Below are 913872 nucleotides of genomic sequence, written 5' to 3' on the forward strand. Positions count from 1 at the left end.
TTCAAATACCAATAATGTATTTGACTTCCTTAAACAGAAAGTACCTCTCTTGACTTTTAATTCTGAAGACTGGCGTTGAGTCAACCCAATATAAAAATGTTTTCATTACTTGCAATGAGTCAGGCCTGCCTACTTCCGTTTGCTATTGACTGTAGTTCAATTTGTTTTTTATTTTTGGCTCGAACTAATTTGTGAGCTACTATATACATTTTTTAATTTACACAACTATATATACGATTTACTTTTAGAAGAAATACAGAAATTATTTGGAACGTTTTGGAACCATTTTCTAAATATGCTTGTATTTGATGTGTTACACTCGTTTCCTCGATTCACTTTAGAAGTGATAATCCATACGCTTTTTTATATCATATTAAACCATCTATCTGTCTGTCTATCTATGCAACTACATGCACCTATGTATGTATGTACAAACCTATGAATATTCTAAATACATAACGAAACGTTCGTTCTCTGTCTGTATGTGTATGCGCTTACATATTGACTAAATATGTGGGCAAACACATGTCCCCCGTATATCCATGTATGTATGTATGTCCTGAGTGTCCATTGATATCCACAAAATCACTCACACCAAGGGGCCATGCATACGAGTACATATTTTAGTTTATCACCAAAGGTGGTATACACCGCCAAATAAAAAATGGAAGCCCTCCAAACACAAACATACACACACACCCACGCACATACACAATCACATCGAGGGTCACAAGTTCAATGGGTTCGGTTAGAAATGCATTTAATGCTCTGACACATTGTGGTGCTTGCAATTTTTTTCCATATGATTTCTTTGTGTAGAAACGGACTTTTTTCGTTGCATTTGTTTCAGTAGCTTTCTGCGCCATCAAAACTAAATCAAAAATGCGTATGAGGAATGAGCTTTTTCGCTGGTCACTGGGGTACTGGGCATATAAAACACCAACACACACAAAGGCACAAGTGCACAACTAGGATGCACCGTGCCCCATGATGATGTGCGATGCAATTGTGTCGAATACAAAAATTGCATTAAACTCTAAAAAATACAACAACAGCAACGACAACAATAAACCACCCAAACGCTGTGTACCCCTAAAAAAACAGAGATTTTAAAATGTAAAAGGGTTTCGGTGTTTAGCTGCGACAGGCTATGATGCACATATTCACAGACATGTACCCACTCGACCGACATGGGACATCACAGGTTAGAGGAGTTAGTTTGGACACTCTGTGCACAATTCATGAGTACACACGGTGCCAATGGGTGGGTGAGCACTGGCTGCAGCAATTGGGATCGAGCCGTAATGATAGCACATTGGCACAACGAACCGCTCTATTCTTTTGAATCCCCAATGGTTGGTTGCTTTTTTTACAATAAATAATAAAATACAAATAGGCGTTCACTTTGTTCTGGCCTTGTTTGGCGGCATTGTCGTTGCCTATCTGTGTACAGTTTCATCGTCATCAACTTGCACATTTTTGGTTGATTTTTGCGCTTATTTTCTGGTTGATCGGAATCGGACATGATGATGGGGTGTTGTGCTGTGCCCGTGTCCACGAACCTCAGCGAGAATAGAAAGCATAAACGGTGTTGGGGATAGCCATTGTATGGTGCATTAATACTAATTGGAAACATCGGCAGGATATGAAATTTAGTTAGTCTGATGAAAAAGAGGAGCAACTGCAATTTTTACAATATACACATAATATGCATTCTTCTTTGTAGTGGTAGTAGTTATTTTTCGGGGGGTAACTGAACTAAATATTAGAGAATTTTTTAGTGTCGGATAATGTGTTGCAAAACTAAAATATTTTGTTTTTCATTAAAGCCAACAGAAAATAACTACATTTATATAAATTTAAGATAGAAAAAGAAAAACTAGTACTCATATGGATTTATATGTATCATGTCCTGTCTTAATAGTTTCATAAGCGAAATTTGTAATATAATAATTGTTCCACAAACATCCCAGGCGGGACAAGGGAGACTTCTCTCATATCAATGAGTGCATCCCGATTCATATTAGCTCAATGATATGGGACCTACAGTTTATCGCCGAGTCCGAACGGCGTGTCCTAAGACACCACTTGTAGAGAAATTTTACATGGCTGACAATTAAGGCAAAAGAAAACAACGCGCATCCCAAAGCAAAGCAAAATGAAATAAAATAAATGTAAATTATAAAAAAATTAAATCAGTGAAATTTATTTTGTTTGTTTTCAAGTAAGCAAAGGTTATAGTCGGACGGGGCCGACCATGTGATACTCTACACCACTGTCCCTGAGAATTAGCTTTCAGCAAATCAAAATTCCTTTATGGAACAAATAAGGTTATTGTAAGAAATATTTTTTTTTTGGATTCTGCCACCTTATCACATTAAGCTTGGGACCTACAGTTTATCGCCGAGTCCGAAGGGCGTGCCCTAAGACACCACGTTTAGAGAAGTTTTATATGGCTGAAATACTCAGAAAATGTCGCAAACATTACTGAGGTGTATTTTGCCACCGTTGAAAGTTCGATGTTACCTCGCCGAGGAATCGAACATACGACAACCTGTGTACAAGGCTGATGAGAAGTTGAAATATAGGTCCACTCTATGGAATAATATTAGATACAAAGATACGTAATGATTTTTTTGCTTTGAGCATATTAAATGTCTCCGAAGTCTATTCTTGAAAAATCAAAAAATGTTTTGACATATCTAATAGGGTGCAACCGTGGTGCAATGGTATGCACACCCGCTTTCACGCTGAATGCCCAGTTTCAGTTCCTAGGCCAGGCCACATGAAATTTTCAACGATGACAAAATACCTCTCAGTGATGATGGTGACATTTTCTGAGTATTTCAGACATGAAAAGCTTCTCTACATGCGGTGTCTTAGGACACGTCGTTTGGCCTCGGCGATAAAAAGTAGGTCCCTAATGATTGAGCTAGTATGAATCGGGGTGAACACATTCATATTAGAGAAGCCTCCTTGTCCCTACTGGGATGTTTGTGGAACAATTATGTATATCATTATACATTTCTAATTAAAGTTCCAAAATTGGAAAATTGACATTGGTAGCCTCTTCTGATACATCTATAAATTTTCTTTGAATATCAGGTTCCTTTTTGGAATACACCTATGGAAGAAAATGTTGTATTCTACACAAAACCTCTCATATATTAGGCAGTAGGCCCGTTAGTTACCCAGGAGCAAATTATTGCAATTTGCATCAGGGGAAAGGTCAGTAGATCATTTTCCATATTTAGGCTACTTTGCTGGTACATGCCCTCCAGGAAGTAAAATATGGAGCAAATTTTAAATTTTTATATTTTTCATGCAAGAGTAATGGTCCATTTAACCCACTAGATAATATGAGATCATCCAAAATTGTAGGCATGTTCTTCGACATAAACTCTTGCATCGTGCAAAATCTCGTGACTATTGATCTTTAACTGCGACCTCTAGCATGCTTCTGATTACACTACAAACAAATAACTGGATATATTAGGCTGTAACTCTGTTATCTGACCGCGTAAATCAACATAATTGGCATCAATCAGGAAATGGCCTTCCAAATTTTATTTACGTGGGCGGAATGTATCTTCCAGGAATACATATATAAGCTGTATATTAACAATTTTCACACAAACGTTGTGGTCCATTTAACCCGCTAAATAATATCTGATCACTATCTCAAATTGCAAGCTTCTTCTTTGTCATATACTCTTACCTTTGTTAAAACTTCGAGGCGATCGGACCATTTTTGCGACCTACAGAGCAGCTACAAAATTGGATAAAAATTATGTATTTGGTCCATTTCACCCGCTAAATATTTCACGATCATCACCAATAACAATAGGTGTCTATTCTGGTCTGAACCCGACCTCCATGCAAAATTTCGTGACGATCGGTCCATAATTGCGGCCTGGAGTTTGATTACAATTTATAATGGACGGACGTATGACGGAAGCCGTCAAAATCGCTTTATCTCGTCGAGATGTGAAGATTGGTATACCACATTGGGGGTCTACGACCGATATTTCGCGGTGTAACATGAATTTTTCCCAAAACAAACTTATAATACCCTTTCCACACAGTGGTGTAGGGTATAATGAAATAAAATAAATCTAAATTATAAAAAAAACAAATCAGTGACATTTATTTTGTTTGCTGTTATTTTTTAAGCAGTCATGTTTGTTTTACTTTTCTGCAAAACTTGTTGCGTGAGAGCAATTTTAACAGTTCTCTCTTTTGCTACTTTTACTATTAAAAAGTAAAGAACAAAGAAATTATGCGGGATTAATAGTCCATCGAACGATTCTAAAGACATTTGTATCCATTCTCATTTCTCCCAATACGTAGAAGATATTGATGAATTAGTTGCCATTCACGAGAATATTTTCAAATCTGCCATGTATAATGACGACGACAAGTTTTAGATGAAGGAAATTCTAACGAAGAAATTGAGGATACTACAGTTCCAGAATTTCAATTACCGTCGGTGTCAGAGGCGTGCCTAGCTGTAGAAACTACTCAAAAAATTATTTACTCAGAAGATGTTACAAGCCAAGAATGTGTTTGGAAATCCTTTCAAACTCAAATCTGAGTTAAATTTAAGACTTATGAATTCCAAAAAAAGCCAAAACTAAAATAACAGACTATTTTAAATAAAATCATATCCTATATTAACGTAATATATCAGCTAAAGAATGAATTTAATGCCTTTTAAGTCATTTATACTTACAAAAAGTGAATTGAATTTATTTATTTTAAACCCTAAAGTCTCTATACATAATATAATGTCACCTATTTTATTAATATCGTTTATAACGACTATCGCTTATAGCTTCCGAGATTGGTCGGTCCCTTGACCGTCGTTATATATTGTATATACATATAATTTTATATTTATTATATTTCATATACCACATCAATTAAAAGGGGTTTGTGCGGGGCCTTTTTCAATATTTGAGTGGAATAAAAGTTATTATAGTAATAATAGGCAAAATTTCATTCAATCGTACAAAAGGAAACAATTTTTTGAAAAATATTTAGTTCATAGTATATTTGCGTGACCTTTTTTAATACTTAAATAGAATAAACATTTATTTAAATCATTAATAGGGAAAAGTTCATTCATTCATATAGGAAATTATTTTTGAGAAAAAAAGGTCAAAAAGTCATAACCCCAGTGTTGATATTATGAGAAATAAACATTTATTTAAATCATTAATAGGCAAAAGTTCATTCATAGAGGAAATTATTTTTGAGAAAAAAGGTCAAAAAGTCATAAGTGTTGATATCATGAGAGTTCGGATGACTTCCGTATCGTCAGTTGCTTGGCAAATGACTGCAAATGTGTGAAGTATTATTATATTAATTAACAACTGCGAAGTTACGTGTTTCAAAACGCCAAAAAACGAATTTTTAACGCAGGTAAAAAGCAAACATGTATTATTTTAATTTCTGATGCATTTAGTTGCATTTGCGAGGAACAATGCAGAGGGTGCAACTGAAATATTTTGACGAAGTTTAAGCAACACAAAGCAAATGACGATGCAGAACAATGCAGAGGGTGCAACTGAAATATTTTGACTCAGAATTTCAAAAAAAAACTGTCTACAGGTTGATCGCATTGTACGAGTATGTGGTCTAAACTAAAACTTTGGTATGAAGGGTTTCTACCACAAAAGATGTAAAAATTTAAAATTTATTCATAATGTGGCTATAATCATCAAAATACCTTAAATTGGGGGTACCCTATGGTGGCTGTGTTTGATAGAGAAGTTCTCTGGTCAATCAAATTGAAAAATTGAAAAACAAAAAGTACTTTGGTATCGAAATAATCATATGTATTTTAAGAGTATCTGGGTAAGTAGACGAGGAAAATATCCTATTAAAAGTGCTCACAATATGAGAAGATAGCGTCTAGGCCAGACAAGCCCGCAACTTTGTGTACACGTTGATCACAAATCACACGAACTCTTACACTCATTGCTGATAAAGCGACGGATTAACATGCGTAAAGATATACACGTTGTTTGCTTCAAAAGTTAAATTCCTATTTTTCGTTAGATTTAAATTTTTTAACTCTCGTTCGACATTTTAAATAACTTTTTTATCTGTAACACATTGAGATAATAATCAATAACATATAACTTTAAATTTCTACATTTCTGAGGGAATATGTTGGGTTCTCTTTCTTTTGTAATCATCCATAATGACATTTTCTCCGTGTTCATCCCCACTCTATGCCAAATATTAATATTGAATACATTCACTTATATATTTTTATTTATTTTTTACTCGAACACACCACTTCTTTTCTTAGATGACCGTAGCGGAACGTTTGCTATTGAAGCCTTCAGCACTAGCTCAACTGTGGTAAGGTAATCTCTTTCTCGGGCGCTTTTCATCGCATTAGCATGATCCTACGTCATGGTCGTACAGCACGACTTCCATATTATCCGACCACGCAGAATGTTCCATAGACTTTTTAAATACTTTCGGAAATATACTTGCAGCTGACATGTTTAGTAACACAGTGCTAGTGATTTATATACACAGTACACAGGTCAAAATATCAAATATTGAACAGAATTAATTCCCTTTGGTTCTCTAATGGTGGTTCGTATTAGATAAAATCGCTCACTTGTTAGCGTGAGTCCGAATCTAGATCAGCCAGCCAGTCAAGGGCAGGGAAACTAAACTTGGGCACGACTTCCAGCACCTTTGCTTTACAGGGCTTCGAAAGCAGCTTTATAGTCAACAAAAATATGATAAGATAAGATATGAGCTTTGTTTAGATTTTCGTGTATGGTGATGATCTCTCCGATGATATACTTGCCAGGTTTGATGTGGACATTTTTTAGTGACCAACTGCTTCTATCGTTCACAAAGGATTCTTGTGGTTTGAACCCGCTGCCCTGTTTGCACTTTTGTTAGTGGGTTATAGAATACCAAGCTTACAATCATCCGATATACCTTTCTCTTGAGCTACCTCGTATAAGTGCAAGGTCATTCTTGCTGACATCTCTTGTGACATCTTTATTTCCGATACCTTTGGATAACAGCAGCTATATGTTTCACTCGTACTTTGTTCTGACTTGTTACATACATATGTACATGTACATACCCAGCAAACCAAATGTCTGATGTCCGACACGTCTGAACAATTTCGGAAGCAAAGTCGTTCAGATTTCGTTCCGATTTCTAAACGATTTTTCGGAGAGGAAATAGTTCAGACTTTGTACCGATTTCGTTCAGATTTCGGAACGAATGTCGGATAGAAATTTCCTTTCCGAATTTCTTAAGGATTTTCTTCAGATTTCGTTACGAAATCGGACCGAAATCGATCCGATGTCGCTGCGACATTTTGTTCCGAAATTATGTCAACCACTTCATACAACTTTCGTTAAGATATCGTTACGATTTCGGACGATACGTCCGACATTTTGTTCCGATTTCGTTACGAAGTCGGTACGATTGGTTTGCTGGGTACATATGTACTTCTATAGCAATTTGTCATGCCGATACGCGTAGAAGTGTTTAATGATATTATTGGAACATATTATTCTTGGACAACATTAAAATCCTATCCTTACATCAAAAATCGATTTGACATGCAATCCTCTCACCAAATATTGTCAAGAGGTAGTTCTTTTCACTTAGTCTGTGTTGTTTCTGTGACTTTTGTTTTGCTTGCTTGAAATGCTCACACCAAATTAAGACTTTTCAGCATGGCCTTGCTGATATCGATGTATGTATGTATGTGAGTGTGCGTATTGCTCAAACCCATGGAAATAAAAAATGAAATTCTGCTCTATGCTTGTTTTTTCTATTCGTTCGATGCAGCAGCACCAGCAACGACAACAACGGTCCTCGTTGCAACATAATAATCATCGTCATCGCCATCGCCAGCTCCATCAACTGTTAGCCGTTACAATCAGAGTTCCCGTCATAGTCACTGCCAAACCAATTTTTTGTTTTCCTTTTTTTGTTTTGTTTGTTTGATTTTCATACTCCAGCCAAGTTGTATTAGTGCTTGTTGCTGTTGTTGGGTTTTGTCGTTATTATTTTCTCATTCATATTTTTCTGTTTGGGGCTGCTTTGTTTTGTCTATTATTCCGATGTTGGACCATTGCATGTTTTTCTCGTCTCTAACACCTGCCTGCCCAAAACACCACCCCAACCTCACGAATAACCCGGCATTTGCCCTTTTTTTCGTACATATTTCAAGTCCGAAACGCCGACACCGGTTTTTTTATTTTGATATGTTTGCACAACAACAACGAGAAGGTGGACGCGAACACAATTCAACATTCAATGCACCCCCATCATCAGCGCTAACATTTGCTTGCTGCTAACTGACTAGCTTGCTTGCTTGCCATCACTCATTCTAATGAAAACGCCGCCACTCATACCTTTCACTTTTTAGTCGTTTAGTCGTCGGTTCGTTTTTGTTGTTGCATACAATCGTGCAGAGCCTCTCACACCCGCCGCCTTAAATCCTTACCCCTTGCTCAGGACTAAAACATTGAGAGTTTGGATGTGTGTACGTATTGTGTGGTTAGTTTTACGCGCTTTCTCACACTCCCCCGCATGAATGAAATGCCTTTGTGCGTGTGTGAGTGGCGAGTGAAACATCATCAACACGAACAACAACAACCACACATTGATAACAAAATTAATAAACATAATGATGATGACGATGCTGATGATGATGATGATGTTAATGATGACGACGGTGATTATCACCGTTACTTGCAATGAAATGTGCGACACAAACAAACGAGAGTCGAGAGTCCCGCTTGCGAGTTCTTGTGAGATCTTCTTCTACGTCCTACTACGTCATTACAGCTGTTTTTCGCAACCCCCTCCACACGGCACCACAACACAACACACCGAGAACGTGTGCGATATGTGATGGCAAGTTTGTCACTTTGACATTTCGCCACTTATTGCCGTTTCTATGTTTTTGTCCTCACATACTTGGTCCTGGCTCCTTGCTGGCACACTCACAACCTACTCAGATGTTTTGCCAACTCATCCGCTCGCCCACCATCTCGACCATCAATTTATGCGACAACGAACTCACCATACCTTAGCAGTGTTCGTTGTGCTCTTGTTCCACCAGTCCACTTTCGGTATTTGTTGCTGTTTTTGTTAAAAATCCTTCTTCATCATGCTATTTATCGGCGTGTACTCTTTGGCTTTCCGACATCGTTCTGAGCGTCCCACATTTGTGTGAATGTCATCGGAGTTTGGCGCCCACTGTGTGCGCATGTCCCGGCAAATGGGAATGAACGAAGCGAAAACAACAAAGTATCTGTGCCCAGCAAGTGTCATCTCTCTCGTGTTCTGTCCCCTGCTTCTGAGGCCCTCTGTGCCGTTGGCTCTGCTCCTGCTGTCATTGTTGTTCCTGGTGTTGCTGCTGCCCTCAACTGACACACAATAATTCAAAAATCTATTCGCACATTTCTGTTTTGATCAGTTAGCTAAGAATCGTCGGTGTGTTAAGTCGTATCCTTTTTTCTTTCCCAGCGTACATCAAATCAAACCGCATGCATCAAATCAACGGTTATTGGGATATATTTTCAAATTGAAATACAAATAAGCAACACTTGTTAACGGATTTAAGTGACCAAAATAAAAACAACAACAACAAACAGAATAAATGTAATGACATCTGTCAAAATACAGTTTTCAAATATTAAATAAAAAAAGAGGAAACATCACACTAACTTCTGTTTGTTCTTGGGTCTAACTGAAAGAGGATATGTATGGATATTAAAGATCTCGCAGATTTGCGACTTCAGAAGTTCCAAGTGTAAGGCTACAAGTGTCAGAGTGTGTGCGTGTGTATGTTTGAATATACAATAAATTTCAAATAAAAGCTGTGAATTACTTACCAACCATCCAAACAACAACTCTCCTTGATAAGCATCACTCAACTGGGCCAAGTGTTTCTGGAAAAAATAAAGAAATAAACAAAAATTGCCCAATTAATTCTCCTTTACACGTTGTTAAAAAAATTATCCAAAATTCCGAAAAATCCGAGAAAAACCACTAAACAGTCGACACGTACAGCGTCGTCAACCGGTGGCGGTGGTGGTACCACAAAAATGGCATCAAAACGGAAAGCTTCAGTGTTATTACACAAGGTAATATTAAAAAGTTTACAAACATATACATACATATAAACAATTCAATTTTCAATTTTACTAATATCAGGATGACGACTGGTCGTCACAAATCGATTTTTGTTGTTCATTAGATGTTGCATTTTAGGCTTGCAAGTGAGCAAAATTTACTCAACATACAACAGATGAGTGACGAGAATATTTGAATCACTGGGCTCTATCTTGAAATTTTTTTGAACTAGATAAAAATAATTTAAATTTAGAATCTTTTTATTTGAGTCAAATACAGTAAATATTTGTGTTAAAAGCGTTCTTTGGAATGTACTCAATATGGATTAAAATCACTTTTTGAGGTTTTGCTCATTTTGTATGCAACAATTTAATCGATTTTAATAAACTCAAACTCCAGATATATGAAATATTTTCAAATTAACTTCTTCAATGATAGGGTTACACAGCTGAGATCAAACAAACTAAAACTACCAAATTAAGAACTCCGCTCATGACAAAATAGCCACAAATATTAATAATTTAAAACTACACTAAGAGGGACTAAGGTGAACTATATTGAACAAGTAGGTCGTTCAATGGACACCGGTCGTTTGTATGAACAAACTATGTATACGTAATATCACACGTAAGTTTATATGATGTTACTCATAAGTTTTTGAACTAGGACAGTGAACTAGTTCGTTCAATCGCCCAATTCTATTGCGGTACATTAGAACAGACTGGCTATTAATATTTATTGCAGTTGAGAATACATAATCTGAAATGCAGGCTGCATAAACTAAAAGACATTATCGTCTAACACAAAAAAGCTCTGAGTCTTTTATTTCTGTTTTTCTGCGTCCTATGGTTATATACAACTATATGTGACATTTATATTCGTAGAATGACTTATTTTCATAAAAGCAGCAAATGACCAACTTCAATGCTTAAATGGTACCCTATCAGTTTTCCAATACAAATAATACTCTTATCGTATGGCTTAGTAACTAACAAGGTCGAATGTTGGATCATTTGACTGCTTCATAGATAGCAACACTGAGGTGAGCTGAAATTCTGAATCAGACTTTGTTGTTAGGTCAGCAAAAAAAAAAAATTAAATAAAAAAATGTATAATGTGGTTGGTTAATACCCCAAAAAGACGGTAAGGATATATGCCATAGTGTGAACTCATTTTCAATATCACAAATATGTAAAGAATATTGACATTTAACTAGTGTTCAGGAGGATGATAACCACAAACTGAAGGACGCGTCTGTTTCACAGCCTGTTTCTGTAAAATTCTATGTATGTTAAGGAATTCGTTCGAATTTCTCAAACTCTATTTTTATACCTTCAGCCTTTGGGCTAGAAAGGGTATATACACTTTGAAACGACCAAAAATGTGCCTCATCAAAATAACGGTTTTACACCCCAAGTATGTTTGGACGAAATTCGTTTCAGACAATTTGGAGTCGATTTAGCCATGTCCATCGTTCTGTCTGTCCGTCTGTCTGGCTGGTGCGCACGATAACTCTCGATAAGGATCAACCGATTCGAACCAAATTTTGGGTATCGTAATATTTTATGTAAACTTAGTTTAAGTTCGAAGATGGGTCATATCGCTCCACTCCCTCGGGTACCTCCCACACAAAAGTTCTAAATTTTTCTGTAAAATGCTGTGAACGATAACTCTTGAAGGGAGCAATTGATTTGGTCCAAACATTGCACATCGTATTATTCCTTCCAGATATACATCAAGATCGAATATGAATTATATCGGTCCACTCCTTCGGGTACCTCCCACACAAAATTCGGATAAAGTGAATTTTAAGATCACCTCTCGGTTCGGGTTGAATTTTCTTCAGTAGGTTGTCCTTGCAGCTCCCTTTGATATATTAGCCTAAAAGCTACAAGAAACCCTGACGGCACCAACCAAAATGGCAAATCGGCAAGATAATTCTCGCAGGGAGTTTCTGATTGGTGCAGACTTTGCACATCGTATTATTTCATCCAGTCATGTGTCATGTTGAAATATGGACTATATCGGTCCACTCCTTCGTGTACCTCCCACACAAAATTCGGAAGAAGTGAAGTTTAAGAGATCCTCTCGCATAGTTTTGATTCTTTTTTCAGTAGGTTGTTCTAGCTGCCTCATTTATAAAGGTACAATTTTTTCCGGAGTAAGTCAATACTTCCTGAGATAATGGTCCAAAAGCTCCACAACCCTGCCTGCACATACTAAAATGGCTATTGTGCAAAATAAATCTAAAATTTTTTCAAAAATGTCTGCCAAACTTAAATTAACGTAATTTAATATTTCGAGTCCTTTATGAAGATGTTTGGTTACTAAAAATGTTTGGTATATCGTCGGTGTCATGCTTAAGTGTTCCATACGCCATTTGCCCGTTTTGAGATAATCGCTTTTTAATGTTTTGCGTCACAACTGTGTGGAGCTGACTAAAGCAAATATTTATGTTTTTGACTTGAAATATTAATAATAGTATATAGAACATATTTGCAAAAATTTAGAGAAACATGTATTGGAATATAAAAGTTATAGATATTTTTTTAAAAAAAGAATTTTTGTCGATTTGTTCCATATCCGCACTTATGACACAAATGTGAAATATTGTAAATAACATGGAACAAAGTGACAAAAAAAATTTTCCATGTTTGCCTCAATAAATTAAATACTTCTAAATCGAAAATTAAAATTCTGATTTTTGAAATGCGTTTTTAAACTTGTAAGTTTTTATAACATTAATTTCATAACTCAAAAAAGTTTATGCTTTTCCGTCGAGGCGTGAATATCTCGGAAACTAGAGCAGATAGGAGAAAGCCGACTAGAAATTCAGAAAGAGCATACCGGAAAACCCTAGAAACCACCTGTATCTCAAAAAGTCAAAAATGGCGTATGGAACACTTAAGCATGACACCGACGATATGTCAATGATTTAGTATAGCCTCACATTACGGTACCTACAGATTTTAAAGCAAACTCATGACATACGGGTTTTTATATACGGGTTGGTTTTTTTATCAGTGGTTGAGGGTATATCTCCGTCAGCACAGCTGACTGATACTTTCTTACTCGTTTTAATATTTCATTCGTTCTTATTTTGAATCGATTAATTTTTAAAACAAATAACACAAGTTCTATACCAGTTCGGACAATAAGTCCCGGGCCACACTAAGAGTAATTTCACTGAAATTTTGACATGAAAGTAAAAGAAAATGTAAAATAAAACGGTCTGTTTGTTTCATACGAATATTGCAACAAAGCACAATTGCAGAATACATGAATCCGTGTACACTAGTTTCTTGAAATTACGAATTTTTCCCAAAAAATGCAAAGTTTCATGTCAGCATTTCATTGAAATTACTCTAGTGTGGACCGGGACTAAGACTACTTTTGACAGCTCTTTTTGTACAATTTCGGCTGGAAAATTCTCAAAAATCGTGAGGCATCGTTCTATGGGAATGGAATGTTTGGTACGTCCAACAGAGACTACCCAATTTTCGCCACTAAAACCTTTATAACTGCGAAAATTGAGCGGTGCCGTTCTATGGGGGCCGATATAACCCATTTTGAATATCAAACATCCTAGGAGTATCTTGATTCCAACAAATGGACGGAACTTTGTGTTGATCAAGAATATTTCGATAGTTTACAACTGAGGTGAAGAGTACAAAAATGGAGTGGCGTCGCAAAGGCTTCGAAGTTGAACAACGTATGACCATGGGTGCAAAAACGAGGTTATATACACTAGGGCTATAACAAAAAAGTACCAAAAATGTCTTCTTTGGGTCGATTCGGTGAAAAAAGTTCCCGCACCAACAGCGATTTCAAAAGACCTTTTGATATTTTTTTCTTTATTAAAATTTTGATTTTAATGTTTTGAAGAAACATTTGTATGTACTATATATGTATGTATACTGTATATGCTATATTTAAGGGTTATTATGCCCACTTGCAATTTTTTTTTATTGGCTCATTTTAAAGTGCAGTAATATGTATAGAATATGTTGCAAAAAAAATTCGAGTCCATCGGACAAAAATTGAGGGTTAGAATGGAAAAAATCATTGTGGTTTGAAGGAATGTAATATCGAAGTTTTAAACGCGGTTTTTTCGAATTGGCGTTTTTGGAAGCGGCGCCCACTGTAGCTCGAAAACGGATGATCCGATCTTGATGTGCTTTTGTGAGATTATTATACACATAGAAATTTGGTACTTAAGCGAGTGACTTTTATAATTTTTTTTGCCGGATTTTTCGAAAAAAAACTATAAATTTTTTAGTAAAATTGAAATTTTGAGTTTGACTGCTCATTATTTTTTTTAAATGAATATTTTTTAATTCCGTTTTACTTAAGGGCAAGATAATTAAGTTCTTAATGATACCATAAAAACATATGCTGATCGGTTTATTCGTTTTCGAGCTACAGTGGACACCGCACTGCTTTAGTAAAAACAGTGTTTCGTAGGCGGCCATTTGCTAGAACACCGTGCAATATTTTTCAACAAAAAAAATCAGAAAGCAGTGTGATAATTATGTATTAGATGTTTTAGAATAGTCCAAGATTGAAGACTATATTCAGATTTTCTGTTGAAATGAAAAATTAAAGGGAAAACTTGCATGCAATCTTTGAAACTTTGGTAAACAAGTAAGAAAGTATCAGTCAGCTTTGCCGACTGAGATATGTGTACCCTCAGCCTCGAACCTCGAAGAAAATAAGAAAACACTATACTTCTGACGTATATAGTGGTATTTGAATTTTTGGGCCAATTTCTCAGGGAGTATGGACTTGCCGGCGAAAAAATTGTACCGTCGTAACTAGGACCACATACAGAACATGTTGCCAAACATTTAAAAACGATCGCTGACGAGTCCTTACACTAACTTTTTCAAAACTTTGTGTGGAAGGTACCCGGAAGAGTGGTCCGAAATAATACGATATACAACGTTTGCACCAAATCGACTACTCCCTTCAAAGGTTATCTCACGTTCTACCCATTCTAGTTGGTGCCGGCGGGCTTTTTTGAAGCTTTTGGCCCATTACCTTGCCCGCGAAAAAATTGTAACAGGGTCCGCGAAGAGAACTTGTTGCAAAAAAATTCAAAACGATCCAAAAATTGTATGGGAAGTAAACGAAGGAGTTTATCGATTTAGTCCATATTCAAACTTGATCTATGCCTGGAAGTAATATTACCATGTGCAAAGTTATGACCAATTCGATTACTTCCGTCGAAAGATATCGTGCGCACCATTTTAGCGAAAATGTGTGAACTTTTGTGGGGGAGATACCGAAAGTTGTAGACAGATGGCCTATATACGAAATTAAATTACGAAAGAAAGAAGAAAATTAAGAAAGTTTGGACAAAATGTTACGATGTCCAAAATTTGAAACAAATCGTTCGGCACTAGAGTTGGGCAATCTCGTTCAATTGAACTATCCGGGTCACTATCTCGTTCAATGGACACCGGTAATTTCTTTGACAAAACTGCGTATACTTAATTTCACGCGTTGGTTTTAATGATGTTACTCATTCGTTTTTGAACGAGGACAGTGATAAGGATCGTTCAATTGAACGAGATTGCCCAACTCTATTCGGCACGAGAGTTATCGTGCGCACCATCCAGCCAGAGAGACCGGCGGACCACGGATTTTGTACAAACATACTTGGGGTCTAAAACCACAATTTTGGTTGTATCATATTGTACATACATGACAAAGCGTTTATTGATATTTTCCCATGCTATGCGCGGCTATGTGATGGTATTTAAAAAATGCAAAGAAGCTAGAACCTTAATACACACTTTGATACGATAAAAAATGTAAATGTGTCTCACCGAAATAATGGTTTTAGACCCCAAGCAAGTTTGAATGAAATTTTATAAAATTTGTATAGATTAAGCCCCTTTCGCCTGTCGGTCCGCCGTGGGTGGAGCCCACAAAAAACATTCCTTCTCATAATATTTTGTTTAAACTTGGATCATGTTCGAACATGGATCATATCGGTCCACTCCGCCCCAACAGAACTTCGGAAATTTTCGCAAAAGTGCATTTTGAGTCTAGCTCTGGGTCCGTTTTGACATTTTAAAAGCAGCGTTTGCGGCGCCTACTACCATCTTAGTCCATTCTTCCTGAGAAGATTACCATCAACTAAAATGGCTAATACGCAAGATAACCTCGAAGAGAGTACCCGATTGTGCATATCGTAATAGTTCTTCCATACTCAGATCATATTATAAAATGGTGTATATCGGTCCATTACTTTCGGTACCTCCCACACAAACGTTAAAACATTTTGGCTTATCCAAGGACATAAATACAACAAATTGTTACAAAAACCGAACAAAATGCAGAACGATATATTTTTCAAAATTTTTTTCTTCATTTGTTAAACGTAAAGCGTGGAAAAGAAAGAGGAACGCAATTTTACATATTTTATTGCTCTAAAATATTTGTGCGTGCTTTTGTTGCTGGTCCTGCAAAATGTTGTATCTACTCAAGCGAGTACAATGAGGGGTAATGGGTTAAGCTGGAGATCCTTTCAAGGATACATACTTACTTACTTACTTAGCTGGCCTTTTACAGAACATTTGTTCCATAAGCCGAACTAAGAAAAAATCTCCAATCCTCTCTGTTTGCTGCTGTATTTTCCCAATCTGGGATATGTAGCTTACTGATATCTCGTTCCACTTGTTCGCTCCAACGAAGCTTTGGCCTTCCAGATCTGCGAGAACCTCCATGCGGCCCGTATTTATACGCCTTTTTAGCGGGTTCATCATCACTCATTCTTATAACATGGCCTAGCCATCGCAATCGTTGCATCTCGATTTGTTCAACTACATTGATGTCATTGTATAGTTGGTACAGCTCGTTGTTCATACGACGCCGATATTCGCCATCAACACAGATTGGCCCGTAGATCTTTCTCTCGAACACACCAAGCACTGCCTTATCTGCTTGAGCAAGTACCCATGCTTCGGAACCATACATTAGCACGGGTAGTATCAGTGTTTTGTAAAGTGTTACTTTTGTTTGACGAGAGGTGGCTTTATTCCTAAACTGCTTACTCAACCCAAAGTAGCATCTGTTAGCCAACACTATTCTTCTTCGTATTTCACAACTGATGTTATTTGTTGTGTTTATGGCGGTGCTGAGGTAGACGAAGTCCTTTACTACCTCAAAATTGTAGGTACCAACATTCACAAATGGTGCGGGGTTTGTGGAAATATTACGCGTCGATACCATCAACTTGGTTTTTTCGCCGTTTACTGCCAGACCAACTTTAGCAGATTCTCTTTCGACTTTTGTAAAGGTGTCAGTTACTTCCTTTACCGATCGACCCATGATGTCAATGTCGTCGGCATAAGCCAGTAACATATGGCTGTTCGTGTATATCGTTCCATTTCTTTTGACCTTCGCGTCTCGTATGACCTTTTCCAGCAGGATGTTGAATAGATCACACGACAGGCCGTCTCCTTGTCTGAAACCTCTTTTTGTAATAAACTCTTCGGAGGGGTTCTTTCCTATTTTAACTGAGGATCTCGTCTCAGTTAATGTCATTCTACAAAGCCGAATGAGCTTTGCAGGAATACCAAAATCAGACATGGCTTGGAACACCTTTGAACGTATAGGGCTGTCGAATGTCGCTTTATAATCGACGAAAAGATGGAAGGTGTCGATCTGCATTTCTTGGGTCTTTTCCAGGATTTGTCTCAAGGTAAATATCTGGTCAATGGTGGATTTGCCAGGTCTAAAGCCGCACTGATAGGGTCTAATAATTTCATTGACCATAGGCTTTAGTCTCTCACACAATATGCCAGAAACTATCTTATATTCAATAGGGAGCAGACTTATGCCCCTGTAATTGGAGCACACAGTCTTATCACCCTTCTTGTGGACTGGACATAGGAGGCTCACGTTCCAATCGTCGGGTACGCGTTCTTCCTGCCAGATGGTGCAAACTAGCTGTTGCATACACCTTATCAGCGTGTCGCCTCCGGTTTTGAACAGCTCGGCTGGTAGGCCATCTGCTCCTGCCGCCTTATTATTCTTTAGCCGGTTTATTGCTGTCCTTACCTCATCTTGGCTGGGCGGTATACATTCAATACCATCTTCTGGGATTGGATCTGTGGTATCTTCGCCGTCTTCACTGCTATCGGATACCAACAGTTTGGAAAAATGTTCTTTCCATATCCTGAGCACACTATCTGTATCAGTTACCAAATTACCTTGTTGGTCTCTACAGGAGGAGGATATGCCTGTACCAAAGCCATCAGTTTGATGCTTCACTCTTTGGTAGAATTTTCGGACTTCGTTCTGTCTCCTGTACATCTCTATTTGTTCACACTCCCGCTTTTCCATCTCTCTCTTTTTAATGCGGAAAAGACGTTTCTCCTCTCTCCTTATCTCCCGATACCTCTCTCGTGCGCTATGCGTTGCTACTGATTGTAAAGTAGCCATATATGCCGCATTTTTTTCTTCGGTAGCAGCACGGCACTCCTGGTCATACCATGGATTCTTTGGTGGAGGTCTCTGGTATCCAAGTACTGATTTTGCGGCAGTTTGCATGGAGTGGGCAATATTTTTCCATTGCGCTGATATGTTATCGGGACGAGAAGCGCTTTCATTAAGCAATTGGGTCAGTTGAGTGGAATATGCTGTGGCTATCTGTTGTGTTTGCAGCTTAGCGATGTCCAACTTTCGTGTTGTGTCTGTCCGTGCTTTATTTGCAACGTTATACTAGCCCGACGCCCACACCCAAGTTTTTAACGTTCTTATGGGTGAACGCGCGGCACATGTTAGCTCACTACATTTAACGGGTGTTAAAGGCAGTTCCCCAGGTGACACCAAGGGGAGGTCAGTGTCCACTTGGGATGAAAGAGGGACTAAGATAAATCCTGGGCTTTGCCATGTTAAAACCGGTCAGGACCGTTGCTTGGTATCTTCCATCACCTACGTCCCCTACAGTTTATTTCCGATCGATTTCGATAGATTGTGAAATGTTTGCTATTGCGAAAAGTTGAATGAACGTTATGCGAAATGCGTCGCCTAGCCCACAATAATTGCATCACTGGTTCGACAAATGATAGAAGTAGGACAGATACCCTTGAAAAGGTATAGAGAGATTTTGCTAAAGTAGATCTGATTGCAATCTGCGATAAGAACAACGCGAAAGACGTTCAGTACAGCCTGACCAAATGTGGAAGTTTAAAACAGCTATTTTGATGTTGTTAATGCCTATAATGATTATAGTATAATCTAACTCGGCAACGCGAAACTTAAAAAAAAGCGCATCGCTCATAATATATGAGCATCGGTACTTGCGCCAGCCAGAAAAGACAGAGTGTTTGAACTTATTTCGTTGAAGTTATTGTGTAATATAACTGAAATGGTAAGGATCTGTGGTAAAGTACCGAAAAAAGGAGCACTAAGCAGCTGCTACAATTGGAGAGAAATCATGCATAAAATGTTCTACAAGGTCATACAGAATCGAATTGAATCAGAACGGCCTTGTATATGCTGATGACTTCGGTTTAATACGTAAGTGTCTATCAGATGTGTGCAAAATAACCGACATAGCATCGGTATTGAACACCTATGGCTCAAAGATTAATGTGGGTAAGACCAAACATCAATCGTCAGCTCAAAGTATAACAAGTTTTTTGTTGAAGAAGTTATTGAAAAATAACTTCGGTGGAGAATATCCACAAACAAAAAACAAGGTAACTGATGAGATTCTGTGGCGAGAATCGAAACTATAGTATTCCCTGCCTTACCCATTGGCGAACAATGCCAAATCTTTTCCACTAATAAACTAATTGTTTTAAAATATTAAAACAACAACAATGGGATTAAGCCAGACTATTTTGAAAAAACAAAATTGCAAACTCTATCCTAATAAAAACGCCACAATGCTTCTATGTTAAAAAACATTCTTCTTCCATTGACAGACTTTGCTTTTGGAATACCCCTAATAGAAGCAAAGATATTGGCGTAACAATAATCCACTTAAGCAATCAAGTAACAATAAAAATTTGACGTTTTCTCCACAGAAGGTTTTGTCGATTCCGACCCCTGAATTTTAACCTACCATCACCAAAATCAATAGGGTTCTTCCTCTCTGGGATCAAGTTTAGATGGACAGACGGTTTAGATGGACAGACGGACGGACACTCAAATCGACTCAGCTCGTGATTTTGGTATATATGTAAGTATGAATGTACCACCATTATTTCGATATGTTACAAACGTTTGGCCAAAACCAACTTATAATACCAGCCGCACAAAGTGCTGTAAGATGTAAAAATTGCCTGCCATAAAAATGAACGAAGTTGCACCTCCTAGAAACGAATTTGGAAACAACCTCTTCAACGGTATACGCAAAGCGAGAAGACAACAACTTCGAATATTTAACGATAGTTGAACAATTTTCCGGTCTCCAATAGTTCTGAAATGATCACTGCAGAAATGTATGATGAGCCCATACATAAACTGAGATCTCATATAAAATCTGGACTGCGTATTGTAGTTTAATGGACTTCTGTGTGTTATGAAAATTGTATTATGAAATCGTAGCGCTAATGATATGCCCATCGAAATACTGGTTGTAGACCCCACATGTTAAGACAAATTGGAGTCGATATAACTATGTCCGTCCGCGTGACTGCTCTCCAGGTGCGATTTGATCCGAACTTTGTACAGCCTAATATTTTTAGCAAACTTAGATAAAGGTCAACTCCTAATTTAAAAAATCATCGCTCTGAGCATCGTTGGGAAAAATTTTTACACAGATAGTCCTTGTTGTCCTGATCACTACGATATAATGGTAATTTAAAGGCTGTTTGCCCATAGATTTGACAATTTTTTTTTATGGGCCAATATAATGATCCGACAACCCTACATCCGCCTGGAAATATCATCTACTCAGGCATATGACACATTATCTTAGTCTCAATAGTTAAAACTTAAATTTCTTCTCAAAATTATTTCATTCCTCTTTGAAAAATAAAAATTTGTTTTAACTAAAAACATAAAGTACCAATCGAGATAAAATGTTTTACGGAGAAATTCGTTAAGAAAACGTCTAAATTTATAAAGAGGTACGTTACATACATACACATGTACATCATTACGTACTTACATGTACAAAACGCGTGTGGGCGCGTATTTGGATGAATGACAACATAACTCAAAACCAAGACCCCCTTTTCTAAACCGCATACACAATTCATTTCTATTCTTCATCGTCTCCTTCTTACATTTCATTTCAAGTTTCTACTGTTATCCATATGTATGTACATCACAGTCCGCATATACCATCTAACACATACATATATGTAAGTATTAGCGCTTTCTTCATGCACACATTCATGTGGGCAAAACATTAAATCGGTTTGGGTGTACCAAAATTGGAGGAGTTACATTTTCCTGGCTTTCAAACAAGACACACACACACACTCCCACTATTCGAACATAAGTAAAGGCGCGACCGCGACTTGCTTGGGAGTTGGGAGAACACATTCCAAATACATGGATGGATGGATGGATTAGGAGGAGGTGTTGTCTGGCTGTGTTTTTGTGAGGTCCCCAAAAAAAAAAAACTAAACACACAGCAGAAGCAGAAAAGCTTCTCGTTAAAAGGGCTCAACGTAATTCATCAAACATAACAAAGAAGACAAAGTTCCTTTCTTGGGCGTCAATTTGCCCCATTCCCATGCCAGCGAACCACGGCATTTTGACATACAGAGGCACACACAAACACACACGTACACACAAAATAGAAAACATGCACACAAGACATAGTCATAGACACTCGACGAACGCAGCCATACCCACAGTCATATTTGTTCATTACCGACACACAGACACACATATCCACACTTACATACGCTCAGTCAAAGTCATTTGCCGACTAGGGTGCCGGAGGTGGCTAAGCGGTTGCGAAGACGTGGAACAAAAACGGCCCCCACATATTAACTTTACTCCCCAAGTATTACACAGTAGGAGTTTTTGGGTTCACTTTTATTGAGAATCCCCAACTCCTCGGCATTTGCCCATCATAATCCTTATCCTTCAGTGTGACCGGGTGGCGTGTGTGGGTGGGTCAGTGCTGAACAAACGACTTAAATATAAGGTTTTCTTATGTTTCCCCCGACATTCTTTTCTTAAAACTTCTACACAGATACAGCACAAGCTCATCACACACAGGATTTGCAAGCAGCAATAGTAAATTCTGGGCAAGTTCCATCATCAAGCGTCCCCTCCCACCACCACTAGCTCTGTTTCTACTTTCTTTCTTGTCCTGTGAACTATTTTTCTTCAACTTGGTGCTCATTGCTGTAGCCATTGTTGTTGTTGTTCTTGTTGTGACTGTTCCATATTAAACATTTTCTAAGTTCCATGGTCAAGCAGTAAAGTTAAACATGTAACCTAAGGGGGTATTACGAACTTATTCTGTTCTGTTCTTTTTTTGTTTTCTTCTCCAGTTCCCAATGTTTTTCACACACACACACACCCACCCACACCCCAGAAAAACAGACAAATGCACCTCACTTCTATTCCCTGTCATTTGGAAACCGGTTGAAGGCACATCTAAGAGTAACACACACACTCACGTTACCTCTGTGTATGGTTAGTTGTGTTTTAGTAAAATGAAAATGTGCTCCCAACTCCCTTCTCTTCAAAAACTGCCTCCATAGACTCTTGGCTTAGTATTGCGATAAATGTGACCATGTGTAAGCGTATGAGTATGGACAATGCATGTGTGAATGTGTGCTTGTATGTCTACGAAATATTCTTCGTAAGCTTAAGAAAGTTGTATTGCTTTACTTTGTTTACCATCAAACACACAATGGTATATACGTGTGTATGTTGGTGTGTATGTACGCACGCATGTACGCACACGTCCTCACAGATTCTCATATTAGACACTCTCCAACCAACAAATCTAAAGGAAACTGCAAACTGGGAAGAAATTCCTTACCGCAAAAAAGATTTTTACAGTTTTCTGGCGCCCAGACAAACAACCCAAAAGTCGTATTTTTTTCTTGCAATAGAAGATGGTTGTCGACGTTGATGAAGAAGACGATGTTAGGTAGGGCTATCTGGCAGTGGTCTCTATTAATATTCCCTACCCAAAAGTGCAATGTGTCTGTTTTCAAAGAAATTGTTTTCTTTTCGTCTTCGTCCATATAAAACGTATCCGCAAATACCACAAGATTGTGAAGATACATTGACGCATGCATTGCACCCGTTTACCGTTCAGTGCAAAATGTTTAAAACTAATCAGAAAAACTACAAGTTCAACTTTAATTTTGTAGACGTTTTCAGTAAATTTGAAATGTTTGAAAATTCCTTAGTATTTGCTTTATAGCATTCATGGGCATCGTCAAACAGTTATGGGCACCAATCCGTAGACAGGTGCTCGCGTGCATAGGAAATTATGTACGTTTGCATAAATGTTGGTATCCATGACCGCTTTACGATGACACAAATATTTTGGTTCTCAGCAGGCACATAATTTGACCCATTAACAATTCTGTACAAGTCTTAAGCCTGAAAAAAGGTGTTGAAATTGATACTCTATGTTCTCTTTACATCAGCTTTGATCACAAAGAGAACGGGCGATTTTGTGAATGTGTTAGAGTTTGTGATTACATTGTGCAACATTTTTAAGGCAATCTTGTGCAAACAATTCGAACTGAGGATTTTTTGAAAGTACAGACCCAAACGACAAGTTACCCTAGTTGGGTTTTGTTGAGTCAGATCCAGCTCCATGGTTAAATTTTGATTTTTTAAAGAAATTCGGGGCTATATCTCTGACACCAATGCGAACCATCTTCTGACCTCTGAAGCAAATTAATAGATAAGGACAAGAATAAAATATTTGGAGAATATACAATTCTTCAAAACATGTAATTTTTGTAAAATGCCTCTATCCCTTTGTTTTCAGTACATTTTTCAACGACGAGTTAATAAAAATGTCAATGATGTAGTGAAATCCGAAATGCGAGAATAAACTGTTGGTGTGAACTGTGTTTGAAATACGTGTTGTAAAAGATACGATGCAAAATACCGCTGAAACAGTATGAAGTAAGCATTTTAGAGTTTCAGAATGGTCTGAAGAATTGTTGGGAACTCTATTTGGAAGATTTTTGCAAAAGGTTACTTGGTTCAACTCCCAACAGTTTAGCCGATACTGACCAGAATTTCAGCAATTATGTAACATTTTCTATATTTTATAGATTTTGATGCCCTATATGGACTTTTTCTTATGTGGTCTGTTCAAAAGATAAGTTCTACTAGTTTAGGGCTACAATATTGCTAAAGACAGCAAGGCCATACATATTCCTATTCGTTTCTGAGATAAAGGCCTGATAAATGCAAAAAAGTGTAGTTTTAGCCCGGTTTAGATGAGGTCATAAAATCCGAACTGGATCTGACAGGACAAAACCCAACTTTCAAAACTTTCCAAAAATGCATACTAGAAGTTGTTTACATTTTCAGTGTTGCATAGTGTTATATGGAAAATCTTTTAGATTCACTTTGGCAGTTTTGTTGTGATGTGTGTTTATTTTTTATTTTTAAAGTAAGACCCAGCTTAATCACAGATTTGTTGTTTTCAAATTTTAAAAACAACAAGTTTTTAAAGTGGAGGTAGTTAAAATTGATTTACTTTAGGGAAGGGCAGAGAATACTAGTTTCGTCCAACGCTACTTGGACTCATCAGTTCTCTTAGTTCTTTACATTGAAGCAAAGAACTCTTCCCCAATTTTATGACGACTCGAGGTCAAGAATAAATGTGACCGACGAATTCGGTTAAATGCGAATTCAACAGAAACATTCAAAAACTCTCGTAGCCGCATATGCAAACCAAATTAACTACTCCCACTGTTATGCGTCTCCACAATGCAGAGAATCATCATAACTATGTTGATAGTTTGTCGAAAATAACAACAAACAAATCGTCCACCGTGCTGTGTGTCTATTTTAGATTCACTTTGGCAGTTTTGTTGTGATGTGTGTTTACTTTTTATTTTTAAAGTAAGACCCAGCTTAATCACAGATTTGTTGTTTTCAAATTTTAAAAACAACAAGTTTTTAAAGTGGAGGTAGTTCTTTGCTTCAATGTAAAGAACTAAGAGAACTGATGAGTCCAAGTGGCGTTGGACTAAACTAGTATTCTCTGCCCTTCCCTAAAGTAAATCAATTTTAACTACCTCCACTTTAAAAACTTGTTGTTTTTAAAATTTGAAAACAACAAATCTGTGATTAAGCTGGGTCTTACTTTAAAAATAAAAAATATGGAAAATCTACAAACAAAAAGTCCAGATGAACTGATGATCATCAAATGATACGAATGAAGTTAAGATCGTGACATGTTGCTCAGTAGATGTCTGAGGAAGTAAAATTTGGTGTACAGTGTTGACTTTTGTGGTAGTATGATATCGATAGAAATTGTGAATAAGTCGATTAGACTATTATTGTTGAAAAACCAATAGTAAAAGCACCGCTTATTCTGGTAAAATACTAAAAGGCGAAGGCATCTTAGTTCTTTATTTTTTTTATCAGAAATGTCTTAAGGAAGAATGCCATGCTTCTTATGTGAAGAGGCCTTAACTCAAATTGTATGGTACTAAGGTTTTGGAACTCCTTTCTTTTAGGTGCACCTGGCGGAAAAATTCGGCCACATCCCGAGATATAGGTCTATTCGATGGCAGGTGCAAATTTCGGGAATGGAAATAAAATTTCTTTTAAATTGCGTAGGTGGCCTTCGGCCGGCGATTTTTAACTTTCTCTTTTGGAAATGGAACAATTTTGTTTTTAAATTAAAAAATATCGAATAACAAATTTTATGGAAAAATTTTAAATATTATTTCATAGTATTTTAATTTAATTTCTACTAGTTTTGTTTTTGTTTTATTTTTTTACACCCATATTATGAGGTCATACATGACAAAGATATCCAAAGAAATATCGGACATTCATATGCTTATTTCTCGGGAAGTATGGACTTCCCCATACATATTATATACTGGTGTCTTCGTGGACACAAGACATACCTGCAATAAAAAATTGTTGACACGATTTGAGTTTAGTATATGCATTTAACTGAAGTCCAATTTGGCGTATTAAAAGACAAATCAGGACCGAAAGGACTATCTGCGGTGAAAATGCCGAACTTTTAAGCCAAGTGCACCTAAATGAAAAATAAGGCAAGTTTTATCTCCAAATCAGATTTTTTTAAAGGACTAATTAAATTCCTTCGAAGTATCGCCAAGTGATATCGACGCCTCCAAACAATAGTATGCTATGTCGACTTAGCATGTTTTCAAGTTCTTTACATTTTTATATTTAACGTCCTTTAACTTAAATTCTGTCAAATTTTGGTAATAATCGGACAATCCAAACAGAAGTTATAAACAAATATTTACTTAGCATAGTACTGAAGGTCAAAGAAATTTCCAAAATTTTAGAGCTTGTCCTGCAAAACTCACTGTTCAGAATTAGCAAACTATTATTTGGAGGTGTCGAACGTCCTTCAACTTAAATTCTGTCAAATTTTGGTAATGATCGGTCAACCCGAACAGAAGTTATAAACAAATATTGACTTAGCATAGTACTGAAGTTCAAAAAAATTTCCACACTTTGAGAGCTTCTCCTGCAAAACTCACTTTTTAGACTTAGCATACTATTATTTGGAGGTGTCGATATGATCAAAATAAATATCAATTAATTAATCAATAGCCATTGCATCATTTTCCTCCCAAACAATATACTTTTTGATCCAATCTTCAGCTAAAGACGGAAAATATATAGATGTAATGAAATGAAAATGAAATCTTATATTTATATTCAAGATGCGATTGAAGAATCGCAAAATATTTTGGTATTATTTACATTTAAATAATTCACATAAGTAAATTATATTTTCTTAATGTGTTGAAGGTGAAAAGTATTTCGATGCATACGTAGACTTCATAACATCTTTTATCGGCATTAAAAGCCTATTTCCAAAAGTCTCTATAGAAGTGTGTGGCACGCATTAAAAGGGTGTACCATATGTCTTTGGCGATAACAAGTTATTACAATGGAGGAGGATGACGCTCTGTTCCATAAAACTCTAATAGATACTATAAGACCATATATACATATGTGTGTGTGGGTATTTCTTTTTACAACTACCATTTATTCCTTGGGTCTTTACCAGAATTTCTGGGAAAAGATATCGTTGCCACAAGTGGTGTGAGAAAACAACACAAAACTTCGGTTCAGCAAAGATATTTACCACCCATCTAAACACTTCGCATACGGTGCAAGTGCTTAATGACTAAAGGTGTGGGTATCTAAACTGAGTAACTATCAAAGGAGTTGCGAAGCTTTAAATCCTTTGCGAAATTTAGAGAACGAAACAAAACACATACTTAAAATGGGGGGGGGGAGCACTCAGTCAACAAGAAATGTACGTACACACCTTCGTACATAGCAACAACGTCTACACCAGCAGCCAAGGAAAGAACGACAGAACCCTTTCCTATACAATTTCCAACGGGTCGTGTCTTGCGTGCCAACTAAAAGTTGAAATTAGAAATTTTCTTAGCGAATACTTTGGGAAAAGGGTACGTCGATACGACAACGTTGGCTGAGGTGGTTGTTTGTACGCCCGTTATCAATCACTTTGCTGCCAAGCAAATGGGCAGTGGGTGTACAATTTCATGTGCCTTTCTATAGTCGAAAATGGGGGAGGTTGTTTGTGTGTTTGTATCGTCGAACTGGGTGTGCTGAGGAAGGGGGGAAGGGTGATGTCTTCGTTGGGTACCCACATCAAAAACAATGTCTAGGCTTGGATGAGATATAAATTGAAGGGAGAGTGTAAACGAGTTTTATGTTTGTTGCTTTGTTGAAGGACTTCCAAAAAGTAGATTACATACATACACACATAGATTTCAAGTATTCCTTCCCTTTACTGTCAAGTAAAAGAGGAAAAAAATGTGTGTGTGCAGCAGCCGTTTATCTCATCTTACATTTGAAGTTAATTTTCTTGTTCGTCTTAGAATATAGACACTCACACACAACTAAACTTATACTACTTGTCTGAACTCGTTCACTTAAATAAAATTCTAATTCCACCATGTGCAAGGCAAGCAAATATCCTTCCTTCATGCATCAATGTTAGCAAAATGACTTTGGAAACTGCACAAGTCTATCTAAAATCTATTAAATTTTTCAAGAACTAGGCTTCTTCTTCCGTATACCCATTTTATGCCGATATAATGCCTGAAATCGATAATCCAGGAGCCATAGCAAATTTGGAATGACTATAAGAATAAATTTGGGTGCCACCGTGGTGCAATGGTATGCACACCCGCTTTACACGCTGAAGAACGTGGGTTCGATTCCTCGGCCAAGCAACATGAAATTATCAACGGTGGTAAATTACCCCTCAGTAATGTAGGCGACATTTCCTGAGTATATCAGACATGTACAACTTCTCTACAAGTGGTGTCTTAAGACACGCCGTTCAGACTCGGTGATAAACAGTACTTCTTATATCACTGAGCTAATATGAATCGGGGTGCACTCATTGATATGAGAGAAGTCTTCCTTGTCCAGTCTGGGATGTTTGTGGAACAATTATTATTATAAGAATAAGTTTAAGTAAAAATTCAACAAATTCAAATATGAAACATTGGCTAAGCCCAATTTAAGAACTTGGTGCATCAAAAATGAATATAATACTTTTTTTGCATTCGTCCGTGTAATGACGACTTTCTGTCCCAATATATTAACTATACACGTATATGGCTGTTATAACTTACTAACTTTACCACTGTGTGTATTGTTGTTCATGAACGAACTAGTTCAATTGGAAGATTCATTGAAAAGAGCGTATGAACTAGATCAGTCAGTATAGTTCATTATAGTTCACTGAACTAGAATCAGTAGGTAACCATATGATCAACGAACGAACGCTCCACAATCTAGTTCAACATATTCACAAATGCATAAAGTGACGTCGTCGTCTGTGTTAAGTGATGCCTTCGTAATGTGATGATGTGATGTTTTCGATCAAGGTACATGGAATAGCTGTTCCAAAATGAAGATTTCTTCAAGAACATATTCCACTATGTCGAACCCATGTGCATTGTTTGAGCAAAAAGGGAAAAAGGGACACACACAGAAATCATTTTTCGCAATGACATTTTCTACAACATAAGATTTTTTTGCCAGCCACTGAAATAAAGGGCGTTTTTTCTTAAATTAATACCAACTTAATCTATCTTTATGAATCGAATAAAAATATCTAAATCTAATATTTTAAATTATATTATTCTATTGTTTTTTGTTTTGGTATATGAATTCGTTTTTATCAATCGAACGATAAAGAGCTGGTGAACGATTCTGATCCGAATGATTGAACTGGATAGTGAACTATGAACTAGGTTACTGAACTAGTTCAGTTAAAAGAGCTGAATGAACTTTTCAAATGAACTAGATTGTACAACTCTGTTGCAAACCTCCTCGTATATGGCTGTTATAACTTACTAACTTTACCACTGTGTGTATTGTTGAAAACCTCTCCTACTATAAAGCCCGTTCTGTACAACATCAACAACTTGTAACCATTGTATAATTTTTTTGTATGCTGTCTCGATATTCTCGTTGAGAAAGGCCGTCAACAACTACAAACAACTGAAATATATTCATGGGTAAAGAAAAAAGTCGATCCGTTTTCTTTGTACGAATTTTGTTTTTGTTTGTGTATCCCCCCATGAGCATAAGGTAGCAGCTATTTCGGTCGCCAATAATTTTCTTTGTGTATAGGAAGACTGGTAAGGCAGCCAAGACCAGCAGCAGGGGCATTGGTAATAATCCTTTTTTCGTCAACAACTCACCAATATACAGACACACAAAAACTAATATCCATCACCCAAATATCCTTCGTACAAAAATACTAAAGTCCAAATTTTTTTGCTGCTATTGTAGTACCAAACCCGCCCCCCACAAAAGCCATATCATCCAAAGTAGTCTGTGTGATTGTGTCCTGTGGTTGGCAAAGATCGAAGGAAAACAAAAGGGAGACTAAAAATGAATCAGTGGAAACAGAATTAGAGGCAAAACCATCCTTAATATAAATGGTCGAAGAACTCGCTGCTATCCCTCCTCAACAAAAAAAAAAAAACTCTCGCACACAAACACACATACATGCATTCAGCGAGCATCGGTTAATCGAATGCCAAATAAGAAAACAATAATCGTTATCAGAGTGGGGGCGGTATGGACCAAAAATGACGAAGACGACGATAAACCAACGCTTGGGTTTGAGGTTATTACTTGGAAAATGTTTTATTTCTTTTGTGCTCCTGTCTATCCCAAATCAAGACAAGTTAAGACAAAATATTAAAGAACTTTGAAAGAAATGAAGGGCGAAATACCAATGAAGGGCGAAATGCGTACTAAAGTATGTATGTGTATTGCAGTACATAGAATTGAATGTTATGTATTTTGAAATCATTTCAATAGTCTGCAAAATTCAACATTTTGATATTGATTAAAGACTCAAAAAATAGGTAATTTCTAAGTTGATAAATGTTGATTTCTCCTACGGAAGAGAAACAATGAGCTTCTGCTACTAAGAGTAGCGAAACACAATGTTTGTTTTAATGTAACACGGAAAAATGCTTTTGAAAGTACAATTTGAAATAAAAAAAATATTTTTTCATTGTAAATGTTTTAATATAAGAATGGTAACGAACTATTTATATTTAACAAGGATAATAGCGCATTACAAAAGACCTTTTCTAAGTATATTAAGAAAGACCTGTTAATTGTTTTTGCAATTTTCGGTTTAACTTCTCACAAAAAATTGTATCTCTTTCGAATTGCGACTACCATATGTAACATGAAAAAAGACGTTTCCAACCTTAAGTTAGCCTTATGGTAGGAAATAGAAACACACGACTGTGAGTACTTATCAAGTGTCATAAACATTGTGACTATTACTTTGGCGTGCTTTCCCTTTCGTCTTCCTTTTTCGTTTGTGTTTCCATCAAAAACGTGGTGCAGTAGTAATGTTTTATGTGGCTTTTTTGAAATTGTGCCACATTTTGCAGTAACAACTCCTTCACCATCGTTCTAAAAACTCTTAAGGCATGTTGGCATGAGATCTCCTCCCTCCCACACCCACATACAAACTCACATTACAGTGTCCACAGTTGTTTTAAATGGGGAACGAAAACTAAAACCTTGAGTAAGCGTCTGTTTATCTCCACCTAAAAACCAACAGCGCAGCAAAAACATACCGATGGTTGGATGCAGAACAGAGTAGAGTGGCAAGACTCCAAGTAACATTCGGTCTAGCATTAAAGTATACTCGTACAAAGCGAAGCGATGGAAGTAGACGTAATAGGGTTCAACATTTTTCCTTTTTGCAGAAAACTTTTGTATTTGTGAGTATGAATTCATGCCTGCCATATTATTTTCGTCTGGGTCTTCTTTTATTGAGACAGACGTCTTAGCTACGAAGCAAATTTGTGTGTGTGTGTGTTGAATCTATTACTGTGAGGACGTAGTTTAGTGTGGGCTGAAGTAGCTCCTCCAGTTGATTTAAACATAAGAAAAAATCGCTTTGAACGCTATAAATATGTGTGAGGTACATATTTAAAAATGAGTTTCAGCAATGTATTTGCTGTTTGAAGTTAAATCCTACTACTGTTAAAATAATTTTGGATCGAAAACTTAAAACTTTGTATCAAAATTCAGATCAAGACCTTTCTTTTTAAAAATTACACTATTCTAATTTGAATATGCAGACATAACAGAAAACAAAAGAAAATGGATAGAAAAAAACTTTTGGCCGGGAGCATTTTTGAAGAGACAAGGGAGCTAGCTCTTTTCATACATATCTATCATTGGACTCCCAATCTTTTTTTAGCTTAACAATAGCCCCTATTCCTCTTTATATCACACAGCCTAAATAACATAGAACAACACAACATATAGAACATTTTTATTCTTTTACTGAGGTATGCAGAATCCATGTGGTGGCCATAGCACCACTCAACAAAGATAATACAGAAATAATAAATATTATTTGCGTATATAAAAGTATTTATGCTCTAACCAACAAAATATTGACTTATTTAGATCAGTATTATATTTTTCTTAACACTATCTCTCAACTATTCACATCTCCGCTTCGTTTGGTCGTGTCGCCCGCTGATTTTATTTCAACATTGCCCCATAAATACTGGACGAACAATCGGATGTATAGCTTAAATTCCAGATTGTCTTAGATACAATTTTCCGCCAATTATTCAACTACATGGTTCAAGCCACATCTTTTAGGTGATGTTTTGAAAACAAATCATTGTTTCTAATTTTTAATGCTCTTGAATTAATTTAATTTGACCTCTAAATTTCTTGCCCCTAAAATATTTTATCAATTATGTTACTGTCATCTTCTTACGAATATACATTACATTTAAAGCGGCTATTATTAGATTCCAATACTGGAATATAACATAGAGACAACATGCATGGCAGGCATCTTGCTCCCGTCGGATAAATGACAAAGCTGTAAAAGCAGTTCTCTCTGCTGGCAAAAATGATTAGCTGCTACTTCGTGATAATTAATATATGCCACCAAGAGCTGTGCAAACATTGAAAGCGGAACAACTATACCCGTCAATGTAGTGGTCGATGATGAGTAGTCACAAGTGTGTTAGTTCCCCTGAGTGCCATACTGGATGGAGAGTATCTGTGACTGCAAACACAGTGAATGTTGAGCTGTTGCTGTTGCTTTCTTACAACACTAATTGCAAACATCCGCCACTCGGAAATTGCACCTGTTTCAGAAGGCATAAAAACCGAAAACTGTTGTTTCTACAGCACAAAGTGGTTCAGGAAAATAGGAGCACAGCAAATAACTCAACTCAAGAATATCCGGCTGTTAAACAATTGTATTAGCGTCGAGAGGAACTTAAACTATAATTCGATTTAGTTTATTCCGAAAGCATCACGAAGAAACCCCCATAATTTAACTTTGTTTTCAGATATGCAAAAGCTACTCGCACGCACTTGGCCAAAGTCTTCTGTTTTGCACAACGCCCCACAAATATTTGCCAATCACACATTTATTTGTGAGACCAGCAATGCATACATCTTCGACTGGCAATATTAATTGTAACAAATCATCACTTTAGGAAATGCATTTGCATTGCTTCCATTTACATTGCAATTCATTTCTATTATGTCGCATGTCATTTATTTTGTCATTATTAATCAAAGCTCTGGCAGCAAATAGACACCTACCAAACAATCCCCTTCTGGAAATCCTTGTCATTACCCTCTTTTGGTTTTTTCCATCAACGCATAAGTTAAAAAATGAACTTCTTTCCTCCTGACATGGCCACGACCAGACAAACGGGTGTGTGTGTATGTCCTCCTCCTGCGAACATTAAACAATAAACAAACTCAGCACAACCTAGTCTAGTCGCAGCATCAACGCATATCGCACGCACACAAAACACTTTCCATCCGCCCACTCACTGACTCACCGTCACATTATGGACACGCATTATGTTAATAAGTGTAAAATGGGACACACGCGAAAACAAAGGAGCACAATCAAAACTTAAATCAGGACTAGACTCACATGACACAGACACAGCCGAGAAGGAAACTAGGCAAATTCAAACAACAACAAAAATACATTCTAGCATCCAGTTGAAATAAACGACCATCAGTGAAGCTTTCCTCTCAGTATTGTATCGTTAATACATCCTCTACACTTCTATCATAAAATAATTCCAACGTCTCCGTAACGAAACAAATTCCAGAAAAAAAAGAACAAACATGAATTCATGGGAAGAAAGAACTAATGATCATTGAAGAAACATAAAGCTATCTTTGTATGATTTTTGTTTCGATCTTGTAAGCGTATGTTTTATTGGAATCCATATACGTGTATGATTAAAGAGTATACGCACCGAATGCCTTTTTGGTTTACAATCAGCTTTCCGGTGAATAAATAATGGTAGAATTCGGCCTACTAGGTGCAAAGGAATTCAAGGTCAACGTTAAACTTTTGATTTTTTACTATTTTTTTTTTTTTATTAAAAATTGCCAAATTCCAATAAATAAGTTATAGAAATACAAGAAAAATACTATTTTTTTTAATTTAAAATTTGTTCAAAAAGTTAAAAAAAACACCATGGATTTTCAAACAAATTCATAAAAACTCATATACTTGAAAAAAACATAGATTTGTATAAAAAACTGTACTATTATGGGAAACGTTATAGAAAATATACACATTTTTACGCATGTAATTTCACCAAATTTAAAAAAAGTGTTAAACGAACGGAACGGTTACAAAAGTATATATGGACTGAAAGAGGACTCTCTCTGACATTACCCTGTGAATACCAAACCTTGTTCCATATTGTTCCCTAATAGACCTACTCCAATAAAGTTGGAATTTCACCACAAATTTAGTACCTGAGAAAAAATAATATAAAATACTCTACATGTAAATGCTACGGTAATCTATTGAAACGTTTCTTAAAAGCAACAATCATACCTACTTAACCTCCCGAAATTGGCCAAAAATTACGTATTTTCAAAATTGGGAAAAATTGTCGTCTTTAAGAGCACGCCAAGCCCACGCCTTCCAATATATTGACCTAATTTTTTGACCCCCTTAGTTTCAATATGTTTACAATCATCGAATCCCATATAAAAATTAACAATCGATCGGTTTGGGGTTTTGGCCAGGAAAATCAATTCCTAAACCACTGTGAGCCGTTTTGGTACATGGATTTTCACAAGCAAAGTGTTATTGGATGCGGAATGACTGAAACAAATACTCTAGCCACAGAAATATGTTTCTTTAAAATATCTGAAAAAATGTTTGCTGTTGGATCCAGATTCCTTTAAAGCTATGTAGGCTATATAATCAAAACATGTATGTACCAAATGACTGAGTATCGCAATACTACAATCATGTAAATGATCTTTCTCTTCCTGTATAGACGAAAAATTAAATTAAAAAAAAAAAAAAAAACATTAAAAATCGGGCTTCAATATGTCAACACGATTGAATCAGATCAAATGTCGAAAAGGTTTGCATCAGAGACATAATGCATATTCAGTATGCTTCTATTTGGTACAATGTTATGCTGCCTTCTTTTTACGCTGAGATCGAACTGAGTGTTTTTGCTACTGTTGAACATTTTGGAAGTTGTCTAGACATGCTAAATAATCATTACACCACGAACTATCACAATGAAATTAGTTGGAAAAATAATCTCAAAGAAAACAACGATCTCGCTTCAACTTCCAAAGAGAGGCGTTTCTCTGTGGTAACGTTTATATACATATCGTCTGCTCCGTCGGAAAAGGTCGTAAGTCCCTCTCAATAAATTTTTCAGGAGGAAGAAAAAACATTCCAGCGCTTTCTGTATTAAAGATTTTATTATGGTGGTAAAGACAGTATTTTTCGTTTATTTATTCCGCTTCAATACCTGTACTTTATTTGATAAAATTCCAACGCGTTTGGGAGATAATTGGATGTCTTTGGACTTACGACCTTTTCCTTGTACAGTTTTGTATTTTTGTAGGGACTTACGACCTTTTCCTACAATTTACGGACGTTTTTTAAAATAAAATATTTATACTTTACAAAACAATGTGGAAAGGGTATTATAAGTTTGTTTTGTCCAATATTCGTGTAACATCGCGAAGTATTCATCGTAGACCCCCTCCCCTTGCCATTTTTTCATGTCTTGATGAGATAAAGCGATCTAGCTATGAGTGTCCGTCTATCCATTAACAATTGTAATAAAACTCCAGGTTTAAATTTTCGACCGATCGTCACGAAATTTTGTGGAGAGGTCGGGTTCCGACCAGAAGTAACCCCATTAGATGTTGGTTATGATCGAAACGTGTGAAATGGACCAAACCCACAATTTTTACCCGACTTTGTAGCTGTCCTGTAGATCGCAGTAATATTCCGATCGGAGCGAAATTTTAAGAATGATTTGAGTTTAGTACAAAAATAAGCTTGCAATTTAACATGGTGATAAGATAATTATTAGCGGGTTTAATGGACCAAAACTTTTGTGTGAAATCTTATATACATATGAAATACAATGTGTGTATGTTTGTATGTTCCGCACAGACTCAAAAACGGCTGAACCGATTTTTTTTTTTTTAATTTCAGAGTATATACAAGGAACAACCGAGGTGAATTAGGGAGGGGGCGGGGGCAGGCCCTATTTTTTAAAAAAACGTTTTTGCAAAATTTATGAAAGTACTTATTCCATGTAATTTTCAGATTATGCACAGGAATGTCCCTTGGTGAAAGTAGGCTATATATTTTGTTGAATTTCGGAGGAGCGGGTTAAAACTGTGCCCTATTTTTTTAAATGCGCTATATATAAAAACTTACGAACGATTCCGTTTCTCCAATCCAGGGTACATATTTTAGCAATAAGACCCGACCATAGTAAAATTCTAAGTCGGTATAACCATGACCGTCTGTCCGTCTTTTGAAATTAAGATACAGCTCGCAATTTTTAAGTTAGATCTTCGTGATTTGGTATAGAAGTTTCTATTACTTCTAGGATGTTTTATATTGACGTCGTCAGAGCTTTCAGAATCACCGTGAAAACCATAGGGAACTAGACCCATGACACCATGGTCTAATTCCATTCCAAATTCATACTGCTCTTTGTTAGCCAAAACCATGATGACTTCTTAGTTTAATAACATTTCAATCAATTATTATTTTAGAATCATTTAATAATATAAGCATTGCACTTACCCGTCCGTTGAATTCAGAATTTAAACTAATCTCGTTATGTGAATGTCCTATGTCCTATGAATGCCCCTAGAGAAACCACAAATGACCAGTTGATAAAGTTAAGTAAGATATACGACAGTAAAAACAGTAAAAATTTTTATTTTTTTTTTTTTAATTTTTCAATATATGAGGTATTTGAACACATACAGCATCCCAATATGTATCAATGAAAAGGCCAGAAGTCCATCTTACATAATCAGTTCGCTTATAGGGGAAAATAGACTTCAAATGTGAATTTTCGTTGCAATATATAAATTATCAGATTTTTGTTCAAAAGTTTGGTCCACAGGCTCCGCCAAATATCATCCGATTATCATCCAAAATTGTAGGCTAGTTCTTTACATTGTACCTCAACCATGGATGACGTTAAACATTATATATGAACTACATTAGCTGTAGTATTCTTTTAAAGTATACATTTTCCTGTGGACTTACGACCTTTTCATACTCAAATTTGTACGTTTTGTGGACTTACGACCTTTTCCGACAAGGGCAAAACGTATAGAAAAACGCGACATACCACAATTTTCTTTGTATCATACGACGTGTTTTGACTTGTACTATCATCCTGTAACAAAAACGCGATTTCCAAAAAAAGTGGACTTACGACCTTTTCCGACGGAGCAGACGATATATGTAAGACACTTTACTATAACAACAACATTTTGATATCGAAATAAAATTTTATTTACACAAATAAACACTCAAAAAAGGAATTTATCGGGTATTTACCTGGTATTTACCCATGCTTTGGGTAAAAAAACGGGTAGAATCCCATCTATACGAAATCAAAATATTCTTCATGCCGATAAATTTTAGAAATAGTGGGTGGTATTATAAATTATTCATTATCGATATATAACTTGCTTTTAGAATTTAATGAATTTAATCATTTTGTTGTACTGCGATTCCATCACAATAATGTAATTTAATAGTTAAAGGAATGATCACCAGTTTTTGCTGTTTATCTCTTTTTTCATAAAATTTAGGCTACGGGACTTGAGTTTGGGAGTAAATTACATAGCAACAGGAAATTAATATAAAAAATGCAAAATTTAGTTTTACGTTGTTTTCACTTGAAAGAGAATCAATAAATATTTAAATTTTATTTTCCTACAAAATGGTCAAAGTCATCTTATGTTTTTATGAATATGTGTTTGATTTACTGCTGCTTATGACGATGTAATACGTTTATTGTGAAAATTATTTTATAAAAAGGCCCACTTACGTAGCTTTGTCAAAATTTATGTTAATAACGGTATATTTTATTCAGAAACGGAACAGTGATATGGAGAACTCTCAAAAGTACAAAGTGACACAAATAAATCAAAATTTATATAAATCAAAATTTATGTTTGAAAGCCACAGAGTTATTTGCAAAGAAAGGAAGAATTCTGGCCACAAATAACATATACGTGTTGATCACAAGCGAAATCGAGATTACATTAAACTGTCGGTGAACAAGTAAAAAAGGATCAGTCGGCTTTGCCGACAGAGATATACCCTCACGGGTGCCACCGCAATGGTATGCACGCCCGCCTTGCACGCAGAAGGTCGGGGGTTCGATTCCACGGCCAAGCAACATCAAACATTTTTCAACGGTGGCAAAATACCCCTCAGTAATGTTGGCGGCATTTCCTGGGTATTTCAGCCTTGAAAAACTTCTCCATAAGTGGTGTCTTAAGACACGCCGTTCGGACTCGGCGATAAACAGTAGGTCCCATATCATTGAGCTAAATATGAATCGGGGTGCACTCATTGATATGAGAGAAGTCTCCCTTGTCCCGTATGGGATGTTGTGGAACAATGTTTTGTTGTGTGAATTGAAACACCTTTTTCTCCAAAAAACGTATATATTTAAAGAGTTTTGAAAATTATGGGCGTATGAACCGACAAAAATATGGATTTGGATAGACTTTAAAAAAGTTTTGCGGGGAAGGTATCGAAAGGAATGGACCGACATATTCCATTTTGAAAGTGGGTCTTATTTTGGGTGTCATTCCCCTCGAAAGATATCGTGACCACCTTTCGTTTCAGTTGGTCACCATATAATTCACAGGTTTTGGACCATTATATCAGGAAGCATGTACTTCCCTACGAAAAACATGATATCGCTGTAAACAGGACCACTAGGTAAAACTTTTCAAGGGATCCTCGCACAGACCCTTAACCGGGTTGCTCTGTTTATGACATATCACGCGTACTATTTTAGCTAATATTTTCGTATTTTTGTGGGGGAGGTATCAGAAGGAGTGAATCTACAAGCACCACCTTCGAATTTCATCTATGAATTAACTCAGTATTTGGTTCGAGAGTTGTCGTGCTCTCCAGCCACTAGGTGGTGCCATAGAGGGTTTTTACACCGTTCGGACTGTTTTCTTAAGAAGTATTGATTTGCCTCTGAAAAAAACTTTTACCGTCGAAATTAAGGCAGCGAATGAAAGTTGCTTCAACAAAAATCAAGGTGATTCCAGAACAGTTCTTAAAATGAACTTATCCAAAATTTTGTGTGGGAGGTACCCGAAGGGGTGGACAAATATAGTCCATATTCGAACCTGATATATATTTGGTAGATATATTAGGATGTGTAAAGTATAGATCAAATCGGTCACTACCATCAAGAGTTATCATGCGCACAATTTTTCCGAACAGTTTTGAACTCTTGGGGGAGGTACCTGTAGGAGTGGACTGATATGGTTTATCTTCGAACTTAAACTAAGTTTGGACAAAATGTTACGAAGGCCAAATTTTTGACCGAGTCGGCAGATCCGTTCCAGAGTTATCTTGCGCTCCAACCACTACATACGGTGGCATAGGGTTTTTTGCACCATTCAGGCTATTTTCTAAGGAAGTTTAGAGTTGCCCCTGATGAAAGTTGTACTGTCGTATAGAGGACAGTAAATAGAAGTTGCTACAACAAAAACCAAAACTATTCGAGAACAGGCCCTAAACTGAACTTTTCCAAAATTTTGTGTGGGAGGTACTCGAAGGAGTGGACGGATTGGGTCCATATTGAAACCTCATCTAAGTCTAGTAGAAATTTCACGATGTGCAAAGTAGGGACCAAATCGGTTACTCCCTTCAAGAGTTATCGTGCGCACAAATTTTCCGATCATTTCCGAAGTTTTGTGGGGGAGGTACCGGAAGGAGTGGACCGATATAACCCATCTCTGAACTTAAACTAAGTTTGGACGAAATATTACGAAAGCCAAATTTTGGACCGAATCGGTTGATCCGCTCGAGAGTTATCGTCCGCACAAGCCAGCCAGACAGACAGACGGACGGACATGGCTAAATCGACTCCAAATTGTCTGAAACACATTTCGTCCAAACATACTTGCGGTCTAAAACCATTATTTCGATGAGGCACATTTTGCCAGTATGAAAGTGTTATACCCTCGTTAGCATAAATGCTGAGGGTATAAAAACCACCACATACTGAATGTAACTATATTTACATACATACATATGTATATCTATAAATAAAAAAAAAACTTTATAGATCAACTTGATAAAGTGGTTTACCGGTGGGAACTCTACAGGGCTATGCATTTGATCTACTACTTATCCACTGATATGAAAATGTTCGATACACACGTAAAGTCGATCACAGCTTGGAATAACCCAAAAATAACTACTTCAGGATCATATGATGAAATAAATATCCATATTGAAAAAAGATAACATCACACCTTTCAGCCGTGGTTAAACCCTTTAGTAAATGCCAGCCACTCTCAAAAATTATTTTCAAGTGATGTCATACTAAACGCCATAGTCTATGTAACCTAACTGAGTACTATATTCCATCACGTTTAAGAATAGTTTATCTACTTACTGCTGGGATTATAATAAATATAATTGATATGTGGATATACAATAGGTACGTAAAAACATTAACTTAAATATTCTTATTAATGGTCTTGTTCGAAATTGGTAATCGTTTCCAACAAAAACAAAATTTCAGCTTCGTTGTTGTTGTTCTTTACAAAGTTTGTATTGTTGATTATGTGTCATTTTTTAAGCAGAACATTCAACTGCTTCATACTTGTAGACAACTGCGACCATATACAACAAAAGTGCCGGACCAACATATACTCCGCCATGGACGCCATGGACAGACACTGTTTATGCGTACGCTATGCTGACAGCATATCTGTTTTCACTGTTATTGCTACTGCAGCACAATTCTCCTGTGCAGTGATTGCAGAAATTACTGCGTGTTGGATTGCGTACACATATCCTTTTTTTAATTTGTTCGTATTTTACGCATACACCAAAAAAGAACAAAAAAGCTCCGCCTTAAAAAAATCATCAATATGTTTATAGGGGGTGATTGTGTTAAAAAACTGAAAGATTTTCTTCGTTCGTCTAGCGTTGGAGTTTTATTTTTTATTTATTTTATTTTTTTTTTTTTTTTTGTAAAGAAAATCGATCATCTTGGAGCCAAATAATAGAAACTTTGGATGTAAAAATTACAATTTCAGCCATTGTTAGCTCGAATCGTTACAAGACTGGATTTCTCCCAAAACAAATCTAAAACAAAATCGCACATTAACCAAAACTCCCCCGTAGAACCATATTGAGGTGTTGTGGGAAATGTGAAATGGTTTGAGACAGTCAAATAAACACCATATTGTGGCCAACAAATATGATCCACAATCTACATAGCTACTATTTTCCCAAAATTATTTTTCAACTAGATGGATACTATACTAAGTTATATTTTGCCATCATTGGTTGCCAATATAAAACAAAATAAAAGAACAAAAAATCCAACACCAAAGCAAAAAAAAAAAACACACAAAAACCGGAACCCCCACCAAAATTTGACATGACAAATAATCATAAAAACAATTTAGGAAAAGCCACTCACAACTCTCACTGAACACTGGCCCTGACGGGAGATGACATAGGGCACAGGTGGTAGCCTACATTTCGCCTATAACAGGGTGAGGAAGCCACATATATTGGACTGAGAAATAAGGTATTTAAGAGTCGAATGGGTACATTGTGTACCTCCAACAAACTGCATTTAGGTGTTTGCATCAGCAGTGTGATTGCCACAAGGATTTTTGTGCATTCACTGATTGCGGGCTGTCCAAACCATCATACTTGTACCCACATACATATACATACATGTGTGCAGCATGGCTCATTTGGCCCTACTCAATGTTTGGCGATTTGCTAGCCCAAAGACTAGACATATGATATACACCACACACAATTTAAGTAAAATGTTCGCAACTCTCACACACACAAATATACATACACGCTTATAGACATGGGCAGTAACATAGCGATTGACTCCCATGATCTATTTTTTTAATAAAAATAAATGGCGGGAGGCATTGTTGCGAACAAATACATACCAACAGCGGCTAGCACGAATACCCTAAATAGAGCAGGGTGATCTGAACATCCCGAACATCGATTTGGGCATTAGATACACAGTTATGGAAATAGGACAAAACAAAGACCATGTCAATGGTGGTGTCAACAACTTCTGGTAAAGGCGACAACCACGGCAGCTGTGCCGACGGTTTTTCTTTGTGTTTTTATGTGGGTGCAAATAAAACCCACATAAAACCCTTCTATGTACGAGTACATGTAGACAAATTAAATGTTAATGGCAAACCTTTGCTGAAGAAAATACAAACTCTCCAAAATGTACTATTTTAGTATAAAGACAACCAAAACCAAAAGTGAAAAGTTGTATGAATTTATTTATTATTGATTTTGATGGTTCAGACTTCGTTTTGAATTTTTGGCCTAATCTATACCAGGCTTAACATTGTCTTTAACCAATCAGTTCTATATACAGTTTAATGGCCTTTCCCATTTTTTTTTTATTATTAAATTATTAATTTTATTATGTCATGGTTACATTTTCAATGTGTCCCATGATCCCGACACATATGGTCCCCATAAGGAAATTCTTATTTTATCAAACAATCATCTTTATTCACCTCACCTGATAATAAAACGGCAGAGTGCTGCAGAAGTCCTCTTGTTATCCCAATGAGAAACCGGGACCTTGGACACACAAATAATGCACAATATAAACATGGCCATAGATTCAATGAAATTCAAAGTAGGCAGGTTATTAGGAGGGAATATTAAAAACAAAAGTACCGTTATGTATATTGGGACTACATACATCCAAATCTGAACCGATTTTTGTCCAAGCCGGTAAAACTGATCAGGGGTCTGAGAAAATATCACATATTTAATTGATATTCAATTAAAATTGACCGAGTCATAGCAAAATCGGCGAAAGATATAGATATATGGAGGCTATATCCAAACCAGAACCGATATCGACGAAAGTTGTCCTCATAAGAACCTTTACAAATTCTTCAACCTATGTAGGTACATCAATTTCTTTCACCTTGAATGCGCACGACAACTTACAAAGGAGTTCTAGACCAGGCATTTCCAGTAGTGAGAAGCATTTTCGAATGTCCGAAGTGGAAATTTCATCACGATTTTATAAACTGTTATACACTTAGAGACGTCAGAACTTAATTTTTTCAAAAGAAATGCGGATGTCTGCAGGAACCGCCATATTCTCCACCGGTAAATATTCTAGAAAATGTATGGGGATGGCCTATGTGTAAAATCTACGACAATGGTAGACAGTGCGCTTCCACAAATGAACTTGTTGAAGAAATAAGCCAAGCCTTGTTAAGCATTACACTCGATTTTAAAAAGAAATTATAAAACTTCTTACCAGAGCAGAATATACGAGTGTTTCCCTTATCAGGAGGGAGATACTATTTTTACTGAAGATTGCTGAAAGTACTTTGTTTTCAATATAGAGGGAATATGCATCGATATTCTAATACAATCTTTATATATGCCCAAGTTTTAAGGCGGGTTCTATTCAAATGACCCATTTTTTATACTTGAATTTTTGACTTTATTTTGCTTTCGTTGCATAATTCGTATATAAATCAGATATGAATCCAAATCAATGAATATGTTTGCTCCAAACACACGAAACAAAATATAAAAACTTCAACACTTCATATTATGTATAATTCGGTGCTATTCAAGTGAGCGGCAGTCTACGTTTACAAGGAAGCGGCACCGGCACCACTGCACAGTGGTCCCACTTGTATGGGAAGGCGCGACAAAAATATTTATACTCGTCGGATCGATCTGATTTTTTCAGTATATGCTAAAAATAAGTAAAAAATACTTTAGCCAAAAAATCATCAATATGGGTCCTTTTTTCCTATAGCCCCCATGTAGCGGTACCACCCGATTTCAGGTATTTTGAAGCTTTTATCTACATTTGCGCAAAAAATGGTGGTCTTAGGTCCAGGTTTCGGTATAACTCTCATATTACGGTACCTCCCGATTTCAGGTATTTTGAAGATTTTATTAACATTTTCGGCCCGAATTGGTTGTAATTTGCCATTTGGAGTTCTCAATCTTCCAGGTTTCGGTATAGCCCTCATATTACGGTACATACCTCCCTATTTCTGTTATTTTGAGGTTTTTATCTACATTTTCGGTTCGAATTGGTTGTAATTTGCTATTTGGAGTTCTTAGTGGTCAAAAAACGTCTCCGACTGGTATCTTGGACAGGAAAGGAAACAAATTATTCCATTTGAGGTCAGAATATACCATGGTAGGGGATATAATAAAGTTCGGTGCGACCGAACTTTACATTTTTATGTTTTTCATATTATATGTAGCATCATACATATATCAAAAATATATAAAGTAAAAAAATACACTCATAAGTAGATCCCAAAACAAAACAAACAATTAAAACACAAAACAAAGAAGAATTCTCAGTTTCTTACAGTAATACGGCATATTCACTGAAACGACCAGAGGCATCGTCAGTATTTTTAATGCCACACACGGAAATGCAAATATATGCAGCTGGAACCAATTTTTTTGCAAACTTGACACTATTTCGGACATTCTTCAAAAAATTTGGAGAGTGGCGAAGGATGTCGAAGTTAGTAAAACTGAACTTCAATTTTTTGGACCTGGAAAAACAAATCCACAAAAAAGTATTATAAAAAATTTGATCTCTAGCACATTTTATGGGAATAATGTGTACAAATTTTTATGTAAAAGTAATTAGAAAACCTTGTACTAAAACCTCCATTCCGAAAAAAATAATTTTATCCTTTCAATTTTGAGTTACTTGGCTTGTAAGAAGTCACAACCTTACGGATGTTTTTAAAGTTCTTAAGAGATCATTCGTAAATGTCAACTTCTTCTGTTTTGTTTTGTTAAATACCGTTATAAATTACAAAAACAGTGCTGGAATATTAAATTATGATATGTTTAGAGACAATTTGCTGAATTGTCGCAGAGATTTGCTGATATCGATTTTTCGATTTTTGTCGCAGGTTGGGACCAATGTGCACTGTGCGTTGTAGAGTTGGAAAAATGCAGATCTAGCGTGCAGAAAATAAAAGTAGTTATATTGTATGTTTATTCAAAATTATGATTATGATTCATTTGCCATATGGGCAAATCCCAGAAACAGTCTACCAGCCAAAATTTTTTTTATTTTATCCAAATTAATTTATTTTCTCACAGAAGATTAGACTGGATATCTAATTTTAGAAATATGTTAAAAACTTTTTTTCTATCATTATTATTATCTTTTACTATTTTGGAAAAAGACAGATCCAAGTGGTGTAGCGTTCGTCACGAAAAATTATGTTTTTTTATAATGTGGGCAGAAATTTCTTTTTTTTAAATTCATCTATAAATTTAAATTAAATTAATATCCTGCTTTTAAGGAAATAGAAAAAAAAAATTACAATAATAAAAAAAATACAGTGCATTAATTTCTGTAGCGTTCGTCACGATTTGAGTTCTCCCAAAAAATAAAAAAAAAATTGCCTTTTAATTCTGTTTTCACTTTCTCTGGTATTCTATTTTTGTTTTATTCTGTTTTCGTCACGATTTGAGTTCAGTTAATTGTTAAGAAACTTAAAAACTGAAATGATATTTCAAAGTTATATTTATTTTCTGATGGATGTGCAAGTCAATTTAAAAACAAATTCATTTTAAGTAGTATACCCTTTTTCAAAGAAAAATTTGAGTGGAATTTTTTGCAACTGCTCACGGAAAGGGTGCAGTAGACGGAATCGGAGCTGTCGTAAAGAAAAACATTTGGAAAATGGTAAAAGCTCAGAATATTGTTCTTAATAATGCCCATGATTTTTTTAAATTGGCAAAAATGAATACAAAGGGTATTTTCATTTTATATGTAAGCAGTAGTGAATGTTTCTTGATTTTATCGACCTTTCCAATTTCTTAATAAATACACATTTTTGTTCGAGCTTGAGGTCTTATATACAAAAATCAGCTGGAATTCTTTCGGAGAGACGGGCTAACGTTAAGAGCGTTCCCGGAATTAAAAGCAAACATTATTTTTCGTCATATAACAAAAATGTGCTCGAAATCGCACTAACGTCAGATTCATTAAAACATAAAATTTATTTATAAACATATAAGCATTGATAAACTTATTTATGAACATAAAAATATGACTTAAATAACGTTATTTACAAGAAATATACATTGTTTCGTTAAAATAAATACACTGGTTTTTATTTACTATATACTGGAAAAAATGTAGCGTGCATCACGTAGCGTGCGTCACATTAGGTTCGCTGATTTTGAAAAAAAAAATACAAAATTATAAATAATTATGCGGATTTCCATTCTTGTGGTTTTTAAACACAAAATAAGAAAAAATTCAATTATTTTTAACAAAAGTATCAACTGTGGTTTTTTATTTCTTCTGCTTCTAGGAAGCTGCTCCCCCAACTGCTACTACTGATGCCACAAACTCTTCTGAGAACAATACAGAAGCCGATCCATATGCTGGCATTATGAAAGATGCCGATAAATTGAAGTTAATGCTTCTGGCATGGAACTATCAAAATTCGAATGCGGCTAGAAATGGTGCTGAAGGTCCAGACTTAAGTATTGTCGGTGGACTATGGGCTCAATATCAAAGTGCATTGGCCCAAAATGCTGCCGCGGCTTCAGGTAACAAACTTGATGCATCCTTATCTCCAGTGCCACGAGAAGGAAATCCGTCGCCGATGGAAGCGCAGGATGAAACTAATTCCTCCGGACAAAAAGAAGAAGATGAAGGTTCTGAAGACGACTCAGATGACAAAATCGATGAAAAGTTGGCACATTCACACGATCCAGAACGATTGAAAGCATTTAATGTAAGTGTACCCTGGAACGGTTTTTTTATAATACTGATGATCATTTGTCTTTCTATCCGTTTTGTTCAGATGTTTGTTCGTCTCTTCGTTGACGAAAATTTGGATAGAATTGTGCCGATTTCAAAGCAACCAAAGGAAAAAATCCAAGCAATCATCGATTCCTGTGCTAGACAGTTTCCCGAATTTAGTGATCGCTCCCGAAAACGTATTCGTACCTATTTGAAGTCATGCCGACGCAACAAGAAGACTAGAGATGGTTGGGAAAATACGGTATGTGGAGAATACAAAAAAAACAAACCCCTATAATACCAGCATATGAATATATTCTCCATTTCAGACCCGGCCTACACCAGCCCACTTAACATCTGTGCAGGCAGAACAAATATTAGCAATTGCTTGCGAAAATGAATCTCTAAATGCCAAACGCATGCGCATTGGGTTGGAACCCATCACACACGCTATACCGGCTCCTGGATCAGCGGTAGCCGCCGCTGCTGCTGCCGCTGCAGCTGCTGCGGCTGCTGTTGCAGCAACCACAAGTTCCGCCGTTTCCGTTGGAGGGGGAAGTACTTCGTCCAATGTTACGACAGCCTCCGCTAATGATGGTTCCAATGCCGCCAACTCCGCCGCCCTACCGTTTGCAACCTGCACTGGGTTCGCTCGTTCCACACCTAATTCAGATGCCGCCGAACCATTGTCTCTCACACCAGCAGCTGCAGTATCTGCCGCAGCTGCTGCAGTGGTAGCATCATCTAGCGCCGGTAGTGGCGGTATGAGCTCAGCTCGCAGTTCTCCTTTAGCTTTAAGTTCGAATGCCAGTGTAACCGGTATGGACATAAAGCCACTGGCTACTGCCTTAGCTAATGGCAACACAGCACCTAACAATGCCTCAGCGGGACTAACTGGCCTCACGGCTACAAGTCCTCTGTACCGACCAACGGATTTTACATCACCAACATCAGCTTCTCCATTTGCGGCGGCAGCAGCTGCTGCTGTTGCTGGGCGAACGCAAACATATCCAACATATTTCCCAGGTGTCACTTCGTTAGGAAATGGTGAGTATGAGTGACATTTTCAGATGAAAATGTTACATTTTTCTACCTCAATCCAAAGATATCAAATGGTGAAAGTAAACAGTTTCGAAGAAGAATAACATTTTGTTTTCATTTCTTTGTTTTTTTTAGTCACTCCCACAGATTTGTCAATGAAACCTTCCTGCTCCTCTGCCATCACCTCCATCACACCAAGCACACCCGTCAATGCCAGCAACCAAGCCAACAACAATAACAATACCAACAACATCAACAACTTGGCCACACTGAATCAGCTTAATGTGAATACGAATCTAAACAACGGCAATGCAACAAATACAAATAGCGTTTTGGCATCAGCCACCCATCAGTTGCAACAGCTTCAACAGGTACAGCAACAACAACAACAGCAGCAGCAACAACAACAACAGCAAGAGCAACAACAGCAACAGGCAGGTTTAAATATCAACAACACCATTGATGCAAACGCCGTGCGACCGCCATTGCTACCCCACAAATTGAGTCCCAATGAAATAACCGCAGCACGACAAGTGATCTCAGCCTACAGAGAAAGTGCCGCTTTTCTATTGCGCACAGCTGACCAAGTCGAGCAACTGCTGGTGCAGCAGCAGTAAGTGTGGGTTCTATCCAACTGGATGGAGCAAATCTGGGCTTTGCACATGAAATGAAATGATGGCAATAGCTGGCACCATGTCGGAAACAAAGCAGCTTCAACCAGTAAATAAAAAACGATCTTAAAACACTTCTATTCAGACAATTGCATCTTCCGTTTCAAGCAAGGATATATAGTTTCATAAGAACCCTGTCGCAGTTGGCAGTGGAGTGGGGTGCAAGTGACAGGATGGTTCCTATTACCACGTAAATGCAACCTAACCAAATAGAAATAAAACAAAAATAGCCAAATATGAAAATAAAACATATATTGTATTTCTCTCTCTATCACCCTCAATTAACTACAATACAAGAAATAGTCAATATTAAAGATGCAAACAAAAACAAAACAAACAAACAATAACATAAAACTTTAGAAAATCCTACTCCAGAGCCTCTTCGCTAGTCAAAGTAAAATCCGAATTCATTTTCAAATTGCAGTTACCACATAAAAATATCCCCGTAAACCCAAATACGAATACATGCTAATTAAAATATACAACAATATATAGAAAAACAAAATCCGTAAATACCATACAAACGATAACAACACATAGTATCAAACAATAGAGTCGATATGAACAACCACCCAGCAAATCCGTTATACTTCCCCCTTAATCACAAGTTATTAATAACCCACCCATTTTCGATTGAAACAATCGTCGGGTGTTTTTAAGTTGTCCACATCGTTACATCAAAGTTCATAATAATGTAAATTTCGATCAACGGAGAAATCTCTAAGGTAGAAATTACAAAAACCTGAGAACGATACAGGGCGATTTAGAAATTATCAACTCTACCAAACAACAACAACACACATTGTCATAACCCCAATCGAAATGTTTTAAGTGGTCTTCTTTTTCATTGAAAATGACATTTTGTTTTCGTTTTTTTTTTTCTCTTAATTATATTTTATGTTTTTATTTCAAAATAATCAATAACTAATTTGTTATAAACGAACGTTTGCGAATAGTAATTAAAAAATAAAAATAAAATCTCAATTATAATTATCAAAACGACAGTCAGGCATTTTTGTAAAACGCCGCCGCTGTCCATTTGCCTCAGAAGCAGCAAATAAAATGAACATCTTCTAGATTTTAATATAAATATAGTATTTAAAAACACAACAACCGCATACATATACACATAATAAATTACTCATCCAATTATGTAATCAAAATAATATTGAAAATATGCCGCAAAAGTTATTAATTTTTTTAAGTCCTCTAATGTAAATTTGCATTCAAAACAAAACGAAAAAACAACAACAAAAATATTTTAAAAACACAATTTCGATTTTAACTGTGAACACAACTATTGGGCCATAGAACGGCTAAATAAATGGTCGATATTTGTCAAATATTTAATTAGAATTAAATAAAAAGTACGAAACTCCATAAGGTACACATAGAACACGATTTAATAATAAAAAATATTGAATTTATGAATTAAATGTAAAAACAAAACTTGTAGTTTTATTTCTCTTTTGGGGCCTACAAATGGAGTGAATCGAAATACTGCCAATATATGTATTTACATATGTAAGTGCGATAAGGTTCGATCCAACAGAAAGTGGTGTGCTGTAGACTTCTCTCTGAATACTGAAAACCAAGATAGCGTTTTAGTTTTTTTTATTTAATTCGTCTACGAAGAAATATCAGACCATCAGACTGATGCTTAGTAATGTATTGTTTTTGGCATTATTAGAGAAAAAAATGTGTTTTTTCAAAATAGTCTGGCTTAATCCCATTGTTGTTGTTTTATTATTTTAAAACAAGCTAATTTATTAGTGGAAAAAGGTTGGCATTGTTCGCCAAGGGGTAAGGCAAGGAAGACTAGTTTCGATCCACGCCACTGGATCTCATCAGTTCCCTTGTTTCTTGTTTGTGGATATTCCCCACCGAAGTTATTTTTCAATAACTTCTTCAACTAGAAACTTTTTATACCCAAACATCAATCGTCACCTCGAAGTATAAAGGTGAACAAAGAAAAAACTTCAATGAGAAGTTTTTCTTTGGCAACCTAACACAAAAATAATAAAACAACAACAATGGGATTAAGCCAGACTATTTTGAACACACAAAATTGTATTAGCTATCCCAATTGAAAACGACGCCACCAATGTTCGATTAGAAAAAAATGTGTTCATAATTTATTTTGTTGAATTTTCCACGGGCTTTAAATACGTAGTTGGCGTTTCTTTTTTAATTCCAAAATTTTTCTGAACAAATTTTCTTCAGTAATAAGTCTGTCTGGTTACTTTCGCAGCCAGGGATGCCAGATTTGCCGATTTATCGGCATTTTGCCGATTTTTAGTAAAAAAAAATAGAAATGCCGATTTGCCGATTTTTACCCCTAAAATGCCGATTTTTGCTTAAGGCAACTTGTTCACATAAAATTTGCGTTTTGTACGAAAATTGTGGTTGCTAGCACTGATTTGGTGATTTGGTACAATAACAAAGACAACTATACATAAATCTATAAAGTCTTAATGAGTAAGAGAGATAGATGCATAGATTTTATCTATTTTATTATCTATTTTATCTATTGTTCTCAACATATTTCGTGATTTCTCATTCTCATTGTTAAACCACTCATTGTTAAAGAAAGTAAACAGAGAATGCGTGTAGTTTATTTATACGTTTTCGTGCTTCGATGTTGATACAATTGTTGATTTCACAGCCTTTGAAAAATAAATATAACAAGGTTTTGTGTATATTTTACGGAGGAAAATGGATAAATTTTTGAAAAGAAGTCGTAAGTTCATGCATACTTAAATAAAATGGGACATATCAATAACATTTGTTTTGGTTTTTTGGCAGAAAGTACTAGTACTGGAATGCAAGGGGGAAATAAAGAAGACGAGGAAGCAAGCAGCACATCGGTAAGAATTTAAAGTAAATTTTAGTTTTTAACAAAGGAGCTTCAATTTTGTTCCATATTTCAGATAGAAGCTAAGAAAAGGAGAAGGGTAAAGGAAGATTGGATTCATGATCCACTGGTAAAATCGTGGGCTGAAATAAGAGGCAATAATTTTTATTGCAAAATTTGCAACTCAAGTTTAAAAGCTTCATCTGGAAAGACAGATTTGATCGCACACTCGAAAACCGCAAAACATTTGGAGTCATCTAAAGCAATTATTTACAAACAACCAAAAATCGACCAAATATATGTGGAGGAAACCTTTTTATCAAAAAAAGCTGAGATAAAGTTGGCGCTATTCATAGTTGAACACAACTTACCTTTCGCAGTAGCTGAGCACTTGACAAAGGTATGCCAAAATATATTCCCAGACTCCAATGTAGCCTCTAATATGTCAATGGGAAGAACAAAAGCTAATTCCATTGTTACAAATCTTGTTGGAAGTCGTCAACTTACTTCTGTGTGCGAATTGTTAAAGAGCAACCCTTTCTCACTATGCGTCGATGAGTCAAAAGATGTAGCAAACATCAAGTCAATGTGCATGGTGGTTAGAGTATTTATTGATTTTGAAATTAAAGATTTGTTTTTTGGATTGCTCCCAGTTAGTAAGTGCGATGCAGAAACTTTATATGGCTTAATTGTTAATCATTTCCAAGAAAATGGAGTTGATTATAAAAAGAATTTAATTGGATTTGCAGCCGATGGGGCCTCAGTCATGACAGGGAAGAACCATTCTGTAGCTCAGCTTTTAAAAAATGATATTCCCCATCTGTTCATCATGAAATGCGTTTGCCATTCATTGGCTTTATGTTCATCATTTGCTTGTCTCAAATTACCTTCAGCTATTGAAACCTTGACAAGAAATGTTTATAACTATTTATCTAACAGCCCAAAAAGAACACATGAATTTAATGATATACAAAAGTTACTCGAAATTAATCCAAAAAAAATATTACATCCTTCGCAAACTCGGTGGTTGTCAATAGAGGCAGTTGTAGTACGACTGTTAGAGTTATACGAACCATTAAAAATTTATTTTTCATTTGCAGTAAACATTGATCATATTGAAACAGCAGAACACATTCTGGAAAATTTAAACGAAACCAATGAGATTTATTTATCATTTTTAAAGTATATTTTACCTATTTTAAACAACAAAAATAAAATGTTTCAAAGTGAATCTACTGAAATACATATTCTGTACATGGAAATGGAAAGATTACTTAAACTCATTATGAGTAATTTCGTCAAGAGTAGTATGATTAATAATGATAAAATTTTTTTAACAGATTATAAAAACAGTTTGAATTTCCTTGATTACCAAAACGTGTACTTGGGTATATACGTCAAGGAAATTTTTCAAAAAACGAAATTGCCGAAAAGTGATTTAGTGGAAATAATTAAAAACTGCACAAACTTTTACATTGAACTTTGTGATCAGATTTTAAAGAGGTTTGATTTTGAAAGCAAATTTAAGTGCCTAGCTTCCATAAATCCAAATTTTATAATAAATGGCGCAGAAGATTCATTTTTCGACATTATAAAGGAATACGAATGCTTTATAAACATAAAGGAAAAGCAAGACTTGGACTCAGAATTACGCGAACTTTCACGTTTAAATTTCCAAAATTTGTTTCAAGGTAAAAAAGTAGAGTTGCTAGAGTTTTGGAAAACAGTATGTGAATTAAGATGTGCAAATTCTGAACCATTATTTCCTATTTTGTCCAAATTTATTAAACATATTTTAGTCTTGCCACATTCTTCAGCAAATGTGGAAAGAGTTTTTAGCCAAGTGAATTTAAATAAAAACAAGTGTCGAAATCGATTAGCTAGGGAATTGATGGAAGGAATTCTCTTTACTAAAGACTTCTTAAAATTAAATAAGTCCAACTGTTATGATGTTGTCATTAAAAATGATTTGTTACGAAACTTTAATTCAAATATTTATGAATGAAATTGAATTTAATTGTAAATCAATATTTCAAATTTGCAGTACTCAAACGATCACCTTATTAGTTAACCTTTTAAGATAATATTTGTATAAGTTTTGTTTAGCTTGACTGAATTGAAAATATATTGATCTCAAGTACTTATAAATATATACTTCATATGTATATGGTAAAACCATTTATATTCATACATATTTTGAATTGTTGCCTTGTTTTATGAATTGTTAATTGTTTTGTTGTACTTAAAATGTTATTTTTTAAACCTATGCTTATTAAATAAAGCGATAATTTGAACTGAAATAAATGTTTTTTAATTTGCCGATTTTTTGCCGATTTTGAAAATTTTTTGCCGATTTTGCCGATTTTGAAAATTTTTTGCCGATTTTGCCGATTTTGGCACCCGAAAAGTGCCGATTTTCGACCAAACTTATTTTGCCGATTTTGGCACCCGAAAAGTGCCGATTTTCGACCAAACTTATCTGGCATCCCTGCGAATCTGGCTGCGAATCGCAGCAAGAATTGTCCAACAAGGACTTTCTCAGAGAGTAAGGCGCTTTTATTCTCTTTCGCTAGAAAATTGTAAAAAGTAAACAGACACCTTCCCAGCAAAAACCAGCAAGCAATCAGCTGACCTGCCAAAACAGAACAATTTGTCTGCCAATAAAGGAAAAAAGGAAGCAAAAATGTTAATTCTATTTAAAATAAAATAGAAAATGATGCAAAAACGGAATTTTTCTACACTGCAACTGTGTTCTCTGAAAAAAAAAACAATGCAATTAGGCTTGCTATTTCCACAATAAAATTATTTTTAATTTTCACAAGCATAAATCACCGAATAATTAAAAACAGCTGATTGATTGTTTCAGGAAGAAGAAGAGTTACAAGTGCTTGCTAGGTGAAATTTGTCCAGCAAGAATTTGCAAACTCTCAGTAAAAGAACTGTCAAAATATCTCTCTCCATTCGCTCTCTTTTGCTAGCTTTTTGTGTTAACAGACTTCCAGCAACAATTGGTACAAATTGTTACAAGTTTTAGGGTAACCAGACAGATCTTATAACAACTTGTACAATTTGTTACAAATGTTTGTGTAGCCAGACAGGCCTAATATCGTGTATAAAGAAGAGCTCCGATTTACTCGCGAGTGAAGAGTGGGGAGGGTTTTAGGTGCAATTTTTTGGTGGGGGTGGGGCAAATTTATTTGGGGGTGAGGTAAGTTTTTCTTTGGTGGGGAAAGGATGCAAGTTGCCCCACTCAACTTGTTCGAATTCGAGAAGAGTTTCACTCGCGAGTGGAATTCGAGAGAGTTTTCGGAGCTCTGGTATAAAGTCAAAGCTATTGTATCATTCTTTGCCCTGATAATTACCATCATATCGTCATTCATAGGGTATGATGGTAATCATCAGACAACCCATAACATTCGACATTGCATGGATTCTTCAAGAATTCGTTCATCAGCTCTACCTCAAACTTGCATAATAAATTGAAGCCGGAAATAGTCACAATAAAAAGGCACGTGTTTTTTTATTTTTGGATGTCATATGATACCAATGAGTCATTCGGCACATATTTTGTTTCAAGGAACTCATACAGAAACAGGATGTTAAAGTTCTACCTATTACGGATAAAAATGATAAAGAAGAATAAATCATTTTCAAGAATTCGATGTAAATGTAACATAAAAGCGGGCAGCCGAAATGTTGGAATATGTATCACTTATGTGCATTGCTCTTCGCTGATCATTAGGCTTTATCTGCACTCAAAATGCTAATCGGCTAAGGATCTGCGAACTCGTGATTCTACACATTTGCAGTATATGCAATTCTTAGATAGTTTTTAAATTACTATCTCAGGTAGTTCTTATGATAGGTTCATACTACCTTGGATATTGGGCCGAAAGTTCCGAAAATAAAATGGTATTTTTGTAGTCTGCTCTTTCTAAGAGGTATTCGTTGTGTCGATATACATATGTTTGTAATTTATTTAGTCCCGGTTCACACTACAGCAATTTCATAAAATTAATTTAGTATTGGACTCGATCTAAGAACGCCTAATTTCATTAAATTGTTTCATTGAAATCTCCATAGTGTGGAGCGCGACTTATAGAAATCAAAAAGGATTCGAAGACCTCTACTGTCACCAACTAAAATGCTGTTTCTTAATTAAATAAAAACCAGTAGGAAAAGACCAAAGTCGGGCGGGGCCGACTATGTAATACCCTACACCAGTCGAAATATGTAAAAATAGAATAATTAGTTTTTAATTAATATGGAAGATATACCAAAATTCGGGGCTATATCAAAACGTGGACATATGTATGTCCATAATTCTTGGTGGAGAAGTTTTTTAATAACCCAAAACAAACATTAAAGTAAACTTTTTGAACTTATTAAACTCCAAATGGCAAATTGGAGCCATATTTGGAGAAAATCGTTAAAATACCTAAAATCGGTATATAACGGTACCTATATGGGGGCTACAAAAAAACATGGACCTATCTTAACAATTTTAAGTGGCGAAATTTCGTGGCCACTGGGAACCACATATGTAAAATTTCAGCTAGTTCAAGCAAAAAATGTGGCTAAGATCCCTAAAACACCTTAAATCGGGTATCGTAATATGGGGACTATACCGAACCGTGGACCTATCTTGACAATTTTTAGTGGAGCAATTTCGCGGCCATTGGGAACCTCAAATGTAAAATTTATGCTTCATTCGGGAGGCCCTTTTTTATGGTGCCTATATCTAACTATGTATGTTGACAATTTTTGGTGGGCTAGAAATTGGGAGGTACTGTTATACAGGGGTTATAATAAAACATGGGCCTATGTTGACAGTTTTTGATGGGAGCCTTTAATGTCAAATAACTCCTAATTCGGTTAAAAAATTTAGATAGAATCTTCAAAATATCGAAAATCGGTACATAACGTGGGAACTTCAAATGTCATTAACAGCTAGTTCGGAGGTATCTGGGCTATACGAAAGTATGAACTTTAATGGACCGTTATATGGGGGCTATACCAAAACGTGGACCTATGTCCACAAGTTTTGTCATATAAGTTTATTGACATTTAAGAACTTTAAATGTCAAATTATAGCTATATCGGTCTGAAAATGTAGCTACAAACGTCAAAACACCGCAAATCGGACGTACCGTTATATGGGGGCTATACCAAAACGTGGACCTATGTCTACAAGTTTTGTTATATAAGTTTAATGACACTTAAGAACCCTAAGTGTCAAAATATAGCTAAATCGGTCTGAAAATGTAGCTAAAACTGTCAAAATACCGTAAATCGGGGGGTACCGTTATATGGGGGCTATACCGAAACGTGGACCTATGTCCAAAACTTTTGTTATATAAGTTTATTGACATTTAAGAACCCTAAATGTCAAATTATAGCTACATCGGCCTGAAAATGTAGCTAAAAACGTCAACATACCGCAAATCGGAGGGTACCGTTATATGGGGGCTATACCAAAACGTGGACCTATGTCCACAACTTTTGTTATATAAGTTTATTGATACTTAAGAACCCTAAATGTCAAGTTATAGCTAAATCGGTCTGAAAATGTAGCTAAAAACGTCAAAATACCGCAAATCGGGGGGTGCCGTTATATGGGGGCTATACCAAAACGTGGACCTATGCCCACAAGTTTTGTTATATATGTTTATTGACACTTAAGAACCCTAAATGTCAAATTATAGCCAAATCGGTCTGAAAATGTAGCTGAAAACGTCAAAATACCGTAAATCGGGGGGTACCGTTATATGGGGGCTATACCAAAACGTGGACCGATATATCCCATCTTCGAACTTGATCTTCCGACGGCTAAAAAAATGGTATTCCCCAATTTTCAGCGAAATCGGTCAACAAATGCGATCTGTATGTTGCGAACGGACGGACGGACGGACGGACATGCATAAATCGACTCAGAAAATGATTCTATGTATATCCCTAGAAGGAACTATGGGTCTATCTCGCTTCCTTTTGTATGTTACATACAAATGCACTAACACATAATACCCCTTACCACATAGTGGTGTAGGGTATAAAGATGATTTTATTTGATTCGGTAGTGTTGGACATGTTTGGGGTACATTAAAGTTTATTACTGTTATTTTGATTGTAATTGGCTGAGCTCGGCTAGGCAGACTGATTCTATTTTACTTTTATTAATAAAATATACAAATGAGATGAACACATAGCCAAGAAAGTCTGCGTTCACCTTACTACTTTCCAAAAATGATGCTAAAACTTTAATAAATAGGTAAATGAGATCAGTTTTTCTTTCATAAATATGTTATTGGCACTCTTTAGTACCAGAATAAAAAGAAAAATTCCAGAAAATATATTATTATTACGAAGATAACGGTAAAAAAGTGTTACAACTGCTAAATCAGAGCCCCAAAAAGTCTGCGTTCACTTTGTATGTTTAAATAATACGGTTAGTTTTTTGAATTTTTTTGAAGTTTTCTTCCATTTTTAAGCAATATTGTCACAACTGGTCATTCTGTGAGGTCGTTTGCACACTTAACTTAAAAAAGTAAGTTATTTCAAGAATGGAAAACAACGGCAAAGAAATTGGCATCGATAAAAGGAAAATTCTAGGTAAATTATGGAAAAAGCTATCGAAATATTGGCAAAACTGTGGGTAGAACATATTTCTCTATATATGGAGTGATAATTAAGTATGAACAAACCGGAATTTTTACGCCAAAACCCAGATCTGGGCATTATATAGGAGCCAAAACCTTACAATCTCAGCAGTATGCTTTGAAACGTTATGTTGTTGCAACCAAAATTTCGTAGTTCTTCTGCATTTTGGTTCAAATTGCGCTTCATGATGTTTAGGTAACCATACTTGTCCATTGTCGATTCAATAAATACAAGTAGGCCCACTCCAGAAGATGCTACACACCCCCAAACCAAAACAACACCATCGCCATTTTTTACAGTGTAAAACAAGATTTTGTTTTTCAAGCTCTGTTCGAGCTTTCTCCAAACAGTTTGAAGTCCTTTCATTGCAAACATATAGAACATGCTTTCGTCCAAAAATATGACATGATTCCCGAATACTGGAGGCTTGTTTATGTATTCATTAGCAAATTGAATAAGCTTCTGACTGTTCACTAGTGATATGTACGGCTTTCGCCGTGCGACTCTACCGTGATATCCAGCTTTATGCAGTATTTTTCTGGCGGTTTGTGCACAAATACTTTTTTTGGATGCCATTTTCACATTTTCAACAATTTTCGAAGTAATTATCGGACTGTTTGTTTTAACTATATTAGTTATGTTAAGCTCCTCCCGTTCTGATAATATTTTTGACCGTCCAAAACTGAGCTTTGACGGTCCAGATCGGGGCTTTGACTTCAAAAATTCCGATTTGTTTATAGTTAATTAGCACTCTATGTATAGACTAATATGTTGTACCTACAGTTTCGCCATATTTCGTTAGCTTTTTTCCATTATTTACCTAGAATTTTCCTTTTATCGATGCCAATTTCATTGCCCTTGTTTTCCATTCTTGAAATAACTTACTTCTTTAAGTTAAGTGTGCAAACGGCCTCAAAGAATTACCAGTTGTGACAATATTAATTAAAAATGGGAGAAAACTGCAAAAAAAATCAAAAAACTAACGTTATTATTGCAACATACAATGTGAACGAAGTTTTAGCATCGTTTTTGAAAAGTAGTAAGGTGAACGCAGACTTTCTGGGTTATGTGTACATTTTTGTGATAACAAAACAAAAAACATTGTTCCACAACATCCCATACGGCACAAGGGAGACTTCTCTCATATCAATGAGTGCATCCCGATTCATATTAAGCTCAATGATATGGGACCTACTGTTTATCGCCGAGTCCGAACGGCGTGCCTTAAGACACCACTTGTAGAGAAGTTTTTCAAGGCTGAAATACTCAGGAAATGTCGCCAACATTACTGAGGGGTATTTTGCCACCGTTGAAAAATGTTTGATGTTGCCTGGCCGGGGAATCGAACCACTGACCTTCTGCGTGCAAGGCGGGCGTGCATACCATTGCACCACGGTGGCACACATTTTTGTGATACATACATATTTATGGCATTGATAGTGGGCTTCACCCACTTCCGACACTCCATGTACTGCCCAGTATTTTTTCAACAACGACACATGTTGTATCAATGCTATACATGCATATGAGTACTTTGGTTGTTTGATCTTGGATCATTGGTCAATACTTTTCTTTTGTATCCCAAACCTGATGCGGATGTTGATGGCGGTTTAAATTTTTGGGCTTAACTCTAGATTAGTAAAAACTCTCCGATTTTCTTGAAATTTTTACCAGAGGTAGATATTGTTGCGCTGATCACGGAAATGTATAATTTTCTTGGGGGACGGATCCGGTTACCCGGTTATTGGACCCGAAAGTCCGGTTACAAAACCCGGGTTGGACCCGGAAATACCTATCCAACAAGTGGTCATATGATGGGGTTATTTTCAGGTGGTCAGGTGATATAACCCAAAAACTGATTTTTGGACCCGGATTTTTCCATAAAACCCTCAAAAAGTCGAAAATGAGCCCATTATGGGTGGGTGCCCGCTTAATGTATGTCAGATTATAGCTCCCACTTTAACCTTTCCAAAATGGTGCTATATGTTGTGATACCTTCTCTTCCAGAGATAGGTAGGTATTTCCATAAGCTTTCCAATGATACACATTTTGTAGCAATCGGTTCAGTAGAGCCGGGTCCAACCCGGGTTTTGTACCCGGACTTTCGGGTCCAATATTCGGGTAACCGGGTCCGTCCCCCAAGAAAATTATACATTTCCGTGACCAGCGCAACAATATCTACCTCTGGAAAAAATTTCAAAAAAATCGGAGAGTTTTTACTAAACTAGAGTTGTTCCAAAACTGTAGTTAACCAAAAACCGTTTTGTGAAAAGGTTTTTTTTATAATTCGACCTTCGATTTTTTTATTTCTATGTTTAAGACTTTGTCCTAATGGGCTAAAAGGTCATTTTTTTGTTCAATGAAAATAAAGATTATTTATTCCATTTTTTTATCCTACGTTTCGTTGGTATTTTCCAACATCTTCAGGGATACGTGTTTTATTGAATATATAATCTTTCGTCAAATTTTACATTTATATATCGTCAAAATGAAGGTTGATAAAATACACAACAATTAAACTAATAATAAATGCAAATATAATCTAAAATAAATATGTAAATATCACAATTTTCCTTAATGCTAGTAATCACAGATAGAAAAAACCCGGGGTTTTGAACACACTAGCTGTATAACCTCAGCCTATGACATACATTTTGTTGTTTATTCTTACCTTAACTTCTCTCGTATACTATTTATTAGGACAGCTGACCTTTGAATAGATTTCCACTTCTCTGTATTTGTTGTTTATCTTCTCTAATTTCGAAATGTATTCGAATGATTGCATATTACCAACTTCAATAAACTTGCATATCCACTCGCGCCAAAACTAAAAAACTGGTGAACAACACCACCGGAAACAACAATGGCAAATCTTTTTTCCAGCACAACTTCACTTTGCTATTCATGAAAAGTTTATCAATTATCTATCAAACTGTTTAATTAATTTTTAATTGTTAACAGTTCACTATGTTTTTAAATTTATTGTTTTCATTTCCTTTCAATCATATACCACTTGAAAGTCAACATCTAAACACGAATAAGCATAAAACGACGATTACATATTCTTAATGAATCACGAAGGAATTATTATTTTAAATATGAATGAAGCCTAATTTAATAGAATTATTTGCTTTTTGATTTCAATTAGTTCTGTAAAAAATGTCCCTCGTAAACGTTACTCTATAGGGATCTAAAGTCGATTGTTTACTCTTACAACGATAACATCGTAATCGATGAAAATCGATTTTTTAGGTCAAAAGATATGACAACAAACAAATCAAGCCGTGTGATCAACCGTTGTGTTGTTCCATGTTCCACATGGTACAATAATACAGGTAGCATTATCATGCCAGCTGATGGTAACATTATGTGTCAATTGCATTGAATAGATGTCAAATTTTGACATCTTATGTTGCCAACAATTGCCGATGCGGCTACCTGTGTATTTGTACCATGATGTTCCATTTTGGTCATGGCAGAACTACCAGGTAGTGGTATCACACCAGCTGATCGAATATGAAAAGTCAAATCCCTTTATAAAAAATTATTTTTGTTGTAATTTCCCCAACAACATAAAGAAAGTTTTGACATAACATATTCAAAATTTTACGATGCCACTACCTGGGTAATTGTGCCATTTGGTGTGATTTTGGTAGTAAATGAAGAATTTTTCTCCAATAGAATTATAAGCTGTGTTCCTTTACTTACCATTTTTAACCTGCAAAGCGTTCCTTAACCCCGAAAAGTGACAAAACTGGAAGCAATTTTTAAGAGAGTGAGAGTGGAGAGAGAGCGAAAATGGCTTTCTCTTCTACCACAGGCTACCAGCAAAATTTCTGCAGGTAAAAAATGGCAGAACTGATTTTTCGACTTTTGTTTGACAATTATTTCACAATGAAAAAGAAAATGGAAGAAAAAGTCGAACGCTGACTAAATTAAAAACTGTGAAATAAAAGACGAAAATTGATTTTTTATGTTTCTTTTTGACATTGCTGCCAGACCTACCATTTTTCCGTTCCTTTACTTTTGTGGTAAAAATGTTAATGAAAGAGCAATTTTGACACTTTTCTCTTTTACCACCCTTACCATTAAAAAAGTAAAGGAACAAAGCTATACTCAAGTTACGTTGCGGACGTGTTTTTTGTCAAAAAACAACACCATTGATGTGAACGCATGCACGTTGTCGTAACAACAGAGAATAACGAATTCAAATGAGAGCTAAGTCAGCCGTTGTTTAACAAAGGGACTTTACTCTCCCATCAATTTTCTCTGATTTTTTTTTTTGGACATCAATGAACAACACAAACACATTTGCATACACACACATGCATTTTGATGTTTAATTTTTCGGTCATTTTTCGATCTGTAGATCTCTGTTTCATTTTCGGTCTTCGAGTCTTCTTCCTTTTCTAACTGACAAACTGTAATGCAGATCGAATGGTAACATATAACCCAAGGCATATTTATACAAGGTAGAAGTGACAATCAGCTGTATTCTTATACCCCGGTTACACTATTGAAGGTTAACCCACTGGATTTAATAGATCCAGTGGGTTAATCTTTGCTGGTTACACTTAGCTTTTCGAGGATATAAACTGTCAGCTGATGTTTGTTTACGTATACATACAAAATAACTAATAAAGTCGTGTTTAACACTTTTACAATTTCTCGCATGAGATGTCGTCCCCTCTTTGCTCATATTGGTATATTTTACACACAGGGATACATTTTTGTATCAAGGTATCAAGCGTACTTTTTGTTAAAAAAGTGTCTAATGTAAAAAAATAAATAATTTTATGATTTTCAAATAACTTTAGATTTGTTAACTCCATAAAATCTCATGCGACCAATCGTAAACGTGTAAAACACGTCAAACTCTGTTGCAAAAACAGTTGCAACTTTTGGTACTTTTTGAGTAGAGTTGGATTTTTTCGCACAAATACCGAATACAACACTGTATTTTTGGTGGATTTGTGCCGGATTTAAAATAAACCCAGTGTTTCAGAACTATAAAGTTTTTACAATTTTTACGACTTTTACACATTTTACTCGAAATAGCGTTCCTGTACACAAAAAAGTTGTAAAATGTTCACTTCTCTTTAAACAAAAATGGCGCTGAATGACGCTCTCTTTAAAAACTTTTTACACGACAAATTTGGCCGAGTAAAAAAATTGTAACATGGTTGCCGGCGTCTGATTGGCTGATACGCCGACTTTGACATTTGTTCCAGTTTTTTTTGACGTATTTCCCATTTTTCCGTTCCCGAACTTTTTGAAAAAACTTTTTTGTGACAACAATTTTTCTCTCTTTTACGAGTTTTACTATTAAAAAGTACGGGAACGAAGCTATTGTACCATGCCTCGATTTTTAAATCGGCGCCGGCTGAACCCTTAAAAGTAGAGTTGTACAATCTAGTTCATTTGAAACATCTAGTTCAATAGTTCAGCTCTTTTAACTGAACTAGTTCAGTAATCTAGTTCATAGTTCACTATCCAGTTCATTCATTCGGATCATAATCGTTCAATCAAACGCATACATACACCAAATAGAAACAAACAATAGCAAAAATATTATGTTGTGTGTGTGTAGAAACTGTCAATGCGAATAAGCTTTGTGCGTGTGTGTTTCTTTTTATTTTTTCTATCCAGAAGAAGAAATCTTTACGTTCGAACAGATATTCATTGTACTTTGATCCAAAACGTAAACAAACTCATCACATTACGAAGTCATCACTTATGGGTACTTTACACGATATGCTTTTTACATATGAGTTGTCACTTTGCATATACAATTTGTATGGCAGAAGTGACAACTCATATGTAAAAAACATACCGTGTAAAGTACCCCTTAACACTGACGGCAGCGTAACTTTATGCATATGTGAACGACATGTTGAACTAGATTGTGAATCGTTCGTTGATCGTACCGTCGCCGACTGATTATAGTTCAGTGAATTATAATGAACTATATCGACTGATCTAGTTCATACGCTCTATTCAATGAATCGTTTAATTGAACTAGTTCCTTCATGAACTATACAACTCTACTTAAAAGTAAGAGGCGGCGCGGCGCCGACATACAATTGGCTCGACTTCTCTATCTATTCTGTCATTACTATTTTTTAAGTTTGAAAACAAACGGATAGGACGCGCCAATTGATTGCATTGCTGTATCAATTAATTTAGTTATTACAAAAATATCAATAATGGGAGGAAAGCAAACAAAAATGGAAAGCGACTTTTCTACTCCAGCAAAACAAAATTCTGAAGACATTAATTTGATCGATCCACGATCACCGAATTTTTGTAGGACTCCCCTCGAGGTAAGCTTTAGTAGGAATAAAATTATTAGTTGTTACTTCATATTCTTGTATTTTTTTGGAGATTGTGCCTGAGAGTGCCGGTGGAAACGGTAGAATTGATATTCTGCGCAAACGCTTTCTGAAAGGATTTACATACAGTATTAATGATCCCAGATCGCCCAGCCTCAACCGAACGCCATTAATACTTGAGGATTCCAATGAAAGATCTCTTAATCTGGATGACACATTTGCAGATTTATTTGTTGGGCCAAGTGTTGTTCCCAACTATCAAACAGCAAAAACGAATGACTGTGACAATATTGACATGGAGGTAACCGATAATCAAACAACTGAGCAGTTACCACAAACCCCTGTTGCAATACAACAAAAAATCGACCCCCGGTCACCATCCATTGGTGTAGAACGTACTCCAATCATATTCAGTGATGATGAAAACGAAACCAATGAAGATGTTGCACTTGAAAATATTTTGTCGACGTTAACGCTCAACATGAATGAAAGTAATTGCAGTGTGGTGTCTTTGAAAACAGTGGAGGTGTCCACGTTGGAAGAAACATGTGAAGGTGTGCTTAAACCAACAAATAAGCAATTGGATCGTGTTAAACTTGGAAATAGGGGCATAAAGAAAGGTCAACAGAAAAGACAAAAACAGAAGCTACGACAGAAAATATACGAAGACTGCGAAAATCAACCGTCAACTCCGAAACTAAAAGTGTCCAACGCAAATGCTAACGTATTGAAAAATGGACGGCGGACACCTTTGAGTTGTGTTCGAAATAGCTCTCAACTACGTTCTCGATCCGTAGACTCTTCGTCAAAATCAAATAAAAATATAATGGCTATAATGAGTTATGACGACGCTATAATTCCAAATGAACATTTTAAAATGTCAAATGTTATGTAACAGACATACGCACTGATTTTAGCCATGATACAATAAGAAGGTAGCATTATCAGCCCAGCTGATGGTAACATAATTGTCAATTGCATTGAATTTATGTCAAATTTTGACATCTTATCTTACCAAAAACGGCAGTTGCTGCTACCTTTTTATTGTATCATGATTTTAGCATATACATATTTTATTTCAAATTACATCGAATAATCTGAACTTAGAAATATGTATTTCTTAACTTCTTGATAGTAAATGAAGTTTAAACATACAATACATTTAGCATTATTATTATTTTTATTTTTTTTTTTTTCTTGCCTATAAAAGCTTTTATAACCAAATTTTATATTTCACACATTCATGTCCCTATTAAAAAAATATTTTCGTATTTTTATGTTGTTGTATGTAGTTGGAGATGTTTGGTCAATCAAGTTGACACCTGAAATGATGCAAATAACCGACAGCTATTCAACAAATTTATATAAGCTATACCTATAACATTTTATATAAATATATATTTATAAGAAATTTGAGATATACAATTCGTTTCATTGCAATTTTAACACCGAATTAGACAGTGATAGTTTTTCGTGTTTGAAGTTGCTACATAAAGAAAACCCTTAATTAAAAAACTAAAAGACTTCGAGATAATTGCCTTACCTGAAAATTGGCCAACTTTCCGATTTTTCTTTTATTTAAAGCTATTTCTGTGCTTCATTATATATATGGTCTGCTTCAGAACCGCAAGAATCTACTAATTTGTACTATTCTTCGATATTATAAAGGAAAGAGTGTTATCACAGTAAAAATTAGTAGCTTCTTGCAGGTTGTGGAACAAAAAATATGCACAAAAAGTTAAAAAAGTAATTTGTAACGCTGATTTAAACATTTATTTTGTATTATTCTTCTGGATGTCTCATATTGGGTGTTTTAGTGGTGCTCCAAGTTATTGTGACATACAATCAACGATTTAAAGGGTATTGTCGGGGTGCAGCCTAAATAGGAGAAGACTTCTACATTTCTACTGTAGAGATTTTATTTGTTAATTTTTTTTACTCAGAAAAAAATACTTAATTTTTATTTCTGATGCATTTGCAGTTGTATTTTCGAGGAACAATGCATTAGTGTGCAACTAAAATAACGAAATCAATAAATTGCAATTTTTTGGTACATTTCGGAAGTCAGCCACATTGTAAAGTCTCACTTCGATCAAGCCACATGCTTCCAATGCTTATCGGTAGGCACATATGATAAACAAATATTCAGCCTTATAGTCGTATGAGTTCAAGTGTCGAGGCGTAGTCGTTTACATTTTTCTATCTTCTTTATTTGATTATCCGATTTTCGAATATTAGCGATCATACAATTACATAGTTTCTATTTTCATTAGATGTTATTTATGATTTGATTAAAGAGTTCTCTATTTCGTGATGTGTTGATAAGGTGGTCTGCGTTATGATAGCCGGTCCATTGCTGTATGTTCTTGAGCCAGGTTGTTTCTTTTCTACCTCTGGAATTCCATTCCTCATTAATTAGAACGCCTAAGTATTTAAAACATTTTACTCTTTCAATAGTAGAGTTATGTATTTTTAAAGATGTGTCTGTGTGCGAATTCTTTCTACTAATCACCATGAACTTAGTCTTTTGGATATTAATTTTTAGCCCATATTTTTCGCTATATTCAGTGAGTCTGTTCATAAGACTTTGTAGTCCCGACATAGTATCAGCCAGAATAGCGGTGTCGTCGGCGTATCGGATGTTGTTCATATATTTATTTCTGATTTTTATACCTTCTTGAATATTTAAAAATGCTTCTTAAAATATTTTTTCAGAGTATATATTGAATAGTAGTGGAGATAAGACACATCCTTGTCGAACTCCTTTGGATATCATTATTTCTTCTGTTGTATCTCCGTTGACATCAATTTGGGCAGTTTGATGCCAGTATAAACTTTTTATGCATCTTATTTCTTTGTCTTCTATTCCAATAGACTTGATTATTTCGATCAGCTTATCGTGTTGTACCATGTCAAAGGCTTTTTCGTAGTCGATGAAGCATATGAATACGTCCTTCTGAACTTCCCGACATTTTTGTATAAGAACTTGGATACAAAACAAAGCTTCTCGTGTGCCTTTTCCTTCCTTAAATCCGAATTGTGTATCTCCCATTGATTTCTCGCATTTTTCATATATCCTACTATGAATTATTTTAAGGAATATCTTTAATGTATGACTCATAAGGCTTATGAGTCTATAGTCACTGCATCGTTTGGCATGGCTCTTCTTCGGTATTGCTATAAACGTGGACTTCAGCCAGTCTTGTGGAAATTGTCCTGTGTCATATATATGGTTGAAAAGTTTGGTAAATAGTTGTAGATTGTTTCCATCAATGAGTTTTAATATTTCTGAAGGTATCTCGTCAGGCCCAGTTGCTTTTTTGTCCCTCAAAGATTTAATGGCCCATTCTACTTCAGAATCCGTTATGCTCGTTCCAGACAATATCTGCCTGGATTGATTTTCGTAGCATGATCTTTTATCATCTGTAAAGAGCTTTTGTATATAGTCTTTCCAAATTATTTTTTTCTCGCTAATTTTACAGGGACACCCATTACTGAGAATGAATTACAACTAGCTATTATGTCAATGAAAGATAAAAAGGCAATGGGTCCAGACGAAATACCTGCCGAGGTACTTAAGTTAATAGACGGAAATAACACCAAGCTTCTTTTAAAACTATTCAACAATATATATAAAACAGGACAATATCCCCAAGATTGGCTCAAATCAACATTTATCACAATACCCAAGAAAAATAATGCGAAGACCTGCAGCGACTATAGACTAATAAGTCTAATGAGCCACGCTCTTAAAATATTTTTGAAAATAATACATAGACGAATCTATCCGATCTGCGAAGCACACATGGGACAAACACAATTTGGATTCAAGGAAGGCATGGGGACACGAGAAGCGTTACTAGCTGTACAAGTATTAATACAAAATTGTCGAGAGGTACAAAAAGATGTATTTTTATGTTTCGTAGACTACGAAAAAGCGTTCGATACTGTAAATCATGATAAATTGATAGAGATTCTACTTTCAATCGGATTGGAAGACAGTGACATAAACTGCATTAAAAACCTATACTGGAAACAGATAGCAAACATTCAAGTAGATAATGAATTAACTGACGATGTTCCAATTTCAAGAGGCGTAAGACAAGGCTGCATATTGTCCCCTCTTTTATTTAACATATATTCCGAGAAAATATTCGAAGAATCTGTACGTGGAAAAAATATTGGTATCCAACTAAACAACACCTTAATAAATAACATACGCTATGCCGATGACACCGTATTAGTAGCAAGCAGCATAGCTGGACTACAAAAATTAATAGACGCAGTAACACAAAATAGCGAAATATACGGATTAAAAATCAACGTTAAGAAAACAAAATATATGGTAGTAAGCAGGAATCATGCCGACAATAATACGCTACTAAAGATAAATAACGATGAAATAGAGCGAGTGACAACCTACAAATACCTCGGAATTCAAATCAACGATAAATGGGACATATCAAGAGAAATTAAATGCCGAATAGAAATGGCAAGAAGCAATTTCTTCAAACATAACAAAGTTTTACTTAGCCACGACATAAGTCTTACTACAAAAATACGATTTGTAAAATGTTACATATGGTCCGTTTTATTGTACTCTGCGGAAACATGGACTTTGAAAGTTGTAGATGAAAAAAAGACTGAACTCGTTTGAAATATGGATATATCGTCGAATTTTAAAGATCCCATGGACCGAGCGCATTACAAACGACGAAGTGTTAGAACGCATGCAAGTCGAACGCCAATTAATAAAAATTATAAAAACACAAAAAACCGCATATCTTGGTCACATTATGAGGCATGAAAAATATAAGCTTCTGCAAACAATTATCCAAACAAAAATCGATGGGAGAAGACCGAGAGGGCGACGGGAAACATCATGGCTCAAAAACATTCAAGACTGGACTGGACACCATAATGAAAGAACTCTTCTGAATGCCGCCAAAAACAGAAACTTATATATAAATTAATAAACTGATTTGTTAAATATACCAAATTATCATTATGTAATTGTATGATCGCTAAAACCCGAATACGGAATGGCAAATAAAGAAGAAGAATTTCAGTCACTATTTCATTGCTCTCATTGTATAGTACAGCAGAAGTTGTTTTACGATATACACCAGCAGCTTCCTTTAATTTCTTGTGTAGGTTGTAATCATCGTGTAGGTTTCTCAATCTTTCTCTTTCTTCCCACTGATTATTCAAATAAGCGGTTTTTGCAGCTCGTATGGCTGTTTGAATTTCTCTGTTGAGCTCCCAATACAGTTCGTAATTTGAATTTTTGTATTTTCGGCGTTCATTGATAAGGTGTAGAATTTCATTTTCATTTCATTTTTCTGAATGATGAAAAATTATATAATACGAACATTTTTTTATTTTATAGCATCTTACATCCATAAAATATCGAAAGAAACACATTCATCATTCCCGAATGATTTCTTGGGTTATAAACATTTTTTTTTTTTGATACGACAAATCGGCGTTTATTTTTTATTTATTTTATTTTTTTGATTTCAACGGCATGTTGAAATACGAGATAAAGAGTCGTGACCAATAAAAAAAACATATAAACATATAAAAAAAAAACAAAAAACGATAAGTTCTAGGACAGAGAAGCCATTACATAGCCGATACGTCCGAAGATTTGCTTTACCACCAATGAAACCAGGTAAACCAGGTAACGTAATTTGGTGACTATGTGGGTTCGAGTCCTTGGCTTTCCTTTTTCACTTGCAAATAATTTCCGATCATAAAGCTTAACTCTAAACGAGAAAATTAATAAAAAAATCATTAAAAATGATCTTCGCCCTTACAGGCAAAAAATATAAAAACAAATCAATTTCCAAGAATTTTTTGGCAATAATTAATGAAATATATTGGAAAATAACTAAAATAATAACGATTAAAGCAGTGCCAATTTCTTAGTTCAAAATATGATTTCAAAATATTGTTACGGAATTAGGTTTAACTAATCTCCGTGTAGACGTTGTTTTATTCCCCGATACGATTTGTACCAAATAAAACAGGGTTCGTTTTAGATTACGTTTCTACAATGCTTTATTTACTTTATTACACTTATTCGGAGCTGACTGTTATAGCTAAGTACACAGCTTTACTTTACTTCTTTACTAGTCGATGTTTACACTTCGGTATAAAATTCACAACTGCTCACTGTTTGGCCGGCATCTCATATTTATACCCAAAATCTCCTTGGTCTAGAATTATCTACACAATCTGGCCACATCTCGAATCTGTGCAGCGAACACACAGACGCACATTCGCACTAAGCGAACAACCATACTCACATACATACATGGGGGAATACAATTGGACGACAAGCACAGTAATGACGTAACAACAACAAACAAGTGCAAAGAAGTAACAAACTAAACAATAATTACATGATTATGGCAAAACAAAATAAAAGCACATCTAGAATAATGAAGAGAGTTCTACATGGTAGTTGTTGTTGCTTAAATAAAGTAACTGCGTAATAAAAACTTTACGTTACAATTCAAATTTTTAAATTAACGGAAATTAAACTAAACTAACTTAAACCTATCAGTTACATTCGTAACAATATATATTTTTTTAAATTTTGTAAGACAACAAAATTGTCGTTGTCGTAAGATACCAAAAAATACTACGCCAATGACTACAAAAACGTCTTCGCAAACAATTATTTTGATTGTAAAAACTGTAGGATTAGTTTTTCTCCTGGATTAATAGTTTAAACATTATCTACTAACACTTCTATTAAGAAAACTGAATAAACACGGTGTAGGCCAAAAAAGACAACAAAAACCAACGATAATCCCATTGTCGCTCTTGCTAAATAGACCCATTAAATTGATCTTGGGTAATTACTGTTGACATAGGTAATGTTATATTCACCGGAATAATTAACAAAAGTAGTTCAACTGTTTCGGGAAAAAAATTTTTGACCAGGTTCTTCTTCGCTAACAATCATATAAGTTGGTCCGGAAAAACGCACATGAACAAATTGGGGAAATTTCTTCGAGCGCAATGAAAGAAAATAAATAAAATAAATTTATTCGGCATTAGCTGTGTCTTTTTACGTCCTAACTAGTACTAATTATTACTAATGTTGCAGATTTTGGCAGTTGCATAAAGAAAAAGTTGCTGAAAAATATGTTTCAGCAACATTTAGTAAGTAAAAAGACACCCCTAATAATTACGCCAATATAAATTTCGATCTCAAGGGAAAGGGAAAGGAATTTAATATAATGGTTCAAAAATGCAATTAAACACGGAGGTGATAACCTAGTGGTGTGAGGCTTATTGAATTTCCTGGTATGGTCTTTATCCAATATATCACATTACAGATACTGAGACCCATTTCCAATACAAAAACATATTGGACAACACAATGTTGCTACAAAGAAAAGAGAAAATGCTTTTTATATGGATTTTTCAGCAGAATAACGGTCCAAAACATGCATCCCCATATATCAAGGATTGGTTCCAGGAAAATATAATGAATTTACTTTACTCGCCTAGGCAGTAATCGGACATTAATCCAATAGTAAACCTTTGCGGACATTTAAAACAGTGCAGTTCCAAAATAAACATCAAATTCGGAATTTTATACAAAAAAAAAAATGGTATTAAATAAATTTTTAAAATTATAGCAAACTTCTAAGCAATATGCCAAAAAGAATACAAAAATTAGTTCAAAATAAAGTTGGAAGCACCAAATATTAATAATTTAAACATCTTAAATTGCAATCTATTCTAAACAATTGAATATACTAATGTGATCATCATGACTAATAATTTCCAAAATGTACTTATTATTTTGTCCATTATGACTTTTTTTGACTTTTTTCCTTATATCGCATTTTGAAGTTTGTTTATCTTGAGGATCGACACAAAAGTTATTTTTTAAGTGTCATATATGATGCAAAACTTAAATTTAAACTGAACTTTGTTTTACAGTGGATACATTTACTGAATTGAACGAAAAATATGCATACTAATGTTTGTACTTATTATTTTGGCCATATGTGTATATATAGATTAGTATACACTCAAAATGTTTGAATAGGACTCTATCAGAAAAAATCAACAAAATTTAATCGAAAAAATCACATAAATGGTATACAAATTTATAATATCATAATATTATTATAAATGCAATAATAATATACTAATGTCTAAACCGTGTATTGAAGAAAAGTTTTTTTTTCAATGTACCTGACATTTTAGGGCTGTACGATATCCCAAAAATTTGTACAAACTTTTACAAAATGCTGTTCGATAACAAACTTCTTCAGTAAAAGAGAACTGAGAAGTGCATGTAAGTACTTTTTACATGCGAAGTTATCGAACAGACCTATTGTCTGCCCAGAAGAGTAAGCTGGTTACGTAGAATAATGCCACCAGTAATAAAACACACAATTTTAATCTTTTTTTATACATTTACGTTTTACATGTCTTTGGGTTTCTTATTAGGCATACATTTATTTATATATACTCATTTTGTGTACAATAAAATTATTTAATAATAACTATTTAATTATATTTATAATGCAACAAGAGATATATTTATACGTAAGATGGAGTAACGAGAGCGAATAATGTTGTAACTAAAATAACAAAGGGACACTTTTGTTGTTGTTGTTATAAATAAAGATATATAAATCGAGATTTAAGCAACCGTATTTTGATTCGCTTAATTTGTTTGTTGCGCGGTATTTCAACTTATATCTAATTATATGTTGTTCATGTGTACTCCGGATGGATTGCTAAATTTTGGTTAAGTTCCTGGTACGTTAACGGCGGTTATGAAAGATATGTTATTGGAAACTAATTCGATAATATGGAAATTCATAAAATTATATAAAACTACATTTACCCTATTATGACTAAATTAATTCTCTCCGATAATAAAAAACTCGTTGTGAAAAATATATCAAGGATAAAACAAAGAAATTAATATTTGACATGAAACAGTCGTATGATTTTTCATGAACAATTTGACTAACTACCTAATAACCTAATCTGTTTACAATGCGCTAATGAGAACTTCTATGTCGTTTCCTCAATCTCTGCTACTTATTCGAAACACATTCAAATATGTTTTTGGGAAGAATCACCCTCATGATAAGAGACAATGCATCACACGAATGTAACATTTGTCAGCTGTTAAACATGTTTGAATTTATTTCGATCGGCATAACAATAAAATAATGTTTGCAACATTTATATAATTTGATACGTTAAGCTTCGAACTAATAAGTATCCATGTACCGTTAGCGTATTTTAGCCTAAACATCTATGAATTTTATGATTCCTATAGCGACATTGATTTGTATACGAATAACAGGTGATAGGGTACATATGTATATAAGGGGTATGTAAGAGAATGTTGTTGGTTCAAACTAGTTATTGGCCAAGTTTGGCAGGACTCAACAAAAGTTCAGGTTCAAATTTACCTAATGGTGTGGGTAAAGATGAGGAAACAGAAAATGAAGTGGAGCCTACTAGGCTGTTGGGAGAAAGCGTCGAAGAACTTCCCGAGTATGTGGAAGATAACATGGTGGATGCAGGAAATTTTAAAATTGGGTGCCCTTGAGGGGCTTCACAGCTTTTTTGATCTGAACTAGATATCGTAGTGTTCATAAACGATTCATCAATCACCTGACCTGGCATAATTTGTTGGTTAATCGCAGATGATTGATCAGCCGTCATAGTAAAGGATGGTGCTGTGGATGGTTGCGCTGGAAGTGGACTAGACGTTTTAGATTTTGTTAAGGAGATAGTGGGGGCTGATGATGGCAAGGCATACGTGGATGTTGACGCTGTCAGCATAGAAAGTGGCATTGCAAGAGGCCCCCGTACGAGGTTCTCTGTACGCTCGTTGTTACCCCGAGACGAAGCAGCTAAAGCTGCAGCATAAGTGCTCGCTGTGTTAGCTGAACTATATGATTCTGTTTTTTGCTTCATGCTGTTTAAAACACTGGGGCTGTGTATTGTAGGTAAATCCGCACATTCAGGCGGTGAAAGATGAGTGGAGGTTTTGGGTTGGGATGTCTTTATTGTAACTGCTGACGTAGTGGTTGGATTCAAAGGTGGACACATTTCTTTTTCCAAATTAGGATTCCGAACAAATATTAACGATGTTTCCATTTGCTGGTCATTTGTATCTTCGTTTGAAGGTAGCGATTGTTGCCCAGTATGTAGTAGTAAAGAAGCGGCTGAGTTTTGCTGGTGAACTGAAACACGTTGACGTGACAATTTATTACTGCTGAAACCGCTAACCGGAGGCACCGGAGAAGTAGTATTGTTATCCCCAAGATTGGTGGGAGGAGCATTGTGAACGGCAGTACTCTCATGGCGCTCGACTTTATCTTTCGTCTTCGCACTTTTGCTTTGTGAATTGGGTTTAGAAGCCTTGGTTGAATTTGCCATATCGGGTTTTTCTAAAATAAAACAGAAATGTATTTAGAAATAAGGTCAAAGAGTGGTTTTAAGCGTTATGTACATTAGGGTTATGACTTTTTCACAACCTCGTATCCCTGTGTGATATTTTGATGAGTTTTTACCTAAGATTACATAAAATCTTAATTATAAAGTGATTCGATAAAAAAACCTGTCACGCAAAATCATTTTAAAGCTTTTATTTATCACAGCTTTGTACAATTTTTTGAAGTCACTTTAAGCAGATATATAATTGAAAACAAGCTTTAGGTTCACACGACAATACATAAATGACATAACCGCTTATGTCTCACTAATTTTATAGCCATATCATAGCATATATCATGTCAATTAAAAGTGGTTTGATCTTTTTTCAATATTTAAATCGAATTCAAGTTATTTTAGTCATTAATAGTCATCAATAGTATATAAATTGAGAGTGGTTTGTGGGGAACCTTTTTAATACTTAAATGGAATGAAAATGTTTTAGGCATTAATAGGCAAAAGTTCATTCATTCTCACTACAGGAAATCTGTGAAAAATCTCAAAAAGTCATAACCCTAATTTACATACATATGTATGTTTATTAACAATACATGGGCAATTGAGTAGAAATTTAACATATCGCACCTGTTCAACAAAGGGGTAGTAACGCAAAGTGTTATATTGTTAAGTAGAGACAAATCACTGTTGATACACAAGTAATGACTCTGAAGACATGAAGAGTGATATAACGGTATTTTTTGACGAAAGAGTAGACCAAATACTGCGAGATTTTTACAGTTGGTGGAGTTGATCATTATTTATCGTTTTTTAATAAAAAGCGAAAATTTCAATATTTAGAGTTACTAACATTTTGTTGAACAGATGCGATATGTTGAAGCGAACTGATTTTCTTCCGCACAAACTATACTATAAACGTATTCCGATAAAATCGACTGTTTTGGCACGATTCACCGAGGAATTTGTTTTTTAATAATTACTTGCGCGGAAACTGCGGACACTTTAAGGTTAACAAGTAAAAAAGTATCAGTCGGCTTTACCGACAGAGATATACCCTCAGCCTATGTGAATTGGGTGCCAACGTGGTGCAATGGTATGCACACCCGCCTTGCACGCAGAAGGCCGTGGGTTCGATTCCCCGGCCAGGCAAACATCAACATTTTCAACGTTGGCAAAATACCCCTCAGTAATGTTGGCGACATTTTCTGAGTATTTCAGCCATGTAAAACTTCTCTACAAGTGGTGTCTTAGGACACGCCGTTCGGACTCGGCGATAAACTGTAGGTCCCATATCATTGAGCTAATATGAATCGGGGTGCACTCATTGATATGAGAGAAGTCTCCCTTGTCCCTAATGGGATGTTTGTGGAACAATTATTATTATTATGTGAATTGGAACTTTCATCTACCGACAGATCGAATGTATTTACGGTCTTTTCAGAATTTGGTGGCACTTTTTGGACATTTGAATTTGCCGAATAAAATGTGGATTAGGATTAAAGTTCAAAAGTTTTCAAAGGACGAAGGCCCAATTTACTACATATGGTGCCATAGTGGTTTTCCCCCAAAAAGTATGGACTTCCCACTGAAAAAAAAAGCTTTAACGTTGTAATCGAGACAGCGATTGCAAGTTGCTTCAACAGAAATCAAAGTTATTCAAGAGCAGGTCTTAAAGTGAACTTATTCGATATTTTGTGTGGGACGTACCCGAAGGAATGGGCAAATATAGTCCATATTCAAACCTGATCTATATCTGGTAGAATTTATGATGCGTAAAGTATGGACCAAATCGGTCCTTCCCTTCAAGAGTTATCGTGCGCACTTTTTTTTCCGAACATTTTTGAACTTTTGTGGGGGAGGTACCTGAAGGAGTGAACAGATATTGCTTGTCTTCGAACTTAAACAAGGTTTAGACAAAATATCATGAAGGCCAAATTATAGGGATTTTTTGAAACTTTCATGCTATTTTCTCAGGAAGTATGGTTTTGCCCCTGATGGGAGGTACCCGAAGTCGTGGACCGATTTAGTCTATATTGGAACCTCATCTAAGTTTTGTAGAAATTTCACGATGTGCAAAGTATGGACCAAATCGGTTACTCCCTTCAAGAGTTATCGTGCGTATAAATTTTCCGCACATTTTCGAACTTTTGTGGGGGAGGTACCGGGAAGAGTGGACCGATATAACCCATCTCCGAACTTAAACTAAGTTTGGACAAAATATTGCGAAATCCAAATTTTGGACCATATCTGTTCATCCGTTCGAGAGATATCGTGCGCACCACCCAGCCAGACAGACGGACGGAGGACATTGCTAAATCGACTCCAAATTGTCTGAAACACATTTCATCCAAACATACTTGGGGTCTAAAACCATTATTTCGATGAGGCACATTTTGCCCATATGAAAGTGAATATACACCCTCGTTAGCATAAATGCTGAGGGTATAAAAATAGGGATTATTGTCCAATTATTGGCTTTACAACGCAATGAACAGCTTAATGCTGAGAAAATGAAAGAATACACTTTAGTGATTGAGTTTCCAATATCTATAAATATAAAAATTCCAAATATATAAAATTCTTCGAGACCGCCATGATGTTCGAAATGAAACTCCTCCGAAACGGCTAGGCAGAATTCCATGAAATTTTATATGTGGAGTTTTTAGATCTGAGAATAGGTCGTAAGCTATTTTTTATAGGGCTAAGTGGAGGGGCCGGGGTATCTCCCCCACACAAATTTTTATGAAAACGTGAAATCCGTGATATTTTTCAAAGTATTGTTTAAAAGTGTTTTGCAATACTACGGTAATAACTGTATTGTTCCTGCATGGTCATTTCGGAAGTAGAATATCGCGGTCAGTCCAATTTTCAAAAATGTTTAATTATAGATAATATCCTTTACTTTAGTAAGCGTGACTAGCATTCGATTGGCAAATCAAACAAATTATTCAAAATGTTTAAAATAGTAGTATACCAATGCAAAACCGGATTTTAAAGAAGGTCAAATATCTAGAACGTCTAAAAGTTGTACATTGGTCGCTAAAACGATGGGCCAGCAATGCGGTTTATCTATATCTATATATATAAATGAGCTTGGTGATAAGTGATTGACTGACTGACTCATCATCAACGCCCAGCCAAAACGGCTAAAGCTAGGAACTTGAAATTTTACCAGTGGGTCACTGTTGATGCAAATGTGCGAGATAAGGCCGGGTTTTAGAAAATTCGTCCTGGAACCACAAAAAATGGCAACAACAAAAATCCTTATTTTTCATTACTATTACGTACTTATTCACTTAGTTGGCCCTCTGCAAGACATGTGTAAAATTAACAATGCCATAACTTCTTGATATCGTAAGAGATCACACATAATTTCAAATTTTGTAGTTTACTTCTAGGCGCACTTATTTTATCGTAAACCACTAAATAATAGAAAGACAAGACATTTGTTATCTTCCATTGCAACAGATGTCGCAGTTGGTGATAATGGTGTATAAACATCAATTACGCAAATGAACAAATGAGTTGCTGTTGAAGACAACATTAGGGGAATAAATTCAGAAATCGGCCAGAAATAATAATAGTAATAACTAAATGTTTGCAAATCAATGAAAGTGCAATAGAATTGTGCATATTACCACGATTTATTTGCAATTAAGAATTTTATCGTATATGGAGATGTGCAGTCATAACTATTCAATTTTCAATTTCAAAATCTGTAATTTGAAGAAATCGCTAAATAATTACCCAGCAAAATTTGACGGAAGGGGTTCTTTGCGATGACGTGATTTCATGTCATCTTTTGCATTGGTTCAAAGGAAGTCGTGAAAGATCCGATCTTTTCATTAGGATTTGAACCAATGCCAAGGAAGTCGTGAAAGATCCGATCTTTTCATCAGCAATTGTACCCATTCCATCGATCCAATAGAGATGATGTTTGTGTTTTTATTTACACACCTGTTTATTTTCATTTTGGTATGTTCCAGTACTGCAAAAATCTACTAATTTTTACTATTTTTTCCGATAACATAAAGGAAAAATTGTTTTCGTAGTAAAAATAAGTAGATTCTTGCAGTTTCTGGAACAGACCAAAGTTGTTAGAACTGTCGTCGTGATGTTGTCTTACATTTCCTGCATATCAAACAACTAAAACTTCTAAACAATTGGTATTATATGAAGTCCCAACCATCGAGCTAAAAATAGAATCGGATTGCACACATTGCTATTTTAAAAGTTCCCTTGTCTGTTCTAAATCTGACATAGAATGAAATCAATCAAATCTCGCTTCTTGGAATTTGAAAAAAAGTCCGAAACGAAAAGGAACAAGAATCTCAAAATAAAGAAGAAACTACTTCTGGAAAGAAACAATTAAAAATAAATTAATTAAGCATAAATGGTATTTTCCATAAAAAGTCTCTCCTCCCCGTTCGTTACATTTTGTTCTTAGAGATCCCTAAAGCAAGCCGGGTTGTAGATCCCTACATATTTCCGTCACTAAACAAAAGAGTATAAATTACCAAAATGTTGTTATAAAATAACAAAATTATAAAATAAAAGTAATTTACGAAATAAAAATACTTAAAGGAGTGCATTTGGAGTCCATGTTGAAATCTGAACTGATGATGGGAAGATAATTGAAAAAACCTTTTGTAAGATGAAAGAATATCAGCGGAGAACGGAGGAAGTAATCTTTTGCGTTGCAGCGGTGGTGATTACATTGCAATTTTGGATGTAAACTTTTGAAAAACTAAACTGATAAATTAATTGTAGTTATTTCATGAATTCGTTTGAATTAATAAAGAGTTTTGTTTTTCATGAAAACCATATTTCAATACAGCATTTCCATTTTCCAAACAATATGAAAATTTCATGCCAAGGGGTTGGTGAAAATGACATGCCAAAGCATTGGTTAAAATGACATGTCAAAGCATGGGTGAAAATGACGTGTCAAAGCATTGGTGAAAATGACATGTCAAATCATTGGTGGAAATGACATGCCAAAGCATTGGTGGAAATGACATGTCAACGCATTGGTTAAAATGACATGCTTAGGATCCAGAAAAGAACGTCATCTTTTGGGGTCCACGCTCATATAAAATTCATCGATGAAGATGCTAAAAAGATGACATGCTAGATCACTTGCACCCATGATTGAATGTCATCTTTGGCATCGAACATTTTGCTGGGTAATGAAATCAATAATAGGCCCCAGGAATATAGGAATATAGGAATTTGGAATGGAAATCAAGGTTGGGAAGTGGTGCTTCTAAAAGGAAATGGTTTTGAAAATTACCAATCATGTGTACGAAAAGTACTAAATGGTACTAAATTTAGTACAATTTAGATTTGGGTGAACGTAAAGAGCTGGAAACCTGAAATTTGGAATTAAGGTTACTGTTGTAGTATAGGATTGAGATATGAGGGTAGTTTTGGAAATTCGTGCTTATGTGTACGAAAAGTACTAAATAGTACTAAATTTGGTACAATAGGGATTTGGGTGAACGGATAGAGCTGGAATCCTGATATTTGGAATTGAGATTACTGTTGGAGTGTAGGATTGAAGAACTTTTGGAAATTCGTACTTATGTGTATGAAAAGTACTAAATGGTACTAAATTTGATACAATGGGGATTTGGGTGAACGGATAATAGCTGGAATCTCGAAATTTGGAATTGAGATTACTGGTGGGGTGTAGGATTGAGGTAGTTTTGAAAATTTGTACTTATGGGTACGAAAAGTACTAAATGGTACTAAATTTAGTACAACTTGGATTTGAATGAACGGATAGAGCTGGAAACCTGAAATTTGGAATTAATATTATTGTTGAAGTGTAGGATTGAGATATGAGGGTGGTTTTGGAAATTAGTACTTATGTGTACGGAAAGTACTAAATGGAACTAAATTTTGTATAATGGGGATTTGGGTGAACGGATAGCGCTGGAATCTCTAAATTTGGAACTGAGATTACTGGTGGAGTTTAATATTGTGAAAGTTTTGGAAATTCGTACATAGGGTACCAAAAATACTAAATAGCACTAAATTTGGTACAGTTTCGATTTGGGTGAACGGATAGGGCTTGATTCCTCAAATTTGGACTGAGTATCACTGACGAAGAGTAAGAAAGATGCACCAAAGGGTTTTTGGAAACTTGAGTGTACGAAAAGTAATAATTGGTACTAAATTTAGTACAATTTGGATTTGAGTGAACGGATAGTGCTGGATTCCTGAAATTTGGAATTGATATTACTGTTGGAGTGTAGGACTGGGGAAGTTTTGGAAATTCTTACTTATGTGAATGAAAAGTACTAAATGGTACTAAATTTGGGACAATGGGGATTTGGGTGAACGGATATAGTTGGAATCTCGAAATTTGGAATTGAGATTACTGGTGGGGTGTAGAATTGAGGTAGTTTTGAAAATTCGTACTTATGGGTACGAAAAGTACTAAATGGTACTAAATTTAGTACAATTTGGATTTGGGTGAACGTATGTATGTAGCTGGAAACCTGAAATTTGGAATTAAGATTACTGTGAAGTGTAGGACTGAGATATGAGGGTGGTTTTGGAAATTCGTACTTATGTGTTCGAAAAGTACTAAATTTGGTACAATAGGGATTCGAGTGTACGGACAGAGCTGGAATCCTGAAATTTGAAATTGAGATTACTGTTGGATCATAGGATTGGGGAAATTTTGGAAATTCGTATTTATGTGTACGAAAAGTACTGAATGGTACTAAATTTATTACAATTTGGATTTGGGTGAACGGATAGAACTGGAATCCTGAATTTTAAGTATCAAGGTTGGGAAATGGCGTTGAAATAAGGAAATGGTTTTGGAAGTTCGTATTTTTGATTACGAGCAGTACTAAATTTGGATTTGGGTGAACGGATAGAGCTGGAATCCTAAAGTTTTGAATTAAGATTACTGTAGGGGTGTAGGATTGAGATAGTTTTAGAAATTCGTACCTTTGGGTACGAAAAGTACTAAATGGTACTAAATTTGGTACAATTTGGATTTGGATGAACGGATAGAGCTGGAATTCTGAAATTTGGAACTAAGATTACTGTCGGACAGTAGAATTGAGGTAGTTTTGGAAATTCGTACTTATGGGTACAGAAAGCACTAAATTCGGTACAATTTGAATTTTAGTAAACGGATAGTGTTGGAATTAGGAATTAAGATTACTGTAGGAGTGTATTATTGAGGAAATTTTGAAAAGTCGTACGTGTGCGTACGAGAAGTACTAAATGGTACTAAATATGGTACAATGTGGATTTGGGTGAACGGGTAGAGCTGGAATCCTGAAATTTTTGTTTGGGAAAGAAATGGTACTAAATTTGATACAATTTGGATTCGGGTGAATTAATAGAGCTGGAATCCTGAAATTTGGAATTACGATTACAGTCGAAGAGTAGGATTCAGGTTGTTTTGAAAAAGCAAACTTATGGTTACGAAAAGCACTAAATGGTACTAAATTTAGTACAATTTGTATGTATGATTATTGTAGCCCTGTTGCGTTGAGGAAGTTTTGAAAATTGGTACGAAAATTTTAAATTGTTCTAAATTTAGTACAATTTTAATTTGGTTTAACGGATAGAGTTTGAACCCTGAAATTTGGAAGTAAGATTACTACTAAAGTGAAGGATTGAGGTAGTTTTGGAAAATCTTTCTTATGGGTACGAAGAGTTCGACTTGATACTAAGTTTGGTACAATTTGGAATTGGACGAACGGATACAGCTGGAATCTTGAGATTTGGAATTACTGTAATTATTATGGAATTTACTGTAATTATTTTGTATTAATGTCCGTGTATGGCTGAGATATGTCGTCGAAATACGTACCATAAGTATACGAAAATTACTTAATGGTACTCAATTTGTTTTTGGGTGTAGGGACAGTGCTGGAATTTTTATTTTTTGGAGTTAGGGTGTGTATTGGTGTGCAACGTTGATCTCGCTGTTAATGTGTAAGGGTGAGATACGGCTGATCTTTTTTAAAAACGAACTTAAGGGGTACGTACAGTACTAAGATAAAAAAATATTGATTAAAATTGGTATTAGTGCGACCAAATTTTCAGTGTTTGTCATTTCCATATTATATATTGTTTATTTGTTTTTTTTTATATCCTTTCCGCATAGTAGTTTTGGAAAATCTTTCTTATGGGTACGAAGAGTTCGACTTGATACTAAGTTTGGTACAATTTGGAATTGGACGAACGGATACAGCTGGAATCATGAGATTTGGAATTACTGTAATTATTATGGAATTTACTGTAATTATTTTGTATTAATGTCCGTGTATGGCTGAGATATGTCGTCGAAATACGTACCATAAGTATACGAAAATTACTTAATGGTACTCAATTTGTTTTTGGGTGTAGGGACAGTGCTGGAATTTTTATTTTTTGGAGTTAGGGTGTGTATTGGTGTGCAACGTTGATCTCGCTGTTAATGTGTAAGGGTGAGATACGGCTGATCTTTTTTAAAAACGAACTTAAGGGGTACGTACAGTACTAAGATAAAAAAAATATTGATTAAAATTGGTATTAGTGCGACCAAATTTTCAGTGTTTGTCATTTCCATATTATATATTGTTTATTTGTTTTTTTTATATCATTTCCGCATACGAAGTAGCGGGCATTTTGCTAGTTCATATTATAAAATTCTTCAGCGCTGTCATGATTTTCGAAATTAAACTCTTCCGAAACGGCTGGACAGAATTTGGTGAAAATTTATGTGTAGGTTAGTTAGGTGTGTAAATACGTATGTCGTAAGCTTAAGCCATTTCGGTGGGATAATAAGGCTAAGCCCTCCGAAACACCGAAAATCGGGAGATACTGTTCTATTGGAGCTATATAAAAACATGGACCTATACCGAAAATTCTCTGGAGGAATTGTTACCAAATTTGAGCAATTTCTAAAGGATAATGAGGCTAAAACTTCCAAACTATCGAACATAGGGAGGAACTGTTCTATAGGAGCTATATCGAAGCGTGAGCCTATACCGACAATTCTCTGCAAGAATAATATAGACCCAACGTAAACCAACAACCAATTTATAACCAATTTGGCTGAATAATATGTCTAAAACCTTGAAGATACCGAAAATCGGGATGCACCGTTCGGAGGAGGCTATATCAAAACCTGCAGGGTCAGGTCCGAGCATTCTATGCGGGAATATTTTTTACACCAGGACGGTAAAGTTCTATGGCGGATATATCAAAACGGCTAAAAGCTTCAAAACACTGAACACCGGGAGGGGAGGTACTACATCAAAATGTGGACCTTGGGAATGTTTCATATGCCTAATGAAGAATAAATACAAAATTTCATCTATTTCGGTGATGTGTTATAGAATGATAAAAAACTATACCCTCCATATAACGGTGGGGTATAAAAAAGGATAAATTGATTGATTATTATAGTTTACATGGAGAACAAAAGAACGGGCCAGCAACGCGGACTCGGGTCAGCTAGTATATATATATATAGCAAAATGCCCGCTACTTCGTATGCGGAAAGGATATAAAAAAAACAAATAAACAATATATAATATGGAAATGACAAACACTGAAAATTTGGTCGAACTAATACCAATTTTAATCAATATTTATTTTTATCTTAGTACTGTACGTACCCCTTAAGTTCGATTTTCAAAAAGATCAGCCGTATCTCACACTTACACATTAAAAGCGAGATCAACGTTGCACACCAATACACACCCTAACTCCAAAAAATAAAAATTCCAACACAGTCCCCACACCCAAAAACAAATTGAGTACCATTAAGTAATTTTCGTATACTTATGGTACGTATTTCGACGACATATCTCAGCCATACATGGACATTAATACAAAATAATTACAGTAAATTCCATAATAATTACAGTAATTCCAAATCTCCAGATTCCAGCTGTATCCGTTCGTCCAATTCCAAATTGTACCAAACTTAGTATCAAGTCGAACTCTTCGTACCCATAAGTAAGATTTTCCAAAACTACCTCAATCCTTCACTTTAGTAGTAATCTTACTTACAAATTTCAGGATTCAAACTCTATCCGTTAAACCAAATTAAAATTGTACTAAATTTAGAACAATTTAGAATTTTCGTACCAATTTTCAAAACTTCCTCAACGCAACAGGGCTACAATAATCATACTTTCAAATTGCAGGATTCCACCGCTATCCGTTCACCTACATACAAATTGTACTAAATTTAGTACCATTTAGTGCTTTTCGTAACCATAATTTTGCTTTTTCAAAACAACCTGAATCCTACTCTTCGACTGTAATCGTAATTCCAAATTTCAGGATTCCAGCTCTATTAGTTCACCCGAATCCAAATTGTATCAAATTTAGTACCATTTCTCTCCCAAACAAAAATTTCAGGATTCCAGCTCTACCCGTTCACCCAAATCCATATTCTACCATATTTATTACCATTTAGTACTTCTCGTACCCATACGCACGACTTTTCAAAATTTCCTCAATACTACACTCCTACAGTAATCTTAATTCCTAATTCCAACACTATCCGTTTACTAAAATTCAAATTGAACCAAATTTAGTGCTTTCTGTACCCATAAGTACGAATTTCCAAAACTACCTCAATTCTACTGTCCGGCAGTAATCTTAGTTCCAAATTTCAGAATTCCAGCTCTATCCGTTCATCCAAATCCAAATTGTACCAAATTTAGTACCATTTAGTACTTTTCGTACCCAAAGGTACGAATTTCCAAAACTATCTCAATCCTACACCCCTACAGTAATCTTAATTCAAAACTTTAGGATTCCAGCTCTATCCGTTCACCCAAATCCAAATTTATTACTGATCGTAATCATAAATACGAACTTCCAAAACCATTTCCTTATTTCAACGCCATTTCCCAACCTTGATTCCCATACCAAATTTGAAGATTCTAGCTTTATCCATTAAAAATATGCAATTGGTACCAAATTTAGAAACTTTTAGTACTTTTCGTCAATGAACGGAAAGAAACAAAACGATTCCCGTACCAATCACACAACGCCACAAACTTTTCAGCTTCTCTGAATCGTTTCATTCTCACAACCAAAACAAAAACACAAACTTTTCAACGTAAAAAGATGGAAACAGTACGATTGGTGAAATGTAACTTCGGCTATGCTTTGCCAAGTTGTTTCATTCACCACCGAAACGACAAGTATTTTTGGGAAACGTTTGCCGTGCATTATGGTCAATGACACACTCAGCCACACACACACACATGTGATTGCTTAACAACCCTATAAGTTAGCATCAGCATACCACAGTGAATTTTATCAACCACCAAACGTTTTTGATTTATTCACATGTGTTAAGTACTATTTAGTTTTCTATCTGTTGTTGTGGAGTTGAGTACTTTTCGCTTTTCGTTTTGTTCGTACTCACGAATGTAAACAAAACGAAACTAAACAGCGAGCTCGGCCAACGAGGGTTATGTTTCGTTTTGTATTGTTCCTATGGAAAATACGAAACGAAACGATTGGAAATTTTATTTAAAGTATTTTTACGTACTCTGCTTTTCGTACACTTATAGGTCGAGTTTCTAAATACCCTTTGGTACATCTTCCTAACTCTCCATCAATGACCATTCGTTCAAAATTTCAGATTTCTAGCTCTTCGCGTTTGCCTAATACAATGGATTCCATATTTAGTACACTTTAGCACTTTTCGTACCTTTCTACGACGAATTTCCAAAAACCCCTTTACACAAAAACAAATTATACCAAATTCTGTACAATTCGATTTTCCAAAACAACCTTAATCCTTCACTTCAACAGTAACCATAATTCCAAATAACAGGATTTCAGCGCTATCCGTGCACTCAAATCCAAGTTGTACCATTTGGTACATTTCGTACCTATAAGTACGAATTTCAAAAACTACTTCCATCTCAATCCTATACTCCAACAGCAGTTTGATCAAATTCCAGAATTCCAGCTCTATCCGTTCCCCCAAATCCAAATTGTACCACAGGTACTACCACTTAGTACTTTTCGTACCCTTACTACCTCAGTCCTACACTCCAATAGTAATCCTAATTTCAAATTTCAGGACTCAAACACTATCCGTCACCCAAATCCAAATTCTACCTCTATTGCCTACCGCGAACGGGTTGCAAATTCTAACTCTTTCCGTTTACTAAAATTCATACTTTAAATTAAAATAAATAAAATTAAGATACTTAAAATTCAGGATTCCAGTTCTATCCGTTCACCCAAATCCAAATTGTACACATAAATACGAATTTCCAAAATTTCCCCAATCCTATGCTCCAACAGTAATCTCAATTTCAAATTTCAGGATTCCAGCTCTGTCCGTTCACTCGAATCCCTATTGTACCAAATTTAGTACTTTTCGAACACATAAGTACGAATTTCCAAAACCACCCTCATATCTCAGTCCTACACTTCACAGTAATCTTAATTCCAAATTTCAGGTTTCCAGCTAAATACATACATACGTTCACCCAAATCCAAATTGTACTAAATTTAGTACCATTTAGTACTTTTCGTACCCATAAGTACGAATTTTCAAAACTACCTCAATTCTACACCCCACCAGTAATCTCAATTCCAAATTTCGAGATTCCAACTATATCCGTTCACCCAAATCCCCATTGTCCCAAATTTAGTACCATTTAGTACTTTTCATTCACATAAGTAAGAATTTCCAAAACTTCAGTAATATCAATTCCAAATTTCAGGAATCCAGCTCTATCCGTTCACCCAAATCCAAATTGTACTAAATTTAGTACCATTTAGTACTTTTCGTACACTCAAGTTTCCAAAAACCCATGCACCTTTCTTACTCTTCATCAGTGATCCTCAGTCCAAATTTGAGGAATCAAGCTCTATCCGTTCACCCAAATCGAAACTGTATCAAATTTAGTGCTATTTAGTATTTTTCGTACCCTATGTACGAATTTCCAAAACATCCACAATACTAAACTCCACCAGTAATCTCAGTTCCAAATTTAGAGATTCCAGCGCTATCCGCTATTCACCCAAATCCCCATTATACAAAATTTAGTACCATTTAGTACTTTCCGTACACATAAGTACTAATTTCCAAAACCACCCTCATATCTCAATCCTACACTTCAACAGTAATATTAATTCCAAATTTCAGGTTTCCAGCTCTATCCGTTCATTCAAATCCAAATTGTACCATTTAGTACTTTTCGTACCCATAAGTACGAATTTTCAAAACTACCTCAATCCTACACCCCACCAGTAATCTCAATTCCAAATTTCGAGATTCCAGCTATTATCCGTTCACCCAAATCCCCATTGTATCAAATTTAGTACCATTTAGTACTTTTCATACACATAAGTACGAATTTCCAAAAGTTCTTCAATCCTACACTCCAACAGTAATCTCAGTTCCAAATATCAGGATTCCAGCTCTATCCGTTCACCCAAATCCCTATTGTACCAAATTTAGTACTATTTAGTACTTTTCGTACACATAAGCACGAATTTCCAAAACTACCCTCATATCTCAATCCTACACTACAACAGTAACCTTAATTCCAAATTTCAGGTTTCCAGCTCTTTACGTTCACCCAAATCTAAATTGTACTAAATTTAGTACCATTTCCAAACCATTACCTTTTAGAAGCACCACTTCCCAACCTTGATTTCCATGCCAAATTCCTATATTCCTATATTCCTGGGGCCTATTATTGATTTCATTAATTATTTAGCGATTTCTTCAAATCACAGATTTTGAAATTGAATAGTTATGACTGTACATCTCCATATACGATAAAATTCTTAATTGCAAATAAATCGTGGTAATATGCACAATTTTATTGCACTTTCATTGATTTGCAAACATTTAGTTATTACCAAAAAGTGAGGTCCATACAGTTTTTAGTTGTTGTTTTTTCTGGCCGATTTCTGAATTTACCAAAAAGTGAGGTCCATACAATTTTTAGTTGTTGTTATTTCTGGCCGATTTCTGAATTTATTCCCCTAATGTTGTCTTCAACAGCAACTCATTTGTTCAACAAACCCAACATCATTTATTGAAAGAATTTTTGTTTTAATTTTAAATTGAAAATAAAAATTTTTACAAATGCATCGTTTGTAATCATCTTTTCTAACTGAATTTTAACGAATGAAAATCTTTTGTGCGACACCTGTTATGTGAAAACTAAATCGGGATCGGTTTGTATTTTTCGCGTAATTGATGTTAATATCATTATCACCAACTGCGACATCTGTTGCAATGGAAGATAACAAATGTCTTGTCTTTCTATTATTTAGTGGTTTACGATAAAATAAGTGCGCCTAGAAGTAAACTACAAAATTTGAAATTATGTGTGATCGTTTACGGTATCATGAAGTTATAGCATTGTTAATTTGACACATGTCTTGCAGAGGGCCAACTAAGTGAGTAAGTACGTAATAATAATGAAAAATAAGGATTTTTGTTGTTGTTATTTTTTGTGGTTCCAGGACGAATTTTCTAAAACCCGGCCTTATCTCGCACATTTGCATCAACAGTGACCCACTGGTAAAATTTCAAGCTCCTAGCTTTAGCCGTTTTGGCTGGGCGTTGATGATGAGTCAGTCAGTCAGTCAGTCAGTCAATCACTTATCACCAAGCTCATTTATATATATAGATATATATATATTTTTTTTCAAAATTTCACTTTAACCGCGTCTTAAGGATGCTGACATATTGAAGCAAAAATTTTGCCCTAATCCGAGCGCACAAGTACAAGTCTCATCATGGGATCACAGCAATCTGCACGCAAAGTCGACATTTTTTGCGTAAATTTTTCTAAAAAAATCTGTTTTTGCCTTGGAATCCCGCGTAAAATTAGCTTTTTTACGTTCTGATTCCCATTAGCCATGACGCGTCCAAATCCATCTAAATCGTCGGACGTGATACCCCTCAAATTTCGAAAATTTTTAAAAAATGTTTTTGAAAATATCGAAAAATAAAATGCGTTTTAGATGTGTGATATCTACTTTAATAAATAGAGCGATACGCCTGTTAAAATCTTTCAAAACAGATATTTAAAAACTTTCGCAAATCCGGAGATGTAATAGATGTTTTCTAAAAATTGAGTGCGATGCTACCACGGTTCTTGATGGATCGCACTGAAACGGCATAGAATGATTTATTTTTTTAATGGTGACAATAACAGTGTTTATATAAAACTATTTAAAGTAAACTAGAAAATGTGGGCTTCTTTAAAAATGGGATCTTATTGAAATAAAACGATCATATATTGGAAAGAAAATGGACAATTTTTTTCTAATAGTAAAAAATTGAAGAGCACACCAAAACACAACCAATCTTTTTATTTGTCAAAAACAAACTGAAAATCCAACATGGCTGATATTACCAAACTATATAACAGACAAATGTTGAACTTTTGTGAATCAAGTACCCTGAGGAGTGGACCGATATGTCACATTTTCGAACTTCAACTAAGTTTGGACAAAATATTAAGGTATCCAAAGTTGGAACCAGATCGCAAAAATCGATATCAACAAATTTCAATGACTATTCAGCAAATTGTCTCTAAATTCCATATTCTAATATTCCAGCAATATTTTTATACCCTCCACCATAGGATGGGGGGTATATTAAGTTTGTCATTCCGTTTGTAACTACTCGAAATAATCATTGTAGACCCCACAGACTATATATATTCTTGATCAGCGTGCAATTCTACATCGATATAGCCATGTCCGTCCGTCTGTCCGTCTGTGTAAATCACTATAGGTTCCGAACGGATTGAAGTAGGTGGATGAAATTTTGGTAAAATCTATTATATTTATGTAGGACTTTTGATATTGAAAGCGGGCTATGTAGGTCAACGTTTTCGTATAGCCCCCATACAAAGTGACGCGTGACGCGTCGTCGTTTTAAGGAAATATTAAGATATTTGTCCCATTTGAGCACCGAATTGGTGGTAATTTGGTATTTTGTGTCTCCAGAGGCTACAAAACATTTCTATCAAATTTTGTTTATATAGGTCCACGTTTTGGTAGAGCCCCCATATAACGTCCCATATATAGTACGCGTCACTATAAGATATTTTGAATGTATTAGTCCCATTTGTTCCATGTTTTTATATACCACCCATAGAAAGATCCCTCCCAATTTTCGGTATTTTGAAAGTTTTAGCCACAATATTCAATAGGAATAACTGAAATTTGGTATTTAGTCTTCGCTGGAGTTACGAAACTTTCCTCCAGAAATGTATCGGTACTGGTTAACGTTTTATACAGCCTCCATAGAACGGCGCCCCCGATTTTGTTAACTATCCAAATCCAGAATATCCACGTTTAGGTCTAGTCGGTTTTGCCCAATTTTATGTATTTCGCTCAATTCGGAAAATTTTAAATATTGGCCCATGTTTTGGAAAGAACAAAAACGTCGCCCCATATTAACTGTTTTGAAGGGAGTATTATCAGTTGAGATATATGTACTACTCCTGCAATAAAAGGAAGAGTTTAGTACTTTCATAAAGGAAATATTCACTTCAATACAGTTCGTGGTGGAGGGTTTACAAAGTTCGGCCCGGCCGAACTTAACGCTTTTCTTATTTGTTGTAATTTATAACGGTACTTAACAAAGCAAAACAAAAGAAGTTGACATTTATATACGATATCTTAACGATTTCGTAAAAACGACAGTTAGGTACTGACTTCTTACAAGCAAATAATTGAAATTTTAATAGATAAAATATTTTTTTTCGAAATGGACGTTTTTGTTAAAGTTATTTTAATTACATTTACATGTGTACAAATTATTTGCATAAAATGTGCTGGAAATTACATTTTTTAAACTTTTTTTGTGGATTGTTTTGCAAGTCCCCAAAATTGTAGTTGAGATTTACTAACTATGCCATCCTATGCCACTCTCAATTTTTTTGGAGAATCTTGGAAATAGTGTAGGCGTTTACAAAAATGTGGTTCCAGCTGCATAACTTGCATTTCCGTGTGTGGCATCAAAAAAACTAACGATGCCCCTGGTTGTTTTAGTGAATATGCTGTATTTTTGTGTTGTCTTGTTTTGGATTATAATTGCTTGTTTTGTTTTTTTATTCAATATTTATATATTTTTGTTTTGGAATCTACTTATAAGTGTATTTTACACTTACACTTGTATAGTTTTGATATATGATGCTCCATACAAAATGAAAAGCAAGTGCAAATGTTAAGTTGGGCCGGACCGAACTTTATTTATCTCCCACCATGAAATATTCTGAACTCATATGGAATAATTACTTTCCTTTCCGGTCCACATTATCAGGCATAGACGCTTTTTCACCACTGAAACCCCCATAACCAAATTACAGCCGATTTACTGACTACTGAGAGCCCCCAAATATTAAATTACAGCCAAAATGGAGAAAATGTAGATAAAAGCTTAAAAATACCAGAAATCGGGTGGGCTATAGGGAAATTCGAATTATTCCATTTGTAATTCGAATCATTTCATTTGTTATTCGAATTATTCCATTTGAAATTCGAATTATTTTATTTGTAATTCGAATTATTCTATTGAAATTCGAATTACATATGGAATAATTCGAATTACAAATGGAATAATTCGAATTACAAGTGGAATAATTCGATTTTCAAATGGAATAATTCGAATTTCAAATAGAATGTTACGAATTACAAATGAAATGTTACGAATTACAGCTAAAATGTTTCGAATTACATCTGAAAAAGGTGTATCACAAACATGTAAAAACGAGTCATACCGGACTGACATGATCTTCCCAAAATGTTTTTTCTATTGCTCGGGAGGAAGAACGTGTAGAACGAATTGCTAAAACGTACTTCAAGATGTCCCAAAATTACATTAGTTACTATTTACTCTTTACTTACCGGCTGCAACCTCTGGTTCTTTTATTATGGGTACTATACGGTTTGTCATAGGCTTCTGCTCATTTTGCATGAATAGCGAAGTTGTTGCAATTTGACGTAATGCCTCCATACCTTCGTTTAACATTTTACTATTGGACCTCTTATGTGCAGCTCGGGGCTGTATAATCCGTGAAAAAATATATACAATATTACATACATTTCGTACATTAATACATACATATGTGGGATCTTACCTGTTGACCTGGAGCTCGAGTAATAGAAACACGTTTGATTTCACCTCTCAGCAGAGACGTGGTGTAATCAGCATCTATTTTGTTTCCGTTTTTCTTTCGGTCATTTTTCTTATTTGCTATACAGTGTGAGGGGCAAATGCAAAACAAGATCCTCAGCATACAACACACGAAACCTATGCCTATAGTAGAAAACTTCATGTTAGTATTGGAGAACAAAGTGTACATCGAGCCTCACCGATAAGTGATGGTCCTATGAGACGCAATTCAACTGTTTTGAATCCCTTCTCACCGGTCCCAACAAATGCAATTACCAGTCCCAGAGCTATCGTGCCCAATCCTACGTAAAGGAAAGCATTTGCAAATGTACTTGGACCCCTTAGAACGCCCAAAAAATCTTCATCGTCCGAAGAACCGCCCAATGAAGCATCTTGTATCTGTGTTCGATAGAAAGCAGCATTGCGTCAGTCGACAACTCGGCTATTCGAAACATCCTACGTCGGCTTCAACTTACCCGATTCCTCTTCACCCATCGTCGATGGCATGCGGCTTGTTGCTGTGCTTCCTGTACACTGCAACGACGTCCGCGTTCCAACCAAGCAGCTCTTCCCTGAGCACACTAGTTACGCAGCAAAGCGGCACAGAGTAAAAAATACAAAAGATATTAGTTTCCATACCGAACGAAATGATTTTCCATAAAAAACGTGTCTGCATGTTAACAATCATTACGCACAAACAAAAAACCAAAATAAAAAAACGAGTACACATATTTATGTAAGTATGTTTCATATGCCCGAACATCGTAAGCAAAAAATTTATTCAATATTCCAGATAAACGTATTAAAACCAAAATATGAAATAAAATTAATTGAATGCAAAATACATAATAAAAAATAATACATGCAAACATATATACAAAACAAATCTTATTTTATGTTCATATCAAAATATATAGTCCTTACGATGACATAGTAGCAACCGTTTACTTAAGTGTAGGTATGCGTCTATTTCTATTTCTTTCAATTTCTAATTTGTCGATAAAAGTGTCGACGTTGATTTCTAAAATCAAAATAGCCAATTTGACTATTACACTGGTCAACGCGACTACTGTTTCATCCGATTTTTTTTTGCGTTTCTAACTGAAACCGGCGAGTTATTTCCGAAATAGGTCGCGGATTTTCACCATCAGCTCTTGTTTTTGAAATATATTATATAATAATAATAATTGTTCCACTAACATCCCATACAGGACAAGGGAGACTTCTCTCATATCAATGAGTGCACGCCGATTCATATTGGCTCAATGATATGGGACCTACTTTTTATTGCCGAGTCCGAACGGCGTGTCTTACGACACCACTTGTAGAGAAGTTTTTCATGGCTTAAATACTCAGGAAATGTCGCCGGCATTACTGAGGGGGAATTTTGCCACCGTTGAAAATTTGATGTTGCTTGGCCTGGGATTCGAACCGCAGACCTTCTGAGTGCAAGGCGGACGTGCTAACCATTGCACCACGGTGAAATATATTACGAAATTGTTTTTTACAATGTTTACCTTGAATTTCGTTATTCTCGGATACAAGCAAACATTTTTTGTGGGTTTTTCGACACGAATATATCAAGGAGGCGTTGCACGCTTGATAGAAACAGTTTCTGCAATAATTATGGTGAATATATATCAAAAAATATAGAAGACATACAAAGGATCTTGTAAAAATTGTGTATTTTGAGTACTTTAAGCAGTAATTACATCATCAAGGTAAGTCGTAGGATCTTCTTATTGCATACCATGTATGCTTAGGGAGTCTACTACATAGTCCAGTACAAAAAAAAAATTATAATATAAAGTTCATAAAGCCCATGATTCGGCCATAACCTAAAAATCGCCACGAAGAACGCGACAGGATTCGAAAATAACTCCCCTCGGATGAAATCCAACTCTTTTAATTTTGTTAACCAGTGTTATTGCTCGATTTATTATAGAACCCAAAAACATTTAAAATCCGAAAGAATTGAGAGGCGTCCACTTGTAGGAATATCTACTACTGACACTGTAACCATAACGCTAAAAGTTATATATGTTTGTATCTATTTAATCATTTTTTGTTTTTCATTTAACATTTAAATAAAATATAATACATTTAAAATATATGTATATAAATATTTCTGTATATATTTTAATAACCATTTTAAAGGTAGTAAATATATATATGCATTTTATTGAAGTGTCAGTAACTGAAAAAAGTTTCATATTATTTTGAGACTGTCTGAATACATATCTCCCTATATACAAATGTATATAGATTTCCAAACAATTGAAGGATTTCCGCATTAAAAAAAAACGTAGTAAAATTAGTAAAATTTGAATCACATAAATGCGTTGAATTGAAGAAGCAGATGTCGGACATATGTGAAACGTGACAATTTCTCCTATTGAATATTTATTATTAAATAGGAAGACTGAGATATTATTGAAAACAAGTATACATCTAAATCAGAACATTCTTCCTCAGAATTTCACAGTCAACATTTTTTATCGACAATAAACCCTTTGCTAATGCCAATGTAACCATTCTAACTATTGCTAATGTCACTAACAATAATACTTGTACACCTTTACAGGACTACATATCGGATATGCACGCTTGAATATATTTAAATCCGATTATACATACTTTTGTGTATATATATTTGCACGTTACTCATATAAAATGCAAACGCATGCCATCTATATAAGTATTTCTTTTTTTTAGAATTATTTTAGAAAATTAACAAATAACGACAGTAATGATGACAGACATATAGATAGATATACACACAAGTTCGATCTATTTTTATATATATATATTGTAAAGTTAGAAGAAGTTATATATGTACAAAAGATATGTGATTTTGGCCGGTCTCGCCTTATGCAGAACGCCCACGTTGCTATCAGTTGGTGGGTTGGCCGACCTGCTGTGAAATAGGCGCATGCGCGTATCTCATCCAATAATAAAATATGGTATGCAAGCAAAGCATCTAGTGAGCTTATCATATCACACGAACGCTGTCAATGCCACGAGATAAAACCAATGAAAATAAACAATACAACGATCGAAAAAATGGATTTGATTATCATGCCAGTCGATTGCGGAATCATGCGGCAAGCAACATTTAGCTATAAGTACATAGAGTTCTGTTGTATATATGTATATATTATGTTAAATAGACGTACGTATGTTTATGCAGATTTTGGCCTGAAAGCGTCGTCAAAAACGTGCACTTGATAATGTTTTGACAAAAGGTATGTTTCTGTGCTCATATGTACTCTTTTGTGTGTATGTGTGTGTGTGTGTGTGTGTATTTTTATGTAAGTGGCTTAGATGTCAGTATGATAGAAAAAAAGGTGATTTTTTGTTTCTCAGATTGTTTTCAAACAATTTAAACTAATTTGATCAGAACATTTCAGGACTTGAAATATTTGCATTCTTTACTTTTGTCAATTATTTCACGGTAACTTATTTATACGTATTGCATTACAATCATTCTGGACTGCAAACAATCAATTTTCATTATTTTTTACACTGAAGAATTAGTGCGAAGTCTTGGCAACATTATGCCATTTTAATTAACAGCTGAGGAATATTTGTGCATCATATTTGATGAAATTGCTTATCAATTAAATGTGAAGGAAACTTTCTGTATGTTGAACACATACATACATAAATACCATGCAGCATGGGCTTGCTAGATTCCAACTGACATAAAATGGCCCCATTGACAACTGAAGGTGTGCCGCCTACAGTTGCACATACATATGTACGTATGCTCATACTGTGACTGAGGATGATTCCACACTTAAGCTGTAAGTAGGCACTCTTGTTTTGAAAATCTTTTGATATGATGATTAAAAAGAAGACTGCCTGCATTACTCATGGCTCAAGTGTATCTAGTCTGGCATTTTGACAACAGCGATAAAATCAATTTGATGTCATTTTTCAAGTACATATAGTCGGCATTTTTCTTCAACGTTTGATGCTGTGAAATAAATTTACATTCAACGGTGTCGCTGCACAGAGCGTGTTGTTAGGATACGAACGAATATTGACTGATTGCAATCAAGAATACCGCATTGAACCACTACGAATACATTTACTTAACAAAGTGAACACAAATCTAAAAACGGCTTCCAGTTGGTTTGGTTGTGTTTCAAGATATTCACATGAAGTTATGGAAAGAAATGATATATCAATGTCAATACTGACTATATTATTTCTATTTGTGAGAACCCCGAAGCTACGCTACGATTGTATTGAGTTTTAAAAACTTGAACGAACATAAGCGTTTTCGTAGAATTGCTTCAATTGGCCAATTAAAAATACACCTATACTGAAGTGTTTATCAAAGTCAGATAACTTTGTTCGTACTGATCAATGAATTATTAGAATTCAGAATTATTACTTGACTCTTTTCTACACTGTTGAGATTTTTGGTGATTTCAGTAACATATTCACAACAAGCCACCCAGGATTACTGCTGTTTTCTAATTAACTCAATTATTGTTTCGACCCAGTCAATCCAAAATAGAGTAATCATTATCCATAATACTCTTGTAGGAACATACGACGAGTACAACAATATCATATTTTGAAGAAGACACAAATACCATATTTTGCGGATTTCATTTGTTTAAAAAATAAGCCCCTAGGGTATCCAAGTGTAAGGACTTGGTAATTCAATATAAATCATTTATATTTATGAATATAACAAATGACATACGAACCTTTGTCAAGGGCTTGATATAAATATGTACGTAACGTAGCACACTTTTGTTCACAACTAGGGAAATAAAATGTTACCGTTGCTTAAATCATCATTTAAACAATTCATGTTCGGTTTTGATAGGTTTGTATACATATTTCAACACAATTGCTGCTGTTGTTGTTTTCGCTGCCCTCAAAACGTTGCTATTATATTATTTACATGTCTGTTAATGTTTTATGTATGAATGTTTACTATATATTAATGTACGTACGTATATATGTACTTATGCATATACAATTACAATAATAGCTCGACATCGAAAAAAATATTATTTAATAATTGCTATAGACTTAACCTAGATTAATGTTATACCTAGGACTCGATGAAGATGACCATTGTAATGCGGACTATTCTGAATTCATAACCTAATTTCATATTGCATTTTTTTTTTTTTTGGTAAATAACTTGTTAATTTGACTACTGTATTGAATCTGTCGGTCCACCAATGAGTTTTTGGGCGTCCAAATGATTTTAGAGTCCGTGTCAATGAGTAAATGAAGAAAGATAAGGACATAATGATATTTGTGTGGTAAATGCACTTTCACCCATATGGAACATTTCCTCCAGGACATAACAATAAATGCGTGCTTAGAAAAAAATACAAAAAGAAAATAGATGAGAAGAATCCAAAGAACGAAAGTAAAAAAAGAACAAAACAAAATGCAAATTGTTGAAATGAATAAAAGAATGAAGGATTAATTATTCAACATTTGTATAACTGCACTTATTATGTACGAGTATGTATGCTGTATGTTGTAGATGGTGTTTTAGAGAGCAGTCTGGTAAATCAGCAGTCAATGATTAGAAATAACATAAAGGATTTAGTAGTAGAAGTAATAATAATAATAATTGTTAAAGTAGTTCGATATTTATTATTGTTTACAAACAATGGATAAATTATCATCCCGTTACAGTTGATGATCAAGTCTTTAGTCGGGGGCACTGTGACCAACCAAGAACACACCAAACACATGTAGGGATCAATACTAACCAGATGTGTTTTCACAACGTGTATAAACTACATATGTGTGTGGGTGTGAAAATGGTAAATATGTATGTACGTGTGTTTGTGTAATAAAAAGTAACAGCATTCCTCCTATAAATCCTATGGACAATGTTACTTATGACAGATACATTTCTATGCAGCTATTATTTGTGTAAACACGTCTATCGCATGTAGATCGATTGTTTCTTTATACACAGCATTTTGGAAAGAATCGTATTTATCTATGGCAGCTGACGATTTGCCACACAAAAAGTCTAAACTTTACACTTGTTGTGGATTGGTTGTTTGGGTGGGGGAGTAGTTTAAGTTCAGAGAAATTACATACATACGTATAACAGTTCCACACACGCACACACACATACAACACATGTATGCAGGAAAGTATGCCAGTTTGTACGGCGAGACGGAATGGTTTGGGTTGGACTGCATTCCTGTTGCATCCTTCTAAACTTACCGATCGGTGTTGGCTAGCTTATTACATTTTTTTACTTTTGTTTCGACGTAAGCGGAACCTGCTATTGGATACTTGTTGTTGTCGTTCCGCATACTTACACACAAACAATACGGTTCGTAAGTGTTGCAAATTCATTTTACATAGTTCATAATATTTAAGGTAATAGTTACTTATACCAATGTATATCAACAGAGAGGACATAAACACACCCACGCAAACACAAACTCTGTTACGTCGGTGTGTGCATGTGTGTTTACCCGAAGATGTATTGAATTATTCTCAAATAATCTCATTTGATATCCAATTTATTTTAGTTTTACTTTTCCACTTGTTTCAACTTGTGAATGCTCCACAAAAAATCATCTGTATATGTACATATGTCGACCGATGGTCAGTCAATCAAAATCTGTAAAATGTAGAGTGAAAGCATGAATCACACAAACACACATACATGTACAGTAAATTATACTATATTAAATATTCTGTTTTGTTTGAGTTTCTCTTGAAAGATGACACACATACATATAAAGATATTCATTCAGAATTCATAAATCGAGTTCAATTCGTGTCGGGGTTTAAATCTTTATTTTGTGGAATTGTATTCGCATATTGAATCAAGTCGAGCTCCTAGATCGAAAACGGGAATGAGAGGCAAGCAAGCTGAACAGAATCTTTGGGAAAACTTGATACCATTTTGTTGGATGATTACATTTGTTAGTTGGTCTCACCGTGGGTGTCGTGTCGTATCGTGTTTTATTGTATTGTAATGCTGTCCATTGGCAAGGTACTTATTAATTGCAATAGTTTACATATGGGTCGAACACTGTATGTATGGTATGGTTGGTGTGGAGACATGCATCATGTTTGAGTGTGGTGTAGTCTACTCGATGAAAAAAAAAAAACTATAAATACAAAAATGGTGGCAATGCGGCTTTTCTGTGGACGTGTGACATTTACAACTTGGCTTCGTTTTTTGTGAGCAGGTGTAATTTGTAGTATATGTGTGTCATAAACGAAGATCACGAAGAAGAATTAGCTTTTAAATGTATGCATTGCATTGCGGACTGTATTGATGCTCCATGGCTCCTTTTGTATCGGGAGTTGAGTTCTCGTTACTTATACTTTGTACTCAGGATAAAAAATATGCTACGGGATATTACTAGGGGTAGCGTAAAAACAAATTTTCGTGTCTGTTTCAATTGTGGGAAGATGTGTGGTGGGAAAAAATGTAAAATTCTCGCCGAAAACTGTGCGAGAAGCAAGGAAGTACATTAAAGTAAGGAAAATGCTTGTAATCCATAAATAGATAGATAAATAGATGCTGCTTATGTTGTACATACATACGTGTCGATGTTAGTGTCTGGTGTTTGTCATGATGCATCTGTATGTTTCTATATAATTTATCGTTTCTTAATTTACATTTAACCACAATGCACATGCTTCGTCAGGAATATTTAACAACAACGCTTTTATCGAGACCGGACTATAGTGGACCTATCAAGACTGATTCGATATATGCATATGAATGTGTCTACTACAAGATCCAAATCCCAGCTACAATAAAAGCGTAAACATATCCAAAACAAATGTTTCACAATATACGTTTATTTCGGATATATTTCCAGCAACATTGGGAATTGTAATATTCCTGAACCCGTGATTCTTTGATACACACTGACACAGGAACAAATCGATGGCAATGAAGAAACATCGTTTACAAAACTATTTTGGATCGAAACTAGAACGTATTAATGTAAGTTATTTCAAAAATTAAAAAAAACTAATTTCACTGTTTGACTATAAAGGAGTCCTCGTAACTATTTTTCAATTTTGTCGGATATATCACCGGGATAACAATTATATAACAATTATTATATTAACATTTGAGGAAACCTGGTATAAGCAAGTCTATACAGATCGGCTAGTTAGACTACTTTTGACAGTAAACATAACAGATTTTATTATTTATTATTTCATTATTGTGATTTGAATTTCTTTTTACTTCAAGTCACAATAGTGTATTTTGACAGCAATCTTAATAGTCAGCTGAGTTTACTGTACGACCTTATATAGACCATACAAATCAGCTGGACTTATCGGCCTTTACTGAAATTTGTTTAATGCTTTTTTATACTACTTGTCGTTTTAATATTTTAATCGATTTTTTATGGTAACAATTCGTTCGTTTTTCTTCATTGTTCCTGTGTGTGTGTGTGGTGGGGGAGGAGGATTGTGTGTCTATTGTCGTTAAATGTTTCCGATAGATTATAAACAATATTCAAATCTGTGATGCTGTGTTCCATTACAAAACTACATAAATAAAATGTGTTTACAAGCATTTTCTCTGTACTTTAAAACTTCCAAAAAAATGAAATCAAAAACGAAATGAAACAAATCCCACAAACAAAGAGAATATCGAAATAAGTGTGTATTATGGAAGTAAATCAAGACAACAACAGAAGATACAAACTAACGGATTGTGATAGTGATAACCTAGCACAGGACTTACTGTCGCATTTTTTAGAGCCATCGATTGATGTTTTGTCGCGGTGCGCAATAATGGTGGCAACATTAATTTTGGTTTTTTAGATTTGGATGGCGTGAGTTGGAATGGTAGGACGAATTTGAACAAAGATATACAGAGAGATGTGGTTATACAAACCATGGCATTGTACAATTCAGTTGTAGCGGCACATGACCGTCACCGTTTGACGAAAGATGTTCGAGGCACAAACAGGTGAAAAATAAGTTCCAATCACAATTTTTAACATTTTTGCAAGTGAGTAGACATATTTACACATGTGATAGTACATTGTAATTTTATGATTTATGGTGTGGATCGATATAATTGCATATATATAGAGAGAGATGGAGGGATAGAGCGCACGCACCGCATCATACCGCACCGTCAACGTATGTTGTACGAGTTGAGTTGCAATTAGTTGTGGGTTGGTTGGATCGATAGATGAAGTCGCGTTTGTCACAAATTTGAATCCATTGTAAAGTTGGGTGGGGGCAATGGGTGTATGTGGTACATTACAGTTGACCAACGATGGGGGATAGTGGAGTAGAAATTCATTAATGAAAAGTTGAAAGAAGTATATGGACAAAATTAAATTCTTTGAGAGATGACTTCAAATATGAATACAGGAACTACCTAGGTATATGTATGTATGTATATGTATTTACAAGTGGGTGTGTGTATTTGTATGTGTTCGTTTGAGTTGTGGATAATACTGTCGGTGGATATGGCTGAATGTTCAAAAATAATAACAAAGTGATGATTAGACGGCTTGTTCTCTAGGGTCATTTCTAAGTAGGAATTTATTTTATATTTGGACTACTAGCAAAACTTAAAGAAGACGTGAAGAAAGGTGCTCAATCTACAAATGTTGTTGGTTGTTGTATACTTCTCTTAAGTAAGGCCTTTGGTTTTTTTTTATTATTTTTAATTAGAAGGAAAATATTCAATGCTTGTTATGTGTATTTATATTGGAGGGGGTTGGTTTTTACACAGCTACAAATCAAAATAGTATGTGGGAAATTGGAACAGAAAAAAATTGTAGACAGAGGCTAGATCGGATATATAAATACAAAGTATCTAGGTGAGGGTGTGATGGAAAGCTATTACGCTGATATAAAAGTTTATTTTTGTAGTCTTGTGAAGGGCTCAAAAAGTTCGGGATAACACGAAGCAGAATTGAAAGACGATTTATATTCACGTAAGCCAAAGTTAAAGAGAAGTTTTTTTTTTTGTTTTATTTGGTTTTCAAAGCGTTTAATGTGAAGAAGGTTTGGTGTCTAACCTGAAGTTTGTTGAATAACTAGGAGCTCTATTTGAAATATTGCTAATATTCTAAGTGAAATAGTAAGTAGAATCTACTCATAAAATAAATAAATTGAACGTAAAGAAATTAAAATACAGTTTATTTTTTCGTTTTGAAGGGATAGAGTTTTAATGAGACTAAGAGAGAGAGAGAGGATAACTTTATTTATATGGAGAGACAGAGCGATAGAGATAGTATGAGATAAGGACGTTCTGGGTCCTATGTTAGTTGTTTTCAAGGGGTAGTGGGGGAATGGCAGAAGTAACTAGTAACAATAGTATTATTATTAGGTATTTGATAGAGAAAGAGAGAGAGCATTTTATGTGGATTTCCATTTGATATCTTTTTTTGTGTTGTTTTGCTGAGAAGAAGGAGGAGGAGGAGGAGTTTGATGTTAAAGAAATAAAATATTACCCATGACTCTGGCGGATAACGAGGAAATGGAGCTATTTCTTTGGTTGCTACATTACTAGGCAACTCAAGTCTTCCACCTAATTTTCGTAGCTTTCTTCTTCTCGCCACCCGAGATTTCGATCTTAGCATCAATGCAGCCTGCATCTTTATTCGTTGAGTTTATGCGCAACAAATATATTTTACTATAGATGAATGATTAACGGCAAAATGCGTTACTGTATATATTTATAGATATACGAGTATATATCACGTTGTTTAATAGGATCGGGCCAAATTTTATTCATTCAACCGTAGAGGTCCGTTGTCTTGCTGCAATAGCGTATCTTCGTTTGAGCGCAATGAAGAACAAAAATTGAGTTCTTCAGGAGCCCTATGTAAAACTAAAGTCGTACACATTTGGTTTAATACATTAATAAAGAATGGCTACATAGTTAAAATTCATTTAAAGTAGTTCTTACAGAATATTCTGAACCTGAAAATACCCAATGCTACCGGACGCCGGTCTCTCGTTGACGAACTGCCTTGGGCCGAACTGCTACGTCCTGCTCCGGTTGTTGGATTTCCAACGGTGATGCTTTTGTTTGCGTTGTCCTTTGCGTCGTCGTCTTCTTCGCCGGCGCAACCACCAGTTTAATTGTATTTGTGCGCACGTACACAGAAGACGATACATAAACTTAATATTTTGTCTAGATTCGCACTCTCGTATATAGTATGGGCTTAACTCTCCGATCATAAAGCTAAGCAAATGTACGTTGACGACTTATAGTTCTCCACTTCGTTCTGACGTTGTTGTGTCACTGCAGTGTCGCTGTATTCGGTCGATTGGGCACTTCTTCTGCAACTTGGGTGTCGATTTCATTTTGCAGATATGTCAAAGTATTATAATTCTGAATCGACTTTGTTACAACAATTGCTGTAATTTTTCATCTTTGCCACTATTTTGCGCTGATAGTTAAGATGCATTTAGATGCAAAGTTATCGACGACGACGAAGGCTTGAAACTGTGAAATCTGTAAAATGTTAATATTGTTGGAGCACTTTATCCAAATACTACGGGCTTTACACACAACTGTGAATGTTCTGCTTGTTCCTTTGTACTACCTTTAAAAAGAGTTTAAGTAGCAGTTCATTGGAGGTTTTCAATATGTTCGTATGTTTGTGTTTCTTTTTTCGTTCTTACAGTCTATGCTGTCGGGTGTTTAAGTGCTGTCCAGCGTTTATTTTCACTACTATGGATCTGTAGTACACCCCTTCGTGCAGTTTGGATCCTATAGCAAACAAATAAACAGTGTTCATATATTCAAATCTAATATATATTTTTTGTTTTTTCTTTTTTTTTTGGTTTGAACAAGAGTATGTATGCTGTTGTGTATTTCATAAGTACCAATGATAACATTACAAAATGTTGCAACTTTTTATTCTAACTTCCTCTGCAGCAGACAACATCGTTTAAAGACAGCCTGCAAAATGATATTGCTGCGACACATGTTCATCCTTACTTTAATATTCAAAATTCATACTTTTGTAATTTTTTTTCTAATTTATTTCGAAAATATAGTTTAATTTTTACATTTGAAAAGAAAATGAAGGTAAATATTATATTCAAGGTCCATACAAGGTCGATCAGTAAGCCTACTTGATTATTAATTTCACTATCAAAATACTTTATTGTGATTTAAAATATAAAAAAAACTCAAATCACAATAATGTAAAATATATTATGTTTATTGTAAAAAGAAGTCTAACTGGCCGACTTTGTTCAGACCTTAAGTACATTGTGCGATTCATTGCCTCCATTCATAAAAAAATAAGATTTAAAAACAGATTTGAAACATATTCACTGTTTCATAATATTAGTAGAGAGCTTCGAAATATTTTATAACAGAAAACATATATAACAAATAAACTTTAACGAATGCAAAGAACATGGTAATGCGTAGGACCAGATTTAAAGACATTGATATAGACAACGCTTCAGAATCTAGATTCATCATGTTGTGATGTAGTAAAGGAACTCATCTAGTGTTTAATTCTTAAATATAAATTTCTTATAATTTTTATACAATATTGTTATTGTAAATACAGTCAACGCCTAAGCTATTATGTTTATTTCATTAATTCATCAATTTTATGCATTGTAATTACACAATAAATACTATTTCATCAGGGCGGGAGATAGTACAAATAACTTTTGTACATATATTTGGGTAATATTAAAAATAAATATTCTATTCGATTTTCCAGCAGATTAATTTTCTTAGAGAAAAAATGGTTGTGTTGCATATGACAACGCTGATAACCAATAAAGTTTTATGACTTCCTTGAAGCATATGCGCAAAAGACAAATTCGCTTAGAAAGGTCACAGCAATGTTGCACAAATTTGTATTTCTTACACTGTGCAACACGAAAATTATTAACCATATTCTTTTACAGCAGCGTGATAGAAGACCAAAAAGTAGAAGACACGTGTCTCGCCGTTTTTCCCTATCTCATCAACTTTCGCGGTTGTAGGCCTCCAAAGGTTTGAGGCTTTGATGTAAAAAGGGGTCATTTTTCAAGACTACATCTTCCAAACCGTCACGAATTTTGAATTTATCGCAGAGGCAAAGTTGTAGATTTTGTCTTAAGGAACAAAAATTGTGAACATATGAAATCCATTCAACCTCATTATCAAGGTAAAAACGCCAAGGTCAAATTTCTTTTAAATTTTTTCTCGGGTTTTGGTCTGCAGCTACCAAACCTATCAAATTTGAAGCAAACCACCAACTACAAAAATGTACCTCAGATCCCAATAAACATCTTTGCAGAACATACGATCTCTGTATAGACGGTTCTTAAAGGTCAAAATAACAAAGCAAATGGGATTTTTATCCTGTTTCCTCTGGTTCTGATCCACAGATACTAAACTGTTCAATATTCAAGAAAACAACCAACTGCAATAATGTAGCAAAGACATCAATGAACAACTTTCTGGACCATGCGAAATGTCTATAAACGGTTCTTAAAGGTGAAAATAGCAAAAAAAAAAAAACATTTGAAAATATTAAATTTTTACACTTTTTTCTCCGATTCTGGTCCAAAGATACCCAACAGCCCAAAAATTAGGGATACCCTCAACTACAGAAGTGTACCTAAGATTTCAGTAAACTACTTTCTAGAAAATATGAGGATTCTAGGAATGGTTCCCAGGGCTGAAATTCAAGAACAATTAAATTATTTTTAATATTCCCCCTGCTCAGGTTTGGGAATAACAAACTGTAAAAAACACAAGGAAATTTGAAAGGTTTGTTATTTACGGTCCTGAACAGGAAAGAATGATCTAAAATAATCGAATTTTGAGCTCGAAGAATCGTTCCTAGAATCTTAGGTACATTTTTGTAGTTGATTGTATCCTTAATTTTTGGGCGGTTGCGTATCTTTGGCCCAGAGTCGGGGAAAAAGTGTAAAAATTGGATATTTTTAAAAGTTTTTTGCTATTTTCACCTTTAAGAACCGTTCATAGACATTTCGCATATTACAGAAAGTTGTTCATTGATGTCTTTGCTGCATTAATGCAGTTTGTTGTTTTCTTGAATATTGACCGGTTTAGTATCTGTGGACCAGAACCAGATAAAACAGGATAAAAATCCCATTTGCTTTGTTATTTTGACCTTTAAGAACCGTCTATACAGAGATCGTATGTTCTAGTCCGGTCAAAATAGACAAGCGTATAAGGGGGAAATAGCAAAAATTCCCACAAAGCTGAATTTTGGTGGAAAGCTAGGGTTGGCCATTAGAACCAACGTCCTAAAAGTCCCCATCGATCCCATGTGTGCAAAACAAGTTATTCGAGGTCAAAGGTAATTTTTGGAGGCATTATTCAGTTTTTTTTTTAATTTTTCTCAAAAACGGTAATACTAAGCAAAAGCTCGCTAAAGTAAAAGTTGTAGATTCAATAATTGTCTACAAGATTGGTCTTCATGATTCTTAAAAAAGACTTACCATTTTCGAGATATCTCGATCTAAAGGTCAAATAAAAAATTAGCCGCGTAAGTACATTATGAGGCGATACTTCCGTAAGCTTTCAAACGATATCCACTTTGCAGTAATCGGTTCAGTAGAACCTGGACTAACCCGGTTTTTAAATTTGGCCTTTCGGGTCTAATACCCGGCGAACCGGATCCGCAACCGTTGAAAATTATACATTTCCGAAATCAGCGCAACAAACCCTATCTTCTGACAAAACTTGAAAAAAATCGGAGAGTTTTCGTTGGGGTCGTTCCCGATGGGCTTTCGATTATACATGTGGGCTATTTTTGCATAAAATGACTCTAAAATTGAATAACTCTACTAAAAACACTCCGAATTTGTTGGAATTTTTTTTAGAAGATAGCTATAATTTCGCTCTTCAAGAAAATATATATTTTTTGGGGGGACAGACCCGATTACTTCGCTTATTTTAGACGGTTCGGCTGAATATGTGCATATTTCCCTTATAAGTGCATAAAAATCATGTGCTTTTTAGAACAGCTATATCTGAAGAATTGTTCCTTCTAAGAAAAAAATTATAAGGGTCAAACTTGTAGATAATTTTTCTGTCTACAATATTTACTTTAGTCACTGTTTGATTAGAGCAAACGTTTTCAAAAAATAAATCCGAAAACCTAAAAACCCTTAAATTTTGACCTTTGACCCCGAATAACTTGTTTTGCACACATGGGATCGATGGGGACTTTTAGGACGTTGCTTCTAATGGCAAACCCTAGCTCTCCACCAAAATTCAGCTTTGTGGGAATTTTTGCTATTTCAATGTCTATTTTGACCGGACTATTCTAGAAAGATGTTTATTGGTGCATTTTTGTGGTTGGTTGTTTGCTTCAAATTTGATCGGTTTGATAGCTGCAGACCAAATCCCGAAAAAAATTTTAAAAGAAATTTGACCTTGGCGATTTTGACCTTGCAGATGAAGTTTGATGGATTATATGTGTTCACAATTTTTGTTCCTTAAGACAAGATCTACAACTTTGCCTCTGAGATAAATTCAAAACTCCTAACGGTTTGGAATATATAGTCTTGAAAAATTACACCTTTTTACATCAAAGCCTCAAACCTTTGGAGGCCTATAACCGCGAAAGTTGATGAGATAGGGAAAAACGGCGGGACACGTGTCTTTTATTTTTTGGTCTTTTATCACGCTGCGGTGTCAGAATATGGTTAATAAACCATGACTCAAAAAATGACACACAGTGTTATTAAATTGAAGCTAAGAGTCGCTAGATTGTGTTAGGTTGGAGGGTATATACACTTTCATACGGGCAAAATGTGCCTCATCGAAATAATGGTATGTTTGGATGAAATCCGTTTCAGACAATTTGGAGTCGATTTAGCAATGTCCGTCCGTCTGTCTGCCTGGCTGGTGCGCACGTGGATAAGTCCATGCATACTGGCAAAGTTATGCAATGACCCACTGAAATGACTAGACCCATTGCAATCGAAAAGATATGGCTCCCAAAATAAGATCCACTTCCATAATGGATTATGTCGGTCCATTCATTTAAGTACCTCCTCTGCAACACTTTTTATCTTTAATTCTAATCCGCATTTTCGTCGGCAAGTTCAAATATCCAAAAAGGCCTCAAAATACTGAAATACATTCGATCTGACCGCAAATGAAAGCTTTAATTCACATAGGCTGAGGATATATCTCTGTCGGCATAGCCGACTGATATACCGGGGAAAATATTGGGAGAAGACGACAAGAAAAGCGACAGCTCGAAAAAATCGATAAGTACAGAAGTCAGAATGAGACAGTATAAGAGATAAAATACGAGACCTCGTGCAAACCTATCAAGACACAGTGGGCAGCAAGGGTATTTTTTTGCTTCATGGGTTTATTGGCGCCGTTTTGGTCATTTTTGTGTCCTGATATGCAGGTCTTTATAAACGGCGCACTCTTGAGATGTTGACCATCATCAATAGTTTAAACGATATTCGCCTATACTACAGATAGACAGAAAATTGTAATAAAAAAACAATTTATTTGAAAATTTTGCCTATTAGGCGAAGATCATTTTTTATTAATTTTTAATTAATTTCTCGTTAGAGACGAGCTTACTGACGATGCTTTTTGAAAAAGGAAAGCCGAAGATACGAACCCACACAACCACCACTGTGTGACATGACATGTTTCGCCTTTGGTTTAGGAAGGCTCCTCAGACACATCGATTGTGGGGCTTCGCTATCATCTAACTTTTTTCCTATTTCAAATGCAAATTGCAAACAATTTTAATTGAAGGAAGATCTGCTTTCAAAGATTTACCAAAGTGACTTATAACCTTTTGCCGGGGGAATTGACATTTGAAGCCCAGTAGGTTTGTTAAATCCGGTTATATATATAAACGTACTGTTAAGTAAATTAATTACATGTCAATTAGTTTCAAACAATATCTGCTAATATTTTATTATTTATCGTTCCCTTAAGATGATTCGAGATTCCAATCGATATATTGGAATAAATAACATAAAATTATAATAACATTATGCTAAAAGCACTAGAAAAATCCAAGAAATACCTAACTTAATATCAAAAAATACCTTAAAAATATAAATATTATTTTGAAAATTTGTCCTTTAAAAAATGGCTATGTTATAGTGATTTAAGTGTGAAAAACGCATTAAAATAGAAAAAACGGTTTGTTCTCGCTCTAGCCCGCTTAGAAGATAAAAAGCAGCAATTTCGCTTTCGAAACTGGAAATAAAATCAACCCATGTTGCGTATGATACATATTAAGCAGAAAAACCAAAATATGCGTGTATCATACGCAACATTGGTCCCAATGTCAAATATACCATTTTCTTCTAATAACCCAAACAATTAGATAAGTCTTATATTTTTTAACTGATTTTATTGATTTTTTCCATTTTCGAAAGCTAAATTTATTTCTGTTTTTGTAGAAATAAATATACTGTTTGGTATCTTCTAAGCAGCCTAGACCGTTTTTCACATCTAAGCCACTATAACAGAGTGGTGACAATTGATCCCTTTTAAAAAAATAATAATAGTAATCTGTTGTGAGAAAAGAAGTTATACCGTTTTAACATTAAAATCTAAGGAATTCCATTTTTTCTACTTCACCTTTATAAAATCAAAAACCGAACTGACCAGAAGAAACAAAAGGCAATTATTAATGGGTTATAATCCAAATGTACCTTGCGGGGTATGTTTTTGGAATATTGCATTAGAAGGGATGTTGGAAACATCAAGATGAAAAAAATTCAAGACACACCTTAGGTGTATTGCATCTAAATGTCTATGTTCGAAAACTCCATCTCCTATGTGCAAGTCAGGAATGCAACCATTGCATCACCGAGGCACTGTGTATTTATCTATATTTATCATGTTTGTAAAGATAATTAAGTAATAATACCTATTTTGCAGTAACGAGTGTTTTCAATTTTCTTATTTGTATTGAAAATAAAAACGAAGGAAACATGTTTTGAAAAGTAAAGTTTGAGAGTTTTCATTAGTTTTTATTTTTTTTAACGACAGAGAGAAACAGTTTAATAATGTTCCATATCGTCACCTGAAAAGTCCAAAGACGTAACCCTAAAATTGACATTTTCCGACAATTTCCGTAAAACCTTATATTTTTTAATAAATCGATCGATTGAAAGTAGATAAGGATGGACTCTTTCAGATGAAAAAACTAGTAAGAGAGGGTTATAAACGGACAGGACCGACTATGTGATACCCTCCCTACTCCACGGAATTTCTTTTGCATGATTGCGAAATATTTTAGCCGTACTGTCATACATACATAAGTTAGATATCAAAAGAAATAAAACAAAAACATATAATTAGAAAACACTGTAGAAGTGGGAATTGTGAAAATATTGTGTTTTAAGAAAGCATTTTTTGTGCAAAAAGAAAGTTAATTTTTATTGGATTTTCAATTTTTCTATTGCTTCTGTAATTGAGGCGCAAAAAAACAACATAAACATTGAAAAATATCTTGTTAGAGTTCTTTCTTCTTTGGTTTTCTTTTATCATTCGTAATGCCAGATTGTTTAGTTTTTACAAATTTACAACGAAAAAATAATATAATACTTTGTTAATAATAGATTTCGTTAATTGAGAAATAATGGAAATGTTCGAATTTTTTAAATAAAATGATAATATGAAATTAACTGTGATTTTGTAAATAAAACAATATTTTATTATTTTTAAGTGTTTTTGGAGTGTTTTAAAGTGACATGTTTCCAAAAAAATACAATTCCACCTGCGAAACCAAAAGTGTAATTCGTTTCTGTGACATGCCTGTATATCCATGTCTGGTAAAGTTTTACTAAAAAAGTGATTGAAGTTTCTAATTGGATAAAATCAACGAATTTTAATGGTACTCAATTAGGTCCAGAGAAAAACACATTTTTTATTGGTTTACTTAGGCAAATAGACAGGAGATCCAACAGTCAATAAACTGCAAGTGTTGACGACTACGAGACTCTACCACAGACAATTTTTCCAAACAAATTTTGAAACAGATTTGCACACAAAGGCTAAAAGTGAAAGAAAAATTAACACCTGCAACATTTAAAAGTTACTTCCAAATGTTCGTCACTGCTAGTATAACAACATTCCTTAGGAAAATTAATATTTATATTTAAAATGTTACACACCACTTAATTTTTGATCTCTGTATTTTGTCAATGAATATAACAGTAAATATAAGATTCAAGATCAAATGTTTTAAATATCTTCCATTGAAATAGTCTTAAGTCACGCAGTTAGGCGGGCCAATAAATCGCTAACTAATTTATACTGGTTTCTTTAAATGTGTGTATACTCAACAGATTGTACGTTACGCCTTTTGGCCTTTCAGAAAAAAAAACAACACCAAAAGACGTAACTCATACAACTTCTGAACATTTCATAAACGTCTTAAAATATGATGCAAACAATTTTCGGTATTTTATAAAACATGAAAACTGTTTGTAAAGTTTTTTTGCTTCTCCTGTAAAATTATGGTTACGTCTTTGGCCATTTAAGGTGACGAAATACATATGAATGAATTGAGCTTTATTATCACAAAAAAATCTTACCACAAACAAATATTAGACTTCACGTAGATGTCTGGCAAATGTTTATTAACTTGTTCACCATTTTTGTACTACATACACACGAATGTATGTATGTGTGTATTTTTGAATGTAGGTTATATTTATTAGTTTAGCATTATACGAAAAATTCTAGCCATTTACTTGGTGCAGACATGCAATTGTTGTCATCGATTTCCCCTTCGTTAACTATGCGCGGTGCATGCTTCCGGCAACACACTTATCCACACTTAAGTATATATTTATAGTATATGTATATATGTTTGTATATATATCGACTAATTAAAAGCAACATCAAGAACAACAAAACGACAAACGACACGAAACATCGCAAAAACGAAAAAAGGTAAACAAATAAACAAAGCCTAGCAGAAAGTGACGAGATGGGAATGGCGATAGAAGCTTTGGTGGTCGCCGCTAGCATTGACATTGCGCCTGTAACAAAAACAGTGGACCACCCAATCCTGCTCCAACCCAAAACCACCTGCCCTCCCCTATGCCGCACACAAAGCAACTATTTCAGCCGTCCCAAACACGAATTGTAGTAATTGCTGTTATTTTGTTGTTACTGTTTTCTTTCTAGAGCCCAAATAGGAGTTATCATCATATCAACATGGACATGGGGCCGTGGGGTCCGAGGGTAATGGGGGATACATAGAGCATAGTAAAAGTAACAAAGAAAAGTATGACATGCAAGAAACAAGAAATGGCATTATGACACAACAAACATGCAACACTGAGAAATAAGAAAATTGGTTGAAACATAAATGAGAGAAATTGGTAGTAGTAGTAGGCTAATGAATATGGCGAATTTGGTGTCGGCGTCATAGTCGGTTGGGTCGGTCGGAAGGTATTGTCGGCGGAAGTGTAAGTGTTTGATATCGTGAAATATGAATTAGGTGCACAGCCAAACATTCGTACACACACGCCCGCACACCCACACACATCGCACGTACATGTGTACCAGAATTCACATACAAATATACGCGAAGACATTGAGATCTGCGTGTGTGTGTGTGTACACTGTTAGGTGTGTTCCTTGTTGAAAAGTTAGTCGTATTGTTTGTTGTTGTTTTATTTCTGTGTATGTAATCGCGCACACACACATACATTGGTATTAAAAATAAATTATATTGGCACTTAAGAAATGAGAAACTAAAAAATAGGCAGATTCAAAACGGGTTCATATAGCAAGAAAACATGTCAAAGTGTGTGTACGTGTATATATGTGTGTGTGTGGGTATTTAAATGGATAGAGTACAACATAGAGAGAATATGGTAGTAGGAGTGGTAGTGACAGTGGTAGTAGTAGTAGTAGTAGCAGTATATAGGGCCGGCCTTGCTTCGCTCTGTTGGCTGGTGGTGGTAATTACCTCAATGTGTTCACAGACGCAAATACCTTCCTCACAGTAGGCGCAAATTTGGATTTTACGACCGACGGTGGTCGATGGCAGGCCCTTGAATATGAGATGCGGATCATCGGTAAGCAGAGGCTCGTAGTGTTGGTTCTGTTGGTTGAATTGAAGCTCTTTAAATTGTCTCCGAACCCCAGTGACTGCAGCTGGGGGATCATATTCAAAGGCGTCGCTGCGCCTCATGCGATAGACACTGCATTTGCGTTCTAGGGGTCCGGTGGGTGGATGCATATGGTCGTCGTCATCACACGAGTCGGCGGCTGCGGTGAGTGGTTGTTTTTCGGCTACAGCATCAGGAAGTTCATCGTGTGGTTTGGCCACGTGTCCGGGCGACGCCATGGGCGTGGCCGGCGTCACAATAATACTGTCATGAAAGGACAAAGGAATACCAGCCTCCTGACATGTCGTTGGTGGGAGAGCTGTCGCATCATCCGGCTTGCCGGCGGCGGCTACGCCCGATGGCGACGTCGGTGGTGTGGCTTCGACTTGTGAGACAAGCGGTAAAGTGGCAGTTGCCGATTTCGGTAGATGGGAATGGTGAAAGCTCGTTCCGCTACTGCCAGAATGGCGGTGTACAAGTTTCGGAGACACGCGTCCATGATGATGCCCGGTATAGGGGACCATATGCTGGTGTTCCGGATGGCTATGACTGTGGGCATGATGACTATGTCCATGTGCATGTGGGTGCGGGTGAATTCGCATATGCATAACCGATTGTGTATCGCCCTCATCGATTGGCAGTAAAAGCTTCGATTGCGCCGTATAACTTGCACTAAGCTTGCGACCCTGCGCCTGTGGTGTTCGCAGATAGTTGTTCGACAGCTGATGAAATTGTCGAGAGTGACGCGTCGGGGTTGAGGCGCCATGTTCGATAACCGCTGGGCACGCCGCCTTGGGTGGATGAAGTTTTGCCTGTAGCTGTTGCGATTTCTTTTGCTGACGCTGCCTCTGTCGTGCTTGGCGCGATGCCAAACTGGCTCCGCCAGCAGCCGCATACATTTCTCTCCAATATTTCCACTCCTACCGGGATTTATATCGCTATAGTACACAGGATAAGGAAAATAAACGATTGCGCACCTTTGATTTGTAAAACGAACGCGATAGTTGCGATAGATCTTAAAATTCAAGAATATTTCTTCCCCACAATATCTTTTCTGTCCACCAAATATTGCTGAATGGAAACGCCCTTAAATGAGGCTAAATCTATTTCTATATCTAACTTTCCTAATAGGAATGTGAACCATTAAAATGAATGGCACCGAAATACTATTGACTACAATTACTAAGCAGCATTTATACTACATTTAAATACGCATTTACATATATACATATAAATATTTTTAAATCTAGATTTTAGTTTTCGTTACACTGAATCTGCAATAAAATTTAAAAGCATATACAATATACGTATGTATATGACACTATTAAGTATAACTATTAATATCAGAACGTTTGACTGACTATTTATTGTAATTGGATACTACCAAATTAAGGAACACATACCGTGTTTGAACTTGCATATATATCGATGGAAAATTTGTCCCATGATGTTGGCCAAATTATGTTGCATCTGAACAGAGAGCACAAAGTACAAAGGCGGATATGCGCAATAGTATTGTCGGACTATACATATATACATACATGTGTACACTAGGTTGTCCCATTTCGGGAGGCACGCCTTGCAAATGATTCTAACAAAGTTTGGGCATGCCTCCTCACCCAAAGTTTCCTGGGACCCACTAATGTACAGGAATCATTGAATTTTTGAATGTCCTTTCTACTCTATTCTATTCTAATCTAATGTTTGTTAATATGTATGGGATCTCGGAATGGAGTAATGAAATATAAAATATTCGTCTTGCCTACAAAAGCTGGTTAATTCAATAAAAAAAATTATAATACTTCTACCAACTATAAGATCAAGCGCACGTTCCCGCCAATCGGAAGTGGGAAAATTTTTGCAGTGACCGGCAGTTGTATTCTCTACCTAAATTCGCATACTCGTTTATATATGAAATGTTATTAATATGAGGTGGGAACCAGCAAAAGTTGTCTGGATCATACCTGTTAACTGGCTTCTTAAAAAGCTCCGTTCAAAACGCCCGACATATTTATTAGCTTTATCTGTTTTTGCTTAGATCCACCACCTTTAATATCACGCAAATTTTAAAGTTCGTATTCATTTCAATCGCAATACAATGAGACTCTATGTATGTAGTAGTAGTTATTTTGCATATATGTAAAAAATATTGCGTTCATCGTCAAAGAAACATGTGCAATGTCTTATAAACTATCTATATACTTCATCAGATAAGAAATACATACATACAGGCTGAAAAAAATTAATTCAGATATGTGGTAATTGGTGAATAATAGAACAATATTGCAAAGATTTGTAACTTAAACCGTTCCGAAACAAAATTTGCACGCATTTATTTAGAAAAATATTTTTTGTCTTATCTACTTTGGGAAATAATTTGTAAATGCTTCGATGTGATGCATGCAATGGTGACCTCTATCGACATTATAATATTTTGAAAAAGTGAAAAAATAATTTAAATTCGTTATTTAATTGTCGACTGTAAAATATTCTAGAAATCAGATTTTTTCTGACACAGCCTGTTACTGAAATCCAATCTGAGGGAGATACACTGAAGAACGTAAAGAGAAATGAATAATAGAAAAGTTTTAAGTTAAAGCAGCGCCACGATATCTTTGTTGTTGTTATATTTGCTTCTTTCTCTCACTTACAGTGTACTTGAATAAAAATAACAATAACTAACCATCAGATGATTGTTATTCGATTCAGAATATATGTACATTAGGGCGGCCCAAAAATGACAAAATTGTTTTTTTGAAACCCCTACCCCTAATTTTTTCCATTTGATCCAAAACCCTTATATATGAAATTTTATGGCGATCGGTTAACGTTAACCCGTGCCCACAGAGGGATATTTTTCCCATAGTAATATGTATGGGACCAAATGGTAAATTTTCACGAAAATGCTCTAAAGGCTGCATTTATGGTCCAATCGATGAAAAAACTTTACCAGTTCATTGTTGTGTCTAAAAACGAATCCTAGAAAAATTTATGAAAATCGGGTCAGATTTTGCTCCAATATGCATATATGACCAATTACAGATAATTTGGGCTCCATTATATAGCTAAGATTAAAATCTGGCCCGATTTTCAGAAATTGTTGTTTTTCAAAAAAAAAAAAAAAAAATTGCTACCCTAATGTACATACAACAGGCTAATAGCATGAGCGGCACTGTTTTAAAGGAACAAGCAATATATTATATTGACCTTATAAAATCATATTGGTATTCTCTTGATCTGAGCATGTCCGTCCACAAATGCACATCCGAATTCATACAGATCTCTGCACTACCAACAAGTAGTCAATGGTAGAGATTGACACGGCTAAAGGCAATGAAAAGGTTACGATTGGGGAAATGCAACAACAATTTGAAACATTAAATCAAATATGTATATTATTTTGGAGATCTTCCAGATTCCAAAACTATTTTGACCAAGAATATTGTAGAGCGCAATTAAAACTTTCTTATTATGTCCCCAAATATTTATTATGAAATCTAAATGTACATGTACCCAAATTATTTTTACTACTTTGTAGGATATGTATTATGAATATAACCTCTTGTTTTTCACTTTTGATATTTATCACATATGTACATACATATTTGTATTTTTGTTTATTCTATTGGGACATGTCAAATGTACTTCTATAATCTTACAACCGTAAACTACTTCTGCAACTCAATTATACCGACACTTGTATGAAGGCTCTTTTTAAAGGGTAAACAATGGATAAATTTTAATTATTCTGCTTAAAATGGACTGAGAACACACAAAGGCACACATCCACACGTGATGTAAACAACGAGCGAGAGGAAGAATCCAACGACGCAAACAAAATGCAAATGAACAAGACCCTCCTCCACGGTAAATATGTACACAATTCTGCCTACGTAAGCAACTAGGCTAAAGATTATTCGAAAGCCTAGTTGCTTTGCTTTTTGCAGTTTTATGTGTTTATGGGCAGTAGAGACTACAAACAGATTTTTTGCCAGAGATATGAAGTATAAGAGACACCATACTACCGTGTGCTGAACCGCATAGAATACACTCGTTGGACATCAACATACTTATGTACATACATATGTTCGTTCATATATATGCACAATCATAAATTAATGAGTAGTTTGTTGTTTTGTGCTTCGTTAGTAATTAACGACAATGACCAAGAAGAAACCATAGACATATGAAATATGTACATACATGGTACATACATATATACATATATATATAGAGGGTAGGATGGCATCAATGATATTAAATTGAATTCTAGACAATATCCTTTATCCAAAATGCACACAACTATTGTGTTCCCGCCGTCTTTTTTAAATGGTAAAACTGCCGAAATTTGTTGCTTCATTCCAATATACATAATGGAAGTATGGAAGTAGTATAAGTTTCGATATGTATTGGATTTCCATCAGGCAAACTCTGGAACAAATCGGCGATCTATATCGTAAACTATGACTGATTTCATAAATGCAACATTGGCACAGCAAGTGATAACTAATGTGAAGACAAAGTCAATATGTGTGGCAATACTGACATTGTCAAAAAAGAGACGTGTCATTTTACTGCATTTTTGAACGCACCACACTGCTTTACTTTGTTTACTTTTTCTAAAATTCGGTTTTTATTGAATAAAATACAATTAACATTTCCGTTCTGCTGTCATGTCAACTGACATTTGCGAAGAAAACAAGAAAAATTCATAGAAAAACGGCTTTGTGGTATCTATTTAATAGAATAAATTTATTTTCAATAAAAACCGAATTTTACAAATAGTATATATATTATATTAGACATTTTTCATAGATTCTTAATTTTCTATTGGAAAAACGGGGCACTCTTGCTGCTCTATGACCACATCAACAAAAGGAAATCAGAAATTGCCTCTTTACTCTAGAAAGTAACTTTAGTTGAGTAAGTTGTGAAAAAAATTAACATTACATTTTTTCAGTCATGGTTTATTAACCATTATTCCGACAACATAGCATGAAAGAAGATCAAATAAGAGAAAACACGTGTCTCGCCGTTTTTCCTTATCTCATCAACTTTCGTGGTTTCTTTGATGTCAAAAGGGTTCATTTTGTCAGGATCATATCTTCCAAACCGTTAAGAAATTTGATTTACTCACACAGTAGTAGAGCTGGCAAATCTTCGATGTAACTATCGATATTATCGATAGTTAATTGTTTACGCCAACATCGATGAGTAGTTTTTTATATCGATATTATCGAAATGTTAGACATCACAAATGAAGAAGAACAAGAAGCAACAGCAAAAAATTTCTTAAAGCAAATTGTGAAGAAGCTTCTTTCTGGAAGCTTCTTTTTGATAAAAAGATTTCATAAAGTTTTTTGCAAGCTTAAAATGCAAACTATTTATTGTGTTTATTTCACATCATTATCGCTTTTTAATTAGTGATTCGCTATGAATAAAATCATAAACTGGCTAGAAAAATCTGGGAAAGTGCTAGTGCAACAAACGTTTATTCATATTGTTTACTATAAACAGGATTGAGATTAAGAATATTCAATGCGAAATGGACAAGTTCCTCAATAAATCAAAGGATTCCAGAAAAGGAAACATTGAAAAGAAAGGGTTTAGAAGTATGGACATATTTTCTAAAAGCAAAATATGGTAACTATGCCAAATGTCGCATGTGTTCCAATATTTATAAGACTAGCGGAAACACATCCAATCTTATTGACCTTCTAAAACGGGCTGATCCAACCTATCGTCAAAATCATAAACCTACTAACACCATAGATACTTTTTTTTTTAGTAAATCCATTTTTTAATGACTCCACTTCCGAAAATCAATAGATTCTGCCCTAATGTCCATGATTTCGACGTTCAACCATTCAGCATTGCAGAGGATAAAGGATTCCAGAATGTTGTAAAATGTTTGGACCCCCGCTATGTTTTACCATCTGAGAATACATTGAAGAATATATATATGGCTGAGATGTACAAAGTAGCAAAAGAAAAGAAAAGAGGGCACTTTCTGGTACTGTTTGAAACCTTTAAAACCTGGTAGAGAGAGGGTAGGCATGCAATTTCCAGAGATAGGAGAATCACTACAAAAGCCATCGAAGTGTGGCTAATGATTACCTTAGCGGGGTTGAACAAAAGAGAAACACCAAGTAAGGTTTAAGATTATAGTTTTTTATTACTTCCCTTAGAGCTGAGTTGTGGTTCCTTCGGTGGCCGTGGATAAAAGAGGCCGAATTTTATTAATTTACATTTGACGTTTTACAAAATTGACAGAATAAGAATACAATCAATGATGCCAAATTTAAGTAAAATTGCAGGGTTGGAAATTCTTATACACATAATCAATCATATTATAAGTTTTAACGTAGTTTAAACAATCATTGTAACTGACATTGACAGCACAATGATTAAAGCGTGCGAATTGCATCAAAAAAGACACGTCCCTTGCTCATGACTGCTTAGCACAACCGATTATAAAATCGATCCTTTCTAAATGCAAGGGGATTGTAACGTTTTCTAAATCAAGTACCATAACAAACGAACAATTAAAAATGGCGTAAGATAGAGAAAACCCGTTAAATCTCATACAAGTACCAACTCAGTGGAATAGTGCCTTCAGGATGGTTGACCGAATTCTGGCTACAAACGAACACATCTTCAGTTCTTTTGGCAACATCAACGTTTATTTCCGTATGAAGAACATACGGTTTCCAGATTAGGAAAATTACAACATCCCAGATTTAAGAAAGAAGGATTCCTCTCTAATTCCGTGGAATAGTGCCTTCAGAATGGTTGACCGAATTCTGGCTACAAACGAACACATATCTTCAGTTCTTTTGGCAACATCAACGTTTATTTCCATACGAAGAACATACGGCTTCCAGTTTAGGAAGATTACAACATCCAGATTTAAGAAAGAAGGACTCCGCTCTAAATACAACGCTTATCAAGCCGCTAAAAGCTTAGAAAGTGAAATAGCGTATATAGGGAAGTTTAACAACGTCAGTTCAAGCACTTCAACAACTTATGAATTCAACACTAAAGAATCACTACTAAAGTTCCTGGAGCACAAAAAGGCAAGCAAAATCCGAACCACGCAAGTTGATGCCATTGTTTCCCTAAAAATTCAGTAAAATGTTTAAAACTCATAGAAAAATAAATAATAAACAAGAAGGAAAAATATCCCATAACCCACATATATTATTGGATTCTAAATAAATAAATAAACGTGGCAAACCGACGATAGTATCGATTTTACCGACAGTTTAAAACGGAAATGTCGAAAAAATCTAATGGGACCGATATCGATAGTTTGCCAGCTCTATCACACCGGCAAAGTTGTAGCTCTTGTCTCAAAGAACAAAACTTGGGAACACATAAATTCCATCAAACTTCATCTGCAAGGTCAAATTTATTTTAAAACTTTTCACCCGATCAAAATTGAAGCAACAATCAATTACGAAAATGTAACTTAGATCTCAAATAAACAACTTTCTAGAACATACTAACTCTATAGAAATGCTTCTTTATGGTCAAATTAGCAAAACTAATGCTATGTATTTATATCCTATTTTTTCGGTTTCTGCTCCATAGAAACTAAACCATTCAAAATTCAAGAAAACAATCAACCCCAATAATGTAGCAAAGATTTCATTAAACAACTTTGTGGAAAATCCGAACTCCCTTTGAACAAAAAAAAAAAAACTTTAGAAAATATGCGATTTTTATAGTTTTTTCACCGATTTTGGTCAATAGATCTCCTAAGATCTCAGAAAATAACTTTCTAGAACATATGAACATTCTCGGAATGATGCTTTAAGCCGAAATTCACAAACAAATCAATTATTGTAAACGGTTTCCCCTACTCAGGTCTGTAAATAACAAACTGAATTCAAGAAAATTTGAAAGGAACTGAACGGGAAAGAATTAGCAAATATAGAGGAACTTTGAGCTTGAAGAACCGTTCCTAGAAAGTTAATATTTTCTAAAAAAGTGTTTATTGAAATCTTAGGAATGGTTGACCGAATTCTGGCTACAAACGAACACATATCTTCAGTTCTTTTGGCAACATCAACGTTTATTTCCATACGAAGAACATACGGCTTCCAGTTTAGGAAGATTACAACATCCAGATTTAAGAAAGAAGGACTCCGCTCTAAATACAACGCTTATCAAGCCGCTAAAAGCTTAGAAAGTGAAATAGCGTATATAGGGAAGTTTAACAACGTCAGTTCAAGCACTTCAACAACTTATGAATTCAACACTAAAGAATCACTACTAAAGTTCCTGGAGCACAAAAAGGCAAGCAAAATCCGAACCACGCAAGTTGATGCCATTGTTTCCCTAAAAATTCAGTAAAATGTTTAAAACTCATAGAAAAATAAATAATAAACAAGAAGGAAAAATATCCCATAATCCACATATATTATTGGATTCTAAATAAATAAATAAACGTGGCAAACCCACGATAGTATCGATTTTACCGACAGTTTAAAACGGAAATGTCGAAAAAATCTAATGGGACCGATATCGATAGTTTGCCAGCTCTATCACACCGGCAAAGTTGTAGCTCTTGTCTCAAAGAACAAAACTTGGGAACACATAAATTCCATCAAACTTCATCTGCAAGGTCAAATTTATTTTAAAACTTTTCACCCGATCAAAATTGAAGCAACAATCAATTACGAAAATGTAACTTAGATCTCAAATAAACAACTTTCTAGAACATACTAACTCTATAGAAATGCTTCTTTATGGTCAAATTAGCAAAACTAATGCTATGTATTTATATCCTATTTTTTCGGTTTCTGCTCCATAGAAACTAAACCATTCAAAATTCAAGAAAACAATCAACCCCAATAATGTAGCAAAGATTTCATTAAACAACTTTGTGGAAAATCCGAACTCCCTTTGAACAAAAAAAAAACTTTAGAAAATATGCGATTTTTATAGTTTTTTTCACCGATTTTGGTCAATAGATCTCCTAAGATCTCAGAAAACAACTTTCTAGAACATATGAACATTCTCGGAATGATGCTTTAAGCCGAAATTCACAAACAAATCAATTATTGTAAACGGTTTCCCCTACTCAGGTCTGTAAATAACAAACTGTTCAAAATTCAAGAAAATTTGAAAGGAACTGAACAGGAAGGAATGAGATAATATAGTGGAACTTTGAGCTTGAAGTACCGTTCCTAGAAAGTTAATATTTTCTAAAAAAGTGTTTATTGAAATGTTATGTACATTTTTGTAGTTAACTGTATTCTTAAATTTTGGACGATTCGGTATATATGGACCAGAAGCAGAGAAAAGTATAAAAATCGAATATTTTCTAAAGACTTTTGCTATTTTGACCTTTAAGAACCTTTCACTGACAGTTCGTATGTTCAAGAAAGTTGTATACTGATATCTTTGCTATATTTTTGTGGTTGATTGTTCTTTTGAGTATAGAACGGTTTAGTATCTGTGGACAAGAGTTCGATCTATCGAAGTAAAGAAGACTAATTACTTCCCACATTTATGTCTTGTTTTCGAATTAAAAAATATATACACATAAATACAAAACTTATTAAATCTGTCAAAGTTGAATTTGTTCAACTATAAATATTATACGCACAGAGTGAAAAAAGTAGATTCAAAATCAAAAACGTATGGTATCAACATGAGCACAAGAGTGATCATTTTTTTTTTTACCACGACTGTTGTAATTTTTTGAATCTGACCACGTCAGATGAGCACATGTGTGCTCAATTTTTAATATTTCGACCACAATCGTTTGATCGCGATACGTTGGCAATTTAATTTTTTGAGTTACCGACATATAGGTTTTTTGTGGGGGTTTTCAAATGGCTAAGTTATAGTGGTTTATGTCTGAAAAACCCCACAAAAAACCTATAAAGGAATTTCTCATAATTTTCAAAAATATAATGTTTTTTTGTTTTGTTCAATATTTATTTTGAAAATTATGAGAAATTCCTTTATAGGGTTTTTGTGGGGGTTTTCAGACATAAACCACTATAACTTAGCCATTTGTTAACCGATTTAAAATAATAACAGCTTATTCAAAAGACAGTATTCACCCCTTTAAAAGGAAGAAGGATCAAAAGAAATCCGTTGTGGAAAAAATAAGATATGCCCGTTTAAATTTGAAAATGTTAGAAACCCCGATTTTCACTACTTTTACGGTTATAGAAAAATAAAACGAAGTGACCCAAACGAAATAAAGGCGTTGTCGTTGTCCATGGATCTCAACACGATATAATTTTGCATCAGAACTCTTGAATATTTTTCGGGTCAAATTTTGTAGCAAATTTCCTTTATCGACATTTTCCGAAAAGTTTGCACATTCTTAAGGCCAAAACTGCCTGAAGGAGCGTTCCAATGCTTTTGCGATGTATTAGAGAGTTTTCAATTACTGTCTTGGCTACAATTTTTGTCTTTGTGGTGGATCGAAAATCTCAATGGTTTGGCTGTCATATGCCAAAATATCCAAAAAACGTCAATAAAAAATGTAAAGTCCAAATCGGGAGGCTCGAATTTCGTCGTAGACATATGGTCCAGTGGACTTTTTTGCTCAGTACAACCCCAGGAATCAGAAACGCGAAGGGATCATTAAGGTTTTCAAATCGCCCCGGCCTAACGGACACACATCTCAAAATCGCTTTATGTTGTCGAGATATGAAGATTGGTATACCACATTGGGGGTCACCGACGAATATTTCGCGGTGTTACATGAATTTTTCCCAAAACAAACTTATAATAACCTTTCCACATAGTGGTGTAGGGTATAAAAAGGGTGAGAACAGTGTCTGACGAAAACCATTCTTTAATGATGTGACAAAAGAAATTATGTTTTGAAATTATAGGATTATAAACTCGAGATTTGGATGCCACCGTGGTCAAATAGTATGCTCACCCGCTTGCATTCTGCATGCCTGGGTTCGATTTCCAGGGCAGGCAACATACAACTTTCAACCTCTCAGTGTAATGTTGGTGTCATTTCCCGCGTAATTCAGCCATGTGAAACTTCTCTGCAAGTGTTGTCTTAAGACACACTGTTCGGACTCGCAATAAACAGTATGCGACCTATTGCTATTGAGCTAATGTGAGTCGGGTGCACTCACTGATATGAGAGAAGTCTCCCTTGTTCATTCTGCGATGTTTGTGGAACAATTATATATTATATAGACTCACGATTCTGAGTAAGTTCATACATATTTTGTGTATGTACTCTGCATAGCTTTACACTAAGATATTTTAAGATTATACTAAAACATTGACCAATAACAACAATATTATAAGCGGAGATTTCGAAAAGTCTATTAACATCTAATTCAGTTAGAAAACGTTGCTAAAACCTTCAAATATGAGAACTCCGAAGCATTTGAAAGTACAGATTTCACAATGGAGGTTATCATGAATGAAATTTCCCCGTGAGTTTTGTCTTTCCGCCGTTGCAACTTAAGGGAGAAAGTGAAAAAATTCACGGGGAATTTCCGTTCATGATAACCCTTAATATATTTTTTTGAAAATTTTTTCGACTTAAAATACATATCTGAGCGTCAGAAAGATTGCTGCAATTAGTGACTATAAAAATACTCATTGAGTTGTGTGTTTACAAAGCCACACAAAAATCTATACACCCAGTCATGGAGAACATGACCTATACTAGGGCCGAACTTGAAACACCATATATATATATATATGTACGTATATACGTATGTATGTGTGGATATTATATTATTTGATTGCTACTACAACATACAACAATAGAATTTCCTTCGGCTGGTCGGCAGCTGGTTCGCCATTAACATTTGAAATGATTGCTATTTTGCCAAGAAATTCATCCAAGTGTGAGAAGAAAACATGTGTGCAACTGAACGAAACAAAAGCAAAAAAAAAAAAGTTAGAAAAAATTACACACACACACATATATACACATTCACATATGTGTGTATATGGTGGGAAGGGTTAAATAATGACGGTGATATGAAGGTTTTTATATTTATTTTACTTTTCACAGATGCTTTTTATTCTGAATGGGAAGTGGCGTGAACGTCGCTCTGTGTTTTAATTTTACATTTTCTAAACGATTCGGCACAACCTTGACCCTGTACGGGGACCTAATAATTGTGACACTGTCCCCACAATGTCCCTTGTGTTGCGTGCTGCAGCTTTCAGATTTCACAAAAAGAGCTTAAAGTGGACTTGATTGTGGTGGTTAACATTATCGTTGGTATTTATGAAACACGGCGTTGTTTAGATTCGAATGCGAAAACAAGTCTTCAACATGGAATCTCTTCATTGTTTCTTATTTTTGTTTTGTGAATGGTGGATAACAGCAATAAGAATGAAGATTTATATTTTTAACTGGGATGAAGTGTTATTTATTTTACTCTCTTTACTCAACACACACAAACACAACAGAAAACTTGTTTATGTTGGAGTGTGAATGTGTGTGTCGCATGTGAATGAGTCCGTTCGTATACCTGCACACAAAAACGACGTGTTTCGGGAGAAAAGAATCAGGTTTTCGTGGTTCAGTTGAGACGAGTTTTCAATCATTATTGATGCAGCAGCAGCAGCTATATTTGTTACTGAAACTGGTTCGTTGGTTGGTTCTTTGGTTATGTATTTCGTGGTCGTCGTATGTAATCGGTAGCTAATAATGAATTCTTTATACGTTATCAGTAGTAGGTTAATTTAATTTATTTGTTGCACATTTATCCACATTCAAGGCTATGACACACTGACTGACAACACAACACACTGTACATGAACATGAAGTTTTAGGAGGACCTTAAATGTGTTAGCACAATGATAGGAATCAACTGAAATACATACGGAACTGTGTGTGTTCTTGGGACAAACACAAGAAAACAAATAGGCACACGATGAACAAGGATTAAATCACGTGAAAAAATAAGGCATTGATTTTCTTAAGATAAGCTGTGCTGCTCTATTCAAATTTTTCAATTTTTCTTTTTTAATCTTTTTCTTTGTATTTTACACTTTCAATTTGCACAAGTGGAGGTCGGTCAGTCTTTATTATGGCACGATTTCACAGTTATGTCTCATAGCTTCGGGATTTTTCTTTGAAAAAAATAAAATCGTAATTTTTCTTGATTACTTTTTTTTCTTCCTCCAATCACGGTTATGAATAATAAAGATTTTCAACAACGGTGCGTATGAGTTATATTTAATAAGATAAAACACACACACACATGTTACTCATACGTATTCTGGTCATTGTAATATTCGTTTTCACTGGAGGCAACACTGATAGCACACAATCCGTACAATAATACAAACTATACATTTAATTTACTTAATATTAAAAAAATATATATTCACAGAAATAATTATTCAACGTGGACGTATCGTCGAACAATATTGTGGCACAGCGACAGGCACGAACAACGAAACACGACTGCTCATCTGTGTGAATACGAATATACTTTTTGTCCTTATTTCAGTTTTCCAGCAGAACCGTAAAACCGATTACCTTCGGTGCAAAGAGAAATGAAGAACAAACGTCAAACCTATACACACCCTCACAGTTTGTGAGTACATATGTATATCAATGTGTTTGTGGTTGTGTGCCCCCCAATGGAGAACAAAACACATTCTCGTAATTGCTATAAAACATTGCCAATCTTAGACGTTTAGTACAAGCCAGCAAATTTAGTACATGTTTCAACAACGTGCGGAGTAGCCACTTTAACTTGGGATGGGTTAGTCATGAATGTTTTCAATGCGAATGTTTCCTTTTCCGAGAATTACAACATTAACCCTTAACGAACATATCGTGGTAAGCTCTCTGGGAACCAATTTGAAGATTAAACTAATAGTTGTATGGCCAAAAACTAAATATATATACCGTAGAATCCCTATAATTCATATTTTACGAATTAGTTAAGTTAACATTCTACCTCGGTTAAAATAAAAATGAAGCAGATGCAGACTTTTTTACGAATTATCAGATTCTTTTGTACTTGATGTGATTTAATTGCTCCGGTAAATTATATTAGTGGTGAGACCCTTGGTCCATTATTGCGTATTTTAGGAGTACTGTGTTGTATTAGGCATGACTATTTAATTATAGAAAAGAAGAACAATTCGTAAGAAAATACCTTAATAATAATTAAAAGTTAGAATCTGGAAGGCTGAGCCTCCATATGCACCCAGAAACAACAAAAAACTCGTTAGAGGGTGCATTTAAACTTTTTTTCAAAATAGTCTAGTGGAGAAATTTTAGCATTGTTCGCCAAGACTATAGTTTCGAACCTCGCAACAGATTCTCGTCAGTTTCCTTGTTTTTTGTTTGCGCATATGCGGAATTTTATGCAACCCCTATTTTTGGTCCGTTTCAAATTTTGGAACTGAGCATATTTTTGGCTTCTAATTAAATTGCAATCAAAACATGTGGCATATGCAAAATTCAAATGCAAAGTTTATGCTTTTTACATAGTTTTTTTTTATGCAACAAATATTTCAATAACACTGTGCAACATGAAAATTATTAACCATTATTAAGACCAAAAAAGAGAGGACACGTGTCTCGCCGTTTTTCCCTATCTCAACAACTTTCGCGGTTATAGGCCTCCAACGATTTGAGGCTTTGATGAAGAAAGGGTCATTTAGTCAGGACTATATCTTCCAAACCGTTTGTAAATTTGAGTTTATCTTAGAGGCAAAGTTGTAGCTCTTGTCTTAAAGAACAAAAATTGTGAACACATATAATCCATCAAACTTCATCTGCAAGGTCAAAATCGCCATAGTCAAATTTCTTTTAAAATTTTTTCTCAAGTTTTGCTATACAGCTATAAAACCGATCAAATTTGAGCAAACAGCCAACTACAAAAATATACCTCAGATCTCAATTAACATCTTTCTAGAATATACGAACTCTCTAGAAACGGATCTTAATGGTCAAAATAGCAAAACAATTTCGAGTTTTATGCTCTTTTCTCGGCTTCTGCTCCATAGATACTAAACCGTTCAAAATTCAAGAAAACAATCAACCACAATATTGCAGCAAAGGCATCAATAAACAACTTTCTGGAACATTCGAAATGTCTATGAACGGTTCTTAATGGGAAAAATAGCAAAAATCTTTTAAAAATATCCAATTTTTATACTTTTTTCTTCGACTCTGGTCCAAAGATACGCAACCGCCTAAAAATTAAGGATACAGTCAACCACAAAAATGTACCTAAGATTTCAATAAACAACTTTTTACAACATATGAACATTAGTAAATAAAAGATGGTTCATAAAACATGACTCAAAAAATTACACAGTGTAATAGGTACAAAAATGTTTGTGTATTTTTATACCCTCAGCATTTATGCTAACAAGGGTATATGGTAAATTTAAAATTTCTTTTGCAATTCCATTGGAAGAAATGTTAAAAAATTTTTTGCGAGCACATCCGCCATTTTTAGAACATAGATTAAGAAAAAAGTCGTGGCTTCAAATCTGTTCGCGTTCACAAAATTGGATGCTGCGCACCAAAGTTATGGGGGGTTTTATTCCCTTATAAAGAACAAATATTTAAAAATTCCATTTTTGCTGTAATAAGAAAATGTATATATAAAGCGTTAACAGCATTTAATATCTATCCGTAGATGCCTAAATATTTACTAAATGTATTTCTATTTTCGCGGAAAATCAAGAAATACTGAAAAAATCTTGGAGTAAATTTAATTTATTCTAATTTAGAGTCCAAATAAAACTCGAAAAATAAATTAAAAATACGTACAGATTCTAGACAACGCGTAGAAAAATATGAGACCAAAATTTTAACGATAGGATTTATAACTGCCATATTACAGCAACAACAAACGGCGAAAACTTATTGTTGGAATCTTATTTCAAAAATATATTTTTTGTTTAATACGAAAAAATAAAAAAAAAAACATTTTTGGGAGTTATTCTACTATTTCGCTAAATTTCGATGCAAGGACTGACGGACTTCGCTGAAACTTCTTCAAGGAAAATGCGATGACAAACCCGAAAGTGTATTTGCTTACTTTGATAAACAATAAAAGTTAAAAAACGTATAATTCGCGAATTCGTTAAAATCAGTTAAGGCGCATGCGCTTTTCAGATACAGCGAGTGCATCTCTATCAATATGTAGCGATTTTTCCACTTTTCATTCAACGGCCAAAGTGTGCCGTCAGCTGCATCTTACTGTTCAAAAACCTTTATGTGGGTAAAAATTGCGCGATGTACATAAGATTATAAGGCACATCCGATTTCAGTGACCGCCTATAAAAAATACGTCATTATAACAAATTTTAAACGCGGATGTGCTACCAAATTCTTTTTTATACGAAATACGAATATTACTCCAGAATCTCGGTAATTTATGTCACACGGTTTTTGAAAATAATATAATCGCGTATGAAGGATTCCATTTATGTAAAAATAACCAAAGAAAATCGCGGTTCAATGCGCGGAATCATCAAAATATAATTTTGCAGAATTTCCTACTTTCAAGGTATCTATAACCGCCGTTTTAGTGGATGGATTTGAACGCGGAAGGGTTCATTAGTTCCGGCGCGTAAAAAAACTAAAATCACGCGGGGTTCAAGGGTGCCTGAGTAACAGTTGTAAATTTTGAAGCCAAAAAATAGGTTTTTAAAGAAAATTTACGCACCAAAATTTCGATTTTGGACTCTTATTACTAGGGAGCTGTATGAAGCACACTCATGAGATATACATCAAACGACGTGGAATCACGAGTTCTACAATCCAATAAATAGTTTGGGAGATTATCTGGTTGCGCCCTCCAATTATAAGAAAAATTCAAAAAAAAACCCAGATTTCAAAACTTCAAAATGTCAGCATTGATTTTAGGGGGATGCAGTTTATATATCGAAAAGTCATACATTAGAACCATGTTGCCCAAGGGGTATTCTTCAATTCTTTCTTTGAGCTCAGGTTTGAATTTTCCGTCGTTTGACCAGAAATCAAGAAAGAACACAAAAAAAACTTGTAAACTTCAACACATTTTTACCCATTTTTTAATATTACCACCAACACAGCTTCCACATAAATTATTTGTTATGGTTCATTTTATGCGACCCCGGCTAAAACACTTCAATTAATATAAATATATTCATATTATATAAAATATATTGACAGTTCGCGACTTATTAAATGGTGAACCTCAACTTCAACGATTGTAAAACATTTTTGAATATTACCTTATACACTTTCATATGGGCAAAATGTGCCTCATCAAAATAATGGTTTTAGACCCCGAGTATGTTTGGACGAAATGTGTTTCGGACAATTTGGAGTCGATTGAGCAATGTCCGTCCGTCCGTCTGTCTGCCTGGCTGGCTGGAGCGCACGATAACTCTCGCACGGATAAACAGATTCGGTTCAAATTTTGGCTTTCGTAATATTTTGTTCAAACTTAGTTTAAGTTCGAAGATCGGCTATATCGGTCCACTCCTTCCGGTACCTCCCCCACAAAAGTTCAAAAATGTTCGGAAAATTTGTGCGCACGATAACTCTTGAAGGGAGTAACCGATTTGGTCCGTACTTTGCCCATCGTGAAATGTGTACCAGACTTAGATAAGGTTTTAATATGGACTCAATCGGTCCACTCCTTCGGGTACCTCCCACACAAAATTTATGAAAAGTTCAGTTTAGGGCCAACTCTCGAATCGCTTTGATTTTTGTTTTCGCAACTTGTATTCACTGCCCTCCGTGCGACGGTACAAGTTTCATCAGGGGCAAGTCCAAACTTCCTGAGAAAATTGCCTGAAAGTTGCAAAAACCCCCTATGACACCGTGTGAGGTGGTTGGAGTGCAAGTGAACGGATCTGCCGATTCGGTCCAAAATTTGGTCTTAGTAATATTTTGTCCAAACATAGTTTAAGTTTGAAGATAAGCCATATCGGTCCACTCCTTCAGGTACCTCCCCCACAAAAGTTCAAAAATGTTCGGAAAAATTGTTCGTACGGTAACTCTTGAAGGGAGTGGCCGAATTGGTCTATACTTTACACATCCTAATATATCTACCAGATATAGATCAGGCTCAAATATGGACTACATTTGTCCACTCCATCCGGTACCCCCACACAAAATTTCGGATAAATTCACTTTAAGACCTGATATCGAATCACTTTGATTTTTGTTGAAGCAACTTGCATTCGCTGCCTCAATTACGATGGTAAAAGTTTTTTTTAGGGGCAAGTCCATACTTCTTAAGCAAACAGCGCGAAGAGTGTAAAAAACCCCCTATGGCACCACATGTTGTGGCTGGAGATCCACTTCCATAACGGTCAATGTCGATCCATTCCTTTTAGTATCTCCCCCGCAAATAGGTATTTTGGGGGAAAAAATTGTTTCAATATACACAGGCTGAGGGTATATCTCTGTCGGCAAAGCCGACTGATACGTTTTTACTTGTTTTTAATTCTCTTCAGACAAATCAATAAAATAGAGAAATGTATAACAGCCACAACCTTCAAAAAACCGAAATCGGGAGGTATCGTTCTATGGGGCTATATGAAGGCTTGAACCTAAACCGACAAATTTTAGGTGGAACGTTTTTTACACCCAAGGAAGACTTTATACCAAATTTCAGCCATTCCGGAGGGATATTAAGGCCACAACCTTCAAAATACCGAAAATCGGGAGGTACCGTTCTATGGGGACTATATGAAGACGTGGACCTATACCGACAACATTCAGTGGACAGTTGTATACCCCCAATGAAGACTAAATACCAAATTTCAGCCATTTCAGTGTGATGTTGAGGCCAAAACCTTCAAAATATCGGAAATCGGGAGATACCGTTCTATGGGGGCTATATGAAGATATACAGACAAATTTCAGGTGGAAAGTTGTATACTCCCAACGAAGATTTTATACCAAATTTCAGCTATTTCGGTGGGATATTTAGGCCGCAAATCCTTGTATTTGTTTTTCCTTGCATATGCACGATATGCAAAAATGTCTCGGCCTAATTCGTTTTATTTTGTGATAAAACGAGTTTCTGTCTAATCAGATTTTCTCTACGACCATCCTAACCATATATATTCATTTGCATAGGATTCCGTGTCTATTTATAACTTCTTCAACAATCTCCTTGATAATTTTTCTTTGGCACCCTCGTTGTAAAAACAGAAGTTATGCCCGTTTAAAGTTAAAAATCTAAAACCCTGTTTCTCTACATAAAGTGACTTTATGAAGTAACCCAAAAAACCAAAGGTATTTTCATCTTCTATGAACTCCAACAAATCTGATTTGGCACATCAGAATCCCTACATAATTTTGATACAGGTTCAGTCACCTTTCCCTACCTAAAACAATAATTGAGACAATCCATTTGTTTAAATATATAACTCGAATGTGGAACATTCACAGGTTCACACCAATATACTCCAAAAGACGGATTTTTGCTATGTAAATTTTTCTAAAAACTCTACTTTTTGCTTTAAAGTTTTGCATAAAGTCTAATATAAAAGTGTGTATAATTGTAAAAAGCTTTAAATAAGGATTATTATTTAACGCTATTAAAAACTGCTTGATTTTTTAAAGTTGAAAATCTAAAACCCCGTTTCTCTACATAAACTCACTTTATGAAGTGACCCAAAAAACCAAGGTATTTTCATCTTCTATGAACTCCAACAAATCCGAATTGGTACATCAGAACTAGAGCTGACAAACTGTCGATATTCCCACCATTAGATATTTTCGATACATCATTTCAAAAAATCGATAGATATCGATGTTATCGTTAATTTGTCATCGCAATTAATTTGGAAATAAACATGGCTGAAATGTATATCGTCACCATAAATGCCAAAAGTGGTAACTAACAAAATAATAATTTTACAGGAGAAGCAAAAAACGTTTTAAAATGAAAAACTGTTTCATGTAAAATTAATATTATGAAGGCCAGTATTTGGGATATTATAAATAATATACGGGGTAAATAATGAGACCAAAACAGCGGAAACGCTTGATTTTGGGATACGTCATTACAACAAAATCTGCAATAGTATCCATTTGCCGAAATGCCATTTCTTGAATAGGATCGTTATTTTTTAACGTAGAAGCTTGAAATTTTGCAAGATCATGTATTTTAGTTTTATGTATTAGATTCAAACAACTAATTTTGACATTTTTCGAGCATTTATGGAGACGATATGCTTTTGTTGACATTTTTTACAAGTACTTCGCAGAAATATAAAAGAGAAAAAACAAACGATTTTATTTAATGAAATGACAAAAAAAAACTTACTTTTCCAAAAATTTTGTACGTGTATGCATAAATCGTTAACAGCATTCCATATCTATTCGTAGATGTTTAAATATTTACTAAATTTATTACTATTTTCGCGGAAAATCAAAAAGTAATAAACAAATATTAAAGTAAATCCAAATTATCCTGTCCCAAAGTCCGTACAAAGCCCTAGAAAATAAATTTAAAAATATCTGCGGAATCTAGACAATGCGTAGAAAAATATGAAACCAAATTTATAAAGATTGGGACCATAAATTGCATATTATAGCAACAACAAAAGAGAAAAACTTTTTGTTAGACGATATTGTTGCAAAAATATTTTTTGGTTTGATTTGAAAACTTAGAAAAAAAAATATTTGGGAGTTCTCCAACTATTTCGCTAAAATCCCATACGATAATTAATGTACTCTACTAAAACTTCATCAAGAAATGTGGTTTACCATCGCAAAAGCTTAGTTGCTTACTGTGATAAATTATAAGGATAGGAAATTAAGAGTAATATTGAAATTACAATCATTCAAAAAATATGAAAATTAAAAAGCCTGTAATTCACGAATTAGTTAAAATCAGTTAATGCGCATCCGTTTTGGCACAGCGAATCAATATCTTTCAATATCTCTGCATATTTCGATGTTCCACTCAGCGGCCATTGTGTGCCGTCAGTTGCATGCGCATCCGGTTTCATTAGCGCCCATCAAAAATACGTCAATATACACCTATTTTAAATAGATTATTTAAGAACCGCGGATGTGCCTCCACATTCTATTTTGCGTAAAAAACCCATATTACTCGCGTACTACTGTAATTTATGACACGCGTTTTCGCAAGTATTATAATCGCGTATAAAGGTTTCCATTTGTGTACAAATTTTTAAAGAAAATCGGGGTTTAGTATGCGGATTTGTCAAAATATATTTTTGCTGATTTTCCTATTTTCAAGGTATCTATATCCGCGGTTTTAATGGATGGATTCGATCGCAGAGGGGCTCATTAGATCCGTCGCGTAAAAAAACAACTAAATTCACGCGGGGTTCAAAGGAAATTGAATGACATTTGTAAATATTACACGCAAAAAATAGGTTTTTTAAGAAAATATACGCATCAAATTTTGGCTTTTAGACTCCAATTATTAGGATACTGTAAGGAGCACACTCATGAGGTATACATTAAACAACGTAAAATCACGAGTTCTATAATCCTATTAAGAGTTTGGTATATTATCTGGTTGCGCGTCCGGATTATTAAAAAAATTCAAAAAAACCGCGAAATTCCGGCTTCAAAATGTCAGCATAAATTTTAGGTGGATGCAGTGGATATATCGAAAAATCATACACTAGTATCATGATGCCCATTTAGTATTCTGTCATTCTCTCTTTGGGCATAGTCTATAAAATGTAAGGTTAAGCCAGAAATCGAAAAGGAACATAACAAAACTTGTTGGCTTCAACCCATTTTTACCCATTTTTCTACATTGATGCCAACACAGATTCCACGAAATTTTAATGGTCGACATTATGGGATCCCTCCTAAAATACTTAATTTTAAAGAATTTCAGTCATACTATATTGAATATGTTATACCTTCATTTCCTTTATGCTTATAATTTAGTTATAAGTATATATGAACTAAATAAATATAAAAAATAATAATTACTTAGAGAAAATAAATAACAAAGTTCAAATTAAAAGCCAAATCGCAGAACCGGTTCTAAATGATTGCATTAGAATACTGTATACATTTTTTAATCAACTATTTTAATTCATGATACAATAAGAAGGTAGCAGCAACTGCCGTTTTTGGTAACATAAGATGTCAAAATTTGACATAAATTCAATGCAATTGACACATTATGTTACCCTCAGCTGGCCTGATAATGCTACCTTCATATTGTATCATGTTTAAAGTTTTCTGATTGAGAATTTTGACAATCAGCTGAAAATCACCAAATAAAAGCTGCTCAATAAAACAGTTGTATTTTTCAGTAGTTTATGAATGGTCGGTTCCTTTACTTTGAAAAGTGATAAAAGTAGCAAAAGTTGAGAACTGCTCTCATATCAATTGTATGCTTACATCAAGTAAAGGAACACTTTCCGAGTAAAAAGTGGTAAAACTTGAAGATTCTTGCGCGTAAATGAACAGAACTGAAAATTTATGTGCCAAGAACAGGGTAGCATAGCAACAGCCCTAAAACCAAATTATGAACCAATATAAATGCGACCTAACAAACAGTTACCATTAACTTCGTTGTCCCACTTACTGCATACTCGTACAGCAAAATACACAACACAACATTGATTTAAAAACTGAACACTTTAAAATTGCACACACTTTCTTAACATTTCTTTTAATAGACTCATGTTTCCATATCAATAAATTTCAGAACTGTAAAATGTTGCATATTTGTAAAAAAAACTCACTTCGTCCTCCATATGAATTTGTTTTTGAAGATGGGGATTATTTTTTTCATAATAATAATCAGCAATTGATGGAACAAGTAAAACTCCGACTTTATTTTTTACAACATGCTGATGCGCCGAAAAATGATGGCGCGGACGCGTTGGTAACATCATTCGGTGAGCTATCAGGGCCATTTTGGGTCAAAATAGTCAAAAAGAATATTTTCATAGAAAACGCAGAGATTTTTTCTAACGTATAATATACAAACTATTATAACTTCACCGTTCTAGTGTTGTGGCGGAACTAATTTTCAACAAGCGGAAGAAACAAGCAATACACATTACCACACTGTCAATAACAATGCGTGTTTTGTACCTTATGTCTCATTATTCTGTTATATCGTTAAATATTTGTTAATATTAATAGGTACTATAAGACAACGTCATTCTATCAACAATGAGATAGACACATGTGCCTGGCCAGGCTGACTAGAAATTGTGACGTATCCTTTGAGAGCTAACAATTAATATTCAAGCATTTCTATGAATCCACCTATGAAATGTGTTCAAATCGTTTTAGAAATGTAATTGATTTTTATCACCTCTATTTCAAAGTGTTACCAGTGAATGGATACGTTTTTAATAAATTATATTGAAAGGGAGGGCCTGATTCTCGATATTAAAAAGTAGACAGTCTTATTTTGTGGTGAAATGGAAGCATTAAAATGTAACAATTAGAACTGAATCATTTTTTGGGGATGTTCATGTCGCTAAACACCTACTTAACATAATTAATACTGTCGTTTTACATACAAAATTTGTATTTAGCCATTAAAAGGATAACTTTTAGAACACCAAAAGTTTCTTCAAATCTATGCATATTAAACATGCATCTATTTTGTTTCGAAACTTTACAAAACTTTGCAACATTGATTTTAATAAAACATACTACAATACATACCTGATTTAATATATAAATTTATCTCTTGTCCTTCCTGAAAATATAAAAATGGTTTTATTAATAAATTTGTAATAATATTTGTCCCTCCCACTTTGCACTACAAGTTCGGTTTTGAAGATTTGTTTTAAAAAAGACTACACAAATTTGTATCCCAATCTTAAAGAACACATCTTTTAGCTATTTTTATTAAATATTAAAAATATTAAACTGTTTGCTTAAAGGTTCTATTTTAACGAAAAGACGATATTTTGGTCTATAAAATGGTTATTTTTTCCAAAACTTCAAACGAATAAAGACTGTCCTTTCATGAATAAATATTCCATGAGCAGAATCATGCAATGCGCAGAGGATTTTTATCTCATAATGCCCTGACTTGAACCAAACGCCTTTTTTCTATTACTTTTACAAATTTTCTTTAAAAACTTCCACCAGTAGTGCGATTCTCTAACTCATTTTTTGAGTTACCGGCAAAAATCGGTAACATTAAAACGCAAAATTTTGAACGAAAAGTTCAAATAATGGTTGACAAAACTGTTGATATCGATAGAACTTTACGACCACTTTTTATTGGTCGCTAACTTACCGATTAATATCGTCAATTACCGAAATTATAAGCATTTTAATTTTACCGACATTTGTCGGTAACTCAAAAAATGAGTTAAAGAATCGCACTACAGACCAACAAATATAGTTTTTCGAACGTTTTACACATTTTTTTTATTATTTTGTGTTCCATGAAAACATAATTTGCTTCGATAGATATGGTGTAATTGTAGGCACCCCTGCCTTGCACGCTGTACGCCCGGGTTTGATTCCCAGGCCAGGCAACATCACAATTTCAATGGTGCCAAAAAGCGTAATATTTGCGACATTCTTCTCTAAAGACACACCGAACATAATTGTACCTCTACTTATCACTTTAAAAAAATCTAAAAAATATTAGCTTATTTTGAAGTCAATCATACACGTAACAAAGTTTGAACGGTAGCTGCATTCTCATTTTCAATCGCTTAAAGATAATCTGGAATTCGCGGGGATGAGCAATTCAATCGCGGAAGAGCGCACCTAAAGTTCTTCTGCGAATCCCCAACATAAAGTAACTGTGTCTACGAAGCGAATCCCCAGGAAGAATCGCGGATTAATTCTCTGGAAGATCTTTATAAGATTAAAAAATAAAAAAATAGACTTTTTCTTCGGGTTTTGTTTTTTTTTTTTTCATTTGTTTTCTTTGAGTTTTATTATCTCCTCTTGTTTTATTTTCTGCCTTGTTTTGATTTTTAATTATTCCTTATGTTGTTGGTCGTTAGTTATACTGCTTCCTCATTCACTTTGTTGTCTTTCTAATTAAACTCGGCAAAACCTGAGCATGCGTTTTTTCTCATAATATTGTGTGTGACATTTATATCAAAGTTCTGTCGAAAGTGTATATGAGAATTATATACAACCAAATCAAAAATGTCAGTGACAATCATCTGTTGCTCTTGCAGAAGAGTATTCTGTTATTCTCTAGGGCGATCATTTGAAAAATCTAAGAAAAAATGTAAACAATTGTCCAATGATAGCCGTTGCGAATCACAGAACATTAATCTGAGCGCACAATCTTCCACAATTTTGAGAAATGTATGCAGGGTGTCGTGCATGCCCCATTTTCTTTTAATTTCATGTCAAAATTTCGATGAAATGACTCTAATGTGGACCGGGACTAAGAAATACTGTCTAATACATTAGACAGTATTTCTTAGACCCCCCGTTTACACATGCAAGTGACAGATTTAAAATTACCAACACACTCAACACATATTCACTGCCATACCAACTATACCAACAGTAATCAATGTAAGTGCTTTATAAGTAAGTCCCAATTTACATTAGGCGAGTTTACTTGCGGCAATTGTCAGTTTGTAGGTGAGAGAGGGTGCTGAGAGGCAAAGGGTTACAAAATGACAGTTGCCGCAAGTAAACTCGCCCAATGTAAATTGGGACTAACTTCAATTTTTTCCGAACGTTTACACATGCAAGTGTCAAGTTCGAAAAAATTGAAGTTTCGACTATAATATGTATATACACAACTGTCCGCAGTTTACTTGCAAGTGTAATCATCGGGTAAGGAAATCATATTCTCTCCTAACGCCTATACTTAATATTCAACGCGACGTACTAAAATAATTCACCATTCTGGCGCGTCCGTATTACCCAAATACGTTATGACCGAAATCCCGTTTAAAACCCAAAACCGCGATAAAAAAACGAAAAACAGAGGAAGATTGTTTTTTTCAAAAATCACATTACGGATTCTTTTTAGAGCCCTTTTGGTGATCAAAAACTGATTAAGTCGCTTGTATGATCAGAAAGGGACTCTCTGTAATTATTAACCCACTTAAAGCCACTGGTCGTTTAAACGCCAGCAAAAAATGTGCACAAAAATGCAGGTAAAAAAACAGATATTTGTTTTATTGTGGGTTTTTTGTATTTTCTAATTGTTTGCTCATATGTCTGTCCTTCCCCGTTCACAAATTGACATTTGACCTGCGTAGTTCTTCGCGGTTCGGTTACAAAAGTGAAGTGAAGTGATTTTTTGATTTTCTTACAACGGTAAAAAACACATAAGTAGGTAAGTTACACTTATACAACGGAGAGATCAGTTAGAAAAGATGTGGAAGTATTATTCTAAAAACATAAATTGTGAATGCAAATCAAGAATTATTCTGTATTACAACGCAAAGTTACCTGTCCGTTTAAAATATTTTATTAAATGAAGGAGATAGAGAATATCTTTAAAAATATAAAACACTTGGCTTTATGCGTACGACTAAAAATAAAGTTTACTTTATATATATGTATTTGGAAAAAACACTAATTTCCCATACCAATTTACGGTAGTGGATTTTGCCACTGTCCGTTTTAACGGACACCCGATTCCGGAAAAACTATACGTTTTAAGAAAAAAAGTCATTTTTTAAAAAAATGCTTAAAATGAAAACAAAACTGAATTCAATAAAAAAATTTAAATTTTCCAAAACAAATTTCTGGCGCTAAAATACAACAAGAAATGTGTAAAGGAACAGAGCATATGACTTTTAATGCGCATGTGGAGTTTTCGTGAATGAAACCTACCAAACAAAGTAGTCGGTTCCCGATGAATTACAGTAATCACGCAATCAGTATTTTAACAATTTCCACTGTCTTTCTATTCTTATTCTAAACATTCCCACTATCCTCTTCTCATTCGTGTTTCACAGTGAAACGTCCACTGTCAAAAATCTTTAAAAATTAGTGGAAAAACGTAACGTCATAACGTAACTGACTACAAATCTACACTAGAAGGAAGGAAAGAAAGAAATACATAAAAAGTGTCTACATTCATTAAATGGAAAATGCTGGAAAAAGAAAACTCAAAAGATAAATTAAATGTTTCATCGGCAAATGATCAAAAGGAAGGAAACAGACAACAGCTAAGTCCTCTGGTCTATTGGGCTCAGACTGCATATCAAATCAGCCTGAAAGTTGACGTAAAAGATGCAGAGGTATAGTAGTAGCATTTTTCACTCTCAAGTGGACAAAAGTTAGTTTATTCATTTTGTATGGTAATAAATAGTTCGCCGATGTGGATTTTACACCTACCAAAATTAATTTCAAGTCCAAAGGCATCGGAGCTCGTGGTCTAAATGAATATGCTTTCGAAATTAACCTTTACGGGTTCATCGACGATGAGGTGGGTAGTCTATGGAATGAAATAAAAAAGGAACTGTGTAATGACAGCACTTTTACATTCGCCACAGGAATCTCACTACCGGGTGTTTGATAATAAAATCGAATTCAACATTGTGAAAAGCAAAAAAGAATGGTGGCCACGTCTTTTCGCCACTCCCCAGAAGCCACACTGGTTAAAAATTGATTTCGATCGATGGCAAACTGAAGACGACGATTTGGGAGAAGAAAAGCCACGAAATGTTCAGGTGAGTACTGTATGTATGTGTGACTAAGTGCATAAATCGATTGAATCTACTTATAATTTTAGGAAGATTACGCGCAGGAATATGAACGTTTGCAGAAAGAAGAAATTGGCTATATAAAAGGTAATTACGTTTCATTTGAATGGCAAGCAAAGTATTAATCAATAATTCACATTAATAGAAAGTTCAAAAAAGGTGTATCTGGTAATATATAACTTGGCGCAATTTGTCGGATTTCTCTATGTTCTAAGTGTTTTAGCTGTTAGATATTATCGAGATGGGCCTTCTATGATACCAACATCTTACGCCTTAGTCGGCAACGCAATGAAATTCATTCAACTCTTACAATATTTGGAAGTGTTGCATCCAATTTTTGGCTATACGAAAGGATCCCCATGGATACCATTTATGCAAGTAACAGGAAGAAATTTTGTTCTCTTTGTTATGATCGAATTTGAGGAACGAATGCAGTCGAAACCTGCCGTTTTTTATGTATTTGTAATATGGTCCTTGATTGAAGTATTCCGGTAAGTTTGTGAGAATGCCCATAAATATTAAAATTTATTTTCAATTTATCTTTTTTACATTAGATATCCCTACTATATTAGTCAAATATTGAAGATGCAGTACGGTTTGCTGACATGGATCCGCTATACAATATGGATACCTTTATATCCACTTGGCATACTTTGCGAGGGTATAATCATTTTACGAAATATTCCGTATTTTGAGGAAACAAAACGTTTCAGCCTTGAAATGCCAAACAAGTGGAACATGAGTTTTGATATGCCAACATTCTTGAAAATATACATTATTTTGCTAATCCTGCCTGGATCATTCATGCTTATGTCACATATGGCAAAAACAAGGGCTAAGAAACTGAATAAACGACAACGTGCACGAAAGCTTAGTGACTAAAATGCGATCTCCTAACACATACCAAATCATTTATCTTATGCATACATAATATACATATATGTATGTATTTTTTTCGTTGTAGTGTTCTATAATAATAAATTTTAATTATTTTTTTGGAAATACAACTGTCTAGCAAATTTTATTTATGATAATTTCATTTCATCTTTGTATGTATGTTTTTCCTGCGATGTATGGCGTTAAAAGCTGGGTAGAAATATTTTGTATAACTGCAAATATTTCTTTACTATCAATGAACGAATAAAAAACAACCGTATCTGTATGCTCGATCCACTTCAATTTCATAAAAATAAATTGGGAAAAAAGTTAACATACAACATTAACTCCTATTTTTTCCAGAAACACTTCAAATTTTTATTATTTTTATTTAATTTGTTGCTCTTGCGCCAGACATTGAAAATAGCCATAAAAAATTCTATTTTATTCACACATTACAATGCCAGCAAGTGGCCGACTTCCGTATTAGGTCTGTACGATAACCCAAAAGATTGCACAAATTTGTAAAAAGTTTTACAAAATGATGTTCGATAACAAACTTGTAAAGTAAAACAGATCGAATTTGGAAACTTTTGTTATTGAGAACTTACAAGTTTTTGCAGGCAAAAATTTGCAAGAATTGCAAATTTGATCAGCTGATTTAAATTCGAATGTTTTGTGGCGGACTTTGCAATTCTTGGCAAAAACATAAACAATATTTGGTTAATAAAATAATTACAAGATAAAAAGAGAAGAGATAACGACTTATTTTGTAGTTTGTGATGATTGTTTTATTACTATTGTATCAAATCCCAGCAAAAAGCGGCGCATCCATGGAGTAGGAGGAACACTATGTGGACGACCAGCCGTTAATTTATGATATGGAAAGAGAATTATTTTTGTAGCAATGGATAATCAAACAATTTTCGATTGTTAAATTAAATCTTATCCGCCAAATCAGCTGACTTCTTGCAAATTGTTGTTCGATAACATTCTGCAAATTTTTAGCTGCGAGAGAGTAAAATTAGTGGAGAGAAGTTACTGAGAACTTGCTGAGTACTTTCAAGTACTTTTTACTTGCGAAGTTATCGTACAAACCTATTGTCAGTTGCATTGTATTCGTGCATGAAACTACTGCAATTTCATAAAATTGGAACTCGATTTAAGAACCCCTAGTTTCATGCACGAATACAAAGCAACTGACAATACGGAAGTCAGCCAGTCTTTCAGACCAAAATTCAGTATTACATAAAATACAAAATTCAGCATATGTACATTAGGGATATAACTTTTTGCACTTTTTTGCAAATATCAAAAATACCACCACATAGCCGTGTAGAGCATGGAAAACTATTATGAAATACGGCGTCAATTTTTCTCTATCGCGAAAAAAGTTTCCGCACCAAATGCATTGAAGTTCAGTAATGCATTTTTTAATTTTAGCTGTTATGACAACATATTTGCTTTAAACTAATTTTTTTATTTTTTTGTAATCTAATTTAAAATCATTACCAAAGCGTTCTGGACCAATCTGTTCTCAAATCGCGCCATTTCGGAGCATTTTAGGAGTTTTTGACACTATTGCAATTTTTGTTTTTTCTTTATAAACTCGTGAATTTTATGTTTATATTTATTGTACCTATTGGACAAGAGAATATGGTGTCATTTGCAACAAATTCGCGAAAGTTACAGACAGTTTTTAATGACTTTGCTTGTGAGAAATTTATTTTTGTCTATGAATATTTATTCAAACAAAGCAAATTTAAAATTATAATTAGAAAAAATATCAAAATGGTTTTAGTAATTACAGTCGGCGCGGAAACTTTTTTCACCGAATCGATCTTAGAAACGCGTTTTCATTATTAGAACAAAATTCCCCACGTGGTACTGGTGTTGTATTTTCGTAAAAAACATATACGATTCTCACAGGCAAAGTTAACAAAAACAGCCTGTAACTTTCGCGACTTCGTTGCAAATGACCCCATATTCTTTTGTCCGGTTGGTACAAAAAATATAAACATAAAATTCACGAGTTTATAAAGAAAGAGCAAAAATTTGCAATAGTATCAAAATTTCCTAATATGCTCCAAATTGCGCGATTTGAGAACAAATTGGTCCAGAACGCTTTGATAATGATTTTAAATTAGACTACAAAAAAATAAAAATTTTAATTAAAAGCAAATATGTTGTCATAACAGCTAAAATTACAAAATGCATTACTGAACTTCAATGCATTTGGTGCGGAAACTTTTTTCGCGATAGAGAAAAATTGACGCCGTATTTCATAATAGTTTTCCATGCTCTACACGGCTATGTGGTGGTATTTTTTTGGTTATAGCCCTAATGTACATGACCAAATATACAGGCATGTCAATGATTTCGATCGGAATGGTTTCAATTCCGTAATTTCATTTCGATCATTTTTGTTTTATTTAGCTTCTTCAGATTTCGATCGATTTGGTGAATTCCGAAAATCTCAATATTTAGTATAAATATGGCAACATTAGAGGAATCAAAAGAAACAGAACAAAAACATATGATTAGAAACACTGTTGGTCTGTTCCTTTACTTTTAAAAATGGTAACGGTGGCAAAAAGTGGTGAACTGCTCTCATATAAATTGTATCCTTTTAAAAGTAATGGGTACTTTACACGATATGTTTTTTACATATGAGCTGTCACTTCGCATATATATTTTGTATGGGAGAAGTGACAACTCATATGTAAAAAACATATCGTGTAAAGTACCCATAAGGGAACACTTTTCGGGTAAAAAGTGGTAAAAACTGGTAACCTCAGGCACGTAAAGGAACACGACTGTAGGAGTGGGAATTGTGAAAAGAAAGTTAATTTTTTATTGGATTTTCAATTTTTCTATTGTTTCTGTAATTGAGGCGCAAAAAATCAAGATAACATTGAAAAATACCTTGTTTGAGTTCTTTCATCATTTGTTTGCTTTTTTATCATCGCTTTAATTTATCATTCGTAATGCCAGATTGTTTAGTTTTTACAAATTTGCAACGAAAAAATTATGTGGCAATACTTTGTTAATAATTGGATTCGTTAATTTAAATAAAATGAAAAAAATATGAAATTAAAAGTGATTTTGTTAATAAAACAATATTTTTATTACTTTTAAGTGTTTTTAGAGTGTTTTAAAGTAGGGCTGCTCATACAACTACAAACATATTTTGTTATTGTGTTGGTTTTGAAACACAAACATTTTGATAGTTTCCCAACATACCGCTTAGTCTGATTTTATAAAATTTACGAAAAATTACGAAAATTCCACTTTCGATCGGAATTGGTTTCTGTGACATGCCTTTATTTCTCAAAGAAAAATTATTATGATTATAATTATTATAGAAAAATAAAATAAAAGTATCCAAAAAAATATGTATATTGGAGGTGAAGCACCTCCCATTCTCCCTTCTTATGCCAAGTCCAAAATCCACTGGATTTCACGAAATCCTGAAATACATCCGTTCCAGTACTTTTTCAATGGTAAAATGTGCAAAAGAGAGAACCGTCAAAAATAAGTTCAACGCAAACATTTTTACAAAATGTACGGGAACGGAAGAATGGCAGAAACGTCAAAAAAAACTGGAACAAATGTCAAAGTCGGCGTGTCAGCCATAAGCCGGCAAACTGTTGCAAATTTTTACTCGCTCAAATTTGTCGTGTAAAAAGTTTCTAAAGAGAGAGCATTTCAGCGCCATTTTTGTTCAAAGAGAAGGGAACATTTTGCAACTTTTTGGTGTACGGGAACGCATTTCGGGTAAAAATGTTGAAAATGTTTTAAATGTGTAAAAACTTTTTAGTTCTGGAACGAAGCTTTATTTTTGTTGATTTCAATCATATCCAATAATCAAGGTAGATGCATATGCGCAGCTGATCGTACATGAATTGAAAATTATCTATATATCGTATTAATTGTGTATAATACTAACAAATGAAAAAAAATATTTTATCGTTGAGACACCATAACAATAAATTTTGTTAAATAAAAGTTGTGTTCATAACCTGCAAAATATTACTACTTGCAGTAGTTTTCCCGTTTAGTGCTAGAAAGGCGTTCCCGTACTCCGAAATCTAGTAAGACTTGCACTTCTCTTTGAACAAAAATAGCTGTTATTTTCTGCTATAGATATTTGTCCTAGCAGAAAATAGCAGCATGTTTTTTGGCTTCTAAATACGACGGCTGATACGTTGATTTTGGCATTTCTGCAGGAGTTTTTGCAATTTCCGTCATTTTTCCGTTCCAGTATTTTTTTAAGAAATTTGTATGGGAAAGCAATTTTTGACAATTCGCTCTTTTTTCTAACATTACCATTAAAACAGTTAGGGAACAGAATGAAAAATAGCATTGTAAAAAAGTAATTTAATATTTTTTCACATTGTTTACAAATTTTGATACTAAATTTTGTTGTTGCAGCAATTGACCATCTACCTTGTTTATTGTGATACGTGAAAAAGCTACTTTTGGTACTTTTTTAGGCAAAACAGGTGGCCTGTTCCCGTACTTTATAAAGTGGTAAAAGTCGTAAAAGTTGTAAAAGTCGTAAACGATTTTCATATAAATTTTGTGTACGGGAACGCAAAATGTGTAAAAGTGGTAAAAATTGTAAAAACTTTTTAGTTCTGGAACAGAGCTAGGGTTGTATATAATGAGTAAAACATAATTTTTGCAATTTGTTTAACCATTTATTTTCACTTTTTTTGTCATCGTTTGAGTATTTTTGTTTTTCTACAACACACACAAACAAAGACATCATAAAACTATATAACTATAATGCTCATAGATGAGAAATATCAAGAAACAAAACAAATCGCCGGAGGGATTTTTAAATAAATCGCGATTTAAGTTCACATTTTTAGGGGTTCTTTAGGTTTTCACGATTTTGCTTGCAAACCGCGAGTCCTATGTAAATGGGCCTGAAGGAAATGTTGTAGCTGTGAAAATTCTCCACAATATTGACATTTATGATATCTTCGTAGGTTTTACCGTTTTTGAGATATAGAAGTTCAAATTGAGACAATGCATAAATATCAATATTGTGGAGAATTTTCTCAGCTACAACAGCTTCTTCAGGCCCTTTTTACATAGGACTCGCGGTTTCCAAGCAAAATCGAGAGAACTTAAAGAATCTCTAAAAATGTGAACATAAATCGCGATTTATTTCAAAATCCCTCCGGCGAGCATTGTAGTTTCAGAATCTGCAAAAACTTCCCAGGTGTAAGCACCTTCCATTTAAAATTAGTTAAGGCGCACCGTGCCAAGCATTACTGACAAGTTCAATAATTTGCAAGACATAAGGTCTGTACGATAACCCAAAAGTTTGCACAAATTTGTAAAAACTTTTGCAAAATGCTGTTCGATAACAAACTTGTAAAGTAAAAGAGAGAGAGAATTTGGAGAGAATTGTGAGAGAATTTTGGAGAGTTTTGGAGACTTTTATTACTGAGAACTTACAAGTTTTTGCAAGCAAAATTTTCCTTGTAACAATTTGCAAGTTTGATCAGCTTATTTAAATTCGAAAGTTTTGTAGCGGACTTTGCAATTTTTGGCAAAAACATACCCAAGCATTTGGTTATTAAAATAATTACAAGATAAAAAAGAGATGAGATGACTAAATAAATTTTGGAAAACGACTTAAACTTAAACGACTTAAAATAACTTATTTTGTAGTTTGTGATGATTGTTTTATTACTATTGTATCAAATCCCAGCAAAAAGCGGAGCATCCATGGAGTAGGAGGAACACTATGTGGACGGCCAGCCGTTAATTTATGATATGGAAAGAGAATTATTTTTGTAGCAATGGATACTCAAACAATTTTCGTAAACAATGTTCTATTGTTAAATTAAATCATATCCGCCAACGTTCTTGTTTGTCAAATCAGCTGACTAAAATATCTCGCATTAACATCCAAATTCCCAGTATTAATGAAATCAAATTAGCTATTCGTAAGAGCAAATCTGGCAAAGCGGCAGGAGCAGATGGTATCATACCTGAAATGTTTAAAGCAACCCCACACAGAAGCGCATTTGGAAGAATGTTTTTTTTTTTTTTTGAAAAATCACATTCCGGAGTTTTTTTAGAGTTCATTGATTACCAAAAATTGATTAACTCACTTTTACGATCAGAACGTAAAAATCATGATCATCTGAATATTAAAAAATGCTTAATCAAAAACAGATCATGCAGTTGTTTCAAAAGGTAATTAGAATTATGTGTCTTCTGATCTGATTTTGAGCAGATAGGTGATTAAACACTGGTTGTTTTGTTTGGTGTTATATAATTCTCATATACACTTTCTACAAAACTTTGATATATATAATCGAGTATATTAAGAGTATTGACACAACACATGTCCAGGTTTTGTCAAGCGAAGTGAAGAAAGTGTATGAAGAACCGGTATCCTAACCACCGCAAAGGGATAATTAAGAAGTATGAAAGGCGTTAAGTTCGCCCGGGCCGAACTTTTTATACCATCCACCACCACTGTATTGGAGTAAATATAAACAACTAGTAACTACTAAGCTCTTTCTCTACGTTAAGTATAATTGTTTGGAGGAGAGAGGAGTGGGAGTTGTTTACCCAATGAGATCCCAATATACCAAGTTACATCCACTTAAGAAAGAATTTTTTTTTTATATTTATTCATAATTTCAAAGCCCGAGGGCCACATTTAAGAAATTAAGATACAACTACATATGTAAGGAATACAATATCATAAAAAAATTAAAAAAGTAAAATAACAGAATATTTAATACAATTTGAGAAGACTTGATAGAGAGGATAAGCCATTAAAACACAAAACGAGCAGGCATTGGGATAACTATACACAACTATATTTCACTAATAATATTACAATTAGCGAAAATAGCAGTAATATAGATCACAATACAAAAAAAAACAACTAAGAACTACTCGAAAATTTAGCAACATTTACGAAATCCACTCGATTTGAACTGTCAATTCCATTGATTAAACGTCAAACGAAATCCAATGGAGTTTTCATTTGACGTATACGCAAAGGAATTAATAGTTGAAATCGAGTCGATTTCGTAAATGTAAACCAAGCATAACTCAAATTATTCCGAATGGATATCAACATTCAATTTTTAAATTCGTTACAAACTTAAAAAGTTCCTATTATTTTATGGACAAGAAGTATGTTTGCCTAATAATTAAAAAAAATCTTACATCAGTTCGCACATTTTGAAGAAAATGTACACATTGGTACAACACCACACAACGTTTGACCCTATTCACTTAAAAAATTAAATAAATGAAGACGTGGACCTATACCAATAAATTTCAGCCATTTTGGTGGGATATTGAGGCTAAATCCTTCAAAATACCCAAAATCGGGAGGTACCGTTCTATGTGGGCTATATTAAGACGTTGACCTATAGCGACAAATTAACGTGGAAAGTTTTATACCACAAACGAAGACAAAATACAAATACCAGCCATTTTAGCGGTATATTGAGGCTAAAACTTTGAAAATGCCGAAAATCGCGATGTGGCTTCTGCGGTGAGATAATGAGGCTGAAACCTTCTAAATACCGAAAATCAGGATGTACCATTCTATGGGGGTATATCAAAACGTAGACCGATACCGACAGATTTCCGTGGGAAAGGCCGATACCGACAAATTTCTGGGATAAAGTTTTGTGGTCCCACGTAAGCCTATATACCAAATTTCAGCCATTTCGGTGTGTTAATGTGGCTAAAAATATCAAAATCTTGGTGCAACGAAAATCTTGGTGCAACGTTCTAAGTGGGAAAATCAAAACGTGAACCGATACCGACAAATTTCTGGGGGAAAGTTTTGTTGCTCCGAAAAAAGAAACTAAATACCAAATTTCAGCCATTTCGGTGTGATAATGAGGCTAAATACCTCAAAATACAGAAAGTATGGATGTTCCGTTCTATGGGAGGTATATCAAAACGTGGACCGATACCGACAAATTTGCGAGAGAAAGTTTTGTAGCCCAAAGAAGGACTAAATACCAAGTTTCAGCCATTTCAAAATACCGAAAATCGGGGGATACCATCCTTTGGGGGCTATATCAAAACTTGGACCTATATAAAGATTTTTTGGTAGAAATGTTTCTTAGCCTCTGGAAACACAAAATACCAAATTACAATCGATTCGGTGGTCAAATGAGACTAATAAATTCAAGATATCCAAAATGACGCATACTATAAATGGGGGGTTATACCAAAACGTGGACCTATATAAAAAAAATTTTGGTAGAAATGTTTTTAGCCTTTGGAGACACAAAATACCGAATTACAACAAATGCGGTGTTCAAATGGGACAAGTATCTTAAAAATTCCTTAAAACGAAGATGCGCCACTTTGTATGGGGGCTATACGAAAACGTGGACCTACATAGCCCGTTTTCAATACTCCTACGTATATACAATAGATTTTACCAAAATTTCATTAACCTACTTCAATCCGTTCGGGCATACATATACATATATTCGTTGATAAAGAATATATGAATATAGTTTTTGGGGTCTACACCATCTTATGGTTTGGTTAAAACACGACTATACGAGGACTTTATATACTATTAGAAAACAGTCGAAGATGACTGTTCCCAGCAAAAATTCGGATCCATTAGTCATTACGTCCATTACAAAGTAATGTAAACAAGCTTCTTTTCCCATTGCAAGTAATCTGAAAAGTAATGGGATACTTCTGAAAAAAATTACAAGGCAAACCTCCTTACTTTGCTCCTCACTAAGTAATGAGGACGATGGCACAGTGAATGTGTGTCCGACTATAAATCCTAGGGTTGTGTGTTCACTGTCGGCACGCGAGTTTTTTTTTAATTAAAAAATAACAGTTCGTGTTGCACATGTGCACTGCACATTTAAGTTCTTAAGCAACATCAGGAACAAGCGTTCTGATACAAAATTCTATCGTGTTGGGATCCATGGACAACGAAAATGCCTTTAGTTCGTTCGGGTCACTTCGTTTTATTTTTTTATAACGGTAAAAGTTGTGAAAATCTGGGCTTCTTACATTTTCAAATTTAAACGGGCATATCTTCTTTTTTTCACAACGGATTCCTATTGATCCTTCTTCCTTTTCAAGGGGTGAATAATGTCTTTCGAACAAGTTTATATTTTTTTAATCGTCTCACAAATGCTAAGTTATAGTGGTTTATGTCTGAAAACCCCCACAAAAAAACTATAACTGAATTTCTCACAATTATCAAAATATATATTGAACAAAACAAAAAAAAAACATATTTTTGAAAATTATAAGAAATTCAGTTATAGTTTTTTGTGGGGGTTTTCAGACATAAACCACTATAACTTAGCATTTGTGAGACGATTCACCACTTTAAACGGAAGAAGGATCAATAGAAATCCGTTGTGAAAAAAAGAAGATATGCCCGTTTAATTTTTACATATATGGAATCCTATGCGCGATTATAATATTTGAAAAAAAAACGGATCATAAATTACAGAGATACGCGAGTAATATTAGTTTTTTATCAAAAAGTTGTTTGAAATAGGTGTATATTGACATATTTTTGATGCTACTGAAATCGGATGCGCATCAAAATCGTATACACATTGCGTGACTTTTACCCACTTGAATGTTTTTCGCATTTATAAACCCCAATCTCCATAAGCAATCGGTACCTTGATGACATTTCCTTCGCATTTTAACCTCGCTAATTCGAAATCCTCGATAATTCGTATAAATTTTCCGGTCCCTTGAATTACGAATTATTGAGGTTCTACTGTATTACTTTTAATTTCCTATCCTTATAAGGTATCACTGTAAGCAACTAAGCCTTCGTGATTGTAAACCATATTTCTTGATGAAGTTTTCGCTGAATACATTAGTTGGAGAACTCCCTAATATTTTTCTAATTTTTCTAATCAAACCAAAAAATATATTTGGAACAATATTCGAACAATAAGTTTTTCTCTTTTGTTGTTGCTATAATATGCAATTTATAAACCCCAATCTCCATAAATTTGATTTCATAATTTTCTACGCATTGTCCAGATTCTGTAGATATTTTTAATTTATTTTTTAAGCTTTGTACGGACTCTTGGGCAGGAAAATTCGGATTTACTATATTTAAACATCAACGAATAGATATGGAATGCTGTTAAACGGATTATGCATAAAAACAAATAAGATATTTTTAAATATTTTTTCTTTAAATGAGTATAAAATGAGTATATAACTTTTGCGCGCACCGACCAATTTTGTAAACGAATTTAAAACCAAATTTTGTTTCTTAACCTCTATACTAAAAATCGTAGATGTGCTCGCAAAAATTTGGTTTTACCATATATTTATTTACAAAACATACATATATAAAAAATAATAAAGAGAAATCCCAAGTATAATTTGAAACAAAGTAGCTTCCATCAAAAATGATTTTAAGGGCAATGACACCTAATGTATGCCCGAGCAACCCTGTGCGAGAAACGATCGTTCTGAAAAGGCGTTAACATTGGTATGTGTATTTGTTGGATTTTAAAGATCAGTAATACAATTCTCTAACCCATTTTTAAGTTACCGACAAAAATCGGTAAAATTAAAATGCTTATAATTTTCCGTAATTAACGACAACATTCGGTAAGATAGCGACCAATGAAAAGTAGTCGTAAAGTTCTACTGAAAAATGAGAATGAGTTTGGGGGAGATATGGGCGTTAGAAAAAATCATTGTGATTTGTATGTAACATCGAAGTTTAAACGCTGTTTCCTCAAAATGACATTTTTGAAAGCGGTCTTCATATGTTTTTGTGGGATTATTATACATATAAATAGAGAGAGACAATTCAAAAAAATCTATCAATTTTTTAGTTAAAGTTGAAAGTTTGATTTTGACAGTTCACAATTTTTTTAATGGATATTTTTTAATTCCGTTTCGCTTATGGGCAAAATCATTAGGTTCTTAATGATCACACAAAAAAATATGCTGATCGGTTTATTCGTTTTCGAACTACAGCGAACATTGTGCAATATTCAAAAAAAAAATCGTGTGACCTTTCGTGTGACCTTTCACATAAAAACAAAATTTTCTAAAAAAGTTTGGTAGTTTTCTTGTAAAAATTCATGACAACATTTTTTCGCCCTCAATAAGTGGTCATAGCCCCCTAAGAACACAATAAACACATTTGGAGGTTTTGAAATTTTATGATCACTTTTAGCAGCTATACCTAACTCTCAGCGCGACGTACAAAAATTATTCACCAACCTACCACAACAAAGCTCTCTGAGCGTCCGTATTACCCAAATACGTTGAGTCTAAAATGGCATTTTAAAACACAAAATCCGCGACCGAAACTTACTTAAATGTTTTCATTCGTAAAACAAATAATTTTCCTTTGCAATGAATTGTACCTATTCATGTTTTGTTGGGCTTTTGTTTTTAAAATACAAAAACACACGCACAATAACAAACAATAACGTTCTGTCAAAGTTAAATTTTTTCGACTTACAAAAAGTATACGCTCGACGCATTTCGGTAGTTCTCACAAGAATACATGTGTTCTACTTTTTTCACCACACACGCCCTGGGTATACGGACGTATATAGGTATGGGTCTAAAATCGATATTATATCCTACTAACATTAAATGTGAAGTAGTGTGGCTAAACTTCAGTTGTTCATAAAGAAAACGTGAAGTTCCGAATAATAGATTGTTAGAGTAAAACTGAGCTCTCCTTGTCTCGAAATATGCATATAGAACCTTGGGCAGAAACCATCGAAGTTTTTTTAATGACCAACAGGTCGTTAGGGAGAATGTATTACTACAACTACCTTTAATGTACGGCTGTTTGACGCCACATAGCATTGAAAAAATCGACAAATACCTTTCGGTGAAAATGTTCGGAAAATTCGTTTCAACTCACCAAATTCTGTATAGGTAGATATGAAATAAAAAAAGACAATAATACCAATTTGACCATTACTTTTGCCTGACCAAATCGAATCTATCTATTCTTTATCTACACACAATTATTTTCAAAGAATAATACACTGGCCATGATTTTGTATAGTATAGATGGCCACCACCACAAGAGAATACATTGTGGTTATCAATAGAATAAATGGAAGCGTTTGGTGTGTAGTCAGCTAGTCAGCATTTCGCACAATATTAAATTTGTAAAGTTTAGTTTAGTATTTTTATTCCTATACGAAAAGTGGCAGCAACAGTGCGGCGAACGTATACAAGGACACCGTAAAAGCACGCAACATTATACATACACATATAATTTATGGCTTCGATGAATAACTTTTAAGGATACTGCTCCACAACACACTAAAACATTGATTAAATTTTCGAATACTTTTGTAGTGTTTAAAAAACTATTTGCAATAATGGACTTTTAAAAAACTTACCTGTAATAATAATCTTTATGAACTGACCAATTACTATGTTATGTTACTACGTGTTTTCCTTTCATTCACAACAACTAATTCGTGTAGGTTAGACCTTCGTAAGGAAACTTCGTTCTTATGACGGATACATGTAGATTGCTTGACACTTGTAGTTAATTCCATTTTCTTTGGATGGATTAGGTTCCAGACATTTTTCGAATCAACAAATAAAAACATGACACATAAAAAAATGTTTGCACTATGACGATATCGCGCAATGGCATTATAAATATTTTTAGACCATTGTATTCTCAATATTAACTCCGCACAATTTATTCACACTAAAATTTGCAATAAAAATACTCCATTTTTGACAATAATACACAACAAAACTCCATCATCATCACAGTCACACAGGAAATTATTACTGTTAGTGTTGCCATATAGTTGTATCGTTGACATTTCGAAAAGAACGTTATGTTCGAGAGAGCAAACTAGAGAGGTTACAGTGAGAAATATTAAGTACTTAAGTAACCGGTATGTTTATCAGAAGAATCCGTTGATATTAGGTTTGTTCCCTTAATTTCCAGCAGAGTTTGAAAAGACACATTAAGGCAATATACCATAACGTTTTGTACCATACCAAACATAAAAAGCTTTGTTCCTTTACTTTTTTTAATGGTAAAAGTGGTAAAAGAGAAAATTTCTCAAAATTGCTCTCTCATGAACATTTTACCAGAAAAGTAAATGAACGGAAAAATGGTAGTAATGGTAGCATGTCAAACAGAAACATAAAAACTCATTTTTCGTCTTTTATTTCATAGTTTTTTCAGCGTTCGACTTTTCCTTATGTTTTTCGTCCATTTTTTCTTCATTGTGAAATAATCGTAAAAAAATCGAAAAATCAGTTCGACCATATTTTGCCTGCATAAATTTTGCTGGTAGCCTGTGGTAGAAGAGAAAGGCAAATGTGCTCTCTCCTCTCTCACTCTCTTAAAAATTGCAGCCAGTTTTACCCTTTAAGGAACGCTTTGCAGGTTAAAAATGGTAACAAATGGTAAAAATAGTAACCTCAGGTAAGTAAAGGAACACAGCTATAATTGAAAATTTCCACAAAAAACTTCATAATACTAATGCTAAGTTTATATTTACGAAATCCACTCGATTTCAACTGTCAAATCCATTGCTTAAACGTCAAATGAAATCCAATTGATTTCAGATGAGTTTTCATTTGACGTATACGCAAAGGAATTGACAGTTGAAATCGAGTGGATTTCGTAAATGTAAACAAAGCATAAGTTTATAGTACGTTTATATATAACCGGTTTAACAAACTAACTGGGTTTAAAATGTCAATTCAATTGCTTTTATTTCCTCATAAAGAAGAGCTATGTTCCAGAACTAAAAAGTTTTTACAATTTTTAAGACTTTTACACATTTTACCCGAAAAACCGTTCCCGTACACAAAAAAGTTGTAAAATGTTAATTTCTCTTTGAACAAAAATGGCGCTGAATGGCGCTCTCTTTAAAAACTTTTTAGTAACATGGTCGCCGGCGTCTGATTGGCTGTTACGCCGACTTTGACATTTGTTCCAGTTTTTTTGACGTATTTTCCATTTCTCCGTTCCCGAACTATTTCAAAAAATTTTTGTGTGAGAACAATTTTTTTACAGTTATCTCTTTTACGAGTTTTACCATTAAAAAGTACGGGAACGAAGCTAAGGTCAACCTTGCAAAAGGCTGTAACCCTGGTATAATAAAGTAGAGGTAGGCCAGGTATGAAAATCGGTGAAAAACGCTGTAGCCGTGGCTTAAAACGTCAAATGACATGGAGCAATAATAAAGGTAGATGTATTTGCAAAGTTAGGCGGTTCTTATCTTCTACTTGAAAATTTTTGCTGATCTAATATTGTGATTGCTTTCATCCGATTGCAGATACGGCGACATTTCAACTAGAAATTTTACAATATTTGTAATTTTTTCCGTTCGCGTACTTTTAGAACAAATTTCAATAAATGTCAATACTTGACAAATCGTTCATTCGCAAGTATTTCTGCATATTAAAAACTCAACCATTTTATTTAGCCTACCTTATGCTTGTTTTACATTCTGCGTCGTTTCGTGATTTCGCGCGGAATCAAGCAAAATTTATCATGATTTCGCATACAAAAATGAAATCATCTCATTTCGTGATTTCAGTGAAATCAACATCAAAATCACAGTACACATGATATACAACCCTGTTTTTGCCTAAAAAAGTACCAAAAGGTGCAACACTTTTCACGTATCACAATAAACAAGGTAGATGGTCAATTCCTGCAACAAAAAATTTTAGTATCAAAATTTGTAAACAATGTGAAAAAAATATTAAACGACTCTGCTACAATGCTATTTTTAATTGTATTCCCGTACTTTTTTAATGGCATTGTTAGAAAATTTGTCAAAAATTGCTGCCCCATACAAATTTCTTAAAAAATACGGGAACGGAAAAATGGCGGAAATTGCAAAAACTGCAGCATAAATGTCAAAATCAACGTATCAGCTATCATATTAGATGCCAATGAACATGCTTGCTGCTAGTTTCTACTAGGCCAAAATTGTATGGCAGAAAACAGAAGAGGGTGTTATTCGGCGCTATTTTTGTTTAAAGGGAAGTGCAAGTCTTGCTAGATTTCGGAGTACGGGAACGCATTTTTAGCACTAAAGGGAAAACTACTGCAAGTACTAATAATGTGCAGGTTCTGAGCACAACTTTTTCTATTAAAATTTAGTATTATGGCTTAACGATAAAATCATTTTTTTATTTTTTCATTTGTTAGTACTATACACAATTAATACGATGTATAGATAATTTTACGATAATTTTCCAAATAAAGTTGTAAAATTCTATATTGTCGTATATTTTTGATGATTAATTCAATTTACAACTTGTTTTGAAAATTCATGTTCGATCAGCTGCGCATATGCATCTACCTTGATCATTGTGATATGTTTGAAATCAACAAAAAATAAGTTTAAACACCGGGGTGTATTTCAGGATTTCGTGAAAGCCAGTGGAGTTTGGAGCGCAAATGTAAACTTGACATTATACATTATTAGAGTTGGGCAATCTAGTTCCCGGAGCGGATCGATCTTTCTAGTTCCTTTTCCCAAAAGGAACTAGTTCCTTAATATAGTTCCAAATAGTTGCGAGACCGATATAGTTCAACGAATCTTTCTCTTTCATCGTTCCAAATAGTTCCGAGACCGAAATGGTTCAACGAATTTTCCGTTCGAAATAGTTCCGAGATCGAAATAGTTCAATGAATCTTTCTCTTTCGTCACTGTTTTTGTTTCCTTCGTTCCAAATAGTTCCGAGACTGAAATGTTTTCATGGTTTGGTGGATGAATTGACATAAAAATAAATAAATTGCAGCGAACAAACATTGAAGGAACAAGAAAAACGAAAGGAACTATATGAACTAAAGGAACTATATCAACGCAAGAGCTGGATATAGTTCCTTGTCCGGAATAGTTCCTGGAACTAGTTCGTTCCGGAGCTACACAAATCTATACATTTGGTCTGTTCCTTTACTTTTGAAAATAGTAAAACCGGCAAAAGTAGTATAAGTTTTAAACTGCTCCCATATGAATTGTATTGTGCCTGATGTAAAGGAACGCTTTTCGAGTAAAAAGTGGTAAAACTGGAAGATTCTTGCACGTAAAGGAACACAGCTATTATTGTACCATGATTTTGAAGATAGACGCCAAAAAATGTATTTATTTTAAAACAAATACTAAAAACCAAAATTTTGAATGAAAAATTTAAATATTTGTAGAATTTGTTGAACAATACATTGAATAATAATTTCGGAACGAAGTAGCGCTAAGAAAATTGTCTATGTTTACAAAACCTTTTTGACATTAGGTGTGTCTTTTTACGTGATAATTTGTAATAATTCTGACGAAATGTTACTAAATGCTGTCTTTTTACACAAAAGTTCAGTAAAAGAGAGCGAAGTGAGAGAACAATTTTGACATTTGTTTGCTGAGAAATTGCTAAAAGTTGCTGAAATAATTTTTTCCAGCAACATTTAGCAAGTTCGATCAGCTGCTTTTTAATCATCTGCTAATGGTCAGCTGCTCAATGTTTACCTTATTTTTGTGGGAAAATACTATAAATATTACGATTCAGCTATATTTATTGATTATTTGATTAATATATTAGTAATTTTTTTGTTTATTTGGCTTAAAATTGAATAACTTTTTCATTGCTTTGGAGTTAGTTTTTCTTTCATGCATTGGCGCTAATGTTTTTGTTTTGGTTATCAACTGTTATCTTGCTAAAGTTTACTAAATGCTGTCTTTTTACTTTTTTCTCTATTTTCGTATCAAAGAGTAAAATCTCCTAATTTATTACTATTTCTCAAACGAGTGCAAATGACTTTTCCCAATTTTTCTTGTTGTTTTGTATAAAAAAAATGCTGAAATTTATTTAATAATTTTATTTTTCTTTTATAAACCGACAACAAACAACAATTTTTACACTTTAAATAAAAATACAATAAGAAATCTCTATTTTTCTTAGTTTACGATAGGAAATTTAGCTACGAGTAATTTCTCTCTAATATATGGGCCGATTCCGTACAGCGAGGCGAGTCGTGTCGCGTTGACAAATGAAATTTTTCGATTTCGTATGGCAATATCGCCTGACGTTGTCAAATTTTGTCGCCGAAATGTTCATTTTCCGGCGACAACAAATTAGCTGTCGCCGTACATTTTTACTAACGAATAAAATAAAATAAAAAAAAAATAAAAATAACTTGTTATCGACGATTATTTTCTATCGCTGTACGTAGTGCATTTTTTAAATTTTGTCACAGAGACGATAGACGACGCGACATGACTCGCCTCGCTGTACGGAATCGGCCCATTATGCTCAATAACTCGATAATTTTACTCGATAACGAATGTTGGCATCCCAACTTTGAGTACTCGGTTCGAAACAACTCGATATCGAATCACATAATTAGGCTCCAGGGTAGAGCTGACAAAAAATCGATGACACTATCAATAAAATCGATTGTTTTTTAAAAATTAAATATCGATAGATAGTTTTGCCTATCGATATTATCGGAACAAAAACCCCCAACCCAAAACTCATTAAAATAAATAGAAATTTCGCTGCTTTTCGGTTTTGTGTGTGTGTGAGAAAATAAGCCCGTAGTCACACGTACATATTTTTCGGAAAGGTAAAATGTATTTTTTTAATATTTTTATAAGATAAAAGCAATTTTTTATTCTCCTTTGCGTTTCTGTGAACTACTTGTACAAAATGTCAAGAAAAGCATTGACATATCCGCTATTTTCATCTCCAAATTAATGGTGTTGACAGCTTACCGATAATATCGATAGTAATCGGTATTTTAAACTATTATATCGAAAATATCTAATGTTGGGAATATCGATGGTTTGCCAGCTCTACTCCAGGGGCCTAATTATTGCTCTGTTTCAGTACTGCAAGAATCTACAAATTTTTACTATTTTTTCCCGATAAAGGACAAAATGTTATCGTAGAAAAAAGTAGTAGCTTCTTGCAGGTTCTGTAGTGCGATTCTCTAACACATTTTTGGAGTTACCGACAAATATCGGTAAAATTAATGGTCTGTTCCAGTACTGCAAGAATCTACTAATTTTTACTATTTTTTCCGATAACATAAAGGAAAAAATGTTATCGTAGTAAAAAATAGTAACTTCTTGCAGGTTCTGGAACACAGCAAAAAATTCTTATTATTTTGGAAATTAACGATATTATACGGTAAAGCTGAAAACACATACAACGTTTGGGTAAAGTTTTGTGTCGTTTTGGCCGTTTTTACACTGTTGGGCATGATGCCGAAAAATTCAAATTAATTTGAAATATATGCCGACAAACTGATAAACGCTGGACGTTGGTATCGTCGTCGCCCTGTTGTTGTTGTTTTTTTCTCGACTCCCAAGGCAAAACATTAATCAAACGTTGTATCTGTTTTCAGCTTAAGTTAGCGACCAATAATAAGTAGTCGTAAAGTCCTACCGATTGCAACGGTGTTATCAACTTTTATTTGAACTTTTCATTCATAATTTTGCGTTTTAATGTTGTTTTTGTCGTTAACTCAAAAAATGTGTTAGAGAATCCCACTACTGAACCAGAGCATGATTCGATATCGAGTTCATTCGAACCGAGTACTCAAAGTTGGGATGACAACATTTGTTATCGAGTTAAATTATCGAGTTATTGAGCATAAATTTGCGAGAAAATACTCGTAGCTAAATTGCCTATCGTAAACCAACAAAATGAAAGACTTCTTAGGCCCGTTCTTACATCTTGTCTTTAAAAGTAGGGAATAAAGTTAGCATTACCAGAGATTTATTATTACATCTGCCATTTAAAATAAATGTTACATTTTGTAAAAATATGGCTCACAACTTTACATATAAAAAAAAAAAAACAATAAAATTACGGAAATTGAGCATCAATCCTAACAATGTAAATAATGTATAAATACAATTTTGCATGGGACACAGAATATACTACTCAATTAAATTGATAAAATAAAAATATTAATTAAGGAGTTAAGTTAAAAAGAAGAAGAAAAAAAATAAATAACAGTATAAAAACACTCTGACAGAATGAAAGACTATTGTTCATGTGCGATATCTATACATTACATGTATTACTATTAGGAAGGTCTACCATAGTCGAGTGGTAACGTTTACTCCTAAAGACAAAAAAGACAAAAGGTGGTGTTTAAAATACTACATTTATTTTATTATATAGAATTACATCAATTTAAGTTTAAGGTTTCGTAAAATATGTATATGTATGTAAGAATATATCAAGAGTGAAATACATATTTAAAATGTCAAAAATTAGTCTTTACACGATAAAAATAAAAAGATATACAATATGAAAAATTGATGTTTCTTTGTCCATCTGGGCGATTTTCAATCCGTCTGCTTGTGTACATATATATATGTATGTGAAAACATATATACACATCGTATTAATTACTAAATATGCATAATAATACAGTACATACTAAAGTGATATTTAAATAAAATTACACACAACATATCGTTTGCATCATAACATCATCGAACCACACGACTCAGTTTAGCCGAACGGATAATTCTGTTGACGGTCATGTCGCGTTTACACACAATAAAATAGCGCCACAATGCATCTAGCTGCTCTTTGCCGAATTCATTGTCAATGTTTTATTTCGTACGCATTAGGCTCAATTATTTCGCTAATATATCCAGGTTTTAAACTCAGTTTCAATTGGTGTGATGTTGGAAATAAAGTGCATTTTAAACGATCAAACGAATGTCGTATCTAACGAACTCTGCAACATGCTAGCAAATGTGGTTGTTTTCGTAGACTGATGCTAGGAAACAATATGGTATGGAAGTAAACGTGAGGCCAATCTATTTTTAATTTCGCCCATAAACTATTACTGTGTAGCACACAACAAAAATTCCTTTAATATCGATCTAATATTTACTATGTATACATGGTAGCTAGATCCACTTATCGCGCTGTTTGCGACCTACCTCGCTGGCTGGTTGTCGTATTTGTTGAGGTTATTCCACTTGTTACGGTTGCATTCATGTTTTTCGAACAGCGAATGCAGATGTAATCATCGTCTGCTTTGATTTGGCTACGGTTAAGTCCGACACAGTACATGTGGAACCATTCATTACATCCACCATCGCACTGAACCCAGTCCACCTCGCGACCTGTCGGTTTGTGACAGTTTTCTGCACGACACTCCTCCTCATCATCCTCTTGCTGAACAGTTTGTGATCTTTGTGAGTTTTTCTTTTGACTTGCAGCTGCAGAACTATTGTTGGTGGTATTATTATTTCCAACCCGCTTTCTGTGTTTCTTCTGTGAACCAGGTGCAAGGCTATTCGACTGGGAGCCACCATTTGTTTGTTTTGTTGGTGTGAAGTTTTCGGAGTTTTCCTCAGACATCTTTGAGGTGGCATCGGATTTTCTGGCGGATTTTTTAGCTGACGAGTTGTTTGAGGCAGATGCTGCCGACTGTTTGCTGGGGGTGACAATTTTCTTCCGTGGAACTGGACATCCTGTGGCAGGGTCAAGTGATCGCCGCTTCTTTACCGACGCACTAGAAGTTCGCCCATTACCACTGTTACTGTTGCTGGTACTGTTGGGACTACTCTGTACAAGGAGACTGTCGTTAGAATCTTCCGCAGCGGAATTGACACTTGAAGGCGGTTTGTTTTGGCTATGATGTTGTTGTTTCAGCATAGATTGATGCTGTTCTACCAAAATAGCTGCTTCAGAATTATTGGAAGGTTGAACTGCCGACAGTACTCGCCAGAGTTCTTGCGATTCATCGAGCGATACTTCTAGTAAATCGCCTTCCATCATGAGTTCCTCTAAACTCTCGGTTTCACTGTCTGACAATAACTTCTGAAAACGAAGTTCATTATTCGAGTTGGCGGCATCATCATTTTGAAGTGATTCAGCTTCGTCTTCCTCGTCATTACTGAAATTTTCTTCGACTATGTGAAGGCGATACTCGTCATCCGAGTCAGCATTATCCGAACCATCATCTTTGGAGTTTCGCTGACTACTTCGCCTTTGTTTTCGGTCCGTTCCAGACAATTTGCCGGTTTTACGTTTTTTCTGTTTACTGCGTTGTTGTGAGCTCGATGTAATAGCTTCTATGGCAGCAATTACATCAGGACAAGCAAGGGCTTTGCGAGCTCTATCTTGCCAGTTCATGGCCCTTTCTGCTAGACACCGAAGGGCTTCATCTTCCGGCAATCGTATGGGCAGAGTTTGTAATGATACCAACAGTGGTAATATTGTTTCAAGGCGCGGTCTCTTAGAGCGTACACAGGATGGACATAACCACTTTGGACGCTGGCTATCTTCCGATTGACAAAAGACACGAGTATGGGAAGGTGGTGGCGGAACACAGTCCTCGTGAAACCAATCTCTACATAATTGACAATTAAACATTACACCTTGAAAAGATGACTTGCAAAGGCAATACTCGTCACGATTTGGTTTTTTATTCATGTTAAGTCTTCTCAGCTCTCTCATATCGCGCAATTCTTTCTCTTCCGCCGACTTGAAGGAATCAACGATTTGAGCTGGGTTCATTTCCTTCACGAAATTATCTTCGAATGGTTTCTTTAGATCACAATCGATTATGACTGCCTCTGCCCTTGGCATTAGCACTTCCAGCAATGTGTAGAACGTATTTCTTTTCAAGAAAGCTCTCTCAGTATTTTCTTTCCAGTCGTGTGCACTTTTCAGATGTCCTTGCATGCGGAGAAGTTCTTCAAGTTTTATGGGAATATTTGAACCACGAGCTACAATAGATTCGAGTGTGTGGCAATATGGAAAGTGATCGTTGGCTTGTAGCTGCTCAACAGACCGTAGCCAATCTTTTGCCTTTTTCAACCCGTCCTTTAATATACCATATGATGGGACTTGTCCTTCAATTTCAGAAGCAGTTTTAAGAAATTGTTCGATTTCAACCAGTTCATGTCGCTGTATGTTGCAATTAAAATACTTATTTGCTTGGCATTCCCAAGCTTCAATTGAGGCACCAATTTCCTGCAGCTTTCTTATCTCCTTGTCGATAATAACCTCAGTTGGTGCAATTTCAGCAGCAGCCACACTTAACAAGCCTTTTATATCATCATAGGTCAGTTTAGCACTTCCGGCACGTAGTCCTTGTGAACGTCTATACCATTTGAGTTGTCTGAGTCTCATGGCTAATTGCTGTATCTGAGGCAGCTCAATACGCAATGAATTTCCTTCGCTTATAATTGCTTCCAACTCAGATTCCTCCACAGATTCTAGGGGTACTTTTAAAATTTCCGTAGTACGCTCCAAAAAGTTCTTACCCAAAACCAGCAACTCCCGAACCGATGCACCTTCATCAATGGTGCAGCAAAGATTGTCGATTTCTTGCACAAAAAGCTCGAGCTCTTCCATAGTCAGTTTATACTGTGCCGCTTCTAAATTATTATCGGAACGAGTACGGACCTGCAATTATAGAAATAACACCACGGTTATTAGTACGAATTTATGTAATGGTGTGCACAACCATACTTACTTTATTAATACCCAACTGCTGGATAACAGTCACACACTTTTCTGCTTCCAAAACAGCAGCATTTAAACGATCGATGAGTAGGGATGATGGAAATTTCTTCACTTCGGCCTCTTTGCAGAGTTCTTGCAGCTCCTGCAGTGTTACTGAAGTCGGAGTGTTTGCATCTACAATGTCACGACATCGGGACAACCATCTTTCGAAACTTTGCGCTTTCGATTTCAATTTTTGTAACATTAAGGGCATCTCGTCCAAAGTGTAGCGATACAACAATGTGTGTTTTTCAGGCGGACAAGTACACAGGACAGTATAATGTCGTAAACAGACAATACCTTTTGTGCATTCGCATGAAACAGCAGACAGGAAACAGGTGGTATTGCACTCTTGACAATGACGCTCGTCGTCTGGAATTAGCTCAAAAGCTTTACGTTCGGCACGTGTGACTCCCCATTCTAGTAGGGACTTGCGTAATTTTTTCTCAGAATCTACCATCTCGGCCATATCTATGTAACAAGCGGTGGCTATACCGAACGTAAGTTTCGCTGGCTCCAATGCCATTTTACACACGAGCTCATCGTGAGAGAAAACACAGAATCTCCGAAGCATTGAATAATGATTTATGCATTCGCGTCCCATTTTCAGCCAATCTGCAGGCGCAAAGTTGACGGCCTCAGCAAAATTGTACCCCTGATTAAATCCGGCGTGGTAGGCGCGTGGGAACGTTATGACAAACTCTCCTGCATTCTGATCAGTACGATAGACCGGAACACGATTGTTCATTAAAATATTGGGATTCATAATAGTCACAAGCTGGTGGAGTAGATCTGGTTGAGAGGCAAATAGTTCCGGTGCTGCTTGTTTCATTGTCTCTTCGAATTGTTCAGCGCAGCTACCAGGCACTCCGTACCATGTCTTTGGCTCACCCCAATGCAAATAATTTATCGAGTAGCTCCAGTGATCCTCGTTATGCCAGCAGAATGCGGCAAAACACATTCCAACGTACATCCATGGAGCATTCATGCCGCTTATGTCTGCGTTTATATGACCCAAAATTGAATCTTCAAGTAATGGCAAATTATTCAAATTCCAACTCGACTCTGCGTATTCTTGATCACCTGGCAACAAGTAAAGTGAACTTTTAGTGGGAAATCCAGAGCCGTGATCCATTGTGTGCAGGTCTGCTCCGTACTCGACGGTGACATCTTCATCAATTGAAGATACAATCCGCCAAAATTCGCGTTCAACCAAATCAGTGGGAACCAAATGTACGGGCTTTCGAAAATAGTCCATCTTGAACTGATCGGCCATTTGTCCAAATTGTTGTAGGGTATATTCGCGTTCAGCCTGTTCGAATCCAAATGCTTCTGTTGGTTTGCTAACTTCTTCAACCACACAACGTGGACAGAGCCATTCACCTAGAAAATATATTAAAAATTCGGTGTCATCTGTACTTTTCTTAATCAATATTAATATTTGCAAGTGTAAATAGCTGACCAGATTTTAAAAGATCAGTAGTGCGATTCTCTAACTCATTTTTTGAGTTACCGATTTTTGTAGTTAACTCAAAAAATGAGTTGGAAAATCGCACTACAGCACGCCATAAATAAAAGCCTACCCACCCTATGGCAAATTTTTCTGGAACTTTCCACCCCAATATTTTGCTGCGCAGTATTGAAATACATATCGCACCTGTTCAACAAATGGGTAGTAACTCAAAATGTCCTATTTTCAGTAGAGACAAAAAACTATGAATGTTACTGTTAAAGGTACATCATATAAAGAAAGTATGCCACTACACTACAGAACTTGATTTCTTTTTATTTCGTTAAGTATTTATTTATATTTATAACCAATTCTCGAGTTACTACCATTTTGTTAAGAGAAATTCTTTGATTATCCTATAAACTATTTCGAATTTAACTTTAACGTTTAACTGAAAAAATTATTGGGCGGCATTTGATAACAGAATGAGGAAAAATTCGAAGTACATACTACTCTTTTGTTGAAAAATCGCAATGTATATGCCTGACACACATGGACGCAATTCGCGTCTCTTTGCCAACAACTAACAATTTGTGTATACCGAAGCTCAAATTGATCATCACCTCATAAAATATGTTGCAACTCATTTTATTTCTTTCAATCATAGAATGCAATTTTAAGCATTAGGGTCATGATATTTATAAGATATTGATATCTTAAAAATAATTTATAATTATGATTAAACCTTTAAGTATGATGTACTGTTGAATGTTTGGCAAGTAAATAACTACTGAAGTTTTTTTTTTTTTTTAAATAGTGAACTTCAAAACAACGCATTCTGTCGTCTCAACTTTTCAAATATGTAGTAATTTATCGTTTTAATGTTATTCGGTGTTGTTTAAATTGTCCCAAAGTTTACAATGTTGAATAAAAAAAGAGTTGTAATTACTACGGATCTGGTGAAAAAGAAAATCATTCATAATAAAACTGATAACTAGAAGCTAGACAAACCCCTATTAAATATATCGTCACCAGAAATGCCAGAAGACGTAACCCACACAAAATCAAAATTCGTTTTTGATTGAATGTGAAACCTAAGGCTAAAATACATCTTGCAAAATCGTGTTATTCTTTGATTTTTGCAGCAATTATAATGCCAGAGATGCCAGAGATAGGTTTTATTGCGCTAGTTATTCGTCATCTCTGTCTGAGACTATAATAAGTTTATTTATTTCATTATTTGCAATACAGAAGCCTTTACTACTGCAGTCGAAATCGCTTATAACGTAATCGTTTATAACGACGAAATTTAATAGTCCCAAAATTTCTGCGGCAATTTAGAGCCGACACAAAACAAATATCGCTTAGAGGTAGTTTACACTAGCTATCAATGTCATATGTGCTGAAATTTTCTATCCTTATACAGTCGCTAATGTGTGCAATATTGAGGATTTACTTTTTGCAAACACAGCAGCAAAACTGTATTGAAATTATGGATTGTTTTTATTTCGGTACATATGACATTGATAACTAGTGTAAACTACCTTATATTACGACAAATCGATTATAGCGACCAACTCCGTCTGTCCCTTGGCCGTCGATATAGGCGATTACGACTGTACATATGTTCCTGTACATATGTTCCTTTTTAATTAATTTCAATTCAATTTTCGATTTTATTTATTTATATAATATTTAAAGTATAGCTGGGGAGTCAATATTATTAAATCATGGAATTATTAGAAATTATCAGGATTAATATAATGCTATGTACTAAGTTGTTTTAATTCAATCAAGCTCGAGGTTATTAAAACAACTTGGTATATTAACATAAAAATCGAAGAAAATGCAATATTTAACAAATATAATGCTATGTAGTATACACTGTGGCACAAAATGGAGGTGAACATTTGGGGCAGAGATAAAACTCCTTTTGGGGATGTAAGACATTGGTGAGTATATTAAGAATCCCAAAGGACAGATCCGTGGTGAGTCGAACTTCCGAGTTATGGCGTGTTTAAGTTTCTGCTTAAGACCCTGTAAGGCATCTGAAATTAGCTTTATATCTTTGTTAACTGTTGTTTTAGCTTATATGAGATGACGTCGTCTGTCAAATCGAATGAGGATTATTTTCGTAGAGCATTTCGACCTTCTAACTCGCTTCCTTCAATATCCTTTTCGTCCTTTATTTTAAGAACCGCTATAAAACAAGGTGGCGTTTTTCGGCATCGGAATGTTCTGCAAAAATGTCGCTCAGAAAATTGTAGGTACGACCCTCATTGACAGCTAATCGATTTTTGAAATTTACCCTGTTTTGGCTCAGAAAGAACTATGTCATCTCATAAATAAGCTAAACAACAGTTAACAAAGATATAACGCTAATCTGTAATTTGGGATCCTTAATATACTCATACCCAAAAGGAATTATCTCTGCCCCAAAATTTCTGTTAGGTCAAAAAGGCTTATGTATTACAAATGTAAAAATAAATAAATATATTCACTTGAGGCTTAATAGAGAAGTAATTAAAATTTGATTTTAAAATTCTTATTCTTGAGAATTTAAAAGTGACTCAAGACGTCGAAAGTAGGATTTATATATGGTAGGATTATTAGTTTTCAAGAAAATTGTTGATTGCGTAATTTTAAATTTACTGTATAAATATATATAAATAATTACAAACCTTTTGGTATGCTGGAAAGTGGCGGCAACAAGCAGAAGGTATGATATGAATCATCACAGCCGTCACATAGAAGCATGGATTCCTCCACGTCACCTCGGTTGCAGATATGACAAATGTATTTCATAAGAGGATCAACAGCAGCATTAGGATCGGGAGCCTTTTTTTGCGTCGATGTCGAAATACCGTTTCCTGTGTTTGAACGACCGACTGTTGAGGCTGCGGAAGCATTGAAGCAACTCATTAAGTCCCGTTTAAAATCCTCCTTAGTTTCAGTTTTCACAGATGAGCGATTTGTTCCAAGTCCACAACTTGCACTTGAATTGGCAAAACGTTTAGAACGCCTGGCGTTATTTTCGTTAGGAGGGGCTATCTGCTGACGTGTGGGAATTTCATGAGCTTTATAATCCGTACCATCTTCCATCTTAACGTCGGCAGTAGCGGACGAAGCAGTAACAGTTTGACCCAGAACTTTTCCAGAAGTATAGACTTCAAAAGGATGAAGAATACGTTCGTAGTGTGCTTTCAATGTAGCTCCAACACTTTTGCTTGATGGGTAAGACATGCGATTAGCAACTTTGGCCCATTTTCTCTCTCTGGTCGTTTGTTCCATTCCTCCTTCCTCCTGGACCATGCGATGCAATGTGTACAGATCTAGTGCTTTTCTCTCTACCATAGGTATCTTCAGTGAAGAGCCTTGCAATTCCCAAAACTTTGCAATCTGATCGAGAAAATTTAGCTTTACTCGAGTCTTTGCCTCGAGCTCATTTAAGCGCTGAACCCTAGGAGTAAATTTTAATTTATCCACATCAACGGCGAATGGTGGAGACCACGATTCTGGTGGCAAAATTTTGGCGATACCGCATTTCTCCGCTATCGGACGTATCTTGCTAATATAAGCTAAAGGATTTTTAAATTCCTCGGGAGTAGGTCGAAAAACAGGACACTCAAGTGGTGTATCAAAGTGGAATTCCTCAGTTTTATTCATATTGAAAGTACTCGAACTGTGGGGTTGAGTGTGGTTCTTTTCCTTACGCCCTGAACTTGTAGGTTGGGGACAACTACTGTGATATTTCTTACTGGCACTCTTTTCTTCATTGTTGCTTACTGGTGCCCCTGCATTCAAGTCTGCATTTAAGCCTTGTTTCTTCTGAGCAGATTCACTACCACTTACATTGCCGCCAGTTGAAGTTCTTGCCCGAAGTCGCCTAGCCGGAGTGGTGGTGCCATTAGTACTTGCTGATACTGAAGTGGATGTAGCTGGACTGCTTGCCGTGCTGCTACTGCTACTATCAACATTGGTGGAGATTTTTGTTGACATTTTCAATGAAAGAACGTTTCAAACTGAAAGAACAAAAAGTATATAGTTTTACAATTTACCATTTTAAAGTATAAATTAATTACTTTCCAAATCTCTTAACAATACTTTTCAAATTGTATTTCAAATTCAAACATTTTTAGCCAAACAAAAGCTTTTATTTGCAAGAAAACTGTCGTAAAAGTATGCTGACTGTCAGTTTTGAAGGATGTCAGTTTTAGCATTAACAGAAAATATGAGGAACACTTAAAACTATTCCGAGTGCGTTATTTAAAACAAATTTAAATAATGTATAGTCTCGATAATCCGGACAACGCGGTAATCCGGACACTAGAATTTTTAAATTGTAGACTCTATAATCCGGTCTTCTCATATTTTTCGTACCTCAATAATACGGATATCAATATTTTTTCCTATCCTTTAGCATTAGATTCTTATTTATTTCATAGACGTTTTCGTTCTAAGCAATAGCAATTGGTGTACAAATAAGAAAAATTAAGTTTTTCAAAGTTTTCGGTCCACATTTCACCTTTTTGTCTAGTCACTGTTGACTCAGTTATACAGTCAATATGGAATTAACTATCTAAATCTGTCGAATGATTTTTCTAACGCTAAAGCATTGATGGATGACCATGATAAGCAACAATATTTTAAACATAGTGTTGGGCTAGTTCCCTTAAAAATCTGTGGTGGATGTTCGTTTCCTCTAAAGGAATTAGTTTATTAGCCTTCTGATTAGTGAGAAATTCCAAGTACAGTCGAAATCGCTTATAACGTCGGTCAAGGGACCGACCAAAATCGGACGCTATAATTTTGCCACCGTTGAAAATTTTGATTTGACGGTGGCACCCGATAGCCACAGCATATTCCACTTAATTAGCCCATTTGCTTAATGAAAGCACTCCTCGTCGCGATAACATATCAGCACAATGGCAAAATATTGCCCACTCCATGCAAACAGCCGCAAAATCCATACTTGGATACCAGGGACCTCCACCAAGGAATCCATTGTATGACCAGGAGTGTCGTGCTGGTACCGAAGAGAAAAATGCGGCATACAGGGCTAACACTACAATCGGTAGCAGCGCTTAGCGCACGAGAGAGGTGTCGGGAGAAAAGGAGAAACGTCTTTTCCGTAGGAAAAAAGAGAGAAATGGAAAGACGGGGGTGTGAAAAAATCGAGAAGTACAGGAGCCAGAATGAAGTCCGAAAGTTCTACCAAAGAGTGAAACATCAAACTGATGGCTTTGGTACAGGCACATCCTTTTGTAGAGACCAGCAAGATAATTTGGTAACTGATACAGATAGAGTGCTCAGGATATGGAAAGAACATTTCTCCCAGAAGATGGTATTGAATGTATACCGCCCAGATGAGGTAAAGAGAGCAATAAGTCGGCTGAAGAATAATAAGGCAGCAGGAGCCGATGGCTTACCAGCCAAGCTGTTCAAAACCGGAGGCGACACGCTGATAAGGTGTATTCATCAGCTAGTTAGCACCATCTGCCAGGAAGAACGAGTACCCGACGATTGGAACATGAGCATCCTGTGCCCTGTCCAAAAGAAAGCAGATAAGACTGTATGCTCTAACTATAGGGGCATTCGTCTTCTCCCTATTGCCTACAAGATAGTGTCAGGGATAATGTGCGAACGACTAAAGCCTATAGTCAATGAAATAATTGGGTCATACCAATGCGACTTTAGACCTGGCAAATCCTGAAGAAGACCCAAGAGATGCAGATCAACACTTACCACCTTTTTGTTGATTGCAAAGCAGCCTTCGACAGCTCCTACGTTCAAAGGTATTCCAAGCCATGTCTGAATTTTGTATACCTGCAGAGCTCATCCGGCTTTGTAGAATGACATTAACTTATACTCGATCGTCAGTTAAAATAGGAAAGAACCTCTCCAAAGAGGTTTCAGTCAAGGTGATGGCCTCTCGTGTGATCTTTTCAACATTCTGCTGGAAAAGGTTATACGAGATGCGAAGGTGAAAAGAAGTGGCACAATATACAAACAGCCATATGTTACTTGCTTATGCCGATGACATTGACATCATAGGTCGAACGGCAAAGGAAGTAACGGCTACCTTTGAAAAAGTCGAATGCGAATCTGCTAAAGTGGGTCTGGCGGGAAACGGCGAAAAGACAAAGTTAATGGTGTCGTCGCGCAATGGGTCCTTAGAGATCGGGCCAACTGCTGACGTTGGTTCCTATAATTTTGAGGTAGTAAGGGACTTCGTCTAACTAGGCACCGCCGTAAACACAACCAACAACATCAGTTGTGAAATACGAAGAAGAATAGTGTTGGCCAACAGATGCTACTTCGGGCTGAGTAAGCAGTTTATGAATAAAGCCACATATCGTCAAACAAAAACAACTTTACAAAACACTGATACTACCCGTGCTGATGTATGGTTCAGAAGCCTGGGTACTTGCGCAAGCAGACAAGGCAGTGCTTGGCGTGTTTGAGAGAACAATTCTTCGAAAGATCTATGGACCAATCTGCGTTGACGGTGAATATCGACGTCGTATGAACCACGAGATGTATCTGCTATACAACTACATCAGTATAGATAAACGTATCGAGATGCAACGATTGCGTTGGCTAGGCCATATCATAAGAATGAGTGATGATGAACCCGCTAAAAAGGCGTATAAATTCGGGCCGGATGGCGGTGCACGCAGAATTAGCAGGCCAAAGAATAGATGGCGCAAACAAGTGGACGAAGAGATGACAAGAAAGCGAAGCACTAAACAGTGAGAGTTGGAGATCTTTTCTTAGTTCGGCTTATGGAACAAATGTTCTGTAATGGGCCAGCTGAGTAAGTACCTGCGCGAATTGTAAACTTTTTATCGTAGGAATTGCGTTATTACTAACATGGGTTTTTATTTGATTACCTTTCAATTTGTTTTTTGGCTGGGGAGTCGCTTTTGATTCTTTAAATATTATTGTCGATCTCTGCTTTGTAAACTTTGTTAAACATAAGTTTTAATTTGTATATGAAATTAGGATAATGGTTATGGAATAATCAGCAAAAATTTTAGTATTTAATGGTAATGCAATTTTTGGACTGAAAGTCTTTTCGCATTCCAATGTATGAATTATAAATAAATAAATAAAAAATACATACTCTACATGTTTTTCTTAAATATTTGAGAGGACAGTATTTTATGCATTCGTTATTTATAGATTTCTAGTTTATTATATACATTTCTATTGATTTTGCTTCAAAAAGTAAGTAAATTTAAAAATATCGTTTAAATAAATTAGTTCGTGCCAATAGTCGGAAACTATTACCCAGTTGTCGGCACTTCACAACGTATGTACTGCAGATCATGACTAATTTAGCTTAAAACCGCTTAAAACTCATGTTTTATTGAAACTATGTTCTATTTATTAGCTTTTAACATATTTGTTTAACATTTTTTATAGTTTTTAGCTTCAGGCAAACTTTACAATTTATTGTCCCAAAAGTCGGCATCAGCAAAAATTGCACAATTACAAATATTTTTAAAAAAATATTTTTCTAAATTGTTCTTTTAATCCCAGTTGTTCAATAAATAGCAATTATCTACTATGACATAGTTATTTAACTAGTTACTCATTGATCATAGTTACTTTACACCCAAAAATGGTACACAAAATAGCCTATAGCCTGCTTTTGTCACTAGAAATGGGCTTCCCTGCCTATCATGTCAATTTACTAGTTACAGGTAATATAATATATTGTCTTTTTAATAGACATCCCATGGACCGTGTAATCGACAATGTTCCTCTCTTCCAATCTTTTTCAACAATATTTATATTTTTTAACATCATTTTGTTTATTCATAATTAAAAAACGTATTTTGATACGGTTGTAGTGCAAAAAATTTAAGATGCAAAACAAGAACGTGTTACGAGCTAAATCATAGAAAAGAAGAATAACACTGTGCAACAAAATGGAGCTCGAGGTCTGGGGGGTGGAAGCCCTTGATGAGTATATACAGAACCCCAAAGGGCAGATCCGCCGTGAGTCGAACTTTTGAGTTATGGCGTGATGAATTTTTCACTGGAGTCCCCATAAGCCATCAGAAATTTGCGTTATATCTTTGTTCGCTGTTGCTTTAGCATATTTTTGATATGACATGCCTTCAGTCAAATCTAATGAGAATCTTTTTCGTAGAACATTTCGACCTTGTAACTCGCTTCCTTCCGTGTGCTTTTCGTCCTTTATTTCAAGAGCCGTAATAAAACTAGCACAAGATAACATTTTTCAGCTTCGAAATGTTCTGCAAAAATGTCGCTCAGAAAATTTTAGGTACGGCTCTAATTGACAACTAATCGATATTGTCGCGTTTTCATAGTCCTTTTTGACATGATTATTTTCGTATTTTGTTTTCTTAATTTTTAGTTATTTGAGTTCAAATTCAAAAATTGCCGACTACTGGGACATGCCGACATTAGGAGCACTTATCCTATAGGCACGAACTAATTTATTTAAAATTTTATAATTTTGTATGTAAAATTAATTGGAATGTAAACAAAAAATTCAAAAACCTTTGACAAACCTAAAAAAGACATTTTAAATGAATTCCGAATGTTAACAAAATCTTTGTTATTTAATTTTTTAAAAGTAATACGGATTAATATATGAATATATTTCTGTCTAAACTACATTTCTTTACTAACCCCCAGTTTTTGTAAAAAATTTTATTCTTCTCACACGAATTGTCAAATTTTGTGGATCGATTTATTCGCTTTAGCGCAAATGTAGAGCGCTGATTTTTAAATGAGGAATCCTTAACGATATATGGAACGGGTATACGAAAAATTAGATGTGTATGTCATCTGGGGGCTGAGCTATGAATGCCTAAATTATTACGAATATAGACGAACGAACAAAAATAAGTTACAACAAGTAAGAAAAGCGTTAAGTTCGGTCGGGCCGAACTTTTTATACCCTCCACCACAAATTTCAGCCATTTCGGTGGATTAATGTGGCCACAACCTTCAAAATACCGAAATTCGGAAGGTACCGTTCTATGGGGGCTATATGATGGCGTGGACCTATACCTACAAATTTCTGGGGGAAATTTTTATACGCCTAAAGAAGACTAAATACCAAATTTCAGCCATCTCGGTGTGATAATGAGGCTAAAACGTTCAAAATATCGAAAATCGGGAGATATTGTATTATTGGGGCTATATCAACACGTGGACCTATATAAACATTTTATGGTAGAAATGTTTCTTAGCCTCTGGAAACACAAAATACAAAGTTACAACCGATTCTTTGGTCAAATGGGTCTAATACAATCAAAATATATTAAAATGACGCGTGCTTTATAAGGGGCCTTATATGGGGGCTATACCAAAACGTGGACCTATATAGCCCAACTTTGGTAGGAATGTTTTCTGGCCTCTGGAGACACAAAATACCAAATTACAACCAATTCTGTGGTCAAATGGGTCTAATACATTCAAAATATATTAAATGACGCGTACTTTATATGGGGCCTTATATGGGGGCTATACCAAAACGTGGACCTATATAACCCAACTTTGGTAGGAATATTTCTTGGCCTCTGGAGACACAAAGTACCAAATTACAACCAATTCGGTGGTAAAATGGGCCAAATATCTTAAAAATTCCTTAAAACGACGAGCCGTCACGCGTCATTTTGTATGGGGGCTATAAGAAAGCTTGGACCTACATAGCCCGCTTTCAATACCAAAAGTCCTACGTAAATATAACATATTTTCTCAAAATTTCATCAACCTAAGTCAATCCGTTCGGACGCTAGAGTGATTTCCACAGACGGACAGACGGACGGACATAGCTATATCGATGTAGAATTGCACGCTGATCAAGAATATATATACTTTGTGGGGTCTACAATGATTATTTCGAGTAGTTACAAACGTAGTGACAAACTTAATATACCCCCATCCTATGGTGGAGGGTATAAAAACTGGGGGTAAAATACAACTGGAAAATTGTGCCGACTATTACTAAATTCACATTTTCTTAAAGTTTTATAAGAAAATAATTCAAAATTTCTTTATATCATAGGAAAGTAAACAAAATTTCGAATTTCAAATAAGCTATAGTTCATAGTAATTGCACAAATTTACTCGAAATGACGAAGGATTGTAGTTAGAAAAATCCTTAATGTGCCGACTATTAGTGCACTTATCCTAAATGTATGATTTTTTTCGTATTTTTTAATGTAGATATGGATCATGTGTATTTATTTATTATCCTAGTGTAATATAGAAGCCTTCCTGGCAAAACAATATTATATTACATAGCATAGATAAACTTGAGTAATATGTTAATATATATATTAAACTAAAAAAAACCTAACATATTTACTCCCCTGCCATAAGATAAAAAAAATTGTATAAGCAGCAACTAAAGCAGAAACTCATGAAAATCGTATCCGTTTTCAATTATTATAACAACTCTCAACTAGAGCATTTACAAAAACAATAGACATATTCGCAAGATTATGAATTGTAGATAGGTAATTCTAGTCAGAATAGTAATCCAAGAGCTTTAATCGGAAAAAGTTATTAGTATGGGAAAAAATGCGCAAGTAAAACATTACAATAGCGGGAAACTCTAACGATAAAAGATCTTTCATATCAGGAACAGTTTATTTTTGGCACAGTAATTTGCTTATTCCTATCCGACCGTGTAAAAGTAAAACTTTCACGCAATGGGACTGGAATACCCCTCCTGACAATATTATAGAATAAAAACAGATTGCGATAACTAACAAAATTCCTTAAAGAACACCCTAAAAATCTCGAAACGAACTCAGAGATAAGATACAGGATTTGGGGCATCAGTAAAGCATTCGCTATTCTAAATTTTATTTTGAAAGGCAAGTAAATATTCAAAGAGTATTTTTCGCAATATAAAATAAACTTTTCCAAGGACAGATTGAAAGTGCTGCATATAATTCAATTGGTTATCAATAACAACGCCTATGACCTTATGAGAACTCACGATATCAACACGAGAATTACAAATTTTTACATCGAAATCAGGTAAAATGGTTCCAGTACATCCGAACAATATTACACTGGATTTAGTAGGGTTTATCAAAAATGAACTCCTGTTCGACCACGCAGCGACCTTGTCAAGATTGTAATTTATATTGGGTTCCAAAACATCAACATAGCCAATTTAAGCACTAAACAGAAGAAGAAAGTCATCAGCAAACAGAAATGGACTGCAGAAATGCGAATCAATGGTATTAGGAAGGTCGTTCACATTGAGCAAGAGCAATAAAGGTCCCAAAACCGAACCTTGTGGTATTCCGGATCTCAAATTAAGAGCATTTGAAACTTTACCATTTACATCAACGAATTGACTCTTACCACTAAGGTACGATAAAATCAGTCGACATGCTGATGTAGAAAACTACGGCCTTACGGCGATGATACGACCTTAAAAGAGGCCGCTAGCAACACAACACCAATTTTGTTGTGCATTTTCAATTGTGCTAAAAAGTTAAACTCTGAAGTAATAAATGGTCATGGCTCAATAACATTTTATTAAAAGTTAGCTGACAATATTGTTGAAGCTTTTTAAGATTATTTTCATATTTTGTTACAATAATTTTTAGTTATTGGCGTTCAAATGCAAACAAAGCCGACTACTGGTACATGCCGAACTTAGGAGCACTCACCCTACGACGAATTCAATTTTCATAAATTGTGTTAAATATTCGGGTATGTTCTGGGACACACTTCGCTTATTGTTCGAGTACTTTATGGACGGACTAGTGGGTACTTTTCTTTTTTCAATACCCTAATGGACTTTAGCCCCAAGAAATTCGCAAAAATAGGAATAAATGGGGTGAAAAAAATGATTTAAGCGTGATGTGAGAGGTGAAGTGTGTCTCAGAACATACCCGATTATCTTTTTGCTTTATTTGTCCATTGAAGATGTCACCGAAACAAATAACAGTCCAATTTAAGGACGAATTATTATTTTTCCGAAATTCGATTGTTAGGTATATACAGTTTAATTAAGCTGAGTAAACTGGTGGCCACGGACATAAATTATAATGTACAATTTCTCATATTTCGTATGTTTTGCAAAATTTTGAAATGCTATTTGCCACGAATCAGTAAGTAACTAGACATATTTATTACGTCATTATATTCGTGCCTATATATTTTTTGATGAGTATGTATGCTTTTTTTATCTACTATCAATTTTCCTTACTTCAGGACTACATGCAGTTTTTCGTCTGTTAGCCCTAATTGTATTTAAAACTACATGTAATACAAGTAGTATACATAATGCAAATTTATTTTTTATGTCGATTTTTTCCAAAAATGAAAACAATTATAATTTTTAGAGCCTTAATTGAAATCCTACTTTCACTTGATTGTTTAAAACTCAGTATTTTTATAAAGCGATGCGGCAAACTTTGCGAATCATCCATTTTCACAATTTTGTTCACAATTCATGTCAATCTCTGAACAAAAAACTATAAACTCCGCACTCAACATAAACCACCAAACCAAATGAGCGTATGCAAGACGTTCAAAGAGGGTAAATATCGATTAATTGTAATGTTAACCATACAATGGCAACACTTTTTGTTATTTATCCGAACAACCCCCCACTGTGTTCAAATAAAAGCTACAGAGATAAAATGTTAACGGAGATCCGCGTCCGAAAGGGAGTACCCTCAAAGGGTTTCCAGTCCTAGTTTTTTGGGATCAAATCCAACCATCAATAATGTAATATACAAAACAAAACCACTTACACGCTGTTAGTTACATATAAAGCCCAACTCTAATCAAAATAATACACACGCAATTACTCACACAGCCACTAATACACCAAAGACAAATACGAACACATTCAATCACCATCATAATTCACCTCTTGTATACGGACCTACATATGTACAAGTTTATACATAGTACATACAAACAAGCACACACATCTATATATTTAACATTCGTGTATGTTTTCTCTATTCACAATATTTAATTAGTTCCGAACTATGAATATCCAACCAGTCGCAATTGCCTAATGAAATAATACAAATTTCACTTACCCGTGATCGGTGATGCTTTTCTTTATCCTGTGAATATTTGAACCAGGTTTTCTCATTAAATCAAAAAATATATTGTCTGTTTTGTTGTTTTTGTTCATTCACAAAATTCTGAGTACAGTATGTTTTGCATAATATATCTGTATATTGTTTGGACAAAAGACATTTTACTTTTATGTGGTGGGCACAAAACAATTAAACGTGGAGCATGTATCCATCCATCCATTTACCACAATTCATTCACAACACAATATCGAGTTCAGTAACTTTTTTCAGAGAACGCAGAAAAAAATTTTTCACTTCACCTTAAAGTGTGCTTTTCACAAAGTTCGCTTGGTTTATTTTCACTTATTTGTGGCATATAATATGGTCCCAAAAAGAAGATGGCCTTTACACACAAATCATATTTACAGGTATCTAAATTTTTGTTTTTAATTTTTCCTTGTACTTAGAGGTGGCCATTGCAAAATTTTCTTCTCGTTATAGAAACAAGGGAAGGAATATATTGTGCGTAAACAACTTTTACAATTACTAATCCTGTTTTGGCCCAAATGTCTTTCCAGACGGTAAAATTTCTGCCACAGCTAACAGCTTTTCAAAGATTTCGAAATCGTCTCACTAGAAATCATATACGTTAAATAAACTGCTTATAAATATTTCACTTCTAAATGCAGACGTTGCTTCACTTTTATGGTTATATATTCTCCAGATAGGTTTAATTTTTGTGCAAAGCAAATTGCAAAGATTTCAGATTTCACACGACGTACTTCTTCTGTGACTTTCGTGAATATGTGTGTGTTGTGTGATAAATACTGCGCCGACACACATTTTGTACGCCGTTGAAGTCTTGATTAAGTTGGCAATTCATCAACCTAAAAACGTTGGTAAACCTAACCCTGCAATTCATCCCCCGTTTACACATGCAAGTGACAGTTCGAAAAATACCTATGAGTACACACACTGCGTCTTTTGATGCTTGCATCACAATTTTCGTACTTGTAGGCATGGTAGAACAAGAAAAGGTAGCAGCAATACCCAGCTGACTGAACTGGGTTGAGTGTTAGTGTCAAATTCCATACGACATTTTATGTATTTATTTCTATGTTCGATGTATATTAGGGATAAATATTTATGAAGAACAAATTTATTCATCAGAAAAAAAAAACTATTTCCCATAAAGACGGCTTCATATCATTGACATGTAACCTCCTCCAGGTCCGAACGACATGCCGCACACTAAAACACCGCTTATAGAGGCGGAACAATATTTGCTAATATGTGTGGTATTTTGTTAAACTTTAAAAGAATAAAGCCCTAATAAACATGTGCTTTTTTGTTTTCAAAAGCAAATGATTGAAACAGCTTCTCTTTTTTCAATGAATTACCAGCGACCCGAAACATTTTTGCAAGTATTCTACTTTTTGCGAGAAATTATGCATTTAGTGGAATGATATGGAAACATTCAAATTGAAAATCTAACGAGTTTTCATTCATGTTTTCCAAAATATTCAATCAAATGTGAAAAATTATTAGTTTTTAAATTCCAATAATTTATAGACATGTCCTTGTTTTGTTTACATTTACGTTGACACTAAGGTTTACAAACAAAAACAAATTTCAATGTGGTTGTTGTTGAGTTGTATTTGTTGTAGTATTAACTTTACCTTGTATTTGTTCTACCATGACTTGTAGGGTTGCATTTTTTCGTTATATTAGTTTCGTTCCAGAACTAAAAAGGTTTTACACATTTAACACATTTTGCACATTTCCCCCAAAATGCGTTCCCGTACACCAAAAAATTTGTTCACTTCTCTGTGAACAAAAATGGCGCTGAATAGTTTTCTCTTTAGAAACTTTTTACACGAAAAATTTGGACCTAATGTTGTTATTGGAAATTCGTTCCTTTTCTGCTAAACCTAAATAACGACGGGACGTGCAAAAATATTTCACCTTTCTACCACAACAACGCTCTCTGAGCGTCTGTATTACCCAAATACGTTGAGTACAAAATCACATTTAAAACACCAAATCCGCCATTAAAACTGATTTAAATGTTTTCATTCGTAAAATAAATAATTTCCCTTTGCAATTAATTGGATTTCAGTAGTGGGATTCTGTAACTCATTTTTGCTGTTACCGACAAAAATCAGTAAAATTAAATCGCAAAATTACCCAGCAAAAAAGTTTGGAAGTAGTGCAATGCAGAGTTATGATTTCAATACATCTTTCGATGCAGTCCACACGGAGTTATGAAAATGCACTGCGCTCGATACATTTTGGAAGCATTCGCTTAATGATCCCCAGCCCAGTAAGCCAATTTTTTGATCCCTACAGTCGCAGTCTTTTTTCTGAACACAAGAAAGAGTGTTAAAATTCTAAGAATTTGTTTTATAAAAAATAAAGAAATGCAAACTAAAGTTTGTAATTTACGAGACGCAAATAATTTTTGAAGTGGGATTTTAGTTTTTTGGAAATCTGAACTGAAGTAGGAGGAAGAATGAAAAACCATTTGGATGATGAAGCAATATCAATTTCGATGTCATAAAAATCAGAGTAGAGGAAGTAAATTTAGTTACGATCAAATTTAATGGAGAGTTTTTATAATTTGTGTTAATGTAATAAAGTTAACAGCCAGTTTCTGTATGTCGAAAGAAAAACGCCCAAACTTTAGTTTTCGAAATAGTTTTACCTTTGCTTTTGCTTCAAAACAAAAAACTAATTTGAAAAACACAAGAGTTTGGATGTGTTTCTTTCGCACACTTTCTTCTTTCGACATACAGAAACAGGCTGTAATATTCTTGTTTTACACGAATAAGCAATGTATTTTATTTATTTTGAGATATTTGCAATGGCTTGCATTTTATAACATCTTTAGACTGCATTTAAATTCAATTCAAAACACTACATCAAAGGTTGTGATTTTGATCGAAAATGGAGTGCATCCTAGCTGTGTGCCGTGGAAGCAAAATGGAGTGCATCCTAGCTGCGCGCTCTCTTGTAAAATTCATAGGTGAATTCATAGGAAAAGATGTACTCCAGCGGCAATTGTTCTAATGATTTAACTGCATCCGCGGATGCAAACTTTTTGCTGGGTATCACTAAAAATATAAAGAAAAGTTGGCATCACTGTTAGTGTCGGTAGAGGCTAGCGACTACTTTTTATTCATCCCATGGTACAATAAGAAAGGTAGATGCCTCAGCCCAGCTGATCGAATAGCCCGTTTAGACTATACCCTTATACGTTGATTAAGCCCATTATCTCGATTTAAGCGTTTAATCCACCCAAATCCAGCCTGATTTACCATACAAAATTATATCAACTTAAAACTTGGATTTGTTTTAAATCAAATGTTAAATCGAAATATTGTAATATACAACACTGATTTTTGCTCCTAAAAATGCAACTATTGCAGTCTGTACCAACATTGGCAACTATGTTCATGTGTCGTTTATTTACTAGGGTTATGACTTTTTGACCTTTTTTCTCAAAAATGATTTCCTGTAGCGAGAGTGAATGAACATTTGCATATTAAAAATTTGATCCAAAATTGTATTCCTGTTGCTCGAATAAGTGACTTTTTGCCTATTAATGACTAAAATAATTTTTATTCCATTTAAATATTGAAAAAGGTCCCGCATATTAAATTTATGTGATACATGGAATATGTATGATATAAAATGATATATATATTGTTACGGAATTAGATTTAACTAATCTCCGTGTAGACGTTGTTTTATTCCCCGATACGATTTGTACCAAATAAAGCAGGGTTCGTTTTAGATTACGTTTCTACAATGCTTTATTTACTTTATTACACTTATTCAGAACCGACTTTAATTACAAAGCACACAGCAAGTCTCTAGTTAGCACGCAGCTCTTATTTAACCGATCTGTTCAGTTCAACGCTTAAAACACAACTAACTCGTCATTGCCAGTTCCCCTGTATTTATATCCCAAAGTGTCCCTGTTCGAGAGTCCTCTAGAAAATGTCTGGCAACTCCTCGAATATGTACAACGAACACACAGACGCACATTCGCACTAATGGGTACTTTACACGATATGTTTTTTGCATATGAGTTGTCACTTCTCCCATACAAAATGTATATGCAAAGTGACAACTCATATGTAAAAAACATATCGTGTAAAGTACCCATAAGCGAACAACCAGACTCACATACATGGGGGATGATCAATGACGTAATTACAACAACAAATAAATGCAAGAAAAGAAGTAACAAACTAAACGATAATTACATGATTTTGGCAAAACAAACAAAAGAACATTAACAAAAGGTAATGTAACGACTAGAATGATGAAGAGAGTTCTACATGGTAGTTGTTGTTGCTTAAATAAAATAACTGCGTAATAAAACGTTATATGCTGTTTATATTAGAGCTTTTTGGGAGGTTAACCTTCATTAACAGGATTTGTTTGACGTATATGTAATGGAATTGACACTTTAAACCCAGTGGGTTTGTTAAATCCGGTTATATATAAACGTACTATTACGTTACAATTCAAATTTTTAAAATAACGGAAATTAAACTAAATTAACTTAAACCTATCAGTTACATTCGTAACAATATATATATATATATATATATATATATATATATATATATATATATATATATATTGTTACGGAATTAGATTTAACTAATCTCCGTGTAGACGTTGTTTTATTCCCCGATACGATTTGTACCAAATAAAACAGGGTTCGTTTTAGATTACGTTTCTACAATGCTGTATTTACTTTATTACACTTATTCAGAACCGACTTCAATTACTAAGCACACAGCAAGTCTCTAGTTAGCACGCAGCTCTTATTTAACCGATTTGTTCACTTCAACGCTTAAAACACAACTACTCCGTCATTGCCATTTCCCCGGTATTTATACCCCAAAGTCTCCCTGTTCTAGAGTCCTCCAGAACACATATGGCAACATCTCGAATCTGTGCAGCGAACACACAGACGCACATTCGCACTAAAGGGCTGTTTACACCATCTATCAATGTCATATGAGCTGTCATTTCTTTCACCCATTCGACATTCTCTATGTTTGTCAAAATTGACGTCATCCATATAACTTTCAATTTGTGCATTCATACCTACAAGTTTTATTTTCGTATGACATAACCTATAAATATAAAAACATCTTTTTTTGTCATTGTTTACATTTATTGTTGAGTTGCAAATGTGCGCAAATTTTAATTTTGGTTAAAGGAAAATGAATATCTAGCATGTTTGTTGTGGTAGAATAGGTTTTTGAGGTTATAGAGGCATTTATGTTTTTTCCACAAAGCAATCATTTCCAAGACTGCTTCTTTCGACCAATCGATCTGAAAATTACATTACAAACACTCTTTCTTTACTTTTCTAAATATTTAAATCTACATAACTTTCCATTTTCTTTTTAAAAGATTTTGTTCTTCTTTTTTTTTTTGAGAATGCCAGAAAACAGCTGATAAATGTATGTTTACATACAAGAATGCCGTATCAAATAGAGCGCTCCCTAAATGAAAAATTTACATATGAGTTGCCAAATCATTTTGATAGATGAAAATTTTCATAGTGGTCACACTTTGTGTACAACATTCGCAGGTAGAAAATTTGACATCTCACACGACATTGATAGATGGTGTAAACAACCCTTAAGCGAACAACCATACTCACATACATACATGGGGGAATACAATTGGACGACAAGCACAGTAATGACGTAACTACAACAACAAACAAGTGCAATAAAGAAGTAACAAACTAAACAATAATTACATGATTGTGGCAAAACAAAACAAAAGCACATTAATGAAAGGTAAAGAACATCTAGAATAATGAAGATAATTCTACATGATAATTGTTGTTGCTTAAATAAAGTAACTGCGTAATAAAACTTTACGTTACAATTCAAATTTTTAAATTAACGGAAATTAAACTAAATTAACTTAAACCTATCAGTTACATTCGTAACAATATATATATATATGTAATAATAGGACGATAAAATTGGTGAGAAACAAAAGCTTATGTCATTCTGGATATGTCGTGTGGCTTTAACGATTGTTTTGAGTTATTTATGTGCTTAAAGTGAGTCCAAAATTTTTTTCCAAAAAGCTCATCCATAAAAATTAAAAAGATTTTTGTGTGTGAGCTTTTTTCTATCGAATCACCTTGTAATTAAGATTTTATCTAATCTTATGCAAAAGCTCATCAAAATATGACACATGGATGTGAGGTTGTAAAAAAGTCATAACCCTATTATTTACATTTTTCAAATAACTGTAAACACAAACAAAAACAAACAGAAGCGGAAAAATAGAAAAAATATTAAATAAAAATAAAAATGAATGTAGCTTTAATTTAATATAAATTGTAAACAACATATTTAATAGCAATTTGTCAGATTATTTTTTGCAGTATTCCATTCCATTTTTAATTTTCAAGCAATTCTTTTTGCAAATTCGCGTATGTATACGTAAACAAAGATCAGCTGGCATTTTATATAAGCTGTGTTCCAGAACTAAAAAGTTTTTAAAATTTTTACGACTTTTACACATTTTACTCGAAAAAGCGTTCCCGTACACAAAAAAGTTGTAAAATGTTCACTTCTCTTTGAACAAAAATGACGCTGAATGGCTCTCTCTTTAGAAACTTTTTACACGACAAATTTGAGCGAGCAAAAATTAGAGTTGTACAATCTAGTTCATTTGAAAGATCTAGTTCAATAGCTCAGCTCTTTAAACTGAACTAGGTCAGTAATCTAGTTCATAGTTCACTGTCCAGTTCAATCATTCGTTCACCGGCTCTTAATCGGTCGTTTGATGAAAACGCATACATACACCAAATACAAACAAACAAAAGACTAATATAATTTAACTACTCCATAACAAAAATATTACATTTACATAGTTTTATTGCATTCTTAAAGAAAGATTAATTAAATTTAGAAAAAAAAAACATCCTTCATTTAGGTGGCTGGCAAAAAATCTTATGTTGTGTGTGTAGAAATTGTCATTGCGAAAAAGCTTCGTGCGTGTGTGTTTCTTTTTATGTTTTCCCTTTTTTCTATCCAAAAAGCCAGATTCATTAGGTAGTCGATTCAACATATTTGCTGTGTTCCAGAACCTGCAAGAAGCTACTATTTTTTACTACGATAAATTTTTTCCCTATATGTTATCGGAAAAAATAGTAAAAATTAGTAGATTCTTGCAGTACTGGAACAGACCAATGGTTATATGTGATGTTTCTATGTTTTTGTAGAAATCTTTTCCATTTACTTTGATCCAAAACATAAACAAACTGATCACATTACGAAGGCATCCCTTAACATAGACGACGCCGTCACTTTATGTCTTTATTTATTTATTTATTTATTTATTTATTTATTTGTTTCACTCCTGCACAACAAGACAAGAGTCTTATAAATGACAGTACAGGATTATAAATACAGACACATATCCTTATTTATGTAATGAAGTGATTAACAAAAAAAAAAAAAAAAAAATGAACGACATGTTGAACTACATTGTGAATCGTTCGTTAAACGTACGGTCACCGACTGATTATAGTTCAGTAAACTATTGAACTATAATGAACTATATAGACTGATCTAGTTCATACGCTCTTTTCAATGAATCGTTCAATTGAACTAGTTCGTTCATGAACTATACAACTCTAGCAAAAATGTGCAACATGTTTGCCGGCTTCCGATTGGCTGACACGCCGACTTTGACATTTGTTCCAGTTTTTTTTGACGTTTCTGCCATTTTTCCGTTCCCGTACATTTTGGAAAAATGTGTGCGTTGAACTCATTTTTGACGGTTCTCTTTTCTGCACATTTTAGCATTAAAAAAGTACTGGAACGGAGCTATAGTGGTGTTTTGCATTTATAGCCCATTTGGATATGACTTCATTAGCCGGATTTAGCATATTATCAGGTTTTATTTGCTAAATCCAGCCAAAATCTACCAGATTTCGCATACAAAAATCGTATTGAGTGGATTTGTTTTAAATCTGGCATAAATCCTCGTATACAACTCTGTTGCAAGCTGACACAAGAAACAAGGTAGATGCATCGGTGAATTGCTGCACTGTACGGCAATGGTGAGCAAAATAGGAAAAGAGAAAATTTAAGAGAGGATTAATATTTTATTTTTCTTATTTGTTCATTACATATTTAGACATTTTTAAGCACTAATTTTACCTAAAATCGTGCTACAAATCGGGCATACATGTAGGGTTGAATTTCTATCGTTTTTTCGAACCTGTTCTACCTTCCTTATTGTACCATGTATTACGCTGAAAATGAAAAATCGTGGCACAATTACCAGGTAGATGCATCAGTAGGGTTTTGGGTTTTCCCGGTTTTTATCATTCCCGGGAAACGGGAATCATAAAATCGCCATTCCCGGGAATCCGGGATTTCCCGGGAAATTTTGAAATACGAGAGAGGATCAATATTTCCGTGATTTTTGATATGAAATACAATATTTTCAAAGCTTAAAAATGGATGACACGTTTCGCTCTATCGATTAAAAACGGAAAAATATGGAGAAATGCACCATGTTGCCCGGATTTTGCCCACACTGATCATTATTACCATTATTCAAAGCTAAAGAATTCACACTAGGGAAAGACCTCAAAAATCGTATGTTTTATTCTTATGCTTAAGAATGCTTAAAACAAGTAAAAAAGTATCAGTCAGCTGTGCAGACTGAGATATACCCTCAGCCTCGTACCTGAAGAGAAGAAGCAAACACAATTGGTCTGTTCCTTTACTTCTGAAAATGGTAAAACCGGCAAAAGTAGTAAAAGTTGAAAACTGCTCCCATATAAATTGTATTGTGTCTGAAGTAAAGGAACGCTTTTCGAGTAAAATGTTGTAAAACTTGAAGATTCTTGAACGTAAAGGAACAGGGCTAATCATAGCGATTATGAATCTTCACGTAGGGAGATACTCACAAGTGAGTTGCAGTTCACTTTCACCTGCTCGAGCTATTATGATTGAGCAGGGAGGAGCACAAAAAGTGAACAAGGGTTGACAAGTCGGAAAATGGAAAATAATGGCGCGACTTGTGAACCCTTGAAATAATAATTTGTGTTGCCATACCGTCATTTTTTGCACAATTAACTTTGAGATTAATTAATTCTTATTTTTTGTATAAAAAATAAATAAATTTTCAAATTAATAAACATTTCTAGCAAGAAAAATGTCAGTTATTAACAATCCACTGTAAAAGAACATGGATATTGGTAAAAGAAAATACAACATTAAAACAACATGGCAACATCTGTAACAGCTGTTCTTTTGTTTTGGCAGATATGTGAAAATTGTTTATTTACACTGAAGAATTCGTGAAATTTATTGGAAAATCGTAAAAAAGTGAACAAATGTCGTTTAAAAACGTCATTAAATGGCTACAATAAGTAAATGTTTAATGTTGCATTTTGGGTGATAACAGAAATGGCAAATTCTGAGGAATACCAAACGTTGGGTGGGTTGGCCCGACACACTAGGTCCATCAAGAATGATCTTCACGTTCTAGCCCAACCATACTGGATAGAATCCCTTGCTCAACAAGCATTTCAAGTAGTTTTGAATAGCTTTCACATAGTCGCAGGTTCTAATGTAAACAAATAGGTATAGTGTGAATAAAGTCCACAACAAACCAGAGTAGTTTTTGCTCAACTATACTTGGGATATTGCAGTCGTCTAAATTCTTAGGCAAATATTGATAGCACCATGCACAGCACTCTGCGTCTTTTAATGGTGCGATGCCAAACCTAGTCATATAACTCCAGTGGATAGTTACATGCCATTCTTGGAACTGAAGGTAGACCCAATTTTTTACCAAATTCTGAAAGAATTCAGAGATTCAGACCGAATTCGTAAAGAACTCTGAAAAAATGTTAGCGGTCAATGTCCTAAGCTTTAAAAAACAAGAACATTCGTTTTATGCAACTATAAACATTATGGTAGAAATTTATAATAATGATATTTCTTTCTTTTTATAAGAATAAAAACAAAAACGCCCATTTGTTTTTAAATTTTTAAGTTGACCTCAAGCCAAATTAAAACCAAAGAAAATAGCGTCCAAAGGTCAACAATAACCTCACAACATAAAAAATCTCTTATTATTTTTTGTTACTTTCAACCTAAAATACAATTAATTATCATTACAGATACAAAATATTCGTATTTTTTAAAATAAATGTTCACACTTAAATTTTTTTGTTCAACTCACTTTGATTTCGGTAGTGAGAAATTTCAGCAGAAATTTGCCTCTTTTTCTCACTTTTTTTACATTTGTAATAGCTAATTTTTTCACGAACGTGAGTTTTGCTCACCCTCTTGTTGTTTATAATAAGGGAACAGTGAGAACATAACATCACTCACGGCGATATGATGTTTATAATAGGGGAGGAGGCGAGAAAGAGAAAACTCACGGTGAGAGGCCGTTCATAATTGGGCTGAATACTTCTGACGTTTCTAGGGCCTTTTTGAGTTTTTGAGTCAATTTCTTAGGAAGTATGGATTTGCCCAAAAAAAATTGTACCATTTTAACTAGGGCCGCACACGAAACATGTTAAAAGAGAGAGTGTGGGAGATTTCTCCCTTCGACGGTTATCTTACGTACTACCCAATGTACATAGTTGGTATGGCAGGCTCTTTCGAGATTTTGGGGTTTGCCTCAGGAAGAGTGGACTTGCCCTCCCAAAATAATTGCTCCGTCGTAACAGGGTCTAAAAGTAGAACTTTATGGAAAGATTTAAAAACAATTCGAGATGAGCTGTTAAACTGCACTTTTCTTAAATTTTGTGTTGGAAGTACCCAAAGGGCTGGACCGATATAGTCCATGTTCCACGACTAGATGAAATGACATGACATGACTAGATGATATAATACGATATGCAAAGTTTGGACCAATCAGAATCTTCATGCGGGAGTTATCTTGCCAATTTTCCATTTTAGTTGTTGTCATGAAGTTTCTTGGAGCTTTTAAGACATTATCTCAAGAAGTATGGATTTGCCCCCAACCAAATGTGTACCGTCGTAAATGAGGCCGCAGGGACAAACTGCTGAAAAAATTCATATTAATCAGAAAGGAGCTCTAAAACTATATGCAAAATGATGACCGATTCGATTATTCCCTTCGAGAGTTGTCGTGCACATCATTTTAGCAATAATTGTTGAACTTTTGTGGGGAAGGAAGTAGTGGACCACCGATATGGTCCATCCTCGAACTTAAACTAAAAATCTCGAAAGCCACATTTTTGGCCTGATCGGTGGCTTCGTTGAGATTTATCGTGCGCACCAGCCACCCGGACCCTCTTTAGCCCAATAAAAAAATAAATAAAATAAATATAAAAACGGGACTTTAAAATAGAAAATATTCTTACGTACTTAAATAAAACAGAATAAAAATCCGTCGTTATAGTCCACATGTTTTTGGCGCGGCTCTTATTACTTTTTCCCTGAAAAAACTTATGTTGATTAAAGTTATTTAAAATCTTTTAAAATTTACTGTGGTATAAAAGTGACGGGCATAGTTTATTCATTCATTCAATATATGTTGTGATAAATGTAAAAAAAAAATTTTCCGATTTCCCGGGAAATATGATTTTGTTTGTCCCAATTTACATTAGGCGAGTTTACTTGCGGCAATTGTCAGTTTGTGGGTGAGAGAGGGTGTTGAGAGGCAAAGGGTTACCATATACCTCACCTCTCTCTCCATCAAACTGACAATTGCCGCAAGTAAAATCGCCTAATGTAAATTAGGACTTTCCCGGGAAAATCCCGTAACAAAAAAACCGGGAATTTCCGGGAATTCCCGGTGCGGGATTTCCCTACCCAAAACCCTATGCATCAGCCAACTACTACAACAAAAACCAGTTCAGTACTGTGTCAAAAATGTTTCCAAAAATAAAGCGATTCACACAATTTTTAAATTTTTTTTTTGTTAGGCAGATATTCATAAACGCATTATTACAAAAATTCACAATTTTTTGTTTAAATATTTGTTTTTTAATTGTGTGTTTTGAAATACAACTTTTTTGACAGCTCCCAGTACATCAGCTGTGCTGAAGCGGGTACCTGTATGATTGTGCCATGTGGAAAATGTACTATATGATCTGCGTCGTGAAAAACGTACGGACTTTGTTGTTTGCTTTGGGTAAAAAATTATATTTCCACTTAATGACTTGTGACGGGAGTTAAAAGTTAACCTGGACGCGCGTTTTAATATTACGGAGTTTTTTGAGTTTTTTCTCCAACTGCAAGTAGTATATAGCCGTCGGAATTTATTATTAAAATCATATGCCCAAGATCCAAGATGGGGCAACAAGTCTCAAGACAAGACTTTGAGTGGGTGTATACGGAAGAGCCGCATGCAAGTCGTCGTAAAATAATTCTTGATAAATATCCTCAAATAAAAAAACTCTATGGCTGTGATCCGAAATTTAAGTGGGTGGCTGGCAGTATGGTTTTGGTACAAATTCTGTCATTGTTTATCGTGAAGGATTTCTCCTGGCCGCTGTTACTTATAACGGCATATTGTTTCGGAGGAGTAATTAACCACTCGCTAATGCTTGCGGTGCATGAAATTTCCCACAACTTGGCATTTGGATTTAGTCGCCCAATGTATAATCGTATCTTAGGATTTATTTGCAATCTTCCGATTGGTCTCCCTATGTCTATATCTTTTCGGAAATATCACTTGGAACATCACAGGTAAATGAGTTGCAGTAAATCAAAAAAGGGCGTTGGCAAGTAATGTCATTCATTGGGTATGGGAAGGATGATCTACGTTTATTTTTGGTCAATTAATGTTATCACACCACCATTTGCTGAGTTTTCTATTCATATAAATTGAATATTATTTGTTTTCGTTAATTACCTTCTCGTCGCAAACATGGTTTCACATGGTTTGAATTTTGTTTTTATGGGTTTTTTTCTGGGGAATTATTTGAGGAATAATTCTACTAACCCACATTCGTTTCGCCAGTTCCTTAATTCTGGTATTGCAATTCACATGTATGACGTCATCGTATGGTTTCAAATCACATTCATATGACAACTTTGTAAAATATTTTAACCTTAACTCTAAATTATATAAAAATTAAAAATACAGAAGTCTGAAATCTTATCTTAACTGGCTGGCATAAACCGAAAATCGAGTACCTTGTTGATTGCGCGATATAATTAGTACACAGCCAGAGCACAATCACGTACACATGAGCGCGCCAAGAAGACGCAATTTCTTTCTCTTTTTTTATGATATTGCATATTAACTTATATTGGATAATGTTAGTACGTCAAATGTAAGATGTATTTTTTTTCTACAAAATATAAAATATCAAATTGTCTTAAATTTGTTGTATTATACGTATAAATATCACAAAAAACGTCTATTTCTTCCTTCTAATTAGTAACACTAGACACTGTGTAGACGCTACATGTATAAACAAAATGTATTCTATTATTATTGTTGTATTTAATAAATACAAATGACATTAATTAGAACAGTACTAAGATAAGCAGTGATGAATAGTCGGTTCATATTATTATTTTTTTTTTTTTTTAAATAATATCGATGATTGCTAATATTGATAAATTTTATTTTCAGTGGAAGAAATTAATACCAAGTAAAAATTATTGGACGTCGATTAGATATTACGTTTTTATATAAATATGAGATATCTAATCAATACTTGAAAGATTAAATCGTAAATAATAACGCTAATTTTATTTTCTTTTTTACGATTGCAGATATCAAGGAAACGAAGTAATTGACACTGATATTCCGACTTTGGTTGAGGCTAAACTATTTGATACCACTTTTGGCAAGTTTATCTGGGTTTGTCTACAGCCATTCTTTTATATCTTCAGGCCTTTGATAATTAATCCGAAGCCTCCAACGCGTTTGGAAATACTAAATACTGTCATTCAGCTGACATTCAACGGTCTTGTTGTTTACTACTTTGGCTGGAAAGCTATGGCTTACCTTGTACTAGGTTCAATTCTGGCTATGGGCTTACATCCAGTAGCCGGACATTTTATATCCGAACATTATATGTTTGCCAAAGGCTTTGAAACATATTCCTACTATGGTCCATTAAATTGGATAACTTTCAATGTTGGCTATCACAATGAACATCACGATTTTCCCGCCGTTCCTGGATCGCGCTTACCCGAGGTTAAGAAAATTGCACCGGAGTTCTATGATACGATGCCTCAGCACACAAGTTGGGTGCGCGTGCTTTACGATTTCATAATAGATCCTGCTATTGGACCATATGCTCGGGTGAAACGCCACCAAACAGGACTTAAAACGTAAACATTAATCATAAGGATATGTGAATTCGCAAAACTGTATTTTAGCACTTAAGCGACGAAGGTAAAAATCTCAACATACAAATTTTTATAATAACGTGCTATGTTTTTGCCTTAACTTACTAAAAGCCATATCCATATGGATTAAATGAAAATGGCCAAGCATGTATGTATGTCTGTCATTACATATTTAACATGATGTAAAAAAAATTACAATTTTGATAAATATATGTTCCTAATTTATTCAATATGTACGAGAAAGAGCTAATGATTACATTGTCTATGTTAAGAGATTTGCATATGAATAAATCGGATGAAACGCTTAAAATATACATTTATAAAATTATTAACTGAAAACAATGTACCTCAAACAGAAATGTGTAAAACTACTTATACATGCATATGAAAAACCAAATAAATAGTCCTACTACTTGTACATATATAAAAACCAATTGATTTATCTTTTCATTTGCGTTATCTTTTATAATCAGTTTATGTAATATAAATTTGCTAATGACAAATTTAAAATTTTATTTTTGAAACTTTGCCTGTCAGTGCGAATATCATTATAATTTTTATGAATTTTCTCGTTTAGAGTTGAGCTTAATGAACGATGATTTTTGCGAGTGAAAAAGAAAGCCGACGATTCGAACCCACACAACGCCAATTTATGTGATTACTTCCGCTGTTAGTTTTGCAGCACATCGGACATATCGGCGGTGGTAGTGGCTTCTCTGTCAACGAACTTTCTTCTTTCAAATGCAAAGTGTTTTTAAAAGCGACGAATATTTGTTCGTTCAACCTGTATGGCTTCCATTCTTGGAATGTAATGAGTTTGGCTCTGAACGGTAACACGCCGCAACAACATTTGATTGGGCTGTATATGTTTTTCGAGGGTTCCCAGCCGAGCTCTGTCGGTTTTTTATTTTTGAAACTGTGCCTGCCAGGGCGAAGATCAATTTAATTTTTATGAATTTTCTCGTTTAGAAATCATCGATCATTAAGCTCAACTATAAACGAGAAAATTAAAAAAAAAAACAAATTTATAATTTTGGGACAAAATGAAAAGAATCTGAATAGCTTCTCTTCATCCTAAAAATCCCTATAAGTGATATTTATTGTATTTCTGAGTCTGTTAACATTGAAAAACTTTCATATGGTCTTTACATGCGATATATTTATTACATTGCGTGCCATTAATTCCGGTAATAGATACATGCATATATGCAGACGACATATATACATATATATGTACATTATTTGTATGTTTATATCTACACCATTTTCACATGTAATTCGAATAATTTCAGTTGTAAGTTGATTATTTCACTTGAAATTCGAAACATTTCACTTGTAATTTGAGAATTGCATTTGAAATTGAATTTTTTTCTTTTCATTTATTTATATAACAATACAATGAGTGCCCCAGCGCCATTACGACATTATTGGGGCGAGTCGGCTAGTAATTGCAGACTTAGTATATTAAAAAAGTATAACAGTGTTACAATGTTTCAGCAAACTTCCTCATAAAATATTAAAGTTTATCTAATTACATTAGAAGAATTTCCATATGGGCTAAACGGACCCCAAATCAAGTTAAATAAAACACTGTAAAAATTCGAATTACAAATGAAATAAAAGAATAAAATCTAGTAACTCCGTTTTAACACAGTTGCAATCGAACTGAAACTTTGCACACTTTTCAGATTTGGATGACAATACATGAAATGAATATGGAACCAAAACCAATATTGGTTCCTTTTTTTCCTGTAGCCCCCATATAGCTTTACCACCCAATTTAGCCGATTTAGTTCAAATCTATTAACTCATTTTTAACACAGTTGCAGTTGACCGATCGAACTGAAACTTTGCACACCTTTCAGATTTGTATGACAATACATGAATATGAAACCAAAACCAATATTGGTTCCTTTTTTCCTATAGCCCCCATATAATACTACCACCCGATTTAATTAAAATCTATTAACTCATTTTTAACACAGTTGCAGTTGGCCGATCGAACTGAAACTTTTCAGATTTGGATGACAATACATGAATATGAAACCAAAATCAATATGGGTCCATTTTTTCATATAGCCCCATATTGCGGTACCACCCGATTTCAGGTGTTTTGAGGATTTTGTCTTCATTTTTTGTTCGAATTGGTTGTAACTTTGCATTTGGAGTTACCAATTGTACAGAAACTCACACACCAAAAATTGTGGACATGGGTCAGATTTTGGTGTAGCCCCCCGATTCCAGGCAATTTAAAGTTTTTATCTCCATTTTCGGCCTAAATTGACTCTAATTGTGCTTTGGACTTCTCAGTGGTCAAAAAATGTATTTACTAAAAAGTTAAAAATAAAAAATAATTAAAAAACAAGTAAGAAAGTATCAGTCAGCTGAGCCGACAGAGATATACCCTCAGCCACGTACCCGAAGAAAAAAGTTAACACAATACTTCTGTAGGTTTTTTAGCTGTTTGGAAAATTTTCCAGGATGGAAAGGGCCGCAAAAAACTACATGTTGCAACAAAATTCAGAATGATCCAAGACGAGTGCATTTTTTCCAAACTTTGGGTAGGGTGTATCCATAGGAGTGATCCGATGTAGTACATATTCGCACTTAATACAAATTTGTAGGAAATATTTTATTCTTTATTAGTCTATGGATATTTTCCTTACAGACTATATAATTAAATATGTTGCAATTAATTTTCCGAATTTAAATATATTACAATTTTACTTTTCAATTTACAAAGTTTGAGCTAAATCGATTTCTCTCTTAAAGGGTTATTTTACACATTAGCCAGTTTAGGTGGTGCCGGTAGGATTTTCTGGACCTTTTTGGGTCATTATCTCAGGAAGTATGAACTTTCCCACGAAAAAAAATACAACGTCGTAACAGGGGCCGCAAGTGCAACCTGCTGCGTCACACATTAATAAGATCAGAGAGGAGTTGTTAAACTATTTCCAAATTTTGTGTGGGTGGTACTCAAATGAGTGGACCGATATAGTCCATATTAGAACTCGATCTATGCCTGAAAGTAATATTACCAATAGCTAAGTTTGGCTCAATTCGGTTATTCCCTCCTAGAGTTATCATGCCCACAATCTTGGCGAACAATTTTGAACCTTTGTGGGGGAGGTACCGGAAGGAGTGGACCGATATGGTCTATCTTCGAATTTAAACGAAGTTTGGACAAAATATTGAAAGACCCAACATTTTAACCAAATATGTTGATCCGTTCAAGAGTTATCGTGCACTCAACTACGACACACGATAGCCTTTGATGCTAGTGCTATTTTTTATATAATTTTATTGTAATTTTTTATTATAATAAATATTTGAAATAAAAAAAAAAAATACAAAAAAAGTATATTTACCTAATAATTAAAAAAAATCGTACATTCTTAGTACAACACCACACAACGTTTGAATCCATTCACTTAAAAAACCTATAAATTAATGCACGGTGGTTGAATTAGGATAGTTGTGCGTTTACTAACCTAATTCAAAAACCGTGAATTCAATGCAAATATGCATTTTGTATTATAAAACTAAATTACAGCCCCCAAAAGTATGCTATAATAATTTTATGTAACTAATTTCGAAATGTCTTCTCCCATTTCTTGCTGTTCCCACGTCGCACACTGGTCGAAACCACTGATCTAGCGGCGCAAAAGTAAAAAAATCGAACTATAGAATTGCGAAATATTTTATATTGTATCGATTACACACACTTTGCAGACAAAGATTTTGTTTTTCATTTTTATTGTTGTAAATATAGATTTAACGGATCTGATTAGGGAGACTGTTGATGGAGGTGAGAGTAGTGTTCGTGTTGCCCTGGATTTGTCCAAGGCGTTTGATTGTGTGGACCATTCGAGGTTAATAGAGAAGCTACGCTGTAAATATGCGTTTGATAGCACTTCTTGTAAGTTAATTTGTTCCTATTTGTCGGGTCGTTCTCAGTATGTTTCCCTTAACGGTGTTATTTCCAGCAGATGTAATATATACAGTGGGGTACCTCAAGGTTCCATTTTAGGTCCTCTTCTTTTCGTTTTATACGTCAATGACATTGGAAGTTCGTTATATAATGGCAGTTGTCGTCCATTTTTGTATGCTGATGACATACATTTACTTTTTAAGGGTAAATCTAGCGCTCAGTTAGATCATGATATTAATACTACCTTATGCTCTATATCGCGTTGGTTAGGTAACAATAACCTTGTTGTGAATGTTTCTAAAACCAAAGCAATGATTCTGGGTCCATTGTGTCGTCTGAATAGTAGTATTATGGGCCGATTCCGTACAGCGAGCCGAGTCGTGTCGCGTTGTCAAATGCAATTTTTCGATTCCGTATGGCAATATCGCCTGACGTCGTCAAATTTTGTCGCCGAAATGTTCATTTTCCGGCGACAACAAATTAGCTGTCGCCGTACATTTTTACTAACGAATAAAAATAAAATAAAAAAAAAAAATAAAAATAACTTGTTATCGACGATTATTTTCTATCGCTGTAAGTAGTGCATTTTTTAAATTTTGTCACAGAGACGATAGACGACGCGACATGACTCGCCTCGCTGTACGGAATCGGCCCATTAATATACAACTTGATGGACTTTGGATTGAGTTCGTTGATCGTTTAAAATGTTTAGGAGTTATACTCGACACAAAACTTGATTTTTCAGCGCATATAGATGCGTTATACCCAAGAGTAGTTAATATGCTTCGGAAATTGTATTCTACTGAATTCTATTTGCCCCTCTTTGTCAAGAAAAAGCTTGCTTATTCTATGTTAATATCGATCATTTCTTATGGCATAGAAGTGACATCGGGTACAACGCAGGAACTTTTTGGAAAAGTAGAAAAACTGTTCAACATGATTGTAAGTTATGTATATAACATGCGCCGATCTGAACATATTTCGGAACAGGCAATGATTTTCCTAGGAGTGCCTTTTAATGTTTTTGTTAAGCAACGAGTTGTTTCATTTCTTTATAAATCGGTAATTTTTGAACTACCTGGTTTTCTTTAGATCTAACAGAAACACACAATTAATTTTTCCAAGTTTTTCCACATCTTTATACGAAAGATCTTTTATAATTCGCTCTGCACGTCTGTGGAATCAACTTCCTGCAGATCTACGGCAGTTTTCGTTTTCCAGAAGTGTATTTCGACGAAGGTTTGAATACGATGGGCTGATGTAATGTTATAGTCACGTATATATTTTATTTTTTTTTTTGTAGATTCTACTGTATTGGATTTACTGATGCATTGCACGATGGGGCCAATAGCAGGTTTTCGAGGCAAAAAGTCAATTTTTGAAGAGAACAATTTGAAAAAATTAATAACGGATTTCGATTGCCAACACTCTGAATCACTAAAAATAAAAAAATAAATCAATCTGGTAACATCACATAGCGACATACTGATCTGGCAATGGTGACATATTTTCTTATGCATCATTTTCCGACATTCATTATAAATAAGTAGTGAAAGCATTTTAGGCGCCAAAAAGAACATTTCAACATTTTTATATTTTTTAAACATGGAAAGCTCTTCAATGGGTATGTAAAATAAGATAGTGTTAACAAATAATAAAAATGTTATGTGTGGTAAAGGTATTTTTGAGTTAAGATGTAATGTATTTTTTGGAGTATTTTGCTTTGTTATCCATGTGTTCTCTGGAGTATAACTTTTGAGATCTAGGTAGATCTAGGATATTATATATATGTGGTGAAAGGTATTAATGTGTACTATCATTTTGTGAAAAAATTAGCTGCGCCTATCTGCGCCTTTTCATAAAAATTTGATTTCAGATGTCGTAATACTTAAAAATATGGACATTTTTATGTTTTGGTTGGCGAATAATCGGAAACCCATTAATGTTACCAATTGGATTTCGGAAAAATTTAATAGACGTATATAATAATAATAATATATAATTTCAAAGATATCGCAAACTTTGGCTTTTGTGGCGGAATCTTAGCCGATTTTTACTAAATTTGGAACCTTTTTTTTATTAAATTATAACAAACCACAGACAAAAGCATGACATTTGAACATATGTATATAGGGGAGCTATTTCTATATCTGAACCGATTTCAATATAACTTGACAAACTTATTTGTAGTCCGAATTCCGTAACATTTTCCAAATTTTATTGTAATTTGATGGAATTTGCATGCTTGGTCAATCATTTTCCTGAAATCGGGCGAACATATATATTGGAGCTATATCCAATTCTGGACCGATTTCAATATGATTTGCCAAAAATGTTTCTAGACCAAAATCCGTCACACATTTCAAATTTCATCAAGATTGGACATACATAGCGGGATTTGTGCACCAAATACCTAAAATCGGGCGAAAATATATATGGGAGCAATATCAAAATCTGAACCGATTTCATTATAACTTGGCAAACTTATTTGTAGTCCTAATTCCGTGGTATTTTCCAAATCGCATAAAAATTGGGCAGAATTTGCGTGTTTGGTCCATCAATTGCTTGAAATCGGGCGAACATATATACGGCAGCTATATGTATATATGAACCGATATAAACCAAATTTGGCATATTAGTTTCTAAGCCCATTATAAACATCTGTACAAAATTTGGAAGGTCTAGCTTGCCCCAGTGATTTGTTGCCTCGAAAACCTGTCATTGGCCCCATCGTGCATTGATTCAATTTGTATATTACCAACAATAGGCATATGATATCTCTTTCTTCATTTTGGCTGGGGAGCCTTATTTTTGCCTTGTAGTTGTTTTGCGCACACACATGTGTACATTTTATTAAATACTTATTATTATAAGATTTGAATTGTAATAGTTTAAGATACATTTCCTGATTCGAAGAACACATTTGTAGTTTTTTTGCATGTTGTGACATATAATATTATATAATAATATTATTATTATTAATATTATATATATATAATAAATATATATTGCAAAATGTTTCATTAAAGTTCGTTTTGTGCCACAAAAATAATCATTTCGACAGCAGATGTGTGGTGGGCAAAAACTCGCAAGATTCCACTCGAAAGTGTATTCGACAACGGATGCCGTAATCCAAATACTGAAAATATCGATCGAAATAACTCGATCACGTATGCGAGAATTAGGCCCCTGTACTTTCGACCACCGTGCGTCGTTGAGAATATGGAAAGCGTGGGAACAGCTCCCATAGGAATGTTCAGAATAGGGCTGTATTTGCGTTCGTTTACTCAAAACTGTACGAATTATTACTGGATGTTGTTCGTTTACTCTTCAGTACAATTCAAAATTCCTTAATCGTTTACAAGAAGTTACTAGACATGTAGAAATTATTGACTAAACGAACACACCTAATGTCTTGACCATCTTTTTCGTATCGCAGTAATACAGAATAAATTACAAGTATTTCACTTCGAAACGTCACTGATGCGCAGATGTTTAAAATGTATTCTATGAAAAGTTGTACTCCTCAACTGCAAAGAACTTTTCCCAATTTCTCTTGTTATTTTGTGTAAAAAATGCTGACATTTATTTACTAATTTCAATTTTCTTCTGTAAACCAATAAAAATTTTTACATTTCAAACAAAAAGGCAACATGAAATGTTTCGTTTCGATTGTTGAAAGTTGGTATGGCAACTTTGAGTACTCGGTTCGAAACAATCGATATCGGATCCATTAATTAGGCCCCTGCAAACCATCTGACTATGTATTCGGAAGTCAGCCTACTTTTGCGTACCCTTCCAGTACAAATTTTCAAGAATCAAGCCTCATTGCACTGTATCACACCAAAGTAAGCCACGTTCCAAATTTCAATGTTCTAGCTTCACCGGTTCGCTAAATATCATGGTAGCTAGAACGAATTTCCAAAAACCCTACCTTATCTCTCACCTCTACCCTACAACGATTCTCACCCAAGTTTTTAGTTTCAGCCGTTTTGTGAAAATTATACCAATAGAAAACTTGATTATCTCTGTAAGTCTACATTAAATAATTGGTATTTGTTTCATTGGCTGGCTTCCGTTCAACAACTGCGAAGATATGTGTTTCAAAACGTTAAAAATACGTTAACGCAGGTAAAAAGCTACATTTTTATTTCTGATGAATTTAGTTGCATTTTCAAGGAAAAATTTATGAGTGTGCAACTGAAATATTTGGACGAAGTTTAAACAACACAAAGCAACTCATGACACGGATGTCAGCCCTTCTGTTTTCAGTCATAAGCTATATACTCTCGGTATGGCTGACTTCCGTATCGTCAGATGCTTTGCAGTTTTTAAACATCGTCAAAATATTTCAGTTGTACACTTATGCATTGTTTCTCGAAAATGCAACTAAATGCATCAGAGATAGAAATGATACAGGTTTGTTTTTTACCTGCGTTAAAAATGCTCAATTGTGACGTTTTGAAGTAGATAAGTTGACTTCTGTAAAGTCATTTGCTTTGTTAATATCTGTAATGGGTCGATTCTGCAACAACATTTAAAAATTGTACTACGTAAAGCGATAGAAAATAATCGTCGATAACAAGTTATCGGTGATGTAGCGGAGCGTTTTTTATTTTGATTTGAATAAATCAGAAAAAATATCACCACAAGTTGTACACAGAATATAGTTAACGTCGCATCTATCAGTCGACACATTTATATATGAATAGGAAAGGATATTTTAGTTTAAACGTTTTGTTGGCAAGTACGTTGTCAATTTCATTTTCTACCTCAGCAGATTGTCCAATTTGCCGTTATTATCATCACATGACTCTTCAATTCCGTATATCGTACCTGCAGGATTTGAAACCATATTAATTTGCAGTATGTCTGCCACCGCTTGCTCCATCGACGACAAAGATATTTCATGTGATGGTCCACCTCCTGTAGCTGTAATGTTCTTTTTATTTTGAGACATTTTTTTCTTTAGTTTGGATTATAGATAGCAACCCAACTCCAGTTGCGTTGCCGACAGCAAATTTAATAATAGAAACTTCCATTTCCGCATTGAAATTCATACTTTTATAGAATCAAATTAATAGCTGAAGGTTCAATACACTGATATTGTATGAATTTCACAAAAAAATGTGTCATTTTACTTATTTCATTTGTATGATTCTATTATTATTATTACAGTTGAGTTGCTATCCATAATCGACCCCTAAAATGAGTCCATACTCTGTGCCATTCATCTGGTGTACGCACACAACTATTTAATTGCTTCGTATCATTCTCCCACACCTCATCAAAAGTGGCTTTAGTTTCGCTAAAAAGTCTGACTCTACGAGCTACGTTTGGGTGGGCTTCCATTTCAAGTAGCATTTCAAATTGCTGTTTTGTAGTAATTTTTACCAAGAAACACCAAAAAAAAATATATAATATTAAATAAATTCACTTAAAATAAATGAAAATGTACTTACGTTTAAATTTTTCGTTTTTATTCGTTTCTAAAAATGCACGGCGACAGCTAATTTGTTGTCGCCGGAAAATGGAAAAATTGCAACTGGCAACGCGACACGACTCACGTCGCAATACGGAATCGACCCATAAATATCTTAAGCATCATATTCCATATCGCTGTGATACAGAATGGATGTCTGAAGTATTGTGTATCATAACGTCGTAATAATTAACAAATGCGAAGCTATGTATTTCAAAACGTCACAATTGCACATTTTTAATACGGTAAAAAGCAAACATGTATAATTTTATTTCTGATGTATTTAGTTACATTTTTGAGGAACAATGCATGAGTTTGCAACTGAAATATTTTGACGAAGTTTAAAAACTACAAAGAATATGACGATACGGAAGTCAGCCAATGCGAAGTTTTGCAATCCAAAACGTCACTGATGCGCACTTGAAACGTAGAATATACCAAATTAGCATCGGGTAGAAAACTGATGCATTAGGCATCGGTCGGCCATAGCTTCGCATTTGTTAAGTACTGCGGCGTTATGAAATGCAATACTTAGAAATTTTCCGACGTTTGCAAGCATCTGACGATACGGAAATCAGCCTAATACATAGCTCTCGGTAAATTGGTAAATTGACTGAAGCCCTTCGTTGATTGGTAAAATGTTTCTAATAGTTGTCCTTTGCTTGCCACCCTAATATGTACTGAAATTAGAACACGGGAATGCAATTATGCATTTTGTAATTCGCCAGTTGGCTTTGAATTACAATTTAAATAAATTGAAACTGAAAACATCTTTTTAGAATAAATGAAAAACCTTCGCTCTACGTAGGCACCGATGTGAAAGCTACATATCCACTCCCAAACTAAAATAAATTTAAAAACGTAGGTGTTTATTCCTTCAATTATATAAAGTTTGGGTATTGGAATTTTCCCTTAGGTTTTATTTCTTTACAATTTATATCCAGCTTATTGATGGTGGTATAGTGTTTAGCTGTTTTAATGTTCTCTTCTTTAATATTTTATTATCTGTATTTAAATATTTTTGTTGCTGCTGTTGACGACGTACGATTTAAAAACGATCAAGTTTACGTTTAAATTAGATCAGCAATATTAGCGGGCATTTCTTCAATAGTTGTATGGTAAAATTGTTCAATATCTTTAAGGATTCTACGGTCTTCATCTGTAATAAAATTGATGGCTACGCCTTTACGACCGAAACGGCCACCACGACCGATTCTGTAAATAAAAATGAAAAAAACAGGTAACAAAGATGATTCATTTTAGGTACACTTTTCCATTACCTATGAATGTAATTTTCTCTATTTGATGGTAAGTCATAGTTGATAACCAATGACACTTGTTGCACATCGATACCACGAGCCAACAAATCGGTCGTAATTAAAACACGGGACGAACCAGAACGGAACTGCTTCATAATTAATTCACGGTCTCGTTGTTCCATATCACCATGCATGGCAGAAACAGTGAAGTTATGGGCGGTCATCTCTTCAGTCAATTGATCGACCTTGAAGTAAAGTAGTAAAATGATCAATTTTAGTAATATAGATACATATATAATACATTTATGGCATGTTTCTCTAAAACGATTCGAATTAAAATTCGTTCGAATTACTACCAAACTCCTGTTGTTTTATTGAAAACACAGAAAACAGAAGTTCGATAATATTTCGAACGATTTTGAATTCGAATCGTCTAACTAGGCGTTTACACACAGACAGTATTGGCAAGACAATAGCAAAGTTACAAACCATTTTCACCAATACATTCATACTTTTCTCTATACATATTTAAAAATTTACAAATGTATTTTGAAAAAGGTTTGTATTTTTGCTATTGTCTTGTCAATTTGTAAACGCAGGGTTAGTGAAACAGACCATTAATTTTTAAGTAAAATAAAATTGAAAATTTTGTAACACCAAAAGGTCGTTATGTTATTTGGAATTTATATTGGCAACATACTTTGTTAAACGAGCAAAATACCAAATGGTATGCATAACTGTCAATTGTCGAAATAGAGATGATTCACACCTCAAAATATGTTGTTAATAACATGTCGAACGCATATATATTTACGAGTTACATTTGAATATTGGTGGTTGGGTTTTTTCAACAGAAATTTATTTGAGGAGGTTAATCTGATCTCAACATGTTAATGCAAATTTCAAATTTTTCGTCCTTTAAAATCCAACAAGTAATAAAATATAGTGCCACCGTGGTGCAATGGTATGCACACCCGCCTTGCACGCAGAAGGTCAGTGGTTCGATTCCCCGGCCAGGCAACATCAAACATTTTTCAACGATGGCAAAATATAGTAATGTTGGCGACATTTCCTGAGTATATCAGCCTTGAAAAACTTCTCTACAAGTGGTGTCCTAAGGCACGCCGTTCGGACTCGGCGATAAACAGTAGGTCCCATATCATTGAGCTAATATGAATCGGTGTGCACTAATTGATATGAGAGAAGTCTCCCTTGTCCCGTATGGGATGTTGTGGAACAATGTTTGTTTTGTAATAAAATATAACTCGATGTAAAGCCTCTTTGTAAGCTTTTTTTTTTTGAATGTTTGAATTTTTTACATACCTTGCGTCTAGTGTTGCAGAATATAACCGATTGAGTAATTGAAAGTGTGTCGTATAAATCACACAAGGTTCCCAGCTTCCAGTTTTCTTGCTTAACATTGACGTAAAACTGTTTGATACCTTCCAGCGTAAGTTCTTCCTTCTTAACCAAAATGCTGACGGGATCACGCATGAAGCAACGGCTCACTTCCAATACATCTGGGGGCATGGTGGCCGAAAGTAGAATAACTTGGACATCATTGGGAAGCATTTTGAATACATCTTGAATTTGATCTTTAAAACCACGGGACAACATTTCATCAGCTTCGTCCAAAACAAACAATTTGATGCTATTTGTCCGCAATACCTTGCGATTAATCATATCGTACACACGTCCAGGAGTACCGACTACTACGTGGCAACCAGACTCCAAGTTCCGTGCGTCTTCGCGCACGTTTGTGCCGCCAATACAGGCATGGGAATGAACTTTCATATATTCGCCGAGCGCCATAACAACCCTTTGAATTTGGGTTGCCAATTCGCGAGTTGGTGCCAAAATCAAAGCTTGGCAGTCACGAATGGACGTATCAATTTGTTGCAAGATGGCAATCGAGAAGGTTGCAGTTTTGCCGGTACCTATTTAGAACAAAATTTAGAAACACAATTGTTGTAGCGCCTTTAAAACTGTCGAAGATGTTTGTTTACCTACCGGACTGAGCCTGAGCGATAACATCTCTACCCTTGACACAGGGAATAATGGCGCGTTGCTGGATAGCGGACGGTTTTTCGAAACCGTAACCATAAATACCACGCAAGAGTTCTTCGCGCAAATTCATATCATCGAAGTTGTCGTAAACTTCATGCCAAGTGGACTCAATAACGCCCTCGGGTTCCATACCAGCGGGTCCTTCATTAACATCACTTCGATCATCCCTTTAAAAGAATAAAAGACATATACACACATTAATCGACTCTATAGGCACAAGAAACTGTAAAACGTTGTTACTACATTGTCAACTAAATTTGAATTTATTTCGCAATTCACGGCTGTATGATAAATTTTGCTATGCACTTTCAATGCCGCTTCAATTTTTCTTTGCTGACTAAAACTTTCTTAACTATTCGTTAGCTATTTCCACAATTTTTATTTCTTTTTTTCTTTACAAGCAATATACCACAGCTGAATAATTGTGGTGCACTTTTACTCTACTATTGCTGAACGAAATATGAACACTCATTTTCATTTTTTCTCCCCTTCGTGGCTTTGCCATTTTTTCACTCTGAGTCATTTAAGTTCAAAGAAGAATATGAAAGCAACAACAACACTATTTTTTTTCCAGCCAGCCCCGCCGCATTCGCAATACATTGTACTAATAATTCAGCAAATGGTATGGTGGTGGTGGTTTTTGCGTGACGTACAACAACAACACGAGCATGATAAATGAGAGACAAAAAAGAAACATGAAAACAACAGAGTTGTATTTTGGAAAATTGTGCGGTAAAAGGGGAACAGTTCGATGATTTTTGTTTTGCAAAAAAATGAGAAAAAGTAGAAAAATTAAAAGTAAAATATATTTTATTTGCAACCCGTGGCTTCCATCAACACAGCCAATATGTAACTCAGCACCGAGAAATAACGAGATGAAATGTCATCTAATATAACATCCTATGCCATTCTGCAAACATTGATCAATATGGGTTGTCGGGTGTGGTTAACTGATGATTTTCTTTTTCCATAATCTTCTTGTTCAATTTGTGTTTGTTATCCTCTACAACAGATTTAATATAAATTTTCTGGCAAAGATTTGCTCATTAAAATACAACTCATTTACGTATGCATTGGTGGTTTCGTGTGATGTATTCGTTTTTTTCATTTGCTATAGTTGCCGAACAATCACCACTCGACGAACCATTTTCTTTTTTTAATATATTTCACATTTGTTTACACTTTGACGCCTGAATTCAATACTCCCGAACGCAGAATTTTATATACTACAAATTGTCAAAACTTATTATAAATAAAGAAAGAGAATATACTAACATTTTATGAAAATTATTTGGCACTATTCACACACGTGCGATTATTCTGATTTGTAAGCAAGCGAAAGGGCTCCATCTTGCTGAATTTCTGAATTCTTGCTTTTTTTCTTTTCGCAATTGAATTACAACCAACTTTGCTGTATACTTCCGGAAAACAACTCTGTGTGCGAGAAAAGATGGCAACTAGACACGAAAAAGTTTCAAAATATATAGCAGTTATATTATTAATAAATATATGTTTTACTGTTTGTAAATTAAATACAAACAATAAAAATAAATAATATATCAGATGTATGAATACATTTTACCTTTTAATGTTGTTGGTGTAAACAACAGCAATCGCAGTTGTCTTTATACAATAGTTCTGTTCCAATCATGGTACAATTACAAATGTAGATGCATCGGCGAATTGCTACAACAAAGCAACTTTTTTTTTGTAATGTAAAGGGGCGTTTACACTATCTATCAATGTCATATGAGCTGTCACTTCTTTTATCCATTCGACATCCTTTATGTTTGTCAAAGTCCATATCACTTTTAGTTTTTGCGTTCACACTAGCATACAATTTCATATGACCACAAAATATAAATCACGCAAATAACACAATTTATACTGTTAAAAACTTTAATCACACTCACATTTTCGTTTTCTTTACCTATTTCCTTCATTTTTTGGTAAAATTGTTTCTTCTAACAATTAATTTCCCAACTGCATACGAAAATACATGGCCGAATAGAGCGCTCCCTAAAGGGTTGTTTACACCATCTATCAATGTCGTATGAGATGTCAAATTTTCTACCTGTGAATGTTGTACACATGGTACAATGAAGTAGAGGTAGGCCAGGTATGAAAATCACTGAGAAATGCCACCCTGCAGCCATGGCTTAAAACGTCAAATGGCATGGTACAATAATAATGGTAGATGTACCTGCATAGCTATCCCGTATTACAAAAATATATGGAACTTAGAGCTTCACTTTTTATATGTTAAAAGTGTCATATAGTGTAAAAACATTTCTTTAGCTATGCTCCAGAATATTCTTGTTGGAAAACTGTTCCAAAAATTGCAAAAGTTCTTCCCAAACTTATTACAGTGAAAAAATGTCATTCACTTATTTTCTAATTGACAAGTTTGTCTAATCTGACATCGTGATTGCTGGCATCCGATTTGCAGATAAATGTCAGCACAATTTTTATAAAAAATGTAATTTTAACATTCCCGTACTTTTGGAACAAATTTAAATTAATATCAATATTTGATAAATCGTTCATTCGTAAGTTTTGCTAAAAAATCAACAATTTTATTTTGCCACGCGAATACACATTTTTTCCTTGTTTTCAATTTTAAGATATATGCTCTGTTCCCAAACCTGCAAGAATCTACTATTTTTTACTACGATAACATTTTTTCCTTTATGTTATCGGAAAATATAGTAAAAATTAGTAGATTTTTGGAGTTCTGGAACAAAGCAATAGTGTTACAGCAGAAGTTTTTTGTTGGAACAATTCAGCGATACATCTACCTTTATGATTGCATAATGTCAACAACAGTACAAAATGTCAACCCTGCTTTTGACAGATTAGGCCATAAAAAGAAAAAAAAATTGTAATCAGCTGTTAGCTGTGGCCTACCTTCACTTTATTCTACCATGGTTGTACACATAGTGTGACCACTATGAAAATTTTCATCTATCAAAATGATTTGGCAACTCATATGTACATTTTTCATTTAGGGAGCGCTCTATTTGATACGGCATTCTCGTATGTAAACATAAATTTATCAGCTGTTTTCTGGCATTCTCAAAAAAAATTGAAAAACAAAATCTTTTAAAAAAGAAAATGGAAAGTTATGTATATTTAAGTATTTAGAAAAGTAAATAAAGGGTGTTTATAATGTAATTTTCAGATCGATTGGTCGAAAGGAGCAGTGTTGGAAATTATTGCTTTGTGGCAAAACATGAATGCCTCTATAACCCCAAAAACCAATTCTACCACAACAAACATGCTAGATTATCGATTGTGTTTGTCTATAAAGCGAACACATGCTATCTCTTACTTACCGAATCATATGGTTTTTTGTTTTGATTTTTCATGGCGAATTCCTAGTTTTTTGACGTTTTACATTCGATTAGCTGGGCTGAGGCATCTACCTTGGTAATTGTGCCATGGTTGCAATACATTTTTAGTGGGAGACACAAATCTAAAGCTGAAAACACATCCAACGTTTGGGTAAAGTTTTGTGTCATATCTAGTAGATGCATAAAAGACAAAGTGCTGCCAAGTTTAATGTTGTCTTAAAGTATGAAGCTTTGAAGTGCGATTCCTTTTTACTTCAGAAATGAAGCAAGGCAAGAAAGCCGAGGCTTCTTATGTACCGAGGCCTTTATTTTCGGTAAGTTCAACTAAGATAATTAAAATTATTCCTTATTGCAAATATTTTTTCAAGGGGAAGTATAAGGAGAATAGAAAATATTCGGCAAGTTCAACTAAATTAATATTAAACTCCGTACACACTAGAGCTTTTTTGCCGGGTTAACCTTCTTTATGAGGATTTAGTTGACGTATACCTAATGGAATTGACATTTGAAACCCAAACCCACTGGGTTAACCCGGTTATATGTAAACGGCCTATTAAATACAAAAATGATTCTAAAACACTACATAAATGGGTAAATGAGAAATTATCATAATACAATAATATACAGGTAGAATTAAGTGCCAGCTGTTTTGATTCTCCTGTAATACAAGTGTCAAATTCCAAAAGACATTTTCTATTCTTATAGCTCATTTAGACTAGCCATAAATCCTCGACTAGATTTAATAAATCAAGTACAAATCTCATTGCATTTAGATATACATTTTGGAGGATTTAAATGACAGTCAGCTGATTTCAGTTCATAGCAGAATTACCAAGGTAGATGCATCAGCCCATATGATCGAATTTGAAACGTCAAAAGAATTTTTTGTAAATTGAATTCGTCTCAAAAACATACGTCAATTTACAAATTTGTTGTTTAATACTGAAAATGTTAGCACATTATGCCACTAATGCTAACTAAAGAGCAAATAAAGAATTTTTTAAAATTTTGTCCATCTAAAATAAATAAACGAATTATTTTATCGTTTAGATATCATAAATATTAGTCTTGGTTGATTAAAATCAACTTTGTACGTCAAAACAAATTTGCATTTTAAATTATTTTTAGTGTTACAATTCAGCGATGCATCTACCTTGTTTCTTGTGCCAGCTTGCGACTTTTTGTATTTTCTAGAAACATGTTGCAAAAAACAGATTTAAAACAAATCCACATATTATGAACATATTTGTGCGTTTTTTGTTATATGCACAACTAAAGAGAATACGTTTTTGAAGAATAGGGCCTTTCTCTATCACTAGTCTGAATATATAACATGAACAAAAACAAAATATGTAATGTCTTGTTCAGACTGACGGTAATTAGCTCTCTATTCGTTGTTCGACCCCAAATTACGATATAATTACTTCATTTCCCATACAAAATTTTGAGAACGAACAACGATTTTTGTACATTGTTCAATTTAAATTACTCTCAGAACGACGATAAAATATGTCCCATCTCTAGCAAATGAGAGAATTTATCGAAATAAATTAATTATGACAGAAAAAATATAAAATTTAAAAATTTATTAAAAACCCAAATATTTTTAGAAAAACTGCAAAACGTGAATGAAAAGTAGACGGTTTAACGACTACACCTTTTTCAGATGTAAATCGAATCACTTTATTTGTAATTCGAGAATTCCATTTGTAATTCGAAACATTTCAATTGTAATTCGAATTATTCCATTTGTAATTCGAATTATTCTATTTGTTATTCGAATTATTCCATTTGTAATTTGAATTATTCCATTTGTAATTCGAATTATTCTATTTGAAATTCGAATTATTCCATTTGTAATTCGAATGATTTCATGTGTAATTTCAATTGGAATAATTCGAATTACAAGTGGAATAATTCGAATTACAACTAAAACAATTCGAATTACAAATAAAATAATTCAAATTACAAATAGAATAATTCGAATTGCAAATAGAATAATTCGAATTTCAAATGGAATAATTCGAATTACAAATGGAATAATTCGAATTTCAAATGGAATAATTCGAATTACAAATGGAATTCTCGAATTACAATTAAAATGTTATGAATTACAAATAGAATAATCGAATTACAAATGAAATGTTACTAATTACAACTGGAATGTTTCGAATTACATGTGAAAAGGTGTAGTATACATTCAAATTATAGCAAATTTTCTCTTCTCTTTTACTACAGCTGAATTTCTTGTCCATCGTCTTAAATTCGCGTACAAATTTAGAAACAAAAATCAAATGCCTGCCAGAAAGTCTGTATACCAAAAAGTTATTTTGGCAGGTCTCTCTCTCGATAATTTTGAAAATAGAAAAATTAAAAAATGTGCTCAAAACAAGAAAATTGTGAGATAAAATAGAAAAGATGAATGAAAATAATATTATTTAATATTAAATAGATATCTGAAAGATGGTCAAATATTTTTTCACTTTATTATACTCGTCTTTTGGTTGAAACTTTCATTAAATTCAGCAAATAAAAAGTATGAAAATATGAATCATGTTGCTCTGAATTGTGTAATTCGGGTTAATTCGTGTACATAATTATGAGAGCGAACCACGTGATTGAAATGCTGGTATGAACATGGCATAAACAAAAAGAAATCGACAATTTTCATTCCTAATGGCTATAACACACCATATGCTTTCTCACATGTATGTTGTCACTTTAGGTATACTAATATACAGACCACAGTAATTTGTGGTTACCTGCATCATTCATAGCTGCATTTTGGCGTTTCCTGACCAAAAACAATTAGTAAGGCTACTATTCTCTAGATTCCTTCCAATTTATTGTGTTTTAGTGCACACTCAATAGCTGCATTTTAGACATAGCTGCATCAACATTTTGGGGATTTTACTTCAATCTGGTTGTAAAATTTGTATATATCTGCACATGAAAAAATTAATTTGTTTGCTTACTCAAAACACGAACAAAATTCAACCTCTCTGATTTTGTATTGATATGAACTGTGCTAAGCAAAGGCAACACAAAAAAGAGAACGCAAAGTAAAAAATTATAATGTTTTTCTCCCGAACTTGAAATGATCTTAACTTTAATATTATTCAAACATTGCTTTTTGCTGCACATCACATGCACGTAAGTAATATTGAAGATATCTGCTTCGGTGGGCAAGTAAGAAAATTTAAGCTTCCTGCATTTTGGGCATTCCTGCACAAGAAGTCGTGCAATTTCTGAATGTGCAGGTAAGCAAAAATACTGTATATCCATATTTGTACAACTGGTTTTGCAGTTATAGCTGGGTACACATTGTCAGTTTTGAATGACAGCTTTGTTGTTGCTTGCTAGTGTGGCCGTTCATTTTTGTCATTCATCATGCAACCACAAAATATTTTGTGGTTGCTGGACCGTTGGACAGTTATCGATAACTGCGAAATATCGACATTCAAAACTGACAATGTGTACTGCTCTTATCGGGACGCCTACATCACACAGGCAAGTTTTGGGTTTTTGACAATCAATATATGTACTCAACTGTCCTGCCATGTGTAAAAGCAGGGTTAGAGGAATGGATTGGAAACATTAAGTGGGATACACACAATCAGGGTTGACTGTCAGTTTTGCTCAAATAATCGGTTGCTTGCCAGTGCGGCCGTTTTGTGGTTGCTGGACGGTTGGACAGTTATCGATAATTGCAAAAAATCGTCATTCAAAACTGACAATGTGTACTGCACTTTACGTTTGTTGTACAACAAATAAAAAATAATTGTATCATGGTAAATTATTGAAAAATCTATGGCAAAATCATTACATGGTAGGGCATAGCAAACAGCTGATTTAAATTTTTTCTATTGGGTTGTCTATTCTTTCAAATCAGTATTCACAAATTGTATATATATTGCTCTGTTCCAGAACCTGCAAGAAGCTACTATTTTTTACTACGATAACATTTTTTCATTTATGTTATCGGAAAAAATAGTAAAAATTAGTAGATTCTTGCAGTACTGGAACAAACCATATGTGTATAGTTTTGAAAATTATGACAAAATATTTTATACACATTAAAATTCAGTCGAAATGAAAATTGTTACTACAACATTTATTATTTATATTTATTACAACATTGTGATGATATAAATTTTTGATCATATACAGAAGCTGACTCTGTAAAGAAAACTTAAGGCCTGGGTACATAAGCTGCCTCCCCTGGTTGCCTTGCTTTTCTGTTTATTTTCTGACATAACAAAAATAAAAGAATAAAGAAGGCCGAGCCAATTTCGAACTATCTTGCCCTTTTCTTTTTCATTCTTTTATCAGAAGCAATCAAGGTAAGCAGGCGAGGTTGCTTATGTACCCAAGCCTTTAAGGCCTGCGTACATAAGCTGCTCTGCCTGATTCCCTTGCTTTCCTGCTTCATTTTTGACATAATAAAAATAAAAGAATAAAGAAGGCCGAGTACAACCTGTTGCATATTCTGTTATGGTAATTCTGACAGGATAAGCAAATACACCCAGGCCTTGTTTTTCACAATTTGTTTTCACCTACCTTCCAAATTATTGTACCATGGGAAAAATCTATCGAAATATTGGTGAAACTATAGGTAGAACATATTAGTCCATACATAGATTGATAATTTACTATAAACAACCCGGAATTTGTACGTCTAAGCCAGATCTGGACACTATATTGAAGCCAAAGCTTTGCAATCTCAGCAGTATGCTTTGAAACGTTATCTTGTTGCAAACAAAATATCGTAGCTAAGCCGTGTTTTTCTACACTTTGGTTCAAATTCTGTTTCAAGATGTTTAGGTAAACATACTTGTCCTTTCCTTCCTTTGTCCGCTCCTCCCGTTCTGATAATATTTTTGAACGTCCACATCTGGGCTTTGACGTAAAAATTCCGGTTTGTTTATAGTTAATCATCACTCTCTACATCGACTTAAGGTGAGAAAACAATGAGAAATTCATGCTTATCCAAACCTGAATTTGTGTAAAGAAATGCAGGATCGCATTTGAATTAGGTAGTACTTGGCCTTTATTCATTTACATAAAATTGAGCGTGAAGCAAACAACAAAAGTCATTGTCATGTTTCTACCATTATATGTTCTACGTACAGTTTCACCAATATTTCGATAACTTTTTCCATATTTTACCTAGAATTTTCCTTTTGTCAATGCTAATTAATTTGCCCTTGTTTTCCATTCTTGAAATAGTTTACTTTTTTAAGTAAAGCTCACAGAATGATCAGTTGTGACAATATTGATTAAAAAATGGGAGAAAAGTGAAAAAAAAAAATAAAAAAAACTAACTAACTTTTTGGGCCTCTAATTTATTAGTTGTAAAGCTATAAACACATCCAACGTTTGAGTAAAGTTTTGTGTCATTTCTGGTAGATGAATAAGAGACAAAGTGTTGTCAAGTTTCAACATTTTCTTTGTTCTTCTACCAGAAATGACACAAAACTTTACTCGAACATTGGACATGTTTTCAGCTTAAGGTAGAAACACAATGAATTGCGTCGCTTTTTCACGCTCAGTTTCATGTAAATATAACTAATAGGTAGCTACCTACCCGGTTACCTAGGGCTAGAAATTACGGGCATATGTCGCGGTCCTCACTAGAGCGATTTCAATGAAATCATTTTATGAAATTAGGCTTATATCGAGTTCCCCACTACCACAATACCATAAAAATATTTAGTATGGAATCGAGGAATAAAGTACAAAGTGCTGCCAAGTTTCAATTTTTCTTTATTCTTCTACCAGAAGTGACACAAAACTTTACTCAAATGTTGGATGTGTTTTCAGCTTAAGAACGCATAATTTCATTAAATTATTTCATTGCAATCGCTCTAGTGTGGACCGGGACTATGGAACTCGAGCTAGAGATCCATAATTTCATGAACTTTTTTCAATGAAATCACTCTAGTGTGGACCGGAACATACTAAAGTAAATTTATGAAATTGTTGTAGTGGGGAACTCGATGTAATAGCTGGTTTATACTTATGCTCCGAAATCCTGAAATTCACCCCGTTGTTAGTCCCAATTTACATTAGGCGAGTTTAGTTGCGGCAATTGTCAGTTTGATGGAGAGAGAGGTGAGGTATATGGTAACCCTTTGCCTCTCAACACCCTCTCTCACCCACAAACTGACAATTGCCGCAAGTAAACTCGCCTAATGTAAATTGGGACTTAACACTTATTTTTTGTTGATTTCAAACAAGGCATATTTATATGAGGTAGAAGCATGATGAAATAATAAGGTGGCGTAAAATGACCAGATGATTGGTTTCAATCTGTCAAATTTTTTGTTATTGTGAATAAAATGTATGAAAACGTAAACAAACGTTTTGACATATTGAAGAATTTTTGGCAAAAACAGAGTTGTATTTGTGCTACTTACGTGACCTGTTAAATAGATCTTGGGTAGAAGCGACAATCAGCTGTATTCGCACTTTTTTGTAAATTTAGTTTTCAAAATATACTGATGAAATTTGAAACTTCGAAATTTGCTACCATAAAATACTGCTTTTCATCCTAAAAGTGTTATAAAAATTACCTACGAGAGTTCTGAATGCTTTACATTTATATTTTGATTCAAATTTGTTATATTTTAGAGGATTTTCAAAATGTATTTATGTTTTTCCTAAAAATTTTTGGAACAACAATGTTGTTTTTGTAAATTTGTTAGTTGTTGTAATTCATACATATACATGTTAAGGGCTGTTTACATCATATATCAATGTCATATGAGCTGTCATTTCTTTCACCCATTCGACATTCTCTATGTTTGTCAAAATTGACGTCATCCATACAACTTTCAATTTGTGCGTTCATACCTACAAGTGTTATTTTCGTATGACATAACCTAAAAATATAAAAACAGCTGTTTTTGTCATTGTTTACATTTTTTTGTTGAGTTGCAAATTTGGGCAGATTTTAATTTTGGTTCAAGGAAAATGAATATCTAGCATGTTTGTTGTGGTAGAATAGGTTTTGGGGTTATATAGGCATTCATGTTTTTGCCACAAAGCAATCATTTCCAAGACTGCTTCTTTCGACCAATCGATCTGAAAATAATATTATAAACACCCTTTATTTACTTTTCTAAATATTTAAATATACATAACTTTCCATTTTCTTTTTTAAAAGATTTTGTTTTTCAATTTTTTGAGAATGCCAGAAAACAGCTGATAAATTTATGTTTACATACGAGAATGCCGTATCAAATAGAGCGCTCCCTAAATGAAAAATGTACATATGAGTTGCCAAATCATTTTGATAGATGAAAATTTTCATAGTGGTCACACTATGTGTACAACATTCGCAGGTAGAAAATTTGACATCTCATACGACATTGATAGATGGTGTAAACAACCCTTTAGTTGTTGTAATTCATACATATACCCATGGTAGAATAAAGTAAAGGTAGGCCACAGCTAACAGCTACAATTTTTTTCTTTTTATGGCCTAATCTGTCAAAAGAAGGGTTGACATTTTGTACTGTTTTTGACATTATGCAATCATAAAGGTAGATGTATCGCTGAATTGTTCCAACAAAAAACTTCTGCTGTAACACTATATCTTAAAATTGAAAACAAGGACAAAAAATGTGTATTCGCGTGGCAAAATAAAATTGTTGATTTTTTTTAGCAAAACTTACGAATGAACGATTTATCAAATATTGATATTAATTTAAATTTGTTCCAAAAGTACGGGAATGTAAAAATTACTATTTTTGTAAAAATTCTGCTGACATTTATCTGCAAATCGGTTGCCAGCAATCACGATGTCAGATTAGCCAAACTTGTCAAGTAGAAAAAAGTGAATGACATTTTTCCACTGTCATAAGTTTGGGAAGAACTTTTGCTATTTTTGGAACACTTTTCCAACGAGAATATTCTGGAGCATAGCTAAAGAAATGTTTTTACACTATATGGCACTTTTAACATATAAAAAGTGAAGCTCTAAGTTTCATATGTTTTTGTAATACGGGATAGCTATGCAGGTACATCTACCATTATTATTGTACCATGCCATTTGTCGTTTTAAGGGGTAGGGTACACTATATGTAAATGTCATATGACACGAAATAAAAACATTCCATATCTACCCACGCAGGCAATGTGGAGACGTAATTTTATTACATTTTTGCTGGTGTGGACGCACAAAGTAAATGGCGTAAGGAAAATCCCTAATATTGCACATATTAGCGACTATATAATGATGGAAAATTTCATGTCATGTGACATTTACATATAGTGTAAACTACCCCTAAGCCATGGCTGCAGGGTGACATTTCTCAGTGATTTTCATACCTGGTCAAAGACATAAATACAACAAGATAAGACATTTCTTTTGCTATCATTTTTCAGTGAATGGCTTTTGAATTTAACATAATGTTATATCACGATATGGGGATATAACATTTTTTTCTTTTATACATTTTTACGTATTTATCCGAACTTACCGATCCAATTGACATGGAATTATTCTTGAATAGATCCTTGAATATATAAATTTCGTTTCTGATACCATTACATGAAATGTTCCTCCTTGGTTGCGATTTTGAATTAACTGCAACCTGTTAAGGGTAATGTTTCTATACAAAGTTTCGTAAACATTTTTTTGTTGCATGCATTTTGTCATGTCTTAGTTGTATTTATGTCTTTGACCTGGTCTACCTCCACTTTATTGTACCATGCATATACCTTTGCCTTGCATCTACGTGTAAAAAAATTGTACCATGAACCAAGGCACATTTAGATAAGGTAGGAGTGACAATCAGCTGTATTTTTACTTTTTTTTGTAAATTTTGTGGCAACAACGGTCACACTAATTGCCAGTAATTTGGGGAGTCTCTAGTTGTCTCTTTTTTGCAATACGTGAGCGAATTTAATTTCAAAAGAAATTCGTCTTATCAAACATGTAAAAATCCAGTGGATTTTGGAGCATGAGTATCAATTTAGTATTAGATCAGATGTTTTTCAATCATCTATTGATTGTCAGTTGGCCAATGTTTGTTTTTTGTCGAAAAATGCTATAAATATTGCGTTTTCGTCATTTATTAATTATTTTATTAATTTATTATTTATCTTTTTATTTATTTTACTTAAAATTGTGTTACTTTTCCACTGCTTTCAATTAAGTTTTTCTTTCACATATTGGCGCCAATGTTTTTGTTTCAACTCCCACCCAGCAAAAAATGTTGGAAGTTGTGCAATTGGAGTTATGATTTCACAACATCTTTCGATGTAGTCCAACAGAGTTATGAAAAATGCACTCCGTTCGATACATTTTATAAGCAGCTGCTGTAGAGATCCCTACAGAAAAAACAGTTGGTTGATCCCTACACGTTTCTTCAAAAGATAAGCAAGAGCGTATACATTTCGAAGAATTATGCTAAGTTTACATTTACGAAATCCACTCGATTTCATCTGTCAATTCCATAGCTCAAACGTCAAATGAAATCGCATCTGAAATCCATTGGATTTCATTTGACGTTTAACCTATGGATTTGACAGATGAAATCGAGTGGATTTCGTAAATATAAACATAGCATAAGTTATAAAATAAAGAAATAACAACTTAAGTTGCGAACATTTTTGCGGTAATTCACGAGACGGAAATTTTTAATGGAGTGGAGTTGGAGTCCATGTCGTGAGCAGAACTAGTGATGGGAAGGCAACATAAAAACATTAGGATGATGAAAGAAAATCAGATGCGCTTGGATTAAATCGAGAGCGGAGGAAGTAAGCTCAAATGTGATCGAATTTAATGGAAACTTTTTTAATTTGTGTTTATATAATAAAGTTCATTGTGTTCTTGTTTTACACAAATAAAAAATGAATTTTATTTATTTTGGGATACTTCGCTTGCATTTTAATTGTATTTTTAGACTGATTAAAAATGCAATCCGAAGAGTGTCTTTAAATTCAATCCAAAACACTACATCAAAAGCTGTGGTTTGGATCGATAATGGAGGGCATCCTAGCTGTGTGCTGTGGAAGCAAAATGGAGTGCATCCTAGCTGCGCACTCTCTTGTAAAATTCATAGGAAAAGATGTACTCCAACGGAAAATGTACCGTACACTTGTTGTGATTCAACTGCATCCGCGGATGCAAACTTTTTGCTGGGTATGCACACGCAGCTGTGAAAATCACTGTGCACAAATGTAAGGATTAATGAAGTGACGTTATATTCGTTATTCCGATAAGCTACGATACGTTTCCAACTAATTACGAAAAACAATTTTCTTGAGTATCGTCCAGATACGTCACGATACTGTTGTCGATAATCTCGTTTCTCAGTTGTAGTCAGTCACTTCGTGCTGTTCGTGTTGAAGACATTAGAGGATTGGAGTTTGAGCATTTTTAAAGCAAAAAGGAGTGAATATTTTAAACAAAATTATCCCGTGCTGTGCCATTTCTGGAAACGAAATAAATGTAAGTTTTAATATATGAAATTTAGGTTATGTGTTATTTAAAAACTGTTAAGGTCCGTCGATTGGGAAGAATGGATGAGACAAAGAGAAATTCGCAAACGTTTTTTTGCATTGTTATACACATACTTTGTGCAAATTTTTCTGTACGTGTGTGTGTATTCGCAAACATGTTCGCACAAATGAAGAAAAATCGAAGTCATTGGTAGAGAAATGCCTGCCAAAAATTGTTCAAAAGAATAATTTATGGGGGATAAAATGGAAATGTATGGAATTTTGTAGTAGTTTTTATCCTTAAATCCGTCTGAATCATCCATTTCAAATTTTAAACTCTGATTCATGTCGATTGTCGGCAGAGCCGTGTTGAGTCACGCAACGTCGAGAAGCGACCGGACAAAGAGAATCCATTGAGTGAATGAAAGTGGTGTTGAGTAGATAAAAAGAGTGTGGAAAAAGCGCTCGATGTTGAATGTCATTTTCACATATTCGTTTTCAGTTGCTTGAGTGGAACTGGTGTGTGCGGCAGTCTGGAAAAGTTTTCGGTAGTTTTTGTTTTTGCAGTATTTATTTGCTGATTAAAGTAGTAGTTGGATAGCGGCTGCGTTGGCATTGCACAAAAGAAAGTAAAAATAAAAATGTTTGAATTGTTTTTCTCAACTACAATCTACTGATATATTATCAATCCCGAATGAAACAACGATTCTTATATATTTTTCTTCTTGTTTTTTTGCAGTTAGAGATTATTTGCTGTATTATAAGTGTTAACGTGTAGTTTTCCCCGTTTTCAAGTGAAGTTAACCGCTAAAAATCAAATATGAGCTGGCAAGATTATGTTGACAACCAATTGATGGCCTCGCAATGCGTCACCAAAGCCTGCATCGCCGGTCATGACGGAAACGTTTGGGCATCTTCTAAAGGTTTCGAGGTAAGTAGTAGACATAGTTTGTAAGTAAAATACTATATGGGCGTGACTCCTTAATACACACTTCTGATTTTGAGTCGATATTCTTATATTGACAGTCGTCAGCGCAGTGTTGGTTCAATACGATATATCATCACGAAATAATTCAAATTTGGTATTAAGAAGAAACTAATTGAAAGCAAACGCCCTTCACGCACGTCACACTCTCCACCTTCAACAAACGAAAATCCTCGCAATTGCTGCCACCACCACCGACAGTAGCTATCTATCTTCGTGTATTTTGCTCCCTACTTTTACATTTCCTTTCTTAACGATGGCGACAAACTTCAGCGGATGGAGAGCTTGTGGCGCTTTAAGAAACAGGAAAAGCACAGGTCTTTTTTACGATTTTTGAACGACACAAGAATTTTAATTTTCTTAATATGGTCGTAATCGATGATAAGGAGAAGAGGGCGGTGTCCGCTCTATCGCAATCGGCTGTCGAAAACAATAAATTTGATATATTATTTCCTGTAAAAGGCTGTTCGTTATTGCTATGATAATCACAACCAAACACGACTTATCCACCCCAGCGTGAAGAAACACATAAACAATTTATATATAGACATGTGTATGTATATAAATAAGTATTAACATATGTGCGTGCATTCAAATATGCAACGATTGTGCATTTTCTTATATTTGGGAGTTTTTAGTTAAACTAACATATTCTCCATAAACCTTTTCAATAAGTGCCATCGAGTGTGGGATTTGTTTCCTCCCTGCTATAATCTTAATATGTTATTACCATATTTTCAACATGTGTGTGCATATACATAATTCTAAATTTACGACACGACGCGTTGGTCACAATTCCACTTATCAGGAAATCTTCATGGGGGTTGTGAAAAAATTTCCAAATTGGGAATTTTATAAAAATAAACCATCCGTCCAGTGCAATATATCCACCCAAGACATGTTGAATCATTAGATTTGTGATTCACGCCTTAGCACTGACCACAACTATTTATTTTTAAAAATAAGTCAAATATAAACATACACAAGAGCTGCAACATTTGGAGAAGTTGTATTTTTAGAATAAATGTGCCATGAGAACAGACATAGGAAATGTGTGAATACGATTCGACGATAACATTGATCACTATTAGTTTGATTGTTAATGGCTGAAAAAAGGGATGATGGATGTTACTGCATTTGGTAATAGCTATCTACAAGTACACCCTAATGAGCAGCAGATGGTGCTGCTGAGAACAAAGGACAACTAAAGATACTGCATCTCATGGTGGGGGCTGATCTATTATATCTTGCCACTGGTGCCGTGCTTTATATCTTTAGAATACACAAACCCCCACATATTTTTATCAAGGCTGACTAGTCAAATTCAGATCAGAACACGCGGCTGTTTGCCAAAAAAATTATTGTCGTGAATGGAAAATATTATTCTTTCGTTTTTCCGATATATGCAAAATGATTAAAAAATTTTGCAGTTTGTGGTAAATTTTATACACATATAGTATGTATAGATTGACATATGCACAGCACACTTTCACACGCCCATTGTATATTCATAACGCTCAACCGGCATCGTGTATATTTTTTCTTATCTATCTTGTATGCTTCTTTCGTTTCGTTTTTTTGCAATCTTTTTTATCCATGTTTCGCGTGTCTCTCGCTCTTCACTATTATTCTGCACTCGGTTGGTTCTCTTTATTCCATTTTATGTATTCCATTTTTACTTCTTTGGTTGGTATATATGTATGGTAAAATGGGAATTGAGTGAGACGAGGCATTTGCTGCTGATAGTAGACTTTTCGTATTGCCAAAAACCGGCTGCTTGTTGTCAAAATGGCCGCCTTGTGGATACAGATAGGGGAGAGAGGGGCAAAAGATACAATGTGAGTGAAAACGGAGTTGTCTCAAATGCAAGTTCCATTGTCTGCTTGTTATACTTGTTAACGCCGCCGCTGTCGTCGCGTCGTTGTCAGTTGTGGCGTATTTGAGTGACATTGAAATTTTTGCAAGAAAAACAAAATTATCCGATTCTCAAGGGTGGTGGTGTGGCGGTGGTAGATTACACTCGCTCACACATAATTATGTTACTAGTATTGTGTTTAAAAATGGGTAGGTCGAATGAAGGTAGGTGGTGGGTGGTTAGACATTGTGTATGCGTGAGTGTTGCACCCCCCGTATAAATATCTATACGTATGTTTATATACACATTTGAGTGTCAATGGTCCTTTTTAATAACATGTATATTTTTATTTCAGGTAACAAAGGATGAACTTTCAAAACTCATTCCTGGATTTGAGAAGCCAGAACTCCTAACCAGCAATGGTGTAACACTGGCCGGCCAAAGATATATCTATTTGTCCGGTACAGATCGTGTTGTCCGCGCCAAGTTTGGACGTAGTGGAGTACATTGCATGAAAACTACCCAAGGTTAGTAGTGACAGTAGTCTTCGTATAACAATTTTTCTATACGGAATTTTTGTTTGATTTATTTTGCGTGTATATGACAGTTTTTTTTGTGATGCTGTTGTCACAACGCATTCACTTATTCGCTTTGCAAACATTTCTATTTATAGTCATTTATCTATTTGTGTATTAAGTCAACAACATTATATTTGTATAGACAAATACTTAAATGATGTAGGCCATTTATTTAAGGCGCGACACTATTTTAGGCATTTTAAAAATACAATTACTAGTTTTGGCGTAATAAATGTAAAATTTTTTTATATTTTGCAGCCGTGATCGTTTCCATCTATGAGGACCCCGTTCAACCACAACAGGCCGCATCCGTTGTAGAGAAACTTGGAGATTATCTGATCACCTGTGGGTACTAGAAAATAATAAAAAATACTATACACATAACACATAAAAGTAATTATAATATTAATAAACGAAAAATATCATAAAATTATTATTTGATAAACACTTTTGGAATTTTCATACAAAAGAATAAATAAATAAAAAAAAAAACAAATAAAATATATCTTATAATATTAAATGCAATTTTTTTTTGTAGTACAGCAGAATTAGTCGAAATTAGTTTTAAAACAATTTTCTTTCGCACCATTTATGTGCCGGACTAGAGTAATTTCATTGAAATATGCGCCATTTTTGTGGAAATTTTACAACTTTTTGTGTACGGGAACGGGTTTTCGGGTAAAATGTGTAAAAGTCGTAAAAATTGTAAAAACTTTTTAGTTCTGGAACAAAGCTATAATTTCAAGAAACTAGTGTACACGGTTTCAGTTGTTCGTATTTGCTTTGTTGCAATATTTGTATGAAACAAATAGTCCGTTTTATTTTACATTTTCTTTTACTTTCATGTCAAAATTTTAGTAAAGTTACTCTTAATGTCACCCGGGACATACTAGGGTAATTTTATGAAATGGCAGTAGTGTGGAACTTGAAGCAATTGAAATGTCTTGAGATGTGTAAAATTTTCTACACATACGCATAGTCAAGGCACATTTATAGAAGGTAGAAGTGACAATCAGCTGTATTTTTACTTTTTTTTTGTAAATTTGGTTTTCAAAATGTAATAGGGTCTACTCGTGAAATTTGAAACTTCGAAATTTGCTACCATAAAATACTTCTTTTCATCATAAACCTGTAATAAAAATTACCTACGAGAGTTCTGAATGCGTTATATTTACATTTTTATTCAAATTTGTTCTATTTTAGATGATTTTCAAAATGTATTTGTTTTTCCTGAAAAAAGTTTTCGAACGACCCTATTATTCGAAATTTATCTTTGACAATTAATTTTCAATAACAACAATGTTGTTTTTGTAAATTTGTTAGTTGTTGTAATTCATGCATATACCTTATATGAACAAAGACATAAAGTAATAAAGACCTGACAAAATGCATGCAACAAAAAAATGTTTACGATACTTTGTATAGAAACATTACCCTTAACAGGTTGCAGTTAATTCAAAATCGCAACCAAGGAGGAACATTTCATGTAATGGTATCAGAAACGAAATTTATATATTCAAGGATCTATTCAAGAACAATTCTATGTCAATTGGAACGGTAAATTCGGTTAAATACGTAAAAATGTATAAAAGAAAAAAATGTTATATCACCATATCGTAACATAACATTATGTTAAATTCAAAAGCCATTCACTGAAGAATGATAGCAAAAGAAATGTCTTATCTTGTTGTATTTATGTCTTTGATATGAATTTGCCTTGCGCATAGTTGTCATATTTGCAGTGTAATATGTACTACGTTTACATTTTCGAAATCCACTCGATTTTAATTGTCAATTCCTTTGCGAAAACGTGAAATTAAAACTCATCTGTAGGCATATTCTGTAACTTTTATCGATTGAAAAGTTGTTAAAATGTCTTTTGTTTTTGTAACAACTACAAAACAAATGACATTTTTGTAAAATAAACAATGAGTAAAGTTGTTAAAAAAGTAACTGAATAGGGGGGCTGAAATCCATTGGATTCCATTTAACGTTTGAGCAATGGAATTGACACTTGAAATCGAGTGGTTTTCGTAAATGTAATGCGACCCATACATTTACTGCCAAACTTATGCTGCCGATGAACCCCTTGTGAACGTGTGTGATGTTCCTTCAATCCATAATCCCAAAATTATAAATTTTCTTCTGAAACACGATTTTTAGTTGAGGTTTCAAAAAATTTTAATTTCGTTAAAACAATATGCCTGTCTGCGTACTCGATAATTTGTAATAATTATTACTAATGTTTCGAATTTTGACAGTTGTATAAAGTAAAAGTTTCTGAAAAAATTGTTTCAGAAACATATAGTAAGTAAAAAGACACACCAATTTATTACAAATGTTTCAAAACTTGACAGTTATATAAAGGAAAAGTTGCTGAAAATTTTGTTTCAGAAACATTTAGTAAGTAAAAAGACACACTAAATATGCCTGTCTGCGTACTCGATAATTGGTGTGTCTTTTTACTAAGTAAAATTTACTTACTAAATGTTGCTGAAACAATTTTTTCAGCAACTTTTCCTTTACACAACTGTCAAAATTTGAAACAATAGTTGTGTCTTTTTACGTGATAATTAGTAATAATTATTACTAATGTTGCAGATTTTGACAGTTGTATAAAGGAAAAGTTGTTGAAAAAAATGTTTCAGCAACATTTAGTAAGTAAAAAGACACCCCTATTGTAATAATTATTACAAATTATCGAGTACGCAGACACACTTATTTTGTAATAATTATTACAAATGTTTCTAAAATTGACAATTGTATAAAGGAAAAGTTTCTGAAAAAATGTTTCAGCAACATTTAGTAAGTAAAAAGACAAACCAAATTATACAAATGTTTCTAAAATTGACAGTTGTATAAAGGAAAAGTTGCCGAAGAAATTGTTTCAGCAACATTTAGTACGTAAAAATATACACCAAATATGCCTGTCTGCGTACTCGATAATTTGTAATAATTAGGGGTGTCTTTTTACTTACTAAATGTTGCTGAAACATTTTTTCAGCAACTTTTCCTTTATACAACTGTCAAAATCTGCAACATTAGTAATAATTATTACAAATTATCACGTAAAAAGACACAGCTATTATTACAAATGTTTCGAATTTTGACAGTTGTATAAAGGAAAAGTTGCAGAAAAAGTGTTTCAGCAACATTTAGTAAGTACGAGGACAAACCTAATATTAGGTGTGTCTTTTTACTTACTAAATGTTGTTGAAACACTTTTTTATCAACTTTTCCTTTATACAACTGTCAAAATTCGAAACATTTGTAATAATTATTGCAAATTATCGAGTACGCAGACAGGCATATTATTTTCAAAAACTGTTTATTGATTTCATGAAAAAAATATCGGATTGGAAGGGGTTCAATTACAAAATCAAAACTATTTTGATTTCAATCCTGCTAAAATTACTCCCACATACATTGACAAAACCCCCCATACCATTGCTATCGCAAACGATTCGTTTTCGAATGTTTTTCGATAGTTTTGCGGATATTTTGTTCGAAAACTACACTCGAGAACGAATTAAAAACGATTCATTCGTCGCTCAGTTTGTGGCAGGAAAACCTTCGATTTCGAATATCGTTAATAATATTATAAGCGAATGAAAGATGATAGTTTTTACTATAGTGCCGAAAAAGCATTTTTGGCGTACATGACATGTTTAACTTTATCTGACGTCTCTTGATAGTTCTGTTATGTGCCTTTTTCTTCTTTGTAATAGCTGTGTCTGGTTACCCTAAAATTTGTAACAATTTGTACCAATTGTTGCTGGAAGTCGTCTGTTAACACAAAAAACCAGCAAAAGAGAGCGATTCGAGAGAGACATTTTGACACTTCTTTCACTGAGAGCTTGCAAATTCTTGCTGGACGAATTTCTTCTAGCAATCACTTGCAAGCTCTTCTTCTTCCTGAAAACAATCAATTAGCTGTTTTTAGTTTTTTGTTGATTTATGTTTGTGGACATTAAAAACAATTTTATTGTGGAAATAACATAGTCTAATTGTATTGTTTTATGGAGAACAAATTTGTAAAGTGGAAAAATACTTTTTTGTTTCAGTTTCTTTTTTATTTTTAATAAAATAAAAAGTGTTTGCTTCCTTTGTTGGCGGACAAATTGTTCTGTTTTGGCAAGTCAGCTGATTGCTTGCTGGTTTTTGCTGGGAAGGTGTCTGTTTACTTTTTAAAATTTTCTAGCAAAAGAGAATAAAAACCCCTTATTCTCTGAGAAAGTTCTTGCTGGACAATTCTTGCTGGGAAAGTAACCAGACAGACTTAATGTTTGCGATTCAATGTGTGCAACTGTTTATAAACATTGTTGTCTTGTATTTGTAACCTAGCCATATGTTGGGTTTATCATCACTTATTGTTTATATTATACCTAGCATTTATATCGAAAATATTTGAAAAAAGCAAATGGGAATTTTATACGAACTATGTACATAAAATTATTTTTTAAAACGTAAAAAATTTCCGAAGTAAAAAATGTTTCTCGAAACAATTTTTCTTGTGAAGAAAAAATATTCGCCAAATGTTCGAAAATGATATCGTTTTTAAATGTTTGACGAACAAAAGAACAACGTGCTTGTGTACACCCGAAAAACATTTGCCAATTCTTCGAATGTGATATCGTTTTCGAAAGTTGTGCCGAACATTCGAATAATATCCGCAATTGGTATGAGGGGAAACTTCAAAATTTTATAATATGTATGTACTATTACAAATGCTATCCCGCTTGCCCAGAGTGTAAGGGCCGAATTAAAGTACTATGTATGTATAATAAAGTTATTACTATGGCCGTTTTTTTCCTAGAGCTAGAGCTTTTCGTCGGTTTAACCTTCTTTATGAGGATTTATTTGACGTTTGCTCTATGGAATTGACATTTGAAACCCAGTGGGTTTATTAAATCCGTTTAAGTGCAAAGAGGGCATTAAACCTTAATAAAATGTCAGATCTCGCAAACATATATGCAATTATTTTTACTTGAAATTAATTGTGAAATTTTCCAATAGCTGGTAATTGACCGAATATAAGAAAATATGACACCTATTATTAATACAATACATGCATGTTCGTTGTCAGTTTGAGCTAAGTCTTCGGAATGAATACTAAACATTTCGCTGGAGCAAAAGTTCTTTGCTTTTTTATTTATACTTCATTACTCTCCGGACATGTTCACCAAGTTATTAACGGGGAAATTTTGTTGCTCACTGTTGCTGAACATGAATTTCTTGTAATCGCAGCATTAAATAAACCTGTGCGTAGGTATAACTTACATCCTTGTACATACATATGTATGTATGTTATCTAATCCGCAATATACCAATGTCCACCTATTATATGCTAAAACTATACGATAAAAAAACTTAATGTATTTTACGTAAAATAATTCTGTATTCAAGAGGGAATGCAAATGTTTTAAAGGTACTTTACCAAAATTTCAGACGACACCAATACGTTTCATATTTTTGGTTTACTTCCTCTAAAGTGAGATTGGTATATTGAGGCAGACGTCTATTTTTCACAAATAAAAATGTTATCTATGTAAACAGGTAGTATATGGGTGTTATCCTGCTATTCAAAGTATCTGTTTTATAAGTAAGTGTGTTGTTTGTGCTACCTCGACTCGGAAAACTTCACTGGACCATAATACGGAAATAGTGCCCGAAATAGCTGCTGTTGGAGAAAATTTGAAGAAGTCTGGCCAAATAAACGAAAAACCGACAGGCAACAAAGACAAAATTGGTAAACATTTTAAGACTATGATGCATCAAGCCAAAATATACTCTAGGGTTTCCAATTGAAATAAAATTTTTAAATAATATCAAATACATACGTCATGTTTTGCGAACTACTCAAATGGTATACCTCAAATTAAAAGTAACCTAAGATAAAAGAGATCTCAGTCTAACGTATTCACCACTCACAATGACAAATTACTCCAAAGAATGTTTACATTTGAAGTACCTCAAATTTAGTTGGTCATCTTTTTTCTTGTTCAGTCTGTAAATATACGAGTACATACCAATGAATGTAAATAGGTAAGTATTTAAAAGTTTTTACTTGCATATTTAAGGTGACCTAAATATTTCCAATAAAATTGCTTACTACAAATTATGATGAATTGTCATTCTACACAACTAACCATGCAACACTAGTGGCGTTTCCATGCATCAGTTATAAAGCTATATTCAAAGTGTAAAGTTGACTAGTGTTGTTGAAAACTTTTGAAATGAGATTTTTGAATATAATAGTATCACTTGGAATATTATTTGAAATTCAGTTAGCTGACTCTTCGGATTTAATCCAGTTCGGGACTTCTTTAGATGGAGCAAAACCAGCAGAGTATTATGCTTTAGCCGATTCTGAATTTCCAAATGTTGGCCCAACAGAGGATCTCAAGCGCACTCAGCGGTCTTTTTGGAAAAAGTTGTTTAAAAATGGATTTTTTGCTGACAGAGAATGTACTGATAATTGCAGATTCGATGCTGGGGACGGTACATTGGCTAATGACAATTCTAATAACGATTTCCCTCGGCCTTTTCAACCATTTCGACCGCTTCAAAACTGGCGACCTTTCCAACCATTATTTGGAGGAAACTGTCAGAGGTGTGTATGTCCAGATTGCGATGTTAACTATGCCGGAGATAATCAGGTCCCACCATATACCAACAACAAATATGGTGGAGATCAACAACAAAATTCTTATGAGGCCAATACAAATCAAGCAGTACAACCAAGTTATAGTGGTAACAATGGTATCAGTAGCAGCAACTATGGTCCTGTAAGCGAAGAAAAAAAGGAATCTTATGGTTACACAACACAGTCTAGCGAACCGGGCAATCCAACTGAACATACTAATGCGCAACTCCAGTATGATCCAGACACAACGGAAAACAATAAAAGCAAAACAGTAGATGAAACAGTTGATACTTCAAAGGCAAAAGTTCCTCAAATATTGTATCAACCAATAATATATGTTTCGTCGCAATTCCAAGAACATGCTAAGAATTTAGTTGACCCAAAATCTGCGACCTATGATCTGGCTCCAAAATCACTCACCACTACCAATGAACAAATATCTCAACCAGAATACGAACCCTTAAAAACGTTTCCACAATCTGAGATAAATCAAAACATTTTACCCGTGACGTCCAATTTTGATTACAGCAACAATGACTTCGCTTTACCAAATCCACCTGAACGATGCCGAGGATATTTTCATCCAAGCGTGCCATCGTTGTCAACTCTCTACGCAGTTATATCGCCACAACAAACCGATGTAAATTCGATTGATTGCAAACGTTTGTTGCCAAATGATGATACTGTTGGGCCCTCAAAGTATACGCTTCCAACAAATTTATACGATAGTAACAAACGACAATATCCTCCACTTCCACCAATCACACTAACATGTGATGATCAACCGTACCGAGTCTGCCCAGAACTTTTTGAAGATTACAATCGCCAACTAAATAAACAAAATCCATGCGGAGTGGTTAATCCTGGCTATGCTTGTAACCCCAAAAATACATTTATAAACGCTCATTTGATAAGCTATTGAATTATGTACGTGATTTTAAATTATGTTTCAATTTTAGATTTTTTAATAAAAATCAACGATTTATATATTTGTTAGTTTTTGACAAAAACTGGAAATCTATTGGGAATACCACCAAATTTTGGCAAATATAAACGAGGTGTGGAGCAGCTATCCTCTCGGAAAAATTTGAAAAAAATTTCCACAAGTAGGGTTTTTTTAATTTGTACAAATTTGTAAAAGTCCAGTATCTTCTTGTACTCGACTAAGGTCTTTTGCATTGTACTGTAGAGCATGACACAATTACCCAGGTAGTGGTATCACACCAGCTGTTCGAATATGAATAGTCAAATCCCTTTATAAAAAAAATATTTTTGTTGCAATTTCCCAATGTGTATAATGTTATCTTAGTCATGGATTAATCAGCAAGATATTTTGTATTAATTTGTAATGCGCACTTTGGTCTTAAAGACTTTTTGCATTACTATGTATGAATAATAAATAAATAAATAATAAAATTTTGACATTACATATTCAAAATTTTACGATACCACTACCTTGGTAATTGTGCCATGCAGTAAAAATGCGAACAAATTTTGAGTAAACGAACACATATATTCAGTCCAATTATGAACATCATCTCACCGTGAGTTTTCTCATACTCGCCTCCTACCTTATTATGTGCGTTCGCTTACTCAAAATTTGTACAAATTGTTACTGGATGTTGTTCGTCTACTCTACAGTACAATGCAAAAGACCTTAGCCAAGGCATATTTATAGAAGGTAGAAGTGACAATCAGCTGTATTCTTACTTTTTTTGTAAATTTAATTTTCAAAATGTAATAGGGTCTACTCAAGTAATTTGAAACATCGAAATTTGTTACCGTAAAATACTGTTTCTCTTCCTAAAAATTACCTACGACAGTTCTGAATGCTTTATATTTACATTGTAATTCAAATTTGTTCCATTTTGGAGGATTTTCAATATGTATTTATGTTTTCCTGAGAAAATTTTTGGAACGAAACTATTATTCAATATTTTCTTTGACAATTAATTTTCAATAACAACCATGTTGTTTTTGTAAATTTGTTAGTTGTTGTAATTCATGCATATACCTTCTATAAATTTACCTTGACCTTAGCCGATTGCAAGAAGTTACTGAACTTGTACAAATTGTTGAGTAAACGAACACACCTACTGTTACTCTTACCGAAAATTTTAGTTAATTGCCGATATTATTTTAGTCCCAATTTACATTAGGCGAGTATACTTGCGGCAATTGTCAGTTTGATGGAGAGAGAGGTGAGGCATATGGTAACCCTTTGCCTCTCAGCCCCCTCTCTCACCTACAAACTGACAATTGCCGCAAGTAAACTCGCCTAATGTAAATTGGGACTTACCGATTTTTGTCGGTAACTCGAAAAATGAGTTACAGAATTCCCCTACAGACCTAATTATTAACATAATATCGACGTGAGTGCTGTTATGTTCTCACTCTTCCCTTATTATAAACAACAAAAAGGTGAGCAAAACTCACGTTCGTGAGAAAAGTAGCTATTATAAATTTAAAAAAAAATGCTATTATAAATGTCAATTTTCTTGTGAGATAGCTCACTAAAGAAATCAAAGTGAGATGAACAAAAAATGTAAGTATGCACATTTTTTATAAAAAAAAACGAAACGAAATTCACAGTTTGTCAACTAAATTATTGCAAACCCAAAATTATTAAAAAATTGAAATAAAAAACGTTCTATTGGTATTAATAAATAACATTATTAATATATTTGTCAACAGTTTAATTCTTACACATATTAATTAATAAAATAAAAAATTAGCCAATTAGCTAAAAATTTTCCCTAAATTTAACAAAAAGGAATACAACTCATCTCTTGTACCGTCGTGTACTAGAGCTGGCAAGAAATAGATGACACTATCGATAGTATCGGTTATTATTTTAAAAATTCAATATAGTTTTGTCTATCGTTATCGGTTAAAAAACCCCTGACCTAAAATTCATTGAAATAAATAGAAATTTTAGGAGGGTGCCGCATAAAAAAATACGACATCGATTTTTTCCCTTTGAGTTAAAACCAGTCTAATGCAGCCGTGTGTACGGCCTTACACTGGTGGATGCTGTAAAATACTCTTAATTTAATTAATTCTACAACTTTTGGGCGTTTAAGTATTTTTTGTAATTATTCTTTAATAATTCATTTTTAGACAACATTAATGCTTAAAATTGTTTAAATATGTAATGAAACAACAAGAAAAATTAAATAATATTTCTCCCTTAAATATTCTCTTTTTGTATTTTGCTCACCATCGGTCTAATGTAAACTTTTCTGTGTTGTGAAAATTGAAACTCTTTAATTGCAATAAATAATCGGATTGTATTAAAATAATTTTTTCTAATTTTTTTATTTTGTCACCAAGGAGCCACATAGTGCAGTGGTTGCTATAAAAACACCAACGATAAGTCCAAGGCACCACGCACCATGGATAAGTCCATATTTACATTAGGCAATTTTCCTTGCGACAATTGTCAGTTTGTCGGTGAGAGAGGGTGTTGAGAGCAAAGGGTTGCCAAATACCTCAGCTCTATCGCCTTCAAACTGACAATTGCAGCAATGAAAATTGCCTAAGTCCATAGTCCCAATTTACATTAGGCGAGTTTACTTGCGGCAATTGTCATTTTGTAGGTGAGAGAGGGTGTTGAGAGGCAAAGGGTTACCATATACCTCACCTCTCTCTCCATCAAACTGACAATTGCCGCAAGTAAACTCGCCTAATGTAAATTGGGATTTTCCTTACCTCTCAACACCCTCTCTCACCAACAAATTGGGACTAATATAAATATGGACTAAAACTTCAAAATTATATAGGTACAGTCTGTTCCTTTACTTTTGAAAGTGGTAAAAGCCGGCAAAAGTAGTAAAAGTTGTACTGCTCATCATGGTACAAATACACAGGTAGCCGCATCGGCAATTGTTGGTAACATAAGATGTCAAAATTTGACATCAGTTCAATGCAATTGACACATTATGTTACCATCAGCTGGCTTGATAATGCTACCTGTATTATTGTACCATGCTGCTCATTAAAGAAAAAATTAAATTTTTAAAGAAAAAGTTGTTTGCATAGTGCGTAAACTCGACTTGTTCCAAAACTCGTCTCCAAACTTTTTAAAGAAACTAGTTTTAAGTGATGTTGTTGTTGTAGCAGAAGTAGAGGAACGATTTCGAGTAAAGTTTCATAAACTATGCCTAAGATAAAAATAACTCGTTGTCGATTTTGCCCTAGCATGTAGCTTTTACTTTTTACTGATCTTTAGAATAAAACAATTACAATACTAAGTATACGCACATTATTATACGTTCTATTGTCATTGTAAAAGAATTTAAGACTGATTGAAACTGATTTAAAGTTAGCTTAAAACTAGCTATTTTGTAAACATAACTGACTTTTTATCGATTATTTTCCTTTATGCCAACTGACTACTTTTACAAGGGGATGAGCGCCTAAGTAGTCAGTATGGCATCGCTAGATTACTTTTCAACTGATTATAAACTAACTTTTTTAGCCTATTTGTAGTCAATTTAAATGATAATGTAAAAAAATGGTTTTTTTATAACTTTGACTTTTTATATTCTATCTGTTATGTTTTGATAGAGAAAAGAAGAGGGTAATTTGTAAACTTGCTTGGTGTTCCTTTTTTATACCAGAATAATGTGAATAATGTGTACGTATATGTTCAGTCCATCAACACCAGCTTTTATTATTGAACGTTGCATTTATACGAAAGTTATTTAGAATATACAAATGTGAATTATTTATACATTTTTGCTTGATATAAATACTCAAACTTCAAAAACAATTAAAACAAAAAACATATAACTCAATTATTCTGCGTTTTGATTGGTTAAATAAATTTGCCGCGAAGTTCATATCGTCACATGAAATGCCCAAAGACGTAACCCTCAACCATGGCCCAATTACAGGTCCTCCACCAAGCGAATTCATAGAAAAACAAAGATTTTAAATGTCAAAATTCATAAACAGAAGCGAACAATTGTTTGAGGCGAATTTCTTTTCTGTCAATTCAGGTAGATACATACAAAACATTTTCCGAGAAAAAGTTGAAAAAGAGATATTTTTGTTTGACGAAACAGAAAATACCATCTGATTGAACTTGAACTGCTAAAATAAGTTATTGTAAATTAAATTCTCATACATAACACAAAAAATGTTGACATTTTACGTCTACAACATTAAGTTTATTTATTTTCTTTTTTCGAGATACATCTACCTGTTTCTATACCTCACAGCGAATTCAAATGACAAATATGAATTTTGACAGCTCAAATCGAAATCATCTGATTTTGCTGGGGGACCTGTTATTGGGCCATGCCCTCAACGTAACTCTTTGAGGGTTACGTCTTTCGGCATTTCAGGTGACGATATGCAAAGGCGAATTGTTTTGGTTTTCGCCTTGTTAACAAATTTTGACATTTAAAATTACACAAAAAGTTGCTTGTTGTAGCAATTCGCTGATGCATCTACCTTGGTAATTGTGCCATGGTTATTCGTGGTTATTCGATTTTGGCGAAATACAACTCTGGCCCAATTTCATATGTTCTCGTTTTTACAGTATCTGTGTATCAGTGGGTTTTTTCCTGATTGCAGGCAAGTGAAAAAGTGAGTTGAAAAGTGTTTTTTTTTTCTAAAAAAAAATAAATTGTAAAATTTAAAACTTGCAAAATTAAATTTTTATTTTTCAACAGTGGATGCTAATAAAAACGGAGAAAATAAGTTTTTCTTCTTATCTATTAGTTTACGAAGTATGGGCAAAAGTAACTGCATTAGACGTTGTGTAACATTTTTTTCGTCAAAGAACAAGCAAAAGGATATTTGAAACATGTGAAAATTAAGGGAACATATTCTTCAATGAATTTAAAATACAATGAATGTTTTTATTCAAAACGAAAAGCTTTCCTTTGAAGGATTATCATAATTTTGTGTATTTTGTTTTCTAAATACCAAAATTAATAGTTGGGTTACATAACCTCTAAGTTGTTTGTTCGTTGTCTTTGCTCACACTGTCATCTTTAACAAGTATTTGCGAACAAATTTTCTACAATAAGCTCACAAAATTGTTTTTTCTATTAGGTTTAGATCACATACTTTTACCATGGCTCTACGCGTTCTCAACATGGCTCTGCGCCGTCAATTGGCTGCTCAATTGCCCCGTACTTCTCAAGTCGGTAGCGTAGCCTCTGTCCACACCTTGGACAAAATCGGCAAACGTGAAATTGTTGGATATGGCTGGAACGGTACTGCCTGCTATGTTGACCGTGTCGACTATCCCATGCCCCCAGTTCGTTTCCGTGAACCAACCAACGAAATCAACAACTTGCGTGAAAAGGAGAAGGGAGATTGGAAGAAGTTGAGCGTCGAAGAAAAGAAGGCTTTGTACCGTGCTAGCTTCTGCCAAACTTTGGCTGAACTTAAGGCTCCATCCGGCGAATGGAAGTTGCATTTGGGCATGGGCTTGTTGGCTGTCTCTGCCGCTATCTGGGTAGCCATTTTCATGAATCTTTTCGGTAAGAATGAGGACTGTTTTTGTCAATATTAGTTTTAATACTTGTTTCTTATTTGTAGTTTATGATGAATTACCTGTCACCTTCGATGAAGAACACCAAAAGGCTCAATTGAAGCGTATGCTCGATTTGGAAATCAATCCCGTGTCTGGTCTGTCATCCAAATGGGACTACGAAAACAAAAGGTGGAAGAACTAAATTTGCCACTTTGAGTGGAGAATATAGTTGTTTGTTTCTTTTGTAATCTAAGTCGATACTTAAAATGTTTAGCCCATTTGTTATTGTGACTTGAAGTGAGAAAGTATTCAACCCCTTTTAAATATGTACCCAATGTATAAGAGCTAAGCTTTACTAAAACAAGAAACTTTGAATATTAGAATGATGAAATGTGTAAAGAATCGTTTACAATAATAATGAGCTAACGAAAATTAAGTATATAATGTGTGTTTTTTAAGAAATTTGAGAGAAATGAATATACATAAATGTAGTGGTATTCTGTAACTTTATTTTTCAGGTTACCGACAAAATCGGTACAATTAAAAACCTTTTAATTTCGGTAAATAACGAAAATTTTCAGTAGTTTAACAACCAAAAAAGTCGCCGCTAAGTCTTGCCGATAGCAACGGTGCTGTGAACTTTTTTTTATACTTTTCATTCAAAATTTTGCCGAATTCAACTACATAACTTTTTTTAACAATACACTTAAAGCCGAAAAAAGATCAGCGTTTGTAAAAAGGTTTATTATTTATTTATTTCTGTGTTTCTGATAAAAGAATAAAAAATTCGAACTGTATATCGGAAATGAAGCAAAACGATACTCAAATGTTGATTGCATTTCGGCTTTAATGCAAAACATTCAGGTTTTGCCTTCAAAGTGGTGTACATTGCGGGAGTTTTTTCCCATTTCCCATCTCCCCTCATTCTGAATGCAGTTCGTATTAATTTTAATTAATTAATTTTATGAAATTGCAGTAGTGGGGAAATCGATTTAAGAAACCATAGTTTAATGCACGAATACAAACTGACAATACGGAAGTCGGCCATTCTCTATCTTGAATTGTGGGAGAATTTTGTGGGAAAAGTCCCCCAAATTTCATATTTCAGATGTTTTAATCGGCATGTGTTTGCTTAATAAAAACATACAAAACGTACTGTAAAATACATATGTCATTAGTAGACTTCGGATTTTGCAAATTCTTGTATGATGGAACATTATATACTACGACAATAGTTGTAATTTTTAGCATCTTGATCCATAAAATATCGAATGAAACAATTTCATCATTCCGAGGACGGTTTTCTTGGCTTAAAAAGACCATTTGTTTTTTGATGCGACAAATCGATATTATATGCCTGTTCCAGAACCTGCAAGAATCTACAATTATTTACTCCGATAAAAAATTTTCCTTTATATTATCGAATAAAATAGTAAAAATTAGAAGATTTTTTTACTTATATGCCAAATTATTGCAATGCTATTCCATTTTCCGAAATGCCTTTTCTTGAATAGGATCGTCATTTATTTGAACGTAGAAGCTTGAAATATTGCAACGGCATGTGTTTTAGGGGTCCATTATGGATAGCAACTCAACTGTAGTTGCGTTGCCAGAAGAGAAAATCATGCAATTAAAATTTGTCAAATTCAATCAAAATCAGTGTTTTGAACCTTTAGCTATTAATTTAATTGTAAAAAAGTATAAATTTTAATGCAGAAATAGAAAATTATATTACTAAATTTGCTGTAGGCAAAGCTATCCATAATCGACCCCTTAGTTTTAGTCTTATGGGTCGATTCCGTATTGCGAGGCGAGTCGTGTCGCGTTGCCAGTTGCTATTTTTCCATTACGTATGGCAAAAGTCGCCCGACGACGTCAAATTCTGTCGCCATAAAGTTCATTTTCCGGCGACAACAAATTAGCTGTTGCAGTGCACTTTTGCAAACGAATAAAAACGAAAAAATGAAACGTAGATCACATTTTCATTTATTTTAAGTGAATTTATTTAATATTATATACGATTTTTGGGTTTTCAGTACTTATATTGGTAAAAATTACTACAAAACAGCAATTTGAAATGCTGCTTGAAAAAATGGAAGCCCACCAAAACGTAGCTCGTGGAGTCAGACTTTTTGGCGAAACTAAAGCCACTTTTGATGAGGTGAGGAAGGATGTTGTGGAGCAATTAAATAGTTGTGTGCGTACACCAGATGAATGGAACAGATTATGGACTCATTTTAAATCCAAACAAAAGAAAAAAATTTCTTAAAATAAGAACATTACAGCTACAGGAGACAAGAAATATCTTTGTCGTCGGTGGAGCAAGCGGTAGCAGACTTACTACAAATTAATATGGTTTCAAATCCTGCAGGTGCGATCTACTGAATTTACGAGACATGGGATGATAATAATAGTGAAATTGTACAATCTGCTGAGGTAGAAAATGAAAAACCTCAAAACGAAGTAGAAATTGTACTTGCTAACTAAACGTTTAAACTAAAAACTTTTCTATTCAGATATAAATGGCGAACATCCCATTATATGTACGTGTGTTCCGTATATGCTCCGACAACGCCCGGGAAATTTGTTTTTGAATAAAAATAATTTTTATTTTGAAGCTTTTCCTCTTCTGTGAATTTGGAAACAATCCAAATTGTACACAGTTTTTCCTCTATTAAATCCAGAACTTCGCTTAATACCTTTGACAATGTGGATTGAGCCATCCAGAGGTTAAAGTCATTGTCATGAGCTTTTTGAAAGCTTCCTTCTGCAAAAAACATTAAAGCAGCACACACTTTAAGTAGTGGTTGTATTGCTGTTGATCTAAAAAAATAACAATTATTTTGATGAATGTTGGAAACCAAACAAACGCACAATACTGATGGCAATTCTAAAGGATTATATCTTATTCACTATCATCAAAAAATAGTTCCACTGAGCTTATTATTTTAGAAAACTATAACTTTTGTGTACAACTTGTTCGGATATTTTTTTCTAATTTATTGAAATCAAAACTAAAAACGCTCCGCTACATCACCGATATCGACGTTTTTTTATCGCTTTACGTAGTGCACTTTTTAAATTTTGTCACAGAGACGATAGACGACGCGACATGACTCGCCTCGCAATACGTAATCGACCCATTAGATTCAATCAAAAAACGAATTTTATTTTTTAAGATACGTCTTCGGAATTTTGTGGTGACGACATGTAATAACACGTAGAAATATGGGCAAATCCCAGAAACAGTCTACCAGCCAAAATTTTTTTTATTTTATCCAAATTAATTTATTTTTTCACAGAAGATTAGACTGGATATCTAATTTTAGAAATATGTTAAAAACTTTTTTCTATCATTATTAACACAAAAATTATTACAAAATTCTATCCTACCTCAGGTTTTTTAATTTTATACAAAAATTGTACATTTTTTACATGTTCATATTATTACTTTAGTGTTAACATAAGTGGTAAACTCAAAAGCTATATTGTTATTCACTCAATTTTCTTAGATTTTGACAGAAAATATTATCTTTTACTATTTTGGAAAAGGTGAAATTAGGTATGAAAAGACAGATCCAAGTGGTGTAGCGTTCGTCACGAAAAATTATGTTTTTTTTATACTGTGGGCAGAAATTTCTTTTTTTTTAATTCATCTATAACTTTAAATTAAATTAATATCCTGCTTTAAAGGAAATAGAAAAAAAATCTACAATAATAAAAAATAAAAAAATTACAGTGCATTAATTTCTGTAGCGTTCGTCACGATTTGAGTTCTCCCAAAAAATAAAAACAAAAATGTTGCCTTTTAATTCTGTTTTCACTTTCTCTTGTATTATATTTTTGTTTTATTCTGTTTTCGTACCGATTTGAGTTCAGTTAATTGTTAAGAAACTTAAAAAATGAAATGATATTTCAAAGTTATGTTTATTTTCTGATGGATGTGCAAGTCAATTTAAAAACAAATTCATTTTAAGTAGTATACCCTTTTTCAAAGAAAAATTTGAGTGGAATTTTTTGCAACTGCTCACGGAAAGGGTGCAGTAGACGGAATCGGAGCTGTCGTAAAGAAAAAAAATTGGAAAATGGTAAAAGCTCAGAATATTGTTCTTAATAATGCCCATGATTTTTTTTAAATTGGCAAAAATGAATACAAATGGTATTTTTATTTTATATATAAGCAGTAGTTATATACAAAAATCAGCTGGAATTCTTTCGGAGAGATGGGCTAACGTTAAGAGCATTCCCGGAATTAAAAGCAAACATTATTTTTCGTCATATAACAAAAATGCGCTCAAAATCGCACTAACGTCAGATAATAAAATTTATAAAATTTATTTATAAACATATACGCATTGATAAACTTATTTATGAACATAAAATATGACTTAAATAACGTTATTTACAAGAAATATACATTGTTTCGTTAAAATAAATACACTGGTTTTTATTTACTATATTCTGGAAAAAATGTAGCGTGCGTCACTTTAGGTTCGCTGATTTTGGAAAAAAAAATACAAAATTGTTTGCCTAAAAATTAATTGTTTTAGAATTCTCTTGTATTCATCTTTCTTTTAAAATTTTCATTTTGTGTGCTTTATTATGCAAAATTTGCTAAAAATTATGAAAACATAGCACAAGGTCGGAAGCTACTTCCACTTTTTGTAGCGTGCGTCACAATAACTTATAATCAATTTTTTCCGCTAATTATACTTGTTAAAATAAATTTTTTATAGCATTTGAAAGTGCTCTCAAATTCTATTAAATACCATGTATAGATTCAATGCATCTATTTGGAAAGTTCAAAAAATGTTAATATTTTTGCCCGAAAACGCGTACAAATGTAGCGTTCGTCACGCAGGATTTACCCATATATAATAATCGAGAAAAATATCCGAATTGATTTTTTTGATTTTTTTTTAAATATGCAAAATACGACTTCTAGCGATCATTAGGAATAAGTGAAAGTAGCGATATATTCGTTAAACCCCTAACTAAAGTTATTCCGAATGGACATCAACATACAATTTTTAAATTCGTTCCTATTACTTTATACACAAACATTATGTTCGCACATTTTAAAGAAATGCTCTGTTCCAGAAACTGCAAGAAGCTACTATTTTTTACTACGATAACATTTTTTCCATTAAGTTATCGAAAAACATAGTAAAAATTAGTAGATTCTCGCAGTACTAAACCAGACAAAAAATGTGCTTATTAGTACAACACCACACAACGTTTGACTCGATTCACTTAAAAATCCATAAATAAATGCACGGTTGTTGAATTAGGAGAGTTGTGCTTTTGCTAATCTAATTCAAAAAACCCTGAATTCATTGCAAATATGAATTTTATATTCACCCTTATTACGGTTGGCGTAGTCGTATGCGTTCAAATGTCGTAGGCGTAGTTTACATTTTTTATATGATGAAAAATTAAATACTACTAACATTTTTTTATTTTATAGCATCATAGATCCATAAAATATCGAAAGAAACACAATCATCATTCCCTGGACGGTTTTCTAAAATATTTATTTTTTTGATACGACAAATCGGTATCACGTATGAATTTCAAATACGAGGAAAGAGACGTGAACGATTTTGTTGAAGACTGCATATAAAAATATAAACAAATTAATTTCAAATGATTTTTTTGGCAATGATTTATGAAATATATTGGAAAATAACTTAAATAAATAAAAAATTTACTTCTTTTATTCCAAGGTTCTTGCTTGTAATTTGACCCTTGGAATGCTGTGAAAACCATAAAATTTATGTAAAACTCTGGAATTTGCATATTTAGCGGAGCTCAGGAGCATATATTATCCATAAGAACAACTTCAAAGGGCTCTAGGATCTCAAAATAATTAGTCCCACTGTATTTCCTGGGGTTTCATAAACTACCAGACTCAAACAACTCAACTCAACTCAAAGGAATCTGCAAGGGTCCGCCTTAACGAGCAATACGCGAAGTCTGACCTTAAATAACGTCAATTAAAGCACAAATATGTTCCTATTTTGTCTTAAATATATCATAGACAACCAGAGACATTCGACAAAGCAATAAAATATAAAATTTGTATTGCTTATTCCATGGTACAACAAGAAAGGTAATTTCATGCTACCGTATGATTAAATTTTTTTTTTCAAATTTTGAATTTGAAGTACATTCATTGTCAAATTGAATTTGACAGAAAATATTTATGTACATACATATGTATGTATGTGTGTACATGTTTTCAAATGTCAGTATTTATTAAACTTTCATTTGATTTTTTTTATTAAATTAGAAACGGTTTAAAAATTATAGGCCGTTTATATATAACAAGGTTAACCCAGTGGGTCTGGGTTTCAAATGTCATTTCCATTGTATATACTTCAAATAAATCTTCATAAAGAAGGTTAACCCTGCAAAAAACTATAATATAAACGCCGTATTAGCTTTCTTTCTACATCTATATGTTAAAAGATTCCTTATTGCTGTGATGATTCGAACAAGGTCTATGCTGCGCAAAATCGACAGGGAGGTAAGCTCCGTGATATTGGTGCTATTTCGATAACGTTGTGCTACTTTTGTTTTAATCAAAAACACATCTGGCATAACCATCACCAATAATACGGCAGCGGATTCATTGTACCGAATTGACCCGAAACCAAAAGCGTTTCGGCCAGCAGGTGCCTATGCTGCTACAACAACAATGGTGACTCGGAAGTAGCAGCAAGGTCTTCAAGTCGCTGCCCGCAGCTTTTGGGGTGTTGATGAACGAACATTTTATAAAGCTATAGGCCGGTCTGTGGTATGCTATATGACGCCATCTGAACTTCCCAACTTGCCATTGTGGATCCTCATGACACCAATGAACCATATTCACGAGGAGACGAAGAAGAATCGCAACAATATGTCGATAGACTGAAGTACTTGTTTGGGTGTTGCCAACATATAGTGGACACATTGATGCAGTTGCACAGGCAGTACAGAGGTACAGTGGTTTTAGCCCAGTTAAGACAGACGATTTAAAATTGATGGCACAATAACCATCATATGCCCTTTATGATAATTGGGCCCACACTCAATTTGCATTTGTTTAATTCCCCCGGTAAATCAACTGACCTATCTCCTGATTCTTTATGGACGCTCCAGAGCAGTTTGCAGAACCAGATAACAGAAATCTACGAACATACATATTTGCAACAACAAACGTAACCAAAACATAAATAAGTATAATAGATTAAAAAGAGTAACATTTTTAATGTCTCAAGAAGCATTTATTAATAAAAGTTATAAAAAAACATAAAAATTAAGATCTTTTTCATCTTTAAGGTGGCATGGGAATTGCATTTTTCAATTCAGTGTATTCTAAAAATAACAGTTCATTTCGATATGGCTTTCGTTGGATGAAATTAATCCGCCATAGGAATAAACAAGTTCAATATACATGGATCATAAATGATTCGTTATCAGCAGTCCAGGATTGACGTGTTGTTCAGCGGTATCCATTGGGCCGTATTTAATCATTTGTTCGGATATCGATGGTTGTTAGATATTTTGGATGTCAAGATCTGAACTGATGAAAACAGGATTTTGTTCATCTAGCTGTTGTGGTGGTGATGTTCTTGTCTGCATTCATTATTTTCCCCTGTAGATACAATAGCGTAGTTAGATTAACAAAAAAACAGTAGGACTGTTTGTGTCAATGGAGAAGTGGGATACCTGATGGTGAAATAACGAACTTGGGACCAGCCAGATGTGCGAATGGCTCTGAATGTATTTGTTGCTACTTCTGCTGCGTATTGTTCACCGGTAATTGTTGCTACGCTGTGGAGGTCTATAATTCGTTGCAAATTGTCAATATATTTTCATAATTCTATTGATTCCTGTTTAATTTTTCGAAAAATAATGATACAGCATCATTCGTTGTTGTTAGTAAAGAATTTCTACACGTTGCGCACGCGAGGTGTATGATCAGGAAGTTATATAAATAAAATATCGAGAGCATTATTAAATTATATTAGTATAGCTTTTTTTTAATTTTCAGAAAAAATGTACATATGTATATGTATTCACTTCAAGAAATAAACAAACCTGTTTTGTTTTTGTTATGAAATGTCATGCCGTATTATTGTTATCCTGTATCATGGTACAAATACACAGGTAGCCGCATCGGCAATTGTTGGTAACATAAGGTGTCAAAATTTGACATCAATTCAATGCAGCTGACACATTATGTTACCATCAGCTGGCATGATAATGCTACCTGTATTATTGTACCATGTCCTGTATTTGACACGCTGCCGTACAGGGTTGTATTTATCTAAATTTGACAGATGAGACTACCTTTTATCATTCTACCATGGCTTATTCCATTAATTTTACGGTAATCATAATATTTCATTGGGTGTACCTATGTACACTTTTTCCCTATTAATTTTTTAATTTTTATTGAATTTACCGTTATTCGTATTATGGATTATATTTTTGATGTATGTAATATTGTTTATTAGGGATATGAAATAGAACTATGTACTTGGATTTTCATAAAAATGCTTCCTTACCCTTAATGCCTTGTTCAGACTGACGGTAATTCGCTCTCTATTCGTTGTTCGACCCCAAATTACGATGTAATTACTTCATTTCCCATACAAAATTTTGAGAACGAACAACGATTTGTGTACATTGTTCGATTTAAACTACTCTCAGAAAGACGATAAAATATGTCCCATCTCTAACAAATGAGAGAATTTATTAAAATAAATTAATTATGACAGGAAAAATACAAAATTTAAAAATATATTAGAAACCCAAACATTTTTAGAAAAACTGCAAAATACGAATGAAAAGTAAACGGTTTAACGACTAGTTACATTCAAATCATAGCAAATTTTAGCTTTGTTCCTTTACGTACAAGAATCTTCTAGTTTTGCCACTTTTTACTCGAAAAGCGTTCCTTTACTCCTGACACCATACAATTCATATGTGAGCAATTTACAAATTTTACTACTTTTGCTGGTTTTACCATTTTCAAAAATAAAAGAAACGGATCATGTGTCTTCTCTTTCATTGCATAGCACTTGCATTTCTTGTCCATCGTTTCAAATTCACGTACAAATTTAGAAACAAAAATCAAATGCCTGCCGGAAAGTCTGTATACCAAAAAGTTATTTTCTCGTTAATTTTTAAAATAGAAAAGTTTGAAAATATACTGAAAACACCAAAATTGTGAGAAAAGATAGGAAACATGAATAAAAATAATAGGATTTTATATTAAGTAGATATTTGAAAGAAGGATAAATACTTTCTCAGTTCATATCAATTAACTTTACTTGTCTTTTGGCTGAAACTTTCTTTAAAATCCATGTGTACCATGTGTGTACCATGTCGTATGAACGGGTTAATTCGTGTACATAATTATGAGAACGAACGACGTGATTCAAATGCTGGTATGAACATGGCATAAAACTCGAGATTTATAGGGTGTATGCAGACTTTTTTGGTTGACTGTAAGTAATTTATTCGTAGTTATGGGTCGAACAACCAGCGTTGTCAGTATTTTTTGGCCTCTTTTCCCCAATTTGTCCAAAACTTTTCCCCAAAATTCCCCAGATTTTATTGAATTTCCTCAAAAAAATCCCCAAACATTTTTCAACAAATAACTACAAAATAAACAAGTAAGAACAGACTATAGTCGGACGGGGCCGACCATGTGATACCCTATACCACTATCCCTGTGCACTAGCTTTCCGGGCTAGCTGTTATAAGATGTGCATTAGAAATTTTACCAATTTTCACACAAAAGTTTTGATCAATTTAACCCGCTAAATATTATCCGATCATACCGTTGACTTGCACGCTACTTCTTCATCTCAAACCAAAACTACGTTTAAAATTTCGCGCCGATCGGACTATTATTGCGACCTACAGAGCGGCTACAAAATCGAGCAAAAATTTTGTTTTTGGTCCATTTCATCCCTTTAACATTTCACGATCATCGCCAAAAACTAATCAGTTCTATTCTGGTCCAAACCCGACCTCCATACTAAATTTCGTGACAATCGGTCCATAATTGCGGCCTCTAGCTTGATTACAATTTTTAATGGACGGACAGACGGACGGACGGACGGACGGACACACATCGCTAAATCGCTTTATCTCGTCGAGATATGAAGTTTGGTATACCACATGAGGGGTCTACGACGAATATTTCGCGGCGTTACATGAATTTTTGGGAAAACAAACTTATTATACCCTTTTCCACATTGTGGTATAGGGTATAAAAATCAAAAGTAGTTTTATTTTACTATTGAAATTCATATCATTAAACTTGTAATGTATTCTATATACTTATAAATGAATTAAATTAACGATATTAAAAACTTCACTTTCAAGTGATTCAGAATCATCAGTCCCATTGGATTCATATAAATTTTTATAATGAAAGAGTTGTAACATTTCTTTAGGTGGGTCAAAATTTGTACAACAAGTGGACTTGTTGGAAACATGAGTATTTATTCTGGTAACTCGTACTGCATTTTATTTCTAAATATGGTTCAAAATAGAAAAGACTCTTTCTACTTATGAATTACTTGTTGGAACGGAAAGCATATTTAATACCATCTCCAATTTACGATTCGTAAATATCCGTTGAGATTTTTGTGTTGACAACTGGTTCTAAAAAGGTTCTTATAGAGCTAAAATTGTGTTGACCCAGTGAATTGCTGCAAATATCAGCGTAAAATTGCTTGTAAGTTTTAAAAAAATGCATATTTGTACCCAGCAAACATTTTTGGAATTTGTGCATGTGAAGTTATGATTTCACAACATCCTTCGATGCAGTCCACACGGAGTTATGAAAAATGCACTCCGTTGGATACAATTTATAAGCAGTTGCTTTAGAGGTCCCTACATTTATTCTAAAAATAAGAGAGAGTGAATACATTTCTAAGAAATTGTTATAAAATAAAGAAATAAAAACTTAAGTTGCGAACATTTTTGCGATAATTCACGAGACGGAAATTTTTAATGGAGTGGAGTGCAGTTGGAGTCCATGTCGAAAGCTGAACTAGTGATGGGAAGGCAACATAAAAAACCTTTAGGATGATGAAGCAAAATTAGATACGCTTGGATTATTTGGAGAACGGAGAAAGTAAACTCAAATGTGATTGCATTTAATGGAAACTTTTTTTAATTTGTGTTTATATAATAAAGTTCTTTGTATTATTGTTTTATGCAGCAATAATAAACGCATTTTATTTGTTCTGGGATATTTCGCAATGGCTTGCATTTTTATTGCATCTTTAGACTGACTAAACATGCAATCCGTAGAGTGCCTTATGCCAAGTTTACACTTGCGTTCCAAAATCCACTGGATTTCACGAAATCCTGAAATACACCCCGGTGTTTACACTTATATTTTGTTGATTTCAAACATATCACAATGATCAAGGTAGATGTATATGTGCAGCTGATCGAACACGAATTTTCAAAAGAAGTTGTTGTAAATTGAATTAATCATCAAAAATATACGACAATATAGAACTTTACAACTTTATTTGGAAAATTATCGTAAAATTGTCTATATATGGTATTAATTGTGTACAGTACTAACAAATGGAAAAATAAAAAAATGATTTTATCGTTAACCCTGCGTTTACAAATGACAGGACAGTTGACTTCATGTATTGATTGTCAAAATCCCACAACTTGCCTGTGTGACGTAGGCGTCCCGACAACTGCAAAAACAATTGTAAAATTTTGAATGAAAATCATCGATTTCTTTTTGTTTTCCGTTCACATATTTTGTTTTTGTTCATGTTCTTTTGTTTTCAACACATTTCAATTATTATCTCACTTATTTTTACAAAAATGCCAAAAATTTGTCTTCCCTACTGTCTGTGAAAAAATGATAGACAGCTGGGAGACAAACGACAAATTTATGTATGTGTTAGTAAATCAGAGTTGTATTTGAAGACAAACTGTCTAGTGTAAACGCCTAGTAAGATATCATAATAATAAATTTTGATAGATAAAAGTTGTGCTCAGAACCTGCACAATATTAGTACTTGCAGTAGTTTTCCTGTTTAGTGCTAAAAATGCGTTCCCGTACTTCGAAATCTAGCAAGACTTGCACTTCTCTTTATAGCACGGTTACACTACAGCTTTTTGCCGGTTTAACCCACTTTATGCGGATTTATTGCTTAATCTGGTCAAATCTGACCAGATTTGCCATACAAAAATTAAATCCTCTCACGACTGGGTTTATTTTAAATCCGGCACAAATCCGCCAAAAATACAGTGTTGTATTCGGTATTTGTGCAAAAAAATCCAACTCTACTCAAAAAGTACCAAAAGTTGCAACTGTTTTTGTAACAGAGTTTGTCGTGTTTTACACGTTTACGATTGGTCGCATGAGATTTTATGGAGTTAATAAATCTAAAGTTATTTGGAAATCATAAAATTATATTTTTTTTATTAGACACTTTTTTAACAAAAAGTACGATCGATACCATGATACAAAAATGTATCCCTGTGTGTAAAATGTACCAATATGAGCAAAGAGGGGACGATATTTGTAAAAGTGTAACACACGACTTTATTAGTTATTTTGTATGTATACGTAAACAAACATCAGCTGACAGTTTATATCCTCGAAAAGCTAAGTGTAACCAGCAAAGATTAACCCACTGGATCTATTAAACCCAGTGGGTTAACCTTCAATAGTGTAACCGGGGCATTAAACAAAAATTGCGCCGAATAACACCCTCTTCTCCTGTTTTCTGCCATACAATTTTGGCTTACATAGTAGAAACTAGCAGCAAGCATATTCATTGGCACCCAATATGGTAGCTGATACGTTGATTTTGACATTTATGCTAGATTTTTTGCAATGTCATTTTTCCGCTGCCGTATTTTTTAAGAAATTTGTATGGGGAAGGAATTTTTGAAAATTTGCTCTTTTTTCTAACATTACCATTAAAAAAGTACGAGAACACAATGAAAAATAGCATTGTAACAAAGTAATTTAAGTAAATTTAAGTAATTTAATATAACATTGTTTACAAATTTTGATACTAAAATTTTTTGTGGCAGCAATTGACCATCTTCCTTGTTTATTGTGACACGTGAAAAGTGTTGCAACTTTTGGTACTTTTTTAGGCAATAACAGGGTTGTATATCATGTGTACTGTGATTTCGATGTTGATTTCGCTTAAGTCACGAAATGAGATGATTTTATTTTTGTATGCGAAATCATGATAAATTTTGCTTGATTCCGCTCGAAATCACGAAACGCCTTCGAAATCACGAAACGACGCCGAATGTAAACCAAGCATTAAAATTCAATCCAAAACACTACATCAAAAGCTGTGATTTGGATCGAAAATGGAGTGCATACTAGCTGTGTGCTGTGGAAGCAAAATGGAGTGCATCCTAGCTGCGCGCTCCCTTGTAAAATTCATAAGTGAATTCATAGAAAAATATGTACTCCAAAAGCACTTATACCGTACACTTGTAGTGATTCAACGGATGCAAACTTTTGCTGGGTATTACAACTGTGACCAGTTAGTATATGACGCGTGTTATTTGTGCGCCACGCGTGAGCTACTACTATTCACTTTCAGAAATAAAAAAAGTTCAGGGGCTGGATTCTTGTTCTATGAAAATTTGATATGAAAAATATTTCCTTTATAAAATTCTTCATTTGACATTTATTTCCTTTATAAAAGTTTTCATTTTAAATTTTCATAGAACAAGATTTGAGTCCCAGTAGTGGAATTCTGTAACACATTTTTCGGGTTACCGACAAAAATCGGTAAATTTAAAATGCTTATAACTTCGACAATTAACGATATTTGTCGGTAAGTTAACGACCAATAAATAGTAGTCGTAGAATTCTACCGATAGCAAGGATGTTGTCAACTTTTATTCGAACGTTTCATTCATAATTTTGCGTTTTAATTTTACTAATTTTTGTCGGTAACTCAAAATATGAGTTACAGAATTCCTACAGATAATCTGAATTAATTAGTCAAAAATGAAATTCCCCAAAAATCCCCAAATATTTTTCAGATTTCCTCAAAATTTTCCCAATTCCCCAAGTCGAAATTTTTTTCCCCATTTCAAATAAAAATTCCCCAATTTGGGGAAAAATCCCCAATACTGACAACGCTGCGAACAACGAATAGAGAACGAACGACGTACCGCGGAAACGGGCTATAAGTGTTATGGGTACTTTACACGATATGTTTTTAACATATGAGTTGTCACTTTGCATATACATTTTGTATGGGAGAAGTGACAACTCATATGCAAAAAACATATCGTGTAAAGTACCCATTAGCAATAAAACTTACCCATAATACACTCTAATTTTCAGATTACATATTTTAGACTCTACGCGGAACGCTAACATTTGAGACAACAAAACACGATATTAATTTTTTTTTAGTTGACACTTATACAAATTGTTTTCTACATAGATTATCTGGCAAGCACCCGATTTCCGTCTGGATTCAGCCAATTTGTAGTATCACATTCACATATTTAAGACATTACGCGAGAAACTAACTTGAGACACAAGATACTAATTCGTATTGCAATAGCTTCTACAAAGATTTTCTGGCGAGATATAGATTTCCGTCTTGATTTACACATTTATAGTACCACTAGATGACAGAACTTAATTGTTTTTATCGGATAATGGACCAAAAATCAAAATCAGTTACGATCATGGCCCAATTATAGGTCCTCCAGCAAGCGAATTCAAAGAAAAACAAAGATTTTAAATGTCAAAATTCATAAACAGAGGCGAAAAAAATTTTGAGGCAAATTTCTTTTCTGTCAGTTCAGGTAGATACATACAAAACATTTTCCGAGAAAAAGTTGTTACCGTAGTTATTTTTGTTTGATGAAACAGAAAATACCAGCTGATCGAACTTGAACTGCTAAAATAAGTTATTGTAAATTAAATTCTCATACAAACACAACAAATGTTGACATTTTACGTGTACAACATAAACTTTATTTGTTTTCTTTTTTCGAGATACATCTACCTGTTTCTATACAGTTCGACATTTCAATACCTCACAGCGAATTCAAATGACAAATATGAATTTTGACAGCTCAAATCGAAATCATCTGATTTTGCCGGAGGACCTATAATTGGGCCATGGTTACGATTTTCCACCAAAAGCTCGAAAATCAACTGCAACTTCTTCTTTACAAATATTCACCATTCACTGTTAACACTACTTTATGCTATCAATTTACCAGAGTGAAATTACTTAAGGGCTGTTTACACCATCTATCAATGTCGTATGAGATGTCAAATTTTCTACCTGCGAATGTTGTACACATAGTGTGACCACCATGAAAATTTTCATCTATCAAATGATTTGGCAACTCATATGTAAATTTTTCATTTAGGGAGCGCTCTATTTGGTACGGCATTCTCGTATGTAAACATAAATTTATCAGCTGTTTTCTGGCATTCTCAAAAACAAACTGAAAAACAAAATCTTTTAAAGAAGAAAATGGAAAGTTATGCATATTTAAATATTTAAAAAAATTAAAAAAATGGTGTTTATAATGTTATTTTCAGATCGATTGGTCGAAAGAAGCAGTCTTGGATATGATTGCTTTGTGGCAAAAACATGAACGCCTCTATAACCCCAAAAACCTATTCTACCACAACAAACATGTTAGATATTCATTTTCCTTCAACCAAAATTAAAATTTGCGCAAATTTGCAACTCAACAATAAATATAAACAATGACAAAAACAGCTGTTTTTATATTTATAGGTTATGTCATACGAAAATAACACTTGTAGGTATGAACGCGCAAATTTAAAGTTGTATGGATGACGTCAATTTTGACAAACATAGAGAATGTCGAATGGGTGAAAGAAATGATAGCTCATATGACATTGATAGATGGTGTAAACAGCCCTTTAGTCCGTGTTTAGACACACGGGAAAGTAAATTCAGTTTTTAGGCAATAGGTGGTAGGAAAGAGTATTAAGGAGCTCTTTCCTCTCCGCTCTCTCCCAAAAACTCAATTTACTTTCCCGAGAAATTTGTGTGTATAAACACAGACTAAGAAAATTGTGGATAACCCAGCGCTTATACATGCCAGTGACAGTTCGAAAAATTCAATACATACACAATTTTTTACTACACCAATTACCCAATGATTACACATGCAAGTAACTTGCAGACAGTTGTGTATACATATTATAGTCGAAACTTAAATTTTTTCGAACTGACACTTGCATGTGTAAACATTCGGAAAAAAATTGAAGTTACTTTCAAAGCATGGCACAATTACAAAGGTAGATGCCTCAGCCCAGCTGATCGAATCTAAAACGTCAAAAAACCAGGAATTCGCCATGAAAAATCAAAACAAAAAACCATATGATTCGGTAAGGCCGCCATCAGACCATCTGCTTTTTCGCATGTATGACATCAGCTGTTCTGTATATTAGTATACCCAAAGTGACAACATAAATGTGAAAAAGCAGATGGTCTGATGGCGGCCTAAGTAAGAGATAGCGTGTCTACACTTTATAGACAAACACAAGCGATAAAAAGAAAATTGGCGAAAATTTTGACAGTTTACATTACAAAAAAAAGTTGCTTTGTTGTAGCAATTCGCCGATGCATCTACCTTTATAATTGTACCATGCTCACTGCCGATAAAATTTCCTTTCCTTCAATGTAACTCTTATGTTACACGCTAAAACTTTCATTCGAAACTTTCCCATTATTTTGGCGTTCATAGATCGAGTTCCATACAAAAGTAATTTTATGAAATTAATGTAATGGGGAACTCGACCTAAGAACCCCATAATTATGGGAAAGTTTCGTATGAAAGTTTTAGCGTGTAACATAATGGGGCTTCTACACGGTATGTTTTTTACATATTCATGCATAGCAACTGTCACTTTTTTCGCCCATTTGTAATTCCTTCTGCACGGCAAAATTTTATTTTTCATTCGTTTTCTGTTGTTTTCTTTATTTATATCGCGTACAAACAAAACAGCTGTTTACCTTTGGTTGTACAGACGAGAATAGAGCGCGTTCTATTCGAAAAATATACATATGTATACACATAACACTTTGATGCATTGAAATTTCTGTATGGTTCACACCATATGTACAAAATTCAGATTTGTAAAAAGTGACAGTTGGCATGCACAAATATGTAAAAACATACCGTGTAGAAACGCTTTAAGAGTTACTGTAATGGGGAACTCGACCTAAGAACGTCATTGGGTAATTGGTGTAGTAAAAAATTGTAAGTCTGTCTGGTTACTTTCCCAGCAAGAATTGTCCAGCAAGAACTTTCTCAGAGAGTAAAGGGTTTTTATTCTCTTTTGCTAGAAAATTGTAAAAAGTAAACAGACACCTTCCCAGCAAAAACCAGCAAGCAATCAGCTGACTTGCCAAAACAGAACAATTTGTCCGCCAACAAAGGAAGCAAACACGTTGTATTTTATTAAAAATAAAACAAAAAAGTATTTTTCCACTTTACAAATTTGTTCTCCATAAAACAATACAATTAGACTATGTTATTTCCACAATAAAATTGTTTTTAATGTTCACAAACATAAATCAACAAAAAACTAAAAACGGCTGATTGATTGTTTTCAGGAAGAAGAAGAGCTTGCAAGTGCTTGCTAGAAGAAATTTGTCCAGCAAGAATTTGCAAGCTCTCAGTTAAAGAACTGTCAAAATGTCTCTCTCGAATCGCTCTCTTTTGCTGGTTTTTTGTGTTAACAGACGACTTCCAGCAACAATTGGTACAAATTGTTACAAATTTTAGGGTAACCAGACAGAGCTTGTGTATGTATTGAATTTTTCGAACTGTCGCTGGCATGTATAAGCGCTGGGTTACACTTCCGTTACACATGCCAGTAAATTGGTGCCAATTGAGTACATGTATTATACTCGAAAATGCCGAAAAAGTGTTCGACTGGCATGCAGTTTTCTTGTGTGTTTACACATGAATCTGGTATTGCCGCCTTTCAATATTGTATAATCCCAGAGGGGTAATTATTTATCAACCTATATTTGCATGAAAAACATCAAAATTATGTCTTTACTAACCACTAATATATTGCAGCTGCCAAGACGTATTATTTGTGTTTCCTAATCTTTTTGAAAATATGCATTAAATCTTTGCATTCTTAAAAGAAACAAAAATGTACATGGATTAAAAAATAGTCTCGGCAACTCTTTTTTCATTTTCGACATATCATTGGCAGCCAGCTCAAAATTTTGCTGGCATGAAAAATCTAGTGCCAGTGGAGTCGACAATTCAAAAAATGTAATTGTGGTAGTAAAATATTTGGTATGTTCCAGTACTGCAAAAATCTACTAATTTTTACTATTTTTTCCGATAACATAAAGGAAAAATTGTTTTCGTAGTAAAAATAAGTAGATTCTTGCAGTTTCTGGAACAGGCCAATTGTGTATGGATTGGTTTTTTCGAACTGTCACTGACTGGCATGTGTAAAGGTTGGGTTATCCACAATTTTCTCAGCAATTTCACTCTGGGTAAATTGATAGCATAAAGTAGTGTTAACAGTGAATGGTGAATATTTGTAAAGAAGAAGTTGCAGTTGATTTTCGAGCTTTTGGTGGAAAATCGTAACTGATTTTGATTTTTGATCCATTATCCGATAAAAACAATTAAGTTCTGTCATCTAGTGGTACTATAAATGTGTAAATCAAGACGGAAATCGATATCTCGCCAGAAAATCTTTGTAGAAGCTATTGCAATACGAATTAGTATATTGTGTCTCAAGTTAGTTTCTCGCGTAATGTCTTAAATATGTGAATGTGATACTACAAATTGGCTGAATCCAGACGGAAATCGGTTGCTTGCCAGATAAACTATGTAGAAAACAATTTGTATAAGTGCCAGCTAAAAAATAATTAATATCGTGTTTTGTTGTCTCAAATGTTAGCGTTCCGCGTAGAGTCTAAAATATGTAATCTGAAAATTAGAGTGAATTATGGGTAAGTTTTATTGCTAAGACTTAACTAGGTGTCAAGAAATTGTGATGGAATTTTTGACATTCTTTACCTCGGTAGTCGCTTCTTGAAAACTTTCATAAGCCATTATTGAGTTTTTGGCAGTGGGCAAAGAGGAAAGAGCCCTATCATTTCCGGTTTCTCTCAAAACTGAACAATTTAAGAAAGTTGTCGCTATATAAGTTCCGGTCAACACTAGAGTGACTTCATTGAAAAAATTGCAAGAAGTTATGCGCCCCTAGATCGAGTTCCATAGTAGAGTAATATCATGAAATTGCTGTAGTGGGGAATTCGATCTAAGAACACCTAATTTTATGCAATTTTTTCAATGAAATCACTCTTATGTGGATTAGAGTTGTACAATCTAGTTCATTTGAAAGATCTAGTGCAATAGGTCAGCTCTTTTAACTGAACTAGTTCAGTAATCTAGTTCATAGTTAACTATCCAGTTCAATCATTCGGATCAGAATCGCTCACGGGCTCTTAATCCTTCACCTGATGAAAACACACACATACACCAAATAGGAACAAACATTAGAATAGTATAATTAAACTACAAAAATATTACATTTAGATATTTTTATTCCACTCATAAAGTTTGCATTAAGTTTAGAACAATTAAAAAGTGTCAGACGGCTTTGCCGACAGAGATATACCCTCAACATGTGTGGATTGAAATACTTTTTTCCCAAAAAACTTATGTATTTAGGGGGTTTTCAAAAAATTTGCGGGGATATCGATAAATAGGGCTTTTTTATCATACTAGCCTACGAAAAACATAATATCGCTGTAAACAGGGCCACCAGGAAAACCTTCGATAAAAATGTCCAAAGGATCCTCGAACCACACAAAAATGTTGAACATTTGTGTGGGCGGTACCACAAGGATTGCACAGATAGGGCCCAAATTTGAGAATAAACTAAGATTCGACAATATTTAGAGATCCAAAGTTTGGACCAAATCGATTGTTACGTCTATGAGAAATCGCGAGTACGGCAGATCCGTTCGAGAGTTATCTTGCGGTCCAACCACTATACACGGTGTCATAGGGGATTTTGTACCTTTCAGGCTATTTTCTCAGGAAGTATGGACTTGCCCCTGATGAAACTTATACCGTCGTATGGGGGTAGTGAATACAAGTTGCTACAGCAAAAATCAAAGCGATTCGAGAGCAGGTCCTAAACTGAACTTTTCCGAAATTTTGTGTGGGAGGTACGCGAAGGAGTAGACCGATTGAGTCCATATTGGGACCTCATATAAGTCTTGTAGAAATTTCACGATGTGCAAAGTATGGTCAACACATTGGTTAAAAAATTAACAAAACTCATTAAATTACGAAGGCCTCACTTAGCACAGAAGTCGGCGTCACTTCCCAGCAAACCAAATGTCGGATGTCCGACAAGTCTGAACAATTTCGGAAGCAACGTCGTTCAGATTTCGTTCCGATTTCTAAACGATTTTTCGGAGCGGAAATAGTTCAGATTTTGTACCGATTTCGTTCCGATTTCGGAACGAATGTCGGAAAGAAATTTCCTTTCCGAATTTCCCAAGGATTTTCTTCAGATTTCGTTACGAAATCGGACCGAAATCGATCCGATGTCGCTCCGACATTTCGTTCCGAAATTATGTCAACCACTTCATACAACTTTCGTTAAGATATCGTTACGATTTCGGATCAGATATCGGACGTATCGTCCGAATTTCGTTCCGATTTCGTTACGATGTCGGTACGATTGGTTTGCTGGGTTTATTCATATGTGAATGACATGGTGAACTAGATTTTGAATCGTTCGTTCGTTGATCGTTCTTCGTGGATCTTTCTGTCGGCACTCAGTGAGCTATTGAACTATAATGAACTATATCGACTGATCTAGTTCATACGCTCTTTTCAATGAAATGTTCAATTGAACTAGTTGGTTCATATGGGAACGCTGCTGTATCTAATGTAGTTAATCAGACTGGAATATTGCTTTAAGACAAATACAACGGCTATGTGCAAGGTGTAATAATAAAGTAAACACATACCCACAACGAAACATTTCTTAACATAATAAATTCAACTAGGTTAAAAGAGAAGACAATCGGTAAAATTCCTGACCAGTATCCATTTACTTTCAATTCAATTCAATTTATTTTCATAAATGGGAACCTAGCCCATAGGGCCAAGAGCGGTTCCAAAAGCTACAAAACATACGCTACTCCAAAAGCTTAAATCTAACAATAAATTTAATTTGATAGTCTTAAAATTCATTAACAGGATGTAATTAAAGAAAATATGAAGATCTGTTTAGTAATCAGCTAAGCAATATTAGAAATAAGGGACATAAACAATCATAACAAAAATTTGTACTAGTCGAAAAATTATTAATCTTCAAAATCACTCCGATTGAAATGTTCAAATAACTTCATTTTATAACGGATTAAGGAGCCACTGAAGGTCTTAAGATCTTGCGGTAAACCATTGAACACACGGGCAACCCGTACCAAAAAGGATTTTTCCAAAAAAGGCGTCAAACGCGGTAAATGAATTTGTTTATTCCTCTCCGATCTACTAAAAACAAATAACTCTAAAACAGAGGAAGGGGCTTGGATTTGTATCACCTTAAAGAAAAACAACATGCACCTAATATTCAGAAAAACATCAAACGAACTACCAAGAAATTCTTCTACATACGAAGAAATATGATCACGACGTTTAAGCACAAAAACATAGCGCATGACCCTATTAAACAATAGCTTAAGCTTACGCAAAACTTTGCCACAACTTCCACCAACAACCTCAATACAATACAAAAAATGTGGCATTGTCAATGCATGTACTACCTGTATCCTAATTTTCTTAGGTAGGACAATATCCAAACAGTACAACTTTCTTAAAATAAAGTTTACCTTGGAAACTAAACAATTAACATGCAGATCAAACTCCAAACCACTATCAAGCAACAAACCAAGACACTTCATCGAGCTTACAACATCTATAGACTCCCTATAGATGGAAACATTTATAGAACTCTCTTGGAAGTTGCCAAAAAACATAGCCTTAGTCTTACTAGCATTTATTGAGAGCCCATTGTTGGACAACCACGTGACTAACATATTAATATTAAAATCAATAGAAGACTGCAAAACATCCATAAAAACATATTCCCCTTTAAACAAAACCTGTATATCATCAGCAAAGGCAAATGACATACAATTTCTACTATTAATACAACCAAACAAATCACTTCTCTTTACTTTTTTATACCGAGTTATGGCTCTTTGTCCAATCCTGTTAATTTTTATACCCAACACAGCTATAAGTTGGTTTTGGGCAACAAATTTGTAACACATCGAACTAATCTCGGCAGTACCATCTTTATTTATACCAAAATGAATGTCCGAGGTAGGAGATCAAACAACAATGGCAAAAGGCGCTAACCCATCCCTGGTTTCCATTTTTTAGTTTTTTTTATTGCAATGACAAATATTCCAAGTTTGGTTGGGGTCACTTAAATTAAATTGACTAATACCTATAAAGAAAGAACGATTTTTTGCGGATATCTGTTTAAAATATGCCAAGAAAAATGTCTGATAATAAAGGTGTATCGTTTGAGTATAAAATCAATATTTGAGTTAATGGTCAAACATCAATTTTCATATTTTGAAATGTTTATTGTAAGGACAAAACCTATAACTTAGCGTGTGCGTTCGAGAAAACGAAATCAAAATACATGTACATATTTCAAATTGAAATCCATGTATTTTGTTTTTTTAACGCACACGCAACACGCAAAGTTGTAGGTTTTGTCCTAATTCTAAAGTTCTCTGATTCTACTAGGTTTATTAAATAATGTACTTCCTAATCAAAGAAGACCAGTATAGCTTTGAATCGTTACCAATAATGTTGTTGACTGTGGTCAAATATAAAAAAGTTCTCATAATGTTTTGAGTTTTGGATTCATATTTTTATGACATTACCTCTAAACTGATTTGTGTATTTTATTAAAATTTTAAATAATTTTTTTACAATGTCTATTGTTGCATTTCGTATTTTATTAAAATTTTAAATATTTTTTTTACAATGTCTATTGTTGCATTTCGTTTGGTGAATTCAAATAAAAACGGTAACACCAAGAACAATTACGATGTGCAAAGATCGGACCAGGACGAAATTTAAGAGCCCTTATAGGTGGTCAAACTGATTTTTTAGGCCAATAATTTAATACCCCGGTTACACTATTGAAGGCTAACCCACTGGGTTTAATGGATCCAGTGGGTTAATCTTTGCTGGTTACACTTAGCTTTTCGAGGATATAAACTGTCAGCTGATGTTTGTTTACGTATACATACAAAATAACTAATAAAGTCGTGTGTTACAGTTTTACAACTTCTCGTATGAGATATCATATTGGTATATTTTACACACAGGGATACATTTTTGTATCATGGTATCAATAGTACTTTTTGTTAAAAAAGTGTCTAATGAAAAAAAAAAAATAATTTTATGATTTCCAAATAACTTTAGATTTATTAACTCCATAAAATCTCATGCGACCAAACGTAAACGTGTAAAACACGACAAACTCTGTTGCAAAAACCTTTGCAACTTTTGGTACTTTTTGAGTAGAGTTGGATTTTTTTGCACAAATACCGAATACAACACTGTATTTTTGGTGGATTTGTGCCGGATTTAAAATAAACCCAGCCATGAGAGGATTTAATTTTTGTATGGCAAATCTGGTCAGATTTGAGCAGATTAAGCAAATAAATCCTCATGAAGTGGGTTATTTATTTATTTTTATTTATTTATCAACTTTATAATAATTCTAAGCCATCGGGCCAATTTAAATGAATTACATTATATTACATATGTGTATGTTATCACTACTCAGAGTGCATATAAAACTAGGTATATGATATAATCCTATAATTACAAATACTCCAAGCCATAAGGCTAAAAAAAATACAAATATTTATATTCCCACTACTCAAATGTAAGAAAAGTTTAAAAAAAATGTTAAAAAATAAACTATAGATAATAATAAGGTTATAACCCTTCATATTTGAACTGACAGTTAAAAACAGTGAGTTCACTAAAATAATAAAAAAAAACAATTTGGCGTTCATCAAACGATGGAAAGAGAAAGTATCTGAGCGTCAGAGTAGGTGTTGCAGAAGATGTCTTGAGAAAGAAGCTGGTGATATATTAAATACTTTTAAATTGTTGGGCAAAATATTATATATCCGCGCTACTCTTACTTGGAATGAACTATCCATTAAAAAAATAGCACTAGAAATATTCAATTGGCTCCTTCTTGTAAAAGTGGAGAAGTTGAACAAAGACAATAAAAAAGTAGGACATTGGTTACGAACCAACTTATAGAAAAACACCAGTAATCGAAGTTTTATAAAATTTGGAAAAGAGGTCCCTAGAAATTTAATGGTATATGGCGTAATGTGATCACGCCTATTAACGCCGTAAACATAGCGAACTACTCTATTAATTGCGAGCGTAATCAAGTCAATAATTCCCTGACCTGCACCAGTGTAAACCTCCAAGCAGTACAAAACAGTAGGCAGAACTAGACTATGAGCCAGACGATATCTAACACTCATGGGCAAATATAGATCTGTGGCATAAAGACATCTTAAAGAAAAATTTATTCTTGAGACTACCATATCAACATGACGGTTAAAGCTAAGTTTATCATCCAACAAGATGCCTAGAATGCTCACTTCATGTACAAACTCAATAATTGTGTTGCTATATGTCAGATCATGAACCGGAACAGTGGAGAAACACAGGGCTTTAGTCTTTGACGGATTGATGTTCAAATTGTTATCTGACATCCAAGAGTACAAAACTGACATAACCAGATCAATTTTTGATTGAAGAACTGGTAAAAATCTGACCTCACCAACAAAAAGCAAGTTAATATCGTCCGCATATGCAAACGGCATGCACCAACTCTGCAGCTTGGGAAATAGGTCATTAATGAACAGTATAAACAAAAGTGGACCCAACACCGATCCTTGGGGTACTCCACTTTTAACCGGAAGAATGCCACTATACCTCCCACCAGCACATACAACCTGCTTTCTGTTCGTTAGATAAGACATAAGGAGCTTACAAGCATTATTAGAAAATCCATACAAAACACTGTTGTTGTTGGTTAACCCGGCAAAAAGCTGTATTGTAACTGTGCTATAAGTTAGTTTATTGAGACTATTAAATAACAATAATTGAGATTTTTATACATAATAATGAAAATAATGAAAGCGTCTACAGCATCAGGATTTAACATGAATAGTGAAGTCTACAGAGGTTGTTACATATGTAAATGCATAACGCCCTTGTTCCCGGGGCTGATTAAAGAGTTTCTTAATTCTACGGGTTGTGTACTTAATACTAAGGGAAAAAGATTAATTAATAAAAAAGGAACAAATACAACAAAACAGAAGGAAAAAACTAAAACGGACACAAGAGGGTAAACATGTTACTACCCTCGGTGAGTTCCGACAAAAGCCTTTTCATAAAACCCAGAAATAACATCAATGTGTTCATATGAAAATCCCAATGTAGACAAATAATAAGTATTTGATCAACTAATGTTCACCTGGCTATTTAAACCTCCAACCATATGTTAATTTTAATGAAGTGTTAATCTTTGAATTAACCTTTCTAAAAGATCACATACGAGTACGTTGCTTGATAGCCGCTTAATTTTAGAATTTGTATAAATGTGATTATTGGAAATTTTTTTATTAACTGATTTACCGATACAGATACTGTAAACGGGCCAATAAGAAGTACTTTCGGTAAAAATCCTAGAACAGCCCTTAAGCAAAAATGGTGAACTTTTGTGAGGGATGCACCCGAAGACGTTTTCTAATATAGAGCTTCTAGAAACTTGATATAAATATGTACGTTTGGAAGACATTTTACGATATGCAATTTTTCGGCCAAATCGGACACTCAATTGGTAAGTTTTCGTGCTCGTCTAGAGCTTTTGCGACATTATGTCAGGAAGTATGGGCTAGCCCCCAAAAAAATTGTACCGTCGAAAAAGGGTGCACGAGCATAACCTGCTGTGGCTCAAAACTGCATTCTATGAAAAAAAAAACAATCCGGGAAATGTGCAAGTGCAGTTTAATCTGTGCCAAAAATTTTGAATTTTTGTGTGGGCGGTACCCGATAAAGTGGATCGATGTAGTCCATATTTGAAATATTATGATGTGCAATATTTTTAACCAAATTGGCTTCTCAATTCGAGAGTTATCATGTGCACTATTGGTCACATGACGATTTTGTCAATAGACTAACGTTTTAAATTTCTGTCCGAAGTCCGGCCAACATCGTAGGTAAATCAATGAATAGATCTCAAATGAAATTTTGCAAAGGCACATGGAACAGTTCAGTGCCGAGGAAATCAGTTTAGTGAATATAGTTTTCTTTTTTTAATTAGGTTAGGTTTGGTTAGGTTGAGAAGAGGGGTGATACAAGATCGCCACATGCCCGTATATACAGTATCGGCCAAAACTAAAGCACCCCCTCAGTAAGTTTTTTTGAAATGATAATTTTTTTATGAAAACTAAATTATAAATTTATATTTTATTTTTCTTTTTATTTATTTATATCTTTATAATTGGAAAATACAAAAATAAGGAATTAAGAATTTAATAAACAAAAGTTAAAATTCACAAAATATTTTAGGTCGCAAATATAAGCGGACAAAACTAAAGCACCCCCCTATTTCAAGTATAACAAAAACTATTGAAATCAATATTTCGTTGCTTATCCTCTATTCTGGATGACACAATCACATCTTTTAGGCATAAAGGATACTAAATTATTAATTATTGCAGGCGAAATAATCGGTTTTCGGAAAATTTAGCTTAAATCCTCAAAATACTGAAAATCGGAAGGTACCGTTATATGGAGGCTATACCCAAACGTGGACCCAGGTCCACGATTTTTGGTGGATATGTTTTGTGACCACTAAGAACCCTATGTACCAAATTACAGCTAATTTAGTAGGAAAATGTGGCTTAAATATCCGAAATACCGAAGATCGGAAGGTACCGCTATAAGGGGGCTATACCAAAACATTAGCCGATATTGTTCATATTCATCCAAAAATGATGCTACAGCATTCTCTGGTCAAATACTAAATCCGTTAGGTTTAAAAATTAGCAAAAGAACAAATTGCAAAAGAACGGTAGACGCCGGCTTATTCAGTCGACGACCAGCAAAAAACCTTCCGCCTCCATGTTTTACAGCGTCTTTGCAATATTTAGGATTTAACGGTTGCCCATTTGGTCCAAGCCTTTTACCATCTGAATACTTTAAATTAAACATAGATTCATCGGAAAACAGTTCAAATGGGTCTTGGCGAATGCCAGTCTGGCTCCTTCATTTTTAGTCGATTTTTTTGCTGGTCGTCGACTGAATAAGCCGGCGACTCTCGTTCTTCTGTAATTCGTTCTTTTGCTAATTTTTAAACGTTAGCGTATTGTATTTGACTAGTGGATGCTGTAGCATCATTTTTGGATGAATATGAACAATATCGGCTAATGTTTTGGTATAGCCCTCTTATAGCGGTACCTTCCGATCTTCGGTATTTCGGATATATAAGCCACATTTTCCGACTAAATTAGCTGTAATTTGGTAATTAGGGTTCCTAGTGGTCACAAAACATATTCACCAAAAATCGTGGACCTGGGCTCAGGTTTGGGTGTAGCCCCCATATAACGGTAACTTCCGATTTTCAGAATTTTGAGGATTTAAGCTAAATTTTCCGAAAACCGATTATTTCGCCTGCAATAATTAACAATTTAGTATCCTTTATGCCTAAAAGATGTGATTGTGTCATCCAGAATAGAGGATAAGCAACGAAATATTTATTTCAATAGTTTTTGCTGTACCTCAAATGGGGGGGGGGGTGCTTTAGTTTTGTCCGCTTATATTTGCGACCTAAAATGTTTTTTGAATTTTAACTTTTGTTTATTAAATTCTGATCTCCTTATTTTTGTATTTTTCAATTATAAAGATATAAATAAATAAAAAGAAAAATAAAAAATAAATTTATAATTTAGTTTTCATAAAAAAATTATGATTTAAAAAAAATTTACTGAGGGGGTGCTTTAGTTTTGGCCGATACTGTACATACACTAAAGCCATAAAGGAGGCCTGTTGTTCGCTCCAATCTTGGGGTAAAGATGAGGTTATAACTAGAATGTGAGAAATTATTATAAATTCCTGATTAACCTGTTGACTTAAGTTTAGGACCTTTGTCCTATTGTAATAGTCTCTTAATTTTTTAAACTCGATTGTCCTTATTTGGTCGAGTCCCTGTATAATGTCTTTCCCTAATAGCTGGGTTCTCAGATTTGTGAAAGCTTGGCAATGGCATTGGTAGCAGTGTTGCCAGTATTTTTCTGTGCCTCATCCCCAAATTCAGAGCCGTTCATCCCCAAAAATCCCCAAATATATTCCTTTTTCCCCAGAAAAAATCCCCAAGATATATTTGGATGAAAATTAGTGAAAATTCTTAATAATTGTATCAATATTTCACTTAATTGCGGGGTTATCCTGGAAAACGATGATTTCTCCATCCCCTTCTTGGGGTTACTGGTAGATCTGTCCACGACATTTCTGATTTTTGTTACTACTATTAGGGAATGTTTTTGATTTATTGCTTTTGACTCAATGTTAGTGAGTGCGGTATGTAAATTTCCTTGCCTATACTAACTCATAAATTCAAATTTCTTCTTCCTCTTCTGCCTCATCATTTAAAAATATGAAGTAATTCAGTAGGTCATATGACGTTCACAAAACAGTCGGCTACCATCATAGGAAAATGACGTACACGACTTGTGATATATTAACTGCTATATATTTTATTAATTTTAGCATGTTCCAACAAATAGCAAATATGTATTCAAGTTACATTATTCTCGATGAGAACAACAAGATCTGAAAAACAAGAGGATTTGATCGACGATTGTGTTTCTCTTTCATAAAAATGTATTGTGATTTGTACACAAATTGTCCCCATAAAATCCCCAAATGTGTAAGGCTTTTCCCCATCAAATCCCCAGCTCCCCAATCCTAAATTTTGTTCCCCATTTTCGAAAAAATATCCCCATTTTGGGGACAACTCCCCAATACTGGCAACACTGATTGGTAGTGTTCCAACGTTTCGTCGTCCTCTCCGCATGCTCTGCATTCACTGTTTTCTGCACAGCATATTTTGTGCAGATGCGCTTGTAGTCCCAGGTGTCCTGTAAGGATGACTGTGAGTCTAGTAATGTCTTTTTTACTCAGTAATAGTAGTTACCTGGTTTTGTCCTCGTCTGGGTTCCTCCATAGGCTTTTTGTGTTTTTTTCCCTTCTCTTCACCACTCCAGAGGGATATACATATGTATGTGCATTTTTTTGTCAATGTACATAGCTCTAGAGCCGTCGACTTTAAGGGTTTGGCATTATCTAGTCTTACTGTAGGTTGCTCCCTACCTTGTTTTGCCAAGCAGTTTGCTATTTCGTTATGGATTTTATAAATTCCAATACAGTTCTGGATTTCACTGTCTTGGTTGTTATAGCCTTAATGGCTGCTTTGCTGTCCGTTAGGATGTTCGCAGTCGTAGGCTTTGTGTGAGTGTCAAACCAGTTCAGACACTCTGTTATCCGCCTGAAAGATCGTATTATGATCCGACTGTAGCAGGCAACATGTTCTTTGGACTTTTTGTTCTTTGCATTTTTTGTCCATAGCTGTCCACAATACCACAGACGCGTATGTTAGGATCGGTCTAATTACGCTTCTGTATAGCCAGTGTGTCATCCTAGGATTAAACCCCCATTTTAAGCCTATTGCCCTTCTACAAGTTGACCAGCATCTTAGGGCTTTGTTTGCCCTTCCCTGAATATGGCCTTTCCATTTCAGTTTCCTATCTAGGATTACTCCTAGGTATTTAACTGTACGAGAGATATGTATTGTCTTATTTAGGGAGGCTGGTTCCTAGAGCAGGTCCCATATCATTGAGCTAAATAGGAATCGGGGTGCACTCATTGATATGAGAGAAGTCTCCCTTGTCCCGTATGGGATATTGTGGAACAGTGTTTGTTTATTTGGTTCCTCGAAGTTCCCCACTTTCGTTCTCCTAGTAAATATACATAGTTCTGTTTTTCCGGGTTAACGTTGAGACCTCTCGGTCTAGCCCAGTTGTATGCAGTTTTGAGAGCCTTTTATGCTCTCCTACAAAGTAGATTAGGTTTCTTCTCTCTTAGAAGTATTATAACGTCGTCTGCTTAGCAGACTGGGTCGAATCCTTCTTCAGTTAAGGTCCTTAAGAGACTATATATATATATATATATATATATGTATATATATATATATATATATATATATATATATATATATATATAATCGTCACAGAATTCTTATCAAGCCGAATTGTTTTAATTTCACATATTGTTTCTTATATAGGTCAGGTTTTTATAGCCCCTTCATACTTACAATGTTCAAAGCTCCAAGGATTTCCCCACGGAGAACGATGTCAGTCGAACTTTACTTTGGTTTTATTGAGTTTTCTTTTCAATGTGATAATTTCAGGATTTCTATGCAAGTTTTGTACTTGAGTATTATATTAGAACAAATGTTCTCTGAAGGAATATCTTATGACAAAGCCAACATATAGGAAAAAATTGTACACAAGCTTCTACATATATTATTAATTTTGAATGATACATATTAAAAATTACCCTCACAGTCGACTCCGGAGTCGTGAAAAACGTCGACTCCAGAGTCGGTAGTGCATAACTTGCTTAGATTAGCTACAGGAGTATATGCGAATTTTAAGCGGGTGTTGAAGGTCCCCACCAGCTTGGACGCAATAAAGTCCACTTCTCTCTGTAGTTATTTTTAATTAGTTTGTCGATTTGTTGAAAAAGATTGGAAGAATAAGTAACGCATATTTTACCGATAATATCAATTAGTCAATCTGGGAACTCTTTTAATATACCCAGCAAAAAGTTTGCCTCCAAAGATGAAGTTAAATCATATGTACAAGTGATTTGGAAGTGCATCAAATTATACATTTTCACTCATGATTTTACAAGAGCGTGACAACTGAATGGTGCACTCCATTAGCACTGCATTTTAACTAATCCTTTGGCACTGCATTTTAACTATCACTTTTGCATCCAAAGCAAATGGTTTCGTGTAGTTCCTATTATTAATTGCACATCTTGTTAAATTATTGGAAAAAAATATTTGACATTCGGAAACTACACTAAGGATTGTTGGGTAATTGTTCCTTACCATACATCAGGTAGGCAGATTTCTGTATTTGTCATTACAACGGGATAGGGCGAGAAGGGATCAATTAAGCTGTTTTTTTTTTCGCCACAAATAAGCCATCATAATTTTCCCACACTTTGAATGCAAAATGCGATTGGCTGACTATACACGCTCATAGGCATGATCAACGCAACACACTCGCATTTATGTGTCTACATCATCTAAATACCGACGTAAATATACATTCTTGCATACGTACGAGCGATCACTTGTGTGGTCATATTAACTTCACTTTATTGGTATTTATCAAATTATTAAAATAGGTACAATTTTCTTTGTTCACAGTAAGCATTTGCATACTGACGTCTCGTATTTCATTTCGTCCTCGAAGAAGCTAAAGAATTTTGTAAATTTTTGCGTTTTCTCCAAGAAGTTCTTCTCATCGATAAAATTATCAAACCATTTTATAAGATGTTGTTCCCTCTCCTCTTCCGCTTTGCTGAGACTGCTTTCATAGTTTAGGAATTCCTTTGCAAATCGATCGTAAAACTCCAAGGTGTAGTGTTCATAGACATCGAGGGGATCTAGAGTGTTGCGTTGCAGTATTTTTTTGAATTTGGTGTCTTCTGTAGTAAATAGGAGTTCTCTTGTTTTGCCGATAGTTTCGATTAGGTGTTCAGCCTTTGCACAATTCTGATCATCCCGGGAGTACACCTTAAAAGCTTCTAAGAAACTTTCAATAGATTCCTTATAGAGATCGTACATGGGTGAATACTCTCCACTCTCGCCGTCGATTAGGTCTTCGAGATCGCGCAGTATGTTCAAATGCCACGGCTCCTGCAACATCATAAATAATCGAAGGGACTGTTTGTGTTTGGGCAGAACAAACTGCAGCAGCTGGTTACGCCTGGGGGGTTCCCGGGCAGCTGAAGAGGTCTGAAATCGACGAATCAATCAATCAATAAATCAATCAATTAATTAAGGTATTTGGTGGAACCCACCTCTATCATCAGAACAATGGCGAATATAATTTTGAAAATATCCATCGTTTTGCGGTAGTCGTTGTCTTCTGTTGTTGATATTATATTTTTTTTCACTTTGTCTATACTTTCGCGTTTAGTGTATACCTTCGTACTGTTTCGATGATTATGAGATGTTCTCCTGCTTTTCTTTGTCATAGCCGTGCGCACTGTTACTGCTCGGGCTGCGAGTGCAGAGAGGTTTTCTCGTTCATATACATATGTTGTGGCTGGCTGTTCATGCTGCTTTCGTTCGACTTGGGCAGGGAGGTTTCGTTGTTCGATTTGTTGAAAACACGTCTTCTTCGCTGTTGAGAGAATAATGTTGTATCTTATCATTGGAAAAGATCATTGAGCCAGAGCCATTAATGCTTTGTTTATTGGCTTTGTATTGCATCTGAATGGATGCTTTCATAGTCAACCATCCATCCCATACATTTGTGCCTAATGGTTGTCCGGGGGGTTGGAAGAGTCTATGGGGTCCAGAACGTAATAGTTTATAATATTTTGCGAATCGTGAGGAGGTCCGTCTAATGATGATGGAAGCACTTTTTGTAAACTGTAAATTGGAAGTACTAAAGCAACGCGCTCTCCTTAGACGGCTTGACGTTTGGTTATTGGAAAATTTCCTTATGACATTTGCAAATAATTTTGCATCGCTAAAATCGACTTTTACGAACAGCGATTATCACGAAAAAAATGCCACAAGCTACTCACAATGACGTTCGTATTCTACTGATTAACGAAGAGAAACAAAAAACTCGAGCACATATCAATTGGTGGCCAATGAAATAAAATTCTGATGGGGTACTTCCATCGAGTGGTGGAATTCAAACATGGGCATCTGATAACCTTTTGGCTTTGAGTTTTTCACAGCGAAATTTACACGAATCCGACTAAGCAAAACCCTAGAATTTGTTGTGAAAAATATTCAGTCAGCGACAAGAAGCCAATTCAGAAAAATGCTTCATACAAAGTTCAAATGTATTTTCTTGACATTCATTCTAATTGGGGTAAGAATAAATATGTATATTTATGTGTGTATGGGCACGCTTTATAAATACAATACCAATGATTGCAGTTGGGCTATGTGAAGTCGTTGGAGTGGGATAACAATGAATTAAACCCCAATGAAGTTATCGCCCTGAATGCTTCTAACGACATCGGCAGTGCTAAACAAAATGAAAATGTTGACCAGTTGACCCCGAAAGATCAACTTTTATATTTCACATTGATTGCCTTTCGTGATATCTCGCAAAACTATGTGGATCGGGCAGCCAACATAAGCCAAGATATAATCAAAGATGAAGATCTCAAGCGCAACGATAGTCCCATTATAAAGGAATTCCGCAAAAATATCACAGACTTCTTGCAGCAATACGAAAAATACGAAGAATTGGACGAACTATTCAATTTGGTGGATTTATATTCGAATACTACATCGCAGTATTTTGAAATGGACACAGCCAAAGCAACTGTTGATATGTTGAGTATTGAAAGTAAATTGAAGAAATACGGCTCAGATGATTTGGACAGGGAATTTGAGAAGCAGTTTCTTTTGTTTGTTGATCGTTTCTATGCTGAAATGCAGGGGTACAAAGAAAAATTGAGTCAAGATGAGATGAAAAAGGAGGCGGCGCCTATGTTTGAGTGGCTTGAAGAGTTCAAACCGATACAAAATATCGAAGAGAAAATTTTATCATTTGAAAAGTTTTTTCGTTTTTATGAGGATTAACAATAAATAACAAATGTATGGTGAAAACCCTTGAACATTTAGAAAATTGCGACTACTAAAGGTAAGGCCACATTAGGCAAATATTGTGCTCCAGCGACGGGCAGTGTGAGCATAAATTTCAATGCATTATTTACGCTCACTAGCTCTCAGTAAGCACACACTGCCGAAGCAAATATTTGCCTAATGTGACCTTACCTTAATATAAAAATGCACATTATTTGTGCTGTTGTTTACAGCGAATTGCCGAAATGTATAGAGGACTATCTAAGAGTCAAAGTTGTTTTATTTCTTATTTAGAAATACGTAAAATGTGTTACTATAAGGATTGTTAAGTAATAAAATTGCTACCATCATAATTTTCTAAAAAAATCGAGACATTTATTTAATATATTTTTTTACCACTACGTAATTCTACAATAGACCGCGAAAGTCTAATACACATCTTCTAAAATCTTTATAATACAGTGTAATAATAAGTATAGGATTACATATGAGGATTTCTGAGTGAAATCGGAGACCTTTTCAAAATGAGGTGTTTGATGCTGCTCATCAGCAAAGGATTTTAGCACATTTTTTGTCTAAAGGTCCTAGAGATATCGCGTCTTGAAAAAGTCGAATTCTTTAAAAAACTATATGCAAAGAAATACTCATAACATTAAAAAATCACTTTGGCAGTTTTGTTGTGATGTGTGTTTACTTTTCATTTTTAAAGTAAAACCCACAGATTTGTTGTTTTCAAATTTTAAAACCAACAAGTTCTTAAAGTGGGATAGTTAAAATTGATTTACTTTAGGGAAGGGCAGAGAATACTAGCTTCGTCCAACGCCACTTTGACTCATCAGTTCTCTTAGTTCTTTGCATTGAAGCAAAGAACTCTTCCCCAATTTTATGTCGACTAGAGCTCAAGAATAAAAGTGACCGACGAATTCGTTTAAATGCGAATTCAACAGAAACTAACTAACAAATTAACTACTCAATTTTAACTACCTCACTTTAAAAATTTGTTGTTTTTAAAATTTGAAAACAACAAATCTGTGATTAAGCAGGGTTTTACTTAAAAAAAAACTTTAAAAAATCTTTTTTATTTTTATCATCTATCTAATAAAAATAGAAAAATTGCAAAGATTTCGTGATTTAAATTAATATTTTATCAAAAGAACCCTTCGATTTTCTTGAATTTTTTTTTTTTGGTAAAATAACATATTTTGCACAGTATATAGGAAAAACATTATTAACGAATTAAAAAAATAGTAAAAATAATTATCCGAATACCAAATATGACTTACAAGTTTTGTAATTAATCGTAGTTTAATACAAACAAATTTCAAGAAAATCGAAGAGTACAATCATTGATAAATAAATAAAAATATTAAATAGCGAAAATTGCATCCAAGCCCACTGTGCAAAATTTGTTTTGTTTGAAGTTGTGAGTATTTCTTTGCATATAGTTTTTACATAATTCGAATTTTTCAAGGCGCGTTATATCTGTAAACTTTAGTCAAAAATCTAAAAATATTCTAAAATGGTTTGCTGATGAGCAGCATCGCCATAGCAAAAAATAAAGGAAATCAAAAACCTTATTTTGAAAAAGTATCCGATTTCACTCAGAAATCCCCATATTTATTTTCATTTCTAGAGCAACATTAACGATACAGTTCCGCATTGGTTGTAGGGAATTATAAAAAATGTTTTGTTCGTGAAATATATATACTTTTATATAGTTTCTGCAACCCCATCCGTGATACGGTAAAAACACAATATTTTAAAAAATGTAAAATAAGTTTTCTTTTTATTGATAAGCAAATAATAAGCAATAAAACATGTACATGTAGGCTCTACTCTCCAATCTGTGTAGATGAACGATAGTTACTTATGCATAATTATGCTTCTATATATACTTGTATTTGAAATATAATATAAAAGATTACTGAATTAAAACGAAACACTTTTTCTGGCAGTTGTTTACTTTAAAAGTCGGTCTTTTTATTGACGATATGAAGTCTAACAAATTTGGACCCATGCCGATGTCATGTTATTTATGCCACTTTCGTTTAGGTTTTCATATTCTTCTTTCAGCTTGGCATCGTCAAAACTATTCATCCAGATTTCAGCTTGGTTTTGTAAATCCAGTAAACCATTTTCACGTAATAGTCTTAGAACTTCTTTAGCCTGGGGTGAAATTTCGTCTTCCTCCTCTGCGTACGGCATCATTACATCCATAAACGATACCATCAATTCAATGCTCTTTTTGACACACATGCCAGAATTCTCCCTATAGTCATCTAATCGACGTAAATAATTCTCCAGTTCACCTCTGTAGTCATTGTAGTCATCAGTATCGGGCATTGCCTCAATTACCGCATTGATCATAGGGCCACTAGCATTAACCACATTTTTTGCAAATTGAAATAGCCCCTGCACGTTCTGTTCTATATAAGTACTGCGCTTTAAACGTAAATTATAGGCGTCGATGCAGACCTTAAAGAAACAGATGTAGATTTTAATTGGTTATGCTTTTTTTTTAAACAAAAATCAAACAATAAACCTGCATTATTACGACGACACCAAAAATTGTCAGTACCGTCCTCATGACACTTCCGATATTTACCAGCTGATATTACAAAAAGCACTGAAAAATGTTTCGTGTGGCGCTTTACTTTTGTCTGTATTTGAAGAGATTCTTTTCCATTCAAATACAATTCAAAAGTTTCTTGTTGTGTTCTCTTGTGAGAGGTATAATCAATTAAACGTTAACTATTGACGATTTTGTAGCATATCATTATCTACAGGGACGTAGTACAGTGGGAATACGTAAATGGCAAAGACCTTAATTCCATATGTCGTCGATACTTACTTAGCTGGCTTTTTACAGAACATTTGTTCCATAAGCCGAACTGAGAAATGATCTCCAATCCTCTCTGTTTGCTGCTGTATTTTCCTAATCTGGGATATGTAGCTTTCTGATGTCTCGTTTCACTTTTTCATTCCAACGAAGCTTTGGCCTTCCCGATCTGTGTGAACGACCATGCGGCACGTATTTATACGCCTTTTTAGTGGGTTCATCATCACTCATTCTTATGACATGCCCTAGCCATCACAATTGTTGTATCTCGATTCGTTCAACTATATTGATGTCGTTACATAGTTGATTCAGCTTGTTGTTCATACGACGTCGATATTCGCCGTTAACGCAGATTAGCCCATAGATCTTTCGAAGAATTTTTCTCTCGAACACACCAAGCACTGCCTTATCTGCTTGCGCAAGTACCCATGCTTCGGAACCATACATAACCACGGGCAGTATCAGTGGTTTTTAAAGAGTTACTTTTCTTTGACGAGATGTGGCTATATTCCTAAACTGCTTACTTAGCCCAAAGTACCCAAAGTCAGTTGGCCAACACTATTCTTCTTCGTATTTCACAACTAATGTTGTTTGTTGTGTTTATGGCGGTGGCGAGGTAGACGAAGTCCTTTACTACCTCAAAATTGTAGGTACCAACATTCACAGATGGTGCGAGATCTGTGGACGTCATCAACTTGGTTTTATCGCCGTTTACTGCCAGACCGACTTTAGCAGATTCCCTTTCGACTTTTGCAAAGGTGTCAGTTACTTTCTTTACCGATCGACCCATGATGGCAATGTCGTCGGCATAAGCAAGTACCATATCGATGCCTTACTTCCTCAACCTCGTATCTTAAAAAATACAACTTTTCAGGAGAGGCAAAAAACGGATTATCTTTTGATACATCCGTGTTTGGGTAAAAGTGTAAAAGGCAATTATTAGGGAATTAAATACATCTATTGATATAAGTAGGAACAATATGCTAATCTGTTTTAATTTAGGCATGAAACGCATTTTTTGAGATACGAGTTTGAGACAGTAAATCAAATCTAATGTTTGTGGCCTCATTGCAACAAAAGTGTATGTGATAGCGACAAACACCGAAACATGTATCTCCTCTTTTTTAGTCTTCTATCAAGCTGCATTGTGAGAATATGGTTATTTTGTTCGTGGTACCTCAAATATACACACAATCAGTGACGTTGATAATAAATGCCATTATTCCACTTTTACTTACCACAACAAAGACTGTCTGCTTTTATGGTAACTATTGCATAGGCATTGGGAACCACGGTGGTGCAGTGGTATGCACGTCCGCTTTGCACTCAGATTGTCTGCGGTTCAATCCCTGACCAGAACATCAAAATTTTCGGCGGTGGCAAATCCCCTCAGTGAAATGTCGGCTTACATTTCCTCAGTATTTCAACTTCACTAAAAAGTGGTGTCGTAAGACACACTGTTTCGGCTCGGCGATATGAAGTAAGTCCCACATTATTGAGCCAATATTAAATGCACTCATTAATAGGAGAGAAGCCCCCCTTATCCCCTCGGGGGTATTGTGGAACATATTTTTGTATGTATTCCACTTTTATCGGTTCACTCAATGCCAAATAGTAGTTCATTTAGTACTTTTCGTATATATTTGCATCTACATATTTCCAAATCACCTCCTTACATAAACAATATATCTCAACCAATATTAGCATAACAATTTTGAAGATTTTAACTTTATTCGTTTACAAAATACCAAATTGTACTCTTGTAATAAATTTTAGTAATTGTCGTAAACTTATTGTTTCAATTTCCAAAAACCTTTTAATACAACTATTTGGCACTCCGTCCGTGTCCTAATTTCCCGCTCAGAATTCTAGCTCCACTCGTTCGCGTAATACGAAAGGTACACTTTTTTGTGCATTTTAGTACTTTTTTCTCACAAACACACCTACTCTTCAAAAGGAACCCTCACTGACAATTTGAAGATTCTAGATTTAGCCGCTTCGCCTCTACGTTGATTACAAATAAGTCAAAAAAGGTACATTTAACTCATTTTCGTAACCCTTCTACTACGAATTTTCAAAAACCCAGCCAAATCGACCAACTACGCCCCAAGACTAACCCTCACCCAAAATTTCAAGATCCTAGCTTCCGCCGTTTCACCTGGGCATTGATTGTCAGTCGAGCATTATTGCTCAGGTATTAAGATACTAGTTTGAGGCAGTTATGAAAATAGGAGTGAATGAGATACGAGAATATATTTTATTAATATTTAGAGAACCGCGACAATATATTGAGATAATAAGTGGTTGCGGCAATAAAACACATAGAAATCGTTTGATACAAAAAAGTCAAAATCGCATTTTTTAAGATACGAGGTTGAGGAAGTAAGGCATCGATATGGCTGTTTGTGTATATTGTTCCAGGATGTTGTTGTTGTCGATATTTACAAAAAATGCTAATAAAATAATTATAAAGATGGTATGTTGACTTTTAGATAACCTACCCTAACTCATCTCTACGTACATATTTATATACATAATGGGCGAAGAGTCCACAAGAACAAAAATATGATAAGAAATAAATTTGTATTTTCGTACATCATTTGCCCAATTATCAAAATCAATTTTCGAACTATGTCAGATAATGCCATTGTCAGATAATGCAAAGTTTAAGACATGCGATGAAAATCATATTAAGAACTTCTTAAGCAAAGAATGCATACAAAACTTTTACTATTTTTATGTTTTCCGAGGATATTTTTTATTTTCGCATTCTGAAAGCCAAGAGGGTCATTATTTTCCTTACCCATTTGTACTTATTTTATTCGATTCCCAGCATCCCTTAAATAATTTCTGAACTCACCCCAACATTGATCTTCGTTCACACAACACCATGGTACACAATTTAGAACTATCAAGTTCATTTCTCCGTGCGTAGTTTTTTTCTTTTTTTCTCCCATCGGACGCTCATCAGATATGTCGAGTACCGCAAAAATAAAATATGCGGGGCGAACCAAAAAAAGAAAAATGGCAGCGTCTGATCGAGATTCGGCGGCAGCAAGCAGCGTCTGTACTCCAGTGGGGCGGCCGAAATATAGAAGGAAACTAAAAACCCATCAGAAGGCAAGGGGAGACCACTGATGTATAATCCCTTGAAAATCGTACAAAACATGAACAATACAACGCAAAACAAACGGCCCTCAGTCTCCGGCCAAAAGAGGGTGCTAAGAATCCCCGGAGGTAAAACTAAACAAAAACTTGTAATTGCAACTTGGAATGTGAGAAGTCTTTACGAAAGTGGAAAACTTAATAACGCAATAAGCGAGATGAACCGACTCCAAATTGATATCTTTACGAAAGTGGAAAACTTAATAACACAATAAGCGAGATGAACAGTTATTAAAGATGACAAAGAAACATGAAATAACAATAATACAAGGAGACCTTAATGCCAAGGTCGGAAACCAAGAAGTTGAAAAGATTACGGGAAAATATGGCCTAGGCGAACGAAATGATAGAGGAGATAGACTAGTGCAATTCTGTCAGGAATATTGTATGAAAGTGAGCAATACGTGTTTTTCCCTACATCCCAGACGGTTATACACCTGGAAATCCCCACAGGACAATGAAAACCAAATAGACTAAATCCTAATAAATAAAAGATATTTCTCCAGTGTTACAAAATGTTCGACATATCCAGGGGCAGATGTGCCATCGGACCACAACTTACTCGTCGCAAATATACGAATTAAACTTGCATCAAATCGGACAAAACTGCCTCAAAATAAACTGAATATAGAAAAACTTAAAGACGCTGCAATTAAAAACGAGCTACAAAACAATCCCAGCAAAATTTGACGGAAGGGGTTCTTTTCGATGACGTGATTTCATGTCATCTTTTGCATTGGTTCAAAGGAAGTCGTGAAAGATCCGATCTTTTCATTAGGATTTGAACCAATGCAAAGGAAGTCGTTAAAGATCCGATCTTTTCATCAGCATTTGTACCCATTCCATCGATCCAATAGAGATGATGTTTGTGTTTTTATTTACACACCTGTTTATTTTCATTTTGGTATGTTCAGTACTGCAAAAATCTAATTTTTACTATTTTTTCCGATAATATAAAGGAAAATTTGTTATCGTAGTAAAAATAAGTAGATTCTTGCAGTTTCTGGAACAGACCAAAGTTGTTAGAACTGTCGTCGTGATGTTGTCTTACATTTCCTGCATATCAAACAACTAAAACTTCTAAACAATTGGTATTATATGAAGTCCCAACCATCGAGCTAAAAATAGAATCGGACTGCACACATTGCTATTTTAAAAGTTCCCTTGTCTGTTCTAAATCTGACATAGAATGAAATCAATCAAATCTCGCTTCTTGGAATTTGAAAAAAAAAAGTCCGAAACGAAAAGGAACAAGAATCTGAAAATAAAGAAGAAACTACTTTTGGAAAGAAACAATTAAAAATAAATTAATTAAGCATAAATGGTATTTTCCATAAAAAGTCTCTCCTCCCCGTTCGTTACATTTTGTTCTTAGAGATCTCTAAAGCAAGCCGGGTTGTAGATCCCTACATATTTCCGTCACTAAACAAAAGAGTATAAATTACCAAAATGTTGTTATAAAAAAACAAAATTATAAAATAAAAGTAATTTACGAAATAAAAATACTTAAAGGAGTGCATTTGGTGTCCATGTTGAAATCTGAACTGGTGATGGGAAGATAATTGAAAAAACCTTTTGTAAGATGAAAGAATATCAGTTGCGGAGAACGGAGGAAGTAATCTTTTGCGTTGCAGCGGAGGTGATTACATTGCAATTTTGGATGTAAACTTTTGAAAAACTAAACTGATAAATTAATTGTAGCTATTTCATGAATTCGTTTGAATTAATAAAGAGTTTTGTTTTTCATGAAAACCATATTTCAATACAGCATTTCCATTTTCCAAACAAGACATGAACATTTCATGCCAAGGGGTTGGTGAAAATGACATGCCAAAGCATTGGTTAAAATGACATGTCAAAGCATGGGTGAAAATGACGTGTCAAAGCATTGGTGAAAATGACATGTCAAATCATTGGTGGAAATGACATGCCAAAGCATTGGTGGAAATGACATGCCAAAGCATTGGTGGAAATGACATGTCAACGCATTGGTTAAAATGACATGCTTAGGATCCAGAAAAGAACGTCATCTTTTGGGGTCCACGCTCATATAAAATTCATCGATGAAGATGCTAAAAAGATGACATGCTAGATCACTTGCACCCATGATTGAATGTCATCTTTGGCATCGAACATTTTGCTGGGATATTAATAGGCAATTACAACAGTTGAATGAAGAAAATATGCACACATTGTGGAACAAGGTGAAAGATGTTATAAACACGACTGCAAAGAACACTCTGGGAAAGAGAACATCATCAAGAACAGAAGAATGGATTACCGAAGAGATTCGAGAACTATGGAATGAGCGAAGCAAGTACAAAAATAAAAATTATGAAAAATAATGGGAGATAAACAGCAAAAACGATCCGAGACCCTATCAGCCAAAAATGCTCTATTATGCCAAATGCCAGGAAATTGAATTCATACAAAGTATACATGATGATTTCAACCTCCACAATAAACTAAAGGAATCCGTAGGTGTATATAGAAAGAAAATATCTAATCCAGTTTTAATTAACGATAACAATGAAGCTGTCTTTGACTTGGATGGAAAGAAGCAGATATGGGAGGAATACATTACCAATATTTTTACTGACGAACGATCACCTTATGGAGAGGTTTTGCAAATTCCAAGAAGGGGACACCTATAACACCGAACGAAGTAGAATGCGCTATAAAATCCTTGAAAGATAAAAAGGCTACAGGACCGGACGAAATCCCATCAGAATTGCTGAAGCTTATTGATTCCAATAACGTACAACTATTAATCAACCTTTTTTTCCACATATATAACACTGGAAACTATTCAGAAGAATGGCTCAAATCCACCTTCATCGCAATTCCCAAGATAAATAATGCAAAGAAATGCAGTGACTTCAGACTCATTAGCTTAATGAGTTATGCTTTGAAGATATTTCTAAAAATAATTTATAGCAGAATATATACTACATGTGAAGCACACATGGGAAATACCCAATTTGGGTTTAATGAAGGAATGGGCACAAGAGAAGCATTATACTGCATTCAAGTTGTAACACAGAAATCTATAGATGTCCAGAAGGATGTGTTCATGTGTTTTATTGACTATGAAAAGGCATTCGACACTGTCAAACATGACAAATTAATGGAAATCTTGAATACTATTGGAATGCCAGAAAACGAACTCCAGTGCATTAAAAGTCTTTATTGGAATCAGTCGGCACGAATTGACGTACGTGGAGAACCCACAAAAGAAATTACCATATTAAGGGGTGTTAGACAGGGATGACTTTTATCTCCCCTGTTATTCAACGTGTATTCAGAGAAAATATTCCAAGAAACACTCGAAGGAGAAAACATCGGAATCAGAATTCATGGGAAACTAATCAACAATATAAGGTATGCGGACGATGCTACGTTACTGGCAGGGAGAATATCCGGTCTACAAAAACTAGTAGAGAAACTGGCACGTGTAAGTGAGAAATATGGTCTTAAAATCAACATGAAGAAGACGAAGTACATGATCATTAGCAGAAAAAATCCCCATGCTGAGGTGAACTTAAAAGTACAAGGTACAGAAATGGAAAGAGTGAGAACCTTTAAATATCTTGGGATGTTAATAAACGACCAATGGGATCCCTCGAAAGAAATAAAAAGTCGAATAGAGATGGCGCAAAAAACGTATCTGGGACATGTATTAAGGAACAACAAAAACATAATTTTACAAGCAATTCTGAAGGGAAAAATTGAAGGAAGGCCAGCTAGAGAAAGGAAAGAAACATCCTGGCTCAAAAACATCATGGACTGGACAGGTTATACCAATGAAACTGATCTGCTGAATGCTGCAAGACACAGAGAGCTGACAACCATTATACAATAAGATAATAACTAAAATGCGATAAATATTAAAAAAAAAGATGAATTGTACGATCACTTATGTCCGGATAACGGATGAGTAAATAAAGAAGAAGAAGAAGTTAATTTCATACACATTTTTAAAATCTCCACCTTATATGAAGCCTACCAACATTGACCCTAACCTAATATTCCTGTAAACTGGTCATCGAATTGCGACAAACACGATTCAAGATAGGACCACAATTTGTTTTGTCCGTACATAATGGCCCGGTGAAAATTAATGTATTCTTTTATTGCCTTCATTCCTTTCATTGTCACATTGATGATCAAGAATGCGATTTCTGAACAATTCCTTCTAGAGCCTTTTCGTTGCTACCTATTAAAATGAATTGTAGTTCAGCATTTGTTATGACTTACAGAATCTAAACAAGGTGTATAAAAATGTGATTGGGTTTATAACTTGCATCTTACAGCAATAGAATTAAGTAGTATACTTTAATAGAATTAAATAATACTGAAATTACAACCAAAGCACTATGGACAGGTTTCTGAAGTAAAAAGTCAACTTTCCAAGTCATATTTTCAAATAAAATTGTAACGACGATTAAACACTGTTAACATAATTAGCTTTTTAAATTAAAACACTTGTAAAGGTATGTTAATGAAGATTGTGTAAAAACAAATAAAAAAGAATTTAAAAAAAAAGTTAGATGTGATAAAGAATTGTTGGTGAAGACATGTTGTGTATTTTGTGTGTGGTTTGTTATTTAGTTTATAAGTTTTTGGAGTAGAATTCTCGTAGAAGGTAATAGTGAGTAGTTCACGTGTACAAAAATATCTCCACGGGAACTTATAGAAAACTACTTAAAGATAGCGTGAAACATACAAATTAGGGTATTGTATTGTATATCAATACGTCTTATAATCTCTGAGATTTCGTGTTTTGTTAGAGCCGTTCTTTGGCATTCCCCGCCGCCTCTATTTTTCAGTAAAAAGACTACCATTCAGCGCAGTTCTATTTCGAAAATCATGACAGTCCTATCAAATTTTAAAGCAATCGGATACAAATTGTGACTTGCGAGAATTAAATATAAAATCGGATGAAACATACTCGTATCAGAGATCCGCAAAATGCATATAAAAGGCACACTCTCATGCTTTTTCCAAAAAGCGAATAGTGCAGTGCCTTGCCCATAAAAATATGAATGTGTCAAAAAAAGGTTCACCCCTAAAAAATATTTACTGCTTTAGTGCGTGCAGTGCTTGCTTTTACATTTGTATTCGCAAATGCAGTATGCAAAGTACTGCTTTCGAATTTATCAAATCAAATATATAAATATATTGTACCAAGGAAAACTATTTTTCTTCAAAATTATTGAAAACTGAATACTTTAAATATACATAAATATTTTATAAGTCAACAACTGAAAACGGGCGACAATCCTCAATAACCCATGCCGCCAAGAATTTTTCTTTATCTTTGTTGCTAGCGACGTTTAAAGGAGCATTTCGTTGTCGATCGTAGCATTTGTGGCGAACTATGTTTGATGTATGCCTCCCATTATATTTTAAAATGCGTTTACAGTGTACACAAATAACAACATTTTCAATTATTTTATCATTTTCTGTTTGAATAAATGGATACATTTTCTAAATTTTGCTTCTTTTTTTAGTTTGTTTAACAATTCGATAAACACCATCGTTAATATTTGTTTTTATTGTCTCAATATTCATTTTTATTTGTATATTAACATCTAAATCCGACTAGAAATATTTACACATTACTTTTCTGCAGCGTGCTTGTGCGAATGCATTATCAAAACAAAAAGGCAATGAGCTCTTTTAGTGTGGTGACTGTCACTGCTATCATTTCGAGAGGATATGCCAATTGCACACTCTCACGAAAGAAAAGACAAAACAAGCAACAAAAAGGCACGAAAACGTGAATATGCATTAAAAGCGAGTGGCATTTTGCGGACCTCTGACTCGTATATGTGAGAGTTATATTCTACATGTATCAGTTTTAATGCATTTATTTAATTTAACTTTTTAATTATTTGTTGTTTTGAAAATTATTTGCAACCTTAATCAGATTAAAACAATATTCAAAGCACAAAAAAACATAAAGTAATGGATGCAAAAATCGTGAAGTTGCAAGTGTTTTGAACAGACTGAAATGTCAGGTAATTGTTTATTTTGTATATTTCGTAATGGCCTAATTATATTTGTTAAAGATTGAAGAAGGGGATAATAAGCAATAAAACAAAAAAAATCAAAAACTTAAATTTCCCCATAAATATATAAACTTAAATTGAGAATTTCAGCTGCAAATGTTTTCAGCAGCACTGTATATCGAGATAGAATAAATTTACACTTTCTGATCTAAACGTAATCAGTTAAGTTTTTGGGCAGCTGCAAAAAAACCTTAATATAAATCTATTTTGTCAATAAGAACTTCTTAGCATGTAAGTAAGTTTTTGTATTGAACGGAAAGTAATTGAACTATTTCCTCTTTTAAATGAAGACACTTGAAGATGTTAATGAAATTCTGGGGATTAAAATTTGCAATTTTATTTCAAGGTTATAGAAAAAATAGAAATAATTAACATGAATTTTTAATATAAAGCAGTTCATATTTAGCATTAAGTTAATTAGCCGCTAATTTATTTATTAAATATTTGTATGTATTGTAGAAAATGCCTGCAATGTATGTATGTATATATTATATTATGTAAGAAATATAAATTGAAATAATACATTTTAATGTATGGTTTCTATTTTGTTATTTTGCTTAGTTATTTCTATGACAATAATGTTAAATAGATTTTTATTTTTCAATTATAACTTTAATTTTAAATTATAAGATAAATAGTTTGTTGCACATATGTATATATAGTGGCAATTTGCATTTATTTTTATTTTTGTATTTGTTTTCTTTCTAAACAGTTTAGAATTCTTTTAACGCTCTATCTCTGCTGTTTGCTGATTTTATTTACACTTATATATGTATATTTGTCTGTAAGTATATTTACATTTAAATTTTTATTAATATTAATTTCATTCATATTCTCAATATTTTAAAATAAGGTATTACAGGAAGAGCAGTATATTCATTCTCTCAATCTAAAAACATATGAATACAAAATTATTAGTAGGAATAGAAAGATTGAATACACAAATATTTAAACATGAAAATAAAAAACAATGCAGAAAGGATATTTCTCTTTGGCCCTAAATATATGTACGTGTACAGTTTTTAATTAAATTGTCGTAAAGAAGAGTTTGATTAATCTCAATTCTGAAACAAAGTCCTACAATTTTTCTTACAGAATTTAATGAGAGGGATATACACTTCTCTTCCCATAAAACCAGAACTTAAAATATATATCTTAAATTGTTATTACCCATTGTGCAACATACACAAGTAATTATTTTCTTACTTCATATACTGTAATTTTGAAATATTAACTTTATTCAGGTACAGGACAGTTAGTAATAGTTCATTAGCAAAACAATTTAGGTTAATTATTTATAATAAATTTGCAAAGTATTATTATTATGAGAACAAGAAAATGTTTCTGTAAATAGCGGGACTGACCTTTTTACAGGGGCTAGATAAATAAGGTAATTACTCTGTGTTAATAAGAAACTATAGCGTTCAATTAGATAAATATCTTATAACAAGGCAGGTGGTAGGTCAAAGCTGATTAGATACAATTTCGTTTCATTTGTTAAATCTGCATTTATCATCCATATTAAGTTTATATAAATAAATTATTATCTAATATTTTATCTTATAGAAGATAATCATTAATTTCAATAAATGTAATAAAGAAACAGTTTTAATACAATGAATTTGAATTGGATTTTAAAATATTGTTTGCAAACACGACTTCCTCATATCAATGAGTGTACGCAGATTCATATTGGCTCAATGATATTGAACCTAGTTGTTATTGTCTACCGTGAAGGGCTGTTGCTAGAAAGTTGTTTGCAGAGGTCTTCGGTACATTATTGTTGTTGTTTGTATTCGTAAATTTTGAACCGTTTTGTATTTATGGTCCAGAATCAAAGCAAAGAGTATACAAATCCAATATTTTCTATTTTTTTTTAATTAATTCTCTTTCGAGTTGAGCTGTTTAGACCTAAGAGATACATTGAAAAATTAGGATTCTACCGAAGTCCCACGCATCCAACCATCCAACCATGCTACATTTCACGGGTAGTTAGGCCGATCTTCAGGCATATTAGGATGTTGTTTTTGTGGCAGACGAAGGCAAAGCTTGGTAAATGGTATATATACGCAATTCATTAGATAAATGTATATGCGAAATTATGTCAGTTAATTGAAACTCCAAACTTTTCCTATAGCCCTGCTTGGTAATCCCATTTTTCAATGTTCACAAATACTATGGTAAGTTTTATTTCTACGTCATTAGTACTTGCTCTTCTATATCAGAAGATTTTGATCATCAATTATTGTCTACTAATGTTTTGAAAAGTTTATGGGGGCTCAGAACGCTAAGACGCCGGGAACCTTGACACCTATAAGAACCGTTCCCGTACCGTAAATAGACAGCTCATGTTATTTGAATATTTAAGCCGGATATTAATATATGAAACCCGATTAGCCTTACCTGTATATCATTATAGAGTTATCAGAATGCCAATGGCGAATCTTTCTATGTACCCAAGACCTTGAGTTCCATTTTGCGAAGTTCCTGCTTTCAACTTTAAGATAATCGGAAGTCTACGCATCTGTTCCAATAACAAAAATAAACTTTTAACAAAAATAAACTTTTAACAACGGGAAATACATGTTTTTACATTTTCATCAAACCCTAGATCTATATCGAGCCCTTCCCGCCAAATGATGTAAGCGACATTTTTTCGATTTTCGTTTTTTTTATGAAAATCTATGAAGAATATTCCAACACACCATCTCCCAATTTTTTAGAACTCAGCCATCTACCATTACGAAATTAGAGCAGAAACAATTTTGATGTAAGCGCCATTTTTGCTTTTTGTGTACATTTGTTTGTGACAGCGAATTGTCGCTTACATCAAATTGCACATTTACATACCATGTCGTTATTCAACTATATTACAAGAAATACGTTTTAATCTTATAATTCTTCGAATAAATACTTGCTATAAAATTAGTGTGTTTTGTTTTTAAATTGTAGATAAGAATTACTCTAAAAATGATTTGTTTCAAATAATTTTTTTTGATGTAAACGCCACTTCTCAAAGTAAGAGCCTGATTGCGTGACAGCGAAAAAGATGTAAGCGACACAAACTACCGTTATATTGAATATATTCCATAATTTCTTTATTTTTTTTAGTAAATAGGATTTAATAACAGAACTATACCAAATTTGAATAAACAATTTTGGTTATATCAAAAGTTATTCAATAAAAACCGTCTCCTGTAAAATTTGCTTTTTGTCGCTTACACCTTTAAAACCAACCAAATTAAAACCAACAAGTTTTTTTGTAAGTGAGAGGCAGTTTAAATTAATTTACCTTCGGGATGGGTACAGAAGTTTTAGTATCGGATGTCGTCACATATCTTCATCAGTGTTTTGTACTGAAACAAAAAAAAAACTCTTCTTCAACTTTATATCGACCCGAGTTTAAAATTAAATGTGATTGGTCATTTCTTTCGAATTCCTCAAATATATATACACGCTCACGAAGCCTTATATGTAAACTTAATAAGACCACAAAAATAAAATAAGATCCGTTTCGCTAGAGTGAACTCCGATTACAAAAAAGACAATGGATTCCTTCCTTTTAATGGTTATATCCTAATTTTTTTTTGTTTCAATCAACTTGAACCTTGACCTTGCACACACCCTGTGCTACAAAATAAGGCAAAAAGCAATTTTCGGAATTTTGAAAATATGCAAGTTTTAGTAACCCCTCTAAATTGAAACATTTTGCCTAGTCTTCACTTGTGAATTTATAGTTTTTGATATATACTTAAATTAAAGGACATTGTATTGTATTATGATATTATTATTATTTTAGAGATAGATATCTTGGAAAAATTAGTTGTCAATAGAGCAGTATGATATTTTAGCAAATTTTTCTATAAAATCGATTAAATTACAGTTTTATTAGTTTTGTTTATGAAACAGCTTCTGTTATTAGGTACATCAGTAAGTTCTTCATTTTCGGTGTGAAACCCATAGATGTTGATATAGGTACATACAGTTATGCAAGAAATGTAGTGCAAAGACCAACATTGTAAAAAAAAAAAATCATAGTAATTGTTCGTTTATGGCAACAAATTATGTAAAAACTATACGGGTTTTCGTGCAAATCTCTTGCTATTAGTCCTCAAAACAATATTCCGTCAAAATATACAAAGTTTGTTTTCGACTTATAACAAATATAGACTAAAATAAGAATTACCTACTATTTTGAGGTGGCAATAAATGTATTACAAAGGGAAAAGCAGTAGTACACCTTTTTCAGATTACAAATGGAATAAATCGAATTTCAAATGGAATAATTCGAATTACAAATGGAATAATTCGAATTACAAATGGAATAATTCGAATTACAAATGCAATAATTCGAATTACGAATGGAATAATTCGAATTTCAAATGGAAACATTAGAATTACAAATGGAATATTTCGAATTACAAATGGACTAATTCGAATTACAAATAGAATTCTCGAATTACAATTAAAATAATTCGAATTACATCTGAAAAAGGTGTATAAAACTAATCATTTTTGCACATTTTTGTAGTCATTATGCATTTTTATGACTTTTGCGACTAATAATGGTCCAACACCGTGGTGCAATGGTATGCCCACCCGCCTTGCACGCCGAAGGTCGTGGGTTCGACTCCCCGTCCAAGCAACATCAAACAATTTTCAACGGTGGCAGAATACCCCTCAGTAATGTTGGCGACATTTCCTGAGTATTTGTCATGCCATGTAAAACTTCTCTACAAGTGGTGTCTTAAGACACGCCGTTCGGACTCGGCGATAAACTGTAGGTTCCATATCATTTAGCTAATATGAATCGGGGTGCACTCACTGATATGAGAGAAGTCAAAAAATCTTCCAACGAAAGATCAAGATGTACTTAAAATTGGGGAACCAGAACCCTTAGAGTGTAACGTACCGACCCTTAATTTTGTATTAGTTAAGTTCATTAAAGCTCCAATAGACAAGTCAAGACAAAGATGTATTTCCTATTATCTTTGGTCATTTTGGTTATTAACCATATTCTGACACCGCAGAATTGTAGAAGACCAAGAAAGAACAGACACGTGTCTCGCCGTTTTTCCCTATCTAATCAACCTTCGCGATTATGGGCCTCCAAATTTTTGAGGTTTTGATGTCAAAAGCGAATTATTTGTTTGGACCTATCTTCAAACCCGTTGAGAAATACGATTTACACTCGGAGGCAAAGTTGTAGCTCTTCTCATAAAGAACAAAAATTGTGAATGCATAAAATGCATCAAACTTCATATTCATATTATCATTCCAGGAACGGTTCTTGAGGCTCAAAGTTCGATTGCTTTTGTCCATTATTTCCTGTTCAGGTCCGTATATGACAAACCTTTCAAATTTCTTTGAAGTTTAAAGAGTTTGTTATTTTCAGACCTGAGCAGGGGTAACTTTTATAAATTTGTGAATTTCGGTTTAATAAATAAATCCTAGAATGTTCATATGTTCTAATCAGTTGTTTACATTTTTGTGGTTGACTGTATCCTTAAATTTTGTACGGTTTGGTATATATGGACCAGAATCGGTGAAAAAAGTATAAAATTCGAATATTTTCTAAAGAGCTTTGCTATTTTGACCACTAAGGACCTTTCACAGATAGTTTGTGTGTTGCAGAATATTGTTTACTGACATTTTTCCTACATTATTATAGTTGATAGTTTTCTTTAATTTTGAACGGTTTAGTATTTATGGACCAACAGCAGAGAAGGAAGAATAAAAATGGTATTTGGTTTGCTATTTTGACCTTTAAGAACCGCTTCTACAGATTTAGTATGTTCTAGAAAGATGTTTACTAAGATCTAACGATAACTGTAGACCAAAGCCTGAAAAAAAGTTAAAAGATATTTGACCTTGACGGTTTTGTCCTAGAATATGAAGTTTGGTGGATTTTATGTGTTCACAATTTTTGTTCTCTATGAGAAGAGCTACAACTTTGCCACTGAGAGAAAATTAAATTTCTTAACGGTAACGAAGTTATGACCCACACAAATTGATCCCTTTTGACATCAAAACCTCAATTCTTTGGAGGCCTATAAGCGCGAAAGTTCATGAGATAGGGAAAAAACGGCGAGACACGCGCCTTCTCTTTTTTGGTCTTCTACAATACGAAGACCATATCGACGTCGTATGAACCACGAGCTATATAAGCTATACAAAGACATGAATATAGTTAAACGTATCTAGATGCAACGATTGCGTTGGCTAGGTCATATCATAAGAAGTGCACGCAGAATCGGCAGGCCTAAGCTTCAATGGAGCATACAAGTGGATGAAGAAATGAAAAGGCGCGGAATTCCAAAAAGTCAAGCGAAAAACAGAGAGGAATGGAGATCTTTTCTTAGTTCGGTCTATAGAACAAATGTTCTGTAATGGGCCAACTAAGTAAGTAAGTAAGTAAGTACCATACGGAAATATGTCTGTTTACAAGGAAAACAAAACTGGGACACTTTGAAGAACCAGTTTTCCTAAACAAGACGATCAATATTACCAACAAAGTCAAATATCTGTGAGTAATTCTGGATAGGAAACTTAAATGGATAGACCATATTCAAGAAAGAGCCAATAAAGCTCATAGATGTTGGTCAACCTGTAGAAGGGCTATAGGCGCCAAGTGGGGTCTTAATCCTAAGATGACACACTGGCTATATAAAAGCGTAGTTAGACCTATTCTAACATACGCTTCAGTAGTCTGGTGGACAGCTATGGATAAAAAGTGTAATATTAAAATACTACAGAAAGGCCAACGAATGTGCTGTCTAAGTGTAAGCGGCGCAATGAGGACAACATCAACGAGGGCATTATAAACTATTCTATATATACACCCAATGGAAATCCAGATAAGGTATGAAGCGGCTGTCGCAGCTATTCGACTTAAAGCGATGGACGAGTGGATCAGCATGGACCACGTAACATACCATCAAAACATTCTACAGGTAACAACGGGAGAGTCAATGGATAACATTGTATCGGACCGTATACCTGAAACATTTGTAGCTGCCTCATGCGAGGCATTAATTCCAGACAGATACTCGTGGATCGGCGGAAATCTAGCACAAATGCAAACTGTTGTTATACAGACGGCTCCATGCTAGGTGGGAGAACGGGACTGGGTCTCTATATTGAAAAACCAGAGACCGAGATATCTTTCGTTTGCCGGATCACAATACGGTCTATCAAGCGGAGATCCGAGCGATCACAGAGTTTCTGAACTGGCTTAATGCCAACACGAGACCAACTACTGTAAACGTCCTTACGGACAGTAAAACTGCAATCAAAGCAATAACATCCAAGACAGTAAAATCACAAACAGTCTTGGATTTTATAAATTCGATCAACAGCTATACTCAGCATGGCACGGTGCGTATAATATGGGTACCGGAACATGCGGGGAATAGAGGTAATGAGATAGCAAATTCTCTGGCAAAAAAGGGAAGGGAATTAGCAACCGTAAACTTGGCGAACGCAAAGCCACTAAACGCGTCTCGGCTAGAGTTAAAAAATTGGACAAAAAATGCCCACTTATCCCTATGGAATAGAGAGGAATTAGGGAAAACCACAAAAATCCTATGGGGAGACCCAAATGAGGAAAAAACTAAAAACCTATTGCTGCTAGATAAAGCAGAGTTGAGTAGACTCATCTGCAAAAAATTAATTGTGCAGACAACAGCGTATGCAGGGTATGCGGAGAGGATGATGAAACATTGGAGCATTTTCTCTGCCAATGCCCCGCTTTCGCAAACATCAGATCCCAGTTTTTAGGGAACGACACAATACCAGATCTTAATCAGGTAATTGTAGACAACCTAAAACAATTACGGGATTTTGTTAAGGGAACAGAGTTCCTTAATTAAATTATAGTAGAGTCCCCTTCTTCAAAAAACTTAGACTAGAGCGCAGAACAGGCCTACTTCATGGCTTATGTGCATGTCCACCAGGACATGTGGCGATTACTCGCCCCTCTTTTCAACCTAACCTAAGTACCATACGACGCTGTCAGAATATGGTTAATAATTTTCGTGTTTCATAGTGTAATTCTCCAAGAAACCATAGATTTGGTAATTTTTGCAATTCTTTTATTGCCACCCCCATGTAGTAGGAAATTGTTATTTTTAACCGTATTTATAATAAATCGCAAATAAACTTTGCATATTTTCATGGAATAATGTTTTTAGGACCAATGTGGTTTTTGCAATACATATTTTGCCTAACTGTATGAATGTATGTATGTATATAGTTTTGTAGAGTTGTTTGTAGAAGACGGATAATAATTGGTAAATATTTTTGGGATATATGTAAATATAATGAGTTTTATTTATCAATAGGACATAAGTAGATTATATGTCGATTATTATTGTTTATAGTTTATTTTTTCCTGAAGTGATTTTCAAGTTTAATTCAATGTTCAAAAATTATTTGTTTTAACGATTGACCTGGTTTAGCGGTGGATGGGGTAATTGAAATATTAATGTAGGTAGGCATTATCAATGTCTTTAATTAATTTTTAATTAGTCCAGCAATTTAATTTAAATGTCTATCTTAATGTTTTCTTTAGTAAATGTTTTGTTAATTAATTTGTTTTTTTGAATTTTCTAGTTAATGTTTAGTAAGGTACCTTTGACAACTCTTATATTTGTTAAGAAGACATTTAAATTGCACATTTCGTGTTGGGTGTATGTATTTATTACCACTTGAATTGTGCAATTTGTCATCTTCTCACAAATATCATTTTAATGGTTTTCTTAAAATTAAAATTTTCTAAAAATGAAAATAATTTCCTTAACTATTATTAACTAACTATTAGAAATTTCTTTAAGTAATATTATACTTAATCTTAAATTATATGTAATTGATTCACTTTACCATAATCATCTTTAGTTATTTCAACTTGTTTTTTTTTTTTTGTTAAGAAACGAAAGAAGACTAATAATAAGTAAATAAAATACAGAGTTTTTAAGAACAAACAAAACCTATTTCCAATAATTAAATAATCTGTAGGAATTGCAAAACTTATTTGCATTATTAAATTTTTTTTTGGTTGAGAAGTTTTTTGACCTTTTGAAACTCCAAATGCCAAATTAGAATAACTCGAATGTTAAATTTAGAAACAAAAAACTGTTACATGGGTGCTATAACAAAACGTGGACCTATACAGCTGATTTTTTAACTCCATCTATCTGCAAAGAAAAGACGCATCTGTACAAAAAATCCCAATTTGTTTATATGATAGATGGGTGATATGTCTAAATCAATGCAGAATATTCCAGTATAAATGTCCGTAAATGATCAATTCAATGCACTATAAACGAAAAAACCAAACTTATATATTCTTAAATCTCGTATCTTAAAAATTAAATTTTTGAGAATAGATAAAAAATTATAACTTGGGGTTTTTTGTAATAATTGCATTTCAACTTTTGCCCTACCAGCGATGTATCATCTCTATCGATGTTTTTATCTCTTTTCAAAAATTTTATTTTTTTAAGTTGGATGTTGAAGAATTAAAGCATCGATATGTACCTTCTATACTATGATGGGAGGATTACTAGTGGAGCGAATTTAATTTACCTTCACATTGACTCAATTTTTCTAAAGTTAAAATAAAAAAACAACAATTAAAAAAACATATATCAAAATAAGGCATTATGTTTTGTTTTTATTATCAAATTAAAATTAACCGTAATAATTTACAACTTAAAAAAGTGTACATGCATACATACATATGTATGTAAAAATAATATTTTTAATCATAAACTGAAAAAAAAGACGTTTTGTTAAACAAAATGTACTGATTTTAACAAGAAAAAAAAAAACAATAAATCTTTTATTCTCTCACTTTTTATCACAATTACGAATGAAAAATTTCTTTAATTGCTAGAAGCTGCTGCGGTTGCCGCCTCCTGATCCAGAGCCAGCAGAACCACTGCCACTGTTGTGTAGGGCTGATTGTGGCACTAGAATTCGTGGCGAGGTTAGAGAACGTTTGGGTCCGGCATGTTTCGCCATCGACACAACGGCCAATGCCAAAGAAACTTCGGAAGTGGGCTTTCGTTCAACGCTGATGAGGGGGAAATCATTAACTTTGGATGGGGTATTATTGGTTGATGAGGGAGTCGTTACGCTAGGATCTCTATCACTGTTGGGCAATTGTCACGCATACGACTGCGCTGTCTGTGGTATTATGTTGGGTGTATACACGGAATTGCTGAGAACAGGATCAACCTTTTCGACAAGATTTTTTAAGCGACCTCGTAACTCTTCCAGACTCTTGGATTTCGCTTTGTTGATGCGTTTGTACTTGACATCCTTGGGTTTGGTTACCGAACGATGATTGGACATGACGCGATTGTAATTTGTCATTGGGTTTTGTGACTTGGGCTGGTCGATATTAAGTTCATCATCGTCTTTGCTCATTGAACGCTGTTGATCTTCCATCGATTTAGCGTTTCTTTGCAGCTGTGGCACACGCATACTAAGAGCCGTGGTGAAGCTCTCCTCGTTTTGAGAGAGTGGTGGGGGTTGATCTTTGTCTTTGGTTGAGTCTTCGGGGCCGGTAATGGTAACTGTAGTCAGGGGTATTGAGGGACTGGTTGCGTTAATGGCTGGAGGCGTGACTGTGTCCATGGTATCCAATTGACCTTCTGTTGAACTAGAACTTAAAGCCTTTTCAGACCTCTGTTTAAATTTGTCTCGTTTTTCTGCGACATCTGAAGTGGGTTCGGGATCTTCTTCCACAGAATAAACAGTCTCAAGGATTTCGGGACGACGTAAGAAGCAATTGTTGCGTCTTACGACACCATACTTATTCAGACTTGTCTCAATGGCATCGGATATGGAGCGGGCTATTGTTATGCCATCTCCTCCCGAGCTGGGAGCAGTACAGGGACCACCACCGCAACCCGCCCCCGAACCTTTTCTGCGAATACCACCTATTAATGTGATATTCGAGTCAGAGTCCATATCTTCTAGTACCACAGCGGAATCGGAATCATTTAGCGAGTCCAATTCGGTGGTATAGCTTGCATCGATCGTCTCAAGACCATGATCGACCAAGCGCGAGGATAGGGTATCGATAATTTTCTGTTGCCTTTGTATTGTCATCTCTCGATGTTGTAAAAGACTGGAAATTTGCTTTTGTTTGCGCTTCAAGCGCGCTTCTAGAAGCAGCAACTGTGAGGTTAAAGCATTCATTTGATCGCTCTTTTCCTTTTGATAACGGTATTGTTGTTGTACCTACGAAGTAAAAAAAAGACAAATATGCTTATTTAAATTAAAATTGGGAAAGTCGTTGTCCCCCTCACCTGCAACGCATAGGCTTTCCGCCATTTCATAATATGTTCTGCTTGAAATCTGACTTTCGATCTCAGTTCTTCTATCATGGCCCTTGCCGTATGCAAATCCTTTGGATCCTGATTCATCATATTCAAACGTACATTGTTCGTGTGGATGGATACCGGAACAGGTGGTGGCCATTGAAATTCTAGCGGCGGTTGTGCAACCATGTCCGTTGGCAATGATCCTCGTGGTCCACTTGGATTTTTGGGCTTTGGAGTTGTGGGACCGGCCGAGGAAGATGTGCCCTTGGCTAGGGGATTGGATGTGGGTTGTTTTTGTACACTACAAGCCATGGTAATGGTTTTGGCAAATTGTGAGGCACGAGCTGCATACATTTAGGCTTTATATTAACGATGGTTTTAAGATTTGTCAAGGTATACAATGGGGCTCTTTATTTCTTAAGCCTTTTTAGGTTTTAACAAATTGAGCTTCTTCCGTAGTCATTGATAGACGGTATTATTGTCCCTTTCCTCTGTGCTTCAATTGAGAATATACTGAAAAGAAACGATCAAAAAATACAATAAATAATAAAACGGCTTAATTTTCTTTTAATTGTTGTGCATTTGAAGTGCAATAATATTTTGCCATCATCAGCTTAATTACACAGAAAGATGTATGATGTCAGCAATATCGATTAAAAAGGCCATCCCACCAAAAATTTAGTCAGAAATGATTCTATAATAAAGTTCATATGTATTTTTCAATTTAGTAAAATTATGGTTTGGCATACCGGAAAGTTTGGTATACCGGAAGCAATACCATCCCATGTAGGTTAGAAGGCAAATAAAAAATTATTAATACTATAATGTGTAAAATCCTCCATGCTTTATTTTATGTTCTTTTATTTTGACATCCCTCATTTGGGACCTACAAAAACATTTTCCTCTTTTATATTGTTGTTGCTTTGAATTGTTGTACATTTTAGCCTGAAAATACAAACAGTGCTCAATCATTGTTTTTTAGACATAAGAATAAACCTTATAAAAGAACAGATGAATATATTTATTATCCATGTGTAACCATATCATATCACCCTAAAAAAGGTCATTGTTTTCCTTTAAAAAATTAATGACTACAGGACTCTGTGTAGTACATACATATACCTAAAGCATGTGTATTTTATGACATGGCTCATAATTTCTTAAGAGACCAGATAGCACAAATGTCCATACATATCTTTTCAGGAGTGATATATTATTTATGTGTTGTGCATTTTAGAACGGACATTAAATGAAAGTGCTTCCCAAAACCTCATGGCAACACACACATACAATTGGACGACTAGGTTATTAACTTGATGAACCTTAAATAATTGTAATTTGAACTAATTTTGTGCAATGAAATGCAATAATTTTAATTATATTGAATGAAGATGTAACACATAAATATTTAAATAATTTCTATTAGATACTAAACCTGGGTCTCTTGCTGGTTTTTAATGTGGTTTGTAACTCATCGAAATAATAGTCGTAGACCTATACTTATATATACCAAAATGAATGTCTCGACGAGCTGAGTTGATCTGGCTATGTATGTTCGTCTCTCCATCTAAACCTTGTAATCACGCTATAGGTCGCAATTTTGATCGGATCGTCATGAAATGTTGGAGGTTGATGGGGTCGGATCTAGAGTTGGGTAATCTAGTTCCTTGTACTAGTTCCAAAACGTATGAGTAACATCATGAAATATAACGTGTGATGTTAAGTATACGCACTTTGTTCAAAGAAAAAAAGTGGGATATTGGAACTGCGAAGTGAACTAGATCGTTCCAAATAGTTCCTTTGGCACAACTCTAGTCGGATCATATTCAGGAGTCGGAATGGGAGAAGAAGACAAGGTTTTATTCTAATGCGAATATCTCCACTTCTATTGAACGTGGAAAACTTCACCTTTACAACGCACTTTGGTTCCAAATGCAAATTCTTTGGCCAAAAGTCATTTTTTGACATCCTCCTTTTTGCGTTTTTCTTCATAATAAGATAGTAAGACATTCCAAAACAACAAGAACAAAGTTTGTGCTAAATTTGCACTTACCGTTAAACAAGTTATCAACACTAGAGTTGGGTAATCTAGTTCCTAGTTCCTTGTACTAGTTCCAAAACGTATAAGTAACATCATGAAATATAAAGAGTAATATTAAGTATACGCAGTTTGTTCAAAGAAAAAATGTGGGCCATTGGAACTGGGAAGTGAACTAGATAGTTCCATATAGTTCCTTTGGCACAACTCTAATCAACATATTTCCGGAAAAACCTTAAATTATTAATTTTTCTTTAATTTCAAAACTTGTTTTGGACCGACATAACTTTGAGTGAGAGTGAGCCGTGGTTAAAAAGTTGCGATTAATGAAGCATAATATTTTTCTCAAGGTACATAAGTGTATAAAATTAAGAACTATTTGATATTTGGGTGGTAGAATTATGAATCGATAGTTTGCAATTTGTACTTTGAGTGACCAGATTTGGATATAGCCACCATACAAGGGTAACCCAAATTAAAGGTATTTCGAAGGTTTTTGACACATTTTAAGCCGATTCTACTGAAACTTTACATTTTGACCTTTTAGGTGGTAGGTACAAACCCAAAATATAAACATAGCTCAAAATGTCAATAGAAAAATGACATAGAAATAGTTTTGGTCAGGAAAATGGGATTTGAGACCATAGTGTTACAATGCAAAGTAGGTTGGCGTAGGTGGACAAACAACGGAGATACCACAATATTCGCTAATCCAACCCCAGTTTTCATTTTTGGGATTTCATGTGTAATGTAGAATATCTCAGCTCTTCCAAAAGCAAAGCCTGCCTATGAAAGAAGAAAATTTCACGCATACAATGAGACAAAGTTGACGTAGATGCTCAATCGAAGGAAGTATCGCAATAGGTAAAAACATTTGTCATTCATTCGAAAATACGAATGTTAAGAAAAATTCAAAGTTTTGTTCTTATGCAAGTATTTCCGCTTCTAATAGGGGTATTCCGAAAGCAATGGAAGAAAAATAGTTGACATTTACAGAGATTCAAAGTAGGTTGACGTAGGTGGTCAAACAATGGCTACATGTCGAAATTTTGATGGGATCGTAACGAAATTTTGGGGACTGTTCGGGGTCCCAGAGAAAAATAAGTCTATTGATTTTGGTGATGGGTAATATTCAGTCAGAATTGACAACAAACTTACCATATATGGAGTAAAATTCAACGCTTTATTCTTATGCTAATGTCTTCTCTTCTAATAGTGGTACATATTCCAAAAGCAAAGCCCGTCGATGAAAATAATAAAGATCACCTTAGGTGCAAAATAGGATGAGGAACATCCCACTTTTCCTTTTTTACTTTTATTTGAATTGTACTGACGAATATTCGATCTTTTGTTGGGTATCTTTTAACAAAGTGACATTCTGAGCTATTAATTGATCCCAATTGCCTTACCAAAACCATCCGATCATCTCACCATCTAGACCTCCTGAGCATGAAATTAATTATTTTAATGACAAATACCTCGGATTCTTTTCTTTTTCTCTTCTACAAAGCGTTCAATCAGTACCAGGTACATTGTCGACAGTAGACAAATATAAAATGATTAATTATTTTGGTTCAGTTAGCTTTAAAGGCCCCGACGCATAAGAAGCATGGCATTCTTGCTGAAGTCATATCTGATAAAAGACTCAAGACCAAGTTCGCCCTAATAAAAATATTTCAGAATCACAGTTCAATTAGGTCGAACTTGGTCATTAGTCATCTACCAGATAAGCAAGAATGCCATGCTTCTTATGTGTCTTAAGGCCTCAGTCATTTGGTATAAAAGTCAGGATGGGGAAAACTTAAGTATTTACCTAAAAGAAATGTTTACCAGTGAAAAGCTTATGCACACTGGTAGTGCTGTAGGGTATCACATAGTCGACCCAGTCCAGATTTAGGGATACGCAGTGAAATGCAATAATCGGTTTTTCGATTGTTCGGTTTTCGTGAAAAATTAAAATTCGATTTTCGGCTAGTCGATTATTTGAGTGTGTTCTAAAAGTCGACTTTTGATACTCGTTAGCCGCCGAAAACCGATTATAATCGACCATGTTCGTTGATGCGATCCGTGATGTATATAAATATGTATAAAAAAGTACCGTTAATTACGCAGTTTTAGCACGCCCAATAGTCAACTACGACCAATGGTCGACCACAATTAATAGTCGACTACGAAGAAGCTCCTCCTTTAATCATCAGATTTAATTTTATGTTAACCAGAACACTTTCATCTGTTCGGTTAATCCAAACTCTAACAAAATAAGACTCATAATAATGGTCGACTACGAATAATAATAACGAAAATGTGCGCAAGAAACACAACCAAACTTTAGTTTTGGAAATATTATTTCCTTGGTTTTGCTTCAAAACACAAACCAATTTGAAAAGCACACTCAAATTTTGTAGTATTTCTTACGCATTCACTTTCTTATCGACATACATAAACAGACCCTTAATATCAACATTGTATTTATCTTGTAAAAAGGTTTAACAAAGAATAAAAATACAATAATAATTATATCTCAAAATCAGGAATGTTGGAAAAGTTTTGTGTCATACTTTTTTGATACAATGCTCAGTATCTCTATGAGATCGATTTTTACACACTACAGTAGCGGATGTTATCTTTATATTTAATTGGTCCTTTTCAACATTGGCTTGTTGCTTAGCATTATTAATGCATTTTCCTCTATAACGCATTGGATTCATTTCCAGCATTTAATGATGCTAATTTAAAGATTATTTCGGCATTACCATTAAAGACCCCCTAATGGAAATCTTATTTTATTATTTTATTGTATGTATCACATACATGTCCTGCAAGCTTGCCACAGTTTGTCGACGTTAATAATTTATGAAAATCGCCCTGCCGAACAACAGTCTCATTGTCTATTCTAATTCGAAGCTGGTCTCAGTTGGCTATACAAATTGGTAAAGCTGCAAATAAATAACTACGGCTAAAGTAGTACTAAGGCAAAACTGCTCTGTCAGCACTAAACTGAGTCTAAATGAAGAAGAAAAAAAAGTATTCCTATTCAAATGGAAGGAGGAAGTGTAATGCTGTTGTAGCGCTTATGTAAACAAAACAAATATTCTGACATTTTATTGTTGGGATTATTTCAGCTGGTGCGAAACAAAGTTACAGAGGCCAGTCAAACTGCCATGAAATTGTTGTAAACTTTGACACGTTACTTACAAGTGTGTCACAACCTATTTCATTTCATGTTCATTATTAGTGAGGATAATTAACCAGCAGCCTTATTTTCTAGAAAACTTGGTTAAATGTTTTGTTTTTGTATTGAGAATTGATATCAAGTTTGCTGACAGCTTTAACTGAACACTTGTCAAACAGTATGGGATATTGTGTATTGTTTGAACAGAATTTTGAAATGTTGGTATAGAGATATTGACCTTTGAATGTTTCTGGTATTATTTTAAAAGCAGTGTTGGGCAATAATCATTCTATTGCACATAATCTCCTATGTATTCCATAAGATCGATTGTACATGTAAAAGGTTCAGCCATGGCACAATTGCCAAGGTATTCTTCAGCCCTACTGATCGAACATGAACTGTCGGAACAAATTGTCCTAAGTAAAATTCTTTGCAAAAACGATTGACAAATTAGAACTTTATTGCTTAATGAAAATAGCAAATTAGACAATTGATACTAACTAATTAATAATTGATACTAACTAAATAAATAATTAGACAATGGTGTCGATTTTACTGGGATATCTGTGGCAATTTTGTTTTTTTTTTCACAATAGTCTGGCTTAATCCCATTGTTGTTGTTTTAATGTTTTAAAACCACAAATTTATTAGTGGAGAAAATTTGGTCCCTTGTTCTTGTTTGTAGATATTACCCACCAAAGTTATTTTTCAATAATTTCTGCAATAAAAAACTGTTTCTACCTAAACATTAATCGTCAACTCGAAATATAAGAGTGACCAAAGAAAAAATCTCAATGAAATGTTTCTCCTAGGTAACCTCAAATAACCCCAACGAAAGTGTTTGCAAAACAAGACAAATCTTTCCACTGTCACGTGTCGTTGAATTGCAACGAAGACAGCATAACAACATTTTTTGTTGATCTGATTTTTTCTTTGACCATTCTTATATTTCGTGCCGACGATAGATGTTTGAGTATAAAAGCGTTTTTGTTGAAGAAGTTATTGAAAAATAACGTCGGTGGAAAATATCCACAAACCTTTGGCGAGGATCGAAACTATAGGCTACCCTGTCTTATTCTCCACTAATAAATTCGTTGTTTTAAAATATTAAAACAACAACAACGGGTTTAAGTCAAACTATTAAAAAAAAAAATAAATAGTTATTTAAGTGTTTGGACATCAATATGCCAAAGCTAATTTTATTTTTTCGCCGATGCATCTACCATGTTTATTCTACCTTGGACTGGGAATTTTTAATAAAAAGCATCGAATGAAAATAGGTCTGTCTGGTTACGCTAAAATTTGTAACAACTTGTACCAATTGTTGCTGGAAAAGAGAATAAAAACCCTTTACTCTCTGAGAAAGTTCTTGCTGGACAATTGTTGCTGGGAAAGTAACCAGACAGACTTAATATCAAGGAGATCATTGTTTCTTCTTCTTTCAAGGTTTGGATATATCACTGAAGATATCGTTGTCGGGATCCAGAGCAACTGCTATTATCAACAAGAATATGACATCACTAATCTATCTGCAAAGCATGAAGTAGAAGCGACTAAAATATATAAATAAAGTTCTTAGTAGCAAATTTACCCCCATTATTATAAGTCCTCTTTTGTTATAGTTTGGATTTTACGAACAGATTTATAGCGTTCTGGTGAACTTAAAGTTAAAATTTATCATTAAATTTCAATGAGGACATTCTTGGCATTTTCTTTTAATGTGAAAATTATAGTTGTAATGCCTCCAAATTGGTTTATTTTGCGTTTTCAAATCCATCAGATAGTAAAAGAATAATGACCCTTAGAGTCTCTAAAATTACATACGAACTATAGTTTCGATTCTGGTGTAATTTTGTTGGTATCTCAGAAAAAACTAAAGTCATTTTAACCAGCCGTGGGTTTAAAACTTTGACAAGGAAATAATATTACATTATTGACAGTTGCTTGTACCAACACATATTCTGAGTATTTCAATAAATTTTACACAAATTTTTACTTCGTTAAATTTTAAAACCTAGTGAGATTAATTCACACAACATTAGTTATTATGTATGTTCATTGTACGTAGGCCCTTGTACCCTGCTGTGAATAAAAAAAGAAATCACCCGTTCATAGCGTTTCTTTGATAGCAAAAACAAAAAAAACAAAAAAAAAATACAATGAAAATTACACAGAAAACCTTAATTTACTGCAAATGTAAACACATCTAAATGCGAGCACGTATATCTATCAACATATGTACGTATGTATCACATACAACCAAGAGTAATGCAAACATTTGATACAAAACCCAAAGGCTATTAAAACGACGTAAAAATAAAAAATGTGGGTAAGCTTCCACATTGTCATTATGAGGCTGGGCTCGTATTCAAGGACCATGGATATATGCATGTATTTGTATGTATCAGAAGCAACGGTTTATTATTGTTGTATGTATGTATATACTGCCATTTTTGTTCTCTATGTGAGTTCATTGTAATTATTTTCACACTCGAATAGATCACATAGTAAGTGGGAGAGAAAAATACGCTGAAACCTCTAGATTCTCCACACACATACATACATATAAATTTATGTATAAAAACAATAAAGCCAAAAAAATAGTGCACACACAGTTAAAGTCAAAAATACCAAGCAAATATTAATGTAAAGAACAAACAAAGGAATTTTTAATTAATATTTGCTTTTGTTTCTGGCAAAATAATGATAGAACATTAATCCTAAAATAACATTTGCACACAAAAACGCATTCACACATATACGTACGTACGTAGTCAGATTCCATAATTCCCCTGTAGGAAGTGTGGGGTCATGTGTTGACATGTCGCCACTTTGTCTACTAATATGGTGACAAAGTCAACACTTTGTCACCAGGTTGTCAACTATTGATACCTTTACCTTAATAAGAAGAAGCATTGTGTATATTGACAGATGATAGCCCAACGAAGCATCTTTTTTAATTTTCTTAATTGTTTGGCGTAAAATAATTTTTGAGGTTGGTGAAAAAAGTGTTTTTGTAAAAATCAATAAAATATCGTGAAAACTTAAAGCAACAACATTTAACAACATTTGTGGTGAAATTTCGACAATTAGACATTATGTGGAACCTTTAGAGAAGATTGTGGAGCCTGATGTATATATTGTCCCGTCTCGCTGGAAATGCTGAATGCAACTAAACATAATAATGAATTACAATGTTGAAGAATTATTTGGCAAAAATCGATTGTGAGATTTTTCCAATGTCATACAGCTGTAATAGGCAAGCAAATTTAAGGACATATTTTTTATTTATGTTTATTTATACATGTTTATTCTTTTCAATTCCTAGATGTTATATCCACATTCAGCGAATCGCCTGATAAAACGTTAAGTGCAACAGAAGAAGAACTATTTTAAGTAGACAAGTCATTGGTGCGACTTGGCCAAGAAAATAAAACGAAAAAGTTTTTTATTATTTATATGTTAAAATGTTTAAGCAGCCTTGAAAACATTGTCTTTATTTACTAATTTTTACTTATGTGGAATCTTTGGCTTAGCCATTTAAAAAGATAAAAATACTGTAATACGCAATTTGTACATTTTTAACATTTCCAATATTATTTGTTTTATTCTTTAATGAAATATAGTATTTAAACAAATGTCTAGCTTCATCTTCTTATTAAACGTACTATATAGCTGTTTTATCTATGAAAAGTTCCAAATAAGCAAAAAATTTAGTATTGAAAATCTGGTACTATTGACTCACTACCTCCATTGTCTATACTGACTCACTACCTCCAATGTCTATACTGACTTACTACCTCCAATATCTATACTGACTTACTACCTCCAATGTCTATACTGACTCACTACCTCCAATGTCAACACATGGTTCCTCAGGAACTACTGACTTACTATTGACATACTAGTTCCATTGTCAGTACTGACTTTCGAATGACACGTTCATACAAAATGTCTATAGGAAATTACATTAGTTGTCTACAGTTTGTCAGTAGTACTGTTGACAATGTCAGTAGTAAGTCAGTATAGATTCACTATTGACATTTCCTACAGGGTCACAACTACTGGCAGTCGCAGACACACACATTAACACACAGCTGTAAATTTGTGTAAATCATTTGGCCAATAAAATGTAGAGGAAAGGTGATTTCTTATACATCATTATTTATTGTTGATGTCGTTTTAGACTATCCTTTTCCTTCAGGGTGGAACAGAATTTTAAAAGAGTAGAGTACTTTGTAGAGCATATTTCGTACTTCAGTGTACTTTACCATTAACACATGCCGATATTTTCTTTCACACCTTCTCGAATTTGGACTAAGAAGTAAAATTTTTACAAATAGAAAGGGTCCCCCCTATTTTTTTTTTTAATTCACATCTTTATTTTATAACGTAATCCTTATATAGTTATGTTTTCTACAAAGTACTAAAAATTGTACAATTTCATTGCATTTACCATCACTGCTTTAGCTTTAATAACTTTCAATGAGCAAATATGCCAGTGGTTTATTTGTGTTAGGAGCTAGGGTTATTGCCGCCAACAGGTAGGTGTTCGTAAACATTGTGGCATAAAAGTAAACAAATATAACTGCAGGTGTAATAGTATCAAAAGAAAAGGATATGGATGACAGGTACAGAACAAAGAACCAATGGAAAATGTCAATGACTCCAGTGGCAAAGTTTTTATATAAAATATATTCGGGAGAACCATTTAATTTTTTTTTAAATCTAGTGTCCTTATCCTATAAATGAGTCGTCCCGTTATATATTTTAATCGTTGACGGCTACCTCAAAAAGATGTCCTACGGACCAAAAATTTTACAAGCCAGGAAGCCACAGAAAACCAGGTTAAACGTATGAAATGAAGATGAATTGGCTACAACTTCAGAAAAAATGTTCATAGCATAACAAGGAGGGCGCTTGAATCCCTAAGAAAATCGAAGTCGACCAAGAAGCATCTGGCGACGAACAATTAGCCATGAACTAAGATAAAACAACCTTACATGAGAGGAGGAATGCTAGGAACAAATATTTGAAAATGGCTACTTGTAAATTAATCCTTCAAATTGTATGATGCTAACGTAATTATAACAGTAAGAGTTATGAGCAGGGAAAAGATCTCATTGTTATTGGATAAGGAAAAATAAATATATCCTCCATTCCATGTTATAACAAATAAATAGTTAACTCTGTACTCCACTACATAGTTTCCATTTTTACGATACTCACATAACACATAACTGTAGTCTGAGGGGCTTTTCCAATTTTGACATAATCTGCTTTTATTTTATTATGTACTTTGTTTTTTGTATCAATTTTAAATTTAAATAAAAAATGTAGCTTTAAATTTTATTACGCACGGCATATAAATCTGAAATTGCGTTACAAATAAAACAAGGGCAAAAACAAACAAATGTAAACAGATTTTACTTTGCATACTTTAAGGCATGAACAATATTAGCATGGCCTTTTATAACCTCTACCATAACACACACCACCAGTTGCTAATTTTCACACGAATATTTAAACAACGTAGGGGGGAGCTGTGTAAACGAACATCAACAAAAATACTGATGCGGTGCTTCATACGTCACCATGGACTTCATATAAGAATCATGCAATAAATATTATTCATACGCCACCATTACATCTCAGTTCTTCTTATGGGCTCTCCATTTTCTACCTACCTTTTGGTTGTTTTTATTAAATTTTCCCGAACAAACAAAGAAAAACGAAACATACGTTATATCGCCACAATAATGTATCAGAAACAAAAAACAACCATCCATCCAAAAATGTAATCCGAACTTAAATATTCATCAGCAAATATGCGTTTGGCATAAATAAGTAAAATTCGGCTTATAAAAACGCAAACAATCGAAAGAGCACGCACAACGTAACTCATATAAATAACCTCATTTTGCGTGGTCTGCTATAGCTATGGCTGTGAATTCCTGACTGGGTACAAGTTTTTATCCTTTGATAAGTAAGGAATATTTCTCCATATTGTCACTTGTTGGGTTATTGCTTACCGTAGTAAGTTGTACATATATATAAATACACAACTATCATAACTGGTTCCCATATTCAAGAGTACATACTAAAGGCTATGTACGATGGCATTATACCTCTGGTACCAATGGTATAGGTAAAAGTGAAATTGATATTTAATCTTATCGGCCTTGTGCGTAACATATGTATGTAACAAATTAAATGATACCAAAAATGTCTGACATTTATATTACGCTGGGTCTAAATTGGCTGTATAGTTGTAAGCCATCAGTTTCTGTTGTTTTTCAATTGCATAACTTTTTTTGCTGTTACCAACAAAAATCGGTAAAATAAAAACAAAAACAATAAATAGAAAAAATCAGAAACTCCTATGGTATCTGTACATCTCGGAGATCACTCCTCCGATAAAAATAGGTAAAATAAAAAAACAAGTAAAAAAGTGTCAGTCGGCTTTGCCGACAGATATATACCCTCAGCCAATGTGAATCGAAACTTTCACCTCCGGACAGATCGAATGTATTTAAGGTATCTTCAGAATTTTGTGGCCCTTTTTGGACATTTGAACTTGCCGACAAAAATGTGGATTAGGAAATTACTGCACTAAGACACAATTGTTGAACTTTTGTAGGGCAGGTACCCTTAGAGAGGACCGATATGGGCCATTTTAGAAGTTAAACTAAATTTTGATAAAATATTAGGATAACCAAAGTTTGGACCAAATTGGTTGCCCCATTCAAGTGACATCGTCCTAGCATTTTAGTGATATTTTTTAAATATTGGGGAGAAGTATCGAAAGTTGTGCACCGGTATTGCCCATGAAACTAAGTTTGGATATAATATGACGAAGACCAAATGTTGGGCCAAATCGGTTGAACAGTTCGAAAGGTATCGGGCTCTTCGACCGCCACATATGGGGTTTTTACACCTGTTTTCCCAAGAAATATGGACTTGCCCTGAAAAGACTTTTACCGTCGTAATGGAGGTAGTGAATGAAAATCGCTTTAACAAAAATCAAAGTGATTCGAGAGCAGGTCTTAAAGTGAACTTATCCGAAATTTTGTGTGGGATGTACCAGAAGGAGTAGACAAATACAATCAATATTCGAACATGATCTATATCTGGTAGATATTTTAGGATGTGCAGAGTATAGATTACATCGGTCAATCCCTTCAAGAGTTATCGTGCGCAAAATTTTTCCGACCATTTTTGAAGTTTTGTGGGGGAGGTACCTTAAGGAATGGACCGATATAGCTCATCTTTAAATTTAAACTATGTTTTGATAAAATATTATGAAGGCCAAATTTTGGACCGAATCGATAGATCCGTTCGAGAATTATCTTGCGCTCCAACCACTACACAAGGTGTCATAGGGACTTTTTGCACCTTTCCGGTCATTTTCTCAGGAAGTATAGACTTGCCCCTGATGAAACTTGTTCCGTCGTATGGGGGGGGGGGGGGGGGGGGGAAGTGAATGTAAGTTGCTACAACAAAAATCAAAGCGATTCGAGAGCAGGCCCTAAACCGAACATTTCCGAAATTTTGTGTGGGAGGTACCCGAAGGAGTTGACCGATTGAGTCCATATTGAAACCTTATCTTAGTCTGGTACACATTTCACGATGTGTAAAGTATGGACCAAATCGGTTACTCCCTTCAAGAGTTATCGTGCTCACAAATTTTCAGAACATTTTCGAACTTTTGTGGGGGAGTTCCCTGAAGGAGCTCATCCGTTTGAGAGTTATCGTGCGCACCAGCCAGCCAAACAGACAGACGGACGGACATTGCTAAATCGACTCCAAATTGTCTGAAACACATTTCGTCCAAACATACTTGGGGTCTAAAACCATTATTTCGATGAGGCACATTTTGCCCGTATGAAAGTGTATATTCTAGCCTTAAGGCTGAGGGTATAAAAACAAAAATAGTGAATAAAAAATCGAAAACTCCTATTGTATCTGTAGATCTTGGAAATCACTCCTCTTATTTTTTACAGCAGCATTAGGTGACATATAGTAACATGACTGCCAGTTCTGTAGTTTCGGACAACGAAGCAATTAGAATATGAATATGACAGTATTTAACTATGTACAGTCGAACCTCGATTATCCGGGAATCGATTATCCGTAAACCTCCATTATCCGGGAAAGGAACGCACAGCAGTTTTTGTTCATATCACACCGATTTCCGGTGAAAATCTTTATGATCCGGGAATATAATTAATTCTACCAAATTTCAATGAACAAAAATAACGTACAAATTAATTATTTTAGAAAAGTTTCAATCTTTTAAACTTCGCATTAAATTCATAATTGCTCATATTTATAAATATTTGCTAGAACGCATATTTTTGATTAAAAATATGTTAGAAACAGTGTTACTCCATTATCGCGGAAAACCTATTATCCGTAATGCCTCCGATCCCTACCATTATGGATAATCGAGGTCCTACTGTATTTCGATTCGTTTCTATAGGAACAAAGTTGAACATGATTATCCTTTGTGTACGAATCATTATTCGCTTATGGGATCGATCGAATATTCAACTGAGCGTATAAATGTTGTATGGGTCAACACCGTTATTGAATGTTTTCGTGCCCGCTCGTTTATTTTTCCCTCATTTCCTATTTGAGTCTGAGATCAGTATTTGTATGTTTCATGTTTTGAAACAAAAAAAAAATGGAATGATAATTTCAATAAAAAACCACTTTCCCACTCCTGTTGAATTCATTTGTATGGCAGCAAGATTCTTTCTGTTCCTTTTTTACTTCTCGTCGGAGCCTCATTGTCTGACATTCATCGAATTTTCATGTGATTTTATTAGGTTTTGTTTGTGACATCATATTACTTTGTGTGTGTGTGTCTATATTTCGGTCGTATCATCATCAACATCGTTGATTTCAATGACAGACATGTACATAGTCTTAATTTGTGTGTTAGTTTTAAGGAGATGGTCTTTGGCCTGTTTGTTGGGTTGGCAGGTGTGTGGGTTATTATTATGCCATGCATATTTATCTGTTTTTTTATAACACCAGCGTAACTGTGAAAAGGAAATGAGTAGTCGTCGATAACGAAGCAAATTTGTGCAAACAACAAAGTTTGTGTGTTAAAAAGTATGTCCTACCAACAAAAAAATCGACCGTGGCAAAGTAATTTAAGTCTTTGCCTGCTGTTGTTGTTGCACAAAGTTTTGTAATCAGATTTTGTTACACAGTACAACAAGTTTTGTTTGCGTTCTGATGTCTTCTTTGTTTATTATACATATTTTGTTTTGTTGTTTTAGCATTCAAAATAATGTTTCAGTATTAGAAAAATAAATACATGTATTTCTTGAAATGGGATGCTTTGTTGACAATTCAAATTAAAAATTATTATAACAACTTTACAAATTCTCTGAAAGCCATAATCTAATTTAAACAAATGAAATGTCTGAGAAAGACCAAATAGGATTAATTATAGCGAGCCACTCAGATGTGTCCTTTTTCATATGTAAGTTCGTGTAAGCAATGATATAAATAAAAAATAATTAAAAAAAAAAATTAAGTTACAGTGTTACCGTTTATTGCCGTTGATTTTGTCACAATTTTTAATTTAAATGCATGCGTTTTATGTGAGAGATCTCTAGACAATTAACTAATTCATTTTAATTAGACTCTTTATTAAAATTATCTAGACCATTTTTGTTGAAGTGCTAAATAGGCGGAAAATTGTACAACCCCATCCTGAAGAAGAATATACTTGTTGAGGCTAAGAGAAAAATTATTTTGTAGTCTTTTTAGTGCATTTATAAATAAAAAATAATTTTTTTATTTATTTCGGTTTTTTTTATTTTTAGTAAATATTTTGTTGTTGTAGCAGCATGAAATCTTCGTAGAAGCATGATTTAAGGTCAATCCGGTACGTAAGAACCCATTGACGTGGGATTGAAAAGGGCTTGCGTAACTTAAAACTCTGCTGTAATCGGTATGAAAATTGGATTTGGTGTTGATGATTTTTTTGGTTTAGTTTGGTTCGGTTTTGTTTTCATATGAAAGTATTGTCATCTACATGTGGAAAGTGTGCAAAATTTTAGTTCGATTGGTCAACTGCAACTCTGTTAAAACTGAATTAATAGATTATATAGACAACAAAGCAAGTTAAAAAAAAACAATGTAAAAATAAAACAGGTCAGATACGATACACACGGTGCTCTTGAATCAAATTTAAATGGAAGGTGCTTACACCTGGAAAGTTTTGCGGATTCTGAAACTACAATGTTCATAGATGAGAAAAATAAAAAAACTAAAAAAATCGCCGGAGCGCTTTTTAAATAAATCGCGATTCAAGTTGACATTTTTGGTGGATGGCTGCATGGATTTTTTAATAAATCGCGATCACATTTTTTTGTTTTTTTTGGGTTTTCACGATTTTGCTTGAGGACCGTAAGTCCTATTGAAATGGGACTAAAGAAAATGTTTTAGCAGCGAAAATTCTGTACAAGATTGGCTGATTGATATTTTCCTATGTTTTACCATTTTTGAGATATAGAGGTTCAGATCAAAATTTCAGATTTTTTCATAGGTCTTCAGGATTTAGCTTGAAAACTTCAAATCCTTTCGAAATGTGACTAAAGAATATGTTGTTGCTGTAAAAATTCTCTACAAGATTGGCTTTAGTAATTTTTTCCTAGGTTGTACCGTTTTTGAGATATAGAAGATTAAGTTGGGAAATTGCAGTCATGACATTGTTTTATAAGGAGGCGATACAGTCAATTGTCCTAATTTGAGCTTCTATATCTCAATAACGGTAAAAACTTCGAAATTATCATAAAAATCAATCTTGTAGAGAATTTTCATAGCTACAACATTTTCTTTAGTCCCATTTCGTAAGGACTTGCGGTTTCCAAGCAAAATCGGGAAAACCTAAAAACCCCTTAAAAATGTCAACTTGAATCGCAATTTATTTAAAAAGCGCTCCGGCGATTTTTTTAGTTTTTTGATTTTTCTCATCTATGAACATTGTAGTTTCAGAATCCCTAAAAACTTCCCAGGTGTAAACACCCTCCATTTAACTTTGATTCAAGAGCACCGTGTACATAGATACTTTAAAGTTTAATACTACAGATAGAAGAATTGTGATAGGAACAAAAAAAAAAAAAAAAAACAATAATTTTTGTGTACACTCTGCTGGACATTGGTCAGGAAGAAGGCACAATATTCGCATAGATAAAACGCAATTGCCTACAACGTACATAGCTATTAATAATTGATGATTCCATATAACAAAGTTAACAACATTAAACTGTTTTCCACCAACTCAAAGTTTGCGTATAATTTCGTGTTTTATTCTAACAAAACGTGATGTCGTTAAGCAACTGTGTGGCATGTTCGAAGAAAAAGGAAGATATAATAATAATTTTATGGGGGGTCATCCACATTACATGTCTAAAACAGAAGTTGGAATAATAATTTGTTTTTATTTGTTTATGTTTCAACGTGAGAAAATTTGGAGGCAAATTGGAAAAATAATAACTACAACGACAAATACATGAAGACCGTTAGGTCATCTTGGAGATGATAACCAGGGTAATAATGTGCGTATTTCTAACTTGTATGCTGTTTGTTAACTAACAAGGATGTTTTTGTGATTTTGAACTTTAAAGTAGTCATGGCAAGGAAACGAACGAAAAACGACGAATGTAAAACCACTGTATATAGACATTAATATTGGCAGTTGAGTCGTAGGAATAATGATAATTCGTACATCGATAATTCGTAAAAAACTGTCGGAACTCTGGAAAATTTTCATGGGCGAAATATGTAAAATGAGCCTTAAACAGCACAATATAGCTTTAACTTTTCGAAAGGAATCAAATTCTTGTTTAAACCACTTTACGAATAAATAATTTATTTTATTTATATTGAAACAACCATTAATTCATATTTTTGAAATACGAACCCAAAACAAATTGAAATCCCTTTACGTAAAATGTGGTTTGTCCTTTAAATTATGAATTGTCGGGATTCTGCCACAGTTTTGGAACATTTTGACTAAAGTTTGACTTGAAAGCTCTACAAATTAAACATAAAAACTACGCAAGAAGAGTTGATTTGATTTGAACGACCCCAAAACAAAGTACATGTCAGATTTTGGAGACATGTTTAAAATTACGTGTAATACTAGCCAAAGTCTATTTAGATAGCGAGTCATTCAAATTTCCATAAACATTTATTTCATTATTCCATAAACATAATTCATTATTCAGTTTGATTTTAACAAAAAAAATCAAATTTCACCTTTTCACTTTTTGAACCCACGGGAATAAACGAAAAACTTTCAAGGATTCATTAAGTTCTCAGAAAATCTACACCAAACCACCCACCACCATTCTGCCTTGGACAATATAATTACTAACCCACGAAAACCAATACCGAGCGAACAACCACTACCACCACTATACAGAAATGGAAGCCATAGTTGGACATTTCATGAAAACTTCAATGAAAGCCATAGATAGATTTTTCTCTATGGTATTGCTGACATCCAAGGTTAAATCAAGTTTATTAGTTTTAGCCACTGGAAAATCCTTTTTTAGTCATTTTCTACTTTAACAACAACAAAAACAAGTGTTCCTGTTTTTTTGTACTACGGCGTTGTTGAGTTGAAATTTCGAAAGAATGAGGAATATTCACATCATTGCGCTTTCCAAAACAAAATTTGAATCCTGAAACAACAAAAACATAAATTAAAAAATATAAATATATAACTGTGTATTACTGCAGAATGCCAATTTACGTTGACTTCAAAATGTATGCTGAAATTTTATGTTGTTTTGGGTTGCAAAATAAAAACATAAAATTTCCTCATAAACATAGGGAAATCTCAAGAAACAATTTCAGTCATTGTAATATTTTAAGACCATAACAATTTTCTTATTGTTTTTATGATTGTTCTTTCTTACCCTGTATTAGGGTGTATTTTTAATTTTTGTATAAATATTGGCTTGTTATTTAAAAAAAAAATCGAGAGAGTTTAACCACCCCAATGTGCGTAATAAATGTATGAATATGATAAACTCAAATTGCTTCTAATAAAATAAAAATTCAAAAGCATTAAACCGTGAAACGGAGTTCAGCAGACAAAAACCTTTAAATAATGGAATTGTTTATGAATCTAAAATGCTTATAAAAGTAAAAGTAAACAGGATGTGGACTCAAAATGGTGATATTTATGAATATACATAACTAGTTTTTTTTTTTAATTCCAAACATCGCGCCATATGGTATGGTGTATGTAGTCCTTAATTAGAATGAGTAAATACCTAATCAATTTTCAACCCATTCGCTACGGAATAAAAGGGAATCCGATTTGTATTCCTTTTTCAAACCCTTTATGGATATTGGATGGTGGTTCTGATATTTGCAAAAAGGTCACATTTAACTATGTTTAAAAATTTTTGACAAGCAGATTTCTGGTTTACAGAGGGCTTCAAATTCCACGTTACGTGCGTGAAATAAAAATACTGAAATCTAAACCGATCTTTGTTTTGTGGAAATGCAGGAGACATGGCTAAATCGAAATGAAATGTGGAGTCTGAAAACTATTGTGATATTTAACCGAGTACTTTTAATTTGGTGGATAGCGGGTAATAATATTCGGAAACAATGGCTAACTTCCGTATCGTCAGTTGCTTTACAAATGACTGATAATCTGCGAAGTATTATGTTTCTTAACGCCGTTATACTTAACAACTGCGAAAATAGTACGTGTTATTCAGTTATAGTTTTTTTGTGGGGGTTTTCAGACTTAAACCACTATAACTTAGCCATTTGTTAACCGATTTTAAAAAATAATAACTTGTTCGAAAGATATTATTCGCCCTTTTAAAAGGAAGAAGGATCAATAGAAATCCGTTGTGAAAAAAAGAATATATGTCCGTTTAAATTTGACAATGTAAGAAACCCAAGTTTTCACTACTTTTACCGTTATAAAAAAATAAAACGAAGTAAACCAAACGAACTAAAGGCATTGTCGTTCTGCATGTATCCCAACACGATATAATTTTGCATCAGAACGCTTGAATATTTTTCTGGTCAACTTTTGTAGTACAGTGCCATTTATATACATTTTTCGAAAAGTTTGCACCTTCTCAAAACCAAAACTGCCTGGAGGAGCATTCCAATGATTTTGCGATGTATTAGAGAGTTCTTAATTACTGTCTTGGCTACAATTTTGTCCGTGTGTTGGATCGAAAATCTCAATGATTTGGCTGTTTTATGCCAAAATGTCTAAAAAACGTGGATAAAAAACTTAAAGTCAAAATCGGGAGGCTCGATTTTCACCGTAGACCTATGGTCTAGTGGACTTTTTTGTTCAGTTCAATCCCAGGAATAAGAAACGCGAAGGGCCCATTAAGGTTTTTTTCCTTCCATACACATCGCCCCGGCCTACTTTCCATGCCTTCTTGGAGGAGATGTTCGTGGGAACTAATGTGTAAATATATACATTAGGATTATGACTTTTTTAAAACATCGTATCACGTTTAGATATTTTGATGAGTTTTGTACCTAAGATTACATAAAAGCTTTATTATAAAGTGATTCGAAAAAAAGTTTCCGCCCAAAATTTCTTCAAAGTTTTTATTTATAAGAACTTTGGACAATTTTTTGAAGTCACTGTAAGCAGCGATATAGCTGAAAACAATCTTTAGGGCCACACTTCATAACAATATGACATAACCGTTTGTGTTTCACTAATTTTATCATCATATCATTGCATTCTCTCTACAGGAAATAATTTTGCAGAAAAAGGTCAAAAAGTCATAACTCTAATATACATACATCTTTATAAATAACAAGTGAGCAAAGGCTATAGTCGGGACGGGGCCGACCATGTGATACCCTACACCACTGCCCCTGTGCATAAGCTTTTCACTGGTAAACATTTCTTTTAGGGAATATAAACCGACTAGCACCAAAAATAATATGCCTCTTTGTCTCTGGGACCCCCATAAGCAACCAAAATTTCGTGACCATCCGATCAAAATTACGACCTGTAGCTTGATTGCAAAAAAATGGAAGAATTGGATGCAGTACCGACTATTGTGGTATCTCCCTTGTTTGACCACCTTCGCCAACCTGCTTTACACCAATGTAAAGGTAATATTTTCTTCTTCCATTGACAGGCTTTGTCGTTGGAATACCCCTACTAAAAGCCAATATATTCACAAAGAATAAAACTTTGAATTTGTCTGCAAATGAGTTTTTCCCCATTCCGACCCCTAAATATTATCCGGCTATCACCAAAATCAATAGGCTTCTTCCTATGCGGGACCCGCATCAACTCCCAAAAAATTCGTGACGATCCGATTAAATCGGAAAATGGGATGCATTACCGACTATTGCGATGGATCTGTTGTTTGAGCAGCTACGACAACCTACTTTACATCGTTGTAAAGGTGATATTTTCTACTTTCCTTGCCAGGTTTTGCTTTTGATACACCTCCTAAAGAAACAGAGATATTGGCTTTGAAATAAAACGTTGACCTTTCTCCAAATAAGTGTTTGCCCATTCCGACCCCTAAATATTATCCGACCACCACCAAAATCAATATGCTTCTTTATCTGTGAGACCCCCATTAACTCTGAAATTTTCGTGACGATCCGATCAATATTGCGACCTGTAGCGTGATTTCCAAACAAATAGACAAATGGGATGTATTACCGACTATTGCGATATCTCCGTTATTTGGTTACCTACGCCGACCTAGTTTGCATCATTGTAAAGACGGGATCTTCTACTTTCATAGTCAGGCATTGCTTTTGGAAAATTTTCAACCAAAGCTGTGATATTTGTCAATATATTTAAAATCGCAAAAATGAAAATTGGGGTTTTATTTGCTACTATTGCGATATCTTCGTTGTTTGATCACCTACGAGCACCTACTTTACATCATTAGAAAGGTAATATTTTCTGCTTTCATTGTCAGGTTTGCTTTTGGTATACCCCATATAGAAGCTGAGATATTGGCTTTGGAAAAAAACGTTGTCTTTTTATCCACCTAAGTTTTTTGCCCTTTCCGACCCCTAAATATTATCCGACCATCACCAAAATCAATAGGCTTCTTCCCCTCCGGGACCCCCATCAATATCCAAAATTTCGTGACGATCCGATCAAAATTGCGGTCTGTAGCGTGATTACAAGGTTTAGATGGACAGCCGGGCAGACGGACTGACGGACGGACACACATAGCAACATGGACTCAGCTCGTCGAGACATTCATTTTGATATATATAAGTATGGGTCTACGACCATTATTTCGATGCGTTACAAACTTTTTGGCCAAAACCAACTTATAATACCCTCCCCACATAGTGGTGTAGGGTATAAAAATCAAATGTCGTTCGTTGGTAATGTCATCAGTTGAGAACGGCTAGACCGATTTGGATAATTCTTATGTTCGCCATAACCCGACTTAGGTTTTTATGCAAATAAAATTTGACCAAGTCCACTTTTACACCCACTCTTCTTAAAATAAGTTTCATCTTCTAAACTACTGAACAGATTTTCCATATTTAAAAAAAAACGCCGTATCTTTATGAATAAAAACCGAATGCCGTCATAGTCCAACTTAGGTTTTTATGAAAAAGAAATTTTACCACGCCCACTTTTTTCAAATTAAATTTTTTCTACAAAAACTACTGAAACGATTTTCATGAGAATGTACAGCGATGGTCCCGAAAAGAGGCTACATATTTTATTAAATTCCAGAGGGGGGCGGAGGTATAAAATTACGGATGTTTCGGTTAAAAAATTTACGGATTAATCTACAATCTAGGTACTTCTTTCGGGCCTAAAGACCCGACCACTGGGCGATAATAAACTCTAACCAACATAAATGGGCGAACAAATCCGACAAAGTCCGTAAGAGAAAAGAAAGTTTACAGACAAAATCTGTTGATAAATTTAATATCCTCAATGAATAACTTGGTTTGACAATGGACCCGAAGAAATTAGGTAGAAAATACCTATTTTTGAATTATAAAGCCTAAAATCCATACAAAGTTGTCATTAAAACTCAATACGACGGGCTAGCAACGCGGACCCGGGTCTGCTAGTACATACATATATTCATACGTGTATGTTCCCACAAGATCGCCGAAGGGGCATGCCGATTCATATTGCCTGAATGCTATGGGACCTACTTTTTATGGTAGAGAAGTTTTCCATGCCTGAAATACTCAGGAAAGCCAACATTGCACTGAGGGGATTTGCATTGGCCGAAAATTTTGATTTTGATCGGGGATTGAACCATAGAACCTCTTCAGTGCAAGGCGTGCTTACCGCTTCACCACGGTATGGATGATGAGTTGTACCAAATCATTATCATTTTATTAATTTTCTCGTTGGAGTTGAGCTTATTTATCGAAGATTTTTCGCAAGTGAAAAAAGGACGCACACAACCACCAAATTATGTGATCGGTTTCGCTATTATTTACGCAGCTCATCCGACATATCGGCTGTGGCTTCTTATACTTACCGGAGTTATTGTAATTAAGAGACTAAGCTTCGGCACCGAGCTTTGATTTTTCAAATGCAACGTGATTTTTGCAGTGATGAGCCTTTTTCACATTCAACCTGCATGGCCTCGACGACAAATGCTTTTTAGCGCAGCCTTTGGAAGTAACGAACCTTTTCTTTTTCACTTGCATAAAAAACTTTGATCATAGCTCAACTCCAACGAGAATATTAATAAAAGTTAACATTAAATATTCTTCACCCTAACAGCAAAATTACAAATTATCTTTTTTTTATATACAATTCAGAACCCTTAAACTCAGCATATTGTTACATCTTATTAAACAAAATTTAAACATGTTGTTAACAATTATTACATTAATTTTTGTTTCCAACTCACTTTTCTTTTTTGTTCTCCATAAATGAACTCAGAAGGTCATCATTAACTATTTGACCGTATTTTCAGGCGATATTCTGTTTCATTTCTTCATCTGTTTTCTTTTTGTTTCCCTGGGGTACAATTTCTCATTTTGTAGCCAAAGCAGAACATTTCCCATGACAGAGCACAGGGAGCCAAAACAAGTTTCGTCTGAGGACCGGTTAACTAAATGAGAACGCCGCTAGGCAGCAGACACACATCCGCCGCTACATTACGAATGCAAGTAAAGTTGTTCATCACTTTTACCCATAGTCGGACTAAAAGTTGTTTAATTAGCATTAGGAAGAAATTTGAATGTTTCACAACTGTCACTTGGTCCAATTTGAAAGATGGCATCGTCAATTAACGATTGATTACCCCGAATATCTTGAAAGTTGGAAGGTAGTTGTTTATACGTTTTACGCAGTACCGTTAAAAGTTTGGCCACAGATGCTGGCTGTTGATTCGTTGGCTTTTGTGTTCACAAAAACCATGAGATGCGGCCACAGACACCTTTACGGGGTTTATGAAATTTCAATTGCTGAGGCTATTACGAAGGCCTGTACTGTTGCTTCTACTTTGTACTTTCCTCCGAGATAAGAAAAGAACATTTGTTATGGCCATTTCACCAGGCCGTTCATAGCCGACCATGAGTAGCCGTCATTAAATTTAATTTCTTGTTTGTTGCAAAGCAAAGTTTGGTGGCTCTTACAACTTTTGTTGTGCTAATGTCTGACCTTCTGTTACCTTTTGATGCCACCAAGATAAACAACGGCATCGCCAACACACACACAACCAAAGATTTATAGAGGTGGAGTAGTGTGTTAGCTAAATGGCTTATGGGGCTATGGGTAAAAACGAGAACCAGTTTAACAGTCTTAACAAGTCTTACGGACTTCCCGCAAATATAAGCTTTGTCTTGGTTTGTTTATTTTTATTTGACTAAACCATGCTTTTGTTTTGTTTCAGTTTCGTTGTGTGTTTTGTTATTGTTGTTGTTATTTATTCATTCTATTCGTAGGTGAATTAATAGCTGTTAAGTTTTGCTAAAACATGAATCGTTTTAAGTGGCGTCATTTGGTTGATCCGCAAACATATTGAAAGGCAATAGGCGATGATTTCAGTTAATTGCGAAATTATTTTTATTTAGCAGAATTATTTCCGCAAAGATAATCGATGCATTTTTTGCTCTTGTTAAATTAAGCGATTCATTAAGAATACAATTAGCGCAATCATTAACTGGTGGTTTGTTCCAAGACTCTGGAAACTTAGCTAGTTTATGGAACTCAAATGGACTATTAACAAGCCAACTGAACGATGAATTCTAAGACATTTTTCAAGAAACTGTGGGACTAAATGTTTTCATGCGTTCATGGATGTCACACTTTTTCCTTATTCTGATTTGTTATTTCGTGTTGTGAGAGGATACAAATGTATTCTCTTGGGATCAAAGAACTGCGTAAGTCGAAAATGTTCGAAATATTTGTGCGCACGATAACTCATGAAGCGAGTAACCGATTTGGTCCATACTTTGCACATCGTGAAATTTCTACCAGTTGAGGTTAGATATGATGAGGTTACAAAATGGACTCAATCGGTCCACTCCTTCGGGTACCTCCCACACAAAATTTCGAAAAAGTTCAGTTTGGGACCTGCTCTCGAATCGCAAAGATTTTTGTTTTAACAACTTGTATTCACAGCCCCCATTACGAAGGTACAAGCTTCATCGGGGGCAAGTCCATACTTACTGAGAAAATAGCCTGAAAGGAGCTGTATGTGGGTGGGGCGCAAGATAACTCTCGAACGGATCTGCCGATTCGGTCAAAAATTTGGCCTTTGTTATATTTTGTCCAAACTTAATTTAAGTTTGAAGAAACGCCATATATGCCCACTCCTTCAGTTATCTCCCCCACAAAAGTTAAAAAAATGTTAGGAAAAATTGTGCGCACAAAAATTCTTGAAGGGAGTGACCGATTTGGTATATTCTTTACACATCCTAATATATCTACCAGATATAGATTAGGTTCGATTATGGACTATATTTGTCCACTCCTTCGGGTACCTCCCACACAAAATTTCGGATAAGTTCACTTTGAGACCTGCTCTCGAATCACTTTGATTTTTGTTGCAGCAACTTGCATTCGCCCTCCATTACGACGGTAAAAGTGTTTTCAGGGGCAAGTTCAGACTACTTCAGAAAACAGCCCGAAAACCCTCCTATGGCACCGAAGCTGAAGAGCATTCCCCGAACTGATCAACCGATTTTGTCCAAAATTTGGCCTTATTCATATTTTGTCCAAATGTAGTTCGAAGATGGGCAATACCGATCCACAATTTTCGGTACTTTCCCCCAAATATTTAAAAAATTTCACTAAAATGGTATGGACGATATCTTTTGAACGGGGCAACCAATTTTGTCCAAACTTTGGATCTCCTAATATTTTGACCAAATTAAGTTTAACTTCTAAAATGGCCATATCGGCACCTCTCCCACAAAAGTTCAACATTTGTGTCTAAGTGCAGTTTAGAGTCTGTTGGAAGACCCTTTAGAAATGTATACCGATGCTGTTCGTTGTAGTCCTGTTTACAGCCATATTATGTTTTACGTGGACAAGTCCATGCTTCCTGTCATACTGTTTCAAAAGCTATACGATGACTCTCTGAAATGACTAGAGGGCGCGATATCTATCGAAAAGATATGACCCAAAATAAGATCCACTTCCATAATGGGCTATTTCTGTCCATTCATTCAAATATCTCCTCTGCAACACTTTTGAACTTTAGTCCTAATAAAACAAGTGAGCAAAGGCTATAGTCGGGACGGGGCCGACCATGTGATACCCTACACCACTACCCCTGTGCATAAGCTTTTCACTGGTAAACATTTATTTTAGGGAACATAATAATAATCAAAAAAATATGCCTCTTTCTCTCTGGGATCCCCATAAGCAACCAAAATTTTGTGACCATCCGATCAAAATTTCGACATGTAGAATGGAAGAATTGGATGCATTACCGACTATTGTGGTATATCCCTTGTTTGACCACCTTCGCCAACATACTTTACACCAATGTAAAGGTAATATTTTCTTCTTCCATTGACAGGCTTTGTCGTTGAAATAACCCTACTAGAAAGCGATATATTCAGAAAGAATAAAATTTTGAATTTGTCTCCACATGAGTTTTTACCCACTCCGATCCCTAAATATTATCCGACTATCACCAAAATCAATAGGCATCTTCCTCTGTGGGGCTCCCATCAACCCCCACAAATTCGTGACTATCCGATCAAAATTCCAACCTGTAGCGTGATTACAAAAAATGGAAAAAATGGATATATTATATTTTATAACATATTTTGCGATATCTCGGTTGTTTGCCCACTTACGCCAACATACTTTGCGTCAATATAAAGGACATCGTTTCTTCTTCTTTCCTTTTGGAATACTCCTACTAGAAGCGGAAATATTCGCATAAGAAAAGAAAAAACGTTGACTTTTCTCCACATAAGCTTTTCGTTTATTCCGACTCCTGAATATTATCCGACCATCACCAAAATAAATAGGCTTCTTCCTCTGTGGGACCCGCATAAAATTCCAAAAACTTCGTGGCGATCCGATCAAAATTGAGACCTGTAGCGTGATTACAAAAAATCGGAAAATGAGATGCATTACCGACTGTTGCGATATCTCTGTTGTTTGACCACCTACGACAACCTACTTTACATCGTTGTAAAGGTGATATTTTCTACTTTCCTTGCCAGGTTTTGCTTTTGATACACCTCTTAAATAAACAGAGATATTGGCTTTGAAATACAACGTTGACCATTCTCCAAATAAATTTTTGCCCATTCCGACCCCTGAATATTATCCGACCCTCATTAAAATCAGTAGGCTTCTTCCTCTGTGGGACCCCCATTAACCCCCAAAATTTCGTGCCGATACGATTAAAATTGCGACCTGTAGGGTGATTACAAAAAAATCGGAAAATGGGATGCATTATCGACTATTGCCATATCTCTGCTATTTGACCACCTACGACAACCTACTTTACATCGTTGTAAAGGTGATATTTTCTACTTTCCTTGCCAGGTTTTTCTTTTGATATACCTCTTAAAGAAACAGAGATATTGACTTTGAAATAAAATTTTGACTTTTCTCCAAATAAGTTTTTTGCCCATTCCGACCCCTAAATATTATCCGACCATCACCAAAATCAATAGGCTTCTTCCTCTGTGAGACCCCCATTAACCTTCAAAATTTCGTGACGATCCGATCAAAATTGCGACCTGTAGCGTGATTACAAGGTTTAGATGGACAGACGGACAGACGGACGGACAAACATAGCCAGATCGACTCAGCTCGTCGAGACATTCATTTTGGTATATGTAAGTATGGGTCTACGACCATTATTTCGATGCTTTACAAACTTTTTGGCCAAAACCAACTTATAATACCCTCCCCACATAGTGGTGTAGGGCACTGACGTAGCCAGGGGTGGGGGCCCGGGGGGCCCGGGCCCCCCCCGAAATGATTTTCGATCCCATAGGATATTAGCTTATGCTTCACATATTTTAATTTTTGAATAAAATTTTAAAATGTTTTAAATGTTTCAAGAAATATGTAAAGTATTTGGAGGAAGTATTACAGAGAATTATTTAAATACATTGGTATACTTATTGTCCAACATATTTGAAAGTAAAAGGACTAATGAACACGTTAGGCTTTTTGAGAAATTTTCCGCATAGTTGTTATTAAGTTTTAAGGTGTTTTTAAGCGTTTATTCGTAATTTTAGGATGACTACAAGTGTTACTGAGTTCAGAACAAGATGTTTATTTGCATTTGTTGAACCTTTTTTGCATATTACGTCCAATACTTTGGATTATAAACAACATCTAGAAAAAACATTCTTGCGATCTTTTGTTTTTGAAATTTTTGATAAGATCAATTCAACAATAAAAGATAAAATCGTTGCTTAATTTTGTGGTTTTAAATTTTTGTATATAGTTTCTAACACGTTTTTGTAATGAACTATTTTGAACATCATAACAATTACAAATTCTTTATTATGTTTGAAATTTGCAAAAAAACTATATCAACCAGTTTTTATGATATAATTCTTTTCCACGGCAGTGTCGCCCGTTGAGATTATTTGAAACTAGTCTCTTGCTACAAATTAGTAAATGCCTATTGTACAAAAAAAAGGATTTTTCTGTGGTATTTTTCTGTTTTGTTCGACCTTTCGAATGATAGTAAAATCAAGATTATTATTTCCAATATTTCGAAATTACATTTAATTTCATCTTCAGGGATTTTTCTGTCGATTACACATTGAATTGTATTTTGGGAAGAACTTTCAATGGATACACATTTCTAGAAATGTTCCTTTTTCCTTCTTCGACAAAAGACTTTGTGACGACAATCGAAATTAAAAAAACTGGTTGGAAACAGATTCTTCTTCGTAAAAAATCTCAACAAGTACCAGCTTTGCAGACAGGTATATACCCTGAGCCTGTGTGAACTGAAACTTTTATCTATGGACAGACCGAACAACGGCTACACAACCAAAATCTCTTAACCCAAAGCTATGTATTAGGAGATTTTCAGAATTGTGTAGCCATTTGCTGACGTATGAACTTGCCAACAAAATATGGATTTTATCATTGATCACAAGTGTTGCGGAGAAGGTACCTGAAGAAATGGACCTGACGAACATAGTTTATTTTGGAAGTAGATATTATTTTGGTGGTCATTCCTTTTAAAAGATATTGCGCCCACCAGTCATTTCAGTTCTTCACCAATGTGGTTCATTTTGGAGTTTAAACTAAGTTTGGACTAAATATTACTAAATCCAAATTTTGGTCCAACTTTGTTGCTCCATTCAAGAAAAATCGCACTTACCGTTTTAGATTGAAATTCTTGAAATTTGAGGGAAAATACCAGAAGGAGTAGACTGAAAATCACCATCTTCGAACTTTATATAAGGCTCGCAGAAATATGGCGATAAACAAAGTTTGGACCAACGCAGAATCCGGTTCGAAAGTTGTCGTGCACACCAACCACTACACATGATTGCCGTAGGTGTTCTTTACAGCTTTCGGGCCATTTTCTCTGGAAGTATGGACTTGCCCCTTAAAAAAACTTGTACTATAGTAATAGGGGACCCGAGACGTCTTGTTGCAAAAAAGCAAAGCGTTTCCCGAGAGGTCTTTTTGTATATTAATTTATTAATTTCATATTTTTTACTTATAACTAAATTATTAGCATAAAGGAAGGGAAGCCATATTTACTAATTATCCAAAGAGGTCTTAAACTGCACTTCTCTGAAAATTTTAGAAATACTCTGTGGAAGGATATCGATAGAGTGGATCGATATTGTCCATATTCGAAGTTGATCAAAATTTGGAAAAAATATCACGCAGGCCAAATTTTGGACCGAATCGGTTGATCTGTTTGAGAATTATCGTGTTCTCCAGGCAGCCACCCATATGGACGAACATAGCTAGGTGGACTCCAAATTTTCTGAAACACATTTCTTCAAAACACTCTTTGCCCTTAAAACCATTATTTCGATGATGCAAAAATGTAGATTGGGAAAAATTGTGTTTATCGATTTTTGTTAAAAGAATGTATAGACCTTGGATTGGCGCTAGAATTTCATTTTGAAAGAATTCAAGACTGGTTGCCAGAATTTTCCTAGTTCCTGATCAACTTATAAGAAGATCCAAGATAGGAAACTATAATTTATATAAGAGAAGTCCGACGATTGTTCCGCGATTGGGTGCTAGAATTTCATTATGGATAGACTCATTATTGCTCAGCATTAGTTCTCTATCATGAAAACCACTATCAGCCTTCAGAAATTCTTTGCGATAATATCTACGATTGGACACCAAAATAAACTTAGGGAAATAACTACAATTGGTTTCTTTATGACAATAACAACGAGTGGATTTCCGAAATTGGCCATATTCTGACACGGCAGCGTGATAAAAGACAAAAAAGAAGACGCGTGTCTCAGCGTTTTTTCCTTTATTTATATAACTCCCAAATATACCTGTAAATATAAAAAATACTACTGGATAAGGCCATGATATCCGAACGTTCCCTCTGCATAAATCAACACGGTGCGCCTTAACTAATTTTAAATGGAATGTGCTTACACCTGGGAAGTTTTTGCAGATTCTGAAACAACAATGCTCGTAGATGAGAAATATCAAGAAACAAAAAAAAAAATCGCCGGAGGGATTTTCAAATAAATCGCGATTTAAGTTCACATTTTTAGGGGTTCTTTAGGTTTTCACGATTTTGCTTGGAAATAGTGAGTCCTATGTAAAATGTTGTAGCTGTGAAAATTCTCCACAAGATTGGCCCTTATGATATTTTCGTAGATTTTACCGTTTTTGAGATATAGAAGTTCAAATTGAGACAATGCACTGACTGTATCGCCTCCTTATAAAACAATATCATGCTCAGTGCGCCTTAACTAACTTTTGATAAAAACCGAAATAAAAGAAAGAAAAATAAAAATAACGGAAAAAATTGCCGTAGGGATTTTTAAATAAATCGTGATCAAAATTCACAATTATAGGTTTTTTTTTTAGGTTTTCACGATTTTGCTTGGAAACCGCAAGTTGTATCAAAGTGAGTCTAAAGAAAATGTTGTAGCTGCAAAAATTCTCCACAAGACTGACCTTAAGGTTTTTTCGTAGGTTTTACCATTTTTTAGATATAGAGGTTCAGTTCAAATTTTTAGGTTTTTATCTTAAGTCTTCAAAATTTTGCTTGGAAACCTCAAGTCATATCAAAATGGGTCTAAAGAAAATGTTGAAGCTGTGAAAATTCTCTACAAGACTGAATGACTTATTTTTTTTTCCTAGGTTGTACCATTTTCAAGATATATATATGTTTAATTTGGGAAATTGCAGTAATGACATTGTTTTATAAGGTGGCGATACAGTCAGTGCATTGTCTCAATTTAAACTTCTATATCTAAAAAACGGTAAAACCTACGAAAATATCGTAAACGTCAATCTTCACAGCTATAACATTTTCTTCAGGGCCATTTACATAGTACTCGCGGTTTCCAAGCAAAATCGTGAAAACCTAAAGAAGCCCTAAAAATGTGAACTTAAATTGCGACTTATTTGAAAATCCCTCCGGCAATTTTTTTTGTTTCTTGATATTTCTCATCTATGAGCATTGTAGTTTCAGAATCTGCAAAAACTTCCCAGGTGTAAGCACCTTCCATTTAAATTTGCGAAAGGCACACCGTGTCAATTCTCCACTAATCCCATTTTCCTTCCATAAATTGATCAATATAATTGGAGTGGAAAATTGAAGCCGTGATTTTGAACTTTTGTGAAGTATGAAACAAAGGAAAGGTCCTAAAAATTCCATGTAAACAAAAAAATTAAATGTTAAGATATTCCTAAGGTTTTCCGATTGTATACACTTTCTTTTGGTCTTACCTATGTAAGTGATATCACTGAATTACATAACATTCACTGTAGTTGTGAGTTATTTGATAAATGATACTCCCTAAAATATATGCGATTATTAATATAACAATTGTTTTGAACATATATTAACTCTGATATATTGTCGAAAAAACACAAGGGACATTGGCCTAGAAGTCTTACGTCATTTTAATTAAAATATATAAATTAACATTATCAGTAATATAAGTCTAATTTTCGCTAACATGAACTTTCAAAATTTTGGTCAGGTGGGCCCCCCCCGAAATGAAATCCTGGCTACGTCCCTGGTGTAGGGTATAAAAAGGTCCACAAAATTCTGAAAGACCCTATCGGCTATTTCTGTCCATTCCTTCAAGTATCTCCTCTGCAACACTTTGAACTTTAGTCCTAATCCACATTTTCGTCGGTAAGCTCAAATGTCCAAAAAGGTCCACAAAATTCTGAAAAGACCCTAAATACATTCGATCTATCCGTAGATGAAAGTTTCAATTCATATAGCCTGAGGGTATTATCTCTGATACCTTTTTATTTGTTATTTATGATTTATGTTGTCAATGAACACGAACAATAGTTCGAAAATTTGTTGGGAGGGTCATAAATAAAGAAAAAATAATCCGGAAATAACACCCAAACTTTGTCCAACGATATATTGTAATTCCCGACCAACCGGAAGTCGTCTTCATCGCCATTTAATGCGTACATAACTCCGAAAATTGTTTACTACTCGAATTCACCGGGAGTACTCCTACGAATAGAGGAAATAAATCGCGTATATTATACTCTATTTTTCTATGCCTTGCTCGTTTTCGAGTGGGAGCAAAATACGCTCGAAATCGAGCAAAGTCTACTCTTGTCAAAAACACTACAGTTTTTATGGCTTTATTTTTTAGAGTTTGTATTTTATCAATCCAATCCACCGAAAAAATAACAGCAAATTTTTTCACTTGATTTCACTCTTTTGGTAAATTCTTAATCTATTTCGAACATTTTGACTCCTGCCCTTATTTTTTAAAAAGGAGAACTAGCGAGCTGCTACGTGAAATGAAAGAGTGCAGAGCAAATTTCTTATAAAATTCATACTCTTCGTGTACTCCCATTCACGAGTATTTTTCACTCGTAAGTAAAATCGAGCAAATTGGAGCTGTCGCACAGAGGGGAAACATATGCCTAAAGTTGCTCAAAACTCAAAATATGAAAATCGTTTTTTTATGAAAAAATTTTGATAAACGGCAACCAGACTCTTTTCTACATTTGCTATAACCATCCTCGACTTTGTAAGATTAACCAATCCAATGCAGCAGTCGATTGAACTCAGCCATACTGAAAACAAAAAGTAAATTTTCGAAAACTAAGAAATTAGGTGAACATTAAAATGACATTATTTTCGCGAAAATTTATATTTTTCAAGATTTATTGTTTTTGTACAGTCTCCGAACAAGATTAGCATTAAAAAATTTCAGATTATATATTATACATCTTTGCTCTTTAATAATACTGACACATATCTTCTTTATGAACATTTTTAATGATAATTTTTAAGATTACTAAAATTTCAATAGTGAAAAAGTCTATTTCCCCGTCGTTTCCCGACCATAGTTTCTTCTAATGTTTTTTTCGCTTGAGTCTCAAATATCAGATTCAATCATAAAAAATTGCGCATATTTGCGCCATTCCGAAAAAAATCTAATTTTTCTCAACTAAAATATGAAATATTTTTATATGGAATTGCAAGGTTTACTCACACTAAATTTTGCTCCGCCTTATAACCGGGGCTCGTATTTATCAGACTAAACCAACATCTATCAAATATTTTTGCATTATTTAGAAACATTCACGGCTTTTCTCATGTGAATTGAGAAAAAATAATTTAAGTAAGTTTCAAAAAATAAAATTTGGAATGAAATATATGTATATGGGACTACATATACATCTGTACCGATTTGTTTGAAAATTGGCTCAATGTTTTTTAGGCTACTTCAGGTTTCATGTGTCAAATTTCAGTGATTTTGGTGCATTTTTATCTCATATCAGATGCGAATATATATGGAAGCTGCATCCAAATCTGGACCGATTTTCATTATTTTCTATAGGATTAATCCTTGTACAGAAGATATGCTTTGTGCAAAATTTTATATCAATCGGACTTTAAATGACCTTTCTAGGGCTTTTGATCAACTTTTAACACACATTTCCCCTCTGTGTGTCGTTGGGAGTTATGTCGTGACACCTTAAATACCGCCTTAATTTGTAAAAACGTTAAGCGTAAACAAAAAACAGCAACCAAGAGGAGATAATGAGTTCTGCTGTATGACATTCCAAATAATTGAACTTTTCGACAGCAACGCCTAACAGTATAACCACGGGCCCAAACTTTTATTCTGTCTTTGGCTTTAAAATGATTTCTTTACTGATTTCCTAAGAACATCACACATATTTTGTTAAGTTTTATTCCCACAATAACCACTCTATGTCTAGAGAAAAGTCGATGTTGTAACTAACACATGTAGGAAGATAACATCATATTATCCTGCTGAATATGTCCTACATTTAGCAGTATGCGGTCACATAAGAATCTGGTTACATCTTGTTTTGGTAAAGAATTTCGTTTTGTTATTCTGTTCATCCTTTTTGTTCTGCAATAGTAGGCCTGGTCTATTCTTGTTGCCATGTTTTTGTTGTTGTGCTGTGTTCTGTTCAAGAAGAAGAACGAACCGCTATAAAAGAAGAAAACTGGTGCTGTCAGTCTTTTTTCATGCTGTTGTTGTTGTTGCCGTCAATGTGTTTCTTAAATAACAACAATGCCACCACCACCACCACCATCATCTTTGGCAACTTGAACAATGCCAGCAGAGGTAGTAGCAGCTACAAACAACATCGGCGACCCAGTGCTAGAGACAACATTAACACAACATTTGCAACAAATTAAAGTATGACTTGGCTTCAGGCAATTCCACATGTGGACTTGGCCTAAAACGAACAACGAAACTAGTTGCCGGTTGGGGCCTGTTGTCGTCATCATGAACATCATCATCATCATTACACCAATATCAATGATGTTGTCGTCATCATCATACGTACATATGTTGTTAGTAATGCCCGAGTTAGTGTGTCAGTTGTTGTATTTGTTGTTATTTAATATTGCGCAATCAGTTTTATGCACATCTCATATCTTTGGCTGCTTTGCCATTGGTGTTGTTGTCGATGAAGTTGCGTCGTTTTTTGCATTTGTTGCCGCTTGTTTTGGCTGTCGTTAAATTTACCATTGGTGTTCATGTTGTAGACCTACTTTCCCATTAGGCGATAGTTGATTTACTCGGTGGAGTATGTGCCAGGGATGGACTTTGTTCCTTCCTATAACTCACACTCCGAAAATGTACACAAATAATTAAAAACAAGTCCATAGATTATGAAAACAGAATATAGGGATGCTAGTTGTTCTACATTCTTTTGCCGGGGTTTTATGTTCATGTTCCGGAAATGTTGCCTAATTTAGGCATATTCGTTTTCCATCATATATTATATCAATTATTAGGTCAATTAATGTTTAGGCAACAGTACTTCCATCTCTGATTAATGTGATCTGTGGGGCACTTAATCAACGTTTGTTGTTAGTTCAATTTTCAAATGCAGTTTGCTGCTTCTGGTTTCAGCATTGTTGTCGACAACGCTTGGTGGTGAGCCACACACATAATTCGGCCAACAACTTTGATAGTGACCAACAAAACAAACAGCTGTTTTTGGCTTCGTTTTTTGCTTTTTTCTTGTCGACTTGTTATTGCCTGCTTACAACGTCTTCTTGTTTTGCGTCCATTCAACCACAGCAGCCATCAGCATCATCTACATCTTGGCCTGCAAATCATGACCATTTAATGTAAGATAAAGGTTTAAAGGTTTTTAATCTTTTTATTATCTTTTCAATTTAGCTTCTTGTCTGGGTCTCATGTTGCAGCAGCACTCTCTTCACAATGAATTGATATGAAGGAGTGGAAAAAAGATGCTGCCGTTGTAATTAGTATTTGTTAGATAAGTGGATCAAGTAGCTCTCTATTAATTGAATGGCTTTTGTTGTCGTGTCATTTTTATCAAAATGTGGCATCTGTAGGGTTTTGGGTGTTTGCGGGCGTTTGATTTCGAGCAACCATTAAGGGTAAGGGTTTTACTGGGGTGTTTAGTTGTTTTCTTTTTGTTTTTTGGGGGTTTTATTGACTAGTGATAGCATAATTCTGTCAAAGTTCCTAAAGATCAATTTATTTAGAATTAAAATTAACTTTAATTATTTCTTTCGGGGTAAAATATGGGAAGAATATACATTAGCAATTTGAATTCACCCTCTGATAATTTGCTATCTGCATGTATTCACCTACATATGTTGCTAGTTGGCGCATAAGGACTAAAATACGTTTAACTGTATTCAGAGGAGAGTATAAATAAAACCTTAATTATTATTGTTTTGCACACATTTCTTTAGTTAAACGTTGTTTTGTAAAATTTAAACATTGCTTCTTTCTGTCACTGCATGCCATACTATCTTTGAAGTGCCATTTCGTGACAACAGATTACAGTTTGTTTATTGCCTATTCCTGACTGAATTCTAAGTGAGTGGTATGTTTTGTTGTTGTTGTTAGTGGGTGATAAATGATGATGAAAGTAAAGTTTTTTTTTATTGGATGTTGGAGTTTTTGGGTTAAAATCGTGCCTTGGTTTTACAACATCAGCTCTTTAGTAGTAGGAGAGAAATAAGGGATGTATGTCGGAATATATTAGGAAGTTTTGGCCAACTTAAATCGTTTAACTTCTCTGTAGTAGTGACAGATAATAAAGTCTAGATAGGGAAACGAAGGAGACATTGCAAGTGATGTTCACTAAAGACTGGGATACAGGTAAAGATTAATTTAAGCGATTGAAGGCAAATCATTTTGTTGACAGTGGTAACTAGAACTAAATTAGTGTAGTGACAATGGTGCTTAGGATGACGTTGAGTATGACTAAGTCCAGAATAGGCTAATCAGCTAATAATCCACTTTCGATTTGTTCCCTCCACTAACTCTAGTCAACTTAAATAGACTTCGTGATTGATTTTTGGAATATTGTTTAACAAGTAAAAATGTATCAATCGGCTTTGCCGACAAAGATATACCCTCAGTCTATGTGAATCGAAACTTTCATTTACGAACAGATCGTAATTTTGTGGCATTTTAATTAGGATTAAATTTCAATAGTGTTGCGGAGGAGGTACTTAAAGGAATGGACCGACATAGTTTAATATGGAAATGGGTCTTATTTTCAGAGTCATATCTTTTCGATAGATATCGAGTCCACTAGTCATTACAGTGACCAGCATGCCAGGAAGCATGGACTTGTCCACAGAAAACATACTCGTAATATGGCTGTAAACAGGACCACAACGAATAGCATCAGTATACATATCTAAAGGAGGTACCCTAATGAGAGGACCGATATAGACCATTTTCGAAATTAAACTAAATTTTGGGCAAAATATTAGGAGATCCAAAGTTTGGACCAAATTGATTGCCCCGTTCAAGACATATCGTGCATACCATTTTATTGACGTTTTTTAGTACTGGAAGTTGTGGACCGGTATTGCCCATTTTCGAAATGAAACTAAGTTTGAACAAAATATGTCGTAGGCCAAACTTTTGGATCAAATCGGTTGATCAGTTCGAGAGTTATCGTGCTCTCCATCCACTACATAGGGTGCCATAGGGGGTTTTCACAACTTTCGGGCTGTTTTCTCAAGAAGTATGCCCCTGAAAAAAAACGTCGTATTTGAGGCAGCGAATGCAAATTGCTTCAACATAAGTCAAAGTGATTCGTGAGCAGGCCTTAGAGAAAACTTATCCGAAATTTTGTGTGGTAGGTACCCGAAGGAGTGGACAAATATAGTCCATATTCGAACCTGGTAGATATATTAGGTTGTTTAAGTATGGACCAAATCGGTCACTCCCTTCACAACTTTTCCGGACATTTTTGAACTTTTGCGGGAAGGTACCTGAAGAAGTGGACCGACATGGCATATCTTCGAACTTAAACTAAGTTTTGACAAAATATTACATAGGCCAAATTTTGGACCGAACCGGCAGATCCGTACGGGAGTTATCTTGCGCTCCAACCACTACACAGGTTTCATAGGTTTTTTTTGCACCTTTCAGGCTATTTGCTCAGGAAGTATGGACTTGCCCCTGATGAAAGTTCTATCGCCGTATGGGGAGAAGTGAATACAAGTTGTTAACACAAAAAAACTGAACTTTTTCGAAATTTTGTGTGCGTGGTACCCGAAGGAGTGGTCAATCGGTCCATATTTGAACCTCATCTAAGTCTGGTAGAAATGGCACGATGTGCAAAAGTATGGACCAAATTGGTTACTCGCTTCAAGAGTTATCGTGCGCACAAATTTCCGAACATTTTCGAACTATTGTGGAGGAGGTACCAGAAGGAGTGGACCGATAAAACCCATCTTCGAACTTTAACTTAGTTGGACAACATATTACGAAATCCAAATTTTGGACCGAGTTGGTTGATCCGTTCGAGAGTTATCGTGGACTCCAGCCAGCCAGACAGACATACGGGCATGGTTAATTCAACTCCAAATTGTCTGAAACGAATTTCCTCCAAACATACTTGCGGCGTAAAACCATTATTTCGATGAGACAAATTTTGCCCTTATGAAAGTGTATATACCCTCATTAGCATAAATACTGAGGGTATAAAAATATTGTTCCCAACAGAGGGTGTCGTACCAAAGAGTGACCTGTGAAAAAAACATTGACAAAATCGAAAAACCATTATGAAAACTAACCAAAAATTGAATTTAATTTTTAGAATTTTCAATGAAAAAGTCGACTAAACTATCCAGGTGCCTAATTATGGCATTGGATTTGATCGAGTATTTGCTGGTGAATGAATAAATCGAGCTATAGCGTATCTAACGGGTTCATCTTTAAAATTTGCAAAATTGAAAGTTAACATTTTTATATGTTTATCTTTGCCTTATAATAATCGTTAAAATATAATAATTAGATTAACATACATGCATTATTCTCTAAATTTCCATCTATCGTCGACAAATTGAATTTCTTACGTTTTATTAATGGCAGTGGCGCATTTAGAGCAGGTTACCTGATGCTGTTTTATATCTTTTATCCATGGTCTGTCATCGGAGGTACTTGCAATGAACATAAAATCTGTGCGTCATCACTGGCTATTGCTGATGTTGGTGTCGATGCTGATGATGGTATTTGATCGACAGACTATGATGTTGCTACTTTGTTGTTGCCGATTATTTGGTACGGTTGCCGATTGTTTGCTGGCTAGTCTACTGCTGCCGTTACTGCCTGCCTTGAGTGTCAATTAAGTGGCCCCATCTTGTACTGTCATAATAAATAATGTTAAGTGTCATTGTAAATGTCCATTGGGTATTTGGCTTTGATTGCTCCGTTAGACTGATGCCATTCAAAGTTTTGCTCTCTAAAGAGTATTTAGGTTTCCTTTCGCTTTTTTTCCGTTATTTATTTTTATTTTGTCCATGCCAATATAGGTTTGTTTACATTATATAATTTGATATTTGAAAGAAGAAAAAAATGAAGCACTAGGAAAAAATGAGAAGCAAAATAAATTAACAATTTTTATCATATCTTTAAAAACATTATGACAATTTGGCTGGCCATTATTATTGTCGTTGCAGTTTTGTTTTGATTTTGCCTTTCTGTTGCTCCACCATCATCAACAGATTCATGAAATGCCAAACAATGACAAATTATTTATTACGTCAACTTTTACTGTAACTGAATGACAATTAGCCTGACGGTAGCCAGCCAGAAACGTCAATTTACTTTCATTTTGTTGAAAAATATTTTTAATTAAATTTTCATAATTCTATGAAGTTGAAACAAAAGGATTTTTTTCTTTTATTATTGCTTAATGACATTTTCAAAAGTTATAAAATCAGACTAATAAACAATATACATACATAATTTAAATTGTTTGAAAATGTAAACAAATTTTTAAATAAATATATAGAACATTCAAATTTAATTGGAAAATATACAACAGGAGGAGGAAGAGTGCCAGCTGGTTTTGCATAGCGACAAAAATCGAAATAATATAAATTATGAAGCACGATGCACTTTGTCGCGAGTTTATATTAACTGTGGCCAAAAATAGAAGGAGTTATCGTAGGTACATCAATTTTGGTTGACGTACTTATTGTTGACTTACAATCTCGAGGACAAAAACCTGTGATGTTCGGTCCACGTTTTGATATAGCCTTCATAGAACCGTACCTCCCGATTTTCGGTATTTTGAAAGTTTTAGTCACAATAACCAACCGAAATGATTGAAATTTGGTGTTTAGTCTTCGGCAGAGGTATGAAACATTCCAACAGAGAATTGTGGGTGTAAGTCCACGTTTTGATATAACCCCCATATAACAGTACCTCCCGATTTTCGGTATTTTGAAGATTATCACACCAAAACTGCTGAAATTTGGTATTTATTCTTCGTTGGGAGTATAAAACTTTCCCCTTGAAATTTATCGACTTCATGTAGCCCCCAAAGGACGGTACCTCTCGATTTTCGGTATTTGGAATGTTATAGCCTCATTATTACACCGAAATGGCTGAAAATTGGTATTTATTATTTATTGGGGATATAAAACTCTCCTCCTGAAATCTGTCAGTGTAGGTCCTCCACCCATGGAACCATACGTACCGATTTTCGGTATTTTGAATGTTGTGCCCTCAATATCCACCCGAAATGTCTAAAATTTGGTGTTCAGTCTTCATAATTTTTTTGTGGGCTTATTGAATACATCGAACAGTTGTCTTCAAAAATGAGAATTTTTCTTTAAACACGTTTTTTGACCGAATAGTCAAAAACGGAAAATTTTTGTAAAAAATCTAGTGTTGACCTTGGCTGTTCACCATTTCTTTAAAAAAATTATATTTTTAAAAGTCTCTTCAAAAGCAATATTATTAGGTACCTAATAAGCCCACAAAAATATATGATGATCGGTCCATTCGTTTTCGAGCTTTAGTGTACACCGCAAAACATTTATATAAAAGGGTGGTCACTGAAAAAGAGAAATAACATGTTCGTCTGCAAACCTGGTACCTTTATACATTTAAAGTACTCACTTTCCAAAACTCAAACAGCAAATAATATCGATATACACTTTTATACAATTTTTTTCCCACTCCACTAATTTTCAAATTTGATTCACAAAATCGATGTACTAAGTACTACAGACTTGGGTACCTGTAAAATCCATATGATCACTTTTAACTTGTAAACAAAAGTAAATCCTCGTTCATTACATCCAACGCAACTGTAAAAAATTATTTTAGAACAATAAATTGCTTTAAATATGAAGCATAATTAAAGTTATTAATTTTAGCAAAATAAGGAAAAAAAATCATATTTCCAACAATTATGGGGTTTGAACCTTCACATGGACAAAACTACTTGACAAATCAATACCATAATTCAAATTCCTTCAAATTGAAATGTTTACTATGAATTCTCATAAATAAATTTGTATTCCGAAGTACTTGGTTTGGACCATCGTCAGTTGATGATAATCTCCTGTTATTAACTGTCGTGTCGACCAAATTCTATGAAAGAATTGTCCTATTTAAGTTAATACGTTTGAAAATTTGACAAAAGATAATGTATTTTATACTACGCCAACTAAAAATACAAATGTGTTCATTACAACTTCTCCTAGGTCAGGATAGCCCAATTAACTAATTAAATAATCAGAAAAAAAAAAATATTTTTTTAATTAATTTTTAATTTAATTAGAAAATAATATTTGTTTTGTAACATCCAACCGCGAACTATTCTGCCAATAATTTGCATAAAAAAGCAAACATTTAAATGAAACAGCTGAGCAAATACTGAAATCAAAAACAAAATTACAATTTAGTAAAACAATGTGTCTGTATTCGAGACAATGAAAGCCTTTTAACAATTGCATAATTATCTTTTTTGACATTTACTCCGCTAGATCAATAACTTAGACCAGTTCAGCCTGGTCGCCAGTGTAGTTCTCCCCAAACAAATTGGAATATAAAATATAAGCAAACAATACCTGTATCAAAATATCCGTTATTTTTTATAACTCAATCTCGTCTGTATGATATCTACATCTGATTTGTTTGTCAATTGTTCTTCCACACTGGTTTTCTCTACAGAATTACGTCAGTATCTATCTTCGAACATCAAAAAGAGAAGTTTAACTAATTAAAAAATTGAATGCATGTTTCCATTTCCAGTTGAATCGCCTTGATTGTCTCATTTCATTCGATTATTGCTCTTGTTGTTGTTGTTTTGATTTTGCTAAACAAGTTACCATATTGGTTTAGTAAATGTCTAAATTTGCATAAAAGTTAATGATTCTATTTTATTTTTTTTTTTTATTTGACTCTTTAGAATATTGAAACAGTGTTGCTTTTTTTGTCTTTCCCATGTTTCACCTTATATGGATTGTACCATAACTGGGGGAGATTTCATAAATTATAGGAAGACAGCCAGATAAATGGAACTGCTAAATATTAAAAATTAGCAATCCGCACACAGGTAACAATATTATTAAACGATTCTTTTTCTGAAACTAATTCAAATAATGTTTTACTTTACAATCCCATCGCCTACTTTATGTCTACTTCAGAAATAAATAACGACAAATTGCTTCTTTCACAGTAAAGTTGTTTGATACTTTAGAATATCGACCGCCTGATTAGCATGAAAGTTACAATTTTTAGATTACAGATAAGATCAATGTATGTCACTATGTTGTGCACGGCTTTAAGAAAAAAAATACATTCCCCCTTTCATAAATACAACGATTTTTTCACATTTAATTCTTCCTCAACTTTAGAAAAACGTGCAGCAAACTAGAAAAAATATAACCCACTGCCCTGGGTTTGATTTCTGTGCCGTTCTCTGGTATCTGTATAATTATGCCGTAGTCATTTTTTGCTTTTGCTTTGTTTCAGTTGATCTCTTGCACCTTTGTCGTTTATCTTTGTTTTTAGTTGGAAACGTTACTTGGATAAGTTTTTTTTTTCATTTAATTTTAATGTAAGGCAAAATTAAACAGCAACAGAGCTTTCGGCAAAAAAACGTTAATTTTTCTCCATAGAGTAGAGAGAGAAAAAAACAGTGATTTGAATAATAACTGTAGAATGGAAAAGGTCTGCGGTTTTTCTTTTAGAGACTGGAAAAAAGAAAATAAATGGTGATTTTGCCACCTAAAAAGATAAAAAAGACCACTGAATTTTCCTACTACCCATTTCGCATTTTTTTAAATCTAGCATTGAGGCACTCAAGGTTGCTGCTTTAGAAAATCACTTTTCACGAATATGCCCAAATTAACTGAATGGCAAATGAAAACAAATAGCCTTGAATTTAGAAATGATAATTCAACAATGAAGTTGAAAAATATATTTGTGTCCATAAATCTTTGCTAAATTACATTAAATATTATTTAAAACCCTCACTTTAAAATTACAGGTTTGTCCGTCACCACAACAGGAAGTGATGCCGCTCTCAAAACATAATACAGTATTTTTTACAATAGCATCAAAAATATCAGTCAGCACGCCATCCCAGGCACAATCTACCATAATACCGAAAACGCAATAGATTTGGTTTGGAGGAAGCCCCTCAAAAACAATAAAACAATAAAGTTAAAGACCAAAAGAGTGGCAGATGTTTTGGGGGAAATGGCATAAATAAAAAAGGCATCTCAGATCAAAGCCACAATTTTTTATTCAAAATGTTTTGGTTAAGTTTTTTTAGCCACGAACAGTGCACAGTGATGCATTAGGCAATCGGTCGCAAAATTATTGTGTAAAGATTTGAGTTTCGTTTAAAGAAATATACTATTTTATTGGGAGAGCTTTTAGAGTATATAAAGCTCATAACGTGTAAACAAATAATTCTTCGAATATTTACAGAATTATGTCCACGAGCGTCCCAGTGTCTCACAAAGGTTAGCATGCCTGCATTGCACGCAGAATCTAGACTAGACATCAACAATTTCCAACTGTAGCCAAAACCTCTCAGCGTTGTGTTAGATTTCCTCAGTATTTTCAGTCATTTAAATTTTAGTCTGTCTAGAAGTGGTGTCGTTGGACGCGAAGCCAGACTCAGAAATATCATTCAGTTTAATATAGATTCGGGCTCATATGAGATATATCACCTCTTGTCTTTTAAGTGGTAATCTCTACTTATCATTGGCAAACAATAGAAAAAACATGTAAGAACGGCGTTAAGTTCGGCCGGGCCGAACTTGTTATACCCTCCACCACAAGTTGTATTGAAGTAAAATGGAATAATTTGTTTCCTTTCGTGTATGAAGAAGACTTAATACTAAATTTCAGCAATTTCGGTAAAACAATGTGAGGCACCGTTCTATGGAGCTATTTCAAAACGTCGATCTATACCGACAATGGGGATATAGGAAGGCGTTGACCTATACTGATAATACTCTTCTGGAATATTTTATAACTTTTGGAAGACTAAATAACGAATTTCAGCCATTTCGGTGCGATATTGACGTCACAATCTTCAGTATTACGAACATCGAGAGGTACCGTTCTAAGGGGGCTATATAGAAACGTGGACCTATACCGACGAATTTTATTTGGAATGGGACAATATGAAAGCGTGGACCTGTACAGACAAATTTCTGGCGAACAGTTTTATATCACATTTAAGACTAAATACCAAATTTCAGCCATTTTGGCCATTTGACCACAACCTTCAAAATACGGAAAATCGGGAGGTACCTTTCCATGGGGGCTATATGAAGGCGTGGACCTATACCGACAAATTTAAAGGGGAAGTTTGAGTACCCCCAACGAAGTCTAAATACCAAATTTAAGCCTTTTCGGTGGAATATTGAGGCCAGAACGTTCCCAATACCGAAAATCGGGAGGTACCGTTCTGTGGGGGCTATATGAAGGCATGGACCGATACCGACAAAGTTCTGGGGGAAAGTTTTATACCACCAACGTAGAATAAGTACCAAATTTCAGCCATTTCGGTGTGATAATGAAGCTAAAACCTTCAAAATACCGAAAATCGGGAGGTACCGTTCTATGGGGGCTATATAAAGGTGTGGACTGATACCGACAAAATTCTGGGGGAAAGTTTTATACCCCTAAAGAAGACTATGTACCAAATTTCAGCCATTTTGGTAGAATAATGAAGCTAAAACCTTAAAAATACCGAAAATCGGGAGATACAGTTCTAGGGGGCTATATCAAAACCTGGACCGATATATCCCATTTTCAATACCAACCATCCTGCAAGTAAATTTTGACTCTCTATCTTTAAAATTTCGAGCTGTATCTTGATTTCAACAGACAGACAGACAGACAGACAGACGAACGGACGGACAGACGGACATGGTCAAATCGACATAGAATTTTATGCTGATCAATAATATATATACTTTATAGAGTCTCCGACGAATATTTCGATGTGTTACAAACGGAATGACAATTTTAATTATACCCTCCATATGGTGGAGGGTATACAAATATTGGCTTAGTTTAAAGTACAGGTAGTATAGAGTATGCCGCAAAAAAATTCAAGTGTATCGGAAAAATTGGTTCAAAGTGAAGAATTTTTTTTTCTCGATTTTTGGACAAAATCGTTCAATTTTTTTAGTTAAAATCAAAGTTTTGACTTTGACAGTTCAACATTTTTTTTTTTAAAGTCTCAAAAATATCAATTTCATATAAAACTTTAAGTCTTCTCGCAAAAAAAAAAAATAAAGACAAGATTATTAGTTTCTTAAAATGCCCACAAAAATTTACGAAGATCGACCCATTCTTTTTCATGTTATCGTTGGTTGCCATCGTAAAAACTTTTACCCAAAAAGGGTTTCGCGGGAAACCATGCAATATTTTTCAACAAATAAATAAATGTATTTATTACAGTGTTATTATAATAAATTAATAAAGAAAAAATTAATTAATTAAATAAAATAATTATTTATATTTATAGGTCCACGTATTCATATAGCCCCCATAGAACGGTACCTACCGATATTCCGTATTTTGAAAGTTGTAGCCTCAATATCCCACCGAAATGACTGAAATTTGGCATTTTGTCTTCGTTGTGGGTATAAAACTTTCCACCTGAAATTTGTCGGTATAGGTCCTCGTCTTCATATAGCCCCCATAGAACTGTACCTCTGTATTTCTGGTATTTTGTAGGTTGTGCCCTAAATATACCTCCGAAATGGCTGAAATTTGGTATTAAGTCTTCCTTGGGGGTAAAAACTGTCCACCTAAAATTTGTCGGTTTAGGTTCAGGCCTTCATATAGCCCCCATAGAACGATACCTCTCGGTTTTCGGTATTTTATAGGTTGTGGCTGTGGTTATACATTTCTCTATTTTATTGATTGGTCTGAAGAGAATTTTAAACAGAAAAATTGGCTGTCTAATAATTAATTAATAAATACTAAATAAATACTGTATCAACTTGGGATTAACACCTTAAAGGATGATCCTGGGAACCCGAAAATGAGTCAGTCTTAAATAGTCCTCTCGAATTATAGTAGAAAGGTTTGTCTTAGCTGACACAGCAAGTTTTGCACACATTTTGTGGCAGCAAATCGAATTTTGCCCTAATCTTTGGTATTTTTACGTTCCAAAACATGACAGTTATTCGATTCGCCTATCTGCCAATGATCGGACATTTAAGTGTGATTTAAAAAAAAAAAAAAACTTTAAAATTGTGTGTGCCAAATAGTGGCGCATAAGCATAATTGCACTCTTAAGCATAATAAACTCACTCCCACAATATCTTTTTACAAAGGGGTCTTGTTCTTATGAGGGAGTGACATGGGAGAATTGGGATAGTAAGGTTCATAGAAATATTATCAGGACCGCATGAGTATTGTTTTATTTATCCAATGTTTCATACAAAAAAATTCAATGTATGTATGATTGTGGGAACTGTCGTAAATTATTTTTTGGAAATTCTTCTTGTTGCTTCTTGTTCTTGTATCATTTTTGGATCTGTAAAAAAATATTTAACGTATTTAAAGTTGTGTCGTTCATGAACGAACTATTTCAAAGAAACGGAACCATATGCAGCTAATTCGTTTATATCGTTCATTTAGCTCTTCTTGCGCATATGGCTCTTCTAGTTTATTATGTTGAAGAAGTGAACAATGATAGTTCTTTCAGGTCGTTTTGTTTTATTTTTACTTATTTATTTCTTCTACATCCCTCTTATGTTAAAACATGAAAAATGTTATAGTGTACAAAAATGAACAACATTTCGAAACTTTGGTATTCCCTTCCACACAGAGATTTCGGTGTTCTGTTGCACACAGAAGCGACAAGTTTAAAGTTTAGTCAATTTTAAAAGATTTAATTTTTAGATGTTTTTATTTTGAAATCAGACTGTGCTACAACTACCCTCGTATATGGTATTTGAATTTTGACAGGTGCATTTTGTTTTGTTCTGTTTGCTCTGGATATTAGTGTAGCTGGTGGTGCTGATGTTTGTTGGCGTCATTGTCTGGTATTCGACAAAAAATATAGTTAAGCTAACGAAGCGTGACCGCAGTAACTTTAAAGGCACGTCGTCACACGCTGCACATAATCATACAGCCGCCCAACAGAACGTTAACAACACCAACAAAAGGGCTTCCATTAAACTCTGAATATCATTCAGCCATCCATCCAACCAAAAACAGCCATTCATGTGTACTTTAGCCAACATTTTTTGTTTGCCAGGCATGTTTGACAAAGTACCAAAATAAACGAAACTTTTTATTATAAATGGAAATTTGTATACGAATGTGTGTGTGTGTCTGTCAGTGTTAACCACAGAGTCGTGTTTCGAGTTACTTACTATATGACACCTGCTTAAAGCTTGAAATTGTTTTTAATTCTGGCCAAAATTCTGCTAGAAATCTGTCGTGACTTAAAACATGCAATGTTCCTTAGAAAGCCTGTAAAATCCTCCTTTGGGTTTATTTTCTTCTGCTTGGGCATGTTATCTTCAGTAGATGTAGACTAGCCCAGTTTTTATACCTAACACAATTTACAGAGCTTTTTGTTTTATGGCCGACCTAAGAGCTAGATAATATGTTAGTTCTGCCCTTAGTGTTCCTCTGTGTTTTTTGTTGTTGTTCATGTCCCCAAGTTTGTTCTTCACTTCGAGGCAATTTTCAGTTTTTAGTTGGAGTGTAACTTTAACTGTGTCATGCTCCAGTGAAGATGAACAATTTTTTTGCACAAAATTCTAAACCATGAAATTCATTTCATTCATGTTTGTTTGTTTTGAACTAAACACACACAGGTATTGTCAGGTACGCGCGCAGACATGTGTAAGGCAGGGCAGCGGGAGCTTATGCTTAGTGGCCAACATAGCTATGGTCGTATTTCAAAGGTGCTGCAGAGGGGAAGACAACAAAAACACGTTCCGTAAACATTTAATAGCAAAAGCCGCCATGTACGAATTGTTATTCACTGTCAGTTGTCGATCTGAACTTGAAAATTGTAATAAAATTGTTGGTGTAGTGACGTTGATTGTCATAAGGTTTATGCTTTCGACCGTATACAACTGACAGATGTAACAAAAGTCATTTACTACATCATTACGTATCAAATACATTTTTGTTTTAATTGGAGTAACATAAAAAAACAATTAACACAACAAAAAATAAGAACATTACTACGTACAGATAATGACTATGTGGTGACCTTCATGGTAAAAATATTCAATAGAAATTTAAGAACATTGGGTGTTATTTCTGAAGAAAAAGAAACGATTAAATATAGCAGGCTATTTTAATAGAAATGAGTATATGTAGATGTAAAGTGTTAAATTAGAACTGATTCCAGCCGAACCTCTTCCTACTATTGGTTTGTAAATCTTAAATCAGTATCTTAATTTGGTTCCGAACTTATGTATTACACTTTAAAAATGTGGCTTCAAAATAGTAACAGATAAAAATACTCAACCTTAAAAACAGTTTACTAAATGTCACAGTTCCGAATACCACATCACATGCTTGATCTGAAGGTATTCAATTCTGAAAAATGAAAGGGTGCGCAAACATTTTGAAGATCGTAATTTTTGTGGCACCAAAAAGCCTGGTTGGTACAACATTGGGAAAATATCATTATGTATTACAAATTGTACACAATTTAGGGATATTTAAAAGCGATATTTTATAGATGGTAGCCATTTCTACACGCACAGAAAAAATATTTTTCGCTTTTGTTGGAACAAAAATATATGTTTTGGTTCCAAAAATGTATTTGTTTTGTTCAAACATTGTAATCCAAATCCAAAAATACCATCTTTTGTTCCAAACATAGAAAACAAAAACAACTTTCGAATTTCCGCAATATTGTTAAAATCGTTAACAATACCGATTGTAGGAACTATCATAATCTAATTTTGTTTACAAAAAGTATTGTCAATACAGAAAACCAGACCAGAAATTTTTGATTTGAGTGCATATACTTCTCATATACACTTTTCGCATAACTTGGATATAAATGTGGCGTATAATATTGCAATCATTGATGAACAAAATACATGGTTTGGTGCATTGGCTGACAACAAAGACAAACAAAAAGCCACAAGAACCCACCACAACATAAGGAATAATTAAACACCATAACAAACATGAAAAGGAAAGAAGAATGAAACAAAACAGAAACAAATAAAAACAAGAGTCTCACAAGTACATACACACAAAAACAAAGGTAAAGGCAGCATGTCATACAAACACACCACAACTCACCAAAATTGTTTTTTCAACACGGCATGGAATAGCGAGAGAAGAGAAACAAATTTTCGCAGAAAAGAGAGAAATATTGTTCAGTTGACACAAACTATTTTTGGATTTACAATACTACATGAGGAATCCAACAATATGTTAACAATACATATTTTGCTCTTGGAATATTGTTGGATCAAACATATTTTTTTCTCTGCGTGTAGGAGATTGGTAGTTTTCTTTAACGCTTCTACAGTAATGCCACCTTATCTAAGGGGTCATGACCAGATTCAGCTTTCTAATAACACTGTCTCATCATCTGATCATCATTTTAAATGTAATTTTGTGTCAAGGACGAAATGTTGCCACCATTGAAATGGGGAGTTATGTGTACTTTGTTGTAGCGAATTTTGGAGCAGAGTCCACTTCATTTCAAATATCACTTAAATATCCACTTAAAATGTACTCGATACAAATGTGTGAAGTATTGAGTAATAATTTAAATTTATAATTGAAACTTATTCAAATTTGTTATTCAGTAAGTTTGATACAAAATAGGAAGCAAATAAATCAAGTAGACTTCAATATTCAGTAATTGTAAGAAGGAGGTTCTTCACTAGATATTATATTTTGTGTCTGAAATGAAAAAAATATAGTTAAACATTTTTGAATGCGAAAAAACTCTCAACCAAATATGGGTTTATATAGAACTTTTTGGTAGCCGTTACTACTTACAAATCAAAGTACTAACGCAATATTATAACAGTTACATGTAAAAATTGCTTAATTTAGCAGTCTCTGAATTTCTTAGGGGGATGAGAAAGGTAAGTAGGAAAGTTTTGCTTCACTCAGTTTATAGAATAATTTAATTTCTTTTATGTAGAAGGTATTTCAAACATATGTAACTAACCCAAAAAATATGTAGAATAAGGGCACTTTAAAGATTTGCCTAACTTCAATCATTCGTGATTCCGAGTAAATTTTTCCAACTTCAATTTATAGATGCTTATTTGCTTCGAAATTTAGTTTACTTTCCAATGAAATTAACAAATTTTGAGTTATTTCTTATAAAACTTGTGAAATTTTCGAATTTAGTAAAATAGTGCTTTTTTGCTAGTAGTCGGCACCATTTCCCAGAAGTCGGGATAACATGTTCCAGTAATCGGCACATTGTATTTTAGCAAAAAATGTTATAAGTTTGATACTTTTTATTATTTTGAAAAACAAAAAAACGTTCTTTTACACAAATAATTCATATTTAAATCAATATTACTTTTAAAAAGTAAATAAATGAAATATTTTGCTAACATTTGTAATCCCTTCAAAATTTTTCTTTTTAGATTTGTTTTTAATTAAATGAAAGTTCAATGTTTTTCATTTTTAATACATATAGCAATAAATTGTGCATCAAAAACATAAGAAAATTGAAATATATCGCTTAAATAAATTAGATCGTGCCGATATTCGCCAACTATTACCCCCACTCTAATTTTTTTGCAACAAGATGCGACACAAATGTGCGCAATTTTAAACATTTTTGTTGAAATGTGATTTTCACGCATAAAGTGTGCTGAAATTCTGAACCTATGTGTCTAAAGTGAATGAATATGCAACAATAATTGCCTAAATTTGAAACATTTTATGCCTAAAAATAGAATTTCAACACAAGTGTTAAAAATTGCGCACATTTGTGTCGCATCTTGTTGCAAAAAGTTTTGAGTGCAATTGTCGGCGTGCAACGATGTTCGCACTTCAAACCATGCTTAAAATCATTTAAAACTAATTTTTATTCAACCTATTTCATTTAATTAGACTTCGTAGTATTAACTTAATTTTCTTAGAATTTTTTGCAAAAGATAATAGGCGAAACTCACGTTTTCACACGCGTTTCATCTCATGCCGACTTCAGGGAAACTTTACATTTTGTTGTCCCTAAAGTCGGCTTCAGCAAAAATGCCAGAATTACAAATATTTTGTTATAATTTCTTTTCCTAATGTGTTCTTCTGAATATTCTCTACCACCACCACAAAAATTGTATTGAAAATTTGTTCATTTAAAAATACAGTATAATCTCGATAATCTGATAATCCGTAACAAAAACATATAATTTTGTAAATTTAAATCATTCGTAACAAATGTTATAGATAATAATATGACATCCAAAGTAAAGGAATTCATATTAAGCAAGTACGACGGGCTGTGACCATTTTCAGACTGGGAATAGATTCCCTGGCTACCACATTTTCTTCGTATATTCTTCCAGCGTAATTTTTGTAGTGTAAAGCGTCATTACAATTGTCGGGGATATAAACTTCGTAGCCCATGTACATACATACATATATATACTCATTGCATGTGTCCATGCGACATGAGCCCCTTATGACTCACGATAGAACTTCATAATTCAAATACACTCATCTCATTATGGTAAATATTATTTCGCCAGCAATTGACGTCATCTCGTCGTCGAAACCAAAAAGAGATATTTGTTTATCAGAAAATGTTATTTTATTTTCCGAACTACTAATAATACAAAATTGTATTTACGAAATAATTACGAGCATAAAATATGTGCAATACTCCGTAGTTACTGGCGAATGTCAAAGGATGAAAGTAAAAGAATCCAATTTTTATAAATATATGTGAAATTTTCGATTGTTTGAGTGGAGTATTCCCCCATTGGCTCAACTTCATTTATTACCCTCTATTACAGAGAGTATTTGTGTATTTGTAAAATTTCTATACAATCCCAATAAAAACTAAGATATTAATCCCAAGGCTCTAAACGAATTAAACATGTTTCGATAAAATAGCTTTGGAATACAGTACATGCTCCTAATGGTCTTTCTCACTAATCGGAGGGCTAATAAATTAATTACTTTAGAGGAAAGCAGCATGCATAATCCATTTTTTAAGAACTATGCTACCCAGCACTAGGTTTTAAATACTGTTGCTTATCTTGTCATAGTCAGTCATCAATGTTTAAACGGTACAAAAATCATTCCACACATTCATATTTAAAGTTCCATATCGGCATCTTCCAGGCTAACAAATGTTGACTGTATAACTGAATCAACAGTGACTAGACAGAAAGTCGTGATTTGGACCGAAAACTCTTAAAAACTTAATTATTCTTATTTATATACCAATTGCTATTGTTATGAATGAAAACGTTATTGACATAAATAAGAATCTAGTGCTCAAGATAGGAACACAATATTGATTTGGGGATTGTCGAGGTAAGAACAATATGTGATGTCCGCATTACAGGGTCTACAATGTAAAAAATTCTAGTGCCCGGATTACCGCGTTGTCCGGATTAACGAGCGTCCAGATTATCGAGACTATACTGTAATTGCACACATTATTATGTTGACGTATCTACTAATTATTTTTAAGAGACATGCATTTCCGACTGTTTTGAAAAACACTCGCTAACAAAAAGTTATATTCCGATATAATAAATGGACTAAACTCAATGCAATTTTACACAGAGTTATCTGACAATATTGTTGATCATTTTCATATTTACATATATGTTATAGTAATTTTAAGTTATTTGAGTTCAAATACCAAAGATGCCGACTACTGGTACATGCCGAACTTAGGATCACTTAACCTATATATAGGGATTTCTGGGTGAAATCGGACACTTGTTCACGATGAAGTTTTTGATTTCCTTTATTTTTTGCTGTGATGATGCTGCTTATCAGCAAACGGTTCCACAGATATCGCACCTTGAAAAAGTCGAATTCTGTAAAAACTATATGCAAAGAAACACTCATAACTTCTATGTCCAAACAAACATTTTTTTTTGTATTTTTGTCACTTATCTAAGAAAAAAATAAAAAAAAAATTGCACAGAGGGCTTGGATGTAATTTTCGCATTTTAATATCAATTTTTATCAATGATTGTACTCTTCGATTTTCTTGAATTTTTTTGTATTGAACTACGATTATTTACAAAAATTTGAAGTCCTATTTGGTAGTGGGATTCGAATTATTACTATTTTTTCTTAATTTTTTAAAATTTGTCAATACAATTTTCCCTTTATACCAGTGTGAAACATTTATTATTTTACCAAAAAAAAAAAAAATAAATAAAAAATCACATTTTTCAACATTTGTTTTGCACTTTTATTTGAGAATTTATCTTAAATATGTTAACAACTTCGTCATTTTTCTATTTTGAAAATGGTTTAGCTGTTATTGTACCAGCCGGACAATAAACTTACTAAACTGATGATTTGATCATCACTACAGCTTGGGAATTATATGAATGGGCATCCGAGATGAATATTAAAATGACATTTAAAGTGAAATTTTCACAAGTAGATGAATGCTTAAATACGAAAGAGGATTTGAATTTGAGATATTAAATGGCCCAAGTTATCGCACGCACTTACAGCCTGTTTCACTATGTCGAACGAAAGAAAAACAACTAAACTCGTGTATGATTTTTTAAATGTTGTAGTTGTCTTAAAGCAAACATAAAGTCAATATTGCCATGAAAACCAAAGTTTATGTTTTTTTCGTTCGCAATCATTTTATTTCGACATAGTGAAACAGGCCCGTAAAAACTTCATTCAGTAATATGCACTAATGATGATACACTAATTCCTAAACCATTCTTTAAATCGCAAAATGACGAAGTTTTTAAGATGTTTAAGATATATTCTTAATAAAACATCAAAATAAATGTTTATAAATGAAACTATTTATTTTTTGCTAAAATAACAAATGTTACACACTGTTATAAAGGAAAAATTGTATTGAAAATTTAAAAAAAAATTAAGAAAAATTTTATTGGCAAATTTTAAAAGATTACGAAAAAATAGTCCCACTACCAAATAGGATTTAGAATTTTTGTAATAAATCGTAGTTTGATACAAAAAAATTCAACAAAATCGAAGAGTACAATTACAAACATTGATCAACATTTATTTTAAATATTAAAACGCGAAAATTGCATCCAAGGCCACTGTGCAAAATTTTAGTTAGCTGATAAAACAACAAAAAATACAAAAAACGATTTTTTCATTGCACATAGTTTTTACAGAATTTGACTTTTTCAATGCGCAATATGACTGGAACCGTTAGTCAAAAAAATCTGAACATATGCTAAAATGTTTTGCTGATCAGCAGCATCACCACAGCAAAAAATAAAGGAAATCAAAAACCTCATCTTGAAAGAGTGTCCGATTTTACTCAGAAATCCTCATTATATCTGATCAAGCTTTTACCCAGCTTTAATTTCCGCATGTTTCCAACTATGTACATTGCAACAGGATTCTCATTAAATTTATTTATTCTTTTCACTCATTGTTTAATAGCGTTTACTACAATGATGAAGATATTCCTGTAATTTCATTTAGTTTTCATTTCATTAAGATTGTTTGTTTAGAGTACCCTCAAATTATTTTCATTTCATTCTGTTGAACGTCTTGCTTCTACACCTCTATAACTTGCCGTAGTTCTCCCTCAATAAGAATTTAGTTCCTGAATAGCAACAGTTGCTTGAAAAATGTAAATGCGTAGGATGGAATGAGTGTGACTGATTGTTTGGTGGCATTAAAGTTGGTCAATTACTATTGATTAATGGCGAACACAAAACAGTTTCAGTAAAATAAATTACCTTAATTAAGTATACCACTAATAATAATTAGATGTGACTTCTACTACGCATCTGGCATTTATATTGATTGGATACCTCTTGGCTAAATATGTAATTTCAATTAATCAAAATCATTAAAGTTGTGGTTATGAGTTGTAGGTGGTGATGGAGCTCCCACCCAAAAATATAAATCAATGCTAATTTTCATTGATTTCATATTCTTATTTTGGCTTCCAGCAAAAGGTCATTTACTTGCAGTGGCTTTGATTGTGTGTATGATGGTCATACAGTCGGAGTGAGTCGGTGACACTGCGCACCTCATGTGTTTGTGTGAGAAATTAACTATTAAAATCTCATTAATTATGCCGATCACATTTGACAACAACGTTTGGTGCTTTGTCCAGGGGGCCATTACAAATGTCACCTTATATGGCAACCACTGGCCGATTGGGACAATTGCAAGTGACAAAATTCCAGTAATTACCCACGAACAATGACATCTATGCATGGTGGATAAAAGAGGGAATGTCCATTGCGACATTAACAAATTTTGGATTTCCATATTACAAATTACATTTGTTTGGAAAATGGGTTAACTTTTACATACATATGGGCATTTCCATGGAATATGAAGAATAAATTATGAGGTGCGAATCTAGGTCAGTTGTATTTAGAAATCCTACACGGTATACATAGTTAAGGAAATTCTATAAATATTCTGAGAGCCTATAACAATTGAGATCACCCATCACAAAACCGCAAAATCTGTGAAGATCAATTTCGTGGGTGTGGTAATCTGTGAAAAAATAATTATCTTTACCGTCTGTAAATATTTTTAAAGAAGCCACACTTTAGGTGTTATAAACAGACCAAATTGTTTGATCATCTTTATTTAAGAAATATTGACAATGTCGGTTTCGTGTCGATTGAGTCAGCGGAAACGGAAGTCCGTTTTATTGGCTCTTATTCGGTTGGCTATGCTGCGAGAAAAGTTCAACTGTCTGTTGAGAATATTTCATAAACTTTCAGTCACACTGAAAGTTGTTGCTAGTTGATGACTATTTTGTCATGGCAGACATTCTTGTGGGCCTACAAACAATAGCCCACGGTAAAGTAAAGGTGTATGTGTGGCACCATCGGCGTAATAATAATAATTTAATATTTTAATTAATTAAATGCACGCGATTGTTGATGTCGGTGATGGTGGTGTGGTGATGACGGTATGTCGCTTGGTCGAAATAAACAAAAATATACCATTGTATCAACTGACTGTGTCAGTCGGATAGTTGGATGAATGGATGCATGATTGTATAATGAGAATTTAATTGTAACCAAAATTCAAAGGGATGGATTTTCTCTAAAAACGCTGAATGTATTGAAATAATTGCATGACAAGGCCTGGTAAACATGCGGACATGTAGCGCTACACACACGTTCATATGTATGTGTGTAGATTGTACAATCTGTGTGTTTTTTTATCTTCAATAATATCACATGTTTTCCCATGTTCTACTTCACACAGAGAGCGATGTTGCAAGCTCCCAAAAAAACAACCATACGAAGCGAAACTGTTGGGTAAAAAATGTTAATTGCTACGAAAAGTGGGTGTAGTTGGTGGTCTTAGGAATTTCTAAAAGCGATGTGTAAAAATAAAAATGTTGCTTTGTTATGGATAAATTTTTAATTTTTGTAGGTTCTTTTTATTGAAACAAATGTTTGGTTGTTGTTACAAGTGACATTGTGCTATTGGTTCGATTTATTGAAACAGATTCATGGCTTTCAGGTTAAGTTAACGGTAAAAGTGATATTAATTTAATTTAAATTGTATACAATATTTATTTAAAGTTTTCAATGTTTCTTTGCAAAGTCAAAGCATTGAAAAAAATAATCTATAATAATAGCCCTAAACAAAGAAGCCACTAATATTTATGTTACGAAAAAGCATTTTACATGTAAATTATTTGAAACCCAAAAAATGCCAGATAAATATTTTGCAAAACAAAACCGCTTAATTAAACTATTTTCCAAACAATTAATAGGAATGTAGTGATAACATTCCATAATTCAAGGTCCTCATACATATTGCTATAAATAGGGGGAAACTGAACATGCTGGTACATCATTTCGAGGTTTTATTTGACATAATAGGCTAAGGCTTAAGGTAAGGTCACATTAGGCAAGTATTTGCTCCAGCGACTGGCAGTGTGAGCTTACTGAAAGCAAGTGAGCGTAAATAATGCATTGAAATTTATACTAACTTGCTCTCAGTAAGTGCACACTGCCGGTCGCTGGAGCAAATATTTGTCTAATGTGACTTTACCTTTATGCTCATAGGTTTACTTTCATCGTTGTTTAAATTTTGTAATAGAACAAACGTATGTACATGTTTTTGTTCCCATATACAGCTATATAACAATGGCATTGAATGATTCGCATTGTAATTAAAATTTAAATAGAACGTCCGTGAAAGTTATGTAATTATGTCAAATATTGATACGATAGTTTAATAAAGAACAAATTTTTGACCACTTTTTAGCCTGACCTTTAGGGTGGTTTTAAAAAATCGATGTCGTATTTTTTGAGCGCCACCACCTTAAGTGTTTAGTTTTGTTAGATTTTAAGATTGCCAAAGTTTGAGTACAATCGGAATATGTTAACACGTGCCACAGTGGCCTCAAAGTTTCCATGGGCCCTATATATAGCTTATATTAAAATCTGACCCAATTTTCAAATTTTTTTGTAGGATTACTTGTTCAGCCACAGAAATTAACTGGTGAAATTTTTTCATCGATTGGATGTGGTCTGTGGAGCTATTTCGTGAAAATTCGCCTTTGGCTCCATACAAATTACTATGGAAACTTTAAGGCGGTTTAGCCATGTTCGTCCGTCTGTCTGTCTGGTTGGTGCGCACGATGACTCTCGAACTGATCAAACGATTCGAACCAACTTATGCACTTCGTAATATTTTGCCCAAACTTAGTTTAAGTTCGAATGGCCATATCGGTCCACTTCTTCGGGTACCTCCCCCACAAATGTTCAAAAATTTTCTGTAAAATGTAGTGAATGATAACTCATATATATAAATCTGATTCGAATAAGGACTATATCGGTCTACTTACTTATCCAGCTCTGTTTTAGATGTTGTGCTGTTCCTATGTTTTCAATTTTCAAAAAGTACTATTTTAGCAAAGCTTTGATATAAATTTCTGGTCATAATTTAAGTTTTTCTTATAATTAGAATAATTTTTTTATTAGTTGTTGCTCTTTTCCACTTCATAACATAAATTAAATATAAATTCATAGAAAAAACAAACTCCCAAGTGGAGCATCTAGCTGTACAATGATTAGACTTGTCTGTCAAAAGTACTCCTCATGAAAGGTTTTTGCCCCTTTCTTCTGATTAAAAAACAATCGGATGTCAATCAATACAAAAATGAACTATTATTAGTTATTCAAACCACGAAGTTGTAAATGTTTTGAGCAGGTTAAAACATGTGATCCTCCGATATTTCACACATTTATGTAACATAAGTGTTTAAAACTGAATAATCATTTTTAAATCTTGGAAGTAGGGCCAATAAAGAATCAAATTACAAAAATTAATATTTTTCAAAGCACTAAATATGTATCTCTAAAAACAGTTAAATGTGGTATAAACATCTGAATTGCAAATATTTTGAGCAACACTGTATATATGAAATTTTATGACGATCAGTTACGGCTAACCCGTTCCACCCAGGCGATCTTTGTTTCCACCGTAATTTGTATTGGTCCAAAGGTGCATTTTCAAGAAAATCGGATTTTGATATATCTCCGATAGGCCGATTTGGGGTATTTTGAGCCTTATATAGCTATATCGAAATGTGATCCGAAAATTTTTGGTAGGGTTTTAGGCAATTCTAAAACATAATATTTTTGTTTTTGCTAGGTGAAGGGACCTGTTTTTGAAATGACCCAATATTAGGGTCATCTCTTGCTGTAAAGTTTTATGGTAGACAATGCTATAATTTTATTCTGTGTAGATGCCTAAAAATTTACGTTGGAAACTTCCAAAACTTCCTTCGTCATCTAAGAAAATTATGTTTATTATTAAAATAGCGGTCTGTTCTTAGCACATTTAGGATCACGGCTCCTGTTATTTTTCTACAAACTGACAGAAACTTGTGTAGCCTTCATTAATAATATTTCCTTTGTATTTTCAGGTTCTCATGGTTATGGCACACGTTTGAAGACCATTCACTCCAGGTAAGTTTTCTATTTATTTTAACTATAAATTTACTGTTTCAAAGCAAAAAAGTGCAAAAGTCTATTGAAAGTTTTGAAATGTGAATAAAGTAGAAGATAGTGGATAGCAAAGTATAAAACGGAAATAAGGAGTTTTTTCCAGTGGATTTGGGATTTGGACAACAACAAGGATTTTTTGTCATCGCATGGATATTAAAGATCCCCAAGGCCATTTAAACAACTATTTTTCTGCAATGATGTGGTTCATATTTCTATTTTAAATTCCCTCCATATTCTTAGTTCCCTTACGAACTTATTGATTTATCAATTGACAAAATTACACGCTGATTAATTTGTCTAACTAATTCGTGTACCACAAAAGCTTTGGCATAATTAAAACGCGAATGCTACGTGCAAGAAAAGCTGCCACAATAAATAAAGTGCATTTCATAAAAGCCCTGGTCACGTCAATGTCATTAAAACTGTGTGTTGGCCGTAATTGGGGCGCGGGTGTATTCGTTCGGTTTGTTTTGGGAAAAAGTGCAATTAAGGCTAATGGTGGGAATTTATTCAAGGGCTTTTGATGGTCGATTCTTAGGGGCCCATTGAAATGTTGAAAATGTTTTACCAATAAAATTAATACCTTGGGATTAATCAAATTTAGATAGTTTGTTGTGAACAAAGTATTTTTTAATTACATTTCTAGCATTTTTTAATTAAGTTTCCATATTACAGTTGTTTAATTTAACATACATATATTCGTATTCAGCTCAGAAATATAACAAAGGATTTAATTTTAATTAACATGCCAAAGTCTTAAAATTTTTAGAATAATACAATTTTCTATCATCCCCCCAAAAATATCTGCATGTACATTTTTATATTCACAGTCCCCAAAATATGCTAGAAATTCTTTGTGGGTTTTCAACAATACTGTTGACAATTGAATTATGAAAATTTTCTTTTGAATGTTTTTAGTTGAATTTATAAACTTTATTTGATTAGGGCAACAGGTAATAAATATACTGTTTGTACCTAAACAAATTGGCCATGTAGTTGGGTGTGGGTGTTCACCACTCTAAATTTCTTTTGTACGACAAGGGAATTTCGGTTTAATGAAAGAGAATGGGAAGGTTACTCAATTATGTTCATTTTCTTTGTGATAGACTTGAGTAAATTTACGAAAAATATAAAGACAATGAACAGCTTGAAAATTTTGCATTTTCTGGTAAAATACTCAGTAAGGCATTACACCTTTTGTTTTTTTTTGTTGCTTGGGGTAATGGGCTAATTTACCTTTCCTCAGTTGTCAGAAGTAGTCTTTGCAGTTTATGACATCTTTCAAATCTGAAAAAAGAAAATATAAAAATTTTAATGAGTAAAAGAATTTAATTAAAAATTCAAATTAATTATAATTATTCATGTAATTTTCAAAGGGAAAATATGTTTTTTTTTTTGTTAAATTCCCAAATGTATCTGGCAGTCCTTTAGATTGTTTAAGTATTTCTTTTTATAAACATCGTTTATTAATATTAATGTTCCGAAACACCGATCTATGATTATTGTCATTGCATTTGCAGGTAGACTGGAAATCGGCCTGAATAGTACAGAAATGGTATGTGGTGTTTATATATATTCTCAAAATATCCAATTTGCTTTCAATGGAAACTTTTTCATGATTATAGAAGTCTCCGAAAGGTTCTCATTTACAGGAATATATATCTACAAAGGGTTTCTATAGAGATACATAGAGCTGGTAAACTATCGATCTTCCGACTATTGTTTTTGCAGCAGTATAAAAACCTACGTAGAATCATAGGTTTTATGCTGGGTTGGCTGCCGCTGGCCGAAACAAAACATGTTGTTTGGGTTATCTGTCGCGAATTATTTAAAAAATAAATACTTTGTATTCCGATATGGAGAAAGCTTTACGACAGCGACCAAACCATAGTCGGACTATCGATACTTTGTCAACTCTACTCTTGATTGGACTCGTAACAAATTCGCACCTTGCGATACATCATGAAGCCGATGTATCACGTATCCAAGTTTAACTCGATTCTAATGCATCATCTATAGTCACCCTCATCAGGGACCGATAGAGAGATGTTCAAAGCCACAAGAGGAGCTTCTATATCATTAAGCCCGTCCTAATCTATAGAGTCAGGACTTTATTAGATCAGAATTATTAAAAGTCATAAATGCTTCCTTTTACAATAACAATTTCACTCGTTCATCCGGAACAGATGTCAATTTCCAAGCCATTAGTTTGTATCAAATACAGTCGAACTTCTCTATAACGTAGCACTTGGAGACCGAAGAATTACTACGTTATAGAGAAAATTCATTATAAAGATACCAATGCAAAATGATTAATTTGCCCTACATACATCAGTAATAAAGAAGCAAACGCGTGTTATGAATAAACATAAATTGAATTTGTAATAAGGAGTGAAATTAAAAGTGATTTTTTTTTTTGCTAAATAAAATTCGCTAAGGAAGAAAAAATATGACAGGGAACATTGTTCCGAGACTCCACAAAAAGGATAATTCATAGTTAAAGTATCGCAATTTACATTAACATGGTTTTCAATCGTAACATTTTTAATATAATTTTTGTACGTGTTTATACCCTATTTTTCTTAAGATATATATTTTTCAGTATCAGAAGCTTCTATAGTTGTACTAAGAAAACCAGCCGTTTTTAAAACTAAGATCAGTTATTTCTCTTTAGATGTCTAATTTCCGAGCAACTAGGCACATATTTTGAAGCAATTTCCATTCTTAAAGCACCGATAAATGAAAGAAATTGGAACAAGTACCCTTGCAGCAATAACTGAAAATTATAAAACATTCAATTTTATTAGATTTTAGTTCGAAAATAATTAATTGCAGTATTGAATTTTATAACGTGCCATTTATGCGTCCATAGCTGTAGATAAGGTAAATTAATAGTTTTAAACAAATTGTCTGAACTTTTTTTATTTTTAAAATATTAAATTTTTTTTATTATACTTCCTTTTTTAATAGGAAATAATCAATTAATATTCGATTAATTAAGCCCAAAACCACAAAACACACACAAAATAATTATTATTGAATTTGGGGTTGCAATAAAAGAGGAAGTAATTGTGTTGTCACCTCGCTCTCTATCCCTCTCTCTCGTTTTTATTGTCACTGTATTAAAAGGTTTATGTTACATATCAAAACTCGATTAAACCCACTTCCCTAAATCCCAATCACATACTACCCACCTACCGGTGACATACAATCATATTTGCATGATCTCCGGGTAAAACCGCAGAGTCTGTTTAATTTATGTCTCCCCAATGACGGAGAAGGGCCACAATGCAATAAAACCACGATTCAACACATTCACGCTTTCAGTCGGCGTGTGTGTGAGTGTGCGTACGTGTTTGTTTGGATTTTGTGATGACATTAAAGGGTTTATTTCAACAAAGCCTATAAATCAATATCAGCGACAATATCTGCCATGTTTGTACGCCCATTCGCCATTCGCGCCTGGGCATGAAGAATAAAAACAAACAAAAAACCTCAAAAGCCAAATGTAATTACATACTCAGCACAGTATCTTGTATACTTTATCTAAAATAAAAACAAGACCAACAACAACAATTAACAAAGTACATTGTCACCGTGTCTGCGTGTTTAATTAGGTGTTGTTGGTTATATTCAATTCAATCTCAGAGCATCCAAGAAAAGAAGGTGTACAATTGATGGACGGCAGGGCATGATAGAGCATTAAAAAACAACTGTCTTGAAGGGAAACCCTAGAAGTGATTGAAAAGTAGTTTATATTTTATTGAATAATACCTTGAACGGGAAATGAAGTATAAATAACAACGTCTCAGTAATAGCACAAATGTAGTCAGGCAGTCAGCCCATTGTAACAATGACAGATATATGACAAAATATTGCTCCATAAAATGTATTGAGTTTTGGTCTAGTCGATCCAAATCAGATCAGAAATATGAGCTATAGTTTATAATATTAAATTACAAATCAATAATAATGCGTTTTAATGGAATGCCGTCGTTGTCGTCGTGAGAGCATAAAACGTTTTTGATGAAGGCTTAATAAACAACGTTATTGGATTTGACAAAGCATTCAATTAGTTCTAACCGTACTAGGTTAATTTGCTAGCGGTTACAATAATGAAAGGGTATTAGTTTTATGTGGTTGTATTCTGACATCAAGTGGTGTAGCGTACTGGTCCTCGGAAAACTAGAAGTTTATTATAGAAATGAAAAGAAAGAGTGTGTCTACATTAAGTAATAATATTTTTATTTTGTATGCCTGAAATGTTTCAAAAAATAATAAAAAATAAAACTGCTACTAAGCAGACGATAGTAGGGGCAGTGATCATTTTAAAACTTACTCAAAACTACCTAAGTCAGCTCGATCAAGCCTGACTAAACCATGTATGTTGTATTAGTTTTTGTTCATTGCAGCACCTAAAATATTTCCAACGTCTTAGGAATATTTTACGAGTAAATGTGTGTAGCAAACAAAAACAAACGTGCTAAATCGTCTCCCAAGTAGGTTTGGACGAAAGCCGTTTCAGACAATTTATGGTTGATTTAACCCTGACCGTCCAGTTGTCTGTCTGGCTGGAGCGCACGATAACTCTCGTACGGACCATCGATATGGTCCAATATTTAGTCCTCGAACTATTTTGTCCAAACTTAGATCATGTTCGAAGATGAGCCAGTGTCTGATTTATGCCTGGATGGATATTACGAAAAACAAATAATGGACCACATCGATTGAACCCTTGATAGTGTGCACCATTTTAGCGAGCATTTTTAAACGTTTGTTGGGGAGGTACTCGTAGGAGCGGGTAATTTTTTGCTAATATTGCGAACATCATCACTCTTGAAGTGACCAACTGATTTGGTCTATAATATGTTTCTCGTAATATTTCATACAGACTAGATATAAGTTTGGGCAAAATATCACGAGAATATATTACCGGTTCGCCCCACTCCTTCGGGTACCTCACACACAAAGTTTTAAAGTTTTTCGCAAAAGCGCAGTTTAAGACCAGCTCTCTGACAGGCTGTCTTCACTGTCCCTATTACGACGGTACAAATTTGTTTTGGGGACAAATCCAGACTTCTTAAGATAATGGCCAAAAAGCTCTAAAAACCTTTGCAGGCACAAAATAAAACGAAATACTTATCCGATTCTGCTGAAGCTTTACACATCGTAAAATTTTTTCTAAAAGTGCATCATGTTCCAGGACGGTCTATATCGGACAACACCTTCGGATGCCTCCCTCACAAAAGTAAAAAAAATGTCCACTTAAGTGCGGTGTAAGGGCTGTTCGAGGATAGTTTTACCACTTTTACTGAAGGTAGTGGGTAAGTCCAGCTTCCTCGCATAATGTCCCAAAAGCTCAAAAAATCCTACGTTGACCAATTGAAATGGATATATGTGTATGTATGATTTGGTCCATAATATATTTCTCGTAATATCTCGTTTAATAGCGTGTAGCGACAAAATTCTTTTTTGAAGCGCCTATCCAGATTTTGCCATTGTTCCAATATGCATATATGGCCAATGATAGGTAACTTGGGCCCTATAACATTAAAATCCGAGTCAATTTTCACAGATTTTTTAGGATTCGTTTTTAGCCACAATAATGAACTGGTAAAGTTTGTTCATCGATTGTTAAATAATTGCGGCCTGTCGAGCGATTTCTTGAAAATTCATCTTTGGCCTCCGTACAAAGTGCTATGAAAATAAAGAACGGTCAGGGACACGGGTTATCGTTAACCAATCATCATAAAATTTTGTAGGAATGGTAAAGTTTTTTCATCGATTGGACCATAAATGCTGCTTTTAGAGAAATTTCGATGGTGGCCTGTTCTGCTGCTCTTGTTACATTATTTTTTACATACATACCCGTATTCTCAAATTCATTTTCCTAAATTGTATTTCTTTCTACACCTGCAATATTACAATTTTCTCCGGCTAGACCAAATTTTATTTGCCTGGTACATTTAAGTTGTAAAACGAATATTTTTGTGCAATAATCACATTACACCAAAGTTTTATAGATAAAATAAAACGAAAAACTTTCTTTGCCGAAAAGTTTTCGATAAATATATTTGTTACAACAGATAAACTTTGCAAAAAATAAAAATGTTCTAGTTTCCGTTGTCCAGGCATAAGATAACCGAACAGTAAATGATATGTTGGAAGATGCAAAGAGCAAAAATTCCCACTATGAAAAAGTCAACACTTTGAAAGCTAAAACTTGTTGTTATGTGGAAAACTTAAATTCACACCACATTATGGGACAACTTCTGTCTGACTACACGCCATGATGAGAAGATGTACGTACATAATGGTAGTTGGATGATATTTACATACATTATGAGAAAGAAAACAACTTGTATATGCTGCTTGTCTATTATTTTCTACTACTATTGCACACAAGAAACATATCCACAATGAATAGCCTAAATTTCAGGTAGCATTTTCGCAGAATCTTTTTGAACACGCATGTTCACACGCAAAACCCATTAGCACATAATGTTGCCAATGAAATATGCTGCCCTGAAAATCTTCACATCAAAAAAGAAGCATCTTTCATATATGAGATATTTCATGGTTAGTATTGCTTTGCTGAAATTCAGCAGAATTCGGGAACGGTAGATCTCTAAAGAGCTTTCCCTTATGAATGTGAATGAGGAATCTAAGTAGTAGCAAAGTCCTTTGGTATTTTTAATTTTTTCCCACGATCATTGCAGAATGAATAGGTGCAAACTTGTCAGTAAAGCTTTTAGTTTATATTTTACTGTGGACCCGTTTCTGAACATAGCATATAACATTGTACGACTTCACTTAATGAGAAGTGGCATACAACTGGAAATTCAGATAATCTCTGTTGATAGTTAATATATCCAAGCGTGCATGATAACCACAGAACCTCTGTAATCTCTTATTTCGATAAAAAAAAAACCCTTAAATATAAAATATTGTTGAGCCACATTTGGCCATGGCTTCTTTAATGTGTCAACATATTTTTATTTCGTTGATATTATGTAGTGTCTCCCTAAACCAAAGTTTTTCACAATGTCGAATTGCAATGTGCAAATTTGTTTTGTATACACATTCAAGTCAGTCGGCGAAATCCATGGCTAGATCATTAAAAAAAACACAAATCCAATAAAAAGAACGAACCAAGTAGAAGTGCACCACCACGGTACCATCAACAATGCTGTACTAATGATGTTAGTTAAGGCCATAAAAACTACAACCATATAATTATAGTAATCTTTTAATGTTTGACAATTACCATCACAAACATTGCCGAGTGACAGACAGTTACATGTGAGTAAACTTGATTTGTTGCCACTCTTGGCCATTAAACTCAATTACAACATGTATGAGATGGTCTGGTCTAGTTTATGGTCTGGTTCTATCTTTTATTGTGTCTTATGCACCTTTCCATTCGTATATCGTACACCATTCGGGATGACACATATGTCGTTGATATTTAAAGAATAAATTATTTGTGGACATTCATTATTTTATTGGTGAATTGCATAATATTAAGGTTCTCATTAGCTGGTATCGTATTCTTTTATTATAAAACCTGTTGCGGAATGTTTTTATATTAGGGCTATCTAAATTGTTGACGGCATTGAGGAAATGTATTAATTACTTGCGATGTTTGTAGCATGTTACACAGACAAACTCAGAAAGGGGAAAGTGTTCGTCGTCTGTCTTAATATATAAAATGGGGCAAAAATTGAACAAAATTTAAAAATTATCGAGTAAAATATACGAAAAATGTCTAAAATATACTATGCCGTGAGAGGATCGGGTCCAGGGTTACCATTCCCTGGCTACGTCTCTATCCAAGTGGTGTATCTTTCCTAATAGAAAACCATTTGTAAATACGGATGGAATAGGCATTACTAGATATTAGGGGAATCCTTTTAAGCTGCAATAAGTTTATTGGGCCCTCATCTAGAACTTGTCTACTCTTTTCAATTAGACCTATCATACCTACAGAAGGGACGTTTAATTAAATCAATGTTTGTTTACAAAACTAATAGAAAGTTTATCAGAATTATAATATTAAGAAGAAATAAATAGTATTTTCATAGATGACAAATGAAATTTTGGAAGTTTCCAACGTCAATATGTGGCCATTGGGTGGGGTAGGTATTAACAACAGTGGGCCTAATTATTACTCTGATAGACTTAGTTAACACAGAATAAAGTTTTTAGACTAAAAACTTTAGTGCGAGAGATGTATGAAAGAAACCGACATGTTTAACTTTTGTGAGGGAGGTAACCCAAGGAGCTTTTCGATATAAACCTTATTTCAATTTCAGAATTTGAAAGTTTGCACGCAGAGAAGAGATATTGCAGGAGCAATCATATTCTAAGAACACCATAGGGTAGTGTAAAAATCTGCAAAAATGTTGTTTCAATAATATATTTTGTGCCATTCTGTTTGCTGACACAAAATATATGATTGAAACAACAATATAGCTTCGTTCCCGTACTTTTTAATGGTAAAACTCGTAAAAGAGAGAACTGCAAAAATTTTGTTCTCGCACACAAGTTTTTTAAAATAGTTCGGGAACGGTAAAATGGAAAATACGTCAAAAAAACTGGAACAAATGTCAAAGTCGGCGTATCAGCCAATCAGACGCCGGCAACCATGTTACTATTTTTTTACTCGCCCAAATTTGTCGTGTAAAAAGTTTTTAAAGAGAGCGTCATTCAGCGCCAATTTTGTTTAAAGAGAAGTGAACATTTTACAACTTTTTTTGTGTACGGGAACGCTTTTTCGAGTAAAATGTGTAAAAGTCGTAAAAATTGTAAAAACTTTTTAGTTCTGGAACACAGCTTATATGTATGTATATATTCAGATATGTATTATACACTTTTTCGTTTTTAGCAAGGTTTCGGAGTCGGGGTCTAGGAGTCGGAGTCGAGCAATTTTGCTGGAGTCGGAGTCTAAGTCGAAAATATAACTCGACTCCGACTCCGGGCCAATTTTTTCTGCATTATATTAATATAACATTAAATTCGGGACACCAATTTTTTTCGAAAAATCATTACTTTTTTTTAAAAGAAAGCTATAAGAAAACATATAAGCAAACGGTACATACCCAGCAAAATAAATTGGAAGCAGTGCAATGTAGACTACTTCTATCACGGCATGTTCTGATGCAGTTCAAACGGCACTCCATTCCTCACATTTTAACTGCTTTTGGATGCAATCCAAAGAATCGCATCCATTTGCATTTAAAATGCAGTGCCAAGGATCAGTTAAAATGCCAAAGGGTTAGTTAAAATGCAGTGCTATGGAGTGCATCTTTCAGTAGTCACACTCTTGTAAAAATCATGAGTGAAAATGCATAATTGGATGCACTTCCAGATTACTTGTACATATAATTTAACTGCATCTTTGGAGGCAAACATTTTGCTGGGTATATTATACTAAATTAGAGGATATTTACTATCATTGACGTCTAGTCTTTTCATATCCAATTTGTTTACAAAATGCATGTCGAGAATATCTTTTTCGTCCAATAGATCCTTTATATTTTTGCAAGCAAAAGTCATGTTCTATGACGATCGAATTAATTGGACATTGAACGTCGCCTATATAAGTCCTACAAGTCTTCTGCCAGAAGACCTACTGGTCTCCTCACAAAGGTCTACTCGTCTTCACATATTTTCTTTTGTGAGAAGTCATCCTTGTCTTCTATTAAAGGACCTATTGGACTCCTATGAAAGATATTATTGTCTCTATGTTAAATCCTACTACAAAATCGAAGTCAACGTCTGGGGGCGTAAAATTCCCTATGGTAATGAAGGCCCCTATTGAGTACATTAAGAACCCCAACGGATGCCTTAGCTGAAGTTTCTGAGTTATGGCGTAATGCTATTTTTATACCCTCAGCCTTTAGGCTATGAAGGGTATATACACTTCCATACGGGCAAAATGTGCCTCATCGAAATGTCCGTCCGTCTGTCTGCCTGTCTGGCTGGCTGGAGCGCACGATAACTCTCGAACGGATAAACCGATTCGGTTCAAATTTCGGCTTTTGTAATTTTTTACCCAAACTTAGTTTAAGTTCGAAGATGGGCTATATCGGTCCACTCCTTCCGGTACCTCCCCCACAAAAGTTCGAAAATGTTCGGAAAATTTGTGCACACGATAACTCTTAAAGGGAGTAACCGATTTGATTCATACTTTGCCCATCGTGAAATGTGTACCAGACTTAAATAAGGTTTCAATATGGACTCAATCGGTCCACTCCTTCGGGTACCTCCCACACAAAATTTCGGAACAGTTCAGTTTAGGACCATCTCTCGCATCGCTTTGATTTTTGTTTTAGCAACTTGTATTCACTGCCCTCCATACGACGGTACAAATTTCATCAGGGGCAAGTCCATACTTCCTGAGAAACTAGCCTGAATGGTGCAGAAAACCCCTATGACACCGTGTGTAGTGGTTGGAGCGTAAGATATCTCTCGAACGGATCTGCCGATTCGATTCAAAATTTGGCCTTAGTAATATTTTGTCCAAACATAGTTTAAGTTTGAAGATAAGCCATATCGGTCCACTCCTTCAGGTACCTCCCCCACAAAAGTTCAAAAAAGTTCGGAAAAATTGTTCGTACGGTAACTCTTGAAGGGAGTGGCCGAATTGGTCTATACTTTACACATCCTAATATATCTACCAGATATAGATCAGGTTCAAATATAGACTATATTTGTCCACTCCATCCGGTACCTCCCACACAAAATTTCGGATAAGTTCACTTTAAGACCTGATATCGAATCACTTTGATTTTTGTTGTTTTTTTAGGGGTAAGTCCACACTTCTTGAGCAAACAGCCCGAAGAGTGTAAAATAAATATAAAAATAAAAAAATAACGGTCAATGTCGATCCACTCCTTTTAGTATCTCCTCCGCAAAAATTTTGATCTTTAATCCTAATCAACATATTTGTCGGTTCAAAGTTCAAAATTTTTAAAACCCCCGAAATACATGCGTATTTTGGAAAAAAAATTGTTTTAATATACACAGGCTGAGGGTATATCTCTGTCGGCAAAGCCGACTGATACTTTTTTACTTGTTATATCTTTATTTGGCGTTGTTGGTGCATCATTTTGAGATTACATGCTTTCAGTTAAATGGAATGAGGGAATATATTTTCCTACTAGCTCAGTTCCTACCATGTAATCCGTTTCATTCTCAAAAAAACGTATGTTTATGTATTTCGATACATTTCGTATTAGTTATTAACTATGTATGAAATTCGGATGGTCGGAGCCTGAATCGTGAAAAAATATGGTTTGGAGTCGGAGTCGAGGTATTTTTGGTTCTTAGAATATGATTGCTAACGTGTGGGCGTTAATAAAAAATGCTTGATTTTTGGCTGGACTACTAGCGTTTTGTTATATGATCTCCATAACGTTGCGGAGATTGAGTATGTCGGTCGTAGAAACTTTTGGTAACATTTGTATCCAAGAGGCATTACTTTTGTTTTATTAAGGGGTTATCTCTAGTGGTGCAGACCAAAAAACTAATTTTTCTTAATTTTTTTCAAGAAACTACCAATATTTTTAATTAGTTCTTTCTTTCGTCTGAAAGAGCACTAGGGTTATGACTTTTTTACAACCTCATATTCCATGTATCATAGCGTGATGAGTTTCTACATAAGATTACATAAAATCTTAATTATAAGGTGATTCGGTGAAAAAACCTCACGATTTTAAAATTTGAATTTATGAGAATTATGGGCAATGGGTAAGCAGATATATAATTTAAAATAAAATGTTTAGCCACCTGAGATAACCAAAGTGACGCAACATTTGTTTCGCACTAATTTTCTTTAATTTTGAGAATCATAATCATTTCGTAAACGTTTTTTTTTCAAAAATATAATTTTTTAACAAAAAATTAAAAAGTCAATTTTTTTCAAAATGGTTTCTTCATGACCTTTTTCAATATTTGAATGGAATAAACGTTATTTTAGTTATTAGTAGGCTTAAGTTTATTCATTCGTGCAACAGGAAATAATTTTTGAGAATTTTTTCTTCATTACATATATTTTTGAAAAAAAAAAAATAAATTTTAAATCGATTTCTGCGTGAACTTTTTTATATGTATTTCAGTGGAATAAACGATATTTTAGTGATTAATAGATAAAAGTTCATTCATCCGTGCTACAGGAAATCATTTTTGAAAAATGTCGAAAAGTCATAACCCTAAAGCACATCTTATACCACTTTTGGAATTTTTGTTGTTGAAAAATATTGCTTAGTTTTGTGGTAAATGGCTACCTGCGAAAACCTTTTTTCCAAAAGCGTTTTGCGGTGCCAATGATAGCTCGAAAACAAATAGGCCGATCTTTGTATATTTTTGTGGGCGAACAGAATATATATATAAAACCAGTAAGGAAAGGATCAAAGTCGGGCGGGGCCGACTATATGATACCCTACACCACTGTGAATATGTAAAATATAAATCGGAGCTATATCCAGATCTTAACCGATTTTGATATAATTTGGCACATTTATTTCGAGACCGAATTCAGTCACGCATTCCAAATATCATTGAAATCGGACTTATATAGCGTGTTTGGAGCAGCAAATAGGCGAAATCGGCCGAAAATATATATGGGTGCTATATCCAAATCTGAACCGATTTCTATATAATTTGGCACACTTATTTCTAGACCGAATTCAGTCACACATTCCAAATTTCATCGAAATCGGACATATATAGCGTGTGTGGTACAGAAAATACGTGAAATCGGGCGAAAATATATATGGGAGCTATATCCAAATCGGAACCGATTTTCACCAAAAGCAATAGCGTTCTTCCTATGGCTAAAAAAGTTGCAGTCCCCAATTTTCAGCTGAATCGGACAAAAAATGCGACCTGTACGTTGCGAACAAAAATACATGGACAGACGGACGGACACGCATAAATCGACTCAGAAAGTGATTATATGTATATCCCCAAAAGGAACTATGGGTCTATTTCGTTTCCTTTTGTATGTTACATACAAATGCACAAAGACATAATACCCCTTACCACTGTGTGGTGTAGGGTATAAAAACGGTTTTAAAACAAATTGTGATCTGCCAAGTAAAAATTTTGATTTAACAGAAAAAATTGACCGTTGTTTTATTAAAAAATCGAGTAGAAAAATTAAAAAAAATCTGTCTTGATTTCGTTTTCGAGCTATCGTTGACATCGACTTCAAAAATGCCATTTCGAAAAAAATGCGTTTTATGTTGCATCTCTACACACAAAACACAACGGGTTCATCACTTTGAACGGTCATATCTCGGTCAATTTTGCTCCGATCGACTTGAAATTTATTGCGGCATACTACTGTACTTTAAAATAAGTCAATACAATTTTTGGTTTTTTTGAAAGTGTTAAAGTAGGGGTAACCCCTTAAGGGATTATTTGATTTTATTCCTACTTTTTTAAACTTTTGACGCTTAAACCAAGTGGAACGGGATTTAAATATAAATCAATGGGCAAGTTATCTGATAAACACAGGGCTATATTCCATATAGACCCGTACTCTACATATTCCCATTACATTTTATTACTTGCTACGGTTTCGTGCCATACATATCTCGTAGGAGGCAAAGCCCAAACAATCAATATTTTCTTTAAGAGTGAAATGTAAAACGTACGTGATGAAAAATAGCCCAAAATCATTTTTTATTCAATTCTAAGTTGTTCTTTCTTTTTCAATTATTTAGTGGAGCAACACGTAAACAATTTGTTTACGGTCATTAGATTATCTGCGCTGTTTAAGGCATCAGTTCAATTTAATTTACAGCAACATTTGTGCGAAGGTTTAATTCATGAAGGTCAACATTTGTGCGAAGGTTTAATTCATGATTCGAAAACCTCATCGGTCTGTAGTTCCATGTACCAATATTGTGATTATATACCTCAAAAATACAATCTTAATTCCAAATGAAATGAAAATGTTCTTGCAAACAGAGAAAGGCAGACGTATAAATTTTCAACTTCAATTGCTGTTAACAAAGTTTGATGCTGTTTAACCATTTGGCATCAATTATTTTTCCACACCATTGATTTTCAAAGTTTCTTCATATTTTTTGTGGAAACTAAAGTGAAATGCAATATTGCGGTCGACACAAACCAATTTAGTAGCTAAAGAACATATGAAACTGTAAGTTGTTTTTCCAACATTTTATAGGGCTTACGACTAGCAAAAAAGCGAATCATTATAATTTAGAAATGCTGTTCTTTTTATCCAACAACTTCGTTGCCATGTTAACAGCAGCATAAATAAATCACGTTTTAGTTTGGCTAACAGCGGCGTACAGGCCGTTCACAGAAGTCAGTCAGTCAGTAACAGTTCACTTTTGGTTGAACTTTGATTTGATTTGTGGGCCTTTTCCTCAAATTCGACGAGTATCACATTTCATTTCGATTGCGGTGGGTAACACCTATTTATTATTACACCCTACCTGAAGGAGGGTTGTATTAAAAGTTTGTTACTCAAGAAACACACAAATTAAAATTATAAAACAATTTTACATTTTGATTTTTATCGGTCTTAGTTTTAAACTTGATTTACCATAACAATATGTTTATTTGATTATGGACAATAAGTTGGTTGTTTCCTTCCCCAGAAGTGACCCACATTTTTAGTGCCTACTGATATAGGGTATCCCACGATTGACGGCTTAGACTAAAGTCTTGTTTTGTTTTTGTATTTCCACTCTTTTACATTGAAGTGCAAATTCAAATTTAAGTTTTCCTTGTACTGCCATTTGTATATGACGTTGTTGTTATTTTCGTTTTTTTGCAGTCGATTGTTCGTTTCACTCTTAAACTCCAGTTATTGTGTTCAATTTAGATTGAGTGCATATGCACGTTTTTGTGGTCTTACTTCATTATTTTACACTTACAAATAGTTAAACAACAACTACAGTAAGTGACTATGTCTAAAAAAAGACAAAAACAAATGAAGAAAAAATGGGGATAAAAAGTTTCCCAACATAAACCATTTTTGGCCGAAAATCGTGCTGTTAGAGCATGCGCAACAAGATAATGGTCTGCTGTGTATTGAGCGATGCATTTTGCTGCCCCATTTGAATGTGAATTTTGGACAACAATGAAAGCAACTACAACAACAAAACACAACCAATAGAAACTCCATAACAATAACAACAATAGAAGCCAACACTAAAACCTACATAATTTTCGAGTCCATTTATTTTGTGGCATGGATTTTCCGCAATTTTTTAATTTTTTTTTATTTGTGCAGTACAAAAACAAAAAATAAAATAAAGACTTTCCTTAAATAAACGTTGATTGGATGTATGTTAAACCTTTTGAGTGAACTGATATCGAAAATGTACAATAAAGAAGTACATAGCTGCAAACTATATTAGTCTTGACCTACTTTTTTAACAAAATAAACGCTTTTAAGGAAAACAAAATTGCATGTTGTGCTGCTGTATCTGAAATACAAATTTTCTTTAAAGCTATTTTGTGTTAATTGAACACTAAAGGGATATCTCTTTTAGGTATATATATATATATGTATGTAGTTGTCTACACGCAGAAAAAAATTTACAAACATATAATGTGTTTGGATCCAAACATATTTTATGTTATAACATATATTTTTATTTTATGTTAGAACATATATATCAAGCTTTTTGTAGAAAATTAACTTATGTTGAAACTGAGGTATGGGGTATTGTAACTCGCGATCAGTTTTACTATACCATAACTTTTGACCGCATTACGGTAAAATAAACTGTTTTAGCCCGATTCACCGAGGGGTTTCTTAAAATAATAATTTGAGCGGAAGCTGTGGTCGTACTAATGTAAAAAAAAATCGGAAAAAAATCGTTGAATTAAACGAGTTTCATTATGTTATTTTCCAATTAGTGGTTTTACAACACAATGCAGAGCTTGATGCTCAACGGAGAAGTTAAAGAGTACACTTCAGAGTTGAAGTTTCTAATGTATGATTTTTAATATAACCACTGTATCTACCTCAAACGGATGCTGACATTTTGAAACGTGAACGCGCAGCTGGATTTCCTTAAAAGATTATTATTTGATTGTAGAACTCGCGATTTCGCATTTTTTAATGTATAACATGAGGGTGTATCCCTCACAGGATCACAGTAATCTGCGCCCAAACACGAAATTTTTGTGCTTAAATTTTTCTCAAAAACCTATTTTTTTGGTTTAAAATTTACAAACGTCATTCGATTTCCGTGGAAACCCGCGTAAATTTAGTTTTTTTACGTTCTGAATCTAACAACCCACGATGCGTAAAAATCCACCCACTAGATCGGCGGATATGATTCCCCTCAAATTTCGAAAATTTGCAAAAAATTATTTTGAAAATATCGCATATTAAAACGTTTTGGATGTGTCAGTTCTACTTAAATAAATAGACCGATACGCGTGTTTAAACTGTGCGAAAACAGATATTTAAAAACTCTCGTAAATCCGGAGATATAATAGATTTTTTCTAAAAATGGGGTGCGATGCTACATCCACGGTTCTTAATGGGTCGCATTGAAACGGCATAGGATGATGTATTTTTTAATGGTGATTATTGAAATCGGATGCGCATAAAATGTAAATGAACTTCGCGGAAATTATGACCATTTTACAGTATTTTGCACCCTAATATGCAGCAGATGCTACATCGTGGCCGCCAAATAGAATTTGACAAACTGTACATCAAATAAGAGGGATTGATTCGCTGTGTTGGAAAATCGGATGCGCATCATGTCATTTTCATAATTACGCGGTTTATATGCGTCTCAAATGTTATAATATTCAATATAACATTATTTTAACGTTATGCCACAATTGGAATTCCTTGTGATTTAATATAATGTTCTAATAATATTATCCAATAGGAAAACTATAAACGAAAAATTTGTTACAACGGAATATCATCATTATCACGAAAATGCCGAAGAACTCAAAATTTGTTTCTCCAACTTTTCCTATAAAACCATAAAAAAATAAAATTAGAATAATATGATTTTAATTTTTTTCCTAATATTTTCTCCGTATTTTTTGTAAATAACATGAATACTATGGCTCCAACCTTCACAACTTAGGTTTCATTTTATTCCCCAAAATTTCTGGATGCTGTTATAATTTTTTATATATTTTTCGTAAGTATGAGCGCTATTGTTTCAAAAATATGTTTGTAAATACGTCAAATTATTTAACAAATTTAATTTTTCGCGAATCCATTGAAAGTTTTCGTTTTTTTTTTCAGCTAACGATAATAGGATACAACAGCTTACTATATTAAGCCGCGATTTTTTTAAAATTTTTTCTAATTATCATAATTAAAACGGTCATATCTTTTGCGCGCAACGATCAATGTTAGTAACGAAAAAAGATTTGGAATGCAGATTTTTTTCTTAATCTATGTACCAAAAATCATTGATGTAGTATCAATTTTTTTTTGATTTTTTTGAAATGGAAAAGACAATTTTAGACATTTTTCCTGATATGTATAGGGTTCTTTTAAATGAAACTCAAAGCTTTGTCTAGAGTTAATTAATATAACACTTAACTCAATTTTATTAAAATGAAATTGTAATTAAAGCAAGGAAAGTTAAAAAAGAAGAAACATATGAATAATGATCGTCGTTTATGCGAGGCGTTTTGAGAACTAATTTTGATAATTGTAGCGGGGCATCATAATAGCTAAACATCATTGCTCTCTCTCTCTCTCTCTAAACTTCACTCAACATTCTGTTCCCACATATGTTCGCTGCAAAATATGTTAGAGAGTCCGTTTTATTCCTCCGTGTAGCATAAAAAAGTCTCCTAAACATTTGTGGTAAATGAAATTGAGAGATATCTAAACAAGTGAGCAAAGGCTATAGTGGGGACTATGTAATACCCTACACCACTACCTCTGTACATAAGCTTTTCAGTGTTAAACATTTATTTTAGGGAATATTATCCGACTATCACCAAATTCAATATGATTCTTCCTCTCTGGGACCCCCGTAGACCACAAAAATTTCGTGACGGCCGATAAAAATAGCTACATGCAGCGTATTAAAAAAAAGAAGGAAAATTGGATGCATTACGGACTACTACAACCTACTTTGCATCAATGTAAAGGCAATATTTTCTTCTTACGTTCATAGGCTTTGCCGTTGGAATATCCTACTAGAAGCCGAGATATTCGCAAAAGAATACAACATTGCATTTTTCTCCAGATGAATTTTTGTCCATTCCGACCCCTGCATATTATCGGACCATCACAAATAGGCTTCTTCCTCTGTGGCACTAGTATCAACTCCCAAAATTTCGTGACGATTCGATCAAAATTGCGACCTGTAGCGTGATTTCAAAAAAAAAATTGAAAAATGGGATGTATTACCGACTATTGCGATATATCCATCTTATGACCACATACGCCAACCTAGTTTGCATTAATGTAAAGGAGAACATTTCTTCTTCCATTGACGAGTTTTTCTTTTGGGATACCCAACTGGAAGCGGAGATATTCGCATATGAATAAAACTTTGAATTTTCTCCACATAAGTTGTTTACCCACTCCGACCCCTGAAAATTACCTGAGCATCACCAAAATCAAAAGGCTTCTTCCTTTGTGAGACCCCCATCAACCCTCAAAATTTCGTGACGATCCGATCAAAATTGCGACGTGTAGCGTGATTTCAAAAAAAAATTGAAAAATGGGATGTATTACCGACTATTGCGATATCTCCGTTATTTGGCCACCTACGCCAACCTACTTCGCATCATTGTTAACATGGGATCTTCTACTTTCATAGTCAGGCTTTGTTTTTGGAAAGTTCCCAATCAAAGCTGGGATATTCGTCATTATAATTAAAATCGCAAAAATGAAAACCTGGGTTTTATTTGCGACTACTGTGATATCTTCGTGGTTTGACCACCTACGATAACCTACTTCACATCGTTAGAAAGGTGATATTTTCTACTTTTATTGTCATCTTTTGCTTTTGGTATACCCCTTATAGAAGCTGAGATATTTGCTTTGGAAAAGAACGATTACTTTTTCTCCAAATAAGTTTTTTGCATATTCGGACCTCTAAATATTATCCGACCATCAATAAAATCAATAGGCTTCTTCCCCTCTGGGACTCCCATCAACACCCACAATTTGGCGACGATCCGATCAAAATTGCGACCTGTAGCGTGATTACAAGGTTTGCATGGACAGACGGACGGACACACATAGCCATATCGAATCAGCTCGTCGAGACAATCATTTTGGTATATATAAGTATGGGTCTATGACCATTATTTCGATGCGTTACAAACTTTTTGGCCAATACCCTCCCCACATAGTAGTGTAGGGTATAAAGAGTGTTGAAATGGCGCTTAAGTTTTGGCCGATACTGTAGATCAGATACGAATATGAAGTATTCGGCCCAATCCTTTAGGATATACAGTTTAAAGAAATACCTCGCATCGTTTTGCTATTCTTTGTAGCAGGTTGACCCACAACAGTACAATTTTTTTCGGGACAAGTCCACACATCCTGAGGTAGGCGGCCAATAGCTCAAAAAAATAATAAATTAAAATAATTGTAAAAGAACATCAAGTTCCATGAAGGTCTATATCGGGTACCCCCCTTACACATATTCAAAATGTTCGCTGAAATGCAGTGGAAGGTAGTCAATGTGGTTCTGATTACAACGATATACTCTTTTTCGGGGGCAAGTCCATGCTTCCTGACATAATGATCCAAAAGTTCAACAAATAATACTTTGACTATCCTCCTGAGGGAATATATGAAGGTATATCTGTGTCGGCAAAACCGACTGATACTTTTTTACTTATTGTTTGTTTGTTTATTTATTCCATTCAATAATACTAAAGCCTTCAAGGCCAAAAAATAGTATTAGCAATATATCCATATACTCAATATTACTTAATTATCAAAAATGTTACTTCATATAAAAATAAATATTCGATGCAAATACTATTGTTGAGGTTTTAAAATATCCACGGAAAGCGGCAGATATAGACAAATTCTTTTGGTTGGTGGTTGTTTATAAAAAGGGGAAAGAATGTGGATAAAACCCTGGCATAGACGTAAAATTCTGCAGAGCACCTCTAGAGGGAAGTATTGTATTAAATCACGTATCCTTAAGCGGAAACGCCCTTTTAATGAATTGCAAATTTAAGAAAAGATTCTTTTACATTTCACGTCAGTTTTAACACAGCCAACTATAGACTTTTTAAGAATATATCAATCACGATATTAAGTTCTATCATGTCTAGAGAAAACCCTTTTTCTTCTACTTCCCTTACTCTCATCCAAAATTCGAACACATGTTTGTATGTACATACATACATATATCCGATCATAATTGCAAAATACGAGTATGTAGGTATGTTTATCGGTACATTAAATGGTAAATTTATGTTTATTACAAAATGCAATTATTTTATTAGAAATTTAAAACAGATGCAAATAATTCGTTGGTCCGTCCCCGCCCACGTAAATTGCCGGCTTCTCTTTGTTCAACAATGCATCCATATAAACCGTTATTCATAATTTTACTTTACAATTGTTACTACAGTCAAACATGGTTGCAATGAATCCTTAAAATTTAGAATGTGGTTCTGGTAAAGCCGTTTTAATAACATTTCTTAAGGAATTAATAGTTTCCTCTTCCAGAAATACAATAATTGATTAATTTAAAATTATTTTGTTAGGTAAGTAAAACAGAAATCGTTTTCAATATGTTTCTACTGCCAACATTTTATTCTCCAACATATGGCCTCTGTTTCGAATCGTCGTGTGCCTTTGTAGTTGTGAACGTTTCTTTAAAAAACATTGTCAACAGACTAGTTAAGCCATGCATCGTTGCATTTATGCTGCGTTTGTAGTTTCGAATTAAAGGCAAACTTTAAGCATGCGACGACCAAAAGTATCAGCCGACCGCCACCCTTCTGTCCCACAACCATGAGTTTTTTTGAATGCGGCGGTGGCGGCGTTAGTTAGTGTTTTTTCTCTGGGTATGACATCTGTGTTCGGTGTGTTTATGCGATTCAACCATCTGCGATAGTTGTTAATGCAGAGTGGAAGTCGAGTGTGACGATTGTTATTGGCCGCCTTTGTATTAGTCGTGTTGTTGTTGTTGTCTTAGCTGTTACCACGTTTAGATCAAGTGTGTAAAAAAAACTAAGGTGGGTGTGGGGAGGCAGTTGATAGTTTTTGGGGTGTGCATTAGAGCAAATATACAAAACTGCAGCTTTTGTTGAAAGTTGCATGCAACTCGAACACCGGTAGTGGACTGCTCCGTACATGCATATTCATGTATGTGGTGTGGTACTAGTTATCTGTGGACATAATTTCAATTTAAATAAACAGTGAATGACTAGTTTTAATGTTCTTGTTGGATTATAGTTGTACAAACGGATTAAAAGAGTGAAAATATTGTTGTGGCTTCGCCAGCATCCAAATTTGATCATCAATGAACTAAGGTCTATTAACAATTTTAATGTTATTGAAAGGGAAATTTAATATACTGTGTTAAGTCACAAATTTAATAGAATTCAAAATGAAGTTTCGCAAAGCGTTTACTATTTATCAGTTTCCAACTCATATTTCGAGGTGTAATTGACTGTAGGGCCGGGGTTAGTTTGTTGATATCTTTCCTATTCCCAAAACAATTTAAACAAGAGTTCGATCCGTATAACTTAGATTTTGCACAGTGTTCAAAATCGCGAATATGTTGAAGGAGCACATCAGTTCACTGAAATCCATATCAATATTTAATAAAATCTGGTGCTTGTTTTTATTTTATTTTATTTCAATTCCCATATGCCCAGTCTTTCGACCTTAAGGCTGTACACTACAATGTAAGGCCATGATAACAAATAAATTTAAAATTAAGTATCTTAAGGGAGGGATGACTATACTACTCCAAAACACAATTAATTGTTAAAAAACTATATTAAATATAAAACATTTTGTTTGATTGAATTATTATAATCCAGGAAAAGAGATGTTAAGCTTTCTTGAAAGGGACATTTTGTAATGCATATATGTATTTTCTCGCACATGTGCAGCAACGTATATAATACCGACTCGGGTCTCCTGAAGGATTCTTTCTTCCACATTTATAATACTAAGTATTACACAACACCAATTAAGTATTTAAGAATTTTTGATTGTGAATATAGGGTTTGGTAATTTTAATGTTTAACACCCTTATGAGAGGTACATATGTGATTGTGTGTGCCGGAATATGTTTGTTTTTCACCGAGTCGATTAAATTCGAAAACATTTTGTTGGGCATTTCCCCTATTTTTTCGTTAAAATTGAGGGTTACAATTGTCATTATCGTTTCAACATTACAGCAGGTACATTTTCTCACCACAATCTCGATTTCCTACACGTGTTTTCCCGTGAATACGTACACACATGCACTGGAATATACATTACGATTGTACAGTGTGTAAAGAATATTTATTAAAAACAGATATTTTTTATTTTAAGGAACTTCTATCAGTGCTGCGAATATCTATTTTGTAAGAAGATGTGCCCTTGTCTGATTTGAATGTTGAATCATCAGAACTCTTTGTTATGGGAGAAGTTTCAATTTGTTCCAAATATAATTTCTTTTAGACCCTAAATATTTTAAACATTTTTCTGACAGACTGTATGTGTGTTACGTGCCATAAAAGTTGAACTTTTCATTAAGTTTATTTTTTTGTGATAGTAACTCACTGCATACCCTTCCAGAGAATATATGCATGCTGATTGAAGCTTTACATTATTTGTCTTTGTCATTCTCATGGATCTTAGTTTTGTGTTTTTTTTTAGAAAATAATAACTAAAAAATAATCAAATGGAAATGTTTTATTTGTTGGTTATGTACATAGTATTGTTTTTGTTTTGCTTTTTATAAAATGTTGGACTAGTATAGTTGTTGTTATTCAGTGAATGAAAAGGGCGAAAAAAAAAACATTTTCGACAGAAGGATGAATCAAATGCAGAGATGGTTATAAATAGAAAACAGAATTTTTAGTTTTATAATTTAACCTGTATATTTTTAGTATTGATATAGTTCGATAAAGAAATTCAGAAGAAGATGAACTTTACATCACTGCCACAAAAGTACTTTGTTTTTTTTTAATATTGCAATATCAATATATGTACATGTGTATGTACTTTTTTATAAACGAATATGTTAAGTCGTCTATTGAAAAATAAAACTGTTATTGGTGTTGTATTGCAGAATATATATGTATTAGAGTTGTATAGTTCATGAACGATTCATTGAAAAGAGCGTATGAACTAGATCAGTCGATATAGTTCATTATAGTTCAATAGCTCACTGAACGCAGACCGAAAGATCCACAAAGAACGATCAACGAACGAACGATTCACAATCAGGTTCAGCATGTGCAAGTGATGCCTTCGTAATGTAATGAGTTTTGTTTATGTTTTGGATCGATGTGAAGTGTCAACCCCCATTGTAATAAAAGTAATTTCTACATAAAAAACATTGTTGACATAACACATTCCAATATATCGAATCCATTATCATTCATTCAATGTGCCTTGTTGTGGATAGAAAAAAGGAAAAAAGAAACATAAAGCTTTTTCGCAGTTATAATTTCTACAAACGCAAAACATAAGATTTTTTGCCAGCCACTTAAATGAAATTCTATTTATAATTTTTTCCGAAGGACCTTTTTTCTAAACTTCATACAAACTTAATCATGGAATAAAATTATCTAAATGTAATATTTTTGTAGTTTTATTATACTATTCTAATGTTTGTTCCTATTTGGTGTATGTGTGTGTGTTTTCATCAAGCGAATCATAAGATCCCGTGAACGATTCTGATCCGGATGATTGAACTGGATAGTGAACTATGAACTAGATTGCTGAACTAGTTCAGTTAAAAGAGCTGAGCTATTGAACTAAATCTTTCAAATGAACTAGATTGTACAACTCTAATATGTATGTTATGTGTTTATTTCAGCTAAAATCCATATTTTGTTCCTTCAAATATTTGAAGAACACAATGTTTAACAGTGCACAGTGCTCTTGAACCAACTTTAAATGAAATGAGCTTACACCTAGGAATATTCATAGATGAGAAAAATCAAAAAAAAAAAAAAACGCAGGAGCGCTTTTTAAATAAATCGCGATCAAAGTTCAAATTTTTAGTGTTTTTTTAGGTTTTCACGATTTTGCTTGGAACTTGGAAGTCTAATCGAAATGGAATTAGAGAAAATATTGTAGCTGTAAAAATTCTCTATAAGATTGACCTTTATGATACTATTGTAGTTTTTACCATTTTTTGAGATATAGAAGTTCAATTTGTGTCGATTTGTGACTGTATCGCCTCCTTATAAAACAAAGTCATGTGCGGTGCGCCTTAACTAACATTAAATAAAAAGCGTTTACACCTGGGAAGTTTTTGCGGATTCTAAAACAGCAGGGTTCATAGATGGGAAAAATCCAAAAACAAGAACAATCGCTGAAAGAATTTTTAAGTAAATCGCGATGTTGCTTGGATACCGCAAGTCCTATCGAAATGGGGCTACAAAAAATATAGTAGCAGTGAAAATTCTCTACAACATTTCCCTTAGACCCATTTCAATAGGACTAGCGGTTTTTAAGCAAAATCGTGAAAACCTAAAAAACCCTAATTCCGGGATTCAGGACTTGGGAAATACCTAAAAACCCAGATTTTCAGGATTCGGGATTTCGGGATCGCCATCCCTAAATTTAAGTCGTCTATTGAAAATAAATAAATGAATGACTAATGAATTTGATGTGGGAGGCGGAGAAGGCTATAGTTTCGAATGTAGTCACACATCCTCATCAGTTCCTTATTCTTGTAAACAAAAAAACTGATGAGGATGTGTGGCTACATCCGAAACTAGTCAAGGCTTGTCTTCTCTGGCTCCCCTATAATAGTTATGCTTTTCAAATTGAATAATTTTACAAAGTTAAGTTGTCCCGCGCATTTAAGGCTTTATTGCAACAAGTGGACAACAAAAAATAAACAGAATTTTAGTTTCTTTTTAACCTGGACCTTTGATGACTAGGGTGGTTTTAAAAAATCGATGTCGGATTTTTTATGCGGCACACCTTCTGAAATGTTTAGTTTCGTTAGATTTCAAGATTAGATTTATTGTCCAATCGAAGATAAAATTTTACCAGTTCATTGCTGTGACTAGAAAACAAATCCTTCAATCTTAACAAAACTAAACACTTTAGGGGAGTGGCTCATAAAAAAATCCGACATTGATTTTTCCCCTTTGAGTTAAAACTAGTCTAATGATGACATTTTTGATGCAGAAGATTTATTTTAGATTTAGATTATAAGCCAACTTTTGGACCAGTATGCTAGGGAGCATGGACTTGTCCACGGAAAACATAATATCGCTGTAAACAGGACCACAAAGAACAACGTCGGTATACATTTCCAAAGGATCTTCGAACATACCCTAAACTGTACTTAGACACAAATGTTGACCAAATGTTATGGACCATTTAGAAGTTAAATTAAATTTGGACAAAATATTAGGAGTATGGACCAAAGTGGTTGCCCCATTCAGGGGATATCGTGCATAGTGATATTTTTTAAATATTGGGGGGAAGTACCGGAAGTTGTGGACCGGTATTGCCCATCTTCTAACTGAAACTAAATTTGACGAAGACCAAATTTTGATCAGTTCGAGAGTTATCGTGCTGTCCAGCCACTACATATTGTGTCATAGGGGGTTTTTACACCTTTCGGACTGTTTTCTCAAGAAGTAGGGATTTGTCGCTGAAAAACTTTTAACGTCGTATTTGATGCAAATCGCTTCAACAAAAATCAAAGTGATTCGAGAGCAGGTCTTAAAGTGAATTTATCCAATATTTTGTGTGGAAGGTACCCGAATGAGTGGACAAATATAGTCCATAGTCGAACCTGATATATATCTGGTAGATATATTAGGATGTGTAAAGTATGGACCAAATCGGTCACTCCCTTCAAGAGTTATCGTGCGCACAATTTTTCCGAACATTTTTGAACTTTTATGGGGGAGGTTTGGACAAAATATTACGTCAAATTTTGGACCATTCGACAGATCCGTTCGAGAGTTACCTTGCGCTTCGACCACTACACACGGTTTCAAAGGGGTTTTTCACCTTTCAGGAATTTTTCTCAGGAAGTGTGGACTTGCCCCTGATGCAAATTGTACCGTCCTATGGGGGCAGTGAATTCAAGTTGGTACAACAAGAATCAAAGCGGTTCGAGAGCATGTACTAAACTGAACTATTCCGAAATTTTGTGTGGAAGGTACCCGAAGGAGTGGACCGATTGAGTCGGAACATCATCTAAGTCTGCTAGAAATTTTACGATGTGCAAAGTAGGGACCAATTCGGTTACTCCCTTAAGAGTTATCGTGAGCACAAATTTTCCGAACATTTTCGAACCTTAGGGGGGCGGGGTGCTACTAGATGGAATGAAATTATACTAAGTTTGGACAAAATATTACGAAGGCCAAATTTTGCACCAAATCGGTTCATCCGTTCGAGAGTTATCGTGCGCTCCAGCCAGACAGGCGGACGTACATGGCTAAGTCAACCCCAAATTGTCTGAAACTGATTTCGTCCAAACCTATTTGGGGTCTAAAACCATTATTTCCATGACGCACATTTTTCCAGTATAAAAGTGTATATACCCACATTAGCATAAATGCTGAGGTTGTATTGTGAATTAAGAACGATGTAAGCTCTTCCTCTTCGATAGACATTTTATCCAAAGCTGAAGGATTTTTTATTAATAATCCTGGATTAATAATCGATAGACTTTCTATTCACAGTTGAATGTAAATTTCATTTCTTTCTACTTAGTTATTTTATGTTAATTTACTAAATTTAGTTGGTGGATCAGAAAGTATATTACTTCAGTGCATTTTATGCTCAAACCTTGCTCATAATCTGCCAACAAATAAAAACATTCTTATTGGCTTTCATTGTAATACCAACTAATCTTGTTTGCAAAAACAAACGCAAATATTGTTATGTTGTTATTGTTGGAATAAATTAAACGCAGCAGTCAATTAAAGCTTAAAATATTCATTCCGTACTTTGCTGATGATGACGATGATATTAAAGACCTAGAAATCATTTCACTTTTGTCACTTTAAAATTATAAATATTTCAAATTCTATGAAAATGTGTTCACGTTTCATTGCAAATAGAATATTGGCAGACTGATATCAGCTGTTGAATGTGGCATATAATGGAAAAGGTGGTAGAAATGAAGTCTAGAGATAAAATGTGTTAAATGAAAACTGTGAAATTCATTTTAGAAATAGGCACAGATAATCCCATAACCATTCTATTATTTTGTTAAGCGAATAGTAAGGTGTGTAAGCGAAACAAAAAATGACTACTTTTATTCAGAAATTGTCAAAGGTATTACACATTAGATAAGGTTTTTAGTTGATTTTTTACCATGTTTAAATTTGGCATTTCTAAAGGAATATAAAATGTTCTTCCTGAATTTGTAATGATGATGTATGTTACCTTGTAGCGGTCTTCCTGATGCCTGATTACATATACATACAGTGGTGTGAAAAATAATAAGGACACTTCAATCCATAACCAAGATTACATTGAAAACTGACTAAAAAAGTGAAAAATACATTAGTTTATAAAATTTATTGTTTTGTTAAAATGTTAAGAAAAGTATTATAAAAATATTTTGATTGCTTGCAACCATATTTTATTTATCTTTTATATTTTATGCGAATTGTCGTAGTTTGGTGTGTGAAAAATAATAAGCACACCACATGACATCCTTTAATAAGGACCAAACTTGAAAGAAATTAATGCAGGTTTTTACTAAATAATGGTAGATTAAGAGTTTTAGTGTCAAGAATACTTTGTAGACTATCCTATGTTTTCTAAAACGAAAGCGCATCGTCTGGGCATCGAGTCGACTAAATTTTGGCACTTCTCTACTGGTATCGCATCCTACGCAACCTGTATAAGTTGCCAAAGGTCGCCATAATTTGATGGGCACTTTCCCCTGCTTAATTTTTATACCCTCAGCCTTTAGGCTAAAGAGGGTATTTACACTTTGATACGACCAAAAATGTGCCTCATCGAAATAATGGTTTTAGACCCCAAGTATGTTTGTACGATATCCGTTTCAGACAATTTTGAGTAGATCTAGCAATGTCCGTCCGTCTGTCTGTCTGTCCGTCTGTCTGTCTGTCTGGCTGGCTGGTGCGCACGATAACTCTCGAATGGATCAATCGATTCGGTTCAAATTTTGGGTATCGAAATATTTTGTCCAGATTCGATTTAAGTTCGAAGATGGGCCATATAGGTCCACTCCTTCAGGTACCTCCCCCACAAATGTTCAAAAATTGTCGCAAAAATTGTGCGCGCGATAACTCTTGTAGGGAATAACCGATTTGGTCCATACTTTGCACATCGTGTAATTTCTACCAAACTTAGATGGAGTTCCAATATGGACTCAATCGGTCCACTTTTTCGGGTACCTCCCACACAAAATTTCGGAAAAGTTCAGTTTAGGACCTGGTCTCGAATCGCTTTGATTTTTGTTTACGCAAGTTGTATTCGCTGTCCTCTATACGACGCTGTAAGTTTTATTAGGGGCAAGTCCATACTTCCTGAGAAAATAGCCTGAAAGTTACAAAAAACCCTATGACACCGTGTGTAGTGGTTGGAGCGCAAGATAACTCTCCAACGGATCTGTCGATTCGGTCCAAAATTTGGCTTTCGTAATATTTTGTCCAAACTTAGTTCAAGTTCAAAGATGGATTATATCGGTCCACTCCTTCCGGTACCTCCCCCACAAAAGTTCGAAAATGTTCGGAAAATTTGTGCGTACGATAACTCTTGAAGGGAGTTACCGATTTGGTCCATCCTCTGCACATTATGAAATTTCTACCAGACTTAGATGAGGTTCCAATATGGACTCAATCGGTAAACTCCTTCGAGTACCTCCCACACAAAATTTCGGAAAAGTTCAGTTTAGGACCTTCTCTCGAATCGCCTTGGTTTTTGTGGTAACATCTTGTATTCACTGTTCCCTATACGAAGGTACAGGTTTCATCAGGGGCAAGTCCATACTTCCTGAAAAAATAGCCTGAAAGTTGAAAAACAAACTTTATGACACCATGTTGATGGGTGGAAGCGCAAGATAATTCTCGAACGGAAATGCCGATTCCGGCCAAAATTTGGCCTTCGTAATATTGTTTCCAAACTTAGTTTAAGTTCGTAGATAAGCCATATCGGTCCACTCCTTCAGGTACCCACAAAAGTTCAAAAATATTCGGAAAAATTGTGCGCACGATAACTTTTGATGGGAGTGACCGATTTGGTCCATACTTTACACATTCTCATAATATCTACCAGATATAGATCAGGTTCGAATATGGACTATATTTGTCCACTCCATCCCGTACATTCCACACACAATTTTGGATAAGTTCATTTTAAGACCTGCTATTTAATCACTTTGTTTTTTTTTTGAAGCAACTTACATTTGCTGCCTCAATTACGATGGTAAAAGTTGTTTCAGGTGCAAGTCCATACCTCTTGAGAAAACAGCCCGAAGGGTGAAAAACCCCCTATGGCACCCCCATGGTCTATGTCGGTCCATTCCTTTAAGTACCTTTTCCGCAAAATTTTTGAACTTTAATCGTAATCAACATTTTTGTCGGTTCATACGACCAAAATTTTGAAACCTATACGAAGGTACAGGTTTCATCAGGGGCAAGTCCATACTTCCTGAAAAAATAGCCTGAAAGTTGAAAACAAACTTTATGACACCATGTTGATGGGTGGAAGCGCAAGATAATTCTCGAACGGAAATGCCGATTCCGGCCAAAATTTGGCCTTCGTAATATTGTTTCCAAACTTAGTTTAAGTTCGTAGATAAGCCATATCGGTCCACTCCTTCAGGTACCCACAAAAGTTCAAAAATATTCGGAAAAATTGTGCGCACGATAACTTTTGATGGGAGTGACCGATTTGGTCCATACTTTACACATTCTCATAATATCTACCAGATATAGATCAGGTTCGAATATGGACTATATTTGTCCACTCCATCCCGTACATTCCACACACAATTTTGGATAAGTTCATTTTAAGACCTGCTATTTAATCACTTTGTTTTTTTTTGAAGCAACTTACATTTGCTGCCTCAATTACGATGGTAAAAGTTGTTTCAGGTGCAAGTCCATACCTCTTGAGAAAACAGCCCGAAGGGTGAAAAACCCCCTATGGCACCCCCATGGTCTATGTCGGTCCATTCCTTTAAGTACCTTTTCCGCAAAATTTTTGAACTTTAATCGTAATCAACATTTTTGTCGGTTCATACGACCAAAATTTTAAAACCCCCTAAATACATAAGTTGAACAGGCTGAGGGTATATCTTTGTCGGCAAAGCCGACGGATACTTTTTTACTTGTTTAACTTCATTCCACAACATTTTTCAATCGGGTTCAAATCAAGGGATTGTATGGGCCATTCTAACAACTTAACTTAACTATCCTGGAACACCTTTTTCATTTTGGCGTCATTTTTGGGTCATTAACCTTGCTGAAGACTCATTTGAAAGGCACACCCCCTTCAGCATACAGAAGAATTATATTTTTCAAAATTTCAATGTAATCTAGTGATTTCAAAAACACTTTGAATACTGTATAGAGACCCCACAGCATAGTAAGAAAATGAGCCCCTCACCATGCTGTTACCTCTGCCATATTTAGCCGCCTTCAGAGTATATTTTGGGTTATATTATTGATTTTTAGGTCTTCAACCCTGATAAACTCCTCTATCGGAACAAAAAAAAAAAAATATATATTTGGTTTCATCAGACCAAAGAATGGTACGCAATTTTTCTTAGACCAAACGATGTGATTTCTAGCAAACTGTATTATTTGCTGAATATTTTTATACCCTACACCACTACGTAGGAAGTGTATAATTTTTCGATTAAAATGTTACTTTTCTGACACTGTGAGCTCTAATGTGGCCACCACAGAGGGTTTTAGGAGTTGTTGATTCGTCAAAATTAATATTTAAGTAGTTTTTTATTTGTAAAGATGTGGTAAAAGGATCTGTTTTAATCATCGAATAACGCATTTATTATTACAGCTGCAATTTTTGGATTTCTACTACGACTTTTATCTTGAAGTTCACTTAGCTGCATCCTCCACCATTGTTTTTAAAGATTCTCAGCTTTTTCTGTAATTTTTCTGTATGAATTTCCTTCTTTATGCAAACATTTAATGATTTCTCGAGTAGCGTGATAACAATGCATATTTTTACCCATATTTGCAAAGAAAAACTAAAAATACCGGTAGATTTAACATTTAATGAATAGAAATTAATTCATTTTAAACTTTTACTTACTGGAAAGAATCACAAAAAAATAATATCAATTTATTTTTACTAAAACGAAAAACTGTCCTTATTATTTTTCACAGCAGAAATCACGAATTTTACGAAAAATATTTGTTTTGTATAAGAACTAAACAGAAAGATACCAAAATCGTAACGGGATTTCTTATTGCAATACATGTACATTTTCAAAAACAAATTTCCATCGCAAATTCGTCCATTTTACACATTTTAGGAGCGACCAAAACTTGTGAATGTCACTGTCCTTATTATTTTTCACACCACTGTATGTGATATGTGGCCCACTCTAATATGACAATAAATTTGTTAGCTAAAATGGTTTATTTATGTTTAACCTGGAAATCCTTTTAGAAGCCTTGAATTGAAATAAATTAACGTTACAAAATAGTGACACAATGAAACTCGACAGGCAAAAATACGCCAAAATACAAACATACATACACACCGCTTTACTCCTTCCTCATGTCTACGAATATCTTCTGTCTGCTGCATGTGTGTTGAAAGCATAGAAGATACTTCGCTTCGCTTTATGCAAAATAGTAATTCATGTGCGGCAAAGGGAGGAAGCAATGCTGACAATTGGAAGCTGTTATCTTGATAAGTGCAAAATCCTTTGAAACAGCAGCAAAGAGGAAAAACGCTTAGGCAATTTGTATGTATGTATATGGATATTTGCAGACAGACTAAAGAAAACAAAAATGTTGCCGCAGATTGCTTAACCACTCAACGAAATGGCTAAATTATGTTGGATGTTGAACATGTCTACAAGGAAAATGTAAAAATACGCAAAGTTGTCTTGAAAATGTTTCAATCCCAATCGTAATATGGAGAAGAGCCACAAAAACTGAAGCAAAAAGCCTTTAAGTGTTTCCAACTTACATGAGACAGATATTGTGGGTAGTGATGGACGGACACAAGCTTTAGATTTTGATATTTAATTTAAGATTACTCTGTTCAACATTGTAACCGTTTTGACTGTAAACAAATTCTTCTTTTTAAAGCACGTGCCATGAATTATAACCCCTTTTTACATAGGTTGGTATTATATATAACGGGCTCATCGAAACCTATATAAATTTAGATTTTTTTAGAAAATACAGCAATATCTCCAAATTAAAATTAGTTTGAGGTCTTCGTCGTCTGCTTTAGGTTTCTGAAATATCATCCTAAGTAGTTGAGAAATAAGCCAAATGTTGGCAGGTTTAGATGAGGCTGTACATTCCAAAAACGACCTAGTGAAGGTCAAACGATGTAGAATTTTTATGGTCTCGTATTCCCTCTCGAAATAGTTGCAAAGACTGCTACCACATCCAAATTTGTGCAAAAAGTACGGGAACGGACAAATAGCAGAGCCGTCAAAAATGTGTATGAAAATCAACTTATCAGCCAAACAAAGCCAGCAATCATGTTGGCACTTTATTCTAGCTCAAATTTGTCATGTAAAAAGTTTCTAAAACGAACGCTATTCAGCGTCATTAAGCAGTAAACATTTTGCAACTTTTTTTTGTATTTTAAAATAAAAATGTTATAAGATATAAATTTCCATTTAGTCTTTCATAGGAGCCTTTCCTATCTAAATGAACCCGTCTTTCTTAATTAATTTCTCGTTGGAGTAGAACTTAGTGACCGATAATTTTTGCAAGTGAAAAAGGAAAGCCGAAAATTCGAACCCACACAACCACGACTATGTGACATGGTTCGCCTTTGGTAGAGGCTAATCAGACATATTGGGTGTGGAGCTGATTTGCTATCATCTAACTTTTCGTCTTTCAAATGCAATTTGTTTTTTACTATGACGGATATTTATCCATTCATTGTATGACTTCCATGGCAAACGCTTAGCGTAGTCTTTGGAAGTTATGAGTTTGGCTCTGAACGCTAACGCGCCGTGGCACCACTTTTTTCATGTGTTTTTAAGCGAAGTCTCTCCACAGCCGATATGTTTGATGAGCCTCTACCAAAGGCGAAACATTTCACATAGTGGTGGTTGTATGGGTTCGAATCTTCGGCTTTCCTTTTTCACTTGCAAAAATCATCGGTCATTAAGCTCGACTCCAAAGAGGAATTTATTACAATTAATATTAAAAATGATTTTCGCCATAATAGGCAACATTTCCAAATGAAACCAGTCTTTCTTTGATTAGATTTTTCCGCAAAATGTCCATATTTTTGATGCCTCTATAGAAGACAATAATTTCCACATGGGCCAAGTTCAATCCGAAAAAACAGTGTTTTTCCGCAGATATAATCTTCATAGGATTATATCATAAAAAGTCATGTACTCTTTCATGTTCTACAGAGGAAACTAAGAAACTTCTTCTATAAAATACCTTAATACCAATTTGCTTTTAATCTGTTCTCCTCGTATTGTTCATTGAATTGAAAATTGATGCGAATTGCATAGCATATGACAGCTGATGATGATAACACAGTTAGATCGAAGTGGATCTATGATGGTGGTGATACACTTTCAAATTGCATTAGAGAAATAATCAGAAAAGGAAAAAAACTTTACCATCGTTGCCGATGCGGTTAATGGAAAAATTCCAATAAAATATGACAAAATGAAATTCCCAAGAAAAATATGAGGAAGAGATGTAAAAACTAAACATAATTTACAAAAAGGTTCTGTTAATTTGATGTGACATTTTTCGTTAGCTTAATGCTAGCCAGCCAGCAAACAACAGTATGTATGGACATGTCATCCATGTCAGTATGTTCGGGGCAATCGCTAAGACAACGGTCTTCGACGGCAACAAGATCTCTATAAGTTTAGCACAAAAGTATCAACAAGAACAAAGTGACCATTAGCTTAACATAAAAATAAGAATCGATAGAAATCGACGACGACATCTATTCGCGGTTGAGACATGAGTGTCTCTAATAGTTCGACTAGTACCAGGAAAATTTAAACGAACTTCGTAGCAATCTGTTTATACCCTCAGCCTTTAGGCTAAAGAGGGTATTTACACTTTGATACGACCAAAAATGTGCCTCATCGAAATAATGGTTTTAGACCACAAGTATGTTTGTACGATATCCGTTTCAGACAATTTTGAGTTGATCTAGCAATGTCCGTCCGTCTGTCTGTCTGTCCGTCTGTCTGTCTGTCTGGCTGGCTGGTGCGCACGATAACTCTCGAACGGATCAATCGATTCGGTTCAAATTTTGGGTATCGAAATATTTTGTCCAGATTCGATTTAAGTTCGAAGATGGGCCATATAGGTCCACTCCTTCAGGTACCTCCCCCACAAATGTTCAAAAATTGTCGGAAAACTTGTGCGCACGATAACTCTTGTAGGGAATAACCGATTTGGTCCATACTTTGCACATCGTGTAATTTCTACCAAACTTAGATGAAGTTCCAATATGGACACAATTGGTCCACTCCTTCGGGTACCTCCCACACAAAATTTCGGAAAAGTTCAGTTTAGGACCTGGTCTCGAATCGCTTTGATTTTTGTTTACTCAAGTTGTATTCGCTGTCCTGTATACGACGCTGTAAGTTTCATTAGGGGCAAGTCCATACTTCCACAGAAAATAGCCTGAAAGTTACAAAAAACCCTATGGCACCGTGTGTAGTGGTTGGAGCGCATGATAACTCTCGAACGGACCTGCCGATTCGGTCCAAAATTTGGCTTTCGTAATATTTTGTCCAAACTTAGTTCAAGTTCAAAGATGGATTATATCGGTCCACTCCTTCCGGTACCTCCCCCACAAAAGTTCGAAAATGTTCGGAAAATTTGTGCGTGCGATAAGTCTTGAAGGAAGTAACCGATTTGGTCCATACATTGCACATTATGAAATTTCTACCAGACTTAGATGAGGTTCCAATATGGACTCAATCGGTAAACTCCTTCGAGTACCTCCAACACAAAATTTCGGAAAAGTTCAGTTTAGGACCTGCTCTCGAATCGCCTTGGCTTTTGTTGTAACATTTTGTATTCACTGTCCCCTATACGAAGGTACAAGTTTCCTCAGGGGCAAGTCCATACTTCCTGAAAAAATAGCCTGAAAGTTGAAAAACAAACCCTATGACACCATGTTTATGGGTGGAAGCGCAAGATAATTCTCGAACGGAAATGCCGATTCCGGCCAAAATTTGGCCTTCGTAATATTGTTTCCAAACTTAGTTTAAGTTCGTAGATAAGCCATATCGGAGTGGACCGATATGGCTTATCTACAGGTACCTACCCCACAAAAGTTCGAAAATATTCGGAAAATTGTGCGCACGATAACTCTTGATGGGAGTGACCGATTTGGTCCATACTTTACACATTCTCATAATATTTACCAGATATAGATCAGGATCGAATATGGAATATGGAGTGGACAAATATCTACTCCATCCCGTACCTCCCACACAAAATTTTGGATAAGTTCACTTTAAGACCTGCTATTAAATCACTTTGATTTTTGTTGGAACAACTTACATTCGCTGCCTCAATTACGATGGTAAAAGTTGTTTCAGGGACAAGTCCATACTTCTTGAGAAAACAGTCCGAAGGGTGTAAAAACCCCCTATGGCACCCCCATGGTCTATGTCGGACCATTCCTTTAAGAAAATTTTCCGCAAAATTTTTGAACTTTAATCGTAATCAACATTTTTGTCGGTTCATACGACCAAAATTTTGAAACCCCCTAAATACATAAGTTTCTTTTTGTGAAAAAAGTGTTTCAATTTGCACAGGCTGAGGGTATATCTCTGTCGCCAAGGCCGACTGATACTTTTTAACTTGTTTTTCGTTGACTTCGTCAATTGGCTTCATTTGAAGAGCTATGTATGTGTTTATGTCGAAATCCCTAAGGATTTATTTGAGCTTGAAACTATTGAGAATAGCATCAGCTTCTTTATCATTAAACTTGTCATTACAGGGACTACTTTGACATAACGACACGGAGGAGAATATATGTACATAAGTATTTGTTTATGATTTATATAACTACACCCAGAGAAAAAATTACACCATACGTTGTCAAACTGACCACATCCTCTGTCGATAGTGTATCAACAGCGTTTGTGGTCGAAATGAGCACACCGTTGTCAATTTGACAACGAGATGGTGTCAACGGTTTCGAGAATTGACAACGTACAGTGGTCAAAGTGAGCACGTTTGTGGTCGAAATATTCAAAATTGAGCACGCATATGCTCATGTTGACACAATTAGGGGTCAGATAAAAAAATATTACAACAGCCGTGGTCGAAAAAAAAAAAATTGAATACGCCTGTGCTCATGTTCACACCATTCGGTGTTGAATTTGAATCAAATTTTTCCCCTCTGTGTAGATATGTCTGATGTGGTGGTTAGTATTCGTAAACTCAATTAGGTCCATATTGTTGCAAGTTACCGTACTATCTAAACCAGGTATTAAAATATTACATGTAGTGCAATTTTTGCTCCCGTATTTTCACAAAAAACACCAGAAGAATATTAAAGTTACACTTATACCTCGATTTGCGTTGCCTCGATTTGTTTTAAAAAATCGATTTTGTTTTGATTTGCGTTACTGATTCGATTTGCGTTATAAAAAATTTATGTATGTGGCTTTAATTTCGTGAAGAGGACGGACATTCATGAGTTCTTAATGTCACACGATGAAACAATTATTTGGTTGACATTCTTATTTTATTTTTACACATTCTGAGCGACTGTATATACACACAGAAAAGAACAGCATCTCTAACATATGTCCCAAACATATTTTGCAGCAAACATATATTTGTTTGCAAACAAATACATGTTTGGGTGCAAACAAATTATATGTTTGGGTGCAAACAAATTATATGTTTGGGTGCAAACAATTACAAACCCTAAAGCCACAAAAAAAAACAAACACATGCTCCAGTGGGAGGTTACTGAGAGCAAGGGAGCGTAAATGTCAATGTAAAACACATTGAAAAGTATGCTCACTTGCTCTCAGTAAGCGCTCACTGGCTATTTCCATTATATACATACATTTATAAATGGTGGTTGTGTACCTTAACCAAATTTAAATGGAAGGTGCTTACACCTGGGAAGTTTTTGCAGATTCTGAAACTACAATGCTCATAGATGAGAAATATCAAGAAACAAAAAAATCGCCGGAGGGATTTTCAAATAAATCGCGATTTAAGTTCACATTTTTAGGGGTTCTTTATGTTTTCACGATTTTGCTAGCAAACCGCGGGTTCTATGTATATGGGCCTAAAAAATGTTGTAGCTGTGAAAATTCTCCACAAGATTGACTTTTATGATATTTTCGTAGGTTTTACCGTTTTTGAGATATAGAAGTTCAAATAGAGACAATGCACTTACTGTATCGCCTCCTTATAAAACAATATCATGATTAGTGCGCCTTAACTAACTTTTGATGAAAACCGCTTACACATGGGAAGATTTCGCGGATTCTGAAACAGCAATGTTCATTGATAAGAAAAATAAAAAAAACAGGAAAAAATCGCCTGAGGGATTTTTAAATAAATCGCGATCAAAATTCATAATTTTAGGGTTTTTTTTTAGGTTTTCGGGATTTTGCTTGGAAACCGCAAGTCGTATCAAAATGAGTCTAAAAAAAAAGTTGTAGCTGTGAAAATTCTCTACAAGAATGACCCTTAGGTTTTTTCGTAGTTTCTACCATTTTTGAGACATAGAGGTTCAGTTCAAATTTTTAGGTTTTTATCTTAAGCCTTCAAGAGTTTGCTTGGAAACCGCAAGTCATATCAAAATGGGACTAAAGAAAATGTTGAAGCTGTAAAAATTCTCTACAAGATTGGATGATTTATTTTTTCCTAGGTGTACCATTTTCAAGATATATAAGTTTAATTTGGGAAATTGCAGTAATGACATTGTTTTATAAGGAGGAAATACAGTCAGTGCATTGTCTCAATTTGAACTTCTATATCTCAAAAACGGTAAAACCTACGAAAATATCATAAAGGTCAATCTTATGGAGAATTTTCACAGCTACAACATTTTTTTAGGCCCATATACATAGAACCCGCGGTTTCCAAGCAAAATCGTGAAAACCTAAAGAACCCCTAAAAATGTGAACTTAAATCGCGATTTATTTGAAAATCCCTCCGGCGATTTTTTTGTTTCTTGATATTTCTCATCTATGAGCATTGTAGTTTCAGAATCTGCAAAAACTTCTCAGGTGTAAGCCCCTTCCATTTAAAATTAGTTAAGCGCACCGTGTACAAAATGCCAAAGAAATACATAACACACTTTAATAAAAGAAAAATTGAATGAAATAATTTGTAAATAGTCACACTTTTAAAAAGAAAAAATGTATATAGAAACATCGTTGAACGCTTCTCCTTAGTTGTGAAATAAAACGCATTTTCCTCAAAGTTGAAATCATCAGCGGGGAATCGGCATCTGGAATCAAATGTAATTATGTAATGTAATAAATAAATATGGATGTACCATATTTCAAATAAAAACATCCATGTACATCAACATTTCTTCGTAATTTTGTCAACAAAAAACTCCCATGCCGACGGTGAGCTTTGAACACACAAACCTAGGATTTGTAGTCGGGCGCACTAGATCTGTGCCACCGTACTTATTCCTTAGTAAGTTAGTAGTAAGTAAGGAAGTAAGTAGTTATGTGTAAACCATTATATATGCACTACCTGATATATACAAATATACAAATATCCTCTCTCCACCCATAAAAAATATGTTCTAACATAAAAAATATGTTGGTACCCAAACAAATATAATTGATATATGTTACAAATTTTTTTCTGTGTTCGTGTTTGTAAATTTATAATGCAACTTTCTTGCATTTATAAATTAAGGGGATATGAGATGCCTTAGTACTTGTCACTCCTTCATAATGAACTTCTTTATAAAGTAGTTTTTGGAGACGAAAAATGAATATTTTATAGACAAAATTTTCGTTATAGATATACTATTGTGTGTGGAGAATTATAGAGAAGCAATTAACGGAAACAAACAAAACGATTCCCGTACCAATTACACAAAGCCACAAACTTTTCAGCTTCTCTGAATCGTTTCATTCTCACAACCAAAACAAAACCACAAACTTTTCAATGTAAAAAGATGAAAACTGTACGATTGCTGAAATGTACTTCGGCTATGCTTTGCCGAGTTGTTTCATTCAGAATTTTTGGCAAACGTTTACTGTGCGAAATGATCTACGACACACTCATACACACACACATTTGATTGCTTTACAACCCCAGCTAACATTTTTCTCCGAATTCGGACAGAATTTCTGAAAAAATATCCGATTCTGATGCCGAATTCGTAGCGAATTTGGAAAAAAGTTCAGATTTTTCTGAAAAAATTCTGAAACAATTCTGACGCTGACGCCTTTGATATTGACACAACATGTGTCGTACTGTACTGAACAAACCCCACTCAGAGACAATTTTCTTTTAATGTACCATTTATGGAAGATTATAATTTCAAACTTTCTAATGATTTTGCCTGTTGTTATGATTTTATGATTAACAGTAGAACAATGTGCAGAAATATGTTGAAGCTATCAACACTAGCTTGAATTATTATATGTTGCATTTATATTAAAAAAATTGTAAAACTGTATATGCGAATTTTATGACCAGTCATTTTGTTCTTCGACATCAACCGAAAAAAATTCCCTTAGAAAATCCATTAGAAATCGGAACGAATTCGGAATAACGATTCTTAAGATTCTTTAGAAAATGTGCAGAGATTCTTAAAATAAACTTTTAGAAAATCGGTCCAATTTCTAGGAAAATAAAAGAGAAATCGGCCACATTTCTAAAAAAAATTCAGAAAATCTCAGAAAAAATCTGATATCAGAGCCCTCGGAAAAAATTGTTAGCTGGGACCCTCCTATCGCTAACATCAACATACTGAACATACTACGGTTGATGTGGTTGATGTTTTCAACCACCAAACGAATCATTCGTTCATGAATCGTTCATGTGTTTTGAACTTTTTCGTTTTATATCTGTTGATGTGGAATTGAGAACTTTTCGCTATTCGTATTGTTTGCACTCGCGAATGTAAACAAAACAAAACTAAACAGCGAGTTCGGTCAACGTGGGTTATGATTCGTTTTTATTGTTCCTATGGAAAATACGAAACGATTGGAAATGTTATTTAAAGTATTTTTACGTACGCTGTAGAGAAGTTCGTTATAGAGATGTTATGATTAGACATCGGATTTTAGCATGTTTTTTATTTCTTATCCGATTGGACTCAAATTTTGGATCTAGGCGCTTTGAGGGTCAATTTTTCGATATTTGGGGTCATATCAAAAACATGTGCAAAATATATGCAAAATATGCAAGCTTTTTTTTAAGAAAATCGTCAATTAAATTTGGAAAATCAGCAAAAAGCGTTTTAAATTAAGTTTTTTTTTGTCGTTTAGCGTCGTATTTTTGCATATTATTATGTTATTGAGACTCTCCGGATATTCCGCCATAGCAATAAATCTGGTATAATAAGACTTAAATCCGGTAAAAAATAACCCAGCCTTCCTATTACAACATAAGTTGCTTTCCTATACAAATTTAGGTAATGGAAAAATTAAAAAATTCAAAAAATCAATCTGAAATATATTTTATTTATGTGTTCGGTATTAGCAATTACAATTTAAAAAATTATTATTATATAACTACCACGAATGATTTAATCATAGACAATTGAAATATTGGAAATGAAAAATAAAATTTAAGCCAAAAAACAGCATTTTAATGACCATCATCTACCAAAAACAGAAAATAATTTATTTTCCTTACTATTCGTAAATCCGGACAATTTGATAATTCGGACACCGCCGAAACCTGTGAGATTGTACTGTATATATGGGAGCAATATCCAAATCTGAATCGATTCATAGAAAAATAAACGGGGTTCGCCCTAGGACCATAAAAGATCTTCTCCAATTTTTATGCTAATTGGTCAATAAATGTGACCTGTACTTTGTTTTCAAAAATACATGACCAGACGGACAAGCTTAAAGGGTCTCAGAAAGTGAATCTATGCAGATCATCAAAAGAAACTATGGGTCAATTTTGTTTCCTTTTGCATGTTGCAAACTCATTCACTAAGACATAATACCCTTAGGGTATTAAAATATGGTTATATGTTTTTAGTAAAATATGAAACATTTTATGTCAAATTCAAAGTTTTCTTAGTCTTAATGTCTAGCTCATTTGTTTTTCTCCAGACAATTTTGGTCCAGCAGAAGCTATCAACATATTTAGATACGTTGATTTTGGCATTTCTGATTGAATTTTTGAATAAATTATTATAGGGAACTAATTTTGTTTATATCTATGTTAAAATTAATCTTGTTTATATCTATGTATGTATGTAATTAAAAATCGACGTTTAACGACAACAAACTTAATTTAGAACACATTTTGATTATTTTCCAAATTAAATTTGACGATTTTCGTCAAAATATTACTTGCATATTTTTTAATACTTTGCATATTTTGTGCATATGCAAAATATGCAACTATGCAAAAAAAAAAAAAAATATGAGCCTGTCATTGCATTCAGTTTTCTTTAAGACGAATTTTGGTCCAATCAGAATCTTCGTATCTTTAATAATAAAAAATATGCAACATCCGATGTCTAGTTATGTTGTACTTTGTATTGAAGAAAGTTTAATTCCAGATCTAAATTGTCCATGAGAATTATTAAAGTTGCCCCCACTATATATGCATATGAAAATTATCTTCTTAGCGGCATACGCACTACAGAAAGGCCAAGTCTCTGTCCGTTGTCCATTTTCTGTTTCGGCTAGCTATTACTGCTACTAATACCATTAACATTCATTTGAACCCACTGCTGCATACATGTGTAGATACATATAAATAAATTGTGCAACATTGTCAGTTATGTATTTTCAAATTTGCAGAACTGTTTCTCCTTACCTTCTGTAATCAATACTTCAATGTATTTTCGAACATTATGCTGTGCGCACATTACATGTGTTTAATGTAATAGAAAAAATATGTGTCAATGCGTTTATAAAGTTTTCACTTGATATGTTCAGTACAATCCCTCCCACCCAGCCAAACAACGAACGTCTTATTACCACTAGTGGCTTTAGATGTGGCGGACGTGCTTTTCAACTATTAAACCGCCTTAAGTGGCAAAGACAAAAGCCACAATTGACTTTTTACTTTGATTAAATTTCATTACACACTGTTAATTATTAAACTAAAAATTTAACATTAGTTCCAATTTCACTATAAAGGTTGTTATTGTTTTTTGTTGATTCTTCTACTGAGCCTCCCTAAGTGTCCCACACATACTATTCATATTATGACATGACATCGGGAAGTAAATTCAATAGTCCATGATAATGGTGCGTACCTAGCTATGTGTTTGTCTCTTTCTGGGTCTTCAGCCATGTGGAAATATTCCTTCTTCCATTACTGTTAGCCATTGAATCAAAACAGAAAATACTATTGATGGGACAGACAAAATTGTTGGTTATCCAACATCACCATAATTTTCACTTTTCATATAAATATGTACAGTTAACTGCAATAAGCAAAAGAGGAACTTTAGCTGTCAACAATCTCCACCCACCCACCACACAAAACAAAAGTTGGACATTTAGAGTGCACTCGTGTGAGTGTTGTCTTTAGCAATGGCAAAAAATCTTATGGACTTCGTTTTGAGAGTCTAATATCCAGAGGGCGGAATGCAAATGATATGTGCATTGATTTGAATGTTGATTTAAACTAGAAAAAGAAAAACGGCAGTAATAAAATATCAGAAGAAGGGGATGAAAGAATGAAGGTAATAATATGAAAAATTCATGAGATAGACAAACCGCTTTGGATTTACCGTTGTTATTTTTAGGATTGAGATGAGAATTTGAGTTCAATAGTTTGTTTTTGCATAGGAATTATAGATGTATTGTTTTCGTTAAAAACAAAAAGTCTCATCTACATTAGTCTCTAAAAATAGGTTTCGGGACGAAAGTACGAACCTTGGCTTCCTACGGAATGTGAAAACGCTAGATTCTGTCCACAGTTGAAATTGAATTTTATTTTTACAAATTAACCATTGGCATATACTTTGTGGTGTATGTAGATACACAGAAAAAATATTTCAAGAATTTTTACATATTTTCGTTCGTGATGTAGTTTTTTCATACTGTACAGGTACCTCATATAAGATACATGTGCAGTTTCTTATTTCCATCCGAAAGCCACTATTTTTCAAAAATATGCCACCGTGGTGCAATGGTATGCACACCCGCCTTGCACGCAGAAGGTCAGTGGTTCGATTCCCCGGCCAGGCAACATCAAAAATTTTTCAACGGTGGTAAAATACCCCTCAGTAATGTTGGCGACATTTCCAGTGTATATCAGCCTTGAAAAACTTCTCTACAAGTGGTGTCTTAAGGCAAGCCGTTCGGACTCGGCGATAAACAGTAGGTCCCATATCATTGAGCTAATATGAATCGGGGTGCACTCATTGATATGAGAGAAGTCTCCCTTGTCCCGTATGGGATGTTGTGGAACAATGTTTTGTTTTTGTTATGTAAGAATTTCATTAGATGCAAAATCACTTTCATATTTTTCCCTATATTCCACAATTTGCTCTCATATTTCCTCTCTTGTTTGGTAAATGCTCTCAACTTTGTTCTCGTTTTCTTTTGAATGGTCTCGTCGTCTCGCCATCGTTTGGACAATGTATCAACAAACCACATCACAACCCCCACCATGGTCTCACCTTCTCATTGAGACTATATCAACAAACCACACCACAACAACATACCCAAACTACCAATGTAGGTCCCAACAACTTTGTTGTTAGATAACTGACAAACCAAACAACTACAGTGCGTTTGGTGTCGAAAAAACAAAGTGTTTGGCTGTATAGTTCGCAACTACAAATTTTTAATTTCTTTAATATAAAGGCAACATCTAATATCTCAACCTAGTGCTAAAAGACTCAACATGCATGTTCATATGGTTCGTATTGTTCTGGTATGTTCACAAGACGATAAGAACTACAGTGAAAATCCATTAGAAGAAACGGTAAATCAAAATAATTCAAAATAAAAGCATTAATTAGTAAAAAGCAGCAAAATTTGTCTCTGGTTTGGTTGGTGGTGTGTGGTAGTTCTTAGTCAATAATAACAAAACCAACAACTCGCCAAAATTGTTTTTATTCAATCCCTCAGAAAAAAACCGTATTTTTATTTTGCTTTATGAAATGCGTTCATGAAATGCAGAAATTTGAACTTTGGCAAGACTTTATGAACACTATTCCTGAAATGCAGTAATTATTTTTTTCTGTGTATTGACCCGCATAATGTTTGATGTGACAAGCTCAAACCAAATACATATTTTGCTTTATTTACAATTATGTTGCTTTTAGAGGTCACGTTTTGTTCTTAATTTTATATTTTCAGTGCATGTATTGCATGTTTTTATCCTCAAAATGGTGGTTTTATATCCGTCCATCTGCTTGTATGCCTGGAAAGTGTCCATAGTAACTCTGGAACGGAGTAATCGATTTGGTCCAAACTTTGTACATTAATCAAGTTTGAACATATCGGTTCAATCTTACAGGCACCATCCCCACAAAAACTAGAAATGTCGAATAAGTGCAGTTTGAGGCCTGTGCGATAATAGTTTTGAAATGTTTATCGAAGGTAGTTCTTGCTGTCCTGATTAGAATTATATAACGCAAGTTCATACTTCTAAAAAATCACCAACAAATAACTCACTGCTGAGCTCAATAAATCTCGAATTAAGTACTAATGTTGTTCAAACTTTGTACATTACAATATTTTCTCCAAACTTACATAAATTTTGAAGATGGTCTATATAAGTCCACTCCTTCAAGTCCCTCATAAATGTCGCCCTGTGGTGTTAAGATGTGGATGGTTCAGGACCAGACCGCCGAGACCGCTAGCAACCGGTAGGACATGTAACAGATGGTACCCAATTAGTTTTTAAATAAGGAAATAAGATTTCATTTACTTAGCTGCTGTTGACATGCCTGTCAATCTTTACGGCCACTTTCCCCCACACAAAAGATCAATGTTTTATGCAGATCAAGGTCGAAATCTAATTCGTTCGAACCACTAACTAACCACCACTGTTTCTGCTTATAGAGAAGTTTTTGTTTTGTTTTTGCTCGGCCTGGAAAACGATCCCGGGCAAGGCGGAAGTTCTAACCATTGCACCACGGTGATAAATAAAAATATCTACACCCCTGTTTGATAGTAATTCCGAATGGCCTTAGTGAAACTGGCAAATAGTCGTTTTATTTGTTCTAATCTAATATAATCTTGCAATAATGTGTTAATTTTTGTCGAAAGTACTTTAGCAAACGAAAGAAAACAAAGAAATGCAAATTTCATGCTGCACTCTCAGAAAAGTTCCTCACCACAGCGCCCATTCAATGGTATTTTGATACTGGAATTTTTCTAAATTAATTAGCAAATTGCAATACAAAAAAAAGAAGAAGAGGAAAAATTGTTTGCTCTCCGCCTAACATACAGCAAACACACGGCTGACTGTCTTTTTGTTTGTTTTTGTTTCGGATTTGTTGTCATCATTAAGTTTAACAATCTGTGACATTCCCGTGTTTGCAATCACATAAATCTTCCAACAATGCTGAGGACGGTTCGCCAGACAGTTTATTTAAGCAGGGAGCTAGGGAGAAACTGTAGCCGCAGCAGCTGCTGCAGAGGCGGCGATAAGCCCAACCAACCGACTACCAAAGCTAGGGAAATCCATGAAGAATTGCAGAGGCGTTGTACATGCAACACGGCGAAACGAACAAACAAACAGCGATGTTAGGCCACTAATAAAAACAAAATAGATGTAAGACAAATCTTAAATAACAAGGCGACACAACGTGAAAACAAAGCTGTGGCGGACAAACAAGAAAATCGTTACGAATATTAGTAGCAAGTACTGCTTGAATCTGCAGCAGAGCATAACTTACTTATCATCAAGATTTTCCTTCACATGTAGAAATGACACTTGCGATGATGATGACGGCAATGACAATTGCAATGTTTTGTATAGTTTGTATAACACACATATGTACATGATATATGTACATATGTGTATATTAGGGTTATGACTTTTTGTTTTCTAAAAATTATTTCCTGTAAAAAAGGGTACACACAAACCACTTTGAAATTTTCTTCTTTGAAGAAATACTAAAAAATGAAAAAAAATTCCATAAAATTTTTTTCCGGTTGCACGAATGGATGACCTTTTGCATATTAATAACTAAAATAACTTTTTTCCATTTAAATGTTGAAAAAGGTCACGCACAAACCACTATTAATTGATGTGATATATGGAATGAAGTTATATATGATATAAAATTATATATATTTAATGATATGGCGATGAAATTGGTTAGAAACTAAAGCTTATGTCATTTTGGTTATGTAGTGTGGCTTTAAAGCTTGTTTTGAGTTGTATATTTGCTTATATTGACTCCCAAAAATTTTTTCTAAAAGCTCATATATAAAAATCACCTTATAATTAAGTTGTAAAAAATCCACAAACCTAGTGTATAAATTTTCGGTATTCATTAAATATTTTTGCTGTTTTAGAAATGGTAATACCATTTAGACTGGCTAAAACAATTTCTATTCATTATAATGTATAATTACATATTTTGGTTTGTGTTCACAAAGTTTTTGAAACGCATTTCATTTATGTTGGCGTACATTTAAATCTGTTATATGCATCCGCAAATCGCGAACGTTAGACATTGCACATGTAAAGTGTTATCGCCCCATTTGTGGACCAAAAATATTCATTGATTGTTATTATTCATTTATAAATTTATTCATTTGTGTCCTTTAGGGACATCGCCGCAGTATTGAGTATGTATGTATATGCAAGATTATTATTGTGCAGACGACATTTATGGATCAAACACATCCACATATTAGTTTCGTATTTTTATACATATATTCGATTTTACTTCCTTACAAAGCCTTTTTAATAGAAAGAATTAACTTGGTCTTACAAATGTACCTGTATGTATTCCAAGAACGTTCTCTTTTACTTCCCGTACAAGGTCATATTGAGCGACTAACCGTTGAAATAATTGGACCACTTAAATTCGGATTTAGATTTTATTAATGGAGTTACATCGACTAAATTATCGCCAAATTTTGCGGAAAGATTTAAGGGAAGCTATCAAGCTTTTAAAATCAATGCCCAAGTGGTCCACCGCAGAGTGTGAAAGCTAGTACCCGGCAAAAATACTAATTAAAAACCCCCTATTAACCCATTATTTTAACAAGGGCATGTCGCGCAAAATACGTTGTTCTTTTTTGTTCACTTATATAAGTAGTTACTAAAAGTCATTACTACTTTTCTAAATACTTATTTCGCGCGACATGCCCTTCTTAAAAGAATGGCTTAGTAGGGCGTTTTGTAGCAAGTATTTTTGCTGGGAAACACAGCTTTGGAGCAATGGATGATAATGTCCACATGAGAAACGCCATCAACAAAGGGAGTGAGGAATAATTGCCAATATACTGTACTTTAAACTACACATATTTAATGTTCTTGTTCAAATTCATTGGCGAATGATAAAACATCTTGGAATGCTGAGTTTAAAGATTGAGGAGATGTCATAAATATGCATTACAATTTTAACAGTTAATAAAAGACAAACTAATTGTTCCATTTCAAAGAAAGCCAAACTAAACTATTTTAAAAATCACATACATATCTCTGCACGTGCGACAAAGATTAAATTATATTGAATTATTTATTTATTTTTTTCTTCTGAATAAAACCCATAGCTCAGTACTGCTAGCAAATATTGTTATGCTATGAAAAAAAAACTTCTCTTGAAACGAATTGTGTTACTCTGCTATTTTCAGAAATATGCGAAAATGTGAAATACACAGGGGACAGACCGGGACAGTTTGTAAATATTTATAAAATACGTCAATTGGCCCTAGAGGTGGGTGCATGGATGAATGGTGCTGGTTTTCTCCAAATAAAAGAAAAATACTTTTTTCATTACAAAGTTTATTTATTTGACAGGTAATGTGGTCCATTGTATTTCCAATCGATCAATGACAGCAAATTGCGAATATGTGCAACTACAGATATTTCGTTGACGTTTTTAATTGAATTTATTCACATCAATCACGGTACACTTTCAGCAGATTTTCATGGCAAATTCACTATACTATGTTTTGTTCCTTATTGGTTGATTGTTTGCGTATTTCACGTCATTGTCATCATCATCAAAATCAATATGATGGCAATAAATAAATAAGTAACCAACCTACCAACAACCAACCAACAAAAGATAAACATACATTTATAAATATATAATTCACTCAATACATATGCACATAGGTACTTCTCGGCATTTAGATACCGTTAGAGAGCAGGATAATTGGAATCCAGAAGATGAAATGCTATACATTTGAGAAATTTATAAATTTTGTTGCTTTCTTTGCAAATAATAATTTAACATTGGATGGTTGTTTGTGAAATATTTATGTATGTTAGATGCAGGGTTTCTGAGTCGTCGTTATTGGGTAATTTTGTTGGAGTCGGAGTCGAAAAATATCTCTACTCCTACTCCGTGCAAGTTTTTTTCAATATTTTTTAGGTTGAGTCAATGACAGTTGCACTGGTTTTCATTTAAGCTGTGAGTATTTACATACTCGTACGAATGAAACATCACAACGTGTATGCTGTTGCTACTTTTTGATGTAAGATACCGCAGTAACAATGTATGTACTAGAGATCTGTAGTTGAGTATTACATTGGAAGAATGTTATTCCTAAACAACACCTTAGGACCATACCTGTGTTCAACATGTAGTGAAAAAAAAATGAAAATTGTGCATATTTCATTAATTTAGACTTCTATAGATAATTACCCCCGGAGTCGACTACGGAGTCGGAGTCATAAAAGAATTGATTTCGGAGTTGCAGTCGATCCAAAAATGGCTCGGGTCCCGAACCCTGGTTAGATGTATCCATTTCAAGTCTCGTTTCTTTGGTATTGGTTGGCGTATTTCTTGACTAATTAACATACACTGTATCTGACAGTTTTTGAATAGAAAATGTCTAATTATAAATATTGGTTTAAAAACATAAAATATAGACCTTTAAATGGCATTTGTTGCTGGTTAAGTAATAAATGTAATAATAAAAGTAATAATATGTAATAAATGCAAAAATAGTTTTTATTAATAAAACCATTCTATTCGCACATCAACTTAACTTTTTATCGTCGAGTCCGAGAAATGTCTCGGTTATAGTATGATACCGTTTATAGTGAACTTTTACATACTTAGGAAATGTAAGCCAACATTACGCTGAGGGGCTTAGCTACCGTTGAATACTGCGGTGTTGTCTTAATGACTGAACTAGGCGTTCCGTGTGCACGGTGGGCCTATTACGCCCACGTTATTTATTAAAACTTCTTAACTACTTTGGCTTCTCGTTTTACGTATTTTATTTAAATAGATCGAATACTAACTAAATCTGTACACATTTTTCCATATGTCGTGGAACATGATAATCATTTATGGTCTTTAAATAAATATTGATCCATTGTCAATTGTGAGAGTGTGTGTTCCTATTCATGTGATTTTATTATTTCATGTGAATGATTTAGAAAGTTTGCATAAACTTTTGACATGCTTTAACTTTTTTCAATCAATGTTGTCACTTGATTATAATTTACCTTTGTGTTGTTCAAACAAAATCATTTATTAGAGATGAAAAATTGTTCACATAAGGTATAGACTTTTAGGTTCAAAAACATACAAAAGTGCATTTTAACCTTCCACCATAACAGCTGGCTCCTAAATCAAATTTTCCTAGCCTATATAGGGTTCTTTTGTGCTGAAATTAATTATTTTTTCCAACTAATGTCATAAAAGATCAATTGTAACGGTATATATATGCAAAAATTCTCTAAGTTCGGTTGTATGGGGTCTAACGAAAAGGTTAAATAACGGGTTCACTATGTTCAGTCGTTTTGGGCGGTTTCTGAAAATACTTAAGAATTATGCCAAAATACTTTAGAATTATTTAATTTTGCACTAACAATGCAAATTTGCAAGTTATAATCAGGGATGCCAGATAAGTTTGGTCGAAAATCGGCACTTTTCGGGTGCCAAAATCGGCAAAAATTTTTCAAAATCGGCAAAAAATCGGCAAATTAAACCAAGGCAATAATTCAAAATATGTATGAAAATAAATGGTTTTACCATATGCATCTGTAGTATATATTTATGAGTACGTGCATATATGAGATCAATATATTTTCAATTCAGTCAATCTAAACAAAACTTATGCTAACGAGGGTATATAAACTTTCATACGGGCAAAATGTGCCTCATCGAAATAATGGTTTTAGACCCCATGTATGTTTGGACGAAATGTGTTTCAGACAATTTGGAGTCGCCCGTCTGCCTGTCTGGCTGACTGGTACGCACGATAACTCTCGAACGGATGAGCCGATTTTTTTCCAAAGTTTGGCTTTTGTAATATTTTGTCCAAAGTTCGAAGGTGGGCATTATCGGTCAACTCCTTTAGGTACCTCTCCCACAAAAGTTCGAAAATGTTCGGAAAATTTGTGCGTACGAAGGGAGTAACCTATTTGGTCCATACTTTGCACATCGTGAAATGAGGTTCCAATACGCACTCAATCGGTCCACTCCTTCGGGAACCTTCCACACAAAATTTCGGATAAGTTCAGTTTAGGGCCTGCTCTCGAATCGCTTTGGTTTCTGTTGCAACAATTTGTATACGCTGCCTCCATTATGACGGTAAAAGCTTTTTCAGGGGCATGTCCATACTTCATGAGAATATATCCCGAGAGGTGTAAAAACCCCTATGGCACCAAATGTAGTGGCTGTAGAGCACGATAATTCTCGAACTGATCAACCGATTCCGAACTGATCAACCGGTTATACAATGACCCACTGAAATGACTAGTGGACGCGATATCTATCGAAAAGATATAACTCCCATGTTAAGTACCACCTCAACAAAACTTTTGAATTTAAATTTTAATCCACATTTTTCGGCAAGTTCAAATGTCTAAAAATGGCCACAAAATTCTGAAAAGACCTTAAAAACATTCGATCTGTCCGAAAAAGAAAGTTTCAATTCACATAGGCTGAGGGTATACCTCTGTCAGCAAAGCCGACTGAAACTTTCTTACTAGTTGTATTGGAATTTTGAAATTTGGTTTACAATTAAATTCAATTTCTGTAATAAATATTTTGTAATAAATATTTGTAACAAATCATTTTTAATGACAACATTATAACAGTTAGACTTATTTAATTTTGAAATTTTGGTTTACAATTAAATTCAATTTCTGTAATAAATATTTTGTAATAAATATTTGTAACAAATCATTTTTAATGACAACATTATAACAGACTTATTTAATTTTAAGTTAAATAATCGATTTCGGCACTTGTTTTTATTTAAATTTACTTGACTAGAAACTCATTCCACATTTGCTGAAGAATGTGGCAAGACTAAAATATGTTTAATAAATTTGGACAAAATAGGGAATAATGGTTCAGAATTTGCACGCACACTGTTTTCCAAAACTCTACGTTTTTATCTTTAAACAAATTTCTGAAATTTAAACGTGAAAGTTCGCGTGATACTTGCTTTTCGTTTATTTTTATAAAGCATGCGTATTCCTTTATAATGTCGAAAAATGAATCTTCTGTGCCATTTATTATAAAACTTTGATTTACTGAAGCTAGGCACTTAGGTTTATTTTCTAAATTAAACCGCTTCAAAATCTGACAAAAAAAAAGTTCAATGTAAAAGTTTGTGCAGTTTTTAATCATTTCCACTAACCCACTTTTCGACAATTTCGTTTTTTGAACAATTCCGTTGGCGTATATACTGAAGTACACGTTTTGGTAATCAAGAAAATTCAAACTGTTTTTATAATATGTTAAAAAATTTTATTATTATTAATCAAACTACTCTTGACGATATAGTTGTCTTTGTTATTGTACCAAATTAGTTCTAGCAACCACAATTTTCATACAAAACGGAAATTTTATGTGAACAAGTTGCCTTAACAAAAAATCGGCATTTTAGGGGTAAAAATCGGCAAATCGGCATTTCTATTTTTTTGGACTAAAAATCGGCAAAATGCCGATAAATCGGCAAATCTGGCATCACTGGTTATAATAATATAATAATAATTGTTCCACAGGCATTCCAGATGGGTCAAGGTAGACTTCTCTCTCTCTCTCTCTTTGCAAGTTAACAAGTAAAAAAGTATCAGACCGCTTTGCCGACAGAGATATACCCTCAGCAGGCCGCACTGAGGGCGAAATTCAAATCTAGCGTCGCAAAAGTCCGAAAACTTACCTTATGTTATATGAACATAATAGCGTCTTATTCTAAACATTTAGCTGGACCAGAAAATAATAAACAATTTTGTATTTTATTGTTGTTGACGGTAATAGCGGCACTTACATTTGGAGTTTTTATTCGTGACTGCTAAATCGAATTTTCGGTATTTGTTTTCGTCGAAAAAATTTGTTGGAAAATTGAAAGTAAATAGTGCTCAATTTAATTTATTCCAACAGCTTGGAGGTGCAGCTTAAAAAAGAAATATTATTTACTGTTGTAAATGTTCCAACAAATAATCTCTAAATATTAGGACACAATTTTTCGATTTTAAGTATTTTATATAAAGTACAACAAATTTCATTCAGAGGCATTCGTGCCCGGATATTGTTTTTGTAAGGTACATACTCCGAGGTAATAACTCCGAAAATTTCGACTGCTTCTATTTGCTTCTCTTCATTTTGTCGCCGTTTTATTTTGAAGTAAAAAGGCGTTAAGTTCCGGTATCATTGTAGGCGGACTATACCAAAACGTGGACCTATAAGTCGGTCAGAAAACGTAGCCAAAAACATTAAAATACTTAAAATCGGGCAGCACCTATATGTGGGGGTACACCAAAAAGTGGATCTACGTTCTAGTTTTTTTTGTGGAGAATTTTTGAATCCCATATGTTAAAATACATTTAAATCAGTCAGAAAATGTAGCTAGACTATTATATAACGATACCATTATATGGGATCTACATCAAAATGTGAACCTATATAGACTATATTCAATAACATTAGACCTACGGTCATAAGAAACATATGTTCAAAATTCCAATCGTCTATCTTAACTAGTTAAAAAGTTATTAATTTTTCCCCGTAAGATTTGGATTTTGACCACAGTGGGCCGGGGCGATTTGTATGGAAGGAAAAATACCTTATTGGGACCTTCGCGTTTCTGAATCCTGGGATTATACTGAGCAAAAAAGTTCACTAGACCCTATGTCTATGATAAAAATCGATTTCATCCAATCTAGGTAAAAACTCATCAAAATGTGATACAGGGATACGAGGCTGTAAAAAAGTTAGTCCTAGTATATACCCTCGTTAGCAAAAATGCTGAGGGTATACAACTGTAATTCGTAGAGTTAACATACACTATACATGCGAATAAAAAACTAATGTTTAAAAAGTTTTGGGAAATGTGAATACCATGATCTGTCTATAATATTTTTATTAATTATCTAACAAGATTTATTCTGTAGATAAAATCTTAATAAAATATATTCTCGTATCTCATTCATTCCTATTTTCATAACTGCCTCAAACTCGTATCTTAATACCTGAGCAGTGCTAACTGGCAATCAATGTCCAGGCGAAGGGGCGGTAACTAGGATCTTGAAAATTTGGGTCTTGGGTCGTAGATGGTCGATTTGGCTATGTTTTTGAAAACTCGTAGAAGAAGGGTTACGAAAAGTACTTAACTGTACTAAAATTGTTACCATTTGTGTGACTTACTGGTAATCAACGTCAAGGCGAAACGGCTAAATTGAAGTGTAGGTGTGTTCGTAAGAGGAAAGTACTAAAATGCGCAACAAACTGCACCTTTCGTATTAGGCGAAGGAGTAGAGCCAGAATTCTGGCCGGAAATTGGTTCACGGACGGAGTGCAAGATTGTTGTATTAAAGGGTTTTTGGAAATAGGAACAATAAGTTTACCACAAGTACTAAAAGGTGTTATGCTAATATCGGTTGAGATAATTTGTTTATGTAAGGGGGTGAATTGGAAATGTATACAAATATAAACGAAAAATACTAAACGGTACTCAATTAAGTACTATTTGGAATTGAGTGGACGAATAAAAGTGGAATACATACATCTGTTTCCACAATACCCCCGGACATACTTCTTTTCACCTAGCCCGAACGGCGTGTCGTACGACACCACATTTTAGTGAAGTTTTTCATGGCAGAAATACTGAGAAAATGTATGCCGACATTACACTGGCCACCGCCGGAAATGTGGATGTTCTGGTCAGGAATTGACCATTTAAGTGCAAGGTGGACGTGCTTATCACTGCAGCGCGGAGGTGCCCAATGCCTTTGCAATAGTTACCATAAAAGCAGGCTGTCTTTATGGTGGTAAGTGGTACATAAAAATGGAATAGTTGTATTTATTATCTACGTCACTGATTTTGTGTATGGTTGAGGTACTACGAACAAAATAACCATATTCTGATAATGCAGCGTGATAGAAGACCTAAAAAGAGGAGACACTTGTCTCGGCGTTTGTCGCTATCACATGCACTTTTGCTGTTATGGGCCCCCAATGATTAGATTTGATTAACTGTCTCAAACTCGTATCTCAATAAATGCGTCTCATGCTTAAACTAAAAAAAGATTAGCATATTATTCCTACTAATATGCATAGATGTACTTAATTCCCTAATAATTGTCTTTAACAGTTTTACCCAAACACCGATGTATCAAAATATAAATCGTTTTTTGTCTCTCCAGAAAAGTTGTATTTTTTAAGATACGAGGTTGAGGAAGTGAGCCATCGATATGCGATTTACTTAATTACTCCGTGAACAAATAACAACTTTAAGAGCACATTGTTTACAGTGAAATAAATATAAATATCGAAATAAGAAAGCCAACATTAATGATTATTGTCAAAAAATTGACTTTGGCTATGAATATCATTTTGAAACGTGATTTTCGCTCACATACATGACATATTGGTCAAAAAACTTCTTTACGAAAAATTGTCGAATACGAAAAATCAAAAAACCAATACAGTGGTTCTTCCCAGTGAGGGTCCCCTGGCACTCTCCTGCGTACTTCCAAATAACTATATATTAGTCCATATTAGGGTGGGGCGATTTGAACACCACATGCGCCAGGATTTTCTGGTTATTGGGATTGTACTGAGCAAAAAAGTCTACCAGACCATATGTCTACAGTGAAAATCGAGCCCCCGGATTTTGACTTGAAGTTTTTTTTAAAGGTTTTTTGGCATATATGTAACAGCCAAACCACTGAGATTTTCGATCCAACACAAAGACAAAAATTGTAGCCAAGACAATGATTAAGAACTCTCTAGTACATAGCAAAAGCATTGGAACGCTCCTTCAGGCAGTTATGGCCACGAGAATGTGCACATTTTTCGGAAAATATCGATAAATTACACTGTGCTACAAAATTTGACTCAAAGTCAGTGGGTGGAAATTTCCTTTTGGAGATGAAAGCCCTTGGTGAGTGTACTAAGAACGCAAAAGGAAATTTTCAGGATAGGTCAAGTTTCTGAGATATGGTTTGGCCAAAATATCCTTGAAAAAAATTTCAAGTCAAAATCCGGGGGCTCGATTTTCACCGTAGACATATGGTCTAGTGGACTTTTTTGCTCAGTACAATCCCAAGAATCAGAAACTCCAGGCGCCCACTATCACTTTTTTCCTTCCATACAAATCGCCCCGGCCTAGTCCATATATATCCATATAGTCCTGTGTGTCCTAATGGGTTTATATTCCTGAGAACTAATATACAATTTCCTTGTGTTGTAGATTTATGTAGTGTCTTGCCTTCGCTTCTTTTGTTTCAGACAGTTTTACTCCATAAATAATGCATCAACCATTCCTACAAGCTTTCCAAGTACCCTCTCCCCTCGGCGTACTCTCTTATCGTCTTAGCTTTTAATGTCCATGCCTAAGTGAAAACTTTTTAATTTATGCAATTGTAACACTTCAGCAATAAGAAAAGAAAAGAAATGTGGAGTAGAAATAAGAAAAGAATTTGTTTTTAAAGAAAACACATACACAAACATATATCCGCATAATCTCAAGTGGTTATTTTTCTTTTCTTCTTCTTCTTCTTTAGAAAAACAGAACATTTTCACTTACAAATTTTCCACTTCTTGGCAAGAATTTTCCGCTGCTATTGTTTCAGATGTTAACTCCACTATTTTGCTGGTGTTCGTATTTGTTTTTTCTATGTTGCTGCTGTTGCCTTGGCAAGGTATGGTAAGTGAGTGAGTTTTTAACAAGAACTTGCGGATGTTATTATTAAAAACAAAAAGAATACATCTTCAAGTTGCTTAACATTTGTTTTATTTTTATGTTCTTTTTTTCTATTTCTTTAGTTGCGTTTGTTTTGCTACTTCTTGGGAAATGTTTTCTTTTTTTGCCTTCTGTGTGTGTGTTAAACAAACACAAAGTTTCCTCTGAAGTATGCCTCGATCATTGAGAACAACTTTTCCCGGGGGTTCCTCCGATTAAGTGGTTTGTTATATTTTCATTTCGAATACACAACCGTAAAATCGCACTCACACAAATCGACACTAACTTCTTCACTCATTCTTCACATGGATATAACAATTTTACCATTAACTATTTAACATTAATGGTTATAATCCACTTATGATGATGTTTTTGTTGTTGTTATTGCAGTTTTATTTTTATGTTGACGGTCGTCGTCGTCGTTACTGGCTTTTTGTTACAATTCTCATGGCTTTTGTTGTATTTCTTTTAAAGTATAAGCTCACGTTTATTTTAAATTATTCAATTCAATTACACTTCATTCAGAAATATTCTCACAGGTTTAATGATACCACCGAATACCAGGACACAGGGTCGTTTGCCATTCATCCACCATCAAAGTGATTCTGCAGTTGCATTTAGAGGTAATCATCAACATTAACATTTGCAAGTAACCGCAAAAAGAAGCTCATATTATTATTTCTATATTCTCTTGTTGTTGTTGTTTCATTTGTATTATTATGTAAACCACATTAACTCATTCACACACAAATAACAGACTCATTAACACAAGCATCATCACCTCGAAATTCTTAATTTTTTTTTATTTTTAATTTGTGCAACGAAAATAAGCCTCGTCTTATCACCAATATCTGATTCTCAAAACCACCAAATTAGAGCTTATTTTTGTGAACTTTTTTTTGTTTTCTTGTTCTTTTTTGTGGGTTGATTAAACCGCTTGCTGGTTTAAACTGGTTCCGTATTAAGCGTCTAAACACATTCGAACTCGCTTTAAAACTAAAAGTTTTTAGATGGCCCAGATGGTCGGCCTGGCGGTTGTTATGTTGCAACCACCATTATATTGCTGCCAACATGTTTGACCATGTTTGAAGCAATGGTTGGAAATTGGAATGTTGTATTATTGTTATGATTTGAATTTTAATGGAAAATAGTGGGGGTGAGTGGTGAGCAGCTATAGATGCGGACCATTAGCTGTTTTCAAGAGTATGATGGAATTGAAACAGAATCAAGTGAAGAATGCTTATGAACGCACTGCTAGGTGGAAAATTGGGGGAGGTAAGTGGCAGGTGCTGATAAATTTAATGCTTCCCTTTTAGCTTTCAAATAATTCTGATTTTTTATGTAAACTGCTTGCTTGTTTATATCATTGAGGCCTTTACATTGATTGTTGTTTAATTAAAACACTTCGAAATAATTTTAAAATGTAATAAGAAAATATGTATGTCCCATATTAGAAAATACAATGTTGTTGAAAAAATGTGCTATATACTTAAATGCTTCATATAAGCTCTGTTCCACAATTAAAAATTTACAACTTTAGTAACTTTTGCCAGTAAATAAAAATAAAGTACGGGAATATACCAATATTGCGTGTTCGCATACACAAAATCTGGTAAAAATCTTCAAAATTGTTACCAGATTGTTTATGTAAATGATAATTCTTTTGTTAATCATTTAAGTAAATAATTTATTGTGAACATAAAATTTCCCAGTTATTACAAAATCTTTGTCAAATTTGTTCTATCGGTTCTTCGAATTCATAGCATAAAATTCCCGTTTGTCCTTTTGTTTTTTTACTCATTGCGGTGATTTTGATACAGCTATACATGGACCAAAAAATCGTAAAAATTTACTGCTATGGAAATACGATGGGCGTGAGGCATGCATTAACGTTGACCGATAACTAAAAAATTCAAATTTCCGAGATCGGATCGAATGGCAAACATTTCATTATGAAAAAAATTTGGACCATTTATTTGTTTTCTTTTACTATTGGATGGATTTGAAAACGCAAAATAAATCAATTAGGAGACATTAAAAATGTAAGTTTCACATTAAAAGATAATGTCAAAAAGGCTCTTCTTGAAATTTAATACTCGATTTCTATTTTAAGTTAGCCGGAACGCTATAAATTCGTACATAAAATACAAGCTTTAACAAAAAAGACTTATAATTTTGGAATTATTTCCAATAACACAATAATTTGTATTTTAACAGTGTAGACTTCTTGAAAAAAACACTCTTTCATATTTGCTTGCGATGGTAAAGCAGATAATGAACAACTCCTCCCTACATCCACTCCGCATGCTTCATAGCAACCAACATCAGTTTTCCAATCCCCAGATTTGTTTTCAAACATGGAAGTCACATGTCAAAGCAAATAGTAAACATATGTTTTACAAACCTTGAAAAATGTAAAAGAAAATATGCAACAGGCATTAAGACCATCGAACAATGGTATCCAACGCGAAAGAATGTTTGAAGCCAACAACAACTTAATACCAGTTGCGAGGTAAATATAAACAATAACAGAAGACGACAGTATCGGGCGGAGAAATGATAACTGTTACTCTTAATAACACTATGCCACAAGACTTGAAAAAAAAACTATTCAGTGGATTTTTGTAATTTTTGTTTTAATTACACTGTGCAACGAAATGGGGGTGAAAGTCTGGGGCACGGAAAGTTCCTCTTGGGGAAGAAAGGCGTTGGTGAGAATATTAAGAATCCCGAAGGACAGATCCGCGGTGAGTCGAACTTCCGCATTATGGCGTGCTGAAGTTTTTGCTAGAGATCCTGTAAGGCGTCAGGAATTAGCGTTATATCTTTGTTCACTGTTGCTTTAGCTTGTTTCTGAGATGACATGTCTTCAGTCAATTCGAATGAGGATTATTTTCGTAGAGCACTTCGACCTTCTAACTCGCTTCCTTCACTGCCCTTTTCTTCCTTTATTTTTAGAGCCGCTATAAAAGTACCACAAGATGACGACAGCTTCGAAATTTTCTGCAAAAATGTCGCTCAGAAAATTTTAGGTACGGCTCTCATTGACAACTAATGGTTTTAGTCGCGTTTTTATTGTCATTTTTGACATTTACGCTTCTTTGCTCAGAAAAAACTGTGTTTGGTGTTTTTGTATGTTCTGTAACGAATATACAAAAAACAAAATATAGTCTTTTTCTGAACAAAAACAGGTTAAATGCACAAAACAACCACGAAAACGTGACAAAATCGATTAGTTGTCAATGAGAGCCGTACCTAGAATTTTCTGAGCGACATTTTTGCAGAACATTTCGAAGCTGAAAAACGTCATCTTGTGGTACTTTTATAGCGGCTCGTAAAATAAAGGACGAAAAGGACATTGAAGAAAGCGAGTTAGAAAGTCGAAGTGCTCTACGAAAAAAATCCTCATTCGATTCGACTGAAGACATGTCATCTCAGAAACAAGCTAAAGCAACAGTGAACAAAGATATAACGTTAATTCTTGACGGCTTACAGGGTCTCTTGCAAAAAATTCATCACACCATAATGCGGAAGTTCGTGTCACTGCGGATCTGTCCTTTGGGATTCTTAATATACTCACCAAGGGCTTTCATCTCCAAAAAGAAATATCTCTGCCCCAAAATTTGTGTTCACAGTGTTAGAAGGGTGAGTATGATTGTTATTAGAATCTGTCTAATGAACAGCAATCATACGCACAGGAGTAAAATATCAAAATTTTCACGACTGGTCACGACTACAAATTGTCTGCATATCGACAATATTGTTTATGATTCACTTGGAGACTTACCAAGGAAATATTTCAATATGATTTTATGTCCGTAAGGCTTCTACATGAGTCCATCACTGGTATTAGTTGAAATATTTCTCAAATTATTCTTTGGTCACCCCCACGAATTGTCATGAGTATTTTTATTGTTTTATTCAGAGACGGACTTTTTAACTATTAAAAATGAATTGGTTACTCCCAGTCATGCAGCCAAAAAAAAAAACATTTTCTTGGATTTCTTTTCCATGAAGACTACTAATATTTTTTGGTAGATCTTTTTCATCTAAAGGGCCAGATCTTTAGGTATTTTGGTTCGTTTGTTTAAAAATATTTCAAAGGTCATACAACAGTCCAACCCTGTGTACTGGCTTATGTTGCAACAACAAATGCATTAAACAATTTTAAAGGATTAGGAAATGTCAGTTCCGCCACGTTTATGTTTTCCAAAGAATATGATTGGTAGCTGCTTCCTTTTATTTGCTTTTAATAAAGTTGTAAATAGCCTAATGGAATTCTTCAACAACAATTACCTAGTGCCACCACTTCTTTGAAACCCAAGACACAACTTTATCTTTCACATTCGGTTATTGTTGCAGAACAAATTGCTTTTGGTTTCCAACTCTTTCTTAGGTTTTAATCAATATGAGTTTCTTCTCTCTGATGTCTGTTAATTGTTTTAAATTACTTAGCTTGAGTCGTACACTCACGTATGGGTAATTTGCAGTTAAAAGGCCAGAATGCGTCCCTCCATTTGCTACCTTAATGTATTATCACCACAAGAACACACACGCACCTAGTCATCGTTTGGCTGAGTGATTATTTCCTTGACTCTCCTTTGGGTTTTAAACGGAATTGTTGTTCTTTTCCATTTGTGGAGTTTGTCATTGTGTCTTTGCCGGTTTAGGTTTATAATTTTGATTCACATGTAACACGCCAGCCAGCCAGACTGTTAAGCTTTTAAACATGCGCAATAATTTTGATGTCGTTTGATGATGATGAGCAACAGCAACAACAACAGCGGAAGCAATTCCCTAAGTTTAAAACTTATGATATAAAAATATAACAACTACAACACGAGGCCTAGAACGCTTAAAACCTTTTACAGCCGTTGAGTGATCATTGAAAATGACAGTCATTGTTGTCGTTCTTTTTTACTGCAGCATCTAAAGAAAGAGTGACGTCCCCTTGATTTAATGTCATGTTTTTTTATTTTTTTCATTTGCAAATGACTTCGTTAACCGACAAGGTATTTAACTAATGTTCTAATTCATTCATTAGTATCACAAAAGGAATTTTCTTTTTCTTTTCCATTTCCATTTAATTGGAATGCCAGGGAAAAATTCACTTTTTGTTATTGGACTTCCTGTGACTTCATTGTTTGTCTGTACAGAGAATGGATATTTGAAATATTTGGCAATTTTTCTTTCAGCGTTTTCAATTACCAATGAGTATCAGATTTGTGTATTTATTAATCTACATATGTATGCACATGTTCATGTTTTTATATATGTATATGCTAATGATTACATTTGAAAGGAGGGGTGAGCATTTTCACTATTTATTTCCTGGTAATTATGGCCAAGTTAGAAAAGGTCAAGGACGGAATGGAAGAATTTCAAAAATCATTTTCCATATTTCGTCTCTGACAGTTATATAAGTTTGTTTAATTTAAACGACAGCTTCTACTTGTTAACATTTATCTTTACAAAGAGTTTCACAGTCTTCGTTGGCATAAAATTGTTTTTTTTTTCCTTTGCCACTTTGGCAAATTTCCTCAAATAAGTTTCACAGTTTACTCGGCAAGACATCAGTGAAAGTCATCACCACCATTAGCGTCATGCACTTGAGGTGATTTTCCATTTCAAGCAGTGATGAGGAAAATTCTATATAAATATGTATGTATATCGCAGTAAAGTTATTTTCTCCTTCTGGAAGCAAGAGATGAACAACTGGGAACTGCAAAGAGGATGATATACAGACAAAAGTTTATATTGTAAGATGCAACTACTTACGAAAACAATTTGCTTAAATATAAATATGAACAAGTTTAATATTAATTCGATTCAAATTATGCCAATATTTAAAGATGTAATCCATCATTTCCCAAAGTTTCCTCAGCGTATTATATACATATTCATTCCACACATTTAATTGTATGATCAGGGGAAACAACATATCCTTTATCTTCACCGGCATGTGCAGCGAGGAGTTACATGCACATACATGCCAATGTGAAGACGAAGTTTTTGAAACAATGTATGAAAGTATTAATAAATGCAATAGAAGCAACTATTAAAAGCAATTGAGAAGCAATGTCTACACATGTTACCAATAAAACAGCTTGAAACACTTTCTAAGAAATCAACACATATTCAAGCGGAAACTGAAGGACAAGACACTCAAGAGTTAGTTGAATAACATTATTTTAGGTTAACGGGGAGTTTCTACTTTTCATTAGGTACTTGTGACGTATGATATATATTAATTGGTGACATTTCACACACTTACGTTGTCCATAAGGACTGTTGACAACTACACGCAGAAAGTAAATTTCTGATACTAAAAAAATTATTGCGATTAGTCAATAAAAAACAAGTAAGAAAGTATCAGTCAGAGATATACCCTCAGCCTGTGCAAATTGAAACACTTTTTTCACAAAAAACTTATGTATTTAGGGGGTTTCAAAATTTTGGTCGTATGAACCGACAAAAATGTTGATTAGGATTAAAGTTCAAAAATTTTGCGGAAAAGGTACTTAAAGAATGGACCGGCATAGACCATGGGGGTGCCATAGGGGGTTTTTACACCCTTCGGGCTGTTTTCTCAAGAAGTATGGACTTGCCCCTGAAACAACTTTACCATCGTAATTGAGGCAGCGAATGCAAGTTGCTTCAACAAAAATCGTCTGCCACAACAACAACATCCTAATACACCTGAAGATCGGCTTTACCACCCGTGAAACGTAGTGTAATGGTTGGATGCGTGGGACTTCGGTAAACTCCTAATTTTTCAATGTATCTCTAAAGGCCTTACAGCTCAACTCGAAAGAGAATTAATTAAATATCACTATAAATGGCCTTCGCCTTAATAAGGCAAAAATGAAAAAAATCGAAGTGATTCAATAGCAGGTCTTAAAGTGAACTTATCCGAAATTTTGTGTGGGAGGTACCGGATGGAGTGGACAAATATTCCATATTCGAACCTGATCTATATCTGGTAGACATTATGAGAATGTGTAAAGTATGGACCAAATCGGTCACTCCCATCAAGAGTTATCGTGCGCACAATTTTTCCGAACATTTTTGAACTTTTGTGGGGTATGTACCTGAAGGAGTGGACCGATATGGCTTGACTACGAACATAAACTAAGTTTGGAAACAATATTATGATGGCCAAATTTTGGCCGGAATCGGCATTTCCGTTCGAGAATTATCTTGCGCTTCCACCCATAAACATGGTGTCATAGGGTTTGTTTTTCAACTTACAGGCTATTTTTTCAGGAAGAATGGACTTGCCCCTGAGGAAACTTGTACCTTCGTATAGGGGACAGTGAATACAACAAGTTACAACAAAAACCATGGCGATTCGAGAGCAGGTCCTAAACTGAACTTTTCCGAAATTATGTGTGGGAGGTACTCGAAGGAGTTTACTGATTGAGTCTATATTGGAACCTCATCTAAGTCTGATAGAAATTTCATAATGTGCAAAGTATGGACCAAATCGGTTACTCCCTTCAAGAGTTATCGTACGCACAAATTTTCCGAACATTTTCAAACTTTTGTGGGGGAGGTACCGGAAGGAGTGGACCGATATAATCCATCTTTGAACTTTAACTAAGTTTGGACAAAATATTACGAAAGCCAAATTTTGGACCGAATCGGCAGATCCGTTCGAGAGTTATCTTGCGCTCCAACCACTACACACGGTGTCAGAGGGTTTTTTGTAACTTTCAGGCTATTTTCTCAGAAAGTATGGACTTGCCCCTAATGAAACTACAGCGTCGTATAGAGGACAGCGAATCCAACTTGCGTAAACAAAAATCAAAGCGATTTGGGACCAGGTCCTAAACTGAACTTTTCCGAAATTTTGTGTGGGAGGTACCCGAAGGAGTGGACCGATTGAGTCTATATTGGAACCTCATCTAAGTTTGGTAGAAATTACACGATGTGCAAAGTATGGACCAAATCGGTTATTCCCTACAAGAGTTATCGTGCGCACAAGTTTTGCGACAATTTTTGAAATTTGTGGGGGAGGTACCTGAAGGAGTGGACCTATATGGCCCATCTTCGAACTTAAATCGAATCTGGACAAAATATTTCGATACCCAAAATGTGAACCGAATCGATTGATCCGTTCGAGAGTTATCGTGCGCACCAGCCAGCCAGACAGACAGACGGACAGACAGACAGACGGATGGACATTGCTAGATCGACTCAAAATTGTCTGAAACGGATATCGTACAAACATACTTGGGGTCTAAAACCATTATTTCGATGAGGCACATTTTTGGTCGTATCAAAGTGTAAATACCCTCTTTAGCCTAAAGGCTGAGGGTATAATAAAATTAAATGTGTTCTGCAAAATTTAAATTCAAACTTTGAATTTGGATTTCGAGAATGGTGCCCCTGGACTTATAAACACTTTGAATGTTTCTTTACTTACTTGGCTAAAATTGGCAAATGCTTTTATATAAATTTTATGTTTTTTGAAGTAAGGGAACACTTTTCGGGTAAAAAGAGGTAAAAACTGGAAGACTCAGGCACGTAAGGGAACAGAGCTGCTTATAACCGACACCATGATGAGGAGTTTCAACACAACCGAAACATGTAATTTAACTCCGTAACATGTAACATGTAATTTTTTATTCATTTAACACCGATTAAACGTGAAAATCTTTAGGATCCGGGATTAAAATTCGTTCGACCAAATTTCAATGGTCAAAAATAATGTACAAATGAATTATTTTAGAACAGTATCAATTTTTTAACATCACATTAAATTCAAAATTAGCTCTTATTTAAAAATATTTGCAAGAAAGCCTATTTTTTTGATCGAAAATACATTTATGAGAAATAATGTTATTCCATTAACCGGAACCGGCATGATCATCTTTGCATCACAAAACTTTGTTATTGTGATACGATTGTCAAATTTGAGATGCAAAAAACTACATTTTGTAGTTTATATATCATTTATAAAATTTATTTATTACTCTACAAATGTCTTACTCTCCATTTTTTAAATTTATACAAGAAACCTCCTTGTGTCCTTGAATTTGAAAGCTATTCTACATCTTAATATCATCTCCATTTTAAATATTAAACAAGCGAGTATATTAAATTAGAGATTAATGGGTTATGTAGGATGATAATGTGATAAAATACGAAATCGTATTTTTGTGACCTCAAAGATAGCTTGTGCTGTAAGCATAGCATCTCTGGCAACAGAAAACTTAAATCAACCAACGCACGATGGGGCCAATAGCAGGTTTTCGAGGCAAAAAGTCAATTTTTGAAGTGAACAATTTGAAAAAAATAATAACGGATTTCGATTGCCAACACTCTGAATCACTAAAAATAAAAAATAAATCAATCTGGTAACATCACATAGCGATATACTGATCTGTCAATGGTGACATATTTTCTTATGCATCATTTTCCGACATCCATTATAAATAAGTAGTGAAAGCATTTTAGTCGCCAAAAAGAACATTTCAACATTTTTATATTTTTTAAACATGGAAAGCTCTTCAAAGGGTATGTAAAATAAGATAGTGCTAACAAATAATGAAAATGTTATGTGTGGTAAATATATTTTTGAGTTAAGATGTTATGTCTTTTTTGGAGTATTTTGCTTTGTTATCCATGCGTTCTCTGGATTATAACTTTTGAGATCTAGGTAGATCTAGGATGTTATATATATGTGGTGAAAGGTATTAATGTGTACTATCATTTTGTGAAAAAATTAGCTGCGCCTATCTGCGCCTTTTCATAAAAATCTGATTTCAGATGTCGTAATACTTAAAAATATGGACATTTTTATGTTTTGGTTGGCGAATAATCGTAAACCCATTAATGTTACCAATTGGATTTCGGAAAAATTTAATAGACGTATATAATAATAATAATATATAATTTCAAAGATATCGCAAACTTTCGCTTTTGTGGCGGAATCTTAGCCGATTTTTACTAAATTTGGAACCTTTTTTTATTAACTTATAACAAAGCACAGACAAAACCATGAAATTTGAACATATGTATATAGGGGAGCTATTCCTATATCTGAACCGATTTCAATATAACTTGATAAACTTATTTGTAGTCCGAATTCCGTAACATTTTCCAAATGTTATTGTAATTTGATGGAATTTGCATGCTTGGTCAATCATTTTCCTGAAATCGGGCGAACATATATATGGGAGCTATATCCAATTCTGAACCGATTTCAATATGATTTGCCAAAAATTTTTATAGACCAAAATCCGTCACACATTTAAAATTTCATCAAGATTGGACATACATAGCGGTATTGGTGCACCAAATACCTAAAATCGGGCGAAAATATATATGGGAGCAATATCAAAATCTGAACCGATTTCAATATAACTTGGCAAACTTATTTGTAGTCCTAATTCCGTGGTATTTTCCAAATCGCATTAAAATTGGGCAGAATTTGCGTGTTTGGTCCATCAATTGCTTGAAATCGGGCGAACATGTATAAGGCAGCTATATGTATATATGAACCGATATGAACCAAATTTGGCATATTAGTTTCTAAGCCTATTATAAACATCTGTACAAAATTTGGAAGGTCTAGCTTGCCCCAGTGATTTGTTGCCTCGCAAACATGTCATTGGCCCCATCGTGCAACGTGTGGTACTTAAAAACTCCAACAACGTAACAAGCCCAGGTTTAGTAACCACGCAAAAGGACGCTAAGAAACATTTAAATTTTGATTACCCCACTTCAGAGACACAAAAAAGAAACAAACTTGTTAATTATCCTTGCCTCAAACAAAAATGGAACTTTGCTTAATAAGAATCCTTAAAAGCTTATTAAATTACATTTGTGTAGAACTTAATGATACTTAAGTTGCAATGCTTACGCACACACACATATATATTCTTCGCACATGATGTTACACAAAACCATTTTCACACTCCCCGAAATACGACTGTCAAGTAAACATAATCAACGTCACGCCAAGGAAATGTTCACCTTAAGAAAATTGGTTAAACCGAATCACACACACACTCATTTCGACACACGAAGTTAAACGGTAGTAGAATTTGTTCATTTAGCTTAATATGAATGTAAGGAGTGTTTTGATAATAACATCTCAATAGCCAGCCATTGGCACAGTGTAACGATAAATTGAAAAAAAAATCTCAACTGCACATGAAATATTCAACTAAGAAAAGTTTTAGCACAATCTATCTAAAGCAAGCAAAGGGGAGGTGGAAGAGTTAGATATATCATATATATGTATATGAACGTCTTCCCTGCCTCTCCTTTTCCACGTCTTTTGTTGCTTGTGAGCTCTATTCCTAATCATGCCTTTTACGAGGAGTGTGGCCCACCCAGCTCCAATTCCTTTTCATTACACGTTTGACTTCCTCCTGAAGTAGTTGTCCGATATTGTGTTAGCTCAGAATATGCGCCAAATTATTCCTAGAATTTTATTTGGTTGCGTTTGCAGTTTCTGTAAATTTTACGTCATCAATGTTTCGCTACCGTACAGTAATGTTGTTGTGACGCAGACATTACATATTTGTAGCTTGATTTGGAGGGATATTTACGGAAATGTCCACATTTAATTTAATCGACTAAAAGCCTTTATGGCTTTGACCAGTTTAAAATTGACGTCGTCCTCAACTCCACTACCAAAAGATACAATTTAGGAAAATCTAATCGAAAATAAACTCCTGAGTATATCCCATTAAAATTGCATTTCTATTCATTTTCTCGTTGGAGTTGGAAAGCCGAAGTTTCGACCACAGCATTTCGTGACCAGTTTCGCTGTTAGTTAAGCAGCTAATCAGAAATATCAGCTATGGAGTGGCTTCTCTGGAAATGCTTCGAAATTTCTACTTATAACCAAGTTATTGTAATTAAGAGGATTAAGACCTGCGTACATAAGCTGCCTCGCCTGCATACCTTGCTTGCTTCTGATAAAAGAATAAAAAAGAAAAGGGCAACATTTGCTCGGCCTTCTTTATTCTTTTATTTTTATTATGTCAGGAATGAAGCAGAAAAGCAAGGCAACGAGGCAAGGCAGCTTTTATACCTGTTTATCTATGTCGAAACGTGGAAGTGTGTGTCTTCTGTTTGTTATGGCTCGTAGCTGGACATTGATTGCTAGACCGTTATTAGTGTTTGCAGATCTATGTCGAAACGAAAATGTGTGTGAGTGAAACACACCCAAACCTTTATTTCCTTTGCTTCAAAACTTTTCAAACTATTATTTCCTTTGCTTCAAAACAAAAAACAAATTTGAAAAACACACTCGAATTTTGTAGTGTTTCGTACAAATTCAATTTCTTATTAACATACATAAACAGGCTGCAAGCTTTGCCATCGAACTTTGATTTTTCAAATATTATGTGCTTTCTGCAGTGATGAGCTTTTTCCCATTCAACCTGCATGGCTTCCACGACAAACGCTTTTTGCGCTGCCTTTAGAAATTACGAGTTTGGCTTTTAACGCTAACACGTCGTGATAACATCTTCATATGTTTCCGAGGACATGAGTTCAAATCCCAGCCTGGCTCAAGCTGGTTTTTTATTTGAAACTAGCACACCCGGGTCCGCGTTGCTGGCCCGTCGTAGACTTCATGCTTTATCATTCGGGTCCATTGTCAAACCGAGTTATTCATTCAGAATTTTAAATTTATCAACAGCTTTTGTCTGTAAACTTTCTTTTCTAACGGTCTTTGTCGGATTATTTCGGCCAATGATGCTGTTTAGGATTTATTATCGCCCCTATCAAAGCAATTTGTAAATACGAAGGGAACCAGAAAAGTTTCTGACTTAACAATGAAAACTCGAATATTTACCATCAAAAATAGTTTTATTGTTGATTTATACACTTTTTCATGCGCTCAAACCAATTGCTGAAGCACTTTTTATGCCCTCAGCATTTATGCTAACGAGGGTATATACATTTCATACGGGCAAAATGTGCCTCATCGAAATAATGGTTTTAGACGAAATGTGTTTCAGACAATTTGGAGTCGATTGAGCAATGTCCGTCCGTCTGTCTGTCCGTTTGGCTGGTGCGCACGATAACTCTCGAACCGATGAACCGATTTGGTTCAAATTTTGGCTTTCGTAATATTTTGCCCAAACTTAGTTTAGGTTCGAAGATGGGCTATATCGGTTCAGTCCTTCCGGTACCTCCCCCCCAAAAGTTCGAAAATGTTCGGAAAATTTGTGCACACGATAACTCTTGAAGGGAGTAACCGATTTGGTCCATACTTTTCCCATCGTAAAATGTGTACCAGAGTTAGATAATGTTTCAATATAGGCTCAATCGACCCACTCCTTCGGGTACCTCCCACACAAAATTTCGGAAAAGTTCAGTTTGGAGCCATCTCTCGAATCGCTCTGATTTTTGTTTTAGCAACTTGTATTGACTGCCCTCCATACGGTGGTACAAGCTTCATTAGTGAAAGTCGCAAAAAATTCTATGACACCGTGTGAGGTGGTTGGAGCACAAGATCTCTCTATCGGATCTGCCGATTCGGTCCAAAATTTGGCCTTAGTAATATTTTGTCCGAACATAGTTTAAGTTTGAAGATAAGCCATATCGGTCCACTCCTTCAGGTACCTCCCACACAAAAGTTCAAAAATGTTCGGAAAATTTGTTCATACGGTAACTCTTCAAGGGAGTGGCCGAATTGGTCCATACTGTACACATCCTAATATATCTGCTAGATATAGATCAGGTTAAAATATGGACTATATTTGTCCACTCCATCCGGTACCTCCCACACAAAATTTCGGATAAGTTCACTTTAAGACCTGCTATCGAATCACTTTCATTTTTATTGAAGCAACTTGCATTCGCTGCCTCAATTACGATGGTAAACGTTTTTCAATTCATACTTCTTGAGCAAACATTCCGAAGGGTGTAAAAACCCCCTATGGCACCATATGTAGTGGCTGGAGATCCACTTCCATAATGGTCAATGTAGATCCATTCCTTTTAGTATTTCCTCCGCAAAACTTTTGATTTCTAATCCTAATGAATATTTTTGTCGGCTCAAATGCCCAAAATTTTTAAAAACCCCTACATACATATGTTTTTTTGGGAAAAAATTGTTTCAATATACACAGGCTGAGGGTATATCTCTGTTGGCAAGTCCGACTGATACTTTTTTACTTGTTTCCATTCCGATTGATACACCTCCTAAACATGGTTTTTGAACGCTTCAGCAGCATCTTCTGGAGATGAAAACGGTTGACCACACTTGTTTTTGAAGTCATTGGTACCAAGTCATTGTTGTACGGTGGATGACCCATCAATTCTACGTTTTGTCCGGTCAAAAAGACGCTGGTTTGAATCGATGTGTGAGAGCTCGCATTATCATGATGCACAATGATTCGTCTTCTCTTGTTCGTTTTTAGAATTTCTCAGGAGACTTCAGGGAAACAAATTGTGATGTATCACTCAGAATTAACCGTACTACTTTCCTCAAGCTGTGGACATAGTCATCAGTTTTCAGGATATAACATATTTAAAAAAAAAGGGTCGGAGACACAACCCCATTGTGTCCCAAAATTAATGCTGAAACCGATATGATCATAAGTTTGGTACCTTAAAAGCCAAAATCGCTACTGTAGCGATTTAAAATAAAAAATCGCTCGATTTTGTACGTCAAAAATCACCACAAGTAGCGGGAAAACCACCAACTTGACATCAATGTCTGAACTTATTTTTATATATTCATCCCTCATTTCTATTTTTTACACTGTGCACAAAACTAAAGCTTGTTTCACGCACTTCTAGTTCAACTTCAAACGGATTTCTGCTGAACAAACAAAACGAAGAGAACAGAAAGAAAAGTCAAGTTTAATTTCCGACTTAATGGTTCAGTGGTTGATTAGAACATATGTCCGTCCGTCTGTCTGCGTGCCATGAAAGTACCACAGTTAAAACACGCACTCTGTTCGCACTGTTTGCTTTTAATTTTCACGTGATTTAACATGACCAACACGATGATTGTGCTCTTATTTGCACGTCTACAAGTACGGTATGGGTGGGGTCGCTAGTAAAACCGTAAACGGTACAAATAAGAGTACATACTTCAGTCTAATCACAAAGTTCCTAACGAATATAATCGCCTTTTAGTGTTGAGTTTTCTTCTTCTTTCTTTTTTCTCTCTCATTTTGTGTTATGTATGATGGTATACGTTCAGGAATTTGTAGATGCTTGAATGGCGAATACCTATCAGAACAGGACGAAATGGTTAAATCTTTAATAAAGATTGCTTAAAACAATTTAAGAGTGTGGAACGTTAAGGTTAACAATAGGGATTAGCTTTATTTGTATTAATATTCAGTACAGAATTGTTTTCATATATTTTCGTCGGACCATTTTGGCAATTGTGAGGCAGTTTGTTTCAGCTAATAAAGCGAATTGAAGTGGCAACTGTACTTGTGTCAAGGACTGTTCGAACTGAAGATTATTTCGATGAGTTTTGCAGGAATCGTTACATAAAGAAACGCCCAAATTTTTAAGACTTTTTATACAAAAAGTAATATCCCAACATCTTAATTGCCAAGTGTAGAGTTGAACATAACTTTTCTAGTTCCATTCATTTTAAACTTAATTGCTTCTGTACTGTTTAAAATTCTTCATAAAAAACTGTTTTAATTTTCCTTTGTTCCATTTAATTTCTCAATTAAGAAAAATAATTTTCATTGGCAATTAAAAGCTTCTCTTTCTTGCAGTTATTTCACAAAAAAACTATGCCGTTGTCCTTACAAAATTTTTAGATACATACATTTATGTTTTACAAAACTTCTTCCTAATAATTGTGTTTTTGTTTGTTTCTTTTGCAGGATACCCATAATGCCATGCATGTAGAGTAGAAAATGGTAAGTGAACTATTGTTTCTTTCTGGAGTTTTCGGTCCAATGCTAACAATAGAAACCATCCTATTTGAGGTCTACTGAAAACGATAAAGGGTAACAAGTGTATTTTGAACTATTGCCAATGTCACTTTGATTGATGTTTGTTTTGACTTCTGTGCCTGGTTTTGTAGTCGATATTTTGTTCCTTGCAATATTTGCTCTGTTCCAGAATCTGCGAGAATCTATTATTTTTTAAATTAAGAAATCTGAAATTTGCGATAATAGTAGATTCTTACATTTTCTAAAAACGGACCAATTGTGTCCTCAAAATATTGTTAAATCAAACATAGATTGTTCATATACATACTCGTATATATAATTACAATTATTTTTTACGAGTCTGTGTATAACAATTTCCTAAGTTATTGATTTTTACCTGATATTTAAAGAAAATACGTATAAAAATTCTGTTTAAAAAAATATGAATCTAACCTAAAAGTGATGTACGTTATATTATCCTTTACTAACTATATTTTCTTCCAAATATAACCCTTTTTCTATAACATCTCTAAACTCTTCAGTCCAAAAGCAATAGCCAGCCGCATTCACACCGACCCACATAAATTCGAGAGACATTTAACCTTTGATTGCAATTGGATACCAGTGTTTCAAACCCACATAAATTATGTTTCCTTTGTAAGTTTGTGGCTAACATCCTGGACAAGTACAACCGCAAACGTTAGCATATACATTCAAGTGCTTGTAACACTGCATATGAGGCATTGACTACACTATTTTCTAGTGTGTTCAAAAAAGTTTATATGAGTTTATTCGGTTATTGGCTTTCATTGAAAATTTCATATTCTTTTGTGATAAACAAATATAACTTTTAAGGAGCTGTAAAAATCTTAGTGACATTTTTAATCATGCTACTTAGTACAAAACGTATCCTTAAATTTTTAGTTATTAGCCACATTTGTCCTCGTAGTTTTTATACCCTATACCACAATGTGGAAAAGGGTATAATAAGTTTGTTTTCCCAAAAATATTCGTCGTAGACCCCTCATGTGGTATACCAAACTTCATATCTCGACGAGATAAAGCGATTTAGCGATGTGTGTCCGTCCGTCCGTCCGTCCGTCTGTCCGTCCATTAAAAATTGTAATCAAGCTAGAGGCCGCAATTATGGACCGATTGTCACGAAATTTAGTATGGAGGTCGGGTTTGGACCAGAATAGAACTGATTAGTTTTTGGCGATGATCGTGAAATGTTAAAGGGATGAAATGGACCAAAAACAAAATTTTTGCTCGATTTTGTAGCCGCTCTGTAGGTCGCAATAATAGTCCGATCGGCGCGAAATTTTAAACGTAGTTTTGGTTTGAGATGAAGAAGTAGCGTGCAAGTCAACGGTATGATCGGATAATATTTAGCGGGTTAAATTGATCAAAACTTTTGTGTGAAAATTGGTAAAATTTCTAATGCACATCTTATAACAGCTAGCCCGGAAAGCTAGTGCACAGGGATAGTGGTATAGGGTATCACATGGTCGGCCCCGTCCGACTATAGTCTGTTCTTACTTGTTTCTGTATGAAATGATGTCCTTAAATTTTTGTAATGTCTCTTGATATATGACAGTAACAAAGGACAAAGATGAAAAATTTTGCAACTACAACTAGTACATTCTAAGCATTTCAAATCAATTAAAGAATGACATTTTAAAAATGAATTTCCAAAAAATTGCTGGTTGAATTAAACTCTCTTGTGGATAACAGAAGATTAATTAGTTCACCATTTGTCCTTAATTAGTTAAAAGTCATTGTAAATTTATTCAACAGTAGTTCTTCAATACTAGTATTTTTGAAATATTGATTTAAAACTATTATCTTCATTTCTTCATATCGTTGAAAGTTGTATCAAAGTTAGATTTTTTTCAATATTTTCAAAAAATTTAAACTTGAAGTTGAACAGTTTTATAGAAATGCGAATATACACTCCACGTCAGTAGAATAGAAAACCTGTGTAGGAATTCTGTAACTTTTATCGATTCAAAAGTTGTTAAAATTTCTTTTGTGTTTGTAACAACGACAAAACAAACAAATGGAATTGTGGTAAAATAAACAATGAGTAAAATTGTTAAAAAGTTACAGAATAGGCCTACTGAAGTTTTTTAATGTTCGCTTACGAGTATTTATCCCAAAAAAGAATGAATCTAACATTTTAATCTTGTAGGGATTTAAAGTCTATGATGTTCCGTATCAAACACAGAAAAAATATGTTTGTAGCTCTTCGAAATGATTTTCTGATCATTTTCCCGATAGTACTATGTAAAATAGGCATTTATTTTTGGTCATCAGGATAGAACAATTAGTTTATTTTCGCGAATTGTTGAAATATTAACGCCGAATTTTCTTTCAGTCTATATTTTGAAACCTCTAAACGACAGACTTGTTGGCGGAAAAATCATTTTATTGAACAAAACATCAAGATTTTTATAAGAAATGTTGACGTTATTCACATTTTTTGGAAATGTCCCATCTTATCAGCTTCCGAAGCACTCGATTGTATCCGTCGAGGATGTCTGTACGATATTCTATCTCATTGTGAAAAACTATGACATAACTGCGCGACTCCTACTGATATTCCGAGATGTTTCAATTATCTGTCAATTTAAGCCCTGTTTCGCTGTTATTTAAATATACCCTACACCAATATGTGGGGGAGGGTATTATAAGTTGGTTTTGGCCAAAAAATTTGTAACGCATCGAAATAATGGTCGTAGACCCATTCTTATATATACCAAAATGAATGCCTCGACGAGCTGAGTCGATCTGGCTATGTGTGTCCGTCCGTCCGTCTGTCCATCTAAACCTTGTAATCACGCTACAGTTCGCAATTTTGATCGGATCGTCACCAAATTTTGGGTGTTGATGAGGGTCCCGGAGGGGAAGAAGCCTATTGATTTTGGTAATGGTCGGATAATATTTAGGAGTCTTAATGGGCAAAAAATTGTTTATATAAAAAGGTAACGTTTTTTTTTCCAAAGCTAATATATCAGCTTCTATATGGGGTATACCAGAAGCACAAAATGACAATGAAAGTAGAAAATATTACATTTCTAATGATGTAAAGTAGGTTATCGTAGGTAATCAAACAACGAAGATATCACAGTAGTCGCAAATAAAACCCAAAACTTCATTTTTGCGAGTTTAATTATAATGACGAATATCACAATTTTGGTTGGAAACGTTCCAAATGCACAGCCTGACTATGAAAGTAGAAGATCCCATATTTACAATGATGCAAACTAGGTCGGCGTAGGTGACCGACTAACGGAAATATAGCAATAGTCGGTAATACATCCCATTTTTCCATTTTTTTGGAAATCACGCTTCAGGTCGCAATTTGGATCGGATCGTCACGAAATTTCGAGGGTCAATTGAGGTCTCACAGAGGATAATATTTAGGGGTCGGAATGAGCAAAAAATTATTTGGAGAAAAAGTCAACATTTTATTCCAAAGCAAATATCTCAGCGTCTATAAGGGGTATATAAAAACCAAAAAATATCACCTTTACGACGATGTAACGTAGGTTGTCGTAGGTGGTCAAACAACGAAGATATCGCAATAGTCGCTAATAGAACCCAACTTTTCATTTTTGCGATTTTACTAATAATGACGACTATCACACCTTTGGTTGGGGAGCATCTAAAAGCAAAGCCTGACTAAGAATGTAGAAATTCCCATCTTTAAAATTATGCAAAGTAGGTTGGCGTAGGTGGTCAAATAATAGAGATATCGCAATAGTACATCTCTAATACATCCCTTTTTTCACTTTTTCTGCAATCACACCACTGCACTATAGGTCAAACGGGCCATTTTATTGGCCAAAAGTCTTAAAGTTAAAACAAGTATTTGGTTTAAGTTAATATAGCGTTTTTAGATTCAGGGAGAAAAATGTAATAACGTGGGCCAAAAAATTAACCCTTTATGGACCAAATACACAACTTGTACCTTAACCCTTTGGGGACAAAACCTGGAAGGTCTGTTTTTTGTCTACAGACTTGAAGGCATCGACTTTCGATATGTCCAGAACCTTTTTTTGTTGTGTTTCGTTTTAGTTTTAATGTGAATATGCCTTAAAATTAGTACCTTGAAAATCCAACAATATGATGTGACATATTTGGACTATAACTGTATATATTTATAAAAGATTTGTAAATAATTTGACTTTAGAACACAACAGAATGCCGTAGACTCCAATTTGGCTAACATTATTTGGTAAGAGGTTTAACCCTGACTTAAAAAAAAAAAACAATATTATGGAAAATATGGTAACCTAAAAAAAGTTGTATAATTCTTGTCGAGCAAATTTACGCAAAATCACATAAAATTTTCTGCATTCGGCACGAGTTAATGAACCAATTTCAATTTACACTTTCATTGCCGAACGTTGCCGAGACTTTAAAAGCGTACATAACATCAAAATGTTCTACTTTCTTCGAAAATTCAAAGTTAACACCCAATTAATAACTATTTATACACATAAATGATGATAGGAGAGCATTTTTGATAAATAGATATCGAATACTTTCTAATCAAATCGTTACTTATGTTAATATTGTGATTTTGTTTCACCCCGAACGTATACAAGTAAACATATTTCGTCTACAAGTTTTTAAAGATATTTGGATAATACATATTTGGCAGCCTGCTATGTAACGGTAAAATTTCTCATACAAAAACAAAATCTATTTTTATTATATTTGAAGTGTTTCTTACAAGAAAGTAACACAAAATAAGTGAAAATACAAAGTTCGAAATCTGACTTTTAGCCAGTAAAATGGGCTGTTTGACCCATAGTGTACTGGTGGGAATTTTGATCGGATCATCACAAAATTTTCTCACAGAGATAGAAGCATATTGATGTTGGTGATGTCGATAGTCAAATATAAAATTAAATATTAATTATTTTGGTTCAGTTCGCCTTAAGTCAATTGGTATAAAAGCCAGATAGGTGAAAACTTTCGTATCTCCCTAAAATAAATGTTTTCGAGTGAAAAGATTATGCACAGAGGTAGTGGTGTAGGGTATCGCATAGTCGGCCCCGTACCGACTATAGCCTTTTCTCACTTGGTTTTTAAATATTTTTTGTTTTTATTTCCTAAGCTTTAAGTATAACAGATGAGTGAATTTAGCTGGTCAGTTAAAAAAATCAGCGTGTCGTGCCCTCTCAATACACAATACACACATTCAGGCAGGTTTGAGTATTCTTCCACTGTGTGCATAAAACATTGTCGTCGCATAGCTTATCACAGCCCGTCTATTGCTTTGTACGAGATCACGAAAGATTTCTTTGTCAGCAACCTAAGTGATGTCGGCCAGCGACGTTAGAAACTTCTGATCTTGTCGCAAATAGTTGTAGCCTGGGCGAACTACTTAAACATGCTACGTTACACCAAATAGTTAGTGGTCGAAATCAGGACACCATCGACCAATATGTTCAGGGGGAGCCTCATTTCAACCGTCTATATTCCTCAGATGAAATAGCTGTAATAAATCAGCTACGTAGATATTTAACCTGTGCATGTCGTCGACGCACAGTGCAAAATATGAGCACTTTAGCGGAACTTTACTAATAACTTTTAAAGGAAAAGGTAAGGTGTAGATTCCTAAAATTTTGCACAAATGTTTCTTATATTAGTGGACAGTGTGGGGCTCAAATTGGGCCACATAGACTCGCGGTTTCCTGTAGCGCTCATGTAACGGCGGCTGCCGTTTTTACGTGCTACATTCATTTTTCAATCGATTTTAATACAAATTGGTATTTTGAGTTTTCAGCGGATAGAAAAACTTATGTACAAAATATTTTTGCCGGGTTCCCTCATATTGGGTATTTTAAAGGTTAAAGACAAAAATTGCAGCCGATTTTGATGCAAATGTAAATTTTAAGATGTTAGCGAATAAAAAACCTCCTCACACAAAAGCTGTCAACATAGGTCCACTTCTGGCTGAAGCCCCACAACCCTACACATCTATTAAGGAGTAAAATGTCAATATTTTTTGTTTTCATTTGTATCCATTATGTTTATTGGTCCATTCAGCAGGTCTGTACCATTAATTGTGTTAATAATGTCTTTCAGATCAAGTTCAGATCTGCACTGCATTACAATTTTTAACGTATTTTGATATTTGCACCGCAGCATCTAAAGATGTTGCACTATATGTAAATCACCAACATTTAGAGCAGGGACGAGCTGTCTTTGCAAAGAAGTATAGTGAGGGCGCCCACTGAGTTGTTTTTGCATTTGCTTTTCTCTCTCACGTACAGTGTACGTGTAAATAAACAAACGATGAATATCATGTGGTTGTTGTTTTTTTTCACCCATGCATACACATATGCTGTAGTATTGATGGAAATATTATGGGCGACGCTGATTTAGAGGTCAAAACTATGAAAAATTGCGAGAGGTTTCTTAATTTTACAGAAATTATCATTGTAGAATTAGTGAGTCCATTTTTTCAAAACACAGTCAACAATGGCGTTCATTGTCGTGTTTACCTTCCACTTTTGGAAAATGCAACTGAATGAATTTCCCGAAGTCTTTTTAGAAAATCTTGAATATCTCCAAAGACCGCGCGATACCGCAGCAGTTGTATAGTTTTGCGAACAGAGGAGAATCCAATCTTTCAGATTATATATATTTTAACACGTGAATATACGGAACTCACTTTTGAAATGTCCACGGAAAATAAAAAATTATAATTTTGAAAACTTCAAAAAATCACTTCTTTCCGACTAAAATTGCACGAAAACAATAAGGGTTTTTTGCATTGTTTTACAGTGTAAAATATCATAATTGTTTTGTAAAATATTAAGAAATATAAATCATGCCATACTGACTACCATTTGTCCGCGCCACTCCATTTTTTTAATGAATCAAAAATACATTTCTTACAAAAAAAAATTATTAAACAAAAGTGCAACTTTAAGTGCATTTTTTAGTCGTTTCGTGGAGTAAATCGGCAAACTGAGTATGGACCATTTGCAGTGGAGTACTTAGCTAACGAATTCAATAAAAGTTTAATTAATTTCATGTACTTTGAAAATCCCTTAAAGTTCCACTAAACTTCCCAAATTTCGCACTGTGCGACGGTAGGACCCGACACCATAATCGTACAATTACAATGTAGAGGTTAAACAGTTCCCTTTCACGTCTGACGAACTACCTGGTTCACTTCCAGTTCGTACGCTTCTTATTTCTGAATGTCACAAAGGAATGGCTTTCACACATTGTATAATTGATTACACTGGTCAACAGGACTTTTGTTTCAACCGAAGTCCCGGTTTTTCTCCATCAGCTCTTGTTTTTGAGATATAGCTCAAAATCGGGTTTTACGTGTTTAACCCAGACTTTCGTTATTTTCGGATACAAACAAACATTTTTTTTGGGTTTTTCGACATTAATATATTAAGGAGATGTTGTACGCTCGATACAAATCGTTTTTGAAATAGTTATGGTGAGTATATATCAAAAAAATATAGAAAATATACGACGGACCTTGTAAAAATTGCATATTTTTAGTACTTTAAGCTGTAATTACGTCATCGGGCGAAGTCATAGGATCTTCATATGGTACTCCGGATATGCTTAGGGTGTCTACTATATAATCCAGTATTCAAATGTATAATATAAAGTTCATAGCCCCCATGATTCGGCCATAACCTAAAAAAAGAGCTGATGGAGAAAAACCGGGACCGGATTTGAAAATAACTCGCCGATTTCATCTAGACACAACTGCAACTTCGTCTGAAACATTCAACTTTTTCAATTTTGTTGAGCAGTGTTATCCAACGTTTCATACACGGTTGGAAAGAAGTCTTCCCTAAAGGTTCATCCAGTGGATTAAGCATAACCATTGAGATATCGTCTGGGCCCAATTTGGATGATTTTGCGTTTCGGATGACATCTGCTCATCGTAACTTGTGGTGCTACCTCCCGGCTGAGAGGGCTCTTATGTGGCGTATCACACTCCTCTTCGCCCTGTAACTCTCGGGGTGGTCTATAAATTACCGGTTAAAATAACATGTGCGTCTCTCCGCATCCGTCACTGTCACGACCCTCTCGGATTCGAGAGTGATTTAACCATTGCCCACAATTTACTTTATCCCGTAAGAATGTTGCATTGATTCAGGTGGTCTAGCGACTTTTTTCGTTTATGCCGCTCATACTCATTTGCTAATCCCGATGCCTGTGCTGAGAAAGTTGATTTAATTTCGGGTATTCCACCAACAGGAGTGTATCAAGCATCTGCAGCTGCGCTAACGTCCCGGAAAATTATTTCAGGTACCCAAGCATCTGAGGCAATGGTGCGCAGCTATCTGAAGCGGTGATTGGTCCGTCCGTCTGTCTGTCGTCCTATCTTGCTGATCAGTGCGTACTATAACTCTCGGGCGGATTAAACAAACTTTGTCCCTTCTAATATTTTGTCCAAACTTACATCAAGTTCGAAGATGAGTCGATCGGTCCACTCCTTCGGTTCAAGTTTCGCTGAAATGGTGCACACTACAACTGTCGAAGGGGGCAACCGATTTGGTCCAAAGATAATGTTCTAATATGGACTATATGGATCGACTCTTTCGGGTATCTCCTCGAGACTGGGCTCGTTTTTAAATGTTTACAGCAATAGTCCTTGCGACCCCTATTATGACGGTATGTTTTCGATGACAAATCCATACTTCCTGACATAATTACCTTTAAGAGGTAAAAAAAACTTACGGTCACCAACTAAATAGTTCTTCCAATGTGAAGTCAAGTTGGAATAATGTTGCTAACCTCTCCTTCGAATTTTTGACTCTCTGCCAAAATTGTTGATGCACGTCAATTCTGACTGAGCTGTTACATAAAACATGTTTTCCGATAGATATATTGATGCGATTTGGACGGAACTCATATGAAACATAAACAACGGCTTCAGTCCCTTTTTATATATAATCTGCACAAAGGCTGAGGTTTGGATCCGATGAAAATATTATTCATTGCTGTTCGCGACTTATATACCAATGCTGAAGTAGGATTTATTATTTATTATTTATAATAGTTTCAAATATTGCTCACATACATACTCGTATGTCACATCATTCAAATTAAACGTAAGTCCAAATTTTTAATAGAATTTGGAAGAAAATTTTCAAAATGGTGTACGATAGTCGTTTTAGTCCGTCTTTGATTCTTTCCTTACTGTTTTTTCGATTTTTAGTTTCGTATTTCTTTATTGGTCATTGTGCAATAAAATTCAATTTATTTTTTTTTGTGAAATAAAATAAACTTTTGTTCTATCATTTTACTGTTTCATCCTGTTTTGCTTTAGGATGGTTGATAACTTTATCGACTATCCTTTACTTTACCTGTAGAATATTCAAATTGATACTCAATTGTAAATGTTTGATACAACCAACACACGGACATATACAAATTGTATTTCTTTTAGGAAATAAAAATTGCATTAAGTTTGCCCTGGGCAATGGCTATTCATGTATCTTTAGATGTCTGTGGAATTGAATAGATTGTTGTTTTGTTTTTTGTTGACGACAAACTTACGTTTTGGAAAAGAAAAATGGTTTCAAATGGTGGAGGATTTTTAATGCTTTTCAGTGGGGTGGTACATGTTTTCCCTGCAAAATAGATTCTCAGTACTACCACTCAGGAAAGGAGATTTAATGAAGATGTAATGTATCTTCTTTGAAACGCTACACGGTTGTGCAAAGAAAAGTTCAGTGATCTCGTGCTTGAGAATTTAAAACAAAGCGGACATTGTTGATATTTTTGTGGTTTCCCCTTCTCCACCACCATTCACTAATTTTCCATACCAAGTATTACAGCCAACTTAAAAAAAAAAAAACTAAACAATAGAATTTAGCATTATTAATAAAAAGAAGAAAACAAGACAAAATCGTTACATTACACAAAAGAAGGAAGAAATCAAAAACATGTGACGGGCCGACAGACATGCTCTTGAAAATAAGTCAAGTTAGGGCCGACTAGACCACAGTTTCACTTCTTCATATTTTAACGGTTGGTATTGTCTGTCGACTGCTATTCTCACGCAATTCATGTTCGTCAATGAAAGAAAGAAAAAATATAAGCAGAAAATGATTTTCGTTTCATGTTTTTGGCCAAGAATACAAAACCCCGCTACAACAAAAATCGCACCAATAACAACAAAAAATCGAAATGAAGTAAAACTGAAAATAAACTCATTGAAAGCGAAACGAAATACGCCTTTGCGGTCGAAAGATGAAGTAAAAAAAAACAAATTCGGTGGTTAAAACTTAAACAAGCCAAGGGGCGATGCTCCAAAGAATTTCTTGGATGGAGGCAAGACAACGCCACCAATAACGAAAAAAAGTAATTTGTTGGTGCTAATGAGCTTTAGCAAGTTCATATTTTTGTGGCTTCAATTGTTGTTTCGTTCCTTTCCTTGGTCTCAGATTCACTCAAGAAAACATCTAATCAATGAGCGAGCGGGTGGTGGATAAATCAAAGGTAGCAGTAAAAAATCATATTTTATTAATTAAAATTAAACGTCTTAAGGCTGCTATTGTTTGAAGTACAAGAAAAAAAAAAACAATTATGCCATGGGCAAGGAAGAAACATTGCGGAGGGACTTATGGCCGGGGATTGCTTTAATTTGAAGTAAAATTCATCGTTTAGAAAAAATCGCTTTTAGTTTCGTTAGGGTCTTTATTTTATTTAACGTTAAGAAGATAATAAATTTTTTATAAAGGGGAAAGCAAAAAACAAGAGAAATGCCTTCTAGGATTGTTATCCTGAATTAATTAAATGCGTGAGGAACATGTGAAAATGTAAGCAACCTTTATACATATCGTCACATGAAATACTCAAAGACATAACTCAAACAAAACCAAAATGAATTTTTTTGGTTGAATCTGATACATAAAGCTCTTGCAAATTTCAAGCTTCTACCTTTAACAAAGCAAGAAATGGAATTTCCAAAATCAGGAAGCATTGCAAATGTTGTTCCAAAACAAAGCGTTTCCGCGGTTTGGGTGTCATTGCTTACTCATAACTGATTGATAATGCCCAAAGTGTTCAGCCTCATAAGATTGATATTTATAAAACAGTTTTCATTTTATAACGTTTTTTCTTCTCCTGTAAACTTATGTTTTTTTAGTTACGCCTTTGGGTTTTCCAGATGACGATATATAACAAATTAATATTTCTCACTAATGTCTTAAAGACAGTTATATATTATTATATTTCATTATTTGTTCTCTACTGGAAAATCTTTATTGTTCTTTGTTGTAATTCTAGTCTCTTTTGCAAAAAAAAATGCACAAAGGCATACTTATGCAATTAGAGATACTCTTGTTGAAGAACTCATCATCATCTTCATCCTTTTATTAACAATGGCATAAGCCCAGGTATTTTTCGCACATTTTACCTTAGCAAACCATTATTGAAACAGAATACTTGAAATATTTCCTCTTCTGACAAGAAATTTCGAAGGGGAGAATAGAAAGAGAAAGAGAGAGAGCGAGAAAAGAAAACGGATACTTAACCAACAGCAGAAAAACTGTGTTTTGTTCGTTTGTTTGCTCTTCAAAGGGACCATGAAAACTGAACAAGGACAAAAGGCGAAGGCGAAGGACTAACAAAACGATGGAAGGGAAAGCATAGATGTGCGGGCAATTTCCTTACCCAGAATCGGGCAAGAAGAGAATGATAAAATAAATGAAGGTCATTAGACCATGATGAATACAACAGATTCACTTTCCTCTGTTTGTGTGGGTGAGCATTTAAAAGTATTTCCAAGCAACAGTTTCTACACAACTAAGACCTTATTCAATGTTCGTTCATGTCTAACATAGACCGACACAAAATGTATAAGCTGAAGAGAAGTCAGCTAACAACTTGTTGAATTTTTGATTTTTCCAACACACACGAGGGATATGTGTGACTACTGAGTGTATGTGTGTGCTCGCTGTGGCCCCCTTAAAAGTCATATGTCTGTTTGACTTTCATTTATAAATGCTATAAAAAGGATTTTTACCCATAGCATACAACAAAGCTTGTATGTCACTTTCGCACATATGTACATACATATGTTCACATGTGAATGTATGTCTATGGCTGTCCATTGGACTTTGTGTGACTATGAAATGCCTATACGAAGGTGACTGTCATAACACAATGCCTTTGTTGTGGATGTGGGGTGAAGGTGCGTATTTCTGCCATGAGTACCATGTTGAGATCAAGGTTGCCTCTTTTGCCGCATTCACATTTGCCTAAGGATACTTCAGTCACCCACCCACTCATTCTTGTTGTATTCATTCGTCCACCTCGTTCGTTGTACCCTCACGCTCTTGGTGTGGCCCTCTGTGTGGCATAGCCGCTCTTTGCAAATAAATATTTAATCTGCAGTTTTTATTTGTTATCCTGCAGTATTTCTTCCTTGTGTTCGGTGTATAGTTACGTTTAGTCATTTTTATGCTCTTTTTGTGGCAAAGCGTTTTCAAGTGATTTACACGATACCACGAATGCAACTTGTGAATGCTGGTCGTTTTGGGGATTTTGATTACAAAATCACACTTTCTATTTTTAGAATATGTATTGCGGTTATTTTTCTGTCATAAGTTATGCATTGTGTGTTGACGTCTGTTGGTGGGTTTTCAATCAAATGAGTGTTTTCATTCCACTATTTTAGCATTGGAGATAAATATTTAGTTGGCATTTACGAGTACTTATAGGAAAAGGGGCAACTTTTTGTTTAAATATTGTATGATTTTTAGTTAATGTAAACATAGGCGCGGCGTTGTGACTCAAACCAAATAACTCAACATTTTTCGAATACAATTTTTGAAGGTTAATTGCATGATTTTGTTTCATATTTTTTTATGAGCATGTAGATCCGACCAAAGACTACACAAATAACTTTGTCATGTCGTAAGGATACCAGACACACTTCCCCGAGTGTTTGTCATGATACAGAAAAAAATGATTTTCGTCGCCACATTGACTTTAGAAATAAAGAAATTCCTTGGGAAATAAGGAAAGGAACTTCTTAACAAAATGTAGGACAGAGCTCCGATTTGCGAGTGTGAGTATTCGAAGAGTGCGAGCATAGAGTCCGATTTGCTCGTTTTTACTCGCGAGTGAAAAGTACCTGCGTGGGAGTACTCGAAGAGTACGAGTTTTAAATGAAGTTTACTCTCCACTCTTTTGTTTTATTTGGGAGCACTCGCGAGTACTCGGGGTTTAAAAATAAGAGTGGGAGTGAAAATGCCAATTCCCAAGCTAGGCAAAGCGCACCAGAGAGGTATCGGGAGAAAAGGAGAGAAGGGAAACGTCTTATCCGCAGGAAAAAAGAGAGAAATGGAAAAGTAGGAGTGTGAGATGTACAGGAGCCAGAATGAAGTTCGAAAATTCTACACGCAGAGAAAAAATATTTTTCGGTTTTGTTGGAACAAAAATATCTATTTTGGTTCCAAAAATGTGTTTGTTTTGTACAAACATTGTAATCCTAATCCAAAAATACCATCTTTTGTTTCGAACATAGAAAACAAAAACAACTTTCGAATTTCCGCAATATTGTAAAAATCGTTAACAATACCGATTGTAGGAACAATCATACTCTAATTTTTTTACAAAACATATTGCCAGCCCTGAAAACCAGATATTAAATTTTTTGATTTGAGTGTATATACTTCTCATATACACTTTCCACACAACTTTGATATAAATATCGCGTATAATATTACGAGCATTGATGAACGCAATACATGGTTTGCTACTTTAGCTGACAACAAAGGCAAACAAAAAACCACAAGCAGCCACCACAACATAAGGAATAATTAAACACCATAACAAACATGAAAAGGAAAGAAGAATGAAATAAAGAAGAAGAATGAAACAAATAAAAACAAGAATCTCATTGTTGGTATACCTACACACAAAAACAAAGATAAAGGCAGCATGCCATACAAACACCACAACTCACCAAAATTGTTTTTTCAACACGGCATCGAATAGCGAGAGAAGAGAAAAGAGAAAAGAGAAAAATATTGTTAAGTTGACACAAACTATTTTTGGATTTAACAAAAACGATTGTTGGATTCACAATACTACATAAGGAATCCAACAATATGTTAACAATACATATTTTGCTCTTGGAATATTGTTGGATCAAACATATTTTTTTCTCTGCGTGTACCAAAGAGTGAAACAGCAAACTGATGGCTTTGGTACAGGCACATCCTGCTGCAGAGAAAGGTAAGGTAATTTGGTAACAGATACAGACCGTGTAATTAGGATATGGAAAGAGCGCTTTTCCAAACTGTTGGTTTCCAATACTAGCGAAGACGAAGAAGATACAAAAGATCTAAACTCCGCTCGGCCAATATGAGTTAAATACATCAATAAACCGACCAGCCGGGCTGTTCAAAACCGGAAGCGACACGCTGATAATGTGTATCCATCAGCAAGTTAGCACCATATGGCAGGAATAATACGTACCCGGCGATTGGAACCTGAGCATTCTGTGTCCCGTCCACAAAAAGGTGATAAGACTGTACGCTCTATCTATAGGCTTGTTCTTAAGCGAGAGACTTTAAACCATTTTTGACGTATATATGGCAAAAAACTATCAATATTTATACCCTCAGCATTTATGCTATGTGTCTTATCGAAATAATTGTTTTAGACCCCATGTATGTTTGGGAGAAATCCGTTTCAGACAATTTGGAGTCGGTTTAGCAATGTTCGTCCGTCTGTCTGGGCTGGCTGGCTGGAGCGCACGAGAACTCTCGAAAGGAATAACCGATTTGGTCCAAAATTTGGCCTTCGTAATATTTTGTCCAAACTTAGTTTAAGTTTGAAGATGGGCCATATTGGTCCACTCCGTCGGGTTCCTCCCCCACAAAAATTAAACATTTTTCACAAAAACAACTCCCGAAGGGACTTACCGATTTGCTCCATACTTTGCACATCGTAATATTTCTACCAGATATAGATGAAGTTCGAATATGGACTATATCGGTCCACTCCTTCGAGTACCCCCACACAAAATTTCGGAAAAGTGCAGTTTAAGACCCCCCTCTCAAATCGTTTTGATTTTTCTTGTAGCAACTTGTATTCGTCGCCTCCTTTACGACGGTACAAGCTTTTTCAGTCCATACTTCCTGAGAAAATGACCCGAAAGCTGTAAAAACCGTCTAAGCCGCCATGTATAGTGGAGGCAGCGCACGATAACTCTCCAACGGATAAAAAATTTCTATCCAAAATTTGCCAGTCGTAATATTTTGCGCAAGATTAAAACAAGTGCTAAGATGAGCCATATCGGCCACTCCATCGGATACCTCCCCCACAAAATTTCAAAAGTTTTCGCTAAAATGGTTCGCATGATAACTCTCGAAGGCAGTAACCGATTTGATCCATACTTTGGACATCGTAATATTTCTACGAGACATAGATCCGGATACAATATAGACTATATATGTCAACCACACAAAATTTCGGAAAAGTGCAGTTGAAGATCTCCTCCCGAATCGTTTTGATTTTAATTGCAGCAGGTTGCACTTGAAGGCCCCCTTTTTGAGTGGCAAGTCCATACTTTTTGAGAAAACAGCTCGAAAGCTGTAAAACCCCTACGGCCAACAAGCTTTTTGAGTGGCAAGTCCATACATATTGAGAAAATAACTGGAAAGCTGTAAAAAACCCCTACCAGGCACGAGCACGTCAACTCAAGAATCGAATACTGCTGGTCCACACCATGCATATCGTAATATTTCTTCGAATATTAAATAAAATTCGAATTTGGTGCTTATACGTCCGTCCATTCCTTCAGGCCCCCCCCCCCCCCCTAAAAGTTGGAAAATATTCGCGCGATATCTTATAAATATTTTGTCCAAACTTAGTTTATCTTCAAAAGTGGGCCCTATCGGTCCACTCCTGGGGTACCACTTAAACAAATGTTCAACATTTTTGTGCGGTTAATGGTCTGTTCGTGGATCCTTAGGAAATTTTTACCGAAGGTACTTCTTGTGGCCCTGTTTACAGCGATATTATATTTTTCGTGGGCAAGCCCATGTTTCCTCATATAATGGTCCAAAAGTTCTAAATTATATGGCGTCCAACGAAAGGAATAGCTGCCAAAATAAGACCCACTTCCAAAATGGTCTATGTACGTCGGTCCATTTCTTTATTTTTGTCGGCAAGTCCATACGCCCAAAATTCTTTAAACCGCCTACAATATACATTACGTTTCGCTTAACTACAAGATTATTAGGTTCTTAATGATCCCACAAAAACATAGGCAGATCGGTTTATTCGTTTTCGAGCTACAGTGGGCACCGCGAACTACTTTAATAGAAACAGTGTTTAGTATATGGCCATTTGTCAGAACACTGTGCAATATTTTTCAACAAAAAAAATCCGAAATTAGCTCAAGCTGTGATATTTCAGGTGAAAATAATATCTTTTAAAAAAGTTAGGTAGATTTCTTGTAGAAAATTCATGAAAAATTGCGTTTTAGTGCTCAATAAGTGGCCATAACCTCTTTATCCTCTTTGGACAATTCACCATGACTTTCCAATACTAATTATTTAGTTTTTATCTTTCCATTGCATTTATATATTCTATTCGTTCTGCTTATGATGGATTAGTGAGTACCATTTCCTTGAAGAATAATTGATAAGGCATATCAATGAACATTGGGCATGATGATGATACAGCCTTTTTGCCTCATACCTCGTTTCGACCTGTCGTATTCCTGTCTATATTAAAAGGGGGGTTGAGTTCAATACTTATTTATTTTTATCTGATATTGCACTAAGGAAGATTCATGTGATAATCAGTTCCAAGAATGACAAAGAATGCATATTGACGGTATTCAATTATTGTAATTAATAGCTTAACAATATTCACATACACTCAAACGCAGAAAGCTAATAACAATTTGTAATTATGTAAATAGAGCGAAGGATGTTAAGGCAATAACTGATAACAAAGGATTTTTGCCTGACTTGCAAGATACACACACCCACCAACCTACATATCAATACCGACGCTTCATTTACAGCACCTGGTAACAACATATTAATTATTTTGCCCACCAGCCTCACCTTACCTCCTTATAAACATTATATCCTGCTATAGGATAATACAGTCGTGGTATACACATCATTTTTCTGATATTGCAAACAAACGTTTTGCAACGGGAATAATTAATAATTATAAGAAAAGAGGGGAGACATGTCATTAAAATCTCATTTGGCCGTATTAATCGCGGTATACACATAAAATTGTATTATGATGATGTATTTTAAAGTGCATATTAATATCGAATTTTTAAATACAAAAAGCCATTGTAATTAATTTAAATTAATTATTAACATTTATTCATTCATTTATTCACCCATACGCCCAAAGGTTCTGTGGCACTTTGTGATTTCATTAATATTTATCACACCGATTGGTGGTGACCTGGAACATTACGGTGGTTTGTGGCTAAAATTGTTTCAGCCTCCACCCATGTTGACAGCAATTTTCTTCTCGTAGGATGTCAATAATGTATTTATATGGACATCCAATCACGTGTATGTGTACTAGTGTATGTACCCTACATAAATAACTACATATTTATGACATTTGTTAACGTGTCTCAAAGCACAACTGGAGGAATATAAGGTTAATAATCTTTCCATATACATATGTATGTATGTCTCCATCTAACTTAAGACTTATATTTGCGCTTTTCACGGCAAATTCCTTTCCTACCCATTTTTCCTTTGCAAGAAATTATCATTTCCAACACAGTTTCTTTCAAAAATTTTCATAAACAACAGGTGTAGTGTATGTCATGTTCGGTTCTGCCTGTATGTATCACAAGTGTGTTTGTATGTAAACTCAATAAAACGTAAAAAACACACAACAGCATATTTAATCCTCGGCAACGTGTTTTTGGTATCCATTGTTATGACGCTTCACATAACCAGAGGATAATGCGAGAATAAGGATACGATATTTTTATTCACATTAAAAGCGAAAGTACAGAATAATTTTGTTGTCGTTTTATTTTCCATGTGCTCTGCTTTATTCGGTTACAGTTTCTGCTCAATTGATTTGTTATGTCCAATCAACGAACCAGGATGTAAGCAACATTATGAATGACATGAGTATTTGCCTATACATCACACTCACACACCTCTTTAACTGTTTCTCTTCTCCCTGCCCACACTCAACCACCCACCCATACACAATAATTTCATTTTTCAATGACAGGAAAAAATCTATGATGTTTGGTGCAAACGCCTTTTGGCATTCGAATCAATGATATGTTGAAAAAATTGAATTTTTGCATACATAGCTGATGTTGAACATACATACCAACGAATGTGAAACTTTGCTCTCGGCGTCTGTTTGTTGTTGGTATTGTGGCTGGCATGTTAGCCTACAGGATTTTTTGTTTTGTAAATTTTCCTATATTTTCGTATGAAATTTTCATTTCCTGAATTTCTAACGGAACAACAATTTAATGCAATCAAATTCTGTTCTTAAAATAACATCTCCGTGTTTTTCAAAATTAAAATTAAGTACTGGATTCATTCATATTCAATTGATTTTTTTAATTATTTATTTTTATTTCAATAAGATTCAAATTTAATAACATATGTAGCAAAAACAAATTTCCGTTCAGAAAAATAGAAAAGTTATCTTGAATTTTTTGTAATCCATTTTTTTCATGTAGAAGAAGTCCAGAAGATAGGAAGATTTGACATTTTGACAGAAAGGAGAACTATACATTTTAGAGAAAAACGATTGTCCAGCCCTTGTCAACTTTAATATCGACTTTTTTGCCGACTTTTGGACTCTGATGAAATATTGTATGGATATATGATTTATTAAAGGACATTTGTACAGCCATTGGTCCAAACTCTGAAGTGTTTGCCGATTTTTGGGACAAAATTCGGAAGTAAAGTCTTATAAAATATTGAGGTGTTACCTCCACATATCACTTTCAAAAAGTCGAAAAAAATATTGGCTTATTTTGAAGTACATGTAGTATAGAGTATGCTGCAAAAAAATTTCAAGTCGATCGGGGCAAAATTGGCTGAGATATGAGCATTGGAAGGGAACAATTTTTGTGATTTGTATGTAGCATAGAAACTTTAAACGCGTGTTTCTCGAAATGAAGCCGGTGCCAATGATAGCTCAAAAATTAATTGACCGATCTTCATATGGCTTGGTGAGCTTATTAAATACATAAAAAGGTTGTCTTTAAGCGAGATAGATTTTTTTTAATTTTGTGCACGGTCAATTTATTCGTTAAGATCAATTTTAGACTTTGATAGTTCACAGTTTTTTAATATATTTTTTAACATTCTGTTTCGCCATTATTAGATTCTTAAAACACCCACAAAAAATACGAAGATTGGCCCATCCGTTTTCGAGCTACCGTTGGCACCGCAAAACGCTTTTACAAAAAAGGGTATCGCAGAGGTACCCAGCAATAAAAATCCTTACTATAAATGGGATTCTATAGTAACCATTGGCAGTCGTAACTACTTAAAAAACGCCCTACTAACCCATTATTTTAACAAGGACATGTCGCACTGAATTACTAGTTATTCTACAACCAGACTGAAAGAAAAAGCTACGTAATATGAATGAAATCCTACGTTGTATCAATGAAATTTGTCATTGATTTTAGCCAACGTAGAGCTTCATTGAATAAATGAAAAAAGTTTCATTGAGTTTCATTGAAGTAAAATTAACGAAATTGTTCATTAATGCAATGAAACTCCTTCTTTTATGCAATGAAACTTTTTCGTTAATGCAATGAAACTTTTTCATTAATGCAATAAAACTCCTTCATTGATGCAATGGAACTTTTCCGTAAATGCAATGAAACTTTTTCATTAATGCAATGAAACTTCTTCATTGATGCAATGAAACTTTTTCATTAATGCAATGAAATACTTTCATTGTTGTAATGGCACTTCTTCATTTATGCAATGAAGCCTTACGTTGGTTCAAAATCAATGACAAATTTCATTGAAACAACGTAGGATTTCATTCATGTTATGTAGTCATTTCATACTCACGTAGTGAAAAAAATGAAGTCAATGCTAAATATGCTTATTTCATTTTATTGCAATTAGTTTTGACCATTAATACAACAAGTCATATTTAATACCTCCAGGTATTAAGCTGATTAATGATAGTATTGGGCGTTGTCACCTGTAAGTAAAATTGAAACAATAAAGAAATTGCTAACTGGTTTTTTAAACAATAACTTACCTCCAACTGCTCGGAACTGCTTGGAACGAAGGAAACAGAAGGAACGGTGAAAGAGAAAGATTCATTGAACTATATCGCTCTCGGAACTATTTGGAACTATGGCACTATATAAAGGAACTAGTTCCTTTTGGGAAAAGGAACTAGAAAGATCGATCCGCTCCAGGAACTAGATTGCCCAACTCTACTGTGTACGTCCACGATGTTAGGATACAGCATTTTTTTCTTAAGGGAGTAGTGCTTCATAGGCCACGGACAGTCTCCGTAATTCCACTGATCATTGGATTTTCTATTTTTTATTTCCATTGCAACTATAAATGAAACTTAAAAAAAAGTAAATAAACGAACACATAAAAACTATAAAAAAATAATTTAACCAATATTTGAATTTTCATTTCACATTATTAAACACTTCATAATTACTTTCAGCGAAGTTAATTATTCATTTGAGCGTTGTCATCTGTAATCAAAATTGAAAACCATAAAACAATGTTTAGTAATTTATCTGGTTTTCTTTCTAAAAATTAACTTACCTTTAACTTTCGCCTTTGGACAGAAAACTATACAACATTTTCTTTGTCTAAGTGAGAGATGCTTCGTTGGCCAATGGTAACAGTTTCTCCGCCATTCCACTCATCTTTAGATTTTCTATTGAATGCTTCCATTACAAGAAATGAAAATTCACTTAAAAGAACAACTGAACACCCAAAAAATAATATTTACATTTTCTTTTCATGTTAAACACATCACAGTTTTTGAAGTTGAAAACACCAGACGTAAAATAACTTTTTTTTCATCCACACTTGACTGTGGTTTAGTGCAAACTAAAACAATGTTCTTGAACATCTTTCGATGTAGCTAAGAAATAGGTGGTTGTTTTGCCAACACGTGTTTTTTCTGCTAGTTAAATACTCACACACAACCATAAATGGAATTCAATGAACGACAATACAAACAATAACAAAGAACTGAGAAAAGCATTCTTTTTAATGCAGATGAATATTTATGTATACCAACGCCAATCGGCGACAGTAGCGAATTTTTGTACAGTTCATGACGTTTCTGCTAGGGTTTGCAAATATTCATGCATACACATTTATGTATGTGGTTCTATACATATGTATGTAGCCAATATATAAATGTGTTTTTTATGATTGTCAAAAATTTAATTTGCTTAATAAAGACAAATTTTATAACTTAATAGATTTACAACGAATACAAAACGCAAAAAGGAATTTCAAAAATGTTTCATTTATTTGATGAAACTCTTTCATTTATTTAATGAAACTGTTTCATTCATTTTTAAAGCAAATCAAACACATCTAATATATACATTTCGCCATTTTTTTTAAAGATGTTTGCGTACTAGTGTTTTTAGTGTTTTTTATTTAGTTTGAATTCAAAACATACATATATTTCTTCAATTTATAGAAATTAAAAGATTAATTGCGTCAATGAAATCCGTTTCGTTTATACAATGAAACCAAAAATTATTGAATTTTAAATAACGTAAAGTTCCATTGCATGAATGAAACATTTCATTATATTAATGGAACGTTTCATAGCATCAATGAAAAATAATCAATGAAACCCGTTCATTGATACAACGAACCATTTTTCTTTCAGTGCACTGGAGTAACTAGTTATTTTATGGTCACTGGAAAATAAGCTAAAAAACCCGGCAGACGGTTGGTGTTCAACACACATCCTTCGGATTGGTAGTCGGACACACACGCTCTGTGCCACCATACTCATAACTTAGTAAGGAGTATTATAAGTAGTAATTTTTGTTTACATTACTTTGTAATGGGTTACTTAATGACTAACGGATTCGAATTTTTGCTGGGTAGCCATTTACCCCAATACTATGCAATATTTTTCAACGACAAAAATTCAAAAAGTAGTATAAGATGTGGCATTTCAGATAAAAGAAAGAACTAGTTAAATATATTTGTAGTATTTTGAAAAAAAAAAAGATGAAAAATGATTTTTTTAGGGGGTTATCCCTAAAGTGATGTCACATCTTCGAAAATTACTAACAAACGAAACAGAAATTTAAAACACTAAAAACAATCGCCAACATCCAAAATGAAGGGAACGCATATCATCTTCGGCTGCAAATCTCCTGCAAAATAAAAATGCCAGTTTGTCTGTGATACAGAAATTCTTCAAGAAATTAAAAGCCGAACAATTATTTTTTCTGTTGTCTTATTAGGACGAAGGACAGACGTTGATAAAAAATATTTCTTATCTGTAAATTTGCCATAATAAGAAGGGGATATCAAAAATCAAATTTTGTCTATCACATTTGATATGCCCTATGAGCAGAATAACCACCAGCGAAAAGATCGTATCATATTGCTTGGATGTGTGGGGCATCGATTTTCCAATACAAATTCCTTAGGTCATGATAGCTCAATTAATTTAATTAATTACATAGATATTTTTTCGTTCGTACTTTATCAATACTATATTGTTAACGTAGCACAAGCGAAAATAGAAAAAATCCTTTCAATAGGAGAAAAAATCTCCCAGACAAATCGGTCAGAATTCTGACAAAAGTCGGTAAGACACGTCGGGAAGAACTTCCGACTTTGAGCAAACACGTCGGAAGGGTGGTCTGATTTTCACAATGTGTGCGACTATGGAAAATATAATTATTAATATATTCACATTTATTCTGTACCCGGGAATGAACATGTATGGGTTGCATGCCTACAATTTGATAAAGCTCTAGAAATGATAAAATGAACTTCTTATTTTCAGGTTACAATTTCTGTTGTGGTCTTTTGATTTATTTTCATTTTAAATGTAGTCCATCATATTTATTCAAGAGGGCACGTAAATAATGAGCAAAATTAATTAACAATGAACTACTTTACGCTTTCTGATTTTATTTGTATCTTATTTCGTCTCATTCATCTCGACTAAGCAAATATAAAGCAAATGGCCACAAAATGAAGGTGGGTGGTGGTAGCTGTGACGGGTGTGTCCAATGAAATTTGTCATCACAACACGAGAAAATAAATGACTCGTTAAATTTACATCACCATAACGGTCAACATAATTATTCCAAGAAGTTATTCTCTTGCGAAAAGTTTAAGTCATATTTACTTTGACGATGAGGAGGTAGACTATTTATTTTAGCTTTTTTTATTTGACAAATTCCACACTGTTTATTCTTTGGAAAAACTTTGCTGTTGTTCTTAATGTCTTGGCAGGAGAAAAGATAAATTTGCTGCCAAGCATAAAAAGTAGACTTTTGTAAATATGAACTAACACCTGTGGCTCAGATCTTAGGCATATTTGTTGTGTTTGTTTAGACAAAGTTTAAAAAAGATTTTCTTTCTCCTTGTAGACGAGTACATTATCGCCTACTTAAGGACTTTGCCTTTATCCAGACAATTTGGTAACATAAATGGCTGTGAACAAACAAACAGGGATTTTAACATTTATTTATCTTTTTTAAGCATATTTATCTTTATTCTTGTTTTTGTTTTGTTACATATTTGTTAAGAAAGTTCAACATTTTTCCGAGTTAATTGGGCTACTTTATTTGGAGGATATTTATGTATCTCTCAAACCTAACAATTGTTGTTAAATATAGGCGAAATGTTCTACAAAATTATGCAGATTTTGTTGGATTCCACGGATGACGAAAATACTTGTGGTTTCTCTGGGTCACTTAATTTAAGAACGGTAAATACAGATAAAACTGGCGTTCTTAAACGTTTAACTTAAACAGTCATAACTTTTTTCACATAGGATTTCTATAGTGTTCATAGTTTACTGTCCTCGTTCAAAAACGTATGAGTAACGTCATACAAACCAACGTGTGAAATTAAGTATACGCAATTTTGTCATACAAACTACTGGAGTCCATTGAACGAGATAGTGAACCGGATCGTTCAATTGAACGAGATTTGCACAACTCTAGATTTCTATAATTATACCCTCAGCATTTATGCTAACGAGGGTGTATACATTTTCATACGGGCAGAACGTGGCTCATCGAAATAATGCTTTTAGACCCCAAGTAAGTTTGAACGAAATCCAATCAGACAATTTGGAGTTGATTTAGCAATGTTCGTCCGTCTGTCTGTCTGGCTGGAGCGCACGTTAACTCTCGAACGGATCAACCCATTCGACCAAAATTTGGCTTTCGTAATATTTTGCCCAAACTTAGTTTAAGTTCGAAGATGGGTTATATATCCACTACTTCCGGTATCTCCCCCACAAAAGTTCGAAAATGTTCGGAAAATTTGTTCGCACGATAACTCTTGAAGGAAGTAACCGATTTGGTCCATACTTTGATAATCGTGAAATTTCTACTAGAATTAGATGAGGTTTCAATACTCCTTCGGGTACCTCACACACAAAATTTCGGTAAAGTTCAGTTTAGGACCTGCACTCGAATAGCTTTGATTTTTGTTGTAACAACTTCTATTCACCGCCCCCATACGACGGTACAAGTTTCATCAGGCCATGCGTCCTGAGAAAATGTTCTGAACGGTGCAAAACATCCCTATGACACCGTGTGTAGTGGTTGGAGCTCCGATTCGGTCCAAAATTTGGACTTCGTAATATTTTGTCCTAACTTGGTTTACGTTCGAAGATAATCCATGACGGGCCACTCCTTCAGGTACCTCCCCCACAAAAGTTCAATCTTCTTCTTCTTTTATTTGCCCATCCGTTGTTCGGATATAAGCGATCATACATTAAATCGTTTAACAATAATTATATTACATTTCAGAATATATAAATACTTTCTTATATATATTTTTGTTATTTATATTGTCGGCAGTTTTCAATTTTTGGCCGCCCTAAACAAGTTCCTTTCGTAATCGTAGCCAGTCCAATCTTGAATATGTTTTAGCCAGGAGAGTTCTCTTCTTCCTCTACTGGGTCTTCCTTCAATTTTCCCTTTGAGAATTGTTTGGATGAGTTGGTATTTATCATTTCTCATTATGTGGCCGAAATATGAGATTTTCCTATTTTTTATCGTTTTAATCAATGGTCGATCCACGTTCATTCTTCTTAAAACTTCATTGTTAGTTACTCGATCGGTCCAGGGTATTTTTTAAGATTCTTCTATAGATCCATAGTTCAAATGCCTCTAGTTTTGTTCATCTTTGGCTTTAATTGTCCATGTCTCTGCTGCATATAGTAGTACGGACCATACGTAAAATTTCACAAATATAACTTTTGTTTGAAGCACGATATCATGACTTGTTAGTAATTTATTGAAAACAGCCCGATAGGTGTAAGAAAACACCTATGGCACCATATGTAGTGGCTGGAGAGCACGATAACTCTCGAACTAATCCAAATCAGTTCATCATTGGCCTTCGTCATATTTTGTCCAAACTTAGTTTCAGTTCAAAGATGGGCAATACCTGTCTACAACTTTCGGTACTTCTCTCCAATATTTAAAAATGACACTAAAATGGAACGCACGATATCTCTTGAACGGGGCAACCAGTTTGTCCAAACTTCGGATCTCCTAATATTTTATCTAAATTTAGTTTAAATTCTAAAATGGCCCATATCGGTCCTCTCCTTAGGATACCTCCCTCACAAAATTCAACATTTGGGTCTAAGTGCAGTTTAGGGTATGTTCGAAGATCCTTTGGAAATGTATACCGATGATGTTCGTTGTGGTCCTGTTTACAGCGATATTATGTTTTCCATGGGCAAGTCCATGCTTCCTGGCATACTGGTCCAAAAGTTGTACGATGATCCACTAAAATGACTAATGGGCGCGATATCTATGAAAAGGATATGATTCCCAAAATATAATCCTCTTCCATAATGAACTATGTTGGTCTATTTCTTCAAGGCTGGGGGTATATCTCTGTCGGCAAAGCCGACTGATACTTTTTTATTTGTTTTTCTTTTCTTAAGAAGAGTCGAACTTCTAAAGAAAAGACAAATTAGAGATCTAATATGAAAAAATAAATTATGCCCATTTAAAGTTTAAAATATAAGAAACCACATTTTCTTTACATTTACTGTTATAAAATCAACAAATGAAGTGACACAAAGGATCCTAAGGTACCAAACCCGAGTTGGAACATCAAAACCCCTTCATATTTTTTCATGTTATGAATCAATGGTGTTATCGATGCAAATTAACATTCTGATTATATGAAGTATCTGCTTTGATTGATGTAATTTTCTGGTTACAGTGTTCTACGACAAATGTATGAAAATATAACTAAGACATAACATTACATATAAAATTTATGTGAAGCAAATTTGAAGAACTCCATTTGTTGCTAATTGTAATAATTCTTATCTCTTTCTGTTTTTCTGTACATGTTCAAAACATGGCAAGAGCATTTTGGAAAGGACATTGTAAGTAAATCAGGATTTATGAGTTCAAATTATTTAAGATACGTATTTTGTAAATGGATCCGTCTTGCCAATAATTTCCCCTACTATGTTAGTTGGTTCAATAAACCTAGATATAAACGTTTAATCGTGCTTTATTTTATTAATGTCTTTAATATTTTTGTGTTAATAGATTAATTTAGCTCAGTGGCTCCTTTAGTAAACGATTTCATTTGTAACAACAACAGAATATTGCGTTCTTGTTTTCTACCGTTTCTTTTTTTGTCCACTTTCAAAAAAAGTAATGAAAAGTGACTACAACGTCGATGTGTTTACATTGCAATTGGACAATGTTTTTTTTTCTTTTTTGTGTCAAAAAAGCTGGAAACTTTTTGTTGTTGACTGAACAAATATTTGCAATTTATTTTTGATTGCTTTGTAAACGCCACAAATGCTTTATGACAAGAACAGAATTTTATTTTGATTTATGATTTAGAAATGTTGTAGTTGGGAGGGTCAGACTGTGCCACCGAATGAAAACAAAATGTGAAAACTTTAAAAATCGCATATTGAGGAGATTTAAAGCGGATTACCGCTACCAGTAAAATAGCAATAGCTAGTTCAAATATAAGGGAATGTTTATTTATAAATACTTTAGGGCAGACATGAAATGGTCACTCTATCTTCATAAACTACATAAGAAACATGTATAAAAGGTATAGTGTTATACGTTCGTCATAATGAGTGACATTGGAAAATTTTAATTTTACGGATCTATAAATCTAACAAAAATTATGTGAGAATTAAATATGGACTCGGTGATATATATGGACATGTTTCCTTCGATAAATTCACACAAATTATACTGTACCACACTTAAAATTCAAACAACTGCTAATAGGCATTTTTTACTACGAACACCCTAGTTGCGTTAGGTTTTTTCAGATCCCGTTTAAATTTTATAAACCTATCTAAACCGGCTAAAATACATTTTTTCATTGATTGAAGCTTTATCATTATCAATATTGTAGTCCTAAGAAGAACCTTATCTATCGCATCAGAATCGAAAAAATATAGAAAACATTATATAATCTCTGGAATTCAGGTCAATAACTGTTAAACTATTGAAAATTCAACCAGGTATTTATCTGTAAGAAATTGTCCAAATAATAACACATAACTCAGCAATTCTTCAGAACATTTTGAAAGTATGAAATGCTTATCTCATGTTGTATCAGATGTATTTCATGTCATACCTTCCAGCCATGTAATGTAGGGTATAAATAAATAATAACATGTATCCCATCTATCTACTTTTAATACATTGTAATAATGTTATACATTTATTTACAAACTTTTTTGAATAGCACAATGTTAAAATAATCTAATTAGAAAATATAAAAAAAAATAAAAAATATGTCCTTCATTACAATGGCTTAACTTATTCATATAAAAAATTAATCTTGGCTCACAGCCAATTGTTTTCATGTTTCACAATACCCTGGGGTTACTTTAAGTTATTATTTTCCAACAATTGTTCATAATTGTTTTTTTACGTTAGGACCAAAAAATTGCTAGATATAACCATTATTTCCACGAATGCCTAAAGGTAGGATTTTTAGAATATAATTAGGGATGTAGTTGTAATATTAAACAAGTTTAGCTGAGTTAATTAACTCCAATATTGTACCATTTAATTCCTATTGAAATTCTTATTCATAAATTAAACATTTAAAGAATCTTATTAGAAGACAAGTGCCTTACTTAAATGTAAAACATAAGGCGTGCTAATAATATATTTTGTCTCATTAATTTTCCAAAATATTACTCATCTGGAAATAATATGCCGCAGATAAAAGGGCAGCCAGCAAATTGACTGGGCACAAAGTGACGCCGCTTAATTAAAAAGCCTTATTTCGGTGTAAATTGCAAATATGTAAATACTAGCAAAGTGCCCGCTACTTCGTATGCGTTAAATATATAAAACAAATGAACAATATATAATATAGAATGGTGGAAACATTTTGTGTACTAATACGTACCACTTTTGTTCGATTTTTGTCACGCCTACACATCAAGAGCAATCCACATTTTTTGAGATATTTTAATTGAGGTTCTCAGCGGAAATACGGCCTAACCCAACAACCGCCATCCTCATTTCTAGCTCTATCTGTTCCCCCAATTATAGAACTATTTAGTACTTTACATGTAAATATATACATACGAACCTCCTCCTATTATTTCAAAATTCCCATTACACAATAACAAATTGTACCAAATCCTGTGCCATTTACAACTTTTTACGTATATTTATGGCACATATTTCTTAAATCGGACGTTGTAAGCAAATGATAACAATAATCTTAATTCCAAATCTCACGAATCCAGATCTATCCGTTCATCCAATACAAAATTGTACAATATATGGTATATATGTATACATGGAACCATTTCGTACCCCTAAGTGTACCTAATTCCACATTTTAGGATTCGAGCGCTATAATTTCACCTAAATCCTAATTGTACAAAATGTAGTACTTTTTGTAAGCATTTCTAAAACTAAGTACGCATTTCCGTTCGCTCAAATCCAAGTTGTACCAAATTTAGTACCGTTTAGTACTTTTCGTACATATAAGTACGAATTTCCAATACTTCATCAATCCTACACCCCAACAGTAATCTTAATTCCAAACTTCAAGATTCCAGCTCTAGCCGTTTGCTCAAATCCAAATTGTAACAAATTTAGTACTTTTCGCACTCATAAGTACGAATTTCAAAAACTACTTCTATATCTCAATCCTACACTCCAACAATTATCTTAATTCCAAATTTCTTGATTCCAACTCTATCCGTTCGCTCAAATCCAAATTGTACCAAATTTAGTACTATTTAGTACTTTTCCTACCCATAACTAAAAATTTCCAAAATTTTATCAATCCTACAATTCAACAGGTATTTCAAATTCAATATTGGGGATGGCAGCTACATCAGATCACCAAAATCCAAATTGTACCAAACTTAGTACCATTTAGTACTTTTCGTACCCATAAGTACAAATTTTCAAAACTACCTCAGTGCTATGTTCAAACGATAACTCAAATCCAAATTTGGTTCCATTTAGTACTATTCGTATCCATAGTACGAATTTCTAAACCTACCTCTATCAACACTTCAACATCAATTTTAATTCCGAATTCCACGATTCCAAATGTATCCTATCACTGAAACCCAAATTGTACCAAATTTAGTACTATTTAGTACTTTTCCTACCCATAACTACAAATTTCCAAAACTTTATCAATTCTACACTCAAACAGTACTCCGTATTCCAAATCTCGGGTTTCCAGCTATATCCGTTCACCCAAATGCAAACTGTACCAAATTTGGTACCATTTAGTACTTTCATACCCATGAGTACGAATTTCTACAACTACCTCAATCCTACACGCCAACAGTAATCTTAATTCCAAATTTCAGGATTACAGCTGCATCCGATCACAGTAATCCAAATTGTACCAAATTTGATACCATTTAGTACTTTTCGTATCCAAAGTACGTACTTCCAAACCTTCCTCTTTCAACACTCCATCAGTAATCGTAATTCCGAATTTCAGGATTCCAAATGTATCCGATCACATAAATTAAAATTTGGTACCATTTAGTACTTTTCGTACCCATAAAACTAAAAATTTCAAAAACTTCATCAATCCTACACACCAACAGTAATCCTTATTCCGAATCTCTGGATTCCAGTTCACCGTTCACCCAAATCCAAATTGTACCAGATTTGGTACCATTTAGTACTTTTCGTACACATAAGTACAAATTTTCAAAACTAAATCAGTGCTATGTTCAAACAATAAACTTAATTCCGAATTTCAGAATTCCAGATACATCCGATAACTCAAATCCAAATTTGGTACCATTTAGTACTATTCGTAGTACGAATTTCCAAACCTACCTCTATCAACACTCCAACAACAATTTTAATTCCGAATTTCAGGATTCCAAATGTATCCCATCATTGAAATCTAAATTGTACCAAATTTAGTACTATTTAGTACTTTTCCTACCCATAACTAAAAATTTCCAAAACTTTATCTATCCACACTCCTTATTCCAAATCTCGGAATTTCAGCTATATCCGTTCACCCAGATCCAAATTGTACCAAATTTGGTACTATTTAGTACTATTCGTACCCAAGAGTACCAATATCCACAACTACCTCAATCCTACACGCGAACAGTAATCTTAATTCCAAATTTCAGAATTACAGCTGCATCAGATCACCGTATTCCAAATTGTACCAAATTTAGTACCATTTAGTACTTTTTGTTCCCATAGGTCCGAATTTCCAAACCTACATCTATCCAAGACTCCAAAAGTAATCTTACTTTCGAATTTCAGGATTCCAAATGTATCTGATCACCCAAATCCAAACTGTACAAAATTTGGTACCATTTAGTATTTTTCGTTGCCATAAGTACGAATTTCCAAAAGTATCCCAATCCCACACTCCAATAGTAATCTTAATTCCAAATTTCACTATTCCAGCTCTATCCGATCACTTAAATTCATATTGTACCAAATTTGGTACCATTTAGTACTTTTCGTACCCAAAAGTACGAATTTCCAAAATACTTCTATCCTACACCCCGACAGTAATCCCAATTCTAAATTTCAGGATTCCAGCTCCATCCTTTCCCCCAAATCCAAATTGCACCTTATTTGGTACTATTTAGTACCTTTCGTACCCATATGTACGAACTTCGAAAACTACCTCCATATATCTAACCTACACTCCAACAGTAATAGTAATACACAAATTTCAGAATTCCAACTTTATCGGTTCGCCCTAATTCAAATTGTACCAAATTTAGTACCATTTAGTACTATTCGTACACATGAGTGCACATTTTCAAAACCACCTCCTTGTATCAACTCATCTTCCTAACCTTGATTTGCATTCCAAATTTCACGATTTTAGCTCTATCCGTTCACGTAATACCAAATAGTACTAAAATTAGTAACTTTTAGTACTTTTCGTACACTTATAGTTCGAATTTCCAAAAACCATTTGGTACACCTTTCTAACTCACCATCAGTGAACCTCATTCCAAATTTCAGAATTCTAGCTCTTCGCGTTTGCCTAATACAAAGGGTACCACATTTAGTACCTTTTAGTACTTTTAGTACAGTTCTAGTTCGAATTTCCAAAAATCCAGCCTTATCTGACACCTTCGGACCAAGAGTGACCCTCACCCAAAATTTCAAGATTCTAGCTTTAGCCGTTTAGTCTGGGCGTTGATTATCAGTCAGTCAGTGAGTCAGTGAATCAGTGAGTCAGTGAGTCATCATTACTGAACTCTTTTATAAGTATAGATATGTATGTCACCGTTACTAATTGCTATGAACATTTGTGTATTCTATAATTGTTGAATAATGAAAAGAAAATGCAAATAATTTGATTGTCATTTACTCGACTCGAATAAATGTCAATAAAATTGAATTTATTAAACCTGTATGTGCTCCCCAAGGTATGCAACACATGTAGTCAAATATCAGCCCCTAAAAGTATTTTATTGTTTTGCTTTGTCAAAAAGCAACAATGTCGGTACCTATTCTATCTTCTAAAGTGTTTAGTCAACCAATCAATCAATTTAAAATACGCCAACGAACAAGTTTGTTGTAACAATTGTTTATTGATTTATTTAAGATAATTTCCCCAAAGGTTTTCTTGGGAAGACAAACAATAAATCAATGTTTCTAAGAATAAGCAACAAGTATGTCACGTAAATGTATGCATTGTTTTTCATGAACAAAAAGCCTTGGAGTTATATCGCACAAAAATAGGGTTTTTTGTAACCCACACCACATGGTTGAGAGAAAAAAAGTTCTAAATGATAATTAAAAAACATTTTCCCACGAAAATACCTGAAAGGACACGCGAAACATTTTTTTCTTGTCAAAGAATGCGACCAGACTATATTCTGCTAAATGATAGAGGGCTTTTTTTTTGTAGCCGAGTCCGAACGGCGCAAAGTTGTTCAGAAATCGATTTTCCCGGCCAAAACCCCAATTTTTTGTCGTCACCGGTTGTTAATTTCTACATGGGATTCGATATTAAATATATTGAAACTAAACAAGACAGAAAACTAGGTGAAATATTGTAAGGCATGGGGGTGACGTGCTCCTAACAACGAAATTTTCCCAATTTCGGAAAATACGTAGTTTTTGCAAATTTCTGGTGTAAGAAGTATCTGTTTCTCGGAAACCATAGAATTGTTGCCTTTATGAACCGTTGTAATAAATTGCCGAAACGTTTACACGAAGTGGGCTATTTTATTTTTCCTCATTACTAAATTATAGTGAAATTCCAAATTTACTGGAGTAGAACATTTAGGGAACAGCATTGAACAAAGTTTCGTATTTGTAGAAAGGTACCCGAGAGTGTCCTCTTTCGGTTCATATATACTTTTTGTTCCCGTCACGCTCCGTCCGTTTAACAATTTTTTAAATTTATTGAAATTACATGGATAAAATTTTTAACGATCGCTTTTTAAGCAAATGGACATTTTTTAAATATATGAGTTTATGAAAACCCAAGGAGTATTTTGTTTATTTATTAAACAAATTTTAAAATTTAAAAACAAAATATGTTTGAAATAATTTGCGGCTTGTCTAAAGACATAACGTGTATATGAGTTTTTATAGGCTGAAAATACTCAGGAAACGTAAGCCGACATTTTGCTGAGGAGTTTTTGTCACTGTTTTCATGTTGTCTAGCCTGGCAATCAGTATGGAAGGCGGGCATGCGTTTAATCCTTATATGAAATCGATAGTAGGGCATTCTAAACTTCAGTCGTCTTTCCATGAAATATTTTCTGTATTGTATTATTTTAATATATTCAGCATCCTTATACATAAGAATTGGCCCTTTTAAATGTTATTTTCATGTACGTATATGAAAATTTTCGTAGTTAACTGTTACAATTTTCTTCGGGCCTTCTTCTGCTTTTATCCTACCGCCACTGATGAGCATTAATAGACCGATATTGACTCGTACCATGCAGGGTGAAAATAAGCTTTTCTTCATTTCATTCAAATTCAATTCCGCATGTTAAACTTTCATTATTCAAAGTGTCGGTGTGGGAATTGATTTCTTTTCATGATCAATTTCATATTTTAAGTTCAACGTTGTTTATTCGTAGTCGTCGTTACTTTAATGATCAGATTAATGGATTTTTGATACCAAAAATGCCAGCGTCGTCGTTGTCTATTGAAAACTTATTGTACCTTTGAATAGAGTAATGATGGGTTCGAGTACAACAAATGAAATGAAATCGCAAATTAAACAACATCATTATCATCACTGCTGCAACTACAACAATTTACGATGGACATCATCACAATGGTGATTTCTTTACGATAATGCTTTGTTTCTTTTTTTTTGTTTCTTGATATCATTGCTGCTAACTGACCTACATTTTCGTTTGTTTTGGCCACACAACAGAAGTCTGTGTAACTGCTTAGTTATATTTCAATTATATTGAGTGGGGAGGGAATATTGTTAACAAAAATCTTTAGTGAATAATATCACATAAGATAAACAATAAGAGTTTGGCAAAATATTGCTTTCGAATAATTGAAGCGTAATTGGAAACTTAGATAAAGAAATGTCATCGGCACCATCATTTTTGGCCATCTCAACAGTGGTGATTTTATATTTGTTTCTCTATGTTTTGTTATGCTGCAATGTCATTAGCAGCAGTTTCGTACCACGATGTCGTCTTCAACTACTCACAGTGTTATTCCAATCGAAGGTCTTCTTCTATTATTCTGCACGAAATTGGTAAATTCCTATTGAAAACAACTACCATAGCCGTTGTAAGATTGCATATTTTCCAGTTATTTTCTTGTATGAGGTTCAAAGTCAGACCATTTAATGAAGACATTATCGTATGTACGTATGTATAGAGTACATGGCATTGGTACATGTTTTGTTTTTTTTTTTTCTCCTCCTCAAAGTTCATGTGAGGCCATGGTAGTTGAATTCGGTTATAACTTCTTTGGCGGTAACAACAGCTGCTGCTGTTACTGCTGCATTTGCATATCGCAATTTTCTCTATTCCAGGATCATTATTCCTATGACGGGTGGTTTGCCATTCAAGAACAGATGCATAGAAGGAGGAAGCATTTCAAATGCAAAATAACCAAATCATAAAGCAACTGTTAAAGGGTAAAACATGACTATTCAGTTATGCTTCTTCATGGGAACTAATGGCAGCAGCAGCAGCAAGAAAATCATGTTCATATTCAAAGCGCCTTTATGAATTCTTATTTAAATGCCCAACAAAAAGGAATAATCATCTGCAGCATATGGATAAATGGAGAGAATGAAATTCAAATGTGGCCTTTTTTAATAAGGAATACATTTGAATACGGAAATGGCGAAAAGTTAACAACGATGACCATTTCCTTTCTTATGGCAAGCTAAGATTTGAATAAATACAAATTCTATGTCTATTTATTTAAATAATAATTTTCAAAAGTCACGGTGCGCCTGAACCTACTTTAAATGAAAGTATGTAATCAAGGTCAAATGTCGACCTTTGATTTGTACCTTTAACTAAAAAAAATGTGACCAAAGTCGACTAAAATCGATTTAGAGCTTCTTAATAGCTATTTAAATATGGTAAGATACATGTGTAGATTCTTATATCCAAATGAAAGCCACTATTTAAGATTTCGGGTGACGTAGGGGATGGAAGATACCAAGGAACGGTCCTGACCGGTTTTAACATGGCAAAGCCCAGGATTTATCTTGACCCCTCTTTCATCTCAAGTGGACACTGACCTCCCCGTGGTTTCACCTGGGGAACTGCCTTTAACAACCGTTAAAGGTAGTGAGCTAACAAGTGCCGCACGTTCACCCATAAGAACGTTAAAAACTTAAAACAGCCTACTATGGAAAAACGAAAGAAAAACAAACAAACAAACAAATCCCTCAAAAGTTGTCGACCCCCGCAAACGTTTTAAGGACCATGATCTGCGAATCTGCACCTGGAATGTTCGCACTCTTTATAGAGAAGGTGCAGTTTACGCATTGGCATATGTACTTGAAAATTACAAGGCCGACATTATTGCCATACAGGAAATACGATGGAACGGGAAAGGCGTCACAACAACACCTAAAGGTGACGCACTGTATTATAGCTGACATGACACAAAGCATGAGTTTGGTTGCGGATTTGTAGTTGGTCGGAGGTTAAAACATCTGGTCTCCAGCTTCACACCAATTCGAATAAAAGCTAAATTCTTCAACATCAGCTTTATTTGCGCTCATGCTCCCACTGAAGAAAAGGACGAACAGACCAAAGATATATTTTACGAGCGCTTAGAAGAAACATATAACCGTTGCCCTGCCTATGACATTAAAATTATTCTAGGCGATTTTTATGCCAAAATTGGAAAGGAGAATATCTTTGGCCCAACAGTCGGGAAATTCAGTCTCCACAGTGAAACATCTGACAATGGTATGAGGCTGATAGACTTTGCAGCTGCAAAAAACATGGGAAAGACACTCATCGAGCGTGTTATATGTACGATCGTTCCGAGGCGCAAACCTTTATTTGGATCACTACCTTGTTGCAGGTAAAGGTAATCAAAACAAATAGCCACTCAACTAGCCCAATTGCTTAATCAAAGCACTCCTCATCCCGATAACATATCAGCGCAATGGCAACGCATTGCCCACTCCATGTAAACAGCCGCAACATCCATACTTGGATACCAGAGACCTCCACCAAGGAATCCATGGTATGATCAGGAGTGTCGTGCTGCCACCGAATGGAAAAATGCGGCATATAGGGCTACTTTACAATCCGTAGCGCACGAGAGAGATACAGGGAGACAAGTAAAAAAGTATCAGTCGGCTTTGCCGACAGAGATATACCCTCAGCCTGTATATATTGAAACAATTTTTTCCCAAAAAACGTATGTATGTATTTAGGGGTTTTTATAAATTTTGGGAATTTGAACAGACAAAAATGTTCATTAGCATTAGGGATCAAAAGTTTTGCGGAGGAGATACTAAAAGGAATGGATCTACATTGACCATTATGGAAGTTGATCTTCAGCCACTACATATGGTGCCATATAGGGTTTTTACACACTTCGGGATGTTTACTCAAGAAGTATAGACTTGCCCCTGAAAAAACGTCTTCAACAAAAATCAAAGTGATTCTATAGCAGGTCTTAAAGTGAACTTATCCGAAATTTTGTGTGGGAGGTACCGGATGGATTGGACAAATATAGTCCATATATGAACCTGATCTATATCTAGTAGATATATTAGGATGTGTAAAGTATAGACCAGGCCTGCTCAGACACATACAAACACATTTTGTAATTGTGTTGGTTTTGAAATACACAAATTTCAATTTTCCTTTGTCTCTCTGTATACTGTGAGAAATATCGTAACAGTTTTTTTTTTTTTATTTTATATTTCAAAATATAGAGTAGAATAATTATTTTATTTTGACCAAATGTGACTGTTGATGTTATAATTTGTTGCAAATCAAGTTCGTGACAAACCAAAGTGCGTTGACAAACCAAACACTCTAATTTGCCGTAAAAATTTTAGGCAAATAAAAATTCGTATTCAGTATCTTCATTCATTTTTCAGTGTACGCATATAAATTCATAGACAAATTCGAAAACAGAACCTTCCTCATTGAATGTTCAATAGAGACTGATTTTTAATTTTGAAAATATTCAAAACAAAAACAAAAGCTCTCTTTTTAAATTGTGTGTGTGAGAAAATTGACACACACCGACAGCTCAGGTGCGCACCTTGAGCAGGCCTGGTATAGACCAATTCGGCCACTCCCTTTAAGAGTTACCGTATGAACAAATTTTCCGAACATTTTTGAACTTTTGTGGGGGAGGTACATGAAGGAGTGGACCGATATGGCTTATCTTCAAACTTAGACTATATTACTCGGACCGAATCGGCATATCCGTTCTAGAGTTATTTTGCGATCCAACCACCTCACACGGTGGCATAGGGGTTTTTACAACTTTCAGGCTATTTTCGCAGGAAGTATGGACTTGCCCCTAATGAAACTTGTACAGTCATATGGAGGGCAGTGAATACAAGTTGCAAAAAAAAAATCACAGTGATTCGAGAGATGGCCCTAAACTGAACTTTTCCGAAATTTTGTGTGGGAGGTACTCGAAGGAGTGGGCCGTTTGAGGCCATATTGGAACCTCATCTTCCTCTTGTATAATGTTTACGATATACAAAGTATGGACCAAATAGGTTACTCCCTTCAAGAGTTATGGTGCGGACAATTTTTCCGAACGTTTTTGAACTTTTGTGGGGGAGGTACCTGAAGGAGTGGACCGATATGGCCCATCTTCGAACTTAAATCAAATCTGGACAAAATATTTTGATACCCAAAATTTGAACCGAATCGATTGATCCGTTCGAGAGTTATCGTGCGCACCAGCCAGCCAGACAGACAGACGGACGGACATTGCTAGATCGACTCAAAATTGTCTGAAACGGATATCGTACAAACGTACTTGGGGTCTAAAACCATTTTTTCGATGAGGCACATTTTTGGTCGTATCAAAGTGTAAATACCCTCTTTAGCCTAAAGGCTGAGGGTATAAAAAGGAGAGAGGAGAAACGTCTTTTCCGCAGGAAATAGAGAGAGACGGAAAAGCGGGAGTGTGAAAAAATCGAGATGTACAGGAGCCAGAATGAAGTCCGAAAATTCTACCAAAGAGTCAAGCATCAAACTGATGGCTTTGGTACAGGCACACCCTGCTGTAGAGACCAGCAAGGTAATTTGGTAACTGATACAGATAGTGTACTCAGGATATGGAAAGGACATTTTTCAAAACTGTTAGTATCCAATAGCAGCGAAGACGACGAAGATACCACAGTCCCAATCCCAGAAGATGGTATTGAATGTATACCGCCCAGCCAAGATGAGGTAAAGACAGCAATAAATCGTCTGAAGAATAATAAGGCAGCAGTAGCCGATGGTTTGCCAGCCGAGCTGTTCAAAACCGGAGGCGCCACGTTGATAAGGTGTATTCATCAGCTAGTTAGCACCATCTGGCAGGAAGAACGAGTACCCGACGATTGGAACCTGAGTATCCTGTGCCCCGTCCACAAGAAGGGAGATAAGACTGTATGCTCTAACTATAGGGGCATAAGTCTACTCCCTATTGCCTACAAGATCGTGTCAGGGATATTGTGCGAACGACTAAAACCTATGGTCAACGAGATAATTGGACCATACCAATGCGGCTTTAGACCTGGTAAGTCCACCATTGACCAGATATTTACCCTGCGGCAAATCCTGGAGAAGACCGAAGAGATGCAGATCGACACCTACCACCTTTTTGTCGATTATAAAGCAGCCTTCGGCAGCCCGCTGCGTTCAAAGGTATTCCAAGCCATGTCTGAATTTGGTATCCCCGCAAAGCTCATCCGGCTTTGTAAAATGACTTTAACTGACACGAGGTCCTCAGTTAAAATAGGAAAGAACCTCTCCGAAGAGTTTGGTACCAAAAGAGGTTTCAGACAAGGAGACAGCCTTTCTTGTGATCTCTTCAACATCCTGCTGGAAAAGGTTATACGAGAGGCAAACGTCAAAAGAAGTGGCACAATCTACACCAATAGTCACATGTTACTTGCTTATGCTGATGATATAACATCATGGGTCGATCAGTAAAAGAAGTAACTGATACCTTTATGAAGGTCGAAGGAGAATCTGCTAAAGTGGGTCCGTTAAACGGTGAGAGGACCAAGTTGATGGTGTCGACGCGCAATGCGTCCATTGAGCTCGGACCGACTGTGGAAGTTGGTTCCTATAATACGATATTGAGGTAGTAAAAGACTTCGTCTACCTCGGCACCTCCGTAAACACAACAAACGACATCAGTTGTGAAATAAAAAAAAATGTATTGGCCAACAGATGCTACTTTGGTTTAAGTAAGCAGTTTAAAAACAAAGCCACGTCTTGTCAAACAAAAATAATGTTCTAAAAAACACTGATACTACCCGTGCTGATGTATGGCTCCGAAGCCTGGGTACTTGCGCAAGCAGACATGGCAGTGCTTGGTGTGTTTGAGAGAAAAATTCTTCGAAAGATCTACGGACCAATCTGCGTTGACGGTGAATATCGACGTCGCATGAACCACGAGCTGTATCTGCTATACAACGACGTCAATATTGTTAAATGTATCGAGATGCAGCGATTACGTTGGCTAGGCCATATAATAAGAATGAGCGATGATGAACCCGCTAAAAAGGCGTATAAATACGGACCGCTTGGCGGTACACCCAGAATTGGCAGTCCAAGGAATAGATTGCGCAAACAAGTGGATGATGGATGAAAAGGCGCGGTATTCCAGAGTGCGAAGCAACAAATAGAGATAAATGGAGGTCTTTTCTTAGTTCGGCCTATGGAAGTATGTAAGATTTTCATGTGATGCAAAATCACTTTCCTGTTATTCCCTACATTCTCATCGGTCTCATCGTCCTACTATCACACTGACAATGTATCAACAAACCACAACACAACCCCCACCATCGTCTCACCATCACATTGAGACTTTATCAATTGATAAATTGATACGAATTCGGCATCAGAATCGGATATTTTTTCAGAAATTCTGTCCGAATTCGGACAACTTCCGCTGTCGCTACAATTGTTGTTAGTTAACTGACAAACCGACAAACCAAACAACTACAGTGCGTTTGGTGTCGAAAAAAACAACGTTCGTATAACAAATACTTCGCAACTACAAAGTTGTAATTTCTTTAATATAAAGGCAACATCTAGTATCTCAACCTAGCTGATAGACCCAACATGTATGTACATTGTACATATGGTTCATATTGTTCTACTATGCTTACAACACGATACAGTGAAATCTTTAGAAGAAGTGGTAAGTTACAATAATACAAAATAAAAGAATTAAAAAAAACAGCAAACTTTGTCTCTGCTTTGTTTGGTAGTGTGTGGTTTGTTAGTCAATGAAAGCTCACCAAAATTGTTTTTTAATCTCTCAGAAAAAACAGTATTTTTTTTTGCTTTTTGAAAGGCGTTCTTGAAATGGAGAAATTTGATTCTTGGCAAGACTTTATGAACACTATTCCTGAAATACAGTAATTTTTTTCTGTGTAAGGGTAGAAAATGGTAAAAACTGGAAGACTCAAGCACTTAAAGAAACAGAGCTATTATTTTCAACGAAGGGTGTCATTTCAAAACTTGTCATATGAAAAGTAGGACTTTCTTTATAACCAAATATTCGACTAATCGATAGTCGAGTGGCGTATCTCTAGATGGTATTTTTTGCTTTTGTTTAATTTTTTTAGCTTCTTTGTATAATATAATTTATCCTAATCTGAAGACAAATAAAATAAAGTAGTATTTACATTTGTACAGATGTCAAGAGATTGTTTAATTGATTAATGAACTACTGAATTCTCCCCTGAAAATAAGATATTAATTTACCTTATTATCCCATGATTAGTTGATCAACTTGTTGCATCATTAAATCGATTACACTACCTACCACTACTCCATTAATCCATATTGTTGTCGTTAATACAACACCTAGTACATTGAGAAAAACACGTTGATACATTCCAACAAGATGCAACAATTGGTCGTCAATGAAATCTTTACCAGACAACCAAAGCAATCTTCATGGCAACGATTTCGTATCAAAGAAAAAAGTGATTTAGCTACGTCATGATATTTCTATTATTGTACTCTTTTTCGCTTTGCGCTGTCATAATATTTTTCTAGGTTTTTTTTTCACATAATTTTTTTCGAGTAGTCATTGCCTCTGGGTTTGATGTGACGGCACAGGCACATGCTGCTGCGTTTATGCAACGTTTGTTCCCCCCAACGGTAAAACCAAATCCATGCAACAATATTAGGTATTTTAAGTTTGGATGAGAATTTGCAACATTTCTCAAAGAATATTTAACAGAATGTTCCTGTGATGTTAATCTATTTATGGTCATTCAGATTTACGTTTCACACATTGTTGCTGGGCATAAACACCCGAGGCACACATTTGTTTACTAAAAATCATAGTTATGAGGAGTAGTATCTTAAAAATGACGTAGGATCGTCATCAACAATATCCGATATGTCTTAATTAATGTCGATATATCTTAATATTTTATATAATTTAAATAAACTGATTCAGGTTATTTTCTTGTAGATGTGTAGAGCACTTACTTGGTTGGCGATTACCATACCAATATCCCTTCATAGCTGTTTTCATTCCATTGTGGGTTCCTACTGAATCAAAATGAAATATTGCATTGGAGTTGTCACAATGGTTCACAGCCATAACAATAATAAATCTCAGAGATGAAGAAATACAATGAGACATTATAATATTTCACTTTTGTAATACCAACAGATAATAGATAATTTTTATGGTCTGTATCTACTGCTGCTGCATTTGGTGAGTGTCATTTTGTTACGCGGAAATTTTCATATTTTTGTAATTTGACAAAATTTGGTTATTATAAATTTACGTGGCGTTGCAATGCAATTGTGTTATATGGTAATGGGAACATTTGGTTTTGATGACGGATATCGAATACGAACACGATAAGCAATTGAAATCTTACATCATTACATAATATCGACACCTCCAAATAATAGTATGCTAAGTCTAAAAAGTGAGTTTTGCAGGAGAAGCTCTCAAAGTTTGGATTTTTTTTTTTTTTTTTTTGAACTTCAGTACTATGCTAAGTCAATATTTGTTTATAACTTCTGCTCGGATTGACCGATCATTACCAAAATTAGACAGAATTTAAGTTAAAGGACGTTCGACACCTCCAAATAATAGTTTGCTAATTCTGAAAAGCGAGTTTTGCAGGACGAGCTCTAAAATTTTGGAAATTTCTTTGACCTTCAGTACTAAGCTAAGTAAATATTTGTTTATAACTTCTGTTCGGATTGTCCGATCATTACCAAAATTTGACAGAATTTAAGTTAAAGGACGTTGAATATAAAAATGTAAAGAACTTGAAAACATGCTAAGTCGATTTAGCATACTATTGTTTGGAGGCGTCGATATTCCGAAGTCGAAGAAATAGAATCCTAAGCGGACCGATTTGTTGGTCTATTAAATTAATCCAATTGTAAATGCGTCTCTAGTGTCTTGGCTACTATTTTTGTCTTAGTGTTGGATCGAAAATTTCAATGGTTTGGCTGTTATATGTCAAAATATCCAAAAAACGTCTCTAAGAAACTTCAAGTCAAAATCCGGAGGCTAGATTTTCACCGTAGATATATGCTCTAGTAGACTTTTTTGCCTATTGCCCGCCTATTAAGGTTTTCAAATCGCCCCGGCCTAAGCTATATGGATCATATATCCTACATCCGATACGGATATTATCTATCAAAGAACGTTAATCCATAGAAAATTTGAAGATTTTACACTGCTCTTGTAGCATGGTATGTATCATCACACTAAACGCCCCGAATGAAAGACATTACATTCAGCTGTCACAAACAAATGGGCTGGTAAAATAAAAATTGTCTACCTTGGAACCAACCGACACAGTTTAACCCCCATTATTATAAGTCTTCTTTCGTTATAGTTTCATTTCGCCGCACACAGATCACTCTTCATAACACATGAATATTACTCATGTTATTATACAGCAGAACATGGAGTTGTGAGAATAAATGAGGGGGTTCCAATTACAAATTTATTTGAAATCGAATCTTCAGACATTTCGTGAAAAGTGCGAAGGTCATAATTTCCATTGAATGCCCAAGTGTAGAAGAACACCTTGGAGTTTGGTGTCAGTTGGAGTAGGCGAGAAAAAGACGTTTCTCCTCTCTCCTTTTCTCCCGATACCTCTCTCATGCGCTACGCGTTGCTACTGACTGTAAAGTAGTCCTATATGCCACATTTTTCTCTTCGGTAGCAGCACGACACTCCTGGTCATACCATGGATTCCCTGGTGGAGGTCTCTGGTATCCAAGTACTGATTTTGTGGCTGTTTGCAGGAGTGGGCAATGTTTTGCCATTGTCCTGATATGTTATCGGGACGATGAGTGCTTTGATTAAGCAGTTGGGCCAGTTGAGTGGAATATGCTGTGGCTATTGACGTTTACCGATGTCTAACTTTCGTCTTGTGTATGTTCGCACTTTGCTACGTTTAATCTGGTACGTACGTACCTTTGCTGCAACAAGGCAGTGGTCCGAGTCTATGTTTGCAACTCGGAACGATCGTACATCCAACACGCTTGATGCATGTCTTCCATCTATCACAACGTGATCAATTTGATTTCTTGTTCTTTGATCTGGTGACATCCAGGTGCCCTTATGAATATCGAGATGCTTAAATCTGGTACTGCCAACTACCATGTTTCTGGCAGCTGCAAAGTCTATCAGCCTCATACCATTGTCAGATGTTTCACTGTGGAGACTGAATTTCCCGACTGTTGGGCCAAAGATATTCTCCTTTCCAATTTTGGTATTAAAATCACCTCGTATAATTTTAATGTCATGGGCAGGACAACGGTCATAAGTTTCTTCTAGGCGCTCGTAAAATATACATATCTTTGATATGTTCGTCCTTGTCTTCAGTGGGAGCATGAGCGCAAATAAAGCTGATGTTGAAGAATTCAGCTTTTAATCGAATTGCAGCAAGTCTTTCATTCGCTGGGGTGAAGCTGAAGACCAGATTTTTATACCTCTGACCAACTACAAGTTGGCGCAAAAATAATCTTCCGAAGTTTTTTAGCTGTAATTTAAAAAAAAAATGAAAAACTTTGATTTGTCTTGTGGATTATTTTTATTTGGTCTTTTAATTTTTGTATCAAGTCGAGAATATGATATCAGATAAATGGCCGCCGCCACAGTTTATTGTCATTTGAGCCCTTTTATGGCATTTTACATCACTTTGGCCAAAACTTCCGGCGATAGGTCCTAACATTCTTGGCGGATATTGTCTGGTCTATGTCGACGGCGCTTCCATGGCATCCTCGGCTACAGCAGCAATATTCTCTGCAGAACGGATACTCCGGGGTCTGCCATGCATGGCAGCATCACGTGTTGTGCCAGTCTCTTCGAGGCGAGTGGCTAAACGTCTGCGACGAAATTCACGTTGTGCCAAAGTCACCGACCGATTATTGGCCAAATAAATAGTCACCAATATTCCGCGTTCTGGAGCAGTATAGCGTAACATTGTTTATTAACGTGTATTTTACATGTGTTTACTCCACAAATGTCAAAACAGAACTGACATTAGGGGCCAATCGCAAAAATTATAGCATTTTCTGGTAGGAAGATTACTTTTGCGCCACCTTGTACAAATCCGCAACCAAACTCATGCTTTGTGTCATGGCAGCTATAATACAGTGCGTCACCTTTAGGTGTTGTTGTGACGCCTTTCCCAATCCATCGTATTTCCTGTATGGCAGTAATATCGGCCGTGTACTTTTCAAGTACGTCTGCCAATGCGAAGACTACACCTTCTCTATAAAGAATGCGAACATTCCAGGTGCAGATTTGCAGATCGTGGTCCTTAAAACGTTTGCGGGGTTCGTCAACTTTAGAGGGGTTTGTTTTTCTTTTCTTTCGTTTTTTCATAGTAGGCTGTTTTTTCTAGGGGAGGGTTACTAACCCGACGCCCAATACAAGTTTTTAATGTTCTTATGGGAGAACGCGCGGCACATGTTAGCTCACTACCTTTAACGGGTGTTAAAGGATGTTCCCCAGGTGACACCACGGGAAGGTCACTGTCCACTTGAGATGAAAGAGGGACCAAGATAAATCCTGGGCTTTGACATGTTAAAACCGGTCAGGGCCGTTCCTTGGTATCTTCCACCCCCTACGTGACCTGGAGTAGGCGAGAAAACCAAATTTAATTTGATTTAGGCTGCAAGAACAAACGTTCTTTTGTATCCTCTAATTAAGTAAGAAATTAGGGCAAGCGAAATCAAAAACTTAAGAGATTTTGTCAATGACACAGAATTTTTAAACTGTTCAAAATTTAATGAATAATTTTCCTTTTTTAAACTTCCGTTATTAGAGCGCACAACAGGCCAACCCCGACTTAAGTGTATGTCCATACGGACATGTGGCGATTTTTATATCGCCCCTCTTTTCAACCTAACCTAACCTAATTAATATTCACTTTGAGAACGATTGTAGACAATACATAACTTAAAATTAAACTTCGAACATAAAACCATTAAAATTAAACCAACGTTTATTTATATTTATCTTATTTTACATTTTAATTTATCTTAAACTCAAGTAAGACCAACAAGACTAATTTTAATTTATTAAACATTATTTGAGAAATCTAATTTATTAAAAATGTTAAATATTTTACAACGTTTTTCGCTTTAGAACATTATTCAATGCCACTTTATTTGTGACACATTGTTGTATTTACCTAACTTCTCACGAATTTGTAGACATATTTGGTGTGATATGTAAATATTTGGCCAACAAAATAAACTCGCACACACAAATACATTCATTTATTTAATGCTACCGCAGCCTCCACTCACTGGCAAATAGAAGATGCTACAGGGTTTCTCATTGCCATTTCATTTTGTTCATCTGATGTTGTAAAATTCATGTCCTTCAAAAAAACCAAAAACAAAAAAAAAAAAAAAAAATAATTTATGACACAGATCCGTTTCACATTGAATGTTCAAATCACGTCTCTATGAATCAGTGGCATGGAAATGTGTGTGTTCACTGCACATTCCCCACACATGTTCTGTGGTTGATTATGAAGAAGAGGGGCTTTCAAAATTGAAATTTCAATTGTAGATCCAAAATATGCCGGGCCACATTGCCGTTTGCAATTTATTGGTAATGACAGTAGTGTGCGAATGCGAATTCATGTTACAAATTCTAAGGCTGCAGGCTATGGTAGGTGGTTTTCATTATTTTCAGATGAAAATGTATTTTAAAACGAATTTCATGTTGCCATACAAGATATGTAACACTTTTTATATTCATGTCACAAGGTGTAATAGGATTCCATCCTTTGAACTTTTAAAAAGGATTTGGCTTGTAATTTTAATGTTTTAAATGAAATTTAAAATCTATAAATCAAATGAAAAATATAAATCTTCATTACGTTCATGTTCAAAGTTTCGATTTATTTATACTTTTTATTATTTTAGTTTTATGCAAGACATCTTTCGCAATGGTATTTTCAAATTTTGATGTGTTTGAGATTTATTTATGAAAATACCTCATGGAGCAATAATAAAGGTAGATGTATATGCATAGTTATTCGGTTTTGCAAAAACATATGCAATTCAGAACTTCACTGTTTATTTTAAAAGTACCAAATAGATTTAAAAAAAATAAAAATGTCTTCATATATGCTCCAGAATATTATTGCTAGATAAGTGTTCCAAAAATAGCAAAAGTTGTACCCAAAACTTAAGACAACGAAAACAAAAATGCCATTCTCTTATCTTCTACTTGAAAAGTTTGGCTGATCTAACATCGTGATTGCTGGCATCCGATTTGCAGATACGGCGACATTTCAGCTAGAAATTTTACAATATTTGAAAAATTTCCGTTCCCGTACTTTTAGAAAAAAATTTCAATAAATGTCAATACTTGACAAATCGTTCATTCGCAAGTATTACTGCATATTAAAAAATCAACAAATTTATTTAGCCACGCGAATAAAATTTCTTGTTCTAGTTTTTAATTTTAAGATATAGTGTTGAAGCAGTTTCTTGTTGGAACAATTCACCGATGCAACTACTAATGTCAACAACATTAAAAATGTCAAATTTGCTTTTGACAGAATAGGCCATAAGAAAAAAAATTTAATCAGCTGTTAGCTGTGGCCTACCTTATACATTATTGTACCATGGTATCTATGTACGAGAGGATATTCCAACAAATCAACCTTGACTTACATCAGTTTTCTCAATCAACATTTCCCTCTCGAATACCCTTGCATAAACACAGATAAATATTGAATACCAAACAATGAAAGAATTCAATTTTTATTTCCTGGCATCAATGTGCTGCGGCGCTATTTTTCATATGAATATTATTTAATGTAAAAATTTTATCCTTTTGTTAAAAGAAAGGCACAGATAAATGAATGATGAAAGACATATCTATGCCATCGGCGGAGGCTCTTATGTTCGTTTCAACTATACCCCTACCACTAACACCACCACCATCACCATCTTTATTAAATATCAGTTTCATTGTCATGTGCACCGCCCCCACTATTATTATTATCATCGTCCTCGTCATGCGGAACAAAGGCCTTTTGTTGCCCGCTAGCATAAAATGACGTGACAATGTCAATATCACTGTTAATGTGAATGGAAGGGAAACATTAATTTTGCATACCACCAAACTGAAGGTATTGGCCACAATAATACCGCGAATCACTAGCTAAATGAAACTGGCTACACATTTTCCATCATCATCAGCATCAGTCGCATCATTTGCATGCAGGTCTTCTTGCCATTAGTCGGCCCCTCTGCCATGCGAAGGATGATGACATACCCGCATTTATTGTTCAATTACTCATGTTAAACTTTTCAATTTTCCCACCGAAAAGACTTTTCCGACAACGACGAAATTCCTCCCAGTGAAAAAAAAACTTCCTTTATTGTCTGAATACGTGATTAAGTAGCAGCTACCGTCGAAACCCACAACAAACACCAGAAAAGCAAAACACCAAAAAACAAAACGGCTAAAAATGTAAAGATGATGATGCCTTTGCCGCTTTGCTGCTTTCTGGCTGCTGAAGATCATTAAAGGAAACATAAAACAGCAAATGACAAACATTGTTGTTGTTTTTGAGCTTGATTCGAAAACACTATGTTGCCTTCTTTGTCAAAATACATACAGAGAGACGTGTGTGGAAGGAATCATTACCATAAAGTGTTTTTGCTTTGGCATAAAACAACATTTGCCATGGGCCTTGGAATCATCCGTTGTAAAATTTAATCGATTTTATGATTATCCTCGTTCGATATAAGACGGAAGTATAAGTAATTTAATTTGTCCATGGAAAGGTTTGAATATTATTGTAATGGTAAGCAAATGGGGAAATTTTCCCACCATCCTGGAAATGGTTGTTTACAGAGGCTAGGTACCTAAAGATCTCAGATCCCAGGATGTGTATAGATAAAAATAAATAAAATTAATTCTTCATATATGCCTAAGAGGAAAATATGTGGGAGATCAGAAATATGCGTATATCAACTGAAAAAATCATTTTAATACTTGTTTAAAGTCCTCTGAATTTTCAGACTATTATGTTTTCGAAAAAATATTGATTTATTGCAATCCTCAAATTATGCTTGCAGCAGCCAATGAATTGGTCCAATTTGTTTCTCAGGATAATGATTTGAAAATATTTAACAAGTAGGAAAAGCGTTAAGTTCGGTCGGGCCGAACTTTTTATACCCTCCACCACAAATTTCAGCCATTTCGGTGGATTAATGTGGCCACAACCTTCAAAATACCGAAAATCGGAAGGTACCGTTCTATGGGGGCTATATGATGGCGAAGACCTATACCTACAAATTTCTGGGGGAAAGTTCTACACCCCCAACGAAGACTAAATACCAAATTTCAGCCATCTCGGTGTGATAATGAGGCCAAACCCTTCAAAATACCGAAAATCGGGAGATATCGTCCTATGGGGGCTATATCAAAACGTGGAGCTATATAAACATTTTATGGTAGAAATATTTCTTAGCCTTTGGAAACACAAAATACAATGTTACAACCGATTCTGTTGTCAAATGGGACAAATACATTCAAAATATATTACAATGACGCGTACTTTATATGGGGCGTTTTATGGGGGCTATACCAAAACGTGGGCCTCTGGAGACACAAAATACCAAATTACAACCAATTCAGTGGTAAAATGGGACAAATATTTTAAGATTCCTTAAAACGACGACGCGTCACGCGTCATTTTGTACGGGGGCTATACGAAAGCGTGGACCTACATAGCCCGCTTTCAATACCAAAAGTCCTACGTATAAAAATATTGGTATGGACGGCCCTATTAAGGCTGCACCTCGATTCCAAGTACGGGTTTCGCCACATTTTCCAACTGATTTAGCCGAATTTTTGCATTTTCGGTTCTCACTATGTAGAATACCATCTTGATAAAAATATCAGTAATAGTCCACGGTTTAGTGTTTTACCCATAGAAGGACACATTTTTGCGGTTACCAAAATTCACTGGAATAAGTCCTAAAAATATTTTTTTTTATTGTTTAATTTTTTATAATTAATTAAAAAAGTAGATAAAACCAAAAATCAAAGAATTTAATTACATTGTATAATAAGTGTATTGCAAAACCTTTAATTTCAGCAGAAATTTAAAAATCTAAAAGAAGTACTTTTGTTGTATTAGTATTAGTCCACGGGTTTAGTGGAAAGACACATTTTCAATAAATTTGCGTTTACCAAATTTAGGAGGAAGTCCTAAAAAAATTCAAAAAATAAGTATTTTTTGTTATTGTTTAAATATATTTAATTTGAATTAAAAAGGTCGAAAAAACCCAAATATCAAACAATCAAACAATTTAATAACCTTGTTTATAAAAAATCAAACATAAAAAAAATATTTCAAAACCTTTTATTTAAGCAGAAATGTAAAAATCTAAAAGAAGTATTATTGTCGCAAATGTTTGTACTCATTTCCGTTTAGCACTGTAACATGGAATTACAATTAAAGACACGTTTCCTTAAAAATGCTACATTTTAAGGAAATGCATTTTACAATTGTCCAAACCCATATTCTCTCCTCCTTCGATTCTACATTGCTTTTAAACGAAATAAGTTTTATGTTAATTTGCCGTAAATCCCTTATGTAAAGTATTCAAAATACATACCATGTTCCTTGCCTTGCAATGGCTTGTTGAACGTGCTGTTGCGCTCTGTAAGAAGCAACAAAACTGTTGCTCATACCACCCCCACAAGCTGTTGCCAACATTGGAAATGGTTAGTAGAAAAACATGTTGCATGCTCCACAATCCAACATGTATGACATTCAAGAAACGTGCCTGAATTCTGTTACAAGTGGTTAGATGTTATGCTCATTCCAGGCGGAAAATATGGAAAGGCGCATTGGAAAAATCCACTGAAAGAAAAGACAAAATTGAGTTTTTGTTCGGGCATTTGTGTGTGAGTTTGTGCGTAGTTAATAATTCCATTTTATATTTAAATTCGTTGATGCATTCGAGAAGTTGGAGTCACCGTATATATGTATGTATTTCAATCCCAAATGTCTAAATCAATCATTTATAAATTTGTTGTAATTATGACCATTAACACTTCAAATGGAAGGACTTGTTATTAATGCCAGATAAAATATGCTGACTTGTCAGCTGTTATTCCAGGTTAAGTTATGAGTTCACTGGGGGCCTGGCTGGATGGTTGTTTGACAGGCAAGGTGGGTGGGTAACTTTGTAAACAATTGACACTATCAATGTTACAAAGCAGTGGAGAATGTTGCTGTCAGTATCTGTTGTCCCCCAAACTCAACTACTACAGCAAATGTTCAACAAATGATGTTGCCATAAATGTGAAAAATGAACATCAGTTGCAAAACAAACAACAAAAAACAAAAACAAAAAAGCCACTAGAAAATAATGTAGGAATATCAAACATGTTGTATTTTTGTTTTTATTGTACATGGCATTTTTGTTCTTGCTTTGGTTTTTTTGCTTGCTTTGGGTATAGCCAGCTATCGCAAACACTCAACATTTTCAAGTACAAGGAAATATATTTTCTCTTAGTGTTCGACAGAATGGCTAGATGAGAATCCCAGTCAAAATGTAAAATATTTGAGATAGTAATTTTCAAGCTGTAATGACCTTAAATCTTTGTTGGAAATTATTACCAATCAGAGGTTAAAATTTTAACGTTGCTACTCCATGTAATACTTTACATTGTAGAGCTAAGAGTGACAGGACGTGACGCAGTTCATATATAAAGGGTGATCTAACTAGAGGTTCCTAACCTTTTTTAAAGAAAAAAACGCAGAAAATTCTAATAAAATGGGAAATGTTTATTATCATTTGAATGAACATTCTTTGGCATTTGTTTTTCTTAAGTTTATGTCTATCAAATGTTGGAACATTTCGACTGGTAACTGATGAATGACACACGCGATTTTTGTCCCAAGGCCTGAATTGAAGCTGGGTTGTCCGCATACACTTTAGACATTACATATCCCCACAGGTGTGATATCACACGATCTTGATCGTCCCAAAACCTGAAATTGTCTGCTCATCGAAGTGTTCTCTTAATAAAACCATTGATTGATGTCATGTGGGGAAAAGCGTCGTCTTGTTGCAACCTAAATGTTGCCGAGATCACGAGCTTCAAGCATTAAATAGTCGGCTATCATGGTCGTCATTGAAGGTTACGTTCTCACAGACATCATTTTTGAAGAAATATGGGCTGATGGTTCTACCAGCTGACCAATCACACGAAACCGTTGTTTTTTTCCTGGATGAAGTGACACCTCTTGAATCTCTTTACGTTGCTCTTAACCTAAATGCGGCTACTTTCCTTGTTTACATACCTATAAAGCCAGAAATGGCCCTCTTAGCTGAATAAAATTTGGCTCAAAAGACATTCCTCAATGAAAGTGAATTTTCGTAATAAAGTTGAACGATTTGCAAACATTGTTCAATCGTAAGTCTTTCCACGAAAAAATGCCAAACAACAATAACATGATAGCATGACACGATTCACACGTGATCAGTCAAAAAAAGTACCTCTAGTTGGATCACCCGTTATATTTTGAGAAACAAAGTACTGTTTATTAAGAAACTCTGCAGATCTAGCAAAAATTAAATGTGAATAAGTAAACACATTGTTCTTGTGGCACTGTTATATATGGACTATATCCTATGTCCAAAATTGTAAATGGGTAATTTTTTTTGACCACTGTGAATACCAAATACCAAATTATAGCTAACTTGGTCAGAATATGTAAACAAAAACTTCAAAGTACCTGAATATGGGTCTATGCAAAAGCGTGAACCTATGTCCACAATTTTTGGTGGAGAAGTTTTTAATCACTGAAAACCATATATACCAAATTTAAGTCAATTTAGATCGAAAATGTAGATAAAAACTTCAAAATATTTGAAATCGGGTGATATCTTTATATAGGAGCTATGCCAAAACGAGGACCTATGTCTAAAATGTTTAAGACCGAAAATGTAGATAACAAACTAGAACCGAATCGGTGGTCAAATGCGACTAATACCTTCAAAATTCCTTTCAAGTGTTTCGTCGCGTAATACCAATTTTTTGATAGAAAACAATTTGTGATAGAAATGTTTTTAATCTCTGGAAAATTCGAAAAAAACAAATACCTTCAAAATTCGATAAAGCGTCGAAGCATCACTTTGCTTGGGGGGTACACCAACAAAACGTGGACCTACATATTAAACCCATTTTCAATACAAAAAGTTCTACGGACTTACAATAGATTTTATCAAAATTTTATCCACATACTTCAATTCGTTGGGGCGCTAGATTGATTTCCACAGAAGGACAGACTGACGGACATATGTACCTATATCGATGTTGAATTGAACGCTTAAACTGTGGCCATTTTAAGGTTAAAAAATAGGGACAATGTGTTGAAGCAAACACGTTTTTGTTTTTTTTATTGTCCAATTATTGGCTTTAGAACGCAATGGGCATCTTATTGCTCAAAGAGAAAGTTAAAGATTTCACAAAAATTTTGAATTATATAATTTTTAGTTTTTCCTCATATTTTCTTCGTATTTTTGAAAATATCATGAATATTATAGCTTTGACCCTTACGCCATAGGCTTCATTTTGTTTCTCACAATGTCTGGATGCTGCTGTAATTTCTTTACATATTTTTTGTAAGCATAAGCGCAATGACTTATAATAGCATATTATATCAAACCGCGATTTTGTAGAATTTTTTATAAATATTAAAATTAAAACGGACATATCTTCCGCGGTCAAGGAGGTTAGTTACAAAACCATATTTGGAATGACGATTATTTTAACTATGTACCAAAAATCATATACCCTTAATTATATGGTGGAGGGTATAAAAACGTATAAATAAGTTTGAACTGTTGTCACTGACTGTGCAGACCCCCAGACGACTCAATGGCTTTATTACTATGCGTGATAATATTTCGCGGAAAAGGTGTTCTGGGACAATGTGTCAGGTCTATGATACAAACAGCTCATATGTTATCCGATGGGCGAATGACATCGGCTCATGGTTGCTCTACAAGACTTTTGGAAAGCTAGTGGCTATATATTAAAATATAGAGCTTCGAAGGAGAAATCCAATACTAGGTATACTTATAGTATTGTGGTAATAAAGTGTTTTAGTGTGTATTTTAAGTTGTAGTAGTTGAAAACGTTTGATCACCCGATGAATTCTCCGTTCGACAAATAGTCGCAAGGAGGCTTATGGTGGTGTAAGAAAATCAAATCCATCTTCTACAAGTGACTTGTTGATATTTCGTAGGACTAAAAACATTGTCACTATTTTCATCACATCGAGAATCTAATTGCCTGATATATTACACTCTACATTCGAAAACCTCTGTTGAAATTCGAAATGTATGTCTTAATAACGTTCAATGAAATTTCTTAGTGTTAGGCGAAAATTGACTGTCAGGTGGATGGAATGTTGAACCCTCATTAACTTGCGGCATATCATTATTCAAATTAAGTACCACCCTGACACTAGCTTAACTTTGTGCGCAGTGCACTATTTAGCCAAGTTTTTCTGTTCCCAGAGAAAGAGACATTTCAATAGAACACATCTAATTTTAATAATTTTGGATTTCTACTATATTCATAAAAAGTCACCCTACTTGCCTCAAAACCAATCTCATAATTCCGCTAACATTACTACAGACTTGTAGAAAACCACTTCCAATTTTTTTTTTCTCAAAAACTTGACATGTTTGGAATAAGCTTCACACTGTTTCTTCGCGTCTTCATGGTGGACTCCACACTTCAAGAACTTCTAACATTTTGAGAGAAATCGATGTTTAAATTGCAAAGGAAACAAAACTGTTGAACGTGATGCGAACTAAGAAAGAAATGCTTGGCCTGCTAACTGGCCTCTGTTGGCTGCTTGCTTGTCTGACTGGCTGGCTAGCTAGCTACGGAAATTGACATAAAAGTGGTCATCATCATCATCATGAATGTCTTGAATAAAATGGCCACAAATGTAAAATAAATGTCAGTCACTTAGTTAGTCAAGCTCAACTCGTTCCTCATTCCTCGTCATTTCCCAGTTTATAATGCTACTCCTGTCTGCATTCCCTGTATGCTGTGTGAATTGGAGCCACCATGCAGAGACGAATTGTCTTCTTGTAGTATATCTGCGGCAACTATCAGAAGCTGTGGAACCCAGCCTACCTACTATTCTTCCGCGGGTGTGTCTGTGTGTATGTGCAAGTTGCATGATTTGTACAATGAAATGTGTTATAAAGTGCCCTTGACGTTGATGGCTTGATTAATGCGATGAGTTAATTTTGAAAAAGTGTTGAAAATGTACATCAAATCACCTTAGAATTGCTGTCATATGATGCGATCGTAACAGAAGGTAAGCAGGAAGTTCAATGCTGCTGAAAAGATAAATGTCGTCTACAAAGGCATTTCGAATTTCCTGTGACTGGAAAATTGTGATTAAATGACGTGGTAAATTTTAATAAACTAAATTTGTCTGGTAGATTTTTAACACTTGTTGAATAGATTTATTGTAATAAAAGAATACTGAATGTCAATGTAAAACATCTTGTTTGAAAATTATAAATAATTAACTAAAATTCAATAAAGTCTTTTATTGTCCACCATTCAAAATTTTATTTTCATAGAGGACTTCATTCGTGCAAACTACTTCCTACCTTCCTTTGAGAGAATTGATTTCCTATACTGAACAAAAACGCAATATCTTATATAAATCTTTAATAAACGCGTTAAAATAAACTCCTTACTCCTACAATACGACCACCCTCGCTGTTTATTGTGTGGCAATACATATATTATATATATATGAGTATGAATTACAACACACACTGATGTAAGCTGAATACATTTCAGGATAAGCTGTTGCAGTTTTTATATTCAAGTCAACTAAAAACCGTTTCAGATCTTCTGTGGTTGGCTTTTGTGGTTGCATTCTATATCCAAAGGGATAAAAAGCATTTTTTCGCTGTTCACTAAAAGTGAAAGAAAAAACAAAGCAAATGGGGGAAAATATTTTCCAAGTTCATATTTGTTAGAAATAGTCTGGAGTAGAGGAATTTAATAGTAACCTTGATTATGATTCTTGAAGCAAAAATCACGACAAGTTAGTAAAACAAGCTCGACAACAGGAAATATGTGAAATAAAGTGGATGAAGAACTAGAGTATAACTTTTTTCATGAAATAAGTGTTATTCTCTGCATTTATGCAGTTGCCTAAATTCATGGCTGCTGGTATTGCATTTAACTTGTTTCACGGCATAACATTTCTTTTCAATGGCTGTGACAGTTTATGTATTTTCACAACTTCTAAACATCCAACCACATATAAATGTCTCGTCTATAAGCGTGGCTTTCTGGATTTTTCTGCAGCAACATTTGCCCTATAAACATGGATTTTTTAAACAAATTTTCTCAAGCTATATTTGTCCGATAAACGTAGATTTTTTAAAGAATTTTTCTCAAGCAACATCTGCCCTATAAACGTGGATTTTTTAAACAAATTTTCTCAGCTACATTTGCCCGATAAACGTGGATTTTTTAAATAATTTTTCTCAAGCTACATCTGCCCCATAAACGTGGATTTTTAAAGAATTTTTCACTAGCAACTTCTGCCCTATAAAAGTAAATTTTTTAAAACTGAATTAAAAAAATCTCAAGCAACGTGGATTTTTAAAGAATTTTCCTCAAGCAACATCTGCCCTATAATCGGGGATTTTTCAAGGAACATCCGCTATAATCGTGGATTTCTAAAGCAATTTTTCAAGCATCGTCTGCTCTATAATCGTGGATTTTTTAAAGAATTTTTCTCAACAACATTTGCCTTATAGTCGTGGATTTTTAAAGAATTTTTCTCAAGCAACATCTGCCCTTTAGTCGTGGATTAAAAAAATCTCAAGCAACGTGGATTTTTAAAGAATTTTCCTCAAGCAACATCTGCCCTATAATCGCGGATTTTTCAAGGAACATCCGCTATAATCGTGGATTTCTAAAGAATTTTTCATGCAACATCTGCCCTGTAATCGTGGATTTTTTAAAGAATTTTTCTCAGGCAACATCTGCCCTATAATCGCGGATTTTTCAAGGAACATCCGCTATAATCGTGGTTTTCTAATGCAATTTTTCAAGCATCGTCTGCTCTATAATCGTGGATTTTTAAAGAATTTTTCTCAAGCAACATTTGTCCTATAGTCGTGGATAGTTTAAAGAATTTTTCTCAAGCAATATCTGCCCTACAATCGTGAATTTTTTAAAGAATTTTTCTCAAGCTACACCTGCCCTATAATTGTCGATTTTTAAAAGAATTTTTCTCAAGCAATTATCAATTTTTTAAAGAATTTTTCTCAAAATAATGGTGGATTTTTATAGAAATTTTCTCAGCAACGCTATGATCGTGGGTTTTTTAAAGAATTTTTCTCAATCAATATCTGCCCTATAATCGTTGATTTTTTTAAAAAATGCTCTCAAGCAACATCTGCCCTATAATCGTTGAAATTTTTAAGAATTTTTCTCAATCAATATCTGCCCTATAATCGTTGATTTTTTAAAAAAATGCTCTCAAGCAACATCTGCCCTATAATCGTGGATTTTTTAAAAATTTTTTCTCAAGCAACATATAATCGTGGATTTTATTAATATTTTATATTTTTTCTCATTGCAAAACATATAATTTCAATGGGGTTCTGGAGTTAAGCTTCTCTTTTTAGATTCCATTTACGAGAAAAGTGAGCAGCAATGACAGTGATTTCTTCAGCCCAAAGCTCATGATTATTTCCATCCTTATTTTACTCCGGGTAAAGTCAGATCTCTTCAGTTTTTTATGTTTTTTTGTCAATTTCCGCAGCAATAACTTCAAATTTACCGTTACCAAGAAATGATACTTCCAGCGTTCAAATGTTTGTTGGCTGTTTCTTTTTCAAGTTTATGAACCTCTTGCAGAGAAGCAACCAAACCAAACAACCTACTGATATACAAACAAACAAACGAAACCGAACCTAAACAAATCTTGTCATAATTTATTGCTTAATCATGATGCAATGCCAACAAGCAAACCGGCAGTAATCAGTATTCTCAATAGCGTTAGTCTCCCTCATGCAATGACGCCCGTTTGGATTCGTTTGTCTTGTTTTGAGTATCTCCTCGCAGCTTTAAACGGGCCAACAGCAAGAGCTAAGCATCCTTGGCAGCCATCGTGCCATGTTCTAAGTGAGCTATTAAGAAGGCAACTGTGAATTTTCAATCAAGTCGATATCATAAATTCTAAAATAACCAGAAGGTGTGCGACAAAGAGGCGTTATTGCTGACTTACATTTGTATATGTTTTGGAGTTGTCAATAGTGGGTTATTTGTAATCTTCCACGGTGTCGTTCAGTTGTCCGATTATGTTGTTGGCAGTGATGATTTTGAGCATGGAAATTTCAATGGGAATAAAATGGATCGTAGAAATCTGCGATTTTTTGATAAAACCTCTACCAAGGGACGAGGAAGACTTCAATCATATCAATGAGTGTGCACACCGATTCAAATTAGCTCAATCATATGTGACCCACTTTTAATAGGCTAGTCCGAACGCCGTCTCTTCAGACACCATTTGTAGAGAAGTATTTCGATCTCGGGCATTCAAGCCGTGGAAGGCCTGGTTTATAATTTATACGCCACACCTTAACCCAAATTTCGAGATAAGTTCTCAATTAACATTTGTGTTAGTGGATTAAAATTGAAATAACCTTTTATTTGAAGTTCTCAATTTCACTGTATATCCCTGTTATCAGAGAAAAAGTTTAAACATTTTCGCATTTCAATTTGTTTTCGGACTTACATTGCTTCAATTTAATTGAGTCAACATCACAATTCAATTTCCAACAAGCAATCTCCCCCCATTAAACAGCATTATGGCCAATTTACTTGAGCTTCTCGCTCTCTGATATAAACCCCAATTCAATTAACTAAACGTTTCATTGACGATTTTTGTTTTTGCTCCCCCCTAAACCGGAATGACGTTTAATTTTCCCCATTAAAGGCTTCTGTTTAATGTGTTTTATGGTACATCCACAATAAATTAAATATTAAAATTGCAATTAACTCCCCCAAAACGAGCAGGTGAACATTAAAAAAGATTTATACCGCAAAAATACACACACATCATCTACGCATCACCAAAGGAATCGAAAATAAGAAATGATGTGGCGTGGTGAGTTTTCAGGTGCCGTGAGTGGTTGTGTGGTTTACTGGCTGAATGGATTGAGAATGCAGTCACTTAAAAACAAAGTAAAAAAATACAGTAAAAACATAACCAAGAATCCTAACCAACCAATCTACCTCCACTTCAACACGTGAACAATTGTGATTTATGGTATACAATTGTTTTCACACATCCCAGAACAGAGCCATTAAGAGAGGATACCGACAACTCGCATAGCTGCGGTTTATGGTGCTTCAATGGAAATTTAAACACAACTCCTAAAACGTTTCATTGTATTATCGATTTTCCTTGCTGATATGTAATACTTTCAGATGGGTCATACATCATATTTTCCTATATAGATGATTTACTAGTGGTTCTGTTATATGCCTTTCGACATAGATATAAAAGATATAAATAGAAATAGAAGATAGAAATCAGATAAAAACTGATGATTTTGTCTGACAGAGTGCAGGCACATACATATGTATGCATGTCTCATATTGAATTGGCTTTAAAAGCCAGGTTATGTGCTTTAAAATGTTGAAAACATAACTAATCCTTATATAGGGTAACATGTTTGAATGTACAAAATACTCCTACTAAATATCAAAACGCACATGTAACCAAGAGATTTGCTGCGTTAGTGTTTCCTGTGTTGCCCATACATCATTCTTCGTACTTGAACAATAAATAATGGGCACTGACTAATTAAGATGTGTATCATCTTAAATGTGTTTTCAGTTGGAGTCGCGTATTACAAATGGCAATAAGAAAAAGCAAAAAGACCTTCTTGTGTAAGTAAAAGTCGGTAGGTAAATGTATGGCGAATTTGAAATATTTTTCAAGATAGATTAACTTTATATCATCAGAATTTTCTCATATCTTTTATATTCGAATTTGTTAATGCCGCATCTGACACTAAAACACCCAATTATGCCATAGAAATTAGTTTGAAAACTCTCTTCTACTTTAATGTACAACTCCATAAATCATTTAAGTCCTAACTCGCCAAAAGGACAACAATTGATTTATAAATAGAACAGCATGGGAACATGATTAACTTCAACATTTTCTGGTGCTTCTTCCCTCAGCATAACAACAATAACAATACATCATTTTTATTAACGATAATTGCCCATTGTAAACAAGAATTGTTTTGTTTGATGTGCTATCGTTGCAAATACGTTCTGCACTTCTACAATTCTCTTCTGTCCATCACCACCATCAATCAGGTCGTTTGGTTATGAGATTGAAACGTTCAACATCCAATTGTCCATCAAACCAAACACAACGTGTCTATCTGTTGTGTTGTAAGACGATCATTGAAAGGATTCATCTTGGCCATGATTTGTTGAAAGGTTCAAGTCAAATTAAATCGCATTGGCTTTTATTTTATGACTGTTAACTATCATATCTGCACTGATCGTGGTCGTTCGTAAATCTTTGTTTATTTTTAGAAATCTGCTATTGTTCTTCATTCTCATGTACATCCAACGATTTGTGTTTCATTCGCTTGACTTGTGTGTGTGACCTCTTAATCGAAATTGTTATCATATTTTTAGATAATAAACAAATGTTATTATTTTTTTTAATTCCAACTATATTTTGTATTCAATTGTGATTGAATTGTGATCAGAGCTCCGATTTGCTCGTTTTTACACGCGAGTGAAAAGTACTGGCGAGTGGGAGTACTCGAAGAGTGCGAGCAAAAAGTCCGATTTGCTCGTTTTTACTCGCGAGTGAAAAGTACCTGCGAGTGGGAGTATTCGAAGAGTGCTAGTTTTAAAAGAAGCTTACTCCCCATTTTTTGTTTTATTTGGGAACACTCGCGCGTACTCGGGGTTTAAAAATAGTGAGAGTGGGAGTGAAAATGCTCGAAATAGAGTACGGGCAAATTGAGGGGGTTGGGGAGCAAGTTTTTGGGGGTGGGGCAAGTTGAGTGTTGGGAAGTTGAGAGGGAGGAGAGGGTGGGATGTTGAGGGGTTGGCAAGTAGAGGGGGGGCAATTTGTGGAGGCTGTCAACTTTTTGGATGGGACGTTTTTTACTGGGAGGGGCATACCCACCTTCTACTTCCCTGCCCTCAACTTGCCCCCCTTACTTCACTTCACAGCCCTCAACTTTTACTCTTCGAGTAAACTCGCACTCTATTTCGAGCATTTTCACTCCCACTCTTTTTTTCTTGCAAAACTCGTTTTCTTCAAGTACTCGTACTCGCAAACACTTTTCTCTCGCGAGTAAAAACGAGCAAGTCTGTACCGGTATTTATATACGGTTCAAATATATGTGCCACACGAAAAAATTAACTACATATATTCTTATTCTGACACCGCAGCGTAGTCGAAGTCCAAAGAATACACCTGTCTCGGCGTTTTTTATAATCACTTGCACGGTTATGGACCCAATGATTGAGGCCTTGATATCAAAAGAATTATTTTGTCAAGCTTGTATCTTCTATACCGTTATGAATTTTGATTTAATCTCTTGTCATAAAGAACTAAAATTGTAAACACCTTAAATCCATTAAACGTCAACATTTTCAAGATCGATATTGTAAAGGTCAAATATGTGTATCCTTTTTTCTCTGGTTCTGTTCAATAGATACTAAACCGTTAAAAATTCAAGAAAACAACAAATTTACCTTATAGTCCAGACAAAATAGACATGCGTATAAGGGGGAAATAGCAAAAACTCCCACAAAAAAAAACTCGTCAATCCCGCGACGACCGGTTCTATGCACCGGATTGACTCGGAGGAATCTTCGACCAGGGGCCGTCGCCTCAACAATTATGTGTTTGTGTTCGTGTATTTTTTTCACCATGGGAGCGGCAATTTATCCCGGAATGCCTGCTCCGAGCTCTTCTGGTCCGTGCCGGGATAGAAATTATAATTATGTTCCGTTTGCCAGATCCGCATCTACCATATGTCAACAATGGTGAGATGTAATGGATGTATGGAATGGGTGCATTTTCGTGGGTGCTCTGGCCTTAGTAGCACCCGGGATTACAGCGACAGGTATGTTGCTGCTTGCTGCGTCAGCGCATCACCCAGTGCGTCTTCTACGTCGTCGTCTGACTCTTCGTCGTCGTCGTCGGAATACGAGACGCCTCCGCAGTCTCCCCAACAACAACAGCAAATGCAGCATCTAACACCACATTTTGTTGTTGTTCAACGGCCCGGAAATGCATCATTCCTGCAATTCAATTGCAACGGTCTCCGCAATAAGGTCAGTGAAATTGTGGACTTTATGAGTCGGAAAAACATCATGGTCGCCGCGATCCAGGAAACAAAGCTCACCGCCACCTGTAGGTTACGCACAAGAAGCGGAGGAGGAGGACTTGCCTTCCTAATACACCAGTCTGTCCAGTACAGACCTATCTCGCTTGAGCTTGGCTCTAGTGACCCATACATGGAGTGTATGGGGGTAGCAGTAAAGTGTGGTACTGCCGAGATAGAGCTGCTTAATGTGTACATACCGCCGATGAATAGCTGTGCCCGACATTATATGCCCAATATTAGTTTGCTTTTAGAGGGCGATAACCGTCTGGTGCTAGGGGACTTCAATGCTCATCATGAGCTTTGGCACTCCGTCCTAGGTAATGACCAGCGGGGTACGGCGCTGGCAGAGCAAATCGATAGCTCCACGTTTTGCGTGGTGAATGAAGACGCTTCTACGAGGATTAGAGGAAACTGCCACAGCTCGCCAGATATCACCATTGTGGCACCAGGTCTGATAAATGACGTATCCTGGCAATCCGTCATTTCCCTTAGTTCGGACCACCTCCCTATCATCGTCTCCGTAAACAGACCACCCGACTTCATAACCTCTGAACGCCGTACTTTCCTGAACCATGTTAAAGCTGATTGGCAAGGTTTCAGAGAATTTACCAATCACCGCTTCAGTCAATTGCCCACCCCCTCAGATCCTCCGGTAGCTGAGAGAACTTTCCGAGACATCATCACTAAAGCAGCCGCTCGCTACATACCTGCTGGTCGAATACCCGAAATAAGACCAAATTTCCCAGCAGAGGCGACGGGACTAGCAAATGAACGTGATGAGCTTCGTCGTACGAACCCCGAAGACCCAAGAGTTAGAGAACTTACTCTTGAAGTCAACAGGATAGTGGGCGAACATAAGCGGAAAAAGTGGCTAGACCATCTGAAGCAATGCAACATTGGTGCAGGAATAACTAAATTGTGGGCAACGGTTAAATCACTCTCGAGTCCGGAAAAGAAGGATGACAGAACGGCTGTTACTTTCAACGGCGTGACAGTAACTGACCCAAAGAAGTGCGCGTGTTATTTTAACCGGCAGTTCATAGAGCTCCCCGAGAGTGATAGGGCGAAGAGAAGTGTGCTACGCCGTATAAGAAGAGCTCTTCCAGCCGAGGAGGTACCACCACAATTTACGATGGCATCTGCAACCGAAATGCTAAATCGTCCAAAGCGTTGGGCCCGCACCGAATATCGATGGTAATGCTTAAGCAGCTGGATGAACCTGGAGTTGAGTATTTAACAAGTGTTCTCAACCTATCGTTAGCCACCCATGTTGTACCGGATGCCTGAAAAGTTGGCAGGGTGGTCCCGCTACTGAAGCCTGGCAAGGATGCCAGCGGCCGATTTCACTCCTGTCGCCAGTAGCAAAGATCCTAGAGGCGCTACTCCTCCCCACGATGAGAAGGTGTTTTCCAGTTGCCCAACATCAAGATGGATTTCGGAAAATGCATAGTACTACAACAGCATTAGACGCCATATCCACACATATCAGTAGAGGACTGAACCAGAAAAGGCCGTGCGACCGAACAGTCATGGTGGCTCTTGACCTATCGAAGGCCTTCGATACCGTCAACCATGCCAAGCTGTTCGAGTATATAGAGAAAACTAATCTCCAGCCATGTTTGAAACGTTGGGTAAAGAAACAAGAAGTCCAAAACCCGTAGAGTGAAACAGGGAGTTCCCCAAAGAGGGGTGATATCTCCGGAACTGTTTAACCTCTACCTTTCTGAAATTCCACACCCTCCAGACGGCATAGAGATCGTGATATATGCGGATGATTGTACGATCGTCGGGTCCTATCGTCGATGACATATGTGACAGGTTAAATGTCTACATAGCTGACCTAGTGCAGTTCTTCCATCTGAGGAATATGAAAATATCCGCCGCTAAATCCACAGCCACGCTGTTCACCACATGGACGGCTGAGAAGCGGCTCCCACTGAACATATTGGGCGATGGTGCACTGATTCCGACCATTAACTACCCTAAAATACTGGGTGTAACGTGCGATAGCATGTTCAAGTCGTCCGCGCATGCCACAGCTATTTGCAATAAGATCAGAAGTAGGAACAAGGTTCTCAAGTCGCTGACCGGCAGCACTTGGGGTGCTGATAAAGAAACCTTGTTGACCACCTACAATGCAATAGGCCGGTCTGTGGTAAGCTATGCGGCGCCAGCGTGGTCCGCAAAGGTTAGCGCATCTCATTGGAAGAAAATTCAAACCTGCCAGAATGCCTCCTGACACCAGTGGACCATCTTCATGAGGAGGCGAAGGTTTTACCGCTACATCAGCACAATAAGATGTTGTCGATACAGTAACTGTCACGATTTAATGGACAGGCTCCCCCACCCAGGCACGTCAGGGGAGACCTTCATGATCTAGAGAGAGAGGTCCAAAGGTATAAAAGAGAACCGCTAGATCAACGAGCCTATCAGACAGGCTTGAATCGCATTCACACCAACATGGTTACGCAAGCAGTACGAAGATACAGTGTGAATGCCGTACTTGGAAACCATCCCCCATCCATCGCAGCAGAAGAACGACAGCTGCCAAGGCAAACACGAGTGGTTTTAGCTCAGTTAAGATCCGGACGATGCAGCCGCCTCAATTCGTATTGGGCCAGAATTGACGCCACGATACCCAACATATGCCCAGCATGTGGATTGGGACCATACGATACTCTGCATTTATTCAACTGCCCAGCTAACCCCACTCACCTGTCTCCTCATTCTTTATGGACGCAACCAGTCCAGGTTGCAGAATTCTTGAGTCCGGATACATAGGAACTTGATAACTGAAATAATACACGAACGAACATATATGCGTTGCTACAACAACAACAACAAAACTCGTAAAAAAATAACTAATAGATATTCGTACTACGGAGTTGCAAATGTTTTGGGCAGGCTAAAACATGTGTTTTTCCTATATTTCACACATAAGTGTTAATAACTGAATAACCATTTTTAAATCTTGGAACTACAGTGCTATTCGGTTTATTGCCCAAACTGCCTTTTTGGATCTAATTTCTAAAACGTATGTATGTCTTCTGCATTCGTTTTTGATATTCTCTTCAAGGTTTTGTTTGAACTTTTTTGTTGTGGATTCTAAATTCTTTAATAAATACACACTGCATTCATTCATTATAATAGTGCAATTTTTATTTAATTTTAAGGTTTCTTTATTTTTTATAATATTTTTCGTTTTTAGTTTTCTCTTCTTTTTGCATTTTAATATTCTCTGCATAATACATTTTTAACTAAATAATTTATAATAATATTATTTATTTTTCATTGTTAGTGGCGTCGTTGTGGTTTATTACAGGACGCATTATCAGTTTTTGTTCATCTAGTCGCTAACATTTAATACTAATGTAAAATACAGATACAAATACATCTACTTAATCGAGACAAATATGTGCTTGCTTTAATAGAACAATCGCGTATATATATATTGTTTAACTATAACTAAAAATAATATACAAACATTATACAGTAGTAGTTAAGAACCAAATGAACGAAAAATATAATTTAATATGTACAATGTTATAACCAAAATAATTAAATTATTTTGTGCTTAATAATATTCGTAATCTACGTATCTATGCATTTATCTGTGTGTGTGTCGAACGTAAACTATAGACAATTTATTAAATAATTTATAACTATAAAAAATATTACATCTTCGAAAGTTAGTGTAAATTTTGTACAATTTTTGTTGTTGTTCTTAAAGTCTTTCAAAATTAGTGCGTGTTTTTAGAAGTTTTTTTCTTTCATTTGTTTTGCTTTGTTTGTTTCTTGTTTTCGCTTTTTTGTTCTAAGAATTTACATTGTTGCCTTAACAAACACTATGAATCGTAAAGATTTTCATAAGAAACCCATATCAAGTGCTGTGTACAAAGCTATGCGATGATATCCGCCAAAATGGAAAATTCATAGCTTTGGCGGCTGATTCCTCTTCGGCACCATCGCCCACAACAACGTAGGTACTTTTGCGTCCAAAACGCGTCACAATACGCTCATAACAAGTTTCCTGACCTGTAATGGAACATAAAAAGAAAAACATAAGTTATATTCCAAAAAAGAGTGTTGAAATAGAAAAACTTACCTATTTTATGGGCGCTGTAAATATTTTCAATATTGAAAATGCCTCCCAGGCCAAAAAGTAGGACTTTGGCCAAAGCGGGTGCCAATTGTGTTGAGGTTACCAATACATTTACACAATTTTCTCGCTGAGCTATCATATTTAAGCATTTGGTAGCCAAAGATGCCCAGTTGTCGGTGGCCATTTCAATGTCCTGGCGAATTTGTAGCCAAGCATCTCTTTTGGCAGGACCCAATAAACCGCCAACACTGAAAGGAGAAGAAAAAAATGTTAATTTCACTGTCAAAATTTATCCTCTCACTTTGTGTACTTACTTTCCCCTATAGGTATTGTAGATTTCCTTTATTTTCCTATATCTGAAAGCTAATTTAAGTTTGGCGGAGCTCCAGGTGGGGCTCCAGTATGAAAACCATCTGTGGCAAAGTTATATGTACTCAAATCTTGGCCATTATCATCCGATGAGACATCGTCGATATGAACCTGATCACATTCCTCGATTTCATTGAAAAAGAAATGGGTGTGTCGGAGGTACAGCTACGCGTTGGACTAGGTTGTTGGTGGCGCCGTCCTCTTGAACGACCCGTTTTAACCGTGGGTGTGGTTTTTGGCAATGAAGTCGCTGCATTACTTTGAGCAGTATTGCCCGTTGAAGCCATGTTGTTGCTAGGGGAGATCGGTAGAGGAGAATGCGGCGAGTGAGTGTTGTGCAAAACTGGAGTAGTAGAATGGGTGTCGGTGGGACTTTCCGAAAAATTTGAGCCTGCCACATGGAACTGCCCTTGGCTAGGGGATTGGATGTGGGTTGTTTTTGTACACTACAAGCCATGGTAATGGTTTTCGCAAATTGTGAGGCACGAGCTGCATACATTTGGGCTTTATATTAACGATGGTGTTGGGATTTGTCAAGGTATACAATGGCGCTCTTTATCTCTTAAGCCTTTTTAGGTTTTACCAAATTGAGCTTCTTCCGTAGTCATTGATATACGGAATTGTCCCTTTCCTCTGTTCTTCAATTGAGAAATAGACTGAAAAGAAACGAACAAAAAAGACAATAAATAATACAACGGCTTAATTTTCTTTTAATTGTTGTGCATTTGAAGTGCAATAATATTTTGCCACCATCAGCTTAATTACGCAGAAAGATGTATGATGTCAGCTATAGCGATTAAAAATGTCATGCCACCAAAAATTTAGTCAGAAATAATTCTATAATAAAGTTCATATGTATTTTTCAATTTAGTAAAATTATGGTTTGGTATACCGGAAGCAATACCATCCCATGTAGGTTAGAAGGCAAAGAAGCAATTATTGATACTATAATATGTAAAATCCTTTATTTTACGTTCTTTTATTTTGACATCCCTCAGTTGGGACCTACAAAAACATTTTCCTCTTTTATATTGTTGTTGCTTTGAATTGTTGTACATTTTAGCCTGAAAATACAAAAAGTGCTCAATCATTGTTTTCTAGATATAAGAATAAACCTTATAAAAGAACAGATGAATATATTTATTATCCATGTGTAACCATATCGTATCACCATAAAAAAGGTCATTGTTTTCCTTTAAAAAATTAATGACTACAGGAATAAGGGGAATAAGCATGCGTATTTTATGACATGGCTCATAATTTCTTAAGAGACCAGATAGCACAAATGTCCATACACATCTCTTCAGGAGTGATATATTATTTATGTTCTGTGCAGTTTAGAACAGACATTAAATGAAAGTGGCTGCCAAAACCTCATGGCAACACACACACATACAATTGGACGGCTAGGTTATTAACTTGATGAACTTTAAATAATTGTAATTTGAACTAATTTTGTGCAATGATTGATGCAATGATTTTAATTATGTTAAATGAAGATGTAACACATAAATATTTAAATAATTTTTATTAGATACTAATACCCTAGACAGGCAACGTTAATTTGCGTTATATGTGCATTTAATTTTAACCTAACAGACGACAGTTTCTGCATTTACGAAACAGCTGTTTGCTGGTAAACAACTGTTTTGTTGTTGTTTGCAATGCGAATTGTGTCTCAGAGCATGAAAATGCTCTCTCTCCTACATGAATATGGGCTCTCTTTTACAGCATTGCCATATTGAAATACCTAAATTCAGTTTAAATTCCCTTTGATTTTGTGGATTAAGAATGTGGATAGTGCACGAATTAGAAGGTCTGTACATTTGGTAGTTGGGGTTGTTAATTTCAGATCACCTTCAAAATTACAAATTACAAATAATTTCACTAAAGAATTTCATTATTCATTACGCCAACCACAGTTGGTTTTAACCAAAAAGTTTGTCATTTTGGTATATATAAGTATAGGTCTACGACTATTATTTCGTCGTATTATATATACCAAAATGAATGTCTCGACGAGCTGAGTCGATCTGGCTATGTGTGCTCGTCTGTCCATCTAAACCTTGTAATCACGCTATAGATCGCAATGTTGATCGGATTGTCACGAAATGTTGGGGGTTGATAGGGATACTAGATGGGAAGAAGCCTATTAATTTTGGTGACGGTCGGATCATATTCAGGAGTCGGAATGGAAGAAGAAGACAAGGTTTTATTCTAATGCGAATATATCCACTTCTATTGAGCGTGATAATGAAAGTGGAAAACTTCACCTTTACAACGCACTTTGGTTCCAAATGCCAATTCCTTGGCCAAAAGCCATTTTTTGACATCCTCCTTTTTTGCGTTTTTCTTCATAATAAGATAGTAAACACTCCAAAACAATAAGAACAAATTTTGTACTAAATTTGCACTTACCGTTAAGTGCAGTACACATTGTCAGTTTTGACTAACGATTTTTCGAAAATATCGGTTGCTTCAGTTTTGTTGGGTTTTACGGAGCGGTCACACTATCATTCATGTTGGATGCCAAGCCGTCAGTCAAATTGTAAAATTTGCTCAATAAATATCGGCACTGGCAACCACAAACTAATAAAAAAATCAATAAAATGATGCATATTAACAAATATATGGCTATTTTCTATTTACTTGGGAATGTTGTCCATGAAAATCCCTACTCAGCGACCCATGACTTCCACTAAATTAAAAATACACATATAATGAATTTGGAAAACCACAAGCATTTATTTATTAATACAGCACATTTATTAGTATAGCACATTCAATTAGACACTGGAAGATATTGAGCACATTTTTCCATTGGTACAATACCCGAATCTGTTTATTTTTGCTTTGGCGTCATCCACAGAACCATCTCGTTTTTCCTTTTATAATATTCACTCCTTTCACAATTTGGTTTTATGTATAGCTATTTTCACATCTATTAGTACCGCACACACAATTCAATCCGGCAGATTTTTTTATTTTTTCAACAGCTCACTGCAGAAATTTATTTTTTTTCCTTTTTGTTTTGTTGCCCATTTGCTTTTTTCCTTGTTATCCCGTTCACTGTATCGTCAAATTTCTTTTTTTATGACCGCGTGTATCGCCAATTCCAATAGTAATTCTCCAAATTTAATAAAACACACGAATTCTTCATTTTTATTTGATAATTACACTGCAAATATATTCCTTGAATGACGTTTTTGGTTCACACTATCATACCATCATACAACCAACACCTGACCAACAACCACAAAATTTTTTGTGGGTGCATGATGAATGACAAAAATGAACGGTCACACTGGCAAGCAACCGATTATTCGAGCAAAGCTGTCATTCAAAACTGGCAATGTGTACTCTGCTTTAAACAAGTTATCAACACATTTCTGGAAACCCCTTCAATTATTAATTTTTCTTTAATTTCAAAACATGTTTTGGACCGCAATAATTTTGAGTGAGAGTGAGCGGTGTTAAGAAAAATGAAAATTAGTTTGTTGTGTGTGCTTTAATAGAAAAACTGGTTTCAAGTTGCGAATTGTTACGATTAATGAAGCATAATATTTTTCTCAAGGTACATAAGTGTATAAAATTAAGAACTGTTTGATATTTGGGTGGTAGAATTATGAATCGATTTTCCTGATAATTTGCAATTTGTACTTTGAGTGACCAGTGGACTTCTCTACCAAACACAGTCGTCATAGTTTCACGTTTTATATCCCCCATACAAGGGTAACCCAATTTAAGGGTATTTCGAAGGTTTTTGACACATTTTTAAGCTGATTCTGCTGAAATTTTACATTTTGACATTTTAGGTGGTAGGTACAAACTAGAGGTGGGCGAGTGTCGTGCCGTGTGTAGTGCGTGTTCGTGCCTTCTCGAAAAACGCCGTGTTTGTGCGTGTCGTGCCGGAATAAATTTTTGACCGTGCGTGATCGTGCTTTTTTGTTCGACACGGTTTTGCACGACACGACTAAACACGATCTGCACTATGTGACACGATCGTGCTAAATTTTTGGTCTCCCTTTAGAAGTCGTGCAAGAGACCATACTAAACACGAAAATCGAACAAGAATATAAAATCGACCAAAATATTCCAAAAATTATTTGCTTCGATTTTGTAGTCTGGTACTTATTGACGTTTTGTTATGGGGAGGCCAGAGTATGAGTGAATAAAAGATGATGTTTGTTTGCCATTTGTTTTGTTCATGAGGGAAGCAAATACAAAAACTACTCAGGGGGTTAACGCAATATACTGTTTTGCAAATCTTATGTTTATCTGACTGTATTATCTGTTATGGATGATGTTATTGAAAAACATCCTCTTCCCGAATTGGGTAAACTGATTGAATGCCCAAAAAACGTTGTTAGATATTTTAAACACTCGTAGCTGACCAACAAATTGTCGAAAATGTTAAAACGAGATATAAGAACACGTTGGGATTCAACATATACAATTATGCTTGAGAGCATATACCAAGTCCAGAATGAGATTAAGAGTATTTTGCTAGGATTTGGTAGAATGAGTTGGATCGTTTATCTGACTTCAAGTTTTCATTGCTAGAACTTCTATTGGTTTTTCATAAAGAGTGTTCCGAAACATTAAACTCGGACAAGTACCCTACTATGCACATTTTTGCCCTTTGGCCTAAAAACTTTTTCAGAGTTTTTGGATCAAAATGGTAAAAAGACGAAAAATGAAAAAGTCTCCAATTGATAATTTATACATATTATCGAGTGCCGCATCTAGCCAGACTGATGTTTTAAACTTTAAACAATTATAATATAATTATAAACAATTATACTATGTTTACATTTACGAAATTCACTCGATTTCAACTGTCAATTCCATAGTGAGAGAGAGAGAACTCATCTGAAATCGATTGGATTTAATTTGACGTTTGAGCAATTAAATTGACAGTTGAAATTGAGTGGATTTCGTAAATGTAAACTTAGTGTTAGCCAGGAAATGTTTGGCTATACCCGTCAGCTCAGCAAAGAGCGAAAGATTTTTTTCCACATCTGGAAATATTTTCAACGAAAGACGTATGACTTTTGAGTTCTAACATGGTCAAAATAATGTTTTCAAATAAGAATAGAACAAGTAAAAATGTATCAGTCGGCTTTGCCGACTGATACATATGTCATTTATTCATTTCATGCTACAGTTCGCAATTTCGATCGGATCGCTATTGATTTTGCTGATGGTCAGATAATATTCAGCGGTCGGAATTGGCAAAATACGAATGTAGAGAAAAATTCAAAGTGTTGTTCTTATACAAGTATTCCAGCTTCTAGTATGGGTATTCCAAAAGCATTGGAAGAAGAATAGTTGACATTTACAGAGATGCAAAGTAGGTTGGCGCAGGTGGTCAAACAATGGCTACAGGTCGAAATTTTGATGGGATCGTAACGAAATTTTGGGGCTGTTGGGGGTCCCAAAGAAAAATAAGGCTATTGAGTTTGGTCAGTCAGAATTGGTAACAAACTTACCATACACCCAGAGCAGAGATATTGTAGTAGCAATCATATTCTAAGAACAAAATAGTGTATTTTAAAAATCTGAAAATATATATTGTTTGCCCAACAATTTATATTGTGTCATTATGGTTCCTGACACAAAATATATGGTTGATACAACAATATACATTTTCAGATTTTTAAAATACGCTATTTTGTTCTTTAAATCGATTGCTCCTATAATATCTCTTTTCTGCGTGTATGTGGGTAAAATTCAACGCTTTATTCTTATGCTAATATCTTCTCTTCTAATAGTGGTACATTTTCCTAAAGCAAAGCCCGTCAATGGAAATAGAAAATATCACATTACAATGACGTAAAATAGGATGACGTACATCCCACTTTTCCTTTTTTATTTTTATTTGAATTGTACTGACGATTATTTGAGCTTTGGTTGGGTGTATGTCAACGAAAGTGACATTCTGAGCTACAAATTGATCCCAATTGCGTTACCAAAGCATCCGACCATCTCACCATCTAGACCTCATGAGCATGAAATTAATACCAAATATTTTGGCTTTGATCAAAATATCAGACTTATTGCTACATGCCAATTTTAATACATTGAAATATTTATTTTAATGACAAATACCTCAGATTATTTTCTTTTTCTCTTCTGCAAAGCGTTCAATCAGTACAAGTACATTGTTATATCTGATAAAAGACTAAAGACCAAGTTCGACCTAATAAAAAGATTTCAGAATCACATTTCACTTAAGTATTTACCTAAAAGTCATGTTTCCCAGTGAAAAGCCTATGCACAGGGGTAGTGGTGTAGGGTATCATATAGTCTGCCCAGTCCAGATTTAGTGATACGCAGTATTATGCAACAATAAATGGTTTTTCGATTGTTCGGTTTTCTTGAAAAATTAAAAGTCGATTTTCGGCTAGTCGATTATTAGAGCGTGTTCTAAAAGTCGACTTTCGATTATTCATTAGCCGACGAAAACCGAATATAATCGGCAATTTTCGTTGATCGATCCGTGATGTATATCCGTGTATATCCGTGATGTATATACATATGTATAAAAAGTACCGTTGATTACGCAGTTTTAGCACGCCCAATAGTCAACTACGACCAATAGTCGACTACGAAGAAGCTCCTCCTTTAATCATCACATTTAACTTTATGTTAACCGGAACATCGGTAAATCCAAACTATAACAAAAGGAGATTCATAATAATGGGAGAATGACTAATGCTCGATTACGAATAATAGTTGTTGTAAAATATATTTTAATAAAAGTGTTAATATAAACATTGTATTTATCTTGTAAAAAGGTTTAACAAAGAATAAAAATTCAATAATAAATATATCTCAAAATCAGAAATGTTGGAAAAGTTTTGTGTCCTACTATGTTTTAATACAATGCTTAGTATTTCTATGAGATCGATATTTACACACTACAGTAGCGGAGGTTATCTTTATATTTAATTGGTCCTTTTCAACATTGGCTTGTTGCTTAGCATTATTAATGCATTTTCCTCTATAACGTATTGGATTCATTTCCAGCATTTAATGATGCTAATTTAAAGATTATTTCGGCATTACCATTAAAGACCCCCTAATGTAAATCTTATTTTAGTATTTTCAATGCTCTGCAAGCTTGCCACAGTTTGTCGACGTTAATAATTTATGAAAATCGCCCCTCCGAATAACAGTCTCATTGTCTATTCTAATTCGAAGGTGGTCTCAGTTGGCTATACAAATTGGTAAAGCTGCAAATAAATAACTACGGCTAATGTAGTACGAAGGCAAAACTGCTCTGTCAGCACTTAACTGAGTCTAAATGAAGAAGAAAAAAGTATTCCTATTCAAATGGAAGGAGGAAATGTAATGCTGTTGTAGCGCTTATGTAAAAAAAAAAACAACTATTCTGACATTTTATTGTTGGGATTATTTCAGCTGGTGCGAAACAAAGTTACAGAGGCCAGTCAAACTGCCATGATATGGTTGTAAACTTTGACACGTTACTTACAAGTGTGTCACAACCTATTCCATTTGATGTTCATTATTAGTGAGGATAATTAACCAGCAGCCTTATTTTCTAGAAAACTTGGTTAAATGTTTTGTTTTTGTATTGAGAATTGATATCAAATTTGCTGACAGCTTTAACTGAACACTTGTCAAATAGTATTGGATATTGTGTATTGTTTGAACAGAATTTTGAAATGTTGGTATAGAAATATTGACCTTTGAATGTTTCTGGTATTATTTTAAAAGCAGTGTTGGGCAATAATCATTCTATTGCACATAATCAACTATGTATTCAATAAGATCGATTGTACATGTGGAAGGATCAGCCATGGCACAATTGCCAAGGTATTCTTCAGCCCTACTGATCGAACATGAACTGTCGGAACAAATTGTCCTAAGTAAAATTCTTTGCAAAAACGATTGACAAATTAGAACTTTATTGCTTAATGAAAATAGCAAATTAGACAATTGATACTAACTAATTAATAATTGATACTAACTAAATAAATAATTAGACAATGGTGTCGATTTTACTGGGATATCTGTGGCAATTTTGTTTTTTTTTCACAATAGTCTGGCTTAATCCCATTGTTGTTGTTTTAATGTTTTAAAATCACAAATTTATTAGTGGAGAAAATTTGGTCCCTTGTTCTTGTTTGTAGATATTACCCACCAAAGTTATTTTTCAATAATTTCTGCAATAAAAAACTGTTTCTACCTAAACATTAATCGTCAACTCGAAATATAAGAGTGACCAAAGAAAAAATCTCAATGAAATGTTTCTCCTAGGTAACCTCAAATAACCCCAACGAAAGTGTTTACAAAACAAGACAAATCTTTCCACTGTCACGTGTCGTTGAATTGCAACGAAGACAGCATAACAACATTTTTTGTTGATCTGATTTTTTCTTTGACCATTCTTATATTTCGTGCCGACGATAGATGTTTGAGTATAAAAGCGTTTTTGTTGAAGAAGTTATTGAAAAATAACGTCGGTGGAAAATATCCACAAACCTTTGGCGAGGATCGAAACTATAGGCTTCCCTGCCTTACCCCTTGGCGAAAAATGCCAAATTTTCTCCACTAATAAATTCGTTGTTTTAAAATATTAAAACAACAAAAATGGTCTTAAGTCAAACTATGTATTTTGAAAAAAAAAACACAAAATAAATAATTATTTAAGTGTTTGGACATCAATATGCCAAAGCTAATTTTATTTGTTTGTCGATGCATCTACCTTGTTTATTGTACCATGGACTCAGCTGTTAGCGGACATAGGGAATTTTTAATAAAAAGCATCGAACGAAAATATCATGGAGATCATTGTTTAGATTTTCTTCTTTCAAGGTTTGGATATATCAATGAAGATATCGTTGTTGGGATCCAGAGCCTCTGCTATTATCAACAGCAATATGACATCACTAATCTATCTGCAAAGCATGAAGGAGAAGCGATTAAAATATATAAATAAAGTTCTTAGTAGCAAATTTATACTATGTTTACATTTACGAAATCCACTCGATTTCATCTGTCAATTCCTTCGTGTATACGTCAAATGAAAATTCATCTGAAATCGATTGGATTTCATTTGACGTTTGAGCAATGGAATTGACAGTTGAAATCGAGTGGATTTCGTAAATGTAAACATAGTATTAGAGTCTCTAAAATTACATGCGAACTATAGTTTCGATTCTGGTGTAATTTAGTTGGTATCTCAGGAAAAACTAAAGTCATTTTAACCAGCCGTGGGTTTAAAACTCTGACAAGGAAATAATATTACATTATTGACAGTTGCTTGTACCAACACGTAGTCTGAGTATTTCAATAAATTTTACACAAATTTTCACTTCATTAAATTTTAAAACCTAGTGAGATTAATTCACACAACATTAGTTATTATGTATGTACATTTTACCTAGGCCCTTGTACCCTGTTGTGAATAAAAAAAGAAATCACCCGTTCATAGCGTTTCTTTGATAGCAAAAACAAAAAAAAAAATACAATGAAAATTACACAGAAAACCTTAATTTACTGCAAATGTAAACACATCTAAATGCGAGCACGTATATCTATCAACATATGTATGTACGTATGTATCATATACAAGCAAGAGTAATGCAAACATTTGATACAAAACCCAAAGGCTATTAAAACGACGTAAAAATAAAAAATGTGGGCAAGCTTCCACATTGTCATTATGAGGCTGGGCTCGTATTCAAGGACCATGGATATATGCATGTATTTGTATGTATCAGAAGCAACGGTTTATTATTGTTGTATGTATGTATATACTGCCATTTTTGTTCTCTATGTGCGTTCATTGTAATTATTTTCACACTCGAATAGATCACATAGTAAGTGGGAGAGAAAAATACGCTGAGAAAAATACGCTAGGTTCTCCACACACATACATACATATAAATTTATGTATAAAAACAATAAAGTCAAAAAAATAGTGCACACACAGTTAAAGTCAAAAATACCATGCAAATATTAATGTAAAGAACAAACAAAGGAATTTTTAATTAATATTTGCTTTTGTTTCTGGCAAAATAATGATAGAACATAAATCCTAAAATAACATTTGCACCAGTGTTGCCGTTCGAAATTTTTTTTTCGGCCCAACATTTTCCTTAAAACGGCCCAAAACGACCTAAAACGGCCCAACATTAAAAATTAAAACAAAAATATATCACCAATATTTTTGAAAATTTAACATAGCTGAAGCCAAGGTTTACCCTTTTAGAACACGCGACTTGTGATTGTATATTATACAAATTAAATGTTTATGGATAAAATGAAATGTTTTTGGACGTGGCAAAAAATATTGGCCTTAAAAGATAATTTGCGTGGAAGCTGTGGCTATATTTATGTTAGAAAATGGGTAAAAATGGGTTGAAGCCAACGTGTCTTTTTTTGTTTTCTCTCGATTTGTGAGTAAACCACACTTCTCTCGATTTTCCTGTCAAAGTAAAAGTAGAAGCCAACTAAATAAGGATAATCTCACTAATGTATAACTTTTCAAAATTTCATCAGCGTCTACCAATAAATGACGCTGACATTTTGAAGCCAAATTTACAGTGTTTTTTGACATTTTCTTCTAGTCGCGTTCCGCAAACAGATTTTTCAAAAAGGCTTTAATAGGATTATAGTACTTGCGATTCTGAGCTTTTTGATACGTATATCGTGAATGTAGCCTCCACAGCTTCACAGAAATATGTATTGAAATGACGAAATTTTGTGTGAATATTTTTCTAAAAATCATATTATTCGGGCCTAATTTTTACAATTGTCATTCGATTTCCTCGTACTTGATTGCACATTTTAGTTTTTTACGTTCCGGATCTAATAAATCATTCTCCGTGAAAATCCATCCACTAAAACGCGAGTTACAAGAAAATCCAAAATAGAAAAATCACCTAATATTGGTTTTGAAAATATCGCGTATTTTATCGCGTTTTCTACGGATCGTTTCCACTGCAATGAAAAAACTAGTGCAGCATCTTCGTTTTAGCGGAAACAGAGATTTGAAAACTTCACTGATAAGGGAGCTACATTCATTTTATCCCAAAAAATAGTGTGTGATGCTACATTCACGGTTCTTCGTTGACCGCCTTGAAATAGATATATATCGATGTAGATTTTTATGGTGGACACTGAAATCGGATGCGGACAAAAAGCTTACGCACTCCGCGCAAGTTAGCGACGTTATATAGGTTTTTAGGCACTAAGATGCAGCCGATGCTACATCTTAGCCACCAAATTAAATTTCGAAAACTATATTCAAATTAAAAGATACGGTATTACTGTACATGAAAATCACATGCGGACAAACTGATTTTGATAATTACGCGATTTACACGTATTTAAAAATGCATATAAATAAAAATGGGTTATTTGACCTCTATTTCCATTTCAGAAGCTTTGACATATATCCCCATCAACCCAATTAGCTTCCCTAATGGGAAAGCTTTAATATGAATGTCAATAAAGCAAAATCCGTCTATTTTGTTGGGAGATTTAAGCAAAATGAAGGAAGTATTCCTATAAATTTTTACAATATTTTCTACTACATAATGCATGTGAAAAATATTTTTTTAAACAAAAAATTATTTTTTTGACCGAAATATGTGCTTATTTTGGCTGTAACATCCAAACTATAACACCAATCTGTATTATTATAGTCTCATTTGATTTGCCGTGAAGTTTGGATCCACAACAATTTTTTTTTGTAATTTTATGACCACTAAATGGGCCTTAATTTTGAAAAAAGTAGACTTATATTCAATAATTTATCAATTTTTTGAACATTCCGCGAATTCTGTGTAACATTTTGCAGGTATTATGCAATCTACTCGCTGAAGTAACTTCGAGAGAACTTTTTTGTAACAATTGTGCTCATTAAAATAATTAGCGTTTTTATAATATTTTCTTTCTTAAAAAGCGAAATAAAAGCGCCATAACTTTTGTCCGCAACAACCAAAAATTGGCTCGCGACCAGATTCGTACTCGGAATTTTTTTCTTAACCTACATATCAAAAATCGTTGATGTAGCGCGAAAAAAATTTATCCTTTTTTTCTGAAATGGAATATGAAATAATTGACAATATTCCTGATATATTTATCATAGATACCTTTTATTACTTTTAGAAAAATCGAAAAACATATTGTCTATTTTTACATAGAGGCACACGGTGCTCTTGAAACAATTTTAAATGGAAGGTGCTTACACCTTGGAAGTTTTTGCGAATTCTGAAACTACAATGTTTATAGATGAAAAAATCAAAACACAAAAAAATCGCAGGAGCGCTTTTTAAATAAAGCGCGATTTGAGTTGACATTTTTAGGGGTTGTTTAGGTTTTCACGAGTTTGCTTAAAAGCCGCAAGTCCTATCAAAATGGGACTAAAGAAAATGTTGTAGCTTTGAAATTTTTCTACAAGAATGACCTTTACGGTATTTTCGTCAGTTTTACCGTTTTTGAGATATAGAAGTTCAAATTGGGACAATGTACTGACTGTATCGCCCCCTTACAAAACAATGTCATGAAGGGTGCGCCTTAACTAACTTTTGATGAAAACCGCTTACACAGTGAAAGTTTATGTGAATTCTGAAACAGCAATGTTCATAGATGAGAAAAATCCAAAAACAAGAAAAAATCGCTGTAGGGATTTTTAAATAAATCACGGTCAAAATTCACATTTTTAGGTGTTTTTTAAGGTTTTCACGATTTTGCTTAGAAACCGCAAGTCCAATCGAAATGGAGCTAAAAAAATGTTGTAGCTCTGAAAATTATCTAGAGGATTGACGTTTACTATTTGTTCCCAGTCTGTACTATTTTTGAGATAAAGAAGCTCAGTTTACATTTTTATGCTTTTTTGTCAGGGTTTCGCGATTTTGCTTGAATATGGTAAGTCTTATCGATATGGGACCTGATAAAATCTTAAAGCTGTGAAAATTCTCTACAAGACTAGCTTAAGTAACTTATCCTTAATTGTACCATTTTTTTAGATATATAAGATTACGTTGGGAATTTGCAGTCATGACATTGTTTTATAAGGAGGCGACACAGAATTGAATTGAATTTGAATTGTCCCAAATTGAACTTCTATATCTCAAAAAAGGTAAAACCGACAAGAACACCGTAAGGGTCATTCTTGTAGAGAATTTTCATAGCTACAACATTTTCTTTAGTCCCATTTTGATAAGACTTGCGGCTTCTAAGCAAAATCGTGAAAACCTAAACAACCCCTAAAAATGTCAACTTAAATCGCGATTTATTTAAAAAGCGCTCCGGCGATTTTTTTTGTTTTTTGATTTTTCTCATCTATAAACATTGTAGTTTCAGAATCGGCAAAAACTTCCGAGGAGTAAGCACCTTCCATTTAAAATAGTTTCAAGAGCACCGTGGGTAGTATGTCGCAAAAAATTGTCTGAGATATAATGATTAGAAGGCAACAATTTATTGTGATTTGAATGTAGAATATAAACTTTAAGTGCGTGTCTCTCGAAACGGCGTTTTTGAAGTCGGTGCCAACGATAGCTCTAAAACGAATTGACCGATCTTCATATGACCTTATTATATTATTCATGTGAGCTTATTAAATACATAAAACGCTTGCCTTTAAGCGAGACAGATTAAAAAAATTATTTTGCCCAATTTTTTGACTGATGGACGAAACCTCATCAATAGAGTTCCAAGCATAAGTGACAAGAAATTATCAAAAATTGTTTTCCCAAAAGATTAATCGAAAATTTAATTAACAACTATACAATACAAAGACCAAAAGAGAATATTGAGAAAACTTAAAAAAGCATGATACACGTTCCTGGTATATCAGAATGATTTCAACATGCTGATTTTTACGACAAGAATAAACACAACGTAGCATCTAAGCCCACCAACACTTAAAGACGTCTTTTTAGCCAAACTAAGAATAAGGTTGCAAAAATTGATAAACACAATATTGTATACCGGATTGAATGCGATGGTAATGAACAAGAAAAATGTGGTAAAATGTATGTTGGTACCACGAAGAACAAACTTAAAACTAGATTATCGGCCCATAGATCTGACATAAAACTTAGACATAGAAACACAATCCAAAAAACAGCACTTGCTGACCACAGCAAGTTTAATAACCACTTGCCAAATTTTGAGAGTGTTCACATACTTCAATCAGAGAGTAATTATAACAGGAGATTAACATTACAAATGTTAGATATTAACAACTTACCAGCCAAAAAGAAGATAAACTGCAAGCGCGATGCTGACAATGCAGCATATTGCTATCGTCATTTGATACAAAAGAGATCGTGCAATCGTAGAAACATTTAGTGCAATATTTACATTCGACAATGGTAGAGAAACTACATTAGTTCAAAGTAAAACTTGACTTAAATATTTTTACGTAAATTGTAGGCGAACTCATGTGTATGTCTTTGTGTTTATCTTTACAATATGCTGTGATATTATCTATTAAGTAACATATATTGTTATTGTTTTTGTAGATCTTCCCTGAAGATGCAATTTTATAATTGCGAAATATTGGAATGAAGAAAAAATAAAAATAAACTTATGACCTCAAGCTCAAATAAAAACTTTATTTATCAGTTAAAAGTGACAACTAAACTACTAGGAGGACCTTTAAGTTTTAATGTGAAAATTATATTTTTAATGCCACCAAATTGCTTTATTTTACGTTTTCAAATCCATCCAATAGTAAAAGTAAACATGTAATAATAGCCCAAACACTAATATTTGATATTTTATAAATTATTGTTTAAAATTATTAGCATGAAAACGGCCCAAAAGGGATTTGGGTCGCCCATCGGCCCAAAATTAAAAATTATTTTTTATTCGGCCCAAATTTGGGCCGAAATGCCCAAAACGGCAACACTGATTTGCACACAAAAAACGCATTCACACATATATACGTACGTACGTAGTCAGATACCATAATTCACAACTACTGGCAGTCGCATACACACACATTAACACACAGCTGTAAATTTGTGTAAATCCTTTGGCCAATAAAATGTAGAGGAAAGGTGATTTCTTATACATCATTATTTATTGTTGATGTCGTTTTAGACTATCCTTTTCCTTCAGGGTGGAACTGAATTTTTAAAGATTAGAGAGAGTACTTTGTGGAGCTTATTTCGTACTTCAGTGTGCTTTACCATTAACACATGCCGATATTTTCTTTTACACCATCTCGAGTTTGGACTAAGAAGTAAAATTTTTACAAATGGCTACTTAGAGGTTTTCCCATACATTTTTTTAAAATTCACATCTTCATTTTATAGCGTAATCGTTATATAGTTATGTTTTCTACAAAGTAGTAAAACTTGTACAATTTCATTGCATTTACCATCACAGCTTTAGTCAATAACTTTCAATGAGCAAATATTCCAGTGGTTTATTTGTGTTAGGAGCTAGGGTTATTGCCGCCAACAGGTAGGTGTTCGTAAACATTGTGGCATACAGGTAAACAAATATACATAACTGCAGGTGTAACAGTATCAAAAGAAAAGGATATGGATGATAGGCACAAAACAAAGAATCAACGGAAAATGTCAATGACTCCAGTGGCTAAGTTTTTATATAAAATATATTCATAAAATTTTAAATAATTTTTTTTGAAATCTAGTGTCCTTATCCTATAAACAAGTCGTCCCGTTATATATTTTAATCGTTGAGGTCTACTTCAAAAAGATGCCCTGCGAACCAAAAATTGTACAAGCCAGAAAGCCATAGAAAATCAGATTAAACGTATAAAATGAAGATGAATTGGCTACAACTTCAGAAAAAATGTTCATACCATAACCAGGATGGCGCTTGAATCCCTAAGAAAATCGAAGTCGGCCAAGAAGCATCTGGCTAAGATAAAACAACCTTACATGAGAGGAGGAATACTAGGAACAAATATTTGAAAATGGCTACTTGTAAATTAATTCTTCAAATTGTATGATGCTAACGTAATTATAACAGTAAGAGTTACGAGCAGGGAAAAGATCTGATTGTTATTGGATAAGGAAAAAAAATATATCCTCCATTCCATGGTATAACAAATAGTTAACTCTGTACTCCACTACATAGTTTCCATTTTTACGATCCTCACATAACACATAACTGTAGTCTGAGGGGCTTTTCCAATTTTGACATAATCTGCTTTTATTTTATTATGTACTTTGGTTTTTTGTATCAATTTTGAATTTAAATAAAAAATGTTGCTTTAAATTTTATTACGCACGGCATATAAATCTGAAATTGCGTTACAAATAAAACAAGGGCAAAAACAAACAAATGTAAACAGATTTTACTTTGCATACTTTAAGGCATGAACAATATTAGCATGGCCTTTTATAACCTCTACCATAACACACACCACCAGTTGCTAATTTTCACACAAATATTTAAACAACGTTGGGGGGAGCTGTGTAAACGAACATCACCAAAAATACTGATGTGGTGCTTCATACGTCACCATGGACTTCATATAAGAATCAGGCAATAAATATTATCCATACGCCACCATTACATCTCAGTTATTCTTACAGTCTCTCCATTTTCTGCCTACCTTTTGGTTGTTTTTATTAAATTTCCCGAACAAACAAAGAAACACGAAACATACGTTATATCGCCACAATAATGTATCAGAAACAAAAAGCAACCATCCATCCAAAAATGTAATCCGAACTTAAATATTCATCAGCAAATATGCGTTTGGCATAAATAAGTAAAATTCGGCTTATAAAAATGCAAACAATCGAAAGAGCACGCACAACGTAACTCATACAAATAACCTAATTTTGCGTGGTCTGCTATAGCTGTATCTGTGAATTCCTGACTGGGTACAAGTTTTTATCCTTTGATAAGTAAGGAGTAAGGAGTGAATCTAATTTGTCCCTTTTCATATTTCTCCATATTGTCACTTGTAGGGTTGTTGCTTACCATAGTAAGTTGTATAAATGTACATATGTACATATACATATATAAATACACAACTATCATAACTGGTTCCCAAGTTCAAGAGTACATACTAAAGGCTATGTACGATGGCATTATACCTCTGGTACCAATTGTATAGGTAAAAGTGAAATTGATTTTCAATCTTATCGGCCTTGTGCGTAACATATGTATGTAACAAATTAAATGATATCAAAAATGTCTGTCATTAATATTACGCCGGGTCTAAAATGGCTGTATAGTTATAAGCCATCAGTTTCTGGTGTTTTTTCAATCGATTTTTGCAATTCTGAGCTGTATTGGAATTGCATAATTACCGACAAAAATCGGTAAAATAAAAAAACTATAATAATGAATAAAAAATCGAAAACTCCTATTGTATCTGTAGATCTCGGAGATCACTCCTCTTATTTTTTACAGCAGCATTAGGTGACCGATAGCTGTCATGACATAAATCATGAGTTTGGTTGCGGATTCGTAGTTAGTCGGAGACTAAAACATCTGGTATCCAGCTTCACCCCAGTGAATGAAAGACTTGCTGCAATTCGAATAAAAGCTAAATTCTTCAACATCATTTTTATTTGCACTCATGCTCCCACTGAAGAAAAGGACGGACAGACCAAAGATATATTTTACCCTGCCCATGACATTAAAATCATGCTAGGCGATTTTAATGCCAAAATTGGAAAGGAGAATATCTTTGGCCCAACAGTCGGGAAATTCAGTCTCCACAGTGAAACATCTGACAATGGTATGAGGCTGATAGACTTTGCAGCAGCAAAAAACATGGTAGTTAGCAGTACCAGATTTAATCATCTCGATATTCATATGGGCACCTGGCTGTCTCCAGATCAAAGAACAAGTAATCAAATTGATCATGTTGTGATAGATGGAAGACATTCATCCAGCGTGTTGGATGTACGATCGTTCCGAGGCGCAAACATTGATTCGGACCACTACCTTGTTGCAGCAAAGGTACGTACGCGTTGCAAATAAAGCACGAACAGACACAACGCGGAAGTTGGACATCGATAGGCTGCAAACACAACAGATAGCCACAGCATATTCCACTCAACTAGCCCAATTGCTTAACGCGAGCACTCCTTGTCCCGATGACATAACAACACAATGGCAAAATATTGCCTACTCCATGCAAACAGCCGCAAAATCCATACTTGGATTCCAGAGATCTCCACAAAGGAATTCATGGTATGACCAGGAGTGTCGTGCTGCTACCGAAGAGAAAAATGCGGCATATAGAGCTACTTTACAATCACTAGCAACACGTAGCGCACGAGAGAGATATCGGAGAAAAGGAGAGAAGAGAACCGTCTTTTCCGCAAGAAGAGAAATGGAAAAGCGGGAGTGTGAAAAAATCGAGATGTACAGGAGCCAGAATGAAGTCCGAAAATTCTACCAAAGAGTGAAACATCAAACATCCTCCTGTAGAGACCAGCAAGGTAATCTGGTAACAGATACAGATAGCGTGCTCAGAATATAGAAGGAACATTTCTCCAATCTGCTGTTATCCAATAGTAGCGGAGACGATGATACCACAGATCCAATCCCAGAAGATGGTATAGAATGTATACCGCCCGGCCAAGATGAGGTAAAAACAGCAATCAACCGGCTGAAGAATAATAAAGCAGCAGGAGCCGATGGCTTACCAGCCGAGCTGTTTAAAACCGGAGGCGACGCGCTAATAAGGTGTATGCATCAGCTAGTTAGCACCATCTGGCAGGAAGAACGCGCACCCGACGATTGGAACCTGAGCATCCTATGTCCCGTCCGCAAGAAAGGAGATAAGACTGTAAGCTCCAACTATAGGGGCATAAGTCTTCTCCCTATTGCCTATAAGATAGTGTCGGGGATATTGTGCGAACGACTAAATCCAATGGTCAACGAAATAATTGGACAATACCAATGTGGCTTTAGACCTGGCAATTCCACCATTGACCAGATATTTACCCTGCGGCAAATCCTAGAGAAGACCCAAGAGATGCAGATCGATCCTTATCACCTTTATGTCGATTATAAAGCAGCATTCGACAGTCCCCTCCGATCAAAGGTATTCCATGCAATGTCTGAATTTGGTATCCCCGCAATGCTCATCCGGCTTTGTAAGATGACTTTAACCTCAGTTAAAATTGGAAAAACCTCTCCGAAGAATTTTGTACCAAAAGAGATTTCAGACAAGAAGATAGCCTTTCGTGTGACCTATTCAACATTTTGCTGGAAAAGGTAATACGAGATGCAAATGTCAAAAGAAATGGCACAATTTACACCAATAGCCACATGTTACTTGCTTATGCTGATGGCATAGACATCATGGGACGATCAGTAAAGGAAGTAACTGATACCTTTAGAAAGGTCGAAGCAGAATCTGCGAAAGTGGGTCTGGCGGTAAACGGCGAAAAGACCAAATTGATGGTGTCGACGCGCAAAGCGTCCATAGAGCCCGGACCAACTGTGGAAGTTGGTACCTACAATTTTGAGGTAGTTAAAGACTTCGTCTACCTCGGCACTGCCATAAACACAACAAACAACATCAATTGTGAAATAAGAAGAAGAATTGTATAGGCCAACAGATGCTACTATGGTTTAAGTAAGCAATTTAAAAACAAAGCCACATCTCGTCAAACAAAAATAACACTATACAAAACGCTGATACTACCCGTGCTAATGTATGGCTCCGAAGCATTGGGTACTTGCGCAAGCAGATAGGGCAGTGGTTGGTGTGTTTGAGAGGAAAATTCTTCGAAAGATCTACGGGCCGATTTGCGTTGACGGTGAATATCGACGTCGTATGAACCACGAGCTATATAAGCGATACAAAGACATGAATATAGTTAAACGTATCGAGATGCAACGATTGTGTTGGCTAGGCCATATCATGAGAATGAGCGATGATGAACCCGCTAAAACGGCGTATGAATACATGCCACATGGCGGTGCACGCAGAATCGGCAGGCCTAATCTTCGATGGAGCATACAAGTGGATGAAGAAATGAAAAGGCGCGGTATTCCAAAAAGACAAGCGAAAAACAGAGAGGAATGGAGATCTTTTCTTAGTTCGGTCTATGGAACAAATGTTCTGTAGTGGGCCAACTAAGTATTAGGTGACAGATAGTAACATTACTGCCAGTTCTGTAGTTTTGGATAACGAAGCAATTAGAATATGAAGATGACAATATTTAACTATGTATGTACAGTCGAACCTCGATTATCCGGGAATCGATTATCCGTAAACCTCCATTATCCGGGAAAGGAAAGCACAGCAGTTTTTGTTCGTTTCACACCGATTGCCGGTGAAAATCTTTATGATCCAGGTATTATATCCTTCTACCAAATTACAATAGACAAAAACAACGTACAAATGAATTATTTTAGAACAGTTGCAATCTTTAAAACTTCGCATTAAATTCATAATTGCTCTTATTTATAAATACATATTTGCTATAACGCATATTTCTGATTAAAAATATGTTAGAAACAGTGTTACTCCATTATGCTGGAAAACCTATTATCCGTAATGCCTCTGATCCCTACCATTATGGATAATCGAGGTCCGACTGTATTTCGATTCGTTTCTGTAGGAACAAAGTTGAACATGATTATCCTTTGTGTACGAATCATTATTCGCTTATTGGATCGATCGAATATTCAACTAAGCGGATAAATGTTGTATGTGTCAAGACCGTTATTGAATGTTTTCGTGCCCGCTCGTTTATTTTTCCGTCATTTTCTATTTGAGTCTGAGATCGGTATTTGTATGTTTCATGTTTTGAAAAAAAATGGAATGAAAGATGGAATGAAAATTTCAATAAAAAACCACTTTCCCACTCCTGTTCAATTCATTTGTATGGCGGCAACATTCATTCTGTTCCTTTTTTACTTCTCGTCGGAGCCTCATTGTCTGGCATTGTCTGACATTCATCGAATTTTCATGTCATTTTATTAGGTTTTGTTTGTGACATCATATTACTTTGTGTGTGTGTGTCTATATTTCGGTCGTATCATCTTCAACAGCGTTGATTTCAATGACAGACATGTACATAGTCTTAGTTTGTGTGTTAGTTTTAAGGCGATGGTCTTTGGCCTGTTTGTTGGGTTGGCAGGTGTGTGGGTTATTTTTATGCCATGCATATTTATCTGTTTTTTTTATAACACCAGCGTAACTGTGAAAAGGAAATGAGTAGTCGTCGATAACGAAGCAAATTTGTGCAAACAACTAAGTTTGTGTGTTAAAAATTATGTCCTACCAACAAAAAAGTCGACAGTGGCGAAGTAATTTAAGTCTTTGCCTGCTGATTTTGTTACACAGTACAACAAGTTTTGTTTGCGCTCTGATGTCTTCTTTGTTGATTATACATATTTTGTTTTGTTGTTTTAGCATTCAAAATAATGTTTCAGTATTAGAAAAATAAATACATGTATTTCTTGAAATGGGATGCTTTGTTGACAATTCTAATTACAAATTATTAGAACAACTTTACAAATTCTCTGAAAGCCATAATCTAATTTAAACAAATGAAATGTCTGAGAAAGACCAAATAGGATTAATTATAGCGAGCCACTCAGATGTGTCCTTTTTCATATGTAAGTTCGTGTAAGCAATGATATAAATAAAAAAAAAATAATTAAAAAAAATTAAGTTACAGTGTTACCGTTTATTGCCGTTTAATTTTGTCACAATTTTTAATTTAAATGCAAGCGTTTTATATGAAAGATCCTTAGACAATTAATTAACTAATTCATTTTAATTAGACTCTTTATTCAAATTATCTAGACCATTTTTGTTAAAGTGCTAAGTAGGCGGAAAATTGTACAACCCCAACCATGAAGAAGAATATACTTATTGAGGCTAAGAGGAAAATTATTTTGTAGTTTTTTTAGTGCATTTATAAATAAAACACTGTAACTTAATTTTTTATTTATTTCGGTTTTTTATTTTTAGTAAATATTTTGTTGTTGTAACAGCATGAAACCTTCGTAGAAGCATGATTTCGGGTCAATCCGGTACGTAAGAACCCGCTGCCGTGGGATTGGAAAGGGCTTGCGTAACTTAAAACTGTGCTGTAATCGGTATGAAAATTGGATTTGGTGTTGATGATTTTTTTTTGGTTTAGTTTGGTTCGGTTTTGTTTTCATATGAAAGTATTGTCATCTAAATGGGGAAAGAGCGCAACATTTTAGTTCTGTGTTAAAAATTAATTAATAGATTTGAATAATACAGAAGGACAGACAACAAAGCAAGTTAAAAAAAAAAAAACAGTGTAAAAATAAAACAGGTCAGATACGATACACTCGGTGCTCTTGAATCAGATTTAAATGGATGGTGCTTACACCTGGAAAGTTTTTGCGGATTCTGAAACTACAATGTTCATAGATGAGAAAAATCAAAAAACTAAACAAAAATCGCCGGAGCGCTTTTTAAATAAATAGCGATCCAAGTTGACATTTTTAAGGGTTTTTTAGGTTTTCATGATTTCGTTTGGAAACTGCAAGTCCTATTGAAATAGGATTAAAGAATATATTGTACCTATAAGATTGACTTTTATGGTATCTTCGTAGTTTTTACCATTATTGAGATATAGAAGTTCAAATTAGGACAATAGATTGACTGTATCGCCTCCTTATAAAGCAATGTCTTACACAGTGCACCTTAACTAACTTTAAATGAAACCAGCTTACACCAGGGAAATTTTTGCAAATTTTGAAACAGCTATGTTTATAGATGAGAAAAATCCAAGAATAAGAAAAAATCGCTGGATGCATTTTTTTAATAAATCGCGATCAAAGTTCACATTTTTTGTTTTTTTAGGTTTTCACGATTTCGCTTGGGGACCGCAAGTCCTATTGAAATGGGACTAAAGAAAATGTTTTAGCAGCGAAAATTCTGTACAAGATTGGCTGATTGATATTTTCCTAGGTTTTACCATTTTTGAGATATAGAGGTTCAGATCAAACTTTCAGATTTTTTTCATAGGTCTTCAGGATTTAGCTTGAAAACTGCAAATCCTTTCGAAATGGGACGAATATGTTGTTGCTGTAAAAATTCTCTAGAAGATTGGCTTTCGTAATTTTTTCCTAGGTTGTACCGTTTTTGAGATATAGAAGTTTAAGTTGGGAAATTGCAGTCATGACATTGTTTTATAAGGAGGCGATACAGTCAATCCATTGTCCTAATTTGAGCTTCTACATATATCTCAATAACGGTAAAAACTACGAAATTATCATAAAAATCAATATTGAGAGAAGTTTCATAGCTACAACATTTTCTTTAGTCCCATTTCGTAAGGACTTGCGGTTTCCAAGCAAGATCGTGAAAACCTAAAATCCCCTTAAAAATGTCAACTTGAATCGCGATTTATTTAAAAAGCGCTCCGGCGATTTTTTTAGTTTTTTTGATTTTTCTCATCTATGAACATTGCAGTTTCAGAATCCACAAAAACTTGCCAGGTGTAAGCACCTTCCATTTAAATTTGATTCAAGAGCGCCGTGTACATACTTTAAAGTTTAATACTACAGATAGAAGATTTGTGATAGGGAAAAAAACAATAATTTTTGTGTACACTCTGCTGGACATTGGATAGGAAGGTACAAGCACAATATTCGCATAGATAAAACGCAATTGCCTACAACGTACATAGTAGCTATTAATAATTGATGATTCCATATAACAAAGTTAACAACATTAAACTGTTTTCCATCATTTCAAAGTTTGCGTATAATTTCGTGTTTTATTCTAACAAAACGTGATGTCGTTAAGCAACTGTGTGGCATGTTCGAAGAAAAAGGAAGATATAATAATAATTTTATGGGGGGTCATCCACATTACATGTCTAAAACAGAAGTTGGAATAATAATTTGTTTTTATTTGTTTATGTTTCAACGTGAGAAAATTTGGAGGCAAATTCGAAAAATAATAACGACGACAAATACATGAAGACCGCTAGGTCATCTTGGAGATGATAACCAGGGTAATAATGTGTGTATTTCTAACTTGTATGCTGTTTGTTAACTACCAAGGATGTTTTTGTGATTTCGAACTTTAAAGTAGTCATGGCAAGGACATGAAAAACGACGAATGTAAAACCACTCTATATAGACATTAATATTGGCAGTTGAGTTGTAGGAAGCATGATAATTCGTAAAAAACTGTCTGAACTCTGGAAATTTGTCATGGGCGAAATATGTAAAATGAGCCTTAAAAAGCACAGTATGGATTTAACTTTTCGAAAGGAATCAAATTCTAGTTTAAACAACTTTACGAATAAATAATTTATTTTATATATATTGAAACAACCATTCATTCATATTTTTGAAATACGAACCCAAAACAAATTAAAATCCCTTAACGTAAAATGTGGTTTGTCCTCCAAATTATGAATTGTCGGGATTCTGCCACAGTTCTAATTGATAAACATCCATTCTGTGTGTGGTGTTAAAACAAAGAAATAACAGTTTTGGAAAATTTTGACTAAAGTTTGACTTTAAAGGTCTACAAATTAAACATAAAAACTACACAAGAAGAGTTGATTTGATTTGAACGACCCCAAAACAAAGTACATGTCAGATTTTGGGGACATGTTTAAAATTATGTGTAATACTAGTCAAAGTCTATTTAGATACCGAGTCATTCAAATTTCCATAAACATTTATTTCATTATTCCATAAACATTATTCATTATTCAGTTTGATTTTAACAAAAAAAAAAAATCAAATTTCACTTTTTTTAACTTTTTAAACCCATACAAGAAGCCAGCGTATTTTTTCAGCACGGGAATAAACGAAAAACTTTCAAGGATTCATTAAGTTCTCAGAAAATCTTCACCAAACCACCCACCACCATTCTGCTCTGGACAATAAAGTTACTGACCCACGAAAACCAATACCGAACGAACCACCACCACAGAAATGGAAGTCATACTAGTTGGACATTTCATGAAAACTTCAATGAAAGCCATAGATAGATTTTTCTCTATGGTATTGCTGACATCCAAGGTTAAATCAAGTTTATTAGTTTTAGCCACTGGAAAATCCTTTTTTAGTCATTCTCTACTTTAACAACAACAAAAACAAGTGCCCCTCACTTACCGTTTTTATGTTTTTTTTGTACTACGGCGTTGTTGAGTTGAGAATTCGAAAGAAGGAGGAATATTCACATCATTGCGCTTTCCAGAACAAAATTTGAATCCTGAAACAACAAAAACACAAAACAAAGAATATAAATACAATATAACATACAGTGTATTATTGCAGAATGCCAATTTACGTTGATTTCAAAATGTATGCTGAAATTTTATGTTGTTTTGGGTTGCAAAATAAAAACATAAAATTTCCTCATAAACATAGGAAAATCTCAAGAAACAATTTCAGTCATTATAATATTTTAAGACCATAACAATTTTCTTATTGTTTTTATGATTGCTCTTTTTTACCCTATATTAGGGTGTATTTTAAATTTTTGCGTAAATATTGGCTTGTTATTTAAAAAAATCGAGAGAGTTTAACCAACCCAATGTGCGTAATAAATTTATGAATATGATAAACTCAAATTGCTTCTAATAACATAAAGAATTCAAAAGCATTAAACCGTGTAACGGAGTTTAGCAGACAAAAACCTTTAAATAATGGAATTGTTTATGAATCTAAAATGCTTATAAAAGTAAAAGTAAACAGGATGTGGGTTCAAATTGGTGATATTCTTTGCAAATGGTTGTCAATAGGACAGTTGCATTTTTTTAATATAGTACATAACTAGTTTATTTAATTCCAAACATCGCGCCATATGGTATGGTAGTCCTTAATTGGAATGAGTAAATACCTAACAAAATTTCAACCCATTCGCTACGGAATAAAAGGGAATCAGATTTGTATTCCTTTTTCAAACCCTTTATGGATATTGGATGGTGGTTCTGATATTTGCAAAAAGGTCACATTCAGCGATGTAGCTGAAAACAATCTTCTGGGCCACGCTACATGACAATATGACATAACCGTTTGTGGTTCACTAATTTTATCATCATGTCATTGCATTCTTTCTACAGGAAATAAATTTTCAGAAAAAAAAGTCAAATAGTCATAGCCCTAATGGCATCAGTTGAGAACGGCTGGACCGATTTGGATAATTCTTTCTGTAAAATGTGCGCCATAACCCGACTTACGTTTTTTTTATGCAAAGAAAATTTGACAAAGTCCATTTTACGCCCACTCTTCTTAAAATAAATTGCATCTTCAAAACTACTGAACAGATTTTCCATATAAAAAAAACGTCCAGCCTAAGTTTTCATGAAAAGGAAATTTTACCACGCCCACTTTTTTTCTATTTTTGCAAAAATTCCGGATGTATCGTTTTAAAAATTTACGGATTAATCTGCAATCTAGGTACTAGGCCTAAAGACCCGATCACTGGACGATAATAAATTCTAACCAGCATAAATGGGCGAACAAATCCAACAAAGTGCGTAAGAGAAAAGAAAGGTTACAGACAAAATCTGTTGATAAATTTAATATCCCCAATGAATAACTTGGTTTGACAATGGACCCGAATAAATTAGGTAGAAAATACCTATTTTTGAATTGTAAAGCATAAAGTCCATACAAAGTTGTCATTAAAACTCAATACGACGGACCAGCAACGCCGACCCGGGTCTGCTAGTACATACATATATTCATGTATGTTCCCACAAGATCCCCGAAGGGGCATGCCGATTCATATTGCCTGAATGATATGGGACCTACTTTTTATGGTAGAGAAGTTTTCCATGCCTGAAATACTCAGGAAAGCCAACATTGCACTGAGGGGATTTGCATTGGCCGAAAATTTTGATTTTGATCGGGGATTGAACCATAGAACCTCTTAGTGCAAGGCGTGCTTATCACTTCACCACGGTATGTATGACGAGTTGTATCAAATCATTATCATTTTTATTAATTTTCTCGTTGGAGTTGAGCTTATTGATCGAAGATTTTTCGCAAGTGAAAAAAGGAAAAGCGAAAATTCGAACCCACACAACCACCAAATTATGTGATCGGTTTCGCTGTTATTTACGCAGCTCATCCGACATATCGGCTGTGGAATGGTATCTTAGGCTTCTTATACTTATACTTAAACCTATACCGGAGTTATTGTGATTTAGAGACTAAGCTTTGGCACCGAGCTTTGATTTTTCAAATGCAGTGATGAGCCTTTTTCACATTCAACCTGCATGGCTTCGACGACAAATGCTTTTTAGCGCAGCCTTTGGAAGTAACGAACCTTTTCTTTTTCACTTGCATAAAAAACTTTGATCATTAAGCTCAACTCCAACGAGAATATTAATAAAAGTTAACATTAAATATTCTTCACCCTAACAGGCAAAATTACAAATTATCATTTTTATTTGATATACAATTCAGAAGCCTTAAACTCGGCATATTGTTACATTTTATTAAACAAAATTCAAACATGTTGTTAACAATTATTACATTAATTTTTGTTTCCAACTCACTTTTCTTTTTTGTTCTCCATAAATGAACTCAGAAGGTCATCATTCACTATTTGACCTTATTTTCAGGCGATATTCTGTTTCATTTCTTCATCTGTTTCTTTTGTTTCCCTGGGGTACAATTTCTCATTTTGTAGCCAAAGCAGAACATTTCCCATGACAGAGCACAGGGAGCCAAAACAAGTTTCGTCTGAGGACCGGTTAACTAAATGAGAACGCCGCTAGGCAACAGACACACATCCGCCGCTTCATTACGAATGCAAGTAAAGTTGTTCATCACTTTTACCCATAGTCGGACTAAAAGTTGTTTAATTAGCATTAGGAAGAAATTTGAATGTTTCACAACTGTCACTTGGTCCAATTTTAAAGATGGCATCGTCAATTAACGATTGATTACCCCGAATATCTTGAAAGTTGGAAGGTAGTTGTTTATACGTTTTACGCAGTACCGTTAAAAGTTTGGCCACAGATGCTGGCTGTTGATTCGTTGGCTTTTGTGTTCACAAAAACCATGAGATGCGGCCACAGACACCTTTACTGGGTTTATGAAATTTCAGTTGTTGAGGCTATTACGAAGGCCTGTACTGTTGCTTCTACTTTGTACTTTCCTCCGAGATAAGAAAAGAACATTTGTTATGGCCATTTCACCAGGCCGTTCATAGCCGACCATGAGTAGCCGTCATTAAATTTAATTTCTTGTTTGTTGCAAAGCAAAGTTTGGTGGCTCTTACAACTTTTGTTGTGCTAATGTCTGACCTTCTGTTACCTTTTGATGCCACCAAGATAAACAACGGCATCGCCAACACACACACAACCGAAGATTTATAGAGGTGGAGTAGTGTGTTAGCTAAATGGCTATGGATGGGGCTATGGGTAAAAACGAGAACCAGTTTAACAGTTTTAACAAGTCTCACGAACTTCCCGCAAAAATAAGCTTTGTCTTGGTTTGTTTATTTTTATTTGACTAAACCATGCTTTTATTTTGTTTTAGTTTCGTTGTGTGTTTTGTTATTATTTATTCATTCTATTCGTAGGTGAATTAATAGCTGTTAGGTTTGCTAAAACATGAATCGTTTTAAGTGGCGTCATTTGGTTGATCCACAAACATATTGAAAGGCAATAGGCGATGATTTCAGTTAATTGCGAAATTATTTTTATTTAGCAGAATTATTTCCGCAAAGATAATCGATGCATTTTTGCTCTTGTTAAATTGAGCGATTCATTAAGAATACAATTAGTCCAATCATTATTAATAGTTTATAACTGATGGTTTGTTCCAAGACTCTGGAAACTTAGCTAGTTTATGGAAATCAAATGAACTATTAACAAGCCAACTGAACGATGAATTCTAAGACATTTGTTCAAGAAACTATGGGACTAAATGTTTTCATGCGTTCATGGATGTCACACTTTATACTTATTCTGATTTGTTATTTCGTATTGTGAGAGGATACAAATGTATTCTCTTGGAATCAATGAACTGCGTAAGTCGAAGATGTTCGAAAAATTTGTGCGCACGATAACTCTTGAAGCGAGTAACCTAACCGATTTGGTCCATACTTTGCACATCGTGAAATTTCTACCAGATTAGCTTAGAAATGATGGGGTTACAATATGGACTCAATCGATCCACTCCTTCGGGTACCTCCCACACAAAATTTCGAAAATGTTCAGTTTAGGACCTGCTCTCGAATCGCTAAGATTTTTGTTTTAACAACTTGATTTTCGTCGGTGGCAAGTCCATACTTCCTGAGAAAATAGCCTGAAAGGTGCTGTATGTGGTTGAACGGATTTGTCCAAACTTAATTTAAATTAGAAGAAAAGCCATATCGGTCCACTGCTTCAGGTACCTCCCCCACAAAAGTTCAAAAATGTTTGGAAAAATTGTGCGCACGATAACTCTTGAAGGGAGTGACCGATTTAGTCCATACTTTACACTGTATGTGGTTGGAGCGCAAGATAACTCTCGGACGGATTTGTCCAAACTTAATTTAAGTTCGAAGAAAAGCCATATCGGTCCACTCCTTCAGGTACCTCCCCCACAAAAGTTCAAAAATGTTCGGAAAAATTGTGCGCATTATAACTCTTAAAGGGAGTGACCGATGTGGTATATTGTTTACACATCCTAATATATCTACCAGATATAGATTAGGTTCGAATGTGGACTATATTTGTCCACACCTTCGGGTACCGCCCACACAAAATTTCGGATAAGTTCACTTTGAGTGCTGCTCTCGAATCACTTTGATTTTTGTTGAAGCAACTTGCATTCGCTACCTCCATTACGACGGTAAAAGTGTTTTCAGGGGCAAGGCCAAACTTCTTGAGAAAACAGCCCGAAAACCCTCCTATGGCACCATATGTAGTGGCTCTCCGAACTGATCAACCGATTTTGTCCAAAATTTGGCCTTCGTCATTTTTTGTCCAAATTTAGTTTCAGTTCGAAGATGGGCAATAACGATCCACAACTTTCGGTACTTCTCCCAAAATATTTAAAAAATGTCACTAAAATGGTATGGACGATATCTTTTGAACGGGGCAACCAATTTGGTCCAAACTTTGGATCTCCTAATATTTTGACCAAATTAAGTTTAACTTCTAAAATGACCATATCGGACCTCTTTTTAGGGAACCTCTCCCACAAAAGTTCAATATTTGTGTCTAAGTGCAGTTTAGGGTCTGTTGGAAGACCCTTTAGAAATTTATACCGATGCTGTTTGTTGTAGTCCTGTTTACAGCCATATTATGTTTTACGTGGACAAGTCCATGCTTCTTGGTATACTGTTTCAAAAGCTATACGATGACTCTCTGAAATGACTAGTGGGCGCGATATCTATCGACAAGATATGACTGCCAAAATAAGATTCACTTCCATAATGGGCTATGTCTGTCCATTCCTTCAAGTACCTCCTCCGCAACACTTTTGAACTTTAGTCCTAATCCAAATTTTTGTCCGTAGGCTCAAATGTCCAAAAAGGTCCACAAAATTCTGAAAAGACCGTAAATACATTCGATCTATCTGTAGATGAAATGTTCAATACCTTTTTATTTGTTATTTATGATTTATGTTGTCAATGAACACGAACATAAGTTCGAAAATTTGTAGGGAGGGTCATAAATCAAAAAAAAAAAAAAATCCGGAAAATAACACCCAAACTTTGTCCAACGACATTTTGTAGTTGAAGACGATTTTGAATCTGTCCAAGGATTGTAGTCATAAATCCCGACCAACCGGCAGTCATCTTCATCACAATTTAATTGTTAAAGACATAAGACCCAAAATTGTTGGATCTTACTTCAAATGCGTACATAACTCCGAAAATTGGTTACTACTCGAATTCTAGCGGGAGTACTCCTGCGAATAGAAGAAATAAATCGAGTATTACTTACTTACTTACTTAGTTGGCCCATTACAGAACATTTGTTCCATAGACCGAACTAAGAAAAGATCTCCATTCCTCTCTGTTTTTCGCTTGACTTTTTGGAATACCGCGCCTTTTCATTTCTTCATCCACTTGTATGCTCCATCGAAGCTTAGCCTGCCGATTCTGCGTGCACCGCCATGTGGCATGTATTCATACGCCTTTTTAGCGGGTTCATCATCGCTCATTCTCATGATATGGCCTAGCCAACGCAATCGTTGCATCTCGATACGTTTAACTATATTAATTTCTTTGTATAGCTTATATAGCTCGTGGTTCATACGACGTCGATATTCACCGTCAACGCAAATCGGCCCGTAGATCTTTCGAAGAATTTTCCTCTCAAACACACCAAGCACTGCCTTATCTGCTTGGGCAAGTACCCATGCTTCGGAGCCATACATTAGCACGGGTAGTATCAGCGTTTTGTATAGTGTTATTTTTGTTTGACGAGATGTGGCTTTGTTTTTAAATTGCTTACTTAGACCATAGTGGCATCTGTTGGCCAATACAATTCTTCTTCTTATTTCACAACTGATGTCGTTTGTACCAACTTCCACGGTTGGTCCGAGCTCTATGGACGCTTTGCGCGTCGACACCATCAATTTGGTCTTTTCGCCGTTTACCGCCAGACCCACTTTCGCAGATTCTGCTTCGACCTTCATAAAGGTATCAGTTACTTCCTTTACTGATCGTCCCATGATGTCTATGTCATCAGCATAGGCAAGTAACATGTGGCTATTGGTGTAAATTGTGCCATTTCTTTTAACATTTGCATCTCGTATTACCTTTTCCAGCAAAATGTTGAAAAGATCACACGAAAGGCTGTCTCCTTGTCTGAAACCTCTTTTGGTACAAAATTCTTCGGAAAGGTTCTTTCCAATCTTAACTGAGGACCTAGTATCAGTTAATGTCATCTTACAAAGCCGGATGAGCTTTGCGGGGATACCAAATTCAGACATTGCGTGGAATACCTTTGATCGGAGGGGACTGTCGAATGCTGCTTTATAATCGACAAAAAGGTGAAATGTGTCGATCTGCATCTCTTGGGTCTTCTCTAGGATTTGCCGCAGGGTAAATATCTGGTCAATGGTGGACTTGCCAGGTCTAAAGCCACATTGGTATGGTCCAATTATTTCGTTGACCATTGGCTTTAGTCGTTCGCACAATATCCCTGACACTATCTTATAGGCAGTAGGGAGAAGACTTATGCCCCTATAGTTTGAGCATACAGTCTTATCTCCTTTCTTGTGGACGGGACATAGGATGCTCAGGTTCCAATCATCGGGTACGCGTTCTTCCTGCCAGATGGTGCTAACTAGCTGATGCATACACCTTATCAGCGTGTCGCCTCCGGTTTTAAACAGCTCGGCTGGTAAGCCATCGGCTCCTGCTGCTTTATTATTCTTCAGCCGGTTGATTGCTGTTTTTACCTCATCTTGGCCGGGCGGTATACATTCTATACCATCTTCTGTAATTGGATCTGTGGTATCATCGTCTTCGCTACTATTGGATACCAGCAGATTGGAGAAATGTTCCTTCCATATCCTGAGCACGCTATCTGTATCTGTTACCAGATTACCTTGCTGGTCTCTACAGGAGGATGTGCCTGTACCAAAGCCATCTGTTTGATGTTTCACTCTTTGGTAGAATTTTCGGACTTCATTCTGGCTCCTGTACATCTCGATTTTTTCACACCCCCGCTTTTCCATTTCCCTCTTTTTCTTGCGGAAAAGACGTTTCTCTTCTCTCCTTTTCTCCCGATATGAAAGAGTGCAGAGTAAATTTCTTATAAAATTCATACTCTTCGTGTACTCCCATTCACGAGTATATTTCACTCGTAAGTAAAATCAAGCAAATCGGAGCTGTCGTTGGGAGTGATGTCGTGACACCTTAAATACCGCCTTAATTTGTAACAACGTTAAGCGTAGAGAAAAAAAGCAGCAACCAAGAGGAGATAATGAGTTCTGCTGTATGACATTCCAAATAATTCAACTTTTCGAAATCAAGGCCTAACAGTATAACAACGACCCAAACGTTTATTCTGTCTTTGGCTTTAAAATGATTTCTTTAATCATTTCCTAAGAACATCACACATATTTTGTTAAGTTTTATTCCCACAATAACCACTCTATGTCTAGAGAAAAATCGATGTTGTAACTAACACATGTAGGAAGATAACATCATATTATCCTGCAGAATATGTCCTACATTTAGCAGCATGCGGTCACATAAGAATCTGGTTACATCTTGTTTTGGTAAAGAATTTCGTTTTGTTATTCTGTTCATCCTTTTTGTTCTGCAAGAGTAGGCCTGTTTTGTTGTTGTTGTGCTGTGTTCTGTTCAAGAAGAAGAACGAACCGCTATAAAAGAAGAAAACTGGTGCTGTCAGTATTTTTTCATGCTGTTGTTGTTGTTGCCGTCAATGTGTTTCTTAAATAACAACAATGCCACCACCACCACCATCATCATCTTTGGCAACTTGAACAATGCCAGCAGAGGTAGTAGCAGCTACAAACAACATCGGCGACCCAGTGCTAGAGACAACATTAACACAACATTTGCAACAAATTAAAGTATGACTTGGCTTCAGGCAATTCCCCATGTGGACTTGGCCTAAAACGAACAACGAAACTAGTTGCTGGTTGGGGCCTGTTGTCGTCATCATGAACATCATCATCATCATGATGTTGTCGTCATCATCATACGTACATACATATGTTGTTAGTAATGCCCGAGTTAGTGTGTCAGTTGTTGTATTTGTTGTTATTTAATATTGCGCAATCAGTTTTATGCACATCTCATATCTTTGGCTGCTTTGCCATTGGTGTTGTTGTCGATGAAGTTGCGTCGTTTTTGCATTTGTTGCGGCTTGTTTTGGCTGTCGTTAAATTTACCATTGGTGTTCATGTTGTAGACCTACTTTCCCATTAGGCGATAGTTGATTTACTCGGTGAAGTATGTGCCAGGGATGGACTTAATTCCTTCCTACAACTCACACTCCGAAAATGTACACAAATAATTAAAAACAAGTCCATAGATTATGAAAACAGAATATAGGGATGCTAGTTGTTCTACTTTCTTTTGCCGGGGTTTCATGTTCATGTTCAGGAAATGTTGCCTAATTTAGGCATATTCGTTTTCCATCCTATATTATATCAATTATTAGGTCAATTAATGTTTAGCCAACAGTATTTCCATCTCTGATTAATGTGATCTGTGGGGCACTTAATCAACGTTTGTTGTTAGTTCAATTTTCAAATGCAGTTTGCTGCTTCTGGTTTCAGCATTGTTGTCGACAACGCTTGGTGGTAAGCCACACACATAATTCGGCCAACAACTTTGATAGTGACCAACAAAACAAACAGCTGTTCTTGGCTTCGTTTTTTGCTTTTTTCTTGTCGACTTGTTATTGTCTGCTTACAACATCTTCTTGTTTTCCGTCCATTCAACCACAGCAGCCATCAGCATCATCTACATCTTGGCCTGCAAATCATGACCATTTAATGTAAGATAAAGGTTTAAAGGTTTTTAATCTTTTTATTATCTTTTCAATTTAGCTTCTTGTCTGGGCCTCATGTTGCAGCAGCACTCTCTTCACAATGAATTGATATGAAGGAGTGGAAAAAAGATGCTGCCGTTGTAATTAGTATTTGTTAGATAAGTGGATCAAGTAGCTCTCTATTAATTGAATGGCTTTTGTTGTCGTGTCTTTTTTATCAAAATGTGGCATCTGCAGGGTTTTGGGTGTTTGCGGGCGTTTGATTTCGAGCAACCATTAAGGGTAAGGGTTTTACTGGGGTGTTTAGTTGTTTTCTTTTTGTTTTTGGCGTTTTATTGACATAATGATAGCATAATTCTGTCAAAGTTCCTAGAGATCAATTTATTTAGAATTAAAATTAATATTAATTATCTCTTTCGGGGTAAAATATATTTGAATAGCTATTTGAATTCGACCCTCTCATAATTTGCTATCTACATGTATTCACCTATGTTACTAGTTGGCGCCTAAGGACTAAAATACGTGTAACTCTATTCAGAGGAGAGTATAAATTAAATCTTAATTATTATTGTTTTGCACACAGTTCTTTAGTTAAACGTTGTTTTGTAAAATTTAAACATTGCTTCCTTCTGTCACTGCATGCCATACTATCTTTGAAGTGCCATTTCGTGACAACAGATTGCAGTTTGTTTATTGCCTATTCCTGACTGAATTCTAAGTGAGTGGTATGTTTTGTTGTTGTTGTTGTTGGTGGGTGATAAATGATGATGGAACTAAAGTTTTTTTATTGGATGTTGGAGTTTTTGGGTTAAAATCGTGCCTTGGTTTTACAACATCAGCTCTTTAGTACGAGTAGTAGGAGAGGAATAAGGGATGTATGCCGGAATATATGAGGAAGTTTTGGCCAACTTAAATCGTTTAACTTCTCTGTAGTAGTGACAGATAATAAAGTCTAAATAGGGAAACGAAGGAGACATTGCAAGTGAAAGACTAAAGACTGGGATACAGGTAACGATTAATTTAAGCGATTGAAGGTAAATCATTTTGTTAACAGTGGTAACTAGTACTAAATTAGTGTAGTGACAATGGTGCTTAGGATGACATTGGGTATGGCTAAGTCCAGAATAGGCTAATCAGCTAATAATCGACTTTCGTTTGTTCCCTCCACTAACTCTAGTCAACTTAAATAGACTTCGTGATTGATTTTTGGAATATTGTTTAATAAGTAAAAAAGTATCAGTCGGCTTTGCCGACAATGATATACTCCCAGCTTATGTGAATTGAAACTTTCATTTACGAACAGATCGAATATGTTTAGGGTCTTTTCAGAATTTTGTGGCATTTTAATTAGGATTAAAGTTCAATAGTGTTGCGGAGGAGGTACTTAAAGGAATGGACCGACAAAGTTTATTATGGAAATGAGTCTTATTTTGAGAGTCATATCTTTTCGATAGATAACGAGCCCACAAGTCATTTCAGTGGGTCATCGTATAACTTTTAGACCAGCATGCCAGGAAGCATGGACTTGTCCACAGAAAACATAATATGGCAGTAAACAGGACCACAACGAATAGCATCAGTATACATTTCCAAAGGAGGTACCCTAAGGAGGGGACCAATATGGACCATTTTAGAAGTTAAACTAAATTTTGGGCAAAATATTAGGAGATCCAAAGTTTGGACCAAATTGGTTGCCCCGTTTAGTATTGGAAGTTGTGGACCGGTATTGCCCATCTTCGAACTGAAACTAAGTTTGAACAAAATATGGCGTAGGATCAAATCGGTTTATCAGTTCGAGAGTTATCATGCTCTCCAGCCACTACGTAGGGTGCCAAGGGGGTTTTTACAACTTTCGTGCTGTTTTCTCAAGAAGTATGCCCCTGAAAAAAACTTTTACCGTCGTATTTGAGGCACCGAATGCAAATTGCTTCAACAGAAATCCAAGTGATTCGTGAGCAGGTCTTAGAGTAAACTTATCCGAAATTGTGTGTGGTAGGTAACCGAAGGAGTGGACAAATATATACCATATTCGAACCTGATCTATATCTGGTAGATATATTAGGATGTGCAATGTATGGACCAAATCAGTCACTCCCTTCAAGAGTTATAGTGGCCACATTTTTTTCTAACATTTCCGAACAGTTTTTAATTTTTGTGGGGGGAGGTACCTGAAGGAGTGTACCGATATGGCTTATCTTCGAACTTAAATCAAACCTGGACCTGTGCAAAGTATGGACCAAATCGGTTACTCCCTTCAGGAGTTATCGTGCGCACAAATTTTCCGAACATTTTCCAACTTTTGTGGAGGAGGTACCAGAAGGAGTGGACCGATATAACTCATTTTCGAACTTAAACTAAGTTCGGACAACATATTACGAAAGCCAAATTTTGGACCGAATTGGCAGATCTGTTCGAGAGTTATCTTGCGCTCCAACCACTACACACGGTGTCATAGGTTTTTTTTTATAACTTTCAGGCCATTTTCTCAGGAAGTATGGACTTGCCCCTAATGAGACTTACAGCGTCGTATAGAGGACAGCGAATACAACTTGCGTAAACAAAAATCAAAGCGATTCGAGACCAGGTCCTAAACTGAACTTTTCCGAAATTTTGTGTGGGAGGTACCCGAAGGAGTAGACCGATTGAGTCCATATTGGAACCTCATCTAAGTTTGGTAGAAATTACACGATGTGCAAAGTATGGACCAAATCGGCTATTCCCTACAAGAGTTATCGTGCGCACAAGTTTTGCGACAATTTTTGAACATTTGTGGGGGAGGTACCTGAAGGAGTGGACCAATATGGCCCATCTTCGAACTTAAATCGAATCTGGACAAAATATTTCGATACCCAAAATTTGAACCGAATTGGTTGATCCGTTCGAGAGTTATCGTGCGCTCCAGCCAGCCAGACAGACATACGGGCATGGATAATTCAACTCCAAATTGTTTGAAACTAATTTCCTCCAAACATACTTGCGGCCTAAAACCATTATTTCGATGAGGCACATTTCGCCCTTATGAAAGTGTATATACCCTCGTTAGCATAAATGCTGAGGGTATAAAAATATTGTGCCCAACAGAGGGTGTCATACCAAAGAGTGACCTGTGAAAAAGCATTGACAAAATCGAAAAACCAAAAATTGAATTTGATTTTTAGATTTTTCAATGAAAATGTAGAATAATCGGCTAGTCGAAAGTCGACTAAACTATCCAGGTGCCTAATTATGGCATTCGATTCGATCGAGTATATATGAATAAATCGAGCTATACCGTATCTAACGGGTTTATCTTTAAAATTTGCAAAATTGAAAGTTAACATTTTTATATGTCTATGTTTGTCATACGATAATCGTTAAAATATAATAATTAGATTAACATACATGCATTATTCTCTAAATTTCCATCTATCGTCGACAAATTGAATTTATTACGTTTTATTAATGGCAGTGCCGCATTTAGAGCAGGTTACCTGATGCTGTTTTATATCTTTTATCCATGGTCTGTCATCGGAGGTACTTGCAATGAACATAAAATATGTATGTGCGTCATCACTGGCTATTGCTGATGTTGGTGTCGATGCTGATGACGGTATTTGATCGACAGACTATGATGTTGCTACTTTGTTGTTGCCGATTGTTTGATACGGTTTCTGTTATATGTTGGCTAGTCTACTGCTGCCGTTACTGCCTGCCTTGAGTGTCAATTAAGTGGCCCCATCTTGTACTGTCATAATAAATAATGTTAAGTGTCATTGTAAATGTCCATTGGGTATTTGGCTTTGATTGCTCCGTTAAGCTGATGCCATTCAAAGTTTTGCTCTCTAAACAGTATTTAGGTTTCCTTTCGCTTTTTTCCGTTATTTATTTTTATTTTGTCCATGCCAATATAGGTTTGTTTACATTATATAATTTGATATTTGAAAGAAGAAAAAAATGAAGCACTAGGAAAAAATGAGAAGGAAAATAAATTAACAATTTTTATCATATGTTTTTAAAGCATTATGACAATTTGGCCATTATTATTGTCGTTGCAGTTTTGTTTTGATTTTGCCTTTCTGTTGCTCCACCATCATCAACAGATTCATGAAATGCCAAACAATGACAAATTATTTATTACGTCAACTTTTACTGTAACTGAATGACAATTAGCCTGACGGTAGCCAGCCAGAAACGTCAATTTACTTTCATTTTGTTGAAAAATATTTTTAATTAAATTTTCATAATTCTATGAAGTTGAAACAAAAGGAATTTTTTTCTTTTATTATTGCTTAATGACATTTTCAAAAGTTATAACATCAGGCTAATAAATAATAATATACATAATTTAAATTGTTTGATTTTGATTTTGATTTAAATACATATATAGAATATTCAAATTTAATTGGAAAATACACAACAGGAGGAGGAGGAGTGCCAGTTGGTTTGAATAGCGACAAAAATCGAAATAATATAAATTGTGAAGCACGATGCACTATGTCGCGAGTTCATATTAACTGTGGCCAAAAATAGAAGGAGTTATCGTAGGTGCATCAATTTTGGTAGACGTATTTATTGTTGACTTCCAATCTCGAGGACCACGTTTTGATATAGCCCCCATAGAACCGTACCTCCCGATTTTCGGTATTTTGAAAGTTTTAGTCACAATAACCAACCGAAATGATTGAAATTTGGTGTTTAGTCTTCGGCAGAGGTATGAAACATTCCAACAGAGAATTGTGGGTGTAAGTCCACGTTTTGATATAGCCCCCATATAACGGTACCTCCCGATTTTCGGTATTTTGAAGATTTTAGCCTCATTATCACACTGAAATGGCTGAAAATTGGTATTTATTCTTCGTTGGGAGTATAAAACTTTCTCCTTGAAATTTATGGGTATATATCCACGCCTTCATGTAGCCCCCAATGGTCGGTACCACCCGATTTTCGGTATTTGGAATGTTTTAGCCTCATTATCACACCGAAATGGCTGAAAATTGGTATTTATTATTCGTTTGGGGGTATAAAACTCTCCACCTGAAATGTGTCAGTGTAGGTCCTCGTCTTTATATAGCCCCCATGGAACCGGACCCTCCGACTTTCGGTATTTTGAATGTTGTGCCCTCAATATCCACCCGAAATGTCTAAAATTTGGTGTTCAGTAGGCCGGGGCAATTTGAAAACCTTAATGAGCCCTGATTCCTGGTATTGAACTGAGCAAAAAAGTCCACTAGACCATAGGTCTACCGCGAAAATCGAGCCTCCCGATTTTGACTTTAAGTTTTTTATCCACGTTTTTTGGACATTTTAGCATATAACGATCCAATACAAAGACAAAAATTGTAGCCAAGACAGTGATTAAGATCTCTCTAATACATCGCAAAACCATTGGGACGCTCCTTCAGGCAGTTTTGGCCTTGAGAAGGTGCAAACTTTTCGGAAAATGTCGATAAATGGCACTTTGCTACAAAAGTTGACCAGCAAAATATTCAAGCGTTCTAATGCAAAATTCTATCGTGTTGGGATCCATGGACAACGAAAATGCCTTTAGTACGTTTGGGTCACTTCTTTTTATTTTTTTATAACGGTAAAAGTAGTGAAAATCTGGGTTTCTTACATTTTCAAATTTAAACGGGCATGTCTTCTTTTTTTTCACAACGGATTTCTATTGATCCTTCTTACTTTTAAATGGGTGAATAATATCTTTCGAACAAGTTATTATTATTTTTAATCGGTTCACAAATGGCTAAGTTATAGTGGTTTATGTCTGAAAAACCCCACAGAAAACTATAACGGAATGAGATTTTTTCTTTAAACACGTTTTTTGACCGACTAGTGGTCAAAAACGGCAAATTTTTGGCGGTTCACCATTTCTTTAAAAAAATTATATTTTTAGAAGTCTTTCCAAAAGCAATATTATTAGGTACCTAATAAGCCCACAAAAATATATGATGATCGGTCCATTCGTTTTCGAGCTTTAGTGTACACCGCAAAACATTTATATAAAAAGGGGGTAACTCTCTAATGAGGTGGTCACTGAAAAAGAGAAATAACATGTTCGTCTGCAAACCTCTGTAGCTGGCACCTTTATACATTTGAAGTACTCACTTTTCATAACTCAAACAGCAAATAATATCGATATACACTTTTATACAATTTTTTTCCACTCCACTAATTTTCAAATTTGATTCACAAAATCGATGTACTAAGTACTACAGACTTGGGTACCTGTAAACTCCATATGATCACTATTTACTTCTAAACGAAAGTAAATCCACGTTTATTACATTAAAATTAAAAATTTATTTTAGAACGATAAATTACTTTAAATATAAAAATATTGAAGCATAATAAAAGTTATTAGTTTTAGCAAAATAAGGACAAAAATGCATACTTTACAAATCAATACCATAATTCAAATTCCTTCAAATTGAAATGTTTACTGTCAATTCTCATATATAAATTTGTATTCCGAAGTACTTGGTTTTGACCATTTCTGGCCACGGTCGTGACACTGTGCGATGTATCATCAGTTGATGATAATCTCCTGTTATTAACTGTCGTGTTGACCAAATACTATGATAGAATTGTCCTATTTAAGTTTATCCGTTTGAAAATTTGACAAAAGATAACGTATTTTTTTACAACGCCAACTAAAAATACAAATGTGTTCATTACAACATCTCCTAGGTCAAGATAGCGCAATTAACTAATTTAATAAAAATGTCACAATATTGACAATCACATTTATAAGACAAAAATAATATTTTTTTAATTAATTTTTAATTTAATTAGAAAATAATAATTGCTTTGTAACATCCAACCGCATACTATTCTGCCAATAATTTGCATAAAAAAGCAAACATTTAAATGAAACAGCTAAGCAAATACTGAAATCAAAGCCTTTTAACAATTGCATAATTATCTTTTTGACATTTACTCCGCTAGATCAATAACTTAGACCAGTTCAGTCTGGTCTCCAGTGTAGTACTCCCCACACAAATTGGAATATAAAATATATTAGCAAATAATACTTGTATCAAAATATCCGTTATTTGTTCTTCCACACTGGTTTTCTCTACAGAATTACGTCAGTATCTATCTTCGAACATCAAAAAGAGAAGTTTAACTAATTAAAAAATTGAATGCATGTTTCCATTTCCAGTTGAATCGCCTTGATTGTCTCATTTCATTCGGTTATTGCTCTTGTTGTTGTTGTTGTTGCTTTGATTTTGCTAAACAAGTTACCATATTGGTTTAGTAAATGTCTAAATTTGCATAAAAGTTAATGATTCTATTTTATTTTTTTATTTGCCTCTTTAGAATATTGAAAAAGTTGTTGCTTTTTTTGTCTTTCCCATGTTTCACCTTATATGGATTGTACCATAACTTGGGGAGATTTCACAAATTATAGGAAGGCAGCCAGATAAATGGAACTGCTAAATATTAAAAATTAGCAATCCGCAAACAGGGAACAATATTATTAAACGATTCATTTTCTGAAACTAATTCAAATAATGTTTTACTTTGCACTCCCATCCCGTACTTTATTTCTACTTCAGAAATAAATAACCACAAATTGCTTCTTTCACAGTAAAGTTTGTTTGATACCTTAGAATATCGACCGCCTGATTAGCATGAAAGTTACAATTTTTAGATTACAGATAAGATCAATGTATGTCACTATGTTGTGCACGGCTTAAAGAAAAAAATACATTCCCCCTTTCATAAATACAACGATTTTTTCACATTTAATTCTTCCTCCACTTTAGTAAAACGTGCAGCAAAGTAGAAAAAATATAACCCACTGCCCTGGGTTTGATTTCTGTGCCGTTCTCTGGTATCTGTATAATTATGCCATCGTCATTTTTTGCTTTTGCTTTGTTTCAGTTGATCTCTTGCACCTTTGTCGTTTATCTTTGTTTTTAGTTGGAAACGTTACTTGGATAAGTTTTTTTTCATTTAATTTTAATGTAAGGCAAAATTAAACAGCAACAGAGCTTTCGGCAAAAAAACGTTAATTTTTCTCCATAGAGTAGAGAGAGAAAAAAACAGTGATTTGAATAATAACTGTAGAATGGAAAAGGTCTGCGGTTTTTCTTTTAGAGACTGGAAAAAAGAAAATAAATGGTGATTTTGCCACCTAAAAAGATAAAAAAGACCACTTAATTTTCCTACTACCCATTTCGCATTTTTTTAAATCTAGCATTGAGGCACTCAAGGTTGCTGCTTTAGAAAATCACTTTTCACGAATATGCCCAAATTAACTGAAAACCGAGAATGGCAAATGAAAATAAATAGCCTTGAATTTAGAACTGATAATTCAACAATGAAGTTGAAAAATATATTTGTGTCCATAAATCTTTGCTAAATTACATTAAATATTATTTAAAACCCTCATTTTAAAATGACAGGTTTGTCCGTCACCACAACAGGAAGTGATGCCGCTCTAAAACATAATACAGTATTTTTTACAATAACATCAAAAATATCAGTCAGCACGCCATCCCAGGCACAATCTACCATAATACCGAAAACGCAATGCATTTGGTTTGGAGGAAGCCCCTCAAAACAATAAAACAATAAAGTTAAAGACCAAAAGAGTGGCAGATGTTTTGGGGGAAATGGCATAAATAAAAAAAGGCATCTCAGATCAAAGCCACAATTTTTTTATTCAAAATGTTTTGGGTGAGTTTTTTAGCCACAAACAGTGCACAGTGATGCATTAGGCAATCTGTCGGAAAATTATTGTATAAAGATTTGAGTTTCGTTTAAAGAAATATACAATTCTATTGGGAGAAATATCAGAGTATGTAAGGCTCATAATGTGTAAAAAAATAATTCTTCGAATATTTACAGAATTATGTCCAGGAGCGTGCCAGTGTGGTACAATGGTTAACATGCCTGTCTTGCACGCAGAATCTAGACTAGACATAAACAATTTCCAACTGTAGCCAAAACCTCTAAGCGTTGTGTTAGATTTCCTCAGTATTTTTCAGTCATTTAAATTATAGTTTGTATAGAAGTGGTGTCGCTGGACGCGAAGCCAGACTCAGAAATATCATTCAGTTTAATATAGATTCGGGCTCATATGAGATACATAAGTCACCTCTTGTCTTTTAAGTGGTTACCTCTACTTATCATTGCCAAAAAGTAGAAAAAAATATTGGCTTATTTTGAAGTACAGGTAGTATAGAGTATGCCGCAAAAAATTCAAGTGTATCGGAAAAATTGGTTCAAAGTGAAGAATTTTTATTTTTTTTTCTCGATTTTTGGACAAAATAGGTCAATTTTTTTCGTTAAAATCAAAGTTTTGACTTTGACAGTTCAAATTTTTTTAAAAAGTCTCCAAAAATATCATATTCATACAAAACATTAAGTTTTCTCGCAAAAAAAAAATCTCGGCGCTAAATGGGTTAAAGGCAAGATTATTAGTTTCTTAAAACGCCACAAAAATTTACGAAGATCGACCCATTCTTTTTCGAGTTATCATTGGTTGGCACCGCAAAACGCTTCTACCAAAAAAGGGTTTCGCGGGAAGTCATGCAATATTTTTCAACGAATAAAAAATTGTATTTACTAGTGTTATTACAATAATTAAATAAAGAAATAATTAATTAAATAATATAACTAATAGACAGCGGAATCCTATGCAAATGCATATATGGTTAGGATGGTCGTAAAGAAAATCTGATTATACAGAAACTCGTTTTATTACAAAATAAAACGAATGAGGCCCACAAATTTTTGCATATCGTGCATATTTTAACATATTTTGACATATTTTTACATATCTGCATAAAATGAGCATATGCAAAACCATGTGCAAAAATATATTCAAAGATTTGTGATCTATATATCACACCGAAATAGCTGAAATTTGGAATTAAGTCTTCGTTAGGGGTATGCAACTTTACAACTGAAATCTGTCCACATAGGTTCACGTCTTCATATAGCCCCCATAGAACGGTACCTACCGATATTCGGTATTTTGAAAGTTGTAGCCTCAATATATCACCGAAATTACTGAAAATTGGTATTTAGTCTTCGTTGGGGGTATAAAACATTCCACCTAAAATTTTTTGACATAGGTCTACGTCATCATATAGCCCCCATAGAATGGTACCTCCCGATTTTCGGTATTTTGAAGGTTGTGGCCTCAATATCCCACCGAAATGACTGAAATTTGGCATTTTGTCTTCGTTGTGGGTATAAAACTTTCCACCTAAAATTTGTCGGTATAGGTCCACGTCTTCATACAGCCCCCATAGAACGGTACCTCTGGATTTCTGGTATTTTGAAGGTTGTGCCCTAAATATCCCTCCGAAATGGCTGAAATTTGGTATTAAGTCTTCCTTGGGGGTAAAAACTTCCCACCTAAAATTTGTCGGTTTAGGTTCACGCCTTCATATAGCCCCCATAGAACGATACCTCTCGGTTTTCGTTATTTTATAGGTTGTGGATGTGTTTATACATTTCTCTATTTTATTGACTTGTGTGAAAAGAATTTTAAACAGAAAAATTGTACACACAAACATTTTTTGTACCTATTATTGAAATATTTGTTGCATATGAAAATATGTAAAATGCATAAATTTTGCATATGCAAAAATTTATGCATTTTGCATAATTTTGCATATGTCATATGTTTCGATTGCAATGTAATCAGAAGCCAAAAATATGAACAACATTTCAAAACTTTGGTATTCCGTTCCACACAGAGATTTCGGTCTTCTGTCGCACACAGAAGCGACAAATTTAAAGTTTAGTTAATTTTAAAAGATTTAATTTTTAGGTGTTTTTATTTTGAAATCAAACTGTGCTACAACTACCCTCGTATACGGTATTTGAAGTTTGACAGGTGCATTTTGTTTTGTTCTGTTTGCTCTGGATATTAGTGTAGCTGGTGGTGCTGATGTTTGTTGGCGTCATTGTCTGGTATTCGACAAAAAATATAGTTAAGCTAACGAAGCGTGACCGCAGCAACTTTAAAGGCACGTCGTCATACGCTGCACATAATCATACAGCCGCCCAATGGAACGTTAACAACACCAACAAAAGGGCCTCCATTAAACTCGGAATATCATTCAGCCATCCATCCAACCAAAAACGGCCATTCATGTGTACTTTAGCCAACATTTTTTGTTTGCCAGGCATGTTTGATGACAAAGTACCAAAATAAACGAAACTTTTTATTATAAATGGAAATTTGTATACGAATGTGTGTGTGTGTCTGTCAGTGTTAACACAGAGTCATGTTTCGAGTTACTTACTATATGACACCTGCTTAAAGCTTGAAATTGCTTTTAATTCTGGCCAAAATTCTGCTAGAAATCTGTCGTGACTTAAAACATGCAATGTTCCTTAGAAAGCCTGTAAAATCCTCCTTTGGGTTTATTTTCTAATGCTTGGGCATGTTATCTTCAGTAGATGTAGACTAGCCCAGTTTTTATACCTAACACAATTTACAGAGCTTTTTGTTTTATGACCGACCTAAGAGCTAGATAATATGTTAGTTCTGCCCTTAGTGTTCCTCTGTGTTTTTTGTTGTTGTTCATGTCCCCAAGTTTGTTCTTCACTTCGAGGCAATTTTCAGTTTTTAGTTGGAGTGTAACTTTAACTGTGTCATGCTCCAGTGAAGATGAACAATTTTTTTGCACAAAATTCTAAACCATGAAATTCATTTCATTCATGTTTGTTTGTTTTGAACTAAACACACACAGGTATTGTCAGGTACGCGCGCAGACATGTGTAAGGCAGGGCAGCGGGAGCTTATGCTTAGTGGCCAACGTAGCTATGGTCGTATTTCAAATGTGCTGCAGAGGGGAAGGCAACAAAAACACGTTCCGTAAACATTTAATAGCAAAAGCCGCCATGTACGAATTGTTATTCACTGTCAGTTGTCGATCTGAACTTGAAAATTGTAATAAAGTTGTTGGTGTAGTGACGTTGTGTTGTCATAAGGTTTATGCTTTCGACCGTATACAACTGACAGATGTAACAAAAGTCATTTACTACATCATTACGTATCAAATACATTTTTGTTTTAATTGGAGTAAAATAAAAAAACAATTAACACGACAAAAAATAAGAACATTACTACGTACAGATAATGACTATGTGGTGACCTTCATGGTAAAAATATCCAATATAAATTTAAGAACATTGGGTGTTATTTCTGAAGAAGAAGAAACGATTAAATATAGCAGACTATTTTAATTGAAATGAGTATATGTAGATGTAAAGTGTTAAATTAGAACTGATTCCAGCCGAACCTCTTCCTATTATTGATTTGTAAAACTTAAACCAGTATTTTAATTTGGTTCCGCACTTATGTATTACATTTTAAAAGTGTGGCTTAAAAATAGTAACAGATAAAAATCGTCAACCTTAAAAGCAGTTTACTAAATATCATACAGTTCCGAATACCACATCACAGGCTTGATCTGGAAGGTATTCAATTCTGAAAAATAAAAGGGTGTGCAATTATTTTGAAGATTGTAATTTTTGTGGCACCAAAAAGGCTGGTTGGTACAACATTGGGAAAATATCATTATGTATTACAAATTGTACACAATTTAGGCATATTTAAAAGCGATATTTTATAGATGGTAGCCATTTCTAGGAGATTGATAGTTTGACGCTTCTACAGTAATGCCACCTTATCTAAGGGGTCATGACCAGATTCAGCTTTCTAATAACACTGTCTCATCATCTGATCATCATTTTAAATGTAATTTTGTGTCAAGGACAAAATGTTGCCACCATTGAAATGGGGAGTTATGTGTACATTGATGTAGCGAATTTTGGAGTAGAGTACACTTCATTTCAAATATCACTTAAATATCCACTTAAAATGTACTCGATACAAATGTGTGAAGTATTGAGTAATAATATAAATTTATAATTGAAACCTTTACAAATTTGTTGTTCAGTAAGTTTGATATAAAATAGGAAGCAAATAAATTAAGTAGACTTCAATATTGAGTAATTATAAGAAGGTTTTTTTCACTAGATATTATATTTTGTGTCTGGAATGAAAAAAATACAGTTAAACATTCTTGAATGCGAAAAAAACTCTCATAACTTTTTGGTAGCCGTAACTACTTACAAATCAAAGTACTAATGCAATAGCAAAAATTCCAGAATTACAAATATTTTGTTAAAATTTCTTTTCCTAATGTGTTCTTCTGAATATTCTATACCACCACAACAAAAATTGTATTGATCTTTTTTCATTTGAATACAATTACACACATTATTATGTTGACGTCTCCAGTAATTTTTTTAGGAGACATGCATTTCCGGCTGTGATGAAAAACACTCGCTAACAAAAAGTTATATTCCGATATAATAAATGGCCTAAACTCAATGCAATTAAAGCATTTTTAAGATAATTTTCAAAATTTATATATGTTATAGTAATTTTAAGTTATTTGTGTTCAAATACCAAAGATGCCGACTACTGGTACATGCACGAACTTAAGAGCACTTACCCTATATATAGGGATTCCTGGGTGAAGTCGGACACTTTTTCAAGATGTGGTTTTTGATTTCCTTTATTTTTTGCTGTGGTGATGCTGCTCATCAGCAAAATATTTTATTAAAAATTGATAGATTAGTCAAGCTCGAGGTCTATTTTTGTAAATATTTATTTATTTAATCATCAATATTTCGCAATTGCATTGAATTGCTTCATCAGGATTATCTACAAATACAGATGGATACACAATAATTTATTATTAACACCGAGGTATACATCATATTGCAAAAACAACTAACATACCATGTTCGCAAAATACGTAAAAACAAACTTAAAAAATATTTACTTATAACTAGAGTAGAATCACCACCATCGTCATGTGAGGTAAATATTGCACTGTCGTTTTCTTTCGCATTGCGATCCATTTACATTCTTTGTTTTGTTTATGAGTCCTCGGTAGCCAGTGTTGCCGTTCGAAACATTTTTTTCGGCCCAAAATTTTCCTAAAAACGGCCCAAAACGACCTAAAACGGCCCAACATTAAAAATTAAAACAAAAATTTATATTTCTCATAGATACCTTTTATTAATTTTTGAAAAATCGAAAAAAATATTGCCTATTTTTACATAAAGGTAGTATGTCGCAAAAAATTGTCTGAGATATAATGATTGGAAGGCAACAATTTATTGTGATTAGAATGTAGCATATAAACTTTAAGTGCGTGTTTCTTGAAACGGCGTTTTTGAAGTCGGTGCCAACGATAGCTCTAAAACTAATTGACCGATCTTCATATGACCTTATTATATTATTCATGTGAGCTTATTAAACACATAAAACGCCTGCCTTTAAGCGAGACAGATTAACAAATTATTTTGCCCAATTTTTTGAAAAAACAGTAGATTTTTTTCGGTAAAATCAAAATTTTGAATTTGACAGCTCCAATTTTTTTTTAAAAATATGTTCTTTAATTCTGTTTTATTAGGTTCCTAAAACGCTTACAAAAATATACTATTGATGCTCTTTTTTATTTATTTTTTTTTATAAAAAAAGACAATTTGAGTTGACACTCGGATATAAATAGGATAAACCTGAACTATCTGCTTGAACTTCATTCTTAGGGTTGTTAATTACAGGTAAAATATACGCCAAAAATAGAAAAAAAACCTCTAGCTTGGCATGATTCCGTTGGCACCAATTTATTATGAACACAATGCATGAATCTTTACCAAATACTTAAGTATCATGAAAAATATATTTCAAAACCCGGGTCACTAAAAATTAAAAGTGACCTTTAAACTACTAGCAGGACCTTCTGGGCATTAAGTTTTAATGTGAAAATTATCGCTGTGTTCCAGAACTAAAAAGTTTTTACAATTTTTACGACTTTTACACATTTTACACGAAAACCCGTTCCCGTACACAAAAAAGTTGTAAAATGTTCACTTCTCTTTAAACAAAATTGGCGCTGAATGACGCTCTCTTTAAAAACTTTTTACTCGACAAATTTGAGCGTGTAAAAAATAGTAACATGAATGCCGGCGTCTGATTGGCTGTTACGCCGACTTTGACATTTGTTCCAGCTTTTTTGACGTTTTTTTCATTTTTGCGTTCCCGAACTTTTTGAAAAAACTTTTGTTTGACAACAATTTTGGTCTCTTTCACTCTTTTACGAGTTTTACTATTAAAAAGTACGGGAACAAAGCTTATATTTTTAATGCCACCAAATTGCCATCAAAGTAAGCATGTAATAATAGCCCAAAGACTAATATTTGATATTTTATAAAATACTAGCAAATGCCCGCTACTTCGTATGCGAAAAGGAAACGAAATATATATAAGCAATATTTAATACGGGAATGGTGAATACTGGAGATTTTGTTGTACTAAGGCCTTTTTTTATTACCAATATTTCTTCGTTTGTAGTCAGAATTTAAAAAAATTGCAGAATCGCATCCCTACACAGCTACCATATTTTTTATTTCAAATTTCCAAAACTACGTATCATATTGCAAATTTCAGATTTGACTCCTGGTTTTACCCCTTCACTAACACAGCATTCTCTTCCAGTACGAATTTCCAAACACTACACTTTATCTCACTCATTCACAACAAAAACCACGCACATTCACAATTCAAGGTTCTAGCTTTAGCGGTTTCGCCCATAGGTCCGTTAAATTTTCGGCCACGTTTTCGTATATCCCCATATAACGGTACCTCTCGACTTAGTGTATTTTTAAGGAAGAACAAATGTATATTGTCCAATTTTCTTTAAATTTGGACCTTGAATACTCAGAGGATACAGAAGTTTAATTTAAAAAATCTCCACTTCAATCCACGTTTATTAGAAGAGATATTATGAAGATTTAGAGTATTTTGAAGATCTTCTGCCCATTTACCAACCGAAATTCGGAATTTGTGGCATGAAAGGTTAGAAAACTTCTTTACAAAAAATTGCACTTAATGTGCACCGGTATGTCAACAGTATATAACGGAAAATTTTTTGAAGGCATTTCAATTTAGGATTTTTTAATATCAGGGGTAAATACCTTCTAGTTAACAAAATTGTCGCATTGGACCACGTTTTCAAATTTACATACCAAAGCGGTCAGAACAAAAAACATTTTTTGAAAAGATACTTCACGTTTGACTACCTAATTTCAGTCAATTATTTAGAAACTCCTTGGCGTTAACATCAAATCAATGGGGCAATATTCAGTACAATTTTTCAAACTCAGAACTTTGTCTCAAACTTTAGAGCGATCTTCATAACAAATATTTTTCAAATTCGTATTTTGTGTACAAATAGCGTATTTTTAAATTATATAATCCCAGCTTTGTTCCTACACCCAACACCAAATTTAGTACCTTAACTATTTAAAATGGTTTTGATATCAACATGTTACCCAACTTTTCCTACACACAGATAAACGTTTCAAAATTTACTTCCTTATATTCAACATATATCCTAACCCCAATTCAGTTTTCCAGTTCCCCTGAAACCCATTTGAGGACTATTTAGTAGTTTTTGTATAAATAAGTACGAATTTTCAAAACCTCCTCCCTACCTCCTCTCTAAACACCAACTGCTAATTTAATACCGAATTTCAAAATTCCAGTTCTACCCTTTACAAAATCACAAATTGTACAAAATTCTATACCATATAGCAAATACCAAAAGGTACCAAATTTTGTACCATTTAGCACTTTTCGTACACGATTTTCCAAAATGTACTTTCATATCTCAGCTCTATCCGTTCACCTAAACCCAAATTATAGCCAATGTAGTTCCATTTAGCACTTTTCCATAAGTACGAATTTCCAAAACTACCTCATTCCTACACTCCAACAATAATCTGTTCACGCAAATACAAATTATAGCGAATTTCGTACCATTTAGTACTACTTCGTGCACATTAGTACGATTTTCCAAAGCTACCTCCATATCTCAATTCTATATTCCAACAGTAATTTTAATTCCAAATTTCAGGATTCCAGCTCTTCAAATCCAAATCATACTAAACTCACTACCATTTAGGACTTTTCGACCTTTGGTACATCTTTCTTACTCTTCATCAGTGACCCCCATTCCAAATTTCAGGATTCCGGCCCTATTCGTTAACCCATACCCAAATTGTATTATATTTAGTACCATTTAGTATTTTTCGTATAATTTTAATTCGAATTTCCAAAAACCTTTCTTTTTTACTCTCCTTCAGTGACCTTCATTCCAAATTTCAAGCTTCCAGCTCTATCCGTTCACCCAAATCCAAATTGTACTAAATTTAGTACCATTTAGTACTTTTCGTGCACTTTTAGTTCTAATTTCAAAAAACCTTTCATTGCTACTCTCCATCAGTGACCCTCATTACAAATTTCAGGATTCTAGCTCAATCCGTTCACCCAAATCCAAATTGTACTAAATTTAGTACAATTTAGAACTTTTCGTGTACTTATAATTCGAATTTCCAAAAACATTTCTTTCTTACTCTCCACCAGTGACCCTAATTTAAAATTTCAGGATTCGAGCTCTATTCGTTCACCCAAACCCAAATTGTACTAAATTTAGTACCATTTAGTACCTTTCGTACCCTTATAGTTCGAATTTCCAAAAACCTTTCATTGTTACTCTTCATCAGTGACCCTCATTCCAAATGTCTGTATTCCAGCTCAATCCGTTCACCCAAATCAAAATTGTACTACATTTAGTACTTTTCGTACCCTTGTAATTCGTATTTCCAAAAACCTTTCTTTTTTACTCTTCATCAGTGACCTTCATTCCAAATTTCAGGATTCCAGCTCTATTCGTTCACCCAAACCCAAATTGTACTAAATTTAGTACCATTTATTACTTTTCGTATACTTATAGTTCGAATTCCAAAAACCTTTCATTTTTACTCTTCATCAGTGATCCTCATTCCAAATTTCAGGATTTCAGCTCTATCCGTTCACCCAAATCCGAATTGTACTAAATTTAGTACCATTTAATACTTTGCGTGCACTTATGGTTCGAATTTCTAAAAACCTTTCTTTTTTACTCTCTATCAGTGACCTTCATTCCAAATTTCAGGATTCCAGCTCTATTCGTTCACCCAAACCCAAATTGTACTAAATTAAGTACCATTTAGTACTTTTCGTACCTTTATAGTTCGAATTTACAAAAACCTTTCATTGTTACTCTTCATCAGTGACCCTCAATCCAAATGTCTGTATTCCAGCTCAATCAGTTCACCCAAATCTAAATTGTACTAAATTTAGTACCATTTAGTACTTTTCGTACCCTTGTAGTTCGAATTTCCAAAAACCCGTTGGTACATGTTTAAGTTAAATTCTTTATACCGTAGATATACCACACTATAGTGTGAAGTTAAAATAAAATATTATCCAAACTTATCTTGTTTTAGTTATATTATGATTTTTGTACCTAAATTCAAGGTACCTACTTCATTTATCCGCTGGAATCGGTTACTTTTTTTGAATTTTAAAATCATTTTTGATTATTCAATAGACAACATGCTTCTTTTTAGCATAATGTTGATATTTAAGGAAGAAGTATGGTGAATGACAGTTTTAGAGTCCGTTGGATAATGTTCAATATCGATGGCGAAGCTGCCCCATGGGTGGGGAGGCTTCGCCACTTTCTAGACATTTTGTAAATTCTCAAAAATAATATTTTAAAAACAACATTGTAAACATTTATATATCAAAACTTATAGTCAAGATATGCTAATATTTGTACCAAAAATGATATTTGAAAAAACTTGAACGGTGTCGGTATGAGAACATTTTGAACAAAAACGTGGCGAAGGCGCCCCATGTTACCATATATAGATTGTTTAAAATTATTAGCATGAAAACGGCCCAAAATGGATTTGGGCGGCCCATCGGCCCAAAATTAAAAATTATTTTTTATTCGGCCCAAATTTTGGCCGAAATGCCCAAAACGGCAACACTGTCGGTAGCTTAACGCACTGTTGTCAACGTCACTTTTGAAGTTCATGCGTTTTGTTGTTGGCACATTGAGTATGTGGAGCATCTCCATCATGTAGCGTTTGCTGTGGTGAGTTTCCGCATCTAATATTCTCACTCTCTCCAATTGTGGGTGATGACTTGCGTTGGCACAGTGGCTTACTAGTGCTGTTTTGGGTTTTTCGTTTTGATGCCGTAATTTAATATCGGACTTATGAGATGATAATCTTGTTTTCAACTTGTTTTTAGTTGTTCCGACATATAACTTATCACATTTTTCGTTAAAACTGCCGCCACATGGAATTTGATAAATAACATTATTCTCCTCTGTTTTTTCAATTTTAGTTTTGGTATTCGAGAAAAGTGTATTTAGTGTATAATTGCTTTTGTGTGCTATTTTGACTTTATTTCTATATATATAAAAATGGTGTAAAAAATGTATAGTAATTCATAAAATGAGAACGGCTAGGCCGATTTCTGTAAAATTTTTGGCAGTTATTCGTATTTTCGAGGAGAAGGTCTTTACGGAAGAAAATTTTGGAAAATCTCTCTGGAAAAGTCGGAAAATTGGAAAAATCGAAAATTGAGTTTTTGTATGAAATTTTATTCCTTAATAGCGAGACGAAGTTCGCCGGGTCCGCTAGTTTGTTATAAATATTAAAATGTTCAAACCGTTCTGATATACCAGGTACATATATCACAGATTTGTAAATTTTCTTTTCATTGTTATCATTTGTAGATTCCATAGGTAAATTTTTGTAGTAATCTTTGATTAGATTGTTAATAATATTGCGTGGAAAATTGTTGTTGGATAAAATATGTTTGATTTTTATTTTGTTCTGCGGATGAAACTCATCGTCACTTATAAACAGACATCTATGAATGAGATTTTTCGCCGTATTCATGATTATTCTTTTAGGATGCTTAGAGAAGAAGTTAATAATACGCCCTGAGGCTGTAGGTTTTTGATACCAATCTGTCTTAATCTTATCATTATCCCTTATTACCATTATGTCTAGATAAGGAAGCCTGCCATTTTGTTCTCTTTCCAACGTAAATTGTATATCTTTGTGATAACTATTTAGGGCTTTCAAAGTATCATCTATTGCACTTTCTTCAATAATCGCAAATAGGTCGTCAACATACTTAGATAAAAAAGATGGTTTCGAGGTTAAGTTATTCATACAAGCGTCTAATAGGTTCTCCATCACAATATCTGCAACTACTGGCGAAGCTGGGGATCTCATTTATAGATGTCTGTTTATAAGTGACGATGAGTTTCATCCGCAGAACAAAATAAAAATCAAACATATTTTATCCAACAACAATTTTCCACGCAATGTTATTAACAATCTAATCAAAGATTACTACAAAAATTTACCTATGGAATCTACAAATGATAACAATGAAAAGAAAATTTACAAATCTGTGATATACAGTTAGGCAAGAAATGTATTGCAAAAACCAAAATGGTAGAACATTGCATATTAATTGTTCGTTTATGGCAACAAATTATGTAAAAACTATACCGTTTTTTGTGCAAATCTCTTGCTATAGGTCCTAACAACAATATTCTGTCAGAATATGCAAAGGTTAGTTGCGATTTATAACAAATACGGTCAAAAATAAGAATTAACTACCATTTTGGGGTGACAATAAAAGTATTGCAAAAATTACCAAATCTATGGTTTCTTCGAGAATTTCCAAAAGTGTGTTCCTTAATGAGTTGTCTATCCAATTTGGGCATTCATTGGAGCATTAATGAGCTTATTTAAACCAAAAATTAAGGCTCGGTATGTTCCACTCTAAGGATACTGGTTCCCCAATTTTTAGTAAATCTTGATCCTTCGTTGGAGGATGTTTCTGGAGTTTTTTGTTAAATTGGACCCAAACATTTTATGAGGGTTGATATCAGGATGTTGGCCCGATCTATTTAGGAGTTGTGTGTTGTTATATTACATCGGCAATTTACACAAATAAGATTAACATGTCATTATCTGGTCTTTGGAATGGTGGTAGTTGACTTTGTTTGAGCTTTCGGGATCGATTTTTCTGACTTTCAGACTAATAACTATTAAATATTTCTTAATGATGTCAGTGGGGATGTCTTCCCAATCATTATTATATCCTTGAAACCAAATTCGCATACTGTTTTCCATGGTAAAGAATATAGTACCCAAATATTCGGTATTCCAGCTTCTCCAGTAGCGGTTTAATTTCCATATTTGATGGGTTTTATTGGATTTGACGCATTTTTTTGGATTTATTATGATAGCAGAGGATAATATCTATCCACTTAGTAAAAATTAAATCATATCAATACCATTGAGAGACGAAATAGTGCTCTGTCGTAGGTCGTTTCAAAATACTACACTGGTGTCAATTTTTTCCATATACTTTCCAGAGGTATTTCGATGGTCTCAAAAGCCAAAATCGGACTGTTTTGCATTGTTCCATTATCCTCCAATACATATTGAGTCAAATATTCATTCTTGACATACTTGCCTGTGGCCGATTCGTCATTGTTTATTGTTAATATGGTCCCATGCGTTTTTTACCTGTCTGAAGACCCTCCATGACCGCATTTTTTATCACTGAACTTTATTACATTCAGTACTGTTAGTCTATTATTAGCCGCAAAAGTCATAAAAACACATAATAACCGCAAAAAATTTCAAAAATTTTATAGTTTATAGTACTGATTTTCCCGTTGCAATACTTTTATTGTCACCCCCAAGTAGTAGTTAATTCTTATTTTTGACCGTATTTGTTATAAATCGCAAATAACCTTTACATATTTTGACGGAATATTGTTGTAAGGACCTATAGCAAGAGATTTGCACAAAAAACCGTATAGTTTTTACATAATTTGTTGCCATAAACGAACAATTAATATGAAATTTTCTACAATTTTGGTTTTTGCAATACTTTTGTTGCCTAACTGTATGTACCTGGTATATCAGAACGGTTTGAACATTCTAATATTTATAACAAAAACAAAGTCAAAATAGCACACAAAAGCAATTATACACTAAATACACTTTTCTCGAATACCAAAACTAAAATTGAAAAACAGAGAAGAATAATGTTATTTATCAAATTCCATGTGGCGGCAGTTCTAACGAAAAATGTGATAAGTTATATGTCGGAACAACTAAAAACAAGTTGAAAACAAGATTATCATCTCATAAGTCCGATATTAAATTACGGCATCAAAACGAAAAACCCAAAACAGCACTAGTAAGCCACTGTGCCAACGCAAGTCATCACCCACAATTGGAGAGAGTGAGAATATTAGATGCGGAAACTCACCACAGCAAACGCTACATGATGGAGATGCTCCACATACTCAATGTGCCAACAACAAAACGCATGAACTTTAAAAGTGACGTTGACAACAGTGCGTTAAGCTACCGAGGACTCATAAACAAAACAAAGAATGTAAATGGATCGCAATGCGAAAGAAAACGACAGTGCAATATTTACCTCACATGACGATGGTGGTGATTCTACTCTAGTTATAAGTAAATATTTTTTAAGTTTGTTTTTACGTATTTTGCGAACATGGTATGTTAGTTGTTTTTGCAATATGATGTATACCTCGGTGTTAATAATAAATTATTGTGTATCCATCCGTATTTGTAGATAATCCTGATGAAGCAATTCAATGCAATTGCGAAATATTGATGATTAAATAAATAAATATTTACAAAAATAGACCTCGAGCTTGACTAATCTATCAATTTTTAAGAAGAAAAAAGGTCGAATAATACAAAACTCTTCAACAAAATATTTTATTATATGTATTTTCAGATTTTTTTGACTAACGGTTCCAGAGATAACGCGCCTTGAAAGTTTAAATTTTTCCAGGAAATACTTACCACATAGTTGAAGATATCGGTGGTATGTTCTCAAAAAATATTTGTAATGGTCGAAAATCATCGTACGTATCCTCAAAGCAACTAATATCCATAGCACGGATACTATTTTTGGAATTTAATGTAAAAATAATCTGATAAAGCGAAGGAAATAAGACCAAATCTTTTGGAAACGTGCTAAAAACCCACTTTTATGGTTTGGTATGGTCTTTATTTTTGTTATCCAGAACTAGAGCTACAAGTTTGCCAAATATCCAAAAATTAAAATCCAATCGGTTTCCGAGATAAGAAACCAACAACTTATAAACTTAAACTAAGATTAGCCGGCTGTAGACGAAGCCATAAAGTGGCCGGGCAGTTATAGCAGATTGACTAAATGACCTCTCTGAATGTATTGATCTTAATATTTGTTCATTGTTTGTATTTGCTGATGATGTGCTGTTGCTATTTAAGGCTCAAACTAATTGTATCGGTTACTTGGAGAGTACAATGAACTGTTGTTTAGATGACATAATAAGATGGACTCGATCTAACTCGTTACAAATTAACCCGCTGAAAACGAAAATTATGATGTTTGGTTCTCACGTTCAAGATATTGACATTTCTATTGAGGGATTAAGAGTTGATGTTGTGGATAAACATAGGTGTTTGGGAGTTATTTTGGACAATAGGTTAGATTTTGGAATCCATATTGACGGTATACACAGAAGAATCTATTTGATTTTGCGTAAATTGTACTCCACTAGTATTTATTTGCCTCAATGGGTTAGGACGAAACTTGCCCATGCACTGATGATGCCGCATATATTATATGCTTTAGAAGTTATATCTGGAACATCAGTATGTAATTTTATTAAACTACAGCATATTATGAATACGATTGCTAGGTTTGTTTATAATGTTAATAATCGTGAACATATATCCCAGTTTGTTCTTACCTTTTTAGGCTCTTCGTGGAGTGATTATGTTAATATAAGAAATATCTTATATTTTTACAAGTTTATTAAAACGGGTGCACCTAGATCGTTGTGTACATTATTTACATTATTTTCAAGTAGAAACCCACAGATCACCATCCCTCTAATTCATAACTCCGTGTTTGAAGATTCATATGTTGTGCGCGTGGCAAGATGTTGGAACTACCTCCCTTTAGTTTTGCGTTTATTTTCACATTCGAATAATGTATTTCGGTTAAAACTTCGTGATCATTTGTATTATTTTTCGGAGAGGAGAGGATTAGTCTAACCATTTCTCTTTTTCCTTACCAGTAACGCTATCCAGTTATTTAAGTTACATATATGTATGTATCATGAATGATTTATAAGTTTTGTGCACGGAAACGCACAATTCTTATGTTTTAGGCTACTACATATGTATGTTGCTAATGGACAATGTAACTTTCTTTTAATAATTTATCCTATATTTAAAGTAAATAAGGCTGGGGAGAAAATATCATGGAATTGTTTGAATTATCAGGAATATTACAAAGCTATGTAATACATTTATTAGGCCAAGAAGGCTTCTGTGTTACTGCTAAACCTAAATAACGACGGGACGTACACAAATATTTCTTCAACCTACCAAAACAACGCTCTATGAGCGTCCGTATTACCCAAATACGTTGAGTCCCAAATCACATTTAAAACACAAAATCCGCGACCGAAACTTACTTAAATGTTTCCATTCGTAAAACAAATAATTTTCCTTTGCAATGAATTGTATTTCATGTTTTGTTGGGCTTTTGTTTTTAAAATACAAAACACACACACATACAAACAATAACGTTCTGTCAAAGTTAAATTTGTTCAACTTACAAAAAGTATATGCTCGACGTATTTCGGTAGTTCTCATAAGAATACATGTGTTCTACTTTTTTCACCACACACGCCCTGGGTATACGTCCGTATATAGGTATGGGCCTTACAAGTGAAAAAATAAATAAATAAAAATAAAAAAAAATAACAAATGTTACACACTGTAAGGAAAAATTGTATGATAAATTTTAAAAAATTAAGAAAAAATTGTATTGACAAATTTAAAAAAATTACGGAAAAATAGTTCCACTACCAAATAGGATTTAGAATTTTTGTAATTAATCGTAGTTTAATACAAAAAATATTTCAAGAAAATGGAAGAGTACAATTACAATCATTGATCAAAATTGTTTATATATATGAAAACGCGAAAATTGCACCCAAGGCCACTGTGCAAAATTTTAGTAGCTGATAAAATACAAAAAAAGATTTTTTCTATTTGGACCAGTATTAAAGAAGTTATGAGTATGAATTGACTTTTTCAATGCGCGATATCACTTGAACCGTTAGTCAAAAAAATCTGAAAATATACTAAAATGTTTTGCTGATCAGCAGCATCGCCACAGTAAAAAATAAAGGAAATCAAAAACTTCATCTTGGAAAAGTGTCCGAGTTCACTCAGAAATCCTCATTTTTATCTGATCAAGCTTTTACCCAGCTTTAATTTCCGCATGTTTCCAACAATGTACATTGCAACAGGATTCTCATTTAATTTATTTATCCTCTTCACTCATTGTTTAATAGCGTTTACTACAATGATGAAGATGTTCCTGTAATTTCATTTAGTTTTCATTTCATTAAGATTGTTTGTCTTTAGAGTACCCTCAAATTATTTTCATTTCATTCTGTTGAACATCTTGCTTCTACACCTCTATAACTTGCCGTAGTTCTCCCTCAATAAGAATTTAGTTCCTGAATAGCAACAGTTGCTTGAAAAATGTAAATGCGTAGGATGGAATGAGTGTGACTGATTGTTTGGCGGCATTCATGTTGGTCCATAGTAACACTATTCAATTACTATTGATTAATGGCGAACACAAAACAGTTTCAGTAAAATAAATTACCTTAATTAAGTATACCACTAATAATAATCAGATGTGACTTCTACTACGCATCTGACATTTATTTTGATTGGATACCTCTGGCTAAATATGTAATTTCAATTAATCAAAATCATTAAAGTTGTGGTTATGAGTTGTGGGTGGTGATGGAGCGAGCTCCCACCCAAAAATATAAATCAATGCTAATTTTCATTGATTTCATATTCTTATTTTGGCTTCCAGCAAAAGGTCATTTACTGCAGTGGCTTTGATTGTGTGAATGATGGTCACACAGTCGGAGTGAGTCGGTGACACAGCGCACCTCATGTGTTTGTCTGAGAAATTAACTATTAAAATCTCATTAATTATGCCGATCACATTTGACAACTACGTTTGGTGCTTTGTCCAGGGGGCCATTACAAATGTCACCTTATATGGCAACCACTGGCCGATTGGGACAATTGCAAGTGACAAAATTCCAGTAATTACCCACGAACAATGACATCTACATATGCATGGTGAGGGAATGTCCATTTCGACATTAACAAATTTTGGATTTCCATATTACAAATTACATTTGTTTGGAAAATGGGTTAACTTTTACATACATATGGGCATTTCCATGGAATATAAAGAATAAATTATGAGATGCGAATCTAGGTCAGTCGTAGTTAGAAATTCTGCACGGTATACGTAGTGAAGGAAATTCTATAAATATTCTGAGAGCCTATAACAATTGAGATCACAATTGAGATCTGTGTAGATCTGGGTGTGGTAATCTGCGAAAAAATAATTCTCTTTACCGTCTGTAAATATTTTTAAAGAAGCCACACTTTAGGTGTTATAAACAGACCAAATTGTTTGGTCATCTTTATTTAAGAAATGTTGACAATGTCGGTTTCGTGTCGATTGAGTCAGCGGAAACGGAAGTCCGTTTTATTGGCTCTTATTCGGTTGGCTATGCTGCGAGAAAAGTTCAACTGTCTGTTGAGAATATTTTTATAAACTTTCAGTCACACTGAAAGTTGTTGCTAGTTGATGACTATTTTGTCATGGCAGACATTCTTGTGCGCCTACAAACAATAGCCCACGGTAAAGTAAAGGTGTATGTGTGGCACCATCGGCGTAATAATAATAATTTAATATTTTAATTAATTAAATGCACGCTATTCTTGATGTCGGTGATGGTGGTGATGACGGTATGTTGCTTGGTCGAAATAAACAAAAATATGCCATTGTATCAACTGGCTGTGTCAGTCGGATAGTTGGATGAATGGATGCATGATTGTATAATGAGAATTTAATTGTAACCAAAATTCAAAGGGATGGATTCTCTCTAAAAACGCTGAGTGTATTGAAATAATTGCATGACAAGGCCTGGTAAACATGCGGACATGTAGCGCTACACACACGTTCATATGTATGTAGATTGTACAATCTGTGTGTTTTTTTTATCTTCAATAATATCACATGTTTTCCCATGTCCTACTTCACACAGAGAGCGATGTTGCAAGCTCCCAAAAAACAACCATACGAAGCGAAACTGTTGGGTAAAAAATGTTAATTGCTACGAAAAGTGGGTGTAGTTGGTGGTCTTAGGAATTTCCAAAAGCGATGTGTAAAAATAAAAATGTTGCTTTGTTATGGATAAATATGTAATTTTTGTAGGTTCTTTTTATTGAAACAAATATTTGGTCGTTGTTACAAGTGACATTTTGCTATTGGTTCGATTTATTAAAACAGATTCATGGCTTTCAGGTTAAGTTAACGGTAAAAGTGATATTAATTTAATTTAAATTGTATACAATATTTATTTAAAGTTTTAAATGTTTCTTTGCAAAGTCAAACCATTGAACAAAATAATCTATAATAATAGCCCGAAATAAAGAAGCCACTAATATTTATGTTACGAAAAAGCATTTTACATGTAAATTATTTAAAACCCAAAAAATGCAGGATAAATATTTTGCAAAACAAAGCCGCTTAATTAAACTATTTTCCAAACAATTAATAGGAATTTAGTGATAACATTCCATAATTCAAGGTTCGCATACATATTGCTATAATATGGGGAAACTGAACATGCTGGTACATCATTTCGAGTTTTTATTTGACATAATGGACGAAGGCTTAAGGTAAGGTCACATTAGGCAAATATTTGCTCCAGAGACCGGCAGTGTGAGCTTACTGAAAGCATGTGAGCGTAAATAATGCATTGAAATTTATACTCACTTGCTCTCAGTAAGCGCACACTGCCGGTCGCTGGAGCAAATATTTGTCTAATGTGACCTTACCTTTATGCTCATAGTTTTACTTTCATCGGTGTTTAAATTTTGTAATAGAACATACGTATGTACATGTTTTTTTTTCATATACAGTTATATAAAAATGGCATTGAATGATTCGCATTGTAATTAAAATTTAAATAGAACGGCCGTGGAAGTTATCTAATTATGTCAAATATTGATACGATATTTTAATAATAAAAAACAAATTTGACCACTTTTTAGCTTGAGCCTATAGGGTGGTTTTAAAAAATCGATGTCGGATTTTTTAAAGTGTTGAGTTTTGTTAGATTTTACGATTGTCAAAGTTTGAGTACAATCGGAATATGTTAACACGTGCCACTGTGGCCTCAAAGTTTCCATGGGCCCTATATATAGCTTATATTAAAATCTGACCCAGTTTTCAAATTTTTTGTAGGATTACTTGTTTAGCCACAGAAATGAACTGGTAAAATTTTTTCATCGATTGGACAATAAATTTTGTCTGTAGAGCGATTTCGTGAAAGTTCGCCTTTGGTTCCATACAAATTACTATGGAAACTTTAAGGCGATTTAGCCATGTTCGTCCCTCTGTCTGGTTGGTGCGCACGATAACTCTCGACCGGATCAAACGATTCGAACCAAATTTTGCACTTTGTAACATTTTGCCCAAACTTAGTTTAAGTTCGAATGGTCCACTTCTTCGGGTACCTCCCCCACAAATGTTCAAAATTTTTCTGTAAAATGTAGTGAATGATAACTCTCGAAGGGAGCAATAAATTTGCACATCGTATTATTCCTTCCATATATAAATCGGATTTGAATATGGACTATATCGGTGTACTCCTTCGGGTACCTCCCACACAAAATTTTAGAAAAGTGCGTTTAAGACCTCCTACTCTCCTAATGGACAAAAAGCCCAAAGAAACCATGATGGCACCAGCTAAAATTGCAAATCCGCAAAATAATTGTTGCAGGCTGCATCTGATTGGTCCAAACTTTGTACATCGTATTATTTCATCCAGCCATGCATAAGGTCGGAATATGGTCTATATTGGTCCCGTTCTCCTGGCACCTCCAACAGAAAATTTTGGAAAAGTGCAGTTTGAGGACTCGTATCGGATATATGTATTTGAGAATTTGTGTTGTTTGTTTTCATGGTCCCTATTACAGCGGTACAAATTTTTCCAGAGTAAGTCCATACTTCCTGAGGTTAGATTAGATTTCCGGCACATACTAAAATGGCTATCGTGCAAGACAACTCTCAAACTTTTTTAAAATGTCTTCCTTTCTGAGAGAATGGGTGCTTCCATAGACCCCTTTTGGAATATGTCAATGATTTGTCATATTCTCGCCTCACAGTACGGTACCTACAGATTTCACGTACAGTCGGACCTGGATTATCCGTGATGGTTGGGACCGAAGGCATTACGGATAATCGATTTTCCCGGATAATGGAGTCAATGTTTTTAAGCAGTTTTCGAAAATATTTTTATGAAAATGACATAGCATTGTACAGATTTGTACAAATATATTTGTCTGGGCTATTTTTATTATATTTGTTAAAGGAAATAAATGAAATAAAATTAAGAATTTAAGAATTTACATCTTATTATTAGATACAGTGCTGCTCAAAATATTTGCAACTGGAATGAATAGTTCATATTTTATATAGTTCCGAGGTAGTTTGTTGATTTGAAATGCAAATATTTTTGTAGATTGAAAGATTTAAAAATTAATTTGCCAAAATTGCACTTATTTTACAAAAATATACAAAACTAAGCTCGAACTCACCTCTGGTTCTGCTCAAAACATTTGCAACTGAGAAAATTTGATTCCGAATTTGAAGAAACTATCTTTGTTTTGATAATATATTTTGAGTTAAACATTTTATTTATTATCTGGAGACATCGTAAAGGAAAGCAACCAGTTAACTAAATAAATTAATATATCCTTTGGAATCCTGTGCTCTAAATATAATTGTTAAATACCAAGGTTTTATTCGATAGAATCTTAGAGTCCCGGAACTTCTTATATGCATTTAGATTACTTAAGCTGATCGGATCCTATAAGAACATAAACATATTTCCAAAAAAATTACTAGTTTTACGTGGTTATATATACGTTTAGATGCGGTATTATACCAACGCACCCTGTTATACGATACTTCCTATGTGTACATGGTGTGATGTTGGCACGTTATCTGTCCGGTTAGTTCTTGGATCTGATAGATATCTCGACCTCATGCATCCATATACCATTTCTGTCCATAAAAATACCTTCAGGGCGATATAAAACACTTTCTACATTTTGGGTGAACTTTTTTGTATAAGGGGACAAGTTCTATTATCTTTCGACCTGGTGATCAAGTAAATTTTTTCTTGTCATACAACTTAAATAAATATTGATTTAAATCGACGAGAAATACTAGTTTTCACTACTCCAAAAACAATAGCACGCACATTTCTTGCAGAATTTGTGTTTTCCCTAAATTTGCCTATTTTGGTATACCGCTATCCTTGGTATGTATCGGATAGGTTTATGTAGATTTATCGGTGTCAAGTCTTATTTTAACATATGTTGATGTTCGTATAATTATTTGATCATCCCCTGTAGGAGATGTTGTTGTCCTTACACCTCGTTCCCATCATATGGCGAATTTAGTTTTTTTACGCGGTATCCATCTTTTTTTTAGATATTGTGGTGTTCCTATGTTTTCAATTTTCAAAAATTACTATTTTAGCAAAGTTTTGATATAAATTTCTGGTCATAATTTAAGTTTTTCCTATAATTAGAATAATTAGACATGTCTTATTTTCGGCTTCGGATAAAATGTACTCCTCATGAAAGGTTTTTGCCCCTTTCTTCTGATTAAAAAATAATCTGATGTCAATCAATACAAAAAACTCGTCAAAAATGAACTATTAGATATTTAAACCACGGAGGTGCAAATGTTTTGAGCAGCCTAAAACATGTCATCTTCCGATATTTCACACATTTCTGTAACATAAATGTTAAAAGCTGAATAATCATTTTTAAATCTTGGAAGTAGGGTGGGTCAATAAAGAATAAAATTACAAAAATAAATATTTTTCAAAAAACAGTTTAACTGTGGTATAAGCATCCGAGTTGCAAATGTTTTGAGCAGCACTGTATATATGAAATTTTATGACGATCAGTTAAGGCCAACCCGTGCCACCCAGGCGATCTTTGTTTCCATAGTAATTTATTTGTATGGGGCCAAAGGTGCATTTTCAAGAAAATTCCCTAACCCCAGTTATGGTCCAATCGATGAAAATATTTTACCAGTTCACTGTTGTTATTAAAAAACGAATGCTAAAGTACGGAAATCGGATCGGATTTTGATATAATTCTGATAGGCCGATTTGGGGTATTTTGGGCCTTATATAGCTACATGTATCGAAATCTGATCCGATTTGAAAAATTTTTTGTAGGATTCGTTTTTTACCCACAACAAGGACCATAAGTGTGGGGTTTAGGCAATTTTAAAACATAATATTTTTGTTTTTGCTAGGTGAAGGGACCTGTTTCTGAAATGACCCAATATTAAGGACATGTCTTGCTGTAAAGTTTTATGGTAGACTATGCTATAATTTTATTCTGTGTAGATGCCAAAAAATTTACGTTGGAACCTTCCAAAACTTCTTTCGTCATCTAAGAAAATGATATTTATTTTTAAAATATCGGTCTGTTCTTAACACATTTAGGATCACGGCTCTTGTTATTTTTTGTACAATCTGACCGATACTTGTGTAGCCTTCATTAATAATATTTCCGTTGTATTTTCAGGTTCCCATGGTTATGGCACGCGTTTGAAGACCATTCACCCCAGGTAAGTTTTTTATTTATTTTAACTATAAATTTACTGTTCCAAAGTAAAAAGTGCAAAAGTCTATTGAGTTTTTAAAGTTTTGAAATGTGAAAAAAGTACAAGGTAGAGGATATCCAAGTATAAAACGGAAATTAGGAGTTTTTTCCTATGGATTTGGGATTTGGACAACAACAAGGAGTTCGTATTATCGCATGGATATTAAATATCCTCAAGGCCATTTAAACAACTACTTTTTTGCAATGTTGTGGTACATATTTCTATTTTAAATTCCCTCAATATTCTTAGTTCCCTTACGAACTTATTGATTTATCAATTAACAAAATTACACGCTGATTAATTTGTTTAACTAATTCGTGTACCACTAAAGCTTTGGCACAATTAAAACGCGAATGCTACGTGCAAGAAAAGCTACCCAGCAAAATGTTTGTAGCCAAAAAAGTAGTTGAATCATGAGTGCAAGTGCTTCTGGACTACATCTTTTTACGTGAAAGAAGTCATGATTTTTACAAGGGCATGGTGCAGTGAGGATACTGTCTAATTTACTTCTTAAGCACACATTTTGCATTAGTTCTTTGTAGTGAATAAATCACAACAACATATGATTCAACTACTTCTTTGGCTACAAACAAAGATGTAGTTCGAAATAACTTTTATTATTTTTTGTATACAAATTACTTTTTATGGATGCAAACATATTGCTGTTATTATAATTAACAAGAAACAAATTATGTTCTTTGTCTTCTTAAGTTTATTTTTGCAAAATTTTGAAATTTCTAAAACGTGAAAAATTTATGAAATGGATTCAAATCGGACATTGTCAAAATGTGAAGAACGGACTGCATTTTTCATGACTCTGCGTGGACTGCTTCAAAAAAAGCTATTCAATCACTACTTCACAAGGAACAACTTCAAATAAATTTTGCTGGGTACCACAATAAATAAAGTGCATTTCATAAAAGCCCTGGTCACGTCAATGTCATTAAAACTGTGTGTTGGCCGTAATTGGGGCGCGGGTGTATTCATTCGGTTTGTTTTGGGAAAAAGTGCAATTAAGGCTAATGGTGGGAATTTATTCAAGGGCTTTTGATGGTCGATTCTTAGGGGCCAATTGAAACGTTGAAAATGTTTTACCAATAAAATTAATACCTTGGGATTAATCAAATTTAGATAGCTTGTTGTGAACAAAGTATTTTTAATTACATTTCTAGCATTTTTTAATTAAGTTTCCATATTGCAGTTGTTTAATTTAACATACATATATTCGTATTCAGCTTAGAAATATAACAAAGGATTTAATTTTAATTAACGTGCCAAAGTCTTAAAATTTTTAGAATAATACAATTTTCTATCATCCCCCAAAAAAATCTGCATGTACATTTTTATATTCACAGTCCCCAAAATATGCTAGAAATTCTTTGTGGGTTTTCAGCAGTAATGTTGACAATTGAATTATGAAAATTTTCTTTTGAATGTTTTTTGTTGAATTTATAAACTTTATTTGATTAGGGCAACAGGTAATAAATATACTGTTTGTACCTAAACAAATTGGCCATGTTGTTGGGTGGGGTGTTCACCACTCTACATTTCATTTGTACGACAAGGGAATTTCAGTTTAACGAAAGAGTATGGGAAGGTTACTCAATTATGTTCATTTTCTTTGTGATAGACTTGAGTAAATTTACGAAATATAAAGACAATGAACAGCTTGAAAAATTTGCATTTTCTGGTAAAATACTCAGTGTGGGTGGCATTACACGTTTTTAATTTACCTTTCCTCAGTTGTCAGAAGAAGTCGTTGCAGTTTATGACATCTTTCAAATCTGAAAATAAAAGAAAATATAAAAATTTTAATGAGTAAAAAAATTTAATTAAAAAGTAAAATTAATTATAATTATTCATGTCATTTTCAAAGGGAAAATATGTTTTTTTGTTAAACTTACATATGGGGGTTTCTGAGTGAAATCGGACACTTTTTCAAGATGAGGTTTTTGATTTCCTTTATTTTTTGCTATGGTGATGCTGCTCATTAGCAAAACACTTTAGTATATTTTCAGATTTTTTTGACTAACGGTTCCAGAGATATCGCGCCTTGAAAAAGTCAAGCAATGAAATACTCATAGCTTCTTTATTATTGGTCCAATTTGAAAAAAATCTTTTTTTGTATGTTTTGTTGTTTTATCAGCTATTTAATAAAAAATAGCAAAAAAAAAAAAATTGCACAGTGGGCTTGGATGATATTTTCGCGATTTAATATTTAAAATCAATTTTTAATGATGTTCGACCCCTTCGATTTTCTTTAATTATTTTTGTATTAAACTACGTTCAATTACAAAAATTTTAAGTCCTATGTGGTAATAGGATTCGGACGATTACTATTTTTTCTGAATTTTTTAAAATTTTTCAATACAATTTTTCCTTTATACCCGTGTAAAGCATTTGTTATTTTACCAAAACAATACAAAATTACATTTTTTACATTGGTTTTGTTGTTTTATTTAGGAATTTATCTTAAACAACTTAAAAAGTGCTTAATTTTTCTATTTTGAAAATGAATTAGCAATAAGTGTACCAACTGGACAACAAGCTTAATAAATTGTTAATAAAATAACCACGGTTTGGGAATTACATGAATGGGCATCCGAGCAAATAATATACCAATTATTAAAGTAAGATTTTTCCCAAGAAGATGATTATTTAAATACGAAAGTGGAGTTGAACTTGAGATATGAAGTGGCTAAACTTGTCGCGGCCACAAAAAAACGCCACTCAATAATGCTCACTAATGCTGGTACAATAATTACAAAACCATTCTTAAAATCGCAAAATGAAGAAGTTTTTAAGATGTTTAAGATAAATTTCTAAATAAAACAACAAAACCAATGTAAAAAAATTTAATTTTGTATTGTTTTGGTAAAATAACAAATGTTTCACACGGATATAAAGGAAAAATTGTATTGAAAAATTTTAAAAAATTCAGAAAAAAATAGTAATCGTCCGAATCCCATTACCACATAGGACTTAAAATTTGTGTAATTGAACGTAGTTTAATATAAAAATAATTAAAGAAAATCGAAGGGGTCGAACATCTTTAAAAATTGATTTTAAATATTAAATCGCGAAAATAGCATCCAAGCCCACTGTGCAATTTTTTTTGCTATTTTTTATTAAATAGCTGATAAAACAACAAAACATACAAAAAAAGATTTTTTCAAATTGGACCAATAATAAAGAAGCTATGAGTATTTCATTGCTTGACTTTTTCAAGGCGCGATATCTCTGGAACCGTTAGTCAAAAAAAATCTGAAAATATACTAAAGTGTTTTGCTAATGAGCAGCATCACCATAGCAAAAAATAAAGGAAATCAAAAACCTCATCTTGAAAAAGTGTCCGATTTCACTCAGAAACCCCCATATGTATCTGACAGTTTTTTACATTGTTTAAGTAATTCTTTTTATAGACATCGCATATTAATATTGATGTTCAGAAACACCGATCAATGATGCATTTGCAGGTAGACTGGAATCTGACCTCAATAGTACAGAAATGGTATGTGGTGTTTATATATATTCTCAAAATATCCAATTTGCTTTCAATGGAAACTTTTTCATGATTATAGAAGTCTCCGAAAGGTTCTCATTTACAGGAATATATATCTACAAAGGGTTTCTATAAAGAAACATAGAGCTGGCAAACTATCGATCTTCCGAGTATTGTTGTTGCAGAAGCATAGAAACCTACGTAAAAGCATAGGTTTTATGCTGGTTTGGCTGCCGCTGGCCGAAACAAAACATGTTGTTTGGGTTATCTGTCGCGAATTATTTAAAAAATAAATACTTTGTAGTCCGATATGGAGAAAGCTTTACGACAGCGACCAAACCATAGTCGGACTATCGATACTTCGTCAACTCTACTCTTGATTGGACTCGTAACAAATTCGCACCTTGTGATACATCATGAAGCCGATGTATCACGTATCCAAGGTTAACTCGATTCTAATGCATCATCTATAGTCACCCTCATCAGGGAGATTTTCAAAGCCATAAGAGGAAGCTTCTATATCATTAAGCCCGTCCTAATCTATAGAGTCAGGACTTTATTAGATTAGAATTATTAAAAGTCATAAATGCTTCCTTTTACAATAACAATTTCACTCGTTCATCCGGAACAGATGTCAATTTCCAAGCCATTAGTTTGTATCAAATACAGTCGAACTTCTCTATAACGTAGCACTTGGAGACCGAAGAATTACTACGTTAAAGATACCAATGCAAAATGATTAATTTGCCCTACATACATCAGTAATAAAGAAGCAAACGCGTGTTATGAATAAACATAAATTGAATTTGTAATAAGGAGTGAAATTAAAAGTGATTTTTTTTTTGCTAAATAAAATTCGCAAAGGAAGAAAAAATATGACAGGGAACATTGTTTCGGGACTCCTAAAAAGGATAATTCATAGTTAAAGTATGGCAATTTACATTAACATGGTTTTCAATCGTAACATCTTTAATATTATTTTTGTACGTATTTGTACCTTATTTTTCTTAAGATATACATATATTTTTCAGTATCAGAAGCTTCTATAGTTGTACTAAGAAAACCAGCCGTTTTTAAAACAATGATCAGTTGTTTCCCTTTAGATGTCTAATTTCCGAGCAACTAGGCACATATTTTGAAGCAACTTCCATTCTTAAAGCACCGATAAATGAAAGAAATTGGAACAAGTACCCTTGCAGCAATAACTAAAAATTATAAAACATTCAATTTTATTAGATTTTAGTTCGAAAATAATTCATTGTAGTTTTGAATTTTATAACGTGCCATTTATGCGTCCATAGCTGTAGATAAGGTAAATTAATAGTTTTAAACAAATTGTCTGAACTAGTTTTTTAAATATTACATGTGTTTTTTATTATACTTCCTTTTCTAATAGGAAATAATCAATGAATATTCGATTAATTAAGCCCAAAACCACAAAACACACACAAACAAAATAATTATTATTGAATTTGGGGTTGCAATAAAAGAGGAAGTAATTGTATTGTCACCTTGTTCTCTATCCCCCTCTCTCTCGTTTCTTATTGTCACTGTATTAAAAGGTTTATGTTACATATCAAAACTCGATTAAACCCACTTCCCTAAATCCCAATCACATACTACCCACCTACCGGTGACATACAATCATATTTGCATGATCTCCGGGTAAAACCGCAGAGTCTGTTTAATTTATGTCTCCCCAATGACGGAGAAGGGCCACAATGCAATAAAACCACGATTCAACACATTCACGCTTTCAGTCGGCGTGTGTGTGTGTGAGTGCGCGCACGTGTTTGTTTGGATTTTGTGATGACATTAAAGGGTTTTATTTCGACAAAGCCTATAAATCAATATCAGCGACAATATCTGCCATGTTTGTACGCCTATTCGCCATTCGCGCCTGGCCAAGAAGAATAAAAACAAACAAAAAACCTCAAAAGCCAAATGTAATTACATACTCAGCACAGTATCTTGTATACTTTATCTAAAATAAAAACAAGAACAACAACAAATTAGCAAAGTACATTGTCACCGTGTCTGCGTGTTTAATTAGGTGTTGTTGGTTATATTCAATTCAATCTCAGAGCATCCAAGAAAAGAAGGTGTACAATTGATGGACGGCAGGGCATGATAGAGCATTAAAAAACAACTGTGTTGAAGGGAAACCCTAGAAGTGATTGAAAAGTAGTTTATATTTTATTGAGTAATACCTTGAACGGGAAATGAAGTATAAATAACAACGTCTCAGTAATAGCACAAATGTAGTCAGGCAGTCAGCCTATTGTAACAATGACAGATATATGACAAAATATTGCTCCATAAAATGTATTGAGTTTTGGTCTAGTCGATCTAAATCAGATCAGAAATATGAGCTGTAGTTTATAATATTAAATTACAAATCAATAACAATGCGTTTTAATGGAATGCCGTTGTCGTCGTCGTGAGAGCATAAAACGTTTTTGATGAAGGCTTAATAAACAACGTTATTGGATTTGACATAGCATTCAATTAGTTCTAACCCTAATAGGTTAATTTGCTAGCGGTTACAATAATGAAAGGGTATTAGTTTTATGTAGTTGTATTCTGACATTAACTGGTATAGCGTACTGGTCCTCGGAAAACTAAAAGTTTATTATAAAAATGAAAAGGAAGAGTGTGTCTACATTTAGTAATAATATTTTTATTTTGTATGCCTGAAATATTTCTTAAAATAATAAAAAATAAAATTGCTACTAAGCAGACGATCATTTTAAAACTTACTCAAAACTACCTAAGTCAGCTCGATCAAGCCTGACTAAACCATGCATGTTGTATTAGTTTTTGTTCATTGCAGCACCTAACATATTTCCAACCTCTTAGGAATATGTTAAATGTGTGTAGCAAATTTAAGCAAAAACAAACGTGCTAAATCGTTAGGTTTGGACGAAAGTCGTTTCAGACAATTTATAGTTGATTTAACCCTGACCGTCCAGTTGTCTGTCTGGCTGGAGCGCACGATAACTCTCGTACGGACCATCGATTTGATCCAACATTTAGTCCTCGCATTATTTTGTCCAAACTTAGATCATGCTCGAAGATGAGCCAGGGTCTGATTTATGCCTGGATGAATATTACGAAAAACAAATAATGGACCACATCGATTGAACCCTTGATAGCGATCATTTTTAAACGTTTGTTGGGGAGGTACTCATAGGAGTGGGTAATTTTTTGCTAATATTGCGCACATCATCACACTTTAAGTGACCAACTGATTTGAATAATAAAATGTTTCTCGTAATATTTCATCCAGACTAGATATAAGTTTGGGCAAAATATCACGAGACTATATTACGCAGGTTCGCCCTACTCCTTCGAGTACCTCATACACAAAGTTTTAAAGTTTTTCGCAAAAGCCCAGTTTAAGAACTGCTCTCTGACAGGCTGTCTTCACTGTCCCTATTACGACGGTACAATTTTATTTCGGGGACAAGTCCAGACTTCTTAAGATAATGGCTCAAAAGCTCTAAAAACCTTGCAGGCACAAAATAAAACGAATTACGTATCCGATTCTGCTGATGCTTTACACATCGTTCATTTTTTTTTTCTAAAAGTGCATCAAGTTCCAGGAAGGTCTATATAGGACAACACCTTCGGAAGCCTCCCTCACAAAAGTAAAAAAATCCACTTAAGTACGGTGCAAGGGCTGTTCGAGGATAGTTTTACCATTTTTACTGATAGTACTGGGTAAGTCCAGCTTCCTGACATAATGTCCTGCGGTGACTAATTAAAATAGATGTATGCGTATGTATAAATTGTTCCATAATATGTTTCTCGTAATATTTCATCCAGACTAGATATAAGTTTGGGCAAAATTGACCAATTAAAAAAATGTATGACGCGATAAGGTATGACTCCCAAAATTAGATCCATTTTTAAGTGTGACTATGGCGTGTGGAAAGTTTAATAGCGTGTAGCGACAAAATTCTTTTTTGAAGCTCCTACCCAGGATTTTGCCGTTGTTCCAATATGCATATATGGCCAATTATAGGTAATTTGGACCCTATAACATTAAAATCCTAGCCAATTTTCACAGATTTTTTAGGATTCGTTTTTTTAGCCACAATAATGAACTGGTAAAGTTTTTTCGTCGACTGGAAAATAATTGTGGCCTGTCGAAATAAAATTTTGTAGGAATAATGAACTGGTAAAGATTTTTCCTCGATCGGACCATAAATGTGGCTTTTAGAGAAATTTGGTGAAAATTCAACATTGGTCCCATACAAATTTCTATGAAAAAAAAAAACGATCCGGTGGCACGTGTTAACGTTAACCGATCGCCTTAAAATTTCATATATAAGGTTTTTGATAAAAAGATAAAAAATAATTTTGTCGTTTTTTGGGTCACCCTAATATACATATTTGTGTTTTGTGCTGGGGAAGACAATGCATACTTATTTAATTAGCCTTTGTAACAATCCTATAATTTTATTCTGTGTAGACTCTGCTGATTAGGTTTGTCAGTGGAAAAATAAGGCTGACTTTTTATGATATGCCTAAAAGTTTGCGCTGGTAACTTCCGAAACTTCTCTTGTCACCTAATGCTGTTTATTTACTTTTAAAACTAGGGACCTGTTCTTAATACATGTGGGTCTGTCAGCAAGGCTAACTAATATATTTGAACATGTTGTACTAAAAATTGACGGGTCAACCAAATATGGTGGCCTGTTCTGCCGCTCTTGTTAAATCATTCTTTACAAACATTCCCGTATTCACAAATTCATTTTCCTAAATTGTATTTCTTTCTACACCTGCAATAGTACACATTTTTCCGGCTAGACCAAATTTTATTTGCTTTGTACATTTAAGTTGTAAAACGAATATTTTTGTGCAATAATCACATTACACCAAAGTTTCATAGATAAAATAAAACGAAAAACTTTCTTTGCCGGAAAGTTTTCGATAAATATATTTGTTACAACAGATAACCTTTGCAAAAAATAAAAATGTTCTAGCTTCCGTTGTCCAGGCATACCATACCCGAACAGTAAATGATATGTTGGAAGTTGCAAAGAGCAAAAATTCCCACTATGAAAAAATCAACACTTCGAAAGGTAAAACTTGTTATGTGGAAAACTTAAATTCACACCACATTATGGGACAACTTCTGTCTGACTACCCGCCATGATGAGAAGATGTACGTACATATGTATATAATGGTAGTTTGGATGATATTTACATATATTATGAGAAAGAAAACAACTTGTATACGCTGCTTGTCTATTATTTTCTACTACTATTGCACACAAAAAACATATCCACAATGAATAGCCTAAATTTCAGGTAGCATTTTCGCAGAATCTTTTCGAACACGCATGTTCACACGCAAAACCCATTAGCACATAATGTTGCCAATGAAATATGCTGCCCTGAAAATCTTCACATCAAAAAAGAAGCATCTTTCATATATGAGATATTTCATGGTTAGTATTGCTTTGCTGAAATTCAGCAGAATTCGGGAACGGTAGATCTCTAAAGAGCTTTCCCTTATGAATGTAAATGAGGAATCTTAGTAGTAGCAAATTCCTTTGGTTTTTTTTAATTTTTTCCCACGATCATTGCAGAATGAATAGGTGCAAACTTGTCAGAAAAACTTTTAGTTTATATTTTACTGTGGACCCGTTTCTGAACATAGCATATAACATTGTACGACTTCACTTATTGAGAAATGGCATACAAGAGGAAATTCAGATAATCTCTGTTGATAGTTAATAGAGCCAAGCGTGCATGATAACCACAGCACCCTCTGTAATCTCTTATTTCGATAAAAAATACCCATTAAATATAAAATATTGTTGAGTCACATTTGGCCATGGCTTCTTCAATGTGTCAACATATTTTTATTTCGTTGATATTATGTAGTGTCTCCCTAAACAAACGTTTTTCACAATGTCGAATTGCAATGTGCAAATTTGTTTTGTATACATCATTAAAAAAAAAACACCAATCCAATAAAAAGAACGAACCAAGTAGAAGTGCACCACCACGGTAACATCAACAATGCTATACTGATGATGTTAGTTAAGGCCATGAAAACTACAACCATATAATTATAGTAATATTTTAATGTTTGACAATTACCATTACAAACATTGCCGAGTGACAGACAGTTACATGTGAGTAAACTTGATTTGTTGCCACTCTTGGCCATTAAACTCAATTACAACATGTATGAGATGGTCTGGTCTAGTTCATGGTCTGGTTCTATCTCTTATTGTGTCTTATGCACCTTTCCATTCGTATATCGTACACCATTCGGGATGACACATATGTTGTTTATATTTCAAGAATAAATTATTTGTGGACATTCATTATTTTATTGGTGAATTGCATAATATTAAGGTTCTCATTAGCTGGTATCGTATTTTTTTATTATAAAACCTGTTGCGGAATGTTATTATATTAGGGCTATCTAAATTGTTGACGGCATTGAGGAAATGTATTAATTACTTGCGATGTTTGTAGCATGTTACACAGACAAACTCTTCTGTCTTAATATATAAAATGGGACAAAAATTGAAGAAAATTTTAAAATTTTCGAGTAAAATATACGAAAAATGTCTAAAATATACCATGTCGTGGGAGGGTTACCATTCCCTGGCTACGTCTGTATCCAAGTGGTGTGTGTATCTTTACTAATAGAAAACCATTTGTATATACGTATGGAATTTTCATTACTAGATATTAGGGGAATCCTTTTTAGCTGCACAAAGTTTATTGGGCCCTCATTTGGAATTTGTCTACTCTTTTCAATTAGACCTGGCATACCTATAGAATGGACGTTTAATTAAATCAATGTTCGTTTATAAAACTAATAGAAGGTTTATCAGAATTATAATATTAAGAAGAAATAAATTGTATTTCCATAGATGACAAAATACATTTTTGAAGTTTCCAACGTCAATATGTGGCCATTGGTGGGGTAGGTATTAAAAACAGTGGGCCTGATTATTTCTCTGACATGTTTACAAAATGCATGTTCTCTGACATGTTTACAAAATGCATGTCTTCTTGGTCCAATTGATCCATTATATTTTTGCAAGCAAAATTCATGTTCTATGGCGATCGAATTAATTGGACATTGATTGGATACTAGTCTTCTCACAAAGGTCTACTGGCCTTCACATATTGTCTTTTGTGAGAAGTCATCCTTGTCTTCTATTAAAAGACCTGTTTGGACTCCTATGAAAGGCATTGTGGTCTCTATGTTAAATCCTACTGATTACACTGTGACACAAAATGGAAGTCAACGTCTGGGGGCGTAAAATTCCCTTTGGTAATGAAGGTCCCTATTGACTCCGAAACCCTGGTTCTTAGAACATGATTGTTAACGTGTGGACGTTAATAAAAAATGCTTGAGTTTTGGCTGGACTACTAGCGTTTTGTTATATGATCTCCATAACGTGGCGGAGATTGAGTATGCCGATCGTAGAAACTTTTGGTAACATTTGTATCCAAGAGGCATTGCTTTTGTTTTGTTAAGGGGTTATCTCTAGTGGTGCAGACCAAAAAAAAATCAATGTGCTTCTTCCCCTCTGGGATCCCCATAGACACCTACAATTTGGCGACGATCCTATCAAAATTGCGACCTGTAGCGTGATTACAAGGTTTAGATGGACAGACGGACGGACACACATAGCCAGATCAGCTCGTCGAGACAATCATTTTTATATATATAAGTATGGGTCTACGACCATTATTTCGATGCGTTACAAACTTTTTGGCCAAAACCAACTTATAATACCCTCCCCACATAGTAGTGTAGGGTATAATAAGTACTGAGAGGGTGCTTAAGTTTTGGCCGATACTGTAGATCAGGTACGAATATGAAGTATTCGGCCCAATCCTTTAGGATGTAAAGTTTAAAGAAATATTTCGAATCGTTTTGCTATTCTTTGCAGCAGGTTGACAACAAATTGTACCGTTTTGCCATTTTCATCGAAGGTAGTCAATGTGGTTCTAATTACAACGATATACTCTTTTTTGTGGGGCAAGTCCATGCTTCTTGACATAATGATCCAAACGTTCATGAAATCATACTTTGACTATCCTCCTGAGGGTATATATGATGGTATATCTGTGTCGGCAAAACCGACTGATACTTTTTTACTTGTTGGTGAGGTTTTTAAATATGCACGGAAAGCGGCAGATACAGCCAAATTCTTTTGGTTGGTGATTGTTTATAAAAAGAGGAAAGAATGTGGATAAGACCCTGTCATAGACGAAAAATTCTGCAGAGCGCCTCTAGAGGGAAGTATTGCCACCTGAGATAACCAAAGTGACATTACATTTGTTTCTCACTAATTTTCTTTAATCTTGAGAATCATAAACATTTCGTAAAAGTCTTTTTTTTTAATTTAATTTTTTACCAAAAAATTAAAAATTCATTTTTTTTTCAAAATGGTTTCTGTATGACCTTTTTCAATATTTAAATGGAATAAACGTTATTTTAGTTATTAGTAGGCTTAAGTTTATTCATTCGTGCAACAGGAAATAATTTTTGAGATTTTTTTATCATTAAATATATTTTTTGAAAAAAAAAAAATAATTTTTAAATCGATTTCTGCGTGAACTTTTTTATATTTCAGTGGAATAAACGATATTTTAGTAATAAATAGATAAAAGTTCATTAATCCGTGCTACAGGAACTCGTTTTTGAAAAAAAATGTTGAAAAGTCATAACACTAAAGAGCACATCTTATACTACTTTTGGAATTTTTGTTGTTGGAAAATATTGCATAGTTTTGTGGTAAATGGCTACCTCCGAAAACCGTTTTTTCCAAAAGCGTTTTGTGGTGCCAATAGTAGCTGGAAAACAAATAGGCCGATCTTTGTATGAATTAAATTGAATTGAATTAAAAAAAAGGTTTTAAAACAAATTGTGATATGTCAAAGTCAACATTTTGATTTAACAGAAAAAATAGACCGTTGCTTTATTCAAAAATGGAGTAAAAAAATAAAAAAAAATCTGTCTCGATTAAAGACAAGCTTTTATCTATTTAATAAGCTCACCAAAATATATGAAGATTGGTTATTTCTTTTCGAGCTATCGTTGACACCGACTTCAAAAATGCCATTTCGAGAAAAATGCGTTTTATGTTGCATCTCTACACACAAAACACAACGGCTTAATCACTTTGAACGGTCATATCTCGGCCAATTTTGCTCCGATCGACTTGAAATTTATTGCGGCATACTACTGTACTTTAAAATACATGATTTAATACATTTCGATTTTTTAAAAGTGGTAACCACTTAAGGGATTATTTGATTGTATTCCTACTTTTTTAAACTTTAAATATAAATCATTGGGCAAGTTATCTGATAATCACAGGGCTATATTCCATATAGACCCATACTCTACATATTCCCACAACATTTTATTACTTGCTACGGTTTCGTGCCATACATATCTCGTAGGAGGCAAAGCCCAAACAATCAATATTTTCTTTAAGATTGAAATGTAAAACGTACGTGATGAAAAATAGCCCAAAATCATTTTTTATTCAATTCTAAAATGTTCTTTTTTTTTTCAATTATTTAGTGGAGCAACACGTAAACAATTTGTTGGGGTTTTAGTATTAGAAAATTTCCCGTCATTAGATTATCTGCACTGTTTAAGGCATCAGTTCAATTTAATTTACAGCAACATTTGTGCGAAGGTTTAATTCATGAAGGTCAACATTTGTGCGAAGGTTTAATTCATGATTCGAATACCTCATCAGTATGTAGTTCCATGTACCAATATTGTGATTATATATGTACCTCAATAATACAATCTTAATTCCAAATGAAATGAAAATGTTCTTGCAAACAGAGAAAGGCAGACGTGTAAATTTTCAACTTCAATTGCTGTTAACAAAGTTTGATGCTGTTTAACCATTTGGCATCAATTATTTTTCCACACCATTGATTTTTAAAGTTTGTTCTTATTTTTTGTGGAAACTAAAGTGAAATGCAATATTGCGGTCGACACAAACCAATTTAGTAGCTAAAGAACATATGAAACAGTAAGTTGTTTTTCCAACATTTTATAGGGTTTACGACTAGCAAAAAAGCGAATCATTATAATTTAGAAATGCTGTTCTTTTTATCCAACAACTTCGTTGCCATGTTAACAGCAGCATAAATAAATCACGTTTTAGTTTGGCTAACAGCGGCGTACAGGCCGTTCACAGAAGTCAGTCAGTCAGTCAGTAACAGTTCACTTTTGGCTGAACTTTGATTTGATTTGTGGGCCTTTTCCTCAAATTCGACGAGTATCACATTTCATTTCGATTGCGGTGGGTAACACCTATTTGTGCCATTTATTATTACACCCTACATGAAGGAGGGTTGTATTAAACGTTTGTTACTCAAGAAAACACAAATTAAAATTATAAAACTACTAGCGGACCCGGCGAACTTCGTCTCGCTATTAAGGAATAAAATTTCATACAAAAACTGAATTTTCGATTTTTTCAATTTTCCGACTTTTCCAGAGGGATTTTCCAAAATTTTCTTCCGCAAAGACCTTCTCCTCAAAAATGCGAATAACTGACAAAAAATTTTACAGAAATCGGCCTAGCCGTTCTCATTTTATGAGTTACTATACATTTTTTACACCATTTTTATATATATAGATTTTACATTTTGATTTTTATCGGTCTTAGTTTTAAACTTGATTTACCATAACAATATGTTTATTTGATTATGGACAATAAGTTGGTAGTTCCCTTCCCCAGAAGTGACCCACATTTTTAGTGCCTACTGATATAGGGTGTCCCACGATTGACGGCTTAGACTAAAGTCTTGTTTTGTTTTTTGTTTTTGTATTTCCAGTCTTTTACATTGAAGTGCAAATTCAAATTTAAGTTTTCCTTGTACTGCCATTTGTATATGACGTTGTTGTTATTTTCGTTTTTTTTTTTTGCAGTCGATGTTCGTTTCACTCTTAAACTCCAGTTATTGTGTTCAATTTAGATTGAGTGCATATGCACGTTTTTGTGGTCTTACTTCATTATTTTACACTTACAAATAGTTAAACAACAAATACAGTAAGTGACTATGTCTAAAAAAAAGACAAAAACAAATGAAGAAAAAATGGGGATAAAAAGTTTCCCAACATAAACCATTTTTGGCCGAAAATCGTGCTGTTAGAGCATGCGCAACAAGATAATGGTCTGCTGTGTATTGAGCGATGCATTTTGCTGCCCCATTTGAATGTGAATTTTGGACAACAATGAAAGCAACTACAACAACAAAACACAACCAATAGAAACTCCATAACAATAACAACAATAGAAGCCAACACTAAAACCTACATAATTTTCGAGTCCATTTATTTTGTGGCATGGATTTTCCGCAATTATTTAATTTTTTTTTATTTGTGCAGTACAAAAACAAAAAATAAAATAAAGACTTTCCTTAAATAAACGTTGATTGGATGTATGTTAAACCTTTTGAGTGAACTGATATCGAAAATGTACAAAAAAGAAGTACATAGCTGCAAACTATATTAGTCTTGACCTACTTTTTTAACAAAATAAACGCTTTTAAGGAAATTAAAATTGCATGTTGTGCTGCTGTATCTGAAATACAATTTTTCTTTAAAGCTATTTTGTGTTAATTGAACACTAAAGGGATATCTCTTTTAGGTATATATGTAGTTGTCTACACGCAGAAAAAAATTCAGCAAACATATAATGTGTCTGGATGCAAACATAGAATATGTTTGGATACAAACATATTTTATGTTATAACATATATTTTCATTTCATTTCGGGGGGTGTCCAACTTGACCAAAAATCATGAAAATTGAAAATGGTGTGTAGCATTACGTAAAGCTTTTATAAGGTTTTGTTGTGGATTTTGTATGAAATATTGGCACAAATTATATAAATTCTGTAGAGTAAGCTCACAATATTTAGGATACAATTTTAACTTTTTACAGAGTATAAAATATAAGTCCTCGGATATTTTGAATTGAAAATAAACCATATCGGGCCACGTTCGGTGAAGTCGCCATATAAAAGTTGCGCCCCATTTTCAGTATTTTGGACCTATATGATTAAAAATACAGGTCCACGTTAAGGTATATCCCAGAATTTTAAAAGCACAGAGAATTGGCATTATTTCTGCTATCGCAAGATTTTCAGTATTTCAAAGCTCTTAATCTAATTTTTAGAGTATCAGCTGCGATACAGATTTTGGGATTCCTTTATGTTGAAGAGCCTCCATGCAAAAGTGGTTAAATATATCCATGTTTTAATGCAATCCACATAACTATATTCGCGGGTAGGACGAATTGAGGTATACAGGAGTTATAGTGTATAGCTATACCCCTATACACTATAACTCCTGTATACCTATCGACCCGAACATAACGCCTCATTTTTTTGATCACAATTAAATACCTTGAAAAAGAAGAATAACTCAAATCCGCACAGATTGGACTTCTATATCTAGCTATTGTGTCGGTAACCTAAGAATAAAATATTCTTAATGCCCTAAAAACGCCAAATTTGATTTTTTTACCAGAAGTGATACAGACGATACGGACGATGGAAGTACTGTTTGAGAAACCAATCGGCAAACTCTAGCTAAATCGTGACAAAATAATATAAGTCACAATATAAAACACGGTGCGGATTCTGAAACTACAATGTTCATAGATGAGGAAAATTAAAAAAAAATCACAGGAGGGATTTTCATATAAATTACGGTCAAAGCTCACATTTTTAGGGGTCTTTTAGGGTTCCACGTTTTTGCTTGGAAATTGCAAGTCTTATCGTAATGGGACTAAAGAAAATGTTGTAGCTGTAAAAATTTTCAACATGATTGGCCTTTATTACTTTTTCCTTAGTTTTACCATTTTTGAGATATAGAAGTTCGAATTGGGAAAATGGACTATATCGCCTCCTCATAAAACTATTTCACGTACGGTGTCCTTAACTAACTTTAGATGAAAAAATCCAAAAACAAGAAAAAATCGCTGGAGGGATTTTTAAATAAATCGCAGTCAAAGTTCACATTTTTAGGTTTATTTGAGATTTTCAGGATTGCGCGTGGGAATGACAAGTCCTATCTACAACATTTTCCTTAATTCCATTTCGATAGGACTTGTCGTTCCCACGCAAAATCATGAAAATCTAAAAACAAACCAAAAATTTGCCATCATTTCTCTCTCTCCCTCTCTAAACTTCACTCAAAATTCTGTTCCCACATATGTTTGCTGCAAAATATGTTAGAGAGGCCGTTTTATTCCTCCGTGTAGCATAAAAAAGGCTCCTAAACATTTGTGGTAAATGAAATTGACTATTCTCTCTATACTTAAACAAGTAAGCAAAGGCTATAGTCGGGACGGGGCCGACTATGTAAAACCCTACACCACTACCTCTGTACATAAGCTTTTCAGTGTTAAACATTTATTTTAGGGAATATTATCCGACTATCACCAAATTCAATATGCTTCTTCCTCTTTGGGACCCCCGTAGACCACAAAAATTTCGTGACTTCCGATAAAAATTGCGACATGCAGCGTATTAAAAAAAGAAGGAAAATTGGATGCATTACGGACTACTACAACCTACTTTGCATCAATGTAAAGGCAATATTTTCTTCTTACGTTCGTAGGTTTTGCCATTGGAATACCCCACTAGAAGCAGAGACATTCGCAAAATAATACAACATTGAATTTTTCTCCAGATGAATTTTTGTCCATTCCGACCCCTGCATATTATCGGACCATCACCAAGCCTATGTGGCACCAGTATCAACTCCCAAAATTTCGTGACGATTCGATCAAAATTGCGAACTATAGCGTGATTAAAAAAATGGAAAAATGGAATTCATTACCGACTTTTGCGATATATCCATCTTTTGACCACATACGCCAACCTAATTTGCATCAATGTAAAGGAGAACTTTTCTTCTCCCATTGACGAGTTTCCTTTTGGAATACCCAACTGGAAGCGGAGATATTCGCATATGAATAAAACTTTGAATTTTCTTCACATAAGTTGTTTACCCACTCCGACCCCTGAAAACTACCTGAGCATAACCAAAATCAATAGGCTTCTTCCTCTGTGAGACTCCCATCAACAGCCAACATTTCGTGATTATCCGATCAAAATTCCATGATTTCAAAAAAATTGAAAAATGGGATGTATTACCGACTATTGCGATATCTCCGTTATTTGGCCACATACGCCAACCTACTTGGCATCATTGTAAAGATAGGATTTTCTACTTTCATAGTCAGGCTTTGTTTTCGGAAAGTTCCCAATCAAAGCTGTGATAGTAGTCATTATAATTAAAATCGCAAAAATGAAAAGTTGGGTTTTATTTGCGACTACTGCGATATCTTCGTTGTTTGACCACCTACGATAACCTACTTCACATCGTTAGAAAGGTGATATTTTCTACTTTTATTGTAATCTTTTGCTTTTGGTATACCCCTTATAGTAGGTGAGATATTCGATTTGGAAAATAACGATGACTTTTTCTCTAAATAAGTTTTTTTTTGCATATTCGGACCTCTAAATATTATCCGACCATCACCAAAATCAATAGGCTTCTTCCCCTCTAGGACCCCCATCAACACCTACAATTTGGCGACGATCCGATCAAAATTGCAACCTGTAGCGTGATTACAAGGTTTAGGACGGACACACATAGCCAGATCGAATCAGCTCGTCGAAACAATCATTTGGTATATATAAGTATGGGTCTACGACCATTATTTCGATGCGTTACAAACTTTTTGGCCAATACCAATTTATAATACCCTCCCCACATAGTAGCGTAGGGTATAAAAAGTACTGAGAGGGTGCTAAAGTTTTGGCCGATACTGTAGATCAGGTACGAATATGAAGTATTCGGCCCAATCCTTTAGGATGTACAGTTTAAAGAAATATCTCGGATCGTTTTGTTATTCTTTGCAGCAGGTTGACCCACAACGGTACAATTTTTTTCGAGACAAGTCCACACCTCCTGTTATAGGCGGCCAACAGCTCAAAAAAATAATAATTTAAAATAATTGTAAAAGAACATCAAGTCCCATGAAGGTCTATATCGGGTACCCCCCTTACACATATTAAAAATGTTCGCTGAAATGCAGTTTAAAGGCTGCGCGGGGATTGTTTTGAAATTTTCATCGAAGGTAGTCAATGTGGTTCTGATTACAACGATATACTCTTTTTCGGGGGCAAGTCCATGCTTCCTGACATAATGATCCAAAAGTTCAACAAATAATACTTTGACTATCCTCCTGAGGGAATATATGAGGGTATATCTGTGTCGGCAAAACCGACTGATACTTTTTTACTTATTGTTTGTTTGTTTATTTATTCCATTCAATAATACTAAAGCCTTCAAGGCCAAAAAATAGTATTAACAATATATCCATATAATCAATATTACTTAATTATCGAAAATGTTACTTCATATAAAAATAAATATTCGATGCAAATACTATTGCTGAGGTTTTAAAATATCCACGGAAAGCGGCAGATATAGACAAATTCTTTTGGTTGGTGGTTGTTTATAAAAAGGGGAAAGAATGTGGATAAAACCCTGGCATAGACGTAAAATTCTGCAGAGCACCTCTAGAGGGAAGTATTGTATTAAATCACGTATCCTTAAGCGGAAACGCCCTTTTAATGAATTGCAAATTTAAGAAAAGATTCTTTTACATTTCACGTCAGTTTTAACACAGCCAACTATAGACTTTTTAAGAAGTAACATATCAATCACGATATTAAGTTCTATCATGTCTAGAGGAAACCCTTTTTCTTCTACTTCCCTTACTCTCATCCAAAATTCGAACACATGTTTGTATGTACATACATACATATATCCGATCATAATTGCACAATACGAGTATGTAGGTATGTTTATCGGTACATTAAATGGTAAATTTATGTTTATTACAAAAAGCAATTATTTTATTATAAATTTAAAACAGATGCAAATAATTCGTTGGTCCGTTCCCGCCCACGTAAAATGCCGGCTTCTCTTTGTTCAACAATTCATCCATATGTACCGTTATTCATAATTTTACTTTACAATTGTTACTACAGTCAAACATGGTTGCAATGAATCCTTAAAATTTAGAATGTGGTTCTGGTAAAGCCGTTTTAATAACATTTCTTAAGGAATTAATAGTTTCCTCTTCCAGAAATACAATAATTGATTAATTTAAAGTTATTTTGTTAGGTATCTAAAGCAGAAATCGTTTTCAATATGTTTCTACTGCCATCATTTTATTCTCCAACATATGGCCTCTGTTTCGAATTGTCGTGTGCCTTTGTAGTTGTGAACGTTTCTTTAAAAAACATTGTCAACAGACTAGTTAAGCCATGCATCGTTGCATTTATGCTGCGTTTGTAGTTTCGAATTAAAAGCAAACTTTAAGCATGCGACGACCAAAAGTATCAGCCGACCGCCACCCTTCTGTCGCACAACCATGAGTGTTTTTGAATGCGGCGGTGGCGGCGTTAGTTAGTGTTTTTTCTCTGGGTATGACATCTGTGTTCGGTGTGTTTATGCGATTTAACCATCTGCGATAGTTGTTAATGCAGAGTGGAAGTCGAGTGTGACGATTGTTATTGACCGCCTTTGTATTAGTCGTGTTGTTGTTGTTGTCTTAGCTGTTACCACGTTTAGATCAAGTGTGTAAAAAAAACTAAGGTGGGTGTGGGGAGGCAGTTGATAGTTTTTGGGGTGTGCATTAGAGCAAATATACAAAACTGCAGCTTTTGTTGAAAGTTGCATGCAACTCGAACACCGGTAGTGGACTGCTCCGTACATGCATATTCATGTATGTGGTGTGGTACTAGTTATCTGTGGACATAATTTCAATTTAAATAAACAGTGAATGACTAGTTTTAATGTTCTTGTTGGATTATAGTTGTACAAACGGATTAAAAGAGTGAAAATATTGTTGTGGCTTCGCCAGCATCCAAATTTGATCATCAATGAACTAAGGTCTATTAACAATTTTAATGTTATTGAAAGGGAAATTTAATATACTGTGTTAAGTCACAAATTTAATAGAATTCAAAATGAAGTTTCGCAAAGCGTTTACTATTTATCAGTTTCCAACTCATATTTCGAGGTGTAATTGACTGTAGGGCCGGGGTTAGTTTGTTGATATCTTTCCTATTCCCAAAACAATTTAAACAAGAGTTCGATCCGTATAACTTAGATTTTGCACAGTGTTCAAAATCGCGAATTTGTTGAAGGAGCACATCAGTTCACTGAAATCCATATCAATATTTAATAAATTCTGGTGCTTGTTTTTATTTTATTTTATTTCAATTCCCATATGCCCAGTCTTTCGACCTTAAGGCTGTACACTACAATGTAAGGCCATGATAACAAATAAATTTAAAATTAAGTATCTTAAGGGAGGGATGACTATACTACTCCAAAACACAATTAATTGTTAAAAAACTATATTAAATATAAAACATTTTGTTTGATTGAATTATTATAATCCAGGAAAAGAGATGTTAAGCTTTCTTGAAAGGGACATTTTGTAATGCATATATGTATTTTCTCGCACATGTGCAGCAACGTATATAATACCGACTCGGGTCTCCTGAAGGATTCTTTCTTCCACATTTATAATACTAAGTATTACACAACACCAATTAAGTATTTAAGAATTTTTGATTGTGAATATAGGGTTTGGTAATTTTAATGTTTAACACCCTTATGAGAGGTACATATGTGATTGTGTGTGCCGGAATATGTTTGTTTTTCACCGAGTCGATTAAATTCGAAAACATTTTGTTGGGCATTTCCCCTATTTTTTCGTTAAAATTGAGGGTTACAATTGTCATTATCGTTTCAACATTACAGCAGGTACATTTTCTCACCACAATCTCGATTTCCTACACGTGTTTCCCGTGAATACGTACACACATGCACTGGAATATACATTACGATTGTACAGTGTGTAAAGAATATTTATTAAAAACAGATATTTTTTATTTTAAGGAACTTCTATCAGTGCTGCGAATATCTATTTTGTAAGAAGATGTGCCCTTGTCTGATTTGAATGTTGAATCATCAGCACTCTTTGTTATGGGAGAAGTTTCAATTTGTTCTTCTTTTCCAAATATAATTTCTTTTAGACCCTAAATATTTTAAACATTTTTCTGACAGACTGTATGTGTGTTACGTGCCATAAAAGTTGAACTTTTCATTAAGTTTATTTTTTTGTGATAGTAACTCACTGCATACCCTTCCAGAGAATATATGCATGCTGATTGAAGCTTCACATTATTGCCATGGTGGAGTTTTCATGGTTTGTCGTTTTCATGGAACTCAGTTTTGTGTTTTTTTTTTTAGAAAATAATAACTAAAAAATAATCAACTGGAAATGTTTTATTTGTTGGTTATGTAGTATTGTTTTTGGTTTGCTTTTTATAAAATGTTGGACTAGTAGTTATTCAGTGAATGAAAAGGAAAAAAAAACAATTTCGACAGAAGGATGAATCAAAGGTAGAGATGGTTATAAATAGAAAACATAATTTTTAGTTTTATAATTTATCCGGTATATTTTTAGTATTGATATAGTTTGATAAAGAAATTCAGAAGAATATGAACTTTACATCACTGCCACAAAAGTACTTTGCTTTTTTTAATATTGCTATATCAATATACATGTGTATGTACTTTTTTATAAACGAATATGTTAAGTCGTCTATTGAAAAATAAAATTGTTATTAGTGTTGTGTTGCAGAATATACATATATGCAGAATATATATGTATGTTATGTGTTTATTTCAGCTAAAGTCCATATTTTGATCCTTCAAATATTTGAAGAACAGAATGTTTAACAGTGCACAGTGCTCTTGAACCAACTTTAAATGAAATGAGCTTACACCTGGGAATGTTCATAGATGAGAAAAATCAAAAAACAAAAAAAAAATCGACGTATCGCTTTTTAAATAAATCGCGATCAAAGTTCACATTTTTAGTGTTTTTCATGATTTTGCTTGGAAACCGCAAGTCTAATCGAAATGGGATTAGAGAAAATAATGTAGCTGTGAAAATTCTCTATAAGATTGGCTTTTATGATACTTTCGTAGTTTTTACCATTTTTGAGATATAGAAGTTCAATTTGTGACAATGCACTGACTGTATCGCCTCCTTATAAAACAATGTCATGTGCAGTGTGCCTTAACTAACTTTAAATAAAAACCGCTTACACCTGGGACGTTTTTGCGGATTCTAAAACAGCAGCGTTCATAGATGAGAAAATCGAAAAACAAGACAAAATCGCTGAAGGAATTTTTAATCAAAATTTAAATTTTAGGTTTTTGCGATTCCTATCGAAATGGGACTAAAGAAAATGTTGTAGAAAATTCACTACAACATTTCCCTTAGACCCATTTCAATAGGACTTGCGGGTTTTAAGCAAAATCGTGAAAACCTAAAAAACCCTAATTCCAGGATTTGGGAAATACCGTAAAACCCGGATTTTCAGGATCGCCAATTGAAAATAAATGAATGAATGACCAATGAATTTGAGGTGGAGGCGGAGAAGGCTATAGTTTCGAATATAGTCACACATCCTCATCAGTTCCTTATTCTTGTACAACAAATAAATAAATAAAAACAACTGATGAGGATGTGTGGCTACATCCGAAACTAGTCAAGGCTAGTCTTCTCCAGCCCCCACAGTAGTTATGATTTTCAAATTAAATAATTTTACAAAGTTAGGTTGTCCCACGCCTTTAAGGCTTTATTGCAACAAGTGGACAAAAAAATTAACAGAATTTTAGTTTCTTTTTAATCTGGACCTGTGATGACTAGGGTGGTTTTAAAAAATCGATGTCGGATTTTTTATGCGGCACACCTCTAAAATGTTTAGTTTTGTTAGATTTCAAGATTACATTTATTGTCCAATCGAAGATAAAATTTAACCAGTTCATTGCTGTGCCTAGAAAACAAATCCTACAATCTTAACAAAACTAAACACTTTAGGGGAGAGCCTCATAAAAAAATCCGACATTGATTTTTTCCCTTTGAGTTAAAACTAGTCTAATGATGAAGTTTTTTGATGCAGAAGATTTAATTTAGATTTAGATTATAAGCGAACTTTTGGACCAGTATGCTAGGGGGCATGAACTTGTCCACGGAAAACCTTATATCGCTGTAAACAGCACCACAAAGAACAGCATCGGTATACATTTCCAAAGGGTCTTCGAACATACCCTAAACTGCACTTAGACAAAAATGTTGAAGTTTTATGGGGGAGGTACCCTAAGAAGAGGCTGTTTTCCCAAGAAGTAGGGATTTGGCGCTGAAAAACTTTTACCGTCGTATTTGAGGCAGAGAATGCAAATTGCTTCAACAGAAATCAAAGTGATTCGAGAGCAGGTCTTAAAGTGAACTTATCCGAAACTTTGTGTGGGAGGCACTCGAAGAAGTGGACAAATATCGTCCATAGTCGAACATGATAAATATCTGGTAGATATATTAGGATGTGTAAAGTATGGACCAAATCGGTCACTCCCTTAATGATTTATCGTGCGCACAATTTTTCCCAACATTTTTTAACTTTTATGGGGGAGGTACCTGAAGGAGTGGACCGATATGGCTTATCTTCGAACTAATACTAAGTTTGGACAAAATATTACGAAGCCCAAATTTTTAACCGAATAGGCAGATCCGTTCGAGTGTTGTCTTGCGCTCCGACCACTACATACTGTGTCAAAGGGATTTTTTCAACTTTCAGAAATTTTTCTCAAGAAGTATGGACTTGCATAAATGATGAGGGTATAAAAAGGTTGTATTGTGAATTAATAACGATGTTAGCTCTTCCTGGATTAATAATCGATAGACATTTTATCCATAGCTGAAGGATTATTTTATTATTATTTTATTAATAATTCTGGATTAATAATCGATAGATATTTTATTCACAGTTGAAGGTAAATTTCATTTTCTTCTACTTAGTTATTTTATGTTGGGTGCCACCGTGGTGCAATGGTATGCACACCCGCCTTGCACGCAGAAGGTCGTGGGTTCGATTCCCCGGCCAGGCAACATCAAAAATTTCAACGGTGGCAAAATACCCCTCAGTAATGTTGGCGACATTTCCTGAGTATTTCAGCCATGTAAAACTTCTCTATAAAGTGGTGTCGTAAGGCACGCCGCACAGTGTTGCCTCAGTGGACAAAAATCGTAAAATATGTTCTTGACTTTTTTATAATTTTATGGTTTTATTTTATTGAGAACACTTCAAATAGGACAAACCTCAAAGATGTTGTCGATATTTGGTGTTACTATAAAGTTATAGCTCGTTAAACATAGAACATTTTTCGTATGTGACTTTTACTAAAATGTATTTAAGAAAGAAACCCATGTTCATGGAAATTTTTTAAAGAAGTTATTGACATATTCCACAACTTTTGAATAAGGAATTAAAGAGTGGTCGATAGTCTTGCAATTTATGAAAAAAAAAGTTTACATATAATGTGTATACATAAACTACCGTTATGTTGATTGAAACAGTAACGTGTTATACAAAACTCACGAATTTCGCTTCTTAAATGGAGTGTATCTAAAAATTGCAGCAAATTGCAGTTTCGACCATTTGGTACATGAAACAGACATCCCTTTCGAATTAAAAAATGCAAAGTTTACATCCTATAAAATCCGATTCTCGGAGCCACAACCATATCATCATAAACAATTTGTACGAAAAGAGCAAGAATACTTGTTTTGCCTCAGTTGATAAATTCACTTTATTTGACTGCTTCGTTTTATATATCCAAATATGATCCGATTTTTAACAAAATCGGTAAAACTGATCAGAGGCCCAAGCAAATATCGCATATTAAATTAGAAGGCGGTTCAATTAAAATTGGTTGAGGTATAGAAAAATCGGGGAAATAATTATATGTGGGGGCTATATCGAAATCTAATCCGATTTTTAACAAAATCGGTAAAACTGATCAGAGGCCCAAGCAAATATCACATATTAAATTTGAAGGCGGTTCAATTAAAATTGGCTGAGTTATAGCAAAATGGGGGAAATATATACATATATATATATATATGTATGTGGGGGCTATATCGAAATCTGATCCGATTTTTAACAAAATCGGTAAAACTGATCAGAGGCCCAAGCAAATATCGCATATTAAATTTGAAGGCGGTTCAATTAAAATTGGCTGAGTTATAGCAGAATCGGAGAAATATATATAGGGGGGATATATCCAAATCTGAACCGATATGGACCAAAAGGGGAAATTTTCATTCCTATGCCCGCATAAGTACTTGTATAAAAATTCATCGACCTAGGTCAACTCCTTCTATTTTTGTCCACGTTTACAAGGAAGCGGCAACACTGTGCGCCGTTCAGACTCGGCGATAAACAGTAGGTCCCATATCATTGAGCTAATATGAATCGGGGTGCACTCATTGATATGAGAGAAGTCTCCCCTGTCCCGTCTGGGATGTTTGTGGAACAATTATTAGTTATTTTATGTTAATTTACTAAATTTAGTTGGTGGATCAGAAAGTCTATTACTTCAGTGCATTTCCTGCTGAAACCTTGCTCATAATCTGCCAACAAATAAAAACATTCTTATTGGATTTCATTGTAATACCAACTAATCTTGTTTGCAATAATAAACGCAAAAATTGTTGTGTTGTTATTGTTGGAATAAATTAAACACAGCAGTCAATTAAAGCTTAAAATATTCATACCGTACTATGCTGATGATGACGATGATATTAAAGACCTTGAAATCATTTCACTTTTGTCACTTTAAAATTATAAATATTTCAAATTCTATGAAACTGTGTTTACGTTTCACTGGAAAAAAATATTGGCAGACTGATATCAGCTGTTGAATGTGGCATATAATGGAAAAGGTGGTAGAAATGAAGTGTAGAGATAAAATGTGTTAAATGAAAACTGTGAAATTCATTTTAGACATAGGCACAGATAATCCCATAACCATTCTCTTATTTTGTTAAGCGAATAATAAGGTGGGTAAGCGAAACAAAAAATTACTACTTTTATTCAGAAATTGTCAAAGGTATTAAACATTAGATAAGGTTTTTAATTGATTTTTTACCATGTTTAAATTTGGCATTTCTAAAGGAATATATAATTTTCTTCCTCAAATTGTAATGATGATGTATGTCACCTTGTAGTGGTCTCCTGGTGCCTGATTACATATACAGTGATATGTGACCCACTCTAATATGATAATAAATTTGTTAGCTAAAATTGTTTATTTATGTTTAACCTGGAAATCCTTTTAGAAGCCTTGAATTGTAATAAATTAACGTTACAAAATAGTGACACAATGAAACTCGACAGGCAAAAATACGCCAAAATACAAACATACATACACACCGCTTTATTCCTTCCTCACGTCTACGAATATCTTCTGTCTGCTGCATGTGTTGAAACCATAGAAGATACTTCGCTTCGCTTTATGCAAAATAGTAATTCATGTGCGGCAAAGAGAGGAGGCAATGCTGACAATTGGAAGCTGTTATCTTGATAAGTGCAAAATCCTTTGCAACGCCAGCAAAGAGGAAAAACGCTTAGGCAATTTGTATGTATGTATATGTATATTTGCAGACAGACTAAAGAAAACAAAAATGTGGCCGCAGATTGCTTAACCACTCAACGAAATGGCTAAATTATGTTGGATGTTGAACATGTCTACAAGGAAAATGTAAAAATACGCAAAGTTGTCTTGGAAATGTTTCAATCTCAATCGTAATATGGAGAAGAGCCACAAAAACTGAAGCAGAAAGCCTTTAAGTGTTTCCAACTTACATGAATGGGACAGATATTGTGGGTAGTGATGTACGGACATACGCTTTAGATTTTGATATTTAATTTAAGATTTCTCTGTTCAACATTGTAACCATTTTGACTGTAAACAAATTCTTCTTTTTAAAGCACGTGTCATGAATTAAACCCCCCTTTTTACTTAGGTTTGTATTATATATTACGGGCTTATCGAAACCTATATAAATTTAGATTTAAAAAAGGCCATATCTCCGAATTAAAATTAGTTTGAGGTCTTCGTCGTCTGCTTTAGGTTTCTGAAATATCATCCTAAGTAGTTGAGAAAAAATCCAAATGTTGGCAGGTTTAGCTGAGGCTATACATACCAAAAATGACATAGTGAAGGTCAAACGATGTAGAATTTTTATGGTCTCGTATTCTCTCTCGAAATAGTTGCAAAAACTGCTACCACATCCACATTTGTGCAAAAAGTACGGGAACGGAAAATAGCAGAGCCGTCAAAAATACGCACGACTATGTGACAAGTTTCGCCTTTGGTAGATGCTCATCAGACATATTGGCTGTGGAGCTGATTCGCTATCATCTAACTTTTCGTCTTTCAAATGCAATTTGTTTTTTACTATGACGGATAATTATCCATTCTTTGTATGACTTCCATGGCAAATGCTTAGCGTAGTCTTTGGAAGTTATGAGTTTGGCTCTGAACGGTAACACGCCGTGGCAACACTTTTTTCATGTGTTTTTTCAAGCGAATTGGAATCTTCGGCTATCCTTTTTCACTTGTAAAAGTCATCGGTCATTAAGCTCGAAGCGAAACATCTCACATAGTGGTGGTTGTATGGGTTCGAATCTTCGGCTTTCCCTTTTCACTTGCAAAAATCATCGGTCATTAAGCTCGACTCCAAAGAGGAATTTACTACAATTAATATTAAAAATGATCTTCGCCCTAATAGGCAACATTTCCAAATGAAACCAGTCTTTCTTTGATTAGTTTTTTCCGCAAAATGTCCATATTTTTGTTGCCTCTATAGAAGACAATAATTTCCACATGGGCCAAGTTCAATCCGAAAAAACAGTGTCTTTCCAAAGATATAATCTTCATAGGATTATATCTTAAAAAGTCATGTACTCTTTCATGTTCTACAGAGGAAACTAAGAAACTTCTTCTAAAAAAATACCTTAATACCAATTTGCTTTTAATCTGTTCTCCTCGTATTGTTCATTGAATTGAAAATTGATGCAAATTGCATAGCATATGACAGCTGATGATGATAACACAGTTAGATCGAAGTGGATCTATGATGGTGGTGATACACTTTCAAATTGCATTAGAGAAATAATCAGAAAAGGAAAAAACTTTGCCATCGTTGTCGATGCGGTTAATGGAAAAATTCCAATAAAATATGACAAAATGAAATTCCCAAGAAAAATATGAGGAAGAGATGTAAAAACTAAACATAATTTACAAAAAGGTTCTGTTAATTTGATGTGACATTTTTCGTTAGCTTAATGCTAGCCAGCCAGCAAACAACAGTATGTATGGACATGTCATCCATGTCAGTGTGTTCGGGGCAATCGCTAAGACAACAGTCTTCGACGGCAACAAGATCTCTATAAGTTTAGCACAAAAGTATCAACAACAACAAACAGTTAAAGTGACCATTAGCCTAACATAAAAATAAGAATCGATAGAAATCGACGACGACATCCATTCGCGGTTGAGACATGAGTGTCTCTAATAGTTCAACTAGTACCAGGAAAATTTAAACGAACTTCGAAGCAATCTGTTTTTTTTCGTTGACTTTGTCAATTGGCTTCATTTGAAGAGCTATGTATGTGTTTATGTCGAAATCCCTAAGGATTTATTTGAGCTTGAAACTATTGAGAATAGCATCAGCTTCTTTATCATTAAACTTGTCATTACAGGGACTACTTTGACATAACGACACGGAGGAGAATATATGTACATAAGTATTTGTTTATGATTTATATAACTACACCCAGAGAAAAAAATTACACCATACGTTGTCAAACTGGCCACATCCTCTGGCGATAGTGTATCAACAGCGTTTGTGGTCGAAATGAGCACACCGTTGTCAATTCGACAACGAGATGGTGTCAACGGTTTCGAGAATTGACAACGTACAGTGGTCAAAGTGAGCAAGATTGCGGTCGAAATATTAAAAATTGAGCACGCATGTGCTCATGGTGACACCATTAATGGTCAGATTAAAAAAAAAATGACAACAGCCGTGGTCGAAAAAAATTGAATACCCCTGTGCTCATGTTGACACCATTCGGTGTTGAATTTGAATCGAATTTTTCCCTCTGTGTAGATATGTCTGATGTGGTGGTTAGTAAACGTAAATTCAATTAAGTCCATATTGCTGCAAGTTACCGTACTATCTAAACCAGGTTTTCAAATATTACTTGTAGTGTAATTTTTGCTCCCCTATTATAAAAAACACCAGAAGAATATTAAAGTTTCGCTAATACGTCGATTTGCGTTGTCTCGATTTGTGTTACAAAAATAGATTTTGTTTTGATTTGCGTTATAAAAAATTTATGTATGTGGCTTTAATCTCGTGAAGAGGACATTCATGAGTTCTTAACGTCACAAGATGAAACAATTATTTGGTTGACATTCCTATTTTATTATTTATCCCAAGCATATTTTGCAGCAAACATATATTTGTTTGGAAGCAGTTCCAAACGTAACATATGTTTGGGTCCTGCAAACAAATTATATGTTTGGGTGCCAACAATTACAAACCCAAAAGCCACAAAAAGAAAAACAAACACATGCATCAGTGGGCGGTTACTGAGAGCAAGGGAGCGCTCACTGGCTATTTGCTGGTTGTTTATTGAAAGGCAAATCAACAACAGACACATGGTAGGTACATACAAAATGCCAAAGAAATACATAACACACTTTAATATAAGAATAACAGAATGAAATAATTTGTAAATAGTCACACTTTTAAAAAGAAAAAAAATTTATCGAAACATCGTTGAACGCTTCTCCTTAGTTGTGAAATAAAACACATTTTCCTCAAAGTTGAAATCATCAGCGGGGAATCGGCATCTGGAATCAAATTATTATGTAATGTAATAAATAAATATGGATGTACCATATTTCAAATATACATATATTAAATGCGATATTAAATGCAATTTCTTCTTTATCCAATTAATAATTTCATTCACTTTTTCGATTCAATTATAAAATGTATTGTGCATTTAATTTAATAAAAAGCAAAATTTTTTAAGAAACACAAAACACTGATTTATTCACTCACTTTACCTTTCTTTATTCTACGATGGTTTTTAAAAAACTGAAGAAAAAAACAAGATATGTAATTCATACCATGTTTTCTTGTCCTCTTCGCTTGCTACGTTGGTTAACAAAAACAAAACAAGAAACACACGTGTTTGACGCATACACGCCACCAAAGCCCCCTTCTTCGCTTCTACTTCTTCTACTATAACATACACACAGCTCTTTATAATAAAACAGCATTCCGTAGCCGCGACAACAAACATCCTCTCTCCACCCATAAAAAATATGTTGCTACCCAAACAAATAAAATTGACAAAATGTTGCAAACATATATTTGTTTAGACACAAACAAATTATATTTGGATCCAAACATATATGTGTTTGCAACCAGTCCCAAACAAATAATTGTTTGGATCCAAACATATTTCTAACATATATTTTTCTGTGTGTAGACAATGTCAGTTGACGTTGACATTAATAAAACAATAGTCGCAATTCTTCCGTAAATATAATTCCCTGAGGATGATTGTCAAGACAATTGAAATATTGGAAATGAAAAATAAAATTTACCAGAAATGAAAAATAATTTATTTTCCTTACTATTCGTTAATCCGGAGAATTTGATAATTCGAACACCGCCGAAACCTGTGGTGTCCGGATTATCGAGACTATACTGTATATATGGGAGCAATATCCAAATCTGAATCGATTCATATCAAAATAAACAGAGTTCGCCCTAGGACCAAAAAAGATCTTCTCTTTTATACGAATTGGTCAATAAATGTGACCTGTACTTTGTTTTCAAAAATACATGGCCAGACGGACAAGCCTAAGGAACTCAGAAAGTGAATCTATGCAAATCATCAAAAAAAACTATAGGTCTATTTCGTTTCCTTTTGCATGTTGCATTCACTAAGACATAATAGCCTTAGGGTATTAAAATATGGTTATATGTTTTTATGTCAAATTCAATATTTTCTTAGTCTTAATGTCTATCTCATTTGTTTTTCTCCCAGACAATTTTGGCCGAGCAGAAACCATCAACATATTTGTATACGTTGATTTTGACATTTCTGATTGAATTTTTGAATAAATTATTATAGGGAACTAATTTTGTTTATATCTATGTAAATATAAGTGTTTTAGTCCAGATTTATTTCTGTGTCGGAAAAATACTTAATGACATAATATTCTGCCAAGAAATCGACGTTTAACGACAACAAACTTAATTTAGAACACTTTTTGACGATTTTCCAAATTTAATTTTACGATTTTCGTCAATGCAAAATATGCAACTATGCAAAAAATAAAAAAATATGAGCCCGCCATTGCATTCAGTTTTCTCCAAACGAATTTTGGTCCAATCAGTATCTTCGTATCTTTATTAATAAAAAAATATGCAAAATCCGATGTCTAGTTATGATGTACTTTGTATTGAAGATCATCTAGAAAGTTTAATTCCAGATCTAAATTGTCCATGAGAATTATTAAAATTGCCCCCACTAGATATGCATATGAAAATTATCTTCTTAACGGCATACGCACTACAGAAAGGCCAAGCCTCTGTCCGTTGTCCATTTTCTGTTTCGGCTAGCTATTACTGCTACTAATACCATTAACATTCATTTGAACCCACTGCTGCATACATGTGTAGGTACATATAAATAAATTGTGCAACATTGTCAGTTATGTATTTTCAAATTTGCAGAACTGTTACTCCTTACCTTCTGTAATCAATACTTCAATGTATTTTCGAACATTATGCTGTGCGCACATTACGTGTGTTTAATGTAATAGAAAAAATATGTGTCAATGCGTTTATAAAGTTTTCACTTGATATGTTCAGTGCAATCCCTCCCACCCAGCCAAGCAACGAACGTCTTATTACCACTAGTGGCTTTAGATGTGGCGGACGTGCATATGGAAATGCATTTCAACTATTAAACCGCCTTAAGTGGCAAAGACAAAAGCCACAATTGTCTTTTTTACTTTGATTAAATTTCATTACACACTGTTAATTATTAAACTAAAAATTTAACATTAGTTCCAATTTCACTATAAAGGTTGTCATTGTTTTTTGTTGATTCTTCTACTGAGCCTCCCTAAGTGTCTCACACATACTATTCATATGATGACATGACATCGGGAAGTAAATTCAATAGTCCATGTTATGGTGCGTACCTAGCTATGTGTTTGTCTCTTTCTGGGTCTTCAGTCATGTGGAAATATTCCTTCTTTCATTACTCTTAGCCATTGAATCAAAACAGAAAATACTATTGATGGGACAGACAAAATTGTTGGTTATCCAACATCACCATAATTTTCACTTTTCATATAAATATGTACAGTTAACTGCAATAAGCAAAAGAGGAACTTTAGCTGTCAACAATCTCCACCCACCTACCACACAAAACAAAAGTTGGACATTTAGAGTGCACTCGTGTGAGTGTTGTCTTTAGCAATTGCAAAAAAGCTTTATGGACTTCGTTTTGAGCGTCTAATATCCAGAGGGCGGAATGCAAATGATATGTGCATTGATTTGAATGTTGATTTAAACTAGAAAAAGAAAGACGGCAGTAATAAAATATCAGCAGAAGGGGAAGATAGAATGAAGGTAATAATATGAAAAATTCATGAGATAGACAAACCGCTTTGGATTTACCGTTGTTATTTTTTGGATTGAGATGAGAATTTGAGTTCAATTGTTTGTTTTGAATTATAGATGTATTGTTTTCGTTAAAAACAAGAAGTCTCATCAACATTAGTCTCTAGAAATAGGTGTCGGGACGAAAGTACAAACCTTGGCTTCCTACGGAATGTGAATACGTCAGATTCTGTCCACAGTTGAAATTGAATTTTATTTTTACAAATCAACTATTGGTATAAACTTTGTGATGTGTGTAGATACACAGAAAAAAGTATTTCAAGAATTTTTACATATTTTCGTTCGTGATGTAGTTTTTTCATACTGTGCATGTACCTCACATAAGATACATGTGCAGTTTCTTATATCCATCCGAAAGCCACTATTTTTCAAAAATATGTAAGAATTTCATTAGATACAAAATCACTTTCATATTTTTCCCTATATTCCACTATTTGCTCTCATATTTCCTCTCTTGTTTGGTAAATGCTCTCAACTTTGTTCTCGTTTTCTTTTGAATGGTCTCGTCGTCTGGCCATTGTATGGACAACGTATCAACAAACCACATCACAACCCCCAACATCGTCTCACCTTCTCATTGAGACCATATCAACAAACCACACCACATACCACATACCAAACTACCAATATAGGTCCCAACGACTTTGTTGTTAGATAACTGACAAACCAAACAACTACAGCGAGTTTGGTGTCGAAAAAACAAAGTGTTTGGCTGTATAGTTCGCAACTACAAATTTTTAATTTCTTTAATATAAAGGCAAAATCTAATATCTCAACCTATTACTAAAAAACTCAACATGTATGTTCATATGGTTCGTATTGTTCTGCTATGTTCACAAGACGATAACAACTACAGTGAAAATCCATTAGAAGAAACGGTAAATTAAAATAATACAAAATAAAAGAGTTAATTAATAAAAAGCAGCAAAATTTGTCTCTGGTTTGGTTGCTTGTGTGGCGTAGTTGTTAGTCAATATAAACAAAGACAACTACTCGCCAAAATTGTTTTTATTCAATCTCTCAGAAAAAAAAAACAGTATTTTTTTTTGTTTTATGAAATGCAGAAATTTGAACCTTGGCAAGACTTTATGAACACTATTCCTGAAATGCAGTAATTATTTTTTTCTGTGTATTGACCCACATAATGTTTGATGTGACAAGCTCAAACCAAATACATATTTTGGAATATGTGTGTTCCCTTCACTGCTTTATTTACAATTATGTTGTTTTTAGAGGTCACGTTTTGTTCTTAATTTTATATTTTCAGTACATGTATCGCATGTTTTTATCCTCAAAATGGTGGTTTTATATCCGTCCATCTGCTTGTATGCCTGGAAAGTGTCCATAGTAACTTTGGAACGGAGTAATCGATTTGGTCCAAACTTTGTACATTAATCAAGTTTGAACAGATTGAACCAATCTTTCAGGCACCATCCCCACAAAAATTAGAAATGTCGATTAAGTGCAGTTTGAGGCCTGTGCGATAATAGTTTGGAAATGTTTATCGAAGGTAGTTCTTGCTGTCCTGATTAGAATTATATAACGCAAGTTCATACTTCTAAAAAATCTCACTGCTGAGCTCAATAAATCTCGAATTAAGTACTAATGTTGTTCAAACTTTGTACATTACAATATTTTCTCCAAACTTACATAAATTTTGAAGATGGCCTATATAAGTCCACTCCTTCAAGTATCCCCGTCCCTCATAAATGTCGCCCTGTGGTAAGATGTGGATGGTTCAGGACCAGACCGCCGAGACCGCTAGCAACCGGTAGGACATGTAACAGATGGTACCCAATTAGTTTTTAAATAAGGAAATAAGATTTAGCTTAGCTGCTGTTGACATGCCTGTCAATCTTTACGGCCACTTTTCCCCACACAAAAGATTAATGTTTTATGCAGTTCAAGGTCGAAATCTAATTCGTTCGAACCACTAACAAACTTTTGTTTCTGCTTATAGAGACGTTTTTGTTTTGTTTTTGCTCGGCCTGGAAAACGATCCCGGGTAGGCGGAAGTTCTTACCATTGCACCACGGTAGGACCACGGCGATAAATAAAAATATCTACACCCCTGTTTGATAGTAATTCCGAATGGCCTTAGTGAAACTGGAAAATAGTCATTTTATTTGTTCTCATAGTCTTCAAGCATTTGGTGTAGACTTAACCAATCTAATGTAATCTTGCAATAATGTGTTAATTTTTCTCGAAACTACTTTAGCAAACGAAAGAAAACAAATAAATGCAAATTTCATGCTGCACTCTCAGAAAAGTTCCTTACCACAGCGCCCATTCAATGTTATTTTAACACTGGAATTTTTCTAAATTAATTAGCAAATTGTAATACAAAAAAAAACGAAGAAGAGGAAAAATTGTTTGCTCTCCGTCTAACATACAGCAAACACACGGCTGACTGTCTTTTTGTTTGTTTTTGTTTCGGATTTGTTGTCATCATTAAGTTTAACAATCTGTGACATTCCCGTGTTTGCAATCACATAAATCTTCCAACAATGCTGAGGACGGTTCGCCAGACAGTTTATTTAAGCAGGGAGCTAGGACGAAACACTGTAGCCGCAGCAGCTGCTGCAGAGGCGGCGATAAGCCCAACCAACCGACTACCAAAGCTAGGGAAATCCATGAAGAATTGCAGAGGCGTTGTACATGCAACACGGCGAAACGAACAAACAAACAGCGATGTTAGGCCACTAATAAAAACAAAATAGATGTAAGACAAATCTTAAATAACAAGGCGACACAATGTGAAAACAAAGCTGTGGCAAACAAACAAGAAAATCGTTACGAATATTAGTAGCAAGTACTGCTTGAATCTGCAGCAGAGCATAACTTACTTATCATCAAGATTTTCCTTCACATGTAGAAATGACACTTGCGATGATGATGACGGCAATGACAATTGCAATGTTTTGTATAGTTTGTATAACACACATATGTATATGATATATGTATGTATGTGTATATTAGGGTTATGACTTTTTGATGTCAAAAAATGAGCTTGTTTTGAGTTATATATTTGCTTAAGTTGACTCCAATTTTTTTTCTTCAAAAAAGCTCATATATAAAAATCACCTTATCAAAATATGATATAGGGATACGAGGTTGTAAAAAAGTCATAACCCTAGTGTATACATATTCGGCATTTATTAAATATGTTTACAGTTTTAGAAATGGTAATACCATTTAGACTGGCTATAACAATTTCTATTCATTATAATGTATAATTACATATTTTGGTTTGTGTTCACAACGTTTTTGAAATACATTTCATTTATGTTGGCGTACATTTAAATCTATTATATGCATCCGCAAATCGCGAACGTTAGACATTACACATGTAAAGTGTTATCTCCCCATTTGTGGACCAAAAATATTCATTGATTGTGATTATTCATTTATAAATGTATTAATTTGTGTCCTTTAGGGGCATCGCCACATTATTGATTATGTATATGCAAGATTATTATTATGCATAGTGTGAAAGCTAGTACCCGGCAAAAATACTCATTAAAAACTCCATATTAACCCATTATTTTAACAAGGGCATGTCGCGCAAAATCCGTAGTTGTTTTTTGTTCACTTATATAAGTAGTTACTAAAAGTCATTACTAGTTTTCTAACTACTTATTTCGCGCAACATGCCCTTGTTAAAAGAATGGGTTAGTAGGGGGTTTTGTAGCGAATATTTTTGCTGGGAAACACAGCTTTAAAGCAATCGATGATAATGTCCACATGAGAGACACCATCAACAAAGGGAGTGAGGAATAATTGCCAATATACTGTACTTTAAGCTACACCTATTTAATGTTCTTCTTCCAATCCATTGGCGAATGATAAAACATCTTGGAATGCTGGGTCTAAAGATTGAGAAATGTCATAAATATGCATTACATTTTTAACAGTTAATAAAAGACAAACGAATTGTTCCATTTCAAAGAAAGCGAAACTAAACTATTTTAAAAATCACATACATATCTCTGCACGTGCGACATAGATTAAATTATATTGAATTATTTATTTTTTTTTTTTTCTTCTGAATAAAACCCATAGCTGAGTACTGCTAGCAAATATTGTTATGCTATGAAAAAAACTTCTCTTGAAACGAATTGTGTTACTCTGGTATTTTCACAAATATGCGAAAATGTGAAATACACAGGGGACAGACCGGGGCAGTTTGTAAATATTTATAAAATACGTCAATTGGCCCAAGAGGTGGGTGGATGGATGAATGGTGCTGGTTTTCTCCAAATAAAAGAAAAATACTTTTTTCATTACAAAGTTTATTTATTTGACAGGTAATGTGGTCCATTGTATTTCCAATCAATCAATGACAGCAAATTGCGAATATGTGCAACTACAGATATTTCGTTGACGTTTTTAATTGAATTTATTCACATCAATCACTGTACACTTTCAGCAGATTTTCATGGCAAATTCACTGTACTATGTTTTGTTCCTTATTGGTTGATTGTTTGGCGTATTCCACGTCATTGTCATCATCATCATCAAAATCAATATGATGGCAATAAATAAATAAGTAACCAACCTACCAACAACCAACAAACAAAAGATAAACATTCATTTATAAATATATAATTCACTCAATACATATGCACATAGGTACTTCTCCGCATTTAGCTACCGTTAGAGAGCAGGATAATTGGAATCCAGAAGATGAAATGCTATACATTTGAGAAATTTATAAATTTTGTTGCTTTCTTTGCAAATAATAATTTAACAGTGGATGGATTTTTGTGAAATATTTATGTATGTTAGATGCAGGGTTTCTGAGTCGTCGTTATTGGGCAATTTTGTTGGAGTCGGAGTCGAAAAAATATCTCTACTCCGATTCCGTGCAAGTTTTTTTTTTAACAATATTTTTTAGGTTGAGTCAATGACTGTTGCACTTGTTTTCATTTCATTCATACTCGTACGAATGAAACATCACAACGTGTATGCTGTTGCTTCTTTTCGATGTAAGATAACAATGTAGAGATCTGTAGTTGAGTATTACATTGGAAGAATGTAGTAAAAAAATTAAAATTGTGCATATTTCATTAATTCAGAGTTCTATAGATAATTACCCTCGGAGTCGACTCCGGAGTCGGTGTCATAAAAAAGTGATTCCGGAGTCGGAGTCGAACCAATAATGGTTCAACTCCCCAACCCTGGTTAGTCGCATCCATTTCAATTTTCGTTTCTTTGGTATTGGTTGGCGAAAAATGTCTCAGTTATAGTATGACACCGTTTATAGTGAACTTTTACATACTTAGGAAATGTAAGCCAACTTTACACTGAGGGGCTTAGCCACTGCGGTGTTGTCTTAATGACTGCGAGTTGAACGGTGACACGCGTTATTTATTAAAACTTCTTAACTACTTTGGCTTCTCGTTTTACGTATTTTATTAAAATAGATCGAATACTAACTAAATCTGTATACATTTTTCCATATTTCGTAAGAAATGATAATCGTTTATGGTCTTTATATAAATATTGACCAATTGTCAATTCGTCGGTGTCATGCTTAAGTGTTCCTATACGCCATTTGCCCGTTTTGAGATAAACGCATTTTAATACTTTGCGTAACAACTGCGTAGAGCTGACTAAAGAAAATATTTATATTTTTGACTTGAAATATTCATAATAGTATATAGAACATATTTGCAAAAATATAGAGGAATATGTATTGGAATATAAAAGTTATAGAGAATTAAAAAAAAAAAAATTGTCGATTTGTTCCATATCCACACTTTTGACAAAAATGTGAAATATTGTAAATCACATGGAACAAAGCGACAAAAATTCTAGTTCTGATTGTTGAAATGAGTTTTTAAACCTGTAAGTTTTTAAAATATTAACTGCAAAACTGAAAAAAAGTTTATGCTTTCGCGTCGATGCATGGATATCTCGGAAACTATAGCAGATAGGAGAAAGCCGACTAGAAATTCAGAAAGAGCATACCGGAAAACCCTAGAAACCACCTGTATCTCAAAATGTCAAAAATGGCGAACACTTAAGCATGACACCGACAAATTGTCAGAGTGTGTTCCTATTCACGTGATTTTATTATTTCATTGAATGATTTAGAAAATTTGCATAAACTTTTGACATGGTTTAACCTTTTTCAGCGAATAGAAAATCAACGTTGTCACTTGATTCTAATTTACCCTTGCACAGTGTCCGATTGTCCAAAAAACCTGGCCAAAAATCGAAAAAAATTATCAATTTACACTAAAAAGGGTCAGATATTGTTTATAGGATCCCAGTGCGTGTAGTTATGAAAAAATATATACATTTCTTGTTTAGTAAGCGGGCATAAAACAGGTCGAAGTGACCCTATTTTGAATTTTTTTTTTTTCAATATTTAAGTTGTTTATAAATCTATGATAATATGCAAAATAAACAACGGTTATTAAATATTTTCTTTTTGTAATTGTAATGAAAGGTATGTGAAACGTAGTTTATATGTTCAGTGTCGCCAATGAATTGTGCGTTCCTTAATAATTGATGTCCGTACTTGTTAATTTTTTTCAAGATCAATTTTCACAATAGATTATGAAAATAGTTGTGAGTACGATCGAGTTGGGCCGTGTAATTTATCATTTCATAAATAAAAAGGAAGCGTTTTTTACCATTTCCTGTACATATTTGCACTTTTTGTTTTGTCTTGCAGGTATATACAGATTTTCTTTCATTCAGAATGTCGGAATATAGTATAGGGTCACTTTCTGGCGTTTGGGTATAATTTAGAGTTTTGATATATTCTAAGACCTATAGTAACATTTTATCGCGAACAAATTTCTAGAATATTTTTGTCTGATCCGATCACATTTTAAAGGAGATTTTAAAGATTTGTTGAAAAAGGGACCAAAAGGAGCCCTTTTATGACTCACACGAAGGTTAATTTTTTAAGAAAGACAAAGACACTATATACCTGAAATGCAAGGATTCCAAGTAATCTTAGCTCAAATATTTCCAGAACTGTAGAAATGGCTGATGCTTGCAAACCTTATTTTTTGGCAAAATTGATACCGATATTTCCTTGGTATGTAAGGTAAATAGAGATTCAATTTCTTTGGAAACTTATAGTGAAATTTAGCTGAGAACATTTTTGTCTTTGACACCATTCTGCTATAATCATGTTTTGTATGACAATTTTGCCAAAACTTTGATGAAGTGCGATATTAACCCTAAAATGTTTTTCTAATTTGCATGTTTCTGGAGTTAAGGTAAGATATAGAGTTTTGGTGTATTCTAGGGCCTATCGTAAAAATTGATGGCGAAGAAATTTGTAGAATATTTTGTTCCGATAAGATCACATTTTATAGGAGGTGGGACCAAAAAGACCCCTTAAATAACCGCCTGAGAGTTAAGTAATATCAAAAATGTAATCAGCGGCCCGAAAAACATAAGAAGCAAAGGTTAGGTCAAAATCCATTCATTTTTATAGTTTTGGCCAGGTTTTTTCGGAAAATCGGACACTGTGCCTTGTGTTGTTCAAACAAAATGCCAAAATACTTTAGAATTATTTAATTATGCACTAACAATGCACATTTGCAAGTTATAATAATAATTGTTCCACAGACATTCCACGTCTTCATAGAGCCCCCATAGAACGGTACCTCCGGGTTTCTGATATTTTGAAGGTTGTGCCCTCAATATCGCTCCGAAATGGCTGAAATTTGGTATTAAGTCTTCGTTGGGGGTATTAAACTTTCCACCTGAAATTTATCGGTATAGGTCCACGTCTTCATATAGCCCCCATATAATGGTACCTCCCGATTTTCGGTATTTTGGAGGTTGTGGCCTCGATATCCCAAAGAAATGACTGACATTTAGCATTTTGTCTTCGATGTGGGTATCCAACTTTCCCCCTGAAATTTGTCCACGTCTTCATAGAGCCCCCATAGAACGGTACCTCCGGGTTTCTGGTATTTTGAAGGTTGTGCCCTCAATATCCCTCCGAAATGGCTGAAATTTGGTATTAAGTCTTCGTTGGGGGTATTAAACTTTCCACCTGAATTTTATCGGTATAGGTCCACGTCTTCATATAGCCCCCGATTTTCGGTATTTTGAAGGTTGTGGCCTCGATATCCCAAAGAAATGACTGAAATTTAGCATTTTGTCTTCATGTGGGTATACAACTTTCCACCTGAAATTTGTCGGTATAGGTCCACGTCTTCATATAGCCCCCATGGAATGGTACCTCCCGATTTACGGTATTTTGAAGGTTGTGGCCTCAATATACCTCCGAAATGGCTGAAATTTGGTATTAAGACTTCCTTGGTGGTAAAAAACTTTCCACCTAAAATTTGTCGGTTTAGGTTCAGGCCTTCAAATGGCCCCCATAGAGCGATACCCCCGATTTTCGGTATTTTGAAGGTTGTGGCTGTGGTTATACAGTTCTGTATTTTATTGACTTGTCTGAAGAGAATTTTAAACAGAAAATTTGTACACACAAACATTTTTATACCTATTATTGAAATATTTGTTGCATAAGAAAATATGTAAAATGCATAAATTTTGCATATGCAAAAATTTATGCATTTTGCATAATTTTGCATATATCATATGTTTCAATTGCAATGTAATCGGAAGCCAAAAATATACCCAGTCTCAAAATTTGACATGAATCGGGCCAAAAATAAGGGTTGCATAAAATTCCGCTGTCTACTTATGTTATATGAAAATAATTAATGGCGTCTTATTCTAAACATTTAGTTGGACCCGAAAATAATAAACAATTTTGTATTTTATTGTTGTTGACAGTAATAGCAGCACTTATATTTGGAGTTTTTATTCGTGACTGCTAAATCGAATTTTTGGTATTTGTTTTCGTCGTCAAAATTTGTTGGAAAAATGAAAAAAAATAGTGCACAATTTAATTTATTCCAACAGTTTGGAGGTGCAGCTTAAAAAGAAATATTATTTACTGTTGTAAATGTTCCAAAAAATAATCTCTAAATATTAGGACACAATTTTTTCGACTTTAAGTATTTTATATAAAGTACAACAAATTTCATTCACCGGCATTCGTGTCCGGATATTGTTTTTGTAAAGTACATACTCCGAGGTAAGTACTCCGAAAATTTCGACTATTTGCTTCTCTTCATTTTGTCGCCGTTTTATTTTGAAGTAAAAAGGCGTTAAGTTCCGGTATCATTGTAGGTGGACTATACCAAAACGTGAACCTATAAGTCGGTCAGAAAACGTAGCCAAAAACATTAAAATACTTAAAATCGGAGAGTACCTATATGTGGGGGTAAACCCAAACGTGGATCTACGTTCTAATTTTTTTTGTGGAGAATTTTTCTGAATCCCATATGTTAAAATACATTTAAATCAGTCAGAAAATGTAGCTAGACTATTATGTACCGATGCCGTTATACGGGATCTACACCAAAATGTGAACCTATATAGAATATATTCAATAACATTAGACCTACGGTCATAAGAAACATATGTTCAAAATTTCAATCGTCTATCTTAACTAGTTTAAATGTTATTAATTTTTCCCCGCCAGATTTGGATTTTGACCACAGTTGGCCGGGGCGATTTGTATGGAAGGAAAAAAACCTTATTGATCCCTACGCGTTTCTGATTCCTGGGATTGTACTGAGCAAAAAAGTCCACTAGACCCTTTATCTACGGTAAAAATTGATTTCATCCAAGCTTAGGTAAAAAACTCATCAACATGTGATACAGGGATACGAGGTTGTAAAAAAGTCAGTCCTAGTATATACTCTCGTTACAAAAATGCTGAGGGTATACAAATCTAATTCGTGGAGTTAACATACATACATACATACATACATACATAAATACACTACACGGTGCGCTTTAACTAATTTAGAAGTCGATACAGTCCCAATTTGATCTTCTATATCTCAAAAATGGTAAAACCCACGGAAAAAAAACATTAAGGTCAATTTTGAAGAGAATTTTCACTGCTAAAAGATATGCTCTAATACCATTTCGATAGGGTTTGCGGTTTCCGATCAAGATCTTGAAAACATAATAAAGCCCTAACAAGTTGAACTTTGACCGCGATTTATTACTTTACTTAACGTGACTATACATGCGAATAAAAAATTAATGTTTAAAAAGGTTTGGGAAATGGGAATACCATGATTTGTCTATACTATTTTTATTAATTATCTAACAAGATTTATTCTGTAGATATAAACAATTCAAATTTACTCAACATACTGCATATGCGATTCACTTATTACTCCGCGAACAAATAACAAGTGTAAGAGCACATTGTTTACAGTGAAATAAATATCGAAATAAGAAAGCTAAAATTAATGATTATTGTCGAAAAATTGACTTCGGCTATGAATATCGATTTTGAAACGTGATTTTCGCTCACATACATGACAATTTGGCCAGAAAACTTCTTTACGAAAAATTTTAGAATACGAAAAATCAAAAAACCAATACAGTGGTTCTTCCCAGTGAGGGTCTCCTGGCCACATCCTGCGTACATCCAAATAACAATATATCAGTCCATATTAGGGTGGGCGATTTGAACACCACGGGCGCCAGGATTTTCTAACTATTGAGATTGCACAGAGCAAAAAAGTCCACTAGACCATATGTCTACGGTGAAAATCGAGCCCCCGGATTTTGACTTGAAGTTTTTTTTTCAAGGTTTTTTGGCATATATGTAACAGCCAAACTACTGAGATTTTCGATCCAATACAAAGACAAAAATTGTAGCCAAGACAATAATTAAGAATTCTCCAGTACATAGCAAACTCATTGGAACGCTCCTTCAGGCAGGTATGGCCACGAGAGTGTGCACATTTTTCGGAAAATATCGATAAATTACACTGTGCTACAAAATTTGACTCAAAGTCAGTGGGTGGAAATATCCTTTTGGAGATGAAAGCCCTTGGTGAGTGTACTAAGAACGCAAAAGGAAATTTTCAGGATAGGTCAAGTTTCTGAGATGCGGTTTGGCCAAAATATCCTTGAAAAAAATTTCAAGTCAAAATCCGGAAGCTCGATTTTCACTAGTCTAGTGGACTTTTTTGCTCAGTACAATCCCAAGAATCAGAAACTCCAGGCGCCCACTATCACTTTTTTCCTTCCATACAAATCGCCCCGGCCTAGTCCATATATATCCATATAGTCCTATGTATCAAACGCTGTGTCCTAATGGGTTTATATTCCTGAGAACTAATATACAATTTCCTTGTGTTATAGATTTATGTAGTGTCTTGCCTTCGCTTCTTTTGTTTCAGACAGTTTTACTCCATAAATAATGCATCAACCATTCCTACAAGCTTTCCAAGTGCCCTCTCTCCTCAGCGCACTCTCTTATTGTCTTAGCTTTTAATGTCCATGCCTAAGTGAAAACTTTTTAATTTATGCAATTGTAACACTTCAGCAATAAGAAAAAAAAATAAATGTGGAGTAGAAATAAGAAAAGAATTTGTTTTTAAAGAAAACACATACACAAATATATATCCGCATAATCTCAAGTGGTTATTTTTCTTTTCTTCTTCTTTAGAAAAACAGAACATTTTCACTTACAAATTTTCCACTTCTTGGCAAGAATTTTCCGCTGCTATTGTTTCAGATGTTAACTCCACTATTTTGATGGTGTTCGTATTTGTTTTTTCTATGTTGCTGCTGTTGCCTTGGCAAGGTATGGTAAGTGAGTGAGTTTTTAACAAGAACTTGCGGATGTTATTACTAAAAACAAAAAGAATACATCTTCAAGTTGCTTAACATTTGTTTTGTTTTTATTTTCTTTCTTTCTATTTCTTTAGTTGCGTTTGTTTTGCTACTTCTTGGGAAATGTTTTCTTTTTTTGCCTTCTGTGTGTGTGTGTTAAACAAACACAAAGTTTCCTCTGAAGTATGCCTCGATCATTGAGAACAACTTTTCCCGGGGGTTCCTCCGATTAAGTGGTTTGTTATATTTTCATTTCGAATACACAACCGTAAAATCGCACTCACACAAATCGACACTAACTTCTTCACTCATTCTTCACATGGATATAACAATTTTACCATTAACTATTTAACATTAATGGTTATAATCCACTTATGATGTTGTTGTTGTTATTGCTGTTTTATTTTTATGTTGACGGTCGTCGTCGTCGTTACTGGCTTTTTGTTACAATTCTCATTGCTTTTGTTGTATTTCATTTAAAGTATTACAAGCTCACGTATATTTTAAATTATTCAATTCAATTCCACTTCGTTCAGAAATGTTCTCACAGGTTTAATGATACCACCGAATACCAGGACACAGGGTCGTTTGCCATTCATCCAACATCAAAGTGATTCTGCAGTTGCATTTAGAGGTAATCATCAACATTAACATTTGCAAGTAACCGCAAAAAGAAGCTCATATTAATTCTATATTCTCTTGTTGTTGTTGTTTCATTTGTATTATTATGTAAACCACATTAACTCATTCACACACAAATAATAGACTCATTACCACAAGCATCATCACCTCGAAATTCTTAATTTTTTGTATTTTTAATTTGTGCAATGAAAATAAGCCTCGTCTTATCACAAATATCTGATTCTCAAAAACCACCAAATTAGAGCTTATTTTTGTGAACTTTTTTTTTGTTTTCTTGTTCTTTTTTGTGGGTTGATTAAACCGCTTGCTGGTTTAAACTGGTTCCGTATTAAGCGTCTAAACACATTCGAACTCGCTTTAAAACTAAAAGTTTTTAGATGGCCCAGATGGTCGGCCTGGCGGTTGTTATGTTGCAACCACCATTTTATTGCTTCCAACATGTTTGACCATGTTTGAAGCAATGGTTGGAAATTGGAATGTTGTATTATTGTTATGATTTGAATTTTAATGGAAAATAGTGGGGGGTGAGTGGTGAACAGCTATAGATGCGGACCATTAGCTGTTTTGAAGAGTATGGAATTGAAACAGAATCAAGTGAAGAATGCTTATGAACGCACTGCCAGGTGGAAAATTGGGGGAGGTAAGTGGCAGGTGCTGATGCTTTTAATGCTTCCCTTTAAGCTTTCATATCGTGTTAACTTCTGATATTTTTGTAGGTAAAATGCTTGCTTGTTTATATCTTTGAGGCCTTTACATAGATTGTTGTTTAATTAAAACACTTCGAAATAATTTTAAAATGTAATAAGAAAATATGTTTGTTAAATACAGTGCTGTTGAAAAAATGTGCTATATTCCTAAATGCTTCATATAAGCTCCGTTCCACAATTAAAAAGTTTTACAATTTTTACCACTTCTGCACATATCGCGTTCCCTTACACATATTTTCAGTAATAGTCATTTACCACTTTTAAAACTTTAGTAACTTTTGCCAGTTAATAAAAATAAAGTACGGAAATATACCATTATTGCGTGTTCGCATACACAAAATCTGGTAAAATTTTTCAAAATTGTTACCAGATTGTTTATGTAAATGATTATTCTTTTGTTAATCATTTAAGTAAATAATTTATTGTGAACATAAAATTTCCCAGTTATTACAAAGTGCCAAAAAGGCTCTTCTTGAAATTTAATACTCGATTTCTATTTTAAGTTAGCCGGAACGCTATAAATTCGTACATAAAATCCAAGCATTAACAAAAGAAGTATTATAATATTGGAGGTATTTCCAATAACACAATAATTTGTATTTTAACAGTGTAGACTTCTTGAAATAAAAACCTCTTTCATATTTGCTTGCGATGGTAAAGCAGATAATGAACAACTCCTCCCTACATCCACTCCGCATGCTTCATAGCAACCAACATCAGTTTTCCAATCCCCAGATTTGTTTTCAAACATGGAAGTCACATGTCAAAGCAAACAGTAAACATATGTTTTACAAACCTTGAAAAAGGTAAAAGAAAATATGCAACAGGCATAAAGACCATCGAACAATGGTATCCAACGCGAAAGAATGTTTGAAGCCAACAAAAACTTAATACCAGTTGCGAGGTAAACAATAACAGAAGACGACAGCATCGTGCGAAGAAATGATAACTGTTCTCTTAATAACATCCTACAAGACTTGAAAAAAAAAGTATTCAGTGTATTTTTGTAATTTTTGTTTTAATTACACTGTGCAACAAAATGGAGGTGAAAGTCTGGGGCACGGAAAATTCCTCTTGGGGAAGAAAGGCGTTGGTGAGAATATTAAGAATCCCGAAGGACAGATCCGCCGTGAGTCGAACTTCCGCATTATGGCGTGATGAAGTTTTTGCTAGAGATCCTGTAAGGCGTCAGGAATTAGCGTTATATCTTTGTTCACTGTTGCTTTAGCTTATTTTTGGGATGACATGTCTTCAGTCGAATCGAATGAGGATTATTTTCGTAGAGCACTTCGACCTTCTAACTCGCTTCCTTCAATGCCCTTTTCTTCCTTTATTTTAAGAGCCGCTATAAAAGTATAAAAGTATATAAGTAAATTGTAATGTAAATTATATTGGCTATGTTTAGCTTATGCATTACTAAGTATGAAATAAATGAAATGAAAAGTACCTCAAGATAGCGTTCTTCAGCTTCGAAATGTTCTGCGACTAAATCGCTTAGTTGTCAATGAGAGCCGTACCTAAAATTTTCTGAGCGATATTTTTGCAGAACATTTCGAAGCTGAAAAACGTCATCTTGTGGTACTTTTATACCGGCTCCTAAAATAAAGGACGAAAAGGACATTGAAGGAAGCGAGTTAGAAGGTCGAAGTGCTCTACGAAAATAATCCTCGTTCGATTCGACTGACGACATGTCATCTCAGAAATAAGCTAAAGCAACAGTGAACAAATTTATAGCGCTAATTCTTGACGGCTTACAGGGTCTCTATCAAAAACTTTATCACGTCATAATGCGCAATTTCGTGTCACGGCGGATCTGTCCTTTGGGATTCTTAATATACTCACCAAGGGCTTTCATCTCCAAAAGGAAATATCTCTGCCCCAAAATTTGTGTTCACAGTGTTAGAAGGGTGAGTATGATTGTTATTAGAATCTGCCTAATGAACATCAATCATACGCACTGGAGTAAAATATCAAAATTTTCACAACTGGTCACGACTACAAATTGTCTGCATATCGACAATATTGTTTATGATTCACTTGGAGACTTGCCAAGGAAATATTTCAATATGATTTTATGTCCGTAAGGCTTCTATATGAGTCCATCACTGGTATTAGTTGAAATATTTCTCAAATTATTCTCTGGTCACCACCAGGAATTGTCATGAGTATTTTTATTGTTTCATTCAGATACCGGCCTTGTAACTAATAAAAATATATCCTTTAATTGGTTACTCCCAGTCATGCAGCCCAAAAAAAAAAAACATTTTCTTGGATTTTTTTCATGAAGACTACTAATATTTTTTGGTAGATCTTTTTCATCAAAAGGGCCACATCTTTAGGTATTTTGGTTCGTTTTGTTTAAAAATATTTCAAAGGCCATACAACAGTCCAGCCCTGGGTACTGGCTTATGCTGCAACAAAAAATGCATTAAAAATTTTTAAAGGATTAGGAAATGTCAGTTCCGCCACGTTTATGTTTTCCAAAGAATATGGTTGGTATACGCTTCCTTTTATTTGCTTTTAATAAAGTTGTAAATAGCCTAATGGAATTCTTCAACAGCAATTACCCAGTGCCTCCACCACTTCTTTGAAACCCAAGACACAACTTTATCTTTCACATTCGGTTATTGTTGCAGAACAAATTGCTTTTGGTTTCCAACTCTTTCTTAGGTTTTAATCAATATGAGTTTCTTCTCTCTGATGTCTGTTAATTGTTTTAAATTACTTAGCTTGAGTCGTACACTCACGTATAGGTAATTTGCAGTTAAAAGGCCAGAATGCGTCCGTCCATTTGCTACCTTAATGTATGTATTATCACCACAAGAACACACACGCACCTAGTCATCGTTTGGCTGAGTGATTATTTCCTTGACTCTCCTTTGGGTTTTAAACGGAATTGTTGTTCTTTTCCATTTGTGGAGTTTGTCATTGTGTCTTTGCCGGTTTAGGTTTATAATTTTGATTCACATGTAACACGCCAACAAGCCAGCCAGACTGTTAAGCTTTTAAACATGCGCAATAAGTTTGATGTCGTTTGAAGATGATGAGCAACAGCAACAACAACAGCGGAAGCAATTCCCTAAGTTTAAAACTTATAATATAAAAATATAACAACTACAACACGAGGCCTAGAACGCTTAAAACATTTTACTGCCGTTGAGTGATCATTGAAAATGACAGTCATTGTTGTCGTTATTTTTTACTGCAGCATCTAAAGAAAGAGTGACGTCCCCTTGATTTAATGTCATGTCGTTCCCATTGACCATAGCTACTTTGTTTTGTATTTTTTTTTTTATTTTTTTCATTTGCAAATGACTTCGTTACCCGACAAGGTATTTAAATAATGTTCTAATTCATTCATTAGTATCACAAAAGGAATTTTCTTTTCCATTTCCATTTAATTACAATGCCAGGGAAAATTCACTTTTTGTTATTGGACTTCCTGTGAGTTCATTGTTTGTCTGTACAGAGAATGGATATTTGAAATATTTGGCAATTTTTCTTTCAGCGTTTTCAATTACCAATGAATAATCAGATTTGTGTATTTATTAATCTAAATATTTATACATATGTGCATGTTTCTATATATGTATATGCTAATGATTACATTTGAAAGGAGGGGTGAAAAGTTTCACTATTTATTTCCTGGTAATTATGGCCAAGTTAGAAAAGGTCAAGGACGAAATGGAAGAATTTCAAAAATCATTTTCCATATTTAGTCTCTGACAGTTATATAAGTTTGTTTAATTTAAACGACAGCTTCTACTTGTTAACATTTATCTTTACAAAGAGTTTCACAATCTTCGTTGGCATAAAATTGTTTTTTTTTTGCCTTTGCCACTTTGGCAAATTTCCTCAAATAAGTTTCACAGTTTACTGGGCAAGACATCAGTGAAAGTCATCACCACCATTAGCGTCATGCACTTGAGGTGATTTTCCATTTCAAGCAGTGATGTGGAAAATTCTATATAAATATGTATGTATATCGCAGTAAATTTATTTTCTCTTTCTGGAAGCAAGAGATGAACAACTGGGAACTGCAAAGAGGATGATATACAGACAAAAGTTTATATTGTAAGATGCAACTACTTACGAAAACAATTTGCTTAAATATAAATATGAACAAGTTTAATATTAATTCGATTCAAATTATGCTAATATTTAAAGATGTAATCTATCACATCCAAAAGTTTCCCCAGCGTATTATATGCATACTCATTCCCCACATTTTATTGTATGATCAGGGGAAACAACATATCCTTTATCTTCACCGGCATGTGCAGCGAAGAGTTGCATGTACATACATGCCAATGTGAAGACGAAGTTTTTGAAACAACGTATGAAAGTATGTATTAATAAATGCAATAGAAGCAACTATTAAAAGCAATTGAGAAGCAATGTCTACACATGTTACCAATAAAACAGCTTGAAACAGTTTCCAAGAAATTAAAACATATTCAAGCGGAAACGGAAGCACATGTCTCAAAGTTAGTTGAATAACATTGTTTTAGGTTAACGGGGTGTTTCTACTTTTCATTAGGCACTTGCGACGTATGATATATATTAATTGATGACATTTCACACACTTACGTTGTCCATCAGGGCTATTGACAACTACACGCAGAAAGCAAATTTGTGATACCAAAAATTTTATTGCGATTAGTCAATAAAAAATAGAATTAAATGTGTTCCGCAAAATTTAAATTCAAACATTGAATTTCGATTTCGAGTATGGAGCCCCTGGACTTATAAAAACTTTGAATGTTCCTTTACTTTTTATAATTGTAAAGGTGGCTAAAATGTGCATATGTGGTGAACTGCTCTCATATAAATTGTATGCTTGTTGAAGTAAGGGAACACTTTTCGGGTAAAAAGAGGTAAAAACTGGAAGACTTAGGCACATAAGGGAACAGAGCTGCTTATAACCGACACCATGATGAGGAGTTTCAACACAACCGAAACATGTAATAGAGTCGAAGCTCGATTATCCGCAAACATCCATTATCGGGAAAGGGAGCACAGAATTTTGTATTAATTTTACACCGACGTGAAAATCTTTAGGATCCGGGATTATAATTCGTTCGACCAAAATGTCAATGGTCAAAAATAATGTACAAATGAATTATTTTAGAACAGTTTCAAACATCACATTAAATTCATAATTGGCTCTTATTTAAAAATATTTGCAAGAAAGCGTATTTTTTCATCGAAAATATGTTATTCCATTATCCGGAAACCACCAATTTCCAATTGCAGTATTAGGCATGATCATCTTTGCATGACAAAACTTTGTTATTTTGATACGATTCTCAAATTTGAGATGCAAAAAACTACATTTTGTAGTTAATATATCATTTATAAAATTTATTTATTACTCTCCAAATGTCTTACTCTCCATTTTTTAAATTTATACAAGAAACCTCCTTGTGTCCTTGAATTTGAAAGCTATTCTACATCTTAATATCATCTCCATTTTAAATATTAAACAAGCGAGTATATTAAATTAGAGATTAATGGGTTATGTAGGATGATAATGTGATAAAATACGAAATCGTATTTTTGTGACCTCAAAGATAGCTTGTGCTGTAAGCATAGCCTCTCTGGCAACAGAAAACTTAAATCAACCAACGTGTGGTACTTAAAAAACTCCAACAACGTAACAAGCCCAGGTTTAGTAACCACGCAAAAGGACGCTAAGAAACATTTAAATTTTGATTACCCCACTTCAGAGACACAAAAAAGAAACAAACTTGTTAATTATCCTTGCCTCAAACAAAAATGGAACTTTGTTTAATAAGAATCCTTAAAAGCTTATTAAATTACATTTGTGTAGAACTTAATGATACTTAAGTTGCAATGCTAACGCACATACACACACATATATTCTTCGCACATAATGTTACACAAAACCATTTTCACACTCCCCGAAATACGACTGTCAAGTAAACATAATCAACGTCACACCAAGGAAATGTTCACCTTAAGAAAATTGGTTAAACCGAATCGCACACACACACACACACACTCATCTCGACACACGAAGTTAAACGGTAGTAGAATTTGTTCATTTAGCTTAATATGAATGTAAGGAGTGTTTTGCTAATAACATCTCTATAGCCAGCCAGTGGCACAGTGTAACGATAAATTGAAAAAAATCTCAACTGCACATGAAATATTCAACTAAGAAAAGTTTCAGCACAATCTATCTAAAGCAAGCAAAGGGGAGGTGGAAGAGTTAGATATATCATATATATGTATACTAGCAAAATGCCCGCTACTTCGTATGCGGAAAGGGAATAATATATAAATAAACTCAAGGTCACTCAATTTATCGGATTTTCTTTTAACAGGTTTGTCCAATATCGTTGCTAGCTCTTATTCTATAATGTTATTAAAACGTGTTCTTCTCGCTCATTAAGAAGTATATTCTCTTTTTCACAATCCTCCAGGAGCCCTCAAATTTTTATTCCTAGAATTTGTAAAAATTGTTACGCTAGGTCTTTTTTGGTCAGGGTAGCGTGATGTTGGAATGCACTGTCTCTTGAACTACGGATTTTCTATCATAGTAATATTGATTTTCGCTTGAAAAGAGTAATTTCCTACATTCCTTCGAATAAAATGTGTACATCTGTAGGAGGTATTAATTAACTTTTCTGGTTTTATTGGTTTATGGCTGGGGAGCCAACATAACATAGATTCTAAACTTTAACTTTTGTAAATAAATTGATTGGTTTTATTATTTTATACCTTTAACTCAGGTTATTTTGTATAAAGATACATACATATAATTGGCCTTTTGGCCTTTGTATCATATATGAATTTGACATAAAAAATAAAAAGCAATATTTAATATGTAAATGGTAAACACTGAAAATTTTGATATAGTAATACCAACTTTAATTGATATTTAATTTCATTTAAGTAATGTTCTTATACCTTTAGTTCGAATTTCCAAAAAAAGACCGTAAACATCAATAGCGACCCTCATTTTAAATTTCAGTCCACGTTATATTAGAACGGTACGGGTATTTCGTAGATTTTATCCACATTTTCCAACCGAAGTATCTGTAATTTCGGCATTTGTGATATTAAAATGTAGAGATATAGCCATATCTCAATCCTACACTTCAAGAGTAATCTTAATTCCAAATTGCAGGCTTCCAACTCTATTCGTTCACCTAAATCCAAATTGTACCCAATTTAGTGCCATTTAGTACTTTCCGCACACATAAGTCCGATTTTCGATTTCCATCGCTCAATTCTAAACTTTAACAGTAATATTAATTCTAAATCTCAGGACCCCAGATCTATACGTTCACTCAAACCAAATTGTACCAAATCTAGTACCTTTTAAGTACGAATTTCAACACATACCTCCATATCTCAATCCTACACTCTAACATTAATTTTAATTCCAAATTTCCAGCTCTATCCCTTCACCTAAATTCAAATTGTACCAAATTTAGTACCAGTTAGTACTTTTCGCACACATAAGTACGAATTTCAAAAAACTATCTCAATCCAACACTTCTCAGTAATCGTAATTCTAAATTTCAGGATCCCAGCTCTATCCGTTAACCCAAAACCAAATTAGTACCATTTAGTACTTTTCGTACACAATAAGTACGAATTTCCAAAACTACCTCAATCCTATACTCCAACAGTAATCGTATTCCATTATTTTAGGATTCCATCTCTATGCGTTCAATCAAATCAAACTAGTACCAAATTTAGTACCTTTTAAGAACGAATTTCCAAAAATACCTACATATTTCAATCCTACACTTTAATAGTAGTCATTATTCCAAATTTCAGGTTTCCAGCTCTACCCGTTTACCCAAATCCAAATTGTACCAAATTTAGTACATATAAGTATGAATTTTCAAAGCAACTTCAATATCTCAATCCTACATTTCACACAATAATCCTAATTCCAAATTTCAGGTTTGTAGCTCTATCCGTTTACCCAACTCCAAATTGTACCAAATTTCGTGCAATTTTGTACCTTTCGTACACATAAGTACGAATTACCAAAGCTACGTACATATCTCAATCCTACACTTCAACAGTAATCCTAATTCCAAATTTCATTTTTCCAGCTCTATCCGTTCACCCAAATCCATATTGTACCAAATTTAGTACCATTTAGTACTTTTCGTACACAAAAGTACGAATTTCCAAAACTACCGCAATCCTATACTCCAACAATAATCATTATTCCAAATTTCAGGATTTCGCCTCTATCCATTTATCCAAATCCAAATTGTACCAAATTTAGTACACTCTAGTACTTTTAGTACACATAAGTAAGATTTGGAACCTCAATATCTCAATCCTACACTTAACCAGTAATCCTAATTCCAAATTTCATGTTTGCAACTCTATCCATTTGCCCAACTCCAATTTGTACCAAATTTAGTACCATTTAGTACTTTTCGTAGACATAAGAATTTACAAAACTACTCCCATATTTCAATCTTACACTTCAAAAATAATCTTATTTCCAAATTTCTTGTTTCTAGCTCTATCCGTTCACCCATATTCAAATTTAACTAAATTTAGTACCATTTAGTAATTTTCGTATCCTTTTAAAAACTCTACTTCCCAACCCTGATTTCCATACAAAATTCCAGGATTCTAGCAATATCCGTTCAAAATATACAAAGGGTACTAAATTAAGAAACTTTTCGTGCACTTATAGGTCGAATTTCCAAATTTCGGAATTTTAGCTCTTCCCGTTTGTCTAATACAAAGGGTACCCTATTTATTACCTTTTAGTACTTTTCGTACCCTTCCAGTTCGAATTTCCAAAAACCCAGCCTTATCTTACCCCTACACACCAACTGCAACCCACACTCAAAATTCCAAGCTTCTAGCTTCACCCGTTTCGTCTGGGCGATGATCTGTCACTCACTCACTTATCACTAAGCTCTTTTATATAATAAGATGAACGTCTTCCCTTTCTCTCCTTCCCACGTCTTTTATTGCTTGTGGGCTCTATTTCTAATCATGACTTTTACGAGGAGTGTGGCCCACCCAGCTCCACTTTCTTCTTATTACTCGTTTCACTTCCTCCTGAAGTAGTTGTCCGATATTGTGTCCACATTTAATTCAATCGACTAAAAGCCTTTCTGGCTTTGACCAGTTTCCATTTTAGGAAAATCTAATCGAATTTAAACTCCTGAGTATATCTCATCAAAATTGCATTTCTATTAATTTTCTCGTCGAAGTTGGAAAGCCCAAGTTTCGACCAAAAAATTTTGTGACCGGTTTCGCTGTTAGTTAAGCAGCTTATCAGAAATATCAGCTTCTCTGGAAATGCTTCGAAATTTCTACTTATACCCAAGTTATTGTAATTAAGAGGCTAAGGGCCCGTTTATGTATGTCGAAACGAAAAACACACCCAAACCTTGGTTTTCAAACTATTATTTCCTTTGCTTCAAAACAAAAAACAAATTTGAAAAACACACTCGAATTTGGTAGTGTTTCGTACAAAATCAATTTCTTATCGACATACATAAACAGGCTGCAAGCTTTGCCATCAAACTGATGAGCTTCCACGACAAACGCTTTTTGCGCTGCTATTGAAAATTATGAGTTTGGCTTTTAACGCTAACACGTCGTGATAACATCTTCATATGTTTCCGAGGACGTGCGTTCAAATCCCATAGATAGACCGTTGAAACTCACCATTTAAGGCTATTTGTAAATACGAAGAGAACTAGACAATGAAAACTCGAATATTTACCATCAAAAATAGTTTTATTGTTGATTTATATACTTTTTCATGCGCTCAAACCAATTGTTGATGTACTTTTTTCATTCCGATTGATACACCTCCAAAACATCGTTTTTGAACGCTTCAACAGCATCTTCTGGCGAAGAAAACCGTGACCACATTCTTTTTGAAGTCGTTGATACCAAGTCAGGGCTGTGATGACCCATCAATTCCAAGTTTTGTCCGGTCAAAAAGACGCTGGTTTGAATCGATGTGTGAGAGCTCGCATTGTCATGGTGTACAATGATTCGTCTTCTCTTGTTCAGGCTCTGGTTCAGACTTTAGGCAAACAAGTTGTGGTGTACCACTCAGAATTAACCATGCTACTTTCCTCAAGCTGTGGACGTAGTCGTCAGTTTTCAAGATATAAGATATTTAAAAAAAAATTCGGAGACACAACCCCATTGTGTCGCAAAATTAATGCTGAACCCGATATGATCATAAGTTTGGCATATAGCGTTTAAAAGAAATTTATAAAATATACATTACCATTGCAAACCTGTAGCATTTTCTAAAAATTTCATGGAAATCGGTTCAGTAGTTTTGGGGATATAACATATTTAAAAAAAAAGGCGTGGTCGGGTCTTTAGGCCGCAATGAAGAACATAGATTCTAGATTAATTCGTAAATGATTAAACAAATACATTCGTTTTTTTTTTTTTTTTGCAAATATAGCGTTTTTAAAAATATGTCATAAGGGTTGTACCCCGCCCCCTCCCAAGTTCAGCAAAATATGTAATATGTCTAAAAGTCGGGCGTGGTCAATTTTCTCGTTGGAGTTGAGCTTAATGTTCGAAAATTTGTTTTACAAAAAACATTTTACGAAGTCTTTTAAATTAAAATGTAATAGAACACAATTCAAGTCTATTATAAACTCATGTTTGTTGCTCTCATGGACGTTAAATTACTCTTGTTCTTTATCTGAACTCAGGGATGCCAACTGTTACGAGGTAAAAATCGCTACAGACAAGTTGTGTTAAAACCCACCACAAATCACTACTGACAAAGACCAAAAAACACTACGAAAAAGTGTAAAAATGCCCGAAATTATCAATTGTTACACAGAAAGAGAAAAATTTAAAAAATCGCACATGTTTTTATCCACTTTTTCAATAAAATATCGGATTCCCATGCTTTTCCATATTATTGAACACGATCTACCATCTCACTTCACAATATACACTTGCTTTAAAATTGATGATAATAAAGAATGTTGCGTAAAAATGGCTACAACCGCTACCTTAAAGGCCAAAATCGCTACTGTAGCGATTTAAAATAAAAAATCACTACAACTCTTAAAAAGTGTTTTTTTTTCGTACATCAAAAATCACCACAAGTGGCGGGAAAACCACCAATTTGACATCCCTGTCTGAACTTATTCTTGCACATATATTCATCCCTCATTTATATTTTTAACACTGTGCACAAAACTAAAGCTTGTTTCACACACTTCTAGATCAACTTCAAACGGATTTCTGCTGAACAAACAAAACGAAGAGAACAGAAAGAAAAGTCAAGTTTAATTTCCGACTAAATGGTTCAGTGGTTGATTAGAACATATGTCCGTCCGTCTGTCTGCGTGCCATGGAAGTACCACAGTTAAAACACGCACTCTGTTCGCACTGTTTGCTTTTAATTTTCACGTGATTTAACATGACCAACACGTTGATTGTGCTCTTATTTGCACGTCTACAAGTACGGTCGGTATGGGTGGGGTCGCTGGTAAAACCGTAAACGGTACAAATAAGAGTACATACTTCAGTCTAATCAAAAAGTTCCTAACGAATATAATCGCCTTTTAGTGTTGAGTTTTCTTCTTCTTTCTTTTTTCTCTCTCATTTTGTGTTATGTATGATGGTATACGTTCAGGAATTTGTAGATGCTTGAATGGCGAATACCTATCAGAACAGGACGAAATGGTTAAATCTGTAATAAAGATTGCTTAAAACAATTTGAGAGTGTGGAACGTTAAGGTTAACAATAGGGATTAGCTTTATTTGTATTAATATTCAGTACAGAATTGTTTTCATATATTTTCGTCGAGACCATTTTGGCAATTGTGAGGCAGTTTGTTTCAGCTAATAAAGCGAATTGAAGTGGCAACTGTACTTGTGTCAATGTCGAAAAGTCCATTGATGATTACTTCGATGACCTTTGGAAAAATCGTTACTTAAAGAAACGCCCAAATTTTTAAGACGTTTTGTTCAAAAAGTAATATCCCAATATCTTAATTGCCAAGTGTAGAGTTGAACATAACTTTTCTAGTTCCATTAATTTTAAAACTTAATTGCTTCTGTACTGTTTAATATTCTTCATAAAAAATGTTTTAATTTTCCTTTGGTCCATTTAATTTCTCAATTAAGAAAAATAATTTTCATTGGCAATTAAAAGCTTCTCTTTCTTGCAGTTATTTCACAAAAAACTATGCAGTTGTCCTTAGTATGTTACAAAATTTTTACAAAACTTCTTCCTAATAATTGTTTTTTGTTTGTTTGTTTCTTTTGCAGTATACCCATAATGCCATGCATGTAGAGTAGAAAATGGTAAGTGAACTATTGTTTCTTTCTGTAGTTTTCGGTCCAATGCTAACAATAGAAACCATCCTATTTGAGGTCTACTGAAAACGATAAAGGGTAACAAGTGTATTTTGAACTATTGCCAATGTCACTTTGATTGATGTTTGTTTTGACTTCTGTGCCTGGTTTTGTAGTCGACATTTTGTTCCTTGCGATATTTTCTCTGTTCCAGAATCTGCAAGAATCTATTATTTTTTAAATTAAGAAATGTGAAAATTTCGAGAATAGTAGATTCTTGAATTTTCTAAGAACGGACTAATTGTGTCCTCAAAATATTGTTAAATCAAACATAGATTGTTCATGGTATATATAATTACAATTATATTACTACGAGTCTGTGTGTATTACAATTTCTTAAGTTATAAATTTTTACCTGATATTTAAAGGAAATACTTATAAAAAAAATCTCTTTAAAAAATATGAATGTAACCTAAAAGTGATGTACGTCATATTATCCTTTACTAACCATATTTTCTTCCAATATAACCCTTTTTTCTATAACATCTCTAAACTCTTCAGTCCCAAAAGCAATGGCCAGCCGCATTCACACCAACCCACATAAATTCGAGATACATTTAACCTTTGATTGCAATTGGATGCCAGTGTTTCAAACCCACATAAATTATGTTTCCTTTGTAAGTTTGTGGCTAACATCCTGGACAAGTACAACCGCAAACGATAGCTTATACATTCATGTGCTTGTCACACTGCATATGAGGCATTGACTACACCATTTTCTAGTGTGTTCAAAAAGGTTTATATGAGTTCATACAGTTATCGGCTTTCCCGAAAAATTGCATATTCTTTTGTGATAAACAAATATAACTTTTAAGGAGTTGCAAAAATCTTAGAGACAATTTTAATCATGCCACTTAGTTCAGAACTTATCCTTATATTTTTAGTTATTAGCCACATTTGTCCTCGTAGTTTTTTCTGAATGAAATGATGTCCTTAAATTTGTGTAATGTCTCTTGATTTATGACAGTAACAAAGGACGAAGATGAAAAATTTTGCAACTACAACTAGTACATGCTAAGCATTTCAAATCAATTAAAGAATGACATTTTTAAAAATGAATTTCCAAAAAAATGCTGGTTGATTTAAACTCTATTATGGATAATAGAAGATTAATTAGTTCACCATTTGTCCTTAATTAGTTTAAAGTCATTGTAAATGTATTCAACGGTAGTTCTTCAATACTAGTATTTTTGAAATATTGATTTAAAACTATTATCTTCATTTCTTCCTATCGTTGAAAGGTTTATCAAAGTCAGATTTTTTCCGATATTTTCAAAAAATTTAAAGTTGAAGCTGAAGTTTTTTTAATGTTCGCTTATTTATCCCAAAAAAGAATGAATCTACACTTTTAATCTTGTAGGGATTTAAAGTCTATGATGTTCCGTATCAAACGCAGAAAAAATATGTTTCCCGATAGTACTATGTAAAATAGACATTTATTTTTGATCATTTTTTCGATAGTACTATCAAAAATAGGCATTTATGTTTGATCATCAGGATATGATTGATCACTTTATTTTCGCGAATTGTTGAGATATTAACGCCGAATTTTCTTTCAGTCTAGACAATTTGACCAATTGTTTACTTTCCGATGACATAAAGAAATGTTGAATTATTTCTTTTAAAACTTGTAAAATTTGCGAATTTTTTAGAATAGGCTTTTTTTGCTTGTAGTCGGCACCATTTTCCAATAGTCGGCATCACGTGTTCCAATAGTCGGCACCTTGTATTTTAGCATATAAATGTTCTTTTTTATTATTTTAAATAACAAAAAGCATACTTTTACTCAAATAATACATATTTTAACCGATATTGCTTTTAAAAAGTAAATAAAATAAAGATTTTGTTAACATTTCGAATTCATTTAAAATTTTCCGTTTTAGATTTGTTTTTAACATAAACTAAATTACTTGAATGGTCAGTAGTATCTACAGTATTAGTTCATATTCCAAATAATTGTGCATCATAAAAGTAGGAAATTTTAAATATATTGCTTACATAAATTAGTTGGTGCTATAGTCGGCAACTATTACCCAATTGCCGGCATGACACAAATGTACGCACTTCAAACCATGCCTAAAATCACTAAAAAGTCTTTATTTCAATCAAACTATTTTTATTAATTAGACTTTTATTATTATATTTATTTAACATTTTTGTACAATTTTGAGCTAAAAATAACGGACAAATCGGGTGTTTTTCACCCCATGCCGACTTCTGGCAAACTTTACATTTTGTTGTCCCTAAAGTTGGCATCGGCAAAAAGTCCAGAATTAAAATAATTTGTTAATAATTTCTTTTTCTAAAGTATTCTTTTGACTATTCGCTACGAACACAACAACAATTTTGTACAAGTTTTTTTAATTTTAATATAATTACAGACATTACTATGTTGACGTCTCCACTAATTTTTTCTGAAGAGACATTCATTTTCGGTTGTGGTGAAAAACGCTCACTAACAAAAAGTTAAATTCCGATATAATAAATAGTCTTAGCTTAATGAAATTTTACACATAGTTAGCTGAGAGTATTGTTGAAGCCTTTTTGATATTTTTTTTCATATTTTGTTACAGTAATTTTGAGTTATTTAAACTCAAATACGAAAGATGCTGACTACTGGTACATGCCGGAGATAGGATCACTTACCCTACTTGAAACCCCTACAAGATTAAAACGTAGATTCATTCGTTGTGGGATAAATAAGCGAACATCATTGAAATCGGACTTATATATCGTGTTTGGAGCAGAAAATACACGAAATCGGCCGAAAATATATGGGTGCTATATCCAAATCTGAACCGATTTCGATAAAATTTGGCACATTTATTTCTAGACTGAATTCAGTCACACATTCCAAATTTCATCGAAATCGGAAATATATAACGTGTTTGGTACAGAAAATACGTGAAATCGGCCGAAAATATATATGGGAGCTATATCCAGATCTTAACCGATTTCGATATAATTTGGCACACTTATTTATAGACCGAATTCAGTCAAACATTCCAAATTTCATCGAAATCGGACATATATAGCGTGTTTGGTGCAGCAAATACGTGAAATCGGTCGAAAATATATATGGGAGCTATATCCAAATCTGAACCGATTTTCACCAAAAGCAATAGCGTTCTTCCTATAGCTAAAAAAGTTGTAGTCCCCAATTTTCAGCTGAATCGGACAAAAAATGCGACCTGTATGTTGCGAACAAAAATACATGGACAGACGGACAGACAGACAGACGGACGGACACGCATAAATCGACTCAGAAAGTGATTATATGTATATCCCCAAATGGAACTGTGGGTCTATTTCGTTTCCTTTTGTATGTTACATACAAATGCACAAAGACATAATACCCCTTACCACTGTGTGGTGTAGGGTATAAAAACTTCAGGTTTTCTATTCTACTGACGTGGAGTCTAATTTTTTAAATATTAAGTAGGCTTCTTATTTCTGAATGTCACAAACAAATGGCTTTCACACATTGTATAATTGATTATCCAACGTTTCATACACGGTTGGAAAGAAGTCCTCCCTATGACCAATAAGGCAAGGTTGACGGTACCGAAGGTCTTCGATAGGTCAAGAGCCGCCATGCCTATTCGGTCGCACGGCCTGTTATACTTCAGTCCTTGACTGTTATGTGTGGATATGGCGTGTACTGCTGCTGTGGTACTAAGTATTTTCCGGAATGTATGCTGATGATGGGAAATTATTTCTAATCATGGAACAGTGCCTCTAGGATCTTCGCTACTGGCAACATGAGAGAAATCGGTATATACGATTTGCCTGGCATCTGGTAGAATATGAGTGACTAACGAAAAATTGAGCACACTTTTAAGTGCACACTACAGTTCCATCCAGTGGATTAAGCATTACCATTGAGATAACCGCCTGGGCCCAATTTGGATGATTTTGCGTTTCGGATGGCATCTGGCCATCTAACTTGTGGTGCTACCTTCCGGCTGAGAGGGCTGCCATGCGGCGTATCACACTCTTCTTCGTAATGGTGGGCAACTATCTGAAGCGGTGATTGATCCGTCCGTCCGTCGTCCTATCTTGATGATCAGTGCGTACTATAACTCTCGGGCGGATTACACAAACTTTGTTCCTTCTAATATTTTGTCCAAACTTACATCAAGTTCGAAGATGAGTCGATCGGTCCACTCCTTCGGGTACCTCCTCCACAAAAGTTCAAGTTTCGCTGAAATGGTGCACACTACAACTGTCGAAAGGGGTAACCGATTTGGTCCAAACTTTACACATCATAGATAATGTTCTAATATGGACTATATGGATCGACTCGAGACTCGGCTCGTTTTAAAATGTTTACAGCAATAGTCCTTGCGATCCCTATTATGACGGTAATTTTTCGGTGATAAATTCATACTTCCTGACATAATTACCTTTAAGCGGTAAAAAACTTACGGTCACCAACTAAATAGTTCTTCCAATGTGACGTCAAGTTGGAATAATGTTACTAACTTCTCCTTCGAATATTTGACTCTCTGCCAAAATTTTTTACGCACGTCAATTCTGACTGAGCTATTACATAAAACATGTTTTTTGATAAATATATTGATGCGATTTGGACGGAACTCATATGAAACATAAACAACGGTTTCAATTCCTTTTTATATATAATCTGCACAAAGGCTGAGGTTTGTATACCATGAAAATATTATTCATTGCGATTTTGCTGTTCGCGACTTATATACCAAAGTTGAAGTAGGATTTCGATAACGAATATATTTGGCATGGTATGGAGTTTATTATTTATAATAGTTTCAAATATTGCTCACTTACATACATACTGGTATGTCACATCATTCAATTTAAACTTAAGTCCAAATTTTTAATAGAATTTAGAAGAAAATTTTCAAAGTGGCGTATGGTATCATATAGTCGTTTCAGTCCGTCTTTGATTCTTTCCTTATTGATTTTTTCGGTTTTTAGTTTCGTATTTTGTGTTGGTCATTGTGCAATAAAATTCAATTTATTTTTTATGTGAAATAAAATAAACTGTTGTTCTATCATTTTACTGTTTCATCTTGTATTGCTTTAGGATGGTTGATAACTTTATCGACTATCCTTTACTTTACCTGTAGAATATTCAAATTGATACTCAATTGTAAATGTTTGATGCAACCAACACACAGACATATACAAATTGTATTTCTTTTAGAAAATAAAAATTGAATTAAATTTGCCCTGGGCAATGGCTATTCATTCATGTATCTTTAGATGTCTGTGGAATTGAATAGATTGTTGTTGTGTTTTTTGTTGAGGACAAACTTACGTTTTGGAAAATAAAAATGGTTTCAAATCATGGAGGATTCTTAATGCATTTCAGTGGGGTGTTACATGTTTTCCCCTTAAAGTAGATTCTCAGTACTACCACTCAGGAAAGGAGATTTAATGAAGAAGGGGTGTATCATCTTTAAAACGCTACACTGTTGAGCAAAAAAAAAGTTCAGTGATCTCGTGCTGGAGAATTTAAAACAAAGCGGGCATTGTTGATATTTTTGTGGTTTCCCCCTCTCCACTACCATTCACTAATTTTCCATACCAAGTATTACAGCCAATCTAAAAAAACTAAACAATAGAATTTCATAAGCATTATTAATAAAAAAACAAGACAAAATCATTACATTACACAAAAGAAGGAAGAAATCAAAAACAAGTGACGGGCCGACAGACATGCTCTTGAAAATAAGTCAAGTTAGGGCCGACTAGACCACAGTTTCACTTCTTCATATTTTAACGGTTTTGTATTGTCTGTCGACTGCTATTCTCACGCAATTCATGTTCGTCAATGAAAGAAAGAAAAAATATAAGCAGAAAATGATTTTCGTTTCATGTTTTTGGCCAAGAATACAAAACCCCGCTACAATAAAAATCGAAGCAATAACAACAAAAAATCGAAATGAAGTAAAACTGAAAATAAACTCATTGAAAGCGAAACGAAATACGCCTTTGCGGTCGAAAGATGAAGTAAACAAAACAAATTCCGTGGTTAAAACTTAAACAAGCCAAGGGGCGATGCTCCAAAGAATTTCTTGGATGGAGGCAAGACAACGCCACCAATAACAAAAAAAGTAATTTGTTGGTGCTAATGAGCTTAAGCAAGTTCATATTTTTGTGGCTTCAATTGTTGTTTCGTTCCTTTCCTTGGTCTCAGATTCACTCAAGAAAACATCTAATCGATGAGCGAGCGGGTGGTGGATAAATCAAAGGTAGCAGTAAAAAATCATATTTTATTAATTAAAATTAAACGTCTTAAGGCTGCTATTGTTTGAAGTACAAGAAAAAAAAAACAATTATGCTATGGGCAAGGAAGAAACATTGCGGAGGGACTTATGGCCGGGGATTGCTTTAATTTGAAGTAAAATTCATCGTTTAGAAAAAATCGCTTTTAGTTTCGTTAGGGTCTTTATTTTATTTAAAGTTAAGAAGATAATAAATTTTTTATAAAGGGGAAAGCAAAAAAGAAGAGAAATGCGTTCTAGGATTGTTATCCTGAATTAATTAAATGCGTGGCAAGCATGTGAAAATTAAAGCAACCTATATACATATCGTCACATGAAATACTTGAAGACATAACTCCAAAATGCATTTTTTTGTTGAATCTGATACATAACGCTCTTGCAAAATTTCAAGCTTCTACCTTTAACAAAGCAAGAAATGGAATTTCCAAAATCGGGAAGCATTGCAAATGTTGTTCCAAAACAAAGCGTTTCAGCGGTTTGGGTGTCATTGCTTACTCATAACTGATTGATAATGCCCAAAGTGTTCAGCCTCATAAGATTGATATTTAAAAAAATAAGGTTTTCATTTTATAACGTTTTTTCTTCTACTGTAAACTTATGTTTTTTTAGTTACGCCTTTGGGTTTTCCAGATGACAATATATAACAAATTAATATTTCTCACTAATGTCTTAAAGACAGTTATATATTATTATATTTCATTATTTGTTTGATAAGTTTTCTTCTGGAAAATCGTTGTTGTTCTTTGTTGTAATTCTAGTCTCTTTTCCAAAAAAATGCACAAAGGCATACTTATGCAATTAGAGATACTCTTGTTGAAGAACTCATCATCATCATCTTCATCCTTTTATTAACAATGGCATAAGCCCAGGTATTTTTCGCACATTTTACCTTAGCAGACCATTATTGAAACAGAATACTTGAAATATTTCCTCATCTGACAAGAAATTTCGAAGGGGAGAATAGAAAGAGAAAGAGAGAGCGAGAAAAGAAAACGGATACTTAACCAACAGCAGAAAAACTGTGTTTTGTTCGTTTGCTTGCTCTTCAAAGGGACCATGAAAACTGAACAAGGACAAAAGGCGAAGGCGAATGACTAACAAAACGATGCAAGGGAAAGCATAGATGTGCGGGCAATTTCCTTACCCAGAATCTGACAAGAAGAGAATGATAAAATAAATGAAGGTCATTAGACCATGATGAATACAACAGATTCGCTTTCCTCTGTTTGTGTGGGTGAGCATTTAAAAGTATTTCCAAGCAACAGTTTCTACACAACTAAGACCTTATTCAATGTTCGTTCATGTCTAACATAGACCGACACAAAATGTATAAGCTGAAGAGAAGTCAGCTAACAACTTGTTGAATTTTTGATTTTTCCAACACACACGAGGGATATGTGTGACTACTGAGTGTATGTGTGTGCACGTTGTGGCCCCCTTAAAAGTCATATGTCTGTTTGACTTTCATTTATAAATGCTATAAAAAGGATTTTTACCCATAGCATACAACAAAGCTTGTATGTCACTTTCGCACATACATACATATGTTCACATGTGATTGTATGTCTATGGCTGTCCATTGGACTTTGTGTGACTATGAAATGCCTATACGAAGGTGACTGTCATAACACAATGCCTTTGTTGTGGATGTGGGGTGAAGGTGCGTATTTCTGCCATGAGTACCATGTTGAGATCAAGGTTGCCTCTTTTGCCGCATTCACATTTGCCTAAGGATACTTCAGTCACCCACCCACTCATTCTTGTTGAATTCATTCAACCACCTCGTTCGTTGTACCCTCATGCTCTTGGTGTGCCACACAGAGGGCATAGCCGCTCTTTGCAAATAAATATTTAATCTGCAGTTTTTATTTGTTATCCTGCAGTATTTCTTCCTTGTGTTCGGTGTATAGTTACGTTTAGTCATTTTTATGCTCTTTTTGTGGCAAAGCGTTTGCAAGTGATTTACACGACACCACGAATGCAACTTGTGAATGATGATCGTTTTGGGGATTTTGATTACAAAATCACACTTTCTATTTTTAGAATATGTATTGCGGTTCTTTTTTTTGTCATAAGTTATGCATTGTGTGTTGACGTCTGTTGGTGGGTTTTCAATCAAATGAGTGTTTTCATTCCACTATTTTAGCATTGGAGATAAATATTTAGTTGGCATTTACGAGTACTTATAGGAAAAGGGGCAACTTTTTGTTTAAATATTGTATGATTTTTAGTTAATGTAAACATAGGCGCGACGTTGTGACTCAAACCAAATAACTCAACATTTTTCGAATACAATTTTTGAGGGTTAATTGCAAGATTTTGTTTCATATTTTTATATGAGCATGTAGATCCGACCAAAGACTACACAAATAACTTTGTCATGTCGTAAGGATACCAGACACACTTCCCCGAGTGTTTGTCATGATACAGAAAAAAATGATTTTCGTCGCCACATTGACTTTAGAAATAAAGAAATTCCTTGGGAAATAAGGAAAGGAACTTCTTAACAAAATGTAGGACAGAGCTCCGATTTGCGAGTGTAAGTATTCGAAGAGTTCGAGCATAGAGTCCGATTTGCTCGTTTTTACTCGCGAGTGAAAAGTACCTGCGAGTGGGAGTACTCGAAGAGTACGAGTTTTAAATGAAGTTTACTCTCCACTCTTTTGTTTTATTTGGGAGCACTAGCGAGTACTCGGGGTTTAAAAATAAGAGTGGGAGTGAAAATGCCAATTCCATGCTAACAGCCCCAACATCCATACTTGAATACTAGAAACCTCCACCAAGGAACCCATGGTATGACCAGGAATATCGTGCTGTTACAGAAGAGAAAAAAACGGCATATAGGGCTACTATACAATCCGTAGCTAGACAAAGCGCACCAGAGAGGTATCGGGAGAAAAGGAGAGAAGGGATACGTCTTAACCGCAGGAAAAAAGAGAGAAATGGAAAAGTAGGAGTGTGAGATGTACAGGAGCCAGAATGAAGTGCGAAAATTCTACACGCAGAGAAAAAATATTTTTCGGTTTTGTTGGAACAAAAATATACATTTTGGTTCCAAAAATGTGTTTGTTTTGTACAAACATTGTAATCCTAATCCAAAAATACCATCTTTTGTTCCGAACATAGAAAACAAAAACAACTTTCGAATTTCCGCAATATTGTAAAAATCGTTAACAATACCGATTGTAGGAACAATCATACTCTAATTTTTTTACAAAACATATTGTCAGCCCTGAAAACCAGATATTAAATTTTTTGATTTGAGTGTATATACTTCTCATATACACTTTCCACACAACTTTGATATAAATATCGCGTATAATATTACGAGCATTGATGAACGCAATACATGGTTTGCTACTTTAGCTGACAACAAAGACTAACAAAAAGCCACAAGCAGCCACCACAACATAAGGAATAATTAAACACCATAACAAACATGAAAAGAAAGAAGAATGAAATAAAGAAGAAGAATGAAACAAATAAAAACAAGAATCTCATTGTTGGTATACATACACACAAAAACAAAGATAAAGGCAGCATGTCATACAAACACCACAACTCACCAAAATTGTTTTTTCAACACGGCATCGAATAGCGAGAGAAGAGAAAAAAATTTCGAAGAAAAGAGAAAAATATTGTTAAGTTGACACAAACTATTTTTGGATTTAACAAAAACGATTGTTGGATTCACAATACTACATAAGGAATCCAACAATATGTTAACAATACATATTTTGCTCTTGGAATATTGTTGGATCAAACATATTTTTTTCTCTGCGTGTACCAAAGAGTGAAACAGCAAACTGATGGCTTTGGTACAGGCACATCCTGCTGCAGAGAAAGGTAAGGTAATTTGGTAACAGATACAGACCGTGTAATTAGGATATGGAAAGAGCGCTTTTCCAAACTGTTGGTTTCCAATACTAGCGAAGACGAAGAAGATACAAAAGATCTAAACTCCGAAGATGGTATTGAATGTATACCGCTCGGCCAATATGAGTTAAAGACATCAATAAACCGACCAGCCGGGCTGTTCAAAACCGGAAGCGACACGCTGATAATGTGTATCCATCAGCAAGTTAGCACCATATGGCAGGAATAATACGTACCCGGCGATTGGAACCTGAGCATTCTGTGTCCCGTCCACAAAAAGGTGATAAGACTGTACGCTCTATCTATAGGCTTGTTCTTAAGCGAGAGACTTTAAACCATTTTTGACGTATTTATGGCAAAAAACTATCAATATTTATACCCTCAGCATTTATGCTATGTGCCTTATCGAAATAATGGTTTTAGACCCCATGTATGTTTGGGAGAAATCCGTTTCAGACAATTTGGAGTCGGTTTAGCAATGTTCGTCCGTCTGTCTGGGCTGGCTGGCTGGAGCGCACGAGAACTCTCGAAAGGAATAACCGATTTGGTCCAAAATTTTGGCCTTCGTAATATTTTGTCCAAACTTAGTTTAAGTTTGAAGATGGGCCATATTGGTCCACTCCGTCGGGTTCCTCCCCCACAAAAATTAAACATTTTTCACAAAAACAACTCCCGAAGGGACTTACCGATTTGCTCCATACTTTGCACATCGTAATATTTCTACCAGATATAGATGAAGTTCGAATATGGACTATATCGGTCCACTCCTTCGAGTACCCCCCACACAAAATTTCGGAAAAGTGCAGTTTAAGACCCCCGTCTCAAATCGTTTTGATTTTTCTTGTAGCAACTTGTATTCGTCGCCTCCTTTACGACGTTACAAGCTTTTTCAGGGGCAAGTCCATACTTCCTGAGAAAATGGCCCGAAATCTGTAAAAACCGGCTAAGGCGCCATGTATAGTGGAGGCAGCGCACGATAACTCTCCAACGGATAAAAAATTTCTATCCAAAATTTGCAGTCGTAATATTTTGCGCAAAATTAAAACAAGTTCTAAGATGGGCAATATCGCCCACTCCATCGGGTACCTTCCCCACAAAATTTCAAAACATTTCGCTAAAATGGTTCGCATGATAACTCTCGAAGGCAGTAACCGATTTGATCCATACTTTGGGCATCGTAAGGTGATGCTTATACGTCCGTCCACTCTTTCCGGCAACTCCCCCACAAAAGTTGGCAAATATTCGCTAAAATGGTACGCGCGATATCTTATAAACGGAGGAACCGATTTGGTCCATATTTTGGATCTCGAGATATTTTGTCCAAACTTAGTTTATCTTTAAAAGTGGGCCCTATCGGTCCGCTCCTGGGGTACTACTTAAACAAATGTTCAACATTATTGTGCGGTTAATGGTCTGTTCGAGAATCCTTAAGAAATTTTTACCGAAGGTACTTCTTGTGGCCCTGTTTACAGCGATATTATGTTTTTCGTGGGTAAGCCCATGTTTCCTGACATAATGGTCCAAAAGCTCTAAATTATAGGGTGTCCAACGAAAGGTATATTAGCCAAAATAAGACCCACTTCCAAAATGGACTACGTCGGTCCATTTCTTTATTTTGTCGGCAAGTCCATACGCCCAAAATTCTTTAAAACGCCTATATACATTAGTTTTTTGGGAAAAAGTGTTTCAATTCACACAGGCTGAGGGTATATCACCAATATTTTTGAAAATTTAACATAGCTGAAGCCAAGGTTTACACTTTTAGAACACGCGACTTGTGATTATATATTATACAAATTAAATATTTTTGGATAAAATGAAATGTTTTTGGAAGTGGCAAAAAATATTGGCCTTAAAAAATAATTTGCGTGGAAGCTGTGACTACATTTATGTTAAAAAATGTGTAAAAATGGGTTGAAGCCAACATGTATTTTTTTGTTTTCTCTCGATTTGTGAGTAAACCACACTTCTCTCGATTTTCCTGTCAAAGTAAAAGTTGAAGCAAACTAAATAAGGATCATCTCACTAATGTGTTACTTTTCAAAATTTGAACTGCTTCTACCATTAAATGATGCTGACATTTTGAAGCCAGATTTACAGTGTTTTTTGAAATTTTCTTCTAATTTCATTCCTCAAACAGGTTTTTCAAAAAATCATATAAAGGATTGTAGAACTCGCTATTCTGAGTTATTTGATACGTATATTGTGAATGTAGTCTGCACATCTTCATAGAAATCTGCATCCAAATGCGGAAATTTTGTGCGAACATTTTTCTAAAAATCATATTTTTTTTTGGGTTTAATATTTGCAATTGTCTCTAGAATACCTCGTACTCCATTGCACATTTTAGTTTTTTACGTTCCGGATCCAATAAATCATTCCTCGTGAAAATCCATCTACTAAAACGCGAGTTACGAGAAATTCCAAAGTAGAAAAATCACATAAAATTGTTTTTGAAAATATCGCGTATTTTATCGCGTTTTCTGCGGGTCGTTCCCACTGCAATGAAAAAACTAGTGCAGCATCTTCGTTTTAGCGGAAGCAGAGATTTGAAAATTTCACTGATATGGAAGCTACATTCATTTTATCCAAAAAAATAGTGTGTGATGCTACATCCACGGTTCTTGATTGATTGCCTTCAAATAGATATATATCGATGTAGATTTTCATCGTGGACTCTGAAATCGGATGCGGACAAAAATTGTATGCACTTTGCGCAAATTAGCGATATTTTATAGGTTTTTTAGTGCTAAGATGCAGCCGATGCTACATCTTAGCCTTCAAATTAAATTTCGAAAAATATTTACAAATTAAAAGATATGGTCTTGCTGTACATGAAAATCACATGCGGACAAAATGATTTTGATAATTACGCGATTTACACGTATTTGAAAATGCATATAAATTAAAATGGGTTATTTGACCTCTATTTCCATTTCAGAAGCTTCGAGATATATCCTCATCAACCCAATTGCCTTCCCTAATGTGAAAGCTTTAATACGAATGTCAATAAAGCGAACTCAGTCCATTTTATTGGGATATTTAAGCAAAATGATGGAAGTATTCCTATAGATTTTTTCAATATTTTCTACTACATAATGCATGTGAAAAAATATTTTTCAAACAAAAAATTATTTTTTTGACCAAAATATGTGCTTATTTTGGCTGTAACATCGAAACTATAACACCAATCTGTATGATTGTAGTCTCATTTGATTCGCCTTGAAGTTTTGATCCACAAAAAATTTTTATGTAATTTTATGACCACTAAATGGGCCTTCATTTTGAAAAAGTTGACTTATATTCAGTAATTTATCAATTTTATGTACATTCCGCGAATTCTGTGTAACATTTTGCAGGTATTATGCAATCTATTCGATGAAGTCACTTCGAGAGAGCTTTTTTGTAACAATTGTGCTCATTAAAATAATTAGCGTTTTTATAATATGTTCTTTCTTAGAAAGCTAAATAAAAGCGCCATAACTTTTGTCCGCAACAACAAAAAATTGGCTCGCGACCAGATTCGTACTGGGAATTTTTTTCTTAACCTGCATATCAAAAATCGTTGATGTAGCGCGAAAAAAATTTATCCTTTTTTTCTGAAATGGAATGTGAAATAATTGACAATATTCGTGATATCTCTGTCGACAAAGCCGACTGATACTTTTCTACTTGTTTTAGTTAAAATCGAAATTTTGAATTGGACAGTTCACCATATTTTTAAAAATGGATATTTTTAATTTCCGTTTCGCTTATAGACAAGATTATTAGGTTCTTAGGCAGATCGGTTTATTCGTTTTCGAGCTACAGTGGGCACCGCGAACTACTTTAATAGAAACAGTGTTTCGTAGGTGGCCATTTGTCAGAACACTGTGCAATATTTTTCAACAAAAAAATCCGAAAGTAGCTCAAGCTGTGACATTTCAGGTGGAAACAATATCTTTTAAAAAAGTTAGGTAGATTTCTTGTAGAAAATTAACGAAAAATGGCGTTTTAGTGCTCAATAAGTGGCCATAACCTCTTTATCCACTTTGGACAATTTACCATGACTTTCCAATACTAATTATTTAGTTTTTATCTTTCCATTGCATTTATATATTCTATTCATTCTGCTTATGATGGATTAGTGAGTACCATTTCCTTGAAGAATAATTGATAAGGCATATCAATGAACATTGGGCATGATGATGATACAGCCTTTTTGCCTCATACCTCGTTCCGACTTGTCGTATTCCTGTCTATATTAAAAGGGGGTTGAGTTCAATATTTATTTATTTTTATCTGATGCTTTACTAAGGAAGATTCATGTGATAATCAGTTCTAAGAATGGCAAAGAATGCATATTGACGGTATTCAATTATTGTAATTAATAGCTTAACAATATTCACATACACTCAAAAACAGAAAGCTAATAACAATTTGTAATTATGTAAATAGAGCGAAGGATGTTAAGGCAATAACTGATAACAAAGGATTTTTGCCTGACTTGCAACCCACCAACCCACCTATCTATACCGACGATTCATTTACAGCACCTGGTAACAACATATTAATTATTTTGCCCACCAGCCTCACCTTACCTCCTTATAAACATTATATACTGCTATAGGATAATACAGTCGTGGTATACACATCATTTGTCTGATATTGCAAACAAACGTTTTGCAACGAGAATAATTAATAATTATAAGAAAAGAGGGGAGACATGTCATTAAAATCTCATTTGGCCGTATTAATCGCGGTATACACATAAACTTGTATTATGATGATGTATTTTAAAGTGCATATTAATATCGACTTTTTAAATACAAAAAGCCATTGTAATTAATTTAAATTAATTATTAACATGTATTCATTCATTTCTGTGGCACTTTATGATTTCATTAATATTTATCACACCGATTGGTGGTGACCTGGAACATTACGGTGGTTTGTGGCTAAAATTGTTTCAGCCTCCACCCATGTTGACAGCAATTTTCTTCTCGTAGGATGTCAATAATGTATTTATATGGACATCCAATCACGTGTATGTGTACTCGTGTATATACCCTACATAAATAACTACATATTTATGACATTTGTTAACGTGTCTCAAATCACAACTGGAGGAATATAAGGTTAATAATCTTTCCATATATATATATATGTCTCCATATAACTTAACACTTATATTTGCGCTTTTCACGGCAAATTCCTTTCCTACCCAATTTTCCTTTGCACGAAATTATAATTTCCAACACAGTTTCTTTCATAAAATTTTCATATACAACAGGTGTAGTGTATGTCTTGTTCGGTTCTGCCTGTATATACAGTTAGTCAACTTAATTATTGCAAAACTAAAATTATTACAAAATTTTAAATAAAACATCATTTTATTGTTATAAATAAATATCATTATTAATATTTTTGTTAACAATGTAATTCTTACACATGTTTATTAATATAATAAAATAAAAAGTAGCTAAATTTCACTAAACATTTTCTTAAAATTAACAAAAATGAGTAAAACTCATTATTTGCACTGTCAACTAAAGAATTGCAAAATGCACAACTTTTCAGTCTTTCACGGTATTTTTCGAAAAGTTGGTTCTAATATTTCGTATTCCCAAATTTGGCATCAAAAACAGCTTGTAAACGTATCTGAATTTAATAAATAAGTTTCGGAATGTCATATTCCTTTGGTATTTTTTTAGCCATTCCTCTTTATTGCATTTTATTTAGTCCCCCAGGTAAGTGGGCGACCTATTCCCGACTTTTTCCTTTAGGTGTACCTATGAATTTTCGATAGGGTTAATATCTAGACACTGGAACGGGGTGTAAATGACTTTGGTACAGTTGTATAACAACCAGGTCCTACATAAATTAGATTTATGCTTAGGGTCGTTGTCTTGGTAGTACTCATATTGCAATTTGTTTGAATTTTCATGGCCAACAGGCCCAAATTTCTTGACGTTTTTGCTTAAATCGTTTCTTAAGACATCTAAATAAACCTCCTATGTCATTGTTTCATCCAAAATCAGGATTTTACCAACGTCACTGCTTGGTATACAACCCCATACCATGACTGACAGTTTTCAGAACTTTACGGTATGTATTACATTTTTGTTTTCCATGGCGTTCAATGGTTTCCCTATACTTTTTGAGGTCCATTGTGATAGTACAACATAATTTTAGTCTCATCAGAAAATATAACGCCATCCCAATACTAAAGATGGCGGGAAAAGTTGTCTATAACAAGACTGAATAGTTTCTATATATTGTGATTTTTACCTAGTCACTCGTGATGAGTGCTTGTTATTATGTAGCACTTTTCTGACTTTTTCATGTGACACACTTACTCCAAAATCATTTTTAATTAGAAAAAGCTACTTTCTGGTGCTGCTTTGGGATATTTCGTTAATTCCTTTAATCATTCTACAGTCAATTCGTGAGGTTACTATTTTGGACCTGCCATGTAAAGCCCTCAGTTCGAGCCTGGGTTCTTTCTCGGTGCGGTATATAATGTTCTATACACTTCTCAGCTTACGAGAGGTGATTTTAGGGATTTCTCTTTCGGATTTACCATTATAATTTTTGGAATAGACAAAATGTAGAATATTTTCCGAAACCGTTTACCTGACTTTCTCTTTTTCTGAATATACCGTCTATGTTACACACACAAAAATTAATTTATGATCAAAAATTATGGATCTACATGTCTACATACCATAAAAGTCTTAAAAATCCCTAAATGCAAAAAATCGCGGGGCAAACCCCCGAGTTTATTGCACATTAATTCATTTTGCAATTATTTAGTTGACACCACAAAAAGCAGGTACCTATCCTTTTTTGCCCGTTGTTTTTGTTATTTTCAACCGATTTCTACATTTGTCGGCTTGATGTTGTCGTTAACAGGTAAATCAACAGATATTTACAAAAATCCCAACATTATTGAAAGAATTTCTTGCAGTAACTCCGAATTAAACATCAAAATTTTTAAAAATGCATCGTTTGCAATAATATAGTTGACTAACTGTATGTATCAGTTTTAATCCATTGTTATTCCTTTAAAGGGATATATTGACGCACAAGTGTGTTTGTATGTAAACTCAATAAAACATAAAAAAAACACACAACAGCATATTTAATCCTCGACAACGTGTTTTTGGTATCCATTGTTATGACGCTTCACATAACCAGAGGATAATGCGAGAATAAGGATACGATATTTTTATTCACATTAAAAGCGAAAGTACAGAATAATTTTGTTGTCGTTTTATTTTCCATGTGCTCTGCTTTATTCGGTTACAGTTTCTGCTCAATTGATTTGTTATGTCCAATCAATGAACCAGGATGTAAGCAACATTATGAATGACATGAGTATTTGCCTACACATCACACACACACACACCTCTTTAACTGTTTCTCTTCTCTCTGCCACACTCAACCACCCACCCATACACAATAATTTCATTTTTCAATGACAGGAAAAAATCTATGATGTTTGGTGCAAACGCCTTTTGGCATTCGAATCAATGATATGTTGAAAAAATTGAATTTATGCATACATAGCTGATGATGAACATAAATACATACCAACGAATGTAATACTTTTCTCTGGGCGTCTGTTTGTTGTTGGTATTGTGGCTGGCATGTTTTTATAGTTCAGCTGTTTGCCTGCTAGCTGTGGGGATGTTAGCCTACAGGATTTTTTGTTTTGTAAATTTTCCTATATTTTTTCGTATGAAATTTTCATTTCCTGAACAACAATTTAATGCAATCAAAGTCTGTTCTTAAAATAACATCTCCTTGTTTTGCAAAATTAAAGTTATGTACTGGATTCATATTCAATTGATTTTTTAATTATTTATTTTTATTTCAATAAGATTCAAATTTAATAACATACAGTTTGTCAAGTAATTGTTTTCGAACCATGTAAACTAACATTTTCTGTATTCATTTATGAAAAAATTACTGATAATAGTGATAAAAATTTCGGGTTTTATGCAAAAATTAGTTGGACGACTTATTTAAGACAAGATTGGATGTATAAATAAAAAGTTAAACCACGTAGTCCAACAAAAAATAACGAAAACCAATAACTACATGTAATGCAAGTTGTCAAATAAATGTTTTCGAAATGTAATGGAGGTTCCAATATACCCCATATTTTCGGAAAATACTTGAAAATCAGGTCAATTTATGAATTTTATTTTTAACAGGGAGTAACTACTAACAAGTATCAACAATATTAGGCATCGAATATCCGCCTAGGAGGGTTACCATATGGACCAAGGGAGCACCAGGTCATATTACATGTAAACAGGGTCCTATAGGTTTTAAACCGGGAATATCTGAAAATTAGGACGTTTTATGAGTTTCTTTATTTCACTAGGATGGAATGCCATCAACTAAAATAAATATTACCTTCAGAATAGTTAAATCACGAGGGTTGCCAGATGTACGAAAAAGGTAGCAGGTTATATAAACAGTAAATGGGACCAACTGAATCCATAACCAGGGCTTAAGATTTGTTTATTTAACTCAATTTGAATTAATGGACAAGACAATTCTCCAAAACAAACCAAAATATGACATAAATGTACAAATATCGCGTAGAAATACATATGCAAGATATTGTCAGTCTATACTGATTTTATAATGGACATCCGATTTCAACTGTTTAGAGCCAGTTCAGAGGAATTCTCCAAGTTTTTTGGCTTACATGGTAACACTGAAGCATTATTTTGCCGTCAGCATTATTTTCCTTTTAAAAAATATGCAACAGTAGTACTGCAGAGTACACGAAGTGAGTCCAATATGTCGTAGTAGGCATTTCTGAACATTGTCGAGATCTGTATCCCATACATTTCTAAGCAATATTAGTATCTTACTGCGGTATTTCCGATAGTTTCGTGAAATGTTATTATCTCCTTATTAATTTTAAGTCTAACAACAAACTTAGGTGCCCTGTTTTGAGACACAGGTGATCTCGTTTACTGTTTTTATAACCTGGTACCTTTTTCATACATCTGGCAACCCTCCCGATTTAATTATTCTGAAGGTAATATTTGTTTTAGTTGTTGGCAATCCATCCTAGTGAACTAAAAAAACTCATAAAACGTCTTAGTTTCCAGATATTGCGGTTTAAAACTTATAGGACCCTGTTTACATGTAATATGACCTGATACTCCCATGGTCCATATGGTAACCCTCCTAGTACGGATATTCCATGCCTAATATTGTTGATACTTGTTAGTAGTTACTCCCTGTTAAAAATAAAATTCATAAACTGTGCTGATTTTCAAGTATTTACCGAAAATATGGGGTATATTGGAGCCTCCACTACATTTCGAAAACATTTATTTGACAACTTGCATTACATGTAGTTATTGGTTTTCGTTATTTTTTGTTGGACTATGTGTGTTATTTTTTATTTATACATCCAATCTTGTCTTAAAGAAGTCGTCCAACCAATTTTCGCAAAAAACCCGACATTTTTATCACAATTATCAACAATTTTTTCATAAATTAATACAGAAAAATGTTAGTTTTCATGGTTCGAAAACAATTACTTGACAAACTGTATGTAGCAAAAACAAATTTCCGTTCAGAAAAATAGAACAGTTATCTTGAATTTTTTGTCTGTATAATCTTTTTTTTTTCATGCAGGAGAAGTCTAGAAGATAGGAAGATTTGACATTTTGACAGAAAGGAGAACTATACATTTTAGAGAAAAACGATTGTCCAGCCCTTGTCAACTTTAATATCGACTTTTTTGCCGACTTTTGGACTCTGATGAAATATTGTATGGATATATGATTTATTAAAGGACATTCTTACAGACATTGGTCCTAATTCGGAAGTAAAATGTTATAAAATTCTAAAGTGTTTGCCAATTTTTGGGACAAAATTCGCAAGTATAGTCTTATAAAATATTACGGTGTTACCTCCACATTAGGGCTATAACCAAAAAAATACCACCACATAGCCGTGTAGAGCATGGAAAACTATTATGAAACACGGTGTCAATTTTTCTCTATCGCGAAAAAAGTTTCCGCACCAAATGCATTGAAGTTGGGTAATGCATTTTTTAATTTTATCTGTCATAACAACATATTTGCTTTTCATTAAAATTTTTATTTTTTTGTAATCTAATTTAAAATCATTATCAAAGCGCTCTGGACCAATTTGTTCTCAAATCGCGCCATTTCGGACCATATTAGGATTTTTGACACTATTGCAATTTTTGGTTTTTCTTTATAAACTCGTGAATTTTATGTTTACATTTTTTTAACCTATCAGACAAGAGAATATGGGGTCATTTGCAACGAATTCGCGAAAGTTACAGGCTGTTTTTGTTGACTTTGCTTGTGAGAATCGTATTTGTTTTCTACAAAAATACAACACCAGTACCATGTGGGGAATTTTGTCCTAATAATGAAAACGCGTTTCTAAGATCTATTCGGTGAAAAAAGTCTCCGCACCAGCTTTGATTACTAAAACCCTTTTGATGCTTTTTCTACTTATAATTTTAAATTTGCTTTGTTTGAATAAATATTTATAGAAAAAAATACAATTCTCACAGGCAAAGTCAACAAAAACAGCCTGTAGTTGCAAATGACTTCATATTCTCTTCTCCGATAGGTTAAAAAAAATATAAACATAAAGTTCACGAGTTTATAAAGAAAAACCAAAAATTGCAATAGTGTCAAAAAATCCTAATATGGTCCGAAATGGCGCGATTTTAGAACAAATTGGTCCAGAACGCTTTGATAACGATTTTAAATTAGATTAGAAAAAAATAAAAATTTTAATGAAAAGCAAATATGTTGTTATGACAGATAAAATTAAAAAATGCATTACCGAACTTCAATGCATTTGGTGCGGAAACTTTTTTCGCGGTAGAAAAAAATTGACACCGTATTTCATAATAGTTTTTCATGCTCTACACGACGGCTATGTGGTGGTATTTTTGATATTTGCAAAAAAGTGCAAAAAGTTATATCCCTACTCCACATATTACTTTCAAAAAAGTCGAAAAAAATATTGGCTTATTTTGAAGTACAGGTAGTATAGAGTATGTTGCAAAAAAAATTCAAGTCGTTGGGTGCAAAATTGGCTGAGATAGGAGTATTGGAAGGGAACAATTTTTGTGATTTGTATGTAACATAGAAACTTTAAACGCGTGTTTCTCGAAATGAAGCCGGAGCCAATGATAGCTCAAAAATGAATTAACCGACCTTCATATGGCTTGGTGAGCTTATTAAATACATAAAAAGGTTGTCTTTAAGCGAGATAGATTTTTTTTTTTTAATTTTTGTGCACGGTCAATTTTTTCGTTAAGATCAAATTTTGTCTTTGACAGTTCACAATGTTTTTAATATAATTTTTATCATTCTGTTTCGCTTAAAGACAAGATTTTAGGTTCTTAAAACACCTACAAAAAATGCGAAGATTGGCCCATCCGTTTTTGAGCTAGCGTTGGCACCGCGAAACGCTTTTACAAAAAAGGGTATCGCAGAGGTACCCAGCAAAAAATCCTTACTAATTAATGGGATTCTATAGTAACCATTGGTAGTCGTAACTACTTAAAAACTCCCTACTAACCCATTATTTTAACAAGGACATGTCGCACTGATTTACTAGTTATTCTACAACCACTAGAATAACTAGTTATTTCATGGCCGCTGGAAGTAGAAAAATAAGCTAAAAACATATGTATGTTTTTTTTTGATCATGCGAACTTCTGATTTGTTGCAGAACACACTACACACTAGGCCACGCGTACGACCATTAAGGAATGTTTAAACGCTTACATGTGCACCACCAACTGTTCTTTGTTTTTTTACAAAAAGTACCCGGCAGACGGTGAGCGTTGCACACACAACCCTCGGATTAGTAGTCGGACACAACCGCTCTGTGCCTAGTAATTTTTTGTTTACATTACTTTGTAATGGGTTACATAATGACTAGAAAGCGGAATTTTATGCAACCCCTATTTTTGGTCCGATTCATGTCAAATTTTGGGTCTGGGCATATTTTTGGCTTCTGATTACATTGCAATCGAAACATATGAAATATGCAAAATTATGCAAAATGCATAAATTTTTGCATATGGAAAATTTATGCATTTTACATATTTTCTTATGCAACAAATATCTCAATAATTGGTACAAAAATGTTTGTGTGTTCAATTTTTCTGTTTAAAATTGTCTTCAGACAAGTCAATTAAATAGAGAAATGTATAACCACAACCTCAACCTATAAAATACAGAAAACCTGGAGGTATAGTTCTATGGGGGCTATATGAAGGCCTAAACCGACAAATTTTAGGTGGAAAGTTTTTTACCCTCAAGGAATACTTAATACCAAATTTTAGCCATTTCGGAGGGATATTGAGGGTACAACCTTCAAAATATCAGAAATCCAGAGGTACCGTTCTATGGGGGCTATATAAAGACGTTGACCTATACCGACAAATTTCAGGTGGAATGTTTAATACCCCCAACGAAGACTAAATACCAATTTTCAGTCATTTGGTGGGATATTGAGGCCACAACCTTAAAAATACCGAAAATCGGGAGGTACCATTTTATGGGGGCTATATGAAGACGTGGACCTATGCCGACAAATTTCAGGTGGAATGTTTAATACCCCCAACGAAGACTAAATACCAATTTTCAGTCATTTGGTGGGATATTGAGGCAACAACTTTCAAAATACCGAATATCGGTAGGTACCGTTCTATGGGGGCTATATGAAGACGTGAACTTATGCGGACAGATTTCAGTTGTAAAGTTTCATACCCCTAACGAAGACTTAATACCAAATTTCAGCCATTTCGGTGGGATATTTAGACCACAAATCCTTGAATATATTTTTGCATATGCTCATTTTATGCAAATATGTAAGAATATGTCAAAATATGCACGATATGCAAAATATGCAAAAATTTCTGGGACTAATTCGTTTTATTTTGTAATAAAACTAATTTCTGTCTAATCAGATTTTCTCTACGACCATCCTAACCATATATGCATTTGCATGGGATTCCGCTGTCTAATAATGACGAACGGATCCGAAGTTTTGCTGGGTAGCCATTTACCCCAATACTATGCAATATTTTTCAACGACAAAAATTCCAAAAGTAGTATGAGATGTGCTCTTTCAGATAAAAGAAAGAACTACTTAAAAATGTTAAAAATATTTGTAGTTTTTTGAAAAAAAAATGATGAAAAATGATTTTTTAGGGATAACCCCATAAAGTGATGTCACATCCTCAAAAACTACTAACAAACGAAACAGAAAATTTAAAACACAAAAAAAAAAACAACCGTCAGCATACAAAATGAAGGGAACGCATATCATCTTCGGCTGCAAATCTCCTGCGAAATAAAAATTCCAGTTTGTCTTTGATACAGAAATTCTTCAAGAAAATAAAAGCCGAACAGTTATTTTTTCTGTTGTCTTATTAAAACGAAAGGACAGATTTTGTTAAAAAAATATTTCATATCTACAAATTTGCCGTAATGTTCCTATAAGAAGGGGTTATCAAAAATCGAATTTTGTCTATCACATTTGATATGCCCGATGAGCAGAATAACTTCCAGCGAAACGATCGTTTCACATTGCTTGGATGTGTGAGGCATCGATTTTCCAATACAAATTCCTTAGGATATGATAGCTCAATTAATTTAATTAATTACATAGTTATTTTTTGTTCGTACTTTATCAAAACTATATTGTTAACGTATAGCACAAGTGAAAATAGAAAAAATCCTTTCAATGGGAGAAAAAAATCTCCCAGACAAATCGGTCAGAATTCGTACAAAAGTCGGTACAACACGTCGGGAAGAACTTCCGACTTTGAGCAAACACATCGGAAGGGTGGTCTGATGTTCACAATGTGTGCGACTATGGAAAATATAATTATTAATACATTCACATTTATTTTGTACGCGGGAATGTACATGTATGGGTTGCATGCCTACAATTTGAAAAAGCTCAAGAAATGACAAAATGAACATCTTATTTTCAGGTTACAACCTCTGTTGTGGTCTTTTGATTTATTTCCATTTTAAATATAGTCCATCATATTTATTCAAGAGGGCACGTAAATAATGAGCAAAACTAATTAACAATGAATTACTTTACGCTTTCTGATTTTATTCATAATGAAGGTGGGTGGTGGTAGCTGTGACGGGTGTGTCCAATGAAATTTGTCATCACAACATGAGAAAATAAATGACTCGTTGAATTTACATCACCATAACGGTCAACATAATTATTCCAAGAAGTCTTTCTCTTGCGAAAAGTTTAAGTCGATGAGGAGGTAGACAATTTATTTTAGCTTTTTTTATTTGACAAATTCCACACTGTTTATTCTTTGGAAAAACTTTCCTGTTGTTCTTAATGTCTTGGCAGGAGAAAAGATAAATGTGCTGCTAAGCATAAAAAGTAGACTTTTGTAAATATGAACGAACACCTGTGGCTCAGATCTTAGGCATATTTGTTGTGTTTGTTTAGACAAAGTTTAAAAAAGATTTTCTTTCTCCTTGTAGACGAGTACATTATCGCCTACTTAAGGACTTTGCCTTTATCCAGACAATTTGGTAACATAAATGGCTGTGAACAAACAAACAAACAGGGATTTTAACATTTATTTATCTTTTTTAAGCATATTTATCTTTATTCGTGTTTTTGTTTTGTTACATATTTGTTAAGAAAGTTCAACATTTTTCCCAGTTAATTGGGCTACTTTATTTGGAGGATATTTATGTATCTCTCAAACCTAACAATTGTTGTTAAATGTAGGCGAAATTTTCTGCAAAATTATGCAGAGGTTCTGGTATACCAATTCGATTTTGTTGGATTCCACGGATGACGAAAACACTTGTGGTTTCTCTGGGTCACTTAATTTTTTTTAAATTTCTATAGAGTTGGGCAATCTCGTTCATAGTTTACTGTCCTCGTTCAAAAACTTATGAGTAATGTCATACAAACCAACGTGGGAAATTAAGTATACTAAATTTTGTCATACAAACTACTGGAGTCCATTGAACGAGATAGTGAACCGGCTCGTTCAATTGAACGAGATTTGCACAACTCTAGATTTCTATTTTTTTTTTTTTATTAATTTTATCGTTTAGAGTTAAGCTTGATGATCGGAAATTATTTGCAAGTGAAAAAGGAAAGCCAAGGACTCGAACCCACATAGTCACCAAATTACGTTACCTGGTTTCATTGGTGGTAAAGCAAATCTTCGGACGTATCGACTATGTAATGGCTTCTCTGTCCTAGAACTTATCGTTTTTCAAATGCAAATGTGTTTTGTACATTTACGCGGATACTTGGCCACAGAAATGTATTTTCTTCACGACAAACGCTTTTTTTTTGCGCTGCCTTTGAAGTTATGAGTTTTGGCTTTGAACGCTAACACGCCGTGACAACATTTTTTGATATGTTTTCAAGGACGTGGGTTCAAATCCCAGCCGGGCTCAGCCTGTTTTTTATTTTTTGAAATTTTGCCTGTAAGGGCAAAGATCATTTTTAATGATTTTTTATTAATTTTATCGTTTAGAGTTAAGCTTGATGATCGGAAATTATTTGCAAGTGAAAAAGGAAAGCCAAGGACTCGAACCCACATAGTCACCAAATTACGTTACCTGGTTTCATTGGTGGTAAAGCAAATCTTCGGACGTATCGACTATGTAATGGCTTCTCTGTCCTAGAACTTATCGTTTTTCAAATTTCTATAATTATACCCCCAGCATTTATGCTAACGAGGATATATACATTTTCATACGGACACAATGTGGCTCATCGAAATAATGGTTTTAGACCCCAAGTATGTTTGGACGAAATCCGTTTCAGACAATTTGGAGTTGATTTTCCAATGTCCGTCCGTCTGACTGTCTGCCTGGAGCGCACGATAACTCCCGAACGGATCAACCCATTCGGCCCAAAAATTTGGCTTTCGTAATATTTTGTCCAAATTTATTTTAAGTTCGAAGATGGGTTATATATATTTATGTCCACTTCTTCCGGTATCTCCCCCACAAAAGTTCGAAAATGTTCGGCAAATTTGTGCGCACGATAACTTTGAACATCGTGAAATTTCTACTAAAATACTCCTTCGGGTACCTCACACACAAAATTTCAGAAAAGTTCAGTTTAGGACCTGCTCTCGAATCGCTTTGATTTTTATTGTAGCAACTTGTATTCGCTGTCCCCCATACGACGGTACAAGTTTCATCAGGCGCCAGTCCATACTTCCTGAGAAAATAGCCTGAACGGTGCAAAAAATCCCTATGACACCGTGTGTAGTGGTTGGAGCGCCGATTCGGTCCAAAATTTGGCCTTCGTAATATTTTGTCCGAACTTAGTTTACGTTCGAAGATAAGCCTTATCGGTCCACTCATTCAGGTACACCACCACAAAAGTTCAATAATGTTCGGAAAAATTGTGGGCACGATAACACTTTGGTCTGTACTTTACACATCCCAATATATCTCTCAGATATAGATCAGGTTCGAATATAAACTATATTTGTCTACTCCTTCGCGTACATCCCACACAAAATTTCGGAGAAGTTCACTTTAAGTCCTGCAGACCTGACCACACTTCTTGAGAAAACAGCCCGATAGGTGTAAGAAAACCCCTATGGCACCATATATTATGTAGTGGCTGGAGAGCACGATAACTCTCGAACTAATCCAAATCAGTTGATCATTGGCCTTCGTCATATTTTGTCCAAACTTAGTTTCAGTTCGAAGATGGGCAATACCTGCCTACAACTTCCGGTACTTTCCCCCAATATTTAAAAAATGACACTAAAATGGAACGCACGATATCTCCTGAACGGGGCAACCAATTTGGTCCAAACTTTGGATCTCGTAATGTTTTATCTAAATTTAGTTTAAATTCTAAAATGGAGCATATCGGTCCTCTCCTTTGGGTACCTCCCTCACAAAATTCAACATTTGGGTCTAAGTGCAGTTTAGGGTATGTTCGAAGATCCTTTGGAAATGTATACCGATGCTGTTCGTTGTGGTCCTGTTTACAGCGATATTATGTTTTCCATGGACAAGTCCATGCTTCCTGGCATAAATTATGCCCATTTAAAGTTGAAAATATAAGAAACCACATTTTCTTTACATTTACAAAATCAACAAATGAAATGACACAAAGGATCCTAAGGTACCAAACCCGAGTTGGAACATCAGAACCCCTTCATATTTTTTCATGTTATGTATCAATGGTGTTATCGATGCAAATTAACATTCTGATTATATGAAGTATCTGCTTTAATAGATGTAATTTTCTGGTTACAGTGTTCTACGACGATTGTATGAAAATATAAATAAGACATAACATCACAGAGAAAATGTATGTGAAACAAATTTGAAAAACTCTATTTGCTGTTAATTGTAATAATTCTTCTCTCTTTGCGTTTTTCTGTACATGTTCAAAACTTGGCAAGAGCATTTTGGAAAGGACATTTTAAGTAAAGCAGGATTAATGAGTTCAAATTATTAAAGCTATGTATTTTGTAAATGGATCCGTCTTGCCAATGATTTCCCCCACTATGTTAGTTGGTTCAATAATCATCCTTTATTTTATTAATGTCTTTACTATTTTTGTGTTGATAGATTAATTTAACTGCGTTTAATTTGCTTCTGTTGATATTGTGCAAGTCGACTGTTAACTGAAAACCCCTACTTCCATTGAGCCTTTAAATAGAATTGGAGACATACTTAAAAATTGTTTGTGTATTGTCCGCAGCTATTATCGAAACAAAAAAAAAACAAATCATTAGTCAGTGGCTCCTTTAGTAAACGATTTCATTTGTGACAATAACAGAATATTGTGTTGTTGTTTTCTGCCGTTTCTTTTTTTTTTTTTTGTCCACTTTCAAAAAAGGTAATGAAAAGTGACTACAACTTCGATGTGTTTACATTGCAATTGGACAATGAGTTTTTCTTTTTTGTACCAAAAAAAAAAAAAAAAAAAACCAAAAAAAAAAAGCCCGAAACTTTTTGTTGTTGACTGAACAAATATTTGCAGTTTATTTTTGATTGCTTTGTAAACGCCACAAATGCTTTATGACAAGAACAGAATTTTGTTTTGATTTATGATTTAGAAATGTTGTAGTTGGGAGGGTCAGACTGTGCCACCAAATGAAAACAAAATGTGAAAACTTTAAAAATCGCATATTGAGGAGATTTAAAACGGATTACTGCTACCAGTAAAATAGCAATAGCTAGTTCAAATATAAGGGAGGGCAGACATTAAATGGACACTCTATCTTCATAAACTACATAGGAAACATGTATAAAAGGTATAGTGTTATACGGTCGGCATAATGAGTGGCATTGGAAATTTTTAATTTTACGGATCTATAAATCTAACAAAAATTATGTGAGAATTAAAAATGGACTCGGTGATATGGACATGTTTCCTTCGAATAATAAATTCTCACAAATTATACTGCACCACACTTAAAATGCAAACAACTGCCAATAGGCATTTTTGAAAGTGCTCAATCGTAAGGAGACTACGAAAACCCTAGTTGCGTTAGGTTCTTTCAGATCCCGTTTAACTTTTATAAACCTATCTAAACCGGACTAAAGTACATTTTTTATTGATTGAAGCTTTATCATTATCAATATTGTAGTCCTAAAAAATATTACTTAGGTGCCTACGATCTAATTAAGAAAAACCTTATCTATCTATAGAAAACATTATATAATTTCTGGAATTCAGGTCAATAACTCTTAAACTATTGAAACATAACTCAGCAATTCTTCAGAACATTTTGAAACTATGAAATGCTTATCTCATGTTGTATCAGATGTATTTCATGTCATACCTTCCAGTCATGTAATATGTAGGGTATAAATAAATAATAAAATGTATCTCATCTATAATAATAATTGTTCCACAAACATCCCAGGCGGGACAGTGGAGACTTCTCTCATATCAATGAGTCAACCCTGATTCATATTAGCTCAATGATATGGGACCTACTGTTTATCGCCGAGTCCGAACGGCGTATCCTAAGACACCACTTGTAGAGAAGTTGTACAAGGCTGAAATACTCAGAAAATGTCGCCAACATTACTGAGGGGTATTTTGCCACCGTTGAAAAGTGTTTGATGTTGACTGGCCGGGGAATCGAACCCACGACCTTTAGCGTGCAAGGCGAGTGTGCATACCATTGCACCACGGTGGCACCCATGTATCTCATCTATCTACTTTTAATACTTTGTAATAATGTTATAAATTTATTTACAAACTTTTTGAATAGCACAATGTTAAAATAATCTAATTAGAAAATATATTAAAAAAAAAAAAAAAAACAAAAAATATGTCCTTCATGACAATGGCTTAACTTATTCATATAAAAAATTATTATTGGCTCACAGCTAATTGTTTTCATGTTTCACAATACCCTGGGGTTACTTTAAGTTATTATTTTCCAACAATTGTTCATAATTGTTTTTTTTTACGTTAGGACCAAAAAATTGCTAGTTATAACCATTATTTCCACGAATGCCTAAAGGTAGGCTTTTTAGAATATAATTAGGGATGTAGTTGTAGTATTAAAAAGTTTAGCTGATTTAATTAACTCCAATATTGTACCGTTTAATTTCCATTGAAATTCTGATTCATAAATTAAACATTTAAAAAATCTTATTAGAAGACAAGTGCCTTACTTAAATGTAAAACATAAGACGTGATAATATATTTTGTCTCATTAATTTTCCAAACTATTACTCATCTGGAAATAATATGCCGCAGATAAAAGGGCAGCCAGCAAATTGACTGTGCACAAAGTGAAGCCGCTTAATTAAAAAGCCTTATTTCGGTGTAATTTGCAAATATGTAAATATATGTCACCATTGCTAATTGCTATGAACATTTGTGTATTCTATAATTGTTGAATAATGAAGTGAAAATGCAAATAATTTGATTGTCATTTACTCGACTCGAATAAATGTCAATAAAATTGAATTTATTAAACCTGTATGTGCTCCCTAAGGTGTGCTACACATGTAGTCAAATATTAGCCCCTGAAAGTATTTCATTGTTTTGTTTTGTCAAAAAGCAACAATGTCGGTACCTATTCTATCTTTTAAAGCATTTAGTCAACCAATCAATCAATTTATAATACGCAAACGAGCAAGTTTGTTGTAACAATTGTTTATTGATTTATTTAAAGCTAATTTCCCCAAAGGTTTTCTTGGGAAGACAAATAATAAATCAATGCTTCTAAGAATAAGCAACAAGTATGTCAAGTAAATGTATGCATTGTTTTTTATGAACAAAAAGCCTAGGGGTTATATCGCAGAAAAAGAGGGTTTTTCGTAACCCACACCACTTGTTTGAGAGAAACAAAGTTCTAAATGACAATTAAGAAATATTTTCCACCGAAAATACCTGAAAGGACAGGCGAAACATTTTTTTGTCAAAGAATGCGACCAGACTATATTTTGCTAAATGATAAGGGCTTTTTTGTAGCCGAGTCCGAACGGCGCAAAGTTGTTCAGAAATCGATTTCCCGGCCAAAACCCCAATTTTTTGTCGTCACCGGTTGTTAATTTCAACCAGGGACGTACGCAGGATTTAATTTCGGGGGGGGGGCCCAACTTGACCAAAAATCATGAAATTTTAAAATGGTGTGTAGGGTAACGTAAAGCTTTTTTAAGGTTTTGCTGTTGATTTTATATGAAATATTGACACAAAGTATAAAAATTCATTAGAGAAAGATCACAATATTTAGGATACAATTTTAACTTTTTACAGAGTATGAAATATACGCTAAATATAAGATATTTAGAATTGAAATTGAAACCACGTTTGGTATAGTCGCCATATAAAAGTTGCGCCCCGTTTTCAGTATTTTGGACCTATATGATTAAAAAATATAGGTCAACGTTATGGTATATCCCAGAATTTTAAAAGTACAGAGAATTGCCATTATTTCTGCTATCGCAAGATTTTCAGTATTTCAAAGCTCTTAATCTAATTTTTAGAATATCAGCTGTAATACAGATTTTGGGATTCCTTTTTGTGAAAGAGCCTCCATGCAGAAAGTGGTTAAAATATATCCACGTTTTAATCCAATCCCTACTTAACTATATTCGCGAGTAGGACGAATTGAGTTATACAGGAGTTATAGGGTATAGGGGTATAGTTCGACCCGAACATAACGCCTCATTTTTTTAATTACATGTCGAAATACCCATACGACTTCTATAAATTAATTACCTTTAAAAAGAAGAATAACACGAATCTCCGTGCACAGATTGGACTTCTATATCTAGCTATTGTGTCGATAACCTAAGAATAAACTATTATTTAATGCCATAAAACGCCAAATTTGATTAATTAAAAACTTTAGAAATTTAAAAACGGACGATACAGACTACGTTTCATAGACTCCAAATCCTTCTCAGAGTTCTGTTTGAGACTACAAAACTCATGTTTGGACAAAGCCACTGCATGGTCGATCAAATATCTCAGAAACCAATTGGCAAACTCTAGCTAAGTCGTGACAAAATAATATAAGTCGAAAATTTTCATGATTGTTGTTCCGGTATACTTTTGGTATAATGTTAAAGAACGCCTTAACTAACTTTAATTGAAAGGTGCTTACACTTGGGAAGTTTTTGCAGTTTCTGAAACTACAATGTTCATAGATGAGAAAAATCCAAAAACAAGAAAAAATCGCTGGATGGATTTTTAAATAAATCGCAGTCAAAGTTCACATCTTTAGGTGTCTTTTAGGTTTTCACGGTTTTGCTTGGAAATTGCAAGTCCTATCGCAATGGGACTAAAAAATGAGATATAGAAGTTCAGATTAGGACAATGCACTGACTGTATCGCCTTCTTATAAAACAATGTCATGTATGGTGTCCTTAACTAGCTTCAGTTGAAAACGGCTTACACCTGGGAAAATAGATGGAGGGATTTTTAAATAAATCGCGGTCAAATTTCACATTTTTAGGTTCATTTTAGATTTTCAGGATTTTGCTGGAAGCGGCAAGTCCTATCGAAAGGCAACTAAGGAAAATGTTGTAGCAGTGCAAATCCTCTTTAACATTTTCTTTAGTCCCATTTCGATAGGACTTGTCGTTCCCACGCAAAATCGTGAAAACCTAAAATAACCCAAAAAATGTGAACTTTGATCGCGATTTATTTGAAAATTCCTCCGGCGATTTTTTTTTCTCATCTATAAATAGTTACTGCGCCCAAAAGCCATTTCAGTTGGTCTCCTTAGTATTTAGAGCTTTGAAGCATGGACTTTCCTCCTCAAAATTTGATATCGCAGTAAACAAGACTACAAATGTCAAAAAAGTCCAAAGGATCAGTCTTAAGCTGCACTTATGTTGAATTTTGAGATGGACGTACATGAAGATGTTGGCCACACATATTCTCTTGGAACTTGTTGTACATTTGGAAAAAAAATTATTTGAAGAACTGGACCGATATAATCAATTTTGGGTTCGATATATTTCTGGAAGAAATACTGCGATGTGCAAAATTCAGATCGAATCGATTACTACCATTTTAGCGAAAGTTTTTGCATTACGAGATCCAAAACGTTGACCAAATCGGTTGATCCGTTCGGATGTTATCATGCGCTCCAGCCTGACAGACAACTGAGATACAGACGGACGGGCTGTCCGTCCAAACATATCGCTCATTTACTCAAAGAGTGGCATAACTCAAAAACGATATGTGCAATTATAGGGAAAAAAATGCATGTGAGTATGCTACATATAGCAGATTTTAGCAGATTTTGACGAACACAAATTCATTTTTCTTCATAATTTTCTCCTCTTGTTTAGCAACAAGTAAAAAAAATGGTGGTGAAGGCAGCGAAACAAATTTCTAATTGGCTTTCAATATATAGTCCACGAAGAACGCTTCATACATTTTGTCCAATACACATTTTTCATGCACTTCCATTCCCACAATACTGAATTATTTTGGATTCAGGATGAGTGTAAAGCCTCGAGACCTCAATATAGCTTGAATAAGACATAACAAATATGGAGTATATTCATTACGGAATTCGTATTGAATAGTGGAATGATGTGGCATGAAGACGTAATTCAGATTTCATTGGAAGTTTCTCCCAAAAGGAGTATACAAACAAAAAATTTGAAAAAAAATCTTACATAACTTGACTTGATGTACGTTTTCTGTACAGAAACATCACATATATAAGATAGACATATAAGTTTTCATTTGAAATCTCCTAACATAAAAAATGTTTATGACAAAGAAAAGATTTAATAATTGGTTACAGTACCTTAATAAATTTTGTTCGACCAAACTATTTCGGGGGGGGGCCCGGGCCCCCCGTGCCCCCCCCCTGCGTACGTCCCTGATTTCAACATGCGATTAGATAGTAAATACATTGAAACTAAGCAAAACAAAAAACTAGGTGAAATATTGAAAGGCATGCTGTGTGCCGTGCTCCTTAAAACGAAAATTTTCCTAATTTGGGAAAATACGTAGTTTTTGCAAATTTCTGGTGTAAGAAATATCTATTTCTCGGAAACAATAGGATTGTTGCCTTTATGAACCGTTGTAATAAATTGCCGTAACGTTTACACGAAGTGGGATATTCATTACTAAATTGCCCAAATTTAGTGGAGTAGAACATTTAGGGAGCAGCATTGAACAAAGTTTCGTATTCGTAGAAAGGTACCCGAGAGTGTCCTCTTTCGGTTCTATTGCAGTCGCCACGTCCCGCCACTTTTTTAAATTTATTGAAATTACATGGATAAAAATGTGTGTTTATACCCTCAGCATTTCTGCTAATGAGGGTATATACACATTCATACGGGCAAAATGTGCCTCATCGAAATAATGGTTTTGGACCCCAAGTATGTTTGGACGAAATGTGTTTCAGACAATTTGGAGTCGATTTAGCAATGTCCGTCCGTCTGTCTGGTACGCACGATAACTCTCGAACGGATGAACCGATTTTGTCCAAAATTTGGCTTTCGCAATATTTTGTACAAACTTAGTTTAAGTTCGAAGATGGGTTATTTCGGTCCACTCCTTCCGGTACCTCCCGCACAAAAGTTCGAAAATGTTTGGAAAATTTGTGCGCACGATAACTCTTGAAGGGAGTAACCAATTTGGTCCATACTTTGAACATCGTGAAATTTCTACCAAAATTATATGTTCCAATATGGACTCAATCGGTCCCCGCCTTCGGGTACCTCCCACACAAAATTTCGGAAAAGTTCAGTTTAGGACCTGCTCTCAAATCGTTTTGATTTTTGTTGTAGCAACTTGTATTCACGGCCCCCCATACGGCGGTACAAGTTTCATCAGGGGCAAAACCATACTTCCTGAGAAAATATGAAATGAAAGGGTAAAAAAAACCCTTGACACCGTGTGTAGTGGTTGGAGCGCAAGATAACTCTCGAACGGATCTGCCGATTCGATCCAAAATTTGGCCTTCATAATATTTTGTCCAAACTTAGTTTAAGTTCGAAGATAAGCCATATCGGTTCACTCCTTCCCCCACAAAAGTTCGGAAAAATTGTGCGCACGATAACTCTTCAAGGGAAGGACCGATTTGTTCCATACTTTACGCATCTTAATATATCTACCAGATATAGATCAGGTTTGCAAATTCGGAGATCCTTTGGAAATTTATATCGATGATGTTCTTTATGGTCCTGTTTACAGACATATTATGTTTTCCGTGGACAAGTCAATGCTTCCTCGCATACTAGTCCAACAGGTGTACGATAACCCACTGAAATGACTAGTGGGCGGGATATCTATCGAAAAGATATGACTCTCAAAATAAGATGCACTTCCGTAGTGCACTATGTCGGTCCATTCCCTCCCCCGCAAAACTGCACTTTAATCCTTATCCACGTTTTTTTCGCAAGTTCATATGTCCAAAAAGTACCACAAAATTCTGAAAATACCCTAAATATATTCGATCTGTCCGTAGACGAAAGTTCAATTTCACATAGGCTGAGGGTATATCTCTGTCGGCTGATACTTTTTTACTTGTTTTTCTTAACGTTTCCCATTTTAATTATCGCTTTTTAAACAAATTGACATTTTTTAAATATACGAGTTTATGAAAACTCAAGGAGTATTTTGTTTACTTTTTAAACCAATTTTAAAATTTAAAAAAAATATTTTTGAAACAATGTGCGACGTGTCTCATAACATAACGTGACGATGAGTTTTTATAAGCTGAAAATACTCAGGAATCGTAAGCCGACATTTTGCTGAGGAGTTTTTGCTACTGTTTTCATGTTGTCTAGACTGGCAATCAGTATGGAAGGAGGCATGCGTTTAATCGTTATATGAAATCGATAGTAGAGCATTCTAAACATCAGTCGTCTTTCCATGAAATATTTCCTGCATTGTATTATTTTAATATATTCAGCATTCTTATACATAAGAATTGGCCCTTTTAAATGTTATTTTCATGTACGTATATGAAAATCTTCGTAGTTAACTGTTACAATTTTCTTCCGGCCTTCTTCTACTTTTATCCTACCGCCACTGATGAGCATTAATAGACCGATATTGACTCGTATCATGCAAGGTGAAAATAAGCTTTTCTTCATTTCATTCAAATTCAATTCCGCATGTTAAACTTTCATTATTCAAAGTGTCGGTGTGGGAATTGATTTCTTTTCATGATCAATTTCATATTTTAAGTTCAACGTTGTTTATACGTAGTCGTCGTTACTTTCAGATTAATGGATTTTTGATACGAAAAAAGCCAACGTCGCCTTTGTCTATTGAAAACTTATTGTACCTTTGAAGAGAGTAATGATGGGTTCGAGTACAACAAATGAAATGAAATCGCAAATTAAACAACATCATTATCATCACTGCTGCAACTACAACAATTTACGATGGACATCATCACAATGGTGATTTCTTTACGATAAAGCTTTGTTTCTTTTTTTTTTTTTTGTTTCTTGATATCATTGCTGCTAACTGACCTACATTTTCGTTTGTTTTGGCCACACAACAGATGTCGGTGTAACTGCTTAGTTATAGTTCAATTATATTGAGTGGGGAGGGAATATTGTTAACAAAAATGTTTAGTGAATAATATCACATAAGATAAACAATAAGAGTTTCAATGGTTTTGGCAAAATATTGCTTTCGAAAAATTGAAGCGTAATTGGAAACTTAGATAAAGAAATGTCATCGGCACCATCATTTTTGGCCATCTCAACAGTAGTGATTTTATATTTGTTTCTCTATGTTTTGTTATGCTGCAATGTCATTAGCAGCAGTTTCATACCACGATGTCGTTTTCAACAACTCACATTGTTATTTCAATCGAAGGTCTTCTTCTATTATTCTGCACGAAATTGGTAAATTCCTATTGAAAACAACTACCATAGTCGTTGTAAGATTGCATATTTTCCAGTTATTTTCTTGTATGAGGTTCAAAGTCAGACCATTTAATGAAGACATTATCGTACGTATGTATACTCGTAGAGTACATGGCATTGGTACATGTTTTGTTTTTTTTTTTCTCCTCCTCAAAGTTCATGTGAGGCCATGGTAGTTGAATTCGGTTATAACTTCTTTGGCGGTAACAACAGCTGCTGCTGTTACTGCTGCATTTGCATATCGCAATTTTCTCTATTCCAGGATCATTATTCCTATGACGGGTGGTTTGCCATTCAAGAACAGATGCATAGAAGGAGGAAGCATTTCAAATGCAAAATAACCAAATCATAAAGCAACTGTTAAAGGGTAGAACATGACTATTCAGTTATGCTTCTTCATGGGAACTAATGGCAGCAGCAAGAAAAACATGTTCATATTCAAAACGCCTTTATGAATTCTTATTTAAATGCCCAACAAAAAGGAATAATCATCTGCAGCATATGGATGAATGGAGAGAATGAAATTCAAATGTGGCCTTTTTAATAAGGAATACATTTGAATACGGAAATGGCGAAAAGTTAACAACGATGACCATTTCCTTTCTTATGGCAAGCTAAGATTTGAATAAATACAAATTCAATATCTATTTATTTAAATAATAATTTTCAAAAGTCACGGTGCGCCTGTACCCACTTTAAAAGAAAGTAGCTTACACCTGTGAAGTTTTTGCTGATTCTGACACTACAATGTCCATAGATTAGAAAAATAAAATTTTTAAATAAATTGCGATTAAAGTTCACATTTTTAGGTTTTTTTATGTTTTCACGATTTTGCTTGTAAACCGCAAGTCCGATAAAAATGGGATTAGAGAAAATGTTATAGCTTTGAAAATTTTCTACAAGATTTATCTGTATGAAATTTTCGTAGTTTTGACCATTTTTATACCCTCAGCATACACTTTCATACGGACAAAATGTGTCTCATCGAAATAATGGTTTTAGACCCCTAGTATGTTTGGACGAAATGTGTTTCAGACAATTTGGAGTCGATTGAGCAATGTCCGTCCGTCTGTCTGTCTGTATGGCTGGCTGGAGCGAACGATAACTCTCGAACGGAGGAACCGATTTGATTCAAATTTTGGATTTCGTAATATATTGCCCAAACTTAGTTTAAGTTCGAAGATGGGCTATATCGGTCCACTCCTTCCGGTACCTCCCCCACAAAAGTTCAAAAATGTTCGGAAAATTTGTGCGCACCATAACTCTTGAAGGGAGTAACCATACTTTGCCCATCGTGAAATGTGTACCAGACTTAGATAAGGTTTCAATATGGACTCAATCGGTCCACTCCTTCGGGTACCTCCCACACAAAATTTCGGATAAGTTCAGTTTACGACCTGCTCTCAAATCGCTTTGATTTTTGTTTTAGCAACTTGTATTCACTGCCCCCCACACGACGGTACAAGTTTCATCAGGGGCAAGTCCATACTTCCTGAGAAAATAGCCTGTAAGTTGCACAAAACCCCTATAACACCGTGTGAGGTGGTAGAAGCGCAAGATAACTCTAGAACGGATTTGCCGATTGGGTCCAAAATTTGGCCTTAGTAATATTTCTTCCAAACATAGTTTAAGTTCGAAGATAAGCCATATCGATCCACTCCTTCAGGTACCTCCCCCACAAAATTTCAAATATGTGGGGAAAATTTTTTGTACGGTAACTTTTGAAGGGAGTGTCCGAATTGGTCCATACTTTACACATCCTAATATATCTACCAGATATAGATCAGGTCCAAATATGGACTATATTTGTCCACTTCATCCAGTACCTCCTAAACAAAATTTCGGATAAGTTCACTTTAAGACCTGCTATCGAATCACTTTGATTTTTGTTGAAGCAACTTGCATTCGCTGCCTCAATTACGATAGTAAAAGTTTTTCAGGGGCAAGTCCACACTTCTTGAGGAAACAGACCGAAGGGTGTAAAACCCCCTATGGCACCATATGTAGTGGCCGGAGATCCATTCTTTTTAGTATCTCCTCCGCAAAACTGTTGATCTTTAATCCTAATCAACATTTTTGTCGGTTCTAACGCCCAAAATTTAAAAAAAACATACGTTTTTTGGTAAAAAATTGTTTCAATATACACAGGCTGAGGGAATATCTCTATCGCCGACTGATACTTTTTTACTTGTGGAGATATAGAAGTTCAAATTGGGATAGCGTACTGACTGTATCGCCTCCTTATAAAACAAATGTTTAAAAACATTTTATAATCGAAAGGCTTCTCTGAAAGGTTTTCGATGACAATATACAGTAAAGATTTAGTTGGGTCGTGCTTTCGCGTCTGTTCTTGCAATAAAAAAATCTTCGTTATTGCTCATATTAAGGATACGTAAACAAGGTCAAAAGTCGATATTTGATTTGTACCTTTAACTAACTGTGACCAAAGTCGACTAAAATGGATTTAGAGCTTCTTAATAAGTATTAAAAAATGGTTAAACTGACAAAAAATGGTTACAGTGGTGAACTTACTTACTTACTTAGCTGGCCCATTACAGAACATTTGTTCTATAGGCCGAACTAAGAAAAGATCTCCAATTCTCTCTATTTGTTGCTTCGCTTTCTGGAATACCGCGCCTTTTCATCTCATCATCCACTTGTTTGCGCCATCTATTCCAAGCGGTCCGTGTTTATATACCTTTTTAGCGGGGTCATCATCGCTCATTCTTATGATATGGCCTAGCCAACGCAATCGCTGCATCTCGATACGTTTAACAATATTGATGTCGTTGTATAGCAGATACAGCTCGTGGTTCATGCGACGTCGATATTCACCGTCAACGAAGATTGGTCCGTACATCTTTCGAAGAATTTTTCTCTCAAACACACCAAGCACTGCCATGTCTGCTTGCGCAAGTACCCAGGCTTCGGAGCCATACATCAGCACGGGTAGTATCAGTGTTTTGTAGAGCGTTATTTTTGTTTGACGAGATGTGGCTTTGTTTTTAAACTACTTACTTAAACCAAAGTAGCATCTGTTGGCCAATACAATTCTTCTTTTTATTTCACAACTGATGTCGTTTGTTGTGTTTACGGAGGTGCCGAGGTAGACGAAGTCTTTTACTACCTCAATATTATAGGAACCAACTTCCACAGTCGGTGTCGAGCTCAATGGACGCATTGCGCGTCGACACCATCAACTTTGTCTTCTCACCGTTTACCGCCAGACCCACTTTAGCAGATTCTCCTTCGAGAAAGGTATAAGTTACTTCTTTTAATGATCGGCCTATGATGTCTATATCATCAGCATAAGAAGTAACATGTGACTATTGGTGTAGATTGTGCCACTTCTTTTGACGATTGCCTCTCGTATAACCTTTTCCAGCAGGATGTTAAAGAGATCACACGAAAGGCTGTCTCCTTGTCTGAAACCTCTTTTGGTACCAAACTCTTCGGAGAGGTTCTTTCCTATTTTAACTGAGGACCTCGTGTCAGTTAAAGTCATTTTGCTAAGCCGGATGAGCTTTGCGGGGATACCAAATTCAGACATGGCTTGAATACCTTTGAATATAATCGACAAAAAGGTGGTAGGTGTAGATCTGCATCTCTTGGGCCTTCTCCAGGATTTGCCGCATTGTAAATACCTGGTCAATGGTGGACTTGCCAGGTCTAAAGCCGCATTGGTATGGTCCAATTATCTCGTTAACCATAGGCTTTAGACGTTCGCACAATATCCCTGAAATGATCTTGTAGGCAATAGGGAATAGACTTATGCCCCTATAGTTAGAGCATACAGTCTTATCTCCCTTCTTGTGGACGGGGCACAAGATACTCAGGTTCCAATCGACGGGTACTCGTTCTTCCTGCCAGATGGTGCTAACTAGCTGATGAATACACCTTATCAGCGTGTCGCCTCCGGTTTTGAACAGTTCGGCTGGTAAGCCATCGGCTCCTTTTTCAGCCGATTTATTGCTGTCTTTACCTCATCTTGGCTGGGCGGTATACATTCAATACCATCTTCTGGTGGTATCTTCGTCGTCTTCGCTGCTATTGGATACCAACAGTTTTAAAAAAATGTTCTTTCCATATCCTGAGCACACTATCTGTATCAGTTACCAAATTACCTTCCTGGTCTCTACAGGAGGATGTGCCTGTACCAAAGCCATCAGTTTGATGCTTGACTCTTTGGTAGAATTTTCGGACTTCATTCTGGCTCCTGTACATCTCGACTTTTTCACACTCCCGCTTTTCCATCTCTCTCTTTTTCCTGCGGAAAAGACGTTTCTCCTCTCTCCTTTTCTCCCTGTATCTCTCTCGTGCGCTACGCGTTGCTACGGATTGTAAAGTAGCCCTATATGCCGCATTTTTCTCTTCGGTGGCAGCACGGCACTCCTGATCATACCATGGATTCCTTGGTGGAGGCCTCTGGTATCCAAGTATGGATTATGCGGCTGTTGGCATGGAGTGGGCAATGCTTTGCCATTGCTCTTGATTAAGCAATTGGGCTAGTTGAGTGGAATATGCTGAGGCTATCTGTTGTGATTGCAGTTTACCGATGTCTAACTTTTGTGTTGTGTCTGTTCGTACTTTGTTTGCTACGTTTAAGCGAGTGCGTACCTTTGCTGCAAAAAGGTAGTGGTCCGAATCAATGTTTGCGCCTCGGAACGATCGTACATCCAACACGTTCGATGAATGTCTTCCTTCTATCACAACATAATCAATTTGATTTCTTGTTTTCTGATCTGGAGACAGCCAGGTGCCCTTATGAATATCGAGATGATTAAATCTGGTACTGCTAACTACTATGTTTTTTGCAGCTGCAAAGTCTATCAGCCTCATACCATTGTCAGATGTTTCACTGTGGAGGCTGAATTTCCCGACTGTTGGGCCAAAGATATTCTCCTTTCCAATTTTGGCATTAAAATCGCCTAGAATGTCATGGGCAGGGCAACGGTCATATGTTTCTTCTAAGCGCTCGTAAAATATATCTTTGGTCTGTTCGTCCTTTTCTTCAGTGGGAGCATGAGCACAAATAAAGCTGATGTTGAAGAATTTAGCTTTTATTCGAATTGCAGCAAGTCTTTCATTCACTGGAGTGAAGCTGGATAACAGATGTTTTAGTCTCCGACTAACTACAAATCCGCAACCAAACTCATGCTTTACGTCATGGCAGCTATAATACAGTGCGTCATCTTTAGGTGTTGTTGTGACGCCTTTCCCAATCCATCGTATTTCCTGTATGGCAGTAAAATCGGCCTTGTACTTTTCAAGTACGTCTGCCAATGCGAAGACTGCACCTTCTCTATAAAGAGTGCGAACATTCCAGGTGCAGATTCGCAGATCATGGTCCTTAAAACGTTTGCGGGGTTCGTCAACTTTAGAGGGGTTTGTTTTTCTTTTCTTTCGTTTTTTCATAGTATGCTGTTTTTTCTAGGGGAGGGTTACTAGCCCGAGGCCCAAACCCAAGTTTTTAACGTTCTTATGGGAGAACGCGCGGCACATGTTAGCTCACTACCTTTAACGGGTGTTAAAGGCAGTTCCCCAGGTGACACCACGGGGAGGTCAGTGTCCACTTGAGATGAAAGAGGGACCAAGATAAATCCTGGGCTTTGCCATGTTAAAACCGGTCAGGACCGTTGCTTGGTATCTTCCATCCCCTACGTGACCCAACAGTGGCGAACTGCTCTCATATAAATTGTGTGCTTTTTGAAGTAAGTGTAGATAATGGTAAAAACTGGAAGACTCAGGCACTTAAAGGAACAGAGCTATTATTGTCAACGAAGGGTGTCATTTCAAAAGTTGTCATATAAAAAGTAGGACTTTCTTTATAACCAAATATATACATTTTGTACCCGTCACGTCCCGCCCGTTTAACACTATTCAACTAATCGATAGTCGAGCGGTATTTTTGTTTCATTTTTTAGCTTCTTTGTATAACATAATTTATCCTAATCTGAAGACAGATAAAATAAAGTAGTATTTACATATGTATGTACAGATATCAAGAGATTGTTTAATTGATTAATGAACTACCGAATTCTCCCCTGAAAATAAGATATTAATTTACCTTATTATGCCACGATTTGTTGATCAACTTGTTGCATCATTAAATCGATTACCCTACCTACCACTACTCCATTAATCCATATTGTTGTCGTTAATACAACACCTAGTAAATTGAGAAAAACACGTTGATTCATTCCAACAAGACGCAACAATTGGTCGTCAATGAAATCTTTACCAGACAACCAAAGCAATCTTCATGACAACGATTTCGTATCAAAGAAAAAAGTGATTTAGCTACGTCATGATATTTCTATTATTGTACTCTTTTTCGCTTTGCGCTGTCATAATATTTTTCTAGGTTTTTTTTCACATAATTTTTTTCGAGTAGTCATTGCCTCTGGGTTTGATGTGACGGCACAGGCACATGCTGCTGCGTTTATGCAACGTTTGTTCCCCCACAACGGTAAAACCAAATCCATGCAACAATGTTAGGTATTTCAAGTTTGGATGAGAATTTGCAACATTTGTCAAAGAATATTTAACAGAATGTTCCTGTGATATTAATCTGATTATTTATGGACATTCTGGTTTACGTTTTACACTTTCTTGCTGGGCATAAACACCCGAGGCACACATTTGTTTACTAAAAATCATAATTATGAGGAGTAGTATCTTAAAAATGACGTAGGATCGTCATCAACAATATCCGATATGTCTTAATTAATGTCGATATGTCTTAATATTTTATATAATTTAAATAAACTGATTCATGTTATTTTCTTGTAAATGTGTAGAGCACTTACTTGGTTGGCGATTACCATACCAATATCCCTTCATAGCTGTTTTCATTCCATTGTGGGTTCCTACTGAATCAAAATGAAATATTGCATTGGAGTTGTCACAATGGTTCACAGCCATAACAATAATAAATCTCAGAGATGAAGAAATACAATGAGACATTATAATATTTCACTTTTGTAATACCCCAACAGATAATAGATAATTTTTATGGTCTGTATCTGCTGCTGCTGCATTTGGTGAGTGTCATTTTGTTACGCGGAAATTTTCATATTTTTGTAATTTGACAAAATTTGGTTATTATAAATTTACGTTGCGTTGCAATGCAGTTGTGTTATATGGTAATGGGAACGGTTGGTTTTGATGACGGATATCGAATACGAACACGATAAGCAATTGAAATCTAACATCATTACATAATATTCCGAAGTCGACGGAATAGAATCCCAAGCGGACCGATTTGTTGGTCTATTAAATTACTCCAATTGTAAATGCGTCTCTAGCGTCTTGGCTACTATTTTGGCTACTTAGTGTCAACACTAAGTTGGATCGAAAATCTCAATGTTTTTGCTGTTATATGCCAAAATATCCCAAAAAACGTCGATAAGAAACTTCAAGTCAAAATCCGGAGGCTCGATTTTCACCGTAGACATATGCTCTAGTAGAGTTTTTTTGCTCAAAACAATCCCAGGAATCAGAAACGCGACCCGCCTATTAAGGTTTTCAAATCGCCCCGGCCTAAGCTATATGGATCATATATCCTACATCCGATACCGATATTATCTATCAATGAACGTTAGATAATTCGAAGATTTTACACTGCTCTCTTGTAGCATGGCATGTATCATCACACTAAACGCCCCGCATCAAAGACATTACATTCAGCTGGTACAAACAAATGGGCTGGAAAATACCAACCAACCGACACAGTTTTAGGATAGAAAATTAATTATTCTGGAATGAGCGAAAAACATTTCGCCTGTTGTTATACAGGGAGAATAAATTAAATTACAAAGTTATTTGAAATCGAATCTTCAGACATTTCGTGAAAAGGGCGAAGGTCATAATTTCCATTGAATGCCCAAGTGTAGAAGAACACCTTGGAGTTTGGTGTCAGTTGGAGTAGGCGAGAAAAAGACGTTTCTCCTCTCTCCTTTTCTCCCGATACCTCTCTCCTGCGCTACGCGTTGCTACTGATTGTAAAGTAGCCCTATATGCCACATTTTTCTCTTCGGTAGCAGCACGACACTCCTGTTCATACCATGGATTCCTTGGTGGAGGTCTCTGGTATACAAGTACTGATTTTGCGGCGGTTTGCATGGAGTGGGCAATGTTTTGCCATTGTCCTGATATGTTATCGGGACGAGGATTGGGAAAGGCACGGAAAGGAAAGGCCCACGGCAGCGGGTTCTTTCGTACCGATTGACCCGAAACCATTGTGTTTCGCCCAGCGGCTGCCAACCCAGCAAAGAACCTATGCTTATACGTAGGTTTCTAGCTGAAACAACAACAACCTTGGAACCAACCGACACAGTTTTAGGATAGAAAATTGATAATTCTGGAATGAGCAAAAAAACATTTCGCCGCACAAAGATCACTCTTCATAACACATGAATATTACTCATGTTGTTATACAGCAGGACATGGAGTTGTGAGAATAAATGAGGGGGTTCCAATTACAAAGTTATTTGAAATCGAATCTTCAGACATTTCGTGAAAAGGGCGAAGGTCATAATTTCCATTGAATGCCCAAGTGTAGAAGAACACCTTGGAGTTTGGTGTCAGTTGGAGTAGGCGAGAAAAAGACGTTTCTCCTCTCTCCTTTTCTCCCGATACCTCTCTCCAGGGACGTACGCAGGGGGGGGCACGGGGGGCCCGGGCCCCCCCGAAATGGTTTGGTCGAACAAAATTTTTTAAGCTACTGTAACTAGTTATTATATTTTTTTCTCATAAAAATGTTTGTATATTTGATGATTTCAAATTAAAACTTATATTTTCTTAAGTTTCTGAACAGAAAATGTACATCATTAACAAGTTTTGTAAGAAAATATTTCAAAAATTTTTGTTTGTAAGCTGTTTTTGAGAGAAACTTCCAATAAAATCTGAATTACTTCTTCATGTCATATCATACCACTATCAAACGCTAATTCCTTAATGAATATACCCCATGTCTATTATTAATCCTAATCCTTCGTGGACTACATATTGAAAGCCAATAGAAATTTGTTTTACTGCCATCGCCAAAATTTTGTTATTCTGTTTTAGACAAATTTGCTGCTAAACAGTAGGAGAAAATAATGAAGGCAAATGAATTTTTGTGCGTCACTTGATTTTTACTTATCATTACCGAAGTATAATAGTAACTTCAAACTTTAGATTACGAGATTATATAACTAGGATTGTATAGATTTCATCAAAATAATGATTTAAGACTTCACATATGTTTGGACGATATTCGTTTCAGCCAAGATGGAAGTACTTATCACCGTCCGTCCGTCTGTATCTCTGTTTGTCTGGCAGGTTGGAACTCATGATAACTCTCGGTCCAAGTTATGGATCTCGTAATGTTTTGTCCAAATTAAATTTAAGTCATATCGGTACCTCCGCCATAAAAGTTCAAAAATGTTCACTAAAATGGTCGAAGGGACTAACCGATTCGGTCTAAAATCTTAGGTTCGATTTCTTAGGTTCGCAAGATTACTTCCAAAAGTACATCAAGGTCCAAGAAAATATGTTTGGACAACATCTTCAGGTCTCTTATACAAGTCTAACATAACTGCAGTTTAAAGACTGTTCGATGATTCTTTGGACATTTTGTAGTCTTGTTTACAGCGATATCCTACTTTTCGTGGACAAGTTTATGCTTCCTGACAAAGCTCTAAATACTATGGTGGCCAACTAAAAAGCTTATGGGCGCGGTAACTATCGAGAGGAGTGTCTCTCAAATAATTATTAGTGAATAATTATGTGGGGTTCAATAAGGATCGATTGTTATTTGTCAAAACTATATAGAACTAAGTCCATCAAGGTGTTTGTCATCGAGTCCAAAAACTTCTAATCGTACAATTAAGAAAACAAATTATAAGGCTTCTTTTGTAACATAATATTAAAAGTAAGAATAATCCTGTAGATAAGGGCCAAAATAAAATATTTGGAGAAATGAAAAAAAAATACATTTTATAATATATCTAAAAATTCCATAATTTGTATACATTTCGCACCATATCTCCAAAACTGCTAAACGACGACAGCCGATATTAGGCTGAGATCATCGAAATAGTGAAAATCTTGATATAGCAAAGACAACGGCAATTCTTTGTTGTTGTAAAATTCTGCGATAAACCATAACGTGGACCTGTATGATTAAAAACTTCAATATACTTCAATAAATTTTACATGGCTACATTACCGAACGTGGCCCGATATTGTCTATTTTCAATTCTAAATATCCTACTCTGTAAATATTTAAAATTGTATCCTTAGTCCCAATTTACATTAAACGATTTTTCTTGCGGCAATTTTTCTCGTTCTCTTTTAAACTTGCCTCTTGCGTTTATACAGGCAATTCTGTTTCTGCAAGTTTTGTTTTCAAAACAATGAAAATAATGTCAAAAACGAAAAATATAAAAGGAATTGCCTGAAAATTGCCGGTACGAGCAATTTTTTTCCACTTCCATACCCCTTACGTGTCTCTCCTACAAACTTGCCGCAAGTAAACTCGCCTAATGTAAATTGGGACTAAATATTATGAATTCTTTCTATTGAATTTATATACTTTGTACCATTATTTCATATAAAATATAGAATAGAATATGTGCCAAAATTTCCAGTCCATCGGACAAAAATTTACCGAGATATGAGCTTTCGAAGGGAAACATTTATTGTGTTTTGTATGTAGCATAGAAACTATAAACGTCTTTTCCTCGAAGTGGCACTTTAGATGTTTTTGTGGGACTATTGTACACATAAATCATGTGCTTAACCGAGAGAGTCTTAAAAAAACTGCTGACGGAGTCAGAAAAAATATCAATTATGCACGGGTTTTGTTTTTGTTAAAATTGAAATTTTGATTTTAACTGTTCAAAATTTTTAAAAATTGAATTTTTTAATTCCTTTTCGATAATGGACAAGATTATTAGGTACGTAATGATCCCACAAAAATATATGCTGATCGGTTTATTCTTTTTATACCCTCAGCCTTTAGGCTAAGGAGGGTATATACACTTTGATACGATGGAAATGTGCCTCATCGAAATAATGATTTTAGACACCAAATATGTTTGGACGAAATGTGTTTCAGACAATTTGGAGTCGATCTAGACATGTCCGTCCGTCTGTCTGTCCTGCTGGCTGGAGCTCACGATAACTCTCGAACGGATGAACCGATTCGGTTGAAATTTTGGATTTTGTAATATTTTGTCCAAACTTAGTTTAAGTTCGAAGATGAGCTACATCGGTCCACTCCTTCCGGTACCTCCCCCACGAAAGTTCGCAAATGTTCGGAAAGTTTGTGCGCACGATAACTCTTGAAGGGAGTGACCGATTTGATCCTTACTTTGTATAGCGTAAACTTTCTACCAGAGTAATATCAGGTTCCAATATGGTCTCAATAGGTCCACTCCTTCGAGTACCTCCCACACAAAATTTCGGAAAATTCAGTTTAGGGCCATCTCTCGAATCGCTTCGACTTTTGTTGCAACAACTTGTATTTACTGAACTCCATACGATGGTACACATTTCATCAGCGGCAAGTTCATACTTCCTGAGAAAATAGCCTGAAAGATGCAAAAAGCCCCTATGACACCGAGTGTAGTGGTTGGATCGCAAGATAACTCTCGAACGGATCTGCCGATTCGGTCCAAAATATGGCCTTAGTAATATTTTGTCCAAACACAGCTTAAGTTTGAAGATAAGCCATATCGGTCCACTCCTTCAGGTACCTCCCCCACAAACGTTCAAAAATGTTCGGAAAAATTGTTCGTGCGGTAACTCTTGAAGGGAGTGGCCGAATTGGTCTATACTTTACACATTCTAATATATCTACCAGATATAGATCAGGTTCAAATTTGGACTATATTTGTCCACTCAATCCGGTACCTCCCACACAAAATTTCGGATAAGTTCACTTTAAGACACGCTCTCGAATCACTTTATTTTTGTTGAACAACTTGCATTCGCTGCCTCAATTACGATGGTAAAAGTTTTTTTAGGGGCAAGTCCATACTTCTTGAGCATACAGCTCGAAGAGTGTAAAAACCCCCTATGGCACCATATGTTGTGGCTGGAGATCCATTTACATAATGGTCAATGTCGATCCATTCCTTTTAGTATCTCCTCCGCAAAACTTTTGATCTTTAATCCTAATCAACGTTTTCGTCGGTTCAAACGCCCAAAATTTTTAAAACACCCTAAATACTTACGTATTTTGGGAAAAATTTGTTGCAATATACACAGGCTGAGGGTATATCTCTGTCGGCAAAGCCGACTGATACTTTTTTACTTGTTCAAACTACAGTGGGTACCGCAAACTGCTTTATTAAAAACAGTGCTTTATAAGCGGGCATTCGAATGTAACATTTTCAAAAAAAGAGAAGGTAACTTAAGGTTTAATAGATTTTTTATAATAAATTCATGAAAATGGCTTTTCTCATGCTTATAAGTGGCCATAACCCCTTAAAATAGCTTTACGTAACGATACACAACATTTGAATTTTTCATGATTTTTGGTAAAGTTGTGCCCCCCCCCCCCCGAAATGAAATCCTGCGTACGTCCCTGCCTCTCTTCATATTTTTCTCTTCGATAGCAGCACGACACTCCTGGTCATACCATGGATTCCTTGGTGGAGGTCTCTGGTATACAAGTACTGATTTTGCGGCTGTTTACAGCTTACCGATGTCCAACTTCCGTGTTGTGTCTGTTCGCACTTTGTTTGCTACGTTTAATCTGGTACGTACCTTTGCTGCAACAAGGTTGTGGTCCGAATCTATGTTTGCTCCTCGGAACGATCATACATCCAACACGCTTGATGCATGTCTTCCATCTATCACAACGTGATCAATTTGATTTCTTGTTCTTTGATCTGGCTACAGCCAGGTGCCCTTTGTAACGTGACCGTTTCATATACCCCTACACGCATTCATTTCCATCAACTACAAGTGCACAGTTAGCATAGTTGATACATTTAACTTCGGTGAATTTATCTACAATCACTGTTACACAACAATTCTCATTCACTCCGCATAACTACCCGAATATGTATTCCGGTTTTATTCACCGAAATCGTGGATCACCAGCCGAACAAAGTACGAACAGACGTGTGGCTCGTCCGCAGTCTACCATACTAGTTAGCTACGATTCGACCCAGCTCATAGCAAGCTCCCAGCTCTTAGCAAGCTCATAGCTCTTAGCAAGCTCCCAGCTCTTAGCAAGCTCCCAGCTCATAGCAAGCTCTCAGCGCTTAGCACGCTCGCAGCTCTTAGCAAGCTCCCAGCTCATAGCAAGCTCCCAGCTCATAGCAAGCTCCCAGCTCTTAGCAAGCTCATAGCTCTTAGCAAGCTCCCAGCTCATAGCAAGCTCCCAGCTCATAGCAAGCTCCCAGCTCTTTGCAAGCTCATAGCTCTTAGCAAGCTCCCAGCTCATAGCAAGCTCTCAGCTCACAGTCAGCTTAAGCTCATAGCCAGCTCCATGCTCTTAGCCAGCTCCCATTAACCGATCTCTTCCGAGCACTACCAAGCCGAGTCACACACACGACGATTGCCAATGAGCCGACAGTAACCCGAACACTACAGAGCCGAACACACACACACACACGACGATTGTCAACGAGCCGACAGTAATCCGAATATTACAGAGCCGAACACACACACGACGATTGTCAACGAGCCGACAACGATCCGAACACCACAGAGCCGAGCCATACACCCGACGACTGCCGAGTTGACAGTCACCCGAATAGCCGACAGCATCCGAATACATCAGAGCCGACGCAAACATACACGATTGCCATCGAGTCGACAACAACAACCCGGCTACCATCGAGCCTATTACAACAACGCAATTGGCACTGGTTATCAACACACACATCTCATCCATATTCCTCACAAATATTGTTCGTATATCCAACACCAACAGTTTTATAATAAATATTGAAATTGTAAACAGTCGTGTTTTTACTTAAGGTTTGTGGGTCCTTAGGTCAACCCTGGCAGCGTCTGAGCTTACCTCAGCCCTAGATAAAACCACCCGTTATACCTTTTGAATATCAAGATGCTTAAATCTGGTACTGCCAACTACCATGTTTCTTGCAGCTGCAAAGTCTATCAGCCTCATACCATTGTCAGATGTTTCACTGTGGGGACTGAATTTCCCGACTGTTGGGCCAAAGATATACTCCTTTCCAATTTTGGTATTAAAATCGCCTCGTATAATTGTAATGTCATGGGCAGGGCAACGGACATAAGTTTCTTCTAGGCGCTCGTAAAATATATCTTTGGTCTGTTCGTCCTTGTCTTCAGTGGGAGCATGAGCGCAAATAAAGCTGATGTTGAAGAATTTAGCTTTTAATCGAATTGCAGCAAGTCTTTCATTCACTGGGCTGAAACTGGGGACCAGATGTTTATACCTCTGACCAACTACAAATCCGCAACCAAACTCATGCTTTGTGTCATGGCAGTGCGTCACCTTTAGGTGTTGTTGTGACGCCTTTCCCAATCCATCGTATTTCCTGTATGGCAGTAATGTCGGCCTTGTACTTTTCAAGTACATCTGCCAATGCGTAAACTGCACCTTCTCTATAAAGAGTGTGAACATTCCAGGTGCAGATTCGCAGGTCATGGTCCTTATAACGTTTGCGGGGTTCGTCAACTTTAGAGGGGTTTGTTTTTTCATTCGTTTTTTCATAGTAAGCTGTTTTTTCAAAGGGAGGGTTACTAACCCGACGCCCAAACCCAAGTTTTTAACGTTCTTATGGGAGAATGCGCGGCACATATTAGCTCATTACCTTTAACGGGTGTTAAAGGCTGTTCCCCAGGTGACACCACGGGGAGGTCAGTGTCCACTTGAGATGAAAGAGGGACCAAGATAAATCCTGGGCTTTGCCATGTTAAAGCCGGTCAGGACCGTTTCTTGGTATCTTCCACCCCCTACGTGACCTGGAGTAGGGGAGAAAACCAAAGTTAATTTGATTTAGACTGCAAGAACAAACGTTCTTTTGTATCCTCCAATTAAGTAAGAAATTAGGGCAAGCGAGTTCAAAAACTTAAGAGATTTTGTCAATGGCACAGAGTTTTAAACTGTTCAAAATTTAATGAATAATTTTCCTTTTTTAGACTTCCGTTATTAGAGCGCACAACAGGCCTACCCCGACTTAAGTGTATGTCCATACGGACATGTGGCGATTTTTATATCGCCCCTCTTTTCAACATAACCTAACCTAATTAATATTCACTTTGAGAACGATTGTAGACAATACATAACTTAAAATTAAACTTCGAACATAAAACCATTAAAATTAAACCAACGTTTATTTATATTTATCTTAAACTCAAGTAAGACCAACAAGACTAATTTTACTTTATTAAACATTATTTGAGAAATCTAATTTATTAAAAATGTTCAATATTTTACAACGTTTTTCGCTTTAGAACATTATTCAATGCCACTTTATTTGTGACACATTAGCGGTATTCACTCATAGTTGTAGATTTACAACTCTTGTATATGTACTACGGTTTTTTACAACGAATCGTGAACGCCTTTTTGTGAATATTGTAAACAAATCAAAACAGCTGATTTTTGTTTTTAGCCGCCAATTTGTAATTGTGTACAAAACATTGTGCTATTGAATTTTTGAAATAAATTAAAAAATATTACACCTTAAAATGCCTAAACAATCTCGTTGAAAATGCAATTGATCAAATTGAATTTGAAGAGATAAAAGAATGCCAAGGTATGTATAATTTTGAGATTATATGAAACAAATGTAAAATGCTCTGAACTTTCTGCAGCTATTTGTGATCAAGATATTATTGACCATATTATGGATGAAGTTATGGAGGACTTAATCTTGGTCTCATCATACCGCCGAGGAGTGTATAACACAGTTCCAAAGTCAATGAAGTGGTCTGTTGATATCTTAACCCAAATAGATGATAATCGATTTTTAGAAATCCTAAGAGTTAGTCGTGTTGAGTTTTACAAACTTGTCGGCATGATTTCTGATTATTCAGAATTCAACCAACCTCGCTCATGTCAGCAATTTCCAATAGAGTATCAATTAGCAATTGTGCTGTTTAGACTTGGGTCATATGGACAAGGAGCATGTATAAAAAAAATTGCAGCGTTTTTTGGAGTTGGTGATGGTGGAACCATTGACAAGATAACCCGAAGAGTTTTTAATGGATTTTTAAACTTACAAGCACAGTTTATATATTGGCCGGATGAGGAAGAAAGAACATCTATTGTTGCAGAAACATATAACGAACTTCCCTTCTGTATAGGCTATGTAGACGGTACTGAAATACCCCTATCAGAAGCTCCTGTACTTGACGGAACATCATTTTTTTCGCGAACACATATATACTCGATTAAAGCGCAAGTTATTTGCGATTATAAGCTACGTATTCGTCATGTTGTTGTTGGGAACCCAGGCAGTGTTCACGATTCCAAAATATTTAAAAATTGTGAAATCTATAAACAACCGCAAACATATTTTTCTTCTCACCAATGGATAGCAGGAGACTCAGCTTACTCTCTTTCGTCAAATGTTATAACACCCTACAGAAGCAATTCAAACCAAATGGATATACAAAAACGAAAAAGATTCAATAGAAGACATAGCTCTTATAGGGTAAGAATAGAGCATGTCTTTGGTATTCTAAAAGAAAAATTTAGCAGCCTAAAAAACTTAAAAATGCGGATTAATTCTCCCGAAAACCACACATTTTGCTGTCAATGGATCGTTGTTTGCTGCATTTTGCACAACATTTTGTTAAGTCCAAGAGTAGCAGGCGAATCTGAACTTCTTATTGAAGACGAAGATATTAACGAAGATCTTGAAGCAGTCGACGAAAATAGTTCTTCAAAAAATGAACTTAAAAGACACGCTATATATAGTTTGATGTTCGATTAATTTATTTCATTAATTGCCAACATAACTTTTACACAAAAATAACAAAATAAAAACCATTTCATTAAAAAAAAAAACAAAAAATAATTCATTTTTTATAAATATGAGATCAAGTAAAAACAAAATAAAAAATAACGTATAGGTACATAGCATTAAACATAAATATTCCATTGTGATTAAAATATCACCAAAGCTTTATAATTCATAACCCGTTTTGGGATGTACTTTTATATTTTAATTCCAATTCTAAGGCCCGTAAACGTTCTTCTTTTTCAATTTCCATTTTCTTCAGTTCATGTTGCTCCTTCCTTTCCTTGATGCTTTCTTCAAATTGTCGTGTTTTTAAATCAAATTCCATCTTAAATTTTTCTCTTTCAAATTCAATTTTTGTTCTTAAAAAATCATTTCTTTCGCTTTGTATAGCTGAAAGTTTGTCCAATGCATTTTTAGGAGCACATCTTTTTAATTTAGAAGCAAATTCCTGCACGGGTTTATTTTTTTGTCCTGACGTAGATGACGAAGTTGTTGGAGGAGATCGAGAAGTTGTTGGCTGAACCTCAACGCAGTCGCCTTCTGAAGAACTTAGTGCTGGTTCCTCTTCTAATATCATATATTCACGAATAGAAGTTAAAGAGCAGTCATCAATCGTAGAGCTATTTTCAAAACCACAGAAATCAGATTGTTCATTCAAGGAACTTTCGTGTTCTGGAGTACTACTAATTATCATGTTTGTAGTAACAGCACTATCGTAAACCGGAAACTGACATTCAGAATTTTTGGCCCCGAAAATGTTGTGAAGTTCCTCATAATATCTGCACATTTTTTTTAATTTTTCTGAAACAAATGTTTAAACTTCAGTTTCCATAAACTTTTAATACGATAATACTAACCTTGTACAGATGAAGCATCATTTTCAACTAATCCTGCTCCTGTAGATTTTCTCCAATTCTCCGCTTTGATGTAGGTCCTTTTAAGATTTTTTATTTTCCAGCGAATGAGGTCCCAGGTCGTATTTAATCCTGTGGATTCTATTAGCTTCCTATAGAAAATTTGGGCTGTCGGTTTCTAAAACAAAAGGGTAAAATTAGTACATGCATAAATTGTTTAAGCAACAAACTTACCTCAAACTCGTGATGCTCCTGTAAATATTCCAGCAATATCTTAACCTCCTCGTCAGTCCATCTTTTATTTTCTGCTTTTTTACGTGTTTTTTCTAAAACTTGCTTTTTTTTGGTCTCCATTCTTTTATGTGTTTAATTTCTGCGCTACAAAAAAACACCGACACAAAACAAAACTCGTAACGAAGTGGCGGCAAAACAATCAGCTGTTCTCTACACCCTTGTAAAGTACAGTGAAATGTTTACAAGACTTTTAGGTCGAGTAAATTAACAACCCTGTGGTAAATTAAACTTTCATGTATTTTGTTGTTGTGGTGTTGTAAACACTTGTAGATCTACAATGTTAACAACATGTACAAGATCTACAATGCCACTTTACAACGATGAGTGAATACCGCTATTGTTGTATTTACCTAACTTCTCACGAATTTCTAGACATATTTGGTGTGATATGTAAATATTTGGCCAACAAAATAAACTCGCACACACAAACACATTCATTTATTTAATGCTACCGCAGCCTCGACTCTCTTGCAAATAGAAGATGCTACAGAATTTCTCATTGCCATTTCATTTTGTTCATCTGATGTTGTAAAATTCATGTCCTTCAAAAAAAACCAAAAATAAAAAAAAATAATTTATGACACAGATCCGTTTCACATTGAATGTTCAAATCACGTCTCTATGAATCAGTGGCATGGAAGTGTGTGTGTGTTCACTGCACATTCCCCACACATGTTCTGTGGTTGATTATGATGAAGAGGGGCTTTCAAAATTGAAATTTCAATTGTAGATCCAAAATATGCCGGGCCCACATTGCCGTTTGCAATTTATTGGTAATGATAGTAGTGTGCGAATGCGAATTCATGTTACAAATTCTAAGGCTGCAGGCTATGGTAGATGGTTTTCATTATTTTCAGATGAAAATGTATTTTAAAACTAATTTCATGTTGCCATGCAAGATATGTAACACTTTTTATATTCATGTCACAAGGTGTAAGAGGATTCCATTTTTGGAACTTTTAAGAAGGTTTTGGCTTGTAATTTTAATGTTTGAAATGAAATTTAAAATCTATAAATCAAATGGATATAAATCTTCATTACGTTCAGGTTCAAAGTTTCGATTCATTTATACTTTTTAATATTTTAGTTTTATGCGAGATATCTTTCGCAATGGTATTTTCAAATTTTGATGTGTTTGAGATTTATGTATGAAAATACCTCTTCTGTTTTGTTGGAATTGCTTGGCTATACTGTACTTCTTGAGAGTTCCAGTTTATGCAAACATTGACTAAAAACATCATAAAGATTTGTCATATTTTCGTATAATACCAAGCAACATCACATTTTCAACGGTGGCACAAAATTCCTCTCAGGGTAATGTCGGCAACATTTGCGAAGTATTTCGGCCATCACTCGGGGCGCACCCATTGATATGAAGGAATTCTCCCTTGTTCCTTTGGTGTAGAGTTGTGTAGTTCCGGAACGAAATAGTTTCAAGGAACTATTCCGGACAAGGAACTATATCCGGCTCTTTCATTTATATAGTTCATTTAGTTCATATAGTTCCACCCGTGCATATAATTCCTTTCATTTCCTTCATTCCTTCATCATTCAGATGCGGCCACATTGGTAAATAAACGTAAATCACATCCTCGTTACATTGCTGCAATTTTTATACCCTCAGCCTTTAGGCTAAAGAGGGTATTTACACTTTGATACGACCAAAAATGTGCCTCATCGAAATAATGGTTTTAGACCCCAAGTATGTTTGTACGATATCCGTTTCAGACAATTTTGAGTAGATCTAGCAATGTCCGTCCGTCTGTCTGTCTGTCCGTCTGTCTGTCTGTCTGTCTGGCTGGCTGGTGCGCACGATAACTCTCGAACGGATCAATCGATTCGGTTCCAATTTTGGGTATCGAAATATTTTGTCCAGATTCGATTTAAGTTCGAAGATGGGCCATATAGGTCCACTCCTTCAGGTACCTCCCCCACAAATGTTCAAAAATTGTCGTAAAACCTGTGCGCACGATAACTCTTGTAGGGAATAACCGATTTGGTCCATACTTTGCACATCGTGTAATTTCTACCAAACTTAGATGAGGTTCCAATATGGACTCAATCGGTCCACTCCTTCGGGTACCTCCCACACAAAATTTCGGAAAAGTTCAGTTTAGGACCTGGTCTCGAATCGCTTTGATTTTTGTTTACGCAAGTTGTATTCGCTGTCCTCTATGCGACTCTGTAAGTTCCATTAGGGGCAAGTCCATACTTCCTGAGGAAATAGACTGAAAGTTACAAAAAACCCTGTGACACCGTGTGTAGTGGTTGGAGCGCAAGATAACTCTCGAACGGATCTGCCGATTCGGTCCAAAATTTGGCTTTCGTAATATTTTGTCCAAACTTAGTCCAAGTTCAAAGATGGATTATATCGGTCCACTCCTTCCGGTACCTCCCCACAAAAGTTCGAAAATGTTCGGAAAATTTGTGCGTACGATAACTGTTGAAGGAAGTAACCGATTTGGTCATTACTTTTCACATTATGAACTTTTTACCAGACTTAGATGAGGTTCCAATATGGACTCAATCGGTAAACTCCTTCGAGTACCTCCCACACAAAATTTCGGAAAAGTTCAGTTTAGGATCTGCTCTCGAATCGCCTTGGTTTTTGTTGTACCATCTTGTATTCACGGTCCCCTATACGAAGGTACAAGTTTCCTCAGGGGCAAGTCCATACTTCCTGAAAAATAACCTGAAAGTTGAAAAACAAACCCTATGACACCATGTTTATGGGTGGAAGCGCAAGATAATTCTCGAACGGAAATGCCGATTCCGGCCAAAATTTGGCCTTCGTAATATTGTTTCCAAACTTAGTTTAAGTTCGTAGATAAGCCATATCGGTCCACTCCTTCAGGTACCTACCCCACAAAAGTTCAAAAATATTCGGAAAAATTGTGCGCACGATAACTCTTGATGGGAGTGACCGATTTGGTCCATACTTTACACATTCTCATAATATCTACCAGATATAGATCAGGTTCAAATATGGACTATATTTGTCCACTCCATCCCGTACCTCCCACACAAAATTTTGGATAAGTTCACTTTAAGACCTGCTATTGAATCACTTTGATTTTTGTTGAACCAACTTACATTCGCTGCCTCAATTACGATGGTAAAAGTTGTTTCAGGGGCAAGTCCATACTTCTTGAGAAAACAGCCCGAAGGGTGTAAAAACCACCTATGGCACCCCCATGGTCTATGTCGGTCCATTTCTTTAAGTACCTTTTCCGCAAAATTGAATTTTTGAACTTTAATCCTAATCAACATTTTTATCGGTTCATACGACCAAAATTTTGAAACCCCTAAATACATACGTTTTTTTGTGAAAAGAGTGTTTCAATTTGCACAGGCTGAGGGTATATCTCTGTCGGCAAAGCCGACTGATACTTTTTTACTTGTTTTATTATACCCTCAGCCTTTAGAATAAAGAGGGTATTTACACTTTGATACGACCAAAAATGTGCCTCATCGAAATAATGGTTTTAGACCCCAAGTATGTTTGTACGATATCCGTTTCAGACAATTTTGAGTAGATCTAGCAATGTCCGTCCGTCTGTCTGTCCGTCTGTCTGTCTGTCTGGCTGGCTGGTGCGCACGATAACTCTCGAACGGATTAATCGATTCGGTTCAAATTTTGGGTATCGAAATATTTTGTCCAGATTCGATTTAAGTTCGAAGATGGGCCATATAGGTCCACGCCTTCAGGTACCTTCCCCTACAAATGTTCAAAAATTGTCGCAAAACTTGTGCGCACGATAACTCTTCAGTTTAGGACCTGGTCTCGAATCGCTTCGATTTTTGTTTACGCAAGTTGTATTCACTGTCCTCTATACGACGCTGTAAGTTTCATTAGGGACAAGTCCATACTTCCTGAGAAAATAGCCTGAAAGTTACAAAAACCCTATAACACCGTGTGTAGTGGTTGGAGCGCAAGATAACTCTCGAACGGATCTGCCGATTCGGTCCAAAATTTGGCTTTCGTAATATTTTGTCACAACTTAGTTCAAGTTCAAAGATGGATTATGTCGGTCCACTCCTTCCGGTACTTCCCCCACAGAAGTTCGAAAATGTTCGGAAAATTTGTGCGTACAATAACTCTTGAAGGGAGTAACCGATTTGGTCCATACTTTGCACATTGTGAAATTTCTACCAGACTTAGATGAGGTTCCAATATGGACTCAATCGGTAAACTCCTTCGAGTACCTCCCACACAAAATTTCGGAAAAGTTAAGTTTAGGACCTGCTTTCGAATCGACTTGGTTTTTGTTGTACCATCTTGTATTCTCTGTCCCCTATACGAAGGTACAAGTTTCCTCAGGGGCAAGTCCATACATCCTGAAAAAAGAGGCTGAAAGTTGAAAAACAAACCATATGACACCATGTTTATGCGTGGAAGCGCAAGATAATTCTCGAACGGAAATGCCGGTTCCGGCCAAAATTTGGCCTTCGTAATATTGTTTCCAAACTTAGTTTAAGTTCGTAGATAAGCCATATCGGTCCACTCCTTCAGGTACCTACCCCACAAAAGTTCAAAAATATTCGGAAAAATTGTGCGCACGATAACTCTTGATGGGAGTGACCGATTTGGTCCATACTTTACACATTCTCATAATATCTACCAGATATAGATCAGGTTCAAATATGGACTATATTTGTCCACTCCATCCCGTACCTCCCACACAAAATTTTGGATAAGTTCACTTTAAGACATGCTATTGAATCAACTTACATTCGCTGCCTCAATTACGATGATAAAAGTTGTTTCAGGGGCAAGTCCATACTTCTTGAGAAAACAGCCCGAAGGGTGTAAAAACCCCCTGTGGCACCCCCATGGTCTATGTCGGTCCATTCCTTTAAGTACCTTTTCAGCAAAATGTTTGAACTTTAATCCTAATCAACATTTTTGTCGTTTCATACGAGACCATTATTGAAACCCCCTAAATACATAAGTTTTTTGTGAAAAAAAGTGTTTCAATTTGCACAGGCTGAGGGTATATCTCTGTCGGCAAAGCCGACTGATACTTTTTTACTTGTTTTTATGTCAATTCATCCACTAAAAGATGAAAACAAAAGAAAGAGAAAGGTTCGTTAAACTATTTCATTCTCGGAACTATTTGGAATGAAGGAAATAAAAAGAACGAGGAACGAGAAAGATGCATTGAACTATATCGGACTAGGAACTATTTGGAACGAAGGAAATAGAAAGAACGATGAAAGAGAAATTTTTATTGAACTATATCGCTCTCGGAACTATTTGGAACTATGGAACTATATTAAGGAACTATTTCCTTTTGGCAAAAGAAACTAGAAAGATCGATCCGCTCCAGGAACTACATTGCCCAACTCTACTTTGGTGATGTTTGTGGAAACATATGAATGTGTACCCATAATACCCGTACCACGAAAATGCTTGAAAAGTCAAAATTGTTGACACATCAGAATAGTTTGGAATTCTCAAAACTGAATAAGTTACAAGTAAGGAATTCATTACAGAAATTAATTATTTCCGCTATGTATCTACTTTAAATAATGCAACAAAAACACACAAAAATAATTTAACAACACCGAATTCACATTTTGCTATATATATATATCAGGTATTCATCATCATCGCTATTCATAATAATTTTCTTCAATGTAAAAACTGAAAAGTTATTTTCTTAATTGCGATGTCTTGAGGGGAATGAGATGACAAGATTATCTATACCCTATAAGTTAATCGACAAAAAATATGTTTCAATCTTCAACAAAATCTACCGGTTCAAAGTAGAATTTCATTTCATTTAATTTTTTTTGGTTTAATTGCGACCTGGAGATTGATTGCAATGTAACCATATCCACATTGTGTTAAATAACATAAGAACTTGGCGCACATCTGTTAATCATTTGTGTACACAAGGCACATTGTTAGCCACAGATCGGCATTATAATGTGTGGGTCTCATTACATTATATGATCAAAAGAGTGTTTAAATCTGCCGTATTTGTTTCAAATTTGTACTCTAATTTGTTTAACATCAAACTTATTTTTGTTATAAACTCTTGCAGCCTTGATGGTACCTTCGTTTTATTATTTTATAACAGTAAAAGAATTGAAAAACTGGGTTTCTTACATTTTAAAATTTAAACGGGCATATCTTCTTTTTTCACTACGGATTTCTATTGATCACTTTTTCTATTAAAGGGGTGAATAATATCTTCCGAATAAGCTATTATTTGTTCAAATCGGTTAATAAATGTGATGGAGATCGCCCCAACCATATCGATGATGATATCGATTTGAACCGCATCAATCTCGATAAGGAAACATAATCGAAGATTGCACATCACCAACAAAAAAGTTACTCTTCTTCTTTACGTTGAAAGGTGCGGATCGTCAGATCAATTGAATTGTGTTTTTTTTTGAAAATATTTATTTAAATAAATAATATATATATTTATTGACCGACAGCGTCAATTTGATTGAATTGTAATTCAGTGCAAAGTGTTTTCTTTTGTTTACAGACAACAAAACGTAAGTATCGTCAGAATACTTGTTGTGTTTGTTGTAGTTTGCAAAAGGTAATATTGTTGTTCGTCTTTGTGCAACAATAATTTCGGTTCAAAATCTACTCTGTAGAATTTGAGCCCCTACAAGTCCTTTCGACCGTATTGGAACTTGTACATGGTCCTTCGAGTCCTAAAATAAAGAATCGGCTGATTTGCCAAATTTTTTTCCAAAAAAAAAGCATAAAAATTGCATAGAAATTGTTGAGAAAAAAAAGTAGAATTTGTGTTTGCTTGTCTGTGTTCGTATTTGGCGGCTTTTGTTGTTTGTTGCTGTGATTGACACACACAACAAACCAACACAGTCATTTCCAAAAAGAAAAAATCATTTGTTTGGTTTCAAACACTGAAATATATGTGCGTTTATTGGGTTTAACAATTTTAAAAAAAATAATAAAACATACATTAACACCATTAAAAGCATCACTCTCACTTTTTTCATTTTTTTCCATCATTTTATTTGGTATTTTTTTATATTTGTTTTCATTTCTTTCCATCTGTCATTCACAACATAAACGAATATTGCCATCTGTTTATTGTTGTGCTTTATCGATCTGTCAGTAGTCAATTGTTGCCATATCGACTACTGCTCATAAAGTGTGAATTGAAAAATTGTGGAATTAGCGTAACGTAACGTAAGGTTGTATAACGTAACGTATAGAACGTAACACAAATTATTAAATTCGTGATAATAATAATAAAAAATAATAAATTGAATACAAAATAAATTTTAATTCAATAAAATATAATAAATTAATTAACAAACAAAATAAAAAAAAAATACAAATAATAAAAAATATTGAATTTATTCTCATAAAAGTTTATAATTTAAACTATTTATTGAGAAAACGCATAAATTACCTTGCAAACAACTAAAACCATTACGAAATAATTACACTTTATTTATTTAAAAATAAATAAAGCGATAATTATAGTTTGACAAGCGTAATATAAATAATAACACTAATAAATAACATAATAAAATAAATAAATAAGTGCATAATTAATAATAAATATAATAAAATACATTTCATAATAAATAAAATAATACAAAAATAAATTAATATTACTAAAAATGGATTCGATAGTTTGTGCTAGGTTCGAATACGAAACTGATAGCCTTATGAAAACGTGCGAGAAGTTGGGAAAGACTACAGAAAATGATTTTTCGGTTTCTTTAATAGAAACCAAGTTAGATTCCTTAGATGAAGATTGGCACAATGTGCGCAGTGCATTTGAAAGTGTCTATTTGATAGAAGTAGAAGATGAAGAAGAAGAAAAGTATAAAAGGAAAGCTAGAAAAATATTTGAGGCAGTTAAAGACAAATATGAGATAACAAAAGCAAATTTAATGGAGATTATGAAAAAAAGAAAAGTTGAAAGTCAAGGTAATACCGCTAGAGGCGATGTTACAAATCCATCACTGTTTCACAGCTCGGCTGTCTATCCTCCGAATACAACATTTGATATGTCGGAGATCTGTATTAAAGTGCCACCTTGTGACACTCAAGACTTCTACGGAAGTTATGAAGAATGGCCAACATTTAGAGATATGTTTACGGCCATATATGGTAATCATCCCAGACTTACACCAGCGCAAAAACTTTACCATTTGCGGAATAAAACAAAGGGTGAAGCTGGGAGAATTGTTGATCGGTATCCATTATCTGATCAGAATTTTTCCTTGGCATGGGAAGCATTGTCTGTGCGATATGAGAATGTGAGAGTTCTCGTAGACAATCAATTAAAGATTTTATTCAACCTTTCGACAGCAAAGGTTGAATCGAGTAGAGACATCAAAAGAATACAATCGACAGTTAGCGACTGTTTATCTATTTTGAAAGCCCACAATATAAAAGTAGATCAGTGGGACCCAATTTTGATATACTTATGTTCAACTAAGCTCCCAGTTGAAACATTGACCCTTTGGGAACAATCACTCGAATCACATTCAGAGCTACCCAAATGGTCACAAATGGAAGATTTTCTAAAAAATAGACATAGAGTGCTTGAGCGAATAGATTGTCTTAGAAATGAAGCAGCTTCCACTTCCTTCAATAGTGGTTTTCCAGCGCATCAAAATGCGCAAACAACATCATCCAATAGATGTGTCATGTGTAGTAGAAATCACATTTTAAAGAATTGTACAAGATTTAATAGTTTGAATGTAAATCAGAGAATTGATTTTGTCAGAGAAAAGAGGTTGTGTAATAATTGTCTGACAAGTGGACATATCTCTCAAGAATGTGTAAGTGTACATAGGTGTATGTTTTGCAAGAAGAAGCACCACACTAAACTGCATTTAGCAAACAATGTGCAAGAGAGATTTTCACAGCCAAAGACAGTAGCAAGAGATAATCAAACATCTTTCCGTTCGACAAATGGACGACAAACAAATACTCTTGTTACTACTGATGATGTTATTGAAGAACTGCCATGTTCGTCTAGTTCGGCAGCGCAACCTTCTAATGTGGAAACACATGTGTCAGTGAGTCACGATGACATTATGCTGCCTACAGCTCTAGTTAAAGTAAAGTATTCTGGGGAAATATTTACAATTAGAGCTCTCATTGACTCCGCATCAAAGAGAACATTTATTACTCAAAAGATAGTTAAAAGAATTGGTATTAGAACTGAGAATGCAAGTTTCAAAATTAGCGGGCTGAGTGGAACAGTTGTAGCTAATTCAAATAAAAAATGTATTCTGACGTTGTGTTCAGAAGTAAATGAATCAGAATTTGAAACAGAGGCTTTAATAGTAAAGAATTTAACCAGTTTACTGCCGTCTCAGACAATAAAAATAAAAGACCTAGGAAGCATTAAAGATTTGAAGTTAGCAGATCCAGGTTTCATGATTTCAGCACAAGTAGATATGCTAATTGGAAGTGATGTTATCCCATATATAATATTAGAGGGAGTTAAAAAGAATATTTTGGGTAACATGATAGCTCAAAATTCGATATATGGTTGGTATATCTATGGGCCAGTAACGTCAAATGAAATTTGTTTAGCGTCCGTAGAAATAGAAAATAATTCTGAGGATGACATAAGTTCATTATTAAAAAAGTTCTGGGAACAAGAAGAAATAAGTCAAGTTCCTATTTCCACTGAATCAGACAATTATTGTGAAGAATTTTACGCCAATACGACTTACCGTCGAGCAGACGGAAGATTCGTTGTAAAATTACCATTTAAAAATGAATTTCCACATAAAATACATTTAGATTCATCTAGATTCAAAGCAAAGAAGCAATATGAACATATGGAAGTTAAGTTGCGAAAAAATGTCGACCTTGAGAAATCATACAATGATGTTTTGAATGAGTATTTATCATTGGGACACATGAAACCCACAAGCTCTAAAGAAATTTGTAATGATGGAAAATATTTTTCGTATTATTTACCGCATCATGCTGTTTTTCGTCCAGAAAGTACCAGCACAAAAGTGAGAGTGGTGTTTAATGGATCGAGTAAGACAAAAAACTCGAGTTCATTGAATGATGTTTTGCATACAGGGCCAATATTACAAAATGATTTAGTTGCTGTAATACTTAATTGGCGCTTGTATAAGTATGTGTTTAACGGTGACATTGAGAAAATGTACCGACAAATATTTGTTCATCCTTCTGATCGGCAATATCAGAGAATATTGTTCAGAAAAGATTGTCAAAGTGTAATTAAAGATTATGAATTGAATACAGTAACATTTGGTATTAACTGTGCACCTTATTTGGCGATTCGCACATTGTTGTAATTGGCAGAAGAGTCAAAACAAAAATATCCAATTGCAGCAAAAATAATAAATAAAGAGATATATGTTGATGATGTATTGACTGGAGGTCATACAATTGCCTCGGCTTTGGAGGCACAAAAACAATTAATGAATACGTTGAGTTCGGCTGGATTTCCGTTGAAAAAGATTACGGCAAATCATCCGAGCCTGCTTTCAAACGTCCGATCAGAAGATTTATTGAATGAAGAATTTTTAAGAATCGAAGAAATGAGTTCAACTAAAACTTTAGGTATTCGTTGGAATGCCATTACGGACTCATTTTCTTACAGTATGCAGTCACTAGAGGTGACTAGCCCAATAACTAAAAGAAAAATCTTGTCAACAGTTTCAAAACTATTTGACCCAGCAGGCTGGTTAACGCCTATAATTATACAGGCAAAAATTTTGTTGCAAGACCTTTGGTTAGAAGGCATTAATTGGGATGAAAAAGTTTCATCATCCACTTATGTGAAATGGAAAAATTTCGTGGATCAATTTTCAAGTATTGATTCGATTCAAATCCCAAGATGGATTAATTATTGCCTAGAGGGCTCTGTACAATTACACGGATTTTGTGATGCTTCTGAAAAAGCATATTGTGCCGCATTATATATTCGAACAAACACAGAAACAAATTCAACAGTAAGATTATTAGTAGCGAAGAGTAAAGTTGCTCCATTGAAGAAAGTAAGTTTACCAAGATTAGAGCTGTGTGGTGCCGTATTGCTCTCATCTTTGGTAAAATATGTTGTCTCCAAATTAAATATTGATAATTATTCTGTTCACTTGTGGACGGATTCTACAATTGTATTGGCATGGTTGCAAAAACATCCATCCACTTGGAATACGTATGTTGCGAATAGAACCGCTATGATATTTCAAAATGTTGAAAATGCAACATGGAGACATGTTTCTACCAAATGCAATCCTGCAGATCTTGGAACTAGAGGTTCTAATACTGCAGATTTATCAAACTGTTCATTATGGTGGAATGGCCCATTGTGGCTACTAAGTCCTGGCAACAATTGGCCAGAATCTAATGGTGTTTTAAAAGATCCACCTGAAAAACGAAACATTGAGGTAAATTGTGCACCAATTGTGGAGGAAGATGACTATAAAGAAATGATGACAAAGTTTTCTTCTTACAACAAAACGTTATGGATCATTGGGTATATGTATAGAATGAAGAATAAACGAAGGAAAGATGAGAATTCAAATTTAGGAAATGTAAGACTTCTATCGCAAGATGAATTGAACCACGCGAAAATGGTTCTAGTCCGAATGGCACAAAGGTTTCATTATCCGCAGGAATATAGTGATTTACAAAATTCAAAACCTATATCACGACAGAGTCCTTTACGTACATTGAATCCTTTTTTGGATAAAACTGGGGTAATGAGAGTAAATGGACGTTTAGCTAATGCTAACATTACATACGATGAGCGGTTTCCGATAATAATGCCCAATACTTCTCATCTTTGTAACATATTTCTGGATTTTATCCATAAAACACTGCTACATGCAGATATAACACTTATGATGTCAACAGTTCAAAGACAGTTTTATATTCCCCGATTGAGGAGAACAGTAAAAAAGATAGTACATAACTGTGTGATTTGTACGAGATACAAGCATAGCGTAAAATCCCAAATAATGGCAGCATTGCCCTTAGAAAGAACTTCCCTGTCACTTCCATTTGCATATGTTGGAGCAGATTTTGCCGGACCGTTCCAAATAAAGGCTGGCACTTTGAGAAATTCGCCATACCAGAAAGCTTATGTATGTATATTTGTGTGTTTTGCGACGAAAGCAATACATCTTGAGGCGTGCTCAACACTATCTACCGAAGCATTTCTTGCTACATTTACTAGATTTATAGGTAGAAGAGGGTTGCCCAGATGTCTTATGTCTGATAATGGAACCAATTTTGTGGGTGCCGATCGTGCTCTTATGAGGGAGTACCAAGAGTTTTTAAAAAAGTCTTCTAAAGAAATTTCCGAAAAGTATATAGTCAATGGTTTCGAGTGGAAGTTTATTCCTCCTAGCGCTCCACATATGGGAGGATTATGGGAAGCAGGAGTAAAGAGTTTTAAGTCACATTTCAAGAAAGTTATGAAAGATATGAAGTTTAATTTTGAGGAGTTTTCGACAGTTTTGGTTAGGATAGAGAGCGTCTTGAACTCCAGGCCCCTAACACCATTATCAGAAGATCCAGAGGATTTGGAAGCTTTAACTCCTGCGCACTTTCTGAGGGGTGGATCGCTTATATTTGCTCCCGAGATGTCAGCGGATAATTTATCGCTAATAAATCGTTGGGAAAAAATTAAAGCTCTCCATCACACTTTTACCAAAAGATGGAAAACGGAATATATGCTGGAATTGCATAAGAGGTACAAGTGGCAATATCCTAAGCGAAATGTACAGGAAAATGACTTGGTGTTAATCAAGGATGAGCTGCTACCCCCAAATGATTGGAAAATGGGACGTGTGGTAAAAGTGCATGGAGGGCACGATGAACACGTAAGAGTAGTTGATGTTAAAACTACATCAGGTATAATTTCTCGTCCGATTGTGAAATTATGTGTTCTTCCAGTCAGTAGTTGTCAGTAGAACAGTTGTGTGTGTATGTGTTTGAAAATAATATGGCTCTAACGAACATACCTTGAGGGTATAACTTTGCTCTCGCCTGTTTTTTTTATACGTTCTTTACAGTAATATCATCATGAACATGGGTCAAAATGAGCAGTGTATGGTATGTTTCGGAAATCATCACTTGAGGTTTTGTGTCACTTTTAAGAATATGTCTGTAGAGCAGAGAGAAGGTGTAGTACTGGCATATAGGTACTGCATAAATTGCCTCGGAAAGAACCACTTTGTCCGTAACTGCCCATGGGGAGGAAATTGTAAAATGTGTGGAGTCCGCCACAATACCCTGCTCCATAGATCAATGGGGGCAACAACAATGGCAAATCGAGTTGGAAACGGATCCGGCGCAAGAATCCATCCATACGGCAATGAAAGGCAGTTACAGATGCAGCAGCAAAATCAGCATATTAACCGCTTCGCTAAGCAAAATTATGTAGTCGAGCCGCAGAAAAATCAAGGAAAGAAAACAAATCTGCAGTTAGCACAGCAACATGAACAGCAAGCAAATAAACTGCAGAAGAAAGCCAAACACCATCAAGAAAAGGCCAAGCATTATCGGCAGAAGGCCGAGCAGCAACAACAACAAAAGGAGAAAAACACAACAGCCAAACAACAAGAGACCCAAGTGAGCCAACAACAGGAAAAGGCACCTAAAGAAAATGCTGATAACACACAGCAGTCTCCAGCTTCACTACAAAAGCAGCCTGAGAAAATTGATAGATTGTTTGATGTGCTGGAAAGGATTGCCAATGCCTTAAGTGTTGCACCAGTGCAAGGGGCCCGGCATGATGGAGATCGCCCCAACCATATCGATGATGATATCGATTTGAACCGCATCAATCTCGATAAGGAAACATAATCGAAGATTGCACATCACCAACAAAAAAGTTACTCTTCTTCTTTACGTTGAAAGGTGCGGATCGTCAGATCAATTGAATTGTGTTTTTTTTTGAAAATATTTATTTAAATAAATAATATATATATTTATTGACCGACAGCGTCAATTTGATTGAATTGTAATTCAGTGCAAAGTGTTTTCTTTTGTTTACAGACAACAAAACGTAAGTATCGTCAGAATACTTGTTGTGTTTGTTGTAGTTTGCAAAAGGTAATATTGTTGTTCGTCTTTGTGCAACAATAATTTCGGTTCAAAATCTACTCTGTAGAATTTGAGCCCCTACAAGTCCTTTCGACCGTATTGGAACTTGTACAAAATGGCTAAATTATAGTGGTTAATTCATACCAATTCAGTTATGCTCCAGAATATTATTGCTTGATAAGTGTTCCAAAAATAGGAAAAGTGGTAACTAAAACTTAAGACAGAGAAAACAAAAGTGTCATTCTAGTAACTTCTACCTGTAAATCAGCTGTTAGCTATGGCCTACCTTATACATTATTGTACCAGGGTACCTATGTACGAGTAGATATTTCAACAAATCAACCTTGACTTACATCAGTTTTCTCAATCAACAATTCCCTCTCGAATACCCTTGCATAAACACAAATAAATATTGAATACCATACAATGAAACATTTCAATTTTTATTTCCTGGCATCAATGTGCTGCAGCGCTATTGTTAATATTTTTCATATGAATATTATTTAATGTAAAAAATTGTATCCTTTTGTTAAAAGAAAGGCACAGATGGATGAATGATGAAAGACGTATCTATGCCATCGGCGGAGGCTCTTATGTTCGTTTCAACTATACCCCTACCACTAACACCACCATCATCATATTTGTTAATATCAGTTTCATTGTCATGTGCACCGCCCCCACTATTATTATTATCATCGTCCTCGTCATGCAGAACAAAGGCCTTTTGTTGCCCGCTAGCATAAAATGACGTGACAATGTCAATATCACTGTCAATGTGAATGGAAGGGAAAAATTAATTTTGCATACCACCAAACAACTGAAGGTATTGGCCACAATAATACCGCGAATCACTAGCTAAATGAAGCTGGCTACACATTTTCCATCATCATCAGCATCAGTCGCATCATTTGCATGCAGGTCTTCTTGCCATTAGTCGGCCCCTCTGCCATGCGAAGGATGATGACATACCGGCATTTATTGTTCAATTACTCATGTTAAACTTTTCAATTTTCCCACCGAAAAGACTTTTCCGACAACGACGAAATTCCTCCCAGTGAAAAAAAACTTCCTTTATTGTCTGAATACGTGATTAAGTAGCAGCTACCGTCGAAACCCACAACAAACACCAGAAAAGCAAAACACCAAAAAACAAAACGGCTAAAAATGTAAAGATGATGATGCCTTTGCCGCTTTGCTGCTTTCTGGCTGCTGAAGATCATTAAACGAAACATAAAACAGCAAATGACAAACATTGTTGTTGTTTTTGAGCTTGATTCGAAAACACTATGTTGCCTTCTTTGTCAAAATACACACAGACAGACGTGTGTGGAAGGAATCATTACCATAAAATGTTTTTGCTTTGGCATAAAACAACATTTGCCATGGGCCTTGGAATCATCCGTTGTAAAATTTAATCGATTTTATGATTATCCTCGTTCGATATAAGACGGAAGTATAAGTAATTTAATTTGTCCAAGAAAAGGTTTGAATATTATTGTAATGGTAAGCAAATGGCGAAATTTTCCCACCATCCGGGAAATGGTTTTTTTTACAGAGACTAGCAACTTAGAGATCTTTCCCAGCATCTGTATAGATAAAAATAAATAAAATTAATTCTTCAGATATGCCTAAGAGGAAAATATGTGGGAGATCACAAATATGCGTATATCAACTGAAAAATCATTTTAATACTTGTTTAAAGTCCTCTAAATTTTCAGACAATTGGGTTTATGAAAAAATATTGATTTATTGCACTCCTCAAAATATTTGCTTGCAGCAGCCAATGAATTTGTCCAATTTGTTTCTCAGGATAACGATTTGAATATATTTCAAAATATTGGTATGGACGGCCCTATTGAGGCTGCACCTCGATACTAAGTACGGGTTTCGCCACATTTTTCAACTGATTTAGCCGAATTTTTGCATTTTCGGTGCTCACTATGTTTAGTGTTCTACCCATAGAAGGACACTTTTTTGTGCTTACCAAAATTCACTGGAAAAAGTCCTAAAAAATAAAAAAATATATTTTTTGTTATTGTGTAATTTTTTATAATTAATTAAAAAAATCGAAAAAAACAAAAATCAAAGAATTTAATTACATTGTATATAAAAAATCAAACATAAAAATAAATATATTTCAAAACCTTTAATTTAAGCAGAAATGTAACAAATCTAAAAGAAGTATTATTGTCGCAAATGTTTGTGCTCTTTTCCGTTTGGCACTGTAACATGGAATTACAATTAAAGACACGCTTCCTTAAAAATGCTACATTTTAAGGAAATGCATTTTACAATTGTCCAACCCCATATACTCTCCTCCTTCTATTCTACATTGCTTTTAAACGAAATAAGTTTTATGTTAATTTGCCGTAAATCCCTTATGTAAAGTATTCAAAATACATACCATGTTCCTTGCCTTGCATGGCTTGTTGAAAGTGCTGTTGCGCTCTGTAAGAAGCAACAAAACTGTTGCTCATACCACCCCCACAAGCTGTTGCCAACATTGGAAATGGTTAGTAGAAAAACATGTTGCATGCTCCACAATCCAACATGTATGACATTCAAGAAACGTGCCTGAATTCTGTTACAAGTGGTTAGATGTTATGCTCATTCCAGGCGGAAAATATGGAAACACGCATTGGAAAAATCCACTGAAAGAAAATAAGACAAAATTGAGTTTTTGTTCGAGCATTTGTGTGTTGTTAATAATGCCATTTTATAATTCGTTGATGCCTTGCAGTTCGAATCAACCTATACTTGTATTTCAATAATTTATAAATTTGTTGTAATTATGACCATTAACACTTCCAATATAAGGACTTGTTATAAATGCCAGACAAAATATACTGACTTGTCAGCTGTTATTCCAGGTTAAGTTATGAGTTCACTGGGGGCCTGGCTGGATGGTTGTTTGACAGGCAAGGTGGGTGGGTAACTTTGTAAACAATTGACACTATCAATGTTACAAAGCAGTGGAGACTGTTGCTGTCAGTATCTGTTGTCCCCCAAACTCAACTACTTCAGCAAATGTTCAACAAATGAGGTTGCCATAAATGTGAAAAATGAACATCAGTTACAAAACAAACAACCAAAAACAAAAAAGCCACTAGAAAATAATGTTGCAATATCAAACATGTTGTATTTTTGTTTTTATTGTACATGGCATTTTTGTTCTTGCTTTGGTTTTTTTGCTTGCTTTGGGTATAGCCAGCTATCGCAAACACTCAACGTTTTCAAGTACAAGGAAATATATTTTCCCTTAGTGTTCGACAGAATGGCTAGATGAGAATCCCAGTCAAAATGTAAAATATTTGAGATAGTAATTTTCAAGCTGTAATGACCTTAAAGCTTTGTTGGAAATTATTACCAATCAGAGGTTAAAATTGGGCAAGGTTGAAATGTTAACGTTACGACTCCATGTAATACATTAGATAGTAGAGGTTCCTAACTTATTTAAAGAAAAAAACGCAGAAATTTCTCATTAATTTTCTCGTTTAGAGTTGAAAGGAAAGCCAAGGACTCGAACCCACACAGTCACCAAATTACGTTACCTGGTTTCGCTTTTGGTTAAGCAGCTCTTCAGACGTATCGACTGTCGAATGGTTTCTCTGTCCTAGAACTTTTCGTCTTTCAAATGCAAATGTGTTTTTATACATTAACGGATATTTGGCCGTTGAAATGTATTTCTTCATGACAAACGCTATTTTGCGCTGCCTTTGAAGTTATGAGTTTGGCTTTGAACGCTAACACGCCGTGACAACATTTTTTTGATATGTTTTCCTTTTTCACTTGCAAAAAATGTCCGATCATCAAGCTTAACTCTAAACGAGAAAATTAATAAAAATCATTAAAAATGATCTTCGCCTTAACAGGCAAAATTTCAGAAAATTCAAATTGAATGGGAATTGTTTATCATTTGAATGAACATTCTTTGGCATTTGTTTTTTAAGTTTATGTCTAAAAAATGTTGGCTGCGTCTACGTCTTAGACGGTTTGTCCGTAGAGACCAATTTTCGCTGAATTGTTCGAACATTTCGACTGGTAACTGATGAATGACTCACGCGATTTTTGTCCCAAGGCCTGAATTGAAGCTGGGTTGTTCGCATACACTTTAGACTTTACAGGAAAAAGTCTAACGGTGTGATCGTCCCAAAACCTGAAATTGCTGAAATTGAAATTGCTCATCGAAGTGTTCTCTTAATAAAACCATTGATTGATGTCATGTGGGGGAAAAAGCGTAAAAAACGTTAAGTTCTTGTGGCACTGTTATATATCGACTGTATCCTCTGTCCAAAATTGTAAACGGATAAGTTTTTTTTACCACTGTGAATACCAAATTATAGTTAACTTGGTCAGAATATGTAAACAAAGACTTCAAAGTACCTGAATATGGGGCTATGCAAAAGCGTGAGCCTATGTCCACAATTTTTGGTGGAGAAGTTTTTAATACATATACAAGATACAAACTTCAAAATATTTGAAATCGGGTGATACCTTTATATAGGAGCTATTCCAAAACTAGGACCTATGTTTAAAATGTTTAATGAAAAAATTTGTTGACTACAACGAAATGCCAAAACAAGAGTCAATTAAGACCGAAAATGTAGATAAACTAGAACCAAATCGGTGGTCAAATGCGACTAATACCTTCAAAATTCGATAAAGCGTCGACGCATCACTTTGCTTGGGGACTCTACCAACAAAACGTGGACCTACATATTAAACCCATTTTGAATACCAAAAGTTATACGGACTTATTTCCTATCAAAAATTTTATCAAATAGTTTATCAACATTTTATCCACATACTTTAATTCGTTCGGACGCTAGATTGATTTCCACAGACGGACCGACTGACGGAGATACCTATATCGATGTAGAATTGAACGCTGAAATTGTGGCCATTTTAAGGTTAAAAAATAGGGACAATGTGTTGAAGCAAACACGTTTTTGTTTGTTATTGTCCAATTATTGGCTTTAGAACGCAATGATCATCTTATTGCTCAAAGAGAAAGTTAAAGATTACACTTCAGACATTAAGTTCCCAAATATATTTTTTTTCGAATTTTCACTGTAACCGCGTCAAAAGGATGCTGACATTTTAAAGCAAAAAAAAAAACAGGTGTTTTTTTAACTTTTGCTCTGATCCGGACGCGCAACTATTATGTGATTGCAGTACACGCGATTTCGGATTTTCGCATTCCAGCGTGTAGTCTTCATAGAATAGCAGCAATCTAGTTCAACATTTTTGTGCGTAAATTTTTCTAAAACAACCAGTTTTTATACCCTTCACCATAGGATGGGAGTATATTAAGTTTGTCATTCCGTTTGTAACTACTCGAAATAATCATTGTAGACCCCACAAAGTATATATATTCTTGATCAGCGTGCAATTCTACATCGATATAGCCATGTCCGTCCGTCTGTCCGTCTGTGGAAATCACTCTAGCGTCCGAACGGATTGACGTAGGTGGATGAAATTTTGGGAAAATCTATTATATGTACGTAGGACTTTTGGTATTGAAAGCGGGATATGTAGGTCCACGCTTTCGTATAGCCCCCATACAAATGACGCGTGACGCGTTGACGTTTTAAGGAATTTTTAAGATATTTGTCCAATTTTACCACCGAATTGGTTGTAATTTGGTATTTTGTGTCTCCAGAGGCCAAAAAACATTCCCACCAAAGTTGGTTTATATAGGTCCACGTGTTGGTATAGCCCCCATATAACACCCCATGTAAAGTACGCGTCATTTTTAAATATTTTTAATGTATTAGTCCCATTTGACAACAGAATCGGTTGTAACTTTGTATTTTGTGTTTCCAGAGGCTAAGAAACATTTCTACCATAAAATGTTTATATAGGTCCACGTTTTGATATAGCCCCCATAGGACGATATCTCCCGATTTTCGGTATTTTGAAGGTTTTGGCCTCATTATCACACCGAGGTGGCTGAAATTTGGTATTAAGACTTCGTTTGTAGGTATAGGTCCACGTCATCATATAGCTGAACATAATGGTCTGGGATTTTTGGTTAAAGCTGGGTACACATTGTCAGTTTTGAATGACAGCTTTGTTGGTTCTTGCTAGTGTGGCCGTTCATGTTTGTCAGTCATCATGCAACCACAAAATATTTTGTGGTTGCTGGACGGTTGGACCGTTATCGATAATTGCAAGAAATCGTCATTGTAAACTGACAATGTGTACTGTACTTAAGGAGTGATTCTAAAACAATTCGACAGAAGTTCTCCATTGGCCTGCCCAATCCACTGATCTTAGCTATCGATAGCCAAGTTTTTCTGTTCCCAGAGAAAGAGACATTTCAATACAACACATCTAATTTTAATAATTTTGGATTTCTACTACACAGTCTTACATAAGTATACGTACGCCCCATAAATCTCGAGTTTTAGAAAAAGTAATGATATTTATGAAATTCCAAGTACACAGGTTTATTTCGTCTCACTAATAAACAATATTTAATACAACAAAAGTATATTCCATAATATAAATAACGGTAAATTTTACAAAAACCAAAAAATGATGAAATGAATTAGCAGCAAAATTTATACATTTCATAGTTTTGGCGAATGTGTCTGGGTGTCCGAGATATATTTTAGAGAAAAAAAATAATTTTTGGGTGTTAAATCCCGTTATTTAATGCCAAACTTCTTGCATAGCTCGTCGTCTTTCCGTTTTAGGTATTTGAGTATACAAAAGGCACAATATTAGTTTCAGATTATAGATTTTGAGATCCTAGAAAGCTTTATAGTTGACCTTGTGCATAACACACCTTCCTGGGTGTCGATAAATTCACATTTTTCCTAGGATATCTCAGGAAGTTAATAGATTCCTCGGAATTCTTGGCTCAAATTACATACAGAAGACCTTGAATTGTGTTTTAATATGGCGTTATATAATCCTTGGACATCAATTGAATAAGAAATGTACAATTATCCGATACTTTCCGACCCTATATTGACGGTAATGGTCATAATACAAAAACTACGTTGTTCACAGTGTAAATTTCATGCTTTTTGGTAGTGATTATATTTTGATGCTTTGGGAGCAGGATTTTAACAGAATATTTCACATTTCTGATTCAATTGATGTCCGAAGATGTCTGTATGTAATTTGAGCCAAGAATTCCAAGGAATCTATTAACTTCCTGAGATACTTCAGGAAAAAATGTGAATTTATCGACACCCAGGAAGGTGTGTTATGCACAAGGTCAACTATAAAGCTTTCTAGGATCTCAAAATCTATAATATGAAACTAATATCGTGGCTTTTGTATACTCAAATACCTAAAACGGAAAGAAATCAGCAAGGGTCCGCTTTAACGAGCTATACAAGAAGTTTGGAATTAAATAACGACATTTAACACCCAAAAATTATTTTTTTCTCTCTAAAATATATCTCGGACACCCAAACACTTTCGCCAAAACAATAAAATGTATAAATTTTGCTGCTAATTCCATAAATTGTACGATAATACTCATATTTCCTTGGGGCGTACGTATACTTTTGTAAGTGTCATTTTTTGGTTTTTGTAAAATTTACCGTTATTTATATTATGGAATATACTTTTGTTGTATTAAATATTGTTTATTAGTGAGACGAAATAAACCTGTGTACTTGGAATTTCATAAATATCATTACTTTTTCTAAAACTCGAGATTTATGGGGCGTACGTATACTTATGTAAGACTGTGTACATTCATAAAAAAGTCACCCTACTTGCCGCAGATGCAATCTCATAATTCGCTAACATTACTACAGACTTGTAGAAAACCACTTCCAATTTTGTTTTTTCTCAAAAACTTGACATGTTTGGAATAAGCTTCACACTGTTTCTTCGCGTCTTCATGGTGGACGCCACACTTCAAGAACTTCTAACATTTTGAGAGAAATCGTGGTTTAAATTGCAAAGGAAACAAAACTGTTCAACGTGATGCGAACTAACAAAGAAATGCTTGGCCAGCTAACTGGCCTCTGTTGGTTGCTTGCTTGTCTGACTGGCTGGCTAGCTAGCTACGGAAATTGACATAAACGTGGTCATCATCATGAATGTCTTGAATAAAATGGCCGCAAATGTAAAATGAATGTCAGTCACTTAGTTAGTCAAGCTCAACTCGTTCCTCATTCCTCGTCATTTCCCAGTTTATAATGCTCCTCCTGTCTGCATTCCCTGTATGCAGTATGAATTGGAGCCACCATGCAGAGACGAATTGTCTTCTTGTAGTGTTTCTGCGGCAACTATCAGAAGCTGTGGAACCCAGCCTACCTACTATTCTTCCGCGGGTGTGTGTGTATGTGCCAGTTGCATGATTTGTACAGTGAAATGTGTTATAAAGTGCCCTTGACGTTGATGGCTTGATTAATGCGATGAGTTAATTTTGAAAAAGTGTTGAAAATATACATCAAATCACCTTAGAATTGCTGTCATATGATGCGACCGTAACAGAAGATAAGCAGGAAGTTCAATGCTGCTGAAAAGATAAATGTCGTCTACAAAGGCATTTCGAATTTCCTGTGACTGGAAAATTGTGATTAAATGACGTGGTAAATTTTAATAAACTAAATATGTCTGGTAGATTTTTAACACTTGTTGAATATATTTATCGTAATAAAAGAATATTGAATGTCAATGTAAAACATGTTGTTTGAAAATTATAATCTATATATATAAAAATGGTGTAAAAAATGTAAAGTAATTCATAAAATGAGAACGGCTAGGCCGATTTCTGTAAAATTTGTTGTCAGTTATTCGTATTTTCGAGGTGAAGGTCTTTACGGAAGAAAATTTTGGAAAATCTCTCTGGAAAAGTCGGAAAATGGGAAAAATCGAAAATTGAGTTTTTGTATGAAATTTTATTCCTTAATAGCGAGACGAAGTTCGCCGGGTCCGCTAGTATTTAACTAAAATTCAACAAAGTCTAAAGTAGTCCACCACTCGTAAGAGTGATCAAAAATATGACAAATCTCAAATCTGAAAATAAAAACAATTCGAATATTTTTCAAAAACAAAAAAACACAAGTTTGGCAGTAGTTCGAACGTTGTATTCGAACCGTCTTATGCCCGTAATTTCTACGCGTAGTTATCTATGAGTTCATAGATATCCCCCGTGTAAGCAAAATTTCATAATTTCAATCCATAGGTAACGTTACCGGGTCGAAAACGGCCGTGTTACTTACACCAAGGATTTTGCCCGGTTGATCGTTGCCAATGTGTTAAAAATTGTAAAACACTTATATGTGGCAATGTTTTTACGAAATCATGAATGAAAATCACCAATATTACCACATGCTTTCAAAATTTACACGCCTCGGTAAATGGCACGTAGAAATTACCAAACGCGTAGGTAAAGATAACTAATAGGTAGCTACCTACCCGGCTACCTAGGGCTAGAAATTACGGGCATTAGTGTAATTGACTTTAAAAAAGGTTGGGTGTTAACGTGTTTCAACGTATGTATATCCGGGAGGCCGTGGATTCGGGTATCAATCAAGACTTCATCCATTTTAAAGCACTCAGAGTAATGTTGACTTATAGCTCCACTAGTGACGGCGTTCTTTGTTCCAAATTCAAAATTTTATTTTTATAGAGGACTTCTTTCATGCAAACTACTTCCTACCTTCCTTTGAGAGAATTGATTTCCTATACTGAACAAAAACGCAATAACTTATTTAAATCTTTAATAAGGTCGTTAAAATAAACTCCTTACTCCTACAATACGACCACCCTCGCTGTTTATTGTGTGGCAATACATACATATATTATATATGAGTATGAATTACAACACACACTGATGTAAGCTGAATACATTTCAAGATAAGCTGTTGCAATTTTTATATTCAAGTCAACTAAAAAACCGTTTCAGATCTTCTGTGGTTGGCTTTTGTGGTTGTATTCTATATCCAAAGGGATAAAAAGCATTTTTTCGCTGTTCACTAAAAGTGAAAAAAAAACAAAGCAAATGGGGGAAAATATTTTCCAAGTTCATATTTGTTAGAAATAGTCTGGAGTAGAGGAATTTAATAGTAACCTTGATTATGATTCTTGAAGCAAAAATCACGACAAGTTAATAAAACAAGCTCGACAACAGGAAATATGTGAAATAAAGTGGATGAAGGAATAGAGTATAACATTTTTCATGAAATAAGTGTTATTCTCTGCATTTATGCAGTTGCCTAAATTCATGGCTGCTGGTACAGTCGACTCCGCTTTACTGAAACGGACAAAAATCAGCATATTTGTTTCAGTTGTCCGAAGTTTGCGCATAAGCGGAGTTCGGATAACTGAAATTTTTTCCAATTATCCGAACTTCGCATAAGCGAAAATGTTTTCAGTTATTCGAACTTTGAATAAAAGCAAAAAAAAAAACGGGAATCCAATCATATACAGTTTTTAACGGTTAAAAACTAAAAAATACATTTTACACGTACATCACCATAATTTACATAAATATTGAAACTGGAATATCGAATAAGTTGACCATAGGTACTTTTCTGTAACATCACTCACAAGCTAAATAACGTCGCCACTTAACTATAATTGTTACCTTTAGAGTCGTTATTTTAATCCAATTACAATAATGCAAAAATCTAAATCACTGACTTCCTTGTTGCCTGTTTAGGTTGCATTTCTGTTTAGTGAAGCATTTTCAGCATTTTTAGGTGATTCTGATCTATGTCATTCCATCAACACATTTCTTTTTGGATTCACTACAATTGTGATCGTTTCTTTATTTTTTTAAAGTTCGAGATATTGTCGTCGTACTTCATTTCTAAAGTTCATAAGTTTCTTTTCTTGATCTGAATCAGTACTAAACGTTACGTCATTTCCCTCTCTTTTAATGAGTTTATCTAGTTCAAGATATATTTACCATATCATGTAAGTAGCACAACAACAACTGTATTTTGACCAAAAATTCATCAAGATGTCAAAATATTTGTTTACGTTTACATACAAATTATTCACAATAACAAAAAAATTGACAGATTGTAACCACGAAGCTGGAGTTTTACAACACCTTATAATTTCATCATGATCTAGTTATTGGAAAAAGGCGATAATTTTTTTCAGTAAAGCGGAGCAATTTCAATGAAAAGTCCAAAATTTTGCCAATACACGATTGCAGTTATCCGATATTTTCAGTTATGCGGAGTTTCACTAATGCGGAGTAAAATGTGAGAAATTGACCTAAAAATGTATTGGTGCAAGAATACGATTTCAGTTATCCGATATTTTTCAGTAAACAGACTTATAGTAAAGTCGACTGTATTGCATTTAATTTGTTTCACGGCATAACATTTCTTTTCAATGGATGTGACAGTTTATGCATTTTCATAACTTCTAAACATCCAACCACATATAAATGGCTAGTCTATAAGCGTGGATTTCTGGATTTTTCTTCAGCAACATTTTTCTCAAGCAACGTGTGCCCTATAAACGTGGATTTAAAAAAAAAATCTCAAGCTACATCTGCCCCGTAAACGTGAATTTTTTAAACAATTAAAGCAACATATGCCCGATAAACGTGGATTTTTTAAAGAATTTTCTCAAGCAACATCTGCCCTATAATCGTGGATTTTTCAAGGAACATCCGCTATAATCGTGGATTTTTAAAGAATTTTTTCAAGCAACATCTGCCCTATAATCGTGGATTTTTCAAGGAACATCCGCTATAATCGTGGATTTTTAAAGAATTTTTTCAAGCAACATCTGCCATGTAATCGTGGATTTTTTAAAAAAATTTTCTCAAGCAACATCTACCCTATAGTCGTGGATTTTTCAAGGAACATCCGTTATAATCGTGGATTTCTAAAGAATTTTTCAAGCAACATCGGCCCTGTAATCGTGGATTTTTTAAAGAATTTTTCTCAAGCAACATCTGCTCTATAATCGTGGATTTTTCAAAGAATATCCGCTATAATCGCGGATTTCTAAAGCAATTTTTCGAGCATCGCTTGCTCTATAATCGTGGATTTTTTAAAGAATTTTTCTCAAGCAAAATCTGCGCTATAATCGTGGGTTTTTTAAAGAATTTTTCTCAAGCAACATCTGCCCTATAATTGTCGATTTTTTAAAGAATTTTTCTCAATATAATGGTGGATTTTTAAAAAATGTTCTCAAGCAACATCTGACCTATAACACTGCTCAACAAAATTGAAAAAGTTGAATGTTTCAACCGAAGTTGTTGTTGTTTCTAAATGAAATCGGCGAGCTATTTTCATATCTGGTCACGGTTTTTCTCCATCAGCTCTTGTTCTTGAGATATAGCTCAAAATCGGTTTTTACGAGTTTTGCCCAGAATTTGGTTATTTTCGGATACAAACAAATATTTTTTGCGGGTTTTTCGACACTAATATATTAAGAAGATGTTATACGCTCGATACAAAACGTTTTTTGAAATAATTGTGGCGAATATATATCAAAAATATAGAAAACATACTGTTTGCGGCGACGCCTTGATTTAGTGCGCACCCTAAGGCTGCTATTGACATTTACCGGCGGCGTTATGGAATTTGACGGCGGCGCGGTGAGAACGGTACGGCTGCGTATTTAGCCGAAAATAAGAGCAAAAATGCTCACGCACACACACGCATATTCCATAAAGCCACCGGTAAATTCCAATCAGCAAAAAGTAAATAAAGAAGAAAAAGGTAAATAGGCGATGCAAAAAGCCTAGATTATGCATTTCACCGACACAAATTATTATTCGTAAAACATCTCTTGAACTCGCACGACATATAACATAAACGAAAACCCCGTGGCCAGCAAACAAACACAAGTGTACAAAGTGGAAATAAATAACATTCAACAGTGAAGGAAAAATAAGTTAAACATCAAGATTTTTAAACTGAACAATTAGTACAAAACAAGTAAAACATAAAGTACAAAAATTGTAAATTTGCTACTTAACTTAAACTAAAGAAATTATCCTAGATTAAAAACTAAATTTGTGCTAATTAAAACCTAAATTTTTCTACTTAAAACCTAAAGATTGTGCAAAGTAAAATCTAAAATTTTACCTAAGTTAAAAACAAAGTATTTTGCTAACTAAGAATCTAAAAATTTTGCCTAAACTAGAACCCTAAACTTTTGATAATTCTAAACTAAAAAGCTGTGCTAGTTAAAACTGAAAATTGTGCTATCTAAACCTAGAATCTTGCTAAAAGAAAAACCTACAATTTGCCTAGTGAAAATACCTAAAAATACCTAATTAAAAACTACAAAAATTACCTACTTAAAATACTGTGAATTATCCTACTTAACCTAATGTGAATTTACCTACAAAAATTTGCCTAAAATATTGTGAAATTTGTTTATAATATTTGCCTACACGAAATTGTGAATTTTGCTATTTAAAATTAATATGAAAATTTGCCTAAATAAAATCCTTTGTACATAAAGCTAAAATCCTACATCTAATATTGCACTATATATAACCTAAAACCAAAAACCTAACCTAGTGAATCTAAAGCCTACTCTAATGTACATAAATACAACCTAAACCTATTTACACTATCCTACAATCTATTGAATTATTCTAACACAAAAAAATTGTAAATAAAGTGTAAAGCTAAAATTGAATTTAAAACGAAACCTAAAGTGAACAATTTATTTGGTGAAAAAAGAGCGTTTGTATAAACATTTTGGTCCAGTCGAGCCAGATAAAAGTGGTGTTTTTTTAAATAATTAAAAAACAAAAATTTTACAAAAAATAAAAAATTTACAAAAACAACGTGAGTACAAATAACAAAAAGTACAAGATCGGGTAACAGAAAAAAGGCAAACTAGAAAAAAAGTGAACACATAAAAAGAAGTACATAGAAAGTGAAACATATAAAAGAGAAAATACATACATAGTGAACAAGGCAAAATTACAAAAAGTGAACGTTACAGTGGGTACAACACAAAAAGTTTTTTTTGGTTTTTAAATAAAAATTAACAATATTTTTTACAAATACTACAACAACAAAAACAAAACGGTTCGGTACGTGAAAAAAAATTAAATAAATTCAACAATCAACGCCAGTACAACAACAACAAGGAAACATCAAGACGGACAAGAAGGAAGACCCAGCACACCAAAACAAACAAAAACAGGAAAAAGTATACATTCTTCAAAGTGAGTACCCCGTTTTCATGTTTTTTTGGAGCACAACCAATCAAAAGGTTATTGGGTGCAAAAAATAGACCCTTACGGCCTAAAAATTGCATAGACCCCTATAAACTTGGATTGGGAAGTGCTATAGTGGATCGGAGGAAATTTTGACACCTTATGCAGTGAAACTAATATGCCCATGACTCGAGGACAGTTTTCACTTGCATAACCTAAAAATTTGACACAAACCACATGGAGCAGGGAGCTCAGAAAATCGCCATTGTTATTTGATACATACAAGAAATTCTCCGTTAAATCACAATACATAATATACGCTGAATCTTGGAAAAGTCTTTACATAAAAACAAAAAATATTTACTTGGAAATTCCGCCATATTACATACATACATAACTAGTAAACGTGCAGTTTACATAAAAAACATATATACGTCGCTACATATATACATTGCTACACATATACAGTGCTACATATATACATCGCTACATATATACATGAATATTTAAAAAACAAGGCGCCATTTTTAAATTTAATAGCGTCTGGTGGACAGACGAATTTTACCGTTGATTAAAAAACACATTACGAAACAAAAAGTCTGGTGGACTGCCAGAAGAAATACTTAACCTAAAAAGCTATTGTTTTGAAATTTTGGAGGCAATATACAAGCGTCTGTTACACTAACCTACAATTCGTCGATAAATTTGAGAAAAACATTTTTGCGAAATAAAAGTCTGGTGCACAGACTGATGCTTACTTACATCGACATTTTTAACAATATTTTTTTTGGCAAAACACAGTCTGGTGGACAGACATAGAACAAGCGCCTATAATTACAACATATATATATTTTTTATAATTTAATCAAATTTTACCAACTTTTCAGCAAAATTTCTGTGACCCAAAATAACTTCAGCGAGTTATTGCTGAAGTATTTTGCTGGTATATTTTTGTGCATAACCACTTGGTGGTGAAAATTAAATTTTTTGGGAAACATTTTTCTTCATTTTTTTGGATTTTCTTGGACATTTTTTGACCCAAATCATAACGTTGTTAAAATTTCACTGTGATTTTTGGATAAACTCAAGCGATTTTTAAAATATTTGTTGACTCAGACAAATATTTTGACTCGATTCAACTAAACTATTGATTAAAGGAAAATTGATGTCATATGCAATTTAAAATCCTCCTTCAAAAGGATATTAAGCGATTTTATTAACTTCCTGAGACACTTAGAAAACGGACGGACATCTTTTGGAACCTTTATCCACAACCCAGCATACATTTTCACAACTGTTCAAGTTTTTTTGGATAACTTTTTGAAATTTGAAAAATAATTTTCTGTTGCAATTACATCTAGTCTATTGGATTTATTTTTGTTGGATATTCAAACGGAATAGCCATATACTCGTTTTCTCATATTGACTCGTAAACAAGTTTACTAATTTTTGGAAATTCTTTTGCGTTTTTGGAATCAAGCAAGTCTTTATAAACTTTTTTGATACTTTTTCTGCTTTCATTGGCGTCTTTTGTGAAGTTACATTCAAGTTTGCCCTCAGTTTGGATAAAAATTTTGTAGTTTATCGGAAAGTTTCTCCTCATTTACACCTTACTGTTATTGATCTCGTGTGACCCGGCGTATTTGCTTCCTCATTATACGGAATTGAATTCAATCAAAAGTATTTTTCTTTTTTTTGGAAAAATACTAATTTTCACCAAGCACTGGATTGAAAAACTGAACAACAGTCAAGCAAATTGCGAAAATTATTTGAGCTTTTTTCAAATATTTTTTGGAATTTTCGTCTATTTTCTTATTAATAAGGGAAGTTTTATCTGAATAAATCCAAAACTCGTTGTCGACGATATTTTTTAAAGGAAAACGCTTTCTTAATTTTTGTTTTTCAAAGATTTTGTAAAGCTTAAATCCTGAACAAAGTTATTCCTTCTCATTTGGGATACTTTCGTAATTTTGCTACCTACAAAATTAAAGAAAAGCTAAGACTCAAACTACAAGATGGATAAAACGTTGTGCGACAAATTTGCGAATGGCGTTAACGACCTTTTGGACTTCATTTCGATATTTTCAATAACCAATCCAGAGGATACTTCCGACACCTTGGAGACAACTCGCTTAGGATTGAATTCAGCATGGGAACAAGTGAAAAGGAGTTATATGGAATGCAGAGATCACGACCCAACCGAAGCAGAAAAGGTGATTGATAAAAATAAATTGAGGAAAAAGTATATGGAAGCAATGGACGCGTACAAGAAAGCTCTAAGTCAAATCAATATACAATTAAGAGATGCACTTGATAAACAGGCTTTGGAAAAAACCAAAAGAGAATCAATGGCCATGATCCCACAAGGAAAAGAGGAAGATGTCAAATCAATATCACGTTTGCCACCATGTGACACCGACATATTCAAGGGAGGTTATAGCGATTGGCCCACATTTAGGGATTTATTCACGGCAATTTATATCAAAGGATCAAAATTAAGCAACGTGGAAAAATTATTTCATCTCAAACAAAAAACAGCTGGCGAAGCAAGAGAAATTATTAGCCATGTGCCATTAACCAATGATGGTTTTGAATTAGCGTGGAGGAACCTTACGGATCGATATGAGAACAAAAGGATGCAGGTTAATGAACAAATCAAATGTCTTTTTAATCTACCTGGAGTATCAATCGACTCAAGTTACACGATTCAAAAATTACAAAGAACAGTTAATAGTTGTATACAGACACTGGAGATGCTGGAAGTGAACGTAAAAGGATGGGACCCACTTCTGATATACCTCTGTTCTTCAAAATTACCAAGGAATTTTCTAGAGGAATTCGAGAAATCTCTTAGCAATTGCAAAATACTTCCAAAATGGGAACAATTTGACGAGTTCCTGACAAATAAATTCAAAACTATGGAATCAGTTGGGAATATAAAGCCGTCTACATCAAAATTTGTTCAGCCGAATAAACCTACGCACAATAAACCTAGATTTTTGAATACTTTTCAAACAAATACTTCAAGGAATCCGATTAATTTCGGAGGAAGACCCAATTCACAACAGAATCAACAAAAGAAAACACAAAATAGCAACCAAAATGGACAATCATGTCAAGTTTGCAAATCAAATCATTTCATAAGAGATTGTTCCGAGTTTCTGAAGAAGAACATCAATGATAGAATTCACATTGTGAAGACGTCACATTTGTGTTATAACTGCCTGTCATCTAGCCATGGAGTTAAAGATTGCAAAAGTCGCTTTGGTTGTCGTACTTGTACCTTGAGACATCATACTTTGCTACACAAGGGAACGGAAACCCAGTCAACAAATTCATACCTAGCTCAGGTGGAGACACAACCTAGTACTAGTGTCGCCGCTACTACCACTCAATTACAGTCCACTACAAACCTTGCACCAAATAAAATTACAACCTTGACCCTCCAAGATACTCAAGTTAATCAACAACAATCTGGAGGAACTCTACTTTTCACAGCCATGGTACAAATAGAAACCAGAGGACAACTTTACGATGCCAGAGCTCTGATCGACTCAGGATCACAGTCAACTTTTATTTCGGAAAAATTGAAGAATCTTTTGAAGCTGCCTACAAGAAGCAATTTAGTACACGTCACTGGTCTCAGTCAATTTGTTTCCGAAACTTCAACAAAATCCTGCCTATTCACTATGCGTTCAAAATTTGACCCTAGTTTTAGACTGGAAGTGTGGGCTCCAGTTTTAAAAACGTTACCTTCGAATTTACCACCACAAAACTTAGATAAAAATCAACTTAGAGATGTTACATCATTAGAACTGGCTGACCCGAAGTTCTACGTCAGTCAACCCATCGATTTACTTATTGGAATGGACATAGGACCATTAATATTCACAATTGGGACTCCAATGAAAACTTTTGGAACAATATTGACACAAAAAACAAAGTTTGGATGGATTGTTGGAGGACCCATTCCTGGGAATGCGATTCGAAGTAAACAAATTTCAATGCTTGCGACCACATCTATCGAGAAAATACTTACACAATTTTGGGAGGTGGAAGAGACCCCTAAAAAAGTTTTACGGTCAGAAGAAGACCACTTTTGCGAAAGGAATTTCATTGAAACTACAGTACGAAATCAAGAAGGAAGATACATTGTGACTCTCCCATTCAGAAAATGCGAAGAACTGGGAAATTCAAGGAATATTGCCTTAGCCCAATTCTACAGGATGGAGAGAAAACTTTTGAAAACACCAGAGATTAAAGAACAATATGACAATTCAATACTGGAGTACCTTGAACTTGGTCATATGCGAAAAGTTAGCGAAAACGAGATCAACGATATGCCCAATTATTATCTACCACATCACGCAGTGATAAAACCAGATAGACTTACTACAAAATTGAGAGTCGTGTTCAACGCTTCATGTCCAACATCGAACAAAACAAGTTTAAACGACATACTTTTTCCTGGACCCATTTTACAACAGGATTTAGTATTACAGATTCTCAAATGGAGATTTTTCAAGTACGTGTTTAATGCCGACATCACAAAGATGTATAGGCAAATATTGCTGGACAAAAGTCAAACAAGATACCAAAGAATACTCTTCAGAAAAAGGCCATCTGACCCAGTTGAAGACTACGAGTTGCTGACTGTGACATTTGGAGTGAATTGCGCGCCTTTTTTGGCATTAAGAACCCTCATAAAATTGGCACAGGATGTTAAAGACTTGTATCCAAGAGCTGCCGACATAATTTTAAACAATTTATACGTGGATGATGTACTAGCTGGTGGTCATACGCTTGAAGATTCGATAAAATCTAGAAAGGAATTAGTCGCAGCTTTAGACTCTGCTGGATTTACGCTCATGAAATGGGCCTCAAACGATCACAAGGTGATTAAAGATATTCCGGAAGAAAATTTATTGCCGTTAAACTGGCTAGATATTTCGGAGGATGCTTCTACGAAAACTTTGGGTGTACGATGGAATATTTCTGGAGATTTCTTCTCATTTACACCTCCAATAATGGAAAAACAAGATAGATACACTAAAAGAGAAGTGTTATCAACCATTGCCAAGTTATTTGACCCATGCGGATGGCTAGCACCAGTAGTGGTCGTAGCAAAACTGGTAATGCAGCAAATCTGGCTGGATAAAATAGATTGGGACGACACCTTGAAGCCAATGACCCAAATGAATTGGAAAAACTTTATAAAAAATAGCCAACATATCGATATGCTCAAAGTTCCACGATGGATCAATTTCACTTTGACAAGTTCTGTGGAAATTCACGGCTTCTGTGACGCTTCGGAAAGCGCATATGGGGCTGCTATATACATCCGAGTTGAAGATCCAGACTCTAATATACATACCTTCCTGCTAACAGCAAAGACTCGGGTAGCTCCGATTAAAAAACTCTCAATACCACGACTCGAATTATGTGGAGCAGTTCTTCTTTCGAAATTGGCAGTTTCAATAATGGATAACCTGCAAATATCCAACTATGTCACACAATTTTGGACTGACTCTACCATTGTTTTGGCATGGTTAAAAAAGCCTCCTTGTCATTGGAGCACTTTTGTCGGAAATAGAATTTCGGAAATTTCTGAGAATGTCGGTCAAGAAAACTGGAGACACATTGACTCTGAAAGTAACCCTGCTGATATAGCGAGTCGAGGATGTTCACCTGCTGAACTAAAAGACAATAATCTCTGGTGGTATGGACCTCACTGGTTAAGAATGCCCAAAGATCGTTGGCCATCACATCAAGTTACAAATGATACAAACTTGGAAGCGAAAGCGGTTAAAACCCTCACACTTTTTCAAGAAAAAGATGACCCTTTAAAAAATTTCTCTTCATTGGCAAAAGTCTATCGTTCATATGCATATGCTTTGCGATTTTGGAAGAACACTGGACAAAATCGACAACATCTTAGAGCACTATCTACGGATCTTTCACCCACAGAAATCCAGGATGGAAAACGTTCGAGTATAGTACAAACTCAAAAATTTTTCTATCCAAACGAATACGAATCATTGGAAAAAAAGACTCGAATCTCTCCCACAAGCCCACTTCTGACCTTGAATCCTTTCCTAGACTCAAGAGGGATTATGAGAGCCAACGGAAGATTAGTACAATCGGGTGTTCTGACTTATAGTGAACGCCATCCAATAATACTCCCGCATGGAGCAATCTTCAGTAAGTTGCTTGTGGACTTCATTCATAAAATTACATTGCACGGAGGCAATCAGTTGATGATCCGGGTGATAAGATCTGAATTCTGGATATTCGGACTCAAGTCGCTGGTCAAAAAGACTATTCGAAATTGCAAAGTATGCTTAATTCACAAAAAGAAGACTCAAGATCAAATAATGGCCTCACTTCCACCAGAACGTACTTTCTTGTCGAGACCATTCACAAATACTGGAGTTGACTTTGCGGGACCCTTCAATATTAAGAGCTATTCGGGAAGGGCCTGTTTCCTCACTAAAGGATATGTTTGTCTTTTCGTCTGTTTCGCGACTAAAGCTATACACTTAGAGCCAACGAGCGACTTGTCTTCTTATGCTTTCCTTGCCGCTTTTGCCAGATTCATAAGTCGACGTGGTTGCCCATCTTGTATTTACTCAGACAATGGGACAAATTTTGTTGGCGCGGTCGACTTACTAAAAAGAGATCGAGTAGCTTTTATGAAGAACCTACAAAGCACCACAATACAAAGTCATTGTCATCAAAATTTGAATTGGAAATTTATACCACCTGGCGCTCCTCACATGGGTGGGTTGTGGGAGGCCGGAGTGAAATCATTCAAACTCCATCTAAAGAAAAGTATACCCAAAATGAATTTCACTTTCGAAGAGTTTACTACTATATTAACGCGCATCGAAGCTTGTTTGAATTCGCGACCCTTGAGTCCGGCAAGCGACGACCCCAATGACTTCACACCCTTGACACCTGGTCATTTCTTAATAGGCACGTCTATTTTGGCTCCAGCTGAGCCCGATATATCCGACACTGATCTTAGTTTAGTTAACCGTTGGAAAAGACTTAAGGTTATTTCTCAGTATTTTTGTAACCGATGGAAAATCGAGTATCTCCATGAACTTCACAGAAGAACCAAATGGAAGTATGAGAAAGAAAATGTTAAAGAAGGAGACTTAGTCGTGATAAGAGATGATAGATTAGCCCCCCAAGAATGGAAAATGGGTCGTATTGAGAAAACATACCACGGTTCTGATCAAAATGTTAGGGTTGTGGATGTACGGACTTCGGGTGGCATAATTAGTAGACCCATGGCAAAAGTTGTCAAACTTTTCTCCGACTGACTAGTCGGTTACATACTCACAAAAAAACACGGTACTCACATCTCTTTCGTTACAGATATGGCAGCTTACCTTGGCAAGCAACAAGTTGCTGAGCGCAATGTCCGCCCCGGTCGTCGGGAAGAACGCCCATCCAGCCCAGAAAGAAGCAGGTCGAATCAACGACAGGCAGAAAGAGGTGAGAGGAGACGTAGGCCAAGCCACTGGCAATTTTCTTGCGGGCTCTGCCAACAGGACCATGCCCTAAGCTCGTGCCGGCGTTTCCTGGACCAGTCCCCCTACCAGCGATACGAGACGATAGAAAGAAGGAGCTATTGCCGGAATTGTCTCGCCCGCAGCCATTTGGCGCCTGACTGTCCGTCGTTAGTGGGATGCCGCCGCTGTGCCTACCGTCACCACACCCTTATCCATGGCGCACCCCAGCTAGAAGACCCCCTCAGGCCGGTACCAACAGAGGACAATGTGCCGTTTGCCTGGGACTTAGTACTTGTCCCAACGGCAATGATCCGAATTACGGATGAGGCGATAGAGGAATGGGCAACCTTGAGAGCGCTGGTAAGCCAATCCAGCTCCATGTCACGCATCTCTTATGCGTCTTTCCAGCGATTGGGCCTGCGTTCGTTTCGGTACCAGGGGCAGCGGTTCACATCGTTTACGATTCATCCCAGAAATCCCCACAGTGACTGGTCGCTACAAATCAATGCTCGGGTAACTGAGGAATTGCCCTACCGGCCATATAATGATGGAATAATCGAGGACCCGACCCGCAATTTTGCACAAAATCAGCTGGCTGATGCTGACCCACGAGGCAACAATCCCATCGAGGTTGAATTAGGTGCGGATGTCTACTCTGCCATAATCCGAAGCGCCCGAACTGCAACCGGCCTAGGGGACGTATATGGATACCAAACCAGGTTGGGCGTTGTTTTTTCCGGCCCAATCAAGAACTTGCCAGTTGATGATTAGATGAAGAGGATACACTTGGTCACGGGGGGGAGAATGTTTGCGGCGACGCCTTGATTTAGTGCGCACCCTAAGGCTGCTATTGACATTTACCGGCGGCGTTATGGAATTTGACGGCGGCGCGGTGAGAACGGTACGGCTGCGTATTTAGCCGAAAATAAGAGCAAAAATGCTCACGCACACACACGCATATTCCATAAAGCCACCGGTAAATTCCAATCAGCAAAAAGTAAATAAAGAAGAAAAAGGTAAATAGGCGATGCAAAAAGCCTAGATTATGCATTTCACCGACACAAATTATTATTCGTAAAACATCTCTTGAACTCGCACGACATATAACATAAACGAAAACCCCGTGGCCAGCAAACAAACACAAGTGTACAAAGTGGAAATAAATAACATTCAACAGTGAAGGAAAAATAAGTTAAACATCAAGATTTTTAAACTGAACAATTAGTACAAAACAAGTAAAACATAAAGTACAAAAATTGTAAATTTGCTACTTAACTTAAACTAAAGAAATTATCCTAGATTAAAAACTAAATTTGTGCTAATTAAAACCTAAATTTTTCTACTTAAAACCTAAAGATTGTGCAAAGTAAAATCTAAAATTTTACCTAAGTTAAAAACAAAGTATTTTGCTAACTAAGAATCTAAAAATTTTGCCTAAACTAGAACCCTAAACTTTTGATAATTCTAAACTAAAAAGCTGTGCTAGTTAAAACTGAAAATTGTGCTATCTAAACCTAGAATCTTGCTAAAAGAAAAACCTACAATTTGCCTAGTGAAAATACCTAAAAATACCTAATTAAAAACTACAAAAATTACCTACTTAAAATACTGTGAATTATCCTACTTAACCTAATGTGAATTTACCTACAAAAATTTGCCTAAAATATTGTGAAATTTGTTTATAATATTTGCCTACACGAAATTGTGAATTTTGCTATTTAAAATTAATATGAAAATTTGCCTAAATAAAATCCTTTGTACATAAAGCTAAAATCCTACATCTAATATTGCACTATATATAACCTAAAACCAAAAACCTAACCTAGTGAATCTAAAGCCTACTCTAATGTACATAAATACAACCTAAACCTATTTACACTATCCTACAATCTATTGAATTATTCTAACACAAAAAAATTGTAAATAAAGTGTAAAGCTAAAATTGAATTTAAAACGAAACCTAAAGTGAACAATTTATTTGGTGAAAAAAGAGCGTTTGTATAAACACATACGATGCATCTTGTAAAAATTGCATATTTTGAGTACTTTAACCTGTAATTACGTCATCGGGGGAAGTCGTAGGAGCTTCATATGGCATTCCGGATATGCTCAGGGTGTCTACTATATAGTCCTGTATTCAAATATTTAATATAAAGTTCATAGCGCCCACGATTCGCCCATAACCTAAAAATCGTGGGTTTTTTAAATAATTTTTCTCAAGCAACATCTGCCCTATAATCGTGTTTTTTTTAATTTTTTCTCAGCAACATATAATCGTGGATTTTTTTAATATTTTATATTTTTCTCATTGCAAAACATATAATTTCAATGGGGTTCTGGAGTTAAGCTTCTCTTTTAGATTCCATTTACGACAAAAGTGAGCAGCAATGACAGTGATTTCTTCAGCCCATAGCTCATGATTATTTCCATCCTTATTTTACTCCGGGTAAAGTCAGCTCTCTTAAGTTTTTTTTTATGTTTTTGTTTTGTCAATTTCCGCAGCAATAACTTCAATTTTACCGTTACCAAGAAATGATACTTCCAGCGTTCAAATGTTTGTTGGCTGTTTCTTTTTCAAGTTTATGAACTTCCTTGCAGAGAAGCAACCAAACCAAACAACCTACTGATATACAAACAAACGAAACCGAACCAAAACAAATCTTGTCATAATTTATTGCTTAATCATGTTGCAATGCCAACAAGCAAACCGGCAATAATCAGTATTCTCAATAGCGCTAGTCTCCCTCATGCAATGACGCCCGTTTGGATTCGTTTGTCTTGTTTTGAGTATCTCCTCGCAGCTGTAAACGGGCCAACAGCAAGAGCTAAGCATCCTTGGCAGCCATCATGCCATGTTCTAAGTGAGCTATTAAGAAGGCAACTGTGAATTTTCAATCAAGTCGATATCATAAATTCTAAAATAACCAGAAGGTGTGCGACAAAGAGGCGTTATTGCTGACTTACATTTGTATATGTTTTGGAGTTGTCAATAGTGGGTTATGTGTAATCTTCCACGTTGTCGTTCAGTTGTCCGATTATGTTGTTGGCAGTGATGATTTTGAGCATGGACATTTCAATGGGAATAAAATGGATCGTAGAAATCTGCGATTTTTTGATAAAACCTCTACCAAGGAAGACTTCAATCATATCAATGAGTGCACACCGATTCAAATTAGCTCAATCATATGTGACCCACTTTTAATAGGCAAGTCCGAACGCCGTCTCTTCAGACACCATTTGTAGATAAGTATTTCGAACTCGGTCATTCAAGCCGTGGAAGGCCTGGTTTATAATTTATACGCTACTCCTTAACCCAAATTTCGAGGTGAGTTCTCCATTAACATTTGTGAAGTGTTAGCGGATTTGAAATTGAAATAACCTTTTATTTGAAGTTCGCATTTTCACTGTATATTCCTGTTATCAAAGAAAAAGTTTAAACATTTTCGCAATTCGATTTGTTTTTGGACTTACATTGCTTCGATTTAATTGAGTCAACATCACAATTCAATTTTCAACAAACAATCTCCCTCCATTAAACAGCATTATGGCCAATTTACATGAGCTTCTCTCTCTGATATAAACCCCAATTCAATTAACTAAACGTTTCATTGACGATTTTTGTTTTTGCTCCCCCCTAAACCGGAATGACGTTTAATTTTCCCCATTAAAGGCTTCTGCTTAATGTGTTTTATGGTACATCCACAATAAATTAAATATTAAAATTGCAATTAACTCCCCCAAAACGAGCAGGTGAACATTGATAAAGGTTTATACCACAAAAAACACACACACATCATCTACGCATCACCAAAGGAATCGAAAATAAGAAATGATGTGGCGTGGTGAGTTTTCAGGTGCCGTGAGTGGTTGTTGAATGGATTGAGAATGCAGTCACTTAAAAACAAAGTAAAAAACTACAGTAAAAACATAATCAAGAATTCTAACCAACCAATCTACCTCCCCTTCAACACGTGAACAATTGTGATTTATGGTATACAATTGTTTTCACACACCCCAGAACAGTGCCATTAAGAGAGGATACCGACAACTCGCATAGCTGCGGTTTATGGTGCTTCAATGGAAATTTAAACACAACTCCTAAAACATTTCATTGTATTATCGATTTTCCTTGCTGATATGGAAGATGAAGTGCAGGAATCGTTTAACAGAGATTTAAAGTTAGATGATGACGAATAAATATCACCTATATATACGGTTTAACTAATGAGTAAAATTCCATCGCCTTGTAATACTTTCAGATGGGTCATAATATTTTCCCATATAGATGATTTACTCGTGGTTCAGTTATATGCCTTTCGACATAGATATAAAAGATAAAAATAGAAAAATAGAAGATAGAAATCAGATAAAAGCTGATGATTTTGTCTGACAGAGTGCAGACACATACATATGTATGCATGTCTCATATTGAATTGGCTTTAAAAGCCAGGTTATGTGCTTTAAAATGTTGAAGACATAACTAATCCTTATATAGGGTAACATGTTTGAATGTACAAAATACTCCTACTAAATATCAAAACGCACATGTAACCAAGAGATTTGCTGCGTTAGTGTTTCTTGTGTTGCCCATACATCATTCTTCGTACTTGAACAATTAATAATGGGCACTGACTAATTAAGATGTGTATCATCTTAAATGTGTTTTCAGTTGGAGTCGCGTATTACAAATGGCAATAAGAAAAAGCAAAAAGACCTTCTTGTGTAAGTAAAAGTCGGTAGGTAAATGTATGGCGAATTCGAAATATTTTTCAAGATAGATTAACATTATATCATCAGTTTTTTCTCATATTTTTTATGTTCGGATTTATTGATGCAGCATCTGACACTAAAACACTCAATTATGCCATAGAAATTAGTTTGAAAACTCTCTTCTACTTTAATGTACAACTCCATAAATCATTTAAGTCCTAACTTGCCAAAAGGACAACAATTGACTTATAAATAGAACAGCATGGGAAAATGATTAACTTCAACATTCTGGTACTTCTTCCCTCAGCATAACAACAATAACAATACATCATTTTTATTAACGATAATTGTCCATTCTACAATTCTCTTCTGTCCATCACCACCATCAATCAGGTCGTTTGGTTATGAGATTGAAACGTTCAACATCCAATTGTCCATCAAACCAAACACAACGTGTCTATCTGTTTGTTGTAAGACGATCATTGAAAGGATTCATCTTGGCCATGATTTGTTGAAAGGTTCAAGTCAAATTAAATCGCATTGGCTTTTATTTTATGACTGTTAACTATCATATCTGCACTGATCGTGGTCGTTCGTAAATCTTTGTTTATTTTTAGAAATCTTCTATTGTTCTTCATTCTCATGTACATCGAACGATTTGTGTTTCATTCGCTTGACTTGTGTGTGTGTGACCTCTTAATCGAAATTGTTAACATATTTTTAGATAATAAACAAATGTTATTAATTTTTTTAATTCCAACTATATTTTGTATTCAATTGTGATTGAATTGTGATCAGAGCTCCGATTTGCTCGTTTTTACACGCGAGTGAAAAGTACTGGCGAGTGGGAGTACTCGAAGAGTGCGAGCAAAAAGTCCGATTTGCTCGTTTTTACTCGCGAATGAAAAGTACCTGCGAGTGGGAGTATTCGAAGAGTGCTAGTTTTAAAAGAAGTTTACTCTCCATTTTTTGTTTTATTTGGGAGCACTCGCGAGTACTCGGGGTTTAAAAATAATGAGAGTGGGAGTGAAAATGCTCGAAATAGAGTACGGGCAAATTGAGGGGGGGGTGGGGGAGCAAGTTTTTGGGTGTGGGGCAAGTTGAGTGTGGGGAAGTTGAGTGGGAGGAGGGGGTGGGATGTTGAGGGGTTGGCAAGTAGAGGGGGGGGGGGGGCAATTTGTGGAGGCTGTCAACTTTTTGGATGGGACGTTTTTTACTGGGAGGGGCATACCCACCTTCAACTTCCCTGCCCTCAACTTGCCCCCCTTACTTCACTTCACAGCCCTCAACTTTTAGTCTTCGAGTAAACTCGTACTCTATTTCGAGCATTTTCACTCCCACTCTTTTTTTCTTGCAAAACTCGTTTTCTTCAAGTACTCGTACTCGCAAACACTTTTCTCTCGCGAGTAAAAACGAGCAAGTCTATACCGGTATTTATATACGGTTCAAATATATGTGCCACACGAAAAAATTAACTACATATATTCTTATTCTGACACCGCAGCATAGTCGAAGTCCAAAGAATACACCTGTCTCGGCGTTTTTTATAATCACTTGCACGGTTATGGACCCAATGATTGAGGCCTTGATATCAAAAGAATTATTTTGTCAAGCTTGTATCTTCTATACCGTTATGAATTTTGATTTAATCTCTTGTCATAAAGAACTAAAATTGTAAACACCTTAAATCCATTAAACTTCAACATTTTCAAGATCGAAATTGTAAAGGTCAAATATGTGTATCCTTTTTTCTCTGGTTCTGTTCAATAGATACTAAACCGTTAAAAATTCAAGAAAACAACAAATTTACCTTATAGTCCAGACAAAATAGACATGCGAATAAGGGGGAAATAGCAAAAATTCCCACAAAAAAAAAAAAAAAACTCGTCAATTCCGCGATGGCCGGTTCTATGCACCGGATTGACTAGGAGGAATCTTCGACCAGGGGCCGTCGCCTCAACAATTATGTGTTTGGGTTCGTGTATTTTTTTCACCATAGGAGCGGCAATTTATCCCGGAATGCCTGCTCCGAGCTCTTCTGGTCCGTGCCGGGATAGAAATGAACCCCGGGCCAGTATGGATCTGTTCCGTTTGCCAGATCCGCATCCACCACATGTCAACAATGGTGAGATGTAATGGATGTATGGAATGGGTGCATTTTCGTGGGTGCTCTGGCCTTAGTAGCACCCGGGATTACAGCGACAGGTATGTTGCTGCTTGCTGCGTCAGCGCATCACCCAGTGCGTCTTCTACGTCGTCGTCGTCGGAATACGAGACGCCTCCGCAGTCTCCCCAACAACAACAGCAAATGCAGCATCTAACACCACATGTTGTTGTTCAACGGCCGGAAATGCATCATTCCTGCAATTCAATTGCAACGGTCTCCGCAATAAGGTCAATGAAATTGTGGACTTTATGAGTCGGAAAAACATCATGGTCGCCGCGATCCAGGAAACAAAGCTCACCGCCACCTGTAGCTTACGCACAAGAAGCAGAGGAGGAGGACTTGCCTTCCTAATACACCAGTCTGTCCAGTACAGACCTATCTCGCTTGAGCTTGGCTCTAGTGACCCATACATGGAGTGTATGGGGGTAGCAGTAAAGTGTGGTACTGCCGAGATAGAGCTGTTTAATGTGTACATACCGCCGATGAATAGCTGTGCCCGACGTTATATGCCCAATATTAGTTTGCTTTTAGAGGGCGATTGCCGTCTGGTGCTAGGGGACTTCAATGCTCATCATGAGCTTTGGCACTCCGTCCTAGGTAATGACCAGCGGGGTACAGCGCTGGCAGAGCAAATCGATAGCTTCACGTTTTGCGTGGCGAATGAAGACGCTTCTACGAGGATTAGAGGAAACTGCCACAGCTCGCCAGATATCACCATTGTTGCACCAGGTCTGATAAATGACGTATCCTGGCAATCCGTCATTTCCCTTAGTTCGGACCACCTCCCTATCATCGTCTCCGTAAACAGACCACCCGACTTCATAACCTCTGAACGCCGTACTTTCCTGAACCATGGGAAAGCTGATTGGCAAGGTTTCAGAGAATTTACCAATCACCGCTTCAGTCAATTGCCCACCCCCTCAGATCCTCCGGTAGCTGAGAGAACTTTTTGAGACATCATCACTAAAGCAGCCGCTCGCTACATACCTGCTGGTCGAATACCCGAAATAAGACCAAATTTCCCAGCAGAGGCGACGGGACTAGCAAATGAACGTGATGAGCTTCGTCGTACGAACCCCGAAGACCCAAGAGTTAGAGAACTTACTCTTGAAGTCAACAGGCTAGTGGGCGAACATAAGCGGAAAAAGTGGCTAGACCATCTGAAGCAATGCAACATCTGAAACAATGCAGGAATAAGTAAATTGTGGGCAACGGTTAAATCACTCTCGAGTCCGGAAAAGAAGGATGACAGAACGGCTGTTACTTTCAACGGAGTGACAGTAACTGACCCAGGGAGGTGCGCGCGTTATTTTAACCGGCAGTTCATAGAGCGCCCCGAGAGTGATACGGCGAAGAGAAGTGTGCTACGCCGTATAAGAAGAGCTCTTCCAGCCGAGGAGGTACCACCACAATTTACGATGGCATCTGCAACCGAAACGGTAAATCATCCAAAGCGTTGGGCCCGCACCGAATATCGATGGTAATGCTTAAGCAGCTGGATGAACCTGGAGTTGAGTATTTAACAAGTGTTCTCAACCTATCGTTAGCCACCCATGATGTACCGGATGCCTGGAAAGTTGGCAGGGTGGTCCCGCTACTGAAGCCTGGCAAGGATGCCAGCGGCCGATTTCACTCCTGTCGCCAGTAGCAAAGATCCTAGAGGCGCTACTCCTCCCCACGATGAGAAGGTGTTTTCCAGTTGCCCAACATCAACATGGATTTCGGAAAATGCATAGTACTAGAACAGCATTAGACGCCATATCCACACATATCAGTAGAGGACTGAACCAGAAAAGGCCGTGTGACCGAACAGTCATGGTGGCTCTTGACCTATCGAAGGCCTTCGATACCGTCAACCATGCCAAGCTGTTCGAGTATATAGAGAAAACTAATCTCCAGCCATGTTTGAAACGTTGGGTAATCAACTATATGAGTGGACGCCAGTCGTTTGTAGAATTCAGAAACAAGAAGTCCAAAACCCGTAGAGTGAAACAGGGAGTTCCCCAAGGAGGGGTGATATCTCCGGAACTATTTAACCTCTACCTTTCTGAAATTCCACACCCTCCAGACGGCATAGAGATCGTGATTTATGCGGATGATTGTACGATTGACATATGTGATAGGTTAAATGTCTACATAGCTGACCTAGTGCAGTTCTTCCATCTGAGGAATATGAAAATATTCGCCGCTAAATCCACAGCCACGCTGTTCACCACATGGACGGCTGAGAAGAGGCTCCCACTGAACATATTGGTCGATGGTGCACTGATTCCGGCCATTAACTACCCTAAAATACTGGGTGTAACGTTCGATAGCATGTTCAAGTCCTCCGCGCATGCCACAGCTATTTGCAATAAGATCAGAAGTAGGAACAAGGTTCTCAAGTCGCTGACTGGCAGCACTTGGGTGCTGATAAAGAAACCTTGTTGACCACCTACAATGCAATAGACCGGTCTGTGGTAAGCTATGCGGCGCCAGCGTGGTCCGCAAAGGTTAGCGCATCGCATTGGAAGAAAATTCAAACCTGCCAGAATGCCTCCCTGAGGACTGCAACAGGGTGCCTCCTCATGACACCAGTGTACCATCTTCATGAGGAGGCGAATTTTTTTCCGGTACATCAGCACAATAAGATGTTGTCGATACAGTACCTGTCACGATTTAATGGACAGGCTCCCCCCACCCAGGCACGTCAGGAGAGACCTTCATGATCTAGAGAGAGAGGTCCAAAGGTATAAAAGAGAACCGCCAGATCAACGAGCCTATCAGACAGGCTTGAATCGCATTCACACCAACATGGTTGCGCAAGCAGTACGAAGATACAGTGTGAATGCCGTACTTGGAAACCATCCCCCATCCATCGCAGCAGAAGAACGACAGCTGGCAAGGCAAACACGAGTGGTTTTAGCTCAGTTAAGATCCGGACGATGCAGCCGCCTCAATTCGTATTGGGCCAGAATTGACGCCACGATACCCAACATATGCCCAGCATGTGGATTGGGACCACACGATACTCTGCATTTATTCAACTGCCCAGCTAACCCCACTCACCTGTCTCCTCATTCTTTATGGACGCAACCAGTCCAGGTTGCAGAATTCTTGAGTCTGGATACAGAGGAACTTGATAACTGAAATAATACACGAACGAACATATATGCGTTGCTACAACAACAACAAAACTCGTAAAAAATAACTAATAGATATTCGTACTACGGAGTTGCAAATGTTTTGGGCAGGCTAAAACATGTGTTTTTCCTATATTTCACACATAAGTGTTAATAACTGAATAATCATTTTTAAATCTTGGAACTACAGTGCTATTCGGTTTATTGCCCAAACTGCCTTTTTTGATCTAATTTCTAAAACGTACATATGTATGTCTTCTGCATTCGTTTTTGATATTCTCTTCAAGGTTTTGTTTGAACTTTTTTGTTGTGGATTCTAAATTCTTTAATAAATACACGCTGCATCTTCATTCATTATAATAGTGCAATTTTTATTTAATTTTAAGGTTTGTTTATTTTTTATTATAATTTTTGGTTTTTTGTTTTCTCTTCTTTTTGCATTTTAATATTCTCTGCATAATACATTTTTAACTAAATAATTTATAATAATATTATTTATTTTTCATTGTTAGTGGCGTCGTTGTGGTTTATTACAGGACGCATTATCAGTTTTTGTTCAGGACGCATTAAAAAAATAAATAATATTATTATAAATTATTTAGTTAAAAATAATAATAAATAATAATTATAACTAAAAATAATATACAAACATTATACAGTAGTAGTTAAGAACAAGATGAACGAAAAATATAATTTAATATGTACAATGTTATAACCAAAATAATTAAATTATTTTGTGCTTAATAATATTCGTAATCTACGTATCTATGCATTTATCTGTGTGTGTGTGTCGAACTTAAACTATAGACAATTTAATAAATAATTTATAACTATAAAAAATATTACATCTTCGAAAGTTAGTGTAAATTTCTTAAAGTAAGTTCTTAAAGTCTTTCAAAATTAGTGCGTGTTTTTAGAAGTTTTTTTTCTTTCATTTGTTTTGCTTTGTTTGTTTCTTGTTTTCGCTTTTTTGTTCTAAGAATTTACATTGTTGCCTTAACAAACACTATGAATCGTACAGATTTTCATTAGAAACCCATATCAAGTGCTGTGTACAAAGCTCTAATATCACTATGCGATGATATCCGCCAAAATGGAAAATTCATAGCTTTGGCGGCTGATTCCTCTTCGGCACCATCGCCCACAACAACGTAGGTACTTTTGCGTCCAAAACGCGTCACAATACGCTCATAACAAGTTTCCTGACCTGTAATGGAACATAAAAAGAAAAACATAAGTAATATTCCAAAAAAGAGTGTTGAATAGAAAAACTTACCTATTTTATGGGCGCTGTAAATATTTTCAATATTGAAAATGCCCCCCAGGCCAAAAAGTAGGACTTTGGCCAAAGCGGGTGCCAATTGTGTTGAGGTTACCAATACATTTACACAATTTTCTCGCTGAGCTATCATATTTAAGCATTTGGTAGCCAAAGATGCCCAGTTGTCGGTGGCCATTTCAATGTCCTGGCGAATTTGTAGCCAAGCATCTCTTTTGGCAGGACCCAATAAACCGCCAACACTGAAAGGAGAAGAAAAAATATTAATTTCACTGTCAAAATTTATTCTCTCACATTGTGTACTTACTTTCCCCTATACACGCAGAGAAAAAAATATGTTTGATCCAACAATATTCCAAGAGCAAAATATGTATTGTTAACATATTGTTGGATTCCTCATGTAGTATTGTAAATCCAAAAATAGTTTGTGTCAACTGAACAATATTTCTCTCTTTTCTTCGAAAATTTGTTTCTCTTCTCTCGCTATTCGATGCCGTGTTGAAAAAACAATTTTGGTGAGTAGTGGTGTGTTTGTATGACATGCTGCCTTTACCTTTGTTTTTGTGTGTATGTACTTGTGAGACTCTTGTTTTTATTTGTTTCTGTTTTGTGTCATTCTTCTTTCCTTTTCATGTTTGTTATGGTGTTTAATTATTCCTTATGTTGTGGTGGGTTCTTGTGGCTTTTTGTTTGTCTTTGTTGTCAGCCAATGCAGCAAACCATGTATTGTGTTCATCAATGATTGCAATATTATTCGCGACATTTATATCCAAGTTATGCGAAAAGTGTATATGAGAAGTATATGCACTCAAATCAAAAATTTCTGGGCTGGTTTTCTGGGCTGACAATACTTTTTGTAAACAAAATTAGATTATGATAGTTCCTACAATCGGTATTGTTAACGATTTTAACAATATTGCGGAAATTCGAAAGTTGTTTTTGTTTTCTATGTTTGGAACAAAAGATGGTATTTTTGGATTTGGATTACAATGTTTGAACAAAACAAATACATTTTTGGAACCAAAACATATATTTTTGTTCCAACAAAAGCGAAAAATATTTTTTCTCTGCGTGTAGGTATTGTAGATTTCCTTTATCTTCCTATATCTGAAAGCTAATTTACGCATCCAGTCTACACCACCTCTTACACCTGTGGGCAAACATAAGTTTGGCGGAGCTCCAGGTGGGGCTCCAGTATGAAAACCATCTGTGGCAAAGTTATATGTACTCAAATCTTGGTCATTATCATCCGATGAGACATCGTCGATATGAACCCGATCACATTCCTCGATTTCATTGAAAAAGAAATGGGTGTCGGCCAAATTGAAAACCATATCCTCCATTCGAAATGCTATCGTCATAAGGGCGCTATGATCTTTGGTATAACGGCTGGCAAAGGAACCCGATAGCAATGTGTGGAAAATGATAATGGTCTAGTCTATGTCCCAAATAAACACTCTTTCTGGGGGCTTAACGGCCTCACTGTTGGGTGTGTTGGAGGTACAGCTACGTGTTGGACTAGGTTGTTGAACTGCCCGTTTTACCCGTGGGTGTGGTTTTTGGCAATGAAGTCGCTGCATTACTTTGAGCAGTATTGCCCGTTGAAGCCATGTTGTTGCTAGGGGAGACCGGTAGAGGAGAATGCGGCGAGTGAGTGTTGTGCAAAACTGGAGTAGTAGAATGAGTGTCGGTGGGACTTTCCGAAAAATTTGAGGCTGCCACATGGAACTGCCCTTGGCTAGGGGATTGGATGTGGGTTGTTTTTGTACACTACAAGCCATGGTAATGGTTTTGGCAAATTGTGAGGCACGAGCTGCATACATTTAGGCTTTATATTAACGATGGTGTTGGGATTTGTTAAGGTCTGGCGCTCTTTATCTCTTAAGCCTTTTTAGGTTTTAAGCTAAGCTTCTTCCGTATTCATTGATATACGGTATTGTCCCTTTCCTCTGTGCTTCAATTGAGAAATAGACTGAAAAGAAACGAACAAAAAATACAATAAATAATAAAACGGCTTAATTTTCTTTTAATTGTTGTGCATTTGAAGTGCAATAATATTTTTCCATCTTCGGCTTAATTACGCAGAAAGATGTGTGATGTCAGCTAAATCGATTAAAAATGCCATCCCACCAAACATTAAGTCAGAAATAATTCTATAATAAAGTTCATATGTGTTTTTCAATTTAGTAAAATTATGGTTTGGTATACCGGAAGCAATACCATCCCATGTAGGTTAGAAGGCAAATAAACAATTATTAATACTATAATATGTAAAATCCTCCATGCTTTATTTTATGTTCTTTTATTTTGACATCCCTCATTTGGGACCCACAAAAACATTTTCCTCTTTTATATTGTTGTTGCTTTGAATTGTTGTACATTTTAGCCTGAAAATACAAAAAATGCTCAATCATTGTTTCCTAGACATAAGAATAATCCTATAAAAGAACAGATGAGTATATTTTTTATCCATGTGTAACCATATCATATCACCATAAAAAGGTCATTGTTTTCCTTTAAAAAATTAATGACTACAGGAATAAGAGGACTGTGTAGTACATATACCTAAAGCATGTGTATTTTATGACATGGCTCATAATTTCTTAAGAGACCAGATAGCACAAAGCTTCAGGTGTGATATATTATTTATGTTTCGTACATTTTAGAACGGACATTAAATGAAAGTGCTTCCCAAAACCTCATGGGCCATGACTCATGGCAACACACACATACAATTGGACGGCTAGGTTATTAACTTGATGAACCTTAAACAATTGTAATTTGAACTAATTTTGTGCAATGAAATGCAATAATTTTAATTATATTGAATGAAGATGTAACACATAAATATTTAAATAATTTCTATTAGATACTAAACCTGGGTCTCTTGCTGGTTTTTAATGTGGTTTGTAACTCATCGAAATAATAGTCGTAGACCTATACTTATATATACCAAAATGATTGCCTCGACGAGCTGAGTTGATCTGGCTACGTGTGTTCGTCTCTCCATCTAAACCTTGTAATCACGCTATAGGTCGCAATTTTGATCGGATCGTCACGAAATGTTGGGGGTTGATGGGGTCGGATCTAGAGTTGGGTAATCTAGTTCCTTGTACTAGTTCCAAAACGTATGAGTAACATCATGAAATATAACGTGTGATGTTAAGTATACGTACTTTGTTCAAAGAAAAAAGTGGGATATTGGAACTGCGAAGTGAACTAAATCGTTCCAAATAGTTCCTTTGGCACAACTCTAGTCGGATCATATTCAGGAGTCGGAATGGGAGAAGAAGACAAGGTTTTATTCTAATGCGAATATCTCCACTTCTATTGAACGTGGAAAACTTCACCTTTACAACGCACTTTGGTTCCAAATTCGAATTCTTTGGCCAAAAGTAATTTTTTTGACATCCTCCTTTTTGCGTTTTTCTTCATAATAAGATAGTAAACATTCCAAAACAACAAGAACAAAGTTTGTGCTAAATTTGCACTTACCGTTAAACAAGTTATCAACACTAGAGTTGGGTAATCTAGTCCCTAGTTCCTTGTACTAGTTCCAAAACGTATGAGTAACATCATGAAATATAACGAGTGATAGTAAGTATACGCAGTTTGTTCAAAGAAAAAATGTGGGCCATTGGAACTGCGAAGTGAACTAGATAGTTCATATAGTTCCTTTGGCACAACTCTAATCAACACATTTCCGGAAAAACCTTAAATTATTAATTCCCTTCGCCGGGATGAAATCATGATATTGGTAGCGATCAGTAAAATTTTGCAACACTGTCAGTTCGTTTTGAAAAACATTACTCTCTGTAATAGAGGGTAATAAATGAAGTTGAGCCAATGGGGGAATACTCCACTCAAACAATCGAAAATGAGATTGAACTTTAACAATAAACAAAACAAACAAAAAACAGCCGAGGCACGGGCGAATGAATGGAGCTTTGTTAAAAACAAAAAACAAAATTCCAATAACAACCTCACAGGCAACTGTGTTGGTGTTCTTTTCAACTCACAGAATTCGAAGAATTCTTAGTTGATACATGCTGACATGTTGCAAAATATTTTGATTTTGGTGTTTCTTTGGAAAAGCCGAAAAGTGAGTGTGATTCTCATTCATATGAGAATACTAGACACTTAAAGAGTTCGGGTTTTCGCTAAAAAGGCATCATTTCAAAAACTGAGAAGCCAATTGATAATTCCCTTCGCCGGGATGAAATCATGATATTGGTAGCGATCAGTAAAATTTTGCAACACTGTCAGTTCGTTTTGAAAAACATTACTCTCTGTAATAGAGGGTAATAAATGAAGTTGAGCCAATGGGGGAATACTCCAATCCAAACAATCGAAAATAATTTTTCTTTAATTTCAAAACTTATTTTGGACCGACATAACTTTGAGTGAGAGTGAGCCGTGGTTAAAAAGTTGCGATTAATGAAGCATAATATTTTCTCAAGGTACATAAGTGTATAAAACTAAGAACTATTTGATATTTGGGTGGTAGAATTATGAATAGATTTTCCTGATAATTTGCAATTTGTACTTTGAGTGACCAGATTTGGATATAACCCCCATACAAGAGTAACCCAAATTAAAGGTATTTCGAAGGTTTTTGACACATTTTTAAACCGATTCAGCTGAAACTTTACATTTTGACCTTTTAGGTGGTAGGTACAAAGCCAAAATATCAACATAGCTCAAAATTTCAGTTTAGACCATATTCTTTTTCGGTTTTTTGAAATGTTGGCTGAAAATAATTCTGAATCAATATTTTGTGGCAATTATTATGAATAATAATAAATGTCAATAGAAAAATGACATAGAAATAGTTTTGGTCAGGAAAATGGGATTTGAGACCGTAGTGCACCAATGCAAAGTAGGTTGGCGTATGTGGACAAACAACGGAGATATCGCAATATTCGCTAATCCAACCCCAGTTTTCATTTTTGGGATTTCATGTGTAATGTTGAATATCTCACCTCTGGCTGGTGGTCTTCCAAAAGCAAAGCATGCCTATGAAAGTAGAAAATCTCACCCATACAATGATACAAAGTAGGTTGACGTAAATGGTCAATCGAAGGAAGTATCGCAATAGTCGGTAATACATTTTTTTCGTTCATTCATTCCATGCTATAGTCCGCAATTTCGATCGGATCGCTATTGATTTTGCTGATGGTCAGATAATATTCAGTGGTCGGAATTGGCAAAATACGAATGTAGAGAAAAATTGGAAGTTTTGTTCTTATACAAGTATATCCGCTTCTAGTATGGGTAAAAACAATGGAAAAAGAATAGTTCACATTTACAGAGATGCAAAGTAGGTTGGCGTAGGTGGTCAAACAATGGCTACATGTCGAAATTTTGATGGGATCGTAACGAAATTCTGTGGACTGTTTGGGGATCCAGAGAAAAATAAGGCTATTGATTTTGGTGATGGGTAATATTCAGTCAGAATTGGCAACAAACTTACCATATGTGGAGTAAACCTCAACGCTTTATTCTTATGCTAATATCTTCTCTTCTAATAGGGGTACATATTCCAAAAGCAAGGCCCGTCGATGGAAATAAAAAAGATCACCTTACAATTGTGCAAAATAGGATGACGTACATCCAGCGATGACGGAAATCGTCAACAAAAATTGGGAAATCGTCATAAAATCGTCAACATGGTCTAAAACTAGTTTTGGTTACCGTTTTATTCGATTTTTTCGCTGATAGTTTTGTCAAAGAGACTGACAACATAGAATACACTGTGCAACATGTTTAAGGCAATCGTGTGCAAACAATTCGAGCTGATGATTTTTTGAAAGTACAGACCCAAACGACAAAAACCCTATTTGGGTTTTGTTCTGTCAGATCCAGCTTGGATTTTATGGCCCCATCTAAACCCGGCTAAAACTACAGTTTTTTTGCATTTATTTGGCCTTTATCGCAGAAACGATTAGGAATTTGGCCTAGCTGTTTGTAGTCTCAATATGTACTTTCAAAAAATGCATACTAGAAGTTGTTTGCATTTTCAGTGTTGCATAGTGATATACAACCACAGGAATAAATCTAACCCAATCTCTCTTAAATATCGCTTTATAACCGCTCTCAGAAGATGATAGTTTTCTCTATGGTTATCGAGTTTGCAGTAATGCAGCAAGTTATAGGTGGGTACTCGTTGTCAGTTTTGAATGACAGCTTATAGTTAAAAATTCGCTTGCTTGACAGTGTGACCGTTTATGTTTGTCGGTACACGTAATTTCAGCAGATGTAAAACGAAGATGAGGAAAAAACTATGAAAATACCTGTATTCCAGATATGTGCCCAAATATAGCCAAACCGTCTGGAAATTGCTATAATGCATTAAAAAAGCTCATAAAATCGAGTTTGGAACATTTTTTTCCTTAAAGTCTATCGTGAAATTTTGGCCAAAATATAGTTATCGCCTTTTATTGCATGCAATCTGGTTTACGTGAAAAATCGTCATTTTGGACCATAAAATCGACAAATCGTCATTTTTCTATTTTGGGCCAAAAAATCGTCAAAATGACGATAAATCGTCAAATTCGGCAACACTGCGTACATCCCACTTTTCCTTTTATTTTTATTTGAATTGTACTGACGATCATTCGATCTTTTGTTGGGTATCTTTCAACAAAGTGACATTCTGAGCTATAAATTGATCCCAATTGCGTTACCAAAACCATCCGATCATCTCACCATCTAGACCTCCTGAGCATGACATTAATACCAAATATTTTGGCTTTGATCAAAATATCAGAGTTATTGCTACATGCCAATTTTAATATATTGAAATACATATTTATTTTAAGGTAGAATTAGACGTGACATAACCATAACGCCATATCAAACAGCTGATTGAACTAAATCTATGGAAATCAACGTATTCGATTAGAAGTAGTATAACATAGTGCCATAGCCATAACCATAAGAAACCAATTGGGTTTTGGTTTTCTATGGTTATGGCGTTATGGCTATGTCACGTCTAATTCTACCTCTAATGACAAATACCTCGGATTCTTTTCTTTTTCTCTTCTGCAAAGCGTTCAATCAGTACCAAGTACATTGTCGACAGTAGTTAAATATAAAATGATTAATTATTTTGGTTTAGTTAGCTTTAAAGGCTTCGACACATAAGAGGCATGGCATTCTTGCTGAAATCAAATCTGATAAAAGACTAAAGACCAAGTTCGTTTTTATAAAAAGTTTTCAGAATCACATTTCAATTATGTCGAACTTGGTCATTAGTCATTTACCAGATAAGCAAGAGTGCCATGCTTCTTATGTGTCGAGGCCTTAAGTCATTTGGTATGAAAGTCAGGATGGTGAAAACTTAAGTATTTACCTAAAAGAAATGTTTACCATTGAAAAGCCTATGCACAGGGGTAGTATTGTAGGGTATCACATAGTCGGCCCAGTCCAGATTTAGGGATACGCAGTGAAATGCAATAATCGGTTTTTCGATTGTTCGGTTTATGTGAAAAATTAAAATTCGATTTTCGGCTTGTCAATTATTTGAATGTGTTCTAAAAGTCGACTTTCGATTATTCATTAGCCGCCGAAAACCGATTATAATCGAATATAATCGACCATTTTCGTTGATGCGATCCTTGATGTATATAAATATGTATAAAAAAGTGTATAAAAAAAGTACCCAATAGTCAACTACGACCAATAGTCGACCACGATTAATAGTCGATTACGAAGAAGCTCCTCCTTTAATCATCAAATTTAACTTTATGTTAACCGGAACACTTTCATCTGTTCGGTAAATCCAAACTATAACAGAAGAAGACTCAAAATAATGGGAGAATGACTAATGGTGGACTACGAATAATAGTTGTCTCGGTCTTTCGAAAGTCGATTGGCACAGTCAATAGTCGATTAAACGAAATCGCTTTTACGTATCCTTATCCCGACTATAGCCTTTGCTAACTTGTAAACTACAGGAGATAGAAGAAAACCGGCTAAAAAATCAGAAAGAGCAGGGTTGAAAACGTTGTAAGGTTATTTTATGACTAAAAGTAAACAGTTGAGTATGGAACACTTAAGCATAAGAGCGACGATAGCCTAACGCCCACTTAAACATATAACTTTTGGATATTTGTATCCGAGTCCACAGATAATGAAACAAATTTTTCACGAACATCCCCGAATGGATAATGTGGGGCTTTTCTCATATGGATTAGTTCAGTAAACCGCTTCTCACTCTTATGTGTATCCGTGTTACAGAGAATCAACATAACAGGTTTCATGATTCGTTGTTGAGATGGTTGAAATACATCAAACCCGTTCGTTAATATTGTTAAGGTTACGAAGTTTTTCGGCAAATCACACACACGAGACCCGAACGGAAACTAAGAGAGCAAATGTTTTGATGATTTTTTTACTTCAGTCTTGTACTGAATATCATGCAAGCAGGTTGATGCCGTTTTTTTTTTTTGGTACACTGAAAAGATTTTGCAGTTGTACAGCAAATATGTGGAGGGAAGAATTTCATAATGATTTTTTGTTTTGTATTAATATTTTTAATGACGCAGGATGCCTCGTCTGCAATGCAACAATAAAAAAATGTATATCCATCTTACCTTAGGCGTCATTATAATACGCTTACAAAATATCATTTAATGACGGGAAATGAGCGAAAAAAATAATAGACGTGTTCGTTTACTCAATAACTTGTACAAATTTGTACAAGTCCAGTAACTTCTTGCAATCGATTAAGCTCTTTTGTATTGTACTGTAGAGTAAACGAACAACATCCAGTAACAATTTGTACAAATTTTGAGTAAACGAACACACATAATATGACAGTTTAAAGATAATTTAACAAATAATAATAGGAGTCTTAATATTATAAAAGACAAAGGCAATTATGATAATGCCACAATCAAGGCCTCATATAAGATTGCTTTGGAAATGGCCAAGAAATGTAGACCTTTTGAAGATGGTGGGTTTTTAAAGAAGTTTTTATGTCAGTATTAACTTTTTTGGAGATACTGGTAGAAAAATGGAAGACATTTTCAAAGACGTGCCTTTATCTCGGTCCACAATAGTCCGCCGCACCGAGTCAATAGGAAAATTCAAAGAAAAAATGTTTTTTATGCTTAGAAAGTCTTAAAAATTATCTTTATATACAAATTGTTTTTTCTCACAAAAAAATTACAGAAGAAAAATACTCTTCAAATTATGAAGTTATTTATATTATTCTTAATTTAAGTCATACAAAGCGAACACGCCAACAATATATTTTTCATTTCACACTCAATATGAAAATCATCACCCTGTTCTGTCAGTGTAATTTTACACACACACATAACCAATTTAAACGCTCGCTCTTCTTGGTCGGCTATGAAATACATTTGAATAAAAGTGTTAATATCAACATTCTATTTATCTTGTAAAAAGGTTTAACAAAGAATAAAATACAATAATAAATATATCTCAAAATCAGGAATGTTGGAAAAGCTTTGTGTCATACTATGTTTTAATACAATGCTTAGTATTTCTATGAGATCGATTTTTACACACTACAGTAGCGGATGTTATCTTTATATTTAATTGGTCCCTTTTCAACATTGGCTTGCTAAGCAACATTATTAATGCATTTTTCCTCTATAACGCATTGGATTCATTTCCAGCATTTAATGATGCTAATTTAAAGATTATTTCGGCATTACCATTAAAGACCACCTAATGTAAATCTTATTTTAGTATTTTCTATGCCCTGCAAGCTTGCCACAGTTTGTCACGTTAATAATTTATGAAAATCGCCCTGCCGAATAACAGTCTCATTGTCTATTCTAATTCGAAGGTGGTCTCAGTTGGCCATACAAATTGGTAAAGCTGCAAATAAATAACTACGGCTAATGTAGTACGAAGGCAAAACTGCTCTGTCAGCACTTAACAGAGTCTAAATGAAGAAGAAAAAAAGTATTCCTATTCAAATGGAAGGAGGAAGTGTAATGCTGTTGTAGCGCTTATGTAAAAAAAAAACAAATATTCTGACATTTTATTGTTGGGATTATTTCAGCTGTTGCGAAACAAAGTTACAGAGGCCAGTCAAACTGCCATGAAATTGTTGTAAACTTTGACACGTTACTTACAAGTGTGTCACAACCTATTTCATTTGATTTTCATTATTAGTGAGGATAATTAACCAGCAGCCTTATTTTCTAGAAAACTTAGTTAAATGTTTTGTTTTTGTCAAACAGTATTGGATATTGTGTATTGTTTGAACAGAATTTTGAAATGTTGGTATAGAGATATTGACCATTGAATGTTTCTGGTATTATTTTAAAAGCAGTGTTGGGCAATAATTATACTATTGCACATAATCTCCTATGTATTCAATAAGATCGATTTTACATGTGAAAGCCATGGCACAATTGCCAAGGTATTCTTCAGCCCTACTGGTCGAACATGAACTGTCGGAACAAGTTGTCCTAAGTAAAATTCATTGCAAAAACGTTTGATAAATTAGAACTTTATTGCTTAATGAAAATAGCAAATTAGACAATTGATACTAACTAATTATTAATTGATACTAACTAAATAAATAATTAGACAATGGTGTCGATTTTACTGGGATATCTGTGGCAATTTTGTTTTTTTTTCACAATAGTCTGGCTTAATCCCATTGTTGTTGTTTTAATATTTTAAAACCACAAATTTATTTGTGAAGAAAATTTGGTCCCTTGTTCTTGTTTGTAGATATTACCCACCAAAGTTATTTTTCAATAATTTCTGCAATAAAAAACTTTTTCTACCTAAACATCAATCGTCAACTCGAAATATAAGAGTTATCAAAGAAAAAATCTCAACGAAATGTTTCTCCTAGGTAACCTCAAATAACCCCAACGAAAGTGTTTGCAAAACAAGCAAACTTTCTCCACTGTTAAGTGTCGTTGAATTGCAACGAAGACAGCATAACAAAATTTTTGTTGGTCTGATTTTTTCTTTGACCATTCTGGACATCAATATGCCAAAGCTAATTTTATTTTTTCGCAGATGCATCTGCCTTGTTTATTGTACCATGGACTCAGCTGTTAGCTGACATAGGGAATTTTAAATAAAAAACATCGAATGAAAATATCTAGGATATCATTGTTCAGATTTTCTTCTTCTTTCAAGGTTTGGATATATCAATGAAGATATCGTTGTTCGGATCCAGAGCCTCTGCTATTATCAACAGCAATATGACATCACTAATCTAGGAGAAGCGATTAAAATAGATTTAGAGTCTCTAAAAGTACATAAGAACTATAGTTTCGATACTTGTGTAATATAGTTGGTATCTCAGGAAAATCTAAAGTCATTTTAACCAGCCGTGGGTTTAAAACTCTGACAAGGAAATAATATAAAATTTCACTTCTTTGAATTTTAAAACCTAGTGAGATTAATTCACACAAAATTAGTTATTATGTACGTACATTGTACGTAGGCCCTTTTACCCTGCTGTGAATAAAAAAGAAATCACCCGTTCATAGCGTTCCTTGATAGCAAAAAAAAAAAAAAAAAATACAATGAAAATTACACAGAAAACCTTAATTTACTGCAAATGTAAACACATCTAAATGCGAGCACGTATATCTATCAACATATGTACGTATGTATCACATACAAGCAAGAGTAATGCAAACATTTGATACAAAACCCAAAGGCTATTAAAACGACGTAAAAATAAAAAAATGTGGGCAAGCTTCCACATTGTCATTATGAGGCTGGGCTCGTATTCAAGGACCATGGATATATGCATGTATTTGTATGTATCAGAAGCAACGGTTTATTATTGTTGTATGTATGTATATACTGCCATTTTTGTTCTCTATGTGCGTTCATTGTAATTATTTTCACACTCGAATAGATCACATAGTAAGTGGGAGAGAAAAATATGCTGAAACCTCTAGATTCTCCACACACATACATACATATAAATTTATGTATAAAAAGAATAAAGTCAAAAAAATAGTGCACACACAGTTAAAGTCAAAAATACCAAGCAAATATTAATGTAAAGAACAAATAAAGGAATTTTTAATTAGAACATTGGTGGCGTTTATTTAATTGGGATAGCTGTTACAATTTTGATTTTTCAAAATAGTCTGGCTTAATCCCTTTTGTTGTTTTAATATTTAAAACAACAAGTTTATTAGTGGAGAAGGTTTGGCATTGTTCGCCAAGGGGTAAGGCAAGGAAGACTAGTTTCGATCCACGCCACTGGATCTCATCAGTTCCCTTTGTTTCTTGTTTGTGGATATTCTCCACCGAAGTTATTTTTCAATAACTTCTTCAACAAGGAACTTTTTATACCCAAACATCAATCGTCAGCTCGGAGTATAAACGTAAACAAAGAAAACCCTTCAATGAGAAGTTTTTCTTTGGTAACCTAACACAACTCTGACGAAAGTGTTTACGAAACAAAGCAAACCTTCTTCCACTCGTATGTGTCGTTGATTTTTCAACAAATGCACATACCCAAATGCACATACCCAAACGCCACCAATGTTCTATTTGAGAAACACTGGCACGGTTTTGTGTGTTGTTGGTATATAAGCTACCAAACAGCATTTGGGTATGTGCATTTGTTGAAAAATCAACGACACATACGAGTGGAAGAAGGTTTGCTTTGTTTCGTAAACACTTTCGTCAGAGTTGTGTTAGGTTACCAAAGAAAAACTTCTCATTGAAGGGTTTTCTTTGTTTACGTTTATACTTCGAGCTGACGATTGATGTTTGGGTATAAAAAGTTCCTTGTTGAAGAAGTTATTGAAAAATAACTTCGGTGGAGAATATCCACAAACAAGAAACAAAGGGAACTTATGAGATCCAGTGGCGTGGATCGAAACTAGTCTTCCTTGCCTTACCCCTTGGCGAACAATGCCAAACCTTCTCCACTAATAAACTTGTTGTTTTAAATATTAAAACAACAAAAGGGATTAAGCCAGACTATTTTGAAAAATCGGAATTTTTAATTAATATTTGCTTTTGTTTCTGGCAAAATAATGATAGAACATAAATCCTAAAATAACATTTGCACACAAAAACGCATTCACACATATACGAACGTACGTAGTCAGATACCATAATTCATAACTACTGGCAGACACACACATTAACACACAGCTGTTAAATTGTGTAAATCCTTTGACCAATAAAATGTAGAGGAATGGTGATTTCTTATACATCATTATTTATTGTTGATGTCATTTTAGACTATCCTTTTCCTTCAGGGTGGAACAGAATTTTTAAAGAGTAGAGTACTTTGTACAGCATATTTCGTACTTCAGTGTACTTTACCATTAACACATGCCGATATTTTCTTTCACACCTTCTCGAATTTGGAGTAAGAAGTAACATTTTTACAAGTAGATACTTAGAGGTTCACCATACATTTTTTTTAAAATTCACATCTTTATTTTATAACGTAATCCTTATATAGTTATGTTTTTACAAAGTACTAAAAATTGTACAATTTCATTGCATTTACCATCACTGCTTTAACTCTAATAACTTTCAATGAGCAAATATTCCAGTGGTTTATTTGTGTTAGGAGCTAGGGTTATTGCCGCCAATAGGTAGGTGTTCGTAAACATTGTGGCATAAAAGTAAACAAATATAACTGCAGGTGTAACATTATCAAAAGAAAAGGATATGGATGATAGGCACAAAACAAAGAATCAATGGAAAATGTCAATGACTCCAGTAGCTAAGCTTTTATATAAAATATATTCGGGAGAACCATCAATTTAATTTTTTTTTTTTTGAAATCTAGTGTACTTATCCTATAAACGAGTCGTCCCGTTATATATATTTTAATCGTTGACGGCTACTTCAAAAAGATGCCCTATGAAACAAAAATTTTACAAGCCAGGAAACCATAGAAAACCAGTTTAAACGTATGAAATGAAGATGAATTGGCTACAACTTCAGAAAAAATGTTCATAGCATAACAAGGATGGCGCTTGAATCCCTAATAAAATCGAAGTCGACCAAGAAGCATCTGCCGATGAACAATTATCCATGAACTAAGATAAAACAACCTTACATGAGAGGAGGAATATAGGAACAAATATTTGAAAATGGCTACTTGTAAATTAATCCTTCAAATTGTATGATGCTAACGTAATTATAACAGTAAGAGTTACGAGCAGGGAAAAGATCTGATTGTTATTGGATAAGGAAAAATAAATATATCCTCCTTTCCATGGTATAACAAATAAATAGTTAACTCTGTACTCCACTACATAGTTTCCATTTTTACGACACTCACATAACACATAACTGTAGTCTGAGGGGCTTTTCCAATTTTGACATAATCTACTTTTATTTTATTATGTACTTTGTTTTTTTGTATCAATTTTGAATTTAAATAAAAAATGTAGCTTTAAATTTTATTACGCACGGCATATAAATCTGAAATTGTGTTACAAATAAAACAAGGGCAAAAACAAACAAATGTAAACAGATTTTACTTTGCATACTTTAAGGCATGAACAATATTAGCATGGCCTTTTATAACCTCTACCATAACACACACCACCAGTTGCTAATTTTCACACGAATATTTAAACAACGTAGGGGGGAGCTGTGTAGACGAACATCAACAAAAATACTGATGTGGTGCTTCATACGTCACCATGGACTTCATATAAGAATCATGCAATAAATATTATTCATACGCCACCATTACATCTCAGTTCTTCTTATGGGCTCTCCATTTTCTACCTACCTTTTGGTTGTTTTTATTAAATTTTCCCGAACAAACAAAGAAAAACGAAACATACGTTATATCGCCACAATAATGTATCAGAAAAAAAACCATCCATCCAAAAATGTATTCCGAACTTAAATATTCATCAGCAAATATGCGTTTGGCATAAATAAGTAAAATTCGGCTTATAAAAATGCAAACAATCGAAAGAGCACGCACAACGTAACTCATATAAATAACCTCATTTTGCGTGGTCTGCTATAGCTGTATCTGTGAATTCCTGACTGGGTACCAGTTTTAAGGAGAGAAGGAGAGAATCTTATTTGTCCCTTTTCATATTTCTACATATTGTCACTTGTTGGGTATTTGCTTACCATAGTAAGTTGTACATACATATATATAAATACACAACTATCATAACTGGTTCCCCAGTTCAAGAGTACATACTAAAGGCTATGTACGATGGCATTATACCTCTGGTACCAATTGTATAGGTAAAAGTGAAATTGATTTTCAATCTTATCGGCCTTGTGCGTAACATATGTATGTAACAAATTAAATGATATCAAAAATGTCTGTCATTAATATTACGCCGGGTCTAAAATGGCTGTATAGTTGTAAGCCATCAGTTTCTGGTGTTTTTTCAATCGATTTTTGCAATTCTGAGCTGTATTGGAATTGCATAATTATTAATTACAAAAATCGGTAAAATAAAAAACTATAATAATGAATAAAAAATCGAAAACTCCTATTGTATCTGTAGATCTCGGAGATCACTCCTCTTATTTTTTACAGCAGCATTAGGTGACAGATAGCTGCCATGACATAAATCATGAGTTTGGTTGCGGATTCGTAGTTAGTCGGAGACTAAAACATCTGGTATCCAGCTTCACCCCAGTGAATGAAAGACTTGCTGCAATTCGAATAAAAGCTAAATTCTTCAACATCAGCTTTATTTGCACTCATGCTCCCACTGAAGAAAAGGACGGACAGACCAAAGATATATTTTACGAGCGCTTAGAAGAAACATATGACCGTTGCCCTGCCCATGAAATTAAAATCATTCTAGGCGATTTTAATGCCAAAATTGGAAAGGAGAATATCTTTGGCCCAACAGTCGGGAAATTCAGTCTCCACAGTGAAACATCTGGCAATGGTATGAGGCTGATAGACTTTGCAGCAGCAAAAAACATGGTAGTTAGCAGTACCAGATTTAATCATCTCGATATTCATATGGGCACCTGGCTGTCTCCAGATCAAAGAACAAGTAATCAAATTGATCATGTTGTGATAGATGGAAGACATTCATCCAGCGTGTTCGATGTACGATCGTTCCGAGGCGCAAACATTGATTCGGACCACTACCTTATTGCAGCAAAGGTACGTACCCGTTGCAAATAAAGCACGAACAGACACAACGCGGAAGTTGGACATCGATAGGCTGCAAACAAAACAGATAGCCACAGCATATTCCACTCAACTAGCCCAATTGCTTAACGCGAGCACTCCTTGTCCCGATAACATAACAACACAATGGCAAAATATTGCCCACTCCATGCAAACAGCCGCAAAATCCATACTTGGATTCCAGAGACCTCCACAAAGGAATTCATGGTATGACCAGGAGTGTCGTGCTGCTACCGAAGAGAAAAATGCGGCATATACAGCTACTTTACAATCACTAGCAACACGTAGCGCACGAGAGAGATATCGGGAGAAAAGGAGAGAAGAGAACCGTCTTTTCCGCAAGAAAAAGAGAGAATTGGAAAAGCGGGAGTGTGAAAAAATCGAGATGTACAGGAGCCAGAATGAAGTCCGAAAATTCTACCAAAGAGTGAAACATCAAACATCCTCCTGTAGAGACCAGCAAGGTAATCTGGTAACAGATACAGATAGCGTGCTCAGGATATAGAAGGAACATTTCTCCAATCTGCTGTTATCCAATAGTAGCGGAGACGATGATACCACAGATCCAATCCCAGAAGATGGTATAGAATGTATACCGCCCGGCCAAGATGAGGTAAAACCAGCAATCAACCGGCTCAAGAATAATAAGGCAGCAGGAGCCGATGGCTTACCAGCCGAGCTGTTTAAAACCGGAGGCGACGCGCTAATAAGGTGTATGCATCAGCTAGTTAGCACCATCTGGCAGGAAGAACGCGTACCCGACGATTGGAACCTGAGCATCCTATGTCCCGTCCGCAAGAAAGGAGATAAGACTGTATGCTCCAACTATAGGGGCATAAGTCTTCTCCCTATTGCCTATAAGATAGTGTCGGGGATATTGTGCGAACGACTAAATCCAATGGTCAACGAAATAATTGGACCATACCAATGTGGCTTTAGACCTGGCAAGTCCACCATTGACCAGATATTTACCCTGCGGAAAATCCTAGGGAAGACCCAAGAGATGCAGATCGACACATATCAACTTTTTGTCGATTATAAAGCAGCATTCGACAGTCCCCTCCGATCAAAGGTATTCCATGCAATGTCTGAATTTGGTATCCCCGCAATGCTCATCCGGCTATGTAAGATGACTTTAACCTCAGTTAAAATTGGAAAGAACCTCTCCGAAGAATTTTGTACCAAAAGAGATTTCAGACAAGAAGATAGCCTTTCGTGTGACCTATTCAACATTTTGCTGGAAAAGGTAATACGAGATGCAAATGTCAAAAGAAATGGCCAATTTACACCAATAGCCACATGTTACTTGTTTATGCTGATGACATAGACATCATGGGACGATCAGTAAAGGAAGTAACTGATACCTTTAGAAAGGTCGAAGCAGAATCTGCGAATCTGCGGTAAACGGCGAAAAGACCAAGTTGATGGTGTCGACGCGCAAAGCGTCCATAGAGCCCGGACCAACTGTGGAAGTTGGTACCTACAATTTTGAGGTAGTTAAAGACTTCGTCTACCTCGGCACTGCCATAAACACAACAAACAACATCAGTTGTGAAATAAGAAGAAGAATTGTATTGGCCAACAGATGCTACTATGGTTTAAGTAAGCAATTTAAAAACAAAGCCACATCTCGTCAAACAAAAATAACACTATACAAAACTCTGATACTACCCGTGCTAATGTATGGCTCCGAAGCATGGGTACTTGCGCAAGCAGATAAGGCAGTGGTTGGTGTGTTTGAGAGGAAAATTTTTCGAAAGATCTACGGGCCGATTTGCGTTGACGGTGAATATCGACGTCGTATGAACCACGAGCTATATAAGCTATACAAAGACATGAATATAGTTAAACGTATCGAGATGCAACGATTGTGTTGGCTAGGCCATATCATGAGAATGAGCGATGATGAACCCGCTAAAACGGCGTATGAATACATGCCACATGGCGGTGCACGCAGAATCGGCAGGCCTAATCTTCGATGGAGCATACAAGTGGATGAAGAAATGAAAAGGCGCGGTATTCCAAAAAGACAAGCGAAAAACAGAGAGGAATGGACATCTTTTCTTAGTTCAAATGTTCTGTAATGGGCCAACTAAGTAAGTATTAGGTGACAGATAGTAACATTACTGCCAGTTCTGTAGTTTTGGATAACGAAGCAATTAGAATATGAAGATGACAATATTTAACTATGTGCAGTCGTACTTCGATTATACGGGAATCGATTATCCGTAAACTTCCATTACCCGGGAAAGAAAAGCACAGCAGTTTTTGTTCATTTCACACCGATTTCCGGTGAAAATCTTTATGATCCGGGAATATAATTCATTCTACCAAATTTCAATGGACAAAAATAACGTACAAATTAATTATTTTAGAAAAGTTTCAATCTTTTAAACTTCGCATTAAATTCATAATTGTTCTTATTTATAAATATTTGCTACAACGCATATTTTTGATTAAAAATATGTTAGAAACAGTGTTACTCCATTATCCCGGAAAACCTATTATCCGTAATGCCTCCGGTCCCTATCATTATGGATAATCGAGGTACGACCGTATTTCGATTCGTTTCTATAGGAACAAAGTTGAACATGATTAACCTTTGTGTACGAATCATTATTCGCTCATTGGATCGATCGAATATTCAACTGAGCGTATAAATGTTGTATGTGTCAACACCGTTATTGAATGTTTTCGTGCCCGCTCGTTAGTTTTTCCGTCATTTCCTATTTGAGTCTGAGATCAGTATTTGTATGTTTCATGTTTTGAAAAAAAAAATGGAATGAAAATTTCAATAAAAAACCACTTTCTCACTCCTGTTGAATTCATTTGTAAGGCGGCAACATTCTTTCTGTTCCTTTTTTACTTCTCGTCGGAGCCTCATTGTCTGGCATTGTCTGACATTCATCGAATTTTCATGTGATTTTATTAGGTTTTGTTTGTGACATCATATTACTTTGTGTGTGTGTGTCTATATTTCGGTCGTATCATCATCAACAGCGTTGATTTCAATGACAGACATGTACATAGTCTTAGTTTGTGTGTTAGTTTTAAGGCGATGGTCTTTGGCCTGTTTGTTGGGTTGGCAGGTGTGTGGGTTATTTTTATGCCATGCATATTTATCTGTTTTTTTATAACACCAGCGTATCTGTGAAAAGGAAATGAGTAGTCGTCGATAACGAAGCAAATTTGTGCAAACAACAAAGTTTGTGTGTTAAAAATTATGTCCTACCAAAAAAAAAAAAAAAAAAAAAAATCGACAGTGGCGAAGTAATTTAAGTCTTTGCCTGCTGTTGTTGTTGCACAAAGTTTTGTAATCAGATTTTGTTACACAGTACAACAAGTTTTGTTTGCGCTCTGATGTCTTCTTTGTTTAATATACATATTTTGTTTTGTTGGTTTAACATTCAAAATATTGTTTCAGTATTAGAAAAGTAAATACATGTATTTCTTGAAATGGGATGCTTTGTTGACAATTCTAATTAAAAATTATTAGAACAACTTTACAAATTCTGTGAAAGCCATAATCTAATTTAAACAAATAAAATGTCTGAGAAATACCAAATTGGATTAATTATAGGAGCTACACAGATGTGTCCTTTTTCATATGTAAGTTCGTGTATGCAATGATATAAATAAACAAATAATTAAAAAAAAATTAAGTTACAGTGTTACCGTTTTATGCCATTTAATTTTGTCACAATTTCTTCTTCTGCTTATTTGGCTTGAGGTCAGTAAAATTGAAAAGACATGAATTTTTGTTTTTCAATTTTGTTTTTTATTACCAATATTTCGACTATCATCGATAGTCATCATCAGGGATTTGTGTTACTTAAAAAGAACAAAACATTTCGTTACATAAATATATAAAACAATAATATAACAATTTTTACATTGGATTATAAATCTTTCTTGTAGGTAACCGTGAGTTCCATCCTCTCCTCTTGACAAAGAATTTCCAACTAATGCTTTTTGTGTTTTTCAATTATGTTCCTATAAATTTGAGCACAATTTTCCGTATCGGTTTTATAATTTATTCGGTTTTCTGTAGGGACATTTACAATATGTAGCATTTCCAAAAAATATCTTCTTTTGTAATTGTTTTCTTGTGCTAAAATAGCTACATTTTTGAAGTTTGGTGTGTGTCCTTCTTTCGAACAATGAGCTGCGAGGGCAGTTTTTTGCTCCAATGGCTTATTTTTAGCTTTTTGGTCCGATTTGTGGGCGCTGAGTCTGGTCTTAAGTTTTGATTTTGTTGTGCCAACATATGTCTTCTGACATATGTTGGACCCGTCACCATCGCATTTAATCTCATATACAACATTAGATTTGTCTTCATGCGGTATTTTTGATTTTGTTCTGCTAAAAAAGTTGTTGTTAGTGTTGCTGCTTTTAAAGGCCAGTTGGTATTTTTCCTTATTGTAGATATTAGAAGCGGCGAATCTTTCGGAAAATCCTGGAATGTACGTCGATCTTTTGTATGTTTTTTCAACCTTTGTAAAATCAACAGCAACATTCCTCATCAAGTGCAGAGAAACAGGTATAATACCGAACTTTATTTCAAATACAACGAAAAATATAGACAACATATTTAAAGTTAACAACTCAATACCACCAAATGTAAAAAGATCATTAGATACACTTATTTATAATTTTCATACGAAGTTACTCAAACTTTTAATACAACAAAAACACAAACAGAGTAACATCACAAGAGATATTCTCAATAACACAAAATATCGTCTCACTGAGATATTAGAACGAGACGATCTAACATTGTTGCTGGAAAGTGAAAATGCCATCCTCCAATCACAAACCACAAAACAAAAAGCCACACACATAAACAAGCTAAACGCACTCAAACAGCAACAACACTGTCAACTCGATTTGCAGCATAATAAGGAATGGTTCGTAAACAAAACCCACACTGACGTCCCCAACAACATCCAGTGGTTGCTTTCTCTTGGGCCAAAGTTCTCTCTGCCAACAACAAAAACAACGTTCCCTTTGTTTAACGTTATAGCAGAGGGAGAAGATTGTATCCAAACGTTGGAGAACAGAGAACAACAAGAGAATGCAAGAATAAACCTCATTACTCTTATAAATGAACACACGCGAAATATAGCATTGGGAAAAAGAGATCGCTTTATATTAAGTACAGTGGGCCAAACTGCAAAGTTCTTACAACAGAATAAGGACATTTTGATACTTAATGCAGACAAAGGTGGAAAAACAGTAGCCTTGTCAAAAATGGACTACGAAAACAAGATGAATGAAATATTAAATGACATGTGCACGTATAAACGGTTAAGAAAAGATCCGACATTCGGGCTACAAGAAAAGAACAATAAATTAGTCATGAAACTGTTTAATCTAAAAATAATAAACGAGGGGGAGAAAAACAAGTTAATAAGTCGAACTTCATTACCGCCGAAAATATATGGACTTCCCAAAATCCATAAAGATGGAACTCCTTTGCGTCCGATATGTTCATTTGTAAATTCCCCTACCTACGAACTATCAAGGTACTTGGCAAACATCCTAAAGGTTTTAACGGCTGATTCAAAATATAATATCAAAGACGCTGTAGAATTTAAATCGAGAATTAATAGGCAACATATTGAAGACGACGAGATGCTGATATCGTTTGATGTAGTTTCATTGTTCCCAAGTGTCCCTGTTAACTTGGCTATCAACATCATTAAGGAAAATTGGACAATCATCAAAGAACACACCGACATTCCAATGGACTTATTCATTGAAATGCTGACAATGTGCATAAAGGATGCAAGGTATTTTCAATATAAGGACAAGGTATTCGAACAGTTAAAGGGAATGCCAATGGGGTCGCCAATATCGCCAATCATCGCAGACGTCGTAATGGAAAAACTCCTTGACGAAACCATGACAAAACTGACGCTGAAACCGAGGACATTAACAAAATATGTAGACGACATATTTTGTATTATAAAGAAAACCGAAGTTGAAACAACACTTCAAACTTTAAATATGTACAACAAACAGTTGCGTTTCACAATGGAATGTGAAAACGACAACCGATTACCATACCTCGATTCCATTATATATAGGCAAAATAATCTGCTGTTATTGGATTGGTACCAAAAACCTACGGCCTCGGGCAGAATAATTAATTACTACTCTAAACACCCCCGCAGAATAAAAATTAATACGGCCACAAATTTCATCCACAGAGTAATGAACATAAGTGATAGTAAATTTCATACCAAAAACAGAAAGAAAATAAAAACAGCTCTAAAAATGAATGATTTCCCTACAAGATTAATAGATGACTTGATAAGACATGTGGAGAACAAACACACAGATAAAACCACTACAAAGGTTGAAAAAACATACAAAAGATCGACGTACATTCCAGGATTTTCCGAAAGATTCGCCGCTTCTAATATCTACAATAAGGAAAAATACCAACTGGCCTTTAAAAGCAGCAACACTAACAACAACTTTTTTAGCAGAACAAAATCAAAAATACCGCATGAAGACAAATCTAATGTTGTATATGAGATTAAATGCGATGGTGACGGGTCCAACATATGTCAGAAGACATATGTTGGCACAACAAAATCAAAACTTAAGACCAGACTCAGCGCCCACAAATCGGACCAAAAAGCTAAAAATAAGCCATTGGAGCAAAAAACTGCCCTCGCAGCTCATTGTTCGAAAGAAGGACACACACCAAACTTCAAAAATGTAGCTATTTTAGCACAAGAAAACAATTACAAAAGAAGATATTTTTTGGAAATGCTACATATTGTAAATGTCCCTACAGAAAACCGAATAAATTATAAAACCGATACGGAAAATTGTGCTCAAATTTATAGGAACATAATTGAAAAACACAAAAAGCATTAGTTGGAAATTCTTTGTCAAGAGGAGAGGATGGAACTCACGGTTACCTACAAGAAAGATTTATAATCCAATGTAAAAATTGTTATATTATTGTTTTATATATTTATGTAACGAAATGTTTTGTTCTTTTTAAGTAACACAAATCCCTGATGATGACTATCGATGATAGTCGAAATATTGGTAATAAAAAACAAAATTGAAAAACAAAAATTCATGTCTTTTCAATTTTACTGACCTCAAGCCAAATAAGCAGAAGAAGAAACTACAGATCAAAGGTCAACAATAATATACAAAAATTTTGTCACAATTTTTAATTTAAATGCAAGCGTTTTATATGAGAGATCCCTAGACAATTAATTAACTAATTCATTTTAATTAGACTCTTTATTCAAATTATCTAGACCATTTTTGTTGAAGTGCTAAGTAGGCGGAAAATTTTACAGCCCCATCATGAAGAAGAATATACTTATTGAGGCTAAGAGAAAAATTATTTTGTAGTTTTTTAGTGCATTTATAAATAAAAAATAATTTTTTTTATTTATTTCGGTTTTTTTATTTTTAGTAAATATTTTGTTGTTGTAGCAGCATGAAACCTTCGTAGAAGCATGATTTAAGGTCAATCCGGTACGTAAGAACCCATTGACGTGGGATTGAAAAGGGCTTGCGTAACTTAAAACTGTGCTGTATTCGGTATGAAAATTGGATTTGGTGTTGATGATTTTTTTGGTTTAGTTTGGTTCGGTTTTGTTTTCATATGAAAGTATTGTCATCTACATGTGGAAAGTGTGCAAAATTTTAGTTCGATTGGTCAACTGCAACTCTGTTAAAACTGAATTAATAGATTTGAATAATACAGAAGGATAGACAACAAAGCAAGTTAAAAAAAAAAAACAATGTAAAAATAAAACAGGTCAGATACGATACACACGGTGCTCTTGAATCAAATTTAAATGGAAGGTGCTTACACCTGGAAAGTTTTGCGGATTCCGAAACTACAATGTTCATAGATGAGAAAAATAAAAAAACTAAAAAAATCGCCGGAGCGCTTTTTAAATAAATCGCGATTCAAGTAGACATTTTTGGTGGATGGCTGCATGGATTTTTTAATAAATCGCGATCACATTTTTTGGTTTTTTTAGGTTTTCACGATTTTGCTTGAGGACCGTAAGTCCTATTGAAATGGGACTAAAGAAAATGTTTTAGCAGCGAAAATTCTGTACAAGATTGGCTGATTGATATTTTCCTAGGTTTTACCATTTTTGAGATATAGAGGTTCAGATCAAACTTTCAGATTTTTTTCATAGGTCTTCAGGATTTAGCTTGAAAACTTCAAATCCTTTCGAAATGTGACTAAAGAATATGTTGTTGCTGTAAAAATTCTCTACAAGATTGGCTTTAGTAATTTTTTCCTAGGTTGTACCGTTTTTGAGATATAGAAGATTAAGTTGGGAAATTGCAGTCATGACATTGTTTTATAAGGAGGCGATACAGTCAATTGTCCTAATTTGAGCTTCTATATCTCAATAACGGTAAAAACTTCGAAATTATCATAAAAATCAATCTTGTAGAGAATTTTCATAGCTACAACATTTTCTTTAGTCCCATTTCGTAAGGACTTGCGGTTTCCAAGCAAAATCGGGAAAACCTAAAAACCCCTTAAAATGTCAACTTGAATCGCAATTTATTTAAAAAGCGCTCCGCCGATTTTTTTAGTTTTTTGATTTTTCTCATCTATGAACATTGTAGTTTCAGAATCCCTAAAAACTTCCCAGGTGTAAACACCCACCATTTAACTTTGATTCAAGAGCACCGTGTACATAGGATACTTTAAAGTTTAATACTACAGATAGAAGATTTGTGATAGGAACAAAAAAAAAAAAAAAAAAAACAATAATTTTTGTGTACACTCTGCTGGACATTGGTCAGGAAGAAGGCACAATATTCGCATAGATAAAACGCAATTGCCTACAACGTCGTACATAGCTATTAATAATTGATGATTCCATATAACAAAGTTAACAACATTAAACTGTTTTCCATCAACTCAAAGTTTGCGTATAATTTCGTGTTTTATTCGAACAAAACGTGATGTCGTTAAGCAACTGTGTGGCATGTTCGAAGAAAAAGGAAGATATAATAATAATTTTATGGGGGGTCATCCACATTACATGTCTAAAACAGAAGTTGGAATAATAATTTGTTTTTATTTGTTTATGTTTCAACGTGAGAAAATTTGGAGGCAAATTGGAAAAATAATAACTACAACAAATACATGAAGATCGTTAGGTCATCTTGGAGATGATAACCAGGGTAATAATGTGTGTATTTGTAACTTGTATGCTGTTTGTTAACTACCAAGGATGTTTTTGTGATTTCGAACTTTAAAGTAGTCATGGCAAGGACATGAAAAACGACGAATGTAAAACCACTGTATGTAGACATTAACATTGGCAGTTGAGTTGTAGGTATCATGATAATTCGTACATAGATAATGCGTAAAAAACTGTCGGAACTCTGGATATTTCTTAATGGGCGAAATATGTAAAAGGAGCCTTAAACAGCACAATATACATAGCTTTAACTTTTCGAAATGAATCAAATTCTTGTTTAAACATCTTTACGAATAAATAATTTATTTTATATATGTATATTAAAACAACCATTAATTCAAACCAATAATTCACATCTCAAAAAACTGCCAAAAATTAGTCCAAGTGGCGTTGGACGAAACTAGTCTTCTCTGCCATCCCCTAAAGTAATCAATTTTAACTACATCCCACTTTAAAATTGTTGTTTTTTAAATTTTAACATCAAATATGAGATTAACCTTGACTTACCTACAAATAGTAAGTAAAACACACATCTCAGCAAAACTGCCAAAGTAAATCTAAAAATTGAAATCCCTTTACGTAAAATGTGGTTTGTCCTTTAAATTATAAATTGTCGGGATTCTGCCACAGTTCTAATTGATAAACTGTCATTATGTGTGTGGTGTTAACGCAAAGAAATGACAGTTTTGGAACATTTTGACAAAAGTTTGACTTTAAAGGTCTACAAATTAAACATAAAAACTACACAAGCAGAGTTGATTTGATTTGAACGACCCCAAAACAAAGTACATGTCAGATTTTGGAGACATGTTTAAAATTATGTGCAATACTATTCAAAGTCTATTTAGGTACCGAGTCATTCAAATTTCCATAAACATTTATTCATTATTCAGTTTGATTTTGACAAAAAAAATCAAATTTCACATTTTTTAACTATTTAAACCCAAACAAGAAGCCAGCGTATTTTTTCAGCACAGGAATAAAAGAAAAACTTTCAAGGATTCATTAAGTTCTCAGAAAATCTACACTAAACCACCCACCACCATTCTGCCCTGGACAATAAAATTACTAACCCACGAAAACCAATACCGAGCGAACAACAACTACCACCACCACCACAGAAATGGAAGCCATACTATTTGGACATTTCATCAAAACTTCAATGAAAGCCATAGATAGATTTTTCTCTATGGTATTGCTGACATCCAAGGTTAAATCAAGTTTATTAGTTTTAGCCACTGGAAAATCCTTTTTAGTCATTCTTCTTCTCTTCACTTTAACAAAAACAACAACAAATGTCCCTCACTTACCGTTTTTATGTTTTTTTGTACTACGGCGTTGTTGAGTTGAGAATTCGAAAGAAGGAGGAATATTCACATCATTGCGCTTTCCAAAACAAAATTTGAATCCTGAAACAATAAAAACACAAAACAAAGAATATAAATATATAACAAACAGTGTATTATTGCAGAATGCCAATTTACGTTGACTTCAAAATGTATGCTGAAATTTTATGTTGTTTTGGGTTGCAAAATAAAAACATAAAATTTCCTCATAAACATAGGGAAATCTCAAGAAACAATTTCAGTCATTATAATATTTTAAGACCATAACAATTTTCTTATTGTTTTTATGATTGTTCTTTCTTACCCTTTATTAGGGTGTATTTTAAAATTTCGCATAAATATTGGCTTGTTATTTAAAAAAACTCGAGCGAGTTTAACCACCCCAATGTACGTAATAAATTTATGAATATGATAAACTCAAATTGCTTCTAATATTATAAAAATTCAAAAGCATTAAACCGTGTAACGGAGTTTAGCAGACAAAAACCTTTAAATAATGGAATTGTTTATGAACTTAAAATGCTTATAAAAGTAAAAGTAAACAGGATGTTGGTCCAAAATGGTGATATTCTTTGCAAATGGTTGTCAATAGGAAAGTTGCATTTTATGAAAATACACAACTAGTTTATATAATTCCAAACATCACGCCATATGGTATGGCGTATGTAGTCCTTAATTAGAATGGGTATCAGAATGGGAATCAGATTTGTATTCCTTTTTCATACCCTATATGGATATTAGATGGTGGTTTTGATATTTGCAAAAAGGCCACATTGAACTATGTCAACAATTTTTGGCAAGCAGATTTCTGGTTTACAGAGGGTTTCAAATTGCACTTTACGTGCAGATTTTTAGGAAAATGGGGCTGAAATAAAAATACTGAAATCTAAACCGATGTTTAGTTTGCGGAAATGCAGGAGACATAGCTAAATCGACTTCAAATTATCTGAAATGGATTTGTTATTAGCATATGTGGAGTCTGAAAACTATTGTGATATTTAACCGAGTACTTTTAATTTGGTGTATAGCGGGTAATAATATTCGGAAACAATGACTGACTTCCGTATCGTCAGTTGCTTTACAAATGACTGATAATCTGCGAAGTAATATGTTTCTTAACGCCGTTGTACTTAACAACTGCGAAAATACGTGTTTTAAAACATCAAAAAATACGCATTTTTAACGCAGGTAAAAAGCAAACATGTATCATTTTTATATCTGATACATTTAGTTGCATTTTAGAGGAACAATGTATGAGTGTGCAAATGAAATATTTTGACGAAGTTTAAACAACACAAAGCATTTGACGATACGGTTTCTGTATCAAAGTTTTCAATTTTGGGTTTTTTAGAAATTATACGTGGAAAGAATTCCTGATCAGAATATCAAATTTTTCAGGGAAGTCTTTCCATGCCTCCTTGGAGGAGATGTTCGTGGGAACTAATGTGTAAATACATTAGGGTTATGACTTTTTTAAAACATCGTATCACCTTTAGATATTTTGATGAGTTTTGTACCTAAGATTACATAAAAGCTTTTTTATAAAGTGATTCGAAAAAAAGGTTCCGCACAAAATTAATTCAAAGTTTTTATTTATAAGAACTTTGGGCAATTTTTTGAAGTCACTGTAAACAGCGATGTAGCTGAAAACAATCTTTAGGGCCACACTACATAACAATATGACATAACCGTTTGTGTGTTCACTAATTTATCATCATGCCATTGCATTCTCTCTACAGGAAATAATTGTTCAGAAAAAGTTCAAAAAGTCATAACCCTAATATACATACATACATACATCTATATAAATAAAATCAAATGTTGTTCCTTGGTAATGTCATCAGTTGAGAACGGCTAGACCGATATGGATAATTCTTTTTGTGAAATGTTCGCCATAACCCGACTTAGGGTTTTATGCAAATAAAATTTGACCAATACCCCTTTTACGCCCACTCTTCTTAAAATACGTTTCATCTTCAAAACTGCTGAACAGATTTTCCATAATCAAAAAAAAATCCGTATCTTTATCAATAAAAGCCGAATGCCGTCATAGTCCAACTTAGGTTTTTATGAAATTTTACCACGCCCACTTTTTTTTTAAATTAAATTTTTCCTACAAAAACTACTAAACCGATTTTTCTGAGATTGTAAGGGATTGTACAGGAATGGCCCCGAAAAGAGGCTACATATTTTATTGAATTCCAGAGGGGGCGGAGTACCTCTATATTTGCAAAAATTACGGATGCATCGGTTTAAAAATTTACAGATTAATCTACAATCTAGGTACTTCATTCGAGCCTAAAGACCCGACCAGCATAACCAGCATAAATGGGCGAACAAATCCGACAAAGTCCGTAAGAGAAAAGAAAGGTTACAGACAGAATCTGTTGATAAATTTAATATCCTCAATGAATAACTTAGTTTGACAATGGACCCGAAGAAATTAGGTGGAAAATACCTCTTTTTGAATTATAAAGCGTAAAGTCCATACAAAGTTGTCATTAAAACTCAATACGACGGGCCAGCAACGCGGACCCGGGTCTGCTAGTACATACATATATTCATACGTGTATGTTCCCACAAGATCCCCGAAGCGGCAAGGGACACTTCTCTCATATCAATGAGTGCATGCCGTTTAATATTGCCTCAATGATATGGGACCTACTTTTTATGGTAGAGAAGTTTTCCATGCCTGAAATACTCAGGAGAGCCAACATTGCACTGAGGGTATTTGCATTGGCCGAAAATTTTGATTTTGGTCGGGGATTGAACCATAGAACCTCTTGAGTGCAAGGCGTGCTTACCACTTCCCCATGGTATGGATGATGAGTTGTACCAAATCATTATCATTTTTATTAATTTTCTCGTTGGAGTTGAGCTTATTTATCGAAGATTTTTCGCAAGTGAAAAATGACGCACACAACCACCAAATTATGTAATCGGTTTCGCTGTTATTTACGCAGCTCATTCGACATATCGGCTGTGGAATGGTTTCATATAATTATATCGGAGTTATTGTAATTAAGAGACTAAGCTTCGGCACGGAGCTTTGAATTTTCAAATGCAAAGTGATTTTTGCAGTGATGAACCTTTTTCACATTCAACCTGTATGGCTTCGACGACAAATGCTTTTTAGCGCAGCCTTTGGAAGCAATGAATCTTCGGCTTTAATTTTTCACTTGCAAAAAACTTTGATCATTAAGCTCAACTCCAACAAGAATATTAATAAAAGTTAACATTAAATGACAAAATTACAAATGATCATTTTTATTTGATATACAATTCAGAAGCCTTAAACTCAGCATATTGATACATTTTATTCAAAAAATTTAAACATGTTTGTTAACAATTATTATATTAATTTTTGTTTCCAACTCACTTTTCTTTTTTTTTTGTCCATAAATGAACTCAGAAGGTCATCATTAACTATTTGACCTTATTTTCAGGCGATATTCTGTTTCATTTCTTCATCTGTTTCTTTTGTGTCCCTGGGGTACAATTTCTCATTTTGTAGCCAAAGCAGAACATTTCCCATGACAGAGCATAGGGAGCCAAAACAAGTTTCGTCTGAGGACCGGTTAACTAAATGAGAACGCCGCTAGGCAGCAGACACACATCCGCCGCTTCATTACGAATGCAAGTAAAGTTGTTCATCACTTTTACCCATAGTCGGCCTAAAAGTTGTTTAATTAGCATTAGGAAGAAATTTGAATGTTTCACAACTGTCACTTGGTCCAATTTTAAAGATGGCATCGTCAATTAACGATTGATTACCCCGAATATCTTGAAAGTTGGAAGGCAGTTGTTTATACGTTTTACGCAGTACCGTTAAAAGTTTGGCCACAGATGCTGGCTGTTGATTCGTTGGCTTTTGTGTTCACAAAAACCATGAGATGCGGCCACAGACAGCTTTACGGGGTTTATGAATTTTCAATTGTTGAGGCTATTACGAAGGCCTGTACTGTTGCTTCTACTTTGTACTTTCCTCCGAGATAAGAAAAGAACATTTGTTATGGCCATTTCACCAGGCCGTTCATAGCCGACCATGAGTAGCCGTCATTAAATTTAATTTCTTGTTTGTTGCAAAGCAAAGTTTGGTGGCTCTTACAACTTTTGTTGTGCTAATGTCTGACCTTCTGTTACCTTTTGATGCCACCAAGATAAACAACGGCATCGCCAACACACACAGCCAAAGATTTATAGAGGTGGAGTAGTGTGTTAGCTAAATGGCTATGGGGCTATGGGTAAAAACGAGAACCAGTTTAACAGTTTTAACAAGTCTCACGAACTTCCCGCAAAAATAAGCTTTGTCTTGGTTTGTTTATTTTTATTTGACTAAACCATGCTTTTGTTTTGTTTCAGTTTCATTGTGTGTTTTGTTATTGTTGTTGTTGTTTATTCATTCTATTCGTAGGTGAATTAATAGCTGTTAAGTTTTGCTAAAACATGAATCGTTTTAAGTGGCGTCATTTGGTTGATCCGCAAACATATTGAAAGGCAGGCAATAGGCGATGATTTCAGTTAATTGCGAAATTATTTTTATTTAGCAGAATTATTTCCGCAAAGATAATCTATGCATTTTTTGCTCTTGTTAAATTAAGCGATTCATTAAGAATACAATTAGTGCAATCATTAACTGGAAACTTAGCTAGTTTATGGAACTCAAATGGACTATTAACAAGCCAACTGAACGATGAATTCTAAGACATTTTTCAAGAAACTATGGGACTAAATGTTTTCATGCGTTCATGGATGTCACACTTTATCCTTATTCTGATTTGTTATTTCGTGCTGTGAGAGGATACAAATGTATTCTCTTGGGATCAAAGAACTGCGTAAGTCGGAAATGTTCGAAAAATTTGTGCGCACGATAACTCTTGAATCGAGTAACAGATTTGGTCCATACTTTGCACATAGTGAAATTTCTACCAGATGAGGTTAGATATAATGAGGTTACAATATGGACTCTATCGATCCACTCCTTCGGGTACCACCCACAAAAAATTTCGAAAAAGTTCAGTTTAGGACGTGCTCTCGAATCGCAAAGATTTTTGTTTTAACAACTTGTATTCACTGCCCCCCCCCCCCATACGAAGGTACATGTTTCGTCGGTGGCAAGTCCATATTTCCTGAGAAAATAGCCTGAAAGGTGCTGTATGTGGTTGGAGCGCAGAATAACTCTCGGACGGATCTGCCGATTCGGTCAAAAATTTGCCCTTCGTTATATTTTGTCCAAACTGGATTTAAGTTCGAAGAAAAGCCTTCAGGTATCTCCCCCACAAAAGTTAAAAAATTTTAGGTAAAATTGTGCGCACGTGAATTCTTGAAGGGAGTGACCGATTTGGTATATTCTTTACACATCCTAATATATCTACCAGATATAGATTAGGTCCGAATATGGACTATATTTGTCCACTCACACAAAATTTCGGATAAGTTCACTTTGAGACCTGCTCTCGAATCACTTTGATTTTTGATGCAGCAATTTGCATTCGTTACCTCCATTACGACGGTAAAAGTGTTTTCAGGGGCAAGGCCAAACTTCTTGAGAAAATAGCCCGAAAACCCTCCTATGGCACCATATGTAGTGCCTGAAGAGCACTCCCGAACTGATCAACCGATTTTGTCCAAAATTTGGCCTTCGTCATATTATGTCCAAATTTAGTTTCAGTTCGAGTATGGGCAATACCGATCCACAACTTTCGGTACTTCCCCCAATATTTAAAAAATGTCACTAAAATGGTATGGACGATATCTTTTGGACGGGCAACCAATTTGGCCCAAACTTTGGATCTCCTAATATTTTGACCAAATTAAGTTTAACTTCTAAAATGGCCATATCGGACCTCTTCTTAACCCACTTAAAGCCACTGGTCGTTTAAACGCCAGCAAAAAATGTGCACAAAAATGCAGGTAAAAAACAGTTAGATACGTGTTTTATCGCGGGGTTTTTTGTATTTTCTAATTATTTTCTCATATGTCTGTCCTTCCCCGTTCATAAATTGACATTTGACCTGCGTAGTTTTTCGCGGTTCGGTCACAAAAATAACCCTTTTCGTGAAGTGATTTTTTGATTTTCTTACAATGGTAAAAAACACATAATTAGATAAGTTACACTTATACAACGCAAAGATTATTTAGAAAAGATGTGAAAGTATTATTCTAAGAACATAAATTGTGAATACAAAGCAAGAATTCTTCTGTATTACACTGCAAAGTTAGCTGTCCGTTTAAACGGACAGTGGCAAAATCCACTACCGTAAATTTGTATGGGAAATTGATGTTTTTTACAATTCAGGATAAAGTAAACATGCCGTTCTTTAGGGCGTACGATGGAAAATCTATATATATAAAAATGGTGTAAAAATGTATAGTAATTCATAAAATGAGAACGGCTAGGCCGATTTCTGTAAAATTTTTTGTCAGTTATTCGTATTTTCGAGGAGAAGGAAGAAAATTTTGGAAAATCTCTCTCGAAAAGTCGGAAAATTGGAAAAATCGAAAATTGAGTTTTTGTATAAAAATTTTATTCCTTAATAGCGAAACGAAGTTCGCCGGGTCCGCTAGTATTTTATAAAATGAAGAAGATAGAGAATATCTTTAAAAATATAAAACAGTTGGCTTTGTGCGTACGACTAAAAATGAAGTTTACTTTATACATATTTGTAAAAAACACCAATTTCCCATACAAATTTACGGTAGTGGATTTTGCCACTGTCCGTTTTAACGGACACCCGATTCCGGAAAAACTATAAGTTTTAAGAAAAAAAGTTACTTTTTAAAAAATGCTTAAAAATAAAAATAAAACTGAATTCAATAAGAAAATTTAAAATTTTCCAAAAAAATTTTTTTTGGCGCTAAGTGGGTTAAGGAACCTCTCCCACAAAAGTTCAACATTTGTGTCTAAGTGCAGTTTAGGGTCTGTTGGAAAACCCTTTAGAAATTTATAGCGATCTATCCGTAGATGAAAGTTTCAATTCATATTGGCTGAGGGTATTATCTCTGTCCGACTGATACCTTTTTATTTGCAACATAAATTCGAAAATTTGTAGGGAGGATCATAAATCAAAAAAAAAAAAAAATAAATAAATAAATAAAAAAAAAAAATCCGGAAAATAACACCCAAACTTTGTCCAACGACATTTTGTAGTTGAAGACGATTTTGCATCTGTCCAAGGATTGTAGTCGTACATCCCGACCAACCGGCAGTCGTCTTCATCAGCATTTAATTGTTAAAGACATAAGACCCAAAACTGTTGGATCTTACTTCAAATGCGTACATAACTCCGAAAATTAGTTACTACTCGAATTCTAGCGGGAGTACTCCTGTGAATAGAAGAAATAAATAGAGTATACTATACTCTATTTTTCTATGCCACTCGAATAAGAGCGCATATGCTTTGCTCGTTTTCGAGTGTGAGCAAAATACGCTTGAAATCGAGCAAAGTCTAACCTTGTTAAAAACACTTTCAGTTTTTATAGCTTTATTTTTTAGGGTGGGTATTTTATCAATCCAATCCACCGAAAAATAAAAGAAAAATTTTTCCACTTTTGGTAAATTCTTACTCTATTTCGAACATTTTGATTCCTACTCTTATTTTTTAAAAAGGAGAACTAGGGAGCTGCTGCGTAAAATGAAAGTGTGCAGAGTAAATTTTTTATAGAATTTATACTCTTCCTTAAATACCGCCTTAATTTGTAACAACGTTAGCGTAGACAAATAACAGTAACTAAGAGGAGATAAGTTCTGCTGTATGACATTCCAAATAATTGAACTTTTCGACATCAAGGCCTAACAGTATAACAACGGCCCAAACTCGGATCTGATTTCTAAGAACATCACACATATTTTGTTAAGTTTTATTCCCACAATAACCACTCTATGTCTAGAGAAAAGTCGATGTTGTAACTAACACATGTAGGAAGATAACATCATATTATCCTGCTGAATATGTCCTACATTTAGCAGTATGCGGTCACATAAGAATCTGGTTACATCTTGTTTTGGTAAAGAATTTCGTTTTGTTATTCTGTTCATCCTTTTTGTTCTGCAAGAGTAGGCCTGGTCTATTCTTGTTGCCATGTTTTGTTGTTGTTGTGCTGTGTTCTGTTCAAGAAGAAGAACCGCTATAAAAGAAGAAAACTGGTGCTGTCAGTCTTTTTCATGCTGTTGTTGTTGTTGCCGTCAATGTGTTTCTTAAATAACAACAATGCCACCACCACCACCATCATCTTTGGCAACTTGAACAATGCCAGCAGAGGTAGTAGCAGCTACAAACAACATCGACGACCCAGTGCTAGAGACAACATTAACACAACATTTGCAACAAATTAAAGTATGACTTGGCTTCAGGCAATTCCACATGTGGACTTGGCCTAAAACGAACAACGAAACTAGTTGCCGGTTGGGGCCTGTTGTCGTCATCATGAACATCATCATCGTCATCATCATCATTACACCAATATCAATGATGTTGTCGTCATCATCATACGTACATATGTTGTTAGTAATGCCCGAGTTAGTGTGTCAGTTGTTGTATTTGTTGTTATTTAATATTGCGCAATCAGTTTTATGCACATCTCATATCTTTGGCTGCTTTGCCATTGGTGTTGTTGTCGATGAAGTTGCGTCGTTTTTTGCATTTGTTGCCGCTTGTTTTGGCTGTCGTTAAATTTACCATTGGTGTTCATGTTGTAGACCTACTTTCCCATTAGGCGATAGTTGATTTACTCGGTGGAGTATGTGCCAGGGATGGACTTAGTTCCTTCCTACAACTCACTCTCCGAAAATGTACACAAATAATTAAAAACAAGTCCATATATTATAAAAACAGAATATAGGGATGCTAGTTGTACTACTTTCTTTTGTCGGGGTTTCATGTTCATGTTCAGGAAATGTTGCCCAATTTAGGGGTATTCGTTTTCCATCCTACGTTATATCAATTATTAGGTCAATTAATGTTTAGCCAACAGTATTTCCATCTCTGATTAATGTGATCTGTGGGGCACTTAATCAACGTTTGTTGTTAGTTCAATTTTCAAATGCAGTTTGCTGCTTCTGGTTTCAGCATTGTTGTCGACAACGCTTGGTGGTGAGCCACACACATAATTCGGCCAACAACTTTGATAGTGACCAACAAAACAAACAGCTGTTCTTGGCTTCGTTTTTTGCTTTTTTCTTGTCGACTTGTTATTGTCTGCTTACAACGTCTTCTTGTTTTCCGTCCATTCAACCACAGCAGCCATCAGCATCATCTACATCTACATCTTGGCCTGCAAATCATGACCATTTAATGTAAGATAAAGGTTTAAAGGTTTTTAATCTTTTTATTATCTTTTCAATTTAGCTTCTTGTCTGGGTCTCATGTTGCAGCAGCACTCTCTTCACAATGAATTGATATGAAGGAGTGGAAAAAAGATGCTGCCGTTGTAATTAGTATTTGTTAGATAAGTGGATCAAGTAGCTCTCTATTAGTTGAATGGCTTTTGTTGTCTTGTCTTTTTATCAAAATGTGGCATCTGCAGGGTTTTGGGTGTTTGCGGGCGTTTGATTTCGAGCAACCATTAAGAGTAAGGGTTTTACTGGGGTGTTTATTTGTTTTCTTGTTTGGGGTTTTATTCCGAAGCTAAAAACGTCATCTTGTGGTACTTTTATAGCGGCTCTTAAAATAAAAGACGAAAAAGACATTGAAGGAAGCGAGTTAGAAGGTCGAAGTGCTCTACGAAAATAATCCTCATTCGATTTGACTGCATACATTTCATCTCAAAAATGAGCTTAAACAACAGTGAACAAAGATATAACGCTAATTCCTGATGGCTTACAGGGTCTCTAGCAAAAACTTCATCACGCCATAACGCGGAAGTTCGACTCACAGCGGATCTGTCCTATGGGATTCTTAATATACTCACCAAGGGCTTTCATCTCCAAAAGGAATTATCTCTGCCCAAAAATTTGTGTTCACATTGTAATTTGCCTTCACCTATGTTACTAGTTGGCGCCTAAGGACTAAAATACGTGTAACTCTATTCAGAGGAGAGTATAAATGAAACCTTAATCATTATTGTTTTGCCCACATTTCTTTAGTTAAACGTTGTTTTGTAAAATTTAAACATTGCTTCTTTCTGTCACTGCATGCCATACTATCTTTGAAGTGCCATTTCGTGACAACAGATTGCAATTTGTTTATTGCCTATTCCTGACTGAATTCTAAGTGAGTGGTATGTTTTGTTGTTGTTGTTGGTGGGTGATAAATGATGATGGAACTAAAGTTTTTTTATTGGATGTTGGAGTTTTTGGGTTAAAATCGTGCCTTGGTTTTACAACATCAGCTCTTTAGTAGTAGGAGAGAAATAAGGGATGTATGCCGGAATATATGAGGAAGTTTTGGCTAACTTAAATCGTTTAACTTCTCTGTAGTAGTGACAGATAATAAAGTCTAGATAGGGAAACGGAGGAGACATTGCAAGTGATGTCCACTAAAGACTGGGATACAGGTTACGATTAATTTAAGCGATTAAAGGCAAATCATTTTGTTGACAGTGGTAATTAGTACTTAATTAGTGTAGTGACAATGGACCGACATGGAATATGTTCGAACTTAAACTAAGTTTTGACAAAATATATCGTAGGCCAAATTTTGGAACGAACCGGCAGATCCGTTCGAGAGTTATCTTGCGCTCCAACCACTACACACGGTGTCATAGGGTTTTTTTTTTTGCACCTTTCAGGCTATTTTCTCAGGAAGTGTGGACTTGCCCCTGATGAAACTTCTAAAGTCCTGTGGGGAGAAGTGAATACAAGTTTTTAAAACAAAAATCAAAGTGATTCGAGAGCAGGTCCTAAACTGAACTTTTTCGAAATATTGTGTGCGAGGTACCCGAAGGAGTGGTCAATCGGTACATATTTGAACCTCATCTAAGTCTGGTAGAAATGTCACGATGTGCAAAGTATTGACCAAATCGGTTACTTCCTTCAAGAGATATCGTGCGCACAAATTTTCCGAACATTTCCGAACTTTTGTGGGGGAGGTACCGGAAGGAGTGGACCGACCCATCTTTGAACTTAAACTAAGTTCGGACAACATATTACGAAAGCCAAATTTTGGACCGAATTGGTTGATCCGTTCGAGAGTTATCGTGCGCTCCAACCAGCCAGACAGACATACGGGCATGGATAATTCAACTCCAAATTGTTTGAAACGAATTTCCTCCAAACATACTTTCGGCCTAAAACCATTATTTCGATGAGACACATTTTGCCCTTATGAAAGTGTATATGCCCTCATTAGCATAAATGCTGAGGGTATAAAAATATTGTTCCCCACAGAGGGTGTTATACCAAAGAGTGACCTGTGAAAAAAAAAAAACATTAACAAAATCGAAAAACCATTATGAAAACTAACCAAAAATTGAATTTGATTTTTAGGATTTTTTAATGAAAAAGTAGAATAATCGGCTAGTCGAAAGTCGACTAAACTATCCGGGTGCCTAATTATGGCATTCGATTTGATCGAGTATTTGCTGGTGAATGAATAAATCGAGCTATAGCGTATCTAACGGGTTCATCTTTAAAATTTGCAAAATTGAAAGTTAACAATTTTATATGTTTATGTTTGCCTTAGAATAATCGTTAAAATATAATAATTAGATTAACATACATGCATTATTCTCTAAATTTCCATATATTGTCGAAAAATTGAATTTCTTACGTTTTATTAATGACAGTGCCGCATTTAGAGCAGGTTACCTGATACTGTTTTATATCTTTTATCCATGGTCTGTCATCGGAGGTACTTGCAATGAACATAAAATCTGTGCGTCATCACTGGCTATTGCTGATGTTGGTGTCGATGCTGTTGATGGTATTTGATCGACAGACTATGATGTTGCTATTTTGTTGTTGCCGATTGTTTGATACGGTTGCTGTTATATGTTGGCTAGTCTACTGCTGCCATTACTGCCTGCCTTGAGTGTCAATTAAGTGGCCCCATCTTGTACTGTCATAATAAATAATGTTAAGTGTCATTGTAAATGTCCATTGGGTATTTGGCTTTGATTGCTCCGTTAGGCTGATGCCATTCAAAGTTTTGCTCTGTAAAGAGTATTTAGGTTTCCTTTCGCTTTTTTTTTCGTTATTTATTTTTATTTTGTCCATGCCAATATAGGTTTGTTTACATTATATAATTTGATATTTGAAAGAAGAAAAAATTAAATGAAGCACTAGGAAAAAATGAGAAGCAAAATAAATTAACAATTTTTATCATATCTTAAAAAAACGTTATGACAATTTGGCCATTATTATTGTCGTTGCAGTTTTGTTTTGATTTTGCCTTCCTGTTGCTCCACCATCATCAACAGATTCATGAAATGCCAAACAATGACAAATTATTTATTACGTCAACTTTTACTGTAACTGAATGACAATTAGCCTGACGGTAGCCAGCCAGAAACGTCAATTTACTTTCATTTTGTTGAAAAATATTTTTAATTAAATTTTCATAATTCTATGAAGTTGAAACAAAAGGAATTTTTGTCTGTTATTATTGCTTAATGACATTTTCAAAAGTTATAACATCAGGCTAATAAATAATAATATACATAATTTAAATTGTTTGAAAATTTAAATACATATATAGAATATTCAAATTTAATTAGAAAATATACAACAGGAGGAGCAGGAGTGCCAGTTGGTTTGCATAGCGACAAAAATCGAAATAATATAAATTGGGAAGCACGTTGATGATAATCTCCTGTTATTAACTGTCGTGTTGACCAAATACTATGAAAGAATTGCCATATTTAAATTAATCCGTTTGAATATTTGACAAAAGATAATGTATTTTTTACTACGCCAACAAAAAATACAAATGTGTTCATTACAACTTCTCCCAGGTCAGGATAGCTCAATTAACTAACTTAATAAAAATTTCACAATATTGACAATCACAATTATCAGACAAAAAAATAACATTTTGTTAATTAATTTTTAATTTAATTAGAAAATAATAATTGCTTTGTAACATCCAACCGCAAACTATTCTGCCAATAATTTGCATAAAAAAAGCAAACATTTAAATGAAACAGCTGAGCAAATACTAAAATCAAGAGGAAAATTACAATTTAGTAAAACAATGTGTCTGTATTCGAGACAATGAAAGCCTTTTAACAATTGCATAATTATCGTTTTTGGCATTTACTCCGCTAGATCAATAACTTAGACCAGTTCAGTCTGGTCTCCAGTGTAGTTCTCCCCACACAAATTGGAATATAAAATATAGGCAAACAACACTTGTATCAAAATATCCGTTATTTTTTATAACTCAATCTCGTCTGTATGATATCTACATCTGATTTGTTTGTCAATTGTTCTTCCACACTGGTTTTCTCTACAGAATTACGTCAGTATCTATCTTCGAACATCAAAAAGAGAAGTTTAACTAATTAAAAAATTGAATGCATGTTTCCATTTCCAGTTGAATCGCCTTGATTGTCTCATTTCATTCGGTTATTGCTCTTGTTGTTGTTGTTTTGATTTTGCTAAACAAGTTACCATATTGGTTTAGTAAATGTCTAAATTTGCATAAAAGTTAATGATTCTATTTTATTTTTTTTTATTTGACTCTTTAGAATATTGAAACAGTTGTTGCTTTTTTGTCTTTCCCATGTTTCACCTTATATGGATTGTACAACTTGGGGAGATTTCACAAATTATAGGAAGGCAGCCAAATAAATGGAACTGCTAAATATTAAAAACTAGCAAATGCCCGCTACTTCGTATCCGGAAAGGGAATAAAATATATATGAACGACATTTAATATGGAAGAGGTGAACACTGGCGATTCTGTTGTACTAAGACCTATTTTTATTACCAATATTTTTTTCGATCAGAATTTAAAAAAAAAAAAAAAATTGCCGTATCGCATCCCTACACAGCTACCATATTTTTTATTTCGAATTTCCAAAACTACGTATCATATTGCAAATTTCAGATTCGACTCCTGGTTTTACCCCTTCACTAACACAGCATTCCAGTACGAATTTCCAAACACTAAACTTTATCTCACCCCTTCACAACAAAAATCACGCACATTCACAATTCAAGGTTCTAGCTTTATCGGTTTCGCCCAGAACCCGAATAGGTCCGTTAAATTTTCGGCCACGTTTTCGTATATCCCCATATAACGGTACCTCTCGACTTAGTGTATTTTTAAAGAAGAACAAATGTATATTGTCCAATTTTCTTTAAATTTGGAACTTGATTACTCAGAGGATATAGAAGTTTAATTTAAAACATCTCCACTTCAATCCACGTTTATTAGAAGAGATATTTTGAAGATTTAGAGTATTTTGAAGATCGAACCGAAATTCGAAATTTGTGGCATGAAAGGTTAGAAAACTTCTTTACAAAAAATTGTACTTAATGTGCACTGGTATGTCAACCGTATATAACGGAAAAAATTTTGAAGGCATTTCAATTTAGGATTTTTTAATATCAGGGGGTAAATACCTTCTAGTTAACAAAATTGTCGCATTGGATCACGTTTTCAAATTAACATACCAAAGCGGTCAGAACAAAAAACATTTCTTGAAAAGATACTTCACGTTTGACTACTTAATTTCAGTACATTATTTATAAACTCCTTGGCGTTAACATCAAATCAATGGAACAATATTCAGTACAATTTTTCAAACTCAGAACTTTTTCAAAATTTTTAGAGCGATCTTCATAATAAATATTTTTCCATTTCGTATTTTTTGTACAATTAGCGTATTTCCAAATTATACAATCCCAGTTTTGTCCCTACACCCAACACCAAATTTAGTACCTTAACTATTTCAAATGGTTTTGGTACCAATATGTTACCCAACTTATCGTACACATAGGTAAACGTTTTAAAAATTACTTCCTCATATTCAACATATATCCTAACCCCAATTGACTTTTCCAGTTCCCCTGAAACCCATTTGAGGACTATTTAGTAGTTTTTGTATAAATAAGTACGAATTTTCAAAACCTCTAATCTAATACCGAATTTCAAAATTCCAGGTCTACCCTTTACAAAATCACAAATTGTACAAAACTCTATACCATATAGCAAATACCAAAAGGTAAAAATTTTGTACTATTTAGCACTTTTCGTACACGATTTCCAATGTAGTTCCATTTAGCACTTTTCCATAAGTACGAATTTCCAAAACTACCTCAATCCTACACTCCAACAATAATCTGTTCACGCAAATACAAATTATAGCGAATTTCGTACCATTTAGTACTACTTCGTGCACATTAGTACGATTTTCCAAAGCTACCTCCATATCTCAATTCAGGGACGTACGCAGGGGGGGGGGGGCACGGGGGGCCCGGGCCCCCCCGAAATGGTTTGGTCGAACAAATTTTTTTAAGCTACTGTAACTAGTATTATGCTTTTTCCCATAAAAATGTTTGTATATCTGAAGATTTCAAATTAAAACTTATATTTTCTTAAGTTTCTGAACAGAAAATGTACATCATTAACAATTTTTGTAAGAAAATATTTTATTAATTTTTGTTTGTAAGCTGTTTTTGAGAGAAACTTCCAATGAAATCTGAATTACTTCTTCATGTCATATCATACCACTATCAAATGCTAATTCCTTAATGAATATACTCCATGTCTATTATTTATTCGAACTGTATAGAGCTCTCGAGGCTTAAAACTCATCCGGTTATAACAAAAATAACGAGTTCAGTATTGTGGGAATGGAAATATATAAAAAAATCTATTGAATAAAATGTATGAAGGGTCGGTCCTTCGTGGACTACATATTGAAAGCCAATTAGAAATTTGTTTTACTGCCATCGCCAAAATTTTGTTATTCTGTTTTAGACAAATTTGCTGCTAAACAGTATGAAAAAATAAAATAGACAAATGAATTTTTGTGCGTCACTTGATTTTTTACTTATCATCACCGAAGTATAATTGTAACCTTAGACTTTAGATTACGAGATTATATAACTAGGATACGATACAAAAAGATTTCATCAAAATAATGATTCACGAGTAAGACTTCACATATGTTTGGACGATATTCGTTTCAGACAAGATGGAAATACTTACCACCGTCCGTCCGTCTGTATCTCTGTTTGTCTGGCAGGTTGGAACTCATGATAACTCTCGGTCCAAGTTATGGATCTCGTAATGTTTTGTCCAAATTAAATTTAAGTCATATCGGTACCTCCGCCATAAAGGTTATAAAATGTTCACTAAAATGGTCCAAGGGACTAACCGATTCGGTCTAAAATCGAACGTAATATGGTTCGCAAGATTACTTCCAAAAGTACATCAAGGTCCAAGAGAAAAAAAGTACAAGAGCCCTACGAGTAGTTCCGTTTTGTTGAGTCAGTTACAGCTTGGATTTAATGGCCCCATATAACATTGTTAAATATCGACTTTTTAAACAACTCGGGGCTATATCTCTGAAACCAATGCAAATCTGTAGATAAGGGCAAAAATAAAATATTGGGAGAAATGAAAAAAAAAATAAATTTTATAATATATCTAAAAATTCCATAATTTGTATACATTTCGCACCATATCTCCAAAACTGTTAAATTTTTCTTAATGTTTTCATTTGGAAACACATCAACGACAGCCGATATTTTTAAAAATTAGGCTAAGATCATCGAAATAGTGAAAATCTTGCTATAGCAAAGACAACGGCAATTCTTTGTGGTTGTAAAATTCTGCGATAAACCATAACGTGGACCTGTATGATTAAAAACTTCAATATACTTCAATAAATTTTACATGGCGACTTTACCGAACGTGGTCCGATATTGTCTATTTTCAATTCTAAATATCCTACTCTGTAAATATTTAAAATTGTATGCTTAGTCCCAATTTAGATTAAACGATTTTTTCCGGAAATTTTTCTCGTTCTCTTTTAAACTTGCGTTTATACAGGCAATTCTGTTTCTGCAAGTTTTGTTTTCAAAACAATGAAAATAATGTCAATAACGACAAATATAAAAGGAATTGCCTGAAAATTGCCGGTACGACCAATTTTTTTCCACTTCCATACCCCTTACGTGTCTCTCCTACAAAGTGAGACTTGCAGCAAGTAAACTCGCCTAATGTAAATTGGGACTAAATATTATGAATTGTTTCTATTGAATTTATATACTTTGTACCATTATTTCATATAAAATATAGAATAGAATATAGAATAGAATATGTCCCAAAATTTCTAGTCCATCGGACAAAAATTTACCGAGGTATGAGCTTTCGAAGGGAAACATTTATTGTGTTTTGTATGTAGCATAGAAACTAAAAACGTATTTTCCTCGAAGTGGCACTTTATAGTTTTTGTGGGACTATTGTACACATAAATCATGTGCTTAACCGAGAGAGTCTTTAAAAAAGCTGCTGACGGAGTCAGAAAAAATATCAATTTTGTACAGTGTTTTGTTTTTGTTAAAATCGAAATTTTGATTTTAACTGTTCAAAATTTTTAAAAATTGATTTTTTTAATTCCTTTTCGATAATGGACAAGATTATTAAGTTCGTAATGATCCCACAAAAATATATGCTGATCGGTTTATTCTTTTTTAAACTACAGTGGGTATCGCAAACTGCTTTAGTAAAAACAGTGCTTTATACGCGGACATTTGAATGCAAGATTTTTCAAAAAAAAAAAAAAAAAAAAAAAATAGAACTTAAGGTTTAATAGATTTTTTATAAAAAATGCATGAAAATGGCTTTTTCTCATGCTTATAAGTGGCCATAACCCCTTAAAATAGCTTTACGCAACGCTATACAACATTTGAATTTTTCATGATTTTTGGTCAAGTTGGGCCCCCCCGAAATGAAATCCTGCGTACGTCCCTGTCTCAATTCTATATTCCAACAGTAATCTTAATTCCAAATTTCAGGATTCCAGCTCTTCAAATCCAAATCATACTAAACTCAGTACCATTTAGGACTTTTCGACCTTTGGTACATCTTTCTTACTCTTCATCAGTGACCCCCATTCCAAATTTCAGGATTCCGGCCCTATTCGTTAACCCATATCCAAATTGTACTATATTTAGTACCATTTAGTATTTTTCGTATACTTTTAATTCGAATTTCCAAAAACCTTTCTTTTTTACTCTCCATCAGTGACCTTCATTCCAAATTTCAGGATTCCAGCTCTATTCGTTCACCCAAACCCAAATTGTACTAAATTTAGTACCATTTATTACTTTTCGTATATTATGGTTCGAATTTCTAAAAACCTTTCTTTGGTACTCTCCATCAGTGACCCTCATTACAAATTTCAGAATTCCAGCTCAATTCGTTCACTCAAATCCAAATTGTACTAAGTTTAGTACCATTTAGAACTTTCCGTACACTTATAGTTCAAGTTTCCAAAAACCTTTCTTTGTTACTATCCACCAGTGACCCTAATTTCAAATTTCAGGATTCTAGTGTCATCCGTTCACCCAAATTGTACTAAATTTAGTACCATTTAGTACTTTTCGTACCCTTATAGTTCGAATTTACAAAAACCTTTCATTGTTCCTCTTCATCAGTGACCCTCATTCCAAAAGTCTGTATTCCAGCTCAATCCGTTCACCCAAATCAAAATTGTACTAAATTTAGTACCATTTAGTACTAGTACAGCTCTATCCGTTCACCCAAATCCAAATTGTACTAAATTTAGTACCATTTAGTACTTTTCGTGCACTTGTGGTTCGAATTTCTAAAAACCTTTCTTTGCTACTCTCCATCAGTGACCCTCATTACAAATTTCAGGATTCCAGCTCAATCCGTTCACCCAAATCCAAATTGTACTAAATTTAGTACCATTTAGTACTTTTCGTACCCTTATAGTTCGAATTTCCAAAAACCTTTCATTGTTACTCTTCATTAGTGACCCTCATTCCAAATGCCTGTATTCCAGCTCTATCCGTTCACCCAAATCCAAATTGTACTAAACTTAGTACCATTTAGTACTTTTCGTACCCTTGTAATTCGAATTTCCAAAAACCTTTCTTTTTTACTCTTTATCAGAGATCCTCATTCCAAATTTCAGGATTCCAGCTCTATCCGTTCACCCAAATCCGAATTGTACTAAATTTAGTACCATTTAGTACTTTTCGTACACTTATGGTTCGAATTTCCAAAAACCTTTCTTTGTTAATCTCCACCAGTGACCCTAAGTTTAAATTTCAGGATTCTAGCTCCATCCGTTCACCCAAATCCGAATTGTACTAAATTTAGTACCATTTAGTACTTTTCGTACCATTATAGTTCGAATTTACAAAAACCTTTCATTGTTACTCTTCATCAGTGACCCTCGTTCCAATAGTCATTATTCCAGCTCAATCCGTTCACCCAAATCAAAATTGTACTAAATTTAGTACCATTTAGTACTTTTCGTACCCTTGTAGTTCGAATTTCCAAAAACCCTTTGGTACATCTTTCTACCTCTCCATCAGTTACCCTCATTCCAAATTTCAGAATTCTAACTCTTACCGTTTGCCTAATGCAAAGGGTACCATATTTAGTACCTTTTAGTACTTTTCGTACACTTCTAGGTCGAATTTCCAAAAACCCAGCCTTATTTCACCCCTACACACCAACAGCAACCTACACCCAAAATTTCAACTTTCTACCTTCAGCGGTTTCGTCTGGGCGTTGATGAATCAGTCAGTCAGTCACTCACCTCACTACTCTTTTATATATATAGATTAGCAATCCGCAAACAGGGAACAATATTATTAAATAATACTTTTTCTGAAACTAATTCAAATATTGTTTTACTTTGCACTCCCATCGCCTTTTTATACCCTATACCACAATGTGGAAAAGGGTATAATAAGTTTGTTTTCCCAAAAATTCATGTAACGCCTCGAAATATTCGTCGTAGACCCCTCATGTGGTATACCAAACTTCATATCTCGACGAGATAAAGCGATTTAGCGATGTGTGTCCGTCCGTCCGTCCGTCCGTCTGTCCGTCCATTAAAAATTGTAATCAAGCTAGAGGCCGCAATTATGGACCGATTGTCACGAAATTTAGTATGGAGGTCGGGTTTGGACCAGAATAGAACTGATTAGTTTTTGGCGATGATCGTGAAATGTTAAAGGGATGAAATGGACCAAAAACAAAATTTTTGCTCGATTTTGTAGCCGCTCTGTAGGTCGCAATAATAGTCCGATCGGCGCGAAATTTTAAACGTAGTTTTGGTTTGAGATGAAGAAGTAGCGTGCAAGTCAACGGTATGATCGGATAATATTTAGCGGGTTAAATTGATCAAAACTTTTGTGTGAAAATTGGTAAAATTTCTAATGCACATCTTATAACAGCTAGCCCGGAAAGCTAGTGCACAGGGATAGTGGTATAGGGTATCACATGGTCGGCCCCGTCCGACTATAGTCTGTTCTTACTTGTTTATTTCTACTTCAGAAATAAATAACGACAAATTGCTTCTTTCACAGTATTGTTTGATACTTTAGAATATCCACCGCCTGATTAGCATGAAAGTTACAATTTTTAGATTACAGATAAGATCAATGTATGTCACTATGTTGTGCACGGCTTATAGAAAAAAATACATTCCTCCTTTCATAAATACAACGATTTTTTCACATTTAATTCTTCCTCAACTTTTGAAAAACGTGCAGCAAACTAGAAAAAAATATAACCCACTGCCCTGGGTTTGATTTCTTTGCCGTTCTCTGGTATCTGTATAATTATGCCGTCGTCATTTTTTGCTTTTGCTTTGTTTCAGTTGATCTCTTGCACCTTTGTCGTTTATCTTTGTTTTTAGTTGGAAACGTTACTTGGATAAGTTTTTTTTTTTCATTTAATTTTAATGTAAGGCAAAATTAAACAGCAAAAGAGCTTTTGGCAAAAAAAAAAAAAACGTTGATATTTCTCCATAGAGCAGAGAGAGAAAAAACAGTGATTTGAATAATAACTGTAGAATGGAAAAGGCCTGCGGTTTTTCTTTTAGAGACTGGAAAAAGGAAAATAAATGGTGATTTTGCCACCTAAAGAGATAAATAAGACCACTTAATTTCCCTACTACCCATTTCGCATTTTTTAAATCTAGCATTGAGGCACTCAAGGTTGCTGCTTTAGAAAATCACTTTTCACGAATATGCCCAAATTAACTGAAAACCGAGAATGGTAAATGAAAATAAATAGCCTTGAATTTAGAAATGATAATTCAACAATGAAGTTGAAAAATATATTTGTGTCCATAAATCTGTGCTAAATTACATTAAATATTATTTAAAACCCTCACTTTAAAATGACAGGTTTGTCCGTCACCACAACAGGAAGTGATGCCGCTCTAAAACATAATACAGTATTTTTTACAATAACATCAAAAATATCAGTCAGCACGCCATCCCAGGCACAATCTACCATAATACCGAAAACGCATTACATTTGGTTTGGAGGAAGCCCCTCAAAAAGAATAAAACAATAAAGTTAAAGACCAAAAGAGTGGCAGATGTTTTGGGGGAAATGGCATAAATAAAAAAGGCATCTCAGATCAAAGCCACAATTTTTTTATTCAAAATGATTTGGGTAAGTTTTTTTTAGCCACAAACAGTGCACAGTGATGCATTAGGCAATCTGTCGGAAAATTATTGTATAAAGATTTGAGTTTCGTTTAAAGAATTATACAATTATATTGGGGGAAATATCAGAGTATATAAGGCTCATAATGTGTAAAAAAATAATGCTTCGAATATTTACAGTATTATGTCCACGAGCGTGCCAGTGTGGTACAATGGTTAGCATGCCTGTCTTGCACGCAGAATCTAGACTAGACATCAACAATTTCCAACTGTAGCCAAAACCTCTAAGCGTTGTGTTAGATTTCCTCAGTATTTTTCAGTCATTTAAGTTTTAGTCTATCTAGAAGTCGTGTCGTTGAACGCTAAGCCAGACTCAGAAATATATTCAGCTTAATACAGATTTGGGCTCATATGAAATAAGTGACCTCTTGTCATTTAAGTGGTTACCTCTACTTATCTTAGCCAAAAAATAGAAAAAAACATAAGCGGCATTCACTCTTGGTGGTAGATTTACAACTCTTGTTAATGGGTTTTTTAGAACGAAGTGTGAATGTCTTTTTTGTGAATATCGTAAACAAATCAAAACATTTTAACGTCTCACAGAGTCCGATTTTCCGAAAAACCTGGCCAAAACTCTAAAAATGAATAGATTTTGACCTAACCTTTGGTTCTTATGTTTTTCCGGCCGCTGATTACATTTTTGATATTATTTAACCCTCAGGCGGTCATTTAAGGGGTCTTTTTGGCCCCTCCTCCTATAAAATGTGATCTTATCGAATCAAAATATTCTACAATTTTGTTTGCGATCAATTTTTACTATGGGTCCTAGAATACACCAAAACTCTATACCTTACCTAAACTCCAGAAATATGCAAAATTATAAACACATTTTAGGGTTAAGGGCGTTCTTCATATGAGTTTTTGCAAAATTGACATACAAAGCATCATTTTAGAAGAATGTTGTCAAAGACAAAAATGTTCTCTATAAGTTACCAAGTTACCAAAGAAAAGAAATCTCTGTTTGCATTACATACCAAGAAAATATCGGTATCAATTTTGCCAAAAAACCAAGAAACTAAAATAGGGTTGCAAGCTTCCACCATTTCTACAGTTTTGAAAATATTTGAGTTAAGATCACTTGGATTCCTTGCACTTTAGGTGGATAATGTCTTTGGTAACTATACTGACAAGAATGCGAGGAATATTTTTCTTAAAAAAATTAACCCTCGTGCGAGTGATAAAAGGGGTCCTTTTGGTCCCTTTTTCCACAAATCTTTAAAATCTCCTATAAAATGTGATCGGATCAGACCAAAATATTCTAGAAATTTGTTCGCCATAAAATTTTACTATAAGTCTTGGAATATACCAAAACTCCAAATTATACCCAAACGCCAGAAAGTGACTCTATACTATATTCTGACATTCTGAATGAAAGAAAATCTGTACATACCTGCAAGACAAAATATCACATAAAAACAAAAAGTGCAAATTTGTGCAGGATGTTTCGATGGGAATTGGTAAAAAACACTTCATTTTTATGAAATGGTAAATTACACGGCCCAACTCGATCTTACTCACAACTATTTTCATAATTTATTGTGAAAATTGATCTTGAAAAAAATGAACAAGTACGGACATCAATTATTAAGGAAAGCACAATTCATTGGCGACACTGAACATCTTAAATACGTTTCACTTACCTTTCATTACAATTACAAAAAGAAAATATTTAATAACCGTTGTTTATTTTGCATATTATCATAGATTTATAAACAACTTAAATATTGAAAAGAAAAAATATTCCAAATAGGGTCACTTTGACCTGCTTTTATACCCACTTATTAAACAAGAAATGTATATATTTTTTCATAACTACACGCACTGGGATCCTGTAAACAATATCTGACCCTTTTTAGTGTAAATTGATAAAATTTTTTTTCGATTTTTGGCCAGGTTTTTTTGAAAATGGGACACTGTGCGTCGTCGTAAGTCTAACTTTTAGTTTCAGTCTTATTATACTTTTTTCATTAAAAACGTTTTTTCTCTTGGCCTCCATTCTTTTATTCTTTTTATTTTTCCCATTTTTCTACCAAAAAAAAAAAAAAACTGCGACATAAAATAAAACTCACAACAAAGTGATGACACAACAATCAGCTGTTCTACACCCTTGTAAAAGTACAATGGAATGTTTACAATTCTTTTAAGTCGAGTAAATTAACAACCCTGTGGTAAATTAAACTTTCATGTATTTTTAATTAATTCTCTTTCGAGTTGAGCTGTAAGGCCTTTAGAGATACATTGAAAAATTAGGAGTCTACCGAAGTCCCACGCATCCAACCATTACACTACGTTTCACGGGTGGTAAAGCCGATCTTCAGGTGTATCAGGATGTTGTTGTTGTGGCAGACGAAGGCAAAGCTTGGAAACTAGTATATATATCGCACTTCATTAGATAAATGTATATGCGAAATTATGTCAGTTAATTGAAACTCCATACTTTTCCTATAGCCCTGCTTGGTAATCCCATTTTTCAATGTACATATTTGTTGTTGTGGTATTGTAAACAGTTGTAGATCTACAATATTAACAAGATGTACAAGATCTATAATGCCATTTTACCAACATGAGTAAATACCGCTATTGGCTTATTTTGAAGTACAGGTAGTATAGAGTTTGCCGCAAAAAATTCAAGTGCATCGGAGCAAAATTGGTTCAAAGTGAAGAATTTTTAATTTTTTCCCGATTTTTGGACAAAATAGGTCAATTTTTTTTCGTTAAAATCAAAGTTTTTACTTTGACAGTTCAACATTTTTTAAAAAGTCTCAAAAATATAATTTTCATATAAAATTTTAAGTTTTCTCGCAAAAAAAAAAAAAAAATAATAATCTTGGCGCTAAATGGGTTAAAGACAAGATTATTAGTTTGTTAAAACGCCCAAAAAAATTTACGAAGATCGGCTCATTCTTTTTCGAGTTATCGTTGGTTGGCACCGCAAAACGCTTTTAACAAAAATGGGTTTCGCCGGAAGCCATGCAATATTTTTCAACGAATAAATAAATGTATTTTCTACAGTGTTATTATTATAATAAATAAATAAAGAAATAATTAATTAATTAAATAATATAATTAATAGACAGCGGAATCATATGCAAATGCATATATGGTTAGGATGGTCGTAGAGAAAATCTGATTAGACAGAAACTCGTTTTATTACAAAATAAAACGAATTAGGCCCAGAAATGTTTGCATATTTTGCATATCGTGCATATTTTGACATATTTTTACATATCTGAGCATATGCAAAAATATATTCAAAGATTTGTGGTCTATATATCACACCGAAATAGCTAAAATTTGGAATTAAGTCTTCGTTAGGGGTATGCAACTTTACAACTGAAATCTGTCCGCATAGGTCCACGTCTTCATATAGCCCCCATAGAACGGTACCTACCGATATTCGGTATTTTGAAAGTTGTAGCCTCAATATCTCACCGAAATTACTGAAAATTGGTATTTAGTCTTCGTTGGGGGTATAAAACATTCCACCTAAAATTTGTCGGCATAGGTCCACGTCATCATATAGCCCCCATAGAATGATACCTCCCGATTTTCGGTATTTTGAAGGTTGTGGCCTCAATATCCCACCGAAATGACTGAAATTGGGCATTTTGTCTTCGTTGTGGGTATAAAACTTTCCACCTGACATTTGTCGCTATAGGCCCACGTCTCCATATAGCCCACATAGAACGGTACCTCTGGATTCCTGGTATTTTGAAGGTTGTGCCCTAAATATCCCTCCGAAATGGCTGAAATTTGGTATTAAGTCTTCATTGGGGGTAAAAACTTTCACCTAAAATTTGTCGGTTTAGGTTCAGGCCTTCATATAGCCCCCATAGAAATATTCCTCCCGGTTTTCGGTATTTTATAGGTTGTGGCTGTGGTTATACATTATGCCCGTAATTTCTACGCGTAGTTATCTATGAGTTCATAGATATCCACCGTGAAAGCAAAAGTTCATAATTTCAATCTATAGGTAACGTTACCGGGTCGAAAACGGCCGTGTTACTTACACCAAGAATTTTGCCTGGTTGATCGTTGCCAATGTGTTAAAAATTGTAAAACACTTATATGTGGCAATGTTTTTACGAAATCATGAATGAAAATCACCAATGTTACCACATGTTTTCAAAATTTACACGCATCGGTAAATGGCACGTAGAAATTACCAAACGCGTAGGTAAAGATAACTAATAGGTAGCTACCTACCCGGTTACCTAGGGCTAGAAATTATGGGCATTATTGACTTGTCTGAAGAGAATTTTAAACAGAAAAATTGGCTGCCTAATAATTAATTAATAAATAAATACTGTATCAACTTGGGATTAACACCTTAAGGGATGATCCTGGGAACCCGAAAATGAGTCAGTCTTAAATAGTCCTCTCGAATTATAGTAGAAAGGTTTGTCTTAGCTGACACAACAAGTTTTGCACGCATTTTGTGGCAGCAAAGCGAATTTTGCCCTAATCTTTGGTGTTTTTACGTTCCAAAACATTACAGTTATTCGATTCGCCTATCTGCCAATGATCGGCCATTTAAGTGTGATTTAAAGAAAAAACATTAAAATTGTGTGTGCCAAAAAGAGGCAGTTCTCCAATTCGATTGCGTTCTTAAGTATAATAACCTAACTCTCACAATATCTTTTTACAATGCGATCTTGTTCTTATTAGAGAGTGACATGGGAGAATTGGGATGGCATGAGTATTGTTTTATTTATTCAATGTTTTATACAAAATAGTTCAATGTATTTATGATTGTGGGAACTGTCGTAAATTATTTTTTGGAAATTATGCTGCTTCTTGTTCTTGTATCCTTTTTGGGTCTGTAAAAAAATATTTAACGTATTTAGAGTTGCGTCATTCATGAACGAACTAGTTCAAAGAAACGGAACCATATGCAACTCATTCGTTTATATCGTTCATTTAGCTCCTCTTGCTCGTATGGCTCTTCTAGTTTATTATGTTGAAGAAGTGAACAATGATAGTTCTTTCAGGTCGTTTTGCTTTATTTTTACTTATTAATTTCCTCTACCTCCCTCTTACGTTAAATATGAAAAATGCTCTAGTATAAAAATGAACAACATTTCGAAACTTTGGTATTCCATTTCACACAGAGATTTCGGTCTTCTGTCGCACACAGAAGCGACAAATTTAAAATTTAGTCAATTTTAAAAGATTTAATTTTTAGATGTTTTTATTTTGAAATCAGACTGTGCTACAACTACCCTCGTATATGGTATTTGAATTTTGACAGGTGCATTTTGTTTTGTTCTGTTTGCTCTGGATATTAGTGTAGCTGGTGGTGCTGATGTTTGTTGGCGTCATTGTCTGGTATTCGACAAAAAATATAGTTAAGCTAACGAAGCGTGACCGCAGTAACTTTAAAGGCACGTCGTCATACGCTGCACATAATCATACAGCCGCCCAATGGAATGGTAACAACACCAACAAAAGGGCCTCCATTAAACTCTGAATATCATTCAGCCATCCATCCAACCAAAAACAGCCATTCATGTGTACTTTAGCCAACATTTTTTGTTCGCCAAGCATGTTTGACAAAGTACCAAAATAAACGAAACTTTTTATTATAAATGGAAATTTATATACGAGTTACTTACTATATGACACCTGCTTAAAGCTTGAAATTGTTTTTAATTCTGGCCAAAATTCTGCTAGAAATCTGTCGTGACTTAAAACATGCAATGTTCCTTAGAAAGCCTGTAAAATCCTCCTTTGGGTTTATTTTCTTCTGCTTGGGCATGTTATCTTCAGTAGTTGTAGACTAGCCCAGTTTTTATACCTAACACAATCTATTTTTGTTTTATGACCGACCTAAGAGCTAGATAATATGTTAGTTCTGCCCTTAGTGTTCCTCTGTGTTTTTTGTTGTTGTTCATGTCCCCAAGTTTGTTCTTCACTTCGAGGCAATTTTCAGTTTTTAGTTGGAGTGTAACTTTAACTGTGTCATGCTCCAGTGAAGATGAACAATTTTTTTGCACAAAATTCTAAACCATGAAATTCATTTCATTCATGTTTGTTTGTTTTGAACTAAACACACACAGGTATTGTCAGGTACGCGCGCAGACATGTGTAAGGCAGGGCAGCGTGAGCTTATGCTTAGTGGCCAACATAGCAATGGTCGTATTTCAAAAGTGCTGCAGAGGGGAAGACAACAAAAACACGTTCCGTAAACATTTAATAGCAAAAGCCGCCATGTACGAATTGTAATTCACTGTCAGTTGTCGATCTGAACTTGAAAATTGTAATAAAATTGTTGGTGTAGTGACGTTGTGTTGTCATAAGGTTTATGCTTTCGACCGTATACAACTGACAGATGTAACAAAAGTCATTTACTACATCATTACGTATCAAATAGATTTTTGTTTTAATTGGAGTAAAAAAAAAAAACAATTAACACAACAAAAAATAAGAACATTACTACGTACATATAATGACTATGTGGTGACCTTCATGGTAAAAATATCCAATATAAATTTAAGAACATTGGGTGTTATTTCTGAAGAAAAAGAAACGATTAAATATAGCAGACTATTTTAATTTAAATGAGTATATGTAGATGTAAAGTGTTAAATTAGAACTGATTCCAGCCAAACCTCTCCCAACTATTTTTTGTAAATTTTAAACCAGTATTTTAATTTGGTTCCGCACTTATGTATTACATTTTAAAAATATGGCTTGAAAATAGTAACAGATAAAAATACTCAACCTTAAAAACAGTTTACTAAATGTCATACATTTCCGAATACCACATCACAGGCTTGATCTGGAAGGTATTCAATTCTGAAAAATAAAAGGGTGTGCAACCATTTTGAAGACCGTAATTGTTGTGGCACCAAAAAGGCTGGTTGGTACAACATTGGGAAAATATCATTATGTATTACAAATTGTACACAATTTATGGATATTTAAAAGCGATATTTTATAGATGGTAACCATTTCTAGAAAATTGATAGTTTTCTTTGACGCTTCTACAGTAATGCCACCTTATCTAAGGGGTCATGACCAGATTCAGCTTTCTAATAACACTGTCTCATCATCTGATCATCATTTTAAATGTAATTTTGTGTCAAGGACAAAATGTTGCCACCATTGAAATGGGGAGTTATATGTACTTTGATGTAGCGAATTTTGGAGTAGAGTACACTTCATTTCAAATATCACTTAAATATCCACTTAAAATGTACTCGATACAAATGTGTGAAGTATTGAGTAATAATTTAAATTTATAAATGAAACCTTTACAAATTTGTTGTTCAGTAAGTTTGATACAAAATAGGAAGCAAATAAATTAACTAGATTTCAATATTCAGTAATTATTAGAAGGTTCCTTCACTAGATATTATATTTTGTGTCTGGAATGAAAAAAATATAGTTAAACATTCTTGAATGCGAAAAAACTCTCATAACCAAATATGGGTTTAATATAGAACATTTTGGTAGCCGTAAGTAGTTACAAATCAAAGTATTAACGCAATATTATAACAGTTACATGTAAAAATTTCTTAATTTAGCAGTCTCTGAATTTCTTAAGGGGATGAGAAAGGTAGGTAGGAAAGTTTAGCTTCTCCCAGTTTATAGAATAATTTAATTTCTTTTATGTAGAAGGTATTTCAAACATAACTAACCCCCCAAAAAATATGTAGGGTAAGTGCACCAATAGTAGGCACTTTAAAGATTTGCCTAACTTCAATCATTCGTGATTCCGAGTAAATTTTTCCAACTTCAATCAAATACCAAAGATGCCGACTACTGGTACATGCCGAACTTAGGAGCACTTAACCTATATATAGGGATTTCTGGGTGAAATCGGACACTTGTTCCAAATGATGTTTTTGGTTTCCTTTATTTTTTGCTGTAGTGATGCTCATCAGCAAAACATTTTATTATATGTATTTTCAGACTTTTTTGACTAACGGTTCCAGAGATGCCGCGTCTTGAAAAAGTCAAATTCTGTAAAAACTATATGAAAAGAAATACTCATATCTTCTTGGTTCAAATAGATTTTTTTTTGAATTTTTTGTTGTTTTGTCAGCTATCTAAGAAAATATAGAAAAAAACAAATTTGCATAGTGGGCTTGGATGCAATTTTCGCGTTTTAATATTTAAAATCAATTTTTATCAATGTTTGCACCTTCGATTTTCTTGAATTTTTTTGTATTGAACTACGATTAATTGCAAAAATTGTAAGTCCTATTTGGTAGTGGGATTCGAATGATTACTAGTTTTTCTTAATTTTTTAAAATTTGTCAATACTATTTTCCCTTTATACCAAAAACATAAATAAACAAGTAAAAAAGTATCAGTCGGCTTTGCCGACAGAGATATACCCTCAGCCTGTGTGGATTGAAATACTTTTTTCCCAAAAAAAAAAAAAAAACTTATTTATTTAGTGGGGTTTTCAAAAAAATTGCGGGGATATCGATAGATAGGGCTTCTTTTATCACACTAGCCTACGAAAAACATAATATCGCTGTAAACAGGACCACTAGGAAAACCTTCGGTAAAAATGTCCAAAGGATCCTCGAGCCACACAAAAATGTTGAACATTTGTGTGGGTGGTACCGCAAGGATACCCAAATTTGAACATAAACTAAGTTTCAACAATATTTATAGATCCAACGTTTGGACCAAATCGGTTTCTACGTCTATGAGAACTCGCGTAACCTTTTAGCGAATATTTTCGAACTTTTGTGGGGGAGGTACTGGAAGGAGTGGACCTATAAGCACCATCTTCGAATTTCATCTAATATTCGAAGAAATATTACAGTAATTGAGGCAGCGAATGCAAGTTGCTTCAATAAAAATCAAAATGATTCGAGAGCAGGTCTTAAAGTGAACTTATCCGAAATTTTGTGTGAGAGGTACCAGAAGGAGTAGACAAATATAGTCCATATTCGAACCTGATCTAAACCTGGTAGATATATTAGGATGTGCAAAGTATGGATTACATCGGTCTCTCCCATCAAGAGTTGTCGTGCGCACAATTTTTCCGAACATTTTTGAACTTGTGGGGGGAGGTACCTGAAGGAGTTGACCGATATAGCCCATCTTCGAATTTAAACTATGTTCTGATAAAATATTACGAAGGCCAAATTTTGGACCGAATCGACAGATCCGTTCGAGAGTTATCTAGCGCTCCAACCACTATACAAGGTGTCGTCGGGGCTTTTTGCACCTTTCCGGCCATTTTCTCAGGAAGTATGGACTTGCCCCTGATGAAAGTTGTACCGTCGTATGGGGGGAAGTGAATACAAGTTGCTGCAACAAAAATCAACGCGATTCGAGAGCAGGTCCTAAACTGAACTTATCCGAATTTTTGTGTGGGAGGTGCCCGAAGGAGTGGGCCGATTGAGTCCATATTGGAACCTCATCTAAGTCTGGTAGAAATTTCACGATGTGCAAAGTATGGACCAAATCGGTTACTCCCTTCAAGAGTTATCGTGCCCACAAATTTTCCGAGCATTTTGGAACTTTTGTGTGGGAGGTACCGGAAGGAGTGGACCTATATGGCCCATCTTCGAACTTAAATCGAATCTGGACAAAATATTTCGATACCCAAAATTTGAACCGAATCGATTGATCCGTTCGAGAGTTATCGTGCGCACCAGCCAGCCAGACAGACGGACAGACAGACAGACGGACGGACATTGCTAGATATACTCAAAATTGTCTGAAACGGATATCGTACAAACATACTTAGGGTCTAAAACCATTATTTCGATGAGGCACATTTTTGGTCGTATCAAAGTGTAAATACCCTCTTTAGCCTAAAGGCTGAGGGTATAATAAAAAATCACATTTTCCAAAATTTGTTTTGTACTTTTATTAAAGAATTTATCTTAAATATCTTAACAACTTCGTCATTTTTTCTATTTTGAAAATGGTTTAGCCGTTATTGTACCAGCCGGACAATAAACTAAATAAACTGATGATTTGATCATCACTACAGCTTGGGAATTATATGAATGGGCATCCAAGGTGAATATTACAATGAAATTTAAAGTGAAATTTTCACAACTGCTTAAATACGAAAGAGGATTTGAATTTGAGATATTAAATGGCACAAGTTATCGCGGGCACAAAAAAACTTCATTCAGTAATACCCACTAATTATGGTACACTAATTGCTAAACCATTCTTAAAATCGCATAATGAAGAAGTTTTTAAGATGTTCATGATATATTCCTAATAAAACATCAAAATAAATGTTTATAAATGAAACTATTTATTTGTTTGCTAGAATAACAAACGTTACACACTGTTATAAAGAAAAAATTTTATTGACAAATTTTAAAAATTACGAAAAATAGTCATTAAGAATTTTTGTAATTAATCTTAGTTTAATACAAAAAAAAAATTCAAGAAAATCGAAGAGTACAATTACAATTATTGATCATCATTTACCCCCTGTTTTTGTAACTATTTTTTGTTCGTTCGTCTATATTCGTAATAATTTTAGCATCCATAGCTCAGCCCCAAGACTATATACAGACCTAATTCTTCGTAGGCATGTTCTATATAGTATAGAATTCCTCATTCAAAAATCAGCGTTCTACATATGCCCTAAGGCGAGTAAATCGATCTACAAAATTTGACAATTCGTGTGAGAACAATAAATATTTTTACAAAAACTGGGGGTTATTTTAAATATTAAAACGCGAAAATTGCATCCAAGGCCACTGTGCAAAATTTTAGTTAGCTGATAAAACAACAAAAAATACGGAAAAGATTTTTTTTTCTATTTGGACCAATATTAAAGAAGTTATGAGTATTTCCTTGCACATAGTATTTACAGAATTTGGCTTTTTCAATGCGCGATATGACTGAAACTGGAAGTCAAAAAATTCTGAAAATATACTAAAATGTTTTGCTAATCAGCAGCATCACCACAGCAAAAAATAAAGGAAATCAAAAACCTCATCTTGAAAAAGTGTCCGATTTCACTCAGAAATCCTCATTTATATCTGATCAAGCTTTTACCCAGCTTTAATTTCCGCATGTTTCCAACTATGTACATTGCAACAGGATTCTCATTAAATTTATTTATTCTCTTCACTCATTGTTTAATAGCGTTTACTACAATGATGAAGATATTCCTGTAATTTCATTTAGTTTTCATTTCATTAAGATTGTTTGTCTTTAGAGTACCCTCAAATTATTTTCATTTCATTCTGTTGAACGTCTTGCTTCTACACCTCTATAACTTGCCGTAGTTCTTCCTCAATAAGAATTTAGTTCCTGAATATCAACAGTTGCTTGAAAAATGTAAATGCGTAGGATGGAATGAGTGTGACTGATTGTTTGGCGGCATTCAAGTTGGTCCATAGTAACACTATTCAATTACTATTGATTAATGGCGAACACAAAACAGTTTCAGTAAAATAAATTACCTTAATTAAGTATACCACTAATAATAATTAGATGTGACTTTTACTACGCATCTGACATTTATATTGATTGGATACCTCTGGCTAAATACATATGTAATTTCAATTAATCAATATCATTAAAGTTGTGGTTATGAGTTGTGGGTGGTGATGGAGCTCCCACCCAAAAATATAAATCAATACTAATTTTCATTGATTTCATATTCTTATTTTGGCTTCCAGCAAAAGGTCATTTACTTGCAGTGGCTTTGATTGTGTGTATGATGGTCATACAGTCGGAGTGAGTCGGTGACACTGCGCACCTCATGTGTTTGTGTGAGAAATTAACTATTAAAATCTCATTAATTATGCCGATCACATTTGACAACTACGTTTGGTGCTTTGTCCAGGGGGCCATTACAAATGTCACCTTATATGGCAACCACTGGCCGATTGGGACAATTGCAAGTGACAAAATTCCAGTAATTACCCACGAACAATGACATCTATGCATGGTGGACAAAAGAGGGAATGTCCATTGCGACATTAACAAATTTTGGATTTTCATATTACAAATTACATTTGTTTGGAAAATGGGTTAACTTTTACATACATATGGGCATTTCCATGGAATATGAAGAATAAATTATGAGGTGCGAATCTAGGTCGGTCGCAATTAGAAATTCTGCACGGTGTACGTAGCTAAGGAAATTCTATTAATATTCTGAGAGCCTATAACAATTGAGATCACGCATCACAAAACAGCAAAATCTGTGTAGATCAATTTCGTGGGTGTGGTAATCTGCGAAAAAATAATTCTCTTTACCGTCTGTAAATATTTTTAAAGAAGCCACTCTTTAGGTGTTATAAACATACCAAATTGTTTGATCATCTTTATTTAAGAAACATTGACAATGTCGGTTTCGTGTCGATTGAGTCAGCGGAAACGGAAGTCCGTTTTATTGGCTCTTATTCGGTTGGCTATGCTGCGAGAAAAGTTCAACTGTCTGTTGAGAATATTTTTATAAACTTTCAGTCACACTGAAAGTTGTTGCTAGTTGATGACTATTTTGTCATGACAGACATTCTTGTGGGCCTACAAACAATAGCCCACGGTAAAGTAAAGGTGTATGTGTGGCACCATCGGCGTAATAATAATTTAATATTTTAATTAATTAAATGCACGCGATTGTTGATGTCGGTGATGGTGGTGTGGTGATGACGGTATATGTCGCTTGGTCGAAATAAACAAAAATATGCCATTGTATCAACTGGCTGTGTCAGTCAGATAGTTGGATGAATGGATGCATGATTGTATAATGAGAATTTAATTGTAACCAAAATTCAAAGGGATGGATTCTCTCTAAAAACGCTGAATGTATTGAAATAATTGCATGACAAGGCCTGGTAAACATGCGGACATGTAGCGTTACACACACGTTCCCATGTATGTAGATTGTACAATCTGTGTGTTTTTTATCTTCAATAATATCACATGTTTTCCCATGTTCTACTTCACACAGAGAGCGATGTTGCAAGCTCCCAAAAAACAACCATACGAAGCGAAACTGTTGGGTAAAAAATGTTAATTGCTACGAAAAGTGGGTGTAGTTGGTGGTCTTAGGAATTTCCAAAAGCGTTGTGTAAAAATAAAAATGTTGCTTTGTTATGGATAAATATTTAATTTTTGTAGGTTCTTTTTATTGAAACAAATATTTGGTCGTTGTTACAAGTGACATTTTGCTATTGGTTCGATTTATTAAAACAGATTCATGGCTTTCAGGTTGAGTTAACGGTAAAAGTGATATTAATTTAATTTAAATTGTATACAATATTTATTTAAAGTTTTCAATGTTTCTTTGCAAAGTCAAACCATTGAAAAAAGTAATCTATAATAATAGCCCTAAACAAAGAAGGCACTAATATTTATGTTACGAAAAAGCATTTTACATGTAAATTATTTAAAACCCAAAAAATGCAGGATAAATATTTTGCAAAACAAAGCCGCTTAATTAAACTATTTTCCAAACAATTAATAGGAATTTAGTGATAACATTCCATAATTCAAGGTTCGCATACATATTGCTATAATATGGGGAAACTGAACATGCTGGTACATCATTTCGAGTTTTTATTTGACATAATGGACGAAGGCTTAAGGTAAGGTCACATTAGGCAAATATTTGCTCCAGAGACCGGCAGTGTGAGCTTACTGAAAGCATGTGAGCGTAAATAATGCATTGAAATTTATACTCACTTGCTCTCAGTAAGCGCACACTGCCGGTCGCTGGAGCAAATATTTGTCTAATGTGACCTTACCTTTATGTTCATAGTTTTACTTTCATCGGTGTTTAAATTTTGTAAGAGAACATACGTATGTACATGTTTTTTTCCCATATACAGTTATATAAAAATGGTATTGAATGATTCGCATTGTAATTAAAATTTAAATAGAACGTCCTTGGAAGTTATTTAATTATGTCAAATATTGATACGATAGTTTAATAAAGAACAAATTTTTGACCACTTTTTAGCCTGAGCCTTTAGGGTGGTTTTAAAAAATCGATGTCGTATTTTTTGAGCGCCACCACCTTAAGTGTTTAGTTTTGTTAGATTTTAAGATTGCCAAAGTTTGAGTACAATCGGAATATGTTAACACGTGCCACAGTGGCCTCAAAGTTTCCATGGGCCCTATATATAGCTTATATTAAAATCTGACCCAATTTTCAAATTTTTTGTAGGATTACCTGTTTAGCCACAGAAATGAACTGGTAAAATTTTTTCATCGATTGGATGTGGTGGAGCGATTTCGTGAAAATTCGCCTTTGGCTCCATACAAATTACTATGGAAACTTTGAGGCGATTTAGCCATGTTCGTCCGTCTGTCTGTCTGGTTGGTGCGCACGATGACTCTCGAACTGATCAAACGATTCGAACCAAATTTTGCACTTCGTAATATTTTGCTCAAACTTAGTTTAAGTTCGAATGACCATATCAGTCCACTTCTTCGGGTACCTCCCCCACAAATGTTAAAAATTTTTCTGTAAAATGTAGTGAATGATAACTCTCGAAGGGGGCAAGAAATTTGCACATCGTATTATTCCTTCCATATATAAATCGGATTCGAATAAGGACTTTACCGGTCTACTTACTTATCCAGCTCTGTTTTAGATATTGTGCTGTTCCTATGTTTTCAATTTTCAAAAATTACTATTTTAGCAAAGCTTTGATATAAATTTCTGGTCATAATTTAAGTTTTTCTTATAATTAGAATAATTTTTTATTAGTTGTTGCTCTTTTCCACTTCATAACATAAATTAAATATAAATTCATAGAAAAAACAAACTCCCAAGTGGAGCATCTAGCTGATGATTAGACTTGTCTGTCAAAAGTACTCCTCATGAAAGGTTTTTGCCCCTTTCTTCTGATTAAAAACCATTCTGATGTCAATCAATCCAAAAATGAACTATTATTAGATATTCAAACCACGGAGCTGCATATGTTTTGAACAGGCTAAAACTAGGGATCCTCTGATATTTCACACATTTCTGTAACATAAGTGTTAAAAACTGAATAATCATTTTTAAATCTTGGAAGTAACATACAGTTTGTCAAGTAATTGCTTTCGAACCAAGAAAACTAACATTTTTCTGTATTAATTAATGAAAAAATTACTTATAATTGTGATAAATATGTCGGGTTTTTTGCAAAAATTAGTTGGACGACTTATTTCAGACAAGATTGGATGTATAAATAAAAAATTAACCCACGTAGTCCAACAAAAAATAACGAAAAGCAATAACTACATGTAATGCAAGTTGTCAAATAAATGTTTTCGAAATGTAATGGAGGTTCCAATGTACCCCATATTTTCGGTAAATACTTGAAAATAAGGACAATTTATGAATTTTATTTTTAACAGGGAGTAACTACTAACAAGTATCAACAATATTAGCATCGAATAGCCGTACTAGGAGGGTTACCATATGGACCAAGGGAGTACCGGGTCATATTACATATAAACAGGGTCCTGTAGGGTTTAAACCGGGAATATTTGAAAACTAAGACGTTTTATGAGTTTCTTTAGTTCACTAGGATGGATTGTCATCAACTAAAATAAATATTACCTTCAGAATAATTAAATCAGGAGGGTTGTCAGATGTACGAAAAAGGTACCAGGTTATATAAACAGTAAACGAGACCACCTGAATCCATAACCAGGGCTTAAGATTTGTTTATTTAACTCAAATTGAATTAATGGATGAAACAATTCTCTAAAACAAATCAAAATATGACATAAAAGTATAAATATCGCTTAGCAATACATATGCAAGATATTGTCAGTCTATACTGATTTTATAATGGACATCCGATGTCAACTGTTTAGAGCCAGTTCAGAGGAATTCTCTAAGTTTTTTGGCTTCCATGGTAAAATTGAAGCATTATTTTGCCGCCAGCATTATTTTTCCCTTAAAAAATATGGTGAGTAGTATTGCAGAGTACACGAAATGAGTCCAATAAGTCGTAGTAAGCATTTCTGAAAATTGTCGAAATCTGTACCCCATACATTTCTAAGCAATATTAGTCTCTTACTGCGATATTTCCGATAGTTTCGTGAAATGTTATTACCTCTTAATTAATATTAAGTGAAACAACGAACTTCGGTGCCCTGTTTTGAGACACAGGTGGTCTCGTTTACTGTTTATATAACCTGGTACCTTTTTCGTACATCTGGCAACCCTCCTGATTTAATTATTCTGAAGGTAATATTTATTTTAGTTGATGACAATCCATCCTAGTAAACTAAAGAAACTCATAAAACGTCTTAGTTTTCAAATATTCCCGGTTTAAAACCTACAGTACCCTGTTTATATGTAATATGACCCGGTACTCCCTTGGTCCATATGGTAACCCTCCTAGTACGGCTATTCGATGACTAATATTGTTGATACTTGTTAGTAGTTACTCCCTGTTAAAAATAAAATTCATAAATTGTCCTTATTTTCAAGTATTTACCGAAAATATGGGGTATATTGGAACCTCCATTACATTTCGAAAACATTTATTTGACAACTTGCATTACATGTAGTTATTGCTTTTCGTTATTTTTTGTTGGACTACGTGGGTTAATTTTTTATTTATACATCCAATCTTGTCTGAAATAAGTCGTCCAACTAATTTTTGCAAAAAACCCGACATTTTTATCACAATTATCAGTAATTTTTTCATTAATTAATACAGAAAAATGTTAGTTTTCTTGGTTCGAAAACAATTACTTGACAAACTGTAAGTGTTAAAAACTGAATAATCATTTTTAAATCCTGGAAGTAGGGTCAATAAAAAATCAAATTACAAAAAAAAATATTAATTAAAACACTAAATGTCTCTAAAATCAGTTTAACTGTGGTATAAGCATCTGAGTTGCAATTGTTTTGAGCAGCACTGTATATATGAAATTTTATGACGATCACTTAAGGCTAACCCGTGCCATCCATGGGGATCTTTGTTTCCCTAGTAATTTGTATGGGGCCAAAGGTACATTTTCAAGAAAATTCCCTAAACCCCACTTATGGTCCAATCGATGAAAATATTTTACCAGTTCATTGTTGTGATTAAAAAACGAATGCTAAATTGTGGAAATCGGATCGGATTTTGATATATCTCCGGTAGGCCGATTTGGGGTATTTTGGGCCTTATATAGCTATATCGAAATCTGAAATGTGGGTTTTAGGCAATTCTAAAACATAATATTTTAATTTTTGCTAGGTGAAGGGACCTGTTTCTGAAATGACCCAATATTAGGGTCATCTCTTGCTTTAAAGTTTTATGGTAGACTATGCTATAATTTTATTCTGTGTAGATGCCTAAAAATTTACGTTGGAAACTTCCAAAACTTCCTTCGTCATCTAAGAAAATTATATTTATTATTAAAATATCGGTCTATTCTTAGCACATTTAGGATCACGGCTCCTGTTATTTTTTGTACAAACTGACAGATACTTGCGTAACCTTCATTAATAATATTTCCTTTGTATTTTCAGGTTCTCAAGGTTATGGCACGCGTTTGAAGACCATTCACCACAGGTAAGTTTTCTATTTATTTTAACTATAAATTTACTGTTCCAAAGTAAAAATTGAGTTTTGAAATTTAAATAAAGTAGAAGGTAGTGGATAGCAAAGTATAAAACGGAAATAAGGAGTTTTTTCCTATGGATTTGGGATTTGGACAACAATAAGGCTTTCTCATTATCACATGGATATTATATGTCCCCAAGGCCATTTAAACAACTGCTTTTCTGCAATGATGTGGTTCATATTTCTATTTTAAATTCCCTCAATATTCTTAGTTCCCTTACGAACTTATTGATTGATTTATCAATTGACAAAATTACACGCTGATTAATTTGTCTAACTAATTCGTGTACCACAAAAGCTTTGGCATAATTAAAACGCGAATGCTACGTGCAAGAAAAGCTACCACAATAAATAAAGTGCATTTCATAAAAGCCCTGGTCACGTCAATGTCATTAAAACTGTGTGTTGGTCGTAATTGGGGCGCGGGTGTATTCATTCGGTTTGTTTTGGGAAAAAGTGCAATTAAGGCTAATGGTGGGAATTTATTCAAGGGCTTTTGATGGTCGATTCTTAGGGGCCAATTGAAACGTTGAAAATGTTTTACCAATAAAATTAATACCTTGGGATTAATCAAATTTAGATAGCTTGTTGTGAACAAAATATTTTTAATTACATTTCTAGCATTTTTTTAATTAAGTTTCCATATTACAGTTGTTTAATTTAACATACATATATTCGTATTCAGCTGAGAAATATAACAAAGGATTTAATTTTAATTAGCATGCCAAAGTCTTAAAATGTTTAGAATAAAACAATTTTCTATCACCCCCTAAAAAAATTTGCATGTACATTTTTATATTCACAGTCCCCAAAATATGCTAGAAATTCTTTGTGGGTTTTCAACAGTAATGTTGACAATTGAATTATGAAAATTTCCTTTTGAATGTTTTCAGTTGAATTTATAAACTTTATTTGATTAGGACAACAGGTAATAAATATACTGTTTGTACCTAAACAAATTGGCCGTGTAGTTGGGTGGGGTGTTCACCACTTTAAATTTCTTTTGTACGACAAGGGAATTTCAGTTTAACGAAAGAGAATGGGAAGGTTACTCAATTATGTTCATTTTCTTTGTGATAGACTTGAGTAAATTTACGAAATATATAAAGACAATGAACAGCTTGAAAAATTTGCATTTTCTGGTAAAATACTCAGTGTGGCATTACACTTTTTGTTTTTTTGTTGTTGCTTGGGGTAATGGGCTAATTTACCTTTCCTCAGTTGTCAGAAGAAGTCGTTGCAGTTTATGACATCTTTCAAATCTGAAAATAAAATAAAAAATAAAAATTTTAATGAGTAAAAGAATTTAATTAAAAATTAAAATTAGTTATAATTATTCATGTAATTTTCAAAGGGAAAATATGTTTTTGTTTTTTTTGTTAAATTCACAAATTTATCTGACAGTTCTTTACATTGTTTATACCCTCAGCCTTTAGGCTATGGAGGGTATATACACTTTGATACGATGAAAATGTGCCTCATCGAAATAATGGTTTTAGACCCCAAGTATGTTTGGACGAAATGTGTTTCAGACAATTTGGAGTCGATCTAGCCATGTCCGTCTGTCCTGCTGGCTGGAGCGCACGATAACTCTCGAACGGATGAACCGATTCGGCTCAAATTTTGGCTTTCGTAATATTTTGCCCAAACTTAGTTTAAGTTCGAAGATGAACTACATCGGTCCACTCCTTCCGGTACCTCCCCCACAAAAGTTCGAAAATGTTCGGAAAGTTTGTGCGCACGAAAACTCTTGAAGGGAGTGACCGATTTGGTCCATACTTTGTATAGCGTAAACTTTCTACCAGAGTAATATGAGGTTCCAATATGGTCTCAATAGGTCCACTCCTTCGGGTACCTCCCACACAAATTTTCGGAAAAGTTCAGTTTAGGGCCATCTCTCGAATCGCTTTTATTTTTGTTTTAACAACTTGTATTCACTGCCCTTCATACGACGGTACAAGTTTCATCAGGGGCCAGTCCATACTTCCTGAGAAAATAGCATGAATGTTGCGAAAAACCCCTATGACACCGTGTGAGGTGGTTGGAGCACCAGATATAGATCAGGTTCAAATATGGACTATATTTGTCCACTCCATCCGGTACCTCCCACACAAAATTTCGGATGAGTTCACTTTAAGACCTAATATCGAATCACTTTGATTTTTGTTGAAGCAACTTGCATTCGCTGCCTCAATTACGACGGTAAAAGTTTTTTCAAGGGCAAGTCCATACTTCTTGAGCAAACAGCCCGAAGAGTGTAAAAACCCCCTATGGCACCATATGTTGTGGCTGGAGATCCATATATAACGGTCAATGTCAATCCATTCCTTTTAGTATCTCCTCCGCAAAACTTTTGATCTTTAAACCTAATCAACATTTTTGTCGGTTCAAACGCCCAACATTTTTAAAACCCCCTAAATACATACGTTTTTTGGGAAAAAAAATTTTCAATATACAAAGGTTGAGGGTATATCTCTGTCGGCAAAGCCGACTGATACTTTTTTACTTGTAAAGTATTTCTTTTTATAAACATCGCGTATTAATATTGATGTTTCGAAACACCCATCTATGATTATTGTCATTGCATTTGCAGATAGACTGGAAACCGACCTCAATAGTACAGAAATGGTATGTGGTGTTTATACATATTCTCAAAATATACAAATTGCTTTCAATGGAAACTTTTTCATGATTATAGAAGTCTCCGAAAGGTTCTCATTTACAGGAATATATACCTATAAAGGTTTTCTATAGAGAAGCATAGAGCTGGCAAACTATCGATCTTCCGAGTATTCTTGTTGCAGCAGCATAGAAACCTACGTAGAATCATAGAATTTATGCTGGGTTGGCTGCCGCTGGCCGAAACACTACGGTTTCGGGTCAATCCGGTACGATAAATCGTTCGACTATCGTTTTGGTTACTGTGGTAAAACACAGATTACCTCGGCCACCAAAACATGTTGTTTGGGTTATCTGTCGCGAATTATTTAAAAAATAAATACTTTGTAGTCCGATATGGAGAACATTGTTCCGAGACTCCACAAAAAGGATAATTCATAGTTAAAGTATCGCAATTTACATTAACATGGTTTTCAATCGTAACATTTTTAATATAATTTTTGTACGTGTTTATACCCTATTTTTCTTAAGATATATATTTTTCAGTATCAGAAGCTTCTATAGTTGTACTAAGAAAACCAGCCGTTTTTAAAACTAAGATCAGTTATTTCTCTTTAGATGTCTAATTTCCGAGCAACTAGGCACATATTTTGAAGCAATTTCCATTCTTAAAGCACCGATAAATGAAAGAAATTGGAACAAGTACCCTTGCAGCAATAACTGAAAATTATAAAACATTCAATTTTATTAGATTTTAGTTCGAAAATAATTAATTGCAGTATTGAATTTTATAACGTGCCATTTATGCGTCCATAGCTGTAGATAAGGTAAATTAATAGTTTTAAACAAATTGTCTGAACTTTTTTTTATTTTTAAAATATTAAATTTTTTTTATTATACTTCCTTTTTTAATAGGAAATAATCAATTAATATTCGATTAATTAAGCCCAAAACCACAAAACACACACAAAATAATTATTATTGAATTTGGGGTTGCAATAAAAGAGGAAGTAATTGTGTTGTCACCTCGCTCTCTATCCCTCTCTCTCGTTTTTATTGTCACTGTATTAAAAGGTTTATGTTACATATCAAAACTCGATTAAACCCACTTCCCTAAATCCCAATCACATACTACCCACCTACCGGTGACATACAATCATATTTGCATGATCTCTGGGTAAAACCGCAGAGTCTGTTTAATTTATGTCTCCTCAACGACGGAGAAGGGCCACAATGCAATAAAACCACGATTCAACACATTCACGCTTTCAGTCGGCGTGTGTGCGTGTGAGTGTGCGTACGTGTTTGTTTGGATTTTGTGATGACATTAAAGGGTTTTATTTCGACAAAGCCTATAAATCAATATCAGCGACAATATCTGCCATGTTTGTACGCCAATTCGCCATTCGCGCCTGGGCATGAAGAATAAAAACAAACAAAAAACCTCAAAAGCCAAATGTAATTACATACTCAGCACAGTATCTTGTATACTTTATCTAAAATAAAAACAAGACCAACAACAACAATTAACAAAGTACATTGTCACCGTGTCTGCGTGTTTAATTAGGTGTTGTTGGTTATATTCAATTCAATCTCAGAGCATCCAAGAAAAGAAGGTGTACAATTGATGGACGGCAGGGCATGATAGAGCATTAAAAAACAACTGTGTTGAAGGGAAACCCTAGAAGTGATTGAAAAGTAGTTTATATTTTATTGAGTAATACCATGAACGGGAAATGAAGTATAAATAACAACGTCTCAGTAATAGCACAAATGTAGTCAGGCAGTCAGCCCATTGTAACAATGACAGATATATGACAAAATATTGCTCCATAAAATGTATTGAGTTTTGGTCTAGTCGATCCAAATCAGATCAGAAATATGAGCTATAGTTTATAATATTAAATTACAAATCAATAACAATGCGTTTTAATGGAATGCCGTCGTTGTCGTCGTGAGAGCATAAAACGTTTTTGATGAAGGCTTAATAAACAACGTTATTGGATTTGACAAAGCATTCAATTAGTTCTAACCCTACTAGGTTAATTTGCTAGCGGTTACAATAATGAACGGGTATTAGTTTTATGTAGTTGTATTCTGACATTCAGTGGAATAGCGTCCTGGTCCTCGGAAAACTAGAAGTTTATTATGGAAATGAAAAGAAAGAGTGTGTCTACATTTAGTAATAATATTTTTATTTTGTATGCGTGAAATATTTCATAAAATAATAAAAAATAAAACTGCTACTAAGCAGACAGTCAGGGCAGTGATCATTTTAAAACTTACTTAAAACTACCTAAGTCTGCTCGATCAAGCCTGATTAAACCATGCATGTTGTATTATTTTGTTTATTGCAGCACCTAACATATTTCCAACCTCTTAGGAATATGTTAAATGTGTGTAGCAAAGTTAAGCAAAAACAAACGTGCTAAATCGTCTAGCAAGTACGTTTGGACGAAATCCGTTTCAAACAATTTATAGTTGATTTAACCCTGACGGTCCAGTTGTCTGTCTGGCTGGAGCACACGATAACTCTCGTACGGACCATCGATTTGGTCCAACATTTAGTCCTCGCATTAGTTTTTCCAAACATAGATCATGTTCGAAAATGGGTCTGATTTATGCCTGGATGAATATTACGAAAAACAAATAATGTACCACATCGATTGAACCCTTGATAGCGAGTATTTTTAAACATTTATTGGGGAGGTACTCGTAGGAGTGGCTAATTTTTTGCTAATATTGCGAACATCATCAATCTTGAAGTGACCAACATATCCATAATATGTTTCTCGTAATATTTCATCCAGACTAGATATATGTTTGGGCAAAATATCACGAGAATATATTACGCAGGTTCGCCCACTCCTTCGGGTACCTCTCACACAAAGTTTTAAAGTTTTTCGCAAAAGCGCAGTTTAAGACCAGCTCTCTTATAGGCTGTCTTCACTGTCCCTATTACGACGGTACAATTTTATTTCGGGGACAAGTCCAGACTTCTTAAGATAATGTCCAAAAAGCTCTAAAAACCTTGCAGGCACAAAATAAAACGAATTACGTGTCCGATTCTGCTGAAGCTTTACACATCGTTCAATTTTTTCTAAAAGTGCATGATGTTCCAGGAAGGTCTATATCGGACAACACCTTCGGATGCCTCCCTCACAAAAGTAAAAAAATGTCCACTTAAGTGCGGTGTAATGGCTGTTCGAGGATAGTTTTACAATTTTTACTGAAGGTACTGGCTAAGTCCAGCTTCCTGACATAATGTCCCAAAAGCTCAAAAAATCCTACGGTGACTAATTAAAATAGATGTATGTGCATGCAAGATTTGGTCTATAATATGTTTCTCGTAATATTTCATCCAGACTAGATATAAGTTTGGGCAAAATTTACCAATTAAAATAGATGTATGACGCGATAAGGAATGACTCCCAAAATTAGATCCATTTTTAAGTGTGACTATGGCGTGTGGAAATTTTAATAGCGTGTAGCGACAACATTCTTTTTTGAAGCGCCTACCCAGATTTTGCCATTGTTCCAATATGCATATATGGCCAATTATAGGTAATTTGGGCCCTATAACATTAAAATCCGAGCCAATTTTCACAGATTTTTTAGGATTCGTTTTTAGCCACAATAATGAACTGGTAAAGTTTGTTCATCGATTGGAAAATAATTGTGGCCTGTCGAGCGATTTCTTGAAAATTCATCTTTGGCCTCCGTACAAAGTGCTATGGAAATAAAGAACGGCCAGGGACGCGGATTATCGCTAACCAATCATCATAAAATTTTGTAGGAATAATGAACTGGTAAAGTTTTTTCATCGATTGGACCATAAATGCGGTTTTTAGAGAAATTTCGTAAAAAAATTCAACATTGGTCCCATACGAATTACTATGGAAACTAAAATATATTTGTGTTCTGGGGAAGACGATGCATACTTATTTAATTAGACCAACTCCTTGATACATCTCTCGCACTAGTCTTAATAGTCTTTGTTAAAATCCTATAATTTTATTCTGTATAGACTGTGCTGATTAGGTTTGTCAGTGGAAAAATAAGGCTGACTTTTTATGATACGACTAGAAGTTTGCGCTGCACACTGGTCGAAACCATTGATCTAGCGGCGTGAAAGTCAAAAAATTAAAGTATAAAATTGCGAAATGTTTTCCATTGTATCGATTACAGACACTCTGCTGACTACAATTTTGTTTTTACTTTTGTTATTACCCACGGACACAGACTGAGTTTGTGGAAAATTTCAGAAAGATATCTCCATTCGTTTCCAAGTTATTAATTTCGCGCCGCTAGATCAGTGATTTCGACCACTGTGCGCTGGTAACTTCCGAAACTTCTTTTGTCACCTAATGCTGCTTATTTATATATACAACTAGGGACCTGTTTTTAGTACATGTATGTTAACCGCTCCCGTTTATTGTTTTTTGTACAGACACTGCCCTGCGGGTCTGCCAGCAAGGCTAACTAATATATTTGAACATGTTGTACTAAAAATTTACGGGTCAACCAGCTCTTGTTACATTATTTTTTACATATGTATGTACATTCCCGTATTCACAAATTCATTTTCCTAAATTGTATTTCTTTCTACACCTGCAATATTACAAATTTCTCCGGCTAGACCAAATTTTATTTGCTTTGTACATTTAAGTTGTAAAACGAATATTTTTGTGCAATAATCACATTACACCAAAGTTTCATAGATAAAATAAAACGAAAAACTTTCTTTGCCGAAAAGTTTTCGATAAATATATTTGTTACAACAGATAACCTTTGCAAAAAATAAAAATGTTTTAGTTTCCGTCGTCCAGGCATAACATAATCGAACAGTAAATGATATGATGGAAGATGCAAAGAGCAAAAATTCCCACTATGAAAAAATCAACACTTCGAAAGCTAAAACTTGTTATGTGGAAAACTTAAATTCACACCACATTATGGGACAACTTCTGTCTGACTACATGCCATGATGAGAAGATGTTCGTACATAATGGTATTTGGATGATATTTACATACATTATGAGAAAGAAAACAACTTGTATATGCTGCTTGTCTATTATTTTCTACTACTATTGCACATAAAAAAACATATCCACAATGAATAGCCTAAATTTCAGGTAGCATTTTCGCAGAATCTTTTCGAACACGCATGTTCACACGCAAAACCCATTAGCACATAATGTTGCCAATGAAATATGCTGCCCTGAAAATCTTCACATCAAAAAAGAAGCATCTTTCATATATGAGATATTTCATGGTTAGTATTGCTTTGCTGAAATTCAGCAGAATTCGGGAACGGTAGATCTCTAAAGAGCTTTCCCTTATGAATGTAAATGAGGAATCTTAGTAGTAGCAAATTCCTTTGGTTTTTTAATTTTTTTTCCCACGATCATTGCAGAATGAATAGGTGCAAACTTGTCAGAAAAGCTTTTAGTTTATATTTTACTGTGGGCCCGTTTCTGAACATAACATTAAACATTGTACGACTTCACTTATTGAGAAGTGGCATACAACAGGAAATTCGGATAATCTCTGTTGATAGTTAATAGAGCCAAGCGTTCATTATAACCACAGCCCCCTCTGTAATCTCTTATTTCGATAAAAAAAACCCTAAAATATAAAATATTGTTGAGCCACATTTGGCCATGGCTTCTTCAAAGTGTCAACATATTTTTATTTCGTTGATATTATGTAGTGTCTCCCTAAACCAAAGTTTTTCACAATGTCGAATTGCAATGTGCAAATTTGTTTTGTATACACATTCTAGTCGGTCGGCGAAATCCATGGCTACATCATTAAAAAAAAAAACACCAATCCAATAAAAAGAACGAACCAAGTAGTAGTGCACCACCACGGTACCATCAACAATGCTGTACTGATGATGTTAGTTAAGACCATAAAAACTACAACCATATAATTATAGTAATATTTTAATGTTTGACAATTACCATCACAAACATTGCCGAGTGACAGACAGTTACATGTGAGTAAACTTGATTTGTTGCCACTCTTGGCCATTAAACTCAATTACAACATGTATGAGATGGTCTGGTCTAGTTCATGGTCTGGTTCTATCTCTTATTGTGGCTTATGCACCTTTCCATTCGTATATCGTACACCATTCGGGATGACACATATGTCGTTGATATATCAAGAATAAATTATTTGTGGACATTCATTATTTTATTAGTGAATTGCATAATATTAAAGTTCTCATTAGCTGGTATCGTATTCTTTTATTATAAAACCTGTTGCGGAATGGTCTTATATTAGGGCTATTTGAATTGTTGACGGTATTGAGGAAATGTATTAATTACTTGCGATGTTTGTAGCATGTTACACAGACAAACTCAGAAAGGGGAAAGTGTTAGTCTTCTGTCTTAATAAAAAAAGGGGCAAAAATTGAAAAAAAATTTAAAATTTTCGAGTAAAATATACGAAAAATTTCAAAAATATAGCATGTCGTGAAGGGATCGGGTCCAGGGTTACCATCCCCTGGCTACGTCTATATCCAAGTGGTGTATCTTTCCTAATAGAAAACCATTTGTAAATACGGATGGAATAGGCATTACTAGATATTAGGGGAATCCTTTTTAGCTACACAAAGTTCATTAAGCCCTCATCTAGAACTTGTCTACTCTTTTTCAATTAGACCTGTCATACCTACAGAATGGACGTTTAATTAAATCAATGTTTGTTTATAAAACTAATAGAAAGTGTATCAGAATTATAATATTAAAAAGAAATAAATAGTATTTTTATAGATGACAAAAGAAATTTTGGAAGTTTCAAACGTCAATATGTAGCCATTGGTGGGGTAGGCATTAAAGCAGTGGGCCTAATTATTTCTCTGACAGACTTAGTTAACAAAGAATAAAGTTTTTAGACTACTAAAAACTTTAGTGCGAGAGATGTATGAAAGAAAACGAAATTTGTAACTTTTGTGATTGAGGTAACCGTGGGAGCTTTTCTATATAAACCTTATTTGAATTTCAGGATTTGAAAGTTTGCACCCAGAGAAGAGATATTGCAGGAGCAATCATATTCTAAGAACACCATAGTGTAGTGTAAAAATCTGAAAATATATATTGTTGTTTCAATAATACATTATGTTTCCTGACACAAAATACATTATACATTATTATACACTTTTTCGTTCTTAGCAGGGTTTCGGAGTCGGAGTTGGAGTCGGAGTCTGAGTCAAAAAAAATAAATATAACATTAAATTCGGGACACCAATTTTTTCGAAAATTTTTGGGACTGGTCATATTTTTGGCTTCTGATTACATTGCAATCGAAACATATGGCATATGCAACAAATATTTCAATAATAGGTACAAAAATGTTTGTGTGTACAATTTTCCTGTTTAAAATTCTCTTCAGACAAGTCAATAAAATAGAGAAATGTATAACCACTGCCACAACCTTCAAAATACCGAAAATCGGGAGGTATCGTTCAATGGGAGCTATATGAAGGCCTTTTTAACCCCAAAAAAGACTTAATACCAAATTTCAGCCATTTCGGAGGGATATTGCGGGCACAACCTTCAAAATACCAGAAATCCGGAGGTACCGTTCTATGGGGGCTATATGAAGGCGTGGATCTATACCGACAAAATTCAGGCAGAAAGTTTTATACCCACAGCGAAGACTTAATACCAATTTTAAGTGATTTTGGTGGGATATTGAGGCTACAACTTTTAAAATACCGAATATCGGTAGGTACCGTTCTATGGGGGCTATTTGAAGACGTGGACCTATGCGGACAGATTTCAGTTGTAATTGCATACCCCTAACGAAGACTTAATACCAAATTTCAGCCATTTCGGTGGGATATTTAGACCATAAATCCTTGAATATATTTTTGCATATGGTTTTGCATATGCTCATTTTATGCAGATATGTACAAATATGTCAAAATATGCACGATATGCAAAATATGCAAACATTTCTGGTCCTAATTCGTTTTATTTTGTAATAAAACGAGTTTCTGTCTAATCAGATTTTCTCTACGACCATCCTCACCATATATGCATTTGCATAGGATTCCGCTGTCTAATCATTACTTATTTTAAACGAAAGCTATAAGAAAACATATAAGCAAACGGTACATATATTACACTAAATTAGAGGATATTTACTATCATTGACGTCTAGTCTTTTCATCACCAAATTGTTTACAAAATGCCTGTCGAGAATATCTTTTTGGTCCAATTGATCCTTTATGTTTTTGCAAGCAAAAGTCATGTTCTATGACGATCGAATTAATTGGACATTGACCGTCTCCTATATAACTCCTACAAGTCTTCTGCCAGAAGACCTACTGGTCTTCTCACAAAGGTCTACTGGTTTTCACATATTGTATTTTGTGAGAAGTCATCCTTGTCTTCTATTAAAGGACCTGTTGGACTCCTATGAAAGACATTGTGGTCTGTCTCTATGTTAAATCCTACTGATTACACTGTGACACAAAATGGAAGTCAAATAACAACCCCAACGCGGATATGGAACATACTGGCATCTGAATATCTCAGAAACTATAAGAAATAGAGAAAAACCGACCGAAAAACCTGAAAGAGCATGGTTCAAAACCTTGTAAGGTATCTTTATCTCAAAATGTCAAAAATGGCGTATGGAACACTTAAGCATGACACCGACGATATGATCTCCATAACGTTGCGGAGATTGAGTATGTCGATCGTAGAAACTTTTGGTAACATTTGTATCCAAGAGGCATTGCTTTTGTTTTATTAAGGGGTTATCTCTAGTGGTGCAGACCAAAACAACTAATTTTTCTTAATTTTTTTTTCAAGAAACTACCAATATTTTTAATTAGTTCTTTTTTTTCGTCTGAAAGAGCACTAGGGTTATGACTTTTTTACAACCTCATATTCCCTGTATCATAGCGTGATGAGTATCTACATAAGAATACATAAAATCTTAATTATAAGGTGATTCGGTGAAAAAACCTCACGATTTTAAAATTTGAATTTATGAGAAATATGGGCAATTTTTTGAAGTCACTGTATATAATATATAATTGAAAATAAACTTTTGTGCCATATAAGATAACCAAACTTACATAACATTTGTTTCTCACTAATTTTCTTAAATTTTGAGAATCATAAACATTTCGTAAACGCTTCTTTTCAAAAAAATAATTTATTAACAAAAAATTAAAAATTCAATTTTTTTCAAAATGATTTCTGCATGACCTTTTTCAATATTTGAATGGAATAAACGTTATTTTAGTTATTAGTAGGCTTAAGTTTATTCATTCGTGCAACAGGAAATAATTTTTGAGACATTTTTTTTTCATTACATATATTTTTGAAAAAAATTAAATCGATTTCTGCGTGAACTTTTTTATATTTCAGTGGAATAAACGATATTTTAGTAATTAATAGATAAAAGTTTATTAATCCGTGCTACAGGAAATCATTTTTGAATTAAAAATGTCGAAAAGTCATAACCCTCTTAAAAAATATTGCATAGTTATGTGGTAAATGGCTACCTGCGAAAACCTTTTCTCCCAAAGCGTTTTGCGGTGCCAATGATAGCTCGAAAAGAAATAGGCCGATCTTTGTATATTTTTGTGGGCGTTTTAAAAACCTAATAAGCTTGTCTTTAAGCGAAACAGAATTTAAAAAAAATCGGTTTTAAAACAAATTGTGATCTGTCAAAGTCAAAATTTTTATTGACCGTCAAAAATCGAGTAAAAAAATTAAAAAAATCTGTCTCGATTAAAGACAAGCTTTCATCAAGTTAATAAGCTCACCAAAATATATGAAGATTGGTCATTTCGTTTTCGAGCTATCGTTGACACCGACTTCAAAAATGCCATTTCGAGAAAAATGCGTTTTATGTTGCATCTCTACACACAAAACACAACGGGTTCATCACTTTGAACGGTCATATCTCGGCCAATTTTGCTCCGATCGACTTGAAATTTATTGCGGCATACTAACGTACTTTAAAAAAATTCAATACATTTTTTTGATTGAAAGTGGTAACCCCTTAAGCGATTATTTAATTGTATTCCTACTTTTTTTAAAACTATTGACGCTTAGACCAATTGGAACGGGGTTTTAACATAAATCAATGGGCAAGTTATCTGATAAGCACAGGCCTATATTCCATATAGACCCATACTCTACATATTCCCACAACATTTTATTACTTGCTACGGTTTCGTGCCATACATATCTCGTAGGAGGCAAAGCCCAAACAATCAATATTTTTTTTTTAAGAGTGAAATGTAAAACGTACGTGATGAAAAATAGCCCAAAAGCATTTTTTATTCAATTCTAAATTGTTCTTTCTTTTTCAATTATTTAGTGGAGCAACACGTAAACAATTTGTTGGGGTTTTAGTATTAGACAATTTCACGTCATTAGATTATCTGCGCTGTTTAAGGCATCAGTTCAATTTAATTTACAGCAACATTTGTGCGAAGGTTTAATTCATGATTCGAATACCTCGTCAGTCTGTAGTTCCATGTACCAATATTGTGATTATATACCTCAAAAATACAATCTTAATTCCAAAAGAAATGAAAATGTTCTTGCAAACAGAGAAAGGCAGACGCGTAAATTTTCAACTTCATTTGCTGTTAACAAAGTTTGATGCTGTTTAACCATTTGGCATCAATTATTTTTCCACACCATTGATTTTCAAAGTTTCTGCTTATTTTTTGTGAAAACTAAAGTGAAATGCAATATTGCGGTCGACACAAACCAATTTAGTAGCTAAAGAACATATGAAACTGTAAGTTGTTTGTCCAATATTTTTAGGGTTTACAACTAGCAAAAAAAGCGAATCATTATAATTTAGAAAAGCTGTTCTTTTTATCCAACAACATCGTTGCCACGTTAATAGCAGCATAAATAAATCACGTTTTAGTTTGGCTAACAGCGGCGTACAGGCCGTTCACAGAAGTCAGTTCACTTTTGGCTGAACTTTGATTTGATTTGTGGGCCTTTTCCTCAAATTCGACGAGTATCACATTTCATTTCGATTGCGGTGGGTAACACCTATTTGTGCCATTTATTATTACACCCTACCTGAAGGAGGGTTGTATTAAAAGTTTGTTACTCAAGAAAACACAAATTAAAAAATTATAAAAATATTTTACATTTTGATTTTTATCGGTCTTAGTTTTACCCCCTGTTTATGTATTTCGAAACGAAAATGTGTTCGCATGAAACACACCCAAACTTTAGTTTTGAAAATATTATTTCCTTTGCTTTTGCTTCAAAACAAAAAACAAATTTGAAAAACACACTTAAATTTGGTAGTTTTTCTTACGCATTCATTTCTTATCGACATACATAAACAGGCCCTTAAACTTGGTTTACCATAATATGTTTATTTGATTAGGGACAATAAGTTGTTTGTTTCCTTCCCCAGAAGTGAGCCAGATTTTTTAGTGCCTACTGATATAGGGTATCCCACGATTGACGGCTTAGACTAAAGTCTTGTTTTGTTTTTTGTTTTTGTATTTCCACTCTTTTACATTGAAGTGCAAATTCAAATTTAAGTTTTCCTTGTACTGCCATTTGTATATGACGTTGTTGTTATTTTCGTTTTTTTTGCAGTCGATTGTTCGTTTCACTCTTAAACTCCAGTTATTGTGTTCAATTTAGATTGAGTGCATATGCACGTTTTTGTGGTCTTACTTCATTATTTTACACTTACAAATAGTTAAACAACAACTACAGTAAGTGACTATGTCTAAAAAAAAGACAAAAACAAATGAAGAAAAAAATGGGGATAAAAAGTTTCCCAACATAAACCATTTTTGGCCGAAAATCGTGCTGTTAGAGCATGCGCAACAAGATAATGGTCTGCTGTGTATTGAGCGATGCATTTTGCTGCCCCATTTGAATGTGAATTTTGGACAACAATGAAAGCAACTACAACAACAAAACACAACCAATAGAAACTCCATAACAATAACAACAATAGAAGCCAACACTAAAACCTACATAATTTTCGAGTCCATTTATTTTGTGGCATGGATTTTCCGCAATTATTTAATTTTTTTTTATTTGTGCAGTACAAAAACAAAAAATAAAATAAAGACTTTCCTTAAATAAACGCTGATTGGATGTATGTTAAACCTTTTGAGTGAACTGATATCGAAAATGTACAATAAAGAAGTACATAGCTGCAAACTATATTAGTCTTGACCTACTTTTTTAACAAAATAAAAGCTTTTAAGGAAAACCAAATTGCATGTTGAGCTGCTGTATCTGAAATACAAATTTTCTTTAAAGCTAGTTTGTGTTAATTGAACACTAAAGGGATATCTCTTTTAGGTATATATGTAGTTGTCTACACACAGAAAAAAAATTCAGCAAACATATACTGTGTCTGGATGCAAACAAAAAAAAATATATATTTGGATTCAAACATATTTTATGTTATAACACATATTTATATGTTAGGCGTCGTAAATGCAACTCATTTTGATAATTGTAGCGGGGCATCATCATAGCTAAACATCATTGCTCTCTCTCTCTCTCTCTAAACTTCACTCCAGATTCTGTTCCCACATATGTTTGCTGCAAAATATGTTAGAGAGACCATTTTTTTCCTCCGTGTAGGATAAAGTCTCCGAAACATTTGTGGTAAATGAAATTGACTCTCTATACCTAAACATGTGAGCAAAGGCTACAGTAGGGACGGGGCCGACTGTGTAATACCCTACACCACTACCTCTGTACATAAGCTTTTCATTGCTAAACGTTTATTTTACGGAATGTTATCCGACTATCACCAAATTCAATATGCTTCTTCCTCTCTGGGACCCCCCTAGACCACAAAAATTTCGTGACGGCCGATAAAAATTGCGACATGCCCCGTATTAAAAAACGAAGGAAAATTGGTTGCATTACGGACTACTACAACCTACTTTGCATCAATGTAAAGGCGATATTTTCTTCTTACATTCATAGGCTTTGCCTTTGGAATACCCTACTAGAAGCCGAGATATTTGTAAAAGAATACAACATTGAATTTTTCTCCAGATGAATTTTTGTCCATTCCGACCCCTGCATATTATCGGACCATCACCAATAGGCTTCTTCCTCTGTGGCACTAGTATCAACTCCCAAAATTTCGTGACGATTCGATCAAAATTGCGAACTATAGCGTGATTAAAAAAAATGGAAAACTGGAATTCATTACCGACATTTGCGATATATCCATCATTTGACCACATACGCCAACCTAATTTGCATCAATGTAAAGGAGAAATTTTCTTCTTCCATTGACGAGTTTTCCGTTTGGGATACCCAACTGGAAGCGGAGATATTCGCATATGAATAAAACTTTGAATTTTCTCAACATAAGTTGGTTACCCACTCCGACCCTTGAAAATTACCTGAGCATCACCAAAATCAATAGACTTCTTCCTCTGTGAGACTCCCATCAACGGCCAACATTTCGTGATTATCCGACTTTTGTGATATATCCATCTTTTGACCACATGCGCTAACCTAATTTGCATCAATGTAAAGGTTAACTTTTCTTCTTCCATTGACGAGTTTTCCTTTTGGGATACCCAACTGGAAGCGGAGATATTCGCATATGAAAAAAACTTTGAATTTTCTCCACATAAGTTGTTTACCCACTCCGACCCCTGAAAATATAATAGGCTTCTTCCTCTGTGAGACTCCCATCAACGGCCAACATTTCGTGATTATCCGATCAAAATTCCGACTGTAGCGTGATTTCAAAAAAATGGAAAAATGGGATGTATTACCGACTATTGCGATATCTTCGTTATTTGACCACCTACGCCAATCTACTTGGCATCATTGTAAAGATGGGATTTTCTACTTTCATAGTCAGGCTTTGTTTTTGGAAAGTACCGCTTTGGAAAAGAATGATGACTTTTTCTCCAAATAATTTTTTTGCATATTCTGACCTCTAAATATTATCCGACCATCACTAAAATCAATAGGCTTCTTCCCCTCTGGGACCCCCATCAACACCCACAATTTGGCGACGATCCGATCAAACTTGCGACCTGTAGCGTGATTACAAGGTTTAGATGGACAGACGGACGGACACACATAGCCATATCGAATCAGCTCGTCGAGACAATCATTTTGGTATATATGAGTATGGGTCTACGACCATTATTTCGATGCGTTACAAACTTTTTGGCAAAAACCAACTTATAATACCCTCCTAAATTAAAATAATTGTAAAAGAACATCAAGTTCCAAGAAGGTCTATATCGGGTACCCCCCTTACACGTATTCAAAATGTTCGCTTAAATGCAGTTTAAAGGCTGCGCAAGGATTGTTTTGAAATTTTCATCGAAGGTAGTCAACGTGGTTCTGATTACAGCGATATAATCTTTTTCGGGAGCAAGTCCATGCTTCCTGACATAATGATCCAAAAGTTCAACAAATAATACTTTGACTATCCTCCTGAGGGAATATATGAGGGTATATCTGTGTCGGCAAAACCGACTGATACTTTTTTACTTATTGTTTGTTTGTTTATTTATTCCATTCAATAATACTAAAGCCTTCAAGGCCAAAAAATAGTATTAACAATATATCCATATACTCAATGTTACTTAATTATCAAAATATCAAAAAATGTTACTTCATATAATTGGCTCCCCAGCCATAACTACCAAAAAGAAAAAAAAAATAAATATTTGATGCAAATATTATCGGTGAGGTTTAAAAATATCCACGGAAAGCGGCAGATACAGCCAAATTTTTTTGGTTGGTGGTTGTTTATAAAAAGAGAAAAGCATGTGGATAAAACTTTAAATTTAAGAAAAGGTTCATTTGTATTTCTCGTCAGCTTTAACACAGCCAACTATAGACTTTTTAAGAAGTACTATATCAATCACTATATTGAGTTCTATCATGTCTAGAGGAAACCCTTTTTCTTCTACTTCCCTTACTTTCATCCAAAATTCGAACACATGTTTGTATGTATATCCGATCATAATTGCAAAATACGAGTAGGTAGGTATGTTTGTCGGTACATTAAATGGTAAATTTATGTTTATTACAAAAAGCAATTATTTTATTATAAATTTAAAACAGATGCAAATAATTCGTTGGTCCGTTCCCGCCCACGTAAATTGCCGGCTTCTCTTTGTTCAACAATGCATCCATATAAACCGTTATTCATAATTTTACTTTACAATTGTTTCTACAGTCAAACATGGTTGCAATGAATCCTTAAAAGTTAGAATGTGGTTCTGGTAAAGCCGTTTTAATAACATTTCTTAAGGAATTAATAGTTTCCTCTTCCAGAAATACAATAATTGATTAATTTAAAATTATTTTGTTAGGTAACATAAACCGAAATCGTTTTCAATATGTTTCTACTGCCATCATTTTATTCTCCTTTGTAGTTGTGAACGTTTTTTTAAAAAACATTGTCAACAGACTAGTTAAGCCATGCATCGTTGCATTTATGCTGCGTTTGTAGTTTCGAATTAAAAGCAAACTTTAAGCATGCGACGACCAAAAGTATCTGCCGACCGCCACCCTTCTGTCGCACAACCATGAGTGTTTTTGAATGCGGCGGTGGTGGCGTTAGTTAGTGTTTTTTCTCTGGGTATGACATCTGTGTTCGGTGTGTTTATGCGATTTAACCATCTGCGATAGTTGTTAATGCAGAGTAGAAGTCGAGTGTGACGATTGTTATTGGCCGCCTTTGTATTAGTGATGTTGTTGTTGTTGTCTTAGCTGTTACCACGTTTAGATCAAGTGTGTAAAAAAACTAAGGTGGGTGTGGGGAGGCAGTTGATAGTTTTTGGGGTGTGCATTAGAGCAAATATACAAAACTGCAGCTTTTGTTGAAAGTTGCATGCAACTCGAACACCGGTAGTGGACTGCTCCGTACATGCATATTCATGTATGTGGTGTGGTACTAGTTATCTGTGGACATAATTTCAATTTAAATAAACAGTGAATGACTAGTTTTAATGTTCTTGTTGGATTATAGTTGTACAAACGGATTAACCCAGATATGCCCATTGCTTGATCGTGATCATTTTAAAAGTATTTTTATATTATTTTAGAAGCAAATGTGAAATAATAACAGTATGTTTATATGTTTTTTAACATTTTTTGAAAAAAGTGGTTTTTGAGGCCACTTTTTGACACAGGGTTTTATCATATAACTGGGAGTTATGGGACACAAAACACTTGACATATAGTCCAAAGACACCTTTTCGGCATCTAGTTAACGTTTTTTCGTAGTAGGATCCACATCGCGTATGTTTTCGTTATAAAATTACCCAATAATTAATCGGTCATAACGCAAATCATTGTAAAAACTAAGCGATCGGTGGCAACTTCGATGAACTAGACCTCAAAACTCAAAAATAGTAGCTCAAAATAATGGAATCACATAATATCCCAAGAGCTACAGATGTGTACTGAGTATATCACCAAAATAAACGGTACTTTGATAAACATAACATATCAAATTAGCAAGAATTTTGTGTGTCCTATATATAGGACGCTGGGCATATCTGGGTTAAAAAAGTGAACATATTGTTGTGGCTTCGCCAGCATCCAAATTTATGTAAGAGAGAATTTGATCGTCAATGAACTAAGGTCTATTAACAATTTTAATGTTATTGAAAGGGAAATTTAATATACTGTATTAAAGTAGCAAATTTAATAGAATTCAAAATGAAGTTTCGCAAAGCGTTTACTATTTATCAGTTTCCAGCTCATATTTCGAGGTGTAATTGTAGGGGTTAGTTTGTTGATATCTTCTCCATTCCTAAAACAATTTAAACAAGAGATCGATCCGTATAACTTAGATTTTGCACAGTGTTCAAAGTCGCTAATATGTTGAAGGAGCATATCAGCTCACTGAAATCCATATCAATATTTAATAAATTCTGGTGCTTGTTTTTATTTTATTTTATTTCAATTCTCATATGCCCAGTCTTTCGACCTTAAGACTGTACACTACAATATAATGCTATGATAACAAATAAATTTAAAATTAAGTATCTTAAGGGAGGGATGGCTATACTACTCCAAAACACAATTAATTGTTAAAAAACTATATTAAATATAAAACATTGTGTTTGATTGAATTATTATAATCCAGGAAAAGAGATGTTAAGCTTTCTTGAAAGGGACATTTTGTAATGCATATATGTATTTTCTCGCACATGTGCAGCAAAGTATATAATACCGACTCGGGTCTCCTGAAGGATTCTTTCTTCCACATTTGTAATACTAAGTATTACACAACACCAATTACGTATTTAAGAATTTTTTGATTGTGAATATAGAGTTTGGTAATTTTAATGCTTAACACCCTTATGAGAGGTATGTGATTGTGTGTGCCGGCATATGTTTGTCCTTCACATAGTTGATTAAAATCGAAAACATTTTGTTAGGCATTTCGCCAATTTTTTCGTTAAAATAGAGGGTTACAATAATCATTATCGTTTCAACATTACAGCAGGTACATTTTCTCACCACAATCTCGATTTCCAACACGTGCTTTCCCGTGAATACATACACACATACACTGGAATACACATTACGATTGTACAGTGTGTGAAGAATATTTATTAAAAACAGACATTTGTTTTATTTTAAGGAACTTCTATCAGAGCAGCAAAATCTATTTTTTAAGAAGATGTGCCCTTGTCTGATTTGAATGTTGAATCATCAGCACTCTTTGTTATGGGAGAAGTTTCAATTTGTTCTTCTTTTCCAAATATAATTTCTTTTAGACCCTAAATATTTTAAACATTTTTCTGACAGACTGTATGTGTGTTAAGTGCCATAAAAGTTGAACTTTTCATTAAGTTTATTTTTTTGTGATAGTAACTCACTGCATACCCTTCCAGAGAATATGTGCATGCTGATTGAAGCTTCACATTATTGCCATGGTGGAGTTTTCATGGTTTGTCGTTTTCATGGAACTCAGTTTTGTGTTTTTTTTTTAGAAAATAATAACTAAAAAATAATCAACTGGAAATGTTTTATTTGTTGGTTATGTAGTATTGTTTTTGGTTTGCTTTTTATAAAATGTTGGACTAGTAGTTATTCAGTGAATGAAAAGGAAAAAAAAAACAATTTCGACAGAAGGATGAATCAAAGGTAGAGATGGTTATAAATAGAAAACATAATTTTTAGTTTTATAATTTATCCGGTATATTTTTAGTATTGATATAGTTTGATAAAGAAATTCAGAAGAATTTGATAAAGAAATTCTTTGATAAAGAAATTCAGAAGAATATGAACTTTACATCACTGCCACAAAAGTACTTTGATTTTTTTTTTTTAATATTGCTATATCAATATACATGTGTATGTACTTTTTTATAAACGAATATGTTAAGTCGTCTATTGAAAAATAAAATTGTTATTAGTGTTGTATTGCAGAATATACATATATGCAGAATATATATGTATGTTATGTGTTTATTTCAGCTAAAGTCCATATTTCGTTCCTTCAAATATTTGAAGAACAGAATGTTTAACAGTGCACAGTGCTCTTGAACCAACTTTAAATGAAATGAGCTTACACCTGGGAATGTTCATAGATGAAAAAAATCAAAAAACAAAAAAAATCGACGTATCGCTTTTTAAATAAATCGCGAAAGTTCACATTTTTACTGTTTTTTTTTTCATGATTTTGCTTGGAAACCGGAAGTCTAATCGAAATGGGATTAGAGAAAATATTGTAGCTGTGAAAATTCTCTATAAGATTGACCTTTATGATACTTTCCTAGTTTTTATCATTTGTGAGATATAGAAGTTCAAGAAATGTTGTTGCAGCGAAAATTCTCTACAACATTTCCCTTAGACCCATTCCAATAGGACTTGCGGTTTTTAAGCAAAATCGTGAAAACCTAAAAAAACCCTAATTCCGGGATTCAGGATTTGGGAAATACCGTAAAAACCCGGATTTTCAGGATTCGGGATCGCCATCCCTAACAATAAGTCGTCTATTGAAAATAAATGAATGAATGGATAACGTGTTTAGGTTGGGAAATACCGTAAAAACCCGGATTTTCAGGATTCGGGATCGCCATCCCTAGCAGTACGTCAGCAGTTAGTCGTCTATTGAAAATAAATGAATTGCTAACGTGTTTAGGGTGCCACCGTGGTGCAATGGTATGCACGCCCGCCTTGCACGCAGAAGGTCGGGGGTTCGATTCCCCGGCCAAGCAACATCAAACATTTTTCAACGGTGGCAAAATACCCCTCAGTAATGTTGGCGACATTTCCTGAGTATTTCAGCCTTGAAAAACTTCTCCATAAGTGGTGTCTTAAGACACGCCGTTCGGACTCGGCGATAAACAGTAGGTCCCATATCATTGAGCTAAATATGAATCGGGGTGCACTCATTGATATGAGAGAAGTCTCCCTTGTCCCGTATGGGATGTTGTGGAACAATGTTTATTTTTGTTAACGTGTTTAGTTTTGTTAGATTTCAAGATTACATTTATTGTCCAATCGAAGATAAAATTTTACCAGTGCATTGCTGTGCCTAGAAAACAAGTAAGGACGTACCCTCATACCCTCAGCCACTGACCAAGAAAAAAACAACGAAACCAAACCAAACACAATAATTATGCCGTATATAAAATATATTGATTTTATATCACGAGTTTGCTTTAAAATCTGTAGGTACCGTAACGTGGGCTTATACCAAATCATTGACATATACCAAATATTTTTGGCAACCAAACTTCCTCATAAAGGACTCAAAATATTAAATTATGTTAAAATAAGCTTGAAAGAAATTTTTGAAAAAGGTTTAGAGTTATCTTGCACAATATCCAACAGGGTTTTGAAGCTTTTGGGCCATTATCTTAGGAAGTATTGACTTACTCCGGAACAAAATGTACCATTATAAATGAGGCCGCTCCAACAATCTACTGAAAAAGAGTCAAAACGATGCGAGAGGAGCTCCTAAACTTCACTTTATCCGAATTTTGGGTGGGAGGTACCCGAAGGAGTGGACAGATATAGTCTATATTTCAATCCCATACTGGATTGGATGAAATAATACGATGTGCAAAGCCTGCATCTATCAAAAACTCCCTGCGAGGATTCTCTTGCGGATTTGCCATTTTTGTTGGTGCCGTCAGGGTTTCTTGGAGCTTTTAGGCCAATATATCAGGGATTCAGGATTGACTTACTCCGGCAAAAAATTGTACCGTCGTAAAGCGAGCCACAAAATAAAAAAACTTACTGAAAAAAATTTCAAAACGATCCGTGAGGAGCTCTTAAACTTCACTTTATCCGAATTTGGTGTGGGAGGTACTCGAAGGAGTGGACCGATACAATCCATATACCAACCTGATACATGACTGGATGAAATAATACGATGTGCAAAGCCTGCACCAATCAGAAATTCCCTGCGAGGATTATCTTGCGGATTTGCCATTTTGGTTAGTGCCGTCAGGGTTTCTTGGAGCTTTTAGGCCAATATCTCGGGAAGTATGGACTTGCGCAAGAAAATAAAAGAGAGCCTACTGAAAAAAATTCAAGGCGATCCGGGAGGAGCTCTTAAACTTCATTTTATCCGAATTCTGTGTGGGAGGTACCCGAAGGAGTGGGCCGATATAGTTCATATTCGAACCAGATCTACATCTGGAAGGAATAATACGATGTGCAAAGTTTTGACAAAATCGATTGCTCCCTCCGAGAGTTATCGTTCAGACCATTTTACAGAAAAATGTTGAACTTTTGTGGGAGAGGTACAAGAAGAAGTGGACCGATATGGCCCATCTTCGAACTTAAACTAAGTTTGGACAAAATATTACTATACCCGAAATTTGGTTCGAATCGGTTGAACAGTTCGAGAGTTATCGTGCGCACAAGCCAGACAGACATTTTTCGTATCAAAGTGTATATACCCTTCTAGCCTAAAGACTGAGGGTATAACAAATCCTACAATCTTAACAAAACTAAACACTTTAGGGGGCTCGCATAAAAAATCCGACATTGATTTTTCCCTTTGAGTTAAAACTAGTCTAATGATGACATTTGATGCAGAAGAAGATTTATTTTAGATTTAGATTATAAGCCAACTTTTGGACCAGCATACTAGGCAGCATGGACTTGTCCACGGAAAACATAATATAGCTGTAAACAGGACCACACAGAACAGCATCGATATACATTTCCAAAGGGTCTTCCAACAGACCCTATACTGCACTTAGACACAAATGTTGAACGTTTGTGGGGGAGGTACCCTAAGGAGAGGACCATTATGGACCATTCAGAAGTTAAATTAAATTTGGACAAAATATTAGGAGATCCAAAGTATGGACCAAAGTGGTCGCCCCATTCAAGAGATATCGTGCATAGTGATATTTTTTAAATATTGGCCTTTCGGACTGTTTTCTCAAGAAGTAGGGATTTGCCGCTGAAAAACTTTTACCGTCGTATTTGAGGCAGCGAATGCAAGTTGATTCAACAGAAATCAAAGTGATTCGAGAGCAGGTCTTAAAGTGAACTTATCCGAAAGTTTGTGTGGGAGGTACTCGAAGGAGTGGACAAATATAGTCGATAGTCGGACCTGATATATATCTGGTAGATATATTAGGATGTGTAAAGTATGGACCAAATCGGTCACTCCCTTCAAGAGTTATCGTGCGCACGAACATTTTTGAACTTTTATGGGGGAGGTACCTGAAGGAGTGGACCGATATGGTTAATCTTCGAACTTATACTAAGTTTGGACAAAATATTACGAAGGCCAAATTTTGGACCGAATCGGCAAATCCGTTCGAGAGTTATTTTGCGCTCCGGACACTATACACGGTGTCAAACTACACACCTTTCAGGAATTTTCTCAGGAAGTATGGACTTGCCCCTGACGCAAATTGTACCATCCTATGGGGGGCAGTGAATTCAAGTTGGTACAACAAGAATCAAAGCGATTCGAGAGCATGTCCTAAACTGAACTATTCCGAAATTTTGTGTGCGAAGTACCCGAAGGAGTGGACCGATTGAGTCGTTTTTGGAACATCATCTAAGCCTGCTAGAAATTTTACGATGTGCAAAGTAGGGACCAAATAGGTTACTTCCTTCAAGAGTTATCGTGAGCACAAATTTTCCGAACATTTTCGAACTTTTGGGGACGGGGTGCTACTAGATGGAGTGAAATTATACTAAGTTTGGACAAAATGTTACGAAGGCCAAATTTTGGACCAAATCAGTTCATCCGTTCGAGAGTTATCGCGCTCCAGCCAGACAGACGGACGGACATGGCTAAATCAACCCCAAATTGTCTGAAACTGATTTCGTCCAAACATATTTGGGGTCTAAAACCATTATTTCCATGAGGCACATTTTTCCCGTATAAAAGTGTATGTACATTATGCATAATTGCTGAGGTTGTATTTTGAATTAAGAACGATGTAAGCTCTTCCTCTTCGATAGACATTTTATCCATAGTTGAAGGATTATTTCATTAATAATGCTGGATTAATAATCGATTGACATTTTATTCACAGTTGAAGGTAAATTTCATTTCCTTCCACTTAGTTATTTTATGTTAATTTACTAAATTTAGTTGGTGGATCAGAAAGTCTATTACTTCAGTGCATTTCCTGCTGAAACCTTGCTCATAATCTGCCAACAAATAAAAACATTCTTATTGATTTCATTGTAATACCAACTAATCTTGTTTGCAATAACAAACGCAAATATTGTTGTGTTGTTATTGTTGGAATAAATTAAACACAGCAGTCAATTAAAGCTTAAAATATTCATTCCGTACTTTGCTGATGATAACGATGATATTAAAGACCTTGAAATCATTTCACTTTTGTCACTTTAAAATTATAAATATTTCAAATTCTATGAAACTGTGTTTACGTTTCACTGGAAAAAAATATTGGCAGACTGATATCAGCTGTTGAATGTGGCATATAATGGGAAAGGTGGTAGAAATGAAGTGTAGAGATAAAATGTGTTAAATGAAAACAGTGAAATTCATTTTAAAAATAGGCACAGATAATCCCATAACCATTCTCTTATTTTGTTAAGCGAATAATAAGGTGGGTAAGCGAAACAAAAAATTCATACTTTTATTCAGAAATTGTCATAAGGTTTTTAGTACATTTTTTACTAAGTTTAAATTTGGCATTTCTAAAGGAATATGAAATTCTCTTCCTCAAGTTGTAATGATGATGTATGTCACCTTGCAGCGCTCTCCCTGATACCTGATTACATATACGGTGATATGTGGCCCACTCTAATATGACAGTAAATTTGTTAGCTAAAATGGTTTATTTATGTTTAACCTGGAAATCCTTTTAGAAGCCTTGAATTGTAATAAATTAACGTTACAAAATAGTGACACAATGAAACTCGACAGGCAAAAATACACCAAAATACAAACATACATACACACCGCTTTACTCCTTCCTCATGTCTACGAATATCTTCTGTTTGCTGCATGTGTTGAAACCATAGAAGATACTTCGCTTCGCTTTATGCAAAATAGTAATTCATGTGCGGCAAAGGGAGGAGGCAATGCTGACAATTGGAAGCTGTTATCTTGATAAGTGCAAAATCCTTTGCAACGGCAACAAAGAGGAAAAACGCTTAGGCAATTTGTATGTATGTATGTATATGGATATTTGCAGACAGACTAAAGAAAACAAAAATGTTGCCGCAGATTGCTTAACCACTCAACGAAATGGCTAAATTATGTTGGATGTTGAACATGTCTACAAGGAAAATGTAAAAATACGAAAAGTTGTCTTGGAAATGTTTCAATCTCAATCGTAATATGGAGAAGAGCCACAAAAACTGAAGCAAAAAGCCTTTAAGTGTTTCCAACTTACATGAATGGGACAGATATTGTGGGTAGTGATGGACGGACACAAGCTTTAGATTTCTAAATATATTTAATTTAAGATTAATCAAATTCTTCTTTTTTAAGCATGAGCCTTTACAAAAAGCGAAACATGTCACATAGTGGTGGTTGTGTGGGTTCGAATCTTCGGCTTTCCTTTTTCACTTGCAAAACTCATCGGTCATTAAGCTCGACTCCAAAGAGGAATTTATTACAAGTAAATATTAAAAATGATTTTCGCCCTAATAGGCAACATTTCCAAATGAAACCAGTCTTTCATTGATTAGTTTTTTCCGCAAAAGGCCCATATTTTTGATGCCTCTATAGAAGACAATAATTTCCACATGGGCCAAGTTCAATCCGAAAAAACAGTGTCTTTCCGCAGATATAATCTTTATAGGATTATATCTTAAAAAGTCATGTACTCTTTCATGTTCTACAGAGGAAACTAAGAAACTTCTTCTATAAAATACCTTAATACCAATTTGCTTTTGATCTGTTCTCCTCGTATTGTTCATTGAATTGAAAATTGATGCAAATTGCATAGCATATGACGGCTGATGATGATAACACAGTTAGATCGAAGTGGATCTATGATGGTGGTGATACACTTTCAAATTGCATTAGAGAAATAATCAGAAAAGGAAAAAAACTTTACCATCGTTGCCGATGCGGTTAATGGAAAAATTCCAATAAAATATGACAAAATGAAATTCCCAAGAAAAATATGAGGAAGAGATGTAAAAACTAAACATAATTTACAAAAAGGTTCTGTTAATTTGATGTGACATTTTTCGTTAGCTTAATGCTAGCCAGCCAGCAAACAACAGTATGTATGGACATGTCATCCATGTCAGTGTGTTCGGGGCAATCGCTAAGACAACAGTCTTCGACGGCAACAAGATCTCTATAAGTTTAGCACAAACGTATCAACAACAACAACAAACAGTTAAAGTGACCATTAGCCTAACATAAAAATAAGAATCGATAGAAATCGACGACGACATCCATTAATAGTTCAACTAGTACCTGGAAAATTTAAACGAACTTCGTAGCAATCTGTTTTTTCTTTGACTTCGACAATTGGCTTCATTTGAAGAGCTATGTATGTGTTTATGTCGAAATCCCTAAGGATTTATTTGAGCTTGAAACTATTGAGAATAGCATCAGCTTCTTTATCATTAAACTTGTCATTACAGGGACTACTTTGACATAACGACACGGAGGAGAATATATGTACATAAGTATTTGTTTATGATTTATATAACTACACCCAGAGAAAAAAATGTTGTGTATCAACAGCGTTTGTAGTCGAAATGAGCACACCGTTGTCAATTTGACAACGAGATGGTGTCAACGGTTTCGAGAATTGACAACGTACAGTGGTCAAAGTGAGCACGTTTGTGGTCGAAATAGTAAAAATTGAGTACGCCTGTGCTCACGTTGACACCATCCGGTGTTGAATTTGAATCGAATTTTTTCCCTCTGTGTAGATATGTCTGATGTGGTGGTTAGTAAACGTAAATTCAATTAAGTCCATATTGCTGGAAGTTACTATCTAAACCAGGTATTCAAATATTACGTATAGTGTAATTTTTGCTCGTCACACGATGAAACAATTAGCAACGATTATTTACTTTCCATTGCCTCGGAACATGCATGAGATGAAGTGTCGCCTGAGTCTAATAACACTGTGCAACATTTTTAAGGTAATCTTTTGCAAACAATTTGAGGATTTTTTGAAAGTACAGACCCAGAAAAACTACATTTATGGCATCAAATTTTATAATATATCTAAAAATTCCATCATTTCTATACATTTTGCACCATATCTCCAAAACTGTTAAATTTTTCGTATCGTTATCTTTGAGAAAAATATTTGCTGGAATTTAATACATAACTATTTAGAATATTCCATTGTTGTAAAATGCCTCTAACACGTTGTCTTTAGTATGTTTTTCAACGACAATTTGATAAATACATCAACAATGCAGTGAAATCCCAAATGAGAGAATAAACTGCTCGTGTGGACAGTTTTTGAAATACCTGTTGTAAAAGATATGATATGATACCGCTGAAACAACATGAAATAAAAATTTTAGTGTTTCGGAATGTTCTGAAGAATTGCTGGGAACATTACTTGGGAGATTTTTGCAACAGGTTACTTGGTTCGACTCCCAATAGTTTAGCAGCTACTGACCAGAATTACATAAATTATGTAAAATGGTCTATGTTTTATCGTTTTTGATGAGCTAGATGGAGTTTTTCCTAAGTGGTTTGTTCACCACTTAACTTCTACTACTTTAGGGTTACAATATTGCTAAAGACAGCAAGGCCAAATTCATATTCGTTTCTGAGATAAAGGCCCGATAAATGCAAAAAATGTAATTTTAGCCTGGTTTAGATGACGAACTGGATCTGACAGAACAAAACCCAACTAAAAAATGCATACTAGAAGTTGTTTGCACTTTCAGTGTTGCATAGTATAATGTTCCCCCAAAAAAGGAGGTTTAAACGTCACTCAAATATAAGAAGCTATGCAAACTATTATTAAAGCAATTGTTGTATTTGTAGACAACGATCCAGATGAGAATCACAGCGGCAAAGCCAAAATGAATATAGGAAATACTGCAATTGATTTACCAAAAATTAATTCAATCATTTTTTTAGAGAAATAAATTTCTATGAATCATTCGCATAATGTGACGATAATTTAAGAAAAAAATTATTTTATAAGAATGAATTTATAATATTTTTAATTAAGTTTTTCGTAAATGGAATAATTTTTATGTTTTTTTATATGCTAATAATTTATGTAGCACACTCACTTGATTTTTTATTGAAAAATTTAGAAAAAATTCAAAAGAATTATTTTGGGACCAATTAAAAAAATCTTCACACAAACATTTGGAAGTATGTGTTTCGATTTGCGTTGAGGTTCGCCGGAACCAACCATTAACGCAAATCGAGGTATTAGTGTAATCTATAGTCAAATGTAGATCAAGTCTTAAACACAATTTAAAAATGGAGTTTTAAAGTAGGAATTGGTTGACATTCTTATTTTATTTTTACACATTCTGAGCGACTGTATATAGTAATAGTTCATGTTTGTAACTTTATAAGGCAACTTGCTTGCATTTATAAATTAAGCGGATATGAGATGCCTTAGTACTTGTCACTTGTCATAATGAACTTCTTTATAAAGTAGTTTTTGGAGACGAAAAATTAATATCTTATAGACAAAATTTTCGTTATAAATGTACTATTGTGTGGGGAAAATTATAGAGAAGTTCGTTATAGAGAAGTTATGATTAGATATCGGATTTTAGCATGTTTTTTATTTCTTATCCGATTGGACTCAATTTTTCGATATTTGGGGTCATATCAAAGAAACATGCAGAAATATGCAAGTGTTTTTTTACGAAAATCGTCATTTGAATTTGGAAAATCATCAAAAAGTGTTCTAAATTAATTTTTTTTCGTTAAGCGTCGTATTTTTACATATTATTATGTTATTGAGACTCTCCAGATATTCCGCCACAGCAATAAACCTGGACTAATAAGACTTAATTAAGTTTTCGCGAGGTGAGAAAGTGTCAAATAATCCAGCCTTCCTTTTACGACATAAGTTGCTTTCCTATACAAATTTAGGTAATGGAAAAATTTAAAAATTTCAAAAACCCAATAAGAAATGTCAAAATTAACGTGTCCATATATAGTGATAGTTTCTACTCGGCCAAAATTGTCTAGCAAAAAAATAAAGGAGCTACAGTTAATCAGCGCAATTTTTGTTTTCTAGTTTTTGGAATAAGGTTACGTTACTAGAGAACCACTTACGGCTCCAGATTATAACTATAAATAGAAGTACACGTTTTGAATATCCACATATTAGATTTGAATATATTTTATAGTGTTCAGTCCATTATTCAGTATATACAGACATAAATTGGCAATTTTCGCTCTAAATGCCGCTTTAATATTGATGACATGGTTTTAGTTTAATGCACTAAAAATACATAATTTTATAATATCGATCTAGATTGTACGCATACAACCACTTAATGCAGAATTGGGAAATGTTCACTCCTCGGCGAAAAGTAATGGATTATTGTTATACCCATCCATTAGGAATAATAAGCAAAATGAAGAACACCCAATGATTAGTGCAAAATTACATCAATTAGAAAAACCACACAATAGCATGGTGCACGAGTGGCAAAACTATTCACATATTTCTGCTAGAAAAACATTTGGAATGCTAAAAAAAATACAGTTCATTCCTTCCTGCTACAGGAAAACAATTTTGATAACACAGTCGAAAAGTCATAACCCTTTTGTATACACAATTAATTAATTTATACCTGTCCGTGTACTCGATTATTTGTAATAATTATTACAAATGCTGCGAATTTTGACAGTTGTATAATGGAGACACATTAAGTACAGTAAACATTGTCAGTTTTGAATGACGATTTTTTGAAATTATCGATAACTGTCCAACCGTCCAGCAACCACAAAACATTTTGTGGTTGCATGATGAATGACAAAAATGAACGGCCACAATAGCAAGCAACAACTAATCTGTCATTCAAAACTGACAATGTGTACCCAGCTTTAGTCTTGTTGTTTAGAATATAAATAAATATATTAAGAAAAATATTCACCGCAATATTGTCATTAAAGTTGCCAAAGGCACTATACACCTAAAAGGCAAAAATTTCAAGCAATCTTAATTTCCAAAAAGATGAAATTTCACACCTGTCCCGTGTTTTGCTTACATCCTGACGTAAACTTTAAAAACGTCATATTTCTAGCTCTGCTTTCACAATCTGATTGGCATTTGATTTGTTTACAGTGACTTCAAAAAAATCACTTTGCAAAAAAATGGAATTTACTTGTGAACATTTTCGTCCAAGAATTTTTCATGGGTCATCCGTGGTACAGCCTCACTGGGGATCCAATGACTTCATTTGATTCCAGCACATCTAGAAAAAAGGCGTGGTCACCGATTTTTGTTGCTAGAAGATACTATAAATGAGTTCAAAAACCATGTTTTGGTGGTATTTCAATCGGAGTGGCAAAAGTGCTTCGCCAATAGGTTTGAGCGCACGAAAAAGTGTATAAGTCATGCTGGAGACTACTTAAGAAAACAATAAAATCGTTTATTCGCGTTTTCATTGTTAGGCCAGATAGTTATCGTTCAGCTCTCGTATAACTACCACGAATGATTTAATCATAGACAATGTTAGTTGACGTTGACATTAATAAGACAATAGTCGCTCTTCTTCCGTAAATAGAAACCAAAAAAAAAACAGCATTTTAATGATCATCATCTACCAAAAATAGAAAATAATTTATTTCCCGCACTATTCGTTAATACGGACAATTTGATAATTCGGACAGCGCCGAAACCTGTGGTGTCCGGATTATCGAGATTATACTGTATATATGGGAGCAATATCCAAATCTGAATCGATTCATATCAAAATAAACAGCGTTCGCCCTTGGACCAAAAAAGATCTTCTCCAATTTTTATGCGAATTGGTCAATAAATGTGACCTGTACTTTGTTTTCAAAAATACATGACCAGACGGACAAGCCTTAAGGGACTCAGAAAGTGAATCTATGGAGATCATAAAATGAAACTATGGGTCTATTTCGTTTCCTTTTGCATGTTGCAAACTCATTCAAAAGACATAATACCCTTAGGGTATTAAAATATGGTTATATGTTTTTAGTAAAATATGAAACAATTTATGTCAAATTCAATATTTTCTTAGTCTTAATGTCCGGCTCATTTGTTTTTCTCCCAGACAATTTTGGCCGAGCAGAAACCATCAACATATTTGGATACGTTGATTTTGACATTTCTGATTGAATTTTTGAATAAATTATTATAGGGAACTAATTTTGTTTATATCTATGTTAAAATGAATCTTGTTTATATCTATGTATGTATGTAATTAAAAATCGACGTTTAACGACAACAAACTTAATTTAGAACACTTTTTGATTATTTTCCAAATTAAATTTGACGATTTTCGTCAAAATATTGCTTGCATATGTTTTAATACTTTGCATATTTTGTGCATATGCAAAATATGCAACTAAGCAAAAAAATAAAAAAAATGAGCCCGTCATTGCATTCAGCTTTCTTCAAGACGAATTTTGGTCCAATCAGAATCTTCGTATCTTTAATAATAAAAAATATGCAACATCCGATGTCTAGTTATGATGTACTTTGTATTGAAGAAAGTTTAATTCCAGATCTAAATTGTCCATGAGAATTATTAAAGTTGCCCCCACTAGATATGCATATGAATATTATCTTCTTAGCGGCATACGCACTACATAAAGGCCAAGTCTCTGTCCGTTGTCCATTTTCTGTTTCGGCTAGCTATTACTGCTACTAATACCATTAACATTCATTTGAACCCACTGCTGCATACATGTGTAGGTACATATAAATAACTTGTGCAACATTGTCAGTTATGTATTTTCAAATTTGCAGAACTGTTTCTCCTTACCTTCTGTAATCAATACTTGAATGTATTTTCGAACATTATGCTGTGCGCACATTACGTGTGTTTAATGTAATAGAAAAAATATGTGTCAATGCGTTTATAAAGTTTTCACTTGATATGTTCAGTACAATCCCTCCCACCCAGCCAAGCAACGAACGTCTTATTACCACTAGTGGCTTGAGATGTGGCGGACGTGCATATGGAAATGCATTTCAACTATTAAACCGCCTTAAGTGGCAAAGACAAAAGCCACAATTGACTTTTTACTTTGATTAAATTACATTACACACTGTTAATTATTAAACTAAAAATTTAACATTAGTTCCAATTTCACTATAAAGGTTGTTATTGTTTTTTGTTGATTCTTCTACTGAGCCTCCCTAAGTGTCCCACGCATACTATTCATATGATGACATGACATCGGGAAGTAAATTCAATAGTCCATGTTATGGTGCGTACCTAGCTATGTGTTTTTGTCTCTTTCTGGGTCTTCAGTCATGTGGAAATATTCCTTCTTTCATTACTGTTAGCCATTGAATCAAAACAGAAAATACTATTGATGGGACAGACAAAATTGTTGGTTATCCAACATCACCATAATTTTCACTTTTCATATAAATATGTACAGTTAACTGCAATAAGCAAAAGAGGAACTTTAGCTGTCAACAATCTCCAGCCACCCACCACACAAAACAAAAGTTGGACATTTAGAGTGCACTCGTGTGAGTGTTGTCTTTAGCAATGGGAAAAAAGCTATATGGACTTCGTTTTGAGCGTCTAATATCCAGAGGGCGGAATGCAAATGATATGTGCATTGATTTGAATGTTGATTTAAACTAGAAAAAGAAAAACGGCAGTAATAAAATATCAGCAGAAGGGGAAGAAAGAATGAAGGTAATAATATGAAAAATTCATGAGATAGACAAACCGCTTTGGATTTACCGTTGTTATTTTTAGGATTGAGATGAGAATTTGAGTTCAATAGTTTGTTTTTGCATAGGAATTATAGATGTATTGTTTTCGTTAAAAACAAAAAGTCTCTTCTACATTAGTCTCTAGAAATAGGTTTCGGGACGAAAGTACAAACCTTGGCTTCCTACGGAATGTGAATACGCCAGATTCTGTCCACAGTTGAAATTGAATTTTATTTTTACAAATCAACTATTGGTATAACTTTGTGATGTATGTAGATACACAGAAAAAATATTTCAAGAATTTTTACATATTTTCGTTCGTGATGTAGTTTTTTCATACTGTACAGGTACCTCGCATAAGATACATGTGCAGTTTCTTATTTCCATCCAAAAGCCACTATTTTTCAAAAATATGTAAGAATTTCATTAGATGCAAAATCACTTTCATATTTTTCCCTATATTCCACTATTTGCTCTCATACTTCCTCTCTTGATTGGTAAATGCTCTCAACTTTGTTCTCGTTTTCTTTTGAATGGTCTCGTCGTATCGCCATCGTATGGACAATGTATCAACAAACCACATCACAACCCCCACCATCGTCTCACCTTCTCATTGAGACCATATCAAAAAACCACACCACACACATACACACCACAACAACATACCCAAACTACCAATGTAGGTCCCAACAACTTTGTTGTTAGATAACTGACAAACCAAACAACTACAGTGCGTTTGGTGTCGAAAAAACAAAGTGTTTGGCTGTATAGTTCGCAACTACAAATTTTTAATTTCTTTAATATAAAGGCAACATCTAATATCTCAATCTAGTGCTAAAAGACTCAACATGTATGTTCATATGGTTCGTATTGTTCTGCTATGTTCACAAGACGATAACAACTACAGTGAAAATCCATTAGAAAATAAAAGCATTAATTAATGAAAAACAGCAACATTTGTCTCTGGTGTGGTTGGTGGTGTGTGGTAGTTGTTAGTCAATAATAACAAAAACAACAACTCGCCAAAATTGTTTTTATTTAATCTCTCAGAAAAAAACCGGATTTTTTTTGCTTTATGAAATGCGTTCATGAAATGCAGAAATTTGAACCTTGGCAAGACTTTATGAACACTATTCCTGAAATGCAGTAATTATTTTTTTCTGTGTATTGACCCGCATAATGTTTGATGTGACAAGCTCAAACCAAATACATATTTTGGAATATGTGTGTTCCCTTCGCTGCTTTATTTACAATTATGTTGTTTTTAGAGGTCACGTTTTGTTCTTAATTTTATATTTTCAGTACATGTATTGCATGTTTTTATCCTCAAAATGGTGGTTTTATATCGGTCCATCTGCTTGTATGCCTGGAAAGTGTCCATAGTAACTCTGGAACGGAGTAATCGATTTGGTCCAAATTTTGTACATTAATCAAGTTTGAACAGATTGAACCAATCTTTCAGGCACCATCCCCACAAAAATTAGAAATGTCGATTAAGTGCAATTTGAGGCCTGTGCGATAATAGTTTTGAAATGTTTATCGAAGGTAGTTCTTGCTGTCCTGATTAGAATTATATAACGCAAGTTCATACTTCTAAAAAATCACCAACAAATGACTCACTGCTGAGCTCAATAAATATCGAAATAAGTACTAATGTTGTTCAAACTTTGTACATTACAATATTTTCTCCACACTTAAAATTTAAACTTAAATTTTGAAGATGGTCTATATAAGTCCACTCCTTCAAGTATCCCCGTACCTCATAAAGGTTAAAAAAATGTTCGCCTAACATTTTAAGACTGTTTCACATTCTAAGACCGCTTCTGTATTGATTTTATTCAGTATTGATTTCAAATCAGGTAGATATGGTGTCCAATCTTTCGAGAAACATCAACTCTCCCTTGTCAAAACAGGTTGTCGTGGTTGTTAATGTATGTTTGTTCTTTAAAGAACAGGATTGGAAGTTCGTGTTCACCCTGTGGTGTTAAGATGTGGATGGTTCAGGACCAGACCGCCGAGACCGCTAGCAACCGGTAGGACATGTAACAGATGGTACTCAATTAGTTTTTAAATAAGGAAATAAGATTTTATTTACTTAGCTGCTGTTGATATGCCTGTCAATCCTGTCCCCCACACACAAGATGAAAGTTTTATGCAGTTCAAGGTCGAAATCAAATTCGTTCGAACTTCTAACAAACTTCTGTTTCTGCTTATAGAGAACTTTTTGTTTTGTTTTTGCTCGGCCTGGAAAACGATCCCGGGCAAGGCGGAAGTTCTAACCATTGCACCACGGTGATAAATAAAACTATCTACACCCCTGTTTGATAGTAATTCCGAATGGCCTTAGTGAAACTGGCAAATAGTCATTTTATTTTTTCTCATAGTCTTCAAGCATTTGGTGTAGACTTAGCCAATCTAATGTAATCTTGCAATAATGTGTTAATTTTTCTCGAAAGTACTTTAGCAAATGAAAGAAAACAAAGAAATGCAAATTTCATGCTGCACTCTCAGAAAAGTTCCTCACCACAGCGCCCATTCAATGTTATTTTGATACTGGAATTTTTCTAAATTAATTAGTAAATTGCAATACAAAAAAAGAAGAGGAAAATTTGTTTGCTCTCCGCCTAACATACAGCAAACACACGGCTGACTGTCTTTTTGTTTCGGATTTGTTGTCATCATTAAGTTTAACAATCTGTGACATTCCCGTGTTTGCAATCACATAAATCTTCCAACAATGCTGAGGACGGTTCGCCAGACAGTTGATTTAAGCAGGGAGCTAGGGCGAAACTGTAGCCGCAGCAGCTGCTGCAGAGGCGGCGATAAGCCCAACCAACCGACTACCAAAGCTAGGGAAATCCATGAAGAATTGCAGAGGCGTTGTACATGCAACACGGCGAAACGAACAAACAAACAGCGATGTTAGGACACTAATAAAAACAAAATAGATGTAAGACAAATCTTAAATAACAAGGCGACACAATGTGAAAACAAAGCTGTGGCAAACAAACAAGCAAATCGTTACGAATATTAGTAGCAAGTACTGCTTCAATCTGCAGCAGAGCATAACTTACTTATCATCAAGATTTTCCTTCACATGTAGAAATGACACTTGCGATGATGATGACGGCAATGACAATTGCAATGTTTTGTTTAGTTTGTATAACACACATATGTACATGATATATGTATGTATGTGTATATTAGGGTTATGACTTTTTGATGTCAAAAAATGAGCTTGTTTTGAGTTATATATTTGCTTAAGTTGACTCCAATTTTTTTTTCTTCAAAAAAGCTCATTTATAAAAATCACCTTATCAAAATATGATATAGGGATACGAAGTTGTAAAAATTCCATAACCCTAGTGTATAAATTTTCGGTATTCATTAAATATTTTTGCTGTTTTAGAAATGGTAATACCATTTAGACTGGCTATAACAATTTCTATTCATTATAATGTATAATTACATATTTTGGTTTGTGTTCACAAAGTTTTTGAACTGCATTTCATTTATGTTGGCGTACATTTTAATCTATTATATGCATCCGCAAATCGCGAACGTTAGACATTACACATGTAAAGTGTTATAGCCTCATTTGTGGACCAAAAATATTCATTGATTGTGATTATTCATTTATAAATTTATTCATTTGTGTCCTTTAGGGGCATCGCCGCAGTATTGATTATGTACGAGGGCAGTTCGGAAACTTCTTAGCCTAGCACAAAAAGCGCGGTATAAACAGGAAAAAGTTAAGTGTTTTGGAAACTTCCATCTCTGTTATGAACACATGTTCAATTTTGTTTCGATCTGGCAACTCCTTCATATAGAAACAGGTGTTCAAAAAAGACGCATCCGCAATTTTTTTACAATGGAAAAATTAGAAATGCGTGCTGTCATTAAATATTTACATAAAAAAGGTTTATCGGGACAAGAAATTCATAATAATATGGTGAATGTGTTAGGTGAAAGTGCTCCTTCATATGCAACAGTAAAAAATTCGGTTGCTGAATTTAAACGTGGTCTTACAAGCATTGAAGGTGAACCACGTAGTGGACGTCCAAAAACAGCAACAACAACAGAAATTGTAGCCAAAGTGCATGATATGGTATTAAATGATCGACAAATAAAAGTGCGTAAAATTGCTAATATCATGGGCATCTCAAATGATCGAGTCCATTTAATTTTGCATGAAGAACTACAGATGAAAAAGCTTTCTGCAAGATGGGTGCCGCATTTGTTAACAGTCGATCAAAAACGCATAAGAATGAACATTTCTCAACCTTGTTTGGATCGTTTTAAGCGATATAAAATGGATTTTAAGCGTCGTTTCATAACTGTTGATGAGGCATGGATCCACCACTATACTCCAGAGACAAAAGAACAATCCAAACAATGGACTGAAGCTGGAGGAAGTGCCACAAAGAAGGCAAAAACAATTCAATCGGCTGGTAAGGTTAAGGAAACGGTTTTTTGGGACTTCAAAGGTATTTTATTGATTGACTATCTGCAAAAGGGTAAAACAATAAATTCAGAGTACTATTGCAACCTTTTGGATCAATTAAATGTACAAATTCGAGAAAAACGTCCTGGCTTACAACACAAAAAAAAAATAATAATTTCATCAAGACAACGCACCAGCGCACAAGAGTGTTTTAACAATGGCTAAAATCAACGAATTAAAGTACGAGTTGCTTGACCACCCACCTTATTCTCCTGATTTAGCTCCCACTGCACAGTGGTGCCACTTGTATGGGAAGGTGCGACAAAAATATTTATAATCGTCGGATCAATCTGATTTTTTTCAGTATATGCTAAAAATAAGTAAAAAATACTTTAGCCAAAAAATCATCAATATGGGTCCAGTTTTTCCTATAGCCCCCATGTAGCGGTACCCCCCGATTTCAGGTATTTTGAAGCTTTTATCTACATTTTCGGCCCTAATTGGCTGTACTTTGGTATTTGGTGTTCGCAATGGTCAAAAACCTTCTGCGCCAAAAATCGTGCGCTTAGGTCCAGGTTTCGGTATAGCCCTCATATTACGGTACCTCCCGATTTCAGGTATTTTGAAGATTTTATCAACATTTTCGGCCCGAATTGGTTGTAATTTGCAATTTGGAGTTCTCAATGATCAAAAACCTTCTGCGCCAAAAATTGTGGTCTTAGGTCCAGGTTTCGGTATAGCCCTCATATTAGGGTACCTCCCTATTTCAGTTATTTTGAAGTTTTTATCTACATTTTCGGTTCAAATTGGTTTTAATTTGCTATTTGGAGCTCTTAGTGGTCAAAAAACGTCTCTGACTGGTATCGTGGACAGGAAAGGAAACAAATTATTCCATTTGAGGTCAGAATATTTCATGGTAGGGGATATAATAAAGTTCGGTACGACCGAACTTTACATTTTTACTTGTTTTTTATTTTATATGTAGCATCATACATATATAAAAAATATACAAATGTAAAAAATACACTCATAAGTAGATCCCAAAACAAAAATGTCTAAATTATTAAAGAAAAAACTCAAAACAAACAATTAAAACACAAAACAAAGAAGAAACTGAGCATACAGTAATACGGCATATTCACTGAAACGACCAGAGGCATCGTCAGTATTTTTAATGTTACGCACGGAAGCGCAAATATATGCAGCTGGAACCAAATTTTTTGTAAACTTGACACTATTTCAAACATTTTTCAAAAAATTTGGAGAGTGGCGAAGGATGGCGGAGTTAGTAAAACTCAACTTCAATTTTTAGGACTTGGAAACAAAAATCCACAAAAAATTATTATAAAAAATGTGATTTCCAGCACATTTTATGCGAATAATGTGTACAAAATTTTATGGAAAATAATTAGAAAAACGTGTACTCAAACTTCCATTTCGAAAAAAATAATTTCATCCTTTCAATTTTGAGTTACTTGCATTGTAAGATGTCACAACCTTACTGATGTTTCTAAAGTTTTTAAGAGAACATATGTAAATGTCAACTTTTTCTGTTTTGTCTTGTTAAATACCGTTATAAATTACAAAAACAGTGCTGGAATATTAAAATATAATATGTTTAGAGATAATTTGCTGAATTGTCGCAGAGATTTGCTGATATCGATTTTTCGATTTTTGTCGCAGGTTGGGACCAGTGTGCAGTGACTTTTACTTGTTCCCAAATATAAAAAAAATCCTTGCTGGCAAGCGTTTTACCTCAAATGAAGATGCAATTACAGTTGTAAACCACTATTTTGAAGACCTTGAGGAAAACTATTTTAATCAAGGGATAGAATTGCTAGAAAAGCGTTGGACTAAGTGTATTCAAGTTTCAGGAGATTATATTGAAAAATAAAAATATTTTTGAAAAACTAACTATTCTCTTTCATTGATAGGCTAAGAAGTTTCCGAACCGCCCTCGTATATGCAAGATTATTGTGCAGACGACATTTATGGATCAAACACATTCACATATTAGTTTCATATTTGTATATATTCGATTTTACTTCTTTATAAAGTCTTTTTAATAGAAAGGATTAACTTGGTCTTACAAATGTACCTGCATATATCCCAAGAACGTTATCTTTTACTTTCCGTAAAAAATCATATTGAGCGACCCTATGAACGATTAACCGTTGAAATAATTGGACCACATAAATTCGGATTTAAATTTTATTAATGCAGTTACATCGACTAAATTATCGCCAAATGTTGTGGAAAGTTTTAAGGGAAGCATATTAATCACATATTAAATGCCACCGTGGTGCAATGGTATGCACGCCCGCCTTGCCCACTAAAGGTCGTGGGTTCAATTTCCCGGCTAGGCAACATCAAACATTTTTCAGCGGTGGCAAAATACCCCTCAGTAATGTTGGCGACATTTCCTGAGTATTTCAGCCATGTAAAACTTCTCTACAAAGTGGTGTCTTAAGACACGCCGTTCGGACTCGCCGATAAACAGTAGGTCCCATATCATTGAGCTGATATGAATCGGGGTGCACTTATTGATCCCGTATGGGATGTTTGTGGAACAATTATTATATATTAATCGAGATCTACGCAAAATACCAAGCTTATAAAATCAACGCCCAAATGTTCCACCGCCGAAAGCCAGTACCCGGCAAAAATACTCATTATTTTAACAAGGGCATGTCGCGCAAAATCCGCAGTTGTTTTTTGTTCACTTATATAAGTAGTTACTAAAAGTCATTACTACTTCTCTAACTACATATATAAGTGGTCAAAAAAACCTACTTATTTCGCGCGACATGCCCTTGTTAAAATAAAGGGTTAGTAGAGGGTTTTGTAGCGAGTATTTTTGCTGGGAAACACAGCTTTGAAGTAATGGATGATAATGTCCACATGAGAAACACCATCAACAAAGGGAGGGAGGAATAATTTCTAATATACTGTAGTTTAAACTACACATATTTAATGTTCTTCCAATCCATTGGCGAATGATAAAATGCTGGGTTTAAAGATTGAGGAGATGTCATAAATATGCATTACAATTTTAACAGTTAATAATTGTTCCATTTCAAAGAAAGCGAAACTAAACTATTTTAAAAATCACATACATATTTCTGCACGTGCGACATAGATTAAATTATATTGAATTATTTATTTATTTTTTTTTCTTCTGAGTAAAACCCATAGCTCAGTACTGCCAGCAAATATTGTAATGCTATGAAAAAAAACTTCTCTTGAAACGAAATGTGTTACTCTGATATTTTCAGAAATATGCGAAAATGTGAAATACACAAGGCACAGGGACAGTGTGTAAATATTTATAAAATACGTCAATTGGCCCAAGAGGTGGGTGGATGGATGAATGGTGCTGGTTTTCTCCAAATAAAAGAAAAATACTTTTTTCATTACAAAGTTTATTTATTTGACAGGTAATGTGGTCCATTGTATTTCCAATCGATCAATGACAGCAAATTGCGAATATGTGCAACTACAGATATTTCGTTGACGTTTTTAATTGAATTTATTCACTTCAATCAACGTACACTTTCAGCAGATTTTCATGGCAAATTCACTATACTATGTTTTGTTCCTTATTGGTTGATTGTTTGGCGTATTTCACGTCATTGTCATCATCATCAAAATCAATATGATGACAATAAATAAGTAACCAACCTACCAACAACCAACCAACAAAAGATAAACATACATTTATAAATAAATAATTTACTCAAACATATGCACATAAGTACTTCTCCGCATTTAGCTACCGTTAGAGAGCAGGATAATTGGAATCCAGAAGATGAAATGCTATACATTTGAGAAATTTATAAATTTTGTTGCTTTCTTTGCAAATAATAATTTAACATTAGATGGATATTTGTAAAATATTTATGTATGTTACATGCAGGGTTTCTGAGTCGTCGTTATTGGGCAATTTTGTTGGAGTCGGAGTCGAAAAAATATCTCTACTCCTACTCCGTGCAAGTTTTTTCCGCATATATCAATACAGTTGCACTTGTTTTCATTTAAGCTGTGAGTATTTACATACTCGTACGAATGAAACATCATAGCGTGAAAGCTGTTGCTACTTTTCGATGTAAGATACCGCAGTAACAATGTATGTACTAGAGATCTGTAGTTGAGTATTACATTGGAAGTATGTCCTTCCTAAACAAAACCTTAAGACCATACCTGTTTTCAACATGTAGTAAAAAATGAAAATTGTGCATATTTCATTAATTTAGACTTCTATAGATAATTACCTTCGGAGTCGACTACAGAGTCGGAGTCATAAAAGAACTGATTTCGGAGTTGGAGTCGATCCAAAAATGGCTCGACTCCCAACCCTGGTTAGATGTATCACTTTACATTCTCGTTCCTTTGGGTTGGCGTATTTCTTGACTAATTAACTTACCCTATACCTGACAGTTTTTGAATAGAAAATGTTTAATTTTAAATATTGCTTTACAAACAAAAAATATAGATCTTTAAATGACATTTGTTGCTGGTTAAGTAATAAATCCCAACATACCTTTTAATGACAAAACCATTCCATTCGTACATCAACTTAACTTTTTATCGTCGAGTCCGAGAAATGTCTCGGTTATAGTATGACACCGTTTATAGTGAACTTTACATACTTAGGAAATGTAAGCCCACATTGCGCTGAGGGGCTTAGTCACCGTTGAATACTGCGGTGTTGTCTTAATGACTGTGAGTTTAACTAGGCGTTCCGTGTGCACGGTGGGCCTATTAAGCCCATGTTATTTATTAAAACTTCTTAACTATTTTATTTCAATAGATCGAATACTAACTAAATCTGTATACATTTTTCCATATTTCCTGGAAAATGGTAATCATTTATGGTAATATTGACCAATTGTCAATTGCAAGAGTGTGTGTTCCTATTCATGTGATTTTATTAATTCATGTGAATGATTTAGAAAGTTTGCATAAATTTTTGACATGTTTTGAATTTTTTCAGCGAATAGAAATTCAACGTTGTCACTTGATTCTAATTTACCCTTGTGTTGTTCAAACAAAATCATATATTAGGGATGAAAATCCGATTATTCACATAAGGTATAGACATTTAGGTTCAAAAAGATGCAAAAGTGCATTTATACCTTCCACCATAACAGCAGGTTCCTAAATCGAATTTTCCTAGGCTAGATAGGGTTCTTTTGTGCTGAAATTAATTACTTTTTGCAATTAATGTCATAAAAGATCAATTGTAAAGGTATATATGCAAAAATTCTCTAAGTTCGGTTGTATGGGGTCTAACGAAAAAGTCAAATAACGGGTTCACTATGTTCAGTGATTTTGGGCGGTTTCTGAAAAATGCCAAAATACTTTAGAATTATTTAATTATGCACTAACAATGCAAATTTGCAAGTTATAACAATAATATAATAATAATTGTTCCACAGACATTCCAGATGGGACAAGGTAGACTTCTCTCCCTCTCTCTCTTTGCAAGTTAACAAGTAAAAAAGTATCAGACCGCTTTGCCGATAGAGATATACCCTCAGCAGGCCGCACTAAGGGCGAAATTCAAATCTAGCGGCGCAAAAGTCCGAAAACTTACCTTATGTTATATAAAAATAATTAAATAATTAATCTTATTCTAAACATTTAGCTGGACCCGAAAATAATAAAAAAAATTGTGTATTTTATTGTTGTTGACGGTAGTAGCGGCACTTACATTTGGAGTTTTTATTCGTGACTGCTAAATCGAATTTTTTGGTATATGTTTTCGTCGTCGAAATTTGTTGGCCGAACTTGTTATACCCTCCACCACGATTTGCATTGAAGTAAAATGGAACAATTTCCCTTCGTGTATGAAGAAGACAAAATTCCAAATTTCAGCAATTTCGGTAAAAAATGTGGCTAATTTCCACAATAACCACATTCGGAAGGTACCGCTCTATGGAGGCTATATTAAGACATGGATCTATACCGAAAAATTCCTGAGGGAAAGTTCTATACCCCCAACGAAGACTAAGTACCTAATTTCAACCATTTTAGTGGATTATTGTTACCACAACCTTCAAAATACTGAAAATCGGGAGGTACCGTTCTATGGGGGCTATATGAAGGCGTGGACCTATACCAACAAATTTCTGGAGGAAAGTTTTATACCACCAATGAAGTCTAAGCACCAAATTTGTGGCCACAAGCTTTAAAATACCGAAAATCGGGTGGTACCGTTCTATGGGGGCTATATGAAGGCGTGGATCTTAACCGACAAATTTCTGGGGGAATGTTCTATACCCCCAACGAAGAATAAGTACTAAATTTCAGCCATTTTGGTGGATTATTGTGGCCACAACCTTCAAAATTCCGAAAATAGGGAGGTACCGTTCTATGGGGGCTATGTGAAGGCGTGGACTTATACCAACAAATTTCAAGTGGAATGTTTTATACACCCAACGATGACTAAATACCAAATTTCAGCCATTTTGGTGGGATAATAAAGCTAAAACCTCAAAAAATACCGAAAATCGGGAGGTACAGTTCTATGGGGGCTATATCAAAACGTGGACCGATATATCCTATTTCAATACCAACCATCCTGCAAGTAATAAAAACTTCTGTACAAAATTTTGACTCTCTATCTTTAAAATTGCGAGCTGTATCTTGATTTTAACAGACAGACAGACGGACATGGTTAGATCGACTTAGAATTTTATGCTGATCAATAATATATATACTTTTTAGGGTCTCCGACGAATATTTCGATATGTTACAAACGGAATGACAAATTTAATTATACCCTCCATATGGTGGAGGGTATAATTAACGTAAATAGTGCACAATTTAATGTATTCCAACAGTTTAAAGGTGCAAATTAAAAAAGAAATATTATTTACTGTTGTAAATGTTCCAAAAAATAATCTATAAATATTAGGACACAATTTTTCGACTTTATGTATTTTATATAAAGTACAACAAATATCATTCACCGGCATTCGTGCCCGGATATTGTTTTTGTAAGGTACATAGTAATAAGTAATTACTCCGAAAATTTCGACTGCTACTATTTGCTTCTCTTCGTTTTGTCGCCGTTTTGTTTTGAAGTAAAAAGGCGTTAAGTTCCGGTATCATTGTATGGGTACTATACCAAAACGTGGTACATACTCCGAGGTACTATTTGCTTCTCTTCATTTTGTCGCCGTTTTATTTTGAAGTAAAAATGCGTTAAGTTCCGGTATCCTTGTATGGGGACTATAACAAAACGTGGACCTATGCCTCTTTTGGCGGAGAATTTGTTTGACCACTGGAAACCCTAAACGCCAAAATGCAGCTAAGTCGGTCAGAAAACGTAGTCAAAAACTTTAAAATCAGGCAGTACCTATACGCGGGGGTACACAAAAACTACGATCTATTTTTTTTGTGGAGAATTTTTTTGAATCCCATATGTTAAAATACAGTTAAATCAGTCAGAAAATGTAGCTACACTATTATATAACGATACCATTTATGGGATCTACATCAAAATGTGAACCTATATAGACTATATTCAATAACATTAGACCTAAGAAACATATGTTCAAAATTCCAATCGTCTATCTTAACTAGTTTAAAAGTTATTAATTTTTCCCCCGTAAGATTTGGATTTTGACCACAGTGGGCCGGGGCGATTTGTATGGAAGGAAAATACCTTATTGGGACCTTCGCGTTTCTGATTCCTGGGATTGTACTGAGCAAAAAAAGTCCACTAGACCCTATGTTTACGGTTAAAATCGATTTCATCCAATCTTAGGTAAAACTCATCAAAATGTGATACAGGGATACGAGGTTGTAAAAAAGTTAGATCTAGTATATACCCTCGTTAGCAAAAATGCTGAGGGTATACAATTGTAATTCGTAGAGTTAACATACACTATACATTCGAATAAAAAACTAATGTTTAAAAAGTTTTGGGAAATGTGAATACCATGATCTGTCTATAATATTTTTATTAATTATCTAACAAGATTAATTCTGTAGATATAAACAATTCCAATTTACTCAACATACTGCATATGCAATTCACTTAATTACTCCGCGAACAAATAACAAGTTTAAGAGCACATTGTTTACAGTGAAATAAATATCGAAATAAGAAAGCTAAAATTAATGATTATTGTCAAAAAATTGACTTTGGATATGAATATCGATTTTGAAAGGTGATTTTCGCTCACATACATGACAATTTGGTCAGAAAACTAGAATACGAAAAATCAAAAAAACCAATACAGTGGTTCTTCCCAGTGAGGGTCCCCTGGCCACCTCCTGCGTACATCCAAATAACAATATATCAGTCCATATTAGGGTGGGACGATTTGAACACCACGGGCGCCAGGATTTTCTGATTATTGGGATTGTACTGAGCAAAAAAGTCCACCAGACCATATGTCTACGGTGAAAATCGAGCCCCCGGATTTTGACTTGAAGTTTTTTTCAAGGTTTTTTTGGCATATATGTAACAGCCAAACCACTGAGATTTTCGATCCAACACAAAGACAAAAATTGTAGCCAAGACAATAATTAAGAACTCTCTAGTACATAGCAAAAGCATTGGAACGCTCCTTCAGGCAGTTATGGCCCCGAAAATGTGCACATTTTTCGGAAAATATCGATAAATTACACTGTGCTACAAAATTTGACTCAAAGTCAGTGGGTGGAAATTTCCTTTTGGAGATGAAAGCCCTTGGTGAGTGTACTAAGAACGCAAAAGGAAATTTTCAGGATAGGTCAAGTTTCTGAGATATGGTTTGGCCAAAATATCCTTGAAAAAAATTTCAAGTCAAAATCCGGGGGCTCGTTTTTCACTAGTCTAGTGGACTTTTCCCATGAATCAGAATCTCCAGGCGCCCACTATCACTTTTTTCCTTTCATACAAATCGCCCCGACCTAATCCATATATATCCATATAGTCCTAATGGGTTTATATTCCCGAGAACTAATATACAATTTCCTTGTGTTATAGATTTATGTAGTGTCTTGCCTTCGCTTCTTTTGTTTCAGTTTTACTCCATAACTAGCGGACCCGGCGAACTTCGTCTCGCTATTAAGGAATAAAATATCATACAAAAACTCAATTTTCGATTTTTCCAATTTTCCGACTTTTCCAGAGAGATTTTCCAAAATTTTCTTCCGTAAAGACCTTCCCCCCGAAAATTCGAATAACTGACAAAAAAATTTACAGAAATCGGCCTACCCGTTCTCATTTTATGAATTACTATACATTTTTTACACCATTTTTATATATATAGATAATGCATCAACCATTCCTACAAGCTTTCCAAATGCCCTCTCCCCTCAGCGCACTCTCTTATCGTTGTAGCTTTTAATGTCCATGTCTAAGTGAAAACTTTTTAATTTATGCAATTGTAACACTTCAGCAATAAGAAAAAAAAGAAATGTGGAGTAGAAATAAGAAAAGAATTTGTTTTTAAAGAAAACACATACACAAACATATATCCGCATAATCTCAAGTGGTTATTTTTCTTTTCTTCTTCTTCGTCTTTAGAAAAACAGAACATTTTCACTTACAAATTTTCCACTTCTTGGCAAGAATTTTCCGCTGCTATTGTTTCAGATGTTAACTCCACTATTTTGCTGGTGTTCGTATTTGTTTTTTCTATGTTGCTGCTGTTGCCTTGGCAAGGTATGGTAAGTGAGTGAGTTTTTAACAAGAACTTGCGGATGTTATTATTAAAAACAAAAAGAATACATCTTCAAGTTGCTTAACATTTGTTTTATTTTTATTTTCTTTCTTTATATTTCTTTAGTATCGTTTGTTTTGCTACTTCTTGGGAAATGTTTTCTTTTTTTTTTTTGCCTTCTGTGTGTGTGTGTTAAACAAACACAAAGTTTCCTCTGAAGTATGCCTCGATCATTGAGAACAACTTTTCCCGGGGGTTCCTCCGATTAAGTGGTTTGTTATATTTTCATTTCGAATACACAACCGTAAAATCGCACTCACACAAATCGACACTAACTTCTCCACTCATTCTTCACATGGATATAAAAATTTTACCATTAACTATTTAACATTAATGGTTATAATCCACTTATGATGTTGTTGTTATTGCTGTTTTATTTTTATGTTGACGGTCGTCGTCGTCGTCGTTGTTGTATTTCTTTTAAAGTATAACAAGCTCACGTTTATTTTAAATTATTCAATTCAATTCCACTTCATTCAGAAATATTCTCACAGGTTTAATGATACCACCGAATACCAGGACACAGGGCCGTTTGCCATTCATCCACCATCAAAGTGATTCTGCAGTTGCATTTAGAGGTAATAATCAACATTAACATTTGCAAGTAACCGCAAAAAGAAGCTCATATTATTATTTCTATATTCTCTTGTTGTTGTTGTTTCATTTGTATTATTATGTAAACCACATTAACTCATTCACACACAAATAACAGACTTATTAACACAAGCATCATCACCTCGAAATTCTTTATTTTTTTGTATTTTTAATTTGTGTAACGAAAATAAGCCTCGTCTTATCACAAATATCTGATTCTCAAAAACCACCAAATTAGAGCTTATTTTTGTGAACTTTTTTCTTTTGTTTTCTTGTTCTTTTTTGTGGGTTGATTAAACCGCTTGCTGGTTTAAACTGGTTCCGTATTAAGCGTCTAAACACATTCGAACTCGCTTTAAAACTAAAAGTTTTTAGATGGCCCAGATGGTCGGCCTGGCGGTTGTTATGTTGCAACCACCATTTTATTGCTGCCAACATGTTTGACCAGGTTTGAAGAAATGGTTGGAAATTGGAATGTTGTATTATTGTTATGATTTGAATTTTAATGGAAAATAGTGGGGGTGAGTGGTGAGGAGCTATAGATGCGGACCATTAGCTAGCTGTTTTGAAGAGTATGATGGAATTGAAACAGAATCAAATGAAGAATGCTTATGAACGCACTGCTAGGTGGAAAATTGGGAGAGGTAAGTGGCAGGTGCTGATGAATTGAATGCTTCCCTTTTAGCTTTCCAATCCTGTTAACTTCTGATATTTTTTTAGGTAAAATGCTTGATTGTTTATATCTTTGAGGCCTTTACATTGATTGTTGTTTAATTAAAACACTTCGAAATAATTTTAAAATGTAATATGAAAATTGGTCTGTTCCAGAACTTCAAGAATCTACTATTTTTTACTATTTTCTTCGATAACATAAAGGGAAAATTGTTATCGTAGTAAAAATTAGTAGATTCTTGCAGGTTCTGGAACAGAACAAATATGTGTGTTAAATACAATGCTGTTGAAAAATGTGCTATATACCTAAATGCTTCATATAAGCTCTGTTCCAAAATTAAATTTTTGTTTTTTTTTTTTAAATTTTTACCACTTCTGCACATTTCGCGTTCCCTTACACATATTTTCAATAATAAAAATAAAGTACGGGAATATACCAATATTGCGTGTTCGCATACACAAAATCTGGTAAAAATTTTCAAAATTGTTATCAGATTGTTTATGTAAATGATTATTCTTTTGTTTATCATTTAAGTAAATGATTTATTGTGAACATAAAATTTCCCAGTTATTGCAAAATTTTTGTCAAATTTGTTCTATCGGTTCTTCGAATTCATAGCAAAAAGTTTCCGTTTGTCCTTTTGTTTATTATTAATTGCGGTGATTTTGATACAGCTATACATTGACCAAAATACCTAAAATCAGCCAAATATGCATATTAGAGGTAATTAGAATCTGATCCAATTTCCAAAAATTTCGTAGGATTCGTTTTTTAGCCACGATAAATGTGACATGTACAGGGATTCGTGAAAATTCACTTTTGGCCTTATATAAATTGCTATGGAAATACGATTGGCATAAGGCATGCATAAACGTTGACCGATAACTTAAAAATTTGGACCATTTATATGTTTTCTTTTACTTTTGGATGTCTCCAATGTCTCCAATTAGGAGACATTAAAAATATAAGTTTCACATAAAAAGCTAATCCCCATGAGGCTCTTCTTGAAATTGAATACTCGATTTTTATTTTAAGTTAGCCGGAACGCTATAAGTTTGTACGTAAAATCCAAGCTTTAACAAAAGAAGACTTTTAATATTGGAGGTATTTCTAATAACACAATAATTTGTATTTTAACAGTGTAGACTTCTTGAAAAAACCTCTCTCACATTTGCTTGCGATGGTAAAGCAGATAATGAACAACTCCTCCCTACATCCACTCCGCATGCTTCATAGCAACCAACATCAGTTTTCCAATCCCCAGATTTGTTTTCAAACATGGAAGTCACATGTCAAAGCAAACAGTAAACATATGTTTTACAAACCTTGAAAAATGTAAAAGAAAATATGCAACAGGCATTAAGACCATCGAACAATGGTATCCAACGCGAAAGAATGTTTGAAGTTAACAACAACTTAATACCAGTTGCGAGGTAAACAATAACAGAAGACGACAGTATCGGGCGGAGAAATGATAACTGTTAATCTTAATAACATGCTACAAGACTTGAAAAAAAATATTCAGTGGCTTTTTTGTGTTCACAGTGTTAGAAGGGTGAGTATGATTGTTATTAGAATCTGTCTAATGAACAGCAATCATACGCACTGGAGTAAAACATAAAATTTTCACGACTGGTCACGACCACTTGGAGACTTACAAAGGAAATATTTCAATATGATTTTATGTCCGTAAGGCTTCTACATGAGTCCATCACTGGTATTAGTTGAAATATTTCTCAAATTATTCTCTGGTCACCCCCACGAATTGTCATGAGAATTTTTATTGTTTTATCCAGAGACGGACTTTGTAACTATTAAAAATATATCCTTTAATTGGTTACTCCGAGTCATGCAGCCAAAAAAAAAAAAAAACATTTTCTTGAATTTTTTTTTCCATGAAGACTACTAATATTTTTTGGTAGATCTTTTTCATCTAAATGGCCAGATCTTAATGTATTTTGGTTCGTTCTGTTTAAAAATATTTCAAAGGTCATACAACAGTCCAACCCTGTGTACTGGCTTATGTTGCAACAAAAAATGCATTAAAAAGTTTTAAAGGATTAGGAAATGTCAGTTCCGCCACGTTTATGTTTTCCAAAGAATATGATTGGTAGCTGCTTCCTTTTATTTGCTTTTAATAAAGTTGTAAATAGCCTAATGGAATTCTTCAACAACAATTACCCAGTGCCACCACTTCTTTGAAACCCAAGACACAACTTTATCTTTCATTGTTATTGTTGCAGAACAAATTGCTTTCGGTTTCCAACTCTTTCTTAGGTTTTAATCAATATGAGTTTCTTCTCTCTGATGTCTGTTAATTGTTTTAAATTACTTAGCTTGAGTCGTACACTCACGTATAGGTAATTTGCAGTTAAAAGGCCAGAATGCGTCCGTCCATTTGCTACCTTAATGTATTATCACCACAAGAACACACACGCACCTAGTCATCGTTTGGCTGAGTGATTATTTCCTTGACTCTCCTTTGGGTTTTAAACGGAATTGTTGTTCTTTTCCATTTGTGGAGTTTGTCATTGTGTCGTTGCCGGTTTATGTTTATAATTTTGATTCACATGTAACACGCCAGCCAGACTGTTAAGCTTTTAAACATGCGCAATAAGTTTGATGTCGTTTGAAGATGATGAGCAACAGCAACAACAACAGCGGAAGCAATTCCCTAAGTTTAAAACTTATAATATAAAAATATAACAACTACAACACGAGGCCTAGAACGCTTAAAACTTTTTATTGCCGTTGAGTGATCATTGAAAATGACAGTCATTGTTGTCGTTATTTTTTACTGCAGCATCTAAAGAAAGAGTGACGTCCCCTTGATTTAATGTCATGTCGTTCCCATTGATCATAGCTACTTTGTTTTGTATTTTTTTTATTTTTTCATTTGCAAATGTCGTCATTAACCGACAAGGTATTTAACTAATGTTCTAATTCATTCATTAGTATCACAAAAGGAATTTTCTTTTCCATTTCCATTTAATTGGAATGCCAGGAAAAAATTCACTTCCTGTGACTTCATTGTTTGTCTGTACAGAGAATGGATATTTGAAATATTTGGCAATGCTTCTTTCAGCGTTTTCAATTACCAATGAATATCAGATTTGTGTATTTATTAATCTAAATATGTATGCACATGTTTTTATATATGCTAATGATTACATTTGAAAGGATGGGTGAAAAGTTTCACTATTTATTTCCAGGTAATTATGGCCAAGTTAGAAAAGGTCAAGGACGAAATGGAAGAATTTCAAAAATCATTTTCCATATTTCGACTCTAAAAGTTATATAAGTTTGTTTAATTTAAACGACAGCTTCTACTTGTTAACATTTATCTTTACAAAGAGTTTCACAATCTTCGTTGGCATAAAATTGCTTTTTTCCTTTGCCACTTTGGCAAAATTCCTCAAATAAGTTTCACAGTTTACTCGGCAAGACATCAGTGAAAGTCATCACCACCATTAGCGTCATGCACTTGAGGTGATTTTCCATTTCAAGCAGTGATGTGGAAAATTCTACATAAATATGTATGTATATCGCAGTAAATTTATTTTCTCTTTCTGGAAGCAAGAGATGAACAACTGGGAACTGCAAAGAGGATGATATACAGACAAAAGTTTATATTGTAAGATGCAACTACTTACAAAAACAATTTGCTTAAATATAAATATGAACAAGTTTAATATTAATTCGATTCAAATTATGCTGATGTTTAAACATGTAATCTATATCCAAAAGTTATATAATCATATCCAAAAGTTTCCTCAGCGTATTATATACATATTCATTCTCTACATTTAATTGTATGATCAGGGGAAACAACATATCCTTTATCTTCAACGGCATGTGCAGCGAGGAGTTACATATACACAAATGCCAATGAAAAGACGAAGTTTTTGAAACAACGTATGAAAGTATTAATAAATGCAATAGAATCAACTATTAACAGCAATTGAGAAGCAATGTCTACACATGTTACCAATAAAACAGCTTGAAACAGTTTCTAAGAAATCAACACATATTCAAGTGGAAACTGAAGGACAAGGCACTCAAGAGCTAGTTGAATAACATTATTTTAGGTTAACGGGGAGTTTCTACTTTTCATTAGGCACTTGTGACGTATGATATATATTAATTGGTGACATTTCACACACTTACGTTGTCCATAAGGACAGAAAGCAAATTTGTGATAGCAAAATTTTTATTGCGATTAGTCAATAAAAAATAAAATTAAATGTGTTCTGCAAAATTTAAATTCAAACTTTGAATTTGGATTTCGAGAATGGTGCCCCTGGACTTATAAAAACTTTGAATGTTCCTTTACTTTTTAAAATGTGTAAAAGTGGCTAAAATGGCAAATGTGGTGAACTGCTCTCATATAAATTGTATGCTTGTTGAGGGAACACTTTTTGGGTAAAAAGAGGTAAGAACTGGAAGACTCACCATGCTTATAGCCGACACCATGATGAGGAGTCGGAACACAACTGAAACATGTAATAGAGTCGAAACTCGATTATACGGGAATCGATTATCCACAAACCACCATTATGTGCTCCCTCAGTTTTTTTTTTATTAATTTTACATCGATTAAACGTGAAAAATCTTTAGGATGGTCAAAAATAATGTACAAATGAATTATTTAAGAACAATATCAATCTTTTAAACATTAAATTCATAATTGGCTCTTATTTAAAAATATTTGCAAGAAAGCTTATTTTTTTGATCGAAAATATATGAGAAAAAATGTTATTCCATTATCCGGAAAACACTAATTTCCAATTGCAGTAGTAGGTATGATCATCTTTGCATGACAAAACTTTGATGCGGGACAAAACTTTGTTATTTTGATACGATTCTCAAATTTGAGATGCAAAAAACTACATTTTGTAGTTTATAAATCATTTATAAAATTTATTTATTACTTTCCAAATGTCTTACTCTCCATTTTTAAAATTTATACAAGAAAACCTCCTTGTGTCCTATTCTACATCATAATATCATCTCCATTTTAAATATTAAACAAGAGAGTATATTAAATTAGAGATTAATGGGTTATGTAGGATGATAATGTGATAAAATACGAAATCGTATTTTTGTGACCTCAAAGATAGCTTGTGCTGTAAGCATAGCATCTCTGGCAACAGAAAACTTAAATCAACCAACGTGTGGTACTTAAAAACTCCAACAACGTAACAAGCCCAGGTTTAGTAACCACGCAAAAGGACGCTAAGAAACATTTAAATTTTGATTACCCCACTTCAGAGACACAAAAAAGAAACAAACTTGTTAATTATCCTTGCCTCAAACAAAAATGGAACTTTGTTTAATAAGAATCCTTAAAAGCTTATTAAATTACATTTGTGTAGAACTTAATGATACTTAAGTTGCAATGCTTACGCACACACATACATATACAGATATTTTTCGCACATAATGTTACACGAAACCATTTTCACACTCCCCGAAATACGACTGTCAAGTAAACATAATCAACGTCACACCAAGGAAATGTTCACCTTAAGAAAATTGGTTAAACCGAATCGCACACACACACACTCATGTCGACACACGAAGTTAAACGGTAGTAGAATTTGTTCATTTAGCTTAATATGAATGTAAGGAGTGTTTTGATAATAACATCTCTATAGCCAGCCAGTGGCACAGTGTAACGATAAATTGAAAAAAAATCTCAACAGCACATGAAATATTCAACTAAGAAAAAATTCAGCACAATCTATCTAAAGCAAGCAAAGGGGAGGTGGAAGAGTTAACACACTCAAACTTTGGTTTTCAAACTATTATTTCCTTTGCTTCAAAACAAAAAACTAATTTGAACAAGTAAGAACAGATTATAGTCGGACGGGGCCGACCATGTGATACCCTATACCACTATCCCTGTGCACTAGCTTTCCGGGCTAGCTGTTATAAGATGTGCATTAGAAATTTTACCAATTTTCACACAAAAGTTTTGATCAATTTAACCCGCTAAATATTATCCGATCATACCGTTGACTTGCACGCTACTTCTTCATCTCAAACCAAAACTACGTTTAAAATTTCGCGCCGATCGGACTATTATTGCGACCTACAGAGCGGCTACAAAATCGAGCAAAAATTTTGTTTTTGGTCCATTTCATCCCTTTAACATTTCACGATCATCGCCAAAAACTAATCAGTTCTATTCTGGTCCAAACCCGACCTCCATACTAAATTTCGTGACAATCGGTCCATAATTGCGGCCTCTAGCTTGATTACAATTTTTAATGGACGGACAGACGGACGGACGGACGGACGGACACACATCGCTAAATCGCTTTATCTCGTCGAGATATGAAGTTTGGTATACCACATGAGGGGTCTACGACGAATATTTCGCGGCGTTACATGAATTTTTGGGAAAACAAACTTATTATACCCTTTTCCACATTGTGGTATAGGGTATAAAAACACACTCGAATTTTGTAGTGTTTCGTACAAATTCAATTTCTTATTGACATACATAAACAGGCTGCAAGCTTTGCCATCGAACTTTGATTATTCAAATACAATGTGCCTTTTGCAGTGATGAGCTTCCACGACAAACGCTTTTTGCGCTGCCTTTGGAAATTATGAGTTTGGCTTTTAACGCTAACACATCGTGATAACATCTTCATATGTTTCCAAGGACATGAGTTCAAATCCCAGCCTGGCTCAAGCTGGTTATTTATTTGAAACTAGCACAGCCGGGTCCGCGTTGCTGTCCCGTCGTAGACTTTATGCTTTATCGTTCGGGTTCATTGTCAAACCGAGTTATTCATTGAGAATTTTAAATTTATCAACAGCTTTTGACTTTGTCGGATAATTTCGGCCAATGATGCTGTTTACAATTTATTATCGCCCCTATCAAAGGAGATCTAATTACACTGTGCAACAAAATGGAGGTGAAAGTCTGGGGCACGGAAAATTCCTCTTAGGGAAGAAAGTCCTTGGTGAGTATATTAAGAACCCCGAAGAAACTTCCGCGTTATGGCGTGATGAAGTTTTTGCTAGAGACCCTGTTAGCCGCCAGGAATTAGCGTTATATCTTTGTTCACTGTTGCTTTAGCTTATTTTTGAAATGACATGTCTTCAGTCGAATCGAATGAGGATTACTTTCGTAGAGCACTTCGACCTTCTAACTCGCTTCCTTCAATGTCCTTTTCGTCCTTTATTTTAAAAGCCGCTATAAAATTGATGTTTTTCAGCTTCGAAATGTTCTGCTAAAATGTCGCTCAGAATTCTCCCGCTTATAATATGTTTATAGTTTTTCAAGGCCGATAGACCGTTGAAACTCACCATTTAAGGCTATTTGTAAATACGAAGAGAACTAGACAATGAAAACTCGAATATTTACCATCAAAAATAGTATTATTGTTGATTTATATACTTTTTCATGCGCTCAAACCAATTGTTGAAGTACTTTTTTCATTCCGATTGATACACCTCCAAAACATCGTTTTTGAACGCTTCAACAGCATCTTCTGGCGAAGAAAACCGTGACCACATTCTTTTTGAAGTCGTTGATACCAAGTCAGGGCTGTACGGTGGATAACCCATCAATTCCAAATTGTGTCCGGTCAAAAAGACGCTGGTTTGAATCGATGTGTGAGAGCTCGCATTGTCATGGTGCACAATGATTCGTCTTCTCTTGTTCAGGCTCAGGTTCAGACTTCAGGCAAACAAGTTGTGGTGTACCACTCAGAATTAACCATGCTACTTTCCTCAAGCTGTGGACGTAGTCGTCAGTTTTCAAGATATAAGATATTTAAAGTCGGAGACACAACCCCATTGTGTCGCAAAATTAATGCTGAACCCGATATGATCATAAGTTTGGCATATACATATAGCGTTTAAAAGAAGGGCGTCGGTCATATACCCCGAAATTTATAAAATATACATTACCATTGCAAACCTGTAGCATTTTCTACAAATTTCATGGAAATCGGTTCAGTAGTTTTGGGGATATAACATATTTAAAAAAGAAGGCGTGGTCGGGTCTTTAGGCCCCAATGAACAACATAGATTCTAGATTAATTCGTAAATGATTAAACAAATACATTCGTAATTTTTTGCAAATATAGTGTTTTTAAAAATATGTCATAAGGGTGTACCCCGCCCCTCCGAAATTCAGCAAAATATGTAATATGTGTAAAAGTCGGGCTTGGTCAATTTTCTCGTTGGAGTTGAGCTGAATGTTCGAAAATATTTTTCGAAGTGTTATAAAAACATTTTACGAAGTCTTTTAAATTAAAATGTAATAGAACACAAGTCTATTATAAACTCATTTTTGTTGCTCTCATCGACGTTAAATTACTCTTGTTCTTTATCTGAACTCAGGGATGCCAACTGTTCCGAGGTAAAAATCGCTACAGACAAGTTGCGTTAAAAACCACCACAAATCTCTACTGACAAAGACCAAAAAACACTACGAAAAAGTGTTAAAATGCCCGAAATTATCAATTGTTACACAGAAAGAGAGAAATTTAAAAAATCGCACATGTTTTTATCCATTTTTTCAATAAAATATCGGATTCCCATGCTTTTCCATATTATTGAACACGATCTACCATCTCACTTCACAATATACACTTGCTTTAAAATTGATGATAATAAACAATGTTGCGTAAAAATCGCTACAACCGCCACCTTAAAAGCCAAAATCGCTACTGTAGCGATTTAAAATAAAAAATCGCTACAACTCTTATAAAGTGTTTTTTGTACGTCAAAAATCACCACAAGTAGCGGGAAAACCGCTAACTTGACATCCATGTCTGAACTTATTCTGGTATATTCATCCCTCATTTCTATTTTGTACACTGTGCATAAAACTAAAGCTTGTTTCACGCACTTCTAGATCAACTTCAAACGGATTTCTGCTGAACAAACAAAACGAAGAGAACAGAAAGAAAAAAGAACATATGTCCGTCCGTCTGTCTGCGTGCCATGGAAGTACCACAGTTAAAACACGCACTCTGTTCGCACTGTTTGCTTTTAATTTTCACGTGATTTAACATGACCAACACGATGATTGTGCTCTTATTTGCACGTCTACAAGTACGGTATGGGTGGGGTCGCTGGTAAAACCGTAAACGGTACAAATAAGAGTACATACTTCAGTCTAATCACAAAGTTCCTAACGAATATAATCGCCTTTTAGTGTTGAGTTTTCTTCTTCTTTCTTTTTTCTCTCTCATTTTGTTTTATGTATGATGGTATACGTTCAGGAATTTGTAGATGCTTGAATGGCGAATACCTATCAGAACAGGACGAAATGGTTAAATATGTAATAAAGATTGCTTAAAACAATTTGAGAGTGTGGAACGTTAAGGTTAACAATAGGGATTAGCTTTATTTGTATTAATATTCAGTACAGATTTGTTTTCATATATTTTCCTCGAGACCATTTTGGCAATTGTGAGGCAGTTTGTTTCAGTTAAGAAAGCGAATTGAAGTGGCAACTGTACTTGTTTCAATGGACTGTGCGAACTGAAGATTATTTCGATGAGCTTTGCAGGAATCGTTACATAAAGAAACGCCCAAATTTTTAAGACTTTTTATACAGAAAGTAATATCCCAACATCTTAATTGCCAAGTGTAGAGTTGAACATAACTTTTCTAGTTCCATTCATTTTAAACTTAATTGCTTCTGTACTGTTTAAAATTCTTCATAAAAAACTGTTTTAATTTTCCTTTGGTCCATTTAATTTCTCAATTAAGAAAAATAATTTTCATTGGCAATTAAATGCTTCTCCTTTTTGCAGTTATTTCACAAAAAACTATGCAGTTGTCCATAGTATGTTACAAAATGTTTACATACTGTTACGAATGTAACTGATAGGTTTAAGTTAATTTAGTTTAATTTCCGTTAATTTAAAAATTTGAATAAAATAACTGCGTAATAAAACGTACGCTACAGTTTTATTACGCAGTTATTTTATTTAAGCAACAACAACTACCATGTAGAACTCTCTTCATCATTCTAGTCGTTACATTACCTTTTGTTAATGTTCTTTTGTTTGTTTTGCCAAAATCATGTAATTATCGTTTAGTTTGTTACTTCTTTTCTTGCATTTATTTGTTGTTGTAATTACGTCATTGATCATCCCCATGTATGTGAGTCTGGTTGTTCGCTTAGTGCGAATGTGCGTCTGTGTTTGTTGTACATATTCGAGGAGTTGCCAGACATTTTCTAGAGGACTCTCGAACAGGGAGACTTTGGGATATAAATACAGGGGAACTGGCAATGACGAGTGAGTTGTGTTTTAAGCGTTGAACTGAACAGATCGGTTAAAGAATAGCTGCGTGCTAACTAGAGACTTGCTGTGTGCTTAGCTATAACAGTCGGTGCTGAATAAGTGTAATAAAGTAAATAAAGCATTGTAGAAACGTAATCTAAAACGAACCCTGTTTTATTTGGTACAAATCGTATCGGGGAATAAAACAACGTCTACACGGACATTAGTTAAATCTAATTCCGTAACAATACATACATTTATGTTTTACAAAACTTCTTCCTAACAATTGTTTTTTTGTTTGTTTCTTTCTTTTGCAGGATACCCATAATGCCATGCATGTAGAGTAGAAAATGGTAAGTGAACTATTGTTTCTTTCTGTAGTTTTCGGTCCAATGCTAACAATAGAAACCATCCTATTTGAGGTCTACTGAAAACGATAAAGGGTAACAAGTGTATTTTGAACTATTGCCAATGTCACTTTGATTGATGTTTGTTTTGACTTCTGTGCCTGGTTTTGTAGTCGATATTTTGTTCCTTGCAATATTTGCTCTGTTCCAGAATCTGCGAGAATCTATTATTTTTTAAATTAAGAAATCTGAAATTTGCGACAATAGTAGATTCTTACATTTTCTAAAAACGGACCAATCGTGTCCTCAAAATATTGGTCAATCAAACATAGATTGTTCATATACATACTCGTATATATATAATTACAATTATTTTTTACGAGTCTGTGTATAACAATTTCCTAAATTATTGATTTTTACCTGATATTTAAAGAAAATACCTATAAAAATTCTCTTTAAAAAATATGAATCTAACCTAAAAGTGATGTACGTTATATTATCCTTTACTAACTATATTTTCTTCCAATATAACCCTTTTTTCTATAACATCTCTAAACTCTTCAGTCCCAAAAGCAATAGCCAGCCGCATTCACACCGACCCACATAAATTCGAGAGACATTTAACCTTTGATTGCAATTGGATACCAGTGTTTCAAACCCACATAAATTATGTTTCCTTTGTTAGTTTGTGGCTAACATCCTGGAGAAGTACAACCGCAAACGTTAGCATATACATTCAAGTGCTTGTCACACTGCATATGAGGCATTGACTACACCATTTTCTATTGTGTTAAAAAAAAAATGTTATATGAGTTTATACGGTTATCGGCTTTCGTAAAAAATTGCATATTCTTTTGTGATAAACAAATATAACTTTTAAGGAGCTGCACAAATCATAGTGACAATTTTAATCATGCCACTTTGTACAGAACTTATCCTTAAATTTTTAGTTATTAGCCACATTTGTCCTCGTAGTTTTTCTGTATGCAAAGATGTCCTTAAATTTGTGTAATGTCTCTTGATTTATGACAGTAACAAAGGACGACGATGAAAAATTTTGCATCTACAACTAGTACATGCTAAGCATTTCAAATCAATTAAAGAATGACATTTTTAAAAATGAATTTCCAAAAAAATGCTGGTTGAATTAAACTCTCTTATGGATCTCGTAATGGTTTTGTTTTTAGAATGATAACAGTAGATTAATTAGTTCACCATTTGTTCTTAATTAGTTTAAAATTATTGTAAATTTATTCAACAGTAGTTCTTCAATACTGGTATTTTTGAAATATTGATTTAAAACTATTATCTTCATTTCTTCCTATCGTTGAAAGTTTTATCAAAGTCAGATTTTTTTCAATATTTTCAAAAAATTTAAAGTTGAAGTTGAACAATTTTATAGAAATGCGAATATACACTCCACGTCAGTAGAATAGAAAACCTGAAGTTTTTTAATGTTCGCTTACGAGTATTTATCCCAAAAAAGAATGAATCTACGATTTTAATCTTGTAGGGATTTAAAGTCTATGATGTTCCGTATCAAATACAGAAAAAATATGTTTGTAGCTCTTCGAAATGATTTTCTGATCATTTTCCCGACAGTACTAAGTAAAATAGGCATTTATTTTTGGTCATCAGGATAGAACAATTACTTTATTTTCGTGAATTGTTGAGATATTAACGCCGACTTTTCTTTCAGTCTATATTTTGAAACCTCTAAACGACAGACTTGTTGGCGAAAAAATCATTTTATTGAACAAAACATCAAGATTTTTATAAGAAATGTTGACGTTATTCACATTTTTTTGGAAATGTCCCATCTTATCAGCTTCCGAAGCACTCGATTGTATCCGTCGAGGATGTCTGTACGATATTCTATCTCATTGTGAAAAACTATGACATAACTGCGCGACTCCTACTGATATTCCGAGATGTTTCAATTATTTGTAAACTTCGCTGTTATTTAATTTTTTAAATATTTTTTGTTTTTATTTCCTAAGCCTTAAGTCTAACAGATGAGTGAATTTAGCTGGACAGTTAAAAAAATCAGCGTGTCGTGCCGTCTCAATCCACATGCAGGACATGTGTTTAGCATTCGGTCCCAATACGAATTGAGGTGACTGCATCGCCGGATCATAATTTCACTCACCTATTGCAGTTTTCAGGGCGACATTCTGCCAGGTTCGAATATTCTACCACTGTGTGCATAAAACATTGGCGTCGCATAGCTTACCACAGCCCGTCTATTGCTTTGTAAGAGATCAAGAAAATTTCTTTGTCAGCAACCTAAGTGATGTCGGCCAGCGACGTTAGAAACTTCTGATCTTGTCGCAAATAGTTGTAGCCTGGGCGAACTACTTAAACATTCTACGTTACACCAAATAGTTAGTGGTCGAAATCAGGACATCATCGACCAATATGTTCAGGGGGAGCCTCATTTCAACCGTCTATATTCCTCAGATGAAAGAGCTGTACTAAGTCAGCTATGTAGAGAAAGGTACGGTAGAGAAAGGTAGAGATTAAACAGTTCGCTTTCACGTCTGACGAACTACTTGATTCACTTCCAGTTCGTAGGCTACTTATTTCTGAATTTTACAAAAATGGCTTTCACACATTGTATAATTGATTATCCAACGTTTCATACACGGTTGGAAAGAAGTCTTCCCTATGACCCCTATGACCAATAACAGCTTGGCAAGGTTGACGGTATCGAAGGTCTTCAATAGGTCAAGAGCCGCCATGCCTATTCGGTCGCACGGCCTGTTATACTTCAGTCCTTGACTGTCATGTGTGGATATGGCGTGTAATGCTGTTGTGGTACTAAGTATTTTCCGGAATGTAGGCTGATGATGGGAAATTACTTATAATCAAGGAACAGTGCCTCTAGGATCTTCGCTACTGGAAACAGGAGAGAAATCGGTCTATACGATTTGCCTCTGCTGGCATCCTTTCCTGGCATCTGGTAGATTATGAGTGACTAACGAAAAAATTAGCACACTTTCAAATGATATCGCCTGGGCCCAATTTGCTACCTCCCGGCTGAGACGGCTCTTATGCGGCGTATCACACTCCTCTTCCCCTGCAACTCTCTCTCGTCTCTCCGTATCTGTCACTGTCACGACACTCTCGGATTCGAGAGTGATTTAACCATTGGCCACAGCTTGACATTTTACTCTATCCTGTACCAATGTTGCATTGCTTCAGATGGTCTAGCGACTTTTTTCGTTTATGTTGCCCATACTCATTTGCTAATCCCGATGCCTGTGCTGGGAAAGTTGATTTAATTTCGGGTATTTCACCAACAGGATTGTATCAACCGCCTGCAGCTGCGCTAACGTCCCGGAAAATTATTTCAGCTACCCAAGCATCTGAGGTAATGGTGCGCAGCTATCTGGAGCGGTGATTGGTCCGTCTGGCTGTCTGTCGTCCTATCTTGCTGATCAGTGCGTACTATAACTCTCGGGCGGATTAAACAAACTTTGGTACTTCTAATATTTTGTCCAAACTTACATCAAGTTCGAAGATAAGTCGATCGTTCCACTCCTTCGGGTACCTCCCCACAAAAATTCAAGTTTCGCTGAAATGGTGCACACTACAACTGTCGAAGGGGGTAACCGATTTGGTCCAAACTTTACACATCATAGATCATGTTCTAATATGGACTATATGGATCGACTCTTTCGGGTATCTCCTCGAGACTCGGCTTGTTTTTAAATGTTTACAGCAATAGTCCTTGCGGTCCCTATTATGACGGTATTTTTTCGGTGACAAATCGATAGTTCCTGACATAATTACCTTTAAGAGTTAAAAAAACTTACAGACACCAACTAAATAGTTCTTCCAATGTGAAGTCAAGTTAGAATAATGTTACTAATCTCTCCTTCGAATTTGGCATGATATGGAGTTTATTATTTATAATAGTTTCAAATATTGCTCACTTACAAACATACTCGTATGTCACATCATTCAATTTAAACTTAAGTCCAAATTTTTAATAGAATTTGGAAGCAAATTTTCAAAGTGGTGTATGGTATCATATAGCCGTTTCAGTCCGCCTTTGATTCTTTCTTTACTGTTTTTTTTTTTTTTTTTTTTGTTTGGGGTTTTTAGTTTCGTATTTTTTGTTGGTCATTGTGCAATAAAATTCAATTTATTTTTTATGTGAAATAAAATAAACTGTTGTTCTATCATTTTACTGTTTCATCCTGTTTTTCTTTAGGATGGTTGATAACTTTATCGACTATCCTTTACTTTACCTGTAGAATATTCAAATTGATACTCAATTGTAAATGTTTGATGCAACCAACACACAGACATATACAAAGTGTATTTCTTTTAGGAAATAAAAATTGAATTAAGTATGCCCTGGGCAATGGCTATTCATGTATCTTTAGATGTCTGTGGAATTAAATAGATTGTTGTTGTGTTTTTTGTTGACGACAAACTTACGTTTTGGAAAAGAAAAATGGTTTCAAATGATGGAGGATTTTTAATGCTTTTCAGTGCGGTGGTACATGTTTTCCCTGCAAAGTAGATTCTCAATAATACCACTCAGGAAAGGAGATTTAATGAAGAAGGAATGTATCTTATTTAAAACGCTACACTGTTGAGCAAAGAAAAGTTCAGTGATCTCGTGCTTGAGAATTTAAAACAAAGCGGACATTGTTGATATTTTTGTGGTTTCCCCCTCTCCACCACCATTCACTAATTTTCCATACCAAGTATTACAGCCAATTTAAAAAATCTAAACAATAGAATGTCATAAGCATTATTAATAAAAAAAACCAGACAAAATCATTACATTACACAAAAGAAGGAAGAAATCGAAAACATGTGACGGGCCGACAGACATGCTCTTGAAAATAAGTCAAGTTAGGGCCGACTAGACCACAGTTTCACTTCTTCATATTTTAACGGTTTGTATTGTCTGTCGACTGCTATTCTCACGCAATTCATGTTCGTCAATGAAAGAAAGAAAAAAAATTAAGCAGAAAATGATTTTCGTTTCATGTTTTTGGCCAAGAATACAAAACCCCGCTACAACAAAAATCGCACCAATAACAACAAAAAATCGAAATGAAGTAAAACTGAAAATAAACTCATTGAAAGCGAAACGAAATACGCCTTTGCGGTCGAAAGATGAAGTAAACAAAACAAATTCCGTGGTTAAAACTTAAACAAGCCAAGGGGCGATGCTCCAAAGAATTTCTTGGATGGAGGCAAGACAACGCCACCAATAACGAAAAAAAAGTAATTTGTTGGTGCTAATGAGCTTTAGCAAGTTCATATTTTTGTGGCTTCAATTGTTGTTTCGTTCCTTTTCTTGGTCTCAGATTCACTCAAGAAAACATCTAATCAATGAGCGAGCGGGTGGTGGAAAAATCAAAGGTACCAGTAAAAAATCATATTTTATTAATTAAAATTAAACGTCTTAAGGCTGCTATTGTTTGAAGTACAAGAAAAAAAAACAATTATGCCATGGGCAAGGAAGAAACATTGCGGAGGGACTTATGGCCGGGGATTGCTTTAATTTGAAGTAAAATTCATCGTTTAGAAAAAAAATCGCTTTTAGTTTCTTTACTAAGGTCTTTATTTTATTTAACGTTAAGAAGATAATACATTTTTTATAAAGGGGAAAGCAAAAAAGAAGAGAAATGCCTTCTAGGATTGTTATCCTGAATTAATTAAATGCGTGGGGGCATGTGAAAATGAAAGTAACCTTTATACATATCGTCACATGAAATACTCAAAGACATAACTCAAACAAAATCGAAATGCATTTTTTTTTTGTTGAATCTGATACATAAAGCTCTTGCAAAATTTCAAGCTTCTACCTTTAACAAAGCAAGAAATGGAATTTCCAAAATCAAGAAGCATTGCAAATGTTGTTCCAAAACAAAGCGTTTCCGCGGTTTTGGGTTATTGTTTACTCATAACTGATTGATAATGCCCAAAGTGTTCAAACAGTTTTCATTTTATAACGTTTCTTCTTCTCCTATAAACGTATGTTTTTTTTAGTTACGTCTTTGGGTATTCCAGATGACGATATATAACATAATTAATATTGTTTGCACTAATGTCTTAAAGACAGTTATATATTATTATATGTCATTATTTGTTTGATAAGTTTTCTACTGGAAAATCTTTGTTGTTCTTTGTTGTAATTCTAGTCTCTTTTCCAAAAAAAATGCACAAAGGCATACTTATGCAATTAGAGATACTCTTGTTGAAGAACTTGTCATCATCATCTTCATCCTTTTATTAACAATGGCATAAGCCCAGGTATTTTTCGCACATTTTACCTTAGCAGACCATTATTGAAACAGAATACTTGAAATATTTCCTCATCTGACAAGAAATTTCGAAGGGGAGAATAGAAAGTGAAAGAGAGAGCGAGAAAAGAAAACGGATACTTAACCAACAGCAGAAAAACTGTGTTTTGTTCGTTTGTTTGCTCTTCAAAGGGACCATGAAAACTGAACAAGGACAAAAGGCGAAGGCGAATGACTAACAAAACGATGCAAGGGAAAGCATAGATGTGCGGGAAATTTCCTTACCCAGAATCGGGCAAGAAGAGAATGATAAAATAAATGAAGGTCATTAGACCATGATGAATACAACAGATTCGCTTTCCACTGTTTGTGTGGGTGAGCATTTAAAAGTATTTCCAAGCAACAGTTTCTACACAACTAAGGCCTTATTCAATGTTCGTTCATGTCTAACATAGACCGACACAAAATGTATGAGCTGAAGAGAAGTCAGCTAACAACTTGTTGAATTTTTGATTTTTCCAACACACACGAGGGATATGTGTGACTACTGAGTGTATGTGTGTGCACGTTGTGGCCCCCTTAAAAGTCATATGTCTGTTTGACTTTCATTTATAAATGCTATAAAAAGGATTTTTACCCATAGCATATAACAAAGCTTGTATGTCACTTTCGCACATATGTACATACATATGTTCACATGTGAATGTATGTCTATGGCTGTCCATTGGACTTTGTGTGCCTATGAAATGCCTATACGAAGGTGACTGTCATAACATAATGCCTTTGTTGTGGATGTGGGGTGAAGGTGCGTATTGCTGCCATGAGTACCATGTTGAGATCAAGGTTGCCTCTTTTGCCGCATTCACATTTGCCTAAGGATACTTCAGTCACCCGCCCACTCATTCTTGTTGAATTCATTCAACCACCTCGTTCGTTGTACCCTCACGCTCTTGGTGTGGCCCTCTGTGTGGCATAGCCGCTCTTTGCAAATAAATATTTAATCTGCAGTTTTTATTTGTTATCCTGCAGTATTTCTTCCTTGTGTTCGGTGCATAGTTACGTTTAGTCATTTTTATGCTCTTTTTGTGGCAAAGCGTTTTCAAGTGATTTACACGACACCACAAATGCAACTTGTGAATGATGGTCGTTTTGGGGATTTTGATTACAAAATCACACTTTCTATTTTTAGAATATGTATTGCGGTTCTTTTTTTGTCATAAGCTATAAATTGTGTGTTGACGTCTGTTGGTGGGTTTTCAATCAAATGAGTGTTTTCATTCCAGTATTTTAGCATTGGAAATAAATATTTAGTTGGCAATTACGAGTACTTATAGGAAAAGGGGTAACTTTTTGTTTAAATATTGTATGATATTTAGTTAATGTAACCATAGACTAATTAATGTATAGACGAAGAAATACTCATGATAGGCGCGGCTTTGTGACTCAAACCAAACCACTCAACATTTTTCGAAGACAATTTTTGAGGGTTAATTGCAAGATTTTGTTTCATATTTTTATGTGAAGATGTAGATCCGGCCAAAGACTACACAAATAACTTTGTCATGTCGTAAGGATGCCAGACAGACTTCCCCGAGTGTTTGTCATAATACAGAAAGAAAAACATGATTTTCGTCGCCACATTGACTTTAGAAATAAAGAAATTCCTTGGGATATGTGGGAAGGAACAACTTAACAAAATGTAGGATATCTAAATCTGGTCTCTTCATGAAGGTGATTCACACTGAACATTTTGACAGAACCCTTTGCAACTCGGAGCTAATTATTGTGGGATGTTTTTTCCATTGTGTGTCGTTAAGAAAAACTGTTTTAATGGAGATAAAACACGATTGCGCTTCTGGAAGAAATTATCGATGGAGGCTAGATGGTCTACTAAACATGCTCCGATTTTGTTGGTTTTTTTTAAGATAGGTATAATTTCGCTCTTCAAGGAAACATATCAAATTGATCACGTTTTGAGAGATGGAGGACATTCATCGACCTTGTTGGATGTACGATCGTTTCGAAGAGCAAACATAGACTCGGACCACCACCTCGTTTCAGCAAAGGTACGTACTCGATTAAATGCAGTAAATAAAGTACGAACAGACACACCACGAAAGTTGGACATTGGTAAGCTGTAATCACAACAGATAGCTACAGCATATTCCACTCAACTGGTTCAAATGCTTAATCAAAGCACTTCTCGTCTAGATAACATGTCAGCACAATGGCAAAGTATTTCCAACTCCATGCAAACAGCCTCAACATCCATACTTGAATACTAGAAACGTCCACCAAGGAACCCATGGTATGACCAGGAGTATCGTGCTGTTACCGAAGAGAAAAATACGGCATATAGGGCTACTCTACAATCAGTAGCAAGGCAAAACGCACCAGAGAGGTATCGGGCAGAAAAGGAGAGAAGTGAAACGTCTTATCCGCAGGAAAAAGAGAGAAATGGAAAAGTAGGAGTGTGAAAAAATCAAGATGTACAGGAGCCAGAATGACGTGCGAAAATTCTACCAAAGAGTAAAACATCAAACTGATGGCTTTGGTACAGGCACATCCTGTTGCAGAGAAAGGTAAGGTAATTTGTTAACAGATAGAGACCGTGTACTCTGGATATGGAAATATCACTTTTCCAAACTGTTGGTTTCCAATACTAGCGAAGACGAAGTAGATACAACAGATCTAATCCCCGAAGATGGTATTGAATGTATACCGCCCGGCCAAAATGAGGTAAAGACCGGCTGAATTACTCTTCAGGCAACATGAGTCGATGGCTTACCAGCCGGGCTGTTCAAAACCGGAAGCGACACGCTGAAAATGTTAGCACCATCTGGCAGGAATAATGCGTACTCGGCGATTGGAACCTGAGCATTCTGTGTCCCGTCCACAAGAAAGGAGATAAGACTGTATGCTCTATCTACAGGCTTGTCGTTAAGCTAGAGACTTTAAAACAATTTTTGACGTATTTATGGCGAAAAAACTATCAATATATATATCCTCAGCATTTATGCTATGTGCCTCATCGAAATAATGGTTTTAGACCCCATTTAAGTTTGGGAGAAATCCGTTTCAGACAATTTGGAGGGCCATATCGGTCCACTCCTCCCCACAAAAATGAAACATTTTTCACAAAAACAACTCCCGAAGGGACTTACCAATTTGATCCATACTTTGCACATCGTAATATTTCTACCAGACATAGATGAATTTCGAATATGGACTATATCGGTCCAGCCCCTACACACAATTGCGGAAAAGTGCAGTTTTCTTATGGCAGTGTTTACAGCGATATTATGTTTTTCGTGGGCAAGCCCATGTTTCCTGATATAATGGTCCAAAAGCTCTAAATTATATGGTGTCCAACGAAAGGAATATCTGCCAAAATAAGACCCACTTCCGAAATGTACCACGTCGGTCCATTCCTTTATTTTTGTCGGCAAGTCCATACGCCCAAAATTCTTTAAACCAATTCACACAGGCTGAGGGTACATCTCTGTCGACAAAGTCGACTGATACTTTTCTGCTTGTTTTAGTTAAAATCGAAATTTTAAATTGGACAGTTCACCATATTTTTAAAAATGGATATTTTTAATTTCCGTTTCGCTTTAGGACAAGATTATTAGGCTCTTACTGATCTCACAAAAACATAGGCAGATCGGTTTATTCGTTTTCGAGCTACAGTGGGCACCGCGAACTACTTTAATAGAAACAGTGTTTCGTAGATGGCCAATTGTCTGAATACTGTGCAATATTTTTAAACAAAAAAGTAGCTCAAGCTGTGACATTTCAGGTGAAAACAATATCTTTTAAACAAGTTAGGTAGGTTTCTTGTAGAAAATTCATGAAAAATGTATTTTCAGTGCTCAATAAGTGGCCATAACCTCTTTATCCACTTTGGACAATTTACCATGACTTTCCAATACTAATTATTTAGTTTTTATCTTTCCATTGCATTTATATATTCTATTCGTTCTGCTTATGATGGATTAGTGAGTACCATTTCCTTGAAGAATAATTGATAAGGCATATCAATGAACATTGGGCATGATGATGATGTACTAGTAGATACAGCCTTTTTGACTCATACCTCGTTTCGACTTGTCGTATTCCTGTCTATATTAAAAGGGGGGTTGAGTTCAATATGTATTTATTTTTATCTGATGTTGTACTAAGGAAGATTCATGTGATAATCAGTTCCAAGAATGACAAAGAATGCATATTGACGGTATTCAATTATTGTAATTAATAGCTTAACAATATTCACATACACTCAAACACAGAAAGCTAATAACAATTTGTAATTATGTAAATAGAGCGAAGGATGTTAAGGCAATAACTGATAACAAAGGATTTTTGCCTGACTTGCAAAATACACACACCCACCAACCTAACTATCAATACCGACGCTTCATTTACAGCACCTGGTAACAACATATTAATTATTTTGCCCACCAGCCTCACCTTACCTCCTTATAAACATTATATCCTGCTATAGGATAATACAGTCGTGGTATACACATCATTTGTCTGATATTGCAAACAAACGTTTTGCAACGGGAATAATTAATAATTATAAGAAAAGAGGGGAGACATGTCATTAAAATCTCATTTGGCCGTATTAATCGCGGTATACACATAAACTTGTATTATGATGATGTATTTTAAAGTGCATATTAATATCGACTTTTTAAATACAAAAAGCCATTGTAATTAATTTAAATTAATTATTAACATTTATTCATTCATTTATTCACCCATACGCCCAAAGTTTCTGTGGCACTTTGTGATTTCATTAATATTTATCACACCGATTGGTGGTGACCTGGAACATTACGGTGGTTTGTGGCTAAAATTATTTCAGCCTCCACCCATGTTGACAGCAATTTTCTTCTCGTAGGATGTCAATAATGTATTTATATGGACATCCAATCACGTGTATGTGTACTCGTGTATATACCCTACATAAATAAATACATATTTATGACATTTGTTAACGTGTCTCAAACCACAACTGGAGGAATATAAGGTTAATAATCTTTCCATATATATACATATATATATGTCTCGATCTAACTTAACACTTATATTTGCGCTTTTCACGGCAAATTCCTTTCCTACCCACTTTTCTTTTGCACGAAATTATAATTTCCAACACAGTTTCTTTCAAAAAATGTTCGTATACAACAGGTGTAGTGTATGTCATGTTCGGTTCTGCCTCTATATATCAGTTTTAATCCATTTTTATTCCTTTAAAGGGATATATTGACGCACAAGTGTGTTTGTATGTAAACTCAATAAAACGTAAAAAACACACAACAGCATATTTAATCCTCGGCAACGTGTTTTTGGTATCAATTGTTATGACGCTTCACATAACCAGAGGATAATGCGAGAATAAGGATACGATATTTTTATTCACATTATAAGCGAAAGTACAGAATAATGTTGTTGTCGTTTTATTTTCCATGTGCTCTGCTTTATTCGGTTACAGTTTCTGCTCAATTGATTTGTTATGTCCAATCAATGAACCAGAATGTAAGCAACATTATGAGTGGCATGAGTATTTGCCTATACATCACACACACACACCTCTTTAACTGTTTCTCCTCTCTCTGTCCACACTCAACCACCCACCCATACACAATAATTTCATTTTTCAATGACAGGAAAAAATCTGTGATGTTTGGTGCAAACGCCTTTTGGCATTCGAATCAATGATATGTTGAAAAAATTGAATTTTTGCATACATAGCTGATGATGAACATACATACCAACGAATGTGAAACTTTGCTCTGGGCGTCGGTTTGTTGTTGGTATTGTGGCTGGCATGTTTTTATAGTTCAGCTGTTTGCCTGCTAGCTGTGGAGATGTAAGCCTAGAGGATTTTTTGTTATGTACATTTTCCTATATTTTCGTATGAAATTTTCATTTCCTGAATTTCTAACGGAACAACAATTTAATGCAATCAAATTCTGCTCTTAAAATAACATCTCCGTGTTTTTCAAAATTAAAATTAGTTACTGGATTCATTCATATTCAATTGATTTTTTTAATTATTTGTTTTTATTTCAATAAGATTCAAATTTAATAACATATGTAGCAAAAACAAATTTCCGTTCAGAAAAATAGAACAGTTATCTTGAATTTTTTGTCTGTATAATCTTTTTTTTTCATGTAGGATAAGTCTAGAAGATAGGAAGATTTGACATTTTGACAGAAAGGAGAACTATACATTTTAGAGAAAAACGATTGTCCAGCCCTTGTCAACTTTAATATCGACTTTTTTGCCGACTTTTGGGCTCTGATAAAATATTGTATGGATATATGATTTATTAAAGGACATTTGTACAGCCATTGGTCCAAACTCTGAAGTGCTTTCCGATTTTTGGGACAAAATTCGAAAGTAAAGTCTTATAAAATGCTAGCAAAATGCCCGCTACTTCGTAAGCGGAAAAGGAATAATATACAAAAAAAAAATATTTAATATCGATAACACTGAAAAGTTTGATGTACTTACACCTATTTGAATTGATATTTAGTTTCTTTTAAGTACTGCTAGTATATGTACGTTTTGTTCGAATTTGAAAAAAAGACCTCTACACTTCAACAGAGTCCTACATTTTAAATTCCAGGCCATTTTTTATTAGAACGGTGTGGGTATTTTGAAAATTTTACCACATTTTCCAACCGAATTTTGGAAATTGTGATATCAAAATGTAGAAAACCATTATTCAGAAGATGTTACCCTATATAACAGTTAATTTTTGAGACATTTAATTTTAGGCCTTTTTTTCTCAGGATGTAAGAAAGTTTTTACATTACATTAGCCGCATAGATCTACATTTTCAAATGAACTTACTATGACGTTTAGAATAGACAACAAAGATAAAAACAATTTTGTTGAAAAGGTACGTTTGACTTTTTGATTTCAGTACATTATTTAGAAACCGAATTCGTGTTAACCTAGAAACAATAGTACATTATTCAGTACAATTTTTAAAATCCAGGAACTTAGCTCAAATGTTGCAGTTTTAGCTCTACTTGTTCACCCAATGTCAATGGTATTACATGTAGAAACCTTTCATACATTTAAAGGCGGATTTAAATAAACATTCTGATAAAATCTAAACAGTTATCCTCATAACAAATTTCATTTATCGATTCACCCAATGCCAGTGCTTCAATATTTAGTATTATTTAATAGAAGTATTAAACACTTATTGTACGACCACTTATTGTACGACCAATGAACCTGATAAATCAATAATATATCAGAATTTCACTTCTATTCCTTAGCCCAATACCAAATTTATTGCAATTTTATACTTTTCACGCACTAATGATATAATTCCATCTTCATTGCTACACCCAACGTCAAATTTAATAGCATTTAGTACATTTCGTATTTCTCAATAAATCATCCAGTCCTTAGTCTAATTTCAGAATTTGTATGCATTTCAAAAAGTCCGTATCTAAACATCAATACAATCCCTCATACAACAATTCGAAATTCCACCTATATCCCATCATGCAACACCAAACTGGTACCAAATTTAGTACTTATAGTATGTATAAGTTTAAAAAATTACTTCCTTTTATCCAAAACTATATCCCAACCGCGATTTAGTATTATTCGTATACATTAGTACGAATTTCCAAAACTTCCTCTTTATCTTCACTCTAACCGCCAAATGATATACTAATACCGAATTTCACAATTTCAGCTCTACCCCTTTACACAATAACAATTTGGATCCAATTTTGTGCCATTTAGTAATTTTCGTACACTTATTGTACGTATATCCACAACTACATCCATATCTCAACCCTACACACCAACAACGGCTACAATACCAAATTTCCGAATTCCACATCTATTCATAATACCATTAATACTTTTCATATGAAAGTACGAATTTCAATTACTATCTCCAACAGTAATTGCGAATTTCAGGATTCCACCTCTATCCGCCCAACCAAATCTAAATTGTACCAAATTTAGTACCGTTTACTACTTTTCGTACCCATAAGTAAGAATTTCTAAAACTACCTCAATCCTTCACTCCATCAGTAATCTTAATTCCAAATTTCAGGTTTTCATGTCTATCTAAATCCAAATTGTACCAAATTTCGTACCATTCAGTACTTTTCGTACACATAAGTATGAATTTCCAAAACTACCCCCATATCTCAATCGTACACTTCAACGGTAATCTAAATTCCAAATTTCAGGTTTTCAGCTCTATCCGTTCACCCAAATCCAAATGGTACCAAATTTAGTACCATTTAGTACTTCTCGTATACATAAGTACGAACTTCCAAAATCATTTCCTTTTATCAACACCACTTCTCAACCTTGATTCCCATACCAAATATGAAGATTGTAGCTACATCCGCTCAAAATATACAATTGGTACCAAATTTAGTAACTTTTCGTACACTTATAGGTCGAATTTCCAAAAACCCTTTGGTACATCTTTCTAGCTCTCCATCAGTTACCCTCATTCCAAATTTCAGAATTCTAGCTCTTCCCGCTTGCCTAATACAAAGGCTACCATATTTAGTACTTTTCGTACCCTTCTACCCAGCCTTATCTCACCCCAACAGACCGACAGCAACCCATAGTGAAAATTTCAGCTTTCTAACTTCAGCGGTATCGTCTGGGCGATGATATGTCAGTCACTCACTCAATCACTCACTAAACTCTTTTATATATATAGATTAAGATGTTACCTCCACATATCACTTTCAAAAAAGTCCAAAAAATATTGGCTTATTTTGAAGAATAGGTAGTATAGAGTATGCTGCAAAAAAATTTCAAGTTAATCGGTGCAAAATTGGCTGAGATATGAGCATTGGAAGAGAACAATTTTTGTGATTTGTATGTAGCATAGAAACTTTTAACGCGTGTTTCTCGAAATGAAGCCGGTGCCAATGATAGCTCAAAAATGAATTGACCGATCTTCATATGGCTTGGTGACCTTATTAAATACATATAAAGAGTGTCTTAAAGCGAGATAGATTTTTTTTAAATTTTATGCACTGTAAATTTTTTCGTTAAAATCAAATTTTGTCTTTTACAGTTCACAATTTTTTAATATAATCTTAAAACACCCACAAAAAATGCGAAGATTGGCCCATCCGTTTTCGAGCTAGCGTTGGCACCGCGAAACGCTTTTACAAAAAAGGGTATCGCAGAGGTACCCAGCAAAAAAAAATCCTTACTAATTAATGGGATTCTATAGTAACCATTGGTAGTCGTAACTACTTAAAAACTCCCTACTAACCCATTATTTTAACAAGGACATGTCGCACTGAATTGCTAGTTATTCTACAACCATTAGAATAACTAGTTATTTCATGGCCGCTGGAAGTAGAAAAATAAGCTAAAAACATATGTATGTTTTTTTTTTTGATCATGCGAACTACTGATTTGTTGCAGAACACACTACACACTAGGCCACGCGTACGACCATTAAGGAATGTTTAAACGCTTACATGTGCACCACCAACTGCTCTTTGTTTTTTTTTTTTTTTTACAAAAAGTACCCGGCAGACGGTGAGCGTTGAACACACAACCCTCGGATTAGTAGTCGGACACACACGCTCTGTGCCAAGTAATTTTTTGTTTACATTACTTTGTAATGGGTTACATAATGACTAGACAGCGGAATTTTATGCAACCCCTATTTTTGGTCCGATTCATGTCAAATTTTGGGACTGAGCTTATTTTTGGCTTCTGATTACATTGCAATCGAAACATATGATATATGCAACATTATGCAACAAATATTTCAGACAAGTCAATAAAGCAGAGAAATGTAGAAACCTCACCTTCAAAATACCGAAAATCGGGTGGTATCGTTCTATGGGGGCTATATGAAGGCCTGAACCTAAACATAGGTGGAAAGTTTTTTACCCTCAAGGAAGACTTAATACCAAATTTCAGCCATTTTGGAGGGATATTGGGTGTACAACCTTCAAAATATCAGAAATGCAGAGGTACCGTTCTATGGGGGCTATATGAAGACGTGGACCTATACCGAAAAATTTTAGGTGGAACGTTTTTTACACTCAAGGAAGACTAAATACCAAATTTCAGTCATTTCGGTGGGATATTGAGGCCACAACCTTCAAAATACCGAAAATTGGGAGGTACCATTCTATGGGGGCTATATGAAGACGTGGGCCTATGCCGACAAATTTCCGATGGAATGTTTAATACCCCCAACGAAGACTAAATACCAATTTTCAGTCATTTCTCAATATCAAACATATTGAGGCAACACCTTTCAAAATACCGAATATCGGTAGGTAACCTAACGAAGACTTAATACCAAATTTCAGCCATTTCGGTGGGATATTTAGACCACAAATCCTTGAATATATTTTTGCATATGGTTTTGCATATGCTCATTTTATGCAAATATGTAAAAATATGTACGATATGCAAAATATGCAAAATTTTCTGGGACTAATTCGTTTTATTTTGTAATAAAAAGAGTTTCTGTCAAATCAGATTTTCTATACGACCATCCTAACCATATATCGTCACCATAAATGCCAGAAGACGTAACCCACAAAACTAAAACTTTGCAGGAGAAGCAAAAAACGTTATAAAATGAAAACGGTTTTATAAAATATCGAAAATTTTTAGTATCGTGTTTTAAGACAGAGAAGAAATATATATTTCGAAAAAATTAAATTTTTTATCAGAATTTCAGAAGCTGTGTGGATTACGTCTTTTGGTATCGTATTATTTTGAAATGCCAAAAGACGTAACCCACGGTTTATTGAGCATATATATTAAGGAACTAGTATAAATGAAAAATTATAATCAAATTAGAACTGGCTTATTGGCCTACGCGAACTTTAAACTAGCAATCTGAAGGTATTGGGTTCAATTCCCAGTCTTAACGGTGATATTTCAATGGACCACAATTAGGTGAACTGTATATTCCTACCATCACAATATTGTTTTAGACGATATTTAAATCTGGAATATTATAATTATTATTGTATTTAATCAATTTATGGACAAAATATAGTTAATATAAATTAAGTGATCTGCAACAATTTAAATGTAACTTTTAATTCTCATAAGGAATGTTGTCATAAAAGTAATGACAATCACTTGGAATTAAGTGTTTTAAGTCTTGCTGGTGTTGAAATTTCTTTTTTGAAACTTTTAGCCTTTGTGTGTACATCTGATGAGGATTCACTGCCTCAAAATTTCCGGAACTTCTCTGTGGTAGAATCTGGTAGTCGTCTTTGATATCAGTTTAAAAAAAAATGATACTACTAGGATCAAAAGGCAATACTCGCAGTTTATTACTACAATCAGTTGAATTTATCCAATTATCTCCATTACACCATGGGTTGGTTGACAAGAATATATTTTGCAAACTTACAGCCTAATCGTATCCGTCTTAAAAGAATACATCTTTGTATTAGAACGACGTGAATTTTGAGCATATACATGTTTTCGTATCAGTGCCTCAAATTTTGAATATTTCCGTTCGTTCCTTCTCTTGGAAATATGAGCAATATCGAGACGACCTGCTTTACATCATTTGTCTTGCATTGCCTTCCGAATAACCACTTCCTTTTGTCCGATTAACATATCGTTTTCCATATCGCCCATTTACTCAAAGAGTGACACATCTCAAAAAATCCGGTTTTGAGAAAAACGATTTTTTGGCGATTGAAACTTTTGGCTTCACAACTTAAAAATATTATTACACAAAAAATAAAACAACTACTTGGACCATATTTTGCAAACAGCTACCCAGATATCAGAGCTAACTTTCTTTGTAAGATCGAGCATGATTTGAAGTGTTTTAGTGCTTCATAAACTCAAAAACCTTTTTTGTTGAATTGTGTCAAACTCGTAGTAAATGAGCTGTATCCCGATGATAAAGTGAAAGTCATAGAAAAAATAGAAATTGCTAACTCAGAAAACGCATTTTTTGAGTTATGTCACTCTTTGAGTAAATGAGCGATATGTGCGTTTTAGATGTTTATTTAAATCAGGGCATGGGTCTTCTGTCATCATCTTCAAATATTTCAATTATGGATTTTTTCTGTAAGACCAAAACCGTCTAAAGTAAAATTGTTGATTTAAAAATTAACTAAAAGAATGGTCTTTGTGATTTTTGATAAAAGCTACTATTCCTGTGATATGGTCACCTAAGAGTCAAATTTTACATATGGAGAAATAAGCCGAGTAAGAGGCAAATCTGTTAAAGTAACTAAACCATGTGATAGGTATTTCCATAAGCTTTCATACGTTACCCATTTTGTAGTAATCGGTTCAGTAAAACCCGGTTTTGAACCTGGAATTTCGGGTGAAATAACCGGATCCACCCACGTGGAAATTATACATTATACTCAATAATCCCTCCCTCTGATTACATTGTTTGTACTGCTGTTTAATTTCCAAATAATGTGAGTTACCCCTTTTGTGTTTTATGAAAATTACAGTATGTTGGTACGTCTTTTGGCATTTCTTATATATGAGAGCATGTATTTTAGCTTGATGTATCAGATTCCATAAAAAAAACGAATTTCGATTTTCATGTGGGTTACGTCTTCCCGCATTTATGATGACGACATGCATTTGCATGGGATTCCGCTGTCTAATAATGACTAACGCATCCATATTTTTGCTGGGTAGCCATTTACTCCAATACTACGCAATATTTTTCAACGACAAAAATTCCAAAAGTAGAAAAATTATGAAAAATTATTTTTTTAGGGATAACCCTTTAAAGTGATGTTACAACCTCGAAAACTGCTAACAAACAAAATAGAAATTTAAAACACTAAGAAAAAAACAATCGCCAACATACAAAATGAAGGGAAAGCATATCATCTTCTGCTGCAAATCTCCTGCGAAATAAAAATGCCAGTTTGTCTTTGATACAGAAATTCTTCATGAAATTAAAAGCCGAACAGTTATTTTTTCTGTTGTCTTATTAGGACGAAGGACAGACTTTGATACAAAGTATTTCATATCTGCAAATTTGCCATAATGTTCCTATAAGAAGGGGTTATCAAAAATCGAATTTTGTCTAGCCAATCACATTTGATATGCCCGATGAGCAGAATAACCACCAGCGAAAAGATCGTATCACATTTCTTGGATGTGTGGGGCATTGATTTTCCAATACAAATTCCTTAGGTCATGATAGCTCAATTAATATAATTCATTACATAATTATTTTTTGTTCGTACTTTATCAAAACTATATCGTTAACGTAGCACAAGCGAAAATAGAAAAAGTCCTTTCAATGAGAGAAAAAAAATCTCCCAGACGAATCGGTCAGAATTCGGACAAAAGTCGGTAGAACACGTCGGAAAGAACTTTCGACTTACGGAAACACGTCAGAAGGGTGGTCTGATGTTCACAATGTGTGCGACTATGGAAAATATAATTATTAATATATTCACATTTATTCTGTACGCGGGAATATACATGTATGGGTTGTATGCCTACAATTTCATAAAGCTCAAGAAATGAGAAAATGAACGTCTTATTTTCAGGTTACAACCTCTGTTGTGGTCTTTTGATTTATTTCCATTTTGAATATAGTCCATCATATTTATTCAAGAGGGCACGTAAATAATGAGCAAAATTAATTAACAATGAATTACTTTACGCTTTCTGATTTTATTTATATCTTATTTCTTCTCATTCATCTCGACTAAGCAAATGTAAAGCAAATGGCCACAAAATGAAGGTGGTAGCTGTGACGGGCGTGTCCAATGAAATTTGTCATCACAACATGAGAAAATTAATGACTCGTTGAATTTACATCACCATAACGGTCAACATAATTATTCCAAGAAGTCTTTCCCTTGCGAAAAGTTTAAGTCATATTTACTTCCTTTGACAATGAGGAGGTAGACAATTTATTTTAGCTTTTTTATTTGACAAATTCCACACTGTTTATTCTTTGGAAAAACTTTGGTGTTGTTCTTAATGTCTTGGCAGGAGAAAAGATAAATTTGCTGCCAAGCATAAAAAGTAGACTTTTGTAAATATGAACGAACGAACACCTGTGGCTCAGATCTTAGGCATATTTGTTGTGTGTGTTTAGACAAAGTTTAAAAAAGATTTTCTTTCTCCTTGTAGACGAGTACATTATCGCCTACTTAAGGACTTTGCCTTTATCCAGACAATTTGGTAACATAAATGGCTGTGAACAAACAAACAGGGATTTTAACATTTATTTATCTTTTTTAAGCATATTTATCTTTATTCTTGTTTTTGTTTTGTTACATATTTGTTAAGAAAGTTCAACATTTTTCCCAGTTAATTGGGCTACTTTATTTGGAGGATATTTATTTATCTCTCTAACATAACATATGTTGTTAAATGTAGGCGAAATTTTCAGCAAAATTATGCAGAGGTTCTGGTGTACCAATTCGATTTTATTGGAGTCCACGGAAGACGAAAATACTTGTGGTTTCTCTGGGTCACTTAATTTTTTTAAATTTAAGAACGGTAAATATAGATAAAACCGGGGGTTCTTAAAGGTTTAACTTAAACACTCATAACTTTTTTCACATAGGATTTCTATAGAGTTGGGCAATCTCGTTCATAGTTTACTGTCCTCGTGCAAAAAACGTATGAGTAACGTCATACAAACCAACGTGTGAAATTAGGTATACCCAATTTTGTCATACAACTACTGGAGTCCATTGAACGAGATAGTGAACCGGATTGTTCAATTGAACGAGATTTGCACAACTCTAGATTTCTATAATTATACCCTCAGCATTTATGCTAACGAGGGTATATACATTTTCATATGGGCAAAATGTGGCTCATCGCAATAATGGTTTTAGACCCCAAGTATGTTTGGACGAAATGTGTTTCAACAATTTGGAGTTGATTTAGCCATGTCCGTCCGTCTGTCTGGCTGGCTGGTGCGCACGATAACTCTCGAACAAATCAACCGATTCGGCCCAAAATTTGGCTTTCGTAATATTTTGTCCAGTCCTTCCGGTAAAAAAGTAAAAAAGTATCAGTCGGCTTTGCCGACAGAGATATACCCTCAGCCTGTGTATATTGAAACAATTTTTCCCAAAATTCGTATGTATTTAGGGTGTTTTAAAAATTGTGGGCGTTTGAACCGACAAAAATGTTGATTAGGATTAAAGATCAAAAGGTTTGCGGATAAGATACTAAAAGGAATGGATCGACATTGACCGTTATGGAAGTGGATCTCCAGCCACAACATATGGTGCCATGTTGGGTCAAGAAGTATGAACTTGCCCCTAAAAAACTTTTACCATCGTAATTGAGGCAGCGAATGCAAGTTGCTTCAACAAAAATCAAAGTGTTTCGACATCAGGTCTTAAAGTGAACTTATCCGAAATTTTGTGTGGAGGTACCAGATGGAGTGGACAAATATAGTCCATATTTGAACTTGATCTATATCTTGTAGATATATTAGGATGTGTAAAGTATGGACCAATTCGGCCACTCCCTTCAAAAGTTACCGTACGAACAATTTTTCCGAACATTTTTGAACTTTTGTGGGGGAGGTACTGAAGAAGTGGACCGATATGGCTTATCTTCAAACTTAAACTATGTTTTGACAAAATATTACTAAGGCCAAATTTTGGACCGAATCGGCAAATCCGTTCGAGAGTTATCTGGTGCTCCAACCACCTCACTCTGTTTCATAGGGGTTTTTTGCAACTTTCAGACTATTTTCTCGGGAAGTATGGTCTTGTCCCTGATGAAAATGGAACCGTCGTATGGAGGGCAGTGAATACAAGTTGCTAAAACAAAAGTCAAAGCGATTCGAGAGATGGCCCTAAACTGAACTTTTCCGAAATTTTGTGTGGGAGGTACCCGAAGGAGTGGAGCGATTAAGTCCATATTGAAACCTTATTTAAGTCTGGTACATATTTCACGATGAGCAAAATATGGACTAATTCGGTTACTCCCTTCAAGAGTTATCGTACGTACAAATTTTCCGGACATTTTCAAACTTTTGTGGGGGAGGTACCGGAAGGGGTGGACTGATACAGTCCATCTTCGAATTTAAACTAAGTTTGGGTAAAATATTACGAAATCCAAAATTTGAACAGAATCGGTTTATCCGTTCGGGAGTTATCGTGCGCTCCAGCCAGACAGACGGACGGACATTGCTCAATCGACTCCAAATTGTCCGAAACACATTGGGGTCTAAAACCATTATTTCGATGAGGCACATTTGGCCCGTATGAAAGTGTATATGCCCTAGTTAGCATGAATGCTGAGGGTATAATTAGATAAGGTTGCAATACTCCTTCGCGTACCTTCCACACAAAATTTCGGATAAGTTCACTTTAAGCCCTGCAGACCTGACCATACTTCTTGATAAAACAGCCCGATAGGTGTAAGAAACCCCCTATGGCACCATATGTAGTGGCTGGAGAACACGATAACTCTCGAACTAATCCAAATCAGTTGATCATTGGCCTTCGTCATATTTTGTCCAAACTTAGTTTCAGTTCGAAGATGGGCAATACCTGTCTACAACTACCAATACTTCCCCCCAATATTTAAAAATGACACTAAATTGGAACGCACGATATCTCTTGAACGGGGCAACCAATTTGGTCCAAACTTTGGATCTCCTAATGTTCAATCCAAATTTATTTTAAATTCTAAAATGCCCATATCGGTCCTCTCCTTAGGGTACCTCCCTCACAAAATTCAACATTTGGGTCTAAGTGCAGTTTAGGGTATGTTCGAAGATCCTTTGGAAATGTATACCGATGATGTTCGTTGTGGTCCTGTTTACAGCGATATTATGTTTTCCATGGGCAAGTCCATGCTTCCTGGCATACTGGTCAAAAAGTTGTACGATGATCCATTAAAATGACTAATGGGCGCGATATCTATGCAAAAGATATGATTCCCAAAATAAAATCCTCTTCCATAATGAACTATGTTGGTCTATTTCTTCAAGGCTGAGGGTATATCTCTGTCGGCAAAGCCGGCTGATAATTTTTTACTTGTTTTTCTTTTCTTTAGAAGAGTCGAACTTCTAAAGAAAAGAAAAATGGGAGATCCAATATGAAAAAATAAATTATGCCCATTTAAAGTTGAAAATATAAGAAAACACATTTTCTTTACATTTACAAAATCAACAAATGAAATGACACAAAGGATCCTAAGGTACCAAACCCGAGTTGGAACATCAGAACCCCTTCATATTTTTTCATGTTATGTATCAATGGTGTTATCGATGCAAATTAACATTCTGATTATATGAAGTAACTGATTTGATTGATGTAATTTTCTGGTTACAGTGCTCTACGACAAATGTATGAAAATATAAATAAGACATAATACTACAGAGAATATGCATGTGAAACAAATTTGAAAAACTCTATTTGCTGCTAATTGTAATAATTCTTCTCTCTTTGCGTTTTTCTGTACATGTTCAAATCGTGGCAAGAGCATTTTGGAAAGCAATTTGTAACACAATTTTGTAAATAGTCCCGTCTTGCCAATGGTTTCCCAACTATGTCAGTTGATTCAATAAACATAGACATAAACGTTTAATCATCCTTTATTATATTAATGCCTTTACTATGTTTGTGTTAATAGATTAATTTAGCTGCGTTTAATTTGCTTCTGTTGATATTGTGCATGTCGACTGCTAACAGTCGTAACAACCCCTTCCATTGAACCTTTAAATAGAATTGGAGACATACTTAAGAAATTGTTTGTGTATTGTCCACAGCTATTATTGAAACAAAAAAAAAAAAAAAAAAAAAAAAAAAAAAAACAAATCATTAGTCAGTGGCTCCTTTAGTAAACGATTTAATTTGTGACAATAACAGAATATTGCGTTGTTGTTTTCTACCGTTTCTTTTTTTGTCCAGTTTCAAAAAAAGTAATGAAAAGTGACTACAACGTCGATGTGTTTACATTGCAATTGGACAATGAGTTTTTCTTTTTTGTACCAAAAAAAAAAAAAAAGCCCGAAACTTTTTGTTGTTGACTGAACAAATATTTGCAGTTTATTTTTGATTGCTTTGTAAACGCCACAAATGCTTTATGACAAGAACAGAATTTTGTTTTGATTTATGATTTAGAAATGTTGTAGTTGGGAGGGTCAGACTGTGCCATCGAATGAAAACAAAATGTGAAAACTTTAAAAATCGCATATTGAGGAGATTTAAAACGGATTACCGCTACCAGTAAAATAGCAATAGCTAGTTCAAATATAAGGGAATGTTTATTTATAAATACTATAGGGCAGACATGAAATGGACACTCTATCTTCATGAACTACATAGGAAACATGTATAAAAGGTATAGTGTTATACGTTCGGCATAATGAGTGACATTGGAAAATTTTAATTTTACGGATCTATAAATTATGTGAGAATTAAATATGGACTCGGTGATATGGACATGTTTCCTTCGAATAATAAATTCTCACAAATTATACTGTACCACACTTAAAATGCAAAAAAAAAAAACTGCTAATAGGCATTTTTGAAAGTACTCAAGCATAAGAATACTACGAAAACCCTAGTTCCGATAGTTTTTTCAGATCCCTTTTAAATTTTATAAACCTATCTAAAACGGAATAAAAATGTATTTTTTTCATTGATTGAAGCTTTATCATTACACTGTCCGACAGCCAAATTACACTTGAACCGGACTATATACGTTTGAAAGTATAGGCGAAATGGAGTACAATGGCATTTTTAATTTTTGGTTTTCTCATCGTTTTGACCTTTAAGAGGTCAGACAAATGTCAACATTTTTCAAAAAAAATATTTTAAATACTTGTACTCGTCGTACGATGTTGGTATTGGTGTCATATTAAATTATTGCATTCCAGGATCAAAAGGACATTAAAATATCCTTGAACAATTAAATCAAAAGTGAGCATTTTGGCAGGCGCATATCTTCTAAACCGCGAAGAATTTTAATTTGCTTATGGAGGCAAAGTTGTAGCTCTTGTCATAAAGAATATAAATTCTGGACGCATGAAATCCGCCAAACCTCATCTTCATCATCTTCTATAACTTTTTCTAGAGTACTTACTTACTTACTTAGCTGGCCATTACAGAACATTTGTTCTATAGGCCGAACTAAGAAAAGATCTCCAATTCTCTCTATTTGTTTCTTCGCTTTCTGGAATACCGCGCCTTTTCATCTCATCATCCACTAGTTTGCGCCATCTATTCCTTGGCCTGCCAATTCTGCGTGCACCGCCAAGCGGTCCGTGTTTATACACCTTTTTAGCGGGGTCATCATCGCTCATTCTCATGATATGGCCTAGCCAACGCAATCGCTGCATCTCGATACGTTTAACAATATTGATGTCGTTGTATAGCAGATACAGCTCGTGGTTCATGCGACGTCGATATTCACCGTCAACGCAGATTGGTCCGTAGATATTTCGAAGAATTGTTCTCTCAAACACACCAAGCACTGTCATGTCTGCTTGCGCAAGTACCCAGGCTTCGGAGCCATACATCAGCACGGGTAGTATCAGTGTTTTGTAGAGCGTTATTTTTGTTTTCAAACTGCTGACTTAAACCAAAGTAGCATCTGTTAGCCAATACCATTCTTCTTTTTATTTCACAACTGATGTCGTTTGTTGTGTTTACGGAGGTGCCGAGGTCTTTTACTACCTTAATATTATAGGAACCAACTTCCACAGTCGGTCCGAGCTCAATGGACGCATTGCGCGTCGACACCATCAACTTGGTCTTCTCACCGTTTAACGCCAGACCCACTTTAGCAGATTCTCCTTCGACCTTTATAAAGGTATCAGTTACTTATTTTACTGATCGGCCCATGATGTCTATATCATCAGCATAAGCAAGTAACATGTGACTATTGGTGTAGATTGTGCCACTTCTTTTGACGTTTGCCTCTCGTATAACCTTTTCCAGCAGGATGTTAAAGAGATCACACGAAAGGCTGTCTCCCTGTCTGAAACCTCTTTTGGTACCAAACTCTTTGGAGAGGTTCTTTCCTATTTTAACTGAGGACCTCGTGTCAGTCAAAGTCATTTTACAAAGCCGGATGAGCTTTGCGGGGATACCAAATTCAGACATGGCTTGGAATACCTTTGAACGCAGCGGGCTGTCGAAGGCTGCTTTATAATCGACAAAAAGGTGGTAGGTGTCGATCTGCATCTCTTGGGTCTTCTCCAGGATTTGCCGCAGGGTAAATATCTGGTCAATGGTGGGCTTGCCAGGTCTAAAGCCGCATTGGTGTGGTCCAATTATCTCGTTGACCATAGGCTTTAGTCGTTCGCACAATATCCCTGACACGATCTTGTAGGCAATAGGGAGAAGACTTATGCCCCTATAGTTGCAGCATACAGTCTTATCTCCTTTCTTGTGGACGGGACACAGGATGCTCAGGTTCCAAACGTCGGGTACGCGTTCTTCCTGCCAGATGGTGCTAACTAGCTGATGCATACACCTTATCAGCGTGTCGCCTCCGGTTTTGAACAGCTCGGCTGGTAAGCCATCGGCCCCTGCTGCCTTATTATTCTTCAGCCGATTTATTGCTGTCCTTACCTCATCTTGGCTGGGCGGTATACATTCAATATCATCTTCTGGGATTGGGACTGTGGTATCTTCGTCGTGATCGCTGCTATTGGATACCAACAGATTTGAAAAATGTTCTTTCCATTTCCTGAGTACACTATCTGTATCAGTTACCAAATTACCTTGCTGGTCTCTACAGGAGGATGTGCCTGTACCAAAGCCATCAGATGCAGGAAAAAGAGAGAGATGGAAAAGCGGGAATGTGAAAAAATCGAGATGTACAGAAGCAACAATGAAGTCCGAAAATTCTACCAAAGAGTCAAGCATCAATGACTCTTTGGTAGAATTGTCGGACTTCATTCTGGCTCCTGTACATCTCGATTTTTTCACACTCCCGCTTTTCCATCTCTCTCTTTTTCCTGCATCTGTATCTCTCTTGTGCGCTACGCGTTGCTACGGATTGTAAAGTAGCCCTATATGGCGCATTTTTCTCTTCGGTGGCAGCACGACACTCCTGATCATACCATGGATTCCTTGGTGGAGGTCTCTGGTATCCAAGTATGGATTTTGCGGCTGTTTGCATGGAGTGGGCAATGCTTTGCCATTGCGCTGATATGTTATCGGGATGAGGAGTGCTTTGATTAAGCAATTGGGCTAGTTGAGTGGAATATACTATGGCTATCTGTTGTGATTGCAGCTTACCGATGTCTAACTTTCGTGTTGTGTCTGATCAATTTGATTTCTCGTTTTCTGATCTGGAGACAGCCAGGTGCCCTTATGAATATCGAGATGATTAAATCTGGTACTGCTAACTACAGCTGCAAAGTCTATCAGCCTCATACCATTGTCAGATGTTTCACTGTGGAGACTGAATTTCCCGACTGTTGGGCCAAAGATATTCTCCTTTCCAATTTTGGGATTAAAATCGCCTAGAATGATTTTAATGTCATGGGCAGGGCAACGGTCATATGTTTCTTCTAAGCGCTCGTAAAATATATCTTTGGTCTGTTCGTCCTTTTCTTCAGTGGGAGCATGAGCGCAAATAAAGCTGATGTTGAAGAATTTAGCTTTTATTCCAATTGCAGCAAGTCTTTCATTCACTGGGGTGAAGCTTGATACCAGATGTTTTAGCCTCCGACTAACTACGAATCCGCAACCAAACTCATGCTTTACGTCATGGCAGCTATAATACAGTGCGTCACCTTTAGGTGTTGTTGTGACGCCTTTCCCAATCCATCGTATTTCCTGTATGGCAGTAATATCGGCCTTGTACTTTTCAAGTACGTCTGCCAATGCGAAGACTGCACCTTCTCTATAAAGAGTGCGAACATTCCAAGTGCAGATTCGCAGATCATGGTCCTTAAAACGTTTGCGGGGTTCGTCAACTTTAAAGGGGTTTGTTTTTCTTTTCTTTCGTTTTTTTCATAGTAGGCTGTTTTTTCTAGGGGAGGGTTACTAACCCGACGCCCAAACCCAAGTTTTTAACGTTCTTATGGGTGAACGCGCGACACATGTTAGCTCACTACCTTTAACGGGTGTTAAAGGCAGTTCCCCAGGTGACACCACGGGGAGGTCAGTGTCCACTTGGGATGAAAGAGGGACCAAGATAAATCCTGGGCTTTGCCATGTTAAAACCGGTCAGGACCGTTGCTTGTATCTTCCATCCTTTACGTCACCCAAATTATACTGTACCACACTTAAAATGCAAAAAAAATGCTAATAGGCATTTTTTGAAAGTACTCAAACGTAAGGAGACTATGAAAACCCTAGTTGCCTTAGGTTTTTCAGATCCCGTTTAAATTGTATAAACCTATCTAAACCGGACTAAAATACATTTTTTCATTAATTGAAACTTTATCATTATCAATATTGTAGTCCTAAAAATAAAACTTAAGTGCCTACAATCTAATTAAGAAGAACCTTATCTATCGTGTCAGAATCGAAAAAATATAGAAAACATTATATAATTTCTGGAATTCAGGTCAATAACTGTTAAACTATTGAAAATTCAACCAGGTAATTATCTGTAAGAAATTTTCCAAATAATAACACATAACTCAGCAATTCTTCAGAATATTTTGAAACTATGAAATGCTTATCTCATGTTGTATCAGATGTATTTCATGTCATACCTTCCAGCCATGTAATATGTAGGGTGTAAATAAATAATAAAATGTATCTCATCTATCTACTTTAAATACATTGTAATAATGTTATAAATTTATTTACAAACTTTTCGAATAGCACAATTGGCTCACAGCCAATTGGCTCACAGCCAATTGTTTTCATGTTTCACAATACCCTGGGGTTACTTTAAGTTATTATTTTCCAACAATTGTTCATAATTGTTTTTTTACGTTAGGACCAAAAAAATGCTAGATATAACCATTATTTCCATGAATGCCAAAATGTATGCTTTTTAGAATATAATTAGAGATGTAGTTGTAATATTAAAAAGTTTAGCTGAGTTAATTAACTCCAATATTGTACCATTTAATTTCTATTGAAATTCTTATTCATAAATTAAACATTTAAAAAATCTTATTAGAAGACAAGTGCCTTACTTAAATGCAAAACATAAGGCGTGCTAATAATATATTTTGTCTCATTAATTTTCCAAAATATTACTCATCTGGAAATAATATGCCGCAGATAAAAGGGCAGCCAGCAAATTGACTATGCACAAAGTGACGCCGCTTAATTAAAAAGCCTTATTTCGGTGTAATTTGCAAATATGTAAATATATGTCATCATTGCTAATTGCAATGAACATTTGAATTCTAAAATATTCTGTGTATTCTATAATTGTTGAATAATGAAGTGAAAATGCAAATAATTTGATTGTCATTTACTCGACTCGAATAAATGTCAATAAAATTGAATTTATTAAACCTGTATGTACGTGCTCCCTAAGGTATGCACACATGTAGTCAAATATCAGCCCCTAAAAGTATTTTATTGTTTTGTTTTGTCAAAAAGCAACAATGTCGGTACCTATTCTATCTTTTAAAGCATTTAGTCAACCAATCAATCAATTTATAATACGCAAACGAGCAAGTTTGTTGTAACAATTGTTTATTGATTTATTTAAAGCTAATTTCCCCAAAGGTTTTCTTGGGAAGTCAAACAATAAATCAATGTTTCTAAGAATAAGCAACAAGTATGTCAAGTAAATGTATGCATTGTTTTTTATGAACAAGAAGCCTTGGGGTTATATCACACAAAAAGAGGGTTTTTCGTAACCCACACCACTTGGTTGAGAGAAAGAAAGTTCTAAATGACAATTAACAAATATTTTCCACCGAAAATACCTGAAAGGACAGGCGAAACATTTTTTCTTGTCAAAGAATGCGACCAGACTATATTTTGCTAAATGATAAGGGCTTTTTTGTAGCCGAGTCCGAACGGCGCAAAGTTGTTCAGAAATCGATTTTCCCGGCCAAAACCCCAATTTTTTGTCGTCACCGGTTGTTAATTTCTACATGGGATTCGATAGTAAATATATTGAAACTAAACAAGACAGAAAACTAGGTGAAATATTGTAAGGCATGGGGGTGACGTGCTCCTAACAACGAAATTTTCCCAATTTCGGAAAATACGTAGTTTTTGCAAATTTCTGGTGTAAGAAGTATCTGTTTCTCGGAAACCATAGAATTGTTGCCTTTATGAACCGTTGTAATAAATTGCCGAAACGTTTACACGAAGTGGGCTATTTTATTTTTCCTCATTACTAAATTATAGTGAAATTCCAAATTTACTGGAGTAGAACATTTAGGGAACAGCATTGAACAAAGTTTCGTATTTGTAGAAAGGTACCCGAGAGTGTCCTCTTTCGGTTCATATATACTTTTTGTACCCGTCACGCTCCGTCCGTTTAACAATTTTTTAAATTTATTGAAATTACATGGATAAAATTTTTAACGATCGCTTTTTAAGCAAATGGACATTTTTTAAATATATGAGTTTATGAAAACCCAAGGAGTATTTTGTTTATTTATTAAACAAATTTTAAAATTTAAAAACAAAATATGTTTGAAATAATTTGCGGCTTGTCTAACGACATAACGTGTATATGAGTTTTTATAGGCTGAAAATACTCAGGAAACGTAAGCCGACATTTTGCTGAGGAGTTTTTGTCACTGTTTTCATGTTGTCTAGCCTGGCAATCAGTATGGAAGGCGGGCATGCGTTTAATCCTTATATGAAATCGATAGTAGGGCATTCTAAACTTCAGTCGTCTTTCCATGAAATATTTTCTGTATTGTATTATTTTAATATATTCAGCATTCTTATACATAAGAATTGGCCCTTTTAAATGTTATTTTCATGTACGTATATGAAAATCTTCGTAGTTAACTGTTACAATTTTCTTCCGGCCTTCTTTCTACTTTTATCCTACCGACACTGATGAGCATTAATAGACCAATATTGACTCGTATCATGCAGGGTGAAAATAAGCTTTTCTTCATTTCATTCAAATTCAATTCCGCATGTTAAACTTTCATTATTCAAAGTGTCGGTGTGGGAATTGATTTCTTTTCATGATCAATTTCATATTTTAAGTTCAACGTTGTTTATTCGTAGTCGTCGTTACTTTAATGATCAGATTAATGGATTTTTGATACCAAAAAAGCCAACGTCGTCGTTGTCTATTGAAAACTTATTGTACCTTTGAAGAGAGTAATGATAGATTCGAGTACAACAAATGAAATGAAATCGCAAATTAAACAACATCATTATCATCACTGCTGCAACTACAACAATTTACGATGGACATCATCACAATGGTGATTTCTTTACGATAATGCTTTGTTTCTTTTTTTTTTTTTTTTTGTTTCTTGATATCATTGCTGCTAACTGACCTACATTTCGTTTGTTTTGGCCACACAACAGATGTCGGTGTAACTGCTTAGTTATAGTTCAATTATATTGAGTGGGGAGGAAATATTGTTAACAAAAATGTTTAGTGAATAATATCACATAAGATAAACAATAAGAGTTTCCAATGGTTTTGGCAAAATATTGCTTTCGAAAAATTGAAGCGTAATTGGAAACTTAGATAAAGAAATGTCATCGGCACCATCATTTTTGGCCATCTCAACAGTAGTGATTTTATATTTGTTTCTCTATGTTTTGTTATGCTGCAATGTCATTAGCAGCAGTTTCGTACCACGATGTCGTCTTCAACTACTCACATTGTTATTCCAATCGAAGGTCTTCTTCTATTATTCTGCACGAAATTGGTAAATTCCTATTGAAAACAACTACCATAGTCGTTGTAAGATTGCATATTTTCCAGTTATTTTCTTGTATGAGGTTCAAAGTCAGACCATTTAATGAAGACATTATCGTACGTGTGTATGTATAGAGTACATGGCATTTGTACATGTTTTGTTTTTTTTTCTCCTCCTCAAAGTTCATGTGAGGCCATGGTAGTTGAATTCGGTTATAACTTCTTTGGCGGTAACAACAGCTACTGCTGTTACTGCTGCATTTGCATATCGCAATTTTCTCTATTCCAGGATCATTATTCCTATGACGGGTGGTTTGCTATTCAAGAACAGATGCATAGAAGGAGGAAGCATTTCAAATGCAAAATAACCAAATCATAAAGCAACTGTTAAAGGGTAAAACATGACTATTCAGTTATGCTTCTTCATGGGAACTAATGGCAGCAGCAAGAAAATCATGTTCATATTCAAAGCGCCTTTATGAATTCTTATTTAAATGCCCAACAAAAAGGAATAATCATCTGCAGCATATGGATGAATGGAGAGAATGAAATTCAAATGTGGCCTTTTTAATAAGGAATACATTTGAATACGGAAATGGCGAAAAGTTAACAACGATGACCATTTCCTTTCTTATGGCAAGCTAAGATTTGAATAAATACAAATTCCATATCTATTTATTTAAATAATAATTATTCAAAAGTCACGGTGCGCCTGAACCAATTTTAAATGAAAGGAGCTTACACCTGTGAAGTTTTTGCGGATTCTGAAACTACAATGTCCATAGATGAGAAAAATCAAATTTTTAAATCAATTGCGATCAAAGTTCACATTTTTAGGTTTTTTTACGTTTTCACGATTTTGCTTGGAACCGCAAGTCCGATCAAAATGGGATTAGAGAAAATGTTATGACTTTGAAAATTCTCTACAAGATTTATCTTTATGAAATTTTCGTAGGTTTGATAATTTTTATACCCTCAGCATACACTTTCATACGGGCAAAATGTGCCTCATCGAAATAATGGTTTTAGACCCCAAGTATGTTTGGAGGAAAGTGTTTCAGACAATTTGGAGTCGATTGAGCAATGTCCGTCCGTCTGTCTGTATGGCTGGCTGGAGCGGACGATAACTCTCGAACGGAGGAACCGATTTGATTCAAATTTTGGCTTTCGTAATATTTTGCCCAAACTTAGTTTAAGTTCGAAGATGGGCTATAGCGGTCCACTCCTTCCGGTACCTCCCCCACAAAAGTTCGAAAATGTTCGGAAAATTTGTGCTCACGATAACTCTTGAAGGGAGAAACCGATTTGGTCCATACTTTGCCCATCGTGAAATGTGTAAGGTTTCAATATGGACTCCTTCGGGTACCTCCCAAACAAAATTTCGGACACGTTCAGTTTACGACCTGCTCTCGAATCGCTTTGATTTTTGTTTTAGCAACTTATTTTCACTGCCCCCAATACGACGGTACAAGTTTCATCAGCGGCATGTCCATACTTCCTGAGAATATAGCCTGAAAGTTGCACAAAACCCCTATGTCACCGTGTGAGATGGTAGAAGCGCAAGATAACTCTAGAACGGATCTCTCTATTGGGTCCAAAATTTGGCCTTAGTAATATTTTGTCCAAACATAGTTTTAGTTCGAAGATAAGCCATATCGGTCCACTCCTTCAGGTACCTCCCCCACAAAATTGCAAATATTTTCGCAAAGATTGTTCGTACGGTAACTTTTGAAGGGAGTGTCCGAATTGGTCCATAATTTACATATCCTAATATATCTACTCCGTGCGGAGTTGTTTTTCTTCACTTTTTTCTCCTATCGGACGCCTCCCCAGGTGGTGGATAGGGGAATGCTCGTCAGCGATTGCTCACTGAAGGGTACCGCAAAAATAAAATATGCGGGGCGAACCAAAAAAAAAAGGGGGAAAGGCAGTGTCTGTTCCCACATTGGGCGACTGCAAACAGCGTCTGTACTCCAGTGGAGCGGCTGAATGCGGAGACGGTAAACTCCAAACCCTTTAGAAGGCAACGGGAAACCACTAAAGTAATATCCCATGAAAATCATACAATGAAAATGGAAACACAAAATAACAATCGGCCCTCAGTCTCCGGCCAAACGAGGGTGCTAAGAATCCCCGGAGGTAAAACAAAACTTAACATCGGAACATGGAATGTTCGAAGTCTTTATGAGCTTGGAAAATTGGATAACACCATAAGCGAGATGAAGCGGCTGCAAATAGATATATTGGGTATAAGTGAGACATGGTGGACCGAAAGCTCAGAGTTCTTCTCTGAAAATACAAAGGTTTATCACTCAGGCAATGTTGACGGAATCCACAGAAAGGGCGTTGCTATCTTAGTTAAAAGTAACATTGCACCCAGTGTGACAGGATGCTTCCCGATTTCGGATAGGGTGATGATGATCAAAATATCCGGAAAACCGGTTAACTTGAACGTAATACAAGTGTATGCACCCACATGTGATGGCGACAATCTCGAGGTAGAACAATTTTACAGTGATGTGGAAAAAGTGTTGATAATGACGAAACCCCATGATATCACACTTATACAGGGGGATTTTAATGCGAAAGTTGGAAAGGAAGAAACAACTGATGTTACAGGTAAATTTGGGTTGGGCCAACGTAACGAAAGAGGAGAAAGGCTAATTCAATTTTGCCAAGAACACAAGTTTAAAATTAGTAACACTATGTTCAATCTCCATCCGAGACGATTATATACTTGGAAGTCGCCACAAGACAGCAATAATAATATAGTCAGAAACCAAATCGACTACATAATTATCAATAAGCGATATTCTTCCTGCGTGAGTAGATGCTCCACATATCCCGGTGCTGACGTTCCATCAGATCACACCCTCCTACTTTGTAAGATTGGTATAAAATTGGCTATCACCCGCAGGAGAAACCCCCGGAAGAAAATAGATTTCGAAAAGCTTAGCGACCCCTTTATGAAACAAACAATGAAAGATCAAATAAACGCCAAGCTATCCTTCGTTGGGGACAACAATGAACAGCAATGGAACAGTTTAAAAGAATCCATCAACAACGTGTCGAAAGATATATTAGGTACAACTACAACTAGACGGAAGAAGAACAACTGGATAACAGAAGAAATACGTGCACTTCGAGAAGAACGGCGCAAATACAGAAATAATAACTATGAAAAATATTGGGAATTGAATCAAGAAATTAAAACCGCAATTCGTGCCGCGAAAAATGCACAAATAAACAGAGAATGCCAGGAAATTGAAACATTACAACTTCTCCATGACGATTTCAATCTCCACAAAAAAATGAAAGAGGCATCCGGTATATATGCAAAAAGAACGTCCGCGTTTATTTGCGACGATAATAATGTAGCTCACTACGAACGTGAGGATAAGAGTAAACTATGGGAGAGATATATCAGAAATTTATTTACTGACGAGAGTCGAACCCAGTTCCTAACCAATACACACCAAATCGGTATTCCAGGAAGACTAATCAATGAGGAAGAATTGGAATCGATTGGAACAGATGATATACCTGTCGAAGTACTCAAATTAATAGAAGGAAACAATAAACAACTACTATTGGGGTTGTTTAACCAAATTTATATTACCGGGGAATATCCGCAAGATTGGCTCCAATCAACATTTATACCTATACCCAAGAAAAATAATGCGAATACGTGTGGTGACTTCAGGTTAATTAGTTTAATGAGCCATGCCCTGAAAATATTTCTAAAAATAATACACAGAAGAATATACCCACTATGTGAGGCACACATGGGGCAGACGCAATTTGGATTTAATGAAGGTATGGGAACGCGAGAAGCACTACTTGGACTTAACGTATTAATACAAAAATGTCGAGAAGTTCAAAAAGACGTATATATTTGCTTCGTGGATTATGAGAAAGCATTTGATACGGTGAAACATGATAAACTGATGAATATCTTGACTTCTATTGGGCTAGACGAATGGGATATAAGATGCATTAAAAATTTATACTGGAATCAAGTAGCAAATATTAATGTAGATGGTGAATTAACAGACAATGTTCAAATTTCAAAGGGTGTAAGACAAGGATGTGTTTTGTCTCCCCTTCTATTCAACATATATTCAGAACAAATATTCGTAGAATCCATTGCTAGAAAGAACATTGGTATTGCTATAAACAATACGCTAATTAATAACATCCGTTACGCCGACGATACTACGTTACTAGCAAGCAGTTTTGCGGGGCTACAAAGATTATTAGATGTACTTGTGAAAACAAGCGAAATATATGGATTACGTATTAACATAAAAAAGACCAAATATATGATTGTGAGCAGAAAGTCTGTGGAAACAACTGCACCTATGTTAATAAGTAATACCGAAATAGAAAGAGTTAAAACGTTTAAATACCTGGGAGTCCAGATTAATGATCAGTGGGATATGTCGAAAGAAATCAAGTGCAGAATTGAAATGGCACGAAATTCATTTTTTAAATATAAAAAAACGCTTACAAGTCATGATATAAGCCTAACAACAAAAATGCGCTTTGTTAAATGTTACATATGGCCAGTACTATTATACTCAGCCGAAACCTGGACGGTAAAAGTAACAGATCAGAAAAGATTAAATTCGTTTGAAATGTGGATATATCGCCGTATTTTAAAAATTCGTTGGACTGAACGTATCTCAAATGAAGAAGTGCTTAGACGCATGAATACCGAACTTCAAATTACACGTATGATAAAAACCAGAAAAACTGCCTATTTGGGCCATTTAATGAGGAATGAAAAATATAAGCTGCTCCAAGCCATTATGCAGACCAATATCGAAGGAAAAAGACCCAGAGGAAGAAAAGAAACAACATGGATAAGTAACATTAAAGAATGGACGGGTGTGCAAAACGAACGAGTTCTTTTAAATGCCGCCAGAAACCGAAGCCTTTCGATAATTGAATAGAACATATTTAATTGTACTCTAATATTAACAATTAGTTAAGTTAGTTTATGTAACAATGCATTATAATTGTATGATCGCTAACATCCGAACACGGATTGGCAAATAAAGAAGAAGAATATATCTACCAGATATAGATCAGGTCCAAATATGGACTATATTTGTCCACTTCATCCAGTACCTCCCAAACAAAATTTCGGATAAGTTCACTTTAAGACCTGCTATCGAATCACTTTGATTTTTGTTGAAGCAACTTGCATTCGCTGCCTCAATAAGATAGTAAAAGTTTTTTTCAGGGGCAAATCCACACTTCTTGAGGAAACAGCCCGAAGGGTGTAAAAACCCCCTATGGCACCATATGTAGTGGCTGGAGATCCATTCTTTTTAGTATCTCCTCCGCAAAACTTTTGATCTTTAATCCTAATCAACATTTTTGTCGGTTCTAACGCCCAAAATTTAAAAAAACATACGTTTTGTGATAAAAAATTGTTTCAATATACACAGGCTGAGGGTATATCTCTATCGGCAAAGCCGACTGATACTTTTTTACTTGTTGAGATATAGAAGTTCAAATTGGGATATCGTACTGACTGTATCGCCTCCTTATAAAACAAACAAATGTTTAAAAACATTTTATAATGGAAAGGCTTCTCTGAGCTTTCGATGACAATATACATTAAAGATTTAGTTGGGTCGTGCTTTCGCGTCTGTTCTGGCAATAAAAAATCTTCGTTATTGTTCGTATTAAGAATACGTAATCAAGGTCTAAAGTCGATCTTTGATTTGTACCTTTAACTAAAAAAATTGTTACCAAAGTCGACTAAAATCGATTTAGAGCTTCTTAATAGATATTAAAAAATGGTAAAAGTGACAAAAAAATGGTAACAGTGGTGAACCGCTCTCATATAAATGGTAAAACTGGAAGACTCAGGCACTTGAAGAAACAGACCTATTATTGTCAACAAAGGGTGTCATTTAAAAAGTTGTCATATAAAAAGTAGGACTTTCTTTACAACCAAATATTCGACTAATGGATAGCCGACTGGCGTATCTCTAGATGGTATTTTTTGTTTCATTTTTTTAGCTTCTTTGTAAAACATAATTTATCCTAATCTGAAGACAGATGAAATAAAGTAGTATTTACATATGTATGTACAGATGTCAAGAGATTGTTTAATTGATTAATGAACTACGGAATTCTCCCCTGAAAATAAGATATTAATTTACCTTATTATCCCATGATTAGTTGATCAACTTGTTGCATCATTAAATCGATTACACTACCTACCACTACTCCATTAATCCATATTGTTGTCGTTAATACAACACCTAGTACATTGTGAAAAACAGGTTGAGTCATTCCAACAAGACGCAACAATTGGTCGTCAATGAAATCTTTACCAGACAACCAAACCAATCTTCATGGCAACGATTTCGTATCAAAGAAAAAGTGATTTTAGCTACGTCATGATATTTCTATTATTGTACTCTTTTTCGCTTTGCGCTGTCATAATATTTTTCTAGGTTTTTTCACATAATTTTTTTCGAGTAGTCATTGCCTCTGGGTTTGATGTGACGGCACAGGCACATGCTGCTGCGTTTATGCAACGTTTGTTCCCCCACAACGGTAAAACCAAATCCATGCAACAATATTAGGTATTTTAAGTTTGGATGAGAATTTGCAACATGTGTCAAAGAATATTTAACAGAATGTTCCTGTGATGTTAATATGATTATTTATGGACATTCTGATTTACTTTTCACACATTCTTGCTGGGCATAAACACCCGAAACACACATTTGTTTACTAAAAATCATAAATATGAGGAGTAGTATCTTAAGAATGACGTACGATCGTCATCAACAATATCCGATATGTCTTAATTAATGTCGATATGTCTTAATATTTTATATAATTTAAATAAACTGATTCATGTTATTTTCTTGTAAATGTGTAGAGCACTTACTTGGTTGGCGATTACCATACCAATATCCCTTCATAGCTGTTTTCATTTCATTGTGGGTTCCTCAAAATTAAATATTGCATTGGAGTTGTCACAATGGTTCACAGCCATAACAATAATAAATCTCAGAGATGAAGAAATACAATGAGACATTATAATATTTCACTTTTGTAATACCAACAGATAATAGATAATTTTTATGGTCTGTATCTGTTGCTGCTGCATTTGGTGAGTGTCATTTTGTTACGCGGAAATTTTATTTTTTTGTAATTTGACAAAATTTGGTTATTATAAATTTACGTAGCGTTGCAATGCAATTGTGTTATATGGTAATGGGAACAGTTGGTTTTGATGACGGATATCGAATACGAACATGATAAGCAATTGAAATCTTACATCATTACATAATATTCCGAAGTCGAAGGAATAGAATCCCAAGCGGACCGATTTGTTGGTCTATTAAATTAATCCAATTGTAAATGCTACTATTTTTGTCTTTGTGTTAAATCGAAAATCTCAATGGTTTGGCTGTTACATGCCAAAATATCCAAAAAAAACTTTAAGTCAAAATCGGGAGACTCGATTTTCACCGTAGACATATGCTCTAGTAGACTTTTTTGCTCAATACAATCCCAGGAATCAGAAACACAACCCGCCTATTAAGGTTTTCAAATCGGCCCGGCCTAAGCTATATGGATCATATATCCTACATCCGATACCGATATTATCTATCAACGAACGTTAATCCACAGGTAATTCGAAGATTTTACACTGCTCTCTTGTAGCATCGCCCCGAATCAAAGACATTACATTCAGCTGGTACAAACAAATAGGCTGGTAAAATACAAATTTTCTACCTTGGAACCAACCGACACAGTTTTAGGATAGAAAATTAATAATTCTGGAATGAGCAAAAACATTTCGCCGCACGAAGGTCACTCTTTATAACACATGAATATTACTCATGTTGTTATACAGCAGGACATGGAGTTGTGAGAATAAATGAGGGGATTCCAATTACAAAGTTATTTAAAATCGAATGTACAGACATTTCGTGAAATGGGCGAAGGTCATTATTTCCATTAAAGGCCCAAGTGTAGAAGAACATCTTGGAGTTTGGTGTGAGTTGGAGTAGGCGAGAAAACCAAGTCATCTTGATTTAGACTTCAAGAACAAACGTTCTTTTGTATCCACTAATTAAGTAAGAAATTAGGGAAAGCGAGATCAAAAACAGATGAAAATTTAATAAATAATCTCCCTTTTTTAGACTTCCCTTATTAGAGCGCACAACAGACCTACCCCGGCTTAAGCGTATGTCCATATGGACATGTGGCGATTTTTATATCGCCCCTCTTTTCAACCTAACCTAAGTAATATTCACTTTGAGAACGATTGTAGACAATACATAACTTACAATTCATCTTCGAACATAAAACCATTTTGAACCAACGTTTATTTATATTTATCTTATATATTTATATTTTAATTTATCTTAAACTCAAATAAGACCAACAATACTAATTTTAATTTATTAAACATTATTTGAGAAATCTAATTTATTAAAAATGTTGAATATTTTACAACGTTTTTCGCTTTAGAACATTATTCAATGCCACTTTATTTGTGACACATTGTTGTATTTACCTAACTTCTCACGAATTTGTAGACATATTTGGTGTGATATGTAAATATTTGGCCAAAAAAATAAACTCGCACACACAAACACATTCATTTATTTAATGCTACCGCAGCCTCCACTCTCTTGCAAATAGAAGATGCTACAGGGTTTCTCATTGCCATTTCATTTTGTTCATCTGATGTTGTAAAATTCATGTCCTTCAAAACAACCAAAAACAAAAAAAAAATAATTTATGACACAGATCCGTTTCACATTGAATGTTCAAATCACGTCTCTATGAATCAGTGGCATGGAAGTGTGTGTGTGTGTTCACTGCACATTCCCCACACATGTTCTGTGGTTGATTATGAAGAAGAGGGGCTTTCAAAATTGAAATTTCAATTGTAGATCCAAAATATGCCGGGCCCGCATTGACGTTTGCAATTTATTAGTTGGTAATGACAGTAGTGTGCGAATGCGAATTCATGTTACAAATTCTAAGGCTGCAGGCTATGGTAGGTGGTTTTCATTATTTTCAGATGAAAATGTATTTTAAAACGAATTTTATGTTGCCATACAAGATATGTAACACTTTTTATATTCATGTCACAAGGTGTAAGAGGATTCCATCCTTTTAACTTTTAAGAAGGTTTTGGCTTGTAATTTTAATATTTTTAATGAAATTTAAAATCTATAAATCAAATGGAAAATATAAATCTTCATTACGTTCAGGTTCAAAGTTTCGATTCATTTATACTTTCTAATATTTTAGTTTTATGCGAGACATCTTTCGCAATGGTATTTTCAAATTTTGATGTGTTTGAGATTTATTTATGAAAATACCTCATGGAGCAATAATAAAGGTAGATGTATATGCATAGTTAGTCGGTTTTGCAAAAACATATGAAATTCAGAACTTCACTGTTTATTTTAAAAGTACCAAATAGAGTAAAAAATAAAAATGTCTTCAGTTATGGTCCAGAATATTATTGCTAGATAAGTGTTCCAAAAATAGCAAAAGTTGTACCCAAAACTTAAGACAACGAAAACAAAAATGCCATTCTCTTATCTTCTACTTGAAAAGTTTGGCTGATCTAACATCGTGATTGCTGGCATCCGATTTGCAGATACGGCGACATTTCAGCTAGAAATTTTACAATATTTGAAAAATTTCCGTTCCCGTACTTTTAGAAAAAAATTTCAATAAATGTCAATACTTGACAAATCGTTCATTCGCAAGTATTACTGCATATTAAAAAATCAACAAATTTATTTAGCCACGCGAATAAAATTTCTTGTTCTAGTTTTTAATTTTAAGATATAGTGTTGAAGCAGTTTCTTGTTGGAACAATTCACCGATGCAACTACTAATGTCAACAACATTAAAAATGTCAAATTTGCTTTTGACAGAATAGGCCATAAGAAAAAAAATTTAATCAGCTGTTAGCTGTGGCCTACCTTATACATTATTGTACCATGGTATCTATGTACGAGAGGATATTCCAACAAATCAACCTTGACTTACATCAGTTTTCTCAATCAACATTTCCCTCTCGAATACCCTTGCATAAACACAGATAAATATTGAATACCAAACAATGAAAGAATTCAATTTTTATTTCCTGGCATCAATGTGCTGCGGCGCTATTTTTCATATGAATATTATTTAATGTAAAAATTTTATCCTTTTGTTAAAAGAAAGGCACAGATAAATGAATGATGAAAGACATATCTATGCCATCGGCGGAGGCTCTTATGTTCGTTTCAACTATACCCCTACCACTAACACCACCACCATCACCATCTTTATTAAATATCAGTTTCATTGTCATGTGCACCGCCCCCACTATTATTATTATCATCGTCCTCGTCATGCGGAACAAAGGCCTTTTGTTGCCCGCTAGCATAAAATGACGTGACAATGTCAATATCACTGTTAATGTGAATGGAAGGGAAACATTAATTTTGCATACCACCAAACTGAAGGTATTGGCCACAATAATACCGCGAATCACTAGCTAAATGAAACTGGCTACACATTTTCCATCATCATCAGCATCAGTCGCATCATTTGCATGCAGGTCTTCTTGCCATTAGTCGGCCCCTCTGCCATGCGAAGGATGATGACATACCCGCATTTATTGTTCAATTACTCATGTTAAACTTTTCAATTTTCCCACCGAAAAGACTTTTCCGACAACGACGAAATTCCTCCCAGTGAAAAAAAAACTTCCTTTATTGTCTGAATACGTGATTAAGTAGCAGCTACCGTCGAAACCCACAACAAACACCAGAAAAGCAAAACACCAAAAAACAAAACGGCTAAAAATGTAAAGATGATGATGCCTTTGCCGTTTGCTGCTTTCTGGTTGCTGAAGATCATTAAACGAAACATAAAACAGCAAATGACAAACATTGTTGTTGTTTTTGAGCTTGATTCGAAAACACTATGTTGCCTTCTTTGTCAAAATACATACAGACAGACGTGTGTGGAAGGAATCATTACCATAAAGTGTTTTTGCTTTGGCATAAAACAACATTTGCCATGGGCCTTGGAATCATCCGTTGTAAAATTTAATCGATTTTATGATTATCCTCGTTCGATATAAGAAGGAAGTATAAGTAATTTAATTTGTCCATGGAAAGGTTTGAATATTATTGTAATGGTAAGCAAATTGGGAAATTTTCTCACCATCCGGGAAATGGTTGTTTCCAGAGACTAGCTACTTAGAGATCTCAGATCCCAGGATCTGTATGGATAAAAATAAATAAAATTAATTCTTCAGATATGCCTAAGAAGAAAATATGCGTATATCAACTGAAAAAATCATTTTAATACTTGTTTAAAGTCCTCTGAAAATTTGACTATTGTGTTTTCGAAAAAAATATTGGTTTATTGCACTCCTCAAATTATTTGCTTGCAGCAGCCAATGAATGTGTCCAATTTGTTTCTCAGGATAACCACTTGAAAATATTTCAAAATATTGATATGGACGGCCCTATTAAGGCTGCACCTCGATTCCATCTACGGTTTTCGCCACATTTTCCAACTGATTTACCCGAATTTTTTTCATTTTCGGTTCTCACTATGTTGAATACCATATTGGAAAAATTATCAGTAATAGTCCACGGTTTAGTGTTTTACCCATAGAAGGACACATTTTTGCGGTTACCAAAATTCACTGGAATAAATCCTAAAAAATCAAAAAAAATATTTTTTTGTTATTGTTTAATTTTTTATAATTAATTAAAAAAGTCGAAAAAAACCAAATATCAAAGAATTTACTTACATTGTATATAAAAAAATCAAACATAAAAATAAGTGTATTGCAAAACCTTTAATTTCAGCAGAAATGTAAAAATCTAAAAGAAGTATTATTGTCGCAAATGTTTGTGCTCTTTTCCGTTTGGCACTGTAACATGGAATTACAATTAAAGACACGTTTCCTTAAAAATGCTACATTTTAAGGAAATGCATTTTACAATTGTCCAAACCCACATTCTCTCCTCCTTCTATTCTACATTGCTTTTAAACGAAATAAGTTTTATGTTAATTTGCCGTAAATCCCTTATGTAAAGTATTCAAAATACATACCATGTTCCTTGCCTTGCAATGGCTTGTTGAACGTGCTGTTGCGCTCTGTAAGAAGCAACAAAACTGTTGCTCATACCACCCCCACAAGCTGTTGCCAACATTGGAAATGGTTAGTAGAAAAACATGTTGCATGCTCCACAATCCAACGTGTATGACATTCAAGAAACGTGCCCGAATTCTGTTACAAGTGGTTAGATGTTATGCTAATTCCAGGCGGAAAATATGGAAACACGCATTGGAAAAATCCACTGAAAGAAAATAAGACAAAATTTAATTTTTGTCGACCTTTTGTGTGAGTTTGTGCGTAGTTAATAATTCCATTTTATATTTAAATGTATTTCAATCCCAAATGTCTAAATCAATAATTTATAAATTTGTTGTAATTATGACCATTAACGCTTCAAATGGAAGGACTTGTTATAAATGCCAGACGAAATATGCTGACTTGTCAGCTGCTATTCCAGGTTAAGTTATGAGTTCACTGGGGGCCTGGCTGGATGGTTGTTTGACAGGCAAAGTGGGTGGGTAACTTTGTAAACAATTGACACTATCAATGTTACAAAGCAGTAGAGACTGTTGCTGTCAGTATCTGTTGTCCCCCCAAACTCAACTACTTCAGCAAATGTTCAACAAATGATGTTGCCTTAAATGTGAAAAATGAACATCAGTTGCAAAACAAAGAACCAAAAACAAAAAAGCCACCAGAAAATAATGTAGCAATATCAAACATGTTGTATTTTTGTTTTTATTGTACATGGCATTTTTGTTCTTGCTTTGGGTATAGCCAGCTATCGCAAACACTCAACGTTTTCAAGTATAAGGAAATATATTTTCTCTTAGTGTTCGACAGAATGGCTAGATGAAAATCCCAGTCAAAATGTAAAATATTTAAGATAGTAATTTTCAAGCTTTAATGTCCTTAAAGCTTTGTTGGAAATTATTACCAATCAGAGGTTAAAATTGAACAAGGTTCAAATTTTAACGTTGCGCTTCCATGTAATACTTTACATTGTGGAGCTAAGAGTGACAGGACGTGACGCAGTTCATATATAAAGGGTGATCCAACTAGAGGTTCCTAACTTCTTTTAAAGAAAAAAAAAACGCAGAAAAATCTAATTAAATGGGAAATGTTTATTATCATTTGAATGAACATTCTTTGGCATTTGTTTTTTTTTAAGTTTATGTCTATCAAATGTCTTAGATGGTTTGTCCGTTGAGTCCAATTTTCGCCGAATCGTTCGAACATTTCGACTGGTAACTGATGAATGACACGCACGATTTTTTGCCCCAAGGCCTGAATTGAAGCTGGATTGTCCGCATACACTTTAGACTTTACAGCCAAAAAAAAGGCTATTGAAACAAGTACCTCTAGTTGGATCACCCGTTATATTTTGAGAAACAAAGTACTGTTTATTATTCTTGTGGCACTGTTATATATCGACTGTATCCTCTGTCCAAAATTGTAAAGGGATAAGTTTTTTTTACCACTGCGAATACCAAATACCAAATTATAGCTAACTTGGTCAAAATATTTAAACAAAAACTTTAAAACCTGAATATGGGGCTATGCAAATTTTTTGGTGGAGAAGTTTTTAATCACTGAAAACCATAAATTCCAAATTACAGTCAATTTAGGCCGAACATGTAGATAAAAACTTCAAAATATTTGAAATCGGGTGATACCTTTATATAGGAGCTATGCTAAAACGAGGACCAATGTATGTCTAAAATGTTTAGTGAATAAATTTGTTGACTACTACGAAATGCCAAAACAACAGCCAATTAAGACGGAAAATGTAGATAACAAACTAGAACCAAATCGGTGGTCAAATGGACTAATACCTTCAAAATTCCTTAAAGTGATTCGTCGCGTAATATGGCGGATATCTATCTATACTTATAAAAGAGTTCAGTAATGATGACTCACTGATTCACTGACTCACTGACTGACTGACTGATAATCAACGCCCAGACTAAACGGCTGGAGCTAGAATCTTGAAATTTTGGGTGAGGGTCACTCATGGTCCGAATAGGTCAGATAAGGCTCGGTTTTTAAAAATTCGAACTAGAACAGTACGAAAAGTACTAAAAGGTACTAAATATGGTACCCTTAGTATTAGGCAAACGCGAAGAGCTAGAATTCTGAAATTTGGAATGAGGTTCACTGATGGAGAGTTAGAAAGGTGTACCAAAGGGTTTTTGGAAATTCGAACTATAAGTGTACGAAAAGTAATAAAAGTTACTAAATTTAGTACCATTTGGTATAACGTGAACGGACAGAGCTAAAATCTTGAAATTTGGAATGAAAATCAAGGTTTAGAAGATAAGTGGATATTAGGAGGTGGTTTTGAAAATATGTACTCATGTGTACGAATAGTATTTGGTATTAAGATTACAATTGGAGTGTGGGATTGGTATACTTTTGGAAATTCGTACTTATGGCAACGAAAAGTACTAAATGGTACCAAATTTGGTACAATTTGGATTTGGGGGATCAGATACATTTGGAATCCTGAAATTCGAAATTAAGATTACTTTTGGAGTGTTGGATAGAGGTAGGTTTGGAAATTCGGACCTATGGGAACAAAAAGCACTAAATGGTACTAAACATGGTACAATTTGGATTATGGTGATCTGATGCAGCTGTAATTCTGAAATTTGGAATTAAGATTACTGTTGGCGTGTAGGCTTGAGGTAGTTGTGGATATTCGTACTCTTGGGTACGAATAGTACTAAATAGTACCAAATTTGGTACAATTTGGGTTTGGGTGAACGGATATAGCTGAAATTCCGAGATTTGGAATAAGGAGTACTATTGGAGTGTAGGATTGATAAAGTTTTGGAAATTTTTAGTTATGGGTAGGAAAAGTACTAACTAGTACTAAATTTGTACAATTTAGATTTCAATGTTGGGATACATTTGGAATCGTGAAATTCGGAATTAAAATTGCTGTTGGAGTGTTGATAGAGGTAGGTTTGGAAATTCGTACTTTGGATACGAATAGTACTAAATGGTACCAAATTTGGATTTGAGTTATCGGATGTATCTGGAATTCTGAAATTCGGAATTAAGCTTATTGTTTGAACATAGCACTGAGGTAGTTTTGAAAATTGGTACTTATGTGTACGAAAAGTACTAAATGGTACCAAATCTGGTACAATTTGGATTTGGGTGAACGGAATCCCGAAATTCGGAATAAGGATTACTGTTGGTAAGTAGGATTTATGAAGTTTTTGAAATTTTTAGTTATGGGTACGAAAAGACTAAATGGTACCAAATTTTAATTTATGTGATCGGACACATTTGGAATCCTGAAATTCGGAATTATTGTTGGAGTGTTGAAAGAGGAAGGTTTGGAAATTCGTACTTTGGATAAGAAAAGTACTAAATGGTATCAAATTTGGTACAATTTGGATTACGGTGATCGGATGCAGCTGTAATCCTGAAATTTGGAATTAAGATTACCAATGGTACCAAATTTGGATTTGAGTTATCGGATATATCTAGAATCCTGAAATTCGGAATTAAGCTTATTGTTTGAACATAGCACTGAGGTAGTTTTGAAAATGTGTACTTATGGGTGCGAAAAGTACTAAATAGTACTAAATTTGGTACAATTTGGATTTCGGTGATCTGATGTAGCTGCCATACTCAAGTTTGGAATTAAAATACCTGTTGAATTGTAGGATTGATAAAATTTTGAAAATTTTTAGTTGTGGGTAGGAAAAGTACTAAATAGTACTAAATTTGGTACAATTTGGATTTGAACGAACGGATAGAGTTGGAATCAAGAAATTTGGAATTAAGATTACTGTTGGGGTGTAGGATTGAGATATGGAAGTAGTTTTTGAAATTCGTACTTATGAGTAGGAAAAGAACTACATTTTGTACAATTAGGATTTGGGTGAAATTATAGCGCTCGAATCCTAAAATGTGGAATTAGGTACACTTAGGGGTACGAAATGGTTCCATGTGTGGTACAATTTTGTATTGGTTGAACGGATAGATCTGGATTCGTGAGATTTGGAATTAAGATTACTGTTATCATTTGCTTATAACGTCCGATTTACCCAGGATTTGGTACAATTTGTTATTGTGTGAAGGGAATTTAGGAGGAGGTTCGTATTTATGCATTTACATGTAAAGTACTAAATAGTTCTATAATTGGTTTTGGGGGAACAGATAGAGCTGGAAATGAGGATGGCGGTTGTTGGGTTAGGCCGTATTTGCGCTGAGAACCTCAATTAAAATATCTCAAAAAATGTGGACTGCTCTTGATGTGTAGGCGTGACGAAAATCGGACTAAAGTGGTACGTATTAGTACACAAAATGTTTCCACCATTCTATATTATATATTGTTTATTTGTTTTGTATATTTAACGCATACGAAGTAGCGGGCACTTTGCTAGTAAAATATATATGGCGATGCTGACATTTTAAAGCAAACAAAAAACAGGTGGTTTTTAAACTTTTGCTCTGTCTAGATTTGTCTAAAGGCTTATTATTAAAATTCTGTTTTTTCGTTCTGAATTTAAAATTTCCGCCTCGATTTTGTAGAATTTTTTATAAATATTAAAATTAAAACGGACATATCTTCAGCGGTCAAAGTTAGTTACAAAACCATATTTGGAATGACGATTTTTTTTATATATGTACCAAAAATCATATACCCTCAATTATATGGTGGAGGGTACAAAAACCTATAAATAAGTTTGAAATCTTGTCACTGACTGTGCAGACCCCCAGATGACTCAATGGCTTTGTTATTATGCGTGATAATATTTCGCGGAAAAGGTGTTCTGGGACAATGTGTCAGGTCTATGATACAAACAGCTCATATGTTAACCGATGGGCGAATCCCAACGGCAAATAGTTGCTCTACAAGACTTTTGGAAAGCTAGTGTCTATATATTAAAATATAGAACTTCGAAGGAGAAATCCAATACTAGGTATACTTATAGTATTTTGGAAATAAAATGTTTTACTGTGTATTTTAAGTTGTAGTAGTTGAAAACGTATGATCACCCGATGAATTATCCGTCCGACATATAGTCGCAAGGATGCCTGGTGGTGTAAGAAAATCAAATCCATCTTCTACAAGTGGCTTGTTGATATTTCGTAGAACCAAAAACTTTGACGCTATTTTCATCACAACGAGAATCTAATTCCGTGATATATTACTCTCAACATTTGAAAACGTCTGTTGAAATTCGAAATTTATGTCTTAATTACGTCTTGAGGAGTCGGTTCAATGAAATTTCTTAGTGTTCGGCGAAAATTGACTTTCAGGTGGATGGAGTGTTGAACCCTCATTAATTTGCGGCATATCATTATTCAAATTAAGTACCACCCTGACACTAGCTTAATTTTGTGCGCAGTGCACTATTTAGCCAAGTTTTTCTGTTCCCAGAGAAAGAGACATTTCAATAGAACACATCTAATTTTAATAATTTTGGATTTCTACTATATTCATAAAAAAGTCACCCTACTTGCCTCAGATGCAATCTCATAATTCGCTAAGATTACTACGGACTTGTAGAAAACCACTTCCATTTTTTTTTTTTCAAAAAACTTGACATGTTTGGAATAAGCTTCACACTGTTTCTTCACGTCTTCATGGTGGACGCCACACTTCAAGAACTTCTAACATTTTGAGAGAAATCGTTGTTTAAATTGCAAAGGAAACAAAACTGTTAAACGTGATGCGAACTAACAAAGAAATGCTTGGCCTGCTAACTGGCCTCTGTTGGTTGCTTGCTTGTCTGACTGGCTGGCTAGCTAGCTACGGAAATTGACATAAAAGTGGTCATCATCATCATCATCATGAATGTCTTGAATAAAATGGCCACAAATGTAAAATAAATGTCAGTCACTTAGTTAGTCAAGCTCAACTCGTTCCTCATTCCTCGTCATTTCCCAGTTTATAATGCTCCTCCTGTCTGCATTCCCTGTATGCTGTATGAATTGGAGCCACCATGCAGAGACGAATTGTCTTCTTGTAGTGTTTCTGCGGCAACTATCAGAAGCTGCGGAACCCAGCCTACGTACTATTCTTCCACGGGTGTGTCTGTGTGTATGTGCAAGTTGCATGATTTGTACAATGAAATGTGTTATAATGTGCCCTTGACGTTGATGGCTTGATTAATGCGATGAGTTAATTTTGAAAAAGTGTTGAAAATGTACATCAAATCACCTTAGAATTGCTGTCATATGATGCGACCGTAACAGAAGATAAGCAGGAAGTTCAATGCTGCTACAAAGGCATTTCGAATTTCCTGTGACTGGAAAATTGTGATTAAATGACGTGGTAAATTTTAATAAACTAAATTTGTCTGGTAGATTTTTAACACTTGTTGAATAGATTTATTGTAATAAAAGAATATTGAATGTCAATGTAAAACATGTTGTTTGAAAATTATAAATAATTAACTAAAATTCAATAAAGTCTAAAATAGTCCACCATTCGTAAGAGTGATCTAAAATATGACAAATCTCTCTTATACACATTCATTCAATTTTATAAAAACTAATGGCCTTTTTCTCTAAAACAATTCGAATTCAAATTCTACTGTTGTTGTAGGAAATGTTTGTTTGATTGAAAATAAAAACAATTCGAATATTTTTCAAAAACAAAAAAAAGAAGTTTGGTAGTAGTTCGAACGTTGTATTCGAACCGTTCTAGTGAAACAGGCCATAATTTATTTGTAATTGACTTTAAAAAGGCTTGGGTGTTAACGTGTTTCAACGTATATCCGGGAGGGCCGTGGATTCGGGTATCAATCAATACTTCATTCTTTTTAAAGCACTCAGAGTAATGTTGACTTACATTTCCACTAGTGACGGCGTTCTTTGTTCCAAATTCAAAATTGTATTTTCATAGAGGACTTCTTTCGTGCAAACTACTTCCTACCTTCCTTTGAGAGAATTGATTTCCTATACTGAACAAAAACGCAATAACTTATTTAAATCTTTAGTAAACTCGTTAAAATAAACTCCTTACTCCTACAATACGACCACCCTCGCTGTTTATTGTGTGGCAGTACATACATATATTATATATGAGTATGAATTACAACACACACTGATGTAAGCTGAATACATTTCAGGATAAGCTGTTGCAATTTTTATATTCAAGTCAACTAAAAAACCGTTTCAGATCTTCTGTGGTTGGCGTTTGTGGTTGTATTCTATATCCAAAGGGATAAAAAGCATTTTTTCGCTGTTCACTAAAAGTGAAAAAAAAAACAAAGCAAATGGGGGAAAATATTTTCCAAGTTCATATTTGTTAGAAATAGTCTGGAGTAGAGGAATTTAATAGTAACCTTGATTATGATTCTTGAAGCAGAAATCACGACAAGTTAATAAAACAAGCTCGACAACAGGAAATATGTGAAATAAAGTGGATGAAGGAATAGAGTATAACTTTTTTCATGAAATAAGTGTTATTCTCTGCATTTATGCAGTTGCCTAAATTCATGGCGGTTGGTATTGCATTTAATTTGTTTCACGGCATAACATTTATTTTCAATGGATGTGATAGTTTATGTATTTTCATAACTTCTAAACATCTACCACATATAAATGTCTCATCTATAAGCGTGGATTTCTGGATTTTTCTCCAGCAACATTTGTCCTATAAACGTGGATTTTTTTAAACAAATTTTCTCAGCTACATTTGCCCGATAAACGTGGATTTTTTAAACAATTTTTCTCAAGCAACATCTTTCCTATAAACGTGGCCTTTGTAAACAATTTTTCTCAAGCAACGTCTGCTCTATAAACGTGGATTTTAAACAATTTTTCTCAAGCAACGTCTGCTCTCTAAACGTGGATTTTAAACAATTTTTCTCAAGCAACATCTGACCTATAAACGTGGATTTTTTAAAAAATTATTCTGAAGCAACATCTGCCCTATAATCGTGGATTTTTCAAAGAAACATCCGCTTTAATCATGGATTAAAAAAAAACTTTCAAGCAACATCTGTCCTATAATCGTGGATTTTTCAAGGAACATCCGCTATAATCGTGGATTTCTAAAGAATTTTTCAAGCAACATCTGCCCTGTAATCGTGGATTTTTTAAAGAGTTTTTCTCAAGTAACATCTGCTCTATAATCGTGGATTTTTCAAGGAACATCCTCTTTAATCGTGGATTTTTTAAAGAATTTTTCTCAAGCTACATCTGCTCTATAATCGTGGTTTTTTTAAAGAATTTTTTTCAAGCCCTGTAATCGTGGATTTTTTAAAGAGTTTTTCTCAAGTAACATCTGCTCTATAATCGTGGATTTTTCAAAGAAACATCCGCTTTAATCATGGATTAAAAAAAAAACTTTCAAGCAACATCTGTCCTATAATCGTGGATTTTTCAAGGAACATCCGCTATAATCGTGGATTTCTAAAGAATTTTTCAAGCAACATCCGCTATAATCGTGGATTTCTAAAGAATTTTTCAAGCAACATCTGCCCTGTAATCGTGGATTTTTTAAAGAATTTTTCTCAAGCAACATCTGCTCTATAATCGTGGATTTTTCAAGGAACATCCGCTTTAATCGTGGATTTTTTAAAGAATTTTTCTCAAGCAACATCTGCTCTATAATTGTGGTTTTTTTAAAGAATTTTTTTCAAGCAAGATCTGCCCTATAGTCGTGGATTTTTTAAGAATTTTTCTCAAGCAATATCTGCCCTATAATTGTCAATTTAAAAAAAAAAAATCTCAATATAATGGTGGATTTTTTAAAGAATTTTTCTCAAGCAATATCTACCTTATAATCGTTGATTTAAAAAAAAATGTTCTCAAGCAACATCTGACCTATAATCGTTGAAATTTTTAAGAATTTTTCTCAAGCAAAATCTTCCGTATAATCGTTGAAGATTTTAAGAATTTTTCTCAAGCAACATCTGCCCTATAATCGTGGATTTTTTTTTTAATATTTTATATTTTTCTCATTGCATAACATATAATTCCGTGCGGAGTTGTTTTTTCATTTTTTTTTTCTCCCATCGGACGCCTCCCCAGGTGGTCGTCAGATATGGAGGGTACCGCAAAAATAAAATATGCGGGGTGAACCAAAAAACAAAAAAATGTAGAAGGAAGCGTCTGACCAAGAATTGGCGGCTACAAGCAGCGTCTGTACTTCATAGGAGCGGCTGAATGAAAGAAGGAAAACTATAAACCCTTTAGAAGGCAACGGGAAACCACTAAAGTAAATACCCTAGAAAATCATACAAATGCAATGAATACAACAAATAACACACGGCCCTCAGTCTCCGGCCAATCGAGGGTGCTAAGAATCCCCGGAGGTAAAACCAAATTCAATATCGGAACCTGGAATGTAAAAAGTCTCTATGAAGCTGGAAAATTAGCTAATACGGTATCCGAGATGGAAAGACTTAACATAGATATTCTTGGCGTGTGTGAAACCTGGTGGCCAGACAGCGGCGATATATATATACTCGAAATGCTAAAATGTACTACTCAGGAAATCTCACAAGCAATCACAGAAATGGTGTTGGAGTAATATTGAAACAAAATATGTTAAAGGGGGGTTCATCACAAAATCTGACAGAGCTATGCTTATAAAGCTGGAAACCAAATCAATTAATATAAATATCATACAGGTATATGCTCCAACTGCCGACAAAAGCAAAGAAGAAATAGAAACATTTTATGAAGACATTGAAGATTTGATGAAATTAACAAAGCCCCACGAAATTACTATTGTACAAGGTGATTTTAATTCAAAAATTGGCAAAGGAAATGTTCCCGCTATAACAGGGCCATATGGAATAGGAGAACGAAATGAAAGAGGGGACCGTTTGATTCAGTTCTGCCAAGAATTCAACCTCAAAGTGACAAACACGATGTTCAGCCTTCCAGCGAGAAGACATTATACAATAATGACAACAAAGCAATAATATCAATAGAGGACAAAAAGAAAGTATGGAAAGAATATATTCAACAACTGTTCACAGATAATAGTCGATCAGACAACCGTGAACAAATACAATTGCCACTTTCAGGAACCCGTATAACAAGAGATGAAATAGAGTCCGCTATAACGTCACTTAAGGACAATAAATCGCCGGGTCCTGATGAGATTCCATCAGAAATATTAAATCTTATAGATTCCAACAATGTCGACTTACTAACAATACTTTTTAACGAGATTTATGAGACAGGAATATATCCTCAAGATTGGTTAAAATCAACTTTCGTAACCATACCCAAGAAAAGCTACGCCAAATCATGTAATGATTACAGGCTAATAAGACTTATGAGCCACGCTTTAAAAATATTCCTCAGGATAATCCACAAGAGAATTTATGAAAAATGCGAAAAATATATGGACATATCTCAATTTGGTTTTAGAGAAGGTATGGGTACTCGTGAAGCTTTACTCTCCCTACAAATTATTATTCAAAAATGCCGAGAAGTGCAGAAAGATGTTTTCTTATGTTTTGTCGACTATGAAAAAGCGTTCGACAAGGTACAACACGACAAACTAATTGATATCCTCAAATCAATTGGTATTGACAGCAAAGAAATCAGATGTATCAAAAATCTATATTGGTACCAATCCGCACAAATTGAAATCGATGGAGATATAACGGAACCTATTCTTATATCAAGAGGCGTAATACAAGGATGTATATTGTCTCCACGGTTATTCAATATCTACTCCGAAAAAATTTTTGAAGAATCCATCAAGAAAACGTCCAAAGGCATATTCATTGGTGGTAGATATATTAATAACATACGATATGCTGATGATACTACAATATTAGCTGACAGTATCTCACAACTACAAGAATTAATAGACAAATTGGTAACATGCAGTAACAAATATGGCCTTAATATAAACACAAAGAAAACAAAATATATGATTGTGAGCAGGAGAAATAGCCACAACAACATTTCCCTAAAAATACAAAACTTCTCAATTGAAAGAGTCCAAAACGTTAAATATCTTGGAATAGACATAAATGACGAATGGGATTGCTCAAAAGAAATAAGAAGGCGTATTGAAATTGCACGAGACTCATTCTTTAAATATAAGAAAGTTCTGAACAGCCATGATATTAACCTGGAAACAAAATGTAGATTTGTAAAAGCATATATATGGTCAACATTATTATATGCTATGGAAACATGGACAATAAAAGCAGTAGATGTGAAGAAATTAGAATCCTTCGAAATGTGGGTATACCGCCGAATTTTAAAAATTCCGTGGACGGCCTTAATTACAAACAATGAAGTGATGCGAAAAATTAATCGAAGTAGAGAGATCATGATAAACATCAAGAGACGAAAAACAGCTTACCTTGGACATATCATGAGAAATTCAAAATACAAAATACTGCAAGATATCTTAAAATCAAAAATAGAAGGTAAAAATCCAAAAGGCCGAAAAGAATTATGTTGGATTGCGAATATTCAAGAATGGACAGGATTTCGAGATGTTGGATACCTACTAAGTGCTGCCAGAAATAGAGACATATTTGCCGATATTGTGAACAATTTATGAATTTATCTAATATTTTTATTTAAAATCGAATTTTTATTGTAATTGTATTGATCGCTAAAATTCGTATGACGAATAGGCAAATAAAGAAGAAGAAGATAACATATAATTTCAATGAGCTTCTCTTTTAGATTCCATTTACGAGAAAAGTGAGCAGCAATGACAGTGATTTCTTCAGCCCAAAGCTCATGATTATTTCCATCATTATTTTACTCCGGGTAAAGTCAGCTCTCTTAAGTTTTTTTTATGTTTTTGTTTTGTCAATTTCCGCAGCAATAACTTCAAATTTACCGTTACCAAGAAATGATACTTCCAGCGTTCAGATGTCTGTTTTTTTTTTTCAAGTTTATGAACCTCCTTGCAGAGAAGCAACCAAACCGAACAACCTACTGATATACAAACAAACAAACGAAACCGAACCTAAACAAATCTTGTCATAATTTATTGCTTAATCATGATGCAATGCCAACAAGCAAACCGGCAATAATCAGTATTCTCAATAGCGCTAGTCTCCCTCATGCAATGACGCCCGTTTGGATTCGTTTGTCTTGTTTTGAGTATCTCCTCACAGCTGTAAACGGGCCAACAGCAAGAGCTAAGCATCCTTGGCAGCCATCATGCCATGTTCTAAGTGAGCTATTAAGAAGGCAACTGTGAATTTTCAATCAAGTCGACATCATAAATTCTAAAATAACCAGAAGGTGTGCGACAAAGAGGCGTTATTGCTGACTTACATTTGTACAGTATTTTTTGCTTACCTGCACAATCAAAAATTGCACGACTTCTTGTGCAGCAATCCCCAAAATGCAGGAAGCTTAAATTCGCTTACCTGCCCAACAAGGCCGATATCTTCAATATTACTTATGTGCATATGATGTGCAGCTATAAGCAATGTTGAAATAATAAAGTGAGAGATATTTCAAGTTCGGGAGAGAAAACGTTACACTTTTTTACAATTCATTATCTTTTCTTGTATTGTATTTGTTTTGCACACTTCTTATCAATACAAAATCTGTGTGGTTGAATTTTATCCTTGTTTTGAGTTCGCAAAAAATTTAAAATTTTTTCTTGTGCAGATATATGTAAATTTTACAACCAAATTGAAGTAAAATCGCCAAAATTTTGATGCAGCTATGCCGAAAATGCAGCTATTGAATGTTCACTAAAACATAATATCTTGAACGGTATCTAGAGAATAGTTGCCTATAAACAGATTTTTGGTCAGGTAACGCCAAAATGCAGCTATGAATGATGCAGGTAACCAGAAATTACTGTATATGTTTTGGAGTTGTCAATAGTGGGTTATGTGTAATCTTCCGCGTTGTCGTTCAGTTGTCCGATAATGTTGTTGGCAGTGATGATTTTGAGCATGGACATTTCAATGGGAATAAAATGGACCGTAGAAATCTGCGACTTTTAGACAAAACCTCTACCAAGGGACGAGGAAGACTTCAATCATATCCATGAGTGTGTGCACACCAATTCAAATTAGCTCAATCATATGTGACCCACTTTTAATACGCAAGTCCGAACGCCGTCTCTTCAGACACCATTTATAAAGAAGTATTTCGAACTCGGCATTCAAGCGGTGGAAGGCCTGTAGTGGAATTCTATCGGTAAAATTAAAATGCTTATAATTTCGTTAATTAACGAAATTGTTCGGTAAGTTAACAACTAAAATAAAGCTGTTGCTAAATCCTACCGATTGCAACAGTGTTGTTAACTTTTATTGATACTTTTCATTCCTAATTTTGTGTTTTAATGTTACCGATTTTTGTCGGTAACTCAAAAAATGAGTTACAGAATTCCACAACTGGTTTATAATTTATACGCCACTCCTTAACCCAAATTTCGAGGTAAGTTCTCAATTAACATTTGGAAAGTGTTAGCGGATTAAAATAGAAATAACCTTTTATTTGAAGTTCTCAATTTCACTGTATATCCCTGTTATCAGAGAAAAAGTTTAAACATTTTCGCATTTCAATTTGTTTTCGGACTTACATTGCTTCAATTTAATTGAGTCAACATCACAATTCAATTTCCAACAAACAATCTCCCCCCATTAAACAGCATTATGGCCAATTTACATGAGCTTCTCGCTCTCTGATATAAACCCCAATTCAATTAACTAAACGTTTCATTGACGATTTTTGTTTTTGCTCCCCCCTAAACCGGAATGACGTTTAATTTTCCCCATTAAAGGCTTCTGCTTAATGTGTTTTATGGTACATCCACAATAAATTAAATATTAAAATTGCAATTAACTCCCCCAAAACGAGCAGGTGAACATTAAAAAAGATTTATACCGCAAAAAACACACACACACATCATCTACGCATCACCAAAGGAATCGAAAATAAGAAATGATGTGGCGTGGTGAGTTTTCAGGTGCCGTGAGTGGTTGTATGGTTTACTGGCTGAATGGATTGAGAATGCAGTCACTTAAAAACAAAGTAAAAAAAATACAGTAAAAACATAACAAGAATCCTAACCAACCAATCTACCTCCCCTTCAACACGTGAACAATTGTGATTTATGGTATACAATTGTTTTCACACACCCCAGAACAGTGCCATTAAGAGAGGATACCGACAACTCGCATAGCTGCGGTTTATGGTGCTTCAATGGAAATTTAAGCACAACTCCTAAAACGTTTCATTGTATTATCGATTTTCCTTGCTGATATGGAAGATGAAGTGCAGGAATCGTTTAACAGAGATTTAAAGTTAGATGATGACGAATAAATATCACCTATATATACGGTTTAACTAATGAGTAAAATTACATCGCCTTGTAATACTTTCAGATGGGTCATAATATTTTCCTATAAAGATGATTTACTCGTGGTTCTGTTATATGTCCTTCGACATAGATAGATAAAAGCTGATGATTTTGTCTGACAGAGTGCTGGCAAATACATACATATGTATGTCTCATATGTAATGGACTTTAAAAACCAGGTTATGTGCTTTAAAATGTTGAAAACATAACTAATCCTTATATAGGGTAACATGTTTGAATGTACAAAATACTCCTACTAAATATCAAAACGCACATGTAACCGAGAGATTTGCTGCGTTAGTGTTTTTTGTGTTGCCCATACATCATTCTTCGTACTTGAACAATTAATAATGGGCACTGACTAATTAAGATGTGTATCATCTTAAATGTGTTTTCAGTTGGAGTCGCGTATTACAAATGGCAATAAGAAAAACAAAAAGACCTTCTTGTGTAAGTAAAAGTCGGGTAGGTAATTGTATGGCGAATTTGAAATATTTTTCAAGATAGATTAACTTTATATCATCAGAATTTTCTCATATCTTTTATATTCGAATTTGTTGATGCCGCATCTGACACTAAAACATCCAATTATACCATAGAAATTAGTTTGAAAACTCTCTTCTACTTTAATGTACAACTCCATAAATCATTTAAGTCCTAACTCGTCAAAAGGACAACAATTGATTTATAAATAGAACAGCATGGGAAAATGATTAACTTCAACATTTTCTGGTGTTTCTTCCCTCAGCATAACAACAATAACAATACATCATTTTTATTAACGATAATTGTCCATTGTAAACAAGAATTGTTTTGTTTGATGTGCTATCGTTACAAATACGTTCTGCAATTCTCTTCTGTCCATCACCACCATCAATCAGGTCGTTTGGTTATGAGATTGAAACGTTCAACATCCAATTGTCCATCAAACCAAACACAACGTGTCTATCTGTAGTGTTGTAAGACGATCATTGAAAGGATTCATCTTGGCCATGATTTGTTGAAAGGTTCAAGTCAAATTAAATCGCATTGGCTTTTATTTTATGACTGTTAACTATCATATCTGCACTGATCGTGGTCGTTCATAAATCTTTGTTATTTTTAGAAATCTTCTATTGTTCTTCATTCACGTGTACATCGAACGATTTGTGTTTTATTCGCTTGACTTGCATTGTGTGTGTGTGTGACCTCTTAATCGAAATTGTTAACATATTTTTAGATAATAAACAAATGTTATTAAATGTTTTAATTCCAACTATATTTTATATTCAATTGTGATTGACTTGTGATATTTCTGAAATTTGTATGATCGAAAGTTCAGTAACTTTCCTAACAGTTACGTTGTTGGGGAAAAATACAGAAAACCTTCCTACTACTTTGTGTGGAAGTTCATATTTTTGGTATACAGGGTAATATGTTATAGAGGAATTCGATAGTAAGTCCATATTTATATAAGTCAAATTTCCTTGCGGCAATTGTCAGTTTGCTGGAGAGAGAGATGAGGCATATGGTAACCCTTTGCCTTTCAACACCCTCTCTCACCGACAAACTGACAATTGCCGCAAGGAAAATTGCCCAATGTAAATATGGACTAATTTATTTTACTTTTTAGCTCATTAACATGCATTTATTTTTATTTTAATTTAATATATATTTTTATTTTAAACGGCAGCATCGTTTGATAAACTATATTCGCCGCAATTACTTTACAAAACTACAGATCTACCCCTACCGTGGATTTTCGGTAACACCATAATGTTATAAACATTATTATATTATAGAATATAGAGTTGGTTAATAGCTCGGCTATCTATGGAATGCCATAAAGAGGTTTATGTCTTAGATAATAACATGGAAATGAATTACAGTATTATTCACATTTCATAGAGGGCGCAGTATGAGTTTCTTCCTTACAAAGTTTACCAATTATTGATGACCAATACATCACATTTTTCTATGGTCAACAATTTGTAAACGTCGAAAACATTAAAAAAGTAGTAAATGGCAGTAAGCTCTAGAAAACAATTAAAATACAACTCTTATTATTGATTAAGGAGTGACCCCCACTTGAAAAGCTCAAAGGAATTTTTCATGAATTTTTTCTAAGAAAACTACCAAACTTTTTTGGTAGATTTTGTTTTAATGAAGAAGCACATCTTATTCTAGTGTCTAATTTTTTTGTTGTTGAAAAATATGTGGCAAATGGGGGTTTCGGCACCAAAGCTAACTCCAAAACTAACTAACCGATATTTTTGTGGGCTTATTTAGAACATAATGATCAAGTCTTTCATCGATCAATTTAAAAAAAAAATAGATTTTACTGAAATGGTGGACCAAAAAATCAAAATTTTAAATTTTAGTTTTAAAAACTGACATTTTCTGGTCATAAAACGGGCAACAAAAAAATAGACTTCGATGTCCTTAATAACCTCACAATAATTGTATGACAATCTGTTCATTAGTTCTCGAGCTAGAGTTAGCACCGGTTTCAAAATGTCATTTAGAGAAAAGACGTTTTTATGACATGTACATATTTCTAAGACGATTTGAATTCAAATTCGTTCGTTGTTGTAGTAAATGAATGTTTGATTGAAAATAAAAACAATTAAAGTATTTTTCAAAAATTCCATTCACCACATTTTAACCAGACATCTGCTTTCCGAGATTACAAGAGTATTAGCTACAGTGATCTGAATGACAGATTAAGTCAGATAAATTGGTGTGAAGTATACAGAATACCTACAGCTGATCTACAATTACAATTTCTTCAACAAAACATTCTTCATTTGTATGATTCCACTGTTCCGATGAAATATAAAAATATCAATCCGAAATCGAAGCCCTGATTTAACTCAAATATTAAAGTCTTAATTAAAAATAGAGATGCAGCGTATTTCCGGTGGAAGCGCTTTAAAACAACAGAACTCTACGATATATTTCGTTCCTCCCGTAAGTTAGTGAATAGAGCGATTAACACAGCAAAAATTGAGTACTACGCCAGTCGTTTTAGTTCTGCAATAGACTCACAAAGTACGTGGAGAACAATTAATAACATTGGTCTTGGGAAATCGAAGACTCCGTCCACCTTTCAAGGTGATGTGGATGAATTAAACAAAACATTCATTAATTTACCGTCCATTCGAGCAAATTCTTCTTTTTATGATAATCTTGACGTCTTTGCTGATGGACATTTTGAGTTTAGAAACGTCACTGTAGATGAAGTCTTACAGAGCTTCGCTGCCGTCAAATCTAATGCCATTGGGCCTGATGGACTTGACCCCAAGTTCTTACGGATACTTCTCCCAAGTCTTCTACCCTTTATTACACATCTTTTCAAGACTATTCTCACTACCAGCACTTATCCTGTGCAATGGAAACATGCGAAGATTATACCTGTTTTGAAGTCTAACTTGGAATACCGACCCATGCGGATTCTATGTTATTTGTCCAAAATATTTGAGAAGATACTGTACAAGCAAATATCTGACCGCATACATCGCAATTTGTTGATAATAGAAAGTTTCCGGGCCGATCACAGTTGTACCAGTGCACTAATAGAAATCTCCGATTCAATAAGATGTGCGATAAATGATAATGATCTCTGCTTTCTAGTTCTCCTCGATCACTCTAAAGCATTTGACACACTTGATCACAACAACCTTCAAACTACATAGATTCTTGAATTTTTCAAATACTTCGACATATCTTATACAATCTTATCTCTCCGATAGATCTCAATCCGTGTACTCGGGAACGAAAGCTTCTAGAGCCTTGTTGGTTGATAAAGGAGTACCACAAGGATCTATTTTAGGACCTCTCCTTTGCACACTCTATGTCAATGACCTTCCCCTCCAATTAGTACATAGCAAGGCACACATGTATGCGGATGATGTACAGGTCTACATTAGTTGCCCTTTGAACGATATTGTGCAGTGTACACGGAAACTAAATGATGACCTCGAAAATGTTTCCAAGTGGGGCCAATGCAAATGGCCTTTTATTGAATCCAAATAAATCCAAATGCATTATCTGCCACAAAAATAAAAAAGATCACCTTTGAAAGTGTTGACATTCTACTGGATCAAAATATAATTGAAATTGTGTCTAGTGCTAAGAATTTGGGGGTCATTTTTAACTCATCTCTTAGCTGGGGAAGTCATATTAACATTGTGGTAGGACAAACTTATGCTAAGTTACGTGCTTTATGGTTAACACACTCGTTCACTCCACTTCATATACGGTGCTCTCCTAGCAAAAACCTGCCTGTTACCCGGACTAACCTACGGATCCGAGCTCTTTGCAAATTGCGACGCTACGAGAAAACGCAAATTAAATATAGCATATAACAGCATTGTGCGTTGTGTTCACGGGATTGGTAGAACAGAACATGTGTCACCTTTTACTCGATCACTTTATGGAGTTAATTTTGATGATTATCTGAATATGAAAAATTTAATTTTTCTACATAAGGTCTTAGTCAAACAAAAACCTATTTACCTGTTCAATAGTTTAAAATTCACAAGATCTAATAGAGGCAGAAAAATTATTCCGCTAAAACGCCGTAGTTTGGTGTCAGAACGGCAATACTTTATTGGCAACATTCGTCTGTGGATTTCTCTACCAAGTCAATTGCAACGCATCAGCAACGTTCATACATTTAAAATTAAACTTCAAAACTATTTTCGAAACAATGAAACTAACGCCTAATCCTATATCATTGTTTATTTTTAATTTTTTGACATTTTTCTTTGTCTTCTTTTTAGCTTTTGTGTTAAAACCCATTATTTAGTATTAATATTAATCTTGTATTGTGTTTTTTATTATATAACTGTTATTCCGTAAATTATTTTTTTAAGAAGGATATGTATCTATTACAATAATTCCTGTACTTTAATTTATATGATTTTTATCTTGTTGTGCAGGAATATCAAATAAATAAATATCAAATATCAAAAAAAGTGTGGTAGTACGTAGTTCAAGCGATTTTCTATTCGAATCGTCTTAGTAAAACAATCCATTAGTTTCTATGTTACATACAAAACACAATAAATTTTTTCCCTTTCAAAGCTCATATCTCTAATAATATTATTCCGATCGACTTAAATATGTTACCACATATTTTATGCTACTTCTACTTTAAAATAAGCCAATATCTTTTTTCGATTTTCTAAAATTTACAAGTGGAGGTCACCCCTTAAGAGAAGGCCTTAAAATGGTTGCGCAAAAATTGACTCAAAACTCTGTTACTTTTGGAAAATGATTGTTTTTTTCTTGGAATTTGGTCATATTATTCTATTTCTAGATTTAGAATGTAATTATACACTAATCAACCGACCAAAGTTTTCGTCATTAAAAAGGGGCCGATTCCTGATGGAAAACGATTCGACTCGTTTTCGCATAAATCGAAATCGTATATTTGAATTTTGTTGAACATTGAAAAAAATTGAAAATGCATTTTAAAAATATTATTCAAATAAGGGGCTTTACATATCATCAAAGGCACTCCAAATATAAACCATTTCGATTATGCAAATCGATTCGATTCGGTTTTTATCACATACCTGATAGTTATTTACTTTTAAAATGTCTAAAAGTATCAAAAATGTGATTTTAATATAAAATCATAACAAATCCCGGCGCTACATTGGTTAATTAAGTGAAGGGTTTTAAATAACACAGCATACGTCGTCTGTAGTTATAACCAGACTATGTAGGAGTCTCTGCTCCGACAGCTATATCCACCATAGAACGACACATTCCGATTTTTAAGGTTTTAGCCTCATTATCCTACCGTGGTGCAATGGTATGCTCACTAAGGTTATGACTTTTCGACACTTTTTTTTAATGATTTCCTGTAGCACGGATGAATGAACTTTTGCCTATTAATCACTAAAATAACGTTTATTCCATTGAAATAATAAAAAAAGTTCACGAGCAAATCGATATTAATGAAAAAAAATCTGAAAAATTAATTCCTGTTGCACGAATGAATAAACTTAAGCCTACTAATAACTAAAATAACGTTCATTCCATTCAAATATTGAAAAAGGTCATGTACAAACCACATTGATTTTTTTAATTACATATATCTTTGAAAAAGGCATTTACGACATTTTATGATTCTCAGAATTAAAGAAAATTAGTGGATCTAAAGTTTATTTTCAATTATATGTATATCTGCTTACAGTGACTTAAAAAATTGCACATAATTTTGATAAATTCAAATTTTTAATCATTTTGTGTGTAAGGTTACAGAGAAGTCACCCTTGTCCCTTCCGGGATGTTTGTAGAACAATAATTATTATTATGAAATTTGGTATTTAGTCATTGTTGTGGCTAGACATTTTTTCAGAAATCATTTTTTATCATAAAATACTACATTATTTTTTAATTCGTCTTACAGATATAAAATTCCATCATTGCTTAAATTCAAGTAAGTAAAAATAAACTAAACAGTTGTGATTTTCCTCATGTTATATCCCTTTTTGTCCATTTTGTGTACCGGTATTTATATACGGTTCAAATATATGTGCCGCACGAAAAAAAAATAAAAAAATTTTGTTGTTATTCAAACAATTGAATTACAACAAAATATGGACTTAAGCTGAAATAAACACAAAGATGTAAAATTCTGCAGTCCAACAATAAAAAACGCCAACAACAATAATAGGCATCAGCACGGCCTTGTTGACTAATGCGTAATGCAAAAACAACTTTCTTGTTGTTTTTACCTCCGCTTATTGAAGCAACATTCCTATGTTCGTATTCTTTGCGAAGCAAAGACGACATAAAAACAGTGGTGGATACAAAATTCTTTAGTTCGACTCAAATTGTAGGGTAAACAGCTTTAGGGCCATACAGCAAATTTCTCATTTTGTTTAATTTGCTAGATGGCTTTATCGATACAGAGTCGGCGAAAAAGGGAACTGATGAAGTTGTTTGGTGACAACTGAAGCTATAGTATTCCCTACCCTTCGCCCGCAACTAATCAATTTCATATCCACTTTAAAATATTTTGTTGTTATTCAACAATTGAAAGCTGAAATAAACACAAATATGTAAAATTCTGCAGTCCAACAATAAAAAACGCCAACATAAAAAAATAACTATATTCTTATTCTGACACCGCAGCGTAGTCGAAGACCAAAGAATACACCTGTCTCGCGTTTTTTCTCATCACTTGTACTTTCGCGGTTATAGACCTAATGATTGAGGCTTTGATATCAAAAGAATTAGTTTGTCAAGCTTGTATCTTCTATACTGTTAAGAATTTTGATTTAATCTCTTGTCATAAAGAACAAAAATTGTGAACACCTAAAATCCATTAAACTTCATCATCTTCAAGATCGAAATTGTATTTTTATTTTTATCCATCTTTCTCTGGTTCTGTTCAATAGATACTAAAACCGTTTCAAATTCAAGAAATCAATCAACTACAAAAATTTACCTTATAGTCCAGTCAAAATAGACATGCGTATAAGGGGGAAATAGCAAAAATTCCCACAAAGCTGAATTTTGGTGGAAAACTAGGGTCTGTTTTTAAAAGTAATGTCTTAAAAGTCCCCATCGATCCGATGTGTGCAGACAAAGTTATACAGGGTCAAAGGTAATTTTTTGGTGGCCTTATTCAGTTTTTTGGTTTTTCTTTAAAAACGGTAAAATCTATCAGAAATCGACTAAAGTAAAAATATAGGCTTACAAATTATCTACAAGAATGGTCTTTATGACTTTTCAATACGAGTCACCATTCTTGAGATATCGTGATATAAGTGTCAAATTACAGACGTGAAGAAGTAAGCCGCGTAATAACATCATGAGGCGCACCTGTTAAAAGAACTGTGCCATGTGTTAGGTATTTCCATAATCTTACAAACGATACCCACTTTGCGGTAATGGGTTCAGTAGAACCTGGTCAAACGTGATTTTAAATCTAACCTTCAGTAATCAAATTTCAAATAAAATTGCAGTTTTCGTTGAGGTCGTCGCCGTTTGGCTTTCGATTACACATGTGGGTTAAACGTGCTATTTTTGCATAAAATGACTCTAACATGCCAATGACATTAAATGGTATCGTGGCTCATTAGTGGATGCCAAAAATATTAATGTAGATAGCAGCAATTACCTAATGTATTATGTGGATCAAGGCATAACAAAATCGGTGGATATTTCGAAAATTTTCCTCTTGGAAAGTTTAAGTTTGGCTTTGAGCAAATTCCCCGAACAGGCTATTAAAGTACGTTTGCATAATATTCCTGAAATATCGAAAAATATTGTTGGGCGCATTCATGACTCAAAAAATAACTCAAAGTTATATTTACGTTTTCCATTTTTAGTTATAAAATTTATACCTATTGTATGTTGTGTACAACAATTTAATGGTGAAAGATCTACACAAATCCACTTATAAAAAATTATGTTTTAAACCTGCTAACTTTAAATCATTAAAATCGTTTCAAAACGTGCCAGAGTTTCGTATTCCACTTTGCCAAATAATGTTAACCATTTCCAAAATTTGTAGAAGTTTTTACGAAATAAAAGTGTTCATAGAATTGACACACTATACACAAAACGTTATGAATCGCAACAAATCTGTCAAATAAGATAAAGTAGTTCTAATGCTGGTCGATGCTACTTGAACTCGAACTTGTTGACGGGCATGCACAAATGAATGGTGGAAAGCTTAAATAAACGAAGACGTATTTTAAGTCAGATTTAATAACGCAGTACATCAAATAAAGGGAATGGTTTTAGTATATCCAATTACTGCACAATCTTCACTATTATTTTTAAGTAGATTTTCACATGCTGCTTTACATTCGTGTGAGAAACTAATAAATTATTAATCATGTCCTGATTCTAAACTGAACGTTCATTTTACCAACACAGGTTATTCTGTATAAGGGACAAATTCTATTATTTTTCATCCTGGCGATCAAGTACATCATTTCATGTCTTATAACTTCAATATTGATTTAAATCGACGAAAAGTACTCGATTTCACTATTCCAAAAACAATCGTAAACATTTTTTACAAAATTTCTATGAAAAATTCCATAGATCGATGGCGTTTGTATAGATTTATCTGTGTTAAGACCTCTTTTAACATCTATTGACGACCTCTGAGAGATCTGCTTAATAATTCGTATAATTAATTGATCATCCTCTGCAATCTTATGTCGATTTTAGTACTTTTTGCGCGGTATCCAGCCCCTTCTTCTGATTAAAAAATCGTATGCCAATCATTGTATTGAAACTCATAAAAGTACTACGGAGTTGCA

The 913872-nt window shown here is 34.6% G+C and overlaps 15 protein-coding genes, 3 long non-coding RNA genes and 2 pseudogenes across 27 annotated transcripts; 10 read left to right on the plus strand and 10 right to left on the minus strand.

The window, feature by feature from the left end:
* Positions 1–9475: 9475 nt before the first annotated feature.
* On the plus strand, positions 9476–50392 carry LOC141393483 (uncharacterized). Of its 2 annotated transcripts, none has more exons than XM_073966492.1 (5): positions 9476–10151; positions 46795–47223; positions 47293–47493; positions 47561–48278; positions 48408–50392. In XM_073966492.1, exons 1-5 carry the CDS (start codon positions 10113–10115, stop codon positions 48887–48889), a joined length of 1869 nt encoding a protein of 622 aa, XP_073822593.1. In that variant the 5' UTR covers positions 9476–10112; the 3' UTR covers positions 48890–50392. The 2 variants fall into 2 exon arrangements, with proteins under 2 accessions (XP_073822593.1, XP_073822594.1); XM_073966493.1 differs by lacking the exon at positions 9476–10151 and adding an exon at positions 46587–46648.
* Positions 50393–51507: 1115 nt separating this feature from the next.
* Positions 51508–54101, plus strand: LOC141392105 (uncharacterized). Its single transcript, XR_012409779.1, has 3 exons — positions 51508–51683; positions 51749–51810; positions 51874–54101. It is a non-coding gene; the product is annotated as an uncharacterized lncRNA (long non-coding RNA).
* Positions 54102–64567: 10466 nt separating this feature from the next.
* Positions 64568–65747, plus strand: msb1l. The gene is made up of 2 exons (XM_073965063.1): positions 64568–64777; positions 64839–65747. The coding sequence occupies exons 1-2, from the start codon at positions 64661–64663 to the stop codon at positions 65679–65681; spliced, it is 960 nt and encodes a 319-aa protein (XP_073821164.1). The 5' UTR covers positions 64568–64660; the 3' UTR covers positions 65682–65747.
* A 7466-nt stretch (positions 65748–73213) lies between these two features.
* LOC141393484 (uncharacterized) lies at positions 73214–155782 on the minus strand. Of its 3 annotated transcripts, XM_073966495.1 has the most exons (9): positions 155369–155782; positions 138100–138133; positions 116435–116702; positions 114329–115408; positions 93872–93976; positions 93596–93794; positions 93361–93539; positions 93128–93284; positions 73214–75237 (listed from the first exon to the last, which is right to left on the minus strand). In XM_073966495.1, exons 4-9 carry the CDS (start codon positions 115367–115369, stop codon positions 74201–74203), a joined length of 2718 nt encoding a protein of 905 aa, XP_073822596.1. In that variant the 5' UTR covers positions 115370–115408; positions 116435–116702; positions 138100–138133; positions 155369–155782; the 3' UTR covers positions 73214–74200. The 3 variants fall into 3 exon arrangements, with proteins under 3 accessions (XP_073822596.1, XP_073822597.1, XP_073822595.1); XM_073966496.1 differs by lacking the exon at positions 116435–116702 and having other exon boundaries at positions 155369–155779; XM_073966494.1 differs by lacking the exons at positions 116435–116702; positions 138100–138133; positions 155369–155782 and adding exons at positions 126959–127562; positions 127707–127901.
* On the plus strand, positions 141222–143095 carry Hacd2 (3-hydroxyacyl-CoA dehydratase 2). Its single transcript, XM_073965064.1, has 6 exons — positions 141222–141623; positions 141695–141811; positions 141879–142055; positions 142118–142175; positions 142234–142579; positions 142643–143095. Exons 1-6 carry the CDS (start codon positions 141474–141476, stop codon positions 142968–142970), a joined length of 1176 nt encoding a protein of 391 aa, XP_073821165.1. The 5' UTR covers positions 141222–141473; the 3' UTR covers positions 142971–143095.
* A 6328-nt stretch (positions 155783–162110) lies between the features above and the next one.
* On the minus strand, positions 162111–180863 carry Kdm5 (Lysine demethylase 5). 4 transcript variants are annotated; one of them, XM_073966512.1, is made up of 5 exons: positions 180782–180813; positions 180018–180632; positions 169632–170972; positions 165472–166883; positions 162111–165401 (listed from the first exon to the last, which is right to left on the minus strand). In XM_073966512.1, exons 3-5 carry the CDS (start codon positions 170947–170949, stop codon positions 162900–162902), a joined length of 5232 nt encoding a protein of 1743 aa, XP_073822613.1. In that variant the 5' UTR covers positions 170950–170972; positions 180018–180632; positions 180782–180813; the 3' UTR covers positions 162111–162899. The 4 variants fall into 4 exon arrangements, with proteins under 4 accessions (XP_073822613.1, XP_073822614.1, XP_073822612.1 ...); XM_073966513.1 differs by having other exon boundaries at positions 180018–180154; positions 180541–180811; XM_073966511.1 differs by having other exon boundaries at positions 180018–180863.
* An 11275-nt stretch (positions 180864–192138) lies between these two features.
* ifc (delta4-sphingolipid-FADS-like protein ifc) lies at positions 192139–194802 on the plus strand. Its single transcript, XM_073966515.1, has 2 exons — positions 192139–192748; positions 193787–194802. Exons 1-2 carry the CDS (start codon positions 192351–192353, stop codon positions 194352–194354), a joined length of 966 nt encoding a protein of 321 aa, XP_073822616.1. The 5' UTR covers positions 192139–192350; the 3' UTR covers positions 194355–194802.
* Positions 194803–204649: 9847 nt separating this feature from the next.
* eIF4A (eukaryotic translation initiation factor 4A) lies at positions 204650–208519 on the minus strand. Of its 2 annotated transcripts, none has more exons than XM_073966516.1 (5): positions 208383–208519; positions 207051–207274; positions 206364–206977; positions 205062–205285; positions 204650–204996 (listed from the first exon to the last, which is right to left on the minus strand). In XM_073966516.1, coding segments are annotated over exons 1-5 (1209 nt in total). In that variant the 5' UTR covers positions 208385–208519; the 3' UTR covers positions 204650–204851. The 2 variants fall into 2 exon arrangements, with proteins under 2 accessions (XP_073822617.1, XP_073822618.1); XM_073966517.1 differs by lacking the exon at positions 208383–208519 and adding an exon at positions 207351–207791.
* A 12220-nt stretch (positions 208520–220739) lies between these two features.
* chic (profilin chickadee) lies at positions 220740–224850 on the plus strand. Of its 2 annotated transcripts, none has more exons than XM_073966518.1 (4): positions 220740–220922; positions 221652–221843; positions 224108–224279; positions 224589–224850. In XM_073966518.1, the coding sequence occupies exons 2-4, from the start codon at positions 221733–221735 to the stop codon at positions 224684–224686; spliced, it is 381 nt and encodes a 126-aa protein (XP_073822619.1). In that variant the 5' UTR covers positions 220740–220922; positions 221652–221732; the 3' UTR covers positions 224687–224850. The 2 variants fall into 2 exon arrangements, with proteins under 2 accessions (XP_073822619.1, XP_073822620.1); XM_073966519.1 differs by lacking the exon at positions 220740–220922 and adding an exon at positions 221383–221541.
* Positions 224851–230561: 5711 nt separating this feature from the next.
* Positions 230562–231990, plus strand: psd (palisade). Its single transcript, XM_073965065.1, has 2 exons — positions 230562–231903; positions 231974–231990. Exon 1 carries the CDS (start codon positions 230567–230569, stop codon positions 231896–231898), a length of 1332 nt encoding a protein of 443 aa, XP_073821166.1. The 5' UTR covers positions 230562–230566; the 3' UTR covers positions 231899–231903; positions 231974–231990.
* Positions 231991–236425: 4435 nt separating this feature from the next.
* COX4 (Cytochrome c oxidase subunit 4) lies at positions 236426–237905 on the plus strand. Of its 2 annotated transcripts, none has more exons than XM_073966497.1 (3): positions 236426–236571; positions 237043–237476; positions 237535–237905. In XM_073966497.1, exons 1-3 carry the CDS (start codon positions 236507–236509, stop codon positions 237669–237671), a joined length of 636 nt encoding a protein of 211 aa, XP_073822598.1. In that variant the 5' UTR covers positions 236426–236506; the 3' UTR covers positions 237672–237905. The 2 variants fall into 2 exon arrangements, with proteins under 2 accessions (XP_073822598.1, XP_073822599.1); XM_073966498.1 differs by having other exon boundaries at positions 236540–236714.
* Positions 237906–244732: 6827 nt separating this feature from the next.
* LOC141392111 (uncharacterized) lies at positions 244733–245809 on the minus strand. The gene is made up of 3 exons (XR_012409780.1): positions 245555–245809; positions 245183–245406; positions 244733–245108 (listed from the first exon to the last, which is right to left on the minus strand). It is a non-coding gene; the product is annotated as an uncharacterized lncRNA (long non-coding RNA).
* Positions 245810–256093: 10284 nt separating this feature from the next.
* On the plus strand, positions 256094–846121 carry LOC141393501 (uncharacterized). The gene is made up of 7 exons (XR_012410112.1): positions 256094–256488; positions 354164–354206; positions 426895–426930; positions 559921–559963; positions 618594–618629; positions 786056–786098; positions 846084–846121. It is a non-coding gene; the product is annotated as an uncharacterized lncRNA (long non-coding RNA).
* LOC141393488 (uncharacterized) lies at positions 269043–270553 on the minus strand. Its single transcript, XM_073966501.1, has 2 exons — positions 269786–270553; positions 269043–269720 (listed from the first exon to the last, which is right to left on the minus strand). Exons 1-2 carry the CDS (start codon positions 270140–270142, stop codon positions 269124–269126), a joined length of 954 nt encoding a protein of 317 aa, XP_073822602.1. The 5' UTR covers positions 270143–270553; the 3' UTR covers positions 269043–269123.
* Positions 270670–271573, plus strand: LOC141393487 (uncharacterized). Its single transcript, XM_073966500.1, has 2 exons — positions 270670–270816; positions 270885–271573. The coding sequence occupies exons 1-2, from the start codon at positions 270766–270768 to the stop codon at positions 271536–271538; spliced, it is 705 nt and encodes a 234-aa protein (XP_073822601.1). The 5' UTR covers positions 270670–270765; the 3' UTR covers positions 271539–271573.
* On the minus strand, positions 273400–274188 carry LOC141393489 (uncharacterized). Its single transcript, XM_073966502.1, has 2 exons — positions 274084–274188; positions 273400–274016 (listed from the first exon to the last, which is right to left on the minus strand). Exons 1-2 carry the CDS (start codon positions 274126–274128, stop codon positions 273540–273542), a joined length of 522 nt encoding a protein of 173 aa, XP_073822603.1. The 5' UTR covers positions 274129–274188; the 3' UTR covers positions 273400–273539.
* Positions 293252–412064, minus strand: LOC141393500 (uncharacterized). The gene is made up of 4 exons (XM_073966520.1): positions 410909–412064; positions 355482–355532; positions 294938–295465; positions 293252–294869 (listed from the first exon to the last, which is right to left on the minus strand). The coding sequence occupies exons 3-4, from the start codon at positions 295304–295306 to the stop codon at positions 293787–293789; spliced, it is 1452 nt and encodes a 483-aa protein (XP_073822621.1). The 5' UTR covers positions 295307–295465; positions 355482–355532; positions 410909–412064; the 3' UTR covers positions 293252–293786.
* Positions 492470–494091, minus strand: LOC141394768 (protein phosphatase EYA4-like; annotated as a pseudogene).
* LOC141392112 (uncharacterized) lies at positions 672137–673672 on the minus strand. The gene is made up of 3 exons (XM_073965066.1): positions 673271–673672; positions 673040–673214; positions 672137–672983 (listed from the first exon to the last, which is right to left on the minus strand). The coding sequence occupies exons 1-3, from the start codon at positions 673388–673390 to the stop codon at positions 672352–672354; spliced, it is 927 nt and encodes a 308-aa protein (XP_073821167.1). The 5' UTR covers positions 673391–673672; the 3' UTR covers positions 672137–672351.
* Positions 719412–746928, minus strand: LOC141394773 (protein phosphatase eya-like; annotated as a pseudogene).
* Positions 846122–913872: the final 67751 nt, after the last annotated feature.

The sequence above is a fragment of the Musca autumnalis genome, unplaced genomic scaffold (assembly GCF_047663935.1).
Source record: "Musca autumnalis isolate F117 unplaced genomic scaffold, ASM4766393v1 scaffold_2, whole genome shotgun sequence".
Classification (NCBI taxonomy): Eukaryota; Metazoa; Arthropoda; class Insecta; order Diptera; family Muscidae; genus Musca; species Musca autumnalis.

Bases quoted from the DNA above. Each gene is read 5' to 3' on its own strand.
- LOC141393483 (XM_073966492.1), top strand. From the start codon at position 10,113: ATGGCATCAAAACGGAAAGCTTCAGTGTTATTACACAAG. The intron at 10,152-46,794 runs GTAATATTAAAA...TTCTGCTTCTAG, and splicing joins CTTCAGTGTTATTACACAAG to GAAGCTGCTCCCCCAACTGC. The intron at 48,279-48,407 runs GTGAGTATGAGT...TGTTTTTTTTAG, and splicing joins TGTCACTTCGTTAGGAAATG to TCACTCCCACAGATTTGTCA.
- msb1l (XM_073965063.1), top strand. From the start codon at position 64,661: ATGGGAGGAAAGCAAACAAAAATGGAAAGCGACTTTTCTACTCCAGCA. The intron at 64,778-64,838 runs GTAAGCTTTAGT...ATTTTTTTGGAG, and splicing joins TTTGTAGGACTCCCCTCGAG to ATTGTGCCTGAGAGTGCCGG.
- LOC141393484 (XM_073966495.1), bottom strand. From the start codon at position 115,369: ATGTATGCGGCTGCTGGCGGAGCCAGTTTGGCATCGCGCCAAGCACGA. The intron at 93,285-93,360 runs GTAAGATCCCAC...CGGATTATACAG, and splicing joins CTCGAGCTCCAGGTCAACAG to CCCCGAGCTGCACATAAGAG. The intron at 75,238-93,127 runs GTAAGTAAAGAG...GTTTTATTTTAG, and splicing joins AGAACCAGAGGTTGCAGCCG to AAAAACCCGATATGGCAAAT.
- Hacd2 (XM_073965064.1), top strand. From the start codon at position 141,474: ATGCTGGAAAAAGAAAACTCAAAAGATAAATTAAATGTTTCATCGGCA. The intron at 141,624-141,694 runs GTATAGTAGTAG...GGTAATAAATAG, and splicing joins TTGACGTAAAAGATGCAGAG to TTCGCCGATGTGGATTTTAC. The intron at 141,812-141,878 runs GTGGGTAGTCTA...CATTCGCCACAG, and splicing joins ACGGGTTCATCGACGATGAG to GAATCTCACTACCGGGTGTT.
- Kdm5 (XM_073966511.1), bottom strand. From the start codon at position 170,949: ATGTCAACAAAAATCTCCACCAATGTTGATAGTAGCAGTAGCAGCACG. The intron at 166,884-169,631 runs GTTTGTAATTAT...TATATTTTCTAG, and splicing joins ACTTTCCAGCATACCAAAAG to GTGAATGGCTCTGTCCACGT. The intron at 165,402-165,471 runs GTAAGTATGGTT...CTATAATTGCAG, and splicing joins AGCAGTTGGGTATTAATAAA to GTCCGTACTCGTTCCGATAA.
- ifc (XM_073966515.1), top strand. From the start codon at position 192,351: ATGGGGCAACAAGTCTCAAGACAAGACTTTGAGTGGGTGTATACGGAA. The intron at 192,749-193,786 runs GTAAATGAGTTG...TTACGATTGCAG, and splicing joins TATCACTTGGAACATCACAG to ATATCAAGGAAACGAAGTAA.
- eIF4A (XM_073966516.1), bottom strand. The intron at 206,978-207,050 runs GTAGGTAAACAA...TGTTCTAAATAG, and splicing joins TATCGCTCAGGCTCAGTCCG to GTACCGGCAAAACTGCAACC. The intron at 204,997-205,061 runs GTAATGGAAAAG...TTTTATTTACAG, and splicing joins AGAGAAAATTACATTCATAG to AATCGGTCGTGGTGGCCGTT.
- chic (XM_073966518.1), top strand. From the start codon at position 221,733: ATGAGCTGGCAAGATTATGTTGACAACCAATTGATGGCCTCGCAATGC. The intron at 221,844-224,107 runs GTAAGTAGTAGA...TTTTTATTTCAG, and splicing joins CATCTTCTAAAGGTTTCGAG to GTAACAAAGGATGAACTTTC. The intron at 224,280-224,588 runs GTTAGTAGTGAC...TATATTTTGCAG, and splicing joins TTGCATGAAAACTACCCAAG to CCGTGATCGTTTCCATCTAT.
- psd (XM_073965065.1), top strand. From the start codon at position 230,567: ATGAGATTTTTGAATATAATAGTATCACTTGGAATATTATTTGAAATT.
- COX4 (XM_073966497.1), top strand. From the start codon at position 236,507: ATGTTCTCGTTTTTACAGTATCTGTGTATCAGTGGGTTTTTTCCTGAT. The intron at 236,572-237,042 runs GTGAGTTGAAAA...TTTTTCTATTAG, and splicing joins GATTGCAGGCAAGTGAAAAA to GTTTAGATCACATACTTTTA. The intron at 237,477-237,534 runs GTAAGAATGAGG...TCTTATTTGTAG, and splicing joins CATTTTCATGAATCTTTTCG to TTTATGATGAATTACCTGTC.
- LOC141393488 (XM_073966501.1), bottom strand. From the start codon at position 270,142: ATGATAAGATACAACATTATTCTCTCAACAGCGAAGAAGACGTGTTTT. The intron at 269,721-269,785 runs GTGGGTTCCACC...CGTCGATTTCAG, and splicing joins CCATTGTTCTGATGATAGAG to ACCTCTTCAGCTGCCCGGGA.
- LOC141393487 (XM_073966500.1), top strand. From the start codon at position 270,766: ATGCTTCATACAAAGTTCAAATGTATTTTCTTGACATTCATTCTAATT. The intron at 270,817-270,884 runs GTAAGAATAAAT...CAATGATTGCAG, and splicing joins TGACATTCATTCTAATTGGG to TTGGGCTATGTGAAGTCGTT.
- LOC141393489 (XM_073966502.1), bottom strand. From the start codon at position 274,128: ATGAGGACGGTACTGACAATTTTTGGTGTCGTCGTAATAATGCAG. The intron at 274,017-274,083 runs GTTTATTGTTTG...TGTTTCTTTAAG, and splicing joins GTGTCGTCGTAATAATGCAG to GTCTGCATCGACGCCTATAA.
- LOC141393500 (XM_073966520.1), bottom strand. From the start codon at position 295,306: ATGTATGCAGCTCGTGCCTCACAATTTGCCAAAACCATTACCATGGCT. The intron at 294,870-294,937 runs GTGAGGGGGACA...TTTACTTCGTAG, and splicing joins GGAAAGCCTATGCGTTGCAG to GTACAACAACAATACCGTTA.
- LOC141392112 (XM_073965066.1), bottom strand. From the start codon at position 673,390: ATGGAGACCAAAAAAAAGCAAGTTTTAGAAAAAACACGTAAAAAAGCA. The intron at 673,215-673,270 runs GTAAGTTTGTTG...CTTTTGTTTTAG, and splicing joins AGGAGCATCACGAGTTTGAG to AAACCGACAGCCCAAATTTT. The intron at 672,984-673,039 runs GTTAGTATTATC...CATTTGTTTCAG, and splicing joins TGATGCTTCATCTGTACAAG to AAAAATTAAAAAAAATGTGC.